Source organism: Camponotus vicinus, unplaced genomic scaffold, assembly GCF_025532165.1.
Source record: "Camponotus vicinus isolate PSW18456_S1 unplaced genomic scaffold, iyCamVici1.0 SCAF_1, whole genome shotgun sequence".
NCBI classification, from domain to species: domain Eukaryota; kingdom Metazoa; phylum Arthropoda; class Insecta; order Hymenoptera; family Formicidae; genus Camponotus; species Camponotus vicinus.
In genome coordinates this window covers 19078325-20217512 of record NW_028141945.1, presented here as the reverse complement: position 1 = coordinate 20217512, position 1139188 = coordinate 19078325, and the positions used below count along the sequence as shown (strand labels likewise).

The 1139188-nt window shown below is 33.1% G+C and overlaps 57 protein-coding genes, 12 long non-coding RNA genes, 2 other non-coding genes and 4 pseudogenes across 204 annotated transcripts; 41 read left to right on the top strand and 34 right to left on the bottom strand.

Moving 5' to 3' along the window:
* Positions 1-58: 58 nt before the first annotated feature.
* On the bottom strand, positions 59-17409 carry LOC145959394 (kinesin-like protein KIF12). Of its 4 annotated transcripts, none has more exons than XM_083078211.1 (16): positions 17206-17409; positions 14865-15093; positions 8528-8620; positions 8367-8445; positions 8000-8212; positions 6830-6967; positions 6514-6655; positions 5887-5981; positions 5389-5530; positions 4663-4781; positions 4239-4343; positions 4023-4152; positions 3537-3762; positions 2996-3143; positions 2470-2681; positions 59-150 (listed from the first exon to the last, which is right to left on the bottom strand). In XM_083078211.1, exons 2-16 carry the CDS (start codon positions 15080-15082, stop codon positions 93-95), a joined length of 2118 nt encoding a protein of 705 aa, XP_082934337.1. In that variant the 5' UTR covers positions 15083-15093; positions 17206-17409; the 3' UTR covers positions 59-92. The 4 variants fall into 4 exon arrangements, with proteins under 4 accessions (XP_082934337.1, XP_082934336.1, XP_082934339.1 ...); XM_083078210.1 differs by lacking the exon at positions 59-150 and adding an exon at positions 158-1032; XM_083078213.1 differs by lacking the exon at positions 59-150 and adding an exon at positions 902-1048.
* On the top strand, positions 3000-41210 carry Myo61f (unconventional myosin 61F). 8 transcript variants are annotated; one of them, XM_083078204.1, is made up of 21 exons: positions 31130-31187; positions 32337-32379; positions 33437-33653; positions 34044-34159; positions 34333-34403; positions 34712-34920; positions 35207-35389; positions 35556-35762; positions 36087-36349; positions 36700-36869; positions 36947-37101; positions 37370-37498; positions 37713-37866; positions 38133-38364; positions 38598-38828; positions 39065-39224; positions 39403-39648; positions 39759-39974; positions 40296-40396; positions 40573-40675; positions 40754-41210. In XM_083078204.1, the coding sequence occupies exons 2-21, from the start codon at positions 32375-32377 to the stop codon at positions 40766-40768; spliced, it is 3183 nt and encodes a 1060-aa protein (XP_082934330.1). In that variant the 5' UTR covers positions 31130-31187; positions 32337-32374; the 3' UTR covers positions 40769-41210. The 8 variants fall into 8 exon arrangements, with proteins under 8 accessions (XP_082934333.1, XP_082934335.1, XP_082934331.1 ...); XM_083078203.1 differs by having other exon boundaries at positions 31165-31339; XM_083078202.1 differs by having other exon boundaries at positions 31165-31414.
* LOC145959397 (uncharacterized) lies at positions 39077-43469 on the bottom strand. Of its 2 annotated transcripts, XM_083078217.1 has the most exons (4): positions 43313-43469; positions 41592-41755; positions 41296-41481; positions 39077-39255 (listed from the first exon to the last, which is right to left on the bottom strand). In XM_083078217.1, exons 2-3 carry the CDS (start codon positions 41689-41691, stop codon positions 41315-41317), a joined length of 267 nt encoding a protein of 88 aa, XP_082934343.1. In that variant the 5' UTR covers positions 41692-41755; positions 43313-43469; the 3' UTR covers positions 39077-39255; positions 41296-41314. The 2 variants fall into 2 exon arrangements, with proteins under 2 accessions (XP_082934343.1, XP_082934342.1); XM_083078216.1 differs by lacking the exon at positions 39077-39255 and having other exon boundaries at positions 41246-41481.
* On the top strand, positions 43355-46051 carry LOC145959395 (peroxisomal membrane protein 2). 2 transcript variants are annotated; one of them, XM_083078214.1, is made up of 6 exons: positions 43355-43476; positions 44177-44313; positions 44615-44710; positions 44798-44945; positions 45236-45355; positions 45702-46051. In XM_083078214.1, exons 2-6 carry the CDS (start codon positions 44216-44218, stop codon positions 45786-45788), a joined length of 549 nt encoding a protein of 182 aa, XP_082934340.1. In that variant the 5' UTR covers positions 43355-43476; positions 44177-44215; the 3' UTR covers positions 45789-46051. The 2 variants fall into 2 exon arrangements, with proteins under 2 accessions (XP_082934340.1, XP_082934341.1); XM_083078215.1 differs by lacking the exon at positions 43355-43476 and having other exon boundaries at positions 44030-44313.
* A 1324-nt stretch (positions 46052-47375) lies between these two features.
* Srrm234 (Serine-arginine repetitive matrix 2/3/4) lies at positions 47376-69409 on the bottom strand. 6 transcript variants are annotated; one of them, XM_083078193.1, is made up of 10 exons: positions 69215-69409; positions 68102-68343; positions 67436-67540; positions 59732-60097; positions 57383-57502; positions 56304-56382; positions 54956-55011; positions 52790-54772; positions 52492-52665; positions 47376-50577 (listed from the first exon to the last, which is right to left on the bottom strand). In XM_083078193.1, exons 2-10 carry the CDS (start codon positions 68329-68331, stop codon positions 50436-50438), a joined length of 3255 nt encoding a protein of 1084 aa, XP_082934319.1. In that variant the 5' UTR covers positions 68332-68343; positions 69215-69409; the 3' UTR covers positions 47376-50435. The 6 variants fall into 6 exon arrangements, with proteins under 6 accessions (XP_082934319.1, XP_082934321.1, XP_082934320.1 ...); XM_083078195.1 differs by having other exon boundaries at positions 59750-60097; XM_083078194.1 differs by lacking the exon at positions 69215-69409 and adding an exon at positions 68857-69008.
* LOC145959390 (uncharacterized) lies at positions 68780-71356 on the top strand. Its single transcript, XR_014435019.1, has 2 exons — positions 68780-69519; positions 70247-71356. It is a non-coding gene; the product is annotated as an uncharacterized LOC145959390 (long non-coding RNA).
* A 1301-nt stretch (positions 71357-72657) lies between these two features.
* LOC145976005 (uncharacterized) lies at positions 72658-78221 on the bottom strand. Its single transcript, XM_083106827.1, has 4 exons — positions 78084-78221; positions 75956-76124; positions 75117-75312; positions 72658-73082 (listed from the first exon to the last, which is right to left on the bottom strand). The coding sequence occupies exons 1-4, from the start codon at positions 78182-78184 to the stop codon at positions 73018-73020; spliced, it is 531 nt and encodes a 176-aa protein (XP_082962953.1). The 5' UTR covers positions 78185-78221; the 3' UTR covers positions 72658-73017.
* A 4071-nt stretch (positions 78222-82292) lies between these two features.
* On the bottom strand, positions 82293-82891 carry LOC145959426 (uncharacterized). The gene is made up of 3 exons (XM_083078278.1): positions 82747-82891; positions 82356-82640; positions 82293-82309 (listed from the first exon to the last, which is right to left on the bottom strand). Exons 1-3 carry the CDS (start codon positions 82889-82891, stop codon positions 82293-82295), a joined length of 447 nt encoding a protein of 148 aa, XP_082934404.1.
* Positions 82892-106127: 23236 nt separating this feature from the next.
* On the bottom strand, positions 106128-113152 carry LOC145959386 (cytochrome P450 4C1-like). Its single transcript, XM_083078192.1, has 10 exons — positions 112425-113152; positions 111697-111787; positions 111003-111182; positions 110700-110793; positions 110034-110136; positions 109725-109839; positions 109382-109488; positions 108832-108982; positions 106656-108387; positions 106128-106545 (listed from the first exon to the last, which is right to left on the bottom strand). Exons 1-9 carry the CDS (start codon positions 112572-112574, stop codon positions 108377-108379), a joined length of 1002 nt encoding a protein of 333 aa, XP_082934318.1. The 5' UTR covers positions 112575-113152; the 3' UTR covers positions 106128-106545; positions 106656-108376.
* A 41125-nt stretch (positions 113153-154277) lies between these two features.
* On the top strand, positions 154278-164510 carry LOC145959400 (uncharacterized). Its single transcript, XM_083078223.1, has 5 exons — positions 154278-154610; positions 155552-156766; positions 156809-158435; positions 160302-160544; positions 164431-164510. The coding sequence occupies exons 1-5, from the start codon at positions 154278-154280 to the stop codon at positions 164508-164510; spliced, it is 3498 nt and encodes a 1165-aa protein (XP_082934349.1).
* Trnaa-ggc (transfer RNA alanine (anticodon GGC)) lies at positions 158845-158918 on the top strand. The gene has a single exon. It is a non-coding gene; the product is annotated as a tRNA-Ala (tRNA).
* Positions 164511-169493: 4983 nt separating the features above from the next.
* LOC145959391 (uncharacterized) lies at positions 169494-171971 on the top strand (annotated as a pseudogene). Its single transcript, XR_014435020.1, has 5 exons — positions 169494-169623; positions 169691-169980; positions 170206-170374; positions 170482-170609; positions 170705-171971. The product of XR_014435020.1 is annotated as an uncharacterized LOC145959391 (transcript).
* A 28659-nt stretch (positions 171972-200630) lies between these two features.
* Positions 200631-204245, top strand: LOC145959835 (uncharacterized). Its single transcript, XR_014435195.1, has 3 exons — positions 200631-200711; positions 202776-202879; positions 203968-204245. It is a non-coding gene; the product is annotated as an uncharacterized LOC145959835 (long non-coding RNA).
* Positions 204246-226872: 22627 nt separating this feature from the next.
* Positions 226873-228508, top strand: LOC145967399 (uncharacterized). Its single transcript, XR_014437397.1, has 3 exons — positions 226873-227072; positions 227183-227327; positions 228449-228508. It is a non-coding gene; the product is annotated as an uncharacterized LOC145967399 (long non-coding RNA).
* A 3542-nt stretch (positions 228509-232050) lies between these two features.
* On the bottom strand, positions 232051-234329 carry LOC145970840 (uncharacterized). Of its 4 annotated transcripts, XM_083097846.1 has the most exons (6): positions 234216-234329; positions 233837-234127; positions 233647-233727; positions 233435-233548; positions 232729-233343; positions 232051-232649 (listed from the first exon to the last, which is right to left on the bottom strand). In XM_083097846.1, the coding sequence occupies exon 5, from the start codon at positions 233231-233233 to the stop codon at positions 232733-232735; it is 501 nt and encodes a 166-aa protein (XP_082953972.1). In that variant the 5' UTR covers positions 233234-233343; positions 233435-233548; positions 233647-233727; positions 233837-234127; positions 234216-234329; the 3' UTR covers positions 232051-232649; positions 232729-232732. The 4 variants fall into 4 exon arrangements, with proteins under 4 accessions (XP_082953972.1, XP_082953978.1, XP_082953983.1 ...); XM_083097852.1 differs by lacking the exon at positions 233647-233727 and having other exon boundaries at positions 234025-234127; XM_083097857.1 differs by lacking the exon at positions 232051-232649 and having other exon boundaries at positions 233144-233343.
* A 3221-nt stretch (positions 234330-237550) lies between these two features.
* Positions 237551-243902, top strand: Atg1 (serine/threonine-protein kinase unc-51-like protein Atg1). The gene is made up of 14 exons (XM_083078169.1): positions 237551-238153; positions 238644-238736; positions 238953-239003; positions 239083-239152; positions 239357-239533; positions 239697-239931; positions 240266-240586; positions 240801-240866; positions 241108-241392; positions 241603-241856; positions 242127-242510; positions 242868-242995; positions 243169-243304; positions 243650-243902. The coding sequence occupies exons 1-14, from the start codon at positions 238064-238066 to the stop codon at positions 243721-243723; spliced, it is 2364 nt and encodes a 787-aa protein (XP_082934295.1). The 5' UTR covers positions 237551-238063; the 3' UTR covers positions 243724-243902.
* A 256-nt stretch (positions 243903-244158) lies between these two features.
* On the bottom strand, positions 244159-247674 carry Tspo (Translocator protein). The gene is made up of 3 exons (XM_083078189.1): positions 247481-247674; positions 246257-246469; positions 244159-245447 (listed from the first exon to the last, which is right to left on the bottom strand). Exons 1-3 carry the CDS (start codon positions 247583-247585, stop codon positions 245253-245255), a joined length of 513 nt encoding a protein of 170 aa, XP_082934315.1. The 5' UTR covers positions 247586-247674; the 3' UTR covers positions 244159-245252.
* A 12-nt stretch (positions 247675-247686) lies between these two features.
* LOC145959379 (transmembrane protein 120 homolog) lies at positions 247687-253021 on the bottom strand. Of its 3 annotated transcripts, XR_014435014.1 has the most exons (8): positions 252459-253020; positions 251826-251944; positions 251517-251675; positions 251350-251442; positions 250070-250287; positions 249398-249982; positions 247916-248028; positions 247687-247837 (listed from the first exon to the last, which is right to left on the bottom strand). XR_014435014.1 is itself a non-coding variant. In XM_083078188.1 (7 exons), exons 2-7 carry the CDS (start codon positions 252537-252539, stop codon positions 249582-249584), a joined length of 1071 nt encoding a protein of 356 aa, XP_082934314.1. In that variant the 5' UTR covers positions 252540-252670; positions 252761-253021; the 3' UTR covers positions 249078-249581. The 3 variants fall into 3 exon arrangements, 1 of the variants encoding a protein (XP_082934314.1); XR_014435015.1 differs by lacking the exon at positions 247687-247837 and having other exon boundaries at positions 247913-248028; XM_083078188.1 differs by lacking the exons at positions 247687-247837; positions 247916-248028 and having other exon boundaries at positions 249078-249982; positions 252459-252670; positions 252761-253021.
* Positions 252188-260654, top strand: Sad (Cytochrome P450 family protein sad). Of its 2 annotated transcripts, none has more exons than XM_083078174.1 (9): positions 252188-253872; positions 254124-254239; positions 254471-255534; positions 255917-256478; positions 256601-256791; positions 256902-257236; positions 259225-259449; positions 259562-259774; positions 259853-260654. In XM_083078174.1, coding segments are annotated over exons 3-9 (1644 nt in total). In that variant the 5' UTR covers positions 252188-253872; positions 254124-254239; positions 254471-255533; the 3' UTR covers positions 259970-260654. The 2 variants fall into 2 exon arrangements, with proteins under 2 accessions (XP_082934300.1, XP_082934301.1); XM_083078175.1 differs by having other exon boundaries at positions 254471-255000; positions 259853-260653.
* Positions 254245-256895, bottom strand: LOC145959382 (uncharacterized). Its single transcript, XR_014435016.1, has 3 exons — positions 256587-256895; positions 255516-256502; positions 254245-254849 (listed from the first exon to the last, which is right to left on the bottom strand). It is a non-coding gene; the product is annotated as an uncharacterized LOC145959382 (long non-coding RNA).
* Positions 260655-261020: 366 nt separating the features above from the next.
* LOC145959375 (peroxidase) lies at positions 261021-275693 on the bottom strand. 3 transcript variants are annotated; one of them, XM_083078171.1, is made up of 14 exons: positions 274880-275693; positions 269559-269689; positions 266945-267101; positions 266654-266841; positions 264989-265165; positions 264678-264871; positions 264145-264340; positions 263792-263989; positions 263314-263461; positions 262703-262865; positions 262374-262544; positions 262074-262272; positions 261764-261869; positions 261021-261585 (listed from the first exon to the last, which is right to left on the bottom strand). In XM_083078171.1, exons 2-14 carry the CDS (start codon positions 269683-269685, stop codon positions 261471-261473), a joined length of 2139 nt encoding a protein of 712 aa, XP_082934297.1. In that variant the 5' UTR covers positions 269686-269689; positions 274880-275693; the 3' UTR covers positions 261021-261470. The 3 variants fall into 3 exon arrangements, with proteins under 3 accessions (XP_082934297.1, XP_082934299.1, XP_082934298.1); XM_083078173.1 differs by lacking the exon at positions 274880-275693 and adding an exon at positions 269973-269999; XM_083078172.1 differs by lacking the exon at positions 274880-275693 and adding an exon at positions 269859-269970.
* A 725-nt stretch (positions 275694-276418) lies between these two features.
* Rnb (BTB/POZ domain-containing protein Rnb) lies at positions 276419-281226 on the bottom strand. Its single transcript, XM_083078168.1, has 6 exons — positions 280601-281226; positions 279413-279633; positions 278332-279072; positions 277983-278176; positions 277590-277866; positions 276419-277469 (listed from the first exon to the last, which is right to left on the bottom strand). The coding sequence occupies exons 1-6, from the start codon at positions 280871-280873 to the stop codon at positions 276515-276517; spliced, it is 2661 nt and encodes an 886-aa protein (XP_082934294.1). The 5' UTR covers positions 280874-281226; the 3' UTR covers positions 276419-276514.
* A 2174-nt stretch (positions 281227-283400) lies between these two features.
* On the top strand, positions 283401-287521 carry LOC145959378 (ribosome biogenesis protein WDR12 homolog). The gene is made up of 9 exons (XM_083078187.1): positions 283401-283556; positions 283643-283728; positions 284020-284230; positions 284343-284483; positions 284697-284872; positions 285070-285143; positions 285236-285482; positions 285718-285850; positions 286103-287521. The coding sequence occupies exons 1-9, from the start codon at positions 283486-283488 to the stop codon at positions 286239-286241; spliced, it is 1278 nt and encodes a 425-aa protein (XP_082934313.1). The 5' UTR covers positions 283401-283485; the 3' UTR covers positions 286242-287521.
* Positions 286771-324004, bottom strand: Shep (RNA binding motif single stranded interacting protein alan shepard). Of its 9 annotated transcripts, none has more exons than XM_083078176.1 (12): positions 322937-324004; positions 321862-322209; positions 303480-303902; positions 302602-302816; positions 302227-302285; positions 301249-301400; positions 296160-296317; positions 295774-295927; positions 294655-294849; positions 294173-294265; positions 293721-293887; positions 286771-293599 (listed from the first exon to the last, which is right to left on the bottom strand). In XM_083078176.1, exons 2-11 carry the CDS (start codon positions 321913-321915, stop codon positions 293738-293740), a joined length of 1653 nt encoding a protein of 550 aa, XP_082934302.1. In that variant the 5' UTR covers positions 321916-322209; positions 322937-324004; the 3' UTR covers positions 286771-293599; positions 293721-293737. The 9 variants fall into 9 exon arrangements, with proteins under 9 accessions (XP_082934302.1, XP_082934303.1, XP_082934304.1 ...); XM_083078177.1 differs by having other exon boundaries at positions 321862-322193; XM_083078178.1 differs by having other exon boundaries at positions 323203-324004.
* A 2269-nt stretch (positions 324005-326273) lies between these two features.
* Positions 326274-335818, bottom strand: LOC145959371 (uncharacterized). Of its 2 annotated transcripts, XR_014435012.1 has the most exons (9): positions 335525-335818; positions 335315-335410; positions 333875-334069; positions 332672-333482; positions 331752-332356; positions 330840-331144; positions 330246-330430; positions 329197-329530; positions 326274-329132 (listed from the first exon to the last, which is right to left on the bottom strand). It is a non-coding gene; the product is annotated as an uncharacterized LOC145959371 (long non-coding RNA). The 2 variants fall into 2 exon arrangements; XR_014435011.1 differs by lacking the exons at positions 335315-335410; positions 335525-335818 and adding an exon at positions 334706-334787 and having other exon boundaries at positions 331752-333482.
* On the top strand, positions 335504-339706 carry Mettl2 (methyltransferase-like protein). Its single transcript, XM_083078165.1, has 6 exons — positions 335504-335958; positions 336505-336657; positions 336798-337112; positions 337215-337328; positions 337671-337843; positions 338076-339706. The coding sequence occupies exons 1-6, from the start codon at positions 335852-335854 to the stop codon at positions 338216-338218; spliced, it is 1005 nt and encodes a 334-aa protein (XP_082934291.1). The 5' UTR covers positions 335504-335851; the 3' UTR covers positions 338219-339706.
* On the bottom strand, positions 338993-714247 carry Tpst (tyrosylprotein sulfotransferase). 15 transcript variants are annotated; one of them, XM_083078154.1, is made up of 14 exons: positions 713485-714247; positions 630905-630996; positions 616269-616414; positions 526308-526438; positions 451814-451899; positions 436108-436245; positions 365367-365458; positions 349706-349916; positions 346874-347007; positions 346570-346678; positions 345767-345961; positions 345192-345445; positions 344405-344602; positions 338993-341394 (listed from the first exon to the last, which is right to left on the bottom strand). In XM_083078154.1, the coding sequence occupies exons 8-14, from the start codon at positions 349847-349849 to the stop codon at positions 341280-341282; spliced, it is 1149 nt and encodes a 382-aa protein (XP_082934280.1). In that variant the 5' UTR covers positions 349850-349916; positions 365367-365458; positions 436108-436245; positions 451814-451899; positions 526308-526438; positions 616269-616414; positions 630905-630996; positions 713485-714247; the 3' UTR covers positions 338993-341279. The 15 variants fall into 15 exon arrangements, with proteins under 15 accessions (XP_082934280.1, XP_082934282.1, XP_082934275.1 ...); XM_083078156.1 differs by lacking the exon at positions 713485-714247 and adding an exon at positions 639237-639254; XM_083078149.1 differs by lacking the exons at positions 616269-616414; positions 713485-714247 and adding an exon at positions 546705-546796.
* LOC145959363 (gephyrin-like) lies at positions 427963-432149 on the top strand. Of its 3 annotated transcripts, XM_083078138.1 has the most exons (16): positions 427971-428157; positions 428233-428443; positions 428508-428549; positions 428632-428694; positions 428795-428857; positions 429095-429157; positions 429291-429356; positions 429464-429496; positions 429571-429624; positions 429699-429959; positions 430031-430097; positions 430191-430299; positions 430443-430721; positions 430856-430989; positions 431387-431571; positions 431641-432149. In XM_083078138.1, exons 1-16 carry the CDS (start codon positions 428021-428023, stop codon positions 431860-431862), a joined length of 1989 nt encoding a protein of 662 aa, XP_082934264.1. In that variant the 5' UTR covers positions 427971-428020; the 3' UTR covers positions 431863-432149. The 3 variants fall into 3 exon arrangements, with proteins under 3 accessions (XP_082934266.1, XP_082934264.1, XP_082934265.1); XM_083078140.1 differs by lacking the exon at positions 431387-431571 and having other exon boundaries at positions 427963-428157; positions 431641-431749; XM_083078139.1 differs by lacking the exon at positions 429464-429496.
* LOC145959385 (5-taurinomethyluridine-[tRNA] synthase subunit MTO1, mitochondrial-like) lies at positions 434185-436376 on the top strand (annotated as a pseudogene). Its single transcript, XR_014435017.1, has 5 exons — positions 434185-434581; positions 434674-435285; positions 435572-435739; positions 435952-436320; positions 436372-436376. The product of XR_014435017.1 is annotated as a 5-taurinomethyluridine-[tRNA] synthase subunit MTO1, mitochondrial-like (transcript).
* On the top strand, positions 516896-523562 carry LOC145959364 (gephyrin-like). Of its 5 annotated transcripts, XM_083078144.1 has the most exons (17): positions 516898-517073; positions 517149-517338; positions 517404-517451; positions 517542-517604; positions 517723-517758; positions 518872-518934; positions 519065-519130; positions 519236-519268; positions 519343-519396; positions 519473-519733; positions 519802-519868; positions 519962-520067; positions 521104-521382; positions 521517-521650; positions 522035-522219; positions 522294-522473; positions 523379-523562. In XM_083078144.1, exons 1-17 carry the CDS (start codon positions 516934-516936, stop codon positions 523403-523405), a joined length of 1932 nt encoding a protein of 643 aa, XP_082934270.1. In that variant the 5' UTR covers positions 516898-516933; the 3' UTR covers positions 523406-523562. The 5 variants fall into 5 exon arrangements, with proteins under 5 accessions (XP_082934272.1, XP_082934271.1, XP_082934270.1 ...); XM_083078145.1 differs by lacking the exon at positions 523379-523562 and having other exon boundaries at positions 516897-517073; positions 519473-519712; positions 522294-522910; XM_083078142.1 differs by lacking the exon at positions 523379-523562 and having other exon boundaries at positions 517726-517758; positions 522294-522910.
* LOC145959383 (5-taurinomethyluridine-[tRNA] synthase subunit MTO1, mitochondrial-like) lies at positions 525434-527378 on the top strand (annotated as a pseudogene).
* LOC145970552 (gephyrin-like) lies at positions 607566-613744 on the top strand. Of its 2 annotated transcripts, none has more exons than XM_083097417.1 (15): positions 607566-607714; positions 608613-608713; positions 608779-608826; positions 608917-608979; positions 609080-609142; positions 610492-610557; positions 610676-610711; positions 610786-610839; positions 610916-611176; positions 611248-611314; positions 611408-611513; positions 611664-611942; positions 612077-612210; positions 612617-612801; positions 612876-613744. In XM_083097417.1, the coding sequence occupies exons 1-15, from the start codon at positions 607675-607677 to the stop codon at positions 613095-613097; spliced, it is 1725 nt and encodes a 574-aa protein (XP_082953543.1). In that variant the 5' UTR covers positions 607566-607674; the 3' UTR covers positions 613098-613744. The 2 variants fall into 2 exon arrangements, with proteins under 2 accessions (XP_082953543.1, XP_082953535.1); XM_083097409.1 differs by having other exon boundaries at positions 610480-610557; positions 612876-613743.
* A 1785-nt stretch (positions 714248-716032) lies between the features above and the next one.
* Positions 716033-721153, top strand: LOC145959361 (gephyrin-like). Of its 2 annotated transcripts, XM_083078134.1 has the most exons (19): positions 716033-716155; positions 716617-716774; positions 716862-717061; positions 717137-717332; positions 717400-717459; positions 717542-717604; positions 717692-717754; positions 717838-717894; positions 717993-718055; positions 718161-718220; positions 718337-718369; positions 718446-718511; positions 718588-718827; positions 718894-718960; positions 719054-719159; positions 719315-719593; positions 719714-719847; positions 720215-720402; positions 720490-721153. In XM_083078134.1, exons 1-19 carry the CDS (start codon positions 716110-716112, stop codon positions 720709-720711), a joined length of 2301 nt encoding a protein of 766 aa, XP_082934260.1. In that variant the 5' UTR covers positions 716033-716109; the 3' UTR covers positions 720712-721153. The 2 variants fall into 2 exon arrangements, with proteins under 2 accessions (XP_082934260.1, XP_082934261.1); XM_083078135.1 differs by lacking the exon at positions 717838-717894.
* Positions 721154-722192: 1039 nt separating this feature from the next.
* Positions 722193-727120, top strand: LOC145959370 (MKRN2 opposite strand protein-like). 10 transcript variants are annotated; one of them, XR_014435006.1, is made up of 9 exons: positions 722228-722429; positions 722543-723277; positions 724178-724418; positions 724852-725047; positions 725406-725576; positions 725759-726304; positions 726449-726629; positions 726718-726766; positions 726964-727120. XR_014435006.1 is itself a non-coding variant. In XM_083078166.1 (2 exons), the coding sequence occupies exon 2, from the start codon at positions 722802-722804 to the stop codon at positions 723423-723425; it is 624 nt and encodes a 207-aa protein (XP_082934292.1). In that variant the 5' UTR covers positions 722228-722429; positions 722543-722801; the 3' UTR covers positions 723426-723502. The 10 variants fall into 10 exon arrangements, 1 of the variants encoding a protein (XP_082934292.1); XR_014435005.1 differs by adding an exon at positions 725138-725217 and having other exon boundaries at positions 726718-727120; XR_014435008.1 differs by having other exon boundaries at positions 724178-724379; positions 726718-727120.
* An 874-nt stretch (positions 727121-727994) lies between these two features.
* LOC145970530 (gephyrin-like) lies at positions 727995-731693 on the top strand. 2 transcript variants are annotated; one of them, XM_083097378.1, is made up of 10 exons: positions 727995-728156; positions 728616-728826; positions 728910-728971; positions 729048-729302; positions 729369-729435; positions 729529-729622; positions 729770-730048; positions 730183-730316; positions 730678-730868; positions 730940-731693. In XM_083097378.1, the coding sequence occupies exons 4-10, from the start codon at positions 729060-729062 to the stop codon at positions 731162-731164; spliced, it is 1233 nt and encodes a 410-aa protein (XP_082953504.1). In that variant the 5' UTR covers positions 727995-728156; positions 728616-728826; positions 728910-728971; positions 729048-729059; the 3' UTR covers positions 731165-731693. The 2 variants fall into 2 exon arrangements, with proteins under 2 accessions (XP_082953504.1, XP_082953512.1); XM_083097386.1 differs by lacking the exons at positions 727995-728156; positions 728616-728826 and having other exon boundaries at positions 728835-728971.
* A 972-nt stretch (positions 731694-732665) lies between these two features.
* Positions 732666-738862, top strand: LOC145959366 (gephyrin-like). 2 transcript variants are annotated; one of them, XM_083078148.1, is made up of 12 exons: positions 732666-732745; positions 733282-733441; positions 733908-733973; positions 734067-734128; positions 734205-734264; positions 734341-734601; positions 734667-734733; positions 734827-734929; positions 736884-737162; positions 737298-737431; positions 737812-737906; positions 738069-738862. In XM_083078148.1, the coding sequence occupies exons 4-12, from the start codon at positions 734120-734122 to the stop codon at positions 738285-738287; spliced, it is 1227 nt and encodes a 408-aa protein (XP_082934274.1). In that variant the 5' UTR covers positions 732666-732745; positions 733282-733441; positions 733908-733973; positions 734067-734119; the 3' UTR covers positions 738288-738862. The 2 variants fall into 2 exon arrangements, with proteins under 2 accessions (XP_082934274.1, XP_082934273.1); XM_083078147.1 differs by having other exon boundaries at positions 732673-732745; positions 737812-737999.
* Positions 738863-739122: 260 nt separating this feature from the next.
* Positions 739123-740000, bottom strand: LOC145959372 (uncharacterized). The gene is made up of 3 exons (XR_014435013.1): positions 739850-740000; positions 739497-739593; positions 739123-739401 (listed from the first exon to the last, which is right to left on the bottom strand). It is a non-coding gene; the product is annotated as an uncharacterized LOC145959372 (long non-coding RNA).
* On the top strand, positions 739892-746405 carry LOC145959362 (gephyrin-like). Of its 2 annotated transcripts, XM_083078136.1 has the most exons (17): positions 739892-739906; positions 740488-740618; positions 741094-741257; positions 741339-741535; positions 741616-741793; positions 741861-741920; positions 742192-742254; positions 742547-742612; positions 742708-742767; positions 742849-742911; positions 742992-743261; positions 743327-743393; positions 743511-743616; positions 743805-744083; positions 744215-744348; positions 744753-744940; positions 745018-746405. In XM_083078136.1, the coding sequence occupies exons 2-17, from the start codon at positions 740573-740575 to the stop codon at positions 745231-745233; spliced, it is 2157 nt and encodes a 718-aa protein (XP_082934262.1). In that variant the 5' UTR covers positions 739892-739906; positions 740488-740572; the 3' UTR covers positions 745234-746405. The 2 variants fall into 2 exon arrangements, with proteins under 2 accessions (XP_082934262.1, XP_082934263.1); XM_083078137.1 differs by lacking the exon at positions 739892-739906 and having other exon boundaries at positions 740476-740618; positions 742735-742767.
* A 904-nt stretch (positions 746406-747309) lies between these two features.
* On the top strand, positions 747310-754854 carry LOC145959358 (5-taurinomethyluridine-[tRNA] synthase subunit MTO1, mitochondrial). Of its 2 annotated transcripts, XM_083078132.1 has the most exons (11): positions 747310-747475; positions 747589-747612; positions 749239-749489; positions 749942-750241; positions 750506-750682; positions 750876-751283; positions 751512-751684; positions 751939-752391; positions 752542-752645; positions 752794-752854; positions 754716-754854. In XM_083078132.1, the coding sequence occupies exons 3-11, from the start codon at positions 749279-749281 to the stop codon at positions 754818-754820; spliced, it is 1992 nt and encodes a 663-aa protein (XP_082934258.1). In that variant the 5' UTR covers positions 747310-747475; positions 747589-747612; positions 749239-749278; the 3' UTR covers positions 754821-754854. The 2 variants fall into 2 exon arrangements, with proteins under 2 accessions (XP_082934258.1, XP_082934256.1); XM_083078130.1 differs by lacking the exon at positions 747589-747612.
* On the top strand, positions 747619-748695 carry LOC145959359 (MKRN2 opposite strand protein-like). The gene has a single exon (XM_083078133.1). The coding sequence runs from the start codon at positions 747848-747850 to the stop codon at positions 748463-748465; it is 618 nt and encodes a 205-aa protein (XP_082934259.1). The 5' UTR covers positions 747619-747847; the 3' UTR covers positions 748466-748695.
* A 425-nt stretch (positions 754855-755279) lies between the features above and the next one.
* Positions 755280-757096, top strand: LOC145959360 (uncharacterized). The gene is made up of 4 exons (XR_014435000.1): positions 755280-755423; positions 756011-756242; positions 756475-756579; positions 756798-757096. It is a non-coding gene; the product is annotated as an uncharacterized LOC145959360 (long non-coding RNA).
* A 373-nt stretch (positions 757097-757469) lies between these two features.
* Wds (WD repeat-containing protein wds) lies at positions 757470-760946 on the top strand. 2 transcript variants are annotated; one of them, XM_083078121.1, is made up of 9 exons: positions 757471-757618; positions 757691-757930; positions 758572-758668; positions 758738-758901; positions 759239-759328; positions 759800-759939; positions 760066-760297; positions 760369-760456; positions 760581-760946. In XM_083078121.1, the coding sequence occupies exons 2-9, from the start codon at positions 757838-757840 to the stop codon at positions 760679-760681; spliced, it is 1005 nt and encodes a 334-aa protein (XP_082934247.1). In that variant the 5' UTR covers positions 757471-757618; positions 757691-757837; the 3' UTR covers positions 760682-760946. The 2 variants fall into 2 exon arrangements, with proteins under 2 accessions (XP_082934246.1, XP_082934247.1); XM_083078120.1 differs by having other exon boundaries at positions 757470-757930.
* Positions 760704-785757, bottom strand: LOC145959345 (DNA-dependent protein kinase catalytic subunit). 3 transcript variants are annotated; one of them, XM_083078117.1, is made up of 16 exons: positions 781816-785757; positions 777134-777420; positions 776501-776688; positions 775768-775942; positions 775565-775698; positions 775115-775495; positions 774815-774993; positions 774431-774684; positions 772676-774191; positions 771670-772507; positions 767263-771452; positions 766644-767178; positions 764109-766478; positions 763248-763953; positions 762016-762221; positions 760704-761808 (listed from the first exon to the last, which is right to left on the bottom strand). In XM_083078117.1, exons 2-16 carry the CDS (start codon positions 777258-777260, stop codon positions 761731-761733), a joined length of 11877 nt encoding a protein of 3958 aa, XP_082934243.1. In that variant the 5' UTR covers positions 777261-777420; positions 781816-785757; the 3' UTR covers positions 760704-761730. The 3 variants fall into 3 exon arrangements, with proteins under 3 accessions (XP_082934243.1, XP_082934244.1, XP_082934245.1); XM_083078118.1 differs by having other exon boundaries at positions 777134-777290; XM_083078119.1 differs by lacking the exon at positions 781816-785757 and having other exon boundaries at positions 775565-775680; positions 777134-777519.
* Positions 785758-793722: 7965 nt separating this feature from the next.
* LOC145959344 (uncharacterized) lies at positions 793723-803515 on the bottom strand. Of its 3 annotated transcripts, XR_014434997.1 has the most exons (6): positions 798333-801464; positions 796939-797086; positions 796349-796673; positions 794490-794664; positions 793984-794367; positions 793723-793932 (listed from the first exon to the last, which is right to left on the bottom strand). XR_014434997.1 is itself a non-coding variant. In XM_083078116.1 (5 exons), exons 2-5 carry the CDS (start codon positions 796988-796990, stop codon positions 794296-794298), a joined length of 624 nt encoding a protein of 207 aa, XP_082934242.1. In that variant the 5' UTR covers positions 796991-797086; positions 802941-803515; the 3' UTR covers positions 793928-794295. The 3 variants fall into 3 exon arrangements, 2 of the variants coding, with proteins under 2 accessions (XP_082934242.1, XP_082934241.1); XM_083078116.1 differs by lacking the exon at positions 798333-801464 and adding an exon at positions 802941-803515 and having other exon boundaries at positions 793928-794367; XM_083078115.1 differs by having other exon boundaries at positions 793928-794367.
* On the top strand, positions 799666-804922 carry LOC145959343 (juvenile hormone epoxide hydrolase 2-like). Its single transcript, XM_083078113.1, has 6 exons — positions 799666-799917; positions 800011-800203; positions 802824-803172; positions 803284-803480; positions 803744-803984; positions 804080-804922. Exons 1-6 carry the CDS (start codon positions 799738-799740, stop codon positions 804303-804305), a joined length of 1386 nt encoding a protein of 461 aa, XP_082934239.1. The 5' UTR covers positions 799666-799737; the 3' UTR covers positions 804306-804922.
* A 732-nt stretch (positions 804923-805654) lies between these two features.
* On the top strand, positions 805655-813831 carry LOC145959339 (protein HID1). The gene is made up of 12 exons (XM_083078104.1): positions 805655-806099; positions 806772-807131; positions 807484-807537; positions 807611-807834; positions 808016-808257; positions 808626-808856; positions 809246-809371; positions 809723-809979; positions 810309-810552; positions 810687-810835; positions 811084-811253; positions 811683-813831. The coding sequence occupies exons 1-12, from the start codon at positions 806034-806036 to the stop codon at positions 811903-811905; spliced, it is 2346 nt and encodes a 781-aa protein (XP_082934230.1). The 5' UTR covers positions 805655-806033; the 3' UTR covers positions 811906-813831.
* Positions 813333-819908, bottom strand: LOC145959341 (uncharacterized). Of its 7 annotated transcripts, XM_083078107.1 has the most exons (8): positions 819613-819906; positions 817983-818129; positions 817090-817319; positions 816498-816626; positions 815896-816133; positions 815480-815678; positions 814811-815140; positions 813333-814657 (listed from the first exon to the last, which is right to left on the bottom strand). In XM_083078107.1, exons 4-8 carry the CDS (start codon positions 816583-816585, stop codon positions 814553-814555), a joined length of 960 nt encoding a protein of 319 aa, XP_082934233.1. In that variant the 5' UTR covers positions 816586-816626; positions 817090-817319; positions 817983-818129; positions 819613-819906; the 3' UTR covers positions 813333-814552. The 7 variants fall into 7 exon arrangements, with proteins under 7 accessions (XP_082934233.1, XP_082934235.1, XP_082934234.1 ...); XM_083078109.1 differs by having other exon boundaries at positions 816498-816622; positions 817983-819908; XM_083078108.1 differs by having other exon boundaries at positions 817941-819906.
* LOC145959340 (GTPase Era, mitochondrial) lies at positions 819842-822063 on the top strand. Its single transcript, XM_083078105.1, has 3 exons — positions 819842-820620; positions 820927-821364; positions 821491-822063. Exons 1-3 carry the CDS (start codon positions 820393-820395, stop codon positions 821857-821859), a joined length of 1035 nt encoding a protein of 344 aa, XP_082934231.1. The 5' UTR covers positions 819842-820392; the 3' UTR covers positions 821860-822063.
* Positions 822064-822778: 715 nt separating this feature from the next.
* Dnalig1 (DNA ligase 1) lies at positions 822779-828376 on the top strand. 3 transcript variants are annotated; one of them, XM_083078100.1, is made up of 16 exons: positions 822779-822902; positions 823094-823153; positions 823323-823403; positions 823539-823627; positions 823690-823985; positions 824117-824324; positions 824479-824599; positions 824671-824843; positions 824979-825202; positions 825581-825709; positions 825769-825908; positions 826201-826402; positions 826543-826749; positions 826872-827324; positions 827614-827811; positions 828091-828376. In XM_083078100.1, the coding sequence occupies exons 1-16, from the start codon at positions 822883-822885 to the stop codon at positions 828262-828264; spliced, it is 2775 nt and encodes a 924-aa protein (XP_082934226.1). In that variant the 5' UTR covers positions 822779-822882; the 3' UTR covers positions 828265-828376. The 3 variants fall into 3 exon arrangements, with proteins under 3 accessions (XP_082934226.1, XP_082934227.1, XP_082934225.1); XM_083078101.1 differs by lacking the exon at positions 822779-822902 and adding an exon at positions 822936-822975; XM_083078099.1 differs by lacking the exons at positions 822779-822902; positions 823094-823153 and having other exon boundaries at positions 823161-823403.
* A 289-nt stretch (positions 828377-828665) lies between these two features.
* Positions 828666-832364, top strand: Tsp2a (tetraspanin 2A). Its single transcript, XM_083078102.1, has 5 exons — positions 828666-829039; positions 829903-830100; positions 830606-830782; positions 830865-831050; positions 831193-832364. Exons 1-5 carry the CDS (start codon positions 828953-828955, stop codon positions 831268-831270), a joined length of 726 nt encoding a protein of 241 aa, XP_082934228.1. The 5' UTR covers positions 828666-828952; the 3' UTR covers positions 831271-832364.
* Positions 832363-852680, bottom strand: LOC145959335 (uncharacterized). Of its 4 annotated transcripts, none has more exons than XM_083078094.1 (10): positions 852544-852680; positions 840832-840912; positions 840311-840484; positions 838918-839159; positions 838246-838404; positions 836078-836450; positions 835477-835633; positions 834681-835272; positions 833627-834438; positions 832363-833523 (listed from the first exon to the last, which is right to left on the bottom strand). In XM_083078094.1, the coding sequence occupies exons 2-10, from the start codon at positions 840872-840874 to the stop codon at positions 833178-833180; spliced, it is 2898 nt and encodes a 965-aa protein (XP_082934220.1). In that variant the 5' UTR covers positions 840875-840912; positions 852544-852680; the 3' UTR covers positions 832363-833177. The 4 variants fall into 4 exon arrangements, with proteins under 4 accessions (XP_082934220.1, XP_082934222.1, XP_082934221.1 ...); XM_083078096.1 differs by having other exon boundaries at positions 838918-839156; XM_083078095.1 differs by lacking the exon at positions 852544-852680 and adding an exon at positions 840998-841016.
* LOC145959338 (uncharacterized) lies at positions 839609-843480 on the top strand. 8 transcript variants are annotated; one of them, XR_014434992.1, is made up of 6 exons: positions 839609-839869; positions 839951-840171; positions 840250-840363; positions 840715-840924; positions 842020-842556; positions 842928-843326. It is a non-coding gene; the product is annotated as an uncharacterized LOC145959338 (long non-coding RNA). The 8 variants fall into 8 exon arrangements; XR_014434991.1 differs by lacking the exons at positions 842020-842556; positions 842928-843326 and adding an exon at positions 843338-843480 and having other exon boundaries at positions 839609-839849; XR_014434994.1 differs by lacking the exons at positions 842020-842556; positions 842928-843326 and adding an exon at positions 843338-843480 and having other exon boundaries at positions 840294-840363.
* Positions 852681-853540: 860 nt separating the features above from the next.
* Positions 853541-854581, top strand: LOC145959334 (SNAPIN protein homolog). Its single transcript, XM_083078093.1, has 3 exons — positions 853541-853702; positions 853778-853995; positions 854366-854581. The coding sequence occupies exons 2-3, from the start codon at positions 853838-853840 to the stop codon at positions 854562-854564; spliced, it is 357 nt and encodes a 118-aa protein (XP_082934219.1). The 5' UTR covers positions 853541-853702; positions 853778-853837; the 3' UTR covers positions 854565-854581.
* On the bottom strand, positions 853736-864983 carry Dare (NADPH:adrenodoxin oxidoreductase, mitochondrial). Of its 9 annotated transcripts, none has more exons than XM_083078086.1 (6): positions 864709-864972; positions 856885-857058; positions 856660-856816; positions 855837-856508; positions 855357-855514; positions 853736-855265 (listed from the first exon to the last, which is right to left on the bottom strand). In XM_083078086.1, exons 1-6 carry the CDS (start codon positions 864817-864819, stop codon positions 855098-855100), a joined length of 1440 nt encoding a protein of 479 aa, XP_082934212.1. In that variant the 5' UTR covers positions 864820-864972; the 3' UTR covers positions 853736-855097. The 9 variants fall into 9 exon arrangements, 7 of the variants coding, with proteins under 7 accessions (XP_082934212.1, XP_082934217.1, XP_082934216.1 ...); XM_083078091.1 differs by lacking the exon at positions 864709-864972 and adding an exon at positions 858329-858467; XM_083078090.1 differs by lacking the exon at positions 864709-864972 and adding an exon at positions 857563-857710.
* A 2634-nt stretch (positions 864984-867617) lies between these two features.
* On the bottom strand, positions 867618-878566 carry Gasp (Chitin binding Peritrophin-A domain-containing protein Gasp). 2 transcript variants are annotated; one of them, XM_083078085.1, is made up of 4 exons: positions 878400-878566; positions 874477-874878; positions 873298-873511; positions 867618-868092 (listed from the first exon to the last, which is right to left on the bottom strand). In XM_083078085.1, exons 1-4 carry the CDS (start codon positions 878437-878439, stop codon positions 868032-868034), a joined length of 717 nt encoding a protein of 238 aa, XP_082934211.1. In that variant the 5' UTR covers positions 878440-878566; the 3' UTR covers positions 867618-868031. The 2 variants fall into 2 exon arrangements, with proteins under 2 accessions (XP_082934211.1, XP_082934209.1); XM_083078083.1 differs by lacking the exon at positions 867618-868092 and adding an exon at positions 869142-871440 and having other exon boundaries at positions 878400-878565.
* Positions 878567-890670: 12104 nt separating this feature from the next.
* Positions 890671-892171, top strand: LOC145973063 (uncharacterized). 2 transcript variants are annotated; one of them, XR_014439351.1, is made up of 3 exons: positions 890671-890989; positions 891379-891568; positions 891663-892171. It is a non-coding gene; the product is annotated as an uncharacterized LOC145973063 (long non-coding RNA). The 2 variants fall into 2 exon arrangements; XR_014439352.1 differs by lacking the exon at positions 890671-890989 and adding an exon at positions 891002-891214.
* A 6339-nt stretch (positions 892172-898510) lies between these two features.
* On the bottom strand, positions 898511-901991 carry LOC145959327 (uncharacterized). Its single transcript, XM_083078079.1, has 5 exons — positions 901516-901991; positions 900786-901172; positions 900249-900391; positions 898882-899561; positions 898511-898739 (listed from the first exon to the last, which is right to left on the bottom strand). The coding sequence occupies exons 1-5, from the start codon at positions 901667-901669 to the stop codon at positions 898736-898738; spliced, it is 1368 nt and encodes a 455-aa protein (XP_082934205.1). The 5' UTR covers positions 901670-901991; the 3' UTR covers positions 898511-898735.
* Positions 901992-913892: 11901 nt separating this feature from the next.
* Positions 913893-925013, top strand: LOC145959329 (protein obstructor-E). Its single transcript, XM_083078081.1, has 3 exons — positions 913893-914101; positions 921791-922201; positions 923484-925013. The coding sequence occupies exons 1-3, from the start codon at positions 914053-914055 to the stop codon at positions 923798-923800; spliced, it is 777 nt and encodes a 258-aa protein (XP_082934207.1). The 5' UTR covers positions 913893-914052; the 3' UTR covers positions 923801-925013.
* Positions 924917-930226, bottom strand: Cpap3-d (cuticular protein analogous to peritrophins 3-D). Its single transcript, XM_083078082.1, has 5 exons — positions 929732-930226; positions 928305-928523; positions 926933-927200; positions 925856-925990; positions 924917-925637 (listed from the first exon to the last, which is right to left on the bottom strand). Exons 1-5 carry the CDS (start codon positions 929784-929786, stop codon positions 925622-925624), a joined length of 693 nt encoding a protein of 230 aa, XP_082934208.1. The 5' UTR covers positions 929787-930226; the 3' UTR covers positions 924917-925621.
* Positions 930227-933653: 3427 nt separating this feature from the next.
* Positions 933654-936617, bottom strand: LOC145959326 (protein obstructor-E). Its single transcript, XM_083078078.1, has 3 exons — positions 935557-936617; positions 934469-934886; positions 933654-933768 (listed from the first exon to the last, which is right to left on the bottom strand). The coding sequence occupies exons 1-3, from the start codon at positions 935810-935812 to the stop codon at positions 933741-933743; spliced, it is 702 nt and encodes a 233-aa protein (XP_082934204.1). The 5' UTR covers positions 935813-936617; the 3' UTR covers positions 933654-933740.
* A 1233-nt stretch (positions 936618-937850) lies between these two features.
* Positions 937851-941461, bottom strand: LOC145959325 (protein obstructor-E). Its single transcript, XM_083078077.1, has 5 exons — positions 941232-941461; positions 939944-940138; positions 939364-939548; positions 938414-938646; positions 937851-938033 (listed from the first exon to the last, which is right to left on the bottom strand). Exons 1-5 carry the CDS (start codon positions 941278-941280, stop codon positions 937997-937999), a joined length of 699 nt encoding a protein of 232 aa, XP_082934203.1. The 5' UTR covers positions 941281-941461; the 3' UTR covers positions 937851-937996.
* Positions 941462-943484: 2023 nt separating this feature from the next.
* Cpap3-b (cuticular protein analogous to peritrophins 3-B) lies at positions 943485-946449 on the bottom strand. Its single transcript, XM_083078075.1, has 4 exons — positions 946199-946449; positions 944721-945038; positions 944148-944544; positions 943485-943839 (listed from the first exon to the last, which is right to left on the bottom strand). Exons 1-4 carry the CDS (start codon positions 946233-946235, stop codon positions 943716-943718), a joined length of 876 nt encoding a protein of 291 aa, XP_082934201.1. The 5' UTR covers positions 946236-946449; the 3' UTR covers positions 943485-943715.
* Positions 946450-954361: 7912 nt separating this feature from the next.
* On the top strand, positions 954362-963161 carry LOC145959323 (uncharacterized). The gene is made up of 2 exons (XM_083078074.1): positions 954362-954685; positions 956840-963161. Exons 1-2 carry the CDS (start codon positions 954533-954535, stop codon positions 960233-960235), a joined length of 3549 nt encoding a protein of 1182 aa, XP_082934200.1. The 5' UTR covers positions 954362-954532; the 3' UTR covers positions 960236-963161.
* Positions 963162-964238: 1077 nt separating this feature from the next.
* LOC145959321 (aquaporin AQPAn.G) lies at positions 964239-973256 on the bottom strand. 5 transcript variants are annotated; one of them, XM_083078070.1, is made up of 6 exons: positions 972934-973256; positions 968411-968668; positions 967439-967723; positions 966881-967090; positions 965969-966033; positions 964239-965849 (listed from the first exon to the last, which is right to left on the bottom strand). In XM_083078070.1, exons 2-5 carry the CDS (start codon positions 968666-968668, stop codon positions 965992-965994), a joined length of 795 nt encoding a protein of 264 aa, XP_082934196.1. In that variant the 5' UTR covers positions 972934-973256; the 3' UTR covers positions 964239-965849; positions 965969-965991. The 5 variants fall into 5 exon arrangements, with proteins under 5 accessions (XP_082934196.1, XP_082934195.1, XP_082934197.1 ...); XM_083078069.1 differs by having other exon boundaries at positions 965969-966026; XM_083078071.1 differs by having other exon boundaries at positions 965969-966008; positions 972934-973255.
* A 6644-nt stretch (positions 973257-979900) lies between these two features.
* Positions 979901-1013828, top strand: LOC145959320 (aquaporin AQPAn.G). Of its 3 annotated transcripts, none has more exons than XM_083078066.1 (5): positions 979901-980130; positions 982101-982227; positions 994012-994205; positions 1010925-1011068; positions 1012417-1013828. In XM_083078066.1, the coding sequence occupies exons 1-5, from the start codon at positions 980029-980031 to the stop codon at positions 1012813-1012815; spliced, it is 966 nt and encodes a 321-aa protein (XP_082934192.1). In that variant the 5' UTR covers positions 979901-980028; the 3' UTR covers positions 1012816-1013828. The 3 variants fall into 3 exon arrangements, with proteins under 3 accessions (XP_082934192.1, XP_082934193.1, XP_082934194.1); XM_083078067.1 differs by lacking the exon at positions 979901-980130 and adding an exon at positions 981774-981872; XM_083078068.1 differs by lacking the exons at positions 979901-980130; positions 982101-982227 and adding an exon at positions 991040-991377.
* Positions 1013829-1014094: 266 nt separating this feature from the next.
* Positions 1014095-1020280, top strand: LOC145959317 (protein-lysine N-methyltransferase SMYD4). 2 transcript variants are annotated; one of them, XM_083078057.1, is made up of 7 exons: positions 1014095-1014932; positions 1015170-1015725; positions 1016010-1016326; positions 1016614-1016822; positions 1017029-1017153; positions 1017456-1017665; positions 1017870-1020279. In XM_083078057.1, exons 1-7 carry the CDS (start codon positions 1014623-1014625, stop codon positions 1018189-1018191), a joined length of 2049 nt encoding a protein of 682 aa, XP_082934183.1. In that variant the 5' UTR covers positions 1014095-1014622; the 3' UTR covers positions 1018192-1020279. The 2 variants fall into 2 exon arrangements, with proteins under 2 accessions (XP_082934183.1, XP_082934184.1); XM_083078058.1 differs by having other exon boundaries at positions 1014796-1014932; positions 1015156-1015725; positions 1017870-1020280.
* Positions 1018869-1027620, bottom strand: LOC145959318 (RNA-binding protein 1-like). Of its 6 annotated transcripts, XM_083078059.1 has the most exons (7): positions 1027466-1027620; positions 1026282-1026497; positions 1025879-1025971; positions 1024605-1024652; positions 1024354-1024398; positions 1020016-1020102; positions 1018869-1019617 (listed from the first exon to the last, which is right to left on the bottom strand). In XM_083078059.1, exons 2-7 carry the CDS (start codon positions 1026488-1026490, stop codon positions 1019614-1019616), a joined length of 486 nt encoding a protein of 161 aa, XP_082934185.1. In that variant the 5' UTR covers positions 1026491-1026497; positions 1027466-1027620; the 3' UTR covers positions 1018869-1019613. The 6 variants fall into 6 exon arrangements, with proteins under 6 accessions (XP_082934185.1, XP_082934187.1, XP_082934189.1 ...); XM_083078061.1 differs by lacking the exon at positions 1024605-1024652; XM_083078060.1 differs by lacking the exons at positions 1018869-1019617; positions 1020016-1020102 and adding an exon at positions 1022261-1022454.
* A 3632-nt stretch (positions 1027621-1031252) lies between these two features.
* LOC145959314 (uncharacterized) lies at positions 1031253-1034612 on the bottom strand. 5 transcript variants are annotated; one of them, XR_014434981.1, is made up of 4 exons: positions 1034323-1034612; positions 1032313-1033642; positions 1032007-1032228; positions 1031253-1031927 (listed from the first exon to the last, which is right to left on the bottom strand). It is a non-coding gene; the product is annotated as an uncharacterized LOC145959314 (long non-coding RNA). The 5 variants fall into 5 exon arrangements; XR_014434980.1 differs by having other exon boundaries at positions 1032007-1032966; positions 1033097-1033642; XR_014434979.1 differs by having other exon boundaries at positions 1032007-1033273; positions 1033353-1033642.
* Positions 1034613-1035978: 1366 nt separating this feature from the next.
* On the bottom strand, positions 1035979-1050585 carry LOC145959315 (RNA-binding protein 1-like). 12 transcript variants are annotated; one of them, XR_014434983.1, is made up of 8 exons: positions 1050567-1050585; positions 1044697-1044820; positions 1042389-1042604; positions 1041956-1042045; positions 1041787-1041898; positions 1040675-1040722; positions 1036904-1036990; positions 1035979-1036542 (listed from the first exon to the last, which is right to left on the bottom strand). XR_014434983.1 is itself a non-coding variant. In XM_083078047.1 (8 exons), exons 3-8 carry the CDS (start codon positions 1042595-1042597, stop codon positions 1036539-1036541), a joined length of 486 nt encoding a protein of 161 aa, XP_082934173.1. In that variant the 5' UTR covers positions 1042598-1042604; positions 1044697-1044820; positions 1050567-1050585; the 3' UTR covers positions 1035979-1036538. The 12 variants fall into 12 exon arrangements, 9 of the variants coding, with proteins under 9 accessions (XP_082934173.1, XP_082934175.1, XP_082934179.1 ...); XM_083078047.1 differs by lacking the exon at positions 1041787-1041898 and adding an exon at positions 1040450-1040497; XR_014434984.1 differs by lacking the exon at positions 1035979-1036542 and adding an exon at positions 1040450-1040497 and having other exon boundaries at positions 1036905-1036990.
* Positions 1046946-1047019, top strand: Trnaa-ggc (transfer RNA alanine (anticodon GGC)). The gene has a single exon. It is a non-coding gene; the product is annotated as a tRNA-Ala (tRNA).
* Positions 1047306-1047921, top strand: LOC145971059 (uncharacterized). Its single transcript, XR_014438733.1, has 3 exons — positions 1047306-1047335; positions 1047485-1047672; positions 1047794-1047921. It is a non-coding gene; the product is annotated as an uncharacterized LOC145971059 (long non-coding RNA).
* LOC145972349 (uncharacterized) lies at positions 1048678-1049960 on the bottom strand. 2 transcript variants are annotated; one of them, XR_014439143.1, is made up of 3 exons: positions 1049892-1049960; positions 1048927-1049114; positions 1048678-1048805 (listed from the first exon to the last, which is right to left on the bottom strand). It is a non-coding gene; the product is annotated as an uncharacterized LOC145972349 (long non-coding RNA). The 2 variants fall into 2 exon arrangements; XR_014439142.1 differs by lacking the exon at positions 1049892-1049960 and adding an exon at positions 1049264-1049293.
* A 13636-nt stretch (positions 1050586-1064221) lies between the features above and the next one.
* LOC145959313 (uncharacterized) lies at positions 1064222-1067796 on the bottom strand (annotated as a pseudogene). Its single transcript, XR_014434977.1, has 4 exons — positions 1067698-1067796; positions 1066580-1066905; positions 1064658-1065901; positions 1064222-1064581 (listed from the first exon to the last, which is right to left on the bottom strand). The product of XR_014434977.1 is annotated as an uncharacterized LOC145959313 (transcript).
* A 28896-nt stretch (positions 1067797-1096692) lies between these two features.
* LOC145959354 (uncharacterized) lies at positions 1096693-1097964 on the top strand. Its single transcript, XM_083078128.1, has 4 exons — positions 1096693-1096790; positions 1096898-1097028; positions 1097126-1097364; positions 1097503-1097964. The coding sequence occupies exons 1-4, from the start codon at positions 1096750-1096752 to the stop codon at positions 1097962-1097964; spliced, it is 873 nt and encodes a 290-aa protein (XP_082934254.1). The 5' UTR covers positions 1096693-1096749.
* An 18478-nt stretch (positions 1097965-1116442) lies between these two features.
* Positions 1116443-1117740, bottom strand: LOC145959352 (uncharacterized). The gene is made up of 4 exons (XM_083078126.1): positions 1117617-1117740; positions 1117379-1117509; positions 1117043-1117281; positions 1116443-1116904 (listed from the first exon to the last, which is right to left on the bottom strand). The coding sequence occupies exons 1-4, from the start codon at positions 1117655-1117657 to the stop codon at positions 1116443-1116445; spliced, it is 873 nt and encodes a 290-aa protein (XP_082934252.1). The 5' UTR covers positions 1117658-1117740.
* Positions 1117741-1139188: the final 21448 nt, after the last annotated feature.

The window sequence follows — 1139188 nt, the reverse complement described above, 5'->3', positions numbered from 1 at the left end:
AAATTATGTGCATAAAATTATCTTTCAATCCACTTTAATTCATTCACTTCTTACAGTTTTAACTTATCTAATTAATTAAAATTTAATTTATCTTATTCTGTACACAATATTTGTCTCTCTTTCAAAGTTTGGAGACAAAGATGGTAGAAACTGAAAAGAAAAGAGATTCGTCTACTTATACGTGTGTAGAAGTGTATTTTACAATAATTGATTAATTAATAAAGATTTTAAGTCTCGCAGACATTAGAATAAAACATTAGAATACGAGAGGACGAAGGAGAAGGAACCCATACAGCACTGAACATTGCAGCAATATTGCGGTAATATTGCAATGTTGCTGCAATGTTACAACAATATTAATAATATTGCTGCAATATTGCAATGTTGCTGTAATGTTACAACAATATTAATAATATTTGCTGCAATATTGCAATGTTGCTGCAATGGTACAACAATATTAATAATATTGCTGCAATATTGCAATGTTGCTGCAATGTTACAACAATATTAATAATATTGCTGCAATATTTTGTGCTGCATGGAAAAGTTCCTTCCGTTCGATAACGTTTTCTCGATAGCATCGAAAAATAAAAGATCACTCGAATATTTTTTTTCTCGACTTTCAGATTCGCGGATTCCTAAAGTCGCGCGTCGTCGTCGTCATCGACGGAGACCGGACTCCCGAACGCCCGCTGCTCATCCTTGCTCTTGTTCTCGGCGTCCCTCCTGCCGCTGCTGGCCCGCGACTGCGACTTCCGGTTCTGCGCTTCCGCCTCCGACGTCGCGGGGGACGAAGGTGAGCGCGATATCGGCGGGAAGGGGACGGTGGGGGCGACCGATTCCGCGGTGTCGGGGGCGGAGGTGCTACCCACGTCGAGAGGACCGCTCAGGATCGAATCGGGCGAGCTGTTTGATTGCTCGGCGGGCATCGCGACGACGCCATCCGCGATGGGCTGCTCGCCCGTTTTCGCCGGAGGCTTGCCCTCCTCAGGAACCGTCGAGGTGCGCCGCAAGGTCGTCCTTCGACTTTGACTGTCACCGCGCGTGTCTTTGGTTAGTTTAGTCGGTTTTGCTCGGGGTCGGGGATTTCGAGTGGCAGGCGTCAAACGTGGTGTCTTAGACAACGATAAATGTGTCTCTCTCTCTTAAAATCAGAGATGGGGGATTCTTGTCTCCCAATCTCTGAGAGATTGAGAAACGAGAAATTGATTAGAAATAGAAATAAAATTTATAATTCAGTTATATTTCTTTGAAATTAAAATTGATTTAACATCTCCACATTATTTATAGAAATATAAATTCTAGGACACACATAAATTTTAATTCTTATATAATCAAATTTTATATAAAAATTACATGTACAAATATACTATTGAATATTTTTATTATTATGTATATTTTTATATTAAGAATAAAATATATAATAATATTGTATATTTTATTTAATATAAAGATATAAATATAATAAATAAAATATATTATAATATTATATATTTTATTTAATATATAAAAATTATATAAATTTTATATAAAGATTTTTATGTAAAAATAAATTATATAAAAATATATTAGATGGAGAATGATATAAAAGTTTTAAATTTTGAAGTGAAATTTAATTGGAGAATTTTTCTCTCTTGCGTCTTTGGTATTAAGATTGCTCAGATATCATAATTAATACATCAATCAATTTATCGCGAACCATCCGCAATTTAAATTAACAATTGGACATAAAATTTTTCCTTCATATTCTAAAATTTTTAGTCGCTAATATGGAGACACATGATCGCTTAGGTACTACGTTTGATGCATTCTGATACATTCAAATTCCTTACATACATTTACATTACAGGCAATCGTTTTCACAGAAACTATTTTTTTGGAAAATACTTTTTAAACTTTCTCAAGAATAATTCCACAAAAAATAAATTAAAATAATATATAAAATATAAAAACGCAATATATAAGTGAATAACAATAAAAATAAGTACAAATAAAAACAGTTACACAAACTTTTTGGAAACGCTATTATGTTTATGATTTTTGCAATCTATAATTTTTTTTTCATAAAAATGAAAAAAAACTAAAAATGACTAATAATATTTATTATTTATTGTTCTTAATCCATGCCTTACGGCTTTGGATGAACTTCCAGTCTTACAGAGCTTTACAAGTTTTGTATTCATTAACGTGACTAATAATATATAACAATAATTAAATTCTCTAATAAAATAATATAATAATATTAACAAAAAGTAATAATTAAATAATATAATAACTAATAAATAATATATAATAAAATGATAAAATAAATAATAAAATAATAATATTAATAAAGAAATATTAATTAAATTATGAAAATATAATGCTGATAAAAAATACAAATAAATTATTTAATCACGGTTATCTACAAACTCTTTTGAAATTTAATGTGATTAAATTATATATATTAAAAGATTTAAAGTTACTTACTGATTTATATCTACTGGAGAGATTCTCTGTTCCGGACTGATCATAGGTCGATTACTATTATCCCATGAATTGTGCCGGCGGTGACTGCTCTTGTCCCTGTAAGCTTCGGCAATGTTATTGTAACTGCCGACAATTCTTCGTTTATCGAGTTCCTTTAACACCTTCTCCGGCATACTACCGGCCGATCTATATAATCCGCTGTTGATCGTATGCTACGATAAAAATATATTTGAATAATCAGATATAAATTATAAGATATACACATATATATCTTAATTTATTGAGAAATAAAAAAAAGTGAATGCGTGTGCGTTTCCTTTAAATGATAATAATTTGATCATTTGTTAATGATCTTACTGATTTCATTATTATTTTAATCTTAATGAAATATAATAATCCAGTACGTACTTATAATTATAAATACAATGTATTATATTAATTAATTATATTCAAATTACTATAATACATTTTTCTCTTCTCTATTGATAAATATTGTCATTATATTTTAGGTGCGTACGGATCATACCTTCGAAAAGGAATATACCGGACTGGGAGCAGTGTTCGGATTGGTCCAAACATTGGTTGCACCAGGTACGTCTTCGTTATTGTTGCCGCGCAATAATTCCGCCGAATACGACGGCCTCGCCGGTATTATGGGCGATCGACAGCACACTCTATAGAAACATAAGAGAGATGTATATAAACAATCTTTGAAAGCGATTTGTTGCGAAACAAAGTGTTAAAAGGAAAGAAAAACCTACAAAATGTGGATTATTGGCAATATACGAAGTGAGTACAAAAGATTTAAATTAAACGTTATATTGTTAATTTTACAAAATATTTAAAATATGAAATAGGAAATGTCGTTATAAAAGAGCTCATGATTATTCTCAAATATAACTATATAAAGACTATATAAACAATTAAATAACTTTTTTAGAAGCTTGATCTGAACATAAAATTGGTGGAAACGAGAAGCAAAATGTACTTCAATAATTTGTTTCTAATTTGCCTGGGTTCATCGAGATACGAATTGAATATGTGCGGACAAATATGAATAGACTTACGAGTTTACGTCCTCCAGTTTTCTGAGTAGCCTCTCGTTTTCTCGGCAAACGAGTTCCTGGTCCCGTATCACCTGTTCTCGCGTGGCATAGAGTTCTGCATTTTCGCGACGTAGCGCCTCATTTTCGGTGATATATGCGTGGATTAATTGGCTCAGTTCCGAACTCTCCATCTCGGCTAATTTGTCGAAGTCTACCGGTGGCGGTGTCATGGATATCCGTCGTTCGGCTGTAAACAAAATTTTGTCAGTCAATGATAATAGTAAATAAAAAAAAGAAGCTTTAAGAAATATATCTATTTCGTGAAACTGAATAAATGCCAAATCGATTTCAAAGTTTCTTTACTTATACTTTTATGAAATTTTCATTATTATATTAAAATTGAAAATTTTGTATAGAATTATGTTAGTTTTTAATTATTTCTCGCGTTTGACGTTTGTGAAAATAATAGTTGACGCGACGAAAAGATATTAAGAACTCGATTAGTACTTTTGGATTCGCAACGGATCATATTTTGAGCCTCGTTATTGAGATGAAGCGTCATTTTTAGGTGTTCATTCTCGGTCTGAAGTGCTCCAACTTCTCGTTTCAAGCTAAGAATCAGAGCTTCGCGTGGATCCTGAAAGTTACAGTCATATCATTTACATTTCATTGAAATACATTTCATATTTCTTTGAAGATTTGTTTGCCTAAGCGTGATCTTACCATCACTATAATGGGTTTCGTGGCTATCTTTTTGGCTCTCGCGGCGTACCTCAAGGTGTTTAATGTTTCGTTGGCGTTTGAACGAGCTGGTGAAACGCAGGCGATCTAAACATAAAATATTTTTGACATTCTTAAAGTAGAGTATAATTAAGTTAATTTATTAAGTTAATTTTTAATTATTACAAAAATGTATTTAATTTTTTATTGGATTTATTTTTAATCCAATTTCATCTACCGCGATTTTTTTTCATTTTTTTGGGGGAGATTTACAATACTTTTGTAATAATGATAATTTATAATAACGACATATATTTATTACATAAATAATAATAAAGAACATTTATTAGAAATATATTATCGATTAAGATGGATCGAGATCAATTTGAAAATTGTTAAAGAGAATTTATTTATTTTATCTATTTACCATTAATGTGATGCCATTTCCGGCGAGGCTGTCGGCTAAAAGCTTTGTCAGTTTGCTATCTCGATAAGGAATATGACCCCCTTTTCGTTTTCCATCACTTAAGGAAGCGATGCAATATCCTGCGCAAATATAAAAGGATACATGTTCTCATAAATTGATAAAATTAGATATTTTTGTACAAATTACGCAAAAAAATATTGCTCTTTTCAGGAGCGATACTGCGAAAATTGTGTATCTACTATTAAGAAATAGTTTGTGTGAAAAATTCCTATTGCCTCATTTCGCGGCTGTAATCGCGAAAGTTTATCGATTATTTTCCTTAGACAGAAAGCGGCACGGAACACGTCTTTTCACATGTCAGTAACTTAATAGCGCACCTATCGATTACTTGAGCTATTCTAAATAATAGACGCAATCTCACTGCAATTTCAAAGTCAAGATCTAATTCGATTTTATGTCGATAAATTAATTATTATCGTTATTCATAGTATGTAAAGTGATCGCTACAAATGTGACACGAGTTCCTTAAGCTCGTTTATTATACATGAAAATGTCGTCATCGCATGCGAAATGTCGGATTTCGCAAATTTCAATTTAATTAAATTCAATTTAATTAATTATTAATTATGAATTATGAATTAGTTTTGTCGCACATAGAAAAGAATCCTTTTATTCTTTCCGTGATATCGAAAAACATAATAATATATTGATGATATATTGACTTACCTAATACCATGAGACTTTTATTGATGTTGTTTGCCTCTTCTAAGGTCTTGCCTTCGCTCTGAGTTTTCTTCGTCATCTCGCTTCCGGCAAGGTCGACGAAATTAATTTTACCTTGTTTCGAAATAAACACGCCGTTTTCCATCTATTAATATAAGAGATGTTCGTTTTAGCATTCGTTATAAATTAATGATTGCGTGATCAGAAATAGTGGAAATCTATTAATCAGTAATGGAAGCAGAAAAAGAGAATTAATTTCGCTTTATTTTGAGATGAACATATCACGTTCCCTCCATCTATCGCTTACTTCAATAAATTAAATTGATTGCGAGAAATGATATGAGGATTAATTAGTTTTGAATTAATTTTCGTATGTAAAGTTCGATTTTTTTTTATATTTTAATTTGATATTAAACTTTGATATATCTAGTACTAATATTAATATTTGTCTCATGGGAAATATATATAATGACCTCAAACATTTATATCACTTTTACTTACTGCTTGCTCAGAAATTATAGTTATAGTCAGAATTGAATGGCTCCTGCTGGAATATTCGTTCATATTGTGCGTACCGATAGATCTATTCTTCATTCCTGCAAAAGAAAATAGCAGCAATCTGACTATTTCGCTAAGAAATTTATAAAAATATTTCTATAAACATTTCATAAATATGTATGTATCAAAATATTCTATAAATAAAATTTTCTGATTGAGATAAATAAAGAAAAAGGATAATTGACAAATTACAATAAGAAAAGAAAATACAGAATGTTGAATAAAATTCATAATAATATATTATAGCTTTTCAATTCATGTATTTCGTTAAAGAAAATATTAATAGAGAGTTTATATAGAGGATATTAAATAGAAATATATATTAAATAGCATTTAAAAATTATATAAGTTGTAATTTTTTTGTTTCAATTTACGTAAATGACAAATTTTATAAAATCAAATCGTTGAAAAAATTAAGAATAAAGAATTTATATAAATAAAAAAAATATCAATAAAAACTGTTTAATATTGATTATAATACAACCAAGATTTTGGAAATTTATGAAATGGAATATATTATGGTCTTCTTCCTAAGTCAAATTGCCTAAATTTATTTGTTTAAAGTTGTACCTTCTTCGAGAACCGCTAAAAGATCGTCAAGTTCTTCACATTCCACCGTGAAGAGATTCTCAACAAAGAATCCGCGTGTTTTTTTGCTCCACCGAACCGCTAGAGGTTTTCTCGCAGTCCCAGGATTCAAAAGATCTATCACCTATTTATAATTTATTTATATATTTATTTTTTATAATCATCTTATGAAGAAATTTATAAGGAAATTTGCTTTCTTTAATTCATGTAAAAAAAGTAATGTGCTTATATTTTATTTTATTATATTTTTTATAAATCTTTTAATAATTTTATCATCATTTTAAAAAGATCGACAGACCTTCTCGTTATAAATTTCCAGGAAGGATGCCTTTAGCACAAAATTGCAATTCTCCTGTTCTTGAAGGACTTTAAACAGGTAGACGAAGGAACGGAAGACCAGACCATGATCCTCCGAGTATGGATCCATTTTGTCAAACTGTTATAAAAATAATTAAATTCACTTTATCGATATAAAAATATGCGTGAAATAAATAAATTAAATATTTATTTTTATCGTACGATTTAAAATTGTTAAATTCTGCAAACTATGATTTTACTTAAATTACATTGAATTAATTATATAGATTCTAGCTTACAATTATTATATTAGAGAAAAGCTAAATTATATATTATGTTTCAAAAATTATTACATCTCAAAAATTTATTCTTCTTGGTAATATATTTCATATATAATCATTAAACTTTTTATTAGAATTTACTCATTTTCTAGTAGCTAAACAAATCAAATGGATAATCAAATTAAATTTTTCTATTCCATATTTTTTATTTCAAGGTAAAAAAGTATTTTTACGCAATAAGATTGCGAAATAATGTCGACAAAATATTTTCATTATTTTTAATTGAATTATTTTAAAAAAGTTAATTATTTTAAAAAATTAATTTAAAAAATTAGTTTAAAAAGTTCTTTCGTTGATTCTTTCACTGTCTTTTATGACATATACTTGACCTATCGAAATTTCAATGCCGCGTTTAGTTGCGCGAAACAACACATTACGTGTGACTTAAACACGTCGCATTATCTTATCTACGAAAGACGATCAACTTTAACCTTCCGACTGACTACGTAGCTATCGATCTTTAACGTCACCATATGTTTTACATATCGTATTGTCTTCTATATGTATGGACGATTGTATTGCGATGCTATTAAAAAAGCCTATGCGTGGAAACCTCGACCATTTCTCTCGGAACATTCAAATAATGTTATTGTTTCCAAAGATTCGCCAATTTTTTATTTATTAAATATATAATTACACTCTAATTTGTATATAAATAATTAATACTAATTTTTATATAAATTATACTCTCTAAATCAATATTTTAAATTTATGTTTATACGAGAGTTATTTATGTTAAAGTCCAAATAAAGAATTTGTGATTATTTTAAAAAAAAAGTCAAGATAGATAAGAGGGAGAATTGGAAAGAAAATTGATTTGTTTTGCTTACAAGTCTCGGAGGTCCAGTCAGGGTATGCGTTTTGCCACTTCCGGTTTGTCCATAGCAAAACGCAGTGCAGTTGAAGCCTTCCACCGCCATTTCAATGAGATTTTTAATGCCGGAGTATTGCAGAATGTCCTCTTGCGTGGCATTCGGTTCGAAAACGACATTGTAGGAAAATACCTTTGGCTTTTTGTCACCGCTGCTCGTAACTACATCGCACTGTAAAATAAATAAAAAGATACGTGCAATATATTTTTGATAATTTTGAAATATTTTAAATATTTTATTGATAGAAAAACGTGTAAGAAGGGATATATATTGATTTGAAAAGTCGAAAGATGATTTTGAAAGGTAATTCAATTTTCATACTTACGTAAATTTGTCCATCACCGGGAAATTGCACGGCCATCTCATCACCGGATTTGATCTCTTTATTACTGAGCGGACGAACTCTAAGAAAAAAAAAATAGGTATTGTTGTAATAATTTTAAATTTATTTGAAAAAATTGAATAATATTAAAATAAATCACATACCTAATGACGACATTTATATTATTTTCCGGAAGTAGATGCTTGGTCGCGATTACCCGTTTATCGCCGTCTACCAATTTTTCGATGCTACCGATCCTGAAAGCAACATTATTTTCACGATATATGTATCACCGTACATTAATTTTATTTTGTTAGATAAATTGATTTACTTATATATTAATGAAATAATAAATTTATATAAATGCAAATTATATAAAAATAATAATGTGATTAATAAACGCGATATATTTAAACATTATTTAATTAATAAAACGGTAGAAAAATCTTATTTTTATCCGAGATAAGTAAAGAGGAGAATAATTATTATTTATTAGAGCTATAAAAAGGTGGGTAATATTTCATTAAGAGTAATTATCTTTGAATACATATGTCGTGCATCGCTGTTAACTCTACATAATTAAAGATCACCCTGTGGATCTCCCTGCCTGGACGTTAGGTCTTCTATAGTTAATAAATGTAGATAGAATGTTACAGGGGTTGTGCAATTGTTATCATTGTATCGTTCCCACTGGCATTCTATTATTAAACGTGATCGTCGATTTAATTCCGCAAATTAACGGTGTTCCATGAATGCGCGATGGCAAGCGTCCAATACAGAATCGTTCGATTGACCTCTAATCGCGCGGTCAACCCTTATAATTCACGAGATCCGATCGAAGAGTATCGAGTGGCTCGTACATATGTGTGCGTGTGTGTATTTGGATTTCTTTCTCATTTCGAAACATCGCGGTATCTCCGAGAGAAGCCTCTTTAGTGATTCGGGATCAATATTGGTAAATATCGAATCGTTAAATTGATTAGTTTAGTGAATCTCGCTGAGAACACTGCATATTCTGCAAATTTTATATCCGAGGGGACATGAATTTTGTATTGTTCGAGGGTAGAAATGACTTTTTCCATTTCGAAACACATATTGAATGTAACGTTGTAACATCGCTTTCGATTCTTTCAACGATTTTCAAAGTACTTTCAATGCAATTGAAAGAGGTATAATTGAGAGTGCATCCAATGTTTTTCTTTCTTCCCATCACATTTCTTAGAATAAAGAGTCGTTTTAGTCCCACTTGGATAGACAGTTTAAGATAATTACATTTAATATGATGTGTGATATGTGATTTTTTCCCTGAGAATAATTTATACCAAATAATACTATACAAATTTTCCAATTTTTTAAGAATTTAAGATTGTTTTATATTATACAATATAATAATACACATGACAAAATACTTTTACACATGATAAAAGATTTTTTTACAAACATTTATAAACATTTATCATTGCAAATTTAATATACATTTATATACTATAAAAAAAATTTTTTTCATGTCATATAATCTGCATTAATCTTAATTATTAAATTTTTTAATTTTCTTTTTGTCAATTTAATTAATTATATAAGATATTTGATACAGCATAAGAAGGGAATTTACTTTAATATTAAAATTTAATATTTATTATTTTAATATTTATATTAAAAAAGAATCTCTCTTATACCTATATTTAATGTAATATTATAAATAAAGCTAATATTAATTTTTTTTAATAAAATTTTATATTCTACTCTCTCTTTTTTTACATTGTACGTCTGTACAATGCAAGAGAAAAGGAAATGATTTAGTTTTCTTGGAACGAACTTGCAAAAGAAGATAACGACCATAAGTCATATTCAAAAGCGATTTCCAAGAAAAAGCGTTGCCTCTATTAAATAATACAGTAAAATAATAACGCATTAAAAAAATTACGTTTTAAAAAGACTTTTTTCATCCTTTCTCTTTTTTTTTGCAATTGCATCTTTAACGTGATACGCGATAATTTATTATTAGAAGCTATTTACACCGTAAAATTTAGAAACTTTCGAAATCTGTAACAGAATAGTGTATATTTTAATTCAAATTTAATTCAACTTAATTTATATATTTTTAAGGAGTTATCCAATTTTCAAAACAGTGTTATCCTCTCTATTATATATGCATATTATATACATATGCTTGAGTCACGTGCGAGTGCCTTGCGTTTATCGTTTTATAATAATTGTTGCACACTACTAGAGTTACTCTTACGAGAGTCGATAATAACTATAAAAATCGCACAATTCTCCCCGAAGGTTCTCATTCTTCGGCTTTCCCTCGTGGAATTAATTATATACACACATACACGTGGAGACAACATAATAAACAGACGCATGTTTACGGTATAGTTCGATGTCGCTTATCGATTGTGGGACCTTGCTGTGCGACCTCTCAGTCACATTCGATCGTAATGACCACCTTGTATATATGTACAATACAGGCGTAAATATTTCGATATATCGTTCGTGCATTTATCCCTTTTTTCTTTCTCCCATAGGATGAGTCATTAAAAGTAGAACGCTTTTAAATGTGTCTTTTAGGCTTTAAAATTCAAAGGGAAACGAGTATAACACACAACCTGGAATTTTTTATTATATGTAAGCTTTTTCATATAATAATTTTCATATAATATTATTTCATATAATAACTTAAAAATATATTTAATATAAAAATATTTTATATATAATATTTTAAATATTAAAAAAAAAATTTTCTATATAATATTATAATTCTTTAGATATATCTTCTATCTTTAATTTTAAAAATCTTTAATTCTAAAATTCTTTAATTTTAAAATTCTTTAATTCGATATTTTTTCGAAATTATATTACATGATATTACAACTGAAATAGTCTTGATTTTAATGTAATGCGCAAAACAATATCATGACAGATAATAAACAAGGAAATAATACCATGAGCTTATATAGTTGCGATGAAACCACCTAAGATTAAATTGACACGTAATTATTGTTCAAATACAGTCGCGTGTCTATTACAAATTTACGACTAAACAAGAAGCTATTGCGATAGAAAATCGTTTAGTTTATGTGACATTATTTCATGAAATATTTAGATTTATTGTTACATGATACTTTTTTTATAATCTATCGCAAAATCGGATATACGATTTTTTTTCTACAATATTTTCCCTACCTTTGCTTACATATTATTTTATTTATTATTTATTTATTATAGACTTTGCCTTTCGGCTTAGAACAAACTTCCGATTATATTATTTATTGCACATCTAGCATTTACACTTCACAGCCTTGTTTATAAACAGCAAATGCCTACTTAGAACTTGAAAACTAAAGTGAAAAGAATTAAAGTGTAGCCAAGTGAAATAAAATAGCGTAAACTATAAAATGAAATAAAGTGAAATAAATCGGAACGAAACTAGACATACTTAGTATCAAATAAATTAAAGACAAATACAAAATAAAAAAGCAACAAATCAATACACAATAAAATATCTAACATTCCTGTTTTTTTTTTGCTCTTTCATTTATTTTTTAATTTTCGTATTCCCTATCTTCTTATTTTCTACGCCTCTCTTTTCTCTTCTATTTTCTCTTACATAATGTAAACATATCTTTACTAAAACATATTTAAAAAAAATTAAAATTAAATTATATTAGTAATATATAATTTCATCTTAATAATAATTAAATTAAATAACTTAATATATTATTTGATTGCTCTATATATATTACAATATTTAGTATTTTATATTAATAAAAAGTATTAAATTGCATATATTAAAAATATAATTATATTTAAGTTTTTTATTAAGAGTACAATTAAATTAGAACAAAATTTTTTTTAATTTAAAATTTTTTCTCTAATTATAATTATAGTTAAAAAATGCATAGTTTTATACCTCAAATGTACGTACAATTATAATATTACTTTATAACATAATAATATAATATTTAGTAATAATATAATATTATATATTGATTGACCTCGAGGGAAACCGCATTATCTCGTAATCAATAAGCAATGTTGAAGCGTGAGATATCGTAAACGTGCAAATGTCTGCATGTGTCTGTGTGCGTGTAGATTGTTTTTTGTATCGATGCACAGCAGCAATGTTTACACAAGCATCTCTCCACATAAAATTGAATAAAGACTGCAAACGCGTTAGTTACTGTCCACCTTGATAGTCGCATCGTATGTCATCATCTCTGTCCCAGATCTTTCGAACAATTTCTAGCTAGGCCAATCTTCCTTGTAATATTTTTTAACCACGAATCGATCGAGCAATTTCGCTTGAATCGATGCAATATTGAAATCGAAATGCACATATTTTTAAGCAAACAGAATAAAATAATAATAATAAAGTAAATTATATACCATCATGTGTGTGATAACTAATTTATCAATATAATTAAAAAAATAATATTTATAAAAATCTGGTTTTTTTCATCAATGAAGAAATTTTATGCCACTATATAATATTGCATGTACAAAAAGCAATACTAAGCACACTAAATACATATATTTTTTATTAAATAATTTTTTCCAAAAATCTTACAAAGTGATATGTAAAAGTAATTTTAATTTTATATTTTAATATAGAAATTTTTTTTACAAACGAAATTCTATAAATATTTTAGAATATTAATATATCAAGAGAAAGAGAAAAAATTGGTTATATAATTTTAAATTTATTACTGTTTTATCTATTAACATCTCTCTTTCTTTTTCATGAATAATATACAATATTTTAATGTATAAGTCTTAGTATTACATCATTTTTTAAATCTATACATCTATTGTTTGATTATATTTCTAGTTATATGTTTATAATAATGTGATTATATTAATGATTAAAATATTAATTATATAATTATAATTTTTTATGATTGAAATCTTGCAATATTACGTTACAGTGAATCTATATTTTACATTATTATCTTTTAACTTTACATGTATAAAGAGAAATTTATAAGTATTTGCCATACGCTAAAAAAATACAATTGTGCTTTTTCAGCTTGAATGACGTATATAGAGTGGCGTATTTTTCTAATGTCATCAGTTGATTTATCTTACGTGAGTAAGCGATTTTAATACGTGTCACTCGTACATAAAATAGTGAGCATTGATTGCAAATTTTAGTTGATGGATATTTCTATATATGACAAAAATATATCAATCTTTGTGCTATCTATCAATTCCACCATAATCATCATTTCGATGTTATCGTCACAAATCAAAGCGATAAAGCACGATGCCGCGATAATTGAGTTGAATTTATTTTTCCATCACATATGTACGTGAAAATAACATATATACGTCACACTTCAACTTGTCATATCGATCGAAGTCAAAGTTTTTTTTTTCGTCGAGGTTTATCGTCTTGACGACAAATCATTGACGTTATTCCATTTCGTTGTCACTAAAATGCTCGAAAAGATACTCGAGCGTGTGTATACATATAATAATTTCTAAATTTTGTATAATAAAAACTTATAAGAGTACATGTGTGTATGTGAAAAATATTTAACGCGTATAAAATAATATTAAAATAAATATAATTTTATGTTTTACATAATTTACAAAGATTTATGATAGATTTACTTATAATTTATTTATAATTTTGTTACCTAATCATTAAAAGAGATATACTATATTGTCAATTTTCAAATTATTTGATTATTATCGTTAATCTTTCATTCTAACAATATATATATTGATATGTCAATCATTTTATGCCACTTGTTTCGATTAAGCAAATTTGTTTCGCGGTAATTTTCAGCGGAATTCTCAATGATATATTATTATATGATATATTATCTTTCGTGTCTGTTCCCACGAAACAGGAAAATATCAATGTTTTTTTGAAGATACAATTTGATAACAAATGAACGAATTTCTTATTAAGCTTTATGATAATAATAAGCTTTTTGTGATGATGTTACTCATAAATTTATCGTTCAAATTAAAATTTCAATTAATAAATTTTTTAGAAATCATTTTTGAAGAAACAAAAATTTATTTTTAGGCTAAATTGTATCAGATTATTTTAGAAAGAATTTAATATTTATAAGTAATTTTTATTATTTTAAACACATTTTTCAAATATTTCTTGTAGATAAAATTTATATTATTCTGAAAATTATTTAAACAGCTTATTTTCAACAAAGTATACATATATAATTATTATTTATAAAGTGAATAATAATTTATTAAAAAATATAGTGTCTTAAAATCTATTTTAAATAATTTTATTAAATTATCTTTAAAAAAATAAATTTGTAATCTTTCTTATTAATTTATTATTAATACACACAAGAAAATTCAGACACTTGATGTCAGAAATTTTAATGAGATTAAAAATTTTTGCAGATAAAAAGTACAATAGAAATATCCTGTACAACTAGAAACGTAATGCGACCTAGATCGATTCGTAACATTTTTATTTTTATTTTTTTCGACGCGCGATTAAGAGGCAGATGTACTTACTCGTTGCCCTGCGAGTGCAATAACGCATTTTTCCCCTTCCTTTTGGAATCGGAACCGCCACTCTTTGCCGGACTACTTCCTCGCGAACCAGTTTGATTGCCGGGACTGTTCCCGCGCGAGCCCCGACCTCCTCCTCGTCCTTTTGACCTTCCGCATCTCGCATTTTCTCGTTGGGGGCTCGGGCCGCGAGTTGGAGATGGATTTTTCACCAGCACCATCCGTCCACCTGCTAAATTTATTTATTCGAATATTAATTCTCGGTCAATAATAAGAGAATAATATTATTCATTTATAATAAATAAATATTTATAATATTATTTTTATAGTAAATAATTTGTGTAGTAAATTAATAATATTATTCTTATAATAATTATTTATATTTAATAAAAATAAAATTTTAGAAGGTTATTTAATAAAATATTTAATAAAAATAAATTATTTATATTTAATAAAAAAAATGTTAGAAGGTTATTTATTGAATAATGTAATATTGCACGTGCAAGAGGAAGAATATTACATAATTTTAATTAATTATTAAAATATATTTTATAATATTTTTATAAAATATATTTTAATTTTTATAATATTAACGGCATAAAATTTTCTCGTCGATAAAAAGAGAACTATAAAAATATATAAATATTGCTAAAGATATATACATATGCAATTTTCTGTGATACGAGGAAAAAAAGGCACGTGTCCAGACGAGATAGAGATATCAATATAAACTGCTATTTATTGCGAGAATCAAGATCGCGTTTATCTCTTGAGAATCTTTCCAGTAAACGAGCAAATTCGAAATGCAAAAATTTATGCAATCACGTGCATTCAATAGTCAACTAATTACGGGCGTTTCGCGCATTGTTCTCGATTCGATTGCAAGTCCTCGCCAAGCTTCGTTTCGCCGGCGATGATAATTAGCTATTATCATAATTAAAGCGAAAGCTACTTCGAACCGCCTTAGAATTGATTTACGTGGAAATTTTAATTTTTATGAAATATAAATACAAATATTGATATAAACTGATTAAAGATTTAAAAAATTTTTTAAATATTATAAATTTGAATTAATTGATTTTTTCGTTATATTAAATCATATATATATTTATTACATTTTTATATTCTCTATTTATTTTATCCATTAAATTTATTATATAAGTAACTTCTTTTTGTCATTATTTATTATGTTTTATGTACAAAAATAACATAATACATAATGAATACAAAAAGAATTACTTGTATGTAATAAATGTAATGAAAGAAATATATAGAGAATATAAGAATGCAATAAATATGGTCTAATATAACGAAAAAATTAATTAATTAATTTTATCAAGTAAACTCCGTCAATTCAATCTTAGAATAATTTAAGAAACTTCTTTATGACAGAAGATATAATTAAAATCGTGCTGTGTGAAAGCAACAGTTTGCGTCAATTGTTGTATAAAAAATAAAAATCTTTTTCCTTTTAATATAAACGCGTGATGTTTAAAAAAACGCGCTTTGTTATTTTATTTTATATACTTTATACAAGTGAAAGTGAAAGTGAACAAGCGAGAGAAATAGTAATAAAATATTTTATACACAAGTTATTAAAAGATAGATTGCAACTTGGCAGTTGCAAGATGGCTTGCAACTTACAAGAGAATCACTCTTCTTAAAATTAATTTGATTAAAATGACAATTTAATCTTTCAACAGTTTTATATCGTATCGTTCTCTTCACTTTTTATTTATTTATTCCAAGTCTCACTTTTTATTTATTCTTAATTATTTCTGCGATAGAATTTAATTGCGAAAAATGTTAAAAATCAGCGATTATTAACAAAAACTCACGATAACTCATAGAAAAGTGATCTTTTTCATCTTTGTTTCAATTTTTTTTTGCAAACGCATGCAATGTAAAAAGCATATATATAACATATATTTTTAATAATCTCATATGTGAATAATAAAGTATTAATAACAAAGTATTAATTAATAATAATCAGTTAATAAGTTTTATTACATAAGTATTTTTATATAATCTTATAATTAATATAATGAACTTCAATATAAATATAAATATAGAAAACGAGTTGAGAAAATAATATCAGGTTCATTATCCCCTCATGCGATCTCATAATGATATAAAAATAAGAGTTATTATATTTTCCGCTCACTATTATTACCGGCTATTCGTAAAAATAAAACGCTCATTCGAGCGCAAGGAAAGGCTCATCTCCCCCTAATAGAGCACACACGTAGGATACTTTCATAATTAAAAAGATCACTTATCGAACTTGAGTTCCAACGTCTGACGTCTTCCAGTGTATAGTCTATACCGACGAAAATGCACTTACATTCGTAGTTTCATGTATCGTCCGGAAAATTCCCTGTCACCCTTTCGTAATCGCGCGATGCCTCCCTCTTTCCCGCGAGTCGCCCTCGACGCTTCTTGGAAATCCGTCGGAAGAAGATCAATCGTTGGGAGCGCGATCTATCGAATCGTACGACGCGGGAACAACATCCGCGAGGGTAAAAGAGCGCTTCGTGCAACAGCAACAACCACCGGCGCCGTACTGACACACGGGGGTGAGTCTTGATCCGCCGCTCCTCTCGGGGAGAGGGGGGGGGTTTCCTATAGTCGGTGTCGCGCGAGTCGCCGATCGAAAGCGACGGCTGTGTTCGTCACATGTTTTACCGTTGTTATTACCACCACCGTCACTATACTATCTACCATTCTGCTGCCACCCCCGCCCGCAGCACGGTCATCGTCCACGTGGACTCGGGATTGCATCACCGCGAACTTGACATCGACGACGACGGCGTCAATCGGTTATCACAGATCGGGGGGGGAGGAAGTACAATTTTATCAAAATAATCAGATAAGGGAATTTAGCACATCGCTCGATTTCTAAATTCTTCGTTCGTAAATTCGTAATTCTCTCATATATTATTTATTCTCTATTATTCTTACCTATTATTCTCTTCCAGAGAAGAATTCGATCGCGCATCTTTCCGATTGAGGATGCGGCTTAATGCTCGAATACTCGAAGCGACGCAATTTCGGAAATTTGCCGGAAATTCGATGTTTTGGAGAGCATGATGGATGGGGTGCCTTTGGGATTCTTAATGTTGAATTTCCGGAATAGCTACGGGGTGCATCGCAAACTTGAGTGCACTTAATTATACGCGAAGGACGAGAGGAAATGCGCACTCGCCTTTCCATTCAACCAGATATCGTTTCGCGATTAGGCTTTTTCGTGCATTTTTTGTACTAATGTTAGATGGCGATTTTACAAATAACATAATATATTACATTGACATTGATATATAGCCACGAATGATTCAAAATTCGCCAAAAGTCGACAATATCTACATTTGTGACGGAGAAAAGCTAAATATTAGAAGAGCGAAATATCGATTTTAGATTTGGGTTCTTCTCAAAGGAAGCATAATTATTATAAATAAAGGGATATAATATAATTATTAGAAATATACAATAATTATAATATAATTATTATATATTTATAATAATAATTAAATATAATTATTATAAATATATAATAATAATATATAATAATAAATATATAATAAAGGAATATAAAGAGTAGATATTATTTTTGTAAAGAAATATCGAAATATCAGAATTGGTCGAAAAGAGTCCATGGTTCAAAGGAAATTTATTTAGTATTGAAAGAGAGAAAGAAAGAAAGAGAAAATATATAATTAAAAAAGAACATGTATAATTTATTTATATATATTTTTTTTACATACAATATATATATATTTTTTAAAATAAAATATTATATACTATATTTTTTTACATAAAATATTTATTTTATTCATTCATATTTGTTTACATTCTTTAAATTCCATGCGCTATGCCTTATTTTTTGAAAAAGAGTATTATATTATTATTTATAAATATACTATAAACATATTAAATATAAAGAAAATTCATTATATGTATATTTATCATACTTCTCATTTAAAATTGTGAAAAAGCAAGTTTACTGACATAATACAAGACGTATCAAGATCCCCCAAAAATATCGAAGGAATTAAATCGAAAGAGTTTAATCGAAAATAAGAAAAAAGGAGACCCACAAACACTCTGCTCTCTCTTGTACTGAAGCCGTTCCAAGGCCCACGAGACCCACGGCCCCGTAGGACCCCGTAAGTTCACGCAGGGTAACCTCGCGTGCGTCACGATACACGCACTCACACACCGGGAAACGAGTTCCTCTCTCTCTCTCCTTCCCCGTTAAGTCGCTCCGCCGGCTCTGTGCCTGCTGCCTGCCATCCTTCCTCTCTCTACCGCCGCCACCTTATGCCACCAAAGAGGAGTGCTCTTTCAAACCGGCAGTTTCGTATGTTACACCGTGGCGTGTGCACGGTGGGACAACAACCGCGTCGCGATCAGTTATCCTCCGTTATCCTTCGACGAGGACGACGAGGACGCCTCTCCTGCGTGGAGCAAGGACGTTTACTCCGGATTCGCGATTTTCGGTGATGCTCCTTTACGAATCTAGTGATCCGATTTACGATGAAAGAACACGCCGCACTCCTGGACTCGTGAACGGCCGCTCGTGAACCCGAGAACGAGAGTTACTCGAAGCGCGGAACGAAAGTGAGTACGCGAAGTGCCCTTTTTTTCTTTCCAGCGCACTTTATTACGGTTTATTACGGCGATCGTGGCCGAAGAAAAGAAGGCAAATCAAATTTTCCCAGTTTATTTTTCCTTTTTGTTTCGTCGATTTTTATTAAATCAGCTGATTGATAGATATCGTTTATAATAACAGCATTTTATATTAAAAATAATAATATTTTAGTTGTATTGAGAATAAAATATATTAATGAGCTGATAATAATTTAATTTTTAGCTATTATATTTATATAATGAAAAAGTATCTTTCTTAATTTTTACGTATGAATATTATTGGATATATTAATGGAATTTAAAAAGAAAAAGGCCAAACAGAAATTCCATAAAAGACAATGGTAGCTCTATATTATTGCATTTTTTTGGTGAAACAAGAATTATTTTTGTAATATTTAAATCTTGTGTTCTCCCAATATTTAGAAATATCTAAGAGTGCATTGAACAAATTTCTTTTTTCAAATATTTCAATTATTATTTTAATTAGCAAAGTAAAGTAAAATCAATAGATAATTTTTTAATTTATAAAATAAATTAATATTAAATAATATTAAATAAAATTCCTTATTTTTAGTTTAATTAAAATGATAATGAACGCAATTTAATTTTTGTATTAATTTCGACTAAAAATTCAATATAAGGAAATACATTTAATAAAAAAAATCGCTGTATACACTCGCAAAATAATTGCAACAACGTAAATTATCTAAAAATAAAATTTAATACAATATTAATAATTTGATTGTTTAAATTTGTATTGATAAGGAAAAGAATTTAATTCATTATTTATCGTGTTACATAAAACTTTGTTTGAATATCGAAAGAGAAGAAATGTACGACTCGAGGATAAATGCATAAATTATAATTTACATCACTGCGTGAGTCACGAGGGAAGAAATCACGATCGCTCGGTCTCGGGTCTTTTATTAAGAAAGAACGCAGGGATCGTCGTAAATGTTGCGGCGAAAATGTTATGGACGAGCCTTGAATGCATCGCACGATCCGCGATTCGCGGATTCGTGTAAAGTCATTTCCAGCAAATTGGCCAAGCTGTTTACATTTTGTCGCCGATCTTGTCATCGTGATACACCATTTGTTATACAATACGCAATTTCAATCATTTACGTAGAGTGAGAGCACGATCCTATTTTTCACTACAATCGCGTTTCACGTCGATTACTTCGTAAGAATGTTACTTTCAACAAGCAAACACGCGAATTAATCAGATACTCGTTCTATATAATTTAGTGATAAACCGATTGCCTTTCTTTCGATATTAAAATAAGCGCAAGATTGTGCAACACGATAAATTAATCGGAAATTTAAATTTTCCTTCCTCAATAAATTAAAACAGATACATCGAAATTAAACGCAACCTTCATTTTTAATTTAATTAAAATAATAATCGAAGCAATTTAATTTTCGTATTTCGTTCAATAACAACTTTGTCATTAAAGTCCATTTTTTTTTAAATCGTTATATTTACTTGCAATAACGTACATAATTAATTAACGCAAAATTTAATAGAATATTAATAATTTAATATTATCTAATTGTGACATATAAAGTGGGTATTAATTTCAACTTATTAAAAAAATTTCCTCACGAATATCCTTTTTTTTTTGATTGTTTCTATAAAATATATATTTTGAAAGATGCGATAGAATATGTCGCGAAAAGATTAAGAAATCGTTTGGTAGAATCATTGTCCGTTTCAAGCGAAGGTTAACGGTTTTTAATCGCTTTGATGAAAATGTCATTGGTCTGCCAAGGTCTTTACATCGTCGCGCTACTGCATTTTAAGTACGATTCGATGCTCACTTGAATTTAAGGCTATTGTCGACCATGATGTCTATAACGTCTTTGTTCTTGCTCATTTCTACCGATGCATTATTTTACAGCGAATGACAAGTTGATCTCTCTGTCAAGCTACACAATCGATCATTCTTTTAATCGTAAATTTATAATATTTTATAGCTTAATACACATTTGTAAAAATTTATTAAATTTATCAAAATTATTTATAAAATTGTTACATTATTATATCTATCAAATTTAAATTTATCAAATTTATTAAATTGATATATATTTCTAAAATAATTTATCATATCGCGCACGATATTATGCAGTGATATCTCGATTATCGTGCATTTAATCATATCATTTTTTATTCATATCATTTTTTATTCGATTTTAATCATATCATTTTTTATTCGATTTTAATCCAAGTCCAGTCAGAGATGGGCTCATAAGATCTTTTGTTATGGGACTCCGCATAAATATTAGCTGATTCATATTCCTGGGAAGTGTCGGAAGATAGGAACAAACGAGAATTCATTCGATCCATTATTATCGGTTGGGGAGAATTCCCGTCGTGGGATCTTCGGATTTCTTTCGAAGCTTATTAGAAGTACTCGAAAAGGAAATGAGAGAAAGCGGGTCTTCCCTCATTTTAAAACAAAGGCAGAAATCCTGATCCCCGAAAGTCGTGAAAGTGACGGTTAGACGAATTTCAAATGACACGGTATAATGATAATGAATAATAATGAATGGGATATAAGACTGAGAATGTTCATGGAAATATAAAGTTCTGAATGAGAAAACTTGTGGTTCGATGCATTGTTAACATCTTTACTTTCTTTCTTATCTCACGTGTATTTTATTCATATCCGACATGAATAATGGATATGAATAGTGTATAAATAAAATATGTAATATAATTAACAAAGAATAAATATGTAATTAAACATATATATCTTATTTATCGATCCAACTCAATTTGATTTTTTTAAAATTCAGGGAGGAAAATCAATTTTATCTTTTATGGGAAATGGGGAAAATCGATGTCTTAGGTAGACAAGCGTAAAACAGAGCATGCATACAATCGTGAAAGAATGAAATTACCATAAATTATAATGAACAGTAAAAATAATTACGAATAATTATAGATAATAACTCTAAAAATAAAATGCAGCTAATCTCTCAATTTATCGAAATAAAAAAAATGACACGAGTGAATATGTTATAATGTCACGCTTACCTGTTTCTATAAATAAGATGACATGGAAAAGCACATCGTTTGGAAGAATCATTAATTTTTCGCGACCTTAACTGTTCCTAAGATCGACGTTAAAATGAATGGGAAGAAAATAATACAATAAGTTTCGCTTTCGATCCCGCGGAGGCTTGTTATCGCCGTGAATGCTGGAGATCGCGTATCGTGCATCGTCGCATATATATCATTGCGAAAACTGGCACGCAAGTAATTGTACCGAGACCGAGAAGAAACGTGGGCAGGGCATCGAGTGCGTTTGTTTCCCAGAAAGCGTGTATTTAGCAGCATGAGATCGTTCAAACAGACACAGCTCCGGATAGAGAACCGGAGCGGATGCATTAGTGAGGGAGGGAAGGAGAGAGGGAGGGAGGAAGGGGGTGAAAGAAACGAGAGTTACATTTCTCTCGGGAGCGCGGATCAAATTGATTCACCGCATGGTAGAGGGCAATTCTTTTTTTAAACTCGCGAGTTTGTTTGTTTCTCCGTTTTGATGAACGCTAATCACGAAATTGATGTTGATTAAATGATTGTAATGATTCGTTCGGCACACTTGAAGTATTTGTTACGATAAACAAGTCAAGAAAATCAGATATCAATCTAAATTAATTTTTTTCTTTTCTCTGAATACGTCCGAGCACACTTATAATGCTCGATCAATTAATGAGATAAAAGATAAAAAATTTGTAGCAATGAATATTATAATTCGAAGATTTTATAATTACATTGCAACGATATAAATAAATATAATTAAACGATTTTGTAATGATATTGCATAACTGTTATAATTATGTAATATAAGTATAATAAAATCTACAAAATTATTAATTACATTAAGAGAGAAAGAGAGAGAGAGAGAGAGAGAGAGTCATAATTACGTGGAGGAGAAACAAGAGATTTACAAATTTTTCCGATAAATATATGTCGGAACTTCTACAACGCTTGAATATAATTAATATAAAGAAATTAAAATTATAATAATAAATATTATAATTAAACAATTATAATATTATAATTATAATTAATGTTATAATTAAACAACATTATAATTAAACAATTTTGTAATTAAAAAAAAATCATACTATTACTTTGATAATAAATAAAACTTATTATAATTATTATAATATAAGTATAAGTATAATAAAATATTATTATAATAATTATCATAATTGTGCATAAGTATAATAAAAATTAAAAATTATTAATTATATTAAAAGGGAGAAAGAAAGAGACAAAAAGAGAGACAGAAAGAGAGAGAGTTAAAATTATAGAGGGAAACAAGATATTAAAAAAAATTCAAATTTTTTTACTTTCTTTAACGCGCACCACAAATTCGCAAAGTAAGGTGCACTTTCTAAGAAAATAAGTTTTTTTCATTTCTCGCAGGCACCACCTTCGCTCACCTCGTTTATTTGACCCGACATTTTTTAACGCTTTGTCACACTTTATGCACACGTAATAATCGGGTCTGTCCGCCCTGACATTTCACGATTCGCAAATCTACACGCTTAATTATCGGGTTGCGTAATGATAGAAGTGGCACGAAAAATCACCCTTATCTCTGTATATATCGTGTATAACTCGCAAGATAAAACTCGGCTAAATCGAAACGAGTCACCTGTTTTGCTGTTGGGACCGGGCGCTTTTTCCGTCCGGATAATTAAAAACGTCGTCCTACTGACGTAAGCGTCGCGGATTAAATTTCCATTCGGATATCGGATCGTATTACGACATACAATAACAACGACATACCGAGAGATCAGCGACTTGTCGAAAAATTATTTATGTATCAGCGATTCCGATGGCGACTTTTCAGCACTCGATACGCGAGAAACGGAACGAATTCTCGTCTCACTTTCGATGGTCGGCGATCGAATATCAAAGAATAAAAAATATCACAAAGCATGTTTGATGTAAAATTTTAAAATTTGTTATAATTTTGAAAGAAATGTGTTTTATAACATTTCTCTCAGATATTTTTTATATAATTTATTTATTATTATTTATATAAAATAATTACTATATTTATAATTATTTACATAAAATAATTATTTACATATTTATTATTTATATAAAATAATTTTTATAGAAAGGAGGGGGTGTACAGTCCTTTTTGAAAACCTAGTATTCTAAGAGATTTTTCTTTTATCTTGAAAAATTAGTTTTACCTTGAATTCTCAGGGAATTTTTTTAATTGGCAATTTTGATAATTTTGTGTTTATATTTTTATGTAAATATTTATGTTAATCCAAACAACTTCAATTTTCAAATTCTGAAAACTATGTTTTTAGTAACTTGAAAACTTAAGAAATCTATTCTTTTGCAATATTTTAATTAATATTAAATTTTTAAATCTTATATAACATTTTATTGATTTTATTTTTTTTAACCATCTTTTGTATTATTTTATATTAAATATATTTTTCTTCTTTATTTAATTAACAACATGTACACACATTCTTTTATATTTAAATAACATACAACATTTCTTGATAGTTTATAATATTTCTGGAATTTAGATAATATTGTCCTAATTTTATGATTATTTAGCTGATATCAGATGTTAGTACTTTAGAATCTATATTTTATTCAATATATAAATAGTTACTTTATAAAATATATTTATAAAAAATATGAAACCTTTTAGATTTAAAATATATTAAAATATTTTATTTATGTTAAAAAATCATGCACAATAAACTTATTTTAAAATTGCATCTTTAAAAATACTTTAATTCTACTTGGAACTTTGAACAAAAATACTTGTGGAAGATTATAAAATCCGCAGGAAATTTATTACAAAAATTGAGTATACATCCTATAAATGGACATTTAAATTAATACAATTAACATTTTTAATTAATAAATTTTTTGTATTTCATATTTTTGTATTTCACGATCAAGAGATCCATTGTTAAGTGAATGGCGACTAATGCGAATGAGGAACAATACGAATAATGAATGAATGATGAGGCAAACCATATGTTTGATGTGCGAGTAATGAATCGAATCTTATCGGAATAACGAATTTTTTTAGACAAAAATTGACTCGAGAGCGACGTCCTCTCTGCCAACTCCGTCCTTTCCGGATGACGCTACTTTTACATGCGCGCTCAACTCGCGCTGAGTTCAAAGGGGGAACCGAAAATAGAGTCGACGTTTACTTAAGGTTCGCCGTTAAATCGACTCGCGGGTCTTTCCACCCGTTTACTTGTTGCTCGTTTTCTTCTCATTGTCCTCGCACGATTCGCTCTCCCGGCCGGTTTATTATTATACACGATATGTATGTACATCTCTCTCTCTCTCTTTCTATCTCGAGAGAGAGAGACGTCTGAAAACCGCGAACGGAGCTTATTAAGGCTCGCCACTACCGCGAACAAACACCTTGAAAGCCCTGAACTTCAAGCCCGAGAGGATGACCGAGACTCAAGGTCGGTCTGAATCCGAACCGGTTTCCCGAGAAAGATTCGGTGAGGAATACGTAAGATCTCTACGCCTCCGCAATTTAATTTATTAACTATTAATAAGAATTATATCTCTCCGGAAGGCTGTTGTCAATAATAGTAATGGTATTTGCATTATTTTATCAATTTATAGTTTACTCGATCAATGTGCTTGAGTGACGTTTATTATCAATACTATAAAGAGCATGATTAATTAAAGAAATAAAAAAGGTTGAAAATATATAAAATCTTGAAAAATTAAATGATATATTAAAAGTGTAAATAAGATTGTAAATAAATAAAATATTTGAAAATGAAAAATATTTGACTTTCTCTAATGTATCGTAGATTGTCAATAAGAAGTGTACTTTCTAATGCAAGAATATATTTGTTAATCTCTCTAGCTCCTCGTTTATCTAACGTTTTCATCTTATGTGCACAATATTTGTTAATATTTATGATAAAATAATAATATTAGAATTAAATTTTTTTTCTAAAAATTAGAATATAATGTAGAGAGAAAACATTACTTATAATTTAATTATTTATAATTAAAGACGTCCAGGAACTATTTAAGAATTAATAAAACGCACGAGACAATATTTTCTAATAATATAAAAAAATATTATTTTATTAATACTTTCTAATATTTTTCAAATATTTTATTCTTATTAGATAGAAATATAAAATATATTGAATAAGAAGAATAACAATAATATTGAATAAAAAAATTGAAAAAGAAAATTTTTAAAAGAGAAGAAATATTATTTGTAATTAAAAAAACGATCTAAAAAAATTGATACAATATTAGAATAAAATAATATAGAATAAAACAATATTTTCTAATATCAAAATATTTTATTATTAATATTATTTGTTATTATTATTATTATTATTTTATTATTATTTCAAATATTTTTCTTATTATATAAGAATATAGTATATAAAAATGAAAAAGAAAATTGAGAAAGAAAATGGCTTATGCATGCTGTTTTCTATATTAATTATTTTATATTCTCCAAATAAAAAAAATTATTTGAAAATTATTTCATTATAAAATATAATAAAAAAAAATATAATATAATAAATTCTTATATTCTCTAAAGAGATAGTAATACAACCGATGAAGAGATGGTTCCTAGTGACAAAAATTCTCGACGCGAAGAGCTGAAAATAGTTTGTGTGCCGTGGACCCCATAAATATAAGCAACCTGCGAAACCGCCTCGGCGTGAAACCTCCAACGGTACCTCGGTGGAAAAGACAGGAAATGTCACCTCGGTATACATGCCTCCTTTCATTATCGTAAGATAAACCCGCGCTTTTACTATGCGGGCTTTGTGCGATAGCGGGACGTGTCCCGGAAATTGTCCATCGACGACGACGATCGAAAACGCGCCACGCGACGTGTCGCGTTACGTCTAGCACGTACAGGGTGACCGAAGTGAAAAGATCCAGGACTTGCAGAGCTGACGAGTTTATTCATTAAATTCGATTCGAAATTATTTAATCGGCAGATCGAAAATGCGATTAATATTGAATTATTCTAATTTTTTTTTCTAAATTTTGCTGTTGTTTTATGAATTTTGAGACGAAATATTAGGTCCTCATTCGTCATAATTTTACGGATGTGCGCTCATTCGTTATTCAGTTCGCGAGCGTAAAATTTGCCGGAAACAAGAATTTCGCAAGCGTTACGCGCAGTGAAAACTTGTCTTTCCTCTCGGCGAACGAGAGAGTCGACAAAAGGCTAACCGGTTTCCGGAAATAGATTGTTTCGTCCTCAACGCTAGACGAATGTGAAGACGTTGGACGGAAGAAGATAAGAAAGTTATCCAATTACAAGCACCTAAATAATAATACACGTGTCGAAAAATTTCCAAAATTCCTGAAAATTAAATTTGCAACTAATTGGCAGAAATTTGAGTTGTAACAAGAGGTAGAAAAAAGAAAACACAAATTTCATGCTCTTAAAACATCGTTAGGATAATAATAATATTAAAATTAAATTGTTGTGTTTTAAAAGTAGGAATATAATACAGAGAGAAAATAATATACACATTATTTTAATTAAACTTTATTTGCAATTAAAGAAGTGTGATTTAAGAATTAATAAAATTGCAATATTTTTTATATCAAAATATTATTTCACTATTACATTTTTTTGCAAGAATATTAATTGAATATTAAATAATTGAAAAAGAAAATGGCTCTCTTATAGATAAGCTATTTTTTTCTATATCTCTTAATATATTTTTTAAAAATATATTTCTTAATATATTAAAATATTAAATAATATATCTTAATATATTAAAAATAAATAATAAATTTTAATATATTAAAAATATATTTCTTAATATATTTCTTAAAAACTGCTCCCGAAATGTCGAATCAATCAGAAAGATTTCCTCGGCATTCTTTGGTAGCTCGATGCACATTTGACATTTACGACGTTAGGAATCCTTCACTGCATCCCTCGTGCGTATTCTTAGAGAACGACCTCATGTGACGTGTGTACGGCCTCTCGTTAAAACGTCTCGCAATTTTTTTATTCGCCAAGTATCTCTCTCCGCGAGACCTCCCTTTCCTCCCCTTGACTCATCGCACAATTACGTCAGCGTCCCCGATTCAGCTCACAAGCGTGTGCAGAAAAATGCAGCGGGACGACTTTCCGTTTCGCGCGAATTGTGTGCACACGCGCGGCGCACGATCGATTCTACCGGGTTATCCAAATAAAAAAACATCGCGTTAACTCAAATCGGGGCTAATCGGGGCTCTGCTACAGAGGAATTCGCCGAGAAAAAAGATCGACTTCGAAAATGGCGGCCGAACGATCTGTCATTAAAGAAACGTCCGGTTTTTTTACGGACACTCTGTATATATATTTATCCACAAGAGACCGAAAAATAGCACAGCACGAGTCACGTAATATTAATACAACATTCTTATCTGGACTGTTCTCCTTACGTATATTTTTCTAGTTTCTTTTTAAGTGCTCTGGGTGACTCATCGTGTAGGGAAAAATTGAACGAAAATCGAAGCGCGCGGACGCGAGAGACGTTTACACTCGCTGTTTACGAAGGCAACATTTTTGACAGCGACCAACAATGGGCCTCTTTGTACGCCACATGCATTGATAATTCCCTCCCGTCATAACGATGACACGACCAGAACGAAAGACGACTGTGGCTCGCCGCGATATACATGTATTGCGAATCCATGCACACATTCGCGATGCCTCTTCATCAAGGCACTCGCCAAGGTGAGGGAAATTACTCATCGAACTGGAGGTTCACGACCGAGTTTCAATGAATCAGGTCGATTTCTCGCCTCCGCCGAAAAAGAAGGACCGGTTCACGAGACAGACATAGTTTAATTATCGATCTCAGCCCTGGGAAGAGCATTAATAATGCACATCTTCTTTTGTATGTCTTCTTCTTTTTTTTTCTGTTTCTCCTCCCTCATGAACATCAGACGTCATATGCCTTTCAACATTCGCTAGATTCATATTCAATAAATATTTTCGTATCGGATATATTAAGCCTGATAGAGAGAGAGAGAGAGAGAGAGAGAGAGAGAGAGAGAGAGAATCCTATATGCATCTACACTGAGAAAAAAATGATAAACTTGACTAAATATTTTCAATTAATTATCAATTAATTATTATTTTTTAATTGAAATTTTTAAGTATTTAAATATTTTATATTTAAAAATTAAATAGATGCCATGTTAGATTCAACATGTCGTATTTAATTTAAATATTAAAATAATTTAATTACTAATAATTTAATAATAATTTAATTAATATAATAATTTAATTAATTTAAATACTTAAATATTTCAATTAAAAAAATAATAAGTTGGAAATATTTAATCAAGTTTGCAATTTTTTTCTCAGTATAAAGATGAATGGAAAAAAAATTACGATATACAATTATATGATAAAACTACGTATATAGAATTGTGTGAGTGAATTTATAGATATGCGAGATAAAATTAATCAATATTTTCCGATTTTATATGTCCTTTTGAGAATCGGTCGACTGTCGGTTGAAAGATTAATACAATGATTAATAACAGCAATGTGCGCCATAAATCCCCGATAACACATAATCGCATGCGAAGAATGTTATACGATCGGACAACCTTACAACGACGATTTTAATGCAATGCTGGAAAAGTTACGGATATTTTTATCAAGATTTTTTGCAACAATTTGTTACGTGCGCGTCTAGAAAGAAAAATGTGAATCTCGAGATTAGATTAGATCAAATATTGGAATTTTATCGTCGAATCTCTGTTATTGATTAGAATTGATCTTGCACCGGTTAATTTTTAAAATTGCATTTCAGCAATTTATTTACGATCGCTATTGAGGTTTTTAAATCGTATAAACACGTTGTCTGATATCGATCTGTTCTCTGCAAACTTTTAATACTTTCTTATAATTGAATTCTAAAATATTGAGTAAATCTCTCTTGAAAATTCGCGAGCAAATTATTGATTATAACAGAAATTTGATATTCTAGATTATAATATCTTTGTTGATTTTATATGAAAATATTGATAAATTTAATATAAAAACATATACTATATAAAAAGTTAATAATTTTGATAAACGGAATTACAGTTCAATTATAATGATGGAAATAAACTTATGTAATTATAAAATAATAAATTAATAAAATTAAAATTTTAAAAAATTTCAAATTTATTAAAATAAAATTTAAACTAAAATATAAATATATTTAAATAATTTAAAAAAATTGAGATTGAAAGTAAATTTCATAATAAATTTTAGAATTAAATATTCCATCATTTAAATACAATTTTTTTATAATTGAGAAAGCAATTGTATGATATATTGCGTAATTTGTGTGGAACTAGAAAATTATATTATTGATATTATGATTAAATTAATATGCATTTTCGTGAATGCGAACACATGCAAATTAAATGGAAGATAAAATCATGATGATACATAATTCATTCTTCTGGAAAATTTTAGTATGTGTTTCTCCTTTTAACATTTAAAAGGACGTTTAAAGAACGTTTAAAGAAAGAATCTTTGTTAGTGCCGTTTCGTTTCGCTATCAGTCATGTGGATAATTAGAGGAAGACGGGAGAGGGAATGGACGATGGAAGGCAGTGGTCACTATCGGGTCATTCTTGAATAGTTGTTGCAGGTGATTCTTTCGTTCTCCGGTTCTTTCACGATATTTGGCATCGTGTCAAAGCGAATCTCCGAGTGACGACACGTGATTTTTTTTCGTCACAGTGTATAACGCGCGCGAGAGTCGAAATCATCGATATAAATATTGGAGGAACATCTTTTTTCGTGCGTTTATATTAAATTAATTGTCGGATACGACGCTGGACATTACTTTCTACCTGGTGGCTTGTGATCTTCCAAGTGATCCATCCAGTTCTTATATTATGCGAAAAAATATTTATCCTAAAGTAAAAAATAAAAATATATAATCGCGTTTATTTGAAATCGGAAGGAACAAGTGTCGATGTATTAAAATTGCAAGATATAGGGTTTCTTCCATATTCGAAAATTTGTTGTCAAAAAGATATAATTGCATTCTAGACTTTGTTAATTTTCAAATATACGTGTCTCAAAAATTATCATTATTTTTAAAATAATGCTTGTGCAATTTTTTCAAACAAATCCAAGTCTATTTTTTTATTCATTCGTCCACGTGACATAATCCTATTCTTCGAAGAACACTTAAATTACATATGATTTTTTTCACGGAATGAGATATTAAATAAAATGATTGAGATGACATCTGTCATGTGATTCGCCGAGGAATTAAAAATTTCCTTGAAGGGATTTACTTGCTATGTCTTTCGAATTATCATCTATTATATTTCTCTCTCAGATGACTGCAGTTGTTGATATACATATGATTCTTCGAAGAATAATACTACACTCGAGGAATATGACACTCCAAGTACTTTAGCGGCTTTATCGGGAACTATAATATTTTTAATTCCTTTTAAGTTAGATTAAATATTTTAATTTTTAATTTTTAATTTCTATTTAATTTCTATTTAAGTTGTGTGTGTGTGTTTTTTTTTACTATTGATTGATCAATCAATAAATGCTGATTTTTTCGAACAAAATTTTTACAATTCCTCCCAATATCTGCCGCTTGGATTTGCAATATCAGATGTTGCGATGCGTGCGAATCGGCGAATTCGCTTTTATCTTATCTAGCGAATTCGCGTTTAACCTAACCAGGTAGACCAAAGTCGGATTCGCGCTCGCGATTGATAATGAAACGAGCACGATAATCGAATTCTCTCGTGTATCTTTTTTTATTTAGATATCCTTTAGGCGACTCTTTCGCAGGATTGCGGAAATATGGGGTAAGTACTTTTCCCCGCAATAATTTGCAAACGGATCGAATTAAAGTCGTTTGGTCAAGGGGGGTGAATTTTGTCGAACGAATCAAGTTTGAAATGTCAGATTTAATTATAACTCGCCGAAATATGTATGTATTCGAAATTTTATGACATTTCACTGGTGGCTAAACCGGAAATGAATTGTTTAATTTTAAATTATGCGATATTTTTATTTTCCGCTATTTTTACTTTCTCTTGCTCCTTATCCTTTATTCAATACATAGAAATATTTGCCGATCGATTTCTATCGTCATTCGCTTTTGTTGTCTGCCAACTTGAATGTTACTAACCGCTCCGATATCTAATCTATTGTAAGTCTTTATCATTCGCGAGGCCGCGAGGCCAAATAGGACGGTGCAAATACGTAGAATCAACTTTGTTTAAAAATACTACTTGTTAAATAAATTTTTAACGTTACTACAAAATAATCGAAACAAAAAACTAATTATATCGAATTCTAAAACATTCTTAAAAAATTAATGTATTAATTAAAACCTTTCTCTTTTAATTTCTCAATTTTAAATGTATAAAGAAATAATACATGGAAACCAACGTTTGCATTATTCGTCTTCTAATAAATAAATTAACCTAAATAAATTTTAAAAATAGAGGTTTGGACAGAAAATAGAGGTTTAGGTTGAAAAAACAAATTTACAACGCGAAATTTCGAAATGATTAAAACAATACAAAAAAAATTATATTTTCAACATCTCTCTCTTTTTTTTCCTTAGCACATTTAGAGAATCTTTTATTTATGAATATAAAATAAATATTAATATAAATATTAATATATAAATATTATTTATAAATATAACACAAAACAGAAAAAGAATAAATTACTTTTATTTTGTTTCTCTGCCATCTTTTTTCTCAAGCACTTGTAATTTGCTAAGTAACTATTATCGTTAAGAAGTGACGTTATTGCAAATTACGAAATTACAAAATATCGATTGATAAATAAATGGGCGTGTTACGAATACCGACAGCAACGAACAATTCTGATCCTGACTGATATTCGCAGCGTGAACACAATCGACACTGGGGGTGGCTTGAGTAAGCCGAATCCCCCGAGACCGGAAGTTTTCAAACCTGCCCGGAAATTGCCCGAAAATATGGAGCGTGGATTGCACGAACGCGACCGAGTTGGCGTTCAGGACTTTGTTCTCCTGGAAGATTTTCGCAGCGAATCCGCGTTCATCGATAATCTGCGCAAGCGATTCAAGGAGGATCTCATTTACGTGAGTCGAAAGTACAATTAATCCCTTGTAGAGAAATTTGTGCGAAAAAACTTTTTAATTATTTTATATAATTATTTTAATTATTTTAATTATTCTATATTTTATTTGTCATGTCTTTATATTTGATTTTTCCGAAATTTTTTAATTTATTTGTAATCTCATAATACATGGTTTTGCTTAATAAAGTCATTAATAGAGGATAAATTTCTAGAACATGTCTTTTGTATAAAAATCGTATCCTTTTTTTATTTTTATTTTTCCGCATATGATCAATACTTTCTGAATTATATCACTGATAGCGATTTGTTCTATACACAATTGAGTGTAGAAAAAAAATGATATGTAGTGAATAATAATTTTAAAAGATTCGTATTTTTTTTGGCACCGCAGACGTACATCGGTCAAGTACTGGTATCGGTGAATCCTTACAAGAAACTGCCCATTTACACTCCGGAAACCATTCAGTATTATCACAGAAGAAACTTTTTTGAGGCGCCTCCTCATATGTAAGCATCTTCTTTATATATGGTGTCCTAAAATAAATGAATTCTTTAAAAACTCTTGCCAAAAAAAAAAAATTTATGAACGAGAGGAAGATTCGGGACACTTCGTATAAGCTAAATCATATAATGCTGGCGTTTTTCCAAATCATATTTATTATAAGAATCCTTTTCCACAGTTTTGCTCTCGCGGATACCGCCTATCAGTCCTTGGCAAAAGAAAACCGTGACCAATGTATCTTGATTTCAGGTAGACATACTTTTCAATTTATTTCACGTTAATTATTATTAAATAATTAGAAAACCATATATAATTAGTTTTAATTATAGTTAGTTTTAAGTTAATTATATCTTCTCTTTTGATTTTTTTTATTAATTTTATATTAATAGTTCGAATTTATTTATTTTTTTCAGTCTTGATTTCTTGAATATAATTTCTTTTTATCTTGATATCTTTTTTGAATATGATGATTTCTTTTTTTATCATCGAGTCTTTTTTTATACTTTTTTATATCTTTTTTTACTAACAATAAGGTATCTTTTTTTTCTAACAATAAGGCGAATCGGGATCTGGAAAGACGGAGGCGTCCAAGAAAGTCTTACAGTTTATCGCAGCTGCTACGGGACATAAAAAGCAGGTGGAAGAAGTAAACGATAAACTGATCGGCAGCAATCCCGTGCTAGAGGCTTTCGGTAATGCGAAGACCAATCGCAATGACAATTCATCCCGTTTCGGCAAATATATGGATGTTCAGTTCAATTTTCAGGTAAAATTCTCATCTAATAACGCACAAGTTTCTGTCTAAAATAACAGAGTGAAATCCAAAGGCATTGAAGACAATTTCATTCACAAAAACGAAAATTAAATTCATTATTCTTTATCTAAAAAAATAAATCATAATGATTTGAAGAATAAGAAAAAATTACACTAAAATATTATTTTAATATAATTTATATTAATATAATTGTCAATATTTTTATTCACCTGTTTTTGCAGAAGTACTTTGATTTGCTAAATACATTTAGCGATTGAATATGTTTATGTACTTTTAGGGAGACCCGGTTGGTGGAAATATTCTAAACTATTTATTGGAGAAGTCTCGCGTGATCCATCAATCTGTGGGCGAGCGCAATTTTCACATCTTTTACCAACTTTTAGCAGGTGCAGATGACGACACGTTAAGAAAGCTGTTCTTGAAAAGAAACCTTGACACTTTCTTCTATCTGAGCAACGGTGTAAGTGTATTCAATTTTCATTCTTTATATAAAATATATATTTTTTTATATTTTCTATATATTTTACACATATGGCGTTTGGCATTTTATATATATTTTATATTTTACATTTTAAATTGATATATCTTTCGATATCTTTTACTATTTTTTTGTAAATTGATATCAGACGAAAGGCACGGTGGATACCATCGACGATGCTAATCAGTATAAAGAAGTCATTCGGGCGATGAAGACCATGGAAATGTTTCAGACAGAGCAGGATGATCTATTTGCCATAGTTGCGTCGGTGTTGCATATGGGTAACGTGGGTTTCACAGAGGAAGATGGTGTGGCGACAATTTTAAAACCTGCATCTGTCGATGCCATTGCTACGGTAATTATTTCTAAGATCTATTTTAATTTCCGTTACAATAATTTACATTAATCTACTCTATGAGAGATCAAAATATATATATAATAGAATATTTAAAAATTGTATAATAAATTATATAGTATAAATTGTATAACACATATTTTTATATTAGTATATAATTATATATACATAGTATAATTATTTTTAATTATTTATTTTAACATTATTTCTGTTCAAGAAACGACATGAAATCACTATTTGCAAAGTTAATTTCACGGTATCATTTCTCGATTTAACCTTCAAATGTAAACGATCATGCAAATGACTAATGATTCGATTGAATAGTTGTTAGGATGCAACGTAAACGTGCTGGCGAAGGCGTTCACTCATCGGACCATAAACGCACACGGTGACGTAGTGGTTTCACCCTTGAATAGGGAATTAGCCATTTATGCGAGAGACGCGCTGGCGAAGGCTGTGTACGACAGATTATTCACCTGGCTCGTGACTAGGCTCAACAAGTCGCTGCAACCTCAGACCAACCCACAACGTAAAATGATTATGGGTATTTTGGATATTTATGGTTTCGAAATTTTCCAGAAGAACAGGTAACTACAAACAGCGTGTGATTAGAGATTTCACGCCTTAAAATTGAAGGCAAATAATAGTCTTAAAGAAAAATAATTTTTAAATTTTATTTTATATATATTTTTTTCATGTTTTTTTTAAATATTTTTATATATTTTATATTTATATAGGCGCTATATTTTATTATTTTTTATATTATATTTTTATGTAATTTTTTCATATCCTTTTTTTTATCCTTTATCATAAATTGTGTAATATTTATTTGAGAGAAATAAATTTTTTTAATGAAAATTATCTTAAATATGATATTTACAAATATGCTACGTCTTAGGTTTTTAATGAAGGATAACTTATAATTTTATCATTTCAGTTTCGAACAGTTCTGTATAAATTTCTGTAACGAAAAATTACAACAATTATTCATTCAGCTGACGCTAAAGTCAGAACAGGAGGAGTATTTGCGCGAAGGGATAGCTTGGGAAAATATAGAATATTTTAACAATAAGATCATCTGTGACTTAATTGAGGAGAAATATAAAGGTTGAATCTTTATAAAAATTTACTATAAAATTTAACCAACCACATACGCTATTGTTAATTAATCGTTTACACTGCAGGAATAATATCTTTAATGGACGAGGAGTGTCTGCGACCTGGAGAACCGACGGATATAAGTTTCTTGGAGAAGATGAATGTAAATTTAAACAACCATCCTCACTATATCAGTCATCAAAAGGCGGACATTCAAACGCAGAAAATTATGGGTCGAGATGTAAGAAATTTCTATTAATTACTTATAAATTTTATAATTATTAGAGATTGATTAATTTCAAAATGACAAGTGAAGAGAGAAGTACATTATCTATATTCAAATTTTAATTATTTTATTTCAGTTTAATTATTTTTTATTCAATTATTTCTATTCCTCTCTCTGTTATTTGTTTTAATTATTTTATATTATTTATTTTATCAGATATTAATTAGATAACTAGATAATTTTATGGGACTTGCACAAAATTGAAAATGATTTGACATTTCAGGAATTTAGATTGGTACATTACGCCGGTGATGTAACGTATAATGTACGTGGATTTCTTGAGAAAAATAATGATCTATTATTCCGAGACTTACGCGAAGTTATGTCGCACACAACGAATTCTATCACAAAGGTAGGAATTTGACATCCATGGCAGAAAAATTTCTAAATTAAAATCTATAAAAGAGAGCTAAAGATCTATAAAGAAAATTTTTCTAAATCAGTTATCAATTTTAAAAATTAAAAAATTACTTGCAAAAATAATTTTTATCTTCTTTGAGATCTTTTTCTTTAGCCTCGAGTGTTTTTGCATCTTTGGCTAGTGTGCAATTTTTCGTTTCTTACAGACTGTATTTGACGTGAAAGATTTAACCAGTAAGAAACGTCCAGAGACTGCCATAACTCAATTTAAAAATAGCTTGAATAATCTGGTTGAAATCCTTATGGGCAAAGAGCCGTCTTATATTCGCTGCATCAAACCCAACGATTTTAAACTGCCCAGTAAGTAAAACTAATATAAGGCAAGATTAAAATAAAGCAATAATTTTCTATATAGACATGAAATATGTAACATTTTTTAAATTCATAATACATATATAATTTAAGAGATATACAATAAATATATAAAAATAAATTATCTTTAATTTTCGTACTTGACATAAATGTAAGAAAAAAGAAAATAGGGAGGAATAGCACAAATGAAACCATAACAAAGATCAAAAATTGATCATTATCATCCAAAATTCATTGAACTTGCTCTTCTTTAGATCAATTCAACGAAAAGATTGTGCTACATCAAGTGAAGTACTTGGGACTGATGGAAAACTTGCGAGTAAGACGTGCCGGTTTCGCATATCGAAGACCGTACGAGCAATTCTTGCAGCGTTACAAGTGCCTCTGTTCGGAAACTTGGCCGAATTATCACGGCTCGGCCAAAGAAGGCGTGCAAGTCCTTGTATCTGCTCTCGGTTATGAGAACGATGAATACAGGATGGGCAAGTAAGACTGCGACATTGTATTTAAAAAATATATTCTAGATTAGATGTTAGAATTAGAAATTAGGATATTTATTATAAGGATATTTAGGATAAGGATTATTAGGATATTTATTACATTTAATTTAAATGCACACACAAATATTCTGGAAAAATAATCGAAATTATGAAAATAATTTTGATACATAAGAAATAATAAATGTATTCAGCCCGTGACTTTGTAATTATGTGTTTCAGCACAAAATTATTCATTCGATTTCCTAAAACGTTATTCGAGACGGAAGATGCGTTCCAAATAAAAAAGCACGAAATAGCTGCCATTATTCAAAGCAAATGGAAGGGCATATTAGCAAGAAGAAGATACTTGAAGATGCGAGAAGCGGCGATTATTTTCCAGAAATATATTCGCAAATGGCTTGCGAAACGCGAAGCGAAAAAGCGACGACGAGCGGTTATTACTATTCGCAGGTATTTCTCACTCGTTCTTGATTTTCTACCAAATTTTAGAAAATACGATTTATCATTATTTGTTCATTTAGTATTTTTCTTTTATATCTTATATATTATCTTTTATATACTTATATAATTTTTATTTTACATTTAATATATATTTTATACATATTTTTTATATACTTTACATCTTGTATTCTCATGTTTTAAAATTTATATATATTTAATATGTCAAAAAATGCAAATTGCTACAGATTTATCGAAGGATTTATCACTCGGGATGGACCGCCTACCAAGATTAATATAGCATTTATCGAATTGGCAAAATCCCAGTGGCTCATCAGACTCTCGAAAACGCTACCATCAGGCATTTTAAATAATTATTGGCCGCCAAGTCCGTATTCATGCCGAGAGGTACGATTCTAAATAAAATTAAAAAAATTCTCTGCAAAATAAAACACATATTACTTCTACAATTATGCAATTAAATTCATACAATATGAATACAATATATATGCCTATAGATTGTTTATATTTTGTATCTTTTATATTTTTTATATAATATCTATAAAATATATGCATAATATTGCAGGCATCAGAACATTTGCGGGTGATATATAAGCGATGGCAAGCGCGTTGTTACCGTTTGGCGTTGAGCAAAGAGGATAAGGAACTTTTCGAATTGAAGATTCTCGCGGAGTCTTTGTTCAAAGGTAAAAAGAAATCCTACGCGAAGAGTCTAGGTCCAAAATTCCTAACCGATCGTCTTGGCGCGGAGCACAAAGCGCTACGACAGAGTTTTATCAATAATATTTTACCTTCCGGAGAAAACATAAAGGTAAATGTAATTCTATAAACAAATTTTTTATAATATCTACTATTTTTTTCAAACGCTTGCAACTGAAAGCCCAAGAAAGGAAGCTTAAATTGAAATCATCAACTTTTCAGTACGCAACTCCTGTCATTAAGTACGATCGGCACGGTTATAAGCCGCGTGAAAGAGTGCTCATTTTAACGGAGAACGCAGTATACATCCTTGATACACTTAAAACCTTCAAGCTTAAGCACCGTCTGCCTTATAAGGCGATTGAAGAACTAGTCGTCACCGGGGAATCCGATAATTTGCTCATCGTTAGGATACCGCCCGAACTGAAAAAGGACAAGGTTTCTGTCCCTGGAATATATATTTTACTAAATCTTAATATTTTAAATTAACATACAGACATTCTAAATTAATAGTAAAATAAAAAGTTTATCGCATAAGTAAATATAAATTATAAAATCTATCTATAATTTAAATAAAAAATTACAAAAAAAAATTTTGTAAGAATAAAGGATTTATTTAGTAAATAGTAGTTTAATAATAGTTAGACTAAACTAAACTTCAAGAATGATAAAATTTCAGATTAAAGCAAATAATTTTTAAAAGCAATATAAGAAAATAAATTATATATATTCTTATGAATTTTTTTCTATTTTACATAGGGTGACTTAATCTTGGAAGTTCCACATATAATAGAAGCTTTAACAAAAGCGATCAAGATTACTAGTAATCCAAATATTCTCAAAATTGTCAATACCGAATCGTAAGTATTGTAGAAATGTTTACGCATATATTTATCGCTTTATACTGAAATTAATCAAAGTTCAATTTATTAAGGAGTTGGAACTAATATAGATACTCTTGGGTTATTGAAAATTTAATTTAGCTAATTGCTTTGGTTTACCCTATTTCTATTAAACTTACAATATTATATTACAGCGTGTCCCATAAACTAGTCAGTGGTAAAGAAGGAGTCATTGAAGTTAGAACTGGTGCCACTCCGGCAATCAGTAAGAATCGACAGAGTGGGCACTTATTGGTGGTAAATATTCAAATTTGAATAGTATCTTTAATCCTCTCATCTTATCATTTCTCTTTTTCCTTGAAATATAAATTTCAGGTCGCTTCTCCATAAAAATATCTCGAAGAAATTTTTCGAGGACCAGAAGAATCGAGTGCTATGATGCCTACAGTGGCCTTAATACATTGTGATTTAGAGTATGCGACAAAGTATTTTAGGAAGAATACTAATATATGATACTGTAACTTATATTCATTAAATTAACCATTGTGTATTTTATTTCATTTTAAGAAATGATAAAATAACAATACACAGTTATTTTTTCTCTGACATAGATCATATGTTGAAATTGTTTCAAAAGTACAAAGGGCACGGTGCTATAAGGCGTCCTGTATAATATTTCCTTGTAAATCAGATAATTATTATTAATTAATATTTATTCTGATAGGAAAATATATTCGGTTGAATCGTTGAGTTTATGTGTCAGTAATTTATAAGCATTATTTAAATATAAGCTAATGCAAAACGTAATAAATAAAAAAAAAAAGAATTTTTACTCTTTTCTTTCGTTTTTCATCAATTTGAATAATCTCAAATATATAACATTATTTTATTAATATATACAATATATTAATACATACACAAGCACATTAACAAAAATCATGTCTTTTGCGATTTGGAAGTATTTTTCTTCACTAGAGTTTTCTTTCCCTCCAAGGCTCTCTCTCGCAGTTCATCTTCTATAGTACTGTTCACTGCTTTCGAAATCATTTTTTTTAACTTTTGCACCTCCTGTAACTTTGTTTTCTTTGGCTGCACCGGAGCATCTTTTAAAAAGTCAGAAACATCATAGTATATTATTAATTTTAGTATTAGTAAAATATTTCAACATTCATAAATCGATCCTAAAAGTTTGTCTTCTCTTATTATTACTTACTTCCACGTTTTCGGATAGCAGGACCTTTCTTAACTTTATTGGCCTTTGTCTTTACCAATGCTGGCAATTTTGTTTTAACTTTGAGCTTTCCTTGTGCCATTTTATGTATAATTTATTATATACAAGTTCAAGTATATTTAACAAATATATTGTTCACTGTAAAGCTGTAAAGAGAGATACAACAAAATCATAAGTGGAGAAGTAATTTTTATAACATATACATATATATATATATATATATATATATATATATATATATATATATACAGGGTGACCCATTTTAACTTAGGCAGCCAAATAACTCGAAAAATAAGCAAGATAGAGAAAAATGTTTTAGACAAAAGTTATATGGTTTCGAGGGGGCCATAAGATGGTATCATTGGTTTGACCTTGAAGAGTTATTTGAAGGTCACATGAAGATCACCTTCAATTTCTTAAATGGAACCTACTATTTATCATTGCATATTCTTGTAGCTTATCTCGAGAGCTTTCCAAAACACTATAATTAAGTACATTTTCGTTAAGTACTTTTTGAGTTATGAGGCTTGAAATAATTTCTTAATTTTACATAAACCGTAAAATATCTTGTAAAATATTCATTTTTCGATTACCTTACCTTAATAGTTTTATGTACAAAATAATGAGAGGAATCAATTGGTGTAAAGAAAACACATAGTTGTTTCGAAGAAAAAATATGTAATTTGCAATTAACAATTCCATATTTTTTCTTAAAAACAACTATGTGTTTTCTTTACACCAATTGATTCCTCTCATTATTTTGTACATAAAAGTATTAAGGTAAGATAATCGAAAAATGAATATTTTACAAGATATTTTACGGTTTATGTAAAATTAAGAAATTATTTCAAGCATCATAACTCAAAAAGTACTTAACGGAAAGGTACTTAATTATAGTGTTTTGGAAAGCTCTCGAAATAAGCTACAAGAATGTACAAAAATATATAGGGTATTCCATTTAAAAAAATTGAAGTGACCTTCACGTGACCTTCAAATGACTCTTCAAGGTCAAACCAATGATACCATCTTATGGCCCCCTCGAAACCATACAACTTTTGTCTAAAACATTTTTCTCTATCTTGCTTATTTTTCGAGTTATTTGGCTGCCTAAGTTAAAATGGGTCACCCTGTATAATATTATTATGTATGAAAAAGAGGAGGAAAAAGATATAAATAAATATAAATCTCTATTACATCTACAATTGTCTACAATATCTGTATCACGTATATATATATATATATACACAAAATTATAAATAAATTATACATTTATTATAATTTATACGAATATTATATAATATTAGATAATTTTTAGAATATTATTAAATAATTTTTAGCAGTATATGATAACAATATAAAAAAATATTTAATTCTAATTACAAGTTAATATTGCAATTATAATATAATTTATTCAAGTTTGCCTACAGGTTATGTCACGTTGTATGAAATATATTTTTCATTGCTTCTAATTACTAAATAAATCACACAATTCTAATGTCACATACTTTAATATTACAATTGCAATAAAACATGCATAATTATATTATAGTTTTTATGTCACGAATTGATTTGCGTAATTTCGTTTTATTGCACGTGTCCGAAAATCTATCAAGATTTATTGAGCTTTATACACTCTTATATATGCACCGTTATATTTTTTTACATAAACATTTTTCTTTTATCCTATCTAAACAAATACTTGCTTTTTTTAAGTTTTTTTTACACCTAAATATTTATTTCACAGCACGCACAAACAATTCACGTAAACACGTGTGACCACGTGACACGTGATACTCGAGAAACGATTGACATTTCGGACAGGGCATAATACCTATATCGACTGATCGTCACCGACAACAAGACTCGGGTATTCTTTCTGTATCTTATTCTTAAAATACACGGTGATATCATATGAATTTATGAATAGCGTATTTTTTTGCACATTTATGAGTTTTGTCAAAATTATGACCTGATCTCGGACCAATAAATGAAATTTTCCATGAATTTACTCGAATTACACATGAAACTCTATGAATTATATATGAATTAATTATATATTTTCTAATCTTGTAAAATTGTACATATTTTATTCTTTTTTTTTTTTCAAAATACAGATTTTGTGATTCTCGATTCTCAAGCTTTACTCGAGAGGTTATACGTCGACAAATTTCCGAAATTTCTTACAATTCGTACAAATTATTCGATCGTTCATATATAACTTTTATTTTGTATATTTTTTTAGAGAACAAAATTATGTCTAAATTATAAAAAAATATCTCAATCATCGACATGCAAATTTTTTAATTTCTTCCAGTTGAATGTTTTACATTTGCTGTATATTTTTTACATAGAAATCAGAATCTAATTACTTAATACGTGTAAAACAAAAATCTCCAATTTGTCCGAGATACATGTGACATCCGGCCTTTTAGAACCAGCTTATCTTCGACCAATCACAAACAAAAAAAAAAGGAAGGCACAAAACTATGTGCACTTTGCTCCTTGGCATCTATTATAATCATATTCATATATGATTTTGCGAATCATCATACGAACATTTCTTTTAGATTCACGTCCACATCGAGAAAGAGACCTAACTCGAGAAAATGTCGCTTTCCAAGCCGGCTAATGTTATTTATAGTCTCCTTGGCTCGTACTTCTATCAGCTTTATCATAATCCCTTGAAAACAAAAGCTATAACTAGGTAAAACCAACAGAATTTCATATTGAGTATATATATATATATATATAAAAATATACATAATCTTCATATATGCATTATTATAATCAGCAACTACAATTAATGATGTTTAATTATAATTAAAAATAATAAAGTTTAATTATAATTAATAATAATAAAGTATATATACCTTTGTGTTTGAAATAATTTAAATATTTTTAAATACATTAAATATTTATCAATATGTATTTGTTGATAAACACATTTGTTTTAAATATTTATTAGTATATATTTGTTCCAATAAACGCATTTGTATTATTTTCAGTTGCATTATTGCGGCCCTTGGGAATGTAGTATCTCAGAAATTGTCTGGCGCTAAGCAACTTAATGATGACAGTATCCTGGCCTACGCTCTGTTTGGGTAGGCTATAAATTGTTGTTTATGCTGTGAATGAAGTTAATGAAGATTTCAAGAAAAAGTGTATTTTATGCGTAAATATTCTTGTAGCTTGTTCTTCGGAGGACCAGTGCCTCATTACTTTTATACATATATACCATTACTCGTGAGACATCCTCTGGGAATATTACTCGTAGAAAGACTTCTCTATATGCCATGTTTCCAGGCACTTGCACTATACATGCTTGCCATCTTTGAGGTACAAAGACTGACAGTTGTTTTTGCAAATTTTCATTCTGCCATGAATAATCTTAACATACGTATAACATAATTATCATATTTATAACATAATTATCATTTTTCTCAAATTTTCATTCTGTTATGAATAATCTTAACATAAATAATTTAGTAGTTGTAATTAAATAATATGATTCTATTAAATTAAACTTTATAGCAACGAATGAAGTAAATAAAATAGTGATAAGAAAGAGCAATAGTTGATTTAAAAAAACATTTGCACTTTAATGCTAAATTGTGATTTATTTTCAGGGTAAATCTCATCAAACAGCAACTAATCAGATGCGGAAATTATATTTGCCAACATTGTTGGCTAATTTAAAATACTTTACGTTGTTCCAATATATCAATATAAAATTTATTCCACCAATGGTAATGTTATTTTCATATGTTATTCTGTCAGAATACTTTCCTAACTTGTTTTATTTTTAGATTATATTTCTTTTTTTAATTAGATTTTAATTATTGATTATTTTTAGAAATTTCTTTTCTATTTGTGGAAATTTGTGTGAATTATTTTCTGATTTACATGAAATTATTTATACTTATATCACTAAAATCTTTTCTAAAAATTATTTTTCTACATACACTCTTTTTTATCTATTTCTTATTATTTATATTAATTTTTTTTTAATATTCTTTTAATATTGAAATTATGTTTATATAAAAATTGGCAAAGGATATAGGAAATTATTAATTATTTTATTTGATTTTCTAGTTGAGGGTCTTAATGGTGAATCTCGTCGGTTTTGCATGGGTTATTTATCTTGCAAATAAGAGAGCGAAAGCTTTAAAAGAGAAGTAGAAGAATACAATACTATCTACAATTGTTGTTATAAATATTTTACTACTTTTAACATTTTAAATATTTTTGTATAGTAACTATGTGCAAAAAATATATGGTGATGTGCTTCTTTTATATGTGCTAGGTCGACATGGTGACTATTTGATCACTCGATGAAGCAAAGTATTTCGCAGAAATAATGTGTAATGAATTTATCAAATGCTAATAATACTTTCATTATTTGTACAAAGCAAACAATACATTCCTTCGTTATAATTTGTTAATGTTTGTCTAAAAAATGAATATACAGGGTGACCCATTTTAACTTAGGCAGCCAAATAACTCGAAAAATAAGCAAGATAGAGAAAAATGTTTTAGACAAAAGTTGTATGGTTTCGAGGGGGCCATAAGATGGTATCATTGGTTTGACCTTGAAGAGTCATTTGAAGGTCACGTGAAGGTCACTTCAATTTTTTTAAATGGAATACCCTATATATTTTTGTACATTCTTGTAGCTTATTTCGAGAGCTTTCCAAAACACTATAATTAAGTACCTTTCCGTTAAGTACTTTTTGAGTTATGATGCTTGAAATAATTTTTTAATTTTACATAAACCGTAAAATATCTTGTAAAATATTCATTTTTCGATTATCTTACCTTAATACTTTTATGTACAAAATAATGAGAGGAATCAATTGGTGTAAAGAAAACACATAGTTGTTTTTAAGAAAAAATATGGAATTGTTAATTGCAAATTACATATTTTTTCTTAAAAACAACTATGTGTTTTCTTTACACCAATTGATTCCTCTCATTATTTTGTACATAAAACTATTAAGGTAAGGTAATCGAAAAATGAATATTATACAAGATATTTTACGGTTTATGTAAAATTAAGAAATTATTTCAAGCCTCATAACTCAAAAAGTACTTAACGAAAATGTACTTAATTATAGTGTTTTGGAAAGCTCTCGAGATGAGCTACAAGAATGTACAAAAATATATAGGATGTTCCATTTAAAAAAATTGAAGTGACCTTCACGTGACCTTCAAATGACTCTTCAAGGTCAAACCAATGATACCATCTTATGGCCCCCTCGAAACCATACAACTTTTGTCTAAAACATTTTTCTCTATCTTGCTTATTTTTCGAGTTATTTGGCTGCCTAAGTTAAAATGGGTCATCCTGTATATAGAATATATGATTTATATTATTATCTACATTCAGATATATAAGTTTAATTAATATTTTATTGCAATTATATAGGCGTTTTGATATCACAGAATATATACACAAATAAAAATATAGATTTACATGCCAACTGTTTTATTTATAGGAAATTACTTATATTACACATAATTTCTCTTTTTTAAAATTATTCTTTTTATCAATTACATTATTCTTTCTTTTTCTAATACTGGAATACCACATTTCACTGATATATTTCCGATAAACTTAATGAATATCGACATTTATCATTTTTTTATGTTATATTTTTAATTTTATCTATATTGTCAGCCATAATATATCAATTGTATAATCGCATTTTACGATTATCTATATACTTTTACGAGATATGGAAGTTTTCAAAAGCAAAATATGTCATGGCATGTTTAAGATTTTCGATTTAATCACACAACAACAATACAGAGTATATTACAGATATAATATCCGAATTTCTTTCATTTTAACGAGACAGTAACATTCGATGGCTGTAAATCATAAGCGGATACAGACATCGGGTTCACAAAAGCCACGTCGAGTTTCTCTCAACAAGATTATGAACTTGAGGATATCAGAGTTCTTTGCTCTGAAGGTGTGATTCAAATTTTTGACATTAATTTCCTCGCACACCATTTTTCGATACATCCGCAAATCGCATAAAATTTATCATTTCGCTAATATTTATAAATAATCGCAGAATATATAGACAAACGTTATTTCCGAATTTAACTTTTAAGTCGCACAACTTTGTTGCATATTTGGAAATGAATATGGAAGGAGCGATTATACAATCATCGTACTGGAGAAACTATATTCGAATGCGAAGGACACTATGCTAATATGGAGTTCAACAGCTGATCGAATAATTATTAGGTCATTATGTACATGAAATGTTCATTTTACATATATGGACAATTTTAATTTCACTTTACATACATGGACAATCGATAATTTGAAAAAACAAGAAGAGTAAAATGTATGTACGTATATATATATGAGATATCGAAGAGATTCTCTTAAAATATCTCTTGCATTCCTCAGAATTTGAAACTATTTTTATCAAATGCGTAAGAAAAGATTTAAGAATGTAAAAAAGGATAAAACATTGAAGATACTAATAATAGAGTCACGCAAATTTTCAACATTTCATATGTATAATACGACCCAATATCAATGATCGAAGGGATTCTTCGTTAAAAAGGAATCAGTCGTTTACACGAGTGTGAGAACTAACGCTACATAAGTTTTTCTATCTAATTGTAAACGCGACGTAGACTTTCCAAGAGATCTTTCTGGAGATGTGTGGAGATTTTTCTATGGAGATCTTTCTTTATAATCCTATACATATATCTTCGAGACTTAACTTTGCATAATCGTACGTTGAGACTAGTAGTTCTAATTATGTCTTTTTTTTGGTACGCTGCTGCCTGACCCAAATTATGGGCTCCGGAACCATCTTCCTATGACTAGAGTATTTTTTCAAATATCGCGTGTAAAAGGAGCTAAAACTAAGAGACTTGTTCTATAAAATAATTAAATAAATAAATAAATTTTATATATATTGTACATATTATTGAGCTAGGATATATCAATCCTTTGCGTGCTTGGAATTGTTTTTTGCATGTAGTGTGTTTCTTCAAATCTTTCCGTTATGTCCAGGAGGTCATTAAATTCAAATATTTATCAATAAGTTATTTTTAGAGAGCATTTTTTATAATTCTTATATATATAAAATAAAACTATAAATCTCTGTAGAAATAAAAGTAGATATAAAAATAGTAAAAGTGAAAATAAAATATGAAATAAAATATGTATAGAAACTGTGAACGAAAGAGTGTAATAGGTCAAGTATGATCCTTAAACGTTCGATATAGTCTATAAATATCACGCAAAGGATTTGAACTATTTGAGGAAAATTCTCCGAAAGAATTTATCTATGTACAAAAGAACGAATTATAACATTGCACAGAAAAATTATGAGTACATAAAAATTTAAAGGCCCCTTTAGACAGTCTATAATTCGCGATAAAATTCCAGAGAATTTTATATGAGTCACATGTGTCTTAATATATTATATATTTTTATTTTATGTGTTAAATATTTTCTGCGTTATATACGACACATAAAATTTATATAAATACAATTCTATCTTGCATTTGTCGCGAATTACAGATTGTCTAAAGAGGTCTTGATTCATGAGATTCGTTGATAAGTTTAAGTGTTGTAGCGTCATAAGAAAAACAATTGCACAAATAAATACTTGAATGGTTATTAAACTATATATCAAAATATTACACACAGTGACTAGTGAACAAAAGACGCTCAACCGGATCTTTCTCTATTATTATTCACATTTACATAAGAGTGAGCGAATCGTGTAATTTGGAAGCGATTCACCGAAAAGAATCCGAATAGAATTTCACATTTTTAAATATTGAAAGGCGAATATTATACAAAAACGTCATTTTATATAGAGAGACAAAGCTGCACCACTTTAACACGAGTTTGTTTGAATAGAGGGAAAGAGAGAGAAAGAGAGAGTATTATACATTAAAATCTACATTGATATTCAATTTCCTCCGCGATAATTTGCTAGTACTAAACTAAATGATTGCAAAATTACGCGCTCGGGAATGAAAATTCCGAAATAAATAGCAAACTGATCGAGAAAGTCAATATTTTTCCTGATAGAGGGATTGTTTAAATGGATAAAATCGATATGAAAAACATATCGAAATTTGCAATTATTTTTTTTTATGAATAGAAAATCGATTAAAATACCTTGTGTTGTAAGAAAAAATGCATACTACTTATGCATTATGCTCGAAATGGCGTTTCTACTCAAAAATTAATTTCTCTCTATTAAACGTGTGGGATTGCATCTATTAAATAATACGCCATTCGAATAATATCTGAGAGAAAGAAAACGTATGATCAACATACACAGCTGCCTTTACACATTTTTAGAGATAATTCTGATTACAAATCGTTATCCTAGATTAACATAAACTCTTTTTTGCAAACATAAAAATATCTGAAAGTCGACTTGACTCTTCAGACAAAGTTCTCCAATCGTCTTTTAAATCTTTTGTTGTTTAGATGAATAGAAACGCTTGAAAATTTTATCGATGATGATTTCAAATTTTCGTCGACATAAAAATCGACTTTCAGAGTTTCGCAAGAAATAATCCCGATGCAATCTGTCGTTTCAGAAAAACAATTCAATAGATCCTTAATTCTGAAACATTCTTCGATCTCTTCCATGCGAAACCCAGCATTTTCATTTTTAAATTAACACCTCTCGGGAGCCAATTAGCGAAGAAACTCGATGTGTGGTCCCGGGTCAGGTCGTAACCAGGATCGGAACCACGCCGCTCCGAGTCTAGTGTACGAGGAGGAATATCGGCTTCGGAGATGGGGAATTTACACAATTTACGCGTGTCTTAGCGCGTGTAAGACGAGCTGCGGCTCGCGGAACAACTAGATCGATGACGGGTGCTGGAGCAATTGCTATGCCTGCTGCTACTCGGCGACGAGGGTGGCGTCGGGGTGGGTCGATGATACGGAATTGGACGCTTCCTCGCGCTAAAACGGAAACATGTGTTAGTACATCATGATCTCTCTCTCTCTGTAGAGAAAAAAAGTTATGTAAAAATACAGATGTTAATCTCAAGAAAGAGCGAGAGATGGAAAAAGATTATTTTATCCTGTTAGAGAGAAGTTATTATTAATGGCAATGATATTAGTTATGAATAATGATAGTAAAATAAATAATTATGATTATATATATTAACATGAGAGATTGTTAACTTTACTTAATGCAAATTTATAATTTAATAATGTAAGTTCAAGTACTTTTAATAATAATTAGTAACACATAATGATGGATAGTTATTAGATATAATATCTGAGAATAATAGAATAATACTCATCAATTATGTAGATAATGAAAATTCGATTGTCATTGTAAAAAATGAAACAGATAATAGAATGCATACATGCAGCGTGATAAGAATAAATTAAGCAAGCTGTAAAAAAAACAGGAGACTCAAAATAACAGGGGTTCAAAATAAAAATGTAACAACTCACCTGTGTCTACGAAATGTTTCTCTGAAGAATTTCAGCAGGGCGAGAAACACTCATAAAGATGTAAGGAAAAAAAAACTGAGAAACTTATAATCGAGAAATTAATATAACGGAGAAAAAAAAAATCTATATTTGTTGATCGATCTTTTATTTTGCGATTGATAATAAAATAAAAGGAGTCCTATTTATCTTTCCTACTGTGTGTGTGTGTGTGTGTGTGTGTGTGTGAAAACAAATTAATTTACAATATTTAAAACATACACGCATGCTATAATCTACACACGAGATATCCGTAGATCGAGCTACGGGTAAATTGATTGGAAAAAAACGAAGGGAGGAGGGGAAGAGAGAGAGAGAGAGAGAGGGGAAAAAATCTTACAAATAAAAAGTTCGAAAATACGCGAAATGAAAGATCAACTATAAGCTAAGTTTATATTCTACGAGCGAGATTGTGAATAATTACGGTTGCTAATTATACGGCTGCGATAATATTTAGCCGTGGTTTACATAAAAGTTTTCTTCACGCCTTTACACTATTACATTTGTCAAATTTGATTGTTACATATCTCTCTTTGTCGCGTCGTATTATAATTATATCCATTAATTATTATATCATCACGACACTTAACACTTTGACCAATGGGATCTCTTTGATCGTATGAACATTTCCATTCACATCAAATGTTGATACATCAAGGATACGCGATGCGCCTCTGGATTGATGGATGCTCCAAAGAGCATTAATTAACAAGCTCTATGTTAAAAAAGATCTACATTTAAAATCTAATTAAAAAAAATCTACAACTGTGGTGAGGGAAATGTTACTAGATATATGTCACTTTAAAATAATACAAATTAGGATATTATTAATACGATCCCTGGTCAAAGTATTAATCATTTATGTATAAAGTCTATATATTAGACTTTTTCTATTGCTGTATATATGTATATATATATGCTGTGCGAAGCCATAACTCTATCTTCTATGCCTGTCCCTCGATCTGTCCCTGTAGGACACAATAAACAATATTAGAATATCGAATACCGAAATCTAATCGAGGCAAATGTGATCGCCTTTCTTTTTAAGAAAGAATTTTGTCCGATCATCTCTTTTTTTCTCACTAATCTCTTATTTAATTTTCCTTATAAAGCTCTCTTTTTAGCTGCAATTCTTCTCTTTATGATTATTTTCATTGATAATATTAGGATAATGTATGTTGACTATAACAGAACTTTAATAAAAGAAAATTAAAAAACGTAAATAAAAAAGAGTGTACAACTGATACAACGACAAATTAAAATCTACGATTACTGTGGTAGACTCACGAGCTCAGTGCACGCGTAGAGTGCGTGGCAAATGTATGTATAAACCTACCACGACAAAATAGCGACATACACGCCTGCGATACCTACCTTGTGATGCGCCGTCTATCGAGGAAGCTGGGCGAACCGTGACGTCGAGGTATAGACGGCGAGCGTGATCTGGTGGAGGCGGAACTGCTGGAGCTGGAACGGGAGGACCGACTGGAGACGCTGCTCGACGATCTTGACGAACTGGAGAAGCTTCTGCTTCGACTGTGTCTCGACCTGAAGGAAGAAAGGATCTTAGATTATTTGGTCCAGTTTGTTTTTCATTAATTTAAATAATTTTATTAACGAGTAATAAATACTCAGTCACGTATTGCCCAAGCATCAGGCATCAAAGTCTTACCGAACGGAAGAACGCGAACTGCTCCTCGTACGGCTGCGTTTCTCCTTGTCCCTGGATGTCCTCGACGCTGATCGCGAGCGACTCTTGGATTTCTTGGACAACGAACGGCTGCGCGACCTCTTCTGCGACAGCGATCTGCTTCTGGAGTTCTTCGAGAGAGAGGAGCGGCTGCACGATCTTCTCTTCGATAACGATCGATTTCTGCTTCTGGATCGCGAAGCGGATTTCTTGCCCCTCGAGGGCGATCTCGACGCACTCGTGCGCTTCGATTCCGTCGAGGAAGACCTCGAGCGGGATGAGCGTTTCGTTCTTGCTTTCGGCGACGACTTCTTCGTCCTAGAGACCGATCTAGAGGTCGATCGAGCGAGTCGCCGATCGGGCGAGGCTGATTTCTTGCCCCGCGAACGGGATCGCGATTTCTTGTCTCCGAACGGAGATCTGGAAGACCTCGCTTTGTTCACGGATGGTGATCTCGTGCACGATCTCGACGCCGATCTGGAGTACGATTTGCTCTTCTTCGGCGATCTCGAGCGCTGATTTGATCTAGCTAGCGAAGCGCTCGGCAATGGTGGCGGCGATTCGCTCGGCGAACGTAATTTCATCGTCGCGTTATCCTCTCTGGACGTAATCGTCGGCGCGGGAGAACGAGAAGACGATTTGCTCTTGGATACTGGCTCTTTCCTCGACGACGCGATCGGCGTCAAGTCTTTTTTGCCGGAGAAACTTGGTGATCTAGATGATCGACGATTCATCTTGATCTTCACGCTGCCAGAAGATGCGGAATCGACCTTGTCCCCACCGGACTGCTGAGGTAACGGTAGTGGCGGTGGTGACTCACTCGGCGATCTGATCTTGATCGCTGCCTCCTCGCGGGTGAGAGGTAGAGCCGGCGAGGGCGATCTGCTGGACACAGGCGATTGAATGATCGGAAGAGCCTGCTGTACCGGTTCCTCGGATCTATCTCGGATGGGCGCGCTGGTTTTTGGCGGTTCATTCGGCAGAGCAATATCTAACACACTGTCGTCTCGCCTCTCGATCTTGATCTTCACGGGAGTGATTACCTTTTTCTCCAGCGTCTCCCGCGCCTTCGCTGCTAAACCGCTCTGCAATCGTTTCAAAGTATTCAGCTCCATAATTCTCGTCCTCTCTTCGTCTTCTTCTTGCTGCTGTTGTTGCTGCTGCTGTTTGCCGGGCTGCTCTTCGTCCGCCAATTCGGCTTCATCCTCGCTCGACGATCTCAGGCTCACTCTAGGCGCGATCGCTATCTGTTGTGTTCTTCTGCTTCGCGATGTCGAGCGTGATTTCTTATTGCTCTTTGTTTTTCTCTTCTGATCCGATCGCTTTCGGTCCTCCAGGATGTCTTTGTAACGCTCTGGATTCTTTCTGACCGGCGAATAGCTCAAGGTGGATCGTGATCGGGATCGTCGACGTTGCTGTCGCCTCGGTGAGCGCGATCTACGTCGAGAATCAGCCTCTCTGCGCTTCGGAGGCGACGCGGGCCTCCTGCGGGAAAATCCGTAACGATCATACCTGGAGCGGCTCCTGCTCCTGGACACGGAGTATCTACTGTGCTTCCTGGGTGACCTCGAGTATCCCCTTCTTCGTTTGGGAGACGGACTCGCGCGACGCGACCTCGAATATCTTCTAGGAGACCTTCCTCTATCGCCTCTGTCAGCCCTGCTTCTAGAGGATGATCTGTGCCGTTTGTGCAATGGGGAACTTCTATTGTGACTGACTGGCGACTTATCTCGCTTTTCCGTCGTGCTTTTCTTTGTCGGGGAATCTTTCTTTGATTTAACCGATGGCGGCAAAGGTGGAGTCTCGTTTCGAGATATTGTTCGGTCCGCACGTTTCGGCGATCGGGTCAATCGAGGAGGTTCCCGCGAGGAAGTCGCGACATTTTCGGAAACCTCGTTTCTAGATGTCTTGTCCCCCGCAGCATTTTTCTCATGTTTCGTAGACTTTTTCGGTCTTTCCATAGAGCTGTAATCGGTTCATATCGGATCAGAAATTAAAAAAGAAACAATGATTCAAGCAAATAAGCATTATGAAAATATTTACCAATCTTTTGCCAAGTATTTGTAAAATGACAATCAATAATATATACAAGTGCAAAATTTAAAAAAAAGAGAAAAGAAGTAATTCAGCAAGAAAGTACAAACTTACCTATCTGTGGAGCTTTCGGATGATTGGCGTTTCCGTTTAGTTGAACCCTTCTTTTTCTATAAGAAAATTCAATCAAATGGATCAATATTGTTTATTTTTCCAATCGGTGAACATCGATCATGCATTCGTCAAGAAAACAATGAAAAAAAAAATACAAAAAGAAATGATGAATTTAAAGAACTTTTCCGAAGACTGCTTCTTTCGGGATTTCTATAGTTAATTATTATCGATGATATAAAATAAGAAGCAAAATAGCTTATTTGTTATACATGTACTTTGTATACATCTGGAAAAAGACAACTCAAAAACTAAGATGTTTTAAATATTTGGAGAAATTAGAATAATATAAGAGAGAGAAACAGAAAGAGAGAAGATAATAATTATATTAATTTAATGTAATAGTAAATATTGCTATAATTCATGTGTATAACTTTTGCAAGTTAAATCTATACAAAATGATATAATTATATTTTAATCATCATATTAATTATTTTAAAATTTAGTTTAGTAGAAAATAAAATGACATATATATAAAAAATAAATTAAATTGATGTAATTCGAGAGAAGCGAAAATCTTGAGTTGCAACGTTTTTCCAGGGCATGTATTAAATTAAAAAAAAATATTTAAGGATGCAAAATTCTATTTTTCCTATTTCTCTATTTTTTTATAATTACAATAATTTTTTTTTCATATATTCCAATCCCTCGTTTAAGAATAAGCAGTCTCCGAGATTGATCTTCTGTAATTAGTGTGTAATATAGTGCTCGACATACAACGAGTGAGAGAAATATAGAGAGGCTCTTATACACGACAATAAAATTCGGTAAAACTCGAAAAAGAGTACACGAGTATACATATGAACCCACAAAATTAGAAATTACATTGAATAGCGGCATATCTGGTACTCACTCAGGGAATGTCTCCTGTCAAATGGCGCTGAATAATTACAAACAATACTGAGATTTATACTTTGAAATAATGAACTGTCGAAAAAAAACTGGGTGAAAATTAGGTGAAAAATCGTATTTACGTAAAACAACAAGCGAACCGGAAGGAGAAAATGATCATGCTACTGTTTCCAGGACGGTGGCAAAAACTCAAGAGAGATCGAATAATAATAATAATAATAATAAAATAATAATAATAATAATGATTACCCAAAATCGATCGACTAACAAATTCCGGAGAAACAAACATAAATTAGAGAGACGTTGTCATGCACCTACTCTTTCACGTGCCGAATAAATATATATATCTAGAGAGAAGAGAGAGAGAGAGAGAGAGAAAGATAGAAGAGACGGAAAGATAATAATTTACGTTTGGCTTTCTCCGAAGCCTTGTGCGTACCTCATGCTTGTCCTTTCCCTCGACTTTGACCTTTTTCTTTCTCTTCTTCTTCCTCTTCTTCGACTCAGCCTCGGACGAGCTGTAAACACACATATTTATTAGTCGCTTTCGTTACAGTTCTCATATATTTTCATAATTAATTTTTATCAACTATGTCTTAAATTAATTAACTATAAAAAAATTAAAAAGAAAATGGTATAAGAGTCAACGCGCGGTAGTTCAAAAGATGATCCGAAACGTTCGCTTTTTGTTATTATAATGTGTTTTTTAATAAACTAATATTGAAAAGAAAAAGAAGTGTTGTTGCTTCTCTGCGCTCCAACTACCGCGCGTTGGCTCTTATGCCATTTTCTTTTTAATTTTTTGATTACTTGAGCCAAATCTCTAATTATTAAATTTAATTAACTATGTCTTAAATTAATTTTTAAGGTAACTATGTCTTAAATTAATTTTTAAATTAATTTAAATTTAAATTTATTTATATATTTGCGAAGAATAATTTCACGTATGCGAATTTATTACGCCTTTTGCCGATGGAGAGGTGTGTTAGCCTTTTTTCAGAAAATTTGGCTAGTAGCAAGACATTATTAACCTTTTAATTTATTAATTGTCTATGCGCTTTCATTCGTCACATCAATTGTTAGCGTTTAAAAATTGGCGACCGTTATTACTGTACACAAGGTCTATTTGTTGTCCTATCGCGCCTGTCTTTGTTTAATCGCGCTCCGTTATTATTATTTTTAAATTTTTAATGTTTGTTTATTTTCTAACGACTTCTTGAACATTGAAAAGGATCTTGAAAAGATCGAAACGTACGTATGTATTTTTATTTCTAACTGATTATTAATATATTATGTCTCTTACTTAGAGTCTTTATTATTTTTTACACTCTAACATCTTGTGCCACGGTCTTTTAGCCTTTCTTTCTTATTACTTGATTTGTTATCATCCGGACCGTATATTGCTTTTATCATTGTATTTAAATTTATTTATTAATTAATTTTTATCAAGTAACTGTATTCCAATTAATATAGAAAAATTATTAAATTGTCGCGATTCAATCAAGTTGATTGTCTTACTTGCTATCGTCGGAATTCTCGCTGGAATCCGATGACGTGACTTCCGGCTTCTTATGCCTCTTCTCCTTCTTTTTTTTCTTCTCTTTCTTCTTGCCAGACTTGGGGGCCGGACTTTCGGATCTATGAAAGCGGAGATTAAACAATCGTTACAAGAATCTCGTGGCGGCTAGGATCTTTTTTTTTATCAAACAATATTTAGTCTTATATAGATCTTGCAGTGGGCGTCTTCCTGTCGACAAGTGTGCATACCTTTGTGCTGACAATATATAAAGAAAGCTCTGTAGTACACAATGTATCTGTGTATGTGAAAAACGATGCTCCGTTCTATCGATATATCAACGTATACGTTATAATATATGCAAGCTTTATCCACAAAAAATTATAATTTCTTAAATAGATAATTATAAAAGTACATTGTCATTTGCCGAGAGAGCAAAATTCAATTTTCATTTAATTTTCTTGACTCGATTTCGAAATAAAATTTTAATTATTTATAGCAAATGCGGGATACACTATATTTGTGGAGAATATTTTCAAAATATATAAGCGAATTTAATATTTCGCGATAAGAAAGAAATTTACATCAATAGATATGTAGCACATATAAACTCTTTTTTCGAGTTTTTTGGAAATATTCCCTAAATAAAATCATGTAATAAGTGTACCTCGCATCGCAGCATTAATTTTGAAAAGATATGATATATAACATTGCGTGAAATGTTCACAATATTGCATGATATTGTACAATATATACGCGGCTATAGCTAACAAACCGACTACGCTCGTTTTGAAAGATCTGGTTTTATCACTCGTTAAAGAATTTTTTCGAAATCTCAGATTGGAATTGCGAAAAACCACATCTTTCAACGAAGATTTCAACGGAAGACAAGAGTACGAAATATATATATATATAATACATAATATGAGGATTATTGATATAAATATGGGATTAGCATTACCTTGATAACCATCGATAGGGACGGACTTGTCAGAAAAAAATAGAGAGATGACATTAACAACAAGCTTCATCGATAAACAACAACAGAGAGATAGAAATGTATGATTTTCATTTAATCTTTTTTTTTTTCGTGAGCAATTTTCCTCTACTTTGTAATTTTTTCAACTTTCTCTTGCGTTTACTTTGAGAGTATCCACGTTTTTCATTATTTTATTTTACCCTGGCAAATGTTTGCCTCTGTGATACTTGTCAAATTTAAAAAATATATAATGTATTCTTTTAATTTAAAATCACTAAGATCATTATAAAATTTATTGAAACTGTATGTAACCAGGGTCGTAATCAAGCATAAAATTAAATTCTTCGTCGTACAATATTTTCGCGTATATAAACAAATACATATTTTTTTTTTAATTTGGATTTACACAATTTACACTGATCATGATGTTGATGTAATATTGAACATTTTGTCAATTATATCATATTATCAGTGTTTGTAGTTTCTTCCTCTAAATTTAATATTTTAATTCTTTTGTGTCTAAAAATTATTTACAGATTTTTAAAAAATAGACAAATTTACATTGATAGAAATTTACTAGGAATAATTTAGATATAATTCTTAATTATACGATTCTGGTACAACAGAACGAAACGTAGCAAACATTTGCCGAGGGGCATCTAATCGCGAAAAGAGAATCCCCAGAGAAAATCCTATCGATATCGCCGCAATCGCGTCTTTTTTTGCACAAACGACGTTAAAGTTTCTTGAAGAAAGTGTGTTTCTTTTTTTGTTTTTGCAAATTAATTCGCGACGACCACACTTACCTACTGCGCCTACTGGGTAGGCACTCAGTCCTCCTCAGTTCTGTTTGAAACAGAGAAAGGTGTATGGGATATGAGACAGTAGGTGGTGAGTCATGAGTTTACAGTTTCTGTATTTTTTTTCTGTACTTTCAGAGTAATCCAGCTAACGCGCGTAAAAGAAGTAAAAAAAAGAAAAAAAAAGAGAAAGAGAGACAGAAGGAGCGTTTGTAAAATCTCGAATTAAAATCTCAATTAACCGATTAAAGGAAGAGAGAGAGAGAGAGAAAGAGAAAGAGAGGAGACTTTCTACTCGGATTCTGGTCGTTTTCTTTTTTCTCTTTTCTGGAGTTATCCGGAATCTGGGTGCGATGGGGGAGGTCGACTGTGCGGTCTTGGAGCCTCGATTCGCATCTTGAAACTTACTTAAAACGGAAACGAGGAAGAGAAAGAAAGAGAGATAGAGAGAGAGATAGAGATAGAGAAAGAGAGACAGAGAGAAGGGGCAAAAAAAAAAAAAGGAAAAGACAGTACTAAGGAGTCACGAGTCATAAGAATCGAATCCAGCCTCCATGAAGCCGTACGCGCACCGTTTACGTTTGCTGTACCTTTCCCGCGCCTTGTGCTTCTTGTTCTTCTTCTTCTTCGCGCTGGTGCTACCGGAGCGCTTCCGCTTCTTCTTCTCGGCGGCTCCGGAGGAGGCCGCGACGGCGGAGGCCGCGTCCGGCGGCAGCGGGGGCGGCGGCGGAGGCGGCGGCGGCGGCGCCGGGCTCGGCGTCCGCACCAGCTCGTAGACTTTGCTTGCGGCGGCGGCGGCTCGCGCCTCCGCCTCGCGCGCGTGCCGCTCCGGGTCTAGGCTACTGCCCTCCACGAAGAACTCGGAGATGCCGAACGCCTCGCGCAGCTTCGCGTTCTTCTCCTGCTGCGCCTCGGCGATCTGGTGTGTCTCCCGTACGCTGAAAAAATTACAACTCTCGTTAATCATGTCGTTTACATGTAATAAATATATTTACTAATGTAATAAAATAAAGAATTAATATATATAAAATAATTTAGTAATATATATTATTAAATTTATTTATTTATTTATTTATTTATTGACTATTAATTAATTAATTAATTAATTAATTTATTTATTTACTTATGAGAATTATTTATTAATGACACAAGAAGTCCTTTTTACACAAAGGGAGAATTAAAATATATTATAAATAGAAAATTTATATAAAATATAGCATAAATATAAAATTTAAAACAAAAATAATATATACAGAATTTTAATATAAAGGTTATTATGAGACGGCTATTTGTATAATAATAAATTATAAAATTATATAATAATAAATGAATCATATTTCTAGTATCAATTTGATAAATTTAGAAGAAGTCATCTTTGTTGTTGAGATAATCATAATCGCTGATAATATCAATGGTATGTTATTATTTGATTATAATATTTTTTTAAAGATTTGAAAATATCTCGCTTTCTCTATCTCTCTCTCTCTCTCTCTTTAGGAGATGAATTTTTTAATGATTATTAATATTTATTTGTATAATATATAATAATTATTTTTAATGATGATAAAATGATTTTGACTTAACACTATCATTTCCACAAGCAAAAGAGAGAATGTTGGAAGATTATTTCACCAATAATCGATATTATTTTTATAAAGGAAATAAATTATCATTGATATAATTATTTTTACAATAAAAAAATGCAATGGAAGAAAAACAAATTCTCACAATAATTATTATAAATGAAAGACCGAGAGAATATTTGATAAATATTTCTCAAAATCTTGATCAAATTTTTACAAATACATGTAAAAAAGCACGAAAAGATTAATTATTTCGATGATTAATTTTATGTTTTTCGATTTTATGTTTTACGAGAATAAAATTCTCATGGGAATTATTTGTCTTGCACATTTTCGCGGCTCTCGTCGACCGCACGTGAACCTCATTTAACTTGTTATCGATGTTTCATGGCTGATTATATCACAGATGATGTGACCTAATGGATAATTATCGAACAGATGCGAAAATTTGATACGAGAATAAATAATAAAATTTCATGTATTTTCACGTCATTATTTTGCATTTTAAGAATACTACAAACCGTGTCGTGTTTTACAGACACTTTTACAGACAACACACTCATCATTTTAATTAATTAACTTTAAGGGTGGCCTTTTTTAGGCGCGATCTATAGAATCATACTCGCTAAATGTCGAATAATCAATTATGCACAGAAACAAACGCAGATTTAAAAAAAATTGAATACACTTTATAAATTATCGATTTCCCTTTTTACGAAATATTAAAGCTATTGTACTATTTTTTTTACAAGTAATCGAGACTCAGGACGACTCGGGCGACGCACTCGCGCTGATGATTCACGAGAACGAAGTCGCGATCCTAGAAGGGTAGATATGATCAAGATCGCGTACCGCATCGAGATCTTCACCGTCATCGTCGTCGGGCGAGGGTCGCTCCGAAGGATGGCGACGAGAAAGATGCTGCAGCCTCGCGGGGGACACCCGGTATATGCGAAGAACGATGCAGCGTCGTCTTTAAAGCGGGCGTCGCGACGCTGATGACATAACGCGCTACAGGACGGTATTAGAATGGCAAGCCAGGCAAGCAAGTAGCCCTCTCTCTTTCTCTCTCCACTTTTCCTGCGGAGGTGAAAAGCGGCGAACCGGGGTTCAATCGGGAGGGAGGGGGCGAGAGCCACCCCTGCGCGCCTGCACGCATGGAACACGGTGGATCAATACAATCCAGCTGTTCTCTTTTCTGGCATCCCCTTTGCGCCGTACAACGGAATCACTGTCGATCTAACCCGGCGCCGAAGTCAACCGGCCAACGTACAAAGAGTACATCAAAAAGAATCATATGATGTATAGAACAGAATATAATAGTATATAAATTATATTCAAATTATGATGTAATTATAATTATAATTTATTTTATTTATTATTATAATTATTTATTTATTATTATAATATTTATAATTGTAATTATAATTTATATTTTATTTTTTAACATAATGTATAAAATTATTTATATATTTATTTTATATAAAATTATATACATAATTATATACATATATATAATATATTATATATATATATTATTTATTTATTTTTTTATATATTTATTTTTTTACATAATATAAAATTATTTTATTATATTATTTTTTTATATTATTAATTATATTATTATTATTTTGAGAAACATCTACATTTTTATGACACTGAAATTTTTAAATTCCATTAAAGCAAATTTCAAGACACTCTAGTAGTCCATTATAAGCTCGTTATATACTTCTTTCCCCCCAGATATAATATTATTCATCCTTTCAAAGCGATTTTTGAAAGAATTTTCGTCGAAATATCTTTAACAAGAGATATCTCATTAAATTTATATACAAATAAAAAGCGATAATTTAACGATGTTGGACATAATGTTTAGCGATTGCTCAATCCTATGACTGCAGATCAAGTTTTCTGTCCCATACCATGAACTATTAAAGTGATTCTTATATATATATATATATATATATATATATATATATATATATATATATATATATATATATATATATATGAAGAAAAATATGTATCTCTTTTATCTACATTTTCAATACAATTAAAAAACGAGCAGAAATCTTATTCCTTATTTTACTATCTTTCATGTATAAATTGCTATAAATAACTGATAGAAGATAAAAGTTTTAAACATCTTCTTATCGCCTTATTATATACGTCATTAATCGCGATGAAGAATCAACGAGATAAGAAAGAATATAAATGATGCTGTCATAGGACTAGGCCGGAAACCGACAAAGAGGATTCACCTGACGACGGAGCGCACGTTGCTTCGCCGTCCGGCGAGCAGGTGCAGCTGAATGCGTTGGCAGCAACAGCAGTGCTGACGCTGCAGCTGCAGCAATTGCTGCTGCTGGTGCTTCCTTCTCCCGTTATTGGCCGCCGCGTGATGCAACTTGCGTTTGCGCGAGCGCCTCAACACCTTTTGCCGGTCCAACAGGAAGTTGCCGCCGCGCCAGAGCGTCTCGAAGAAGGCCCGGCCGTCAGCCGGGCCGCGTCCACGCGCGGGTTTCGCCGGTGACACCGTCGCCGACATCGTCATTCCTCGATGACTCAGAGGGAATCGAGAATTCACTCCTCTCCGGGACCCATCTCGTCCTCGAGAAACTCTTCCTGGAGAAGTTTAGAATTGCTTCTTCTTTGATGATCACTTCAAGCTTCCAAAGATCCTCTATTTATCATCCTCTCCGAGATCCATCTCGTCCTCGAGGAATTCTTCCTGGAAAAATTTAGTGTTGCTTCTTCTTTGGTGACCGTCTCGAGCTTCTAAAGATCCTCTACTTATCATCCTCTCCGAGACCCATCTCGTCCTCGAGGAATTCTTTCTGGAGAAACTTAGCGTTGCTTCTTCTTTGGTGACCACTTCAAGTTTCTAAAGATCCTCTACTTATCACCCTCTCCGAGACCCATCTCGTCCTCGAGGAATCCTTCCTGGAGAAACTTAGCGTTGCTTCTTCTTTGGTGACCGTTTCAAGCCTCCAAAGATCCTCTACTTATCATCCTGATCTTATGGAGAACCGTAGATGCCAATTTCAGCTCTTCCATGATTCTTTCTAAGATTCCTTCAATGATGTAGTGTGTATCATCAGATAGTTTATATAGACTTATTACGGATAATTCTGCAATTTCTCTTCAGGTTTCTATATGAATCCTATTCAAGGATCAATTCTAATAATTGAGATAGTTATCCTGATCTCAGGTATCTTAATGATTTGATGAATGTATCTCATATATTTCTAAAATAAGAGAAATTTGATAGTGAATTATCTTAAGATAATTAGGCTGCTAATTGAAGAGAAGTTTAAGAAGCTCCGTCGGTTGGCCCACGTTGCGCAAATAGCTCAATCCCTTTACGAGAGAACTGGAGGGGGTGGAAGGGAGAAGATTACGGACGAAGGTAATAACCTTCTCCCACTCCAGCCGCGCCTTTTGTATCCGCTCTTGTATCCCAGCTTTTCTAGCTAGAACAATCATCCGGCGACGATGAATGGCAAGTTCCTCTCTTTTCTTACGTTGTTATATTCCAAAATGTCAATATTCCAGTGATCCTCATTGTTTCGCGTTGATGATTTCTACTGATGTTATGTTTAACGTTCCTTTTCTTTTGTCAGAAATAATAATATTAGTTACAGGATTATTTATATATTATATTATATATGATGCATTATTTTATTATTATTCACGTTATTTGCAAAACCTTCTTATTATTCTATATGATATTGTGGAAGAATATACTTTTCCAATATGTATATTTGTATCGGTAAAGTTGCTCTATGCATTTTAAGATTTCAGGAAGACTTCAAATCACAGGCACATCATCGTCGTGCTTATCCTCTGTCAGAATAAAGCAGGACGTATTCCTTAGCGATGTACCGTCGACACGTCAGTCGTCGACGACTTGGAGACACATGGATTTCGTAGAAAAAGTTTTTCGAATCTCTTCCAAATGAAGAAGATACTGGGAGACAAGGAGGATTTAATAATCTCTGTCTGCACCTTTCTTTTTCATGTTCTTGAAGAAATAAAAATTTATCAGTAATTACGAATGGAAGACGTGATATTCTTCATACAATTCTTATACAAGAATCAAGAATTCCTTCTCAAGTGAAATGTTGGTAAATTTAAACTTTTATCTTCTTTTTTCTTGATAAATTTTCCTTATGTTTTTAATCTTCTTTTCTTTTCAAGAATCTTTCTCTTCTTTTCTTATCAAGTAAAATGATTAGATTACTTCTATTTCATATATATATCGTTGTACATAGTAAAAATTTATATTCCAGAATTATTATACTTATATATATGTAAATGTTTATCTTTTTTCTCAATTTAACTCCTTTACTTAATAATTTTCTTTACAGAAATTTTCTTTGCGAAAAATACTTAATATTTAAAAATGACACATTTACACACACACACACACACACAATAGTCCATATTTTCCACTTATATTTGCATTACAATTTACTGCGATGGTCAACATAATTTTTCTGCGGCTTTCTTCTCACTCAAGACTAATACTTAATATATCCGATATTTTCCACACATGTATCTGTATTCCAGTTCGTTTTTCGACGAAATAAATGATTTCTTCTCATTCACTGATCATTTGATAGCTGATCTTTTCCTCACAAATTGCCTCGTTCAATTATAACTTCCACTGTACGATATCCTCTTCATGTATGGAATGAAACGGCTATTTGTTCCCGTTGACATTAAGAAGCTAGACTTAAACTCTATCACCTATCGCGAAATATACATATATATTCTAATTCGAGACTTAGCTTGCGCTAGATATGACCTGAAAGAGCGGAATAGCTATTAATTAAAAGCTAATGGAAGACTTTTGTGATTTGTTCGCGAATCACGTCGCGCGTCACATGTTCCTTCCTTGATGGGATGTCACCCGGTGTCACCCCCCGAATTAACTCTGGCTCTCGATGCACCACCCGTCGACGACACACCAGGACGACGCGTCCGCTGGGTGCGTCAGTCCATCCTCGTACTGAGGAGAAGTCGGCGGCCAAGGGAGAGATGCTGCGAGAATCCCCTCCCGGCTCCCTCTTCTCGTCCTTCTCCACCTTCATGGATACACTCGCTCTCGATGCATCTCTCCCTCCTGGCGCCGGCGCTATGGGGTACGTCGATATCGCGAATACACCCACCCCCGATCAACCCTGGCCAGGAATGCAACGCGTCCCCGCCCTTTCGTGATATTTCATTTATGTATCATTTAAGATAAAATTCTAAAAATCCTCTCACACTCGCATTTCCCGATTTCTCAGTCCGCGTGAAAGAGCTTTAAAATTAAAGCAGCATTTAAATTAACATACTAATCGATATGACTCGTATCAAGCGTAAAAAAGTTGCTACGAATCTTTCCTGTAAACAAATTCGATCCTATCCTCTCACAAAAAACATGCAAAATATATACACAATATAATATATGTACACATATATAAAAATAATTTAATTATAATTTCAAAAAGTATTAGTATCCTAATTAACAATTAATTAATATCATGAATTTAATAATTGTAAATCAATAATATTATTTCTCTTTTTTTCTACTTTTAATTAATATTTTCGATAAGGACAATGAGATACTTTGAGAAAATATGGACGTACAAAAGAAATGAAAAATTTATTTAATTTTAAATTTATTTGCTTCTTAATTATTTTACTTCCTTATAAATATTTTATTTTTTTGAAAACTAATATTTTTTCCTGAATATTACAAATGAATTTTTAAATGGGTCTTTGTATTCATATACACATCAAATTTTTTTCTACAGTCCTAAATATGTGGCCCCTTATCTATTCTTTGTGTTGAATATATTATTAATTTTATTTTTAATTTGCAAATTATACATAATGTAAACAAAATTATAATTGATAATAATATAATATAATATGCAAAATCACTCGGCAAATTCAAATTGCATTTACGAAAACAACAGGAATGTCTCAGACGTACATTTTACGGATTTCTCCAAGAATGATTTTTACAAAGAGTAGATGTATAGATTTATCGTAAAACATTTTTTCCCGATCCGATATTGCGTTTGCGAAAGCTTTGCCTTAGCGCAAGATCAAATAAAGCCGCAAAGAAAATATGTTCCTAAGATCTCGGGAAGCTCAGACACTCTTAATATCATATATAACGTTTCATATAGCATCCGCGCTGTCGAGATTATCCTGGATTTGGCTGACAGCCAAGATAAATCAATAAAAAAAGAGAAAAATTCTCTTTCTGTAGAAAATTTCGTGCATTTTCATAAATAACGTATTTTATTAGCCAATTTTTTTCTCAATTATAAATCAAACTATTACATCTATTATTAAACTTTATGTATTATTTAATTCATTTAAAAAAATTTATCTTAAATTTAAAATTACATCTTTATATATTTAAAATAATTGTACATTATATTGTTCCTATTTAACTTATATGGAGAATTTTCTGTTTTTAATTTAATTAATTTATTTCATTTTTATTGAATTATTAACTTTTGATTATATTAATTTTATTAATTTATCCAATCTTTAATTAATTAATTTATTCTAAGTGTTATTATATTGTATTTCGCATAATTTTAATTTATTCTACAAGTTTGTTAAATTCTCGAGAGTTTAACAAAGAAAATAGAAAGAAAAGATATTAAATAATAAATAATAACTTACTTAACACGGCCGAATTCATCCTGTGGTGTGGATGATTTGATATCACTCCCCATTAATAGCGATCTATAGGATTCTACCTTGTTGTTTATCTCCTCGCTCGTAAATCTGCAAATTACATCAAAGAAGATTAGATAAGATTATATTCCTAACTACATCTATTCTACATTCAAATGCATTAACTCTTGACTATGATCTGACAACAAAATTTAAATTTTATGTGGCCCACATCACATATGTACATATTATGTGTATATTTATTTTTTACATAAACATACATATTTTACATCCATTCTCTATTTTGTAAAAATATTGTACTGAATAATTAAAATCTCAATAAAGGATTACTACTGTCAAGCAGCTTCTCTTCTTTCAGATTTAAATTAGATTTTATAAAGTATAATAGGATTTGCTTTGCTCTACCTTTGGCTTCAATGCATAGTTTGAAAATAACATATTTATTTACAACTGCCTCTTTCTCTTTCTCTCTGGTAAAAAGTTTTATTAATGATATTACTGACTGTTACAAAAATTTTCACCATTAATATAATTATAAAAAAAGTTGTTAAAATAACACAAAATGTTAATGTAACTTATAGATTTAAGATTTTAATATTAAAAATGTTGAGATTATATATAAAATAAAGGATATAATTTACATATATTTACCCTTGATCTTCCAAAATGTCAGCCAGCTCGGCGCATTTGACTTCAACTTTCCTCTTTCTGACATGGTCTAAGATTTCTTTATTCGGCTGCTTATTCAACTGATCGATTTTTGCATCTTCCGTCTTGTAAGTAACCTTGTCTTTGTTTTTACGCACAATTGCCCAATTTCTCTGAACATGTCCGTTAGTTCCAGAGCCGCGTGGAGTCTGAAGTCCAATGCCATTGTACATCTTGTTTTAGTCCTGCAAATTAAACGAAACAAAATTAAGACATTAATAAATCACAAACATCTAATAAAAAGTTACATATTAAATTAGGCATATATGTAAATTATATTATTATTTAATTTATTTAATTATTTAATTATATTATTATTTAATTATATTATATATTATTATTACTCTAAAAGCATTTTGTTTCATAGGAACTCGCTCTGCATGATTCCTTACATTAATCGTAACTGTCCTGGATGGATTACAACATTAACAATAACGATATGCAAACTTTAAATATCACAAATCTCGAAATCTCACAAATGCATAATGTCAAGCGACAAGGCTATAGAATCAGAGCCAATTTAAATGAAGTGACAGAAATGTCACCAGAAAACTGACATTATACATTCATGAATAACAAGTCGCGTGATCATTAATTATACATTGACCACTTTATTTCGAGTCACCCTACGTCTACAAATTCTTGGAGAAAATCGAGATCGGTCCCACAGTGCGCCAAAAATTCTCACACGAACATACCATTGTGCTCCGAGTGTGAAAGAAAAGCGACAGCCTGTCCAATCGTACCTTCCCGTCCTAGTGTCCCGTTGATTAAATTACGTCCGCGAATTGGCACTTCGCGTTGAACGACGTCGTTATCGCGGAATCGAGTCACTCAATAATACATACATATATATACATATATACATACATATATATACGTATATATATGCATATATATGTGTGAAGAAATATTTAATAATCCAACGTATTCAGGGGACCTAGGTTAGAGTAGATGCACGGTAATCAATTATCGATCCGGTCGCGCTGCGCAAATCTCGCTGATCGTTCGAACGGGGTCTCAGGCGCCTGGTGTCAGACAGTTTATTTAACGTACCTGCGTCCTCTTCGTCGTCGGAGACGCCGGAGAGTTCGTTTCCGCAGGAAACGAAGACCTCTGCCCCTCGCGCCGCCCGCCAACGAAACGCCGCGAGAAGGAAACGCGGAAAAATAACTCGCGAGAAGTGTGCGGGAAGTTTCCGGACCGTTGGCGATTCACGTTCGGTCTCACCTCAGCCAGAGAGAAGACTGAGAGATGTCATGGCCTGCTTTTAGGTGATCCCTGAAAGTGATACTCCCTCTATGGACATTGAAAACGTGGACATGAACTACAAAGCCAACGTCCATGAATGTTCTCAGAAGGTAATATATGGGTATTAGGGTAATGTGCACAATTTCTGGTTTTGTTTCCTGCTATGTGCACGAAATGCCGGTAGCACCAATGCTGTATAACAAGATACAAAATACTTATGTGTTACGTCCCGGTTACAAAATAATAGAAAACTACAATACCGAGATGGGTAACTTAATTATTTTATTCTAATGCCTCCCGTATTTTTCAGTCACCCTGCATTCACCGGGTTTACTGGGGATGAGGGAGATTATGATCTATTATCAAATTTAAAATTATATTCTAAATGAGGATAAACAGAATAAAAAAGATAAAATAAAATAATATAAACTAAATGATTAGATTAAATAAGAAAACGCAATTGATCATAAAGTAATGCCGAAAAAATGAATAAAATTAAAATAATCAATATTAATATAAATATTATTAACTCAATCATTTCATTTATTAATAAACGATAATAATCAAATAATGATAATGAACTCAAATAATAGGATAATTAATAATTATAAATCGAAGTATAATTATAAATTATAGTAATAATTATGAATCGTACAATATAATTATATCAAGTAAAGTAATAATGACAAAATTATGTTAAATAATCCAATGGAAATTAAATGACATTAATTATAATAATTATATGATAGAAAAAGGATTAAAATAATTTTAACTCACCTAGTTTCTAATTATCCCTTACTTACTAGGAGAATAATTAATATTCTACCTTCCTTCTAGATCTGTCAGAAGTATCGCTCGAAATTCAAAGATCCCGCAGTGTGAATTTTCCAGTGGATAATGGATTTCAAAATTCGGCGGTAAAGAGTGGTTCTCAGTAAAATCTCTCGTAGAACTTTCCAATTAACTATACATTTATATTGTATAGAATAAAAGTGTATAAGTAGTTACAATCAAGTCAGTGAATAATGCAGTGAACAATCAGCGAAAATCAGAGTACGTCTTGACTGTAAGCCGGAGAAAAAACTTCTGGTCCTCCGTGACAATGCCGGTAGACGCTGGTTCTCCTTAGTACGATTTGGTGGGGGATTAGATAATGCAAATTTCGTCATCTTCTTTGTCCGTTGGAATATCGATCGACCAGAACTTGGTATGCGGATGTTATGTTTAGCTGATTAGCGAGAGCAAGTCGCCGTGTGAAATATATGAACGAATCCTCTTAATAATATTACAATTCTATTACAGGCTTAGTTCCTTTTTCCAAATTTGGCTATGTACAATTTTGAATTTTGCTCTTATTACCTAATTTCGATATTACTTAAGTGGAATATTTAATTAACCGAAAATTTACAAATTATGTCATAACGAGGGAATGACGACCAATAACGGTCGTTATCTATAATTATGATTTACATTCCATAATAGATAAAAGCGCTCGAATCTTAAAGACGTTTCAATATCGCTCCCTTGTACAATGCATTATTCGTTGATGAACTTATAATTTTTTTTATATAAGTATCCCTATAAAATTAATACTATAACTCTAATAAATTTGGTTAAAATAATTATTTAAAATAATTGATTAAAATATAATAAAAAATAATTAAAATATAATTAAAATTAATTAAAATATAATTAAGGATAAATGTAATTATGATGATAATGTTAACAAAAGATGATATTTCCTTCAATCTTGCTCTTTTGTAATTAGATGGAATTGCGCAAATTTTCAATAAGGTAAAGAAGGAATTCACTTATATAGTAAAAAGAAGAAAATTATTGGTCGGGACGTCACATATGTATGTAAATTGATAGTAAATAAATTATTCAATCGCGAAAGATACTGTAATATTCAAAGATGAAATAAATATTTTTCTATATTCATTGTCACATTTATATCTTTTTATTTACAAAACACAAAATGCCTGGGATAAAAACATTTTTAACCGTATTTCTATAAATCTTCTTAATTAGCAGTAAACTGAGCTTTGATATTTATCAATCATTTTTTTCATTATTTAAAAATTTAATTATTAATACATGTATAGAATTTGTCAAATTAATCACTGATTCTTCTGAAGTTTTATAATTAAGATTCGAAAAATATAGATGTTGCAAAATATTTTAAGTCTCTTCCTTTATATAAAATATAAAGGATTCATATGTTCCATTTTAATATAGCTAACATTATTTTTATATATTTTTATTATAACCCACACAGCATCAAGTCGTCTAAAAGTACTACTAAAACTGGACATTTTTTTGTCATAGACATCTTTTACTGACATCGTTAAGTTGACGGAAAGATGGCTAAAAGTCGTCTCATGACCCGAATTCAGTGACTTTTTAGTCTTGTCCATATGATGACTGAAAGATGACTTGATTCATTCTATATAGATTATCGACACTCGGTAGTAGGAATACTTCAATACACGCAATAAATGGACTATTTCTCCCATTTATCCGCCTAATTTCTAATAATCCGTTTAATATTCTGAATCCCAACAAGGGATCCAGATTATTAAATAAATTATTTTTAATTCCATTTGTCAGAAATTAAACTGATAAACAGTAATGTCAAGAAAAGGATGTGGCTCACACGCATACAATCTGCGTAGCACACGTATGTGGCTCTCTCTGATTGATGCGTGCGAGCAGTATCCTCTTTCTGGCATTACTGCTCGTAAAAGGCAAAAATATGCTTCAGATCTTATATTAATTGCTAATTCTTTATATACATTTCGTGATAAATATTAAATACGAGATAAGTTAAGAGTGGGTCGCCGCGTAGCGGCAAGCGAAGAAACACGTGCCACATACTATTATGTCTCTTTTATGTCATCTTTTTCGACAAAGCGAAAAGATGTCTTTATAAACATCTTTTCGTTTTGTCGAAAAGATAACTTAAAAAAGACATCTTTTCGTTATCTTTTAGTATAATGTGCTGTGTGGGAATTTTCATACCAGCATAATATTTTTATGCTTAATACTTTATATAATACAATGATAAATTATAAAATTTAATATAATTACAAAATAGTATTACTATTAATAAATAGGTTGTATGCATACTATCTTTTAGTTTCTAACATGACGTATAATATATAGACCGCGCGTTCCCACTCTCGCCTTTGTTTCAAAAATGTCAAATTTTAGAAAGAGAGAGCTTATTTTCATGGTAGTTTCTTCTTTGTCTAATGACGCGTGGTGGGGAAAAGAAATCGATCAAGACATACGTCAAATGCAGTGGCCATATTAAATTTTTGCCCCACTCTTGTTATTGATAGACAAAGAAACTAACACCACGAAAGCATGTTGTCTCCTTCTAAAATTTGTTCAACTTTTTAGCCAAACGCGAAGTCTATGTATTCTACGTCTATGGTTTCTAATCATTTCCAATCACTATACATTTCTATCCAATATATTCTCTTCTCCGAGTTCTTGGATTATTATGGTTTATTGTATTCCTTTGTGTTAATATTATAAAGATTACCATCCACTTGTCATACTTATTCCTTCCTATGGAGTCCATTGGAATACTTTCTTTGTTCTTAGGTATAGATATTCAAATCACTGTAGTTGCCTTTTTCTATTTTCTCGATTATTGTCTCTTTTTCTTTCATTTTATTTAAAAATACATATAAACATATATAAATATATAAATATAAAAATATATAAATATATAAACATATAAATATATAAACATATATACAGGGTGAGTCTGATAGAAAATTCATCACGTTTTTCTCGAAAAGAAAAGGTTAAAGATAGAGGAAGATATAAAGAAGAATATCTATTATCAAAATTGTAGGTTTAAAAATATCTATTTACAAATCTTATCAGATTTGACCTTGGATAGTGTTGCCAAGGTCAAGACAAAAATTTGAATTTTTTAAATAGAATCACCATATTTTTTTGATACAACTCGATTTCTATAATATTCTGTATAAAAAGTTATAAGAGTAGGATGGTCAAAAAGTGAATAGTTTATGAGATATTTCATATTTTAATTTGACACAATCTTATATAAATTATAAAAAAAATATCTTGTAAAATATTCATTTTTCAATAATCTTATCTTAATACTTTTATGTACAAAATGGCTGCTAGTTGAAAATTACATATTTTTTCTTGAAAACAATTATGTATTTTCTCTAGACCAATCGATTTTTCTCATTATTTTGTTCATAAAAATATTAAGATAAGATAATCGAAAAATGAATATTTTAAGAGAAATTTCATAGTTCATGTAAGATTATGTAAAATTAAAATATAAAATATTTTATAATCTATCTATTCACTTTTTAATCATTCTACTCTTATACTCTTATAACTTCTTATACAGAATATTACAAGGAATCAATTTATAAAAAAATAAAAATATATGATGATCCTATTTAAAAAATTCAAGATGTTTTTACTTTGATCTTGGCAACGTCATCCAAGATCAAAGTGATAAGATCTGTAAATCGATATTTTAAACCCTACAATTTTGAACATAGATATTCTCTATATCTTCCCCTATTTCTAATCGTTTTTGAAAAAAACATGAACTTTTTATCAGACTCATCCTGTATATGTATATATTCAGAATGTTCGATTTAATCTGTCTACGCCAATATTTCGAAAAATATGGAAAATACGAAAAAACGTTTCATACAAAAGTTTTATGACTTTGAGGGGGACAGACAGGGTATTATTGATTTGATCTTGCATAATCGTTTGAATCTTACGTGAAGGTCACTTTCAATTTTTTAAATGGAAACCCTTATTTTTCAATGCATATTCTTGTAGTTGCTTATTTCGAGAGCTTTCCAAAACACTATAATAAAATAATTTCCTCTTAAGTACTTTTTGAGTTATAAAGCTTGAAGTTTACAATTTTTTAACATAAAACATAAAATATCTTGTAAAATATTCAGTTTTCCGTAATCTTACTTTAATACTTTTATGCACGGAATAATGAGACCAATTAATTGATATAAAGAAAACAAATAATTATTTAAAAAAAAAGTAAGTAATTTGCCACTGCAGCTGCATACATTTTTTTAAAGCAACTATGTATTTTTTTACACCAATTGATTGGTTTCATTATTCTATGCATAAAAGTATTAAGGTAAAATTGCCGAAAATTGAATGTTTCACAAGATATTTTGTATTTTATGTAAAAAATTGTAAACTTCAAGTCTTATAACTCAAGAAGTATTTAAGAGAAAAATATTTTATTATAGTGTTTTAGAAAGCTCTCGAGGTAAGCTACAAGAATAAGTATTGAAAAATAGGAATTTTTATTTAAGAAATAGAAGGTGACCTTCATGTGACCTTCAAACAATTATCCAAAGTCAAACTAATGATACCATTTTTCATTTCCCTTGAAGTTATAAAATTGTTGTATAAAACATTTTTTTTGTATTTTCAATATTTTTCGAAATATTAAATAGTATTATGAAACATGAATAAAAATAATAATAATAATAAACAATATTTATTTGATTGTATTATAAATAAATGTGTTATAACATCGACACTCGACTCGTATTGCCATTATAACTGTTTTGTTTAATTTTATATTTCGAGTCTTATATTTATTAATTTTTAATAATAAACAATTCATGAGTATGAGAGGACATAAGATTTAATTGTAATTTACCGACTCTTGATGATGTATTCATTACATCACAAAACTCCACAAACTCCGGTTCAATTAAATTGGTTCGTTCCATATTATATTTCCCCAAATTGGAGATTGTTGTATTGGTCTGGACCTGTAGCTCGTAGGGCACATTGCCGTTATTAAATCGATAAATTTTAGGTGTACGAGCCTGCACTCCGTCTAAATGAATAATCTATAATATAAATTTCATATTAATTAAAAATATACAAATAATTAATTTATCGAATTAAAATCAAATTTGAAAAATTTCTTAAATAACGTATATGTATGTATGTAATTATTTATTTTTTTATGTTCCTTTTGTATGTTTCTTTCGTAAAATTCGAAAATTTATATTATTTAAAAAATTCAAAATTTTATGAAAAATGAACCTCTTCACCGATCTTCGTCAAATTCAATATCAACCATTCTTTATTCTTTAATGATACTCTATTCATGTAAAAGAATTTACCTCGATATGTCAAAATTTATAGAAGTTAGAACAACCACAGACATTTATCGAAAAATTAAAATTGCATTAAAATTTAAAATACTATATGAATTTTTATAAAAATGGTAATAAATAAAAGTATTGTACTATTTTACTTGTATGCCAAATTGGAGTGCTGTAGCTCAAACAATTCTTGAAACGTTTAAATTTTCGGAAAAGTGAGTGGGCAGATATACATACATACATACACACACATGGATATTTTTTTTAATGTGATTTTTTGATGGTTTGGAAAATTCTGAACACATTGACAAAATCTGAAAGACTTTTTCACGAAAACTAAACTTCCTCTATGAGAAAGCAAAAAGAGAAAACAAATACTCACGTGGTTTAATTTCATATGCGATTCTACGAGTGCAATATCGTCATTCCACACGATTACTTGTACTCGCCTCCCTTGGCCATTGTTAATATAAAATTTAAAAACTTTATATTGTTGCTTGTCGCCAACATAACGTGAGGCTTCAATACCATCTACAAAGCCTACTACTTCACTGCAAAAGTAAAGAAATTAAAAAGTATAAAGAAAGTAAAGAAATTAAAGTAGTAAAAAAATTAAAAAAATTAAAAAATAAAAATAAAAAATTTTACATATTATATAATATATAAATAATTATTTAACTCTTCCAGTATTTTTACATATTTTTTAAATAAAAAAATATATTAAAAAAATAAGTTATATTTATATATTATATATGTGTAACGTATACTTTTTAGAAAGTATGAAAAATGAAGAATTTCCTGAGATTCAATTCAAAAAACACCAAACTGTCTTTTAATAAAACCATAAAAATTACGTTTCAATTTAATTTTAAATTAAATTTAATTATTCTAAAATATTCTTTTAAATTTAATTATTTGAAATTAAACTATTTGATTTTATATAAGATTTTATAAAAATTAATATTTTTCTATCATAATAATACATGCAATAATTAAATAAATATAAGATATTAAAATCAATGATAAGTTAATATAAATACGAAGAATAAGAATGAAAAACATAAAATTATATAAGAAATATAATTGTAAAATTATAAAATTATAAAATATAACAATTATGATATATAAGAATATATAAGAGTCACATATGTATATAATGTATATATCTATTTTAACAGAAAAACATTTATATTACGTTTTATATCATATTAAATTTTATTTATTTATATTTATATTATTATACATTAATCATATTTATATTATTCCATCATTGATTTTAATATCTTACATTTATTATAATTATTGCATGGATTATCATGATATAAGAATATTAATTTTTATAAAATCAAATAATTAAATTTCAGAATAATTAAATTTAAAAGTATATATATAAGAATATTTTAGAATATATAATTTGTAAAAAAGTGATGAAATAAATGTATGAAAATGTAGCACACACACAAATAACAATGAAATATAAAAAATATAAAATTTACAATAAAAATTTACAATAGGAAAGAGTTTTTTACATAACATTATAAAATGCAATTTACAATGCAAAATATATTAAATTAATAATAAAAACAATAATAAAAATATTAACAAAATATAAAATCAAGTAAAAGATATAAAAGAATTTGAAACAATTTGTATTTTGAAATTTTATTTTTTGTCTTTTTATTATTCTATAGCAGAGCTTGACATTTGCATATTTCGACCGATTTTTGAAAATCACCGCTTACCCCTTACATTTTGACATCTTAGCAATGAATCGTCTAACAGCCGTAACTAAGCACGCGGCGTTCTGTCTCAGCTACAACGCATTTGTAATACGACATGATTTCGTATCCCCCGTATCCCCGAGATATTTTTAATCTATCGCATATAATTTAATATTTTAGGATTATTATATCGTAAATGTAATTACTAATCAAGAATTGAAATTTTGTTACTGATTTAATTATTTAAAAAAAAAGATTTTAAAGATCGCATTTAAAAACATTGATATTTGGCAGTCACGGGAGATACGGAATCACGTCGCGTTACAGATGCGTACCTGAGACAGAGCGCCGCGTGCTTAGTTACGGCTGTTAAACGGTTCGTTGCTAATTGTAAGACGTTAAAACGTAAGGGGAAAGCGGTGACGGTGACTCTCAAAAATCGATCAATATATGCAAATTGTGCCAAGCTCTGTTTTATATAAAAATGTTAAAATGCATAAAAATATTAAAATAATTATCTGTTGAAATATTTATATGTTAAATAATCCTTAACAGTACAATTTTAAAAATGAAGCGATATAAATAATTAACAATTTGAACATAAATTAAACAGTTAATTATCATAAACTATTTCTGTCTCTGTATATTAATTGTAAAATTAATTATAAAATATTTCATATAATAATGATTTCCTTTATAATTTCATCTTTTTTATATGTAAAAAGATGATAAGAATTACATAAAAAATTTTTTTAATTAGAAATAATTAAATCAAAATTTAATACTCACACAGTTGAATCGAAAACTTGAATATTATCTAAAACTTCATTTGAAGTTAAAATTTCCATCCCGTCTAATTCTTCTATTTCATTTCTAAATTCTTCCTGCATTTTTTCTAATAATTCTTTCTTCTTCGATATCGTGATGTTATTTATGAGAACGTCTGATTGCTACTAATGAAAATCAATAACTCGTCACTCACCTTTTTTTATTTATTAATTGCATAACAACATTCAATATAATGAAATTGCAATCAAACCTAGTCACATAAATCAATTATAAGAAATCGCAACAACTAAATATCATAAAGTTTCGATTTCATTAAGAGGAAAATATACAGAGTGGGACAATTAATTTTTTGATCTAAATATCTCTCTATTATACATGCAACTATCGAAAAATGTTTTCAATGAAAATTTCAGATAAGAGATATAATGTATGTGACACATTTCTTATATACGATAAAAGAAATAATATTATAATGAAATGTTTCATAAAATATTTTAATATTTATATACAGAGACAGAAACAGTTTATGATTTATTAATTATTTAATTGATATTAAATTGCTGATTATTTATATCACTGCAATTTTAGAATTATGTTGTTAATGATTGATTAACATACAATAACAATTTTAGCAGATAATTATTTTAATATTTTTATACATAGAATAATAAAAATCAATTTATATAAAAAAAAATTATGTGATTCTACAAAAACATTTTTATTTCTTAAAGATTCCTTAAAGATTTCTTAAAGAAATGTAATTAATATTAAAATGAAATAGAAATAAAATAAAATTAAATTAATATTAAAATGTTACATGCATTATATACTTCTCTTTCCTATAAAATTTAATCATAGAAAAACTTATAATCTATATTTAACAAATAAAATTATACAGAATTACTTACGCTGTTAAACTTTTGAATATTTTTGAACTTCACTTTGCACAGTTTTCATAATGACAACTATTTTTGAAGTATTTACAATTTAGTACGCGCGTATATTTCGAATTTGCTTTCTCCACGTATTTTAAAAAATTTATTTGTATTAAAAAACGTTATATAAAGTATTCAGCGTAACGGTTTTTGAAACATTTTTAAACAATTTAAAAAAATTATATTATAAAAATTAATCCATTTTACGTATGCTATATCACATGTAATAAAAAAATTTGATAAAAAATTTTTTATTCATAAAAGAAATCAATGTCACCTTGAATTTTTTAAATAAAAAACTACCATATTTTTTTTAAATAAATCAATTTCTCACAATGTTCTCTATAAAAAGTTATAATGGTCAAAAAATGAATATAGTTTAGATATTTTATACTTAAATTTATCATAATTTTATACAAACTATGAAGTATCTCATAAAATATTTATTTTTCGACAATCTTACTTCAATATTTTTATGCATAAAATAATAAAAGGAATCAATTAATGTAAAGAAAATAAATAGTTATTGTTTAAAAAAGAAGTATGTAGCTACTATATAGTTGCAAAATACCTTTTCTTAAAAATAACTTTGTATTTTCTTTACACATATTGATCCTCTATTAATGCAATAAAATATTTAGAAAGAAGATCATCAGAAAAGAAATATTTTATGAGATTTTTTATTGTTTATGTAAGATTATGTGTCACCTTAAAGTATAAAATATTTCGTAAATTATTCACTTTTGGACATTCCTACTCTTTTAACTTTTTATGCAAAAAATTATGAGGAATTAATTTATATTTAAAAAAATAGAACAGTTCCATTTAAAAATTCAAGATGACATTGTTTTTATAAATTTTTTTTCAAATTTTGTTACTGCTGCGATAGCTGGTATAAAACGCATTAATTTTCATTATATAATTTTTTTTAATCGTCAGAACGTCTTAAAAATTGTACAAACGCTGAATATATACCCTGTACATATATAGAACATTTTAAAAATCTAGAAACAGTCGCATATATCATAGATAATGCATTTTAGAAAAAAATATTTCAGACAAAAATTATAGGGTTTAAATATTTATTTACTACTTTGACCTTGGATGAGATTGCCGAATTCAGAACAAGATTATTTTAAATTTTTTAAATAAAACCTCCATATTTTTTTATATAAATCGATTCCTCGCTATATTCTGTATAAAAAATTATAAGGATAATATAATAAAAAAATAAATAGTTTAAATATTTTATATTTTTATTAGATATATAATCTTACATAAATTATAAAATATATAAATCTCGTAAAATATTCATTTTTCGAATATCTTCTTATAATTTTTTATACAGAATATTGTAAAGAATCGATTTATATTAAAAAAATATAATAATTTATTTAAAAAATTCAAGATGTTCTTGCTCTTGGCAATATTACCCAAAGTCAAAATTATAAGATCTATATAAATATTTTTAAATGCTACAATTTTTATCTAAAATATTTTTTTAAATGCATTGTTTATGAAATATTCAACTATTTTCAGACTTTTCAAACATTTTATATATACAGAGTGATTTATTTTAATTTTTGCAAGTAAATATCTTTAAAATTAAGCGAAGTACAAAAAAAAGTTTAGACAAAAGTTGTAAGATTTTATAGAGGAAATAAGTTGGCGTTACTGACTTTTTCCTAAACGGCAATTTTCAAAGTTATTTGAAGATCAATTTTTTTTTAAATTGAACTATACCTCAATTTTTTTATTTAATTAATTTACAATATTTGCTATAAAAAGTTATAACGCTGTTAAGATATGCAAAAAGTGAATAGTGTACGAGATATTTTATATATTTATATGACATAATTTTACATAAACTATGAAATATTTCATAAAATATTCATTTTTCATCGATTTTACTTCAATATATTTATACACAAAATAACGAAATGAATCAATTCATGCAAAGAAAACACATATTAGTTGTTTTTAAGAAAAAGTACGTAATTGCTACTTGAACAGTCCTTTTCTTTCTTAAAAAAACTGTGTTTTCTTTACATTGATTCTTTTTATTATTTTGTATATAAAAATATTAAAATAAGATCCTCAGAAAATATTTTATGAGATATTCCATAGTTTATGTAAGATTATGTTAAACTAAAGTATAAAATATTTCGTAAACTACATTACCTCATATACTATTTTGGCCATTTTACCTTTATAACTTTTATTTATAGTGAATATTGCGAGGAATCAATTCATATAAAAAAAATTAATGTAGTTCCATTTAAAAAAACATAAATAACCTTCAAATGACTTTGAAAATCGCTTTTCAGGAAAAAGTCAGTAGCACCAATTTCTTTCTTTCCTCGAAATTCTATAATGTCTATCGAAATCTTCTTTGTATATGTATATGTATACAGGGCGTTAACAAAACATTCAGAAATTCATATGGTAGATAGTACATATAATATTGAGTTGAAAAAAGTAACATTTAATAAGAATAGATTGAAAACTTAATTGTTTCAAAGATAAAATGATTTTATATATTACTATCATGACTAATTGTTTTTTACGTGTCGCAAATGAAGGTTTATCTCGGTGTTTACAAACCTATTTACAACATTCCATATGTCCTCCTTTTATTACAATGCACGCTTGACATCTTCTTCTTACAGAGTTACATGCTTATCAAATAATTTAACATAGACTTCAAATTTTCGAGAATTCGCAACTTTCTAAAAAGAAGATGCATTGTAATGGATAAAGAATATATAGAACGTCTCTTGTAAACAGATTTGTCAGACATCACAAAATTAAAAGTAATATATAAAACAGTACTATATAAGACAGTACTAATAATATCTTATCGTTTATTTATATTATTTACACAATTGCACAATTATCTTTTTTTTTGCATAAGTATTTTAATTATATGATTTTTCTGTTTTTTTTATTTGTTATTATGTTCTTAAGAGAGAAAATTTTATTTTCAGAATAAATTAAATTATTACTTTGATTATTACTATTATTTCAACATAAATTGTTATTAATCAGATTTAAAAAATAGAAAGTTAAATATATATTTCCTTATATACATAATTTTTTACGTATCTATTATTACGTTGATTACCAAGGTAAACTTTTAACGCTTGCCAAGAACGAACTCGCGAAAAAGCAACATAAAGTTGCCCATGATTAAAAACATCTTTACGAAGATCTAAACCAATTCTATCAAACGTTTGTCCTTGTGATTTGTTAATTGTCATAGCAAAAGCTAATTTTATCGGAAATTGTCTTCTAGAAAAAGTAAAGGGATATACATTTTCACAATATAATGTTATACGATTCAAAAACACAATATCTCCTGCTTTGTCACCTGTTAAAATCTTACACTTTAATAAATGATCTGCAAGCTCTACAACCATTAATCTAGTACCATTACAAAGACCTTCATTGATACTAAGATTTCTAATCAGCATAATGGTACAATTTGGCCGCAATTCATGAGGAGGAAAAGATGATGGGGATAAACAATTCAAATATTCTGGTAACAAAGCTTCACCAATGTCACCATTGTCATCATTTACAGCACTATCTATACTTGTATAAATTCGTTCACCAGTTACATCTAATAATTCAACAACTTTTTGATTTATTTCGTCTACATCAACATTTCTTGCAGAAAGTATCACATTTAGCTCCTTTAACAAACTCTTTTTTTCGAATTAATTCACCATATATATCTTCCACAGTATCAGCATCAATAGGTGCTACACAACATTCAGGAATCTGTATGTTATCATTGAAATCATTTAATACGCCATCTCCCATATCTAATAAAAACTTTGCAAATTCAATTTCTTCTGGGAGATCTCGCATATTTTGTGTTAAAGAAAATTTTACGAAATGTCTCCAAGTAGAACTAAATTTAATAGAGAGATTCACAATTTCACTTAGAGTAGCATGTACTTTAATAGGCAAAAGTTGTCTAAAATCACCACCTAATAAAACAATTTTTCCGTCAAAAGGAAAATCATTATTCATAATATCACGCAATGTTCTATCTATAATCTCTAAAGCATATCGTGATGTCATTGGTGCTTCATCCCAATATAAATATCAGTTTCTTTCAAATATTGAGCTTCTTTAGTTTGTATTTTAATGGTAGATGATGAATCAGCAAATAATGGCACCGGTAATCTAAATGTCTTATGAACTGTTTTTTCAGTAGGTAATAATGTCGCTGCAATACCCGTAAAAGCCATTGTGCACACGCATTTCTTTCTAATTCTAGCTAAATGATAAATAGTTGTGTATATAAATGTTTTACCTGATCCACCCGGACCATCAATATAAAAACAATTATTATGATTATTATTATTATTATCCAATCTATTTAATAAAAGATCGATTATCTCTTTTTGCTTTTCATTTAATTGTTGGTATTGCTTGGTGCCTATTTCCATAGCTTCTTCAAGTGTCATGTAATCCTCCTCTCCGCTATTTTCTATTAACTGTTCCATTTGTGGGAAATCAGCAAAACTTTTACCTTCAGCACGAAGCATACTATTAATTTGCGCGTAAGCTTTATTTTGTCCTTGTAACCAAATGTTGTACCAAAATGTCGAACGTAATCCTCAGACATTGCTTCTTTAAAATTTTCCCACAACTCTTCAGGATGTAATGGTTGACAATGTAATAATATACGTACAAATAATCTACGAAGTTGTCGAGGCATCATCCATCAACAGCTTCATTCATAGCTCGTTTCCATTCATCATTATCTTCGATTAAACCTAACGCCAAACAAGCCGCTGAAAATGATTGACAAAATTTTCCATTTACAGTTCTCAAATCATTAAAACTTGTAACACCCTTTACTGTGAGCAATAATAATCGTAAATGATATAATTCTGTTTATGTTGGACTAACGGAATATATTTGTCCTATACAATTATAATGACTTTTACGTTTAACCCAATGCGATACATTTCTACCATTAATTGTCTCTTTTTTAAATGTATAATAGCATGGAATTTCTATATATAAATACTCTCTTGCTTCTTCATCTCGAAAGTTTAATGAGAAATAATCTATTAACATAGTCACTTGATTTAAAGCAGAAGTCATTATGTCGTCAATCTTTTCATTTTCAATTATAATATTTTGTTCATTAGGAAGATGGACTGGCAAACGCATTATAGAATGACTTTTATCTTGTAATTTCTTACCAAGAATACGCCAACTGGCTTCTACAGGTCCAACATAACGAGCTTCGATATAATTATGTATCTCATCATGATCAATAATTACATTTTCTGTTATTGGTTCAATGGTTATAGCAGCAACATCGTGTCCTTTATAAATATATTTATACAAATATTTAACTGATTTTATACTTGAAACTACCTCAACGTTAATATGACAATTAAATATAATCGATAAAATAGGGCAATATGGAACAACATAACGATTATCAACTATATATCCGCCAGGGCGTTCAAAATTTCTACCATTATTTCGTCGACGATAATAAGGATAAGCACCTTCATCCATTTTAGTTTCTTCAAGAAAATATTTCGGATAGTGTTTCGAACAACGTCCATCTACCAAACACCAATCACCACAAGGTCCATGAATCATATGTTTCATAATTATATTATGTAAAATACGATTTCACATGGATCAGGAATTTCAGCAGAAATGTATTTATCAACAATTTGTGGAGTTGTTATTTTAAAATTGTATTTTAAAGTAATTAACATGAATATCTGGCAAAGCACGTTTTTGAAATTCAATAACATACACAAACGCTGCTACTTCACCAAAAAATTTTTGCTTAACGATTAAATCAATTAAATAATCTTTTTTAATATTAAAAACACGAGTACAAATGTCAGGTCTATCAGAAGCTTATTGACCAGGCAATAGATTTTCCTCGATTTCACGCCATTTTGGATTGCAAGTCATTGTGATAAAAAGATCTGGCTTACCAAATTTACTAACAATTGCCATTGCATCTTGATAATTTTGCAACATATTACGCGGCGACCCAATAAATGTGAAAGGAAGTATAACCATTTTTCCAATACATCCATTTAAGTTATTCGCCGTAGTTTGTAAATAATCTCTTAAACCTTGATATGTTTCGGTACGTAATTCTTTTTGATGATTTTTACAGTAATCAATTCTATCTTTTTCCATTTTTACATAACTATCTACAAGCATTGCTGAAATAAGCGACGTCCTAATAAAAAAAACATTAAATTCATCACGGATAGCCATACGATATTTAATATACTATCCTCTAGTTATTCGTCTATAACTATTTAATTTTGTTAAATCACGATGCCATCCTGAAGTACCATATGGATAAAACAATGGATATATCCATGGTTCAACATTTGGATCCATAATACTAACTTTTTGTAAAATTTTAGTATTTCTATTACGTATTGTAACGTATGATTCTGGAATTTCTCCATCAGCAGTTGTGCAAAAAACGGCAGCAACTTCATTAGTTCTTTGAGCATTATATCGACGTCGATCCATAGCTGGTTTTAAAGTAAATAATAATTGTAATTCCGGTAATAATTCCAGATTCCATTTCTAAATATCGTTGATTTTCTAATTCTTCACCCATCATTTGATAAGATTGAGCAAATACATTAAATTCCCGCATTATATGTTCAAGGTTTTGTACAATTTCGAAATCTAAACACGAATTTTGACTAAGACGATGATTGATCGCTTCATTTGAATCCACAATGAAAAGTTAGCCATAAGTGGGACTTTCATTTTGCGCCGCGTACAATGCTGTATTAATTTCATAATAAATTTGTCCCTGTATTTTAAAACAATATGGACCAGGACGCCTTCCTTGCAAATTAACAAAATTTGCATTAAACGAAGCAAATGAAAATGAACTATTATAACTACGAATTATGTTGAAAAAAACTATTAGATTTTACATGACTTCCGTCAAATAAAGAATGAAGAAATTGAGGAAGTTCTGGCAATGGTTGCAAATATACTGCACCGTGATTACAACAATCATGAAATGAATTTCCTCTATTAAATATTTTTTCAGATACAAAATGCTTTGCATTGCAATGAACGCAAGACACATTCATAGAACCAATATAATTGTTACGTCCGGTGGACTCCACACTCACAGAAAAAATTTCTAAATTTAATGCTATTACACTTCAATCTATCATAAAATAGGATCGATATAGCGCCAATTATATTTTTTATTAAAAAAAGAATATTTTAATCTTAAATAGAAAATTCTTAAATCTAGAATAAAATGATCCTGATACTATCTACAAAAGACGACAGACGCATATCGATTTCACGCAACTACTGCGAAAAAATTGTATTCTTAACTTAAGAATATGCTACTTATCTTTAGAATATATACCACTAAAATAGGTGCTAAGAGGATACTCTTAAGTTAAGAAGATTTTCTAAAGAGATATTCTTAATACACAGAGAAAAATATTTTTTTGGATTTAATAAATTTTGCTGAAGTCAAATAAATTTAATTATTGGTCTAAAAGTTTTTTCCGCCTAATTTGAAATAATCTGTTTAATATTCTGAATCCCAACAAGGAAAGATTATTAAATAAATTATTTTAAATTCAACTTGAAATTAAACTGATAAACAGTGATGTCAGAAAGAGGATGCGGTTCAAATGCACACAGAGAACCTGTGTGTGAGCAGCGTCCTCTCTTCCGCATCACTGCTAAGGGAGAAATATATACTTTAGATCTTATGTTAATACAAGTCCTTTATATACATTTCATGGTAAATATTGAGTACGAGAAAAATTAAGAGTGGTGTCACCGCATAGCGGCAAATGAAGAAACATGTCGCGCACACGAAAATCGAGTTGCGGCGTAGAAGTCGCAAATTAAGAATATATTCTTATTTATTAAATGGCGCTAATATCAAATTATTCTAAGTGCAAGAATATATAGCTTAGATTTCTTTATATTATTCTTGTTTCCAGATTATAAAGACAATCTTATTTAATTCGAGAGAGAAGAATAAGAATTATTGTTTTAGTTTTAAAATTGTTTCATTTTTATACTACATAAGATTGTGACCGGATTAAATGTGTCAAGAATATTTTTTGTCTTGTTATCAGAAATCCTTTCTAAGGGTGCACGATTCTTTTCTTTCTTCGAAACGATATCGTGTAAGAAAAAATCAAGAATCGGCTTGCATTTGAAACACAAAGCGATCCTTCTTCAGAATAATAATAGCGCATAGAAAAACGCAATCTAACCCGCGTATATAACCATTTAAACCTAACAAATCTATAATAATACTGAGAATGGCCAGTCGAGATAGCGTTAACGAAACTCTAAATAAATTCGTGAATTATAAGATGAAAAGTTGTTATAAGAAATTCCAACTGTCCCGTATCTATTGGTACGGCTTTATGTTCGAAGCCTCTCTATTTAAAGAATTTTTAAAATAAAGATCTGGTTCTCGGGAAGATTGTCAAAATCTAAACATACAGCAATATTCTTGAAATTGATAGTGCACGTGCGCTCGTTCGACAGGCCACCCTCAAGCGTTCTCCGAATCGTCAAATCATTAAGCGATAAGATAATCAGCTCACTCCCACTCTCTACTGGATGGAGCTAAGTCTCAAGCCAAAGGGCTTAACCAATTAAAATCTTAAGAAACGCCTCTCCTCCCAAAAATCAGTCTCCTTATTTTTAAGAAGGGAGTATTGAAATTAGTACAAAAGATTCCCACCATCCAGTAAGGAGGAGGAGTAATAACTTTAAAATGCAAGCGCAAGGCGCGACGCTGCGCTATTAACACTCCAATTGACAGTTCAGTACGCTAATTCTTCCGACGAGCAGCAGTGCAGTTGACAGTTCAGTTCACAGTTCCAGTCAAGATTCAGTCATTCAATTTTAAAATTATATAGCCTCGAGGATCCTTTTTTCTTGCATTATGCAATTGAGTTATTAATCTGTTTTATCACAGTGAAAATGATTTTGTTAACATTTAATTGTGCATCGTGTGAATTTTCTGATGAACATCTCCATTACCCAGCTCTTCATGTTATAAACCTCCGACCTCAGCCATTGCAATTTTATCAACGCACTTATTTTTGTGATGCCAACGAGTTGTGAGTAAAATTGAGTAATTTTTATTTTCTCCCTTCCCAATATCTTACTATCTCACAATTTAAAATCTACGTCTGACAAATAACTTTAAACGGTTTAATAACCATTAAATTTTTACTAATTACTATCAATCAATCAATCCTTGTCTCACCTCTCCTCCAGTCTCATTCCTTGTTCTTTCTAATTCGCCTAGAATCTCCGAAAGGCGGTTCGCGAATAATTTCCCAGTTCGCCTAGAATCTTCGAAAGGCGGTTCGCGCATGATTCCCCGTTCGCCTGGAATCTCCGCAAGGTGGTTCGGGAACAATTCCTTATTTCTCTTTATTAGCTCTTTCTGATTTATGTAGCGAGAATTTATATTGTTTTCTATCTTTATAACTCGTTTCAAATATGTAGCAATTAACAATTCCATATTTTTTCTTAAAAACAACTATGTGTTTTCTTTACACCAATTGATTCCTCTCATTATTTTGTACGTAAAAGTATTAAGGTAAGATAATCGAAAAATGAATATTTTACAAGATATTTTACGGTTTATGTAAAATTAAGAAATTATTTCAAGCCTCATAACTCAAAAAGTACTTAATGAAAAGGTACTTAATTATAGTGTTTTGGAAAGCTCTCGAGATAAGCTACAAGAGTGTGCAAAAATATATAGGGTGTTCTATTTAAAAAAATTGAAGTGACCTTCACGTGACCTTCAAATGACTCTTCAGTGTCAAACCAATGATACCATCTTATGGCCCCCTCGAAACCATAAAACTTTCGTCTGAAACATTTTTCTCTAAAATGCTTTGTTTCCGAAATAATTGCGTGCGTTAATTAAAATGGCTCACCCTGTATATATATATATATTGTAATAACCAGTCAGAACCTAATTCTTAACGTAAATTTCTCCCTGTATATTCTGACTGATGACCTCCGAACAATTGTAACACCCGCGAGAATACATACGCACACAGATACCCACTCACGCATAGCTACAACTGCTAAGATGTATTTTTCTTTCTTTATTTTTTTTATAATATATGTATTTTTAATTTAATGTATAATTTAATTATTTAACCCGTTCTCTTTCCTAAATCCTGAGATCGCACTAGGTCCCATCCCGCGTAACAAGGATTAAATTCCTTTACCGAAAAGGGATCACCGAACGAATAGGCTTAAAAACGCAGCGTTAAAGAGATCTTCGGTCGCTGACCTGTGTCAGGCCCTTCACATTCGTTCGACCCGATCCATGCACAAGCTCGAATAATGTATGTCACGAGGTAAGTAAGTTGCGTCCTTCCAAACGGCCCATCCATTCCAGGGTCTGGACGTAACATAATATTCAACAACATTATTTACTGACATAGTACAGCGTGTTTCTAAATGATTCATCCGATTTCACAAGGCTGTAACTTATACATGAATGAAGGTAGAACCTCACGGCAAATGTGAAACTACATATCGAAACGTCAAGTTTTTCGTGGCGCATGTTGGATGTTGCCAGTTCACTTGGTTGCCGGTAGTCGCTCTGGTGCCGCTACAGCTGGTACTTTGGTACTGCTGGCGCGCACGTTCAGTATGCGTCGAGATGGTGACAACACAGCAACAAAAAGCGTTTTGTATTCTCTGTTTCAACAAGTATGAGTCAGTTACAACTGCAGCGTGATTTCCGTCGACATTACGGGTTTACGAGTTTGACTACCGTTTAGACGTATACCATGCGTCCGGTGGAGGGCACATTGAACATTTGTGAAAACTTGGTATTCTTAAACTTAGTATTCTTATACGTATATTAAAATTTACCCGAAGGTTCTATCTTCATTTATTTCAAAGTTATAGCCTTGTGAAATCGGATGAATCATTTAGAAACACGCTGTATTATTTAAACAAGGTTGATTTTTTTGTCGTGATCGATAACGAGATTGCCATTCTGCAAAACGTTCCTGGCATACTGATACAGTATTTCCAGAATTTTGTTCAATAATTTCATTATCCAATTCTATTACATGATTATCACGTATTGTACCAGAAGTACAAATAATTTGTTCGTGTAATAATATATTATTTGATGATTGTTCTTCATCATTATCATTTAATTCTATTAGACGATTATCACGTATTGTACCAGAAGTACAAACAACTTGTTCTTCAACATTATCATTTAATTCTATTATCATCTATTGTGCCAGCAATACAAATAGTATGATTTTTATCATCAACTGATTTTGGCATATTATTTATTACTTTTGCAATCTGACGGCGACGATGTTGATTTTCTGCTTTTCTTTCACAACGTCGTCGTTGAAATTCCTCTTCTTCTTCTATAGTACGCTGTATTTTGCGTCTCGGCATTTTATAAAAGTATTAATAATATATTAATAAATATACTAATTAACAGATACGCTAATTAAAAAATATACATACACACGTACTATAATTTCCAAACATATGTTGTATACATGACAAATATATGTATATATTATACTATTAAAATTCACACAATTTGTGGCACACAACTAAAATTTAATCTTTTACACTTTAAAAATATAAATATATACAAAAAATATGTAAGTGTAATTCTTTGTTAATTGAAATACATAAATATATATTAACTATTAAACTTTAAACACATAAACATTTAAATATACAATTCAAAATTTAATTTTTGAAATTTTAAACGCACGAATATACGACAAAAATAATATTAATATACTACACTAATAAAAACAAAATTGCATTAATTATTAAAATTTAAACAAACTACTAAACTACTAAAATTTTTTCGATTTTTAATAAAAATATGTACGAAGAAAAAAATAGAAATACTATGATGAAATGCAATTTATAAAATAAATATTGTCTATTAGAACTTAAACAAATAAATTAAATTATGCAAATTTATATTATTGAAATTACAAATTAAAATTATTGAAATTGAATTTTTAGAAGTTTAAACGCAAATCTATAAAAAATCATTATCATCATTGTCATCATCATCATCATTGTCATCATCATCATTATTTTATTAAAGTATTAACTTATTTACAATTTATGTACAAAATCTATATTAATAATTCAGTACAAATACGGAAAAATATAACAGGAAGAAATATAAAACAAATACAAGTAATATAAACACGACATGTAACATATATATATATATATATATATATATATATATATATATATATACACAATTACAACTATAATACTTAATTTCTTATATAATACTTAATATAATATTATAATTTAATATTATTGGAAATAATTATTAAACTATTGTTATTTTATCCGTGTTTTTACTCCATACCTGAAAATAAAATAATAAATATTAATGTTAAATAAATAATAAACAGTTATATTTTATAAATTTATAAAAAATAATATAATATTTTGTTATACTAATAAAATATTGTACGAAAATTATGAGACTGTATATATAGGATGATTCAAAACGAGTGTAAAAAGCTTTAAGAATAAAATTTGATTAAAAAGGATTTCTTACTGTCGCCAGTAACAAATAACAATTGAGAATTATTTGTCGACCAACTGGCAGTTTATTGAATAAATTTTATTACGACGTTTCGACCCTTCCTTTGGATCCTTTTCAAGTAATGTAATTCTTTGTTATTGTAATAGAATAAACATCCGCATAAAATGAAGCCAGAGAAAGATAGGGATGTATGTGGGAGGAGGTCGGACGTATCTTTACGCCCATTTGATCAACGAGCGACAGAATCCATCCGTGGCAACGACATCGACGCATATCCTATGGAGAGAGCATTCACACATTTTTCAGCCTAACGAATAATTGCTAGAAAACAATATTCGCAGACTAGAAAAATATGTGAGGCGCAAGTGGCTGGATCGGGAATCGAACCCGAGTCTTTCGCTTTCCGGGCAACTGCTCTAGACCACTGAGCTATCCAGACCTCACACCTAATGCTGCTTTTTAACACAGTGATATGCGACTCCAGAGCGATGTTGGTATCTTGCTCGATGGATGCAATGCCGATTGCCATGGAGGATCCTTGAAAAGGTCGCTCGCTGACCAAATAAGTGCCGGTGGAGGTATTCGCGTACATGCTGGCTTCCGACTGACCTTCCGTATAAAACGGCACCGACGAGCACAACGCCGTAGAGTGACCACATCCCCCAAGATCCCTCTAGTATATACTAAAATCCCCACTGTACCAAATAGCAGTGGCGGATGGACCCTAAGATAGGGCCGGGGCAGGCCTCCAGAGAAAGATAGGGATGTATGTGGGAGGAGGTCGGACGTGTCTTTACGCCCATTTGATCAATGAGCGACAGAATTCATCCGTGGCAACGGCATCGACGCATATCCTGTGGAGAGAGCATTCACACATTTTTCAGCCTAACGAATAATTGCTAGAAAGCACAACGCCGTAGAGTGACCACATCCCCCAAGATCCCTCTAGTATATACTAAAATTCCAATTGTACCAAATAGCAGTGGCGGATGGACCCTAAGATAGGGCCGGGGCAGGCCTTCAGAGAAAGATAGGGATGTATGTGGGAGGAAGCAATATGAGCAAATGAGACCGTGACAGCAGTTTCATTTCTATATACTATAAAAAAAATTTATTTCCAAATTTTTTTACTGTACACGATATTGTATAGCTTGTATAAAACAGATTAATTTTCACAATTATAAACTTTTTTAAACTATCGGAAACATCATAAAAATTGTGTGAACAGTTACATTGAATACTCTGTATATGCATATATATGTATGTATATAGTACACAGGATACTTAGGTTTGGCCACCTGACTGATTTCTACAATTTTTAAAAAATGCTTAAAATAAAAATTATCAAAAAAGATATCTTGCGGAATTAAATATTTTTTCCAAGGAGGTGTTTAGAAAATTTGAGTCATCTTTATTTTTTAAATGAGACCATGCATCTTCGAACATTTACGATTGAAGTCTTTCCCACAACAATTTCAATAATCATGGATATTAAAAATAACAAAAGAAATTAAAAAAGGAAAATTTATGAACGCTTTTTCAAAACAAAATATTTGCGGTTTTATTAATTGAATCAAACCGAAATGTTATTATTTATTTGATGTGACCGCGTGATCTATGTTACTTTATTTAAGCTGCAAAAGTTAGTCAAAAATTAAAACTACAGATGTTAAAAATGGTAACAGTCCATAGATCCGTCTAAGTAGATCATCATTTTGAACATCTGTAATTTAAATTATTGACTAACCTTTGTAGCTTAAATGAATAAGTAACAGATTATAGTATATCAAACATAAATAATAACATTTCAGTTTGATTAAATTAATAAAATCGTAAATATTCTGTTTTGAAAACATTCATAAATTTTCATTTTTTTGCACGGTTCTATTGAAAAAACTAAGGATGATCTTTAATTTTTCTAAGCATTTCCATCTGGGAAAAAATGTTCATCTTCACAAAATACACTCAGTCCAAAAAAAAGCGGTACACTTGAAATTTGGGAAAAAATCACCAAATTTCAAATGACAATAACTTCGTAAATAATAAAGATAGAAAAGTCTGTAAAAAATGAAAATGAAGCTTGGAATCTCTACTTTAAGAATCGATTTATTTCAATGTTGCGAGATAAATTTATTTAAAATGGCGGATAACAAAGCAAGAACATGCGAAATTGAAAAATAATGGTCCGAGTTTGCCACGGCACATGGCGTGAGCCAAATGTCGCAACTCAATGGGATAGAAAGCATGTGATAGTACAGAGTTTCTTCCTTAAAATGCTTTTTTATTCATCTCGATACGATGATTTTTCGCTGAGACATTCGCATTTTAATAAGAAGGCAGCTTTTTACTTTAAATGCGAATAACTGTCCAAAAAATCATTGTATCGAGACGAACAAAAAAGCATTTTAAAAAGAAGATGCTGTACTATCATATGCGTTTTATCTCATTGAGCTGCGACATCAAACTCTCGCCATGTACCGTGGCGAACTCGGGCCATTTTTTTTCAATTTTACATGCTCTCGTTTTGTCATCCGCCATTTTCAGAAAAATTGTCGTACAAAATTGCGATATAAAATTTCGAAAACTAGAAATACGAACCTTTAAAATGCTTTTTATAAAATCCTTCTAGCTGTATTAGGTGCTGAGATATTCAATTTTGAATTTTTAGCAACGCCGAATTGCAAGAATAAAAATTCCATGGTTCGCTAGTACCGCGGTATCTTAAGACTCCAAACCGTATTCGTGGTTGTGTGTGTATGTGTGTTAGTGAGTGTGCCTGCGTGCGTGTATGTGTGTGTGTGTGTGTGTGTGTGTTAGTGAGTGCGTGCGTACGTGCGTGTGTGTGTGTGTGTGTAATTCGTGCAAAAAGTAGTCACACACACACACTAATAATACAGTGCCCTCTCTCTCTCCCCCTCTCCCTCCCTCTCTCTCTTTCTCTTACACACACTCGCGCACAAATGCACGCACAAGAAGGGTTTGGAGACTCAAAATACGGTGGAGCTAATGAGCCATGGGGTCCTTATCCTTGAGGTGACACACACATACACACACACACGCGCGCGCGCGCATGCACGCAGGCACACTCACTAACACACATACGTACACAACCACGAATACGGTTTGGAGTCTTAAGATACCGCGGTACTAGCGAACCATGGAATTTTTATTCTTGCAATTCGGCGTTGCTAAAAATTCAAAATTGAATATCTCAGCACCTAATACAGCTAGAAGGATTTTATAAAAAGCATTTTAAAGGTTCGTATTTCTAGTTTTCGAAATTTTATATCGCAATTTTGTACGACAATTTTTCTGAAAATGGCGGATGACAAAACGAGAGCATGTAAAATTGAAAAAAAATGGCCCGAGTTCGCCACGGTACATGGTGAGAGTTTGATGTCGCAGCTCAATGAGATAAAACGCATATGATAGTACAGCGTCTCTTTTTTAAAATGCTTTTTTGTTCGTCTCGATACAATGGTTTTTTGGACAGTTATTCGCATTTAAAGTAAAAAGCTGCCTTCTTATTAAAATGCGAATGTCTCGGCGAAAAATCATTGTATCGAGATGAATAAAAAAGCATTTTAAGGAAGAAACTCTGTACTATCACATGCTTTTTATCCCATTGAGTTGCGACATTTGGCTCACGCCATGTGCCGTGGCAAACTCGGACTATTATTTTTCAATTTTGCATGTTCTTGCTTTGTTATCCGCCATTTTAAATAAATTTATCTCGCAACATTGAAATAAATCGATTCTTAAAGTAGAGATTCCAAGCTTCATTTTCATTTTTTACAGACCTTTCTATCTTTATTATTTACGAAGTTATCGTCATTTGAAATTTGGTGATTTTTTCCCAAATTTCAAGTGTACCGCTCTTTTTTGGACTGAGTGTATTTCTCTCGATACACAATTCTTTTATTTCAAGCGTTTCTTCCTGTCTTCTAAACCTAAACTGAAGTTACGGCTGAATCTTAAGTGGCTCATCCTATTATATATGTATATACATTCTTTTCTAATTTAAAAAGGAAGAGATTATTATGAATGCAAAAGCAAAATCAAATTTTATTCTTATAAAATATATTAAATTAAATTATATATATATTTTTTAAAATTTTTCATTTACCTGATTTCGAAGATAGAAGCTCTTGTTAATTTTCTCGTGATCCAAGATGTTGCAAAATAAATTCAAAGAATGTTAACCTGTAATTAAAATAATTAAATTAATCTGTAAGATTATGTACAGGATAATAAAAATGATAATAAAATTTATAATTTATTTATTTTTATTTATATATTTAGTAGAAATAAATTGCTAAATATATATTATATTAAAATTATTATTTTTCTTAAAATTTAAAATATTTTTAATTCCCAAAAGAAAATTTTTTTACTACATATGAGAGCTTGCATGAAACAGATAAATTTTTACTATATAAATTTTTTTAACTATTGAGAACGTCACAAAAATTATGCGAACAGTTATACTAAACATTTTGTGTGTATGTGTGTGTGTATACAGGATATTTAAAATCGGCCAGCCGAATGACTCCTACAATTTTGATGAAATACTTAAAATTAAAATTGATATTGAAGAAAATATCTTACGGAGATAAACGTTTTTTCCCAAGTGGAGATGCTTAGGAGATTTTTTTAAATGAAAATTTATGAATATTTTTCCAAAACAAAATTCGCGGTTTTATTAATTGAATCAAATCGAAATATTATTATTTATGTTTGATGTGTGACCATAATTTATGTTACTTCATTTAAGCTACAAAGGTTAGTCTACAATAATTCAAACTACAGGTTCAAAATAATAACCATCCAAAGCAAAATACTGTATAAATTGATCATCATAATAGTGATCGTTTTACTACTTTAAATAAAGTAACAGATCACAATAAAATAGCATACTATTTTGAACCTGTAGTTTGAATTATTGTAGACTAACCTTTGTAGCTTAAATGAAGTAACATAAATTACGGCCACATATCGTAAAAAACTTAAAACGTTTCTATCTCTTATAAGTAAGAGTTATTGGTATGATCGGGTCTTAAGCGGCTCATCCTATATTGTATACATATATTTTTTTTCTTTTAATTTAAAAAAGAAGAGATTATTATGATTATTATTAAGAGATTATTAATATTATTATTATTATTATTATTATTATTATTATTATTATATACATAATATTTTTTACTTTCTTTACCTGATTTTTAAGATGGAAACACTTATTAACTTTCTCACAGATCAATTCAGAAACAATCTTTATTTACAGTATCAAAGATGATAGGTTGAAAGGTCTGAAAGATTCATGAATGTTGACCTGTAATTAAGATAATTAAATTAACCTGTATATGATTATATAACAGGACAATAAAGCTGATGATAAAATTTTTAATTTATTTATTTTTATTTATAAAATTAGTATATTTTATAATATATTTTATATAATATATATATATATAAATAATTATAACAATATATATAAATAAATTGTAATATACAGGGTGTCCCATTTTAATGTCTCACCCCAAATAACTTTCTTATTTTTAATTTTAGAAAAAGATGTTTCAGACAAAAGTTGTATGGTTTCAAGGGGGACATAAGGTGGTGTCATTAGTTTGACCTTGAATAGTTGCTTCAAGGTCATGTAAAGGTCACCATCAATTTTTTAAATGAAACCCCTTACTTTCTATTGCATATTCTTGTAGCTTATCTCGAGAGCTTTCCAAAACACTATAATTAAGTACCTTTTCGTTAAGTACTTTTTGAGTTATGAGGCTTGAAATAATTTCTTAATTTTACATAAACCGTAAAATATCTTGTAAAATATTCATTTTTCGATTATCTTACCTTAATACTTTTATGTACAAAATAATGAGAGGAATCAATTGGTGTAAAGAAAACACATAGTTGTTTTTAAGAAAAAATATGGAATTGTTAATTGCAAATTATATAATTTTCTTCAAAACAACTATGAGTTTTCTTTACACCAGTTGATTCCTCTCATTATTTTGTACGTAAAAGTATTAAGGTAAGATAATCGAAAAATGAATATTTTACAAGATATTTTACGGTTTATGTAAAATTAAGAAATGATTTTAAGCCTCATAACTCGGAAAGTACTTAATGAAAACTAACTTAATTATAGTGTTTTGGAAAGCACTCAAGATGAGCTACAAGAATATGCAAAAGCATATAGGGTGTCCCATTTAAAAAGTTGGAGGTGACCTTCACGTGACCCTCAGGTGACTCTTCAAGGTCAAACTAATGGCACCATCTTATGTCCTCCTTGAAACCATACAACGTTTGTCTGAAATATTTTTGTCTGCCGCGCTCAGTTTTTGAGATATTCGGCTGATACGGGTGGTCTGCGACACCCTGTATACACACACACACACACACACACACACACACACACACATGTATATGTATATATATATGTATATATACAGGGTGGCCCACATAACTCTTAACAGCTCAATATCTCGAAAACTATGCCATCGATTTTAAAGTTCTTGGTCTTAAATTGCATGGATCTGAAGGGCCTTTCTAACTACATAAACGTGAAGTGGCCCCTCCTTCCCTTTTAAGGGGGGGCGGGGGTAACTTTATAATTTTAAATGGAACCCCCTATAAAACGTTACATATTTAGATTCTACAGGAAAAAACAAGTAAATTTTGTCTGAAACATTTTTTTGTCAGATATTTCCATGATGAGATATAACAGTTTGAAGTTTCGACTTGTAGGTACTTACTAAGCGCTCGGAAATAGCGTTGTTGAATTATACGCGCTTGAGTTCTTTGCTTATTCGTGAAGAAATAAAATGTTCTTTAAATTAAATGTTCAAAATGTCCACCACGGACTTGTAAACATTTATGTACTCGAAACATCAAAGTTGTTCTAACATTTGTTAATATTTCGGGAGTCACTGAAGCGCAAGCGTCACGTATTCTTTGTTTCATATTCTCTTTTGTCGTCGGCGGTTCAAACATAACTTTGTCCTTTACATATCCCCATAAGAAGAAATCTAATGGTGTTAGATCGGGGGATCGAGGAGGCCATTGACGAGGTCCCCCACGACCTATCCATTTGTTCCCAAATTTTTCATTCAAAAATTGTCTGGTGATGATTGCAAAATGTGGAGGAGCGCCGTCTTGTTGAAACCACATTTCTCTTCTAATGTGTAGTGGCACATCTTCCAAAAGCGCAGGCAAATGATTTTTTAATAAATCACAATAACTTTCAGATGTTACAGTTTCTTCAAAAAAATAAGGTCCAATCACAAAATCTCCTATTATGCCACACCAAACATTTAAAGACCATCGATGTTGAAAGGGAACAGATCGCATCCAATGTGGGTTTTCAACGGCCCAATAATGCATATTATGTTTATTTACATGTCCTGAATTCATAAAAGTAGCCTCATCGGAAAAAAGTATTTTGCATAAAAAGTCATTTTCCATAACACCCTGCAGCCACTCATAAAATGTTACGCGGTGATCGTAGTCTGCCATCGAAAGCTCTTGTGATAAAATCAAGTGATATGGATGATATTTTTGCCGTTTCAAAATTCGTTGAATTGAAGAACGACTGATATGTGATGTTTGTGCAAGTTTACGTTGACTAATATGAGGATTTAATGTAATTGCAGCAAGAATATTGACACTATTATTTTCATTAGTGACAGGTTTAGGTTTATTGCGAATTTTTTTACACAATTCACCGTGCTCACGAAGCCGCTTTTCTAAATTATAAAATGTTACATGAGATTTTTCGATCCCATAACGTTCAAAAAACATCACTGCTGCACGCCGATAATTTTTTTGGCATTCACCTAACACTAATAACATATTCACTTCTGTATCAAAAATAGCCATAATCACAATGTTACTGCTTGAATAACAGTTCTAAACTGAAAACGTTTTCATGGATAATTGAGTCAAACTCAAGAATTGTAAATATTATTATTTTTGTTTTTTCACGAATAAGCAAAGAACTCAAGCGCGTATAATTCAACAACGCTATTTCCGAGCGCTTCAAGTAAGTACCTACAAGTCGAAACTTCAAACTGTTATATCTCATCATGGAAATATCTGACAAAAAAATGTTTCAGACAAAATTTACTTGTTTTTTCCTGTAGAATCTAAATGTATAACATTTTATAGGGGGTTCCATTTAAAATTATAAAGTTACCCCCGCCCCCCCTTAAAGGGGAAGGGGGGGCCACTTCACGTTTATGTAGTTAGAAAGGCCCTTCAGATCCATGCAATTTAAGACCAAGAACATTAAAATCGATGGCATAGTTTTCGAGATATTGAGCTGTTAAGAGTTATGTGGGCCACCCTGTATATACATATATGTGTAACACATTTTTTATATATAAAGTATTATTATACTTACCGCGTATCTTTCGAAGTTTGCACTCTTAAAAATTCCTCTTCGTAATTATTTTCTCTTATTAATTTACCAATTCTTTGTATTGCACTATCAATATAACCTTCGCGATGTCAAATGACAAATAACACTCAAATAACACGAAACATGCAACACCATAAAAACCAATCAGAGCGACGGAAAAGAGACAACAAGATTTTCGAGATGAACCGATACATTTGAGAATCGACTTAACACGCCATTTTTAGAATAGGATCGTTTAGCACCAAATTCAAGTCGGATTTCAAGGGTGGCGAAACAGGCGATTTTTGGCCTGTTTTTGGCGTCACTCATTCTTTAACGTAAATTTACTTATAACTTCATACTTATATATCTCAGCGAAAAAAAATCGTGCGGCGGTAATCGAAAGTGGATTTGAAAGGTGAAAGTGAGTACTATACGATGCCATTGGCAGAAATATTTCAAAAAATTTGGTTTCTTCACAATAAATTCATGAAATTGGCCAAAATAGCGATTTTTGAGACATTCAACTAAATTACTCAAAAACCTGACGTGTTGGGGAAATTCTACGGCCAGATTCATTTTCAGGGTCACAAAATCTATCAGATTCACCTACTCTGCTTTTTGTAACTAAACCTCGCAGGCCTGTAAAATTAGAACTCTATACTATATAGAAGCAGACAGTTGAATAACCCATTTCAATTAGAGATGAATTACATTTTTATTTACCTTTATTTGGGAATATAAAAAAATTGATTATGAAACCATCTAAGAATAGACCTATCAAGGAAAGTGCTCCCTCCGATTTTGATGAGCTTAAAAGCTATTAAAATATGTTGTTTTCTAGACAAAAATAAGGGACACGTACCTTTTTATACGTACCCTTTTTACGTGCGTGTCTAGGGGATAAATCACCCCTTTGAAAAAAATCGGTTTTTTTCTTTCGAGATGAATATTTCAGAAACTATAAGAGATATAAAAAATTTTCAAATTAAAAGTTAAATAGCTTCAAGAGTACTTTACAACAATAACAAAAAAATTGTTATTTTTTTAATTTTTTAAAATACCCTTACCACTAAATATATTTCTTTTAATTTTGAAATTTCTTTGTTACCAAGTGAAATGTAATTTTTTTACGAATCCAACCATATATGATGTTATGTTTCGAAAAATCATTTTCCAGAATTAATTATAAACTCTGTAATATGCTATTCGTCTCCGTCCATGCGCTCGATTTTTCGCGTAATACATCCTGTTTTTCTATAATGAAAGATAACTAACACGGATACATTTATCTATGTAACGTTTATCTATTATATGTCATTTATCTCTGTCACGTTTTTTTCGCGTGCAAAGCTAAAATAACATTGATATAACAAATCAAATTTATATTTATGTGATAAGATATTAAAACGTTAAATATAAATAAACTCAAAATGTATGCATAAAATGCCGCACGAGATTTTAAACTTGTTTAATTTAAGACAGCACAAGATGAAATAATAATAATAATAATAATAATAATAATAATGGTAATGATAATGATAATGATAATGATAATGATAATGATAATGATAATGATAATGATAATGATAATGATAATGATAATGATAATGATAATGATAATGATAATGATAATGATAATGATAATGATAATGATAATGATAATGATAATGATAATGATAATGATAATGATAATGATAATGATAATGATAATGATAATGATAATGATAATGATAATGATAATAATAATAATAATAATAATAATAATAATAATAATAATAATAATAATATAATTATATAATTATGTAATTGCATAGCTTGTAAGATTGCTAGAATTGATTTAAAATAGCGATTGTTTTTGTTTAAAATGTGTCTTTCTTAAAGTCAAGATATTAATAGTGATAATAACAAAATAAGGAAAAAAGTTTTATTTCTTTTTGCAAATTTTCACATCAAACTTTTTAACGCTTTCAACTCAGTAGATGAATTTTTAAATAGGCTTGAATTAGACGATAAATCATTTAGAAATATATCACCTCGAATTATCTTTAGCTAACGAACGACGCTAGTTGCTATTTTTGAATTTTATTTCAATTTCAATAATTGCTCTTATCGTTTTTTTAATCGCATATTATATTTCGAGAGAGATTTTATTTATAAAAAAACATGACAAAAGTATGATTGCCATCGATTTTCATGAGACCTAATATTCTAAAAGTCAATTTTTTTAATGAAGTAAGTATTCAATGTAAGAGAACAAATAAAAAAATACACACATCTCTCTTAGTCTACATATATATCTAAAGTTAATGAAAATCGCATTTTATAACTTTTGCACTTACATTTACATATCATTAATCTAAAGAGTCGATTGATTCGTTAAAAAATTAATATTGAAAACAAAGAGTCAAATCCATGCCACGAAAATTATTCTGCAAAAGAATGTTGCTGTTATGTATTTTATTGCTTAAATCTGTTTTTTGCAACAATAATGTTATAACTTTTGAAAATACGGTTCAAATGTTGTTATACAGGAAAGATACATAATATTGCACATGTATTGCAAATATAAATCTATACGACAGATCTTCCGCTGTGTTTATGCGTAAAGCATTAAATTTATAACCATGTTTTGCAAACACCGATGCATATATCATTTAAAATATGTATTTACTTTAAAATAAAGAATAGGGAAAAAGAAATATAATATAAATAATACTTTATATTACGTGAAGGAATTAAATTCAGTTATATAATGTGATAATAAATCCTCTACATCATTGAAATATATAATTAAAATATTTCTCATTAAAAATTGCAGATTGGCGAAGGAAAAATATAAAGATATTTTTGTGCATGACAGAAAAAAAAATAAATTTAATTTAATTAAATCTCTTGAAAAATTTAAACGGCTACAGATATAAAGATATAATTGCAATATATTAAACTTGCGATCCATGTATGCGTATTAATATATCTCGATGCGTATTAATATATCTCGATTAAAAATGATTTCGAAGGAAAAAATTATAAATACAAGAAAATGGAAATAATGTACAAAGAAGAATGCAAAGAAAAAAAACTTGTTGCAGCAAATGAAGTAAATAAAATTTAAACGGTTTCAGATATAAAAATATAATTGCAGCGTTGTAATTCGCGATTCATGTATACGATCGATATTTTCGTCGTAGTCGAGAATGTTATGGGGCTTTTAAGTTCAGCGAAATTTTCTTTTAATTCTATGAATTACTGACTATAAAAATCGGAAGAAGAATGCAAAAGAGCGAGACAATATTTTTATTTGAATAGAGCGCGTTAGAAAAAAAAGAAATCTTTTTATATATTAAATATTTAATATAAGAAAAATTAATATAAATTATATAAAAACATGATTAATTCATGTTACATTATTATATAGAATATTTATCATAAGTTTCATATATAAGGTCTCCTATTTTAAAGTTTCCACTATTCTCTTCAGGAAAGCATTTTAGGAAAAAATATGTAATTTGCAATTAACAATAACATATTTTTTCTTAAAAATAACTATGTGTTTTCTTTACACCAATTGATTCCTCTCATTATTTTATACATAAAAGTATTAAGGTAAGATAAACGAAAAATGAATATTTTACTAGATATTTTATGGTTTATGTAAAATTAAGAAATTATTTTAAGCCTCGTAACTCGCAAAGTACTCAATAAAGAAATACTTTAAAATAGTGTTTTGGAAAGCTCTCGAGATAAGCTATAAGAATAAGTAATAAAAAATGGGGGGTTCCATTTAAAAAATTGAAGGTGAACTTCACGTGACCTTCAAACGACTTTTCAAGGTCAAACCAATGACACCATCTTATGGCCGCCTTCAAGCCATACAAATTTTGTCTGAAACAGTTTTTCGTATCTTTTAGACTTTACGAGATATTTCGATGGGAAAGTTAAAATGGAACACCCTGTATATATAGATTTCAAATTAGAAGAAAAAGAGACAGAGAGGAGAAGAGTGCAAAAATTTTGATATAATATATAGAAATAGTACACTTACAGAGAGAGAAAGATTTAGAGAAATATCACATAGTATGTAATTTCAACTCAAGTTACATGTTAATATAAATTAAATTTTTTTCAGTGTAAAACAAAGAATTTTGTTGCTAATTCTAACAACAAACATAATACAAATAGTAAAGAATCTGTATTGGATTATGAAAATTCTGGAAAAGTTTTGTTTGAGGAGAGTAAACCAAAACAAAAGGATCACTTTAAATCGAGTGATTCCATTAAAAAAATTCTTAATAATGACGATGAAAATATAAAACGAAAAAAGAAGAAACTCCCTCGGAATGAAATTAAGAATCGTATGTCGGAGCATCCTGATGATTATCATAAATCTAAGCAGCCGCGTAACAAAGCAAAATAACCAGGATTATATAAATATGGATTGGCAGAACGATAATAAAATGTATTAATTTGAAAAATAAAATTTAAGAAACAAATAATACAGATATAAGTTTCTTATATTGAAAAAGTATGTTTGCTATACTTAAGGCACTATAGCTTCTAATCCTTATAATATCTTTAACAAATAATACTCTTCATTCTCGCAGATTTAATACGCGCAGGAAGCAACGGCAGCGTAGCGCTTCCGATTGGTATTTTCGAAGAGTATTTTCTCGTAGGAAAGCGCGAAGATACGCGGAGAAATTATATCAACGGAATATCAAGAGGACTTGGGGATTTGGAAACAATTGGATACATCGAAAATAAAATGTATATTATCGAGATTTAGACATAGATAATAGATTTGAAAATGTATGCAGTGTGTTAAATGTGGGATATTTTTGTGCATTTTGTGTAAGCTTTTATACAATGTTCCATTCGATATGTTAAATATTTTTTAAATTTTGCTGGAATATTCAAATAATTTCTAAAATATTTAGATATCTGTATATTCGTAAATTTTACATATTATTTGGTGTTTCATAGACATACTTATGATTAATGTAAAGAGAAATTCTAGATAAAAGAAATTGGTATTCTAAATAAAAATTATAATATGTCATGCTTCACCAAAAAGAAATTTTATAAAAAAATACTTAAAATATAATAAGAGGCACTTGAAACATATGTAAAATGGTTATATAATATTAGCATATCAATAGCATTATATAAACGCTTCACACTGTAATGTGATATGACATTTTTTTATCTAAATAGTTATAATTTTGTATCTTGTTAGTATTTGAATCTCACTTAATATACGTAAGATATTAGGAAATAACAGATAACATTTTTATTGATCTAATTTCGTGATGTGACATAAAGTGCTCATCAAGAAATTTTAATCATAACAATGATGCTGTGATTTGTACCAAGTGGTCACCGACAAAGAAATGGTGCTTCCTCAAAGAGATATTTCTTTGCGACAAAGTTATTTTAATCAAAACGTCTGCAGATAGTCGATTGCTCGTGTGTAGACAAACAAATTTTGCAGCTTTAAAGTACAAGATATGTATAGATAGATAAAAAAAAAATAAAAAAGTAGATTATATCTTTCGTAAGAATATATATATTATATGAATGTAAGATAAATAAAATGTAAAACGTAACACGATATAAGTGAATATGAATTGTAATATGCTAAAACTAACAATAAGAATCAACATGATTAAAATAAATATTTAATATATGATAATGTTGCATTTTTATTAATATAAAATATTAATTTTTATTAAAATTTAATATTTTTATATTCACGTTGTGCAAATGGCGCTGATACGTTTCACTTATACCCCACATTTTTCACAAACGATTGGAGATCTTTGTGGTCTCTTATTAGTCGATAAATTGTTAATATATATATATATAAACAAATAAAAATGCAAACTATTATTTTAAAATTCAAATGTGTGGTTCATTGGTTCGTTATTTTATTTGTACCCTTTATTTTGTCCTTATAATCTCATGACATCGTTATATATGTCATATACATAATTTTTATACAATAATTTTTCAGTGATATTTCTCAATTCTAAAATCTTATTTTTTCGTTTAATTTATTATTCTAAAAAATAAAAATTTATATTATAATAAAAAGTATTTTCAACAAACTTAAAATATTTATATATATTTTGTATTATAGTTTTATCCTGGAGATTATCAATTAATCTAATTTTCAATATAGTTTTACATGTTTTTTTCAATTCTTTACTTAGCATTTCGTGATCTTGAAATATTAACTAAATTTTTTAAATCCCGTACTTTCTAATTTTTTGTTTTCGCTTTTGTTTTGCTCTGTTTTTAATTTTCTTTTTATTTTGGTAATTTTAGTTTGTTTCGACAAGAATGAATGTTGTACGACGTTGATGAACATTGTATAACTGGAGTGTTAATTGTTTCTCTCTTTTCATATTTATATAATTATAAATAGCCATTTGCAGCTGGCTATATTAATATTCATATCATTGTTTCCTGATATATTGAATTCTTATTCTGGAAAATATAATAAAAATATAAATATAAATAAATAAAACAAATAGAATATAAATAAATATAAATGAAACTTAATAGTTATATTAGTAGATAGTACAAAGGTAGCTTACCCTCCTATTCCTAAAATATCCAAAATTTTATAAATTTCAGCTATCTTTAGCCACATCTTTATTTTTTTTAATTTGGCTTTTTGTAAAGAAGATAACAATTAAAGCTCTCAATATATAAAATCCTAACACATTTTTAAATATCTGTGTGTTCAAAGTATCATTTACATGAAAGATAAATTAAGATGTACTAAAAATTGAAATTGTGTGTTTGTGTGCGCGTGTAAGTGTAAATCTACGCGACAGATCTCCTTCCCACGAGATTTATGTGAAGAAGGAATTCATTAACATATAGAAAAGAACAAATATAATATAAATAATATTTTATGTATGAAGGAATTAAATTTAAAGTATGATAATGTGACGATAAATATACTGCATCTTTTAAATGTATAATTAAAACGTTTCTCACTTAAAATTGAAAATAGACAAGGAAAAAATATAAAAATATTATTTCACATGACAGAAAAAAGAATTAAATTTAATTAAATCTAAGAAGATAGTAAGGCTCTAATATGTAAATATACAAATATTAAGGAATCACAGGCTATAAGAGCCAAACGCTGGTGACGTGCGACGGTTTCACAGAAAATTAATTTTTCTGTGAAACTAATATTTGTGCACAGGGCACGGATTTATCTTGGTTAGACCAAGTAAAATTTATAATCTCAAATCCGAGATTCTTATAATACCCCTCTTACCCCCCCAAGAAGTTATAGGCGAGAAAAATAACAGAGATAAATCCGTGCCCTGTGCACAAATATTAGTTTCACAGAAAAATTAATTTTCTGTGTAACCGTCGCACGATCACCCGCGTTTGGCTCTTATAGACTGTGATTCCTTAAATATTTGTATATTTACATATTAGAGCCTTACTATCTTCTTAATTATGTAACGTGTTGTTCACACCGGCGTTAAGAGGTGTAATTAGCAATGGATATTGATATTCGGGCGAGAGAGATGTCAGGTCGTGGGGTCTGAATAGCTCAGTGGTAAGAGCAGTCGCCCGGCAAGCGAAAGACTCGGGTTCGATTCCCGATTCAGCGACTTTCGGCCTGTCATTTTTCTCGCCTATAACTTCTTTGGGGGGTAAGAGGGGTATTATAAGAATCTCGGATTTGAGATTATAAATTTTACTTGGTCTAGCCAAGATAAATCCGTGCCCTGTGCACAAATATTAGTTTCACAGAAAAATTAATTTTCTGTGAAACCGTCGCACGATCACTCGCGTTTGGCTCTTATAGCCTGTGATTCCTTAATATTTGTTTAATTAAATCTCTTGACAAATTTAAACTGCTGCAGATATAAAAATATAATTGCAGTATTGTAAATCGATTCAAGTATACGATGAATATATTTCGTCGATTAAAAATTATTTCCAAGAAAAAGATTCTAGCTACCAAAAAAAAGGAGAAAACAATCCACTAGTACAAAAAAAGGGACTTGTTACAGGAAATGAAGAAGAAAATTAAAACAGCAACCATGATCCACTATGGCGTTCTCTAATCGTCAGAAACAGACTTCTATCAACCTTGACACCTTGATATATGATGCGTGTATTATTCCGTGTACCATTCAGCGCAGGACCGAGAAATTGCATAGGTGAATTTATCGCGATTTTCGTTTATCTTCATATCGATAATTTATCATAAACTTCGAATTGTAGGTCAACGTCTCGGCTTACTGATGATGAAAGCTATGATAGCTCCTATGATACATAATTTTTACTTGGAACCTGTTGAGTATTTAAAAAATATCCGATTAATGTTTGATATAATAATACGTCCTGCTCATCCGGTTCATATAAGATTCATATCCATCAAATGAAAACAGTTTGAAACTAAAGCAGATACTGTAAGAGTATAACAAGTTGATGCAGTGAGAAAAATCGAAGAAAATTAATTTTCTTCGATTTTTCTCACTGCATCAACTCGTAGATATTAAGAATTATGGTCGTTCCAGCGGGTACGATATATGATTCTGAAAATTATTATAAAATTGAAAAACTAAAGTTTACAAAAATACGAACTTTTTTGAGAAAAATAAAATATAACAATATTGTATTCTTAAAATACTAATTAATCTTATTTTACATTGAATCATATATACTTCATATTATGTAACATATTCAAAAATATATGCAGCAAAAAGTGACTAATTACGTAATTTTACATCATACCAGGCTTGCGTGATATCATAACTGCGCTGGGATACAAACGTAGCGCTTCCTTTAAACATCTGTCTAAATATGATAAATTTTGTAATGATCTCATGTTAAGTTTTCCTCCATTCTCTTGCATCACAGTATCGACTTCAGCCCTCACACGCTCCTGTGTCATCAATAATATAATGAAAGTGTATTTCTCAGTTCTGATTTTTAGTGCACAGATAAAAATAAATTCTTAATAAATCAAAATATTTACATTTATTTTAAATACGGTTAAATCTCTTCCGAATATTCTAATATATCTAGGAAAAATATATCGGAACAAGAATTTGATATCTTTATTACTTTGAATAAAAATCTTAATTTAAATTATATATCGCAATATATTGCGAGAAATAGGTATCTGGATATCTTTGTGTTCAGCTAAGAGTAGTAAAGTAAACATTATACCCGCCGTTGTAGTATCATGATCCTATAACCATCCTCATATGCATATCGTCTTATTGTTAATGCATACTTAGATATTATGTGCAAAAAAATAAAAAAGTTTACAGGTACTTACTCCAAATATAAAAGTGTCGACTTCTTCTCTGATATCCAAATCAGTTAGAGAATTTTCTCGAGATGCCGCTATTAAAAGGTCCAACATGGCTAGCCTATTTTTTTTAACTAAAAAAAAAGCATATTAATAACGATTTCACTTTTACATGCCACACTTTAATTATATAACAGTTCTTGTTTAAAATTCAAATTTTATTACAAATAATAATGATTTAATTTTACAGCAAACATATGTTGTATTATTACATGTGATTATGTGTTTAATATAAATAATGCAAGCATATAATGTATAATATTAAATTGCGCAGCCAAACTTAAATTAAAAGCTCTGATCTCTTACGTACTTCCAAACACGTCGAAATTTTCTGTCTCTTTGTTAGGCTCTTTGTTAGCTCTTTCAAGGTTTTTTAAATATCGGTCATTGGTGCGTTCATGATAAAGCTTTCTTTCCGCGATGACCTATACAAGTACAATTTTTAAATTTTGAATTAATTTTTTTGTATTAAACAGCAATGGTATTGTATTTTATCATAGATATTTATAACATAATATTAATATTTAAAATAAATAATGTAATCCTACAAAGATTACGAGATTTATTGTTATTTTACACATAAAAGTGTTGTAAGATTTAAAATAGTGTGATAACGTACTTTTTCCGTAAATCCATGCAATATTTTCAAGACTTTCTTTTGCTTTCTTCCTTGTGGTGACAATGAGAATAATAAATCATTATACAACCAAGGCCTTAATACTCTAAAATTCAATAAAACTACATAATTTCAAATGATAATATAATCCCAATAATGTTATTTTATAAAAGCCTTAATTAAAGCCATCATGAAATTAGTTTAATCTTTAATAATCTTTAATAATAGATTGTAAAAAATATATAAGAAATTTAAATCTATGTATATTACAAAAAAGTATAATTTTCTAAAAACTTTTTATTTTATGTTAGCTATAGATTTTTTGATCAAAGATAATTTCTTTACAAATTTTGGATACAATTTATTTTTCTCTTAATTGTTCTGATATTTTCAACATTTTAAAGATTACAAACAATTATGTAATAGAACATTTAGTGATACACATACAATAGATTTTGAATGAAAATTGTCGACTAAACGAAGTGACATTTTCACTTCCATCTTTACATAATTATACATTAATTAATCTATTTTTCAAAATGTATAATGTAATGTATCACTGTTAAAAAATTATAGATAGATTGAAAGTTAAAAGATAAGATTATAAATTAAAAGATGTGGATTATAACTTAAAAAGTCATACGATTATATTTTAAATTCATGAATTACCTATAAATCATTAATTCGGTTATATCGTGAATCGCATTTCGATACTGTTGTTGGAACTCGCTAAGTTTTTGCAAAGAGACGCCCATGACAGTTTCTGCAAATAAATAAAACAGTCGAAGATTATTTACAAGTAAATATTTTGCGGACAGCTTTTTTTTATAAAATATTAGATATTATCTACCTTTACAGTCTTTACTTGTTACATTGATACTTCGTATAGAAACATTGTTCTATTTTTATTTTAAGCTATAATCATTTAGAATAAATAATTCCTGTACATAATGTAAAATAAGAACCCCTTACCGCATATCGCGTTTAGTGTACGTTCACTAATAAATGGTAATAAATCAACTGTCCTTCCGACATCTTTCAAAGATTTTACCATGCAATCGCCCTTCTTGATCAAGATATTAACAAACTTATTTAATATATTAAAATGGAATGTACGTGTTAACATTTTTCGCCGCGCCTGCCACTTAATCGCTGAAACAAAAACAAAATAATGCAAAATTGTGCGATAAAAGAGAAATTGCAAGTATCAACGTAGATGTAATTATTATTTTGTAATAAACTTTTTATAAATTAGTAAATAGAAATAAATTAATATAAATATATAATATATAATATTAATAAAAATATGTAATATATAATATATGAATTAAATAAATAATATTAATTAAATCTATTACTGATAGTACAATCTATTAGCGATGTGTTAGTTTAATTAGTGATGGTGTTTGATTTAACTAAAATATTTCTCTTATTTCTATTTATGACAATATATACATCTCGGCGAAATTATCTCTCAATATCTTATCTGCAAATTTCTTTCAAATTTATTAGTCTTTATAACAAAGAGGTTGTATAAATTCACCATTTAAGATAATATTCAAGTCTAATTGTAACATTTTATTTGATTTTCTGTGATGCAGATAGATCGACAACAAATTGTAATAGAAAAGTATGCACTTATATATTGACGTTATTATATTATTACCTGTGCTAGTGCCGAGACTTGTATTTAACCAAGAATGAAACATGTTATACACAAGACTTTTCTCGATGTGCTTAGTGCTGCTTAGTATCGTCTGAAATTATCGGAAACAGAAAGAAATATATATTATTCACTTATTATATCACCAAAATCTTAGATACACAAATAATTTATTAATTGTATCTCTGTATTTTATTCTAATTTCGATGGAGTATCAATTTGTCTTTTCATTGTTTTTAAGATACATTTTTTATTAGTAAAAATCTTTCTGTGAATCGTAAGATTCTTCAATCTAATTCAATCGTAATGTGTATAGAGAATGAAATTTCTTTTATTACCTCTAAATCGTCTGGATGACGGGTAATTATTGCATATATAAACCCCCCCCCCCTAGTTTAAAAATGGGACAAATTCATCAAATAATTTACACAAGAACTTCCATAATTCCTTTGAAAATTATATTATATATATCAATACACACAAATGTTGGGATTAATTTTAGTTTCAATATTAATGTGCACATGTATCCAAATACGTTGAAAACAGATAAATAGTAATAAAGAAAATGGATTACAAATTGTTATTGCAAAGAGAAGTAATCTGCATGTAATAATCTTAATAAATCTTAATAAATATGTTTTAGAATAAATGATTTATAAATTTTTGCTTGTATACATGACACAGATTTCCTTTGTCAATTAATGTAAATAGATTAGAAATTTTGTACATACCTGCTGACACATACAATTGGAGCGCATTGCCAATATTGGGAAAACCCAATGGTCCCGGTATAAGATTAAGAAGTTGCCCGTATTTTTTATGATACACATAATAATTATATACCAATAAAATAAACATAATACCAATATAGTAATGAACATTGTTTCTTGACTTTTTGATTAAGAAATAAATTAAGAAGATAATAAGGCTCTAAAATTTTCTGTGAAACTGTCGCACGATCACCCGCGTTTGGCTCTTATACGCCTTTGATTTCTTAATATTTTTTTATTAAGCTTCTTCCTGCATGTGCAACTGGCGCGATCGTTCAACTTTTCCCCCTACTCACATTCAGCTTTCAAATCCACTTACCGTCGCACGATTTTTTTTCGCTCAGATATGTAAATTATAACCGGTCATGCAACAGTGTTCCAAAGCAGAGATCTCTGCGCTGCAACTACCGCGCGTTGGCTCTTATGCTATTTTCTTTTTAATTTTTTGTTCATTGATTGTTTTTTTGTTGTTTTTTTATAACATTTGCAATCTTCGGCCTGTACGGAGCATTATTAACATGTGATTTCCTCTTGAATGAGATGGCGCCATTATTTCCTACCGAAAATCATTTTTGCAATAAATCGTTTGAACAATTCTGTTATGGACAAATTATTTTGACAATATTTTCTCGGTTACATCGTACATCCCGTAGTCACTTTCATGCAATCCATTCTGGGCTACTTATGAGAATAACTGATTAAGAGAGTATGACCCACACGCGCGCGCGCGCGCGCACGCACACACACACACACACACACGTATGTAGGTATATGTGTAAGATCTTATTCTTCATGACATATATCATGACTTTATTTTTTGCATGTAGATCTTATTGAAGCAGTGGATAAGGCACTTGATGTACAATGCGAACTTTGACCCATCATATCTTGGAGATAAAGAGTGGGCTCAATCTGAAACTTTCAGAGGATTAATGTCTTATATATAACTATCGTTTAGCACCAAATTCAAGTCGGATTTCAAGGGTGGCGAAACAGGCGATTTTTGGCCTGTTTTTGGCGTCACTCATTCTTTAACGTAAATTTTCTTATAACTTCATACTTATATATCTTAGCGAAAAAAAATCGTGCGGCGGTAATCGAAAGTGGATTTGAAAGGTGAAAGTGAGTACTATACGATGCCATTGGTAGAAATATTTCAAAAAATTTAATTTCTTCACAATAAATTCATGAAATTGGCCAAAATAGCGATTTTTGAGACATTCAACTAAATTACTCAAAAACCTGACGTGTTGGGGAAATTCTACGGCCAGATTCATTTTCAGCGTCACAAAATCTATCAGATTCACCTACTCTGCTTTTTGTAACTAAACCTCGCAGGCCTGTGTAATTAGAACTCTATACTGGCAGCGTTCCGATATTCACTGCCAGTACTGAAAATCTATAGTATGCGTGACATAAACTATAGATTCTCAGTACTGGCAGTGAATATCGAAACGCAGCCACTATATAGAAGCAGACAGTTGAAAAAACCCATTTCAATTTGTAACGATGCACTCCCTGCACGTTACTTTTTCCTGGCATGCGATCCGCCGGATGCTGCCGCCCGGCAGAACACCCGCCGGGCATAGGCAGGGGCGCGATGCGCCCACATTTTTAAACAATTACACGTACTGCATATACGGCTTTAAGCCGTTGGGCTAAATTAGCCGAACACCGCCGAGCGTTACCGATGCGGCCCGAACCGCCGACCGGCGAAAACCCGCGTTCGGTGCACCTCCCGAACCCTTCCGAGCGGGCCCGACCGCACCGTTTCCCGAAACCCGTTCGGAAGGGGTAATACCGCCGCGCGCCGACGCGGGCAATTAGCCGGTATAAAAAGGCCGCATTCGGCGAACTAATCACTTATTTTTCCAAATCCGCTCACGTAAGTGAAACGATCCGAAACCTAGACTGCTCCTAAAGGAATAGCCAATGTACAAGATCCGGAGGTAGAGAGAACTCTTCCTCCATCGAGCACTCTCGATTCTTGCTACAAGCTCCTTCCATCCGAGCATCTTCCGACCGAAAGAAACCGCATCAGAGTGCACTCCGGTTCGATCGAGTGATCTCGATATCGGTCCAACATCCGACCGCCTAACGCCGGTGCATAAACCTCGAGGTAGAGAGGAGAGCTACCTTGGACGTTCTCGTCGGCACGGCGTTCCCGGAAACCTCATATCTCAAACTAGGAAATCCTCGCGCATTTCCGAGAACAACACGCTTATTATCCGCGTAAAAACGGGACTAGATCGAAAGCCCAGACGAACGACAAAAACGCGAGCCACGCTACGTCAAACGGTCATTGACCGCGCCCGTTTGTAAACACGCGCGGTATACGCGCATTCCAACGTACGAACCCGCGAAATATATCGAAGTGCGGGTTACTTGTGCATTTCGAACGTGTATGCACTGTTGCATCGTACCGTCACACCGTACGCACGCACGCCGAACATTTTATACACGCTGCATCGTACCGTCACCCCGTACACGCACACGCTCGAACATTTATACATTTCATTTCTGTACACACTCAACGTGAATAAAACTTTGCTTTTATTTTCTGACGTAAAACCCGAGAGTAATTTTTGAGCTTGCCTAACCGAAAACCGAATCCTGATCCCGGCTGCGATTATCCGCCGGCGAGCGCGGATTTCGTCCGTGACAAATTAGAGATGAATTACATTTCTATTTACTTTTATTTGGGAATATAAAAAAATTGATTGATGAAACCATCTAAGAATAGACCTAACAAGGAAAGGCACGGAAGTGCTCCCTCCAATTTTGATGAGCTTAAAAGCTATTAAAATATGTTGTTTTCTAGACAAAAATAAGGGACACGTATCATTTTATACGTACTCTTTTTACGTGCGTGTCTAGGGGATAAATCACCCCTTTGAAAAAAATCGGTTTTTTTCTTTCGAGATAAATATTTCAGAAACTATAAGAGATATAAAAAATTTTCAAATTAAAAGTTAAATAGCTTCAAGAGTACTTTACAACAATAACAAAAAAAATTGTTATTTTTTTAATTTTTTAAAATACCCTTACCATTAAATATATTTTTTTTAATTTTGAAATTTCTTTGTTACCAAGTGAAATGTTATTTTTTTACGAATCCAATCATATATGATGTTATGTTTCGAAAAATCATTTTCCAGAATTAATTATAAACTTCTCTGTAATATGCTATTCGTCTCCGTCCATGCGCTCGATTTTTCGCGTAACACATCCTGTTTTTCTATAATGAAAGATAACTAACACGGATACATTTATCTATGTAACGTTTATCTATTATATGTCATTTATCTCTGTCACGTTTTTTTCGCGTGCAAAGCTAAAATAACATTGATATAACAAATCAAATTTATATTTAATATGCGATAAGATATTAAAACGTTAAATATAAATAAACTCAAAATGTATGCATAAAATGCCGCACGAGATTCTAAACTTGTTTAATTTAAGACAGCACAAGATGAAATAATAATAATAATAATAATAATAATAATAATAATAATAATAATAACCCCCGTGGGGGCCCCGGGGTAAGAATAGGCCTCCGGCATGTCCTGCCTGTCGTAAAAGGCGACTAAAAGGACAACCACTAATAGGGCTAACCCCCCTGCAGTGTGTATAATGGGTTCCAAATGAAACAAAAGAAGCTTCGGACAAGCGGCGCCACGGTCGGGAGCAACACTTGAACACTACACCCGACCACAATATCGATGACACGGCTGATACAACGGACAAAGATACAAACCCAAATAGAAATGTTTTGCGGGACATGCTCCCAGGAACCACTCTAGGAGGAAAACAAAGACAGAGAATGAGATGGTCAGACGAAGTAAACCGACACCTCATGTCCTGTTACTATCAGGTTACAAACCTTGAAACAAACACAACCGGATATAGATCACAATTACACACGACATTCATCAATAGATACCCAGAACTTAATTTCCTGACTGAACAACGATTAGCAGATACGAGTAATAACCAGAAACAATAGGATTCCTCAGCCAGAACTAGAACACATCAAGCAACAAGTAAAATAACAACTAGAACAAAATACACAATCAAAAAGAAAAGAAGAAGGACAAATAAACATACAAGTTACACAACAAACAGACAGAGAAAAGGAAACTGAACCAACCAACTAATCACAAGAAGACGAAACGATAAGACAACAACAAGGAAAAATGCAACCACAACATGAACCAATAGACACAACAGACATAGAAGAAAAATTCGCACTAACATATATAGAATATAAGGACACAATTACAGACAATAGACCTTACATATATAAGATACCAAATAACCCACACATCAACACAACAATAGCACACATCAACGCAATCATACAAAACAAAATAAATAGTAACACAACTATGGAAGAACTTCAATCACTCATCTACACAGGAGCACTTACCACAGTAAGAATACATACTATACAGAAAGACCAACAATTAAGCAACACACAAAAGAAACTCGCAAAACCGGCATGGCAACATAGAATACAGGAAAAGATAAAAAAACTTAAAAAAGATATCGGACAACTAACACAATTTATACAAGACAAAATATCAAATAAGAAACGAAGAACAATAGGAAATATGTCAAAGCAAGAAGCAACAGAACTGCTAGATGAAAAGAAACAGAAACTACAAGCACTAGCCAAACGACTCAAACGATATAAAAAAAGTGAAAACAGAAGAAAGCAAAACCAATTATTTAACACAAATCAGAAAAAATTTTACCAGACACTAGATAACTTAGAGACCACAGTAAACACCCCACCAAATATCAAAAATGTCGAACACTTTTGGAGCAGCATATGGTCAAACCCAATACAACACAATAGACAAGCACAGTGGATACAAACGGAAACAAACAAATACAGCACAATACAACAAATGCCCGAGATAATAATCAAACACGAAGAAGTCACTCAAACAATCAATTCCACACACAACTGGAAAGCACCCGGAAAAGACAAAATAGCCAACTTCTGGTTAAAAAGCAACACACGCACACTTAGCCAAACTATTCAACAGTTATATCACACATCTACACAAAATACCACACACACTTACACAAGGAATAACCTACCTGAAACCTAAAGACACAATGGACACAACTAACCCAGCGAAATATCGCCCTATAACATGCTTACCAACGATATAAAAAATACTTACAGCAATCATAACACAGAAATTAACCGAGCACACAATACACAACAAGATAATCAATGAAGAACAGAAAGGATGTTGTAAGAGAGCCCGGGGATGCAAAGAACAATTGGTAATAGACGCAGAAATAACACATCGGGCTAAAATCAAACAAAAATCGTTGCACTTCGCATATATTGACTATCAAAAAGCCTTCGATAGTGTACCACACTTCTGGTTAATACAAATATTACAAATATACAAAGCAGACCCCAAACTAATACAGTTCTTAGTAACAGTAATGAAAAACTGGAGCACCACACTCAACATCCGAACAAATACAGGTAATATCTCATCACAACCCATACAGATAAGACAAGGAATATATCAAGGAGATTCTTTAAGTGCGTTCTGGTTCTGTCTAGCCCTGAACCCACTATCCAGCATGCTAAATAACACAAAATATGGATACAATATCACAGGAACATATCCACATAAGATCACACACCTACTATACATGGACGATTTAAAACTGCTAGCAGCAACGAACCATCAACTAAACCACCTACTTAAAACAACAGAAATATTTAGCACAGACATAAATATGACTTTCGGAATTGATAAATGTAAAAAGAACAGTATAATCAAGGGTAAGCAAAATAAACAAGAAAACTACATACTAGACAATAACAACAATCACATAGAGGCAATGGAAAATACAGACGACTACAAATACTTAGGATACAAACAGAAAATAGGAATAGAACACGCAAAAATTAAAGAAGAATTGAAGCAGAAATATAAGCAGAGACTAACTAAGATATTGAAGACAGAATTAACAGCAAGGAACAAAACGACGGCAATTAACACATTTGCAATACCAATACTAACATACTCGTTCGGAGTGGTAAGGTGGAGCGACACGGAGCTGGAAGCACTCAACACACTCACACGATCACACTGTCACAAGTACAGAATACACCATATACACTCAGAACTGGAAAGATTCACACTAGACAGAGAGGAGGGGGAAGAGGTTTCATAGACATCAAAAACCTAAACTACAAACAGATCGATAACTTAAGAAAATACTTCACAAAACGTGCAGAAACTAGCGACCTACACAAAGCAATCACACACGCAAACACATCAGCCACACCACTACAATTTCATGTTATAATTGTGAAAATTTATGTTATAATTGTGATTTTACACAGCCACAAAAGTAAGAAAATCGTAAGAAAAATATAAATTAATAGATCTTTAAAATATCAATAAATACTTACAAGAGCACACGCACCGATTTAGTACACCATTAAACGATGTCACGTTAACACTCGCAAAACAACAACCTTTTATACTATTTCGCTCCAACAGATTCAGATACACTCTTTATTGATTGATTTTTTCTTAACGATTGTCCGTCGCACGCTCGCGGTGAGCAGTTTTTATTCACTAGTTTTTAGCAAAATTTGGGAGGGGATCGCCTAGCAACATGACCATATAAAGTCATGGTGAACTTTGTGGCGAAGGCGTTTGAAAGTCGAAACGTATGCATTTTCGCATTTCTGGCGAACTCGCGCGTGATTCGCTGAGGTGGCGGTTTTACGCGGTTCGCGAACATTCCATCGCATTTTAATGATAAAATTTATGTAAAATAAAGTTATAGTCTTTTAGACTATAACAATTTATATAATATATTATTTTTGTGTCTTGATATTTATTATGTATCCAACTGCTTAGGGTTAAATGTCTAACATGATAAAAACTTCCGATAATTATATAAAATGTCTTTCAAATGTATCTGTTAATTATCTTCTATCACGGAAAAACAGAATGTGTTGCGCGAAAAATCGAGCGCATGGACGGACACGAATAGCGTATTACAGAGAGGTTTATAATTAATTCTGGAAAATGACTTTTCGAAACATAACTTAATTATATATGGATGGATTCGTAAAAAATAACCTTTCACATGGTAATAAAGAAATTTCAAAATTAAAAAAATATATATTTAGTGGTGGGGGTATTTTGAAAATTTAGAAAAACAAAAATTTTTTTTGTAATTATTGTAAAGTACTCTTGAAGCCACTTAACTTTTAATTTGAAAATTTTTTTCTATCTCTTATAGTTTCTGAAATATTCATCTTGAAAGGAAAAAACCGATTTTTTTCAAAGGGGTGTTTTACCCCCTAAACACGCGTATGAGCACGTATAAAAAAATACGTGTCCCTTATTTTTGTCTAGAAAACAACATATTAAAAGCTCATCAAAATCGGAGGGGGACACTTCCGTGCCTTTCCTTGTGAGTAATTTATTCTTTCTTTTTGTTCATGACCTCGTGCAACCAATCTTGCTTTGTATTTGTCCACAGAGCCATCCTGGTTTCTTTTCAGTTTAAACACCCATTTGTTAGATAACACCTTTTTGTTCTTTGGCCTTTCGATTAGTTCCCAGGTATTGTTTTCCATTAATGACTTGTACTCTGAACTCATTGCTTCTAGTCACAAGGATTTGTCATGACGACTAAACATATCATCTATGTCCACTGGATCATCATAGCTTTCGTTTGTGTAGTTCGCTGCTTCGTGAAATAAACGTTTAGGCCTTCCTGGTTTGCCTGTTTTTAACTTCCTCGGTCGTCCTGGACCTCTTTTTATAGTTTCCTCATGTGCATGAATATTTCTTTCTGGAGTTTGATAAATATTATTTCTCTCATTCGAATTTTCTTCTGTTTCATCAGATTCTTCCCTTTCTGTCGCGTCTTCTTCATACCGTTCTTCTTTCGTCTCATCTTCTGTTTCAACATCACATTCTACATTTTCATCTTCAAAATTTGAACCAAAATTTGAATTGGAGGCTCAAACACTTCCACTGGTTGTTTGTTTGCCACTTTCTCGTCTTCCAAGAATCGTACATCCAGGGTTGCCAGATTTGGCGATTTTACGCCAAATTGGCGACTTTTGAAAGCTATTTGGCGTCGAAAAATCGCAATTGGCGACATGGCGGATTTTGGGCGACTTCACAATTCGCTTTGGCGATTATTTGGCGATTTTTGAATTAGGGAATTTTTCATTTTTTTTCTTTCTTTGTTACCATGGTGTCCCGGTAAGTGGTGATTGACTTCGTCCATTCAACTTCTACATTTTTCCTCTCTCGTTTTCATAGTTTATGCTTATTACTCATTGGTGGATACTGTGGATAGGCCATAACTGCTATTAAAGAAACCTAACCTGGATATTTTGTAGTTGTTAACGTACCAGTACTGGTTTGTGGTTTACTGTTTTGTCGTTTCTTGTATCATTCAAACCGTTTGCCGCGATTTAGAAATATAAAATCAGTGTTTGTTAAAATTATATATTGTAAGACTGTTGTCTTGAAACTATGGGCAAACACGAAAAACATACACGAAAATATCGTAAGGAGTGGGAATCGACCGAAGGGGGCAAAGGTTATCTATTTTTTCTTTTTATTCCATACCTTTAATTTAGATAATTTTACTATAATTTTGCCGACGTCACGTTTTGAAGACTTCTATACATTTTTTACTTTGATCGAAACTTTTCCAAAGTGCCAAAAAGATAAAAAGACAAAAATATATTGCTGAAAATATTAGTCAATATTAAGAAAATTTGATTAAAGTTTGATTTACTAATTAACGATTTCAAAATAATATTATCAAAGTGATGATGTGGTATGAATACGAACTTTGTACATGTATAGAATGGCTGCAACACATTGCTCTAGCAAAACACCAGAATCCGAACGATTCAAACGAAGCTCATTGTAAAATTTGTGATCAATCATTGAGAAGTCATCTTGCGGATCTTCAAAAGCATGCACGCTCGAAAAAATACCAAGAGAATTCTGCAGTGCTCAACAGGACAAAATATAAAACTTTGATGGATCATGGTAATATCAATTGATACTTCCTTTTTTCTAACTAATAAATCATTCAAAATTAAAAAAAAATTCTCTATATCGTTTATAACCAAATAAAAGGCAATAGGAACTGGAAATAAAAAGTATCCACCACTAAGAGTAGAGAATAGATATTATTTCCTGCTCTTATTGGTGGATATTTTTTATTTCCATTTCCTATTGCCTGTTGCTTGGCATTTTGCAAGAGGCTTAAAGGCTCATTCAGACAGGACGCGTCAAGCAGCAGTAAGCTTGACGCGTCTTGTCTGAATGAGCCTTTACTCGTAAATATATAATTTTTTAATCAGAGATTTAAAACATGTTTTTTTATTAATTAAAGGATATCGGACTCCAATAAGTGTCGAGAAGAAAATCGCCGATATAAAGCTGGCATTGTACATAACGATGCATGCGTCTATTCGCTCGGTAAATCATCTAGGCGAGGTTCTGTCAACCTTAGGAAAGAGTAGCAATTTCGAGACGCTACGATTACATAGGACGAAATGTTCAAATTTGGTAAAGTACGTGATTGCACCCGTCCTTTTAAACGATTTGGTCAAAGCCATTGGAGAAAAAGGTTATTCGATTATTATCGATGAAAGCACTGATGTCTCGGTTACCTGTGTATATGCGTCAAATACTTTGATACTACCGAAAATCGCATGCTCACTGATTTTTTGGCTTTACTGGAAGTAGAGCGAGCAACGGCCAATGATTTATACAAGAGTATTGTTGAGTATTTGCAACAAATCGGAATTCCGTTGAAAAATCTGATAGCCATAGGTACGGATGGAGCAAATAACCTTTGTGGACGCAATCATTCAGTTTATACATTACTAAAAAATGATGTACCAAACTTGCAACTCATGAGATGTACATGTCATTCGCTGCATCTCTGTGCGTCAAAAGCGAGTGAAGAACTTCCGAGTTCCTTAGATTTTCTAGCGAGAGAAATATTTAATTGGTTTAGCGTCAGTTCGTTGCGTACACTAAATTATAAGAAAACGTTCGATTTAATCAACACGGGTAACGATGCTCAGAAATATAGACAAATGATTCAACTTTCGCGAACGCGATGGCTCGCATTTTACGACGTTGTGAAACGATTACTGGAACAATGGGTAGAGTTAAAAACCCATTTCCGTATAGCTTGCGATGCCGAAAAGTGCTATACTGCACGAATAATTCGTGATATGCTCAATGATGATTGCAACAGATTGTATCTGGTGTTTCTGAAGCCCGTTTTGTCAGAAATACAACATCTAAATATATCATTCCAAAGCGAAAAAATTGATCCTGGAAGCTTATATATGGAGATGTCTTTAGTATTCTTGTCATTCGCTGGACAGATTTTGAAACCAAATTTCTTAATAGCCGTACACAATAAGTCTCTCGTACAACAAGTAATTGATGCCGTTGGAAACGATCTAGCCTTCTTGCCAGTTACAGAAATGGATTTTGGATCTGAATTCAGAAAGGAAATTGAAAAATCTCAAATCTCCATGGAAAACAAGCTCCAGATACAGAAGAGATGTTTCAATTTTCTAAAAAGATTACTGACGGAATTAGCACATAGGCTTCCAGACAATTTTGAAATCTTTAAGAAAATGCAATTGTTGAGTCCAAGTCATTGCACTTCACAAGTTCGAGTCAAATTTGAAGAGCTTCTCTTACAGAATTTTTTCGATCCTCACTGTGATGTCTTTGTGTACAAGAGCCAGTGGGAAAAACTCCGTTTCGTTGACTGGCATGCCTCTTTATAAAGGAGATATTCCAACGAATATTTTAATATTTTGGATTAATGTGTACAAATACACTGATGCTTGCGGTCGTTTTATTTTTTAAGAACTAGCAGAAGTGATATTAAAAATGCTCACAATTCCCACGAGTAACGCTGTCGTTGAACGAACATTTTCATCACTCACTTTAATAAAAACGCGAATTCGAAATAAACTGAAAACTCCAATGTTGGAATCTCTTCTAAGAATCCGTACGCATTTTCAAGCACACGAAAAGTGTTGCAAAACATTTCAACCTTCAACGGAAATGTTGACTCGTTTTAAATCAAACATCATGTACGAGCAAGTGACCAACAGCGTGAATTCCAATAACGATGAAAACGAAGCTGAAAGTCTTAATGAAATACTCGATATTATTTCAGATATTAATTAAATGTCAAAAATTTTAAGATAGAGAAGTTAAAGTTTCTGAAACATAGAAGTTGTGTCGAGTTTATAATTATTATAGATATTCAATAGTTTATTATATGTTTATATGTAGAGGGTTTATATTTAGAGGTTTTATATAGTGTTGTGTTTACATGATTTTAAATTAAAATTATTACATATAACTTTCAGATAATATTATTTTTAAGACTGCTTATGTAAACACATTTATAAACAAATGAAAATTATAAAAGGAATATTAAAAATATACTCATAGTTTTATTTACAAGTTATCGCTTCAGTATTATTGCTTCAGTTTTACTACTTGAGTTGTTTATGTGCTATGATTCTAATTGTAAGCCAAATTATAAAGTTGGCGATTTTTGGCGACTTGAGTGGCATCTAGTGGCGATTTGATGTTCGAAATATCTGGCAACCCTGCGTACATCGCGACTCTTAACAATTATTTTTGTACCAGGTTTCCACAAACGATACGCCTTCGATTCGTTTGAATATCCTACCATTATTAGGCTTTCTCCTTTAGCTTCAAATTTCTTTCTCGCGTTCTTGATTAGACTTACCGCCTTGCTTCCAAAGGTTCGCATAAAACCTACATATGGTTTACGATCACACCACATTTCCAACGGTGTTGGTTTCCAATGCTTTTATTGGGCACCTATTTCTTATAAAATTAGCCGTATTTATGGCTTCCGCCCATAGACTCATCGGTAATCGTGACTGTAACAGCATGCAGCGAGCCATCTCTACCAAAGTGCGATTAGCTCGTTCCGCCACTCCATTTTGTTGGGGAGTATAAGCAACAGTTAACTGATGTTTAATGCCATTAGATTCTAGTAAAGCTTTAAATTCCTTGGAGGTATATCCCTTTGCGTTGTCAGTCCGCAGTATCTTGATGCCGTAACCACATTGTGTTTTAACACGCAGCATATCATTTTTAAATGCAGGTAAAACATCGAAGCGATTCTTTAGCATTACTACTTCAGTGTACCTTGTGTAATCGTCTATAAAAGTAACAAAATATCTTGCTCCACCAATGGATGCGACACTCATTGGGCCACAAATGTCTGAGTGCACTATCCCTAATTTATCTTTTGCTCTAGTTGATGCATCTTTAAAAGGTAATTGATGTATCTTACCCATGTGACAAATTTCACAGTCGAACTGGACTTCGTTTGCATTAAAGTTGACTCCAGTCACTATTTCATTTAATTTCAGCTTTCTTAGATCGTTGAGATTTAAGTGTCCATACCTTTCGTGCCATCGTTTCAAGTTTTTAAATGTACGTTCCTCCACATTAAATGCACTTTCTCCGTCAGATCCATCCACTAGATAAAGATCGCCTTGTCGCCTCGCCGTTAAGGCTGTAGTACCATCTTTACGTTTAACTACAGCATTGCGTTTGTGGAAGATTACCGTATAATCATTGTCTGTTATTTTAGCTACTAATAATAAATTACTTCTAAATTCTGGCATTAACATTGTTTCTTGTAATCTTATATTATTGAACTTGTTACCTGGCATTTTAATTCTCATTTTGATGTCACCAGCGCCTTCTGATTTTACGTAATGATCTGCTGCTGTATATACCTTACATGCTTTATCCTTCGAGAGAATACCAAATTTTTCGCGATCATTGCACATGTGCTTTGTTGCGCCGCTGTCCAGACACCATTTCGTAGTTTTCTTCGGTTCAGCATTCAACACCGTCGCAATCATTGCATCCTCTTCTCGACTTCCATTAGAGTATTTCTTCTTTGTTCTGCAGTCTACCGCTCTGTGTCCACTTTTTCCACACTTGAAACAGTTTCCGTTGAATTTATTCGGTTTAAACCTTGAGCTGTTTTCCTTGACGATTGTTTTATGTTTCTTGGTAGAATTTCCTTTTCCTTTGATTAATAAAGCATTATTTTCATTAGCGTCATATTTTAAATTTTGTTCATCGAGACGTGCTACTTGTTCTATCAGCTTTAATTTCAATGATTCAACGTCTGGTACGTCATCACGCGATTCGATTGCTACGCAAAAACTATCATATTCTGTTGGTAAAGAACTTAATAACATTATAGATAATGAATTATTCTATAATTAGGAATTTTTATGCCCGCTTCCTCGAGTTGCTCTGCCTTGCGGACAAAAGAATGCACGTATTGCGTCATTGACTGGCTAGATTCTTTGCGCATGCGATATAATTGCTTATACAAAACTGCTTTGCGTACAGGACCTTTAGACTCATGAATTTTCTCTAATCCTGACCAAGCTTCCGCGGCTGTAACTGCTTTTTTATATGATTTACCTGATTTTTCGATGTGCTTAGCAAAATTAACGCTAGGGCTTTTCCATCCCTGATCTTTCATTCGGCTTCTGTTTCTGGCGTTGACACCACGTCTCCATTCGCATAGCTCCATAGATCATTGACAATAAGAACACTACGCATTTGGATTTTCCAAGACTCGTAATTTGAGTCGCTTAACTTCTCAATATTATACGTATTGCTTGACGTAGCCATCTTGATCGATCTATCTCCGCGTATCACGAGACACAACTTTTCTCTTTTCAAAATACCTTACACTTGCACAGCAGAGAGTTTGCCTGGGCCCATAACCTGTCAGAGGTCTCTTTGTATTGAAGAGCAGAGCGCGGTTTATTGTCGAAAAACTTTATTATGTACTTTATAATAACACAACTACATGTGGTAGAAACGCGTGCCGCTCACTTCGGCCATCTTAGCGCGCGCTCGTGTGTGAACAACGAAAGAAGGGCAATCCATGAGCACGCTTGCAATTAAGGCACAAATCATCGATAAATCCTTTGTATCAATGTGCATTGATTTCTGCTCCATTTCTCACAATAACAAAATAAGGAAAAAAGTTTTATTTCTTTTTACAAATTTTCACATCAAACTTCTTAACGCTTTCAATTCAGTAGATGAATTTTTAAATAGGCATGAATTAGATGATAAATCATTTAGAAATTTATCACTTCGAATTATCTTTAGCTAACGAACGACGCTAGTTGCTATTTTTGAATTTTATTTCAATTTCAATAATTGCTCTTATCGTTTTTTTAATCGCATATTATATTTCGAGAGAGATTTTATTTATAAAAAACATGACAAAAGTATGATTGCCATCGATTTTCATGAGACCTAATATTCTAAAAGTCAATTTTTTTAATGAAGTAAGTATTTCAATGTAAGAGAACAAATAAAAAAATACACACATCTCTCTTAGTCTACATATATATCTAAAGTTAATGAAAATCGCATTTTATAACTTTTGCACTTACATTTACATATCATTAATCTAAAGAGTCGATTGATTCGTTAAAAAATTAATATTGAAAACAAAGAGTCAAATCCATGCCACGAAAATTATTCTGCAAAAGAATGTTGCTGTTATGTATTTTATTGCTTAAATCTGTTTTTTGCAACAATAATGTTATAACTTTTGAAAATACGGTTCAAATGTTGTTATACAGGAAAGATACATAATATTGCACATGTATTGCAAATATAAATCTATACGACAGATCTTCCGCTGTGTTTATGCGTAAAGCATTAAATTTATAACCATGTTTTGCAAACACCGATGCATATATCATTTAAAATATGTATTTACTTTAAAATAAAGAATAGGGAAAAAGAAATATAATATAAATAATACTTTATATTACGTGAAGGAATTAAATTCAGTTATATAATGTGATAATAAATCCTCTACATCATTGAAATATATAATTAAAATATTTCTCATTAAAAATTGCAGATTGGCGAAGGAAAAATATAAAGATATTTTTGTGCATGACAGAAAAAAAAAATAAATTTAATTTAATTAAATCTCTTGAAAAATTTAAACGGCTACAGATATAAAGATATAATTGCAATATATTAAACTTGCGATCCATGTATGCGTATTAATATATCTCGATGCGTATTAATATATCTCGATTAAAAATGATTTCGAAGGAAAAAATTATAAATACAAGAAAATGGAAATAATGTACAAAGAAGAATGCAAAGAAAAAAAACTTGTTGCAGCAAATGAAGTAAATAAAATTTAAACGGTTTCAGATATAAAAATATAATTGCAGCGTTGTAATTCGCGATTCATGTATACGATCGATATTTTCGTCGTAGTCGAGAATGTTATGGGGCTTTTAAGTTCAGCGAAATTTTCTTTTAATTCTATGAATTACTGACTATAAAAATCGGAAGAAGAATGCAAAAGAGCGAGACAATATTTTTAATTGAATAGAGCGCGTTAGAAAAAAAGAAATCTTTTTATATGTTAAATATTTAATATAAGAAAAATTAATATAAATTATATAAAAACATGATTAATTCATGTTACATTATTATATAGAATATTTATCATAAGTTTCATATATAAGGTCTCCTATTTTAAAGTTTCCACTATTCTCTTCAGGAAAGCATTTTAGGAAAAAATATGTAATTTGCAATTAACCATTACATATTTTTTCTTAAAAATAACTATGTGTTTTCTTTACACCAATTGATTCCTCTCATTATTTTATACATAAAAGTATTAAGGTAAGATAAACGAAAAATGAATATTTTACTAGATATTTTATGGTTTATGTAAAATTAAGAAATTATTTTAAGCCTCGTAACTCGAAAAGTACTCAATAAAGAAATACTTTAAAATAGTGTTTTGGAAAGCTCTCGAGATAAGCTATAAGAATAAGTAATAAAAAATGGGGGGTTCCATTTAAAAAATTGAAGGTGACCTTCACGTGACCTTCAAACGACTTTTCAAGGTCAAACCAATGACACCATCTTATGGCCCCCTTCAAGCCATACAAATTTTGTCTGAAACAGTTTTTCGTATCTTTTAGACTTTACGAGATATTTCGATGGGAAAGTTAAAATGGAACACCCTGTATATATAGATTTCAAATTAGAAGAAAAAGAGACAGAGAGGAGAAGAGTGCAAAAATTTTGATATAATATATAGAAATAGTACACTTACAGAGAGAGAAAGATTTAGAGAAATATCACATAGTATGTAATTTCAACTCAAGTTACATGTTAATATAAATTAAATTTTTTTCAGTGTAAAACAAAGAATTTTATTGCTAATTCTAACAACAAACATAATACAAATAGTAAAGAATCTGTATTGGATTATGAAAATTCTGGAAAAGTTTTGTTTGAGGAGAGTAAACCAAAACAAAAGGATCACTTTAAATCGAGTGATTCCATTAAAAAAATTCTTAATAATGACGATGAAAATATAAAACGAAAAAAGAAGAAACTCCCTCGGAATGAAATTAAGAATCGTATGTCGGAGCATCCTGATGATTATCATAAATCTAAGCAGCCGCGTAACAAAGCAAAATAACCAGGATTATATAAATATGGATTGGCAGAGCGATAATAAACTGCGGCATACAGTCGCCGACCTGGACAAGGTCGACGTCGTGTGACTACCCCACGGGACGATCGACGAATTATTCGGCACGTTCGGAGAGAACCGTTTGCTCATGCAAATTCTATTGCTCGGCACTTTCCCAGCCGACGTTATCAACAACGACAGCGTAACATTTCAGACCAAACGGTTAGAAATCGTCATCGTGAATCGGGACTTCGAGCAAGATATCCAAACCGTGTTCCCATGTTGAATGTAAGACATCGCCAAGCTCGTTTAGCTTACGCACATCAACATTTGCTATGGGGTACACGGCGATGGAGTAATGTCTTGTTCACAGACGAGTGTAGGTTTTGCCTCTTCAGTAACGATAGACGTCCTCAAGTTTGGCGTCGTCGTGGGGAACGTTTTCAGCAGAACTTCGTTCAACCTATTGCCGCCTTCAATGGAGGATCGGTAATGGTTTGGGGTGGGGTTTCACGATGGAGGCGTACCCCGTTAGTGATAGTCCGAGAGAATTTGAATGCTAGGCGATACATCGATCAAATTCTCGAATCCATCGTCTTGCCTCTCCGAGAACGTTCAAGAGGATTTATACTCATGCAGGATAATGCTCGCCCTCACACGGCTAACTTCACAAGACAGTTTTTAGCAGATAATCAAATCACTGTTTTGGGGCATCCAGCAATGAGTCCTGATTTAAATCCGATTGAACATGTCTGGGATATGATGGGGCGCCGATTGAGACGGGAGTATCCGGGTTTGCAGACTCTAGCTGCATTGGAACGAGCACTTCAGCGCATCTGGCGGACTATTCCAATGGCAGCGATAAGACGATGCATTAATATGGCAGAGCGATTGAGGGCAGTGATTCGTGCAAGAGGTGGCAACACCTGATACTAACATCACACGCACGAACACACATCTTAGGGATTGAGTTTGGAGTCATTAAATACCGCGGAACTGACGAGCTGTGGGGTCTCATATCCTTAAGAATCGCAAACACACACACACACACAAGAAGCGTAAATCCGACCATCCAACCTCCACGTGGTACGCTTTGGGTAATGCTAATGGTGGCGGTCAAATTTGATAAAAAAATGAAAAAAAAATTTAGAATTTTTTTTTTTCGAAATTTCACAAGTGATGAATGTGAAATCGTAGAGAAAAAACAGGAAAAAAAAGTTTTTCCATGTTGATAATCATTAATTGATGTTTTAGGGTGATAAACGTGTTCCTTTAATTTTTTTCAAAAGTTTGATCATTCGGGAAAGAAAAACGAGTCAACCGATCGCTTTGAAATTTTACAGGGCTATTGGGGATACATTAAGCTTAAAAAAAACCTGAAAACATTAGCCTTTTTGTGATTATTTGCAAAAGTGCAGTAACTTCACTGAAAAAGCAAAAAAAGTCTCTTTTTTGTACTTTTTTCAAACCAATGTGAGAGGTAAAAAAAAATTTTTTCTTCAAACGCAATGAACAGTTCTTTTAGAGAATTTATTCAAGTTTTCAGAACCGTCCTTAGATTTCCTGTAGCGTTATTGGTTCATGAAATATCAAAGATTAAAGACAAAATGGTCACTTTTCACTCAATCGTCGATATCTCCGGAACAAATGGTCGTACAGAGTTCGTTCAAAAAGCAAATTAAAGCTAAATGATCCGGCTTTCTGACCCTGGTATTGAAAAAGTCCAAAAAAATATTTTCAAGTCCGTGGATGCCTTAAAATTGAAACAAAATTTCGAAAATTTTTGTTTCGGCATATTTCTTTTGTTTGCTCTCCGACGGAAGCTCCAAAAAAATTTTCAATGTAAGGGTTGTAAACTAGAGATTTCAAGCTTCAAAATGCTTTTTTTCCTCGTTTCTGTACGATCATTTGTCTAGAAGTTACAGCGCTTCAAAAATGACCTAAAAAATTTTTAAAATTTTTTGTTCCTTTAAATTTTTTGAGTAGTGTATAAATAATAGATATTCACCATCAGGTTGCTCCGCCGATGTAAGATGCCTCTCCCAGGCCTCCTCCTCCTCTCATGTTGTTGGCGCGCGATACTTTTAACGACACTCCCGCACTCGCGAGCGATATTTTTATATCGCTATTTCCACTATTTTACGCGCGATACTTAACGGTGTCCGCACTATTTCGGTATGGTAAAAAATTTTCTATTTGATCGCGCGATGTATATAATTAATATGTATATACTGTTGCGCCCGCGGAGCGAGGGCTTCGATATATATCGAAGACGCGCACTAAAGAACGGCTGTCGCGGATCGCGTTAAATGACAAGACTTTTGAGGATAACAAGGAACTTTAATCAGGAACACAGAACACACACGAACAACAGATTAACACAACGGATAAATAACACAATAACGGCTCGTAAACGAAAACGCGTCGTTTGTATATCTTGACGGCTATTCTCCGACTCAGCTGACTCTCGTTTAAAACAATCTTCTTGTCAACGGGATCCAGACAACGGCAGGGCCGTAACGACTCGGGTACGCGCGTAACACTGCCCCTCCTCTTCAAAATTGTCGTCCCGACAATCAGCAAGGGGCTCGATGACTAATCCTCGCAGACTTCCAGGGACCCCGAACGATATCCTGCTCTCCCTGAGCTGTTGCTCCAGGTTACCGAGCATCGCTCCGACCAGGCCCCAATCCACTGGGCAGACTCCCAATCGATTCCTTCCAGAGAGTTGGCCAGACCCTCAAGAATCGACTCCAGGGCAGCCTCCCATTCCAGTCATCTTCCTCGTGCTCGGCGCTAGTCTTTCTTCCTGTCCTTATCTTCCCGTGCCTTTCTTCGGACAAGAGGGGGGTATCCACCGTGGACCCATTGTCCTAAAGGACTCCCCAAGTCCCCAACTCCCTGCCTCGGCATTCGCCCTCCGGCCCACGGGAAAACCACGGTTCAAAAACCGTGGGCGAGGCAGTCTTCTATTAAGATCTCCTCTTCAAATGTTTGTCACAGTAGACTACTCCGACGCGTCTCCAAAATTTCTTTCCTTTATAACAAAAACAAAACGAGTAACAAGCACTAAACTTTTCCATCCATAACTCTCTCCTCGGGCCTCGGATGTAGAACCAATCCCTAAAAAATAAAATTTGGGAGTCCCTCCCACAATACTTCGAGGATTTCTCTACCAATAACAATTCGCTCAAAGAAACAATTGGAACCAATACAACCATCATTTAAACAAACACCGGAAGTCACGAATATTGCTATCTAGGCATTCTAATGAAAGAATTATCCCCTATTCAAGATACGTCCGAGCCCGCTTTAATTCCAAACACGTTAGCTCATTCTTTTTTAAAGAAATTTTTTTAAAGGAAACATTTTTAACATAACGTTTTTTAAAACAAATTACGCGTGCGGACCTGACTGCGTGCGATTTAGCCACATGTTTTTAATATTGAAGCGACTTAGCTGTGTGAAGGCTGACCGGCTCCCCCACAGAAGCTGCAGCTCCTCATCATGCCGGCGTAACATTGCGGCGATTTCCTCCTCCCGTCGCGCTTGCTCCTCGCGTATTCGCCGCATCTCGCAGAACGGTTTGTAGAGACGTCGATTCCGTCGCTGCCGATTCCGTCGCCCTCGATTCCGATGGCGATTCCGATTGTTCACGTCTTCTCCTTTTCGCAGCTATCGTCGCCTTCGCTTACGCTCTCTCTATCCCGGACGAGCCCCCAAAATGTTGCGCCCGCGGAGCGAGGGCTTCGATATATATCGAAGATGCGCACTAAAGAACGGCTGTCGCGGATCGCGTTAAATGACAAGACACTTTTGAGGATAACAAGGAACTTTAATCAGGAACACACACGAACAACAGATTAACACAACGGATAAATAACACAATAACGGCTCATAAACGCGTCCGTATAGCTTGACGGCTATTCTCCGACTCAGCTGACTCTCGTTGTTTATAAACAATCTTCTTGTCAACGGGATCCGGACAACGGCAGGGCCGTAACTCGGGCGCGCGCGTAACAATACTTTGAACGGCACTCCCGGTTTCGGTACGAGCGAAAATTCCATTTCACTTACGAGAATCAGCTTCGAGTCAACAGGTCGAGAATGCAACGATACAACGAGCAAGGACTAAGCCCAAACCGAAAAGAAGACGAAACGATTGACGGAAATAGAGGAAAATGAAGTTCACCAACTCTTTTTCGCGCATAATTATCCTATCTCGTATCGAACCTGGACCCGCTAAGCATGATTTCAGGTGCTCCGCCCGGACATATTATGCCTCTCGCGGTTGCTATATCCTACACCAGGCTGGTAGACGGCAAAAGAAGAGGATACCCACATAAATGCTAACATTCAGCAATTTAGAAAATGGGGAGACACCCTGGCGAAAATAAATATCGGAGTGTAAGTCGAATGTAAAGAAAGAGTAACAGAAGTGTAAACGAAGCTTCTAGGAGGCGTAAATTGAAACAACGAAACGTAAACAAAGCGTTAATACTTCGTTTACGTTTCGTTGTTTCAATTTACGCCTCTTAGAAGCTTCGTTTACACTTCGGTTACTCTTTCTTTACATTCGACTTACGCTCCGATATTTATTTTCGCCAGGGCAACTCCTTTTACCGAGCGAAAATCGTGCCTAGGGGAATCTACTCGACTCCTCGACAGGGTTAACACAATATGTACAAGTTAAAAGTTGAATCAAATTATGTAGTATGGATTTATTATTATTATTATTATTAAAGCTACGTATTATTATTATTATTATTATTATTAGTTGATTGTTTGCGTGCTGGATGTTCGTTTCGTCTCTGTCGGTCTTCTCGTTGTCCGATGCATCGCTCCTCGCGCTTTTTACCGTTGAGAGTGCTGCTTGCATCGGTCTTTTTCGGGTGGATCGACTTGGATGGGATAGCGTTCACTCCTATAGACTATTAATCACTGAAGATGGCTCGAAATGAGGCCGAAACGTATGAAATAAAGAAGAAAGATCGTTTCAATTGACTGTCTGGAGGAAAAATTTTTTTTTCACGCCCTACAACCGCGTTGGCTCCTTATTGCCTCTTATTATTCATTTTAATTTGTTAATTTTGGGGAGCGTTTAACTTTGTGTAATTTTATATTATTATTGTTATTATTATTATTATTATATATATATATATATATATATATATATATATATATATATTATTATTATTATATTTATTATTATTATTATTAAAGCTACGTATACATTCGATATATTAAAACAGTAGAAATACATATTTAAAAATTCAGTTTTCAAATTTAACACTTTAATTTTTTATGTAAAACTTTATTTCAAAATCCGCATTTATTTTTATGATTCATAAATTCTTATTATTGATTTATACGTTAAAAGTATGCAGCAAAAAATTTTCTTCCTTCTTAAAATAAAATTACGCAATTGTTCCATAAGAATGTATTTCTAATGTGGCCTAATGATGTGGTCTCCAAGAATACCAGCCCAAACGTTCACCGACTACTTGACTATGCGCTTGCTGCATCCAGTGAGGATTCTCAGTAGCCCAATAATGCAAGTTATGGCGGTTGACATTGTCATTATTGTGAAAAATACATTCGTCTGAGAATAGAATGTATTTAATAAAATAAAAATTTTCTTCACTTACATTAAGGAGCCACTGACAATATCTCAATCTGCGAGCTTCATCATTAATATGCAGCTCTTGAGTCAAGGTAACTTTGTAGGGATGAAAGTGAGCTGATTTTAAAGCCTTACATACCGTTGTCTGGCTAACTTCGTGATCTCGCGCGACGACCCGCGTACTTGTATTTGGATCGTTATTAAAAAATTCTATTATTTGTGCATTGTTTATGCGCGATGTTCGTCCTGTACAAAGAAAAGCAATGGAAGTAATGATAAAAGGATACAATATTTAAAATTGCATTATCTTAAAATCTTATAAATAAATATGTACCTGGACGCTTAACAGGTCTAAATTGCCCATGTCTTCGCAGTCTTCATTCCAGCCTTATAAAAAATTGATAGTAAGGCTGTTTTCGTCTAGGATACTTCTCTGCGTACATTTTTGCAGCTTTTCGCGGTCGTCGGTCGCACTTCTCATAAACAGATATCATATCGTACATTTCATTGTTTGTAAAATTAAGTGCCATGCTGAAATGTTTCTTGCTGTATCTCGTATCACACGAAATATGTTAAAAACAAATGATAAAGAACTAGCTAAGATTGTTAGGATGCAGAAACAATTAAAGATCGACTTATTTGTGCAATCAATGATCGCGCGAAGCTGCAAAAGTGACTGCGATAGACAGTTTAGACCCATTAAGCCTGCAGTTACATATTTATTTATGAAATTTTTTGATAATATTAGGTGCGCAACTAAGTTCTCGCTGTTTTTTTTATGAAAATGCAACTTTATTGTGAAAAAATGGTTACAAATGAATCATTCAAAGTATTGCCCATCGCTAGCTACAACTTTTTCCCATCTTTCTGGCAGAGCTCGAATACCGTTACGGTAAAAGTGTTCATCTTTTGAGGCTATCCACGAATCAAGCCATTTTTTGATGTCTTCATATGAGCGGAACTGCTGATCAGCCAGACCATGTGCCATCGAACGGAACAAGTAATAATCGGACGGCGCAATATCTGGGGAATATGGCGGGTGGGGTAGGACTTCCCATTTGAGCGTTTCCAGGTAGGTTTTAACGGGTTTGGCAACGTGAGGCCGAGCGTTGTCATGCTGTAGAATCACTTTTTCGTGCCTCTGCTCGTATTGTGGCCGTTTTTCGCGCAGTGCTCGGCTCAATCGCATCAATTGAAGTCGATACCGTTCCCCAGTGATGGTTTCGTTCGGTTTCAACAGCTCATAATAAATAACACCGATCTGGTCCCACCAAATACACAGCATCGAAATCACCGTCTTTGAAGCGACGGAATCAATCACGGCACGTTGTTTCACTTAGAGCAGCATCTCCGTAAACTTTGTGGAGCTCTCGATGCGCTTCAGCCGCCGTTTTCTTCGAATGAAAGAAGAAAATCAACACTTCCCGCAAATGACGATTATTTAGCACAAAATCAGACATTTTCACACAACCAAAAGTATATGACGCCAAAACAAAATCACTACTGTGTCAAAACGGTTTGTTTACCATATGTCTAAGCTTGGTTCATGACGTTTTGGATATGTCGAAATCGACCAACACTTATTGGTGGCGCAATCTATTGACAAACAGCGGGAACTTAGTTGCGCACCTAATATAATTTTAAATATTGCTTCTTTTTATTATTTCTTTTATCGCTTTGTTTGTACAAGGCGAGCACCATGCATAAAATCATGCAAATAATAGAAATAATTCCTGACTGCACAATTATAAAAACACAAGTCGTCGTGCAATATCAAAGAGTTTGCCAGACAACGGTATAATATAACTGTTTGAGCCTTATATACCGAAAAATGTATTATAATACTAATGTATTATAATCGCTAAAATGTGGTATAATATGGCTCCAGGCGAAGATCCGCTTTAAAAGAACCTAACGCGCCATTAATGGGACCACAATGGTGGTGTAAAAATCCACTATTAACTTTATTTCATTCGCAGTTATTTTTGATAATTCTTTATTAAAATAAAAATACGCAATTATTCCATAAGAATGTATTTCAGTTATTTGGATCGACCGTATCGAAGGCTCAAATATAATGTGTACAAATTTAGCAAGTTAAAAGCTGTGAATCAAATTATGTGGTATGGATTTATTATCATTATTATTAAAGTTACGTATTTATTATTATTATTATTAAAGCTACGTATACATATTAGATATATTAAAGCAGTAGAAATATATATTTAAAACTTCAGTTTTCAAATTTAACACTTTAACTTTCTATGTAAAACTTTATTTCAAAATCCGCATTTATTATTATGATAAATTTTTATTACTGACTTATACGTTAAAAGTATGCATCAAAATTTTCTTCCTTCTTAAAATAAAATTACGCAATTGTTCCATAAGAATGTATTTCTTATGGAACAATTGTGTAATTTTATTTTAAGAAGGAAGAAAATTTTTTGCTGCATACTTTTAACGTATAAATCAATAATAAGAATTTATGAATCATAAAAATAAATGCGGATTTTGAAATAAAGTTTACATAAAAAATTAAAGTGTTAAATTTGAAAACTGAATTTTTAAATATATATTTCTACTGTTTTAATATATCGAATGTATACGTAACTTTAATAATAATAATAATAAATATAATAATATATATATATTTAATAATAATAATAATAATAATACGTAGCTTTAATAATAATAATAATAATAAATCCATACTACATAATTTGACTCAACTTTTAACTTGTACATATTGTATATGGATCGATACGGTCGATCCAAATAACTGACATCTGTGTACCGATCAATTTATTATAATTGCAGTCGGTAATCTCTCGTATGATAAAAAGTTTGACACAGGAAATGAAACTCACCCTGTATAATATAATACATAATTTGAAATTTATTTTGTAATATAGTACATAAATTTAAATTCGCAAATATAAAAACGATAAATAAAAATATAAAAGATAAAAGAAAATCTATTATATAAAGCAATGTTCAAAATAATTGATTTTAAAACTAATTATTGCGCGCAATTAATTTTTAATTTTAAATAAATATATTTTAATGTTATAAATCGCGTAATTACAAAATAATTTATATTTCTTATAGATATAAACTTTTAAAAATATGATAAAAAAATTTCTATATTTTTATATATGAAATATTTAAATAAATATATTAATATGAAATGTTTTATAAAATATAAGAAGTATCTGAAAATATTAATTAATAAAAAATTGTATAAATGTTTTAATTATTTTAAAATGAAATGGAATATTTTTTATAAGTATATGTATTATATATGTTACAATTTAAAATCACTATTGAATCACTACCAAAGAAATAAAACGAAACGTGAAATATGTATATTTTGAATATATACTAATGATAAATAATTTATATATTATTGCGTCCGCGGAACGATATATATCGAATGCGCGCAATACAATGGGCATACGCTGACGTTCGAGCACTCGTAAATAATAACGCGATTTAAGGTGCACAAGAAGTTTAATAAACCGCGAGTAACATACAAGAATTCAGAATCGTAAAATGGATCACAAATAGACGCGCATTCACACAACTTGACAGCTGGGCTCAGACTCTTTGACAGTCCTTGTTTATAACAATGTCTTGACAACGCGCGCGGAAACGATCTTCTTCGAAAGAATTCAACGGGTAACGAATACAGCAGGACGGGACGCGGGGACGCAACAATATAATAAATAATGAATGTGATAAATAATTTATATTAATGACTTACATCATATCTCTCATTGGTCCATCCATTTCCAAAAACCTCCTTTTTTCTTTTACTTTCTTCGCTTTTTCCTCGTGGCACTTCAATCCTCGTTGCACTTACACTCATTCACGAAAAGTTCCTCGTTGCACTTGCAATTGTGTTCAGAGAAAGAATTTGATAATATATGATACGTCTCACATCACTACTTCACTGCTCAAGAGCCACTGAGCGAATAATCGTAAGTAAAAAACATTACCGCGGTACTGTTTATATCGCCAAGGTTGACTATGTAAAGAAAGAATTTGATAATATGTGAAACGTCTCTCACGTCACTACTCAAGGTCACTGTGCGAATAATAATAAAACCATGTAACATATTAACAATAGCGCGATACTGTTTATCAAGGTCGAACACGGTGTTATTGATAATTCTCTCGTTGCCGAAATATTTTCTGTAATATAAAATATTTGCGCCAGGAATATTAAATTATAGAAGTATTTTAATCTATTGATTAAGATTAATTGATTATTTATTAAACTACTCGTCATGAAGTCTTTCGTTATGCTAATTATTTGCATTTCTAATTCGATTGTTTTATTTCGTGTTCCCTCATAATCTAAATTACATTTAGATTGTCAAGTAGAACGATAAAGTAACACGGATGAAATATATTTGACTATCGCAATGATCGAAATGATTACTTAATACTTTGGATTCGTATCACTTAATAGATTCTCGATTAAATTGTATATTGTTTAATTAACAAGGATTGAGAATATTTAATTCATCGATCGAAATATATTTAATTCTAATATTATTAAAGAAATATTATAATAAGCATCAATGATCGATATCATAACATAATTAATTCACTTATCCTCTTTTACGTATCCCCTGTTTCAATTTTTATTCACAGTAATAAATGATTGCGATTCGATAAAGATTTATCGTTGCGATACAGTTTCATATCGTTAATTAATTTTTATTAATATTTATAGCAAATTATGTTTTGATACTAATCGTAATCGTGTTTAGTAAAAAAATTACAATATATAAAACGTTTCTCATCGCTACTTTATTACTCGAGAATCACCGTGCGAATGATGACAAAGCCGTAACATAGCGCGCTACTGTTTACATTTTATATTGCCAAAGTCGAACACCGTGTTATCGATAATTCGCTGCCAAAATATTTGATATATTATAAAATATAAATATAAATATAAATATAAATATAAATATTTGATATATTATAAAATATACGCTAAAATATACGCAGAATATTAAATTATAGTAGTATTTTCATTTATTGATTAAAATTGATTATTTATTAATTTATCACGGAGCCTTTCGTTATACTAATTATTTGACAAATTAAAAAACGAATAAATAGTTTAAGGTTCAGTGTATAACAAATAATAAAAAAATGATTAAAATTCCGGGTCAATGAACCGAGATCGCGTATCTTGTGGCGACAAACAAAAGAAACAGCACCTATATATTATTTTGGCAAAGATGGAAAAAACTGTGAGAATAACATATGAATCAAGTGCAAGATTTATTGACAATAGACAAACGTTTCTACCCCATTCGGGTTCTCTTCAGTGAAAAAGATAATTAGTTAATTGACAAACGCAAACAAAAGAGTCGAGTGGTACAAAACATTGTTAGCATGTAAAAGTCGCAAAAAATAAAATAAAAGTGTCATTGCGCATCAAAGATTAATTTATGTCTGTGAACGTGTGCAGACATGACGCTCGAATTATTTATAATAACTTACATAAACAATTATGGAGTTGCCGGTATATAAAGGTATCGGAACGCATAAAAGACGGCGACGAATCTGTTTACGCATGAGAGACAATAACCGATTAGTGTACATGTGCAAACATGACACTCATCTTAGGCGTTGAAAAGTCTCTAAAAAGGATCGTTCCTCCATATAAAAGCATGGCAAAATCCAAGAATTTAGTAATCAGAAGTAGCAAGTCATTAATGTGTTTATGGTCCTGAAAATTACCGTGGTAATTCTGTAAAAATTATAAGCAGAAGGAGTCAAGAAGACCCAACATACATGTCAACAGATGTCGCAAAAATAATATGTTATGTACCGAAGCAATAAAATAACAAAGACGAACCGTTACACTTTTGAAATCAAACGCAAAGATAAATAACATGAAGTAAGAAATAAAAATAAAAAAAGAATTCGCAGAATAATAACCGTTGAAACAAAAGGTAAGAAGCAATTGAAAAAATTCGATAGAGAGCTCACCAAGACGCCCGGAAGAAAGCAGAAAGGAGTTAGGCCCATCCAAGAGCCCGAGAAGCGTCGAAACTCATGTATCGATGGATCGCAAGTTCGAACAGTAATAAGACACGCAAGCCGAAATATCGAAGCTAGCTGTTAGAGAGGGAGGGGATAAAGGAAATAAAAAAAGGGGGGGAAGGAAAGGAAAAAAGGAGGTAGAAGGAGAGGGAAAGGATAGGAATAAAAGAGAGATAAAAGATATGCTAGACTAAATTTCTAAAGGAGTTAAACTAATTTTTTTTAAATGGGAAAGTAAGAGCTATCCAGCAGATCCGTGTCCTCTTTGATATTAATACTGTTAGATTGATTTTTGATATGCAGCATTTCAGATACCAGTCTTTTAATGTAATGTGGTTCGTTGTCTAATATGAAAACGTTATTCCAGTCAAATTCATGACCTGCTAATCTGTGCTCCGACACAACACTTAAATTAGCAGATGGATTATCTATGTTAGAACGATGTTCTTTAATCCGAGTAGTGAGTTGTCTCTTAGTTTGTCCTACGTAAGAGGCATTACAGTCAAGACAGTTAATTCTGTAAACTACATTGGTTTCTTGTTCGTTGGGTAGGGGATCCTTGTGTACTTTGATGAAACAGTTTAGCTTATTAAGAATGAGGAATGCTAATTTTTTATTAAGGTGATACGACAGAGGTATAAATTTAGGAGCTATGTTTTTAATGAAGGGGATCGCAAAGTAGGAGGGGGGGAGGGGGAGGATCAGATGTAGAAAGACAAGGAGAAGTAGACGAAGGAAGAGAGTTGACTGAATTAGGAATAGAAAAAATTAGTTTGTGAATTCTATTGCCGATAACTTTAAAAATTAAACTAAGAGGATAACTATTTTCAATTAAAATTTTAATGATGAAATGGAGATTTTTTTCATGGAACTGCGGGTGCGAGACGTGGAACACTTTGTCAGTCAAGCTCACAATAATGCCTTTCTTATGGGCCATAGGATGGTGTGAATTAAAATTTAGGAAACGTCCTGAAAAAGTAGGTTTTCTGTACCAGTCCGTTACGATTTTATTGTCCTGAATAATAAGTGAAACGTCGAGAAAACTCAATGATCTATTTTGTTCAATTTCTACTGTAAATTGAATTCTATGATGGAGAGAATTAAAGATTTTTTTAATATCTGAAATGAGTGTGAGGGGTGCAGCCGATATAATATCATCGAGGTATCTAAAGTAGAAAGGAACACTACAAGGCAATTGTTTGAGTGCTTTCTCCTCCAAATCACACATCACTATATCCGCTAAAATCGGAGACAGTGGAGATCCCATTGGTGTGCCAAATGTTTGTTTATAGATAACATTATCAAAAGTAAAAAAAGTGGAATTCATTACTAATTTTACACCTCTTATAAACTCATGGAACGGAAGAGAGCAACCTTTTTTTATATGATGCCATCTCTTGGCCAACCCACCCACTGCTAAGTCTAGAGGTATGTTAGTGAACAGAGAAATCACATCTAGCGAAAAAAGGTTTAAATTTACATCAAAAGGCCGATCCTGCATAAGTTTAGCGAGGTTAAAACTATTGGCAACATGACTAGAAGGATTGGGGATATTTTTATAAATGTGATTTCTCTGTTCACTAACATACCTCTAGACTTAGCAGTGGGTGGGTTGGTCAAGAGATGGCATCATATAAAAAAAGGTTGCTCTCTTCCGTTCCATGAGTTTATAAGAGGTGTAAAATTAGTAATGAATTCCACTTTTTTTACTTTTGATAATGTTATCTATAAACAAACATTTGGCACACCAATGGGATCTCCACTGTCTCCGATTTTAGCGGATATAGTGATGTGTGATTTGGAGGAGAAAGCACTCAAACAATTGCCTTGTAGTGTTCCTTTCTACTTTAGATACCTCGATGATATTATATCGGCTGCACCCCTCACACTCATTTCAGATATTAAAAAAATCTTTAATTCTCTCCATCATAGAATTCAATTTACAGTAGAAATTGAACAAAATAGATCATTGAGTTTTCTCGACGTTTCACTTATTATTCAGGACAATAAAATCGTAACGGACTGGTACAGAAAACCTACTTTTTCAGGACGTTTCCTAAATTTTAATTCACACCATCCTATGGCCCATAAGAAAGGCATTATTGTGAGCTTGACTGACAAAGTGTTCCACGTCTCGCACCCGCAGTTCCATGAAAAAAATCTCCATTTCATCATTAAAATTTTAATTGAAAATAGTTATCCTCTTAGTTTAATTTTTAAAGTTATCGGCAATAGAATTCACAAACTAATTTTTTCTATTCCTAATTCAGTCAACTCTCTTCCTTCGTCTACTTCTCCTTGTCTTTCTACATCTGATCCTCCCCCTCCCCCCCTCCTACTTTGCGATCCCCTTCATTAAAAACATAGCTCCTAAATTTATACCTCTGTCGTATCACCTTAATAAAAAATTAGCATTCCTCATTCTTAATAAGCTAAACTGTTTCATCAAAGTACACAAGGATCCCCTACCCAACGAACAAGAAACCAATGTAGTTTACAGAATTAACTGTCTTGACTGTAATGCCTCTTACGTAGGACAAACTAAGAGACAACTCACTACTCGGATTAAAGAACATCGTTCTAACATAGATAATCCATCTGCTAATTTAAGTGTTGTGTCGGAGCACAGATTAGCAGGTCATGAATTTGACTGGAATAACGTTTTCATATTAGACAACGAACCACATTACATTAAAAGACTGGTATCTGAAATGCTGCATATCAAAAATCAATCTAACAGTATTAATATCAAAGAGGACACGGATCTGCTGGATAGCTCTTACTTTCCCATTTAAAAAAAATTAGTTTAACTCCTTTAGAAATTTAGTCTAGCATATCTTTTATCTCTCTTTTATTCCTATCCTTTCCCTCTCCTTCTACCTCCTTTTTTCCTTTCCTTCCCCCCCTTTTTTTATTTCCTTTATCCCCTCCCTCTCTAACAGCTAGCTTCGATATTTCGGCTTGCGTGTCTTATTACTGTTCGAACTTGCGATCCATCGATACATGAGTTTCGACGCTTCTCGGGCTCTTGGATGGGCCTAACTCCTTTCTGCTTTCTTCCGGGCGTCTTGGTGAGCTCTCTATCGAATTTTTTCAATTGCTTCTTACCTTTTGTTTCAACGGTTATTATTCTGCGAATTCTTTTTTTATTTTTATTTCTTACTTCATGTTATTTATCTTTGCGTTTGATTTCAAAAGTGTAACGGTTCGTCTTTGTTATTTTATTGCTTCGGTACATAACATATTATTTTTGCGACATCTGTTGACATGTATGTTGGGTCTTCTTGACTCCTTCTGCTTATAATTTTTACAGAATTACCACGGTAATTTTCAGGACCATAAACACATTAATGACTTGCTACTTCTGATTACTAAATTCTTGGATTTTGCCATGCTTTTATATGGAGGAACGATCCTTTTTAGAGACTTTTCAACGCCTAAGATGAGTGTCATGTTTGCACATGTACACTAATCGGTTATTGTCTCTCATGCGTAAACAGATTCGTCGCCGTCTTTTATGCGTTCCGATACCTTTATATACCGGCAACTCCATAATTGTTTATGTAAGTTATTATAAATAATTCGAGCGTCATGTCTGCACACGTTCACAGACATAAATTAATCTTTGATGCGCAATGACACTTTTATTTTATTTTTTGCGACTTTTACATGCTAACAATGTTTTGTACCACTCGACTCTTTTGTTTGCGTTTGTCAATTAACTAATTATCTTTTTCACTGAAGAGAACCCGAATGGGGTAGAAACGTTTGTCTATTGTCAATAAATCTTGCACTTGATTCATATGTTATTCTCACAGTTTTTTCCATCTTTGCCAAAATAATATATAGGTGCTGTTTCTTTTGTTTGTCGCCACAAGATACGCGATCTCGGTTCATTGACCCGGAATTTTAATCATTTTTTTATTACTAATTATTTGCATATATAATTCGATTGTCTTACTTCGTGTTCTCTCATAATCCAAATTATATTTAAATTGTCAAGTAGAACGATAAAGTAACACGGATGAAATATATCTGTGACTCTAAGTAAAATAATAATTATTGTCCCTAAAGATCGCAACGATCAAAGCGATTATTTAATAATTTGAATTCCTATCATTTAATCGATTCTCGATTAAATTGTATTGCTTAATTAACAAAATTAATTGGAAAAATTTAAAGCATTGATCGAAATATATTTAATTCTAATATTGTTAAAGAAATATTATAATAAGCATCAATCGAAATATCATAACGTAATTAATTCTCTTATCCCCTTTTACATATCCCCTGTTTCAATTTTTATTTGCAGTAATGAATGATTGCGATTCGATAAAGATTTATCGTTGCGATACAGTTTCATGTCGTTAATTAATTTTCAATTAATTAATTTTTATTAATATTTAAAGCAAATTATGTTTCGATACTAATCGTAATCATGTTTAGTAAAAAAATTACAATATACGAAGCGTTTCTCACCGTTATTTTATTACTCGAGAGTCACCGTGCGAATGATGACAAAGCCGTAACATAATTACTACTGTTTACATTTTATATTGCCAAAGTCGAACACCGTGTTATCGATAATTCGTTGCCGAAATGTTTTATATATTGATAATGAATGATTGCGATAAAAATTTATCGTTATGATACAGTTTCATGTTAACTAATTTTTAATCAATTAATTTTTATTTAATATTTACAGCAAATTATATTTTCGATGTGAAATTGATTTTTACAAGCAGAAATTATTACTTTAATGATATTTATAGAATCAAATATAATTTGACCGCGACGCTTTCTCTCGTTCTATTATTTAAATGTAATTTAAATTCAAAACGCACAGCAAAATAATCGAATCATAAATCGAGTAATTAACATAATGAAAAGCTTCGTGATACGTCAATCCTTTTAACAAATATTATTTAATTAATCTATATAATCTAAAACACTCCTATGCACTTTAATATTCCGTATATGTTAAAGTCAGGGATGGGAAAGTTACTTTTTAAAAGTAACTCGTTACCGTTACTCGTTACCGAGTAAAAAAAGTAACTCGTTACCGTTATTAGTTACTTATTTTTAAAAGTAACTACATAGTTACGGTTACCGTTACTTCAAAAGTAACGATTCGTTACTTTTCCCGTTACTTTTAATGTTAAAACAAGATAGAATTAAATAAAAAATTTACATTGGTAATATTTTTTATTAAAATATTAATATAAAAGCAACAAATTCTTTATTTTAAATTTACAAAACCGTAAAAAATTTAAAGAGATATAGATTTTAAAGCACTTAACATGTAACTTCACATGTAAATAAAAAAATTTTAATTTCCATTAAATTTATAAATACAGCTAAATTTGCATTCTTTTTGTGCTCTCGTCCGATATTACGTCAAACTTAAAAGCTGGCCAATCACATCCATTCCTCAGAAGAATGAAATAACTGTGATTGATCAATGATGTCATTAATCGCTCCAGAGGTGTCTGTGAAGCTGGCACGACAATCTACGAATTTAAAAAAGATACTAAGAGTTCTGATAGCACTTTTCATAGTTCTACAGTTCCTGATAAAAATTAAAAAGATTTCTGCATTCCTTATATTAAAAAATCGAAATCGAAAAAATGTCCTGCTAACTTCGCGAATTTAACACGACACTCTTCCTTCTAAAGTACTAAGACGCGTTGAATATTATTATTTTTAGCAAGAGTTCCCGTTAGTTCTGCTATAGTTAAGCCTATATATGCAATTTTAGATCGATATTCCAAAAATTAATAATTTTTTATGAATTTTTAATGTTCTTGACCAGTACGACAATTAGTGAAAATGTGTCGTGCTGATAATTTTCCCTAGTTTTAACGGCAATTCTGGACAATTCTATAAAAGTTCTATCCTTTAGAAACATTTTTACGCAGAGTTCCGACTGTTTACTATTTTATAAATAATTATTTAAAAAATCTCTCTGCTTGAAAAATGTTTCTAAAGAATAGAACTTTTATAGAACTGTCCAGAACTGCCGTTAAAACTACGGAAAATCATCAGCACGACACATTTTTACTAACAAGTGTCGTGCTGGTCGAGGACATTAAAAATTCATAAAAAATTATTAATTATTGAAATATCGGTCTGAAATTGCATATATAGGCTGAACTATAGCAGAATTATTGGGAACTCTTGCTAAAAATAATAATATTCAACGCGTTTTGGTTCTTTAGAAGGAAGAGTGTCGTGCTGGATTCGCGAAGTTAGCACATTTTTTCGATTTCGATTTTTTAATATAAGGAATGCGGAACTCTAATTTTTATCAGGAACTGTAGAACTATGAAAAGTGCTATCAGAACTCTTAGTATTTTTCTGAAATTCGTAGATTGTCGTGTCAGCTTCATAGACACCTCTCAGAGCAATAAATTTCATTCGAAATATTATCGAATTTTATATGAATGTCGGTCGATGACTAAAAATTGAATATGACAGAAATACGATGTCATAAGTATTTTCAAAATATGAAAAGTAACGGTAAAAGTAACTGTTAAGTTCGTTATCGTTACTAAAAAAAATGTAACTACGTTATCGTTACAGTTACAGAAAAAAAAAATGTAACGCCGTTACCAGTCCGTTATCAAAAAAAAGTAACTATAACGGTAACGGTGTTACAAGTAACGCGTTACTTCCCAACCCTGTTTAAAGTACGTAAAATATTTCGGCAATGAATGGACAATAACACGGTCGGCATTGGCGGCGTGTTTACATGTCACGGTCTTGATATCATTCACATGGTAACATTCGAGGAGTAAAGTGTGAAATATTGTTTGTAGAGAGAAAATTTGATAATATACGAAGTATGTATAATTTTAAAAAATTAAGGTAGATTGGCTCAAAGTTAGAAGAAAAGTCTTGTACAGTTATGCAATATTCGCAATAATTAACGAGAAATAAATTAAAGAAAATCGGCCAATGCGCGTGGCTAGAAGTGCGTGGCGGTAAAGACGGTCTCATTCTAACATAATGGCGGCGCGCGGCGAAGCAGTGATTGGAGAGGGGAAGAGCCTTCGCCGCGCGCCTACACACTCATCGCTCCTTATTAGGTTTTTTCCGCCCCCCCCTGCTCCACATCGAGGAATATCGGGGGGGGGAAGGATCTGTGGAACATTGGTCCACGGACCCCGCCCCTCCGACGAGAGGGAGCCTTAATTGGCTCAAGCCGCCCGGCCCACGGGATATTGCGATGAGCGGGTGCCCGGGGCTGGGCCAGACAGTGCGGGCGGTGACAAAGCAGGGTTTTTAGCCGGTACACCTGGCATTGCACACCTGGGGGAGGGACTAGCCTTCCCCTAAGGGCCAAGGAGTCCGGCACTACCCCCGACGCGCCGAATGCGTCGGGGGTGTGCGTAATGCATTTTCCCCTGCTTACAAAAAAAAGGATTAGGATACGATACGATAGGATACAATAGGATTAGGATAGAGGATACCCGATTGACCATGTCGCCAATTGGCCAATTCAAAATAGGATTTTCTGATTGGTTAATCGATGCTGGTTACCCTAGGCACAGGTCGATATAATTGGCTGTGATCAATCGCAACGTGGTCAAACGGGATACTCCCGAATATTCGTTATTCGAATAGTGTTCGATTATTCGCTATTCGAATAATGTTCAAATATTCACTATTCGAATAATGTTCGAATATTCGTTATTCGAATAATGCTCGAATATTCGTTATTCGAATAGTGTTCGAATATTTGTTATTCGAATAATGCTCGAACAGTATTCGAATATTCGTTATTCGAATAATGCTAGAATATTCGTTATTCGAAGAGTGTTCGAATATCCGTTACTCGAATAATGTTCGAATATCCGTTATTATTCGACTAACATCCTCTATTTAGGGGTAGTTCATGTTTATTTATATTGCGATATTTTGAGATATTTGGAGACGCAGAGTAATATTAATTATCTAGGGATAGTTTATGATTAATTACATTGCGATATTTTACGATATCTTGCGATATTTGTAGCGCAGAGTATTATTCTGTATCAAAGGGTAGTTTAAGTTTAATTTATTGCAATATTTTGCGATATTTTGGGGCGCAGGGTAATATTAATTATCTACTCTCTAAAAGTGAATCAGTGTATTATCACTGAAAAACAGTAAATAGTCACTAATTACAGCAGTTATAAGTACAGCACTGTAAATCAGTGATATTTTATTGAAAAAATTAGTTAATAATTTTGACTGTTTCAATCAGTAATATTTCTTTCGTTATTGTCAGTAATATTAAACTACAATTCATCTCTCTATCTATTTCATATAAAATTAAAAATTTTATTTATATATATTTACTAAATATTTATTATATCAAAAATTTTATTTTATTTATATTACATGCATATTGAACTTGCTTTTTTAAATAGATAACGAACGAATAATTTTCATTAAGTCGCCAGACATTTATTTGTCCGACTCATAAGATCGATTTAACATCTGAAATTAAATCGAAGTAATATTTTTAATTTTATCTGTCGCTCTTTGCAAACTTTATATAATTCTTATGACTAAAACTAAATACGAGAGAGATAGCGATCGTAGCGGTAAACGAACGAACTAGCGATTACTGGTTTTACAGTGAAATTTACTGGTTTTACAGTGAATTTTATTTTAACTGACCATAATCAGTGAGATATAAGATAAAATAACAAAAAAATAAGCGTTTCCACTGAAAATCAGTAAAATACTCACTGATTCTCAGTGAAATCTTATTTTACTGTTTAAATTAGTGATATTTTCACTGATTCACTTTTAGAGAGTAAGTATAGTTTAGGATTAATTATATTGCGATATTTTACGATATCTTGCGATACTTATAGCATAGAGTATTAAATCGATGATGATGAGTGGAAATAAAAATTGATGATGATGAGTAGTAGAAAGAAAAGTCGATGATGATGAGTATAAATAAAAATCGATGATGATGAGTATACATAAAAATCGATGATGATGAGTACATATATAAATCGATGATGATGAGCATAAATAAAAATCGATGATGATGAGTATAAATAAAAAACAATGATGATGAGTAAATATATAAATCGATGATGATGAGTATAAATAAAAATCGATGATGATGAGTATAAACAAAAATCGATGATGATAAGTAGATATATAAATTCTGTATCAAGGGATAGTTTAGGTTTAATTTATTGCGATACTTTGCGATATTTTGGGGCGCAGGGTAATATTAATTATCTAGGGATAGTTTACGATTACTAACATTGCGATATTTTACGATATTTTGCGATATTTACGAGCGTAGAGTAATATTCTGTATCCATTGGTAGTTTAGATTTATTTATATTGCGATATTTTGGGGCGCAGTGTAATATTAATTATCTATAGATAGTATAGGATTAATTACAATGCGATATTTTGCGATATTTTGCGATATCTTGGGGCGCAGAGTATTATTCTGTATCTAGGGGTAGTTTAGGCTTATTTATATTGTGATATTTTTCGATATTTCGGGGCGCAGTGTAATATTAATTATCTATAGATAGTATAGGATTAATTACAATGCGATATTTTGCGATATTTTGCGATATCTTGGGGCGCAGAGTATTATTCTGTATCTAGGGGTAGTTTAGGCTTATTTATATTGTGATATTTTTCGATATTTCGGGGCGCAGTGTAATATTAATTATCTAGGGATAGTATAGGTTTAATTACAATGCGATATTTTGCGATATTTTGTGATATCTTGGAGCTCAGATTATTATTCTATATTTAAGGATAGTTTAGGTTTATTTATATTGCGATATTTTGTGATATTTGTGGGCGCAGTGTAATATTAATTATCTACAGATAGCATAGGTTTAATTACAATAGTAACACGAAATAAAACAATCGAATTATAAATGTAAATAATTAGCATAACGAAAGACTTCATGATGAATAGTTTTGTGGGTGATCTCAGGATATAAGAAATTAACGTTTCGCAGTTAGATAGCTCCGAGTTTATTTCAATCTATAAATTTGAGCGTCTTGTATACTATGTGAAGTCTTGTGTGTACTGTGTGAAGGCGCGATGTGAGCTGTCTGTAGATGCGCTGTAGACTCGTCGAAAGCGGGATACTGAATGAATCCTGGAAAACCAGGATTCGGCATGCGCGATTCGGGAGAAAGTTTTATAATCGGAAAGATTCTCGGAGGGACGAGTGACCGTTGTGTAGGAAAAAACCGTGTGCTTGCCATATGTTAATCGGCGATGTAAGGGATCGATGGAAGGCTGCGTAACATGCAAGGGTTGTAAAATTTACGAAAGTGAAAACGGAGTAGGAGACAATCGTCCCTACGCGGTCAACGATGAGGGTGACGTAGCGCATGTGTGTCGCTACAGTTTAATAAATAATCAATTAATCTTAATCAATAAATTAAAATACTTCTATAATTTAATATTTCTGGCGCAAATATTTTATATTACAGAAAATATTTCGGCAACGAGAGAATTATCAATAACACCGTATTCGACCTTGATAAACAGAATCACGCTATTGTTAATATGTTACATGGCTTTATTATCATTCGCACAGTGACCTTGAGTAGTGACGTAGAGACGTTTCACATGTTATCAAATTCTTTCTTTACATATTCAACCTTGGCGATATAAACAATACCGCGGTAATGTTTCTGACTTACGATCATTCGCTCAGTGGCTCTTGAGCAGTGAAGTAGTGATGTGAGACGTTTCATATATCAAATTCTTTCTCTGAACACATTTGCAAGTGCAACGAGGAACTTTTCGTGAATGAGTGTAAGTGCAACGAGGAATTCAAATGAGTGCAACGAGGATTGAAGTGCCACGAGGAAAAAGCGAAGAAAGCAAAAGGAAAAAGAAGGTTTTGGAAATGGATGGATCAATAAGATATGATGTAAGTCATTAATATAAATTATTTATCACATTCATTATTTATTATATTGTTGCGTCCCCGCGTCCCGTTCCGCTGAATGTATTCGTCACCTGTTGAATTCTTTCGAAGAAGATCGTTTCCGCGCACGTTGTCAAGATGTTGTTAAACAACGACTGTCAGAGAGTCTGAGCCCAGCTGTCAAGCTGTGCGGACGCGCGTCTATTTGTGATCTATTTTACGATTATTCTGAATTCTTGTATGTTACTCGCGGTTTATTAAAATTCTTGTGCACTTTAAATCGCGTTATTAGCTACGTATGGCACGCCATTTTGCTATTTAATATCATCATAAAAATTTTACCACATTAAAATAATACTCAAGAAAAAGAAATTATTATTATATCTAGACATATTTATAATTCATCAAATTATTATTTAGCTATAACATAATTGAAAATGCAGAATTAAAATTATGTCTAGACAAAATATTAATTCTGAATTTATTTTATGTTATAACATAAATATTTTTTCGGGAATTAAAATTATGTACATAATTTTCATTCCCGAATTTTTATTATGTACATAATTTTAATTCCCAAATTTCCATTATGTACATAATTTTAATTTCCGAATTAAAATTCACGAATTAAAATTACGTACATAATTTTAATTCCGAATTTCCATTATGTACATAATTTTAATTCCCGAATTTCCATTATGTACATAATTTTAATTTCCGAATTTCCATTATGTACATAATTTTAATTCCCGAATTTCCAGTATGTATATAATTTTAATTCCTGAATTAAAATTCACGAATTAAAATTATGTACATAATGGAAATTCGTGAACTTTAGGAAATTAAAACGGTTATGGTGGCAACCCTGCGCGTCCACGCGCGGCGCTAATGTGCAGAGCATAGACTTATATAATAGACCAAGCCAACCGTGAGAGCAACCCACGCTGGCACAAAAGTGAGAGAGCAATAGCTGGAGTTGTGCTCTCTCTGTCTAAATGTGATAAGGTGGGGATAAAGGAGAGAATAAGATAGAATAAGATATAGTGCCTTCTCCGCCTTCTCCGTCTTCTCCGTCTTCTCCCACTCTCTCTCAAATATGAGAGAGAGCGGACGACTCCATCACTATCTCTGTCCTTCTATGTCGGCGTGCGTGCGCCCATAAGATGGCGCGGTCTATTATATAAGTCTATGGTGCAGAGTGGCGTGAGTTCCATGCTCATTGGTTTAGGCCCAATTCCGCAACTTCCAAATGCGCAGGGTTGCCAAGTAATTTTAATTCCCGCATTTCCATTATGTACATAATTTTAATTCGTGAATTTTAATTCCCGAATTAAATTTTTATTATGTACATAATTTTAATTCCCGAATTAAAATTATGTACATAATAAAAATTCGGGAATGAAAATTAGGTATATAATTTTAATTCGGGAATTAAAATTATGTACATAATACAAATTCTGAATAAATATTGTCTTGACATAATGTTCGAGAAAGTAAAAGTTTTATAGAGAGTTTATAAATTATATTATTATTTTGCTTCTCGAACGTCCTAAAGCGAGACGACACGTTCGAGGCCTTATTTTCGTTCTGTTTTTGTGATTTCTTCACATCGTCCGGTTCTGACAAACACCTCAGTGTCGATCACCGATTGGCTCTCGGAATCGAACGATCGAGATTCTGATTGTTATGGTTCACGCATCGACCGTGACTATTGTCCGTGGATCAAAAGGAAGGACTTTTCGTCAAGCACTGTGCTGCGAGCCTTCATCGGGAACACCAAAAGTCTATTGTTAATACAATTATAATCAAAACGATAATTCGCGTGTCCGATTATATCTTGCTGTCGCGTGCTATTATCTCAGACGGTCGTGGAGTTGATGTCGAATTAGAATAAACTCTTATAAACCCATTAACCCGGCTCCAATTCTACGTCCTGTCTCTCCAATCGGCGAAACAAATAAAAATTTGTTAATGTGGACGTGTAAATCGAAGGCGCGGCTACATTCAATGGTCCTTCGAGCCGGATCCTCGAGACAGATAGTAATTCGGTAATCAGTTCGCGGAGTGCGAGTGAGAACGCTGACACGCGAGTGTAGCAGCACTTATAAAACTGTCGCGTGAGACTGAGACGGTGCGCGATATCCAAACAGCTATCCGCATTCCGCTGCCGCAAATAATAACGCGAGTCCGTTGAAAGGATTCCCGCGTAAATAAAGTTCGCGCAGTCAACTTTGCGTCAGTTCGCACTATTAAAGTTGTGCTCTTAAGCACAACGTATCATTATTACTTGCGCCCTGCGTAATTCGTAGTGCCGCACAAATCTCGCGCTTCTTAGCGCTTTGCACAGCTTAAGTGCAATCTTTGTGCTCTTTGGCACTCCGCACCTCAGAGTGCGTCTTGCGTAATCCGCATTTACATATATTTGCCGCGCGCTTTCGCGCGCTGCACAGTTAAGTGCAAATTATAGTGCGTCTACGCACATCCGCGTGCGACGAACTGTCGTCTCGCATCAGCATCTTAACGACCAACAAGTGGTAAATTGTTGCTGAAAGGCCTACCGTCATGACGAACTTGCTGCAGGGCCTCCTCATCGAGCAATCTATTACAATAAGCTCGATGAAGCGAGTATTCCCCAACTTTAAGAAAATGGGCAAGGCCAACGTCACACAATACAAGGCGAAGCGTCGACTGGACACCTTGGAGACATTGTGGGAAAGGTGTCAACGTCTCAACGTCCAGCTTCAGCAGATAGCAACGGCCGACGAACAGCGTACCGTCAAATACTTCACCGAGGAGGAATTCTTCGCGGCCGAGGACGTCTACCACGAAGCGGCGGACTACCTCGTAGACGTGATAGGTAAACTCTCCCGGTGCGACCCGAATGCTGCATCATCGGTAAGCGACGTTTCTTCTCGCGAATTGTCTGGTGCGGTTACATTGCAATTACCACGAATCTCGTTGCCGAAATTTTCCGGTAATTTCGCGGAATGGGAAAACTTTCGTGGAATATTCGAATCGCTCGTCGCCTCGAAAGAATCGCTATCGAATACGCAGAAATTACATTATTTAAAAGCCAGTATCACAGGCGAAGCCGTGGTATTAATTAATCACCTTAAGATTGCAGACACAAATTACGATGCTGCGTGGAAATTATGAAAACGGAATCCGCTGTTGAACTCAAAGGTTTACGCGATACCGTTGCCGCGTCATTAGTCGCGTTAACAAAGAGTGACCGCAAAATCAGTGGTTTTTTCGCCTATTTTTGGTCCCGCGATATTGGAGCTGAATTGTGTGTCAAATGATACCTTATGACAAGACATCAATCACAAAAAATTTTTAAGTTGAGGTGAGAATTGATTCCAGAGATATGGGAGGTCAAAGTAGTCAAAATTCATTAACTCGTCAGCCCGTACGCTTTAAAGCACGAATTTTTCTTTCAGTCCGATAATTTAAAACTTCGTACCCGGGGGTTTTGCTAGCTGCTGACAATGAATTTGAAGTCAGATTTTTAAAATTCATAATGGCCGATTTAATATGGCGGACCATGTATTTAAAAAATGTTTTAATTTCTTTTTCTTGTTAAGTAAATCGATCCACAAGTATGTGTGAAAACACATACTAAGATTTAGTTTTCTTGATTTTGTTCCTTGGAAATGCTTATGGATATATTACAAATATCAGGATTAGGTACATGTATCCCACGATATTGGCCATATCCAAGGAACCACACAATTGTCATAACATTAATGAATTTTAATAACTTTGACTTCCCATATCTTTGGAACCAATTCTCACCTCAACTTAAAAATTTTTTGTGATTGATATCTTGTCATAAGGTATCATTTGACACACAATTCAGTTCCAATATCGCGGGACCAAAAATAGGCGATTTTTGCGGTCACTCTTTAGGCAGACCTGTTGAAAAATGGGATGACTTATTAGTCTATATTATTTCGCAAAAATTTAGTCCACGCACACGTAATGAGTGGAATCTGCAACGCGGTAAATCAAGCGCATATCCGACGTTTGAAGAGATTCGCGATTTTATGACGCTGCGAATTCGAGGTCTTACCGATCATTCGAAGTTAAATACCGATACTTCGTCTCATAAAAGTAAAGGCTCTAATCGGGCCTCGGTGAATAACGTAACCACCGAAAAATGTTTGAATTGTTCCTGCAATCATAATTTGATGTTATGCGACGAGTTTAAGCGTAAATCCGTCGAACAGAGAACTCAGTTTCTCAAATCGCATAAATGTTGCTTTAACTGTTTAAAAGTCGGCCATTTCCCGACCTCTTGCAAGAGTAAAAAACGTTGTAATTTGTGCCGACGAGCTCATCATACGCTCTTGCATCGTGCCTCTAATATACCGGTACAGAATATTAATGAAAATTCTGTTTCGGAAAACAAAGCGCTTAACGCTCAACCGAGCGGCTCAGCCGCCCCTGAGATAAAGAACGAGACTGCCGTCGCTTCCGTTCAAACGATTCATACGCCGCTCAAAAATCCGCCGAACGTTTTATTAGCTACCACATGGGTAATACTTCGTACCATCGAAGGACGTAATTTTAAAGTGCGTGCGTTGTTAGATCAAGGCTCGGCTGTTAGTTTTATCTCGGAATCGTTGTGTCAAACTATGCGCACGAAACGTTACCGCGCGTGCCTCCACGTACAGTGTTTCGGCGAACGATACAGTGGCGTAGCGAAATCTCAGGTGCCTCTTGAGTCTTGTAACGGTCGAGGTTCCTCAACCTTTTCTTTGATGGCTTTCGTATATCAAAAAATTACATCATACGCGGGCTCAAGAACTAAGGCCGTAGATTCTTGGCTGCATTTACGGAAGTTATCTCTCGCGGATCCCGATCCGTTTAGCAATCACCCGATCCATCTGCTCATCGGATCAGATTTATATGGATCTTTGTTAAAGCAAAAGGTAAAACATGGGCCGACCGGAACTCCGACGGCCCAGCTTACTGCTTTAGGATGGATATTATCCGGTCCTACCGGAACTTCTAATTCAATCGCCGGTTCCGCGATTTCATTGAATTGTGTAACGATTCCTTCGCTCGATTTTCTCCTTCAAAAATTTTAGGAGATCGAGGAAATTTCTTCCAAACCTCAGCTGTCGGATGAAGATAAAAAATGCGAACAACATTTTATCGAAACACATCAGCGCGCCGCCGACGGCCGCTGTGTAATACGGTTACCATTTAAAACCAACCCTCCGCTCGACATCGGATCTTCGCACGAAACAGCCGCGCTTCTTTATTCGAAATTAGAACAACGCCTACGAAAAAATCCGGAGCTCGCGAAACCCTATCATTCTTTCTTAAATGAATATCAATCTATGGGTCATATGGAACCTATCTCCGACGAAAATCCGACGCTTTGCCAAGCGGTATATATATCGCATCATCCGGTACTACGCGAGTCTAGCAGCACAAAACTTCGCGTAGTATTTAACGCGTCGTGCAAAACGAGTAACGGTTCTACATTAAATGATCACTTAATGACCGGGCCTAAATTACAACGCGATTTGTCCTCGATTATCCTTCGTTGGCGTCAGTTTCGTTATGTGTACACCGCCGATATCGAAAAAATGTTTCGACAGATCCGCGTTCATCGAGACGATGTCGATTTTTTACGGATTTTTTGGCGATCTAATATTAATTCTCCGATACAATCTTATCGATTGCTTACGGTTACATATGGTACAGCTCCAGCTCCGTATTTAGCAATGCGCGTTATTAATCAATTAGCGCTCGACGACGGTCATTCTTTTCCAAAAGCACAAGCAATAGTACAAGATTTTATTTACGTCGATGACGTTCTATTTGGCGCCGATGAAGTTCCGTCGCTCAAAGAAAGTCGCGATCAGCTTATGAAATTGATGGCGCGAGGCGGTTTTCATTTACGCAAATGGGCTGCCAATTCTATAGAATTGTTAACCGATATTCCTCCGGGAAAGCATGAACTCGCTGTCGCTCGTACATTCGATAAGGATGATACGCTTAAAGTGCTCGGACTTGAGTGGATACCACGAGAAGATTCTTTTCGTTTTCGAATCGAGTCACCTCCGGTCAGTATGAATACGAAACGTTTGATACTATCATTTGTCGCGAAGTTCTTCGATCCACTGGGATGGGCTTCTCCGGTAATAATCACCGCGAAAATTATGATTCAAGAACTGTGGCTAAGAAAACTTGATTGGGATTTTCCTATCCCGGCAGAATTGTTAGAGTCCTGGAGAAAATACTGCGCGGAATTCATAAAATTAAAAGAAATTCGTATTCCGCGATGGACGGGAATGCATCCGGAAAATTCGGCTATCGAGTTGCACGGGTTCGCCGACGCGTCTAATCGCGCATACGCCGTTTATTTAAGAATTCTCCGATCGCTCAGCAAATTTTCAGTAGTCTTAATAACCGCAAAATCAAAGGTAGCGACGATTAAAACGATTAGCGTGCCACGTCTAGAATCGAATGCCATAGTCCTATTAACTCGATTGCTAGAATTCGTGCAAAAATCGTTAAATTTGCAGCATATTCCGATGTACGGATGGACAGATTCTTCTGTCGCGCTCGCATGGTTACGAGGCCATCCATCAAAATGGACTACTTATGTGGCGCATCGTGTATCGGAAGTACAAACTCGGCTGCCGTCGGTTAAATGGAATCACGTTCCATCTAAAGAAAATCCAGCGGATTGCGCGTCGCGAGGTTTGTCGCCTGCTGAATTCCGCGACTTCGAACTTCGGTGGGCCGGCCCTGCCTGGTTACGTTCCCCTTCTACCGCGTGGCCGATACATAATAAATTAAAAATTCAACTCGATGCCGATCGTCAGATTATCAAAACCGAATCGCGAAATACGATTGTTTGTCATGCTCAACATATTCTGGAGTGGAAATTACCGAACGAAGTCTCTACATGGAAGAAGTTAATTAAAGTTTTGATCATTACGCAATTACATCCGCGATAGGCTCTTATTACCCGAATATTAATATCACATATTTTATATTCGAGAGCCGACATCAAAGAAATTTAATGTTTATTTACGCTGTAGGGTGAAAAAGAAGCATCTTTACACTTAGTGTTTTTAGGCAATGAGAGAAGTATCGGATCGAAAGGGTCTGAATAGCTCAGTGGTAAGAGCAGTCGCCCGGCAAGCGAAAGACTCGGGTTCGATTCCCGATTCAGCGACTTTCGGACCGATATTTTTCTCGCCTACTTCCATCTAGGGGGGTTAGAGGGGAATTTGTTGGAATTAAATCTCAAACCAAGAGATTATTCCAAGTAAAGTTTTGATCATTACGCAATTACATCCGCGATAGGCTCTTATTACCCGAATATTAATATCACATATTTTATATTCGAGAGCCGACATCAAAGAAATTTAATGAAGTTAATTAGAGTCACGGCACGCGTGCAACGTTTTATTAATAATCTAAAATGTCGCGCGACCGATACGACAGCGAATACGACGTGCTTGTCCGCTGCCGAACTCAACGAAGCTTCTTTGTTTTAGCTCCGTTACGTGCAACAACGTTATTTTCCATCCGGAATTCAAGCGTTAAACGATAATTGTTTACTGCCAAGATCCAGTTCTTTGTTATCACTTCACCCCTTTCTCGGGAAAGATAAATTAATTCGCCTTGGCGGGCGGATTGAGGATTCGTCACTTAGTTATGATGAACGGCATCCTATAATTTTACCGAAACATCGAATTTCGGATTTATTAATCGCTCAAGCTCATAAAGCCTCTCTTCATGGGGGCACTCAATTAATGTTAAGAATTTTACGCCAAAATTATTGGATAATTTCAGCGCGCACCAGTGTAAAATCTTTTATGCGTAGTTGTGTAAAGTGCGTACGCGAACGCGCGCGTACCTCGCAACAGCTGATGGGGAATCTTCCCCGGCCCCGCGTTACGCCTTCGACTCCGTTCTCACACATAGGCGTCGATTACGCCGGGCCGATGAATATTATTCCGTCAGTCGGCCGCGGCCAACGATCCAAAAAATATTATGTTGCCGTTTTTATTTGTCTCTCGACAAAGGCCGTCCATTTAGAATACGTAGATGATTACGCTACTATCGGTTTTCTCTCCGCCTTTCGGAGATTTGCAAGCCGTCGCGGTCTTCCATCCGACATGTACAGTGATAACGGCACTAATTTTTAAGGCGCAGACCGCGAATTATACACTACCTTTCAGCGACTTGTTGCCGACCCTCAAATGCAAGACGCTATTGCTAATGATAACGTAAAATGGCATTTTATACCTCCCTCCGCTCCGCATTTCGGCGGACTTTGGGAAGCCGGTATCAAAGGGTTAAAATTTTATTTGAAACGAGCGATTGGTTCCCGTACATTATCGCAGATCGAGTTTGCTACGCTGCTGTGTCAAATCGAGGCTTGTCTAAATTCGCGACCGATTTCAGCGTTACATGACGATCCGAATGACTTTTCCGCGTTAACTCCGGGTCATTTTTTAGTCGGTCGTCCGTTAGTAAGCCCGCCTGAATAATCTGTTTTAGATATCGATTCGAATCGGCTGTCTCGATGGCAGCAAGTGCGTGCGATTTTAGAGCAGATCTGGCGTTCTTGGTCTTCTGATTATTTGCATACATTGCAACAAAGGCGTAAATGGCAAGAAAACAAACCGGAGCTCAAAATTAACGAGCTGGTATTACTGAAAAATAATTTGGTACCTCCCTCGAAACGGGAGCTTGCCAGAATATTAGAAGTACATCCGGGATCAGATGGTCATGTCCGAGTAGTTACCTTGCGTACTGCCAAAACCACTCTAAAGCGACCAATAACGCAGATCTGTCAGCTACCGATATCGAGTGACACTGGCTCTTAAATTAATTTGCGTCTTCTTTCTGCGTTAAGGTTCGACTTGATTATCGTCACGTTCTGTGTATGTACATATATGTACTATGGCCCGTATTCTGAATCCTCTTTTATCGATAAAAGTGCTCCTAAAAGCGGCCTGTAGCCAATCAGAAGGCTTATATGCCACTTTTAGAGGTACTTTTATCGATAAAAGAGGATTCAGAATATGGGCCTATAAGAACGCCTATGTCAACAACTCTATGCTAAGATTTTCTGATTATGCTAACAAATTTCTTTCGAATGAATCACATTCGATCTTTATCTGTACTCTTCTATTATTATTATATGTTTATAATTTTACTGTAGAGCTCTTCGGACCGTCTGATCGAGAATTATCATAAGTTTATCATAAGAATTATCATAAGTTGCCGTGTACCGATTATGTTTGTAGGATTTAACCGGTTATTTCGTAACCTACCCGGTATACGATGCGAGCGGGATGTTCGAGAAAGTAAGAGTTTTAGAGAGTTTATAAATTATATTATTATTTTGCTTCTCGAACGTCCTAAAGCGAGACGACACGTTCGAGGCCTTATTTTTGTTCTGTTTTTGTGATTTCTTCACATCGTCCGGTTCTGACAAACACCTCAGTGTCGATCACCGATTGACTCTCGGAATCGAACAATCGAGATTCTGATTGTTATGGTTCACGCATCGACCGTGACTATTGTCCGTGGATCAAAAGGAAGGGCTTTTCGTCAAGCACTGTGCTGCGAGCCTTCACCGAGAACACACCAAAAGTCTACTGTTAATACAATTATAATCAAAACGATAATTCGCGTGTCCGATTATATCTTGCTGTCGCGTGCTATTATCTCAGACGGTCGTGGAGTTGATGTCGAATTAGAATAAACTCTTATATATCCATTAACCCGGCTCCAATTCTTTACGTCCTGTCTCTCCGATCGGCGAAACAAATAAAAATTTGTTAATGTGGACGTGTAAATCGAAGGCGCGGCTACACATAATAAAAATTTCTTTCGATTTAAAATTTAATATGAAATCTAGGATTAAAATGACAGTAACACGTAATTCTAATTTTCAATTTTTATGTTATAACATAATTTTTATTCACCGAATTTCTATTAGGACATGATATAATTTAATTCATGATTTTCTATCATGTCATAGCTTAATTTTAATTTACTGAATTATTATGATAGCTTACATAATTTATATTCCTACAATTATTTTGTTACGATATAAACAAAAATACATTAATATTATCTCATGACATAATAAAAATGAATTAATATTATATGTCTTGACATAAAAATAATTCCACGTAGGCTGTATCTTTTTCTATAGTCCATATTCTGAATCCTTTTTCATCGATGAAAGTGCCTCTAAAAGTGGCTTATAGCCAATCAGAAGGCTTATAAAGTCACTTTTAGAGGCACTTTTATCGATAAAAAAGGATTTAGAATATGGACCTATGTGTTTTGAATTAATTGTATGTCAAGACATAATTTTAATTTATTTTTATTATGTGATGACATAATTTATCATGTGATGACATAATTTATCATGTGATGACAATAAAAATGATGCCGAAAAATTATCTACTTCAGTTTAAATCAATTATTGAATTTTTATTTTAGGTTAAGAGAATCTTATTAATAAATAGCAAAACAGCGTGCCATAGTCTATGTGCCATAGTTACGAGTGTACGAGCGTCAGCGTATGCCGATTGTGTCGCGCACGTTCGATATATCGTTCCGCGGACGCAATAATTTATAAATTATTCATCATTAGTATATATTCAAAATATACATATTTCACATTTCGTTTTATTTCTTTGATAGTGATTCAATAGTGATTTTAAATTGTAACATATATGATACATATACTTATAAAAAATATTCCATTTTATTTTAAAGTGATTAAAACATTTATAAAATTTTTAATTAATATTTTCAGATATTTCTTATGTTTTATAAAATATTTCATATTAATATATTTATTTAAATATTTCACATATAAAAAAATAGAAATTTTTTTATTTATCGTATTTCTAAAATATCTAAGAAATATAAATTATTTTGTAATTACGCAATTTATAATATTAAAATATATCTATTTAAAAATAAAAATGTAAAAATTAATTGCGCGCAATAATTAGTTTTAAAATCAATTATTTTAAACATTGCTTTATGTAATATATTTTCTCTTATCATTTATATTTTTATTTATCGTTTATATTTGCGAATTTAAATTTATATAGTATATTACAAAATAAATTCCACAAAATATATTATATATAAAATTATATATAATATAACCCTTCCATTTTGGGTACACCTGGTCGGGGTGGGAGGGCTTAGTATTTGGATGGTGCCTTGAGGTTTATTTTAAATTTTTCTATTTAGGATAAATCTTAAGGGGAGCCTGAAGGGGAAACTAAGTACCCAGCGCAGCATTGCCACGAGTCGCACAATGGCTCTTATGTGGCACGCGCATTTAATGCGTTGGACGCACTTTGCGACTTTCCATCGTCAGTGTCGTCAACGTGTCGCGGACGGCGGCGTTTCCTTATCGCGTTTTCGCGTTGTAGTATTCTCGCGTCGTCGCGTTTTCGCGCTTCCGCATTGGACTTTTTCATATAAAATCCCAATTTCATTTATTGTCACGAGTCTTTACTTCCGATGCCAACTAACTGGGATGTTTCGAGTTTGCACACGTTGCTATGCAACGTACACTCGCGCTTCGTGCTTCGTGCTTCGTCAAGTGATTCGGCCCGAATTAGTTAAAACTCGATCGATTGCTCGGAATGGTCGATAGGTCCCTTCTCTTTGCTCGTCTACAGCCACACGCACTGCGTGTGTTAATCCTGTCAAGGAGTCAAATAGATTCCCCTAGGCACGATTTTCGCTCGGTAAAAGGGGTTGTCTCCCCATTTTCTAAATTGCTGAATGTTAGCATTTAAAAAATGTGGGTATCCTCTTCTTTTGCCGTCTACCAGCCTGGTGTAGCATATAGCAACCGCGAGAGGCATAATATGTCCGGGCGGAGCACCTGAAATCATGCTTAGCGGGTCCAGGTTTGATACGAGATAGGATAATTATGCGCGAAAAAGAGTTGGTGAACTTCATTTTCCTCTATTTCCGTCAATCGTTTCGTCTTCTTTCCGGTTTGGGCTTAGTCCTTGCTCGTTGTATCGTTGCAATCTCGACCTGTTGACTTGAAGCTGATCCTCGTAAGTGAAATGGAATTTTCGCTCGTACCGAAACCGAGAGTGCCGTTCAAAGTATATACATATTAAGTATGTACATCGCGCGATCAAATAGAAAATTTTTTATCGTACCGAAATAGTGCGGGAACCGCTCAGTATCGCGCGTAAAAGTGCGAAAATAGCGATAAAAATATCACTCGTGAGTGCGGGAGTGCCGTTAAGTATCGCGCATCTAAGACTGAGAGGAGGAGGAGGCCTAGGAGAGGCATCAGACTCCGGCAGAACAACCTTCTGGTAAGCAATTTATTTATTTGTAATTATATATTAAATATATTTATTGTAATTTAAAAATTAAACAATTAATTGCAACAATTAATTTGATCTTTTTATTTATATGATTTAAATAAGAGAGGATTGAAGAAAAAGATTTTTAAATAAAAGCTATAATCTTGAAAAGGTATAAGGTTTTATAAAGTTATTAAAGAATTATTAGTAATGTTTTTATTTTAATTTATAGAATTATTTTATTAATCTACTTATTATTATATGGATCGAATATAAAATTGAATATATACAATAATAATTTTTTGAAATATTAGTTATTTTGGACGCTATTACAATTGAGATTTTCTATTTGTATGTTATAGATCGACGTAGCAATCCTGACAATCTGAGAGGAGGAGCAGGCCTAGAAGAGGCATCGGGCGCCGGCAGAGCAACCTTCTAGTAAATAGTTTATTTATTTGTAATTATATATATTAAATATTGAATATATTTATTATAATTTAAATTAAGCAATTAATCATAATTTGATTCTTTATTCATATGATTTAAATACGAGGGAAATTTAAAGAAAAAGATTTTTATATAAATCTATAATCTTGTAAAGGTATAAGCTTTTATAAAGTTATTAAAGAAAATTATTAGTAATACTTTTTTTTAATTTATAGAATTATTTTATTAATCTGCTATTATTATATGCGTCGAATATAAAATTCAATGCGTACAATAATTTTTGAAATATTATTAATTATAAATATTATTAAGTTTATTAATAATATTATTATAATTATTTTGAGCATTATTACAATTTAGATCTTCTATTTGTATGTTATAGATCGACGTAACAACCCAGATGATCTGAGAGGAGGAGCAGGCCTAGGAAAGGCATCCTGCACCGGCGGAACAACCTGATGGTGAGTATTATTTATATTAATTGTATATAAATAAATAAATAAATTTATTAATTTGATTTATATGAATAATTTAAACAAGAAAAATTGGGAAAATTTTTATAATAATTCTTTTTATAAAAGTTTCTACTTAAAAAAATAATTACATATAAAATTATTTTATATTTATATATCTACATATTTATAATTGTGTGCATCGGATATAAAATTCAATGAGTCTAATAATAATTTCTTAAAATATTAATTACTTTAAACATGATTTTTTAAACATTGATATAACTTGGATTTTATATTTTTATGTTACAGACATCGTAGCTTCAATATCAACTCGGCTGTTGCGCATCAGTGTCGGTGAGTGACAACCTTTTATTTTGAAGCAAAGGATTTGTAAATGCATGAAAAAATCCGTTGCTTCTAACTCTCGGTTGGCGGGACAATACGCGTGTAAAAATTAAAGTAAAAGGAAAAATATTTTTAAAATAAAGATAGATGATATTCTTATTGCAATTTTATGATAGATATTCATGAAATATTTACTTCCATTATATATATCGGCCTTTATAAAACAATTTTAAAAATATGGAATTTTAATCTGTAAATACTTAATCTATAAGATAAAGATATTTATAAGTAGCCCGCCGGATGAGAGTTAGTACTAATTATATTTTATATATCCATGATATGATTTATACTTTGCGATTTTTGACGACTGAATGACGTACGTTAAAATATGATCGTAATATCGCACGATCGTAAATAAATTATTAGTCGTCAAAATGAAATGGCCAGAAGTAGAGATAACTGGCTTGAAAAATACATGGTCAATACTGGCTAAAAGATATGTTGCGCGGCTAAGGCTTCCTAAATTTTATCGCGAATTTCCGGTTAGGGCTGCTCAAATTCCTCATTATCGCTGATTCCTAATTAGAGTTCTCCAAATTTCACTTTATTGATGATGAGTAAAATAAAAATCGATGATGATGAGTAAAATAAAAATCGATGATGATCGATGATGAGTATAAATAAAAATGATGATGAGCTGTAATAAAAATCTATAGCGAAACTGAATAACAAATATTCAAACAATAATAATATACCAATATTCGAATAGCGAATATTCGAATACTATTCGATTAGTAAATATTCGAATACTATTCAAATAGCGAATATTGGAATATTATTCGAATAACGAATATTCGGAATAAAAATCGATGATTAGTATAAGTAAAAATCGATGATGATGAGTATAAATAAAAATGATGATGATGAGTATAAGTGAAAATCGATGATGATGAGTAAAATAAAAATCGATGATGATGAGTAAAATAAAAATCGATGATGATGAGTAAAATAAAATTCGATGATGATGAGTATAAATAAAAATCGATGATGATAAGTAAAATAAAAATCGATGATGAGTAAAATAAAAATCGATGATGATCGATGATGAGTATAAATAAAAATGATGATGAGCTGTAATAAAAATCTATAGCGAAACTGAATAACAAATATTCAAACAATAATAATATAAGCGTTGAGAAGAGCTCTCTTTAAAATTAACAATTAGAAAGAAACAATAGGCAATAGAGAGCATGGAAATTAAATTTAACTTAAAGTAAAGTAAATAATCAGAAAATATAATTCGTTAAAGTGATACAAAAAACTCGAATAAATTCTTAACGAGATTTTTCAAGGTGATGAAAACAACGGTAATAGAAATATGTATATAAATAGGCGAACGTTTCTGGCTCTCGCTTTGAGCCTTCTTCAGCGCATTAACAAACGATATAAATTTAAAAATTACGTAATGTCGTAAAATCGGACAGACTTGTTAAAATACATGTTAAACTACCAACTGTCGGTGGATCACGCCTAAACAATTCAGACCTGAGACGCATCGTTGGTGGGCTCATGCTATCCATGTAAAGGCTCCATGGTGGTTGAGCCACAAGGTCTTCTGTAGAATATTTTATTATCACATTCCGACCTGATAACGGTACCAATCGTATCCTAAAAAGTGGCACGATATAAGTGTATGAAAAGATTATCTAATTGCACTCAACTAAACAACTTTAACGTTGATTTTGCCAAACTCACAGAGAAAGAATGTTCCATAACAATATTATAACGGATGAAAGTAACAGTATCGTTCTCAGTCGAACAGTTAATGTGTGGAAAGCTCACGAAACAAATTGTTTATATACGATTACATGACTTTCAAATTCTCGGAAGCTTGTTTATTATGTCCTGATATAAGGCCGGTAGGTTATCTGTGTCCATCTGTAAATTCAAGCCATTCTTTTGTCTTTTAATATGAAGCATTTCTGAGATCAGTCTTTTATTGTAGTATGGGATCTTATCTAAAATTTCAACATCGTTCCAGCAAAATTCATGATCAAAAAGAAGTCTATGATTAGTGATCACCGAGTAATTAGTAACATTCCTATTAATTTGTGATCTATGTTCAGAAACTCTGGTCTTCAGCATCCTAGAAGTTTGACCCACATACGAAGCATCACATTCAGAGCAATTGATCTTATAAACAACATTATTTTTACATTCATTAGGGATGTTATCTTTGTGTGCTCTGATGAATTTTTTTAATTTGTTTAAACTAAAGTAAGATAATCTAATATTCATATTTTTTATGATGCTTCTAAATTGTTCTGTGACATTAGGCAAATACGGAATCGTAAAGAAAGAGGAAGCGTTTTCCAGTGTCTTGTCATTAGTGTCGTCGTGTTTATTAAACATTCTTTCTCTGTGAGTTTGGCAAAATCAACGTTAAAGTTGTTTAGTTGAGTGCAATTAGATAATCTTTTTCATACACTTATATCGTGCCACTTTTTAGGATACGATTGGTACCGTTATCATGTCGGAATGTGATAATAAAATATTCTACAGAAGACCTTGTGGCTCAACCACCATGGAGTCTTTACATGGATAGCATGAGCCCACCAACGATGCGTCTCAGGTCTGAATTGTTTAGGCGTGATCCACCGACAGTTGGTAGTTTAACATGTATTTTAACAAGTCTGTCCGATTTTACGACATTACGTAATTTTTAAATTTATATCGTTTGTTAATGCGCTGAAGAAGGCTCAAAGCGAGAGCCAGAAACGTTCGCCTATTTATGTACATATTTCTATTACCGTTGTTTTCATCACCTTGAAAATCTCGTTAAGAATTTATTCGAGTTTTTTGTATCACTTTAACGAATTATATTTTCTGATTATTTACTTTACTTTAAGTTAAATTTAATTTCCATGCTCTCTATTGCCTATTGTTTCTTTCTAATTGTTAATAATAATATACCAATATTCGAATAGCGAATATTCGAATACTATTCGATTAGTAAATATTCGAATACTATTCAAATAGCGAATATTGGAATATTATTCGAATAACGAATATTCGGAATAAAAATCAATGATTAGTATAAGTAAAAATCGATGATGATGAGTATAAATAAAAATGATGATGATGAGAGTATAAATAAAAATCGATGATGAGTATAAATAAAAATGATGATGATGAGTATAAATAAAAATCGATGATGATGAGCAAAATAAGAATCGATGATGATGAGCAAATAAAAGTCGATGATGATTAGTAAAATAAAAATCGATGATGATGAGTATAAATAAAAATGATGATGATGAGTATAAGTGAAAATCGATGATGATGAGTAAAATAAAAATCGATGATGATGAGTAAAATAAAAATCGATGATGATGAGTAAAATAAATTCGATGATGATGAGTATAAATAAAAATCGATGATGATGAATATGAATAAAAATTGGTGATGATGATGGGTATAAATAAAAATCGATGATGATGAGTATAAATAAAAATGATGATGATGAGTATAAGTGAAAATCGATGATGAGTATAAATAAATATCGATGATGATGCGCTGAAATAAAATCTATAACAAAAATAAGTAAAATGAGTTAATTGAATATTCGATATAGTTATATGTTGTAATAATGAGAAAAATCTTTATTTTGCATTAAATATCATATTTCTTTCGTCAAAAGCGTTTCCTTAAAGAAAATTTTGACAAGAAGGCTAAATGTCAATGCTTATTGGCGCAACTCTACTCAATAATTACCGGTTTATTGAGCATTAAGGTGCAATTTCATGAAGCGAAGAAAAGCTAGCGTTTCATCCCCTCTCCTCAATTTTCGACAAAAGGACTATATTCAGCGAAGACACGCTCAAAGTTGGACACAAACCAACTTCTAGCGAAGCAACGTTCAACGTCGAATTTGAAATCAACTGATTGTGAATAGAATAAAGAGAAAATTTGCCAGTATTGTTGACTTGTTGAGAATTAAATTAAAATGGCTGAAAGGATTGATACAGCGTCAGAAGATACAAACGAAGTTAGTATATATTATATGTATAGTAATATCATACTTAGGTTAGGTTTTATTATTTCTTATTTATTAATGTTATATTAATTTATTTGTTATATTATGTTAATTTGTATTTCTCATATTGTAGGAAACTCTGTTAGTCTCGTACACTTGTGGTGTGTGCGAGACTATATTAGTTAAAAATGAATTGCGTCATCATCCTTGCTTTGATCCATATAATAACGTTTATATCGATGACAATTTATATATTTATCCTCAATGCGGTGAGTATTAATGACATTTTTTATTACATATTTTATAAGTAGCATTAATGGATGCTGTAACATGCAGATGACGGACAAATTATCCGCAAGAGTTTGGTGGGTGATGCGGAGACTATTGTAATGGAAACAACACCAAGCCAAACCCAGAGCCCAAGCCAAGAGACAAGCGATTGGCGAAACAAAAAAATTAGTGAAGAAGAACAGCTTATTGAAGAAGTTCATAAGCGTCCTGCGTTGTGGAATTTTAAGCTTCCACTTGTAGAACGAAGCCTGCAAATAAAAAAAAATTGTGGGAAGAAATCTATGCGTCAATGAATGGTAAAGGCCTCCCACATTGCACCTACAAAAGTTTTAATTGTAACCATAAACCATAAGAAAATTGACCAATCAGTTGATTGACGTTTCAGTTGATGATTCTCCTTGCGGTCAACAAATAATTGACTGCGATTGATCAATTTTCTTACGGCCTTACGATTACAATTAAAATTTTTGTATGTGCAATAATCTTAACACTCTAAATTTATACTTTTACTGGAATAAAATTTACTAGTGTGCTATTAAACATATTTTTTATTTTTCTAGGTACAATGGACATTCCAACAATGAAAAAAAAATGGAAATCGTTAAGTGATTCTTTCAGAGTCCACAAAAATAAGCAGCATCAACCGAGTGGCTCAGCGGCCACACGAAAAAATACCTGGGTGCACTATGAGCGGATGCGATTTCTTTACGATGTGCAGCTGGAAAACGAGTATGTATATAATTTATTTTTACGAGCGTAGAAACGTCACAATGCAGCAATACATTACATTTTTACTTACAATAAGCGCAAATGTAATGTAAAACTATATGTTGTAGAAGTACAACCAACATCCCAGTGAACATTCCATCTGAAAATAACGAAAATATGGAAGAATCCAATGATGCTGAGAGTATCATTTATGATGACAACAGCAGCAGCAGTGGTCGTGGATCACATATGTTAAGTTATTAGTTATTTTTTTATGAAAGGTATTAGGAAATAAAAAACTAAAATTAACCAATTTTTCTGAAATTTTATAATTTAAATGGGCAAATACATAATCTGAATATGGTTATATAGGTAATAGCAAACGTCGTCTCAGTCTCAGCATAGATGATTCTGTGGACGGAATTCTCGATCGATTTTCAGATGTCCTCAGTCAACCAATTACTGTCAACATTCCGCCGTTTATGCCTCCTGCGCCATCATCGGTTGACAAAGCAACATTATTTGGAAATCTTGTTACTACCCATCTTAAAGAAATCGATCCTCAATTGGTAGACAACGTAATGTTGCAAGTATTACAAATTATGAATGCTGCAAAGTCAGAAACTAATAGAAAGTAATAATGTTCGAAAACCGAAATATCGCTTCGAATGGGAATTATGTACAGATAAAAATCCGCATTTTTCTGTAAATTCAAGAATTCGAAATTAACGGGCGTTGAGAAACGTCTCGAACTCTCTATGTATCATAAAAACTCGACCGTTCGAGTTATCTCATTTTGTCAACACATAAGAAACGCGTGTCATAAACGTTCACAATAACATTAACAACCGTCGACAAAATCAGGGAGGCGTACGGGCATGCGCGCCCATACGTCACGCTCAGCTGATTGCCAATCGGCTAATAGAAAAAGGTTGCGCGCATGACAATTAAAGAACTGTCAACGTCAGACCTCATCGGCGGCCAATTGTACGCGGCGCCATGAGGTCACCGCTAAAGTACACAATTTATTGGGCCACGTCGCAACGGGCCCAAAATTTATTATTACAAATTACGCACGCTTTATAACGGGCACCGCACGCGAGCACCGCCAAGTCTCGTACTTTTCGTCAAACCACTCTTGTTAAACCGCTTCGCTTGTGAAAACCGCTATTTCAATATCGACCGCTTACTCTCTTGGACTTCCGCAATCTCTTAGATAAAAACCGCTGTGTTAAAACCGCTCGATCATCTGAAAGCAAATTAGCTCTTCAGCTTTGCACATTTATCTTTATTTATTTTTCTTAAATTATAATTGTGGTGTCGTACAATAAAAGCAAAAATACAAAAAAATTACGTGGTGTAGAGTCCTTTAGCTTATAATTAACTGTCTGTCGTCGTCTGGTTGACGCGCTCTCAAAACTCGTCGTTATCGCGGCAATCCACGTTCACCCGCGAACAAATAATGTAAATGCAATGATACAAACTATTGTGTCAACTACTGTGAATATTTATGGGCAGTTGTACTATATTTTATTATTTATATTATTATTTAGATTGTTTATTTTTTAGAATATTATTAAATAATAAGCAAATTTTTATCTTTTTTTAGATAGGACAGTCTAGAGAGACATGTGTAAGAATATGTTAAAATCTTTATTTTTTATGTATTTTACATTGTATTTATAAATATCAAAACATTTATTCCATAATACATAGAAAAGTACATGTAAAACTAAAATAAAATGTTCCTTGAGAGTATAATATAATTACGTTCTTATACATATAACATTCCACAAATAAATATGTGTGTTATTATTCTCATATAAAACCTGGAAATAAAATATTAGTTTGTTATGTGACACAAAATCGTAATGTAAAATTAATCATGTACATTTTATTTACTGTAATTTTATTTTGATTTTATTTAGTTCTATTATTTTGCCACGGCACTGCTCCCTCGTTATTAAAATAACGGCAAAATTCATCTCTAATTTCTATGCATTGTTTAGCACTCATGTTTGATCCACAATTCGAAATATCTTTGAATGCACATCCATCTTCCATAATGGTTCGCCAAGATCCTGGTTTGAAGCTATTTGGACAATGTGGATCATCGACATCGATCAAACACGGAGGCACATATACATTCACGTCAATGTCTTGTCGACGAAGCCAATTATGAAGACAAACAGTTGCCTGAACCATTAATTTAGCGTTTTCAGGATTGGCGATAAATGGTTTTCTGTATATTCTCCATTGACTGGCCAATATACCAAATGTGTTCTCTATCACTCGTCTCGCACGACTCAGACGATAATTGTACACATCTTGTTCCGGTGTAAGTCCACCTCTACCTGGATATGGACGAAGCAAATATGGCTTTAAAGGAAAAGCTTCGTCTTCCACAAGACAATATGGCAAAATAGACCCTCCTTCTGCAATTGCTGCTAGCTGTGGAATATTCATTCGGCCTTCATCAAACGCTTTCCCCATAGCGCTGTCTTTAAAAATGCCACCATTACTTCGTCGTCCATATGCCCCAATATCCACAAAACGGATCACATAATTTGCATCGCAAATAACCATTAATACTATACTGTGAGCATGTTTATAATTATAAAACGATGATCCAGCATTATTGAGACACTAAAAGTATAATAAGAGTTATATTATTTCAAATTGTACTTCTTGTAAAGTCATATCGTATACTGACAATGATTTTACGTACTTGAATGATGACATGCTTGCCATCAATGGATCCAATGCAATGGACAAAATTCCATTTTTCTTCGTAATCTGTGGCGATATCCAGCCAGTCTTTTTCTTCAAGTCGGCCTGACAGAACCAAAGGGCACAAAGAATCCCAAATTGCTTCGCATGTTTCACGAATAATGATACTTGCTGTTGTCACTCCCACAAGGTATTGGTAGGACATCGATGTCATGGAATCCCCGGAAGCAAGATACCTTCAATATTTCATATATAATAATATAACAATGCATTAAGCAAAAATGTATGATTATCACGTATGTACACTAAAAAAACGCTAAGTTAAAAAAATTAAATTTGGATGAAGCCAAACAAACCTGAATGTTAATGCCAATCGTTCAGATGGTGTGATAGATTGTCGAATGACGTCCTGTTTTTGCAATTTTGCTCCGATCATGCCCAACAATTCTTCCAACTGTGTTGCAGTCATCCGAAAGTAATTATGGAATCGTATGTCCTCCAATATTAACTTCGGGACCGACGCAAAGAAAAAACTGTGTTCGTTTCTATTTTCGAAAATGGGTGCTACCCAATGCTTTTTCTTTTTATATGTCTTCTTTTTTTTTCAAAAGAAGCATTATAGCAACTGCAACCGCTATGCGTCGTCTCCGAACTTCTGCTGCAACTATAATTGACACTGTACGTCTATATTGTTCTATGTACTTGTATTGATTATTATAATCCATTTTTATACGCGGTTAATTGTTGAAGAGAACTTCGCAGAACGGAGCAATCGAAAGGCAAAGGACCCCGCACAAACCTTATGGAAAACCGGTCTCGGTGGATTTGGCTGAAACTTTGGAAATTTGTAGTTTACGTGATCCTGATGAAAAGTTCTCATTGCACCAACTTGATTCATTGAGCCGTTTGAGCTCTAGGGACCGTCGAAAGTATGAAATAGGCGTTTTACCGTCGGCATTAGCGTTACCCAATGTGCACCATGGGGAGGTTGCGCGATCGGAATTGCACATCATGTGACTCTGAAAAGAGCCGTTTGTATGAATGTGTGTGTGTGTGTCAGAAAAAATAAGGACCCTACGATTCGTCACTCCCGTAGTATTTAACGACTTCAAACCCTCTTTTCTGTGCGTGTGCGTATGCGTGTGCGTATGTGTAGAACAATGAAGTAATGTTCAAACGTCAATAATATCTGGTACATTATCAGGATTTTCTTGCGGTGGCCTATTTGCTGCATCGCAGATAGTATGAAGAAGCCTCGAATCGTAACTTTGGGATAACTCGGCCGTAACAATACAAAACACAAAGTGTCTGATGTATGGTATCTTTCATAGATTCCCAAATATTGGATGTGAGAATTTTAGATGCGTTTTCAGTATTGCCTATAAAGTAGAATGATTTTCCGGCATCAACGATAGAATGATACGTCGCTATTTATCATGTCACTCTATACATGTATACAAAACTCTTATCATGTTTCGTACTCTCCGACAGTCATTTTGTCTTCATAAGGGACGACATTTACTCAAACCTGTGCTGATAGTCGCACCTGATGGCTACATACTCGATATTCAAGGTCCGTATTTCTCAGACAGTCGAAACAATGACGCTGCGATCCTCCGAAATTTTATAGGGATGTTGAGAGAAAGCGAGAATGATTCTAAGAAGGAGTGTAAAATAACGTAAAATAAAGCAAACCAACGTAAAATAACAAAAAATAATAGAAGAAGAGGAGAGAGGGGAAAGGGAGGGGAGGGGAGATAGAGAGGGGATGGGAGAGGGGAAGATAGAAAGAGGAGTGGAAACAGGGGGGAGGGGAGGGGAGGGATAGGGGAGGGAGGAATTAACTGGTGGTTGTCTACATGGTGGGGGCGACAGTCGCCTATTTCATATTTTCGACGGTCCCTAGAGCTCAAACGGCTTAATGAACCAAGTTGGTGCAATGAGAACTTTTCATCAGGATCACGTAAACTACAAATTTCCAAATTTTCAGCCAAATCCACCGAGACCGGTTTTCCATAAGATTTGTGCGGGGTCCTTTTTATTTTTGTTTCTGATAAAACGGCTGGCGTGTCTTTGCCGACACTTATTTGGTCAGCGAGCGACCTTTCAGAGATCCTCCGTGGCAATCGGCATTGCATCCATCGAGTGAGATACCAACATCGCTCTGGAGTCGCATATCACTGTGTTAAAAAGCAGCATTAGGTGTGAGGTCTGGATAGCTCAGTGGTCTAGAGCAGTTGCCCGGAAAGCGAAGGGATAGAAAGATAGGGCACCGACGAGCACAACGCCGTAGAGTGACCACATCCCCCAAGATCCCTCTAGTATATACTAAAATCCCCACTGTACCAAATAGCAGTGGCGGATGGACCCTAAGATAGGGCCGGGGCAGACCTCCAGAGAAAGATAGGGATGTATGTGGGGGGAGGTCGGACGTGTGCTGCCAGCAAAGACACGCTCCATGAAAAGATAGGAGGCGATAGCGAACGGCTTTTCAATGCTGCTTTGTATTGCGGTGGAGTGGGGATAATACGCCAGCTTTCCTTCGCTCCATGAAAAGGTAGGAGGCGATAGCGAATAGCTTTTCAACGCTGCTTTGCATTGCGATGGAGTGGGAATGAAAAGCTAGCTTTTCTTCGCTCCATGAAATTGCACCTTTATAGGAAACAATGGCTGCGTTCAGCAGAAAAAGCTGCTTTGCAACTGTGTAAAATTCGTAAACCTGATTGGTGTAGGCTCTTAATTTTGGAATCTAAGAGCATACACCAATCAGATTCACGAATTTTACACAGTTGCAAAGCAGCTTATCCTGTTGAACGCAGCCAATGATTCAGGACTTTTCGACTCAATTTTTAATCAGGAATAATGCTATTTGCTCCGTGGGCGCTTTTTTAGTTAAACCCTGTATATATGTATACATGTAACTTCTCTTGCATTCCTAATACCGGCACTTTGTACAGATAGCACGGAACAGAACCACTAATCGTAGACATAGCATGTTACCTTTTGAGAAGTTTGATGGATTGGTTATGTAGTTCAATATCCACGTTTTGTGGACATAGAGGCGCTTCAATTACGGGTTTCACCTAAATCGGACCGGAAATAAGTTAGCGCTGGAAGTGCATATTTTTTAATAAACTATAGCTCAAACGATTGCTCCTTAATTGCTCCGTCGGAACCTACAATTGCTCCCCTTCTAAAATTAAGAGAAAAACCTCTCTCTGTTAATAGTTTCTTTAATATTTGCAAAAAACGTAAAATTGACCATTTTTACTGAAAAACATATTTCTAATGGTTTTCGACAATTATATCCGGTATAAAACGATTGCTCCCTAATTGCTTCCTATTGCTCCATCATTAGTTTAACGATTATTGCATTATTTTATCGAAAATTAACAAATTAATCATTTCACTAGTGACGACGTCGTCACCTATCGGCCACTTATCGAAATTAAATATTTTAATAGTTTTCAGCAATTATATCCAATATAAAACGATTGCTCCTTAAGTGCTTTGCATTGCTACATCGTGATTAATAATTATTGCATTTTTTAATTGAAAATTAACAAATTAATCATTTCACTAGTGACGATGTCGCCACCTATCGGCCACCTTTTTTTTTTTTTTTTGTTTAAAGACAGGGGAAAATGCATTACGCACACCCCCGATGCATTCGGCGCATCGGGGGTAGTGTTGGACTCCCCGGCCTTTGGAAGAGAGCTAGTCCCTCTTCCAAGGAGTGCAGTGCCGGGTATACCAACTAAAAACCCCTGTCCCGCAGCCTCCCTTGCTGCCTCAGCCGCTCTCTTGTCCCCGGGTACCGCGGTATCGCATTACCTCGGGGACGAGCCTGGTTCGGGTCATTCAAGGCCCCCTCCTCGGGATGCCGGAACCCCGCTCTTCACTCGAAGGGAAGCGGAAGAGGCAATCCAGCTAACGCGTGCTGAATCGCCCCTTCTGGTCCCTCTTCTTCTTCGCCGGGGCGAGAGGCTGGAGCATTTGCCCCGCTGCACTCCCGCCAGACTCCTTCCCACGCTGGGTGAAGGGGGACCGCTCGGAGACCGTCCTCTTCAAGGAAAGCCTGCCCGAGCAGCCCCCCCCGCCGTCGGTGGAGCCCTTCTCCAGGGTCGAGGAGGAGGGACCTTCTCCCTCTCTCTTCCCCCGCGGGCCCTGCTGGGGCAGGGGTTTCGGAGGGTTTCGCCCTGCGCGGGCCCCCCTTACTCCCCCTGCCAGAATCCATCGGGGTCTCGTCCCCTTCCTGAGGCTTTGTTCCCCGACGAGATCGAGCGACGAAGCGGGATCCTTCGAGGGACTCCCGGTGGCAGGGGTCTCCTCCACAGGAGGATCCTCCCGGAGGGGTGGTCTCTCGGGAGGCGACCTCTCCACCTCCATACGTTCTTTCCCCGCGTCCGCTAGAAACAGCGAAGTACTGTGGGGGAGGGATGAGATCCTCTCCGCCCTGGAGGCCCTAAGGGTCTCTTTAGCCTTGAGGATCTTCACCTCCCCGGCCAGTTCGCGAGGTGGCGCGGGTAAAGAGAAGTTTGGAGGCCGCGACCGCACGCCGCGAAGCCACCCGGAGCCTATTCTTGAGGGTCCAAACCCTCAAGGAGCCCGAGCGCTCCGCGACATGCTCCACGGCCTCCATCTCTCCCAAAATAATATTGAGGAGGGAGTCCACCGTCTCGCCAGTGAACTCCCCCATCATGTCATCGGCGGAGGGGACGCCCCTCGCGGTAGCTCCGAAGGTTGCTTCGAAGCGTCCCGCGAGGACGTCCCTCTCCGCCACGACCCTCTCATACTCCTTTTTGAGGAGTGCCAGCTCCTGACGCACCGCCTTCACTCCGACCCACTCGCCGGTAGTGGAGGGTCGTCCGCGTCTCCTCTTCACGGGCCCTCCCTGGGCCAACACCCGATTCGTATCCGACGACATATCGGAGAACGGCGTCATATCGGCGTCGCCCCCCGACACGTCGTCAGAGGAACTCTCCCCTGTGAGGTCTATGGTAACAATGGACCTCACCTTCTTCTTGGAGGACAGCGGTCCGGGACGCTTGAACACAGCATCCCCGGCCGCTGCCTCCGCTCTCAACGGGCTCTGGTGAGAAGGCCCTGGACCAGCTGCTTCTCCAGCTTCCGTCCCCAGACTTTGCAGTCTGGCACTTTCCTCGCGGCTAGAATCCTTCCGTTTTGACGCGGAAGGGGCTCTCGCCAACCTTACGGCCATCACGGAGATAGCCGCTTCGCCCCCGTGGCTCTCCGGAGACTCCAAGGGTAGCCCGACGCCGGATGACGACGGGGAGGGGGCCGGGACGATACCCCCCACACCCGCCGGGCCCTGGAAGTCCGAAACCCCTGGGCCGGTACGTTTCTTTCCTTTATTGTCCATCATCATGAATGTAAAAGGATTTGGTTTTCTGTCGGGGTTTTCCTTCCCTTAGGACACGCCGTCCAAAGGCTGACGGGCTGTCCAGACCGGGTTTTTATCGAGGTTTTCCTTCCTCTAGGTACGCTCTTAGACCCCTCCCAAATTGAGAGGGGAGCTCCCCCACCACGACAAGATGGCGTACCGACGGGGGAGACCTATCGGCCACCTAACGGAATTAAATATTTTAATAATTTTCGGCAATTATATCCAATATAAAACGATTGCTCCTTAAGTGCTTCGCATTGCTCCATCGTTATGATTAATAATTATTGCATTTTTTAATCGAAAATTAACAAATTATTTATTTCACTGGTGACGACGTCGCCACTTATCGACCATTTATCGGAACTACATGTTTCACATATGGGGAAATTTTTGTGGTAACATACTGGCGGCTTGACAAGAAAAGACTATCATTCTGTCTTTCTCTCTCTTACACTTCGTATGTATAAGTATCGATATGAGAAAGCAACAAGTTACCAAGTCTAATAGGCACCCGTATCTTATATATATGTATATTTGTTCACCCTATTATCTATGATCCTACTGTTATTATTTATCAACATATAATATTTAATCGCATATATAATTTTAATTATAATTTAAACATATATATATACACATATGTATACATGCAAATATGAAATTCACAAAAAGTGGACGCCCGTTAATCTTGTTGCATTACTGCTTTCTGTCACGAGAGGCCAGAAAGCATTTTCAGGCCGTATCTCGGTCGTAAAACAATATGTTAGAGAGAACAAGGATAGCATGATTGCCGGTCCTTTTTCGTCTTTCTTCTCTGCGGTGCGTTCGCGTGAGCAATGCAATGGTGTTTGTACGCATATGGACATACACCTCTACATAGAGACCGAGAATTTATTTCTCAGGTTGGTAACCCTGAAATCGGAGTTTTGCATTGTCACCGCGTGAGGTCTCCAATATCAATTCGAAGTTTGCCCGTCACTTTAGCCGACCTTTAAATTCCGATAAAAAATGCAATAATTATTAATTATAATGATGGAGCAATGTAAAGCAATTAAGGAGCAATCGTTTTATGTTGGATATAATTGTTGAAAACTATTAAAATATTTAATTTCGATAAGTGGCCGATAGGTGACGACGTCGTTACTAGTGAAATGATTAATTTATTAATTTTCGATAAAATAATGCAATAATCGTTAAACTAATGATGAAGCAATAGGGAGCAATTAGGGAGCTATCGTTTTATACCGGATATAATTGCCGAAAACCATTAGAAATATGTTTTTCAGGAAAAATGGTCAATTTTACGTTTTTTGCAAATATTAAAAAAACTATTAATTTTAGAAGAGGAGCAATTGTAGATTCGGACGGAGCAATTAAGGAGCAATCGTTTGAGCTATAGTTTATTAAAAAATATGCACTTCCAGCGCTAACTTATTTCCGGTCTAAATCGGAGGCATGACCGCTCTGGGTGCAGTCCCACGTAGAAGAAAAAGCGGAACGGAAAAGAAGTATAGTGGGGGTAACCAATCAGAACGTTTCTTCAAAAGACATCATACCTAGCGTTCTCGTATGTATGTACATACCTTTTTTTTTTTTTTTAAAGACGGGAAAATGCATTACGTACACCCCAGAAAAAACATAGTTGTTTTTAAAAAAAAATATGTAATTTACAATTAACAATTACATATTTTTTTCTTAAAAACAACTATGTTTTTTTTTACACCAATTAATTCCTCTCATTATTTTGCATATAAAAGTATTAAGATAAGATAATCGAAAAATGAATATTTTACTAGATATTTTATGGTTTATGTAAAATTAAGAAATTATTTCAAGCCTCATAACTCGAAAAGTACTCAATGAAGAAATACTTTATTATAGTGTTTTGGAAAGCTCTCGATAAGCTACGTTAATTAATACGTAACGTAAGAATTTCTTGTGCGTTGCCGTAGGATTGGTTTACGTGTCACGTAAGATAAGATTTTCACGTAAGGTGACGTAAGGCGCTACGGCAATGTTTGTGCGCTGGCCCTAAGACAAAGATCTAAGGCCGGCGTCCCATGGAGCGGAAATATTCAGCGGAACGGAAAGTGCGGAGCCAGGGCGACCAATCACAGCCATTCCGTTTTTTTTTGCGGTGCTTTTTCTATGGCTGTGATTGGCCGCGTTGGCTCCGCGCATTCCGTTCCGCTAAATATTTCCGCTCCATGGGACTTCAGCCTAAAGCATAAAACATAGTCTTAAAATCTTAAGGCAGCCATTCTGCTTAGGCCCTAACAGTATATGGTTCGTGTCCGTGCTATGGTTCATGTCCGAACCATGGTAAGTAAACAAGGGGTGTTTACGACAATTAATCGGATCTCTGATCGGACTGAGCAGTGGTACTCAGCGATAGACTTCCTAAATTTCCCTAGACTAATCCGGATCAATGATGTGTCTCTGGAGTAATCGAATTAGATTAACAGTCATCGAAAGAAATTGCGGTCGAGTTGATCGAAAAAATTGTGAAAAACATCATAAGAAAATATAGAAGGTACTTTATTATTCTTTTAATTAATATACCTTTATTTATCAAATATGTATTAATAAACAAATGTATTTTACTGGAATAAGATGTTTTCTATAAAATAAGAATAAAAGACAACGTAGAACAACGCAGTAGACAACGTGAGTTATTAACATAAATGATCTAGAAAATGAAAGTAGAAACCGCAATAAAAATTCTGTATATTAAAGTTAAAACTGACACTGATAATATAATAAATTTCAATCAAAACTTAAATACAGAAAGTAAACACAAATCATATTAAATACAATGTTAAGAATTAAGCCGAAGCAAGAAGTTCCTCTACTCCCAATTATATTTTGGCGCGTCAGTGACGTATAGAAGGCAAGCACCGCCGGCAAATCGCGAGATCTATACTTGCCGTCACCTCGCGCCTATCGCATCACACCGATACGCCACTGGCGCCCAATCATGGGCAGCCACCACGAATTGCCTAAAAGAGCCCGCGATAACAATTTTGTCCTCTGAAGATCTCCTCTGAGAATGATCAGAACGGCAAATCATGACAAGAAAAAATATAATCGGAAATCCGTTATTTTCATGAAGAATCCAGATCGTTCTCGAAGGACAAAGCCTATATAAACGTAGCCTCAAAGCGCTCACTTCCAAAAGTACCACGGCTAGAAAACACGTACTCTCGTTGCTCGCGATTTTTCGAATATTCAGTTCCGTTGCTCGCGGATTTTTATATCAGGTGCTCACTGATTTATATTGCGGTATCGTGATACGCAAATCGCATGAACAAAAGACGTTATTATTTAATCTCTTTTTTGTAAATAGTTATTATTCCATTAAAGTGTGACGTTCTATAAAATTAAACGCGACTCAGCTGACTATTCTTTGTCTCCTCTTCGATTCCTCTCGACTCATTCGCTCCCGCGTTCTCTAAGCTCCCTCACAACGAGCTATCTCGCGCATACAACATATTTTTATCCAAATTGCGTTAGGTACAATCTCATTTCATTTTTGAAACTTTCAAACAACGCGCTGCCTAAAAGCTCAAGTTCTGATTGGTCAAGATCTCAGACCTCCGCCATTATGCGCAATGGTTCACCTTGTCTACTTACACCATGGTCGGAACTAGATAAGGCGGACTGACAATGGCCGGTATTCATAGTCTTATATTTGAGATCTTATATTTGAGATCGTCTTAAGTTCGAGTTTGAAATGCTACGTAGCCATTTGATTGGTTGAATGAGGTCTTAAGTCAACCTCGGACCAGACTTAAGACAATCTTAAATATAAGATTGGACTATGAATACCGGCCAATGAGTCAGACAAGAATTGATAATGAATCGCCCTGGCTTTGTCTCATCAACCGTGCGGCGGTAGGCACGAGGCGAACTAACAGCGATTTATATCGCAAAACTCATGTTCTTTCACCCCCTGTCGGTTTTTTCAATTATTGGAAAATATATATTTTTCAAATAATTAATTAGAAAATATACATGTGAATAGAAATAATATCTTACTTTAATGCATTTGTCCGTAATGTTAAAATGTATCGTATTTATACAGGGTGTCAGTGAAATTTTAGCCCATACGAAGTAAGGAGGTAGATTGGCTCAAATTAAGAAGGAAGGACTTGTACTGTTTTGTGATATTCGTAATAATTAACGAAAAATTAAATAAAGAATATCGGCCAATCTGCGTGAGTAGAAGCGCGCGGCGACGAGAGTCGTCCCACTGTAATCTTATACTAGGCGCGCGGCGAAACGATCGCTCTCCGAGACATGATGGTGGCGTGCGATATATCGCAATACCGCGCCGAAAAATGACCCGTCCTTTTAGTGGCGAGAAAATGATGCGCTATCATTTCCACACCACCTTGCGGTAGATAGCATGGTGCGCTTTTTTTATAGTGGTTTCCCCCATAGGCCTATTCCACTCTCAATTTAAATATTTGTGAAAATTTGTTCAAAATGCCGTTACTGTACGCTGAATGTATCGTAAATGTAAAAAATTGATTATGACAGTACCTTCACAAAAATTGATCCGTGGTTGAAAATCCCTCGATAAAATGTATTGCACACGTTGGTAATGATACGGGCGTAATGCGTTACACGTAAAGCGTGATGTACCGCGTATCGCGAAAAACCAAATTCATGTGCCACAGGACGCACGCTAGTTCCAGGATTTTCATAAAATGCTTCGAGAATCCTTTCTTCATCTCGTACACGAACACACACTGCTGGACCGGTTATCCCGATATTATGCACGATACCCAGTTTCACATAATTATTGCACAACACGTAAAACTGTACGTCCACTTGGTTTTCGTGCACGCCCGGAAAATCATTCCACGTAAATTACGGCCGCGCGATAAGTATTTTCTCCCGCTAGCCCGTATGCCATAATCATATCCGTATATTCCTGCAGAGTACACTTCATTTTCACTGTTAATTTACTGCGCGAACACAAGTTTTTTACTAAAACCGTCTGAGCTCTCGCAGGCTGTTGCTAGAGTGCATACGCCAGCAGCACGCAACTACAGCTGAGCGGATATGCGAGTGTAATCGTACGTGTGAGCTCGGCGCCTGCGCATTATGATTACACTCACATGTCCGCTCAGCTGTAGTTGCGTGCTGCTAGCGAATGCACTCTGACAACAGCCTGCGAGAGCTAAGACGCTCTTAATAAAAATCTTGTGTTCGCGCAGTAAATTAACAGTGAAAATGAAGTGTACTCTGCAGGAATATACGGATATGATTGTGGCATACGGGCTAGCGGGAGAAAATACTTATCGCGCGGCCGTAATTTACGTGGAATGATTTTCCGGGCGTGCACGAAAACCAAGTGGACGTACAGTTTTACGTGTTGTGCAATAATTATGTGAAACTGGGTATCGTGCATAATATCGGGATAACCGGTCCAGCAGTGTGTGTTCGTGTACGAGATGAAGAAAGGATTCTCGAAGCATTTTATGAAGATCCTGGAACTAGCGTGCGTCCTGTGGCACATGAATTTGGTTTTTCGCGATACGCGGTACATCACGCTTTACGTGTAACGCATTACGCCCGTATCATTACCAACGTGTGCAATACATTTTATCGAGGGATTTTCAACCACGGATCAATTTTTGTGAAGGTACTGTCATAATCAATTTTTTACATTTACGATACATTCAGCGTACAGTAACGGCATTTTGAACAAATTTTCACAAATATTTAAATTGAGAGTGGAATAGGCCTATGGGGGAAACCACTATAAAAAAGCGCACCATGCTATCTACCACAAGGTGGTGTGGAAATGATAGCGCATCATTTTCTCGCCACTAAAAGGACGGGTCATTTTTCGGCGCGGTGTTGCGATATATCGCACGCCACCATCATGTCTCGGAGAGCGATCCGCCCATCGCTTCGCCGCGCGCCTAGTATAAGATTACAGTGGGACGACTCTCGTCGCCGCGCGCTTCTACTCACGCAGATTGGCCGATATTCTTTATTTAATTTTTCGTTAATTATTACGAATATCACAAAACAGTACAAGTCCTTCCTTCTTAATTTGAGCCAATCTACCTCCTTACTTCGTATGGGCTAAAATTTCACTGACACCCTATATTTATAAGAAATATATTTATAAGAAAAAATATATTTATAAGAAAAAATATAAATACAAAAGTGGTTGTAAGACATACATCAAATGTTAAAAATTAATAGGCAGAAAAAACCACAGCGCAAAGGTAACAAAACGCAAAAAGCAAAAAGAAAAAATATAATAATGACAAATAATAATGTTACAATCAAAATTATATTGAAGGAAGGACAAACGTTTCGATCCGATTCTGGATCATTTTCAATGTCTCGCAAATTATAATACAATACATGTCAAAACAAAAAATCGCACAAAAAATGATGTCAAAATCAAGAAAGAACAGATGGTCATAACAATGTGTTGCAAAAAAGCAGGAAACGCAGAAATCGCAAGAAGAGTGGTAACATTGTACACCGCACGCAATATTATAAATTTGCAAATGAAATTCGAAAATAGACCTCGCAATAACGACGGAATGACATGCCGCTCACCTATCCCAGTAAGCAAAATGTTAGCAGGTTGGCAGCAGATTGGCAGCAGATTGGCAGCAAATTCGATCAGAATCCCACACCAGAACCGTAGCCATCTGTGACAGAGTCTGTAAAACATAACCTGTCAACAAACTGTCGGCAGAAACCGAGCAGGATCTGCGCGATGCAATTTGATGTTAGATTGCCAGCAGAAACCGAGCAGAATCTGCGCATGCAACCTGATGGCAAATTGACAGCAGAAACTGCACAAGATTTGCGCTTACTTTTATTAATATTATATAAATGAAACAAAATTGATTATTACAAGTGCTAAATAAGAATGTTATCGGCAAGTTAATTACAATTTTCTTCTAAAATGACATATATGTCATATGTTATATCGTAATATATGTTAATGTAATATATGTTATATCGTAATTATATCTTATATAGCGAAGGACTAATTAAATTAAATTAAATTAATAATAAAGTAAGTGATAAAAGTAAATGTAACTTGTAAAACTGAAGATGTAATTTATTTAGAATTAAATTCTTGCTTTATGCCTCAAATAGGCAGTACATGAATAATTTTCCATTTATCATATTGATTCCAATCAGTTTAATATTCTGAATCTCATCTGCTTGTATCAGATATCAGAAATTAAAGTGATAGAAATTAAAATGATAATTACTATATTTTTAGTCTTTTATTCATATTCGCGACTTTATATATATTTCTGATAGAAATTAGATTACGAGAAAGTACAGCTCACGTAGCGGTAAGTGAAGGAACTATCGAATCTCACTCTGTTCCGTTTCTGCCGTCAATCTGCTATCAGAGATTGTGTGCGCAGATTCTGCTCGATTTTTGTTATCAATTTGCTATCAAATTGCGCCTCACAGATCCTGTTAAATTTCTGCCATCAATCTGCCGTCAGTTATATCAGCAGGCTCTACTCGATATCTGCCGAGAATTTGATATCAAATTTTATTGCGCAGATCCTGCCAAAGCTGCCAGATTTCCGCCGCAAGCAACATGCAACACGGCGTGGAGGGGGTAATGAGGATGTGAGCGTAAGCGTACGTGTGAGCTCGGCGCTTCGGCTAGCTTCGGATAGTAGAAGAGGACAGAATACAGTCTTCTGTCTTCCTCTTACTAACGAAAGCGACGGCCGACGCGCGACGCTACACGCTGCTTGCTCCTCGATATCTCGATATGCGCTCAATGTTTCTCTTACAGCTTTTTTATCGTATAATATGTTTATAATATGTATGTGTATGTGTATATATATATATATATATATATACATATATATATGTATATATATATATATATATTATAAATATATTATACAAATATATATACAAATATAAATATATACTAATTATATTACAAAAATATATTATAAAACTATTTAATATAATAATTGAACTTGTTTTCTCCATATATATACATTTAAAATAATAAAATAAAAAAATTTAACGAGTGTGGCGATTTTCCACACCACCCACAGGGTATCACCAATGGCGCGTTAGGTTTTTTTATGTGGACCTTCGCCTAGAGCCCTATTATACCACATTGCATTATTTTGTCATTTACAAGTATGATGTCTGTTATACAGACAAGATAATTTTTATTCTCTTGCTTTTTACAAATATGTTGTCTGTTACACAGACAAGATGTTTTTAATACTTTTGCTTTCCACAAATATGATGTCTGTTACACAGACAAGATGTTTTTAATACTTTTGCTTTCCACAAATATGATGTCTGTTACACAGACAAGATGTTTTTAATACGTTTGCTTTCCACAAATATGCACAGAAAAAAAAATAAGTGTCAAATCAAAACTTATATACTTAAACTAACGCGTTCATTGTTTCGTATATACGCAACAATTTATAATCTTCTTAGAAGAATTTAATAATTTTAAATTTCAACAATATTATGTCTTATTTTAATATTGTAATTGTCACCACAAGAATATATAATTATTTAATTCTACTTTAAAAAAATTATAATCTTTGATTCAAAAATGTTTTTTTTTATCTAACATTGTTTCTTTTCTATTCAAGAAAATTAAATCTTAAATCACAAGAATATATTTTTCTTGATTGAACTATATAAAATGGCTTCATTCAAGTAAGCAATTATATTTTTCTTTAATTAACGCAATATAATTTCATTTCAAGATTTTCACGTTGAAATTAAATATATTTTCAAAACAAGAATGTCCTTTTTTTCTGTGTGATGTCTGTTACACAGACAAGATGTTTTTAATACTTTTGCTTTCCACAAATATGATGTCTGTTACACAGACAAGATGTTTTTCACGTACTTATTTTTACAAGCGTAATGTTTTTAATAAATTTATTATTTATGAGATGAGGGGCCAGCTATGTCAATAGTATCTGCAGCATGTAACCTTAAAATACTTTTATTTTTTTTAGCAACGGTAACATATAATTTATCCGCTGACATAAGAGACAAATGCTTTTCATCAATTTTCATTTTGATAGCTGTCTCGCCTCTCGTTTTTAATGCAGATTTAAATACACAAATAGCATTAACAGTAGCTGACGAAAAACTGTTACGTTTTTTTGTTTTTAAATTATTTAAAAGAGAAAACATTCTTTCCGGATCGGCATTTGAATTTGGAAGAGATCTAATAGTACTTATAACATTTGTTAAATTGGGATATTTAGCAAGATTATTGTGTCGATTTTGTAAAATTTTTTTCCACATGCTGTCGAAATTTAATTTAGAAAAGTTTTGTTTTTCTTCCATTGTAAAATCTGATGGTAAGGCCATCCATTCCTTCTTTAAATCATCTTCATCAAAACCGCCGATAGTTTTAGCTATAAAAGAAACATCATTGAATGATGTTTCTCTATTGTTATCAAATAAACTTATATATGGTCGAAAAACTTGTAACTTTGATAAAAATATATTATTTAGAGGTAATCTTTTACGAATTTCTTCTGCAGCAGTCACATAAAATATTAAACAATTCTCTCGAACAATTGTAACAATGTTTATGTGACCTTTCAGCGTTAATTCGTTCAGATATTCCTCACATTCTGATCCCAAAATAATTTCATTAGTAGGTTTTTGATTTTCTTTTAAGGAGAATATAATATTTGGAGAAAATGGTTTTAAATATTCTTCTTTTATAAAATTTCGACAGATTTGGAAAAGAAAGTTTAAAGATTTTGGATGCAATAAATGAATCCTTGTTTCTAATGCTTGAAAAAATGCATTAAATGCATTAAAGAAATTCAAAACGTATTTTAAAAATAGAAAATAAGCTTTTATCTCTACGTTGTTCATCATAGACAATAGATATTCTCCAGAATTTGTTTTTTCGCTCACAACCATTTCAGTAAAAAAGTATTTTATTGTATCCCAAGATTCAAGAAGTCTTTCGATACATAAATAATGCGAAAGCCAGCGCGTATCACATAATTTCAATATTTTGCGATTTGTTTCTTGGAAACACTCACAAAATTCACGAAAAATAGCCGTACGTTTTGGACTGCTATTGAGATAAGTAGCAATTTTTTTTAGAAATTCCTCGCAATATGCAGGCATTTTAGAACATGCAGCATGCGCTGCTAATGCGGAGGAATGATATGGGCATGAAAATGTTAATAAATGTGGACATATTTCTTCTAATTTTTTTTTAAACGATAAATGTTTTCCTGTCATAACAGATGCATTGTCACATGATAAAGCTACGATATTTAAAAATGGTATCTGTAATTTCCACATTTCACATTTAAATGCCTCAAACAACTTTTCTGCGCTTGAATCTTTGGCATCAATATCAATTAATTTAACTAATTGTGAGCGAATATCTAATGTCTCTGGATCAACGTATCGAACAAGAAAAGTCATCCATTTATCATTAGTTATATCAGATGTTTTGTCAATAAAAATTGAAAATTTTGTATTCTGAATTTTATTGACGACACGATCTGTTTCAACTGGGCACAAAACATTTGTAATAATGTTTTTACATTTTGTTCGGCCCATGCTCATGCTTTTTAACACATTAGGATCTTTTCCAATATGTTGAAAAAAGTTGAGGATTTCTTTTGCAGTTTGATGCGAAATATTTTTATCAGCAATTAATGCAGCATATCGAATTTCTGCTATTTTTTTCGCTCTTCAAACGACAAAAGTGAATCATCTGTTATGTTTATATTTTCGTTTGTATTCTTTGTTTCTGTTTTAATTTTACATATTTCTATATGTGCTTTCGATTCTGCGTGACGATAAATTTTCGATAAATCACCTCTCATGGATTTATCGCAAAATGAACAAAAAAATGAATTTATATCATGTGATACTTTGCGTAACCATGGCTTAAATAATTCAATCTCTAGCCATTGGTCTTGAAATTTATATTTTTCGGATATTTTTTTATCTGAATTTTTATTATTATTTTTATTATCAGTACTTAAAGATGAATTATTTTCTTTAATATTATTTTTATGACACGCAGAATCCGCATGTCTTAAAACATGTGTGTTGCACGAAATATTTTTATTGCATATAATACAATGATACAAGCTCTCATCAAAAGCTACTTTGCGTATCCAACATTTAATTCGATCATCGTTGAGCCAAGCATCTGAAAAGCTTCGCTTAGATTTTTTTCTTAATTCATCACACATTTTTGTGAAACAAAAAATAGGCAGAAACAAAGAATTAAAGAAGAATAAATAAAAGAAGATGAAAAATGATAGATATATAGAAATTTGAAATAATCAGAACTCACAAATCGGGATTGTGACAGTTTCTTGAACACCAAGATTTCAGAGCACGTATAAAAAAATACGTTTACTTGACAGTACAAGGCGACAAGATTATCTGATGAAAAAAAAGGCCGCGAAACAAATGAACGGTATAAAACAAATGAAACGGCATGAAACAAATGCCGAGTGTGCCTCAGTGTGTGTTCACCACGGCTCAGCACGGCGACAGATTGAACATAATGTCTCGTAAGTAAATCATTATTTATACAAAATTATTAAGAAATTTTAATGTTTCTGTTATAATTTTTTTTCTTAATAATTTTATAGAAGAGATAAATGAGGAGATGAATGCGCTGGTGCTGCAGGATGCACCTAATATGCAGCAGCTGCTGCAACAATTGTTGCAACAGCAACAATTATTTCAGCATCAGCAGCATCATCAGCAGCAGCAGCAGCAGCAGCAGCCACAGCAGCAGCAGCCACAGCAGCAGCAGCCGCAGCAGCCGCAGCCGCCGCCGCCGCCGCCGCCGCCGCCGCCGCCGCCGCCGCCGCCGCCGCCGTCGCAGGAAGAGCAACAGCAGGAGCAAAATGGTACATTATTTTTTATATTAAATTATATTTTATAAAATTATATACATATATATATATATATATATATAATAATTTATTTGTTTTATTTTTCAGAAAATAAACAAAAAAAAAGAGGAGGCGGGCGGGCCCGTGCCCGCTGGTATGCGCAGCGCAGCAGGGGCAGCAGGGGCGGCTGGGGCGTCGCGGGCGGTCGAGGAGGCGACCGAGGCCGAGGAGGCGGCCGGGGCCGAAGAGGCGACCGAGGCCGAGGAGGCGGCTGGGGTCGAGGAGCAACAATAATTAAAAATTATTATTATTATTAATGTAATAATAATTAAATAATAAAAAAATAATAAATAATTCATAGAATATTTATTTATCCAATATTTTCTTCCTTTTATCCTTTATTCCTAGATATTTTTTCCTCCTATACATATATCAATACAATGTGGTATAATAGGGCTCTAGGCGAAGGTCCACATAAAAAAACCTAACGCGCCATTGGTGATACCCCGTGGGTGGTGTGGAAAATCGCCACACTCGTTAAATTTTTTTATTTTATTATTTTAAATGTATATATATGGAGAAAACAAGTTCAATTATTATATTAAATAGTTTTATAATATATTTTTGTAATATAATTAGTATATATTTATATTTGTATATATATTTGTATAATATATTTATAATATATATATATATATATTAGGTGCGCAACTAAGTTCTCGCTGTTTTTTTTATGAAAATGCAACTTTATTGTGAAAAAATGGTTACAAATGAATCATTCAAAGTATTGCCCATCGCTAGCTACAACTTTTTCCCATCTTTCTGGCAGAGCTCGAATACCGTTACGGTAAAAGTGTTCATCTTTTGAGGCTATCCACGAATCAAGCCATTTTTTGATGTCTTCATATGAGCGGAACTGCTGATCAGCCAGACCATGTGCCATCGAACGGAACAAGTAATAATCGGACGGCGCAATATCTGGGGAATATGGCGGGTGGGGTAGGACTTCCCATTTGAGCGTTTCCAGGTAGGTTTTAACGGGTTTGGCAACGTTAGGCCGAGCGTTGTCATGCTGTAGAATCACTTTTTCGTGCCTCTGCTCGTATTGTGGCCGTTTCTCGCGCAGTGCTCGGCTCAATCGCATCAATTGAAGTCGATACCGTTCCCCAGTGATGGTTTCGTTCGGTTTCAACAGCTCATAATAAATAACATCGACCTGGTCCCACCAAATACACAGTATAACCTTCGCAGCGTGAATATTCGGCCGAGCCGACGACGTAGAAGCATGACCGGGCAGTCCCCATGACTTTCTTTTCTTTGGGTTGCTGTAATGAATCCATTTTTCATCACTCGTCACGATGCGATGAAGAAAACCCTTCCTTTTTTGCCGCTGGAGCAGTTGTTCACAGGCGAAAAAACGACGCTCAACGTCCCTTGGCTTCAAATCATAAGGAACCCAAGTTCCTTGCTTTTGAATCATTCCCAACGCATGCAATCGCTTGGAAATGGCTTGGCGGGTAACTCCTAATGCTGATGAAAGCTCTTGTTGCGTTTGGCATGGATCCTCATCGAGCAATGCCTCCAATTCAGCGTCTTCGAAGGTTTTTGGCCTTCCTTCACGCGGACGGTCGTCAACATCGAAATCACCGTCTTTGAAGCGACGGAACCAATCACGGCACGTTGTTTCACTTAGAGCAGCATCTCCGTAAACTTTGTGGAGCTCTCGATGCGCTTCAGCCGCCGTTTTCCTCGAATGAAAGAAGAAAATCAACACTTCCCGCAAATGACGATTATTTAGCACAAAATCAGACATTTTCACACAACCAAAAGTATATGACGCCAAAACAAAATCACTACTGTGTCAAAACGGTTTGTTTACCATATGTCTAAGCTTGGTTCATGACGTTTTGGATATGTCGAAATCGACCAACACTTATTGGTGGCGCAATCTATTGACAAACAGCGGGAACTTAGTTGCGCACCTAATATATATATATATATATATATATGTATATATATATACACATACATATTATAAACATATTATACGATAAAAAAGCTGTAAGAGAAACATTGAGCGCATATCGAAATATCGAGGAGCAAGCAGCGTGTAGCGTCGCGCGTCGGCCGTCGCTTTCGTTAGTAAGAGGAAGACAGAAGACTGTATTCTGTCCTCTTCTACTATCCAGTGTTCCGATTAGGGATTCCATGCGCGCGCATGTGCGGTTCTGCGCATGAGCAATCGTGACGTCACAGTTGACTACAGTAACGTAATAAGCAATATAAGCATATGTGATGTCCTATTTATGCTTTTCCTCTTTCCTTTTATCCTTTATAATAATTAATATGTATAAAATAATTAAATTATATATATATGTAACGTATCTTTATACACACATACATATTTTTATCTATAATTTTTTCATACGTTTTTATATAGCTGGGTAACGGTGCCTTTTTTTATTAGTATAAGCTACTTCACTAACAGCGTATTGCCGCACATGCGCGTAGAGGGAATCCCTAATCGGAACACTGCTACTATCCGAAGCTAGCCGAAGCGCCGAGCTCACACGTACGCTTACGCTCACATCCTCATTACCCCCTCCACGCCGTGTTGCATGTTGCTTGCGGCGGAGATCTGGTAGCTTTGGATCCTGCTCGATTTCTGCAACCAATCTGATATCAAACTGTGTTGCGCAGATCTTGCTCGATTTCTGCCGCCACAATCTGCTATGATAATTTTAAACAAATCCTGTTCAGTTTCTGCTATCAAATTATGTCAGCAGGTTTTGTAACATTTCTGCTGATATTCTGTTATCATTATTTGATATAACAAATTTTTTATACAATCTGTGTTAATGAATACACCTTTTATTAACCCAGCAATTTATAAATCACAGTATTTATTTATAACTGTTTAATACAAGACTTTATTAACGTAAAATAAAAAAGCATGAGCGATCAGACAAAGACAAAAAAGAACACTAGACTAGAGCGCGCACAGACAGACAGTTCACGCAACATAAAAAAATACATATATAATCCTAGTAACCAGTATTACAAACAAAACAAAATAAATTTACTTTTCAATACTTCCTCTTAAATTAATTTTCAGAAACAATACTTTCTGCTTTAATCATTCTCATCATATCTAGCATACTCTTAAATTTTACTCTGCTTAACGATTTTGTCATTACATCTGCAATTTGCTTTTCTGAGTTTACATGTTCAATTTTCAGAGTTCCATCGCAATACTTCTCACGTATAAAGTGATATTTAACTTCAATATGTTTTGACCTTTTATGAAACTCTGGATTTTTGGCTAATTTAATTGCACTTGCATTGTCTACGTACAAAGTAGGAATATATTTTATATCTGAGATTTCTTTAAGTAAACGATTCAGCCAGATCAATTCCTTTGCACCCTCACAGGCAGCAACATACTCTGCTTCCGTTGTCGAAATTGTAACACTTTGCTGTTTGCGACTTGTCCATGAAATTGCTGCTCCAGAAAGCATGCTGATGACTCCAGTTCTAGATCTTCTTGTCGTTACATCACCAGCGAAATCTGAATCGCTGTAAACTCGTAATTCCTCATCATGAGTATTAGCTTTGTAGAACAGTCCATAGTCAGTTGTACCTCGTAAATATTTATAGATTCTTCTTACTGCATTCCAGCTGTTTAACGTTGGTGAATCCAATTTTTCTGAAACTGCACTGACTGCGTACATTAAATCTGGACGAGTTGCTGATGTCAAATACATCAGGCTACCCACAGCCTGACGATATGGAATCTTCTTGTCAAAGACTTCTTCTGTATCATTTTTCTGAATGATTCCTTCAGACGGTGTTGAAACAGGTTTTGCCTCAGACATCCCAAACTTATCTAAAATTTTTTCTGAGTAGATTCGTTGAGTCAAAAATATTGATCTATCCTTTTGTCGTAGAATATGAATTCCTAGGAAACTCTCCGGTGGTCCGACAGTAATTTTGAACTCTTGTTTCAACTCTCGTATAAACACCTGGATTTCTTCCTGATTAGATCCAGCAATGAATCCGTCGTCCACGTAAATTATAACTAATAGCTTATTATTGTTTCCTGTACGTGTAAATAAACAAGGATCAGCCATACTTTGCTTTAGACTATATTGTTTTATGAAGTTTACAAATCGTTGATTCCAACAACGTGGCGCTTGTTTAAGTCCATACAAGCTTCGATTCAACTTACAGACTCGATCTGATCCGTCACTGTATCCTTCCGGTTGCTTCATGTAGACTTCCTCTGTAAGATTTCCATATAAGAATGCTGTCTTCACGTCGAATTGTAGGAGGTGAAGATTCTCAGTAGCTGTGACACTCAGGATTGCTCGTACTGTTTCATATCGAACAGGGCTAAACGTCTCTTCGTAATCTACACCTTGTCTTTGCGAATATCCTTTCGCGACAAGTCTAGCCTTGAATCGATCCAGAGAACCATTTGCTTTGGTTTTTATTCGAAAAACCCAACGATTGTGTACTAACTTCTTGTTCTCAGACATATCCACCAGTTCCCATGTGTTGTTTTCATTAAGAGACTTTATTTCCTCATCCATTGCCTTTTGCCACTGATCAGCATACTTAGACGTCATTATTTGCTTGAAGGATAGTAAAGATTCGGTTTCCGCTATAAAACACATCTTCTCGACGAAGTGACAATCATAGTCATCCAAGTAACCTGATTTTTTAGACTCTCGATTGCTCTTACGCACTGGCAGCTGCTTCTTGTTGACTTTTTCATTTCTTCCATTAGTCATATCTTTTATTGATTCCTCGCTTGACTTTTCGTCAGATAAAGTTACATACAAATCATCAGACGCATCTTCCTCTTCATCAGATACATCTTGCTCAGATTCTTCCACTGTAACCGTTAATTTATCATCTTCTTTGTGGTTGAGTCGTTGTACTAATAATTCTGCCTTTCTCTTCAAAAGATTTTCATCTTTGAAGATAATATTACGACTCAGTTCAATGCGATTCTTTTCCGGCAGCCAAACTCGATAGCCGTCCTTGTCTCCGCAGTATCCAACAAAGTAGCCTTTGATGCCTTTTTTATCCCATTTTTTTCGTTTTTCTTTTGGCACATGTATGAAGCATTCAGTTCCAAAAATTTTTAAATAGTTGATACAGACATCTTCCGTTGTAGACCAGAGTTGAATTGGCACCTTTTCTTTTTCTGAAGTAGGTCCAGTCCTATTTAAAACATATGCCGTCGTATTTATTGCTTCTGCCCATAGTTTAATTGGCAAACCTTTAGTATGTATCATCGAACGTGCAGCTTCGACCAGTGTGCGATTTTCTCGCTCTGCTGCACCGTTTTGTTCTGGTGTGTAAGGCATTGTTTTCCGGAAATTTATTCCTTCAGCTGCAAGAATGTTTTGCACCTCTTGATTGTCGAATTCTTTTCCTCCATCACAGAGAAATTCCTTTATTTTTACGCCGATGGCCTTTGCTTCATTTATAAACTTTGACAAGCAATTTGCAACCTCAGATTTTGCCTGTAAAAAGAAAATCCGTCTAAACTTTGAAAAGTCATCTTTAAAGCAAACAAAATATCGAGACCCTCCAATCGACTCTTCTTGCATTGGTCCGCAAACATCAGCGTTGATTATTCCTCCTGGATTGGTTGGTCTATTCTTCCTGTGATTGAAGCTTTCTCTGTGTTGTTTGCCATAAACACATCCGTCGCAAAATTCTTCATCAACCTTTACTTTAATTCCTTGCTGCTTGAGGATTTCTCGAACGTGAGTTTTATTTTGATGACAGAGACGTTCATGCCAGAGTTGTAATGTATCATAAGTTGACGCAACGTGTATTTCAGCAGCCACATCTGGAATTTTTACACGCATGTTTAGTACATACAACCCTCTCTCCGTATTTCGTCCTGTCATTTTTAACTCTCCATTTTTTTCAAACCGACAGCCTTTCTCATCTGCCTTTAATTTGAAACCTTTCTTAAGGTTTTGACTGATTGAAAAAAGATTTCGACTTATCTTAGGCACATACCATACGTCTGTCAGATTATTTTGCTGCCACTTTCCTCTGATTTTCATTTCTACATTGATTGTACCTTTTCCATAAGCTGGAATAGTTTGCTTATTGCCAACGCGAACAACTTCAGGTGTCTGAAATGGTTTATACACTGCAAAATACCTTTTATTGCTTGTCATGTGCGCTGAGGCACCAGAATCTGCTAACCATTCATCTTCATCGGAGTATTCATTTGTAGAAACAAATGCATCACCATGTATCTTGACATCCTTCTTTGAGTCTTTAGGGGATTTTGAAAAATCGCTCTTCTTTTCCGGACAATTATTCTTGAAGTGTCCTGTTTTATTGCATATATAACACTTTTTACTTTTCTTCTTATCCTGATTTGACTCAGATTTAGCCTCAATTTTCTTCTTGAATCTGGATTTTGCCAACAACGCTTCAGTGTTGTTACGCTTATTTGGAAGTCTTAACTCAATTAATCTTAGACGTTCAATTAAGTTATTTATTGTACGACCTTCCGTTGGAATTGATTCCCACACACTTTTGAATTCGAAATAATCAGGAGGTAATGTGGACATTATGCGACTCGTTAACAACAGCTCAGGCAGTTCGTTGTGATTGAGCTTCCTTATTTCTTCATTTAATTGACGGAAGATTAATTCTAAACGACCAATATAAGATGCAATGTCCTCATCATGCGTAATTTCTGCCTTAAAGAATTGTTCCATTAAACGATCGGCTCGTTGTCCTGAAGTTTGCTCATGTACCGACAAAAGTTTGTCCCAAATCTTCTTAGCTGTATCGCATGCGCCGACAATCTCCACTTGTGTGTCGCTTAGAGTTCCAAGAATTATCAATTGAGCAAAAGAGTCGTCTTTTTCATATTCAGTCAGCTTTCTCTCGTATTCTGTTTTCTGTGCTTCACTCGCATCACTCGTCAATGCTGGTGGAGCTGTTTTTAAGCCGTTCACCACACCCATAACATTGTGGTGACGAAGAAACAGTGTTACTTGTCTCTTCCATTTGACCCAATTTTCTCCGCCTTCCAGTTTTGAAACTGCCGTCTTTAGATCCATTGACGTCATTTTTGATTAATGCAATCGCATACAAGAAAACTAACCTAAAACAGTCTTTCTGTGAATTATGTTAACTTGCTCTCCTTACAGCGAGAATCTGGGCCCATAACTTGTTAATGAATACACCTTTTATTAACCCAGCAATTTATAAATCACAGTATTTATTTATAACTGTTGAATACAAGACTTTATTAACGTAAAATAAAAAAGCATGAGCGATCAGACAAAGACAAAAAAGAACACTAGACTAGAGCGCGCACAGACAAACAGTTCACGCAACATAAAAAAAATACATATATAATCCTAGTAACCAGTATTACAAACAAAACAAAATAAATTTACTTTTCAATAATCTGCAATCTTACTGTCGACAAAAATTTGTAACAGAAATTGACAAAATCTGTTTGAACAGACTTTGCTGACTGGGTATATTATAGAAGCGCAGAAGAACATGGTTGCAAAAAAAGAAAACAAGCAATCATGTGAAGGAAGCGTGTGCAATGAACCTCCTGCGTGATGTAGAGGAAAGACCCAAGAATGTGGCTCCAAATGTTAAATGGTAAAAAATCAAAAATCCAGAAAAGAATAGTAGTAATAAATCTCCTGTAAAAAATAAAACAAAAGGCAGAGCAACACGCACTCACATCGCAAAAAAACGAGATCACACACAGCACCAAGCAAATGGACAGATAAAATTAATCGAAAAATAAAAGAAGATAAAAAATAGCGCAAATCAAAGAATAAAAAATAGTTACCTAAACGGTGGAAAGAAATAAATGGGAAAGTCAGAAAAATGCAAAAAGTACAGGAACTCGGAAAGAGCGAACTGACTCCGATGACATGTCTATGGTAATTGAGACTGACGTGGCAATACGAAGGGATACAAAAACTAAAAGCGAACAAACTCAAGGCAATAACAGGAAGATGGCAACACTGGGAAGAAAATTTGAATACGATAGATCTTTAAGGATGAGAAAATTTATTAATGATTGGAAGATAAGATTTATCAAGGAGATCCGTATCTGTCTGAACATTAATGCCATTTTTTTGACACGCAATATGCATCATTTCCGAAAATAATCTTCTTCTATAGGAAGGCTCTTCATCCAAAATCAAGACATTATCCCAATCAAACTCATGACCCGAAAGTCTGTGAGAAGAAATCACGGATAATGAATCTGAGTGTGCATTAATATTGGCCTTATGTTCTTTGATCCTCGTAATTAATTGTCTGCCACTTTGACCTACATAAGACGCTGAACAGTCATTGCATTCAATTTTGACGTTCGAATGACTTAATTTGGGTAAAGGATCTTTATGCAATTTAATAAAATTATTTAATTTGTTGCGTACAGCAAAAGCCGCTGATTTATCCAGACTATTGATAACAGGAAGGAATTTATCCGAAATACCTGAGATATAAGGGATGATGAAAAAGGAATGGGAAGGGGGAGGGGGGAATTGGAAGGGCTGCTGCCAGGAAAAGAATTTTGAGAAATGAGTGTTCGTAATCTCCGAGTGATAGAATTAAAAATAAATTTGAGAGGATAGCCGTTAGACAAAAGGATGTTAATGACTGACAAAAAATTTTATTTCATGATATTGAGGATGGGATAGATAGAAAACTCTGTCAGTTAAGCCAATGATAACACCCCTCTTGTGTGAGATCGGATGTTGAGAGAAAAAATTGAGAAATCTACCTGAAAACGTAGGTTTACGATACCAGTCAAATTCAATAAAATTACGGTTGATGGTAATTGAAACATCCAAAAAATTAAGGGTGTTCTCGTCAGCGATTTCAATAGTAAACTGTAGACGTTTATGGAATGAATTGAACACATGGAGAATATTTTTACAGGAGGCGGAGGAAGCTGCTAATGCTATGTCATTAACATATCTAAAATAAAAAGGGAGATGTAACGAAAGACTAGAGATCGCTCTCTCCTCAAGATCCTGCATTACAATATCGGCTAATATTGGAGACAGGGGGGAGCCCATGGAGGTGCCAAAAACTTGTTTGTAAATAATGCCATTAAATTTAAAATATGTAGAATTTAGAACAAGATTAATCGCGAAAAGAAATTCTCTGTACGGAATGTCAATTTTTTTGTTGAGGACATGCCAACGTTTTGCAATGCCTCTCACAACTAAATCTGTCGGGACATTGGTAAACAATGAGACGACGTCCAAAGATAACAATATATAGTCATTCTCAATATAAAGATCTCTCAAATTTTTGACTAATTCAAAGCTATTTTTTACATGGCTTTTCGGTCTCGGAAGATGTAAATATAATATGTTGTGGAGGTAGGCAGCAAAGGCATGTAGCGGACTATTAACCGATGAGACGATAATTCTAAGAGGGCAATTTTGTTTGTAAATTTTTTGTCAGTCATTAACATCCTTTTGTCTAACGGCTATCCTCTCAAATTTATTTTTAATTCTATCACTCGGAGATTACGAACCCTCATTTCTCAAAACTCTTTTCCTGGCAGCTACCCTTCCAATTCCCCCCTCCCCCTTCCCATTCCTTTTTCATCATCCCTTATATCTCAGGTATTTCGGATAAATTCCTTCCTGTTATCAATAGTCTGGATAAATCAGCGGCTTTTGCTGTACGCAACAAATTAAATAATTTTATTAAATTGCATAAAGATCCTTTACCCAAATTAAGTCATTCGAACGTCAAAATTGAATGCAATGACTGTTCAGCGTCTTATGTAGGTCAAACCGGCAGACAATTAATTACGAGGATCAAAGAACATAAGGCCAATATTAATGCACACTCAGATTCATTATCCGTGATTTCTTCTCACAAACTTTCGGGTCATAAGTTTGATTGGGATAATGTCTTGATTTTGGATGAAGAGCCTTCCTATAGAAGATTATTTTCGGAAATGATGCATATTGCGTGTTAGAAAAATGGCATTAATGTTCAGACAGATACGGATCTCCTTGATAAATCTTATCTTCCAATCATTAATAAATTTTCTCATCCTCAGAGATCTATCGTATTCAAATTTTCGTCCCAGTGTTGCCATCTTCCTGTTATTGCCTTGAGTTTGTTCGCTTTTAGTTTTTGTATCTCTTCGTATTGCCACGTCAGTCTCAGTTACCATAGACATGTCATCGGAGTCAGTTCGCTCTTTCCGAGTTCCTGTACTTTTGCATTTTTCTGACTTTCCCATTTATTTCTTTCCACCGTTTAGGTAACTATTTTTTATTCTTTGATTTGCGCTATTTTTTATCTCCTTTTATTTTTCGATTAATTTTATCTGTCCATTTGCTTGGTGCTGTGTGTGATCTCGTTTTTTTGCGATGTGTGTGCGTGTTGCTCTGCCTTTTGTTTTACTTTTTACAGGGGATTTTTATTACTACTATTATACAGGGGATTTTTATTACTACTATTCTTTTCTGGACTTTTGATTTTTTACCATTTAACATTTGGAGCCACATTCTTGGGTCTTTCCTCTACATCACGCAGGAGGTTCATTGCACACGCTTCCTTCATGTGATTGCTTGTTTTCTTTTTTTGCAACCACGTTCTTCTGCGCTTCTATAACATAGGTGAGCGGTATGTCATTCCGTCGTTATTGCGAGATCTATTTTCGAATTTCATTTGCAAATTTATAATATTGCGTGCGGTGTACAATGTTACCACTCTTCTTGCGATTTCTGCGTTTCCTGCTTTTTTGCAACACATTGTTATGACCATCTGTTCTTTCTTGATTTTGACATCATTTTTTGTGCGATTTTTTGTTTTGACATTTATTGTATTATAATTTGCGAGACATTGAAAATGATCCATAATCGGATCGAAACGTTTGTCCTTCCTTCAATATAATTTTGATTGTAACATTATTATTTGTCATTATTATATTTTTTTCTTTTTTCTTTTTGCGTTTTGTTACCTTTGCGCTGTGGTTTTTTCTGCCTATTAATTTTTAACATTTGTTATATATTTATGCATTATAATTTAAAATAAAATTTAGCAGGTCAGGAATTGAAAGTATTTTAATTATATATAATTTAATATAAGTAATGTATGATTAACCATATTTATTTGCAATATGTAATTTAAATATTTCGATATTTCGATAATTTAGATATTTCAATTTATTATAATATCTATATGTTTCTATTAATGAATAAATAAATGTACATACATACATACATATATTGTAATGTCAGACACATATGTGTCTTTATTAATAAACACACATATGTACATATTATAATAAACAGAGTGAAATAATCTATATAAAATTAAATATTGCAAAAATAAATAAATTAATTATATATCATTCATATTTAATTATAATATAATGCAAAATACTTTTAATTCTCAAAATGCTATAATTCTCAAAATGCGTAAATATCTAAATACGATATATTTGAACATTGCACACAAATCAAAGTAAGATATCATTCCTATCGACATGAACATTTTCTAATTAATTATTTGAGAATATATAAAATAAAATATTAATATAATATATAAAAAATTAAATATATAAAATATCAATAGTAAAAGAATTCATTAAACTAATTTAAACTGATTTATAAAACTGAATTTAATACATTTAACATAATAATGCGAAAACTTATGACTGTAGATTTATCACGAATGGAATATATTAATTAGAAATATAAATTGTGATAATAGCAATTTTTTATCCACGAAACATTTGGAGATAGTTAATAAAATTACGTTCTGTTTAACATTTTTTTATTTTTACAAATTAGAGTACACTTATTTCTCCACTAATCTGGATGCGAATTGATGAAATATTATTATTCAATGCAAGCTTTATAATTATTCCTGAATTTCCAAATGTCATAATTTCGCGGCTTTTTAGTACTATGAAACAAATAAAGCGCGACAATACGCCGAGAATAATCAGTCAGCATAGCGAGCTTTACGAGTGACGTTCGGTTCTGCGGTGCTTACAGTATATTACAGTATATACACGGATCTCTTTTTCAAAGTTATATTCTTTTTAGCGATCTGTAAAATCTGTGTGTTTTGCAATACGTGTTGGCGTTTCGTTTATCTGACATTTAATTCGGCATCCGATTACCCGTCAATATTTTCGCGTATACGCGTATATGTATACTTCTATCGTGTCGGTTCTGTGTTTGTTTTTTTCACGTGTTGTATTTCTTCTTTTTAAGTATTTTTCATTTTTTTACTTCATTTCTAAATTTTTTTTTCGCATCGCATTTTAATAAACAATGTCGAGTCAGTGCCTTGTAAATAGTTATTATGATAGGTGTGTGTACAAAGAGTGCAAGAATGGAAAATCGCATGGAAAACGACTATTCAGATTTCCAAAGCAGGAAGATGTGAGATGCAATATGTGGATACGCAATACAGGTAGGTCTCTGTGCAATAATTATGTCATTATTTTATATATTGACATGCTAGCAATGGAAAATCCGAGTATGTTACACAGGGTGTCTCATGTAAAGTGTCCCACCGAAAGTATATCTCGTACAAGTACAAACTGGACTAAGAAGTCTTATATGATTTTGCAAGCAATTACAGCAACGAAAAGATAAGAATCGGGCGGCGTACAGCCAAACTTTATTATCGTGCTTTATTATTCGCCGCTGGCACGCCTAGCGCGTACATCCCACGATTTAGCCACACGAATGAGGCGTGCTCATCAGCTCTTCTTTAATTAATCTCTTTTTTTAATAAATCTTGAAATTTTACGATGTTGTTTGCAAAATAGTATAGAACTTTTTAGTTTAATTTAACGAGATCTACTTTTCGGTAGGACACCTCAGATATGCTGTAGAAATATGTGAAATATATAATATAAATTTATAAATTTTATATATAAATTTAATATTTAATAATTATATATAATTATATTTACAGATTTATACTTCCTCTCTTTCTTTTGTTTAAGTTTTTATTAATTTATTTGAATATTAATGATAAATTTTATTAAATTAATTAATAAGAATCCATTAATATATAAATATTTAAATTAATTTAAATTATTAATTTAATAGATAATAATTTACGATTAATAAATTTATTAATATATATTAAATAATTATATTTGTAATATTAATGTAAAAAATGTAAATTTTCAAATTTTATATTATAACCGATATTCATATTATAATTAACATTTTGACGGCCGCATATATCGCATGTTATCCGTGTGCGACTGACAAAGTGTTAATAAAAGAAATCGCGGAATGTTTTGCTTTATCTTGCCTGATTTTTTGTCTCACTTTCATATATATTTAAGAAAGCATGTTGTTTTTATCTGTCATGTATATGTCATATTTAACGTCTTGCACGCGGATATTTCAGAATTCGCCTTAGAGTTAATATAATATTTATCATATTAATATTATATTACGGTAATATAATATTGATTATACACATATTTATTTTTTTAAATATAATATTTATTACATAATATATTTATTTTTTTGTTGCAGACAGAACAGTTGCAAACTGTAATTAGCAATATTTTTGTCCAAAGAGGAAGATGGAGGGGTAGAGGAGGATGGAGAGGTAGAGGAAGAGGAAGAGGTAGAGGTAGAGGTAGAGGTAGAGGTAGAGGTAGAGATAGAGGAAGAGGTAGAGGTTGAGGCCGGGGTAGAGGTGCAGGCGGAGGCAAAAGTGATGGCATAAAGATATTTTATTATGAGAAATAAAAAACATGTACACAATAAAACACGTCTCCTATATAAATACAATTAATTTTTGAGTAAAATATATAAAATTTTAAATATATATGTGAAATTTTTTTTTCCGATATTTCCTATCCTTTTTCCAATTTCTTATCCTTTTTGAAATATCAATAAGTTAAAAACGAAACGGGGAAGACAAATCGCTATTAGTTCGCCGCGTGGTTTGCTCATGCGTTGGTGAGACAAAGCCAGAGCGATTGTTTGTCCGTCTTTGTCTGACTCTGACCATCTTATCTAGTTCGGATATGAACCATAGTATGGACACGAATCATGTATTTATACCGAGCGTAACGTACATAGTTCACGTTCACTTTCTCAGACGGCGCGTCAAGAAATTTGCTTCTGGAGGCCAGTGGCCGTTCTCTATCTGGCTTTAGTAGCGCTGAGAATTCTCTAGATTCTAGATTGTACTAACCGTACTAAATTCTTAGCACTCCTTCCAGCGCATTGACTGCCTCTACTCTCGACTTGAGCCAATTGATGCGTTGATGCGTTTATGCGATCTATGCGTTTCATACGTAATTCGGAACGCAATAACGGATAACAGATTCTTTGTGACGATGAAAAAACAACAATTATATGAATTTCCAATTTTAATTGAAGAGTAATAAGAGCTAAACGCGGATGGTAGTGCGTAAGTTCAACGAGAAATAAGTTTTCGTTGAAACTTATTTGTGTGCACAGGGCACAAATTTTCTTGGTACGACACCAAGCAAATTTAAATAATTCTCAATTCGAGAATTTATTTAATTATTATCCCTCTTTCCCCCCTGTAATGTTGTAGGCGAGAAAAATATCGGGCCGAAAGTCGCTGAATCGGGAATCGAACCCGAGTCTTTCGCTTGCCGAGCGACTGCTCTTACCACTGAGCTATTCAGACCCTTCAACTCGATACTTCTCGGTCGCCTACAATTATATATTAAATTGAAGAATAACGCCATCTTCCGCCGGCGTGAAATTTAAATAACTATAAGAAATTAGGCTCTGTGTATTAAAACATAAACTTAAATTTAAACGGGCAATAAGAGCTAAACGCGGATGGTAGTGCGTAAGTTCAACGAGAAATAAGTTTTCGTTGAAACTTATTTGTTACAGGGGGGAAAGAGGGATAATAATTAAAAAAATTCTCGAATTGAGAATTATTTAAATTTGCTTGGTGTCGTACCAAGAAAATTTGTGCCCTGTGCACACAAATAAGTTTCAACGAAAACTTATTTCTCGTTGAACTTACGCACTACCATCCGCGTTTAGCTCTTATTGCCCGTTTAAATTTAAGTTTATGTTTTAATACACAGAGCCTAATTTCTTATAGTTATTTAATTGAAGAGACTAATGAAATAATAACTTTGTTTTTAAATAAAAAAGATATGAAAAAAGCAAGCCAAGCTAATATTAATATATTATTTTACCTCGATTTATTATTTTATTATTTTATTTTATTTATATTTATTATTTATTTATATTTATATTTAGTATTATTAATATTTATTTGTTTATATTTATTATTATTTATTTATATTTATATTTATTATTTATTTTTTTATTTTATTTGTATTTATTATTTTATTCTATTTTTATTTATTTTTTTTTACTATTTTACCATTTTCAAATCGTATTAGCGCATAGAATGCGCAGACACGTTCCGAATAATTAAGAGGATGCCGGACCTTCCTGTTTTACCCATAAAATGTAGTAGACCGAAAACTTTTTATTAGTTGCACGGAATAATAAATACTTCTCCACGATTAAAGTACATATAAAAACAAACCGGGAACCTCCGGGTTTTATATCAAAAAACCAAGAAAATTGAAAAATTACAGTTTTTTTATCGGCTTCTAGCGTCAAGTCGTAACAATATTTGCTTAATATAAAAGTTTTGCAGTTTGTATGTGCAAAATAAGATAGCTTCCCGGAAGAGATTGCATGAAGGAATATAAGTGAACTTTCAGAACTGAGTTTAGAAGCCTAATAAAAAAGGTTTCGGTTAATTAGACTTTCGTGCATATGTGTGTGTGCGACATCGAGGCACGAGAGTAAAACAGGCCCGTAGATTAGTTGCTCGATATCGAGACAGACGGCGCTAGAATCGGTTTGTGTGACAAGGAGAGACAATCTCGCACCATCCTTCTCTTCCATTTCGCGTGTAATAGTATACGTCAGTATACATGTATGCGCACACTAAGGCATTATACTCTTGCGTTTTCTTTCTCGTATTGCGCGTCATAGATACTCGCTGTCGCGCGGCGCCGTAACAATCGTACGCGTGACAAGCTGCGTGAAAACAGCGTTACAACGTGTTACGTGGAAAATATTCTATGTAAGTTATACACAATATATATACACTATACAGGGTGTCAGTGAAATTTTAGCCCATACGAAGTAAGGAGGTAGATTGGCTCAAATTAAGAAGGAAGGACTTGTACTGTTTTGTGATATTCGTAATAATTAACGAAAAATTAAATAAAGAATATCGGCCAATCTGCGTGAGTAGAAGCGCGCGGCGACGAGAGTCGTCCCACAGTAATCTTATACTAGGCGCGCGGCGAAGCGATGGGCGGATCGCTCTCCGAGACATGATGGTGGCGTGCGATATATCGCAATACCGCGCCGAAAAATGACCCGTCCTTTTAGTGGCGAGAAAATGATGCGCTATCATTTCCACACCACCTTGTGGTAGATAGCATGGTGCGCTTTTTTTATAGTGGTTTCCCCCATAGGCCTATTCCACTCTCAATTTAAATATTTGTGAAAATTTGTTCAAAATGCCGTTACTGTACGCTGAATGTATCGTAAATGTAAAAAATTGATTATGACAGTACCTTCACAAAAATTGATCCGTGGTTGAAAATCCCTCGATAAAATGTATTGCACACGTTGGTAATGATACGGGCGTAATGCGTTACACGTAAAGCGTGATGTACCGCGTATCGCGAAAAACCAAATTCATGTGCCACAGGACGCACGCTAGTTCCAGGATTTTCATAAAATGCTTCGAGAATCCTTTCTTCATCTCGTACACGAACACACACTGCTGGACCGGTTATCCCGATATTATGCACGATACCCAGTTTCACATAATTATTGCACAACACGTAAAACTGTACGTCCACTTGGTTTTCGTGCATGCCCGGAAAATCATTCCACGTAAATTACGGCCGCGCGATAAGTATTTTCTCCCGCTAGCCCGTATGCCACAATCATATCCGTATATTCCTGCAGAGTACACTTCATTTTCACTGTTAATTTACTGCGCGAACACAAGTTTTTTACTAAAACCGTCTGAGCTCTCGCAGGCTGTTGCTAGAGTGCATACGCCAGCAGCACGCAACTACAGCTGAGCGGATATGCGAGTGTAATCGTACGTGTGAGCTCGGCGCCTGCGCATTATGATTACACTCACATGTCCGCTCAGCTGTAGTTGCGTGCTGCTAGCGAATGCACTCTGACAACAGCCTGCGAGAGCTAAGACGCTTTTAATAAAAATCTTGTGTTCGCGCAGTAAATTAACAGTGAAAATGAAGTGTACTCTGCAGGAATATACGGATATGATTGTGGCATACGGGCTAGCGGGAGAAAATACTTATCGCGCGGCCGTAATTTACGTGGAATGATTTTCCGGGCGTGCACGAAAACCAAGTGGACGTACAGTTTTACGTGTTGTGCAATAATTATGTGAAACTGGGTATCGTGCATAATATCGGGATAACCGGTCCAGCAGTGTGTGTTCGTGTACGAGATGAAGAAAGGATTCTCGAAGCATTTTATGAAAATCCTGGAACTAGCGTGCGTCCTGTGGCACATGAATTTGGTTTTTCGCGATACGCGGTACATCACGCTTTACGTGTAACGCATTACGCCCGTATGATTACCAACGTGTGCAATACATTTTATCGAGGGATTTTCAACCACGGATCAATTTTTGTGAAGGTACTGTCATAATCAATTTTTTACATTTACGATACATTCAGCGTACAGTAACGGCATTTTGAACAAATTTTCACAAATATTTAAATTGAGAGTGGAATAGGCCTATGGGGGAAACCACTATAAAAAAAGCGCACCATGCTATCTACCACAAGGTGGTGTGGAAATGATAGCGCATCATTTTCTCGCCACTAAAAGGACGGGTCATTTTTCGGCGCGGTATTGCGATATATCGCACGCCACCATCATGTCTCGGAGAGCGATCGTTTCGCCGCGCGCCTAGTATAAGATTACAGTGGGACGACTCTCGTCGCCGCGCGCTTCTACTCACGCAGATTGGCCGATATTCTTTATTTAATTTTTCGTTAATTATAACGAATATCACAAAACAGTACAAGTCCTTCCTTCTTAATTTGAGCCAATCTACCTCCTTACTTCGTATGGGCTAATATTTCACTGACACCCTGTATATATATATATATATATATATATATATATATATATATATATACACGTACAAATTATATATTTTACTAGATGCAGTTTGCATATGCGCTCTAGTTATTAATTAAAAAAATTCTTATTAAAAAATATTTATCCCAGAGGCGATTTATTCGTGGGCTGGTTGTTTTTAGAAATATTTCATACCAGATGCGGTTTGCATGTGCGATCTGGTTATTAAAATATTTATGTCAGAGGCGATCTATTCGTGAGCTGATTATTTTTTTAAAAAATCCAGAGGCGATCTAATTCGTGTGCTAGTGTAAAAAAACCTAGAGGCGATTTAATTCGTGTGCTGGTTATTCAAAAAAATCCAGAGGCGATTTATTCGTAGGCTGGTTGTTTTTAAAAATATTTTATACCAGATGCGGTTTGCATGTGCGCTCTGATTATTAAAATATTTATGTCAGAGGCGATCTATTCGTGAGCTGATTATTTTTTAAAAAAATCCATAGGCGATCTAATTCGTGTGCTGGTGTAAAAAAACCTAGAGGCGATTTAATTCGTATGCTGGTTATTCAAAAAAATCCAGAGGCGATTTATTCGTAGGCTGGTTGTTTTTAAAAATATTTTATACCAGATGCGGTTTGCATGTGCGCTCTGATTATTAAAATATTTATGTCAGAGGCGATCTATTCGTGAGCTGATTATTTTTTAAAAAAATCCATAGGCGATCTAATTCGTGTGCTGGTGTAAAAAAACCTAGAGGCGATTTAATTCGTATGCTGGTTATTCAAAAAAATCCAGAGGCGATTTATTCGTGAGCTGGTTGTTTTTAAAAATATTTTATTACCAGATGCGGTTTGGCATGTGCGTTCTAGTTATTAAAATATTTATTTCAGAGGCGATATATTCGTGAGCTGATTATTCAAAAGAAAAAAACATCCAGAGGCGATTTAATTCGTGTGCTGATTTGAAAAAAAACCCAGAGGCGATTTAATTCGTGTGCTGGTTATTTGAAAAGTATTTCAAAGGCGATTTAATTCGTGTGCTGATTATTCGAAAAGTCTTCCAGAGGCGATTTAATTCGTGTGCTGGTTATTCGAAAAGTCTTTCAGAGACGATTTAATTCGTGTTCTGGTTATTCAAAAAAAATCCAGAGGCGATCTAATTTAATTTGTATGCTGGTTATTAAAAAAAAATTCGAGAAGCGATCTTAAAATTACTAAAAATGTTTTACATCAGATACGATTTGCATGTACATTCTGGTCGCGAAATTTAAACGAAATTTAATTCAGAGATCATAAAGACACTGCCTCAACTAAAAGGCATATTTGATAAGAATAAAAATCCAGATGAGATGAATCATTGGACCGATTTTTACGCGTCATAAGAGATGATTCTTATTTTGAAAGCGTGCTATATTTCGATAATTCTTATATAATTGCAGCATGTCACATAGCGACAAAAGCTAACAAATTATTGGAGCAAATTATAGTGATTGCTGGCGATTTTTTTTGATGACACCAAGCTTCGAATGTACGATAGTCTACCCGGCTGTACATATGATAAATTGGTGCCTAAAAAAAAATTACTTTCATCGCCGTTGCCTACAAATAATATAATATTTAAAAAGCTTTAACAACCTGATAGCATATGCTGTGAAATTTATGCTGCAGCTTTCGCTATACTACTATAAACTATAGCCTTAGAAGGAAATCCTTGTAAGGAAAAATATTTCAATAATGTATAAAATGAATGAAGCAACATTTTTTTTAAAATTATAGCAGAAAATTAATTACCTTTTCCAAAATGGTAAATTATTCATATATCATATTTTACATTTATCATATCTGATCACGGTATTCTAATGAATATCGTTAGAAAAAGACGCCTCAATCTCGTTTGCATATATCGGAGAGACGAAAAAAATACACATATTATGGTTGCGTCTCACGGGAATGGGCGATGAAGGGGCCCATTATATTATCGATATAAATCTATTATTTCGATGCTTTTGAGGCAAAGAATGTAGTATGAAAATATTTATAAATATTATTTATAAATTTCACGAATATACATTACATCAAACAATTTGCATAATACATTTTATATTGTTAGTTTTTGATTATATCGATTTAACAAACGTCGTACATAAATTGTAACTTGTAGAAAGTTATATGCAAATATCCTTTTTATTATATGTATACAGAATGTCGCAGAGTACTATACATATATAAGCGCTTGTGAGGAGCGCAGTAAATTGAACAAAAAGTCCCATAGCATTTTACGATTTTCGTAATAATAATAGAAATATTAAATAAAATCGGAAATATGTATCTGCGTGTGTGTGTGAGAGAAAAAGAGAAAGAGAGAAAGAGAGAAGCATTCGGCCGTTCGCACGATCCAGCGTGTTGGACATTGGCTGCGTTCAGCAGAAAAAGCTGCTTTGCAACTGTTGTAAAATTCGTGAGCCTGATTGGTGTATGCTCTTAATTTTGACTGGATCTAAGAGCATACACCAATCAGATTCACGAATTTTACAACAGTTGCAAAACAGCTTTTCCTGCTGAACGCAGCCATTTTGTCGGCGCGCGACAAGGGAAGGGACAGCGGGGCACGCCGTTGCCACTCGTTACACCGTCATCGCCGCGCCGCGCTGTCCCTCTCCTTGCCGCGCGCCGACAAAAAGCCTTGACACGCTGGATCATGCGATAACTCGAACGGCCGAATGCTTCTCTCTCTCTCTTTTTCTCTCTCACACACACAGATACATATTTATGATTTTATTTAAATTTCTATTATTATTACGAAAATTGTAAAATGCTATGAGACTTTTTTGTTCAATTTACTGCGCTCCTCACAAGCGCTTATATATAGTACTCTGCGACATTCTGTATACATACAATAAAAAGGATATTTGCATATAACTTTCTACAAATTACAATTTATGTACGACGTTTGTTAAATCGACATAATCAAAAACTAACAATATAAAATGTATTATGCAAATTGTTTGATGTAATGTCGTATATTCATAAAATTTATAAGTAATATTTATAAATATTTTCACAATATATTTTTATTATATATATAAAGAGACATAGCTAATGAGAGCAATGATAGAATTGTATTTAAATATGTATGCAATAAAGACAGATCTATACTCTAAAATCGTTGCTTGTGCGAGACGATAGAGCAGTAGAAATGCAACATATTTTTTGTTTCAATATAAATACAATTAAACACAATACAAAAAAAGCTTGTATTTCACATTGCTCTTTTTAAAATATGTATGTCTTTCTACTCTAGATAATACTGTCGGCAACAGGCAATAAAAATAAGGAATAGAAACTATTCACCAATAAATACGCAGAACAGAAAATATTCGCCAATAGGAGCAGAGAATAGATACTATTTCTGTTCTTATTGCCTGTTGCTTAGCATTGTGCAAGGGGCTTAATGCACCCAGCAAACACCAAATAACAGTTATATAACTGTTAGTTATAATTTCCCACTCAACAATATAACTGTTACATGTTATGTAACTATTACATAACATGTAACAGTTATATTGTTGAGTGGGAAATTACAACTAACAGTTATATAAATGTTACTTGGTGTTTGCTGGGCAGTCTGCGTTACATGCGTAAATCGGAACGCACCCTATATTGTGTAATTTACTATATGAGAAACATATATATGATTTATGAAAAAACCATAAAATATAAAAATATCAAGTTTATACTATGCATCCAAAATATATATGTATATTTTTTACATATATATACAGAAAAAAGAGTAAAGGAGGGACCATAAAATTTATTTATAATAGAAATATATTTAATACATATAAACATCTTGCTTTAAAAATTTCGTCACATTCGTGTTACGGATATTTCGTGCATATAGCACGGAATATATGTATAATATACAATATATATATATATATATATATATATATATATATATATATATACAGGGTGAATTTTAATGGTTGTGTCAATCTATTTATCATACGGGAGATTACCGATCGCAATTTTAATAAATTGATTGATACATAGATGTCAGTTAATTGAATCGACTGTATCGAAGGCCGAAATATAATGTGTACAATTAAAGCAAGTTAAAAGCTGAAATTATGTAGTGTGGATTTATTATTATTATTAAAGCTACGCATTTATTATTATTATTATTATTATTATTATTATTAAATATATATGTTATTATATTTATTATTATTATTATTATTATTATTTTACTGTGATCAAATTAGGGATTTATTATTATACGTATTCGATATATTAAAGCGGAAGAAATACATATTTAAAAATTCAATTCAAATTTAACACTTTAACGTTTTATGTAAAACTTTATTTCAAATTCCGCATTTATTTTTATGATAAATTTTTATTGTTTTATATGCTAAAAATATGGAGCAAAAAATTTTCTTCCTTCTTAAAATAAAATTACGCAATTGTTTCATAAGAATGTATTTCTTGTGGAACAATTGCGTGATTTTATTTCAAGAAGGCAGAAATACTACATACCTTTAGCGTATAACAATATTAAAAATTTTTATCATAAAAATAAATGCGGAATTTGAAATAAAGTTTTACATAAAACGTTAAAGTGTTAAATTTGAACTGAATTTTTAAATATGTATTCTTACTGCTTTAATATATTATATATGTATACGTAGCTTTAATAATAATAATAATAATAATAATATAATAATAATAATAATAAATATAATAATATATATATTTAATAATAATAATAATAATAATAATAATAAGTGCGTAGCTTTAACAATAATAATAAATCCATACTATATAATTTCAGCTTTTAACTTGCTTTAATTGTACACATTATATTTCGGCCTTCGATACGGTCGATCCAATTAACTGACATCTATGTATCGATCAATTTGTTAAAATTGCGATCGGTAATCTCCCGCATGATAAAAAGATTGACACAACCATTAAAACTCACCCTGTATATATATATATATATATATATATATATATATATATATATATATATTCCGTGCTATATGCACGAAATAATAATAGGAGCGAGCGAGATAATAATAGGAGCGAGCGAGATAATAATAGGAGCGAGCGAGATAGTAATAGGAACGAGCGAGAGAGAAATAGTATGCCAGGCTGCAAGAAAGGCTGCGTTCAGCAGGATAAGCTGTTTTACAACTGTTGTAAAATTCGTGAATCTGATTGGTGTATGCTCTTAGATTCAGCCAAAATTAAGAGCCTATACCAATCAGGTTTACGAATTTTACAACAATTGCAAAGCAGCTTTTTCTGCTAAACACAGCCAATGACTCGATTTCCGAGTCTTCGTTGCTCGTACTATTGCTATCTCGCTCGCTCTTATTGCCATTTCGCTCTCTCTTATTACCTTCTCGCTTGCTCACAACTTCCGTATACGCTACACACACACACACACACACACACACACACACACACACACACACACACACAACTTTGCTCACTTGAAATATCTACGCTATTTTTACAGATATGAAAAAATTGTAATTACGAAAATTGTACGATTCAAAGGACCATGATATGCTAGTAATATTGTTTTCGTAAGTGAAAGCGTTTCAGAGATTTCAAGATTATTTTCATATTTTTTAATGGAACCATCCTAATTTTTTAATATAAATCGATTCCTCGCAATATTCCGTGTAAAAAGTTATAAAGATAGGATAGTCAAAAATTGAATAGTTAACGAGATATTTGATTCTTTAAGTTGACATAATTTTATATAAATTATAAAATATCTGATAAAATGTTCATTTTTCGATTATTTTACTTTAATAATTTTATGCATAGAATAATAAGAAAAATCAGTTAATGTAAAGAAAACATATGATTGTTCTTAAGAAAAAATATGTCGCTGCTCATTGCAAATTCATATATAAGAAAAATATATATATAAGAGCATACACCAATCAGATTCACGAATTTTGCAACAGTTGCAAAGCAGCTTTTTCTGCTGAACGCAGTCATTGTCGCGCAGTGTACAATCAATGCGTATTGACATATATGGAAACATACCTAACTTTTCATGCTAGTTTGAAGAAAAATAACGGAATGAGAATACCTACTTTTCTAGTGCTCTAATATCGCTTTCAGAGATCACCTAAAAGCGGACTATAAGGGTGCGGTCCCATGGAGCGTATTACGATACGCGTATCGGGCGTATTGAAAATCTGAGCAATCGCAGACGTTCCGCTGTTTGTGATACGGGAAAGTTACGTCTGCGATTGGTCAGATTTTCAATACGCCCGATACGTGCGTATCGTAATACGCTCCATGGGACCCCACTCTTACACCTCTCAGTCTTCTCTCTGATTGCACAGACAAAAATACATAATGGTACCCGACATTCCTCGTTCATACCTTGCGAAACAATGTCGAACACTTGCAAGAAGAGAGGGTAGGATAACATAGAGAGGACAAATGATGGACTGCGACGAAAAGCTGGCCGATGCGACGAGAAAGGATTTACAGCGCTCAACACAGTGCAGTCTGGCAGAAGAAGAGAAAGAAGAAGAAGAAGGAAGAGCAGAAGAGAAAAAAAAGGAGAGGACGACGGGGGGAGAGATAGAGAGAGAGAGAGAGAGAGAGAGAAAGGCGGGAAGCTGGATGGGAATGAAAGAGAAAGAGAGAGAGAGAGGATGACACTCGGATTTTTCCGCGGGCAGGATTTTAAAACCTGTTTGAAAGCTTTGAAATCTAGAGAAATTAAATGAATAAAAAAATAGCGAATGAAAAGTGCCGAAGGCGTCCACGCCAGTTGCAGTCGAGAAATGAATATTTAATGGATATTAAATTACGAAGAAACTTGTTTGAAAAAAGAAAATACTCTCGACTGCTACCAACAAAAGTACAACGTTTAAATCATTATAAAAAAAGCTTAATAAATAAAAAAAGTAAAAATAAAAAAAAAGTAATGATAAATAATAAATTAAAAAGTAGATATAAAATAGTAAAAAAGAACATAATAAGTAATAAAATAAAAAATAAAAAGAAAAAAGTTTAATAAAAAACAAATAAAAATCTAAAATAAAAAATAATTAAATGAATAAAGAAAATAAAAAAACGAAAAGCAAATAAAATAAAACAAAAATATTAAGTAATAAAAAAATATTTCACAAATATTTAATATTTAATAATAAAAATATAAGATCAGAAAAGTTTGATAATATCTATTTATGAATATTAATACAATTAACTTCAAACTATTATTAAATACTACATTTAAAAAATTATACATATATATGAGAAGTAATTATTATTATTTCAATTTATTCTTATTTGAATTGACTTGACTCTTTTCACATATTTAGCGTAATATGATTTACAAAGGCTTAAGATTTTAGAATTAAATAATACTAACAAATTACTTTGTCACATTGTAATTATTATTAATTCTATATTTTATAAGAGCAGTCGGGAGACGTCGCGATAAATTAAAAACATACGCACATACATACACACATTCATGTATACACGCCGAACACACCTAGCGCGGCGTCTCCCGACTGCTCTTGTAAAATATAGAATTAATAATAATTACAATGTAACAAAGTAATTTGTTAGTATTATTTAATTCTAAAATCTTAAGCCTTTGTAAATCATATTACGCTAAATATATGAAAAGAGTCAATTCAAATAAGAATAAATTGAAATAATAATAATTACTTCTCATATATATGTATAATTTTTAAATGTAGTATTTAATAATAGTTTGAAGTTAATTGTATTAATATTCACAAATAGATATTATTTCAAACTTTTCTAAGCTTATATTTTTATTATTAAATATTAAATATTTGTGAAATATTGTTTTTATTACTTAATATTTTTGTTTTATTTTATTTGCTTTTTGTTTTTTATTTTTTTATTCATTTAATTATTTTTTATTTTAGATTTTTATTTGTTTTTTATTAAACTTTTTTCTTTTTTCTTTTTATTTTATTACTTATTATGTTCTTTTTTACTATTTTATATCTACTTTTTAATTTATTATTTATCATTAGACTTTTTTTAATTTTTACTTTTTTTATTTATTAAGCTTTTTTTATAATATATTTCAATATTTTAATTGATTGCTGTAAATAAATAACTACTTTTTAATTTATGACTTTACTCTTTATTTATGTATACAGAATTATTTATGTATTAAGATCTGCTTCCCACTTAAACGTGTAATGATTGAAAACATTTGTCTTTTAAAATGTAAGTTCGTAGATTGCTTGATTTGCTTGATTGATATATGTGTTAAGAAAGAAAGAGAGAGAGAGAGAGAGGGAATGCAAATATCTGTATAGTATATATACTGTATATACTATATAGTATATACTATATCAATCAATATCAAATATATACTATGTCAATAATCAAAAAAGCTAATAAAATTTATCAAATATTGTACTCAAGTGGCCCAGTATCATTAAATCAAATCGATGTTTAAATTCTCAACTTTATACTATATTCATCATTGAGGATAAAAATGTCTCGTACAATGTAATAAATCTATATCTCTCCAGTTTTTTCTCAAAAATAAATTAAATATTGATTTTAATTTTCTAGAATTTCAAAATATCCAACGTCTTAAAATTTTTTAAACATTTCTCTCTCTCTCTCTCTTTCTCTCTCTATTGTTTACAGATACGTAAAATAAAATAAAATATTTCTTTAATCGCAAAAAAATATTAATCTCATCGTATTATATTTTTATCATTATGCCACAGTTCAAATAGATATTATGAATGATATAAATAAACAATACACCATTAAATGCAAAAGTGGACATTGCATTTCTGAGAAGTGTCTTAAGAGCTCGCAGTTTTGCAACTCGTCACGTGGTTATAAACAAAATCTTAATGTTGAAAACAATTAGTCACATTCCGCATACGTCTGAGAAGCGATAAGATAGTATAATTACCCGCCACGAGATCGCCAAAACCGATGGTCGTGAGTGTAACGAAGGCGTAATAAACCGACTGATCGTAGGTCCAGCCCTCGTAATATGTGAATAAGAGCGCTGGTAAGAAAATGAATAGGACGAAGCCGAGTGTCAGGTACATGAGAATCTGCGCGGCCAGGCCCACCTTGTGCGTCTCAAACGGCGTTGGTTTCTTAGAGGAGTGATCAGACGACGATTGGCCGTTCTTGTAGGATTTGTACTTTTGATGAGCCTTGATAAACACTTGGCCGTAAAATTTACTCAACTGCTTTAGCAGGATTCCATACATCGGGATGCCTATTAGACGGTAGAAGATCATCAGGATGCGGCTAAGTATGTTTGTGGGTACTAGATTACCGTATCCTGTGTAATAAATTATAAACTTATAATTTCGAAAGAATAAAAAAGAATAAACAAGAACAGATATCAAAAGATATCAAGAATCACACTAATTCAAAAAATCTAATAATTAAAAAAAGTATCTAAAAATTGCGCTTTTATAGAAAAGGAAAATGTTTGCGTGAAAAATTTTTTAGACATTTGAATTAAAGAATAAGCATTATTTCCAAATTATTATGTTGCCTAAATTTTTTTAATTGGGATATGTATAATTTTATTTAAAAAGAAGAGAAACAAGGTGTTTATTCTTTAATTAAAATGTCTAAAAAATTTTTTACGCAAACATTTTGCTTTTCTAAAAATGTCTTTTAAGAACGCCTTTGTGGTTCCACAGATAAATATTAATTAATTAATGTAAATAATAGATTTTGTAATTGCAAATAATTAATTCCAGAAAAAGAATGTCGCAAAAATCCATAGTACAATCTCTTCAGATAAAAACCGATTCTTGATACGATTACATTTAAAAATAGAGAAATTAAGAAATTAAGAAATTAAGAATTTTAGATGTATTAAAAAGAAAATGGCATAAGAGCCAACGCGCGGTAGTTGGAGCGCAGAGAAGCAACACTTCTTCCTTTTTTCAATATTAGTTTATTAAAAAACACATTATAATAACGAAAAGCGAACGTTTCGGATCATCTTTTGATCCTTCTTCAGCGCGATGTTAACAATATATATTACAGATAGTGACGCGTTACATTAAACGAATTTGTTCTCGACGCGTGATGTGAACTGTGATGTGCATTGATTAACAGTTCGTCATCAAATCTCGAATCGACATGAGGCGCACAGCGGCATACTATATTATTAATTGTAAAATTTTACAAAAGTGAAAGCGGATGTCGGATGCATGCATGCCGGAATTAGAATTTATATAGTATACGTGAGTAAATATGTACGTGTGTGTGTAACAGAGGCGGAGTAGGAGACAATCGTCCCTACACAATCACAGTGTTAATTTAATTTTTTAAATCAGTGCTCAGAATAAGTTTCACTTTTCAGGCTGATATTTGAGGCGACGCGACGCCTATGATCCCTCCGCTACCGCCCCAGGCTCGGCCGTCGAGCCTCGGGAGGTAGTGGGCGTCGCTTCAGATATCACCTGGGGGCCTATTACGGTTTTTGAAACGAAGTGAAAATAACAAAAGTGAGGAAATTTACTAGAGCATCTACAATTTCATTTGTCGAAATCTAGTAAATCTGTTCACTTTTGTAATTTTCACCTCGCTTCAAGAACCGTAATAGGCACTCTGAAAAGGTCAACTAATTTCGAACACTGTTTTAAATCAATAGTGTGTTGGGATAAATGTTGTACGAAGTAATTAATTCATGAAAAATCTCAAAAATAAATATCATATTAAATAAATTAGACACATTTTCATCCTCTAAAACAGTGCTGTCACCTACTTTCAACTTTCGGCCGGATTTCTTAGCTCACGCCTACCGCTCTCCTCTTACCGCGCGCGTCTTAGCAACCACGCTGCCGAACGCTCGTAACTAAGGAGCGCGGCGTTAACCTCAGGCACGTGCGCGTCACAAATGTAATGTGGCAATCTAATAACAAAAAATTATATAAAAAATTATATATAAAAAATTATATAAATAAATTGTATAAATAATAATAATAAAATTATATAAAAAATAATATATAAAAAATTACATAAATAAATTATATAAATAATAATAATAAAATTATATAAAAAATAATATATAAAAAATTACATAAATAAATTATATAAATAATAATAATAAAATTATATAAAATATAATATATAAAAAATTATATGTATAAATAACATAATAAGGTTTATTAATTTATTTATATAATTTTTTTATATATTATTTTTTATATAATTTTATTATTATTATTTATATAATTTATTTATATATTTTTTTATACATTGTTTTTTATATAATTTTTTGTTTTTAGATTGCCACATTACATTTGTGATGCGCACGTGCCTGAGGTTACCGCCGCGCTCCTTAGTTACGAGCGTTCGGCGGCGCGGTTGCTAAGGCGCGCGCGGTAAGAAGAGAGCGGTAGGCGTGAGCTAAGAAATCCGGCCAAAAGTTGCAAGTAACAGCACTGCTCTAAAATATAATGATATATAAAATGAGTCTACAAAAATTCGCTATGCATCCCATATTTACCAGAAACGATACTCTATCCGGCGCACCTTCGACGGCGAACTACGAAAACCCTTGCTTCGACAATGTCTGGTTGCGCAATGCGCTCGGTCTCTACAAGTGAACACCATATATCCCACCGGCCTGCCTGCCAATCGTAGATCGTAATAGCGATCCACTTGAATCGTAATAGCGATCGATTTTTGCATTCGCAAGGATAATTTACGGCGTAAAACAATACAGACGTGTCTCTTTCTCAAGTTCACATTTCCTGTCTGGTCTCATGACTCGTACCGGTTTAAGCGCATCATATGCGAATTTGCATAAACGCATTGCATAGCTCGAAATAGTATAAAGTATTCCAGGATTGGCGGAAAGTCATATGAGATCATATGAAAGTTGCTTATTGTGAGATCGAGAGTTAATTTTTCGTTTAGCGATGTAAAACAAAAGATTAACATTTAATCTCTTAGTTAAGAATCGAATAAAGAAGCTTGCTAAATTAAATTAATTAAAATTATCGTAACAAGATAAGCGTATATCCACTTCAAGTTAGAGACGAAATAATATTTTATATCAATTTAGAACGTGGCGCAGAAAATTGACGTATAATATAATGACGTACAATATAATGAAAGAAAAAATGTGACAATAGTCGAGCAATCATTTGTCTTGATCCTCTTATGTATATATAAAATATAAGATATCCATAAATATAGTTTATGACGTACGAGGACTACAATGTCTTAACATGTCGATCATTATTTGCTAATAATGTCAATGTAGACGTCGCTTGTTTGTACTCACATGAGAAAATTCACATTCGCTTCGAGCAGAGATCAGGGGCTCCTCGCAACGAAGAAACTTTACAATTAGGGCCCCCTTCCGCGCAGAAATATCATTCGGTCTTCTTGAACAAAATTGGGAGATATTAATAAAAATTGGAGAATATTAATGAAAAAAATAAATAGATATTTTTCGCGAGAATGTATTCTATTTTAACTGAAGAATTCATCGCGCTTCGCTTTGTCCGAAAATTACCAAGTTACTGGGCCCCTTTTATTTCACCCGCAATAAAAGAATAATACGTCAAATGTCGCGAATCTTCGGCGACGTTAACAACTATACATCACGCTAGTGTCGATTATCGCTTCTAATTGTCGAGATAAATTTACGGGCGCGTTTCACGCACGTCAATTTCCTTTATTCGCGAAATAGCACAAATAACAACCAAGTCACACCATTCTTTTCTCGAATATAGTTTATTGATAATACTTATAATATGTTTAGTTAAGATGAGAAATATGATTCACCTCAAAAATAGATAGTACTAAAGATAAAATGTTATTACTCCCTAATTAGTTAAAGCAAAATTGTAACAATTTGTCTCATACTAATTTTTATTTAATAAAATAATTTCGAATATTTAATAAAATAATTTTATAATTTAAGAAATGCAAAAAAGAATACAAGATTAAATTCAAAAAGCGGAGGGTAGAAAGTTGCAAGTACGCACCTTTAAAATAAATTAAACAAAGAAATACGCAAAAAAATATTTAATATAATAATACTTATTCAAAAATTGAAAAACTTTACCTCAATGAAATTTTTATTTTAGGAAATATGTATTATATACACATCACAAAATACAACGAATTTTTTATGACAACGTGAATTTATTGCTACATTACTTTAGAGTAATTGTATTTAAAAGCTTTGATTGGAGTTTATTTTATGTCATTATACTCTAATTTATAAAGCTATTACGAAAGAGCTACTGCGTCAAAACGTTTTAAACTCATTCGCCTTTATTTCTCAGATGCAGAGATCTTACTTGGTAACAAAACTACAATACTATCGCATCTCATCGCAATTCGGCAATAATTATGCATCTTACGCGGAGTCTGTAACTTTGAAACATAAATGACACACTTTGATGTGAGCAGGTTGAAATGATTAGTTGAACAGACAATGTTTTACGACGGCGTTTTAACTCGAATAATTTTATGACTGTTAACGGTCACTTAACAACTGTTATTATCTTCCATTTACTGCTCACGTCGTGTCGGTCACGGTTGCGGTTAAAATATACCGATATTAATGCACGTGCGGTAATTAGTCAACAATTAATGTATAAAATAGTTTGTCGAGAAGAAATATGAAATATTAATCATGTGTCTCTTACCTATCGCACAATCAATTAAACTGTAATAATTTTACATCTTAGAAAAAGATTGAATGTTAGTATTTATCGGAAATTAAAAAATTGTACATATAAACGTGATACATATTAAACGTGAATTTTTAAAATGATAACGTTTAAGTATATAAAAAAGAAAATGTTCAATATCAACACAGTAGTTAGTTCCTAAAAAATACTATTTCCTTTTAATCCTTATCAGCTTATTTAATAATTTGATACTCACTTGTCTTCTTGATTACATACTGGTTAAATTCGTAGCACATATTTGCATTAAGTCGAGTAGCTACATTTTATAACAAGATTTGCAACTGAGAAATTTTGAATCATTTTTACGCGACAAAATAAAATTCTAGAAATAGTACACAATAAAAAATTTTGTGTTAAATTTAACATGTCCCAATTTATCCACTCTAATTTTAATGTTAATTTAACAGAAGGCAAGTATGTAAATAAATAACACAAGTAATATGTGAAAAATTAACACAAAAGTGTAACACTCTTAAACGTTATCTGGAAATAAAGTTTATGTTAAATTAACATATTTATAATGTTAAATTTAATTAAAAGAAAATGTCATTCTTACATTTTTATGATAAATAACAGAAGAGATATGTCCATTTAACATATGGAAACTGTTATAGAGAGAAAAATAACACAACTTATCTGTTCATTTTAACATATAACATATTTCATCAAAAATTCGTGCATTTACATATTAATTGTGTTGTTTTAACTCTTAGAAACGGTGAATATTAACTCAACGCAGAAATGTCGCAAAATAACGCAACGACAATATGTTACATTAACATAAGAGTATGTTAAAAATTTAACACAAAAATTTTAACACGAGAAAATTTTAACAGAAATACAAAATGTTTTTTACCGTGTAGCAGAGAAATTAGTTATTGACCTTGTCAATAAAAAATTAAATATTATTTGTAGGATTAACGGATCAACACGGTCGAGTACTTGGTCAAATGAAGACTATCCGTAATCGAGAGCAGTAAAGTCATTAGAACAGGACCATTAAAGCCCTATGCACAATGACAAACACAGGCAAAGATTTCAACCTATCGGAAACTGTGTATCTGCAATAGGAATAAAATTTTCAACGCGGATTTTTATTCTCTATTGCCTGACCAATCACAGTGATTTGATTTTATGTACTTCCTTTAGCGCTTTTTCGAACAAGCTCTTTCGAACGTTGGTGGACAGCAGTCACGTTTGTGATTGGTTGATGTTATGTACAATGTACATAAGTGTAATTTGTGTATAAACTTACAGTTGAATATAAGTTATTTTTAAATAATATATAATGTTCTTCATTTTTAATTAAAATTTATTACAGCCTTTAAAGATAAAATATATCAAAATATATTTAAAAGGTATATGATATAATTAAAATCAAGATTAAAAATATATATAGAAGATTAAAAATATATAAAGATTAAAAATATATGCATATAACATTTATATATATATATTTATATTTATTTTATTACAAAATTAAAAGTTTATCCACTATTAAAAAAGGCATGTTAAATCGATTCTTGCATGTATTGTTGCCGCTTTTCCGCGATGCTGATTGGTTGTCTCGATTCTCTCTCATTATGTGTTATATTCACAATATCGAGCGACTCTGTCATCGCGAAGGTTAATAGTTTAATATAACCTATTATTAAGTATATATATATGTGATTAATATATGTATATATATATAATGTGTTTCTTATTACAAAGTTTAAAAGAATCTTACGAAAATAGAGGAACAAATGTTATGATGTATGTTTATAGAGTTAATATCCAAAATATGTTATTATTGATTTTTAGTTCAATAATTTTTTTATGTTACAATATTATACGTAAGTATAACAAAAAATATTTTTAATAAACATTTTATAATTCAAGTGAGAGAATATAGTATGTAAATTTAATGATTAAATTAAATATACGAGTGAGTTACATATACAGGGTATCCTAGACCACCCGTACACCCCTTTTCTTTCAAAAACTAAGCATTTTATAGAAAAACGTTTTCGACAAAAATTGTATGGTTTTGAGGGGAACATAAGATGGTGTCATTGGTTTGACCTTGGATGGCATCGTTAAGGTGAGGTCAAGGACACCTTTAATTTCTTAAATGGAACCACCTATTTTTTATTGCATATTCTTATAGCTTATGTCGAGAGCTTTCCAAAACACTATAATAAAGTATTTTTTCATCAAGTACTTTTCGAGTTATAAGGCTTGAAATTTCTTAATTTTACATAAACCATAAAATATCTAGTAAAATATTCATTTTTCGATTATCTTACCTTAATACTTTTATGTACAAAATAATGAGAGGAATCAATTGGTGTAAAGAAAACACAAAATTGTTTCGAAAAAAAAAATGTAATTTGCAATTAACAATTACATTTTTTTTCTTAAAAATAACTATGTGTTTTCTTTACACCAATCGATTCCTCTCATTATTTTGTACATAAAAGTATTAAGGTAAGATAATCGAAAAATGAATATTTTACTAGATATTTTATGGTTTATGTAAAATTAAGAAATTATTTCGAGCCTTATAACTCGAAAAGTACTTGATGAAAAAATACTTTATTATAGTGTTTTGGAAAGCTCTCGACATAAGCTATAAGAATATGCAATAAAAAATAGGTGGTTCCATTTAAGAAATTAAAGGTGTCCTTGACCTCACCTTAACGATGCCATCCAAGGTCAAACCAATGACACCATCTTATGTTCCTCTCAAAACCATACAATTTTTGTCGAAAACGTTTTTCTATAAAATGCTTAGTTTTTGAAAGAAAAGGGGTGTACGGGTGGTCTAGGACACCCTGTATATGTGAATTTTGGCAATATTCTTATAAATTTTCTTATCTTTGTTAAATTATACATTATTCTACTCTTCATTACATTATACACTATATATATATTTTTTAATACTATTTAATTATAATTTACTTTTTTCAGTTACTTATTTCCATGTTTCCTTTTCTCAATTTTCTTAATTAACTCTAAATGTTATGGACTTTCCGGAAAATATTGGAAAAATATTAGATAAAATCATGAACATTTCTAAAGATAAGTTTTATTACAAATTTTTATATACTTTAAGTATAAATATGTATATAGTATACATATACAGGGTGACCCATTTTAACTTAGGCAGCCAAATAACTCGAAAAATAAGCAAGATAGAGAAAAATGTTTTAGACAAAAGTTGTATGGTTTCGAGGGGGCCATAAGATGGTATCATTGGTTTGACCTTGAAGAGTCATTTGAAGGTCACGTGAAGGTCACTTCAATTTTTTTAAATGGAATACCCTATATATTTTTGTACATTCTTGTAGCTTATTTCGAGAGCTTTCCAAAACACTATAATTAAGTACCTTTCCGTTAAGTACTTTTTGAGTTATGATGCTTGAAATAATTTCTTAATTTTACATAAACCGTAAAATATCTTGTAAAATATTCATTTTTCGATTATCTTACCTTAATACTTTTATGTACAAAATAATGAGAGGAATCAATTGGTGTAAAGAAAACACATAGTTGTTTTTAAGAAAAAATATGGAATTGTTAATTGCAAATTACATATTTTTTCTTCGAAACAACTATGTGTTTTCTTTACACCAATTGATTCCTCTCATTATTTTGTACATAAAACTATTAAGGTAAGGTAATCGAAAAATGAATATTTTACAAGATATTTTACGGTTTATGTAAAATTAAGAAATTATTTCAAGCCTCATAACTCAAAAAGTACTTAACGAAAATGTACTTAATTATAGTGTTTTGGAAAGCTCTCGAGATGAGCTACAAGAATGTACAAAAATATATAGGATGTTCCATTTAAAAAAATTGAAGTGACCTTCACGTGACCTTCAAATGACTCTTCAAGGTCAAACCAATGATACCATCTTATGGCCCCCTCGAAACCATACAACTTTTGTCTAAAATATTTTTCTCTATCTTGCTTATTTTTCGAGTTATTTGGCTGCCTAAGTTAAAATGGGTCACCCTGTATATATACATATTATACTACAACTATTTAGTAATAGTACCGGTGATATTTGTTCCTCTAATTTCATAAGAATCTTTTAAACTTTGTAATAAGATATATATATATATATATATATATATATATATATATATACATAAAGTTTCAAAGAATCCTATGAAATTAAAGGAACAAATGTCATTACTAAATATTAGTTGTATGCATAAGAAGAAAATGGAAAAAAGTTTGTAAGAGGTATAAATTTAGAAAATATATAAAAATTATTACAAAATAATTAATTGTTAATTAATTATTAATAATAAATAATTATTATTTATTATTAATTATTATTATTACTATTAAAAATTATTATTATTATCAGAATAGGTGCATTTTCGTAGTATTTATCAAGTAAGTTCTTTTAATAAGGATATGTAACTGTAGGAATATTTAACTAATACCACAGAAAATCAATTAATATTTAACACTATTTTGATATCGAATACAGGAAATATGTATAAGATATGATTTCCAAATATGTTATAGTTCCTGATAGATATCTCGCTAATGTTCGATGGAAATAACTTCTGTTGGAAATAACTTACTGTTCTTGAAAGAAAATTGTTACTGGATCCAAATGGGATAGTGTGCCGCAATAAATATGGTTGAAATTCATACCAAATTAACAAACTGAAGCTACTTAAAAATAAAAGTAAAATGATGCTATAGAAAAGTCTTTATATTCAGGTAAAAAATACAAAATGAGGAATGACAGTAATTAAAATATTGTTAAAATATTTAAGAAGAGAATTCAATATGATATATTAATTAATTTATATATTGATGTTTGTTTATAGAGTTAATATCCAAAACATTAGGTTTATTTTTGATTGGATCAATAATGAATGAATTTGATTCGGATAATATCGACGTGGACATATATTTTTTAATGAGACATTTAATTTCATTCTATTCTTTTCTTCTTATGTTACTATATTATACGTAAGTATAACAAAAAATATTTTTAATAAACATTTTATAATTCAAGTGAGAGAATATAGTATGTAAATTTAATGATCAAACTTTATCAGTATCTTTTATGTATGTATTAAAAATAAGAAAAAAATATAAGCATAGGTCTAAAAACATTTTATTAATTAAAATGTCAAAAATTATGGGGGCATATTTTATAAATGATATTTATTTTTATTTATTGTATAAGGTTAATGTACGAGAGAGTTACATATATATGTAAATTTTTGTAATATTCTTATAAGTTTTCTTATCTTTGTTAAATCACACATTATTCTACTCTTCATTAAATTATACACTATATATATTTTTTTAATACTATTTACTTATAATTTACTTTTTTCAGTTACTTATTTCTATGTTTCTTTTTCTTAATTTTCTTAATTAACTCTAAATGTTATAGACTTTCCAGAAAATATTGGAAAAATATTAGATAAAATCATGAACATTTCTAAAGGTGTTTTATTAAAAATTTTTATATACTTTATTTAAGTATAAATATGTATATAGTATATATATACATATTATACTATAACTAATTTATTTTTTATTTTTTAATTTATATGTCTTACAAGTAAGAAAATGGTATTATTGTTTAACTTATTTTTATTAATTATTTTTTAAGAGTAGATTGAAGATATTCAATTAGTTCATCATTTGTAATGCATTTTTTAGAATTGCATCTATTAAGTAGTTAATGAATAATAAACATTTTTTTCTGTAATAAATAAAAAAATTTTATTCAAAATAACATAAATGAAATATTTCATATAATATTGTTTATTTGATAATTTTAATTTGTTAGATTTCTTTACATTAATAAAGAAAACTTTCGTTAAGAATATTTTTTTATAATTTTACATATAGCAGAAAAACAACTTAGATCATAATAATAAGTCATCTTGTATATGTTTATAAAATAAAAATAAAAAATAATTTCATAGTGTATGTTAATCGATTTATCGCAGTCGATTTACGTGACATATTTTATTGCAAATTTCACTATATTATAATGTTGCTATGCGATTAATAAGTTGCTATGTAAATAAACATAAATAATTGATAGACGATTTGTTATTGATTTTTATTAGAAGTTTGCGAGACACGTAAAAGAGAAGTTGTGAAAGATTTCAAGCTGAGAAAGATTCAACTTTATATAAAAGGTAATAAATTCTTTTTTTAAAATAATTATTTCATAATGATTGTTTACGTTTCATTTATAACACATTTTACATATATTTATATTCTTTTAACATATTTACGTTACTTGTATAATTACACAGATAATATTTTTAAATTATATTTATTTTTATTTATTGTATAACTTTAAGATTAATGTATAATTACATGTGAACTATATTATATATGTAAAATTTTGTGACATTCTTATAAATTTTCTTATCTTTATTAAACCAAACTTTATTTATTCTTCATTAAATTACATACTATATATTAATTTTATTCTTGACCAGTTGAAATTTGGAATACATCATTTCTCAAATCATCTTATTTTTGCTTACTTTTCGAATCATTTATCTCTTCAACTTATATTATATGCTTTTATAATTTATTTTTACGTATATTACAAAGAAAGAAACGATATATATATATATATATACATACAGGGTGTCACAGGTATCATTCGTCAAAAAAAAACCATAAATAGAGCTCGCTAAACTAAACTAAAAAGTCCTATACCATTTTGCAAACAACCACGTAAAATTTCGAGATATTAATTAAGGAAGATCGGCTAATAAGTGCACAATTGGCGTGATTAGACAATCGGCCATTCCAGCGAGGACAACGCGGAGTGATCGGATTGTATTTTTGCAATATTCCCACGCGGTTTTGTAAGAAATTTTAATCACTTTCTAGTCAAATAATTATTTTTCAAATAAAAACCATTTTCAACATTTAAAAATCAATATGGTCCTTATTTGAAAAATAATTATTTGACTAGAAAATGATTAAAATTTCTGACAAAACCGCGTGGAAATATCATAAAAATACGATCCAATCACTTCGCACCGTCCTCGCTAAAATGGCCGACTGCCTAATCACACCGATCGCGCGCTTATTAACCAATCTTTTTTAATTAATATCTCGAAATTTTACGTGGTTGTTTGCAAAATGGTATAGAACTTTTTAGTTCAGTTTAGCGAGCTGTACTTATGGTTGTTTTTTTGACGGATGATACCTGTGACACCCTGTATACAGGGTGATTCTGAATAACTTTATGTTTTTGCAAAAACATAATCTTGACCGAATTCTAAAACGATTTTTCCTTTGGCAAAATTTCGTGCAAAGCATAGTTTTTGAATTATTAAAGGAAGTAGTTAACGTATGACGGGTCGAATACAAGAGGCAGGCAAGGGTGACGTGATTCACCGTCAGACGCGGGCGCTCACGCGGGGCGCCTTCGGCGATCAGCTGGTCGCTATACTATGCACGGACATACATGCAAATACATACATTCTCTCTCACTCTCTCTCTTTCTCTCTCATTCGCTCACTTACCCGTGATTTTTTTTTTTTTTTTTTTTACGAGGGGAAAATGCATTTTATGCATACTCACCGGTCGGTCCGGTGAGTTATGTGGGACTCGAGTACCAAGTCGAATTACCAACTCGGTACTCCCTACCCACTAAAAACCCCTCTCTTTTCACGAATTTCCTTTGACACACTGTCCCTCTGACTTCCCGAGATCTGTTTTCACATAACGTCAAAAAGTAGTTATTATTACCTTGTTCGATGACTTTTGATGTATTGCTGTAATTGCTTGAAGGAGAAATGAATTTTCCGATAGATCGTACGTTCTCAAATTTAACGTAGATATCACGTTGCAAAAGACAAGAAATCCACACTAAATTATTAACTGAAAATTTTTCTCCTTTCATGAACTGTATTCTTGTATAAACTTTAACGTAATCACATTTATTTACTCACTCGATGAGACGAGAAATTTACTAATGACTCTCACTAATCACTATTAATCACTGTCGAATAATAACTGTTGGCGATTAAAAATCACTCGATGAAAGAAACACGCGCGGACACGTTACTACACGATGCGACGACGCGACAATGCGACGATAATTACTCGGCGACTGCAAGCAGTTTTTTGTCATGGTAGGTTGCGGTAGGTTAAGGTACTACTGGCGCAATCGAACGCAATCATGTGTTCGATTGAAGAATGCGGTAAACATAATAAACATTTAACATATTAATATTATTATTATCATGAATGTGTGTGATATCCATACATCGTATATCTATTTAAAAATTAATTAGATTAAATAAGTGTTTTTAAAATATTTATTACTTTTACTATTATCATATAAAATATTAATATTAAATATTTATTTAAGATAATAGTAAAAGTAATAAATATTTTAAAAACACTTATTTAATCTAATTAATTTTTAAATAGATATACGATGTATGGATATCACACACATTCATGATAATAATAATATTAATATGTTAAATGTTTATTATGTTTACCGCATTCTTCAATCGAACACATGATTGCGTTCGATTGCGCCAGTAGTACCTTAACCTACCGCAACCTACCATGACAAAAAACTGCTTGCAGTCGCCGAGTAATTATCGTCGCATTGTCGCGTCGTCGCGTCGTGTAGTAACGTGTCCGCGCGTGTTTCTTTCATCGAGTGATTTTTAATCGCCAACAGTTATTATTCGACAGTGATTAATAGTGATTAGTGAGAGTCATTAGTAAATTTCTCGTCTCATCGAGTGAGTAAATAAATGTGATTACGTTAAAGTTTATACAAGAATACAGTTCATGAAAGGAGAAAAATTTTCAGTTAATAATTTAGTGTGGATTTCTTGTCTTTTGCAACGTGATATCTACGTTAAATTTGAGAACGTACGATCTATCGGAAAATTCATTTCTCCTTCAAGCAATTACAGCAATACATCAAAAGTCATCGAACAAGGTAATAATAACTACTTTTTGACGTTATGTGAAAACAGATCTCGGGAAGTCAGAGGGACAGTGTGTCAAAGGAAATTCGTGAAAAGAGAGGGGTTTTTAGTGGGTAGGGAGTACCGAGTTGGTAATTCGACTTGGTACTCGAGTCCCACATAACTCACTGGATCGACCGGTGGGTATGCATAAAATGCATTTTCCCCTCTCGTAAAAAAAAAAAAAAAATTACAGGTGAGTGAGCGAATGAGAGAGAGAGAGAGAGAGAGACAGACAGACAGACAGACAGAGAGAGAATGTATGTGTTCGCATGTGTGTATGTATGTGTATAGCGACCAGCTGATCGCAGCAGGCGCCCCGCGTAAGCACCCGCGTCTGACAGTGAATCGCGTCACCCTTGCCTGCTTCTTGTATTCGACCCGTCATACGTTAACTACTTCCTTTAATAATTCAAAAACTAAGCTTCGGACGAAATTTTGCCAAAGGAAAAATCGTCTTAGAATTCGGTCAAGATTATGTTTTTGCAAAAGCATAAAGTTATTTAGAATCACCCTGTATATACATATTTATATATTTATATATACATACATACATACATATATATATATATATATATATATATATATATATATATATATACAGGGTGTAACTGAAAAAGCGCCCACAGAGCAAATAGCGTTATTCCTGATTAAAAATCGAATCGAAAAGGCCTGAACTATTTTTTTCTATAATGCTTAATAAAGCGGTAATTATTGAGTAAAGTTGCGCCATAAGCACCAACCACAGTATATACAGTAGCGCAACTCTGGCAATTTCAGCGTGGGTAAAAATAAACTGCACATGCGCGGATTTGGTGGTAACCAATCACGGCAGTGACCTTCTGTCTCGCTTGCTCTCTCTTTCTAACCTATTATACACACACTATACAGGGCGAGACATCTGACATCGGAACATACACTATACTGGGTGACTCATTTGAAATATACAATTTCAGATTTTACGGACGAAATATGATTTTTAATGCAAAATAAAGTTCTTCGCATTATTACAACGCATAAGAATATTGCACGATAGCGGCATGACATAGCGCTGTAGTGGCGGAGCGCTCACGCACACTACCAAGCGCGCGGCTCACTGACATGCGCCCGTCTAAAGATCGGTGCTTATTGAAGCAACTTTACTCAATAATTACCGCTTTATTAAGCATTATAGAAAAAAATGGTTCAGGACTTTTCGACTCGATTTTTAATCAGGGATAACGCTATCTGCTCCGTGGGCGCTTTTTCAGTTACACCCTGTATACAGGATGTTTCATTTTAAGTGATGCAGCTACATTATGGAACTCTACAACAAAAAAACAAGGAAAAATTTAAAGTAATATACATTGTCAAAGCAGAGAAAAACCACACTGTACACCACTTACAATTCTATAACTTCTCCAGGAGTCGGTTCATTGCACTTTGATAAACTTCAATAGTACGATCCTGTCGCTCCATACACTCAATATGTCTCTTCTGCTGAGCCTCTTCTTTCTTTTTAGATTCCTCTGCTCTTATCATAAACAAATTTTCGATATTTTTTTCAATAACACTTTTCTTTCTCTTTTTCGAAGTAGAATTACAGCCATCGTGTTCATTATCATCTTCACTACTGCTGCCTACAGAAATTGCATTTGAAAAGTCTTGAATACCAAATGAACGTTTTTTTAGTGTTGAAGTTATAGACAGAGGTTTTACAGATGGCTTGTCACCAAGCACTTCATCCATTTCGTCATAAAACTTGCATGTAGCAACTGCAAGGCCGCTGCTCTTCTCATTCTGGTCCTTAGCTTTCACATAGTGTTTCCTAAGATCTTTAAATTTGTCTTCACATTGTTGACCATTATAATTCCAGAGTGGATTCTCTTCTTTCAATTTACTGGCTATCATTTCCCAGACTTTCTTATTAGTAATGGTAGTACTTTTAAAATAGCTTTCATGTGCTTTTCATTCCTCGATGAGAGTTTTAACAGCAAACTTATCTTTCCATGATACTGTACCTGTGGTAAGAAATAAGAATTAGTAATAAATGAAACAGTCGAAATATAAGTATAAGAAGACAAAATTACGATTTTAAAAAGATATGCGTACCTTTTTTATTAGAGATGGTGGTAAGTTGTTGACTTTGTAAGTTTATATTTTCAGAATTTACATCAGCGGGCTGTTCATCCGGCAACAATTCTGTCTCTGACATTGGCGTCTCATCTGTTCAACAATAAAAATATTACTTATTTTTAAAAATTCGAATAAAATAGTCTCACATATAATATTTAATAAAAACAGAGGTAAAGCAAAAAAGTTGCCTGAGGAAACGGAATTTATGTCGCGCAGATTGAATAACGCTAAATTTTCAGGTGTCATATCAAGATTCACTGGACAATTATCTGTTGAAATAAAAGAAAAATTAATTATTTGAAGATTTAAGGAAGAATTTTATGAAAAAACCATTTCATCATAATCTAACTTAACTTTATTAGAGTTAATAAAACTCACATCAATGACAAATAAATAATTTACTATCAACGTCCCATACAATTAGCTTATTGTTGGTAATAATTGAAAATCCATTTTTTGCGATCACGAGTTTAGCATTCATTATTAAATATCGAGTATCTTTCCTCACTTTAACTACATTCAACACTTAAGAGCACTTTTGGCGGCAAAGTCTCTCCGTCAGTCACCTTGTGTCAAGAGCAGGGTGCTTTCTCCCCTCACCCGGGTGTGTTCATATGGAATCTGAACGCACCCCTGCGTGTGCGGTGCCCGGGTGTCATTCAGGAAAGGCTGATGGCAGAGAACGAGATGTTAGCGCTTACGTCTGTCGTAGTCATAGACGTAAAATAAGGCAGAGAAAAATATATATGCTACTTACGTATACGTTTTTCTCTGTCTTACTTTACGTCCATGACCACGACAGACGTAAGCGCTAACATCTCGTTCTCTGCCATCAGCCAAAGGGCCTCCGCACAAAGTGTTCCGTATCGCATTACGTTACGTTAAGTATAGATCGTAAATTTAACTCCGTACGTAAAATTAAACTTCATTTAACGCACAGAAGAAATCGTAACGTAAAGACATGTCTTTACGTTACGATTTCTTCTGTGCGTTGACTGAAGTTTAATTTTACGTACGGAGTTAAATTTACGATCTATACTTAACGTAACGTAATGCGATACGGAACACCTTGTGCGGAGGCCCAAACTCGTCGAATTTGGAAAAGAATCATGGCCGAAATGCACAAGATCAATAGCGCCACGTAGTGGACATTGTAGCAACTTTGGGAACGGCGATGCTAAGAGGGGTAGCAAATGAATAAGAGTTGCAGGGGGCTGGTATGAGTTAATCATCGTGTAGCGATAAGCGAAGAAACGTGTAAATGACTCGATCTCAAAATGATAAGAGTATGCTATCTGGAATAAAGTCATTAATTTTTATAAAACTACAGAGATTTTTTATTTTAATCGTATTTTTTATTTTAATCGATTTTTTATTTTTATCGTAAGATAAAATTTTAAGATGAATTTAGAATGTTTATTTCAAAATCGAATCTATTAAAATAATAATTTAAAATATAAGAATTAATGAAAAATAATATAAATATATGAATATAACGATAAAACGACGAGTTCGAGAAATGTGATTAATTGAGGATTAAGATAATGACGTCATATAATGCCTTTTTGGTCACATGACGTCAAGAAACTAAAAATGACTAATTTTCGACGTCAAAATGATGAGAGTATGTTAGCTTGGTTGCTCTCGAGCTTGTTATTAATAAAACGTCCAAAATGAAGCTACAATGTTTTTATCGGGCAGGAAATACATTGTAAAATTATTAAAATGTATATGCTTTATTCTTTAATAATGAAAAATCAGAAGAAAAACTATTACAATAAAGGGAAACGGAAATATTGGATCACACCAATATTTACCATTGAACGATTTTAAAGAATGAGCAATAATCTCATTAATGAACTGTAACAACAAAATTATGAAAATTTCGTTAATTATTTCTGAATGGAACTGGTACTTTTTGAGTAATTCAATTATGGCACCCGATGACTTTACATTCGGCGTATTACTCTAAAATAATGGACTCGGCAAGACGGCACCCTGGCGAAAATGAAATGTAAACCGAGCGTTAACAAAGCATGAATTGGAGAGTAAATCTAATGTAACGGAAAAGTGACGGAAGCGTAAACGAAGCTATTAAAAAGCGTAAATTAAAACATCGGAACGTAAAGAAAGCGGCTATTAAGTGTTAGAAAAGCGTTAACGAAGCGTCATCAAACTCTCCGACAAGCGTGAACGAAATATCTTTCAAATGTAAACGGAGCGTCATCAAACTCCTTAAGGAACGTAAATAAAACGTTATCGAACTCTCCGACAAACATGAATGACCCTGGCGAAAATAAATATCGGAGCGTAAGTCGAATGTAAGGAAAGAGTAACAGAAGTGTAAACGAAGCTTCTAGGAGGCGTAAATTGAAACAACGAAACGTAAATGAAGCGTTAACACTTCGTTCAGATATCATGTGCTGTTAGGGAAAGCGTAAGGGAAGCGTAACGGAATGCTTCGTATACACTTTATGGAGCGTTCGAGAAATATCGCGAAGAGTTAATGGGAAGTCAATGAAGCTTCTAAGAAGTGTTTATTCTGTTCGTTTACGCTTCTTTGACACTTCGAGAAGCGTTTAATTTTCACCAGGGTATTCAAATAGAGATTTTCATTTTACAAAAATAAATATTTTAATTACATATATATATAATTATATGTAATTTATAATCATATTTATATATTCTACATGTGTATATATATATATATATATATATATATATATATATATATATATACATGTAGAATATATAAATATGATTATAAATTTACATACCTTTATATATTTATATTACAAAATTATAATTTTTATGTACAAAATATTTTATATGTACGTGAAATTAATTTTTTCTCTTATACTCTCTTATGCTCGATGTACATAATTGTGCGCATCAACTTTTGCGCATAAAATGCTTTCCATTTATTGTATTTAAGGTTACTAACTCCAGTTAACATAAGTTGACACAAGCTAACACAAACGTATATAGATGGAAAGCACCCATGATGGCTAACCAATCAGAATGATTCCGTTCCGCCTTTACGTGATCGGGTTCTCCATGGCAAACATTTTACGGAACGGAATGAAAACGAAAATTATGTACTACATAATGTCATCATGTATTAATATAATATAATGAATATTTACCATGTCGCGTTAATAATAAAATTAATTAAAAAATCATTAATGATAATATTAATGTTAATTATATAATATAATGTTAATTATTGATAACATAATGTTAATTATTTTATTACACATGATTTCAGTAAATTGCTTCACCAGATTATAGGTTATCACAGACATGATATATCTATGTAATACATGATGATATTATGTAGTACATAATTTCCGTTTTCATTCCGTTCCGTAAAATGTTTGCCATGGGGAACCCGGTCACGTAAAGGCGGAACGGAATCATTCTGATTGGTTAGCCATCATATAGTTACTTTTCCGTTACTATTCCGTTCCGCTATTTCTTTCTCCATCGGGACGCACCCTAAAAATGGAAGCACATAAAATTGCATAGGTGCATAACCATAAGCATAAGAAAATTGATTGGTCCACAAATATATGCATAAGAAAATGAATCGATCAATTTTCTTATGCTTATGGTTATGCGTTCCTGCAATTTTATGTGCTTCCACCTTAAGGCTGAAGTCCCATGGAGCGGAAATATTCAGCGGAACGGAATGCGCGGAGCCAATGCGGCCAATCACAGCCATAGAAAAAGCACCGCAAAAAAAACGGAATGGCTGTGATTGGTCGCCCTGGCTCCGCACTTTCCGTTCCGCTGAATATTTCCGCTCCATGGGACGCCGGCCTAAGGGCTCGTTCCCACTGAGCGCGTCACGCGTCGCGTCAACCAGCGTGAGCCAATCAAAACATCCCATTGTAATAACACGGAAAACATGTTATTACAATGGGATGTTTTGATTGGCTCACGCTGGTGACGCGACGCGTGACGCGCTCAGTGGGAACGAGCCCTAAGGCTTCTCTCTGATTTTGGCTTCGTAGTTTATGTTCACGTTTTTATGTTTATAGAGGACGCATCGCCTTCAGGAATCATCTGAAGGCGGATCATGAGCCATGAGATCTCTCGTTTCATTCTCTCTGTTCCGACTAACGACGTCACACGCGATGGTCGCGACGTTGTCTGACATTTCGTTGCCTCCTTACGGCCATTGACGATCATTGACGACTACGTCGATGCCGAGGAGCGTGTGACGGGTAGCGGGGGTGCGTAGTGCGTCTTCTCCGTCGTGTTTTGTGTTTTCTCGGACGTGTCGTGTCGCGCCCCTCCTCCTCCCCCTCTTTCTTCTCCGTCGAATTTGCTCCTCCTCCTCCCCGCCTTCGCGGTAGCCAGTAGCTCTGCTCCTGGAATCAGCAGCGAGCGATTCGACGCCACAATCGAGGACGTCGACGAGGACATGGACGAGGCGTAGATCCCGAGGCTGTGCGTCGATCGAATCCCGACGACGTCGAGTCGTTTTGCACCAGGACGACGAGGCAGGCAACGCTGTGTATCGATCTCCGATCGTGGGCGATGCATCCCCGCGTTGTTGATAAACCGTCGACCCCAGCACGTCGGTAGAGATCGCAAGAGATGGAGATCATCGGCGACTACGAGTACAATCCCAAGGATCTGATCGGCACCGGCGCCTTCGCCGTGGTTTTCCGGGGCCGACATCGCAAAGTTGGTGTCCCCGACTGTCACTTTTGCCAGCTTTAGTCAATTAACAATCTCATGATAATCCGGAGTTGTTTTTGTTTAACATTAGATGTGGAACCTTTGTCCATTGTTCAAACATGACATTTGTTAGTCTCCGATTCTTTTCTGTAAAACTTTGGACAGATACATTGTTTCAAAACGCATGATAGATGAAGTTTCTGTGTAAAATTTTGTTTTAAGAATATCTGTTACAATTTTCTACTTCTAAAATCACTTCTAAAACTACTTGAAGAACTTTGTTGTTCATATATAAGATCTGAGTCACTTGTGTTACTTTTGACAATTCTTTGTGAATTTTTATTGTCTTATTTTTTTATGATATTTAACAATAATATGAAATTAAATTATAATTTATCAAATTCCTTTATATTCTGACCTTGTATTTAATCTAATTTAATATTTAATACATGTTTCTGATGACAATAATTTAATCTAATTGCTTCATATTTTTCAGAAACCAAATTTGGTGGTGGCTATCAAGAGTATCACAAAGAAAACCTTAGCCAAGTCACAGGACTTATTGAAGAAGGAGATTAAGATCTTAAAAGTATGTCATGTTCTTTATACTTATATTAGCAGATTTTAAAAAACTTTATAGACAGAAGGAAATATATATATGTTAATAAATTTTCAAATTATTTATTGTAAATATCTCACAATATTCTTGTATCTGTATCTGTTTTAAAAATAAAATTAGAATAAAAAATTAGAATATAAAAAAATAAGAGACATATATAATGCTAAATAATGCTTTATCTTACAGGCGTTAACTAAACTACACCACGAGAATGTTGTTGCGTTGTACGATTGTAAGGTAAAGATATGAAATTTATAAAGAGATATTTATTATTATTTATGATATAAAAGTATTAAAATTAATCTTCTCAATGCAGGAGTCTAATCATAATGTCTTCCTGGTTATGGAGTATTGTAATGGTGGGGATTTGGGGGATTACTTAAACGGTGAGCTTACTAAAGTAATGTAAAAGAATTCCAGGAGAAAATATCTTAATCAGGAAATTAACACTATGCATTTTTTCAATAATAAAATTAATGAAATTTTAATGCCAGTTTGTCACGATATGAATTATTTTTTCATATATATACCTACATATAATAATAATAATAATTATATACATAATAATAATTTGTATCTTTCCCTAATAGCGAAAGGTACTCTCTCCGAGGACACCATTAGATTATTTCTCAAGCAATTGGCTCGTGCAGTGAAGGTATTACATACGAAAGGAATAGTTCATAGGGATCTCAAGCCACAAAATATTCTATTGAATCATAACTGTGGCAAAGCTTGTCCACAACCACAGGAAATAACACTGAAGATAGGTAAGAATGTTTTTATTCTAATCCTTAATTTTATCATATTTGAATTTACTTCATTTATTGTATATTGAATGTTCATTTATTTTATTTATTTCCTTTATTAGATTTGTGAATTCTTTTAGATTAAATATATGTCGATTAATGCCAATAATTGTTTCTTTTTCAGCGGATTTCGGTTTCGCTAGGTTCTTGCAGGAAGGAGTAATGGCTGCAACTTTGTGCGGATCACCAATGTACATGGCGCCTGAAGTCATCATGTCTCTCCAGTATGACGCTAAGGCGGATCTGTGGTCCATTGGAACCATATTATATCAATGTCTCACTGGGAAAGCACCGCACCCTGCAAACAACCCTCATGCGCTCAAGTCAATCTATGAAAACACTGTCAATCTTGTCCCTAGGTACAAGCGATATTTAATAAGAGTATTTCATTTTTTTCATACTGTTGATAACTATATTTAATTTCTAATACAGAGATTGAAAGAAATTTGAATTATAGATTGAAATCTTGTATGAAACAATGTTTTAAATATTTTTACATAGGTTTTTTCATTTCACTATCATTAATATATTCATATATGTTTGACTTTTTCTTCTTATTTAATTTTTTATTAAAAACGAGTAGATTTTTTAAATCTATGCAAGTTTCTAATAAGCTTTTTTATTGTAGTAAAAGAAAATTATAACATACAAAATATCATAAGAAGAATACATATTATGATGTTCCTCTTTTAGCATACCGCCTGGAACATCGCCCGAGCTGACGAATCTTTTGATGGGCTTGTTGAGACGTGAGGCGAACGATCGCATGGATTTCGATCAATTTTTTGGTCATGCGTTCCTGACGGGTGCTCGAGAGAGTCCTAGCCCGAGTCCAGTGCCCGCCGAACTACCTGCGTCTCCGGGTGCAATGGTGATTCCGATCGAGGAAGGGACGCCGATTGTCAATAAATCAGAACCCGAGGCGACGGAGACTCCATGTTCTAGTCCTGAAGACGATTTTGTTCTTGTACCGAGCGATATTAGCAGTGATACCGATAATAATCCACCAGTAAAGTAAGTTCAAATTAGATAATTGACTAAAAGAGCCAGGTATAAAACAGAGTTGATTTTATGTATAAGTTTTAATAATTAATAATCAAAAGAAATTTTTTTCCACATAATCTGTAGAATTGAGTGTCCGATTTCCAAATTGCATATATTTTGACGTTTTTTGATGCATAAAGTATTTTGTTAAAATGCCTGTTATATTCTTCTTATTATTTTCCAGGTATACCAAACAAGTGAGTAGGGAAGCCATCAGCCCACCCCGACCTTGCTTATCGAAATTGGGCGAGTAAGTGATATTATTTTATTGTTTTTTTTTTTTTTAATATACCAGAGTTTATATAAAAGTATGTATAACTGCATTTATTTTATGCAAAATTTTATGCAAGATTAATTCTATTAATATTTAATTATATATTTTTCATTTTGATTGTATAAGAAGTTGCAGGCTTATATAATAGATATCAAATTAATTACAACTCTCAATTTTCTTATTATTACTATATTTCTATGATTTTTATATCCACCAGATATGCTAGACAAACGAGCAGGGAAGCTATCAGTCCACCTCGACCCTGCTATCTACCAATCTCTGAGCCGATTCCCGTTCCGTGTCAACGAAATACAGCGGCTCAGCAGCCGCCGCAGTCTCCCTCAACGAATGCCGCTCGTTCCGGTGGCAGCAGCGTTGTTCCTCGCTCCCAGCCCATCAGCATGAAACGTAGCGTGGACTCCCACAGGAATCATCCGCCAGACATCGGTTCCCTCAGCCCACCTAGCGTGCAGTTTGTCATCGGTACCCCACCCGGCAGAAGGTACAGACATTTCTTTCTAGATGATTAATATAAATAAGTCATGAAATTTTGAGTCATTGTATTTCACAAAAATATAATTTCTCTTTTGAGAGAAAAGAAGAGGAAAGAAAATAATTTTTATTCTTTTATCAACAGGATTATATCTTCCTAGTCCCTTTGAATCGTTGATATTCCTCGAATAAAGCTAATTTGTAATTTCTCAACTGTTAGGTTGAGTGAGACTCCGCCGCCACCCAACACTTGGCAAGTGAGTCCTGTAGCAAGGCATTCGCACACGCCGAGTGGGACCTCGCCTTTGCGACGTTCCACGGGCAACAACAGCGCGTCTTCGCCACTACTCACGGGTCCGCTGGCAGTTCTCGGTTCGCCTACCTCGCGAGCTTTTCAGGATAACAACAACACCCTCAGGCACTCGCCTGTTATACCCTTCGGCACTAGAGCTGTCACTCTTCCGGAAATATCCGGTAACATTAGATCTTTAACCAAGATCTTACGTTTGAATTGTTATTCACATCAGCTGGAGCTATCATCCTTCAATAATAGTCATCAATTAATAATTAATCTCGACATTACTCCGACTGACGTTTTATCACTGACAATTTTTCAATAGATAGGATTATGTAAGTAAGTTATATAAGTTATACGAGATAAAAAAAACTATCAATTGCCTTGATTTATTAATAACTCCTATCTCAATCTTATAAATTTCATTATTCCTTCTTTCTCGTTTGTAGAAGCCGGTAGTTTCCAAAGTCTCTTTCCGGACATACCACCAACGACGATCGATGATCGTCCATTGACGTTCATCGCGCCGGAATTGCCGGAAGAAACGCTGATGGAACGCGAGCATAACGAAATCTTGGCGAAACTGAACTTCGTCGTCGCGTTGTGCGAGTGCGTGTGCGAAGTCGCCCGATCCAGAGCTGGACCGCTTGGTAACATCGAGCAGCCAACGCCACTCAGTGGTATCGAGCAAATCGGCAATGCAGCCACCAGGAAACGCGCCGAGCAAGTGATTCTGCTAGTTCGGGCTCTTCAATGGCTTAGTTCGGGTCTGAATCTGGCTACTCAGGAGCTCAAGGCTGGAAGGTTACAACCGACAACCACTGTCAAGGAAGGTGAATAGATTCTGGAAATTTAAAAATTCTGTTTTTTTTTTTTAAATAATCTCACTTTTAATATATTTAATTCTATATAAGATTTTTCTCTCTGTTTAAGAACTTTACAATTTCATTTTGAAGTAAAATTTGCGTGCAAAGTATAAAATAAAGCTTTGTTAAGTATTTCTATTTTTCTTTTAATTTAATTCACAAAGTATATTTACGAATTTATATTTGCAATACAGATATATTGTAAAAGGAAAAAAAATTGCAAGTTTTAATATACATGTATATAAATTTAAATTTATTTGTATTGATATTCTCTCTAAAATATTCTCTCCCTTAAATTTTATTTATATTCTCTCTCTATTATAGTTGTCAGCACCATGAACGAAAAATTCAAGTCGTGTTTGTCAGAATGTAAGCAACTCAACAGCGCGGGACTTCTTCGTCAAACAGGAGCCACAGCAGACAAGATATTATACAATCATGCGATTCACATGGTAACAAAACTTCATTCCTTTTTAATTAAATTTCTCATCATTGTCTCCTGATATTTCTTCTCTTTCTTCAAAGTCTTCTAAACATATATCTTTAACAGTCGAGAAACAATTAAAAAATTGTATTTAATGTTGTCATCTGGTATATAGAGTATTTAATGAGATTACTTTTGCAGTGTCAATCGGCAGCATTGGACGAGCTATTCGGCAAAGGCGGCGAATGTTTCCAGCGCTACCATACGGCACAGATATTATTGCACTCGTTAGCACAGCATGTCAGTCACAGTCAAGACCGAGCTCTGCTCATCAAATGTATGTATTGTATATAAATGTATTTTTTCCTATTTTTTTCAATGAAGATATTAATGTAAAATTGTTTCCTTAATTTTTACGACTTCAATTTTAAAACTATTTAAAATTTTACTCAAATATGATAAATTCCTTTCTTTTGCATTAGTTTCATATTTACTTGTCAATATGTAACTCATAAACATTAGTATTTATTTAAAATTTATTTACACATTATATAAAAAAATCATATATAAATATTCTTGTTAAATTTTTCCTTTCTCATCTCATTTGAAGAAAGAAAAAAAATGAAGATTAAATTGTAGATTCTATGATTGTCTTGATCACGGTTTACTGATAATCTTTCAGACAAAGAGGCCGTGGAGAAGCGGTTGTACGTACTACAGCAGCAAGGATACATCTACGCGACCGAGCTTACGTAGCGCTTGTGAAACACGACAGCCGAACATGGCGGCAACAGCCGCCCGGAAGAGGTCCCGCCCGTGCAGCAGCCGCCCGTACCATCGTACTCGATATCTCTCTTATGTAATATATTCTGCCCTATTCTGTATAAAAGGCGAGATTGAAGCCGAGAACTATAAACTCTACAGTTCGAAACGGAGACGGGACTAAATTCTTTAGCGGCTGATTTTATTTTCCCGAGGCTAATTAACCCCAAAAAAATAAGAAAGCTCCACCTAGTTCCATGTGCGGAATAGGGTAGACAATGAAGAAAATGAAAGTCTCCTGAGTCACCATATCCCCTATTCGTCATCCGCCCCCGCTCCCTTAAGATTTCTTGATTTGTATGATTTATTAAAACTCTTAGTACAATTAAGATATGATAATTGTACACTATATAATGTACGTACACGTCGATCGATTAACTAATCTTTATTTCGTATATCGATCAATAAACATGTGTATACTAACGGCGTTGTGCGTTCAATGCAAAGGCACGTCTCGTCGACGATTGTGGTAGTCAACAAACAATAATGACAATTGTACAAAAGTAAAGTAGCGAATGATGGGCATATTCGATTATCTCTCTTTCGTTTCTTCGAAGCTAGGTCCAAGAAAGAACGACAGGCTTTTTTGATTGTCGCTGCACATTATTTGCTTTGATTTTAGATAGCAATTTATACATGTCATCTTTAAATGATTATAAAAAAAAGAAACTGGTGCAAATTACACAAAGAAAAACGATGAAAACAATTCTTGCAATACTCGCAAATCTCAAAGATGTTTTTTCTAGTGGCAGCCGTTAAGACGTTCCTAGATTTGATTCTTATAGTTCATTATAAGAAAGTTCCCTCAATGATAAAGTTATCTAAAAAAAAAGAAACGATGTAATTTTAATAGAAATATTTTGCAGAGGAGAAATATTTTTCTCTTTACTTTCTTCATATATATATATAATATTCCACTTTAATTTTCACACCGTAATAACTTAAAAACACAGCGTTTTGGTAAACAATGTTTCAAATAAAAATTGTAGAATTTCGATTTCAGAACCCACTTTAGATCCAATATAAGTCTGTGGGAGAAGGTTTAGCGAAAAATAACCAGAAAAAAATTTATTTTTTTTGTGTCACAAATCCGTAATAAAAAATAAGGATTTCATTTAAAACAATCAAATCAGGCCTTGTTGAGTCTAAGTAGGATCGAAAATCTAAGTGACTCGTGTAATGGCCCTCTTACAACTCTATAACTTTTATGAAACATTTTTTGCCGAAACGCTATGTTTTTGAGTTAGGTGTAAAAATTAAAATAGAACATCCTGGATTTATGTAAATATTCGATTTTTATTCGTTATGTATTCAGATTGTTAATTCAAAATTACTGAAGTTATCCGTTGAGCCCATCAATAAAATCGATCTCGTGAGATACATTTTCCTGACATAAAAAGCTAGCTTTTTTCTAAGCAAAGATTTATCACTTTCTTTCTCTTCTCTTTGTTATATTAATGTTCTTATTTTTTCTTCTCTTCAGTCTTCTCAGCCGAGAGCTGTTTATTATCCCGGTAGATGACATAGTTGAACATTGTGGCGAGACAAGTCCACACAAAGTAGGGAATGATGAGAGAGCCGGCGACAGGATTGACGTTGTAGAATACGATCCCAAGTGTCGCCGTACTGACCGACAACGCTACAATTTCATAGAGAGCCTGCGCACAAGTATGAAAGTAGTTTTAACAAAATTTATGATGATTGTCCGAAGCGGTTTTATGGATCATTCTGCGAGTGCTTAATTTTCCCTAAAGTTCAAAATGCGATAGTTAATTATCAAAATCTATATAAGTGCACAGTAGATTCTTTCTCTAGGATTTCCTTAAAGGAATATTGAGATATAGTTGTATTTGAAACGTGCTATTAATAAATAAGTTGATAAAATAAAGAGAAAACATCTCTTTAGTTGAACATGAAGTAAAAATTGAATTGGAAAAATCTCTCTCAAAGTGATCCAAACCCGTTTCGGTTTAAAGAGGTAGATAAGATTATGTTCGAGTTAGGAGACTGTTCGAGCGATAATTAAAGAGAGAGCGAGAGAGAGAGAGAGAGAGCTTCTTTTTTTATATCATTTTATTTAAAAAATATGAATGTTATCTTTATGTTAAATTATGGAAATTATATATTCTATCAAATAATTTATATAATTTCCATTCTATTTCTACATGTCAGGTTTAAACTTATAAAGAAAAGATTGTTTCATTGATTCTTTCATTATTATAGAAAAATACAAGTTTTTTCGTTTTATAAATTATATTATTTAAACGTCTTTCTAATTTAAATGGCATTTATTTGTAAATAATTAAGATTATTCTCAAGTAATGTTACTTTACATCTATTTCTAATATATTTTTTCCAGTAAATGTAACAATAACTGCAACAATACACTCGAATGGTCTCGTATTGTCAGATTTTTTAAAATTAAATAAACGCGTATGTGTGTGTGCGTGCGTATCGAATGTAATACCCATTTAATGTTGTGAGTCCCGAAGAAGAGAGGCGACCACGACCAGTTGAGAGCAAGATTAATACCGTACACGCTGAGAGGTACGGCCGCCTCCTGGAAGCCACCCGCATCCCGCCACACCAGGTACGACGAGTAGCCCATTGTACAGTAAAGGGTGGTCCATACAGGTGCGAATAGCCAGTTGGGCGGAATAATTTTCGATCTATTCAGCGTCTAAAGAACAAGAGCAACGGATTATTAAAGCGCGACGAATGTCTAATATAAAGCGATATTATATTATATATTAGTGATTAAAAAACCGTGTAATTTATTGTAAAGGTTTTAATTTACGTTCTCTTAGATTCTATACTGATTTTGTGTCAGCAAAGTATCCTGAAAGATAACGTATCAGCGCTTTATACTTGACACTCCTTGTGATATAAATGTATTCGAGAGAAATAACAAAGGCGTTCGCGAAAGAATCTGCTATAAATTTCTGCTATAAATACACTAACAAGCAATTAGAGACTCTTGAAGCTGTAATTGCTTGTTACATAATAATTAACTATAAATACGTTAGATTCTTACGTTTGTTTGTTTTATGGAATTTACGTTTAGGTACAATCGCATTATAAATAATTGTAATTATATAATTATAAATAACACGCAACCCTCAAAGCTATTACAATCGCGATATATTACACGGATGTAATACATAATTATGTACGAAAAATATATATTTCTAGTTATATATAAAGAATACGCGCACACACATATAGCTGTACGATCACATTTATATATACATATATAAATAATACGTAATTATTACATATGAGTATAATTATATAAGCATCAGATTACAAAATATAATTATAAATAATTATATAGACAACGATATTTTTATTGCAATAATAATTGTCGCTATGAAAATGTATATGTTTTATAGACAGACCTTGGTACAGACATACTAAAGCAAGCTGGATTGAACGATCTAAATAGCAACAATTCTCGCGAATCGCTCATGCATATCGATTTATGTTTGTCGAGTGACCTTCGTCTATAAACACTTGCACGAGTTTAGAATTATAAATCGGCAAGGAGCGCGTATCGAGTATTTTAATCGATCAATTAGAGCTCTTTTGATTCTTATTATGTGCGATGACGTAATCGCTGATATCCCCGGCGCCGGTTTGTCGCAGCAGCTTGACACAGTCACACGTGATCCTCAGATCCTCAGATCCTCACCTCGTACCAGCTCATGTTCTGCTGGGTGATAAATCCGCTGACCAAGCCGCCGATGTTGGGGCAGACTGTCGCTGTCAATAGAGGCCAATTAATCCGCACCGGCATCTTTCTGGTCCTTGAGCTACGATGAAATGGAATGTACAGAGTTCTCGCGATCGTACGTTCGCGGAGAACGTCGATAGACTGAACGTAAAGCTTACCTAACGACGTAAATCGCTGTGACTATTGCTTTTTCACGGCAGTAACGTAGCTATTGTCATGCGTTAGCTGGTCCTGATCAACTCGAGTCTTCAACTTGTTGCGATCCAGAAGATGATGTATTTGTTTATCGACAATCTTTGATCTCTTTTTTATTATCTAGTAAAAAAGAAGAAGCCGCATAAAACTGCATCTTTGCATCATCAATTTTTTTCGACTAAAGTCAGGATTACGTACATCATTTGAGAAAGAAAGTATGAAGGATAGATGTGTTTCATTCAGTGGATTCAATCCATTAATGTATGAGAGTCCCTCGGTCTCTATTGAACTCGTTGAAAAATGTATATCAACTACAATAAAATATCAATAATTTGAAAGCATCTAAAACAATCATAATAAATAATTATTAACACATGTATAAATAAATGATAAATAATTATAAATTTATTATTATGTTTTTTAAATTCAAAGAAGGCAGTACAAAGCAACGCTTATTACAATCCTTGCGCGAGACTAGATGATGATTAAACATATAAAAGAGAAAAAAATAGAGAATAAGAAGTATATTATACATATATATGTATATATTAAAGTTTTTCTACCATTGTGTTATACAAATTGCGCATAAAATAAATCATACACATTCGTAAGGGTCAACGAGGTACGCTTTTGCGCTTACATGCAATGCGGATGGGAGAGAAGTGCGAAAAAAAAGATGAGTGCTTCAGAGAGAAGAAGAATTAGCGACTCGGTGCGTAACATCTTTCAACTGACACTTCTTATTTGCAGGATTAAGCGATCACGCTTTTTATTTACACATGAATAAATACATTTCAATAAATATACACATGTCGAAATAAAGAGTAATAATTATATGATACACCTCCGATGTACTCTCTTCGCATTATAATTTGTAAGAAATAAACGCGATATCGAATATATATTCGATATATATACAAGTATACATATATGTATGTATGTATGTATACATGTCAAATAGCTGCGTAATTTATATGTGCACATGTATAGTTTGTTTCATAAAATATAGACCCAACTTTTAATACTAGCCATATACGTATAAATTGTGTACATATATACATGCATGTAGATTTTTCGATGTCTTATCAACGTGGCTTTCTACCACGTTCGCAATCGAACAATATTGAATAAATGTCAATTCGACCGATAATAAATGCGTGTATTCAAGAACCGTATGCAGAGTATCTCGGAACAAGCGAATCAAATTGTAACGATTCAGTCTGGAGTCAATTTTTCTCCGATTATCGAGAATGATTTTTAATGATAATTAGAGACTTAAAATAAGGCATTTTTTTCGAAACAGGAAAAAGGATAAAAGATAAAGAAATATAAAGCTATATAATACATAATTCACTCGAAACAGGTTTTAACAAATTTCTTTATTCGAGACCTATTTACAGAAATTTCGGTAAATAGCATTAGAGAGATAATAATCCTGTGCGATGATTTTTTTCCTGGGAAAAAATAGATTCGACAAATGTGCGTAGAAATGTCTGTTATTGAAATTGGACCAATTCGTATGCTCCGGGATTTAATCGGAGTGCAAAAAACATTCACGAAAATACTCTACAACGGATTTTATTCAAAAACAAAGTCAGTAAAAAGAGTACACGAGATCGCGATTCCTTTCGTTACGTCGTTATATATTTGTGTGTATATGTGTGTGTAATTATAGTTTACCTTTACATGACGCAATGAGCAAAGCACTCAGTACTCAAGTGTTCATTAACGTTTTAACGTCAGCACCAACACCACTTTATAATGCAAACTCTTGTTCCTGTTATTCGTAATTTTTCTTGATTTTTCGCGTTATTTGTGTTAGTCGAATTCTTTGCCAGCCAGAAATGCTCAAGTCTTCTTCTTCTCACTCACTCTTTTCGCTTTTGTTATCGTGTACAGTTCTTTCCTTCCTACAATCAGACTTGGACGCGAACAGATGGTCCTTGACGCGTTCTTTGACGAGCTTCTGGGGAATCACCATGATAGTGGTAGTGGTATTGCCTAGGAATAGTACAAGAAACATGGCACTAAGCACTGATACATGCCATGTCGCCTCTGGATGATATGCCAATTGGTATAATATGTATGCGTTGTAAAGCTGAAATAAATAACCGATGAAGAGGAACGGCAGCAAAAAGGAAAGACCACGCCACATCCACGAGTGAAATCCTTCGATGGTAATGTCCATATTGTCTCTCTCACCTAGCGCCTTCAAGCGATACAAAACGCCACGTTGGTACCGGAACTGCAAGTACTGAACTATACCTGAAAAATGATATCAGTTATTAAATGAAAATTTAATCGTTATAAGCAGTTGAACGATTGTCTTGCTAAAAATGGTACAACACTTACTAATGTATACATTGAACCACATGAATTGGCTACGAAAGATGTACCATGGTCCTGTGTTTGGCCACACTAGTAGAACAGCGGATACTACAGTTGAGAGAAAGTGATGAAATCTCCACCATCCTTTGATCCTCGATCCGTTTACTTTAAGTATACTTTCTCTTATTGTCAATGTGCAATAGTACCAAACAAGGAGAAACATAAAACTAAGTTCTAAAGTCCTAAAACATAGTGAAAATTATAATCAAAGTATTATCTATGAATAAATTTTATATGTAAAGATGAAAAATTATACAGGGTGGGCCATTTTAATTTATGCACCCAAATTTCTTTGTACCTAAGACAGATACGGAAAAATGATTCAGACAAAAGTTTTATGGTTTCGAGGGGGCCATAAGATGGTATCATTGGTTTGACCTTGAAGAGTTATTTGAAGGTCACCTGAAGGTCACCTTTAATTTCTTAAATGGAACCTACTATTTGTCATTGCACATTCTTGTAGCTTATCTCGAGAGCTTTCCAAAACACTATAATTAAGTACTTTTTTGTTAAGTACTTTTTGAGTTATGAGGCTTGAAATAATTTCTTAATTTTACATAAACCGTAAAATATCTTGTAAAATATTCATTTTTCGATTATCTTACCTTAATACTTTTATGTACAAAATAATGAGAGGAATCAATTGGTGTAAAGAAAACACATAGTTGTTTTTAAGAAAAAATATGGAATTGTTAATTGCAAATTACATATTTTTTGTTAAAAACAACTATGTGTTTTCTTTACACCAATTGATTCCTCTCATTATTTTGTACATAAAAGTATTAAGGTAAGATAATCGAAAAATGAATATTTTACAAGATATTTTACGGTTTATGTAAAATTAAGAAATTATTTCAAGCCTCATAACTCAAAAAGTACTTAACAAAAAAGTACTTAATTATAGTGTTTTGGAAAGCTCTCGAGATAAGCTACAAGAATGTGCAATGACAAATAGTAGGTTCCATTTAAGAAATTAAAGGTGACCTTCAGGTGACCTTCAAATAACTCTTCAAGGTCAAACCAATGATACCATCTTATGGCCCCCTCGAAACCATAAAACTTTTGTCTGAATCATTTTTCCGTATCTGTCTTAGGTACAAAGAAATTTGGGTGCATAGATTAAAATGACCCACCCTGTATATTGCTTAAATTATAACATATTTATATATTTTCTAGGTAGAAAATAATGTGAAATATTGATCATACAAATATGGATTGTATATTAACAGATATTTTATACATACCTTATATTAGTAAACAGATTTATTACAGATAGTACAAATCCAATTACTGACAAAACTAGTTTAAATTTTTCATATTCATCTTTGTATTTGAATCTGAAAACAAACAAGTATTATGAAATCACTCTGAATGCAACATACAACAGGCTTGATTTTAATAGCATACATACTTGTCACTTTTATTTAATATGGAGACATTAACACTGCCTAGAATAATTTGGAGATATGTGCCGTTTGGCTTAGGTAATGTTTGTTCTATCTCATACAGCTGTTGTTCTCGCCTCGCCATAGATTTTTTTAACTCTTCTCGCCTTTCTCTTGTGTTCAATCTGAAAATAGATAAAGGAAGAAGATTATTGCATGTAGCGTTTCATTAATTTCAACAATCGAATATCATAGATATTTATATCTTCATCAATATATTTCAAATAAAAATATTAATTTTCCTCTTATATTCTGTAGTATTTGTATAAATTTACTGTTTCAACATCTTGGATATTATGGCCATCCGGTATTTCTGATGTGAGATTCCTTTTACGCATTTTGCTTGCAGCTCACCAATCTCTTCTAATTTCGCAAGATATTCTCTATTTAGTGCCTGTAACAGATATAAAAGCCTTTTAAGGATACAATTATAGATTTATGATACACGACTATCAAATAATCATTTGCATGCTTATTCTCTTATTTTTTTAATTATATTATATACATTATTTTTTAAATTATATTTATTCATACATTTTTAGATTGTCACACATATTTTATCTTACACACTTTGTATTTTTCGTACATATTTATCTCACACATTTTGTTACTTCTCTATTATTTAATTATACTGAAACAATTGGAAGCATAACCGCTGCTGTCAGAATAATCTTTTTACGACGCAGTTTTTAAAATTAAAATTTTACAGCGCTATTCTTGCGAATCGGAATAGCAATTAATGCGAGAAAATAATACAGGGGAGGGTAAAAGAATGTCGAAAAAAAATTGTACGCCGAGTACGCGCATCGACGATGACTTGTCAATCGTCAAGGCGAGATCGCTGGAAACACCGGGAACCTTCCTCAGCATCGAGCGACGAGAACCTAACCCGGGACGAATCCTCTCACCTCGAGTTCCTTGTAGTCCTGGGCCAGGTCGTCCCATTCCTTGGTCAGCCCCGGTTCGCAGGTCTCGGCGTCCAGGTCCATCGCGTTGTCGGAAACTCGGAGACGACGTCGGGAGCAGGCCCAGGTCAGGTCGGGTCACGTCAGGTTAGGTTAGACTGACAGGCGATCGTCTGGTTTCTCTCGTCGATGCTTCCTCGCGCTTTCCCCACTTCCTGCACCCGCCAAGGGGAAAGAGGGGGAGGGGGAGAGAGAGAGAGAGTCAGTCGAAAAATGCGGGAAAAGGATGCGGAGGAAGGACTAACTGTAAGATTCTGCGGTTCCAGGCGTACACGTCATCCTCGTTCACCTTCGAACGGCGGAATTGGGCGGAATGTCGAGACGGGAAGCGGGAGAAGGAGCGAACGCGGGGCAACAACTGATTAGAATTCGCCGGACAAAGTTGGCGATAGTGCTGTCGCTGATAACGACGTGGAGTCAATGACAAGGGTCAAGGAAGAATGAAGATTGAAGATGCTGCTTGATGCGAGATGCGAACGCGAAGATTATTTTGATTATTAAAGTTTAATCGATCGAACCCTGGTCGATAGTCCAGGCTATCGATGTTTCATGCTTGATATCCTGTGGGAGCGAGAAAGGGGGGGAGAGAAGGAGAGAGACACTTTGCGAACAAGACTTTAACTTCTACTAAAAAAATTATTATTAAAAAAAAACAGTTGACGAGGATGAATAATATTAAAATTAATTTTAGTAATTATATACAATTAATTATTATTGATATAAAATGAATTGATGTAATATAAATAAGTAAGTTGAGAACGAGATATTTGATAGTAATTCCATTTTCACTTATATTTTCTATATTTTTCTTTTTTTATTCTTTGCTCGGTATCTTTTATTTTCACTAAACATTATTAAATATTGAAAGTGTGTAAAAGTGTAATTACAGAAAAAAATAAATAATGTTTAAGGTCCTCCGATGCACTAGAAAAAAACGAATCAAAAGATAAAACCTTTAATTTAAATTTCTACTGATCAGAAAAAATCATATAATAATTTAATAACGATTTAATAATTACGTTATTTTGATAATATATTATATATTATTAAAATAATATTTTTTAATAATTAAATAATATTAAACATTAAATTAGTATTAAATTAATATTAAATTATTTTAATAATATATTATATTATTAAAATTCGAAAAAATGTAAATTTTCATTTTTTTTATTTTGTAGAAATGAAGTAAATCGAAGAGAAATGGAAGAGGGTGACATCTTATTATTTAAGGATCTGAACTTTTGTATCTTTCTTGCATTGCCGATGTCCAGTGATAAAATATAATGCACATGTGCGAACAGCACATTCAAGATCTTGAAAATTTTTTACTTAGTTAAAAAGACACTGAATAGAGGTACATAAAATATAAAACTCCTGAAATTTACATAGTCGATTTATTTTGAATAAACTTAGCATATCTCGAGATAGAACTGACGTGTTTCTCTCTCTTTCTCTGTTTTTCTCTTTCTGTTCTCGACAGATCGTTTCAACTATTTTACCATTCAAATGTTCTTTTGCATTACTTATACAGATGCTTACAAGTTGGTTCAAAATTTATTGAGGAAACTTATTGAACAAAAAAATTCTCTTTTTTTCTTTTCAAAGGTGAATCCGAATATAAGTGGATCCTGAAGCTTTAAACGTCCATGAATTTCTTTCATCTTCTAAGATAGAAGGAGATTCAAGCAATTCAAGAATTTTATTTATTAAGGAAAATTGTGGTAAATATATTTCTCTTTCATAAAAAAATTGAACAAATACAAATACAAGATTAATTTGAACATCTAGTGTTTTAATCTAATCATCAGGAAATTGCGAATTAATCTTACGGATTGTTTTATGAAAAAAATTAAATAGATTTTAGATAATTTTCAAGACAGTTTGAAATAAATTTTTTTTACATATTTATTCATCTATTAAATATGTAATTTTGAAAACGCAACATTTTCCAGAAATTCGATCGCGTGTCTCCGATCGAGATGAGAGGGATGAACGACGATGCTGTTCTATATATAACTGAGAACTTACAATGGGGCATACGATCTCCTGTTGCGAGTCTAAATGACTCTGTTCGTATCGAGGAAGTTCAGAGGAGATCATCGCGATCGGCTTGGCTTCAGCTTTGTCCCGTTTCCGCCCTGTCGGCCCTGTACTTCCGGTTTACCGCGGCCGACAATCAGGAAGCCGAGCGGCAGTGGGCATCGGGATGCTCGCCAGACGAGTCCGATTCCGTAGGACGGTTTGTTAGATCGAGGGAGACGCGTGAAGAGAATTCAAGCTTCGACTCACCGGATACAACCAAAGGACAGTCATCAAAGAAACATATAACATCTGAAAAAATATAAACAAGTGTCAGTTTTCAAGAGCGACGATGAGCATCGTTTTATGATAAAGAGAGGTGTTGTTATTAATTCGAATAGAGAGTGTCTGTAGAGGAACATAGTGATATATGAGCAGGGCTGATCAGAGCATAATTGTGTTGGTGCGTATGTATAAGCATTTATTTTATTAAATAGCTGTTTAAAAAAGGTCAAGCAAGAACTGTCAATTGCTTCAATGTGGCAATAATTAAATTTAATTAAATAAATTAGTAGTCTTTACATTTAGCTTTTTTTAGTGTTAAAATGTGAGGATTTATTTAATTAAAAATAAAGCGACCTTTTTATTAAAATTTTGACGAAAAGTTGATTACAAATTGAACCGCTTGACTGGAGTACAAATTAAAGTTACCAAGTTAAACTACTGAATTAAAAATTGTATAAATTAAATTCACGTGTTTGAGAAACACTGGATCAAAGGATAGCGTCTTATCGTGTTTTCGAGATTCGGTCGACGACCAACCACACTCGCTCATTAGGACGTTTCAGTTTCATCGATTTTCCAGCTTTTCTTGAAAAATATAATGTACCTTCCTATAAACCAGTTAAACGAGAAATGATAATGCGAGCTTATGTGCCTACCTGTTTAATAAGAATGAGATGATCCATAATATATTACCTGAGATATATTTCATAGAGTACGTTGCATACATTGAGTATCAGGGGGAGATCGTATCTGAGCAGCATCGAGGCATTCTGGGACGAGTGCCTCGTGCTCGCCGATGAAAAACGCGTCGATGAGAGATAAAACTTGTCAATTTGTTACGCCGAACGCGTGTATACGCACTTTGCCTGTGCGTATCATCCTGTTTTCTTAATTGCGTCTTTTATCTCCGGACGATGCAGCACTTTCTCGATGCCTGAAGGAACGCATAACGCATCGAGTTGTGTTAAAATAATATTCTCCTTTTGCCTCTTGAAATAAAATTTATGCGCGTTATTCTCGCGTCGTCCTGGCGATTTCGTTGACTCGAAGAAAAAGGTGCTGAATCGATAATACGATCTGATTTCTCTCGACAGTGAAGCCGCAATCGTTCGCTCAGTCCTCGCGAATTCATGCACCTGGTATGGTGGTGAAGATGCAATGGATGGTGCGAAGAATCCCGCGTATAATCTCGAGATTGGCGAACTATTGCGGTGAGTTCAACGTCTTGGTCTCCAAAGAACGCGGATGCGATCAGCGATTCCTCATCTTGAACGAGAAGAAAGATGCCACTCGTTCTTCGAGAAACGTCGTCGACCGAAACTTTGCGTTATCGCGAACGTTCGCGAGAGACTTTAGCACTTCCGCGAGGAAGAGACCGCCTGAACCTCGAAGAGTCCCATTTCTCGGCACGATGTTGTCTCTGATAATGGCTGGTGGCCCGCAGAAGCTGCACGAGTACGTGGACAAGAGGCACCAGGAACTGGGCCCGGTCTTCAGGGAACAAATCGGGCCACTGTGGGCCGTCTTCGTCAATTCGCCCGATGAATTTCGCAGGATCTTCGTGCGACTCGAGGGTCCTACGCCGCAGCACTTTCTGCCGGAGGCCTGGAGACTCTACAACGAGATCCGAACGCAGCGTCGAGGATTGCTCTTCATGTGTGTAATGTTCTTCTATTGACGCTATTAAAAAGTTCAGTGGAATTAGACGTTGATGATTAGATTGTCACCAAGGAAAAGTTTCAATTTTATAAAATGTTTCCTTACGCCTTTCGAAACAGGGATGGAGATGAGTGGTTGCACTTTCGCCGGATCCTCAACAAGATGATGCTGCTGCCTAATTCGACAGAACTGATGTGCGCGCCCTGCCAGGAAGCCGCCGAGAATCTAACGAGGAAGTGGAAGACTTACAGTTTAACCGGATCTACAATACCGAATCTGGAGCATCAACTTTATCTGTGGTCTATCGAGGGTGAGCCTTTACACGAACGATTCATCATTCGTACCCAGTATTTGTATCATTAATGATTAACGATTAATATCATTAATTGATGGCATAAAAGTCGCGTGTTTTTCTTGCAGTGATGTTGGCGACTCTGGTAGGGTCGCGATGGCGAGATTGGAAGCCGCAAGTAGGTCCCGAGACGGAGTATCTGGCACTGATGCTGCACCGGATCTTCGTGTTTTCCGCTACTCTGTCGATGATGCCGGCCAAATTGGCGATGAGACTCAAGTTGCCGGCGTGGACCAAGTTTGTTCACACCGCTGACACGATTATGGCCAAGGTGCGCAGTCTAGTCCCGGATATGATCTCTCTAAGTAGCGATGGGCTCCTATGGATGATGATGAACGAAGGTATCCGTAACGATGACGTCGTGAGAATCATCGTCGATTTTATCATAGCCGCTGGTGACACGGTACGCTTCTCAATTCATTAATATACAAAGTGTTTGGGCGTAATTTATTTAAATTTGACAAAATACAGGGTGTCCCAGACTTAACGAATCAGCCGTTAATAGCAGATTCCTGAGATCATTTGGTGACGAAAATTCTAATACCAAAATGTTGAGGAAGACTTCATAAAAATGTTCAAACTACCGACTACCCAGGTAGCACACGGTCGTTTTATATACGTTTCTTAAACGTATCCAATATTTTTTAACCGTAAAGCATTAATAAGAAACGTTCCTATAGAAACGCTTTTAAAACCATAGTTAAGGAAATGTATTTTTCACGTTTTTATAGACAAAATAAAAACTAATTTTTATTAATTTCAAATTAATTTTAAACTATATATGTACATATACATATGTACATACATATACATATATACATACATATATATATATATATATATATATATAATTATTATGAAAACTATATTAATTTCTATTTACAAATATATGAATAAGATTACTAAGAATCAGTATTTCATTGATCTCTAGTAGGAACGCTTATTTTTTGTTACTTTATCTTATATCTCATTAATTATATTCAGTGGAAGTAAAATTTCACCTCAAAATCAGTAATCGCTAGTTCGTTTGTTTACCGCTACGGTGCGTTATTTTTCTCATACTTAAGTTTTAGTCATGAGGATTATATAAAGCTTGCAAAAGACGACAGATAAAAGTAAAAGTATCACTTCGATTTAATTTCTGATACAATCTCAATAGAGGAATTTCAGATATTAAATCGATTTTATAAGTCGGACATGTCCGGCGAATAAACGAAAATGATCTGTCCATTATATGTATATTAAAGATGTAAAATAAATCATCATCTATTTAACATTCATGTTCTAATATGCATGTAAATATAAATAAAATTTTTAATTTTATACGAAGTAGATAAATTAATATTACTAATTAAAACAGTCCAATATTACTAATTCTTTTACTGAAATATTATTGATTTACAGTGCTATAATAACTTATAACTGCATATCAACTGTATATCAGTAACTCTGTTTACTGTTTTCAGTGATAATATACTGATTCAGTTTTAGAGAGTGTATATGAATGCATTATTTTATTAATTCCATAAAAAACAAACGTTTAACGAATAAAAGAAGAAAATGTATTTTAAACGTATTTTAAACATTTTTTAAACGTTTTTTTTATTAGAAAAGAAACGTATTTCTTAACGTTCTTCAAGTGGACATTTTAACCAATCAGAAACGTTTTCAAGAGTCGGTTATAAAACGTTTCAAAGAAACATTTGTGAAACGTTTTTGAAACGAATATGTGCTACCTGGGTACTGTCGCATCGAAGACATAATCGCGCTCACTGCAGAATCCTATTTTTTATTTTATATTGATCCCTCTATCGATATCGATATTATCGCACTGTACGCGGGCCCCTGGATGCACTATGTCCCTAAGCACAGGAGAACATAACGTGCCGATTGGTAATCTTTAATCTTTTGTAGCGCGGAAACTACATCCCTCAACATTTTGATATTAAGATTTTCGTTTCCAAATGATCTCAGGAATCTACCATTAACGGCTGATTCGTTAAGTCTGGGACACCCTGTATGTCCATTAATTTTTTCAATTTTTTTAGAAATAAAACCTTTAATTCCGCATTTTTCATGTACTTGAAATTGAATTTTTTTTTTGTCGTATCATTAATTATAAGATAATCCGTATTTGAAATATGATATTTGTCAAGATGTTTAAATTATTTTCACAGTAAAACATAATTATTTGAAATCTCCTGACATTGAATACCAACATTTTAGCTGAGGAAATGTAGATGGTTATAATTAATTATAATTAAAATCACATCGAAAAGACATTCTTTGAGATAAAGAATGTTTTCAGGATATCTTCTGAATGTCTTTTCGAAATGCAAATTAAATTCATATATAGAACAAGACATATCATTTTTTTACCCGTTGTTTTAGACGGCGGTCACCATGCAATGGGTGTTGTTGTTGCTCAGCAGTCGTCCCGAGCTGCAGGATCAATTATTTTCCGATATCAAGGACCTGCCGCCGAAGGAGATCCTGCGGCATCCCCTGTTGAAAGGCGTGTGGAGAGAGGCACTAAGGTTGCACCCTATCGCGCCCTTCCTGTCGAGATACTTGCTGGAAGACACTACAATCGGCGGCTATTTTGTGTCGAAGAAGGTAATCTGCGGAATAGTAAATGTCTTCGTTATGTCGTTTTAAGCCTCGATGAGGCTTATTATGCGTAGATAAAAATGTTTGTAAGAAATATACAGCTTCCTTTTTCCGCCAGGACTTGATCATTCTGTCAATTTACTCGAGCGGCCGTAACGGAGAGGATTTTCCAGAGCCGAACGAGTTCCTGCCAGAAAGATGGGTCAGGACGAAGAACAATTTTTACCAGGGCGTGAAGAACTCTTATGCAACTCTGCCGTTCGCGATGGGCGTGAGAAGCTGCATCGGTCGCAAGCTCGCGGAAACGCAGATGTCTCTCACGTTGGCGCAGGTGAGATGATCGTGCAACAAATCCAATTTATCAATCCAATGCAATCTTGTATATCTTGTTTTTTTTCTTTATTTGCAGCTCATCAAAAACTTCAAGATCGAGTGCGAGAATCGCGATGATATAAAGATGATTTTGCATCTGATTTCTATACCATCAAAGCCTATTCAACTAAAGCTGACGAAAAGGAAAGTATAGTGAAGGTGAAACTACAGAGGAAAAGATTGATAGGATAAAGAAATAATTGATATATAATATAATGAATATACATAAAATATAAAAAAAATTCAATTCAAAATGCTAGAGAATATATGATACAGAAATCAATAGTATTAAATTTCCGCATATACGTGTATGCCACATCATAATCTATGAAGGTAAACAAAAAGCAAATATAAAAAATTTGTTACATAAATTGGAACTTTCAAAGGAATATCCTTTATAAAAGAAAAAACATTTAAAATGTTTTGCAAAATCTGTATTTAGATTAAAAAATTAATCTTTATTTAGATTAGATCCATATTTTTATTTGTATGGATAGAGAAAACAAAAAAGCCGATTATAAGAGACTTTCGAACTCCGATTAGATTAAATGTTTTGCGAAAATATATAAATAATAAATATATAATAAAGGAATAGTAAAGAAAGAGTAAAGGAGGAAGAAAAAAAAGCCTGGAGAAGGATTGGATAATAGCGGAGCAATCATGGGGTAAACAATTTACAACTTATTACATTTATTTATTATTTGTAAAAATATAATTTTTCATGTTATCTCCACAAAATAATTCATGTTACATCATTGTGTAATATAATATATATAGAAAGGATTCCAGAGAGATTATTTTACAATTTTTAAAACTTTTATAACAAAATTCTTTTAATAATTTATTTTTATATAATATTTCAGTATTGTATATATATAATTTATAATTACTTAATTTACTTATAATATAAAAATTTGTTATATACAAAAAAAAATCTGATTTTTATTTATTCTATAAAAGTATTAAATTTTTTTCGAATTATGTATTTTAATTATTAAATATTTATTGTTTACAAATAAAAAATCAATTGCGCGCGATTATTTTTTAAAATATTAATTATTTCGTGCATACTTATTTTATATACTATGTGTAATTTAAATATATTTGTGTATGTTACAGATCAATGTTATATAGTATTGTTTCGTTTTTGCATATTAGAGTGCATCGTATCAGTGAATATAATTAAAATCGATATCTATACAAGATTTAAATTTTCTGGCAGTTTCTGTATTTTATTTTAAATATATAAGTGGCACACTTTAAGAATTTTCATTATAAAAAATAAGAAGAAAATAATTTTTTAGGTGTTAGGCTTCGAAAAAAAGGATTATCTCACGAAAACATGCTTAAAAGTATGTTAAAAATTTAAAAATAAAACGAATTGAGAGAAAAATATTTTGTATGATGGAGTTATATACTTCCCAAAAATACTCTCCGAATTTCAATAAATTTTGAGAAAGCAATTTTTGTATTTCAAGACTAATCATTTCAGGAGATTTTCAATTTTAAAGATTAGTTTTAAACATTTTAAACATTGCATTTCAAATCAAATTTGATTTCTATTTCTATTTGAGCGAGAGCAAACATAAATCATTTGGTATCTTTGTAATGTAATTTGTTGGAACCAGAAGTTCAGCTCTTTACCTCAAATTTACTCATTTCTTTTTATATGACGGTGCAATGCTTTGATATGCGTGAGTCTCTGAACTATAATCCTTCCAATAAGAAAGATCTACTTGTGGGAGGTCATCGCATCTCCTAAGTGGATTCCTGAAATTGATCTTTATTGAAGCAACTTATCTTGGGAGTGATTGTTGCATAAAAATTGATTCAAATTAAAATGGCAAAAATTAAATAAAGTAAATCAATAAATACAATCAAATAAAATAAATTAAATTAAATTAAATTAAATTAAATTAAATAAATAAAATAAATCAATTAAACTTACTCCTTGGAGACTTGGGCGAATCCGAATCTTTGCATATTCTGGATATTGTCTCCATTATCGCAGAGCAATCGCGATATACTTGACTTACGCAACTCGTTCAATTGTTCTGTGATATAAAGAAGAATAATCTTTATATTACAAATAATTAATATAAAATTATTAATTTTAAAATTAAAATAAAATTATTAATTTTATATTAAATATTTAATTTATATTTTTTTATTTAATTAGTCTTTATGCAAAAATTAATATCTTATATTGTGCGATAAAACTTATATATTTATTATTGTGATTCACTTTATTAACGTACCTAAAGTAAATGCTATCTTTGGATCTCCGGTCTCGAACCAGTAACGATCACCGATTCGGGTTTGTTGAAACTGTCTTAACATGATGCACAGAAACGTTGGACCCGCCAGCGTCCCGCTTACGTGTCTTTCCAAAGCCCCGCCGACAGTCAATTCGATGTCATCCGGACTAGCGTACAATAAGGAAAGTTTTTGTATGTTCTAAAAATTAGAAATTTACTTTCAGTTTAGAAAACATTTGATTGACATTTTAGAAAGCATTTGAATATCTTGATTATCGAAAAGATGTATGCTTCATTTACCGAAGCAGATATGAGATCGTCAAAATCCTCAAAAATTTTCGCTCGTGATAATCCGCAGTATTCGCGATAATCGTTGTAGGAAGCGAGTCCGTGATCGCGATCCCTTTGTATGTCTGTCGCTCGTAAATCAGACCCGAAGGGTCTTCCTCTTCGGAACAAGAATTGTGTGATCTGCAAACAAGATTACTATTATTAAGAAAAAAAATTTTATTAAACGGAATATTTTCTCCTCGATGACACATGCATTTTTATTTTGAATAATATTTATGACTTATTTGCACTTTTAAATTCTTTTCTTGTCATCGATTTTAATTCTATTTTATGAATACCTCTTTGTCGAAAAACTCATCGGTATTACTTTGCGGTTGATAAGCCAAACCTCTGGTTAAATCGTCCAGATTGTTGCCCCTTTCTATGATAGCAGGTCTGTTGAAGTGATCGCTCAGTCTCAAACTAGAGAAGGGGGAATATTGTCGACTTTCCGTCACTAATCTATCAAACAAAATTTTATTTCAAAAATTAAATTTTATTTTATTAAATATCAAATTAAATAATAAATCGAAATAAAATAAAATTTAATTGAATTAATTTTTATTTTATTTCGATTTGTATGTTTGCAATAAGTTTATTTTACAAATTTATCATTTTCATATTTATTCGATCAATTTCGGAGCAAATTGAAAATACTCGATCGCACAAATAATTCATAAAAGAAAATTGATTCAGATTAAATTAAAAATTGATTCAGACTAAATTAAAAAATAAAGTATATTTTTAATTCATGATTCGATTTAACAATGCATATAAAATTAAATAAATTTTATTACACTATCATAATATGCATATAATCGATATAATTGATGTGATATAGTATTTAATATCAAATAAACTTTTAGTATTTTGAAACAACGAGAGTTAATAAAAGTTATTAAATACTTACTTAAGATTGCCAACAATATTCGTATGGAAATATCTAAAAGCTGCATTTGCGTGTTCGTTTAAAGTGTTAGTAATGACCGTTTCGTCGTAATCATTTACGTAATCCTTAGTATCATACACGATTTTGTTTTGATAGACTTGTGCACTACCTGCAATATTAATTATTACTAATATTGCAATCTAAATATATAACAATAACAATATATAATATATAAAAAATAAATAATAAATTACAAAATAATAAATAATAAATAAATAAATAAATAAATAAATAAAACAATAAATAAATAATATATAAATATAAACAATAAATAAATAATAAATAAAATAGCTAACAGTGTATGAAAAAAAAATAAAATGTATATTTTCAAGTCAGATTTTTGTATCATATTTTCGAGATAAACAAGACTTATTTCAATTTTTGATAAAAATTAATTCAACAAATTTAATACGAAAAAAGGCTCAAGGCTAAATCGTACCTAAGAAAATCGGCAGCCATTCGTAATATGCAATATTTTGATGTTCAGCGATTATGATTCGACGTGTTTCTTGAAATATTGTTTCATCGGACCAAGAAGGATTCAATTGCGCCAAATAATCGGCAACGCGATTGTGTTCCCTGAGCAATATAATTTGTAGAATCGTCAGTTGAGGATTCTGATTCACTCGCGAATCACCTGAAAAGAAAAAAAATTATTGCCTCACTTTTACTCGAGTCTTTCCCAAAAGCAATGCGAGTGTCCGTTACATTCGCAGTGTAAAAAATTGAATGTGTCGTGAAGAAATAGGTATCTGTCGATCAAGATGCACGCGAACGTGCGTTTATTCTCACCAGCAACGTAGCATGTCTCGAATTCGTATATCGTGTCGCAAGTGGCGGATTTATTAGATGCCGATGGTGGAAATTCCCTGTTATTTTTCAACTCCACATTTAATCGTCCACCGAAACCAGCTCGCAAACTAGCCGCGATCTCATCGTTGGACCCGTAGACAAGCGAAAGGTCCAAATACTGACTGACGGTGTTCAGCTGGAAAACGTTGCATGAGCAAGTAAATTAAGCGAATAAATTAACTTTCTTTTGTTGAAAAAACCCTTGAGTTATATTCGAGTATATATGTAATATTCAAATATATCGATTACTTATTATTCATATAAACACGATAAAGGTAGAGACAGAATTCGAGAAGGAAGAATGGTTTAGAAAAATTCTAATCGCGGACAAAGACAGGAAAGCCTAGAAAGAATGTCAAGTTCGCGTAACATAAGGACACTTAATTATTGATCGTATTCTAGTTTTCTTCAGTTTTCTCTACCGCACGTAAATGAACATGATATAATGAATGGACGAGATGCAAGTGGGAAACCTGTTCTGCCGGCTTGTACGAAGACGAACAGCCACGATCAAGGTCGGTCGTACTACGGACAAAGTTCATGCACTGCATGGGCGTCTTGCTGTACACTGGGTCATCATCAGGTATAATTATCGGGTAACACTTGGACTTCGTCGTCCAGCCCGGTGCCAGCTGACCGTTGGTGCAACATCGCGTACCATGTGGTTCTGCGATTAAAGAAGGGAAGTGAATTAACAAAGACTAATTAAGTTGCTGACGCATCCTTTGTGCGTCAGCAACTTAATTAGTCTTTGTTAATTCCCCTGGAAAAAAGCGACACGTACTTGATTGAGTCGTGCCGTCGATCAGGCCCATGTCGTGCGTCATAATCTGCCCGTATTGCATGGCCACCAAGGTCCATATCATGTCTTCGACTTTGACATTAGGGAACAACGTGAAACTGACGGTTCGAGCCAGTGGCAGATCTCCACCGGTGATGGAGCTCGTTGGCGCTCGAATTCCTGTGTTCAATAAATTTTGGGAAATTTTTCTCGGTGAAATTATTGCATCATTCTCATTCACGCGAGAGGTACCGTTATAAATGGTCGTTTTAATCAGCGCGTTGACCAAACTTTAGAAAGTATTCGCATAATTTTTGCAGAAAGTTTTTACGAAGGCACTAGAAAGTGTAGATATAGGCATACACAAAAAAGTTTAATTCAAACCAGTTTTAGAATCATGTATTACGTTACGGTTTAATGCGCAAATTTTATTCAGTATATATTCATGCTTATATCAGAATTTATCTCGATGAAATTTATTTATTGGCTGCTACTTTAATTCCGAAATAAATTTATTGCCAAAAATGATCGCTGATCGAGTCAATCTGATTACCAGGCTCATTAATATAAGAAATGTAACAGCGATAACATAATAATAAAAGATTTCTCAAAAGTAATACTATATAAAATTAAAACTTTCTAAAATAATTAAGTATCAAAAGAATGAATTTCAAGATTTAAAAAAAAATTTCCTATTTTTGTTCTTAATTTATATTCCCATTTTTATAAAGCAGCTGTTTTTAATTTATTTTACAGGAAGACGTTTTGATTATTATTTTCGATTTTTTGATTATATTTATAATTTTTATAATTATAATTTTGATTTATTATTTTATTATAATTTTGATTTATTATTTTAATTTTTATTATTTTATCGAAACTGTAATTTGGAAAACAGCAATGAGGGAGATAACAGAAAGACATTTTTTAAAAGACTTTATTGGATATATGTAAAACATTAATGCAAAGTTTGATCTTTCCCATTGAATTAAATTGCTATATATCACAATCACTTTTATATCATGCTCCGGTTACGGCACTTCGTTCAAATGCGAGCAAAAATTGCAAATGAGTGAGTGTCTATCTTTTTGTTCACACTTAGGAATTATTTGTATACCGTTCGCAAAGTCAAATCGACCGTGACAAATAATGTGAGTATTGTGTCAGCGCAACGAATGAGAATTGATTTTATTTAATGTTACAAGAGCCTAGTGCAAACCTTTATTCCCACTATCGGTTGGAAATCTTAGCAAATTATCATTTAAAGTATTTCTAGTAACGTATTTCTTTTCATTATCGCCATTATCTTACTTTATTATTTATTATTTATTTTATTATTCTATTTTTTATTTTATTATTTTCTATTATTTATTCTATTATTTTTTTCTATTATTTATTAATTTAATTCTATTATTTATTTTATTATTTTATTATTCTTACTTGTGATTGGATTATATGATCACTCTCGAAAAAATAATTAACACAAATCTTTTCTCGTTGCAAACTTTTTATAAAATAATTAATTATTAATTTTTTAATTTAAATTTTAAATTTTTTAAATTTAAAGATACACAAGGCATGTCTTATTACGTTCTTCTGCAATCGATGTTAATAATTAATAATTGAAAAAAAAACATATTTACATATGAAATATGTGATTATTCTCACCATCGGCATAACGTGGACGTACGAGTCTTCCGTATCTTGTGTTGGCCAGACCCCACGTGGGATTTCTAAGATTATTGCAGGAACCATCGTAGCTTCGATATCGCGAGTGCTGACAGACTTGGGGAAATGTATCGCCGCATTTGATTTGTTGATGAATAATATCGGTCGCGTTTTGGATAAAAGGAAAGCTTGAACAAATATTAAAAGATAATAAAAATAGACATCGCGCTCGCACAAATTGCTTTGTCTATTTGCAAGATTGTGAGTTGACTACTCTTTTCTTTAACTTACGTGGATGTTGGGAAATTTGACGAAGGCGGAAAATATGACAACGGGTTTGTCGAATAGTAAACAGTAGGATGATAACTGCTGAAGATATTTTTGTGAAACGGGCCAAAATACGAAGTTTCTGAACCTTCTAAATCCGAGAGCTTGTCCTCCTCCTCTTCTGAAAATTTTATAAATCGATATGAATTATAAATGACAAATATTACAAATTAATATGAATTAATAAAATTAATATGAATTAATATAATATTTTATAACATTATTAATTTATTAATTTATATTAATAATTATTTTATTATTATAAATTAATAAATGTTGTAAAACATATTTTATGAAAATGCATCTATTTATAACGATTGCCATTATATTAAAATTGTGAAAGAACTGCAATGTCATCGTTACTTTCAATAGTCTAAAATGGTCGTCCTTCATTTTTTGCCGTTAGCGATCAATTCGCTATAAAAGTAAGAGCCCAGTTATATAATTTTCTCACAAAGGACGATAGAATATTTTATTCGCAACAAAGAGAATATTTATCTCGCGCAGACTTTATATCGATAGATCGCCCTCATTTCTCGGCGTAGCATTTTCTTTAATTACTTATCGTACTTATCAGATTTAGCAGCGATCGCTGTCAAGACAATTAACGCATAGATCCATCTAATGATACATAAATCCCAGGAGACTCGTGATTTAAATCGATCCCCGAGCGAGGGAGAACCTTTCACTATTTGACGTCTGAACGTTAAATGTTACACAGACGACAAGATATAATCGGTTCGCCTCTGTATCATGCAGAATGAACTCCTTGTGAATCCTTAACTTATATAAAGATACGATATGGTTTTTTCTCCTTTTAAATTACTCAACCGGATTTTTTTCACGCATCCTCTCAAGAGAATGTCTTCGAATTATCTGGCTAGATCGACGATACAAATGAATCGCGTGAATTATACGGGATTGCGAGATGATAAATAAAAAGGAGAATTTTCGCAACATTTTGTTAATTCGATGTTTAATTAATTTTATGCCGGCGGCGAACTATATTCGTCATGATTCGATTATTTCCTAATAAGTACTCAATTGTGTTCACACAGCAATATAGTCTTTTTCTCAAGTAAAAATCATATTACTTCTATAATAAAAAATATAGAGCAATTTTGATTTATTTAAGAGATTATTTTAATTTAATTATTTAATAATTCATAATAATTATATTATTTTATATTAATAATTTAGTTTATTATTTTTAATAATAATATTTTCAATAATAATAAAATTTATTATTTTTATTAATAATTTAATTATTTTAATTTGACTAATATTTAATATAAATAATTGATATTAATATTAAATATATTTATAATAAGAGTATTTAATATTTAAAATTTAATATCTATTTAACATATTTTTTATTTTAATCTAGTTATTTAATAATTATCTTATTATTTAATAATTTATATAACTAATATTCTAAGATTATAACTTATTATCGTATAATTATAAGAGTATAACTTATCACTCGCACGATTTATTTTAATATTTCATAATATCTGTCATATATATACAAGTATTACGTATGTTTTAATATTAAAAACGCGAATTGAGTTTCATCAAATGTATTTGTTTGTACATTTGCATATATGTGTTAATAAAACAGGACGCACATTATAAGAGCGGTCGGACTATGCCCATGTTTTGCACGCGCATTCCAATTCAATGTGCATACATTTCATGGTTAAATAGCAGAGAGAGATGGAAAACCCTTCTGATTGCTGCTGAGCATATCTCCCGTTTCTATCGCGATTTCTGCGATCGCCGGGCGGACACCTTCTCTCGAAAATGTAACATGCATTGCGGCGGCACACGAGCGCTTTTTTTCTATCTCGCGAGCCATTTCTTGCCATTAAAACTCCCACTTATTGCACAAGGAACGTGCCGCGGTGCACGGTCGCACAGTTTCTCCTTTACCCTGCCCTGTCCCGATTATTATTCCTGTTATTGCTATTAGAGAAAGCAGAGATATTTGAACCAGATTGCCTATATTTCCCGCGTACTTATGTAAAGAATCATGAATGCGGAATTTAAATGCTAAATATCTTCGAACCGGGCCAAATAAGCGAAAAATGTTTATCAAGATTCTTTTAATTGTTTATCAAGATTGTGAAGAAGTGTGCAATCGGCGTTCAATGTTAATAGGAAAAACATTACGTTTGTTACACAAGTCTACTTAAAATTTCATTTCAATAAATTATTAATTTCAGATTTTATAAACCGACTTTTCAAATTATTTGAAAATAATTGAAAATTGCAAAATCGAGCTTAAATAATAAATTTCATGAATTTAAATTTAATCTTCAATTTATATAAGAAGATATATTGTCATTAAAGTACATAATAATCCATCAGATATTTCGTACATTTATCTTTCTTCTCTCGAACCAGAGATCACAATTTTTTGAAAAAAAATATTTGCGAATTCTGTCGCGAATAAATATTTTGCAATAATATAGAAAATTACAAAAATATACCTCGATAAAATTAAAACTTGGAATCACTAAACCGTCGTTAAATTAGCCTAAAAATTTGACGTCGAAGGAAGAAAGAGTGAAATTACCTGCTTGCAATGGAATGTTTTTCTTCGTTGTTGCTGCATCCTTGGTGCTTACGACTGCCAGCAAGCAAGCCTGCATAAGAATTGCGATAAAAAAGCTCGCAAACCAGAAGTCATTTTGGCGCTGCATATCCCTGAAATCAAAATATCAAGGCACATTTAGCTAGATATAATTCTTTATGTAATATTATTCGAAAATTATGCATTGTTTCGTATGTGATCGTCCAGCTAGCATTAGTCTAATTTTTTCTGAAGATAAGTCAGTATCGAAAATATCCGTAATACAATTTCAAGATGAATCACCTTGAATATAAATTAATAATATGTCATGATAATAATGTGTACGAATATTTTAAGTTTCTGTTCTTAAAATCACGCGAAAATGTTACGAAATTATCAAATATTTTTTCAATTTACTATAATTTTGCACGATCTCAAATTAAAATTGTCTCACGAGTCTTTCTAAACAGCTGCTTTTATAGAATGCCCATTGAATAGGCTTGCTTAGGCCCTCATGCATTATTAATGCACTATTAATTTCCGCATATATCGAAAGAGGAAATTGAATTTACGATACAATAAAGCAGATGGCATGAGCACTTTATTGCATTACCTTGAATTTTTATTCTTATGCCGGTAATAGTTTCTGAGACCAAACAGAAGCTATTCTTCCGAGTAAAATCAGGTAAAGAAGAAAAATATTAATATATAAATAAATTTAAATTTTTCTTTTTGGATTATTATTAAAAGTTTTAATGTCTGCAATAAATTTGACAAAAATAACATCGCGAAGAAATCTTCTGGCTTGTAATTTGTTTCTTTCCCTTGCATTGATATTCATCTTGCTGACATTGCGATGTCAAGAACTCAATTTCCCGCTGATGCGTGGAAATCCAACCGCAATATTGCATTCGCTCTCGAATGCAATTTGCGGTATTTTTTCATCTGATTACTGAGACGAGCGTGAATGTTAACAGACGTGCATAGATTAACGTGGCCGGTGCACGCGAGCGGCAAAACAGCGCACGTGGAACGATAGTGCATGAAATCATAGCACGTGTTATTTATTATTTTATTATTGTTCAATGTCAACAAAATTGATGAAATTAATTTCGCAAGTATATCCCTTTGTTGAATTTATCCGAAGAATTTACTCATATCAAGAATTTATTCAATTATAAATCAATTGTATCTTGAGATAATTTATTTGTTGCAATATCTCTCAAGTCACCTAATTACTTCGTATTACAATTAATTATGTTTGAATGATACACTATTCATTAAAATAGCTATCGATTTATCATGTACTAAATTAATTGCGATTTATTGTTGCGCAAGATCGCATGTGCAGCAAGGAATACCGCTCATTATTTGATTTATATCGCGCAAATAGAAACTCTCGATTGCGGCCGTTTTACGTTTCTACAGCGATTACATTGCGATGAATTTTTATCGCGCGGTATATTACAATGTACGTACAATAACATGTTCCTATGCGCATGGAAATGTACGATATACGTTTCGACACGTATAATTAAAAAATGCGGTTCCGCAAGAATAAAAAGAAAACTCCGACATAATTTGACGTCAGGAAATTATCGAGCGTCGAGGTAGAATTAATTAAATGCATTGACGCTTCAACGTGTAATTTGTTATGCGATAATTTGTATCAGTCTTGTCTCTCTTTAGGGGAGAGTTTACGCTACGTTAAAAATTGCGATAGCGTAAAAGTTCCGACACTTTACCAATTTACACTTGATATCAATCATGTATCAAAAATGCATAAAAAATTAGTGACATAAATTATATAAGAGTGACAAATGATGAGACAAAAGTCGGAGATCATGTGTCGCTTTTTTCTCGACACTTTTGTAGCGTGAAATTAATCTATCTTGCAGTGTTTTCGATATAAAAGACATCAACGATCTTAAAATTTAATCAGAACTAATAATTAATTGTGACAATAAGTCCAATAAATTATTTAATGCTACGCATTTTAATTCTTTGACAATAGAATAAATTTCTTTGAAGCTAATTAAAGATCTAAAATTATATTTTTTATCTTGTATATTAAATCTTGTATATTAAGAGAGAGAGAGAGAGAGAGAGAGAGAGAGAAATTTGAATTCATACACAATGTAAGATAAATTATTTATATAATTTTTGTAAAAAGCAAAATATAAAGAGCAGAAATATTATAATTTATTATATTTATAAATTAAAATAAAAATAAAATTGTCTCGAATAATACAAATTAAGATAAATTTATCTTATTATAATTTATAATTCATATATTAATATATATTTTATTATAATATATTAAAATATATAATATTATTTATTATAAGATAATATTATGTATTATAATTTATAATTTAGATTTTTTAAAGATCTTTATATTTAATAATACTTATTTCTCTTATAAAAAAAAAGGATGTTTGCAAGTGTGAAAGTCCATATTAAAATGATACCTGCATTTAAGATTCATTTCACAAATAAATTCAGATTTGATATCGGTGTTTCATGCATTAAACATCCCGGGGATGGAGACATACATCACGTTTCGTTCTCACGTTCGCACATTAGTATACGTTACTTCGCACAAAAATCCATTTAAATTACAGCAGCCCCGGGCGTAAATTGCAATTATATCCCGATTGTACTACGATAACCTTCGCCGAAACGGCGCAAAAAGATTTGCCACTCATTTGCTTTCCCCTTTATTGGCAACAGCCAATTTATTGCACAATTCGCGATAGTCTGTACCCCATCGTTGAAGGTCGTCCGATTTTACCTGCGTCGGTTGCCGAATAGCAACGGTGCCTATTTCCAACCGGATTTTCCTCGTGACTCAACGACTATGAAACGCGAAATATATTTTCTCGACGAATCCCGATAAAGGGAAACACTCATATCCGTTTATGTCACGCGAATTAGACGTGGAAATTTTAATTAGGAATAGTACAAAATGATTCGAATTTTTATATACGCATAATTATTAATATTTAATTATTTTAATATTTAATGTTTAATATTTAATATTTCATATTTCATATTTCATATTTCATATTTAATATTAATATATTTAATATTTAATATTTAATAATTAATATATGTGTTTCTTTTAATAATTAATATATGTGTTGCTTTCTTTATTCATCTATACGTAAAATGAAATGATTATTTTTAATGATTTTAAAATTATTTTTTGAAATAAAATTAGATGTAAGTGGAATCTATAGATACACGAATGATTTCAAGGTGCATACATTTCTGATTAGGAATTATTTTTAAATCCATATAGATGCACTATTGTATTATATTTATTCATAAAGCATTTGTCTAAATAACCGAAATAATATTTAAATAACCGAAGTTGCATAGATATAGATCATGTCACTCGGGCAAGTTTTAAACCTGCAGTAATTATCTGATTAATAGCGCGAGTATGAATTTCGAGTAAGTCATTCGGTCATCGCACGCATGAGGGAACTTGCGTATATTTATATTTAACGAGCAAGAAATTATAAGAGTTTAAAGTTTGAACTGAAGTTAATGTTAACGAGGTGCTTGCGCTACTATTATTCAAGATATATGAAAGTATTGTATAAAGAGTTTGCATAATAGGAAGTCTTATAAAATCGCAATTAAAAAATAAATAGACATATTTAGTATGAAAACGTGATATTAATCAATTTAGTGCTAATTAATTTTTTCGTCTACTTCAAACTTATATGATTACAGTATATTTCTTGTAAGATTCATTCAATAATTAAGAGAAATTCATTATGTATCATAGATATTTTCATTATGTAATATATTACTATGATACGCATATGATCATAATATAATGTAATTTTTTAAATTTTTATTAAATTTTTTATTAAATTTTTTATTAAAATACACAAGACTCATAAAATTATTATTATTAATGTTAACATTTTTTAGATGCAAAGAATCTGTTTTTTTTTTCAATTTTATAAGTAATTATTAATTATAAATAATTAATTTTATAAATAATTATTATTCTTTTTTTCGTACAAGTATCTGAAATCCTTTGTCTATGTAAATGGAAGAGGTAGTTTTAGATATGAATTCGGAAGGTTTTGTTCTACGCATCATGGCACTGTAATGCGGAATTAAAGCACACTGAATACACAATTAGAGTTAATATTTTTAGGTGACAATACTTCCGTAATTATCAACCAGAAGTTGACAATTAAATTGACTAACGCAACCATATTGCGTGAGTATCATATATGGATAATTACAAGCTGCAGGTGACAATTAATTAGATATTCTTCGACGGTACACAATGTTTATAAAAGGAGGTGACAATTACTACACTGTACATGTAATTAACGAAGAACCGTCAGAGATATCCTTTTCTAGTTTTAATCTTTGGCTTCGTAAAACAGTTCAAATAAATATTTTTTCATAAGTGCTTAAAATATATAACATTTTGGAAAAAATTAAATTTAATTAGCATTAAAAGCCATATTTGTCTGAGACATTTTTTTTTAAATGATATTTTAATCCTTTCGCTGCTGTAGGCGCCTTTAGGCGTTTTGAAATTTTGGTTTGTATACCGTTGGCCTTAAGACGTTCAAGTGTTATCACCTACATAATGCTGCTGTCATTTTTAGGCGCCTAGTATTTATATTATCATTATTCAAATATCTTCATACTAGTAGTACGTGACTAGTGATACGCAATGCTCGATAACAAAAAGTTTTGCCGTCACTAAATATGTCTAGATATGGCTCACGCGCATTTTATATTAGACTTTGCTGCAGCGAAAGAATTAAATAACATTATATTTTCAAGGAATATTTTAAAATTCTAAATAAATTTATTAATATGAAAAATACTAATTTAAAAATACATTTCTTATTTTACATTGTTGTAGTATATTCGAAATTTATTAAAATCAGAATACAACACCTCTACATATTTTATTGTAAGAGGTGACTTCAGATGACATGTATTTTTTAAACATGATTATAAAAGAAAAAATTAGGCTATTCTTGTTGAACTTCACCAAAAATTTTTTCTATAATAGAATCATAAAAGTATCAATTTAAAAAGTGCGACAGCTTTCCAAGAATTTTACAAAGAATTTATGTAAATAATAAATTTTTAAAAACTATTACAGTTATATGCGACAAAAATCGAACGCTCACCTGAAATCCCGACAAAATGGCTACCAAGTTAAAAATAATTTGAAATTAATGCAATTTCAGGTTTCAGACGTTAAAAATGAGTGAATTTTATGTTTATTTGTAACAAAATATTAACGTCGATTTATTAAAAATATAACTCACCAAAACTACGCTGATTTCAACCCCCGATTAATACAAAGGATATCGGATGTCCTTACGTTTTGTTCGATTTGGTGTCAGCAGGTAGCAAGTATAATTCGCTTCTTTAGAAACTATTCAAAGAAACGAGTAACTTCTGATTGTTTGCGATACTTGCTGGATAATGTTTCGGCTTTCGGCACGTATTGAGGGGAACAACTGAATGAGTGGCAAATACGAGCCAAACTTTATAAATGACGGGAGAAAGTACAGAGACACTACCCGACAACCCCACGCTACCAAAGGCTCGATTTGATGTGTACCAATCACAAATATAAATGCGTGACTGTGATTCATAATGAGACGATTTTCCTATATATGCAATTATGTCTCACAGATTGCTTTTTGCCTTGAAAGAATTTTAGGAAATTTTTTTTATCTTTAAGCCATTAGAAATGCTTCCATAATTCCTGGATTTATAGTTTTAAAAAATTTCTTAATATTGTGCAATATCTTATATTGTAATTTACATAAAGAATGTATATGAATATAAATTGTTTACTTTTATTGACACTCTGTCTCCATCAAGTCCTAATAAAATCTCGGAAAGAGTAGATTCAATTTATGTACTTTAATCTTTTTCACTGGTTGTCATCTTTTATTTAAGGCAATAATTTACATACAACTTTATAATAAAATCAAATTTGGCTGTATGTAATTGTTCAATCATTTTTTGGCCTTTTACAATATACAAAAAAACGAATCGTTAAATAATTTTCTGTTACAACAAAATATCTGAATAAAAGCAATATAACAATATATAATATAATTAAAGGTTTGATGATGAGTCATTTATAAAAATAAGTAATGTAAAGCAGAAACTGAACAGAAAATGATGTAGTTAAAATAATAGATATCATGAGCAATCTATTATTTTAACTACATCTTTTATCGTAATCTCGTTAAACTAACATTAATATTCAGTTTATACTTTAATATATTCTCATATACTAGCGCATTAATTCTCTAATTATCTTCGAATGTAAAGGAGAATTGTTACACATAATTGCATATACATAAAATTAAGCAACTATGGAAATATCTCAATATCTGCATCTATTACAAAACACGCAGGCATGTCTCTTTGTGATATTTCGCTTCATCTATTCTTACAAAAGCGTGCGTTCTGAAAAGAAGAAAGAGACAAAGAAATTTACTACAGCACAACAAATTTACAGCGCTGTAGTAAAGTAATATGAATAATAAATTTAATGATATAAATACTATGGAAAGATTTTAAATAAGTATTTTTTCTGTATTATATACAATTGTGCTTTAAATGTATGCAAGGCGTATACATATCGTCTTTATATATATCTTAAAACATAATTATAATGATACATGTTATATACATAATTTATCGAACGAATTTAATTTCACAATTAAAAATACGACTCATGCTCATACAAAAAAGATTCTGCTCGGAAGAGTAGCTTTCATAGAATGAACAGAATAACAATATGTCCATAAAATTTATTTCATTTTCAATCTAGAATTCTAGAATTCGTTCTTCAAAAAAATTTATTCTAGAAATCCTCAGAGAATTCTCTACATTTGTCGTAATTGCACTGCTCCGAATTCGAAAGTCATTTAACGTCTTTAATATTGGCACAACGCATACTCGATTATGTCCCTGATTTCATGCAAGAAGTCGTCGAAAGTATCAGTAGCGTAAAAATTGCGAAACGCCTGCATTGTTTCACTCCATGACAGCTTTGTGAGAAAGATTTTGATGCAGTAGGTCCTCCATTCTTCGTACGAGTAGCTTTTGGCCCAACGCCAAGCTCGACAACAGTTCTCGTGATCCAGCTTGGCTAGAGAGGTTTCAGTTAACGCGTCCAACAGATCCGGCATGAGGAATTTATCAGCTAACACTGTCGCGTCCAACAATGATTCGATGTTTTCGCGCTGCAACGCGCCACCACTTGCCGCTAGTATCAACGTGTTCAGACCGTCGTGCGATGTGTTCTTCAATCGCACTCGTCTCTTGCCCGACTCGCTAAAGTTGCCTTCCAACATGGCGGAAAAGAAGTCCGAGCGCCGACACAACATTCGCCTGCACGCATCTATGGTCGTGCCGTCATCCAATTCAAATGTCACCGTCGACGACACCGTCGGCTTCGTGTTGTCTGACGTTTCGTCGAGAAGCAGTCTCGAAGATTCGCTGGCCTTCATCAGTGATTTCGCGATCGTACTCGACTGATCGGCCGGATAGAGCTGCAACGTCCTTGCCAACTGGCAGATGGACCAAGTCGCCGACTCGTGCAGTTTGTGTGATGATTCCCTGAGCAAGCGGAATATTAATTGCAATCCGCCATATTTGTCCAGTAAGCACTTGAGATTACGATGTGTCTTGATGAGAAGCGGTATCGATACCGCAGTTAGTAGCTTTTGCTCGTCCTCGCCGCGCAGCAAAATAAACGACAGCTGGCCGATGGCGCCGCCGGTTTCCGCTACCATGCGTAAACGCCGTATGCAATCCTCCGCTTCCGGAAGAGTTTGGAGGTCAAATACCAGGCCTTGCTTCAATAGCGGTAGGAAATACGCCGTGTTACTAGACAAGGAAAATTGAGAGATGTTAGAAATATAAAAGCAATAAATAAGATCTTTCTAAAATAATCAATACGAATTAAAAAGTGACGGAATTTTGTTTTTTTTTTGATAGATCTCTTACTTCATGATTCTCATTAATATCTTGATTGCGGTGTTTCGGTATTTTTGAAGATTTTGTTTCTTCGTATATTTTATGTAATTCGTCAGCGGTTTGATGATTTTAGGATCGGCCAACTCATCGATTGGCTTGAGGTAAAGACTCAATCTATTGAACAACACTAACGTATAGAATTGACAAGCATTCATCTTGCTGGGGTTTTCAGAGCTGACTGAGGACGAGTCGAAATCAGCTTCGGTAGTCGTGAGCGATTTGTAGCTCTTCAGGGAAGTTGTTTCCTCTATAACAATGAAACAATAATTTAGATAAATCAATCTTTCAGACAAATTTTATACACGAAACCATCTCACTGTAATTAAATGAAAATTATATCAATAAAGAACTAATAATTTGTACCGTCTTCGTCGTTGTCGCCGCATTCGGTGTCACTACAGATTGGACTGTAAATGTCATCCTCGGTGTCGTCAGTCTCCGCATTGGAATCGGAACAAAGCGGTAAGGGCGGTGTGCTGGGTGGCGATGAGGAGGAGGCGCTCGTGAAACTTCTCGGGCTCCAGTCATCGCGGTAAAAGTCCATACTAAACCTACCTCTAAAACAAATTAATTGAATTAATTTAGATTAGAAACATGACAAATAAAAGCCTGTTGCCTGGTATATTCATATATATTTTACAGAATCTATCATCTATAGATTTTGATATTAATATGAATGAAATTTCGACAAATATTCCGCTATCTCTTTCACCTTTCCACGTAAGTCCGAGTATATTTTAAAGGCGTTTTCTGGTATTCGGGTGGACAATCGCTAAAACGTTTCCTAGACACGTTATTCTTGTCGTCGTCTACGGCTATAGCAATCACGTCTTTCAATTTTGCTACCAGAATATCCAATATGCCATGTTTGGCTAAAATATCGAGAGCATTATCGTCATAGATAAACTGTGCAAGGGCTTGTAACAGTGCAGAATGATAACACTTGTGTTTGGAATTGTTCAGTAGTGTTATAATCAGCTGTAATCCGTCACTGTCCTTGATCCTATTCCGATTTACCGATTCTCGACAGAACAGACACAAACTAATCAGTATCTCTTTGTACAGTTGCTCCGTAGAACTATTCTCTACCGAGTTGATCAAGGCTATGATCTCCTCGATCGTCCCGGAAATGCCCAAGTCCAATCGACACTCGGCTATTTGGCAGAGAATGTAGAGGCATTTGATGGCCATTTTATTGTTTCCTTTGTTGCAGCACCGCATGAGACACTTGTAACCTTGTTTGTCCTTATCTACCTGCATCTGCCCGCCACAGCGCGGATCCAGGGTGACAAGAAACGCACACATAGCCTTCAAACACGCATCCACCAATTCAGCGTGTTTAGTGTCCTCATAAGACTTTTCTTCAGCCATAACGAATAATTGAGTGATCAGTTTGATAATCTGCAATTCTATCATTGTTTCCCTGATATGTACATAAGAACTCCAAATATTCCTGCAAATATAATTAAAATAAATTAATTGATGATTGTATTATTAGACACATGGATATACATATAAGTGCATTAAATATTAATCAATTAATTATTTTCTTAAAGTAATTTAAAAAAGATATTTAATAATAATTAATAGTGAATCATAAAATATTAATAATATTAATAATTATAAAAATTTATAAGCTTTTTAATTTAGCATTTAATCTTACATCCTTTTTCTTCCATGTAAATGTTATAAATGGATATATATCCATATTATATATGGAATTTACATGAATTGAAAATGATATATAGATAAAAAGTTATATAAATGAAGAAATTAGTAGAATAATTTTATACCTCATAGCTCTGACAGCCATGCAGTAAGTTTGCGTATTGGTTTTTAATTCTAGGAGCGGTACAAGTGCTTTCACTACTCCAGCTTCGCACAACTTTTTGACGTGCCAGCTACATTCAGACAAGTTACTAACAAGTCTGCAAGCACGGCAGTGCAGCTTAGTGTCCAATTTGAGATTTTTTATTATGAGCACTACATTGATTCCAATTTTGCTGTCTTTTACCTGAAATATTACAAATTTTATCAGATAATATAGAACAAGATATCTTATTAATATCTAACATAAATTTGCAAAATAGTACGTGTATGAATATAAATGTTATTAGATTTTGTTTAAAGTCAAGTTACACCAATACCAACCAATTTTATTGTTGCTTTAAAGTATTTATCATTTCACAATTTATCATTTCATCTTCTCCTTTATCTTAATTTGAAACTTTGTTCTTTATATAATAGACATATTTTCATTAATATTATCAGCATCATTAAATATATTTATCAAAATATGTTTACCATATTAATATTAATACAATATTAACACGTGTATAAAAAATATACAACCCATAAAGCACAGACCATTGTTGTTACATTACAGCAATATTGCAATGTTGCAGCAATATTGCTGCAATGTAACAACAATGGTCTGTGCTGTATGGGAAAAGATATACATGACAAATATTATTACTATATTTTCTTTATATCATAATATTAAAGAAATTGAAGAAAAACATTATTCTTTTAAATGTTAAATAAAATTTAACAAAATCAAATTTAAACATTTTAATATTTTAATATATATAAAATAATTTTAATATTTTAACACGAAATTTTTTTAAAAATATTTTAATATATTAATATAATTTTAATATTTTAATACAAATTTTTTTTTTTAATATTTTAATATATTAATATAATTTTAATATTAAATATTTTATTGCATTTTATTATTTAATATTAAATTTATTATTTATTATTTATTATATAATTTTATTATTTAATATTAAATATTTTACTGAATTTTATTATTAGAGCAGTTTTACAGTGCAACTATACAAAAAATACTAATTTTAATTAAAAAAATTTTTTTGATTTGCTAAATTCAAGTTCTATTTACGCCCCTGATCTACGCAGCACTTTACAGAAATGCTCGATCAAGATGCATCACAAGACGGAAATAAAAAAGGACATACCTTTTCCCTGACGTCGAAGGCCATGCAAACGTCCGCGAGGATGCTCAGGCTCATGTTCACCATCGTGTCATTCTTGCAGCGCAGAAGCTGGACGAGGATATCGAGGCCGCTGCTCCGTTTGGCGAATTCCTTGCAGCGCTTGGGATCGCTCTTGAGCTGGGCGAGGCACTTGACGATGCCGCTCTTGTTGCTCGCCCGGAAGTGCCTCGCCAGCTCCGACGCGATCGGGCACTCGTCCGCCGCGTCCTTCCGCGGCATCTTGGAGGTCGACATCGCGATATCCCGACGCGATCACGAGGAAAATCGCGGAAATCCGTCGACCGACATAACCTCAAAATCGCCGAGCGCGCACCGAGCCCGAGCCCACGCTCTCGTCCGTCAGGCCGCGTGGCACCGCGCGCGCTACGCTCGACATTGGTCGGCGATTCCGCCGATTAACGCGGTCGATAAGATGCGGTTTCCCGGGGATCCCGATCTCGATCTCGATCGCGCCGACAGGAACACGTACACGCGCGTAAATCGGCCGAATAAACGAGATCCCGGGTGGATCTTCGACGATAACTGTCAGTTTCGCTTGAGTAAACTTTGAATTTCCCGCCGTTCGGGGCAATGATCTGAAGTTGGCGGCGAAAGCTGCATCTGTCATCGATTACGTAATACGATGATGTGAAAGAAAGAGAGATTTATCGCGCATGCGCGCAGTTTCCAATGGGGCGCATGCGCATTCGTATTAAGTTAGCCGGAAATTTTTCAGCCAACCAAAAATCTCCTTATGGAATCGTTTGTATTTCGTATGAAGATGTTTGAAGTGTGATTAAAAACGTTTGTGAGTAATTAGAATAATTATAAAAAATTAATCATTTTTACAGTATGTAGTTAGCCAACATAACTAAATATTAAAAATTCTCCTTATGAATCGTTTGTATTTCGTATGAAGAGTTTTGAAGTATAATTAAAAAGGTTTGTGAGTCATTCGTTTAATTTTAATTAAATTTTTTTATATTGTGAAGTTAGCCGGAAGCTATATAAAATGGACGCCGTCCTGTGATTGGTCGATTTGCTTATGGTAAATACTAAAATTTTCTCATGTGTACTGACTTTAAGTGTAAGCAAAACGAGCAAATTTATCTCTTTTGTAACTTTTAATCCATGACTAATTTATTATTAATTCCGCATAATCGCATAATATATCATGGATCGTGGATAAGCGTAGATAATTGAAATATGTTTTTCTACCAATAAATAAGTAAATCTTTTATAATTGTTTTATAATGTAGTCATCATTCAGAAAATGATCACAATTTGTGATTATGTATTTAATTGTTATTTTATATTCGCTTTCAAATAATAAACTATATAATAATAAAATTTATATAAAAAGATGGTAATATATGTAATCCAATTAATTATAATTGACAAAATAATTTCTTGTGAAAAAATAAAAGTAAAAAATATAGAAGAATTTTTTTTATAGCTTGTATAAAAAATCAGTTTTATGCTAAGTATATTATAATTTTCTGGACTGTAGTAATATATTAATATATAATTTTTGCTATATAAATATATATTTCTGATATAAAATCTATTTCTACAGATAGTAAGATCGGCTGAGTTATGTCACAGAATATCGGAAGGCTTACATCAAAATGCGAGAGAGAGGAGATGGCATATATCAATATAAATCCATTGCTGATGTTGTAAGAGCAAAAATAGATATCTCTGTAGATTTTATTATTTTTGCATCCGAAAACTTGAAAGTTGCCCATGCCTTATCGGAAATAAGTCTTCTTTTGTATTTTCAAATATATATAAGCGCACATTTTTAGCATATTCTTTTATGTTATCATTTTTTTTGTTAATTATTATTGATTACTTTGTTAATTATTGTCAATTAAGAAGAAATATATATTTATATAGCAAAAATTATATATTAAATATTACTACAGTCCAGAAAATTATAATATACTTAGCATAAAACTGATTTTTTATACAAGCTATAAAAAAAATTCTTCTATATTTTTTACTTTTATTTTTTCACAAGAAATTATTTTGTCAATTATAATTAATTGGATTACATATATTACCATCTTTTTATATAAATTTTATTATTATATAGTTTATTATTTGAAAGCGAATATAAAATAACAATTAAATACATAATCACAAATTGTGATCATTTTCTGAATGATGACTACATTATAAAACAATTATAAAAGATTTACTTATTTATTGGTAGAAAAACATATTTCAATTATCTACGCTTATCCACGATCCATGATATATTATGCGATTATGCGGAATTAATAATAAATTAGTCATGGATTAAAAGTTACAAAAGAGATAAATTTGCTCGTTTTGTTTACACTTAAAGTCAGTACACATGAGAAAATTTTAGTATTTACCATAAGCAAATCGACCAATCACGGGACGGCGTCCATTTTATATAGCTTCCGGCTAACTTCACAATATAAAAAAATTTAATTAAAATTAAACGAATGACTCACAAACCTTTTTAATTATACTTCAAAACTCTTCATACGAAATACAAACGATTCATAAGGAGAATTTTTAATATTTAGTTATGTTGGCTAACTACATACTGTAAAAATGATTAATTTTTTATAATTATTCTAATTACTCACAAACGTTTTTAATCACACTTCAAACCTCTTCATACGAAATACAAACGATTCCATAAGGGGATTTTTGGTTGGCTGAAAAATTTCCGGCTAACTTAATACGAATCGCATGCGCGCAGTTTTCAGTAGGACGCATGCGCGCAGTTTCCAATAGGGCGCCTGTTCCCTCCGCTCCTTGTCACACGCGACCACGTGACTTTAGCGGAGCAAGCGGCACCGATAGTCCTCGTTTTTTCACGATTGCTCATGATGGATCTCGTGCATTCCGATAGAAACGAGACCCAGATACAAATTCGTTTTGTAACCAAGCAGGAGAGGTAAGAGCTGGAATTTCCTCTCCTTTACTTTCGTCGCCCTTTATTCGCCGAATTTATATCTTGATTTGTAAATGTCTTTTCTTCAGATATGCAGTACCGAATTATCCTCTATCAGTACACAGTTCGATAGTCGCCAGCGAATTAAACAGTATAATAAACGAACTTTTGAAAGGTGAGGAGGAGAGTTTCCGTGTGAAAACTACTCGCTTTAATGTATTTCCAATTGTCCTTATTTCTTTTCAAGCGATCCTTAATTATTCATTATTTAATGTGTTTATTATCTAGTACTAAAAGATATATATTGTGTTTTTCCAAATACGTGAGCTTAATTATAAAAGTAATTTCATATATAATTAATTTTTATACGTCATTTAATTGTTTGAGTTACTTGTAAGAAAATTAATAATTTTAGTAAGCCTTATAATTAGTATCGCCTAAGAACCAAATGCCCGATTGTTTACAGAATCGAATGATATCCAAGATGAAGTGGAATTCGATTTCTTGGTTTATTCGCAATTTTTACGTACCCCTCTGGCGGAGCATATCGCAGACAGGGGAATTTTTACAGAAGAGGTGATAGATGTGGAACACATAGAGAAGCATCCCTTACCAGAACCAAAGGATTGTTTGATACACGATGATTGGGTATCAGCTGTCGCTGTTTGTGGAAAATGGTTAGGCTTCTCACGATTATAAAATTTTAAAAATTAGAGGATAAAATATGCATGTATCTGCACCTTTATATTTATAATTAAGGTTTCTAACATTATCGATTATTCTATTTAGGATCCTAACTGGTACTTACGATAATAAACTGCATATTTGGACATCAAAAGGTAAACATCGTCTTGTGATTCCTGGACATGCGTCTCCTGTCAAAGCAGTGGCCTGGATATCTCTCGAAAATGATAGAGCTTCCTTTGTCAGGTAGTTTTTCCAAAAATAGTAGTATCAGTTGTGCATTCTTTTTATGAATTTCATATTTATATTTTTTTATACACAAATTGTTAATTATATGTATAACATGCATTAATACAATTTTTTGTGCAAATATATCTAAGATGTCTAAACAAAAGTTTAAGCATATTGCAGAAAATAAGAAGCATTAATAATGATTTTTACAAATACACGTGTACACAGTGCATCGATGGACCAGACATGCATGATATGGAGTTGGGATATAATTAAGAATTCTGTAGAGTGCGTACATGTTTGCAAAGGACATAAAAGAAGCGTTGAAGCAGTCAGTGTAAACTATGATAAGACGTTAATGGCAACTGGTGCTTGGGATAATATGCTTTTTGTATGGTCAACATGTAAGTATCCAATATGAAAGATTAAAAATGGAAACGTGATGCAAAGAATTTTCTTGTTTTAAAGAGCATTGATTTTAAAGAGATTTGAAAAAAACATTTATTAAAAAACAGTATAAATAGAGACATAATTTGGCAAACAACCATTTATACAAAATTGATAATTAATAAGATAATTAATCTCTCTTTTGCTAATTAAGCTACACAAGAGGAAGATGATAGTGGGGAATCGGCGCCAAAGAAGGCAAGATTAGAATACGCTAGTAAAACGAAGGTATGCAAATTAATATATTAAATTAAGATAAAAAAATTTGTTTTAAAATATCATCTTGATCCGGTTATCATGCGTCCTTTTGCATCGTCCAGGCTCCAAAATGCGCGATGAAGGGACACAAACAGGCAATCAGCGGGATCGTGTGGTCCGACAAAACAGAAATCATCACTAGTTCGTGGGATCACACGATAAAGATCTGGGATTCGGAATTGGGCGGCATCAAGCACGAGATCCATGGCGATAAGTGTTTCTTCGACATTGACTACTCGCCCTTATCGCGTGCTGCGATAACGGGATCGGCCGATCAACATGTGAGGCTGTACGACCCGAGATCTGCAGGTGCTTGAAGCTACGACTTGGAACATTGTCAATGTCTTTACAAACATTCAAGGACATATTGAAAAATTAAAATACTTTCAATATATCAAGTTTTTTAGCTTTTATATTTATAAAATTTTTAATCAATACTGAATCTCTTTGATTAACGTAGAAAATTTATTTTTGAATTTTTCATTTTCCTAACTTTTCATTAATTTTAGTGAATGGGTATTTTAAACTATATTTACGATTTTAGAGGGTACGATTTTGAAAGCCAAGTTCACCTCTCACACGCAGTGGGTAGCGTCGGTACGATGGTCGACCGTGAACGAAAATCACTTCATCTCAGGAGGGTATGATAACGTCGTCAAATTCTGGGATACCAGAAGGTCAGTTACAGATAATAATGAATGCAATGTAAAATTTATAAAGAAATAATTAATATAAATTAATAATAATTATATAATTAAATATTGCAAAACTATTGCTTGGAAAAGTTATTTTTAATTTAACGCGTTAAAATTCAGATATTAGATTCAATATGAGAAACATGAAAAAATATAGAATTTCTGAATGTAAAAAAGTAGTAGTCTTGTCTATATATCTAGACTTATACATTAATGTTTATGATCATCTTCCAGCCCTAAGGCACCGCTGTTTGATCTCATGGGGCACGAAGACAAGGTCCTCAGCTGCGACTGGTCGAATCCTGAATTGATAACCTCCGGTGGTGCGGATAATACTCTAAGGATATTCAAGTCCAAGCACGAGGCATCGTAATCGTAACCGCGGTACAATACAAGTATTATACAAGCAGAGGCAATGTGTACAATCGATGCAAAAACAATCGAGAAATTGCTCGCAAATAATTTAAGTTTGAGAATTATTAATAATATTAGTGAATAATTTTGAAACGTAGAAAATTAATATGATTAATAAATTGAGTCGTAAAAAAACGATCTCTTAGCACTCGATTATGTATACAATTTGTGCGTTTCGTTCAAGAATCTTTGTACTTGTTATGGATTTTTATCGATCTTTTTTCGTTCGAAGCGAAAGAACAATCGCGAATCAAAATCAAAATATTGATTGTACTCAATCACATCGTTATGTCGTATGTAAAAAATGCGGAAACCGAATCGATACACCAATGCAACGGTAAAAAACGTTACAATTGACTGTAATAAAGGGCGTCCATTGATTAAGAACATGTTTCGTGCCTAAATCAGCGCATTTCCCCAGTTGCCTCTCTCCTCCTCTCTCTTCAAGGAGACTCGTACCGGATAGGTGAAGTAAGAGAGTCGTGTCGCTCGGCATAAATCCCCAAAACAGATCGTTTATTGATCAAAAATAAGGGACGATAATCGTGACGAATTTGGGAAATTCGCTTCCCCGCATCGCGAAGTATTTAATTATTTACCAAACCGTTTCTTCATTACTCGTGTAATTCTAAAAAGACCACCGACTCAAGTGTGCACGCCCCTATAGCAGAGACACACATTTAGGGTGTATGCGTTAATAATACAGGAGCAGCGGAGAGCGTGCACCCTCGCAATAGCGCGCGCATTCTTTTTCTCTCTTTTTCTTTCTGTACAAGTTCTGTGTCAAGTTATGTGTGTGTGTGTATGTATGCATTCTGCACACAAGTGTGTGGGTGTGGGTGTGTGTGTGCGCTGTAGTCTCTGTATGTAAAATAGGCAGATGATGGTTCTCTTCGAGTACGCGTTATCTTTCTGCTTTTTCTTTCTTTCTCTCTCTCTCTCTCTCCCCCTTTTGAAGTTTATGGCATACACCTACGTACACACACGCTCCTTCTCTCTCTCTCTCTCACTTTCGCTCGCACATTCTCTCCCGGTCGGTTTTCTTCTGCTCGTCAGCTCTCGCAATATCTCGGTCGCGCGCGATTTTTTCCTTGGCTCCTCTATTTTTTTTTGTCCATTTTTCCCTTTTTTTCTTCTTTTTTTCATTTTGTGTTTGCTTGTTTATTCTCTCCGGAGATTCTATCTAAAAATTCCCACGTTATCTCTTCTCACACAAAGACTAGCGTTTTTTTTTTTAAACGATCCAAAATAAACTAAGGGCACTTTTTAGTGGCTTATGCTCCATGTGTCGTCGTCGCGTGTGTCACGTTCCCTCCACTCCCCCCACCCCTCCCTCCCTCTTACGTTCTTCTTCGAGCTTTTTTTTCAATATTTTTTTCATTTTTTTTCTCTTTATTCATGAAAAATCTAATTCTGACTTGTTTCTTGTGTTAAACTTTGTTTTATTACAGCACCTATTCGACTTCCTAAGAGTCTCCCTAGATCTCTTAACTAGCTATGACACAACTTGCCTTAACGTCTAAAAAGATTTTTTTTTTCTTCACATTACATGCTAAAAACGCCTCTCCTCTTCGTCTCTGTCTTAAAAGTACTCTCGAAATTCTACAAATTGATCCTCGCGCGCGCGGATTTAAAAAGGGACCTCGGCGTCCGACGACATCGGTTTTCCTTTCTCTTTCGCCCCCGGTTTTTCTGCGCTTTCCTCACCCTGTCTGGCCAAGACTCTTGGAAAGACGACGCAAAGTAAGCGGTACACGGGGTACGTGTCTCATCTCTCTCGTTTCGTCCTAGTGTATTACATTACGCACACACAAGTCCTCCCGCATCCTTCGTTCCAGGAAGGACGAGCGGAATACAAATGCAAAAAAGAAACAAGGGACAAGGGGGTAGAGGGGCGCGGAAATACATCGGCGGGGGGAGAGAGATAGTGGAGGGGGAGGAGGAGGGAGAGGGGGAGGAAGGGTGGAAGAAGAAACAAAGATCGTCGACTAATTACAACTACGTCGCTTAACAAACACGTGTAAAACAATGACTTAAAAACTTGGAAAACTAAGGACTGTACAAATCGAAGTACAAGACGATGATCTAGTCACCTCGGACCTCGCTTTATATCGCTAATTCACTCGCACTCTAATTCTCTCGCACGCAACAAACGCACGCATTCCTCTCGCTCTCTTAAGCCGATCTCGACTAAACATTATTTTTACTTAAAAACATCCTACGCCTCTTCGTCTTCTCTCGCTCTCGATTTCCACCCTCGTCATCCTCTCTACAACCAGAGCCTATCGACTACGGTATGTCTAATCTAAAAAAAAGTGTCTATGCTAAGATTCTAGAGAAAGCTTTACGCTGGAAAGCAGCATCGTCCGCAGCGGCAAGAACCGTCTTCCTGCCCGAGAAAACCCCTGGTCATAGACCGCGGGGGAGCTCGCGAGCTCCTTCGCAAGCAATAGAGCGCGTTAGAAGCAAAGAATCGTACAAGAGGAGGAAAAAAAGAACATTCATATGATTTTTCGCTTCTGACGCCACTTGGTGACACCACGAGGGGGACCACGTCGAGGATCGTCTTCGTCGCGCGCCGAATCTCGATCCTCTGGAGTAACATCGAGTCTAGATCGCGAAGGGGGAGGAGGAGTGGCGACCTGTGACCTTGCGAAATCCCAAGCGAGCTCCCACGCTCCTATCGTTCAAATTTCAAAAAGCCCACATCCGGCCAGCCCACGCACCCGACCCGCGGTGCGCAGCAAGCAAATAGTTCCTTACTATTTATACAATTATACAAGTATAGCTCATATATATATATATATATATATATATATATATATATATATATATATATATATATATATATACTGTATAGAATAATATATATATATTTATCAATTAAAATATGAATAGCCAGTCAGTCTTGACGGGTGCGAGGTGCATAGGCTGAACGGTGCCCCATGCCCGTGTCCCCCCTCCCCTCCACCCTCGCGTCCACGGTATAAAGCGTGGACAGAGGGTTGGCAGGGGGACACGGGGAATGAGAGGCATATATTATTTATTATACATGTGTATTCGTATCCTAACTACCGCTATGTAGCTAAACTATTGTTCTACCTAACTACCGTTGTAAACTTAGCCGATAAAAGATCGCCCCGTTTCCTTTTATCTCCTAATTCGAGCGAGTCCTCGCCGCTCACTCGCACGTCTCGCTTATAATCCTAAGGATTTTTATTCTCTCTCGCCTCAAGTTCAACGTCTAACTATCTACGCGAGACACGTTGCCGCGCGCGCTCGAAAAAAAATAGAAAAAAAAAGAAAAGACGCGTCTCTCCGCGCGTTCTTGCTCTGTACACAATAATTATGCGCTCTCTCTCTCGCTCACGATCGCTTTTTCTCTCTCTCTCGCTTCGCCAGCCACTCTTTTCTTCATCTTCTTTTACGGAATTTCTTCGGCTGCATTCGGAGATGTTGGACGCGCGATAGCGTCCTCGCATCCCCCTTCTAAGGGTCGGCGCTTTAACGCTATTAATGCTGCTCTGTTTACTCACTTTTCTCCCTCCTCTCTTTTTTCGTTTGGTCGGTCACGATAATTACTTTAGTTTTTTTTTTAGTTGTATACAAGTCTATTTAGTAAAATTCTCAAAATTTACTATTAAAATCACATGTGGATTTTTTTGTCAGTCAATTGGTGACAATCTCGCCTTGTGCAACAAATACACTATACGCACTTGCTAATAGATGCTCCTGTCACTCTCGCTTCCATCTCGGTTTTATCCCCCTGCTCGCTCTCTCTCTCTCTCTCTCTCATACACTCTCTCTTTATCTCGCACTCACTCTCTCTCTCTCTCTCTTGCATCCTCCGATTTTTTACTTCTTACTTTAATGCGTGGAGTCAAATCGAGTAATAAGTCTGTCTCTTAAAAAATAGCTCGTACTTCGCCCTTCTACTTCTTCACCTTCTTTTTTTTCAATTTATCTCTCTCACTCTCTCGTCATCAAATCGTGATGTACCAAAATAAACTAAATATATTATTTACTTCAAGTCTCAACAGTGTAAAAATCTTTCATACGTTTAGATGACATCAATAATAGTAAATCGTTAATTATAATAATACATCGTCGTTATTGTAATATTATAATAATAACTACACGACTCGGTTTTCTTTCTTTCGTTCATTCGTTCTGTCTCTCTAAAACTCTATCTAACTACCTGTGCTTGCTGCCTTCGCCATCGCCACTTCAACATCATCATTCATTTTCTTGTGTGTCACGCGAATAGCCCGAATAGCTCTCGCATATTTTTGGTAAAAAGCTTTTCCACATTTTCTCCCTCTCTTTCGCTCTTCCACTCGATCCTCGACTGTCAATTCCAAGTCGGACAATGCAAAAATTCTGCCGGCTGCATAAATGACGACGGTATGATGAGCATAGGAGAGGAGGCATTCGCAGGAGAGGGGAAAGAGATGGAGATCTCGTTGGACGTGGGTGTAATGTGAGACTAATCAAGACCCGAACGGGCAACGTGATGATCTCTAGTGGATTCAAATAATATAATCATTTTACTTTTGCGAGTTTCCAAAATTTTTTTTTTGGCAAAATATACTTATTTTAGTAAATACAGAGTTATCGCGCAGAGTCGCGCGTAACAACGCTCTCTAAAGTTTTTTTTTCAACCCTCTTAAATCGAAACTTCCTATTTGATTGATCATCCGACGAATATTCTCGCGCGATGTTACTTTACGATTTATTTACAACTATTAATTTTAACATCCGGAAAGATGACAAAATATCGTCTCGATTACTCTCTCTTTCTCTCTCCTCGATCTGTGTTGTGTGTGTTGCGTATACATGTGTGTACGATTGTAAGATCGATGTATCTTTATCTTTGCTTCCCGTCTACCCCTTTTTTTGTCGACAGTAACGCGCGTTTTCTCGATAAAATAAATTAATTTACATTCTAGTTTACTCGTCTCGTGTAACAAACCCACTTGTATCGATTTCCTTATCTTCCTCTCTCTCTCTCTATCTCAGACATACTCTCATCCTCTCGTTATCTCGCGCTCGCTTTCTCGATTCGTCGCAGTTTGATTTTTTAGAGACTTTCTTAGAGATTTTTTTATTCCTTTTTATTATGCCCGTGATATACGCCTGTCTGTTTTTTTTCTTTTTTTTTCTTACAGTCCGACAATCCCGTTCGACAATTCATGCAATTACACGTACAAAATTTATCAAATTGATAACGAAAACAAATGTATATAGAGATATTTATAACGCGAAAACAATTACAGATATATTAACTAGAAAATCAAATTTGGCGTCGCATCTGAATTTATCGATACGTAAAAATATAACAATCTTTTTCCTTATATACTTTACTCTCTTTCGCACTTTCTCTTTCTTTCTCTTATTTAACGGATGTGTGTAAAGGCACGATTCTAAAAAAAAATTTGCATTTAAACTGTACAATTAAAAATCGATCTTAATCCGTAACGTAATCATCATAAATATAATGTTACAAAGAGGTTTTTTCTTTCGTTCTTCGTATAATAATTATATTCAAGTGTACCTTGAACTTTTTCCCCTTTCGTATTTTACAAACGAAATTTGATTGTCGTATTTTCTTTTTTTCCAATTTGTCTCCAAAAATTATTATTATAAATTAACAAAGAAAGAAGCAAGAAAGAGAGTAACTATTTCTCGCTTTTTATGCTGAATTCTATGAATTACCTAATTGCTTCATTATATCACATTCTAAGAAATTATTAATTTCAAGAAATTTGTAATTAAAATTGCAAAAATGGGCTATTTTCATGTATTTTATCATTTATTGCTACAGTGTGCAATTTATTGAAGAAATTTTGATAGAACGTTAGATATAACGATCATTAGATATAACATAGTAAAATACATTAAAATAGCTCTTTCTGCAATCTAATAATTGCAAATTTTTTTAAATTAATAAGGTGGAACAGCGAAAACGAAAATTATATTTATCAAATAATTACGGGATGTTTACCCTCTTTCGTGTTTGAAAAACAAATTTTTTTTGTGTTATTATATAATATATCGTTACAAAAAAAAACCAAAATATAATTTAAAAAAATACCTCTACGCGATGATGTGCTCATATATGTCCGGTTTGGAATGTCTCTGAACATCTTAACAAAGCGGAAAAAAAGAAAAACCCGAAAAGAGAACACGTGAACTCGTGAACGATAAAAATGTATGATGTTTCTGTCGGTGTATCTTGTATAGTCTGTAATTTGTATGTGAAGAAAGATCTGTGGGTGAAGTGTATGTACGCTCTCGTGGAAGACGCGTTTCCAAGCATGTTCTCAACGAAGAATTTTCGCAAATGAGCGCCATTTTCGAGATTTGTAGTCATGATTCTGAATCTTTGAATTTCTCCTCTCGATGTTAATACCTGTCAATCGTATCATCTGGAAGTAGTGCATTCCGTCTTTCTCTCCCTCTCTTTCACCATCTTTCTCCCTCTCTCTCTCTCCGTATATTATTATTATTTACTATTATTTTCTTAGGAAGAATTCTCCTTTATATATTTCTGAGCAGCATTATTTTTTCTTCTCCTTTATTCGTTTTTTTTTTCCTTACAATTTGCACACACACATTCTCTCTCTCTCTCTCTCGCTCTCTCTTACTCGTTAAAATACTTATTCATACTCTCGAATTCTCGAGATCAGTTTCGATCAATTTCTGTCTCATCTGTTCTTAGTAATACCTAAAGTTACATCATGGAAGCCTATCAGCTTGACACTAAACTGTCCTTCGTAAATAACTCGATTTTTTTGTCACTGTGTGTATATGTGTATGTATCGCTCTCTCTCTTTGTGTATCTATCTGTGTACATGGGAGTGTACGTGTTACCGTTACATAGATAGTTTTAACGGAGCCATAACGGTGCGGACGCACGTGCTGGCCCCGCGGATGACACGTGAACGCTCTCATGTTTTTTTTTTCTCTATTTCTTCAATTCTATTTTCTCTGTCTCTTTCTCTCTTTGCTCGCTCTCTTTCGCTCTTACACATTCTTTCAAACATTCATTCTACCTACTCGTTGCAAAATATCAACTACTTTCCCCTATTTACTGATGGATAAAACGTATAAAACATCGCTGGCAAGTCAATTTATCGTGAGGAAGAATCTTATCCGTTACGTAATGTAGTTTTTGTTTCAAATCTATATTCTTCTTAGTATAATTATCCCGCTCGGTGTCGGTTGCTGTCGCTCGTTCTACGCGTGTCTCTTGATGCGTCAATCAGTATGCCTTTTCTTTCTAACTCTTATGTAACTCTTAGCGCGATCGTACATCTGCAAAATCCGAAAGATCGCTTTAGTATGTTGTGTCGTCCTATTGCGAGCGAAGGAATCTGTAATTTAGCACGATATTATCGCATCGTGCGCCATTACGAGAGGGAGAAAGAATTCTGACCTATTATAAACCGTGGCCTACTTAGGCTGCTGAGCCTGGTATTGTTGATAGGAATCGTCGGGGGACGCCGCGTTACTCGTCTGCTCCGACTCGCCCAGTGGCATGGTGTGAATGATGCTCGGGGCGGGGTAAGTGGTGTAAGGATAGGGATGCGGGCTCGCTATGTACTGAAAAGTAGAAACAAGACGATTAACTTTCATTTTATGTCGACGTTAACTCGAATCAATCTATCGAGCAAGCTCGAAAGACGTTATAATATTTAATTTGATTTCATTTTTTCTTAAAGATTTAATTAAATTTTGTCCTAAGAAAAATTCTAGGAAAACATTCTTTCGATAAAAATGTACAAGTGTTTTAAACCATGAAGATGTTAAAATAACTTTTAAGTTTCAACTTTAGAGACGTCTTTCGAATTCTGTGCTTCAACAGCTGATAAAAGATCGATGACTTACGGAACCAGTGCCGAGATGCAAAGTAGACATCTGCGTGGTAAGCTGAGGAATCATACTGTACTGCGGATTGCTAGGATCGGCCGACGGAATCATCTGTAATAAAGAGATTGATGAATCTCGATGATGATGAAGAAGTAAGCGACGAGGTCATTTTGGAAAAGAAAAGAAAAATATTCCAAGAATATAGGATCCTTATAATAAAGTTAAACAGCAATAATTGAACACGATTTTCTAGAAAACAAACACGTGATCCAACCATATGGCTTAATAATTATGTATCTATCTTGAAAAAGACAGCTAATTTAGGTTGAATGAGATTTACAAGTTCAAATTAAAATGTTTCATCTATTCAACTTTATTGGTGGAAAAAAGAATTGTTATTTATGCGAAACAATTAATCTCTTCGATCGAAAAATCCGATACAAAGATATTCTTCTTTAAATGACGAAAACAAAATGAACGAAAAGTGTATAAAAACTCACGTCAACCTGTTGCATATGTGGTGGGGAAGGGTGCACGAGATAAGGTGCCACCCAAGGAGTGCCTGGCACACTGTAACCAGGCAGTGCCTGACCGTAGTGACGGCTATACTGCGTCAGAGTCGCCGCGGGAAGCATGTGAGTCGCAGCAACGCCATTCTGGCCGACACCACTTGTGTCGTAATTCAAAGTCATGTTCTGAAAGAAGCAGACGTAATGATAAACTAGTACATCCTTTGAAATATCAACAATTGCGAAGGCATTACTATACAAAATCTTTTATAATTTGCTTTCAGAAAAATGTGATGATAGTTAATTCTTACAATTTTAATGAACAGTGATGTGTAATAGATGAATGTAATATAAATCTTGTGGCATAGTCACATACTGTGAATGATACACGCTTTCCAGATCAATGTCACAAAAAAACAAGAGTCAAAAGGAGAGAAGGACTTGATGACAATTAGTAACATAATATAATATATATATTTACATAAACCATTCTTCATAAACAAATAAAAATATAGTTGTACATTGAGGTGTTTAAGAGAGTATTTCAACAAATAAAATAACAAGACCTGTCATGAAAATACATATATATTTATATATATAAATGTTACTACTGTGTATTCACACATATAAATGTAACAATTGTAATATATCATTGTACATATTATTTTTCCACATATTCCTCATACATATCCAGGCTTTTATTTCAGCAGTGTATCAAGATATTAATTTTAAAAGCAAAGAAATCGGTAGTCTTGAAGTCTAGATATTATAACGACGTGCTAAACTAAAGAACATTTGGTTGGAAAGTGATATGCAACCGAGCATATTCGTAATTCAGCATATTGTAATGTTTTGATAGGACCTCGACACTGACTTCTTCGCTTTTAAAATTGATGCCTTAATGCACCGATGGAATAAATGCCTGGACACATGTGGAAAAGTAAATGTGCAATGATATGTTACAAATAGTAGTTATATATAAATATACGTATTCTTCTCTCATGTGATGGGTCTTGTTATTTATTGAAATGCCCTCGTAGATATATCATTCTACACAATATCATTATGACTTAATTTTGTGTGTAGGAATTGATAAAAAAGAATGCGTACTTCTCCAGTTTCCCTCCATATTGTACTCTTGAACAACGATTTCTTCTTGTTTCCACCATCAGCGAACTTAACTAATAAAGGATCCTTTGCGCCTGGCAGCGCTTTTCCATTGAACATCTGGATAATTTGCTCGCATTTTTCTTTAGATTCCATTCTGTAACAGTTAGAAATTTCAAATTATTCAAAGTTCTGAATCAATTAATGATACATAATACTATATCATATTACAATATTAACATTTTCAAATCGTATCGTGACATAAAATAACACAATATGATATACTAATTTCTTTTATTTCTCGACAAGAGAAGAATCTTGCAAACGCAGCTCTCGGTAAATCAATAGTAGCGATGTTACTGTCGCGTATCATGGATTTTCATGCGAACCTTGCGAATCCGACACCTTTGCTTTGACCCGAGGTGTCGCGGAGGATGCGAGTTGAAATGACCTGTCCATATTGAGCCAGTAATGCTTCGACGTCGTTCTCCTTGAAGGTCAACGGTAGATTGGCAATGTACAGATTGGTGGGGTCCTGCTCCTGTTGCTGGGAAGAGAGTAAAGACACTATGCAATTACTTGTGTAACAGAGCGATACGATGAATATATCGATTTGCAAACAAATCTGAGCGGACTATCATTTTAACTTCCACGACTGTTAATGTATATCGTGTCGTACATATTTATTTCATCACGATTACAAATGGATGCACAGGCGAAACGATTCACAGAATGATTTGAAGCTCGACTTGACGCAAACTTTCTGCAAAATTTCTCCAACTATTTTAGAAATATCCTATACAAGATAGGAAGAAAATATGCTATTATTGTTAGATTATATATCATAAATTGATGTGGAATTATGAATAAATAATGGGGAGAATGAGAGTGATCGCGATTTTCTTTTTCTTAGTCTGGAACGTTAAAATGATATTTGCGAGTTTGATCGAATAATAAAATTGAAATAATAATAATAATAATAATATACGGAAAGACATTTATTCTCGAAAATAAAAAAATAACGAGATGTAATCTCGAGAAAGTGAATGTAAAATATGATAAAAAAGAGCGGTAGCCTCGTCGAAAAATACAACGTTTCTCTAGCAATACATTGATACACTACGAAAAGAGATCATGAAACTATATATTAGGAATCAATCTAAATTTCGAAACAAGCGCAAAATATAGAATGAACGGGAGGGTGTATATCGAAGACCGATACGTGAAACCGTATTAAGATAATTATTATTCTCAATGTCGGAAGGTTATCATGCTTCATGGCAATTTCATTACCACATTCTTGGTGGCTCTCTAAATTTGCTTGCTTTTAGGATGCATTCGATTTATCTCTCGACTAGCAAATAAATATCTATAAGTATATATATGTATAAATATATATATGAGCTATCTCTAAAAATATTCGAAATTATCTCGAATTTGTATCCTTCTTGTCCAGCATGCTTGCACGAGAATGAGATATAGTCTACACATACACATCGTTGTACAATCATGAACAATCCTCGCGTAAAGACTCAGTTCTATCGCAAGAAAAACTGTGTCGTTTCTACGGATAAGCCCTAAAAGAGATAGGCATAATAGAGATAGTGAGCACAGCTAAAAATTCGCAGATAAATAATAAATAAGAAATATAAATAAGAAATCAAATGTAAAAGAAAATTAAGAGGTCAGATACATATTTGTATAATAGTACAATAAAAAAACATATGTATATGTATAAGAAAAAAAAAACAAGATTATCGACTCTCTCTACTTTAACGCAGTTGTTAAATTTTTATTGGTGGACGAAACTTCTCGCAACACACGAGATAACGATAAGTACGTCGCCTGTGCATACATTTCGTCGCGTATCACGGCAATGGAATGGGACAAATTTGCTCGAGTATCGTGCACGTGGGAGTGGAATTTTATTTGATGCAAAACGCCTGTTTGCGCAATCATCGTCTCGAGTTGCGTTCGATGCTATTGAAAAATTTCGTGGCGCGTGTAAACGATATTCACAGGTGGCAGAGAGGTATATACGATCGAAATTTCTGCACCGGGGCAAGGATTATACATAGCACGTAAACCTGGGTATTTATTCCGTATCCTCATTGAAAAATTTCTAATTATGTATGTACACGTGTCAAGAACCGTCTCCGTCGTCTTTACAGATAACCATTCAAAGCGGTAACAAAGAAGAGGTTCAAATAACAAATGGCATTTCATTGGAAAGAGAAAAAGAGACAGAGAGAGAAAGAGAAAGAGAGAGGAGAAAAAGAGAGAGATAGAAAGAAAAAGAGGGGGAGAGAGAGAGAAGCGTGATAAAAAAAGCACAGATATCTTTACGTATACATATATACGTACATATATGTATATATATAGTTGTGTAAGTAAATGAACGGACGTGAAGAAGGAAAGCGACTCTGGACGAACACATGTCTCTCGCACAAAACACATAATATATGTGAACGTGGACAAGGACGTACATATACGTATGTGTTCATGCTCCGTTTATGTCGTTTAACAATTTTTTAGAGAGAGTAAATGGGGAGGATGAAACAAAATTTAAATAAGAGATGAGAGAAGGAAATATTAGAGAGAAAAAGAAAGAGAGAGAGAGAAAAAGATATATGTGTACGTATTTTGGATGATATACTGATGCACCCTCAAGCATATTTCGAGATGCCACCACTTCTCCGTCAACATATAATAAATCAATCAAAATATCTACGATTACTTGAGTATACTTATACTTTACGACAATTTACTTCAATCTTGCGAATGCATTAAAACAAAAGAACGAATAATGAAAATATCATGATATATAAGCCAGGCTGATGGCATTTAATATATGCGGGCTGTCGCAGAATGAAGCGATTATCGTTTTAATGAAGCGAACGACTTGTGTGTTTGGGATCAACACACGGTCCATCGACTCTGTTTCCGCCACAACGCGAATTAATTGCGTTGTTTATCGCATTACCATCCATTCTACGACATTCTGCATATATGTATAATATATATATATATATATGGATGATCAAATACAGATTTAGAAGCTCCATTCTTCGAATGTTATTTAATGATTAATTATCTGAATGATACGTAAAAAACGGTACAATTATTCTTCAACGATGTCTTCTCGCAAGAGCAACCATTGTTCGAATAATCAAGCGTTTCCATCATTGTTCGAATCATCGAATAGCGTTCGAATAATCAAGCTTCCGCTGTATCAAAATGTACTCTTTCTTAATGTACTCTTATTCCGATAGAACAGTTCGTATAGATTCGTCGAACTCGTGCATTCGGAACTTTGCGTAAGATTCGACAACAGCTTGACTTTTAATGTCTTGATATTTTTTTCTTCCTTCTGATATCGTTTTTATTCATTTTACTTCTGCGACTTTCTCTGTCATAAACTGCAAACTCTGCATAAAATAAACGTCCTAAAAATAATTGACACTTTTATATTATTACTTATATATACCACTAATATTAACAATTTACGCATAATTGATTCTTTTTTGCAAGTAGTGAGCAGTTCAGTGACTCTTGAACCTTTGAATCTTACGACGAGCTCCCGAATGCACCCTGTAGACGCGTTGAGAGATTAAACTTTTATCGTAAGATAAGTGTACGTGTCAATCAACGAGTCAACCAACACCCCTCGAGGAAAGATAACGCCTGATTCGAATATAACATCGCGTATCCCTGGGAGGAAGAGGGAGAAAAGGCGAGAAGGAGGGGAGGGGAGCGATTTTAATCGAGCAAAGATACGATGATATCGCGCTTTTAGTTGTAATATCATATCGCATGCCATCGACATCGTCATTATCATCACACAGCTGCTGGTCATCACACCCCGTGCTTTCTTTACCGCGGATAGCTCAGATAGGAACCATTCCAACTGGAGTTAGTATCTTAATAAAATAAATAGCAGAGACACAGGCGGGAAAGGCCGATACTCTCCTCGTTCAGCAGCAGTTTTTGCTTTTTTTTTTCTTTCCTTTCAATTTCGATTGAACAAAATCAATGTAATGTAGGATATAGAAGCATCATCCTTTTCATAGTAAAGAGATCTTGATCATAAATAGATACATCATAGCCGAAGAGTGCTCTCGAATCTAATTTAGTATAACACGAATCGAGTTTTAAGCTAATGCTCCCTTTGGATCGCTAATGTTACGGAGAACATAATAAACATAACGTTACACAATAATATATCGATATTACCACTAGAGTTACTACTGATACGCTTATGCTGCCATACTTCAATGCAATACCGTTCTCTTCTTTAGCTTGTTATCAAGTCTTTCAACAAAATTTTACGTCAAGCTCTAAAAAGGGCGGTATTAATAGACAAAATAGATTACTGTCGATCTCTTGCAAGCAAATGAATTAATTATATAAATTTAGATTGACACAAATTGAACGTCGACGGGTTATTATTGCGGACTCTATAGCGGGGCTCGAAATTAGTGTAGAAATTCGCAGAATGCAATTTTCAGACATGATGATCGTAAACATAGTGTTGGCATAGCATAGTATGTCTGCTGTATTTGTGGCCGAGATATAGCAGCAAACACCGATAGAGGTCTGGTAGGAGTAAGACAGAATTACAGACAAAGTATCGGAGAGAATTTCTAGATAAATGAGAGATAGAGTGAGAGAAACACAGAGAGAAAGAGAAAGAGAGAAAGATAGAGAGGCTCTTGATGGAAAAAATATATTACAGTCCCCGGTGTACATATATAAGAAATATTATGGAATTATTTCTTTAAATTTTATACACATAATTGCTCATCGCACATACAAGCTATAGTTATGATTGAATTAATTATATCATATCAAGAAGAAATACCACATGTGTATGTGAGAATGTTTCTTTTTTCCGGACGATTTTTTTCTCCAGCTCTCATTCTGCTTAATGTTAAGAGAATATTTGATAGGCAATTTTATATAGAGATTTCATTAGATTTAAATTAGATGGAGATTCAGCAAAGAGATAAATTTATGAAAAAAAAAATCGAAATATTTACGATATAAATCTTTCTATACAAAATGAAAATTTAATAAATATAAATCGATAAATCTTTCGTGCACAAGTGTTTAATTTGGAATTCTAATAGTAATTCTAATTAAATATAAAAATATACGAAATAATAATTCTAATTGATCGAAACATTGATTGCTGTATAACATTTCCGATATTGCATACAATGGAAGATGCGTCCGAAATATATCGCGTTTCGCACTTGTGACAAAAATCAAAGAAAATGCGATCCATCTCGATCGATTCTTCAAAATTTCCGTGCGAATAAACGAGGGACGACGAGAGAAGGGGACGTATGTGAAGAACACAACTAAACGCAATGGATAGAATGGGGTAAAAATATAGAAACGACAACAAAAAGAAAGAGAGAAAGAAGAGAAAGAGAGAGAGAAAGAGAGAGAGGTTTACTGTTACTCTGGTATTACTCTGTACTTGCATGCACAACCACGTACACTGTCCAGTCTACGGAGCAACCAGATACCCACTTTCGCCATCTGCGCTTGTATCCCCTTGGCGACCAGTGCTTTGACAGCACCCTCTGCCGCCATCGGTGACTCGAAGTCTACAAATCCGTAACCTGCAACATTATAATCAGTATAAATCTTATCGAGTTCTCTTTAAAAAAAAACTCTAAAATATGAAATATATAAAATATTTAGTAATTTTTATAATAATTGGTAGACATTGGTTGACTGTATTACGTGCATAGTATTGATACACATTCAATGGATGCATACTTTGCCCGGAAAAATTGAGTTTCTAAGAAATATCATTTTTTAATTTACATAATTAACAACTTGCACGTGTGATACATCAATAAAATTTTTTGATAATAAGAAAAAATAAATAATACATAATAATAAATTATTACAAATATAATTTATAGATTTGCGAAAATGAATTTGTTATTTAAAATGTTAATCTGTCAATATATTAAAGTTATACAAAGATTGTCATCCGTTGAATATTGAAGATTGAAAACTGAAGAATTGAGAAAAAAATAGGCTAATCACTCTTGCCTCCATTTCAAGATAATTCAAAATTTAAGCAATTTTCAGAAATTCATACATTAAATTTAAAAAATTACTTGATAATTTTGTAAATTTTGTAAATTATGTAAAATTTTCTAAAAGAAGTTTTTTTTTATTTTTCCAATAAAAACAGCAAGTATATTCTATAAACGAGTGACAATCTTGTTGTAAAAAAGCTTGTTATAATGAGAATCTTTTGTTCATCAATCATTATTGTGATCTCTAATAGAAATAGCACTATAAGAATTTTCACTCGACACTAATAGGCCAATTTGTAATAAAATAAATGTATTGCAATGACTAATTAATTTAGTTAAAATACACTCGAGAAATATAAATATAAATATAATCGAGAAATGTGTGATTAATTACCTTTACATTTGTTTGTATTTTTGTCTAAAATTGCCTTGGTGGAAGTTATAGTTCCGTATCTGCAAAAACATCAGATTTCGTGATGTAACATATTTAAATTAACCTAATCATGATTAGTATTTCTCATAGTATACTTATATTTTAATTCTATTGATAATTATTCATAATTTATACGCTTTAATAGTTGTATGTACAATTTCACAGTTATGTAGATGGAATTATGATTAATAATGCTACATTAATTTATATCGATAGGCTACATGTTTTCCTTCTGATAAGACGTCATTCTTTTCGACAGAATCACGACTTAAATCTACGATCACGCGTTAAAAATATCGTTACATACAACAAGATATATAATACAACATCACTTACTGAGAACACATATTAACGAGGTCTTTGTCAGTCGTATTCTGATTGAGGCCACGGATGTATAGATTTGTTTTGGACAGCTGCTCCGCCTGTTGACCCTGCATAGCGTTGTTGCTGAGACTCGTGCTCATTGTCCCACTTTGGCTGCCAGTGGCACTACTAGAGCTGCTGTTAGTGTTCGCGGGAGATGAAGCTGTAGGCACCCGTTGTCCACCATACTGCAAACACATCATTAATAGTCAAGTAACTTGAGATGCTCGAAACGAGACAAAAGCGATTAATTTTATTCCGCTTTTCTACCAGATCGACTATCGACTATCGATACAGAATATATATTATCTCAAATTTTTAGTCTGGCACACGTCAAGTCTACTATCTCCATGAAGTTAACGTTCAATTTGAAAGAAATTTCGATACAATTGATTATTTTGTGCGTGAAGTTGGCCTTACAGTAATACTAATCAGTAATATAATACTATATCTATACCCAGCAAACACCAGGTAACAGTTATATAATTGTTAGTTACAATTTCCCACTCAACAATATAATTGTTATTCAACACATAACAGTTATATAACATGTAACAGTTATATTGTTGAGTAGGAAATTATAACTAACAGTTATATAACTGTTACTTGGTGTTTGCTGGATGCATGGACAACAATTTATATCTCAATCAATTATATCCTGTACCCAGACAATCTGACCCCCTTTTCTATTTCTTCTCGTTTAATATTGCACTACGCTCATCCAGGTGATCCATCTCTTGGTGACTCCCGTGCCAACAATCTCGTATGTTTACCAAAATCTCGTAGGCTACTGACCGACATATCGCCACTGAACGACATTCCCATATCGAGAATGAGAAGGTGCGACTTACCGTCGCGTGTTGCGCGTACGTGGCGGTGACGAAGGGGTTCGCGGACGCCGGCAGCTGTTGAGGGCCGCCGCCGACCGCGGCGGCCGCCGCTGCCGCTGCGCTCGGGTATCTTGTGTAAGGCGGGTAAGCGGCCGCCGCCGCCGCCGCGGCCGCGGCCGCGGCCGCGTGAGACGGCGCCGTGCTCGCGCGGTACTGCACCGGGTTGCCGCCGCGTGGCCCGCCGCCGGTGTTGCCCTTCAGTCCGTGGCCGCCGCCGCCGCCGCCGCCGCCGCCACCACCGCCACCGCCGCCGCCGCCGCCGCCTCCAGCGCCCGCGCCGCCCGCGGGTCCCACGCCGCTGCCGCCGCCTCCGCCGCCGCCGCCGGCGCCACCCGCGTTGCCGTTGTTGGCGCCTACGTACGCCGGCCTCGGTCCGTTCGTGTTCTGAAAATCGGAAAGATCTTAATCAGTGGAAGAATCTATTTTCATGAATTACATACGTATTTATGTTACTGTTACATACTGTTATATCATAATTTATTATATATTGTTATATATATGTTATGTGTATGTTATATTGTTATATATATTATTTATTATATTTATTAAGTATTCATTATATAATAAATAAATATATATATATAATCAATTTTTAAAAAATAATAAACAATAATTTATTAAAAATTATATGTATGTATATATTAAATTATTAAAAATACATATGAAATTAAAAAATTATATACATATATATAATATAAAGTATCTTTCATGACATAAATAAATTATGAAAAAATAGTAATAATGGAAAAAATCATGAAAAAAATTGTTATAATAATGATAAATTAAAGAACGATATAAAAATTGTTATAATGAAAAATTGTAAAATAATGAGTGAGACTTAAAGATTTTAATTGAATATATTAATTAATGAAGAGAACTGATCACAAATAATTTATATTATTATTCTAATATATCTTGTCACGTCACATGTATGTGTGCGTCGTGATAAAAATAAAATACTAAGAAATAAATCAAATAAATTTATCAGTAAATCCTATGTGATTTTTAAGCTGGAATCGATGGCTGACGATGCGCTTTTATCATGCGATAAGTCGATCGGTTGTCGTTACCATATAACCTTGTATAGATTAAGAAAGACATTTTTATATTTTCCGAAAATATAATTGTAACAAATTATTAATTTTAATAATTCACCAAGCACAGATATTAATCGCGTATTAGTGTATTATTCCCTCCCAATGGATAGTAAAATATTTTACACAAGAGAAAAAAATAGAAACAAAAACTGCCAAAAACTGCTGTCCAAAATTAGTTTTCTGACAAGAGTTGTGTGTATTCTTGTACATATAATTTTTCTGAAGTAAAAGAAAAATAAATGTATTCGATAGAATATTTCTCCGAAAGAAAAAACGAATTAAATAATTTATAAATATCATAAAAATTAAAAAAATTACGAATGTCATTAATATCGTGAATACTATCTGTGACACTAATATTATTGCACGTTACTTGTGAGATTCAATAATATTTATATTTATATAAAGCGAAATAAATTTGATCTTTCATATCGCATTCGATAGACATATAAAATGCATAGATATAACACGAGCAAAACCGCGGTGTAATTAATAGTGTAAGAAAAAAATCCGTGTCTCGCTCTTGTTTGTCAGAGTCCAACGAGTGACTGCAGCGAGGGGGCCTTCAATATCGATGCAATCGTCGCATCGGTCCCTATCGATTTCCTCGAGCGAAACGGTATACCACTATTTTAGAAAGCGATCGCGTTTCTCGCCGGCCTCGTCGTAGTTTCGCGCGCGCACAACGTCGATAAGAAGAAAAGAGAGGGAGGGAGGGAGAGAAAGAAAGAGAGACCCCACCCGTTATCGTTTATCAGTGACCTCGCGCGGTCACGCCTCTCCGATAACGAGAAAGAACGGCCAGCTCTAGTCGGTCGATCTCCCCCTCCCTTTCGTTTGATGCGTCTTTCTCGGTGCATCGAAACGTATCTTTCCAACAGCATCCGAGACTCTTGAATCGGGACCTTCTGCGTATCGATCGTCCAACTATCGGCGCGTCACAATCTTCATCATTGACGCGCAACTCTTCAGTTTTCAACATTTATATATATCTTTATAAACAAGCCTTAAGGATCGGCGCGTCGCAGTCCTCATCAATTTTTCGATCTTCATTTATATATCTTTGTAAACGAGCCTTAAGGATCGGCATGTCGCAGTCTTCATAAATTTTTCATTTTTCAACATTTATATATTTTTGTAAACAAGCCTTAAGGATCGGCATGTCGCAGTCTTCATAAATTTTTCAGTTTTCAACATTTATATATATCTTTATAAACAAGCCTTAAGGATCGGTGCGTCGCAATCCTCATCAATTTTTCGATCTTCATTTATATATCTTTGTAAACGAGCCTTAAGGATCGGCATGTCGCAGTCTTCATAAATTTTTCAATTTTCAACATTTATATATTTTTGTAAACAAGCCTTAAGGATCGGCATGTCGCAGTCTTCATAAATTTTTCAATTTTCAACATTTATATATTTTTGTAAACAAGCCTTAAGGATCGGCGCGTCTTCATAATTACGCACAATTTTTCAATTTTCAACATTTATATATTTTTGTAAACAAGCCTTAAGGATAGAAATCCAAAGTCTACTTAAGATAATTTTATCACTCATTCACACTGTTCTAGAATTTATAAGAGGCTCTTCATTTTTAATATTCTTTTGCAGAAACGAGAAAAATTGATGGACGAATTCTCGAGGCGGAAATGGCACGATTCGATTAGGACACCCTGTATGCGACTCTCGCTCCGCTGACGCATCAAGGCGACGATGATAGAACCAGATGGTTCCGTTCGGATGATTCGGCCATGGTCAGCCATTGACGAGAGAACGACCTAACGTGCGAAATGCACGGCCGTGTCACGCCGTGATCCGGTCGGAGAGAAGAGCGACCGACCGGATGTCACTTCCTGCTCACCACGTATGTACGTCTGCGCGTCGCTGTAACGCGAACTCTGTCCGTCCGTCCGTCCGCCCTTTCGTCCTCGTCTCCTTTTTCGAACTCGAGTCCGGTATTTAACGGTATTCGTCGCACTACGTTAGCAATGTGTTATCAAGCTACATCGAACAATTTCGCCAGAAATGAGAACTTGTTGAGAGTATCTACTACTCAGATCTTGTAAAAAAATTCCCTGAAGATTCTTCCTGATTTTCCTGGTATTTTTATTTAAGATTTCGGATAAAAGAAATATTTTTAAAATTTTTTACAATTTTTTTCTAAAATAAAATCTTTTATTGGATGCGTTTTTATTCATACGATGAAAAAACACAAAGCCACTTGCAAATCTCTACTGGAAAAAACTGAATAGTTTTCGTTAGATATATTCGTTAGATTAAATGTTTCATTTGCATAACGCTTATTTTTTTATCATTAATAATTACAATAGAAAATATGTACTGCATATTCAATATTTTGTTAAGGTATTCAATGTATAAACAGAGATAGATATATATTTATAATGCATTTTAAATATATAATTCACACAAAATAGTTTATCTGTCGACTGTCTATAATATAAGAAGAAAATTATTAAAGAATTTTTTTTTAAATTCTCCGAATCCCAAAATGAAATATGTACTGCGTATTCAATATTTTGTTAAGGTATTTAATGTATAAACAGTGACAGATATATATTTATAATGCATTTTAAATATATAATTCAAATTTATAGCTTATCTGTGGACTGTCTATAAGAGAAAAATTATCAAAGAATTTTTTTAAAAATTCCCCAAGTTCCAAAATGAAATTCCACTTTTCCAGATACAAAAGAAATCCCTAAAAATTCCAAATTTTCCATGGATTTTATTTCCAAGGAATAAACACTATAGTTCTTTCTTTAAATATACGAATTTTTTAAAATAATATAGAATTTTTTTTATATTATATTGATATATTATATGCAATCTATTGAATATATAAGATATTAATATAGGTATAATATAAATATATTAATAGATTAGATTAGATTATATAATATATTAATATTATATTGTATGCAATATTGATTATATATAATTATACGATTATATAATTACATATTGTACAATATAACTTCCCAAGTTGTGCATGAAATTCGAGTCAATCTCGCCTTATTATCGCTGGTCGAGTAGATCGGAGAGGATATCAGAGAGGATGTCTCAGATAACGTATAGGTCCGCTTCTGACCAAATGGGCGCTCTAACGGCGCACTATTTATGCGCTGTCGTTTCCGTTTTACAATCTTCCGCGTTGCAATCGAGTCTGCAAGAGAACGACGAGAGATCCAAGCGAGCGCGTTTATCATATCACCCGGTATATTATCATATATTATCATAACGCAGGCCGCTAATTGGCCGCGCGCTACGTGTTATATCTTCGCGCTTTCTTCTAAGGACGACGGGGAGAGAGATGAATCCAGGATGTGCGCCACATACCGGAGCGATGTATCTATTGCGCAGGCGCGATCTCTCTTTTATCTCGGATAGCGTTATGCTCTATTAGCGAGCGGACACGCGATATCCCTTCTGGAATGCGCTTCTTCTCTGTTATTAATTTAAAGAAATTACCCCGTTATTTTATCGTGAAAATCCTGTGTCATCGATCCGAGTCAATTTCAATCCTTAAGGGGATCCCTCATTGAACGGCGAACTCTTACACGATTACAGCGCCCTCATCTAATCCTCATCCCGTATCTCTCTCTATCAGTTATTTATAAAGAAGATGCACTGCTTTTTCTACTCTACTTTACCAACATTTCAGGTACATACGGATCGAAATTTTTGGGCATATGCCATTTATTAATTAGACTACTAAACTCAATTTTCACAGTTCCTCAAGTTTTTATTGTGCAGTCCGCTATTGGATATGCTATTGTTTTATGCATAAAAGCTACAAAACATTTATACAAGGATAATGTCATTATGAGGTGATAGCTTTAGACGCCATGTTGATCTAAGAAGTCGATAAATAAATATATAATTTTATACTTTTTTCTCTTTCTCAGTATATAATCGGCTTCCCCGTGTCCGTTTGCATCTATACTTCAACCGTAGAGAAGGATTTTTAATTCTATGTAGGCAATAAAAAATGGCACATGCCCAAAAATTACAGTGTTTTGTCGATAAAATAGATAGATTGAGGGATCGCCTTAACGATTCTCATCGCGAATCGCGATATATAAATATAATAATATTATAAATATATAATTTAGATAACAAAAAAAATAAACAATAAATTTATGTAATAACTAATAACAAATATATTATGTAATATAAATATAATATTACAATAATATAATAATGTAATATAAATATATTACAATAATATAAATGTAATATAAATATAATATTAAAATTATATAAATATAATATTAATGAGATATTTTTTAAAACAAAATTAAATTTAAAAAAACATTTGTAGATAAAAAATTTAATAAAAATTCCAAATATTCTACCCAGGCATAAATATTTACATACATTTTAATAATCTTCTAAATATTTTGTCAATTTTATGATAATGACACTATGTAATCCTGATAATATTTTTCATAATTGTTTATAACTTTCGGTAACTTTAAGTAATACATGTTATACTATCGACGTCAATTGTAATACAAAATTTTTGGAACCTGAAAATGGTGTAATTATCGTGTTTAAAATCCGCCAGATGCTATCTCGGTGAAATCACTGATGGATGATAATCGCGGACACCCGGTGTGTCGCGGTCGCGGCTATTCTTTCAAGATGAAGAAACGGTATGCACGGTATGCGAGCGAGGAAGGAGGGACTCTTTCGTGCACGAGCAAGCAGATGAGCATGAGCGGGATGCGGCCGCAGGACTGTAATTTTTTTCAAGTGTCTGAAGCTTAATGTCCTCTTGGGAAGTAATTTTCCGAAGTAAAGAGAGCGGAAAAAATAAAAGCAAGAGTCAACTTCTCCTTCGCACACGCGTACATATTTAATAATTCAAAGTTAATTACAATAGCTGCCTCATTCTCTGTTTAAATAATCTGAAAAAATTAAAACACACGCGATGTGAAAAAATAAAAATAAAAAATTAAATTAAAATTAAAAATTAAATTAAATTTTTTAATTACTTCAAGAATTAATTCACTTTTCAATTTTCATAAATGTAAATTGTTCACAGGTTTGAAGCTTATTTTCTCTTAAGCAAAGACGAGGAGATGTCGCACACTTCTCGCATTGGGTACTTGGGTAAACGGCTTATAATTTATAGGTATTTACGTAGCCTATAAACGTCCATCCTTCCGAAGGAGCGGCGAGTCCGTAATCGAGTCAAGCGAGAGCGCATCGCGCCGAGTGCATCCATCGCCGAGTGCATATATCGCTTACTACGTGCTTGCCACGTAAAGGAAAGCTGCGTGTGTACATATGTATGTACGTCGCACGCATTTCGCGAACGGCACATGTGGTTTACGCGAGTGCTTAGGGAATAAACGTGGCTTGTGCAGGAGATGCACGCGAAGGACGAGGCGAGAAAACACGATGTATAACACAACAAGGAGATAACGCAACGTTATCGACAAAAATATTAATCTTTCCCCCCAATAACTCTTTAATTATTTATAATAATAATAATAATAATAATAATAATAAATGTATAATAAAATTCCAAAAAATTCATAATTCAAATAATAACTAGATATAAAATAATTCATTATCAATGGATATTTCAAACAATTGATACAAAGATCAATTGGAATAATTTAAAATTTTAATGTACGATTTTTTTTAAATTAATTAATAGTGATAAGTGGTAATTTGAATTTATTTTAATTGACTAAGAATTTTAATGTTATTTTTTTTTATCAATTTTATATTCATCTAAGAGAGAAATGTAAGAGAATTTTTACCTAAAAAAGAAGGAAAGAAAGAAAGAGAAGAACGCGACTGGCTGACCGCCTGGGTGTCTCGGATTTGACACCCTTTATCCGAGTTTAGGCTGGTGGCGAGTATTATTAGCCTATGTCGCGTGCTTCCGTCTTCTTATAGCGCACGGGGAAAACAATGTGCTAGATATATTGGGAAATATAATAAGGTGGAATTTCGAACGAGAATGTTTCGCGCGAGAACCGAAACAGAAGGATCATCTAAAATTAATTACGACGAATTCGCATTTTGAATGATCTATCAGCAGGGAGTCAGAAAATCTTTATAAATAATAGCAATAAATATTAAAATTCTTATATATTCCTGGACAAAATTAACGCATTTCTTTTTCACTTTTTCTTTAGTTTTTCGTTAAAATTTAAATATCAGCTTTTAAAGAAAAAGTGAAAAAAAATTATGCGTTAATTTTGTCCAGGAGTATATATACATTTTCACACTTTTTTTATTTATTTCGGAATATTACATTAAAAAAGTAATTTACAATTAAATAAAGCGAATAAATTGAATGACAACTAGAAGATACAAGAATTGTAATAAGGGTAATTATAATTCTCAAAATTAAATTCGTAAATTACAATGATGAGAACAAAAATAATTTACAATTTAAAAAAAGTGAATAAATTAAGTGATTCAACTAAAAGATACAAGAATTATAATAAGTATAATTAAAATAAATAATTTTTAAAATAAAGTTGTAAATTTCAACGATGAGAAAATAGCGATAATTATTAAAATGGCAATAATTACAATTACTATTAAAATATATATACATATATTTGTAAATTTAATATGATAAAAAATATCTAAAAATAAACGACATGTTTGGATTCTCGATTTGCATTCTCGGTTTTTATCTGGAAAAAGCGCCTATTGCAAAAGCACCATTTAAACTCCGGAAATGATTCCGAGATCACGAAGGTTAACGAGCTTTTGTCCAAGCTATATGTGAACGTCGTCACGCTTGCAAATTGCAAACGATATAAATTCTCGAGGTGCGACTTTATTCGTAAGCAATGATCATTGTGCAAGCCGCATTACTAATAGCACGACCACTTCCGTTGTCTTGTCATTACAATTGATTTTCTCACTGCGATCTGAGATAGTCGAATTCAAAACTTACAGACGCGACAGGTGCAAGAACGCAAAGATTCGTCCATATTGTATGATTAATTGTGTAGCAGTAATTGTAATTATTGCCATTTTAAGAATTATCGCTTTTTTCTTATCATTGTAATGTTACAATGTTACGAATTTTGTTTTAAATTATTTAATTTTTATTATTACATTAATTTTTATTTATAATTTTATTTAATTTAATTTTAAATTATTTATTTTAATTACCCTTACTATTATAATTCTTGTATCTTCTAGTTGTCATTTAATTTATTCGCTTTTTTAATTGTAAATTTTTTTTTAATGTCAAATATTCCGAAATAAGTGCATGAAGAAATACATATTTTTCTTGAAAATTAGCACGTCACGACTAGACGAATGTGTTAGTTTGCACGATCTAATTTTATTAGTACAATGAGGAGAGCGCGATAATTCAATTGATACGTCGCCATATTTTTAGGCTTGGACGTTCATTTTCTATGCAAAGCGACAATATAAAGAGAATTTTATTATTATTATATTTATTAATAACATAGTAAATTAATCCTCCACTTATTAATTAATAATACAGAACTATCTCCTTTTAGGAAATGTAATGTATTTTTCAAACATTAATTTACGCGATAATTTTGGGTCATTCTTAATATAAAAAAAATACATGATTAATATATAATTATTTATGTATGAGAGAACATGTAGTATAAAATTTATATATAGAATGTAATCTCCATATACTGTATATTATGAATAAATAGAATTATAAATAAGACACTTGTTTGTTAGGATATTATTATTTTTCATACTTTGGAAAAAATTTCCATCGAAATGAGTATTTTTTCATATTGATTTGCATTCCTGCGAATCATTATACTGATAAGTTGAGCCGGAAATTACTCACTTACTAACGATAAGCTACACTCTTGAAGAGCTATGATCTAAAATATCTCGAATAATATTTTCGTTAGCCAACTTCCAAAGTTGGAAAATACGCGTCTTTCCTCGATCACGCATCATGAATCATGCAGTCACGAGCATCATGAATCATGTCATCACGAACCTTCGTACAACAAAGCGCTCATGACATTTGATGATTGTGCATCATTATGGGACACTGTGTTTATCGTATAAAAAATTTGTTCATTCCAGAAGCATGAAAGTATATAGAAAATATAATCCTTTTAAAATAATTAATATAATTCACTTTATATTTAATGATGGTACCTTAATTATATTAATCAAAACACTTCGAAAATTTCAAAAAATTTATTATTTTAGAACTATAATATTTATCCATCTTTTTAATCTTTTTAATAGACAAGCTAGAAATATAAAAATGTATTATAATATATAAGTTCTGCTTATTATACTAAAAAGGCTTGTGAGGTTTTTTTAATATATTATTTTGATAAATTTGTTAAACTTTTTTAATATATATTATTTATTGATATATTATATATATTTATTTAATTATATTATTTTATTTTATATTATATTATATTATTTTATATAATTTTATATATTATATTATATATTATATATTTTATATATTATTTTATATAATTATATTATATTATTTTATATATTATCATATATTTTTTAATTTTAAGTTTCATATATAATATTATGCAATTAAAATAAATATAATTAAATTTAAACCTTTAATTACCTTAAATTTAAACCAAAATAAATAAATATGTCTCGATATTTCTGTATATATAATATTAACAAAGAAAAATTCCCGAGTTGAAGGACACACAATCTGTCTCAAAATATTTTTTTAATATATTTAAAAATAAATTCTTTCAAATAATATGCTCTGTGAAAATAGCAGATATCAGTATCTGTTAAAATCTGGAAAAAAGATTCGACCTGCTATTATCCAGAATCAGATAATAATAGGCAAATTTTATTTTATATGGCGTGGTAAAAAACGTAGCTTCCTACGTTAGACGATGATGTAACGAAGGTGCATGCCATGCAAACAGGCGACAGACCTTGACTGCGTGTGTATCTAGGCCGATGGCTTCTCTCTCTCTTTTTAACCTCGAGCTTAGGTCGTCTCGGTTTTTATCACAACATCGAGAGACTGAAGAGATAATCGCTCAGGCAGAAATCTTCGTAATCTCCACGAAGGAAATTTTTCCAAGAGCTGATAAATATAGCAGAATTTCTCTCTTATCGGAAGGTTCTACTGTCCCAACGAAATATCTCTTCGTAAAATGTCTCTCTTCTTTTCTTACTTTTACATAGGATGTTTTTACCTCGTCTAGAATATTTTTATCGCTATTGCCGATAACACGAGAAAATCCAGGTAAACAAGACCAATCATTTGATTAATTGTTTCCTCTAGTTAGAACATGATCATAAAACTATCCAGAAATAAAAGCAGTCAAGTTGATGGAAACACTTCTTCAAGCACTAGGTCATCTTTGTGAGCAACTAATGCCCATTTCTTCGAATGCAAAAATTTCAGGGCAAAGCTAATACACTCAATTGACGTATCATCACAAGCAGATGCCTTCATTCTCGCAAAAGTGGGGCAACAAAATTTCGCCCCGTGACGCATCGTGTGACGCCGGAGGTTCCGATCCTCCTCCTCTTCTTCTGGCGACGACGACGCGTTAGATGGAAAGGCCGCATCGGACGGACGGCCTTGACACCGGCGACCGGCGTCGTCATCAGGTACCGTTGTGCCGCCGGCCGGTAAATCTCGTGAATGGCGGCTACCGAGGAGCCGAGGCGAGGCGAGGCAACTTACGTAGGCAGAGACCTCCGATAAAGCGTTCCCAAGATTGCACGCAATGTTTCTCGCCTTGTTTCCTGCGTGCGCGAGGGATCAATAATCTCGTGCAGAATAATCAGTGCGAATTATCGAATCAAAATTTTTTCTTAAATTTCTAGACAATCTTTCTTGAAAGAAGCCCTTCAAAAAATTCATCAAGTGTCTTATTAATTAATTAACTAATTTTGTTATTTTCCAAATGGATTTTCTGGGACAAATTTATTTATAAAATTTACAAATTGCTCTAAAGTACTTGCTAATAGTAATTACTGATTTTATATTTAGTTTTGATATTTTATTTTTTAGTGTTTTTTAGGAAAATTAATTTTTAAGGTTTTATTTTTAGAGAAATAATTTTTTTTAAGAGAAAATTATTGTAAATTATTTTTAAACTTTTTTTATTAAACATTTTGTTACGTACAAGGTAGAATACTTTTATGTACTTGGCGTATTTTTTTTACCTTTGTAAGGTTTTTTTTAGAGGGATACACTTTGCGCGGAAAAATGTTGAGCTCTGTTGGAAGCCTTCGGCGATCTAGAAATTCGAAAGTAGGGGGTGTCAAGGATTCGGGGACGCTCCCGATAAGACGGGACATTGTCGACATTCGCATGAGATATCAGCCACGATGCGGAAAAGGGCGGCGGACAGACAGGGGTTGCGTCAGAGCTGGAAAGAGGAGGATAGGCGCAGCAAGGATGATATCGATTATCCGCGGTGGTCGACGCGACGCCGAAAGGACGAGCCCTCTTCTCTTGCTCCCTCTTTCTCCTCTTCCTCTCGGAAATCTCCCTTCGATATCGTTAATCTCGTTTTCGCGCGTCTTCCGGTTCTCGAAATACATAATCCTCGGACCGCAATAGGGTGTGCGAGGTGAAAATGGGTGGGATGATAATGACGTCAATACAATACCCTGTGGCGTAGGATTTTCTCTTTCTGGAAAACGCGGAAACGTATGTCGGAAAAGCTACCCCCTGATCTCTTCCATTTTTCGTCCATTTATTATTCTCACGTGCTGATGTTTACGTTCATATATTATTCCTTCTCTCTCTCATATATTTTTTATACATTTTTTTATAATATATCTATTTAAAGAGCTATTTAAATTCACTTTTATATATTTATTAATTATATGTAATTAATTGTAATTAACTGATGAATGTTGAAGCAATGCTTGAAACTGTTGGTGGTACGATCAATGAATTAATTTAATGATCGTCCTCGGACATAGGTAAATAATGCCGAGACATTCGATAACCAGAATACGGCTTCGGTTTTGTTTTCACCCCGATGGCCGTGGCAAAAAACTTGGCCGCAAAAACGAAGGAAGCGAAAAAAGTTTTGCGGTGCGTGGCGAGTCGTTCCTTTCGCAAAAGGACTAGAATGCATCATAACTGTCGATAACTTGAAGTCTGCATTAATCTTATTTAGCTTATACGAACATTAGTACAATTAAAAATAAAGTAAAAGAAATTGGAGATATTTAATTATTACTGGAAGAAAAGTGTAAGAGATCGTGTAAAATTAAAATAAAAAATGATTTTGATATTGAAAGAGAAAGAGAGAAAAAATATATTAAATGTCTTTTGATATTAAAAGTATTATTAATATTTGAATATTAAATAAGAAATATTAATATAAATTTTAATATTATATTAATATTATATTTTAATGTTTTATTAATATCAATATATTGATAAAAAAATTTTTCAAAAAGAGAATAAAGATAAGATACGAAAAGCACAGGTATATTTCTCGAATTTTTTCCTTTCAAAAATAATAATTCAAAATAATTCAAGATCAATTTTCACATTTGTTTTTTAAAGACAAATATAAACATGATCCTTTTTCAATAATCTGTTATATTTTACGCAATGTAAGAGACGATCATATATTAATTACTTTCTATTACTTTTGATTCATGCAATTCGAATTATATAAAATGCAATCGAATATCGTGATGCACACAATGATCATTAAATCGGCCAATCGCTGACTTGAGGATCTTGTAATTAAATATTTGACGAACAGATTACGGAGTTTAAAGTACGAGAAAATGGCTACTTTTCTTCTCGCTCGATTAATCTCGAGAATTTCATCATTTATTATAATGCGATTAAGCAGAGTCCAACAGAAAAAAATCTAGAATAAGATAACACTTTGTATTTATACAGGGTGACCCATTTTAACTTAGGCAGCCAAATAACTCGAAAAATAAGCAAGATAGAGAAAAATATTTTAGACAAAAGTTGTATGGTTTCGAGGGGGCCATAAGATGGTATCATTGGTTTGACCTTGAAGAGTCATTTGAAGGTCACGTGAAGGTCACTTCAATTTTTTTAAATGGAACATCCTATATATTTTTGTACATTCTTGTAGCTCATCTCGAGAGCTTTCCAAAACACTATAATTAAGTACATTTTCGTTAAGTACTTTTTGAGTTATGAGGCTTGAAATAATTTCTTAATTTTACATAAACCGTAAAATATCTTGTAAAATATTCATTTTTCGATTACCTTACCTTAATAGTTTTATGTACAAAATAATGAGAGGAATCAATTGGTGTAAAGAAAACACATAGTTGTTTCGAAGAAAAAATATGTAATTTGCAATTAACAATTCCATATTTTTTCTTAAAAACAACTATGTGTTTTCTTTACACCAATTGATTCCTCTCATTATTTTGTACATAAAAGTATTAAGGTAAGATAATCGAAAAATGAATATTTTACAAGATATTTTACGGTTTATGTAAAATTAAGAAATTATTTCAAGCATCATAACTCAAAAAGTACTTAACGGAAAGGTACTTAATTATAGTGTTTTGGAAAGCTCTCGAAATAAGCTACAAGAATGTACAAAAATATATAGGGTATTCCATTTAAAAAAATTGAAGTGACCTTCACGTGACCTTCAAATGACTCTTCAAGGTCAAACCAATGATACCATCTTATGGCCCCCTCGAAACCATACAACTTTTGTCTAAAACATTTTTCTCTATCTTGCTTATTTTTCGAGTTATTTGGCTGCCTAAGTTAAAATGGGTCACCCTGTATACATGTTCAGAGATTAATCGTATTAAATTCATTCTTTTAGTAGTAGCGATACTACATTTAATTTATTACATAGATATTTTAGAATTCGTCAAACACGACAAAATTAAAAGCACAAATTTTCTCAAATTATGCATAATAAAAGAAGCTAAAAAGAGAGAGAGAAAAAGAAGCAAAATTCATATACAAAGAATTCAAATACAAAGAATTTTAGACATGCATGTGTAAAAGTTCTCTCATTTAAAAAATTAAATTGGAATAAGAATGATTTTAGATTGAGAGGAGTTAATTTTAGAAAAATGCTTTCAAAAGTCGAAAACAATTTTTAACGACGAGAATCTCGACCTTATTAACGTGCGATCGTTACTTATCATCATCGAGTATTGACAACGCGATAAAATATGTGACGGTGTCGAGGCGCGATAAACCGAACGAAAAATACATCGGAAAATTGGAAAGATAATGTCCCGTCGTGTCGACAAATGAAAGGCATTAACTTTGTCATCCGGCGACTTTCGAGACCGAAGAAAATCCGCGCGCGAATTCGCTTTCTCTTCTTCTTTAGAAGAAGAAGGCGCGTTTATTTCTCTCGAAACGCGATTCTATTATCAGGACCCCTCTTCGATAAGAACACAAACAAAATAACAATTATCTGTCCCCGAAAAAAGTGATAAAAAGATAGGAAAATACAGAAATTTCAGGCTGATACAAGCAATCTTATCGGAGTCTCCTCCGACGTCGTCGACAGATTTCGATGATAATAATTGTCTGCCGTGAATTTAAAAAGCGGAGAGAACTCGTAATGTTTTGCCTCTCTTTTCTCGACAACAAATACAATAAATCCGATAATTAAGTTCGTCGACTTTAAATGCGAATACGTTTTAAATTAATAGAACATTAATTATCGCTTTCAAAAATGAAAAAAAAATTCCACTATCTACGATTATTCTAGCGAATAATTTTCTTTATCCGAGAAGCGTTCTTGAAACTCGTCGAGTAAAGCAGGCAGGATAGATCTCTTATATACGTGCTTATTGCGGGGCCTTTTAAATTCTCCCATTCACATATACGAAGTGCAAGATGCATGTCCGACATGTACGATGCTCATTAAGCATCGGGTATTACCTCGTTGCAATTAACACGCGATCCGAAACCAATTATGAGCGACCGAGGCGCGAAAGGATTTAATTAACCGCCAACGAAGCATTCGCGTTTTTCGCGTTTCTCACAAGGGATCATTATTCGAGATACAAGTTCGTGATATTAAAAGTAAGCTTCACTAATTTATTTATTGAATTATTATTGCACGTCATTTATCTTCAATATGTTTGAATTGATAATATTATTATTATTAATATTATTATTATTATTATTAATTATTATTATTCGCGTTGCACATGTTACAGTCTTAATTTTTTTATATATATGCATAATATGTGAGTATTATAATTTTCTTCTGAATTTTATAATTTTTGAATATTATAATTTCTGAATATTATAATTTTTTTTTCTATTTTTGTTATATTTATTTCTTAGCGTACGTATTCGCTTTAATTTGGAGATATTAAAGTATATTATTTAATAATATTAAAATAATATATCGTATATATTTAATAATATTAAGATATATAATTATATCTTAATTTATTTATATTATTTATTACTTATTAAAAATATTATTTTACATTACTTATTTTACAGTAGGATTCATATTTATCTAAATTATCTGCACTTAAAGATTAGAATGTTTAATACGCGTGATATGCTTGTAAGAAATATGACGATAACATCAAGTTATCTGTGTATATAAGAATCGCCCAATTATCACGTGGCGGGAGAGACGACGCATTTTTATGCGCTCATAAAAGAAATCTAAATCGGGACAGCTCGTCGCGAAAAACGAACAGCTGTTTTGTACGATGACTACTCTCGGCAGATCACGATGGAGTTGCTTGAACTCTGTTCATCGCGCGCGATAACCTTTCCTCAAACGACCACGACTGTATTTAAGTGAGGGGTGACACAGTGTATTTAGCCTAAAGGATAAAGCATGACGATCAAGAATTCGCATTTTAATCTTGCATTATTCGGTTGACAGAATGTGTATAAATTTTTTATAAATGTAATAAGGTATTGATATCGTTGTTAAAATTTATCAGTCATTATTTAAAAAAATATCTCTCTAGAGACTTCAATGAATAATTAACAAAAAATAATTATAATTATAATTGACAATGAATAAATAATTAAAAATTCAATGAATAAATAATTAATAAAAAATAATTATAATTGTTTAATAGATTTTATCGGCAAAAATTTAATGATATTTCGATTAAAATTCCTAGAAACTTTTCTCCTTAAGATCGACATGCATTAGTCACACGGATCTTAGGATTCCCCTTTGGGTCAGCAGGAATGGCGAACTCGTGCCCATCGAATTTCTAGCATTCGGCTCTTCTCAGGTTCCGAGCTAAAATTAGCACACACGGAGAGAACACTGTTGCAACTTGCAACACGTTACTATCTGCCACCGAATTTCTACTCTCATCTAACATAGGCCGCGTGCCTTTCTAAAGACAACCTTTCCAATTCGTCTTGTTCGCACTTCATTATGACTTAATGTTCACTTTGAAATTACCTTGTTACACAAATATTGCGTCTAACATTTTCGAAATGTCACAACGTACCGCATACCTAGCATTGCTAAGATCTTGTTAATCTTGTCTCTAAGAGATCTATAGATGTATTGATAAAACATGGAAAAGGAAAATAGATGTATTTGATCGATTGATTATTCCTTAAATCACAACAGAAATAGGAAAATATGTCCAGTTAAAAAACCTCTTTCCCGCCTAAGACAATTTTCAATTTATTGGTTTTTTTATTTCTTGCAATGAACGAAAATAGGTTTTTTTTTAGCTAATTTACATCTTGCAAAGATACATTTATTTTTATTAAATGATTGACAAGTTTATAACTGCCATTAAATTTCAACAAATTGTACATTAATTGTACAATAATTAATTATTATATATTTATTAGTACAAGTATATATCGTTAAATTTATATGAAATATGTTTCGATTTAAGGATTAATCCTTTAAGATGCGTAATATTCCAATTTATGCGATAGATTGTTGAAAATTTTGGGACAAATTTTGCATCTCACTATTTTAGCAATGGACGTAATAATCAGAGAACAATATATTTTGACCCAAGAGTATTCCACTTTTATGGGCCTACCAGTCACGAGTCATAAATTTATTACTCTTGCGCTAATCTGGTGAGATTTGGCAGAGAGCTAGCATAAACCTTTTAATCAACGAGAACAATATACGCCTTGGAAATACCAAGCTCATTGTTTCGAGATATATTTACGGTAGCGCATTAAATTAAGGTACCGTTAAAAAGAGAGCCTCGAAGCGGTTTGTACAATTTTTCAGCATTTTTACGTCCAATATTTACCGCGGTCGCAAAAGGACCGTATGTCGGCATCTCGCAAATCCCACCAAACTAACGCGGGAGAGAAGAAGAGGGAAAATATGCGGCCGAAAGGCGACTCGAGACGAGTGTTTGTGGCGTGCAACGAGAGAGAGGCAAAGAGAAAGAGAGAGAGGAGAGAACAGACAGAAAGGGCGAGAGGAGGGAGGGGGTTACGACAGGCACGGTGAGACGGTCGAAAGAGGCGCGGAGCGGGTGGGGGAGAGGGGGAGATGAAGAGAAAGAGAGAGAGAGAGAGACGACTCTGGGTGGGGCAGCAGCCAGACGCCCCGCGGCAAACTGTCAAACTACACCGGCGGTTCCGCGAGCCGTTGTCGGCCGCCCCCATGATTAAAACTCACCATGGCTTTTCCGCGACGTGCGTATACGCGCGCGCATGCGTTCCCCGATGCTCTCCTCTCTTCCGCGAACATGGTGCTGCCTCGCACCATGGATGAAAAACGGGGAGAGGAGAAACGGGAATCGGAGGTTAGGTTAGGTTCGTCTTTCTCGAGGTATCGCGATCAAACGAGTATATTCGGAAAAAAAGACGAAAGAGAGGGTCTGTTGAAACGAAAATATTCTAGATTTTGCGTCTTTTTTTCACGGGAAAAAATGCACGAGAGATATCGGGAAAAGATAAAGAATAAGAGGAGAAAGAGGGTGAAGTTTGTTGAAACGAAGATTCTAAATTTTGCGTCTTTTTTTCACGGGGAAAAAATGCACGAGAAATATCGCGAAAGAATGAAGAATGAGAGGAGAGAGAAAGAGAGAGAGAGATAGAGCGCGAACGCGGCGTCCAAACTCGTCGCACGCCACGTTAACCCGCGCTCGCGCGCACGACGGGGCTGCGCGAAGTAAGCGGCGAGTCGTGCGCGACTGCGCAGCCGCCGTCTAGAGGCTAGAGAGGGACGGAGCGAGAATACACGTATGTGTGCGCGCGCGAGCGCGCACACATACGCCAATGCTATGCACACGAGCTTACTCACCATCATTTTATAATTGATCTTCCGCGTGGCCACGTTTTCCATCCTCACAGACATGATAGCGGCCGGGTGGTTGCGTCGTCCCGGTGTCCGACGTTCGTCGCCCGTCGAGTGAACGATGATGCACAGCTGCAGTCGCGACGACGATAACAATAATAACAATAACGCACGCCGGCGCGCAGCCTAAAAACCACCGTCAGCCGGTCGCTTTAGCGCCGCCACTTCGGTTCCTTCACCTCCTCCTCCCCCTCCTCTTCTTCCCGTTTGTCGGCGCCTGCTCGCCGTTCCTCTCGTCCGCACCAAGAGTCTTCTCCTCTCTCTCTTCACCGGCGACACTGATCCAAGAACCAACTGAGCAGAGAAAGCAAGACACCCCGTAAGCGCGCTCGCTCGCACGTATCGGATACGTACGCGAGCGAGCAAGCAAGCACGCACGCACGCACGCACGCACCGATGGGATCACTAGACGCGGGTTCACGCTCTCTCGAACGGTCGCGGGGGACGGGAAGCGCGAGGAAGCGGAAGGCGACGGAAGGAGAGACGAACGCGGGGAAAGAGAGAGAGAGAGTAGCACGCGCGCGTGTCCGGCGACCAAGTAGCGTAAGAACACCGGGGCGAGAACGACTCGGCGTGCAACGACGACGACGACGACGACGACGACGACGACGACGACGACGAGGGATGGCCCAATGGCGGCGAAGGAGGGGGTGGACAGGGCACGACTGACGTACTCTGTACCACCGGTACTGCACGCAACCGCGGGCCACCCGTCGTCGACGTCATCAACGTCAAAGATCCAACGACCGGGGATCAATCGAGATATCGAGAATGGAAAAAGACGCGAGTAGAAAGGACTCGAGGGGGAGGGGGGAGGGGAGGCAGACGGAGAGCGCGCGTACGTTGGCGATTCTGTAAGTGCACGGAGGAAGAAGCGAGGAGGGAGGGGGGAGTAAGAGAGAGAGAGAGAAGGGGCCAAGAGAGACAGAGAGAAAGAAAGAGAGAGAGAGAGAGAGGCCAACGACGGATGTCGGGAGGGTGTGTCGTACTGCTCGGCGATCGCACTTTTTTCACCACTTACTGCACCGCTAGCGCTGTTGTCAACTACCGCGCGGCAGCGCGATAATATGTACAGCACCGGCTCCACGTCTCTCGCAACGGCCTCGTCGTCGTCGTTGTTAAATCTCCCTCCTGCACCACACGTATGAAAAACGCACCACGCACGCACCGCACACACCCGACGAGTGTCTCGAGCGACGAGCGAGAAAGAGAGAGAGAGGGGAAAAAAGGAAGCGAGAAAGAGAGAGAGAGAGACAGCGCACGCTGCGCCGCGAAACAGAGACTAACGGCGCCGTTGACGACACTGCACCGCGCCAAGGAAAGCTCGCCGCTGCAAACGTTGACGACGACGACGATGATGCTCGATCGCCCCAGTCGTCGAGCGATGGAGGAGGCGGGCCGCGTCGATCCTCGCTCGTTCCCTCGCCGCAGGGAGCCAACCCGGGTGTCCGGTAACACCTGGACGATAACGAACGCACGTCTAGCTGGCTAAACCACGGGCGCTCTGGTTGCCTTTCGCACACGTACGCACATATGTGTATATATATGTATATATATACACACGTATGTGCAACGGCCGCTCCTCTTCTCTCTTCTCCTGTCTCTCTCTCGTCGCCTGTTCTCCTCTACTCGGCTCCCGTACCTTTTCTTCCTCTTCGCTTCGCGCGACGATGATGTCCTCCTTCTTCGGCGTATTTCCAGCACTCGTTGCTCTCCTCGGAACACTTACACGGAAGCAGCGAGTCGCGTATGCAAGGTACACGGGCGATCTCTCTTCTCTCTCTCGTCTCTCAACGGTCGTAGAAATTACAACGGCGAGAGCACACTACACTCGAATTTCACTCTGCGCGGATAATTACAAAAATAGAGCTCGCGTGTATCTCGATACGGCGTCCTACGTGTGTCTGTCTGTGTGTGTATGTGTGTACGCGCGTGTCTCTCTTCCCCCTCGCGTGTGTTTCCCTTAAATAAGATTAATATACAATTGGTTAATTGTTACTATAAGGGAACATTTAGTGTGTGTGTTGTCTTGTAGGTAGAGACTAAGCTACTGCCCGGCGAGGTGCGCCCATCTTGCCCGAAACTGAGGGGAGTCGCCGCCGGGCGGCGCTGCCGGCGCCCGCGCCACCGACCCGCCGCTGGGGCTCCGGCGGCCGCGCCTGTCTGCGTTGCCGCCACTCAACACACGCGCGCGCGCGCGCGCGGGCGCGAAAGAGGGAGGGAGATGGCGGCCGCGCGAGCGAGAGAGAGGAGGCGACGACGCACAACGTTGGCGGCGGCCGCCGCTGCAATGCGATGACTGGCGGCTGGAGTGGGGAGGGCGGCGCGGCGGGAGGGGGGAGGAGTCGGTGACGCGGCGGATGGACGAGTTTCGCGCGCTGCGGTTGGCAGCCGTGTAAGCGCGCGGAGCGCCGCGGTGGCGGCGAGTGGAAGGAGGGGGAAAGAGGAAAAGCGAGAGAGAGAGAGAGAGAGAGGAGGACATTCATTACGATCGCTCTCCGAACGAGCCTCGTACTATTCGGCCCGAAACGCAGCGCGGATTATTTACACTTGGGAATGAGAAGCGTCGTGTCCAATGTCCGCTTTCGTTTGTATTTCAAGCGTAAGAGGAGCGGCTCTGTCCTCAAGATCGAGGAATTTGGGATTTTCGAACACCTCGTATCGCGAAGGATGTGATAATCGAGGCGTCACGAGGACGCTAAACGATGACACGTCGATGCTAATAAAGGAGCTGGAATTGCTAGAATAAATTGACGAGATACGTAAAGATGAAGAGAAAATCCGGATGGCTCATCCTCTCGCTCGTTCATTTGCTACAAGACATGAAGCATTTTTTTTTTATTTATATTCGATGCTTATGTAGAGATACTTAGGCGAATTAATTAAATATATACGATGAAAATGAAAAAATTTGTATAAGAATTTTTATAAGAGCGTAAAAAAAAATGTGGCGATGAAGCGCTCTTATTCCAACTTCGTTGAGATGATAAAGATGCACTTTTCCGACTTTAATCTCTCTATAATTGCTTGTTCGTTCATTTTCACGATTACAACTTCTTCTAGAGAGTCTCCGGATCTTCGCGATCGGTTACCTGAAGAACGGGACGTCGGGGAGAAGAGACGAGACAGCGGAAAGAGACGTGGAAAGAGAGACGAAGAGAACGAGAGGAAGAAGCAGCTCCCGCGCTCTCTTTTCGCAAGCCGAAGGATCGATTGTTCCGGTCCTTTCGCCTTTCTCTGCAGGGGTGTTCACCGAAAAATTACGTGACTTCACAGTACCTGGCAGAATTTCACGCGACTGTTCAAAGAGGAAATTTACAAGCGTAGATATTAGAAAAGGACCTATAAATATTTATCACGATAACGAGACTTCATCTCTTCTAATAAAAAAAAATTCAGCTGACCATCAAGAAAAGATGAAGGATATCACGCTCCAACTTAGAGAACAGGAATTTATATAAAAAATCGAATGAGGCAGATAATTTCTCTCTTTCTCTTTCTATATACAGGGTGACCCATTTTAACTTAGGCAGCCAAATAACTCGAAAAATAAGCAAGATAGAGAAAAATGTTTTAGACAAAAGTTGTATGGTTTCGAGGGGGCCATAAGATGGTATCATTGGTTTGACCTTGAAGAGTCATTTGAAGGTCACGTGAAGGTCACTTCAATTTTTTTAAATGGAACATCCTATATATTTTTGTACATTCTTGTAGCTCATCTCGAGAGCTTTCCAAAACACTATAATTAAGTACATTTTCGTTAAGTACTTTTTGAGTTATGAGGCTTGAAATAATTTCTTAATTTTACATAAACCGTAAAATATCTTGTAAAATATTCATTTTTCGATTATCTTACCTTAATAGTTTTATGTACAAAATAATGAGAGGAATCAATTGGTGTAAAGAAAACACATAGTTGTTTCGAAGAAAAAATATGTAATTTGCAATTAACAATTCCATATTTTTTCTTAAAAACAACTATGTGTTTTCTTTACACCAATTGATTCCTCTCATTATTTTGTACATAAAAGTATTAAGGTAAGATAATCGAAAAATGAATATTTTACAAGATATTTTACGGTTTATGTAAAATTAAGAAATTATTTCAAGCATCATAACTCAAAAAGTACTTAACGGAAAGGTACTTAATTATAGTGTTTTGGAAAGCTCTCGAAATAAGCTACAAGAATGTACAAAAATATATAGGGTATTCCATTTAAAAAAATTGAAGTGACCTTCACGTGACCTTCAAATGACTCTTCAAGGTCAAACCAATGATACCATCTTATGGCCCCCTCGAAACCATACAACTTTTGTCTAAAACATTTTTCTCTATCTTGCTTATTTTTCGAGTTATTTGGCTGCCTAAGTTAAAATGGGTCACCCTGTATATTATATATATTTTTTTAATTCATCAAAAGTTACTAAATTAATAACAAATAGAGAAAGAGAACAATTATTTAAATAATAAGGGCGGTTTCTGGCGCCCCCCTCCCTGCCACTTTCTTCTTTTCTACTTGCCGTTTCCTTGCTCTCTCTCTCTTTCTCTCAGTACGCCAAGTTCCTTCGCACCTCGGTCGCAGGAGGCAAAAGCGCATTTATCGATCGATTGCGGAACGACCTCGCTCACGTCTCCTACTCCTCTTGGAGGTCAGGAGTCGGCGGGCTGGATTTCCCCTCGCCCTCTCACGCACATCGCGATTTTCTCTCTTTTTCCCAGCGACGCGGTGCGGACAGCATCCCTCGTCGCGACGTCCCGCTCCTCTCGCTCTCGCGGTCGTCGACTCGCACGAGCGTCTCATTGACGAGCTCTCTGCCTCTGCGCGTCGTCGCGAGGAACGTCGTCGGGGTCGACGTGGATATTTCTCCTGCGATACATCGATTCCGATTAATAAGATTTCTCCAGGAAGAGAAACAAACGAGAAGCATTTTTCAATCTTTATTTAATTTTACGAGAGAGAAAGAGAGAGAGAGAGAGTAATTGTTGTCTATTCAAACAAGATCTTTGGAATGTAATATTTTATATTAAACGATATAATATGTAAATAAAGAGAAATCTATAGCTATGTACATAAATTATAAATGATACACGCCCATATGAACGCAATCTCTCGCCATTAATTATTATTCTCTCAGGTTCATTACGTTTAGATGGTTACGATCGAGCTTATCGCATCGCGAAAACATCAATATTGACACTGCAATTGCACGAACGCGTGTTTGCCTCGCTTGAAAGAACGGAAAACACCGAGTCTCGCAAAAACAGCGAGATATATTTGAGGAATTTGTTCCTCGTAGATTGCAGCGAAATTAAATTTTGCGACTGAGGAAACCCGGAGAAAGAATGATGAAACAATAAAGGCGAGCTCTTGAGAGATGTACAAGCAAGAACGGTGAAACTTCTCTTCCAATTCCTCTACAATTTTTATTCCCGCAAGGTATAATATTTCTGGATATTTTGGTGATTTGATAACATGTGATATATCTCGTTATACATATCAGATTATATCAATTCTATGTCATAAAATTTTAGTGCATATCGAGGAGGATAATTCCTCTAGAAAAGTTTTGTGTGTCGGCTGTACTTGTGAAACACCCTGTACATGTGTTGTGCCATAGACACGGTCCTTCTCCTTCTCTCTCTACCTCTTCTAGAATCCTGTTAAGCGATGCACCATGCGTCGCGATATGTCGCAACGCGGTCGTTTGCCATTCGCGGGGATCCCATCGCCGTCGAGGACGCCCGATGTCGCTGCCGTCTTATTGTTAGTCATCATCGGGGCCCCGGGCCTCCGTCTCGTCGCTTACCTGGATTCATTCGTTCTCATCGCGTCGAGACGCGCAAGAAAGCAGGCCAGTCGGTTTTGACCGATGTCTTTTCTCGTGTCTCTACTTTCGTATTCTCTCTCTTCTCCCCCTCCCCCCTTTCTCTCTCTCTCTTTCTCTCTGCATCACACAGCCCCACACGCCACAGACAAGGTCAAGGTCGTTAGCCTTCATTCCTCGATATCCTCCTCTGCGAATCTTCTACAAGTTCTCTCTTTCTCTCTCTCACCTCTTCACCTATTTTAATTAATATCGGCAAGAACATCAAATACATTTTTGTGTGAGTTTAATTGCGAAACTGAAAGCTGCTTTACGTGGCTGGGATTGTTCGCAAAAAACCTGAGTCAGCTAAATCTATTAGTCAACCTTAAGAGGATTTCTAACAAGGATATTTCCCAGCTCTCTCTCTCTCTCCCTCTTTTTCTCTCTTCTTTCTTATCCGGATATATAATTAGCATCTTACTCCACTAAAATTGAAATACTATCAATATATGTGAATAATTTGCATGATAGATACAATTTTCCATCAGTTTCATTTATATATTATTATTATTATTATTATTATTATCCTATTAATATACTCTCCAATTGCTTTTATTTAATAGTAACTTTTAGGGGAAAAAAAAGAGCTAAACCTCTCACGTTTGAGGAACAGTGGATGGAAACGTGTGAAAATCTAAGCGAAACCGTCGCATAGAACGAACGATCTCACCGGTTCGATTGGCCCGAGATGAGAGCGAACAGCACTCGGACATTCCGTTGCTGCTACTCGTGCGAACAGGTTTCCGAGCGATTGAGAAAAAAAAGAAGAAAAAAAAGGAGGAAAGAGACGGGGCGAGGAAAAAGGAGGCAGCGTGCGCGAGGCAGCGGAACGACGAGCTAAACAGAGTCATATTAGCGGCGGATCGTTTGATGTAAATAACAAAATCGCGAGGTTTAGATTGGGTCGTCGTCCTTTCCATTATCCGTTAAACGCAGATCGAGTATCGTTTCTTAAATACGGAAAAAATATGTACATAAATTCTTACGATCGCGAAAAAAACGCAGAGATTTTCACGTGTCTATAGAGCATCGAATTTTATGAAATTACTTAATATTATACTGCAAGATCTAATTATTAGAAAATTAATGATTAACTCATCTAAGTTTAATGGCTTCGATGTGTTGAAAATTCCTGTTAAATACATTCCCTTAATTTGTCCAGATTTTTTCATTCTTTCTTTTATATTCCATCAGTTATACTCGTAAAATATGTTTGTTTTATAGCTTTTAGATAGTTTCTCTTTGTGTTTTTTTCAATTTTCCTTGTATCTCCTTTTCCATACGATGATATACTTGCAAGTTGATTATATTTATCTGATTAGGAGTGCATAAAATGAAATAAGTTGCAGCTGAAAAAAATATAAATCTTAAAACTGTAGAAATTACTTGATGTCATTCGCAAGAGATTATTACCTGATAAATGCAGAGTATTAATATTTTCACTCGTCTATGAGATTATTTATTATTGCTATATGATTTAATTTTTATAAAATTAATGATAAACTCATCTCCAAGTTTAATGGCTTTAATATATCGAGAATTCCTTCTAAATACGTTCCTTTAATTTGTCATTTCTTATCTGTCCTTTTGTGTTCCATCAAGTTATGCATATAGAATTGGTTTGTTTTATAGCTTCTGATATTTCCTTTCGCACTTCCTTCCAATTTTTCTCTCATTTCCTTTTGATAAACTGACTTGCAAGTTGGATATATCATCTGATTAGTGCGTAAAGTGAAATAAGTTGCAGCTGAAAAAAAAAAATAAATCTTAAATCAAAACTGCTTCACAGAAATTATTCCGCGTCGTTCGCGAGAGATTGTTATCCGGTAATTACCGATTGCCCTACCATCCTCTCCCCTTCTAATCGAAGGGCGAGATTAGTAGGTGCCCAAATGCCTTCGGGAAATCTCGCGAGTCACACTAAAATTCCCAGGAGGAAGGAAGGGAGAGAGAGGGAGGACAGTCGGATCAACCGGAAGTCAAGGTCACGCGGTCAATCGCCCCGCGATTCATCGCCGTTATAAATAGATGCGGGCGTCTCAGTACATGTATCTATATGTAATTGTACGTCACGTGCCGCGAGTAATAATCGAAATAAACGTTTCCACGACACGCGTCAATTTTTGTCGGAGTAATTTCAAAATATAGAACCCTTCTACATCTTTCAAATATATATACACGTATCTTTCATGAATAAATTAATTACAATTAATTACAAATATGATGCATTCTTTATCGAAACGTATGCGTAATAATCCTGTATTTTGGTATGCGTTATTTTCCGCAGAAAATGTTTCCATTAGCGTAATTAATCGGGGGGAAGCCTCATTTCGTATTTGTTTTTCAAGAATCACCAACCCTTTCAATTTCGTGCATCCCCGTCTCTTTTATTCCGTTTGCCCTCCCCTCCCCCTCCCTCTCTGCTTCGACAAAGCTCGCGCGCAGAATTTACCAGAACATACCATTAAAGCGACCACATCAGCCAGCGTCACATAATGGTGGCGTTCGGTTTGACGTTATATCGGATGATGCAAAGGGCACCCCGGCAATTCAATCATCTTGATTATCCGCATTATTTTCCGTCCTATTTACGCCGTTTATCCTGAATGCGGCGTAAATAATCACGACGGGAGAAAAGTGAGACGTGCTATAATTATACAAGGCGTTCAGATTTAACAACTTTTTTTCATCAATCTAGAAGCAATCAAATATCAAGTTCACACGTATCAATATACATTTTTTTTGTTTAATAATTAGAGATTTGGCTCAAATAATCTAATTTCTTTTTAATTTTTTTTTGGTATCTTATGATATACGTATCTCTCTATTCCTAACTTTTATATATTACATATTGTTACTTTAAAATTTAGATTTTATAGCTAGAGTAACTTTACATGAATATTTTAATTTTTTACAAATATTTGTGAAAATTCACAAACTAAAATATATACGTTTATAAAAGAAGCATAACGTGGATATTGAGAAATATTGTACAAAAGTGAAATTTCCAACGTATACGGGCAACGACCCGGTATACACAGTCGAATCGTTATTACCGTTTCGCTCTTGTTTTGATATTTATTGATTATATTATTATCGGAGAACAGAGATGTAGACGCGAGCGCTATTTCGGATCCGTTTTGTCTTTTGGGGAAAGTGGTGGTCGATATCTGCGTCCGGTATTTCGAGGCGTCTCTCACCCTCGTTGCAGACACCACGGTGGAACCCCCAAAGATCGTTCGGGCAATGACCCCGAGATTATATATTCCGCCGGTGTGCCGGGTGGTGCTGCAGAAAGGGCTTATGCCCTCCGAATTCGCTCAGCCCCGACATAACGTTGCGCGAGAAATTTTCTTCCTTTCTATCATACATTCAATTTATTAATTATCAATGCATTATAATTATTATTTGTAAAATAAAAAATGTTAGCATATATAAGACTGGATGACTTATACATTTTTGTTCTCTACTTTAATATTCTTAATTTTATAGAGAATTTGTATAAACCTGGCATATTTTTTCAATCTTATAAAATATTTTTGTTTAATAAAAATACATATATATTGATATATGATTGATTTTTCCAGAGATATTTTAGGATCTATTCTAAAAATCATCTGTATTTTGCAGGAAAATTTATTCTAGAATATTATTCTGTTTTCTTGGGGTGCTGTATATATATAATTCTAGAATTCAACCAATCAATGAATCCAAATAACACTATATAAATTAGACAATATATTAGAAAATATACAGAATAATGTAATATATGTATATTGTATACAATTTCTCAGAATATATATCGAGAAAATTATCGTTGTCTTATTTGAATTGTTCTGCCCTTCTTTTTATTCTATGCTTTCTTACTAATAGTAATTTCAAAATAGTCTTAAAGATAAAAAGACTAAGACGAGGATAAAAGTAAAGATAAGATACATTTGAAATCTTTTCCTCAAATTCTTACAAACCTTTGTCATCCACGTTTTGTCTCTCTCTATGCGTCATGTCTCTAGAACTTAAGAAAGCCACCGTTTTTTCAAAGATGCATCGATGCAGGTGGTGCATTATCCGTTTCTCGGAAAGATTTTCTCGTCTGTAGTAGACCGAAGGGAGAGCGGCGCTCCAAAGGGACGAAAGGACGAGGGCGGAGGGTAGAGAGGTCGGAGTGAAAAGAGGGCGGAGGGGCAGAGGAAGAGAGAGAGAGACAGAGAGAGAAGAGAGGACTCCGCGCGCTTCGTCGGGGTGGTTGCCCTCGTCTGCGCTTTGTGGGAAATGGCCGCTCAATAACGCGTAGGTCCTCCTCGTCCTCCGCCCCTGCTCACCCTACCTCGACGAGGCAAGGGCCGATGCCCCAAAAGACAGCCGTCGAACTACCCTTGTCCTACCCATCCCGTCATCCCCTCGAAAAGGTCAAACCTTGCCCTTCCTCCTCTCATCCCTCTCCTCTGGTAGACGAAAACCTACGAGTTGCAGAAACGAAAGAGGATGCAAGATGACGATTGGTCGAGGTTGGCAATAAAGGACTTTGTGGCTTGTCTTTGGGATTCCAGAGGTCGGAATCTAACAATTGAGCCTGAAAAATCCAGAAAAGTGTAAGTTAGAATTTATGAATAGATTTTAAAAGATCTGTAAAAGTGTTTCTCCAATGACTGAATATTTGTCATATTAAATATTATTAAACGTTAGCCCTTGATCAAGCTTCTTCAATCTTCGATCAAGTTTCTTTACAAATTCAATTACATTTAATAAATATCCATTCATTCATCCCTTTTTAATTTTAAAATGAAGTATCATCATTTTTGCATTGTATACATAAAAAAAAAATAAATAAAATATAATACGAGAGATAGACTTTGCAAAGAGAAAGATGGATCTTTTAAATTCGCACATTCTTAGTGATCTTCAGTAGTACAAGAGTTTGCCAGTTTTACGAGATACAGTTTGCTGCAAACTTTTCAAAAACTTTTGGCGCAACGAGATGACCAATTTGAGTATGACTTAGAAAAGAATCGTTCAGAATAAAACTACACAAGTCTCTCTCTTGTAAAATTAGACTAGAAAAAATATACGAGCTAACATATCAATTAAATCAATGAAAGACGTCCTTCTCGAGTTCTTCTGGTTTATCGCTAATGACCGCTTTGATTAAAACATTTCCTAGATCCGATAGCGCACACATGTTGCAATTTTTCACGAACCAAGGGGGACGTTATCGCGCGCCAATTTTCAGCGGAGGACGGGTTTTCCCATGTTTTTTCTCCCCTTTTTTTGTCTCCGACAAGTTCGCCGACTCGAGATCGATTAGTGCCTAACCCATCGCGCGCGAAAACACGGGGGCAGGGAGGAGGAATGGAAAAAGAGAGAGAGAGAGAGAGAGGAAGGGAAAGGGAAACGGATCACGGTGTGTATCGATCTCGCCCCTAGGGACTCGCGGCAGGATTAGGACGTCACGGTAGCCACCCACGACGAGGCGGCGAGTGCAGGAGCGGCGCGAGGACCTCGCATGGCCCCTGGCAACCGGTTGCCAGGAATCGCGCGAGCACCTCCTCTCCTCGCCGCCGCCTCCGCGTCTCGTCTCTCGCTTCGTCCAGCTTCGTCTCGCTCGCCGCCGAAGAGCCGCATCGCGTCGATAAAGCGTCCTCGCGAACAAATCGACGAGCCTCCGAGCGCGAAAAGAGCGCACCAGGATCGTGGAAAATCTATGGAAAAAGAATGCATTATTAAACGTGTATTGAACGAGTGCGATTGAATGAGTGGCTCGAACTTGTATCTGTACGAGCCGCAATTTATAAGTATATAAAGTATATTAATATTAGATATGATCTCGCGTGTATGAATGAAAAATTCCACAGGAAGTAGATATTTTTTTTTAATTGCTTGGAGAAAAATAAAATTTTGAAAACGCAAGTTGAAGAAAATTAAGAAGGTATTGATATTTTCTTTTTGATATTTGAAAAGCAAGGATCGAAAAATTGTATCAAACGCGTGTTTTTATTATTAATTTTTGCATCTATTGATTGTTTTTTAATTATGTAGATAAAAATGATTAAAAATATATACAAAATTAAAGCAGTAAACTTGGACGAAGTACCTGACATTTCCCGTTTGATCGAAAAATGGGTTCAAAGTTCCTTTAATTCATCTATATTTTACAAGCCAGCTTCTCCGCTTATCTAATTAATACCCTCGGAATTGATTTTTCCGAAAATAGTCAGCCAAAGTGACAGATCAGATTTAGAAATCCGGACTAGATGCTGTATATATATCGAGTTATCCATCCATGTTTCTGTGGAAAGAAATAATAATTAAATAAATATATAATAATTAATGTATAATGTGCAATTAATTAAAATTAATGTATAATTAATTCAAGATTGCCATTTTAACATCCTTAACATCCTTCGTATTTGTCCCCATATCAAGATACATATACATATTTTTTTTATACATCCTCGAGATGCATCTCGTGCTCAGGTTCCACGATTTTTTGGACGAATAGGATCGCCGAATTTTTCCAGCACGTGCGAAAAATTCGCAGCGCATCTCGACGACGTGTCAAAGCAAACGACCCCCAAAGTAAATGCAAAAATCCTCGCGAGGGGGTCGCGCCAGGTTCGCCCCTGCGACATCAAGCATCCAATGACGCAACTCGCGCGCCACCCCCGCGCGACCTGCACCCCCTCGCCGCGTCACACCCATCCCGCGCTTCCGCATACCACGCGCGCATACCCTCAACCTAACCTATATCACTTTCTTAGGTCGTTGATCCTGCGGGCCCGCGCGCGCGATCGAACGTGCGTATTTTCGCCGCGCGCGCTTCATATGCATATAAAAAAAAAAATATATAATATATATATTTCATATAAAATAAAATATATATGTATATTTTCTTTTCGAAAAAATTTTTTGAAAAAATAAATACCATTCAATCTCTCGCTGCGAGGGAGGAGGAAGCGGGGGAGAGGGAGGGTCGTTCGAGGCATTTTGCGACGTGAAGTGCGCTCTTTATCTCGCTTATCGTATATATAAAAATGTATTTGGAGAACAAAACGACGCTCCTTATCTGTTATCTCCCGCGTTCAAAGCAAATAATCCTATTCTCTTGAGATATCCGACGTATTATTATGTTCTTGGGACAAAAAGAAACCTAACCAAGATGCTTAAGTAGATCCTTTTCGTTTATCTGTGTCGTTCTTTCAACTTCCCTAAAGCTTCTTTTTTTCCTCATTCACATTCTTTAACTCCTCTCCACTTTTATATCGATTTTATGCAGGTATTTTTTTTTTAAATAGGATTTTATTGCGTTTGGCTAGTTTTAGGTAAAGTTGATTGTAATAAAAATAATGTAAATTCAATTGCAATTATTTACAGAATTTATATACAAAAGCGATCGATATAAGATATTATACGTAGAGAATAGTTTAACGTTCATTCAAAATCCGAAATAATAACTGAAAAAAATTTTAAATATTTAATAATCCATATAATTAGTAAAGATTCCTTTCTCAGAGTCTCCAAATTAACAATTTACCGAATTGAAAATTAAACTCTAAAAATTGTATGAAAATGTAGCTGGACCAAAAATCTGTGCTTTACAAGATGGCTGGAAAACTCGTGGCTCGGTAACCTGCGAGAACAAATCGAGATATCGATGCAGGTCTAGTATAATCGATATATCTATTTCGATTAAATCCAGTAAGTTCACATCATGGCTCTAAAATAAATATAATTTTCTTCTTACTTTGGTAATACTTCATAAATCATCTCTTCTTTCATTATTCTATTATTTTTGTTATATTTCGCTGAATTAAACAGCTGTTTCTCGGTGGACAGAAAAGATGAAGACGACAATAAAATAAATAACATAAATAAATACATAATAAATACACTCGTGTTGTATATAATTTCGATGTGCTCGAATTTTAAGGAGGCAAATAATTCTTTCACGTGAAGAGAGAAAGAAAGTTAAGAAAAAAAGTAATTCTCTCGACTTGTCAAAATCGCGACGCGACGATCCCAGTGGCACGTGTCACGTGTGAAACGTCATTTCGCCGGCGCGGTTTTAAACATGGCCGAGGGGACGTTATTCAACAGTGACAATCGTGAGACAGAGAGACCGCGATTCGGAACGCGAAACTTACTCCTCGACGAGGATGTTTTCCAGCACAATGCATGGTACGTTGCAGCTCCACGTGTATAAACGGCTGCACGTGACGTTTCGATCTAACCTTGATTAAATTAGGCGTGTTTCCGGCCTAACCTCTGCGAAATTATAAAATGAAAACATCAATCGAACATTATCGTGTTTATATTAATTATTCTTGCATAGACTTTTGTTTATTTTATTATATGCGAATATTTTCTCTTGTGCGATATTCTTTTCAGATTGATGTTAGATTTTAAATACATACCTGTTACGTGACAAGTATGCTCTAATTTATAAGTTAAAATGTTTTTAGAATTCAACACTTAATATTATATTTTATACATAATAAACTATTTTCAAAGTGAAAACTGTTTTACTGTGAATATAAAAAGTACAGTTACAATGAGCTTTAATATTGGTACATTTTGTTAATATATTTTTCATTTTTATCTTATTTCCTTTTTATTTATTATTAAACAAGAACAATGTAAAAAGCTTTGAATCATTTTGTTTGTTTAATGTATCTATTATTAAACGTTTTGATATTATTAAATATTTGATACTTTCTTTAAAAGGGATAATGTTACATGGGATGAGGAACAGGAGAAATTGGCGCAACAAAAAGTGGATGAAAATTCCATTGTTACAATATCACATGAAGATTTCTTGAAATATGAAACTGAAGCGGACAAATATTGGGACAAATTTTATGGGATACACAACAATAGGTATGTTTTTATTTATAGATAAAATCTAGGAAGATTTCTCTTTATTAGATTAATTCGATTATTAGATAATACAATCATTGAATTGAAATGTTGTGTATGTTATTTTAGGGATAAATTTCAAATTAATACATTTATTTCAGGTTTTTTAAAGACAGACATTGGTTACTGATTGAGTTTCCTGAATTAGCTCCCAATACCGTGAAACAGGACACAGAAAGGCCTATGAGAGCTGCGCTTACCAATGAAGATAGAAATCGCGGAGATAAACATATCAAAATCCTTAATTTACCATGTAAAGATAGCTGTAGAATATTCGAAATAGGCTGTGGTGTAGGAAACACTGTATTTCCTATACTCATGTATAATATAGATCCAAAGCTATTTGTGTATTGCTGTGATTTTTCTGCAAAAGCAATTGATATACTACAGCAAAATTCTGCTTATGATGTAAATAGGTAAAATATGCTCAAAATTTGTCTACATTTATTTCCAATATATCACAAATACATATACGTAATTGTATACATTGTCTGCACAATTTACATCTGTGATTTTAGGTGTAAAGCATTTATCCTTGATGTAACTCAAGAAACATGGACAACTCCTTTTGAGCCTGAAAGTCTAGACATTGTCATTCTTATATTTGTATTGTCTGCCATCCATCCTGATAAGTATGTTATTTTGTCATGTATTGTTAATTCATTTCCTTTATTATATTATTATATTATTTGTTGTCACATTAATATTAATTTTTTTATTGTGTGCTTTATACATGTATATCTATTACATTTTGTTATATCTTCTTTCATTATAACTTTTCCTTTCATATATTTTTATTTTTTTATATAATAATATTTTATGTGTATTTAAATTTTTATATATTTTATATATTTAATGTTTTTTGTTATTTTCTGTATAATGTTTTGTTCTCTTTATGCAATTACATTACTTGGATGTTTTGTATTTTTATTCCAAAAGGGGTTGTTAATATATTGCTTTATATTGTTTTGTAGAATGCAACATGTTGTGCGACAAATATATAGGTATCTAAAGCCAGGTGGAATAGTTTTGTTTCGCGATTATGGCAGATATGATTTAGCGCAATTGAGATTTAAGAAAGGCAATTGTCTCGGCAAGAATTTCTATGTGCGCGGAGATGGCACCAAAGTGTACTTTTTCTTAAATGGTAACATTTCTCTTAGAAATTTTGATATATTTTAATGTTGTAGATTTAACATCATAATTTAATTATATATATATTATTCTTGTATGTCAAAACTTTTTTTAGACATTAGTAATTTCAAACCATAATATGTGATTTTTGTCTATTAAACTATTAGTATCTATAATTTGATACTTGTAATATTTTTCGCAATTTATTCATTAAAATTTTTACTATATAAAAATATCAATTCCAGAGGAAATTAGAAAATTATTTACCAATGATGGCTTCATCGAAGAACAAAACTTTGTAGACAGAAGACTGCAAGTTAATAGGGGTAAACAATTGAGAATGTACAGAGTGTGGGTGCAGGCGAAATATCGAAAGGCACCGTCGTAAAAGATGTGATGCAATTTATCAAAATTCCCACGAAAAATAAAAATTTTACGATAAAAACCACAATGTAATTGAGTAAAAATGTATTTTTATATTGTGCCCGCGCGTTTTTCATTACTGAATGTATATTAAAAATTGATTCTTATTTATTTAAATGCAACTCCTCACAAGTCTGAATGTGTAAATTTTTTGAAACGTTATCATTTATATGTGACATTATTTAAGACTGCGTAAATAAACGAAAAAAAAATGCGTTAATATGTATAATTATATGTATATACATATTTCGAGGCTTGCAAATATTTTAACGACGTGTGCGAAATTCTTTGAAGTCACAAAAACAACATTGTTGTATCATTATATATTGATACATGAATATATATATATCGTTTTAAATTAAATTAGATTTAATTTCACGCATATTGTTAAAATATTTGCAAGCACCAACAAATGCCTATTTCAGAAAATTGTTGACTGGCTTTAATTAAAATATTAATTAAAATATTATAAATTAATTAAAATAAAGTTTTCACTTTTCATGTATAAGGAAAAGCAACATTTTTGAAATTAAATTGAATTAAAATCCAGTAATATATAATTAATTAAACTTAATGAAGAAACTAAAATATTTTGTCCATAAATTTAAAATATTTTACTAGTTTTATGATTTGTGTAAATTATACAAATATACGCAATATCAAGATGAGGCTGCAATCTGTTTTTATCTGTCGATTGGAAGTGAGATGAGGGACGTGGATTGGATGTAACAGATTTATGTAATATTAAAATAATTTAATTGCACAATTCGACAAATAATCAAGATTTTGACATGCCTTTGCTTTGTCTGCCGCAGATTTCCATTCTAACAGTGCATTATCCTTTTCCAAAATTATAACAACTGTCATGAAAATCCATGAACAAGGGAAATATGTCGCAGTCGAATACAGTCGAGAAAAATTTCACATGTATTATTTACATTTATATAAATATCAGGTTGGTTCATAAAAACTGTGTCACATCTTTTTCCAGCAAGTTTTAATTTTAAGTAAAAGTTAAATAAAATTTTCAAAAGGAAAAAGTTTAAAGAAGAAATCTTTTAATTAAAATGCTTTTCAATCAATAAAAATTATTTTAAACCTTGAAAGTTTTTGTTATTTTTTTATGTGACAAATGTAATAGAGTTTTGTGTCACCGACCAAATATTAATTTCTGATAATATCAGAAATATATTCGTAATATTTTAATACATTGGCTAAGAAAATAAACTATATTACTTAAAAAATATATGAAAAATTCGATTCAAATTGGTTACAATAAAGTGGAGTTGAAATGATATAGTGAAGATGTGGAGAATAAGAACCCTAGTGTGCAAACTTTTCGACTTTATATGTGATTAATTGTATGATATATATTCACATATAATATTTAATTATGAACGAATATTACGCAAAAATTATAATTTATCCGAAAAATAAGGAAAGAAAAAAACAAGCTATACATCCATATTGCTGAGTTAGCAAAACATCTTGCATTGTACAAACCTTAAAATTACTGCTTGTGATAAATGAGTAAACTTTGAACATTTTTGCGTAACTTCGTTCCATGTATCGGATGATCGTGCTTAACGTTGAATAGAAAACTTTGCGCTGGGTTATTATCCTCCTAAATCAACCGACGCCAAGACTTTTGTTCGCGAGGGACAAAAGAGGAAAGTTTCTACCTTCGATCTTTTTGCGCATTTAAAGTTGATCTATCGTCGTTAAATATTTTATCAACGTTTCTGGTTAAAATCACTGGCCATTGTTGGTCGATGTCATTTAATAAAAAAAGATTAAAACCATTCACGCGATATTTGGTTTTCCACACATGCGAAAATGATCGCTATATTCATCTTTATAACGCGACAATTGACATGAGATGATTTTTCGTATTTTTTATAGCATCGAAGATTCAACTCGCCAAAATAATGGATCTTTTACAATATGTGATCAAAGTTTGATCGCTAAGCGTGACAAAGAAAACTTGTTATTCTCATGGCTCGCAATAATCAGTGACTATGATGATAGATCAGAGCAAGTATTCCGTCAATTCGAGATTTGTCTTATAATTCTTACAGCTACAACTCTTGTAATGCTAGACAATGTCTAGCGACAAGAAGAAACTTGTCAATTTGTTCAATTTGATTAATAAAAAGTTTTTATCAGATCTCTTTTAATCTTTATAATTTGTTACTAATAAATTTACTTATAGTTATATATACTTATAGTATGCATTATTAAGTAGAAATAAAAAAAATTGTATAAAAATGCGGTACGATAATAATTTGCGAGGTCCAGTCTAGATATCTAAATACAACATATATCTAACATAAATCATATCTAAAATGAACCTTACAAACTATGCTTCATCTTGCATCGAGTGCGTCAAATTAATATAATAATAGCTCTGCTATTCAACATATATTATTATTATATCTCATATTTTTAAACATTATATTGGCATTGATGCATATATTGGAATTATATGCATGTTCCAGAAATAAACTATGAGAGCTGTTAATATACTCATTTTAAGATGAAAGAAAGTCATATTTGATTTAAAAACATGAAGATTTAAAAAAAAAAACTGTTAAAAATTATCTTATTACGCAGCGATACAATAGCTCTGTATTGACACTTAATAAACTATCCCCGAAACATTTCCGGCAGTACTTCAAGTACTCATTTCTGAAAAGACACTTTGTGTTTTCTAATCATGACCTAATATTACAAATCTCCTGATTTCACGAAACACGCGAGCCTGATGCGAATAAATAAACATCGCGATGAGCGAACGCCGATGAATTCGTTGTCCATGCATGTCGTCGATGCGACAACGAAGGAGATTAAGAAAACACGACGATTAATCCACGACGGGACGACAAGAGTCGCGTCGTACGCGACTGTCGAGTTTACTTTGAAAATACAAGGGGAGAAGTCCGCACACGCGGAAGTCCCAAGTCGGATTAGACTTAGGATAGAAGTTGATTATACGTGTTGCCCGCATCTAAAAGTATCACGCGGGGTCACGCGACCGGAGCCGTGCTGGAAGCAGCTTCCTCGTTACTCGTCTCAGTCGGTCTGTGGGATAGATGATATGCCCGCGCCTTCTCCTCCCAGAGTTTTTCGCCAGCCAACACCCTGAAAGAGAAGAAATTAAATAAATAAATCACGAATAAAATAATATATATAATAGTAATGGAATATATTTGGTAGCTAAAATTTTCTAAAATTTATAACTTAGATTCTGTTTCTCTAAGTCTTTTTATTTGACCAGAAATTATATATTCAACTTTATAATATAAAGATTCCTGTTGCCTTTACAAGAAGTATTTTTAGTACTTGAACAATTATTTATATAAATTTTATATAAAAAATTGTTATATAATAATTGGTGAAAACTGTTTTCCTTGTTTGTCGTTAACGCTACAATGTGAGATTTTCTTAAATTACTTAAATAATTATAATCTTTCGTTTGAAATGTTACGTCCGGTGGACTCCACGATTCTTTTCTTTCCTCGAAACGATTTCGTGGAAGAAGGAAATCAAGGATCGACTTGCATTCGGAATGCAAAGCGATTCTTCTTAGAAATAAAGATAGCACTTAGAAGAACGCAACCTCACCCGCGGGTATCGTCATTAAACTTTAACAAATCTAATACTGAGAATGGCCAGTCGAGATAGCGTCAACGAAACTCTAAATAAATTTACGAGTTATATGATGAAAAGTTGTTATGAGAAATTCTAACTGTCCCGTATCTATTGGTACGGCTTTATGTTCCAAGCCTCTCTATCCGAAGAATTTTCAAAATAAAGATCTGGTCCTCGGAAGAGTGACAAATAATAAACGTAAGACAAAACCTTTCGAAATTGATAGTGCACGTGCGCTCGTTCGACAGGCCACCCTCAAGCGTTCTCCGAATCGCCAAATCATCAAGCGATAAGATAATCAGCTCACTCCCACTCTCTACTGGATGGAGCTAAGTCTCGAGCCAAAGGGCTTAACCAATTAAAATCTTAAGAGACCCCTCTCCTTTTAAAAAATCAAGCTCCTTGACCTTAGGAAGGGAGTAATAGAAATCATTTCATTCGCCTAAAAAAATTCCCCACCATCCAGAAGGGAAGAGGAGTAAAATCCTTAAAACTCGCGAGCCGAAGACGCGGACTCTTCAGTTCACAGTTCATAGAACACAGTTCATTTTAAAGAAATTACGACACCTCTTTCGTGCGGCACAGAGTATCTGTTTAAATTCAATCATTGTCAATAAGTAAGTGAAGTGAGTGAGGTGAACTTTGGATCAACTGAGCATTCCACTCATCTTCAACCAACAGCCACCCACCTGCGCTTTCAGCTCCGGTCGGATTAAATTTCTTTTTCAACACCTTGCAACGTTCACAATAAGTAGTAAGTTTAAATCTCTCTCTCAGTTCCTATTTCTCTTTCCCATTCGACTGGCGATATCAAAAACGATCTTTAAGTAATTAAAGAGTTTGAATTATAGATCCTTAAAATAATAAAAATTTAATCAATAATACTCTCGATCAGTTAGAATTTCATAATAACCATCAATAGTAATTTATCGTTAACAATTCAATTCCCTTTCCATATAACTCTTATCTATTCGTTGCGGATTTCAGAATTGGAATTCACGAATATTCCTCCTATCTATTCGTTGCGGATTTCAGAATTGGAATTCACGAATATTCCTCCTATCTATTCGTTGCGTATTTCAGAATTGGAATTCACGAATATTCCTCCTATCTATTCGTTGCGGATTTCAGAATTGGGATTCACGAATATTACTCCTATCTATTCGTTGCGGATTTCAGAATTAGAATTCATGAATATTACTCCTATCTATTCGTTGCGGATTTCAGAATTGGAATTCACGAATATTCCTCCTATCTATTCGTTGCGGATTTCAGAATTGGAATTCACGAATATTCCTCCTATCTATTCGTTGCGGATTTCAGAATTGGAATTCACGAATATTCCTCCTATCTATTCGTTGCGGATTTCAGAATTGGAATTCACGAATACTTCTCCACTCTCCAAAGATTCTTTACAGCAATCTATCCCATTAGTTCCCTTTAATTTTCTTCTCGATATAAATATATATATATATATATATATATATATATATATATATATATATAATTGCTTCTTCAAATTGTGATCGGATATATGTCAAATGAAAGGATTGAACGATAAATAAACCTTGAAGATCGTTTCTTGATAGAGACCTAATATACCTGATCGATCATCTATCTTCATCAATAATTACCGTATTTAAATCGCGTATCTTAAATTTTACTAGTGTCGCCTCATAATTCGCGGTCAAACAATAGGCGTTGGCGGAATCGCCGGAACAAACGGTTAAGAGAAGGACTGGCTCAGGCTATCGGCGGTCCAGTAAATCGTTCGACCACTAGTATAGATAGCAAATTTTAAATTAAAAGTAACAAAATTGTAATAATCTCCAGCCAGGGTTAATACTTAAGATTAGATTTACCACTTTTATTCCTGGCTGACGTCCTCCGAACCAATGTAACACCCGCGGAAATTCCCTCACACATACAAACAACACACATATAAAATTTTCAACTATATTTTGTATTTTTAGAAAAGATCTTTATGTAAACATTTCATATCGCTCAAACGACTAATTATTGAATAAATGATAATTTATAATAAAGTCTTCATTTAATTTTGCTACCCGTTCTCATTCCTTGAAGTCCGAAATCGCACAGGGTCCCGTCCCGAGTAAAAGAGATTCGATTCTCTTACCGAAAAGGGACCGACGAGCGTAATGGCCTAGGACACTCACAGAGTTAAAGGGACCATTCTGGTCACTGACCTGTGCCAGGCCCCTGACAGTGCGCTCGACCCAATCTATACACACGCCCGAAAAGTGTGTCACCGGGTAAGTAGGTTGCGTCCTTCCAGACGGCCCGATCTTTTAAGGGTCTGGACGTAACAGAAATATCAATTAATTTAGACTCATAACTGTACAACGGCATACATTAGTACGTCAAATTAATTGTGTCCTACTTCGGTTTTGGTTCACTGCACACGATTTGAATACTGCTCGTGATAGCAATCCTGTATACGATAACTGTAACAAGTATAGTACATCGAATGGGCACGTACCGTCTGGTGTTGTCGCTAACTAAACTATCCGGGGCACCGTAGACGGGCGGATTCGCGTAAGGATCGTAGCCGAGCACGGAGAGCATCGGCGCGATGTCAGCCATCTCTCTCACTACGTCCTCGGGAATGTTGCCGACCCATTTGGTCAGCGCTGCCAGATTCACGGGCTTTATAATTTGATCCGACGACCTCTCGACCCTGTTGAACGTGTGACGTTAATATTATCTAACGCTCATTTTATCGCTTTTATTAACTTTACTGCATTATTTTAATGTTAATGATGCATCATTTTATCGTATTATCGATATTACTTCAACATTAATAATGTGAATGACTAATTCGTTTTAGCATTAATTGCAATGCGAAGCATTATATCATTACATATTTTAACATTAATTAATGTGTAACTTCATCATCGTGTGACATTATTTTAACATGCACATGTATGTATCTATTAATTCTATATTATAAATAGTATTGAAGTAAATTTAAATGCATCTCTCTTTCTTTTTCCTCTTATTTTAATGATGCCTCATCTTACGATATTACTTCAACATTAATAATGTAAATGATTAATTTGTTTGAATTTTAGCATTAATTATAATGCAAAGCATTATATTATTACATATTTTAACATTAATTAATATACAACTTCACCATCATGTAACGTTATTTTAACGTGCACATGTATGAATCTACTAATTGTATATTAAATGTTATTAAATTAAAGTTTAAATGCATCTCTCTTTCTCTTTTTTCTTCTCTTTTTCCCTATTTTTCTTCTTACTTGCTCAGAGGCACTCCACCAGGTTTGTTGATAAATTCCTCGTGGTGCATGACGGACTCGTTCCACGGTACGTCCAAATAATTTAATATCTTCTTCATCCATTGACGTGGATGCAGTACCAGCTGCTCGTATGGAACCATCAAGCATCTTTCCGGTCCTAGCTCCTTGCATTGGCCGTACATTACGGAAATTGCGTGATTCCATCTGATGAGAGACTGCCGGTAGGACGATAAATCGAACCCCGTTATAGTGACCTGCAAGAGGAAAGAAGATGCTACTTGTAGAATCGTCGTATTGAATCGCATCGCTCTATACATCATCGATCGCGCGTCTATATCTGTATCTAAAAATGCGTTAAAAAGCTGAAAAACGCTGAATGAGGAGAAACTGTTAATGTTTAGAAATTGAAAAAAATTACCAGAGTTGACAAAAAGAGGTTGCTTAAAAAATATTTCTTGACAACTAGGTTTCTGAAGTAAAATTTGAAATACAGAAAGAATGATGCAACTTTCGTGGTATCTTAATATGTACATCTTGAAAAATGTAACGTATAAAATATGTAGAGTTTTTCTCACCTTCCTGGATATGATGGAATGCACCGTGGCACGTCCGTCGCGTACCATGAATATAAATTTGGCGTTCGGGAAGAGTTCGAGGATGTACGAACCCATCTTTAGGGTGAGTGGGTCCTTGTTGCACAATCTTGGCGCCGGCTCGGCGTGTCGTGCTATTATCTCCAGACAGAAGGCTGCTATCGCGCTGTCTATCACCTGGAGAAGAGCAACAGTCTTGATATCCCGAAATACTTCTACAAGAATTTTGGTATGTCTACCATTTCTTCTCTCTTTTATGTGCATAAAAGTACAGGAAAGTTTCAAATGTAATATATCCAGGTATTTTTTAATATTTTTTGGAAGGTGAACGAGCTTACCATGTTAGCTCTTGGACCAACACGACCAGTTTAAGATTCGGAGAGTAAAGTTTACAATTTTGCGCCATAGTGAAATACAATTATTCAAACTGCGTACATAAATCTTGTACTTTTACTGAGTTTTGGAGGGTAAGAGGGAGAGGAGACCGTTTAAATATCGGGGCGAATTTAAATAAAACCAAGTATCCTACTTAGGGTGGAAAAGTTTCCGGGGTTCCCCGTTTTTCCGCGTTTTTCAAGAGTACTAGAGAAGTAGTATCGCACTCTCGATAAATAGAGAAAACGTTGGAAACTTTTTTCCCCGAGAGTTCTATTTTCCTTTTTCGTCAGAGGATACATTATTCAAATCTGTCCCATTTCATTGAGATATATTTCTTCTGTCTCTCTCCTTTTTTCATCATAACTTGCCGTCATTATTTCTCACGTTTTCAAGACATACACACTTACTTCTTTCGAGATTCCCGCTTCGGTAAGTCGCACATTCTCCTTCTCGGATTTCGACCAATGCATCTTCATCTGGAGAATCCGCGGGATGACTCTGGTCTCTTGTCCGCACCTTGAATAAAGTTTGCCAAATTTTTTTAAATAAATCAATTTTTTATATAATATGAATATAATATATAATATAATATTATATAATAAGTCATTATATTATATTTTCAATATAATATAAATTATTTCTATTTTTTTAGGTCTATCTTTTTCGATATTGAAATCTAAAATATCCAAGTCCAGGTAACGTAGCACTCACCTCACGTCAGGATGTGCATCCAACATGGCACGCATCAAGGTCGTACCTGATCGTGGTACACCGCCGATGAAAATGAGCGGCATGTAACGATCGTACGTGTACGTCTTGCGATCAAACGGCCCGATCACATATTTCTGTTCGATAAAAACATAATAATCAAATATATAATATATGAAAATTAGTATGTAAAATATAGCATGTAAAAATTTATACATAATATACATCTATATTATTACTTGTTTGGTAAAAATTTAACAAGAAAAATACAATAGTTTATCGAAAATTCATATCATCATTCGAATAAAAAATTACGTTAAATTATTGTTAATTTATAAAACATTACTTTTGCAATTTTATAGACATCGTTAAAATTCAGTTTACGAAGTTTGCTTAAAAAATTGAATAAAGGATTAGAAAAGAAGATATTTTGCTTTGTTACATTTATATTCATGTAAAGTTAATTCGCAGAAAATCTTTCATTTTTAATCGTTTTTAATTAGAAACAAGATAAAATAAAAAAAAACATTCGTATTTTATACAAAAATTTTGTTTATTTATTTCGACTTTTATCCTACTATTTTATTAAATAAATAAGTCAGTAAATATGTATATATATATTTTTTTAACTATATTTATACACATCTTTATATTATTATAATATATATAATATAATATTATATTATGTGTATATATTTTTATTTATTTATTTATCTATCTACTTATTTATTTATTTAACAAAAAAGAGGAATATGAACAAAATAAATAAATATAAAATTTTATAAAATTAGAAAAAATTAATTATATATATTCTTTTTTATTTTATTACATATTTTACTGAGTTAGGCCCATAAGTAAGTGGGATATAAACTCTTGTTCATCGTTCGTTCCGATATTTTACCATAACTACCTTAACGCAATTAAAGTAAGTCTGCAAGAAAATTAATAAAACGTCTCTCTCAAGTCGATGGTGGAAGTAGATCGAGAAGACACGGAGTAGTTGGCTCAAAAGTTAGACTCGACAGTGTATCGACTTTGTCGGTGGGATAACTTGGTCGAACTATTCTTCAGGAACGCCGGATATCGCTTCGTCTACGTCCGGCAGTTTGGCGTTGATTAAGGCCAAAATGAAGCTCCAGTCTGTTCGTTAATACCTCATCCAACAGTTATGTAAATTCGTAGTCATCTTTCTTCTCCTTCGCAATTACACACCGAAAACGTGGCGAAAGATACGCGAGATTAATCTTTCATTTCTATGCCACGTTCCACATATGTTCCATTTTACGTATATTAAGTAACTAGACTATATATCTAGTAATCTTTCACTTAATAACATGTCAAAGTATCGTGACGAGAATTTTTGAATGACTGGGAGAATCATTATTACATTTCTTGCTCAAAAGTTTTTGCAAAAATTACAAAAATGTTATTTTTTTTTAAATTTAAAATTAATTTAAAAATTTAAAAAATTAAAGAATTTTTGGGAAAATCACGAAAACGTTTATTGAATTGAAAAAAAAGTTTTAATCTCTCGCGACTAATTTTTCAATTACCAAAATATGCAGGCGCTACAAAAGGATGCTACTTGTTTAAGACAATGTTTATTTTCACAAAGCTCATTTGGATTCAAATAAATTTTGTCTACTAAATTTTAATTTGTAGAGCGACGTATTCATAATCAGCAAATTCGCTCGACGGATTAAAATTCGATATTTGCATGAAACAGAGCTCTTAACAAGCTCGACGCAATTAATACTTTGACAGCCATTAATTGCCGATTAATAATGTATAGGCTCCATGAGACTCGAGCCGTGATAATGTATCGCGCCCATATTATCGTTATTATTATTCCAATTAATTATTATTGTTATTATCGCATTGGGAAGGAACGAGAATGGAGTTTTCTCTCTTTCGTAATATGAATAATTAAAATTTCAACAGAAAAAGAGAAAGAGAATTAATAATTGCTTCGAAAAAATATACTGCACATTTTTAATTATACAGGGTTTGCCAAAAGTGTAGAAACTCCTTAATATTTCGAAAAATACGCATTTTTAAAAAAAATGTTTCATACAAAAGTTATAGGGTTTTATGTGGCGCATTACACAGCAACATTATTATGACCTCGAATAGCGTTGTCAAGGTTATGTGAAGGTCACCTCCAACTTTTTAAATGGGACACCCTATATGCTTTTGCATATTCTTGTAGCTTATCTCGAGAGCTTTCCAAAACACTATAATTAAGTTAGTTTTCATAAGTACTTTCCGAGTTATGAGGCTTGAAATCATTTCTTAATTTTACATAAACCATAAAATATCTAGTAAAATATTCATTTTTCGATTATCTTACCTTAATACTTTTATGTACAAAATAATGAGAGGAATCAATTGGTGTAAAGAAAAAACATAGTTGTTTCTAAGAAAAAATATGTAATTTGCAATTAACAATTACATATTTTTTTTAAAAAGTTGGAGGTGACCTTCACATAACCTTGACAACGCTATTCGAGGTCATAATAATGTTGCTGTGTAATGCGCCACATAAAACTCTATAACTTTTGTATGAAACATTTTTTTTTAAAATGCGTATTTTTCGAAATATTAAGGGGGGGGTTTCCACACTTTTGGCAAACCCTGTATATTTATATAATTATATATTATATAGATATTAATTACATATATATTTAACATTTTTTATGAATCTTTATCTACATATATTTAATAAAATTGTACCTTAATTAATTAATAAAAAACCTATTTTATTTCTAGTTATCAAGAAAAAGATATGTGATTTTTATATCGCATAGTAAATTACAGTTTGGCTGAAACACTCACCTCCTTACTAACCATGACGGCCGTGGGCATGTACCTAGTGGAGCCGCAAATAATGCCCAGCTGATAGAGGGCGAAAACGAGGAGAAGGCCCACTAGACAAGCGATGGGCCCTTTCCGGCTGCTGCGGCTCGACAGGAACAACATGTCGCCCGCCGTGTTAAAAATCGCCTCTCATCAGGTGCTCCGTGGATAATTTACTACCTCATTGTATCTGTAAAACACAATCAAATCCCCTTTCATAAAATGAATGTTTCCGAAATGTATATAAAATTTTTGAATAACTGCGATTTATTAAAATTAAAATTGAAATTAATTAAATTGAAATTAAATTAAAATTAAAATTTGTTCTCTCGCAAATTTTATAATCATCATAAAAGATTTTAAGAAAATCACGAATCTAGTTCATTCATAGATCTGGATTAATCTTTGATTTTTCACATTTGTTTCATATTTTTATCACAATATAAAGTTAAATTTCATTTTTGCATCATTAATTTTAAAATAACTTGATATTTAATTAGGAAGTAAATTTTTAAAATAAATTTTTTCGACAAATTCGCCCATCCTCGACAATTCTCGCTGATCCACTCTGTGGATAGACTGTAAAAGATTAAGTTCCGATCCTTTTTCGGAGATTTGAAGCGTCCGAATCGAAGAGTAGTGAAACGAGGTTTGCCAGTCCAACAGTTTCGGAAATTCACTGTTCACATCTTCAAGAAGATATCTCTATCTAGATATAAAATACACGCGCGTTTTATCACGAGCTTTTCTCTCCGCCCTTCTTTTCTTCGATCGCTTTTCCGGTTCCCATGAATCTTGTCCGGTTCTTCCGGATGTGTGCTGTCGATATTGTTTTCACGCACGGCACCTTAAGCTCGATATTTGTCTAACATGTCGAGTCGTCGTCGTAAAATTGATATCCTTGCAGCGCCATGAGAGAGAGAGATAAATAAAAATAGGAAGAAAGAGATCTTGAACGGGATCGATGTTTATGACGCGTCTAACACTTGAAAAATATTGTTACTCTTCCGTATTTGAATGACATATTTCGAAAAACGCATATCTTACCATTCAATCATATACTAATGGATCGATACAAGCAACCTATGCATCGAGAATTACTCTGCATCCATCTGAATAGCGCGAAATAAATTATAATTTTGGAAAAAAGCGACCCTGAAACGCGTCAAATGTCAAAGTGAACCACCCTAGAAAAATTGACAGTTCGATTAGATAATCATTAGAAACGCGATATATCTTTTTTAAATTATCCAAAAAATTATGGCTCGGATAAAACGCTAAAATGTTAAGCATGAAATTTTTATCTGTTTAAATATTACTTTTCAAGAATGAGAAAATCATGGAAATCTCTTTAATTTACGGGAAAGACTGTAATATTTCTCGTAAATCTATTCTCGGTATTATTTGAATAACAATATCTAAACGAAGTCAAAATTACAGCACACACTGGATTAATACCTTTTTTTTTAAAACGAATTGTAATTTACTGCCTCATGGAAAAGCAGGAAATAATAGTAAGTCGAGAAGGAGAGAGAGGGAGAGAGGAAGAAAGAGAATACCAGGTTACATCACATTTTCCGTTTTCCAACGACGACTTTACGTAATTGTACGCCGCGTTTCGCCGTCGATGCGTAAGTTTAATGAAAGTTCAATGTGCTTTAGTGACGTCCGGTATCTTTAAACCGATATCCCATTATAATCGACGTCGTTGCTTGACTGACGCGCTAACGAGAACGAATCGATCCCGGTGGGGGTGGAGGGTGGTTCTCAGTTAAGTTTCTAGAAAAGCTATCGATTCATCCCGAATCGTTCGAATTATCCCTCCTTAGTATTGCGCAACGCACACTGTTGTTCAACGAAATTGGAATTGCGGAAGAAAATATTGAATCCTGGGATATATCGATTTAAAAAAGGAAAAATAGATTTATAAGAATGTAATATTATTTTTTCTTAATAAAAAAGAAGTTTGAGGGAAGACTATAAAATATATCGACAAATAAGTAGTTATAAATGATTTAAAAGAATTAATTAACAAAATACGCCAAATGTTTCGCGCTGAAGATATTTAATTATTTTTTTTAATATAATAACATTTAATGTAACATTTTATTTTTTTATATTAAACTTGATGCAAATGACAAAGGTACGAATCCGAAATTCTCTAGAAATATCGCGTCGAGTTATTATTCCAGCTCCACAGTACATTTCCATTGGTGGAGTTCCAATTTTGTTGAACAGTAATTTGCAACATGCAACAACGGAGGGAAAGGGAAAGGGGAGGGGGAGGGGTGAGTGTAACATGGAGCGATCTTCGTTTTGCAACCGCGCGGCGAATTCGGCCAAAAGTTACGATGCCCATCAAATATTTGACTTGAATCTTCCGCGTGTATAATCACAAATGTTCCATTTCCATCAAGCTCATCCATCGCCGCCCAGTTCGCGAGCAATTTAAACTTTAATCGCGAAAATTGCGGAACAATAGCGGACAGGCCGCGTGCGGGACAGACGCGGACAAAAGATGCTCATTATACATAGACTTGATATAGGAAACGCGTAACATCCCTTTCATCCGAAACTACGCAATCAACGGTAACAATAATGGCTCGAAAACACAACACCCTAGGTGATCAGAAAAGCGGAGAAACGAAACGCATGGGAAGAAATTGGGCCGAAATTTTCTGACAACGGTATATATTCGCGATCATAATATTCGTTCGCGCAAAATTGATTTCAGAATTCATGATTCAACATCAATTGCGATGACGCAATTGATATTCATCGCGCAGCAATATAGAATTAGGTGGCATTTAACGATACGATGATAGATATTATTGTAGTTGCAATAATAATAACAATAATAATAATAATGGCATCGTCGAATGCTGCGGACTGGAAAATCACCGAGTAAACCCGAGGGACAAACTGGAAAATAATAAACAATTATTATTATTTTGATAGTAATAACGCAATGTAACGAGTGCGAAATTAGTTTCCATGCTCGTGCGTTTCTAGAATCGTTATTGTTATTTGCAATGTTTATCTGAAATTTCATCGAGAATTTTTATCTCGCAACACCGAGTATGCTATTTTGCATTTTTGACGTGCCTTTTTCAATATTTTACGTGTCTAGTATTCGATTTTCGTTGAAAAAAAAAAATTAATATCGCACAATATACACACAAAATGTTAACGGGTGGGTTTCTTGGTTCATTTCATCCTTGATTAAGTACACAGATTCGCTTCATTTTGTTTCTAACGTTCATTATCACATAGATGAGATGCTATCGTTAAGTGAGCCGGATCACCATAATCGATCGAGATTTCGCTTTGTTATCCCCCATCGCTATCGAAAGTCGATCGGGGTGGCTGAAGTTCAGTTGGAGAAAACTTTAAAGCCACACGTTGAGAGCAGAGCGGTCAAACTTACTTAGCACGACGATGGCCGTTATTTTTTGCTTTTTATCTTACAACAAAATTCCCTTACGGTTGCTACGGTCGCTTTTGAAAAGCGTCGACTAGATGCTGAGAAGCGGTATTACGTTAATGTTGCGCCAGCGGAAAAAATGAAAACTGACGGCTTTTTGCACCGAGCGACTCTTTGCTCTTCCAGCATATTTCTCATACGGTAATATTAATAAGGATATTTAACACCGTGAAAATTAAAAAAGCGCGAAAGAGAAGGTTTTCGATCGAATTTTAATAAAAAAAAATGTTCTGTGAGTTTATCAAAAGATTTTGCGCCTGCGAAATTAGTTTAATTTTACGCTGTATATGAATTATATTTATGTTGCGATAATATATATGATATTTGTATCATGTCACATACATACATTTATATAAAAATACATACAATTTGTTTTCATATTTATTATGAAAATAAACGTTGTTTATTAATTTACTTTATATTTATATTTAAATTTTATTTTCTATTAATTTGTATTTTTATAATTTATATTTTATATTTTTATTTCATATTATTTTATATTGTTCTTTTATATTTACCTTTTTACTTTACCAGAGAAAGAGAGTGTAAAGATTATAAATTTGCAAACGTAACAAGCGACAATATCTCGCTGGCGACATTTAGATTACGCGCTGAAATTGTGTATTCTCTGCCTCGGCAATCTTTTAATGGCGGCAATTATAGGTCGGGAAACGAGGAAGCATGCCTCCCGGAAACCCGGAATCGCGAAACGCAAATGCAACATCGGTGCGTACATCACGTCGCCCGTGAATTACCTGCTAATAGAGAAGCGCCCAAGCTCGCAACCTAAACCGCGAATCGAGTCGAAAGTTAAACAAATGTCGAATCTAATTTCGCCACGCGTCAAAGCGCCAAATCAGGTATTTATCGTACGTACAGGGTGTTTCAAAATTTGGAATCAAAATCTGTTGCTTCTCTGCAACGAAGTTTCAGAATTGTCAAAATAATAATACGTAATTATTATTTAGGGTAACTGTATTAAAAATTTTGCTGTGTCTTCACTTTTCTTAGTAGAACACTTTTATAGATTTTTTTAATAATTTGTCAAGTACTCTCTGGAATTTTTGAAACTTATAATATGTCGTCCGGAAAAAAAGAGATGGGATATCTATTCTCCCGACTATATTTCATGATTTTCGCCATTTTCCAAACTTGCGGCGATTCCGGTTGTCTCCTCCGAAAATAGATTCCTCGCAAATTCCCTCCACACTCTTACGGAAGCACAACCGCAAGTTTTCTTCTTCGGAGGATTCGGTTACGTCGCTCTGGATGTTATCGATTGACGCAAAATAATGTTCTTTCGGGGGACAATTCTTCGGTTTTACGAGGAGGAGAAGAGTTTGCCTTTCGGCGACAGAAGCTCAGCAATCTGTAGAGTACAGTTAAGTTGCGGAAGCACTCGAGTGTTTTTCCAAGGGGAGAAGTCGAAAACTGTCGCGCAGGATGCATTGTCCTAATGCAAAACGTCGTAGGACTTTGCTTCTTTGCCTTCAATTCTCCTTCCAAAGATCAATCGCTCGAGAGAACATTTGGCATTCACAATAGAGCGATGACAATAGACATTGTCGCCTCGAAAATTATCTCGCGGATGAAATAGCCTTTCCAAGAGTTCTAAGAATGATGTAATAATAATAATATCGCGTTTTACCTCCATCTTAATTTCTAATCTACATTTCGTCTTTTTACAAGTCAAGAATACATATATGAATACTGTTTGATTTTATCATCTCTCTTGTTATCGATTTTCTGCGATAATTCTCACATGAACCGATAAATAAGTTTTAATTACACCGTCTACGAGGGAAATCACGAAATTTCGCGATTCAACCCGCCTTCCGTTCGTAAAGCATTTTGTAAAACCCCTTCAATTTCCGCCCCGGCGCGTTTTGGTCGGGATAGGCCGGGTCAGCGTGAGATTTAATCGTTCGATTTATCGTCTCGCAGCGAGAAATAATTCGGATTTGCCGGGTCGGACCGTCAAGAGAGACCATCGATGATTCGCGGCGCGAATTTAACCGGACGAATATCGCAAAAATCAAATACCGCTTTTCGCTTTTATCGCTCCATGTCACTTTAATTGCATTGATTTCACTTGAGGGCGATTGGTTTATTATTGGCGGTGGAACAAATTTTCGCCGAAAGTAAACCAGTTCACCCGACATTGTCCATGTCCCTGCGCGAGTGTCGTCGTGAGGGTGAAGCAGGGATGGAGCGAGGGGGCGAGGGATAAAACTGGATTAGATGAGTCAAACCGTCTCGCCCACTTAATAGCCACTTAATTGCGCGCAAAGTATTAACAGTGTACTACTAACCTTTGACCTTTTAGCCGGGTGCAAGAGAAAGCTTCTTTGTGATTTTGTCGGAGAAAAAAAAATGTCGAAAAAAAAGAAAGAAAGAAAAGAAACATTCGCTTTGGAATAATCAGATCGGTTAGAGTATTGATTACGCTAAAGCCCTCGCTTTATTACACGATCCATAATTCGCGACAGGATTCAGAACTGAATTTCATTTATGATTTCATGCACCGGGTGTATTTTGATTTATTATGATATACGTATCCTATATATATGTATGTGTGCAAATATTTTTCTATCACACACGGCGCGTAGATTTATAAATAAAATTCGCTCTGTCGTGAATTATGTAGCCGGTCTAAAGTGAATTTAATAATTTTTAGGATGACAGGTGTACGTGAATATAATTTTGAATATTTTTCATATTTATCATGAACGTTGCAATGACTTGATGTGATTGTTTTGTGGATTTTTATGCCGTCATTATCGATGGATCATACCTACCGATAAACTCGACGATAATCGTGCTCGTAATCGTTAATCCTCGTGAACCTTTTGCGTTTTCGCGTGTACGATCTCTGACGATTTTCGTTCAGTCTACGTCATAATTTGAGGCATAATTCTCCACCGAAGAATTATTATCGGCTGAAACATCTCGTATCGAAAAACACAATGAAGTTTACCCACGCGATACCACAAACGATCGATTTTCCCTGCATCCAAACGGAAGGATCGCGCTTCGTAGAATTTCATCTTAGTCTAGAACTATTTCAGACGATCCATTATCCCCGACAGAATTCGCAATGGATTTCTACTTACAAGGTGTTCGGAAATAAACGGATACTGGATCTGCGTTAGCGATGTTATCGCGACATCAATGTTAAATCTTATTAAAGAAAAGGTTAATCTTAAGAAAAATATGAAAATGATTGAGAATTTTATTAAAGGATTCGTGATTCGCTTTCGAAGAAGAAATAACTCTCTCCTAAATACCTCTCTCAATTTCCATCAGTCGAGCAAACTAAACACGTTATACATAGAGAGGGAGATATGTGACCATCGTTTCAGATAAAAAACTGTCCAATTCAGCCAATTTGTCAGTAACGTACTAAAAATAGATATTTTTTATAACCGATCCGTTGTTTGCGACGATCGATCTGGATTTATATTGAATTGCCGCGAGCAATGGTCCACAACAAATTTTTAAACGGCTTTTTAAATAAATCATCTATATACAGTATTTTATCGCTCGTTTTCTCGTCCTATCCGGACCAAGCATAGTTTCTTGACAGATATTAAAATATCACAACAATGATATTTTTAAATTAAATTAAATTTAATTAATTTCAACTTCATAATTAATTACATAACAGGTCGTATTTCTCGAATAATAGATAATTTGCGGCATAAAATATTATTTTAAGAAATATATATAATTTGTATGTGTGTGCATACAAATGAAATTGTATATATTAAGAGATCAAATTAATTATTCTCATAGCACTTTGTTAAATTTCTGCAAACTGAACGCGAATGATGTTTCGTTAATTATTTTTGGCTGCGAGGCTCAATTTAAAAAATTCGCTTAATTTGCTTTGATTTTCAGTGATTTGTAGTTTGAAAGCCATCGATATTTCGTTTCTTTCACCGATTAAATATTTTGCCAAAAATAACACTATGTATCCATTGACAGGCGATTCCACGACACACTGTATATTCGAGCTTTATGTTAAAAAATTCTCTTCAATGGATTAAGAGCGAGCGTTAAATAACAAGAGTAAGAAACGAAGGAGGCAAGAAAGTTCTTCAATTTCGAATCAATTACGGGACTTTGCAGGACTCTTGCTAAAGATCGGGACAAGAAAAACAAAGGGCATCTAATGCAATTCTCTCTGCAGAATGTAATATTGGCGGGAAAATCAATAGGTGAGAAATATTTATAGAAACATGATCCCTTTTCAACGCTTCAGGATATTAGAAACGTGCGTGGATTGCGACGACGAGAGGAGAGGAAATGGCCAACGAGCTTTCGATACTTGGATCGAGAATGCTTTTCGAAGCCAGAGCAACCGAGAAAGGGAGAGTTAGATTTAATCCCTCTGTATCGACCTCGAGTTCTCGCATACAAATTATATAACTCTGAAACTACAATAACTTTTCCGTGTTTGCGAGACGTGCAGTTTAACGAATAAACATTTACAAAACGTCAGATATATTATCATACATATTTTGAGTCATGATACTGCGTTTATCCGGTATTTATAAATGTCAAAGATATTTATATCACAATTTTATCGAATAATTTTGTTTCAACAATTACAAATAATATGAAAAGTTATAAGTTAGCGGAACAAAAATGGGCGGAATTAATTATAATTGATATTTTTATTTGTTGCTCATTTGTTGCTAAAAAGTTGCCAAAGAAAAAAATTTGTTGCTCTGTAATTTTTTTAAAAAAATCATGTTCCGCTAAAGGAAGATTAAGTTAGCGGAACAATACATAACAACAAAATTATACATAATAATAATATAAAAATTTGTTGCTAATTTGTTGCTCTTAAAATATTCAATTTTTTGCTTGCAAAATAAATTTAAACAATAGCGGAAAACTTTTCACAGCGTGCAAAGCTACAAGAGTAAACTATCAGAAAAAAATTTGTTGCTCGCTTAAATTTGATATTGGAATATAGGTTGAATTTGTTGCTCTCGAAATATCCAAGTTCCGAATTTGTTACTCGTGCATTAAGTTTAAATAATGATGAGAAACCTTTCAGAGCGTGCAAAGCTACAAGAGTAAACTACTAGAAAAAAATTTGTTGCACGCTTAAATTTGATATTGAGATATTGTTTGAATTTGTTGCTTTCGAAATATCCAAGTTTCGAGTTTGTTGCAATAAGTTTAAATAATGATAATAAACCCTCTCACACACATAACAAATTAATTTACAAGAATATGTATATGACGATACAATAACAATTAATAAGATTTATATGGCCTTGAATACTTGTGCCAAATATATTAAGTAAAAATTCAGTCAATATGTTTTCGATGTAATTTAAACTTTGCACGCTGTGAAAGATTTTTCGTTATTATTTAAACTTATTGCGCGAGCAACAAATTCGGAACTTGGATATTTCGAAAGCAACAAATTCAATCTATATTCCAATATCAAATTTAAACGAGCAACAAATTTTTTTCTGATAGTTTACTCTTGTAACTTTGCTCGCTGTGAAAAGTTTTTCGCTATTGTTTAAATTTATTTTGCAAGCAACAAATTGAATATTTTAAGAGCAACAAATTAGCAACAAATTAGCAATAAATTTTTATATTATTATTATGTATAATTTTGTTGTTATATATATTGTTCCGCTAACTTAATCTTCCTTTAGCGGAACATGATTTTTTTTTTTAAATTACAGAGCAACAAATTTTTTTCTTTGGCAACTTTTTAGCAACAAATGAGCAACAAATAAAAATATCAATTATAATTGATTCCGCCCATTTTGTTCCGCTAACTTATAAGACGTTTAAATAGGGTCGTATGTCGAATAATATTTTCTCACGTAACATTTTTCTTCCATTACCCCAAATCTTTAAGATTTTCCTTCGCGCGAATTCAATCTTCGAGGTGTTTTCTCTAGTGGATATATCAAAATCACTTTGCGAAGATGTGCTTGTTTTTCACGAGTTGATTTGTATTTCGTCTAAAATGCCCGTGAGAAGCGATGATTTTGCATTTTACGACCGTAAATTCCTCTTACTATCGCGCATCGCGCACAGAAATACGATATTCTTTCAAATCGCTCTTTCTTGCTCAGTCTTTTTGCTTTCGCTTTTGTCTGGAATCGCAATGTAACCTACATTCGACGAGAAACGAGCGATAAAACACGTTACTGTATGTATCTTACATCTCTCGAATGCTGAGGCGAAGGAAACAGGAGTGTAGCATCTCAACACGATAAATTTTGCCATATTTAATATATTCCGGTCGAACCGAACGAGTACCTTGTCGCCGCAACATTAGTTTACATTTTCACTAGTTTTCCGATCGAAAGGAGGAAATTGAATTTAAATGGCATCATCACAACAGAAACGGGCGAAACAGGAGCCTCGTACAAAATGCAAATAGTGTGAAAACTATTACGCATTTTTTGATTCTCCCCCTCCCTTAAATTAGCATAAATTCTCTCTAAATTCTTCAAGTTATTCTAAAAATATATTAACATAATTATATTAACATAATCTTTTTTTTCAGTGTAAATTAATTACATGCAATGTAGATTTTACCGAAACTTGAACAAAAGGCAATAAAAAAATTTCGTACATCACTTTTATTCTAACGATATACTATCGCATATTTTATGCGAGATTGTATTTCCGGTCGAACACGGTCAATATTTTTCACGCGACTTTTCGATTAAGAGAACAGAGAGCTATCAAAAATATATGGAAAATGTATGGATCCCAAATCCTCGCCAGAGAGAGAGAGACTGGGGGAGGGGGGAATAAAAGAATGACCCACCTTCCCAAGCTTTACGCCGGAGCACTCAATTTTTCAATACCGCGAGCGAGAAATATCCGCTTCTGCCATTCGTGCATTTGTATATTTGCATCGTCCCTTTTTGTTGTCGCTCGCGGACGCTTTTATGTGCCAGACAGACCTTCTCCATCCTCTGGAATAAACAGAATATCGTCGGAAAGAGAACGAAGTAATTAGAGACCGAAGCCAGCTGTGTTCGAAGCGAGAGCACCTTTGTAAAATCGGCTTTAAAAAAAAGAAAAAGCGAGGAAAAACGAAAAAAAATCCGATAGAAATGAAAAATATGCGCGTAATATATCTCGTGTTTTTCTTCTCAAATGCACTTCCCATACATTTGCGTTTCTTTCGCAACGAAATATTGAAACCGAGGCTGATAAATATCGCGATAATGGAACATCTCGTCAGTCATAACGATATATTTATCAGTCTCGCGATATTCGCGTAATTATTTTATTTTAATAAAATTTCAATCCGCGTGAGCCATAATAGCTGCGTAAGGACACTATTAATTTGTTATTAATATTATTATTGCAACTCGTTATCAAATTGCATTGATTTAATTGTAATAATTATATTAATTGTAATAAATATATTAATTAAATAAGTTATTATAGTTTATTCAAACATTTAAAAAATATTAAAAATAAAATATTAAAATATTTATTGTAGAAAAATATTTCGGAAAAAGATCCAATCACACCTTTGTCCCGACAGAAAATTCAGAGGTCTAAGGAATTCGTGGATAAAAATATGCAAAGAATATGTGCGAAAAATTCGAAACATTCCATACACATGCTACAACGATAAATAGCGATCACGCTTATATTGATGCAAACGATATGATAATGATTATGTAATAACGATGTGACTCCTTTTCCGGAACCGAAGCGAAAGAAATGGAAAATCGATGCTATCGTAAAATAACCAGGAATCTGTGGTTGTTCGGGGGTGAGAAAGGGATTCCAGAGAGGAAATCAACTGCACGCAGCATAATATTCAGATACTTTGCGTCGTTATTTCTTGTCGACTTCTTGTCGCAATCAAAATGCATCGGTTTGCAAAATCTTCCCTTAAAGTCTCTTTTAATTCTTAAAATATTCTTCGCAAGAAACACATTAAAAATATCACATTGTAATATATATGCTATCTTTCAAACTTTTATGTGCTTTCCTATTTAATTTTTTGACACTTGCGATATTTAAACAAATTTGTTAAATAATTGACAGAACTTATAAGAGACAAACTTATATTTTTTTCGCATAATTCACAAGTTACTAAGCTACAGATAAACCTTAGAGAGGGAGACTAATGTCTCGCGGATTTCAGGATTAACATCCCGAGATATTCGCGCGAGTTACAATACCCACACAACACCAAGTTTGATCTTTGTAATCCCAATTTATAGACCTTCCAAGGGATATCGTATAACATTCTCAACCTTTTCGTTGAAAAAGAAATGAATTATTCCAAAGATTCTGCTAGTTGGAAGAATTCGATTTCTTGTAAAAACAACTTTATCAACCAACATTATAATTTTGTTTCAAATTAATCGAAAGCCAGACCGTTTTCTAAATCATGTTTTTATAATCTAGTTATGTAGCACTCAATTGGACTTTTACCGAGGAAAAATTGATTTTGAGGATTAATCTTTGATCATTAAGTAATCAATGCGACAGAATAGCTGTAACAATCTCAATGCTTTTTGCTCGTTTAATGCCTAGAAAAGGAGACTCGAGAAGATACGAAAATACATTGAAATCTTAATCACCCTATTTTTCATGCGCATTTGCGTGTAATCGAGCGTGAATTAAACGCAATGGTTGCCACGTTACATTTGCTCGTCTCTAGCGAGAATCGCTTTCGACTCGGTCAATTTTTTTTTCAAACAAGATCGGAAGAGAGAAAGCGATGAGAATATATATTGGATGCTGTAAAGGAAATCGGCTTTAGTTGCATTTTAATTATGCCGAGCTATCGAGCGTGTTCCAATTTAGCATTGCTTTTTATGTCGCGAAAGAATGCGAAAGAGTACAGGCAAAGGAAAATCGAAAATCGAAAAATACGACAATTGATTATTTAATTCACCAAATCGTCCGAGATTTTCTGGTTGACATCCAACTATATCCATGTAATTATGTATAAAATTGTCTTTTTAGAAAGTTGTCTTTTAATGAAAACACGCCTTTAATACATTTTCTTGAACATTTAGTACATTTACTTGAACGGAATGAAAATTAATAATTGCAGAAATAAATGCAAAATACTAATAATTTCGAACTCTTTAATTTTTAAATTTATAGCTTTGATTTTTTAATCTATTAATTCTGATTTTTAAATTTCCCTTCCTTTTAATGTACCACAAAATGACTCAATCCAGTTTTGCTTCTCATTGAGAGACGCTTCTGAACTAAATAAGGAGAAAAAAATTAAGATTTACGATGATCTCGTGAAAGAGTCGTCTGTTCTTGCCATACGATGCAATATGATAGACAGCTATCGATTTTGCATGTATCGTGTTTTATGACACGTCCGCGATACTCTTGCGAGGGATATCCGGCGGACGTGTGCAGAATGTTCGCTATAAATAGGGATTTCCGTCGTTGACTCAAACTCTAACGTTACCGCTTTGTTTTCTTTCGTAATTTCTCTAGTGTACAATGTGCTGAGTTGTTTATCTCTCGCAAAACACGACAGTTTGTTGCGAATTTATTGTTTAGTTCGACGCTCGAGTAAGAGCTCGAACATCGATTCGGATGTTTAATAAACCAGTAGTATTCGACTGAATTGTGTTTTAGCATTCTGGTATTTTTTTTTTCAAATTAGTATCATTTTATTTCGATCAGTTATTTCACCCAGTCACGTAGATTAATATCTCGATAAAAACTAGAAAATTAATCTATATCGAAAATATCGAATTTTTTTTTCTGCCTCGTGAATGTATAAAACGGGCATGTCACCATCGATGGGTATATCATATTCCGTGTATCATAAACTGATCGGTGGATAGGATTATCGACTTATCGATTTGCGACGCGATCGAACGGAAAGTAAAACAAGGGTAGGAATGACATTTTGAGGAGAGCAACGGCACCGCCGGCGATGAATAATTCAATCGTTGATTTGCACGAGTCAGTAGAAACGTCGGCTCGATTTCGACATCGGTTCTTTCCACCCGGGTTGCATCGATCGAGCGCCCTTAAAATAACTTTCATCCCGCGCTCATAATTTGACCCGCTCTCGACGCTCTCGATGAATAAATGACGCGCAGAGTCGAGGGCTCATCGAGACAGTATTTTAATACTGTGTATCAATTTTCGAAATCGATTTTTTCTCAGTAACTTTCTTCTCAATATCGCGCACAAGAATGCCACTAAAATATTTTGCTATAATTTTGCATGAAAAAAGTTTATTTAAAAATAATTCAAAAGTTTATTATTTAATAAATATATAACTGCTTCTCTCTTGCAGGCAATACACATCTCTCTAGTTTTCTCTCTGTTTCGAGAAATCCATAGTACAAGGGAAACACGATCGATGTGTGACACCGCGGATATATCGGCGATGCACGTCACGGAAATTAAAATTCTAATTTCTGGTTGATCAAAACGCGAATACTCGTCTCACGCGTCGATGCGCGTTGCATATTTCAACGTGTTCACGCGGTTCTCGCGCGGTGAACGCAATATTTTACTCAAAACGAGCGCTCCCATATGGAGTTTTCACGCGTCGCGTGTTAATTAGATCGCAAAAAGCTACATCGAGTCTGTAACGAGGTATTTTTCCGCTTTAACGGAATCACGCTTTTTTCTTCGAATTTCGTTAATTGCTATTTATTCGTTTATTCTGTCTCTAGATTACTTTTCAATTCTTCGCACCCCATTTTTAATCCCAAGTCAATCTTTCCCTCGACGAATATTGTCGAGAGGCGAAAGTTGTCGTTGCTCGTCGCAATTTCGAGGACTGTAATTTCCGTTTTTCGCCGTGGTATTCAAGCCCCGGTGAAGATTTACGGCGGAAAAATACGGTTGATGAGTAGATGGAAATTCGCTCTGTTAATGAGCTCAACAGGTGCATGGGGTATATTGGACATTTGAAGCTTTTACCTCACGACTGCTTGACACGCGTGCGCGAATCGTCGCAGCCTCGCGAAATTCGCGTCTTCGTACACCTTATGCGTTCCAATCGTGAAATGGAATCGATTTATATCGCGACGATAAAGGAAGCAAAACAGGAATAAAAGAGGAACGGGAAGGTGGAATCGAGCGCGAGCAACGACAAAAGGAGGTAGGTATTCGATGGAATGGAGAACGAGAACATACGGAGAGATAAGAGAAGAAGATGCTTTTGTATGCCAGATAAAACTCGCGCGGTGAAGAAAACGCGGGGATTTCATCGGAAACGAGCGCTTTGATGAAAATATGTTCGGCGCAGCGAGGATTTTCTTCCTTGACGGGTTCAAAAGATTCCTCGGTGACTAAATGCGATTAGCGCGAGTAGAAAACCCGGTGTATACATTCGTCTCCACAAAAAAGAAAATGTACATTTTTTTTAAATAATTGATGTTTGATTGTTCAAATAGGAATTTTATCTCCCACGCTTCAAATATTTTACTTTTATAGCTTCCTAAAAAGAAATGTTGAACCTTTGTAAAGTAACATGTGTGATATCATTATAAGATATATCTATACTTGGATCATAAAGTTATTTTTATTCTAATTATAAATTAGTAATCAAGAGAGAAAGAAAGAGAGAGAAAATTTTTATTTTAATTTTAAATTTTCTGAAAAATATATTTAATAAAAAATAAGCTAAAGAATAGAAAAAAGAAAAGAAATACATTCTTTTCTCGAGAAAAGTAAGATTATTGACAATAAAGAAAATTTGCATTTTTGAAATGTTTTAATTTAGAAAATAAGTGATTTTAATTTTTCACGTAGGAATCTTATTTCACGTATCAAATATTTTATCGTACTTTTCTCAGCTGTCTGGAAGAAAATACAAATGTTATCCTTCATACCATAATATAATTTTATCATTTCGTGATATATCTAATCGAATCATAAAGTTATCTTTTCTAATTATTGATTAAGAGGATGAATTTATATAATGATTTTAAAAAATAATCAAAACAGAGAATTTTTATTTTAATCTTAAATTCTCTGGAAAACAAGCAATAAAAAGCCAAAGAATAAAAAAAAATATATTCTTTATCTTGAGGAAAAAAGAACTATTGAGATGAAGAAGGTGAAGAATATATTCCTTATAATGATCTCACATGTTCGCTTATAATTAGTTTATAGTAACTTTTTAGTCACACTCACCCGACTTCGCCCAATTTGACCACTGGATAGGGTTGTGGAATAGTTGATAATCGCGAGACAATGGCAAACAACAGCGATCCCGTTGGCAGAACCTAGTGAGAGATTTAATTGGCTGTTAAACGATCGTTCAGACTCGATAACTGGGATAACCCCTCGCATTTCCCTCTCTCTCTCCGTTCAATTAACGCTAATTACTCTTAACCGTATAATCAATATATACTGAAAGGACGCGCACGAAATTGTCCTCGCGATAAATCGATAAACATAAGATACGATACGAATGTACAACGAGCATTGAACGAATATTTGAACAAGTAATTTTGTAAATTTGCATTTTAGATGTGTCATAAAGATGGTGAATGCAATCTTTAATCTTATCCAAGAAATATCAAATTACTTTATTTCATTTTATTTTATGAAAATATTTTATTACAATTTTTTTCGTTTTATTCGATACACTCTTCGTACATTTCTTACATATTCAAAATGAATAGGGTTGCAATAAACTAGATGTCACGTAGAATTTTTAGAATCGATAAAATATTGAGTCTCGACTCTTTCCAAAATTATTTTCAGATATATCTGGAAACATTTTCTATGTGACGGCAAGTATAAATTTCGAAACATCACTGAATAATGAATCACGAATGAACATCACGATGAATAATTTTATTTATGCCAACAATCCGTAAATGGATATCAGATCTTATGCAGAAGGAGTATCGCGTTTTGAAATATGGTTACGCGGGTGCGTTATTGCGTTTCGATCGCAAACAACCGGGTCTGTTTGGTCAAACCCGATCAAACCCTGCTACAATTAATTAACACACATTGCACAACATGGTATTCTCCGATTGCAAACAATGTCGAAATAATTAGTATAGCGAATAATGCGCTATGTGAGAATAAATGAGTTTGTTAGAAACAAGATAAATTAGAGAGCGCGAGAGAAAGAGAGAAAAGGAGAGAGACAAGAGTGTTTTTTCGTATTACTTTCATGTGTGTGAGATCTTTTTCTACATGTTACATCATTTTATAATTTTTGACTATTATTCTACGAAATTCAATGATATAAAATATTGCGAACGTAGTTTCATACAGTAACACAGCCACAAAGATACACGTTAAAGGAATATTTCTCTTGCACGGTAGTCATTTTTTAACAGGCAATTAATATACGCCGTGTGTTTCGGAGTATAAACGCGTTTGCTAGGAACGAGGCCCTTTCAACCCTTTGAAACGGGACCATTACGATGTAATGAATATGAATGCAAACATAAATTTTATGAAAGCTACGTAAAAGGACGCGTAAAATAGGCAGAATTTATGAGGTTGGGAAAAAAATGGTATTTTCGATTTCTTTTAATACAATCGATATTAAATTATAATTATTTTAAAAAATAATTGTGTTATACTATACGAATATATAAAATTTATTATGTGCTCGCGAAATATCAACATCTTGTAGTCGTTATAATATCTCTCCTTTACGAGCGTGGATAATATTGTAGATCGTTTATGCGCCACGGCTTATAACTTGCCAGAAAGTGCTGTTTCGAGGATCGACTGCATTCCGTCGCGGATGCAATGGAAGCAGGAAGCAGGCGGCTTATTAAATTCTCTACGATAGCAAAATGCGTAGCAAAGCGAATATAGCCACTCTCTATCTATTTATCTCTTTCTCTCTCTCTCTGTCTTTGCTCTTCTCTCTCTGAGAGTTAATAACTCTCCTTTATACACGGTTCCCTGGACCGTAGCGAGCCACTTTTCATCTCACGGATTCTTTGACCAATTTGAGGTCATTTCTTTCCACGGCAGAAAATGTCGAGATAAATTTATTTTTCATTGCGAGGTCTTCATTTTCGATACATCGACTCTCTCTAATAATTGGAAATTTGACACTAATTACAATCAAACAATTATTTTATTATATTTTGCTAAGGATGCTCTTTTCTCAATTGTCGACATTAAGTTTTAATCATTTTAATTTTTTAATTAGACTAGAGTATTTTTAATATGTGCATCATTTTTCATTAAAGGTACTTTCATTAACTTTGATGAAGATGAATGATGCATGTTATTAATAATATATTTTGTGTGCCATATATATTGAATATATTTTTAATATTAAAATATATATTAAAATATATATTAAATATATATTAAATATATATTAAATATATATTAAAATATATATTTATATTTACAGGTATATATCATCGATCACCATGTGCGGAATCAAATAAAAGGACTAAGAAGAAGAATTATCGATTTTAAAAAATCGACTTTTCTTAGTGAAAATTTCCTAACAAAGAATATATTTAATGAAAAAATTTCTATAAAAATTCTATATAAATAATTGAAAGAAAATGTATTCCGCTCGTCCTTTCATCCGTTTTGTATATCGTGAATACCGTACAAAGCGCGAGATTAACCCCATTTATAAAAGTTTCGCGCTGCGAAAGCGTGGGATATCGCGACGATACGAGCCGCGCGTGACACGTTACCTTCCTAAAAGCTGTTTACATGACGCGGGCATATGTAGGGTGAAAAGTATCCATGTAAAACGGATGGAGCTTAAAACTACGCTATAAAGTCGTGTATACAAGGTCTCGGAACCATTAGATAATCCCTTAAACGAACCGTTTGTTTGGCTAATGTACAGGCGACAACGTTTCAACTCGTAGCAAAGAGTAAACTTTTTTTAATCGTACTTTTTCGTATTTTGATACTCTCTTTTGCACATTTTTATATTTGTAATTTTTATTTGTAACTTATAATTTTACTAAAATTAACATTTTTAATTTTTATAATTTTTCCTACATTCTCAAAATTTTTAATAAAATGTCATTAAAAAATATGTAATTTCTGTCATGTGTTTTCTATTTTATATAATTCATGAATTTTTAATCGTAAAATTATCTAATAAAAACAAAAATTCTCTCGCACATCTTTTTAACAAATCTACGATTTCTTCTATTTTTTCAAAGCTAGATAAATTGCTTCGCACAAGAAGAGATGTGCGACTTTAATTATAAAACTAATTATGTTTATGCTTTTAAAACTATTGAATCATATATTAATTAATATTTATTTAAGCATATGTATCATGATAATTTTACGTATAATTTCTTTTCCTAAAGAGTTTCGATTTACCATAAAAAAATCATATCTTTCGTTATTGCCATCTTGTCCTATTTCAAGAAGCTGAAAAAGATAGAAGGGATGAATATCCCAAGGCGACGATAAGATACCATCTATCACAATCGAGGGACCCATGTCCACGTCGGTGACTTTTCAAGCATTTGAACGTTTCAATTCCACCTATCCGTATGTAACCGAGCGAAATCGTGGACGCTGTTAGACGCCTTGGAAGCTCTTAGTTTCGACGAAACGCTAACAGTAAGCATCCGTGGAAATGTAACCAGTCTACCGGACATCGGGCTGCTGTTCGTCGACGGTGCGTTTCAAGCAAATCTGATTAAACCGTCTCTGATGAATCTGAATACTCGAGTGCCGTCAGAAGCATGGAGGAGATACGTCGGTCATGGCTGCATTATAATCCCGCTGTTGAAACTGGACAACCGCGATCGCATAATATTACTGGCTAGCGATATTAACATTAAGTCCAAGATCGAATTGTTTCGATGATCCGGAGGACATCGAGATGATCGCCGGCATTAGGATGATGATAAGTCGAATAAAGGCGATGTAAACATTCAAGATTGTCGAGCGACACGTGTCCCGAATTTGAAAATTATGAATACGATTCCTCGCCTTTATTGGAAGAGCATAGTAAGAGTGAGAAAATCCTTTATCACATCTTCGATATTTCCGAGAAGAGACCGACGAGGGTAAATCCCCGACTTGTCAATTTAAAAAAATTGAAGATGTATTTGCTGAAAGACTAGAATATTTACGAAGGATACAAGCTTATGACGCTAACGTTTACATAATGTTTCGCAAGTTATTGAGAAATAATAAATAAAAAAGAAAATAGAAATAAAAAATCAATTTTGCAAAATAGTATATCTAAATTTTAAAAAGCCTGTTGCACAAAAGTCCAGAATTGTAAAATAATAAATAGAATATTGTCGCAATAACAAAAAAAAAAGATCTTTTTATATAATTTTATATAAATATATATATATATATATATATATATATATATATATATATATATGAAATTTGACGTAAATAAAAGATTTTTATGTGAAAAATTGTTTTTATAAAATAATGGAAAAAACGAATCCGAGTAATTTTTTTCAATTCTTCGAAAAACAAAATTGACAAAATTCAAATTGTTTTGCAAAATGTCCAGTACAAATGTAAAACTTTATATACATTCTGAAAGAAGTATTTGCATCGATGAATCGTTGTTACTTTGGAAAGAGCGTTTGTCTTGGAAACAATATATACTTTCGAAAAGAAATTGTTTTGGGATAAAATTCTTTGCATTATGCAAAAATAAAACTGGCTACATCCTATCTAATTTCTGCGTATAAACTGGTAAATGTACATATTACGGTTCATATTATCCAGAAAGCAAGCCTTCAACCCGCATTGTCCTTCAATTGTGTCACATCATATTTTAAACTGCTTATTCCGATTAAATTTAGATAACACAGGCCCACAAAAAAAAAAAGTTTGCAGTACTTTTGACCAGACATACTTTTTCTTTCGTATTTTTTGACGCTGAATCCGAATCTGCAATAAAAATGTAGCCTTCTCCTGCATATTTTTAACTTTCCTTAGAAAAACCCCATTTTTTACGTTTTTTTCGTGGTTTTTTAAAATTAAAAGAAAATGGAAGAAAGATACGATTAATTTGACTTCAGAATTGAATTCTACGGTAAAAAATACATCAAAAACCATGTCTTGAATATTTTTTTAATGAGATTTCAACCCCTCATACGGCGTTGAAAAGGCTAAAGAACCAGAAAAAGCCAACATTCATTCCAAATTTGATTAAAACGCGATTAAAATTTGATTCTACAACTTTGAAAGAGTTTATAGGCATTATAAATACTACTCTGGGGATTTTTGAGGTCGCTGATCATGAATTTGATGTCAGATTTTTTAAAAGACCACTCCCAGGAGACGTTAGTGGATAGCATACGAGATAAATTAATTGGTTTTTCTGAAAATCGATGTTTCAAATACTATTTTGGCGGTTTTCCATAACATGGTTCATGAAAACAAGGTTTATTTGGACTGTTAATTGTTAATTGGATTTGAAATTCATGATCAGCGACGCTAATAAACCCCGGTATAGTATTTTCAGCTAATTTCAAGAAAGTGTCTCATACTTTTAATGATACTGTAATTGAGATAATGCAATACTTGCTAACAAATCTGAATTTCAGTGGCGAAGTGACGGATACTAGGTGTCAACGCTTTCTCTCTCTCTTTCTCCCCCTCTCTCTCTCTCTCTCTCTCTCTTTCTGAAATATGTTTTACCGAATACAATTCTTTATTTGAAAAATAAGTTTTAAGTAAATCTAAATATTCTTCTGCTCGATTTTTATCAGCATAACCGATAGGAATAGATCTTTGCCATCTTAAACATAAAGTGTTAGTTTAATCTGAAGCTCAAGTTGGGGTGAAAGAAGCCCAATCACAATTGTCACTTGTATTCGAGACGTATTATGATATCTCAAACAAGTATTAGTACTCAATAGTGGTACTATCAAAAACCAATTAATTTATCCCGTATGCTATCCACTAACGTCTCCTGGGAGTGGTCTTTTAAAAAATCTGACATCAAATTCATGATCAGCGACCTCAAAAATCCCCAGAGTAGTATTTATAATGCCTATAAACTCTTTCAAAGTTGTAGAATCAAATTTTAATCGCGTTTTAATCAAATTTGGAATGAATGTTGGCTTTTTCTGGTTCTTTAGCCTTTTCAACGCCGTATGAGGGGTTGAAATCTCATTAAAAAAATATTCAAGACATGGTTTTTGATGTATTTTTTACCGTAGAATTCAATTCTGAAGTCAAATTAATCGTATCTTTCTTCCATTTTCTTTTAATTTTAAAAAACCACGAAAAAAACGTAAAAAATGGGGTTTTTCTAAGGAAAGTTAAAAATATACAGGAGAAGGCTACATTTTTATTGCAGATTCGGATTCAGCGTCAAAAAATACGAAAGAAAAAGTATGTCTGGTCAAAAGTACTGCAAACTTTTTTTTTTTGTGGGCCTGTGTAATTAGTACACTAATATAGAACTTGCAAAACGGATGTTATTGGTACAATGCGAAAAAACAGGCGTGGTATTCCTTCAGATGTAAGAATAAGAGAGACAGGGGAACATATTGCACGATATAAAAACAAAGTGATGTTATTGAAATGGAAAAATAAAAGATATGTATTGCTGTTTAGTACGATACATGACGATAATATGGTGGAAATAGAGAAACGAGATGTTAAAAAAATGAGACGTGGTCCTTGACTACGATAAGAACATGGACGGAATCGATAATAGTGATGGGATAATTGTACACATATTGTAAACATATTCAATAGCAAGAAAGAGGCTAAAAAATATTACAAGATATTTCTTCATCTTCTAGACATTATATTTGCCTGAATTTCTACTTGTTATGTAAAAAGGACAATGGAACATTAAATAGGAAATGAATGAATTTCTTACTCCAATGTATTGAAAAAACTATTGAGCGATATGCAATTCAAGATGAAAATTCGATAAATATTTCGAAAGTCGGTCGGCTAGCTACATTTCCCAAGCCTATACGTCTTATCAGAAAACATTTTCCAGATTTTATACACAGTACTTTATCAAAAACTAATTCTACGCAATATTCCAATTGTTTCAAAGATGGATTTCTAAAGGAAAATATTAGTGCCCTACACGTGAAATATCACTATGTGTTGCACCCTATTTTCAAAAATATCGTATTTTATAAGAAAAGAATAAATTTTTTATTTCTCTTTTTATTTTCCGTTCTTTCATGTATGAATTTTTCCTGCTTTATTTAAATTCTCAAAATTGTAATAACATTTGTTATATTAATGAATTTTGAATAAAATTATTGATTTTTTAAATAATCTAACTCGTAGTATTTGCCATTTTGTTATAATTAATTCAAATATACAGATGTACTCACTCTGTTGACGAACATACTCGTCATTGCTTGATTTTAATTAAGCAAGCAGGTATACATTTTTAAAATTCCATCGTTAAAGGATTGACAACGACTCGCTCGTCCGCGTCATTGCTGATGAATGAAAAATCGGGAAATCAAAGATGAAACGTCACTGGTGAACAGCGATTTTTAAAATTCTGACTATCAAATCGTCACGCTCTCGGAAAAATTGAAAATATTTTTCTGCGATTGGAAAAATGAAAAAAAATCGAGTGATTTTTTTGATATCAGATTTTGCGATTAATGCTTTATATTCGATTACGAGAATATCTTGTTTCTATATAACAATACTAAAATATTAATAATAAAGATAATTATTGAAAAACTTACTTCTGGCGAAGGTGTTTCAGATAATATGATGTACGGAGCGTCTCTTTAGACTTGCTGCTCGCTCGAGTCTTACGGCACGAATGATGAAAGGTCGCGGCGATACACCGTAAACAATAGTTCACCATATCTCGTGTGTAAAGACCGCATACATACACTACCGCTCAAAAGTATTTGGCCACCTAGGTAAATTGTGTTTAAATGACTATAAATAAATAAAAATCATTTATTTATATTAATCTATATATTATATATATATATATATATATATATATATTATCTATATATCTATCTATATATATATTATCTATATATCTATCTATATCTTCTCTATCTATATATTATTTTTGCAAAATATGCATCAAGAGATGTGTTTTCTGTTCAAATGGCAGCAGATAACTGACACAATCTATATCCGTTACATTCTAAAATATTTAATAAACAAAAAAATTCCATGAAACACGCGCCTTTGTAGTAAAAACTTAAAAGTATTCATTCTAGGAAAAGAGCCATAAATACCTTATTTGGCTTTGTAGCTATCTGTTAGTAAACATGAAGTGATATTTATAATATAGCTATTGAGAACGACTTTCCGTTAGCGCATAAATAATAAACATCGACGAAAGGCAATAGACACAATTTCGTTTTCGAGTTTTCTCTTAAATTAAGGGTGGCCAAATACTTTTGAGCGGTAGTGTATATAACTTATGTAGCAATTCATTCGTTGCCATTACATTATGTTTATTATATGTTATATAGCATATTATAAACTAAAATACACATCGAAATTTTGAATATTATATTTTCCCAATAGCCATCTTTTTTTAATTTTAATTTATTCTATTTATTCACTTGTATTTTAGTGATAAAAATGTCGTAAAACGCAACTCTGCGTTGATAACATAGATAACAATTTTGTAAATACGACTGGAAAATGAATCGCAGTTTCATCTGATAAATATGATTTGCGTTATTTCTCTCTATACGATTTCTGTACGTCGTATGTGAAAGTGTTATGTAAAATATCGTAATAATTATTGTATTATAATCATTAGTGCGCATGATCAAATTATCTATCGCGAATAAATCAATTTTACGAATAAATGATTCAAGTATTATAGAAAAATAGGAAAAATAAATGAAAGAAGAAAGTCTACGGAAATATCAAGGATGAGCAAAATCATCTAATATCCTTTTAATAATAGATTCTTTAATCAATTTGGAGTTGATTTTTCCTAGTGAAAATACCGAGGCATCGATAATTTGCGCGAGTTACAACCGAAAAAGTTGAAAGGAAGTTCTCAAAGCAAACTAAACTAAAATTAAAAGATTAACAAAACTACGCTTGTGTTTAATTTCAGGCAAAGTTTACTTTAATAGAATTTTAATTTGAAGCTTAGTTACTCTTCAAAGTTATTTAAAGATATATATAATGCAAAAAATAATGCGCTCTCTCGACAATTTCGCTGAGGGAGATTATCTCGACCATGAGAATTTGAAATTCAAAAGTTACTGCGAGAAATCGATCAAAAATGTACATGTTATATGTTTGAAAAATTTCCTACAACTTTGTAGGATTTATTAGGGAATCAATTTGAATATCATTACTTGGAAAGCTTATAAATTAATTATTGTTAAAGTTAAACAGGCGAAAATAATTCCAGCTTCGTAGAGGTGCACGTGAGATCCGGCTTTGGTTTCGGTTCGAAGATATTTCAGGTGTTTAGATGTATTCGCGTATAACCAAATTTACAACGCGGCTGTTTGCATCCTCGGGGGAAATTACCCTCGCAGCGGTGCGATAAACTTGGTGCCAGACGCTAATTATTATCCGGAAAGGCAATTTATACGCCCATGTAAAAATCCTATCGATTGCCGCGCCAGGTAGGCTCGATATCTCGAAACAAAATCGTCCGTGGAACTTATTGTTAGGCGAAAAAAAATACGATCCATAAGAGAGACGTATAATGATCAGCCAAATTCACCGGAGAAATGTCAAGTAGCGAGCCTGTTTCGGTCTCGTTGATATTTAACCGCATTCTCATTAATTAAATATTACCTGCTCAATAGGAATGTGCGTAATTTATGTGTATAAATAATTCCTGTATTTAATAAATTTCCAATTTACATTCGATATGATGTTTACCAGATGTTTAGTCAAGTGAAAAATCTGACACCGACAAGTTTTCCACTTGTGTGTCTAGAGTTCTTATAAAGTTTCGTGAATGATAAAGTCTGAAATTCTTGGGAAATCGGGAATTTTTCAAACTTTCCGAATAATCGTACCACCGTATAACGAAGTCTGTCAAACGTTTGCGCGCGCAACAACGAATATATGTCAGAGGTCATATAGGAAAGCATCGCAGAATGAACGAGAGGCGATAACGAAAATGATTTATTCAAAACATCCAAAGCTGTATTTCGATGGTCGGTGGAGATATATATCTATATATATATATACATATACACAATGCTAGTTTACAGCAACGTATTTCCCAAAAGACACGCGGCTATGCACAAATGGTCAGCGTCCATTCCCCGCGAGAGATATGGATTGAATTGTTGATGTTGAGTAATACCCGACGACGAGCCGTTATCGGAAAGCGATAACAACGATGCGCTATATAACGGTTAACCTTATAGACCTCAGATGTGGTCCGCGACGCGCAAAACTCGTTTTTTTACTTTTATTTCGCCAATTAATTTGGTTTCTCTCTCTCTCTCTCTGTGCGCGTTTTCGAACTTGCTGTTTGTATCTCGAAAATATAATTCCATTCCGAGCCTTTATGTGGAGCAATAATCAAATCAAATGGCGAAAAATCGAGCCGAGACAATCTCGTTTCAAAATTCCAATTCAGAATATGCAGGATGAAGCAAAGAAAATAAATTTGTTCATCTGAATTTTTTTTCAAAAATAATTGTTTTTTTAAATTAATTGATTTCTTTCATTATTTTGTACAGTATCGAGATAATTGACAAATGAATATTTTATGAAATATCTCATAGTTTTTGTAAAATTATGTCAAATTAAAATATAAAATATCTCGTACGCAATATTCAATTTTTAATCTTACTTTTATAACTTTTTACGTCGAATATTGCGAGGAATCGATTTATACAAAAAGCTTGGCTGCATTTAAAAAAATGAAGGTAATCTCAGAGGCGTTTCCACTTACGGAAAAAATATTACTATCATGTTATGGCTCTCTAGATATCGTATAACTCATTACAATTTTTCATCTTTAAAAATAGCACAAGTATTCCAAGTGGACAAAATTACACGTCACACCCTTATATGTGTGCTAAATAAAAAAAGAAAAATTTCAGAGAAAATTGATCCATGAGACGACTGTGTAAATTTATATAGTAATATATATGTAAATATGTATAACAATATGAAGGAACGACAACGAAAAGATGAAGATCATCCAAGACACATACGAGAATATCACATCCTAAGTGTTCATGCATGGATCAGTAATATCTCCTTCTGCTAGAATGCAACCCTGTCAGATCGATCGATTGGAAGAGAGAAATGGAATCGCACAAATTATTTCCCCGACCACGTAACGCCGGGATTGGATGCTAATGTATTTGGGCTTCTTATTAAGAGCTGCGAGATTCCATTAACGTGAGTTTGCCGTCGTATCCGTTCGAGCGATGCCAGAAAGGAAGGAGAGAGAGAGAGAGAAAATGGCCAGAAAAACGATATTACATATTTATTCGCGCGTATAAAGAACAATTTCGCACACCACTTAAATTATCATCGAGGCATTAATCTCGGTGTTGAATTTTTCCTCCCTTTTTTTCCTCTTTACCAGAAATATGTATTTTTATCGTATTTTTAATTTTCGATTCGAAAAAAATCCCAAATTCATATCGTAGCGATATGAATCGAAATGTGAAAAAGCGGGCGTTGTTGTGCGCGAAATCGTTCCGTACTTAACAATCGTCGCGTTCAAACGATTGTGCCTGATAAATGGAGTTTTTAACGCTCTTATCGCGGCGCCGCGCGCCATTTGTCGATTGTTAATTCCGAGCCGCCGGCGGCGATGTCGTAACTAAATTAATTACGCGAGTGCCTGTTTCGTGCGATTACAATGTTTCGCGTGTGCGCCTCCCCGTCCCGTTAAAACACGCTCCGAAATGAGAAACGAGAACCGACACGGCGCAAAGTTACGCGGGACTTGGCGCTTCCCTGGGTCGTGTTTGCATTATAATAGGGGGGTAAATATGCATCTGCGAACCGGGAATTGAAACTGTTATAATATCTCCGTAAATTGGCGTAATATGTTTTTTTTCTCCAAAAATGAAAACGCGCGATGATATTGGATTGTGTATCTCTCTCTGTGTGAGCCTCGATAAATTGAGTAACAACAGGTTTCGATCCCCTCTGTGAATATTGCAGGTTTATTGCGTATGAGATATAGCAATTTAGAAGCATCGCTTCATAAAAGTAAACGTTCTTTCCATAATCAAGTATCATATATGATTAACATGATTTTTTCATGAAAATATTTTGCAGATTTTTGCGAAATACTTGCGATTATTTTATTAAAGTTCAGCAGAACAATTGTGAGAAATTAAAGCAGGAAATATTTCCACTATATAGTTGAAAATACTCTAATTTTTATTTCAATTTTAATTTTAATTTTAATTTTAATTTATTTTCTTATTTTAATTTTAATTTTTCAATCTTCTACATTTTATCCAAGTGAAATTACTTCTTGTTGTTGGTTTTTTACTCCAAGAAACATGTAGAAAACGTCTCTTTCTCACATCTAATATAAATATACATTGTTTCCTCGAAAATTAACTATGTGAGAATATCGTGTTGCTACAGAAACTATATTTTTATATTCATTTTTTTTATATTCCATGCAATCAAACACCAAGATACATTTGATGAAACACACAAATCAATAAAATAAATAAAAAAATAAATACATAAATACATAAATAGGAGAGACTCTAATAGCTGACAAAATCGTGGACATAAAACTTCGTCTGACGCAGTACACGCAGTGTGTTTCACTGTAAGTTTCGCAACTTTAGTCTTTCAACTTGAATCGGTGCTACCCGTCACGTCTCGTGTCGCGAATTTTCCAACGAATTCATCCAGTAATTTCGTTACTACGTCTAGTTCGTCTAACGAAAAAGTTGCTCTTAAAGTTACAGCTTTACAACGTGAAATTGCGCTATCGTCGTTGTTTCCGCCACAAAGAGAGAGGGGGAGAAAGGAAACAATAAAGAGAGAAAGAGAGAGAAAATAGAGAAACTCGCATCTTGTTGCCCCTTTCCTTCCTTTGCCACACGTGTCAACGACCGAGCGCGGTTGTCAATAATCCTCCTCTAGGCCCTTCGAGACACGGTTCCGGACCGTTTTTATCAGGGCACGTCGCACGAAAGTCCGATAATCCAATTTGCGGTCGCCGCGATTTCCGCCCCGTGAACCCTACCACCTCTATCCTATTCTACGTCGTCGTGAGTTATGTACGAGGACGCATGCATCGTTAATAATGCTCCCGCGCGTCTGGTTTTATATCGTACATGTTAATGAACAATCTCGTTACGAATTCAGTTCCCCTCGATGCGGGGCCCCTCCTCCCTCTTCTCCTCCCTCGCATATAGCAGTCGATAATAATCCTACGTGAGGATTCTTGGAGATTTGCAGCGCATACATTTTAATGCAATTAGTACACACAATCAAAATCTATCTAATGGAATTAAAATTTATACGATTTATTTTACAGCCGCGCCGAAGAAAAACAAAGGCGGATGAAACGCACGCGCATTTCCGGGAAATTCGAGGGAAGATTCGGTTGACAAAGGCTGGATTAAAGCGAGAAAATGCGACGAGCACTCGCGGCGCATCGCGATTTGAGACGTCGAGACAATGCCAGGAGCATAAGACCGGGAAGAAGGAATCAGGTGAGAAAGAGAAGAGGACCCTCCGCTCCTCTCATCACCTCCCTCCACCCTCGCGATGTCTAAATAGCTTCCTTCCGCGTTAGCTTCGCTCGCGAATCTAACTTTTCGCTCTCGCGTAGTTAAGGAAGAGGAATACTCCGCTTCTCCGATGCTCGGAAGGCGCGCGAATATTCCCGGATCTCCCGCAATTTTCCAGAAGAATGCCCCGTTCCACCCTCGCCCGCCCCTCACTCGCCGATGCGAATCGGATTTCGTACCGTATATCGAGGGATTCCCCTTGGAAACTTATTCGCGCGCGTATCACCGGGAACAGATTGATAGCCGGGGCCTTTGCCGCACTTCTCGAATTTTGCGCGACAATTGGCGCAAGGATATACAATTCTTTTCTCATTTTCCGCAGCATCGCGTTCCCTCCTTTCTCTTCCCCTTCATTCTCTTATCGCTCCAAAATTGAGGCGACTTAACGTTTCAAGATCTACTTTGAAAGAAGCATACATCTATATATCTTTCTTTCTTTAAAAGTTAATCGCCTCAATTTTGAAATAATAAAAGAAATATAAAAAGAACATTGCAAAAAATTTTCTACAGGATATGCCATTCTGTCGAGAAATAATCAAGTGGGCGGATAAAATATGTTGATGTTACTTTATACTTTAATGTTGGCTAGATTATACAGAACATTTCATGGTAAGCATTGTGTAAGAGATAATGGAGCTTTCTTTTTTCATCTCTTTACATTAAATTTAGTAATAAAAGTCGTTTTCAATCACTCGGAAGCCATTATGTTGCTTCTTAAATAAAACTATATGCTAATTTCTTTACTTACATATTGTAAATCGATTTTTAATTTTCGTGTTTTATGGTTTATATATGTTGGATGCAACTCGGTGATGAATAATAGCGAAATCTCTCTTTCATTAGTAAATTAAATAAATATTTTTGGGGGGGAGTAACGTCGAGAAAATTAATAATAAAGTGGATTTTTTAGATAGGTAGTATATTGACAAAGATTGCTCTCAACGTGAAGTAAAATTAATGTTGTTTTAAATGTGTAGAAGAATCAAAGTCACAAGAAACAAAATTCACGAAATGTAATCAATGAGTACTTATTATAATAACCGAATAATGATATTAATAATTAATAATGATTATTGATTATCATAAGTAATCAAAAGTAGCTTTTTTCTAAAAAGCAAGTTAAAATAAAGACATTAATAAAAATACAAATAAAACACGTATCAAATTTGTTTTACGTCTTGCGAAAAGAGGATTTGCGTCATCATTGTCGTTTACAATTGCGTAAATATATAAATTGATAATTTCTTTCGTAGTGTATAAAGAATATAATACATATAATAAATAAATTAAAAATAAAAATTAAATTAAAAATGAATTAAGAAGATCAATAAGGCTCTGAATATGAGGTATGTAAATTCAATTCAAATATTACGAGTTAATAAGAGCTAGACGCCAAATGAACCGATGGTCATCTGTTACTTTCACAGAAAATTATTTTTTTTATGAAATTGATTAGTGTGTTGCGGGCGTGAATTTTTTCGGCCTTGTACCAAGTAAATGTATAAATTATACGAGATTCTTAATTTTAATATATATACATATAAAATATATGATGTTTTAATACTAAAAAATATAAATTCTCTAAAAAAAAAAAGAACGGTATAAATTGCGTATACAAAGCACGAAAAGTGTGCGGCGCGATCGGTGGAGCAATTTACAATAGCAGTTATCTGAGCGAATTTTTGCGCATATATATTTCTCTGTTATCGTAAAAACGCTGCAGTCGACGGGATAAAATATCGAAGTACAGTGCGTTATCTTTCGCGCTACCGTTAATGCACCGGCGAGGTCTCGTAAATATTCCGGATGAAACTTTGCGCTCCCACGCGTAAAATGGGAAATTATTATACGCGTACGGAAAATTTTCCTGAGAAGCGTTTTTCGTCCGAGAAAGGGAAGGTATCGGTATTCGACGCTGCTTCGACAGTAATTGTTGCGATATAAAACTTTACCCTCGAAACTCTATAACATCCTTATAGAATTAAAAAAAAATTTCGTCCTTGCGACATTTTTTACAAATATTTCGCATTCGCAATAAATTTAATTCGTGTTTCATCCAAGATAAGCGTCCTGGATGACGGAAAGATAAAATTCTGTGATTCGGAGGGAGAAATTTTGCCCTCGATATTTTACTGCAAAAACTTGCCATCTCTCAGAAGGAATTTTAGGAGCTGGATTAGCCGGCGTTTCAAGGACTGGATGCTTAAAAATAAAAGTAGATGAGCGCAAGGCAAAATTTCGAAAGAATCCGCGTATGCTGAGAGGAAAGTTAACTCTTTTTGCAACTCTGTATCGAGGGTGTACTCGACACAGTAATTTACGGGAAGCCTCTACGTATTTTTCCCAACGCTCGAAACGGTGAATGATTACATCCGGTAAACTACATTGCTCGGAATGCTTACAAAGTACTCCAAATGGCAGAGATCGATCATTGTGTCAGACTGTTCCCGTAACACTGATAACTTGGAAATAAAAAATATATACAGGGTGTTGAAAAAAAAGGGTCACATATTTTGATAGCAGGTAGTATTGATCAAAACAAGAAGAAAAGGTCTAATTAACATGGGTCCTAAGACTAATATCTTCAAAGATACAAGCTATTTTGTTATTTGAGCTCTTTGTCATTTTCTTATTAGTCGTGTCATCTTTAGAATGTAATGAACAAAGGAGTAGGGGAGAGTGGGGTACAATGGGGATATCTTTTTTCTAGGTGCCTTAAAAAATAAAAAATAAACAAAGAGAGATAAAGAAACAATTTTTATTTTAATATGAAATGTAATCATTTATCTTCCATAAAAAAACTGAAGTAAAGAAACTGAATGTATGATAACAAAATAAAAACTCTTTTTTTACAAAAAACAAAAAATTTTAATGCTGACTCAGCATTAGAGGAGGTGCTCTATGTGATTGCCATTCACTCTCACGCATCTTTCAGCCCTACGTCTTAGAGAATCACGCACTTGTTCATTACATTCTAAAGATGACACGACTAATAAGAAAATAACAAAGAGCTCAAATAACAAAATAGCTTGTATCTTTGAAGATATTAGTCTTAGGACCCATGTTAATTAGACCTTTTCTTCTTGTTTTGATCAATACTACCTGCTATCAAAATATGTGACCCTTTTTTTTCAACACCCTGTATATATATTTTATATCCATTCACATTGATTGAAATTCGAGGATAGCGTGTGAGAGATATTTCGGAGATTCCTTTAAAAGAATTTTACTAAATGATCTTATAAAACCAAAATTCTCTCCGACAAGCGAGAATATTAAATTATCACGGTGACATAATTTTACAAAAATATGTCCCAATTTCGGCGAAATGTTTGTTACTTTTCAAATATTTGGAACGTAGAGGAAACAATGAGGAAATTTTACTCTACTATTTTAAAGTTATCGTTAAATACGATGTTTGTGAGTAAAGTTGAATGGAAAAAACTTTGGATATAATATAGTTTTTTAAATATTCAAAAGCAGTCGTTACTAAAGTCCCGAAAAAATAGATATTAATATGGAAAATTTAATATCATATACAGGGGATATATGTAAAGTTGAAAACATGTTCTCTATTTTTAATCTTTCCCATTTTTTTTACAGCTAATCGAAATAAAATTATGAAAAGGAGATTATTAGATGTTTTGATATTATTTAAATTTTATTTCTCCTTAAAGTCATTTAGAGATCGTATCGAGATATAACATCGATTACATTTCATACACGACGACCCAATAATTCGGATCGATTTGGGGCCGCAATTTGGGGATAGCAGGCCGATAAAAATGACCGCTAGCACTTGTTAACGCGACTGTTTCCATTACAATGATCATAACGATAATAGGCAGTCGAATTTGACAGTTACGAGGCGCGAAGTACGATGATCATACTTGTCGACGGCAAACTTTCTAATTGCGGACGCCGCTCGTTAAACTTACTCGCATCTGCCACGAAGTGCATTCGCTAATTAACCCAGTATTTTTTTTTTTTCGAATTCCGACCAGACTATCTCCAATCTCAAATTGGCTTCCATTTTTTCACGAGAAAGTAAGTATGTTCGATCGAATCTCGTAATTGATGAGAGAGAGAGAGAGATAGGAGGAGAAAGAGAGAGAATCTCCTACACCCCGTCTAATGTAGTAAATGTTCCGCGGGACAGAACTGGAACCTCGTCGCATATTTGCAATGCAAATCGCGAAGAGACCAAAGATCTCGCTCTTCCCGGGGATAACAAGCCCGGATTGAATACCAAAATAATTCTACGCCGGGGATAACGTTACGCCAACATTTTCTCTGCCGCACAAAATCGCGATATGCCAGACGAAGGAGCCTTGAATCATCGCGAAATTGAACGCGAAATAAACGTCGCATTGTTTCTTTAACGCAAGTACATTTAACAGCGGCGCGCGAAAACCCTAGTTACAATGGCAACTCAAAAGTCGAAATACAAACGGGTCGGCCCATCTCACTCGGGAGGAGAAAATGCGGTCGCGTGTTTCGCGCAATCTCATCCCGCTCGCGATGTAATTAAAATGTCAACGAGCCGCGGCAGGAGCCAGCACGCCCCGTATGTATACTGCATGCATATATTGTATAGATACATGGTGTCTGATAAAGATTGGACCAACGCTCGTGAGCGGGTAGAGAGTAATAAACTGAACAGAAAACTCCTTTAACATTTTGCAATTTTTGCAATAATTATTGTAATATTAATTAAAAAGAATTGGCAATCATTTGACACTTATCAAACACCCTATATGTATGTATATATATATATATATATATATACATATATATATATATGTATGTATGTATGTATGTATGTATGAATATGAATGTCCCGTGCCGTGTATACGGGGCTTTTACAGTTTGTTCCCTCAAGTCGGCGCGGCGAAGAGCTCAACGACGATGGTCGGGATCCGTGCCAAAAAGCGTCGAAAAGAAAACAGACTACACGGAATTCCCGAGCAGCATTACTCGAGCATGTCGTCCCGATACATCAGAAGTCGCGACTGATATGCCCGGATGTCCCGACACCGGAGAAACCGCACCGGGGATCGTCCGATATTCCAGGTATGATTTTCGAGAAGATCGAGGAAAAATCGTTGTACCTGCTTCCAACATTTTAACGACATTCCGTCGTCGAAAATTTCACGCTGAGGAGATAGCTCTTACGATTTCTCCAAAGTAATGTCAACCGGGAGATACGCAGAAAGCACTTTTATATATCACGAAAGAAGTAAAATATTTCTTTAAAGTTATAAAAGACACATCATTAAAATTTATAGGATTGCTGGAGACAAAGCTTTTTATCGCAAGCAAGGCGCATATTTTTCAAAAATTGTCTCCTCCTGGAAGAAGCGCGATAAATATTTATTTATGCGCTTTATGAACACGCAAATGACGCAAATGAAAAGTTGGGACATGAAGGTACATACGAGTATCTTGGTTGCTCGGAGATCGTAGAATAATCGCCCAAAGCCAGGAAAAATAAAACGCGGAAAGGCACACATGGTCTGAAAGAAGTTTTGAAGAATGAAAAACATGGAAGAGAGAGAATGTCTTTTTGAACGTGAGGTGGAGCTTTATACAGCGTTCTTATCTCCGTTCTCTAGTGCTGTCCAAAGAAAGAATTTTCTAAAAAGAATCTTGGTAGAATTCACAAAGATAGTGTCTACTGATTTCCCAAGGGAAGTAATTCTTTTCTCTCGCCTTCTCCTTCCTTTCTTCGAGAAGTCATTTCTGTTTTTTCTCTTCATAGATTTCTCGAAATTAAAAGGCGACTAGAATTATAACAGTCATTAAGATCAAGATTTCTCGAATGACAGAAAACAAATCGATCGGTCTTTGAAGTCCATTAAAAAAAAAAGATTTAACTTATTCGTTAACGATTCCAAAACTTTTGCAATTCTTACAGAAAATTGCGAGAGATTCATTTTGTATAGAAAGCAAGTTCTGAAGAAAAATACTGACAAGATATATTGGCATGTATATATTATATATAAAATGTTAGACACTTTGGAAAGTCCTTTCAGGTCCATCAAATTTATAAAATTGTTAGAATCAGCAAATATCCCAGCATAATTTCCAATTTAAATCCTGTCTGTCCCCCTGGTTGTAGCAAGCAAATCGTTATTGCCAATTTTCCGCGTCGAACGATATCACTGTCGCTGAAAGGACGACTCGAATGAACGATTCGTTAGATCGAAATTGAAGAATTTAGTAACGCGCACACTTCGGCGGATGTCGAGAGCAATCTATAGCGACAGTTGCGATTATTTGTATGCAAAATACTGGTCGTTGGCACGACCAGCCCGCTGCTCCTCGTCGTCCTCGTCCTCGGGGATTGTTATCATCGATCTGAGGCTTGTCTCGGACAAGCGAGGCGAGCAACGTGTCCCCGCGAGTTCTTCTTTACGTGCGAAACCTCTGGGATAACTTCCGGACGACGCACGCCATTGTTTCGGCGCCGGAGAACTAGATCGAGTCGAGTGGCGGACTGTATAAGGGGGACCTTGTTGGAAGAGATGAGAGTCAGAGAGCAACACAGCGGTCATGATTAAGAGCGAACAAAAGTGCGCCTCCAAATGGCTATCTCTCTCTCCGGCTTTTAATAAATCTGAACCACCGAGAGTCGCCATTAAAAGGGCATTTCATTCCCTCCTTTTATACGCAGGTTATTATACGCTCTCGTGCACATTTGTGTGCGAATTTTGTAGGCAGACGTGAATGAAAATTTATAGCATAAATATCTTTTGCACGCGTGCTGTGTTCCTTTTATACTGTTTTGTATAATATGCATTTTTATATCATTGTATATATATAATTAGAATAAGAAAAATTTGTGACATGATACAATGTTATATTTAAAACAATCGATGAAACTGAAAATTAATGATTTACTTTATTTTAATGATGGTCATTTTTGATAATACTTTACAATTTAAAAGGTAATCTCAATTAATAAACTTGATGAAATATAAACATCCAGAGAATCAAATACGAGCGGAAATAATTTCATTTCCAATACAATGTTAATTTAAAATCAAGGGAGAAAAAATTACGAAATCTCAGTGTTTTATTATTTCTCGATTTTCTCCAATTTTCCCAAAAGAAAATAATTAATATAATTTTTCTCCATTTTCCAAAAGAATAACTCAGCGAAAGAAAATGTCCCTATTTCGCCGACGCTCTGTGTTTCGAGTGGAAACAATATCGTTCCGAAGCAAGGTAGAACTAAGTCAGGGGAGCAATCCGAGGAGCAACGGTAAAAATACTGTTTCCGAAGCAAGGCAGAAACTTTGCGCGTTTACCGATCTAACGAACGCATTGACCCGAGAGGGGTTTATCGCCCGTGGGAAATTCGCAGACCGATCTACCGAAAAAATACTTACGGTAAAACCATAACAGGGAGGCAAAAGGAGCAAGATTCGTTCCAAGAATGGAGGGCGAAATAAAAAGCCCGGTACAATTGCGAAAGACAATTACGATCCCCAGATTGCGGGAGGGGGAGGAGGTAAAGGACCGGGGTATTTCGTCTGCTTTCCACGGCGCGCGTATAAGGGACGATTGAATATTTCAGCGAGGCCATTAAGAGTCGACACGGGCATGGTTCAACGAGGCTCCGAAATAAAGGGATCGCCGAATTAACAAGCACGCGGACCCCTGTCCGGTGGAGTCTCCGTCTCGCGCGACGGAAGAGAAAAACTCGGCAAAGTCGAGTGCATCGAAGAAAACGAAATTAATTCAATTCGCCGAGTCGAGACAATGACAACTTGCCGAGTAACGTGGGATCGCTTTCTCCCAAGGACGCAGGAGCGAATTTCACTAGGAAGAAGAGAGACACTCGACTGACGATACGTCAGCTCGCAGAATGCAGAAAATATAGAAAATGTAGTGGAAAATGGTGGAAAAGAACAGACACATACACAAAGATGTAGAATATTAAAGCGTTCCATATGAAATGTCAGTTTTGTATCAACGATTTTCAGGTAATTTTCGGGAAAAACAAAATATTCGAAAAGATTTAGTAATTTTTTTTTCAATAATACATGTGCTTTTTCGAATGCGAAATTATTTATTCCATATGTTTATTTCGAACAGGAATGGAAAATGTAGTTAAAAAAAAATATATGTTTTCAGCTGCGTATTCGAAAAAGATTTTATGTATATTCATTTTTTTTGACGTTAATATGACTGTTTTTTTCTTCTTGTAAGAGGAAGAGTACGAAATTTTTATTGCAAATCATATCTCACTTATTATTATATTTTTGAGATCATAAAGTAATATTATAGAAATTGTCATATTCATTCAATATAATTCACACATACGTATATTCAGTCAATACACAATTATATAATAATTATGTCATTTTAATGAAATATTTTATTATCAAAAATTATTTACAAGTGTTCTGCAAAATTTAAATTTTCAGCAGACTTTTTAATGACTTTTAATCCAACCAGATATACAAAATATTAAAAAAAATTAGTTGAAAGAAATGAACATTAAATGCTTTTTAAATATATGTCGTTATTAGTATTTCTCACATTTTATTTTAACAATTGATTCGTTTTCATGAGATTTGGTAATTTGGCGCGAAGAAAGCGACAGAAATATATAAAATGAGAAAAGTGGGAGACGTGAAAAGTAGAATCAAGAAAAAAAACGATAAAGTTTTTGCAGTTGAGAGAATACTCTTTCAAGTATATAATCGATTTCAACTGATAATTGATTAAATTTAATTGAATAGATTACAGAGATCTTCATCACATATTAAGTCGAATACTCGAATCAAGCATTCCAGATTGTTACTGAATTAAGAGGCTTTCGAATGATGCGACACGCGCGAGAGAAATGAGGAAAAATAGTGGAAAAATTGTCGTTGGGGCGACCATTTATCGATTAACGATGCGCTTCTTATCATACCACGGTAGTTACATCGAGTCGTTTTTCACAAAGTAGTTTAATATTCGACTCTCTCGCAAAAGCATCTCGCGGAAATGCGAATATCTAAACGTGATGCAAGATGACAAATGGAACGGATTAAAGCGCAGATAGATATAGCGATTTGAAATTAAAAATCCTCCGGCCCTTGATTAACGCGCGCCAGCGCGCTTTTTTCCAGCAAGGAGGAGAGAAAAACGGGACAGGCCGTCGAGAAGAATGGAAAATGCGGCACGATGTTTTAGCGCGTCGCGTGAAGTAATAATCGAACGTTTCCCCGAGAGAAGATTAACTCGCAAATGCTAAAGTGTACGTACAACGTGTGTTATTAATTTTTTTCCAAAGGCAACACACATATTTACAAAATTCTCACTCTACAAGCTCCGTTATTTCGAAAGCTTCACACTTGGTGAAACAAGGCGTTAACAAATATTACAAATTTTAAAATTAAAATTTCGGCTTTTCTCCCTGTCTCTCTCTTTCTTTTCTTGCGTGTATAGAGATCTTTTTCCTTTTTGAAAGGTAAAAAGCGATAAACAAAAATAAAGAGGGAAATGAAAGAGACTCCTTTGTCTGACGAGAAAAATTAGAAAAGCGGCGCAAGCTCCAGCATATCGCGTGAATTAATAATCAAATGTCCTCAGCAGGGAATTAATCCAGAAAGTACATCGAATATATGTATTCGAATATAATCCATCTATATACTTTTTTCAAATTTCATATAAAGTAATTTCTCATTTATATATATATCCGTGAATTCATATAAATTATAATAAAAAAATTATAAAATTATAAACACAATTTTAATTAATTTTAAACTCCTTAATGTCTCGACTTCTTTGATAAAGAAAAGTAATTTTACCCTAACAGTTAAAGATTATGCAGTAAGAAATCGAAAGACCATTTTCTCTAGATGTCAATAATTATTTCAATACAACCTGACTTTGCGGCACTTTATGTCGGGGCACGTGATTACAGAATTAAAATTCAAAGCGCGAAGCAGCCGAGGAAGAAGTCGAAAGCTACATGTTTCGCGAACTAGTCGCCTCAGCCAAACATTTAGAGATATCTATTATCCCATTTAAAAATTAGCATCGGGAAAGAGTCGACCTTTCTGCTCGTCGTATCTCGCTGCACCGCAGATCCTCTAGCTCTACTTTAGTGAATGTCGAATGCGCTTCTCTCTATAGAGCTGAGAGAAGGGTCATAGAGAGAGAGGGAGAGGGCTTTGAAGGGCACGTACGCAAATCGGAGGGCGGTACCAGCCCACTCGCGAATTCCGTTTCATCTCGTTAATGCACTTTCCCGGAGTTCGGGGACCAAGTTACGGCAGCGTTACGTCCGATCGAGGTGCTCGTATTGAGAGGAGGAGGAGAGAGATGGCGAGATAGACAAGCTCGCCGCGTATCTTCGTTAATATTTGTTTGAATTGAGAAACGGGAATTTCACGCGCGCACTTGGACATGTCCATGCAACATGCATTTTCGACGGTTTATCTGACGGTTGTACCATCCGCTTACATACTAGACCTGCGATCTGGAATTTTGTTGGGTATCGATGAAAATAAAATAATGGCTAATGGGAAAATTTAATACCCAGGATATAAAGCTGAAAACACATTCCACTCTCCATTTTGATTTTTTTTCTGTAATATTTATATATTTAACCGAAATGGAATCGATGGAAAAAACCTTTTTTCATTCTGCGAGACAAAACATTGCTGAATTTTTTAAATAATGTACGTATAATTAATTTCCTCGGAAATTATCTGAATATTGATGTAAAAAATGATGTTTCTCGCAGGATTCAATATTATTACGTAAAAGCAAAAGATTAAATTTTGTTGAGAAGAGCGTTATCATAAAAGAAGAAAAAGAATTGCAGAGAATGTTTAATAATCAAATTCATTACTTGCTTATAAAGACATTAAATTTTTCAATTTTCGATTTCTACAAATGTCACATGTATCGTTAATGTATTTACCATAGAAATCATCTTTTTGACGCGAAAATGCATTCTTTTACAGGAAAAGGAGTGAAAGGAAAATTTAATTATCATCGAGTTGCGACTCTGTGTGTGTGTGTGTGTGTGTGTGTGTGTGTGTGTGTGTGTCATTCTGATTAAAAGTTCCGATCCTTCCATGGCGCGTTTATAAATGGAGATTTCAATTTGTCAAAAAATGTCCGCGAAGAAGCGAAAGGACAAGTAATAAACAGAGAAGTCAAGCCAGAAGACTGGCGCGTCAGACGGCGAGAAAAAAAGGAAGGAAAGGGAAAAGACGATATAACCGAGTTATATTTTCCGGTTCCGCGAACGCACGCGTGGGAACGAGGGAAACCTTTTTCGTTTCCGCTTGTGTTTCTTTTCTTTGCCCGGAGAAGAGAATATTCGGAGCACGGAGGAAACAATAACTCGCGCGTTTTCACCGACTGTATTCTACTGAACTTTTGGCTGGACGTGATTAGGGAGAAAAAATTTATAAGGTGTACTTCTTTCTCTTTTTCTCACACAATTGCCTCGGTAAAAATGCAGAAGCGAAATATTTGACAAAAGAACTTTTCTAAATAGTATCGGAAACTATTAGACCTTTTGTTTAATGATAATTATCATAAATTTTCTTTTCTTCAAACGCTAATGCATTTCTAAATTTCTAAAGATGACAGAAATATTTTTCCATCATATATTTCGTGGAATATAAAGTATCCTCATATACTTTTTTACAATTTTATATTTTTATAATTTTTTACAATTTTACAATTTTTTCAATTACGTGATGTCTGCTAAAATTTTGTAACAAATTCCCTGAGACTTTCCTGATCTTTCAGGTATTTTTGTCCAAAATTCCAGGTAAAAAAATATTTTAAAGAATTTTTGGTTCAATTTTTTAAAATATGTGTTTGTTACACGAGTTTTATAATGTTTTTTACTAGAAAGGAAAATCACCGAAAAATCAGAATAAAACATTATATATTGAATATTTTGTTAATACATTGAATATCTAAATGAAAATAGAATTTTTTTAGGGAAATAGATATATCTACAATATAAACATATACTACATTTAAACATATATAATTCACAACTTGGTTTATTGTCGATTTTACAAAATAAGAGTAAAATTATCACAGAGATAATTTTTTAAAAATTCCATAAGTTTCAATCCAATTTTCTCCAGGTACAAAAAAATTCCGTGAGAATTCCAGATTTTCCCATGTTTTTCCGAGTAGTAGACACTCTGAATTATTTATAATAACTAAATTTTTATTCGACTCGAGACGACGTTTTATGTGATGTTTTACATGACATCAAATTTAAATTTTTATCATCCGATCTTGCATCATCTCGTCCCAACTACTTCGGATTAAGCTATAAAATCTCTTATTGTCGATTATCCAAAGACGGATCTCTTTCCTACGAAGAGAGCAAAGTGTTCCCAAGAGTATCGGTCGATCGATAAAACGATAAATGATGGACGGGCAAAACCGGCCTGAAATATCACCCATGTTGATTCAAAGGGGTGGGGGGTGGCTGGGTTTACATTACGTCCACTTTCATCCAATTGATTATTCCGAATCGGTTTGCTCGATAGTCGATTTCTACCGCTTTACCAAGAGACCCTCTTATTGATCGCTCGCTCGCTTTCTCATTACCGAACCGTCGTGTTACATCTCGCGGTAGGTCCACAAAGGATCAAACTCATCACACAGTTTAGCTCTCCTCTCTCCTTCTATTCTACGCTGCAAAGCATAGTGAATAATAAAGAGCTTGATTCGAATAACAATATCGATATATAACAAGTACAAGAAAATATTTCATGCAGATTTGACATTATTCAATGATTTCATTAAAAAAAATCATCAATACATTTTTCAAAATAGTACATGTTAGATATATACTTTTAAAACTAGCATATTAAATCCCTTTGAAGAAGAAAAATGTACGCGGTTCGTATTTAATCGGCGAACAAACTTTTCTACCATTGAACCTTTCGACAGGTTAAGAGCTGTACTTTTATACGTCGTATACAGTTGTAGTCGGGTTCGGCTCGTTATGTTACACGGTCGTTATTTCTCGAGGAACGCTTACTCTCGTATTTCGTGCGGAAGAAAAACGCGCGTGTGTGTAAAGCAAGAAGAAAGGGACGACTGAGCTCCTTCGCGAAGAGCGCGGTCTATCAGAAGAAAAAAAGGGAAAAAAGATGAAAAATAATCTCATTTAGATGATCGTGAGGCCGTAACCGGGTGCAACTATGTCAAGTAAAGTGGAAGGAAAGCGAGGTATCCTCGTCGACCGACGTTTATTTCCCAGGGAAAAATATTTTTAGCCGTCGACAACAGGCGACAACGTCTGCCCTTCATCGTTACGCCGATTAATAATCCCATCTTCACTACCCTTTTCTTCTCCTCTTTTTCTTACTGTTACCCGTCGAGGTCCATTTGTCTACTTGGACTCTGTTGGAGCGGGCATATTTTTTCGCGCGTGACTAGAACAATTGGAGAGAAAAGAGATCAGAACACTACAATTCCCAAAGAAAACAAAATTGCAACACCTCCATCATTATTGTTCTCTTATTATACAGAGTATCTCTTTTTTATTAAAAGCACATTGTTTGATTTTCATTCTTGTTCGTTGAGCGTGTTTCATTGAGAAATTTTTCCATTGTATGATAAAAAATTTCTCTCGAAAACTATTTTCCATGATAGGATTATAAGGACATTACAGAAGCTGAAAATTTAATTCAACTGAAATTATGGAAATTATTGATCTTTTCGTCTACTATAAAATTCGGTTTTTCAGGTTGGAACCTTCAATAACTAAACTTTCTCAATTTCGCAATTTGCGCGTAAAAAATTCAAGGCTTTTATACATTAATACTTTTAAATTATCAAAGATATTAAATATATATAAATTCTTTTATATGCGAATTTTAATTCCAAACCCGTGAAAAACCCGAAATGATCAATTTGATTTTTAATTTGAAAAACTAACATCTCGAAATTTTACGCTAAAATTAACTGACATTAAATATTTCATGAAATACATACACGTTTTCAACCAATTTCGACTCATGCCCGGTGTATCTAGAGCTCACGGTTAAGAAATTTTCTACTACAGTGGATTAAGGCGAGCGTTAAATAACGAGAGGAACAAACGAAAGCGGAAAGAAAGTTCTCCTGTTCCTCTTTCCTCTCTGCCCCCTCGGTCTTTCTAATCGCGTTAATGCAAGTTCAATGCTGGACGACAAGAAGTGTTTAGCTCGCCGCGAAAGGAAGTCAATCGCTTTGATTTTTCACTCCAGGAAATTACTGTTCGCCGCCACCGGAGGCTTTTCCGCTCAAAAGAGTAAGAGAGACAGAGAGAATTAAAGAGGGAATGAGAGACTGAGAAAAATTCAATTAATCACGGTAATTCCACTCCGTTTTATTCGACGCCGAATTACCCTTGATCCGCTTTTAAAAAGATATCTTGATTCGAATTTATCTCGCGCTCATATGGGATAAAACGTTAGCATCTTGTGCTAAATTATACGTTCACAGGATGTCTCCGCAGTAACAAATTCTCCATTCAATTCGGAAAATCGAGAGGTTCTTTCCTCGATCAAAAATTAATTTCTGCGTTGTTCGTCGTCTTATAACTTGCAACGCGCTTTATTTGTTCTTTGCTTTTTATCGCCATGAAAAATGGTATTGTTAAAATCTCCGTATCTCCTCAATCTCTCTCATTTGTCTCTCATTATTTCCTCATGTTATTCTATATCCTCTTTGCGTTTCCTTCTTTATTTGCTCTTCTGTTTTCGCCTCTTAATAATTTTTCCTCTTTTGTATTCTTTTTTCTTTTTATTTGCTTTCGTTTCTTTCTCTTGCTGTTGTTTTCCCTTTCTTTTATTCCTCTTTTATTCCGGATTGCTTTCGACATCTTCGTTTTTTCAAAGATTTTATTTGAATATATTTTGCGCTCATATAAGTAATCTATCGTGCGCAAAGAGCCACCCTTTCACGATGCCATTTCCCCGGTCGGGGATTCATGCATAATGCATTCGCGCCAGCGGATGCTGGCTTACGCTACGGTAGATGGAGCGATATCATTGTTTGCGAATCATTGAATCGACCGAAAGCATTATCGTGTCGTGTAGCACGACACGATTCTGTATCGAGAGTTTACGAAAAATTTAGGCCTCGAGCCATAAGGCATTAAATCCCGGGAAACTCAATAATATAATGTCAATGATAAAAACTGAAGCGTGTATCTTTCGAAAAGTTTTCCAACTTTTAAATAAGAAATGTGTGTTTTTTTAAGAAATTTTGCTATAGAGTTATTTGTTCTTTTGCAGCAATTTAATCTTAAAAGAGTGAATTGGACCGTGTCGCGAAGAGACATGAGAAAATACCGGAAAATTCGGAATTATTAGCACATGTTTCTAGATAAATTTTAATGTACTTTAGATGTACTTTAGGGTACATTAGGGATGAGACCTCGTTGGAAGAAGTAATTTTCCAGTAACATCGCGTAAGAGAGACCAAGCAGGCTTACTGAACTTATTTGCAAGCTAAACTTTGTTTCTCTTTCGTGCAGAATGACGGAATTTCACGTCGCATCTTGTTGAATCGCTAATCAAGCGGCGTATAACTTCTGAATCTATTAAATTCGTCTGTAGTATAACTTTACGATACCTTATGAAAAAGATAACAAAAGCGCGTTACTTTACTTTTTTGAAAAGAGAAGAAGGAATCGGGAGAGAGAATTGTATGTCGTAATAATAAAAACGCGGTGGCGAAATTAATGATACGATTTTAAAAATATATCGATACAAAATATGACACCTGCATAAAAAAAAGAAATTGTCTTCTTAATAAAAGAGGCTTATAAAGCCGCGCCGATCGTATAAGGCCAACCGACAAGATCATGCTTGTTAATGCATTTGCGGACTTTGGGATGACCGCCACTATTATTTCGAAATGATCCAATACAGTGTCCGTGAATTATCTATGCGCGTGAAAATCCTTTAAGCAGCTTTAGACGACTGGTTTGCCGCAGGATTTATACGTGCCATCGGCATAGAGAATCAAACAAATTTCACACCCCATCATATTAACGTAGATCTATATCTTTTATATAAGAATTCAATGGATAATATCGAAATATTGTTCATCGTTAATGTAGATAAAAAATCTTGGAGAGTAAAATTGTTTGGTTCCTTTTGAAAAATAAATAAACTTCTTTATTCAAATTAGAAAAAAATTAAAAAGTGAATAAACGCGTTCTTTAACATTTTTTAAAAAGATGAGTTTCGATGAAACGCTTCGTCGCACAATATTTCTCTTCGACAATCAAAAAATAAATTGATTAAGGAATCCATGGATTAAAGAAGTACTTGATTTGGGACACCCTGTATGTCGGTGTATCCGATTTACCAGATAGAGAGGTAAAGAAATCTCTAGTTCCTTAAATCGTGGAATGCTCCTGTCCGACAGAGAACGATAAATCAGCTTGAATTTTTTCCCGCGACGGAAGTTCTCGCGGCGGATAGTCTCGATTAATCAAAAGCAGCTCTTATCCGCGAGCTGCGAATTGCCATTAATATCATTCGGTTTGGTGTGACGTCAAAATACACCGGTGACGCGTGATGCGCCAAGTTTGTTTGCTACGTGAAAAATGGCCGACAACTTGAGAAAAGTGGAAATTTGGCCAAAGTACTCCTAAGAGTTTTGAAATTGATCGATCAAAAAAAATGTCTCCTTACGCGAGTAAGCAATCTTTCAACTGATACTTTAATCAACTAAAAAGCCTACTTTTAAACTCCCATAAATCTATATTTTTTATATTAATATATAATATCTTATTGCTTACACTCTTTATAACATAATATATCAAATTCATTTCATTTATAATCATAAAATTATTTCGATTTCCAATTTTCTACTCTCCAAGAAATGAGAAATTTTTTTTCATATTGCCTTTTTTCTCAATCCTCGAAATTTCTCCATCATCTTGATCAGAAACCGTAGCGCATACATCGCGTTGCTCGATAAGGTCATTAAATTTTTTTACACCACATTAACCGGTTACTATGGGAATGCTTGGCGTATTTTCTACGCTCTGAAAACTTGCAACGTAAAAATTTCTTGCCTGACATTAAGGATGGTTCTCCTCTTAAGAAAAAATATCTCGGAGATTTTTAATTTATTCAACCCAACGAGTTTGAAAGAAAGGTCAAAAGAAGCTATCGTTGTAATTTTTCATTTTTAACTTTCTTTGGAAAACAAAATCGCATTGCGTGAAATCCTCATACAAGTGAAATTTATCACAGATTAACCAGAAAATATCTCACTTTTGATTTCTCGAAGCATTCATCATTTTTTTTCACCAGCATTTTATATGTCTAGAATATTTCTCGGCACTCTATTTGTAAAATACCCCACATTTTATCATTAAATGCAAAATCCCTCGATTATATACTTCGATTTCGCACCTTTCTAGGTGCGTAATCCCTGTCCCAATTGTAGATATCAGTTATGCCGATTCGGGGCAAACTGCAAATTTAAATGCGAACTCGGTCACCAGGAGAACGGAATGGTACGCGATGCTTGGGAAGAAACTTTCGTCGAGTTTTCACGGGAACGACAAGGAGGAAGAATCCGAAAACGCGTTTCGACTCAAGTTTATCGCGTGAAAAAGGAACGCGTATTCCACTTTCGCGTATCGCGACCTCCCGATCGAAATTTCGCAAACTTTAGCGCCACGATAAAGACTATCACAATTGTTACGCGCCAGCAGAATTGAAAAATCCTCCTCCAGTTGTTCCTTCGATAAATGCACTTCTTCTTCCGATTGCTAAAGTTCAAGCTACCGGATCGGTGGAAACGTTACGTTGCGCGAAAAAGTTTGTTTTATGATATTTTTTTCCATCGTAAAACTCTTTTTATATTTACACGAAAATCTATTAATATTATTACTAATTTTATATAATTTTATAAATATATAATATAATATTATTATTAATATTATTACTTATTGTTAATAATATTTTTAATATTAAAATTATTGCTAATAATATATATATATATATATATATATATATATATATATATATATAATACTATAATAAATAAAAATATGGAATATTATTAATATTATTAATATTGAAACGGTATTTTATATGTAATATTAAGAATAATTTTAGTATTAATATTGTTTTAATATTAATACTAACAATAAGAATTTTAATAATTTTTTTTCTTCCTTTTATTTTAATAAATTTCCTTTATATATAATTGATCTCTTTTTTTAAATAATCGGCTCAATTAATATATATTTTCGCAAACTTTCGATCGACGCGTAATACACTTAAAAGCACTGTTATCTAAATTAACGCAGCTAGACACGTATACGCGAGATTGTCATTTATCGAAAAAAAGAAATGAAAAAGAAACGGATATCGAGAGATCTACAATTACAATAGAAGCGGAAATCGCGCCTTGCTTCTCTCGGGGCATTGTTACATGTTCGTTAGTTCTCGTTCCATTCTCTCTTTCTTTCTACCCTCTTCATTCTTCTCATTCGCGCGCTTCGTCTTTTTCTTTTATTTCCGTTACCAACCGTCGTGATAAATTAGTCGATGGTTCTGTTAACGCATTCGTCTACCATTAATTTGTTATTTACAGGTCGGTATGAGCCCTCCTTTTTATTACGCCACGACGTACCTCGAACTCTTTTGCGGGTCTCATCGATCATACTACGTTACCTCATCGCGCATCCATCTTGTTCTCGCTTGTTCCCAACTTGTCTCCAAACTTGTGTGCTCTCACGGCATCATGTTCTCCTCAACACATGCAATCAACCTCCGATCCCTGTCTTACGAACCTTAGCGACGTTCGAACATCTCGAGTACCTAAACTCAGATCCGAAAAAAAGAACTTTTCTTAAGTCGACACAAATTGCTAGAAAAACCCAAATTAGTATCTTATCCCCGGTTATTACATGACCATATTCCTATTCACTTTTAATCTCTTCGTCCGTCCATTTCAGTTTATCTTCTTCCTATCTAATCTTCCATTCATGTCTTTTCGTAAAAACGTATTATCTTTGTACGATTTTTGACATTTCTTGGATAAATATGTACGGTTTCTATTTTTAAACAGCTATTGATAAAACGAACAATAACGATACAAGATAAAGAAAAAATATTTTTTCTTTTCAAATGTCATAGATATATAATTTCTGTGCGGCTTCTGATATTGTTATTTTAATTTCATAATTTCATCATTTTTCTCTCTGTATTTTTAAATAGAATTATTCAGGATTATTATAACAAGATATATAAATGTACACTTTATAGAGAATTATTTAAAATGGTAAAATATAAAATGGATATATGTATTAGACGCTTTAAAAATAAATATATTGGATCGGATTAAAAAAAATACATATAAATCTCATCTGAGATTTTATATGATATTCAAACATACATATATAATATATAATAGTACATATACAATACATAAACGTGCATACGTTCTTGAAAGATTACGGAATGGTACGAGAGTTTGTGAGAAGAAACGAAGACAGAGACAACAATACGAGGGAGTGAAAGGGTGAAAGGGATGATCGTGTATGCAACTGCTGCTCGTATCTAGAGCAAGACTGCGAGTGAAGATGTAAAGCGCGGGACACGACACGCCTCTCATCGATCAGAGACAGCTCGGCCTGTCCGGGAAACGAATGAAATGGAGTACACACGCGATAGTGCATAAAATATACGGATATCAAATAAGCGTGCGACGACCTCCCTCGAGCTTCGTCGGATATTCGGGGTCGCGCGCAAGGATATCAATCTATCAATATATTATCGGCGAGTGTACATCGACGTATACACTGGAACGCTGCTCCGAAATATCGACACGCTCGTCTCGCTTTGTTATCGTCCCGCCCCATTATTGGCTGCGTTAGCGTTACCCTCCTCCAAGAGCGACACATTGTATTTAAACATAATTCGCCTCACGTCAAACGGCAATGATGGATGAGAGGACGCGAAAATGAGTGTCGAGAGTTCGAGTAAGATATAATGCGGCGAGAGAGATACTTTAACCCTTTTTCGAAAGAAACATTTCGCTTTCGTTGATAAAATGAGAGAGGTGAAAATTGTAAAAAACAACTTAATTACGCGTTTATCTTTTCCAAATTTATAATTTTTCGCATCAATTATGCAAAGCGATGATGAGAAGGTGCATTCATCTGAATTACAAATGAATTTCGATATTCTCCGCATTAAATTGATTAAATTATCAGAATATTATCCATGTGTGTATTTCCAAATATCGATGAAAATTAATTCGTGACACGGAATACGGTATTATAAATAATAACTGTTAATGCGAATAGAGTGCAAATACGCGGAAATATTCAATTTAAAAATATCATGTGCTTATTTTTATTTAAAAAAAAATTGCAGATTTTTGCTGTCGAATTAATTCCTTGCGGTGCGTATCGCATCGGCGGATATAGAAATATGATCAACGGTGCTCGGAGAGAAAAAGGGGTCTGCATTCCCATTCGTTATTTTTTTAAAAAATAGAGATTAGAGACACTAAGTTTACTTTTCACAGAAAGTTTCTCGAACTTGCATGTCAAAATTTCACGCAAACGAGATCGAAAACATTGCCTATATACATACATATATGTAACAATTTCCCGGCGCACCATTTAACGTCACTCTCTCTTCTTCCTCCGTCACATTCCCGTGTTGCAGATATTTGGCCCGTGGTTCCGTTTGTCGACTTTTTGCGGGCGAATTGCATAGGGACGGGCGGGCGGAGGGTTGAGAGAAGAGAGGAAGGAGAGAGGAAGCACCGGGGAGGTGCGCCGTACCACGTCGAAACATTATTACGTCCGGCACTTTATTCGCTCTATCGTTGCAGATACAGACGAACACGATCGATGGCATCTCGCCGAATTCCGCGAGTGCTCGCGCTATGTAATTTACTGCAACTGTCAGAATAACGTTATCGTGTAAGTGTATGTGTTTGTGACACGAGCGTGTCGCGTCTTTCTACCATGATAAGAAGTGTTTCGTAGATTGCCATTTAGACGCGACGTGACTTGCAATTGGGACGTTCAAAATGCTATCATGTAAATTAGATCTAGATTCACCATTGATTAATTTCTTTATATCTCGTCGTTTAACGATTAAATTCTGAGCGTCGAAAATTAAAATTAATGTCAAATTTCTTTTAAACATTTCTTTTCGTCGTTGTATATTTTTATAATTTTTTAGGGAACAAGATATTTTTACATTATTAGCTCTCTATTGCCAAGAATGCTATGCAAGTCGCAATTCTCTATCATTTATAGTTAATTTAAACAAATGGTAGAAATAACTAATTGCGATATTCACATATATATGCCATTATTATTATTAAATTAATTTATTGCGCGCAAGGCATTTTAGAGGAAATTTCTTCAACTGTAACTAATAGGCAGATATATTTTAGATTTTAAATACATGTTTCAGCTTATAATTGTTTAATGTTCATCAAATACATTTTAACTTTAAAAAACAATAAATCCATTTTTTAATCGTACGAATTTTTTAAATTAAATTAAATTGTTTAAATTGCTAAAAAAGTGTTCTCGTATTTTAAAAAAATATTAAAATACTGTGAAATTAGCATACATTTTCCTGCGCAGCCTTTAATAAATCGCAGCCCTCGAGAGAGAAGCCGGCCTTGCGTTAAACTAACAAAATTTAAAGCCACCAGCAACGCGCTCGCATTTCCTTCGCGCGCTGTATTTTTGGCGAGCATCTACTCGTTCGTCATGCGTCTCATTTGGGGTGCACTTCCGATGAATCTCACGCCGGCACGAGAGAGTATCCTAACTGCTACGACATCCGGCGAGCTTCGCTCAAAGGATGGAGCATAACTGTACGTATCGTCCGTATTCCGTACACATGTAGCTGCAATCTCGTTACGCGGCTGAAACGTCTCCATCTCGTTGGCGACATTCGAAGAGGTGGCCAGACCAAAAGCAATTTCGCTTAAATCCACCCACTTCCTCTTTCTCCCTCGCTCTTTCTCGGATGCACGCGCGTGTGGAGTTGTTGAAGACGCTGTTCTTTTCCCCCCTTGCCTCCTTCGAATCTCAGACTTCCGCAAAACTATTCTCGCGGCCCAAAATAGCGCCCGTTATTCGCTAAAGGCCAATGCACCGCGAGCCGAGCGATAAGAAAATTCAATTGCATCGCTCAATGTCAAAAGAGTCCAATTCCGAAAGGATCTATGTGTCTCTCGTTCCTTCCTTCTTTCGCTGAAATTCCATCTACCGAGAATCGTTGTATATCGAAAGTCTCACAGTTTTGTAGAACGTTCTTAAAGTTAAACGTTTTCCGATAATCGAGTGTTCATCGCATCTCACATTAAAGTCATATGATTTTTTTTTCCTACAAGAGTGTACTTCTTAGCTTCGCTGTAGATTTTTTGCCATTGTTTTTAGTTACAGAAAAATTTCAGAACGTAGAAAAAGTGAAAAAAATGGCGCTAATTATCCTACGATTTTAAATTATTCTTTATATAACTAAGCGATTACAATTGAGAGAGATATACATTTTATATAAGATAACAATAAAACAAGATTTAACATATTAATAAATAAATAATCACTTAATTGTTATTTAACAAAGATTAATTGTTTCTTATAGACGCCTTCGTGCAATTTTCTCGCTATAATCGATGTGGCTTGAACCAGATTAAGAAAATTATGCGCGATAACGAGCAATTTAAAGTCAATGTACTTCAACGATCTTGCAATCTACAAAATGATCGAGCATTGATATAAATCGAATCGTGACACGTGCTCGCGCTTTAGATTCCTATCTAAAATCCTTCACATTGTTTATAGATTAACTCATAAGTGCATATGATTCATACTTGATTTCACAGATTGAATATAATATCGATAAAATTTATCAGGATGACGAAAAAATTCTTTATCATAATTAATATATGTTAAAAGTTAATTAAAAAAACTCAAATTTTTTATTTCCATCATTATAGAGAGATCAAAGTGTCGTTTATCGAGGAAGATTAGATTCATTATTTTACTCACGAATTTTAATCTTGTGCTGTCGTTTATTTTACCAGTGTGAAAATTGTATAATTTTACTACGAAAATACTCTCGGGTGTAAACTTGAATTTACGCATCAAAGAAAGTCTCATCGATCTACGCCGACAAGTGTGAATTCAGTTGAACGCGACAATTCGATATTGTCCCGCGTTATCCGACATTCACAGACTATTATCGTTTCCTTAAGCGCTTAACCCCTTCACTGTCAGGGACCCCTATAGGGGTCAAAAAAATTCGTGCCACTTTTGCTTCATGGCCCCTATAGGGGCATCTTGAAAAAAACATGTTATTACTGTTACGATTTGATTGTCCTTGAGTATTTTAAGGTTTCTGAGGTCGCTGAATTCGAATCTGAAATTAGAATTTCGAACTTCAAAATGGCGGATCAAAATTCAAAATAATTTTGGGTTTGAATAAAAATGGGTTTCTTATCGTTTTTGGGGTCGCCGAATTCGAATCTAATATCAGATTTTCCAAATTAAAAATTGCAAATTTAATATGGCGGACCAGAACAAATAGTTGCCATACATAAAAGATGTACAATTTTTCTTCAATTACTTATAAATCCCGCTATCTGCTGAATCCAGAGTCACGAATTATCAAATCAAACTGTTTGCACAGAAGTGGAAACGTATACCACTTTTCAAGAAATAAAAAAAAAATAAAAAAACGGAGTCAATAACCGCCACGTCCTCGATTCGTGACTCTGGGTTCGGCAGAGAGCGGGATTTAAAAATAATTGAAGAGAGAAGTATACAACCTTTATGTATGTCAACTATTTGTTCGAACTCTGGTCCGCCATATTGGATTTGCCATTTTCAATTTGGAAAATCTGATATTAGGTTTGGATTTTGCAACCTCAAAAATGATACACATTTTTATTGAAATCCAAAATTATTTTGAATTTTGATCCGCCATATTGGATTCACCATTTTGAATTTTGTAATTTTGGCTTCAGATTCGGATTCGGCGACCTCAATAATATTTATGCTGACGTATTCATGCAATTTTAAAAACTTTTTTCTTCAACACACTTTTGGCACGAAAAGTTTCTTTTCGCTGGTCTGTGAAGGGGTTAATAATAGTAACTGGTGTCTACGATATTTCACGCACGCTGATAGGATTATCACGAGCGTGCATTTATATTCGCGTGGGCAGGTAATTAGCGCGATAATAACCATAGGAAGGCATCCCGACAGTTACTGCGCGGTGCATTTAATTTAGATGTTAAACCGGATGAAACGGAGTCTTTAGCCATATTTTGCGGCTGATAAAAATATATTACACCAGCGTTGAGAAAAAAAATATTATATCAAAGGGGAAAAGGCGCATATTCAAATAAAAATCGATGTTACGTATCGATGCGACAGTGAATTCTATTTTGATGCAATTGCATTTTGATGCACTAATAATTGTCACTATTGTAATCTAGCGCAAAAGGAATACGCGCGCGTACAATATATAAAAAATTTCTTTCAACTTGCAGTCTATCAGAATTAAATATCTATATATAATATTAAAAAAATATTGTGCTATAAATAAGTGATATAAAAATTTTATGAAAAAATATATATATTTTCTCCCTTTTCCGCAAATATCAAAATATATTTTAATCACAAAATACGAGTATATAAAACTTTTCAGGTCAACTAGTACAAGAGATATGTAAAATATCTCTCAATATTAAATTACATATTATGCAATTTACCCGATCAATTTCATATTTATTTTAATGCTCGTCGAAGCGCTGATATTTATTTTGCTCGAGCAATTTTCTCTCGAATATAGTTTCACGCGCTTTTTACGTAAACTATCGACGACAAACGCAATTTCATAGGATTTTAATAAGGCTCGCGAGGAAATCGATTTCTAATTTCCGATTTCCGCCTCGACTTGTCCCGCCGTCATGTAGGATAAGTTCGTAGACGGCTCGTGATGGGGAAAAAATGAGGAGGATATTTCCCGCGGCTACAACACACTGGCTGCATGCCACTTAAATGGAATGTTTCGAAATTTCTCGCCGACGCGAAACGACCAAGGAAGAACGCGTAGTTGGTGAAAAAGTGGAGGGAAAAAGAAAAATTATAACGAGCGTGGATTGGCACGCCCTGCATACACGTACATGTGTGTGTGTATGTGTATTCTTTTTTGTCGAGGCGGAAAAGGGTGCGGTAAAGCTCTGGCGATGTCACTTTTTCCGGCAAACCGACGCTCTCGAGCCGCGTTTTACATGAAATATTTTCGAATGAAAAGAGAGCAATTAAAAAGAGAAAGAGCTACGCGATACTATATTGCATACATGCGACATCGCGTACGTTGGCGGTACTTGACAACTCGAAATTATCGCGCAGAGTTGTGTCGAGATATAGTGTGTATGTGTGTGTGTGAGTGCTTGTGCGATAGTCGTAATTGTAAAACGTTCACCCTCGAATTTTCCCGCTAGATTTACAGCCTCCACCGGGTCGTTTAATCTTAAGGGCACAAGTACGCTTCATCACGGTTGATCAACGACGTTTTAGTTGATCACCTGTGACACAACAATTAACTTTAATTCGCGATTCGTAATATTTGTTTCATTTCTTATTCATTTTAATCGTGACACATGCAGTGGAAAAGAAATTTTTCATTTTGCATTTTAAATATCGATTCGTCTTGTGCGTGTATTAATATTTATTTTTAATTTTGCGTTTTGATATTCTTTGTATATCGTTTATATGAAGAAAAATCACAGAAGATAACTGCCCAAAAATCGACAATTATTCTCGGCGTAAAATAAATCAAGAATGCATAATTGTTTAACTGATATAAGAATCCGAAGTTCCGAAACACCCTGTACGTTTTGCCGAATGCACAGCGCGCCGTCTCGGATGTTTCGCCGGTGAATCGATCCGACATTTTGACAACAGAGTAAGCTACTCGGCGAACTAGCGATATGACTCTGCGAAGGACGCGGGGATAGGACAACCGGAGGATTCGAGTTATGCGACGGCCGTAGGACAGTAATGGCGCATGCAGCTGACGACGTTAATGGAAGGATTTCGGGATCGGAGCTTTCTCTCTACCTCCGTTCGTCGGACTAATTAACCTCGTTATATCGCCGGTCCAACCGACAGAACACTATTCCTGTTCCCGATGTAACGATCGTCGCACCTCCTCACAAACCGACGACCATCGCCGAGCGAGTTTAATTAGTCTAATGACAGTCTCCGTAGCATCCTTGAGTGACCGATGTAACCCAACGTGGTATAAATGCACCGAGAATGTACGGATTGTATAGCTTACCGTGTTATCCTTCAAGCGATACGTAATCGATTTTTCTTATCGAGGAAATATTGATCGTGTAAATTAAAAATTGGAAAAATCTGAAATTTCTCTTCTCGCGTTTAATATTTTCCCTGGAGTAAAAATCGGCTCCAGGGAAATTAATCGCTCGAAAATAACGCGGTGAAAATGGAGCACACAATATATCGTTACACATGAGCTTCGTAAAATTTACAGCTTTTTTTAAAAAATATACAGTTGGAATTAGATACCGTAAATATTTTTATCCAATCCTATAAATAAATATCGAGAAATGGAAACGGATTTTGCTAAAAATCTAGCCCACAAGAGACCAGAAGTCATAAGTCAATAATAGTTGATCTCCAGCTTTTTTATGATGCATCTATTATCGAACGAATGTTTCCGTTATTACGTTTCACGGTTGACGATCGATGAATCTGATCGAAATACGAAATGTCGTTATACATAAAAATTGAATTTATTCGATGCAACGTCCGATGAACGTTTCGAAAATTTATAAAGATTTTATTTCCGTCGAGCGAAACGAGATCCATACATTTCAATGTATTCGATTTATTCATTTTATCATTTTTGTCAAAATGATGAAGTATCAAAGGGTAAGATATTTCGATCACGAACAAACTACTAACATGTACAAAATAAGTATTGGAGTGAATACTACGCTGGTGTAAAGAGAGTTCATTTTACAGAATAATATTCCAAGATGTGAAGTTTTTATATTTCACTATTTTATTACAAAGTTGCATGTATACGATACCGACGAGGGGAGAGAAACCCGAACGTTTCAAAGGTAACGAAGCCTCACGAAATGTATCGCCCAGACGAGAGACATTAACCGGAAGTAACTCCGCCTCGATCAGGTGCGTCGTCATTACTTATCGATCCGGCCGGCGAAATTGAGTTTAGCGGATGAGGGTGAAAGAAAAAAGGCTCGATGGGATACCAGGGGGACGGAGAGAGGGGGAGAAAAAAATGAAAGGTGAGAGACGAGCGGACGAAAGAGGAAGTGTTTCAAACTGTGTGCCAAGGGAGCGAAAGGTGGAGGAGAATCGCGGCGCGGTCTGAGGGAAGAAGCTAGGGGAGAGGATGGGGGAAAACGACCCGGTTGAACGAGAACTCGGGTATCGCGGGAGTCGCCTATCGAGAAGCGGGACGAGAAGCGAGAAACGAATTGCACCCGCTCGCGGAATTTACCGCATTTAGCAGCGAGCGAGCTGAACCTCTAATACCATCGACATCGGGATTCCAATTAGCCACTTTAATTCCCGACTCGCGAGATCGAATTCCACCCAGACTTTCGTCTCGACTTTCTTCGCAAGACATCGCGTCGATCTTTCGAGGAGAGAACTTTATATCGAATGTACATCAAATGTTTACTGAAAAATTCGAGATTATGTTTCTCGTATATTTTCAAGTCACACGACAGAGAATTTATTTATTATTTTCGTTATTTAAATTTTTTTTCCATACAAGAATGTTTTTCTTTTCCTTTCGAAAAAGAAATATGTCGCGCTCATTTCCCAAAGATACCCTCAATTCCAGAAACATTAGGAGTTACAAACGACTTGAAGCGCAAAATTAATGTAACTTTACGCAGTTAAACACGCTAACAAACTTGTGTAATTTAACAAATATCAGATCCATGAACTCCATGAGCGAATCATCAATTTTCCAAGTCCTCCTCTTCTTTCTTTCTCATTTTTTCTAAAAGAAATAAAATTTAGCAAAGTCGGAAAAGCGATTCTGCTCATAAAACAACAAATCGAAGATCGAAATGACAAAACAATCCAGATAATTTTATCGAATCCGTTTTCTCTCGCTCAACTTTGTCGTTGTCCGTCTCTATTGACTCGTTCTCTCAACGAAGATGAAATTCCGACGGATGGAATTCCCTCCGTGATGCGATTTCTCACGTGCAGCAGAGCGCAATCGTTACACGTTCGCGTAAGATAATAACGACAGGATCGATCTCCAATTCGCGCGATTCCTTTCTTCCAATTCCCTTCGTCCGATACTCTTCTTTCTCCGATGATATTTCGCTTCCTCGCGCAATAACAAGGTGTTGCTGCATTTCTCTCGTCCCTTGTGTTTTTTTTTCTCTCTATTTTTTATATCTATTTTCTCGACGATACTTTTTCTCTGTGTCCGTCCTCGACTTCCTCAACTCCGTCTTACGAAGAATGCTCCTCGCTGTCTCACGTCTTGTGTGTCTCTCTGCAAAACGAGCTTCCGTTGTCGGTAAGAAAAAATCCAGCTTCACTGCGACGCTAAAGAAACCGGCGACACGAGGCGATCCTTCATCGTATAACGTCGAGGAAACTCTGGTAGGAACACACGCAGCGTGAACGAGAGAATCGTTAGTAAAATATGAATGGAAATGCGCACCCTTAGAAAGGATTTCTGATAACAAGACAAAAAATATTCTTGACACATTTAATCCGGTCACAATCTTATGTAGTATAAAAATGAAACAATTTTAAAACTAAAACAATAATTCTTATTCTTCTCTCTCGAATTAAATAAGATTGTCTTTATAATCTGGAAACAAGAATAATATAAAGAAATCTAAGCTATATATTCTTGCACTTAGAATAATTTGATATTAGCGCCATTTAATAAATAAGAATATATTCTTAATTTGCGACTTCTACGCCGCAACTCGATTTTCGTGTGCGCGACATGTTTCTTCATTTGCCGCTATGCGGTGACACCACTCTTAATTTTTCTCGTACTCAATATTTACCATGAAATGTATATAAAGGACTTGTATTAACATAAGATCTAAAGTATATATTTCTCCCTTAGCAGTGATGCGGAAGAGAGGACGCTGCTCACACACAGGTTCTCTGTGTGCATTTGAACCGCATCCTCTTTCTGACATCACTGTTTATCAGTTTAATTTCAAGTTGAATTTAAAATAATTTATTTAATAATCTTTCCTTGTTGGGATTCAGAATATTAAACAGATTATTTCAAATTAGGCGGAAAAAACTTTTAGACCAATAATTAAATTTATTTGACTTCAGCAAAATTTATTAAATCCAAAAAAATATTTTTCTCTGTGTATTAAGAATATCTCTTTAGAAAATCTTCTTAACTTAAGAGTATCCTCTTAGCACCTATTTTAGTGGTATATATTCTAAAGATAAGTAGCATATTCTTAAGTTAAGAATACAATTTTGTCGCAGTAGTTGCGTGAAATCGATATGCGTCTGTCGTCTTTTGTAGATAGTATCAGGATCATTTTATTCTAGATTTAAGAATTTTCTATTTAAGATTAAAATATTCTTTTTTTAATAAAAAATATAATTGGCGCTATATCGATCCTATTTTATGATAGATTGAAGTGTAATAGCATTAAATTTAGAAATTTTTTCTGTGAGTGCGGCGCGCGATTACGTAATTAACGTAACATAGCCGTAATTCGCACATCTTTAACATATACGTCTTCCCTCCAAGGCGTATAAGATGTATACTTTGTGAAATGTATTTCTTACATCTGTGTGTGTGAGTAAACTGTACTTTTCTCGCACAAAATATCTTATAATTTATCTAATATATAATACAGTTTTATTATTTTATTCTAGTTTATAAGCAAAATGTCTATTTAAACTTTGTAAAAAAAATTGAGAATTCTGGATCTTTTCAAACAGGAGATACCCTTATAAGTTATGTCTATTCACGTTTCAAATCCGATAAAAATTCAAATGAAAAAGTAATTTCTTTCACTACGAATAACTGGAATGAATGCAAATTTCCAAGGAAGAAATTATCGACAGACTTTTTATTTCTTTCTTCGCGAGAAATGACACGTTGCAAAACCATGCGAGTCGCTCGATTACGCGGATTATTTCCGGCAACATGAACACAACTTGCAGGACGCGTGACATCGAATGTAAACCATGCGTTACTGACAGGTGAATTTAATATAAAATTATAGAAGAAAAAAGGGGAAAGATGCCTTTCGCGCAATATTATTATTTTTTTCTAATTTATAAATAAAATATCTATTTAAATTTTTTTAAAAATTGAATTCTGGAAGACCTCTTCAAAAACAATAGATACTCATAAGCAATATCTACTCATTCCATATCGCATAAAAAAATTGAAATAAAAAAGTTATTTCTTCTATTTCAAACAGCTAAAACGGACACAAATTTCCGAGGAATAAATTACACGGGTCTACAAGGTTTTGTTGTTGGGCAGCTGGGGGTCATTTCCGAAGTAATTTTCTGCGTAGAATCCGAATCCGAGGTCAGAATTGGCCCATCACGTCAGGATTTTGAGATATTTGAGGTTATATACTCGAAAAATGGCTTTTTGGGCTACTTTTGAGGTTATGTACAGGACGCACAAAATTTTTTAACTCTTTTCTTCTAATTGCATCATTTAGTACTACTCTTTCCCTTCAAAATGAGCTGTCGAATGGTCATCTACGATTTTTCCTTGCAAAGTTACGGCCATTTTAAGATGACATGATGAATTCCAAACCTGAAAACTGTATATATGGGTTTGAGGTCGATCTGAAATCAGATTCCAGATCAGCGACCCCAAAAATCCATGTTTTCAGTTCTCAGTTCAAATTTGAGCGAAATTAAAATTTTTGTCCACCATATTGGATCCGCCATCTTGAATTTTCAAAATCTGATTTCAGATTCTCCATCAAACCCATATATACAGTTTTCAGTCCAGGTTTTCGGGTTTATAGTTCAAAGTTTACAGGTTTAATGTGAATGCTCATGAGGTTGTTGGGCTATAACGGCGCAGGGTTTGGAATTCATCATGTCATCTTAAAATGGCCGTAACTTTGCAAGGAAAAATCGTAGATGACCATTCGACAGCTCATTTTGAAGGGAAAGAGTAGTACTAAATGATGCAATTAGAAGAAAAGAGCTAAAAAATTTTGTGCGTCCTGTACATAACCTCAAAAGTAGCCCAAAAAGCCATTTTTCGAGTATATAACCTCAAATATCCCAAAATCCTGACATGATAGGCCAATTCTGACCTCGGATTCGGATTCTACGCAGAAAATTACTTCGGAAATGACCCCCAGCTGCCCAACAACAATCATGACCCCATTTTTTGTAGACCTGTGTTATCGATAGATCTTTTAATTCTCTCCTCGCGAAAAATGATGACGGAACGAGACGTTGGCGTGTCTCTCGCTAAATTACGCGGATTATTTCCGGCGATGCCGGATGAAATTTGCGGGACGTGCGACATCGTAAACCGTGCGCTGTTGACAGGTGAATTTAGCGAAGGGGGAGAGAAAGACGGGTGGGATGGGGAGGAGAAGGGGAGAGGAAGATGTCTCTCGGGCGCGTAGCGCAGGATAGGTCGTTCATTCGAGCTCGTTAACCATCGTTAGCAGGACCGATGTTCTCTTGTCGGGGCAAAGCCGGTATGCGGCGCGCCGCAAAAACCGCGAAACGTGCGCGACAAAACTGTCCCGGACCGAAAACCGCAGCCTTATCAGCGGCATGGGCATCCTCCTTCCTGCCCTCTCCTCTTCCTCTCCTCCGCCGCCCCAGCGAGGTCAGGTATTTCGTAGCGGCTCGTAATAGTAATTACGTTTAATGTTCGCAGGTTACTCGAGAAAGCCGCGCACTTGCCTTTTGTAGATAGAAAGCGGAAAGGCTCCTCCTCTTCCTCTCTCTTCCTCTCTCTTTCTCATTGAGGGTAATTTGAAAAAGAAGAAGACTTATTAACGCGCCATGGTAATAATTATACAACGTGTTACGAAGGTAAACGATCGAACTTTACACTAACATGATGCTCTGCGAGTACATCGATAAATCAGCGAGAAATTATTTTTTCTTAAATACCCTGAATCTTAAAGTTTCGTAAAAAATAAATCCCTGAGAATTGAAATTTTTTTTATTTTTCTGTACAACTGATTCGAGAGATTTAAGAATGAAAGGGAGGATTGATAGACACTCTCTCGTATCTGAAGAGACAGTTATTTTGAGTAACAATAAGTACCTTTTCCAGTCGACACGTTCAACTTGGGGCGGCACCCCGAGTGCGGGTGTCGTCTCGTTTGCAGTCACGGAGGCTCGCAATCATTGTACCGCAAATTGCCCCGCAAACGTCGCGAGACGTCTCTGTAATCTCGCCGAGTCGTGTACTCGGGTCTGTTATGGGAGAGAGAAGTGAGATCGTAAAATACCCGAGCACTAATGCACAGACGCGCAGACATCTAGGTGAGATATATATATATATATATATATATATATATATATATATATATATATATATATATAGAGAGAGAGAGAGAGAGAGAGAGAGAGAGAGAGAGAGAGAGAGAATCTCTTGCCGAATCCTGCCTGCTGCGGTTTACTCGTCGATAGCCTTTGGTGTAGCGGTCTACTTTGCTGATGACGACAGAGAGGATCTTGATAATTTTAGCATCCTTAGCGGAAGTTTCCCCCGCTGCGACTCTATAAAGAGTCTAATATTAAATATCTCCATACTGAAACGTCGAGTTTTAATATGTCTCTCGTAAACTCTACTTCAAGTTGAATCGCCGAGTAGCATCGCTGATGTACAACTCGAAAAAACTTGTATATATTTTGGAGTATATTTAAAAAAAAAGTATAAGCTCACATTGCAATATAATAAATATTTTTTACGCCAAATGAGAAAGTTCGTATATATAACGCATATTTTTAAGTTTTATAATAATTATAATATTATAATAATATGTTTCATATATTATTATAAATATTATAATGTAATCTTATATAAATTCATAAATAATATATCATATAAATTTAATATTAAAAATATTTAATTTAAAAATATTTACATCATATTATATAATATTATATTTATAATATTTTTGCAATATTTCTTTTTTGATGTTATAAATGATTAAGTGGACCAATTATTCAATTGCTGTTTAACTACCTTGTTTCAACCTTTATCAAGGTGTTTTCATTATAACAATTCATTCATATTGCTCGAGAAGTTGCGTTAAAATTCCCGGCAAATTTAGTTCGCCAACTATAATCAGATACCGCTTCTCGAGTATTTAGAGAACAGTCCCAAAGCGCTGTGTAGAGTTCGTCACGACATAGCACCCTGGAGGGTTAATATCACGAGGGTGGTTCATTACATCCCTATATATTCGACGAAAATCAGATTGGCAAGAGGGTCAGCTGGTACGAGAAGGATGACGTCCTTTGTCTAATATTTGCCAGGCATCGCGCGGAATATCCGCGGTTGGCGAGACCAGGAAACGATCTGGCGATGATCCAACCGGATCCGACGACCTTCCTCGGGATGTGGTTCGACCGATATCATTATCGTTTCGAACCACGACGACGACTTATCTGAAAATTCACATGATCCACACTAGACGCGACAGAGTGGGGGAAAAATCGGCGAGAGCTTCTTTCGATCCGTGAAATTTGCCCGAGATATTCTACCTTCGAATCAGACTATCTGAAGGAATCGTCGATTGGATTCCAGAAACTGCTTGGAACGGATGCTTCCCGACTCTCGGGTCGTTACATACAAAATGACGGATCTCGAAAATCTCAGTTTTGGATGGATGGCTCTCACAAAAAAACAGAAAAAATCATTTTCCAATAATCAAATATTATATGTCACGTCAAAAACGACGTGACTCTTTTATACAAGTACGCTTTTGACGAAACGTTTGCCGCTTTTTGACACACGGTAAATTTGTGAAGAGAGAGAGAGAGAGAGAGAGAAAGAGAGATGTAACTTTTATAAATTCTTTATAAAAAGATTGGAAATTCTAATAACATTAACCTGGATCGAACAGCAACTTTTTACGTAAAAAATTTCACTCTTGAAAGAAATTATATTCGCGCATAGAAAAAATAAATACTGAAGACTCATGTATTTAAATTACTTATGAAGAGATAAAAATTCCAATAACATTAATCGAATAGAAGCAATTTTTTTCGTAAAAAAAATTTCAAAAATTTGAAAAAAATTAAATTAGAGATTATACGCGAGAAAAATGAATATTGAAAAATAATAAAAAGCATTGAAGCTACTTACGAGATCATTCATTAATATTCGTTAAAATTTTATTTAAAAAATTACAGAATCTAAATATAAATATTTCTATATAGATATCATCAGTGTACATTATTTAGAAATAACAGAGTTTCGCGAAATCATGTGAAAATATTTAGAAAAATATATTATTGATAGAATAAAATATGGAAGAAGATTTTATAGAGCATGCAAATTGCAGAGAATCACGCGGTTCATTTTATTCGAGACAGAAATAGAACGAGGTAGGATCCAAGACACGGAATGTGGCTCTCGTCGATCGAGTCACAATAAAAACAAACTCGCTCCAACAGTCTCTCTGGTTTCGCGTGATCGAACGCGAGAAACAAATAAGCGAGTGTGGTGGGTGGATATTGGAACCGTGCAAGAGCAGGTTAACGATCGAGCATTACATCACGCATTCGGGTTCGAGTTTAAGGTTAAAGACTTTATTTGCCTCTCTCTCTCTCTCCTTCTCGGTCGACATAATGAGTGCTGTAGAACGTGCCAAGTGCTGCCACACCTAACAGCATTATCACGAGGGCATTATCTGAGAAACGAGATTTGCCGTAATCTCGATATCTATCTCGACGCGGTGTAATTCGAAATTTTCTCCTCCCTCCCGCGAAACGCGACGCGATGAATGATCCACCGAATAGAATCCATTTATCTCACTTTTTGTCCACGATCGAGCCTGTAGCCCGACATGGCAAATGGTGCCAATTTTCGTGCCGCAAAAACGGAAACTTGGCGTCAGTCGCGAGAAATTCGATCGGAACTCACAAACTAGTGCGATACGCTAACTAAACTGTTAATTGAATGCAATTAGAAAGTCCCGCGTCGTCCCTTTTCGCGTGTCTCACCCCTTTACTCGAGTCTCTCGCGAAGTCCTGTGTGCGACTTTTTTCCGAGAAATCGCGCTCTCTAAACGTGACAATCCCTTGTTTCACCCGGAGAATTGAATTACCAGTCGTAAAATGTTCTCTCGTAATTTTCTCGTAATTAACCAGTCGTAAAATGTGTTCTCGTAATTTTCTCGTAAATAACGAGCTCTATTTCAAATTATAAAGATGTGCTTTTGTGGGAAGAAATTTTCTAAATTTTTTTTCGGATCCAGATTCTGGATTTTAACGTTTATATAATTTTACAAGCTTTTTCCGTCGTTTCATTTGTTTCTCGTGTTTCTAGTTTTATGTTTCTCGTTCGTGAAATATCACGAAATTTCCATCTTTCGTGACCGAGATTGAAAGCTTTACGTTTCGAACGAGCCGCTTTACGAATTATCTCGTGTGCATGCTAATCTGCAAAGGACACAATATATGGAGGCATTAATTTAAGCCCCGATGTAAGGCTGTGCCACACGAGTAAATATATATCTTTAAAACAAAGGAGCGCAAACACGCAAACAACATATACACGAAGAGTGGATTACAGCTTGACGTGCGCAATCGCGAAAATCTGTGCACGAATCACCGAAAATTCACGGTGAAATTTTAATCAGGTCAAACGAATTTGTACGCAAAATATTTTGCTGTCGCGGATATATAATACTTGCACGTCTGTTCAAATCTTGATACACATTTGTCTCGGATTACTCTCTTAATAATATGCGAATATTCTCATCTGCATTCGTGGATGAAGCATCACTTAAATTAAAAATATTCTCTGAAGAGAATATTTTTCTGAAAATTAATGAAAAATGTGTACATTTATTTTTATTATAATTTTCATTATAAAATATTTTATATAAAAATACATAAATTATAATAATAAATTTTATCACAAATCTAATTTACATTAATTAACTAATTATTTAATTAATTAATTAATATTACAACAACAAACATATCGTCATTTAATGATTTATTATAGTTTGAAATCGCAATAATGTCTTTCTCACTCGTAAAAATAATTCATTCACAAGAGTTAATATTCATACATATGTATCTGACGTTAAAACTTGAAGAGGCATTAATTTATCATGCTCTACGTGCTTCTGTTTGCGTATCCTGCAACATGCGGCAGTAAAATATTTACTGAAATATTTAAGGACACTCGAAATATTTGTAACAATACGCATCTCTTTATTTTGCAAGTACACGTATGCAAGTAAGTATATCCTTCCTGTCCAAATGTACCGAAAGTGAAATACTTTCGTGTCGTGAAATTCAAAAATGCTCCGCAACACTGGTAAAATTCGCGAGACACAAGTTAATTCAGACATTTATTTATTCTCTTCACGTGTCTCCGGAGAGACAAGATAGATAAATCAGTTTTTCGCAGGATGACGTGAAGCGGTGCTGACTGGGCGAATATAAAATGTCGAAAAAATGCCTCGACGTTTTCAAAGGTGCAGAAACATCAAAGATTCTACCCTCCTTCTATCACTTAGCTCGCAATTTTAATTAATCAAAAAAATAAACTAGTAATTTTTTCTTATTCATACGTAATATATTACACACATCGTTCGATATGTGATATACGTATAGCTCCTCGTTTCCTCCAGGTAATTCAAGCACCTGTATTAAGAGCGACTCGCTTTTCTCCGGGAGTTCTCATTGATGTTTTCATTTCATTACCATCGTAACGGTAACGAACGAGTGCGATACTTCTTCCGTCTTATCTTTAATCCGACACGCTGCGATGCAAGACTGTGAAACGGAGCGAAACCCACCTCCCTGCCCCTCGTCGTATCTCGCGTTTGCATAACATTAACGTTTAAGAGACCCGCTTCGGCGAATATATACGATGCCGTCTATCTTACTCACGCGAGAAAGAAAATTCCGCATCTGCCTCTCATATTGCGCCTTGATATCTTTCACGTTAACCTTGTGCATGGCGTTTTCTACGACACCGGGTGAAAGTGCTGAAAGTGCTGAAAGTGCTCTAAAAATAAAAATAATTCTCCGATAACATCCTATCAGCGTATCGGGTGAAACGTAGAAGAGAATAGCACATTTTATACATGCATATTTTATACATGCACGGGTCATTTACGAGCTCATTATTCGCGAATCTAGTACAATAATTTGACGAAAAACGTAACCAAATAATTTTTCGTTGAAAAAGAAATGTCAGCTTTATAAATTTTTCTCGAATATAAATCGTTGAAATTCCGTTTTCCTTGCAACCAGCCGCCAAGAGAATGTATTTATCCTTTCGATTTGACGACGTAATTATGTAAACTATTACAAACAGGATTTGCGCGACTTTTCACACATCATTGTTCTCATCTTGATTGCTTTTTTTGATCAGGATTAAGGCCGGTTATTTTTATTTCTATGTCGAAAAAAAAAATTTCAATTTGATAGTAAATACAAGATGCTTCACCAATATATTCGTTTTGCCAAAAAATATTTTCTTTTATTAAATAGAAAAAAAACAAAAGCGCCACAAATTTAGTCGACAAGTTTATTGAAACAAAATATTTATGTACAAGTCTATAAATGAAAAAAATTGTTAAAAAGTTAAAAAACATTTGTCTTATGTGAGATTCTTATAGATTCAATTCGTTGTCACACAAGGAGGTATATTTGACGAATTAATTTTTTGAGTGGGAATTCCATTGCGTAAAATAACGCCACTGTCATAAGTAAGGGACAAACAACATTACATTCGTGTGACCATGAACACTTTCGAACGGAAATTAGTGAAGTGGAAACTACGTCAGTGCAAACTGGTTTCGATACGCAATTCGCGGCACGCGCATCTTGTACACGTAATTGAATTAAGTAACGCGAATGCAGTTACAGGTTATTGCATTTCGTGTCTGCTTCGCTGCTTCCATGTGCTATATCCCTAATGCTCCCTTTAAGAGTCGATGCGTATCTACTTGGCTAGATTAACAATCGTGATCGCGTCAGTCGAATATTAAGTTATGCCTTTAAAGGAAAAGGAAATAGATGCAAAATTATCGGTTTTGACATTTTTGCACCGCTGCAATCACACTACAAATACAAACTTTGCAGATTATATAAAGCAAGCTCTTTATGTATTTATTCCAAACGAGCCAAGCTCCGAGATTGTGTAAATATAACGTTTAAAAAAGAAGGAAACGTAATATTTAAAGAAATTAATAACGTTAAAACAGCGTTTAAAATATGATAAATCTGTGTTCCAAAAAAAATAGCAAAATTTTATTTATAAATAAATTATATTTTTTCACAAATAAGGAAAACTATTTAAAATAACGTCCATGGGATCTTTACGAAATATTAAAAAAAGAGAATCAAGAATTTAAGTGGAGTTAAAATAAAGTTTTTCTAAGCGAAACTTTAATAGAAGACCTTTTTTTCCTCATAACTTTTTAATATTCAACATAAAATATCTTAAGATAATTAAAACTTGAATTAAAATTCATTTAAAGTAAAGCTCACATATAAAAACTAAAGTTTACCCATAAATTTATATTTTAAATTTACATATATATCGTTATTATTATTATTATTATCATATATATGTCATTATTATTATTATTATTATCATATATGTCATTATTATTATTATTATTATTATTATTAATTCTTCTTATCTTAAAATTAATTTGTGAAAGCTTATTTCTCCTATTTTTCAATTATTAATAATTTAAAATTTATATCGATTAATTTAAAATACACGTTTTTCATTTTAATTTGTGAGTTACCGAGATATTTCTTTCAAAAGAGAAAAGCCTGCGAGAGATTGCGAATACTCTCTCTTTTGGGTAAAAATAAAAGAAAAATAACAAAATAAACACACGGAAAGTTTTAATTGTAAACATGTACGAAGTAATACACAGAATGCTGAAGAAAATATTGTACGGATTTCTCGATTACGTCTGCTTACGTCTGCTTTCACCTTTCAAGCGCGGAATTGTAGCGTGGGCAGGAGAGAGATTTTCCACGGTAACCCGGACGACTCGGAGTTCAAAAATAAATATGTCACGATTTTTCTCGCGCTGAATATTTCACGAGCCTCTCCGATCGGTAAATTTAACGCGTGCTATCTATTAAATAGAGACGCGACCAGCTGGTTGACGATTCATTTAACGAGCATAACGACCGCCACCACGTTCCCCAGAATTTTCAGCGTGGAAAATAGGTCGCGAAGCCGCCTCTTGTCAAATTATCGAGTCGTATTGTTCTGTCAAGTGTCTACAACGTTGGCTCTTTCATTGAAAAGCCGAGGGAAAAATTAATTTCGACTGTGAATTAATTAAACTTGGCGGAACGAATAAAAAGGTATATTTCGAATTTAATCATTTCATCGAAATTAATTTAGCTCGCCGCTTTTACATCGTTGATTCACCATTTATAACGATGTTTCCAGTTTATGCGGGACGCTATTCATTGTCGAAAACTAACGCGGTTTTTCCCCCGACAAAAGTGTCGAAACTCGATTAGCTCGAAAGATTAATCTATTTTCACATCTCATGTAGCTCTATTCTGGGGCGAGCGTGGATCCGGGAAACGTTTTTACGCGCCATTTACACTTTTCCCTAACTTTTTTTATTTAATAATACTGGGTGTTTCTAAAACGCGAATCTAATTTTGTCAGCATATTCTACATAATCCTATTGAAATGTGAAATGGAAAAAGTGCCGTATATAAATACTTAAATGTGGCGCGAACAAATTGTTACGAAACAGCCATAAATTACGAAGGATTACGAACTTATTCGCGAGAAGAGAAAAGAATCAAAAATCGCGAGAAGAAAAGATAATGTAGAAACATCTGTCATCGAGATAATGCAAGAAATCGTCCGTATTTCAAGCATTAGTTTCACATGACAAAACGTGGTTACTAAAGACGCGCGTTCTGTCTTACTTAGTTGATTGTTACGCTAAAGCTTTCAAGTTCGCGATCCTCTTTCCAAATCACCCCATATACCCTCCTACACCGACCCAGCGAGTGACGGGGTAGAGGTCATTTACCTCGTAAATTACGAGATACCGAGATTGCACCCCGTGATTTACGTCATGTGCGTAAGGCAGGCAGCGAGAGAGAGAGAGAGAGAGAGAGAGAGAGAGAGAGAGGGGAGAGAGAGAGAGAGAGAGAGAGAGAGAGAGAGAGAGAGAGAGAGAGGAAGTTTAACTATCGGAAACAGAACTAGCGTGAATGATCGTTGGCGAAATATACGCGAAACACACAGGATTCAGGGTTTACAAAGCCGGTGGAACTTGTGCGGTTCGATATTCTCTTCTCTGGATACGAATCCACGCATCGATGCGTTTTAACGAATCGTTCAATCGATCTTTAATCGAGAGAGATTAATTCACGCGGAAACCGCGAACGCATATTTACGCTGATAACATAATATCGTCGAAATACACCTCTCTTCGCTAAAGCGAAGCTCTCGAAGCAATGAATATATATTTGGACCAATTAAAACAAAATATTTTTTTTATCGAGATGTCTAAACTTTAATCCGGATGTCAAATCTTGTAAAAAAAATTCTCTGATCTTTCGGATATTTTTGTTAAAAAAAATTCCAGCTAATAGTTTAAAGATTTTTGGGTGCAATTTTCTAAAATAAATTTTTTTATTATATGTGTTTCCTGACGTTTCTCATTCGTACGAAGGAAAAACATGGTTATTTAACTTTCATGTGCTAAATTTGTTTAATTTATAATAAATAATAAATTTGTCTAATTAAATGTTGAATTTGATTAAATTTAAAAAAAGTTAAATAATTTTCGCAAGATAAGTATTTCTTACTTGCATACAATTTCCACTTTTTATCATTAAAAATTACAATAAAGAACAATAAATTATTACAATAGGAACACTTTAATATTTTGTTAAGATATTGAATTTGTAAATAAAAAGGATATATGTATATAATATATTTTAAATGTATAATTTACTTGGCTTGCCAATTGTTTACAATATAAGAGCAAAACTGTCAAAGAGAGATTTTTTTTTAAAGAAATTCCTAGAATCCCTAAAAATTTCAGCTTTTCCAGGGAACAGATACCCTATTTTATTAAATTTAATTTTTAAAATGACAGCTTACACTTATATCTTTCGTATCATATTATACCTCTCGTGTATGTGTAATTATGTGTATGTGTTGTGTGTATGTGTTGTGTGTATGTGTGTATTTTTGCAAAAATCCTGATAATCGATAACAGGTATATCATTATCATTTGTCAGCTTACGCTCGGAAAATATGCGTTTCATTGTGTCTGGATAACCGGAGACTCATCAGCTCTCCCCGTTATGTTCCTTTCACCGGTAAGATCTAGACAGGCGGGAATCATTAACGCGAATAACCGCTATTTCTCCGGAGCAGCATGACGTTCGATCCGTCAACGACCGGGTACAAGAAACGCGCAAACGTCGTCCGCAACAAGTTACTCGACAACCCCTGATCCTTGCCGCGCTGGGAGGCTGTGCGGGGAGGTTTCCCCGGCGCGTCGGGGGTGAATCCATGTATCGAGTGCAGGATCGTATCCCCGTATCGCCGGTTCACAGAGAGGCGACGTGGTCGCTTCCATCCAGCGCGACCATCCACGTCGACGCGACGCCTTGATTTATGGGCAGGTTTCGCCGTGTTCAAACAGCGGAAACAAGGACACTGTTGGATTTTCGCGTATATACGCGTTAACGATTCAAAATGGCGAAAGATTGCCTGGATTTAACCTCGTCCGGATATTACCTTAGAATATTTGCGACGATTATTCAAACGACCAAGGATAATGTTCCACTCGTCGCCGTCAAGGATCCGCCGAGATAATTACGCGATGTGCGTCATGCGAATATCCTTCGATAGTGACTAATGCGTTTTAAAAAAAGTATTCGAATATTTGTTTAAAAATTCGCTTTAGACAATTTACGATTCGCGATAAAATTTTATTGTTATATTTTCAATTTATTTGCCATAATTTTTAATGGATATGATATTCTGATGTGTATTTTATGACAGACACATATTTACTTTCTCTTCAAATGCTTTTTATATTTCATATATATAGCACACATAACAGAAAAGTTATAATTAATATAAATACAATACTTTTCTTGAATTTGATCGCAAAAATTATCAATCGCTGAAAACGAGCTTTATGCTTTGTCATCTTTCGATCATAATCCTAATGTGTTAGAAAAAAATTCAAAATATTCAAATATTCAAACATTTGTCTAAAAATTTGCTTTCGACGATTCGCGATAAAATTCTATTTTCCAATTATTTGCCAATTTTTATTTTTGGATATGAATATCCTGATATTTATTTTATGACAGACACACATATTTTTTTTCTTTTCAAATGCTTTTTATATTTTATATATAGCTACGGAAAGAAATCATAATTAATATAAATATAATTATTTTTCTGTCCTGAATTTGATCTCAAAGATTATCGATCGCCCAAAATGAGTTTCACGCGTTGTTTGAGACGCAAATTTGCCCTATACTCCAGTAACATACACAGTACATACATCTCACTTTGGATAATATAATTACTCCAGCGACAGGATAACACATCCCACATCGTTACAATTCAATTTTCAGATTACAAATTCTTCAAGTTCCGACAACGGCAAATTATTCGAGAGACGTAAATGGATTTCGCTTCAACATCACGTTTTATACATTTCCCGATTTCGCGATTAAATTATACACAGCCAATAATACATTCTCGTGATTTATTCTCGTTATTTATCATGCTCGTATATCAACAGTTTGACATTATCGAATGAAAGAGTTCTACTTTAAGGCGAATATTACACAGAATTGAATTACCTGTCCAAGTAAATTTGAACGAGTAACGAGACTTTTTTAACGATTATGCACACATGGTTGTAAACATGTACCGTATAGTTTTATCAAAGGCTTATAAGACTGTAACGTAATAAAGCGCTGCTGCGGAGAATAAGAAATAATTTCCACGACCGCGATAAGCTTACTCGGGATGCGATACGCGTAAAGTAGTTAATTATTCTTATCGCGAAACGCGAATGAAAGAGGGGCAGTCAACGAAAATTACAAACTTTGCGACACGTCGTGCAAGTCATTAGGAACAATCGTCATGTCCTACAAATCATTAGGAAAATCCCTTTCGGAATTCCCTTTAGGCGGTTCGTAATATTCGAAACAACTTTATTTACTGTAGAAACTTGTGGGAAAAGAATCAGAATTCATATCGAAATGCGTGGCACGTAAAAATGAATAGATCTCTATCTTGAATTCTGCGGCCAATTATCGTCTAAAAAAAACGCGAGGGGAACGTTAATGAATACTCTCTTTCAATTACGTGCATCTTGCGTTTTCCGGAAATTAAATAAAAATGTAATGTGGATGTAAAATCATATATGCGACTCAACACCATCGAGCGAGAAAAAAACGTGGCTCGTTTCGCATAAAACTGTGGATATTCCGATAAGGAGCAACTTCAGATTAGCTGTAATGACATGGGATATTTGTATAATAGTGCTTCTTTTTTAATAGCGGATGTAGCGAGCGCGATGAAAAAGTAAACGATAATTTCCGGTAAAGCTTGCGGAAAATGACTCGGCGATTTTCCGTTTGGATTATTTCGCTCTTCTCCTCTTTTCGCCTTCGGTTTTCGCGCTATTGTTTTTGCTCGCTAGCTCGTATAATGTTTATGATATTGACTTACCCTGGCGGCGCTGTGATATTTATTTTGCGCGTCGTTTCCAAGCTTCACCGCGTCTTTCATACGATACTGTGTTAGCTATGAGAAGCTTGGTTAATTTCGCGGCGCCCTGAGAATAATTTGCGGCACTCCGCGAAAGATATAAATGTACTTTGTTGCGTGAGAGAGATAAAGAGAGATGTATGCGTATCTTCAACTAAACCTTCCCTCAAGGCAGGATCTCTTTATTTCTTACAATAGTGTCTAATAAGATGAATTAATGAACACGTGTGATTAATAAGTATGATTGCGAAATTTTGCGATCTAGTCTTAACTCGAATTTTTCTAGCATCAATCTTGTATAAAAATTTGTAATAATTTATTTGAATTGAAAATAAAATATATATCCGTTTATTTATATACATATATTGTTATAGTGATAAATTAAAATAATAGGAATATATTTTTGTATTATGTATCTAAAAGAATAAAAATGTAAAATTTTTTTCTCGGAAACTACATGTCTCTTTAATCAAATAATTGTGTATATATTATTTCCATTTAAAGATTAATTCTGTGGTAAGCGATAAATATTGCAAATTATTGTCTGCTGAAATAAAATTTAAATCCTAACTTTTGAAATTAATTAATCACTAACTAGTTATCGACGATACATCAACAGGGAATTAACAAATAGAGCGTATGCAAATATTTTATTTGTAATGCAATCGATTAGCACGGCAGTGCATAATAGTACGTTAAAATATGTATGTCCTGCTCTACACAATACCTATATGCATCTGAAATATATGTAACAAATTAATTACAAAATGTTAATATAATTATAAAAATATTAATATAATTATAATGGAAATAGCTTTATTTCCTCACTGGAAATTAGTCATATCATGAAATACCTAGAATTTCTCTATTATACTAATTCAATTTCGTTTATACAGAGTATGCTAGAAAATTCCGTTTATATAATTTTAATATTGTATTATTTGAAATGAATTTACAATCTATTTTTTGGGAGGGAAAATTTCAGAGGAATATTTATATCATACTCAAACATACACACACACATACAATCCCATAAGATTAATATTAACATTAACAATTTAAATTAAATGTAGTTGTAATTAAATATTGAAGAGAAACTTTGTGAAAGTAAAGTCCATTTAGATAAATAATAAAGTTTCGTTTATACTTAATAATTCAGCTAAATATCAAGTTTAGTTCGCAACTACATTTATGATCATTTATATTTTAAAGTATATTTTACCAGGTTTCTAGCACGTCTTAATTAAAGTAAAATCTATTCTGATTGATAAGAAATTTTATAAATTAAATAAATAAGGCTATTAAACTCAGATAATTTTAGTTTCTATGATTTTTTACTAGTAATTTTTGCGGTGTGTTTGCCTCTCGCGTAGTAAAAATCAACATCGTAAACGACATTGCGAATATATTGTGACAAAATAGACAAACTCCCAATAAGACTAGCCATGAGCAAATATTATTCTATGTAAAATTTAAAGTCAACTTTTAATAAAATAGTTACGAGTAGAAAAATTTTTATAAAATAAAATTCAGAGATACGAAAATAAACAATGAAATGTTAGTCTCTTAATGTTTACTTGAAGCAAATTTAAGAAGATTAATATCAAGCTTAGATTTGAAGATATCGAGAATTAATGTTAAAAAAAAACAGTATATTTGTATTCTTGTTTTCATTAAAAAAATATTTTGCCGCGAAATTTATTAATTTATATGCGTTAAGAAATATATATTTATATATATTTTTATGTAGTGTTAAGAAATATATATTTTTTAATCAATTTGATAAATAATATTATTTAATCAATTTTATATAAATTAATATTTCAATAATCAATTCACATATATGAATATTATAATTAAATATAGAAGTATATTTGCTCGCTCTTTCTCTCATGTAATTTATTTTGAAACTTTATGCAAGATGGCCTTACGGTTACCGTTACTAATAAGTCGTGTTTTACGTGTTACATTCCCAAGATATACCTCATAATTTAAAATCTATTCGCATCGCGACTTCCAGCGCTATAACGAAAGAAAAACACTCGAGATTTAAAATACAAATATGCTATCGTACACATAAAATATATACACATTAATCCATTTGCGAAATTGTTGAAATTGTTATTAATTGTGAATGTGTATTGTTTTTACCCAACGCTACGTTTTCAAAAAATTGCGCGTTGCTCGAATCGACCTTCGCGCAAGGACACACGCCATTTGACGCTCGCTCTCAATTTCGAGTCCTTTTCCCGTTTGAAAAAAGGCGAATTCGTCGCGTGACATAACGCGACAATTTTCGCGAGTCTCATTATGTCAACGAGCGCCGATTTTTCTTTTTACGAAATGAAACAAACGACGCTCGGATCTTATGCGAAAAACTTCTCGAGAAATGTATGTCACCGATTCGATAGACGGGGATTCCGCGTTTCTATTCACGGCATGGTCATCGACGCATCAGGTGTCAGTCACCCCGAGTCGTGAGAACGTCGAGTTTCGCGTGCGCGACGCACGCATGTCGCACGCACACATGTAAAAAAACAACAATCGCACGTCGTGATAAATCTCGCGGACGCGTATAAATAGGACAATCCTATTCAGGAAACAAGCGCGAAACTTGTCACAAATATTTTCGTCGTCCAACATTTCTCAAGATACTCGCTAAAAATCTCTCTTTGATTCGGAGCAGAAACAACGACCGCTACTCACCCGGTGTTGCGTTGACCGTGGCAATTTCGTGGCACTCGTGACCCGTCGTCGACGACGTCTTGGTTCGTCCCGCGCAGCCTTTCACCGTTTCGCAATCAGTGAGGAAGCTGCGAGGATGCTCCAAATTTCTTCATCCTCCACAGCGTCGATTTATTCCTCGGATCACTCGCGACGCGACACGACAAGACACTGTGAGACGCACGAGCGTACGCGGTCACGCACGGACGCAAGCGCTGCGGAAGAAATCTCTCCGAACGCTCCTATCGGTCAGCTGCTACTGACTGACTGGACGTCACGCCGCCGGGAGGAGAGCGGGCGGCCGCGAGTTGCGCACCATCTCGCGGCGCCGCGCGGCACCTCGGACGGTTGCGCCTCCCGCCGACAGATGACGCTGTATCGTGCGCGCGCGCGCGCTCTTGCGTTATTTTCGATTTTAAAAGCGAATTTGAAAAGAGATATTTCGATTAAATGAAGATTCTTGATCGTACATGCATAATATGAGAAGCGCCCGAGTCTTTCCTCGGCACTTCCGATGCTACACTTTATCTCTAGCGATATTTATTAGTTATACTTATTACTTAAAATCGTAATGGAACACGATATGCTAAAAGTGATTCTTGTTACCGTAATGTCCTCACAAATAATGATGACTATCATGGTACATGATCACATCGATCGAGTTTTTTCGATATTTGCGATGGTCCATCGCGTAATCGTGTGAATAATTATCACAAGCGTTTCGACATTATAAATAACCGCGCACAACGCACTCAACAAATGCCAAGAGCACTGGATGTCTCGACTTTGGACGCAGGTACAACACTGTGGTCCGATTCCGAGATTCTTTGTATTTTAGGCGAATCAAACATGGCTGTCGTGACGTAATCAGCTATTTTATATTAAACGTTTATGCATACATCGAATGTGAATATATGATATATTAACGTACGAGTGAGAGTGATAAGCTTGGGCAAATTCTCGCGATAGCACTAATGGGAAAATATTTCAAACAAAATGTCATGAAAAGGTAGAAAGACGTGAAAGTGGCGAGAAGGAAAACTCGCTTTTCTTTTCTTTTCTTGCGTGCGAAATCCACACAATTTTAAAAATAATCCGTTGCTGAATGTCGAATCGTTAAAACCTTAACATTTCCCCATTTTTAAAATATGTTATGCAGTTTATAATATTTCCGAGAGAAACGAATTCATTATTTAATGAATATTTAATAAATATATTTATTGATGAATTAATGGTAATAATTATTTAATAGCGTTCACATCTCTCATTCTCTCTACTTATATTGTCGCATTTCATAAAAACTGACGCTTGAATAATTCACATTAGACAGATTTAATATTATATATATTCGCGTGATATATAAACTCGGAGTCGAAAGTCGAGGTGATCTCTGCCTTTATTTGTGTGACGTGTGTATTAAGAACGCATGGAAGAAAAAATGTCAACAGTTCCGCATCGAAACAGTTTCTATCGATATATTATTCTCATAGCTAAGCAAAGTCAAGTCAGTCGCAGAGTTTGGTGGTTGAAAACAAGCACATGTATGATCGGAACGATAAAAATCCTGATCATATTAGCAAGCATCATAAAAAGATATTAAGAAGATGAGTGAAACGGCAATAATAAAATGCAGAATTTTGGTCGGTATGTATATGACAGGTGTATTTTCCATGTAAAATATATATTATATGCATAAATATGTAGAAAAAAATATGTGCTAATACGTCATGAAACCTGTTTGAAAAGATACGTTACGTATAAAATATTTTCATCACTTGTACGCTAGAAGATTAAATGTAACCATGTATCTTATCCAATATCTATGAATGTTATTATAATTTTATATAGCATAACAATATTTTTTACTTTTCTAATGTATTAAAATTACTTTCTACAATTAATGCAAGTATTTGAATCAAATTATAATTTAAAAAAAAACATCTAATCTATAGGCTGTTTATCATATATTTTCTAAATTAATAAAATTATATAAAGTTTTATTAATTTTATTATAATTACGCAGTATATACCGAAAATGATGTACATGATGATGTAAATGATGTACGGGAAGATGTAACAGCTGCATATAGTACGATAGATGAAACAGATGCATATAATACGAAGATGAGAGATTTGATAGATTATATTAAAAATATAATAACGCAGAAATTTGACGCAGAAATAATTGAGACATTCCTACAATTTAATGAATCTGACATGATGGTAACTAGATATTTTAAATGTTCTTTTTATGTTGTTAATGTTTCAATTTACTATATTTTATTTTATTTATATGATATAGCAACAAATAAGTTCTTGGTGCGATGAATATGTTGATACTATTTTTATTATTGGTTATCCATATTTTTCTAATAAATATAAGAATATGATTGTGAATATATATAATAAATATACGAATAAGATTACAAAAAAAGTTGAAAAAATTATCCCTAAACAAATTAATAAAAGATACGCACATATATCAAAAGAAATACGGGCGAAATTAGAACCCAAGTTTCATCGGTAAAATTTTATTTTTATATATTTTATATATTTTTATTTTTTAAATTATATAACAATTTAAATGCATTTCCTCAGAAGTATATGTGGAATCCTAAAAGAAACGCTAATCATTAATTTATTTGGCTTCAATAAAGAAGAAGCAGTAACATGCCTTGATGTAATTGTAACAATAATGGAGCATAAATATAAAATACGATTAACACATAAGAAAAATAAAGAGAAAATAAATCAACCTACTACATCTTCAAATGGAGCTACTACATCTTCTTCAAATAATACAGATCAGGTAAGATTTTTTTGTTTTAGAAACAATGTAATAATTTTGTATATGCAATTAAATATTTTTACAGGTAGAGGAAGATAAAATCAAATCCCATGAAGAATCAGAGGAGGTAAGACTTATATATTAAAATGAAGTAATAAGAGATTGTATATGAGAAAAGCGATTAAACATGCAATTATATCTCTTTATAGGAAACTGTTAGATCGGATGACATGTATGAATTTGTTCCTCTTTTATCTCCACCTATAACGAAGGTAAAGTAGCTTTCATATCAAAAACAATAAAATAATGACAGAAGAAAAGAGAGAGAAAAAGATTTTATGAAATCATACATGCAATTAAATCTTCTTTTAGGGAACCGACATGAATAAAAAGAAACGCCAATCTTTTCTTTTTTCTGGCACATTGATGGAAATGGTAAGGTATTTTCTATATTAGATATAATGAAGGAATGAAAGAATTTAAAATTGTGTATATACACTTATGTTTACTACAATTTGATCATTTCATAGATGGAAGACGAGAGTAAAGCAAAACGTTATAGCAATCTCTCTCTCTTTCCATAAATTTACAGAAAAGTTATTTTTTAGAAATAACAGAAATAAGAGGGAATAAGAGATTTTATAAAATTTTAATTATTTTAAATTTGTTTAGGTAAAATTAGATCAAATCGCCAAACATTACGAGACATTTCCTACAGATTTGTCTGCAAAACAGGTAAAATATTTTTATATTAGAAACTTTAAACCAGAGAAAGAAAGAAATTTTATATAAGATTGTATGCAAATCTTATAATTATAATTAAATTCCATATAAACAATCTTATAATTATAATTACATCCCTTCACAGATGGATGTTGCAAGTGAAGTCACTACTAGCGCGAATTCATCTTCGTCTGAGACATTTAAAACTGAGGTAGGCAATTTTTAATATTTCCTATATTAGAAATGATAAGAAAATTTTTATGAGATTATGTACAATTAAACTTTTTTACAATTAATAATCGCGATTGCTTGGTCAAGACACTATCATCGCCTGATATATCAATGAAGAAGGTAAATTATTTTCTATATTAAACATAATAAGAAATTTTATGAAATTATAAATGAAATTTTAAATCTCTTCACAGTTGAGCATTGCAAGTCCAGACAAGGAATCTTCTTTGCTTGAAGTCGCGGACGAGGTGAGCTATTTGTTACATTAAAGACGATAAAAGAAATATTATGCGAGGTTATATACAATTAAATTTCTTCACAGAAACTGGAAGATATAATTTGTGAACAATATCCCATGACTGCTGTAAAAGATGCATTGTTGAAAATACAACGAAAAGTAAAGTACGGTAGACACGAACCATTATGTGATTTTATAAGGACTGATGATGCTTATGGCAGAATATTGACCAAACACGTATATTCCGATTGCGATGTGCCAGCATTTAGATGTGCCACTAAACATGGATACGCAGTATTGGCAAGTGATAGTGAAGGTAGAAGGATAGTACTGAGCGGAACTACAGTAAGTTGTGATGTTAAAAGCTATACAAAATATACAACAACGGGCTAGAGTTGAATAAAAATTTTTTGCAGGCAGATCCAGTGTCTCTCACACCTGGGACATGCATGTATGTGAAAAGCGGAGCGCGTGTTCCTGACGGTGAAATTTAATTACAAACTAACTTAATTACAAATTAACGCTTCTCTCTATTTGCAGTAAAGAATTAACTATTATTTCTGTATCTGATTCCAGAAGCAACAGCGGTTGTGCCAATTAAGGATGTAAAGCGAATAATAATAAATGATCACGCGGACAATTTAATTCTGATAAAGATTAAACCAGAATTCGGGCAGAATATTAAGTACGAAAAAAATTCAATATTTTTTTCTACATATATATTCTTTTGGAAATACTATCTTTTCAAATTTCTTATATTATTTTTTAATATTATCTCTTTAAATATTGTTTTCCTTTTCATCTGAACGCTTTTTATATATTTCAAAGAGATATCGGTAGCGATATACGGAAAGGGAAACTAATTATAGCCCCATTCACACGTATTGGTCCAGCAGAATTAGGACTTTTGGCGGCTACGGGTCGTAAAGAAGTTCGAGTCGTTAAACCAGTATCCATAGGTATATTGTCAATTGGAGATTTATTAGAGGAACCTAGAGAGCCTTTAAGACCGGGATATGTTTACGATAGCAACAGAATAAGCCTAATCGCGCTATTAAAAGACCAAGGTTTTAATTCGATAGTGGATTTCGGAATTGTGACTGATGAGTGAGTGCATCGATATTTATTACGTAATTCTCGCCATTCTTATTATATTTGATTTAATGTACAAATGATTAATATTTTTATTATTTTATGATTAATGTAACAAAATGAAAAATTAATAATTGACATTTTCGCAGTATACTACCTATAAAGATGAAAATCAAAGACGCTTTAAAGCAAGTGGTCGTACTCGTGACAACAGGCTGCTCGAACGATATTGATTTATTGAAGCCCATTTTAAAGAATGACTTTGACGCCACTATACATTTTGGTACTTTTATTTCTGAATACACACTGCAGTAACAAAAAATACAAAAAGACGTGACTCTTTGGGATATATACAATTATACATAAAAAGTGTCTCAAAAATTTCAAGAGTAATAAAATTAGAGTATGAAAGTTTAAAATAAATAAATATATGTAAATAAATAAATATAAATAAATAAATAAATTATTAAAATATTTATCAGTTCCACACAAGTAGCAATTTTTAAGATATAAAAATTTAAACTCCCAAATATAAATGACAATTTAGCATTAAATTTATCTTTATGATTCAAAAACTATTTCTTGGAATAAAAAATATCAAATTTAATTTTTCAAACTTTCATGCTGCAATTTTATTATCCTCGAATTTCGCCACACCCTGTATACATATATTTTTTCAGGAAACGTATTTCTGAAACCGGGAAAGTCGACAACGTTCGCAACATGCAAGTTTGACGATAAACTGAAGTATCTTGTATGTCTACCAAAAAATCCGGTGTCTGCTTCCGTTTCGGCGCATCTGTTTCTCTTACCTATTTTGAACAGGTTGCACCACATCGGGATGCCTTGCAAAATTCCAGCTCGCGTAAGATTCGAAATTTAAAATGAAAGATATATGTGTATTGTTATAATGTTGTTATAAATCATATTGCAGATACACGATCGGTATATCTTGCATTCGCGTCCTAGAGCGGCATGGGCGACTTTAAAATGGAATGAGGAGGACAATTTCGCGAGAGCTTTTAGCAGGGAAAATTTCGACAGTGATAAGCCATCTAGCAGTCAAGCCGCTAATGCGCTCTTACTGTTCCCGCAGCAAACAGAGGATCAGAAGGTGATGTATGAGTCATTTGTACCTGCGTGTCCAATCAAATAATTAAGCGTTAATAACAGATGCTTCTAATCGACTATCATCAATAGCATTTTATGACGAAACAATTGCGTACATAATTATATATATTCGATTACGTATATACTATATGTATATATGTATATATGTATAAGGTATCCCGTAATAACCAAAAAATCGCAAAATGGTACAGGAATTTTCTATTCAATTTAACACGTTCCACCTGTACACGTGAGGTGATACGATTATTATTGGACATCTTGTATATATTAATATTGAATAAAACAAATATTTTATAATTTGAATTATACCCTAATAGCACAAATGTTCAAACAATGTCCAGAGAACATTCAGAGAATATTCGAATATTCTCTGAATGTTCTCTGGACATTGTTTGAACATTTGTGCTATTAGGGTAATTTGAATAAAGCAATTTTTAAATAATGTTGTATAAGGAAGAAAGCTTGTCACTAAATCTCGTAATTGGAGGAAAGAATTGGATATGTTACGTTGCTTTATATAAAACTTGGAATCATTTTTTTTTTTAGCAAAGACAGATAACTGAAAGATTACAAACTTCTCAAACTACACGACTTATTGTTAAGTAATTCAACTTCCAATTAAAATTCTATTATATATATTCGAGATTATGTGTACACACACACACACACACACACACACACACACACACACACACACACACACACACACACACACACACACACACACACACACACACACACACACACACACACACACACACACACACACACACACACACACACACACACACACACACACACACACACACACACACACACACACACACACACACACACACACACACACACACACACACACACACACACACACACACACACACACACACACACACACACACACACACACACACACACACACACACACACACACACACACACACACACACACACACACACATATATATATATATATATATATAATATGTAATATACATATATGTATTGTACTATATAATACTATATAATACTATATAATATATGAATCATACTACATATATATATTATATAAATTATATATTATATATACCATCATATATTATATAATACATTTATTATATATATATATATTTATATATATATATATATATATATATATGCGGAGTGTCTGATAATAACTATCGAAAATAGCAAACAGGACTTTTCTATTCAATCTAACGCGCTCCACCTGTACACAAGAGGTGATACGGTTATTACCGGATATATCAATATTGAAAAAAATAATTTTTAAACAATGTATAAGAAAGAAAGCTTGTAGGTATATCTCGTAATTGGCGAAAAGAATTGGATTTATTACGTTGCTTTATGTAAAACTTGGAATCATTTTCTCTTTAGCGAGGACAAGTCACTGAAAGATTTTAAACTTCTCAAACTCCACGACTTATTGTTTCACGACTTATTGTCGGCTTGGTAATTCAACTTTCAACTAAAATTCTATTAAAGACTTCTATCAAGACATTTCAAATTGAGGAACAAATAATAATTCATTTGGTTCTCTAAAATTTCATTTGTAAGAAAAACGTGGTTTAACTGATTTGCATGATTTATATTTCAAAAATTATTAATGCTTTTAAATATTAATAATGTTAACATTTTAAACATTAACATTGATGATAATTAACTGATTTTTTAATGAGATTTCAGAAAAAAAATGTTTATATATATTTATATACTTTCTTTCAATTTTAGGTATAAGTGTCATTTTAAGTATCATGTAATTTTAATTCACATTGTATGTAATTGTGTGTAATGTGATGATAACTTTTGTATATCATTTTATCATTGAAATTATTTCTGTCATCAATAAAATATGATATTTTTATATATTTGTGTCTAAAATACATTAATAATTACATTTACCATATCATATATGTGTTATTAATAATGTATTAATTTATAACACATTAAAAATGTTTCAATTCTTTGCAATGTTATAATTCAACATATAAAATGTCACCTAAAATTTGTTGGAACGGAGGATAAAAAATTATAATAATATTGTTTTAAAAGAACAAGAAAAAAAAAAGAAAGATAAAATCACATTAATATCACAAGAGTCGAGTCGCACTTTTAATTTATTCTAATATTCGGGTTACATGTTTGCATTAATATTTTTTCTTTTTTGATAAAACTCTGTTTCTTTGCATTTTGCTTCCTTTCTGCCGTTCCTGATAGCAAATATAAATAAAAATTTGTTTTAAAGTCGTGAATGCAGAAAAAAAAAGACTGCAAACAGAGCGAAACAAACAGATGTCAAGTGTATTCCAAAGTTAAAAGGCGAAGGTGGTAATCAAAACACCTGACATATCGATCGTGACGTCAGGTCGTCCATCATATGTGCGCATAGACATATAAAATACATAGCTATCCAGTAATTTCGGCGCGACTTGGAACACCAATCACGAGTACATAATCGAACCGAATTTACCCGAAGGAAGGAGCCGAAAGAGATCGCATTCCAAACTTTCCCCCACCCTCTCTTACTCAAACAGCTGATGGTCTGTCAATGGAATATTGTATGTTTATGTGCGACTGGAATTCGATATCGGTGACAAATGAGAAGCCTCGTAACTGATATGATGTAACTTGTTACACGTGTAATATATGTTTAACATCGGTCTTGTAATCTGTTACAGCATACGACACAAGTCGCATGCGCCCGTCGTGTAAATATGCAACTTGGCAACGTAAGATGAAGTGAGGTTAAGTGACATGTGTCCTCATTTTATTCCGAGTCTTTCATGAAACGAAATTAGCGCAAATATATCTCCTATTGTAGTAAGAAACAAGTACGAGATACTGTGCGAGCATCATCGCGGGATGAGGCATCATTTCTCGTTATTTATTGAATAATAATTCACTTTGGTTAGGTTAGTTTAGAAGGTGTTTTTAATATAAACAGATACAAAAATTCTACAAGTCGCCTATAAAAGTTGCATGAATTTAGTGCGAATATCGTGTAAAAAATGGAGAGAAAAATGACACGTGATCAAATACGACGATCCACTTAAATACATTTTCCATCTTTCAGTATATTAAACATATTTGAATTTGAATATATTTATTGAAGAAATGTCGTGTAATCCGTCTTTCGATGGAATGGAAAAAGGCCATTTGATGAGAGGTAGATGCTTTAGGTGGGATATGTTGTTGAATATGTGATATTTCAGCGATACAAGGTTCTAGGATTACAAAATTCTGAATAAGTGCAAAGGAATGACGGTGTGGAGTCTCAGAACTCAAATCGATAGAACATTATACAAGAAACATCTTAAGGCAGAATTTTTCAATATGCTTGGCTTACACATTTATGAATCCTCTGTGGAAGATTTAATTTTAGCCAATATTTTCTGTCGCTAATCTTCTATCCTGCTATATGGAGTAATTCTCAGTACGTTTTACTTTATAATAAAATAAAATGGAAAGCTTCCTAGAAGAAAAGATACAACATAAAGAATAAAAGTATTTTAACTAATATAGTATTTCAACTACATTTAATTTTAAAATAATTTGATTTTATTGCATTTATTTAATATTGTGTTTAACATATTACATCTATCTATTTTTCCAAAAGTATAATATAAATTTAAAAATGTATATATTTTTATTATTAGTATTAATTAATATTATTAGTATTAATTTTATATATTATCCAGAAATATTATATTATTTTGTAGGAGATGGAACAAAAATATTTGATGATGCAGTAGTTATCACCCACAGGAACTTTCTAAAGAGACTAAATAAATATTGAATCGGAGAAGTGACCTGCAGGTAGATTAAATGATGAGCCTAGTATCGGTTTGGCATTTGACTTGGATTTCAGATAGGAAGATTAAAAACTGGTAAAAGAGAGTTATATTTTATGCACACAGTATATTTCTTTTTTATTAATTGATATAACATACAATCGAATAAATAAATAAACATATTTTTTTATTTTGTGCTCTAATTTATGTTAAATTTATATATTCATGTTCATTCATTAGTTAAAGTTATTATAACATTACAACTTTTAATTATAATGATATATTAATTAGGTTACACATATTATTAGGGACACCGCCAAGGTTGGAGAAAGATAGCATTGACTTTATCAAGTGTATAAAATATCTGCCGAATGATTCTCCGATGTTGTTTTCGTTTATGAATGATTGTGTGTGATTACTGCCTGAGAAACAAGTACCAAAATATCATATGCACTGTAACTTACACGTTACGAAGGAGATACCGAGTCCACGATATTGCCCGAGCATAGAGAGTAAGATTCCAAATGCCTAGGTATCAAATGTGGTTGAAGCCAGAAGATTTGGACTCGCCGTTAATTTATCCGAGTGGATTATCGTGCACCCTGCCAGAAGAAAAACAAGTGGAATTCGTTAATTGTATAAATATTAATTTCCAGAATTGAAAAACGCTCGTTTATGTATATTTAATCCTTTTAATTTTGAGTTTATATATCTTAAATGTTGAGTAGTTTAAAGATTTTGCAAAATTCATTTCGATTATTCGTGCGTAAATTTCATTTTGACGATTTGTCTTAGATTTTGGAAAAAATTCAAATTGGATATTTAGCGTTTATTTGTCATATACAACATTTTTAATTAAATAACTATAAGAAATTTTTAGGCTCTGTGTATTGAAACATAAACTTAAATTCTAAGGCCATAAGAGCTAAACGCGGATGATAGTGCGTAAATTCAACGAGAAAATAAGTTTTTCGTTGAAACTTATTTGTGTGCACAGGGCACAAATTTTCTATAATAATTATAATAATAATTAAATAAATTCTCGAATTGAGAATTATTTAAATTTGCTTGGTATCGTACCAAGAAAATTTGTGCCCTGTGCACACAAATAAGTTTCAACGAAAAACTTATTTTCTCGTTGAATTTACGCACTATCATCCGCGTTTAGCTCTTATGGCCTTAGAATTTAAGTTTATGTTTCAATACACAGAGCCTAAAAATTTCTTATAGTTATTTAAAATTCACGCCGGCGGAAGATGGCGTTATTCTTCAATTTAATATATAATTGTAGGCGACCGAGAAGTATCGAGTTGAGGGGTCTGAATAGCTCAGTGATAAGAGCAGTCGCCCGGCAAGCGAAAGACTCGGGTTCGATTCCCGATTCAGCGACTTTCGGCCCGATATTTTTCTCGCCTACAACATTACAAGGGGGAAAGAGGGATAATAATTAAATAAATTCTCGAATTGAGAATTATTTAAATTTGCTTGGTATCGTACCAAGAAAATTTGTGCCCTGTGCACACAAATAAGTTTCAACGAAAAACTTATTTTCTCGTTGAATTTACGCACTATCATCCGCGTTTAGCTCTTATGGCCTTAGAATTTAAGTTTATGTTTCAATACACAGAGCCTAAAAATTTCTTATAGTTATTTAAAATTCACGCCGGCGGAAGATGGCGTTATTCTTCAATTTAATATATAATTGTAGGCGACCGAGAAGTATCGAGTTGAGGGGTCTGAATAGCTCAGTGATAAGAGCAGTCGCCCGGCAAGCGAAAGACTCGGGTTCGATTCCCGATTCAGCGACTTTCGGCCCGATATTTTTCTCGCCTACAACATTACAAGGGGGAAAGAGGGATAATAATTAAATAAATTCTCGAATTGAGAATTATTTAAATTTGCTTGGTATCGTACCAAGAAAATTTGTGCCCTGTGCACACAAATAAGTTTCAACGAAAAACTTATTTTCTCGTTGAATTTACGCACTATCATCCGCGTTTAGCTCTTATGGCCTTAGAATTTAAGTTTATTTTTAATTAATTTTTATATTATGTTAAATAATTATTATTATATATCTATGTGTGCAATCATGTTTAAGCTTTGCATTTGCATCTGCATTAGCGAAATCTGGTTATGGTATTGAGTATGATTATGTAGATCCTAGAGAAATGATCTCCCAGTTGGAGATTACAAAGATTTCGAGCCTATTTTTTTCTGCACAAATAAATCGTTGCTGGTGTTAATACCTAAGGTGATTGGCACATCAATTAGAAAAATTTCCCAGAGAGTAAAGAGAAAGTTTGGTATAGATTATCGTATTTTTCAAGTTAATTGTTGTGAATCCTTAAAAAAGTTTGAACTTATTCAAAGAGAGAGAAGTAATTTATAATCTTTTATCTCTATAAATGATTTTCGTGTTTTATTATTTCCCGATTGTTACCGATTGAGAAGATCTGATACATAGATATGGTTTTAAATATGTTTTAAACAAAATCTTGTTTATATATATATGTGTGTGTGTGTGTGTATATATATATATATATATATATATATATATATATATATATATATAGGTATTTAAGAAACCACCGCTTCAGATAAGCCGAACTGAGAGTTATATTGGCGTTCTCACTGATGATGTCTCATGACAATTTAACAACAGATAAAAACGAGCTGTACAGAATGTTTATTAGCAGATCAGAGTTTCGATTGAGTCTGAGATTGAGAAAGAGAAAGAGAGATAAACATAGAAAGAAAGAGAGATCTTGAACCGGATCGATTTTTACGACGTATGTAGCACTTGAAAAATATTGTTCGATATTTGAATGACATATTTCAAAAAACGCACATCTTGCCTGAATTCAATATACTAATGGATCAAAGCAACCTATGCATTGAGAGTCACTCTGCATCTGAATACTGCAAAGTTATAATTTTGGAAAAAGCGAAACGCGTCAAATGTCAAAAAGTAAAATACCCTATACAAATTGACAATTCGATTAGATAATCATTAAAAGCGCGATTATATATTTTTTTAAATTATCCAAAAAATTATAGCTCGGATAAAACGTCAGAATGTTAAGCATTTTTATCTGTTTAAATATTATATTTCAAGAGCGCGAATCTCTGTAATCCATGGAAAAGACTGTAATATTTCTTGTAAATCCATTCCCGGTATTACTTGAATAACAATGTCTAAACAAAGTCAAAATTATAGCATACGCTGAATAAATATCTAGAGCGACTTGTAATTTACTGCTTTATAGGGAAGCAGAAATATTGGAAGAAAGAGAGAGAGAGAGAGAGAGAGAGAGAGAGAGGGAAAAAGAGAGTACCGGATTACATCAAATTTTCCTTTTTCGACGACTTTACGTAATTGTACGCCGCGTTTCCCCGTCGACGCGTAAGTTTAATGAAAGTTCAATGTGCTTTAGTGACGTCCGGTATCTTTAAACCGATACCCCATTATAATCGACGTCGTTGGTTGACTGACGCGCTAACGAGAACGAATCGATCCCGGTGGGGGTGGAGGGTGGTTCTCGGTTAAGTTTCTAGGAAAGCTATCACGATTCATCCCGAATCGTTCGAATTATCCCTCCTTGGTATTGCGCAACGCGCACTGTTGTTCAACGAAATTGGAATTGCGGAAGAAAATATTGAATCCTGGGATATATCGATTTAAAAAAGGAAAAATAGATTTATAAGAATGTAATATTTTTTCTTAATAAAAAAGAAGTTTGAGGGAAGACTCTATAAAATATATCGACAAATAAGTAGTTATAAATGATTTAAAAGAATTAATTAACAAAAATACGCCAAATGTTTCGCGCTGAAGATATTTAATTATTTTTTTTAATATAATAACATGTAATGTAGCATTTTATTTTTTTATATTAAACTCTTGATGCAAATAACAAAGGTACGAATCCGAAATTCTCCAGAAATATCGCGTAAAGTTATTATTCCAGCTCCACAGTACATTTCCATGTTAGAGTTTCAATTTTACTGAACAGTAATTTGCAACATGCAACGGAGGGAAAGGGGAGAGGGAAGGGCGAGTGTAACATGGAGCGATTTTCGTTTTGCAACCGCTCGGCGAATTCGGCCAAAAGTTACGATGTCCATCAAATATTTGATTTGAACCTTCTGCGTGTATAATCACAAACGTTCCATTTCCATCAAGCCCATCCATCGCCGTCCAGTTCGCGAACAATTTAAACTTTAATCGCGAAAACTGCGGAACAATAGCGGACAGGCCGCGTGTGGAACTAGACGCGGACAAAAGATACTCATTATACATAGACGTAGTATAGGAAACGCACAGCATCCCTTTCATTCGAAACTACGCAATCAACGGTAACAATAATGACTGGAAAACACAACACCCTAGGTGATAAGAAAAGCGGAGAAACGAAAAGCGTGGGAAGAAATCGAACCGAAATTTTCCGACACCAGTACATATTTGCGATCATAATATTCGTTCGCGCAAAATTTGATTTCAGAATTCATAATTCAACATCAATTGCGATAACGCAATTGATATTCATCACATAGCAATATAGAATTAGGTGGCATTTAACGATACGCTCATAGATATTATTGTAGTTGTAATAATAATAACAATAATAATAATAATAATAATGGCATCGTCCAATGCTGAAGATTGGAAAATCACCGAGTAAACCCGAGAGACAAATTGGAAAATAATAAACAATTATTATTATTTTGATAGTAATAACGCAATGTAACGAGCGAATTTATAGTTTCCATGCTCGTGCGTTTCTAGAATCGTTATTGTTATTTGCAACGTTTATCTGAAATTCCATCGAGAATTTTTATCTCGCAACACCGAGATGCTATTTTGCATTTTTGACGTGCCCTTTTAAATATTTTACGTGTCGAGTATTCGATTTTCATTGAAAAAAAAAATTTTATATCGCATGATACACACAAAATGTTAATGGGTGGGTTCTTGGTTCATTTCATTCTTGATTAAGTACAGATTCGCTTCATTTTGTTTCTAACGTTCATTATCACATAGATGAAACTCTCGTTAAGTGACCCCGATCACCATAATCGATCGAGATTTCGCTTTGTTATCCCCCATCGAAAGTCGATTGGGGTGGCTGGAGTTCAGCTGGAGAAAACTTTAAAGCCACACGTTGGGGCAGAGCGGTCAAGCTTACTTAGCGCGACGGTGGCCGTTATTTTTCGCTTTTTATCTCACAACAAAATTCCCTTACGGTTGCTACGGTCGCCTTTGAAAAGCGTCGACCAGACGCTGAGAAGCGGTATTACATTAATGTTGCGCCAGCGGAAAAAATGAAAACTGACTTTTGGCACCAAGCGACTCTTTGCCCTTCCGGCATATTTCGCATACGGTAATATTAATAAGGATATTTAACACCGAGAAAATTAAAGAAGCGCAAAAGAAAAGGTTTTTGATTTTTAATAAAAAAAATTTTTTTGCGAGTTTATCAAAGGATTTTGCGCGAAATTAGTCTAATTTTACGCTGTATATGAATTATATTTATGCTGCGATAATATATATGATATTTGTATCATGTCACATACATACATTTATATAAAAATACATACAATTTGTTTTCATATTTATTATGAAAAGAAACGTTGTTTATTAATTTACTTTATATACTTTTACTATATTTAATATATTTATTATATTTATTTATATTTAAATTTTATTTTTTATTAATTTGTATTTTTAATTTATATTTTATATTTTTATTTCATATTATTTTATATTATTTTATATTTATCTTTTTACTTTACCAGAGAAAGAGAGTGCAAAAATTACAAATTTGTAAACATAACCAGCGACAATATCTCGCTGGCGACATTCGGATTACGCGTTGAAATTGTGTATTCTCTGCCTCGGCAATCTTTTAATGGCGGCAATTATAGGTCGGGAAACGAGGAAGCATGCCTCTCGGAAATCCGGAATCGGGAAACGCAAATGCAATATCGGTGCGTACATCACGTCGTGCGTGAGTTTCCTGCTAATTGAGAACCATCCAAGCTCGCGACCTAAACCGCGAATCGAATCGAAAGTTAAACAAATGTCGAATCTAATTCCGTCACGTGTCAAAGCGCGAGACTAGGTATTTATCGTATGTACCGAGTATTTCAAAATTTGGAATCAAAATCTGTTGCTTCCCTGCTTTCTTGTCAAGATTGTCAAAATAATAATTATTATTATTATCGAGAGTATTTCTATCAAAAATTTTGCCGTGTCTTCACTTTTCTCAGTAGAGCACTTCTATAAAATTTTTTTTATTATTTGTCAAGTACTCTCTATATATCTCGATTTTCGCCATTTTCCAAACATGCGGCGATTCCGGTTGTCTCCTCCGAAAATGGATTCCTCGCAAAATCCCTCCACACTCTTGCGGAAGCACAACCGCAAGTTTTCTACTTCGGGGGATTCGGTTACGTCGCTCTGGATGTTATCGATCGCCGCAAAATAATGTCCTTTCGGGGGACGATTCTTCGGTTCTACACTGAAAAAAAGGCTTGATTATAATAATCCAAACTTGATAAATATTACCCACCGCTGTGGTGAAATAGTTTCAACTAAACGTATAGGTGCTTAAGACGAAATTATTTAATTATTTTTAATATTTAGTGAACTCAATTAAACGTAAAATATTTATAACTATTTTTGGAAAATGTTTATAACTATTACTAAATATTTTGTTATTATTATCATACTTGATGATAAAAACTAAATATTTCAAAAAATGCATTACTAAATGCATCTCATAGATTTACCCAGAATTTTTTTTTCAATGTACGAGGAGGAAAGAGCTTGCCTTTCGGCGACAAAAGGTCAGCAGTCTATGGAGTACAGTTAAGTTGCGGAAGCACTCAAGTGTTTTTCCAAGGAGAAGTCGAAAACTGTCGCGCAGGATGCATTGTCCTAATGCAAAACGTCGTGGGACTTTGCTTCTTTGCCTGCAATTCTTCTTCCAAAGATCAATCGCTCGAGAGAACATTTGGAGGCATTCACAATAGAGCGATGACAATAGACATTATCGCCTCGAAAATTATCTCGCGGATGAAATAGCCTTTCCAAGAGTTCTAAAAACGATGTGATAATAATAATATCGCGTTTTACCTCCATCTTAATTTCTAATCTACATTTCGTCTTTTTACGAGTCAAGAATACATATATGAATACTGTTCGATTTTATCATTTCTCTTGTTATCGATTTTCCGCGATAACTTTCACACGAACCGATAAATAAGTTTTAATTACACCGTCTACGAGGGCAATCACGAAATTTCGCGATTCAACCCGCCTTCCGTTCGTAAAGCATTTTGTAAAACCCTTTCAATTTCCGCCCCGGCGCGTTTTGGTCGGGATAGGCCGGGTCAGTGAGATTTAATCGTTCGATTTATCGTCTCGTAGCGAGAAATAATTCGGATTTGCCGGGTCAAACCGTCAAAAGAGATCATCGATGATTCGTGGCGCGAATTTAACCGGACGAATATCGCGAAAATCAAATACCGCTTTTTGCTTTTATCGCTCCATGTCACTTTAATTGCATTGATTTCATTGAGGGCGGTTGGTTTATTATCGGCGGTGGAACAAATTTTCGCGGAAAGTAAACCAGTTCACCCGACATTGTTCATGTCGGGTCCCTGCGCGAGTCGTCGTGAGGGTGAAGCAGGGATGAAGCGAAGGGGTGAGGAATAAAACTGGATTAAGTGGGTCAAATCGTCCCGCCCAATTAATAGCCACTTAATTGCGCGCAAAGTATTAACAGTGCACTACTAACCTTTGACCTTTTAGCCGGGTGCAAGAGAGAGCTTCTTTGTGATTTTGTCGGGGAAAAAATGTCGAAAAAAAAAGAAAGAAAGAAAAGAAAGATTCGCTTCGGAATAATCGGATCGGTTAGAGTATTAATTACGCTAAAGCCCTCGCTTTATTACACGATCCATAATTCGCGATAGGATTCACAACTGAATTCCATTTATGATTTCATGCACCGGGTGTATTTTGATTTATTATGATATACGCATCCTATATATATGTATGTGTGCAAATGTTTTTTATCATACACGGTGCGTAGATTTATAAATAAAATTCGCTCTGTCGTGAATTATATAGCCGGTCTAAAGTGAATTTAATAATTTTTAGGATGACAGATGTACGTGAAAATAATTTTAAATATTCTTCGTATTTATCATGAACGCTGCAATGACTTGATGTGATTGTTTTGTGGATTTTTACGCCGTCATAATCGATCTTTCTCAATTTCCATCAGTCGATCAAATTAAACACGGTATACATAGAGAGGGAAGTATGTGACCATCGTTTCAGGTAAAAAACTGTCCAATTCAGCCAATTTGTCAGTTACGTACTAAAAATAGATTTTTTTAATAACCGATCCGTTGTTTGCATGACGATCGTTCTGGATTTATATTGAATTGCCACGAGCAATGGTCCATAACGAATTTTTAAACGGCTTTTTAAATAAATCATTTATATATAGCATTTTATTGCTCGTTTTCTCGTCCTATTCGGACCAAGCATAGTTTCTTGACAGATATTAAAATATCACAACAATAATATTTTTAAATTAAATTAAATTTAATTAATTTCAACTTTATAATTAATTACATAACAGATCGTATTTCTCAAATTATAGATAATCTGCGACATAAGATATTATGTGTGTGTGCATACAAATGAAATTGTATATATTAAGATCAAATTAATTATTTTCATAGCACTTTGTTAAATTTCTGCAAACTGAACGCGAATGATGTTTCGTTAATTGTTTTTGGCTGCGAGCTCAATTTAAAAAATTCGCTTAATTTGCTTTGATTTTTAGTGATTTGTTGTTTGAATATCTCGTTATTCTTTCACCGATTAAATATTTTGCCAAAAATAATACCATGTGTCCATTGACAGGCAATTCCCACGATACACTGTATATTCGAGCTTTATGCTAAAAAATTCTCTTCAATGGATTAAGAGCGAGTGTTAAGTAACAAGAGTAAGAAACGAAGGAGGCAAGAAAGTTCTTCAATTTCGAGTCAATTACAGGACTTTGCGGGAATCTTGCTAAAGATCGGGACAAGAAGAACAAAGGGCATCTAATGCAATTCTCTCTGTAAAATGTAATATTGGCGGAAAAATCAATAGGTGAGAAATGTTTATAGAAACATGATCCCTTATCGCTTTTTGACGCTGCAGGATATTAGAAACGTGCGTGGATTGCGACGACGAGAGGAGAGAGAATGGCCAACGGGCTCTCGGATACTAGGATCGAGAATGCTTCTCGAAGCCAGAGTAGCCGAGAAAGGGAGAGTTAGATTTAATCCCTCTGTATCGACCTCGAGTTCTCGCACACAAACTATAACTCTGAAACTACAATAACTTTTCCGTGTTTGCGAGACGTGCAGTTTAGCGAATAAACATTTACAAAACGTCAGATACGTTATCATACATATTTCGAGTCATGATACTGTGTTCATCCGGTTAATGTAATTTATTAATGTCAATGATATTCATACCACAATTTCATCAGATAATTTTTTTCCAACAATTATAGATAATATAAAAAGAAGGAGAAGAATAATGCACACTGAGAAAAAAAATTGTAAATTTAACTAAATATTTTCAACAAATTATTATTTTTTCAAAGAAAGTATTAAAGTATTTAAAATAATAATTATTAGTTGAAAATATTTAGTGTCAAATTAACAATTTTTTTTCTCAGTGTAGAAATAAAATTGGATGATATTTTAAATAGGGTCGTATGTCGAATAACATTTTCTCACGTAACATTTTTCTTCCATTACCCCAAATCTTTAAGATTTTCCTTCGCGCGAATTCAACCTTCGAGGTGTTTTCTCTAGCGGATATATCAAAATCACTTTGCGAAGATGTGCTTGTTTTCGACGAGTTGATTTGTATTTCATCTAAAATGCCCGTGGGAAGCGATGATTTTGCATTTTACGGTCGTAAATTCCTCTTGCTATCGCGCATCACGCACAGAAATACGGTATTCTTTCGAATCGCTCTTTCTTGCTCAGTCTTTTTGCTTTCGCTTTTGTCTGGAATCGCAATGTAACCTACATTCGACGACAAACGAGTGATAAAACACGTAACTATATGTATCTTGCATCTCGAATGCTGAGGCGAAGGAAACAGCAGTGTAGTATCGCAACACGATAAATTTTGCCATATTTAATATATTCCGGTCGAACCGAACGAGTACCTTGTCGCCGCAATATTAGTTTACATTTTCACTAGTTTTCCGATCGAAAGGAGGAAATTGAATTTAAATGACATCAAAACATAAACGGGCGGAACAGGAGCCTCGCAACAACAGTACAAAATGCAAATAGTATGAAAACTATTACGCACTCTTTGATTCTCTCCCTCCCCTAAATGAGCATAAATTCTCTCTAAATTCTTCAAGTCATTCTAAAAATATGCTAACATAATCTTATTTTTCAGTGTAAATTAATTACATGCAACGTAGATTTTATTACCGAAACTTGAAAGGCGACAAAAAAATTTCGTACATCACTTTTATTCTAACGATAAATATACTATCGTATATTTTATGCGGGATTGTATTTCCGGTCGAGCACGGTCAATATTTTTCACACGACTTTTCGACCAAGAGAACAGAGAGCTAAAATCAAAAATATATGGAAAATGTATGGACCCCAAATCCTCGTCGGAGAGAGAGAGAGAGAGAGGGGAGAGGGAGGGGGGCAACAAAAGAATGACCCACCTTCCCAAGCTTTGCGCCGGAGCACTCAATTTTTCAATACCGCGAGCGAGAAATATCCGCTTCTCCCATTCGTGCATTTGTATATTTGCATCGTCCCTTTTTGTTGTCGCTCGCAAACGTTTTTATGTGCCAGACGGACCTTCTCCATCCTCTGGAATAAACAGAATATCGTCGGAAAGAGAACGAAGTAATTAGAGATCGAAGCTGGTTGTGATCGAAGCGAGAACACCTTTGTAAAATCGGCTTTAAAAAAAAGAAAAAGCGAGGAAAAACGGAAAAAATCCGATAGAAATGAAAAATATGCGCGTAATATACCTCGTGTTTTTCTTCTCAAATGCACTTTCCATACATTTGCTTTTCTTTCGCAACGAAATATTGAAACTGGGACCGATAAATATCGCGGTAATGGAACATCTCGTCAATCATAACGATATATTTATCAGTCTCGCGATATTCGCATAATTATTTCATTTTAATAAAATTTCAATCCGCGTGAGCCATAATAGCTGCATAAGGACATTATTAATTTGATTATTAATATTATTATTGCAACTCGTTATCAAATTGCGTTGATTTAATTGTTAAATATATTAATTAAATATGTAATTATAATTTATTCGAACATTTAAAAAATATTAAAAATAAAATATTAAAATATTTATTGTAGAAAAATATTTCGGAAAAAGATCTAACCAAATCTTTGTTCCGAGAGAAAATTCAGAGATCTAAGGAATCCGTGGAAATAAAAATATGCAAAGAATATGTGCGAAAAATTCGAAACATCCTCTACACATGCTACAACGATAAATATCGATCACGCTTATATTGATAAACGATATTATTATGTAATAACGACGTGACTCCTTTTCCGGAAGCGAAGCGAAAGAAATGGAAAATCGATGCTATCGCGAAATAACCAGGAATTTGTGGTTGTTCGGGGGTGCGAAAGGGATTCGAGAGAGGAAATCAACTGCACGCAGTTGATAATATTCAGATACTTTGCGTCGTTATTTCTTGTCGACTTCTTGTCGCAATCAAAATGCATCAGTTTGCAAAATCTTCCCTTAAAGTCTTTTTTAATTCTTAAAATACTCTTTACAAAGAAACACGTTAAAAAAAATATCTAATTGTAAATATATATATATATATATATATATATATATATATATATATATATGTAATCTTTCAAACTTTTATATGCTTTCGTATTCAGTTTTTTAAAACTTGCGATATGTAAACAAATTTGTTAAATAATTGAGACCTTATAAAAGACAAACGTATATTTATCGCATAATTCACAAGTTGCTAAGCTACAGTTAAACCTTAGAGAGAGAGACTAATGTCTCGCGGATTTCAGGATTAACATCCCGAGATATTCGCGCGAGTTACAATACCCACACGACACCAAGCTTGATCTTTGTAATCCCAATTTATAGACCATCTAGGGGATATCGTATAACATCCTCGACCTTTCCGTTGATGAAGAAATGAATTATTTCAAAGTTCTGCTCAGTTTCTGCTCGTTGGAAGAATCCGATTTCTTGTAAAAACAATTTTACCAATCAACATTATAATTTTGTTTCAAATTAATCGAAAGCCAGACCGTTTTTTAAATCATGTTTTTATCATCTAGTTATGTAGCACCCAATTGAACTTTCATCGAGGAAAAATTGATGTTGAAGATTAATCTCTGATCATTAAGCAACAGAATAGCCGCAACAATCTCAATGTTTTTTTCCCGTTTAATGCCTAGAAAAGGAGACTCGAGAAGATATGAAAATATATTGAGATATCTTAATCGTCCTTCTTTCATGCGCATTTGCGTGTAATCGAGCGTGAATTAAACGCAATGATTGCCACGTTACACTTGCTCGTCTCTAGCGAGAATCGCTTTCGACTCGGTCAATTTTCTTTTTAAACAAGATCGGAAGAGAGAAAGCGATGAGAATATAGATTGGATGCTGTAACGAAAATCGGCTTTAGTTGCATTTTAATTATGTCAAGCTATCGAGCGTGTTCCAATTTAGCATTGCTTTCTATGTCGCGAAAGAGGACAGGCAAAGGAAAATCGAAAATCGAAAAATACGACAATTGATTATTTAATTCACCAAATCGTCCGAGATTTTCCGTTTGGCATCCAACTATATCCATGTAAGTATGTATAATTGTCTTTTTAGAAAATTGTCTTTTAATGAAAACACACCTTTCATATATTTTCTTGAACATTTAGTATATTTTCTTGAACGGAATGAAAATTAATAACTGGACAAATAAATGTAAAATACTAATAATTTCAAATTTTTTAATTTTTAAACTTGTAGCTTTGATTTTTTAATCTATTAATTCTGATTTTTTAATTTCCCTTTTTTTAATGTATCACAAAATGATTCAACCCAGTTTTGCTTCTCATTGAGAGACGCTTCTGAACTAAATAAGGAGAAAAAAATTAAGATTCGCGATGATATCGTGAAAGAGCTGTCTGTTCTTGCAATACGATGCAATAGGATAGACAACTATCGATTTTGCATCTATCGGGGGGATCAACCGCATGTTTTATGACACGTCCTGTCACGAGACTCTTGCGAGGGATATCCGGCGGACGTGTGTGCAGAATGTTCGCTATAAATAGGGATTTCCATCGTTGACTCAAGCTCTAACGTTACCGCTTTGTTTTCTTTCGTGATTTCTCTAGTGTACAATGTGCTGAGTTATTTATCTGTCGCAAAACATGACAGTTTGTTGTGAATTTATTGTTTAGTTCAACGCTCGGGCAAGAGCTTGAACATCGATTCGAATGTTTAATAACCAGCAGTACTCGAGTGAATTGTGTTTTAGCGTTCCTGTATTTTTTTTTTCAAATTAATGTCATTTTATTACGATCGGTTATTTCACCCAGTCACGTGGATTAATATCTCGATAAAAACTAAAAAATTAATCTATATCAACGATATCGAGTTTTTTTTCTGCATATGTGCCTCGTGAATCCTGTATAAAACGGGCATCGATGGGTATATCATATTCTGTGTATCATAAACTGATCGGTGGATAGGATTATCGACTTATCGATCTGCGATGCGATCGAACGGAAAGTAAAACAAGGGTTGATGAAACAACGAATGACGTTTTGAGCAGGGCAACGGCGATGAATAATTCAATCGTTGATTTGCACGAGTCAGTAGAAACGTCGGCTCGATTACGACATTTCGGTTCTTTCCACCCGGATCGCATCGATCGAGCGCCCTTAAAATAAACTTCCATCCCGCGCTCATAATTTGACCCACTTTCGACGCTCTCGATGAATAAATGACGCGCAGGGTCTAGAGCTCATCGAGACAGTATTTTAATACTGTGTATCAATTTTCGAAATCGATTTTTTCTCAGTAACTTTCTTCTCAATATCGTACACAAGAATGCTACTAAAATATTTTGCTATAAATTTGAATGAAAAAAGTTATTTAAAAAATAATTCAAAAGTTTATTATTTAATAAATATGTACCTGCTTCTCTCTTGCAGGCCGTACACATCTCTCTACAGTTTCCTCTCCCTTTCGAGAAATCCATAGTACAAGAGAAGCACGATCGATGTGTGACACCGCGGATATATCGGCGATGCGCGTCACGGAAATTAAAATTCTAATTTCTGGTTGATCAAAACACGAATACTCGTCTCACGCGTCGATGCGCGTTGCATATTTCAACGGATTCACGCGGTGCAACGCGATACTTTGCTCGAAACGAGGGCTCTCATATGGAGTTTTCACGCGTCGCGTGTTAATTAAATCGAAAGAGCTACATCGGGTCTGTAACGAGATATTTTTTCACTTTAACGGAATCTCGCTTTTTTCATCGAATTTCGTTAATTGCTATTTATTCGTCTATTCTGTCTCTAGATTACTTTTCAATTCTTCGCACCCCATTTTTAACTCCGAGTCAATCTTTCTCTCGACGAATATTGTCGAGAGGCGGAAGTTGTCGTTTCTCGTCGCAATTTCGAGGACTGTAATTTCCGTTTCTCGCCGTGGTATTCGATCCCCGGTGAATTTACGGCGGAAAAATACGGTTGACGAGTAGACGTAAATTCGCTCTGTTAATGAGCTCAACAGGTGCATGGGGTATATTCGAGATTGAAGCTTTTACCTCACGACTGCTTGACACGCGTGCGCGAATCGTCGCAGCCTCGCTAAATTCACATCTTCGTACACGTTCTTATGCGTTCCAATCGTGAAATCGAATCGAGATTTATATCGCGACGATAAAGGAAGCAAAAGAGGAACAAAAGAGGATTTGGAAGGTGGAACCGAGCGCAAGCAACGACAAAAGGAGGTAGGTATTCGACGGAATGGAGAACGAGAAAAGACGGAGAGATAAGAGAAGAAGATGCTTTTGTATGCCAGATGAACTCGCGCGGTGAAGAAAACGCGGAGATTTCATCGGAAACGAGCGCTTTGATGAAAATACGTTCGGCGCAGCGAGGATTTTCTTCATTGACGGGTTCAAAAGACTCCTCGGTGACTAAACGCGATTAGCGCGAATAGAACCCGGTGTATACATTCGTCTCGAATAAAGGAAATGTACATTTTTTAAATAATTGATGTTTGATTATTCAAATAGGAATTTCATCTCCCATGCTTCAAATATTTTACTTTTATAGCATCCTAAAAAGAAATGTTGAACCTTTGTAAAGTAACATGTGTGATATCACTTAAGATATATCTATAGTTGGATAATAAAGTTATTCTTTTTTTCGAATTATAAATTAGTAATCAAGAGAGAAAGAGAGAGAAAATTTTTATTTTAATTTTAAATTTTCAGAAAAAAAAATTAATAAAAATAAGTCAAAGAATATAAAAAGAAAAGAAATATATTCTTTTGAGAAAAATAAGATTATCGATAATAAAGAAAATTTGCATTTTTAAAATGTTTTAATTAAAAAAATATTCAAAAAGTTTGATTTTTCAAGTAGGATCTTTATTCCACACGTCAAATATTTTATCGTACTTTTCTCAGCTGTCTGGAAGGAAATACAAACGTTATTCTTCTTAACATAATATAATTTTATCATTTCGTGATATATCTAGTCGAATCATAAAGTTATCTTTTTTAATTATTGATTAAGAGAACGGATTTATATAATGATTTTAAAAAATAATCAAAACAGAGAATTTATAAATTTTAATTTTAATCTTAAATTTTCTGAGTTTTTCTTTTAATTTTAATTCTCTGAAAAATATAATCAGTAAAAATAAGTCAAAGAATAAAAAAAAGAAAGAAATATATTCTTTACCTTGAGAAAGGATTATTGAGATGAAGAAGGTAAAGAATATATTGCTTACAATGATCTCACACATGTTCGCTTATAATTTATTTATAATAACTTTTTAGTCACACTCACCCGACTTCGCCCAATTTGACTACTGGATAGGGTTGTGGAATAGTTGATAATCGCGAGACAATGGCAAACAACAGCGTTGGCAGAACCTAGTGAGAAATTTAATTGGCTGTTAAACGATCGTTCGTTCAGACTCGGTAACTGGGATGATCCCCCGCATCTCCCTCTCTCTCTCCGTTCAATTAACGCTAATTACTCTTAACCATATAATCAATATATACTGAAAGGACGCGCACGAAATTGTCCTCGTAATAAATCGATAAACATAAGACGATACGAATGTACAACGAGCATTGACGAATATTTGAACAAATAATTTTGTAAATTTGCATTTTAGATGCGTCATGAAGATGATGAATGAAATCTTTAATCTTATCCAAGAAATATCAAATTATTTTATTTCATTTTATTTTATTTGACACTTGCAATTTCAAACTACTTTACTTCATTTTATTTTATGAAAATATTTTATTACAATTTTTTTCGTTTTATTCGGTACACTCTTCGTACATTTCTTACATATTCAAAATTAATGGGGTCGCAATAAACTAGATGTCACGTAGAGTTTTTAGATTCGATAAAATATTGAGACTCGACTCTTTCCAAAATTATTTTCAGATATATCTGGAAATATTTTCTATGACGTATAATTCGGCAAATATAAATTTCGAAACATCACCGCGATGAATAATTTTATTTATGCCAACAATTCGTAAATGGATATCGGATCTTACGCGGAAAGAGTATCGCGTTGTGGCATACGGTTTCGCGGGTGCGTTATTGCGTTTCGATCGCAACCACCGGGTCTGTTTGGTCAAACCCGATCAAACCCTGCTACAATTAATTAACACACATTGCACAACATGGTGTTCTCCGGTTGCAAACAATGTCGAAATAATTAGTATAGTGAATAATGCGTTATGTGAGAATAAATGTGTTTGTTAGAAACAAGATAAATTAGAGAACGTGAGAGAGAGAGAGAGAGAGAGAGAGAGAGAGAGAGAAAAGGAGAGGGACAAGAGTGTTTTTTCGTATTATTTTTGTGTATGTGAGATCTTTTTTTACATGTTACATCATTTTACATTTTTTGACTATTATTCTACGAAAATCAATAATATAAAATATTGCGAACGTAGTTTCATAAAGTAACACAGCCACAGAGATACACGTTAAAGGAACATTTCTCTTGCACGGTAGTCATTTTTTATCAGGTAATTAATATACGCCGTATGTTTCGGAGTATAAAAGCGTTTGCTAGAAACGAGACCCTTTCAACCCTTTTAAACGAGACCATTATGATATAATGAATATTAATGCAAACATAAATTTTATGAAAGCTGCGTAAAAGGATGCGTAAAATAGGCAGAATTTATGAGGTTGGAAAGAAAATGGTATTTTTTTACTAATCCGTTTGTTGAATATATGAGCAAATCGATCTCTTTTAATACAATCGATATTAAATTATAATTATTTAAAAAAATAATTGTGTGTTATACTATACTAATATATAAAATTTATTATGTGCTCGCGAAATATCAACATCTTGTAGTCGTTATAATGTCTCTCCTTTATGAGCGTGGATAATATTGTAGATCGTTTATGCGTCACGGCTTATAACTTGCCAGAAAGTGCTGTTTCGAGGATCGAATGCATTCCGTCGCGGATGCAATGGAAGCAGGAAGCAGGCGGCTTATTACATTCTCTACGATAGCGAAATACGTAGCAAAGCGAATATAGCCACTCGCTATCTATCTCTTTCTCTCTCCCTCTCTCTCTGTCTTTGCTCTTCTCTCCTTGAGAGTTAATAACTCTCCTTTATACACGGTACCCTGGACCGTAGAGAGCCACTTTTCATCTCACGGATTCTTTGACCAATTTGAGATCATTTCTTTCTACGGCGGAAAATGTCGAGATATATTTATTTTTCGTTACGAGCTCTTCATTTTCGATACATCGACTCTCTTTTAATAATTGGAATTTTGATATTAATTGCAATCAAACAATTATTTATTAATTATTTTTTTGCTAAGGATGCTCTTTTCTGAATTGTCGACATTAAGTTTTAATAATTTCAATTTTTTAATTAGACTGTATTCCGCTCGTATGTTGTTGTTTCATCCGTTTTGTATATTATGGATGTCGTACAAAGCGCGAGATTTACATCCCATTTAAAAAGGTTTGGCGCTGCGAAAGCGGATATCGCGGCGATACGAGCCGCGCGTGACGCGTTACTTTCCTAAAAGGTATTTACATGACGCGGGCTACATGTAGAGTTAAAAGTATCCATGTAAAACGGGTGGAGCTTAAAACTACGCTATAAAGTCGTGTATACAAGTGTCTCGGAACCACTAGATAATCCCTTAAACGAACCGTTTGTTTGGCTAATGTACAGGCGACAACGTTTCGACTCGTAGTAAAGAGTAAACTTTTTTTAATCGTATTTTTTTGAATTTTGATATTCACTTTTGCACATTTTTATATTTGTAATTTTTATTTTGTAACTTATAATTTTACTAAAGTTAACATTTTTAATTTTTATAATTTTTCCTACATTCAAAATTTTTTATAAAATTTCATTAAAAAATATGTAATTTCTGTCATGTGTTTTCTATTTCACATTATGCAGAAACGAACGATGAAACTTATATAACGCAGGCCCACAAAAAAAAAAAAGTACCCTATGCTGGCGATCTGACTAGGCTAGTCTTATGTATTTTGGCCCGCTGAATTCGAATCTGACGTCAGAATTGCTCCATCACGTCACAGTTTTTTTTAAATCTCAAAAGAGAAAGACGAAAATTTCGTAAAAATCGACATTCTAGGGTAGTAAGACTGCGCTTCTTGAGGGAAAAGTTACCGTAATCATATTTCCATGTATTTTCTGGCATTATAAATCCAAATCCGATTTGTCACACCAATCATACCATCGATTCCATTAACATTTGTCATGAAAAAGTAGCAATCTTCCGTATTCCATATTTGATTTTAGTTCATTCATAAATCTTATATTGGAAAGAATTAATCTTATATTCTCCAAGTCCAAATTTTGAGAAAAACTTTTTCGAAACTTACAGCTTCTAGCTGTTGAGTTTGTATAAGATGCAGAAATTTCTTTATATAGGTCACAAACCTCTTTTCATGTCTTTAAAGCGCTAGAGGTACATGAAAAAAAAGATTGTGCTATCTGGAGGTAAAAACCTATCTTAATATCTTCGCATCTTGATAAATAGAATCTGTTTGCAGTAAATTTTAGGTGTTACAACCTGAAAAAATAAAAAAAATAAAAAATAAGCACAAAAAAAAATTGAGCACAACGTTTATATTCTAGGTCGGATTTGGATTTATAATGGCTGAAAATACATTAAAATATGATTTTGGTAATTTTTTCTTTAAGAAGCGCAGTCTTATTACCCTAGAATGTCGATTTTTACGAAATTTTCGTCTATTTTTGAGATTTAAAAAAACTGTGACGTGATGGAGCAATTCTGACGTCAGATTCGAATTCAGCGGGCCAAAATACATAAGACTAGCCTAGTCAGATCGCCAGCACAGGGTACTTTTTTTTTTGTGGGCCTGTGTAATTAATGAATTTTTAATCATAAAATTATCTAATAAAAACAAAAATTCTCTCGCTCATCTTTTTAACACACCTACGATTTCTTTTATTTTTTCAAAGCTAGATAAATTGCTTCGTACAAGAAGAGATGTGCGACTTTAATTATAAAACTAATTATGTTTATGCTTTTAAAACTGTTGATTCATTTATTAATTAATATTTATTTCAGCACATGTATCATGATAATTTTACATATAATATTTTTTCCTAAAAAGTTTCGATTTACCATAAAAAAATCATACCTTTCGTTATTGCCGTCTTGTCTTATTTCAAGAAGCTGGAAAAGATAGAAGGAATGGATATCCCAAAGCGACGATAAAATAGATCTGTCACAATCGAGGGACCCATGTCCACGTCGGTGACTTTTCAAGCATTTGAACGTTTCAATTTCATCTATCCATATGTAACCAAGCGAGATTGTTGACGCTGCTAGCCGCCTTGGAAGCTCTCAGTTTCGACGAAACACTAACAATAAGCATTCGGGAAAATGTAACCGGTCTACCGGACATTCGTCGACGATGCGTTTCAGGGAAATCTGATTAAACCGTCTCTGAATCTGAATACTCGAGTGCCGTCAGAAGCACGGAGGAAATAGGTCGGCCATGGCTGCAATATAATCCCACTGTTGGAAACTGGACAACCGCAATCGCATAATATTACTGGCTAGCGATATTAACGTTAAGTCCAAGATCGTGCCGAATTGCTTCGACGATCCGGAGGACGTCGAGATGATAATCGCCGGTATTAGGACGATGATAAGCGTCGCTCGGACAAAGGCGATGTGAACATTCGCTTCGAGATTGTCGAGCGATACTCGTCCCAAATCTGAAAATCACGAATACAGTTCCTCGCCTTTATTGGAAGAGCATAGTAAGGGATGAGAAGATCCTTTATCACATCTCCGATACTTGCGAGAAGAGACTGACGAGGGTAAATCCACGACTTGTCAATTTAAAAGAAATTGAAGATATATTTGCTGAAAGACTAGAACTATTTACGAAGGATACAAGCTTATGACGCTAACGTTTACATAACGTTTCGCAAGTTATTGAGAAATAATAAATAAAAAAGAAAATGGAAAATAAAAATAAAAAATAAATTTTGCAAAATAGTATATCTAAAATTTAAAAAGCCTGTTGCACAAAAATACTGTCGCAATTACAAAAAAAAAAAGAAAACAGATCTTTTTATATAATTTTATATAAATATATATATGAAATTTGACGTAAATAAAAGGTTTTTATGTGAAAAATTGTTTTTATAAAATAATGGAAAAAACGAATCCGAATAATTTTTTTCAACTCTTCGAAAAACAAAACTGACAAAATTCAAATTGTTTTGCAAAATGTCCAGTACAAGTGTAAAACTTTATATATTCTGAAAGAAATATTTGCATCGATGAATCGTTGCTACTTTAGAAGGGGCGTTTGTCTTAGAAGGTACAATATGTGTACCTTCAAAAAGAAGTCGTTTCGGGATAAAATTCTTTGTATTATGCGAAATTAAAACTGACTACATATCTCATTTCTGCGTATAAACTGGAAAAAGTAGTAAAGATTACGGTTCACAATATCCAGAATGCAAGGCTTCAACCCGCATTGCTTCAACTTCGTATTGCCCTTCAATTGTGTCATCATATTTTAAACTGCTTATTCCGATTAAATTTAGATAATTGGTACACTAATATACAACTTTGCAAAACAGATGTTATTGGTACAATGCGGAAAAACAAGCGTGGTATTTCTTCAGATATAAGAATAAGAGCTTCTCTAAAGAAAGGGGAACATATTGCATGATATAAAAACAAAATGATGTTATTGAAGTGGCAAGATAAAAGAGATGCATTGCTGTTTAGTACGATACATGACGATAATATGATGGAAATAGAGAAACGAGATGTTAAGAAAATGAGACCTGGTCCTTGACTACGATAAGAACATGGATGGAATCGATAATAGTGATGGGATAATTGTAACATATTCAATAGCAAGAAAGAGGCTAAAAAAATATTATGAAGATATTTCTTCATCTTCTAGACATTACATTTGCCTGAATTCCTATTTGTTATGTAAAAAAGACAATGGAACATTAAACAGGATGAATTTCTTGCTCCAATTTGTTGAAAAAACTACAGAGCGATATGCAATTTAAGATAAAAATTCGATAAATATTTCGACAGTTGGTCGGTCAGCAACATTATCCAAGCCTACACGTCTTATCGGAAAACATTTTCCAGATTTTATACTCATTATTTTATCAAAAACTACTTCTACGCAAAGATGTTTCAATTGTTTCAAAGACGAATTTTGAAACAAGATATTGATGCCATGTGAAAAATTACTATGTGTTATATCCTGTTTTAAAAAATATCATATTTTAGAAAAGAATAAATTTCTTATTTCTCTTTTTATTTTTTTGTTCTTACATGTATAAATTTTTCCTGTTTTATTTAAATTTTTAAAACTGTAATAACATTTGTTATATTAATGAATTATGAGTAAAAGTATTGCTTTTTTAAATAATCTAACTCGTAATATTTGCCATTTTGTTATAATTGATTCAAATTTGCAGGTGCATTCACTCTGTGTTGGATGAACATACTCGTCATCGCTTGATTTTAATTAAGCAAGCAGGTATACATTTTTAAAATTTCACTGTTAAAGGATTGACAACGATTTGCGTGTGTGTGAAGTTAGCGTATCATTTTGTGGAAAATCATAAATAATTAAGAGTTCTGGCTTTATTTACAATAGTTCTAGAGTTCTTGATAGTTTAAACAAATAGTTCTAGTGATTAAAGCAAAGAAAATGCCTTAGGACAAACTGATATGCCAACTTCACGCAGCATATCACTTTGTCCTATGATATTTTCCTTCTCAATAATTGTTCAAATTTAAAAGATTTATAGTTCTACATGAGTTCTAAGAAGAGTTCTGCCTTTTAAATAAAAAAATATTAAATAAAACAAAATTAAGAAACCTCTTATCTATAGATGTATACAGATGATATGCTGGTCGTAATTCGACAGTTCTGTTTATTCTAAAACAGTTCTCGTATAGTTCTGGGCATGTTCATTGCCTTTCCAAAGAATTCCAGTTATGAAAATAATTAGAAAATTTTTTAAACAATTTTTGTACTTGAAAAACGAGCATCTTTGAGTATAGAAATGATATGCTGTACGTAATTCGACGGTTCTGTTTATTCTAAAACAGTTCTCGCATAGTTCTGAGCATATTAATGACTTTCCCAAAGAGTTCTAGTTATGAAAATAATAAGAAAATTTTTGAAACAATTTTTTTACCCAAAAAACAAGCATCTTCGAAGATAAATGTGATATGCTAACCGTATTTCGGTAGTTCTGTTTATTTTAAAACAGTTCTGGCATAATTCTGAGCATGTACAGTGCCTTTCCGAATAGTTATGATGATAAAAATAGTTACAATTTTTTGAATAAATTTTTTTCTTTTTTTAAGCTGTTTCCATTTTCAAAACTAGAACTCTTTGGAAAAGTCATTAATATGCTCAGAACTATGCGAGAACTGTTTTAGAATAAACAGAACTGTCGAATTACGACCAGCATATCATTTGTATACTGGAAGATGCTCGTTTTTGGGGTAAAAAATTTGTTTAAAAAAATTTCTAATTAGTTTCATAACTAGAACTCTTTGGAAAATTCATTAATATGCTCAGAATTATGCGAGAACTGTTTTAGGATAAACAGAACTGTCGAATTACGACCAGCGTATCATCTCTATACTCAGAAATGCTCGTTTTTTGGGTAAAAAAATTGTTTAATTATTTTTATTACTAGAACTCTTTGGAAAGGCAATGAACATGCCCAGAACTATACGAGAACTGTTTTAGAATAAACAGAACTGTCGAATTACGACCAGCATATCATCTTTATACTGAAAGATGCTCGTTTTTTGGGTAAAAAAATTGTTTAAAGAAATTTCTAATTATTTTCATAACTAGAACTCTTTGGAAAATTCATTAATACGCTCAGAACTATGCGAGAACTGTTTTAGAATAAACAGAACTGTCGAATTACGGCCAGCGTATCATCTGTATACATCTATAGATAAAAGGTTTCTTCATTTTGTTTTATTTAATATTTTTTTTATTTAAAAGGCAGAACTCTTCTTAGAACTCATGTAGAACTATAAATCTTTTAAGTTTGAACAATTATTGAGAAGGAAAATATCATAGGACAAAGTGATATGCTGCGTGAAGTTGGCATATCAGTTTGTCCTAAGGCATTTTCTTTGCTTTAATCACTAGAACTATTTGTTTAAACTATCAAGAACTCTAGAACTATTGTAAATAAAGCCAGAACTCTTAATTATTTATGATTTTCCACAAAATGATACGCTAACTTCACACACACAAGATTTGCTCGTCCGCATCATTGCTGATAAATGAAAAATTGGGAAATCAAAGATGAAATGTCACTAGTGAACAGTGATTTTTAAAATTCTGACTATCAAATCGTCACGATCTTGGAAAAATTGAAAATATTTTTCTACGATTGGAAAAATAAAAAAAAATCGAGTGATTTTTTTTATATCAGATTTTGCAATTAATGCTTAATATTTGATTATGAAAATATCTTGTCTCTATAACAATACTAAAATATTAATAATAAAGATAATTATTGAAAAACTTACTTCTCGCGAAGGTGTTTCAGATAATATGATGATGCACGGAGCGTCTTGTTAGACTTGCTGCTCGCTCGAGTCTTACGGCACGAATGATGAAAGGTCGCGGCGATACATCGTAAACAATAGTTCACTATATCTCGTGTGTAGACTGCATACATATATAACTATTATGTAACAATTCATTCGTTGCCATTACATTATATTTATTATATGTTATATAGCGTACTATATAAACTAAAATATACATAGAAATTTTGAATATTATATTTTCCAAATAGTTATCTTTTTTTAATTTTAATTTATTCTATCTATTCACTTGTATTTTAGTGATAAAAATGTCGTAAAATGCTACTCTGCGTTGATAACATAGATAACAATTTTGTATACGACTGGAAAATGAATCGCAGTTTCATCTGATAAATCTGATTTGCGTTATTTCTCTGTGTACGATTTCTGTACATCGTATGTAAAAGTGTTATGTAAAATATCGTAATAATTATTGTATTATAATAATTAGTGCGCATGATCAAATTATCTATCGCGAATGAATCAATTTCACGAATAAATGATTCAAGTATTATAGAAAAATAGGAAAAAATAAATGAAAGAAGAAAGTCTACGGAAATATCAAGGATGAGCAAAATCATCTAATGGCCTTTTAATAATAGATTCTTTAATCAATTTGGAGTTGATTTTTCCTAGTGAAAATACCGAGGCATCGATAATTTGCGCGAGTTACGAGCGAAAAAGTTGAAAGGAAGTTCTCAAAGCAAACTAAACTAAAATTAAAAGATTAATAAAACTACGCTTGTGTTTAATTTCAGGCAAAGTTTACTTTAATAGAATTTTAATTTGATGCTTAGTTACTTTTCAAGTTATTTGAAGATATATATAATGCAAAAAATAATGCGCTCTCTCGACATTTTCGCTGAGGGAGATCATTTCGAAATCGAACATGAAAATTTGAAATTCAAGAGCACAAGAGTTATTGCGAGAAATCGATTAAAAATGTACATGTTATATGTTTGAAAAATTTCGTACAATTTTGCAAGATTTATTAGTGGATCAATTTCGAATATCATTACCTGGAAAGCTTATACATTAATTATTGTTAAAGTGAAACAGGCGAAAGTAATTCCAGCTTCGTAGAGGCGTACGTGAGATCCGGCTTTGGTTTCGGTTCGAAGATATTTCACGTGTTTGGATGTATTCGTGTATAACCAAATTTACAACGCGGCTGTTTGCATCCTCGGGGGAAATTACTCTCGCAGCGGTGCGATAAACTTGGGGTGCCAGACGCTAATTATTATCCGGAAAGGCAATTTATCCGCCCATGTAAAAATCCTATCGATTGCCGCGCCAGATAGGCTCGATATCTCGAAACAAAATCATCCGTGCAACTTATTGTTAAATGAAAAATATGATCCATGAGAGAGACGTATAATGATCAGCCAAATTCACCGGAGAAATGTCAAGTAGCGAACCTGTTTCGGTCTCGTTGATATTTAACCGCATTTTCATTAATTAAATATTACCTGCCCAATAGGAATGTGCGTAATTTATGTGTATAAATAATTCCTGTATTTAATAAATTCCCAATTTACATTCGATACGATGTTTGCCAGATGTTTACGCGAGTGAAAAATCTGACACCGACAAGTTTTCCATTTTTGTGCCTAGAGTTCTTATAAAGTTTCGTGATAAAGTCTGAAATTCTTGGGAAATCGAGAATTTTCAAACTTTCCGAATAATCGTACTACCGTATAATGAAGTCTGTCAAACGTTTGCGCGCGCAACAACGAATATATGTCAGGGGTCATATAGGAAAGCATCGCAGGACGAACGAGAGGCGATAACGAAAATAATTTATTCAAAATATCCAAAGCTGTATTTCGATGGTCGGTGGAGATATATATCTATATATATACATATACACAATGCTAGTTTACAGCAACGTATTTCCCAAAAGACACGCGGCTATGCACAAATGGTCAGCGTCCATTCCCCGCGAGAGATATGGATTGAATTGTTGATGTTGAGTAATACCCGACGACGAGCCGTTATCGGAAAGCGATAACAACGATGCGCTATATAACGGTTAACCTTATAGACCTCAGATGTGGTCCGCGACGCGCAAAACCCGTTTTTTTACTTTTATTTCGCCAATTAATTTGGTTTCTCTCTCTCTCTCTGTGCGCGTTTTCGAACTTGCTGTTTGTATCTCGAAAATATAATTCCATTCCGAGCCTTTATGTGGAGCAACAATCAAATCAAATGGCGAAAAATCGAGCCGAAACAATTTCGTTTCAAAATTCCAATTCAGAATATGCAGGATGAACCAAAGAAAATAAATTTGTTCATCTGAATTTCTTTTCAAAAATAATTGTTTTTTTAAATTAATTGATTTCTTTCATTATTTTGTACATTAAAGTATCGAGATAATTGACAAATGAATATTTTATGAAATATCTCATAGTTTTTGTAAAATTATGTCAAATTAAAATATAAAATATCTCGTACGCAATATTCAATTTTTAATAATCTTACTTTTATAACTTTTTACGTCGAATATTGCGAGGGATCGATTTATATAAAAAAATTAGCTTGGCTGCATTTAAAAAAATGAAGGTAATCTCAGAGGCGTTTCCACTTACGGAAAAAATATTACTATCATGTTATGGCTCTTCAGATATCGTATAACTCATAATTACAATTTTTTATCTTTAAAAATAACACAAGTCACTCCAGGTGGACAAAGTTACCGCCACACCCTGTATATGTGTGCTAAATAAAAAAAGAAAAATTTCAGAGAAAATTGATCCATGAGACGACTGTGTAAATTTATATAGTAATATATATGTAAATATGTATAACAATGTGAAGAAATGACAACGAAAAGATGAAGACCATCCAAGAGATATACGAGAATATCACGTCCCAAGTGTTCACGCATGGATCACTAATATCTCCTTCTGCTAGAATGCAACCCTGTCAGATCGATCGGTTGGAAGAGAGAAATGGAATCGCACAAATTATTTCCCCGACCACGTAACGCCGGGATTGGATGCTAATGTATTTGGGCTTCTTATTAGGAGCTGCGAGATTCAATTAACGTGAGTTTGCCGTCGTATCCGTTCGAGCGATGCCAGAAAGGAAGAAGAGAGAGAGAGAGAGAGAGAGAGAGAGAGAGAAAATGGCCAGAAAAACGATATTACATATTTATTAGCGCGTATAAAGAACAATTTCGCACGCCACTTAAATTATCATCGAGGCATTAATCTCGGTGTTGAATTTTTCCTCCCTTTTTTCCTCTTTACCAGAAATATGTATTTTTATCGTATTTTTAATTTTCGATTCGAAAAAAATCGCAAATTCATATCGTAGTGATATGAATCGAAATGTGAAAAAGCGGACGTTGTTTTGCGCGAAATCGTTCCGCGCTTAACAATCGTCGTGTTGCGCGTTCAAACGATTGTGTCTGATAAATGGAGTTTTTAACGCTCTTATCGCGGCGTCGCGCGCCATTTGTCGATTGTTAATTCCGAGCCGCTGATGCCGAGCCGGCGATGTCGTAACTAAATTAATTACGCGAGTGCCTGTTTCGTGCGATTACAATGTTTCGCGCGTGCGCCTCCCGTCCCGTTAAAACACGCTCCGAAATGAGAAACGAGAACCGACACGGCGCAAAGTTACGCGGGACTTGGCGCTTCCTCGGGTTGTGTTTGCATTATAATAGGTGGGGTAAATATGCATCTGCGAACCGGGAATTGAAACTGTTATAATATCTCCGTAAATTGGCGTAATATGTTTTTTCCCCAAAAATAGAAACACGCGATAATATCGGATTGTGTATCTCTCCCTGTGCGAGCCTCGATAATTAAATTGAGTAACAACAGGTTTCGATCCCCTCTGCGAATATTGCAGGTTTATTGCGTATGAGATATAGCAATTTAGAAGCATCGCTTCATAAAAGTAAACATTCTTTCCATAATCAAGCATCATATATGATTAACATGATCTTTCCATGAAAATATATTGCAGATTTTTGCGAAATACTTGCGATTATTTTATTAAAGTTCAGCAGAACAATTGTGAGAAATTAAAGCAGGAAATATTTCAATTATATATTCTGTATAGCTGAAAATATTTTAATTTTTTATTTCAATTTTAGTTTTAATTTTCATTTTAATTTATTTTCTTATTTTAATTTTAATTTTTCAATCTTTTACATTTTATCCAAGTGAAATTATTTCTTGTTGGTTTTTTACTCCACGAAACACGCAGAAAATGTTCTCCTTCTCACATCTAATATAATTATATTTTGTTGCCTCGAAAATTAGCTATGTGAATATCGTGTTGCTATAGAAACGATATTTTTATATTCATTATTTTATTTTTTTCCATATAATCAAACACCATACTTTTGATGAAACAAATCAATAAAATAAATAAAAAATAAATACACTATGAATACGAAAGCGTCTAGTAACTGGCAAAATCGTGGACATAAAAATTCGCCTCATGCAGTACACGCAGTGTGTTTCACTGTAAGTTTCGCAACTTTAGTCTTTCAATTTGAATCGGTGTTACCCACGTCTCGCGTCGCGAATTTTCCAACGAGTTCATCCAGTAATTTCGTTACTACGTCTAGTTCGTCTAACGAAAAATTTGCTCTTACAGTTACAGCTTTACAGCGTGAAATTGCGCCATCGTCGTTGTTTCCGCCACAAAAGCGGAAGAGGGAGAGGGGGAGAAGGGAAAAAAATAAAGAGAAAGAGAGAGAACAAAGAGAAACTCGCATTTTGTTGCCCCTTTGCTTCCTTTGCCACACGTGTCAACGACCGAGCGCGGTTGTCGATAATCCTCCTCTAGGCCCTTCGAGACACGGTTCCGGACCGTTTTTATCAGAGCACGTCGCACGAAAGTCCGATAATCCAATTTGCGGTCGCCGCGATTTCCGTCCTCGTGAACCCTACCACCTCTACCCTACCCTAGTTGTCGTGGGTTATGTACGAGGACGCATGCGTCGTTAATAATGCTTCCGCGCGTCTGATTTTATATCGTACATGTTAATGAATAATCTCGTTACGAATTCCGTTCCCCTCGGTGCGGGCCCCTCCCCCTCTTCTCCTCCCTCGCATATAGCAGTCGATAATAATCCTAGGTGAGGATTCCTGGAGATTTGCAGAGCATACATTTTAATGCAATTAGTACCCACAATCAAAATCTATCTAATGGAATTAAAATTTATACGATTTATTTTACAGCCGCGCCGAAGAGAAACAAAGGCGGATGAAACGCACGCGCATTTCCGGGAAATTCGAAGCAAGATACGGTTAACAAAGGCTGGATTAAAGCGAGAAAATGCGACGAGCACTCGCGGCGCACTCGTGATTCGAGACGTCGAGACAATGCCAGGAGCATAAGACCGGGAAGGAGTCAGGTGAGAAAGAGAAGAGGACCCTCCAGCTCCTCTCATCATCTCCCTCCACCCTCGCGATGTCTCTAAATAGCTTCCTTCCGCGTTAGCTTCGCTCGCGAATCTAACTTTTCGCTCTCGCGTAGTTACGGGAGAGGAATACTCCGCTTCTCCGATGCTCGGAAGGTGCGCGAATATTCCCGGATCTCCCGCAATTTTCCAGAAGAATACCCCGTTCCATCCCCGCCCGCCCCTCACTCGCCGATGCAAATCGGATTTCGTGTCGTATATCGAAGGATTCCCCTCGGAAACTTATTCGCGCGCGTACCGGGAACAGATTGATAGCCGGGGCCTTTGCCGCATTTCTCGAATCTTGCGCGACAATTGGCACAAGGATATACAATTCTTTTCTCATTTTCCGCAGCATTGCGTTTCCTCCTTTCTCTTCTCCTTCATTCTCTTATCGCTCGTAAATTGAGGCGATTAACGTTTCAAGATCTGCTTTAAGAAAAGCATATATCTATATATCTTTCTTTCTTTAAAAGTTAATCGCTTCAATTTTGAAATAATAAAAGAAATATGAAAAGAACATTGCAAAAAACTTTCTACAAGATATGCCATTCTGTCGAGAAATGATCAAGTGGGCGGATAAAATACGTTGATGTTACTTTATATTTTAATGTTGGCTAGATTATACAGAACATTTCATGGTAAGTATTGTATAGGAGATAATGGAGTTTTCTTTTTTCATCTTTTTATGTTAAATTTAGTAATAAAAGTCGTTTTCAATCACTCGAAAGCCATTATGTTGCTTTTTAAATAAAACTATATGCTGATTATTTTACTTACATATTGTAAAACGATTTTTAATTTTCGTGTTTTATGTTTCATATATGTTGGATGCAATTCAGTGAATAACAATGAAATCTCTCTTTCATTAGTAAATTAAGCCAAATATTTTTTGGAGGCGTAACATCGAAAAAATTAATAACGAAGTGGGTATTTCTTTGATAAAATAGATAGTAAATATTGACAAAAAATGATCTTAACAAAATAAAATTAATGTTGCTTTAAATATGTAAAAGAATCGAACTTACAAGAAATAAAATTCGCGAAATGTAATCAATGAGTACTGAATATCATCACCGAATAATGATATTAATAATTAATAATGAATATTGATTATCACAAATAATCGAAAGTAGCCTTTTTCTATATAGCAAATAAAAATAAAAATAAAGACATTAAAAATAAAAATAAAGCACGTTTCAAATATGTTTTACGTTCTGCGAAAGGAGAATTCGCGTAATCATTATCGATTACAATTATGTAAATATATAAATTGATCATTTCTTTCAGAGTGTATAAAAAATATAATACATATAATAAATAAATTAAAAATAAAAATTAAATTAAAAATGAATTAAAAAGATCAATAAGGTTCTGAATATGAAGTACATAAATTCTATTCAAATATTGTGAGTTAATAAAAGCCAGACGTCAGATAAACCGATGATCATCTGCCATTTTCCCAGAAAATTAATTTCTTTATAAAACTGATTGTACTGCGAGCGCGAATGTTTTCGATCTTGTACCAAGTAAATGTATAAATTTCAATACGAGATTCTTAATTTTAACATGTATATGTATAAAATATGATGTTTGAATTCTTAAGTATATAAATTCTCTAAAAGAAAAAAAAAACGGTATAAATTGCGTATACAAAGCACGAAAAGTGTGCGACGCGATCGGTGACGCAATTTACAATAGCGGTTATCTGAGCGAATTTTTGCGCATACATATTTCTCTGTTATCGTAAAAACGCTGCGGTCGACGGGATAAAATATCGAAGTACAGCGCGTTATCTTTCGCACTATTAATGCACCGGCGAAGTCTCATAAATATTCCGGACGAAACTTTGCGCTCCCACGCGTAAAATGGGAAATTATTATACGCATACGGAAAATTTTTCGAAGAAGCGTTTTTCGTCCGAGAAAAGGAAGGTGTCGATATTCGACGCTGCTTCGACGCTGATCGTCGCGATATAAACTTTATTTCCAAAACTCTATAACATCCTTATCGAATTAAAAAAGTTTCGTCCTTGCGACTTTTTTTACAAATATTTCGCCTCCGCAATAAATTTAATTCGTGTTTCATCCGAGATACGCATCCTGGATAGCGGAAAGATAAAATTCTGCGATTCAGAGGGAGAATATTTCCTCTCGATATTTTGTTGAAAAAAACTTGCCATCTCTCAGGAGGAATTTTAGGAGCTGGATTAGCCGGCGTTTCGAGGACTGGATGCTTAAAAATGAAGGCAGATGAGCACAAGGCAAAATTTCGAAAGAATCCGCGTATGTTGAGAGGAAAGTTAATTCTTCTTGCTCTGTATCGAGGGTGCACTCGATACAGTGATTTACGGGGAGCCTCTACGTATTTTTCCCAACGTTCGAAACGGTGAATGATTACATCCGGTAAACTACATTGCTCGAATGCTTACAGAGTACTCCAAATGGCAGAGATCGATCATTGTGTCAGACTGTTCCCGTAACACTGATAACTTGGAAAAAATATATGTATTTTATATCCATTCACATTGATTGAAATTCGAGGCTAGTGTGTGAGAGATATTTCGGAGATTTCCATTAAAAGAATTTTACTTGATCTTATAAAACCAAATACTCTCCGAGCGAAAATATTAAATTATCACGTTGACATAATTTTGATCAAAATATGTTCCAATTTCCGCGAAATGTTTGCAACTTTTCAAATATTTGGAAATGTACAGAAAAAAGTTAGGAAAAATTATACAACTTTTTGTTCTACTATTTTAAAGTTAAACACAATGATTGTGAATAAAGTTGAATGGAAAAAAACTTTGGATATAATATAGTTTTAAATATTTAAAAGCAGTCGTTATTAAAGTCCCGAAAAAATAGATATTAATATGGAAAATTATCATATACAGGGGATATATGTAAAGCTGAAAACATGTTCTCTATTTTTAATCTTTCCCATTTTTCTACAGCTAATAATAAATAAATTTACGAAAAGGAGATTACTAGATGTTTTGATATTATTTAAATTTTATTTCTCCTTCAAGTCACTTAGAGATCGTATCGAGATATAACACCGATTACGTTACATACACGACGACCGAATAATTCGGATCGATTTGGGGTCGCAATTTGAAGATAGCAGACAAAAACGACCGCTAGCACTTGTCAACGCGACTGTTTCCATTATAATGATCATAATGATAATAGGCAGTCGAATTTGACAGTAACGAGGCGCGAAGTACGATGATCATATTTGTCGACGGCAAACTTTCTAATTAAGGACGCCGCTCGTTAAACTTACTCGCATCTGCCGCGAGGTGCATTCGCTAATTAACCCAGTATTTTCCAATCTCAAATTGGCTTCCATTTTTTCACGAGGAACTAAGTATATTCGATTGAATCTCGTAAATGATGAGAGAGACAGAGAGAAAGAGAAAGAGAGAGGGTCTCCTACATCCCGTCTAACGTAGTAAATGTTCCGCGGGACAGAGCTGGAACCTCGTCGCATTTTGCAATGCAAATCGCGAAGAGACCAAAGATCTCGCTCTTCCCGGGGATAACAAGCCCGGATCGAATACCAAAATAATTCTACTACGCCGGGGATAACGTTACGCCAACATTTTCTCTGCCGCGCAAAATCGCGATATGCCAGACGAAGGAGCCTTTAATCATCGCGAAATTGAACGCGAAATAAACATTGTCGCATTGTTTCTTTAACGCAAGTACATTTAACACCGCGGTGCACGAAAAGTCCAACTACAATGGCAACTTGAAAGTCGAAATACAAACGGAATCCATCTCGCTCGGGAGGAGAAAATGTGGTAGCGCGTTTCGCGCAATCTTATCCCGCCCGCGATGTAATTAAAATGTCAACGCGGCAGGAGCCAGCACGCCTCGTGTGTACGCTGCATACATATATTGTATATATACATAGTGTCCGATAAAGATTGGATCAACGCTCGTGAGCGGGTAGAGAGCAACAAACTGAACAGAAAATCCTTTAAAATTTTGCAATTTTTGCAATAATTATTGTAGTATTAATTAAAAAGAATTGGCAATCATTTGGCATTTATCAAACATCTTGTATGTATATGTATGTATGAATCCCGTGCCGTGTATACAGGGCTTTTACAGTTTGTTCCCTCAAATCGGTGCGGCGAAGGGCCTGACGACGATGATCCGTGCTAAAAAGCGTCGAAAAGAAAACAGACTACACAGAATTCCCGAGCAGCATTACTCGAGCATGTCGTCCCGATGCATCAGAAGTCGCGACTGATATGCCCGGATGTCCCGACACCGAAGAAATTGCACCGAGGATCGTTCGATATTCCAGGTACGATTTTCGAGAGGATCGAGGAAAGACTCGCGGCACCTGCTTCCAACATTTTAACGATATTCCGTCGTCAAAAATTCCACGCCAAGGAGATAACTCTTACGGTTTCTTGAAAGTAATGTCAACCGGAAGATACGCAGAAAGCGCTTTTATATTTCACGAAAGAAGTGAAATATTTCTCTGAAGTTATAAAAGACATATAATTAAGAATTAGAGGATTGCTGGAGATAAAGCTTTTTATCGCACACAAGGCGCATATTTTTCAAAAATTGTCTCCTGGAAGAAGCGCGATAAATATTTATTTATGCGCTTTATGAGCACCCAAATGACGCAAATGAAAAGTTGGAATATGAAGGTACGAGTACCTTGGCTGCTTGGAGATCATAGAATAATCGCTCAAACCCAGGAAAAATAAAATGCGGAAAAACACACATGGTCTGAAGGAGATTTGGAAGAATGAAAAACATGGAAAAGAGAGAATGTCTTTTTGAACGTGAGGTGGAGCTTTATACAGCGTTCTTATCTCCGTTCTCTAGTGCTGTCCGAAGAAAGAATTTTCTAAAAAGAATCTTGGTAGAATTCACAAAGATAGTGTCTACTGATTTCCCAAGGGAAGTAATTTTTCTCTCGCCTTCTCCTTCCTTTCTTCGAGAAGTCATTTCTGTTTCTTCTCTTCATGGATCTCTCGAAATTGAAAGACGATTAAAATTATAACAGTCATTAAGACCAAGATTTCTCAAACGACAGAGAACAAATCGATCGGTCTTTGAAGTCCATTAAAAAAAAAAAGATTAACTTATTCGTTTAATGATTTCAAAACTTACGCAATTCTTACAGAAAATTGCGAGAGATCCATTTTGTAGAAAGCAAATCTGAAGAAAAATACTGACAAGATATATTGGCATGAATATGTAATATATAAATTGTTAGACATTTTGTAAAGTCCTTTCAGGTCCATCAAATTTAAAAAATTGTTAGAATCAGCAAATATCCCGGCATAATTTCCAATTTAAATCCTGTCTGTCCCCCTGGCTGTAACAAGCAAATCGTTATTGCCAATTTTCCGCGTCGAACGATATCACTGTCGCTGAAAGGACGACTCGAATGAACGATTCGTTAGATCGAAATTGAAGAATTCGGTAACGCGCTCGCTTCGGTGGATGTCGAGAGCAATCTATAGCGACAGCCGTGGTTATTTGTATGCAAAATACTAGTCGTTGGCACGACCAGCCCGCTGCTCCTCGTCGTCCTCGACCCCGGGGATTGTCATCACCGGTCTGAGGCTTGTCTCGGACAAGCGAGGCGAGCAACGTGTCCCCGCGAGTTCTTCTTTACGTGCGAAACCTCTGGGATAACTTCCGGACGATGCACACCATTGTTTTGGCGCCGGAGAACTTGGCCGAGTCGAGTGGCGGACTGTATAAGGGGGACCTTGTTGAAAGAGATGAGAGTCAGAGAGCAACACAGCGGTCATGATTAAGAGCAAACAAAGGTGCGCCTCTAAATGGCTATCTCTCTCTCCGGCTTTTAATAAATCTGAACCACCGAGAGTCACCATTAAAAGAGCATTTCACTTCCTCCTTTTACGCAAGTTATTATACGCTCTCGTGCACATTTGTGTGCGAATTTTTTAGGCAAACGTGAATGAAAATTTATAGCATAAATATCTTTTGCACGCATACAGTGTTCCTTTTATAGTATTGTATAATATTTATTTTTGTATATATATCAGAATAACACAAATTTGTGACATGATACGATGTTATACACGATATTTAAAACAATCGATGAAACTGAAAATTAATAATTTACTTTGTTTTAATGACGGCCATTATTTTTGATAATACTTTGCAATATAAAAGGTAATCTCAATTAATAAACTTGATGAAATATAAACATCCAAAGAATACGAGCGGAAATAATTTCATTTCTAATACAATGTTAATTTAAAATCAAAGGAGAAAAAATTACGTCAGTGTTTTATTAGAATTTCTTGATTTTCTCCAATTTTCCCAGAGGAAAATAATTAATTTAATTTTTCTCCATTTTCCAAAAGAGTAACGAACTCAACGAGAGAAAACGTCCCTATTTCGCCAACGATCTGTGTTTCGAGTGGAAACAATATCGTTCCGAAGCAAGGCAGACCTAAGTCAGGGGCGCAATCCGAGGAGCAACGGTAAAAATACTGTTTCCAAAAGCATGAAGCGAGGCAGAAACTTTGCGCGTTTACCGATCTAACGAACGCATCGACCCGAGAGGGGTTTATCGCCCGTGGGAAATTCGCAGACCGATCTACCGAAAAAATACCTACGGTAAAACCGTAACCGTAATAGGGAGGCAAAAGGGGTAAGACTGGAGAGCGAAGTAAAAAGCCCGGTGCAGTTGCGAAAGACAATTACGATCCCCGAACTGCGGGAGGGAGAGGAGGTGGAGGGCCGGGGTATTTCGCCTGCTTTCCACGGTGCTCGTACAAGGGACGAGTGAATATTTCAGCGAGGCCATTAAGAGTCGACACGGGCACGGTTCAACGGGGCTCCGGAATAAAGGGATCGCCGCATTAACAAGCGCGCGGATCCCTGTCCGGTGGAGTCTCCGTCTCGCGGGACGAAAGAGAAAAACTCGGCAAAGTCGAGTGCATCGAAGAAAGCGAAGTTAATTCAATTCGCCGAGTCGAGACAATGACAACTTGCCGGGTAACGTGGGATCGTTTTCTCCCAAGGATGAAGAAGCGAATTTCACTGGGAAGAAGAGAGACACTCGACTGACGATACGTCAGCTCGCAGAATGCCGGAAATATGGAAAATGTAGCGGAAAATGGTGGAAAAGAACAGACACATACATAAAGATGCAGAATATTAAAGCGTTGCATATGAAATGTCACTTTTGTACCAACGATTTGCAGGTAATTTTCGGGAAAACAAAATATTCGAAAAGATTTAGTAATGTTTCTTTTTCAACAATACGTGTGCTTTTTCGAATAAGAAATTATTTATTCCATATTTTTATTTCGAACAGGAGTAGAAAATGTAGTTTAAAAAATATGTGTTTTCAGCTTCAAAAAAGATTTTATGTATTCATATATATTTTTTCTACGTTAATATGACTGTTGTTTTTTTCTTCTTGCAAGAGAAAGAGTACGAAATTTTTGCAGTTGCAAATTACTTCTCATTTATTGTTATATTTTTGAAATCATGAAGTAATATTATAGAAATTGTCATATTCATTCAATATAATTCACATACGTATTTAGTCAATACACAATTATATAATAATTATGTCATTTTAATGAAATATTTTAATATCAACAATTATTTACAAGAGTGTTCTGCAAAATTTAAATTTTCAGCAGACTTTTTAATCCAACCAGATAAATATATGAAATATAAAAAAAATTTAATTCAAAGAAATGAACATTAAATGCTTTTTAAATATATGTCGTTATTACTATTTCTTATATTTTATTTTAATAATTGATTCGTTTTCATAAGATTTGATAATTTGGCGCGAAGAAAGACAGAATATATAAAATATGAGGAAAGTGGGAGACGAAAAAAATAAAATCACTTGAATGAAAACAATAAAATTTTTGCTGTTGAGAAAATAGCTCTTTCAAGTATATAATCGATTTCAACTGATAATTGATTAAATTTAATTGAATAGATTACAGAGATCTTTATCACATACTGAGCCGAATAGCATTTCGGATTGTTACTGAATTAAGAGGCTTTCGACTGATGAGACACGCGCCAGAGAAATGCGGAAAAATAGTGGAAATATTGTTGTCGGGGTGAGCATTTATCGATTAACGATGCGGTTCTTATCATACCACGGTAGTTACATCGAGTCGACGAGTCGTTTTTCACAAAGTAGTTTAATATTCAACTCTCTCGCAAAAGCTCTCGCGGAAATGCGAACATTTAAACGCGATGCAAGATGACAAATGGGACGGATTAAAGTGCAGACAGATATAGCGATTTGAAATTAAAAATCCTCCGGCTCCTGATTAACGCGCGCCAGCGCGCTTTTTTCCAGCAAGGAGGAGAGAAAAACGGGACAGGCCGTCGAGAAGAATGGAAAAAGCGACACGATGTTTTAATGCGTCGCGTGAAGTAATAATCGAATGTTCCCCCGAGAGAAGATTAACTCGCAAATGCTAAAGTGTACGTACAACGTGTGTTATTAATTTTTTTCCAAAGGCAACACACATATCCACAAAATTCTCACTCTATGAGCTCCGTTATTTTAAAAGCTTCACACTAGTTGAAATAAGGCGCTAACAAATATTACAAATTTTTAAATTAAAATTTCTTCAGCTTTTCTCCCTCTCCCTCTCTCTCTCTCTCTCTCTCTTTCTGTTCTTGACGTGTATTGAGCTTTTTTCCTTTTTTGAAAGGTAAAAGGGGAAAAATAAAAATAAAGAGGGAAATGAAAGAGACTCTTTTGTCTGACTTTTTGAAAAATTACAAACGCGCCGCAAGCATATCGTGTGAATTAATAATCAAATGTCCTCAGCACGGAATTAATCTAAAAAGTACATCAAATAGATGTATTCGAATATAATATATACTTTTTTCAAATTCATACAAAGTAATTTCTCATTTATATATTCGTGAATCATATAAATTATAATAAAAAGATTATAAAATTATAAACACAATTTTAATTAATTTTAAACTCCTTAATGTCTCAATTTCTTTTAGATGAAAAAAAGTGATTTTAGCCTAACAGTTGAAGATTATCCAGTCAATGCTTCTGCGTCAGAAATTGAAAGGCCGTATTTCTCTAGACGTCAATAATTATTTCAGTACAATCTGACTTTTGCGGCACTTTATGTCGGGGCACGCGATTACAGAATTAAAATTCAAAGCGCGAAGTAGCCGAGCAAGATGTCGAAAGCTACATGTTTCGCGAACTCGTCGCCTCAACGAGACGCATAGAGATATCTATTATTCCATTTAAAAATTAGCATCGGGAAAGAGTCGATCTTTCTGCTCATCGTATCTCGCTGCACCGTACATCCTCTAGTACTTTCGTGAATGTCGAATGCACTTCTCTCTATAGAGCCGAGAGAAGGGTCATAGAGAGAGAGGGAGAGGGCTTTGAAGGGCACGTACGCAAATCGGAGGGCGGTACCAGCCCACTCGCGAATTCCGTTTCATTTCGTTAATGCACTTTGCTGGAGTTCGGGGACCAAATTACGGCAGCGTTACATCCGATCGAGGTGCTCGTATCGAGAGGAGGAGGAGAGAGATGGCGAGATAGACAAGCTCGCCACATATCTTCATTAATATTAGTTTGAATTGCGAAACGAGAATTTCACGCGAGCACTTGAACATGTCCACATACAACATGCATTTTCGGCGGTTTACATGACGGTTGTACCATCCACTTACATACCAGACTTGCGATCTGGAATTTTGTTGAGTATGGATGAAAATAAAATGGATGACAAAATTTAATACCCAGGATATAAAACTGAAAACACATTCCGCTCTCTATTTCGATTTTTTTCCTGTAATATTATATATTTAATCGAAATGGAATCGATGGAAATCCTTTTTTTATTCTACAAGATAAAACATTGCTGAAATTTTTTAAATAATGTGCGTATAATTCATTTCCTCGGAAATTATCTGAAAAATATTGATGTAAAAATGATGTTTCTCATACGCAGGATTCAATATTATTACGTAAAAGCAAAAGATTGAATTTTGTTGAGAAGAGCGTTATCATAAAAGAATAAGAATTGCAAAGAATGTTTAATAATCAAATTCATTACTTGCTTAAAGATATTAAATTTTTCAATTTTCGACTTTTATAAATGTCACATGTATCGTTAATGTATTTGCCATAGAAATCATCTTTTTCACCCGAAAATGCATTCTTTTACAGGAAAAGGAGTGAAAGGAAAATTTAATTATCTCAGTCGAGTTGCGATTGTGTGTGTGTGTGTCATTCTGATTAAAAGTTCCTTCCATGGCGCGTTTATAAATGGAGATTTCAATTTGTCAAAAAATGTCTGCGAAGACGCGAAAGGACAAGTAATAAACAGAGAAATCAAGCCAGAAGACTGGCGCGTCAGACGGCGAGAAAAAAAGGAAGGAAAGGGAAAAGACGATATAACCGAGTTATATTTTTCGGTTCCGCGAACGCACGCGTGGGAACGAGGGAAACCTTTTTCGTTTCCGCTTGTGTTCTTCTCTTTACCCGGAGATGAGAATATTCAGAGCACGGAGGAAACAATAACTCACGCGTTTTCACCGACTGTATTCTACTGAACTTTGGCTAGGCGCGATTAGGGGAAAAAAATTTATAAGATGTACTTCTTTCTCTTTTTTTCACACAACTGCATCCGCAAAAATGCAGAAGCGGAATATTTTACAAAAGAACTTTTCTAAATAGTATCGGAAGCCATTAGACCTTTTTCATGATAATTATCCTAAATTTTCTTTTCTTCAAACGCTAATGCATTTCTAAATTTCTGGAGGTAATAGAGGTATTTATCCATCATATATTTCGTGGAATATAAAGTATCCTTATATGCTTTTCTCTTTCACAATTTTATATTTTTATAATTGTTTACAATTTTTCAATTTTTTCAATTACATGACGTCTGCTAAAATTTTGTAAAAAATTCCCTACGAGTTCGCTGATTTCAGGTATTTTTGTCCAAAATTTCAGATAAAAATATATTTTAAAGAATTTTTGGTTCAATTTTCTAAAATATATTTGTTTATTACACGAGTTTTATAATGCTATTTATTACAAAGGAAAAACACCGAAAATCAGAATAAGAAACATTGTATATTCAATATTTTGTTAAGACATTGAATATCTAAATAGAAATAAATATATATCTACAATATATTTTAAACATATTTAATTCACAACTTGACTTATTGTCGATTTTACAATATAAGAGTAAAATTATCAGAGATAATTTTTTAAAAATTCCATAACTCCAATCAAATCCTCTGTTTTTTCCAGGTATAAAAAAAATTTCGTTTGAACTCCAGATTTTTCCATGTTTTTCCAAGTAGGAGGACTCTGAATTATCTAATATATTAACTAAATTTTTATTCAACTCGAGACGACGTTTTATACATGACGTCAAATTTAAATTTATCATCCGATCTTGCATCATCTCGTCCCAACTACTTCGGATTAAGCTATAAAATCTCTTATTGTCGATTATCCAAAGACGAATCTCCTTCCTACGAAGAGAGCAAAATGTTCCCAAGAGTATCGGTCGATCGATAAAACGACAAATGACGGACGGGCAAGACCGGCCTGAAATATCACCCGTGTTGATTCAAAGGGGTGGTGGTTGGGTTTACATTACGTCCACTTTCATCCGATTGATTATTCCGAATCGGTTCGCTCGATAGTCGATTTCTACCGCTTTACCAAGAGACCCTCTTATTGATCGCTCGCTCGCTTTCTCATTACCAAACCGTCGTGTTACATCTCGCGGTAGTCCACAAAGGGTCAAAGTAACTCATCAGGCAGTTTAGCTTTCCTCCCTCCTTCTATTCTACGCTGCAAAGCATATTGTGAATAATAAAGAGCTTGATACAAAATCGATATATAAGTACGTAACAAGTATATAAAAAAGTATTTCATGCAAACTTGATATTTAATGATTTCATAAAAAAAAATCATCAATACATTTTTCAAAATAGTACATGTTAGATATATACTCGTATAACTAGCATATTAAACCCCTTTGAAGGAAAAAAATGTACGCGGTTCGTATTTAATCGGCGAACAAACTTTTCTACCATTTCGGCAGGTTAAGAGCCGTACTTTTATACATTGTATACAGCTGTAGTCGCGTTCGGCTCGTTATGTTACACCCTCGTTACTTCTCGAGAAACGCTTACTGTCGTATTTCGTGCGGAAGAAAAACGTGTGCGTAAAGCGAGAAGAAAGGGACGACTTGCGCTCCTTCGCGAAGAGCGCGGTCTATCAGAATAAAAAAAAGGGAAAAAGGATGAAAAATAATCTCATTTAGGTGATCGTGAGGCCGTAACCGGGTGAAACTATGTCAAGTGAAGTGGGAGGAAAGCGAGGTATCCTCGTCAACCGACGTTTATTTCACAGGGAAAAATATTTTTAGCCGTTAACAACAGGCGACAACGTCTGCTCTTCATCGTTACGCCGATTAATAATCCCATCTTTCGCTACCCTTTTCTTTTCCTCTCTTTCTTACCGTTGCCCGTCGAGGTCTATTTGTCTACCTGGACTCTGTTGGAGCAGCCATATTTTTTCGCGCGTGACTAGGAAAAAATTGGAGAGAAAAGAAACCAGAACCCTACAATTCCCAAAGAAAACAAAATTGCAACACCTACATTATTGTTCTCTTATTATATAGAATATCTCTTTTTATTGAAAGCACATTTTGATTTTCATTCTTGTTTGCTAAGCATGTTTCATTGAGAAATTTTTCCATTGTATGATAAAAAGTTTCTCTTGAAAATTATTTTCCATGATAGGATTATAAGAACATTAAAGAAGCTGAAAATTTAATCAACTGAAATGGAAATTATTGATTTTTTCTTCTACTGTAAAATTCAGCTTTTCAGGTTGGAAACTTTCAATAGCCAAACTTTCTCAATTTCGCAATTTGCGCGTAAAAAATTCAAGGCTTTTATACATTAATATCCTTTAAAAATTACCAAAGATATTAAATATATATAAATTCTTTTATACGAATTTTAATTCCAAACCCGTGAAAAAACCTGAGATATTCAATTTGATTTTTAATTTGAAAAACTAACGTCTCGAAATTTTACGCTAAAATTAACTGACATTAAATATTTCATGAAATACATACACGTTTACAACCAATTTCGACTCATGCCCCGTGTGTCTAGAGCTCACGGTTAAAAAATTTTCTACTACAGTGGATTAAGGCGAGCGTTAAATAACGAGAGGAACAAACGAAAGCGGAAAGAAAGTTCTCCTGTTCCTCTTTCCTCTCTGCCCCCTCGGTCTTTCTAATCGCGTTAATGCAAGTTCAATGCTGGACGACAAGAAGTGTTTAGCTCGCCGCGAAAGGAACTCAATCGCTTTGATTTTTCACTCCAGGAAATTACTGTTCGCCGCCACCGGAGGCTTTTCCGCTCAAAAGAGTAAGAGAGACAGAGAGAATTAAAGAGAGAAAGAGAATGAGAAAAATTCGATTAATTACGGTAATTCCACTTTGTTTTATTTGATGCCAAATTGCCTTTGATTCGCTTTTAAAAAGATATCTTGATTCGAATTTATCTCGCGCTCATATCGGATAAAACGTTACCATCTTGCGCCAAATTATACGTTTATAGGATGTCTCCGCAGTAACAAATTCTCCATTCAATTCGGAAAATCGAGAGGTTGTTTCCTCGAGCTAAAATTAATGTCTGCGTTGTTCGTCGTCTTATAACTTGCAACGCGCTTTACTTGTTCTTTGCTTTTATCGCCATGAAAAATGGTATTGTTAAAATCTCCTTATCTCCACAATCTCTCTCATTTGTCTCTCATTATTTCCTCATGTTATTCTGTATCCTCTTTGCGTTTCCTCCTCTACTTGCTCTTTTGTTTCCGCCTCTTAATAATCTTTCCTCTTTTTGTATTCATTTTTCTTTTTATTCGCCCTCGTTTCTTTCTCTTGCTGTTGTTTTCCCTTTCCTTTATTCCTCTTTTATTCCGGATTGCTTTCGACGTTTTCGTTTTTTCAAAGATTTTTATTTGAATATATTTTGCGCTCATATAAGTAATCCATCGTGCGCAAAGAGCAACTCTTTCACGATGCCATTCCCCGGTCGGGGATTCATGTATAACGCATTCGCGCCAGCGGATGCTAACTTACGCTACGGATGGAGCGATATCATTGTTTGCGAATCATTGAATCGACCGAAAGCATTATCGTGTCGTGTAGCACTACACGATTCTGTATTGGGAATTTACGAAAAATTTGGGCCTCGAGTCATAAGGCATTAAATCCCGGGAAACTCAATAATATAATGTCAATGATAAACAAGAAATATTTGTTTCTTGAAGAAATTTTGTTATTTGTTTCTTTTTGTAATTTTTTTGTAATTTAATATTAAAAGAGTGAGTTGAAACGTGTCGCGAAGAGACATGAGAAAGTACCGGAAAATTCAGAATTATTAGCACATGTTTTTGGATAAATTTTAATGATGTACTTTAGAGTACGTTAGGGATGAAACCTCATTGGAAGAAGTAATTTTCCAGTAACATCGCGTAAGAGAGATCAAGCAGGCTTGCTGCACTTATTTGCAAGCTAAACTTTGTTTCTCTTTCGTGCAGAATGACGGAATTTCACGTCGCATCTTGTTGAATCGCTAATCAAGCGGCGTATAACTTCTGAATCTATTAAATTCGTCTGTAGTACAACTTTACGATACCTTATGAAAAAGATACAAAAGCGCGTTTCTTTATTTTGAAAGGAGAAGAAAGAATAATGAGAGAGAATTGTATGTCGTAATAATAAAAACGCGATGGCAAAATTAATGATACGATTTTAAAAATATATTGATACAAAATATGACACCTGTATAAAAAAAGAGGAAATTGTTTTCTTAGTAAAAGCAGTTTATAAAGCCGCGTCGACCGTATAAGACCAACCGACAAGATCACTACTTGTTAATGCATTTGCGGACTTTGCGATGACCGCCACTATTATTTCGAACTGATCCAGAGTGTCAGTGAATTATCTATGCGCGTGAAAATCCTTTAAGCAGCTTTAGGCGGCTGGTTTGCCGCAGGATTTATATGTGCCATCGACATAGAGAATCGAACAAATTTCACACCCCATATTAACGTAGATCTATATCTTTTATTTCGAGAATTCAATAATATCGAAATATTGTTTATCGTTAATGTAGATAAAATCTTGGAGAGTAAAATTGTTTGGTTCCTTTTGGAAAATAAATAAACTTCTTTATTTAAATTAGAAAAAAATTAAAAAGTAAATAAACGCGTCTTTTACATTTTTTAAAAAGATGAGTTCCGATGAAACGCTTCATTGCACAATATTTCTCATCGACAATCAAAAGATAAATTGGTTAAGGAATCCGTGGATTAAAGAAGGTACTTGATTTGGGACACCCGGTATGTCGGTGTATCCGATTTACCAGATAGAGAGGCAAAGAAAGCACTAGTTCTTAAATCGCGGAATGCTCGTGTCCGACAGAGAACGATAAATTAGCTCGAAACTTTTTCCCACGACTGAATTTCTCGCGGCGGATAGTCTCGATTAATCAAAAGCAGCTCTTATCCGCGAGCTGCGAATTGCCATTAATATCATTCGGTTTGGCGTGACGTCAAAATACACCGGTGACGCGCGATGCGCCAAGTTTGTTTGCTACGTGGCTAACAACTTGAGGAAAGTGGAAATTTGGCTAAAGTACTCTTAAGAATTTTGAGATCGATCGATCAAAAAAAATGTCTCCTTACGCGAGTAAGCAATCTTTCATCTGATACTTTAATCAACTGAAAAGCTTACTTTTAAACTCCCACAATCTATATTTTTTATATTAATATATAATGATTATATATAATATGTATTAATTGTACTCTTTAATTATACTCTTATATTTATATTGCAAAATATATATTGTTTTTTTAATATCATTAATCTCGTTTCGTTCCCGATGAAATTATGGACTTGAAACAATTTATTAAATCCTTTTTATTTTAAACAAATTTTTCTCTTTAATCTTGAAGATATTATTCATTGCTCACTTTCAATCTATAAAATTAAATATTATTAATTTCAAATTACAAAATCCAGTCAAACAAAGCTCATTCGAATCTGAATAAATAATATCGTATTGCTTGCACTCTTTATAACATAAGATTTAAAATTCATTTCATTTATAATCATAAAATTATCTCGATTTCCAATTTTCTACTCTCCAAGAAATGAGAAATTTTTTTTCATACTGAATTTTTTCTCAATCCTCGAAATTTCTCCATCATCTTGATCAGAAACCGTAACGCATACCATCGCGTTGCTCGATAAGGTCATTAAATTTTTTTACATCACATTAACCAGTTACTATGGGAATGCTTGGCGTATTTTCTACGCTCTGAAAACTTGCAACGTAAAAATTTCTTGCCTGACATTAAGGATGGTTCTCCTCTTAAGAAAAAATATCTCGGAGATTTTTAATTTATTCAACCCGAGTTTGAGAGAAAGGTCAAAAAAAGCTATCGTTGTAATTCGTTGTAATCGTTGTAATTTTTAACTTTCTTTGGAAAACAAAATCGCATTGCGTGAAATCCTCATACAAGTGAAATTTATCACAGATTAACCAGAAAATATCTTTCGCTTTTGATTTCTCGAAGCATTCATCATTTTTTTTCCCCAGCATTTTATATGTCTAGAATATTTCTCGGCACTCTATTTGTAAAATACCCCACATTTTATCATTAAATGCAAAATCCCTCGATTATATACTTCGATTTCGCACCTTTCTAGGTGCGTAATCCCAGTCCCAATTGTAGATATCAGTTACGTCGATTCGGGGCAAACTGTAAATTTAAATGCGAACTCGGTCACCGGGAGAACGGAATGGTACGCGATGCTTGGGAAGAAACTTTCGTCGAGTTTTTCACGGGAACGACAAGGTGGAAGAATCCGAAAACGCGTTTCGATTCAAATTTATCGCGTGAAAAAGGAACGCGTATTCCACTTTCGTGTATCGCGATCTCCCGATCGAAATTTCGCAAACTTTAGCGCCGCGATAAAGACTATCACAATTGTTACGCGAGAGCAGAATTGAAAAATTTCCTCCCCCAGTTGTTCCTCCGATCAATGCACTTCTTCTTTCGATTGCTGAAGTTCAAGCAACCGGGTCGGTTGAAACGTTACGTTGCGCGAAAAAGTTTGTTTTATGATATTTTTTTCCCTCGTAAAATTTCTTTTATACTTGCACGAAAATCTCTCTATTAATATTATTAATAATATTATTATTAATTTTATATAATTTTATAAATATATTTAATATTATTATTAATATTATTATTTATTGTTAATAATATTTTTAATATTAAAATTATTGCTAATAATATATATATATAATACTATAATAAATAAAAATATGGAATATTATTAATATTATTAATATTATTAATATTAAAACGGTATTTTATATGTAATATTAAAAATAATTTTAGTATTAATATTGTTTTAATATTAACACTAACAATAAGAATTTTAATAATTTTTTTTCTCAATACCTTTTATTTTAATAAATTTCCTTTATATATGATTGATCTCTTTTTTCAAATGATCAGCTCAATTAATATATATTTTCGCAAACTTCCGATCGACGCGTAATACACTTGAAAGCACTGTTATCTAAATTAACGCAGCTAGACACGTCGACGCGAGATTGTCATTTATCGAAAAAAAAAAAAATGAAAGAAAAGCGGATATCGAGAGATCTACATTTACAATAGAGCGGAAATCGCGCCTTGTTTCTCTCGGGGCATAGTTACACGTTCGTTAGTTCTCGTTTCGTTCTCTCTTTTTTTCTACCCTCTTCATTCTTCTCATTCGCACGCTTCGTCTTTTTTTTTTATCTCCGTTGCCAACCGTCGTGATAAATTAGTCGTCGGTTCTGTTAACGCACTCGTCTACCATTAATTTTTTATTTACAGGTCGGTATGAGCCCTCCTTTTTATTACGTCACGATGTATCTTGAGCTATTTTGCGGTTCTCATCGATCACTCTACGTTACCTCATCGCGCATCCATCTTGTTCTCGCTCGTTCCCAACTTGTCTCCAAACTTGTGTGCTCTCACGGCATCATGTTCTCTTCAACACATGCAATCAACCCCTGATCCCTGTCTTATGAACTTTAGCAACGTTCGAACATATCGAGTACCTAAACTCAAATTAAAAAAAAAGGACTTTATTCTTAAGTCGACACAAATTGCTAGAAAAACCAAATTAGTATCCTATCCCCAGTCATGACCATATTCCTATTCACTTTTAATCTCTTTGTCCATCCATTCTTCAGAGTTTATCTTCTTCTTATCTAATCTTTCATTCATGTCTTTTCGTAAAAGCGTATTATCTTTGTACGATTTTTGACATTTCCTGGATAAATATGTATATGTACGGTTTCTATTTTTAAACAGCTATTGATAAAACGAACAATAACGATACATGATAAAGAAAAAACATTTTTTCTTTTCAAATGTCATAGATATATAGTTTCCGTGCAGCTTCTGATATTGTTTTAATTTCATAATTTCATAATTTCATCATTTTTCTCTGTATTTCTAAATAGAATTATTCAGGATTATTATAATAAGATATATAAATGTACACATTATAGAGAATTATTTAAAGTGGTAAAATGTAAAATGGGTATGTGTATTAGATGCTTTAAAAATAAATATATCGGATCGGATTTAAAAAAATACATATGATACTCATCTGAGATTTTATATGATATTCAAACATATATATATATATATATATATATATATATATATATATATAATATATAATAGTATACATGTATAATACATAAACGTGCATACGTTCTTGAAAGATTACGGAATGGTTCGAGAGTTTGTGAGAAGAAACGAAAGACAGAGACAACAATGCGAGGGGGTGAAAGGGATCGTGTATGCAACTGCTGCTCGTATTTGGAGCAAGACTGCGAGTGAAGATGCAAAGCGCGGGACACGACACGCCTCTCATCGATCAGAGACAGCTCGGCCTGTCCGGGAAACGAATGAAATGGAGTACACACGATAGTGCATAAAATATACGGATATCAAACCCGCGTGCGACGACCTCCCTCAAGCTTCGTCGGATATTCGGGGTCGCGCGCAAGGATATCAATCTATCAATATATTATCGGCGAGTGTACACTGACGTATACACTGAAATGCTGCTCCGAAATATCGACATGCTCGTCTCGCTTTGTTATCGTCCCGCCCCGTTATTGGCTGCGTTAGCGTTACCCTCCTCCAAGAGCGACACATTGTATTTAAACATAATTCGCTTCACGTCGAACGGCAATGATGGATGAGAGGACGCGAAAATGAATGTCGAGGGTTCGGGTAAGATATAATGCGGCGAGAGAGATACTTTAACCCTTTTTCGGAAGAAGCATTTCGCTTTCGTTGAAGAAAAAAAGAAAAGGTAAAAATTATGAAAAACAACTTAATTACGCGTTTAGCTTTTCAAAATTTATAATTTTTCGCATTAATTACGCGAAACGATGATGACAAGGAGCTTTCATCTGAATTACAAATGAATATCGATATATTCTCCGCATTAAATTGATTAAATTATCAAAATATTATCCATGTGTGTGGTATTTCCAAGTATCGATGAAAATTAATTCGTTACACGGAATACGGTATTATTAATAATAAATGTTAATGCGAGTAGAGTGCAAATACGTGGAAATATTCAAGTGAAAAATATCATGCGCTTGTTTTTATTTTAAAAAATTCCAGATTTTTACTGTCGAATTGATTTCTTGCGGTGCGTATCGCATCGGCGGATACAGAAATATGATCCACGGTGTTCGGAGAGAAAAACGGGTCCGTGTTCCCATTCGTTAATTTTTTAAAAAATACAGATTAGAGACACTAAGTTTATTTTTCACAGAAAGTTTCTCGAACTTGCATGTCGAAATTTTCCGCAAACGATATCGAAAACATTGCCTATACAGGGTGACCCATTTTAACTTAGGCAGCCAAATAACTCGAAAAATAAGCAAGATAGAGAAAAATGTTTTAGACAAAAGTTGTATGGTTTCGAGGGGGCCATAAGATGGTATCATTGGTTTGACCTTGAAGAGTCATTTGAAGGTCACGTGAAGGTCACTTCAATTTTTTTAAATGGAATACCCTATATATTTTTGTACATTCTTGTAGCTTATTTCGAGAGCTTTCCAAAACACTATAATTAAGTACCTTTCCGTTAAGTACTTTTTGAGTTATGATGCTTGAAATAATTTCTTAATTTTACATAAACCGTAAAATATCTTGTAAAATATTCATTTTTCGATTATCTTACCTTAATACTTTTACGTACAAAATAATGAGAGGAATCAACTGGTGTAAAGAAAACACATAGTTGTTTTGAAGAAAAAATATGTAATTTGCAATTAACAATTCCATATTTTTTCTTCAAAACAACTATGTGTTTTCTTTACACCAATTGATTCCTCTCATTATTTTGTACATAAAAGTATTAAGGTAAGATAATCGAAAAATGAATATTTTACAAGATATTTTACGGTTTATGTAAAATTAAGAAATTATTTCAAGCCTCATAACTCAAAAAGTACTTAACGAAAAGGTACTTAATTATAGTGTTTTGGAAAGCTCTCGAGATAAGCTACAAGAATATGCAATGACAAATAGTAGGTTCCATTTAAGAAATTGAAGGTGACCTTCATGTGACCTTCAAATAACTCTTCAAGGTCAAACCAATGATACCATCTTATAGCCCCCTCGAAACCAAACAACTTTTGTCTGAAACATTTTTCTCTCCCGGGCTTGGTTTTCGAGTTATTCTCCATTAAAGGTTAAAATGGTCCACCCTGTATATGTAAAAGTTTTCCGGCGCACCGTTTAACGTCACTCTCTTCTCTCGTCCTCCGTCACATTTCCGTATTGCAGATATTTGACGGTCCGTGATTCCGTTTGTCGACTTTTTGCGGGCAAATTGCACAGGTGCGGACGGAGGGGGGGGGGAGAAGAGAGAAGGAGAGAGAAGGCAACGGGGAGATATGCCGTACCACGTCGAAACGTTATTACGTTCGGCACTTTATTCGCTCTGTCGTTGCAGACACAGACGAACACGAACGATGGCATCCCGCCGAATTCCGCGAGTGCTGGAGCTACGTAATTTACTGCAACTGTAAGAATAACGTTATCGTGTATGTGTGTGTGTTTGTGACACGAGCATGTCGCGTCTTTCTACCATGATAAGAAGTGTTTCGTAGATTGCCATTTAAACGCGACGTGACTTGCAATTGGGGCGTCCAAAATGCTATCATGCAAATTGGACCTAGATTCACCACTGAATAATTTTTCTATATCTCGTCGTTTAACGATTAAATGCTGAGCGTCGAAAATTAAAATTAATGTCAAATTTCTTTTAAACATGTTTTTACCTCGTTTTATGATATTTTTATAATTTTTTTACAGAAGATATTTTTATATTATTAGCTTGCTATTACCAAGGCTGCAAGTCGCAATTTATCACTTATAGATAATTTATAGATAATTTAAACAAATTGTAGAAATAACTGCGATATTCACATATATGCCATTATTATTATTAAATTAATTCATTGCGCGCAAAGCATTTTAGAGGAAATTTCTTCAACTGTAACTAATAGGCAGATATATTTTAGATTTTAAATACATGTTTCAGCTTATAATTGTTTAATGTTCAACAAATACATTTTAACTCTTTCAAACAATGAATCCATTTTTTAATCGTTTGAATTTTTTAAATTATATATAATTGTTTAAATTCCTAAAAACAGTATTCTCGTATTTTTAAAAAAATATTAAAATACCGCGAAATTAGCGTGTATTTTCCATCGCAGCCTTTAATAAATCGCATTCTCCGAGACAAAAGCCGACCTTGTGTTAAACTAGCAAAATTTAAAGCCATCAGCAGCGCGCTCGCATTCCCTTCGCGCGCTGTATTTTCGGCGAGCATCCACTCGTTCGTCATGCATCTCATTTGGGGCGCATGTGCGCACTTCCGGTGAATCTCGCGCCGGCACGAGAGAGTATCCTAACTGCTACGACATCCGGCGAGCTTCGTTCAAAGAATGGACCATAACTGTACGTATCGTCCGTATTCCGTACACACGTAGCTGCAATCTCGTTACGTCTCTATCTCGTTGGCGACATTCGAAGGGATGGCCAGACCAAAAGCAATTTCGCTTAAATCCACCCACTTCCTCTCTCTCCCTCGCTTTTTCTTCGGTGCACGCGCGCGTGGAGTTGTTGAAGATGCTGTTCTTTTCTTTCCCTGTTGCCTCCTCCAAGCCACCTTACACTTTCGCAAAATTACTCTCGTGGCTCAAAATAGCGCCCGTTATTCGCTAAAGGCCAATGCACCGCGAGCCGAGTGATAAGAAAATTCAATTGCATCGCTCAATGTCAAAAGAGTCCAATTCCGAAAGGATCTGTGTCCCTCGTTCCTTCCTTCTTTCGCTGAAATTCCATCTATCGAGAATCGTTGTATATCGAAAGTCTCACAGTTTTGTAGAACGCTCTTAAAGTTAAACGTTTTCCGATAATCGAGTGTTCATCGCATCTCACATTAAAGTCATATGATTTTTTTTCTACAAGAGTGTACTCCTTAGCTTCGTTGTAGAATTTCTGTGACTTTTTTCAGTTACAGCAAAATTTCAGGACGTAGTAAAGGGGAAGAAATGGCGCTAATTATCCTACGATTTTAAATTATTCTTTGTATAACTGCGATTACAATTGATATACATTTTATGTAAGATAACAATAACACAAGATTTAACGTGTTAATAAATAAATAATCCCGTAATTGTTATTTAACAAAGATAAATTGTTATAAGAATTCGTATAGATGCCTTCGTGCAATTTCCTTGCTTTAATCGATGAGGATTGAACAAGATTAAGAAACGATTATGCGCGATAACGAGCAATTTAAAGTTAATATATTTCAACGATCTTGCAATCTACAAAATGATCGAGCATTGATATAAATCTAATGTGACACGTGCTCGCGCTTTAGATCACTATCTAAAATCTTTCACATTGTTTATAGATTAACTCATAAGTGCATATGATTCATACTTGATTTCACAGATTGAATATAATATCAATAAAATTCATCAAGACGAAAAAATTCTTTATAATTAATATATTCTTTATAATTAATATCATAATTAATATGTTAAAAGATAATTAAAAAACTCAAATTTTTTATTCCATCATTATAGAGAGATCAATGTGTCGTTTATCGAGGAAGATTAAATCCATTGTTTTATTCCCGAATTTTAATCTTGTGCTGTCGTATAATTTTCCAACGTGAAAATTATATAATTTTAACGAAAATATTTTCGTGTGTAAACTTCAATTTACTTATCAAAGAAAGTCTCATCGATCTACGCCAAAAAGTGTGAATTAAGTTGAACAATTCGATATTGTCCCGTTATCCGACATTCACAGATTATTGATGTTTCCTTAAGCGCTTAATAATAGTAACCGGTGTCTACGATGTTTCACGCACGCTAATAGGATTATCACGAGCGTGCATTTATATTCGCGTGGGCAGGTAATTAGCGCGATAATAACCATAGGAAGGCATCCTGACAGTTACTGCGCGGTGCATTTAATTTGCATGTTGAAACGGAGTCTTCAGCCATTTTGCGGCTGATAAAAATATATTACACCAGCGTGAGAAAAAAAATATTACATAAAAATGGAAAAGGCGCAGTCATATTCAAATAAAAATCAATGTTACGTATCGATGCGACAGTGAATTCTATTTTGATGCAATTGCATTTTAATGCACTAATAATTGTCACTATTGCAATCTAGCGCAAAGGGAATACGCGTACAATATATAAAAAATTTCTTTCAACTTACAGTCTATCGGAATTAAATCTCTATATATAATATTAAAAAAATATTGTGCTATAAATAAGTGATATAAAAATTTTATGAAAAAATATATATATATTCTCTCTTTTCCGCAAATATTAAAATATGTTTTAATCACAAAATACGAGTATATAAATCTTTTCAGGTCAACTATTACGAGAGATATGTAAAATATCTCTCAATATTAAATTACATATTATGCAATTTACCCGATCAATTTCATATTTATTTTAATGCGCTCGTCGAAGCGCTGATATTTATTTTGCTCGAACAATTTTCTCTCGAATATAGTTTCACGCGCTTTTTACGTAAACTATCGACGACAAACGCAATTTCATAGGATTTTAATAAGGCTCGCGAGGAAATCGATTTCTAATTTCCGCCTCGACTTGTCCCGCCGTCATGCAGGATAATTTCGTAGACGTGATGGGAAAAAAATAAGAAGGATATTTTCCGCGGTTACAACACACTGGCTGGATGCCACTTTTAAGTGAAATGTTTCGAAATTTCTCGCCGACGCGAAACGACCAAGGAAGAACGCGTAGTTGGTGAAAAAGTGGAGGGAAAAAGAAAAATTATAACGAGCGCGGATTGGCACGCCCTGCATACACGTATGTGTGTGTGTGTGTGTGTGTGTATTCTTTTTTGTCGCGGCGGAAAAGGGTGCGGTAACGCTCTGGCGATGTCATTTTTTCCGGCAAACCGACACTCTCGAGCCGCGTTCTACATAAAATATTTTCGAACGAAAAGAAAGCAATTAAAAGGAGAAAGAGCTACGCGATACTATATTGCATACACGCGACGTCGCGTACGTTGGCGGTACTTGACAACTTGAAATTATCGCGCAGAGTTGTGTCGAGATATAGTGTATATGTGTGTGTGTGAGTGCTTGTGTGTAGAATTTCGCGATAGTCGTAATTGTAAAACATTCACCCTCGAGTTTTCCCGCTAGATTTACAGTCTCCACAGGGTCGTTTAATCTTAAGGGCACAAGTACGCTTCATCACGGTTGATCAACGACCTTTTAGTTGGTCACCTGTGACACAACAATTGACTTTAATCCCCGATTCATAATATTTGTTTCATTTCTTATTTATTTTAATCGTGAAACATGCAATGAAAAAGCAATTTTTCATTTTGTATTTTTAATATCGATTCGTCTTGTGTGTTATTAATATTTATTTTTAATTTTGTGTTTTGATATACTTTGTATTTCGTTTATATGAAGAAAAATTACAGAAGATAACTGCCAAAAAATTGACAATTATTCTCGATGCAAAATAAATCAAGAAATCGTGGAATAAAAATGTATACATAAGAAGATATGCATAATTGTTCAACTGACATAAGAATCCAAAGTTCCGAAACACCCTGTACGTTTCGCCGAATGCACGCCGTCTCGGATGTTTCGCCGGTGAATCGATCGGACATTTTGACAACAGAGTAAGCTAATCGGCGAATTAGCGATATGACTCTACGAGGGACGCGGGGATAGGACAACCGGAGGATTCGAGTTATACGACGACCGTAGGACAGTAATGGCGCATGCAGCTGACGATGTTAATGGAAGGATTTCGGAATCGGAGATTTCGCTCTACCTCCGTTCGTCGGACTAATTAACCTCGTTATATCGCCGGTCCGACCGACAGAACACTATTCCTGTTTCCGATGTAACGATCGTCGCACCTCCTCACAAACCGACGACCATCGCCGAGCGAGTTTAATTAATCTAATGACAGTCTCCGTAGCATCTTTGAGTGACCGATGTAACCCAACGTGGTATAAATGCACCGAGAATGTACGGAGTGTATAGCTTACCGTGTTATCCTTCGAGTGATACGTAGTTTCTCTTATCGAGGAAAATATTGGTCGTGTAAATTAAAAATTGGAAAAATGTAAAATTTCTCTTCTCGCGTTTATAATATTTTCCCTGGAGTAAAAATCGGCTCCAGGGAAATCGATCGCTCGAAAATAACGCGGTGAAAATGGAGCACACGGTATATCGTTGCAAATGAGCTTCGTGAAATTTACAGCTTTTTTCAAAAAATATACAGTTGAATTAGATACCGTAAATATTTTTATCCAATCCTATAAATAAATATCGAGAAATGGAAATGGATTTCGCTAAAAATCTAGCCCGCAAGAGACCAGAGGTCATAAGTCAATGATAGTTGATCTCCAGCTTTTTTATGATGCATCTGTTATCGAACGAATGTTTCCGTTAGTACGTGTCACGGTTGACGATTGATGAATCTGATCGAAATACGAAATATCGTTATACATAAAGATTGAATTTATTCAATGCAACGTCCGATGAACGTTTCGAAAATTCATAAAGATTTTATTTCCGTCGAGCGAAACGAGATCCATGCATTTCAATGTATTCGATTTATTCATATTATCATTTTTGTCAAAATGATGAAGTATCAAAGGGTAAGGTATTTCGATCACGAACAGATTGCCAACATGTATAAAATAAGTATTGAAGTGAATACTACGCTTGTGTAAAGAGTCCATTTTACAGAATAATATTCCAAGATGTAAAGTTTTTATATTTTACTATTTTATTACAAAATTGCGTATATACGATATCGACGAGGAGAGAGAAGCCCGAACGTTTCAAAGGTAACAAAGCCTTACGAAATGTCGCCCAGACGAGAGACATTAACCGGAAGTAACTCCGCTTCGATCAGGTGCCTCGTCATTACTTATCGATCCGGCCGACGAAATTGAGTTTAGCCGATGAGGGTGAGAGAAAAAAGGCTCGATGAGATACCAGGGGGACGGGGGGAGGGGGAAAAAAAATTAAAGGTGAGTGGGAGAGAGACGAGCGGACGAAAGAGGAAGTGTTTCAAACTGTGTGCCAAGAGAGCGAGAGGTGGAGGAGAATCTGAGGGGAGAAGACGGGAGAGAGAAGGTGGGAAACGACCTGGTGGTTGAACGAGAACTCGAATATCGCGGGAGTCGTCTATCGAGAAGCGGGAAACGAATCACACCCGCTCGCGGAATTTACCGCATTTAGCAGCGAACGAGCTGAACCTCTAATACCTCTAATCGACACCAGGATTCCAATTAGCCACTTTAGCCATTTCCCGACTCGCGGAATCGAATTTCATCCAGACTTTCGTCTCGACTTTCTTCGCAAGACGTCGCGTCGATCTCTCAAGGAGAGAACTTTATATCGAATGTACATCAAATGTTTACTGAAAAATTCGAGATGATGTTTCTCGTATATTTTCAACTCACACGACAGAGAATTTATTTATTATTTTCGTTATTTAAATTTTTTTTCCCATACAAGGATGCTTTCCTTTTCCTTTCGAAAAAGAAATATGTCGCGCTCATTTCCGAAAGATATCCTCAATTCCACAAACATTAGAGTTGCAAACGACTTGAAACGCAAAATTAATGTAACTTTACGCAGTTAAACGCGCTAACAAACTTGTGTAATTTAGCAGATATCAGATTCATGAAATCGTGAGCGAACTATCAATTTTCCAAGTCCTCCTCTTCTTTCTCTCTCATTTTTCCTAAAAGAAATAAAATTTAGCAAAGTCGGAAAGCGATTCTGGCTCATGAAACAACAAATCGAAGATCGAAATGACAAAACAATTCAGATAATTTTATCGAATCCGTTTTCTCCCGCTCAACTTTGTCGTTGTCCGACCCTATTGACTCGTTCTCCCAACGAAGATGAAATTCCGACGGACATGGAATTCCCTCCGTGATGCGATTTCTCACGTGCAGCAGAGCGCAATCGTTACACATTCGCGTAAGATAATAACGACAGGATCGATCTCTAATTCGTGCGATTCCTTTCTTCCAATTCCCTTCGTCCAATACCACTCTTCTGTCTCCGACGATATTTCACTTCTTCGCGCAATAACAAGGTGCTGCATTTATCTCGTCTCTTGTGTTTTTCTATCTCTCTCTATTTTTTATTTCTATTTTCTCGACGATACTTTTTCTCTGGGTCCGTCCTCGACTTCCTCAACTCCGTCTTACGAAGAATGCTCTTCGCTGTCTCACGTCTTGTGCGTCTCTCTGCAAAACGAGCTTCCGTTGTCGGTGAGAAAAAATCCAGCTTCACTGTGACGCTAAAGAAACCAGCGACACGAGGCGATCCTTCATCGTATAATGTCGAGGAAACTCTGGTAGGAACACACGCAGCGTGAACGAGAGAATCGTAAGTAAAATATGAAGGGAAATACGGCGCGCGATTACGTAATTAATGTAATATAGTCATAATTCGTATCTTTAACGTATACATCTTTCCTCCAGAGCGCATAAGATGTACACTTTGTGAAATGTATATCTTATATTTGTGTGTGTGTGAGTAAACTGTATTCTTCTCGCGTAAAATATAATTTATATCTGTAAAACATATAATACAGTTTTACTAATTTATTCTAATTTATAAGCAAAATGTTTATTTAAAATGTAAAAAAATTGAGACATTTTTATCTTTTCAAACAATATAGATACCCTTATAAGTATGTAGGGTATATTCACATTTCAAATCCGATAAAAATTAAAATAAAGAAGCAATTTCTTTCTACGAATAGCTGGATGCAAATTTTCAAGGAATAAATTATCGACCGACTTTTTATTTCTTTCTTCGCGAGAAATGACACTTTGCAAAACCTTGCGTGTCGCTCGATTACGCGGATTATTTCCGGCAATATGAATACAACTTGCAGGACGCGTGACATCGAACGTAAACCATGCGTTACTGACAGGTGCATTTAATATAAAATTACAGGAGAAAAAAGAGCGAGATGCCTTTCGCGTAATATTATTACTTTTTTCTAATTTATAAATAAAATATTTATTTAAATTTTGTAAAAAATTGAATTCTGGAAGACTTCTTCAAAAACAATAAATACTCATAAGCAATATCTATTCATTCCATACTGCATAAAAAAATTGAAATAAAAAAGATATTTCTTCTATTTCAAATAGCTAGAACGGACACAAATTTCCTAGGGATAAATTATCGATGGATCTTTTAATTCTCTCGTCGCGAAAAATGATAATACGGAGCGGGACGTTGGTGTGTCTCTCGCTGGATTATGCAGATTATTTCCGGCGGTGCCGGATAAAATTTACGGAACGCGCGACATCGTAACGCGAACGTAAACCGTGCACTGTTGACAGGTGAATTTAGCGAACGGGGAGAGAAAGAGGGGTGAAATGGGGAGGAGAAGGGGGAGGAAGATGTCTCTCGCGCGCATAGTGCAGGATAGCTCGTTCATTCGAGCTCGTTAACCATCGTTAGCAGGACCAACGTTCTCTTGTCGGGGCAAAGCCGACACGCGGCGTGCCGCAAAAACCGCGAAACGCACACGACAAAACTGTCCCGGAAACCGCAGCCTTACCGGCTGCACCGGCATCCCCCTCCCCCCCTCTCCTCTTTCACCCCTCCGCCGCCTCAGCGAGGTCGGGTATTTCGTAGCGGCTCGTAATAGTAATTACGTTTAATGCTCGCAGGTTACTCGAGAAAGCCGCGCACTTGCCTTTTGTAGATAGAAAGCGAAAAGGTTTCTCCTCTTCCTTTCTCTTTCTCTCTCCTTCTCATTGAGGTAATTTAAAGGAGAAGAAGACTTATTAACGCGCCGTGGTAATAATTATGCAACGTGTTACGAAGGTAAACGATCAAACTTTACACCAACATGATGCTCTGCGAGTACATCGATGAATCACCGAGAAATGATTTTTTCTTGAATTCTCCCTGAATCCTAAAGTTTCGTAAAAAATAAATCCCTGAGAATTGAAATTTTTTTTTAATTTTTCTGTACAACTGTTTCGAGAGATTCAAGAATGAAAGGGAGGGTTGATGCGACACTCTCTCGTATCTGAAGAGACAGTTATTTTGAGTAACAATAAGTACCTCTTCCAGTCGACACGCTCAACTAGGGGCGGCACCCCGAGTGCGGGTGTCGTCTCGTTTGCAGCCACGGAGGCTCGCAATCATTGTACCGCAAATTGCCCCGTAAACGTCGCGAGACGTCTCTGTAATCTCGCCGAGTCGTGTACTCGTGTCTGTTATGGGAGAGAGAAGTGAGATCGTAAAGTAGACGAGCACTAATACACAGACGCGCAGATATCTAGGTGAGAGAGATAGAAATAGAGAGAGAGAGAAAGAGAGGAGAGAGAGAAAGATAATCTCTTGTCGAATCCTGCCTACTGCGGTTTACTCGTCGATAGCCTTTGGTCTACTTCGCTGTTAAACGATGACGACAGGGAGAATCTTGATAATTTTAGCATCCTTGGGGGAAGTTTCTCCCGCTGCGACTCTATAATGTGTCTAATATTAAATATCTTCATGTTGAAACGTCGAGTTTTAATATCTCGCACGTAAACTCTACTTCAAGTTGAACCGCCGAGCAACATCAATGATGTACAACTCGAACAACCTTTATGTATATTTCGGAGCAATTTTAAAAAAAATTTATAAGCGCACACATTGCAATAAATATTTTTTACACTAAATGAGAAAGTTCGTGTATATATCTCATAATTTTAAGAATTATAATATTTATAATATTATAATGTTTCTCTTATATTATTATAAATATTACAACGTAATCTTATATAAATTCATAAATAATATATCATAAATTTAATATTAAAAATGAAATATAATATTAAAATATATGATAAATATAATATTTTAAATTTAATACTAAAAATATTTAATTTAAAAATATTTACATCATATTATATGTGTATTTATAATATTTTTGCAATATTTCTTTATTGATGATCATAATTGATTAAGTGGTCCAATTACTCAATTCCTGTTTAGATTTTTCGCAAATAAATAAAAATTAACTACCTTGTTTCAATCTTTATCAAAGTGTCTTCATTATAACAATTCATTCATATTGCTCGAGAAGTTGCGTTAAAATTCCCCGCAAACTAGTTCGCCAACTATAATCAGATACTGCTTCTCGAGTATTTGGAGAATAGTCCCAAAGCACTATGTAGAGTACGCCACGACATAGCACCCTAGAGGGTTAATATCACAAGGGTGGTTCATTACATCCCTATATATTTGACGAAAATCAGATTGGCAGCAGGGTCAGCTGGTGCGGGAAGGATGACGTCTCCTCGTCCTTTGTTTAATATTTACCAGGCATTGCGCGGAATATCCGCGGTCGGCGAGACCAGGAAACGATCTGGCGATGATCCAACCGGACCCGACGACCTTCCTCGGGAAGTGGTTCGACCGATATCATTATCGTTTCGAACCATGACGACGACTTATCCGAAAATTCACATGATCCACACTAGACGCGACAAGGTGGGGGAAGAATCGGCGAAAATTTCTTTCGATCCGTGAAATTTGCCCGAGATATTCTACCTTGGAATCCAATGGACGATTCCTTCAGACTTTCTGAAGGAATCGTCCATTGGATTCCAGAAACTGCTTGGAACGGATGCTTCCGGACTCTCGTTACATACAAAATGACGGATTCTGAAAGTCTCAGTTTTATGGATGGCTCTCATAAAAAAACAGAAAAAAAATATTTTCCAATTTTCCCGTTTTCCAATAATCAAATATTATATGTCACGTCAAAAACGACGTGACTCTTTTATACAAGTATGCTTCAGTTTTGACGAAACGTTTGCCGCTTTTTGAAAACACGGTAAATTCGTGAAGAGAAAGAGAAATGTAACTTTTATAAATAATTTATAAAAAGATTCTAATAGCATTAACCTGGATCGAACAGCAATCTTTTACATAAAAAATTTCACTCTTGAAAAAAATTATATTCGCGCATGGAAAAAATGAATACTGAAGACTCATGTATTTAAATTATTTATGAAAAGATAAAAAATTCCAATAACATTAATCGAAGAGAAGCAATTCTTTTTGTAAAAAAAATTTCAAAAATTTGAAAAAATTAAATTAGAGATTATATGCGAGAAAAATGAATACTGAAAAATAATAAAAAGCATTGAAGCTACTTACGAGATCCTTCATTAATATTTGTTAAAATTTTATTTAAAAAATTACAGAATGTAAATATAAATATTTCTATATAGATATAATCAGTGTACATTTAGAAATAACAGAGTTTCGCGAAATCATGTGAAAATATTTAGAAAAATATATTATTGATAGAATAAAATATGTGGAGAAAGACTTTATAGAGAATGCAAATTGCAGAGAATCACGCGGTTCCTTTTATTCGAGACAGAAATAGAACGAGGTAGGATCCAAGACACGGAATGTGGCTCGTCGATCGAGTCACAATAAAAACAGACTAGCTCCAACAATCTCTCTGGTTTCGCGTGATCGAACGCGAGAAACAAATAAGCGAGTGCGGTGGGTGGGTGGATATTGGAACCGTGCAAGAGCAGGTTAACGACCGAGCATTACATCACGCATTCGGGTTCGAGTTTAAGGTCAAAGACTTTATTTGCCTCTCTATCTCTCTCCTTCTTGGTCGACATAATGAGTGCTGTAGAACGTGCCAAGAGTGCTGCCACATCTAACAGCATTATCACGAGGGCGTTATCTGACAAACGAGATTTGCCGTAATCTCGATCTCTATCTCGGTGTAATTCGAAATTTTCTCCTTCCTCTCGCGAAATGCGGCGCGATGAATGATCCACCGAATAGAATCCAATTATCTCACTTTTTGTCCACGATCGAGCCTGTAGCCTGACGTGGCAAATGGTGCCAATTTTCGTGCCGCAAAAACGGAAACTTGGCGTCAGTCGCGAGAAATTTGATCGGATCTCTCAAACTACCGTGATACGCTAACTAAACTGTTAACTGTATGCAATTACAAAGTCGCGCGTCCTCCCTTTTCGCGTGTCTCACCCCTTTACTTGAGTCTCTCGCGAAGTCCTGTGTGCGACTTTTTTCCGAGAAATCGCACTTTCTAAACATGATAATCCCTTGTTTCACCCACAGAATTGAATTACTAGTCGTAAAATGTTCTCTCGTATTTTTCTCGTAATTAACCAGTCGTAAAATGTGCTCTCGTAATTTTCTCGTAAATAACGAGCTCTATTTCAAATTATGAAGATGCGTTTTTGTTCGAAAGAATTTTCTAAATTTTTTTCCGGATCCAGATTCTGGATTTTAACGTTTATATAATTTTACAAGCTTTTTCTGTCGTTTTATTTGTTTCTCGTGTTTCCAGTTTTATATTTCTCGTTCGTATATTGATTATTTTTTTTTGGTTCACCGCTCGTGAAATATCACGAAATCTCCATCTCGCGTGACTGAGATTGAAGACGTCACGTTTCGAACGAGCCGCTTTACGAATTACCTCGCGCGCATGCTAATCTGCAAAGGATACAATATATGGAGGCATTCATTTAAGCTCTGATGTAAGATTGTGCCACACGAGTAAATATATATCTTAAAACAAAGGAACGTAAACACGCAAATAACGTATACACGAAGAGCAGATTACAGCTTGACGTGCGCAATCGCGAAAATCAGTGCACGAATCACCGAAAATTACGGTGAAATTTTAATCAGGTCAATCGAAGTGTACGCAAAATATTTCGCTATCGCGGGTATAAAATACTTGCACGTCTCTCCCAATCTTGATACACATTTGTTTGGAATTAATATTTCTCTTAATAATATGCGAATATTCTCATCCACACCTGGGGATGAAGCATCACTTAAATTAAAAATATTTTCTAAAGAGAATATTTCTCCAAAAATTAATTAAAAATGTGTACATTTATTTTTATTATAATTTTCATTATAAAATATTTTATATCAAAATACATAAATTATATTAATAAATTTTGCGACAAACCTAATTTACATTAATTAATTAATATTACAACAACCAACACATCATCATTTAATGATCTAGTATAGTTTGAAATCGCAATAATGTCTTTCTCACTCATAAAAATAATTCATTCACAAGAGTTAATATTCATACATTTGTATCTGACGTTAAAACTTGGAGGCATTAATTTATCATGCTCTACGTGCTTCTGTTTGCGCATCCTGCAACATGCGGCAATAAAATATTTACTGAAATATTTAAGGACACTCGAAATATTTGTAACAATATGCATCTCTTTATTTTGCAGCTATGCAAGTACACGTATGCAAGTAAGTATATCCTTCCTGTCCAAATGTACCGAAAGTGAAATACTTTCGTGTCGTGAAATTCAAAAATGCTCCGCAACACTGGCAAAATTCGCGAGACACAAGTTAATTCAGACATTTATTTATTCTCTCCACGTGTCTCCGGAGAGACAAGATAGATAAATCAGTTTTTCGCAGGTCGACGTGAAGCGGTGCTGACTGGGCGAATATAAAATGTCGAAAAAATGCCTCGACATTTTTAAAGGTGCAGAAACGTCAAAGATTCTACCCACCTTCTGTCACTTGGCTAGCAATTTTAATTAACCAGAAAAATAAAAGTAATTTTTTCTTATTCATACATAACATATTACACACGTTGTTCGATATGTGATATACGTATAGCTCCTCGTTTCCTCCAGGTAATTCAAGGATCTGTATCAAGAGCGATTCGCTTTTCTCCGGGAGCTCTCATTGATGTTTTCATTTCATTACCATCGTAACGATAACGAATGAGTGCGATACTTCTTCCGTCTTATCTTTAATCCGACACTCTGCGATGCTAGACTGAGAAACGGAGCGAAATCCACCTCCCTGCCCCTTCCCTCGTCGTATCTCGCGTTTATATAACATTAACGTTTAAGATACTCGCTTCAGCGAATATATACGATGCCGTCTATCTTACTCACGCAATAAAGAAAATTCCGCATCTGCCTCTCATATTGCGCCTTGATATCTTTCACGTTAACCTTGTGCATCGCGTTTTCTACGACACCGGGCAAAGATGCTGAAAGTGCTCTAAATATGAAAATAATTTTCCGATAACATCACCTATCAGCGTATCGGGTGAAACGTAGAAGAGAATAGCGTGCATATTTTACACGTGCACGGGTCATGTACGAGCTCATTATTCGCGAATCTAATACAATAATTTGACGAAAAAACGTAACCAAATTAATTTTTCGTTGAAAAAGAAATGTCAGCTTTATAAATTTTTCTCGATTATAAATCGTTGAAATTCCGTTTTTCTTGCAACCAGCCGCCAAGAGAATGTATTTATCCATTCGATTTGACGATGTAATTATGTAAACTATTACAAACAGGATTTGCGCGACTTTTCACACATCATTGCTTTCATCTTGATTGCTTTTTTTCATCCGGATTAAGGTCGGTTATTTTTATTTCTATGTCGAAAAAGAAAATTTCAATTTGATAGTAAATACAAGATGCTTCACCAATATATTCGTTTTGCCAAAAAATATTTTCTTTTATTGAATAGAAAAAGAAATAAATGCACCACAAATTTAGCCAACAAGTTTATTGAAACAAAATATTTATGTACAAGTCTATAAATGAAAAAAATTGTTAAAAAGTTGAAAAACATTTGTCTTATGTGTAGATTCAATCCGTTATCACACAAGGAGGTGTATTTGACGAATTAATTTTTTGAGTGGGAATTCCATTGCGTAAAATAACGCCACTGTCATAAATAAGGGACAAACAACATTACACTCGTGTGACCATGAACATTTTCGAACGGAAATTAGTGAAGTGGAAACTACGTCAATGGAAACTGGTTTCGATGCGCAATTCGCGGCACGCGCGTCTTGTACACGTAATTGAATTACGTAACGCGAACGCAGTTACAGATTATTGCCTGTCTGCTTCACTGCTTTGATGTGCTATATCCCTAATGCTCCCTTTAAGAGTCGATGAGTATCTACCTAACTAGATTAACAATCGCGATCGCGTCAGTCGAATATTAAATTATGCGTTTAAAGGAAAAGGAAATAGATGCAAAATTATCGATTTTGACATTTTTGACATTTTTGCACCGTTGCAATCACACTACAAATATAAACTTTGCAGATTATATAAAGCAAGCTCTTCATGTATTTATTCCAAACGAGCCAAGCTCCGAGAGTGCGCAAACATAACGTTTAAAAAAGAAGAAAACGTAATATTTAAAGAAATTAATAACGTTAAAACAGCGTTTAAAATATGATAAATCTGTGTTCCAAAAAAAATAGCAAAACAATTTTATTTATAAATAATTTTATTTATAAATAAATTATATTTTTTCACAAATAAGGAAAACCATTTAAAATAACGTCCATATAATCTTTACGAAATATTAAAAAAAGAGAATCAAGAATTTAAGTGGAGTTAAAATAAAGTTTTTCTAAGAGAAATTCTTTAATAAAAGACCTTTTTTCTCATAACTTTTTAATATTTAACATAAAATATCTTGAGGTACTTAAAACTTGAATTAAAATTCATTTAAAGTAAAGTATCACATATAAAAATTAAAGTTTACCCATGTATATTTTAAAATTATATATATATATATATATATATATATATATATATATATTATTATTATTATTATTATTAATATTATTATTAATAATTCTTCTTCTTTTAAAATTAATTTATAAAAGTTTATTTCCATTTTCAATACTAATGATTTAAAATTGATATCGACAATTTAAAATACACATTTTTCATTTTAATTTGTGGATTATAGAGATATTTCTTTCAAAAGAGAAAAGCCTGCGAGATTGCGAATACTCTCTCTTTTGGATCAAAAATAAAAGAAAAATAACAAAATAAATTCGCACGGAAAGTTTTAATTGTAAACATGTATACGAAATAATATACAGAATGCTGAAAAAAAATTTGATATTTTACGGATTTCTCGACTTACGTCTGCTTCCACCTTTTAAGCGCGGAATTATAGCGTGGACAAGAGAGAGATTTTCCACGGTAACCCGGATGACTCGTAGTTTAAAAATAAATATGTCACGATTTTGGTCGCGCTGAATATTTCACGAACCTCTCCGACCGGTACATTTAACGCGTCTATCTATTAAATAGAGACGCGACCAGCTGGTTGACGATTTATTTAACGAGCATAACGACCGCCAGCACATTCCCAAGAATTTTCAGTGAGGAAAATGGGTCGCGAAGCCGCTTCTTGTCAAATTATGCGCGTCGCATCGTCCTGCCGCGTGTCCACAACGTTGGCTCTTTCGTTGAAAATCCGACGGAAAAATTAATTTCGACTGTGAATTAATTAAACTTGGCGGAACGAATAAAAAGGTATATTTCGAATTTAATCATTTCATCGAAATTAATTTAGCTCGCCGCTTTTACATCGTTCATTCACCATTTATAGCGATGTTTCCAGTTTATGCGGGACGTTAGTCGAAAACTAACGCGGTTTTTCCCTCGACAAATGTGTCGAAACTTGATTAGCTCGAAAGATTAATCTATTTTCACATCTCGTGTAGCTCTATTCTAGGGCGAGCGTGGAACCGGGACGTTTTTATGCGCCATTTACACTTTCCCGTAACTTTTTTTATTTAATAATACTGGGTATTTCTGAAACGCGAATCCAATCTTGCCAGCATATTCTACGTAATCGCATTGAAATTTGAAATTGAAAAATGCCGCATATAAGGTAAATGGCTATAACTTCGTCAGCGGATATAATTTCGTCAGGCCTTCTTAAATTAAATAAATTAAGCAATCTCGCGTATATTGACTATATTTCTCGATTTGAAACGATTTGAACACTTTTCATCGTTTCAATACAAAAATTTTGAACCGAAAGACGCATAAAAAATAAGAATATATACGTTTATCCTAACGCGGAGTCGTCACAAGCGCCACTGAGTAGTGGCCGTCACGCAGACCTAGTGATTGGTAAGTAAATTCAGTTTTGTGTTCATGATTTTACATAAATTAACTTTGAATAAAGTAATATAGAAAAAATTTTCATTCGTTTTCACATTATTTAAATAAAGTGGGTGACGAAATTATGTGTCCTTAAATTGCCTTGTGTCTCTTATTTCGTCACACTGATGAAATTAAGTGAGAATGCTTACGGAGTGATTGTAAGTTTTTACATGTGTAAAATAAAAATATTTTGATGAAATTAAGTGAGAATGCTTACGGAGTGATTGTAAGTTTTTACATGTGTAAAATAAAAATATTTTGATTTTTAAAATAATTTTTTCAAAGACGCTAATAAAGTTTACAATACTAAGATTAAATTTCGTCATAGAATTATCTTGCGTTTATCAAAGTAATCTTCAATTTTTGAGATGTCAATTCTCAGTATGACGAAATTAGATACATTGTGGTTTTTACTCGGGTGGATATAACTTCGTCAAATACATTTTATTAATGAAAGTCTAAGAAAGAAAACAAACAAACGTCATTTCACTCCAGCGTTCACTTATTCTATCCTTGAATACTACCAACAATTATTGTTTGTCCTCCTTATTTATGTGGAAAAGAAATAACATTGAATGACGATATTATATCCAACCTAAATGATACTTGCCCCTTATTTCGTCACTCGGCAAAAATAGATACTGACAGTGTTAAATAGACTGGACTATTTCGCCATGCACTTTTCATTTTATTTAATATAACAAATAATTAAATTGTTTTTATTATAATAAATTTAATCAACTCAATTGCTACGTTTATTTTTCTATTTATGCCTGTATCTCATTTTTATAGGAAGGACCAAAGTTTAAATAAAAACAATGGCAATGGGTGGTATGGGTATACAGAACAGATGGAAATGGCCTGATAAGGATGATATTCTAGTCTACGAAAGAGAAGAAATTGTTAAAAAAATCTTGCCACCCATGCTCTTGAATAGTAGAGGGATCTATTCCGTAAACGTTGATTAATTTTTAATATCAAAATAATATAACAAATTAATATAAAAACTCTTACATATAATAATTTATGTTTTATATATTTTATATTTAAACGTTGATTAATGATAATTAAATAATGGTGATAATAGATGTAAGAAAATAAATTCTGTTATTTGTGAGTATTTAAACAAGACTGATTAATAAAGAGTCATTATTTGTGATAAAATTAATTTTATATTTATTATTTCCTTTTATACACCCCATATTTAAACGCCCTAGTCCAATTGATGGAATTACGTACAGGTAGTGACGTTGAAAACTACACAATATTCTATGACGAAATTACGTACACAGAGTGATGAAGTTAAAAACGATACCGTTTTTCTGACGAAATTAGGTACAAAATAGAGGTTCGAAAAACTACTTTTTTGTTATAACTATCAATAGTTTATACATTTGATACACTTTCTAAAGTTGATAGGTTCGTTTTACCCGATAAATAATTCCCTCCATAGAAAAAACAACCTAAACATAATACTTATTTTGAGGTCATAATGCATGTACACCGTTAGCATGACGAAGTTATAGCCATTACCTTAAATATGTAAATGTGGCGCGAACAAATTGTTACGAAATAGCTATAAATTACAAAGGATTACAGACTTCGCGAGGAGAGAAGAGAATTAAAAATCGCGAGAAAGAACGATAATATAGGAACATCTGTCATCGAGATAATGCAAGAAATGATTCGCATTTCAAGCATTAGTTTCACATGACAAAACGTAGTTACTAAAGACGTGCGTTCCGTCTTACTTAGTCGATTGTTACGCTAAAGCTTTCAAGTTCGCGATCCTCTTTCCAAATCATCCTCTTTCCATATACCCTCCTACACCGACCCAACGAATGACGGGACAGAGGCCATTTACCTCGTAAATTACGAGATACCGAGATTGCACCCCGTGATTTACGTCATGTGTGTAAGGCAGGCAGCGAGAGAGGGGGGGGAGAGAGAGAGAGAGAAAGAGAGGGAGAGGGAGGGAGAGAGAGAGTTTAACTATCGGAAATAGAACTAGCGTGAATGATCGTTGGCGAAATATACGCGAAACACACAGGATACGGGGTTTACAAAGCCGGTGGAGCTTGTGCGGATCGACATTCTCGTCTCTGACTAATCCACGCATCGCTGCGTTTTAACAAATCGGTTAATCGATCTTTAATCGAGAGAGATTAATTCACGCGGAAACCGCGGACGCATATTTACGCTGATGACATAATATCGTCGAAATACACCTCTCGTCGCTAAAGCGAAGCTCTTGAAGCGATGAATATATTTAGACCAATTAAAACAAAATATTTTTTTAATCGGGATATATAAACTTTAATCCGGATGTCAAATCTTGTAAAAAAATTTTCTGTTTTTTCCGATATTTTTGTTAAAAAAAATTTGAGAATATTTTAAAGATTTTTGGGTGCAATTTTCTAAAATAAGTCTTTTTATTATATGTGTTTTCTGACGTTTCTCATTCGTACGAAGGAAAAACATAGAATCATTTAACTTTCAGTGCTAAATTTATTTAATTTATAATAAATAATAAATTTGTTTAATTAAATGTTTAATTTTATTAAATTTAAAAAAGTTAAATAACTTTCGCAGGATAAGTATTTCTTACTTGCATAAAATTTCCACTTTTTATTACTAAAAATTTATTTTTATTACTAAAATTTTATTACTAAAAATAATAAAGAACAATACAATATTACAATAGGTACACTTCAATATTCTGTTAAGATATTCAATTTGTAAAGAAAACACAATGTATATATATTTTAAACGTATAATTTACTTGGCTTGCCAACTGTTTACAATATAAGAGCAAAATTGTCAAAGAGAGATTTTTTTTTTAAAGAAATCCCCAGAATCCCTAAAAATTCCAGCTTTTCCAGGGAATAGATACTCTATTTAATTTAATTTAATTTTTAAAACGACAGCTCCTTACACCTTATATATTTCGTATCATATTATATCTCTCATGTATATGTGACTATGTGTATGTGTTGTGTGTATGTGTATGTATTTTTGCAAATCCTGATAATCAATAACAGGTATATCATTACTCCATCAGCTTACAATCGGATAATATGCGTTTCATTGTGTGTGGATAACCGGAGGCTCGTCAGCTCTCCCCGTTATGTTCCTTTCACAGGTAAGATCTAGACAGGCGGGAATCATTAACGCGAATAACCGCTATTTCTCCGGCGCAGCATGACGTTCGATCCGTCAACGACCGGGTACAAGAGATGCGCAAACGTTGTCCGCAACAAGTTACTCGACAACCCCTGATCCTTGCCGCGCAGGGAAGATGCGCGGGGAGGTTTCCCCGGCGCGTCGGGGATGAATCCATGTATCGAGTGCAGGATCGTATCCTCGTATCGCTGGTTCACAGAGAGGCGACGTGGTTGCTTCCATCCAGCGCGACCATTCACGTCGACGCGACGCCTTGATTTATGGGCACGTTTCGCCGTGTTCAAACACCAAAAACAAGGACACTGTTGGATTTTCGCGTATATATGCGTTAACGATTCAAAATGGCGAGAGATTGCCCGGACTTAACCTCATCCGGATATTATCTTAGAATATTCGCGACGATTATTCAAACGACCAAGGATAACGTTCCACTCGTCGCCGTCAAGGATCCGCCGAGATAATTACGCGATATGCGTAATGCGAATATCCTTCGATAGTGACTAATGAATGCGTTTTAAGAAATATATTCGAATATTTGTTTAAAAATTCGCTTTAGACAATTTACGATAAAATTTTATTGTTATATTTTCAATTTATTTGTCACAATTTTTAATGGATATGATATCCTGATATGTATTTTACGACAGACACATATTTACTTTCTCCTCAAATGCTTTTTATATTTCATATATAGCGCACACAACAAAAAAGTTATAATCAATATAAATACAATATTTTTCTATTTCGAATTTGACCGCAAAAATTATCAATCGCTGAAAACGAGCTTTATGCGTTGTTATAGGTACCTTTCGATAATAATTCTAATGTGTATGTTAAAAAAAAATTCAAAATATTCAAACATTTATCTAAAAATTTGCTTTATAGATGATTCGCGATAAATTTCTATTTATTTTCTATCTATTTTCCATTTATTTCCCAATTTTTAATAGATATGAATATCCTGATATATATTTTATGACAGACGCAAATTTTTTTTTTCAAATGTTTTTAAATTTTATATATAGCTACGAAAAAAATCATAATTAGTATAAATATAATTCTTTTTCTGTCCTGAATTTGATCTCAAAAATCCCAAAATGAATTTCACGCGTTGTTTGAGACGCAAATTTGCCTTATACTTCAGCAACATACACAGTACATACATCTCACTTTGGATAATATATAATTACTCCAGCGATAGGATAACACATCCCACACCGTTACAACTCACTTTACAGATAACAAATTCTTCAAGTTCCGACAATGGCAAATTATTCGAGAAATGTAAATGGATTTCGCTTCAACATCACGTTTTATACATTTCCCGATTTCGCGATTAAATTATACAGCCAATAATACATTCTCGTGATTTATTCTCGTTATTTACCATCGTGCTTGTATATCAACAGTTTGACATTATCGAATGAAAGAGTTCTACTTTAAAGCGGATATTGCATAGAATTGAATTACCCGTCCAAGTAAATTTGAACGAGTAACGAGACTTTTTAAACGATTATGCACACATGGTTATAAATATGTACCGTACAGCTTTATCAAAGGCTTATAAAACCGTAAAGTAATAAAGCGCTGCTGCGGAGAATAAGAAATAATTTTCAACACCGCGATAAGCTTACTCGGGATGCGATACGTATAAAGTAGTTAATTATTCTTATCGCGAAACGCGAATGAAAGAGGGGCGACCGACGAAAATTACAAACTTTGCGACACGTTATGCAAGTCATTAGGAACAATCGCCGCGTCGTACAAATCATTAGGAAAATCCCTTTCAGAGTCCCCTTTAAGCGGTCCGTAATATTCGAAACAAGTTTATTTACAGTAGAGACTTGTGGGAAAAGAATCAGAATTCATATCGAAATGCGTGGCACGTAAAATTGAATAGATTTCTATCTTGAATTCTGCGGCCAATTATCGTCAAAAAAAACGCGAGGGGAACGTTAATGAATTCTCTCTTTCAATTACGCGCATCTTGCGTTTTCCGGAAATTAAATGAAAATGTAATGTCGATGTAAAATCATATATGCTACTCTACACCATCGAGCGAAAAAAAACGTGACTCGTTTTGCATAAAACTGCGGATATTCCGATAAGCAACTCTAGATTAGCCGTAATAACATGGGATATTTGCCTGGATATTTGTATAATAATGCTTCTTTTTTAATAGCGGATGTAGCGAGGGCGATGAAGAAGTAAACGATAATTTCCGGTAAAGCTTGCGAAAAATGACTCGGCGGTTTTCCGTTTGGATTATTTCGCTCCTCTCCTCTTTTCTTCGTCTTCGGTTTTCGCGCTATTGTTTTTGCTCACTAGCTCGTATAACGTTTATGATATTGAACTTACCCTGGCGGCGCCGTGATATTTATTTTGCGCGTCGTTTCCAGGCTTCACCGCGTCTTTCATACGGTACTGTGTTAGCTACGAGAAGCTTGGTTAATTTCGCGAGTTAAAACGTCTTATAAGTTAGCGGAACAAAATGGGCGGAATCAATTATAATTGATATTTTTATTTGTTGCTCATTTGTTGCTAAAAAGTTGCCAAAGAAAAAAATTTGTTGCTCTGTAATTTAAAAAAAAAAATCATGTTCCGCTAAAGGAAGATTAAGTTAGCGGAACAATATATGTAACAACAAAATTATACGTAATAATAATATAAAAATTTGTTGCTAATTTGTTGCTCTTAAAATATTCAATTTGTTGCTTGCAAAATAAATTTAAATAATGATGAAAAACCTTTCACAGCGTGCAGAGTTACAAGAGTAAACTATCAAAAAAAAATTTGTTGCTCACTTAAATTTGATATTGGAATATAGATTGAATTTGTTGCTTTCGAAATATCCAAGTTTCGAATTTGTTGCTTGCAAAATAAATTTAAACAATAGCTGAAAACCTTTCACAGCGTGCAAAGTTACAAGAGTAAACTATCAGAAAAAATTTGTTGCTCGCTTAAATTTGGTATTGAGACATAGTTTGAATTTGTTGCTTTCAAAATATCCAAGTTCCGAATTTGTTGCTTGCAAAATAAATTTAAATAATGATGAAAAACCTTTCACAGCGTGCAAAGTTACAAGAGTAAACTAACAGAAAAAATTTGTTGCTCGCTTAAATTTGGTATTGAGATATTATTTGAATTTGTTGCTCTCGAAATATCCAAGTTTCGAATTTGTTGCTCGCGCAATAAGTTTAAATAATGATGAGAAACCTTTCACAGCGCGCAAAGCTACAAGAGTAAACTACTAGAAAAAAATTTGTTGCTCGCTTAAATTTGGTATTGAGATATTATTTAAATTTGTTGCTCTCGAAATATCCAAGTTTCAAATTTGTTACTCGCGCCATAAGTTTAAATAATGATGAGAAACCTTTCACAGCGTGCAAAGCTACAAGAGTAAACTACTAGAAAAAAATATGTTGCTCGCTTAAATTTGGTATTGAGATATAGTTTGAATTTGTTTCTTTCGAAATATCCAAGTTCCGAATTTGTTGCTTGCAAAATAAATTTAAATAATGATGAAAAACCTTTCACAGCGTGCAGAGCTACAAGAGTAAACTACTAGAAAAAAATTTGTTGCTCGCTTAAATTTGGTATTGAGACATAGTTTGAATTTGTTGCTTTCAAAATATCCAAGTTCCGAATTTGTTGCTTGCAAAATAAATTTAAATAATGATGAAAAACCTTACACAGCGTGCAGAGCTACAAGAGTAAACTATCAAAAATAAATTTGTTGCTCCCTTAAATTTGGTATTGGAATATAGGTTGAATTTGTTGCTCTCGAAATATCCAAGTTTCGAATTTGTTGCAATAAGTTTAAATAATAAACAAATTAAATTACAAGAATATGTATATGACGATACAATAACAATTAATAAGATTTATATGGCCTTGAATACTTGTGCCAAATATATTAAGTAAAAATTTAGTCAATATGTTTTCGATGTAATTTAAACTTTGCACGCTGTGAAAGGTTTTTCGTTATTGTTTAAATTTATTTTGCAACCAACAAATTCGGAACTTGGATATTTCGAAAGCAACAAATTCAACCTATATTCCAATATCAAATTTAAGTGAGCAATACATTTTTTTCTGATAGTTTACTCTTGTAGCTTTGCACGCTGTGAAAGGTTTTTTATCATTATTTAAATTTATTTTGCAAGTAACAAATTCGGAACTTGGATATTTCGAAAGCAACAAATTCAACCTATATTCCAATATCAAATTTAAGTGAGCAACAAATTTTTTTTTGATAGTTTACTCTTGTAGCTCTGCACGCTGTGAAAGGTTTTTCATCATTATTTAAATTTATTTTGCAAGCAACAAATTCGGAACTTACATATTTCGAAAGCAACAAATTCAACCTATATTCCAATATAAAATTTAAGTGAGCAACAAATTTATTTTTGACAGTTTACTCTTGTAGCTCTGCACGCTGTGAAAGGTTTTTCATCATTATTTAAATTTATTTTGCAAGCAACAAATTCGGAACTTGGATATTTTGAAAGCAACAAATTCAAACTATGTCTCAATACCAAATTTAAGCGAGCAACAAATTTTTTTCTAGTAGTTTACTCTTGTAGCTCTGCACGCTGTGAAAGGTTTTTCATCATTATTTAAATTTATTTTGCAAGCAACAAATTCGGAACTTGGATATTTCGAAAGCAACAAATTCAAACTATATCTCAATACCAAATTTAAGCGAGCAACAAATTTTTTTCTGATAGTTTACTCTTGTAACTTTGCTCGCTGTGAAAAGTTTTCCGCTATTGTTTAAATTTATTTTGCAAGCAACAAATTGAATATTTTAAGAGCAACAAATTAGCAACAAATTTTTATATTATTATTACGTATAATTTTGTTGTTATATATATTGTTCCGCTAACTTAATCTTCCTTTAGCGGAACATGATTTTTTTAAAAAAATGACAGAGCAACAAATTTTTTTCTTTGGCAACATTTTAGCAACAAATGAGCAACAAATAAAAATATCAATTATAATTGATTCCGCCCATTTTGTTCCGCTAACTTATAAGACGTAATTTCGCGACGCCCTGAGAATAATTTGTGGCACTTTTCCGCGAAAGATACAAATGTACTTTGTTCCGTGAGAGAGATAAAGAGATACGTATGCGTATCTTTAACTGAACCTTCTCTCAAGACAGGATCTCTTTATTTCTGACAATAGTGTCTAATAAGATGAATTAATGAACACGTGTGATTAATAATCATGGTTGCGAAATTTTGCGATCTAGTCTTAACTCGAATTTTTCTAGCATCAACCTTGTATAAAAATTCGTAATAATTTATTTAAATTGAAAATAAAATATATATCGGTTTATTTATATAAATATATTGTTTTAGTTAATTTGATAAATTAAAATAATAGGAATATATTTTTGTATCATGTATCTAAAAGAACAAAAATGTAAAATTTTTTTCTCGGAAACTACATGTCTCTTTAGTCAAATAATTGTGTATATATTATTTCCACTTAAGGATTAATTGTGTGGTAGGCGATAAATATTGCAAATTATTGTCCGCTGAAATAAAATTTAAATCCTAGCTTTTGAAACTAATTAATCACTAACTAAACTAGTTATCGGCGATACATCAACAGGGAATTAACAAACAGAGCGTACGCAAATATTTCATTTGTAATGCAATCGATTAGCACGGCATTGCATAATAGTACGTTAAAATATGTATGTCCTGCTCTACACAATACCTATATCTGCAATATATGTAACAAATTAATTACAAGATGTTAATATAATTATAAAAATACTAATATAATTATAATGGAAATAGCTTTATTTCCTCACCGGGAATTAGTCATATCGTGAGATACCAAAAATTTCTTTATTATACTAATTCAAATTCGTTTACACAGAGTATACTAGAAAATTCCGTCCATTTATTTAATTTTAATATTATAAAATTTTCAATGAATTTACAATCTATTTTTTTGGGGGGGAGAAAATTTCAGAAGAACATTTATACTATCCACACACACATACACACACACGCACACACACACACGCGCGCACACGCACACACAATCGCATAACATTAACAATTTAAATTAAATGTAGTCGTAATTAAATATTGAAGACAAACTTTGAGAAAGTCCATTTAGATGAATAATAAAGTTTCGTTTATATTTAATAATTCAGCTAAATATCAAGTTTAGTTTGCAACTACATTTTCGATCATTTAAATTTTAAAGTATATTTTATCAGGTTGCTAGCACGTCTTAATTAAAGTAAAATCTATTCTGATTGATAAGAAATTTTACGAATTAAATAAACAAAGCTATTAAAACTCAAATAATTTTAGTTTCTATGATTCTTTACTAGTAGCTGTAATTTTTGTGGTGCGTTTGCCTCTCGTGTAATAAAAATCAATATCACAAACGCTAATGCGAATATATTGTGACAAAATAGACAAACTCCCATGAGACTAGCCATGAGCAAATATTATTCTATGTAAAATTTAAAATCAACTTAATAAAATAGTTATGACAAAAAAATTTTTTATAAAATAAAATTCAGGGATACGAAAATAAACAATGGAATGTTAGAAATTGTCTCTCAGTGTTTAACTTGAAGCAAATTTAAATGGAACGTTAATATCACGCTTAGATTTTGAAGATATCAAGATGTTTAAAAAAATATATAATGATAATGTTTAAAAAGAAATAATATGTTTATTTGTATTCTTGTTTTCATGAAAAAAATATTTTGTCGCGAAATTTATTAATTTATATATGTTAAGAAATATATATTTATATATATTTTTATGAATTGTTAAGAAATATATATTTTTTAATCAATTTTATAAATAATATTATTTATAATCAATTTTATATAAATTAATATTTCCATAATCAGTTCACACACATGTGAATATTATAATTAAATATAGAAGTATTTTTGCTCGCTCTTTCTTTCATGTAATGTATTTTGAAACTATAGATGCAAGATGGTCTTATGGTTACCGTTATTAATAAGTCGTGTTTTACGTGTTACATTCCCAAGATATACCTCATAATTTAAAATCTATTCGCGTCGGGACTTCCAGCGCTATATCGAAAGAAAAACATTCGAGATTTAAAATACAAATATGCTATCGTACACATAAAATATATACACATTAATCCATTAGCGAAATGATTGAAATTGTTATTAATCGCGAATGTGTATTGTTTTTACCCAACGCTACATTTTCAGAAAATTGTGCGTTGCGCGAATCGACCTTTGCGCAAGGACACCATGCCATCTGACGCTCGCTCTCAATTTCGAGTCCTTTTCTCGTTTGAAAAAGACGAATTCGTCGCGACGTTTCGCGACGATTTTCGCGAGTCTCGTTATGTCCAGCGCCGATTTTTCTTTTTACGAAACGAAACAAACGACGCTCGAATCTTACGCGAAAAACTTCTTCAGAAATGTATGTCGCCGATTTAATAGACGGCGATTCCGCGTTTCTATTGACGGCATGGTCATCGACGCATCAGGTGTCAGTCACCCCGAGTCGTGAGAACGTCGAGTTTCGCGTGCGCGACGCATGTCATACGCACACACTATATACATCATCTTCGTCGCAAGAACAATGTCAATGCGACGCGAAAAAAAAACAACAATCACACGTCGCGATAAATCCCGCGAACGCGTATAAATAGGACAATCCTATTCGGGGAATAAGCGCGAAACTTGTCACAAAAATTTTTTATCGTCAACCATTTCTCACGATACTCGCTAAAAATCTCTCTTTGAATCGGAGCAGAAACAACGACCGCTACTCACCCGGTGTTGCGTTGATCGTGGCAATTTCGTGGCACTTGTGACCCGTGGTCGACGACGTCTTGGTTCGTCCCGCGCAGCCTTTCACCGTTTCGCAATCAGTCAAGAAGCTGCGAGGATGCTTCAAATTTCTTCATCCTCCGCAGCGTTGATTTATTCCTCGGATCACTCGCGATGCGACACGACAAGGTACTGTAAGACGCACGAGCGTACGCGGACATGCACGGACGCGAGCGCTACGGAAGGAATCCCTCCAAACGCTCCCATCGGTCAGCTGCTACTGACTGACTGGACTGGACATCACGCCGCCGGGAAAACGAGCGACCGCGAGTCGCGCGCCACCTCACGGCGCCGCGCGGCAGCTCTGGCGGTTGCGCCTCCCGCCGACAGATGACGCTGTCTCGTGCGCGCGCGCTCTTGCGATATTCTCGATTTTAAAAACGACTCCGAAAAAAGATATTTCGATTAAATGGTGATTAACTTGATCGTACATGCATAATTTGAGAAGCGTCCGATCCTTTCTTCGGCACTCCCGATGCTATACTTTATCTAGCGATATTTATTAGTTATACTTATTAAAACTACTTAAAATCGTAATCGAACACGATGAGCTAAAAGTGATTCTTGTTACCGAAATGTCTCATAAATAACGATGACTATCATGGCACATGATCACATCGATCGAGTTCCTTCGATCTGCGATGCTCCATCGCGTAATCGCGTGAATAATTATCACAAACGTTTCGATATTATAAATAACCGCGCAAAACGCCAAGAGCACTGGATGTCTCGACTTTGGACGTAGGTACACTGTGATCCAATTCCGAGATTCCTTGCATTTTAGGCGAATCAAACATGGCTGTCGTGACGTAATCAGCTATTTTATATTAAACGTGTATGCATACATCGAATGTAAATATATATTAACGTACGAGTGAGAGTGATAAGTTTGGATAAACTCTCGCGATAGCACTACTGAGAAAATATTTCAAATAAAATGTCATGAAAAGGTAGAAAGACGTGAGAGTGACGAGAAGAAAGACTCGCTTTTCTTTTCTTTTTTTGCGCGCGAAATCCACACAATTTTAAAAATAATCCATTGCTCAATGTCATCGTTAAAACCTTAACATTTCTCCATTTTTAAAATATGTTACGTAGTTTATAATTTTTCCAAGAGAAACGAATTCATATTTAATGAATACTTAATGAAGATTTAATGAATATATTTGCTGATAATTAGTGATAAGAATTATTTAATGGCATTTGCGTTCTTTCTTCTTATATTGTCACATTTAATAAAAACTGACGCTCGAATAATTCACATTAGGACAGACAGATTTAATATTATATATATTCGCGTGATATAAACTCGGAATCGAAATTATTTAATGGCATTCGCGTTCTCTCTTCTTATATTGTCACATTTAATAAAAATTGACGCTCGAATAATTCACATTAGGACAGACGGATTTAATATTATATATATTCGCGTGATATATAAACTCGGAATCGAAAGTCGAGGTGATCTCTGCCTTTATTTGTGTGACGTGTGTATTAAGAACGCTTGAAAAAAAATATAAACAGTTCTTCACGGAAACAGTTTCTATCGATATATTATTCTCATAGCTGAGCAAAGTCAAGTCAGTCCTAGAGTTTGATGGTTGAGAACAAGCCCATGTACGATCGGAACGATAAAAATCCTCATCATATTAGCAAGCATCATAAAGAGATATTAAGAAGATGACTGAAACGGCAATAGTAAAATGCGGAATTTTGACCGGTATGTACGTGACAGGTGTATTTTCTATGTAAAATATATTATATGCATGTAGAAAAAAATATGTGCTAACATGTTATGAAATCTATTTGAAAAGATACGTTACGTATAAAATATTTTCATTACTTGTACGCTAAGTTTATTAGATGCGAAGATTAAATATAGCCATGTATCTTATCCAATATCTTTGATTGTTATTATAATTTTATATAGCATAACAATATTTTTTACTTTTCTAATGTATTAAAATTACTTCCTACAATTAATGCAAGTATTTGAATCAAATTATAATTTAAAAAAAAACATCTAATCTATAGACTGTTTATCATATATTTTCTAAATTAATAAAATTATATAAAGTTATATAAAATTATATAAAGTTTTATTAATTTTATTATAATTACGCAGTATATGCCGAAAGTGATGCAGGGGAAGATGTAATAACTGAATATAGTACGGTAGATGAAAAAGATGTATATAGTATAGAGATGGGCGATTTGAAAGATTATATTATAAATACAATAACGCAGAAATTTGACGCAGAAGTAACTGATACAATACTATCATTTGATGGCATGATGGTAACTAGATATTTTAAATGTTATTTTTATGTTGTTAACTGTTTTATGTTATGTTAACTGTTTTATGTTATGTCGATATGTTCAATTTACTTATATTTAATTTACTTATACTTAATATTTTATTTTATTTATATGATATAGACACAAATAAATTCTTGGTGCGATGAATATGTTGATACTATTTTTATTATTGGTTATCCATATTTTTCTAATAAATATAAGAATATGATTGTAAATATATATAATAAATATATTAACAAAATTATAAAGGAAATTGGAAAAATTATCACTAAACAAAATAGTAATGAAAAATACGCATATATATCAGAAGAAATAAAGGCGCAATTAGAACCCAAGTTTCATCGGTAAAGTTTTACTTTTACATATTTTATATTTTTTTATTTTTTAAATTATGTAACAATTTAAATGCATTTCCTCAGAAGTATATGTGGAATAAAAAAAAACACGCTAATCATTAATTTATTTGGCGTCAATAAAGAAGAAGCAGTAACATGCATTGATGTAATTGTAACAATAATGGAACATAAATATATAACACGATTAACACATGAGGAAGATGAAGAGAAAATTAATCAAGATACTCCATCTTCTTCAAATAATACAGATCAGGTAAGATTTCTTTTGTTTTAGAAACAATGTAATAATTTTCTATATGCAATTAAATATTTTTACAGGTAGAGGAAGATGAGATCAAATCCCATGAAGAATCATATACAGACGAGGTAAGAGTTATATATTAAAATAAAGTAATAAGAGAGGGAAAGATTGTATGTGAGAAAAGCGATTAAACAGGCAATTATATCTCTTTATAGGTAACTAACATGTGGGATAACATGTATGAATTTGTTTCTCCTTTATCTCCACCTATAACGAAGGTAAAGTATCTTTCATATCAAAAACAATAAAGTAATGACAGAAGGAAAGAGAGAGAAAAAGATTTTATGAAATCATATATGCAATTAAATTTTTTTTTACGAAAACGACATGAATAAGAAGAGACGCCAATCTCCTGGCAAATTGATGGAAATGGTAAGGTATTTTCTATATTAGATATAATGAAGTAACGAAAGATTTTAGAATTGATATACAGGGTGATTCATATAAAGTGACCGATGTGAATATTAGCTGAAGTTGAAGAGCTATGAAAAAATTTTTATACTAAAAGATGTTTGACACAGAGGGGGACATCGTATGGTACAAACGATATTTTTATAGATGAAGGCATTAAGAAGATTTCAAGATCAACTTAATTTTTTTAAATGGAACCCCCTATTTTTTATTACATATTCTTGTAGCTCATCTCGAAAGCTTTCTAAAACACTATAATTAAGTTAGTTTTCATTAAGTACTTTCCGAGTTATGAGGTTTGAAATCATTTCTTAATTTTACATAAACCGTAAAATATCTTGTAAAATATTCATTTTTCGATTATCTTACCTTAATACTTTTACGTACAAAATAATGAGAGGAATCAATTGGTGTAAAGAAAACATAGTTATTTTTAAGAAAAAATATGTAATTGTTAATTGCAAATTACATATTTTTTCTTCGAAACAACTATATGTTTTCTTTACACCAATTGATTCCTCTCATTATTTTGTACGTAAAAGTATTAAGGTAAGATAATCGAAAAATGAATATTTTACAAAATATTTTACGGTTTATGTAAAATTAAGAAATGATTTCAAGCCTCATAACTCGGAAAGTACTTAATGAAAACTAACTTAATTATAGTGTTTTAAAAAGCTCTCGAGATGAGCTACGAGAATATGTAATAAAAAATAGGGGGTTCCATTTAAAAAAATTAAGTTAATCTTGAAATCTCCTTAATGCCTTCATCTATAAAAATATCGTTTGTACCATACGATGTCCCCCTCTGTGTCAAACATCTTTTGGTATAAAAATTTTTTCATAGCTCTTCAACTTTAGCTAATATTCACATCGGTCACTTTATATGAATCACCCTGTATATACACTTGTGTTTACATACAATTTGATCATTTTATAGATGGAAGAAAAGTAAAGCAAAACGTTACAGCAATCTTATTTTGATAAATTTACAGAAAAGTTATTTTCTAGAATAACAGAAATAAGAGGAAATAAGAGATTTTATGAAATTTTAATTATTTAAAATTTTTTTAGATAAAACTGGATCGAATCGCCAAACATTACGAGACATCTCGTATAGATTTGTTTGCAGAACAGGTAAAATATTCTTATACTAGAAACTTTAAACGAGAGAAAGAAAGAAATTTTATATAAGATTGTATGTATACAATCTTATAATTAAATTTCATATAAACAATCTTATAATTATAATTAAATCCCTTCACAGTTGGATGTTGCGGGTGAAGTCACTACTAGCGCGAATTCATCTTTGTCTGAGACATTAAAAATTGATGTAAGCAATTTTATATTTTCTATATTAGAAATGATAAGAAAATTTTTATGAGATTATATACAATTAAATTTTTTTACAATTAATGATCGCGATTGCTTTGTCAAGATACCATCGTCGTCTGATATATCAATGGAGAAGGTAAATTATTTTCTATATTAAACATAATAAGAGATTTTATAAAATTATAAATGAAATTTTAAATCTCTTCACAGTTGAGCATCGCAAGTCCAGACAAGGAATCTTCTTTGCTTAAAGTCGTGGACGAGGTAAGCTATTTGTTACATTAAAGACGATAAAAGAAATATTATGCGAGGTTATATATACAATTAAATTTTTTCACAGAAACTGGAAGACATAATTTGTGAACAATATCCCATGACTACTGTAAAAGATGCATTGTTGAAAATACAACGAACAATAAAGTACGATAGACACGAACCATTATGTGATTTTATAAGGACAGATGATGCTTATGGCAGAATATTGGCCGACTACGTATATTCCGATTGCGATGTGCCAGCATTTAGATGTGCCACTAAACATGGATACGCAGTATTGGCAAGTGATGGTGAAGGTAGAAGGGTAGTACTGAGCGGAACTACAGTAAGTGATGTTAAAAGCTATACAAAATATACAGCAACGGGCTAAAGTTGAACAAAAATTTTTTGCAGTCCGGTTCAGTATCTCTCACACCTGGGACATGCATGTATGTGAAGAGTGGAGCGCGTGTTCCTGACGGTGAAATTTAATTACAAACTAACTTAATTACAAATTAACGCTTCTCTCTATTTGCAGTAAAGAATTAACTATTATTTCTGTATCTGATTCCAGAAGCAACAGCGGTTGTGCCAATTAAGGATGTAAAGCGAATAATAAATGATCACGCGGACAATTTAATTCTGATAAAGATTAAACCGGAATTCGGGCAGAATATTAAGTATGAAAAAAATTCAATATTTTTCTATATACAGGGTGGACCATTTTAACCTTTAATGGAGAATAACTCGAAAACCAAGCCCGGGAGAGAAAAATGTTTCAGACAAAAGTTGTTTGGTTTCGAGGGGGCCATAAGATGGTATCATTGGTTTGACCTTGAAGAGTTATTTGAAGGTCACATGAAGGTCACCTTCAATTTCTTAAATGGAACCTACTATTTGTCATTGCATATTCTTATAGCTTATCTCGAGAGCTTTCCAAAACACTATAATTAAGTACCTTTTCGTTAAGTACTTTTTGAGTTATGAGGCTTGAAATAATTTCTTAATTTTACATAAACCGTAAAATATCTTGTAAAATATTCATTTTTCGATTATCTTACCTTAATACTTTTATATACAAAACAATGAGAGGAATCAATTGGTGTAAAGAAAACACATAATTGTTTCGAAAAAAAAAATGTAATTTGCAATTAACAATTACATTTTTTCTTTCGAAACAATTATGTATTTTCTTTATACCAATTGATTCCTCTCAATATTTTGTACATAAAAGTATTAAGGTAAGATAATCGAAAAATGAATATTTTACAAGATATTTTACGGTTTATGTACAATTAAGAAATTATTTCAAGTCTCATAACTCAAAAAGTACTTAACGAAAAGGTACTTAATTATAGTGTTTTGGAAAGCTCTCGAGATAAGCTACAAGAATATGCAATGACAAATAGTAGGTTCCATTTAAGAAATTGAAGGTGACCTTCATGTGACCTTCAAATAACTCTTCAAGGTCAAACCAATGATACCATCTTATGGTCCCCTAGAAACCAAACAACTTTTGTCTGAAACATTTTTCTCTCCCGGGCTTGGTTTTCGAGTTATTCTCCATTAAATATTAAAATGGTCCACCCTGTATATGTATATATATATTCTTTTTGAAATACTATGTTTTTGAATTTCTTTTTATATAATTTTTTAATATTATCTCTTTAAATATTATTTTCCTTTTCATCTGAACGCTTTTTATATATTTTAAAGAAATATCGGTAGCGATATACGGAAAGGGAAACTAATTATATCCCCATTCACACGTATTGGTCCAGCGGAATTAGGACTTTTGGCGGCTACGGGTCATAAAGAAGTTCCAGTCGTTAAACCAGTATCCATAGGTATATTGTCAATTGGAGATTTATTAGAGGAACCTAGAGAACCTTTAAGACCGGGATATGTTTACGATAGCAACAGAATAAGCCTAATCGCGCTATTAAAAGATAAAGGTTTTAATTCGATAGTGGATTTCGGAATTGTGACTGATGAGTGAGTGCATCGATATTTATTACGTAATTCTTGCTATTCTTATTATATTTGATTTAATGTACAAATGATTAATATTTTGATTATTTTATGATTAATGTAACAAAATGAAAAATTAATAATTGACATTTTCGCAGTATACTACCTATAAAGATGAAAATCAAAGACGCTTTAAAGCAAGTGGTCGTACTCGTGACAATAGGCTGCTCGAACGATAATGATTTATTGAAGCCCATTTTAAAGAATGACTTTGACGCCACTATACATTTTGGTACTTTTATTTCTGAATACACATTGCAGTAACAAAAAATACAAAAAGACGTGGCTCTTTGGGATATGTACAATTATACATAAAAAGTGTCTCAAAAATTTCAAGAGTAATAAAATTAGAGTATGAAAGTTTAAAATAAATAAATGTAAATAAATAAATTATTAAAATATTTTTTACCAGTTTTCGTTCCACACAAGTAGCAATTTTTAAGATATAAAAATTTAAACTCACGAATATAAATGACAATTTAGCATTAAATTTATCTTTATGATTCAAAAACTATTTCTTGGAATAAAAAATATCAAACTTAATTTTTCAAACTTTCATGCTGCAATTTTATTATCCTGAAATTTCGGTACATCCTGTATACACATATTTTTTCAGGAAACGTATTTCTGAAACCGGGAAAATCGACAACGTTCGCAACATGCAAATTTGATGACAAACTGAAGTATCTTGTATGTCTACCAAAAAATCCGGTGTCTGCTTCCGTTTCGGCGCATCTGTTTCTTTTACCTATTTTGAACAGGTTGCACCGCATCGGGATGCCCTGCAAAATTCCAGCTCGCGTAAGATTCAAAATTTGAAATGAAAGGAGATATATGCGCGTATTGTTATGATGTTGTTATAAATCATATTGTAGATACACGATCGGTATATCTTGCATTCGCGTCCTAGAGCGGCATGGGCGACTTTAGAATGGAATGAGGAGGATAATTTCGCGAGGGCTTTTAACAGGGAAAATCTCGACAGTGATAAGTTATCTAGCAGTCAAGCCGCTAATGCGCTCTTACTGTTCCCGCCGCAAACAGCAGATCAGAAGGTGATGTATGAGTCATTTGTATCTGCGTGTCCAATCAAATAATTAGGCGTTAATAACAGATGCTTCTAATCGATTATCATCAATAGCATTTTATGACGAAATAATTGTGTACATAATTATGTATATTCGATTACGTATATACTATATGTATATATATTTATATATGAAGTGTTTGGTAATAACCATCGAAAATCTGCTAAAGCTAAATGGTACAGGACTTTCCTATTCAATTTAACACGTTCCACCTGTACACGAGAGGTGATACGGATATTATTGGACACACCTTGTATATATTAATATTGAAGAAAACAATTATTTTATAATTTGAATAAAGCAATTTTTAAATAATGTTGCATAAGAGAAAAAGCTTGTCAATATATCTCGTTTTAATTGGAGGAAAGAATTGGATATGTTACGTTGCTTTTTGATAATTCAACTTCCAACTAAAATTCTATTATATATATATATGTATATATATATATATATATATATATATATATATTTACACACACACACATAAAATATGTAATATATATATATTGTACTATATAATACTATATAATATGTGTATCGTACTCTACATATATATATATATATATAATATGAATTATATATTATATATACCATCATATATATATATATATACAAAATACATTTATTATAACATATATATACGGAGTGTCTGATAATAATCATCGAAAATGGCAAACAGGACTTTTCTATTCAATTTAACACGCTCCGCTTATACACAAGAAATGATACAGTTATTACCGGACATATCAATATTGAATAAAATAATTTTTAAACAATGTATAAGAAAGCTTGTAGGTATATCTCGTAATTGGCGAAAAGAATTGGATTTATTACGTTGCTTTATGTAAAACTTAGATTCATTTTCTCTTTAGCGAGGACAAGTCACTGAAAGATTTTAAACTTCTCAAACACCACGACTTATTGTTTCACGACTTATTGTTAGCTTGGTAATTCAACTTTCAACTAAAATTCTATTAAAGACTTCTATCAAGACATTTCAAATTGAGGAACAAATAATAATTCATTTGGTTCTCTAAAATTTCATTTGTAAGAAAAACGTGGTTTAACTGATTTGCATGATTTATATTTCAAAAATTATTAATGCTTTTAAATATTAATAATGTTAACATTTTAAACATTAACATTGATGATAATTAACTGATTTTTTAATGAGATTTCAGAAAAAAAATGTTTATATATATTTATATACTTTCTTTCAATTTTGGGTATAAGTGTCATTTTAAGTATCATGTAATTTTAATTCACATTGTATGTAATTGTGCGTAATGTGATGATAACTTTTGTATATCATTTTATCAGTGAAATTATTTCTGTCATCAATAAAATATGATATTTTTATATATTTGTGTCTAAAATAAATTAATAATTACATTTACCATATCATATATGTGTTATTAATAATGTTTATAACACATTAAAAATGTTTCAATTCTTTGCAATGTTATAATTCAACATATAAAATGTCATCTAAAATTTGTAGAACGGAGGATAAGAAATTATAATAATATTGTTTCAACAGAACAAGAAAGAAAAAAAAAGAAAGATAAAATCACATTAATATCACAAGAGTCGAATCGCACTTTTAATTTATTCTAATATTCGGGTTACGTGTTTGCATTAATATTTTTTCTTTTTTCATAAAACTCCGTTTTATTTAGATTCTTTGCATTTTGCTTGCTTTCTGCCGTTCTTGACGGCAAATATAAATAAAAATTTGTTTCAAAGTAGGGAATGTAGAAAAAAAGACTGCAAACAGAGCGAAACAAACAGATGTCAAGTGCATTCCAAAGTTAAAAGGCGGAGGTGGAATCAAAACACTTGACATTAGGATCGTGACGTCACGTCGTCCGTCATATGTGCGCATAGACATATAAAATACATAGCCATCCAATAATTTCGGCACGACTTGGAACACCAATCACGAGTACATAATCGAACCGAATCTACCCGGAAGGAGCCGAAGGAGATCGCATTCCAAACCTTCCCCAAACCTCTCTTACTCAACAGCTGATGGTCTGTCAACGGAATATTGCATGTTTATGTGCGACTGGAATTCGATATCAGTGACAAATGAGAAGCCTCGTAACTGATATGATGTAACTTGTTACACATGTAATATATGTTTGACATCGGCCTTGTAACCTGTTACAGCATACGACACAAGTTGCATGCGCCCATCGTGTAAGAATGCAGCTTGGCAATGTAAGACGAAGTGAGATTAAGTGACATGTCCTCATTTTATTCCGAGTCTTTCGTAAAACAAAGTTAACGCAAATATATTTCCAATTGTAGTAAGAAACAAGTACGAGATACCGTGCGAGCACCATTGCGGGATGAGGCATCATTTTTTCATTATTTATTGAATTATAATTTACTTAGTTTAGGTTATAGTTTAGAGGGTGTTTTTAATATAAAAACAGAAAAATTCTGCAAGTCGCCTATAAAAGTTGCATGAATTTAATACGAATATCGTGTAAAAAGTGGAGGGAAAAATAACACGTGGTCAAATACGACAATCTACTTAAATACATTTTCCATCTTTGAGTATGTTAAACATATTTGAATTTGAATATATTTATAAGAAAAATGTACAATACGTACAATACGTCTTTTGGTGGAATTGAAAAAGGCCATTTGATGAGAGAGGTAGATGCTTTAAATAGGATATGTAGGATATGTTGTTGAATATGTGATATTTTAGCGATAAGGTTCTAGGACTACAAAATTCTGAATAAGTGCAAAGAAATGGCGGTGTGGAGTCTCAGAGCTCAAATAGATAGAACATTATACAAAAAACATCATCAGGCGAAATTTTTCATTATGCTTGGCGTACACATTTATTAATCCTCCATGGAAGATTTAATTTTAGCCAATAATATTTTCTGTCGCTAATCTTCTATCCTGCTATGGAGTAATTCTCAGTACGTTTCACTTTATAATAAAATAAAATGGAAAGGTTCCTAGAAGAAAAGACACAACATAAAGAATAAAAGTATTTTAACTAATATAGTATTTCAACTACATTTAATTTTAAAATAATTTCATTTTATTACATTTATTTAATATTGAGTTTAATATATTACATCTATCTATTTTTCCAAAAGTATAATATAAATTTAAAAACGTATATATTTTTATTATTAGTATTAATTTTATATATTATCTAGAAATATTATATTATTTTGTAAGAGATGGAACAAAAATATTTGATAACGCAGTAGTTATCACCCACAGGAACTTTCTAAAGAGGCTAAATAAATATTGAATTGGAGAAGTGACCTGCAGGTAGATTAAATGATGAGCCTAGTATCGGTTTGGCACATACTTGACTTGGATTTCAGATAGGAAGATTAAAAACTGGTAAAAGAAAATTATATTTTATGCACACAGTATATTTCTTTTTTATTAATTGATATAACATACAATCCAATCAATAGACATATTTCTTATTTTGTGCTCTAATTTATATTAAATTTATATATTCATATTCATTCATTAATCGAAGTTATTAAAGTTATTATAACATTACAACTTTTAATTATAATATAATGATATATTAATTAGGTTACACATATTATTAGGGACACCACCAAGGTTGGAGAAAGATAGCATTGACTTTATTAAGTGTATAAAATATCTGTCGAATGATTCTCCGATGTCGTTTTCGTTTATGAATGATTATATGTGAGTACCGCCTGAGAAACAAGTACCAACATATCTAAACATATACGAATGAGGATGTCGCAAAAATTATAAAGGACAATTTGCACTGTAACTTACGGAGAAGATATCGGGTCCACGATATTGCCCGAGCATAGAGAGTAAGATTCCAAATGCCTAGGTATCAAATGTGGTTGAAGCCAGAAGGTTTGGACTCGTCGTTAATTTATCCGAGTGGATTATCGTGCATCCTGCCAGAAGAAAAACAAGTGGAACTCGTTAATTGTATTCCAGGATTGGAAAACGCTCATTTATGTATATTTAATCCTCTAATTTTAAGTTTATTTATCTTAAATGTTAAGTAGTTTAAAGATTATGCAAAATTCATTTCGATTATTCATGCGTAAATTTCATTTTAACGATTTGTCTCAGATTTTGGAAAAAATTCAAACGGGATATTTAGCGTTTATTTGTCATATGCAACGTTTTTAATTAATTTTAATATTATGTTAAATAATAATTATTATTATATATCTATGTGTGCAATCATGTTTAAGCTTTGCATTTGCATCTGCATTAGCGAAATCTGGTTATGGTGTTGAGTATGATTATGTAGATCTCCTAGAGAATGGACCCCCCAGTTGGAGACTAGAAAGATTTCGAGCCTATTTTTTGCTAGACAAATAAACGGCACCATCGGTTATGAAGAGGCTGCCGCGCAAAATAAGTCGTTAATACTTAAGGTGATTGGCGCATCAGTTAGAAAAATTTTCCATGTAAAGAGAAAGTTTGGTATAGATTATCGTATTTTTTAAGTTAATTGTTGTGAATCCTTAAAAAAGTTTGAACTTATTGCGCGAGAGATAAGTAATTTATAATTTTTTATCTCTATAAATGATTTTCGTGTTTTATTATATCCCGATTGTTGTCGACTAAGAAGATCTGATAAATAGATATGCTTTTTTCTTTAAATATGTTTTAAACAAAATCTTGTTTTTATCTATATATATATATATATATATATATATATATATATATATATATATATATATATATATATATAGGTATTTAAGAAACCACTGCTTCAGATGAGCCGAACTGAGAGTTATATTGGCATTCTCATTGACAATTTAACAACAGATACCAATGAAATGTGCGGAATGTTCATCAGCAGATCAGAGTTTCGATTGAGTCTAAAATTGAGAAAGAGAAAGAGAGATAAATAAAAATAGAAAGAAAGAGAGATCTTGAACTGGATCGATGTTTATGACGTATCTCTAGCACTTGAAAAATATTGTTCGATATTTGAATGACATATTTCGAAAAACGCATATCTTGCCTGAATTCAATTATATACTAATGGATCGATGCAAGTAACCGAGAGTCACTTTGCATCTGAATACTGCGAAATTATAATTTTGGAAAAAGGCAAAACGCATCAAATGTTAAAGTAAAACACCCTATAGAAATTGACAATTCGATTAGATAATCATTAAAAGCGCGATTATATACTTTTTTTTAAATTATCCAAAAAATTATAGATCGGATAAAACGCCATAATGTTAAGCATTTTTATTTGTTTAAATATTATTTTTCAAGAGCGAGTAAATCGTGAATTTTTTTAATCCATGGAAAAGACTAATATTTCTTGTAAATCCATTCCAGGTATTACTTGAATAACAACGTCTAAACAAAGTCAAAATTACAGCATACATTGGATTAATACTTAAAACGACTTGTAATTTACTGCCTCATAGAAAAGCAGGAAATACTGTAAGTCGAGAAAGAGAGAAAGAGAGAGAGAGAAAGAGAGTACCAGGTTACATTACATTTTCCTTTTTCCAACAACAACTTTACGTAATTGTACACCGCGTTTCCTCGTCGACGCGTAAGTTTAATGAAAGTTCGATGTGCCTTAGTGACGTCCGGTATCTTTAAACCGATACCCCATTATAATCGACGTCGTTGCTTGACTGACACGCTAACGAGAACGAATTGATCCCGGTCGGGGTGGAGGATGAGTCTCACGTAAGTTTCTAGGAAAGCTATCGATTCACCCCGAATCGTTCGAATTAGCCTTCTTTGATATTGTACAACGCGCACTGTTGTTCAACGAAATTGGAAATGCGGAAGAAAATATTGAATCCTGGGATACATCGATTTAAAAAAGAAAAAATAGATTTGTAAGTAATATAATATGTGAAGTAATGTAAAATATTATTTTTTTCTTAATAAAAAAGAAATTTGAAAGATGCTTCTATAAAATATATCGACAAATAGGTAGTCATAAATGATTTGAAAGAATTAATTAACAAAAATACGCTAAATGTTTCGCCTTGAAGATATTTAATTATTTTTTTACTATAATAATATGCAATGTAACATTTTATTTTTTTTATATTAAACTCTTGATGCAAATGACAAAGGTACGAATCCGAAATTCTCCAGAAATATCGCGTCGAGTTATTATTCCAGCTCCACAATACATTTCCATGGTGGAGTTCCAATTTTGTTGAACAGTAATTTGCAACATGTAACAACGAAGGGAAAGAGGAGGAGGAGGGGGGAGTGTAACATGGAGCGATCTTCGTTTTGCAACCGCGCGGCGAATTCGGCCAAAAGTTACGATACCCATGAAATATTTGACTTGAACCTTCCGCGTGTATAATCACAAACGTTCCATTTCCATCAAGCCCATCCATCGCCGCCCAATTCGCGAGCAATTTAAACTTTAATCGCGAAAACTGCGGAACAATAGCGGACAGGCCGCGTGCGGAACTAGACGCGGACAAAAGATACTCATTATACACAGACGTGGTATAGGAAACGCGTAGCATCCCTTTCATCCGAAACTACGCAATCAACGATAACAATAATGGCTCGAAAATACAACAGATGATCAGAAAAGCGGAGAAACGAAAATCGTGAGAAGAAATCGGGCCGAAATTTTCTGACAACGGTATATATTCGCGATCATAATATTTGTTCGCGCAAAATTTGATTCCAGAATCCATCATTCAACATCAATTGCGATGACGCAATTGATATTCATCGCGTAGCGATATAGAATTAGGTAACAATTCACGATACGCTGATAGATATTATTGTAGTAGTAATAATAACAATAATAATAATAATAATGGCATCATCCAATGCTGCGGAATGGAAAATCACCGAGTAAACTCGAGAGACAAACTGGGAAATAATAAACAATTATTATTTTGATAGTAATAACGCAATGTAATGAGCGAATTTATAGTTTCCATGCTCGTGCGTTTCTAGAATCGTTAATGTTATTTGCAATGTTTATCTGAAATTCCATCGAGAATTTTTATCTCGCAACACCGAGTATGCTATTTTGCATTTTTGACGTGCCCTTTTCAATATTTTACGTGTCGAGTATTCGATTTTCGTTGAAAAAAAAATTTTATATCGCACGATACACACACAAAATGTTAACGGGTGGGTTTCTTGGTCCATTTCATTCTTGATTAAGTACAGATTCGCTTCATTTTGTTTCTAACGTTCATTATAACATAGACGAAACTCTCGTTAAGTGAACCCGATCATCATAATCGATCGAGATTTCGCTTTGTTATCCCCCATCGCTATCGAAAGTCGATCGGGGTGGCTGGAGTTCAGCTGGACAAAACTTTAAAAGCCACACGTTGGGAGCAGAGCGGTCAAGCTTACTTAGCGCGACGGTGGTCGTTATTTTTCGCTTTTTATCTCGCAACAAAATTCCCTTACGGTTGCTACGGTCGCCTTTGAAAAGCGTCGAACAGACGCTGAGAAGAGGTATTACATTAATGTTGCGCCTGCAGAAAAAATGAAAACTGACGGCTTTTTGCACCAAGCGATTCTTTGCCCTTGCAGCATATTTCGCATACGGTAAATATTAATAAGAATATAACACTGAGAAAATTAAAGAAGCGCGAAAGAGAAGGTTTTCGATCGAATATTTAATAAAAAAAATTTCCTGCGAGTTTATCAAAAGATTTTTTGCCTGTGAAATTAGTCTAATTTCATGCTGTATATGAATTATATTTATGCTGCGATAATATTTATAATATTTGTATCATGTCATACATACATTTATATAAAAATACATACAATTTGTTTTCATATTTATTATGAAAATAAACGTTGTTTATAAATTTACTTGATATTTATATTTAAATTTTATTTTTTATTAATTTGTATTTTTTAAATTTATTTTATATTTCTATCTCATATTATTTTATATTGTTATTTTATATTTATCTTTTTACTTTATCAGAGAGAAAGAGAGTGCAAAGATTACAAATTTGTAAATGTAACGACCGACAATATCTCGCTGGCGACATTCGGATTACGCGTTAAAATTGTGTATTCTCTGCCTCGGCAATCTTTTAATGGCGGCAATTATGTGTCTGTGAAGCTGGCACGACAATCTACGAATTATAAAAAAATACTAAGAGTTCTGATAGCACTTTTCATAGTTCTATAGTTCCTGATAAAAATTAAAAAGAGTTCCGCATTCCTTATATTAAAAAATCGAAATCGAAAAAATGTCGTGCTAACTTCGCGAATCTAGCACGACACTCTTTCCTCTAAAGTACCAAAACGCGTTGAATATTATTATTTTTAGCAAGAGTTCCCGATAGTTCTGTTCAAGTTCAGCCTATATATGCAATTTCAGATCGATATTTCAAAAATTAATAATTTTTAAACAATTTTTAAGATTCTCGCCCAGCATGACATTCTCCCTCTAAAGTACTAAACCGCGTTGAAAATTATTATTTCTAATAACTGTTCTCGATAGTTCTGCTATAGTTCAGCCTATATAGGCAAATTTCAGATCGATATTTCAATAATTAATAATTTTTTACGAATTTTTAATGTCCTCGACCAGCACGACACTTAGTAAAAATGTGTCGTGCTGATGATTTTCCGTAGTTTTAACGGCAGTTCTGGACAGTTCTATATAAGTTCTATCTTTTAGAAACATTTTTACGCAGAGTTCCGACCGATTACTATTTTTTAAATAATTTTTTACAATAACCCAGCACGACACTCCCTCTAAAGTACTGAGACACGTTGAATATTATTATTTTTAGCAAGAGTTCCCGATAGTTCTGCTATAGTTCAACCTATATATGCAGTTTTAGGCCGATATTTCAATAATTAATAATTTTTAACGAATTTTTAATGTCCTCGACCAGCACGACACTTAGTAAAAATGTGTCGTGCTGATGATTTTTCGTAGTTTTAACGGCAGTTCTGGACAGTTCTATATAAGTTCTATCTTTTAGAAACGTTTTTACGCAGAGTTCCGACCGTTTAATATTTTTTAAACAATTTTTTATTATTATCCAGCACGACACTCTCCCTCTAAAGTACTGAGACGCGTTGAATATTATTATTTTTAGCAAGAGTTCCCGATAGTTCTGCTATAGTTCAGCCTATATATGCAATTTCTGACCGATATTTCAATAATTAATAATTTTTTACAAATTTTTAATGTCCTCGACCAGCACGACATTTAGTAAAAATGTGTCGTGCTGATGATTTTCCGTAGTTCTAACGGCAGTTCTGGACAGTTCTATATAAATTCTATCTTTTAGAAACGTTTTTACGCAGAGTTCCGACCGTTTAATATTTTTTAAACAATTTTTTATTATTATCCAGCACGACACTCTCCCTCTAAAGTACTGAGACGCGTTGAATATTATTATTTTTAGCAAGAGTTCCCGATAGTTCTGCTATAGTTCAGCCTATATATGCAATTTCTGACCGATATTTCAATAATTAATAATGTTTCAACAATTTTTAAGATTCTCGCCCAGCACGACATTCTCCCTCTAAAGTATTAAACCGCGTTGAAAATTATTATTTCTAATAACAGTTCTCGATAGTTCTGCTATAGTTCAACCTATATATGCAGTTTTAGGTCGATATTCCAAAACTTAATAATTTTTTATGAATTTTTAATGTTCTTAACCAGCACGACACTTAGTGAAAATGTGTCGTGCTGATGATTTTCCGTAGTTTTAACGGCAGTTATCGACAGTTCTATATAAGTTCTATCTTTTAGAAACATTTTTACGCAGAGTTCCGGCCGATTACTATTTCTTAAATAATTTTTTACAATAACCCAGCACGACACTCTCCCTCTAAAGTACTGAGACACGTTGAATATTATTATTTTTAGCAAGAGTTCCCGATAGTTCTGCTATAGTTCAGCCTATATATGCAGTTTTAGGTTGATATTCCAAAAATTAATAATTTTTTATGAATTTTTAATGTTCTTGACCAGCACGAAACTTAGTAAAAATGTGTCGTGCTGATGATTTTCTGTAATTTTAACGGCAGTTCTCGACAGTTCTATAAAAGTTCTATCCTTTAGAAACATTTATACGTAGAGATCCGACCGTTTATTATTTCATAAATAATTTTTTACAATTATATTATTAATTGTTGGAATATCGACCTAAAATTGCATATATAGGCTGAATTATAGCAGAATTATCGAGAACTCTTGCTAAAAATAATCATGTTCAACGCATTTTAATACTTTAGAGGCAGAGTGTCGTGCTGGGTTATTGTAAAAAATTATTTAAAAAATAGTAATCGGTCGGACTCCGTGTAAAAATGTTTCTAAAAGGTAGAACTTATATAGAACTATCCAGAACTGCCGTTAAAACTACGGAAAATCATCAGCACGACACATTTTTACTAAGTGTCGTGCTGGTCAAGAACATTAAAAATTCATAAAAAATTATTAATTTTTGGAATATCGACCTAAAACTGCATATATAGGTTGAACTATAGTAGAACTATCGAGAACTGTTATTAGGAATAATAATTTTCAACGCGGTTTAGTACTTTAGAGGGAGAATGCCGTGCTGGGCGAGAATCTTAAAAATTGCTTAAAAATTATTACTTTTTGAAATATCGACCTAAAATTGCATATATAGGCTGAACTATAGCAGAACTATCGAGAACTGTTGTCAAAAATAATTATTTTCAACGCGTTTCAGTACTTTAGAGGGAGAGTGTCGTGCTGGGTTATTGTAAAAAATTATTTTAAAAAATAGTAATCTGTCGGAACTCTGCGTAAAAATGTTTCTAAAAGAGAACTTATGTAGAACTGTCCAGAACTGCCGTTAAAACTACGGAAAATCATCAGCACGACACATTTTCACTAAGTGTCGTGCTGGTTAAGAACATTAAAAGTTCATAAAAAATTATTAATTTTTGGAATATTGACCTAAAACTGCATATATAGGCTGAACTTCAACAAAACTGTCGGGAACTCTTGATAAAAATAATAATATTCAACGTGTCTTAGTACTTTAGAGGGAGAGTGTCGTGCTGGGTTATTGTAAAAAATTATTTAAAAAATAGTAATCGGCCGGAACTCTGCGTAAAAATGTTTCTAAAAGATAGAACTTATATAGAACTGTCGATAACTGCCGTTAAAACTACGGAAAATCATCAGCACGACACATTTTTACTAAGTGTCGTGCTGGTCAAGAACATTAAAAATTCATAAAAATTATTAATTTTTGAAATATCGACCTAAAACTGCATATATAGGCTGAACTATAGCAGAACTATCGGGAACTCTTGCTAAAAATAATAATATTCAACGCGTTTCAGTACTTTAGAGGGAGAGTGTCGTGCTAGGTTATTGTAAAAAATTATTTAAAAAATAGTAATCGGTCGGAACTCTGCGTAAAAATGTTTCTAAAAGATAGAACTTATATAGAACTGTCCAGAACTGCCGTTAAAACTACGGAAAATCATCAGCACGACACATTTTTACTAAGTGTCGTGCTGGTCAAGAACATTAAAAATTCATAAAAAATTATTAATTTTTGGAATATCGACCTAAAACTGCATATATAGGCTGAACTATAGCAGAACTATCGGGAACTCTTGCTAAAAATAATAATATTCAACGTGTCTCAGTACTTTAGAGGGAGTGTCGTGCTGGGTTATTGTAAAAAATTATTTAAAAAATAGTAATCGGTCGGAACTCTGCGTAAAAATGTTTCTAAAAGATAGAACTTATATAGAACTGTCCAGAACTGCCGTTAAAACTACGGAAAATCATCAGCACGACACATTTTTACTAAGTGTCGTGCTGGTCGAGGACATTAAAAATTCGTAAAAAATTATTAATTATTGAAATATCTATCAGAAATTGCATATATAGGCTGAACTATAGCAGAACTATCGGGAACTCTTGCTAAAAATAATAATATTCAACGCGTCTTAGTACTTTAGAGGGAGAGTGTCGTGCTGGATAATAATAAAAAATTGTTTAAAAAATATTAAACGGTCGGAACTCTGTGTAAAAACGTTTTCAAAGAATAGAACTTTTATAGAACTGTCGAGAACTATCGTTAAAACTACGAAAAATCATCAGCACGACACATTTTTACTAAGTGTCGTGCTGGTCGAGGACATTAAAAATTCGTAAAAAATTATTAATTATTGAAATATCGGTCTGAAATTTGCCTATATAGGCTGAACTATAGCAGAACTATCGAGAACTGTTATTAGAAATAATAATTTTCAACGCGGTTTAGTACTTTAGAGGGAGAATGTCATGCTGGGCGAGAATCTTAAAAATTGTTTAAAAATTATTAATTTTTGAAATATCGATCTGAAATTGCATATATAGGCTGAACTTGAACAGAACTATCGGGAACTCTTGCTAAAAATAATAATATTCAACGCGTTTTGGTACTTTAGAGGAAAGAGTGTCGTGCTAGATTCGCGAAGTTAGCACGACATTTTTTCGATTTCGATTTTTTAATATAAGGAATGCGGAACTCTTTTTAATTTTTATCAGGAACTATAGAACTATGAAAAGTGCTATCAGAACTCTTAGTATTTTTTTATAATTCGTAGATTGTCGTGCCAGCTTCACAGACACGGCAATTATAGGTCGGGAAACGAGGAAGCATGCCTCCCGGAAACCCGGAATCGCGAAACGCAAATGCAACATCGGTGCGTACATCACGTCGCCCGTGAATTACCTGCTAATAGAGAAGCGCCCAAGCTCGCAACCTAAACCGCGAATCGAGTCGAAAGTTAAACAAATGTCGAATCTAATTTCGCCACGCGTCAAAGCGCCAAATCAGGTATTTATCGTACGTACAGGGTGTTTCAAAATTTGGAATCAAAATCTGTTGCTTCTCTGCAACGAAGTTTCAGAATTGTCAAAATAATAATACGTAATTATTATTTAGGGTAACTGTATTAAAAATTTTGCTGTGTCTTCACTTTTCTTAGTAGAACACTTTTATAGATTTTTTTAATAATTTGTCAAGTACTCTCTGGAATTTTTGAAACTTATAATATGTCGTCCGGAAAAAAAGAGATGGGATATCTATTCTCCCGACTATATTTCATGATTTTCGCCATTTTCCAAACTTGCGGCGATTCCGGTTGTCTCCTCCGAAAATAGATTCCTCGCAAAGTCCCTCCACACTCTTGCGGAAGCACAACCGCAAGTTTTCTTCTTCGGGGGATTCGGTTACGTCGCTCTGGATGTTATCGATTGCCGCAAAATAATGTCCTTTCGGGGGACGATTCTTCGGTTCTACGAAGAGGAAAGAGTTTGCCTTTCGGCGACAGAAGGTCAGCAATCTGTAGAGTACAGTTAAGTTGCGGAAGCACTCGAGTGTTTTTCCAAGGGGAGAAGTCGAAAACTGTCGCGCAGGATGCATTGTCCTAATGCAAAACGTCGTAGGACTTTGCTTCTTTGCCTTCAATTCTCCTTCCAAAGATCAATCGGTCGAGAGAACATTTGGCATTCACAATAGAGCGATGACAATAGACATTGTCGCCTCGAAAATTATCTCGCGGATGAAATAGCCTTTTCAAGAATTCTAAGAAGGATGTGATAATAATAATATCGCGTCTTACCTCCATCTTAGTTTCTGATCTATATTTCATCTTTTTACGAGTCAAGAATATATATATAGGTACTGTTTGATTTTATCATCTCCCTTGTTATCGATTTTCCGCGATAACTCTCACACGAGCCGATAAATAAGTTTTAATTACACCGTCTACGAGAGCAATCACGAAATTTCGCGATTCAACCCGCCTTCCGTTCGTAAAGCATTTTGTAAAACCCCTTCAATTTTCGCCCCGACACGTTTTGGTCGGAATAGGCCGGGTCAACGTGAGATTTAATCGTTCGATTTATCGTCTCGCAGCGAAAAATAATTTAGATTTGCCGGGTCGGACCGTCAAGAGAAACCATCGATGATTCGCGACGCGAATTTAACCGGACGAATATCGCGAAAATCAAATTCCGCTTTTCGTTTTTATCACTCCATGTCACTTTAATTGCATTGATTTCACTTGAGGGCGGTTGGTTTATTATCGGCGGTGGAACAAATTTTCGCGGAAAGTAAACCAGTTCACCCGACATTGTTCATGTCCCTGCGCGAGTGTCGTCGTGAGGGTGAAGCAGGGATGAAGCGAAGGGGCGAGGGATAAAACTGGATTAAGTGGATCAAACCGTCTCGCCCACTTAATAGCCACTTAATTGCGCGCAAAGTATTAACAGTGCACTACTAACCTTTGACCTTTTAGCCGAGTGCAAGAGAGAGCTTCTTTGTGATTTTGTCAGGGAAAAAATGTCGAAAAAAAAAGAAAGAAAGAAAAAGAAAATTCGCTTCGGAATTGGATCGGTTAGAGTATTGATTACGCTAAAGCCCTCGTTTTACACGATCCATAATTCGCGACAGGATTCACAACTGAATTCCATTTATGATTTCATGCACCGGGTGTATTTTGATTTATTATGATATACGCATCCTATATACAGGGTGTCCGATTCGTGAGGGACCAAACGAAAAGTGATGATAGATTGGGTCAAACTAAGAAGAAAAGTCCTCTACCATTTTGCAAAATTCGCAATAATTATTAAGTAATAAGCAAAAATGTTACATGAAGGTTATCTTTAATTTTTTAAATGGAACCCCCTATTTTTTATTATGTATTCTTATAGCTTATCTCGAGAGCTTTCCAAAACACTATAATAAAGTATTTCTTCATTGAGTACTTTTCGAGTTAAGAGGCTTGAAATAATTTCTTAATTTTACATAAACCATAAAATATCTAGTAAAATATTCATTTTTCGATTATCTTACCTTAATACTTTTATATACAAAACAATGAGAGGAATCAATTGGTGTAAAGAAAAAACATAGTTGTTTAAAAAAAAAATATGTAATTTGCAATTAACAATTACATATTTTTTCTTAAAAACAACTATGTTTTTTTTTATACCAATTGATTCCTCTCATTAATTTGCATATAAAAGTATTAAGGTAAGATAATCGAAAAATGAATATTTTACTAGATATTATATGGTTTATGTAAAATTAAGAAATTATTTCAAGCCTCATAACTCGAAAAGTATTCAATGAAGAAATACATTATTATAGTGTTTTGGAAAGCTCTCGAGATAAGCTATAAGAATACATAATAAAAAATAGGGGGTTCCACTTAAAAAATTAAACCATGTGACATTTTTGCTTATTACTTAATAATTATTGCGAATTTTGCAAAATGGTAGAGGACTTTTCTTCTTAGTTTGATCCAATCTATCATCACTTTTCGTTTGGTCCCTCACGAATCGGACACCCTGTATATGTATGTGTGCAAATGTTTTTTATCATACACGGCGCATAGATTTATAAATAAAATTCGCTCTGTCGTGAATTATATAGCCGGTCTAAAGTGGATTTAATAATTTTTAGGATGACAGATGTACGTGAAAATTATTTTGAATATTTTTCGTATTTATCATAAACGCCGCAATAACTTAATGTGATTGTTTTGTGGATTTTTCCGTCATAATCGATAAATCGTACCGATAAACTCGACGATAATCGTGCTCGTAATCGTTAATCCTCGTCCTTTTGCATTTTCGCGTGTACGATCTCTGACAATTTTTTTTCAGTCTACGTCATAATTTGTGGCATAATTCTCCATCGAAGAATTATTATCGGCTGAAATATCTCGTATCGAAAAATACCCTAATGAAGTTTACCCACGCGATACCACCACGAACGATCGATTTTCCCTGCATCTAAACGGAAGGATCGCGCTTCGTATTTCATCTCAGTCTAGAACTATTTCAGACGATCCATTATCCCCGACAGAATTTGCGATGGATTTCTACTTACAAGGTGTACAAAAATAATCAGGTACTGAGTCTGCGTTAACGATATTATCGCGACATCAATGTTACATCATATTAAAGGAAAGGTTAATCTTAAGAAAAATATGAAAATGATTGAGAATTTTATTAGAGGAATCGTGATTTGCTTTCGAAGAAGAAATAACCCGGTCCTAAATACCTCTCTCAATTTCCATCAGTCGAGCAAACTAAACATGTTATACATAGAGAGGGAGGTATGTGACCATCGTTTCAGATAAAAAACTGTCCAATTCAGCCAATTTGTCAGTCACGTACTAAAAATAGATTTTTTTAATAACCAATCCGTTGTTTGCATGACGATCGTTCTGGATTTATACTGAATTGCCGCGAGCAATGGTCCACAACGTTTTTAAACAGCTTTTTAAATAAATCATATATATACAGTATTTTATCGCCCGTTTTCTCGTCCTATATATCGGAGCAAGCATAGTTTCTTGACAGATATTAAAATATCAAAACGATGATATTTTTAAATTAAATTAAATTAAATTAATTCCAACTTTATAATTAATTACATAACAGGTCGTATTTCTCGAATAATAGATAATTGCATAAAATATTATTTTAAGAAATATGTATATTTGTATGCATGTGTGTGCATACAAATGAAATTGTATATATTAAGATCAAATTAATTATTCTCATAGCACTTTGTTAAATTTCTGCAAACTGAACGCGAATGATGTTTCGTTAATTATTTTTGGCTGCGAGGTTCAATTTAAAAAATTCGCTTAATTTGGTTTGATTTTTAGTGATTTGTAGTTGAAAGCTATCGATATCTCGTTATTCTTTCACCGATTATAGTCAATATTTTGATAAAAATAACACGATGTGTCCATTGACAGGCGATTCCACGACACACTGTATATTCGAGCTTTATGTTAAAAAAGTTCTCTTCAATGAATTAAGGGCGAGCGTTAAGTAACAAGAGTAAGAAACGAAGGAGGCAAGAAAGTTCTTCAATTTCGAGTCAAATACGAGACTTTGCGGTACTCTTGCTAAAAATCGGGACAAGAAAATCAAAGGGCATCTAATGCAATTCTCTTTGCAGAATGTAATATTGGCGGGAAAATCAATAGTTGAGAAATATTTATAGAAACATGATCCCTTATCGCTTTTCGACGCTTCAGGATATTAGAAACGTGCGTGGACTGCGACGACGAGAGGAGAGGAAATGGCCAACGGGCTTTCGATACTTGGATCGAGAATGCTTCTCGAAGCCAGAACAGCCGAGAAAGGGGGAGTTAGATTTAATACCTCGACCTCGAGTTCTCGCACACAAACTATATAACTCTGAAACTACAATAACTTTTCCGTGTTTGCGAGACGTGCAGTTTAGCGAATAAACATTTACAAAACGTCAGATACATTATCATACATATTTCGAGTCATGATACTGCGTTCATCCGGTATTTATTAATGTCGATGATATTTATATCACAATTTTATCGGATAATTTTTTTCCGACAATTATAAATAATATAAAAAGAAGGAAAAGAATAATGCACATTGAGAAAAAAATTGTAAACTTGACTAAACATTTTCAACAAATTATTATTTTTTTAAATGAAGTTAATAGAATAAATTAAAGTATTTAAGAAAATAATTATTAGCTGAAAATATTTAGTGTCAAATTTACAATTTAGATATAAAATTGGATGATATTTTAAATAGGGTCGTATGTCGAATAACATTTTCTCACGTAACATTTTTCTTCCATTACCCCAAATCTTTAAGATTTTCCTTCGCGCGAATTCAATCTTCGAGGTGTTTTCTCTAGAGGATATATCAAAATCACTTTGCGAAGATGTGCTTGTTTTCGACGAGTTGATTTTTGTTTCGTCTAAAATATCCGTGGAAAGCGATGATTTTGCATTTTACGACCGTAAATTCCTCTTCGCGCATCACGCACAGAAATACGGTATTCTTTCGAATCGCTCTTTCTTGGTCTTTTTGCTTTCGCTTTTGTCTGAGATCGCGATGTAACCTACATTCGACGAGAAACGAGCGATAAAACACGTAACTATATGTATCTTATATCTCCCGAATGCTGGGACGAAGAAAACAGGAGTGTAGCATCGCAATACGATAAATTTTGCCATATTAAATATATTCCGGTTAAACCGAACGAGTACCTTATCGCCGCGACATTAGTTTACATTTTCACTAGTTTTCCGATCGAAAGGAGGAAACTGAATTTAAATGGCATCATCACAACGGGCGGAACAGGAACCTCGTACAAAATGTAAATAGTATGAAAACTATTACGCACTTTTTGATTCTCCCCCTCCCCTAAATTAGCATAAATTCTCTTTAAATTGTTCAAGTCATTCTAAAAATATACTAATATTATCTTTTTTATCAGTATAAATTAATTGCATGCAATATAGATTTTATTACCGGAACTTGAACAAAAGGCGATAAAAAAATTTCGTACATCACTTTTATTCTAATGATATACGATAGTATATCACGATAGTATATCGTATATTTCATGCGGATTTGTATTTCCTGCCGAGCACGGTCAATATTTTTCACGCGACTTTTCGACCAACAGAACAGAGAGCTATCAAAAACATATGGAAAATGTATGGATCCCAAATTCTCGCTGGAGAGAGAGAGAGAGAGAGAGAGAGAGAGAGAGAGAGAGAGAGTATGAGCGGGAGGGAGGGGGGGGGGAACAAAAGAATAACCCACCTTCCCAAGCTTTGCGCCGGAGCACTCAATTTTTCAATACCGCGAGCGAGAAATATCCGCTTCTCCCATTCGTGCATTTGTATATTTGCATCGTCCCTTTTTTGTTATCGCTTTATGTGCCAGACAGACCTTTTCCATCCTCTGGAATAAACAGAATATCGTCGGAAAGAAAACGAAGTAATTAGAGACCGAAACCAGCTGTGTTCGAAGCGAGAGCATCTTTGTAAAATCGGCTTTAAAAAAAGATAAAGCGAGGAAAAACGGGAAAAAATTCGATAGAAATGAAAAATATGCGCGTAATATACCTCGCGTTTTTCTTTTCAAATGCACTTTAAACACATTTGCTTTTCGTTCGCAATGAAATATTGAAACCGAGGCTGATAAATAACGCGATAATGGAACATCTCGTCAGTCATAACGATATATTTATTAGTCTCGCGATATTCGCATAATTATTTCATTTTAATAAAATTTCAATCCGCGTGAGTCATAATAGCTGCGTAAGGACACTAATTAATTTGATTATTAATATTATTATTGCAACGCGTTATCAAATTGCGTTGATTTAATTGTTAAATGTATTAATTAAATAAGTTATTATAGTTTATTCAAACATTTAAAAAATATTAAAAATAAAACATTAAAATATTTGTTCTAGAAAAATATTTCGGAAAAAGGTCTAACCAAATCTTTGTCCCGAGAGAAAATTCAGAGATCTAAGGAATTCGTGATAAAAATATGCAAAGAATATGTGTGAAAAATTCGAAACATCCCCTACACATGCTACAACGATAAATATCGATCACACTTGATGCAAACGATATTATAATGATTATGTAATAACGACGTGACTCCTTTTCCGGAAGCGAAGCGAAAGAAATGGAAAATCGATGCTATCGCGAAATAACCAGGAATCTGTGGTTGTTCGGGGATGGGAAAAGGATTCGAGAGAGGAAATCAACTGCATGCAGCTGATAATATTCAAATACTTTGCGTCGTTATTTCTTGTCGACTTCTTGTCGCAATCAAAATGCATCGGTTTGTAAAATCTTCCCTTAAAGTCTTTTTTAATTCTTAAAATACTCTGAAAAGAAACACGTTAAAGATATCTCATTGTAAATATATATATGCGATCTTCCAAACCTTTACGTGCTTTCGTATTTAATTTTCCAAAACTTGCGATATCTAAACAAATTTGTTAAATAATTGGCAGAATTTATAAGATACAAACGTGATATATTTATCGCATAATTCACGAGTTGCTAAGCTACAGTTAAACCTTAGAGAGAGATACTAATGTCTCGCGGATTTCAGGATTAACATCCCGAAATATTTGCGCGAGTTACAATACCCACACAACACCAAGTTTGATCTTTGTAATCCCAATTTATAGACCATCCAGGGGATATCGTATAACATCCTCGACCTTTCCATTGATGAAGAAACGAATTATTCCAAAGTTTCTGCTCGTTGAAAGAAACCGATTTCTTGTAAAAACAACTTTACCAACCAACATTATAATTTTGTTACAAATTAATTGAAAGCCAGACCGTTTCTTAAATCATGTTGTTATAATCTAGTAGTTATCTAGCATCTAATTGGACTTTAACCGAGGAAAAATTGATTTTGAAGATTAATCTCTGATCATTAAACGATCAATACGACAGAATAGCTGTAAAAAACTCAATGTTTTTTGCTCGTATAATGCCTAGAAAAGGAGACTCGAGAAGATACGAAAATACATTGAGATATCTTAATCGCCCTATCTTTCATGCGCATTTGCATGTAATCGAGCGTGAATTAAACGCAATGACTGCCACGTTACTCGTCTCTAGCGAGAATCGCTTTCGTCAATTTTCTTTTCAAACAAGATCGGAAGAGAGAAAGCGATGACAATACATATTGAATGCTGTAACGGAAATCGGCTTTAGTTGCATTTTAATTATGCCGAGCTATCGAACGTGTTCCAATTTAGCATTGCTTTTTATGTCGCGAAAGAGAACAGGTAAAATAAAATAGAAAAATACGACAATTGATTATTTAATTCAAATCGTCCGAGATTTTGCGTTTGGCATCCAACTATATCCATGTAAGTATGTATAATTGTCTTTTTAGAAAATTGTCTTTTAACGAAAACACACCTTTCATATATTTTCTTGAACATTTAGTACATTTTCTTGAACGGAATGAAAATTAATAACTGGACAAATAAATGTAAAATACTAATAATTTCAAACTTTTTAATTTTTAAATTTGTAGCTTTAAGTTTTAATTTATTAATTCTGATTTTTAAATTTCCCTTCTTTTTAATGTACCACAAAATGATTCAACCCAGTTCTGCTTCTCATTGAGAGACGCCTCTGAACTAAATAAGGAGAAAAAAAATTAAGATTCGCGATGATCTCGTGAAAGAGCCGTCTGTTCTTGCCATACGATGCAATAGGATAGACAGCCATCGATTTTGCATCCATCCCGAGAATCAACCGCGTGTTTTATGACACGTCCCGTTGCGAGCCTTTTGCGAGGGATATCCGGCGGACGTGTGTGCAGAATGCTCGCTACGAGGGGTAAACCGCTGATCAAAATTATGTACACTAATGCCTACTAATGCCCAATTCCTGGGCATTACTGCTAAATGTTTAAAAAATAATTTAAATTTTAATAAATTTAAAATTATTATTTGGAAAAAAAGACTTAATAATACTTTAATAACGTCCATAATACGCATTAATACTTCAATAAAACCTAATAATGCCCAAGTAATGCCCAAGCAATGCCCAGTAATGCCTCAAATCTGTACACCGCAATGCCCTCAGCGATTTACCCCTCGGCTCGCTATAAATAGGGATTTCCGTCGTTGATTCAAGCTCTAACGTTACCGCTTTGTTTTCTTTCGTGATTTCTCTAGTGTACAATGTGCTGACTTGTTTATCTCTCGCAAAACGTAACGACAGTTTGTTGCGAATTTATTGTTTAGTTCGACGCTAGGGCAAGAGCTCAAACATCGATTCGGATGTTTAATAAACCAGCAGTACTCGACTGAATTGTGTTCTACCGTTCCCGTATTTTTTTTTTGTTTCAAATTAGTGTCATTTTATTACGATCGGTTATTTCATCAAGTTACGTGGATTAATATCTCGATAAAAACCAGAAAATTAATCTATATCGACGATATCGAATTTTTTTCTGAACATGTGCCTCGTAAATTCTGTATAAAACGCATGTCACATTGATGGTTATATCATATTCCGTGTATCATAAACTGATCGGTGGATAGAATTATCGACTTATCGATCTGCGATGCGATCGAACGGAAAGTAAAACAAGGGTACGAATGACGTTCTGAGCAGGGCAACGGCACCGCCAACGGCGAATAATTCAATCGTTGATTTGCACGAGTCAGTGGAAACGTCGGCTCGATTTCGACATCGGTTCTTTCCATCCTGATCGCATCGATCGAGCGCCCTTAAAATAAACGTCCATCCCGCGCTCATAATTTGACCCGCTCTCGACGCTCTCGATGAATAAATGACGCGCAGAGTCGAGGGATCATCGAGGCAGTATTTTAATATTGTGTATCAGTTTTCGAAATCAACTTTTTCTTAGTATCGCATACAAGATATTTCGCTATAATTTTGCATGAAAAAAGTTTAGTTAAAGATAATTCAAAAGTTTATTATTTAATAAATATATACCTGCTTCTCTCTTGCAGGTCATACACATCTCTCTACAGTTTCCTCTCTCTTTCGAGAAATCCATAGTACAAGAGAAGCACGATCGATGTGTGACACCGCGGATATATCGGCGATGCGCGTCACGGAAATTAAAATTCTAATTTCTGGTTGATCAAAACGCGAATACTCGTCTCACGCGTCGATGCGCATATTTCAACTGATTCACGCGGTGCAACGCGATATTTTGCTCGAAACGAGGGCTCTCATATGGAGTTTTCACGCGTCGCGTGTTAATTAGATCGAAAGAGCTACATCGGGTCTGTAATGAGGTATTTTTCCGCTTTAACGAGATCATGCTTTTTTCATCGAATTTCGTTAACTGCTATTTATTCGTCTATTCTGTCTCTAGATTACTTTTCAATTCTTCGCACCCCATTTTTAATCCCAAGTCAATCTTTTCCTCGACGAATATTGTCGAGAGGCGCAAGTTGTCGTTGCTCGTTGCAATTTCGAGGACTGTAATTTCCGTTTCTCACCGTGATATTCGATCCCCGGTGAAGATTTACGGCGGAAAAATACGGTTGACGAGTAGACGTAAATTCGCTCTGTTAATGAGCTCAACAGGTACATGTATATTCCAGATTGAAGCTTTTACCTCACGACTGCTTGACACGCGTGCGCGAATCGTCGCAGCCTCGCGAAATTCACATCTTCGTACACGTTCTTATGCGTTCCAATCGTGAAATCGAATCGATTTATATCGCGACGATAAAAGAAGCAAAAAAGGAACAAAAGAGGAGCCGGAAGGTGGAATCGAGCGCGAGCAACGACAAAAGGAGGTAGGTATTCGACGGAATGGAGAAAATACGGAGAGATAAGAGAAGAAGATGCTTTTGTGTGCTAGATAAAACTCGCGCGGTGAAGAAAGCGCGGGGATTTCATCGGAAACAAGCGCTTTGATGAAAATACGTTCAGCGCAGCGAGAATTTTCTTCCTTGACGGATTCAAAAGACTCCGCGATGACTCGCGATTAGCATGAGTAGAAAGTTCGGTGTATACATTCGTCTCAACAAAAAAGAAAATGTACATTTTTTTAAATAATTGATGTTTGATTGTTCAAATAAGAATTTCATCTCCCACGCGTCAAATATTTTACTTTTATAACTTCCTAAATAAAAATTTTAACCTTCATAAAATAACATTACTTTAAGACTAAGATATATCTATAGTTGGACAATAAAGTTATTTTTTTTTCTAATTATAAATTAGTAATCAAGAGAGAGAGAGAGAGAGAGAGAGAGAGAGAGAGACAGAAAGAAAATTCTTAGTTTAATTTTAAATTTTCTGAAAAAAAATTTAATAAAAAGCAGCCAAAGAATAAAAAAAAAAGAAATACTATATTCTTTTGAGAAAAATAAGATTATCGATAATAAAGAAAATTTGCATTTTTAAAATGTTTTAATTCAAAAAGTAAGAGTTTGATTTTTCAAGTAGGAACTTGATTCCACGCGTCAAATATTTTATCGCACTTTTCTCAGCTGTATGGAAGGAAATACAAACGTTATCCTTTTTTCATAATATAATAATATAATTTTATCATTTCGAGATATATCTAGTCGAATCGTAAAGTTATCTTTTTTAATTATTGATTATAAGGACGAATTTATGTATAATGATTTTAAAAAATAATCACAGAACACAGAGAATTTTTAAATTTTTCTTTTAATCTTAATTCTCTGAAAAATATAATCAATAAAAATAAACCAAAGAATAAAAAAGGAAAGAAATATATTTTTCACATTGAGAAAAAAGAATTATTGAGATCAATAAGATAAAGAATATATTCCTTACAATGATCTCACATGTTTGCTTATAATTTGTTTATAATAACTTTTTAGTCACACTCACCCGACTTCGCCCAATTTGATCACTGGATATGGTTGTGGAATAATTGATAATCGCGAGACAATGGCAAACAACAGCGATCCCGTTGGCAGAACCTAGTGAGAGATTTAATTGGCTGTTAAACGATCGTTCGTTCAGACTGGATAACTGGGATGATCCCCCCGCATCTCCCTCTCTCTCTCCGTTCAATTAACATTAATTACTCTTAACGGTATAATCAATATATACTAAAAGGACGCGCACGAAATTGTCCTCGCGATAAATCGATAAACATAAGACGATACGAATGTACAACGAGCATTGAACGAATATTTGAACAAGTAATTTTGTAAATTTGCATTTTAGATGCGTCATAAATATGGTGAATGAAATCTTTAATCTTATCCAAGAAATATCAAATTATTTTATTTCATTTTATTTTATTTGACACTTACAATTTCAAATTACTTTATTTCATTTTATTTTATGAAATTATTTTATTACAATTTTTTTCATTTTATTCGATATAATCTTCGTACATTTCATATACATATTCAAAATGAATGGGGTCGCAATGAACTAGATGTCACGTAGAGTTTTTAGAATCGATAAAATATTGAGTCTCGACTCTTTCCAAAATTATTTTCAAATATATCTGGGAACATTTTCTATGACGTATAATTCGGCAAATATAAATTTCGAAATATCACGATGAATAATTTTATTTATGCCAACAATCCGTAAATGGATATCAGATCTTACGCAGAAAGAGTATCGCCTTTTGAAATATGGTTTCGCGGGTGCGTTATTGCGTTTCGATCGCAAACAACCGGGTCTGTTTGGTCAAACCCGATCAAACCCTGCTACAATTAATTAACACACATTGCACAACATGGTATTCTCCGATTGCAAACAATGTCGAAATAATTAGTATAGCGAATAATGCGCTATGTGAGAATAAATGTGTTTGTTAGAAACAAGATAAATTAGAGAGCGTGAGAGAGAGAAAGAGAGAAAAGGAGAGGAACAAGAGTGTTTTTTCGTATTACTTTCATGTGTGTGAGATCTTTTTTTACATGTTACATCATTTTACATTTTTTGATTATTATTCTACGAAATTCAATGATATAAAATATTGCGAACGTAGTTTCATAGAGTAACACAGCCACAGAGATACACGTTAAAGGAACATTTCTCTTGCACGGTAGTCATTTTTTAACAGGTAATTAATATACGCTGTGTGTTTCGGAGTATAAACGCGTTTGCTAGAAACGAGGCCCTTTCAACCCTTTGAAACGGGACCATTACGATGTAATGAATATGAATGCAAACATAAATTTTATGAACGCTACGTAAAAGGACGCGTAAAATATTTTAGAGAATTTATGAGGTTGACAAGAAAATGGTATTTTTTTACTAATCTGTTTGTTGAATATATGCGCAAATCGATCTCTTTTAATACAATCGATATTAAATTATAATTATTTAAAAAAATAATTGTGTTATACTATACTAATATATAAAATTTACGTGCTCGCGAAATATCAACATCTTGTAGTCGTTATAATTTTATTAATTATCTTTTGTTAAGGATGCTCTTTTCTCAATTGTCGACATTAAGTTTTAATCATTTCAATTTTTTAATTAGACTAGAATATTTTTAATATGTGCATCATTTTTCGTTAAAGGTACTTTCATTAACTTTGATCTTGTAGTCGTTATAATATCTCTCCTTTATGAGCGTGGATAATATTGTAGATCGTTTATACGCCACGGCTTATAATTTGCCAAAAAGTGCTGTTTCGAGGATCGAATACATTCTGTCGCGGATGCAATGGAAGCAGGCGGCTTATTAAATTCTCTACGATAGCGAAATGCGTAGCAAAGCGAATATAGTCACTCTCTATCTATCTCTTTCTTTCTCCCTCTCTCTCTGTCTTTGCTCTTCTCTCCCTGAGAGTTAATAACTCTTCTCTATACACGGTACCCTGGACCGTAGCGAGCCACTTTTCATCTCACAGATTCTTTGACCAATTTGAGGTCATTTCTTTCCACGGCGGAAAGTGTCGAAATATATTTATTTTTCGTTTCGAGTTCTTCATTTTCGATACATCGACTTTCTTTTAATAATTGTAATTTTGATATTAATTACAATCAAACAATTATTTTATTAATTATCTTTTGTTGAGGATGCTCTTTTCTCAATTGTCGACATTAAGTTTTAATAATTTCAATTTTTTAATTAGATTAGAATATTTTTAATATGTGCATCATTTTTCGTTAAAGATACTTTCATTAACTTTGATGAAGACGAATGATACATGCTATTAATAATATATTTTGTGTGCGATATATATTAAATATATTTTTAATATTAAAATATATATTAAAATATATATTTATATTTACAGTTATATATCATCGAATTTTTTTATCGAAAATTTCCTAACAAAGGACATATTTGACGAAAAATTTCTATAAAAATATATTGAAAGAAATAATTGAAAGAAAATGTATTCCGCTCGTGTGTTGTCGTTTCATTCGTTTTTGTATATTATGGATGTCGTACAAAGCGCGAGATTTACACCCCATTTAAAAAAGTTTCGCGCTGCGAAAGCATGGGATATTGCGGCGATACGAGTGACGCGTTACCTTCCTAAAAGCTGTTTACACGACGCGGGCTACACATAGGGTTAAACGTATCCATGTAAAACGGGTGGAGCTTAAAACTACGCTATAAAGTCGTGTATACAAGGTGTCTCGGAACCACTAAATAATCCCTTAAACGAACCGTTTGTTTGGCTAATGTACAGACGACAACGTTTCGACTCGTAGTAAAGAGTAAACTTTTTTTAATCGTACTTTTTCGCATTTTGATATTCACTTTTGCACATTTTTATATTTGTAATTTTTATTCGTAACTTATAATTTTACTTTTAAATTAACATTTTTAATTTTTATAATTTTCCTGCATTCAAAATTTTTAATAAAATTTCATTAAAAAATATGTAATTTCTGTCATGTGTTTTCTATTTTACATTATACAGAAACGAACAATGAAACTTATATAATTAATGAATTTTTAATCGTAAAATTATCTAACAAAAACAAAAATTCTCTCGCACATCTTTTTAACCTACGATTTCTTCTATTTTTTCAAAGCTAGATAAATTGCTTCGCACAAGAAGAGATGTGCGACTTCAATTATAAAACTAATTATGTTTATGCTTTTAAAACTGTTGATTCATTTATTAATTAATATTTATTTAAGCACATGTATCATAATAATTTTTTTTTCTAAAGAGTTTCGATTTAACATAAAAAAACCATACCTTTCGTTATTGCCATCTTGTCTTATTTCAAGAAGCTGGAAAAGATAGAAGGGATGGATATCCCAAGGCGACGATAAGATATCATCTGTAACAACCGAGGGACCCATGTCCACGTCAGTGACTTTTCAAGCATTTGAACGTTTCAACTCCACCTATCCGTATGTGACCGAGCGAGATCGTTGACGCTGCTAGACGCCTTGGAAGCTTTCAGTTTCGACCAAACACTAACAGTAAGCATTCGGGAAAATATAACCAGTCTACCGGACATTGGGTTGCTGTCCGTCGACGGTGCGTTTCAAGGAAATCTGATTAAACCGTCTCTGGTGAATCTGAATACTCGAGTGCCGTCAAAAGCACGGAGGAAATACGTCGGCCATGGCTGCATTATAATCCCGCTATTGAAACTGGACAACCGCGATCGCATAATATTACTGGCTAGCGATATTAACGTTAAGTCCAAGATCGTGCCGAATTGCTTCGACGATCCGGAGGACATCGAGATGATGATTGCCGATATTAGGACGACGATAAGCGTCGCTCAGACAATGACGATGTGAACATTCGCTTCGAGATTGTCGAGTGATACTCGTCCCGAATCTGAAAATCACGAATACGATTTGTCGCCTTTATTGGAAGAGCATAGTAAGGGTGAGAAGATCCTTTATTACATCTCCGATATTTATAAGAAGAGACCAACGAGGGTAAATCCATGACTTGTCAATTTAAAAAAAATTGAAGATATATTTGCTGAAAGAATAGAATATTTACGAAGGATACAAGCTTATGACGCTAACGTTTACATAATGTTTCACAAGTTATTGAGAATATCGTAATAATTATTGTATTATAATGATTAGTGCCCATGATCAAATTATCTATTGCGAATGAATCACGAATAAATGTTTCAAGTATTATAGAAAAATAGGAAAGAATAAATGAAAGAAGAAAGTCTACAGAAATATCATAGGGATGAGCAAAATTATCTGATGTCCTTTTAATAATACATATTTTAATCAATTTTGAGTTGATTTTTCCTAGTGAAAATACCGAGACTTCGATAATTTCCGCGAGTTACAAACGAAAAAGTTGAAAGGAAGTTCACAAAGCAAACTAAACTAAAATTAAAAGATTAACAAAACTACGCTTGTGTTTAATTTCAGGCAAAGTTTTAACTTTAATAGAATTTTAATTTGAAGCTTAGTTAGTCTTCAAGTTATTTGAAGATATATACAGGGTGTATCTGAAATGATGCACTAAACTTTAGGAGCGTATTCTAGAGGTCAAAATAAGACTTTTTTTTCCTATGAACATGGGTCCGCAAATGAACCCCCCTCCGAGCTAGAGGCCCCTAAAGTTTGGGGGAAAAAATTAAAAAAAAATTTATTTATGGATTGCCTTATTATTTGACCTTGGTTTTAACGTTACCTATCACCCTCTCTTGAGAGATAAATAAATTTGCGTTGCGGGTGTTTAGTCAATTTCACACATTTTCGAATTTTAGCTCGGAGGGGGGTTCATTTGCGGACGCATGTTCATAAGAAAAAAAAGTCTTATTTTGACCTCTAGAATACGCTCCTAAAGTTTAGTGCATCATTTCAAATACACCCTGTATATATAATGCAAAAAATAATGCGCTCTCTCGACATTTTCGCTGAGGGAGATCATCCCGAAATCGACCATGAAAATTTGAAATTCAAGAACACAAGAGTTATTGCGAGAAATCGATCAAAAATGTACATGTTATATGTTTGAAAAATTTCGTAAAATTTTGCAGGATTTATTAGTGGATCAATTTCGAACATCATTATCTGGAAAGCTTATAAATTAATTATTGTTAAAGTGAAACAGGCGAAAGTAATTCCAACTTCGTAGACGCGCACGTGAAATCCGGTTTTGGTTTCGGCTCGAAGATATTTCACGTGTTTGGGTGTATTCACGTATAACCAAATTTACAGCGCGGCTGTTTGCATCCTCGGGGGAAATTACCCTCGCAGCGGTGCGATAAACTTGGTGCCAGACGGTAATTATTATCCGAAAAGGCAATCTACCCGCTCGTATAAAAATCCTATCGATATCTCGAAACAAAATCGTCCGTGCAACTTATTGTTAGACGGAAAAAATATGATCCATGAAAGAGACGTATAATGATCGGTCAAATTCACCAGAGAAATGTCAAGTAGCGAGCCTGTTTCGGTCTCGTTGATATTTAACCGCATTCTTATTAATTAAATATTACCTGACCAACACGAATGTACGTAATTTATGTGGATAAATAATTTTTGTATTTAATAAATTTCCAATTTATATTCTATATAATGTTTGCCAGATGTTTACGCGAGTGAAAAATCTGACACTGACAAGTTTTCCACTTGTGTGTCTAGAGTTCCTATAAAATTTCGTGAATGATAAAGTCTGAAATTCTTGGGAAATCGGGAATTTTCAAACTTTCCGAATAATCGTACCACCGTATAACGAAGTCTGTCAAACGTTTGCGCGCGCAACAACGAATATATGTCAGAGGTCATATAGGAAAGCATCGCAGAACGAACGAGAGGCGATAACGAAAATGATTTATTCAAAACATCCAAAGCTGTATTTCGATGGTCGGTGGAGATATATATCTATATATATATATACATATACACAATGCTAGTTTACAGCAACGTATTTCCCAAAAGACACGCGGCTATGCACAAATGGTCAGCGTCCATTCCCCGCGAGAGATATGGATTGAATTGTTGATGTTGAGTAATACCCGACGACGAGCCGTTATCGGAAAGCGATAACAACGATGCGCTATATAACGGTTAACCTTATAGACCTCAGATGTGGTCCGCGACGCGCAAAACTCGTTTTTTTACTTTTATTTCGCCAATTAATTTGGTTTCTCTCTCTCTCTCTCTGTGCGCGTTTTCGAACTTGCTGTTTGTATCTCGAAAATATAATTCCATTCCGAGCCTTTATGTGGAGCAATAATCAAATCAAATGGCGAAAAATCGAGCCGAGACAATCTCGTTTCAAAATTTCAATTCGGAATATGCAGGATGAAGAGAAAAAAATAAATTTGTTCATCTGAATTTTTTCTCGAAAACAAATATGTTTTTTCTTATGTTAATTGATTTCTTTCATTATTTTGTACATTAAAGTATCGAGATAATTGACAAATGAATATTTTATGAAATATTTCATAGTTTTTGTAAAATTAAAATATAAAATATTTCGTAAATAATATTCAACTTTTGGCTATCCTATATATTTTATAATTTTTTGTACCGAATATTGTGAAGAATCGATTCACGTAAAAAAAATTAAGATAACTCCATTTAAAAAAATGAAGGTAATCTTGAAGTCTCAGAGGCGTTTCCACTTACGGAAAAAATATTATTATGTTATGGCTCTCTAGATGTCGTATAACTCATAATTACAATTTTTTCATCTTTAAAAATAACACAAGTATTCCAGGTGAACAAAGTTACCACCACACCCTGTATATGTGTGCTAAATAAAAAAAGAACAATTTCAAAGAAAATCGATTCGTGAGACGACTGTGTAAATTTATATAGTAATATATACATGTAAATATGTATAACAATATAAAGGAACGAAAAGATGAAGACCATCCAAGAGATATACGAGAATATCACGTCCCAAGTGTTCACGCATGGATCACTAATATCTCCTTCTGCTAGAATGCCCTGTCAGATCGATCGGTTGGAAGAGAGAAATGGAATCGCACAAATTATTTCCTCGACCACGTAACGCCGAGATTTGATGCTAATGTATTTGGGCTTCTTATTAGGAGCTGCGAAATTCAATTAACGTGAGTTTGCCGTCGTATCCGTTCGAGCGATGCCAGAAAGGAAGGAAAGAGAGAGAGAGAGAGAGAGAGGGAGAGAGAGAGAGAGAGAGAGAGAAAATGGTCAGAAAAACGATATTACATATTTATTCACGCGTATAAAGAACAATTTCGCACACCACTTAAATTCTCATCGAGGCATAAATCTCGGTGTTGAATTTTTCCTCTCTTTTTTTCCTCTTTACCAGAAATATGTATTTTTATTGTATTTTTAATTTTTTCGATTCGAAAAAATCGCAAATTCATATCGTAGCGATATGGATAGCGAAATGTGAAAAAACGGGCGTTGTTTTGCGCGAAATCGTTCAACGTTTAACAATCGTCGTGTCGCGCGTTCGAACGATTGTGCCTGATAAATGGAGTTTTTAACGCTCTTATCGCGGCGCCGTGCGCCATTTGTCGATTATTAATTCCGAGCCGCCGGCGGCGATGTCGTAACTAAATTAATTACGCGAGTGCCTGTTTCGTGCGATTACAATGTTTCCCGCGTGCCAATGTTGCGCCTCCCGTCCCGTTAAAACACGAAATGAAAAACGAGAACCGACACGGCGCAAAGTTACGCGGGACTTGGCGCTTCCTCGGGTTGTGTTTGCATTATAATAGGTGGGGTAAATATGCATCTGCGAACAGGGAATTGAAACTGTTATAATATCTTCGTAAATTGGAGTAATAATTTTTTTCCTCAAAAACGAAAACGCGCGATGATATCGGATTGTGTATCTCTCTCTGTGCAAGCCTCGATAATTAAATTGAGTAACAACAGGTTTCGATGCGAATATTGTAGGTTTATTGCATACGAAATATAGCGATTTAGAAGCATCGCTTCTGAACTTTCATAAAAGTTCTTTCAATAATCAAGCATTATATATCATTAACATGATCTTTTTACGAAAATATATTGCAGCTTTTGCGAAATACTAGCGATTATTTTAAAGTCAGCAGAACAATTGTGAGAAATTGAAGCAGGAAATATTTTAACTATATATTCTAGTATAGCTGAAAATATTTTAATTTTTTATTTCAATTTTAATTTTAATTTTTATCTTATTATTTTAGTTTATTTTCTTATTTTAATTTTAATTTTTCAATCTTCTACAATTTAAGTGAAATTACTTCTCGTTGGCTTTTTACTCCAAGAAACACGTAGAAAACGTTTCTTTCTCACATCTAATATAATTATACATTGTTGCCTCGAAAATTAGCTATATGAATATCGTTTTGTTTTAGAAACGATATTTTTACATTCAATTTTTTATATTCCATGCAATCAAACATCAAAATACTTTTGATGAAACAAATTAATAAAATAAATAAAAATAAATACATAAATAGGAGAGAATCTAGTAGCTGACGAAATCGTGGACATAAAAATTCGTCTCACGCAGTACACGCAGTGTGTTTCACTGTAAGTTTCGCAACTTTAGTCTTTCAACTTGAATTGGTGCGACCCGTCACGTCTCGCGTCGCAAATTTTTCAACGAGTTCATCCAGTAATTTCGTTACTACGTCTGGTTCGTCTAACGAAAAAGTTGCTCTTAAAGTTACAGCTTTACAGCGTGAAATTGCGCCATCGTCGTTGTTTCCGTCGCAAGGGCGGAAAAGGGAGAGGGGGAAAAGGAAAAAATAAAAAGAGAGAGAGAGAGAGAGAGAGAGAGAAAAGAAACTCGCATCTTGTTACCCCTTTGCTTCCTTTGCCACACGTGTCAACGACCGAGCGCGGTTGTCGATAATCCTCCTCTAGGCCCTTCGAGACACGGTTTCGGACCGTTTTTATCAGAGCACGTCGCACGAAAGTCCAATAATCCAATTTGCGGTCACCGCGATTTCCGTCCCCGTGAACCCTACCACCTCTACCCTACCCTACGTCGTCGTGGGTTATATACGAGGACGCATGCGTCGTTAATAGTGCTTCCGCGCGTCTAGTTTTATATCGTACATGTTAATGAACAATCTCGTTACGAATTCAGTTCCCCTCGGTGCGGGTCCCTCTCCCCCTTCTCCTCTCTCGCCATAGCAGTCGATAATAATCCTATGTGAGGATTCCTGGATTGCATACATTTTAATGCAATTAGCATACGCAATCAAAATCTACCTAATGGAATTAAAATTTATACGATTTATTTTACAGCCGCGCCGAAGAGAAACAAAAGCGAATGAAACGCACGCGCATTTTCGGGAAATTCGAGGGAAGGTACGGTTGACAAAGGCTGGATTAAAGCGAGAAAATGCGACAAGCACTCGCGGCGCATCGCGATTCGAGATGTCGAGACAATGCCAGGAGCATAAGACCGGGAAGGAGTCAGGTGAGAAAGAGAAGAGGACCCCCCGCCCCTCTCATCACCTCCCACCACCCACGCGATATCTCTAAATAGCTTCCTTCCGCGTTAGCTTCGCTCGCGAATCTAACTTTTCGCTCTCGCGTAGTTACGGAAGAGGAATACTCCGCTTCTCCGATGCTCGGAAGGCGCGCGAATATTCCCTGATCTTCCGCAATTTTCCAGAAGAATGCCCCGTTCCACCCTTGCCTGCCCCTCACTCGCCGATGCGAATCGGATTTCATACCGTATATCGAGGGATTTCCCTTGGAAACTTATTCGCGCGCGTATCACCGGGAACAGATTGATAGCCGGGGCCTTTGTCGCATTTCTCGAATCTTGCGCGACAATTGGCGCAAGGATATACAATTCTTTTCTCATTTTCCGCAGCATCGCGTTCCCTCCTTTCCCTTCCCCTTCATTCTCTTATCGCTCCAAAATTGAGGCGACTTAACGTTTCAAGATCTGCTTAGTTAATCGTCTCAATTTTGAAATAATAAAAGAAATATAAAAGAAACATTGCAACAAACTTTCTACAGGATATGCCATTCTGTCGAGAAATAATCAAGTGGGCGGATAAAATATTGATGTTACTTTATACTTTAATGTTGGCTAGATTATAAAGAACATTTCATGGTAAGCATTGTGTAGGAGATAATGGAGCTTTCTTTTTTCATTTCTTTACGTTAAATTTAGTAATAAAAGTCGTTTTCAATCACTCGGAAGCCATTATGTTGCTTTTTAAATAAAACTATATGCTAATTTTTTTACTTACATATTGTAAATCGATTTTTAATTTTCGTGTTTGATGTTTTATATACGTTGGATGTAACTCGGTGATGAATAATAGCGAAATCTCTCTTTCATTAGTAAATTAAATAAATATTTTTTGGGGAGGGAGGGGCGTAAGGAGAAAATTAATAACAAAGTGGATGCTTTTTTAGATAAATAGTAAATATTGACAAAGATTGCTCTCAACGTGAAGTAAAATTAATGTTGTTTTAAATGTGTAGAAGAATCAAAGTTAGAAGAAACAAAATTCGCGAAATGTAATCAATGATCAATTATTATAACCGAATAATGATATTAATAATTAATAATGATTACTGATTATCATAGGTGATTGAAAGTAGCTTCTTTCTAAAAAGCAAATTAAAATAAAGACATTAATAAAAATAAAAATAAAACATGTTTCAAATATGTTTTACGTCCTGCGAAAAGAGGATTCGCGTCATCATTATCGTTTATAATTGTGCAAATATATAAATTGATAATTTCTTTCATAGTATACAAAAAATATAATACATATAATAAATATATTAAAGATAAAAATAAGATTAAATTAAAAATGAATTAAAAAGATCAATAAGGCTCTGAATATGATACATAAATTCAATTCAAATATTACGAGTTAATAAGAGTTAGACGCCAGATGAATCGATCATTTGTCACTTTCACAGAAAATTAATATTTTTATGAAACTGATTAGTGTGCTGAGTTTTTTTTTGTACCAAGTAAATGTATAAATTTCAATTCGAGATTCTTAGTTTTAATATATATATATATATATATATACTCAAATATAAATTCTCTAAAAAAACGATATAAATTGCGTATACAAAACACAAAAAGTGTGCGGCGTGATCGGTGGAGCAATTTACAATAGCGGTTATCTGAACGAATTTTTGCGCATATATATTTCTCTGTTATCGTAAAAACGCTGCGGTCGACGGGATAAAATATAGAAGTACAGCGCGTTATCTTTCGCGCCACCGTTAATGCACCGGCGAGATCTCGTAAATATTCCGGACGAAACTTTGCGCTCCCACGCGTAAAATGGGAAATTATTACACGCGTACGGAAAATTTTTCTAAGAAGCGTTTTCCGTCCGAGAAAAGAAAGGTATTCGATGCTGCTTTGACGCTGATCGCGATATAAACTTTATTCCCGAAACTCTATAACATCCTTATCGAATTAAAAAAGTTTCGTTCTTGCGACATTTTTTACAAATATCTTGTATTCGCAATAAATTTAATTCGTGTTTCATCCGAGATAAGCGTCTTGGATAGAGGAAAGATAAAATTCTACGATTCGGAGGGAGAATATTTCCCCTCGATATTTTGTTGCAAAAAACTTGCCAGAAGGAATTTTAGCAGCTGAATTAGCCGGCGTTTTGAGGACTGGATGCTTGAAAGTAGATGAGCACAAGGCAAAATTTCGAAAGAATCCGCGTATGTTGAGAGGAAAGTTAACTCTTCTTACAACTCTGTATCGAGGGTATACTCGACACAGTGATTTACGGGGAACCTCTACTTATTTTTCCCAACGCTCGAAACGGTGAATGATTACATCCGGTAAACTACATTGCTTGAATGCTTACAGAGTACTCCAAATGGCAGAGATCGATCATCAAAGAATCGCGGCACCTGCTTCCAACATTTTAACGACATTCCGTCGTCGAAAATTCCACACCGAGGAGATAGCTCTTACGATTTCTCGAAAGTAATGTCAACCGGGAGATACGCAGAAAGCGCTTTTATATGTCACGAAAGAAGTGAAATATTTCTCTAAAGTTATAAAAGACATATAATTAAGAATTATACGATTGCAGGAGACAAAACTTTTTATCGCACGCAAGGCGCATATTTTTCAAAAATTGTCTCCTCCTGGAAGAAGCGCGATAAATATTTATTTATGCGCTTTATGAACACGCAAATGACGCAAATGAAAAGTTGGAATATGAAGGTACGAGTATCTTGGCTGCTTGGAGATCGTAAAATAATCGCCCAAAACCAGGAAAAATAAAACGCGGAAAGACACACATGGTCTGAAGGAGGTTTGGAAGAACGAAAAACATGGAAGAGAGAGAATGTCTTTTTGAACGTGAGGTGAAGCTTTATACAGCGTTCTTATCTCCGTTCTCTAGCGCTGTCCGAAGAAAGAATTTTCTAAAAAGAATCTTGGTAGAATTCACAAAGATAGTGTCTATTGATTTCCCAAGGGAAGTAATTCTTTTCTTTCGTCTTCTCCTTCTTTTCTTCGAGAAGTCATTTCTGTTTCTTCTCTTCATGGATCTCTCGAAATTGAAAGGCGAATGGAATTATAACAGTCATTAAGACCAAGATTTCTCGAACGACAAAGAACAAATCGATCAGTCTCTGAAGTCTATTAAAAAAAAAAGGATTTAACTTATTCGTTTAACGATTCCAAAACTTTTATAATTCTTACAGAAAATTGCGAGAGATCCATTTTGTATAGAAAGCAAATTCTGAAGAAAAATACTGACAAGATATATTGGCATGTATATGTAATATATAAATTGTTAGACATTTTGTAAAGTCCTTTCAGGTCCATCAAATTTATAAATAAAATATAAAATTGTAAGAATCAGCAAATATCTCGGCATAATTTCCAATTTAAATCCTGTCTGTCCTCCTGGCTGTAGCAAGCAAATCGTTATTGCCAATTTTCCGCGTCGAACGATATCACTGTCGCTGAAAGGACGACTCGAATGAACGATTCGTTAGATCGAAATTGAAGAATTCGGTAACGCGCACGCTTCGGCGGATGTCGAGAGCAATCTATAGCGACAGCTGCGGTTATTTGTATGCAAAATACTGGTCGTTGACACGACGAGCCCGTTGCTCCTCGTCGTCCTCGTCCTCGGGGATTGTCATCACCGGTCCGAGGCATGTCTGGGACAAGCGAGGCGAGCAACATGTCCCCGCGAGTTCTTCTTTACGTGCGAAACCTCTGGGATAACTTCCGGACGACGCATGCCATTGTTTCGGCGCCAGAGAACTTGGCCGAGTCGAGTGGCGGACTGTATAAGGGGGACCTTGTTGGAAGAGATGAGAGTCAGAGAGCAACACAGCGGTCATGATTAAGAGCGAACAAAGATGCGCCTCCAAATGGCTATCTCTCTCCCCGGCTTTTAATAAATCTGAACCGAGAGTCGCCATTAAAAGGGCATTTCACTTCCTCCTTTTATACGCACTTATTATACGCTCTCGTGCACATTTGTGTGTGAATTTTTTAGGCAGACGTGAATGAAAATTTATAGCATGAATACCTTTTGCACGCGTGTGTGCTTCATTTTATACTGTTTTGTGTAGTATGTATTTTTATATCATTTGTTATTACATTTTATATCATTTACATACATTTTATATCATATTGTATATATATGTTAGAATAATAAAAATTTGTGACATGGTACAATGTTATATACGATATTTAAAACAATCGATGAAACTAAAAATTAATGATTTACTTTGTTTTAGTGACGGCCATTATTTATTTTATAATACTTTGCAATTTAAAAGATAATCTCAATTAAACTTGATGATATAAACATCCAGAGAATCAAATACGAGCGGAAATAATTTCATTTTCAACACAATGTTAATTTAAAATCAAGGGAGAAAAAATTACGTAATCTCAGTGTTTTATTAAAATTTTTCGATTTTCCCTAATTTTCCCAGAGGAAAATAATTAATTAAATTTTTCTCCATTTTCCAAAAGAGTAACAAACTCAGCGGGAGAATATGTTCCTATTTCGCCGACGCTCTGTGTTTCCAGTGGAAACAATATCGTTCCGCAGCAAGGCAGAACTAAGTCAGGGGAGCAATCCGAGAAGCAACGGTAAAAATACTGTTTCCAAAAGCATGAAGCGAGGCAGAAACTTTGCGCATTTATCGATCTAGCGAACGCATCGACCCGAGAGGGGTTTATCGCCTGTGGGAAATTCGCAGACCGATCTACCGAAAAAATACCTACAGTAAAACAGTAACAGGGAGGCAAAAGGTGCGAGACTCGTTGCCGAGTGGAGGGCGAAGTAAAAAGCCCGGTGCAGTTGCGAAAGATAATTACGATCCTCGGACTGCGAAAGGGGGAGGAGGTAGAGGGCCGGGGTATTTCGCCTGTACGGTGCTCGTAATAGGGACGATTGAATATTTCAGCGAGGCCATTAAGAGTCGACACGGGTACGGTTCAACGGGGCTCCGGAATAAAGGGATCGCCGAATTAATAAGCGCGCGAATCCCTGTCCGGTGGAGTTTCCGTCTCGCGGGACGGAAGAGAAAAACTCGACAAAGTCGAGTGCATCGAAAAAAGCGAAGTCAATTCGCCGAGTCGAGACAATAACAACTTGTCGGGTAACGTGGGACCGCTTTCTCCCAAGGACGAAGGAACGAATTTTACTGTGAAGAAGAGAGATACTCAACTGACGATACGTCAGCTCGCAGAATGCAAGACATATGGAAAATGTAGCGGAAAATGGTGGAAAAGAGGACACACATATACATAAAGATGCAGAATATTAGAACGTTGAAATGTCAGTTTTGTATCAACGATTTTCAGGTAATTTTCGGGAAAACAAAATATTCGAAAAGATTTAGTAATGTTTTTTTTTTTCAATAATACGTATGCTTTTTCGAATGAGAAATTATTTATTCTATATTTTTATTTCGAATAGGAGTGGAAGATGTAGTTTAAAAAAATATGTGTTTTCAACTTCGTATTCCAAAAAGATTTTATGTATATTCATATACACTTTTTTCTACGTTAATATGACTGTTTTTTTTCTTCTTGTAAGAGAAAGTACGAAATTTTTATTGCAAATTATTTTTTACTTATTATATTTTATTTATTATATTTTTGAAATCATAAAATAATATTATAGAAATTGTCATATTCATTAAATATAATTCACATACGTATTCAGTCAATGCACAATTATATAATAATTATGTCATTTTAATAATATTTTATTATCAAAAATTATTTACAAGAGTGTTCCGTAAAATTAAATTTTCAGCAGACTTTTTAATGATCCAACCAGATATTAATGTATGAAATATTAAAAAAAATTAATTCAAAGAAATGAACATTAAATGCTTTTTAAATATATGTCGTTATTACTATTTCTCATATTTTATTTTAACAATTGATTCATTTCCATGAGATTTGATAATTTGGCGCGAAGAAAGCGACAGAAATATATAAAATGAGAAAAGTGGGAGATGTGAAAAGTAAAATCACTTGAATAAAAACGATAAAGTTTTTGCTGTTGAGAGAAAACTCTTTCAAGCATATAATCGATTTCAACTGATAATTGATTAAATTTAATTGAATAGATTACAGAGATCTTCATCGCATATTGAGTTGAATACTCGAGTCAAGCATTCAGGATTGTTACTGAATTAAGAGGCTTTCGACTGATGCGACACGCGCGAGGGAAATATGGAAAAATAGCGGAAAAATTGCCGTCGGGGTGAGCATTTATCGATTAACGATGCGCTTCTTATCATACCACGGTAATTACACCGAGTCGACGAGCCTTTTTCACAGAGTAGTTTAATATTCGACTCTCTCGCAAAAGCTTCTCGCGAAAATGCGAATATCTAAATGCGATGCAAGATAACAAATGGGACGGATTAAAGCGCAGACAGATATAGCGATTTGAAATTAAAAATCCTCCGGTCCCTGATTAACGCGCGCCAGCGCGATTTTTTCCAACACGGAAGAAAAAAAACGGGACAAGCCGTCGAGGAGAGTGGAAAATGCGGCACGATGTTTTAGTGCGTCGCGTAAAGTAATAATCGAACGTTTCCCCGAGAGAAGATTAACTCGCAAATGCTAAATTGTATGTACAACGTGTGTTATTAATTTCTTTCCAAAGGCAACACAGGTATTTATAAAATTCTTACTCTACGAGCTCCATTATTTCAAAAGCTTCACAATTGGTGAAACAAGGAGCTAACAAATATCACAAATTTTAAAATTAAAATTTCTTCAGCTTTTCTCCCTCTTTCTCTTCTTGATGTGTATAGAGCTTTTTCCTTTTTTGAAAGATAAAAAGGGAAAAGTAAGGAGGGAAAGGAAAGAAACTCTTTTGTCTGACGAGAAAAATTAAAAATGCGGCGCAAGCTCCAGCATATCGCTGAATTAATAATCAAATGTCCTCAACAGGGAATTAATCCAGAAAGTATCGAATAGATGTATTCGAATATAATCCATCTATATACTTTTTTCAAATTTCATACAAATTAATTTCTCATTTATATACAATATATTCGTGAATTCATATAAATTATAATAAAAAAGTTATAAAATTATAAACACAATTTTAATTAATTTTAAACTCCTTAGTATTTCCATCTCTTTTAGATGAAAAAGCAATTTTAGTCAAACAGTTGGAGGTTATCTAATGCTTTAGCGTCAGAAATTGAAAGGCTGTATTTCTCTAAACGTCAATAATTATTTCAGTACAACCTAACTTTTGCAGCACTATGTCGGGACACGCGATTACAGAATTAGAATTCAAAGCGCGAAGCAGCCGAGGAAGATGTCGAAAGCTACATGTTTCGCGAACTCGTCGCCTCAACCAGACATTTAGAGATATCTATTATCTCACTTAAAAATTAGCATCGAGGAAAGAGTCGACCTTTCTGCTCGTCATATCTCGCTGCATCGTACATCCTTTAGCTGTACTTTCGTGAATGTCGAATGCGCTTCTCTCTATAGAGCCGAGAGAAGGGTCATAGAGAGAGAGGGAGAGAGAGAGAGAGAGAGAGAGAGAGAGAGGGAGAGGGCTTTGAAGGGCACGTACGCAAATCGGAGGACGGCCCCGGCTCCACTCGCGAATTCCGTTTCATCTCGTTAATGCACTTTGCCGGAGTTCGAGGACCAAGTTACGGCAGCGTTACGTCCGATCAAGGTACTCGTATCGAGACGAGGAGGAGAGAGATGGCGAGATAGCAAGCTCGCCGCGTATCTTTATTAATATTCGTTTGAATTGCGAAACGGAGATTTCACGCGCGCACTTGGACATGTCCATACAACATGCATTTTCGGCGGTTTACCTGACGGTTGTACCATCCGCTTACATACTAGACCTATAATCTGGAATTTTGTTAGGTATCGATGAAAATAAAATGATGGCTAATGGCAAAATTTAATACCCAGGATGTAAAGCTGAAAGCATATTCCGCTTTTCATTTCGATTTTTCTTTCTGTAATTATTATATCATATATTTGACCGAAATGGAATTGATGGAAAAAACCTTTTTTCATTCTGCGAGATGAAATATTGCTGAATTTTTTAAATAATGTACGTATAATTCATTTCCTCGGAAATTATCTGAAAAATATTGAAGTAAAAAATGATGTTTCTCTTATGCAGGATTCAATATTATTACGTAAAAGCAAAAGATTGAATTTTATTGAGAAGAGCGTTATCATAAAAGAAGACGAAGAATTACAGAAAATGTTCAATAATCAAATTCATTACTTGCTTAAAGACATTAAATTTTTCAATTTTCGACATCTATAAATGTCACATGTATCATTAACGTATTTACCATTGAAATAATCTTTTTCATGCGTAAATGCATTCTTTTACAGGAAAAGGAGTGAAAAATTATCTTAGTCGAGTTACGATTGTGTGTGTGTGTGTGTGTATATCATTCTGATTAAAAGTTCCGATCCTTCCATGGCGCGTTTATAAATGGAGATTCAATTCGTCAAAAAATGTCCGCGAAAACGCGAAAGGACAAATAATAAACAGAGCAGTCAAGGCAGGAGATGGCGCGTCAGACGGCGAGAAAGAAAGGGAAGGAAAGGGAAAAGACGATATAATCGAGTTATATTTTCCGGTTCCGCGAACGCACGCGTGGGAACGAGGGAAATCTTTTTCGTTTCCGCTTGTGTTTCTTCTCTTTGCCCGGAGAAGAAAATATTCAGAGCACGGAGGAAACAGTGACTCGCGCGTTTTCACCGACTATTTTACTGAACTTTAGCTGGGCACGATTAGGGAAAAAAATTTATAAGGTGTACTTCTTTCTCTTTTTATCGCATAATTACCTCGGCAAAAATGCAGAAGCGGAATATTTGACAAAAGAACTTTTCTAATAGTATCGGAAGCCATTAGACCTTTTGTTCAATGATAATTATCATAAATTTTATTTCATGCATTTCTAAATTTCTGAAGATGACAAAAATATTTTTCCACCATATATTTCGTGGAATATAAAGTATCCTTGTATACTTTTTTACAATTTTATATTTTTATAATTTTTTACAATTTTACAATTTTTTCAATTACGTGATGTCTGCTAAAATTTTGTAACAAATTCCCTGAGAGTTTCCTGATCTTTCAGATGTTTTTGTCCAAAACTCCAGGTAAAAAAATATTTTAAAGAATTTTTGTTCAATTTTGTAAAATATATTTATTTATTACACGAGTTTTATAATGCTACTTATTACAAAGGAAAAACACCGAAAATCAGAATAAAAAAACATTGTATATTCAATATTTTGTTAAGGCATTGAATATCTAAATAGAAATAGATATGTATCTACAATATATTTTAAACATATTCAATTCACAACTTGGCTTATTGTCGATTTTACAATATAAGAGTAAAATTATCACAAAGAGATAATTTTTTAAAAATTCCATAAGTTCCAATCAAATTTTCTGTTTTTTCCAGGTATAAAAAAATTGCGTTAGAATTCCAGATTTTTCCATGTTTTTCCGAGTAGTAGACACTCTGAATTATTTATAATAATTAAATTTTTATTTGACTCGAAACGACATTTTATACATGACGTCAAATTTAAATTTTTATCATTCGATCTTGCATCATCTCGTCCCAACTACTTCGGATTAAGCTATAAAATCTCTTATTGTCGATTATCCAAAGACGGATCTCCTTTCTACGAAGAGAGCAAAGTGTCCCCAAGAGTATCGGTTGATCGATAAAATGATAAATGACGGATGGGCATGACCGGCCTGAAATATCACCCGTGTTGATTCAAAAGGGTGGGATGGCTGGGTTTACATTACGTCCACTTTCATCCGATTGATTATTCCGAATCGGTTTGCTTGATAGTCGATTTCTACCGCTTTACCAAGAGACCCTCTTATTGATCGCTCGCTCGCTTTCTCATTACCGAACCGTCGTGTTACATCTCGCGGTAGTCCACAAAGGGTCAAAGTAACTCATCAGGCAGTTCAGCTTTCCTCCCTCCTTCTATTCTACGCTGCAAAGCATATTGTGAATAATAAAGAGCTTGATACAAAATCGATATATAAGTACATAACAAGTATATAAGAAAGTATTTCATGCAGACTTGATATTATTTAATGATTTCATAAAAAAAAAATCATCAATACATTTTTCAAAATGGTACACGTTAGATATATATTTTTATAACTAGCATATTAAACTCCTTTGAAAAAAAAACGCGTATTTAATCGGCGAACAAACTTTTCTACCATTGAACCTCTTTGCAGGTTAAGAGCTGTACTTTTATACGTCGTATACAGCTGTAGTCAGGTTCGGCATGTTATGTTACACGCTCGTTACTTCTCGAGGAACGATTACTCTCGTATTTCGTGTGAAAGAAAAACGCGCGTGTGAGTAAAGGGAGAAGAAAGGGACTGACAATGAGCTCTTTCGCGAAGAGCGCGGTCTATTAGAAAAAGAGAGAAAAAGGATGAAAAATAATCTCATTTAGGTGATCGTGAAGCCGTAACCGGGTGCAATTATGTCAAGTGAAGTGGGAGGAAAGCAAGGTATCCGTCGGCTGACGTTTATTTCCCAGGGAAAAATATTTTTAGCCATCAACAACAGGTGACAACGTCTGCCCTTCATCGTTACGCCGATTAATAACTCCATCTTTCGCTACCCTTTTCTTCTCCTCTCTTTCTTACCGTTGCCCATCGAAGTCCATTTGTCTACCTGGACTTTGTTGGAGCGGTTATATTTTTTCGCGCGTGACTAGGACAATTGGAGAGAAAAGAGATCAGAACCCTACAATTCCCAAAGAAAACAAAATTGCAACACCTACATCATTATTATTCTCTTATTATACAGAGTATCTCTTTTTATTGATAGCACATTGTATGATTTTCATTCTTGTTCGTTGAGTGTGTTTCATTGAGAAATTTTTCCATTGTATGATAAAAAATTTCTCTCGAAAACTATTTTCCATGATAGGATTATAAGAATATTAAAGAAGCTGAAAATTTAATCAACTGAAATGGAAATTATTGATCTTTTCGTCTACTGTAAAATTCAGTCTTTCAGATTCGAACCTTCAATAGCCAAACTTTCTCAATTTCGCAATTTGCGCGTAAAAAATTAAAGGCTTTTATACATTAATACCTTTAAATTACCAAAGATATTAAATATATATAAATTCCTTTATACGAATTTTAATTCCAAAAAAGCCGTGAAAAAACCCGACAAATTCAATTTGATTTTTAATTTGAAAAACTAGCGTCTTGAAATTTTACGCTAAAATTAATTGACATTAAATATTTCATGAAATACACATACGCTTTCCACCAATTTGGACTCATGCCCCGTGTGTCTAGAGCTCACGGTTAGAAAACCCTCTACTATAGTGGATTAAGGCGAGCGTTAAATAACGAGAGGAACAAACGAAAGCGGAAAGAAAGTTCTCCTGTTCCTCTTTCCCCTCTGCCCCCTCCGTCTTTCTAATCGCGTTAATGCAAGTTCAATGCTGGACGACAAGAAATGTTTAGCTCGCCGCGAAAGGAACTCAATCGCTTTGATTTTTCACTCCAGGAAATTACCGTTCGCCGCGGGGGCTTTTCCGCTCAAAAGAGTAAAAGAGACAGAGAGAATTAAAGAGAGAAAGAGAGAAGGAGAAAAATTCGATTAGCTACTGTAATTCCACTTTGTTTTATTCGATGCCGAATTACCTTTGATTCGCTTTTAAAAAGATATCTTGATTCGAATTTATCTCGCGCTCATATCGGATAAAATGTTACCATCTTGCGCGGGCGCCAAATTATACGTTCAGATGTCTCCGCAGTAACAAATTCTTCATTCAATTCGGAAAATCGAAAGATTCTTTCCTCGAGTAAAAATTAATTTCTGCGTTATTCGTCGTCTTATAACTTGCAACGCGCTTTACTTGTTCTTTGCGTTTTATCGCCATGAAAAATGGTATTGTTAAAATCTCCGTATCTCCTCAATCTCTCTCATTTGTCTCTCATTTGTCTCTATTTCCTCATGTTATTCTGTATCCTCTTTGCCTTTCCTTCTTTACTTGCTCTTTTGTTTCCACCTTTTAATAATCTTTTCTCTTTTTACATTCATTTTTCTTTTTATTCGCCCTCGTTTCTTTCTCTTGCTGTTGTTTTCCCTTTCTTTTATTTCTCTTTTATTCCGGATTGCTTTCAACGTCTTCGTTTTTTAAAAGATTTTTATTTGAATATATTTTGCGCTTATATAAGTAATCCATCGTGCGCAAAGAACAACCCTTTCACGATGCCATTCCCCGGTCGGGGATTCATGTATAATGGATTCGCGTCAGCGGATGCTGGCTTACGTTACGGTAAATGGAGCGATATCATTGTTTGCGAATCATTGAATCGACCGAAAGCATTATCGTGTCGTGTAGCACGACACGATTCTGTATCGGGAGTTTACGAAAAATTTGGGCCTCGAGCCATAAGGCATTAAATCCCGGAAAAACTCAATAATATAATGTCAATGGTAAAAACTCACGTGTGTATCTTTCGAAAAATGTTTCAATTTTTGAACAAGAAATGTTTGTTTCCTTATTTTTTTGTAGTAATTTAATTTTAAAAGAGTGATTTGAAACGTCTCGCGAGAGACATGAGAAATTATCGGAAAATTCAGAATTATTAGCACATGTTTCTAGATAAATTTTAATGATGTACTGTAGAGTACGTTAGGGATGAAACCTCGTTGAAAGAAGTAATTTTCCAGTAACATCGCGTAAGAGAGACCAAGCAGGCTTACTGAACTTATTTGCAAGCTAAACTTTGTTTCTCTTTCGTGCAGAATGACGGAATTTCATGTCGCATCTTGTTGAATCGCTAATCAAGCGGCGTATAACTTCTGAATCTATTAAATTCATCTGTAGTACAACTTTACGATACCTTATGAAAAAGATAACAAAAGCGCGTTACTTTAATTGGAAAGAGAACGAAAGAATCGTGAGAGAGAATTGTATGTCGTAATAATAAAAACGCGATGGCGAAATTAATGATACAATGTTAAAAATATATCGATACAAAATATGACACCTGTATAAAAAAAAAGTAATTGTCTTCTTAGTAAAAGCGGCTTATAAAGCTGCGCCGACCATATAAGACCAACCGACAAGATCTCTACTTAATGCATTTGCGGACTTTGCGATGACCGCCGCTATTATTTCGAACTAATCCAATAGAGTGTCCGTGACTTATTTATGCGCGTGAAAATCCTTTAAGCAGCTTTAGGCGACTGGTTTGCCGCAGGATTTATATGTATCGACATAGAGAATCAAACAAATTTCACACCCCATCGTATTAACGTAGATCTATATCTTTTATTTCGAGAATTCAATAGTTAATATCGAAATATTGCTTATCGTTAAAATCTTGAAGAGTAAAATTGTTTGGTTCCTTTTGGAAAATAAATAAACTTCTTTAATTCTTTAAATTAGAAAAAAATTTAAAAATGAATAAAGGCGTTCTTTAACGTTTTTGAAAAAGATGAGTTTCGATGAAACGCTTTATTGCACAATATTTCTCCTCGATAATCAAAAGATAAATTGGTTAAGCAATCCGTGGATTAAAGGTACTTGATATGGGACACCCTGTATGTCGGTGTATCCGATTTACCAGATAGAGAGATAAAGAAATCTTTAGTTCCTTAAATCGCGGAATGCTCCTGTCCAACAGAGAACGATAAATCAGCTTGAAACTTTTTCGCACGACGGTACTTCTCGCGGCGGATATTCTCGATTAATCAAAAGCAACTCTTATCCGCGAGCTGCGAATTTGCCATTAATATCATTCGGTTTGGCGTGACATCAAAATACACCGGTGACGCGCGATGCGCCAAGTTTGTTTGCTACGTGAAAAATGGCCGACAACTTGAGAAAAGTGGAAATTTGGCCAAAGTACTCCTAAGAGTTATGAGATTGATCGATCAAAAAAAATGTCTCCTTACGCGAGTAAGCAATCTTTCATCTGATACTTTAATCAACTAAAAAGCTTTTAAACTCCCATAAATCTATATTTTTTATATTAATATATAATGATTATATGTATTAATTGTACTCTTTAATAATATGATAATATGTATTAATTGTACTCTTATATGTACAGAGTACGCCACTTAAATCCGAACATAAAAATGTTTTCTCGAAAAAATTGTTTATTACAGAAAATATATAACGATACAAATAAATGCTTTTATATTTAAGTTGGAGGATCTTTTCTGAACTTTTTCACTCAATGTAGCCGCCCTGCACCTCGATCACCACCTCGATCCTAGTTCGAAAGCGCGAGCACGCCGTCTGTAATTGTGCCCGGTCCATATTCGCGAATGCTGCTTCAATAGCGGCTCGGAGGGAAGCGATATTGGGGTGTCTGGCTTTGTTAGTAACCCTTTCGATTACGCCCCACACATAGTAGTCGAGAGGGTTCAGGTCGGGACTATTAGGAGGCCAGAAATCCTTAGACCAAAACATGTTGACATTGTCGGAGAGCTAATTCTGCACCAAATGACTAGTGTGAGCAGGTGCGCCGTCTTGTTGGAAAATATACGGCCTTCCTGCAGCCACGTCGTCCATCCAAGGCTTTACTACAATCCTCAAGATCTCCACATAAACTTCCTTCGTGATCAATTCCCCCTTCTTGAATAAATGCGGCGGCATGACGTCGCCCTCACTCGAGACGACGCTTAAAACGTGAACACTGGCCGGAAACTTAGTCCTAGCCACCACGGAGACGTCCTCGGGGTCGCATATCTCTCGACAATGTCATACACCGTCGACTTGGGGTATCCGAAGAACTTGATTATTTCACTTGGCGTCCGTCCGGCGCGAACACCTTCAATAACCGCCGTTCTCCGATTATATTCCGACGTCGATGTGAATGACTCGGCCATTTTGAGATTATTAACGTCTTACCCACGTCTAGTCTTCTTTTATTTTATCTGGCATCTACTGCTGCCCTCTAATATAGCTACAAAATCAAATTTAAATTTGTCCGGATTTAAGTGGTGGACCCTGTATATTGCAAAATATATATTGTCTTTTTAATATTAATCTCGTTTCGTTCTCGATGAAATTATGAACTTGAAACAATTTTATTTAAATCTTTATAATTTTAAGCAAATTTTTCTCTTTAGTCTTGAAGATATTCATAGCTTATTTTCAATCTATAAAATCAAATATTATTAATTTCAAATTACAAAATCCAGTTAAACAAAGCTCATTCGAATCTGAATAAATAATATCTTATTGCTTGCACTCTTTATAACATAATATTTAAAATTTATTTCATTTATAATCATAAAATTATTTCGATTTCCAATTTTCTACTCTCCAAGAAATGAGAAATATTTTTTCATATTGATTTTTTTCTCAATCCTCGAAATTTCTCTATCATCTTGATCAGAAACCGTAACGCATACATCGCGTTGCTCGATAAGGTCATTAAATTTTTTTACACCACATTAACCGGTTACTATGGGAAATGTGTGTGAAGTTGGCATCTCAAGTCTCAGCATATCACAAATAAACGTCAGATTTTGTTGCATCCAGCATAGTTCTACAGTTCCTGATAGGTTTTAACAATAGTTCCGTCGAATTAATTATAAATATTTAACTTTTAAAAAATGAGATGCCAACTTCCGAAAACATCCAACAGCATCTCATCATATTTCAAATATCTGATCACAAAGCAGTAATATTCCGCAGAGTTCTATCGCCTACGCACATTCTGTCAATAGTTTTGACGATTAAACTTCGTAGAAAATAATTTGTCATCACAAAACATATTTACGCGTACAGGGGTGAGATGCTGGTCGTAAATCACAAGTTCTGACGATTTTAATTGTTTTTTATAGTAAATTGATACTTCCTCTTTACGGTAGAAAAGAGTTCTCGATGATACAGTTAATAATTAATTTTTTAAACAATTTAGAATTAACGAGATGCCCGGCCTATACGTGTAGATATGAGATGCTATCCCTAAATCGGCAGTTCTAGCGATCTTAAATAATTTTTCTAGTAAATTAATATTCCCCCTTCACGCTTGAAAAGAGTTCTGGGTGATACAATTAGGATTTAATTTTTTTAAACAATTTAAAACCAACGAGATGCTCAGCCTATATGTATAGGTATGAAATGCTGGTCGTAAATAGACAGTTCCGGCGATTTTAATTGTTTTTTTCTAGTAAATTGATACTTTCTCTTCACGGTAGAAAAGAGTTCTCGATGATACAGTTAATAATTAATTTTTTAAACAATTTAGAATCAACGAGATGCCCGGCCTATACGTGTAGATATGAGATGCTATCCCTAAATCGGCAGTTCTAGCGATCTTAAATAATTTTTCTAGTAAATTAATATTCCCCCTTCACGCTTGAAAAGAGTTCTGGGCGATACAATTAGGATTTAATTCTTTTAAACAATTTAGAACCAACGAGATGCTCAGTCTATACGTATAGGTATGAGATGCTTGTCGTAAATCAACAGTTCCGGCGATTTTAATTGTTTTTTCTAGTAAATTGATACTTCCTCTTTACGGTAGAAAAGAGTTCTCGATGATACAGTTAATAATTAATTTTTTAAACAATTTAGAATTAACGAGATGCCCGGCCTATACGTGTAGATATGAGATGCTATCCCTAAATCGGCAGTTCTAGCGATCTTAAATAATTTTTCTAGTAAATTAATATTCCCCCTTCACGCTTGAAAAGAGTTCTGGGCGATACAATTAGGATTTAATTTTTTTAAACAATTTAGAACCAACGAGATGCTCAGTCTATACGTATAGGTATGAGATGCTGGTCGTAAATCGACAGTTCCGGCGATTTTAATTGTTTTTTCTAGTAAATTGATACTTCCTCTTCACGGTAGAAAAGAGTTCTCGATGATACAGTTAATAATTAATTTTTTAAACAATTTAGAATCAACGAGATGCCCGGCCTATACGTGTAGATATGAGATGCCATCCCTAAATCGGCAGTTCTAGCGATCTTAAATAATTTTTCTAGTAAATTAATATTCCCCCTTCACGCTTGAAAAGAGTTCTGGGCGATACAATTAGGATTTAATTCTTTTAAACAATTTAGAACCAACGAGATGCTCAGTCTATACGTATAGGTATGAGATGCTTGTCGTAAATCAACAGTTCCGGCGATTTTAATTGTTTTTTCTAGTAAATTGATACTTCCTCTTTACGGTAGAAAAGAGTTCTCGATGATACAGTTAATAATTAATTTTTTAAACAATTTAGAATTAACGAGATGCCCGGCCTATACGTGTAGATATGAGATGCTATCCCTAAATCGGCAGTTCTAGCGATCTTAAATAATTTTTCTAGTAAATTAATATTCCCCCTTCACGCTTGAAAAGAGTTCTGGGCGATACAATTAGGATTTAATTTTTTTAAACAATTTAGAACCAACGAGATGCTCAGTCTATACGTATAGGTATGAGATGCTGGTCGTAAATCGACAGTTCCGGCGATTTTAATTGTTTTTTCTAGTAAATTGATACTTCCTCTTCACGGTAGAAAAGAGTTCTCGATGATACAGTTAATAATTAATTTTTTAAACAATTTAGAATCAACGAGATGCCCGGCCTATACGTGTAGATATGAGATGCTATCCCTAAATCGGCAGTTCTAGCGATCTTAAATAATTTTTCTAGTAAATTAATATTCCCCCTTCACGCTTGAAAAGAGTTCTGGGCGATACAATTAGGATTTAATTCTTTTAAACAATTTAGAACCAACGAGATGCTCAGTCTATACGTATAGGTATGAGATGCTTGTCGTAAATCAACAGTTCCGGCGATTTTAATTGTTTTTTCTAGTAAATTGATACTTCCTCTTTACGGTAGAAAAGAGTTCTCATTCAAGAGAAGAGGTATAAAAATTAAATTTTTATTTAATTTTTTTATTAATTGATTTACGACCAGCATCTCATACCTATACGTATAGACTGAGCATCTCGTTGGTTCTAAATTGTTTAAAAGAATTAAATCCTAATTGTATCGCCCAGAACTCTTTTCAAGCGTGAAGGGGGAATATTAATTTACTAGAAAAATTATTTAAGATCGCTAGAACTGCCGATTTAGGCATAGCATCTCATATCTACACATATAGACCGGGCATATCGTTGATTCTAAATTGTTTAAAAAATTAATTATTAACTGTATCATCGAGAACTCTTTTCTACCGTGAAGAGGAAGTATCAATTTACTAGAAAAAACAATTAAAATCGCCGGAACTGTCGATTTACGACCAGCATCTCATACCTATACGTATAGACTGAGCATCTCGTTGGTTCTAAATTGTTTAAAAAAATTAAATCCTAATTGTATCGCCCAGAACTCTTTTCAAGCGTGAAGGGGGAATATTAATTTACTAGAAAAATTATTTAAGATCGCTAGAACTGCCGATTTAGGGATAGCATCTCATATCTACACGTATAGACTGGGCATATCGTTGATTCTAAATTGTTTAAAAAATTAATTATTAACTGTATCATCGAGAACTCTTTTCTACCGTGAAGAGGAAGTATCAATTTACTATAAAAAACAATTAAAATCGTCAGAACTTGTGATTTACGACTAGCATCTCACCCCTGTACGCGTAAATATGTTCTGTGATGACAAATTATTTTCTACGAAGTTTAATCGTCAGAACTATTGACAGAATGTGCGTAGGCGATAGAACTCTGCGGAATATTACTGCTTTGTGATCAGATATTTGAAATATGATGAGATGCTGTTGGATGTTTTCGGAAGTTGGCATCTCATTTTTTAAAAGTTAAATATTTATAATTAATTCGACGGAACTATTGTTAAAACCTATCAGGAACTGTAGAACTATGCTGGATGCAACAAAATCTGACGTTTATTTGTGAGATGCTGAGACTTGAGATGCTAACTTCACACACATCTATGGGAATGCTTGGCGTATTTTCTACGCTCTGAAAACTTGCAACGTGAAAATCTTCTGTCTGACATTAACGATGGTTCTCCTCTTGAGAAAAAATGTCTCGGAGATTTTTAATTCATTCAATCCAACGAGTTTGAGAGAAAAGTCAAAAGAAGCTATTGTTGTAATTTTTCATTTTTAACTTTCTTTGGAAAACAAAATCGCATTGCGTGAAATCCTCATACAAGTGAAATTTATCACAGATTAACCGGAAAATATCTTTCACTTTTGATTTCTCGATGCATCAATTTTTTTTCCCAGCATTTTATATGTCCAGAATATTTCTCGGCACTCTATTTGTAAAAGACCCCATATTTTATCATTAATTGCAAAATCCCTCGATTATATACTTCGATTTTGCACCTTTCTAGGTGCGTAATCTCTGCCCCAATTGTAGATATCAGTTACGCCGATTCGGGGCAAACTGCAAATTTAAATGTAAACTCGATCACCGAGACAACGGAATGGTACTCGATGCTTGGGAAGAAACTTTCGTCGAGTTTTCACGGGAACAAGTTCGACAAGGGGGAAGAATCCGAAAACGCGTTTCGATTCAAGTTTATCGCGTGAAAAAGGAACGCGTATTCTACTTTCGCGTATCGCGATTTGCCGATCGAAATGTCGCAAACTTTAGCACCGCGATAAAGACTATCACAATTGTTACGCGCGAGCAGAATTGAAAAAATTCCTCCCCCAGTTGTTCCTCCGATCAATACACTTCCTCTTCCGATTGCTAAAGTTCAAGTTAACGAATCGGTTGAAACGTTACGTTGCGCGAAAAAGTTTGTTTTATGATATTTTTTTCTCTCGTAAAATTCTTTTTACACTTGCGCAAAAATCTCTCTATTAATATTATTAATAATATTATCATTAATTTTATATATTTTTATAAATATATTTAATATTATTATTAATATTATTATTTATTGTTAATAATATTTTTAATATTAAAATTATTGCTAATAATATATACTAACTTATAATATATACTAATATATACTAACTAATTTAATTATAGTGTTTTGGAAAGCTCTCGAGATGAGCTGCAAGAATATGCAATAAAAAGTAGGCGGTTCCATTTAAGAAATTAAAGGTGACCTTCAAATAACTCTTCAAGGTCAAACCAATGATACCCTCTTATGGCCCCCTCGAAACCATACAACTTTTGTCTGAAACATTTTTGTCTTAAACTTATGGATTTTGAGATATTTCAGTGCGTAGATTAAAATGGCATACCCTGTATAAAATACTGTTTTAATATTAATAATATATATAATATTATATATTATTATAATATTATTATTAATATTAAAACGGTATTTTATATGTAATATTAAGAATAATTTTAGTATTAATGTTGTTTTAATATTAACACTAACAATAAAAATTTTAATAATTTTTTCTCTTAATACTTTTTATTTTAATAAATTTTCTGTATATATGATTGATCTCTTTTTTCAAATGATCGGTTCAATTAATATATATTTTCGCAAACTTTTAATCGACGCGTAATACACTTGAAAGCACTGTTATTTAAATTAACGCAGCTAGACACGTCTACGCGAGATTGTCGTTTATCGAATAAAAAAAAATGAAAGAGAAACGGATATCGAGAGACCCACAATTACAATAGAAGCGGAAATCGCGCCTTGTTTCTCTCGGGGCATAGTTACACGTTCGTTAGTTCTCGTTCCATTCTCTCTTTCTTTCTACCCTCTTCATTCTTCTCATTCGCGCGCTTCGTCTTTTTCTTTTATTTCCGTTACCAACCGTCGTGATAAATTAGTCGATGGTTTTGTTAACGCACTCGTCTACCATTAATTTGTTATTTACAGGTCGGTATGAGCCCTCCTTTTTATTACGCCACGACGTACCTCGAACTCTTTTGCGGATCTCATCGATCACACTACGTTACCTCATCGCGCATCCATCTTGTTCTCGCTTGTTGGAGTCCCAACTTGTCTCCAAACTTGTGTGCTCTCACGGCATCATGTTCTCCTCAACACATGCAATCAACCTCCGATCCCTGTCTTACGAACTTTAGCGACGTTCGAACATCTCGAGTACCTAAACTCAAATCCGAAAAAAAGGACTTTTCTTAAGTCGACACAAATTGCTAGAAAAACCCAAATTAGTATCCTATCCCCGGTTATTACATGACCATATTCCTATTCACTTCTAATCTCTTCGTCCGTCCATTCCAATTCATCTTCTTCCTATCTAATCTTCCATTCATGTCTTTTCGTAAAAGCGTATTATCTTTGTACGATTTTTGTGGCATTTCATTGATAAATATGTACATGTATGATTTCTATTTTTAAACAGCTATCGATAAAATGAACAACAACAATACAAAAGATAAAGAAAAAATATTTTTTCTTTTCAAACGTTATATATAGATATATAGTTTCTGTGCATTGCAGCTTTTAATATTGTTCTTTTAATTTCATCATTTCATCATTTTTCTCTCTATATTTTAAATAGAATTATTTAGAATTATTATAATAAAATATTATTATAATATATAAATGTACACATTATAGGGAATTATTTAAAATGGTAAAATGTAAAATGGGTATTAAACGCTTTAAAAATAAATATATTGGATCGGATTAAAAAAAAATTCATATGAAATTCATCTGAAATTTTATATGATATTCAAACATATATAATATATAACAGTATATATACGATACATAAATGTGCATACATTCTTGAAAGATTACGAAATGGTACGAGAGTTTGTGAGAAGAAACGAAGACAGAGACAACAATACGAGGGAGTGAAAGGGATGATCGTGTATGCAACTGCTGCTCGTATCTGGAGCAAGACTGCGAATGAAGATGCAAAGCGCGGGACACGACACGCCTCTCATCGATCAGAGACAGCACGGCCTGTCCGGGAAACAAATGAAATGGAGTACACACGCGATAGTGCATAAAATATACGGATATCAAACCCGCGTGTGACGACCTCCCTTGAACTTCGTCGGATATTCGGGGTCGCGCGCAAGGATATTAATCTATCAATATATTATCGGCGAGTGTACACTGACGTATACACTGACACGCTGCTCCGAAATATCGACACGCTCGTCTCGCTTTGTTATCGTCCCGCCCCGTTATTGGCTGCGTTAGCATCGCCCTCCTCCAAAAGCGACACATTGTATTTAGACATAATTCGCCTTACGTCGAACGGCAATGATGGATGAGAGGACGCGAAAATGAGTGTCGAGAGTCCGGATAAGATATAATGCGGCGAGAGAGATATTTTAACCCTCTTTCGAAAGAAACATTTCGTTGAAAAAAAGAACGAGGTAAAAATTGTGAAAAACAACGTTTATCTTTTCCAAATTTATAATTTTTCATATCAATTACGTGAAGCGATGGTGAGAAGATGCATTCATCTGAATTACAAATGAATTTCGATATTCTCCGCATTAAATTGATTAAATTATCAGGATATTATCCATGTGTGTGCGGTATTTCGAAGTATCGATGAAAATTAATTCGTGACACGAAATACGGTATTATTAATAATAACTGTTAATGCGAGTAGAGTGCAAATACGCGGAAATATTCAATTTAAAAATATCATGCGCCCGTTTCTATTTAAAAAAAAATTGCAGATTTTTGCTGTCGAATTAATTCCTTGCAGTGCGTATCGCATCGGCGGATATAGATAGAAATATGATCAACGGTGCTCGGAGAGAAAAAGGGGTCTGCGTTCCCATTCGTTATTTTTAAAAAAAATACAGATTAGAGACACTAAGTTTATCTTTCACAGAAAATTTCTCGAACTTGCATGTCGAAATTTCACGCAAACGAGATCGAAAACATTGCCTATATACATATACATATATGTAAAAATTTTCCGGTGCATCGTTTAACGTCACTCTCTCCTCTCGTCCTCCGTCACATTCTCGTGTTGCAGATATTTGATCCGTGGTTCCGTTTGTCGACTTTTTGCGGGCGAATTGTATAGGAGCGGGCGGAGGGGAGGGGGTGAGAGAATAGAGGAAGGAGAGAGGAGGCAATGGGGAGGTATGTCGTACTACGTCGAAACGTTATTACGTCCGGCACTTTATTCGCTCTATCGTTGCAGACACAGACGAACACGAACGATGGCATCCCACCGAATTCCACGAGTGCTTGTAATTTACTGCAACTGTAAAAATAACGTTATCGTGTATGTGTGTGTGTTTGTGACACAAGCGTCTTTCTACCATGATAAGAAGTGTTTCGTAGATTGCCATTTAGACGCGACGTGACTTGCAATTGGGGCGTCCAAAATGCCACCATGCAAATTAGATCTAGATTCCAGTGATTAATTTCTCTATATCTCGTCGTTTAACGATTAAATGTTGAACAACAAAAATGAAAATTAATGTCGAATTTCTTTTAAACATTTTTTTGCCTAGTTTTATATTTTTATAATTTTTTAAGGAACAAGATATTTTTATATCATTAGCTCTCTATTGCCAAGAATGTTAGGCAAGTCGCAATTATTTAATTATCATTTATAGTTAATTTAAACAAATGGTAGAAGTAACTAATGGAGACATTCACATATACAGGGTGTCCGATTCGTGAGGAACCAAACGAAAAGTGATGATAGATTGGGTCAAACTAAGAAGAAAAGTCCTCCATTTTGCAAAATTCGCAATAATTATTAAGTAATAAGCAAAAATGAAGGTTACCTTTAATTTTTTAAATGGAATCCTCTATTTTTTATTATGTATTCTTATAGCTTATCTCGAGAGCTTTCCAAAACACTATAATAAAGTATTTCTTCATTGAGTACTTTTCGAGTTATGAGGCTTGAAATAATTTCTTAATTTGCAATTAACAATTACATATTTTTTCTTAAAAACAACTGTTTTTTTTTACACCAATTGATTCCTCTCATTAATTTGCATATAAAAGTATTAAGGTAAGATAATCGAAAAATGAATATTTTACTAGATATTTTATGGTTTATGTAAAATTAAGAAATTATTTCAAGCCTCATAACTCGAAAAGTACTCAATGAAGAAATACTTTATTATAGTGTTTTGGAAAGCTCTCGAGATAAGCTATAAGAATACATAATAAAAAATAGGGGGTTCCATTTAAAAAATTAAAGGTAACCTTCATTTTTGCTTATTACTTAATAATTATTGCGAATTTTGCAAAATGGTAGAGGACTTTTCTTCTTAGTTTGACCCAATCTATCATCATTTTTCGTTTGGTCCCTCACGAATCGGACACCCTGTATATGCCATTATTATTATTAAATTAATTTATTGCGCGCAAAGCATTTTAGAGGAAATTTCTTCAACCGTAACTAATAGGCAGATATATTTTAGATTTTAAATACATGTTTCAGCTTATAATTGTTTAATGTTCAACAAATACATTTTACCTCTTTCAAACAATAAATCCATTTTTTAATCGTACGAATTTTTTAAATTAAATTAAATTGTTTAAATTGCTAAAAAAATATTCTCGTATTTTTTTAAAAAATATTAAAATACCGTGAAATTAGCGTACATTTTCCTGCGCAGCCTTTCATAAATCGCATCCCCCGAGAGAAAAGCCGGCCTTGCGTTAAACTAGCAAAGCCACCAGCAGCGTGTTCGCATTTCCTTAGCGCGTTGAATTTTCGGCGAGCGTCTACTCATTCGTCATGCGTCTCATTTAGGGCGCATGTGCGCACTTCCGGTGAATCTCCCGCCGGCACAAAAGAGTATCCATGCTACGACATCAGGCAAGCTTTGCTCAAAGGATGGAGCATAACTGTACGTATCGTACGTATTCCGTACACACGTAGCTGCAATCTCGTTACGTCTCTATCTCGTTGGCGACATTCGAAGAGGTGGCCAGACCAAAAGCAATTTCGTTTAAATCCACCCACTTCCTCTCTCTCCCTCGCACTTTCTCGGGTGCACACGCGCGTGCAGTTGTTGAAGATGCTGTTTTTTCTCCCCTGTTGCCTCCACCTTACACTTTCGCAAAACTATTCTCGTGACCCAAAATAGCGCCCGTTATTCGCTAAAGGTCAATGCACCGCGAGCCGAGCGATAAGAAAATTTAATTGCATCGCTCAATGTCAGAAGAGTCCAATTCCGAAAGGATCTGTGTCCCTCGTTCCTTCCTTCTTTCGCTGAAATTCCATCTACCGAGAATCGTTGTATATCGAAAGTCTCACAGTTTTGTAGAACGCTCTTAAAGTTAAACGTTTTCCGATAATCGAGTGTTCATCACATTTCACATTAAAGTCATATGATTTTTCTTCTACAAGAGTGTACTTCTTAGCTTCGCTGTAGAATTTTTGCAATTTTTTTCAGTTACAGCAAAATTTCAGGACGTAGGAAAAGTGAAAAAAATAGTGCTAATTATCTTATGATTTTAAATTATTCTTTATATAACTGCGATTATGCGTAAGATAATAATAAGACAAGATTTAACGTATTAATAAATAAATCCCGTAATTGTTATTTAACAAAGATTAATTGTTTCTTATAGACGCCTTCGTACAATTTTCTCGCTCTAATCGATGTGAATTGAACAAGATTAAGAAACGATTATGCACGAGCAATTTAACGAGATAACGAGCAATTTAAAGTCAATGTACTTCAATGATCTTGCACTCTCTAAAATGATCGAGCATTAATATAAATCGAATGTGATATGTGCTCGCGCTTTAGATTCCTATCTAAAATCCTTCACATTGTTTATAGATTAACTCATAAGTGCATATGATTCATACTTGATTTCACAGATTGATATAATCGAGGGGTTGGTCACTAGTGGTTATAGTGTACAAAAATTACCCTTGATACGGATTACCTATAAATTACCTCAGATTACTTAAAATTACCTAATATACCTCAAATTACTCCAGATTATCAAATACTACCTTATATTACCCAAGATTAGATAAAAATAAGATGGTGTGCAGTACTAAAATTACAGCTTCAAAAAAATCATCCTCTAGTGAAAAATACAGTCGACAAAGATTAAAAAGAAAATTACAAATAATATCTCCAAATCAAATGTTCATTACTCAATATTTTTCCTATGTTAATAAAATTTCGAAAATAGTATAAGAAAATGACACTTTGAAGAAAGCATTTTTTGAGTATGCCGAGGAACTTCGATGTCTTAAAAAAAGTATTGCTTCGATCCCAAATAATATTGACGGTTTTTTTAAACGACTTATTGAAACGGCAATTCTCAACAATGCTAAAACGAATCCGAAGAATAATCAATATGAAGAATCTTTTAAGAGATTTTGCACATATCTTTTCATTGATAAGGATGCATTTCGCAATTTTTATATATTTGTATTTTTAGTTATTTTTAGCTTTTTCGAATTTTGTCTTGAATAATAAGTAGACGCCTGACTTACGAAACGACTTTACATGCCAATTTGAATGGCATTATTCCATCTGTATCCTCTATCAGCAGGGTAATAAATTCAAACAATTGTTTACTTCGGGAAGGTGAATTTCGTTTTAAGGAACTAAGCGACTTCTTAACGCAAAGAAATTTGCCTAAAATAGTTTGGCTTAGTGAAAATGCGACTGGAATTACCGGCAGAATATTTAATACATGAAAATTGTAATATAGGTTTTGTTTTACCGTTAAATGACGATGGCTTACCAAAAGTTGTGGATAAGAATGCATTTCGCAACTTTTAAACGCTCGTGTGTTCGTGGCCTGAGAGAGAAAGCATTACAAGACGTGATATCGCGAAAACCTAACCACGACAATTCGTAGACTGCAAAAAAGTACGTTTTTACGAAGCGTCGATTCCAAAAATCGACTGTAAATGTATATTATTGTAAAAAAATACAAGTTCGTCAATGACGTTCACTAACTTCAAAAATTAAAAATTACCTTAGATTACCTCGGATTATCTGAAACTACCTTAAGAATACCTAGAATTATCTACAGATTATTTGATATTACCCTTAGATTACTTAGATATCCTATTAGATTACCCAAGATTACCTGAGAATGCTAAAGATTATTTAGAATTATCAAAAATTACCTTAGATTACCCAAAATTTCCTTTGGATTGCCGCTGAATTACCTAGCCCTTGTACAGAAATTACCTCAGTGATCAACCCCTCGTATAATATCGACAAAATTTGTCAAAACGATGAAAAAATTCTTTATCATAATTAATATGTTAAAAGTTAATTAAAAAACTCAAATTTTTTATTTCCATCATTATAGAGAGATCAATATGCCGTTTATTGAGGAAGATTAGATCCATTGTTTTACTTACGAATTTTAATCTTGTGCTGTCGTTTACTTTACCAGCGTGAAAATTATATAATTTTACTATGAAAATGTTCTCGGTTCTCTATAAACTTCAATTTACTCATCAAAGAAAGTCTCATCGATCTACGCCAAGTATGAATTAAGTTTAACGCGACAATTCGAAATTGTCCCGCGTTATCCGACATTTACAGACTATTACCGACGTTTCCTTAAGAGCTTAATAATAGTGACCGGTACATCTACGATGTTTCACGCACGCTAATAGGATTATCACGAGCGTGCATTTATATTCGCGTAATTGTAATTAGCGCGATAATAACCATAGGAAGGCATCCCGACAGTTACTGCGCGGTGCATTTAATTTATATGTTAAACCGGATGAAACGGAGCCTTTAGTCATTTTGCGGCTAATAAAAATATATTACACCAGCGCTGAGAAGCGTTAAGAAAAAAAATATTACATCAAAATGGAGAAAAAGCGCAGTTATCTTCAAATAAAAATCAATGTTACACATCGATGAGACAGTGAATTTTATTTTGACGCAGTTGCATTTTGATGTACTAATAATTGTCACTATTGTAATCTAGCGCAAAGAGAATACGTACAATATATAAAAAATTTTTTTCAACTTACAGTCTATCAGAATTAAATATCTATATATAATTTTAAAAAAATATTGTGCTATAAATAAGTGATATAAAAATTTTATGAAAAAAAAAATATATATATATATATATATATATATATATACATACACAGGGTATCGCAGACCACCCGTATCAGCCGAATATCTCAAAAACTGAGCGCGGCAGACAAAAATATTTCAGACAAAAGTTGTAAGGTTTCAAGTAATGCATTACATGGCGATATCAGTATGACCTTGAAGAGTATTGTCAAGGTCACGTAAAGGTCATCTTGAATTCTGTAAATGGAAACCCCCATTTTTTATTGCATATTCTTGTAGCTTGTTAATTGCAAATTACATTTTTTTTTCGAAACAATTTTGTGTTTTCTTTACACCAATTGATTCCTCTCATTATTTTGTACATAAAAGTATTAAGGTAAGATAATCGAAAAATGAATATTTTAGTAGATATTTTATGGTTTATGTAAAATTAAGAAATTATTTCAAGTCTTATAACTCGAAAAGTACTTGATGAAAAAATACTTTATTATAGTGTTTTGGAAAGCTCTCGACATAAGCTATAAGAATATGCAATAAAAATAGGTGATTCCATTTAAGAAATTAAAGGTGTCCTTGACCTCACCTTAACGATGCTATCCAAGGTCAAACCAATGACACCATCTTATGTTCCCCTCAAAACCATACAATTTTTGTCGAAAACGTTTTTCTCTAAAATGCTTAGTTTTTGAAAGAAAAGGGGTGTACGGGTGGTCTAGGACACCCTGTATATATATTTTCTTCCTTTTCCGCAAATATCAAAATATATTTTAATCACAAAATACGAGTATATAAAACTTTTCAGGTCAACTAGTACAAGAGATATGTAAAATATCTCTCAATATTAAATTACATATTATGCAATTTACCAATCAATTTCGTATCTATTTTAATGCGCTCGTATTTATTTATAGCGCTGATATTATAGCGCTGATATTTATTTCGCTCGAGCAATTTTCTCTCGAATGTAGTTTTACGCGATTTTACGTAAACTATCGACGACAAACGCAATTTCACGGGATTTTAATAAGGCTCGCGAGGAAATCGATTTCTAATTTCCGCCTCGACTTGTCCCGCCGTCATACAGGATAAGTTCGTAGACGGCTTGTGATGGGGAAAAAATGAGAAGGATATTTCCCGCGGCTACAACACACTGGCTGGATGCCACTTTTAAGTGGAATGTTTCGAAATTTCTCGCCGACGCGAAACGACCAAGGAAGAATGCGTAGTTGGTGAAAAAGTGGAGAGAAAAAGAAAAATTATAACGAGCGTGGATTGGCACGCCCTGCATACACGTACATGTGTGTGTGTATGTGTATTCTTTTTTGTCGAGGCGGAAAAGGGTGCGGTAAAGCTCTGGCGATGTCATTTTTTCCGGCAAACCGACATTCTGGAGCCACACTCTACATGAAATAATGAATCTTTTCGAACAAAAAGAGAGCAATTAAAAGGAGAAAGAGCTACGTGATACTATATTGCATACACGCGACGTCACGTACGTTGGCGGTACTTGACAACTCGAAATTATCGCGCAGAGTTGTGTCGAGATATAGTGTGTATGTGTGTGTGTGAGTGCTTGTGCGATAGTCGTAATTGTAAAACATTCACCCTCGAGTTTTCCCGCTAGATTTACAGCCTCCACAGGGTCGTTTAATCTTAAGGGCACAAGTACGCTTCATCACGGTTGATCAACGACGTTTTAGTTGATCACCTGTGACATAACAATTGACTTTAATTCTCGATTCATAATACTTGTTTCATTTCTTATTCATTTTAATCGTGAAACATGCATTGGAAAAGAAATTTTTCATTTTGCATTTTAATATCGATTCGTCTTGTGTGTTATTAATATTTATTTTTAATTTTGCGCTTTGATATACTTTGTATTCCGTTTATATGGAGAAAAATTACAGAAGATAACTGCCAAAAAATCTACAATTAATCTCGGCGTAAAATAAATCAAGAATGTATTTAGTTGCTATAACTGATATAAGGATCCGAAGTTCCGAAACACCCTGTACGTTTTGCCGAATGCACGGCACGCCGCCTCGGATGTTTCGCCAGTGAATCGATCCCACATTTTGACAACAGAGTAAGCTAATCGGCGAATTAGCGATATGACTCTGCGAAGGACGCGGGGATAGGACAATCGGAGGATTCGAGTTATGCGACGACCGTAGGACAGTAATGGCGCATGCAGCTGACGACGTTAATGGAAGGATTTCGGGATCGGAGCTTTCTCTCTATTTCCGTTCGTCGGACTAATTAACCTCGTTATATCGCCGGTCCGACCGACAGACCACTATTCCTGTTCCCGATATAATATCGTCGCACCTCCTCACAAACCGACGACCATCGCCAAGCGAGTTTAATTAATCTAATGACAGTCTCCGTAGCATCCTTGAATGACCGGTGTAACCCAACGTGGTATAAATGCACCGAGAATGTACGGAGTGTATAGCTTACCATGTTATCCTTCGAGCGATACGTAATCGTTTCCTCTTGTCGAGGAAAATATTGGTCGTGTAAATTAAAAATTCTGAACGATAAAAATCTGAAACGATATTTCTCTTCTCGCGTTTAATATTTTCCCTGGAGTAAAAATCGACTCCAGAGAAATCAATCGCTTGAAAATAACGTGAAAATGGAGCGCACGGTATATCGTTGGAAATGCTTTGTGTTTACAGCTTTCTTTTAAAAAAACACAGTTAGAATAAGATACCGTAAATATTTTTACCCAATCCTATAAATAAATATCGAGAAATGGAAATGGATTTCGCCTAAAATTTAGCCCATAAGAGACCAGAGGTCATAGATCAATGATAGTTGATCTTCAGCTTCTTTATGATACATCTGTTATCGAACGAATGTTTCCGTTATTACGTGTCACGGTTGACGATTGATGAATCTGATCGAAATACGAAATGTCGTTATACATAAAGATTGAATTTATTCAATGCAACGTCCGATGAACGTTTCGAAGATTCATAAAGATTTTATTTCCGTCGAGCGAAACGAAATCCATACATTTTAATATATTCGATTTATCCATTTTATCATTTTTGTCAAAATGATGAAGTATCAAAGGGTAAGGTATTTCCATCACGAACAGCCTACCAACATGTACAAACTAAGTATTGGGGTGAATACTACGCTGGTGTAAAGAGTTCATTTTACAGAATAATATTCTAAGATGTGAAGTTTTTATATTTTACTATTTTATTACAAAGTTGCGTCTATACGATATCAACGAGGGGAGAGAAACCCGAACGTTTTAAAGGTAACGAAGCCTCACGAAATGTATCGCCCAGACGAGAGACATTAACCGGAAGTAACTTCGCCTCAATCAGGTGCCTCGTCATACTGTTCATTACTTATCGATCCGGCCGGCGAAATTGAGTTTAGCGGATGAGGGTGAAAAAAAAAGGCTCGATGAGATACCAAGGGGACAGGGAAGGGGGAGAAAAAAATAAAAGGTAGCGGGAGAGAGGCGAGCGGACGAAAGAGGAAGTGTTTCAAACTGTGTGCCAAGAGAGCGAGAGGTGGAGGAGAATCTGAGGGGAGAAGCCGAGAGAGAAAGGGGTGGGAAATGACCCGGTGGTTGAACGAGAACACGGATATTGCGGGAGTCGTCTATCGAGAAGCGAGATGAGAAGCAAGAAACGAATCGCACCCGCTCGCGGAATTTACCGCATTTAGCAGCGAACGAGACTGAACCTCTAATACCATCGACACCGGGATTCCAATTAGCCACTTTAGTCATTTCCTGACTCGCGGAATCGAATTCCATCCAGACTTTCGTCTCGACTTTCTTCGCAAGACGTCGCGTCGATCTTTCGAGGAGGGAACTTTATATCCTCGATTACATCGAATGTACATCAAATGTTTACTGAAAAATTCGAGATGATGTTTCTCGTATATTTTCAACTCACACGACAGAGAATTGATTTATTATTTTCGTTATTTAAATTTTTTCCATACAAAAAATGCATTCCTTTTCCTTTCGAAAATGAAATATATCGCGCTCATTTCCCAAAGATATCCTCAATTCCACAAACATTAGAGTTGCAATCGACTTGAAGCGCAAAATTAATGTAACTTCACGCAGTTAAACACGCTAACAAACTTGTGTAATTTAACAGATATCAGATCCATGAACTCGTAAGCGAACCATCAATTTTCCAAGTTCTCTTTCTCTTTCTCCCTCATTTTTCCTAGAAGAAATAAAATTTAGCAAAGTTGGAAAAGCGATTCCGCTCATAAAACAACAAATCAAAGAATCGAAATGACAAAACAATCCAGATAATTTTATCAAATCCGTTTTCTCCCACTCAACTTTGTCGTTGTTCGACCCTATTGATTCGTTCTCTCAACAAAGATGAAATTCCGATGGATGGAATTCCCTCCGTGATGCGATTTCTCACGTGCAGCAGAGTGCAATCGTTACACATTCGCGTAAGATAATAACGACAGGATCGATCTCCAATTCACGCGATTCCTTTCTTCCAATTCCCTTCGTCCAATACCACTGTTCTTTCTCCGATGATATTTTGCTTTCTCGCGCAATAACAAAATGTTGCTGCATTTATCTCGTCTCTTGTATTTTTCTCTCTATCTCTCTCTATTTTTTATTTCTATTTTCTCGACGATATTTCTTCTCTGGGTCCGTCCTCGACTTCCTCAACTCCGTCTTATGAAGAATGCTCTTCGCTGTCTCACGTCTTGTGCGTCTCTCTGCAAAACGAGCTTTCGTTGTCGGTGAGAAAAAATCCATCTTCCCTGTGAAAGAAACCGGCGACACGAAACGATCCTTCATCGTATAATGTCAAGGAAACTCTAGCAGGAACACATGTAGCGTGAACGAGAATCGCAAGTAAAATATGAATGGAAATGCGGCGCGCGATTACGTAATTAACGTAACATAGTCGTAATTCGTATCTTTAACATATACATCTTCCCTCCAGGGCGCATAACATGTGCACTTTGTGAAATGTATATCGTACATCTGTGTGTATGAGTAGACTGTACTTTTTTCGCGCAAAATATAATTTATATCTGTAAAACATATAATACAGTTTTACTATTTTATTCTGCTTCTAGTTTATAAGCAAAATGTCTATTTAAACTTTGTAAAAAAAATTGAGAGAATTCTGGATCTTTTCAAACAACAGATACCCTTATAAGTAGTGTCTATTTATATTTCATAATGCGATAAAAATTAAAATGAAGAAGTAATTTCTTTCACTGCGAATAACTGGATGCAAAATTCCAAGAAATAAATTAACGACAGACTTTTTATTTCCTTTTTCGCGAAAAATGACACGTTGCAAAACCTTGCGTGTCGCTCGATTACGCGGATTATTTCCGGCAACATGAACACAACTTGCAAGACGCGTGACATCCAACATAAATTATACGTTACTGACAGATGAATTTAATATAAAATTATAGGAGGATATATTTAATATAAAATTATAGGAGGAAAAAGGGGGAGATGCCTTTCTCGCAATTTTATTATTTTTTTCTAATTTATAAACAAAATATCTATTTAAATTTTGTAAAAAAATTGAATTTTCCATTCTTCAAAAACAATAGATACTCATAAGCAATATCTGTTGCTTGAACGGATACAAATTTCCGAGTGATAAATTATCGATGGATCTTTTAATTCTCTCCTCGCGAGAAATGATAATACGGAGCGCGACGTTGGCGTGTCTCTCGCTCGATTACGCGGATTATTTCCGGCGGTGCCGGATAAAATTTGCAGGACGCACGACATCGTAACGCGAAAGTAAACCGTGCACTGTTGACAGGTGAATTTAGCGAAGGGGGAGAGAAAGAGGGATTGGATGGGGAGGGGAGGAGGAGAACATGTCTCTCGCGCGCATAGCTCGTTCATTCGAGCTCGTTAACCAACGTTAGCAGGACCGACGTTCTCTTGTCGGGGCAAAGCCGGCACGCGGCGCACCGCAAAAACCGCGAAACGCGCGCGACAAAACTGTCCCGGACCGAAAACCGCAGCCTTACCGGCGGCATCGGCATCCTCCTCCCCGCCCTCTCCTCTTCCTCCCCTCCGCCGCCTCAGCGAGGTCGGGTATTTCGTAGCGGCTCATAATAGTAATTACGTTTAATGCTCGCAGGTTACTCGAGAAAGCCGCGCACTTGCCTTTTGCAGATAGAAAGCGGAAAGGCTCCTCCTCCTCCCTCTTTCTCTCTCTTTCTCATTAAGGTAATTTGAAGGAAAAGAAGACTTATTAACGCGCCGCGGTAATAATTATACAACGTGTTACGAAGGTAAACGATCAAACTTTACACCAACATGATGCTCTGCGAGTACATCGACGAATCACCGAGAAATGATTTTTTCTTGAATTCCCTGAATCTTAAAGTTTCGTAAAAAATAAATCCCTGAGAATTTAAATTTTTTTAATTTTTCTGTACAACTCTGATTCGAGAGACTCAAGAATGAAAGAGAGGGTTGATGCGACACTCTCTCGTATCTGAAGAGACAATTATTTTGAGTAACAATAAGTATCTCTTCCAGTCGACACACTCAATTTGGGGCGGCACCCCGAGTGCGGGTATCGCCTCGTTTACAGCCACGGAGGCTCGCAATCATTGTACCGCAAATTGCCCCGCAAACGTCGCGAGACGTCTCTGTAATCTCGCTGAGTCGTCTACTCGTGTCTGTTATAGGAGAGGAAGTGGGATCGTAAAGTACACGAGTACTAATACATAGACGCGCAGATATTTAGGTGAGAGAGATAGAGATAAATAGATAGATAGATAGAGAGAGAGAGAGAGAGAGAAGAGAGAGACAGAGATGATCTCTTGCCGAATCCTGCTTACTGCGGTTTACTCGTCGATATCCTTTGGTGTAGCGGTCTACTTTGCTGTTAAACGATGACGACAGAGAGGATCTTGATAATTTTAGCATCCTTGGCGGAAGTTTCCCGCGCTGCGACTCTATAATGTGTCTAATATTAAATATCTTCATGTTGAAACGTCGAATTTTAATATGTCGCTCGTACTCTACTTCAAGTTGAATTACCGAGCAACATCAATGATGTACAACTCGAACAACCTTTATGTATATTTCGGAGCATATTTAAAAAAAATTTATAAGCGCACACATTGCAATAAATATTTTTTTACACTAAATGAGAAAGTTCGTGTATATAACTCATAATTTTAAGAATTATAATATTTATAATATATTATAATGTTTCTCTTATATTATTATAAATATTACAACGTAATCTTATATAAATTCATAAATAATATATCATATAAATTTAATATTAAAAATGAAATATAATATTAAAATATATGATAAATATAATATTTTAAATTTAATATTAAAAATATTTAATTTAAAAATATTTACATCATATTATATGTGTATTTATAATATTTTTGCAATATTTCTTTATTGATGATCATAAATGATTAAGTGGACCAATTACTCAATTCCTGTTTAGATTTTTCGCAAATTAATAAAAATTAACTACCTTGTTTCAATCTTTCTCAAAGTGTCTTCATTATAACAATTCATTCATATTGCTCGAGAAGTTGCGTTCCCGCAAATTTAGTTCGCCAATTATAATCAGATACTGTTTCTCGAGTATTTGGAGAATAGTCTCAAAGCACTATGTAGAATCCGCCACGACATAGCACCCTGGAGGGTTAATATCACGAGGGTGGTTCATTACATCCCTATATATTTGACGAAAATCAGATTGGCAGCAGAGTCAGCTGGTGCGGGAAGGATGACGTCTCCTTGTCCGTTGTCTAATATTTGCCAGGCATCGCACGGAATATCCGCGGTCGACGAGACCAGGAAACGATCTGGCGATGATCCAACCGGACCCGACGACCTTCCTCGGGATGTGGTTCGACCGATATCATTATCGTTTCGAACCACGACGACGACTTATCCGAAAATTCACATGATCCACTAGACGCGACAGGGGGGGAAAATCGGCGAGAGCTTCTTTCGATCCGTGAAATTTGCCCGAGATATTCTACTTTCGAATCAGACTTTCTGAAGGAATCGTCGATTGGATTCCAGAAACTGCTTAGAACGGATGCTTCCCGACTCTCGGGTCGTTACATACAAAATGACGGATCCCGAAAGTCTCAGTTTTATGGATGGTTCTCATAAAAAAACAGAAAAAAACCGTTTTCCAATAATCAAATATTATATGTCACGTCAAAAACGACGTGACTCTTTTATACAAGTACGCTCCAGTTCTGACGAAACGTTTGCCGCTTTTTGACACACGGTAAATTCGTGAAGAGAGAGAGAGAGTAACTTTTATAAATTATTTATAAAAGGATTGGAAATTCTAATAACATTAACCTAAAATCGAACAGTAATTTTTTACGTAAAAAATTTCACTCTTGAAAGAAATTATATTCGTGCATGAAAAGAATGAATACTACAGACTCATGTATTTAAATTACTTATGAAAAGATAAAAAAATTCCAATAACATTAATCGAATAGAAGCAACTTTTTCGTAAAGAATTTTCACTTTTGAGAAAAATTATATTACAGATTATACCGTGAAAAAAATGAATACTGAAAACTATCAAAAAATGTTGAAACTATTTACAAAATTATATTGTTTAATATTCGTTAAAATTTCATTTAAAAAATTACACAATCTAAATATAAATATTTCTATAAAAATATAATCAGTGTACATTATTTACAAACAACAGTTTCGCGAAGTCATGTGAAAATATTTAGAAAAATATATTATTGATAAAATAAAATATGGAGGAAGACTTTATAGAGCATGCAAATTGCAGAGAATCACGCGGTTCATTTTATTCGAGACAGAAATAGAACGAGGTAGGATCCAAGACACGGAATGTGAGTCGATCGAGTCACAATAAAAACAGACTCGCTCCAACAATCTCTCTGGTTTCGTCTGATCGAACGCGAGAAACAAATAAGCGAATGCGGTGGGTGGATATTGGAACCGTGCAAGAGCAGATTAACGATCGAGCATTACATCACGCATTCGGGTTCGAGTTTAAGGTCAAAGACTTTATTTGCCTCTCTCTCTCTCTCTCTCTCTCTCTTCTTGGTCGACATAATGAGTGCTGTAGAATGTGTCAAGAGTGCTGCCACACCTAACAGCATTATCACGAAGGCATTGTCTGAGAAACGATATTTGCCGTAATCTCGATATCTATCTCGGAGCGGTGTAATTCGAAATTTTCTCCTCCCTCCCGCGAAATGCGGCGCGATAAATGATCCTCCGAATAGAATCCAATTATCTCACTTTTTGTCCACGATCGAGCCTGTAGCCCGACGTGGCAAATGGTGCCAATTTTCGTGCCGCAAAAACGGAAAATTGACGTCAGTCGCGAGAAATTCGATCGAATCTCTCAAACTAGCGTGAGACGCTAACTAAACTATTAATTGAATGCAATTAGAAAGTCGCGCGTTGTCCCTTTTCGCGTGCCTCACCCCTTTACACGAGTCGCTCGCGAAATCCTGTATGCGATTTTTTTCCGAGAAATCGCGCTCTCTGAACGTGACAATCCCCTGTTTCACCCGGAGAACTGAATTAACCAGTCGTAAAATGTGCTCTCGTAATTTTCTCGTAAATAACGAGCTCTATTTCAAATTATGAAGATGCGTTTTTGTGGGGAAGAATTTTTTAAATTTTTCCAGATTCAGATTATGGATTTTAGCGTTTATATAATTTTACAAGCTTTTTCTGTCGTTTCATTTGTTTCTCGTGTTTCCAGTTTTATATTTCTCGTTTGCACGATGATTATTTTTCGTTCGCCGCTCGTGAAATATCACGAAATCTCCATCTCTCGTGACCGAGATTGAAGACGTCACGTTTCGAACCAGCTGCTTCACGAATTACCTCGCGCGCATGCTAATCTGCAAAGGATACAATATATAGACGCATTAATTTAAGCCCCGATGTAAGGTTGTGCCACACGAGTAAATATATATCTTAAATAAAAGAGCGCAAACACGCAAACAACATATACACGAAGAACGGATTACAGCTTGACGTGCGCAATCGCGAAAATCTGTGCACGAATCACCGAAAATTACGGTGAAATTTTAATCAGGTCAAATTTGTACGCAAAATATTTCGCTCTCGCGGATATAAAATACTTGCACGTCTGCTTAAATCTTGATACACATTTGTCTCGGATTACTCTGTTAATAATATGCGAATATTCTCATCCGCACCTGGGGATGAAGCACTTAAATTAGAAATATTTTCTAAAGAGAATATTTCTCCAAAAATTAATTAAAAATGTGTACATTTAATTTTATTGTAATTTTCATTATAAAATATTTTATATCAAAATACATAAATTATAATAATAAATTTTGCGACAAACCTAATTTACATTAATTAATTAATATTACAACAACTAACACATCATCATTTAATGATCTAGTATAGTTTGAAATCGCAATAATGTCTTTCTCACTCATAAAAATAATTCATTCACAAGAGTTAATATTCATACATTTGTATCTGACGTTAAAACTTGAAGAGGCATTAATTTATCATGCTCTACGTGCTTCTGTTTGCGCATCCTGCAACATGCAGCAGTAAAATATTTACTGAAATGTTTAAGGACACTCGAAATATTTGTAACAATATGCATCTCTTTATTTTGCAGCTATGCAAATAAGTACGCGTATGCAAGTAAGTATATTCTTCCCGTCCGAAATGTACCGAAAGTGAAATACTTTCGTGAAATTCAAAAATGCTTCGCAACACTGGTAAAATTCACGAGACACAAGTTAATTCAGACATTTTTTTATTCTCTCTACGTGTAAGATAGATAAATCAGTTTTTCACAGAACGACGTGAAGCGGTGCTGACTGGGCGAATATAAAATGTCGAAAAAATGCCTCGACATTTTCAAAGGTACAAAAACGTCAAAAATTCTACCCACCTTTTGTCACTTGGCTAGCAATTTTAATTAATCAGAAAAATAAAACTAATAATTTTTTCTTATTCATACGTAACATATTACATAGTCGTTCTTGTGATATACGTATAGCTCCTCGTTTCCTCCAGGTAATTCAAGCACCTGTATTAAGAGCGACTCGCTTTTCTTTCATTGATGTTTTCATTTCATTACCAGCGTAACGGTAACAAACAAGTGCGATACTTCTGCCGTCTTATCTTTACTCCGACACTCTGCGATGCAAGACTGTGAAACGGAGCGAAACCCACCTCCCTGCACCTTCCCCTCGTCGTGTCACGCGTTTGTATAACATTAACGTTTAAGAGACTCGCTTCGGCGAATATAATACGATGCCGTCTATCTTACTCGCGCGAGAAAGAAAATTCCGCATCTGCCTCTCATATTGCGCCTTGATATTTTTCACGTTAACCTTGTGCATGGCGTTTTCTACGACACCTACGGGCAAAAATGCTGAAAGTGCTCTAAAAATAAAAATAATTCTCCGATAACATCATCTATCAGCGTATCGAGTGAAACGTAGAAGAGAATAGCGTGCATATTTTACACGTGCACGGGTCATTTACGAGCTCATTATTCGCGAATCTAATACAATAATTCGACTAAAAATATAACCAATTAATTTTTCGTTCAAAAAGAAATATCAGCTTTATAAATTTTTCTCGATTATAAATCGTTGAAATTCCGTTTTCCTTGCAACCAGCCGCCAAGAGAATGTATTTATCCTTTCGATTTGACGACGTAATTATGTAAACTATTACAAACAGGATTTGCGCGACTTTTCACACATCATTGCTTTCATCTCGATTGGTTTTTTTCATCCAGATTAAGGCCAGTTATTTTTATTTCTATATCGAAAAAGAAAACTTTCAATTTGATAGTAAATACAAGATGTTTCACCAATATGTTCGTTTTGCTAAAAAATATTTTCTTTTATTGAATAGAAAAAAAATAAATGCGCCGCAAGTTTAGCCAACAAGTTTATTGAAACAAAATATTTATGTACAAGTCTATAAATGAAAAAAATTTGTTAAAAAGTAAAAAAACATTTCTTATGTGAGATTCTTATAGATTCAATTCGTTGTCACAAAAGGAGGTATATTTGACGAATTAATTTTTTGAGTGGGAATTCCATTGCATAAAATAATTCCACTGTCATAAGTGAGGGACAAACAACATTACACTCGTCTGACCATGAACACTTTCGAACGGAAATTAGTGAAGTGGAAACTACGTCAGTGCAAACTGGTTTCGATACGCAATTCGCGGCACGCGCATCTTGTACACGTAATTGAATTAAGTAACGCGAACGCAGTTACAGGTAATTGCGTTTCGTATCTGCTTCGCTGCTTCGAGGTGCTATATCCCTAATGCTCCCTTTAAGAGAGATGCATATGTACCTAGCTAGATTAACAATCGTGATCGCGTCAGTCAAATATTAAGTTATGCATTCAAAGGAAAAGGAAATAGATGCAAAATTATCGGTTGTGACATTTTTGACATTTCTGCACCGTTGCAATCACATTACAAATACAAAATTTGCAGATTATATAAAGCAAGCTCTTCTTTGTATTTATTCCAAACGAGCCAAGCTCCGAGATTGTGCAAACGTTTAAACGTTTAAAACATTTTAACGTTTAAAAGAGCAGAAAATGTAATATTTAAAGAAATTAATAACGTTAAAACAACGTTCAAAATATGATAAATCTATGTTGCGAAAGAAAATAGCAAAACAATTTTATTTATAAATAAATTATATTTTTTCACAAATAAGGAAAACTATTTAAAATAACGTCCATGGGATCTTTACGAAATATTAAAAAAAGAGAATCAAGAATTTAAGTGGAGTTAAAATAAAGTTTTTCTAAGCGAAACTCTTTAATAGGAGACCTTTTTTTCCTCATAACTTTTTAATATTCAACATAAAATGTCTTGAGGTAATTAAATGAATTAAAATTCATTTAAAGTAAAGCTCACATATAAAAATTAAAATTACCCATAAATTTGTATTTTAAATTTATATATATGTCATTATTATTATTATTATTATTATTATTAATTCTTCTTCTCTTAAATTTAATTTGTAAAATCTTATTTCTCCATTTTCTATTACTAATGATTTAAAATTTATATCGACTAATTTAAAATACACGATTTTCATTTTAATTTGTGGGTTACCGAGAAATTTCTTTCAAAAGAGAAAAGCTCGCGAGATTGCGAATACTCTCTCTTTTGGATCAAAAATAAAAGAAAAATAACAAAATAAATTCGCACGGAAAGTTTTAATTGTAAACATGTATACAAAGTAATACACAGAATGTTGAAAAAAATTTGATATTGTACAGATTTCTCGACTTACGTCTGCTTCCACCTTTCAAGCGCGGAATTATAGCGTGGGCAGGAGAGAGATTTTCCACGGTAACCCGGACGACGCGGAGTTCAAAAATAAATATGTTACGATTTTTCTCGCGCTGAATATTTCATGAGCCTCTCCGACCGGTACATTTAACGCGTGCTATCTATTAAATAGAGACGCGACTAGCTGGTTGATAATTCATTTAACGAGCATAACGACCGCCAGCACGTTTACAAGAATTTTCAGCGTGGAAAATGGGTCGCGAAGCCACCTCTTGTCAAATTATCGCGTCGTATCGTTCTGTCGCGTGTCGACAACGTTGGCTCTTTCGTTGAAAATCCGAGGAAAAAATTTGAACTGTAAATTAATTAAACTTGACGGAACGAATAAAAAGGTATAATCGGTTTATTTCATCGAAATTAATATAGCTCGCCGCTTTTACATCGTTAATTCACCATTTATAACGATGTTCCCAGTTTATGCGGGACGCTATTCATTGTCGAAAACTAACGCGGTTTTTCCCCCGACAAAAGTGTCGAAACTCGATTAGCTCGAAAGATTAATCTATTTTCACATCTCGTGTAGCTCTATTTTAGGGCGAGCGTGGATCCGGGAAACGTTTTTATGCGCCATTTACAGTTTCCCGTAACTTTTTTTATTTAATAATACTGGGTGTTTCTAAAACGCGAATCCAATTTTGTCAGCATATTCTACGTAATCCTATTGAAATTTGAAATTGTAAAATGCCGCATATAAATACATAAATGTAGCGCGAACAAATTCTTACGAAATAGTCATAAATTACAAAGGATTACAGACTTATTCGCGAGAAGAGAAAAGAATCAAAAATCACGAGAAGAAAAGATAATATAGGAACATCTGTTATCGAGATAATGCAAGAAATCGTCCGTATTTCAAGCATTAGTTTCACATGACAAAACGCAGTTACTAAAGACGCGCGTTCTGTCTTACTTAGACGATTGTTACGCTAAAGCTTTCAAGTTCGCGATCCTCTTTCCAAATCACCCCATATACCCTCCTACACCGACCCAGCGAGTGACGGGGCAGAATTTACCTCGTAAATTACGAGATACCGAGATTGAGCCCCGTGATTTACGTCATGTGCGTAAGGCAGGCAGCGAGAAAGGGAGAAGGAGGGCGGGGGGGGGGAGAGAGGGAGAAAGAGAGAGGAAGTTTAACTATCGGAAACAGAAGCGTGAATGATCGTTGGTGAAATATACGCGAAACACACAGGATTCGGGGTTTACAAAGCCGGTGGAGCTTGTGCGGTTCGACATTCTCTTGCCTGGATACGAATCCACGCATCGCTGCGTTTTAACGAATCGTTCAATCGATCTTTAATCGAGAGAGATTAATTCACGCGGAAACCGCGCACGCATATTTACGCTGATAACATAATATCATCGAAATACACCTCTCTTCGCTAAAACGAAACTCTCGAAGCAATGAATATATTTGGACCGATTAAAACAAAATATTTTTTTAATCGGGATGTCTAAACTTTAATCCGGATGTTAAATCTTGTAAAAAAATTCTCTGATCTTTCAGATATTTTTGTTAAAAAAAAATCCAGATAATACTTTAAAGATTTTTGGGTGCAATTTTCTACAATAAGTTTTTTTATTATATGTATTTTCTGACGTTTCTCATTTGTACAAAGGAAAAACATAGAGTCATTTAACTTTCAAGTGCTAAATTTATTTAATTTCTAATAAATAATAAATTTGTTTAATTAAATGTTTAATTTAATTAAATTAAAAAAAAATTAAATAACTTTCACAAGATAAGTATTTCTTACTTGCATAAAATTTTCACTTTTTATCACTAAAAATTACAATAAAGAATAATACAATATTACGAAAGGAACATAATATTTTGTTAAGATATTGAATTTGTAAACAAAAGATAATATACATATAATTTACTTGGCTTGCCGACCGTTTACAATATAAGAGCAAAATTGTCAAAGAGAGATTTTGGGTGTACTTCCGAAAAGCCCATACCTCCGATTGGGTTGAAATTTTGCAGAGACCTTCTTCTCAACGATATAAGAAAATCGTCCAAGGAATTTTTGGCGCATCGGCACCGTTGCGTCCCCACCTCCCCTCAAAGGTAAAAAATATTTTACTCTGTATCTTCGAAAATATCGATTTTAGAGAAAAAAGTTTCGAATAGAAGTTGAAGCTCTTGAAAGGATCTACAAGAAAGGCTATATACATTTTTTTCGTAAACTCGATATTTTGGGTACTAAATTAGAAAATAGTGTGCTCGCGCGTGCGTACACATACGCACGTGTGTGTGTGTGTGTGTGTGTGTGTGTGTGTGTGTATTCCATATCGCAGACATGGGTTGGGGGAGGGCGGCGAAACCCACTGCGTCTGCGCATGTACTATAGAAAATGTTAAATAGATCAGTAGGATGTAAACAAACCTCATATACATATATAATGTTGTTAATAATAATCTATAATGCCTAAAAGAAGCGTTAAAATTGTCAAACTTTAACTTGTTATAGCTTCTAAATTAATGCCGTCCCCCACTTATTTTTTGCGGGGAATTACTCAGGACAACCTCCTCTATAACATTGAAGTGGCGATAAAATCGGCGAGGTCTGACCTTTTATGCATATTTACCACACTGGTTTTGATTTGTTAAAAAAAAAAAGACTAGCCTACTATAGGTTAAAATTACTATTTTTAAACATAATAACCAAAATAATGAGCTTACGAAAAAAATGTATATAACCTTTTTTGTAGATCTTTTCAAGAGCTTGAACTTTTCTTTGAAACTTTTTTCTCTGAAATCGATATTTTCGGAGATACAGGGTAAAACATTTTTTAACTTTGGAAGGGAGTGAGGGCGGAATGGTGCCGATGCGCCAAAAATCCCTTGGTACATTTTCTTATATCGTTAAGGAGAAGGTCTGTGCAAAATTTCAACCCAATCGGAAGTATGATCTTTTCGGAAGTTTATCCGAGATTTCTTTTTAAAGAAATCCCCGGAATCCCTAAAAATTCCAGCTTTTCCAAGGAATAGATACCCTATTTTATTTTATTTTATTTTTAAAACGACAGCTCCTTATACTTATATCTTTCGTATCATATCATATCTCTCGTATATGTGTGACTATTTGTATGTGTTGTATGTGTGTATTTTTGCAAATCCTGATAATCGATAACAGGTATATTATTACTATCCGTCAGCTTACGCTCCCATAATATGCGTTTCATTGTGTCCGGATAACCGGAGGCTCATCAGCTTTCACCGTTATGTTCCTTTCACAGGTAAGATCTAGACAGGCGGGTATCGTAAACGCGAATACCGCTCTGTTTCTCCGGCGCAGCATGACGTTCCATCCGTCAACGACCGGGTACAAGAGATGCACAAACGTTGTCCGCAACACAAGTTACTCGACAACCCCTGATCCTTGACGAGCGGGGAAGCTGCGCGGGGAGGTTTCCCCGGCGCGTCGGGGGTTAATCCATGTATCGAGTGCAGGATTGTCACCGTATCGCCGGTTCACAGAGAGGCGACGTGGTCGCTTCCATCCAGCACGATCATCCACGTCGACGCGACGCCTTGATTTATGGGCAGGTTTCGCTGTGTTCGAACACCGGAAACAAGGAGGACACTGTTGGATTTTCGCGTATATACGCGTTAATGATTCAAAATGGCGAGAGATTGCCCGGATTTAACCTCCGGATATTACCTTAGAATATTCGCGACGATTATTCAAACGACCAAGGATAACGTTTCGCTCGTCGCCGTCAAGGATCCGCCGAGATAATTACGCGATATGCGTAATGCAAATATCCTTCGATAGTGACTAATGTATGCGTTTTAAAAAAAGTATTTGAATATTTGTTTAAAAATTCGCTTTAGACAATTTACGATTCGCGATAAAATTTTATTGTTATGTTTTCAATTTATTTACCATAATTTTTAATAGATATGATATCTTGATGTGTATTTTATGACAGACACATATTTACTTTCTCCTCAAATGCATTTTATATTTCATATATAGCGCACACAACATAAAAGTTATAATTAATATAAATACAATACTTTTCTATCTCGAATTTGATCGCAAAAATTATCAATCGCCGAAACGAGCTTTATACATTATTATAGATATCTTTTGATAATAATTCTAATGTATACGTTAGAAAAAAATTCAAAATATTCAAACATTTGTGTAAAAATTTGCTTTCGACGATTCGCGATAAAATTCAATTTTCCAATTATTTGCCAATTTTTAATAGATATAAATATCCTGACATATATTTTATGACACACATATTTCTTTTTTTTCTAAATGCTTTTTATATTTTATATATAGCTACGAAAAAAATCATAATTAATATAAATATAATTCTTTTTCTGTCCTGAATTTGATCTCAAAGATTATCGATAGCCAAAAACGAGTTTCACGCGTTGTTTGAGACGCAAATTTGCCCTATACTCCAGTAACATACACAGTACATAGATCTCACTTTGGATAATATATAATTACTCCAGCGATAGGATAACACATTCCACACCGTTACAACTCAATTTTCAGATAAATTCTTCAAGTTCCGACAATGGCAAATTATTCGAGAGACATAAATGGATTTCGCTTCAACATCATGTATTATACATTTCCCGATATCGCGACTAAATTATACAGCAAATAATACATTCTCGTGATTTATTCTCGTTATTTACCATCGTGCTCGTATATCAACAGTTTTACATTATCGAATAAAAGAGTTCTACTTTAAGGCGGATATTGCATAGAACTGAATTACACGTCCATGTAAATTTGAACGAGTAACGAAACTTTTTAAACGATTATGCACACATGGTTGTAAACATGTACCGTATAGTTTTATCAAAGGCTTACAAGACCGTAACGTAATAAGGCGTTGCTGCAGAGAATAAGAAATAATTTCCACGACCCCCGCGATAAGCTTACTCGGGATGCGATACGCGTAAAGTAGTTAATTATTCTTATCGCGAAACGCGAATGAAAGAGGGGCGGTCAACGAAAATTACAAACTTTGCGACACGTCGTGCAAGTCATTAGGAACAATCGTCGCATCGTACAAATCATTAGGAAAATCCCTTTGAGAGGCCCCTTTAGGCGGTAATATTCGAAACAACTTTATTTACAGTAGAAACTTGTGGGAAAAGAATCAGAATTCATATCGAAATGCGTGGCACGTAAAGATGAATAGATTTCTATCTTGAATTCTGCGGCCAATTATCGTCTAAAAAAAACGCGAGGGGAACATTAATGCATTCTTTCTTTCAATTACGTGCATCTTGCGTTTTCCGGAAATTAAATGAAAATGTAATGTCGATGTATAATCATATGTGCGACTCAACACCATCGAGCGAGAAAAAAACGTGGCTCGTTTCGCATAAAACTGCGGATATTCCCATAAGGAGCAACTAGATTAGCCGTAATGACATGGGATATTTGTATAATAGTGCTTCTTTTTTAATAATAGCGGATGTAGAAAGGGCGATGAAGAAGTAAACGATAATTTCCGGTAAAGCTTGCGGAAAATGACTCGGCGGTTTTCCGTTTGAATTATTTCGCTCCTCTCCTCTTTTCTTCGCCGTCGGTTTTCGCGCTATTGTTTTTGCTCGCTAGCTCGTATAACGTTTATGATATTGACTTACCCTGACGGCGCCGTGATATTTATTTTGCGCGTCGTTTCCAAGCTTCACCGCGTCTATCATTATACGGTACTGTGTTAGCTACGAGAAGCATGAATAATTTCGTGGCGCCCTGAGAATAATTTGTGGCACTTTACCGCGAAAGATACAAATGTACTTTGTTCCGTGAGAGAGATAAAGAGAGACGTATGCGTATCTTCAACTGAACCTTTTCTCAAGACAGGCTCTCTTTATTTCTAACAATAGTGTCTAATAAGATGAATTAATGAACACGTGTGATTAATAAGCATGGTTGCGAAATTTTGCGATCTAGTCTTAACTCGAATTTTTCTAGCATCAATCTTGTATAAAAATTCGTAATAATTTATTTAAATTGAAAATAAAATATATATCCGTTTATTTATACACATATATTGTTTTAGTTGATTTGATAAATTAAAATAATAGGAATATATTTTTGTATTATGTATCTAAAAGAATAAAAATGTAAAATTTTTTTCTCGGAAACTACATGTCTCTTTAAACAAATAATTGTGTATATATTATTTCCATTTAAAGATTAATTCTGTGGTAAGCGATAAATATTGTAAATTATTGTCCGCTGAAATAAAATTTAAATCCTAGCTTTTGAAACTAATTAATCACTAACTAAACTAATTATCGGCGATACATCAACAGGGAATTAACAAACAGAGTGTACGCAAATATTTTATTTGTAATGCAATCGATTAGCACGGCACTGCATAATAGTACGTTAAAATATGTATGGCCTGCTCTACACAATACCTATATCTGCAATATATGTAACAAATTAATTACAAAATATTAATATAATTAGAAAAATACTAATATAATTATAATGGAAATAGCTTTATTTCCTTACCGGAAATTAGTCATATCGTGAAATACCTAAAATTTCTTTATTATACTAATTCAATTTCGTTTATACAGAGTATGCTAGAAAATTCCGTCCATTTATTTAATTTTAATATTATAAAATTTTAAATGAATTTACAACCTATTTTTTGGGGGAGAAAATTTCAGAAGAACATTTATACTACACACACACACACACACACACACACACACACACACACACACACACACACACACACACACACAATCGCATAACATTAACAATTTAAATTAAATGTAGTCGTAATTAAGTATTGAAGACAAAATTTGAGAAAGTCCATTTAGGTGAATAATAAAGTTCCGTTTATATTTAATAATTCAGCTAAATATCAAGTTTAGTTTGCAACTACATTTTCGATCATTTATATTTTAAAGTATATTTTATCAGGTTGCTAGCACGTCTTAATTAAAGTAAAATCTATTCTGATTGATAAGAAATTTTACGAATTAAATAAACAAAGCTATTAAAACTCAGATAATTTTAGTTTCTATGATTCTTTACTAGTAGCTGTAATTTTTGCGGTGCGTTTGCCTCTCGTGTAATAAAAATCAATATCGCAAACGCCATTCCGAATATATTGTGACAAAATAGACAAACTCCCATGAGACTAGCCATGAGCAAATATTATTCTATGTAAAATTTAAAATCAACTTTTAATAAAATAGTTATGACAAAAAAAATTTTTATAAAATAAAATTCAAGGATACGAAAATAAACAATGGAATGTTAGAAATTGTCTCTCAGTGTTTAACTTGAAGCAAATTTAAATGGAGCGTTAATAATATCACGCTTAAATTTTGAAGATATCGAGATGTTTAAAAATAATATATAATGATAATGTTTAAAAAGAAATAATATGTTTATTTGTATTCTTGTTTTCATGAAAAAAATATTTTGTCGCGAAATTTATTAATTTATATATGTTAAGAAATATATATTTATATATATTTTTATGAATTGTTAAGAAATATATATTTTTTAATCAATTTTATACATAATATTATTTAATCAATTTTATATAAATTAATATTTCAATAATCAATTCACACATGTGAATATTATAATTAAATATAGAAGTATTTTTGCTCGCTCTTTCTTTCATGTAATATATTTTGAAACTATAGATGCAAGATGGTCTTACGGTTACCGTTATTAATAAGTCGTGTTTTACGTGTTAGATTCCCAAGATATACCTCATAATTTAAAATCTATTCGCGTCGGGACTTCCAGCGCTATATCGAAAGAAAAACATTCGAGATTTAAAATACAAATATGCTATCGTACACATAAAATATATACACATTAATCCATTAGCGAAATGATTGAAATTGTTATTAATCGCGAATGTGTATTGTTTTTACCCAACGCTACATTTTCAGAAAATTGTGCGTTGCGCGAATCGACCTTTGCGCAAGGACACCACGCCACCTGATGCTCGCTCTCAATTTCGATTCCTTTTCTCGTTTGAAAAAGACGAATTCGTCGCGTGACGTTTCGCGACGATTTTCGCGAGTCTCGGTATGTCCGGCGTCGATTCTTTTTACGAAACGAAACAAACGACGCTCGAATCTTACGCGAAAAACTTCTTCAGAAATGTATGTCGCCGATTTAATAGACGGCGATTCCGCGTTTCTATTGACGGCATGGTCATCGACGCATCAGGTGTCAGTCACCCCGAGTCGTGAGAACGTCGAGTTTCGCGTGCGCGACGCATGTCATACGCACACACTATATACATCATCTTCGTCGCAAGAACAATGTCAATGCGACGCGAAAAAAAAACAACAATCACACGTCGCGATAAATCCCGCGAACGCGTATAAATAGGACAATCCTATTCGGGGAATAAGCGCGAAACTTGTCACAAAAATTTTTTATCGTCAACCATTTCTCACGATACTCGCTAAAAATCTCTCTTTGAATCGGAGCAGAAACAACGACCGCTACTCACCCGGTGTTGCGTTGATCGTGGCAATTTCGTGGCACTTGTGACCCGTGGTCGACGACGTCTTGGTTCGTCCCGCGCAGCCTTTCACCGTTTCGCAATCAGTCAAGAAGCTGCGAGGATGCTTCAAATTTCTTCATCCTCCGCAGCGTTGATTTATTCCTCGGATCACTCGCGATGCGACACGACAAGGTACTGTAAGACGCACGAGCGTACGCGGACATGCACGGACGCGAGCGCTACGGAAGGAATCCCTCCAAACGCTCCCATCGGTCAGCTGCTACTGACTGACTGACTGGACTGGACATCACGCCGCCGGGAAAACGAGCGACCGCGAGTCGCGCGCCACCTCACGGCGCCGCGCGGCAGCTCTGGCGGTTGCGCCTCCCGCCGACAGATGACGCTGTCTCGTGCGCGCGCGCTCTTGCGATATTCTCGATTTTAAAAACGACTCCGAAAAAAGATATTTCGATTAAATGGTGATTAACTTGATCGTATATGCATAATATGAGAAGCGCCCGATATTTTCTTCGGCACTCCCGATGCTATACTTTATCTAGCGATATTTATTAGTTATATTTATTAAAACTACTTAAAATCGTAATCGAACACGATGAGCTAAAAGTGATTCTTGTTACCGTAATGTCGTCTCGCAAATAACGATGACTATCATGGCACATGATCACATCGATCGAGTTCCTTCGATCTGCGATGCTCCATCGCGTAATCGCGTGAATAATTATCACAAGCGTTTCAATATTATAAATAACGCGCATAACGCCAAGAGCACTGGATGTCTCGACTTTGGACGCAGGTACACTGTGGTCCAATTCCGAGATTCCTTGCATTTTAGGCGAATCAAACATGGCTGTTGTGACGTAAAATAGCTGTAATCAGCTATTTTATATTAAACGTGTATGCATAGATCGAATATAAATATATATTAACGTACGAGTGAGAGTGAGTAAGTTTGGACAAACTCTCGCGATAGCACTATTCAGAAAATATTTCAAACAAAATGTCATGAAAAGGTAGAAAGACGTGAGAGTGGCGAGAAGAAAGACTCGCTTTTCTTTTCTTTTCTTTGCGCGCGAAATCCACACAATTTTAAAAATAATCCATTGCTCAATGTCATCGTTAAAATCTTAACATTTCTCCATTTTTAAAATATGTTACGCAGTTTATAATATTTCCAAGAGAAACGAATTCATTATTTAATGAATATTTAATGAAGATTTAATGAATATATTTGCTGATAATTAGTGGTAAGAATTATTTAATGGCATTCGCGTTCTCTCTTCTTATATTGTCGCATTTAATAAAAACTGACGCTCGAATAATTCACATTAGGACAGACAGATTTAATATTATATATATTCGCGTGATATAAACTCGGAATCGAAAGTCGAGGTGATCTCTGCCTTTATTTGTGTGACGTGTGTATTAAGAACGCTTAGAAGAAAAAATGTAAACAGTTCCTCATCGAAACAATTTCTATCGATATATTATTCTCATAGCTAAGCAAAGTTAAGTCAGTCGTCGAGTTTGGTGGTTGAGAACAAGCACATGTACGATTGAAACGATAAAAATCCTGATCATATTAGCCAGCATCATAAAGAGATATTAAGAAGATGAGTGAAACGGCAATAGTAAAATGCGGAACTTTGACCGGTATGTACGTGACAAGTGTATTTTCCATGTAACATATATTATATGCATGTAAAAAAAAAATATGTGCTAATATGTTATAAAACCTATTTGAAAAGATACGTTACGTATAAAATATTTTCATTACTTGTACGCTGCGAAGATTAAATATAACCATGTATCTTATCAAATATCTTTGATTGTTATTATAATTTTATATAGCATAATAATATTGTTTACTTTTCTAATGTATTAAAATTACTTTCTACATTTAATGCAAGTGTTTGAATGAAATTATAATTTAAGAAATACATCTAATCTATAGACTGTATTTATCATATATTTTCTAAATTAATAAAATTTAATTATTATAATTATTTATTGTATAACAAAAACACATACCACAAGCATACAAATATATATGTGTATATACAGGGTGTTTCATTTTAATCCGACCAGTCGAATATCTCGAAAACCAAGCCCGGGAGAGAAAAATATTTCAGACAAAAGTTGTTTGGTTTCGAGGGGGCCATAAGATGGTGACAATGATTTGACCTTGAACAGTCATTTGAAGGTCACATAAAGGTCACCTTAAATTTCTTAAATGGAATACCCTATATATTTTTGCACATTCTTGTAGCTGACATCGAGAGCTTTCCAAAACACTATAATTAAGTACCTTTTCGTTAAGTACTTTTTGAGTTATGAGACTTGAAATAATTTCTTAATTCTACATAAACCGTAAAATATCTAGTAAAATATTCATTTTTCGATTATCTTACCTTAATACTTTTACGTACAAAATAATGAGAGGAATCAATTGGTGTAAAGAAAACACATAGTTGTTTTGAAGAAAAAATATGTAATTTGCAATTAACAATTCCATATTTTTTCTTCAAAATGTATATATATATAAATGAAGCTACTACATCTTCTTCAAATGGAGCTACTACATCTTCTTCAAATGAAGCTACTACACCTTCAAATGAAGCTACTACATCTTCTTCAAATAATACAGATCAGGTAAGATTTTTTTTGCTTTAGAAACAATGCAATAATTTTCTATATACAATTAAATATTTTTACAGGTAGAGGAAGATGAGATCAAATCCCATAAAGAATCATATACAGACGAGGTAAGACTTATATATTAAAATAAAATAATAAGAGAGGGAAAGATTGTATGTGAGAAAAGCGATTAAACATGCAATTATATCTCTTTATAGGAAACTGACATGTCGGATGACATGTATGAATTTGTTTCTCCTTTATCTCCACCTATAACGAAGGTAAAGTATCTTTCATATCAAAAACAATAAAGTAATGACAGAAGGAAAGAGAGAGAAAAAGATTTTATGAAATCATATATGCAATTAAATCTTTTTTTAGGAAAACGACATGAATAAGAAGAAACGCCAATCTTCTCTTTCTCCTGGCAAATTGATGAAAATGGTAAGGTATTTTCTATATTAGATATAATGAAATCTAGATATAATGATATAACGAAAAATTTTAGAATTGATATATATATATATATATATATATATATACAGGGTGACCCATTTTAACTTAGGCAGCCAAATAACTCGAAAAATAAGCAAGATAGAGAAAAATGTTTTAGACAAAAGTTGTATGGTTTCGAGGGGGCCATAAGATGGTATCATTGGTTTGACCTTGAAGAGTCATTTGAAGGTCACGTGAAGGTCACTTCAATTTTTTTAAATGGAATACCCTATATATTTTTGTACATTCTTGTAGCTTATTTCGAGAGCTTTCCAAAACACTATAATTAAGTACCTTTCCGTTAAGTACTTTTTGAGTTATGATGCTTGAAATAATTTCTTAATTTTACATAAACCGTAAAATATCTTGTAAAATATTCATTTTTCGATTATCTTACCTTAATACTTTTATGTACAAAATAATGAGAGGAATCAATTGGTGTAAAGAAAACACATAGTTGTTTTTAAGAAAAAATATGTAATTTGCAATTAACAATTCCATATTTTTTCTTAAAAACAACTATGTGTTTTCTTTACACCAATTGATTCCTCTCATTATTTTGTACATAAAACTATTAAGGTAAGGTAATCGAAAAATGAATATTTTACAAGATATTTTACGGTTTATGTAAAATTAAGAAATTATTTCAACCCTCATAACTCAAAAAGTACTTAACGAAAAGGTACTTAATTATAGTGTTTTGGAAAGCTCTCGAGATGAGCTACAAGAATGTACAAAAATATATAGGATGTTCCCTTTAAAAAAATTGAAGTGACCTTCACGTGACCTTCAAATGACTCTTCAAGGTCAAACCAATGATACCATCTTATGGCCCCCTCGAAACCATACAACTTTTGTCTAAAACATTTTTCTCTATCTTGCTTATTTTTCGAGTTATTTGGCTGCCTAAGTTAAAATGGGTCACCCTGTATATACACTTGTGTATACATACAATTTGATCATTTTATAGATGGAAGACGAGAGTAAAGCAAAACGTTATAGCAATCTTATTTTGATAAATTTACAGAAAAGTTATTTTCTAGAATAACAGAAATAAGAGGAAATAAGAAATTTTAATTATTTTAAATTTTTTTAGATAAAATTGGATCAAATCGCCAAACATTACGAGACATTTCCTATAGATTTATCTGTAAAACAGCTAAAATATTTTTATATTAGAAACTTTAAACGAGAGAAAAAAAGAAATTTTATATAAGATTGTATGTATGCAATCTTATAATTATAATTATTAAATTGCATGTATACAATCTTAATATTATAATTAGATCCCTTCCCAGTTGGATGTTGCGAGTGAAGTCACTACTGGCGCGAAATCATCTTCGTCTGAGACATTTAAAACTGAGGTAGGCAATTTTTAATATTTCCTATATTAGAAATGATAAGAAAATTTTGATGAGATTATGTACAATTAAATTTTTTACAATTTCTTTTACAATTAATGATCGCGATTGCTTTGTCAAGACACTATCATCGGCTGATATATCAATGATGGAGAAGGTAAATTATTTTCTATATTAAACATAATAAGAGATTTTATAAAATTATAAATGAAATTTTAAATCTCTTCACAGTTGAGCATCGCAAGTCCAGACGAGGAATCTTCTTTGCTTGAAGTCGCGGACGAGGTGAGCTATTTGTTACATTAAAAACGATAAAAGAAATATTATGCGAGATTGCATATACAATTAAATTTCTTCACAGAAACTAGAAGACATGATTTGTGAACGATATCCCATGATTACTGTAAAAGATGCACTGTTGAAAATACAACGAAAAGTAAAGTACGGTAGACACGAATCATTATGTGATTTTATAAGGACAGATGATGCTTATGGCAGAATATTGGCCGACCACGTATATTCCGATTGCGATGTGCCAGCATTTAGATGTGCCACTAAACATGGATACGCAGTATTGACAAGTGATGGTGAAGGCAGAAGGGTAGTACTGAGCGGAACTACAGTAAGTTGTGATGTTAAAAACTATACAAATTTTACAGCAATGGGCTAGAGTTGAAGAAAAATTTTTTGCAGTCCGATCCAGTATCTCTCACACCTGGGACATGCATGTATGTGAAGAGCGGAGCGCGTGTTCCTGACGGTGAAATTTAATTACAAACTAACTTAATTACAAATTAACGCTTCTCTCTATTTGCAGTAAAGAATTAACTATTATTTCTGTATCTGATTCCAGAAGCAACAGCGGTTGTGCCACTTAAGGATGTAAAGCGAATAATAAATGATCACGCGGACAATTTCATTCTGATAAAGATTAAACCGGAATTCGGGCAGAATATTAAGTACGAAAAAAATTCAATATTTTTCTATATATATGTATATATATTCTTTTCGAAATACTATTTTTTTAAATTTCTTATATAATTTTTTAATTTTTATCTCTTTAAATATTGTTTTCCTTTTCATCTGAACGCTTTTTATATATTTTAAAGAGATATCGGTAGCGATATACGGAAAGGGAAACTAATTATATGCCCATTCACACGTATTGGTCCAGCGGAATTAGGACTTTTGGCGGCTACGGGTCGTAAAGAAGTTCGAGTCGTTAAACCTGTATCCATAGGTATATTGTCAATCGGAGATTTATTAGAAGAACCTAGAGAGCCTTTAAGACCGGGATATGTTTACGATAGCAACAGAATAAGCCTAATCGCACTATTAAAAGATCAAGGTTTTAATTCGATAGTGGATTTCGGAATTGTGACTGATGAGTGAGTACATCGATATTTATTACGTAATTCTCGCCATTCTTATTATATTTGATTTAATGTACAAAAGATTAATATTTTTATTATTTTATGATTAATGTAACAAAATGAAAAATTAATAATTGACATTTTCGCAGTATACTACCTATAAAGATGAAAATCAAAGACGCTTTAAAGCAAGTTGTCGTACTCGTGACAATAGGCTGCTCGAACGATAATGATTTATTGAAGCCCATTTTAAAGAATGACTTTGACGCCACTATACATTTTGGTACTTTTATTTCTGAATACACATTGCAGTAACAAAAAATACAAAAAGACGTGGCTCTTTGAGATATATAGAATTATACATAAAAAATGTCTCAAAAATTTGAAGAGTGATAAAATTAGAGTATAAAAGTTTAAATTAAATAAATAAATAAATAAATAAATATAAATAAATAAATAAATTATTAAATATAAAATATTTATCAGTTTCACACAAGTAGCAATTTTTAAGATATAAAAATTTAAACTCACAAATATAAATGACAATTTAGCATAAAATTAATCTGTATGATTTAAAAACTATTTCTTGGAATAAAAAATATCAAATTTAATGTTTCAAACTTTCATGCTGCAATTTTATTATCCTCGAATTTCGTCACACCCTGTACATTATATACATATTTTTTCAGGAAACGTATTTCTGAAACCTGGAAAGTCGACAACGTTCGCAACATGCAAGTTTGACGACAAACTGAAGTATCTTGTATGTCTACCTAAAAATCCGGTGTCTGCTTCCGTTTCCGCGCATCTGTTCCTCTTACCTATTTTGAACAAGTTGCACCGCATCGGGATGCCTTGCAAAATTCCAGCTCGCGTAAGATTCGAAATTTGAAATGAAAGGAGATATGTGCGCGTATAGTTATAATGTTATTATAAATCATATTGCAGATACACGATCGGTATATCTTACATTCGCGTCCTAGAGCGGCATGGGTGACTTTAAAATGGAATGAGAAGGATATATTTGCGAGAGCTTTTAGCAGGGAAAATCTCGACAGTGATAAGTCATCTAGCAGTCAAGCCGCTAATGCGCTCTTACTGTTCCCGCCGCAAACAGAGAATCAGAAGGTGATGTTTGAGTCATTTGTATCTGCGTGTCCAATCAAATAATTAGGCGTTAATAACAGATGCTTCTAATCGATCATCAATAGCATTTTATGACGAAATAATTGTGTACACAATTATGTATATTCGATTACGTATATACTATATGTATAAGGCGTATTTATATATAAAGTGTTCGGTAATAACTATCGCAAATCGCTAAATGGTACAGGACTTTTCCATTCAATTTAACACGTTCCACCTGTACACGAGAGGTGATACGGTTATTATTGGACACACCTTGTATATATTAATATTGAAGAAAACAATTATTTTATAATTTGAATAAAGCAACTTTTAAATAATGTTGTATAAGAGAAAAAGCTTGTCAATATATCTCGTTTTAATTGGAGGAAAGAACTGGATATGTTACGTTGCTTTATGTAAAACTTGGAATCATTTTCTCTTTAGCAAAGACAGATAACTGAAAGATTACAAGCTTCTCAAACTTTACGACTTATTGCTTGGTAATTCAACTTCCAACTAAAATTTTATTATATATATTCGAGATTATGTGTATATATATGTATACACACACACACATACATGTATTGTACTATATAATACTACATAATATGTGTATCATACTCTACATATATATATTATATAAATTATATATTATATATACCATCATATATATATATATATATATATATATATATATATATAAAATACATTTATTATTACATATATATATATAAGGAGTGTCTGATAATAATCATCGAAAATGGCAAACAGGACTTTTCTATTCAATTTAACACGCTCCACCTATGCACAAGAGATGATACAGTTATTACCGGACATATCAATATTGAATAAAATAATTTTTAAACAATGTATAAGAAAGAAAGCTTGTAGATATATCTCGTAATTGGTGAAAAGAATTGGATTTATTACGTTGCTTTATGTAAAACTTGGAATCATTTTCTCTTTAGCGAGGACAAGTCACTGAAAGATTTTAAACTTCTCAAACTCCACGACTTATTGTTTCACGACTTATTGTTAGCTTGGTAATTCAATTTTCAACTAAAATTCTATTAAAGACTTCTATCAAGACATTTCAAATTGAGGAACAAATAATAAGTCGTTTGGTTTTCTAAAATTTCATTTGTACGAAAAACATGGTTTAACTGATTTGTATGATTTATACTTCAAACATTAATGCTTTTAAATATTAATATTGTTAATATTTTAAACATTAACATTGATGATAACTAATGGTTTTTTACTGAGATTTCAGAAAAAAATGTTTATATATATTTATATACTTTCTTTCAATTTTGGATATAAGTGTCATAATGTAATTTTAATTCACATTGTATGTATTGTGTAATGTGATGATAACTCTTGTTTATCATTTTATCATTGAAATTATTTCTGTCATCAATAAAATATGATATTTTTATATATTTGTGTCTAAAATAAATTAATAATTACATTTACCATATCATATATGTGTTATTAATAATGTTTATAACACATTAAAAATGTTTCAATTCTTTGCAATGTTATAATTCAACATATAAAATGTCATCTAAAATTTGTAGAACGGAGGATAAAAAATTATAATAATATTGTTTCAACAGAACAAGAAAGAAGAAAAGAAAGATAAAATCACATTAATATCACAAGAGTCGAGTCGCACTTTTAATTTATTCTAATATTCGGGTTATATGTTTGCATTAATATTTTTTCTTTTTTAGATAAAACTGTTTTATTTAGATTCTTTGTATTTTGCTTCCTTTCTGCCGTTCCTGATAGCAAATATAAATTTGTTTTAAAGTGGAGAATGCAGAAAAAAAGATTGCAAACAGAGCGAAACAAACAGATGTCAAGTGTATTCCAAAGTTAAAAGGCGAAGGTGGTAATCAAAACACCTGATATATCGATCGTGACGTCACGTCGTCCATCATATGTGCGCATAGACATATAAGATACATAGCCAGCCAATAATTTCGGCGCGACTCGGAACACCAATCACGAGTACATAATCGAACCAAATCTACCCGGAAGGAACCGAAGGAGATCGCATTCCAAACCTTCTCCCACTCTCTCTTACTCAACAGCTGATGGTCTGTCAATGGAATATTGCACGTTTATGTGCGACTGGAATTCAATATCGGTGACAAATGAGAAGCCTTATAACTGATATGATATAACTTGAACGAAAGAACTTAAAGCGGAATTTTTCAATATGTTTGGCTTAAACATTTATGAATCCTCTGTGGAAGATTTAATTTTAGCCAGCAATATTTTCTGTCGCTAATCTTCTATCCTGCAGTGGAATAATTCTCAGTACGTTTCACTTTATAATAAAATAAAATGGAAATCCTCCTAAAAGAAAAGACACAATATAAAGAATAAAAGTATTTTAACTAATTTCAACTACATTTAATTTTAAAATAATTTGATTTTATTGCATTTATTTAATATTGAGTTTAACATATTACATCTATCTATTTTTCCAAAAGTATAATATAAATTTAAAAATGTATATATTTTTATTATTAGTATTAATTAATATTATTAGTATTAATTTTATATATTATCCAGAAATATTATATTATATTATTTTGTAGAAGAAATAGAACAAAAATATTTGATGATGTAGTAGTTATCACCCACAGGAACTTTCTAAAGAGACTAAATAAATATTGAATGGAAGAAGTGACCTGCAGGTAGATTAAATGATGAGCCTAGTATCGGTTTGGCACGTACTTGACTTGGATTTCAGATAGGAAGATTAAAAACTGGTAAAAGAGAGTTACATTTTATGCATACAGTATATTTCTTTTTTATTAATTGATATAACATACAATCCAATCAATAGACATATTTCTTATTTTGTGCTCTAATTTATATTAAATTTATATATTCATATTCATTCATTAATCAAAGTTATTAAAGTTATTAAAGTTATTATAACATTACAACTTTTAATTGTAATGATATATTAATTAGGTTACACATATTATTAGAGACACTACCAAGGTTGGAGAAAGATAGCATTGACTTTATTAAGTGTATAAAATATCTATCGAATGATTCTCCGATGTCGTTTTCGTTTATGAATGATTATATGTGATTACCGCCTGAGAAACAAGTACCAACATATCTAAACATATACGAATGAGGATGTGGCAAAAATTATAACGGACAATATGCACTGTAACTTACACGTTACGGAGGAGATAACCGGTCCACGATATTGCCCGAGCATAGAGAGTAAGATTCTGCGATTCCAAATGCCTAGGTATCAAATGTGGTTGAAGCCAGAAGGTTTGAACTCGCCGTTAATTTATCCGAGTGGATTATCGTGCACCCTGCCAGAAGAAAAACAAGTGGAATTCGTTAACTGTATAAATATTAATTTCCAGGATTGAAAAACGTTCGTCTATGTATATTTAATCCTCTTAATTTTGAGTTTATATATCTTAAATGTTCAGTAATTTAAAGACTATGCAAAATTCATTTCGATTATTCGTGCGTAAATTTCATATTGACGATTTTTCTCAGATTTTGGGAAAGATCCAAACTGGATATTTAGCGTTTATTTGTCATATACAACATTTTAAATTAATTTTTATATTATGTTAAATAATTATTATTATATATCTATGTGTGCAATCATGTTAAAGCTTTGCATTTGCATTTGCATTAGCGAAATCTGGTTGTGATGTTGAGTACGATTATGTAGATCCTAGAGAATTAACCCCCTCAGTTGGAGACTAGAAAGATTTCGAGCCTATTTTTTGCTGGACAAATAAACGGCACCACCGGTTATGAAGAGGCTGCCGCGCAAAATAAGTCGTTGCGGGTGTTAATACCTAAGGCGATTGACGCATCAATTAGAAAAATTCCCCATGTAAAGAGAAAGTTTAGTATAGATTATCGTATTTTTTAAGTTAATTGTGAATCCTTAAAAAAGTTTGAACTTATTCAGAGAGAGAAGTAATTTATAATCTTTTATATCTATAAATGATTTTCGTGTTTTATTATTTCCCGATTATTGCCGATTGAGAAGATCTGATACATAGAAATGCTTTTAAATATGTTTTAAATAAAATCGCGTTTATATGTATATTTAGGTATTTAAGAAACCACCGCTTCAGATAAGCCGAACTGAGGGTTATATTGGCGTTCTCATTGACAATTTAACAACAGAGGATACCAATGAGCTGTATAGAATGTTCATTAGCAGATCGGAGTTTCGATTGAATCTGAGATTGAGAAAGAGAAAGAGAGATAAATAAAAATAGAAAGAAAGAGAGATCTTGAACCGGATCGATGTTTATGACGTATCTCTAGCACTTGAAAAATATTGTTCGACATATTTCGAAAAACGCACATCTTGCCTGAATTCAATTATATACTAATGGATCGATGCAAGCAACCTATGCATCGAGAGTTACTCTGCATCTGAATACCGCGAAATTATAATTTTGGAAAAAGGCAAAACGCATCAAATGTTAAAGTAAAACACCCTATAGAAATTGACAATTCGATTAGATAATCATTAAAAGCGCGATTATATATATTTTTTTAAATTATCCAAAAAATTATAGCTCGGATAAAACGCCAGAATGTTAAGCATTTTTATCTGTTTAAATATTATTTTTCAAGAGGGAGAAAATCGTGAAATCTCTTAATCCATGGAAAAGACTGTAATATTTCTTATAAATCCATTTCCGGTATTATTTGAATAACAATGTCTAAACAAAGTCAAAATTATAGCATACGCTGAATAAATATCTAGAACGACTTGTAATTTACTGCTTTATAGGGAAGCAGAAATATTGGAAGAAAGAGAGAGAGAGGGAGGGAAAAAGAGAGTACCGGATTACATCACATTTTCCTTTTTCCAACTTTACGTAATTGTACGCCGCGTTTCCCCGTCGACGCGTAAGTTTAATGAAAGTTCGATGTGCCTTAGTGACGTCCGGTATCTTTAAACCGATATCATTATAATCGACGTCGTTGCTTGACTGACGCGCTAACGAGAACGAATCGATCTCGGTGGGGATGGAGGGTGAGTCTCGGTTAAGTTTCTAGGAAAGCTATCGATTCATCTCGAATCGTTCGAATTATCCTTGCAACGCGCACTGTTGTTCAACGAAATTGGAATTGCGGAAGAAGATATTGAATCCCGAGATATATCGATTTAAAAAGAAAAAGCAGATTTATAAGAATGTAATATATTATTTTTTCTTAATAAAAAAGAAATTTGATAGATGGTTCTATAAAATATATCGACAAATAGGTAGTTATAAATAATTTAAAAGAATTAATTAAGAAAAATACGCCAAATGTTTCGCCCTGAAGATATTTAATTATTTTTTTTACTATAATAATATGCAATGTAACATTTTATTTTTTTATATTAAATTCTTGATGCAAACAACAAAGGTACGAATCCGAAATTCTCCAGAAATATCGCGTAGAGTTATTATTCCAGCTCCACAGTACATTTCCATGATGGACTTCCAATTCTGTTGAACAGTAATTTGCAACATGCAACAACGGAGAGAAAGGTAAAGGGAAGGAGCGAGAGTAACATGGAGCGATCTTCGTTTTGCAACCGCGCGACGAATTCGGCCAAAAGTTACGATGCCCATCAAATATTTGACCTGAACCTTCCGCGTGTATAATCACAAACGTTCCGTTTCCATCAAGCCCATCCATCGCCGCCCAGCTCGCGAACAATTTAAACTTTAATCGTGAAAACTGCGGAACAATAGCGGACACATCGCGTGCGGAACAGACGCGGACAAAAGATACTCATTATACATAGACGTGGTATAGGAAACGCGTAGCATCCCTTTCATCCAAAATTACGTAATCAACGGTAACAATAATGGCTCGAAAATACAACAGATGATCAGAAAAGCGGAGAAACGAAAAGCGTGGGAAGAAATCGGGCCGAAATTTTCTGACAAAGGTATATATTCGCGATCATAATATTTGTTCGCGCAAAATTTGATTCCAGAATCCATCATTCAACATCAATTGCGATGACGCAATTGATATTCATCGCGTAGCGATATAGAATTAGGTAACACATTTCACATACGCTGATAGATATTATTGTAGTAGTAATAATAACAATAATAATAATAATAATGGCATCGTCCCATGCTGCGGATTGGAAAATCACCGAGTAAACTCAAGAGACAAACTGGAAAATAATAAACAATTATTATTATTTTGATAGTAATAACGCAATGTAAGGAGCGAATTTATAGTTTTCATGCTCGTGCATTTCCAGAATCCGTTATTCTTTGCAATGTTTATCTGAAATTTCATCGAGAATTTTTATCTCGCAACACCGAGTATGCTATTTTCTGACGTGCTCTTTTCAATATTTTACGTGTCGAATATTCGATTTTCGTTGAAAAAAAAATTTTATATCGCATGACATACACACACACAAAATGTTAACGGATGGGTTTCTTGGTTCATTTCATTCTTGACTAAGTGCTGCTTCGTTTTGTTTCTAACGTTCATTATCACATAGATGAGACTCTCGTTAAGTGAGCCCGATCACCATAATCGATCGAGATTTCACTTTGTTATCCCCCATCGCTATCGAAAGTCGATCGGGGTGGCTGGAGTTCAGTTGGAGAAAACTTTAAAGCCATACGTTGGGAGTAGAGCGGTCAAGCTTACTTAGCGCGACGGTGGCCGTTATTTTTCGCTTTTTATCTCGCAACAAAATCCCTTACGGTTGCTACGGTCGCCTTTGAAAAGCGTCGACCAGACGCTGAGAAGAGGTATTACATTAATGTTGCGCCGGCGGAAAAAATGAAAACTGACGGCTTTTTGCACTGAGCGACTCTTTGCCCTTGCAGCATATTTCGCATACGGTAATATTAATAAGGATATTTAACACCGAGAAAATTAAAGAAGCGCAAAAGAGAAGGTTTTTGATTTTTTAATAAAATTTATTTTTAATAAAAAATTTGTTGTGAGTTTATCAAAGGATTTTGGGCGAAATTAGTATAATTTCACGTTGTATATGAATTATATTTATGCTGCGATAATATATATGCTATTTGTATCATGTCACATACATACATACATTTATATAAAAATACATACAGTTTGTTTTCATATTTATTATAAAAATAAACGTTATTTATTAATTTACTTTATATTTATATTTAAATTTTATTTTTTAGTAATTTGTATTTTTAATTTATATTTTATATTTTTATTTTATAATATTTTATATTGTTCTTTTATACATATTTATCTTTTTGCTTTACCAAAGAAAGAGAGTGCAAAGATTACAAATTTGTAAACGTGAGCGACAATGTCTCGCTGGCGACATTCGGATTACGCGTTGAAATTGTGTATTCTCTGCCTCGGCAATCTTTTAATGGCGGCAACTATAGGTCGGGAAACGAGGAAGCATATCTACCGGAAACCCGGAATCGGGAAACGCAAATGCAACATCGGTGCGTACATCACGTCGCGCCTGAGCTTCCTGCTAATTGAGGACCGCCCAAGCTCGCAACCTAAACCACGAATCGAATCGAAAGTTAAACAAATGTCGAATCTAATTCCGTCACGCGTTAAAGCGTGAGACCAGGTATTTATCGTATGTACCGGGTGTTTCAAAATTTGGGATCAAAATTTGTTGCTTCTCTGCAACCAAGTGTGAAGATTGTTAAAATAAAAATTATTATTGTCCAGGGGGTATCTATAGATCTTCTTTTATAATTTGTCAAGTACTCTCTAGGATTTATGAAACTTACGTCGTCCGGAAAAAAAGAGATGGGATATCTATTTTCCCGACTATATTTCTCGATTTTCGCCATTTTCCAAACTTACGGCGATTACGGTTGTCTCTTCCGAAAATAGATTCCTTCTAAACTCCCTCCACACTCTTGCGGAAGCACAACCGCAAGTTTTCTTCTTCGGTGGATTCAGTTACGTCACTCTGGATGTTATCGATCGCCACAAAATAATGTCCTTTCGGGGGACGATTCTTCGGTTTTACGAGGAGGAAAGAGCTTGCCTTTCGGCGATAGAAGGTCAGCAGTCTGTAGAGTACAGCTAAGTTGCGGAAGCACTCGAGTGTTTTTCCAAGGGGAGAAGTCGAAAACTGCGCAGGATGCATTGTCCTAATGCAAAACGTCGTAGGACTTTGCTTCTTTGCCTTCAATTCTCCTTCCAAAGATCAATCGCTCCAGAGAACATTTGACATTCACAATAGAGCGATGACAATAGACATTGTCGCCTCGAGAATTATCTCGCGGATGAAATAGCCTTTCCAAAAGTTCTAAGAATGATGTAATAATAATAATAATATCGCGTTTTACCTCCATCTTAATTTCTAATCTACATTTCGTCTTTTTACGAGTCAAGAATACATATATGGATACTGTTTGATTTTATCATCTCCCTTGTTATCGATTTTCCGCGATAACTCTCACAAGAGTCGACAAACAAGTTTTAATTACACCGTCTACGAGGGCAATCACGAAATTTCGCGATTCAACCCGCCTTCCGTTCGTAAAGCATTTTGTAAAACCCCTTCAATTTCCGTTCCGGCGCGTTTTGGTCGGAATAGGCCGGGTCAGCGTGAGATTTAATCGTTCGATTTATCGTCTCGCAGCGAGAAATAATTCGCATTTGGCGGGTCGGACCGTCAAGAGAGACGATCAATGATTTGCGGCGCGAATTTAACCGGACGAATGTCGCGAAAATCAAGTACCGCTTTTCGCTTTTATCGCTCCATGTCACTTTAATTGCATTGATTTCACTTGAGGGCGGTTAGTTTATTATCGGCGGTGGAATAAATTTTCGCGGAAAGTTAACCAGTTCAACCGACGTTGTCCATGTCCATGCGCGAATGTCATCGTGAAGGTGAAGCAGGGATGAAGCGAGGGGGCGAGCGATAAAACTGGATTAGGTGAGTCAAACCGTACCACCCACTTAATAGCCACTTAATTACGCGCAAAGTATTAACAGTGCACTACTAACCTTTGACCTTTTAGCCGGGTGCAAGACAGAGCTTCTTTGTGATTTTGTCGGGGAAAAGTGTCGAAAAAAAAGAAAGAAAGAAAAGAAAAATTCGGAATAATCGGATCGGTTAAAATATTGATTACGCTAAAGCCCTCGTTTTATTACATGATCCATAATTCGCGACAGGATTCAGAACTGAATTCCATTTCTGATTTCATGCACCGGGTGTATTTTGATTTATTATGATATACGCATCCTATATATATGTATGTGTGCAAATGTTTTTTATCATACACGGTGCGTAGATTTATAAATAAAATTCGCTCTGTCGTGAATTATATAGCCGGTCTAAAGTGAATTTAATAATTTTTAGGATGACAGATGTACGTGAAAATAATTTTGAATATTTTTCGTATTTATCATGAACGCTGCAATGTGATTGTTTTGTGGATTCTTACGCCGTCATAATCGATAAATCATACCGATAAACTCAACGATAATCGTTAATCCTCGTAGACCTTTTGTGTTTTCGCGTGTACGATCTCTGACGATTTTTTTTAAGTCTACGTCATAACTTGAGGCATCATTCTCCACCGAAGAATTATTATCGGCTGAAATATCTCGTATCGAGAAACACCCTAATGAAGTTTACCCACGCGATACCACCACAAACAATCGATTTTCCTTACATCTAAACGGAAGGATCGCGCTTCGTAGAATTTCATCTCAGTGTAGAACTATTTCAGACGATCCATTATCCCCACAGAATTCGCGATGGATTTCTACTTACAAGGTGTCCGGAAATAAACGGATACTGAATCTGCATTATACGGTATTATCGCGACATCAGTATTAAATAAAAAAAATATCTTATTAAAGAAGAGGTTAATCTTAAAAAGAATATGAAAATTATAGAAAATTTTATTAGAGGAATCGTGATTCGCAGAAGAAATAACCCGTAAATACCTCTCTCAATTTCCATCAGTCGAGCAAACTAAACACGTTATACATAGAGAGGGAGATATGTGACCATCGTTTCAGATAAAAAACTGTCCAATTCAGCAAATTTGTCAGTCACGTACTAAAAATAGATTTTTTTAATAACCGATCCGTTGTTAGCATGACGAACGTTCTGGATTTATATTGAATTGCCGCGAGCAATAGTCCATAACGAATTTTTAAACGGCTTTTTAAATAAATCATCTATATATAGCATTTTATCGCCCGTTTTCTCGTCCTATTCGGAGCAAGCATAGTTTCTTGACAGATATTAAAATATCACAACAATGATATTTTTAAATTAAATTAAATTTAATTAATTCCAACTTTATAATTACATAACAGGTCGTATTTCTCGAATAATAGATAATTGCATAAAATATTATTTTAAGAAATATGTATATTTGTCTGCATGTGTGTGCATACAAATGAAATTGTATATATTAAGATCAAATTAATTATTCTCATAGCACATTGTTACATTTCTGAAAACTGAACGCGAATGATGTTTCGTTAATTATTTTTGGCTGCGAGACTCAATTCGATAAAAATTCGCTTAATTTGCTTTGATTTTCAGTGATTGGTAGTTTGAAATCTATCGATATCTCGTTATTCTTTCACCGATTATAGTCAATATTTTGATAAAAATAACACGATGTGTCCATTGACAGGCGATTCCACGACACACTGTATATTCGAGCTTTATGTTAAAAAATTCTCTTCAATGGATTAAGAGCGAACGTTAAGTAACAAGAGTAAGAAACGAAGGAGGCAAGAAAGTTCTTCAATTTCGAGTCAATTACGGGACTTTGCGGGACTCTTGCTAAAGACCGGGACAAGAAAACCAAAGGGCATCTAATGCAACTCTCTACAGAATATAATATTGGCGGGAAAATCAATAGTTGAGAAATATTTATAGAAACATGATCCCTTATCGCTTTTCGACGCTTCAGGATATTAGAAACGTGCGTGGATTGCGACGACGAGAGGAGAGGAAATGGCCAACGGGCTCTCGATACTTGGATCGAGAATGCTTCTCGAAGCCAGAGCAGCCGAGAAAGGGAGAGTTAAATTTAATCCCTCTCTATCGACCACGAGTTCTCGCACACAAACTATAACTTTGAAATTACAGTAACTTTTCCATGTTTGCGAAACGCGCAGTTTAGCGAATAAACATTTACAAAACGTCAGATATATTATCATACATATTTTGAGTTATGATACTGCATTCATCCGATATTTATTAACGTCAATGATATTCATACCACAATTTTATCGAATAATTTTTTTTCAACAATTACAAATAATATAAAAAGAAGGAAAAGAATAATGCACTTTGAGAAAAAAATTGTAAACTTGACTAAATATTTTCAACAAATTATTATTTTTTTAAAATAAAGTATTGAAATATTTAAAAAAATAATTATTAGTTGAAAATATTTAGCGTCAAATTTACAATTTAGATATAAAATTGGATGATATTTTAAATAGGATTCTATGTCGAATAACGTTTTCTCACGTAACATTTTTCCTCCATTGCCCCAAATCTTTAAAATTTTCTTTTGCGCGAATTCAATCTTCGAGTTGTTTTCTCTAGCGGATATATTAAAATCATTTTGCGAAGATGTGCTTTTCGATGAGTTGATTTGTATTTCATATAAATTGTGGGAAGCGATGATTTTGCATTTACGATCGTAAATTCCTCTTGCTATCGCGCATCACGCACAGAAATACTGTATCCTTTTGAATCGCTCTTTCTTGCTCAGTCTTTTTGCTTTCGCTTTTGTCTGGGATCGCGATGTAACCTACATTCGACGAGAAACGAGCGATAAAACACGTAACTATATGTATCTTACATCTCTCGAATACTGAGACGAAGGAAACAGGAGTGCAGCATCGCAATACGATAAATTTTGCCATATTTAATATATTCCGGTCGAATCGAACAAGTACCTTGTCGCCGCAACATTAGTTTACATTTTCACTAGTTTTCCGATCAAAAGAAGGAAATTGAAAATTTAAATGGCATCATCACAACGGGCGGAACAGGAGCCTCGTACAAAATGCAAATAGTATGAAAACTATTACGCACTTTTTGATTCTCCCCCTCCCCTAAATTAGCATAAATTCTCTCTAAATTCTTCAAGTCATTCTAAAAATATAACTAATATAATCTTTTTTTTCAGTGTAAATTAATTACATGCAACATAGATTTTATTACTGAAACTTGAACAAAAGGCGATAAAAAAATTTCGTACATCACTTTTATTCTAACGATATACTATCGTATATTTTATTCGGGATTGTATTTCCGGTCGAGCACGGTCAATATTTTTCACGCGACTTTTCGACCAAGAGAACAGAGAGCTATCAAAAATATATGGAAAATGTATGGACCCCAAATCCTCGCCAGAGGGAGAAAGAGAGAGAGAGAGAGAGAGAGATAATGGGGGAGGGAGAGGGGGGAACAAAGGAATGATCACCTTCCCAAGCTTTGCGCCGGAACACTCAATTTTTCAATACCGCGAGCGAGAAATATCCGCTTCTCCCATTCGTGCATTTGTATATTTGCATCGTCCCTTCTTGTTGTTGCTCGCGGACGCTTTTATATGCCAGACAGACCTTCTCCACCCTCTGGAATAAACAGAATATCGTCGGAAAGAGAACGAAGTAATTAGAGACCGAAGCCAGCTGTGTTCGAAGCGAGAGCACCTTTGTAAAATCGACTTTAAAAAAAACAAAAAGCGAGGAAAAACGGAAAAAATCCGATAGAAATGAAAAATATGCGCGTAATATACCTCGTGTTTTTCTTCTCAAATGCACTTTCCATACATTTGCTTTCCTTTCGCAACGAAATATTGAAACTGAGACCGATAAATATCGCGGTAATGGAACATCTCGTCAGTCATAATGATATATTTTTCAGTCTCGTGATATTCGCGTAATTATTTTAATAAAATTTCAATCCACGTGAGCCATAATAGCTGCGTAAAGACACTATTAATTCGATTATTAATATCATTATTGCAATTCGTTATCAAATTGTGTTGATTTAATTGTTATAATAAATATATTAATTAAATAAGTTATTATATAGTTTATTCAAACATTTAAAAAATATTAAAAATAAAATATTAAAATATTTGTTGTAGAAAAATATTTCGGAAAAAGATCTAACCAAATCTTTGTTCCGAGAGAAAATTCAGAGATCTAAGGAATTCGTGGATAAAAATATGCAAAGAATATATGCGAAAAATTCGAAACATTCCCTACACATGCTACAACGATAAATATCGATCACGCTTATATTGATGTAAACGATATGATAATGATTATGTAATAACGACGTGACTCCTTTTCCGGAAGCGAAAGAAATGGAAAATCGATGCTATCGCGAAATAACCAGGAATCTGTGGTTGTTCGGGGGTGGGAAAGGGATTCGAGAGAGGAAATCAACTGCAAATCAGCTAATATTCAGATACTTTGCGTCGTTATTTCTTGTCGACTTCTTGTCGCAATCAAAATGTATCGGTTTGCAAAATCTTCCCCTAAAGTCTTTTTTAATTCTTAAAATACTCTTCTAAAAAACACGTTAAAAAAATATCTAATTGTAAATATATATATGCGATTTTTCAAACTTTTATGTGCTTTCGTATTCAATTTTTTAAAACTTACGATATGTAAACAAATTTGTTAAATAATTGGTAGAACTTGTAAGAGATAAACGTATATTTATCGCATAATTCACGAGTTGCTAAGCTACAGTTAAACCTTAGAGAGAGAGAAACTAATGTGTCGCGGATTTCAGGATTAACATCCCGAGATATTCGCGCGAGTTACCCACACAACACCAACCAAGCTTGATCTTTGTAATCCCAATTTATAGACCATTCGGGGGATATCGTATAACATCCTTGACCTTTTCGTTGATAAAGAAATGAATTATTCCAAAAATTCTGCTTGTTGGAAGAATTCGATTTCTTGTAAAAACAACTTTACTAACCAACATTATAATTTTGTTTCAAATTAATTGAAAGCCAGACCGTTTTTTAAATCATGCTTTTATAATCTAGCAGTTATGTGGCATCCAACTGGACTTTCACCGAGGAAAAATTGATTTTGAAGATTAATTTCTGATCATTAAGCGACAGAATAGCTGTAACAACCTCAATGCTTTTTTCTCGTTTAATGGGACTCGTTTTAAGGAGACTCGAGAAGATACGAAAATACATTGAGATATCTTAATCGCTCTATCTTTCATGCGCATTTGCATGTAATCGAAAATGAATTAAACGCAATGACTGCCACGTTACACTTGCTCGTCTCTAGCGAGAATCACTTTCGACTCGGTCAATTTTCTTTTCAAACAAGTTCGGAAGAGAGAAAGCGATGAGAGTATACATATATTGAATGCTGTAACGGAAATCGGCTTTAGTTGTATTTTAATTATGCCGAGCTATCGAGCGTGTTCCAATTTAGCATTGCTTTTTATGTCGCGAAAGAGGACAGGCAAAGAAAAATCGAAAATCGAAAAATACGACAATTGATTATTTAATTCACCAAATCGTCCGAGATTTTCTGTTTGGCATCCAACTATATCCATGTAATTATATGTAATTGTCTTTTTAGAAAATTGTCTTTTAATGAAAACACGCCTTTAATACATATTCTTGAACATTTAGTACATTTTCTTGAAAGGAATGAAAATTAATAATTGGACAAATAAATGCAAAATACTAATCATTTCAAACTTTTTAATTTTTAAATTTGTAGCTTTGATTTTTTAATCTATTAATTCTAATTTTTAAATTTTCCTTCCTTTTAATGTACCACAAAATGATTCAACCGAGTTTTGCTTCTCACTGAGAGACGCTTCTGAACTAAATAAGGAGAAAAAAATTAAGATTCGCGATGATCTCGTGAAAGAGCCGTTTGTTGTTGCCATACGTTGCAATAGGATAGACAACTATCGATTTGGCATCTATATCGCGGGGATCAACCGCGTGTTTTATGACACGTCCCGTCGCGAGACTCTTGCGAGGGATATCCGGCGGACGTGTGTGCAGAATGTTCGCTATAAATAGGGATTTCCGTCGTTGACTCAAGCTCTAACGTTACCGCTTTATTTTCTTTCGTGATTTCTCTGGTGTACAATATGCTGACTTGTTTATCTCTCGCAAAACGTAACGACAGTTTGTTGTGAATTTATTGTTTAGTTCGACGCTCGGGCAAGAGCACGAACATCGATTCGGATGTTTAATAAACCAGCAGTACTCGATTGAATTGTGTTTTAGCGTTCTGATATTTTCTTTTTTTAAATTAGTGTCATTTTATTTCAATCGATTATTTCACCAAGTCACGTGGATTAATATCTCGATAAAAACTAGAAAACTAAACTATATCGAAGATATCGAATTTTTTTCTGCACATATGCCTCGTGAATCCTGTATAAAACGAGCATGTCACATCGATGGGTATATCATATTCTATGTATCATAAACTGATCGGTGGATGGGATTATCGACTTATAGATCTGCGATGTGTTCGAACGGAAACTAAAACAAGGGTACGAATGACATTTTGAGGAGGGCAAAGCACCGCCGGCGATGAATAATTCAATCGTTGATTTGCACGAGTCAGTAGAAACGTTGGCTCGATTTCAACATCGGTTTTTTCCACCCGGGTCGCATCGATCTAGCGCCTTCAAAATAATTCCATCCCACGCTCATAATTTGACCCGCTCTCGATGCTCTCGATAAATATATGACGCGCAGTGTCGAGGGATCATCGAGGCAGTATTTTAATCTTGTGTGTCAATTTTCGAAATAGACTTTGTCTCAGTAACTTTTTTCTCAATATCGCACACAAGAATGCTACTAATATTTTGCGAAAATTTTGTATGAAAAGTTTATTTAAAAATAATTCAAAAGTTTATTATTTAATAAATATATAACTGCTTCTCTCTTGCAGACAATACTCATCTCTCTAGTTTCCTCTCTCTTTCGAGAAATCCATAGTACAAGGGAAGCACGATCGATGTGTGACACCGCGGATATATCGGCGATGCGCGTCACGGAAATTAAAATTCTAATTTCTGGTTGATCAAAACGCGAATACTCGTCTCACGCGTCGATGCGCGTTGCATATTTCAACGTGTTCACGCGGTTCTCGCGCGGTGCAACGCAATATTTTACTCGAAACGAGCGCTCTCATATGGAGTTTTCACGCGTCGCGTGTTAATTAGATCGCAAAAAGCTACATCGAGTTTGTAACGAGGTATTTTTCCGCTTTAACGGAATCACGCTTTTTTCTTCGAATTTCGTTAATTGCTATTTATTTGTTTATTGTCTCTAGATTACTTTTCAATTCTTCGCACCCCATTTTTAATCCCAAGTCAATCTTTCCCTCGACGAATATTGTCGAGAGGCGAAAGTTGTCGTTGCTCGTCGCAATTTCGAGGACTGTAATTTCCGTTTTTCGCCGTGGTATTCGAGCCCCGGTGAAGATTTACGGCGGAAAAACACGGTTGACGAGTAGATGGAAATTCGCTCTGTTAATGAGCTCAACAGGTGCATGGGGTATATTGGACATTTGAAGCTTTTACCTCATGATTGCTTGACACGCGTGCGCGAATCGTTACAGCCTCGCGAAATTCGCGTCTTCGTACACCTTATGCGTTCCAATCGTGAAATGGAATCGATTTATATCGTGACGATAAAGGAAGCAAAAGAGGAATAAAAGAGGAACGGGAAGGTGGAATCGAGCGCGAGCAACGACAAAAGGAGATAGGTATTCGATGGAATGGAGAACATACGGAGAGATAAGAGAAGAAGATGCTTTTGTATGCCAGATAAAACTCGCGCGGTGAAGAAAACGCGGGGATTTCATCGGAAACGAGCGCTTTGATGAAAATATGTTCGGCGCAGCGAGGATTTTCTTCCTTGACGGGTTCAAAAGATTCCTCGGTGACTAAATGCGATTAGCGCGAGTAGAAAACCCGGTGTATACATTCGTCTCCACAAAAAAGAAAATGTACATTTTTTAAATAATTGATGTTTGATTGTTCAAATAAGAATTTCATCTCCCACGCGTCAAATATTTTACTTTTATAATTTCCTAAAAAGAAATGTTAACCTTTATAAAGTAACATTACTTTAAGATATATCTATAGTTGGATAATAAAGTTATTTCTTTTTCTAATTATGAATTAGTAATCAAGAGAGAGAGAGAAAGAAAATTCTTATTTTAATTTTAAATATTCTGCAAAAAAAATTTAATAAAAATAAGTCAAAGAACAAAAAAAGAAAAAATATATTCTTTTGAGAAAAATAAGTATCGATAACAAAGAAAATTTGCATTTTTAAAATGTTTTAATTCAAAAAGTAAGAGTTTGATTTTTCAAGTAGGAACTTTATTCCACGCGTCAAATATTTTATCGCACTTTTCTCAGCTGTCTGGAAGGAAATACAAACATTATCCTTCATAACATAATAATATAATTTTATCATTTCGGGATATATCTAGTCGAATCGTAAAGTTATCTTTTTTAATTATTGATTATAAGGACGAATTTATATATAATGATTTTAAAAAATAATCACAAAACACAGAGAATTTTTAAATTTTAATTTTAATCTTAAATTCTCTGAATTTTTCTTTTAATTTTAATTCTCCAAAAAATATAATCAATAAAAATAAGCCAAAGAATAAAAAAAGAAAGAAATATATTTTTTACCTCGAGAAAAAAGAATTATTGAGATCAAGAAGGTAAAGAATATATTGCTTATACTGATATCACATGTTCGCTTATAATTTGTTTATAATAACTTTTTAGTCACACTCACCCGACTTCGCCCAATTTGGCTACTGGCTAGGGTTGTGGAATAGTTGATAATCGCGAGACAATGGCAAACAACAGCGATCCCGTTGGCAGAACCTAGTGAAAGATTTAATTGGCTGTTAAACGATCGTTCGTTCAGAATCGATAACTGGGATAATCCCTCGCATCTCCCTCCTCTCTCCGTTCAATTAACGCTAATTACTCTTAACCGCATAATCAATATATACTGAAAGGACGCGCACGAAATTCCTCGCGATAAATCGATGAACATAAGACGATACAAAGGTACAACGAGTATTTGACATTGAACGAATATTTGAACAAGTAATTTTGTAAATTTGCATTTTAGATGCGTCATAAAGATGGTGAATACAATCTTTAATCTTATCCAAGATATATCAAATTTTATTTCATTTTATTTTATTTGACATTTGCAATTTTAAATTACTTTATTGCATTTTATCGAGGGGGAAACCGCTGATCAAAATTATGTACACTAATGCCTACTAATGCCCAATTCCTGGGCATTACTGCTAAATTTTTTACTAATGCCTAGTAATGCCCACCAATGCCCAAGCAAGACTAATAGGCTGCGTTCAGCAGAAAAAGTAGCTTTGCAACTGTTATAAAATTTTTTATATGACTGATTTATTACATTTAGATCGATAAGAACTAAGGGCAAGAACGGCCAAGAATTTCGACAAGAATTAATCGTATTGAAGAATCTTACAACAGTTGCAAATAAGTTGCTTTTTCTACTGAACACAGTCATAGTAAAACTGTATAAGTTAATATTTACCTTAATAGATTTACATAAATACACTTTATTTAAATCATCTAATATACAGGGTATCCCATTTTAAATAATACGCTCAAATATCTTCGAAACAGTGCGTTAAATAAAAAAATATTTCAAACCAAAGTTGTATGGCTTGAAGGGGGATACCATCAGATGGTGTCATTAATTTGACCTTAAATAGTTACTTGAAGGTCACGTGAAAGTCACCCTCAATTTTTTAAATAGAACTGCCTATTTTTTATTGCATATTCTTGTAGCTTATCTCGAGGATTTTCCAAAACACTATAATAAAATATTTTTCCCTCAAGTACTTTTTGAGTTATAAGGCTTGATTGAAATCATTTCTCAATTTTACATAAACCGTAAAATATCTTGTAAAATATTCATTTTTCGATTATCTTACCTTAATATTTTTACGTACAAAATAATGAGAGGAATCAATTGGTGTAAAGAAAACACATAGCTATTTTTAAGAAAAAATATGTAATTGTTAATTGCAAATTACATATTTTTTCTTCGAAACGACTATGTGTTTTCTTTACACCAATTGATTTCTCTCATTATTTTGTACATAAAAGTATTAAGGTAAGATAATCGAAAAATGAATATTTTACAAGATATTTTACGGTTTATGTAAAATTAAGAAATGATTTCAATCAAGCCTTATAACTCAAAAAGTACTTGAGGGAAAAATATTTTATTATAGTGTTTTGGAAAGCCCTCGAGATAAGCTACAAGAATATGCAATAAAAAATAGGCGGTTCCATTTAAAAAATTGAGGGTGACCTTCACGTGACCTTCAAGTAACTATTTAAGGTCAAATTAATGACACCATTTGATGGCCCCCTTCAAGCCATACAACTTTTGTTTGAAACATTTTTTTATTTAACGCACCGTTTCGGAGATATTTGAGCGTATTATTTAAAATGGGACACCCTTATATCCAAATTTCGATGATGACGTAACAAAACGAGAACAATAGTAGTGATAGCAGCGCTGAACCGGCGTTTACTGACCGGAATACTCAACGGATAACATCATAAGATATTAATACAATTTACCTAAAATTTAAAACACGTTTTATTGAGTGTTGTAATTGTGACATAAAATTATTATTTGGAAAAAAAGACTTAATATTACTTTAATAACGTCCATAATACGCATTAATACTTCAATAAAACCTAATAATGCCCAGGTAATGCCCAGTAATGCCCAAGCAATGCCCAGTAATGTCCAAGCAATGCTCAGTAATGCCCAAGCAATGCCCATTAATGCCCAAGAAACGCTAGTAATTCCCAAACAATGCCCAATAAGTCTACCAATGCCTCAAATCTGTACACCGCAATGCCCTCAGCGGTTTGTCCCTCGCATTTTATTTTATGAAATTATTTTATTACAATTTTTTTCATTTTATTCAATACACTCTTCGTACATTTCTTACATATTCAAGATGAATGGGGTCGCAATAAACTAGATGTCACGTAGAGTTTTTAGAATCGATAAAATATTGAGTCTCGACTCTTTCCGAAATTATTTTCAAATATATTAGGTGAGCAAAAAAGTTCTGAGCTCTTTTTTGCAAAATTCAATCTTTATTAAAAAACAAACAACAAAATATTAATCAGCGAAATATTCCCCGTTTGCATCGATGACCTTTTGCCATCTTTCGGGTAGCTTGCGAATTCCTTGGTGATAAAAGCTCACCGGCTTCGAAGCGATAAAGTCATCAATGCATTTTCGTATCTCTTCATGTCTCACGAAATGTGTATCAGCCAAGTGATGCTGCAGCGACCGAAATAGATAGTAATCGGAAGGCGCCATGTCTGGGCTATACGCCGCGTGCGGGAGAAGTTCCCAGCCTGACGCAAAGATATAGTCCTGAGTCGCTTTCGCAACATGTGGTCGGGCATTGTCATGAAGTAGGATTACTTGATGACTTCCATGGCCAGTAAATGGCCTCTTTTTCTCTAATGCATCGCTCAAACTGGTCAATTGTTGTTGATAGCGGTCTGCCGTGATTGTTTCAGTGGCTTCAGCAGCATTTTCTTTCAGATGAAACGCGAAGTGGATGGAAAATCGAATATGCTCTTTTGTTATTGCCATCGTAAACATTACTGATTTTTGAGGTTATGTGTATCAAACGCCAAACTGCACGACATTTTAAAAAGCCAAATATCAACGCTTTAAAACCGCAAAAGGGCGGGAAGATAAATAAAATTTAAATTGTTGTTTTGGTTGTATGAAATCTAAAGCTCAGAACTTTTTTGCTCACCTAATATCTGCAAATATTTTCCATGACATATAATTCAGCAAATATAAATTTCGAAACATCACCGTGATGAATAATTTTATTTATGCCAACAATCCGTAAATGGATATCGGATCTTACGCGGAAAGATTATCGCGTTTTGAAATACGATTTCGTGGGTGCGTTATTGCGTTTCGATCGCAAACAACCGGATCTGTTTGATCAAACCCGATCAAACCCTGCTACAATTAATTGAAACACATTGCACAACATGGTATTCTCCGATTGCAAACAATGTCGAAATAATTAGTATAGCGAATAATGCGCTATGAAAATAAATATGTTTGTGATAAACAAGATAAATTAGAGAGCGTGAGAGAGAGAGAGAAAGAGAGAAAAGGAGAGGGACAAGAGTGTTTTTTCGTATTACTTTCATGTGTGTGAGGTCCTTTTTTACATGTTACATCATTTTACATTTTTTGATTATTATTCTATGAAATTCAATGATATAAAATATTGCGAACGTAGTTTCATAGAGTAACACAGCCACAGAGATACACGTTAAAGGAACATTTGTCTTGCATGATAGTCATTTTTTAACAGGCAATTAATATACGCCGTGTGTTTCGGAGTATAAACGCGTTTGCTAGAAACGATACCCTTTCAACCCTTTGAAACGGGACCATTACGATGTAATGAATATGAAAGCAAACATAAATTTTATAAAAGCTACGTAAAAGGATGCCTAAAATAGGCAGAATTTATGAGGTTGGAAAGAAAATGGTATTTTTTTACTAATCCGTTTGTTGAATATATGCGCAAATCGATCTCTTTTAATACAATCGATATTAAATTATAATTATTTTAAAAAATAATTGTGTTATACTATACTAATATATAAAATTTATTATGTGCTCGCGAAATATCAACATCTTGTAGTCGTTATAATATCTTTCCTTTATGAGCGTAGATAATATTGTAGATCGTTTATGCGCCACGGCTTATAACTTGCCAGAAAGTGCTGTTTTGAGGATCGAATGCATTCCGTCGCGGATGCAATGGAAACAGGAAGCAGGCGGCTTATTAAATTCTCTACGAGAGCGAAATGCATAGCAAAGCGAATATAGCCACTCGCTATCTATCTCTTTCTCTCTCCCTCTCTCTCTGTCTTTGCTCTTCTCTCCCTGAGAGTTAATAACTCTCCTTTATACACGGTACCCTGGACCGTAGCGAGCCACTTTTCATCTCACGGATTCTTTGACCAATTTGAGGTCATTTCTTTCCACGGCGGAAAATGTCGAGATATATTCATTTTTCGTTGCGAGTTCTTCATTTTCGATACATCGACTTTCTTTTAATAATTGTAATTTTGATATTAATTACAATCAAACAATTATTTTATTAATTATCTTTTGCTGAGAATGCTCTTTTCTCAATTGTCGACATTAAGTTTTAATCATTTCAATTTTTTAATTAGACTAGAATATTTTTAATATGTCCATCATTTTTCATTAAAGGTACTTTCATTAACTTTGATGAAGATGAATGATACATGCTAATAATAATATATTTTGTGTGCCATATATATTGAATATATTTTTAATATTAAAATATATATTAAATATATATTAAAATATATATTTATGCTTATAGGTATATATATCATCGATTTAAAAAAATCGATTTTTCTTAGCGAAAATTTCCCAACAAAGAATATATTTGACGGACAAATTTCTATAAAAATATCAAATAATTGAAAGAAAATGTACCGCTCGTGTGTTGTCGTTTCATCCGTTTTGTATATTATGGATACCGTACAAAGCGTGAGATTTACACCTTATTTAAAAAAGTTTCGCGTTACAAAAGCGTAGGATATCGCGGCGATACGATGAGCTACGCGTGATGCGTTACCTTCCTAAAAGCTGTTTGCATGACGCGGGCTACGAGTAGAACTAAAAGTATCCACATAAAACGGTTGGAGCTTAAAACTACGCTATAAAATCGTGTATACAAGATGTCCCGGAACCACTAGATAATTCCTTAAACGAACCATCTTTGGCTAATGACGACGTTTCGACTCGTAGCAAAGAGTAAACTTTTTTTAATCGTACTTTTTCGAATTTTGATATTCACTTTTGCCCATTTTTATATTTGTAATTTTTATTTGTAACTTATAATTTTACTAAAATTAACATTTTTAATTTTTATAATTTTTCCTACATTCAAAATTTTTTATAAAATTTCATTAAAAAATATGTAATTTCTGTCATGTGTTTTCTATTTTACATTATGCAGAAACGAATGATGAAACTTACATAATTAATGAATTTTTAATCGTAAAATCATCTAATAAAAACAAAAATTCTCTCACACATCTTTTTAACAAACCTACAATTTTTTCCATTTTCTCAAAGCTAGATAAATTGCTTCGCACAAGAAGTGTGCGACTTTAATTATAAAACTAATTATGTTTATGCTTTTGAAATTGTTAATTCATTTATTAATTAATATTTATTTAAGTACATGTATCATGATAATTTTTTTTCCTAAAGAATTTCGATTTACCATAAAAAAATCATACCTTTCGTTATTGCCATCTTGTCTTATTTCAAGAAGCTGGAAAAAGTAGAAGGGATGGATATCCCGAGGCGATGATAAGATACCATCTGTCACAACCGAGGGACCCATGTCCACGTCGATGACTTTTCAAGCATTTGAACGTTTCAATTCCACCTATCCGTATGTAACGGAGCGAGATCGTGGATGCTGCTAGACGCCTTGGAAGCTCTCAATTTCGACGAAACTCTAACAGTAAGCATCCGGGAAAACGTAACCGGTCTACCGGACATCGGACTGCTGTTCGTCAACGGTTTCAAGGAAATCTGATTAAACCGTCTCTGATGAATCTGAATACTCGAGTGCCGTCAGAAGCATGGAGGAAATACGACAACCGCGATCGCATAATATTACTGGCTAGCGATATTAACGTTAAGTCCAAGATCGTGCCGAATTGCTTCGATAATCTGGAGGACGTCGAGATAGTAATCACCAGTATTAGGACGATGATAAGCGTCGGACAGAGACGATGTGAACATTCGCTTCGAGATTGTCGAGCGATATTCACCCCGAATCTGGAAATCATGAATACAATCCCATGCATTTATTGGAAGAGCGTAGTAAGAATGAGAAGATCCTTTATCACATCTCCGATATTTGCGAAAAGAAACCGACGAAGGTAACGAGTCCGACGACTTGTCAATTTAAAAAAAATTGAAGCTGTATGTTGCTGAAAGACTAGAATATTTACGAAGGAAGCTTATGACGCTAACGTTTACATAACGTTAGGCAAGTTATTGAAAAATAATAAATAAAAAAGAAAATAGAAATAAAAAATAAATTTTGTAAAATAGTACATCTAAAATTTAAAAAGCCTGTTGCATAAAAGTCCAGAATTGTAAAATAATAAATAGAATATTGTTGCAATTACAAAAAACAGATCTTTTTATATTTTATAGAAATATACATATGAATTTGACGTAAATAAAAGATTTTTATGTGAAAAATTGTTTTTATAAAATAATGGAAAAAAACGAAACCGAGTAATTTTTTTCAACTCTTCGAAAAACAAAATTGACAAAATTCACACTGTTTTGCAAAATGTCCAGTACATATGTAAAACTTTATATATTCTGAAAGAAGTATTTGCATCGATGAATCGTTGCTACTTTAGAAAGGGCGTTTGTCTTGGAAACAATATATACCTTCAAAAAGAAGTCGTTTCGGGATGAAATTCTTTGTATTATGCGAAAATAAAACTGGCTACATATCCAATTGCGTATAAACTGGAAAAAGTATAGATTACGGTTCACATTATCCAGAATGCAAGTCTTCAACCCGCAATTTGTCCTTCAATTGTGTCGTCATATTTTAAACCGCTTATTCCGATTAAATTTAGATAATTGGTACACTAATATAGAACTTGTAAAACAGATGTTATTGGTACAATGCGGAAAAATAGGCGTGGTATTCCTTCAGATGTAAGAATAAAAGCCTCTCTAAAGAAAGGGGAACATATTGCACGATATAAAAACAATGTGATGTTATTGAAGTGACAAGATAAAAAAGATGTATTGGTGTTTAGTACAATATATGACGATAATATGGTGGAAATAGAGAAACGAGGTGTTGAAAAAACAAAACGTGAAGTGGTCCTTGACTATGATAAGAACATGGATGGAGTCGATAATAGTGATGGGATAATTGTAACATATTCAATAGCAAGAAAGAGGCTAAAAAAATATTATTAAGAAGATATTTCTTCATCTTCTAGACATTACATGATTTGCCTGAATTCCTATTTGTTACGTAAAAAAACAATGGAACATTAAATAGGAGGAATTTCTTGCTCCAATGTATTCAAAAAACTATAGAGCGATATGCAATTCAATATGAAAATTCGATAAATATTTCGACAGTTGGTCGGCCAGTTACATTTCCCAAGCCTACACGTCTTATCGGAAAACATTTTCCAGATTTTATACTCAGTACTTTATCAAAAACTACTCCTACGCAAAGATGACTCAATTGTTTCAAAGACGAATTTCGAAACAAGATATTGGTGCCATGTGAAATACCACTATGTGTTGCACCCTGTTTTCAAAAATATCATATTTTAAGAACAGAATAAATTTATTTCTCTTTCTGTTTTTTGTCCTTACATGTATGAATTTTTTCTGTTTTATTTAAATTTTTAAAACTGTAAAATAGCATTTCTTATATTAATGAATATATTAAATATAATTATATTAAATAAAATTATATTAAATAAAATTATTGATTTTTTAAATAATCTAACTCGTAGTATTTGCCATTTTGTTATAATTAATTCAAATTTACAGCTGTATTCATACACTGTGTTTGACGAACATACTCGTCATCGCTTGATTTTAATTACGCAAGCAAGTATACATTTTTAAAATTCCATCGTTAAAGGATTGACAACGATTCGCTTGTCCACGTCATTGCTGATGAATGAAAAATCGGAAAATCAAAGATGAAACGTCACTGATGAACAGTGATTTTTAAAACTTTTCTGACTATCAAATCGTTACGTACTCGGAAAAACGGAAAAATTGAAAATATTTTTCTACGATTGGAAAAATAAAAAAAATCAAGTAATTTTTTTATGTCAAATTTTGCGATTAATGCTTAATATTTGATTACGAAAATATCTTGTCTCTATAATTATGCTAAAATATTAATAATAAAAATAATTATTGAAAAACTTACTTCTCGCGAAGGTGTTTCAGATAATACGATGATGTACGGAGCGTCTCATTAGATTTGCTGCTCGCTCGAGTCTTACGGCACGAATGATGAAAGGTCGCGATGATTCATTGTAAGCAATAGTTCACTATACCTCGTGTAAAGATCGCATACATATATAACTATTATGTAACAATTCATTCGTTGCCATTACATTATGTTTATTATATGTTATATAGCGTATTATAAACTAAAATACACAGAAATTTTGAATATTATATTTTCCAAATAGCTATCTTTTTTTAATTTTAATTTATTCTATCTATTCACTTGTATTTTATTGATAAAAATGTCGTAAAATGCCGCTCTACGTTGATAACATAGATAATAATTTTGTAAATACGAGTGGAAAATGAATCGCAGTTTCATCTGATAAATCTGATTTTCTTATTTCTCTCTGAACGATTTCTGGAATATGTCGTATGTGTCGAAAATGTTATGTAAAATATCGTAATAATTATTGTATTATAATGATTAGTGCGCATGATCAAATTATCTATCGCGAATTAATCAATTTCACGAATAAATGATTCAAGTATTATAGAAAAATAGGAAAAAATAAATCAAAGAAGAAAGTCTATGGAAATATCAAGGATGAACAAAATCATCTAATGTCCTTTTAATAATAGATTCTTTAATCAATTTGGAGTTGATTTTTCCTAGTGAAAATACCGAGGAATCGATAATTTGCGCGAGTTACAAGCGAAAAAGTTGAAAGGAAGTTCTCAAAGCAAACTAAACTAAAATTAAAAGATTAATAAAACTACGCTTGTGTTTAATTTCAGGCAAAGTTTACCTTAATAGAATTTTAATTCGAAGCTTAGTTACTCTTCAAGTTATTTGAAGATATATATAATGCAAAAAATAATGCGCTCTCTCGACAATTTTGCTGAGGGAGATCATTTTGACCATGAGAATTTGAAAATCAAGAGCACAAAAGTTACTGCGAGAAATCGATCAAAAATGTACATCTTATATGTTTGAAAAATTTCGTACAATTTTGCAGGATTTATTAGTGGATCAATTTCGAACATCATTACCTGGAAAGCTTATAAATTAATTATTGTTAAAGTGAAACAGGCGAAAGTAATTCCAGCTTCGTAGAGGCGCACGTGCACTCACAGAAAAAATTTCTAAATTTAATGCTATTACACTTCAATCTATCATAAAATAGGATCGATATAGCGCCAATTATATTTTTTATTAAAAAAAGAATATTTTAATCTTAAATAGAAAATTCTTAAATCTAGAATAAAATGATCCTGATACTATCTACAAAAGACGACAGACGCATATCGATTTCACGCAACTACTGCGAAAAAATTGTATTCTTAACTTAAGAATATGCTACTTATCTTTAGAATATATACCACTAAAATAGGTGCTAAGAGGATACTCTTAAGTTAAGAAGATTTTCTAAAGAGATATTCTTAATACACACAGAAAAAAATTTTTTTGGATTTAATAAATTTTGCTGAAGTCAAATAAATTTAATTATTGGTCTAAAAGTTTTTTCCGCCTAATTTGAAATAATCTGTTTAATATTCTGAATCCCAACAAGGAATCCAGATTATTAAATAAATTATTTTAAATTCAACTTGAAATTAAACTGATAAACAGTGATGTCAGAAAGAGGATGCGGTTCAAATGCACACAGAGAACCTGTGTGTGAGCAGCGTCCTCTCTTCCGCATCACTGCTAAGGGAGAAATATATACAGATCTTATGTTATAAATATATTTAGATCTTATGTTAATACAAGTCCTTTATATACATTTCATGGTAAATATTGAGTACGAGAAAAATTAAGAGTGGTGTCACCGCATAGCGGCAAATGAAGAAACATGTCGCGCACACGAAAATCGAGTTGCGGCGTAGAAGTCGCAAATTAAGAATATATTCTTATTTATTAAATGGCGCTAATATCAAATTATTCTAAGTGCAAGAATATATAGCTTAGATTTCTTTATATTATTCTTGTTTCCAGATTATAAAGACAATCTTATTTAATTCGAGAGAGAAGAATAAGAATTATTGTTTTAGTTTTAAAATTGTTTCATTTTTATACTACATAAGATTGTGACCGGATTAAATGTGTCAAGAATATTTTTTGTCTTGTTATCAGAAATCCTTTCTAAGGGTGTGAGATGCGGCTTTGGTTTCGGTTCGAAGATATTTCACGTGTTTGGTGTATTCGCGTATAACCAAATTAACGTGGCTGTTTGCATCCTCGGGGGAAATTACCCTCGCAGCGGTGCGATAAACTTCGTGCCAGACGCTAATTATTACCCGGAAAGGCAATCTATCCGCTCGTGTAAAAATCCTATCGATATCTCGAAACAAAATCGTCCGCAACTTATTGTTGGCGAAAAAAAATATGATCCATAAGAGAGACGTATAATGATAGGCCAAATTCACCGGAGAAATGTCAAGTAGCGAGCTTGTTTCGGTTTCGTTGATATTTAACCGCATTCTTATTAATTAAATATTACCTGTTCAATAGGAATGTACGTAATTTATGTGAATAAATAATTTCTGTATTTAATAAATTCTCAATTTACATTCGATATGATGTTTGCCAGATGTTTACGCGAGTGAAAAATCTGACACCGACAAGTTTTCCACTTGTGTACCTAGAGTTTTTATCTTGGTTTTTATAAAGTTTCGTGAATGATAAAGTCTGAAATTCTTGGGAAATCGGGAATTTTCAAACTTTCCGAATAATCGTATCATCGTATAACGAAGTCTGTCAAACGTTTGCGCGCGCAACAACGAATATATGTCAGGGGTCATATAGGAAAGCATCGCAAAATGAACGAGAGGCGATAACGAAAATAATTTATTCAAAATATCCAAAGCTGTATTTCGATGGTCAGTGGAGATATATATGTATATATATACATATACACAATGCTAGTTTACAGCAACGTATTTCTTAAAAGACACGCGGCTATGCACCAATGGTCAGCGTCCATTCCCCGCGAGAAATACAGACTAAATTGTTGAATAATACCCGACGACGAGCCGTTATCGGAAAGCGATAACAACGATGCGCTATATAACGGATAATCTTATAAACCTCAGATGTGGTTCGCGACGCGCAAAACCCGTAGTTTTTTTTTTTACTTTTATTTCGCCAATTAATTTGGTTTCTCTCTCCCTGTGCGCGTTTTCGAACTTGCTATTTGTATCTCGAAAATATAATTCCATTCCGAGTCTTTATGTGGAGCAACAATCAAATCAAATGGCGAAAAATCGAGCCGAGACAATCACGTTTCAAAATTCCAATTCGGAATATGTAGGATGAAGCAAAGAAAATAAATTTGTTCATCTGAAGTTTTTCTCAAAAATAATTATATGTTTTTTTATATTAATTGATTTCTTTCATTATTTTGTACATTAAAGTATCGAGATAATTGACAAATGAATATTTTATGAAATATTTCATAGTTTTTGTAAAATTATGTCAAATTAAAATATAAGATATCTCGTAAGCAATATTTAATTTTTAATAATCTTACTTTTATAACTTTTTACGTCGAATATTGCGAGGGATCGATTTATATAGAAAAATCGAGGGGTAAACCGCTGAGGGCATACAGATTGCGGTATACAGATTTGAGGCATTGCTAGACTTATTGGGCATTGTTTGGGAATTACTGGCGTTTATTGGGCATTAGTGGGCATTACTTGGGCATTACTTGGGCATTAGTGGGCATTGCTTGGGCATTACTGAGCATTGCTTGGACATTACTGGGCATTGCTTGGGCATTACTGGGCATTGCTTGGGCATTATTAGGTTTTATTGAAGTATTAATGCGTATTATGGACGTTATTAAAGTATTATTAAGTCTTTTTTTCCAAATAATAATTTTATGTCCCAATTACAACACTCAATAAAACGTGTTTTAAATTTTAGGTAAATTGTATTAATATCTTATGATGTTATCCGTTGAGTATTCCGGTCGGTAAACGCCGGTAAACGCTGTTCAGCGCTGCTATCACTACTATTGTTCTCGTTTTGTTACGTCATCATCGAAATTTGGATATACAGGGTGTTCAAAAAGTCCCGGACCGGTTGAATATTTTATAAACTATGCACTTTAGAAAGAAATGTTTCAGACAAAAGTTGTATGGCTTGAAGGGGGCCATAAGATGGAGTCATTGGTTTGACCTTGAAAAGTCGTTTGAAGGTCACGTGAAGGTCACCTTCAATTTCTTAAATGGAACCCCCTATTTTTTGTTACTTATTCTTGTAGCTTATCTCGAGAGCTTTCCAAAACACTATAATAAAGTATTTCTTCATTGAGTACTTTTCGAGTTATGAGGCTTGAAATAATTTCTTAATTTTACATAAACCATAAAATATCTAGTAAAATATTCATTTTTCGATTACCTTAATACTTTTACGTACAAAATAATGAGAGGAATCAATTGGTGTAAAGAAAACATAGTTATTTTTAAGAAAAAATATGTAATTGTTAATTGCAAATTACATATTTTTTCTTCGAAACAACTATATGTTTTCTTTACACCAATTGATTCCTCTCATTATTTTGTACGTAAAAGTATTAAGGTAAGATAATCGAAAAATGAATATTTTACTAGATATTTTATGGTTTATGTAAAATTAAGAAATTATTTCAAGCCTCATAACTCGAAAAGTACTCAATGAAGAAATACTTTATTATAGTGTTTTGGAACGCTCTCGAGATAAGCTACAAGAATAAGTAACAAAAAATAGGAGATTCCATTTAAGAAATTGAAGGTGACCTTCATGTGACCTTCAAACGACTTTTCAAGGTCAAACCAATGATGCCATCTTATGGCCCCCTTCAAGCCATACAACTTTTGTCTGAAACATTTCTTTCTAAAGTGCATAGTTTATGAAATATTCAACCGGTCCGGGACTTTTTGAACACCCTGTATATTAGATGATTTAAATAAAGTGTATTTATGTAAATCTATTAAGGTAAATATTAACTTATACAGTTTTACTATGACTGTGTTCAGCAGAAAAAGCAACTTATTTGCAACTGTTGTAAGATTCTTCAATACGATTAATTCTTGTCGAAATTCTTGGCCGTTCTTGCCCTTAGTTCTTATCGATCTAAATGAATAAATCAATAATATAAAAAATTTTATAACAGTTGCAAAGCTACTTTTTCTGCTGAACGCAGCGTATTAGTCTTACAAATGTGATATACGTAAGAAAAATCTACATAACCTCTATAATCTTTATTTATAACATTTAATCATCTTCATTATGTAAAAAAATATATATTTTATAGATGGCAGGCATAAATTCAGGGTCTGAGGTAGATAACATTCAGCAAAAATTACTCAATTCAGAAATTGATGTGTTTACTGAAGCTGAAAGCTCTTTAAATATAAAAATTCCTATATCTTTAAAAAACTTATTAATAGCTAATGGATTTAAGAATGAGATCATTATATCCAATATAAATGATTCGGATATTAAAGACATGGTGTCGTTTGCAAGAAATGATTTACATAAAATTATAGATAAAGAAGATCTACCAAAGTATTATGGCCTGTACTGGAAAAATCCTTCGCTATTTGAAATAGTGCCTGGATTTAAACGCATAATAACTCTTCTTTCTGAATATTATAAAAAAAAATTATCACATAAAGATACTGTAAGAAAGATGACAACTAATTGTAAGAATAAGAGAAGCCAAATATTACATCAGTTAAATTTAAATCAAGCAAATACTTCATCTTCTATAAATGAAGAGATAATAAATAATAATTCATCAACATCTGAAGAATCATCTAAATCCATAATTTTGGAAGAAAATATACGAATACAAAAAACAATTACTTCCTGGGCACAAGGCAAAGTAACCAAAGATGAATGGGAAACTTTAAGAGAACCATTTAATAATATAATTATAAGAACAAGTTTAGATGCAGATAAATTGACTTGTGTCATAACATGCTTTTGTGGTGCAAATTATAATGTATCTCAATTTTCTAAACGAGGTTCAAAATCAAAACGTTGGATTTATTCTAACTTTCAAATGCATTTACTTAAAAAACATATTCAAAACACAAATTCATCTGCAACTAAATTTGTTAATGAAAAGAGTCGTATTACTCATGATGTATCAAAAGCATCGGAGTTTTCAAACACGAAAATAGGTCACAATATTGAGTTTGCAAATACAGGAAATATAGAAAAGGCTAGTCAAAATGTAAATAATGAGGAAGATACAGTAGAAGTTATGAATGTAGTGGAAGTCATAGGTCAAGCAGAAATTACTTTTGATACAGTAAATGTAATAGATATAGTAGAAGATATAGTAGAAGAAAATTGATATATAGACTCGCAAAAAATTAATGAAGAGTATGATAATGACTGCTCCATTTCCAATTCTAGTTATGTTGTTGATCCCAATATTGATTCTAGTACTCATACTTACCCTACTTTTAAGGTAAATGTTAGTCAATGTGATAAATGGAAAAGTATGAAATATCAAAGATCTGAAAGATTAAAGAGAGCTCGAGAAAAATTAAGTCCTAATCAAAATTTAATAACAGATTATTTTATTTTGGCTGAAAAAATTTCCAAAAATTATATGTCATAACTCTGAAGTAACGAAAAATCTTTTCGTCGAAGATGTGGACATTTGTGCTTCTAGCTCAATTTTACTTGATGATTCTGATTTCAAATTAGAGAGTTTAGAATTAAAAGATTTTTCAAAACGAATATCACGGAAATCGATAACGGAAAACTCGCCTTTCGTAGAAATTAAAGTAAATGACAAAATAATGATTGTTAAAAAATCTTCTTATTATTGGCTTCTTGATGAATGTAAAGGTAAAATAAGTACGGATAGATTACGAAGATTTATCACACTTAATAACACAAATAAAAGGAAAAACTGTACAAAGGTGCAACTTAAAAAGAAGCAAAAATATCTTCAAATTTCCAATTCTTTTAAAGAAGATCAAATGTGTAATGAGGAATGTTTCCTTGAAAATGATCCTAATACGAAAGTACCTGAAATATTATTAGAAAAATATTATGCTGTTTTTTACGATGACAACTATTATATTGGCCGAGTTGTTGAGCAGTGTAAAAATCAACTTAAAATGAAATTTTTAAAATCTGAACTTGATTGTTTCATTTGGCCACGCGATGAAGATGTGACGTTTGTTGAAACGAAGTATATTTTCCACGGCCCAATTGAATTAATCGGAACCGGACCTTTTATATTAAAACATTTTGATTTATAAGTTATAAATAAAAAGTATAAACTAAGAAGACGTAATAAACTTTAGATATTTATTATGGCTCTTAGGCTTTCATTTTAATCCAAAGAAAGAAAACATTGCGGATTTTCTTGCTTTTGATGTTATCATTCGGGAGTTCCATAGCGAGAAGCCTTAAGATAAGAAAATAAATATTTATATGTGTTTTATTTGCGTTATATTTGCAAACTCTATGTATATTTTATTTTATTTATATATTAAAGAAGTTATTTTTTTTTAAATTATTATAATGAAATAAAGGTCCGTTAGATAAAATCAATAAAAAATTAGTTAAAAGGCTACAAGGACCAACGCAATGGTGGAAATATGCAAAAAATAATAAAACGGTTATAAAATAACCATATGAAAATGTTTATTTAATTTGAACATGACAAACGCCGCGTTTCAATCCAATTCGGATCCTTTTCAATGTCGACTAACAAAGTGAATAATAAACATTAAGATAAAATTAAAATTAACGGTCATAGGAGAAATGTAAATAAGTTTCGGAACAACGCAAAGTCAAAAAATCGGAAGCAAATATATGTACAATAACGGAAAATTTAAACCGTCAATCACAATTCAACTTCTTTATACAAAAACTTTTTGCGTGGTTCTATTAGGCGGTTGTTACAGATTGAAATTTATGACGCGTTCAGATTGTTACGATTTCTACAACATAATGTACTGCGATGCTCTAAGATTCTGTTTAGACGGGTCCCGGTTCGTATTCTTAATGAATTTATCAGGAGACAACGTTCCTCTCTTAATCATTTTAATATCGTGGAAAATAAGAGAATCAATAACAAACTAAAATGGATCGCTAAAAAACAGCCGGATTTCCTTCGTCCTAACGTACCTCTTATCAAATATTTTTGTTCCGTCCCCCCCCATCCTCCCATGAATCCTTACAAGCGAAAGTTGAGATCTTTTACAGGTTCTTGCCCTCATGAACAGCACCCCCTTCCCACATTTTCCTTTTCACCCACTCCTCAACCTCCCTCTCATACTCCTTTTAATGTACATATTAATCCCAAGAATTTTCACATGAAAGATAATTTATCCCTTATTAATTCGGTTAATAACAATTGGTTTGTAAATTTGTCTAAGACCGATATTCCTCAGGAAGTTCAATCCCTCTTACAATTGGGAGAGAAATTTTGTTTGCGTTCCCTTCCTAATTCGCAACATTTTGTATTCGATTTCATTAAAAATATTGAACATAATATCTCCAGTTTGGATCAGGAAACGGCTAACAATATTAGATGTTTGTCAGTCCAGACTCTTAATAAATGTCTATTATCTCCTCCTCATTTTTCAGATTTGGACTCTCGTTTGCTATCCTTAACTAAAATTACAAAAAAATTCCTTTCTGACCATCCTGACATCATTGTCACAAAAGCTGATAAGGGGAATGTAACTGTTTCTCTTGATAAGACCGAATATTTTGACAAGATGCATGACCTTCTATCAGACCGGAACACGTACATGGTAGTAAACCGCGACCCGACGAATAGAGTCATCTCCCAGTTGAGCGAGTTGTTACAGCGTTGGCGTAAAAATGAGTACATCTCTAACGGTACTTATAGAGCGCTATTAAGTACTGATGGGATCTTACCACGTGCCTACGGACTGCCAAAGATCCATAAGAAAAATTGCCCGTTACGTATCATCATCTCTTGTATTAATAGCCCTCTTTATTCGCTAGCGTCTTTCCTCCACAACATGTTAGACAAAGATTTACCTAATCCGAATAGCCATATTGCGAATAGCTTTGAATTGATTAAAAGACTTAACAATGTGTTCTTAGATGATTGGTACGATTTGGTCTCATTGGATGTGGAGAGTCTTTTTACTAATGTTCCATTAGATTTGGTTATTGGAGGAATTGCTAAAAGATGGCATCTAATTAAAAACAACATCAACATTCCTTATAAGGAATTTTTGATTTCTTTAAATCTTATTATGGACTCCACCTACTTCCAATTTGACAATGTCATATATAAACAGATTTTTGGCACTCCCATGGGATCTCCTCTCTCCCCGATCTTAGCGAATATTATTATGTCTGATTTGGAAGACAGAGCAATTTCGTCTCTTCCTGTTTCCCTTCCCTTTTATGTTCGCTACGTTGATGATATTGTTCTTGCTGCTCCTAAACAATACATCCAACATATTTTCCAGGTTTTTAATTCGCTTCACAATAGACTACGGTTTACCATTGAATATTCAAACAACAACAGTATAAATTTCCTGGACACAACTATCATAATCAACAATAACTATATTGAATTTAATTGGTATAGGAAACCGACTTTTTCAGGAAGATTTCTATCATTTTTCTCACACCATCCTCTGTCACATAAAAAAGGAGTTATCATTGGATTGACTGATAGAATTTTTAAACTGTCACATCCACGGTTTCATAATGAGAATTTTTCTTTTATTATTTCGACTTTATTAGGCAATGGTTATCCTATTAAATTTATTTTTCACACTATTTCTCAAAGATTAAAGTTTTTAATCTCTGACGTGAACAATAACGAAACTGCTCTCACTCAATCCTCCTCCTCTCTTATTCCTTTCTTCACCATTCCTTTTTCCTCAAGTTTTCCAAGAGGTTTTGTTTCCAACATCAAGAGTTATGCGAACAGAAGATTGGCATATACAGTCAATAACAAATTAAAATCCCTTAGACTGTACAAGGATCCGGTATCTAAATTCCACCACGTGAATGCCATTTATAAAATTAGTTGTTTAGACTGTGATGCTTCATATGTGGGGCAAACTAAAAGGAAGTTACTGACCAGAATTAAAGAACATCGTTCTGATATCAATAAATCTTCTGGTTCTCTCTCAGTTGTGTCTCTTCATAGATTGAACGGACATGAGTTTGATTGGGAGAATGTTTCCATTTTGGAGGAGGAACCTAGATATAAAAAGAGGCTAATTGCTGAGATGTTACATATCTCTGATCAGAACCATGGCCTTAACATTCAGAGCGATACCGAATTCTTGGATAAGATGTATTTGCCCATTATAAAAAAATGTTCGCATTGATTATTTGAAATTTTTCCTTCGTTCTGTCTTCTTTCCTTCTGTGACGTTTTGTTCCTCTCCTTCCTTTCCCTTCTCTCTCTCTCTCCCCCCCCCCTCTTTTTGATGTTTCGCGTTCTGTGCTATATGTGATCCCCATGTGCCTCAGTTCGGCTCTGTTGATTGGAACGTTAAGTTGTGCTTAACTTGCTCTCCCTTTGTGTTCGATTTTTTGATTTGAGATCACTTTCAAATTTAGAGACCGGTATGTGATTTTATTATATTAACTTTACTCTTGCTTTATATGAAGGATTCTCTTAAGTAGTTTCCGGATTGTTTGTTAAATTATTGCTCTGTCTTGTTTTTCTTTTTTAGAGTGTCAGATTTTTAAGCTTTTACTCGCACATATTTGGACCATCAAGTTTCCAACTGGTCATCGATTTATGCATCTTTGACTGTTTTTTTCTTTTGGAAATGGTCATGGACCTGTATGTGGGTTTTCCTTCCGGTTTTTTTGGAGAGGATCATCTCGTTTTTAACGGTATACTGATGGTATGCGGTACGAGCTTTCGGGTTTTTTGTGGCGATACGTTAATGCGATGCGTTCTTTCCTTTTTTGTGATTGACGGTTTAAATTTTCCGTTATTGTACATATATTTGCTTCCGATTTTTTGACTTTGCGTTGTTCCGAAACTTATTTACATTTCTCCTATGACCGTTAATTTTAATTTTATCTTAATGTTTATTATTCACTTTGTTAGTCGACATTGAAAAGGATCCGAATTGGATTGAAACGCGGCGTTTGTCATGTTCAAATTAAATAAACATTTTCATATGGTTATTTTATTGTAATAACCGTTTTATTATTTTTTGCATATTTCCACCACTGCGTTGGTCCTTGTAGCCTTTTAACTAATTTTTTATTTATTTTTTTTAGTTATACATAAGATATCATATAATAATATGTCACACAAATGTCATAAGAGTTTATGACATTTGTATAGCAATATAAAAAAAAATATATATATATATATAAGTTTTTGTGTTCTTGGCTTATTCGCAATATTTAATTACATTATAATAACATAAAACTACAATATAAAGCAAACAATGCATAAACTACGTCTTTTATATTATATTTAATAATTTCCTATTTTATTATCAAACAAACAGTTTAGGCATTACTTGGGCATTACTAGGTATTGCTAGGCATTACTAGGCATTAATGAGCATTACTAGGCATTGCTTGGGCATTGGTGGGCATTACTAGGCATTAGTAAAAAATTTAGCAGTAATGCCCAGGAATTGGGCATTAGTAGGCATTAGTGTACATAATTTTGATCAGCGGTTTACCCCTCGAGAAAAATTAGCTTGGCTGCATTAAAAAAAATGAAGGTAATCTCAGAGGCGTTTCCACTTACGGAAAAAATATTACTATCATGTTATGGTTCTCTAGATATCGTGTAACTTTCATAATTACAATTTTTCATCTTTAAAAATAGCACAAGTATTCCAGGTGGATAAAGTTATCGCCACATTCTGTATATGTGTGATAAATAAAAAAAGAACAATGGCAAAAAAAATTGATCCGTAAGACGACTGTGTAAATTTATATAGTAATATATATGTAAATATGTATAACAATATGAAGGAATGATAACGAAAAGATGAAGACCAAGAGGCATACGAGAATTTCACGTCCCAAGTGTGCATGCATGGATCAATAATATCTCCTTCTGCTAGAATGCAACCCTGTCAGATCGATCGGTTGGAAGAGAGAAATGGAATCGCACAAATTATTTCCCCGACCACGTAACGCCGGGATTGGATGCTAATGTATTTGGGCTTCTTATTAGGAGCTGCGAGATTCAATTAACGTGAGTTTACCGTCGTATCCGTTCGAGCGATGCCAGGAAGGAAGGAGAGAGAGAGAGAGAAAATGGCCAGAAAAACGATATTACATATTTATTCGCGCGTATAAAGAACAATTTCGCACATCACTTGAATTCTCATCGAGGCATAAATCTCGGTGTTGAATTTTTCTTTCCTTTTTTCCTCTTTACCAGAAATATGTATTTTTATCATATTTTTAATTTTCGATTCGAAAAAATCGCAAATTCATACCGTAGCGATATGGATCGAAATGTGAAAAAGCGGGCGTTGTTTTGCGCGAAATCGTTCCGCGTTTAACAATCGTCGTGTCGCGCGTTCGAACGATTGTGCCTGATAAATGGAATTTTTAACGCTCTTATCGCGCGCCATTTGTCGATTATTAATTTCGAGCCGCCGCTGGCGATGTAACTAAATTAATTACGCGAGTACCTGTTTCGTGCGATTACAATGTTTCGCGCGTGCGCGCTTCGTCCCGTTAAAACACGCTCCGAAATGAGAAACGAGAACCGACACGGCGCAAAGTTACGCGGGACTTGGCGCTTCCCCGGGTCGTGTTTGCATTATAATAGGGGGGTAAATATGCATCTGCGAACCGGGAATTGAAACTGTTATAATATCTCCATAAATTGGCGTAATATGTTTTTTTTCTCCAAAAATGGAAACGCGCGATGATATCGGATTGTGTATCTCTCTCTGTGTGAGCCTCGATAAATTGAGTAACAACAGGTTCAGAGGATCTCCTCTGCGAATATTGCAGGTTTACTGCGTATGAAATATAGCGATTTACAAGCATCGCTCCTGAACTTTCATAAAAATAAACGTTCTTTCCATAATCAAGCACCATATATAATTAACATGATCTTTTTATGAAAATATTTTGCAGTTTTCTGCGAAATACTTGCGATTATTTTATTAAAGCAGGAAATATTTCAACTATACAGAGTGTCATTAAAGTGAGCATGACTTTAAAAAATTAAGGTAGATTGGCTCAAAATTAGAAGAAAAGTCTTGTACAGTTATGCAATATTCGCAATATTCGCAATAATTAACGAGAAATAAATTAAAGAAAATCGGCCAATGTGCGTGGCTAGAAGTGCGTGGCGGTGAAGGGGGTCTCATTGTAACATAATGGCGGCGCGCAGCGAAGCAGTGATTGGAGAAGGGAAGAGCCTTCGCCGCGCGCCTACACACTCATCGCTCCTCCCCGATTTTTTAAATTTATTTCTCGTTAATTATTGCGAATATTGCATAACTGTACAAGACTTTTCTTCTAATTTTGAGCCAATCTACCTTAATTTTTTAAAGTCATGCTCACTTTCATGATACCCTGTATAGATGAAATTTTTTAATTTTTTATTTCAATTTTAATTTTCATTTTCATTTTAATTTATTTTCTTATTTTAATTTTAATTTTCATTTTAATTTATTTTCTTATTTTAATTTTAATTTTTCAATCTTCTACATTTTATCCAAGTGAAATTACTTCTTGTTGGTTTTTTACTCCCAGAAATACGTAGAAAACGCCTCTTTCTCACATCTAATATAATTATACATTATTGCCTCGAAAATTAGCTAGTGAGAATATCGTGTTGTTTTAAAAACGATATTTTTACATTCAATTTTTCATATTCCATGCAATCAAACATCAAAATACTTTTAATGAAACAAATTAATAAATAAAATAAATAAAAATAAATACATAAATAGGAGAGAACCTAGTAGCTGACGAAATCGTGAATATAAAAATTCGTCTCACGCAGTACACGCAGTGTGTTTCAATGTAAGTTTCGTAACTTTAGTCTTTCAATTTGAATTGGTGCGACCCGTCACGTCTCGCGTCACGAATTTTCCAACGAGTTCATCCTGTAATTTCGTTACTACGTCTACTTCGTCTAACGAAAAAGTTGCTCTTAAAGTTACAGCTTTACAGCGTGAAATTGCGCCATCGTCGTTGTTTCCGCTGCAAGGGCGGAAAGGGGAGAGGGGGAAAAAAAGAATAAAGACAGAGAGAGAAAAAAGAGAAAAACTCGCATCTTGTTGCCCCTTTGCTTCCTTTGCCACACGTGTCAACGACTGAGCGCGGTTGTCGATAATCCTTCTCTAGGCCCTTTGAGACACGATTCCGGACCGTTTTTATCAGAGCACGTCGCACGAAAGTCCGACAATTCAATTTGCGGTCGCCGCGATTTCCGTCCTCCGTGAACCCTACCACCTCTACCCTACCCTACGTCGTTGTGGGTTATGTACGAGGACGTATGCGTCGTTAATAATGCTCCCGCGCGTCTGATTTTATATCGTACATGTTAATCAACAATCTCGTTACGAATTCAGTTCCCCTCGGTGCGGGCTCCTTCCTCGCACATAGCAGTCGATAATAATCCTACGTGAGAATTCATAAAGATTTGCAGTGCATACATTTTAATGCAATTAGTACACACAATCAAAATCTATCTAATGGAATTAAAATTTATACGATTTATTTTACAGCTACGCCGAAGAGAAACAAAGGCGGATGAAACGCACGCGCATTTCCAGGAAATTCGAGGGAAGATACGGTTGACAAAGGCTGGATTAAAGCGAGAAAATGCGACGAGCACTCGCGGCGCATCGCGATTCGAAACGTCGAGACAATGCCAGGAGCATAAGACCGGGAGGAAGGAGTCAGGTGAGAAGGAGAAGAGGATCCCCCGCTCCTTTCCTCACCTCCCACCATCCACGCGATATCTCTAAATAGCTTCCTTCCGCGTTAGCTTTGCTCGCGAATTTAACTTTTCGCTCTCGCGTAGTTACGGGAGAGGAATACTCCGCTTCTCCGATGCTCGGAAGGCGCGCGAATATTCCCGGATCTCCCGCAATTTTCCAGAAGAATGCCCCATTCCACCCCCGTCCACCCCTCACTAGCCGATGCGAATCGGATTTCGTACCGTATATCGAGGGATTCCCCTCGGAAACTTATTCGCGAGCGTATTGCCGGGAACGGATTGATAGCCGGGATCTTTGCCGTATTTCTCGAGTCTTGCGCGACAATTGGCGCAAGGATATACAATTCTTTTCTCATTTTCTGCGGCATCGCGTTCCCTCCTCTCTTCTCCTTCATTCTTTTATCGCTCCAAAATTGAGGCGGCTTAACGTTTCAAGATTTGCTTTAAAAAAAGCATATCTATATATCTTTCTTTTTTTAAAAGTTAATCGTCTTAATTTTGAAATAACAAAAGAAAAATATAAAAAGAACATTGCAGAAAACTTTGTACAGGATATGCATTCTGTCGAGAAATGATCCAGTGGGCGGATAAAATATGTTGATGTTATACTTTAATGTTGGCTAGATTATACAGAACATTTCATGGTAAGCATTGTGTCGGAGATAATAGAGCTTTCTTTTTTCATCTCTTTACGTTCATCTCGTTAAATTTAGTAATAAAAGTCGTTTTTAATCACTCGAAAGCCATTATGTTGCTTTTTAAATAAAACTATATGCTAACTTTTTTTACTTACATATTGTAAATTTTTAATGTTCGTGTTTTATGTTTCATATATGTTGGATGCAACTCGGTGATGAATAATAGCGAAATCTCTCTTTCATTAGTAAATTAAATAAATATTTTTTGGGGGGCGTAACGTTGAGAAAATTAATAACAAAGTGGGTGCTTTTTTAGATAGATAGTAAATATTGACAAAGATTGCTCTCAACGTGAAGTAAAATTAATGTTGTTTTAAATGTGTAGAAGAATCAAAGTTAGAAGAAACAAAATTCGCGAGATGTAACTAATGAGTACTTATTATTATTACCGAATGATATTAATAATTAATAATGATTATTGATTATCATACGTAATCGAAAGTAGCTTCTTTCTAAAAAGCAAATTAAAAAAAGACATTAATAACAATAAAAATAAAATATGTTCCAAATATGTTTTACGTTCTGAAAAGAGGATTCGCGTCATCATTATCGTTTACAATTGTGTAAATATATAAATTGATAATTTCTTTCATAGTATATAAAAAATATAATACATATAGTAAATATATTAAAGGTAAAAATTAAATTAAATTAAAAATGAATAAAAAAAATCAATAAGCCTCTGAATATGATACATAAATTCAATTCAAATATTACGAGTTAATAAGAGCTACATGCCAGATGAACCGATGGTCATCTGTCACTTTCACAGAAAATTAATTTTTTTATGAAACTGATTAGTGTGCCGAGTTTTTTTTTGGTACCAAATAAATGTATGAATTTCAATTCGAGATTCTTAGTTTTAATATATATATATATATATATATATATATATATATATATATATATATATATATATACAGGGTGACCCATTTTAACTTAGGCAGCCAAATAACTCGAAAAATAAGCAAGATAGAGAAAAATGTTTTAGACAAAAGTTGTATGGTTTCGAGGGGGCCATAAGATGGTATCATTGGTTTGACCTTGAAGAGTCATTTGAAGGTCACGTGAAGGTCACTTCAATTTTTTTAAATGGAACATCCTATATATTTTTGTACATTCTTGTAGCTCATCTCGAGAGCTTTCCAAAACACTATAATTAAGTACATTTTCGTTAAGTACTTTTTGAGTTATGAGGCTTGAAATAATTTCTTAATTTTACATAAACCGTAAAATATCTTGTAAAATATTCATTTTTCGATTACCTTACCTTAATAGTTTTATGTACAAAATAATGAGAGGAATCAATTGGTGTAAAGAAAACACATAGTTGTTTCGAAGAAAAAATATGGAATTGTTAATTGCAAATTACATATTTTTTCTTCGAAACAACTATGTGTTTTCTTTACACCAATTGATTCCTCTCATTATTTTGTACATAAAACTATTAAGGTAAGGTAATCGAAAAATGAATATTTTACAAGATATTTTACGGTTTATGTAAAATTAAGAAATTACTTCAAGCCTCATAACTCAAAAAGTACTTAACGAAAATGTACTTAATTATAGTGTTTTGGAAAGCTCTCGAGATGAGCTACAAGAATGTACAAAAATATATAGGATGTTCCATTTAAAAAAATTGAAGTGACCTTCACGTGACCTTCAAATGACTCTTCAAGGTCAAACCAATGATACCATCTTATGGCCCCCTCGAAACCATACAACTTTTGTCTAAAACATTTTTCTCTATCTTGCTTATTTTTCGAGTTATTTGGCTGCCTAAGTTAAAATGGGTCACCCTGTATATATAAAATATGATATTTTAATACCCAAATATAAATTCTCTAAAAAAACGGTATAAATTGCGTATACAAAACACGAAAAGTGTGTGGTACGATCGGTGGAGCAATTTACAATAGCGGTTATCCGAATGAATTTTTGCGCATACATATTTCACTGTTATCGTAAAAGCGCTGCGATCGACAAGATAAAATATCGAAGTACAGCGCGTTATCTTTCACGCCACCGTTAATGCACCGGCGACGTCTCGTAAATATTCCGGACGAAACTTTGCATCCCCACGCGTAAAATGGGAAATTATTATACGCGTACGGAAAATTTTTCTAAAAAGCGTTTTGCTTCCGAGAAAAGGAAGGTATTGGTATTTGATGCTGATCGTCGCGATATAAACTTCACCCCCGAGATAACATCCTTATCGAATTAAAAAATTTTCGTCCTTGCGACATTTTTTACAAATATTTCGCATTCGCAATAAATTTAATTCGTGTTTCATGCGAGATAAGCGTCTTGGATAGCGGAAAGATAAAATTCTGCGATTCGGAGAGAGAATATTTCATATGTGTGTGAAGTTGGCATCTCAAGTCTCAGCATCTCACAAATAAACGTCAGATTTTGTTGCATCCAGCATAGTTCTACAGTTCCTGATAGGTTTTAACAATAGTTCCGTCGAATTAATTATAAATATTTAACTTTTAAAAAATGAGATGATAACTTCCGAAAACATCCAACAGCATCTCATCATATTTCAAATATCTGATCACAAAGCAGTAATATTCCGCAGAGTTCTATCGCCTACGCACATTCTGTCAATAGTTCTGACGATTAAACTTCGTAGAAAATAATTTGTCATCACAAAACATATTTACGCGTACAGGGGTGAGATGCTGGTCGTAAATCGACAGTTCCGGCGATTTTAATTGTTTTTTCTAGTAAATTGATACTTCCTCTTCACGGTAGAAAAGTGTTCTCGATGATACAGTTAATAATTAATTTTTTAAACAATTTAGAATCAACGATATGCCCGGCCTATACGTGTAGATATGAGATGCTATCCCTAAATCGGCAGTTCTAGCGATCTTAAATAATTTTTCTAGTAAATTAATATTCCCCCTTCACGCTTGAAAAGAGTTCTGGGCGATACAATTAGGATTTAATTCTTTTAAACAATTTAGAACCAACGAGATGCTCAGTCTATACGTATAGGTATGAGATGCTGGTCGTAAATCAATTAATAAAAAAATTAAATAAAAATTTACGACCAGCATCTCATACCTATACGTATAGGCTGAGCATCTCGTTGGTTTTAAATTGTTTAAAAAAATTAAATCTTAATTGTATCGCCCAGAACTCTTTTCAAGCGTGAAGGGGGAATATTAATTTACTAGAAAAATTATTTAAGATCGCTAAAACTGCCGATTTAGAGATAGCATCTCATATCTACACGTATAGACCGGGCATCTCGTTGATTCTAAATTGTTTAAAAAATTAATTATTAACTGTATCATCGAGAACTCTTTTCTACCGTGAAGAGGAAGTATCAATTTACTAGAAAAAACAATTAAAATCGCCGGAACTGTCGATTTACGACCAGCATCTCATACCTATACGTATAGACTGAGCATCTCGTTGGTTTTAAATTGTTTAAAATAATTAAATCCTAATTGTATCGCCCAGAACTCTTTTCAAGCGTGAAGGGGGAATATTAATTTACTAGAAAAATTATTTAAGATCGCTAGAACTGCCGATTTAGGGATAGCATCTCATATCTACACGTATAGGCCGGGCATCTCGTTGATTCTAAATTGTTTAAAAAATTAATTATTAACTGTATCATCGAGAACTCTTTTCTACCGTAAAAAGGAAGTATCAATTTACTATAAAAAACAATTAAAATCGTCAGAACTTGTGATTTACGACCAGCATCTCACCCCTGTACGCGTAAATATGTTTTGTGATGACAAATTATTTTCTACGAAGTTTAATCGTCAGAACTATTGACAGAATGTGCGTAGGCGATAGAACTCTGCGGAATATTACTGCTTTGTGATCAGATATTTGAAATATGATGAGATGCTGTTGGATGTTTTCGGAAGTTGGCATCTCATTTTTTAAAAGTTAAATATTTATAATTAATTCGACGGAACTATTGTTAAAACCTATCAGGAACTGTAGAACTATGCTGGATGCAACAAAATCTGACGTTTATTTGTGAGATGCTGAGACTTGAGATGCCAACTTCACACACATATATTTCATCTCGATATTTTGCTGCAAAAAAATTTGCCATCTCTCAGGAAGAATTTTAGGAGCTGGATTAGACGGCATTTCAAGGACTGGACGTTTAAAAATGAAGTAGATGAGCACGAAGTAAAATTTCGAAAGAATCCGCGGATGTTGAAAGGAAAGTTAACTCTTCTTGCTCTGTATCGAGGGTGCACTCGACACAGTGATTTACAGGGAGCCTCTATTTTTCCCAACGCTCGAAACGGTGAGTGAATGATTACATTCGGTAAAGTACATTGCTCGAATGCTTATAGAGTACTCCAAATGGCAGAGATCGATCATTGTGTCAGACTGTTCCCGTAACACTGATAACTTGGAAATAAAAAAAATACGTATTTTATATCCATTTATTACCCATTCACATTGATTGAAATTCGAGGATAGCGTGTGAGAGATATTTCGAAGATTCCTTTAAAAGAATTTTACTAAATGATCTTATAAAACCAACATTCTCTCCGATAAACGAAAATATTATATTATCACGTTGACATAATTTTACAAAAATATGTCCCAATTTCCGCGAAATGTTATAACTTTTCAAATATTTGGAAACATAGAGGAAAAAATGAGGAAATTTTACTCCACTGTTTTAAAGTTATCATTAAACATGTTGAGTGTGAGTAAAGTTGAATGGAAAAAAACTTTGGATATAATATAGTTTTAAATATTTAAAACCAGTCGTTACTAAAATCCCGAAAAAATAAATATTAATATCGAAAATTTAATATCATACACAGGGGATATATGTAAAGTGGAAAACATGTTCTCTATTTTTAATCTTCCCCATTTTTCTACAACTAATCAAAATAAAATTACGAAAAGGAGATTATTAGATGTTTTGATATTATTTAAACTTTATTTCTCCTTAAAGTCATTTCGAGATCGTATCCAGATATAATACCTATTACGTTTCATACACAATGATCGAATAATTCGGATCCATTTGGAGTCGCAATTTGGGAATAGCAGACCGACAAAAACAATCGCCAGCACTTGTTAACGCGACTGTTTCCATTACAATGATCATAAAGATAGGCAGTCGAATTTGACAGTTACGAGGCGCAAAGTACGATGATCATACTTGTCGACGGCAAACTTTCTAATTAAGGACGCTGCTCGTTAAACTTACTCGCATCTGCCGCGAGGTGCATTCGCTAATTAACTCAGTATTTTTTTTTTCGAGTTTCGACCAGACTCTCTCCAACCTTAAATTGGCTCCCCTCTTTTCGCGAGGAATTAAGTATATTCGATCGAATCTCGTAATTAATGAGAGAGAGAGAGAGAGAGAGGGGGGAGGATCTCCTACACCCCGTCTAACGTAGTAAATGTTCCGCGGGACAGAGCTGGAACCTCGTCGCATTTTGCAATGCAAATCGCGAAGAGACCAAAGATCTCGCTCTTCCCGGGGATAACAAGCCCGAATCGAATACCAAAATAATTCTACTACGCCGGGAATAACGTTACGCCAATATTTTCTCTGTCGCACAAAATCGCGATATGCCAGACGAAGGAGTCCTTAATCATCGCGAAATTGAACGCGAAATAAACGTTACATTGTACATTTAACACAAGTACATTTAACATAGCGCGCGAAAACCCCAGTTACAATGGCAACTCAAAAGTCGAAATATAAACGGGATCCATTTCGCTCGGGAGGAGAAAATGCGATAGCGCGTTTCGCGCAATCTTATCCCGTCCGCGATGTAATTAAAATGTCAACGAGCCGCGGCAGGAGCCAGCACGCCCCGTGTGTACGCTGCATACATATATTGTATATATAAATGGTGTCTGATAAAGATTGGACCAACGCTCGTGAGCGGGTAGAGAACAATAGACTGAACAGAAAAGTCCTTTAACATTTTGCAATTTTTGCAATAATTATTGTAATATTAATTAAAAAGAATTGACAATCATTTGGCATTTATCAAACACCATATATGTATGTATGTATGTATGTATGAATGTCCCGTGCCGTATATACGGGGCTTTTAGAGTTTGTTCTCTCAAGTCGGCGCGGCGAAGAGCTCGACGAAGATGGTCGAGATCCATGCCAAAAAGCGTCGAAAAGAAAACAGACTACACGGAATTCCCGAGCAGCATTACTCGAGCATGTCGTCCCGATGCATCAGGAGTCGCGACTGATATGCGCGGATGTCCTGACACCGGAGAAACCGCACCGGGGATCATCTGATATTCCAGGTATGATTTTCGAAAGGATCGAGGAAAGAATCACGGCACCTGCTTTTAACATTTTAACGATATTCTGTCGTCAAAAATTCCACGTCGATAACTGTTACGGTTTCTCGAAAGTAATGTCAACCGGGAGATACGCAGAATGCACGTTAATACGTCATGAAAGAAGTGAAATATTTCTCTAAAGTTATAAAAGATACGTAATTAAAAATTATAGGATTGCTGGAGACAAAGCTTTTTATCGTACACAAGGCATATATTTTTCAAAAATTTTCCCTTCCTGGAAGAAGCGCGATAAATATTTATTTATTCGCTTTATGAACATGCAAATGACGTAAATGAAAAGGTCGAATATGAAGGTACGAGTATCTTGGCTGTTTGGAGATCGTAGAATAATCGCCCAAAGCCAGGGAAATTAAAACGCGGAAAAGCACACATGGTGCTGAAAAAGATTTAGAGGAATGAAAAACATGAAAGAGAGAGAATGTCTTTTTGAACGTGAGGTGGAGCTTTATACAGCGTTCTTATCTCCGTTTTCTAGTGCTGTCCAAAGAAAGAATTTTCTAAAAAGGATCTTGGTAGAATTCACAAAGATAGTGTCTACTGATTTCCCAAGGCAAGTAATTCTTTTCTCTCGCCTTCTCCTTCCTTTCTTCGAGAAGTCATTTCTGTTTCTTCTCTTCATGGATCTCTCCAAATTGAAAGGCAACTAGAATTATAACAGTCATTAAGACCAAGATTTCTCGAACGACAGAGAACAAATCGATCGGTCTTTAAAGTCTATTAAAAAAAAAGATTTAACTTATTTGTTTAACGATTCCAAAATTTCTGCAATTCTTACAGAAAATTGCGCCAGATCCATTTTATATAGAAAGCAAATTCTTAAGAAAGATATTGACGACATATATTGTCATGTATATGTTATATATAAATTGTTAAACATTTTGTAAAGTCCTTTCAGGTCCATCAAATTTATAAAATTGTTAAAATCAGCAAATATTCCGGCATAATTTCCAATTTAAATTCTGTCTTTCCCCCTGGTTGTAGCAAGCAGATTGTTATTGCCAATTTTCCGCGTCAAACGATACCACTGTCGCTGAAAGGACAATTCGAATGAACGATCGAAATTGAAGAATTCGGTAACGCGCACGCTTCGACGGATGTCGAGAGCAATCTATAGCGACAGCTGCGGTTATTTGTATGCAAAATACTAGCCGTTGGCAGGACCGGCCCGTTGCTCCTCGTCGTCCTCGTCCTCGGGGATTGTCTCCGTCTGAGGCTTGTCTCAGACAAGCGAGACGAGCAACGTGTCCCCGCGAGTTCTTCTTTGTGTGCGAAGCCTCTGGAATAACTTCCGGACGACGCACGCCATTGTTTCGGCGTCGGGGAACTTGGCCGAGTTGAATAGCGGAATGTATAAGGGGGACCTTGTTGGAAGAGATGAGAGTCAGAGAGCAACGCAGCGGTCATGATTAAGAGCGAACAAAAGTGCGCCTCTGAATGGCTATCTCTCTCTCCAGCTTTTAATAAATCTGAACCACCGAGAGTCGCCATTAAAAGATTTCACTTCCTCCTTTTATACGCAAGTTATTATACGCTCTCACATTTATGTGTGAATTTTTTAGGCAGACGTGAATGAAAATTTATAGCATAAATATCTTTTGCACGCGTGCTATGTACCTTTTATACTGTTTTGTGTAGTATGTATTTTTATATTATTGTATATATATGTTAGAATAACAAAAATTTGTGACATGGTACAATGTTATATACGATATTTAAAACAATCGATGAAACTGAAAATTAATGATTTACTTTGTTTTAGTGACGACTATTATATTTGATAATACATACTTTGCAATTTAAAAGGTAATCTCAATTAATAAACTTGATAAAATATAAACATCCAGAGAATCAAGTACGAGCGGAAATAATTTCATTTCCAATACAATGTTAATTTAAAATAAAGGGAGAAAAAATTACGTGATCTCAGTGTTTTATTAAAATTTCTCGATTTTCTCCAATTTTCCCAGAGGAAAATAAATAATTTAATTTTTCTTCATTTTCCAAAAGAATAACAAACTCAGCGGGAGAATGTCCCTATTTCGCCGACGCTCTGTGTTTCGAGTGGAAACAATATCGTTCCAAAGCAAGGCAGAACTAAGTCAGGGGAGCAATCCGAGGAGCAACGGTAAAAATACTGTTTCCAAAAGCATGAAGCGAGGCAGAAACTTTGCGCGTTTACCGATCTAGCGAACGCATCGACTCGAAAGGGGTTTATCGCCCGTGGGAAATTCACAGACCGATCTACCGAAAAAATACCTACGGAAAAACCGTAACCGTAACAGGGAGGCAAAAGGAGCAAGACTCGTTCCAAGAGTGGAGGGCGAAGTAAAGCCCGGTGCAGTTGCGAAAGACAATTACGATCCCCGGACTATGGGAGGGGGAGGAGATGGAGGGCCGGGGTATTTCGCCTGCTTTTCACGGTGCTCGTACAAGGGACGACTGAATATTTCAGCGAGGCCATTAAGAGTCGACACGGTTTAACGGGGCTCCGGAATAAAGGAATCGCCGAATTAACAAGCGTGCGGATCCCTGTCCAGTGGAGTTTCCGTCTCGCGAGACGGAAGAGAAAAACTCGGCAAAGTCGAGTGCATCGAAGAAAGCGAAGTTAATTCAATTCGCCGAGTCGAGACAATGACAATTTGCCGGGTAACGTGGGACCGTTTGCTCCCAAGGACGAAGGAGCGAATTTCACTGGGAAGAAGAGAGACACTCGACTGACGATACGTCAGCTCGCAGAATGCAAAAAATATGGAAAATGTAGCGAAAATGGTGGAAAAGAACAGACACATACATAAAGATGCACAATATTAGAGCGTTGCATATGAAATGTCAGTTTTGTATCAATGATTTGCAGGTAATTTTTGAGAAAACAAAATATTCGAAAAAATTTAGCAGTTTTTTTTTTCAATAATACGTGTGCTTTTCCGAATGAGAAATTATTTATTCCATATTTTTATTTCGAACAGAAATGGAAAATGTAGTTTGAAAAAAATATGAGTTTGAAAAAAATGTAGTTTGAAAAAAATATGAGTTTTCAGCTTCGTGTTCGAAAAAGATTTTATGTATATTCATTTTTTGACGTTAATATGACTGTTTTTTTCTTCTTGTAAGAGGAAGTGTACGAAATTTTTATTGCAAATTATATCTCACTTATTATTATATTTTTAAAATCATAAAGTATTATAATATTATATTATAAAAATTGTCATATTCATTCAATGTAATTCACACATATGTATATTCAGTCAATACACAATTATATAATAATTATGTCATTTTAATGAAATATTTTATTATCAAAAATTATTTACAAGAGTGTTCTGTAAAATTTAAATTTTCAGCAGACTTTTTAATGATCCAACCAGATATGAATATATAAAATATTAAAAAAAATTAATTGAAAGAAATGAACATTAAATGCTTTTTAAATATATGTCGTTATTACTATTTCTCATATTTTATTTTAACAATTGATTGAAAAAAGCGACGGAAATATATAAAATGAGAAAAGTGGGAGACGTGAAAAGTAAAATCACTTGAATAAAAACGATAAAGTTTTTGCTATTGAGAGAAAACTCTTTCAAGTATACGGGGCGATCCTGAAAAACGATCCGTCTATAAAATGACGTATTCCTGACACCATTCTAAGACAATTTTTCCTTTACCAAAATTTGATTTGAAGCGTAGTTTTTGAATTATGAGCAAAAATAGTTAGTAAATCACGCGTCGGGTACAGAAGGCAGGCAGGAGCGGCGCGGCGTGCCGCGAGCGCGGGCGCAGCTGACCGCCCGACGGGTGATTATCACCGCATGAGTCGCTAACTATTTTATCTTATAACAAAATTATGCTTTAAATAAAATTTTGGTAAAGAAGAAAATGTCTTAGAATTACGTCAGAAATACGTGTTCCTTAAAATAACATTAATAATGTTATTTTAATAATGAAAAGTTGTTCCGGATCGCCGGCCGTCCGACGTTGCAATCAGCTGATTGCTACACGCGATGTGTGTATGGCGGAGTGTGTGCGTAAGAGAGAGAGAGAGAGAGAGAAAGAGAGAGAGAGGGAGGGTAGGAGGGACAGACATTCATACACACGCACGCACTTTTTTTCTCGCTCTCTTTCTCTCTTTTACGCAACACTCATACACTCTCTCATTCAGTCTCTCACTCACACTCTCTCGGTCACTCACTCACTCACTCACCTGCTTACTCACTTGCTCACTCACCTTGTAGCAGCGTAGCGAATCTTCATGCTATGTATTGTTGTATCTGCTGCACGGTTATGATTGTTAGAGATGCGCGACACATCGAAATTTTTTCGATTATTAGTCTCACACTCGATTGACACAATACAGATTACGCGATAACGAGTTTACTGTTTATTCACTCACTATTGATTTATCGATACCAAAAATTACTTTCAAAGAAACGCGAATGCAAACAGAACATGACTCGACGCGAAGCGACGGACCGCGGAGACTGCGCGACCACAAGAGTTATGTTGCCAGAAACGCGACACGCGACATCTAACAAACGACTTGCGCGTGGCGCGTGATTGACGCGAGATAAGACGAACGATCGGCTAAAACCTTCGCATTGCGAATGCGGTAGAAAACATGAAACGTATAATGACATACTTAAAAAATTAATTATTTATTATAAATAATAACTATTAATAATTTCTAATTATAATAAATAAATACTATTTTAAAAAGCATGTGTTATACGTTATTACGTTTTCGAAATTATTGCATTCACGATGCGAAGATTTAAGTCAATCGCAAGAAAAATCGCAATTAAAATTACATTTGGAAAAATTTATTTTTATTCTGCTCACAATGAAATGTTCCAACGTGAAAATGTATTGGTCGCTCTGAAAAGAGCGGATTGACTAAAAAAAATTTTAAAGCAGATGCTCAAAATGCCCGCCATCCATCCTAATGCAAGCTCTCATGCGTTTTAATAAGTTTCTTTCGACGTTTTCCATTATTTCTTCGTCAATATTCCAAATAGCGAATCGTAATCTTGTCTCCAGATCTTCAATATCTTCGGGAAGCGTTTTATAAATTACTTCCTTGCAGTATCCCCATAAGAAAAAATCTAGAGGATTGAGATCCGGAGATCTTGCGGGCCAGATATTTTAACTGGAAGAACCTACGTCGATTTATTAACAGAAAATCTACCACATTTCTTAGAAGATGTGCCATTATTTGAAAGAAACGATATTATCTTCCAACAAGACGGTGCTGGGCCACACAACGCCAGGATCGTTACGAATTACTTAAACGAGAATTTTCCCGGACGCTGGATGGGTCGGTACGGCCCGATACGTTGGCCCGCAAGATCTCCGGATCTCAATCCTCTAGATTTTTTCTTATGGGGATACTGCAAGGAAGTAATTTATAAAACGCATCCCGAAGATATTGAAGATCTGGAGACAAGATTACGATTCGCTATTTGGAATATTGACGAAGAAATAATGGAAAACGTCGAAAGAAACTTATTAAAACGCATGAGAGCTTGCATTAGGATGGATGGCGGGCATTTTGAGCATCTGCTTTAAAATTTTTTTTAGTCAATCCGCTCTTTTCAGAGCGACCAATACATTTTCACGTTGGAACATTTCATTGTGAGCAGAATAAAAATAAATTTTTCCAAATGTAATTTTAATTGCGATTTTTCTTGCGATTGACTTAAATCTTCGCATCGTGAATGCAATAATTTCGAAAACGTAATAACGTATAACACATGCTTTTTAAAATAATATTTATTTATTATAATTAGAAATTATTAATAGTTATTATTTATAATAAATAATTAATTTTTTAAGTATGTCATTATACGTTTCATGTTTTCTACCGCATTCGCAATGCGAAGGTTTTAGCCGATCGTTCGTCTTATCTCGCGTCAATCACGCGCCACGCGCAAGTCGTTTGTTAGATGTCGCGTGTCGCGTTTCTGGCAACATAACTCTTGTGGTCGCGCAGTCTCCGCGGTCCGTCGCTTCGCGTCGAGTCATGTGCTGTTTGCATTCGCGTTTCTTTGAAAGTAATTTTTGGTATCGATAAATCAATAGTGAGTGAATAAACAGTAAACTCGTTATCGCGTAATCTGTATTGTGTCAATCGAGTGTGAGACTAATAATCGAAAAAATTTCGATGTGTCGCGCATCTCTAGCAATCATAACCGTGCAGCAGATACAACAATACATAGCATGAAGATTCGCTACGCTGCTACAAGGTGAGTGAGCAAGTGAGTAAGCAGGTGAGTGAGTGAGTGAGTGACCGAGAGAGTGTGAGTGAGAGACTGAATGAGAGAGTGTATGAGTGTTGCGTAAAAGAGAGAAAGAGAGCGAGAAAAAAAGTGCGTGCGTGTGTATGAATGTCTGTCCCTCCTACCCTCCCTCTCTCTCTCTTTCTCTCTCTCTCTCTCTCTCTTACGCACACACTCCGCCATACACACATCGCGTGTAGCAATCAGCTGATTGCAACGTCGGACGGCCGGCGATCCGGAACAACTTTTCATTATTAAAATAACGTTATTTTAAGGAACACGTACTTCTGACGTAATTCTAAGACATTTTCTTCTTTACCAAAATTTTATTTAAAGCATAATTTTGTTATAAGATAAAATAGTTAGCGACTCATGCGGTGGTAATCACCCGTCGGGCGGTCAGCTGCGCCCGCGCTCGCGGCACGCCGCGCCGCTCCTGCCTGCCTTCTGTACCCGACGCGTGATTTACTAACTATTTTTGCTCATAATTCAAAAACTACGCTTCAAATCAAATTTTGGTAAAGGAAAAATTGTCTTAGAATGGTGTCAGGAATATGTCATTTTATAGACGGATCGTTTTTCAGGATCGCCCTGTATAATCGATTTCAACTGATAATTGATTGAATTTAATTGAATAGATTACAGAGATCTTCATCACATATTGAGTCGAATACTCGACTCAAGCATTCCGGATTGTTACTGAATTAAGAGGTTTTCGACTGATGCGACATGCGCCAGGGAAATATGGAAAAATAGCGGAAAAATTGTCGTCGGAGTGAGCATTTATCGATTAACGATGCGTTTCTTATCATACCACGGTAATTACACCGAATCGACGAGCCTTTTTCGCAGAGTAGTTTAATATTCGACTCTTTCGCAAAAGCTTCTCGTGGAAATGCGAATATCTAAACGCGATGCAAGATGACAAATGGGACGGATTAAAGCGCAGACAGATATAGCGATTTGAAATTAAAAATCCTCCGGTCCCTGATTAACGTGCGCCAGCGCGATTTTTTCCAACAAGGAGGAAAGAAAAACGAGACAAGTCGTCGAGAAGAATGGAAAATGCGGCACGATATTTTAGTGCGTCGCGTAAAGTAATAATCGAACGTTTCCCCGAGAGAAGATTAACTCGCAAATGCTAAAGTGTATATACAATGTGTGTTATTAATTTTTTCCAAAGGCAACACATGTATTTATAAAATTCTCACTCTACGAGCTCTGTTATTTCAAAAGCTTCACACTTGGTGAAACAAGGCGCTAACAAATATTACAAATTTCTTCAGCTTTTCTCTCTCTCTCTCTCTCTCTTTCTCTTCTTGATGTGTATAGAGCTTTTTCCTTTTTTGAAAGGTAAAAAGAGAAAAATAAAAATAAAGAAGGAAATGAAAGAGACTCTTTTTTCTGATCAGAAAAATTAAAAATGCGGCGCAAGGGTCAGCATATCGCGTGAATTAATAATCAAATGTCCTCAGCAGGAAATTAATCCAGAAAGTACATCGAATAGGTGTATTCGAATATAATCCATTTATATACTTTTTTCAAATTTCATACAAAGTAATTTTATTTATATCCGTGAATTTATATAAAGTATAATAAAAAAATTATAAAATTATAAACACAAATTTTAATTAATTTTAAACTCCTAAATATCTCCATCTCTTTTAGGTGAAAAAGCAATTTTAGTCAAACAGTTAGAGATTATCTAAATGCTTTAGCGTCAAAAATCGAAATGGCGTATTTCTCTAGACGTCAATAATTATTTCAGTACAACTTGACTTTTGCGGCACTTTATGTCGGGGCACGCGATTACAGAATTAAAATTCAAAGCGCGAAGCAGCCGAGGAAGATGTCGAAAGCTACATGTTTCGCGAACTCATCGCCTCAACCAGACATCTAGAGATATCTACATATTATCCCACTTAAAAATTAGCATCGGGAAAGAGTCGACCTTTTTGCTCGTAGTATCTCGCTGCACCGTACATCCTCTAGCTCTACTTTCGTGAATGTCGAATACGTTTCTCTCTATAGAGCCAAGAGAAGGGTCATAGAGAGAGAAGGAGAGAGAGAGAGAGAGAGAAAGAGAGGGAGAGGGCTTTGAAGGGCACGTACGCAAATCGGAGGACGGCCCCGCCCCACTCGCGAATTCCGTTTCATCTCGTTAATCCACTTTGCCGGAGTTCGGGGACCAAGTTACGGCAGCGTTACGTCCGATCGAGGTGCTCGTATCGAGAGGAGGAGGAGAGAGATGGCGAGATAGACAAGCTCGCCACGTATCTTCATTAATATTCGTTTGAATTGCGAAACGGGAATTTCACGCGCGCACTTGGACATGTCCATACATGCATTTTCGGCGGTTTACATGACGGTTGTACCATCCGCTTACATACTAGATCTGCGATCTGGAATTTTATTGGGTATCGATGAAAATAAAATGAATAATGGCAAAATTTAATACCCAGGATGTAAAGCTGAAAACACATTCCGCTCTCCATTTTGATTTTTTTCCTGTAATATTATATATTTAACCGAAATGGAATCAATGGAAAAACCTTTTTTATTTTGTGAGATAAAACATTGCTGAGTTTTTTAAATAATGTACGTATAATTCATTTCCTCAGAAATTATCTGAAAAATATTGATGTAAAAAATGATGTTTCTCATACGCAGGATTCAATATTATTACGTAAAAGCAAAAGATTGAATTTTGTTGAGAAGAGCGTTATCATAAAAGAATACGGAGATTGCAGATAATATTCAATAATCAAATTCATTACTTGCTTAAAGACATTAAATTTTTCAATTTTCGACTTCTATAAAGGTCAAATGTATCGTTAATATATTTACCATAGAAATCATCTTTTTCATGCGTAAATGCATTTCATGCGTAAATGCATTCTTTTACATATTATGTATATATTTTATATATTCTTTTACATATTATTTATACATTATCTCAGTCGAGTTGCGACTGTGTGTGTGTGTGTATCATTCTGATTAAAAGTTCCGATCCTTCCATGGCGCGTTTATAAATGGAGATTTCAATTTGTCGAAAAATGTCTGCGAAGACGCGAAAGGACAAGTAATAAACAGAAAAGTCAAGCCAGAAGACGAGCGCGTCAGACGGCGAGAAAAAAAGGAAGGAAAGGGAAAAGACGATATAACCGAGTTATATTTTCCGGTTCCACGAACGCACGTGTGGGAACGAGGGAAACCTTTTTCGTTTTCGCTTGTGTTTCTTCTCTTTACCCGGAGAAGAGAATATTCGGAGCACGGAGGAAACAATAACTCGCGCGTTTTCATCAACTATATTCTACTGAACTTTGGCTGGACGCGATTAGGGGGAAAAAATTTATAAGGTGTACTTCTTTCTCTTTTTTCACACAACTCCCTCGGTAAAAATGCAGAAGCAGAATATTTGACAAAAGAACTTTTCTAATAGTATCGAAAGCCATTAGACCTTTTGTTCAATGATAATTATCATAAATTTTCTTTTCTTCAAACCCTAATGCATTTCTAAATTTCTGGAGATGACAGAAGTATTTTTCCATCATATATTTCGTGGAATATAAGTATCCTCATACTTTTTTACAGTTTTATATTTTTATAATTTTTTACAATTTTATAATTTTTTCAATTACATGACGTCTGCTAAAATTTTGAAAAATTCCCTGAGAGTTCCCTGATCTTTCAGGTATTTTTGTTCAAAATTCCAGGTAAAAAAATATTTTAAAGAATTTTTCGTTGAATTTTTTAAAATATATGTGTTTATTACACGAGTTTTATCACGTTTTTTACTACAAAGGAAAACCACCGAAAAATCAGAATAAAAAACATTATATATTCGATATTTTGTTAATACATTGAATATCTAAATGAAAAAAAAAAATATATATATATATATATATACAGGGTGGGCCATTTTAATCTATGCACCCAAATTTCTTTGTACCTAAGACAGATACGGAAAAATGATTCAGACAAAAGTTGTTTGGTTTCGAGGGGGCCATAAGATGGTATCATTGGTTTGACCTTGAAGAGTTATTTGAAGGTCACATGAAGGTCACCTTCAATTTCTTAAATGGAACCTACTATTTGTCATTGCATATTCTTGTAGCTTATCTCGAGAGCTTTCCAAAACACTATAATTAAGTACTTTTTTGTTAAGTACTTTATGAGGCTTGAAATAATTTCTTAATTTTACATAAACCGTAAAATATCTTGTAAAATATTCATTTTTCGATTATCTTACCTTAATACTTTTACGTACAAAATAATGAGAGGAATCAACTGGTGTAAAAAAAACACATAGTTGTTTTGAAGAAAAAATATGTAATTTGCAATTAACAATTCCATATTTTTTCTTAAAAACAACTATGTGTTTTCTTTACACCAATTGATTCCTCTCATTATTTTGTACATAAAAGTATTAAGGTAAGATAATCGAAAAATGAATATTTTACAAGATATTTTACGGTTTATGTAAAATTAAGAAATTATTTCAAGCCTCATAACTCAAAAAGTACTTAACAAAAAAGTACTTAATTATAGTGTTTTGGAAAGCTCTCGAGATAAGCTACAAGAATATGCAATGACAAATAGTAGGTTCCATTTAAGAAATTGAAGGTGACCTTCATGTGACCTTCAAATAACTCTTCAAGGTCAAACCAATGATACCATCTTATGGCCCCCTCGAAACCAAACAACTTTTGTCTGAATCATTTTTCCGTATCTGTCTTAGGTACAAAGAAATTTGGGTGCATAGATTAAAATGGCCCACCCTGTATATATATATATATATATATATATCTACAATATATTTTAAACATATAATTCACAACTTGGCTTATTGTCAATTTTACACACACACAAACACACACAATATAAGAGTAAAATTATCACAAAGAGAGAATTATTTTAAAATTCCATAAGTTCCAATCAAATTCCCTGTTTTCTCCAGGTACAAAAAAATTCCGTGAGAATTCCAGATTTTCCTATGTTTTTCCAAGTAGTAGACACTGAATTATTTATAGTACTAAATTTCTATTCGACTGGAGACGACATTTTATACATGACGTCAAATTTAAATTTTTATCATCCGATCTTGCATCATTTCGTCTCAACTATTTCGGATTAAGCTATAAAATCTCTTATTGTCGATTATCCAAGGACGGATCTCCTTCCTACGAAGAGAGCAAATTGTTCCCAAGAGTATCGGTCGATCGATAAAACGACAAATGACGGACGAACAAGACCGGCCTGAAATACCACCCGTGTTGATTCAAAGGGTTGGGGTGGCTGGGTTTACATTACGTCCACTTTCATCCGATGGATTATTCCGAATCGATTTGCTCGATAGTCAATTTCTATCGCTTTACTAAGAGACCCCCTTATTGATCGCTCGCTCGCTTTCTCATTACCGAACCGTTGTATTACATCTCGCGGTAGTTCACAAAGGGTCAAAGTAACTCATCACACAGTTTAGCTCTCCTCCCTCCTTCAATTCTACGCTGCAAAGCATATTTTGAATAATAAAGAGCTTGATACAAAATGGATATACAAGTACCTAACAAGTATATAAGAAATTATTCCATGCAGACTTGACATTATTCAGTGATTTCATAAAAACAAATCATCAATACACTTTTCAAAATAATACATGTTAGATATATACTTTTATAACTAGCATATTAAACCCTTTTGAAGGAAAAAAAATGTACACGGTTCGTATTTAATCGGCGAACAAAGTTTTCTACCATTGAACCTTTCGGCAGGTTAAGAGCTATACTTTTATACGTCGTATACAGCTGTAGTCGGGTTCGGCTCGTTATGTTACACGCTCGTTACTTCTCGAGGAACGCTTACTCTCGTATTTCATGCGGAAGAAAAACGCGCGTGTGCGCAAAGCGAGAAGAAAAAGCTCTTTGGCGAAGAGCGCGGTGTATCAGAACAAAAAAAAAGGAAAAAGGTTGAAAAATAATCTCATTTAGGTGATCGTGAGGCCGCAACCGGGTGCAACTATATCAAGTGAAGGAAGTGGGAGGAAAGCGAGTTATCCTCGTCGACCGACGTTTATTTCCCAGGGAAAAATATTTTTAGCCGTCGACAACAGGCGACAACGTCTGCCCTTCATCGTTACGCCGATTAATAACTCCATCTTTCGCTACCCTTTTCTTCTCCTCTATTTCTTACCGTTGCCCGTCGAGGTCCATTTGTCTACCTGGACTCTGTTGGAGCGGTCATATTTTTTTGCGCGCGACTAGGACAAAAAAATTGGAGAAAAAAAGACCAGAACCTTACAATTCCCAAAGAAAACAAAATTACAAACCTACATCATTATTGTTCTCTTATTATACAGAGTACCTCTTTTTATTGAAAGCACATTGTTTGATTTTCATTCTTGTTCGCTGAGCATGTTTCATTGAGAAATTTTTCCATTGTATCATAAAAAATTTCTCTCGAAAACTATTTTCCATTTATTATAGGATTATAGGATTATAAGAACATTAAAGAAGCTGAAAATTTAATCAACTAAAATGAAAATTATTGATCTTTTCGTCTACTATAAAATTCGGCTTTCAAGTTGGAACCTTCAATAGCCAAACTTTCTCAATTTCGCAATTTGCGCGTAAAAAATTCAAGGCTTTTATACATTAATACCTTTAAATTAACAAAGGTATTAAATATATATAAATTCTTTTATACGAATTTTAATTCCAAACCCGCGAAAAACCCGAGATATTCAATTTGATTTTTAATTTGAAAAACTAGAGTCTCGAAATTTTACGCTAAAATTAATTGATATTAAATATTTCATGAAATACACACATGTTTTCTACCAATTTCGACTCATGCCCGGTGAGTCTAGAGTTCACGGTTAAAAAACCCTCTATAGTGGATTAAGGCGAGCGTTAAATAACGAGAGAAACAAACGAAAGCGGAAAGAAAGTTCTCCTGTTCCTCTTTCCTCTCTGCCCCCTCGGTCTTTCTAATCGCGTTAATGCAAGTTCAATGCTGGACGACAAGAAGTGTTTAGCTCGCCGCGGAAGAAACTCAATCGCTTTGATTTTTCACTCCAGGAAATTACCATTCGACGCTACCGGAGGCTTTTCCGCTCAAAAGAGTAAGAGAGACAGAGAGAATTAAAGAGAGAAAGAGAGAATGAGAAACATACGATTAATCACGGTAATTCCACTCCGTTTTATTCGACCGTTTTATCTCGCGCTCATATGGGATAAAACGTTACCATCTTGTGCTAAATTATACGTTCATAGGATGTCTCCGCAGTAACAAATTCTCCATTCAATTCGGAGAATCGAGAGGTTTTTTCGTCGAGCAAAAATTAATTTCTGCGTTGTTTGTCGTCTTATAATTTGCAACGCGCTTTACTTGTTCTTTGCTTTTTATAGCCATGAAAAATAGTATTGTTAAAATCTCCGTATCTCCTCAATCTCTCTCATTTGTCTCTCATTATTTCCTCATGTTATTCTGTATCCTCTTTGCGTTTCCTTCTTTACTTGCTCTTTTGTTTCTGCCTTTTAATAATCTTTCCTCTTTTTACATTCATTTTTCTTTTTATTCACCCTCGTTTCTTTCTCTTACTGTTGTTTTCCCCTTCTTTTATTCCTCTTTTATTCCGGATTGCTTTCGACGTCTTCGTTTTTTAAAAAATTTTTATTTGAATATATTTTGCGCTCATATAAGTAATCCATCGTGCGCAAAGAGCAACCCTTTCACGATGCCATTCCCCGGTCGGGGATTCATGCATAATGCATTCGCGCTAGTGGATGCTGGCTTACGCTACAGTAGATGGAGTGATATCATTGTTTGCGAATCATTGAATCGACCGAAAGCATTATCGTGTCGTGTAGCACGACACGATTCTGTATCGGGAGTTTACGAAAAATTTGGGCCTCGAGCCATAAGGCATTAAATCCCGGGAAACTCAATAATATAATGTCAATGGTAAAAACTGAAGTGTATATCTTTCGAAAAGTGTTTCAATTTTTAAACAAGAAATGTTTGTTTCCTTATTTTTTTGTAGTAATTTAATCTTAAAGGGTTATACCTAGTCAGCAAGTCGAAAAAAACGTATTTTTAGGGAATTTAAAAAAAAAACTGTTAGGTATTTTTATTTCATCAATTCTTTATCATAATATATATCTATCAAAGAAGTTTTCATAATTTTTTCAATTAAAAATATCGAGAAATGTAGGCACAGTAGCTAATTTCCAGAGACATCTTTTTTCGGAGGCGCTTGGCGGTGAGCAAGATTGCTCGGAGCTGGATCATCTGAAATAAAAAATTCAAAAGGATTTAGCTTTCGTATGAATTGATCTAGTCGGTGAACGAAGAATTTTACAAAAAACTGATTTTTGACAATGTGACAGACGTTTGACGCAAAAATACGAATTTTTCGTGTTAAAACTTTTCGTTTTTTTATTAATAAAAAAAAAGGTTTCATCAAAATTAAAATCCCTTCGTTCATCGATTAGATTAATTCATACGAAAGCTAAATCCTTTTGAATTTTTTATTTCAGATGATCCAGCTCCGAGCAATCTTGCTCACCGCCAAGCGCCTCCGAAAAAAGATGTCTCTGGAAAATAGCTACTGTGCCTACATTTCTCGATATTTTTAATTGAAAAAATTATGAAAACTTCTTTGATAGATATATATTATAATAAAGAATCGATGAAATAAAAATACCTAACAGTTTTTTTTTAATTCCCCAAAAATACGTTTTTTTCGACTTGCTGACTAGGTATAACCCCTTAAAAGAGTGATTTGAAACGTGTCACGAAGAGACATGAGAAATTACCGGAAAATTCAGAATTATTAGCACATGTTTCTAGATAAATTTTAATGATGTACCTTAGAGTACGTTAGGGATGAAACCTCGTTGGAAGAAGTAATTTTTCAGTAATATCGCGTAAGACAGACCAAGCAGGCTTAAGGCAAGCGAACTTAATTGCAAGCTAAACTTTGTATCTCTTTCGTGCAGAATGACGGAATTTCACGTCGCATCTTGTTGAATCACTAATCAAACGGCGTATAACTTCTGAATCTATTAAATTCGTCTGTAGTACAACTTTACGATACCTTATGAAAAAGATAATAAAAGCGCGTTACTTTGTTTTGAAAAGAGAAGAAAGAATCGTGAGAGAGAATTGTATGTCGTAATAATAAAAACGCGATGGCGAAATTAATTATACGATTTTAAAAATATATCGATACAAAATATGATACCTGTATAAAAAAAAAGGAAATTGTCTTCTTAGTAAAAGCGGCTTATAAAGTCGAGTCGACCGTATAAGACCAACCGACAAGATCATACTTGTTAATGCATTTGCGGACTTTGCGATGACCGCCGCTATTATTTCGAACTGATCCAATAGAGTGTCCGTGAATTATCTATGCGCGTGAAAATCCTTTAAGCAGCTTTAGGCGACTGGTTTGTCGCAGGATTTATATGTGCCATCGACATAGAGAATCAAACAAATTTCACACCCCATCGTATTAACGTAAATCTATATCTTTAATTTCCTGAATTCAATGGATAATATCGACATATTGTTTATCGTTAATACAGATAAAATCTTGCAGAGTAAAATTGTTTCCTTTTGGAAAATAAATAAACTTCTTTATTTAAATTAGAAAAAAATTAAAAAATGAATAAACTCAACATTTTTGAAAAAAAGTTTCGATGAAACGCTTCATTGCACAATATTTCTCTTCGACAATCAAAAGATAAATTGGTCAAGGAATCCGTGGATTAAAGAAGGTACTTGATTGGGGACACCCTGTATGTCGGTGTATCCGATTTACCAGATAGAGAGGTAAAGAAATCTAGTTCCTTAAATCGCGGAATGCTCCTCTGTCCGACAGAGAACGATAATCAGCTTGAAACTTTTTCCCACGACGGAAGTTCTCGCGGCGGATAGTTTCGATTAATCAAAAGCAGCTCTTATCCGCGAGCTGCGAATTGCCATTAATATATCATTCGGTTTGGCGTGACGTCAAAATACACCGGTGACGCGCGATGCGCCAAGTTTGTTTGCTACGTGAAAAATGGCCGACAACTTGAGAAAAGTGGAAATTTAGCCAAAGTACTCCTAAGAGTTTTGAGATTGATCAATCAAAAAAAAGTCTCCTTACGCGAGTAAGCAATCTTTCATCTGATATTTTAATCAACTAAAAAGCTTACTTTTAAACTCCCATAAATCTATATTTTTTATATTGATATATAATGACTATATGTATATAATATGTATACTAAATGTACTCTTTAATTATACTCTTATATTTATATTATAAAATATATGTTGTCTTTTTAATATCATTAATCTCGTCTCGTTCTCGATGAAATTATGGACTTGAAACAATTTATTAAATCTTTTTAATTTTAAACAAATTTTTCTCTTTAGTCTTCAAGATATTATTCATCGCTTATTTTCAGTCTATAAAATCAAATATTATTAATTTCAAATTACAAAATCCAGTGAAACAAAGCTTATTCGAATCTGAATAAATAATATCTTATTGCTTGTACTCTTTATAACATAATATTTAAAATTCATTTCATTTATAATCATAAAATTATCTCGATTTCCAATTTTCTACTTTCCAAGAAATGAGAAATATATTTTCATATTGATTTTTTTCTCAATCCTCGAAATTTCTCTATCATCTTGATCAGAAACCGTAACGCATACATTGCGTTGCTCGATAAGGTCATTAAATTTGTTTACACCACATTAACCGGTTACTATGGGAATGTTTGGCGTATTTTCTACGCTCTGAAAGCTTGCAACATGCAAATCTCCTGTCTGACATTAATGATGATTCTCCTCTTAAGAAAAAATATCTCGGAGATTTTTAATTTATTCAACCCAACGAGTTTGAGAGAAAAGTCAAAAGAAGCTATTGTTGTAATTTTTCATTTTTGACTTTCTTTGGAAAACAAAATCGCAGAAAATATCTTTCACTTTTGATTTCTCGATGCAGTCATCAATTTTTTTTCCCAGCATTTTATATGTCCAGAATATTTCTCGGCACTATATCTGTAAAATATTCCACATTTTATCATTAATGCAAAATCCCTTAATTACTTCGATATATTTTGATTTCGCACCTTTCTGGATGCGTAATTCCTGTCCCAATTGTAGATATCAGTTACACCGATTCGGGGCAAACTGCAAATTTAAATGCGAACTCGGTCACCTGGAGAACGGAATGGCACGCGATGCTTGGGAAGGAACTTTCGTCGAGTTTTCACGGGAACGAGTTCGATAAGGGGGAAGAATCCGAAAACGCGTTTCGACTCAAGTTTATCGCGTGAAAAAGGAACGCATATTCCATTTTCGCGTATCGCGATCTCCCGATCGAAATTTCGCAAACTTTAGCACTGCGATAAAGACTATCACAATTGTTACGCGCGAGCAGAATTGAAAAATATCCTCCCCCAGTTGTTCCTCCGATCAATGCACTTCTTCCGATTACCAAAGTTCAAGCAACCAGGTAGGTCGAAACGTTACGTTGCGCGAAAAAGTTTGTTTTATGATATTTTTTTCCCTCGTAAAACTCTTCTTATACTTACACGAAAATCTATTAGTATTATTATTAATATTATTATTATTAATAATATTTTTAATATTAAAATTATTGCTAATATTCTATATAAAATAATGTTTTAATTATATATTATTAATAATATATAATTATAATATACAGGGTGACCCATTTTAACTTAGGCAGCCAAATAACTCGAAAAATAAGCAAGATAGAGAAAAATGTTTTAGACAAAAGTTGTATGGTTTCGAGGGGGCCATAAGATGGTATCATTGGTTTGACCTTGAAGAGTCATTTGAAGGTCACGTGAAGGTCACTTCAATTTTTTTAAATGGAATACCCTATATATTTTTGTACATTCTTGTAGCTTATTTCGAGAGCTTTCCAAAACACTATAATTAAGTACCTTTCCGTTAAGTACTTTTTGAGTTATGATGCTTGAAATAATTTCTTAATTTTACATAAACCGTAAAATATCTTGTAAAATATTCATTTTTCGATTATCTTACCTTAATACTTTTATGTACAAAATAATGAGAGGAATCAATTGCAATTAACAATTACATATTTTTTCTTCGAAACAACTATATGTTTTCTTTACACCAATTGATTCCTCTCATTATTTTGTACGTAAAAGTATTAAGGTAAGATAATCGAAAAATGAATATTTTACAAGATATTTTACGGTTTATGTAAAATTAAGAAATGATTTCAAGCCTCAACACTCGGAAAGTACTTAATGAAAACTAACTTAATTATAGTGTTTTGGAAAGCTCTCGAGATGAGCAACAAGAATGTGCAAAAATATATAGGGTGTTCCATTTGAAAAATTCAAGGTGACCTTCATGTGACCTTCCAGCGACTATTCAAGGTCAAACCATTGCCACCATTTTATAGCTCTCTTTAAACCAAACAACTTTTATTTGAAATTTTTCTCTAAAATGCTTTATTTTTTAGATATTCGACCGTTTCCGGACTTTTCGAAAACCCTGTATAATATATAATAGTACATATACGATACATAAATGTGCATACATTCTTGAAAGATTACGAAATGGTACGAGAGAAGAAACGAAGACAGAGACAACAATATGAGGGAGTGAAAGGGATGATCGTGTATGCAACTGCTGCTCGTATCTGGAGCAAGACTGCGAATGAAGATGCAAAGCGCGGGGGCATGACACGCCTCTCATCGATCAGAGACAGCACGGCCTGTTCGGGAAACGAATGAAATGGAGCACACACGCGATAGTGCACAAAATATACGGATATCAAACCCGCGTGCGACGACCTTGCTCGAGCTTCGTCGGATATTTGGGGTCGCGCGCAAGGATATCAATCTATCAATATATCGTATAGGCAAGTGTACATTGACGTATACACTGGAACGCTGCTCCGAAATATCGACACGCTCGTCTCGCTTTGTTATCGTCCCGCCTCGTTATTGGCTGCGTTAGCATTACCCTCCTCCAAGAGCGACACATTGTATTTAAACATAATTCGCCTCACGTCGAACGGCAATAATGGATCAGAGGACGCGAAAATGAGTTTCGAGGGTTCGGGTAAGATATAATGGGGCGAGAGAGATACTTTAACCTTTTTTCGAAAGAAACATTTCGCTTTCGTTGAAAAAAAGAGGGTAAAAATTATGAAAAACAACTTAATTACGCGTTTAGCTTTATAAAATTAATAATTTTTCGCATTTACGCAAAGCGATGATGAGACGGTGTATTCATCTGAATTACAAATGAATTTCAATATTCTCCGCATTCAATTGATTAAATTATCAGAATATTATCCATGTGTGTGTGGTATTTCCAAGTATCGATGAAAATTAATTCGTGACACGGAATATGGTATTATTAATAATAACTGTTAATGCGAGTAGAGTGCAAATACGCGAAAATATTCAATTTAAAAATATCATGCGCTTGTTTTTATTTAAAAGAAAAATTCCAGATTTTTGCTGTCGAATTAATTTCTTGCGGTGCGTATCGCATCGGCGGATACAGAAATATGATCAACGGAGAGAAAAAAGGGTCCGCGTTCCCATTCGTTATTTTTAAAAAAAATACAGATTAGAGACACTAAGTTTATTTTTCACAGAAAATTTCTCGAACTTGCATGACGAAATTTCACGCAAACGAGATCGAAAACATTGCCTATATACATATACATATATGTATGTAAAAATTTTCCGGCGCACCGTTTAACGTCACTCTCTCCTCTCGTCCTCCGTCACATTTTTGTGTTGCAGATATTTGGTCCGTAGTTCCGTTTGTCGACTTTTTACGGGCGAATTGCATAGGGGCGGGCGGGGGGGGGGGTGAAGAAGAGAGGAAGCAACGGGGAAGTATGCCGTACTACGTTGAAACGTTATTACGTCCGGCACTTTATTCCCTTCATAGTTGCAGGCACAGACGAACACGAACGATGGCATCCCGCCGAATTCCGCGAATGCTCGCGCTATGTAATTTACTGCAACTGTAAGAATAACGTTAGCGTGTATGTGTGTGTGTGTGTGTGTCTATGACGCGAGCGTGTCGCGTCTTTCTACCATGATAAGAAGTGTTTCGTAGATTGCCATTTAGACGCGACGTGACTTGCAATTGGGGCGTCCAAAATGCTATCATGTAAATTAGATCTAGATTCACCATTGATTAATTTCTTTATATCTCGTCCTTTAACGATTAAATGCTGAGCGTCAAAAATTAATATTAATGTCAAATTTTTTTTAAACATTTCTTTTCTTCGTTATATAACATTTTTATAATTTTTTAGGAAACAAAATATTTTTATATTATTACCTTGCTATTACCAAACCTGTTATGCAAGTCAAAATTTATCATTTATAAATAATTTAAACAAATGGTAGAAATAATTGCGATATTCACATATATATGCCATTATTATTATTAAATTAATTTATTGCGCGCAAAGCATTTTAGAGGAAATTTCTTCAACCGTAACTAATAGGCAGATATATTTTAGATTTTAAAAACATGTTTCAACTTATAATTGTTTAATGTTTAACAAATACATGTTAACTCTTTCAAACAATAAATCCATTTTTTAATCGTACGAATTTTTTAAATTAAATCAAATTGTTTAAATTGGTAAAAAAGTATTCTCGTATTTTTAAAAAAATATTAAAATACCGTGAAATTAGCGTACATTTTCCTGCGCAGTCTTTAATAAATCGCATCCCCCGAGAGAAAACCTTGCGTTAAACTAGCAAAGCCACCAGCAGCGTGTTCGCATTTCCTTCGCGCGCTGTATTTTCGGCGAGCGTCTACTCGCGTTCGTCATGCGTCTCATTTGGGGCGCATGTGCGCACTTCCGGTGAATCTCGCGCCGGCACGAGAGAGTATCCTAACTGCTACGACATCCGGCAAGCTTCCTTCAAAGGATGGAGCATAACTGTACGTATCGTTCGTATTCTGTACACACGTAGCTGCAATCTCGTTACGCGGCTAAAACTTCTCTATCCGGTTGGCGACATTCGAAAAGGTGGCCAGACAAAAAGCAATTTGGCTTAAATCCCCACTTCCTCTCTCTTTCTCGCTCTTTCTCGGGTACGCGCGCGCGTGGAGTTGTTGAAGACGCTGTTCTTTTCCCCCCTTGCTTCCTTCGAACCTCAGACTTCCGCAAAACTATTCTCGTGGCCCAAAATAGCGCCCGTTATTCGCTAAAAGCCAATGCACCGCGAGCCAAGCGATAAGAAAATTCAATTGCATCGCTCGATGTCAAAAGAGTCCAATTCCGAAAGGATCTGTGTCCCTCGTTCCTTCCTTCTTTCGCTGAAATTCCATCTACCGAGAATCGTTGTATATCGAAAGTCTCACAGTTTTGTAGAACGCTCTTAAAGTTAAACGTTTTCCGATAATCGAGTGTTCATCGCATCTCACATTAAAGTTATATGATTTTTTTTCTACAAGAGTGTACTTCTTAGCTTCGTTGTAGAATTTTTGCAATTTTTTTTCAGTTACAGCAAAATTTTAGGACGTAAGAAAAGTGGAAAAAATGGCGCTAATTATCCTACAATTTTAAATTATTCTTTGTATAACTGCGATTACAATTGATATACATTTTATGTAAGATAATAATAACACAAGATTTAACGTATTAATAAATAAATAATCCCCTAATTGTTATTTAACAAAGATAAATTGTTATAAGAATTCTTATAGATGTCTTCGTGCAATATCCTCGCTCTAATCGATGAGGATTGAACAAGATTAAGAAACGATTATGTGCGATAACGAGCAATTTAAAGTCAATGTACTTCAACGATCTTGCAATCTACAAAATGATCGAGCATTGATATAAATCGAATGTGACACGTGCTCGCGTTTTAGATCTCAATCTAAAATTTTTCACATTGTTTATAGATTAACTCATAAATGCATATGATACTTGATTTCACAGATTGAATATAATATCGATAAAATTTATTAGGACGACGAAAAAATTCTTTATCATAATTAATATGTTAAAAGTTAATTAAAAAACTCAAATTTTTTATTTCCATCATTATAGAGAGATCAATGTGTCGTTTATCGAGGAAGATTAGATCCATTGTTTTCCTCACGAATTTTAATCTTGTGCTGTCGTTTACTTTACCAGCGTGAAAATTATATAATTTTACTATGAAAATATTATGGTGTATAAGCTTCAATTTACTCATCAAAGAAAGTCTCATCGATCTACGCCGACACGTGTAAATTAAGTTTAACGCGACAATTCGAAATTATCCCGCGTTATCCGACATTTACAGACTATTACCGACGTTTCCTTAAGCGCTTAATAATAGTAACCGGTGTCTACGATGTTTCACGCACGCTGATAGGATTATCACGAGCGTGCATTTATATTCGCGTAGGCCGGTAATTAACGCGATAATAAGGCTCCATAGGAAGGCATCCCGACAGTTACTGCGCGGTGAATTAAATTTATATGGTAAACCGGATGAAACGGAGTCTTTAGCCATTTTGCAGCTGATAAAAATATATTACACCAGCGTTGAGAAAAAAAAATATTACATCAAAATGGAGAAAAGACGCAGTCATGTTCAAATAAAAAAATCAATGTTACACATCGATGCGACAGTGAATTCTATTTTGACGCAGTTGCATTTTGATGTACTAATAATTGTTACTATTGTAATCTAGCGCAAAGAGAATACGTACAATATATAAAAAATTTTTTTCAACTTACAGTTTATCAGAATTAAATATCTACATATATATAATATTAAAAAAATATTGTGCTAAATATAAATAAGTGATATAAAAATTTTATGAAAAAATATATATATTTTCTACCTTCTCCGCAAATATTAAAATATATTTTAATCACTAAATATGAGTATATAAAACTTTTCAGGTCAACTATTACGAGAGGTATGTAAAATATCTCTCAATATTAAATTACATATTATGCAATTTACCCGATCAATTTCATATTTATTTTAATGCGCTCGTCGAAGCGCTGATATTTATTTTGCTCGAGCAATTTTCTCTCGAATATAGTTTTACGCGCTTTTTACGTAAACTATCGACGACAAACGCAATTTCATAGGATTTTAATAAGGCTCGCGAGGAAATCGATTTCTAATTTCCGCCTTGACTTGTCCCGCCGTCATGCAGGATAAGTTCGTAGACGGCTCGTGATGGGAAAAAAATGAAAAGGATATTTTCCGCGGCTACAACACACTGGCTGGATGCCACTTTTAAGTGAAATGTTTCGAAATTTCTCGCCGACACGAAACGACCAAGGAAGAACGCGTAGTTGGTGAAAAAGTGGAGGGAAAAAGAAAAATTATAACGAGCGCGAATTGGCACGCCCTGCATACACGTGTGTGTGTGTGTATTCTTTTTTTATCGCGGCGGAAAAGGGTGCGGTAACGCTCTGGCGATGTCATTTTTTCCGGCAAACCGACGCTCTCGAGCCACGTTCTACATGAAATATTTTCGAACGAAAAGAGAGCAATTAAAAGGAGAAAGAGCTACGCGATACTATATCGCATACAAGCGACGTCACGTACGTTGGGTGTGTGTGAAGTTAGCGTATCATTTTGTGGAAAATCATAAATAATTAAGAGTTCTGGCTTTATTTACAATAGTTCTAGAGTTCTTGGTGGTTTAAACAAATAGTTCTAGTGATTAAAGCAAAGAAAATGCCTTAGGACAAACTAATATGCCAACTTCACGCAGCATATCACTTTGTCCTATGATATTTTCCTTATCAATAATTGTTCAAATTTAAAAGATTTATAGTTCTACATGAGTTCTAAGAAGAGTTCTGCCCTTTAAGTTAAAAAAATATTAAATAAAACATAATCAAGAAACCTCTTATCTATAGATATATACAGATGATATGCTGGTGGTAATTCGACAGTTCTGTTTATTCTAAAACAGTTCTCGTATAGTTCTGGGCATGTTCATTGCCTTTCCAAAGAATTCCAGTTATGAAAATAATTAGAAAATTTTTTAAACAATTTTTGTACTTGAAAAACGAACATCTTTGAGTATAGAAATGATATGCTGTACGTAATTCGACAGTTCTGTTTATTCTAAAACAGTTCTTGCATAGTTCTGAGCATATTAATGATTTTTTCAAAGAGTTCTAGATATGAAAATAATTAGAAAATTTTTTTAACAATTTTTGTACTTGAAAAACGAGCATCTTTGTGTATAAAAATGATATGCTGGCCGTAATTCGACAGTTCTGTTTATTTTAAAACAGTTATCGTATAGTTCTGAGCATATTAATGACTTTTCCAAACAGTTGTAGTTTTGAAAATGGAAACTGCTTAAAAAAAGAAAAAAATTTATTTAAAAAATTGTAACCTTTTATCATCATAACTATTCGGGAATGGCACTCTACATGCTCAAAATTATGCCAGAACTGTTTTAAATAAACAGAACTACGGCTCGTTTTTTGGGTAAAAAAATTGTTTAAAAAATTGTTTAATTATTTTTATCACTAGAACTCTTTGGAAAGGCAATGAACATGCTCAGAACTATACGAGAACTGTTTTAGAATAAACAGAACTGTTGAATTACGGCCAGCATATCATCTCTATACTCGAAGATGCTCGTTTTTTGGATAAAAAAATTGTTTAAAAAATTTTCTAATTATTTTTATCACTAGAACTCTTTGGAAAGGCAATTAACATGCCCAGAACTATGCGAGAACTGTTTTAGAATAAACAGAACTGTCGAATTACGGCCAGCATATCATCCCTATACTCAAAGATGCTCGTTTTTCAAGTACAAAAATTGTTTAAAAAATTTTCTAATTATTTTCATAACTGGAACTCTTTGGAAAAGTCATTAATATGCTCAGAACTATACGAGAACTGTTTTAGAATAAACAGAACTGTCGAATTACGACCAGCATATCACCTCTATACTTAGAGATGATCGTTTTTTTGAGTAAAAATGTCGTTTAAAAAATTTTCTAATTATTTTCATAACTAGAACTCTTTGGAAAAATCATTAATATACCCAGAACTATACGATAACTGTTTTAGAATAAACAGAACTATCGAAATACGGCCAGCATATCATCTGTATATATCTATAGATACGAGGTTTCTTCATTATGTTTTATTTAATATTTTTTTAACTTAAAAGGCAGAACTCTTCTTAAAACTCATGTAGAACTATAAATCTTTTAAATTTGAACAATTATTGATAAGGAAAATATCATAGGACAAAGTGATATGCTGCGTAAAGTTGGCATATCAGTTTGTCCTAAGGCATTTTCTTTGCTTTAATCACTAGAACTATTTGTTTAAACTATCAAGAACTCTAGAACTCTCTATTGTAAATAAAGCCAGAACTCTTAATTATTTATGATTTTCCACAAAATGATACGCTAGCTTCACACACACGTACGTTGGCGGTATTTGACAACTCGAAATTATCGCGCAGAGTTGTGTCGAGATATAGTGTGTATGTGTGTGTGGGTGTTTGTGTGCAGAATTTCGCGATAGTCGTAATTGTAAAACATTCACCCTCCAGCTTTCCCGCTGGATTTACAGCCTCCACAGGGTCGTTTAATCTTAAGGGCACAAGTACGCTTAATCACGGTTGATCAACAACGTTTTAGTTGGTCACCTGTGATACAACAATTTACTTTAATTCGCGATTCTTAATGTTTGCTTCATTTTAATCATGAAAAATGTATTGGAAAAGAAATTTTTCGTTTTGTATTTTAATATCGATTCGTCTTGTGTGTATGTATTAATATTTATTTTTAATTTTGCGTTTTGATATACTTTGTGTTTCGCTTATATGAAGAAAAATTACAAAAGATAACTGCCAAAATATCGACAATTATTCTCGGCGGAAAATAAATCAAGAAATCATAGAATAAAAAATGTATACATAAAAAGATATGCATAAATGTTTGACTGATGTAAGGATCCGAAGGTACGAAACAGCCGAATGCACGGCGTGCCGTCTCGGATGTTTCGCCGGTGAATCGATCGGACATTTTGACAACAGAGTAAGCTAATCGGCGAATCAGCGATATGACTCTGCGAAGGACGCGGGAATAGGACAACCGGAGAATTCGAGTTATGCGACGACCGTAGGACAGTAATGGCGCACGCAGCTGACGACGTTAATGGAACGATTTCGGGATCGGAGTTTCCTCTCCACCTCCGTTCGTCCAACTAATTAACCTCATTATATCGCCGGTCCGACCGACAGAATACTATTCCTGTTCCCGATGTAACGATCGTCGCACCTCCTCACAAACCGACGACCATCGCCGAGCGAGTTTAATTAATCTAATGACAGTCTCCGTAGCATCCTTGAGTAACCGATGTAACCCGACGTGGTATAAATGCACCGAGATTGTACGGAGTGTACAGCTTATCGTGTTATCCTTCGAGCGATACGCGTAGTGGGTTTCTCTTATGGAGGAAAATATTGGTCGTGTAAATTAAAAATTGGAAAAATCTAAAATTTCTTTTCTCGCGTTTAATATTTTCCCCGGAGTAAAAATCGGCTCCAAGGAAATCGATCGCTCGAAAAATAACGCGGTGAAAATGGAGCACACGGTATATCGTTACAAATGAACTTCGTGAAATTTGGAGCCTCTTTTAAAAAATATACAGTTGGAATTAGATACCGTAAATATTTTTACCCAATCCTATAAATAAATATCGAGAAATGGAAATGGATTTCGTTAAAAATCTAGCCCACAAAAGACCAAAGGTCATAGATCAATGATAGTTGATATCCAGCTTCTTTATGATGCATCTGTTATTAGCCACTTTAGCCATTTCTCGACTCGCGAGATCGAATTCCACCCAGACTTTCGTCTCGACTTTCTTCACAAAACGTCGCGTCGATCTTTCGAGGAGGGAACTTTATATCGAATGTACATCAAATGTTTACTGAAAAATTCGAGATGATGTTTCTCTGTATATTTTCGACTCATACGACAGAGAATTTATTTATTATTTTCGTTATTTAAATTTTTTTTCATACAAGAATGCTTTCCTTTTCTTTTCGAAAAAGAAATATGTCGCGCTCCTATTTCTTAAAGATCCTCAATTCCACAAACATTAGAGTTACAAACGACTTGAAGCTCAAAATTAATGTAACTTTACGTAGTTAAACGCGTTAACACACTTGTGTAATTTAGCAGATATCAGATCCACGAACTCGCGAGCGAATCATCAATTTTCCAAGTCCTCCTTTACTTTCTCTCTCATTTTTCCTAAAAGAAATAAAATTTAGCGAAGTTGGAAAAGCGATTCTGCTCATAAAACAACAAATCGAAGTTCGAAATGACAAAACAATCCAGATAATTTTTTCGAATCCGTTTTCCCCCGCTCAACTTTGTCGTTGTCCGACCCTATTGACTTGTTCTCTCAACGAAGATGAAATTCCGGCGGATGGAATTTCCTCCATGATGCGATTTCTCACGTGCAGCAGAGCGCAATCGTTACACGTTCGCGTAAGATAATAACGACAGGATCGATCTCCAATTCGCGCAATTCCTTTCTTCCAATTCCCTTCGTCCAATACCACTCTTCCTTCTCTGATGATTTCGCTTCCTCGCGCAATAACAAGGTGTTGCTGCATTTCTCTAGTCTCTCCCTCTCCCTCTCCCTCTCTCTCTCTCTCTCTCTCTCTCTCTCTCTCTCTCTCTCTCTCTCTCTCTCTCTCCTCCCTCCCTCCCTCCCCCCCCTCCATTCCCCTCTCTTTCTCTCTCTCCCCCTCACTCTCTAACCTCTCCCCCTTTCCCTCCCCCTCAATCTACCTCCCACCCACCCTCTCCCTCCCTCCCTCCCACCCTCCCCCCGCCCCTCCCTCTCTCGCCTCTCCCCTTTCCCTCCCCCTCCATCTCCCTCCCTCCCTCCCTCCCTCTCTCTCTCTCTATTTTTTATTTCTATTTTCTCGACGATACTTTTTCTCTGTGTCCGTCCTCGACTTCCTCAACTCCGTCTTACGAAGAATACTCTTCGCTGTCTCACGTCTTGTGCGTCTCTCTGCAAAACGAGCTTCCGTTGTCGGTGAGAAAAAATCCAGCTTTACTGTGACGCTAAAGAAACTGGCGACACGAGGCGATCCTTCATCGTATAATATCGAGAAAACTCTGGTAGGAACACACGCAGCGTGAACGAGAATCGTAAAAAAATATGAATGGAAATGAGCGGCGTGCCATTACGTAATTAACGTAACAAAGTCGTAATTTGCACATATCTGTAACATATACATCTTCCCTCCAGGACGCATAAGATGTACACTTTGTGAAATGTATATCTTACATCTGTGTGTGAAAATAAACTATACTTTTCTCACGCAAAATCTTATAATTTATATCTGTAAAATATATGATACAGTTTTGTTGTTTTATTCTAGTTTATTAAGCAAAACTGTTGCCGCAATGGTAACTGGATAAAGAGTTATGATTGTTCAACCTTGTTTGTTGAGTAGATTATAAAAAAAAATATAATATGAGATTATAACTGTAACATCAACCAGAAAATAGTATAAAATTTATTCAGACAAATCAAATATGCAGTGAGATCAAAGTAATACATGAAACTAAACTTTCTAATTCTTGGATTTAGTAATTGTGAGATTTATAAAATAATATAAAGATAATGAACAAAGATAATACTAAGTATAAACTAGTAAAAATATTCATAATAAAGCTTAAATAAATAGACTGTAAAATGATGAATTTCACTTAATTAACAAATCTAAAACTAAACACTTAACAAATAAAATTATTATTAGAGATATTGCTGTAAATATTAATTTACGTCTTTGTCTTCTACGATACTAAGAAAAGAGAAAAGTGAATATAATTAAGGATCAGTATTCCAAATGTCTTGTCCACGGATGTTACCTTACGTTCTCGTTTTACAAACAAGTAAATGCTAAATATGTCATCCAACCTTGTTGTGTATCACCCCTGTGATCTATACAATCGTTTGATATTGTGCATCTAGCATAGTCCGTTCCTTTGTGTAAAGCCAAGATGGCCGGATCGCTGAACGTCTTGGTTACGATCTCGTATGATCGATCTTTGTTAGATTCTCCTGTGAGGGATCTTTGTGATAGTTCTTTCGAGAACCGTGATTACACACGGCCACAATGCAGAGATGAGATAAATACTTACGAGAACCGTAACTATTTACGGCGACAAAACACTAAAGAGAAGCGCCCAAGATAACCGTGATCATTCACGGCCGACACGTCGAGAAGAAGAGGGTGCGCCCAGCAAAGGTTAAAACAAAAGAGAAAGGAAGGGCGCCCTTCCTCCTGTAGGATATGATAGTGGCGCCACGCGGGTGGCGCCGCGTGGCGCTACCGGTTGGAAAAACCGGCCGTTCGTTCGATGCGCGCGCTCTGACGCTCTCTATGAACAGAAATGATGTTGTAACAAAAACGTCTATTCAATCTTGAAAAAAAATTGAGAATTCTAGATCTTTTCAAACAACAGATACTCTTATAAGTGGTGTCTATTCACATTTCAAATCCGATAAAAATTAAAATGAAAAAATAATTTCTTTCACTATGAACAGCTGGATGTAAAATTCCAAGGAATAAATTATCGACCGACTTTTTATTTCTTTCTTCGCGAGAAATCACACGTTGAAAAACCTTGCGTGTCGCTCGATTACGCGGATTATTTCCGGCGGTGCCGGATAAAATTTGCGGGACGCGCGTCATCGTAACGCGAACGTAAACCGTGCGTTGTTGACAGGTGAATTTAGCGAAAGGGGAGAGAAAGAAGGGTGGAATGGGGAGAAGAAGGGGGGAGGAAGATGTCTCTCGCGTGCATAGCGCAGGATAGCTCGTTCATTCGAGCTCGTTAACTATCGTTAGCAGGACCGTCTCTTGTCGGGACAAAGCTGGCACGCGGCGCGCCGCAAAAATCGCGAAACGCGCGCGCGACAAAACTGTCCCGGACAGAAAACCGCAGCCTTTCCGGTGGCACTAGCATCCCCCTCCCCTCCCTCTGCTCTTCCTCCCTTCTGCCGCCCCAGCATGGTCGGGTATTTTGTAGCGGCTCGTAATAGTAATTACGTTTAATGCTCGCAGGTTATTCGAGAAAGCCGCGCACTTGCCTTTTGCAGACAGAAAGCGGAAAGGCTCCTCCTCTTCCTCCCTCTTTCTCTCTCGTTCTCATTAAGGTAATTTGAAGGAGAAGAAGACTTATTAACCGTGGTAATAATTATACAACGTGTTACGAAGGTAAACGATCGAACTTTATACCAACATGATGCTCTGCGAGTACATCGATAAGAATCACCGAGAAATTATTTTTTCTTAAATTCCCTGAATCTTAAAGTTTCGTAAAAAATAAATCCCTGAGAATTGAAATTTTTTTTTAATTTTTCTGTACAACTGTTTCGAGAGATTCGAGAATGAAAGGGAGGGTTGATGCGACACTCTCGTATCTGAAGAGACAGTTATTTTGAGTAACAATAAGTACCTCTTTCAGTCGACACGCTCAACTTGGGGCGGCACCCCGAGTGCGGGTGTCGTCTCGTTTGCAGCTACGGAGGCTCGCAATCATTGTACCGCAAATTGCCCCGCAAACGTCTCTGTAATCTCGCCGTCGTGTACTCGTGTCTGTTATGGGAGAGGAAGTGAAATCGTAAAGTACACGAGCACTAATACACAGACGCGCAGATATCTAGGTGAGAGAGATAGAGATAGAGAGAGAAAGAGGAGACAGAGAGAGATAATCTCTTGCCGAATCCTGCCTACTGCGGTTTACTCGTCGATAGCCTTTGGTGTAGCGGTCTACTTTGCTGTTAAACGATGACGACAGAGAGGATCTTGATAATTTTAGTATTCTTAGCGGAAGTTTCCCCCACTGCGACTTTATAATGTATTTAATATTAAATATCATCATGTCGGAACGTCGAGTTTTAATATGTCGCTCGTAAACTCTACTTCAAGTTGAACCGCCGAGCAATATCAATGATGTATGATTCGAAAAACTTTTATATAAAACTTTTATATTTCAGAGTATATTTAAAAAAAATTTAGAGGCGCACACATTGCAATAAATATTTTTTATGCTAAATGAAAAAGTTCGTATATAACGCATATTTTTAAGTTTCATAATAATTATAATATTATAATGTTTCTTATATTATTATAAATATTATAATGTATTTTTATATAAATTCATAAATAATATATCATATAAATTTAATATTAAAAATGAAATATAATATTAAAATATATGATAAATATAGTATTTTAAATTCAATATTAAAACTATTTAATTTAAAAATATTTACATCATACTATATTTATATAATACTATATTTATAATATTTTTGCAATATTTCTTTTTTGATATTATAAATGATTAAGATGGACCAATTACTCAATTCCTGTTTAATTACCTTGTTTCAATCTTTATCAAGGCGTCCTCATTATAACAATTCATTCATATTACTCGAGAAGTTGCGTTAAAATTCCCTGCAAACTAGTTCGCCAACTATAATCAGATACTGCTTCTCGAGTATTTGGAGAATAGTCCCAAAGCACTTTGTAAAGCACGCCACGACATAGCACCCTGGAGGATTAATATCACGAGGGTGGTTCATTACATCCCTATATATTCGACGAAAATCAGATTGGCAGCAGGGTCAGCTGGTGCGGAAAGGATGACGTCTCCTCGTCCTTTGTTTAATATTTGCCGGGCATCGCGCGTAATTTCCGTGGTCGGCGAGACCAGGAAACGATCTGGCGATGATCCAACCGGACCTGACGACCTTCCTCGGGATGTGGTTCGACCGATATCATTATCGTTTCGAGCCACGACGACTTATCCGAAAATTCACATGATCCACACTAGATGCGACAGGGTGGGGGAAGAATCAGCGAGAGCTTCTTTCGATCCATGAAATTTGCTCGAGATATTCTACCTTCGAATCAGACTTTCTGTAGGAATCGTCAATTGGATTCCAGAAATTGCTTGCAATGCATGCTTCCCGACTCTCGGGTCGTTCCATACAAAATGACGGATCCCGAAAGCCTCAGTTTTATGGATAGCTCTCATACAAAAAGAAAAAAAAGTTTTCCAATAATCAAATATTATACGTTACGTCAAAAACGACGTGACTCTTTTATAGTACTCTTTTATAGACTCTTTTAAGTATGCTCCAGTTTTGACGAAACGTTTGTCGCTTTTCGACACACGATAAATTCGTGAAGAGAGAGAGAGAAAGAGAGATGTAACTTTTATAAATTATTTATAAAAAGATTGGAAATTCTAATAACATTAACCTGGATCGAACAGCAATTTTTTACGTAAAAAATTTCACTCTTGAAAGAAATTATATTGAAGATTATACGCGAGAAAAATGAATACTGAAAAATAATAAAAAGCATTGAAGCTACTTACGAAATCATTCATTAATATTCGTTAAAATTTTATTTTAAAAATTACAGAATCTAACTATAAATATTTCTATATAGATATCATCAGTGTATATTATTTAGAAATAACAGGGTTACGCGAAATCATGTGAAAATATTTAGAAAAATATATTATTGATAGAATAAAATATGGAGGAAGACTTTATAGAGAATTCAGATTGCAGAGAATCACGCGGTTCTTTTTATTCGAGAAATAGAACGAGGTAGGATCCAAGACACAGAATGTGAGTCGATCGAGTCACAATAAAAACAGACTAGCTCCAACAATCTCTCTGGTTTCGCGTGATCGATAATAAAATATTTTTCCCTTAAGTACTTTTTGAGTTATAAGGCTTGAAATCATTTCTTAATTTTACATAAACCGTAAAATATCTTGTAAAATATTCATTTTTCGATTATCTTACCTTAATATTTTTATGTACAAAATAATGAGAGGAATCAATTGGTGTAAAGAAAACACATAGTTATTTTTAAGAAAAAATATGTAATTGTTAATTGCAAATTACATATTTTTTCTTCGTGACCGAGATTGAAGACGTCACGTTTCGAACCAGTCGCTTTACGAATTACCTCGCGTGTATGTTAATCTGCAAAGGGTACAATATATGGAGCCATTAATTTAGCCCCGTAAGATCGTGCCACACGAGTAAATATATATCTTAAAACAAAGGAGCGCAAACACGCAAACAACATATACACGAAGAGCGGATTACAGCTTGACGTGCGCAATCGCGAAAATCTGTGCACGAATCACCGAACATTCACGGTGAAATTTTAATCAGGTCAATCGAATTTGTACGCAAAATATTTCGCTGTCGCGAGTATAAAATACTTGCACGTCTGTTCAAATCTTGATACACATTTGTCTCGGATTAATTCTCTTAATAATATGCGAATATTCCCATCTGCATCAGTGGATGAAGCATCATTTAAATTAAAAATATTCTCCAAAGAGAAAATTTCTCCAAAAATTAATTAAAAATGTGTACATTTATTTTTATTATAATTTTCATTATAAAATATTTTATATCAAAATACATAAATTATAATAATAAATTTTGCGACAAACATGATTTACATTAATTAATTTATTAATTAATATTACAACAGCCAACACATCATCATTTAATGATCTACTATAGTTTGAAATCGCAATAATATCTTTCTCACTCATAAAAATAATTCATTCACAAGAGTTAATATTCATACATTTGTATCTGACGTTAAAATTTGAAGAGGCACTAATTTATCATGCTCTACGTGCTTCTGTTTGCGCATCCTGCAACATGAGGCAGTGAAATATTTAAGGATACTCGAAATATTTGTAACAATATGCAGTGTCTGTGAAGCTGGCACGACAATCTACGAATTATAAAAAAATACTAAGAGTTCTGATAGCACTTTTCATAGTTCTATAGTTCCTGATAAAAATTAAAAAGAGTTCCGCATTCCTTATATTAAAAAATCGAAATCGAAAAAATGTCGTGCTAACTTCGCGAATCTAGCACGACACTCTTTCCTCTAAAGTACCAAAACACGTTGAATATTATTATTTTTAACAAGAGTTTCCGATAGTTCTGTTCAAGTTCAGCCTATATATGCAATTTCAGATCGATATTTCAAAAATTAATAATTTTTAAACAATTTTTAAGATTCTCGCCCAGTACGACATTCTCCCTCTAAAGTACTAAACCGCGTTGAAAATTATTATTTCTAATAACAGTTCTCGATAGTTCTGCTATAGTTCAGCCTATATAGGCAAATTTCAGACCGATATTTCAATAATTAATAATTTTTAACGAATTTTTAATGTCCTCGACCAGCACGACACTTAGTAAAAATGTGTCGTGCTGATGATGTTTCGTAGTTTTAACGATAGTTCTCGACAGTTCTATAAAAGTTCTATTCTTTGAAAACGTTTTTACGCAGAGTTCCGACCGTTTAATATTTTTTAAACAATTTTTTATTATTATCCAGCACGACACTCTCCCTCTAAAGTACTAAGACGCGTTGAATATTATTATTTTTAGCAAGAGTTCCCGATAGTTCTGCTATATTTCAGCCTATATATGCAATTTCTGATAGATATTTCAATAATTAATAATTTTTTACGAATTTTTAATGTCCTCGACCAGCACGACACTTAGTAAAAATGTGTCGTGCTGATGATTTTCCGTAGTTTTAACGGCAGTTCTGGACAGTTCTATATAAGTTCTATCTTTTAGAAACATTTTTACGCAGAGTTCCGACCGATTACTATTTTTTAAATAATTTTTTACAATAACCCAGCACGACACTCTCCCTCTAAAGTACTGAGACACGTTGAATATTATTATTTTTAGCAAGAGTTCCCGATAGTTCTGCTATAGTTCAGCCTATATATGCAGTTTTAGGTCGATATTCCAAAAATTAATAATTTTTTATGAATTCTTAATGTTCTTGACCAGCACGACACTTAGTAAAAATGTGTCGTGCTGATGGTTTTCCGTAGTTTTAACGGCAGTTCTGGACAGTTCTATATAAGTTCTATCTTTTAGAAACATTTTTACGCAGAGTTCCGACCGATTACTATTTTTTAAATAATTTTTTACAATAACCCAGCACGACACTCCCTCTAAAGTACTAAGACACGTTGAATATTATTATTTTTATCAAGAGTTCCCGACAGTTTTGTTGAAGTTCAGCCTATATATGCAGTTTTAGGTCAATATTCCAAAAATTAATAATTTTTTATGAACTTTTAATGTTCTTAACCAGCACGACACTTAGTGAAAATGTGTCGTGCTGATGATTTTCCGTAGTTTTAACGGCAGTTCTGGACAGTTCTACATAAGTTCTCTTTTAGAAACATTTTTACGCAGAGTTCCGACAGATTACTATTTTTTAAAATAATTTTTTACAATAACCCAGCACGACACTCTCCCTCTAAAGTACTGAAACGCGTTGAAAATAATTATTTTTGACAACAGTTCTCGATAATTCTGCTATAGTTCAGCCTATATATGCAATTTTAGGTTGATATTCCAAAAAATAATAATTTTTAAGCAATTTTTAAGATTCTCGCCCAGCACGGCATTCTCCCTCTAAAGTACTAAACCGCGTTGAAAATTATTATTCCTAATAACAGTTCTCGATAGTTCTACTATAGTTCAACCTATATATGCAGTTTTAGGTCGATATTCCAAAAATTAATAATTTTTTTTGAATTTTTAATGTTCTTGACCAGCACGACACTTAGTAAAAATGTGTCGTGCTGATGATTTTCCGTAGTTTTAACGACAGTTCTGGATAGTTCTATATAAGTTCTACCTTTTAGAAACATTTTTACACGGAGTCCGACCGATTACTATTTTTTAAATAATTTTTTACAATAACCCAGCACGACACTCTGCCTCTAAAGTATTAAAATGCGTTGAACATGATTATTTTTAGCAAGAGTTCTCGATAATTCTGCTATAATTCAGCCTATATATGCAATTTTAGGTCGATATTCCAACAATTAATAATATAATTGTAAAAAATTATTTATGAAATAATAAACGGTCGGATCTCTACGTATAAATGTTTCTAAAGGATAGAACTTTTATATAACTGTCGAGAACTGCCGTTAAAATTACAGAAAATCATCAGCACGACACATTTTTACTAAGTCTCGTGCTGGTCAAGAACATTAAAAATTCATAAAAAATTATTAATTTTTGGAATATCGACCTAAAACTGCATATATAGGCTGAACTATAGCAGAACTATCGGGAACTCTTGCTAAAAATAATAATATTCAACGCGTTTTGGTACTTTAGAGGAAAGAGTGTCGTGCTAGATTCGCGAAGTTAGCACGACATTTTTTCGATTTCGATTTTTTAATACAAGGAATGCGGAACTCTTTTTAATTTTTATCAGGAACTATAGAACTATGAAAAGTGCTATCAGAACTCTTAGTATTTTTTTATAATTCGTAGATTGTCGTGCCAGCTTCACAGACACAAGGCGTCTTCATTATTACAATTCATTCGTATTGCTCGAGAAGTTGCGTTAAAATTCCCCGCAAATTTAATTCGCCAACTATAATCAGATGCTTCTCGAGTATTTGGAGAATAGTCCCAAAGCACTATGTAGAGCTCGCCACGACATAGCAGCCTGGAGGATTAATATCACGAGGGTGGTTCATTACATCCCTATATATTCGACGAAAATCAGATTGGCAGCAGGGTCAGCTGGTGCGGGAAGGATGACATCTCCTTGTCCTTTGTCTAATATTTGCCGGGCATCGCGCGGAATATCCGCGGCGAGACCAGGAAACGATCTGGCGATGATCCAACCGGACCTGACAACCTTCCTCGGGATGTGGTTCGACCGATATCATTATCGTTTCGAACCACGACGACGACTTATCCGAAAATTCACATGATCCACAATAGACGCGACAGAATGGGAGAAGAATCGGCGAGAGCTTCTTTCGATCCGTGAAATTTGCCAGAGATATTTTACCTTCGAATCAGACTTTCTGAAGGAATCGTCGATTCCAGAAACTGCTTGGAACGGATGCTTCCCGACTCTCGGATCGTTACATACAAAATGGCGGATCCCGAAAGTCTTAGTTTTATGGATGGCTCTCATAAAAAAAAACGTTTTCCAATAATCAAATATTATATGTCACGTCAAAAACGACGTGACTCTGTTATACAAGTACGTTCCAGATTTGACGAAACGTTTGCCGCTTTTCGACACACGAAAAATTCGTGAAGAGAGAGAGAGAAAGAGAGATGTAACTTTTATAAATTATTTATAAAAAGATTGGAAATTCTAATAACATTAACCTGAATCGAACACCAATTTTTTACGTAAAAAAATTTCACTCTTGAAAGAAATTATATTGAAGATTATACGCGAGAAAAATGAATACTGAAAAATAATAAAAAGCATTGAAGCTACTTACGAAATCATTCATTAATATTCGTTAAAATTTTATTTTAAAAATTACAGAATCTAAATATAAATATTTCTATATAGATATCATCAGTGTATATTATTTAGAAATAACAGGGTTACGCGAAATCATGTGAAAATATTTAGAAAAATATATTATTGATAGAATAAAATATGGAGGAAGACTTTATAGAGAATGCAGATTGCAGAGAATCACGCGGTTCTTTTTATTCGAGAAATAGAACGAGGTAGGATCCAAGACACGGAATGTGAGTCGATCGAGTCACAATAAAAACAGACTAGCTCCAACAATCTCTCTGGTTTCGCGTGTTCGAACGCGAGAAACAAATAAGCGAGTGCGATGGGTGGATATTGGAATCGTGCAAGAGCAGGTTAACGATCAAGCATTACATCACGCATTTGAATTCGAGTTTAAGGTCAAAGACTTTATTTGCCTCTCTCTCTCTCTCCTTCTCGGTCGACATAATGAGTGCTGTAGAACGTGCCAAGAGTGCTGCCACACCTAACAGCATTATCACGAGAGCATTATCTGAGAAACGAGATTTGCCGTAATTTCGATATCTATCTCGGTGCGGTGTAATTCGGAATTTTCTCCTCCCTCCCGCGAAATGTGACGCGATGAATGATCCTCCGAATAGAATCTAATTATCTCACTTTTTGTCCACGATCGAGCCTGTAGCCCGACGTGGCAAATGGTGCCAATTTTCGTGCCGTAAAAACGAAAACTTGACGTCAATCGCGAGAAATTCGATCGGATCTCACAAACTAGTGCGATACGCTAACTAAATTGTTAATTGAATAGAATTAGAAAGTCCCGCGTCGTCCCTTTTCGCGTGTCTCACCCCTTTACTCGAGTCGCTCGCGAAATCCTGTATGCAACTTTTTTCCGAGAAATCGCGCTCTCTGAACGTGACAATCCCTTGTTTTACTCGGAGAATTGAATTACCAGTCGTAAAATGTTCTCTCGTAATTTTCTCGTAATTAACCAATCGTACTCTCTAAATTTCTTAGAGTGAAAATGCACTCGAAAAATTGAGTGACTGGTCAAGTCACTCTAGTTAGAGTGATTTTTCACTCATAGGAGTGAATTCTTCTCACTTTTTGTTGTAGAGTAAAAAATTCACTCTGCAAAATAGAGTAAATATGTATACTCTATTTTGTAGAGTGAATATTTTCACTCTATGTAGCATTTTCACTCTATATAGAGTGAAAATTTTCACTCATGAAGAGTGAATAAAGCGCATGTGAAACGCGCATGAGTCCGCCATTAGCAACACTGTCGTATCGTTGTCTCGCGACGTTACCAACTCGTCGCACGTGTACTTGGTATACAAGACATATTAAAGTAACTTCTTAGGGATATATCTTTTTATTTTAACATATTTCGAAATGTAAACATATTTTTGTGTGTGTAACGTTAAATATATTTATATAGCTGTGACAAGAAAAAAGGAGGTTAATCGGCTTTTACACCGACAATGAGATAACATGCTGTGTGCGATGTTCAGCTTCGATTAATTCAAGTAAAAAGCAATGATTGCTTCTCATTTCAACTAATCGAAGCTTCACGTCATATACGTAACGTGTTATCTTATTATTAGTAAAAGACGGCTTAGAATCTCACTTCCTAAGAGTGAATCTGTTCACTTGTAATTGAGTGAAAAATAACTTGACGAAAGTGATGACTCCACTCTGATTGAGTGAATTATTCACTTCAAACCGAGTGACACATTCACTTTACGTTCAGAGTTAAACAGTTCACTTTTGTGAAAAGTGAATGTTCACTAATTACGAGTGGCAGTATTTTCACTATCACTTGGAGTGAATATTCACTCGTTTGGAGTTAGATTTCACTCTAAGAAATTTAGAGAGTAAAATGTGCTCTCGTAATTTTGTCGTAAATAACGAGCTCTGTTTTAAATTATAAAGATGCCCTTTGTGGGAAGGAATTTTCTAAATTTTTCCGGATCCAGATTCTGGATTTTAGCGTTTATATAATTTTACAAACTTTTTCTGCCGTCTCATTTGTTTCTCGTGTTTCCAGTTTTATATTTCTCGTTTGCACGAGATAATTATTTTTCGTTCGCCGCTCGTGAAATATCACGAAATCTCCATCTCTCGTGATCGAGATTGAAGACGTCACGTTTCGAATGAGCCGCTTTACGAATTACCTCGCGCGCATACTAATCTGCGAAGGACACAATATATGGAGGCATTAATTTAGCCCCGTAAGATCGTGCCACACGAGTAAATATATATCTTAAAACAAAGGAGCACAACCACGCAAACAACATACACGAAGAGTGAATTACAGCTTGACGTGCGCAATCGCGAAAATCTGTGCACGAATCACCGAAAATTCACGGTGAAATTTTAATCAGGTCAATCGAATTTGTACGCAAAATATTTCGCTGTCGCGGGTATAAAATACTTGCACATCTGTTCAAATCTTGATATACATTTGTCTCGGATTACTCTCTTAATAATATGCGAATATTTCCATCTGCATCCGTGGATGAAGCATCATTTAAATTAAAAATATTCTCTAAAGAGAATATTTCTCCAAAAATTAATTAAAAATGTGTACATTTATTTTTATTATAATTTTCATTATAAAATATTTTATATCAAAATACATAAATTATAATAATAAATTTTGCGACAAACCTAATTTACAATAATTAATTAATTATTTAATTAACTAATTAATATTACAACAACCAACACATTATCATTTAATGATCTACTATAGTTTGAAATCGCAATAATGTCTTTCTCACTCATAAAAATAATTCATTCACAAGAGTTAATATTCATACATTTGTATCTGACGTTAAAATTTGAAGAGGCATATAATTTATCATGCTCTACGTGCTTCTGTTTGCACATCCTGCAACATGCGGCAGTAAAATATTTACTGAAATATTTAAGGACACTCGAAATATTTGTAACAATATGCATCTCTTTATTTTGCAGCTATGCAAGTACACGTATGCAATTAAGTACATATATCCTTCCCGTCCAAATGCACCGAAAGTGAAATACTTTTGTGTCGTGAAATTCAAAAATGCTCCGCAACACTGGCAAAATTCACGAGACACAAGTTAATTCAGACATTTATTTATTCTCTCCACGTGTCTCCGGAGAGACAAGGTAGATAAATCAGTTTTTTCGCAGGACGACATGAAGCGGTGCTGACTGGACGAATATAAAATGTCGAAAAAATGTCTCGACATTTTCAAAGATGCAGAAATGTCAAAGATTCTATCAACCTTCTGTCACTTGGCTAGCAATTTTAATTAACCAGAAAAATAAAAGTAGTAATTTTTTCTTATTCATACGTAACATATTACACACGTCGTTCGATATGTGATATACGTATAGCTCCTCGTTTCCTTCAGGTAATTCAAGCACCTGTATTAAGAGCGACTCGCTTTCCTCCGGGAGCTCTCATTGATGTTTTCATTTCATTATCATCGTAACGGTAACGAACGAGTGCGATACTTCTTCCGTCTTATCTTTAATCCGACACTCTGCGATGCAAGACTGAGAAACGAAGCAAAACCCCTCCCTGCTCCTCTCCCTCGCGTTTGCATAACATTAACGTTTAAGAGACTCGCTTCGGCGAATATATACGAAGTCGTCTATCTTACTCGTGCGAGAAAGAAAATTTCGCATCTGAAACTCATATTGCGCCTTGATATCTTCCACGTTAACCTTGTGCATGGCGTTTTCTACGACACCGGGCAAAAATGCTAAAAGTGCTTTAAAAATAAAAATAATTCTCCGATAATATCACCTATGAAAGTATCGGGTGAAACATAGAAGAGAATAGCGTGCATATTTTTCACATGTACGGGTCATTTACGAGCTTATTATTCGCGAATCTAATACAATAATTTGACGAAAAACATAAGCAAATTAATTTTTCATTGAAAAAATGTCAGCTTTATAAATTATTCTCGATTATAAATCGATAAAATTCCATTTTCCATTTGCAACCAGCCGCCAAGAGAATGTATTTATCTTTTCGATTTGACGATGTAATTATGTAAACTATTACAAACAGGATTTGCGCGACTTTTCACACATCATTGCTTTCATGTTGATTGCTTTTTTTCATCCAGATTAAGGCCGGTTATTTTTATTTCTATGTCAAAAAAGAAAATTTCAATTTGATAGTAAATACAAGAAGCTTCACCAATATATTCGTTTTACCAAAAAATATTTTCTTTTATTGAATAGAAAAAAAAATAAGTGCACCACAAATTTAGCCAACAAGTTTATTGAAACAAAATATTTATATACAAATCTATAAATGAAAAAAATTGTTAAAAAGTTGAAAAACATTTGTCTTATGTGTAGATTCAATTCGTTGTCACACAAGGAGGTATATTTGACGAATTAATTTTTTGAGTGGGAATTCCATTGCGTAAAATAACACCACTGTCATAAATAAAGGACAAACAACATTACATTCGTGTGAACACTTTCGGACGGAAATTAGTGAAGTGGAAACTACGTCAGTGCAAACTGGTTTCGATACGCAATTCGCGGCACGCGCATCTTGTACACGTAATTGAATTAATTAACGCGAATGCAGTTACAGGTTATTACATTTCGTGTCTGCTTCACTGCTTCCATGTGCTATATCCCTAATGCTCTCTTTAAGAGTCGATGCGTATCTATCTGGCTAGATTAACAATCGTGATCGCGTCAGTCGAATATTAAGTTATGCGTTCAAAGGAAAAGGAAATAAATGCAAAATTATCGGTTTTGACATTTTTGACATTTTTGCACCGCTGCAATCATACTACAAATACAAACTTTGCAGATTATATAAAGCAAGCTCTTCGTTTATTTGAAACGAGTCAAGCTCCGAAATTGTGCAAACATAACGTTTAAAAAAGAAGAAAACGTAATATTTAAAGAAATTAATAACGTTTAAAATATGATAAATCTATATTGCGAAAGAAAATAGCAAAACAATTTTATTTATAAATAAATTATATTTTTCTACAAATAAGAAAAACTATTTAAAATAACGTCCATAGAATCTTTACGAAATATTAAAAAAGAGAATCAAGTATTGAAGTGAAGTTAAAATAAAGTTTTTCTAAGCGAAACTTTAGTAGAAGATTTTCTCCTCTAACTTTTTAATATTCAACATAAAATATCTTGAGGTAATTAAAACTTGAATTAATTCATTTAAAGTAAAGCTCACATATAAAAACTAAAGTTTACCCATAAATTTGTATTTTAAATTTATATATATGTTGTTATTATTATTATTATTAATTCTTCTACTCTTAAAATTAGTTTGTAAAAGTTTATTTTCATTTTCAATACTAATGATTTAAAATTTATATCGACAATTTAAAATACACGTTTTTCATTTTAATTTGTGGATCACCGAGATATTTCTTTCAAAAGAGAAAAGCCTGCGAGATTGCGAGACTCTCTCCTTTGGATCAAAAATAAGAAAATAAGAAAATAAATTCGCACGAAAAGTTTTAATTGTAAACATATATACGAAATAATACACAGAATGTTGAAAAAAATTTGATATTGTACGGATTTCTCGACTTACGTCTGCTTCCACCTTTCAAGCGCGGAATTATAGCGTGGGCAGAAGAGAGATTTTCTATGGTAACCCGGACGCCTCGGAGTTTAAAAATAAATATGTCACAATTTTTCTCGCGCTGAATATTTCACTCTCTCTCTCCGACCGGTACATTTAACACGTGCTATCTATTAAATAGAGACAGCTGGTTGACGATTCATTTAACGAGCATAACAACCGCCAGCACGTTTCCAAGAATTTTCAGCGTGGAAAATGGGTCGCGATGCCGCCTCTTGTCAAATTATCGCGTCGTATCATCCTGCCGAGTGTCCACAACGTTGGCTCTTTCATTGAAAATCCGAGGAAAAAATTAATTTCGACTGTGAATTAATTAAACTTGGCGGATCAAATAAAAAGGTATATTTCGAATTTAATTACTTCATCGAAATTAATTTAGCTCGCCGCTTTTACATCGTTAATTCACCATTTATAACGATGTTCCCAGTTTATGCGGGACGCTATTCATTGTCGAAAACTAACGCGGTTTTTCCCCCGACAAAAATGTCGAAACTCGATTAGCTCGAAAGATTAATCTATTTTCACATCTCGTGTAGCTCTATTCGGTGAGCGTGGAACCGGGAAACGTTTTTATGCGCCATTTACACTTTGCCCTAACTTTTTTTATTTAATAATACTGGGTGTTTCTAAAACGCGAATCCAATCTTGCCAACATATTCTACATAATCCTATTGAAATGTGAAATGGAAAAAGTGCCGTATATAAATACTTAAATGTGGCGCAAACAAATTGTTACGAAATAGCCATAAATTACGAAGGATTACAGACTTATTCGCGAGAAGAGAAAACAATCAAAAATCGCGAGAAGAAAAGATAACATAGGAACATCTGTTATCGAGATAATGCAAGAAATCGTCCATATTTCAAACATTAGTTTCACATGACAAAACGCAGTTACTAAAGACGCGCGTTCTGTCTTACTTAGACGATTGTTACGCTAAAGCTTTCAAGTTCGCGATACTCTTTCCAAATCACCCCATATATCCTCCTACACCGACCAGCGAGTGACGGGGCAGAGGTCATTTACCTCGTAAATTATGAGATTGCGCCCCGTGATTTACGTCATGTGCGTAAAGCAGGCAGCGGGAGAGAGAGAGAGAGAGGGGGGGAGGGAGGGAGGGAGGCAGGGAGGAAGTTTAACTATCGGAAACAGAACTAGCGTGAATGATCGTTGGCGAAATATACGCGAAATACACAGGATTCGGTTTTTTCAAAGCCGGTGGAGCTTGTGCGGTTCGACATTCTCTTCCCTGGATACGAATCCACGCATCGCTGCGTTTTAACGAATCGTTCAATCACGTCTTATAAGTCAATCACGTCTTATAAGTTAGCGGAACAAAATGGGCGGAATCAATTATAATTGATATTTTTATTTGTTGCTCATTTGTTGCTAAAAAGTTGCCAAAGAAAAAAATTTGTTGCTCTGTAATTTTTTAAAAAAATTACAGAGCAACAAATTTTTAAAAAATCATGTTCCGCTAAAGGAAGATTAAGTTAGCGGAACAATACATAACAACAAAATTATACATAATAATAATATAAAAATTTGTTGCTAATTTGTTGCTCTTAAAATATTCAATTTGTTGCTTGCAAAATAAATTTAAACAATAGCGGAAAACTTTTCACAGCGTGCAAAGCTACAAGAGTAAACTACTAAAAAAAAATTTGTTGCTCGCTTAAATTTGGTATTGGAATATAGTTTGAATTTGTTGCTTTCGAAATATTCAAGTTCCGAATTAGTTGCTTGCAAAATAAATTTAAATAATGATAAAAAAAACCTTTCACAGCGTGCAAAGCTACAAGAGTAAACTATCAGAAAAAAATTTGTTGCTCGCTTAAATTTGATATTGGAATATAGGTTGAATTTGTTGCTTTCGAAATATCCAAGTTCCGAATTTGTTACTCGCGCATTAAGTTTAAATAATGATGAGAAACCTTTCAGAGCGTGCAAAGCTACAAGAGTAAACTACTAGAAAAAAATTTGTTGCACGCTTAAATTTGATATTGAGATATTGTTTGAATTTGTTGCTTTCGAAATATCCAAGTTTCGAGTTTGTTGCAATAAGTTTAAATAATGATAATAAACCCTCTCATAACAAATTAATTTACAAGAATATGTATATGACGATACAATAACAATTAATAAGATTTATATGGCCTTGAATACTTGTGCCAACTATATTAAGTAAAAATTCAGTCAATATGTTTTCGATGTAATTTAAACTTTGCACGCTGTAAAAGGTTTTTCGTTATTATTTAAACTTATTGCGCGAGCAACTAATTCGGAACTTGGATATTTCGAAAGCAACAAATTCAACCTATATTCCAATATCAAATTTAAACGAGCAACAAATTTTTTTCTGATAGTTTACTCTTGTAACTTTGCTCGCTGTGAAAAGTTTTCCGCTATTGTTTAAATTTATTTTGCAAGCAACAAATTGAATATTTTAAGAGCAACAAATTAGCAACAAATTAGCAACAAATTTTTATATTATTATTATGTATAATTTTGTTGTTATATATATTGTTCCGCGAACTTAATCTTCCTTTAGCGGAACATGATTTTTTTAAAAAAATTACAGAGCAACACATTTTTTTCTTTGGCAACTTTTTAGCAACAAATGAGCAACAAATAAAAATATCAATTATAATTGATTCCGCCCATTTTGTTCCGCTAACTTATAAGACGTCGTTCAATCGCTCTTTAATCGAGAGAGATTAATTCACGCGGAAACCACGCACGCATATTTACGCTGATAACATAATATCGTCGAAATACATCTCTCTTCGCTAAAGCGAAGCTTTCGAAGCAATGAATATATTTGGACAAATTAAAACAAAATACTTTTTAATCGGGATGTCTAAACTTTAATCCGAATGTCAAATCTTGTAAAAAATTCTCTGTTCTTTCAGATATTTTCATTGAAACAAGAATCCCACATAATATTTTAAAGATTTTTGGGTGCAACTTTCTAAAATAAGTTTGTTTATTATATGTTTTCTAATGTTTCTCATTCGTACGAAGGAAAAACAGAGTCATTTAACTTTCAAGTGCTAAATTTATTTAATTTCTAATAAATAATAAATTTGTTTAATTAAATGTTTAATTTAATTAAATTTAAAAAAAATTAAATAACTTTTCCAAGATAAGTATATCTTACTTGCATAAAATTTCCACTTTTTATCACTACAAATTACAATAAAGAACAATACAATATTACAATAGGAACACTTTAATATTTTGTTAAGATATTGAATTTGTAAACAAAAAACATATATGTATATGATATATTTTAAATATATAATTTACTTGATTTGCCAACTGTTTATAATATAAGAACAAAATTGTCAAAGAGAGTCTTTTTTTTTTTTAAAGAAATCCCCCAGAATCGCTAAAAATTCCAGCTTTTCCAGGGAATAGATACCCTATTTTACTTAATTTAATTTTTAAAACGACAGCTTCTTACACTTTTATCTTTCGTATCATATCATATCTCTCGTGTATGTGTGACTATGTGTATGTGTTGTATGTGTGTATTTTTGCAAATCCTGATAATCGATAACAGGTATATCATTGCTATCCGTCAGCTTACGCTCATAATATGCGTTTCATTGTGTCCGGATAACAGGAGGCTCATCAGCTCTCCCCATTATGTTCCTTTCACAGATAAGATGTAGACAGGCGGGAATCATTAACGCGAATAACCGCTATTCCTCCGGTGCAGCATGACGTTGGATCCATCAGCGACCGGGTACAAGAAACGCCCAAACGTCATCCGCAACAAGTTACTCGACAATCCCTGATCCTTGCCGCGCAGGGAAGATGCGCGGGGAGGTTTCCCCGGCGCGTCGGGGATGAATCCATGCATCGAGTGCAGGATCGTATCCTCGTATCGCCGGTTCACAGAGAGGCGACGTGGTCGCTTCCATCCAGCGCGACCATTCACGTCGACGCGACGCCTTGATTTATGGGCAGGTTACGCCGTGTTCAAACAGCGGAAACAAGGACACTGTTGGATTTTCGCGTATATACGCGTTAACGATTCAAAATGGCGAGAGATTGCCCGGATTTAACCTTGTCCGGATATTATCTTAGAATATTCGCGACGATTATTCAAACGACCAACGATAACGTTCCACTCGTCGCCGTCAAGGATCCGACGAGATAATTACGCGATATGCGTAATGCGAATATCCTTCGATAGTGACTAATGTATGCGTTTTAAAAAAAGTATTCGAATATTTGTTTAAAAATTCGCTTTAGACAATTTATGATTCACGATAAAATTTTATTGTTATATTTTCAATTTATTTGTCACAATTTTTAATGGATATGATATCCTGATGTGTATTTTACGACAGACACATATTTACTTTCTCTTCAAATGCTTTTTATATTTCATAGCGCACACAACAGAAAAGTTATAATTAATATAAATACAATACTTTTCTATCTCGAATTTGATCGCAAAAATTATCATTCGCTGAAAACGAGTTTTATGCATTGTTATAGATATTTTTCGATAGTAATTCTAATGTGTACATTAGAAAAAAATTCAAAATATTCAAACATTTGTCTAAAAATTTGCTTCAGATCCACGATTCGTGATAAAATTCTATTTTCCATTTATTTGCCACAATTTTTAATGGATATGAATATCCTGATATATATTTTATGACAGACACACAAATTTCTTTTTCAAATGCTTTTAAATTTTATATATAGCTACGAAAAAAATCATAATTAATATAAATATAATTCTTTTTCTGTTTTGAATTTGATCTCGAAGATTAATCGATCGCCCAAAACGAGCTTCACGCGTTATTTGAGATGCAAATTTGCCTTATACTCCAGTAACATACACAGTACATACATCTCACTTTGGATAATATATAATTACTCCAGCGACAGGATAACACATCCCACATCGTTACAACTCAATTTTCAGATAACAAATTCTTCAAGTTCCGACAACGGCAAATTATTCGAGAGACGTAAATGGATTTCGCTTCAACATCACGTTTTATACATTTCCCGATTTCGCGATTAAATTATACAGCCAATAATATTATATTCTCGTAATTTATTCTCGTTATTTACCATCGTGCTCATATATCAACAGTTTGACATTATCGAATGAAAGAGTTCTACTTTAAGGCGGATTGCATAGAATTGAATTACCCGTCCAAGTAAATTTAAACGAGTAACGAGACTTTTTAAACGATTATGCACACATGGTTGTAAATATGTACCCTACAGCTTTATCAAAGGCTTATAAAACCGTAACGTAATAAGGCGCTGCTGCGGAAAATAAGAAATAATTTCCACGACCGCGATAAGCTTACTCGGGATGCGATACGCGTAAAGTAGTTAATTATTCTTATCGCGAAACGCGAATAAAAGAGGGGTGGTCGACGAAAATTAGAAACTTTGCGACACGTTATGCAAGTCATTAGGAACAATCGCCGCGTCGTACAAATCATTAAGAAAATCCCTTTCAGAGCCCCCTTTAGGCGGTCCGTAATATTCGAAACAAGTTTATTTACAGTAGAAACTTGTGGGAAAAGAATCAGAATTCATATCGAAATGCGTGGCACGTAAAAATGAATAGATTTCTATCTTGAATTCTGCGGCCAATTATCGTCTAAAAAAAACGCGAGGGAAACATTAATGAATTCTCTCTTTCAATTACGTGCATTTTGCGTTTTCCGGAAATTAAATGAAAATGTAATGTCGATGTAAAATCATATATGCGACTCAACACCATCGAGCGAAAAAAAAAAACGTGGCTCGTTTCGCATAAAACTGCGGATATTCCGATAAGGAGCAACTAGATTAGCCGTAATGACATGGAATATTTGTATAATAGTGCTTCTTTTTTAATAGAGGATGTAGCGAGGGCGATGAAGAAGTAAACGATAATTCCCGGTAAAGCTTGCGGAAAATGACTCGACGGTTTTCCTTTTGGATTATTTCGCTCCTCTCCTCTTTTCTTCGCCTACGGTTTTCGCGCTATTATTTTTGCTCGCTAGCTCGTATAACGTTTATGATGTTGACTTACCCTGGCGGCGCCGTGATATTTATTTTGCGCGTCGTTTCCAAGCTTTACCGCGTCTTTCATATGGTACTGTGTTAGCTACGAGAAGCTTGGTTAATTTCGCGGCGCCCTGAGAATAATTTGTGGCACTTTTCCGCGAAAGATACAAATGTACTTTGTTCCGTGAGAGAGATAAAAAGAGACGTATCATATGCGTATCTTCAACTGAACCTTCTCTCAGGACAGGATTTCTTTATTTCTGACAATAGTGTCTAATAAGGTGAATTAATGAACACGTGTAATTGATGGATAAGCATGGTTGCGAAATTTTGCAATCTAGTCGGCTCAACTCAAATTTTTGTAGCATCAATCTTGTATAATAACTCGTAATAATTTATTTGAATTAAAAACAAAATATATATCCGTTTATTTATACATTGTTTTAGTGATAAATTAAAATAATAGAAATATATTTTTGTATCATGTATCTAAAAGAATAAAAAGGTAAAATTTTTTTCTCGGGAACTACATATCTCTTTAATCAAATAATTATGTATACATTATTTCCATTTAAGGATTAATCTGTGGTAAGCGATAAATATTGCAAATTATTGTTCGCTGAAATAAAATTTAAATCCTAGCTTTTGAAACTAATTAATCACTAACTAAACTAATTATCGAGGATACATCAACAGGAAATTAACAAACAGAGCGTACGCAAATATTTGATTTGTAATGCAATCGATTAGCACGGCACTGCATAATAATACGCTAAAATATGTATGTCCTGCTCTACACAATACCTATATGCATCTGAAATATATGTGTCTGACATATTTGTAACAAATTAATTATAAAATGTTAATATAATTATAAAAATATTAATATAATTATAATGGAAATAGCTTTATTTCCTCACCGGGAATTAGTCATATCGTGAGATACCTAAAATTTCTCTATTATACTAATTTAATTTCGTTTACACAGAATATGCTAGAAAATTCCGTCCATTTATTTAATTTTAATATTGTAGAATTTTAAATGAATTTACAACCTATTTTTGGGGGGTGAATTTCAGGGGAACATTTATATCATACAATCGCATAACATTAATATTAACATTAACAATTTAAATGTAAATTAAATGTAGTTGTAATTAAATATTGAAGACAAAGTTTGAGAAAGTAAAGTCCATTTAGATGAATAATAAAGTTTCATTTATATTTAATAGTTCAGCTAAATATCAAGTTTAGTTCGCAACTACATTTTCGAACATTTATATTTTAAAGTATATTTTATCAGGTTGCTAGCACGTCTTAATTAAAGTAAAATCTATTCTGATTGATAAGAAATTTTACGAATTAAATAAATAAGGCTATTAAAATTCAGATAATTTTAGTTTCTATGATTCTCTACTAGTAGTTGTAATTTTTGCGGTGCGTTTGCCTCTTTGCGTAGTAAAAATCAACATCGCAAACGACATTGCGAATATATTGTGACAAAATAGACAAACTCCCAATGAGACTAGCCTTGAGCAAATATTATTCTATGTAAAATTTAAAATCAACTTTTAATAAAATAGTTATAGCAAGAAAAATTTTTATAAAATAAAATTCAGAAATACGAAAATAATCAATGGAATGTTAGTCTCTCAGTGTTTAACTTGGAGCAAATTTAAATAGAACATTAATATCAAGTTTAGATTTGAAAATATCGAGAGTTAATGTTTAAAAAGAAATAATATGTATATTTGTATTCTTGTTTTCATGAAAGAAATATTTTGTCGCGAAATTTATTAATTTATATACGTTAAGAAATATATATTTATACATATTTTTATGAATTGTTAAAAAATATATTTTTTTTTAATCAATTTTATAAATAATATTATTTAATCAATTTTATATAAATTAATATTTCAATAATCAATTCACACACGTGAATATTATAATTAAATATACAAGTATATTTGCTCGCTCTTTCTCTCATGTAATTTATTTTGAAACTTTAGATGCAAAATGGTCTATGTTTACCGTTACTAATAAGTCGTTTTTTACGTGTTACATTCCCAAGGTGTACCTCGTAACTTAAAATCTATTCGCGTCGCGACTTCCAGCGCTGTATCGAAAGAAAAACATTCGAGATTTGAAATACAAATATGCTATCGTACACATAAAATATATACACATTAATCCATTTGCGAAATTGTTGAAATTGTTATTAATCGCGAATGTGTCTTGTTTTTATCCAACGCTGTTTTCAGAAAATTGCGCATTGCGCGTCATCGACCTTCGCGCAAGGACACCACGCCATCTGACGCTCGCTCTCAATTTCGAGTCCTTTTCCCGTTTGAAAAAAGGCAAATTCGTCGCATGACGTAACGCGACAATTTTTGCGAGTCTCGTTATGTCAACGAGCGCCGATTTTTCTTTTTACGAAACGAAACAAACGACGCTCGGATCTTACGCGAGAAACTTCTCAAGAAATGTATGTCGTCGATTCAATAGACGGGGATTCCGCGTTTCTATTCACGGCATGGTCATCGATGCATCAGGTGTCAGTCACCCCGAGTCGTGAGAACGTCGAGTTTCGCGTGCGCGACGCACGCATGTCGCACGCACACATGTACGCACCATCTTCGTCGCAAGCACAATGTCAACATTGTCAACGCGACGTGAAAAAAAAAACAACAATCGCACCTCGCGATAAATCCCGCGAACGTGTATAAATAAGACAATCCTATTCAGGAAATAAGCGCGAAACTTGTCACAAAAATTTTCGTCGTCAAACATTTCTCAAGATACTCGCTAAAAATCTCTCTTTGATTCGGAGCAGAAACAACGATCACTACTTACCCGGTGTTGCGTTGACCGTGGCAATTCCGTGGCACTCGTGACCCGTCGTCGATGACGTCTTGATTCGTCCCGCGCAACCTTTCACCGTTTCGGCCAGGAAGATGCGAGGATCCTTCGGATTCCTTCGTCTTCCACAATGTCAATTTTTTTCCTCGGATCACTCGCGACGCGTGAGACGCACGACACAACACGCGAACGACACAACACGGACACGCGGACGCGGTGGAAGCGACTCCGAACGCTCCCCTCGGTCAGCTGTCACTGACTGACTGTACGTCACGCCGCCGGGAGGAGGAGAGTGGGCAGCCGCGAGTCGCGCGCCACCTCGCGGGGCCGCGCAGCACCTCGGACGGTAGCGCCTCCCGACAGATGGCGCGCGCGCTCTTGCGATATTCTCGATTTTAAAAGCGACTCCGAAAAGAGATATTTCGATTAAATGGCGATTAACTTGATCGTACATGCATAATATGAGAAGCGCCCGATACTTTTCTCTCGGCACTCCCGATATTATTTACTCTTACTTTATTTAGCGATATTTATTAAAACTTAAAATAATCGGAACACGACAAGCTAAAAAGTTCTTGTTCTCGTCTCGTAAATAACGATGATTATCATGGCACGATCACGATCGATCGAGTTCCTTCGATCGATCTGCGATGCTCCATCGCGTAATCACGTGGATATAATTATCACAATTAGTTTTTCGATTATAAATAATCGCGCACAACACACTTAAACAAGCGCCAAGAGCACTGGATGTCTCGACTTTGGACGTAGGTAGAACACTGTGGTCCGATTCCGAGATTCCTTGCATTTTAGGCGAATCAAACATGGCTGTCATGACGTAATCAGCTATTTTATATTAAACGTATACATACAGGGTGAGCCATTTTAATTAACGCACGCAATTATTTCGGAAACAAAGCATTTTAGAGAAAAATGTTTCAGACAAAAGTTTTATGGTTTCGAGGGGGCCATAAGATGGTATCATTGGTTTGACCTTGAAGAGTTATTTGAAGGTCACATGAAGGTCACCTTCAATTTCTTAAATGGAACCTACTATTTGTCATTGCATATTCATGTAGCTTATCTCGAGAGCTTTCCAAAACACTATAATTAAGTACCTTTTCGTTAAGTACTTTTTGAGTTATGAGGCTTGAAATAATTTCTTAATTTTACATAAACCGTAAAATATCTTGTAAAATATTCATTTTTCGATTATCTTACCTTAATACTTTTACGTACAAAATAATGAGAGGAATCAACTGGTGTAAAGAAAACACATAGTTGTTTTGAAGAAAAAATATATAATTTGCAATTAACAATTCCATATTTTTTCTTAAAAACAACTATGTGTTTTCTTTACACCAATTGATTCCTCTCATTATTTTGTACATAAAAGTATTAAGATAAGATAATCGAAAAATGAATATTTTACAAGATATTTTACGGTTTATGTAAAATTAAGAAATTATTTCAAGCCTCATAACTCAAAAAGTACTTAACGAAAAGGTACTTAGTTATAGTGTTTTGGAAAGCTCTCGAGATAAGCTACATGAATATGTAATGACAAATAGTAGGTTCCATTTAAGAAATTGAAGGTGACCTTCATGTGACCTTCAAATAACTCTTCAAGGTCAAACCAATGATACCATCTTATGGCCCCCTCGAAACCATAAAACTTTTGTCTGAAACATTTTTCTCTAAAATGCTTTGTTTCCGAAATAATTGCGTGCGTTAATTAAAATGGCTCACCCTGTATATACATATATATATATATATATATATATATATATATATATATACATCGAATGTAAACATATGATATATTAATATACGAATGAGAGTGTTGGGAGATAGTTGGGAGAAATTCTCGCAATTAAATATTTCAAACAAAATGTCATGAAAAGGAAGAAAGACGTGGGAGAGGGAAGGAAGTTTGCTTTCCTTTTCTTTTTTTGCGCACGGAATCCATACAATTTTAAAAATAGTCTGTCGCTCAATGGCTGCGTTCAGCAGGAAAAGCTGCTTTGCAACTGTTGTAAAATTCGTGAATCTGATTGGTGTATGCTCTTAGATTCAGTCAAAATTAAGAGCATACGCCAATCAGGCTCACGAATTTTACAACAGTTGCAAAGCAGCTTTTCCTGCTGAACGCAGCCATTGTCATCGTTAAAATCTGCTTTTTCGCGATTTTTAAAATGTATGATATTACCAAGAGAAACGAATTAATTATTTGATGAATATTTACTGAAAAATTGATGGTAACAATTATTTAATGACATTCGCGTTATCTCTACTTATGTTGTCGCATTTCATGAAAACTGACGCTCAAATAATTCACATTATGACAGACAGATAATTAATTTAATATTCTCATGATATAAATCGAAAACGAAACGAAAGACAAGATGATCGCCGCGTTTTTGTATGACGTATTAAGAACACTTGGAGGAAAAAAATGTAAACAATTCCTCATCGAAACAGTTTCTGTCGATATATTATTCTCATGGGTAAGCAAAGTCAGTCGATGAGTTTGGTGGTTGAGAACAAACACATATATGATCGGAACGATAAAAATTCTGCGGCGATCATATTAGCAAGTATCATAAAGAGATATTGAAAATGGCTGAAAAGACATCAGAATCAATAAAATACGGAATTCTAGCCGGTATGTTTATAACGTTTATATTTTCGATATAAAATATTCTATATACATGTAGGAAAAAATATGTGTTAAAATGTTATAAAACCTATTTGAAAAGATACGTTACGTACAAAATATTTTCATTACTTGTACGCTACGTTTATTAAATGCGAAGATTAAATGTAGCCATGTATGCTGTCCAATATCTTTGATTGTTATTATTATAATTTTACATATCATAAAAATATTTTTTACTTTTCTAATGTATTCAAATTACTCTCTACTACTAATGCAAGTATTTGAATCAAATTATAATTTAAGAAATACATCTATACGCTGTGCTTATCATATATTTTTTAAATTAATAAAATTTAATTATTATAATTATTTATTGTATGACAAAAACACATACACAAGCATACAAATATATACATATATATGTATTATATATATAAAGTTTTAGTAATTTTATTATAATTACGCAGTATATGCCGAAAATAATGTATGGGAAGACGTAGATGCAACAATTGCATATAATTGCGAGATGGACGAATTAATAAAGTTTATTAGAAACACATTTATGGAAAAACTTAATGCAGAAGTAACTGATGTAAGGTCAGAATTTAATGAAAGTGACATAACGGTAACTAGATATTTTAAATATTTTTTTATATTATTAATTTATATTATGTTTCAATTTATTATATTTTTTTTTATGTATATGATATAGGAAAAAATACGCTTTTGGTGCGATGGAAATGAACCTGTTGATACTATTTTTGTTATTGGTTATACAATTGATTATTTATCTTATGAATATGAGAATAATTCTGATGCAATTCAAGCGATTGAAAAAATTATCACTAAACAAATTACTAAAAAATACAAAGATATACAATTACTGGAGACATTGGAATGCCCGTTTCAACGGTAAATTTTTGTTTTTATATATTTTACATCTTTTTATTTTTTAAATTATATAACAATTTAAATGCATTTCTTCAGAAGTTTGTGTGGAAAGCGATATGAAACGCGAATCTTTAATTTCTTTGGCTTCTCTAATGAAGAAGTAGTAACATTCATCGACTCAATAGTAGGAGTCAAATATCAAGTAAGATTAATATGCCAGAGAGAAATGCAGCAAACTGTCCGTTCAGCTAGCTGTGTATCTTCTTCAAATAATAATAATAATGCAGATCAGGTAAGATATTTTTTATGTCTTAGAAACAATGTAATAATTTTGTACATGCAATAAAATATTTTTACAGGTAGACGAAAGTCAAATCAAATCCCATGAAGAAGCTATGCTTAATCCACATACAGAGAAGGTAAGATTTATTAAAATGAAGTAATGAGGGAGGGAAAGATCGTATGTTACGAAGTTAAACATGCAATTATGTCTCGTTATAGAAAAATATTAGGCCGAATGTCACATATGAATCTGCTTGTTCTTTAACTTCACCTTTAACGAAGGTAAAGTATATTTCACATCAAAACAATGAAATAATGATAGAAGAAAAAGACTTTATGAGATCATATATATAATTAGATCTTTTTTAGGAAGACGACATAAAGCAAAAGAAACGCCAATCTTCTTTTCCACCTAACAAATTTACAAAAATGGTAAGTCATTTTCTATATTAGATATAATGAAGTAACGAGAGAGAGAGCAAGATTTTCAAAATGTATAATTTGATCACTTTAAGATGGAGGATGTATCAAGATGCTATAGAGAATCTCAGCTTGATTTGTTTTCAGAAATGGTATTTTCTAGAAATAACAGAAATAAGAGAGAATAAGAGATTTGAAATTTTAATTATATTAATTTAATTTAATTTTTAATTATATTAAATTTTTTTAGGTACACGTTGATCAAGTCGCCGAACATGGCGAGACATCTCCTGCAGATTTAATTACAAAGCAGGTAAAATATTTTTTATATTAAAAACTTTAAATGAGAAAAAGAAAAATTTCGTAAGATTGTCTGTGTACAATATATTATTATAATTATAATTATATCCCTTTACAGGCAAATATTGCAAGTGAAGCCGCTACTGGCGCGGAATCTTCTTTGTCAATGAGAACTGAGGTAGGCTTTTATATTTTCTATATTAGAAAGGATAAGAAAAATATTATGAGATTATATACAATTACATACAATTAAATTTTTTCACAATTAATGATCGCGATTGCGCTATTGTCAAGAAATCTTCGTTGCCTGACATAACAATGGAGGAGGTAAACTATATTTTCTATATTAAACATAATAAGAGATTTTATGAAATTGTATATGATATTTTAAATTTCCTCACAGCACCTTAGCACTGCAAATCAAGACGATAGTGACAGTGAATCTTCTTGGTCTGAATCCACGTACGAGGTAAGCTATTTGTTCTATTAAAGATGATAAAAGAAATATTATGTGAGATTGCACATACAATGAAATTTCTTCACAGGAAGAGGAAGACACAATTACTGTAAAAGATGCATTGGTGGAAATACAACGAATAGTAAAGTCCGATGAACACGAAAGATTATATGAATATATAGATACAGAAGATGCTCACGGCAGAATATTAGCCGAAACCGTGCATTCCAATTGCAATGTACCAGCATTTAGAGCTGCCACTAAACATGGATACGCAGTATTGGCAAGTGATGGTGAAGGCGAAAGGCTAGTACTGCACAGAACTACAGTAAGTTGTGATGTTAAAAGCTTATATAGAACAACGGGCTAGAATTAAAATAAAAATTTTTTGCAGTCCGCCCCAGTATCTCTCACACCTGGGACATGCATGTATGTGATGAGCGGAGAGCGCGTTCCTGACGGTGAAATTTAATTACAAACTAACTTAATTACAAATTAACGCTTCTCTCTATTTGCAGTAAAGAATTAACTATTATTTCTGTAACTGATTCCAGAAGCAACAGCGGTTGTGTCAATTAAGGATGTAAAGGAAATAATAAGTGATAACGCGAACAATTTAATTCTGATAAAGATTAAACCGGAATTCGGGCGGAATATTAAGTACGAAAAAAATTCAATATTTTTCTATATATATATATATATATATATATTCTTTTCGAAATACTATCTTTTTAAATTCCTTATATTATTTTTGAATATTATCTCTTGAAATATTGTTTTTCTTTTCATCTGAACGCTTTTTATATATTTTAAAGAGATATCGGTAGCGATATACGGAAAGACAAAATAATTATACCTGCATTCATACGTATTGGTCCAGCGGAATTAGGACTTTTGGCGACTACAGGTCGTAAAAAAGTTCTAGTCATGGAACCTGTACCGATAGGTATATTGTCAATTGGAGAGTTCTTAGTGGAACCTGGAGAGCCTTTAAGACCGGGATTTGTTTACGATAGCAACAGAATAAGCCTAATCGCGCTATTAAAAGATAAAGGTTTTAATTTGATAATGGATTTCGGAATTGTGACACATGAGTGAGTGCATCGATATTTGTTGCGTAATTCTTGCTACATTATTATATTTTATTTAATATACAAACGACTAATATTTTTATTAGTGTAACAATGGTAGAATAATAATTGATATTTTCACAGTACACAATCTATAAGTATGAAAATCGAAGACGCTTTAAATCAAGTGGACGTACTTGTGACAATAGGCTGCACGAACGATAATGATTTGTTGAAGCCCATTTTAGTGAATAACTTTGATGCCACTATACATTTCGGTATTTTTATCTCTGAACCAAGTACACATTGCAGTAACAAAAAATATAAAGAGACGCGCCTATAGAGAGAATTATAAAAAATGTCTCATAAATTTCGAGAATAATAAAATTGTAGTATGAGTTTATAAAAAAATAAATAACGAAATTATTTGTCCGAAATTATTTTTTTCCGAGCAGCAATTTATAAGATATAAAAAGTTAAACTCACGAATATAGATGACAATTTAGCTTTAAATTATTCTTTATGATTCAAAAAAACTATTTCTTGGAATAAAAGATAGCAAGTGCTTAATTTTTCACAAAATTTCATGCTGCAATTTTATTATCCTCGAATTTCGGCACATCTTGTATACGTATATTTTTTCAGGAAACGTATTCTTGAAGCCAGGGAAATCGACGACGTTTGCAACATGCACGATTAATGACGAAATGAAGTATTTTGTATGTTTACCGAAAAATCCGGTGTCTGCTTTCATTTCCGCGCATCTGTTTCTCTTACCTATTTTGAACGGGATACACCGCATGTTTGAGATGCCTTGCAAAATTCCAGCTCGCGTAAGATTTGAAATTTGAAATGAAGGGAGATATTATGTGCGTATATGTGCGTATTGTTATAATATTGTTATAAATTATATTGTGTAGATACAGCAGCGATATATCTTGCATCAGCGTCCTAGAGCGACATGGGCGAATTTACAATGGAAAAAGCGGGATAATTTCGCGAGGGCTTATAGCAAAAAAAATCTCCGCAATGATAAGCCATTTAGCTGTCAAGCCGCTAATGCGCTCTTATTGCTCCCGCAGAAAACAGTGGATCGGAAAGTGCTGAATAAGTCATTTGTACCTGCGTATCCAATCAAATAATTAGGCGTTAATAACAGATGCTTCTAATTGACTATCATAAATACCAATTTATGATGAAACAATTGTGTACATAATTATATATATTCGATTACGTATATACTATATGTATATGTATTTATATATAAAGTGTCCGGTAATAACTATCGAAAATCGCTAAATGATACAGAACTTTTCTATTCAATTTAACACGTTCCACCTGTACACGAGAGGTGATACGGTTATTATTGAACACCTTGTATATATTAATATTGAATAAAACAATTATTTTATAAATTGAATTATAATGTGAATAAAACAATTTGTAAATAATGTTGTATGAGAAAGAAGACTTGTCAATATATCTCATAATTGGAGGAAAGAATTGGGTATATATAACATTGGATATATTATTTGCTTTATGTAAAACTTGGAATCATTTTCTCTTTAGCGAAGACAGATAATTGAAAGATTACAAACTTCTCAAACTTCACGACTTATTGTTTCACGACTTATATTGTTAGATTGTTGTAATTCAACTTCCAATTAAAATTCTATTAAAGTCAAGGTATTTCAAATTGACGAACAAATAATAATTCGTTATGATCTGAAATTTCATTTGTAAGAAAAACGTAGTTTAAGTGCTTTATAAAAATTGTTAATGCTTGTAAACATTAACATTTATATAATTTATACTTCAAAAATTGTTAATGCCTTAAAACATTAATGTTGTTAATATTTTAAACATTAACATTGATGATAACTAATCATCTTTTTGGAGAAAAAATATATGTTGTTTATATATCTTCACTTTTTTCCAATTTTGGATATAAGTCTCATAATGTAATTTTCATTCCACATTGTATGTATTGCGTAATGTGATGATAACTTTTATTTATCATTTTATCATTGAAATTATTTAAACAATAAAATTGGTATTTTCATATATTTGTCTAAAATATATTAATAAGTACATATTTTACTGTATCATATATTAATAATTACATTTTGCTGTATATATGCATTAATTTATAATACATTAAAAGTATTTCAATTTTTTTGGCAATAATTCAACATAAAATGTTATCTAAAATTTATAGAAAGGAGGATAAAAAATTATAGTAATACTGTTTCAAGAGAACTACAAAGAGAAAAAGAGATGAAATCGCATTAATATCACAAGAGTCGCATTTTTAATTTATTCCAGTATTCGAGTTATGTGCATTAATATTTTTTCTTTCTTCATAAAACTCGTCCGTTTTATTTACATTCTTTGCATTTTGCCTCTTTTCTGCCGTTTCTGAGAGCAAATATAAGTAAAAATTTGCTTTAAAGTGGGGAATGTAGAAAAAAAGAATGCAAATAGAGCGAAACAAACAGATCTCAAGTGCATTCCAAAGTTAAAAGGCGGAGATGGTAATCAAAATACCTGACATATCGATCCAACAATTTCAGCGCGACTTGGAAAACCAATCACGAGTACATAATCGAACCGAGTTTATCCGGAAGGAGCCGAAGGAGATCGCATTCCAAACCTTCCCCCACTCTCTTACTCAACAGCTGATCAGCTGATGTCCTGTCAACGAAATATTGCATGTTTATGCGCGACTGGAATTTGATATCAGTGACAAACGAAAAGCCTCGTAACTGATATGCTGTAACTCGTGACACATGTAACGCATATTTGACATCGATCTTGTAATTCGTTACAAGATACGACACAAGTCGCATGCACCCATTGTGTAAGTATGCAGCTTGGCAATGTAAGGTTTAAGTGAGGTTAAGTGACATGTGTTTTCATTCATTCCGATTCTTTCGTAAAACGAGGTTAACGTAAATATATCCTCAATTGTAGCACGAAACAAGTACGAGAGCCTGTGCGAGCGTCATCGCGGGATGCGACGTCGGTTCTTGCGTTATTTAAATAATAATAATTCACTTAGGTTGGATTAGGTTAGAGAATGATTTTAATATAAACACACGTAAAAATTCTCCAAGTCGCGTATAAAAGTTGTATGAATTTGACGAATATCGTATCAAAAGTGGAGAAGAAAATCACACGTGGTCAAATACGACGATCTACTTAAATTCAACTTTGACATTTCTGCCTCGACATGAATGACAATCCGGGCATCGTGTGCTTCCGTCATTGCCCGAGGAAGAATGTGTTTTGCAGGCGCGTTCCGGCGACGTGCCCGGTTTGCTCGTCGCGAATACAAGATTTCATCGTAGACCCGTTTCGTGTCCCGTATCCTTTCGCGAACGCCGCTCATAATCCGACCAGCATCGCGATTCGACCCTCGCGCAGCAGCTTTCTGGACGATTACGATGTGACGAGCGACGACTTGCACGTGGGGATAGTCAATTCCGACGGAGGCGTCATCGAATTCGATAAGGACGGACTGATAGCGAACGACGTTGACAGATGGACCGGTTGCGTCGCCTTCCACGTCGTACCGGTTGCCTGGACCGCTCGATGGGACGAAACGCTGTCATCCATGTCGAGAGATGACAGATGGAAGTCCGTCAACTACGACGAGATCAATATGAATTGCTTCGACTTCGTTTTGGAATTTCTCAATAATCTGGGGTACGCGAATCTCAAGTTTGCGAGCAAGGAAGATCTGTGCGAACGATTGATACTGTCGAAAATTCAGAACGCAATCAAATATATTTCATTGTATAGAGCTTTGAAACATCAGGAGTACCTGTTGTCGGATCATCTCTCTTATTCTTGATACGCGATATATTTTCTTTTGTCATTTCTCAATAAAATGCTATTTGTTGTGACTTATGGAATAAATGTTTGCTTCCATTTTTGTTCTTTTTGTTAATCCTCTGTTGTATAGATTATTGAAAGAAATTGAAATAACAGTTCTGAAATTTCTCTTCCAAAATGGTCAAATCTTATCTGAAAAGAGCATAATTTTTATTGAAAATACATCTCTATATTATACATCATATAGTGTCAATTACCAAATTATTTAATTTGGAATAACTTGTAATTTTTATCATAAAATACAATAAAATATTAGATGAATATTATATGAATCTGAAAGAGAAACTAAGATATAATGTGCTATTTAAAATTAAAAATAAAGATTATTCCCATCTACATTAAAATTTATGTAAGATATTTGTACTAAATTATTTCAAATCACATATACACGGAAATTTAAGTGATTCATTATATATATTGATAATATATTTTTTCAATATGTTAAAGGACAATATTATTCAATATACATAGTGAATTATTTAATTCTTTAATATGTTACAAGTTTTATTTGAAAAGGATAGACTTTAGATTATATTATGTAAATATTCATATATCATGCAGCTTTTATAATAGTATTTTATCATTAAATACATATCTAAAATTGATTAGACTTTTATGCAATAGAGAGTTAAATAAATAATTAATATATTCAAATATTTGATTTTATTATCTTTCTTTTCTGAATTTATAGGTATTTAAATATTTTTGCAGAAATTAGAATACAGATAAGAGAAGCAACAAGCAAGGGGAAAAATGATTTTTACAAAAATTAGAACAACTTTGTTCAACCCATGTTCCAAACAGAAGCGATTACGATTGAGGAGATTAATCACAAATGAAAGCGAAAAGAAATTTGATGTAATCATAGTTGGCGGTGATCATACTGAAGCATCTGCTGCTGCTATCAAAATGGGTGCGAAAACGTTAATTACTAAGAAAAAAAATACTATTGGTATGTATGCTTAAATTCTCTTTGACAATGATTATTACATTTTCGAATAGATTGATATCATATATCGCATTAAAGTGATGTGATTCTTTTATAAAAGTATGTTTCACCATTTTCACAGAATGCTTTTCTAGAAACTATAGAAACTATATAAATATGTATGGAAACATGAAAAGTTGAAAAATTTAACAACTATTATATAATATTATAGTTTTAACAACAGATATAACATTACAAAGAAACAATTTGTGGTTTAAATTTTCTACACTTGAAATTATAAAACAGAAAGATATATATTAATAAATTTTATAGATTAATATTAAAATAACTAAGATATAAAAACGAACTGAGAATATATTTTTATTAACTTTTTTCTATATTTACATTTTCCATCTTTGAGTATATTAAACATATTTGAATTTGATTATATTTATAGAAGAAATATCATGCAGTCTTTCGGTGGAATTAGAAGAGGCTATTTGATGAGAGAGATAGATGCTTTAGATGGGGCATGTTGTCAAATATCTGATATTTCAGAGATAGACTACATAGTTTTGAATAAGTGCAAAGGACCGGCAAAGTGAGATCTCAGAAATCAAGTCCATAAAACATTATACAAGAAACATCTTTAGGTGAAATTTTTCAGTATGCCTGGTTTACACAGTTTACGAATCCTCCATGGAAGATTTAATTTTAGCTAATAATCCTCTGTCTTGTTATAGAGAAATTTTCAGTACGTTTCAAACTTTATAATAAAATAAAATAGAAGAAAAGATACATAAAGACATATTAAGGAATAAAAGTATTTTAACTAATTTCAACTACATTTAATTTTAAAATATTATGATTTTATTGCATTCAATTTAATATTGAGTTTAACATATTATCAATCTATTTTTCTAGAAGTATTATATAAATTTAAAAAAATATATATTTTTATTATTAGTATTAATATTATATATTAACCAGAAATATTATATTATTTCGTAGGAGATGGAACAAAAATATTTGGTGATACAGTAATTATAACAAGAACTTTCTTAAAAGACCAAATAAATATTGTATTGGAAAAGAGATCTGCAGGTAGATTAAATGATAAGCCTATTGGTTTGGCAATTACACTTGACAGGCTTGAATTTCAGATAGGAAGATTGAAAACTGGTAAAAGAGAGTTATGTTTTATGCACAGTATATATCATTTTTTATTAATTAATGTAACACATATAATCCCATAGACATATTTCTTATTTTGTACCCTAATATTTATATATTAAATTTATATAATCATATGTTAATTAAAGTTATAACATTACAATTTTTAATTATAATGATATATTGATTAGGTTACACATATTATTAGGGACACCGCCAAGGGAGAAAGATAGCATTGACTTAACAAATATATAGAATATCTACCAGGTGACTCTCTGATGCCGTTTTCATTTATAAGTGATAATGTGTGATTACCTGAGAAATAAATACCTGACATATACGAATGAGGATGTCGCAAAAATTATGAAGGACAATAGACACTAATTTAAACGTTATGGAGGAGATATTGGGTCCACGATATCCGAGTATAGAGAGTAAGATTCTGCGATTCCAAATGACAAGACATCAAATGTGGTTGGAGCCAGAAAGTTCGACAAGACGAAAGAAACTCTTAGCAAAATACAGAAAGCTATACGAATACTTAAGAACGAAGTGCGATTAAGCCTCAAGTGGCGACAATTATTAAAGATGAAGAGCACTAAAACTAATAAAAATAAATCGGCCTTTGAAATGTTTTCAATAATGAGGAGAAAATTATATTTGAATAATTAGCGAAGTTTTTATTGAATTTGCTTGATCACTTGGATAGAGATCCCGCTCTAGCGTAAAGAATAGAGGTTTGTGAATTACTATTGTGATAATAAATATACTTTTCGGAAAAAAAATGTTATTTTATTTTAATAAAAATTCTAGAAATTTTAATAAAGTAAAGCAAATATATCTTCATCTAAATACTATCTAAATAATAATGTTATTTTCAGATAGAAGCAAAATATGCTCATATAATTGTGGATCAACAGAATCAAGTAGAAGACATTAAGCACAACGAGCAAATGATTACCTGATGATATTAATTATAAGTAAAAAATTTGACGCGTCTCACTAATTTTATTTATTAAAAATATTTATTGAATCACTGTTTGATAAGATAAATAAAAATAGGTAAATAATTTAAAATTTAAAATTTCATATGCCTGGAAAAAGTAAATGTCAACGAAATTGTTAACTGTTTGCTTTATCTTTGTTACAGTCCCGAATTAAACTCATCCACTAGGAAAAAACTTACAAAGTATCTCCAAGTACGATGAGTTTTTTACTACTGCTATTCTCTTTCGTCTTTGGACTTTTTTTCTTAATCGCTATAATATTGTTATTAAAAAAATACAATTACTTTTCAACAATCACTTTACAACTACTACTTTACTTACTACTTTTATGTAGTCACTTATCATGTTTTTAATAGTCATCTGCATCAGTTTAATAATTTTACTTGCAGATTGCTGCAGCAAATAAAATTTCAGGTGTGTGACACCTTCAGTTATATTAAGACTATTTTAATACGTTAAATATCGCCCGAATAATGCTGTCGCAAAAATATAATAATGTATTATAATTAATAAGTAATAATTAATAAAAAATAATAGTGACAAATCCATCATATATTATATTATAATTATTAAATTAAGCATTAATATATAATAAGTGAATATTAATAATTTGAATAATTTAAGAAAAAAGATTAACAATACATACTTTATAAGAGAAAAATAAAGTATTAATATAAAATAGCTTTAATAATAGCGTAAATAATAAAAAAAACTTTGCTGCAATGTATGTCTCCAAGTTTCCCGTATTCCGTTTAAGTAAGATCTGTTACGTGCACGTGTTTACGCATGCGTACATATCAAAATCGGGTACATTTGAAAATTCTATCAGTAGGGTAAAGTTTAATTGACCAATCAGGACAAAAGGACCAAAGATTTTTTTGATAGAATTTTTGAACATATTTTGGAATGCTAAAAGGGACGCAAAATTGATTTGAAATCAATGATTTCCGTTCATGTTCTATTTTCTCGACGTAGTTCAACACGGAATCATGTCGATTGGTTTCTCCTAAAAATAATACTATCGCTCAATGTCATCGTTAAAATCTGAATATTTCCCCAATTTTTAAAATATGTTACGCAGTCTAGAATACCGTAAAATACCGTAAATATGTTATACAGTCTATTACCGAGAGAAACGAATTAATTCTTTAATATTTATTGATAATATTTATTGATAATTAGTGATAACAATTATTTAATGATATTCGCATTCTTTCTACTTATATTGTCGCATTTAATAGAAACTGACGCTCGAATAATTTACATTATAACAGACAGATTTAATATTCGCATAAACTCGGAATCGAGAGTCGAAATAATCACGTTTATTTGTATGACGTGTATTAAGAACGCTTGGAAGAAAAAATGTAAACAGTTCCTCATCGAGAAATAGTTTCTGTCGATATACTCTTCTTATAGCTAAACAAAGTCAAGTCAGTCGATGAGTTTGGTGATTGAGAAGAAATATATATACGATCAGAACGATAAAAATCCTGCGGCGATCATATTAGCAAGCATCATAAAGAGATATTAAAAAAGGCTGAAATAGCATCAGAATCAATAAGATATGGAATTCTAGCCGGTATGTATATAACGGGCAAATTTTTCCTAAAATATACTATACGCATGTAGGAAAAAATATGTGTTCAAATGTTATAAAACCCATTTGAAAAGATACGTTACGTATAAAATATTTTAATTATTTGTATGCTGCATTTATTAAATGCAATGATTAAATGTAACCATGTATCTTATCCAATATCTATGATTGTTATTATAATTTTATATTGCATAAAAATACTTTTTATATATTTTATACTTTTCTAATATATTAAAGTTACTTTCTCAATTAATACATTTGTATTTGAGTAAAATTATAATTTAAGAAATATATCTAATCTATAGGCTGTCTAAATTAATAAAATTTAATTATTATAATTATTTAATATGTGTATAACAAACACACACATACACACAAATATATATAAATAAATAAATAAATATACATATACAATATCATTATAATTAAATCACTTCACAGTTGGATGTTGCGAGTGAAGTCATTATTGGCGTGGAATTTTTTTCGTCTTACGCAATTAAAACTGAGATGTGTTGTTTTCTATTTTCTGTATTGGAAAGAATAAGAAAAATTTTATGAGATTATATACATTTAAATTTTTTTACGATTAATGATCGCGAATGCATACGTTTTTATAAAAGGACTCTCCTCGTCTGAGATAAGAAAGAAGAAGGTAGACTATATATTTTCTATATTAAAAATAATAAGAGGTTTTATGAAAATGTATATGATATTTCAAATCTCTTTACAATTAAGCGTCAAGACTTAAGTTAAAACGTAGTGACAAGGAATTTTCTTCGACTGAAGTCACGAACGAGGTAAACTATTTGTTACATTAAGTGCGATAAAAGAAATTTTATATGAGATTGCATAGACAAATAAATTTCTTCATAGGAAGTGGAAGACATGAAACCTTTTCAATATCGCATGTTTACTTTAGAAGATGCATTGTGGAAAATAAAAGAAGTAGTAAATTCTGTAGAAAAAAAATGTGAATTGATAAAGATAAATCATCTTCACGGTAGAAGAACGTTCAATGTGATAAATTCCCAATGCGATTTGCCAGCATTTAAAGTTTCCACTAAACATGGATACGCAGTATTGGCAAGTGATGGTGAAGGCGAAAGGATAGTACTGCACAGAACTACAGTAAGTTGTGATGTTAAAAGCTTATATACAGCAACGGGTTAGAATTAAAATAAAAATTTTTTGCAGTCCGCCCCAGTATCTCTCACACCTGGGACATGCATGTATGTGAAGAGCGGAGAGCGTGTTCCTGAAGGTGAAATTTAATTACAAACTAACGCTTATAAATTAACGCTTCTCACTATTTGCAGTAAAGAATTAACTATTATTTCTGTACCCTATTTTGCAGAAGCAACAGCGGTTGTGCCACTTAGGAATGTAATACGAAATAATCCTCATTCAGTTCAGATAAATATTAATCCGAAATTTGGACAGAATATTAAGTACGAAAAATTCGATATTTTTCTATATATATACTTTTCAAAATATTACCTTTTTGAGTTTTTTATATTATTTTTTAATATTATCTTTTTAAATTTTTTTAAATTGTCCTTTTTTCACCGGAATGCCTATATTTATATATTTTAAAGAAACATCGGTAGTGATATATCGAAAGAGAAACCAATTTTACCCCAATTCACACGTATTGGTCCAGCGGAATTAGGACTTTTGGCAGCTACGGGTTGTAAAGAAGTTCCAGTCGTCAAACATGTATCCGTAGGTATATTTTCAATTGGAGAGTTCTTAGTGGAACCTGGAGAGCCTTTAAGTCTGGGACAAGTTTACGACAGCGCCAGAATAAGCCTAATCGCGCTATTAAAACATAATGATTTTAATTCGATAATGGATTTCGGAATAGTGAAAGACGAGTGAGTGCATCGATATTTATTACATAATTTTTGCCACGTTATTATATTTTATTCAATGTACAAATGATTAATATTTTTATTACTTTATGATTAACAATGTAATAATGAAGAATTAATAATTGATATTTTCACAGTACACAATCTATAAAGATGAAAATCGAAGACGTTTTAAAGCAAGTGGATGTACTTGTGACAATTGGCTGTTCGAACGATAATGATTTGTTGAAGCCCATTTTAAGAAATAACTTTCGCGCCACTATACATTTTGGTACTTTTATCTCTGAACTAAATACATATTACAGTAACAAAAAATATAAATAGATATTTAATCAAGAATTATGCATAAAAAGTGTCTCAAAAATTTCAAGAATAATAAAATTAGAGTATGAAAGTTTATAAAAAAATAAATAATAAGAATATTTATCACTTTTTATTCCATACAAGCAGCAATTTTTAAGACATAAAAATTTAAACTCACGAATATATGTGACAATTTAGCTTTAAATTTATCTTTATGATTCAAAAATTATTTCTTGGAATAAAAAATATCAAATTTAATTTTTCACTCTCATGTCGTAATTTTATTATTCTCGAATTTCGGCGCATACTGTATACGTATATTTTTTCAGGAAACGTATTTCTGAAACCGGGGAAGTCGACAGTATTTGCAACATGGAACGTTAATAAGAAACTGAAGAAGTATATTGTATGTCTACCGAAAAATCCGATGTCCGCACTCGTTTCCGCGCATCTATTTCTCTTACCCATTTTGGAAAGGTTGCTTTGCATCTACCGGAATCCCTGCACATTTCAAGTTCGCGTAAGATTCGGTATTTGAAATTAAGGCAGATATTTGCGCGTATTGTTATAACGTTATAAGTCATATTGTAGATAGAGGAGAAGTATTTTTTGCACCCACGTCCTAGAGCGGCATGGGCGATTTTAAAATGGAATGACACGAACGTTTACGCGCAAGCTGTCAGCAGGGAAAATCTCATCGGTGATCAGATATTTAGCTGTCAAGGCGCTAATGCGCTCTTACTGTTCCCGCAGCAAACAAAGGATCAAAAAGAATCGAATACGTCATTTGCAACTGCATATCTAATCAATAATTAAACGTTAATAACGGATGGTTCTAATTGACTCTCATTAGCATTTTATGACGAAACAATTGTGTACATAACTATATATATTCGATTACATATACCATATATATATATATATATATATATATATATATATATATATATATATATATAGGATGTCCGATGATAACCACCGAAAATGATCAAATGATACAGGATTTTTTTATTGATTTTAATACGCTCCACCTGTACATGATACGGTTATTACCGGAAATCTTATCTGTATATATTAATATTGAACAAAACAATTATATTATAATTTGAATTGATCAATTTTTAAACAATGTTGCATAAGAAAGAAAGCTTGTAAATATATCTCGTAAGACGGAAAGAATTGGATATATTACGTTGCTTTGAAAAAAAAATAATATGCTGTTTATATATATTTACTTTCTTCCAATTTGGAATATAAGTTCTAAAACGTAATTTTAATTTCACATTGTACGTATGTATTGCGTAATGTGATGATAACGATGTTTATCATTTTATCATTAAAATTATTTCTGTTAGCAGTAAAATATGATGTTTTTATATATTTGTGTCTAAAATGCATTAATAATTACATTTTACCATACCATATATGTGTTATTAATAATGTTTATAACACATTAAAAATGTTTCAATTTTGTGCGATGTTATAATTTAACATATAAAATGTCATCTAAAATTTGTAAAAAGGAAGATAACAAATTATAAAAATACTGTTTCAATAGAACTAGAAAGAGAAGTAGAAAGATGAAATCATATTAATATCAAGATTTTAGATGCATTTTTAATTTATTCTAGTATTCGAGTTATGTTTGCATTAATATTTTTTTCTTTCTTCACAAAACTAGTTCGTTTATATACATATTCTTCGCATTTTTCCTCTTGAGGATGTCGCGAAGATTATAAAAGACAATACGCATGTAATTTACACGTTGTGGAGGAGATATCGGGTCCACGATATTGCCGAACATGGAGAGTAAGATTCTGCGATTCTAAACTAGGCATCAAATTCGGCTGAAGTCAGAAGGTCTGGATTTGCCGTTAATTTATCCAAATGGATTGTTTTGCATCTTACCAAGAGAGAAACAAATGGAACTCGTTAATTGTATTCCAAGATTAGAAAACGCTTATCCAAGTACATTTAGTTCTCTTAATTTTGAGTTTATATATCTTAAATTTTAAGTAGTTTGAAGACTATGCAAAATTCATTTCTATTATTCGTGCATAAATCTCATTTTAACGATTTTTCCGGGATTTTGGAAAAGATCTAAACTGGATATTTAGCGTTTATTTGTCACATTTGACGTTCTTATTAATTAATTTTTACATTATTTTAAATAACTATTATTATATATCTATATAAGCAATCATGTTTAAGGTTTACATTTACATTTATAGCGAAACCTGCTTATGGTGTCGAGTACGATTATGTAGATTCTAAAGAATTGACCTCCCAGTTGAAGATTAGAAAGATTTCAGGCTTAATTTTTGCTGGACAAATAAACGATACTACCGGTTATAAAGAAGCTGCCGTACAAGATATCGTCGCAGGTATTAACCTAAGGTAATTGGCATAATTTTGACCAGAAAATTTTCCCGTGTAGAGAAAAACTTTGGCATAGATTATCATATTTTGTAAGTTAATTGTTGTGAATTCTTAAAAAAATTTAAACTTATTGAGAGAGAGAAGTAATTTACAATTTTTTGTAAACGATTTTCATGTGTTTTCTTATTCTTCTTTTCTTTTTTTACGGAAGTCACACAATTTTAAAAATAGTTAGTCCAATGTCATCGTTAAAATCTGAACATTTCGCGATTTTTAAAATACGTTACGCAAACTATATTACCGAGAGAAACGAATTAATTATTTAATGACATTAGTTCTCTCTATTTATATTGTCACATTCAATAGAAACTGGCGCTCGAATAATTTACGTTATGACAGACAGATTTAATATTCGCATGATATATAAACTCGGAATCGAGAGACAAGATGATCTCCGCGTTTATATGTATGACGTGTGTATTAAGAACGCTTGGAAGAAAAAATGTAAACAGTTTCTCATTGAAACAGTTTCTGTTGATATACTATTCTCATAGCTAAGCAAAGTCAAATCAGTCGACGAGTTTGACGGTTGAGAAGTACATATACGATCGGAACGATGAAAATCCTGCGGCGATCATATTAGCAAGCATCATAAAGTGATATTAAAAAAGGCTGAAGTAGCATCAAAATCAATAAGATACGGAATTCTAGCCAGTATGTATATAACGGGCAAATTTTCCCTATAAAATATACTATATGCATGTAGGAGGAAATATGTGTTAAAATGTTATAAAATCTATTTGAAAAGATACGTTACGTATAAAATATTTTAATTATTTGTATGCTACATTTATTAAATGCAATGATTAAATGCAGCCATGCATCTTATCCAATATCTATGATTGTTATTAGGATTTTATATTGCATAAAAATACTTTTTATGTACTTTATTCTTTTCTAATATATTAAAATTACTTTCACAATTAATACATTTATATTTGAATAAAATTATAATTTAAGAAATATGTCTAATCTATGCGCTATTTTCTAAATTAATAAAATTTAATTATTATAATTATTTAATATGTGTATAACAAACACACACACATACACACAAATATATATAAATAAATAAATAAATATACATATATAATATCATTATAATTAAATCACTTCACAGTTGGATGTTGCGAGTGAAGTCACTATTGGCGCGGAATTTTTTTCGTCTGACACAATTTAAACTCAGGTAGGTTGTTTTCTATTTTCTATGTTAGAAAGGATAAGAAAAACTTTATGAGATTATATATAACTATATACAATTAAATTTTTTTACAATTAGTGATCTCGAATGCATACGCTATTGTCAAGAAACCCTCATCGCCTGACATAACAATGGAGGAGGTAAACTATATTTTCTATATTAAACATAATAAGAGATTTTATGAAATTGTATATGATATTTTAAATCTCTTCACAGTTAAGACAAGACATTAGAGACAATGACTCTCCTTCGTCTGAATCCACAGCCACGGCTGAGGTAAGCTATTTGTTACATTAAAGATGATAAAAGGAATATTATGTGAGGTTGCATATACAATTAAATTTCTTCATAGGAACTGGAAGAATGGCTTTGTGAACAATATGGCCTGGTTACTGTAGCACATGCAATGTCCATATTAGAAGAAATAATAAATAACAGACCAGATAAGACAACATCTGAAGTTATAAAGATAGATGATGCTTATGGTAGAATATTGGCCGAAGCACAAACTTCTAATTGCGATTTGCCAGCAGTTAGAGTTGCTACTAAACATGGATACGCAGTATTGGCAAGTGATGGTGAAGGCAGAAGGATAACAAGAAACAGAAGTTCTGTAAGTTGTGATATGGTAAGCTTATGTATAGCAACGGGCTATAGTTAAACAAAAGCTTTTTGTAGTCTGATCCGGTATCTCTCCTACCTGGGACATGCATGTATGTGAAGAGTGGACAACGTGTTCCTGATGGTGAAATTTAATTACAAACTAACTTAATTATAAATTAACGCTTCTCTCTATTTGCAGTAAAGGATTAACTATTGTTTCTGTATCCGATTGCAGAAGCAACAGCTGTTGTGCAAATGAAGGATGTAGAGCGACTAACATTTTCCTATAGAAATATAATTTTAATAAAGATTAATCCGGAAATCGGGCAGAATATTAAGTATGAAAAATTCGATATATTTATATTTATATATCTAAACATATATACAGGGTGTCCGATTCGTGAGGGACCAAACGAAAAGTGATGATAGATTGGGTCAAACTAAGAAGAAAAGTCCTCTACCATTTTGCAAAATTCGCAATAATTATTAAGTAATGAGCAAAAATGTCACATGAAGGTTTAATTTTTTAAATGGAACCCCCTATTTTTTATTATGTATTCTTATAGCTTATCTCGAGAGCTTTCCAAAACACTATAATAAAGTATTTCTTCATTGAGTACTTTTCGAGTTATGAGGCTTGAAATAATTTCTTAATTTTACATAAACCATAAAATATCTAGTAAAATATTCATTTTTCGATTATCTTACCTTAATACTTTTATATGCAAAATAATGAGAGGAATCAATTGGTGTAAAAAAAAACAACTATGTTTTTTCTAAAGAAAAAACAGTTGTTTCTAAAGAAAAAACATAGTTGTTTTTTTTACACCAATTGATTCCTCTCATTATTTTGCATATAAAAGTATTAAGGTAAGATAATCGAAAAATGAATATTTTACTAGATATTTTATGGTTTATGTAAAATTAAGAAATTATTTCAAGCCTCATAACTCGAAAAGTACTCAATGAAGAAATACTTTATTATAGTGTTTTGGAAAGCTCTCGAGATAAGCTATAAGAATACATAATAAAAAATCGGGGGTTCCATTTAAAAAATTAAACCTTCATGTGACATTTTTGCTCATTACTTAATAATTATTGCGAATTTTGCAAAATGGTAGAGGACTTTTCTTCTTAGTTTGACCCAATCTATCATCACTTTTCATTTGGTCCCTCACGAATCGGACACCCTGTATATACAGGGTGACCCATTTTAACTTAGGCAGCCAAATAACTCGAAAAATAAGCAAGATAGAGAAAAATGTTTTAGACAAAAGTTGTATGGTTTCGAGGGGGCCATAAGATGGTATCATTGGTTTGACCTTGAAGAGTCATTTGAAGGTCACGTGAAGGTCACTTCAATTTTTTTAAGTGGAATACCCTATATATTTTTGTACATTCTTGTAGCTTATTTCGAGAGCTTTCCAAAACACTATAATTAAGTACCTTTCCGTTAAGTACTTTTTGAGTTATGATGCTTGAAATAATTTCTTAATTTTACATAAACCGTAAAATATCTTGTAAAATATTCATTTTTCGATTATCTTACCTTAATACTTTTATGTACAAAATAATGAGAGGAATCAATTGGTGTAAAGAAAACACATAGTTGTTTTTAAGAAAAAATATGGAATTGTTAATTGCAAATTACATATTTTTTCTTCGAAACAACTATGTGTTTTCTTTACACCAATTGATTCCTCTCATTATTTTGTACATAAAACTATTAAGGTAAGGTAATCGAAAATTGAATATTTTACAAGATATTTTACGGTTTATGTAAAATTAAGAAATTATTTCAAGCCTCATAACTCAAAAAGTACTTAACGAAAATGTACTTAATTATAGTGTTTTGGAAAGCTCTCGAGATGAGCTACAAGAATGTACAAAAATATATAGGATGTTCCATTTAAAAAAATTGAAGTGACCTTCACGTGACCTTCAAATGACTCTTCAAGGTCAAACCAATGATACCATCTTATGGCCCCCTCGAAACCATACAACTTTTGTCTAAAACATTTTTCTCTATCTTGCTTATTTTTCGAGTTATTTGGCTGCCTAAGTTAAAATGGGTCACCCTGTATATATATATATATATATATATATATATATATATATATATATGTATATATTGTTTTCAAAATACTATCTTTTTAAGTTTCTTATATTATTTTTTAATATTATCTTTTGAAATGTTAACTTTTAAATGCTATCTTTTTAAATTTTTATCTTTTTTAATCTTTTTAAATTGTTCTTTTTTTATCGGAATATTTATATTTATATATTTTAAAGAAACATCGGTGGTGATTTATCGAAAGAGAAACAAATTTTACCCCAATTCACACGTATTGGGGCAGCGGAAATGGTACTTTTGGCAGCTACGGGTCATAAAGAAGTTTCAGTCGTCAAACCTGTGTCCGTAGGTATATTTTCAATTGGAGAGTTCTTAGTGGAACCTGGAGATCCTTTAAGACCGGGATTTGTTTACGACAGCAATAGAATAAGTCTAATTGCGCTATTAAAAGATAAAGGTTTTAATTCGATAGTGGACTTCGGAATTGTGACAGAAGAGTGAGTGCATGGATATTTATTACGTAATTCACGCCATTTTTATTATATTTTATTCAATGTACAAATGATTAATACTTTTATTATTTTATAATTAACAATTTAACAATGAAGAATTAATAGTTGACATTTTCACAGTATACAACTTATAAAGATGAAAATCGAAGACGCTTTAAAGCAAGTGGACGTACTTGTGACAATAGGCTGCTCGAACGATAATGATTTGTTGAAGCCCATTTTAGTGAATAACTTTGAGGCCACTATACATTTCGGTATTTTTATCTCTGAACCAAATATACATTGCAGTAACAAAAAATATAAAGAGACGCTCCTATAAGGAGAATTATAAAAATGTCTCATAAATTTCAAGAATAATAAAATTAAAGTATGAAAGTTTGTAAAAAAATAAGTAATAAAAGTGTTTATCACTTTTTATTCGACAGCAATTTTTAAGATATAAAAATTTAAACTCACGAATATAGATGACAATTTAGCTTTAAATTCATTTTTGTGATTTAAAAACTATTTCTTGGAATAAAAAATATCAAATATAATTTTCAAACTTTCATGCTGCAATTTTATTATCTTTGAATTTCGGCACACCCTGTGTATATATATATATTTATATATATATATTTTTTTCTTTTTTCAGAAAACATCTTTATTAAGCCAGGGAAGTCGACAACGTTTGCAACATGCGAGTTAGAGGGAAAACAGAAGTATCTTTTATGTCTACCGGGAAATCCGGTAACCGTTCTCGTTCCCGCGCATATATTTCTTTTATCTCTTTTGAACGGGTTATGTAACATGTTCCAAAAACCCAGCAAAATTCCAGCTTACGTAAGATTCGAAATTTGAAATGAACAGAAATATGTGCGCATTGTTATAACGTTATAAATCATATTGTAGATACAGGAGGAGTATCTTTTGCATCCACGTCCTAGAGCAGCATGGGCGACTTTAGAATGGAATGAGTGGGAAAATTTCGCGAGAGCTGTTAGCAGGGAAAATCTCGACAGTGATAAGCTATCTAGTTGTCAAGGTGCTAATGCGCTCTTATTGTTTCCGTCGCGAGCAAAGAATGACAAGATGTCGAATATGTATCTATATGCGAGTCCAATCAAATAATTAGGCATTAATAGCAGATGGTTCTAATTGTCTCTCATTAGCATTTTATGACGAAACAATTGTGTACATAACTATATATATTCGATTACATATATTATACATATACGTATATATGTATATATATATATATATATATATATATATATATATGTGTACAGGATATCCGATGATAACCATCGAAAACGATACAGGACTTTTCCATTCAATTTAATACGCCCTACCTGTATATGCGGGGTGATATGGTTATTACCGGACATTTTGTATATATTAATATTGAATATAAAACAATTATATTATAATTTGAATCAATTCATTTTTAAACAATGTTGCAAAGAAAGCTTGTAAATATATCTCCTAAAACGGAAAAAATTGGATATATTACGTTGCTTTGAAAAAAAATAATATGTGTTGCTGTTTATATATATTTACTTTCTTCCAATTTGGAATATAAGTCCTATAATGTAATTTTAATTTCACATTGTATGTATATATTGCGTAATGTGATGATAACGTTTGTTTATCATTTTATCATTGAAATTATTTCTGTTAGCAGTAAAATATGATGTTTTTATATATTTGTGTCTAAAATGCATTAATAATTACATTTTACCATACCATATATGTGTTATTAATAATGTTTATAACACATTAAAAATGTTTCAATTTTGTGCGATGTTATAATTCAACACATAAAATGTCATCTAAAATTTGTAAAAAGGAAGATAACTAATTATAAAAATACTATTTCAATAGAACTAGAAAGAGAAGTAGAAAGATGAAATCATATTATTAAGATTTAATATCAAGTTTTTAGACGCATTTTTAATTTATTCTAGTATTCGAGTTATGTGTTTGCATTAATATTTTTTTCTTTCTTCACAAAACTAGTTCGTTTATATACATATTCTTTGCATTTTTCCTCCTGAGGATGTGGCGAAAATTATAAAAGACAATACACATGTAATTTACACGTTGTGGAGGAGATATCGGGTCCACGATATTGCCGAATATGGAGAGTAAGATTCTGCGATTCTAAACTAGACATCAAATTCGGCTGAAGTCGGAAGGTCTGGATTTGCTGTTAATTTATCCAAATGGATTGTTTTGCATCTTACTAAAAGAGAAACAAATGGAACTCATTAATTGTATTCCAAGATTAGAAAACGCTTATCCAAGTACATTTAATTCTCTTAATTTTATATATCTTACATGTTGAGTAGTTTGAAGACTATGCAAAATTTATTTCTATTATTCGTGCATAAATCTCATTTTGACGATTTTTCCGTGATTTTGGAAAAGATCTAAACTGGATATTTAGCGTTTATTTGTCACATTTGACGTTCTTATTAATTAATTTTTACATTATTTTAAATATTATTTTAAATAATTATTATTACTTATATACATCTATGTAATGATGCTTAGACTATTTGCATTTACATTTATAGAAATTTGGTTATGGTGTCGGGTACGATTATGTAGATTTTAGAGAATTGACCTCCCAGTTGAAGACTAGAAAGATTTCGGGCCTATTTTTTGCTGGACAAATAAACGGTACTTACGGTTATGAAGAGGTTGCCGCACAAGGTATCGTTGCGGGTGTTAACGCAGCCGCTCAGGTGATTGGCACATTAACCAGAAAATTTTCCCATGTAGAGAAATGTTTGGTATAGATTATCATATTTTTTAAATTAATTGTTGTAAATTCTTAAAAAAATTTAAACTTATTGCGAGAGAGAAATAATTTACAATTTTTTATAAAAGATTTTCGTGTATTTTCTTATTCTTCTTTTCTTTTTTTACTCGGAAAGACTTTACATGGAAGCCACACAATTTTAAAAATAGTTTATCGCTCAATGTCATCGTTAAAATCTGAACATTTTGCCATTTTTAAAATACGTTACGCAATCTATATTACCGAGAGAAACGAATTAATTATTTAATGACATTCGTTCTCTACTTGTATTATCGCATTCAATAGAAACTGGCGCTCAAATAATTTACGTTTTATAACAGACAGATTTAATATTCACATGATATAAACTAGGAATCGAGAGTCGAGATGATCGCATTTATTTGTATGACGTGTGTTTTAAGAACGCATGGAAGAAAAAATGTAAACAGTTTTCTTCATCGAAACAGTTTCTATTGATATACTATTCTCATGGCTAAGCAAAGTCAAGTTAGTCGATGAATTTAGTGGTTGAGAATAAATACATATACGATCGGAACAATAAAAATTCTGCGACTATCATATTAGCAAGTATCATAAAGAGATATTGAAAATGGCTGAGAAGGCATCAGAATCAATAAAATACGGAATTCTAGCCGGTATGTTTATAACGGGTATATTTTCGATATAAAATATTCTATATACATCTAGGAAAAAATATGTGTTAAAATGTTATGAAACCCATTTAAAAAGATACGTTACGTATACAATATTTTAATTATTTGTATGCTGCATTTATTATATGCAATGATTAAATGTAGCCATGCATCTTATCCAATATCTATTATTGTTATTATAATTTTATATTGCATAAAAATATTTCCTAATATATTAAAATTACTTTCTCAATTAATACATTTGTATTTGAATAACATTATAATTTAAGAAATATATCTAATATATCTAATCTATAGGCTATGTTTTCTAAATTAATAAAATTTAATTATTATAATTACTTAATATATAATTATTATAATTACTTAATGTATAACAAACACACACACACACACACACACACACACACATACACAAATATATATATAAAGTTTTAGTAATTTTATTATAATTATACAGTATATATCGAAAATCAAAATGACTTATGGGAAAGTGTAGACGAACAAAATGCATATATTACGGAGCTAAACGATTTAATAGATTATTTTAAAGTCACATTAATGCAAAAATTAAATGCAGAAGTAACTGATAAAATAATACCATTTCATGAACTAACCATAATGGTAACTATAGATATTTTTTTATATTATTAATTTTTTATATTGTTTCAATTTATTATATTTTATTTTATATATGCGATATAGGAAGAAATACGTTCTTGGTGCGACGGAGATGAATATGTTAATACTATTTTTATTATTGGTTATCCATATTTTTCTGATAAATATCAGAATAATATTAATGTAACTAAAGTGATTGAAAAAATTACCACTAGACGAATGATTAAAAAATACGCAAATATAGTAGAAGTAATGACGAGATTAGAATCCAAGTTTCATCAGTAAAGTTTTATTTTTATAAATTTTATATCTTTTTATATCTTTTTTTAAATTATGTAACAATTTAACTGCATTTTCTCAGAATTATACGTAGAATGCGAAATGAAACCTTAATTATTAATTTATTTGACCGCTCCTACAAAGAAGCAGTGACATGCATCGATGAAATTGTAACAGCAATAGAGCATAAAATAAAATTAATACATGAGGAAAAAATAAAGCAAGATATTACATCTTCTTCAAATAATAATACAGATCAGGTAACATATTTTTTATGTTTTAAAAATAATGTAATAATTTTGTACGTGCAATTAAATATTTTTACAGGTAGACGAAAATAAAATCAAATTCTATAAAAAATCTATGTTTAGTCTATATACAGAGAAGGTAAGATTTATATATTAAAATAAAGTAATGAGGGAGGAAAAATTGTATGTGAGAAATTTAAACATGCAATTATGTCTCTTTAATTCAGGAAAATATTATGTCGAATGTCACATATGAATTTGCTTCTTTTTCTCCTTTTGCTTCTTTTACTTTCATCTTTAGCAAAAGTAAAGTATCTTTTATATCAAAAATAATGAAGTAATGACAGAAGAAAAGAGAGAAAAAAAGAAAAATTTTATGAGATCATATATACAAGTCAATCTTTTTATAGGGAAACGACGTGAATAAAGGTGAACGCCAATCATCTCTTTCTTCTGACAAATCTATGGAAAAGGTAATGTATCTTCTATATTAGATATAATGAAGTAACAAGAGAGAGAAAGAGATTTTAAAATTGTATATATACAATTGTGTAATTTACAGAAGAGCTATTTTCTCAATTAATACATTTATATTTTATGAATAAAATTATAATTTAAGAAATATATCTAATCTATACGATGTTTTCTAAATTAATAAAATTTAATTATTATAATTATTTAATATATAATAAACACACATATACACAAATAAATAAATAAATAAATATACATATACAATCTCATTATAATTAAATCACTTCACAGTTAGATGTTGCGAGTGGAATCACTATTAGCGCAGAATCTTCTTCGCTTGAGACAATTAAAACTCAGGTAAGCTATTTCCTATTTTCTATATTAGAAAAGATAAAAAAAATTTTATGAGATTATATACAATTATATACAATTAAATTTTTTTACAATTAATGATCGCGAATGCATACGATATTGTCAAGAAACCCTCGTCGCCTGACATAACAATGGAGGAGGTAAACTATATTTTCTATATTAAAAATAATAAGAGATTTTATGAAATTGTAAATCTTATGAAATTATAAATCTCTTTACAGTTAAGCATCGCGAATCAAGACGTTAGTGACAGTGAAACTTCTTCATCCGAAATTACGAACAGGGTAAACTATTTGTTACATTAAAGGCGATAAAAGAAATTTTATGTGAGATTGCATGTATACACAATTAAATTTCTTCACAGGAACTTTCTTCACTGTATGGCACGATTGGTGAACACCATCTCATGATTACTGTAAAAGATGCATTGTTGAAAATAAAACAAATAGTAAATGACGGTGCACAAAAAAGAACATACGAAGTGATAAATATAAATAATGCTCACGGCAGAATATTGGCCGAAGCCGTGTATTCCAGTTGCGATTTGCCAGCATTTAGAGTTGCCACTAAACATGGATACGCGGTATTGGCAAGTGATGGTGAAGGCATGAGGATAGTACTGCATAGAACTACAGTAAGTTGTGATGTTAAAAGCTTATATACAGCAACGGGCTAGACTTAAACAAAAATTTTTTGTAGTCCGACCCAGTATCTCTCAAACCTGGGACATGCTTGTATGTGAAGAACGGAGAGCGTGTTCCTGACGGTGAGATTTAATTACAAACTTAATTACAAATCATTAACGCTAGTTAACTCGATTAATGCTTCTCTCTATTTTTAATAATAAAGAATAATTAACTATTATTTCTGTATCTGATTCCAGAAGCAACAGCGGTTGTGCGAATTAAGGATGTAAAGCGAATAGTAAATGATACCGCAAGGAATTTAATTCTGATAAAGATTAAACCGGAATTCGGGCGGAATATTAAGTATGAAAAATTCGATATTTTTCTATATGTAATCTTTTCGAAATATTATCTTTTCAAATTTCTTATATTTTCATATTTCTTATTTTTTAATATTATCTTTTTATATGTTAACTTTTAAATGTTATCTTTTTAAATCTGTTTAAATTGTCTATTTTTCATCGGAACGCATATATTTATATATTTTAAAGAAACATCGGTAGTGATATATCGAAAGAGAAACTGATTATACCCCCATTCACACGTATTGGTCCAGCGGAATTAGGACTTTTGACAATTACGGGTAGTAAAGACGTTCGAGTCGTTAAACCTGTATCCATAGGTATATTGTCAATTGGAGATTTTTTAGAGGAACCTGGAAAGTCTTTAAGACCAGGTTACGTTTACGACAGCAACAGAATAAGCTTAATTGCGCTTTTAAAAGATAATGATTTTAATTCGATAATGGATTTCGGAATTGTGAAAGAGGAGTGAGTGCATCGATATTTATTACGTAATTCTTGACACATTATTATATTTTATTCAATATGCAAATGATTAATATTTTTATTACTTTATGGTCAATTTAACAATGAGGAATTAATAGTTGACATTTTTGCAGTGTAGCAATTATAACGAGGAAAATCAAACAAGTTTTAAAGCAAGTGGACGTACTTGTGACAATAGGCTGCACGAGCGATGATGACTTGTTAAAATTCATTTTAAAGAATAATTTTGACGCCACTATACATTTTGGTACTTTTGTCTTTCAACTAAATATATATTGCAGTAACAAAATATATAAATAATATAAATAAAATAAACAAAAATTTAACCAAAAATTATAAACAAAAAAATATAAATAGACATTTATTCAAGAATTATGCATAAAAAGTGTCCCAAAAATTTCAAGAATAATAAAATTAGAGTATGAGAGTTTATAAAAACATAAATAATAAAAATATTTATCACTTTTGTTCCACACAAACAACAATTTTTAAGATATAATAAATTAATCTAATTAATTTAATTTTAAATTTATCTTTATGATTCAAAAACTATTTCGTGGAACAAAAAATATTAAATTTAATTTTTCAAACTTTGCTGCAATTTTATTATCCTCGAATTTCGGCACATCCTGTATGCATATATTTTTTCAGGAAACGTATTCTTGAAGCCAGGGAAATCAACGACGTTTGCAACATGCACGATTGACGATAAAATGAAGTATTTTTTATGTCTACCGAAAAATCCGGTGTCTGCTTTCATTTCCGCGCATCTGTTTCTCTTACCTATTTTGAACGGATTGCACTGTATGTTCGAGATGCCTCGCAAAATTCCAGTTCGCGTAAGATTCGAAATTTGAAATAAAGGGAGATATGTGCGCGTATTGTTATTATAATGTTATTATAAATCGCATTGTAGATACACCAGCGGTATACCTTATATCCGCGTCCTAGAGCGGCATGTGCGGCTTTAGAATGGAATGAGCAGGACAATTTCGTGAGTGCTTTCAGCAGGAAAAATCTCACCAGTGATAAGCTACCTAGTTGTCAAGCTGCTAATGCGCTCTTATTGTTCCCGTCGCAAACAGAAGTCAACTGTAATATGTCATTTGTACCTGCGTGTCTAATCAAATAAGTAGGTATCAATAACAGATGTTTCTAATTGACTATCATCGGCATTTTATGACAAAACAATTGTGTACATAATTATATATATTCGATTACATATATGCTAAATATATATATATATATATAATAATCATCGAAAATCGCAAAATGATATAAGACTTTTTTATTCAATTTAACACGCTCCACTTGTACACGAGAGCTGATACGATTGTTACCGGACATCTTGTATGTATTAGTATTGAATAAAACAATGATATTATAATTTGAATAAATTTAATTGAATAAAATAATTTTTAAACAATGTTGTATAAGAAAGAAAGCTTGTAAATATATCTCGTAACTGGCGGAGAGAATTGGATATATTATGTGCTTTATGTAAAACTTGGAATCATTTTTTCTTTAGCGAAGACAGGTTATTGAAAGATTTGAAACTTCTCAACTTCACGACTTATAGTTAGCTTGGTAATTCAACTTCCAATTAAAATTTTATTAAAGTCAAGATATTTCAAATTGAGGAACAAATAATAATTCGTTATGATTCTCTGAAATTTCATTTGCAAGAAAAATAGAAAAACTGTACCCAGTGAGAAATGACAAGTCGGATAGACGTTTGTTAGACGTCTAAGATGTTTAATAAACGTCTATTGGACATCTATTAAACGTCTTAGACGTCTATTCGACTTATCATTTCTCACTGGCATGGGCGCCGGCAGAATTACTTTTAGGGGGGTGCACTCAAAAGAGGATGCACTGGAAAAACGGTTTTTTCCCAGTTCATAATTATATTTTTGTTAACGTCGTTTATGTTATTTATTGAATTTTAATAAAGATTCATTACTGTGTCAGCGTTCATAGAAAAAGAGTGCAAGAGGAGACTGAATTTATTGATAATGTGACAAATGAATTTGGAAAGCAACCAAGACGGCTCAAGTTTTTGTTCAAACATTGATTTTTCTAAAATTGATTTCCCAAAGGCTTATTACAAATGTTAATTAATATTTAACCATTGCATTTTTGTTCAATTGAAAAAATTATCGATATTATTCTATATTACATGATTTTTTTATTGAATTTTTTCTCTGTCTCTTCCCCACTTATTTCATAGGCCAGGGCCAGGGGGGTGCAAGTGCACCGCTTTGCACCCCCCTCCCGGCGCCCATGCTCACTGGGTAGTTTAAATAATTTGTACGATTTATACTTCAAAAATTGTTAATGCTTGTAAATATTAACATTTAAATGATTTATACTTCAAAAATTGTTAATGCTTTAAAATATTAATGTTATTGTTAATACTTTAAACATTAACATTGATGATAACTAATCATCTTTTTGGAGATATTTCAGGAAAAAAATGTTGGTTATGTATATATTTACTTTTTTTCCAATTTTGAATATACATAAGTCTTATAATGTAATTTTATTTTCACATTGTATATATGTATTGCGTAATATGATGATAACTTTTGTTTATCATTTTATCATTGAAATTATTTCTGTCACCAATAGAATATGATATTTTTATATATTTGTACCTAAAATACGTTAATAATTACATTTTTCCATATCATATATGTGTTAATAATAATGTTTATAATACATTAAAAATTTCTTGCAATTCAATATATAAAATTAAATAAATAAAGTTATAATTCAGCATATAAAATGTCACCTAAAATTTGTAAAAAGGAGGATAAGAAATTATAGTAATACAACAAAACAAGTTTCAACAAAACAAGAAAGAAAAAAGAGAAAGATGAAATCATATTAATATCACAAGAGTCTAGTCGCATTTTTCATTTATTCTAGTATTCGAGTTAAGTTTGCAGTTATATTTGCATTAATATTTTCTGTTTCTTTGTAAAACTCGTTCGATTTATTTACATTCTTTACATTTGCCTCTTTTTTGAGAGCAAATATAAATAAAAATTTGTTTTAAAGCCGGGAATGCAGAAAAAAAAGAATGCAAATAGAGTGAAACAAACAGATGTCAAGTTCTTTTCAAAGTTAAATGGCAGAGACGGTAATCAAAATACCTGACATATCGATCGTGACCTTCCCCCACCCTCTCTTACTCAACAGCTGATGTTCCGTCACGTGTTGTATGTTTATGTGCGACTAGAATTCGATATCAGTGATAAATGAGAAGCCTTGCTTCTGATGTGCTGTAACTCGTGACACGTGTAACGCATATTCGATATCGATCTTGTAATTCGTTACAAGATACGACACAAATCGCATGCATTCGTCGTGTAAGTATGCAATTTGGCAATGTAAGGTTTAAGTGAGGTTAAGTGACATGTGTTTTCATTCACTTCGATTCTTTCATAAAACGAGGTTAACGCAGATATATCTCTAATTGTAGCAAGAAACAAGTACGAGAACCTGTGTAAGCATTATCGCGAGATGAAGCGTCATTTTCTCGTTATTTATTGAATAATAATTAATTTAGGTTAAGTTAAGTTGGAGGGTAATTTTAATATAAACACACATAAAAATTCTACAAGTCGCGTATAAAAGTTGTATGAATTTGGCGAATGTCGTATCAAAAGTGGAGGCTAAAATAACACGTGGTCAAATACGACAAATATACTTAAATTCAACTTTGACATTTCTGCCTCGACATGAATGACAATCTGGACATCGTGTGCTTCCGTCATTGCCCGAGGAAGAATGTGTTTTGCAGGCGCATTCCGGCGACGTGCCCGGTTTGCTCATCGCGAATACAAGATTTCATCGTAGACCCATTTCGTGTCCCGTATCCTTTCGCGAACGCCGCTCATAATCCGACCAGCATCACAATTCGACCTTCGTGCGGCAGCTTCCTGGACGACTACGTGACGAGCGACGACTTGCACGTAGGGATAGTCGATTTCGACGGAGGCGTCGTCGAATTCGATAAGGATGGACTGATAGCGAACGACGTTGACAGGTGGACTGGTTGCGTCATCTTCCAAGTCGTACCGGTTGCCTGGATCGCTCGATGGGACGAAACGCTGTCATCCATGTCGAGAGATGACAGATGGAAGTCCGTCAACTACGACGAGATCAATATGAATTGCTTCGATTTCGTTTTAGAATTTCTCAATAATCTGGAGTACGCGAATCTTAAGTTTGCGAGCAAGGAAGATCTATGCGAGCGATTGATACTGTCGAAAATTCAAAACGCAATTAAATATATTTCATTGTACAGAGTTTTGAAGCATCAGAAGTACTTGTCGAATCATCTCTTTCATTCTTGATACGCGATATATTTTCTTTTGTCATTTCTCAATAAAATGCTATTTGTTGTGATTTATGCAATAAATATTTGCTCACATGTTTGTGTTCTTGTTAACCCACAGTTGCATATATTTTATTGAAAGAAATTGAAATAACAGTTCTGAAATTTCTCTTCTAAAAGAGAAAGTCTGGTCAAATCTTATCTGAAGAGAGTATAATTTTAATTGAAAATATAATCTTTTTATTATATATCATAGTGCCAGTTACCAAACTATTTGATTTGGAATCTATCTGTAATTTCTATCATAAACAATAAAATATTAGAAGAATATTATATGAATTTGAAAGAGAACTTAAGATATATAAATAATGTGCTATTTAAAATTTAAAATGGAGTTAATTCCTATCTACAGTAAAATTTATGTGAGATGATTGTACTAAATTTCATGTCATATACACATACGTATTTAATTCACTATGTATATTGATAATATTTTTTTCAATATATATCTTAAAAGAAAATATTATCAATGGTGAATCATTTAATTCTTTAATATGTGACAAGTTTTATTTGAAAAGGATACATTTTAGATTATATTATATAAATATTTTCATACAGCATGCAATTTTTTTATAATAGGATTCATATCATGAAAAACATATCTAAAATTGATCAGACCTTTATGCAATGCAACTATTATGCAGCGAGTTAAACAAATAATTTAATATATTCAAATATTTGATTTTATTATCTTTCTTGTCTGAATTTATAGGTATTTAAATATTTTTGCAGAAATTAGAATACAGATAAAAGAAGCAACCAGCAAGGAAAAATGATTTCTACAAAAATTAAAACACCTTTATTTAACGCATGTTCCAAACAGAAGCGATTACGATTATTGAGAAGACTAATCACAAACGATAGTGAAAAGAAATTTGATGTGATCGTAGTTGGTGGTGGTCATGCTGGAACTGAAGCATCTGCCGCTGCTGTCAGAATGGGTGCAAAGACATTATTAGTCACTCAGAAAAAAAGTACTATAGGTATGTATACCTAAAATTATTTGGCAGTGATTATTAAATTTTCGAGTAGATTGAGATTCGTACATTGTATTAAAGTGATGTGATTATTTTGTAAAAGTATGTTTTACAGATTTCAGAGAATGTTTTTTTAAAGAAAGAAATAATTTTTCTGTAGAAACGTAAATTATATGGAAACATAACAAGTCAAAAAGTTTATGTAACATAATGAACGCTATAGTTAGTATAGTTTTAACAACAGATATGACGTTATGTAGAAACAATTTATAGTTAAAATTTTCTATACTTAGAATTATAAGACAAAAAAAGAACAGATATTAATAAATGTTGTATATTAATATCAAAATAACTAGGATAAAAACAAACTGGGAACATGTTTTTATTAACCTTTTTTGTCTTTAGATTTTCTGTCTTTGAGTATTACTCAATATATTTGAATTTAATTATATTTACAGGAGAAATGTCGTGCAATCCGTCTTTCGGTGGAATCGGAAAAGGCCATTTGATGAGAGAGGTGGATGCTTTAGATGGAGTATGTTGTCGAATATGTGATATTTCAGGAATACACTACAAAGTTCTAAACAAATGTAAAGGACCGGCGGTGTGGGGTCTCAGAGCTCAAATCGATAGAACATTATATAAGAAACATCTTCAGGCGGAACTTTTCAATATGCATGGTTTACACATCTATGAATCTTCTGTGGAAGATTTAATTTTAGCCAATAATCCTCTGTCCTGCTGTGGAGTAATTCTCAGTACGTTTCAAACTTTATAATAGAATAAAATAGCAGGAAAGACAATATAAAGAATAATAGCATTTTAATTAATTTTAATTAAATTCAATTTTAAAGTAATTTGATTTTATTCCATTTATTTAATACTGAGTTTAACATATTATATCAATCTATTTTTCTAAAAGTATTATGTAAATTTAAAAATGTATATATTTTTATTATTAATTTTAATTAATATTATTAGTATTAATATTATATATTATCCTGAAATATATTATTTCATAGGAGATGGAACAAAAATATTTGGTGATGCAGTAGTTATAACTACAGGAACTTTCTTAAAAGGCCAAATAAATATTGGATTGGAGAAGAGACCTGCGGGTAGATTAAATGATGAGCCCAGTATTGGTTTAGCAAATACACTTGACAGGCTTGGATTTCAAATAGGAAGATTGAAAACTGGTAAGAGAGAATGTTATGTTCTGTGTATACATCTTCTTTTATTAATTGATACAATGTACAATTCTATAGACATATTTCTTATTTTGTGTTCTAATTTATATTAAAATATATATTCATATATTAAAGTTATTATAACATTATAATGTAATATTTAATTATAATAATATATTAATTAGGTTACACATATTATTAGGGACACCGCCAAGGTTGGAGAAAGATAGCATTGATTTTACCAAGTGTATAAAATATCTGCCGGATGATTCTCCGATGCCGTTCTCGTTTATGAGTGATAATGTGTGGTTACCGCTCGAGAAACAAATACCAACATACCTGACATACACAAATGAGGGTGTCGCGAAAATTATAAAGGACAATATGCACTGTAATTTACACGTTACGGAGGAGATAACCGGTCCACGATATTGCCCGAGCATAGAGAGTAAGATTCTGCGATTCCAAACGCCTAGGCATCAAATTTGGCTGGAGCCAGAAGGTCTGGACTCGCCGTTAATTTATCCAAGTGGATTGTCATGCACCTTGCCAGAAGAGAAACAAGTGGAACTCATTAATTGTATTCCAGGATTAGAAAATGCTCGTCTAGGTATATTTAATCTTCTTAATTTTAAATTTATATATCTTAAATTTTCAGTAGTTTGAAGACTATGCAAAATTCGATTATTCATGTATAAATCTCATTTTAATGATTATTCTGAAAAGAATCCAAAAAAATGGATATTTAGTGTTTATTTGTCATATTCAACATTTTTGTTAATTAATGTTTACATTATCTATGCAATCATGCTTATATTATTTGCATTTACATTTATAGCGAAACCCGGTTATGGTGTCGAGTACGATTATGTAGATCCTAGAGAATTGACTTCCCAGTTGGAGACTAGAAAGATTTCGGGCCTATTTTTTGCTGGACAAATAAACGGCACCACCGGTTATGAAGAGGCTGCCGCACAAGGTATCGTCGCGGGTGTTAACGCAGCCGCTAAGGTGATTGGCACATTAACCAGAAAATTTTCCCATGTAGAGAAAAAGTTTGGCATAGATTATCGTATTTTTTAAGTTAATTGTTGTAAATTCTTAAAAAAATTTGAACTGCGAGAGAAAAGTAATTTACAATTTCTTATCTCTATAAAAGATTTTCGTCTTTTATTATTTCCCGATGTTGTCGATTGAGAATATCTGATATGTAGATATGCTTTTAAATATGCTTCAAGCAAAATCTGGTTTATATATATATCTAGGTATTTAAGAAATCACCGCTTCTGATAAGCCGAACCGAGGGTTATATTGGCGTTCTCATCGATGATCTAACAACAGAGGGTACCACGGAGCCGTACAGAATGTTCACCAGCAGATCGGAATTTCGATTGAGTCTGCGTCCTGATAACGCCGATCAGAGATTAACAGAAAAAGGCTATGCAATGGGCTGCGTTTCTCGCAAGAGGCTCGACAAGACGAGAGAAACTCTTAGCAAAATACAGGAAGCTATAGAAATACTTAAGAACGAAATTCGATTAAGCCTCAAGTGGCGGGAATTATTAAAGCTTAAGAGCGCTAAAACTAATAAAAGTAAGTCGGCCTTTGAGATGCTTTCAATAACGGAGGAGAAAGTTACATTTGAACAATTAGCGAACTGCTTACCGAATTTGCTAGGCCACTTGGTTAGAGATCCCACTCTGGCAGAAAGAATAGAGGTTTGTGAATTTGTGTAATAAATTATACTTTTTGAAAAAAAGAACGTTACTTTTTTTTATTAAAATTTCTAAAATTTTAATTAAAAACGTAATAAAATAAAACAAGAATATCTTCATCAATAAGTACTAATAATGTAATTTGGCTTTCAGATAGAAGCAAAATATGCTCATGTAGTTGCAGATCAGCAGGATCAAGTAGAAGATATCAGGAGGAACGAGCAAATGATTATACCTGATGATATTAATTATAATAGGTAAAAAAATATGACGCACCTCAAACACTTATTTTATTTGAGTCACTATTGAATAAAATAGATAAAAATAATAATCCTTTAAATCTTTACGTCTGAAAATAATATATGTCGACGAAATTATTAACTGTTTGTTTCATCTTTGTTACAGCTCTGAATTAAATTTATCCACTGAAGATAGAGAGAAACTCAAAAAGTATCTCCCAAGCACGGTAAATTTCTTACTACTGCTATTTTTTTCGTAAATTTGACTACTTTTTTTCTAAATCACTACATTATTATCAGGGATGGGAAAGTTACTTTTTAAAAATAACTCGTTACCGTTACTCGTTACCGAGTAAAAAAAGTAACTCGTTACCGTTATTAGTTACTTATTTTTAAAGGTAACTAGTTACCGTTACCGTTACTTCAAAAGTAACAGTTCGTTACTTTTCCCGTTACTTTTAATGTTAAAACAAGATAGAATTAAATAAAAAATTTACTTTGGTAATATTTTTTATTAAAATATTAATATAAAAGCAACAAATTCTTTATTTTAAATTTACAAAACCGTAAAAAATTTAAGGAGATATAGATTTTAAAGCACTTAACATGTAACTTCACATGTAAAAAAATTTTAATTTAAATTTAAATTTATAAATACAGTTAAATTTACATTCTTTTTGTGCTTTCGTCCGATATTACGTCAAACTTAAAAGCTGGCCAATCACATCCATTCCTCAGAAGAATGAAATAACTGTGATTGACCAATGATGTCATTAATCGCTCCAGAGATGTCTGTGAAGCTGGCAGGACAATCTATGAATTTCAAAAAAATACTAAGAGTTCTGATAGCACTTTTCATAGTTCTACAGTTCCTGATAAAAATTAAAAAGAGTTCGGCATTCCTTATATTAAAAAATCGAAATCGAAAGAATGTGCTAACTTCGCGAATCTAGCACGACACTCTTCCCTCCAAAGTACCAAAACGCGTTGAATATTATTTTTAGCAAGAGTTCCCGACAGTTCTGCTATAGTTCAGCCTATATATGCAATTTCAGATCGATATTCCAAAAATTAATAATTTTTTATGAATTTTTAATGTTCTTGACCAGCACGACAATTAGTGAAAATGTGTCGTGCTAATAATTTTCCGTATTTTTAACGGCAGTTCTGGACGGTTTTATAAAAGTTCTATTCTTTAGAAACATTTTTACGCAGAGTTCCGACAGTTTACTATTTTATAAATAATTATTTAAAAAATCTCTCTGCTTAAAAAATGTTTCTAAAGAATAGAACTTTTGTAAAACTGTCCAGAACTGCCGTTAAAACTACGGAAAATCATCAACACGATATATTTTTACTAAGTGTCGTGCTGGTCGAGGACATTAAAAATTCATAAAAAATTATTAATTATTGAAATATCGGTCTGAAATTGCATATATAGGCTGAACTATAGCAGAATTATTGGAAACTCTTGCTAAAAATAATAATATTCAACGCGTTTTGGTTCTTTAGAGGGAAGAGTGTCGTGCTAGATTCGCGAAGTTAGGACGACATTTTTTCGATTTCGATTTTTTAATATAAGGAATGCGGAACTCTTTAATTTTTATCAAGAACTGTAGAACTATGAAAAGTGCTATCAGAACTTTTAGTATTTTTTTTAAATTCGTAGATTGTCGTATCAGCTTCACAGACACCTCTCAGAGCAATAAATTTCATCCGAAATATTATCGAATTTTATATAAATGTCGGTCGATGACTAAAAATTGAATATGACAGAAATACGATGTCATAAGTATTTTCAAAATATGAAAAGTAACGGTAAAAGTAACTGTTAAATTCGTTATCGTTACTAAAAAAATGTAACTACGTTATCGTTACAGTTACAGAACAAAAAATGTAACGCCGTTACCAGTCCGTTACCAAAAAAAAGTAACTATAACGATAACGGCGTTACAAGTAACGCGTTACTTCCCAACCCTGATTATTATTAAAGAAATACATGTATATTCATTTATCATGTTTTTAATAGTCATCTCTGTATCTGTTAATAATTCTATGTGATCTATATTAACAAGATTTATTTTGCAGATTGCTGCAGCGAATAAAATCTCAGGTGTGACACCTTCAGCTATATTAAGGTTACTTTATTACATTAAATATCACTCCAATAAGGCTGTTGCAAAAGTACAGTAATGTATGATAATTAATAAATAATAATTTATAAAAAGTAATAGTGACAAGTCCATCAAATACCAGATTATAATTATTAAATTAAGTATTATATTAATATAAGTAATATCAAATAACTTAAATAAAGAAAAAAGAACATATGATAAGGTAAAAATAACAATATTATAGTAAAATAAATTAACATTACATATTTTATAAGAGAAAAATTATATAAAAACAGTTTTATTTTACAAATATTAATATAAAAAAAATTGTTTTAATAATAGCATGAATAATAAAGAACAAACTTTGTTGTAGCCCTTAAAAGTTTCCCGCGCATTCTAAACAAGAATCTGTCACACGCACGTGTTTGCGCATGCGTACATATCAAAATCACGGGTGCGTTCGAAAATTCTACCAGTAGGGTACAGTTTAATTGACCAATCAGGACAAAAGGATCACAGATTTTTTAGATGGGATTTTTGAACGCATTTTGAGATGATTGAATAGAAGGAAGCTTGTTTCCGCTTTCCGTTTGCGTTGATGTCCTATTTTCTCGGCATCGTTCAATGTGGAAACATGTCGATTGGTTTCTCCTGCACAAAAAGAAAGGAAGAACGAAAGATGGTACGGAATTTTTGGCTCCTCTACGTCTATATCTTACTCGAAATATCCGTGATTTTCTCTTCCATTGATTTCACCGAGCTTATTTGTGATTATTTATTTGTCGCAGAAATTAATTTGCCGGCCGCGTTCCCGACCACGTGTTTCTCATTTTAACTATACCGTACGACGTATTTCAAATTAATATAAATATAATCCCTTCTTGATATATTAGGCGCTTTCCATTTACATCAAAACTCAGATAAATCTCACTTCTGTCTTTCTTCAACATTCATGTTAAAGAAAGACAGAAGTGAGATTTATCTGAGTTTTGATGTAAATGGAAAGCACCTTATATCTCATTTTATTATTTTTATGATGAGAGATTAATTTTGAAGTGGGATCTTAATAAATTCTTCTGGACTCTTAACAAATGGTTATTTTTCCATCCCATATGTCTGCAAAAGTTTTATTTAAATATTGAAAATTTATTGATCTGTTTTGCTGATTTAATGATTATAATCATTTTTTGACATATAAATTATAACTACAGATTCGTAAAATGTACGGAACAACTGTAGTGTTATTAAAATATATCCCTTGTTTTTTAGGTTATTATTTGTAGAGCAATAACACTTTGGAGCATTGCTGTTAGTAAAATGAACACTGAGATTGGCTATCAGTTGCCTGGACTTACAATTGGACTTACAATTACATGAGACTTGTCATGACTTGAACAAGATTGATTTTTGAATAGACATTCTCTATGAAATTTGGCATAAAATTCTATTTCATGAAGAAATAAAGTTCGTAGCCCAAAATGCTCAACATAAATCTGAACAGGTTTGTAAATACTTGTGTGAACAATTATACTATTAATTAAACTTACTTTTTAAATAATGATTATATAAGTTTTTATTCCCTATGATTAAACTTTTTTAATTATGATGTTATTAATGGTCCGTGTTTCTGATTGACAGTGATTATTTTAACCATTACTGATTAATTACAAATCCCGATTTTATTTCAATTTTAAAAATATATGGTTTATTGAAAAAAAATATTGTGATTGCAGGAAAAGGATGGTAACATAAGATGAAGGAATTAGATCTGTTCATCAGCAATCAATTTAATCTTTAATGCTATGAAAAAGAACAATTTCATCAACATAAATGCATAGGTTTGTAAATACTTTTGTAAAACTAAACTAGTTCATAAATAATATTTATAAATTTTTATTTTCTACAACTAAACTTTTTAATCATGATGTTATTAATGGTCCGTGTTTCTGAATGATAGTGATTATTTTAACCATTACTGATTAATTATAAATTTTGATTTTATTTAAACTTTTGAGGTATATGATTTTATTAAAGAAGAAATATAATGTAATTGCAGGAAAAGGATGGCAACATATGCAATGAAGAAATTAGACTTATTTATCAGCAATCAATTTAATCTTTAAAGTTATGAAAAAGAACAATTTATTATATATTTTACATTAAACATAAAATAAATAATTTCTTGACAACTCATTTTTTGCTAATTTCTTAATGAATAATAGAATAAGGGAGAAAAATTTTTTTTATCAGATAGAATAAAAAAAATATCAATAGTATAATGATTATAAACTATTATAAACTTGTAATTTGTAATTATACAACTTGCAAATATATACTTTATTATGTTTTATAAAATTTTAGCAGTTTTTTTCTTTATTCATTTTTTCCAGCGTTTTGTTTAAAAATATATTACAACTATTTTTCTGTATAATTTTTACCTTAAATAGTAATATATGGAATAGGGTATTTATTATTAAAATATCTATTACTTTGATGTAAATATAAAGCAATTCTTCTGATTCCTTTGTCTTCATAGACAAACAAAAATATAAACAAGAAGAAATAGAATTAAAACAAGAAAAATGAACTAACATAAATATATATATATATTATTGCATTTTTCTTTTTTTTTAATTCTACTTATTTTATATATATAATAAATAGAAATCGAGAGAAAGGGAGGGAGGCAGAGAGAGAGAGAGACAGGAAGACAGAGAGAGAATCTTTTAAATGTAATTTTCTTAACCCCTGGTCCACAATACGTGGATTTTATTTTTAATCACGTAATATCTTTTGATGACGCTAAAAATGATCGTGAGCGTCAACATGGGCCGTGTTGCGAAATTGCTGCCAGTTTACTGCCAGCACTGAAAATATGTAATATACGTAACGTGCACTATAGAATTTGCAGTACTGACAGTAATTCCTATACCTTTACGATTTGCGCAGCAGCGAATTGCGCAGACTCGATCCACACATACATCTGGTCTTCGCACATACACACAGAGAATTTGTTTCGGATTTCATGTCGGAGTCTGGTGCAAATGTTTCGTTCGCGCGGTGCAAGTTTTCATCGATAAACGATAAGGAAAAAAAATGGTATCTCTCGGCCCATCACCTGGGCATCAAACCTCCGTCAACAATTCTTCCACTGCGGCCGCTAGCGGGACAAAAAGCAATGCGATATTGGTAATTTGAATTTTATTCGACGAGAGAACAGGAGAGACACGTGTAGGTTAAACTATGCTAGCAAGTAGCAAGCCGGTTTGATCAGATAAATCTGTAAAATATCAGGATAATGTGAGAAGGAATGGTCAATTATGTCTTTACGAAAGACGCGAAATCTCAAGATGTTGATTGAATTTGCATTCAAATGAAGAAATTCGTTTTTAAATTCGTCATGTGTTTCTTAGCAGCTTACACATGATTCTTTTGTAAAGACATAATTTACATAAATTGACCTTCCCATATTATCCCGATATTTAGATTTACTTGATCAAACCGACTTGCCACTTGCAGTTTAACTTACAGGTGTGCCTCCCATTCTCTCGATTAAAATTCGAATTATCAATATTACGTTGCTTTTTTACTTTTAGACGTCTTTAGATAATTGCAAATTATAATAATTTCTTTAGATAATCTCTCTCTCTCTCTCTCTCTATATATATATATATATATATATTCGAATACAACAATAGAGACTTATAGTCAAACTTTAAAATCTTTATGCGTATTATATTTGTATTAGACTAATAATTATTTCACAATGCAATCAGATAATGCCAATGCAAGAATAGTATTGTAGTATCTTTGCTTTTCTTTCTTTACAGAAACCCAATTATACATTAAAATATACTTTGGCTGGTCATACTAAGGCAGTTTCATCTGTTAAATTTAGTCCCAATGGAGAATGGTTGGCGAGCTCTGGTAAATAAGGATTCCTAGAAATCTAGTTACAAATCTTACTATGAAATACAATGAGTATCTAATTTTCAGCTGCTGATAAGCTTATTAAAATCTGGGGATCTTATGATGGAAAGTTTGAAAAGACTATATCAGGTCATAAACTTGGTATTTCGGATGTAGCGTGGTCCAGTGATAGTAGGTTACTAGTATCAGCTTCTGATGATAAGACTTTAAAAATATGGGAATTAAGTTCGGTAAGTAATCCATTTTATAAGATGTTTATATATATATATATAAATCGGTTTTATAAAAATGGATACAGATAGTATATTGATTAAAATTTAAAATCAATTTTATTTTTAAAAAAAGTGTAAACATCTTAATAATCTTTAAGCTATATGTTGTGAATGAATTGCCAAAAATATTTTAATTTTAATATTAAATATTAGTTTAAATTAGCATTAAGTATCCAATATAAAACTTGAAATTGAAGTTTTGCCAGTTTTATTGTTACATAGCCCAGCAGATGAAGTTTCTTTCATAAGTTTGTATTATTTCTTGATATATTAATCTCGGAATCTTCTCTTTTAGGGTAAATGTTTAAAAACATTAAAGGGCCACAGTAATTATGTTTTCTGTTGTAATTTTAATCCACAATCCAATCTCATAGTTTCTGGTTCTGTAAGTATCTATTTTATTATTCTGTAAAGCATTAGTCTTTATTTTTTTTTAATTGAGTTACATGAGTTTCTATTTGCAATTTTGAAATATTCTATTTTCTATCTCTTAGGCCCAGTTCCACAACTTACTTTAACCGAAGTTTAACTCGTTAAAGGAGAATTTACATTGCGTTCAATGTCCGATGTATGATGTCCGATTGGATACAATGGGTTTGGGACGCAACGTAAATCCTCCTTTAACAAGCTAAACTTTGATTTGAATAAGTTGTGGAACTGGACCTTACATGCAGAGATTCCCAAGGTTAAATATAATTTATTCTTTAAGTATAAATAAATTCTGCATGAGATATTTAAATTTAAATATAGACTATTGTGTATTATTAAATTAAACGTATATTAAAATATAAGTTATATATTTGTAACTTGCAGCACATATTGCAATTATATTAAAATATAAGTTATATATTTGTAGTTTGATGAAAGTGTACGTATTTGGGACGTTAGAACTGGAAAATGCCTCAAAACTTTACCAGCACATTCAGATCCTGTAAGTGCAGTGCATTTTAATAGGGATGGCTCTCTAATCGTCTCAAGTAGCTACGATGGATTATGGTAAATTAAATTTCGCGATTGAGATACTTTATAAAAAGAAAAATATATGTACTATGTTTTCTAAAAATTGATTTAGTGTATTTAAAATTGTAATATTGATAACTTATATTACATGATATGTTACAGTCGAATTTGGGACACTGCCTCGGGGCAATGTTTGAAGACATTGATAGATGATGACAATCCTCCCGTGTCATTTGTCAAATTCTCACCGAATGGAAAATATATTTTGGCAGCTACGCTGGACAATACATTGAAATTATGGGATTATAGTAAAGGGAAATGCTTGAAAACATATACAGGCCATAAAAACGAGAAGTATTGCATCTTCGCAAATTTTTCTGTAACAGGTGGAAAGGTTTGTATTATACATCTTAGATATATCAATACAGAGGCATTGTGTTTTAATAATTTGTTATTCTTATATAGTGGATCGTATCAGGATCTGAAGATCACATGGTATATATTTGGAATCTACAGACAAAGGAAATTGTACAAAAGTTACAGGGACATACAGGTAAATATATGTGAATTTAAGAATAGTAAGAAAATACTACTATGTGAAAAAATGAATTAAATGTCCTAGAATCTTTTATATGACACATATATTCTCGAAAACATGAACTTTTTTATACTTTCAGACGTGGTACTTTGCACAACGTGTCATCCAACGGATAATATCATAGCTTCGGCCGCTCTTGAAAACGACAAAACCATTAAACTGTGGAAAAGTGATACATAAGGAAATTCACTGTTACTTATCTCCTGTACAGATCTTTGTTTTTTTATTTGCAGAGAAATTATTACATTGTAAAACAGCTCATAATCATTTCATAACTGTATAAAATAACTAGAAAATAGTAAATATTTTATACTAGAATATATATATATATTTTTATTATTAAATGGCGTTATAGATTTTTATTTTAGACTAAATTAATTTCGCGACGTTTTAGCATAAAAAATTATAAAAAAGATATTACTAGAAAAGTAGTTTAGTATTTAATCTAATGGAATAATATTAATAGTTAATTCACATTTTTCGTCTGTTACACTTGTACATAATTATATATTTATATATAAAAGTAGGCAGTAGTCAATATTATCGGTCGTATATATATAATTAATATACTGCTTAGGGGGGGGGGGGGGAATTTAAACATCGGAAATAGATAATAAGATTTTGGTATTTCCAGTAATACATGTGATAGATACAATTTGAAAATCACTCGTAGATTCAAGTTCAAATGCAATAAATATATATCCGGTAGATGTTAGGCAAAGAAGATATTAAAAAATAGGAAGTATATGAATGAAAAATCAAATAATTTCAATATATTTTAATTTCTAAAATTTACAATAACTTGCAAAACAATTATAAAAAATCTGAGGTTAGTTTCCATTTCTAAAAAAATCTTTCTTACGTATACATACATGTAAACTTGGTATAATTACGAATTTCCTTTCTTAAATGATATATGTCTAATTATAGATCGATTTTAAAAACGTATAAAATATAACTAATATTTATAAACTCTAATAAACTTTGTCTATCAGATCAGTTGTATTCTATAGTACAAGAAGAGATATGTAATAAAATTGTAATAAAATATATTACATATCTTTATTGTATATAATTTTACCCATGATTTTGCTCTCTCAATTCATGTTAAAATAAAGTTCCTTATTTGATACAAATATATAAAATTTCTATATTTCATGATTCTTGTGCTTTTTTAAAATCGCTTGTATATTACTTTTATAACGATTTATAATACTCAAATAGAAGAATTATAGCCATGATTGCCAATTCGCATACATGCGGCCCAAAATATTAAAGTCTTTTGCTTGATCTAACAAACAATCCACCTGAAATATTATTATTCATTAATAGGTATAGAAAAAATTCAAAAGTTCTGCTTTGGAGAGATTTAAATATCTCGAATGTCAGAAGTAAAGAAAAATTTATCTAAAAATATTTATTTATTTAAATATCTATATTCAAGGAAAAAAAAACAATATGTATCGCTTTTAACTTTATAATTAAATGCTTGTAAAGTACTGAATCAAAATTACCTGTTCAGCAGGTGTCAAACAATCATTCCTTATATTTGCTCGTGCTTGTTTGATCCCGTCATCACCGATGACAATGGCATGATATCTTGTAAAGTATTCATCATCGTGCGCTTTTTTTAATTGCTCCAATGTAATGAGTGCTGGATGGATTCCATTTAATTTCTTTGCAACCATCTCAATATTTCTCTTGGACGACCACGTTAAGTCTGCAAATTATATGATTTTATGTATCATCAATATACATGTAATAATATTCTATGAATTTATATTTCATAAGTATCAATATAATATAAATTATAATATATGAGAATATAAATATATATTTAGAATATAATATATTCTCTTTAAATAATTATAAATTTATATTAAAAAATTCATAGAATATATATTATATAAATCTATATTATTTATTTTATGGAATAAAAATTCATAGAATATATATATTATATAAAATTGATGCATATATATATTATATTGAATTGATGCATATATAAATTCATATAACAAATAATTAATACATATGCTTTTTACAATATTTTCATTAGAATAATATTAAAAGATTAGAAAAGAAAATTAGAATAATATTAAAATACTTAACAAATTTATACTTATCTCTACAGATACAAATAAGGATGTACATGGGCGCCGGGAGGGGGGTGCAAAGCGGTGCACTTGCACCCCCCTGGCCCTGGCCTATGAAATAAGTGGGGAAGAGACAGAGAAAAAATTCAATAAAAAAATCATGTAATATAGAATAATATCGATAATTTTTTCAATTGAACAAAAATGCAATGGTTAAATATTAATTAACATTTGTAATAAGCCTTTGGGAAATCAATTTTAGAAAAATCAATGTTTGAACAAAAACTTGAGCCGTCTTGGTTGCTTTCCAAATTCATTTGTCACATTATCAATAAATTCAGTCTCCTCTTGCACTCTTTTTCTATGAACGCTGACACAGTAATGAATCTTTATTAAAATTCAATAAATAACATAAACGACGTTAACAAAAATATAATTATGAACTGGGAAAAAACCGTTTTTCCAGTGCATCCTCTTTTGAGTGCACCCCCCTAAAAGTAATTCTGCCGGCGCCCATGAGGATGTATAAATTGTACAACATACTTATATTAGTAAGCATGTAATGAAAACTTGCCATCGGGATTCGATGACGATATTCCATAGTGAACAAAACCCCTTGTAAAATTCAACATCTTCATTTTGTACATTACCTGCATCATCTTTTTGATCATCACTCCTCATCATTTCATCGTCCAACGATGACCGATTGACGGGCTTGTGAACGAAGATGTCCATGCAAGCGAGGATCGGGCCGCGGTCATCACGTAAAGCACGCATCGCGTGGGTCATGATCGTCGCCAGGAGGTCGCGCTCGGTAAAGGGTCGCAGTAACTCCAGTATCTGCGGCGTCAGACGAAACGGCACGAGTTCCGGTACAGCTGCTCGCAAGCCGCCCCCGAAAGCGTGGCCGAAATCGATGCCCAAGCATCGTCCGGTGGTGACGCGCACCAGAGTGTTCTGCAGATGACGATCGCCGATACCCGCGAGCCAATGTGCCACGCACATGATCGCGTAACTCGCGACGAAGTTGCGTCGCAAGGTCATGAAGCACTCCGGCGACGGACTAACGGCGACGAAAGCGTCGCGAAGAGCCGTCCGCCTGGTCTCGCCGACGAAGCGCTCCATCTGCTCCGTGACAGTTTGACAGCTGAACCTGGCCGCGGCCTCCTTGTACTGATTGGGGCTGACGATCCGAGGCTGCTTCGAGGCGCTAGCTATCCACTTCGAGTATCTCTCCAAAATGCTCTCGCATCGATCGCTCTCTTTCTTGGACAGGGTGAAGCGTATCAGATCATCCAGGGATTTCGTATTATCGATCCACTGTATGAGACCGAATGACCTCGACAACGGAATCACCTACAAGTTGGGAAGATTATTTTATAAGGTAGAATGAAGACATATATGTGTGCATAGTATTTAAATTAAAAACTTACTAAATGTTAATAAACAAATAATAATAAATAATAATACTATACACATACATATTTTATTTATGTATGAAAAATGTATACCTCGTATGTGTCTATGGACAAGCGTCTTTGTCTGCAGCTGGCATCATTGCGTAATGTCCTGTTCATGGTGGTGTACAGTTGCTGCAGGCCGCGATCGATCGTCAGATCCTCACCGAATTTCACCAGGAACTTGTACTCCTTGCCGTTGTCACCTACTATGCCGATGCGAATCGGTTTGCGCAGCGATTTCATGACCGCCACGCGTGGCTCGAAACGCGCGATCCTCGCGTGATAACGCAGTATAGGCTCCCTATCACCGGTGTATTGGCCAGGTACCTCGATCCCGCCGCCCATGTACTCGTGCAAGAACGGGCTGTAATAGTTGAGTTTGTTTTTGTTGGCGGGTTTTGGTTTCAAGAGAGACTTATCCAAGATAGATTCCTTGAGTATTCTTTGTATTCCATCTCGCGTGGCGTCGAGATTGTCAGGATTCAAAGCTCTTATTTCGCTTTCATATTTTGCTATCGTCTGGTAGATATTGCCCGGACGAGGATTATTCACTCCTGCCGTCTGTGTGCTTGGATAAACCTTTCGCAGCAGCGACTCGATGGCTGACGCTCCTCTTCCTCGCGACAGATCCCTCATCGCTTCGTTGAGATAGTGCTTGAGATACAGTTCCGGTTGCACCACGTACTCTATCGCCCGCAGGAACTGCTCGTACTTCTCTGCTTTGTCGCGCAAGAGTGAATGTATCCTCTGAATCTTTCCATCTTGAAGAATACTGGGGTTTCTCTCGATCACCAGGTGATACGTGTAGGCTACCGCATCGGGATACGCCTCGGCGAGTCTCTCAACGATCGGTACAACCGCGTTTGCAATCGATGGCGTGCCCAGATGAGAGAACAACAGATCCCGCCAGCGCAGGAACAACCACGGCTGCAACTCGGCGCACTCCCGAACGAATGTGATACGCGTCTCCTCGTCCTGCAACCGTTCGGGTCTCAATAAGCAGGGGAAATAGTGTGCCGCCTCGAGATAATCGTAACGCATAGATCTCAGGGTGGATAACAGGAATTCGTGGAAAAGTTCGTCGCTGTCCATGTCAGTGGACATCAGTCTATTGTAACAGTGCCTGGCCAGGGCGCAATAGTGCTCGCCGACGTTAGTGGCGGCGGTGCTCATCGCGTCCTCGCAGCAGACTCGCAGATTGTTCAAGCTGTACTGCAGCAAATGCTCTTGGATGTTGTTCAAGTCGACGATCGTCGATTCCGTGATTCCTATCTTCTGCAGGATCGTGGCGTTACTCGCCAACGCATCTGCGAATTCTGCGTTCTCCCTGCTTGAAGATTCGATCTTCGAAGCGAGGACACCGACGTGCTGCCTGATGGCGGTATTTGTGTCGGTGTCGAGCTCGTTGCACTCGTTCAACAGTCGATGCGAATATTCCCAGGAAGCGGTATAATCGGACATCTTTGTGCGCGCGTCTGTTTCGATGTCGGCACGCAAACATTTGATCCTAGCCTCGAGCCATGGAAGCTCTAACGGAAGCTCTAGGTGCGGATAGCTATTCCTTAAACGTTCGTTCATGTAACTCAAATGCTTCTCGGCGATGTATTGATGTTTCTGATGCAACGCAGCGTTGGCGATGGCCAGTCGAAGCTGAAGACCGCTTCGATGCATCCGCTCTATGATAGCGCGTTTCCTATCCTCGTCGTCATCTTCTGTCATATTGTTGAAGATGTTTATAAAAAACATTGAGGAATACATTCGATAAGCGGCTAATTTATTCCACTGCACGAGGTTGTCTTGAATGGCGGGTACTTTCGACGACCAGAAATTCAACAACGCGACCAGCCGATCTAGAAAGATCGCTTCGTTCGTGTATCGAAGGACATTGAGTGAAGCGTTGAGATCGTTCATGGCTTGCAACTTTAGTGATTCGCGTATTCCCCGTTCGATGCAGAGGGGATTCAAACCAACCCATTGTTCTCCCGTTTTGTCCAGAAGTTCATTCAATAGATCAGCGGCCTGTCGCTCTACGTTCAATAGAAATATCATCAGATCTTTGCCTATCAAATGCTTAAGATGCTTCGATTTATCTCGATCGTCTATCCACGATTGAATGACTTCCAAATCATCATCCATTGATCTCCAGTTTTTCTCGTCCAACATGTGTACGTAAGCATCAAAAGCATACGGAAGCATCCAGTCCTTCCATGTGTCATCCCAGATACTATTCAGCTTTCCATCGTTCGTGCGGCTCTTCACAAGTTGATCGATAGCCGACCAATCGCACAAATTCTGGACAGCCTCGAATAATCCTTGAAAACAGTGCTCCTTTATTGACCGATTCTCGATTTGTTCGTAAGCGCTTGTGTAGGCGTCTCTTGCTTGAATCCAATCGCCATTTACTTCCGCGAAAGCCGCTTTCTAAAAAAAAAATAATAAGAATTTTTTTAAAAGAGAATTAAAGAATCTTTCTTCTAGATAAAAAGAGGTATAAAAGCTTGAAAATAGAAACTATTTTGATTCCATTTCATTTATAAAAGGAATCTATACTTTTATGTTAATCAAATACCATCATAATTAAATTACCTGCATGTCATCGCCAAAGAATCGCTGTCTTCGGAAGATACTCAAAACAACATCGACATCATTTAGCGATTTATAGAGAGATACCAATTGCACCCACTTGTCGGTCTCTTCATTATCGCATCTTCGCATTCTTTTGCTCGACGTGGGTGAGTCATCATTCCTCGGGTCAGGCAACAGACTACGTTCCAGCAGAAGAGCACCGAGAACATCCAAGCGACTTGTCTTGGAAATCTTTGCTATATCTCGCGGGTCGCCATCGGTGACATTTAATTGTAGCAATGTCTCGAGAATAACGGCGTTAAAGGAACTATCTTTCTCGCTTGAATTATGCAAAATTCTCTTTAAATTGTCCACGATGGCCTGACGGAAGTCATCAGATTTCTCTCTCTCGGTCATTTCTTCGATCAACGAACAAAATAATGATACAATCATGTCTTTACAGATCACCCGATCTAGTTTTATCAATTGTTGAAGCGGTACAATCAAACTTGAATGAGGTATTTCAATATCGGGGAACTTTCCGCTCCTGTAATCCCTGTGAATAAAAGCGGAAGAAGAAACATTAACATTTATTCGGGATATATAATTAAAATATTAGAGGCCCAAAATTTGATTTTACCTGTACAATTTCACGCTGCTTCTTTGTCTGATACTTTCCTGCTTCATCTTTTCTCTCCATTGCACGTTCTTCTGGATTTGCCTATGACGAATGACATTTGCGACATCCGATGAGCTCTCTAGAATCCTAAAAGGTCTTCTGCGCATCGTTGTGTCTTGCAACGACTGTCTCGACGAAGATGCTATTGTAGCTTGATCGAATTCGACATCAAAGGTCGCATCCGCAGCTTCAGAGTTGTCAAGAGTCGGCTCGAATTGCAAATCCTGCGTCGCACGAAGTCTCGGAGGGATACCTGAGTATCGCGGAAGATGCGAATAGGAATCTACCCGAGTGCCATGTAAATCGGCATCGGCGCTTATTTGAGAAAAGGTGCCGTAGCTCATCTGCGAGGCGAGCGAATCGACGAACATTGGGGTCATGCAGCTTAGGTTGCGTCTGCGCCAAGAAACAGCTACTTTATAGTTCTCGAAGATGCAGCCATGCTGTAACGGCGCGTCGAATATGTTCTTGTTGTAATCCATCGATTTGGTGACCAATTGCAGCATCAACAGCGCCATGAAAGGCGCGAACGCATCTTCCTCAGATGTTGACGTTGTTATCTGAAGCATCGAATGCATAGTGAGAAGTCCTAGCAATCGATTTTTCGATCTCTCCGTGCTGAGCCTCGTCTCTTCCGTCCAGAATCGCAGTATTCTGTCCTGCAGCTCATGTGACGGATCCAACAAACCAGTCAGCAGATTCTCCACGCTGATGGATAACAACAGATGAATCGCCTCGTCGTTCACCGTAGTATCTACTGAATATTTCCCGTAAACCTTCATGAGTATATCATAGGCTAATTCTCGATGTTCCGTACTTGCATCTTTAATGTACGGGATCGTCGATTTTACATAAGGCAATAGATCCGATGGTGAGATGATTGTTACTAAGTTGCCGACGATTCCCAGTGCCGGCTTCACACAAAACGATACCTGTTGATTCTTCAGTACTTTCTCGAGGTCTATGTGACGCAGATTATTCAGAATCGCAAGTTTGTCATCCGAGGCGCTAAGTTTCGACATCGACGATGCAAAGATCTCCAGACAGGAGGCTCTTCCTACATTCTTAGCTATTGCATTGAGCATCACAGGGGTATAATCGACGGCAACCTCGGGGTAAGTTTGACAGAGAGCAGCGACGCGCTTTACCTGTTTGATTATATTCGCGTACGGCTGCATGGAACCTAAAATAGCAATGATTTTCTCTCTTACTTCATCATACTTGATTTTTCTCTCGATCTCGACGCGCTTATTCAGAGATTGCAGATATAGTCCAAGGCATCTGCTACATTGCAAAGGCGTTTTGTCCGTTTCGGGTATATTCCAGTTGCGCAACGGTTCCAGCAAAAAGTCGACAATGTCGTCCCTCGCAATGATCTCTTCTGTCATGTGTTCATTTTCGAGGAGCACTAAGATAAGATGTACCGCGGCCTTCGGCGCGGATGTCATTATCATGGTCAGCAAAACGTATTTCGGTACTCGTAGATAGCTACGCCACTTCTCCACCATGATCCTTATTAGGCCGAAATTATAATCGTACACACGTCGTTCATTAGATGTTCGTTGTTCGTTAGATGTTTCCACCAATGCTCTCTTGAGGAACTCCTCGAAGAGTTCCTGAGCTTTCTTTCTGTCGTTCTCGTCACTCGGCACGGCCACATCGTGCCAATCCATAAGCATTTCCAAAATATCCGTAATGATATAATTCAAATCATATAGTCCCAGGTACCTGGCGACAGCTTCGACGATCGGTGTCAGCATAAACTTGGCGTAAGGCTTAAACACATCGACCATGTTCCAGATGATCCTCAGCACAAACAACGTGATATTTGGCTGATTATACCTGAAAGCATTGAGGAAAAGTCGCAGCCACTCGGGAAGCTCCTTGGTCGGCACGCAGATTTCCCTGATACGTCGTAATAAGACACATATATACGGCATGCATTCGTGTTTGTTAAAATCGTCGCTTTCCAGGACGACGCTTGTTGCGCCATGCGACTCACCGAGAGTTCTCGCCGAAGCGGACCGATCACGATTGAATGGCAGCAGGACCGATCTATTAAAATCATAAGCGTTGATGTCCTCGCATAACGTGGAGGCTGACAAATCGTAACTATGAACATACATGTATCTGTGTTGTAGTCCGTCTATATTGAAAGCCGTGGATTTCATATTAACGGCGATCTCGCGGGTCTTCGGGTATTTCTTGAAGGTCTGACTGAGGTTGTAACACTTGCAGTGATCTATGATATTTTCCCAGATGAGGAGAGGATTGGGAAAGTGACTCTCGCCGAAAGCGAATTTGTAGTAACATTCGTCTTCCTTCAAGCTGACGATGGCCAGTTCGCAGTTGTACGCGGAGCAGTGTAATAAACGCATGAGCTCTTTGCATTCCGCATTGCATAGTGCAATCTTCAAAGCCCGCGTATTATTGGCGCGTTTGTGCAATTTTTGAATGAATTCCTTGCCAGTGTTGAGTTGATGCAGAACGTTCAGCGCGATTGTCGCATCTACACCGATTATTTTGTTCATATCTACTGTGGCAATCATGGTCGTTATTATTTCAAAGCATCCGATTTTGGACACGATGGTCTGTTTGATATTCCTGTTGTTAGTATTGGCGTTAATGAGAGGATGAGCAAGATCGTACAACTCGCAAATGTTTTGCTCGAAGAAACGCTCGATCGCGATCGTTTCGCAAACTTGGAATGTCGGCAAGAGAAATCCGCGCAGCACGTCGAGTCTCTCAGTTTCTGAGAGATCATTGCCGCGATTCATAAACACTTCATACGTCATCTTTAATAATCGTAGGGCATGTTCGCTGGACGCTTCGCGATAACATTCGCGCAGATGCTCTTCTACCTTCTCATTCCGAAATAGATGATCGCCGGTACCGACTGCGAAGTATATCACGCACTTCAGCATGATTTTTGATCTCGTTGTTGAAACCAGCATCAGCAGTGTTTCAAAACAGTTGATTACCTTCATGGCGTTCACGCTTGTTTCGGACAAATTCGGACACAAGTCTTTCTTTTCTTTGTTGAGAGATTTCAGGATCCTTTGCAATTCAGAATCTTCGTTATCACCGTAATCAGTCGTCGCGTCCGTCAAGCAAATGAAAAACTTTTGCAGAATCTGCGTTTTATACTCGAGGCCATGATCACTCAACTGGTTCATAATCCACGTATAGAGCTCGCGAAACGCGGAATCTCGTGTGATCTTTACGGGCTCCGAACTGAGACGCACCACGATACCGTAAATATTCATCAGTCTCTCTCTACCACTGTCGTCGTTACAGGCGGCGCTCTTCAGACACATGAAGTGCCGCAGCATCGCGTCCATTATCGCATCTACGTGAGCTTGCAATTCGCGTTTGTGCTGTTTCAGGTACAGCACCAGATCCTCCAGCCACTTGAGCAAAAAGGATGGATTGTCGCGCGACATCTCGTCAAAAACGAGCGTAATTGCGCCAACGTGCGTCAACATGAATCTGAAAATCGCGTTCTTAAACATATTCAGAAAATACTCGCCGTGAGTGATCTGCGCGGAATCTGCGCCAATGATCAGAGTATCGTTGGATATGAATTTCACCAGCGTCTCAGTTATCGAGCGAACATCGTTGGGTATCACCATTATCGGTGCCTCAATTGTCAATGAAAACAGCGAGAGTTGAAATTCCATCAGAGTTCTCAAATACTCAACCATCCGTGCGTTCAAGTTGCTGCAAATCCATTCTCCGATGCGTTCGTTCACCAGAAACTTGAAGATACACTCGACTGTTCTTTCGCCATTTGCAAAGGCGCTTCTTTCTAGGATCATTGGGTTGAGCATGTTGCATCGTTGGAGGAGAATCAGACCTTTAACATGTTGAATCAGATCGTCGCTGAGATTGTTTTGCGCGATGTCGTTCAAATTAAAAAGTCTCGCGACGTATTTTTGGCCGAAATTTAAGAGACAATTCTTAAAGGTGTTCGGTAAACCATAGGTAAACCGCGATTTCATAGTATTCAATAGAATTTCCAGGACATCTGGCATCTTGTCTGTCATTTCGATGTTTCTGACGTCAAAGCCGACCGCTCGCGGAAACATTATGCAATTGATCGTTAACGCAGACAAGGACTCGTCCCACAAAGATTCCGGTAATACATTAACCTGAAAAATGATAATCACAGAGTTTTAACACAGTTGCTCAGCAAAGTTACATGTGTTAATTTACCGAAACAATCCGATTAATAATTGATTTATTCGTGGTCAATAACTATAGCTTGCTCTAATTAATTTCATTATTCGCTAATCGCTAATTCGATTCGATAAATTAGCTTGATTATCCAACTAGGCGATAAGCTGGCAAAAGGCAGGCATGACTCACGTTAATGTTCAGCAGCATTTGTATAAAATTCAACGTAGCCATCAAAGTTTTGCACTGTAATGTCTGCAGCTGTTCGAGCTCCCTGGAGTTTATTGCAATCGCCTCTGCCGCAAAATCCTCGGTGGTTATTCGCCAGAACTGACGAGTAAAACTGCGAATGCAGGAGAAGATTGTGTGTTCTCGTGCATCATCAGTAGCGGGAAAGAGAGTTTCTATCGACAGCAGTTGGTTTTCCATCAACCAAATGTAGCAATCTAGAGCCTTCAAGAGCGGCGTCACATTATCGATGATAGAAATGTCTTTTAGACCCGACTCCAAGCCTCTCAGAACGATATCGTTCAATCGATCCATCCCGTGAGTCTCGACAAACTTCTGTATCGTTTCCTGCGGATAACTATCAACATATTGCGATATGTTAACATACAATTCCATGCATTTCGCTCGGCAATGTTCGTCCAATGATCCACACCGCGACAGCAACCAGTAAAGAGCATGAGTCAAGGTCGCGCCCTCAAATTCGTGCGGTTTCCTCCTGTTGGATGGATCAGCTGTGTTTAGAAGCTTCGCCCTCAATCTCATCACTTTTTCGACGTGAGCTAGCGCATTTGCGATCGATGGGTCATCGCATTCGTCATTTAAACTGCAAACAAAACAGTAGAATATTTCTAGCCAATAGATCGAAATGGTATCGTTGTCCTTGCGCAGAATCGCGTAGAGATGATTGAAGGCCACGGCCGCGGCTACGCGTTTACGCTTCGATGGGTGCAGTGCAAACTCGTTGATCCTTCGGATGATCCGATGCATGTACAACTGGAACTCTCGTGCTTCCTCTGCTTGCCTAATAGATAAATCAATGTGTTATGTTCCCTGCGATAAGCTTTTTTTGAATACACAAATATATAGTTGCAATAAAAATATAACAAAACAAGAATAATAATAAAGATGTTACAAAAGAAATAAGTTGTCCATTTTGTGGGCAACAAAAAGTGCTGAAAGTCCAACATACTCGATCGACCAATGTGTGAATTCCGCCAGACACATGCCGGAGAACTCTCGCAATGCAGGATTCGAATCGTCGGTTAAGCTGTCGAATAGCGAATCGAGAACGGGCCAGATCACGGACGAGAGCACGGGCGACAATAGCACGAACCTGGAGCTGAACCAGTGCATCAGTTGCAATGTCAATGGCTGAAAAAGACCGCGAACGACCTCGTCGGAATCGCAGCCAAGCACAAGCATGACCGGACATAGAGTGCCATAGAGAGCAGTGAGACGATCCTCCGGATCAGACAGATATCGCGCAGTGGAACCGATGATGAGTGTCACTATCGAATGCAGAACTTCACAGGCCGCGATCTTGGTGCGCCGGTCGCTGGATTCGCGCGCCAACGCGATTATCCGTGGCAACATTCGATCGAAATGGATGTCCGGTCGCGCATCCGGCAGCGGTAAGGTGTATTTGATCAGATCCTTGCGATCCCAGGACGCCCCGGTGTTCCGGGAAGCGCGATCGTGTACGAAACTTGATAGCAAGTCGTGGTCGAGCGATCCGAGGAACAGCAGAACTCGTCGTTGAAAATTTCGTAGCATACATTCAGTATCAATAACCTCGACGCGTTTTACGCGACTTCTCGTCCTCGTTGCCATCAAATCCTGAGAGACTTCGACGGAACTCTCCGTGCTGCGCAAATATGGTTCCAAGTAAGCTACAATTTCGCGCAGTAATTCGTTTATTCGCTCCTGCTTTCGTTCTTGCTCAGTCCACGTTTCCAGGGTAGTAAGCGCGTTGTATGCGAGCTCCAGATTGCTCAGACCGACAGTAAACGCGATTCTAAATACCGGCAGTGTGCATGGTAGTGCATCCTTGAAATACGTGTGAGGCGCATCCAAGATCAGGTAAAGACACGTGATTAGCAGTTCATTAGAAAACGTGGGAATTAAATCAAGAGTACGTGTTAGATAATTGGATAAAAGTTCTTTCATCCGTTGCGATTCTCCAGTATCCTCTTCTTCTTCTTCTGACGCGTAAGTGACAAAGATCTTCATACCAGTTCGAACAAGCTTGTAAAACCCAGATATCAATGGATACCTATACGATAGTCTGATAATTTCATAGAGAAATTTGCACACGGTATTGATGTTGAATAGCGATGGTTCCGATACATCGATCACATCGACGTAAAGATCCACGAGATTCGTAAATACACGAAAGTCTGCCTGGTTCAAAGCACTCTGAGTAAGGGCCACGTCTGAGTACACGGTGTCCTCGTTTATTCGTTTTATGCGTATGTCCAATCGGTCAATTAGGGTGATACATACGTTCATCAGGGTATTTGCCACATGTTGCACCATTTGCTCGCATCCACGAATGAGATGGTCTCTCTTGACATTCAGCAACTCTGTCCATAATGGCAGATAATTCTTGTAGCATATTGGTGACTGCTCTAAGTTGTTCAGTTCCTGTTGTAATACTGCGTCGAGCGCCAACGTGTGCGAACAGCTCCAAGCGATGCCGTCGTAAACTAATCATAATTTTTTTTAGATAGGAAATTTAGATTTTTTAAAAATATTTTATGCATATACACACATATATAATATAATATATAAAATATAATATAAAAAATATAAAACTTTTAGAAAAAATCTATTAAATACGTTCAATTAAAACATAAACTGATTTTTAGGAACCTCGATCTTCTAGTTTCAATTGAAATATCAAATATAAATTATGAGGATTAATCTATATAATTAATCTACTTACTTATATTATCAAGATATTGCTGTAACAAGCTTTTATTGATGGTTTCAAGTTTTTTCATAGTTTCAATCAATACTGAAACGGCGACCGCATTTTTAGATATTACCAAGTCGGGAAATCTCTTGATTATATAGGTACTGAGTTTTATAAGAACATTAATCTTTTCAAACGTAACATCAGTCATGTGACACAGTATTTCCGAAAGCGCTTCTTGATAACAGCAAATGCTTTCTATGTGTGTTGAATTACTCTGTTCACTTGAAGAAGGAATACAGAAAATTATTATTTCATTAATGTTGAAAAAAATTCCAACATAATATTAATATTAATATAATTATTATATATTATTATATTATTGGAATATATCTCAAATATCTCTATTTTTACCTAGAGCAAAGAGGAAGTGCATAACTGGTTATAATCGAATACATATGTCTGATATTGAATTGATCCAAATGCAATTTGCATGGCGCAGCCATTTTACTGAATCCATAAATAACTAATTGCAAGGTGGTCAGCTCTAAGTCAGTATTTTTGAATTCTTTTTCAAAGTCTTCAAGGAAATACTAAAACCACAAGTACATTACAGATTACAAGAGTGAAAATTGCAGAATTTTATTCTATAAGTTGGAAAAGAAGAAAATATATTTAAAATTTCTTGCTTCTCTTGCACAATATCTTATTTACCACTAGTAACTTTCGCGTATCTGCGTTATTTCTTTCTGAAAGAATGTGTCCAATAACTTGATAAAATGTTTTCAATGCGCTCTGTCCACAGGTACCAGAAGCGGTTGTCTTGCGCGATAAGTGCCGAAGAAAATTATACCAATATTGGCAATCGGGATACAAATAATCTTGAAACAATTTCATATGACGGCTCAAGAGATTGATCGCCGATCTCAATATAATGGGTTGTTCTCTATCCAACTGAGTGATATTCTTAATCCATTCATAAAATTTGCAGAAGTGTTTATTTTTTATTTCCTCCGGCGGTTCAATACTCTCTAATATGTCCGCGAAAACATCAAAGTATGTATGGAAATCATTGGGCAAATCATTTAATTTATGCTGTGTACAAAGAATTATAATACAATATTAATAAATAAATAAATACTATTTATTTACTATGAGCTTTACCTCTTCAACATCAGAAAGCAGTTGTTGAAAAATAGACTTCAAATATATCCGTGATGGACATACATTTCCTTTGTACTTAATTATTTTACCAAAGATACGGAATATCAATCTTCTTTCTATAACAAAATTTTGTTCTATAATAGAATGGCATGAAATCATTATTTTTTTATATGTAAATTTAAATGAAATTATTACATATTTACCTTTACTTTCGTATGCTTTAAAATTTAATGTAAATATGTCAACAAAGTCTGTTAATGTTTTAGTAAGTTCCAACTCATGATCTCTAAATAATTTTATCAATTTTGTAAAAGCATTACAAGCAGATTTCTGGGTATAATAGGAACATTTTTTAATTATCGCTGACTGGCACACTTTCTACAACATATTATATATGTATATAAAGAGAATCATTATTATAATTAAATCACATAAAATATGTATAAAAATATAATATTAAATTGTTTCAAAGTACTATTTGTCTAAATAAAAATGACAATGTTAAATTCTTGCATAAAAGTTATATTAACAATAGAGAGGAGGTGTGTGTATGTGTGGTTTATACAAGTAGAAATATTTCAGTATCTATATCTAAGAACAAGATAATCTATACATGTTTCATAGAGCAATCTAAGCAAGTTTCACATGAGCATTTGGTAATACGAAACTTGACAGTTAAGATAAGAAATCCGCGTCTTCATTACATCATCACGTTTTTGTGAAGGTGGCACGAATACGGAAGAAATGTACCTTTGGAAAATCATGACAGAGAGAAGCATGGAAATGCGTATTCTTGCATTATCATCAAAAACTAAACGATAAGTCCATGCACACACCTCAGAAATTCTAAGAAAGATTCTATATGTCAGATTTATTTTCAACTTCTATTAATGTTTTTTATATAATTTATAATAATTTGTCAATATTTTGTAATACCTTAATTTCAAGGATGTATTTTGCAAAACACTCAGTCGTATAAAAATTTTCGATAAAAAATTCAAGGAAATTAAATGCTTCTGTGAATGCATTATCAATAGTTCTATTTCTTTTAAGGTTTCCAAATTCATTATTGAGGAAACACAACAAGCTACTTCCTCCATCAAATACTGCGTATACAACTGGTTCTAAAAAACAAATGCATATTTATATAAATTATTACAATATTACAATATTATAGCTCTAAAATTTTAAAATAATAAGCATACACATGATATAGGCCAATCATATTTATAATTTTTTATATGCAAGATGCACTTTGAATCACAGTATTGAAAGGGAGTGTTGATGATATAACCCATACTTTAATAGAATTGTAATTTAAAGTTTAATGCTTCAAAGATTTGCAGAATCTTAAAAATACTTGAAAATATAAAATATTTACATATATTAAGATCTTTTTTGATTGAGATAAAATCGAGTGCAAAATTATTGAATAGAATCTCTTATTAGGATATAATCCGGCCAAAGAAAGAGAAATATTTTATACATTTTAATGTGTGTACATAAAAATAAAATAATGAAATATTATAAAATACATGTATATCGTTTATATATAATTATTACGCTCACCACGACGTTCAACCGAAATAATCGCAAGGAATCCCTGACCACTTTTCAAAATGCTCGTCAAAGCAATGGGATCTCTGTCAGAGATAGCCTGTTGAAGTGTTTGTATGAAATTTTCGCAAGAATCCATTCTTCGCACTCTTGGCTGTACCTGATTGAGCTGGAAACGTCAAATGCAGCCGGTACGCGTAACGCGCAATTGCTTCATCGTTATCTGTCCATTGTCGGACCATTGTATGGAGCGAACTTTCGTGCGCATGCGTGACATATGTCATCGAACACGTGACTAGCTTCACAGGTTCGTATTTTAAACAGATCGTGACAGATTCGATTTAATCAAATATTTTTTTTAAATATTAGCATGCTTTTAATATTTTTAATCACAAGAATAAAATAAATTAAATAATTATGCATGTTGCCATTTGTTTTATTTCAATATTTATACTAATATTATTTTATTGTTTATATTATATTGCATTATTTTAACATTTATATTATATAATATTATATGTTTTTCAAGTTTCAATGGCTTTACCATACAATATATCTATCAATAATTAAATTAAATATTGTATTTATAATGTATATTTAAGATTGTATTAGAGCTTTTTACATTGCTTTTTATATTAGTTGTTTTTACATATTTAGCTTATGCTGGTATTAAAGGTGTGTTAGACTTTATTAGATTTAATTTTGATTATGATATTGTCATCTGTAAAAAAAAATTTGCAGAAAACCATCAAGAAATTATATATTAAATTCTCTAAGAGCATACAGCACAGAAGCTTGCATCAACATTGCTGCAATGTTACAACATTGCACATAGCAGTGTAATGCTGCAGAAATATTGCAGAGACATTATTTTGTAATATTACTTTGGCAATGTTGCAGCAACATTTTAACATAGCGAAAATGTATAACATGTGTTTCTTTACTTGCCGCTATGTGGCGACACCAAACTTAACTAACTCATATTCGAATTTTCATCTAAAGTGGATATAAGGCCTACAAAGGACTAATGTAGTAATTATATTTCTTGTCTTGTGTCAGTTAACTTTCTGATAAACTGACTTGATTTATTTAATATTCTGAATCCTAATGAGGGATCTAGATTATTAAACTAATCATTTGTTTAATAATCTAGATCCCTCGTTGGGATTCAGAATATTAAACAGATTTTTCTTCATTGAATGGGTAAATGGGAAATAATTCATTTATTGCACGTATTAAAATATTCTGGTATCAAGTGTATGTAAAATAATTGTATAATTTTTTGTGCCTAATATTTTTTGCGTGAATTTATGTATATTATTTTTCCCTTAGCAAACTCGCCGTTATTGTCGGTCTTAAAATGTAATCTCAAGCTAAAGCTAAAATAGTACAATTATATAATTAAATTTTATGTGATTGCTATTCTAACTTCAACTTGGATGCGTTTTAAAACCGATAGTAACAGACGGATAGTTTGTTAAAGGAAAAATGTACATAAATTCACGCGAAAAATATTAGGCAGAAAAAATTCAATCCGATCGGATACTGGTACATTTCTAAAGTAATATTACATATATATTTTACTGCAATATTGCTACAACGTTGCGTATTAATATTTCTGAAAGCGGACATTTTACAGTTGCTGCAACCTTGTTATACTCTTGCAGCAACGTTTTATAACGTTTATGCAACATTGCAATATTGCGATAAAACGTTGCCACAATGTTTCTGCAATCTTGTTGTGCTGTATGGGCTGCGTTAAATTTCCAATACAGCACCGAAAGATTGCAAAAACGTTGCATAGACCTAACATTGAAACATTGTAATATTGCATAGAAGTTGCGAAATGTTTCTGCAACATTACTGCAAGCTTGCAGCAACGTTGAAATGTCCGCCCTCAGAAATATTACAATGTAAGATTGTAGTAATGTTACGGTACAACGTATTTGCAATATTAAAACGCGTTCTGCTATTGCAAATGCAGACCGTTTTAAATTTAATAAATAAACTTTAAAAATATAAAGAAATGTTTAAGAAAGATAGGAAAAAAAACATTTACCGCCTTTGAAAAAAAATATCTATTAGTGTTTTTTATCAAATGTGTCTTATTAAATATTTATCTCAATAATATACATACAATTATTTTACATACACTCGGTACCAGAATATTTTAATACGTGCAATAAATGAATTATTTCCCATTTACCGATTCAATGAAGAAAAATCTGTTTAATATTCTGAATCCCAACGAGGGATCTAGATTGTTAAACAAATTATTTGTTTAATAATCTAGATCCCTTATTAGGATTCAGAATATTAAATAAATCAAGTCAGTTTATCAGAAATTTAACTGACACAAGACAAAAAATATAATTACTACATTAGTCCTTTGTAGGCCTTATATCCACTTTAGATGAAAATTCGAATACGAGTTAGTTAAGTTTGGTGTCGCCACGTAGCGGCAAGTAAAGAAACACATGTTATACATTTTCGCTATGTTAAAATGTTGCTGCAACATTGCCAAAGTAATATTACAAAATAATGTCTCTGTAATATTTCTGCAGCATTACACTGCTATGTGCAATGTTGTAACATTGCAGCAATGTTGATGCAAGCTTCTGTGCTGTATGGGTTAATGATTTTTATTAAACAGACAACAAAATGCGCTAAATTTGCAAAGTGACACTGAACTGAATTTTACATTCTGCATATTTTTCAGTGATTGAGTCTTAAGAAAATTTAAATTGGTGTGCGCATGTTTATTGTATGTATTTGTCTGTTGATGTCCCATACAGCACAGACCATTGTTGTTACCTTGCAGCAATATTGCGGCAATATTGCAATGTTGCTGCAATATTGCTGCAATGTAACAACAATGGTCTGTGCTGTATGGGGTTATTATACATAACTTGTAGCATCCTTTTGACTCTTTAACGAAATTCCTATGTTTCGATTATTAATGTTCGCATTTTGAAGTGTGCACGCTCTTTGATTTTTTGATAACTTTCATTGATTTGCATTCGTTAATTTTCATTCATTAATTTCTTTGTTTGATTTTCATTTTCGCCCTTTCCTAATTTCGTCATTTCACAACATTAATTGTTGCATCTAGGGTGATGGAATTTTGCATCATCGATTTCTTGTGACTGAAGTATATTGACTTCCATATGGCTAGCACCTTTAAAGGCTTATCACGACGAACATCTGTGAAAGATTTGGACGTGCCTCCGAATTCTGGAAGATGACTACAAAAACTGGTATTTTTACATATTTTGCTAAAGATGACCTAACCCAGGCCTAGGTAGAACATGAAACTCATAATGACATCATTATGACGTCACATCTAAAAGTCATTTTTAAGTCATAGAAAAATCATAATGATTTCATTTAATATACTTTTGGCAATGTTTTGGTGACTTATTTATATATATATAAATAAGTATATTACGCAATTACTTGTTTATTTAATTATTTATGTATATTTTAATTATATTTAAGCAACACCCGGTAAAAAATTTTTCATGTATATTCATGCAGAATTGAATATAATTGTACAAAACTATATATAATTGTGCAAAAATATGTATAATTATAAATGATAGAGTACAGGACATTATATATATTCATATATAAGTGCAATAACTTTGTTACATATAATTATATATAAGTGCGCATTTTGCATACTTATATATAATGTTCACAATGTTTTATGTATAATTATATATGGATTTCTGTTAGTTTAATATATAATTATATATAAGTCTTGCGTCATATATAAATATATATAAGTAACAAATATAGTTCAGATACAATCATGCATAATTGTATACGATTCTATATAAACGAGAAATTTTGATCGAAATGTATATGTATCTTTTCCTCAATGCACTCATGAACAACGGATAGGTTAAGCACAAAACATTTTGTTTTGTGCTTAATAACTGTGATTGGGATATACTTATATGTATACACATTGCAAAAGATCTAGATACGATGTCAATAAATAAATAATCATAAAATTATCTCACTGTTGATATAAATAAATGTAAAATAAATTTTCTTCTAATATTATGCTTTCTACAACCGTTTCGCTGTTGCTTTCAGGTATATATATATATATATACATATATATATATATATATATATATATATACAGGGTGTCCCATTTTAAGTGTCCACCCCAATCTCTCTCATTTTTGATTTTAGAGAAAAATGGTTCAGACATGTTTTGTATGGTTTCGAGGGGGCCATAAGATGGTACCATTGATTTGACCTTGAAGAGTCATTTGAAGGTCACGTGAAGGTCACTTCAATTTTTTTAAATGGAACACCCTATATATTTTTGCACATTCTTGTAGCTTATCTCAAGAGCTTTCCAAAACACTATAATTAAGTACCTTTTCGTTAAGTACTTTTTAAGTTATGAGGCTTGAAATAATTTCTTAATTTTACATAAACCGTAAAATATCTTGTAAAATATTCATTTTTCGATTATCTTACCTTAATACTTTTATGTACAAAATAATGAGAGGAATCAATTGGTGTAAAGAAAACACATAGTTGTTTTTAAGAAAAAATATGAAATTGTTAATTGCAAATTCGAACCAGGGACGTAACACTTGCAACAGCAGTTCAGGGAGAACATGGAGACACGTCGGGAGCTGAAATACGACGAGATTCCTTTGAAGACTTACCACAACGTGATTGTCGGGACGACAATCTTTCGAGAGGGGAGCAAATGTTACGTCCCTGGTTCGGGTCGCGGTCGAGTCCGTCGTGGAAAGAGAAGAAGTCCGTTGTCAAGAGGTTGTTGACAGCGGCGGCTGACATTTGAGTCTGGAGCCAGCTGTCAGGCTGTGTGGACGCGTTTCTCTTACGAGTCGATCCGTGTTATTAATATTGTGTATTTACGTTCTGAGTTACCGTTTGTGTTGTAATTGTGCAGTGCATTAAAGTTCATTAGTTTCCTTAAGTGCTTGTTTATTTAGCGCGTTCCGCGAGCGGCCGATCTCTTTACCGCGCGACTTCGATATCTATCGAAGTCCCCGCCCCGGGCGTAACATTTTGAATAAAGAAAGGTTTTCAAATTATAAAGACAAAAAGAGTAAATTCCATCTTCAGAAGAAAGAATGTTGGCAATGTGGCGCGGAGGGGCACTTCCGGTCAGAATGCCCGTCTTTGACGGGAAACAAGGTTTAGTCGAACTTTATGGGACAGGTTCGACTAAAATGGCCAATGCCCCAGAAATTGAATAATGTTTTAGGATAAGTAGACCTAAGAAAAGCTCTTTTGTTTACAAAGGTTTTCTTGATTGGAAGAATTGCTTATTTAAAATAGACACGGGCTCCGACGTTTCTGTTGCAAGTGAGAGAATGATTAAGGGGCCGAAGCGTCGTTTTGAGATCAAAAATTGTTTCCTTAAATATCCGACTGGAGAGACCATTCCAGTCAAATATAAGGTTATCGTTGAGATCGAATTAGGGAAGTATCGTTTGGAAATTCCGATGTTAGTGGCAAACATTTCTGACGAATGTATATTAGGGTCGGATTTTCTTGAGAAGTTGGGACTAGATAGGGTCTTCGAGTCATAATTCGGGAAACCCCAAGAAAGGGATGAAATGGAATTTCCTTGTTTCCGAATTTCCGAAGGAAAAGTACCCCTTTCTCTGCAAATGTTTTTCGAACAAAACTCTAAAAATCTGTCTTGTTTTCAGAAAGATATTTTCGCCGATTTCCTAGTGGAGTTTCAGGATGTGTTCTCAGAAAATTTAATCGCAGGGAATTGTGAGATTTTGGAGCATTCGATTAACGTGGGAGATTCGGAACCTATAAAGCAGGCTCCTCGAAGAATCCCGTTACACCTTAGGGAGGAGGTCGAGCGTATCATCCAAGAGATGAGGCAACGGGGAGTCATTGAAGAATCTCGGAGCCCATGGGTGTCCCCTGTAGTCTTGGTGAGAAAGAAGGATGGCTCGCTTAGATTCTGTGTAGATTACAGGAAGTTGAATGCGGTTACGGTAAAAGACTCATATCCTTTGCCTCGTATTGAAGATATTCTAGATCAATTATCAGGGAATTCTTGGTTCTCCACTCTTGATTTAAAGAATGGGTATTGGCAAACGAAGGTAAGCCCGGAGGACAAGGAAAAGACGGCTTTTTCTATAGGTAATGGGTTGTGGCAGTTTAGGGTCATGCCTTTCGGCCTTTGCAATGCTCCAGCAACTTTTGAGCGGCTGATGGAGAAAGTTTTACGAGATCTCCTATCGAAAGTTTGTTTGGTTTATCTAGATGATGTTATTGTTTTTGGCAGGACATTTGAAGAGGAGATGTCTAATCTTAGAAAGGTTTTTCTTCGCTTGCGTTCGGCAAATTTAAAAATTAATCCCCAAAAATGTTCTCTGTTTGGAAGGGAAGTGAAATATTTTGGACATATCGTCTCTGAGCAAGGAATTTCCACGGATCCTGAGAAAATCTCCGCTGTAAAGGATTGGCCGATTCCTCAGAATAGGAAGCAGCTTCGTAGTTTTCTTGGGTTTTGTTCCTATTACAGGAAGTTTATTAAAGGTTTCTCGTTAATGGCTAAACCTTTGTTTTCCCTTACGGAGCATCAGGTAAAATTCGAATGGTCTTCTTCTTGCCAAAAAGCATTTCAAGAATTGAAGCAGAAATTGATTTCTTCACCGATCTTATCCTTTCCCAAGGAGCAAGGACAATTTATCTTAGATACGGATGCTTCCAATCACGGTGTAGGGGCGGTCCTGTCACAAGTCCAAGACGGCGCAGAAAAGGTTATTGCTTACTATAGTCGAGTGTTAAATAAAGCTGAAAGGAGTTATTGTATTACACGACGAGAATTGTTGGCTATTGTGGCCTCTTTAAAATCTTTCCACCATTATTTGTATGGGAGAAAATTCAAGATTCGGACGGATCATATTTCTCTTAAATGGTTGATGTCTTTCAGAGATTTGGAAGGGCAACTAGCTCGGTGGTTAGAAAGATTACAGCAATACGAGTTTGAGATAGTCCATCGTAAGAGTCATCTTCACCAGAATGCTGATGGATTGTCAAGGCGCCCTTGTTCTGTATTCGGTTGTTCGTATTGCGCGAAGGTGGAATTGAAGGAAAGTTCTTTTGCTCGAATAATTTTGGGAGGCGAGGATCTTGAGGAGTGGCGGAGAAGACAAGAAGGGGATCCTACCATTGTTTTGTTTTTGCGAGGAAAAGAACTTAGGGTACGCCCCAGTTGGCAGGAGGTAAAACATGACGTTTCTGCGAAAATTTATTGGACTTATTGGGATGCGTTAATTTTAAGGGAGGGAGTCTTATTCAAGAAATGGGAGTCTCCGAATTTCAAATCTGAGATTTTTCAGATAGTCGTTCCCAGGAATTTCATCAAACAGATTCTGGAGGAGGCTCATGATTCCGTTTCTGGAGGCCATTTTGGAGTGAACAAAACATTGGGGAAAATCCGTAGACGGTTTTATTGGGCTACTTGTAAGAATGATGTGGAAGATTGGTGTCGTTCCTGCAGAGTCTGCGTGGCGAAGAAAGGCCCATCGGGTAAGGGGAGATCTCCTTTGCAAGTTTACGATTCGGGCTCTCCTTTCGAGAGAGTTCAGATGGATATACTGGGCCCTCTTCCGATGACTATAGCAGGAAATCGCTATTTACTACTAGTCATCGATTGTTTCACTAAATGGGTTGAAGCCTTCCCTTTGAAGAATATTAGAGCTACTACAATAGCGGATGTTTTTGTGAAGCAGTTTATTTCCCGCCACGGAGTCCCCTTAGAAGTCCACACAGATCAAGGGAAAAATTTCGAATCGAATATTTTTTAGGGAATAATGCACCTTTTGGGAATTAAGAAAACTAGGACGACTGCTTTGCATCCACAGTCAGATGGTCAGATCGAGCGTCATCATCAAACAATTTTGAATTATTTGGCTAAATTTGTTGCGGAGGATCAGAAGGACTGGGATAATTGGGTTCCCATGTATTTGTTAGCTTATCGTTCTTCCAAACATGAGGCGACGGGGGCCTCTCCTGCGGAACTTTGTTTCGCACGCGATTTACGGTTGCCTTTGGATTTATTACGGGGAAGCCCTCCAGAGAGAGGGGAGGAAGATTCTTCTGAAGGCTACGTTCAAAGACTGAAGAAGAGATTAAATGACGTACATAGTGAAGCTAGGCGGCATTTGAATCTTCAATCTCTTCGTTCCAAAATTCGTTATGATCAAAGGGCTAGGAAAGTTAATTTTAATATTGGTCAAAAGGTTTGGTTCTATAATCCTCGTAGGGTAAGGGGAAAATCTCCTAAATTGCAAAGTAATTGGGAGGGACCTTATGAAATAGTTAGAAAGCTTAGTGATGTTGTCTTCGGAATAAGGAAGTCGAATAGACACAGATGTAAGGTGATTCATTCCGATAGGTTGGCCCCTTTTCACGAACGAAGTTTTGGGAGGAGTTTTCGGGAGCCCGCTATTTAATAAGAATTAATTTTAGAAAAGCTAAGTTTTCTGCTCCTTTTTTTTTAAATTCTTTCAGAAGCTCGACAAAGAAGGTGAAATAAAAGTGAAAGTTGAAGAAACTGAAGTTTGAGCGGAACCGAAAGGGATCTAAGCTGCCTCACCCACGGTTTTTGACCCGTGGTTTTCCCGTGGGTCTTCGGGCGAATGCCGAGGCAGGGGCCTGAGGAGTTCTCTTGGGAGAACGGAGGGTCCACGGGAAGGTCACCCCCCTCTTGCCTGAAGATTTTTCTCTAAGGAGAAAATCAGTGAAGTCGTTGGAATCTGCGAAGTCGTTTGATCCCAAGAAGACGTGTGGTTCGGTAACCTGCAACAGCAGTTCAGGGAGAACATGGAGACACGTCGGGAGCTGAAATACGACGAGATTCCTTTGAAGACTTACCACAACGTGATTGTCGGGACGACAATCTTTCGAGAGGGGAGCAAGTGTTACGTCCCTGGTTCGGGTCGCGGTCGAGTCCGTCGTGGAAAGAGAAGAAGTCCGTTGTCAAGAGGTTGTTGACAGCGGCGGCTGACATTTGAGTCTGGAGCCAGCTGTCAGGCTGTGTGGACGCGTTTCTCTTACGAGTCGATCCGTGTTATTAATATTGTGTATTTACGTTCTGAGTTACCGTTTGTGTTGTAATTGTGCAGTGCATTAAAGTTCATTAGTTTCTTAAGGTGCTTGTTTATTTAGCGCGTCCCGCGAGCGGCCGATCTCTTTACCGCGCGACTTCGATATTTATCGAAGTCCCCGCCCCGGGCGTAACATTTTACGCGCGACATTGCCAACACTCTTTCTTCTGAAGATGGAATTTACTCTTTTTGTCTTTATAATTTGAAAACCTTTCTTTATTTCCTTCCCCTTCCTTCTTTTTATTCTCCTCACTCTGCCCGTTAAATCTATTATTCTTGCTAAATTTGTTAATTTTGTTAAGTTTATTGTTAAATTTATTGTTTTCGTTACTTTGATTAAATTGATTGAATTTATTCCTCGTAAAACTATTCTCCTGAATGACCTTTACAGCCATCGCTCTTTCCATCGCGATTTTTAAAGAAGTGATATTCTCTAACTGAAGAGTTCTTCTCAGGAAACCGTCCGATAGCGCAGCTATAAACTGGGCACAAGCGATCTTATCCCTCACTTCGTGAGAACACTCAGGGTAAGCAAGACGCGAAAGCCTCTCCAGATCTGCACCCAAAGTAGCCAAATCTTCCGAACTCTTTTGTTTTCTATTAGTAAACTGGGTATAGTAAGTCTGGGCCAAATGCCCCTCCCCGAAACGCAACTCTAACTTCGATTTCAGCTCGTCGAATTTTAGATTCTCTATTTCAAAAATCCCATCCAAAATCGAACGTGCCTTTCCCCTCAAACAAGCAGCCAAGGCCACGGTTTTCTGAGAATCGCTCCAGTTATTTGCCCGCGCTATCAAAACGAATTGAGTGAGAAACTCACGCAAGGGGACACTCCCGTCATAATTATCGGTTTTTAATTTTAGGCCCAAGCCGAGATTCGAATTTTCTAATCGCGGACTATTATAAGAAGGACTTAGCTGTTGATCCTGTCGTAATCTCCCCTCCAGACGTCGGAGCTCGCTGTCTCGCTCCCGGAGCTGCGCCTCAAATTCGGCTCGCATCTGCAAGCGTTCCTCTCGCAGCTCCCGGATCTCTCGCATCGCCGCCTGAAGCGTGATCGTCTCTGCCGACGGGCTGGGAGTCGCGGCTCGTATCCTCTTTCGTGTAGAGACGCCCGTGGCTGGATCCTGTTGCCCGATGTTTGTCGTCGACATTCTAAATTCAGCGTCCTCACAAAGTTGGCAAAATCACGTCCCGGTTGATCCTTCGGTATCCCGTCGATCCCGGACGAGCCCCCAAAATGTTACGCCCGGGGCGGGGATTTCGATAGATATCGAAGTCGCGCGGTAAAGAGATCGGCCGCTCGCGGGACGCGCTAAATAAACAAGCACTTAAGGAAACTAATGAACTTTAATGCACTGCAAAATTACAACACAAACGGTAACTCAGAACGTAAATACACAATATTAATAACACGGATCGACTCGTAAGAGAAACGCGTCCACACAGCCTGACAGCTGGCTCCAGACTCAAATGTCAGCCGCCGCTGTCAACAACCTCTTGACAACGGACTTCTTCTCTTTCCACGACGGACTCGACCGCGACCCGAACCAGGGACGTAACACTTGCTCCCCTCTCGAAAGATTGTCGTCCCGACAATCACGTTGTGGTAAGTCTTCAAAGGAATCTCGTCGTATTTCAGCTCCCGACGTGTCTCCATGTTCTCCCTGAACTGCTGTTGCAAGTGTTACGTCCCTGGTTCGAATTTGCAATTAACAATTCCATATTTTTTCTTAAAAACAACTATGTGTTTTCTTTACACCAATTGATTCCTCTCATTATTTTGTACATAAAAGTATTAAGGTAAGATAATCGAAAAATGAATATTTTACAAGATATTTTACGGTTTATGTAAAATTAAGAAATTATTTCAAGCCTCATAACTCAAAAAGTACTTAATGAAAAAATACTTAATTATAGTGTTTTGGAAAGCTCTCGAGATAAGCTACAAGAATATGTAATGAGAAAATGTAGGTTCCATTTAAGAAATTGAAGGTGACCTTCACGTGACCTTCAAATGACTCTTCAAGGTCAAACCAATGGTGCCATCTTATGGCCCCCAAAGAAACAAACAACTTTTGTGGGAAAATTTTTTCTCTGTCATGCTTTGCCAACGAGATAATTGGGATTATAGATTAAAATGACTCACCGTGTATATATATATATATATATATATATACCTGAAAGCAACAGCGAAACGGTTGTAGAAAGCATAATATTAGAAGAAAATTTATTTTACATTTATTTATATCAACAGTGAGATAATTTTATGATTATTTATTTATTGACATCGTATCTAGATCTTTTGCAATGTGTATACATATAAGTATATCCCAATCACAGTTCCCATTATACAAAGAAATATATCAGATAGTTTTCGGAAACATTACTTTGTAACATGAAATGTTTCGGAGATGCATGCAGAAACGTTTTAGAAACATTGCATAAACAGTTAATGTCCGCATTCAGACACCTTGATATAAAATGTTTACGACATTATCCTAAAAAATGTTACAAAAACATTTTTCAAGATAGTGTCGTAAACATACTTGAGAAATGATATTTAAATGTTGCTATGTTATATTTCTGTAATAATTTATATATAGCGGTATCATGCCCGGGAAAGAAAAGTCCATATAAAATTGGCCATATATGGATTTTGTCAATATCTAATTATGTTTTGCCAAATATAGTCATATATGAATAAATATTATCAGATCTGAAAATTAAGTACCACTAAGAGTACACCGAAAAAATTGAATTCTTAACTTAAGAATATGCCATTTATCTTTAGAATATATACCACTAAAATAGGCGCCAAGAGGATCCTCTTAAGTTAAGAGGAAAATCTTCTAAAGAGATATTCTTAATATACAGAAAAAAATATTTCTTTGGATTTAATAAATTTTGTTGAAGTCAAATAAATTTAATTATTGGTCTAAAAGTTTTTTTCCGCCTAATTTCAAATAATCTGTTTAATATTCTGAATCCCAACAAGGAATCCAGATTATTAAATAAATTATTTTAAATTCAGTTTGAAATTAAACTGATAAACAGTGATGTCAGAAAGAGGATGCGGCTCACGTGCACACAGAAAACCTGTGTATGAGCCGCGTCCTCTCTTTCGCATCACTACTAAGGGAAAAAAATATACTTTAGATCTTACGTTAATACAAGTCCTTTATATACATTTCATGATAAATATTGAATACGAGAAAAATTAAGAGTGGTGTCGCCGCGTAGCGGCAAATGAAGAAACATGTCGCGCACACGAAAATCGAGTTGCGGCGTAGAAGTCGCAAATTAAGAATATATTCTTATTCATTAAGAATATATTCATATTTATTAAGAATATTTATTAAGAGGACTTATAAAGAGGACTTTTAATTAATTAAATATATAATGCAAGATATAATTTTTAGGAAAAATTATATTTGTCTATATAAAAAAAGGTAAAATCATATATAATATTAAATGATTATATATAATATCATATATGATTTATATCAAAGCATACATGAAACTAGAGGACTTTTAATTAATTAAATATATAATGCAAGATAACCTTTGCTTTGGTTTTATACATGCTTAGATATGATATCAATATCTGACTATGTCTAATTGTACAAAATGACGTGAGTTATCTAATATCATTTTTTATGATCAGAAATGGTCAGAGATGGACATCATATCTAAGCATATACAAAAACGTATGCTCTGATAAAATCATATGTGATATTATATATAATTATATAAGACTGTATATAATTTTACTTTTTTTATATAAATAGACATGGACTTTTTTTCCCGGGATAAGCAATAATAAAATGTTTCAATTGTAGCACTCATGAGTTATATCATTTGTAAAGATAAATGAAACATAATTTTGGAATATTTCTGAAACGTATCAATCGAAATATCTTATTTGAAATATTTCTGAAATTAGCAAAAATAAAATGTTTCAATTGTAACACTTATGAATTACATCATTTGTAAATATACATGAAACATAATTTTGGAATATTTCTGAAATGTATCAATTGAAATATCTTATTTGAAATATTTCTGAAATTAGCAAAAATAAAATGTTTCAATTGTAACACTTATGAATTACATCATTTGTAAATATACATGAAATATAATTTTGGAATATTTCAGATACATATCAACTACGATATTTCATTTGAAATATTTCTGACTATGAAACATTTTAGTTGTGACACTTATGAATTATATTATAAACATAGACATGAAACGTCTCATTTGAAATCTATATGAAGCATTTTGAAACATTGCATATATATTTCATGTTTAGTGGGTTATTAAGCACAAAACAAAATGTTTCACCTATCCGTTGTTCATGAGTGCATTGAGGAAAAGATATACAGGGTGACCCATTTTAACTTAGGCAGCCAAATAACTCGAAAAATAAGCAAGATAGAGAAAAATGTTTTAGACAAAAGTTGTATGGTTTCGAGGGGGCCATAAGATGGTATCATTGGTTTGACCTTGAAGGGTCATTTGAAGGTCACGTGAAGGTCACTTCAATTTTTTTAAATGGAACATCCTATATATTTTTGTACATTCTTGTAGCTCATCTCGAGAGCTTTCCAAAACACTATAATTAAGTACATTTTCGTTAAGTACTTTTTGAGTTATGAGGCTTGAAATAATTTCTTAATTTTACATAAACCGTAAAATATCTTGTAAAATATTCATTTTTCGATTACCTTACCTTAATAGTTTTATGTACAAAATAATGAGAGGAATCAATTGGTGTAAAGAAAACACATAGTTGTTTCGAAGAAAAAATATGTAATTTGCAATTAACAATTCCATATTTTTTCTTAAAAACAACTATGTGTTTTCTTTACACCAATTGATTCCTCTCATTATTTTGTACATAAAAGTATTAAGGTAAGATAATCGAAAAATGAATATTTTACAAGATATTTTACGGTTTATGTAAAATTAAGAAATTATTTCAAGCATCATAACTCAAAAAGTACTTAACGGAAAGGTACTTAATTATAGTGTTTTGGAAAGCTCTCGAAATAAGCTACAAGAATGTACAAAAATATATAGGGTATTCCATTTAAAAAAATTGAAGTGACCTTCACGTGACCTTCAAATGACTCTTCAAGGTCAAACCAATGATACCATCTTATGGCCCCCTCGAAACCATACAACTTTTGTCTAAAACATTTTTCTCTATCTTGCTTATTTTTCGAGTTATTTGGCTGCCTAAGTTAAAATGGGTCACCCTGTATATACATTTCGATCAAAATTTCTCGTTTATATAGAATCGTATACAATTATGCATGATTGTATCTGAACTATATTTGTTACTTATATATATTTATATATGACGCAAGACTTATATATAATTATATATAATTATATATAATTATATATTAAACTAACAGAAATCCATATATAATTATACATAAAACATTGTGAACATTATATATAAATATGCAAAATGCGCACTTATATATAATTATATGTAACAGTTATTGCACTTATATGTAAATATATATAATGTCCTGTACTCTATCATTTATAATTATACATATTTTTGCATAATTATATATAGTTTTGTACAATTATATTCAATTCTGCATGAATATACGTGAAAAATTTTTTACCGGGAAGTAGGGATTAGATCCCAACAGATAATCGCGAGCATTGCAATTATCACTGCAACCTGAAGATCTTTAGAAAAAACTCGAGGAGAGCATAAACATATTTATGTAATGTATAATCCTCCTGGAAGGATTATAAACTACATAAATTTTGCACAAATTCGTAATTCGCTTTAATATAGTTTCTGTTGTCAGAAGATTTACATTGCATTTCCAATACTCCATATAATTTGTAACAAGAAATTTGAATTTCTATATTAAATATTAATTATGTCTCTTTAGCTCGCGTTTATTGCGAGTACGAAAGTAAAAAAAAGCTCCGAAACAAATTTATATCTAAAATCAAATTATTACTCTTTTCGTATTCCATGCTTTTTATTGAAAAAATTCGAAGTATTTAATTAAAAATTTTATTAATAACTTTTTACATCAAAACACAATAATAATATTGTTTATAAATGTGATGTCACTAAAAGAAAAATTATCTTATAATGATAAATAGAAAATAAAAGATTTTCTTTGATTCATTTTAGAAAAGATATTAATAGCTATTAAAAGAAAAGAAATAAGTTACAATATTCTAATAAGACAAAATGTACATAAAACAAAATATCATAAAATAATAAAATAATTTATTATTAATGATTTATTATTAATAATTTATTATTGATTGAAACATTTTATTAACATGACATTCTATAACATTGAATTTACATTTCACAACTATTAAATATATTTATAATTAATGTAATATTTAAAATTATTAATCAACTTTACGAAAAAGCATTTTGGTATTAAAATTAAATTACGAATTTATATGACACTTATAAAATTATGATTCATATAGTTTTGTTATAGTTAAAATTGTTACCATATAGTTAAAATTATTATTCATATAATATTGTTATTCACATTTATTATTTTATTATTACATACACATTATACAATTTGTCATAAAGGAAATAACTGGAATTAACTGTTGAAATTAAAGTTACAACAAATAATGATAAAAATGTAGCACATAAATAATCATTAATATTAATGTACAATTTGTTTATTAAAAATATGGCGATCAAATTTTAACAATCTAACCGACACAGTAAATACACAAATATATTATTTTATTTATATATGTGTTAAAATGAACACTTATATAAATATAAAATTATATATTTAATATATTTAAATATCATATTTGTGTAGAAAGAGAGGCGAATGACAGATTTGAAAATCGTTAATATTTTTCATTATTCTGACATTGTTATAATAATACATACAATGATGCGCGTAAATTAAAAGAATCTAAGATTTATTTTTAAAATCTTAGATTTTCTTTTAAATAAATTATTTAATATCGTGAATAATAAATAATTTGATACTTTTAATAAAATCTTAGATTTTGTCATTTTAAAATTATTTTTCAATCAATATGTGACAGATGATATCAATTCATTATTATATATATTTATTATTTATATGTTATGTACTCTACCATTAAAATCTAAGACTTGATTAAATTTTCTTTACATTTGACAACGTTAAAAATTTTATTTTTTAAATATAAAATTTTTTGAAAGAATAATGAAAAAGTAAGAGAAGAATATAGAAGAATATAAAGAGAAGAATATAGAAGGATAGAAATTTATTAATGTAATTCCTTTTGTTAGACTTATATTTTGTAACATAAAAGTCATATATTTACATTTTTTTAAATGTTACTTAAAACTAATTAATTGTAAATTTGAAATTCCAATTAATTTGAATCAATCAAATAATTAGTTATATTATTTTATGCTGATTAAAATTAATTACTTTTCATTAATTAATTAGTTTTAAATTTACTTTAAATGAATAATTTTAAATGCCGACTTTTCTTATCGTTGTTACACAGTAGAAATTTGTTAGAAAAGTACTTTATCTTATAAACAGATTGCGTTGTTAATATATGTGTAGTTTAAAATTGCGAATTAAATTTACTCTAGTGCGTATAAAATGTGCTTTAGCTGTAGACAACTATTAACTGTAGCTATAGATCTTCACGTTTATGACTTCAGCAATATCACAGATTAACAGAGACAGTTATATCAATTTGCCATAATAACAATGTCGTTCATGATTTTAATATAAACTTCAATGGATGATAAATACAGTAACTATAAAATACTAGATCATTAATAATAATAACCCTTACAGTTTAAAGCTAAATAAAAAAATAAAAAAAAGTATTTAATTAAGAATATATTTAACAAATTCTCTACGAAATTATTTAATTATTAAAAATGATACAAATTTAATAATATAAATCTAATATAATAAATACGAATATTATATAAAAAGTAATTGATATACAATTTGTCAAACAATAAAGAGGATAAATATTATCATATGGTCATATTGTTTGACGTTGAGGTTCGATTCGAACAAACTCCATATTATCATCATGAGGTTCTTGTTGTGCACTCTATTGAACAAATAATTTAATTAAAAGTAGTGAATTTAATAAATTTATATATATATATATATATATATTTATTTATTTATTTATTTGCAAATATTTTTTACTCGTGTAATCATTTTACTCACGTAATAAAATATCGATCTTAATGCCTCCCGTACTCTGCGCTTTGCAAGCATGTTATTGTACGTCTGCCGAGTGTCCCAAATACTACCTGCTTCAATATTGTTTACAGTAATTATATATGAACGAGAACGCATCTTCTGAAAGTATTCTCGTGCGACACGATGGAATGAATTGAGTCTAAATTTGACAGAAAATTTTAACGAAATTTTAATATAAATGTAAAGTAATTTTGCGTGGATGTAAGTGCAATACTGAAAGAATAAAAAAAAATATTACAAAATATATATATATAATAATGATAAAAAGATTGTAACACAGCTATTAAAATGTTTTTAGGATTAATTAGAATAGATAAAAAAATAGAAAAAATAAAATTTTCTTTACTTTAAAAAGCATCTAGTAAAAGATGGTTAAGAACATTCGCCTTCATTTGAGGTGAAATTGGTGAGAAATTTCTGATGTAATAAGAATAAATATATCAAGTTTGGAGTTTTTTTTCTCTCCAACAAAATATCTCTGTAAATTTATCTGCATGAAGATTACTTAATTTCACTGTCGAAGTTATCGAAAAATGGACAAGGTTTTCGCTTTGATTGCATTTCTTAATCCTTACCTTGTTCCAATTCCAAAGAGAGATGTCCGGTTGTGTACATACCGGTTCTGTGAATCGTTTAAGGTTTACTCATCGATGATTGTGATGAGTAGAATGTACAAGTATTTTATATATATCTGCAATTATCGATATGTTTTTCCAAATTTACTTGAATATATTCAACTGAATAAACAGTTAGCTAAACAATTAGAACTATCGAAATTATCGATAAATCGAAATACAGTAGCAGCAAACTTTTGAAAAGTCAATGCATGTTACTTTTGAAAAGTTAATGCATGTTATTTAATGAGAGATGTGCGCAGCATTTATATAAGCCAAATTTAAAGATTACTGTGTGAAAGAAGATACTATATCAGAAGATAAACATATCATTATCATGAAGCACCAAAAATTACATAAAGCACCAGAAGTTAAGCAAATAAATCGTGAGTAAATTCTTATTTTGAAATTAGTGCTTGCTAAATTAATAATATAAGAAAAAATAGAGATCAGATGCAAAGAAATTTGAATAAATTTATTACAATAGAATTTATATGATAGCTTGCGAAACTTTGATCGGTACAAAAATGTACAAAAATACGTTGATAGCGAAGCGATAACTTTGATAGAACAAACTATTCAGATTGAAAAACTGTGCGTAATTTTAATAATCAATATAATTACAATCTATTAAGCATTCCAGAGGAAAATCAGATACATCATGATAAGAACCTCAAAGCACTTATGATCTATAAAAAAGATGATTCAGTTGCGTATTCAGTTTGATCTGAGATGAATCTGAATTGGATATAAGATAGATAGACAAAATATTTAAATTTTCATGTCGTAGTGCAAATAGATCGAAATAATCGATTGATTGCGTGATAAATCACAAGAACAAACTTTTTGATGGATTCCAAAACAGCCGAATGTGATATCATGAGGCACGTTGATACTAAATTAAGCAACTCAGAAGAAGCAGAAGAGATAAGATAAGGAAGTTTCGACAAAAAAGGACAAAAATGATAAGTCAGTCTGTTCGAATAAAACGAATGTGTTTGCATAGTGTATCTTGCGAAACATACGAAATAAGTTCCCATAACCATCCTTTTGCATATTTCATTTTTGTCTTAATTTTTTAATAACTTTAATGATTTACTAATTAATCTTACGTAATTATATGATTAGAAAATGTATAAGTATACATATTATATATATATATATATATATATATATATATATATATATATGCACAAAAAGTTTACTTACTTGATATATTTACTCTTGATAATCACAATGATCACAATCACTAGTATAATTGCTATTACTACAGTTTGTATTGTAATTTGCGCTATAAATAAACCTTGTCTGTATCTCTTATGTAATTCTTTCATGACTACATATTCTTTCTGTTCATCATAGTCAGTGAAATTATATCCTATATTTGTATTATTTAATATCACATTTTGTACGGTATTTAATTCTGTAATATTTTTCGCATTGTCTACCGCATTTAATTCCATTTTGTCTACCATACTTAACGTTGTATTGTTTTCTATATCTTCATTACTCGTTGCTTTCATCTTTACAGTGTCTACAAAAAATAATTACAAAATTTATAAAAAGATAATTGATAATTCAATATACATCCATCATTAATTTTTTAGTAATAAAAATTTATTATAAATAAATATATATTATTGATATAAATTAAGATTACCAATAAATACACAAAATAAATTTGTTAATAAATAAAAAATTATTATCTGTAGAGCAATTTTTCATACACAAAGATTTGTTGTAAATTAATTTTGTTAATTAGCAAATTAAATTTTAAATAATATGAAATATCATCTTACCAAACATGAAAATCGTGAAAATTCGATATACAATAATCCATAATTTTTTCATTATAATGGCTTGGGTCTTTCTTTAAGAAAATTTAATTGGAAACCAATTTTGCACTCTTTTGAATAATTATCAGAATTGCAATTTCGTATCAATTGTCTGAAATTAAAGACATAATCATTTTAAATGTTGAAATTGTGGAACAGCAGTTTTACAGCTCACACATTTTTTCGCGAAAAATAAATTGAGAGACTATGTATATATTTATAATAAAATAAAATATAATGAAATTTAGATTTAAATTAATATTTGATAAAGTAAATGTCTGATTAGAAAAAACATACACGTTGAATGGCAAAATAATTTATAAAAATGTTCATATAATAATTCATATATATAAATCGATCGGATATAAATAATAATGCACACAAATTTTTAGTCACTCTTTTAAATTTTATTAACGGAAAATTTTAATTTCTATTTTATGTTTTATGCCGTTTTGTAAATCTTTTAAATGTTTTTATTGTATTTATTTCAAACTGTAAATAATGATAGTTAACTGTTGTAAATTATGATATGTATTTATAATATTTAATGAATCAGCCTTTTAAAAAATATGAATCAGCTTTTTGATAAATATGTTAATTAGTGATCCATATTTCTCTTTTTTAGTTAAAAAAGTGATGAAACAAGAATCAAATTTCGAGAAATTAGAATCATCGGAATGTTCAATGAAAATCAAAACCTTTGTACAATGGCATAGTCTATGTGCACGTCATAAGTCAATAATCAAATATAAATACAATAATAATAATAATTACTATGTATGAAATTAAGTTTTATCAATATTCACTGGTTAAAAATGTAATTTTCAATTAATATTGCAATAATTCCGATAATTATACTTTTTAAAAATATTCGATATTTTCCACTATCAATTTTATCAAATTACATAAAATCATAATGAAATATTTCTTTTTTTTTAACAAACCCATTAAGTATCAAATATAAAATATAAAATAATAACACTTATATAATTAGTGATAACTATCGATTTCGGTCAAGTCCTGACAGAAAAGAACACCTGTTCCATTGCATCCTGATCGAATTATGACCACGTGTCAGCTGTTCTTATCACATGGAAAATTGGAGCAAGTAACGCGAAAGTAACGGCACTAAAAGCGGAGCACTAAAGCAAATACGTGGCATAATTAATATATAATAAAATATTATCCATCGAGGCGTGATTGTACATTTTATCAAGTCAAAGGCTTGTCTCTGAGCCCTTCGACATAATGAGAGAACACAATGAGAGAACAATAATGAATGTACGCTTGTAAAAACGTGAAAAATCCTTGATTTTAAATCGGCATAGACTCTACTAGCTCTGTTAAAGCGAAATTACCTGTCCTTGGACACGTGCTTGTGTTGAATTTGACCTACTTGTATTCTTCACCTCGCCATGAATCTTGAAATTGAACAGAGATTCGGTTTTCAACCTGCCGGATTTTTTTCAGTTTGGGTCCAAGAACAAGTTGCGTTTCCGCTTGTCGTATGACAATCCGATCTATTGGAGCCAACGAATTTGCTCCTGAATCTTTTTCAACCAATACTTCGAGCGATACCTGACCTAAACCCTGGGCCCTCTATGTTACCTATTGTTATTGTATACAAAGCTGATGTTTCACCGAATTACAGGTTGTCACTCGTAATCGTCATTTCCTAAACTTTTTTCGAAAACCTTGAATGATTACTTACTTTGTTATCTACATTGTTAACATTTTTAGGGATATATAATTATTTATAAAATGATCTTATAAGTAAGAATTAAAAGATCTATAATAATATGTATATATATTTCTCTCTCTCTTTCTCTTTCTTTCTTCCTCTCTCTCTTCAAATTATTCTTTTATTTTATTCAAACTATAATATTAAAGTTTTTTATTCAATATATAAATTCAACTTTGATATATCTTTATAAAAAAATTGATTCAATGTGTAAATTCAACTTTGATATATCTTTATAAATAAATTGATTATATAAAATTGTTATATAAGATATAAAATCTCTGTGTGAGAAGAAAAAGAAGATATTATCGCCAACATACAAAATCGAGATTACAATGTGCGTAAAAAGCACAGATGAAAAACAATTTCATTCGCTTAGTCATTTTATTTATACATGATCACAAGGTAAGCTGGAATACTTTCACAAATACTGAGCTCTATACGTATTTTACTACCAACATGTATCTGACTACTTTATTATACTTGTTCACATGTATGCAGTTGAGAGAGAAAGCTTCAGAGAGAAAGCTTCAGAGAAGGAATTTCGGTTATCGCAATTTATTAATCTCTCTCTCTCTCTCTCTCTCGCTTTTTTTTCCACGACTGCCTTATAAAGAAAGAAATATGCTTAGATGCTTCATAAATAAATGTTATAAATAACTGTTAATGACATACTCTTTTAGCGACAATTATTAGTATTTTTATTATGCACTTAAAAAAAACACAAAATTATTTTTTTAAATGCTCATCATTTTAAAACCTCCCCTGGTTTTTTCTATGTACAAAATTTACATTTCAAAAAGAGTTCAGTAAAAAAAATAATATGAAAGTTAAGAAAATTAAGAATATGGATTGTTAAGAATAAAGTTATGGAGAATACGGGGATTCGATTATCACCACGCACATAGTATATGCGAGGTAGACTGCAGTGAGTTTCAGTATACATTGAGATATCATACAAGTATCATCTCGCATAATTTTCCAGCGATCGAAATCGAAATTAAGTACGATTCGCGAACAAAATGGACTATCCTCTAGCAACTGTGATTTCTATCGGTTGTTGTTCAGTTATCTATGCTTTAATAAGATATTATTCTAAAAAGACTAAATTGCCAGAGTTATCGCAGACTTGGTGGACGCCCGGTACCGAAAATTCTGTTAACAACGATATCAGACCATACGAGGTCGTTTTCTCCGAAGAGGTAATCAACAAGATTTGACATATAATTAAAGGCTGATTTAATAGAAAAGCTCGAATTAATTAAGCGATTATAAGGAAAAATTATTATTTCTAGCTTGTGAGTGATTTGAAGCATCGATTAAAGCATACCAGATCTTTGACACCGCCGTTGAAAGATGTTGCCTGGAATTATGGCACTAACACGGTCGCCCTACGTAAACTTTTAAATTACTGGGCAGACAACTATAATTTCCAGGAACGTCAGAAATTCATAAATCAATATCCACATTTTAAGACTAATATCCAAGGTAAAGAATATATATTTACAATTGTTAATAGAGAAAAATAAAAGTCATTCTTTTTCGAGAATGAATTTTTACCATGAATTTTTATTATATAGCTTATTGTTTTCAAAATTAAATCTGCCATAATAAAAATTAATAATTATTTTTGTCTTATATCAAAATATTATTAAGCTATATTAATATACAATAAGTATATATATTTCTTTTCCTTTTTGAAAATTTGAAATGTTTCCGAAAATTTATGCCGAAAAATGAGAAAACAATAATATAATATTTAATCTAAATCTTGATTGATTATATTCCATTGAGTAATATGTAATATAAAATATATATTTTTGCAATAGAGCAATTTAATTTTTTTAAATTGCATTGTCGTAAACATAATCATACTATTTAAAAAGACATTCAATAAAGTAGACTTTAACGCCATTTAATTAAAATATTTTAATTGAGCATTCTTAAATGGAAATTAATTCTAGCGGAAAAATTCTAACACAAAAATATTCTCAAAATTAGGAATAATTAAAAGTAAATATCGTTCAATCATTAGCAAATCAAATTTATAAAGTAAAGTCCATGAATTTAAGACCATATAATCATTTGTACATGGCAAACATGTTATGAATTTATACAATTAATTTTGATGGCAATTTTGATGGCAAACATGTTATGAATTTATACAATTAATTTTGATTTATTCATTGGTTGGCTTTGCTTTTTAATTCATTATGCATAAAACGTACAGCAATTATTATGAATCAGCATGAAATTTAAATCTTTAATATATGTATCTACTGACAAAAATTTAATGATAAAGATGATGAATATGCATATTTCATAAATTGCTATGCTTGCATCTATCTATTTTCCTCATGTTATCATGTTATTTTTTAACATTTTACATTAAATGCTATACAGAATATTTCACAATTGCTTTACAATTTTAATAATGTATTACAAAGAACTAAAATTAAAAATTCTTATACGAAAGTGTCGATGCTTTTGAGTTATAAGTGAGATCAAAGTTTGTTAATGATATCGCAGTTTTTGAGTTATAATTGAGATCAAAGTTTGTTAATGATCGCATAAAATTTGCATGTTCAGGCTTTACACTCATTTGTTATTGTTATCTGTTTTTTCCATATCAGTTGATGTTAATTTTTATAGCCTATTTTATTTATTTAGTTGTTTCTTATATGTATATGTATTATGTACATCATACATTTTTTTATGACGATTAATTAATATTAATAAATTATAAATAATGTACGGAAACCATTTAATTCTTTTTAAAATAAAAATTTAAATGCTGATTATCATATTTAAATATAATTATAAAATCTGTTTTCACATATTTAAAAAACGAGATACATGTTTTGAATCAAAGAAATATTTGTGGAAATTAATCTATTATTATAATTTCTTGTAATAATTAATCAACTATTTTTATTTAAAAAAAAATTAAATGTTTTCCGTATATCACTTATAATTTTTTAATATTAATTAATGTACGATGTACGCACTTAAGAAACGATAAAATAAAATCAGCTGTGTAGTAAAGATCAATATCATTTATTATTGATTTGAAAAAAATCAATAATTCAAAAATTATTGTAGCCTCAACATTTTTGCATTAGAATTTTTTACTCCATTTTATTTCTAGAATACACTATTAAAGTATTGTACGGAGGTTAAGAGCACTCTATATAAATTACTATGTATATAGGGTGTTTTATTTTAATTTTCCCAGGCAAATATTTCGGAAAATAATGAAAATTCGAAAAAATGTTTCAGACAAAAGTTGTATGGTTTCGAAGGAGACATAAAATGGTGCCATTATTTTGACCTTGAAGAGTCACCTGAAGGTCACGTGAAGGTTACCTTCAGTTTTTTAAGTGGAACTGCCTACTTTTTATTGCATATTCTTGCAGCTCATCTCGAGAGCTTGCCAAAACACTATAATTAAGTTAGTTTTCATTAAGGACTTTCCGAGTTATGAGGCTTGAAATGATTTCTTAATTTTACATAAACCGTAAAATATCTTGTAAAATATTCATTTTTCGATTATCTCACCTTAATACTTTTATGTACAAAATAATGAAAGGAATCAATTGGTGTAAAGAAAACACATAGTTGTTTTCGAAGAAAAAATATGTAATTTGCAATTAAAAATTACATATTTTTTCTTAAAAATAACTATGTGTTTTCTTTACACCAATTGATTTCTCTCATTATTTTGTACATAAAAGTATTAAGGTAAGATAATCGAAAAATGAATATTTTACAAGATATTTTACGGTTTATGTAAAATTAAGAAATCATTTCAAGCCTCATAACTCGGAAAGTACTTAATGAAAAAATGTTTAATTATAGTGTTTTGGAAAGCTCTTGAGGCAAGCTATAAGAACATGCAAAAGTATATAGGGTATCCCGTTTAAAAAGTTGGAGGTGACCTTCATGTGACCTTCAGATGACTCTTCAAGGTCAAACTAATAGCACCATCTTATGTCCCTCTCGAAACCATACAACTTTTGTCTGAAACATTTTTTCGAATTTTCATTATTTTCCGAAATATTTGGGGAAATTAAAATGAAACACCTTGTATATTCTACATTTAATTCAGGATTGGATATACACTTTATTCGCGTAAAACCAAGTAATGCAGAGGAAAAACGGATCTTACCACTGTTAATCTTACATGGATGGCCCGGCTCCATAATGGAATTTTACAAAATCATACCTTTATTGACGACATCAAGACCAGAGCACGATTTCGTATTTGAAGTGATAGCTCCTTCCTTGCCCGGATTCGGTTTCTCCACTGCAGCTACGATACCTGGCCTCTCGTATATTCAGATGAGCGTGGTCCTAAAAAATCTCATGTTGAGGCTCGGTTACAATAAGTTTTACGTACAAGGCGGAGATTGGGGCGCAGGCATCGTCAACGCCATGTCGACTCTGTTTCCACAACAGTAATATTATTTCCCTCTAAATATATCACTAAATACATACTCTCTAAATGTATCACTTAAGCTTCCCAGCATCGATGTGTAAAAATTACAAACGTATTGTATAAATTATAGCGTGCTGGGTATGCATTCCAACATGTGTGCGATAATGAAGAGACAGACTCTAATCAAACAAGCACTGTGCGAGTATGTCTCTTCCTTTTTACCTTGGACAAAAAAGAATGACACGATACGACGAATGTTTTCAATAAAAATGATTCTATTAGAGACCGGATACTTTCATATCCAAGCTACAAAGCCGGATACGATTGGTACGTATTACCAATGTAATATAATTATATATGTATATAATTATATAATTCTATATAATGTATATAATTATATAATTCTATATAATATAATTATATAGAAAATAATTACATAAAAAAACATTACAATAATTACATAGAAAAAAAAGAATTAAGATACTACGTTAAGTCAAAATTGAAGAATTTAATAAATTCTTCTACTGAACTTCTACGACTGATATCAAGATTATCAATAATGTGTCATCATCATCATCATCATGTTTCAGGAGTGGGGCTAAATGACTCACCTGCTGGTTTAGCGGCATATATCATCGAGAAATTTTCGACTGCTACGAATCCTTCCTATAAATCTAGGGAAGATGGTGGATTTTTGGAAAAATATACATACGATGAGTTGATCGATAATTTAATGATGTATTGGGCATCCAATAGCATTACTACAGCCGTTAGAATATACGCCGAGATGTTTACCAAGGCGAATGTAGCGCTGGGAGATCTCATAAATGCGTACGTATACAATGGTCATCCCGAACCACAATAATCCTATTGTACGATGATCCTCGTAATAAGTTGTAAATATTAAAATGTGTATATTTTTACAGAACATTGCTAAAAGTTCCCACCGCTTGTGCGCAGTTTCCTTATGAAGTTATAGAGCAATCTCCGTGTTTGCTCAGGACACGATTCGTGAATCTTTTACGCGCTACTAAAATGCCTCGAGGTGGTCATTTTGCAGCATTCGAGGAGCCTGGATTACTTGCGAATGATATATGGGCCTCTATTGACGAGATGGAAACGTGGAACAAAAAATATAATAAAGATTTGTGATTTAATTTCTAACTCACACATGTGCGCGAACGAGAATAAGAAAAGCTCAAACATGAGTGTTCGGATCTTTAGAAAAGATTTTCAGAAAGAATTAATAAAAAAGAGATAATAAAAGAAAAGAAGAGAAAAAATATGAGAGAAAAATTTAAATTTGAAATATAATTTTAAATGTAAGTTTTTCTCTGATATTTTTTTTCTCTTTTTGTAGCGTTTGAGGAGCCTGAATTTCTTCCAAATGATATATAGACTTCTATTGACGAAATGGGAACAAAAAATATAATAAAGATATCTTTATTATATTTTTTATTTACAAGTATTTAGGCTCGAACGCTGTAAAAGGAGAAAAAATATATTATTTATATTACATTTTAATATTATATTTTACAGAAAAAAATCATTATATTTTAAATTCTCTCTTATTACGTTTTCTTTTCTGTATTATCTCTTTTATTAATTTTTTCTGAAATCATGTTCTTCCATATATATGTTGAAAAGTATAAACTTTATATATATTCCTTAATTCTTAAGTCTTCTTATATTTGAAAGGGGCAACATATTTTTTAACACATATCCTTATTAATATAATGTTAATACTTTTATATACAAAATATAGTGACTTCTCTGCAGAAGCTTGCAAAATGATGCATTTTTTAATTTTATGAATACTGTCGAAAAAAAAACCCGAACAAATATATTAATAATATTTAATTATTTTAATTAATTATTTATTTATAAATTAATTATTTTAATTATTCTGCATTTTTCATGATTTAATTTATAAATTAATAAATTTATAAATTTATATATTATTTATAATTTATAAATTTATAAATTAATTATTTTAATTATTCTGCATTTTATATGATTTTGTAAAATGTGGTTCTGTTTATAATCTTTTCGGATATTCTAATGTATATAAATATTCTTATATATATTTTACTTTTTTACCTTTTTTTACCTTTTTTACACGAAACGCATAAAGTTACAAGTATAAAATTACAATTCTATCCCGAATTTTGTCACGAATTATGAATCTGAAAAGAGAACTGTAGAGAGGCTGAAGGGAAAGTTAAAAATAGATTTGATTGATAACGATAAGGAGAACACAAAAATCTTATGGAGCGGGAACAGGCGAACATAAACTACAAAAATACTAGATCGTCTGCGTACACTATTTTTTCTAACAAAATACACGCTGCTCTCGCGTTTCATTGGTTCGGATCCAGCGAATCGGTCGCTCGGATATCACAAGATGGCGACTTTTATGCGAATATGCATCACGATTATTATCTTCTTTAATCTCCTCGATTCTTTCAATGATTATATAATACGTGCATTCGATCTTGCATGAGAATTTGTTTTCTCGATGAGAAGAAAAAGCGCGTTTTTCTCGCTCGAGCAAATATTTACATACTTCGATGTCATTTGAAAAAAAATGACATGATGCAGAGGTGAAGGAAACAGGCTTTTCCTTTGTATTCCCAGCTTTGTCGGCGAGATCGATGACGTTTCTTGACGCGCCGCCTCAATTTCTTTCCACCCTTTCAACCCCTTATTTTCGTGCGAGATAACGCGATGTTGGCAGCTCTGTCTACCCTATTTGTTATCAGTCATTACTGTCACAATACAAACATGGCGACAATGATGCCCGTTTAAAGAGCGACGCGTTTTTACTCCCCTTTTGCTACGACGAAATTGCATTATTATCAGTGATAACGGAGGTGCATCATGGGCAATGCCGACACGAAGTTGAATTTCCGGAAGGCCGTGGTGCAATTGACGTCAAAGACTCAGGTAAACAAAAAAATAGCCGCTTGTTTACCTGTCCGATCGGATAACATATGATCGGTTGACAGATCGATAAGAGAGCAAAATGTTCTTAACAAAATTGTCGATCGAAGAGACAATCTATTATGAAATTGGCTAAAAAGATCTATATCTTTAATCATTATGTATATTAAGTTTATGATTAAACACATTGATTAAATATTACAAACGAGAAAAATATATTATCTTCTGCTACAAGAAACAAAAAAATTTGAAGGCATTCAAGTCATTCAAGATAGAATATTTCTCAGGATATGTAGCATTATATATGTGAAGGAAAAGATTTATATATATCATGTATCAAAAGAGTAATACTGTTAATGCAAAGTTTATAGAAACATTATTGTCCTTTTCTGAAGCTCATTAAACAATGAGCGTAATACTAAAAGAAAATTATAAAAATTGTAATATATAATAATAAGAATTAGTATATGTAAAATATATTAACTATATTAATTTTCACTTTACCATTAATAGAGAGCTATATAACATTAGAATCAATAAATTTTTATAAAGAAGATTGTTAGAAAAGTGCTGTCTCTCTCTTAAAATATTTCAATTATTATATATTGTTATATAATTTTTTTATTTGAAAGTCATCAATATGTATCAATATTTATACATAATGTATAAAAATAGGTGATTGATGCATCGGACGATACTTTCTGGGATCAGTTTTGGTCTGAGAATGTGACCAATGTTCAAGATATCTTCACTCTGATCCCAGCTCCAGAGATTCGTATATTAAGAGAAGAGGCGCCTTCTAATTTGGCCACATTATGTTACAAAGCAGTTGAGAAATTAGTTAAGGCAGTGGACAGTAGCTGTAGAACTCAACGGGAGCATCAAACTGTCTTGAACTGTTGCCGCTTGCTAACACGTGTATTACCTTACATATTTGAGGATCCCGATTGGAAAGGCTTCTTCTGGTCCAGTTTACCTGGCAAAGATGACGAGGAGAGCTTGCCACTGGCGCATTCTCTGTTGAATGCAATTTCTGTAAGAAATTATTTATTTAAAGTAAATATAATAATCAAGATATAATAAAGTGTATCTAACGTATGATAATCATAAAATACAATAAATTTTCTATTTTAAATAATAATTATTATGGAATATTTAATTTTATCTACTTTAAATAATAATTAATTATTATTTAAAGTAGATAATTGTATTTCATAAAAATATATATATAAAAGAATTTTTAAAAAATTTTAAAATAAATTATAAATGATAAATCATGCATATATATTATTTTTAATTAATGACAAATTTAGTTAACACTTTTTTACACATATATTTTATACAATACATGAAAATCTATACTAAACAATGTCTGTTTCTGTTTTAGGATTTATTGTTCTGTCCTGATTTTACAGTAGCTGCAAATAGGAAATCAGGCCCTGTAGGTTTTATTAGCTAGAGTTTTTTCATAAGAAGGAAGAAGGATACATTGTTATATATGGTTATCTTTGTAGGACAAAGTCGATGAATTGCAATCGATAGATAGTTGCGAATATATCTGGGAAGCAGGAGTAGGCTTCGCGTACTCGCCACCGAGGTATCCTATTCTGGATTCGAATCGCACGGAATTACTAAAACTCTTGTTAACATGCTTCAGCGAAACCATGTACAATCCGCCGATGGATCCGTCGATTACGCCGAATAAATGGATTCAACATTTAACTAGCAGCGAAAATAGGTAATTTATCCCTCTTATTTTGATTATTATATTAGTCATATAAGATATATGTATTTATATAATTACCTTACTATATATTTATATTTTTATTTACAACATAGTTGATATTATTCTATTTTTGTTAATAATTAATAATCTAGCTGTTGTACATGACAATTAATAATCTACCTATTGTTCACAGACATGCATTGCCAATGTTTACCTCGCTATTAAATACAGTATGTGCGTATGATCCCGTTGGTTATGGAGTACCGTATAATCATTTATTGTTCACCGATTCTCTGGAACCGCTAGTCGATGTCGCCTTGCAAATCCTAATTGTAACATTAGACCATGATACTACTGGTGGGGCGCCATTGGAAGAAGGGGCAGTCGGAGACAATTTGTTCATCAATTATCTGAGTCGAATTCATCGTGATGAAGGTGAATCTATTGTATGGCATTTTATATATTTCAGTTATTCCAGATTTCCTTTTTTTTTTATTTACAACTTCCTTATTCGATTTATCAATTTTTATGCATAATTATTTTTGTGCAACACTTTTAACATTCAGTTTTTCAAATATATTTGTATAGATTGAATTAATATATTTTAAATTAAACAAGAAACAAGATTTTGATTTCTTATATCCTAAAGATTTATTAAAATTTTGATAATTAAAAAATACCATAAAATATCCATACAAAAATCAATTTTTAAATGGAGAACTAGTTAGTACAAGCTTAAAAAGATCTAAAGAGATTTGGTTGTATTATATAGAAAAAAAAGACATTACTTTTTTCTCTTGCAGATTTCCAATTTGTCCTAAAGGGTATTACCAGATTGTTGAATAATCCATTGATGCAAACGTATCTGCCAAACTCGACCAAGAAAGTGCATTTTCATCAGGAACTACTGGTTTTCTTTTGGAAGATGTGTGATTACAACAAGAAGTTCTTATATTACGTATTAAAGAGCTCAGATGTCCTCGAGGTCCTCGTGCCGATTCTTTATCATTTAAACGATTCTCGTGCCGATCAATGTAAAATTTTATTCCCTGTTTCTTTATTCAATTATTTACATCGGTGATTCAATTCAACATCAAGATGTTTTTAAAAAAATTTTATATCAAATATGTTGTAAGAAATATTTTTCTGTAGAGATAATATAATATAAACAATATCTTTTTTTTTCGAAAAAACACAATACAAAGACATAATATTAATTCGATTATTTTTAAAAATTATATATTTTAATTATAGAGTAATATAAAAAACATTAATTGATGTTTGTTCAGAAGAAATTTCGTTTCAGAAGATATTTTTATATTTTAGAGGATTGAATTGAAGCAGCGATATATTAATGTGAATTATATCAATTTAGTTTTTTAAAAATTAAGTTGACTAATTCTCAGCTTTCTTAATTTTTCAGCACGAGTTGGTTTAATGCACATTGGTGTATTTATCTTACTTCTTTTGAGCGGAGAACGCAATTTTGGAGTAAGGTTGAATAAACCATACACAGCTACAGTGCCTATGGACATTCCGGTTTTCACAGGTGTGATAATAGGTGTCATTTGTACATATTACATTCGATAATTTTAAGAAATAATCAGTTTTTTTAGTGTAAAAAGCACAATAGTGTTTGAATCACGTTTTCAATTGTAAAGTCAATCATTAGAAATTCGTTTTTTAGATTTAAATTTTTTATCACTAAATTGAATTTTCAGTTTTTTAAAATATTTTATGTATAGTTGTGCATACAATGTGTACAAGACTATATAAATTTAAAAATCTGTTATAAGAAAAGTTTTTTTCATACAATTTCTATCTACAATTTTGTAAACATATTTTAGCATATTTAAATAGTTAATGTATCAAAGAATGCTATTCATTCTGTTTGTTTCAGGAACGCACGCCGATCTCTTAGTTACTGTATTCCATAAAATTATTACGACTGGTCATCAGAGACTGCAACCGTTATTCGACTGTCTACTAACAATTCTAGTCAATGTCTCGCCGTATCTTAAAACCTTATCCATGGTGGCCAGTACGAAACTGTTGCATCTCTTGGAGGCATTTAGTACGCCGTGGTTCCTTTTCTCAGCAGTTACCAATCACCATTTGGTGTTTTTCCTGCTTGAGATCTTTAATAATATTATTCAGGTAGCATCTTCATGTACATAATGCTCTTCTAAACATGTACAATCTATTTTGTTCAATCACATATACAAATTTCAAAATAGTAAAATCTCAAAAAAATTGTAAAATATCGATAGCGTAAAATTTAAAACAAACTATCCTTTTATTAAGTTTGCAATTCATCTCTCCTTTCAACACGCTGCTTATAATTTTAATATTTGCAAAAACATTTTTTTTAAATTATATTTTGTTTTATTATATATTTTTATTATATGGAATATAAAATATTAAAAAAAGAGATAATATGTGTTGGAGTTCTAAACGGCATGTTAGACCTTCCTTTGGATTTCCAGTATCAATTCGATGGGAACAGTAATTTAGTCTACACTATAATACGCAAACGGCAAGTGTTTCATGCGCTCGCAAATCTACCCAGTGATTGCAACACGATCGTAAAGTCTCTCAGTAAGAGACAGCGTCGTCATATGCCTGCAAGCACGTCCAACGAGAACGTCAGCGAAACCACAATGGAAGGATCGCATCCTGCGCAACCCGCCGAGCCCGGAACTTTGAAAGCGTCTTTATTGGAGACTCCTGGTAAGTCTCTCTTTGTATGTGATTTTAGTAATTAAGTTTTTTTTAGACTGTTCGATGTATCATATATGTAAAACTTATATCTTTAACTTTTATATAAATTATATATATTATAAATTCAAGCGCATTAATCGCAGGTATTGAGAAAATGACAGAGAAAGAATCGGCGCATCCGTTGAGCCCGTCAGCCAGCATCGATATTGGTAAATCTATCGGTAATCGATCAGAGAGCAAGACGGACATTGCGGAGGAATCTATGAACGCGATCAAAAATTCTGTAGTCCCGGTAAGAAACAGAGAAAGAGGGGAATTTCGTTTCTCGTTAATTTTTTAAAATTTATTGACGCGAAACAGTCTATTAAAAAGACACAATAAATAAATAAATATCGATAAGTAAATAAATAAATAAATATCGATAAGTAAATAAATAAATAAATATCGAGAATAACAATAGAAATTTATAATAAAAATTTATAATTTATAATAAAAAATAAATAAATATCGAGAATAAATAGAAATTTGTTGGATGCGCAGAAGGGTGGTATTCGCGTGGCCGAACAAGCGAATGCCAATGTGGAGAACACGAACCAATGGGTGCCATCCAGTGAATGGGTCTGGCAATGGAAAAGCAAGCTTCCGCTGCAGACTATCATGCGATTGCTCCAAGTCCTTGTGCCGCAAGTTGAGAAGATCTGCATTGATAAGTAAGTCATTCGATCTTTGATTTCAAAAAATAAAGAACAGCTTAATGCGCTGAGAAACCAAAATTTTTACAATACCTTTTCACTTAATCATACATTTCAAAATTATCGGTATAATTACTTTTAGTTTATTCATTTTGCTTATTTCCCTTTCTTACTTTCTGATACAGTTTATTTGATTTAGTAGTAAAATATAATTTATCTAAATAATTATCATCTTAAATGAATCTTTTACATAGATATATTTTATACATTCTTTTATCGTGTTATATACGAATAATTAGTAATTTAAACATCCATAAATTAGATAGACATAAAATCGAAAATTGTTTCAGGCTTGAATGCTTTCTGTCAGTAATTAGAGAATTATGAGAGGCAACAACGCTAGTCATTATGTTCACATATATTCTTTTTTGTCCATCTTATTATTAGGGGACTGACAGACGAGAGTGAGATCTTGAAGTTTCTGCAGCACGGCACCCTAGTCGGCCTATTACCGGTGCCGCATCCTATCCTCATCAGGCGGTATCAAGCTAACGCCGGTACAACCGCATGGTTTCGCACGTACATGTGGGGTGTTATATATCTAAGAAATGTCGAACCTCCCATATGGTACGACACGGATGTCAAGCTATTCGAGATCCAGAGGGTTTAGGTAGCGAGAGACGCGTTATTATTCGCGCTCGTAATACTATTTTATTGGCAGTGCGCAAAAAGGTGAGTCTCGTCGAACTCATTATTGTGTACGATACAGAGCCGTTCCTATAAACATTAATTAAATTTTCAAGAATAAAATGTGACTCGCTTTTGTATAAGAACTCGAAGAGATATAAACTTAATTTTCTCATTGCTTTAAAATAAATAAGTTAAAATAAAGAAATGATTAGAAATCTGAAATAAATTCCTTCGAGGTCTTAATTAAGGTATTACATCATTAAAATCCTGAAATTTCAATTAATTGAAATTCAATTCGTTTCTTTTGAGATTATTTAAATAGTTTCATTTAAATAATCCCTAAAAAATTATAACAATTATCTCAAATACATTTTTAATAAGCAAAAAACAGAAAGAATCGAATGTCAACTTTGATTGGTATTTATCCAAAGAGATAAAGAGCGGCGAATATGCACGCTTCATCTCGTTTCTAATTATTTTTTACACGGCGAGAACGTCCAAAGTACTTTCATCTTGATATAACATACGTGAACCGCGTACAAGATTGTAAGCGTGGTTTACAGTCGACATCGTATAATTTATTATTATTATATCCCGAAGACTGTAATCTCTCATTTGTATCATAGTAATATATATGTATCGTTAGTTATAGTGTGAAAAAGCGTATATCGTCGGTCTTAAGGAAAAATGCATTAATTAAATTAAACTAGCAGAAATAATGAAAAGAGCGGATGCGCTGATTATAAAATTTATTTAAACAAATAATTTTAAATTTTGCTCTTACATTTGGCATTTTTTATATATATATTTACATATACATTTCATTATTATAAATTATTTATATTTTACATTTCTGCATGCTTTATATCATTAATATTTTAAATGTGTGATGAGAAATATTTAAGAATATTTTATATAATTATTTTCAAGAAAAGGATCTTCGAGATACGATTGTTTCGTTAAGACCAGCGATATCGTAGATTATCATTGTCGGATCTATTTAATCCATCTTTCGCCACATGTATATGAAGCTGCGTTTTACGAAGGAAAATCTTTATTCGCGTTTTTACATCATATCATCGTACGTTCTGCTATGTACAACTGTAAAGATAAACCGATAAGATAAATGCAAAGATAACACGCTTATTTATAATCGAATGAGTCCTTGAACTTCACATTTTCGCGAAAGATATACTGTATCTGTAACCACATAAGTTGAGAGAACACTTCCGGGTCTGCTCTTATTATACTCACTGCAACACCACGTGGCCTTTCTTCTTTCTGTCTCGCGAGCGCGAGTTCATTTTTAGAAGAGTGTAAGTAATAAGAGAAGGCCCGATGGAAGGAAAAAGAACCGGTTTTTTTCGAACTTTTTTGAAAACTTTGTGCGCGGCAAGTCGACTGCGATTTTCTTAAACTGTAACGCAAAGAACTGATCTTAGATCTACCTGCTCTTCCTAGCTGCACTCTCTTAGACTTTTTGCAATTCGAGATAAAACGAATATCTATTCAAAATAATAAATCCTCCAAGAAAAGACTATGAATATCGTCTAACAAAAAAAAAAAGGAAAATAACGAGAAGTAAAATTTATATGTAATTTTGATTCTTTCTTTCATTTTTCTTGCAAAATGCGAGATGATCATTTGTTATCAGAAATAAAAAAATCCAAATAAAAAAATAGTGACAGATTCGAATTTATTTTAAATATTTAGGATTTTTAGAATTTGCTTTGTTATTTTTAGATAAAAAGACGGTTTGTTCTCAAGTGCAGTTAGAAAGGACTATGACTTTTGTAATACAATTATGACTTGTAGTAACAAAAAACATTCACAAACACGAGATCTCACATCAGTATGTATTATATGTACTTGCCCTTAAATATATACAGAGTTATGACATAAAGAATCATTTGCATGCGTGCATACACACTTTCTCTCTCTCCCTCTCTCCCGCATTCATGGAAAAAGAAATATATAAAATCGTATATGTTTCACGCTCGCAAGATTTCTAACATCTCCGTCGTAAATTATCGCGAGACGCCGCATGCGTGTTTACATATGCGTGGTTACGTGAAGCCACGCGATTTAAATCGTACGTATATATTCGGTAACGTTTGTGCACGTTTGATGAACCTAGTAGTAATGCACCTGCTTGAAAACTGAAACTGTGTACATCAAACGTGCCTATTATTAGCTGCTTATCATAAGTGATCGAGTCATGTGTTTTGCAAACTCGACACCTCGACTCGAATCGCATGTTTTAAATTTGTGCGCTTCTTTTCTTTCATATCGTGAGTATTCGTGTGTGTGTATGTCTGTATGTGAGTAACAAGAATAATCCTCTCCACACGCATCTTGTATCGATAAGCTTATGAAAGTAAGAGATAATCGAACGTAACGATTCAGCGAAAATTCTCGGAATAATTATACGTATTTAAGGAAGTCCTAAGACCGGAAGAACAACGGATAAAATCGAATGACTCGACCAAGTTTACGACCTGTGTCGCGCTAAAGCTAAGTCAAATATATCACGCGTAGTATCTCGAAGTATAAAAGATTAGAATACAGTTTACCCGCACCATAAACGTAAATTCGGTGGCGAGGAGCACGGCTCCTCACCCCTCTCCCTACTCCCCCATATAATGCCCACTAGAAAATATAGCCGCGCGAATCTTTTTCCTGAACCTCTCCATTTCCTGTTGTGTTGTCGATGTGTCATCGTCATTGCATTCCTATCACAGATGTGAAAATTAATCCTAATCCTAGAGAATTGATTGGCGCTACGCCTCGAGTGTAGCGGAGACACGAGAATGTCGCGAAGGAAGAAAGATTTTGGACAAGTCCGTCCTTGAATTTCACGCTGGTCCGGCGATTTCATCGCATACCTTGTCGTAACTGGGTGGCGGTGCCTCATCCGAGAACGTAGGTGGCAGCGGCGGTATCAGGATGGCGATGTGATAAGGTGGCGGTGGATTCTGCCTCACCGCCGTCGTCGTCGTCGACATCGTCGTCATTCTGCCGACGACGGTGTCGCTGATACCAGACGCGTTCGTCAGGGCGGCCAGGTGGTCCTCCTGCATGCGAGCACTGTGCTCCGGACGACTGCCGTGGTGATAATGACTTTGATCATGACGCCGGCAGAAGATCGAGTACAGACATGCTGATAGCAATAGTATCAGCAGCCCGCAAAACATGAGTATCTCCAAGCCTGGCCCCTGTTACGCGGAGATAAGAAATCATTAATTAGAATCGAAAGGGGAAAAAGAATCATAATCGCAAGTTTCACAAGAAATTTGATATAATACAATTTTTTTAAGCTTATCTCTCCGCTTTTGTCTCGTTATTTTTTAATAACAGATTATGTGTAAGTCACAATTTACCGCGATTTTCTACATTTTTATATTTTATAAAGATTTTCTTAATTTTTAGCCATCCTTCTCTCACGAAATCTTTAATTTGTTGTCAATTTTTCTGTCAATTTTCTATGTTAAATATTTTTGTAATTTCTTATCTTTTCTCGAACTTATAAAATCTCTTCAAAGTAAGATATTTACCCTATAACCGAAGTAGAACTTCGCGGCCGCCACGAAACCCGTCGCTAGGACGAACGTGATCCAGACGGCGCAACGCAATCGGTAGCCAGCCAGTTCGGCGTCGCTGATTTCGAAGAAGCCCAGTAGATTTCTGTTGGTGCCGTTCGCACCAGTCGCGTTAGATAGAATCAGTTGATTGTTGCTGGCGTCGGTGACGTTGCTGTGAACAACGCGTTAAACCAGAGACGGTTTAATACAGTTACTTTTTTTATTAAACTCGCAAATTCGAGGGCGAATCTCTTATAAGTGATCTTTCCGCTGATAGATATGTATAAGTGAGTCACCCTGTGTATAAGAAGAGCATGTTCCTCTCAGAATGTCTCCTCTTTTTCTCTCTTTTTCTTAGATGTAGACCTTTTTGTGTTTTCATTAATTACTTGGGGATGTTGTTTAGCTGAGCGAGTTGGGCGGCGCTGAGCGACGATGACGATGAACGGTTCTCGTTGTGGGTTCGCGCGGATGTCGTCGTCGACCGGGCAATGCTTCGACAGGAATTATTGATATTACTAGGCCCGGCTGACGATGCGTTTCCGCCTGCGAAGTTACCTGCGAGGCCCTGAAATCGACGCACCGGAGTCACCATCTGCCTGAGCTCGCCACCTCGCCGACATTGGCCTGCAAAGATTAGATAAATGAAACGACGAATAGAGGAACAAATCGATGATTCGAGAGGCAAAAATGAAAGCAAATAAAATATATATTTATGCGAAATTTTCTCTCTTCATTTGTTTATTTATTCAACCTCATCTTTATTTAATTTGCTCTATAAAATTATCTCGGAATATGATTCCTAAATTATCTTAGCTAAGTTATCTTGCTGTATGATAAAAACTCCTAATGTGTAATGTAATTAAAGTGAGGTTTATAATACATCCAAATAAGAATTGTAATATACATGAGAGATAATATACTTTGATAATATCCTTTATTGATATTTTGATAACACAGATTGTTGATACTGTTTTTATGCTCCACTTACTGCGTGTTTTGGGCACAGGTGTGGCAGGGTATCGGCGGCCGGTGAAGCCGTAGTACCTGCCCGCCGGTTTGTTGATCCAGAAGTGCATCAGGATATCACTGTGCAGCGAGCTCAGAGATTCATCGCTGCCTGATAACAACGCATTCGATTATATAATCAATATATTTCACAACTTGTGCAGATGTAGCGGAAGAAAAGAGACAATTTAATAGAAATGATTTGACTTTTACTAACGCGCATTATTCAAAATTTCTGGCTAAGAAAAAGTAGTGAGATTCAAATTTGGCAGGACTCTCCATGACTCTCTATGCATTTATCAAAATTGGTATAATGAAATGATTCCTTTAAGACTAATTGCATTTTTTAATGCATATGTTTATTAATTTGTGAATCTCTTATCCTTCTCAGAAGATCCTTCATCAAATATAAAAACAATGTTTGAGAGATATCTTGCTAGTTTCTCCTTGCACAATATTATGAAACCTATGCAACTCCCTCAAGGCATATTTGCTTTATCCGCAATATCTGTACAGATGTCTGCAAACTATAATTTAGAAGAATTTTAGAATCAACTCTTCATATAATTACTTACCCAGCGATGCTTTCGCGCTGATGCACGATTTATGCAGGATCCTTCACGAACATCTTCAATGTACTTTCCTGCTCTTCGGGGTCGGCTCCAGGCCTCATTGCATATGTATCCCAGGTAGATGTGTCGTATTGGTCTTTGATATATACTGTTCATTGTCTTTCACTCATTATCATCATTAATGACTTTATTAGGTCCATCTTCTATCCTAAGATTGTCACACTCAATATTCCCTGAAAACAAAAGCATCAGTTAAATATAGAAGTTATAGAATGATTGGTGTTTTATTCCAAATTTGGGAGCAAAATCTTTGAATACTATGTAAAAAAATGGAAAATGAAATTAATGACTCGAAAAATATGCATGTTTATTTGATGTACAAAGAGATATTACATAAATTAATATTATATTATAGGTATTATTTTTTTATTTCTTGCGAAAAAAATACCTCGAGAGAAATAAAATTAAAAATAGATGTAGAAAATAAAAACAAATTTCTCCACAGTTATTTATATCATCTACATTTAAAATATAATTGCATATTTAAAAATGCTATCCAGAAAAACGAATGCAAACGTACATTATTCACTCTCTTCCGCGAGATAATAAAAGAAAAAAAAATGTAAGGAAAGTGTAGAAAGTGCAAAGAGAAAGTAAAAGGATAATAGACCTGATGAGTCCATTCTTTTCAGCGAAACTTCCGCATTTTAGGCAAAGGTACGAAATTCAGAGAGATTTTGGCCGAAGAGACAGAAAAGGATGGAAAATAAATTTCTAGAAATATAATAACCTAAATTCCTATTAATATAAAGTATATAAAAAAAAAAAAAAAAACGACACGAGGGAGGACATACTTTCTCGAAGAGATGGAAGAAAAAAGCATCCACGGTACTCACTTGCGTCTCATTCTTCATTCAACGTTCCCTCTCCAATGTGTCACGAGACGTGTCACGAGAGAAGTCAAACATGTTCGTAGATCCAATCTCTCGATCTCATTTCCATCGACATCGGAAATGCGAAGGATACGAGAGTCCGTGCTTTTTCTGCGTATTAAGTATACACATACGAGGGTGATTTGAAAAGTCCGTGCAAAGTCGGAGAGATGGCACCACTGGTGTGTATCGAGATTAAGGACCTTGCATAATGCTAGGCAGCAGGCAACAAGAACAGAGATAGTATCTATTCTCTGCTCCTATTGGCGAATATTTTCTATTCCGCGTTTTTATTGGTGAATAGTTTCTATTCCCTATTCCTATTTCCTGTTGCCTAGCATTGTGCAAGGACCTTTATTTTCAGTTAGTAGCCTCTCTTTGAAGAACACACCAAGTTTCAGCCAGATCGGTCTATTTCTCTGCGTTTGGCGTTCGTTTGAATCGAGGAAATCGAGTGATTTCCAAAAAAATGGATGAAAGAGAATTTCGTGTGTTGATCAAACATTACTTTATGAAAGGCAAATCGCCTCAAGAGACTAAAGAGAAGCTTGATAAATATTATGGTGACTCTGCACCTTCGATTAGAACAGTTTATAAGTGGTTTCAAAATTTTCGGAGTGATCATATGAGCACAAATGACGCTGAACGTTCTGGACGCCCTGTTAAGGCCACTACTCCAGAAATCATTGATAAAATCCATGATATGGTGATGGATGATAGAAGAGTGAAGGTGCGTGAGATTGCTAGTGCCGTGGGCATCTCGAGTGAACGGGTACATAATATTTTGCATCAACATTTAGGCATGAAAAAGCTATCCGCAAGATGGGTGCCGCGATTGCTCACAGTTGACCAAAAACGAAATCGTGTGAGGTGTTCCAAGGACGGTTTGCAGCTGTTTCAGCGGAATCCACAGGACTTTAGGCATCGTTTCGTCACTGTGGACGAAACATGGATACACCATTACACGCCTGAGACCAAGAAACAGTCCAAACAATGGGTTGCCAGCGGAGAGCCTGCACCAAAGAAAGCGAAAACCGTTCCTTCGGCTGGGAAGGTTATGGCGATTGTCTTTTGGGATTCGCAAGGAATAATCCTCATCGACTATATGGAAAAGAGTAAAACTATTACAGGTGCATATTATTCATCGTTATTGGACCGTTTGAAAACCGAGCTGCAAGAAAAACGCCCACGATTGGCCCACAAAAAAGTCCTTTTCCATCACGACAACACACCAGCTCACTCCTCTGGAGTTGTGGCCGCAAAATTGATGGAGTTAAGGTTCCAACTCGTTTCACATCCTCCCTATTCTCCAGATTTGGCTCCCTCGGACTACTACTTGTTTCCCAATATGAAGAAGTGGCTGGCGGGAAGGAGATTTTATTCAAACGAAGAGGTGATTGCGGAAACGAATGCCTATTTTGCAGAGTTGGACGAATCCTATTATTCGGAAGGGATCAACAAACTGGAGAAGCGTTGGATGAAGTGTATAAGCCTAAAAGGAGACTACGTTGAAAAATAAAAAAGGTTTATCCGAAAAAATTAAATAATTTTCATTTTTGCACGGACTTTTCAAACCACCCTCGTATATACATACATGTACGTATATCTTTTTGCGCTCTCACGCTTTTTCTCTCGTCCTGTCCAAGTCGCACATCTTCGGGTAGCTCCCTTTTCTCTTCATATCCGGATCATATTCTTATAACACTTTTTCTCGTACAAAGTTTTGAAATTGGAGGAGCACCGGGAGACCAACGCGAGTGACAGTCAGCTGACGACGCGTCAATAACAGATGTCTGTTTCTCGCGCGCGAGTTGACAGAAGACGCTCCGTTTGCCGGCGCGAGATGTCGATTTTGACGGTTGTATGTTGTATCGCTAGAGTATCGCGGGAATAAAAATAGGTCTGCGTTCGTGCCTGTTGTACTGCTTGCACTGTCTAAAAATTTTTGCATTTAGAACGAGATGAATATATATTTGACCGTTGAAGAGAAAGAGAGAGAGAAGGAGAAAGGTGTAGAAGTGCAAGCAACGCGAACGGATTTAATGACAACAGCAACATGGCGCAGCCAATGAAAGGCGTCCTTTTTCGATGCGTCCATTCATGTCGCGTGTGTCTTTTGCGGTTTCTCCACTTCTCGCCTCTAACGCTCGAATATATAAATTATCCATTCCGTTTCTCCGGAATTTTTTCGAAAAATTGCAGTAAAAAGCAGGACAAGTTTATACAAATATTTCGCGTTGTCCCTCGTTTTCTTCTTCGTATAACTGATGAGTGTACAGATGATGAAGTTAGGTTATGTTTACTCTCATACTCGTGAGCTGATATAATTTTATAAATGCAGAGAATTTGAAAAGGTTCATAAAATAGTTGCGAAATGTTATTTACGATCGAGAGATTTATGATTCGCGCGAGTTCTCGATATTTACGACGATGTTTTTCGAAAAATGTCGGTACTTTGGCAAACGATTCCCAAGAACTTATACCACAATCCGACAATAATTTTGCATCGGTGCCTTTAAGCCAGAAGTCTCTGAAGATCGCCATCCTGGGTGCACCGAATGCTGGAAAAAGCACGCTCGTCAATAAACTTATTAAGAGATCGGTAGATATATATCCAATTATTTTTATCTTTTTTTTTGCATAAAGAAGACTTGAAGATTATCTTGATCAAAATTTTTTATAGATATTGTATATTTTATTTTATATTATTTATATTATTTACTTGATATTTATAAAAAATATTTGAAGATTATCTAATCAGAATTTATTATAGATATTGTACAATCTGTTTCTATTTTTTACTTTATATTTATTCCTCTTTTCTATTTTGTGGATCATATTTATTATTATAATTAATAAGTTAATTTTTTCTCCCTGTATCATGTATCTTTCTCTTTATATTTTCCAGGTATGCCCTACATCTTCCAAAGTGCATACCACGCAAACCAAAGCAGATGCAATTTATTGCGAAAATGATACTCAGTTGATATTTATAGATACACCTGGTGTGGTTTCCATGTACACAAGTAAACGATACAACTTATCCGGTTCCTTTAGACACGATCCACAAGTTTCCTTGGCAGCGGCAGATATTGTGGGGATTGTGCAAGAAGCAAATAATATCTACACTAGACACAAAATCGATAAAAATATATTAGAACTATTGACTGAGAAAATAATAAATAAGATTCCCATGATTTTAATCTTTAATAAGGTGGATAAATTGAAAAGGAAAGAGGTGTTACTGGAACTTGTGGACATTTTTGTCAAAAGCAAGGAATCTTTGAATTTCTCTGATATATTTATGGTATCTGCTTTGACTGGAGATGGTATCGATGACTTGAGGGTAAATAACTTTGCAAGTGTGAATAATTAAATGTGTACAACATAACAAATAATTATTTTTTGGTAACCAACAATTTTTATATTATTTAAGATCTCCATAAAATATAAACTATGTTGTGTTTTGCAGACATATTTGCTGGATTCGGCTAAGCCTCGAGATTGGCAATATGAAAGACATATGTATAGCAATCACAAGTGCGAGTATATAATACAACAGACAGTACGGGCAAAGTTGATGGATATTTTACCACATGAGATTCCATATATTTTGGATATAAAAGTAGATCATTTTGAGACAGGATCTGATGACAGTATCAAGGCGGTAGTGTCTATCACATGTCCTAGAAAAAATATTGCTAGACTCTTAATTCGCAGTTTTAAGAATAAATTAATAAGCAATAGGGTAAAACAAGTTGCTCTTATGGTAGAGCAAGAATTACAAAATGCCTTTCGAACACCAGTAAGATTAAAACTAATTGTGAATTTTCCGAAATGATTCGGTTCACATTTGTTATTTGTAAAATAAAATTGATAATTATACAATTAAAAGTAAAGTATAATTTCCATTTAATAAGAAGATTTCTCCATTTTCTTTTTATTTATAAAAAGCTCAAAAGCTAGTGAATCTGATTAGTCTATTTGAAATGTAACAGAAAAATGATATTCTTTCTGATGCAATCCATCCATATTAATAATTATACATATATAATCACAAACTATATATATATATATATATATATATATATATATATATATATATATTTATTCATATATATAAATTTTATTATAATTTTTTATAATTTTAATATAACTGATATAATTATATAAATATAATTTATTTATTGTGTAAATGCAATTGTATATAATATTGTTTATTATTGTATATACATAGATATTGTATATGTTCCAATCAATATATAATTTTATTCTGTTCTATTATATTATAATTTTACTTTATTATATATAATCATTAATGAAATTTTTATACACAAAACCAGAAATTGCAAAATGATTATTATTGTGTCGGTATTTTTGGTGGATTGCATTTGATCTTTTAAATAAAACTTTTTAAAGTTACAATTATACATTTGTTGTAAGTCAAATTCATTTTTCCATATTGTCAGGAAAATCATTTTTATGTATGCATATCATATATAATAATAAGGAAAAATCTATGAACAAGAAAATAAAACAAAAAAAATCAAACACGTAGAGCTTATGAGGATGAATTGAAATTATCATAATTTAATTTAATTTAAGTATCATGTTTTTTTTTAATATTGTTCTTTTAATTTAATTTTATTGAAAAAATATATTTCGAAAAAATATATATCTTCTTTTTAATTCCGAATTCACATTTATTCGTGCGTTTTCCTTTCTACGTTCCTTCACAATTCTATGATGCAAGGTACCATTTTTTCAGAGACGGTTGGTCTTCTATATATTATTCAATCTGTGAGAAGTGACGTCACCCTGTTCCGTAATAAACGCGGGAAATGTTGTCAAATGCGCATTAATAATGGCGCAACGTCGTATAGAGTGAGTAGATTGGCAGGATAATTATTTGGAAAAAATCTAACAAAGTAGTTCAATCATTAACAAGTCCCATGATGTAACATAATTCGATAATATAAAAATTATAATTTTATCAATTGACGTATAATTTGACAATTTTTTCCTGTATATGTGACTTCTCTTTCGAGTGACATTGTGTTGCTTTATCGTTACAGCTCCTTCTTCACAAGGATATCGTCCAAGAAGGAGAACTCGAGCGAGGATTATTCGGAGAGGTATGTTTCATAAGCGCTAATAGTCTCTAACTAAATCGATCATGCTGAAAATTCTTGCGACTTGCTCGCGCTTGAGCTCCTTGACTTTACCGGTTCGACGTTTCGAATTCGCGAACGCTGCTCATAATCGATTTGTTGTCGTTTTTAATTGGATACATGCAACCAACAGCAACAACTTGTCCGACAAGGAAAAGAATCAGGATGCACCAGGAAGCGGCAAACGGAAGAGAGATAGCAATGGATTTGCTAGGTAATTAAATCTAACAGATTTTTTGTTTGTTGCTTCTAATATTTAGTACTTTTAAGAGGGAGGATTTTATTTTATATCATCTTTCCCTATTTGCTTTTCTATTTATATTGTTTCTCTAAATTGTTATTTTTACAGCCCTCCTTCCAAGAAGGCAGACAAACTTACGAAGCCAAAGGCAATTTCCAAGACTCCTTCTCCACGCGCAAAGCCTCATGCAAAGCTAGGTAATTATGCTTTTGTATTATTGTATATCAAATGTTATATATTTTTATAACTACTTTATCAGGAACTACTCCAAAAAATAAGTCGACTAAACTTTCACCTGGAGCATCAAATAAAAAGAGGAAATTAACCAATACTCCAAAAAAGGAAAAGAAAGACAAAGCTAAAAATATAAATGGAACTGAGATAGTGGAAAATATTCAAGAAAATGATACAGTTAAAAGTGAACATGAAAGAGAAAAATCTATTCCTCGAGATACAAAATTTAACTCAGATGAAGCAATGAAAATGAAAAATAAAGTGAAAAAGAAACGGGCCAGAATAATCGAACCAGATTCCAGCGATGATGATCATCTACCGGTAAATTTAGATCATTCTAAAATTGATATTTTTCTTGTTAAAAATTTATTATATATATATTTTAGATTAAATTTATATATTTGTCCTTGTCCTATAAATGCTTCTTTATATTTACAAACAATTATTTATAGTTACCTGAAAGTCCGAAAAAATTAGAGACTAACAGCAAAGAAGACAAGATTGAAAGTACAGATGAATGTAAAATAAAAAAGAATGCATCAGATGATGAAACAAATGAAGATATTTTGGATATCGAGGAAAAGATTGATACCTTGAAAAAGGAGCCAACACCAGAGAAAAAGTCAAAGACTACTTCTAAAAAAGTGCACAGCTTTTTTAGTAAGTATTCAAAGATTCAAGTATTTTTAGAAGATTATTAATTAAAATTTAAGTGTATATATATTGTATATAAATATGTATATAAATAATAATATGAAATATAGAAATATAATCTTATAAGCTTTAATGGGATTCAAATCTTATTATTAAACAGCATCTAAGCAAAAAGATGATGCAAAGGATACAAGTGATGTAAAAAACAATAATCAGTCTTACAATCCTAGCATATCTAGTTACCATCCAATAAACAATGCATGCTGGAAACGAGGAGATAAGTGAGTTGGAATAATAATTGAAACAGAAAAATTTGAGAATGTATAAAATTCTCTTTCAAATTTATTTACAGAACTCCATACAGTGCTTTCACGCGTACTTTGGAGCTTATCGAAGAGACAAGTGCAAGATTGAAAATAATAGAAATATTATCAAATTACTTCCGATCTGTCATAGTTCTGAGCCCTATGGATCTTTTGCCAAGTGTGTATTTGTGCCTTAATCAATTAGCACCAGCATATGAAGGTGAGCATTGAACTTATGTGTATTGTTATACTTTTAGAGAAAGCAGTACTTTAATTTGTGTAACGAAATATAGTTATATTTAAATTTTATTATTTGATTAGAAATTATTTGTGCAATGTTTTTATTTTGTCTTAGGAATTGAGCTTGGTGTCGCTGATACAAACCTGATGAAGGCGATTGCGCAATGCACTGGTAGGACGTTGGCACAAATTAAAGCCGATGTCCAGGAGGTTGGTGATTTGGGAATTGTAGCAGAAGGTAGCAGATCCAATCAGAGAACTATGTTTCAACCGGCACCGTTGACAGTTCTCGTTGTGTACTCCAAACTAAAGGAGATTGCCCAAATGACGGGCCACGCGGTAATCCGTACAACTGTTATAATTAGAAAATTTATATTATTAATAACATAAATATATAAATTAGAAAAACAATAATATCAAATTTAAAAAAATTTAATAATTTAAGAAATTAATTTTTGTAAGCTACATTTTAAATTAAAATTTTATATATATATATATATATCAAATAAATTTAAAAAATAATATAATTTATATTTAAAAATTTCGAAAATTAAATTTATTTGAATTTTAAACAAAATATGGAAAATAAAGATTGATGTAGATTAAAATAAAATAACATTGAAGAATACATATTAGAATATTTATCCAGAAATAAAACACACTGTGTGTTATTTATTCACAAAGTAAAAACTACTTTTTTCTTTTTTTTATATATAGTCTCTAACGAAAAAATTGGACAAAATTCAAACACTCTTTGTGGCATGTCGTAATACGGAAGCAAGGTATCTTATTAGATCGTTGGCTGGAAAGCTTCGCATCGGTTTGGCGGAACAATCTGTTTTGCAAGTAAGTCATTGGTGATGTTGCGTTCCTTCGATCGATATTATTAATCTATCTTTTCTTAGGCATTGGCTCTAGCTTGTGCTATGACACCGCCACAACAGAGTTATCCACCAGAAATCTTGAACGCGAATAAGAATCTATCGAACGATCGTTTTAAACAGAAATATGACGAAATAGCACTTATACTCAAGACAACATATTGGTGAGCTATTATTCCGAAAATATTACTATTCTAAATATTAAAGTAAATTAATTAGAAAATAATAAAATATGTAACATTTATTTTATTTAAAATAATTGTTAATTAAGAGATAAAAAACGATATTTTCAATAATTAAGTTATTAATTAATTCAATTTAAATTCATGATTGAAATAGTTAATTCAAAGTAAAATTTTATTCTTTTTCTTGCTTGAAAATAAAATATTAAATATTTAAATATTTGCTAACTTTTTTTATTTTTTGCTAATTAAGATGATTTACATTTATTTTCAGTGAATGTCCAAATTATAATCTCATTGTTCCCGTTTTACTGGAAGATGGAATCAATGGCTTGCCGAGTAAATGCAAGCTCACTCCTGGAATACCTTTGAAACCCATGTTGGCACACCCTACCAAGGGTATTCAAGAAGTCCTGACACGATTTGAGGGATTAAAATTCACATGCGAATGGAAATATGATGGAGAAAGAGCACAGGTTCTTATTTTTTAATTTTACAAATTACACACGATATATTATATCGCATGAAAAAAAATGTAATATATGCCACAATCAATTAGCGATGAAATTGCGATAATTTCAAGATTCAAATCAATTATAGTATTACAATACAATAGATACATGTCGCGGACAATGGCCACATCAATATCTACAGTCGAAATCAGGAAAACAATACTAGTAAATACCCGGATATCATTAAGCGATTCAAGAATACTCGCGGCGACCTGGTGAAGAATTGCATACTCGATTGCGAGGCAGTTGCCTGGGACAATGAGCAAAAACAGATTCTTCCGTTCCAAGTACTCAGCACGAGAAAGCGAAAGGTAATATAGTTGTTTTAATTGTAATCATCACGAATTGTTATAATTTAATAATCACTATGATTGTAATTAATGTAATTGTTATAATCGCTCTTTTTAAAATAATATTCTGTTTTTGTTCTTAGGATGCCAACGAGGAAGACATCAAAGTGCAAGTATGCGTATTCATGTTCGACCTGTTGTACCTAAACGACGAGCCATTGGTAAAGGAACCCTTTGCAAAACGTCGCGAGTTGCTGAAGCAGCATTTCAAAGAAATAGAAGGCGAGTGGAAATTTGCCAATAGTATGGACACTTCTACGATGGAGGAGGTGCAAGTTTTCTTGGACGAATCTGTGAAGGGAAATTGTGAGGGTTTAATGGTGAAGACGCTTGAGGAGGAAGCAACCTATGAGATCGCGAAGCGATCGAGAAATTGGTTGAAGCTGAAAAAAGATTATTTGGACGGCGTGGGCGATACGCTCGACGTGATTGTAATCGGTGGTTATATCGGCAAAGGAAAGAGAACAGGCACTTACGGTGGCTTTCTTTTGGCTTGCTACGATCAAGAAAACGAGGAGTACCAGAGCATCTGTAAGGTATGTTTCTATATTTCCTTGATGTTGCGGAAGTGAAGAAGCATAGCATGCAATTAATGGAAATTCTTAATAATTTTAATATTTATCGAGTATTTTTTGATAACTTAATATTTTTATTTTTTAATATCTAATTTTAAATATTTTTCTTAATTACGTGAAATACGATAAATTCAATAATTTTCATAATTCAAGTTGTTTTAAGTTAGTAATTTAAGTGAACATTACTTTTTTGCTCATTTAATGTTATTCTAGCTCGTATATTAATGTATATTGCTTTTTTTATAAATAGATCGGTACAGGCTTCAAGGAGGAAGATCTAGAGAATCACACAAAGTTCTTTAAGGATCATGTGATATCTCAAACGAAATCATACTACCGTTTCGACAGCAGTCATGAGCCCGATCATTGGTTTGAACCAGTACAAGTGTGGGAGATTAAATGTGCCGATCTTTCCCTGTCGCCAGTTCATAGGGCAGCTATCGGAATAGTGAGTTTCAAGAGTTTAAAATTTTCTAAATTGCATCAAAAAATCAAGTTAATATTGCATGATAGAAATCTTTTAATTTCGATATTTTCGATTCAAAAAATCTTCGATTTACATGAAAGAATTTGCATCATTACAGAATTTCGGAAACATATAATACGTGTCCTTTTTCTATCAAGTAAATAAATTGAAACGATAGCGCGAGATATAAGCGGTTCTGTAGTTAGATAGCCTTTAAATTAGGAAATTCGTTATATATTAAATTTTTTCTGCTTTGTCTAGGTTGATCCAGAAAAAGGTATTTCCTTAAGGTTTCCGCGATTTATCAGGATACGTGAGGATAAAAATTGTGAAGAGGCCACTTCCGCTCAGCAGGTGGCAGACATGTACAATAATCAAGAACAGATTAAAAATAAAACGTCGGCATCAAAAGCTACGGAGGAAGATTTCTACTAATTTTTATTCGTTTATTCATTTACCTACACACAAATATCAATCTGGTATATTTTCTATTTCTTATAATTGCGATTTTGTAAGGGTTACTGTAAATAAAACGTATTCATCATCATATGGCGTGTCATCAAAATTACTATGTGATGTGATGACATTTCATTCTTGTCACATCTGATGTTCATTTATTTCTAATGAAAATCTACTTAGGAAATATAATTTATTCATTATTAATGTTTAAAAAAAATCTCATTCATGTTAACACGACGATTTGTATACCAATAATTTTGAAATTAAATGATTGAATTACGAATTTTATAGTTTTATAAACAGTTAAAATATTCGCAAATAATTATGAGCTGAACAAATTAAGTATTATCATTCTTTATCATATTAGCATTCTTTGTGCTGATTAATAATTATACTTTTTAATAATATATACATTCATCGAGATACCACGAAAGAAGTGATTCATCTCGGTAATGCGAGGTATTTTTTTATCTAGGACGGCTCTTATCCAGTTATCTTATATTTGCCATTGATAAAGCAACAGTTAACAAGTGATGATACTCGGGGTACCTCGACGTCCACGATTGACTAATTACGTTTTTGTCTCATTCACGTTTCCGAAATAACGTCTCGGTCGTCGATAAGACTTTGTGACGGAGGATATCTTCCGTGAGGAGCCAAGGAGATGGTCGCCAAAAGCTCTGTACCGCTACTAGAAAAGCAGATCGGCTGCATCAAATTCACGATTTTCTGCTTAAACGCGATAATATGGGTGGGTACGCGGAGTTATCATGATTGCGTCGTCTTGTGAACAATGTGCTAGTGAAATGATATAATATGATCTATTTTTTGCGTAAAATATGAAAAGAACAGATGAATGTAAAAGATAGACGAATGAACAACATTGTATATAAATCAGTGATATAATAGATATAAATAGATGTAATTATTTTATTGATTTTTGAATTATTTTATTTTGAATTTTTTAAATAGATTTTTCCTTAAATTTAATTTTCTTTTTTTTCAGATTTTTTCTTCTTCTTAAGAAAAATGTTGCGATTGATTTGTTCAATAAAGTAGTCGATTATTAAAAAAAATGTTTAAATTTAATTTCTTAATAATAAAGTTTGTTGAAAGTTAAATACGTTTTATTATATTATTAGAAAGAATCAAATCAGATCAAATTAAAATTGAATTACAAGATTACAAAAATTAGCTACACGATTTCGCCGAATAAATTATTACTAATATTTAAAATATTATACATATATAAATATTTTCTTATACAAGTTCACGAAAAAAATACAAAAAATATATATTGAATAAATCTTATAAAATATGAAAATTAAAATAAGTATTTAAAAAACATGTATTTACAAATTAGAATTTATAAAATTTTGTATAGAATTGAAATAATTTCTTATATATTACATTATGATCTATTATAAACTATTTTACTCTTCATCTTTTGATTTAGATATAATTTTATAATCAATTTAATAAGTTTTAAAGGACACATTGTTTTCGTTTTATCTTGCTTTACATTATTACAGTTAAAAACAAAGGAAAAAAAGTCATCATCGCTTTATTAATTGATACGTTCTATTAATAAAATTGTTGTGCGTTTGTTGAAAGATCCTGGGCTGTGCAATGTTCGGGCTGTCGATATGGATGAGATTCGAGCCAATGTTCGAAGAATGGGTGGAATTTCTGGATATGTATGAGTTTTACATCGGAATTTACATCCTAATCGCAACTTCGGTGTTCGTCATGGCCGTTGCTTTTATCGGTTGTGGCGCTGCACTTATGGAAAACATACTGGCTTTATACATCGTAAGAATGTTTATCGTGGACTTTTCCGATAATTCTCGAAGGGAATCATCTCTGAATAAGCTAGTTGTCAAGATTATTTGATTTTTTTATAATTATTCGAAATTATTTCATTGTTAAAAATATTAGTTTTCAAGTTATTTTCATTATTTTAATTATTAAAATAATGCAACATCTGAAAACATAGAAAACATTTAAAATAATAATAGCAACATAGGAAATATTTAATAATAAACTATTAATAAACTATTTTGTTGCAAGCTAATAATCTTTATCGAATATTTAATTCAAATATTAATTGATAAAAAATATTGCAACGTGAATTGCTTCTTTTTTATTAAAATTCAATGTCAAAATTAATTTTTCAAGATATTTCTTTTTGAGGATTAATTCTTTTCTCACTAAATTTTCTCATTAAATTTTTGAAATTGAAACAGCTAGAGAATTATTTCTTTATAATTATAAGTTTTTATATGGCAATTCATCAAAGAAAATTTCGTGATTTTAGCATGTGGGCCTTCAATTCTTTAGTTTCGTCTGCGGTTTAGCTGGAGCGGCGGTAATTCTTGATTATTCAACGTATGACAGTAAGATTCAACCTATCATCCAACGATCCATGTATAATCTTATTAGCAACTCCCAACACGAAACGGCGAGTTTCATCCTAAGAGTAATTCAGGAAACTGTAAGATGTATATAATATCTTGGAAATTATACTTCTTTTATTTTAATCTTAAATTTTGATCTTTTGTTCCAATGTTTGATAGGTCGGATGCTGCGGAGCTGATGGACCCAGGGATTACACGCGGCTGCGTAAACCATTGCCCACCGAATGTCGGGACACTGTTACTGGAAACGCTTTCCATCACGGCTGTGTCGAGGAATTGTCCTGGTTCCTGGAAGCAAGATCAGGATGGCTCGCTGGTCTGGCAATGGCGTTGTGCATGCTTCACGTAAGAAATTTTTATTCTTTACTTTTTTCTTTACTTTTTTCAAGAAGAAAGAATACGCAATTTTATAATTTAACTATGAAAATAAAATGATAATCTATCATCTTTTTATAATTCTATCTCTCTCTTATCCTAATTATTGCAGATAATTATAGCTGTATTGACGTTGACGCTTATTCGAGCCATAAAAAAAGAAGAGGAATCGATTACATTCAAGCATTAGATGTTAATTCATTATCTATAATGTCACAGTAAATTTATTATAATTATATTTTTCATAAGAAAAAAGATATGAAAAATTTAATACATTTTCTTTTTCTTCTGCACTTTTCGAATTGCAACGCTTTCATTGCACTTATATCTATTTCGAAAATTATGTTCATTTAAAATATATAGAATACGCAGTTTTTAATATGTTTTTAATGTTTTTATTTCTACTTTCAATTTTCAATTTTTAAAAATGAGAATTTCCTTTTAGTTTTTTATTTAAAATAAATTCTCTCTTTTTTCAAAATCAATTTAAAATAAATATCACATATAATGTTTATGTCATCACAGATTTTTGTCATTAATTTGCAACAAAATTTCATCTATTTTGTATCGCGTTATGTACAATCATTTATTTAACCTTCTCGTTTTGTAATTTTATATACACATTTTTTATATTTACAAAATATAATTAGAGAGAGTAGTCATTTTTAGAAGACAATCATCATCATTTTAAAATAGTGGAAAATAATGTACATGTAATCGTTATTATTTCCAATACTTACGAAACGAATATAAATAATCGAATAATTCGTCAGGAACGAGATATTATCTCTGATATTTCATGTAAAAAATTGTCATACTAATGTATTAGGTATATTAATAAATTAAAAAAATAAATAAAAAAATATTGAACATAGAAAGCAAATAAAATGTAATTTTTATTAGTTATCACGAATGAACATGAAATATTTATATTTTATATAAAAAGTGACACACATAATAAAAATTAGTATTTTATTTTGCGCAGAAGAGAAAGTTTCAAGCTTTTCAATCCTAAATTATTTTAATTTACGTCTCGTTTTTATAGAGATTCGTATATTAAATTATTAAATTCGACTTTAAGTATAAATTATATTACATCTAATTAAAATATATATATATTATTCGTAAATATGTATTGAATTATTAAATTCGACTTTAAGTATAAATTATATTACATCTAATTAAAATATATATATATTATTCGTAAATATGTATGTGTAATATTGTATCACCAATGTTTGGTGTTCAGGATTTAGACTTGTAATACGATAAAAGTGGCAGAGATTTATGTTTTTGTTTTATTTATTTACAAAATACGCGATACATACAATATACGATATACAATATTATAATCAATAATTTATTTACAATAATTTTCAATGCGGTCCAATTAGGATCATCGTCGTTAAATCGTTTCGATTAGTAGAATGATTTGAAACTATGCAAAACTTTGTAATTTTTTTTTCATCCGATATGCGATCTCGATTGCGTTTTTTCATGTTCTACTTGTAGTGACCCAAATTGATATTGAACGCTATTATGCAGCAGTTGTATAATTACAAGAAATATTAGAACTATTGCTCTGTTGAAAAGTATTGTGAATTAGCAGCATTATTACCGATATTATTCTTTAATTTAACACAAATAAATATGTTAAAATTTCTTAAAAGAAATAATATTTTAATTAATAATATTTTAATTAAAATTAATTAAAATTTTAATTAAAATTTTTTTGTACAAATATATGATGTCAACTTGAAAGACAATTGTTTAATTTAAAATTATTCAATAATTGAAATTAATTTATATATACAATAATAAGTATCAATATGGCAATCAATGCACATATAAATTTGCAAAAAATAGCTAAAAATATTTAGCTACTTTATATCGAAAAATTTCTTAAACTTATTATAAAAAGTCATTAAATAAATAAAATTATACTGTTTTAGCTACAATAGCACCGTTCATAGCGTTTATCATAAGAACTATAATAATATTCATACAAGAGAATCAAAATTAAAATTTAGTCCGAAGAAAAATCTACTTGAAGAGTAATTAGACCGCAAGAGGCTTGATGGTCAGATTAAAATCGACCTAACCGAGAAAGGGGTAAGGCGGATAGGGCACTGGCGCTGGGTAATAACCGGGATACGCCGGTACCGTCGGCTGTACTGGCACCGTGTTGGTGACATAGGTGGTGAGCTCCGTGGGTACGACCCTCGTGGAGAAGAGGGTGGTATAAGCGGTTTTAGCGCCGAAGGTGAGCTTTAATACCCGCGAATCCGATATAGTGGCAAGAGTCTGAGTGACCAGAGGCGCGCTTGTCACCGTAAACTGTGGCTGCTGCGGGAATAACGGCACTTGCGGCACCTGTGGCACCTGTGGCACCTGCGGCTGCAGCACCGGACTCAGAGTGGATGTGCCGTATTCGTAGGAGGTCCTGAAGGAAGCAGAAACGCAAAATATAATATGTAAGATGGTACAATATATTGTATACATAATTAATTAACGCGTATAACTTATTAAATATATATTATACCAACCTAGGTACAGTGGCAACTGGCCTGGACAACGTCGAGTAAATGGTATTTCCCGCGCTCACTACGGGAATCACGTGCGATTCGTACATCGTTTCCAGGACGACCACCGGTCTGGACGTGGTGATGATTTGAGGTTGCGGTTGGGGCTGACCAAAATATTTCAGCAGAGCCAATTGTTGGGCCTGTTCCGGAGTAAGCTGGGGTTCGGCACTGCTGCTGGTCGCGATGTCGCTCTTGGCTTTGGACGCTAATGTGGACTTGAAGATATCCAGATCGGAATCTGAATCACTGCTAGGCGCCACTACCCTCTTGAGCACATCCTCGTCATCACGATCGTCTTCGCTGAAGTCAAGCTCGAGATGCAGCTCGCTACCAGCTTCGTCGAGCTTCGAATTAAACTCGTTCAGCGTCTTGCTCGGGATGAACTGGTAGATTTCCATCGGCGGTAGTGTTTTCGTCGCTATCACCATTCGGGCAATGTTGTACGTTTGTACTAGAGTCAAACGAGTAGTGCTGTTGCCGCCATAAATCACCGGTAACATGTGTGTCTTCAACAACGTCTGCGTCGTCGAGAACGTCTCTGTCAGCGTTTCTAACGGCGGTGTCGCCTGGCTGGCATCCAAGGAAATTGCCGGTAGTGTTGCAACGGACGAATCAAGCGGCAGAGTCGATTCGTAGGCGGCTGCTGTGTTCGCCAGGATATTTTCCGTGAGCGGTTCAGTGGGTGAAATGGAACTGGTTGGCTCGGCTGTCGCGAAAGTCTTCTTAATGGTAGAAGTCACCGTGATGTAGCGGGTATTCCGAAGCGTTCCCACCTGGAGAAAAAATATTTTGGTTACTGCGGCAATAAAAGCAAACACGAATTCTTTGCTGATGTATTTTACAGCTAATCTCAAACAAAAAGTGTAACAAATTAAAAATCAATGATTATATTGTTACAGGCAATAATAATTGTTCTTTAATGTTCGGTACAGTTTGGCACAATATTTTTTATATATAAAAAAAAGATTTTATTTAATTAAATAAATACTACAGTAGTGTCGAAATAAAAACGTACCTGGAAAGAGTACGGCGACTTGATAGTGGCGATCTCGAAATACACGTTGTCGAGATCCGCCGCGGTGGAGATCTCCACGTTGAGCGTCTCTATCGGAAGGATCTGCTCTCCAGCATTTTGATCCTGCTGCACACTGACACTGGCTACATCCTCGCTCTCACTGGGATCCAACTCGTCTTCCGTGAAGGACAATTCCTTCCTCTGGGCGACGTTGACGACGCCGCCGGACGAGGTTGGAGCCGCGTTACTCGTCGTCGCTGTCAACTTGCTCTGTTCGTCCGAGACTACCACGAAAGACTCCGCCATGCTCGTAGACTCGGTCGTTGATGATCGTAGATCCTCGTCGTCCACCTGTTTGCGGATCATGATCCTGGGCTTCGGCGTAGTCTTGTACGACCAGCGACCTTGCGTCCTCGGTAGCTTCACCTTGGGCACCGGAAGACTGGCCGTTGGTGATGGCTGCTGATCGCTATTCTTTGACTTGGTTGATTGCTTCGAGAGCGAATTGATGGACTGACTGCTCGGTCGAAAACCGCTGCGACGGCGACTGATTGGTGTCTCTGTGGTGCTGGTGGTAGTTATAGGACGATTCCTGAAGAGAAGTGTAAGTTTCTTGCTCAGAAAATTGAATGAGGAATCTCATCGCACAAGGATCTAGCATATATTTTAGCTTTATATTTTACAGTAATAAGACAATCATGATGAGATCTATGTTTGTTTCCTAAGATATAATAAATGATAAGTTACAAATTAATTATTTTCTTCAGATTGCTACTCTTTCATCAGAGACACTCACTTGTAATTTGAACGAGCTGTCGTCAAGCGATTTTTGCCGGTCCTCGCTTGTTGCTGCGGCTCGTTATTTTCGTAATCATCGGCAATCTTATTTCGGAATTTGGGCTTGGGCTGATTATTGGAGGTCGAGTGCCTTCGCGTTGTTCGTACTGGAGTGTCTAATTTGATAATCATCAAATTTCTCAAAAATCAACTGTTTCAGTATCATATAATTCTTCAAGAAATATCAGAAAGTTTTACAAATATTATTGAAAATAAAAAATTAGCACATACGAAAAAGCTTTTATGTATCGTAAATCAATGAATAATTAAAGTTTTTAATAAATATTTTTTTCTTATATTCTTCAATAATTATCATATATTACAAATTAGTACAGATTATTATCTTGACGCTGAAATAAATTAAGACCGACTAAGAACTGATAGAAAGAGAGAAATATTTAAAATCTTCCACATTACAAAATTTATTTATAAGAAACTTTTATCATATAAAACAATTTTATGACTTATATATTTTGTAAAATGTATTATATTCTGTGTTCTAGACAGATTTAGATTATAAAATATTGCTGCTACTATATTTTTATCACAGAAATACTCACCGGAGGGTGCGTTAAAGAGATTCTCTAAGGGTAATGAGGACTCTTCCTGCTGATAGGCCGGAGTGGGCTCCAGCTGGGGCTTGAACTTGCCATGATGCGGACCTATGGTCTTCAGGATTCGATTCGTGCTGGACGGATGAATCTTTTCTTCGATCACCGGCTCTCTCAGGATTCTCGATGAGCTCTGCAGCACCTGGGCGTACTTGCCATTGATGTAGGTGCCGATTACGCTGGTCTCGTGCACGGTGGTGAGACCATCCTTCACGACGGTGCCGCCGAGTTTGGTCACTAGACCTGTCGGGTTCTCCTTGTCTCTTCTTGCGGTAGCGCGCGGCTTGTGATGAGCCTTCGACGAGGGTCGCAGATTGATCAGCTATAGGAATCAGGATTTTAATAGAAGAAACATGGCGAGAAGATTATATTGGGATAATAATTATATATGAAGCTAGAAATATAATTCATGTGAAAAATATTAATTATTACTTTTTTGATAAAAAGATAAATTTTCGACATTTTACTAATATAAAATATTGAAAATGAGAAAGAAAAAATATACTATAAAAATTGAAGCAATAATTATATATGGGAAATAATTAGAAAACAATAATAATAATTCTGAATTTTTGATAGATCTGAGAAAATCAAAGAATATTAAAAATTTGCTTAATATTAGCGACTAAGGACAATTTCTAATATTTCTACAAAAAAAAGATCAAATCCAGATTGTCGATTTTAAACTTCCCATTCCCGATATTTTTTGACGCAGTAAATGTTGAAAAATTGTACATAATAGTTGGAAAAGCAACGCTCGTCGCGTTTTGCGAGTGAAACCGATTTATCAGCGCGATCAGATCGAACTTTCACGCCGATCGTTGAGGAACTTATGGGAGGGGAAGGCAGTTGGAAAGGATCGGCTAGGAAATCGATTACGGCACGCGGAAAATTACGCCGATGCAATTATTCCTAACAATTTCGTTCGCGGTTTCGCGCGGGAGTTATCGTGAAAGTTGCTTACAAGATAAGGCAATTGCGTAATTTTATGGAGAGATACTACGAATAATTCTATTTTATCGCGATGGTTTTTCCATCCGGCTGGCCGGATAACCCATTTTCCATCGGACGTTCGATTAAAACCATCAGCATTTCGTTGAACTCGTTTTTGCAAAGATGTTCATTAACAACGTATTCGGTTTGGCGACAATCAAAAACATCGAAACCAGATTCTCGATCTTCGTATTTGCGACTCCCGTTCATGGGCAAAGATCAATGTGGCAAAGATAAACCGGATATTTGCATTTCTTGCTTTTGCGAATTAATCGCGAATTTCGCGAACGCGAGATATTCCATGATTGAATTCCAATACAGCCGATATCACGTTTTTTAACGAATCGAGTTAAATATGTTTTCTATAAACTTGAACAGAATTATGTGAAATGTACCGTAAAATTTGTAAAAAGCACATTTATCTTTCCATGAATTTATTGTGTACATAATTATAAAATCTAAAATATGAGATTTATTAGATATAAAAGCGTAATTACAACATTTTTAAAAAGAATGAAATATATATATATATATATTATATATAATAAAATATAGATATACAAAAGAATATATTAAACATTTTATTGCATAATTTGTAAAAAGTTGACGTTAACTCTTTTAGAATTAAACACTATGAATTTATAGTAAAAGAAAAAGAGAAATCTCCGATGAGTCTGATCAATTTAGAGAAGAATGATTTTGCATACTAATGCATTTAAATATCACTGTCTTTAAAATATCAAAACATCATTGATGATTCAGAAAAAAGCATTTATATAAAAATATTATATGTAACTTATATATGTATATATATAATTACAAGACCTCATTTTCTTTGTTTCCTATTCATAGAAAAAGCAAATTCGAGATATTGATTGATTTAATTTCAAGATACCAGAAGAAGTCGAGAAAGCTATTAAAAAACAAAATATGAATAAGTAAAAAAAGATAAGTGAACACTATCTGTGAAAAAATAATACAAAATAAGGCAATGTAAAGAAGGAAATAATAAAATTACATGAAACATGTTTCTAGAGCGGAAAAATAATGATATGGCATTTACTTTTATTCCCTTTTGTGATATTAGAGAATTATTTCTCTCTTTGATATTATGTTTTACTTACTTTGTAAGTTTCATCGATCACTTCCGTCGGCTGTTTTGAGAGGAAATCGTATTCCGGTTCAGCGAGATTATTTTTCACACCTAGAGCTTCATCTTTGGCACGTACTTGAACCGTTGACGATAATATTGGTGTCTTCGTTGCTGCTTGTTTATTTGGCTCCTGAAAGAATCCAGCTAAATATTCACTTTCTATTCACGTTTCCATAATAATGCCTTAATTTATGTAACTTTATTACGCTACATATATAGTAGATATCTTATTTTTTGTTAATCCTTAATTTTTGTTTTCAAAATAAGACTTTAATTCATGTAATTTTATTACGCTATAAATAAATATAGATACATCTTTTGTTAATTATTAATTTTATTAACTATTATATTAATCCATTATTGGGAAAAATGAAATTATTATATTATTAATTAATAAAAATTGTAGTATAATCATTTAATTTTTAAGAATCGGATTTTTTTCTCCCTGGACACAGAATTATATGTGTATATGATTTATAGTTATATAATTTCAATATAATTATTATAATTTATTAAAATATAAATACGTTTCTAATTATATTATATATCGTATGTTAAAATTATGTGGAAGATATTTTTCACACACATAATTAGATTTAAAAAGATTAAAAATATTTAAAGAATCAACTTTATTTTAATTTACCTGATTCTTCGTCGTCTTCGGCGCAGCATTTTCGGACGGGTTCCCCAGGTTCTGCTCGATCACAGAATTTACGACAATTTTCGTTCCCTTTATCTGCTTCTTCGTCTCGCCATCCTGGATTTCGACCTTGTGAGTCTTGCTGGGCTGGATGTCGGGGACATTCTTCTTTTGCTGTTGCTGTTCCGTCGGCTTTGTATGAATCGGTGGCGTAGAAGATGCGGTCTTCTTACCAGAGTCCCCTTCTGAAAACAAACGACGTATTTGCATACTCGACGACTGTTGAAAATAAAAATCGCGATTCCGCGAGGAATCTCAAGAGACTCGAGGAAAAATAGGATTAAAAAAGCGCTTCTTGACGGCCAATATTTTTCATCAAATTTTTTTTTCTGTAGAGCGACAAGATAAAGAAAATATGTACAAATTCTCTTTTCTTAAAAAAGAATCTTTTCTAGGTTCAACTTTAATTATATTTAATTATATAATTATATAATTTAAATTTAATTATATGAATTTAATTATATTTTTTTAAATTATATTATATTCTCATATTATTTTATTGTATTTTAATTCTAATATCAATAGAATAAAATTCAATTTTTATTAATGTTTAATTAAGATTAATTTTTGGATGCTACAACAGGTTTTTGTTATAATTATTTTATTTATAGCCTCTTCAAAATATACCTTTGTATTTAGAAAAAAAGGAAGCAGCATAACACATTGAGTATTGTAGTTTAAAAAGTCAAGGAGAAGAGATGATAGAAGAATCATAACGAGTTAACAATGGGCATCATACGCCGACGACGATATGCAAAAGAGATTGGACCCCGATGCCTCGTCAAGGTTCGTCTTGTGAGTGTAAGACTCTTCAGCGTTTCAAGGTTCCGAATAATCGGACTTGCCGTAAATGAGCACAGCATAATAACAAAAAGGTGCCGATTGCGCTTAGAAAGTAATTTTTGGCATTATTCTCAAATTCACACATGACACTTCATGGTTAGAGTTACTTGCGAATCTTCTGTTTGCGCAACAGCTTTTCGTGCGATATCTCATTCTCATTGCTTAAAAATTACAATGACGCTCTCTACTGAACGATGATTGATAGCCAAACGTTTTACATCGAATGTGATTATTAATTTAATAATCAGGCAGATGCAAATGATGATTTATGTAATCGCACTTTGAAGGCAAACGAAACTTGATATGAAATTTTATTGACAGATATATTGAGAGCGATTAAAATTTTGAATTGAGGTATATAATTTACAATCTTATTATTTATTGTTAAAATAATGTTAATGTATTTTAGGAATCTGATATATAATTATTTAGATGTTACACGTGACACATATAAATAATAAATAAAATTCTGAAAGTCTTGAAAAATGTTTACCTGGTGGGGCGCTTTGAGGACTGAAGACCATCACCGTGTTACCGAGTGTCGTGGTAAAGTCCAGAAATCCGTAGACCGTCTGCGTGATAAAGTCATTATTCGTAGCTGCTGATTCGGTCGTTGGAGTCGAATCCAAGGGATAGCTCTTGTAAACTTGTGCAGCAGACACTGCAACTGCACAATCGCGATTTTATAAAATCATCTGCTTTACATTTTTGATTTCTTCACAAGAATCGCGAGTGTACAAAATGAATATAGAAAATTAATAGAGAAAAATATAAGTATAAAATAATTGGTCAATTTTTTCAAGAGCTCAAAATAATTTTATGCAATTCATAATATATATATTCATAATAATTTGATTAAAAATTGTTAAGAACAGTTATATCTTTTTTTTTTTACAGACCAAATTTGTTTGCGACGCGATTGATGGAAGATTCCTAGGCACAACGGATTTTAATACGAAGAAATTCTTTTTATCTAAAGTTTTGCATTTATTAGCAATGAATCACTTAACTCACCATACGCTAAAGCTGCGGCGAACACGAAGTATCTCGATATCATTGCGCTCAATCTGATCTCATCATACGGAATCTCGGAATCTGAAAGTATAAGTAAGATAAAAAACATACAAAAAAATTATCTCGTTATCCTGTATATGATAATTTAATATAGAATTTAATTTACATAGAATAGTTATCACTAAACTTTTTTTTACATATTAATGGTCTGTGCAATAATTCGGCTTATGAAATTGTTAAATTTGTCACACAGTGTGAAGTAATTTTTTTCTACGATCGTGGGAGAATCGAGCGACGATTCTCAGACGATTGCGCAATTATTGCAGTTGCACATGCAATCAACCACTTGTAGCTATTTGCTCGAATAGATAAAAACCGCGTGTTGCATCAACTACGCGAATATGACAGATTACTGTGTTATTTTACGAAATACCGTTATTCCCTAATAATTAACAATGATGTAAAAAATATTCTGCTTCATTAAAGCCCTCTTGTCTATCATCTCGTGCTTGTCTTCTAACGAGAATTGCTAATTATGCGACTCCTATAATTATCTATCTCCTACGTGAGAGATCGTCATCGGATTCAGAATTACTTTATGAAGCAAATATTCCAATGGAATGTCATAATTTTACACAAATCCGGATGTTTTATGACATTCAATAGTAATAATAATAGCTATATGATAACGTAATCATCTGGAAAAGTATTTCTATGCGTTTTCTATGAGTGAAATGTTAATTTTGTTCCAAATGTCCTTGAATATTCTTACATCAACTCAATAAACGTCATAAATCATGATTAAAAAATCATGATGCTAATGATTGTTTACAGACAGATGCTAAATGATTATTTATTTAAACGGCTTAAAGAAAAGAATTAAACTTTTAGAGAAATTAATTAAAGAATTAGAGAAAAAATATGAATTGATTACGAAATAGAATTATTTAACGATTTTTAATAAATCAATTTATTAAAAAAAATATATTTTTTAATATGTTCATTATTTTTTCTAATACACTTTTAGTTTTCTTCAAATTTAAATTCCAATTAAATTCCAATTTTTCTTTCTCGCTTTAATAAATAAAAAATTATATTTTAATAAAATTATTTATTATTATTTAATTGTTTTATTATTCTTTTGACGATGTCGATTCTTTGTATAACAAGGATTTTATTATCATAAAGCATTGACATTGTCAATCAACATTGATTCATGGGAATGCAATGCCGGCAAGTCAGAAGGAATAAAAAGAGCGATTCAGTTTCAAGATTTGCGTGAGGCAATCAAGTGTCGCAAGTAAAAATTTCCTTCTTGCTCGATCGCTATCTGCCTGAGCATGAACATTGTGAGGCATGAGCTCGCTCGGGAAACATCCCGTGTGAGGCAAACGAGACAACGTTAACACAATCACGGCGCGTAGAAGCTGAAATCGTTGCGTAATCGAGTGGGTGGGTGTCCGTAATCGCTTAGCCCGAAACAATAGAAAAAGCCGCCTTCAAAGAGAGAGAGAAAAGGAAAGAGGGACAGAGAGAGAAAAGGAGCAAAGATACGATTGGAATCTGTAATTGCAGATCGGTAGGCCAAACAGCGCGAGTTTCTCTAGTATTCCCGGGAGTGCGTCGCGTGCCGTTACAATGCGTGCCTTTACTACTGTCAATCTCTATACGGGGTGTCCCGGATGTCCCTTCAATCGCAGCTTCTTCAACAAACAACTTGAGAAAGTAAATTTTATTTCACGAAAATAAAGAGGGAAAGAATGCTACTTATCAAAATTCTTGCTTGTCTTTCACACTTTTCTGTAATTAAGTTTCAAATTAAAATTTTATTAAAGCAAAACTAATTAAAGAACATGATATTCATCGATCTTCTCTACTGATGCTCAGTTCGCTAGAAATTTCTTGAGTTCTAATTTTTAATAATTTATATTTTTATTCACACAATTCTTAATTATTGATTTATAATTTATATATTTTTTTATAAAAATCGCTTTGTATATGTGTATAAGACAAGAGATCTTTTATTCGACTTGATCCATTGAAATTTAAGAGCAAAGCTCCTTTTAATTCAGTTCAAATGATTATTTTTCCCCCAGAGATGCAGAATCGCAATCGAGAAATCAAATATCGAAATAAACAGCATCGCGGAATCCGCTCCTTTCACCCGTATTCTCTCACGACCGATCTACCGCGGCTGATCTCGCGTATAATGACTGTGCGAGCTGTAACTGAAAAGAGCACGAACACACGACTCTTTTATCATGAGGTACTTTTAATGATAGGATAGGCGATGTACTATACCGTGGAAAATGTGAATAAGAGTTCGCAGATTATTGCACAATCCATCGATCAGTGAACCGACTTCTCATTAATCGATATTAATTCATCGTGGCCGCCCCGCTATCAATATTTGTATAATATATTTGTGCAATATCGCGCATAAAATAAGTATAATAAATAATAATAAAAAACGTATAATAAATAGTAATAAAACAAAAATGTGTAGGAAGCTGTTGTTTGCTTGGAAAAGATGAGATAATATTGATAATAAAATGAAGCAATAAAAATTGTGTCCCTAAAGAAGAATTTAAAATTATGTTAATATTCAATTCTGTTTGATTAATAATTAATAATAATAATATAAATAAATTTGACAGCACAATAAAATGTTAATATTGATATTAGTGGATAAGAGATAGTTTATATTTTTATATTTACATTTTTTAAATATTTTTCTGTGTATCTGTCATTTATCAATAATAATATCAATAAAAAAATTTTGTGCGAATTCTTTTCAACTATAAGTGAAAATACAAGCCAACACAAAGCGGTCAAAAGTAATCAGCGCGGAAATTCAAGGTGTACAAGATAATACAATGATAAATTATTTCGCGAATCGTGCGTGAAGGTAAAAAGGAGTGGCCCTATTCTCTCGCTCTATCGTATACGCACATATATTTGTCACGCATATACGCACAAGTACGTGCGCGGAAAGTAATGATCTGAAAAAATGTTATGCTGCAATGCGTGTAAATCTTGCTTAAGCCTTCTAATAAATTCCTTCCCGCGCACATGTAATTTTTTTTGCAATTAAGATGTGTTTTCTTGCGCAAAATTATAATGAAATATTTAGAACACTTAAAAATAATATGTATCTAAAAAATCAAATTTTTATTCTTATTTTACATAGCATGCAATTATCTATTATTTTACATTTTAATATTTTATTAAATTCGTCAAGAAATTACAAATTAAAAATTACAAGTGATAAATTATCTAAAGAAGAAATTTTTAATTTATTTTAATTCATATTTTAATTTATATTAATTAATAATTTTAATAAATATTTTAATAAATTTATTGAATTATTTAAATTCATCAAGAAATTACAAATTAAAAATTATAAATGATAAATTGTTTAAAGCAGACTTGAAGCAAGTGAATTAAAAATGTTCGCGATCAGAAGGAGGCGTTTTACGTCGCCGAATTTTGGATGAAGCCTCGTAAAAATGATCGTCGTCTTCGTTTTGGCGAAAATCAATCGCCAAAACACGCGTTAGAGACCGATTAATTTATTACGTCCATGAAAGTAAGTTTCGTGGTCAAGAGTAATGATCGAGGCCGATAGTCCGTCTCGGGAGAGATATGTTAAAAACCGGTCATCAACGACGAGAACGGTATTCCCGCTCGATCTCTCAAGATCACGGTCAGTTCCGAGACCCCCGAGACCATCGACCATCAACCGTATCCCGAAGATCAACTGCCTACGCATCTCTATGGTTTCATTTTCGGTTTGACGTTCCTGCGTGAAATCTTAATCGATGCAGTTTCGTTTCTCTGAATCCTTCGATTCGCTCTGATTCCTCTTTAACTTACTTCAGATCGCAAAAGAAAAAAGTTTATGTGCTTCATCTTTTCTTTCATATATGATCAATACTTTTCAGAGAATTAATTGATAAATTTTTAATAAGTAATTGGCATTTTTTCCAATAAATGATCGATATTCGATATTCATATTTTCATATTTTTAATAAATAATTAAATAAAAAAACTAATATCTTAGTTAATACATAAATATAAATTTTAGAGAGAGTTTATATATACATAAAAAATAAAAAATGTGACATAGATTCTATTTATGTTGTTTTATTCATTATTGCAACCTGTTTGTGCAACGTCATGCATTTCAAAATTGAAAGAGAGTTCTTTCAAATGGAAACTTTTCGTCATCGATATATCACTTGTGTCAATTCGTCATAATATATACAAGGTGTTCGCTCCGCTTTCGAACAGCTCTCTTCGTTTCTCATTCAACCGACGACATATGCTAATCATTCAATCATTTCTCCCTTGTTTGGAACATCATCCTGCAGTGTCATTGAACGGTTTAAGAAGTTCTTAAATTTCAAAAATGTAAAAAAAATCATACGATGATACTGAGCATAAGCAACGTTGAAAAACATTAACATATTCGCGTCTTCAAACGCATTATGTATTCTTGAACACTAGACATCCGCATATTTGCTCGTTTGAATCGGCATAGTGGCCATGAACTTTACGAGTTCACGAATGATCGTGATAATAATTTTTCGCTAATAGTTGTAACTTCTTACATTGTTTTAAAAATAAATAAAATCAAATAAATAAAATAAATCGAATTATTGTTTGAAAACATCTGAAAATATCTACACTTTACGTGTTTGTTATAATTAAAACTCTGTAAATGAATTGAAAAAATTTATGATTTTGTTAAGTATCCCAATGTATGTCTCTGGTGGACATATGTCGGTGATTAAATTCTCAAAATGGACGGTAATTTCGACGTAAATTTATGTACGTCTGACGCAAGCGAGGCACAATCGACTTGTGCGTCTCCTGAGGCAATCCTAGGCAAGCCTAATCACAATCTAGCGGTTAAGTGAACTCTGAGAATTCTCGGGAAAGCACTTTCCCAGCAGTACATGACTTTATCATCCTCTTCTTCTTCCTCTTTTCCATCAAATGGCAAAAGTCAATGCATTTTATGCGAAGAACAAAAAATACTGCCATTGTTAATCCTATCTTTTAAACTAAACTTCACGTAATGTTTCTTCGCTATTTCCAACCGCGTTTGTTTTGCGAATTTTCCTGTTCTTTTAGGTACCATCCATCGCGATAAATCGTCGACAATTGAATCATAAAAGATTCTCATCTCTCTTGGAGTACAATTAAAGCTAAATAAAAGACAAGGTTTCACTCTCGGAGTCATAACAAATGGTGAACATTAACCTCACTTCCTTATTTTTCTGGTAGGGTATCACGGTCGTTCGTGAAGTTTTGTTGGTTTTGCTGGTGACTTTTCGCCTTTCTCCTGCGGAATATTTTTAATTGGACATCCCGCATCGCGCGACCTTCCAGCTGATCCCGGCTGCGAGATAAAGGAATCCTGGACCCTTCTCTCGAAGATCTATGGTCCATCTCTGCAACTGCTAATTCATCGCCTGTTAATTTATTCTTCACAATCCGCCTCCTATTATCTTCTCGATCGACTCTGTTTACCATATGCCTCGAAGCGTGATGAGCATGGGCGCCGGCAGAATTACTTTTAGGGGGGTGCACTCAAAAGAGGATGCACTGGAAAAACGGTTTTTTCCCAGTTCATAATTATATTTTTGTTAACGTCGTTTATGTTATTTATTGAATTTTAATAAAGATTCATTACTGTGTCAGCGTTCATAGAAAAAGAGTGCAAGAGGAGACTGAATTTATTGATAATGTGACAAATGAATTTGGAAAGCAACCAAGACGGCTCAAGTTTTTGTTCAAACATTGATTTTTCTAAAATTGATTTCCCAAAGGCTTATTACAAATGTTAATTAATATTTAACCATTGCATTTTTGTTCAATTGAAAAAATTATCGATATTATTCTATATTACATGATTTTTTTATTGAATTTTTTCTCTGTCTCTTCCCCACTTATTTCATAGGCCAGGGCCAGGGGGGTGCAAGTGCACCGCTTTGCACCCCCCTCCCGGCGCCCATGGTGATGAGTATTCTTTGAGTTGCAAGATATTGATCGTTTTATTTATAGCTGATAGAAGTAATAAATTATTAAAAAGTAATTGTTGAAGACGGCTTCAAAAAAATTTAAAACTGTCAATTATATTAAAGAATATTATATTAAACGCTAACAGATAATATGTGTTATTATACTAAATAAACATGATTAAATTCTGACATTATTATTCAGAAGAAGGAGACATTAAAATTCACTAATGAGCCGTATTGCAAGTTTTAAAACCTTTATGTCTCTAAAGTCTAATCGTTCGCTTCGGAAATTTGTCGAGCTCACCGCAAAACCGCGTCGAATTGAAATCTGTCATTAGATCGCCGCGCTTGCGAAATTTGTAAAAATCATTCGCGAAGAGAACACGAAACTTCGGCGGCTAAGCTGGTTTTATATCGATTCCCTGGTGTGCATATCGGACTTGCAAAATAAAAACGAGTTTATTTTTGCGGATGACAAAGTGCTTAAATGCATTATGCGGATCCTTGGAGCGTGATTTTATATCTTTGCTTTCGGTTATTAATCATTAATTAAACTTTCGATTAATTTAAAGAGTGTGTTTATAAAATAAAATATGTACATGCAGTATCATAATATATATTATTTTGTGTAAAATAAGTATTGAATAATAGCAAAAATAATCTTTCTCTAATAAAATAAGATAATCAAATATTAAATATTAAATAATATATAATCAAATATTAAAATATATAATGCTTTTACTTATCAGAACTGAATTTGTCAAATTTGTACTTTGCAAGATTCTCAAGTTTCACAGAAATACCATAAAAAATATTAATTTCATTTGTGTCTGTACAAAATATTTCTATAAAATAATTATAAAAATAACAAAAATAAATTAAAATTTAAAAAAAAATTAATTATAAAAATAAAAATAAAGTAATATAAAATAATTATAAAAATAACTTCATATATAAGCTTTTTTTTGCGTATATTACTGCTTAAAATTTTAAACTTTTCGGCAAAAATAATTTTTTCTAAGAAGGTGCTAAATTTATTAAAATTTTGATCATTAATATATTACAATTAAACTACAAAAATAAAGTGTATTTAAAATCAATTGAAAAATATATCTTGTTTTCTATATTTTATCCATGAAACTCAGTTCATTAGAACAGGATATTACATGACAATATGATCGATAAAAAAGGAGGGAAAAACGATTGAAATATGTATGTACATATTAGGTAATACGACAAAGTTGCGGTTTAACCACTTGGACAGGGTGTGTAAATTTTCCTGCAATTTATGGCATATACATTATTTCTTTATTGCTTCCTGATCGCTTAATGTGCGCGACCGACCAACCCAGATTCCTTTTTTTCTCACCCCGCATATTTAAAGCGGATCCACGACGAGAGATACCGCAAGACAAAAGTCGGCAGGTCGGAAGCGGAAGCTCGTGATTTCACACGGAAGCGCATGTGTTCTGCGCGAATTTATTTTACTTTCCATCCAGTGTAAGTGGGTACGTAACACATCGTACGCGCATATAAATGTATTTTCACGCTCCGGTTCCTGCGACATCATCGCGCTGGGGAAATGCACTTGCCGCAATCTATTAATCACACTTATCGTCTAAGTTCATTTTTTGAAGTAAAAGAACGTTATGAAAAAATTCAGAAATGTTAACTGTAAAATTATAGTTAACTATAGTTAATTAAAGTTTCTCAGAGCACGAAATAAGGTTTAGAATCATTTAAATTATACGATTATTAAATCTTTTTTAAGCCCAAAACTATTAATATTATAAATTTACAATTATAAATTAATATAAATTATAAATTTTTCTCTCTCATAAAATTTGATATGTAATATATTAAAATTATAGAATGTTCTGCATTCATATGGATTATAAATATTCACAATTTACAAATATTTACTAATAAAATTTATTAATAAAATTTATTAATAATTCATTAATTTATTAATAAAATAAAATTATAAATTATATGATAACACATAAAAAAAGAAAATAATTAGAAAGGGAAAGAAGAGAAAGAGGAAGTGTGTAGGCAGCATGAAGTGGTATTATCTTTAAAAAAAGGGGGAATGTTGCAATGCATTTCTGATCAATGGCAAGCTATGAAATATAACGAGTATCGGTTATAATTAATTAGTAAAAATTCAATCAAGTGTAAATAAAAATGTAAAATTCCATCCTACGTTCAGGGTTAATGAAAAATTGCGAAATTCTCTCTCGTTCTATAATTACGCCCTTCGCGCCAATCACACGGTACATTATCACGGTTACGTGAAAACGAGATTGCGGCAAAAGTGTATCGAAGTGCGAGGAAAACGAGAGCAGTGAACGTGCTTTTCGCACGTATGTATGCGCCGGTCACGTGTGAACCATATAAAACATATAAAATCACGAGTGGACAGGCGGCTGCACGTGTCAGATCAGAATTATCCGCGCGAGCCGGGATCTTGTCGCACGTGACCGGGGACCTCGCTTAGAAAGCAAGCCTAGGGTTTCTCAGAGGAATGCCCATTTAGCAATCGCTCTACTCGCTGGCCCCGAAACGCCGTTGCGATCGAGTAAGCGCGAGCTGAAAGAACGAAGTTAGAAATAACTAACATGCCGTGTGTTTTAAACTTGTTCTAGGCTACCAAGTTAAAATGTTATCAACAAGTTAGAAATTGCAATTTATCATATTTAGGAATAATTTATCGATAATATTAATTAACAGAGACAGAGAGAAATAGAGAGAAAGCTTTCTATATATATCTTATATATTATCTTTATACATGTATATTTTATATATTTTCTATATAATTTATTAAAGTTTATGTTATTATGTATATATGTATAATTTTTTATAAGCTTTTATTTATATAGATTTAATTAGCAAATTAAAAATATATGAAAATAATTTAAATTATAGCTAGAAAAATTTAGGAATGTGTTGCTTAAAAGATCTATAAATTTTTCACAATACATTTCATCATAGATGGAATTTTTCATAATATAATTATACTACAATTATAATATAATATAATAATTGTTATACTGATATAATAAATAATATGTTTATCGTCGTTTATCATGTGAATTATTATCAGTAATCATTATATTGAGACGTACAGATCACATTTAGAAATATTGAATGATATAATTAAATAATTTAAATAAATCGATTTTTAAATATTTCTTATGGACGAGGAAGAGAAAGCTCTTTCACTTAAATTTTTTTAACAGAGAATTAGTTTGAGACTTAATGATAAAAATGTAGAGAAATTTGCGAAAGAGAGAGATTGTGGTCTCGAATTAAATTTTCTTATATATCAAATATGAAGGAAATTTATTCTCAAATATGTTAATCGAGATATACTTCCGTTGTAATAACTCTTGTTTTTTTTAATTTTTAACATATTCCATGTACCGAGTACGTAATGTAACGCAATAATATAAGCAATATCCCAATTATACAAGCAGAAGCCGGTACAAGGATGCCGTAGGGAACGTATAGACGACGCAAACAGTTATACACTTTCACTTGAATCTCGTTCAGCTTCACAATTAAGATATACAGGGTGTCCATCTTTTGTCGAGGTCACATTTCGATATTCGCGAAAAATTATCCACGAAAAGAATGACATCAAATCTTTTCATTCTAATTAAAATAAATAAAATAATAATTAATATGTACAAAAATTAATTAATTTTTGGGGTGATTCCTGGCACCATCCTTTCATTATTTAACATTTATTGGAATCTTATTTTTATATTTTAAAGAAAATATTAGAAAATAGTAAACATTTAATAATTGTGTGTGTAAATAGATTAGTTTCTCTTTATGATGCGTAAGATTTAATTTTTCAGTCAAGTTAGTCAATTAATTAATAAATTAGTCAATTTGTCTCCAGACAAATTTTCCTTTCTTCCTTAATGGCAATATATATTATGAAGGTTGAAAATGACTCGCTCGAAATTTCGCTTCGGGTGATTTTATTGTTGCCGGCAATAAGATTATTCATCGCTGTGCATCGCGTTAGATGCAACTCAATTCCCAGGCATATCGTGAGACGAGGATGACATTCACTCGTCTATTTACGATGTGTAAAGCATTTATATAAATAATAATTCGAAGATATGTATATGTGCGTCTCTCGTACAACTTACTCAGGCCGTTTATTTTATAATTAATAAGCTAAAATTAAATTTTAGGAATGTTGTTATATTGTATAAAGTAGAGAATACTTTTTTGACAAAAGATTTTCTCATCTTTCATGTGTATTCGATCTTTTTTATTTTAAACAAAATAAATTAAATATACGAGATTGGAAATTTTTTTCATGAAACAGTTAATAGAGTTCAATATGGTAAAGTTAATAAATATTGAATTATATGTGTTATAATTGAAATTTTATAAAAAAATCTATTTTTATTCTTTTGAATATTTATAATAAAAAAATTAAGCAAAAATGCACAAAATATTCCTTTCTTAATAATCTGAAGAGAATTAATCTTACGATTGAGAAAAATAGAGCAGAAATTTGAATTAATTTTGTTAGATTTTTAATTTCATTAATTTTATTAGATTGGTTAGATTTAAATAAAATAGGTTGAACCACACATACACACATATTATTGCATGGATGCCCTCAATTTTATCTCATATCGAAAGTCTTTATGAAACAGTAGAAATTCGTTTCAATCTTTCTCGTAGTTGGATCCAAATAAAAGATTTCGTCGCATCATCTCGCTTCCTATAAATTAAGTGCAGATACGAATGAACATTCTCTCTCGCGAAGTCGCGCTTTCTCTCGTGTTCAACTTATATGAAAGTGACACGATTCCTTATTCATTGATTGCTCTGATGTTTGTTTTCGAATATCTCTTATGAGTTAGAATTAGAAGATGCACACACACACACACACACACACACACATACATACATACACACATACATATATATGTAAAATTATATTTATTTTTAACCTTATCATATAATATTTTAAAAGTCTAAAAATTTTTTGTTATGAATTAGAAATTTGAAAGTAAATTTTATATTTCCTTTTATATAAAGTGAAATAAAAACTTTACTTTCAAATTTCTAATTCATAATAAAAAATTTTTAGATTTTTAAAATATATGATAGATTAAAAATAAATATAATTATGTTATGATTATGTCTAAAATTATAGTAAATAATACATAAAAAAATATGCATCCTTTTAATTCTACATAAAGTCACATCTCTAATATATTTCCGTTGATCATTCTGATTTATTCAGTTTCTGATTTCTTGATTTTTTTATAGACATAACTAGATAAACGGACTAATTATTATTTCAGCGTCAATGTCATTAACTATAATTGATATCGATAACATTAACCGATAAAAGGTATTTATCATTTTATTAGATTTAAAAAATATTGCACAAAATATATTTCCTTAAATATATAAATCAAATTAAAACATGAATTAAATTTTTATAAATAAAAAAAGAGACTAAAATATATTATTCCATCATAAAAGAGTATTTTTATAAAAATAAAAATATATACTATTATCTCGAGCTAAACACGTAGATTCCAAAATGACACAGGCACAGAAACTTTTGACACTTGTCCTGTCACGTGCAGCAGAGATCGACAGAAGTAACATGAGGAATATCCGTCAGTTCTGTACGTACCGGATCGCGAACGTTATCCCAGGCTTGAGTGATTTTCGAGGGATGCTCAACTCGCTGATAACTCGCGATGCACGATACTCGACATGCCAGCTCCCAGCTCACCTCGGACTGACTGCACGCGGTCCGAGGACCTGGGACCATCGTTGCGGGCCCTCGCGATCGCAGCTTGCTTTCACTCGGCGAGTACCTCAAGCGGTACCACCGCGTGAATCGTCGATCGCTGATAAAAGACACGGATTCGATACGACTTAATGCGCGCTGCTGCTCACGCGATGCTTCGTATAAAATTCATATATGTCATGTATCCAAGTTTATATATACATATGTGTTCAGTTATGTCATAGATATGATTGAATATTATACATATACATTCAATTATATGTAACATTCAAATACCTCATACACTTGACATTTTCTTACTACTTGAATTTCTCGTTTTCGATCAAGAGACACGGTAGCGTCTTTGCTAAGTCCCAGCGTAAGCAAAATGCACTCCGTATTATATTATTTATTATTATATATATTATATATTATTACGCGAGTCGGATTGAGAGTATAACTCGATATTTTTCTCATATAACCGCTCAACGGATCGAGTTCTTAATAGAATTAATCGATAGCTTGGGTTTAAATTAAATAATAAAAGTGTTTTTATTTTTGCGCTACGTGCTCTGTAAACGGAGATATCATGATGCAAAGTCTGAAATGTGAAAATTTCGATTAAGAAACGTCGTCATGGTCATCGTCAACTCCTCTTAACGTAACAAAGAATATACAGAAATACGTTTCCAACGTCTGCCACAAGAATGCGCTAGCAGTGATTCACGCGACGCAGCGTTAGTAGCGCTCTGTGGCGTTAAGGGCTTGAGCAGAATGGCTGCCTTATAATTTTAAGACTATGTTTTATGCCTTAGGTCTTTGTCTTAAGTAACGCACAATACTGTGTGTTATGTCCCGAGTCTTATGTATACGCGAACGTTTGTAAGAAATAAACGTTCGCGTATACATAAGACTCGAGACATAACACACAGTATTGTGCGTTACCTAAGACAAAGACCTAAGGCATAAAACATAGTCTTAAAATCTTAAGGCAGCCATTCTGCTCAGGCCCTAACGGTGCTTATAAATATGTTGTAAAAGGTTAAGTGTGTCACTTCAGGTAATTATATAAAATAATAATATACATATAACATTTATATATTTAGATTAGATTGTATCTATATTATTATTTCAGATTATATATATATATATATATCAAGAGACACGGTAGTGTCTACTTCACTACAGCTATAACATGGACTATAACGTGGACACAGCGAGTGACAATACATCTATCGACGACAAGATAGATGACTTTTGCGAAAATCCGACGCGGGATGCATTAACGGAAGGTCTTATGAGTCTCTTGAAACCTATGGTGGCTCAACTGGACGAGAGAATTCGCGCCACAAGGTGACGTCAAGTTTTCTGTTCAGCGTGCATGCAATAATAGTAACATTTATTTTTCGCGTTTCTTCTTGCAAATTTACATATATTTATTATTCTTATATTTCTTTCACAGTACGTACTATTTATTGCAAAATATATGTTTATTCATCGAATTGTAACGATAAAAAATTGCGATTTACTTACACAAGCAACATATATATCTTATTGTTACCTATTTTACAAGAATTCTTGAGCATTTTGAAAATCATTTTCAATTTTCATATATAATTATTGGAATGTTATAAAAAATTGTGCTTCTATCATGTACTACAAGTTGCGTACAAAAGTTGCGAAGAGTATTATTTTTTATGCATAACTATTCTCTTTGTTATAGGATATGTCAAATAGAGCTGAAGCAACGGATTGAATCCTTAACAGAGGAACTTCAGAGAATTAACGACACACTACAATATCCGCTAGAGACAGATTCTTATGTAAAGAAACTTATTAATGTTAAGCACAAAATTACTATTGTTAGCAACATCTTACAAACCACTCAAGTACTTATTGACACTTCATTGCTAAAAATATAGTTCTCGATATATTTTAATATTGATTATTTAATATTAACCAATAGTTGAGACCACCAAAATAATTTCCGTTATTTTAGAGCTTCTTAACTTATATAACAATTTTTTTTGTATCATCAAAATATTACATATCGCTCGTATCTTATACGCAATTCTTTTTTATAAAAATATTACTTATTATTATTACATTCTTATAGGGCACACACAATCGATAATTGTATGTGTGACATATTGTTGCAAGATGTGAAAATCTCCCATACGATTATATCGCGGGATTTAGGAGAATTGTGAATTTATTTTAAGAAGACATCTTTCTTACCATATTATGATAGGATACGACTGCACGCAATCCGCATTTTAATGCAATGTATATACAAATGTATATACACTTTCATTTTAAAAAATTATACATATATACAAGCGCATATTACTATGTAATGTGGTAAAAAAATTGATATATGAAATAAGATACATATAAGTACAGCGAAATTGTTACGTTAAAAAAGATTTCTAAAATATAAATATTTAAAAAACCTTCAGCATGAGTCCTCATCCTCGGTGGGGACATCTTCACGGTGTTGTTTCGGATTCCATCGACGCCAAAGTAATTCTCTCACTGTAAATTCAGAGAGTATTTCGGGGCTAGTTGCACTGATGTCCTGAGGCACTGATGATGGCCATAAAACTTGCGCGAAGAGTATCTCCTATAGTCCAAACAAGTCAATAATAGTTAATAATATATAAAAGATTGTATTTATATTTTAAATTATTACATAAATATGCAATTGTTTATACCTTGGCAGCAGTTTCAGAGAGCCTTTGCAATCCAAACAAACTGTCCCACGTGGATCGCGTGGACAAAGTAGACTCTATAACTAAGGAATCTGCATCTACTACTTCGACTATGACAATATAAGATGCATGAAAAAAAGGTGGTCCTTCTTTATAGAGCACTAAAAAATTTAAAAGTATGTTAAATAATATAATAATAATGTAAAATAAACAAAATTTTCTTTTTCTGAGATATATATACACATAAGTATGTGTGAATAAAAAATCTTTCAAAAAAAAAATAATTGTAAAAATATTTCTAACTAACTCAAATTATTCACTATTTTTCTGATAATATAAAAATGATTAAAAAAATTTTTTACAAGAAAAATATAAAAAATCAAGGTGTAACTTTATACATATATGATATTTTTAAGTATGGGAAGAATAAAATATTCAATAAGATATTTTCAAAAAATGAATACTCAAACAACGAATACTAACAAAAGTCGCCACCGTATTTCAGGCCGGGCTTCACCACCCATCCTTTACTTCTGTAATAATGATAAACTACATATTTTTGTAAGAAATCTGGCTTTTCCTTGCAAAAGTACAACCATGCATTATTGATGTCCAACAGACTGCCATCAAAGTGAACCACTTGGAGGCAACCTAAACCAAAAAGGAGAAAAAAAGTCTCTTCGAAAGTGAGATGCAGAGCCTCTCGAATGGGGAAACCTTCGTTTTCGATTCTCGGCTTAATATTTTTTAAATAGTTTTCAGTATCTGAATCACTGTCTGGTAAAACCAATAGCTTTCCATGCTGATTATCATCTTCACTCGCGCAGTCACTCTTGAAATCGTAATAATTTAATTCGCAAACTTCTTCCTCCTCTTTTTTTTCCTCTGAGAAATTCTCATCATCGTGAGTTTTTGGTGGACTTTTAATATTGTCAGATTCTTGATTATTAATGATACATACATCATCTTCTTCTGCAGAATCTAAAACAACTTCATCAATTTCTATGTCATTTGTGACTTCGTTTCTTTGTTTCGTGTTGTTTATTTTGTTATGTTTCTCATTGCAATTCAATGGAATCTCAATGACGTCTCCAATATTCTCTGTTTTGCTATCCAAGACATTTTCTTCTTCACATTCAGCACTTGTTTTAGCATCTGCAATATCACAGACTTTCATTGTAAGTTAATAATATATTATTTTTATTTTATTTTATATTTATTTAAGAATGATTTTTATTATATTAATAAATGATAAATAAAACAATTCATTAATATTTTATATATCATGATATACTGTCTATTGTACCTTCAAAATTGGAAGAGACAGAATTCAATTCCTTAACTTCTTTCAACCATTCTTGTCTACGAAGCCACTGTCTGTTCCGAACAACTGGTGGTGCTCCGTATCTTGCTTTACCAAATGATGGATAACTGCGTGACAATGATCCTTTACCAAAAAATCCCTGCAGATAAAAATATTTATTCCTTATTGCCACTTATGTCAAAAATTAATTTTAAAACTTGTCCTCACCATAGAATGCACTGCATTGATCTCCTCAGGTTCAATTATGCATGATCCTACATCTGTGAGATGTGCAGTATACACTGGCCATTCTTGCGTTTCATTCAAAGGAATGGGAAATGGACACTGTGGCTTCAATTTTATTTTTCTTTTCTTTCTTGGTTCTCTTAAATTCATGTTCAGCTAAATAATATCAATAAATAAGAATATAAAATTTTATATATATTTGTTATAACATCTAAATGTATCATGCAGTGTCTATTAGAATGAATCCTAAAATCTTGAGTATATACAATGTTTTATTGATTCTTATTAAAATTAAAATTCAATTCAATGAAAATTCAAATTAAATTTGTATTAAGAATCAAGATTGTAATTTTTTAAGGAGATTTTAGTTACAATTATAAATAACATTTGTTAGTATTATAATATGTATAATAGAGATAGATAAAGTAAAAAAATTAATTTACGTATGTGCTTACAAAAAAAATCGAAAATTATACAAATACACAATTTTAGTACTAAACACATCAATTATAGTTTCTCTTGTATGCAGAGACATATTATTTAACCTATAAAAATAGATATTCATTTCTTTGTATACAGAATTTTTTATATAAAAACTTAAAATAAATTTTAAGCACAATATAAAACGAAGAAAATGTGTTTCCCTATATAAAAACTTACATTTGTATTATTTGTTATATCAGTTATTAAAAGTCATATATCGTTTTAAATGACCGCTACTGATTTCATTCAGGATTGATTGTTGTTTAGGTCAAGTTAGGTCAGGTCAGGTTAGATAAGTTAGGTGACATGACATAAAACACATGTATACTAACATTTAATTGTATCATTAATAGAATTTGTTTTCAATCCATTTACACATCTATTTTCAACTTATAGTCATAACAATAATTTATAGTAATAACAATAATAGAAGCGCAATTTTAATGTAAATATAATTTGGAATTTTTTCCTTTCTTTGATCACACATGATTTATCCTTTTATATCCCATTAAAATATATATAAAAGAAAATATACATGTTTCATTATATTATATGAAATAATTCGTATTTTTCATAAAAATCGAAAGATTCAGCACAATTTTAGTAGAGATTTATTATGCAGAAGTAGTTTCAAATTAAGATTATTGAAATTGATTTTCTCAAATCTTAAATCGATTGTATCCTTTACAATATCAATTGTACAGTTAGGCCTATATAATTTTTATTATATCGGCTCTTCCAAAATATGAACACAAAAATTAGGCACATGAAAGAAATATTTTAACACGTTTCAGAAAATAAAAGCTTGACATATAAAAGAAATGTCTTAATCTTTTAGACAATCTAGGCATGAAAAACGTATTTTTTATATAAATATACATATATTTGTGTATAATTTTCGATTTTTTATAAGTGCATACAATAAAAAACAGGTTTTTCATACTTAATTTTTTAAAACATCCTTTATTTTTCTAGTTGTTCACTTTGCAGCAATGTTAAGCATTTCCGTCACATCCACAATCTTTTCCCGCGGTTTTCCCAATTGTTTACCACGGTCTTGTTCAACACGATCAATCTTTTGCCAGTCCTCATAAGATACGATCTGGATTCCTTTGGCATTCAAGATATCGCACACACCGTTTGAACCCGCTTTATTCTCAGTCGAGGACGCCAGTTCTTTGCACACCAAACTACCGACTTGAAAAGCGTTCGTCATAGTTGATAAAATAACGCCGACCGGTCCAGTGGCTGCCCATCCAGCGCTGTAGAGATTGGCGTCGACCTTACCGTCCTTATTCACCACACGTCCTTTCTTTCCATCAAATGGAATCGAACTATCTATTTGAACGGACTTGTAACCGATGCTACGCACAGCCAAACCACATGAGATCGTCTCGAATTCGTTGGTGGCTTCGGCCACCTGATCTTGAAATGCATCTCCTCGCAGACGATTCACTGCGAATCTGATGCTCCGTAAATCATCACCGCCATGGAATTCGACGGGACCTCGCAGAAAGATCGTATTTAGCTCTTTGGCGTGCGTCGAGTCGCTCACAGATTCTTCTAAAGATTTCAACATGAGCTCCGTGAGTCGTTTTCGCGGTCTAGCTAATGTTGGCACAATATCTCGTACACCTGTAAAGTCTTGCAGTCGCCAGAGATTTTTGCAGTTCTCCAACTTGAGGAGTTCGCGTAGTTCCGCGATCGTGAAAGCGGTCTGCAAAGGTCCTCTGCGTCCAACCATAGAGACTTTTCGCACTCTACTATGAGATAAACGTTCCAGGGCGAACGATGTGATGTCAGTGTTCTGAAATAATCGAAAGAGATCAGAGATGGTTTCACATATTTCAAATTAAAAATTAATTCCATTTTGTAATAGATAAAATTATTTGAAGATTTAGTTTTAAAATCTATAGTATATTCGATTTTAGAATCTTTTTTTGATTATAAATCCTAATTATTTATAAAAGTTTTAATTTAACAATAAATCATTAATTAGGAATCGAGAGTTACCTTAAGTTTATCGATAGGTGTTAAAAGAATTCTCGTGATATCTATAGCTACGTTGCCTTGACCTAGGACAACTACTTCCTCCATGTCTAAATTAATGTCCAGGTCCTTGTCAGCTGGAATTCCATTGTACCAACCAACGAAACGTCGACCTGATATCACATTGTTTAAGTGTTCACCTGGTATATTGAGCAGTCGGTCTTTTTGGGCGCCATAAGTCTAGGACAAGAATAAAAAAACAACTATTAATTAAACAAAAATATTATATGTTTACTTCTCATTACATAATTAACAAATATAGTTTAAGTATTACATACCAATAATATGGCATGATAAAAATTACGTAATTGATCAATAGTAACATCCGTGCCAACATTAACGTTGCCTAGAAATTGAACACGTGGATTGGTCGCGGTTTTATGGAACGTATTGATGACATTTTTCACTTCTGGATGATCCGGAGCAACCCCGAAGCGCACCAGACCGAAGGGAACAGGTAGCTTCTCCAATATATCGACTTTCACATCGCCAGAACTCTATCAATCACAATTTGATATAAATATTTCATGTTATTTTATTTTTCGTGAAATATTTAGAATTTAATAAATTTATTTTTTTAATAATTTATATCTATATTACTATTGATTGTAATTAGTCTCTATTGCTATTACCTTTAATAACTGTTGGGCTGCATAAAAACCTGCCGGACCTGAACCGACAATGCATACCTTCGGCATGTGCTGTCCGGTGGACAGGAAACGAGTACAGTTCCTGATAAGGTAGCATTTCATCTTAACGTGTGATGACGTCGATCTAAAACGTGGCACGTGGATTTTTTATAGTTACAATACGCCTTCGAAAAGATCTCGCCGACACCTCGCACAACGCCGTTTCGTTATTCCAACGAAGAAATCCTTTCCTAGAAAGCGAAATCTCGGTCTACGCATCGAACGTGATCCCAAAACATCGATTATCTGTTGTTACAAAACAAATCTGACCCACAAGTGTCGACCTTGAATCTGGAATTATTTATTAACCCGTGTTATTTATTATTAAGTTATTATCGTGCAAAAATATCAAGTATGAAAAATTACACGAGAATTAGATTCTTTCATTCATATATCGAGATTTGGACATTATTTTTTACCCTTATTTAAAAAATATTAAAGCTATTATAATTTTAATTAATATAAGATCTTTATAAACTGTACAAAAAAATTTAGGCATTGTTTTTTCGCTATGATTTGTTACAAGAAAATGGAAAATATTTATTAAGATTATTTAAAAATAAAGATAAAATACATAAGAAGAATTTTTCTATACTTTTCTAAAAAAAGGATAAAAGAAACGTTTCTCATTTTTAGTCTCTGATATAAGTATATAATTACCATTTGTCTTACTTGCCCATGCATGCAATCATTTTTTCATTAACGAAAAATTTCGTTTTACATTGCATATTTTACAAAGCTTTGCACATGTATGTTTTACCCATAATAAGGAAATATTTGCAATATAAACGATATTTATAGAAAGAGAGAAAGATTTACAATATTATTTACAATTATCTTCAAGTATATATAGTTTTAATTATAAATAAATTTATATTTATAATTATACAATCACATCATGTATATAGAATTTCTGACGTGATGAGCGTATTCTTTAATCATCAGGTGATTAAGTTGAATTATCATGGGAAACTGGTCACATTCTAGAAAAAAATTGAGTCGTAAATACCGGATGTGCGTTAATAATAAGTATAAATAAGTGTATTTGATGCGATTGACAATATTCTTTATTAAAGATCGAAATGATTTCTCGTTAACAAAAAAGTTAAATAACTGTTAAAATCTGAAAACTAAATATATTTAAAAAATGCAAAAGCTTTAATAAAGAATTGAAGATTAAAAATATTGACACCAAATTTATTATATACATATTTACATATTTTTTTTAAATTTGACAGGTAAAATTGTCATTAAATTTTGTTAGAGAAGATAATGATCATTTTCAGATTTTTAATCTAAAATATAGAGGAATATTGCCCTGTCTATCAATGTACTTATTATCATTTTATAAAACTTTTATAAAAATGTATTTATTATCATTTTATAAAACTTGATAAGAATTTATATTTATATACACTAACACAGAAAATTAATGAAATTGATTTGTTCTCTTTTCTGTTTGTTATTATATATAAATCTTACCATATAAAATTGTTATAGGTATTATCGACCAGATTATCATATTATCTTTGCGTGCATTTTGTGACGCGGTAAATATTTCGCGCAAATCATTAAATGCTTTGTCATTACGCTTATAAGTCTCCAATTTTATGCGATAGCCTTTGTTATCACAAATATCTACAGTGATCTTATCGAAGAAACCACTCAGGAGATGTAAAAGACCGACGTTCAACTGCGTCAGCAAAGAGTAGCCGACGAGAATGAGTGTTTGTCCGATTCGGAGCTTCTCTAATCGATCGTAAATTTCAGCAATCGTCCGATGACTATCGTAATCGCGGACGAATTGGAAGCTCAGTATCTCGTGAAGTGGATCAATGTGTTGTGTCTGCTCTCTTGTAATTTCTGCAGATGGGAAACATACGGTAGAACATGTGTCTCGTACTATATCGTCAATCTTGTTTAATATCTGATGAATTCTCGAGTCACAAAAGTGCGAGCTGCAGACTTTGTTAAAAGCTCTTCCTATTTGTATCTCTACAGTTTCCGGTGCCCGTAAATGCCACTACAAAAGGAAAATAATCACGTTGTAGATGGACCATTATTCTTTTCTTTTCAGAAAATAAAAATTTTTCATTTGTTTAAACAATAACTTACACACTCCTTAATTATTCCCTCACACACAATAAACATAATTGTGATATAATTAGAATAAAATTAAGATTATTGTAAAATTAAGATACATATTTTGTAGATCGTTGTTTCTTTCAATTGCTGGGTTTAATTTTCGAAAATATTATGGAAGACGAAATTTTTTTAGTTTGTCGCAAATTGTGAGATACATGGCTTTTTCCAATTTATACAGAAATACGCAGTTAAAAAGCTTGCTTACAGTGTAAGATTTTTCTGCTGGCGATTCGATCTCCATCACTTCGTTACATATCTGCGATAAGTGTTCTCGCGGTTCTAAATCTTGCTTCTTGCAACGCTCGTTGTAAGAATCGACACGCCATTTTTTATTCGTAAAGCTATTGCTGCTCTTCTCTAATACTTCCCGGCCGACTATCTCATTCCCGGGATCTATTCGACTCAATCTGCAATTCCTGAGATATTTATTAGCAACAATTCGCCTGACATGTTTCAATGTGAAAAGGATATCGTTGTATTTTTCTGTACGAAACATACTTATGTTATCTTCTATGACTTGGCACTGATGACGCTTAAAGAACTCGCTGCACTCCTCGAGTCTTCGCAGAAAGTCATCTGGAATATCCCGCGGATTAAACATTGCTTTTGCAGGCGACCCGTTGCCGCAGTGCCGTCTGAGAATATTCAAATACGGTGCTACGTAATCTCTACCCTTGAAATTTACGCAGACGACATACATTTCTGAATTTCCAGCTTTGCTGGACGCTGGCTTTGTGACAGTGACTCGATGGAAGATGCAGGATAGCAGATACATCAAGCATACGGACTGATGCTCGAACAGGGTGAAGAGTTTCAGGAGAAAATTGCCCCCTTTCTCCAAGAGATGCATACAAGCCACCGTTTCACACAAGTGCAACTGAGCTACAGCGCTTTCTTGCTCTCCTGGCACGTCTGTGCAATCTACACTTCCATCTGCGGTGACCAGCAGAATTCGTTCCTTCTCATTCAAGAGTTTGCATCTCTCTATGAGAATGTCTAGATTTCTAAGATCCATGATATCACCCGTATTATCGACGCCAAAGCACCAATGCTTTAGAGTGTGCCTGATGAACCTGTCATCGGCGACCATCCTGTCATACGAATTTCCCTCGCAGTAAGGATTCAATGTGGTTGCCAACCAATTCCATCGCACATTGGGCGCGTTCGTTTTCAACCAGTGATTCAGAGCAGCCACAAAGGCACCTGGTGCTTCGCACAGATGCACGGAAGTGAAGTTCTTACCGTTTTCTTCGCGATGAATCTCGTTTAACGGGACTAGAAAAAAGTTGGAAGCGATCTCGTAGAATTTACACCACGCTTGAGTCACAAGCTCTGCTTGTATGTTCTTTTTCACAGCGCTCACGATATCGCCTGCTTTGTTCATCTGGTTTGTATGTTGTTGCCATTCGCATAGATTAAAATTGTTGAGGCGACTCTTCATTTCGTTTAGACTATTCTTCAGCATTTGCAAGTTGTCCAGCTGCCATGGTGGCTCCTTAAACATGGACTCTGGCTCGGGTAACATATATGTTTGCGTTTGTCCTTGACTGTCCGAAATTGTGAAATACTTTTCGAACAATGTCTCGATGCTATACGTCAGCTTCGCATGGCTACTTTTATCAATTTTTTTATTTCGTAGTAGTTTTTGTTGTTTCACAACAAAACTGTTACTTTTTTCCTCCGTCATTATGTAAAATGTAAAATTAATTCAGGATTGTAGTAAAATGATTGAAAAGTACCTTTACTTTTCTCTTATAATTATATGATTTTTTACAATTCATATTCTATATCCATCTTGCGAGTTTTCATCCATTGTGTTTTTGCTTTCTTGATTCTGGAAGTTGCAGTTGTTTCATGTTTATATATCTGTTAGCATGATATCAAAGGCTGAGATATTTTCTTAAAATAACTCTGAATGTACAATATATGCGAAAGAAAACTGATTTGCATGCAAATAGTTCTATTCAAATAAAGTCACAACTTTCATAAAATTCAATATTATAATACATATGATACTAAATTTATTATATAATTGTCATAATTAATATAATTTATATATAATTACATAATTGTTATAATTAAATATATTTAATTATGCTTCTGTTACATTTTTATGTTTTCAGTGCCTAAAATAAATCTTTTATTTATTTGCGTTTCTTACACCTTATTTATTTCTTGTTATCCTTATTTAAAAACCAAATTTGTAGACTTATCTCGAGTTCAATAGCAAGAAGATACATCTCCAACAGGCAGATTTTGTGTTGAAAATAGGAAGAGAAAATAACGCACATGTAGAAAAAATGCAATTAAAAGAGATTAGTTAACAAAATCTCATTAAGATTCTTAGAAGAACCTGTTGCTTACATCGGAGGGTTATTTACGATTTTGAGGTTAGTTACGTACACCGGCGTTGCAGACAAGAAAAAAAAATACGACTCACCTCTTCGGGAAAGCACGTGTGGCTGTACAATTCGCAGAATGCTTCTCCTAAACTGAATCGAAATATTATCTCGCCTATTCTCTCGACAAACATGCAAATTTCTGCATACATATCATCTCGACACACTTGTTATTGTATACATTGGGTCTGTTCTTTTTAGCTGCACTGCTGCACTAGTGCAATAAGTTAGAAAGAGACAAACATACTTTCTTTCACTCTAAGGTCCATATTCTGAATCCTCTTTTATCGTTAAAAGTGCCTCTAAAAGTGGCTTATAAGCCTTCTGATTGGCTATAAGCCACTTTTAGAGGCACTTTTATCGATAAAAGAGGATTCAGAATATGGACCTAAGGGTACAGTCCCACGTAGAAGAAAAAGCGGAACGGAAAAGCGGAACGGAAAAGAAGTATAGTGAGGATAACCAATCAGAACGTTTCTCCAAAAGACATATCTGTTCCGATTTTAAATAACCGGGTTCCCCATGTACCGGAAAAAGCGGAAATAAGTAAGAGTAAAAAATTATTTTTTATGAATTATAGTTAACAAAAATAATCAATTTTGTAAAAAAATATCTTTTTATAATAAATGGAAAATTTCAGTGGAATATAATTTACGAAAAAACAAAGCTAATTCAGAATTATTGTAAATTTTAGGTTAGAATTTTTTCCGTTTTTGCGTAAAATATATTCCATGGGGAACCCAGTCATATAAAAGCGGAATGGAATAAAGAACTTTATAATAATATAAATTTAACAAGAGAAATATATTATTTTAGTGTAATTTTGTTTTTATATTTTGTGAAAATATAAAATTAAACTAAACTATTTATATGAAACAATGATAAAATTACATTTTATATTGTAACAAATATTTTATTCAGAATAATATATTTTCACCTAATTTAATGTTAAGTGTAATAAATTGTTACAAAATTTAATATATATATCTGAAAATAAAACACACACACACACATATTTTATATTATAATAAAAAAATTTACCGATGACATTATTATTTTATATAAAAATAAATTTATAAATTTTATTTATGAATAAGAAAGACTAGATATGCTAGGTATGTACATACATACGAGAACGCTAGGTATGATGTCTTTTGGAGAAACTCTGATTGGTTACCCCCACTATACTTCTTTTCCGTTCCGCTTTTCCGTTCCGCTTTTTCTTCTACGTGGGACTGCACCCTAACTAATTGCACTAGTGCAGTAGTGCAGCTAAAAAGAACAGGCCCATTATCGCGGCGATATTCATGAATGTCACAATCTGTGACGTCAGAGAGAGCTAGAAGACGATTGGTCAGGTTGCCGCATGCGCAGTCCTCTCGAGATGCGTTCGAAAATTTACTTGAGTGAAGTTAGACGCTCGGTCGACCAATCAGAGCAGAGGACTCTTTGCTTCATATTAGAACAGATTTTCGAGCGCATGCGCAGTCCTCCCGTGGAATCTGCAAGATGGCGTCGATAGTGCTGTTCGGGTACTTTACGTGAGTACGATATAATCGAAAATATTATCTGATTGTAATAATCGTGCGATAATCGTGTTTGATAATCCATTTCCGCAGGATATGTATGTGTCCTTTGTCCAATATTTCGCGTTTGCGCATAATTTTTTGGCGATCGACGTATTAAAATTCGAGCGACGAGATTGAGCGCGATTTTTTTCGATATAAATGTCAAATATTTGTATTATTTCTAATAATGGAATACGATAAAATTGTATTTTAATATGATTGTTATATATTTTTTCTATATTTAGCGTTTCGAATGCGAGATGCTTGTATTATTGTCGGATATCGTTTCAATTGTCGCGTTTCAAACAAAGCGTAGCGCGCTTTTGACGTGAAGGTAGAATCGATTCTTGGGAATCCGATGGCGGGAAATCGACGTTTCTCAAAATGGCGTCTCTAGTGCCGTTCGCGAATTTCAAAGTTACGTGGTAAAGTTCAAAATATCTTTCTATTTATATAATAATCGTGTTTGACATTTCACTCCTGTAGGATATATGTATCTTTCGTTTGACGTTTCACGTTTGTCATAATTGATGATGTATTGTCGTGATTGATGATGAAATTCGAGCGGCGAGCATGATTGACAAGCGCGATACTTTGAAAGATACGGAATATTTGTGACATCGAATTTCTAAAAAATATGATTCATATATTTATATTGTTAATCTATTTTTGAATGCGAAATATTGGATATCAGTTTCGATACGTTTCGATTGTAAGAAAAAAGAAATCAATTCCTCTCTCTCCTTCATGAGTTGATCCTTCGCGAAAAATTCGATAAAGTATGGCATTGATATTACGGATCGCGAGTGTTTGTAAATTGTGAAAAATTTGAAAGTATTCGAATCGTGCAAAACGATCATTATGAGAGTGCTTTTTTGGTGAAAAAATTGTGCTTCTTGGATCTCGAGAACTTCGTCGGAGAAAGAGAAGACTATCAGTGAAAGGTGTGTAAAGATTATTTCGCAATGATGTATGAATGAATCTTAATTTCAAATTCAACACGAATTTATTAAAACGAAAAAATATTAAAACAGCTAAATATTAAAATAGCATATTATTTTGTATTTAATTATATATTTTTTTACATTGTTTTATTTTATTACTAATATTCCATAATAACATCTTACTTAAAAAAATTACTTAAAAAATTTATATGTATATAATTCATATACAAAAATTATATTATTTAATTGTTCAATGAAATTTCTGTATAATAATATATAATATTTATTATTATGTATATATATATATATATATATATATATATATATACATATATATATATTTATTTATTTATATATTGAAATTATATTTATTATATAACATTATCTTAAATTATTTTATCATTGACTTCTTTTTCTTTTTTTTTCTATTATATATAAATTTATTATACAATATTATGTTTATAAAATTATATTTATGTATATGACTCTTATTATCATATAAGTACATTATTCTCGTTATTACTTAAGTTTCTTCTAAATTCGAAAAAAATTATTAAAAAATTAAGGATAACAAAAAATTGCAACATACAACACATACATTAATATATAATATTTATCTTTTTTCGATTTCTATTTGGGATTTGCCTTTGCGATTTGCAATCGATTTGATATATTTACATGGCGTTCGGATTACGAAAAATCTAATATATAATTTTATGGAACATGCATGTTTGCAGGAAACTCGTCGTGCTGCTCGATGCTGACGGAAGAACAGAGGATCTGATAGCTTCCTGTAGTGGCAGATGCGCTGATTTCATCATTGGTAAGTGCAACGTTTGCTTGTGAACGCTTCTATTTCCTGTAGCCCAGTTTGCGTAGGGCCTTCAGGTCCACGTTACCATAATAATCTTGACTGGGAAATGTATAAAAATATTGGGCGTGACTTGATCGTAACATATGATTCCTTCAATCAAAATCGCGACCTTCAGATAGGTTTAATATGATTTTAATGATATAATTAATTAAAGTTATAGGATAATAATGATTTGTATCAAATATGGATTTGCATATTGATTCTTTACAATTTCTGATAAATTCGACCTCATATATTGGAAATCCGATTGAAGGTTGTATCAGAAGAAGAAAAAAAAAATGAGTTTTGCGAAGAGAAAGCTAAGCAAATAAATTGATCTCGTCATGTTAGTCACATAAAATTTATCATGCAATTTTTCTTTGTACATCGGACAAGATTTTACAGATATTTCACTCGCGATTGTATTGTTTCTTGATAATTAAATTTAAATGAAATATGAATAAAAATATTTATACATATGCACATACATTCCTTTCATACATTTATTTATTGTTTTTTAATTGCAGTGATAAAGTTATAGAGATGTACAGGATATTTAATGTGTGTTAAAGTGCCTATTTCCAGTTTTTAACATATTGCATATGTTACGATTAAGTTATATACATTATTAGCTTTAACATGCAACAGATAAGTACATAGAATGTGTTAAGAAACTAGTAAAAACACATACTAGCACATTAGAAGAATTAAATGGAAATTAAATAAACATTAATGATTATCCATCGATAGAGATCAATTAGGGAACAGGACAAACAAATATACATTGCTTATATTTCCACCACATATTTGGTATCAAATAGCTATTTGATTTTTAATATTTACGTAAATGTAATATATATACGTAAACCGATAGTATTAAATAAGTAAGAAATTCTTATATCTTAATTTTATCATATATCATAATTTTAACATCAGATAATTAGATTTCAAAATCAAATATATATACGGTCTCTTTTAAAATATATTACATTGTATAAATATTATATATATATTAATATCTTTAAATAATTGGAATGTTATGAATGGAATTTTTTTTTAATATTAGCATTAAATATGCGATGAAAATACGAGCTAAAATCTTTGATAAATTTTCTCTTTTTTTATTGTTGTGAACTTTTCGCTTTACTTAAAAATACATGACAAACCAGCCGAATTTGCTTACATATTGACGCCAAGAGTCGGAAAAATTTCCGAATTGCAAATCGTCAATCACGCGAGTTCATAGACTCGATCTCGTACATAAAATTGAATACTTTTTGTTTTTTATTTTTTTTTAATCGTGCATTTTATAGAAATGAAAATTTTATTGAGTTTTATTTCGCATGCCATACATGTAGAAAAGTTAGTCTTTCTAATTAGTATGATTTTTACAAAACTGAATTATTTTTAAAGTTGAAAATTTTCAGGACACATATTTTATTCATTCTTTGATGTAAAAGTACATCATTTGGAAATAGATACAAATTGTACATTATTAAAAATAATCAATAAAAGAAATAATCAATATAAGATAATTTTATAAACGATGCATAATAGAATATATTTTTAAAAATTTTTGTTACGCAAAGATGTATTTCTTATTTTTAATTGTTTTATTCACGAAATTATAAATTTTTAATCTCAATTTTATGGCAAAAAGAATTGAAAAGAAGAAATAAAAAAGGAGAACATTTTTAAAGAAAGAAAAAGAAAGAAGGAAAAAGAGAATAGACTTTTACAAAAAATTGCCGATTACGATTAATATAGATTTTGAATATCAATCGTTTGAGCATTTCTCAGAAAATTTTTGCGAATAATTTACGCTGTATTTTATTATATTAATCAAAATATTATTAATATTGATTATAATAAATTATATGGCATTTGACCAAAGAAAAAATAAGTTACAATTATTTTTGTGCGCTTTATCAGTAACAATAGCAATTTGGGCGGGATTTTAATATATTTTCATGTATAAACTATATAATTATATATAATTATATATTGAAAAATTATAGGAAAAAAGAAATACAATAATACATTTTGATAGAATAAATATCTTGCCAATTTTTCTAAAAAATTGTTTTAAGAGTTGGAAAATTTTAAGAGTCGCATTATTAGGATTTTTTAATAGTAATACATGTGTTTATTACAAAATGCGATTTACAGGATGCATAAAGAGTTTTACATGATTTTATGAAATTCTCGATTACATTATTCGACGCGTTATAACCAAAAATACCTCCATTCTTTTCCTTCGATTCGAGTATAATTACAAAAGTAACGGTACGCTCTATGCATCAAGATTGCGCGATTAAGACGACGAGAAAGAATCATGCGAGAATTCTTAGACTCGACATTTATAACAGTTTAATTGTGCGCTCCTCATTCTCTCCGAATCTCGGGGATTTTGTTTCGAGATCGAGTCGTATTTTTCTGGAACGCAAAGTATAAAAACGACAAATAAATTCAGTCGCTCTTTTTAGGACGGATTTCGTTTTTTTCTCTCGGTTCTCGGCGTTGGTTACTTCCTGCCCGGAGAAATCCTTTTTACGCAATTAGAATTAGATTTTCCTTTAATTATGTATGTGTATGTATGATAGAAAAAACACAGAGATAAAGAAAGAAAGAGAGAGAAGGAAGAAGAAGAAAAAGAGAAAAAAAGAATAAGAAAAAAAGGGAAATGAAAAAAGAAATGAAAAGAGAAAAACGTACTTTGATATAATTTATTGGCGTAAAATCAGTAAATGTAAATTTAAACAATACAAAATAAATTAAAAAGGAGATAACATCAAAAGATACAAAATAAGATATAAGCTTTGCAAACGTTTTTATTATTGAATCATAGGATTAAAATGAAATTATAAACCTAAAAATTTATTTATAATTTATTATTTAAATATTGGAGTACAGTTTTGCTATTTTAGGGGAACATTTAATTATGATCTTCATTTTTAATTATGATGGGGAACATTTAATTATGATCTTCATTTAATTATGATTTAATTATGATCCTCATTATTGAAGAAATATATTTCGATTCAAGGGTATTATACCTTACAAAAAAAATCTCTACATTTTAATTCTGCACTCTAGATTTTGCACCAATAATTTGCATTAAACAATAGAATTCGTTATAATTAAACGAGGGCAACAAAGAGAAAGATAGAGAGAGAAAGAGAGAGAGAGAGAGAGAGAGAGAGAGAAAGAGAGAGATAGTGAATGAGTGAAGGAGTGAGGTAAATTAGGATTTATTCCTGGACGGGAGAGGAAGGCCTCGTAGGCCCTCCGGCCAAGGGCCTGGGTTTGAGGGGTGCCTGGTTCGGCTTTTTGTGCTCGTTCTGGATGCCGGCAAGTAACTCGCTTTTCCGGATGCTCTTCAGGTCCAGGTCGCCGTAGTAATCCTCACTGTGAAGCAGAACCGAGAAAAACCCGGAAGTCAAGACATGCTCGGTGCGCGCTACTTGACATGCTTTTGTCGTTATGCTTGCAGATGAGATACTCATGCATGCACATATAGAAAGGCTATATTTGCGTTTATTATATTGTTAGTCACAAATATTTGCAGAGTGCACGGATTTTTATTTCTTTCATTTCGAATAAGATATTGGCAGAGCAAAGTAAAGAATATTCTCGTTATCTTATTTATATGCTAAATTTCATGATTTAGTATTTCTCTGTGGATTGCCAAGCAATTAGTATAGAGTCCATGAAATCGACTTTGAATATTTACACATATCATATTTAAATCTTTATAAATATGTAAATTATAGAAAGATTCCAAATTTTTTTATGCTTTTGAAAAAACAGTAATCTGGATGTAAAGCAACTTGATATTGCAACAAAACATTAGAACGATGAGAAAGTTAACACATGTTAGAAGATCATTAACAAATGTAATACTAATGCGCTGATTAGCAGACATAATCATTTGCTAATTCATAATCATGAAAAAAAATCGACCGAGGAAAAAATCGATTCATGACGCGATTCTTTAATTTTTGTTGCACGACAGAAATTTCCCCGGTTAGATTACTTTTTATACAGCAGTTACGCAAAACGTTATTAAGTACCGCGAAATCTTGCTGCAACGCGAATATCTCTTTAATTACGGATCATCCGCGAAATGCAATTCCGCGATGTTGTGCCCGAGAGTTCTCGAACACAGTTCCATCCTCAGGGAAGCCTGAAATTTTCCCTGTCGACGACTACAATTACCGAGATAATCGAATTCGGATATTTTTATAATTATTTGTTGCATAATATATATTGCGCCCATAATTATTTGTTACACAACGCACTCCGTTATCGTTATTTTTGCACTCTTGCCGACTTTTCATAGCGCATATTTTTTCGCGACTATTCTGTTAATTCTAATAATAACTTAATCCAGCTTTCATTTTAATAGTAAAAAATAATACGAAAAATCTATTTTCCATGAGACAATTAAAAAATATGAAAATTTAATTGATTGAAGAGAAAATTACAATTTCTCTGAAAGTAAAATTTTCTGTTATTTTCTTACCAGAAAAAATTCAATTTTGAAAAAACTAAGCCAGAAAAATTTTTATTATAAGAAATTTTTCAATTTTACGAAAAATTTTTATTTTTTGTCTTATATTTTATTCTATAGTTTTTTATATTTTTATTTTATAGTTTTAAGACAGAGAAATATATAATATAATTATAATATATAATTATAATATATAATTATATATTTTTTAGGAATGTTTTTTAATTTCTTTTTGAGATTTTTTAAGTATCAATTTATGGTAATATTTTTGGATTTCATTTGTTCTTAAAACTACAATTTTTATAGTGATCGAAATTTATAAGTGAAATTTCGAATTCTTGGTCGTTAGTATTTACCTTCGTGTGAGATTAAAAATATGGAGTTTTGATAGATATGAATTATTCATTTACATTGCATTCAATCATATACTCTCGGATGACCTAGATTAGAATTAAAATGTTCAATTGAAAATGACGTAATAATTGTCTCATCGAAAATAGACTGTGCAGGAAGGAAGAAAATAGTTTTGAGGAAAGATTCTTTACAAATAGGTCAAGAATTTTTTCTAATATCTTTTAAAATAATTTTATCTTTCACAAATCTCTGAAAATTTACTTTTAATTTCTTACTATCGGGTTTATCTAAAAAATGTCTCATTTTTTGTATAGAATTCGAAATTTATCCCTTCCTGCATAATTAAATATGGTGGGCTCATGTGATAAGGTCATATATTTATATTAAAAATTGCTCACCATCCGGGAACGTCCTCGGGATCCTCGCAAGCGCCGCTACCGTCGGCGTCGCCGATCTTGAAGACGGTGCCGATCGGGCAGCCGTATTCCCTGGCGATGCCCTCGAGGCATATGTAGTACTTTCTGCAATCCTCCGGATGGGCGTGTCTGCTGAAGCTGCCGGATGCACCACTCACTTCGCCCGCGGCCGGACACGTGAAACCTCCGGCGACCTCTGCAATAAATAGGGTACAGAATGTTGAAAGAGACAGAAAAAGTAAGAGAGTGAGGAGGGGGACAAAGAGAGAAAGGCATCTCGTTTCTTTGCGTTAGTGATCGGTCTAGAGTTGGTAAGTGAAAAAAAGAATATAAGATATATAAGGTATAGGGAGAATAAAATATATATTTGAGATTTGCTATAAATAATAGTAACTCAATTGCTATAAATAATAGTAACTCAATTGTAGAAGAAAATGAACTCTCGTCTTTTACAAAATTAATATATAAATTTCAATATAATTACAATATAATTTTAATATAATTTTTAAAATAATTTTTGATATTTTTAAATTTTTAATATAAATTACAATATAACTTTTTTATGTCATAATATTTTTGAGAATATAACAAAATTATATTTTAATGAATGTATAAATAAAAAAATCAGAATAATTTGAGAAGAGAAAACGTTCGTATCTCTAAGATTGTCGATCTGTTCCATGGCGAATTATAAATTGCAAATAAAAGGAAATTAAAATCAGCAAGATCAGCGTAGGCAGGTAGAAAGGAGGTAGAAGGATTTCTAGCAGTTGTATTGTGGAAAGACTAGTTGAATGCTGTCACGTTCTACGTATGTTCTATTATCCGTATCAAATCGCGCGTAACGAGTTCCTGGGTGACTGGACCAGGAATCTGTGCAAGTTTGCATTACAATGTTCAATCCGGTATAGAATCTAACGTTAGTGGGAAAGTTAAAACTATTTAAAGGGAAAGATCGTGACACAATTTTAAGGTCTTTCTTGCAAATTTCAAACTGCAAAACTAGAAAAATCCTGAATAATACAACTATTATGCGCTAAAAAATATACTACTGTCACTTGAATGTAACAAGTTTTCGTTCAAATTTGTCTTCGGCTTGAACGATTGAAACTTTCGAACTTTAATGAATATTAATTGAGCAAGATTAGAACAATAGAATACCTTCATTTCTGCACTCGGGCACCTGGTCGGCCCACATGCACACCCTAGCCTCACGATCGTATGCCAATCCGGGGCTGCACTGATAGCGGGACGCTTCGCCGTTCCAGCAGTTCCAGAAGACGTCGCACTTCTTCTCATCGGGGAAGATGCCGTAGAGGCGGGAGCAATGAGGGGTACTGATGGGTGGCTCGAGCTGCGTGCGCTCGCCGCAGTCCACGTTGTGCAGGTAATCGCAGTTCTCGGTCAGGAACTTGTTGTCGCTGGCGTCAAACGCGAGGCCGTTTCCGCACGTCTTCAGCTCCGCCACGTTGTTGTCGCATTTCCAATATTTATCGCACGATATATGGTGAGGATAGAACCCGAAGTCGTCCGGGCATTTGAAAGATTCCTGACCGCTCGTTCCTGAAATCATCGAGTAAAGATTGTAGGTGGTGGGAAATTTACATAATAAATTTGAATTTAAAATTTTTTGGGCAATTCTGACTTTTTCCTAAATTAGGTTTTTATGAATAATTTGATTTTGAAAAAAGTCTTATCATAGAGGATTTTTTTTTAATTACAATATTTTTTTAAGTATTTAATTCAATTTAATTTTATACATGTGTGTCTTATATTTAGCTTTTATAATAATTATATAAAATAATTACATAACATAAATAACATATAATAATTATATAAAATAAAGAAAATACATAATAAATTAAAAAATAAAAAATAAATTATAAAATAAATAATAAATAAATTTTGCTATTAAAATAAAATTACGAATAACTAGTAACAATAAATTAAATTTTGATTAATTGGTATTTTGAACAAAAAATTCTAGTTTTTAAATGTTTCTCATATTAAAAAAAACTGTAAGAATAATTAATTTCTTGAAAAGTCGGCCATGTTTTTCAAAGAATAAACAAACAAAATATATAATAGTTACATTTTTCTTTCAAGTTCGAGGAAATGATAGAAAATATTGCAAAAGAGAACTATTCACTATGGAATTAGAAAGAATACTATTTTTGCTTTCAAATCCGCATTTTGCTACATCGAATTCCTCGAATTGCGGTTGAACAACCCCGGTTTTAGCTAGATACCACCGTTCTCCGTAGGAAATTACAGGCTAAAATTAACTGTCGACCGCGAGAGAACCTTCCATTCCGGGATTTCTTTTTCCCGTTCTCTCCTTTAAATAGCAATGAAAAATGACACGCGAGCAGCAAAAGATCGGTCGATGTTATTGCAAGAAATTAAGAAAAAATAAGGAGTAGATAAATAAAGTCTCCTCGTCATCCCTCTTTTTCGCGCGTCACCGATCCACATTAATTGTGCATCTTTTTCTGTCTTTCTCTCTCGCGGACGCACATGACATATGACGCTTGAATAAGTTAAAATGTCTTATGTAAGGGGCAATACGGGACGGTAACTTTCGCCGGGCGCTTTCACTTTGGGCCCGTGGCCAGACCCGGCTGCGGCCTCTCGTAACTGGGCCCTCCCAGCATCCCGTTCACCCGGTTCGCGTCCCAAGCCGCAGCAGCGAGTCTGTATTTGAGTGTATTCATGTCTGTGTGCATGGAACCAGCTGTATTCACTTTCGTTTTCCATGGGACCGGTCCCACCACCGAAAGCGACTTTGAAATATTCATCGACCAGAAGACTGCAAATCATGGTGCCTCCCTTCTCGCCCCGGGTTTTATTTGCGTTCGACTTCTTTTGGAAAATACGCGACATTAGATTCTTATGTAATTACTTGTTTGTAATAAAGATTATGTAAAGTCGAGAAATACGTATAGAAATAATTGGTATCAAAAAATATGAAAGTTTTACGATTAGACCGATTAGAATTATTTAATTATGCTTAATGATACTGATTAAGATAATATTGAATTTTATTTTTGTTTTATAATATATCGCAAATGTTTTTTATAAAAAAAAACGTGAGAATAATTAATAATTAATAGTCTCTTGAAACGGCAGCTATGTTTTTCAGAAAATAAACAAAAAATGCTTAGATAGCTACATTTTTTCTTTGAATCGGATATGATAGAAAATGTATGTTCATAAAATAAAATATATCACGTAAAGTTATATCACATATATAAGATGATATATCTTTATGCATTTTTATAAAAAATATTATATTTAAATTTCTTTGAAAAATTTCTGAAAGACATTTTAAAGATTTTTTAGTTTTTTGTTAATTCTTAATGATTATATGATATATTCTCTCTGTCGATGAAATTAATTGATGAAAAATTTTTTATAGATATATAAGAATCGAATACATTGTATATAATAATCAATTATGTGTTTGAATTGTGTATAGTAAATGTTTTACATATAACATATATTTATATATTATATGAAAGAAGATTTCTCTCTAAAAGATATGAAATTTTAATATATAAATTTCTTTACAATCTTCTATTTTCATTGAAAATAGCGTATTCTTCCTTTAACATAATTATTCAATTTAAACGGCATAAAAATTGTCTTTTTATCTTTTTATACCACAAGTTTGTGAATTTTTTACATTTCTTAATTAAACTGAATATTAATATTCTTTTAATTATCTTCATTAACAAAATTCTTGATTAAAACAATATTTTCATATTTTCATCATTATCATTATTTTCTCATTAAAAATTCGATTCTTCCTTCAAATTTTTCGCGCGATTAGTCATGCGTGTGTAAAATTCGATTATGCTATGAGTTTATGTTATGGGAAAATATTAGCATAATTTTCGACGAATTGCATCCTTGAACCTTCCTTTGATGAAGAGTGAATAAAAAGAAGGGTCAAGATCTGGGCCAAGGTTATACCGCGACGACGAGAAAGCATGACGAAAATTTTTAGGCCAGAGGCAGATTTTAATCATCTCGTTACTTAATTAACGCGGTTGCAAAGAAGTTGCTGTGTTGGAAAATTTTTTATCATTCTTAGAGATAATTAAAGAATGCACGATTTTATCTAGAAATATCAAATTTTAACATTTTTAAGATAAATGCAATATCATTTAATTTATAAAAAAGGAAGAAAATATTGAAACATAATTTTATAAAAAAATATTGGAATATTAAACTATTAGAAAATATTTTTTACGTGATTTTGAAAAGAATAATGATACTCAATTATGAAGATGCTATGTGCAACAACTATAGTTTTATATCAATAATAATTATCGTCTATGAAATCTATTAATTATTTTTCTGTACCCTTAAAACACACATAAATAAAGAATTAACGTATTATTGACGCAATATGTTATAAACGCAAGTATAGAAGATTTTTTTTAAGATTAGAATATTTCTCTTTTAATACGACACAATCGAAAAAATGGAAACATCGAAAAAAAATTGTATCTATATAAAAATATATTATTTTAACTTAAAAAGCACATTTTCATATAATCTTTATCTTTGAACTCTCTATTAAGAAAAATATATCTATTTTAAAGCTTTTCTTTTTAAGAAATATGCGATTACACTAACAATTTCATCAATGTTAAACGATATTTAAATGCGATTTAAAAAATTATATTACATTTAACTATAAAAAGTGATAGAAAGTGATTCATGATATTTTATTTATAAATTAAAAATTTGCACATGTGCAACTGCGCGAAGATGAATCGAATCGCGATCGAAATTTCGAAAGTCCAAGAATTATCTCCGCGGATCCTTCGGCGATCCCCGGCGAGATTCTGGCGCAGGGGGACTCGGTCTCCATTAAATCCTGCTCACGACGCACTGCTCTACTCTACACACGCGATATGATCACACACTGATGATGAGATCCCGTCCACTTTCCATTCATTTCGTTCCAAGTCGAACATCGCATCTCACTCGCGACCTTCTGCATTAAATCGGCCCAGTTTAACTTCACCACCCTTGTTGCGCCTTCAACGGTGAGTAGGTTTTTATTTACGTACCGGCGATCAGTATGGCGGCTATTACGAAGTACGTCCTCATGGTTCAACGAAAAGGTCGACTACGGAGGTGAACGAAAAATTAACGAGAAAAAAAAAGATCTACAGGCACACTTTTAAAGACACCGCCTCCGCTTCGTCGAGAGACAGAACTCTGTGTTTGGGCCCTGTCGTTCGCCACCTTTATATAAGTCATTGGTCACGTGTCTATATTCCTCTCCCCCCTTCTGTAGTTACCACTACCTTCTTCGGGCACTTCGAGAAAAGGTGCACCTCTCTACTTTTCTCGTATTTCTCTGTCTCCTTTCTCTCTCTCTCTCTCTCTGGAATTTTCTGTCTTTTTCCCCTTTATGATGTTATCCCCTCTTTCGCTCTCTTCTTCTTTCTCTATGTTACGAGGCAATGAAATTCCACACTGGGTATTCGATATGTTTCTATTCTTGTCAGTCTCGATTGTTCTATTCAAATTCTTGAATGAAGGAATTCATCGCATGAAAAAGAGCGTGATTATAATAACGATATTTCCAGAGAAAATAGGTTTCTAAGAGTCGGAGATAAATAGAAAAGTTAAAAAAATATGGAGCACATATACATATATGAAATGATAATCTTAAATTATATAATAGTTACCGCGAGAAAAAAGCTGAAAGATGGAAAATGATCAAATGATAATTAATCACAAAATATGCGCGTAAAACTAGATTTGTTTCGGTTGCCGAGTTTGTTATGGTATTGAATTAAACTTTCGTCTACGTAATTAGCTGAGTTTATTCTGCACCTCATTAAAAAACGTTTTAAAACTATCTAACATCAAGCAAGAATAGTCATACATCAAGTTATGGTTTTCTAGTCATATATAAAATAAATGAATTATTATTTAAGACATCTCGGTTACATTGATTTTTTCATCGCACTGCAAAGTTTTGTTTTTGTAAAAATTGAAGATTATTATTTAAGATTATTGTTTTTCATTGGAATTTAATAATCTGTTATGTAGAACAGGACTTTAAGTATGTTTAGAGAAAGGGAAAGTAAAGAAAGAAAGATGTGGTCAGATGAAACGAAGGATGTGGTCAACTTTTCTTTTCTTTTTTTGATTTATCGTTAAAAAGAAAATCCGAAAAGAGAAGTTGTACTTTCCATATCATTTTTATATCTGTGAAATATACATATAAATATTTATTTTTAATAAATATTATTATTTGTTATTAATATTATTACAAAAAATATATATATATATTCCATTTTTAAATCTTATTTAAAAATTTTGCTTTTAAATATAATTAATATATTTTGCATCATTAATTTTTATATTAATGTATTAAGATATAAATAGTAAATTTAAAACTCTAGTATTATTCAAATACATTTTAATTGTTACTTATATATTGTATAATACATATTATGATTATTTCATTTTGAGTCTAAAAAGTAAAGTTGGAAAACTGATATGAAATATATCTTTTATTTTACGAACTAAAATCACCTTTCCTTTCGTTTATAAATGATATTTCAATCCTGAGACGCCTTCCGCAAATCTTGAAAAATCTGAAATAACTTTTAGTATTTTAATGTCTCCGGGACTTGTTTTTTTCTTTATCCACGTTATCTGTTGCTAGTCGTACGACCAGTTTTGAAGTCGCTTTTTGCCAAAGAATAGTACTTCGCGAATCTTGAAATGCCTTGTTCCTTTCAAGAATCGCAAAATTTAGCGCCGAGAGAAAGAGAGCTGTTATCCTTTAATATACAATTATCTTAATTTTTTTCTTCGTTGTTTTTCGAGAGACAAGTCAGAATTTATTATTTCGATGAATTTCTGTTCGTTAACGCTCCCGAAATTCCTGGAAAATTTTTCCGAGGATAGATTCATTTCGGAGATTGCAGAGGCTACAATATAATTTTAAAGCTACATAATTTTATTTTTATGCGCAATGTGTGTATTAATTAATATTACGTCAAGAAGACGTCGGCGGACGCGCGTGTGCATATCGATAAATTCGTCAAACTGCTTTCGTACGCGTCCGGCGTCTGCCGCTGGCCATGGTCGCGCGATTTGCAGAATACCAGTCGGCTCGTGGCTATAATAATAATTATACAGGACCACGATACGTGGCTATAATGGCGATCGTAAGGTTGCGATCGATTGCGAGCGGTGCGATATAAAATAACGGGGAAGGCCGTGCTTGCGCGAGACGGGTGAGTCATCATGTCGCCGAGACACCACCTTCTTCGAGATTCTCGTTGAGACCACGTACGTTATAAGGTCAGATTATATGCTTTTAATGCGTTTCCGGATATTGTCGTATCAATATGTGGCCTTACTACATATGAGAAGAAAAATTGACGTAATATGACAAATTAATTTTTTTTTTCGAATTTTTACATATGTGTGTCTCTTATCAAAGAATATCCTTTAAATAGGATTTATCGGAAAGAATATTTAATTCTACTTTCTTCCTTTTTGAAACCAATAATTGCGTTACGTAGTGATATTAATATTATGAAAATTAATTTTACAAAATTACGAGTATTAATAATTTTTACAAAAAATATAGTAATTAATTACATATAAACGTATATATTATGTAGAGATTCGTAAAAATATAAATTAATGCCAAATTATATTAATCTTATCACATAGTTTTAAATGCAATATAAATATATAGGACAAGAAATATATGTGTGAAATTCGCTTGTCTGAAAGCAAGCTGTACATGTTTGGACGTTTTCGTCACAGTCGATAATCACTCTCGCCGACTCTCAAGAGTAAAAGTTTGAAATTTACATTAATATCGCGTGTATACACGAGTCGAGAGAAAAGGAGTTTACCTAGATTTAATTCAACTTTATACATTTGATTTTGTTTGCTCAAACTTATTTTTATTCTAAATACATAAAGGCTACTTTTTCCTCTAAACTTATCTCTTTTATTTTTGAAATCTTTTTGATTTTTAATTTTGTTGAGCTTAAAATATTAAGATAATATGTATCTTGTAACATGATCATCAACAATGATCTTTATCTTAAAAAATAGCGAAATATCATTCATTTTTAAACATCAATCGACAGAGAGTTGTTCTTTCAAGAATATTGAAAAGTCAGTTCAAAGAAGTTGAATGCCTAGCTTCGAAAATGGAATATGATTAACTGTAAAAACGAATTGCGAAGAATCATACTTCATACGAGGAAAAAACATCGGGTTTTCAAGTGCAAATTCAATTCACAATTCGCGAAACGTATTTTTCGAAAAAAAATATTAAATAAACATTGTAGCGACATGAAAAAATAACGCGCGAAAGAAAGCCATGAAAAAGGCGTACAATTAAAAAAATTCCTTGAATTTTTCTTCGCTCTGTCGTTTCTGTGCCAACAAGATTGATTTATTATATTCTTCATATGGACATAGAAGTCGCTTTACTTGTGTCTCGATCACAATGAAATAGCTAACTGAGATTGGAACTACAAGTCCTGCTGTCTTTTTCTTTGTTTCCAATACGATTTTTATTAATAGTTTTGAATAAATTAAGAAATATTGTATAAAAATGAAATATTTCCTAATTTATTCAAAACTATTTATTTTATTTAAAAAGTATCTTTTATATATAGTTATTGTTTATATATATATATATAAATTTTAAATTCTCATATTTCTAAATATTTATTTTTATATTATTTTATAAGTTTTCAATAAGACGGAGTTCTCTCATTTAAAGTTTTAATTTCTTGTTTGTAAAATGTAAAAATAGATTAATCGGATTAATCTTTTCAATTTATTAAGATTTTCTCAGTAATGTAATAAACTTCGATTCAAGCATGATTAATAGAAAATTTTATTTTATTTATACGAACGATATACTTTATCTACGATTTATAACCGTAGAACTTATGCAAAATTTTTAAGCTTTTTCTTACCGCGTCCTTTTAACTCGAATACTGTGAAATCATTGTAAGTTTTTGCAATATTACGAAAGGTCGCATATTGTATCGATAAGTCAGATCGTGCTGTATCAATTTACACTTATATCATCCATTTATATTTCCGATATCTATTATGATTCGTCACGTAAGAAAGTACGAGTTTTGCAACGCATTTCACCACTTCTCGCGACAATCTGTACAAGCTATTTCGTCATATATGAAAGTCTTTAGCTCGAAAGAAAAAAATTAAGAAAAACTAGAATGTAAGAAATAAAATAATAATTATAAAAATTTACATATAGATTATCATAGATTTATAGATTTACAGAAAATATTCGAAAAAAATATTTTTGAGAGAAAGTTTGTCACAATTTCACGGTATTTCAAAATAAAATATAAAATCCAATCGAATTTATATATATTTATATAATCAACTAAATTTTTATATATATTAAAAAATATATTTCTATGTTTTTGAAAAATTGTATATTTTTTTTCCTGTAAAATATTAATAATATATAAAAATAATATTCCTATTATCTCATTAAAATTCAGCTCGAGGATATTTATTTAATCAAATTATTTTGTTTTGTAGAATTTTAAATTTGACAAATTTTTTATGCTCTCTTTATTTCTTGAATACTATATCAATCAATGAAAACTCTCTTGAAGTACCTTCGAAACGAGAATCGATCCGCGTGTTTCTTCTCGAGACCAAGGACGATTTCGATCCAAGGCAGACATGCATGTTAATACAAGACGCTTTCGACAACGACGACGACAACGGAACTTTCTCGCTCCGTTTAATCCAGTTTCTCGAATAAATTGTACCGCCGTCGTCGCTTGGTCGAGTGAGAGAGATAATGAGATTTAAAGCGCATTCAATGAGTAGCTGCTGGCTATCGATTAATTCTATCTAAATAATAAGATAAACGCGATTTCTGCGTATTTCTCTTGAGTGTATTTTAAATGTAATTTGTTACAATCTTGTAATCGAAATAAAAATATCACAGTAATAACAAAGAAATTAATTTAATAGCTCTTTATAAAAAATATTGCACTACAATGCTTGGTATGTTAAGTATATTATTTTTTTCAACAATAAAATATATATAATTAAAATAATAATTCTTTTGATTTTAATTTATCGCGATATAATTTAATTATTATCGATGCTTAATTTTTTCCACATTATTAGCTCTCATCGTTATGTTTTTATTAATTGGAAAATTTAATTTGATTAAAAATATAACGCATAACAGCGCGCATTCTATACATTTTTCATGTATATTATCATGCTTCCGGTAAAAGCGATTTGATTTCCAGTTATCCAAGCGAGTTTTCGCGGCATCAAATAACTTTCACGTTTTATAAATTGTAAACAGTATTGTATTCCGAACATTTATTAGATCCGAGGAGAGAGAGAGAAAGATATTCTAAAGATACTTTCATATCAGAGTGCATTATAAAATTATTGTATTTTTTGCTCAATGATTGGAAGCGACCGCAAATTGTCATTTTATGTTGTCGCATTCTAAGTGAATTAATTAAGTAAAACCTGTAATTTTCCTTTAAATAAAATACAAAAAAATTCACGTAATTTCCCAGAGTGAAAAACACGCAGCGCGCGTGATTTAAATAAAATACGGATCACGTATTTTTATGATTAACATCGGTGGGCCGTGAAGAAAATGTTTCTTCACGACGAAAAAGGCGAACCCTTTCCGGATAACGGTAACGTTGCGTCGCGTACGGTGCATTATTGCGGTACACTGATCAGTATTACGTGTTCAACGTGCCAAGGATGTTTATGCCATATCCCGGTGCGATTAATATTCGGCTTGATGGCCTCTCTCCTTTTTTTTTAGAAGACTCGTCGTCCTTCCGCAGGATCGCCTCTTGCACCGCCCGTGGCCGTCTCGCATCTCTTTTATAAATTTTTTCTCGTCTTACGAATTATCATTCGCTCGTAAGAATCTCGTTGAAGATCGAGGAAATTTTTTCCACAGCAAAATATACGATCGAGTTCTGATAACAGAACGGTTATTATAACATAATTGAAATGAAAGTGCTATGATGAAATTTAAATTAGAAATTGATTAACCAATTAGCTGTCGTAGTAAGAGATAAATCGTTCGACGTGTTTACGAAACTGCTTTTTTCTGCGGCCATTTATCTTTATGAAATATATTAAACTTGTTTTTCTTCTGGATGCGCATATATAATTTTTTATATATTTCTTTATTTTTTTTACCTGTTTTTAATCTTTCTATTTTATAATTACAGATTTTTGTGTTATGCTAAAATATAATATAGTCAATATAACAAATATATAACAGTAATATAACAATATAGTAGTGTAATATAACAATCTCTTGATTGATATAGTTTTTTTTTTAATAAATTTTACCTAGAGCGTGAAATGATATATTAACAAAGACTAAAAAGATAACAAATCTTCGTCACTTTTATGAGGCTCACGAAATATCGGTTTGTTCTCATACAAATAAATTTCGCGGTTTTTTCCTTTTTAATGTGGCGTGAAATTTAATTTTCAAACCTCCTCGCTTATTGGCAATTTCGCGCTTAGTGCGTCGCCGGCTTTTGCCAACAGGGTGAAGTAACATCTCCCAAGCGGCTTGCGTAATAGCATCATTGCGGAGGAGAAGAGGATGGTCGATCGCGCTGCGCCAGTGGCTTTAGCGATTTTATCCGTTGGCATCTGCCGCGGCATGTCTATCATATACGCGGGAGTGAAAGTGAGGCGCTCCTCGCTTTCGATGGATCCTCCGCAGCATCCACGTCTGCACCCTGCGCGCTTCTGCGCTGTCTCCAAAAGATCGCGTGACTCGCGAACAATGACATCTAAAGGACATCGAATTATTTATTATGGGAATACTTTAAAATAAGCCTCTCGGAAAGTTATGAAGAATTTTTAATTATTAATTATTAATTATTAATTTTTAATTATGAAAAATATATATGTCACACAAATTATAATTATATTATAAATTTAAGATGTATATAATATTTGCAGCAGTCAAAAGCATACGTGCCTTTAAAGAAACCAAAGAAGGACGAAGGATTTTAATCCTTTTACTTTAGAGAGTAATATATATACAAGTTGAAAATTTTAAAAATGTTTAACAGAATGAGACAAAAATGTTTTAAATATAATTGTATATTTTATATATAAGAGTATATTAGAGAGCGAGTTAAATTAGATCATTGTTGATGATTAAGAAAGATTTTTAAATCGAAATAATATAAATATTTCATAGAATGTTGAGAGAATGATAAAAGATTGCTCAGACAATTATTACTTTGGTCGGAAAATTAGGTCGAAGGATACTGAAGAGATGAACGAGATCTTTACGTAATGCGAAAGGTGAGGAGGAAAGTGGCCGTCTCACGCAATCGTGATTTAAATTTATTTTTATTATAATAAAAAATTAGATCGAGTAATTGAAATAATAATATACATAGATTACACCTTTGGAAAATTGTGATAAATTGATTTTATATTTTATATAAGTTTAATTAAGATAAAAAATAAAGAACAATGAGATTAGAAACAATGTTTGTATAAATACAGTATTATTTTTCGTATTTTTTTAAATAAATAAAATGTTATTTAATTTTCTTTTCTCTCTTTCTCTCTGAGAGATTTCATAACTTGTCCTAGTTTATTCAGATATTTTAAGAATTTTTGAAGAAATATATATAATGTTGTTTGTTCAGTTGAACTTTATCATGGTGACACAGAAATGAATTTTAGCATACGATTATTAGCTTATGCATAATTTAATTGCCTGCTTTTTTTAAATACTCATAAATTTAGGCAAACTGTTTTATGCATGAGAAGACGGAATTATTACAAGAAATTATTTTTGCATTTTTTAATCACATAATTTCTTGCAAAAGTTACGTAAATTCAGTCGAAATAATTATATAAATTTATGAATTTATGCTTTTATAAAACACAGTTTATATAATACAATATATGTAAAAGATAATTCGAAGTAACGCGACAGTGACATTTATTATTAAAATTAAAATAGTATTACATCTTATATCACTAACTCGATATTTAAATATCGATGCAACATTTATGTATAAATTTCAACAAAATACTTGTAATATTGTTTTAAAAACAAAAAATATAATTGCAATATGACCTTATACGGAATATGAAAAATTTGGTTTACGTTCTTTCTACAATATAATAATCAATAATCATCCGCTTCTTAAGAAAAAGAAGCTTCTTTTATAACGGAGCTGTCTTCTGAAGAAAACTCGCCTCGCGCAATCATTTCTTAAGATCAATGAAATTGCATCAATCGAAAGATTCATACACTCTGTGACGAACAATTATGCATTGCATTATGCCGTTTTCTAAAAGGAGCTTGTCGCCAAGTGAATTGCGGCGCGTCGGCGACAGAGATGGTGTGGGAGGTGGGAAAAAAGGCGCAGGTGGAGGAGAGTGTCGCGAGAGGTTGTTGACACCTTCCTCCTCGCATACATATACATATATACGTTTCTTCGTGCGTTTTACCTCTCGGTACGTGCGCGATGTGCCGCGAATGACAATCAGCTGCTCCTCCTGATGCGCGCGCGAGCGCGAGCGAGACTTGCATTCCCTATTTCGTGTCGAACACCCATAGATGAGATTTCAATGAAGCATCCGTCGCCAATCCAAGGTCCTCGCTTCCGTTCCTTTTATTTTTCCCGCGGATGCACTTGCGTCAAGTACACTCGCGAAGATGTTGTCTCAAGTTTGCTGCAATCGCAAAATAAATTATTATAAAAATTATTATTATAAAAGTTATGAAAAAATATATTATTATATTATAGCTCTGATAATGTCTGTAATTTTTAATTTTAATTTTTAATTCCAGAAATATATCAATTTTATTTATAGATATATCTATCTTAACTTTCACATATTATGAAATGATGAGAATAGCTCACAATTTATCTTTGCCATTTTCGTGTAATAGGAAGCATAAATTTCTCTGAAATTAGTTTATTCATCTGATTTCGTCGTTTAAGTTTAGATAGAGCGTCATGCTCGGTCGAAATTGACATCGTCGATCCGAAGAAAGTGCGATTTCGAATTCAGCCAGATGTTCCTTCGTCAATTGGATCTTTTTCCTTTCGCATGGATTCTCGTCGATTCCTTTATTCAACGACGTAACTCTCGAGAGCAGTTTTCTCTCTTCCTTGACGACTGACAGCGACCCGACTCGTGACGCGCGCGTCACGACTTTTAAATGCCGCCTAGTTTTTTGGGGGTCTGAGCCCCGTTCAATTCCGTTTCGCATACGAGACACGACAGACAGATTGTCTCGAAGATTGGCACGTCTCCCATCGTACGTGTGTAACAAAGAATGAAGATACTCGAATTACGAAATTTGGTCAAACATCGACGTTTTTCAAGTCAATAACGCGATTTTATTTTCGAATATAATATATTTTTGAAAATGTATAAAGTATATTTACGCATTAAAATATGAGTGTAAATCTTTGAACATCGCTTCTTTCAACCGAATTTTTAGAGAAAATATTTAGAAAAATTTAGAAAGATTATATTTATGACTTGAAGAAAATATTTAGAAAAATATTGTATTTATGATTTCTTAATGTTCAACATTATTACTATTTTTTACACTCAAATCTTAAATTCAAATTCTATTAAAAAATACAATTTACCTGAAATTTCTATAATTAATTATTTAGTTTCTTCCTAAAGTTCTTCGTCTGTTCTTTAGTCTCTTCTTAAAGTTCACCGTTCAAGTCCGTTCATTAATTGCTAAAAAATTTGAAATATTTGATTCCTCAATACTTTTGTTGAGGAAAACTAGTTCCAAAGAATCTGTCATTAAAATAAGAACGGGTTGTCATATCATCACGTATCACGTAGCGCCGTGAAACCGTTAAATCTTGCGCGCGAGACAACATCTTCCAAATGGGAAAGGAGGATTTCTTGCGAGGTAGATGCACCAACCGGTCGGTCGATCGTGCCGCAATCTCCGTTGCATTTAGAACGGAACCGAGATATCGCCCGTTGTTTTCGGGATCACGTCTCCTCGCCTCCTTTCGCGGATTCTCACAAGGATAATAACCGGATCTCGTGTCAAGATGTAGTCTCTCCGCACCTTACAATCTCTAATCTAATCTCTCTCTGCAATAATTTGTAAAGCAATAATTTATATTTCTCATTAAGGAGCAATTATTACATGTATACCGGAAAATAAGAGCTACATCTTATTTTGAAATAAAATTAACATAGTAACTTTCTTAGAATTTAATTAAAATTAATCTTGTTACTCACGTATATTAATTCATTTTTATTCAGAAATTTGTATCTTGCTTCGCGTTAAAAGTGTGTAAAATTATTAAGAGAAATTCGAGTCTAGATTGATTGACAATAGAAGAGAATCGTAGCTTATTACGGACATTGTATAGCTAATGGAAAGTCTCATGCGAGATTCAAGTCTCTCATTTTTCTCGAGACAGGTATTCGTCGTTTATGACCATAAATGTAACTCAATGACGGACACGTCATCATCCGAGGAAGGGTATCAGGGGAAGAGGGGGTGAAAGGGGATGCGATGCAGCGCATTTAGCGGTAATAACGTGCTCACACAGATCCGTTTTTCCGTCGCCCACGTTGCAGTCGCGGCGCGGAAAAAAAGCCGCTGGGAGAGGAGATGCATGCTAACCGGAATGCGGCACCGAAGCCCAAGGAGAACCACTTCTCGCCGCTGCACCCTACATATTCGCCGGCTATCTCCTCGATTCACGAGCCTAAACGCAACCAGTCGACCGGTAATGTTGTCGGCTGTTCCCGCGAAAAATAGCGACGATTCCTCTTTTCTTCCTCCTTCCGTCAGCTTCTTTCCCTATTTATCGTCAGAAGAATTATTCTTAATTAATTTATCCTATTTATTATTTTAACTTATTCTATTTGTATCATTTTGTTAAATGGATTTAATAAATAAACGCACTTAAATAGATTAATTACATGTATCTGTATCAAAATAATTATTCTTAATTAATTTATTTTATTTATATGCTATTTTGTAGAATAAATTTAATTAATTTACGCGTTTAAATGGATTAATTGTAAGTATCTATAACATATCTGTAACGTTAGATAAAAATAATTATTCTTAATTAATTTATTTTATTTATGCTATTTTGTTGACTAAATTTAATTAATATACGCGTTTAAATGAATTAATTGTGAGTATCTATAACATATAAAAATAATTCTCTTCTTTCGTCATTCACCTTTCCGTGTTTCTGACAGGTTTTCCAACAGGTTCCCGTAATTCCTGATATTTGAATTAAATGTTTAATCTTTGCCTTCAGCATTTGCAATGCCGTCGTAAGGAATTGCAGACGTAAGGCACGGACACGCGCGAGTGAGTTTGCTCGTAACTTACCGACGAGACGAGCCGTTCCTTCCGCGATCGAACGCTACGCGAAACATGGGCAAAAAGATTTTCCAATTTTCTACCTTTCCTTTACATTTGCTAATTACACTCTGCAGTTTCTAATTTAATTCTGCCGTTATTTAATAGTTACGGTAGCATACAAGTAATTCGCAAAAGAGTCCCCGGAAAAGGATTTTACTACTTTTTCACTTTGTTTGCTTATTTACATAATATGATATCATTTTATATACTTATCGATTATTTCTTTGAATAACGCACACACATATATTATATATTATATGTATTTTAATTCATTATTATTAGCACTTTTTCTTCTGTTACTTCGAAGGTGGACGGAATGCACTTCCTTATACGGTGCATAATAATGTGCAGCTCGCTCGCATGTAAAAAAAATTAAAAAGAAAACTTCGAAGGAAATACAAGCGATGCATTTACCAGGAATACATTTACATAGATGGAGAAGATTATGCATCGCGGTTTTTATTTTTCAATGAGTTTCTCGCTTTCTCCCTTAACACTACTTGATCGCGATGCTTAGAAATATCACAAAAATGACGCAAAAATTATAACAAATAAAATAAATCTTGGATATTATAAAAATTAAAGTTACTGGCTTTTTATTCTAATTCAATTGGATTTATATTCAATCGACTAATTACGCCATTTAATTTCTTGATGTTGCACTGTTTTTGAGACATGACAAGTTATGCATTTCTGCTTAAAATTAATTAGATATAAAAATATATAGATTTTTATAAATACATATAGAAATATATCTATTTTCATATTATATTTCATATTATATATATTAAGCGAATAAAGTAGATATTTGAAGCTCTTACAATTTTTTTGATCTCTTATTTACTTTGTTCTCTCAGACTCCAATAATTACATTTATCCCGGATTTATTTGGATTATGGTTATGCAAAGTCGCAAGGGGTCGCGAATTGGATTCTACGCGTAAGTAGTAAGTACCATTTTGGATCGGACTTATGATTGTGCCGCACCCTGAACCGTTCGCGCCCGTCGTCGACAACAACAACGAAAAGACGAAGAAAGCAGCCGTCCCGTAGCCGGGCTCGCACGGTGAAAGTCGTCCAAAATGTCACCGGAGTTTAACCTTACTGCAAATATGTGCGCACACGCGTTCGTTGATAGAAGGAAAGGGAAAAAGGAAGACAGAGAAAGAGAGAAAGAGAGACGTTGGGCGCGGTAAGGGTATAATCTGTCATTGTGTAATTTGTCTCCTGGCAGTTAAAACACATTAGGACAATCGACGCCATTTGAGTGAGGCTGCAACCGCAGCCTTGATCGGTCGCTTGATCTTCAAATTTAGGACAACGGGGCGTTGACGCGTTAAAGGCCACGCGAATCTCACTTAAGTTTTGCTAAGATCCAACTAAAGATTTTATATCCAATGCAAATATGTTACAGCAAGTAAAAATATTTATTAAACACAAATATTTACCAAACAAAAATATAAAATAAATATAAAATAAATATAAATATAAAATATTTATCAAACAAAAATACTTATCAAACACAAATATTTATCAAAATATTTCGAAATCGCATCAAATATTTTCCTTCATATTTTTCAGCTTTCTTGTCATGATATGAGGCAATCAATATGAAGACGATATATTCTTAATTAATATACGTTATCTTAATTTAATCGGATTTAATTGATTCGCGCTCATAGCAATGCACGCAACGTGATATAATTGGCTGGATTTTATGCATACACTATCGCTTTCAGAAATAATTTTTCCAGATTTTCCAGACGAATATGTGAGTTTAGAAAAATTTTAAAAAAAGTCTTCTTTTTTAAAGTAGAATATGCAAAACTGGACGGAACAATTTACCGATTATTTCTTTTATATAGCGTTATCAATATCATTGAAATGCACTATCAGCAAAAGACCGTAGCTTTCTTTCTGGCCATTGGCCAGGTATCGCTGTATCGTCCTTTCACGAGTCTAAAATTATACCGTCGAGGACGGTTAAATGCGTTCCGAGAAGCCTGAAAAGATAGCTTATATCGCTGCACGAAGATCCAGCTCCCGAGGTCTTCAACATCGGGACCCACCCGAGATTCCCCTCTGTCACTGTTTTCCCCAAACCGGATTTTCAGACCGCATTTCGTTCTCTGTTTCGCTTTTTAAAACATTTATCTGCCTTGCAAAGTTGCAAAATCTCCGGCAAGATGACCCAGTTACACTTTCGATCCAATTAGATTGAAAATTCAGCAAAAGATAAGGGTTCATTTTGATTTTTCATTTCGTGATTAGTCGGAGAAAGAGAAAAAAAATATTTAAAAGAATTAAAGAATATAAATTTAAATAATTTTTGATATATTTAATTGCGTTATAATACATAATTGAATTGGCAACAATAGAAATCTTTCACTGTATTTTAATCTTGCTTTATTAATTTAGTTATTAATATTTTGCAGAAATTTCATACAATATTTTATTGAAAAAAATAAAAATAGATAATAAGAATGCATTTTGAAGCAACGGTTTAATGAGAATAATTGTATCAAATTGTATCACATTTTCTTCTTCAAGACAATTAATAAATGACATTTTTAAAATTTATTTTGTATCAATAATAATAAATTAATAATGGAAACTAATGTATTTTAAGGAATATTTGATTAATTACTTTAATTATTATATTTAATATTGACAAATAATTTTTTGATATTATTTTAAAAACAATAAAAATTTGCTGCATAATTTTTTATAAATGTACGTGAAAAATGATACATGACAATCCAAAAAAACATATTTTCTAATACGTTCGATAATTTTATCTTGAGCTATCTTGCTAGAATCTTTTACTAGATCACCTTTCGCACTCGCTCTTTCTCACAGCGAAACTCGCGGATCTGTGAAGATGTATAATCAAGTGTGCAATAGAAATAATATACCTTCTCCTTCTCTTGGGTGCAGTCGACCTGTAGGAAAAATATAACGAGAGAGACAAAGACAGAAAAGCGACAGGTCGAAGAATTCGAGTCACACCTAGAGGACCTTCCCTGTCGACGTGAAAAAATCGTGGAACGCGATGACGAAACATAAGCCGGGAATGTCTCCTTCGGATTTCTCCTCCGTATTTTCTTCATCTTCAAAGTGCAATCTCATGTTGTTATCTCTCTCAAGATAAATTTCTTTAATATAGTTAATACATAATAAAAATTTTATGTTTAAGAAACAGTTAATTGTGAACAAAAAAGTCTCACATTTACATGTTTGTTAATTCATGGATTTGTAAAAATTTTTAAATAGTTATCCGAATAATTCCCACTTTCAAGAAATCACTTATGTATGCGATATAAATTCTTATTACATTATATTTAAACATAACACTTTCTGAAAGATAGCAGTCTCGTTCGCACACGTAATAAAATTTTTCACCGACACGTCGTGCGACATTTCACGAATGTTTCGCGGATTTTACATAGCAGGTCTCATTACGTTATAATTTGCATAACGTAATGGAATTTTTCAGCATATGTATTACCTGCTTAACAGGAACTTGCATAATGTTCTATATTTATTGCACCGATATACATCACAATGTGTATAAATAAAATAATGTCTCCGACTATGAAATGCATTCGCTTCGCTATTATTAGAAAAGGCAGATGCGAGCGGAAAGGTCACCAAGACCTTTAGCTGAAATTATGCATTAATAAACTTCGGTTTACTTGATAAAATAAAGGAGGGCATCCGCGAAGAAATTAATCGTCTTTCTGGAGACAATTAATAACTTTTTTCATTATTATTTCCATTCATTTTTTATACATTATTTTTAATTTTAATTTATTAATGCAATGCAATAGCGTAATTGTTAATTTTAGATTCTAAAATGACGATTAGAGGGCTTGAAAAATGTAAGAATAAAAAAATATTTCTTTTACGTAAAATAGAGAATTAATAAAAATTTCGTAAAACTTTATTTTGCTGAAATATTGCATGACCCATGTTAACATTTAATCGTGCGCCACTTTGCAACTTAGCCGGCGTAAGGACGTTGTCCTTTGACAGTCATTAAGGTGAGAGAAAGGCGATTCCTCGTGACGGAAATTTCGTAACGACACACTCTGATTTTCTGACGGACACAATTGTAACTACCGCTTATCATACATCTCGTGACCTTATAATTTATTAAACTTTTATCAAAATTTCTCACATTTTTCTTACAATATATTTTCTAATTAATTATATTTTTTACTAATATAAATATTAAAACGCACTTATATAATTGTTCTTACAGTTTTGTATCATATATAATTTTCAAACTTTTATTTTTTATAAATTTTTATATCAGATATGTACATATTTTACTTTTTTACATTTTTTCTTAGTTCTTTGAATTTATGTTTTTATTTTGAATAAAAAATATATAAAGAAATTATATTTGTTTTTGCGCGCGATGAACAAATTATACTTGTTTTTATGACGTCAAAATTGGAGATTGAAACATTTTTTTTTGCTTTTGCATGGCACGTGGTAGCCTCGAGCAGTCGTCCATCGTTGATCTTTCACGCGTGCCTAATCGCAGGGCTTGTTGACGGCATGTTTTTCTGGAAAGGTCGAGGCCAGCTCGCGAATACCTTCCTTTCTCGACCCGCAAGCCTTCCGTAACATGGAAATTATGCGATTATCTCTCTCTCTTTCTCTCCCTTAATGTTCTTCTACCGCAAATCATTATCGCAATCATTTCGCGAATGTGAACGCTTGCAATTCAATTCCTATTTGTTTTATATCTTACCGCTTTATTGCTTTTTTCTTGATGGGATAGTAATCGAATAGACTTATGCGATGAAGATAGAAACGTGTAAGCATTTACTTTAAGTATATTTAAGTAGCTACATCTTGTATTCCTTGTTTTGCGTTCATAATGTTTGAAATCGAATGTTTCTTCGATCTCTCGCAGAATCGTAAATGTAAACGGGTGTGGCAGCAGAAAAGCAGCAAGAAAGCAGCGGGAAAGTGATGTTTTTTTCGCCGTCTTATTCAAGAACGAACCAATTTTCTCACTTTTAAATTTATTCTTAAAGTTGATCTTAAATTTGAAACAAATTATTATAATTGCATAAAATAATTTAATATTCGAAAATGGACTCGATTTATTTTGAATTTTTGAATGACAAGCCATTTTACTAGAGATATTCATTAAAGATATTTTTTTATTTGTATTTTGTAAAAAATAATTATTCTTTTCTCAAACAATTTTTAATCAAAATAGTACAAAAACGTATTTTTAATATAGCATACTATTATAATTCAATCAATAATCATATGAGAAATATTTTCATATACAGGGTGTCCTAGACCACCCGTACACCCCTTTTCTTTCAAAAACTAAGCATTTTAGAGAAAAACGTTTTCAACAAAAATTGTATGGTTTTGAGGGGAACATAAGATGGTGTCATTGGTTTGACCTTGGATGGCATCGTTAAGGTGAGGTCAAGGACACCTTTAATTTCTTAAATGGAACCACGTATTTTGTATTGCATATTCTTATAGCTTATGCCGAGAGCTTTCCAAAACACTATAATAAAGTATTTTTGCATCAAGTACTTTTCGAGTTATAAGGCTTGAAATAATTTCTTAATTTTACATAAACCGTAAAATATCTTGTAAAATATTCATTTTTCGACTATCTTACCTTAATACTTTTACGTACAAAATAATGAGAGGAATCAATTGGTGTAAAGAAAACACATAATTGTTTCGAAAGAAAAAATGTAATTTGCAATTAACAATTACATTTTTTTTTCGAAACAATTATGTGTTTTCTTTACACCAATTGATTCCTCTCATTATTTTGTACGTAAAAGTATTAAGGTAAGATAGTCGAAAAATGAATATTTTACAAGATATTTTACGGTTTATGTAAAATTAAGAAATTATTTCAAGCCTCATAACTCAAAAAGTACTTAACGAAAAGGTACTTAATTATAATGTTTTGGAAAGCTCTCGAGATAAGCTACAAGAATATGCAATGACAAATTAGTAGGTTAAATAGTAGGTTCCATTTAAGAAATTAAAGGTGTCCTTGACCTCACCTTAACGATGCCATCCAAGGTCAAACCAATGACACCATCTTATGTTGCCCTCAAAACCATACAATTTTTGTCGAAAACGTTTTTCTCTAAAATGCTTAGTTTTTGAAAGAAAAGGGGTGTACGGGTGGTCTAGGACACCCTGTATACTTTACTCTATCTTTATTTGTTTGAAATCCTTGATGATCTGATAGTTAATTTTTTCTAGAGATAGTGATTCTTTTATCATATAAGAATTTTTTTTCTCACATCATAATGATTTGGTTGTATTCCCAGCTAAATGCAACCAAATATGTATTCGATATCTTCCCCACTTCGATTCACCTCACTTTTTACATTTCACCAGGACCTTTTGCCGCTTCACGTATTCCCCCAACGTAACACACACGTCGCGCATTATTACGTAATTATCAAGTTTTGCGCCTCGCGTTCGAGTGAAACGTGCGAGATTCTCTTCGCTACTTTCGATGCCCGATTGTCCGTTTCTAAACGATTTCTCGAATTTTGTTTGACCAAAAACATCCGGCTTGATCGAAATACTCTTTGTTTAAAAAATAAGATAATATCACAATTTCTATTTAACAACAAAATATCTCCAATTATATTCTGCCAAATCCTTTAAGCGTAGAAACATTGACGACAAAAATGTCGCAGATATTATTTACATATATTTACATAATTGGCGTGCAATCTTACAACAGTTATATGATCATTATATTACCGCTCTATGACGCTGCTATTATATAATATCATTGCGTGATTATATAGCCATTTGTTTATATAATTATTACATAGTAACACATGCTGCAATTTTATAATTCATTAATTACATATGACATATGTGTGGATAATTCGAAAGATACTGTAAATTATCTGAAAATTCTTTTTTTCTTTTTTTTTTCTTCCCTTAATAATTTTTTGTCATTATTTCTTCTGCGCAATCAAGCGCAAAATTCCGATTACGAAGGAAGATCTTAAAAAGATCGCTGCGGTTTATGATCTCCTCTTTAACGTGCCATCTTTTCTTCCAACAATGCACCATCGAAAACGAGAGGAATAAAATAGAGAGAAGAGAAATTGATCACGCAATAAATATCGCTTTGAATATCGCGAAATATACTGAGCATAACATTATCTTATCTTATTTATCTTATTTTATTTTTTTACTGTACATTATTAAATGAAATTATTAAATTAATTAAATATTTATTAAATATTTTTAAGTAAAACTATAATATATAGAGAGATATATACATTAAAATATATGTACAAGTGTGTACAAAAAACTAATATTATTAGTATACATTTTCGACTTCGATTAATTAGAATCATTTAATTAAATCACTTAATTGGATTTATAAAATATATATGTTTGTAAAGTTATAAAATTTATAAGTTATTTGTAGTTATATTATTTTAAGAACTTAATTATTAAAATTTACTATATTATTTTAAGAATTTCTATACTTTTTCAGTCATTGAAATCTTTGATATCGTTATCATCGATGAAAATTCGAAATATTTAAATTCTTAAAGCTTGACTTGAGAAGATCTTTTATTACATTAAAATATATTTCGGGTTTTAGAAATTTATACATCAAATACTTCTACATCATCAGTTTCAAACTCGGAGACTTCAATGCTAGAATAGACTCGAAGTAGTATATTAAATCTATCTATCTATTATTCAAAGATTATATATGCTATTTAATTTTTAATTTATTATCATCAATACTTTCATCAATAATGTACATTAATAATTATAAACATGAAATAATGTCGAGATTAGGACAATTTATCTTTCTGAATGCGTGAAAATTAGGGCAAGAAACACTCGCTCAACGCGTAGTATAGTCACGATCTAATAAATCTGTTAAACGGCGCATAAGATTGCTTAGCGGGTCGTTTGAAAAAAATTGGAGAAGATACGTGCGCCTTGGCGCACGTTCTCTAAAGGAATGGAAAAATGTGTGTGTTCCAGTTACGTGGCGATATATCGAGCAGTGGGAGCTCGTCGGCCATCTTGACGCCGCCGCCGGTTGTCAAACATGATGTATTTTGTACAACACATTTCTCTTCATGACTCAATCACGCTCTAATTCCTCACAACGATCTTGGATCGCTAGAAACGCACCTTTCAGATCTTCTTGTTTATAATTCGCTCTCTTTGTCCTTTGAAGAATCTGAAGAACCTGGAGAACGCGTGCTGCGATCTGGTGAATTCCACATAAACCGCCTGAATTGCATTATTTTCGCGAACAGTTTACCATCGATGGCAATTTCATAAAATTAATTTCTTAGCGCGAAACTCTCGAGTCTACTCAACTTTTTATATATATTTATTTTTAATGTATTTATTTTTTTCTCTTCTAGTAACATTTATTAAAATTTGATTTTCCATAATAAGTTTCTCATGTAGATGTATTTTTTATTTACTTATATTTATTTATAAATATTGAATTGGAATAATTAAAATTAAAGTATAAAAAATATATAATAGAGTGCCTACATTTTATTATTTTATTAAATTTATATTTATATTTATTAAATTTAAATATTTAGGTTTAATCTAAAATTACAAATTTATTTATAGGATTAGGAAGTGAATTGCATGATATAGAGAGAAAATAACTAAATATTATATGATTAATGATTTATTTCTTTACTCGTTTATTTATTTTATCTTAAACGTCTTATCTCTCAATAAAACTGCTTATTGACAAATTTTCAATTTAAATTCGAATTGAATATTGCACAGATATCGGAAACTGATAGAAGATAATTAACATGGTAATTTATTACAAATGTTATACTGTATTGAAGTTCGATCGATATGCATCCTTAGTACAAGGCGTGAATTCTAAAAAACTTCTCGTTAATTAGCTGAAACAAAAAAATGCATTTTTTTCAATTTAAATCATTGCTTTAAATGTTTATATTTATATAGCATATACTTCATTTTTGTTAATATACGAGAATTGGAATGTAAAATCCTTTAATATACATCAGAAAAGAGAGATCGTACCATTTGGCAATGTTGAAGGGCCTGCAAGAGTCCGATGGCTTATCATACGAAAAGCCTGTTGAACACCTCACCATCTGAGGCTTACTATTCCTGCAAACTACAACGTTGGTGCAGGCATCATTGAGTTTGTGCACGTCGCCATTATTACACGTAGTATTCGCCAACTCGCTTGGTATCACCTGGAACAGAGGCCACGAGTTCACCAGATCAGACGTTTCGGTCGCGATAGGCGTGGGCCGATTGTTTAATAGTTGATTATTGGTCGCTTCTTGTATGGGATTTTCTTTGTTAACCTCCAGCTGGAGCGCCTGTGATCGCTGATGCCAGGGATCAGACTCGACTTTGCTCAGCCAAGGATTCCTGGAATACGAAGGGGGCGGTGGTGGATAAGGCTGAGGTTGATAGATCGGCGGTTGAGGAGGATAAGCCAGTTGTGGGGGATAAACGGGTGGTTGTGGGGGGTTGGTGGGAGAGGGTTGCGAAGGTTCAGTCGGTGATTGCGAGGTTTGAGTCGGTGATTGCGAAGGTTGAGTCGGCGATTGCGAGGTTTGAGTCGGTGATTGCGAAGGTTGTGTCGGTGTTTGCGAAGATTGAGTCGGTGGTTGGGTAGGCTTTGGTGGTTTCGGCGTGGCCGCGCCTTTGCAGTCCACGTTGTATGGGTAATCGCAAACATTCAGTATCTGAAACATGAAATCTTAATTATAATGTATCATTTATTTTTTTTTTAAGTAAATTCATCGCATATCTATAATAATCTTATAATTTTCTTTAAATATATATATATTTTTCTATGAAATATATTTTACATCTACAAATCAAAAAAATTTTTTTTAAATATATTTCAGTAATTTTTAACTTATTAGTTTTAATATTTTTAAAAATATTTTTATAAACATAACATATGAAATTTCAATAAATAATAAATTAAATATATATGTATAAAATCTATTTCTTCGCATTTTGCATAATTAAGCTATTTTAGAAATTGATAAAAGTATGAAGAATGATGCAGAAATAAACTATCAAAATATTGGATTTTCTTTTCAAATTTTTATGCTACTCGTATTTTGAAAATACGCAAAACTACGCAAAAATTCATATAACTTCTTTTATATACATACATTATATATTATTAATGTGTACTAAAAGATATGATATGATATTTGAATGTTTAACATGGAAATAATTATAAAATCTAGAAATCAAATTTAATTTATCTTTTTTAGCAGGATTTTATATTAAATAATTTCTTAATTATAAGTTTTATTATAAGATTTTTCTCGCGGGGTCTATTTTAAGCAGCATGCCGTTTCGCGACTTAAAATTCCGCGAGCATTTACGGCGCATTTTTTAGACTGAATCCTTACGTCATTGTAGACCAGACTGCGAGAACAGCTGAATTTGGTCGGTTTGCCCGCGACGCATACGTAGAATTCCGAACAGTTGGTCGAGCTTCTGTAACGTTCGTTCGGATCCGGGCAATATTTCGATTCTGGCGGTAATGATGGTTCTGTCAAACAACAGAATTTATCTTTTTATTTTTTCCATTATTATTAATATCAATAAAGCATTAAATTTAAAAAAAATACTAAAAAATATAATTTATTCTTTTATTTTTCTTTGTTCAATTGGGGTATTTAAATGGAGAATTACAAAGAAGTATTACTGTAAGAGCCTTAGCAAGGATAATAAAAAATTAGATATGTATCTAAATTATGTCAAAATTATTATATCAAATTATTATGTCAAAGTGATATTGACGTTCTTTTGGCTTTTCGCAAGTAAGTCCACTCTGAGAACCACTGATCGAATAGACGAAATCGCGATTAAAGGATGATCAAATTGGCCGTTGGGCCTCATCATAAATGAACCATTCGCGCCGCAGGATTATCGATCGCACTCACTCGGCGTGGCGGGCGGTCGATCGCCGCAATTGACGTTGAAAGCGAAGTCGCAGTAACCGGCGACATCGTTGAACAGCAAGCCGTCTGGACAGGTCTGCTCGATCACCACGTCGTCCCAGCAATTCAGATAATTGGCGCAGCTTTTCGGGCTCGGGTACTGGCCCCTCGGGCTCTGGCAGCCCGGTGGAGGCTTCTGCGACGGTGGTACCGGTTGCAGCGGCGGCGAGATGGGACTCGGAAGCTCGTTTGTGTCGCCCGGATTGCTCGGAAGTCCCGGGTATTGCTTGCTCAGAATGGCTTCGTCATGATTCAGCGAAGCGTTCTTCCAGATCTCCGAGCGGTCGTCCAGTTTCTGGATGTCAAAGTTTTCCCACAGAGTCTCTACTTCTGAAATTTGATTGGGTGCGCAAGACGCTTGTAACGACGGCCTGATATTAATTTTATTAAGATATTAATTCTATTAATTGAACGAATTTTGTAATTAAGAATAGTAGAGAAACAGAAAATAAGATAATTTATAAATAATAAATAGCTATAAAAATGTTACTATAAATAATTCTGCAAGAGCAGCATAAATTTAGCAAAATTAAGGATCTTTAGATATTGTTATGTCCTTGACATGTTAACGTTAACGTAACACACGTCGTAATGTTACGTTATCGTTACCACAGTCATGCAGGAAGCTCTCGTGAAACTCGAGACTCTCGACCCTGAAAGCATCGGCACTGACCTTCAGGTTGCCCAACGAAGGCGAACTGTCTACTGACGAACGACGCCGGCGTCGTCGTCGTCGTCACCGTCGCCGTCGTGGACCTGACTCTTCTTCTGGCCGCATCAACGAGTCCTAGAGCAAGGATCACGATCAATGTCACGTTCACTTTCATCTTCTTTGTGGTGTATTCTTCGTATTTCTCTCTTGCATCGACGACAGTTGGTCGGTCTCCACCAGGACGAAGGGATACTCTTCCGAAGATTCCCTTCCAAAGCTATCTTCCTCGCGGATGATCCGAATCGAAGGATAATCACTGACAATCGGCGGCGCGAGTCCTGACACGCAGTGGAGTCCTGATGCTGGATGAACTGGACCTGGTCACTTCCAGGGCCTTACATAGGGCAGCCCCCACCGCCGCCAAGACTCCGTAGGGATCGTAGGACCTCAATTACACGGCGGTGCCGCAGCACAGGACCCTCTTCTTGTTGCGCAGGAAGTGCTCGCAACCGTTGCTTTCGCACTGATCCTCCTTCTTTTCGTATCTCCCTCCCCTACTTCTTACCCGAGAACTCCTCATTGGACGAGATTTAGGATGCACCCGAAGGATGCATGCACGCTCGCGATCATCATTCGTCCTGTCCTCGGAGCTGCTTTTTTTTTGTCGATTGTTGCGGATAGGATAGGCGCTGGATATTGTTGCCGGACGAATTTAGGACTTTAACCCTTCCAGATCGGTTGTTTAATGCATTAAACATGCATTCCAAAAGCTCGATCGAGGTTTTAAAAATCTTCATCTGTCATATTGTCGCGATGGAATCGACAATACTAAGAATACCTTGCTGGTGATTGTTTTTCAGCTTATTAATTTTATTTCTTGGAAAATGAAGAAGGAGCAGACATCAAAAAAATTGAAGATACAATTTTAGAACTTCTCACGATTGATTTTCATTACCGAAGCTGATTCGTTCATTTTAATGGAAAATGCAACTGCACAGACTTTTTTTGATTCTTAAAATTTTATTTGGAAATAAATGCATAAATTTTTCACAGGAAATATCATAAATATTTTATCAAAGTATTTTTTTTCTTCCAAATTTATTGTCACAATATTTTGCTAAATTTCTTTCTATTCACATTTTTCCTCATAAGATTTTTTTATTATATTATTATTACAAACATCCCTAAAAAGTTCGTCAAAAGTTAACGACATGGATCATTTCGATTGATTGATCGTGGCGATTTGGCTGTCTGCGTGGTTTCCTGTGTGACCAAAATGAGTATCCTGCGGCTCAGAAGAGAAGAGGAAAAAATTCCACACCTGCAAGATTTGGAGGGGGAGAAGGGGTGAAGCGCACCGGTATGCAAAGGTGGACGCACTTTCGAGAGGACTCGTTACGTACTCGTTACCCGAAAGAGTGGGTCCTGCGTATGGATGTTGCAGGCATCAGTATGTAGGAGGCCGCTATCGTCTTCCTCGGCAGGGCTCATCGTCCTTTTTATTATCCGTTTGGATAAGAGATTCGACGGAGCCGGCAATAAGGAAGAATCCGGTCGAAACGGCGAGAACGGTCGATGAGAAAAAGAAAAGATGACCATGTCCACGTAATCCTGGAATCCGCCGACTTCTCGAATCTCCTTTTGCCTTTGAATTTCACGTGGTGATCCTGAGTCACGCACGATGACCTCGCCGTTGCCTTCTTCAACGTGTCAGCGAAATCTGCGATATTTGAGGACTCACGTAATCGCGCGTATTTTTTTTGCATGCAAAACATCGAGACTCTTACAGGATTGGAAAAGAATGAAGTATATGTGTGTCTTGTGCGTTTTTAATCTGGCTTAATATTGATGGAATTTTAATCGTCTTATTCATATAGTTTGATTAGGATATTATTTTACTTTATAAGCATACATAATATTGATTTTATTTAAATAAAGTTTGAGAAATTTAACAATGATAAAATATATTATAATTATTTCTTCCGATGATCTACAAATTAAACATATATATTTTTTAAATAGGATTAATCTTTTTATTATGTGAATATTTAATGCTGAAATCTTAATTATGATATATAGTATATATGGATTAATAATATAATTAAAATATATATAACTTAATTTACTTAAAAATAAAAAATATATTAATTTGATTTAATTTCAAATTAAATTTAAAAATTTGTAGTTGTTACGAATCTTTTTTAATTTTTAAATAACTATTTTTTATTTATTTAATTTTTTATTTTTTACATTTAGCATATTTTTATTCTTATATTTATCATGCAATAATTTATAAATTAAATGCTTAAGCAATTTTATAACTTATTTAAAGAGATGCATTTAATTTAAAAGTGATAGAGCCTCAATAAGAATCTCAGATTTCTCACGATGGTCATTCGTAGAGACATATGACTTTGACATATGACATCAAAGTCACAAGAATGATACCCGAGATAATCCTCTGTCTAATTTAGTCAATGCTAATATTTACATCGCGCGTTCGACGAAGCGGTTACTTCTTGAGTTTTCGTCGTCTTCATCATTCGTGTCCGGTTGTGTTCTCATCGTTGTTTTAACTCGAGCGGTAGTTTAGTTAAACCGCACAGGTCGAGAAATTACAGAGGGATCTAGGATGGAATGTTGACAGGACAGAGAAACAAGGCGGGAATTCCCGTCTGCTAAATCGCGAGATTGATTCGATGGAAAAAGAAATGATTAATCCTTAACAAGACCCTTGTACAAAATGCAACGAACGAGAAACAAATCATGAATTATAAAACAAATTGAATTATAAATTGCAAAAGCACGCGCTTTTATTAAATTGTTATCTGTTCTAATTTATATATTAAATAATAATTCTTTTTAATAATTTATATATACATTAAATTTTTCTATGCTTTAATTATTATGTTAATTACTATGTGATCACGCCCTGAGAATTATTTTTATCCTCGTCGAATGTTGTTAATAGCGTAACAATGTTTTTCGTGTACGAATACTAAATCGCTCTCAATAAATTTAAAGTGGCTTACACAGTACACCACTTAGTTTTAAATACGAGAGTGATATCTTCGCTGAAAACTTGCGTGCATGCTTTCTTTTTTAAGTTTCTTTCTTATCGAAGAAGAGGTTAGAGATTTCTTATATTCGTTACGATTTTTATTTAATTAAACTACTTTTTGCATTTTTCACCTCTAAAAAAATTTGTCAGATTTTTATTATTTTTATTTATTTTTATTTATTTAAAATTTTTATAATATAATAATTTTATTTTTATTTTTGTATTTTATTTATTTAACATTTTTATTTTTAATATTTTTATTTAACTTAAGAAACTTTATTTTATTGAAATATTAAAAAGGGTAGTAACAAAAATTTATTACTTTAGTTAGCTTTAAAGTGAAATTAAAAGATATAAAATAATGATTTGATTGGATATATATTTAACGTTATAAATACAAAGTATTGCGAAAAATTTCTATCTTTAAGGCGTCTCGGCGAGACATGGATCTCACAGCGGGGAACAACTAAATTTAGATTCTCTGGGAGCAAATTTTATGGCTATATAGGAGCAAACCTGGTGAATGCCCTAGCATAGAAATTCACTGGAGAACATCGGGAATATTGCTTCCCATTGCTTAAAATTGATAGATTTCGACATTATTAAATTAGAATATGAAACTTTAATTGGTTATTATAATATAAATAGAAATAATATATATAAGAAAGATACATATTATAATAATTAATATAACATAATAATTAATATAATGATTATTAATATAATAATAATTAATATAATAATTAATATAATAATTATTAATATAATAATAATTAATATAATATTAAGTCCAATATATTTTAATATCTATTTTATGGTTCAAATCAGCTTTAACAACAACGTTTATGTACAAAACAATGCTTTTATCTACTAAATATACTTATTGTTAGCTCCAATAAATTTAAATATACATTTTAATAAATTTTATATTTATTTAAAGATAGCAAAAGAATGGATTTTATTTTAGAATTTTGCATAAAAGCACCAATTCGAACCAAAGTTTTGTTCCGCGTATGTGTTCCGCTTGCGCAATGAAACTCGAAAAACAGGTTGGGAAACACGTCGCGTATTAAAGCAGGAACCAATCCGAAATAACGTTAAAAATGCAGGCGCTGAGCGATGATACTGCACCGCTCATTCAAATTCACTTCGGCGCAGGTTAAAGTGTACGCACTGCGAGAGTGCGTCTGACATAGGTGGTCTTTTACTACTCTTACGACGTGTTCATAATTCAGGGCTCGATGATAAAGCGCAGCTCGGAGGATTACAAGCACTTAGCGCAATCGTCTGACGATAACTGTTTTAAACGGTATTATTGCTATCGAGGCGAAACGCACGCCGGGCAATTGCCCTCGCGATTACGCCAAATTATTCTCGCAATTCTTTACGCACTTTTTTGCGGTAATTTGGATAATGACGAATAAAAGTCTTACGCAATTATCGTTTGATTTCAAATTTCATTGAGTAGAATATTTTTAAAGAATTTAGGATGAATACACGCAATCAAAAGATATCGTTAATTTAAAATATTTATAATCAACGTTTAATTTTTTTTCTACAAAAATTATTTAAGTCATTTTTTTATATATTTGATGCAGAAAAGTATATTAAGCTAAAATTGTGATATATTTTTATTTTGATTTGATCGAAGTAAATTTTGAAAAAGAAAGAGAGAAACAGTTTGAAATGCAAAAGGTAGCAGATGAAGGATTGAAGGGAATGATTTTTTTCAGGGGATCGAAATGAGAGAAAAACACAGAGGCGATCTGGGAAGGTCGTTTATTCTTTCCCTCGCAACCAGTTTTTTCTGACTAATGTCGGGGCACAATGACGTCAAAATCTGTTCGCAGCCCAAGGCGGAGGGTCAAATTTGCATAAATAACACAAGTGGTCAAAACGAGCAGCGCGTTGCAGGATCGACGATAAATATTGCCCGTAGGTGGGATTTAAGTAATAAATTCATGTAGCTCTCGTTATTTTTGTGTGAGACGCATAGAATAATTCAAAAATCACTCAATTTCAAAATGATTTTTTGTTTTTTTACCTAATTTATCAAATTTCCATGTAAACTTTTTTTAATTATGTAAAATTATTTCTATGCACAAATTTATATAATTATGTACAAATTTCTATAATTTCTTTAATTACGATAACTTTTAAATTACATAATAATTTCTTATCCTTCTACAAGCGTGCGATTCATTTTTTAGTCTTCTACAGTTTATGAATTTTGTTTTTGACACATCCTGTATCGAGAAACGGCCCTTTATTTCGTATTTAAATATTTATATTTCGCGAGGATAGCCGACCGGTTCGTTGGAAGTATTCCTTTTAATTACAATTCTTGTGTACGTGTTCCGGAGATATACGATAAAATAGTGATATGTAGGCTACTGCCGGTGATGTAAGATGCACATTTCAAGATACGCATTACATCGCCGCAGCATAGGTGTCTCACCAATAACGAACGTTGTACCTTTCACAAGTTCTGTCAACGATCTTTTATATCTACGAATGAGAAATCATTATGAGAAATCATAATGAGAATTCATTATTGGTATAATTAATTAGATATTTTCGAGATTTTTATTTTGAAAGTTTTAGAATTTTTGGAAAATTTTAATTGATAAAAAAAATAAGAAAAACACAAGAATAAAATTCATAATTAAATGTAGATAAATACAATATTGCATGTGGAAATATCCTACAAAAAATAGGAGTGTATATATAACATATATTTTTTAAATTTTATCTCAAAATTAAAATTTCAAATTTAATTTTTCGATAAAAATAATTTTTCTCTCTCAATGAAATTTATATATTATTATATATTATGTATAATAAATTTATAATATTATATATAATATTTATATAATATTATTTATATATTTATATATTATTTACATATATTATTTATATATTTATTTAATATTGTTAGAATCGATCAATTATATGTAGCCATATGATAAAGAAATTAACTTCTTGTTATCGAAATTAAGTATCTTGTGTACTTTATACATTTCTTAATTTACAATTTTTAATTAACTTTTTAAAAATCTTAATCTCTTTTCAGTATAAATAATAATAATTTTTTTCTATTTTCGGGCATGATATAAGATATTTTTAAAGCAGAACATACAAACTCACAGATAGGAAACATGTTTCGCAATAATTGAAAATGTGCGTATATCTGTATAAATTATTCACGAGTAATCATGTCCCACGTAATTCCCGATACGGGATATCTGCGGGCGTTTATTGGCTAAGCGCCCTAATGAATTGAGTACATTTCGAGGAAAAGATCACTGGAAGAAAAAGCGAGAAAGCTAGAGGGAGGGGACGAGAGAACGATGATAAAACAATTAAAAAGGATTCAGAGGATGGTGCAGAATGGGACGCGGCCGCAAGAGGGTCCGACAAAAAAGGACGATGCAACACGAGAAAATAAAGGGGGAGAAGAACGCGGTGGACTCGAACGCGGGTCCAAGGACCAGAGGTCCTTGCTCTCCTGGTCATAGCAGCCTACAGACTCCTTGCAACATCTTCCTCAGGCCTCTTTCAGAGGCTCTCAAGTCTATTCGGATCCCCGAATCCATCAATATCGATGCAGCTATATTGGATTTACAATAGATAGGACGATACTTGATCATAATTAATTTGCGGTGTAATAATATGAGACTGTTCTTAAATAAAAGTATCATCTTAATAAATATAAATATTTACCTGGCTAAGATTTATTAATTTCGCATTAAAATTGTTTATTATAAAAGTAGGAAATAATTCTATAGAGAAAAAGAGACAGAGAGGGAGAGAGAGAGAGAGAGAGAGAGAGAGAGAGAGAGAGAGAGAAGTTTACATTTTAATTTGAAAATATTCTAAATGATTTTTTTGAAATTTTTTGCGGTAATATATATGTTATTTATGATTTCTTTATTATTTTTTAAAATAGCGAAAAACAAATTCCTTCTTCTTATTTTAAGAATTTAAACGATTGATTTTAAGAATTTAAATAATTGATTTTATAAAAGAATGTACAATATACACACACAATAAAATACAAATATTTTTGTAAAATTTTGCAAAAATATAGGAAAATAGTTTATAAATTTTTGTTTTAAATTTATTATATTGTTTAAATTTATATTTATTAATATCATATTTCTCTTAATTGGACGAGATTATTAAATATACAAAAGCATAATTTAACATTTTGGAAAATAATTTTTAGTTCTGACATTTCATTTAGTTAATCATCTAGTTAGGCATTTCATCTACATAATCGCTTGATATATATATAAAGTGTTTTACTAACGAAAAAATTAACCGTGTCTCAATTAAAAATATTAGAAAGCACGAGACATTTCCTCGTTAATTACTTTCTCTCCGAGACACCTAGAACACTTTACGTGATTACATGTAACTTCTCTACATTATGCGCAGCACGTTTCGTAATTCTGCGTGTTCACAGCAAGTGTCCGCAGTTTTATATATATAAACAAGGTTTTAATCTTTATGATACTGAGATTTGACATATAGAATGCATATATCCTTAAACTTTCTTTGAAACTTAATGTCAAAAATATATATAACATAATATTCAAAAATATAAAAAAAAATATTTTTGTTAGATTTTTTGTTGTTATTTAATTATAAAACATTTTTAAATATTAGAAAATATTAGGAAATGTAGAAAATATTGAACATAATTTTATGTATATATTATGTATATATAAAATTTTATATAAATTTATTATATAAAGAAAATATTGTAAAATATAAATTATAAAATATAAATTACACATATGTTATTTTATAAATAAAAAGAGAAAATTGTAAATTTTTTTATGCTCAAATTTCTTATCAAAACTTATATTTTTTATTTTAGAATTATCTAATTAAACACAATAAGAAAAGATATTTTAGGTACATAGGTACTTATTTTAGGTATTATATATCTCGAAATAATTATAATATACAATATAATCATACACATTAGTATAATTCACAATATATTTGCAATTTATAATATCATGCACAAAATTATAATATTCTCGAAATGACTGTTGAGACTTTCATACTTCAATATACCGTTTATTACGTAAGTTCGGAAAAATAGAAATTTGTTGGCACGCGTCGTGCTGTTTCTGCATCAAGGCAATTACTGTAACGCGCAACGTGTTAATGCGATTGCATTACAGAAAGTTGCACTGTCGCGGAATTTTATATGAGGCCAAAGTGTGCGATTAATCTTTAAACTTGTATTTTTTTTATTAAAATTGTTAAATTTTAATTGACGTATCTTAGTCTGTTTTATTTCTATCACACGCAAACACACATGTGATTTATATGAATATAATATATCATATAAAATTAATTCTCACTTAAGATTAAATATTAACTTTCATTTTTTATCTAAAGTGAAAGATTAATTAATTGTAAAATTAAATGCAATCTTAAATCCGAAGAATGATTAGATTGTTTTAATAGAAATAAAAAATTAAATTAATCTTAAATTAATGCTTAATAGGCTAAAATAGCTTTGAAATAGCTTTAAAAGATTTATATAGTGAGTATTATTATATTATAGTGAATTATATAGACAAATAATGTATCTGTCTTTTTTAGTTAGATGAAACCTCTATCAAGATGTAACCGGTTTTACTTTGGTGCTCACGGCTTGCCATTGCTTAGGCGTTCTCTTGGTAATTTAAAAACAATCTTGATATTAATTTCTATAAGAATTAAGAAATTGAACATTATTACTATATACATTAAAATTTAAGATTTATAAGTTCCATTTTACACTCGTGTTATTATTAATCTGCATTTTATATAAATTTATTAATTCATGTCATGGAATTTCATGTTTGAATAATTTTTTTATACTTTTTAAATTTTTATCTAATTTAAATTTTTTTTAATTTTATAAGATAAAATATGAATATTAAATTTAAAAAAAAAGAGAGGAATATACGTAAGATAATTTTACTTATTCATTTATGTCCTTTTTTTAAATATAACTTTGTTTTATACTTCATACTTATTTTTAATTTAATTGTTGCTTTTATTTTTTACAAAGTTCTGTAAAGTTCAATTATAGGATGTAGAACACGAACGTCCGCGTGATCGTGACTAATTTGATACGATCGACCTCTTCCTTTGCGAATCGAGGGTGGGATTGCGAGAGACTTGCGAAACTGGGTGCCCCATTGTTTTATTCTTATGTGTCTCGTTTCCTCTTGTGACCATTCCCACCGAGCATCGTGATAATTTTATCCAATAAATGTCCGTTTTTGTCCTCTTTATCGTTGCCTTCGCTTGCATAATAACAGCCGGTGAAAATCCTTGAAAGATTATACCAGACGTTTCGAATGCTTTCGGTTCTTCCGGAAAATATCGGTTGTTTAATGCGACATTTTCATCTCGTATAATCCGAATGAGAAATCTAACAAACTATTGTCTCTGATATCAATCAGCATTAAAACTTTCATTCTAACATTCCAAGAGAGTCTGGAGCGTCTTTTTAGCGTTAATTAAGCGGCTTTCTAATTTCTAAAATTAAGAGATTCTCACTATTTGCAGCTCAAACAATTCAATCTGCACTCTGTGAATGCGCTTTAATTCAGCATTGGAAATATAATTATTCAGTCTTGTTTTGAAATGAGAGAAAAATGCTTGACATTTTTAGAAAGAATTTCTCTAGCTTACAGCGAAGTTTCTTCATCTCGACTTTGTAATAAAGCAGTATTTTGAAAAAATATACAAAAATTCATTTGTCCTCGAAACACGTCGAATTCTTTCGGGCATAGATTTCCATCGGAATTGGAATGTCGTTGCCACGAACGATCAGGATTTTTAATGACCAGGATCAGAGTACCTTTGTAGAAACTCATAAAGAATCGCGAGAAGTCGAATGAAAAGTAGCAAGCAAGAAACTATTTTTACTTTGTTATATATTTCTTTCTACTTATATTATAATTATTAATTAATATTATAATTAATTATAATATTAATTAATTATAATATTAAATACTTAATATTATAATTATTAATATTAATATATATTTTTTAAAACATTCTATAAATTATTCGCCTCTAAAAAGACAGAACAAAATTGTGTCATCTGTATTGAAACATTTTGAAGTTAAAGATTACATCTTGTTCGTTGGTGGTATTCTACGAAAGAAAAGAATTATACATGTGTCATTATATTATTTGTTATATAAACGTACTTGTATTGTCATATCGATGTGAAACGTTTTGTATGAGAAGTAGGCATTTCAGGCGACTCATCGAGAATGTTTCTTCTTTATTTTCACCGTTTCATCGCGTGAAGCTGACCACTCGGAGAGGGAAAGAAACTGTGAAGGCCTCGTCGAGGTCGCTCATGCACGCGAAATAAACATCATGGTTAACGGTGGCGCTTTGAGATAACGGAAATGATAGGCGGTACATGCTTTCGAGCGCTTCGATTAACAATATGTTGATGATTATAACTGTAATAATAATAGGCGTCGGTTTCCCGATTAATGTTCGAAATTTAGAAAGTTTTTAAAAAGAACTATTAATTGATAAACAAGTTGACGATTTAAAGTTGTAATTTTAAAGAATTAAAAGTACAAATATATAAATACAAATATATAAAATTATATAACATGAAATAGTAATAATATAATTTAAAAAAAAATTTTTTAAATATCATAAATTATAATAAAATATTATATATCTTAAAAAATAAAATTTAAAATTGGATTAAATTATTATATTACAGTTTTTTCACTCTGTTTGTTTGTTCAAAATATATATACATAATAATATAATTTATATTACAAAATTTATATTATAAAATATATAAATATATAAATTTTTTAAAATATATAAATTTTTTTTTCTTCTCTTCTGAAGAATAAATTTTTTATGCATTTTTTTAATGCACTTTTCTTCCATGTTGATTTTTTTACGGAATAGATTTTTTTCTAAACTGACGAATCAAATTTATACCGTGATGATTTCGTTTTCCTCGAATCGGAATTTCACTTCCCCTCTTCGAAAGCCTCTCTATAGCGGAATACCTCTTTTATCATATAAGAGTCCGTATTGAAGTTGAAATCTCGTCGATTTAATTAGTCTTGCTTCGTTGAACGTGGTGCTGTTGTTTTATTCGCAGGAAATTTACATGATGATGAATAATTAGACAGTTATAAAACATGCTAGTTATTGATACCGATTTGTAATGCGGTTGATTAATATGAAAGAGATTCGAGTTACAGTACGTTGAATTTTTTATATTTTCAAATAATGAGTTCATAGCTTATAAATTTACACTTTTTTATTTTAATAGTTAATCATTAGAAATACACGACATAACGATCTTAAGCATTTGTTTCTAAAATGATAAGTATTGCTATTTATATTGTTATGATAATTGTTGTTTTCACTAATTTTAATAAAATTACACGCATTATCATTCACAAACTAGAAAGCTAATGACTTAATTATTAAATTATAGTAATAACTTAACATACAATTATAAATTTGCAAACTTATAGAGATTAATGAATTAGATACATTTTTAATTAAATACAAAAAAATATTTCTTTTGTCTATGAATAGAGGAAAGTTGAGAAAGAATGTAAATTTCAAAGCTGAAAAACGACGATGTAGTAAATGTGTAAAAACACGATGTTATACATCATGTCATTAATGCCACTTAATTTAGCATTAATGCTCTCTTACCGAATCTAAAACGATTTACACAATAAAGATTATTTTTTTACGACATAGTTATATTGACTAGCATACAAATTAATAAAATATTTTATTGAATTTGAATTGACTCTCATATATTTATTAATATAGATATTGAAGCAATCATGTAGAAAATATATTTATATTTTCTTAAAAATAATAAATATTTCGATATGATTAAAGCTGTTGCCTCATTCAATCATGAATGATAAATATCAATGCAAATAAACGGCAATCGATCATTTATATGCAAGTGCCGTTATTTTCAAAGAACATCATCCCATTGATATGGCAAACAAAGCGTTAAGCACGATTCTGGTACATACTAATGACCTTCCTCGGTAGGTAATAAATCGCAGGGTATACAGATATTATTATAAGGATGTGTCGCCTTTTCTGTGAGTCACGCAAAGAAGATCCTTTCTAACGGGTGTGTTCCATGACGGTATCATCGATCGAGCATCGCGGGCTATCAGCTAAAACTGTCGATAGACGAAACCAGGTGTGTTCTCCAGGTAGAACCTTCCTATGCGGCCCCGGAGATCGGCAAGAGACGAAGAGTGGGGAGTTCATATAAGACACCGGGCAAACGCCTCTCCCAGTGAACAGTCTCGACACGAAAACTCATCAGCCGAGCTTCCTCGGCTCTCACACAACGAGAGAGATATTCTCTCCAGACATATATCGGGATATTTCGTCTACAAGGGATTGACACATTGCGAGTTAAATCGGTCGCACGTTTCCTCAGAATGTCACATTACATCTTTTCGTTCGTCCTCTTGTTCCTGGCTGCACAGGGTGAGTCTTTCTTCTTTTTCTTCTTCTTCTGCTTCTTCGGATTCTCCTTCGTCTCGATTTTTCCTTATCTCACTCCTGAAGTTTCTAGAAATTGATTGATTGTACTGACTGTGCAGGATAATGTTTATATTAATTTGACACTGAATATGCAAGCATATATAGTTAATATATTTTTAGAGAAATTTTTATTTAGATATTTTTAGATATTTTTATTTCTATTTAGATATTATTTATTTGTGATATTTCTGTTATCCTTTATTAATACTTTTAATGAGTAATCTTATCACATCAAATTTATTAATATTTAATAAAAATGGAGACTTTAATAGTCTTTATATAACTAATATATAATATAAATTAACATAAATATGCAATATAATTTATTAATATTATTTTAATTTTAGATGTGAAATATCATAAGATAATTTTTATAAAAAATGAATTAGTAATTTTTTATACAAATTTTATTGAAACAACAATATGTTAATTAATAATAATAACAATATGTTAATTAATAATAATAATGCACTGATAAATATATTTAGTACCTGTGTGAAATACATATATTTAATTAAATATATGTATTTTTGTTTTTTTTAAAGATAGTGAAAATTTTTTTATTCTTTTATAACTAAATTGTTTTTTTTATTAGTGGATAGTGAGAGAAAGATAATGTTTTATTTTTTTTTATAATGTATTAATATTGTTAATGAAACTTGGATTTTAAAATAATTTAATTATTTGTGCAAAATACATCTGTATCCTTAATTAAACATTTATGTTTTTCCATAAGAGTAGTTTTGTAATAATTATCTTTCTCTAATTATAAAAGATTTATATTAATATATACATAATATAATAAATTTTTACAATATTATTTAACTTTTATATTAAATGCACAAATAATTATATAATGATTTGATAGCCAACAATAAATTGATTATATTTAATAATTTATCTTGTTAATGAGAGGCTTTCCAAAAATCACAAATTTTTATCAAAAAACATTTATAAAATTTATAATAAGTTATGAATTATAGATATAAATAAAATTATATTTTTTATTTCGATAATATTAATAAAGTATTCAATTATATTATTCAATTAATATATTATTCATCTTATTTCGATAATATTAATAAAGTATTTAATAATATTATTTAATTGAATGAAATTAAAGAGAAATAGAATTTATCATCTTTGATCTTGATTTGATCTAGCGATCATTCGACTTTCACTTTCGAGATCGGCATGCATGCGGCTATATTTATAAATAATAAGAGTCGTTCGATAAAAAATCGAATCGAGTTGAACGAGCGAGGTGCGAGAATGAAAACGGTGAAATTTCCTCGCAGCTGTCGTTATTCACAGTGAAACTGAAAAACCGTACAGTTCGTTCTACTTTCCTTCATAAATCTTCGCAATGATTGTGGACATTGTATCAATTAAAGCGATCCTCTCGTGTCCTTCGCGAGATTGACGATGATTCATAAGAACGATCTATTCGGTTTTGAAATGAATGAATTCATTTTAATGAGACTTCAATAATCAATAATAAACATGGTCGTTTATTTTTTATAATCATTATTTTGTTTTTAGTTATGTTATTATCATCACACAAGTATAAGATTCCACTTAATTATAGTATTAATGTTGTATAATTATTCATTAATTACTCATTAATTTTTATGGTAGCAAGAAAGTAGAAGAAATTTGAAAATGTACACTTATTCTATGGGAGATAAAATTATATAATTTATTATTAATTTTACAAATTTTTATTATTATTAATTTTATAATTTTTATTATTATAATTTTATAAAAATTATAATAATATATTTATTATTATAATTTTATAAAAATTATAATAATAAATAAATTACTTTAAAAATATAAAGATTATTATATTCAAGAAATTATATTTTATTATATAAATTAATGTTATTCGCGATAGTAAAGGAAACTTTAGCTCTCTTGAATTTTGATTAATTTCACACGTTGAAATTACGTAATTAGTGATCTGATAGAGAAGAATAGCATCGTTGAGAGTTGGATAATGAGCTCGATTACAATTTTCGTTGCACAATCCTCGCGACATTCGAGGCGCAGAATCTGTAGTAAACAGTAGATCTTCTGCTCCGTAATTATTACATGCATCTTCGTAAGAACAATAGTGGCCATTCACCGGGTTTCACACATCTCGAGAACTTTCTCTCGTATGTCAGGAGTGAAAATATGAAAGTAGCTCAACCTGCAGTTCACTCTCTCTCTCTCTCTCTCTCTCTCTCTGTTTCTCTGTTTCTCTCTGTCCTTCTTTTGATTTCTTACAATCAAATAATTATTCATGGACACTCTTTATAGCAAAATCACGCTACTTATAGGCCTCATTATTCTTTCAAATTTCTAAAGCCTGAATCTTCAAGCATGCAAAAACATGCCAAAGTATCTCATTTTCTACTGAAGAAAAGAAATGGTATCATTTCAATTGGTATACATGAATTAGATATTCTTATATCTTCAGTTCTCTCGATACTTTCTCTTCTCATTCAAGTGAAAAAGGAGAATTTTATTAATTTTTTTATAATATTTGGTTACGTACATTTAATCTACATTTCCTCATCACGTACAAAGTCATTCGATTTGTCACATTTCGACAAAACTTACAATATTAGCTGATATTATAAATATATTTTTTTTTATGTATTTTTTTTAATATCCTTGTCGGTTCGGATGGATTACGGATATCGATGACAGTACTTTTAAATATATAATCGCCGATAACTCAGTTGAGCTTACGCAAGAGATTCTACTTTCTACGGCGACATTTGAAGATATTAATACTTTGAAACCAATCGGTTGTCACCGCGCGTAATATCTTCGCGGAGAAAAGTTTATTCAGTCGTTTATTTGTCTATCTACTTCCCATATTTGCTTTCGCGACGCGTTTGCCAGCGCCGAATCGCGATGCTAATAAGTTAATCGGTTCCGGAAGTGGCGGTATAATAGCGAAAAGAACGCTCAGCGAATGTTCCGCTCAGCTTAATTTATCGATCAAATAATAAAAAGAATGTAAGGAAGAAAAGGAGAAGTAGATCTTAAACACAAACGCGCTCTTATTGCGCTCTTATCAAAGAACATTGCACTTAGCAAAGTCTGACTTAAGGTGGGGTCTCGCCTCAGGTTCTACCGGGAACTGCTCGGGAAGCGTCGAGAAGGCGGGCTTTGCTCATTTATTCGTTAAGGGAAAGGAATATGGAAAGGAAGTTGAGAAAGAAAGAGAGAGAGAGGAAATTCCTGGAAATAAACTGAATGCAATTTTCATTTAATTTAATGAATTTATACCTTCAGTCTGATGACAAGGAGTCTATCTAGAAACTTTTTCTATTTTAATTCTGATAATATGATGCTTATTGATGAAATATTTATCTAAAAAAATAAATATTAAATGACAATTAATTTCCAAATGATAATTTCCAAATATTTAATGACAATTTTCATAAATAATCCATCGGAAAGAAGATTATTAAGCAAAATCAATGTAATTTAGAAATATCGATTTAAATTCTTCCAAATCACAATTATAATCTTTTATTCTTCGATATAATTTCTTATCCTGAAAAGAAAATCATCCCTTTTAAATTCAAGCGAAGAAATTATAGAGGGATTTTTTCCAAACTGGAATATTTGCACGTAATTTTTAAAAGTCAATGAACTCTTAGTCGCATTGCTCTTCTTCTAAGTCACCGATAAACGGCTATTATTGTGGAGAGAATTCCTTCCGCCGAAAAGTCGAATCCTCGTGAATCTCCTAATTTCCTGAATAATTCGTTCGTGTTTTAGTTCGCGGGACTCCTCACGAAGGAGTAAATCGCAACACCTGCTTTCCTGACGAGGAATAACGGCCTCCAAGCCATTACTGCTCAGACTACTTACTCTTTACGAGGAGTCGTAAAGGAAGGGAAAGTAACGCGGCGTGTTAACTAAGCGTCTCGCTTGCATAATCCGCTACGACAACGTTCCAGGGATGTCTCCACCTTATTTGCGGCACCGTGACGATGACCGCCCGCGCAAAATCGATTAATCGCGCCGGTCTCGGTCGCGAGACTAATCGGATTTATTCTTCTTCGCTCCTCGTGCGCGAGATGAGTCCTTACGGGTGGTCACCGATTCTTATTACTGGCCCTTGACGGCATTTGCATAATTCCTGATAATCGTATCAATGAGTACATCGCAGTCATCATCACTGATTTAATGAGAATTTTATATGTGCATGATATTTATAAAATGATAATGAATACATCACGGTCATCAATATCACTGCTTTTAGAGTTTTAAATATTTTATTTTTTTAATAAATAATGAATGCATTACAGTTATCGATATAATTGATTTATAATGAGAATTTTATATATTGTGTGTAATATATTTAAAATAATAGTATTGAGAAATAAAATTTATATATGATATCTCGATAATTTATACAATATTGTGACAATAATATTGTCATAAAATATTAATGTATAAAGATATAGAAAAAAAAGATTTTATGAGAGACATTTTTTATTCATCAATATTTCCAAAACTTAAAATTTTTTTAATTTAAAATTATAAAAAAGCCACATATATTTTCCTAAATTAAAAAAAATATTTATTTCTAAAAAAACATATTTAAATTTCTTAAACTCCACTTGAGAAGAGAGACTTAAATTTTTAGAATTTTAAAAGTCTCAAAAATTTATGAAAAGTTACCATTTAAAATTTTAAATAGAGAAAATATAATAGGAAAATATCTGTTTAAACACGATTACGTCATCGAATGCTATATTTATCTGTCCTAAAAATTATTACAATATTCCCATTGATAATTAAGGCCATGGTTTTACGCAATTCCTGCCGGTGGAAAATCGCAATCTCTAGACGTTCTTTCTCAAGACGGGCGAAGCTCGCTTCCCCACGAGATTATCCGTATCGTGAGATCGATCATGCTTCGCTTTCCTTCCCTTATCCGCTCGGACCAGTTGGCTAACAGCGTGCAATCTTTTCGCAAATAAAGGCCCGTAATATAAAAGCATGTTTATAGTATATAATATATAAGTCATTGACACATTATCATAAAGATTGTCATTTGTTTGATAGAAATCTATCCTGGCTATTTTATTTCTACATTTATGCAAATTCAAAAAAATTTTTGTTGATTCAAAAAAGAGAAGTCTATTCCATAGTATTTCTACACATTTATCATTAACTTTAATATTATTATAATCAAAGACCACAAGATATCAACGTAACATACAATGATGCATTTTAAGTATCACATGATTTACTTTACATGAGTTACTTTAAGAATGTAATCAAGATTGAAACGAAAATGAAGAATTTGAGACGTGATATCATTAGAAGTCTCTTGCGAAATGACTTTAGAGATACAATCGTGACTTCTCATCTCGCTTCGAGCACCGAGAGATAATGCTTGTCGAAGATTTCGGTCGGTCGCTCTTTGAAGACATTTTATTTTCATCTCAATCTCGATCCACAGATCGAAAAGGGGCGGTTGAGCAAGAGAGTGAGGGCTTTATTCCGTTCTCGGATTAAATCTTTCGAGAATAAACAGGCGGTACAAGCAAGTACTGCTCGAAAAGAGAACAAGAAGGGAAAAATGAGATAGGATTAAAATTCTTGACACATGATCGATCATATTAAGACAATAGGAATTCATACATTGTGTTAAAAGCAAAATGAATAGCAGTCTTTTTTTTATGTGTTCGGAATAAATTATTGTAAGCATTTTTATGATAAAAATTTTTACACAAAGATAAATTTGAAAAATTTGAAATTTAGATATTATATTTAAATTATATATGTATATAAAATTAAATTAAATTAAATTAAATATAATTTAAAAAAATTAAAATAGAAGTTGAACTCGAATTTTTCTAATCGAGACGTAAAATAAAAATGACTTTAGATGAATCGGCTGATCGATCGAATCTTTCGTGCATTCACGAAGGGTCCAGAAAGGTCCAGAAAGAGCAAAGGGGTGTGGAATAGGACTGCCCCCGAAGGTTGCAAGTCAAGGCTAGGCACTTTCACTCGAGAGCCGTCTTGGGAGCGCGCCTCATGCCGGCTTCCCACCTTATTTTACTATTTGCTTTTCCGACGAACGTGCGCGGGCCGTCGAATCATTAGCGAAACGATCGGACATTATGGTAAACCGGTACCAGTAGTGTATGTATATCTTCGAATTCTCAAACGAAAGTCGAACGATGATTTTATTTGGAATTTTTCTTTTATAAGAATGAAAAATAAAAGAGGATTAATTATTACTCTCTGAAGCCTTTGGAATATTTTTCTTTGAAAAAAAAACTAGGTTGATTAAATAATTTACATCACTCACGAAAAATAGTGAATCGTTTAAAATGCTTATTTAAGTCATAAAATATTCTTTTTAATCTTCTAAAACAATTTTGCACACATTCCGGTATAAAATGAGATAGTTCAACAATGTTGATAAATATCTTTAGAATAAGGATAGCTCGAACGAAAGTCAAACGATGATTATTTGAAACTTTTATTTTATAAGAATGAAAAATAAAAGGGAATTAATTATTACTCTCTGAAGCCTTTGGAATATTTTTCTTTGGAAAAAAAACTACAGGTTGATTAAATAATTTGCACCACTCACGAAAAATAGTGAATCGTTTAATATGCTTATTTAAGTCATAAAATATTCCTTTTAATCTTCTAAAACAATTTTGCACACATTCCGGTATAAAATGAGATAGTTAAACAATGTTGATAAATATCTTTAGAATAAGGATATCTCGAACGAGAAAGGGCGACGTCATCGGCGTCTGGTCTCAACTTTCCACTTTCGATGTTTACAACCTTGTGCAAGGAAGTCGCGCATAATTACTAGCTAATCGGTGAAAGAATTTCATGACGTCACATCTTGTTAAGAACATTAAACATTTTTCCATATGACGCGGAAGAGAGATATGCGTTCTAAGTATTTCGCATTGATTATCCTTGAACAGCGATTTAAATCCACGCGTACAAAAATAGGATCATTTCACGTCATCGTGACTTTCAAATTGATTCGACAGATTTCGAATTTACCACAATGTCAAGATTCCGAAATTGCACGCGTGACTAGAATCAACGATACACAAGCATATCCTTGATATTTGCATCGCCATTCAGTGTCCTTCGACGAGAACATGCGCAGGTAAAAATTACGATTTCGATACGTCGACACCTCTGATACTCTGATATTTCGTAATCGCAGCTCATTCAGACGCGAACGAGAAGGAAAGATAGTTAACGCGGATTAGGAGAAGTTAATGACGCGATAAATTGCCAGCAAAGTTCGTAATAAACTTCCAGATAATTAGTATTCTAGTTCGATTAACGTCAAGAAAGCAGAAAAGCAATAGAAGAAACCTTCTTAATAGTCGCCTAATCATCGTTCTTAATTAGGTGCTACTTAAGAATTTTTAAGAAAAAGAATAATCTCCTGCGCACAAAAAAATTCAGCGATTAGGAAGAATTGTCCTAATTTCCCTGAACAATCCGGCTCCCTTATCTGTCGTTCCCTTATCTGTCAATCACTCTGGAGGATCCTATCCCAAGAGAAATGAAGGATAATTAGGATAAATGGAAGAATGAGCGTTCACGTTTCCGCGCTTTCAGGCTCTCTGGGCCAGAAGCAGCAGCAGGAGGATCCATGTCAGACCAAATCGCGGGTGGTGGGCGACATCGAGTATTGCGATCGCTATTGGGAATGTGTGAGCGGTCGGCCAGAGTTGTTCGATTGTCCGAACGGTCTCGTGTTCGCTGGCAAGCATCGCGGTGTCACCGAAGGATGCGATTATCCCTGGAGGGCGAACTACTGTGACGGTAAACGCCAAGCTAATCCGCCGATCCCGACCGAGCACTGCGACTGGCTGTACGGTATCTTCGGCCACGAGACCTCCTGTACCAGGTACTGGACCTGCTGGAACGGCACCGCTACCGAGCAGCTCTGCATAGGCGGTCTGCTTTACAACGAGAGAGCCAGGTCTTGCGACTGGCCCGAAAACGTCGAGGGATGTCAGAAGCATCGTGAGTACGATCGTCAGATGGGAGTGGATTTTATTAGGGAATTAATCGAGGTTTATTAGAGCTGATCAGTGATCAGCTGACTCAGAGATTACTTGGAAATTATAAAATTTTGAGAAGTTTCGCGAACAGTAATTAATTTTCATTGTCATCATCGTCACCTTGAGCTCTTGATTGTATTTCTTGTAATCTCTTCTATCTATTCTTGCAACCGGAATTGACTGCTGGATTCGGCTTGAATTTAACTGAAGCATCTCTGAAGAGACGCGAGAGGTTCATAGTATCTTCTACCTCTCTAAGGTAGATTTAATCCAAGAGACGCGGCTTCGATTATTTTCACTTTCGAAAGTGGACGAACAAGACTTGCGTTTCCTCGTGTCTGCTCTTCGATCTCTTCCAAGCGCCAGTACTCGGAAGAAAAAGGGGCGAGGCATTTAATTAGCATTTCAAGTGAATTCTCGTCACGCCTTTCTTCTCACCTTCAGAATCCCAGATGAAATGTTTATTATTAATTCGCGTCGCGCTAACTCTTTGATCTTTAATGTTAAATGTTGCCCGATGCATCGATCATATGCGAGATTGTATTTCTTTTTCAAAATTGAAACGTGAGGAAAAACATTCTATAATTATATAATTTTTTTCATTAGATACTGAATATTTTTTACAATATTTTAAAATGAATTTTAAGAGAAAGAAGATAAAAAGAAAGAATTATTTAAAGCATTTGCCTTGAATTAATTTTAATTTAATTTAAATTAATTTAATTAAATTAATTTTAATTAATATCAATTTTAATTATATTTTTCACAAATACAATGTTAAAAATTCTCTGTATTAAAATGTTTTTAATATTTAATAATTAATTTAAAAATCCGGATATTTTGGAAGTTTCAGAAGTAACGTAATAATAATTTCCTGCTTCTTCAAGGAAAAGAAATCCACGAATATAGATGCGTGTTTATCCTGCATAATTAAATTTCAAGTCAATCCATCATTAGCGAATCGAATTCGCACGAAAGTTCTTCAACTTTCACTCATTGACTACCTTCTTCAAGAGTTTCTTCAAGAAATCGCTTGATGAGAGTTCGCAATCTCAAAATGCATATGTTTAAAATACTTTATCTCAAATTTAATTTTAAGCACAAAATAACATCGTTGGAGCTGGAAACTTTAATATATCTATAAACAACGCAATATATTATATATCGGAATGATTTACTATGAACCTCTCGAAGGCTAGGGATGTGTCCAGTTGAGCTCGTCATAAGAAGTAGCCTGCTTACAGCTCTCTGCAACGACGACGCCAACGGCAACGTGCCCCTCGGCAAGTCGTGCAACCGCTACTGGCAGTGCCAGGGTGGCTACCCTCGGCTACAGCGCTGCCCAGCCATGTTGGTCTTCGACAAGCGGTCGCTGAGGTGCGTGGTGCCGCCAACAGAGGATTGCGACGTTCCTACGACGCCGCCGCCCACCGAGGGCGAATTGTCCGAGGGTCGCAACGAGCAGCAGGAACCTGAGGAAGAGAATCTGCCACCTGGCGTGCCGCCTCTGCCGGCAGGCGCGTTGCCGATTCAAGCGCTGCGCGCTCGCGCCCGAAATTAAGACCATCTTGATCTGAATTATTCGGATCACGTCCAACCACCAGGAAGGACGAAGGAAACCAGAAGATCCCTTGCGACGAGCGAGATCGTAGATCGAGCTCGTCGATCGTCGATCGGTTGAGGGAACTCGAGAAGTTCTCTTCAGATCTTTCCCTCCCTCCTGTAATTCTATTATTTTAGAATCTATTGGTTGGATCGAATTCGAGATTTTTTAGAGGTCTGCAGATTTTCTTGATGTTGGAGAAGTTAATGTTCCGCGATTCTTTGAGAATATCGAGAAAGTTTTATCCTCTTTTGTAGCAAATAAAAGTTTTAATTTTTCTTTTTGATTTTTCTTTGACATAAAGAATTAATTTTCGATTATTTCGAAGGGTAAATTCGAGCAAAAGTTTGAGTGAAGTAACTATTATAATTATGTTTTAATTCTTTTCACAATTCTCTCTTTTTATGAAGAAGAAAACAATTAATTAATTTGCAATCAAAATATGTGTACTTGATGAATGAATGAATTAAATCATTATTAATTTGAAATAAATGATTAATGATTAATTTGAGGTAAATGAAATAACTTAAAAAAAATTCTCGAGAAATCGAATAAAATTTAGCTGTTTAATTGTGAAAGTTTTCAAAAAATATGTAAGTTAATTGAAATATAAGTTAATTAAATGAAAATTGATCTTAAAAATTCCAAAGGACATATATAATTGTCTTATTTGAGGATCATATATACATATTTTATTAGAGATAACAAAATATGCATAAATATGCAGGAAACAATATTAGACTTGATAAATAACTATCATGGAACATCTAAAGACCGAGATTCGTCGATATCGATCGATCCATGTTTTGACCGATCAATAACTCTCCCGAGAACAGAGAGATTCGTATTATTATTAATAACCATATTAATAGTAACGTTTAATATTCGTATTAATAATAACGTTAATTAAGAATATCTCGTTTTTTCGTCCCAGAATCGTTCACTATTTGCATTCTGTCACATTGGTCGAAATGTAAATATCTTTTCCTCACTCTTCCCCCTCTCGCTTTCACTCTCGCGTAATCGTAAGACTTGTATCATTTACATATAGATTGATTGGAATAAAGTATACGTTGTATATTTTTTATACGCATGTTCAGATTTTATTCAACAAGTTGCCTGGCTGTACATTGTTTTATTTATCATAAATACACATATCATATATGTCTCACATATTGTATTATTTACTAATATGTACTACATATCGTATGTGTCCTCTTTTGCGCTATACATGCAATTAATCTTCTTTATATATAAATGTTTATTATTAATAATAATACATTTTACTAATTATTATCAATAATAATACATTTCTTATCATCTATCGCTCAAAGATAAAATTTAGCAGAAATTTTTATTTTTTATCTCATCTTGTTAGTTTTTTAAATATTTTTTTCTGATTTTTTTGCGTATAAAAATAGATCTAATTAATAAATAATGTCTCATGATTTATGTTTTTATAATCTTTTTATAATTAAATTTCTTTTTTCTCATTTTTAATCAATTCCGAAAAATCAATCTTGTTCTATAATAACTCAATTTTTTGCAATTAATAATAATTAAATAATTAGTTAATTAATTAGTTTTGCAATAGAATTTCTATTTTGTACACATTTCAATTTTGAATATAAAAGTCTCGAGTTAATATTATGTTATACGATTTTACCAAGATAATTTTTAATTTTTAATTTACCATCAAATGTATGGTTTTTCATCGTTTGTCGCTTTTCGTTGTTTGCTGATTTAAGATGCCAAGTGATTATCAGGAACGTTTTATTCTCAAACACTGTTAGCACTGAAAAGAGAAAAAATATATTTAAAAAATTAAGATATTTTTCTTGATTTTTTTACATTCTTTTTAATAATTAAATTATGTTTAGCAATATTTCGATTTTAATAAATATTTAAATTTTTATCAAAAATGTTCTTAAGAAAATCGACCGGTAATACCCAAATTAATTAAAAATCGAGACAATTCAAGATCTTGTTTTTTAAAATGTAAAATGTACAAACCAGTGAGGAACATCATCTGGATCCAGGCAGGTCAGGCTCACCGAGTCGAATAGTTTTCCATCTCCGCAAGTGAGAAGTCGCGGATGACCATCTACGCAGGTGATCAACCTGCCGCAATCACCTGGTACAGGGAATCTTAAAATTGCAAATAAAGATTTTTATATTTCGCAAAAATAAATAAATATAAAAAGTCTTAATTTCTAATCATTCGTATGTATACATTCAATTAATAAAAAAGATGCTCATTCTTGCATTAAAAAGATATAATTAAATATATTTGCAATTCTAGAGTTAGAAAGTAATAGTAGGAAATTAAAGGAAAAGAATATTCTTGCTTTTTCTATTTTAAACAAAACACTCGCGTGTAAAACATTCCATTAAATTGATTATAAATAAAAATATAAATATACAAAATAAAAATAAAAAATAAGGGAAATTAATAAAATAAAAATATAAAATAGTTGACAATGTATGGCACTTTATCAGATTGAAACGATTATCACTCAATTCCCGTTTAATCGCGAGAAAAATCTAATATCCTTCAGGATACATTTAATTACTATTGTTAATTATCGTATAAAACTTGTCATATTTGACAAAAAACTTTAATATTTGAATCAAACATGCATCGGCATTTTTCAAGTACGTCCTTCTTTCTCTCTCTTCTTTTAGTCTCTTTCCTTTTCTCTCAGTCCTTTTGGAAGGCGACCGGTTCTTAAATTGAGGTACGCACAAACGCGAACGGTCTGACATTTAACGGCTTTGACTCCTTTTACTCTTACAATCTTTCGGTGACGCGCAGTATTTCTTTCCTACGAATCTTCCTCATATTAAAGTAAAGAAAAAGGCAAAGATCGAGATAAAGAATTTTACAACATCCTGTAGCCTCGTAGTAAAATATTGCACATATAAAACATGTAAGTGGAAATTTATAGGATTCATTCGTTGGAATCTGATATATCTATTCTATTTACAAACGTTTAGAAGGAAAAAATATTTGCTCGGAGTGCATCGATCTCCGAATTCTCATTATGTGCGATTTCTCATAAGTGTATCCCGTATAATTAAATACATTACCTCGGATAGGGCCAGAACTTGGCAGCGGGGCTGTTGGGGGGCAGCTTGTGCGGGCACTTGAAGCCTACTACAGCCTCGGGGTTGCAGAAGGGGATAAGCTCGTCGGGCCAGACGCACGTGTGAGTCTTGGCGTTGTAGACCAGACCGGGGTCGCAGTGAGCCTGATGCGGCTCGCCGTAAATGCACTTGATGTAACTGGTGCTGCAGCTATCGCTACCTGGGTACATTCCGAACTGGTATTCGCAACCAGGACTGCCAATAGGCGTGTCTGCAAAAAAGATCATTTTTATCGGACTGGATCGAAAGTTGCAAGTTGAATTTGAAAATAAATGTATTTTGTCCTAGAAAAAGAAAGTTTCTCTTTATTAGACTAATAAAAGTAAAAGAAAATTTAAAATCTCTTTAAATTGCTTATCTCTCAATTAGTTCAACATTTTAATGTAATTGCGCAACTTTCCAATTTTCAATCTTATATATTTTAAACTCTCGTATTTTATTTTGCTAAAAAAACCACCAGTAAATTGTATATAAATATTTTGCTGTATGTTATGTATATAAAAAAAAGGTAAGAATTAATTTATTATCTATAATATAAATAAAACCAGAATAATGAAGTTATTTAACACGTTAGAAATGATTCTAAAATAAAGAAAATTTAAAATCTTTGAGATCTCTTCCAAGAGATAAGCAATTTAAAGAGATTTTAAATTTTCTTTATTTTAGAATCATTTCTAACGTGTTAAATAACTTCATTATTCTGGTTTTATTTATATTATAGATAATAAATTAATTCTTACCTTTTTTTTTATATACATAACATACAGCAAAATATTTACATACAATTTACTGGTGGTTTTTTTAGCAAAATAAAATACGAGAGTTTAAAATATATAAGATTGAAAATTGGAAAGTTGCGCAATATTACATTAAAATGTTGAACTAATTGAGAGATAAGTAATTTAAAGAGATTTGCTCAAGAGCGAAATTATGATGATTGGCGTTAACGTGACCCACTAAACCGCCACCAAAATCGTTCATTTCGCGTGATTTTTACTTTCACAACAATGATTTTCTCGTACGAGTAATGCGTGATTTTTACTTTAATATGTGATAAATTATATGATTTGACGAAAAATTAATGATATAAAAAAATAATAATTATAACACAGAAATTATATGTATTATCAATTTTTTCAAAATATTTTTTATTTATTATTATTTATTATTTATTATTTTATTTATTTATATCATATTGCATATTATTTTTTCAAACAACATTTCTCATTATTATTTTTATCTCAAATAAAAGAGATGAGAATTTAAGAATTATCAATAAATAACGAATGACGAATCGAGAATGCGTGATACTTACAGTCGACCTTGCGATCACCGCAATCGACAGCCCAATTATAATTGCAGTGATTGTGAATATTGCCATGTCCATCAAACAGAAGTCCGTTTTCGCAATATTCGTAGCTTAAGGTACCATTTGTACACAGGAAAAAGGCTCCGCAGTCCTCAGGATGAGCATAAGCATGAATCCCGTAAGGATCAGGACATGACGGGGCATTGAATAAAGTGACGCCTTGAGCTGCAAAATAAAAAAATGTTTTTGCGCGATAAAAAAAGACAAATAATTTTCAATTAATAATAAACTTTCACTTTTTTAAATAATAATTTGGATAATATTAATATTGGATTCATATCAATCTTTTTATATTATATATCGTGTTATATTATTATATAACAAATTATTCATTTCATAATAAATTATATCATATATATTTCATTATTATATAATATAAAATATGAAATAAATAATTTGTTATAGCACATATTATTTTCAATATTAATTATTAAACTGTGAATGTTTATGCAAATACATTCATACATATTTTGATAGCAAACAAATCGATATATTTTATTATAACATGCAAATACAATATAATCAATAAATGTAGCAAAGTATAAAATTATAATAAGATTAAAAAAAATAACATTGCTTTGTTCCATGAGTGATGACAACGAAAATTTGTGTCGACGAAAAACGAGATCTCGTCGGTCAAGTTTGATTGATTCGAACTGTTTGGTTTTCGACTTGGAAAAACTCGATTCGCATGACAGCCTCTAAAGCCTTTTTTTATAAACACGCGTTGAAGTGAGACGAAGTATAACAAGTACCATGCTAGTCTTTCTGCATACTTAGAAATGCAAAAGAGATATTGCGACAAAAAGAGTAAACTTTAGCCACGTAGAAACGATTCACGAGAAATTCAGAGTTTTCCAAGTGCGGGCAATATATAAAAATTGCCAGAATAATGATAATTTATATTAAAAAGTGAATTGCCAAAAATATCTGATAAACTGAAGATCTGATAAACTAATATCTGAAGATCAAGATATCAAAATATTTCTAAAAAATTCTCTAGTACCTTTTTTCCAAGCAAAAAGAATTAATAAAAAATTATCCTACTCCACGAATAAAGCGATAAATTTAAATTACAGTCTCATATTTCTCATCGATCACATTGCCCTTAATATCCGCCATTATGTCACACGCGAGAATCTTAACATATGGTGTCTCGGCGGTGAAAGCTTCGCGAGTCATGAGTGATGTCGCAATCCCTGAGAGTCAATGAGAAAGAAATCGTTCACGCCTGTAGAGAGGCAGTCTTCGATGCACAGGGGAAGAAGAGGAGCGCATCTCGAGGCGGAGATGTGCGTGGCACATCGGGACGTAAGGTGCGTGAGGCGAGGTGAAGGTGAACCTTCGCCTTCGGATGCTGGTGGTGGACTTACCACGTGCCAGGATCACTAGGAGCAACGGCACCGTCACGCTCCTCGGATAGCTCATCTTCTTCCGGCAAACTCGTCGGCTTGACTGTCTCTGACTACTGATGTTGGCGATTGGTGCGCACTTTAGGCGTCGGTCTCGGTATGTCTCGGAGACGGTGTATCGTCTCCCTTCACTCCCTTCACCGCGACTTCGCCGAACCCCACCAGGATGTCCCCCCTGTCATGTCCCTGGCTTGCCTACGTGTCGGTCTGTCGACGGTATCGTGCTTGACGAATTGTCTGGGAATTACAGGGAGTTGCATTCTTCGGTAGCAACGTCTTTTGAAATCGATAAATTATGAAAATTATTATTCGGGGGAAAGAAATTTTTTAGAATATATAGGATTTATTTACGAATTTTATTCGCGAGCAAATTTTGCAAGAATATTAGGAGTGTGAGAGGAAAATTTATCGCATTGTTTATTTTAAAAATGTGTCATAAAATTAATTTTATTCTCTTTTTAAGATCAGTTTAATAGAATCTAAATTTAAAGAAAATGTGCAACTCGAATAAAAATCGAGAAAATATAATTTAATTTTAATATATATACAATAATCTAATTAATTCTACTATAATTATAATAGACATACTATAATTTTCCAAAATTAATATTTTACAAAATAATTTTACAAAAAAATTAATATTTTACAAAATAATTTTACAAAAAAACCTATATTTAAAAAGCTAAACATTCTCTGTATCTTGCGTAAGGACGATTGTACAAAGAAACGAAGACTATCTCTTTAGCTTCAGAAAGATGTTTCGAGAGAGGCTCGTTTCAGAATCTATCAGTCTTCTAATCTCTCGCGATTATCGCGATTCATCGTACATGAATAAATGATGTTGATGTCGAAGCGCAATTCTTTTGCAATTTGCACCTCTCGAAATGCTTAAGGATGCAAATCTCGAACGCGTATGATCTGCAACAATTATATTGCACAAGTACGCTTATTATTTTTCCGCATACTTAATATCGCGTAACACTTCAGCATTCCCAGTGAAGAGAATGGCTGTGCAAGTAGAATGATTATCTTTCGACGCGCTTCGCATCAACTGCGCAATTCAAGGAATCACACGTTTATAATGCAATTATAACAGATGTACTTGAAAGATATTGCTCGATTAATGATTAAGGATCCTGCTAATTAATAAACTATAATCACAATGAAGCTTTTATCTCGACCTAATCAATAATTGTCATTAATAATATTATATACTTATAATTATCATTAATAATATTATATTTAATAACATTTAAATAAAAATAATTGTCTTTATAAATAAAAATTATATAATTATAAATAATTATAATATTATAAATTATATAATTTGTAAATAAAAATATTTTAGCAAATATTATTAGATATTATATTATTAAATAAATATATTTTTATTTAATAAATATATTTTTATTATAGTTTACAGAAATTATCATAATTAAAAAAATAGGAAAAAAAATCTTTAAATTTTTTCAAATTTCTTTGGAGCACACGACACTTTAAAAACACAAACTCTGTATAAAAAAAAAGTTTCTCGCATAATATGATAATTTAGCAAGGATATGTTGCACTTAACGTTTAATGTCGCGTTTAAAGGTACAATTTCCTTGTGACCCATGATATCATTGGTTATAGAATATAATATACACTCTCTTCTAAGTGCACTGTAACACGTGTCATCGTCTAAGCAAAACGTGTACGCAGAGCAGGCAGAGGCGTTCCTTATATATCATTATCGTGGTGCGAACACGTGATTTCCTGTGAACACCGAGGTATGTTAATGGGGCCCTCGGGGTCTTAACTGGCCTTACGCAAGACCCATCACACTGGTCCCAGAGAGGAGGGACCAGATAGTGAAAGCAGTCGAGGCGAACCAGACAGGTCGGTAGATCGAGATCAGACATTCAGAGCGGACACGTTATATTGATAGTTAATAATTTCAGTGATAATTAGAGACTTTCTATTAACAAATTGTTCAAAATATAGTAGCAGTAAAAATGCTGGAATAGTAACAGCATATACCTCATCTTATTTTAAGTATAATATATGATATGTTGCTTTATTTCATTAATTTAAAGTATCTTAAAGAAAAAAATATTTTGTTTTAATTAAATTCTATTATTTTTATTTTAGTTTCTTATATTTTATGAAAATACTGTAGAAAGTATGAGTAGTTTGAGATTTATTTCAAACGGGTTTATTGCTCCACGAACTAGAAGAACAAATTATTAGTTGAGGAGTATCTCGTCGAGCGCATCGCGGATTACGTAAAGAGAAAGGTTGCTATCAGGCGGATAAGAAGAGAGGAGAAATTGTCTGCTAGCTAGGAAAACCGTGGCATGTTGTCTTATTATGTACCGCCGAATCGCGAAATATTGCAATTTGTCCTGTATTTTGGCATTTAAAGATATATTCGTTAATAAAATATAAGGAGAATTAAAGAAATATATTATCAAAGCAGCTAAAAGAGTATAATAATATCAGATGTCATAACTTGAGATGTAATGCAACTTTACAACAAATGGGTTAACTAATTCTTACACTGACATTTGATTCACCGAAGTGAAATCCGGTCGAAATGTATTCAAAGAGATGCGATTTCGCGAACGCATTTCGCGATGCATTCTGGAACATTGTGGGGTGAGGAGATTTTTGACGTCCAATCTCTCATGTCAGAGAGAAAGTCACGTTCATTGTAACACGCGATAAATATTAACGATTTAAGCTATACGATACAAACGTAGAACAGTATGCATTTGAATTTTTGGATTGATTATTTAAATAAAATTTCTTATTAAAATTTAATATTTCTTCTCGCTTCTCTTTTAATTTTAACAATTCTAAAAATATTATATAATATTTTTTAAACATTAATTTGTAATATCTTTGATATATTAATCTTGTTTATTTTATACATATCTTTTTCATATATTTTATATTATTTAAATAATTTAATATACTTATTAAATAAATAAATTGAATAATTAATATATATTCACTAAAAAATATATTAAAATATTTTAAACTTTTAAATATTTTATTACAAAATTGGAATAATTTTTTTAAAATATTTTTTTTAGGATTTTTTTTAGGATTTAAAATAAATAATATAATCATCACGTTGGGATTCATTGTCATGATCGATTGTTTTACCTTCCTATTTTATATATTTTTTATATATGTGAAACTTCAGATATAGATTTCATATTTTTAAATATATTTTTAATTATTTTTTTTTACATAATTTTGGTAAAATTAAATAAGAAAAAATAATCAATAAAAAGTTAATTAAAATTATTGTCAAATTCTTGTTAGCACAATATAATTTCCAAATTTATTAAGAAATATATAAGTCAATTTCGGGAGCATCTTGTGTACAAAACACATATAAATATAATTGAAATGTAACAATGTAATTCATATAATATTATATAAATAAAACTGATGTTATCTAGAGCATCGCAACCAGGATAGAAGTAGTGAGAAAAAAAGGACTTAAAATATATTTTCGATTAAAACATAATAAATAATCTGGTTTCTTGAGTTATTTAATTGCAGAATTGCAAGTTTGTATGTACGCGTCTTTTTACAATAAAATTCTACTTGGCGCGCATGTACTTGTTAATTACATAAAATTGGACCGGTTCAAAAGCGAAGAGTTTATCTAATACAAGTTTGCGATATTTTCTTTTCGTCGACGTTTTCTTTTCGCGGGTTAGCGACCGACGATTACAAAGTTGTAATGTATATAAGTATATACGTTGCGGATTTTCCAAAGGCAAATTCGTTTACGTAAAAGGAGAAAGGGGGTAGTATATGTCGCGGGCAGAGGACGAAAGCACGTTCGCTCTCGCGGAGACCACGTGGCGACTTTTACGTAATCGTGTATATCACATGCATTTATTGTCCGTTTAAAAAGATGATCGTTACACATGTAGCTGCAGTTAATTATGACGTCTTCGCCGTCTCTCGTTCAGTTCTTCCGCTTGTAATAATCCTCGCTGAAATATTAAATTCCACTTCGTTATGAAAGATAATTCAGTATTCTTTTCGAAATCAAAAGAGATGGAAATTAAAATTATAAAATTAATTCTTTTTCAAAAATAAATAATGATTGAGAAGAATTAGTGAGTTCATAGTTAATAAAAAATATAATAAATTCTTATAAGAATATAATTTAATTAAATAATTGAATAAAAAAGGAGACGGCAATTAAAAAAAAATGATCGATTTTTTATAAATTTTTTATAAAATTTAATATAAGAATTTATTATATTTTTTGTAATATATAATATTATAATATTATATTTTTATAATTTATTATAATTTTTAAAAATTTTTTATAAATTTTTCAGAGCATTTATTATTCCTGGAACACTAATGGAAGAGAAACATATTTAAAAAAATTTAACATCGTCATTCTTTGTATTTTAGATTTCTTTAATTTTGCATTAAAAATTTCTAATATTTTTTTAATTATTTTCCTAAAATTAAAGTTTTTAAATTTTACATTTGTTTAATTTTTTTTCAAATTGTTTATTTTTTAATGAATTGTAGATCTACATAATTTTTTTGTTTAACACATAAGGTAAACTCATATAAGCAATGCTTGCCAAAACCTTGCAAGTGTTCCAAGATTAAAATCGAGAATTAAGAAAGAGGAGAGGGCAATTAAAAAAAAAATGAAAGAGATACACTTACCATCCTTGCACGTTCTCCGGCTCGGTGCACCTGAAGATCTCCTCGTTATACACGGTGCCGGGTTCGCACTGGCCCTTCTGCGGCACCACACCATTCTTGCAGATGTAGAACTTGGCGCAATCCTCGGGATGCGGATACGTGGGATGCGGCAAGATCCTGCCAGACGGTCCAGCGACGTCGCCGTCCGGACAGACGAAACCGTCGTCCAGGACGTCGCGTTTCACGTTCTCGCACAAGCGAGTGGCGTCCACCGGCCAGACGCAGCTTGACATTTTGGGTTCGTAGATCAGACCGGGTGGGCAGGGTACTGTCTGCGTTACTCCATCGATGCAGTTGACAAAGCGATCGCACGAGGCCGGATCCTCGTGGCTGAAGATGCCGTTTGCGCGTGGACAGCCCTTGCTAGGATGCGGTTCCTCTGTAATAATTATTATGTAATATATATTAATTATATAATATATATATTAATATATTAATTATCCCATATAATAATGATATAATTTATTTATATCAATTATAATTATAACATGGACTTTGATTCATCATAAAAATAGAGTCCATAATATATGCATTAATTATATTAATATTAATTTTTGCATCGAATATAACATGATTAAAGTTTCACCGCATTCAAGAAAGAATGTGATTGTTCATTCGTCGAAAAACCGGTTCACACCGAGTTCTATTTTCGTGACACTATCGAATCGACCATTCTTTTGTTCTTGGTTTGTCGAGTTGCAAAAGTGCATAGATAAAAGAAAGTAAAATTAAATATAATTTTACATATTTTTTGCATCATATATTATTCGGAAAAAATTTTTCTGTCGAATATAAATTGGCTTAAAAAGGTCTCAATAATATTAATAAAAATATATATCTGTTTCTCTTCAAGTGTGGACATTTTTTACGCACGAAATTATTCGACTTGATAATCTAGAAAAATTTTATTTTGTTATTAATTTCTTCACCTGAAAAGAGATTCTTAATAAGATCAAATTTCCACGCAATAAAAAGAGTTATAATAATTTTAATTAATTTAATTACAATAATAAAGATCTAATAAATTCAGAGAATGATTTGAAACTTACGTAAAAGTGTGCGATCGCCGCAAGGCACGTTCGCCGGTATATCGCAGAGTTCTTTCTTAGGATTATCATCCCTGAAGACGAGTCCGTCCTTGCAAAGTTTTTCCTCGGGTTGATTGTCCACGCAGGAATAATAAAGATCGCACTGTTCCGGGTCGGCAAAGAAGCCCTTGGGTTCCGGACACCGGAATTGTGCCCAGCTCAAGGTCACCAGGGTCAGAAACGGCAGAAGATGGCGAAAAAGCACGCGCTTTTCCATCTTTGATATCCTGAAGGGAGGAGAAATCCCAAAGTTTTTCGAGTCGGTGTCTTAAAGTTCTTGAGGAGATCCTTTCTTCTCCTTTTCCTCTTCTTCTCCGGTCCTTTTGTTCTCTTCTTCAACCACGTCGACAGCAGCGTGTCGCGACGTTGGCAAAACGTGACTGCCAGGCCCGAAACCGGGTCCTATTTCGCTCGCTCGCAGCCTCGCCACCACCTTAGGGTCCTTGTTGCTGCACATTTTCCGATCCTCCCTTCTCCCGACTTTGCCCCCCTTTTTGTCGAAAGTCCTCTCATTCTCTTCTCTTTCTCTCTCTCTCTCTCTCGATCGAATCGCAGTCTCGCTGCCCTCTTTCTCCCGATGCGAATGCATTCTAATGGATGCACGGACGCGAGTTTTACTGCATTGCACTATTCTCCATGCAAAAGAGATATATAGATTTCAGGTACACTTCCGCGTGCTACGATAACTCGTTGTTGCTGCTGCTCCTACCTAGCTTGAAACTCGTATTGCAAATGCGACTGCAGTCATATTTATGACTTGGGTGTCTAATCAATTCTAGATCGAATCGATATATATTTCTGAAAGCGGAACGAGAGAAATTTTTTTCATGAATTCATTGAAACAATTATTTGTTTATTTAAGTCAGTGAAGCACGATTAGGCGCTAATTAATTATCTGAAATCATCCTTTTGCATTTTGCAGGAAGCAAAACGAAAGAAATGATAATTTCATGTATTACAGAAGCAGATATCTGATTATTTCTTCAAGTTAACGCACCTCAATTATGCCCCAATTAATCACTTTCATTAGCAAAACGCGAGAAATGGTCTTATAAATTACAAAAATAATTAAAATACATATGTGATACGAAATTATGTTATTTAATTTTGCAAATCAAGTATCAAAGTGCGCTCTCTCTTTATTGTAACGTTATTTTATATTATTTTATATTATTTATTATATATTTTATTTACTTTAGTGTTATGTTACTTAAAATTCTGCTTATTGGAAAGGAAAGAGACACATCGCGATTCACATAATCATGACAAAATTGAATATCGTTACGTTGAAAGCTGCGGAATTTAATTCTATGTTTAAAACATAGATTAAATCTTCAGCAAGTGACATTTGCGATGAATGTTCGTAAATTGGAAAGTTGGATGAATAAATATCGTGTGTAATAATTCAACATACCTGGCATGCGAGAGAAATAAATTAATTTTTCATTGAAAAAGAGCAAATATAAATTTTTTTAAGCTATGTGTTATGTAAATGAATAAATTTTTCTTTAAAAAGAACATATTTTTATATTAATGCAATTTTTATATTAATGCGTATCGATGCAATACGAGAGAGAATAAAAAACAAGAAGGAGAAGAAGAAGAAGAAGAGAGAGAGAGAGAGAGAGAGAGAGAGAGAGAGAATAAATTGCAAAATGAGAAACAAGCGAGTAGTTCAAGAGAAAGTGATAGTCGACCGATCTCGTAACAAAAACGATTCAAGGCCTTTATATACGTTCCTCGAATATCGTTTCGAGAACTTATTGAAAACAAAGTCTCATTAATTAATTCCTTTAAAAAGATATAGATTATTTAACCAGTAGCACATCTAGTGTATCGGTTAATTAATTTTAATAATCTTATAAATAAAATATTTTTCTCTCTTTCTATTCTTTTTTATTGACTGTATAACATAAATGGGATTGTTTAAAATTGAAAATTTATAGTTATTTGAAACATATAAGTAATTAATTATTAATTACATGAATATTATCAATATTTTCGTATTTTTCTACAAAAAAATTATTTATATTAGTAATTTATGAGTCACAATTGCAACTTATAATTATTGCCTTTTTATTAACGATATATTAATTAAATCAAATATTTGCAAAGAATTACTGGTTTTTTTAATTAATTATATCAATTGAACAATTTTTTATCGCAAGAAGAAATGGTTTTAATTCGCCATAATGCGTTTTAACAGATTGGGAAAGGAAGAAATCGGGACTTAATTTAAAAAAATGACAGACACATAAACTAAAAATAAAATGTATTCCAAGTCATTCAAATGGCTAAACACACACAATGGGATTATTCGTTGAGTGAAGGAAAGGGGTGACACGATTACAACGAAACATGAAATGTCCCGATGCGGGACAGATGAACACCGACAACTTCCTTACGGCTTCTTGTCGTCGTCTTTATACCAATCCTCGCTGCAAAGAAAACAATTATTAAATTCTTCCAGCCTTTAAATAAAGCATGACAATAGAAATATTAATAATAATCAATTAATTAAAAAAATGTATACGTATATAATTAAAATGTCAAAAATTAAGCAAGATATAATAATAATAGAATCATTTAAAACCAATAAGCTTTTCAATTTTTAATTTTTAATGAATTATTGAAAATTAAAAATTAGAAACTTATTGTTTATATTTAAGAGATATTTATTAAACCACGTATCTTTGTCGATTATTTCGAACGATTTCACAATCAAAATGTGCAATTATTAGCGATTAATAATAATTATTTATGATATGTCAATATATGAATATGATAACATAATAATAATATAATAAATGATTCGTACCATCCGGGGACATTTTCGGGCGCGTCGCACCTCTGTTGCTCCTCGTTGTAAACAGTACCATCGCTGCAGCCCTGCTCGCGTGGTGTCACCCCATTTAAGCACACGTAGAACTTCTGGCAATCATCGGGATGTGGGAACTTGGGATGATCGATCAACATACCCCTGCTGTCGACTTGACCCTCGCTCGGGCACTCGAAACCGTCCTGCAGCTTCTTACCCAAGACTCCGCAGCCCTACAATTTATTTTTGTTTGCTTTTATCATTGTATTTATTTATTTTTGTGTTATTGTCATTAATTAAAGTGTGCGCTTTTTCCTAATTATTAGAATTATTAAATTTTATTTACAGATCCTGTGACATTTCTTGTCGATATATTTTTGGGCTATCGACGTTTTAATCTCCTTTTTTTTCATTTTAGCTTTTAATTATTTATCTTATACAAGAATAGAAATGTAAACATATTAAATACTAAATTATAAAATTCTATTAATCGCATCTTATAAGGAGGGAAACTTAAATATAATTTTCGAATTCAAAATTTAAAATGTTAACTTTAGAATTATATTATTTAATTTTGATAATTGGGTAAAGAAATATTTCGGATTAGTCGAAGAAATGTAAATGTAACTGTGAGAGAAAGTACATACTAACTACAAGTGTATTAGAAATGCGACGTACTTTCTCCCAATTAAGGATTTAACGAATAAATTCGCAGTTTGTTCGAGTTTTGAATATGTTCCTTTATATTTTCGAAACAGAACTTTAACTTTTCATATCCTGTACTCTCTCTTATAAAATATTAATATTTCTAAAATATGAATATTAAAAATAATTTTTCTCTCTTTTTTTCTTTGGAATTTTTAATATCAATTAACTTTGTAGATATATTGTTTTTCTTTTTATAATGATTAATCCAAATAAAAAAAAATAAATATCAAAAGTGTTTTTACCTCGCGACCCGCGCTGTCAGGCCACACGCAGGTTCCACTGTACTCATCAAAGTGCAATCCGGTGGTGCAGGTGATCTCGATTGCCTCTCCATCGATGCAATTGTAAAAGACATTGCACACTGACGGATCGGGATGCGCAAAGAAGCCGTTTCGTCGTGGACACTTTTTCGTTGGTTGTGGAGGTTCTATTAACAAGAATCATTAATTAATTGTTTCATTGATATAGAGCCAATTTAACTTATTAATGTAAATAATATTATATTATATTTAATTTTTAAGCCATAATGTATTAAATATCTGTCCATTTCATATAAATATATAGATACAAATAAGTATAAATGATTTTCAAAACGAAGTAAAAAGAGTACAAATTTAAACTATAAGATTCCAAGAGAAAAAAATTCAGCTAACAATTAATTCAAAAATAATATTATTTTATAAATTATATAAATATATTATTACATATATTTCAAATTTTATTTGAAATGCTAGCAATTTTTGTGCAGGTCCTTCCTTCCATTTATCCTCCTTCAAGCATTTCACATTCCGAAATATTATAATTTTATCGATATTGTCTTACGTAATTCGAGTCGATCGCCGCAGTCGACGTTAAATACGTGGTCGCACTTGTTGACCTTGCGATTCAGAGGATCGAACACGAGACCGTCTGGGCATAATTTTTCCGACGCGATGCCATCGATGCAGTCGTAGTACTTATCGCATTGCTTGCTGTCCTCGTATTGACCGTCCTTGCTAGGACAATTAAATGCGGCGTCTGTAACATTATATTGATATTAATATTTTTGTGGCTCTTTGAAAAAGTCGATTTTTGATGGCGGAATTTCCGATAGTTGAAGTCTTAAAAGGTTGAACTTGTTCGATTTCTGTCCAAATTCTTGTCGGGGATCAGCATTATTATATTTATATATATGTTTCATCGTTATTATATTTCATCGTTATGTAATTTTATCTCGACCGCATTTGACTGCACTTATGCAATCCGCTGATCGGGAGAACTGACATTTACGCTTTAGAAAGTTCGCTCTCTCGCACTGTCTCCGCGTTGAGTTCTAATTCTAATAGACATTTCTACCGAGTTTTTTGCTCTCTTTTGGATTCTTTTCTTTATCGTGATTCTATCAACGAATAAATAATTCATTAACACGCATTTGACGTTTGAAATAATCGACAAACAGAATTCTATATATATTTGCTTTTAAAAAAGTGAGAAAATTATAGAATTATAAAAATGTAAAAACTATAGAATATATGCATTTTTCTATTAATATTTTAATAAGTTTTGAATATAATCTTTAAAGCATTCAGTCTTTCCGAAATTGTGTTATATTGCAGCAATTATTATACTTTAAAAATAAACAGGAATTAAAATTCAGGAAATGTATAAGCAGCAATATCGTAAAGTATTAATATATCTTTTTACAAAATAATCAACAAATTTATATCTTTTTCATATAAAATTTTACTTTTACAAATCTAAAATCTAAAAAATCAAATTATAAGAAATATAATAGTTATAAATAATATTTTATGGTAATATTAATATAATATAATAATAATATAATAATAATATAATGATAATATAATTATGTATAATAATATAATGATAATAAATAATATTTTATTATATATTTGATCATAAATAATATTTTAGGATAATATTGATATATATTTTACGAATAATTTTAAGAAAACAGTAATAATTAAAATTTTTAAACATCTGAAGAATATAAATTTATTATATAATTTATTATAATTTATTATATAAATTTATGATTTTTTTATAACAACGCAATGCAAATATTACTATCATTTTTATAGAGAATGATAATCCAACGGTCGATACTCACATGTCAGCGCGATGGCGCCCAGCAACGTGACGATCCCGGCCGCGAACATTCTTCCGGTTTTGTGCTTTTCGGTCGCGGGATGATCCTAGATCGCACTGAGATTCACTACAACGGACGAACGATTATATTAGGCTATCTAATTTTTGGTCCCTCTTTGGAATGTCGTCGTTCTCGCGAAACTGCAGCTCTTCGGCTACCCGCCAGCTGGCTATACCCGTTGGATCCCCACTATATCACAGACAAATCCCACTTTCGCCGTCGCATTTCATCGACGGACACCGGTGACCGGTCGAGAATGAAAATCGAGGAGATAAGAGAGGGAAAGGAAGCGAGAGTGAGAGATAAGGAAGATATATTTTTAACTCTCTCTTTCTCTCTTTCTCTTCTCGGCGCTCTCACCTCGATGTCCTTCGTCGTGTTTTTCCTCGACGAGAAAAATGCAAATCGTAATGCATTCGATGACGGGTAAGCCGGAAGTAACGTTAAGATAAATTCCGATGAATGAAAAAGCAATTTTGCCAATTCAATTACATTTTCTTTTACGATATATTATTTTTTTACAAATTCAATGGACAAGTGAAGAGAGAACTTTATTATATTCTAAAAAAAAGCATCTTGGGTAAAATAAAGCTAGATGCGGAAAATATATTTAAAACATAATTAATAAAAGATATAATAAGAGCAAAAATATGGGGGGAAAAATTAATATTTGAAATGATAGAAATAATTAAAAAAAGCTTTAAATGTCGCTTCAAAAATATAATTTTCCCATAATATTTCTGGAAAAATCAAAAGCACTATTGAGATGAAGAGAATAAACATTTCTAAAATCTGAAAAAGCTTTAATATTCAGAAACATTGTTTCCTCCTATTTCTAAATAAATGACTTTAAAAGAAGCATATTAAACTACGCATCGTTGACTGTGGTTGACCAGCAAATAGCCTTCTGTTAGGCTTTCTACTCTTGTAATCACCGTTTAACATTCACCTTCGCTCTCGCTTCAATTGTTCTGAAAAAAAAACCTGAGACATTGTTACCATTGTAAGATATTTATCGAGAATTATTTGCTATAGTAAAATATTAACAATAGTTAGAGCTATATGTAGCTATGAAAAGTCACATTAAGGAATATAAAATTTAAGAAACTTTTCATGTGTTTCAACAAAACAAAAAATTTTATGCAAAATTTTTAAAATATGTTTTATAAAGTATTTTATATGAAAATATTATGAAATATTAAATGTGCGATTTTAATTAATTACTTACTTACTTTTTTTTCATTACTTTTAATTAATGTCTACCTTTTTATTGATTTAAAACTATATAACGAAAAATAAAATTGAACACTTTTGTTTTTTCTCTCTTTTTTCTCTCAGTATTAATATATAAACTTTGTGTTCCTTATTTATTGATATCAATCAATTAAAAATATTATATATACTTATTTTAACTATTTTATATAGATAATATTTTTAAATAAATATATATTGAAGCTACAAAATATTTTGTTGTGTTTTATTATTGATTACAATAATCATACATTTTTCTTTAAGATACAGCGATGTTTTTTCTCTTTTGCTCTTGCTTCCACAACCAATGTTCCAATGTTTTTCCATGGGAAAATGAAAAATTCGCACAATACAGCTATATTAAACTATTAAAGTTTTTAACGAGATTTTACTCCAATCATTTGTCGACAAAACGAATATATAAAACTAAATTTTATTTCACAAATATTAAGGGAATAATATATCATTTAATATTTATTATTTGCTAAACTTTGTTTAATATAGTTTATATATTTATAATTTTAATATAGCTGTATATTTCCTCGTTTATGACATTTTACTTATAATAAGTGTCAACGTTCTAACATGCTCTTTGATTTACGTAAAATGATTTTCTTTTCACTATCTTTCGTGTTTACGAAAGCATTACGTTAGAGCTGGTTTTCGGAAACATTTCCAGTACGAGAAATGTAAGGAACGTCGGTCAATATCGCACTTTCACTAGTCACGTCAATTTAACATGCGATCGGAATTTATTTGCGGAAAAATTCCGAATCCCTTGATTTATGTCATTGTGATCTATGCAAATTAGATTATTAGTAGAATATCGATTTTACAAGAGACAGAAATAAAAAATATACTTCGAAAGTGAAAAAAACAAATTTCTAGAGCAAGCATTTCTAAAGCAAAATTTCTAAATATTATAAATATAATAATTATAAACATAAAAATATAGTTGCCATTGATTTCCAATAAGGATTTTAAATAATTTTCTTCGTCATTATAACTGGTATATCTTCAAATATCTGCAGTACAAAAGTTTTTCTTTTTAAACGAATTACTTCAAAGATTTAGGATTTAGGATTAAATGTACATTTGAAAAAAGACGAATTTATAATAAAGATAAGTTTATTATACAAACGGTTTCAAAGAGTAAAGGGATTTAAGACCTATAAATAATCTAAAGACAACATTCTACTCGTGGGTCGGCCTGCTACCTTTTCTTCTGCTTGGTCCACCAGTGGGTTTAGGCTTCGGCGGTGGATTCTCCAAGGCGTCCAGTTCTTCATCAGTCAGCTGATCTTTGTACCAGTCTTTGCTGTAATTGAATTTTACGTTTGTCTTTAAAAAAATGAGAAATTAATTAATAACAAGCAAATTAAAGAATATATGAAATATGTATGTTTATTATATAATTGAATTAATTGACTTTTTTGAAGAATCTAATAGAGGAAGGAATTTTTGTTCTTTTTTATGGAGAAAGGGCAGACTCTTTTATATTTTAATGATATAATTTTAAATAATTATATAATTTTAAATTATATCACATCTAGAATTTAAAAGTTTAGTTCCTTTACTTTTATTACTCTTACAGTAAAGTTAAATTCGACAGAATATATTGTATACCATTCGGGTATCTTCCTGGCCCAGTCGCACTTCCCGGTGCGCTCGTCGAACGCCTGGCCGAGCCTGCATCCGCTTCGCCTCGGGATTTCACCATTGACGCATACGTAGAAATATTGGCAGTCCTCGGTGTCGGGATAGCGTGGGTGCGTCGCGGCCACGTTATCGTCCACCTTCGGGCAGGTGAAATTGAAGAGCTCGCGAGAACCGCAACCCTTCTTCTGCGCTTCGTCTGGCCAGTTACAAATTCCAGTCTTCTCGGAAAAGACGAGACCTTCCGGACAAGTGATCATGTTGTACTTGCCCTCCACGCAGTAGTAGAAGGTGTTACAATTCCTAAGGTCCTCGTGGGCGAAGTAACCGTGCATGCGAGGACAATGTGGCGACGGTTGCGGCTTTTCTGTAAAATAAATGTATAAAAACAAAATATTATATAATCCTTCAGTAGGGATAATATTTTTTTTTAATATAATTAATACAAGTGTATGAATCAAATTTTTATAGCTTGGTACATCATCAATAGAGAATACACGTTGATCGATTTCACTGCGTATTATGTAGAATAAAATGGCTTACGTAGCTTAGGTCTCTTCGTGCAATCGATACCGAATGGCAGATCGCATTTCTCGTGTTGCGGGCTGAAGTCATTGAAGACGAGACCATCGGGGCAGAGTTTTTCCGTTATTTTGTTGTCCCGACAGTCATAATACTTGTCGCATTGTTCCGCATCAAGAAAATAACCATTGGGCTCAGGACACTGATCCAGGAGCTCTTCATCGTCCTCGTATTCCTCCTCTGCGGTCGACTGCTGTTTCTTCACCGTCGTCGCCAAAGCGGCCCTTCGGCGACTCTGCTCGGCGGCTTCTTGCTTCCTCGTCAAAGCGGTAACAACTCCTGGTAGGAAAAAAAAGAGTAAATAAAAATTATACAATGTAAAGGATGTATAACAATGAAAAAGTATGGTTTGTTGAGATGTATAAAATTATTCAAAATTATTTTTTAATATTATTTTACATTAGCATATGTGCCTAAAAATTAAAATATATTTATTAAATATACTTTTTATTGCAACTGAGATAAATATAAAAAAGAAATTTGGAAAAAGAAAAATATTATACATATATGTATCTTATTTACATCTTATATTTATATATATATTATTTTAAATTCTTGATACACATGTCCTTCGAACTCTTCGAATCTTATGACTACTTCGTGTCACGAGTCGGCAAAGGAAAAATAAAAGGGAATTAAGAAAGAAGAAAGAATGTGAATGTTAAGGCAGAGGGTCGACTGGTCTCTTGGCGCGTTTTCAAGGCGGCCTATCGTCTGCGTCCCTGAAGAAACGCCGGTCGACCTCGCGAGTGCGAACGAAGAAAGCGAGAAAGTGGCCGGGCTTCCATATGTATAAGTATACACTCGATCGGTCGCTCGCCCAGAACTTAAATGTTGCTCAATCGATTCAGCCTGATAGCTTTCGAACACCAGCACCAGATTCCGATAAACATCCAGGCAATAGTAGTCAACTAGAACGATTCTGAATAAACGCGTCTACTTTCGAAAATCTCTTCCCCTTTATACTCTTTTATTTTTAATTGAAAATTTGATAATAAAATAAAATTTTAGCTCTTAAAGTATTTTAATATAATAACTAATATAAACTAAAAATAACAACTATATACAAATATAAAATATGTACTTGAATATAAAATAAAATAAAACAAATAAGAATAATATGAAATGTAAATAGAAAGTTTTGTTTTTTATCTTATTATAATATATAACATAATATTTTATATATCACACACATATAAATATTAATATTTTTTCTGTGTATTATTTCTAGCTTGATTTAAAATTTATATTTATCAGGTATATAAATAAATATACAAATGGAACGATTTACTAACTTTTAATTAAAATTATTAAGTGTATACTATTGCAATTGAAAAGAATTCAAACCAATCCAAAATCTAAATTTCGGATTTTGTAAAAACAATATTAGTTTGATTTTATTTGAAAAGGATAACATAAATTGTAATAAGAGAACTCACCAAGGCAAACTAAAAGAAAAAGGACCTCCGTCTTCATTCTGACGAAGGATGACGTTGGTTGAGAATGAGAAAGAAAGAGAGAGAAAGAGTGTCACTTGTATGATGATTCAGTCGTGGTAACGCGATTGAATTGATGACTAGAGACTACTGGGCCTCGTTGAACGGTCGTCGGGGCCTTATATGCGGCCCCCACTTTATTCTCCACGAGGTTACAACACTTGGTGACTACATAGAATTCTATGGAGAACTGCCAATCTTTTATACGTATATATATATGTGCGGATAGTACGTTAAACTGGCAAGTGTTTTTCTACGAAAGCATTGGCAGGTATTTCATCGACTATGTTTTTATTAACATCAAGTTTAATCGAAGATACTACTCATTTCAAAATAAACATTCATATATACACTGACTTTTGTACACACAACAATACGTCTTTATCAAATATTTCGAAATTTTAATGAAAATAATGATAATTAATGATAAAAATCAATATTTGTATCGGTAATTTCAGTGTAACTAATAATATTACATGTATTTTTATATTATAGTTTAATTATAACATTATATGTAGCAAAAGATTGAGTTAAAAATTCTATTAAATCTGAATTAAAAATCCAAACATTTTAAAAATTTAAATACAATGGGAATCCAAAATAAAATGTAGATAATAAAATAAATTTTACACGAAGAATACGCGATGAAAATAACAATATCGTAAAATCAAGATAACCTTAGTATTCATTTGAGATATTTTTAGAATGTCTTTCGAAAAAAGGACGTGAAATTCCAGTTCCTTCTGTTATTGCTTTCAGTTTTCGTATTCGTATCGTTACTTGTGTAGCAATTTTAGCAGTGAACGAATGAAAATACAATACTATTCAATCAATGATAATAGAATTTTTAATCATTTCTTTGTGAACTAATCTTTATCCAAGAAGTTTTTATTTTTTTTCAATTTATTTAAGCAAGAATTTTTATTAACAATTTAGTTTTAATGCGCTTATCAATTTACACTTTTGTTCTTAATTTTATTGCGTTTAATATCAATAGATAAACATGAGATAAATATAATGCATAAAATATTAATAAGTATTTAATATTTTTTTATTTCTGAATTATTTCCAAATGATGGGGAGAGAACTATTCAAATATATATGTTCTGATTGTATATATATTTTGTATCTTGAAATTTAATGTTGCAATTCACTTAATTGTATTTAATTCGACATTATGTTTGCGGCAATTTATTTAGAAAGGTGAAGAGTTGCTTTCATCGTAATCTCAAGCGATCACGATTATGGAAAACATAAAGTCGCGAAAGGTTACCATTTACAAAACTACTTTTTTTGTTTGGTGCCAGAGAATGTAATATTGCGATATCTCTCTCATATCTCATTCAACAAATAAATCTTATTTCACACATACTATTTATTGAAAAACAACCTGTGAAAGCACATATTATATTCAAAATATCATATCATATTGTCATTGTACTAATCCTTCAAGATTAAAAAATATTATCAAATTTATACATCGAAGATTTTCTAAATTAAAAATTTTTTAAATTAAAAAACAAGAAAACAGCTGTATTAATTTCTTTAATTTTTTTATATTTCTTCAATATTTCAGATTAATATTCTCGAATTTTAAAAAAAATTAGATTAAAATTGTTGTTCTTTCTTTTCAATCCCTTTGTTTTTTATAAAGCATTTCTCCTCATCATCTCATCTACGAGATTTCTTTATCCCACTGTCATTCAGGTTTCTTCTGATCCATCACTTCCTCAACTCTTCAAAATAAATCAAAATGATAGCGTATGATATTCCGGATAATTATCATTCCTATTTCAAAGGATACGTCCTCAGGATACGGTCCATGTAGAGTGCACAAGACACTAGGCAGGTCATTGCGATCTCGAGGAGCAGACCTAGATTCAGAGTTCAGTTGTTCATGCTTTGACGGAGCAGTGAATTGTGACGGATCTTGCAGACTATTGCGTCTGCTCATTAGGCAATCACGATGTTGACGAAGAAGTGTGGCAGGTGCACTCGAGGATTTTGTGCTGTAAATCCTGTTCAAAACTGTCCTCAGGTCGTTCAACGCCGAACTGTCCTACTGCGGTCTCAAATCGAATAATCATGTAGATAAAACTGTCATTACAACAAAGTAAAAAAATGTGAAAAAAATCTGTACACGTCTCGATCACGACAATCTGGCCGTACGCCATGAAGATCAGACGTCAGCTGACTAGATAATCATTCTGAAGTATCTGAAGTCTTCCTGAGAAATTAATGGAAGATAGAAAGAAGATAAAATTAAATAATTAAATATTTAAATATAAATATTTAAATATCTTGTTTGATATTTAATTTCAGAGATATATTTATAATTATATAGATCTCGAGTTAAATTGATTTAAATCTCTTATCATAAAAGTATTAATATTCAAATATACTCGAGTAGAAATTCAATCATTTTTTAGCTAGTAACTGGCCAGGAATCCTAGTCACTAGCTAGTTTTTGGTCAATTTAACTAGCCAGAAACTAACAGGTTTGGGCGACGCACGCTTCGTCAATAACTGGACAGTAAAATTAGTCAGTTCCTGACCAGTTTCTGAGTACAAGATTTTGACCAGTATCTAACTAGTTTCTGATAATTTTTTAATCAGTTTTTTAATCAGTCTCTATCCAGTTTCTCTCAATCTTTGACCATAATAAGCGATTTTTGGTAGTTTGTGGTAGAGGCGTGGCTAGTCGTTTTGGTATCTAGCTGGTTGATACCACGCTATACCAAAAATGAAGCAGGGTACAAGATGTTATGTATCAGAATAAGCTCCGCCTCTACCAAAAACAACCTTGGTACATGTACCAAATTATCGCCAAAAATCGCCTTTTGTAAGTAGTTTTTAAGCAGTTTATGATCAGTTTCTAAGCAGTTTTCTGAGCAGGTTTTGAACAATTTTTAATCAATTTATAACCAATTTTTTTACCGCTTTCTAACCAGTTTTTGCTTAGTTCTAATTAATTTTCTAAGTTCTAATTAATTTTCAATAATTTATATATTACAATGTTTAACCTTTTTATTTTATTTTATTTTTATTTTTCTTTTGCTTTTTAGTACATAATATTTAAACACATTATTCTACATAATAGTTATATAATAGTTATAATAGTTATATTTAATATTTTTATATTTTATTATATTTGAACTGTCTTCTTATTCCGCGTACTGCATATCCTTATTAGCACAACGTACTCTTGAATAACGACCTCATCCTTGTCCCTTGCGATCTATATAATATAAAAAATATAAATATGTAATAAATATGTAATAAAATTAATATTTTGCTGCCTACCGACATTATATGATCGCGTTTTTTGACGTGTAACAAAAATATTAAATAAAAAATTAATTAATATTTCTTATCCCTTTGAATTAAATATTTAATATTAAATATTAAATATGAAATTCAAAGAGTTAAGAAAATATTAGATACATAGACATTTTGGTTATTGTTGTGATATCTTTTACATAGCCAATATTTTCAAAATTTACGCTGAACAAAAACTGCCCAGTATTGACTTACCATTTTTTTTGACTAGTTTTTATCCAAGAATGAATTAAGAAACCATAGCCAGTATTTTCAGAGTTTTCGATGAACAAAAACTGCCCAATATTTACTTTTCATTTTTTCTGACTAGTTTCTGACCAAGAATGAGTCAAGAAACCATGGCCAGTATTTTCAAAGTTTTCGCTGAACAAAAACTGTTCAGCATTTACTTGCGATTTTTTCTTGCCCATTTTCTGACCAAGAATGAGTCAAGAAACCGTAGCCAGTATTTTCAGAGTTTTCGATGAACAGAAACTGCCCAATATTTACTTATCATTTTTTCTGACTAGTTTCTGACCAAGAATGAATCAAGAAACCATGGCCAGTATTTTCAAAGTTTTCGCTGAACAAACTGTTCAGCATTTACTTGCGATTTTTTCTTGCCCAGTTACTGACCAAGAATGAGTCAAAAAATTATAGCCAGTATTTTCAAAGTTTTCGCTGAACAGAAACTATCCAGTATTTACTTACCATTGTTTCTTGCCTAGTTTTAGGACAGTAACTGGCTATGAAACAATAGTCAGATATTTCTGGCTAGTTTTTGAACAGATACTATCTAATTAATCTTAGCCTTAGAAGTTTTTCCCAGAAATTTTTCTACTCGGGTATACAATAATTTTTTAATGAAATATATACAAAAATTTTTTATCTTAATTGTGTAGGATTTATTAGAATTAATTATATTTTAAACTTCTAATTAAAAATAAAATATATTAAAGCAAATAAAAAAATATGATTTAAGAATTTATTGAATTAAATTGAAAATTAAAATTAAAATTGAATTTATTAAATTATATTAAAAACTTAAAGAGCTGATACATTTGTTATATTACAAATATTTATACGCAATTATGATATTTTAAGTCCCAATTTCTTGTACAATCGATCGAGCTTGTTCACCTTGACATAATCCTTCCTGAAGGAATTAGCTCTCCCCTTCGCAAAGATCTTCATACATTTTAGCAAGATCGTGTCCATCTTCCAGGATCTTTTTTTTATTCAGCGGCAACGAGAGCTTGTCTTCAAGTATCAGTGTCTACTGTACGCGATTGCAAAGACTCGCCATTTTGGCTAAATTCGAATCGAGGGCTGTTGGTATATTTCCGCCACGTGTCCGCGACGCCATCAAAGCTGGCCATATCATACGTGTCACACCTGAAATCGCGTAATCGCACGATGAAAAAACTCGACCGTATCTTTGAAGTGAGAGAAACGTCGATTACATAAAGAATAGACCTTTGCAATCTTTCCATGTTTTAAAGAGAACATTAAAAAATAAAATATAAATAAAAAATATAAGTAAAAAATAAAATACAGATAAAAAAACACAAGATTAGTAAGAAATTGTGTCTGTAAGAGTGGAAAATAAATACGATATGATTGTGTATAATTATTAAAATAAAATACTAATTAATTACAATTATAATAGAATAATTATATAATATATGTAAATAAAATGTATGTTACATATAAATAATAAAAAATAAAATTTTAAGAGAGGCCCAAAAGTGTGAAAAAACAAACGAATTCATCTACATGGACACATTTTTGCAAAAGATTTTTCCAATGTGAGGAGGGGAAATCGATCATATGGTCATTTTATTTTACGTGAGGATGTCCGTCTTGTAGCTGCAAATAACAGTGCATCAGAGGGTCTCGATAGCCTCGATATTCTTTACCAGGTAGTTCTTATTGGCCATCCTCTTGGCGGTCAAGGTCAGGCTGACCGTTACTATGATGATAATGTCCTCCGGCACATTCGCCACGATGATGCCAATCAAAACCACGATCGAGTCGATTCAATTGTAGCTTATTGCTACGGAAATGAAGAAAAACTAAACGTCCAGAAAGACAGCCCAGCACGAGATCATTTTCATAAAACGATGAATTTCTCTGGAAAGAAGTGTAGGTTGAACTGATAGTCTTGAACTTAATTTGGCTACTTTTCTCATTATCGTATGATCGCCACTACGACACCTTTTGATACTAGGAGGCCAGCCATGATGTATGTTAAATATTGGCAATGGAGATTGTTAAATTTGGATTTAATAAAAATTTTCAGCGAAATAAAAATTTTCCACCGAGTGGATTAATTATTTATTAATAAAATAAAATAAAATAAAATAATAGAAATAAAATAAATAAAATGAAATTATAAATAAAATAATAAATAAAGTAAAAGAATATACATTTATTAAAATAAAATAAAAGAATAAAAATATTTAATAAAATATTTAATTGAACTAAGAATTTAGTAAGGTTTAGTAAAGTTAGTTCTATATATGTTTGTAAATAGATTCTCTTTCTTTCTCTTTAAATTGCATTTTATTTTAGTAAAAAACTTTTTTCTTTATACAATATCTTCGATGTTTGTGAAAAAAATACCATGTTTTTCACGTGAATAATATTTTCGATTTGAGAAATATTAGTTATTAATGATGTCGATTCCTCTGTAATCGATTGTCGACTTTCAAATCTTCTTTAAAATGAGAAAAATTAAATAACGAAATCTAGAATTTTGCGTTTTATATATAAAAAGAAAAATTCTAGGAAGATATTAATTTTTTTGCGATATTAGCGACAATTGGAAGAGGATATTAATTCTTTAAAAATTGAAACATTTCTCCAATAATATATAATTTCATGTTTATATGTTTTCCCGAATAATTGCCTTTTCTTTCGATAAAATATTGAATAAAACGAGAAATCGACGCGAGTGTCGATCGAGCAAGGAGAAAGGCTCTTGTTCCGCGAGAAAACGAGAATATTCCATGCACTGTTTGGAGATAGAAATCTCGCATCTCACTTTACCTTGACATTCCAGGATTCTAATGTCAGCGGGCACCCGGTCACCGGTCTCCAGCAGGATGATGTCCCCAACTATCAGCTCCGTCACCGGCAGCTCCTTTCTCTCGCCGTCCTGCAGGACCTTGGTCCATTGTGATACCATTTGCAGAAACGAGTCCATGGTGCGCGAGCTCTTGATATCTTGATAATAATTGAACATGCCGGTCGTCGCAGGATCAGGTCAGCAGGATCAGGATTAGACCGAGCCAGAAATGATACTCAGATACCATATCGTGAGTTGAAACTCCATAAAATAGTTATTGAAGGATAAAATTGCATCCACTTTGAAATTTGTCACATTTTGATGAATCTTTCGGAGATTTTATTAAAACAGATTTTATTTTTATATAGAAAAGATTATATAGATAAAATTTTTACAAAATGAATAAATATATAATAACAATAAAAAATACAAATTGAGATATAAAGAATTATTTTAAAAAATAAAAATTAATATAATAACTTGTAATTTATATTTTCAAACCTTTCAAATATTTTCGTAAAACAAATTTAATTTTTATAGGAATATAAGATTTTTATAAAATATAGAAATACATAATAACAAAAAAAAATACAAGTTGAGACTTGTACTTTTACTTTTTTCTATTTTTTCATAAATCACTCAAATAATCTGTAATACAATGAAATAAACACTATTTTTCTTATTCTTAAAAATAGAAAATGATATAAAATTTGCAGGAATTTATAGAAAAATTTAATCTATTTAATCTATTCAAAATCGCTTAAAATAGTGTTTACGAGTTAATTAATTCAGTTACGATTATTTTTCATTATTAACCTTCGAAAATGTAAATTGTTCATGCAAATTTATGTTAGTCGCATAATTCTATAAAAAATGCTTTCTTTCCTTCAAAAATATATTCCTTAAATCTAAAATATACATCCCCTAAATTTTGAATAGAAATTTATAAAACAATGATTTTACATACGCGAACAATATATTAAAATATATTTAGCTTTCATAATTCTTAGTCCGTTCAAATCATTTAGAGAATAATGTTTACACAATAGGAGTCAATTAATTAGGTCTTATTCTTATTCATTCTCGATGATATGAATTATTAATGCAAATTGTTTATATTAAATTGCATAATAAATCTACAAAAAATTGCGTCTTTTTTTTCTTAAAAATACACATTCCCTAAATCTCTCTAAATAAATCTTATTTTAATAAAAAGAATGCACCCACACATACAAGCCGCAAGTATCTTCTCTCGGCGCCGCGAACGAGTGCGAGCGCGTCATCTGTCGGTCGCGAGCCGCACTCGATCGTCCCGCGCGAGCGGCCGGCGGCAAGCGCGCTTCCTGCTTTACCGACCGCGCGACTCCCGGCTCCTCGTATCCTCCAGCGTTCGCGCGGCGCCACCGTGCAAAGACCCGCAGAGTCCGCATGAGAGCCGGCTCGTCTTCGACATACCATTCTTTGCGCAAGCAGCGGGAGACACGCGCGACTTTGGCCAGCCTGTTCCACGTTCGTCCGCCATTATATAGCGCCGTGGCAACGGGTTACGTACCGTACCGTACCGTGGCCGCTATTCTCCGGCGAGTGAGAAGAGTGCGCGACGCGACGCTTACCGACGCTCGGCGTCGCCGAGTCGAGCGAACGAGTTCGAGCGAGCGAGCCAGCCAAAGTCGGGGGAGTAACCAGCCGAAAAGCCCGAGCTAAGCCCAGCGCTGCTGTTATCGCTACTGTTGGAGCAGCGCGGTCCCGTGCGGAGGAGTGCGAGTGATCGCGCGAGGGAGCGTCCGAGAGTGTCGGGAGAGTCGCTCGACGCGGCCACGCCGTCGCCGACGAGTCGCGGGGAAGCCGGCGCGTCCCCCGATTCCGAGTCGAGAGGAAAAAAGAGAGACATGGAGAACAGACCGTCGCCGCTGCGCTCGCGGCGCGTCTGCCGATTCTGCCTGACGGAAGCGGAGCCGTTGAGCTTCATTTACGAGCGCGACCACAACAAGCCGTTCCAGGTGCCGCTCACGCTGCAAATCATGTCCTGCGTCGCCATCGAGGTGAGTGGCCCCCCTCCTCCTCCCCCTCTTCCTCCTCCCGCGCAACCTTCTCCGCGCGATGGACTCGCTTCTCGCGAGACTCCCCCTCCCCCTCTCCCCATTATCGGGAGTTTTGTTGGAAGCGGGAGATTAGAGGGGGATGAGGATGTTTAGCCGCGAGGGGGGTGTTTGTTGTGCGATACTCGGATGCGAGTTGAGGATGTGGAGGTTGTTGCGCGGTGACATCGGTAACGTGGACAGTAGGATTGCCGGCTGATCCGGTGCGCGGCCTCGTGACGTCAGCGCTCGCGAAGAGAGGACGCGACGCGTGGTCGAGTGTTCCCGCTTAAATTTTTTTCTTTTTTTTTTTTTAATCTTCTTTACTCTCTTGGACGCCGCTATTGGGCGATCTGAGAATTCTTCGTATATGAGAGGTCGCTGGAGTGAGTAAACAACTTTTTAAGAGCGGAAGTAGGGAGGAAGTTATTTATTTTTCTTCAATGAAATTTTTGTAACTTTAAACTGATCTCGTGTCTCATTGATCTGTTTTTATTTAATAAGGTGCGTCTATTTACGTCTACATATTTTGATTCATTTTATTTAATCAATTTTTATAACTGATTTTATATATCTTGTCAACTTATTAATAAAATTATTTATTCATCTCGTTTTAATATTTGTGATGTTTATTTTTTATATTTAAATGAATACTGAAAATTTATGCGATATGTTGGAAAATCAAATTTACTTCATCTAATAATTTACTAATGAGAGATTTTATTTATTCTCTTATCTCTATTTTGAACTTTATATTTCTTTGTATATATTATACTGTATATTTATTTCTATGTTTCTCTCTTACAACTTGTCAATGTATTTTTTGCTATTGTATACATATCTGTTAATTGAAAAATGTGCAGTCTCATTTATTTCTATATTTTTTCACTGCTGTATATGTATATTTATTGTGTTTGATTATTAAATTTAATATAAAATTTAATATATTAAATTTAGATATAATTCAATATATAGAATCAATATACAATTGATCAGAATCAATATAATTGATTCTTTGACCCTTATATTATATACATTAATTTTTTATATTTTATATGATACACATGATGTAACTTTTACATCTAATGTGATCTAATTTCTTGAAGATCTATTTTTGTATACTTCATACACAATTTATTACTATAAAAAATTGTTTATTTCAATAAAAGCTTTAGGAAACAGGAAATTGTAGATGCAAAAATATATATTATGATATTCCATTCTCTTTATAATAACCATATAATTAAATGATCTATTCCTTTATTACTACATAATTTAATTTTACATTTTATTTGGATAAAATTCTACTCTTCTAATAATTTTCATGTGTCAGTTAAAATGCCATGGCTTTGTCAGAAAATCTAATCGTATTATCTTTGTTTGATTGAAATTTATGTTTATTGACTCTGCATTATCTCTCCTTAAGTAACAGCTTCCGGCATTAAAATTACTAAGCCGGTTGTTCATACTGACATTCATATACAAAATACTCTGTATATGTATGCATTTGTACATACATATATTCATATTATTCATACTTATATTATTCATTCTTTGAGCACTCATATTTAAAACTTGTATAATTTCTTTTGTTGAAGTCAATCATATCTATATCATTGAACGAAATAAAGCTCGAAAAGCACCCATCATTTCGTTTCTCTGTTTATCTTGTTCAATCATCACGCTAATCTCGAATAATTTCGTCTTCACTTGCAGTTCAATGCAAAGTGACGACGATTAATCAAACATATTCATAGAGAAAGTATGTATTGTTATTTCTTACAACTTTCTAAATAAAATCTAATTTTATTTAGAAAGTTGTAAGAAATAACAATAACATTTCTTCAAATCAATAGAGAAATCAAATTAATTTTGTATATATTATACCCATTTTAATATAATTATATACATTATTTATCATGCATCAATTTTAATCGATAAGTCCAGCAACGAAACCTCTCTTACATCTCCAGAAATTCATAAGCTTCGAAATTGATAAGCTCCGCAAACCTGAGGTGAAACCTTTCCTGCATCTCCAAATCGCTGAAGAAACTCCTCTCTGGATTCCCGATAGATGAATATATCGCTAACGAATGGCCGCAAATTTCTTCTCGACAGGTGTACGCTGCGGATGGGATGCCACAAATGATTTGCAGCATGTGCCGCTGGAATCTGGACCGTTCGTATAAATTCAAACTGCAATGTAAGAAGGCTGACGAGGCGCTACGAGACTATCCTCTGTCTGGGGTCCTGCCCAGACCTTTCCCGCCCATTCCCAACGATCCTCCAATAGAGACCGGCAACAAGAGACCCGCCGAATCCAGATTGCAGCATGATAGCGCCAAAAAGCCACGTTCCGATAACGATAATCAGAGAGATACCCGAGAGAGACGCGAGACGAGAGAAAGAGAAAGGGAAAGGGATAGAGACAGACAGAATGAAAAGAAGGATAAGTCTAGTGACCACCACGATCTTTACGAGGAGGAGCAGGACGGAGGTAGCGAGGGTGAGCAGGAGGAAGCAAACAGCATCAAGGAAGAGAGAAAACTGGAGCCCGGAGAGATCAGAGTGCACGCTTGTGATCAGTGCGAGCGCACATTCCCCCTGCGTCAAGCTCTGGCGTTGCACGTTCAGCGCGCACATCGCGATCGCAACTACAAGTGCACCGAGTGCGATCGGCATTTCTTCAGCAAGTATGACCTTAACAAGCATATGAGCACGCATTCGGAGGAAAAGCCTTTCTCGTGCACGATTTGCCAGAAGCAATTCTCGCGCTTGAACTTGTTGCAACGTCACGAGAAGGTGCATCGAGATGAAGCTCGTTACGCTTGCCAGCACTGTGATCGCGAATTCTTCACCACGGAGGAGCTCGAGAAGCACGAGGACGCGATGCACAAAAAGGACAAGCCGTTCCAGTGCAACATCTGCAACAAGCGCTTCCAGTACAAGCAGGGCTTGGAGCGGCACGAGATGCTGCACAGCGAGGACAAGACGTTCGTTTGCGACTACTGCAAGGAAGCCTTCCACACTAGCACCAAGCTGGCCCGGCATCTATCCACGCACGCCGGTCACCGGCCGTTCATGTGTAAATTGTGCCCGCGCACGTTTTTGCTCTCGCATCACTTGACGAGACACATGCGGACCCATTCCGTCGAGAAACGCCACGTGTGCGAGGATTGCGGTAAAGCGTTCAAGCGTAAGGAGAGCTTGGAGGTGCATCAGCTGACGCACACGAAGCGCACGGGAATGGGCCTCACCTGCGATGTCTGCCAAGAGTCCTGTCGCAATCGCGCCGATTACGTCACTCACATCAAACAACATATCGAGGCGGGCGAGAAGATGGGTCCGGATGGTTTGCAGCCCGACAACAAGAACAAGTCCCTCGAGCTAGATTCGGACGAAGATGAGGAGGAAGAGGATCAGTATTCAGACGGCGACGATGATTACACGCCGCCAGCATATATCGCGAAGAAAATACCGAAGGCAATACCCAGAGCTTCGGAAAGTGAAGAGGAAGAGGAAGATGAGGGAGAAGACAAGGAAGATAAATCCGAAAGGCAGGAGAAGGAAGAACGCAAAGAACACCAGGTGGTTTACCTGCGCAACAAGGACGGTAACATGGTCAAGAAGACCATTAAGACACTGATGCCAATCCAACGGCGCGATATTCAAGAACAGAAGACCGTGAAACAGAGCGCTCCCACCGGTTCTGTTGCTCAGAGCAGTTTGAAAACTTCTTCATCGTCGCAGATCAAGGATGATAACGCCAAGAGCAGCCGCGTTGACGAGACCGAGGCGCAGGTGCAAAAGATTGTCGCCTCGGTATTTAAGGAACACAAGATCCCGCTGAAACATCAGCAAAACGCCGATCAGGATCAGTCTAAAGATCCAGCAGTTCCAGTGACGAGATCCCAAACTGCTTCTCAGGAGTCTCACAAGGATAACGACAAGACGGAGACTTCTATTACGGCCACTCCGAAAGCCGTTAATACGGTTAAAGTGATTAAAAGAATCGTGTTGAGGAAGCCAGCGGGAAGCAGTAACGAGGGAACACCGGTCAGTACAGCCGGTGCCAAGGATGGAGACGCCAGCATAAGCAGCACCCCGGGCTCGCACAAAGTTAAGCGTGTGATTGTCCGCAGAATCATCCGGCAGGGCGATACTACTCGCGAAGTCATCATGAATCCAGACGGCACCGCGATAGACCCCGCGGAATTGGCGAAGTTGCCGACTGGTAACGTAGTGAAGCGAGTAGTGGTGAAGCGGCCGTTCGACAAGGGTCAGAGCCTGATGCAAGCGGTACTGCAATCCGCGGAGCAACGTCAAAAAGCAGCCGATACGGGCATCCTGAACGAGAAGTTCGAATTGAAGACCTCCACCTCACCCAGCAGCGGAGCTGCGAAGAGCTCGATCGCTTCACAGAAGGCACAGGTGATTTCCCAGAGTCAGGATCAGGAGACTAAGGAGAAGCTGGAACAACTGGAGAAGCGAGTCGAGCAGCAGAGGTTGAAGATCGAGGAACTCCAAGCCAGGAAGGCGCAGCAAGATTACGAGGCAATTGATGAGATGTTGCCGGAACGACACGACGAGTCCGAAGATGAACAGCAGCTACCGCTCAAGAGGGTGTTCGTGAAACGAAAGCAGAGTATATATGACGAGGAGCGAGAATACAATGACGACGTGGAAACGGAAGCGACGAAGATCACTCCGACCCAAGGAGTAAAGGACAACGTTGAGCAAGAATCAGTGAAGGAAGAGGAGAAAGCCATAGAAGAGACACTGGAAAATGTTCAGAAGGAAATTCAGAGCGCGTCGAAAACCACGACGACCACCACCGCCAGTAACAGCAGCACTATTACCACGAATAGCACACCCTCTAAGAAGAGTCCGACGATTTCAAGCAACAAGGTGTACTCGAACAAACGCTACATGATCGTCAAATCTGGCGAGGCGTCAGAAGTGGAGGAGATGAGTCGCGAGTTGTGCAGCATCCTAGAAACCTCCGACAACGTGGTGAAGATGCAGGAGACTATGCTGAGCGATCTCACGCAAATTTCCGGTATCACAGCGTCAGCAGCACCAGACATAAACACGTCGAGCGCGTCCGCGAAGCTGAAGACCGTCAACTCGTCGATGGAAGTCGACGAGCACATTGAGCAAGATTGCACGATAAATTGTGACGTGACCAGTATCAAAGAAGAGACCGCGATGGAGGTGGAGGTTGCGCAGGAGACGGAAATTAAGTTGGATCCCGAGGCGGACGAGTCTGTACAGGTGAGCGCTACGCAAGAAGAGACTCAGCCTGAGGGTGCAACTTTGACGCTGGACACTCAGGATCTTTCCGAGACTGCCTCGATCTTCGAGTCGTCGGATGACGTACTGGAAGTACGGAAATCGACAAGCGATAACCTAAACGATTCAGTTATCGAGCAAGGTAACGACACCATCAATCTGAACGATACCAACGACAGTCAAGACAGCCTGGAAGATAAACTTTCGCAAATGGAAGGTTAAAGGAGGTTTGATTCTATTTTATTTCATTTGTCTATTTTATTGAAGTGCTACGTCAAGTAAAAATCTCGAATTTGCTAGATCCGAGACCTCTCGCACTAATTAATTTTGATAATATTAGTAAATCGCGCTGTTTAGTTTAAGTAACGATATTAGCATCCAGGATTATGGAGCGTATTATTGCTGGATTAATGTTTATGTAATAATTATACCAATAAAATACAAAACAGATGATATAATATTGCAGTTATGAAGCAGTAAAATTAATTTTGCATGCAAAAGAAACTTTAGAATCACTTTAATTTAAAAAATAAAGGCTAAAAAATATTATTACCAAGTAATTTTTAGATAAATATAAAATTTGTTAGATATAATTATTTATGTTAATTATACGCGTTATTATTATTACAAACTATATCATTTTATTTTTATAATTCAACATAATTCTTTCTGCGCTCCTGCAAAATATTATATGCAAAATATTATGGAATATCAATCTAACTTTACAATAAATAATTCCGAAAGTTATATTTAAACTTTTATAATTTAGAGGATCTTTTTAATAATTTTGAAGTTTTTCGCGTTGAATCTTATATCCATGATCTCATCGAATTCCAAACCAACCAAATCATAAAAAGTGATATGTATTCGAAATAAAGAAGTGCGAGACGAGAATCTTGGTATGAAAACATCTTCACACGATTGATTCGGTTTTAAAACAATGTTTGTCAATGATGTTATAAATCTTACAATTAATTATGTGCTATCATACTCATTTTGCACGATAGGAAATAACAATAAAACAGATGAATTTTTAAAAGAAAACAGATAATTATTAAGAAATTGTAAATGATTCACTTGAGCTAACGAGAGTCACTTGACTTTCGCGAAATCTAGTTTTCAAGCCACTCTCTTAAAAAAATAATTTTATAATTACGACAAAATATAAGAGAAATTCAACGCAATCTTAATGAGATTGATGCGATATTATTTTCCACCCGCGATTATCGAATTCTGAAACGATCGAAGCAACAAATCGTAAAAAATGTAGCCATTCAAATTAAAGAAATGCGAAACGAGACTTATTAATAGACTCGTTATAAAAATTTACATATATCTTTCAGAAATATTTATTATAAAGTTATATCGATATTCTTTAATATTTTGCAGGAGTAGAGGGATAATTATATTAAATTATAAAAATGAAAATATATATATTTTGTAATAATAATTAAAGTATAATAATGGCATAGAATTAATAAAATAATAAATTAAATTAAATATAATAAATTAAATTAAATAAATTAAATAATAAAAAATTATTCGAAAAAGTTAATGTTTCTCTAATAATAGTATTTTTAAACATAATTTTAAGCTTTATTTTAAACCTTATTTTTTAAAAATAAGGTGAATCTCAAATTTCTTTTGTACGCAAAATTGATTTTATTTATTACTTGCTTTATAATATCGTATCATCTGTTTTATTTTTAATGCTAATTCCTTATCGTGCGAAATGGATTGATAGGAACAAAAATTTATAGGTAATATTACACAAAATCGCACCAATCGTGTGAAGACAGTTTTACAGAAAGATCTCATCTCGCATTTCTTTAATTTGAATGTAAAGTTTTTTACAACTTGGTCGCTTCGATCGTTTCAGAATTCGATGATCGCAAACGAAAGATAATATAGCGTCAATCTCATTAAGATCGCGTTAAAATTTCTTTGATGCATCCTATATTTTTTCGTAATTATTAAATTTTTTAAGAGAATGGCTTGAAAACTGCAGATTTCGCGAAAATGATGATTGTCGTAAATTCAAGTGAATTATTTATTTCGAGAGAATGAATATAAATATATATTAATGTTATTTTAGTAATTTGACACATTAAGAAATCTATTTTTAAGAATTTTATTCTATATTTTTTCGTAAAATTCTTTTTCTAAATAGTAGTTTGAAGAAAGCATATCCAATCCTTTGATATTTTCTTGATTCTGTCTCTTGATTATCTCGATTTTTCAAAACTTATGCTATTTTTGAAGTAAAGAGGTCTAGATTGAAGATAACTTTGACTAGATTTATTCGTGATGCCTTCATTTCGAATATTAACTTTCAATTCGGCACATTGCAATGAAAGAATGTATATAAATATATAGATAACCATCGGATCGTTTGGTACCGATTTTCGGAAACTAAAGCTGTGCAAGAAAAATGTGTACATACATATACAATATACTTGTCGATTTTTTTTGCAAGTTTGCTTTGGTTAATAAAGAAACATTACGTTTCTTACTTTCGTTAAATTCTACTTTTTTTAGCATTCAAATTTAACGTACAACCAGTTGCATAAACCGGTTGTCGTTTGCCGCTCCTTTCCTTCAAATTAATTAAATCACTTTTTCTATTTTTAAGAATGGTTATGATCAATATATAATTCATTTAATCCAATATATAAAATTAAGATATATATATATTAATATTCGAAAAAATGTGTTAGAATAATTTAAGCTATTTCAGATATATAATTTTATTATAATTTTTAAAAGTATGGCAAGAAAATTATGCTGATCAGATTTCAGTGCTGAAATTAATACGAGTTGAAGATAATTGGTCCATTGTATATTAGAATTATCATTAGCACGATTAAACTGATTTTTTCGAATCTTCTATTTTTTTTTTTAATATAACAATTTTTTTTAATATGTTATTGATGCAACTGATTCTGATATTGCAAATCAGCATATTTACAACGTGGGGAACATAAAAGATACTGAAGTACTAGATATACATATGACGATAGTGTAATCATATATCCAGAATTATTTCGTTCATTAGTTCTGAAGACGATAACATATGTAGGTTATCCGATACTCTGTGCAAGATATTTGGAATTATGTATGAAAAATATACAAAGTACATGGTGTGTAAGTGTAGAAGAATTCTCGACGATATTTCTTATGCCAGTCCTCCATCCTCTTTCTCTCTCTTTTACACATCTCTTCCCAATAAATGTCTAGGTAATAAATAAATAAAAAAATTATACACATTATACAGGGTGTCTCATTTTAATGTCCCACCTCAAATAACTTTCTTATTTTTAATTTTAGAAAAAGATGTTTCAGACAAAAGTTGTATGGTTTCAAGGGGGACATAAGGTGGTGTCATTAGTTTGACCTTGAATAGTTGCTTCAAGGTCACGTAAAGGTCACCTTCAATTTTTTAAATGAAACCCCTTACTTTCTATTGCATATTCTTGTAGCTTATCTCGAGAGCTTTCCAAAACACTATAATTAAGTACCTTTTCGTTAAGTACTTTTTGAGTTATGAGGCTTGAAATAATTTCTTAATTTTACATAAACCGTAAAATATCTTGTAAAATATTCATTTTTCGATTATCTTACCTTAATACTTTTACGTACAAAATAATGAGAGGAATCAATTGGTGTAAAGAAAACACATAGTTGTTTTTAAGAAAAAATATGGAATTGTTAATTGCAAATTACATATTTTTTCTTAAAAACAACTATGTGTTTTCTTTACACCAATTGATTCCTCTCATTATTTTGTACATAAAAGTATTAAGGTAAGATAATCGAAAAATGAATATTTTACAAGATATTTTACGGTTTATGTAAAATTAAGAAATTATTTCAAACCTCATAACTCAAAAAGTACTTAACGAAAAGGTACTTAATTATAGTGTTTTGGAAAGCTCCCGAGATGAGCTACAAGAATATGCAATAGAAAGTAGGGGGTTTCATTTAAAAAATTGAAGGTGACCTTTACGTGACCTTGAAGCAACTATTTAAGGTCAAACTAATGACACCACCTTATGTCTCCCTTGAAACCATACAACTTTTGTCTGAAACATCTTTTTCTAAAATTAAAAATAAGAAAGTTATTTGGGATGGTGGGACATTAAAATGGGACACCCTGTATATAATTATGTAGTATTATGATATTTTATTAGTTATGATGAAGAGGATGAATATATAATTGAAAGAATTTATGTATAAAAACTTAGACTTTATTCCGTACACATTACATATATATAATTCTTACATTTACATGATACATATATTTTGAATCATTATTATTACATAAATATATAATCTATTAATTACATAGATATAATAATATATAATGCTATACTTTCATTTATAGAAAAAAATGCATACGGTTGCGAGTGTATTAAATATATGTAGGTAGATTAAATGTCACATATACGTGATTATGCTTGACAATTAGTCTTATTTTTATGACGTTTTTACGAAATTAGTAGCTTTTAATCAAATATTAATTCTCGTGCATGTAGGTATGAAAGATTCAGAGAACATCCGCGATAATCGAGTAGAAAGTACTTTGAAAATCGATTATAAATTCGCGTGTAAACTTGCGCGAAATGACTACGAACATTCATCTGTATTAATCTAACATTAAGCGAAATGATCGAAAAGTCACGCAAGCGCATAAATTAATTATACCCAAATAAATACATACGATTTATAAAAATATAATGAATAATTCCATTGAGGCAAATCTTTTTTCCCCGCACGTTATTTATTATTATTTTATATGTATGATGAAATTAATTATTAAACTATTAGAGAATGATGAATTATTGCAACATCGCGTGCTCAGTCTCAATTAATAATTAAATGAGGGTAACAATTATTAGAAATTAAATTAAGTCTTGATAATTTTCACTGATGAGAGAGCGGTTAATACTTTAAAATAAATTAAAAGAATATCTGCAAAAAAATTTTTGTTTGACTTGCGTTTATATTGACGAAAAGAGATACATATTTATTATAAGAGATATATATTCTAGATGTTATAATTAAACATAAAATCAAATGTCGAAAATATCTATTCATTTTAGCAAATTGCGTGATTTTTCAATTATTATAAATTCAATTAATATAAAAGCGCGGTGGGAATCAGCCGAATGCTCATCGATCGATTATCGAAATACAATACGTGCAACTGCAATATCAACTGCACCTGTCGTCAAATGGCATGAGATGTCGGCATTATTTAAAATATTTTGTAGCGAAAGATCTCTTTGGCTTTCTTCAAATATTCGTTTGTGTTTTCGTTCTTATCTCAAATGATTTGTGAGACGATCTAGAAACATATGATACAATTAAACTTTCATTAAATATATTTATGTATAATTTATGTAATGAAAATTTTTGTATGAATTGGTAATATTTTATAAGAAAATTCCTCAAAATTATTATATATTTGGCCTTATAATATGTTTTCAAATGTTTTGATTTCAACAAAATTGTTAACAAAACCAACAAAAGTGTGAAAATCCTAAAAAGTTTTATTTTTTAATTTAAGATTAATTGTAATTGTGATAATTGCATTTCTAGATCATTCTTAGCGATCATTAAAAACCGACACTTTTCTAATAATATTCATTTAAAAAGTAATACAATTTTTAACTTCAGTTTTGCAATTTGCGCTTCGCACTTTTCACAATAAAAGCCGTTTAATAATTTTTATTATATTATCGATAACACACAATTGGCGAACTGACAAGATTATTATAAAATGTTGATTAGAGCATCAAGCGGGATTGACGTGTTTCCTGGTAAGATTCTGGAGCTGCAAAACAAGGATGTTTTGACTTTTGCTTTTCCCTTTTTTTTCACACATGCGAAAGTATTCTCTATTCTACAAATAAATTACTAAATTGTTTTGTGCATGTCTGGGCATCTTCGTACCTTAAAGTCCGTTATGTCCGCTGTCAATATACTCGAACCTCTGCGGGACAGAGACGATCTGTGTACTTAGAATGGAAATTTTATTCCGAGGAAAATCGTGCACCAGATTTGGTAGTCATGAGATTTTGTAAAGAATAAGAAAGAGAGCGGAAAAATAAGTAAGAAAATTTGAAGAGAGCTTATTTGATTCTTGCATTTCATCATTTCTCCAAAAAATTTCTGAATAATTATTTTTGCGATTTTGCGTTTTAATGAAAAAAAAATTATTTAAATATGATTTTCTCAAGATTTTTATTCTTTGGAAATAATCAAAAAATAAAATTTATCTATATTGCATTTTATCATCATGCATTACGAACATGCATGCGTTATATAGTGCATACATAACAGTATAGTCTGTCTCATAAAGGATTGGATAAATACTTGAACTTTTGAGATTCCAGAATTTCATTAACAAGGAGAAAAAATATCGAAAGTTATAAATTATAGTAAATATCTATAAATAAAGTTAATACATGCAATAATTTTTAAGCGATTTAAATCTTGTTAATGCAGAGGAAGATGCCAGACTTACATTGTTAATATTTATTTAGAAACTACTTTCCAACCATTTTTTCAGACATTAAGAATCAAAAGTTCATAACATGCCACTTAATTTTTAATAGTTATCAAGAATTTTTATATATACATATTTTATATAAAAAAAACTTATAAAATAGTTATAGTTTTATTAAGAAAAATTTAGGAAGTTAAATAAAATTAATAAACTAAAAGGTTTGTCGAAAATTAATAATTTCGAAATCTAATGAATTTTTTTTCTGAAAATTGAGAATTAATTACAAGATCTTGACAACTGAATGCTTTTTATTCATGTCTGAAAGTGGCTTTTCACATTCTTGTGGTATAATATACCTCCTTCTCTTCATTGGCAACGGAGGCATAGGTCCTAACGGGAACTTCTGGTTCCTTGGCGGGCCCAATTGCGTGCACGTAAATTAACGCACCAGCGATGCCGCCCATAATCGGGCCTACCCAGTACACCCAATGGTCATGGAAGGCACCCATCACCACGGCGCTGCCCAGCGAACGCGCTGGATTCATTCCGGCGCCCGTTCGCGGGATCTGATTATTACAAAAATATTGTTACAAAGATGTAAAATGATTATAAATATTATTATTAAAATAATTATTGTTATAAAGATGTAAAATAATTATAAACGGAAAAAAAGAGAATTAATTTCTTCTATTATTATACATGCTTATTTTTTAATATTATTTTCTTAATTAGAAATTTTATTATTTAGAAAAATTATTTTCTTAATTTTGCACTTTAGAATATAATTTTAGAGTATACGTTGTGTGTGAAGTGGAACACAATTTTAAATAATGCAGATTGAGTTTAAAAACTGAAATAAAAATTAAATTGAAAAATTAAAGAAAGAAAATGCGTTTAACAAAATTATCAATTACGCCGACAATATGGCCGACGGTGACCACCAGGCCGATTAGGAGAGGCGCGATGCCTTTGCTGTCCGGTTTAGCAGCATCGCATGCGCCGCAGATAACCAGGACCAGGATCAACGCGAGGAGGAACTCCACGCCGAGTCCTTGGACCGGAGTGATCCCGTGAGAGAGCTTCACTACACCCAAGGCGTGCTCCATCGACTCCGCTGAAAGGGCTCGCAGAATCGCCGAACCTGCGATGGCGCCCGCACATTGTGCAATGACATACAGAATGCCCCTGATGATCGGCACCTGCCGAGTAAAAATTAGAATCTTATTAGGATAATAGAATTATTTAGGCAAGAAAAAATACTTGAACAGACATCAAGATAATTGAACGATGGAATTAGTGTAATAAGTACTCGATCAAAATTCAAAGATTGACATTGAAAAGTGATATTGAAAAGTGATTGTTATATTAATGCGTCATTTGTTTAATTAATTCAAGATCAGAGAATGATCGTCGATTTTTTTTTATTTACAGTTCCACTTCTTTGTAGATGATCAATTTTCATTGCGTGATATCGAATTTCTCGGATGAGTATAAATTTCATTTGTGGAGTAAAATATAACGATTCTCGGTTTACATATGATTTATATACATTGGATTAGAGCGACATAAAATATTCCAAAGGTTCTAAATAGAATAATGCTCAAACGAACTTTTAAACAAATTAGAAATAAATAATAGCAATAAAGAACATTAGAAAGCTGAGGAAAAATTTCGATAGTTCTTTATTATATTAAATTATATAATTTATTTTTAACGAGTTATAAACATATTTTAATGAATTATAAGTCATGTATAAAAATCAGTTATTATATTGATAATGATAAGAATTTATTTACATAAAATGTAAATATAAATTAAAATTAAAAAAATTAAATTATAATACACACAACGTGTGTATATATCATCAGTTGTGTGTATCACTTTACCTTGCCGATGATGACAAGACCGCAAGTGACTGCCGGATTAACGTGACCACCGGAAACGTGACCCATCCCCTGAATTGCACTCGCTACTACCAAACCGAAAGCCAGACCGATAGCGACAACATTTTCAGTTACCACGGCACCGCAACCGAAGAAGTTGAGCAACAGGGTGCCAAGAAATTCTGCCAACAGACCACGTGGAAGTCCGGCTTTCTTGTCGGTAAGCTCGTCAGCGCCCAGAGCGCTTTTTATATTCACCATCTGCGAGAAAAATTCAAGATATTTAAGTAGAAAATAAATCAAAAATAAAATATAGAGAAAAGAAAATGGAATGAGAGAGAGAGAGAGAAAGAGATAATAAAAGAAATATTACAATATGTAAAAATATATATAAAATTGTCTCCAACAACAAAACAATCAAAGATTTTAATACAATAGAGAAAATATAGTAAATATTTCAAAATTAAAAAATTGATACAATATATTCTATTTTTATATCATAAAAAAATAATTTTTATTAAAATATATAATTGCCATTTGCAGACTTTTCCAAAAGATAAAAGTTGAGATAATTTTTTTTTCATAGATGAAAAAGATATTTAATTTACTATCTTCTTTACGCGAAGGAAAGATATTCTGTGTAGGATGTGTTTTTGTTCTTCTTTTATACGCTCGTATAAAATTTGATGGCCTTTTCTTCTTGTAACGTCTTGTGTAACACTTCCTTAGCGATATTTAGCGGTTTTGTCGATCAACGACTAGCGGATCTAGATCGAGGACACGTTTTACGAGCACAGCCGCGACGAAAGAGCTTCGACAACCTGCATTACGTATGCAGATCGTCACATCCTCGTCTCGAATTACTTAATCGCTCTAAAGCTCGTTGATGATCACCTACGCGCTTTAATTAAGACAGATTAAGCTTTTTTGCGATGGAAACACATAGAAAGAAATATTTCATTATCAACAAGCAATAAATTTATTTTTACTTTTGCGAAATAAAAATAAAATTGCATGCTGCTAATGAAATATCTTTTTTACCAATAAACATTCCATTGAGCAGCGAAAATGCGACGCGTTTTCTTTAATATTACATATAAAATAAAATCACAAACGTATATTTGAATCATATATTAATTAAATTTATTCTGAAGGGAAACCTTATTTTGTTTTACACATAATTTTCAGATGTTAATTTCTCCTATTCGTTCTCATGCTTTCTGTTTTTAATATCTATCTAATATATATTTCCTCTTTTAACATCTAAAAGCAGCAAAATTGCGTCGGGAACAATCAATTCCTTTTTCCAAAAAATATCATCTGGCAGGTGGATTACATAATTACGTGATCGTCGTTACTAAAGTCGTAAGACGAGATGATCGGATCCTACAGATGATGTCACAGACCAAGATTGTTCCTCCTTCGCATCCGTCCGTATATGTGTCATAAAACTATTTGACGCTTATGAGACCGATTTGCTAAATTGCACCGTTACGAAATCACGTAGATATTAAAGGAACCGGATTTATTTGTTGGTGCATTTATGCGATTCGCATGATCGATATTATGTTTTCTCAGCCCCTCAGTATGTTCGCGAATGTTTGGATTGTAAACAGCAATGAAGCTTAAATTAAATTAGGGACTTGGAATTTTAAGGTCGGACAACATTTTTGTGGGATTTATTACAACATTAATTTTATTTAAGAAATATTTTGTACAAAATTTGTGGATAGAAATAAAATTTATTAATTTAAATATTTTTTTCATTTTATAGGAATGTCATATGTCATAAAATATTAATGTTAATTCTATAATCACAAGAGTTTATTACTATTAATATAATTTATGCACAATGTTTCTAGCAAATTATATTTTTATAATAAAATTTTTTCATATATAGGATGTTTCAGAATTCGGCATTTTAAAAACAGATGCTCCGACATCAATTTTCAACTTAATTTTCTTCAACCAAAAGTTTTGTACTTGTTTTTGAAATTCTTTAAAGTTTTGTGGAACTTTCTGTGACTATTTATGCATTTCGCTCATGCGGCGTAATTCGCTAAATTAATGAATTCCGCTTGGTCGGCAATTTCGCGGGATCGTAAAAGAGGTAATGTTCGCACATTAATATAGCGGGCGACGTACGACACCGTCGGGAAATTCTGCGAAAGTACGGCCTCCAATCTTTATTTCCATCGTTTATTTACCTTTGCTTCCATTTATTTGATTGCTTTTAGCATGATTCCGGCATTAATTTTACAAATGCGAGTGTTAATAAGATTACAAATAAGATTTCACGATTGCTGTTAAAAAGAACGTGTCCGCTAATGTTTTAAACAATTATTTATTATTTGCTTTGGCAAATCTCTATGCGTTAGATACCTATTACGAAATGCTTTATGAGAACACGTGAATCGAGAAGAGGACCACTTGATAAATTTCTCTGAAAATCTCGTAATATATTCTAATTTCAAAAGCGCAAACGTGCTCTTATTTATTTAATTTACGTAATATCGTTTTGCGTTATATTATTATTCATATATTTTTCTTATTATATATTTTACTTATTATTTATTTATTTATTATGTATATGTATATATCATCATCAAATATTTATAAAATATTAAAATTATATGTTGATATATACATATAATTTTAATATTTTATAAATATCTAATGATGATTTTTTTAATTCGAGTAATATTTATGTTTAATCATAATATGATTATAATTATTTAATTAAAAATTTCAACTTTCTGTTGTGTCCATATGGAATTTTAATCGACAAAATATTCAAAATTCATGATAAAATATTCAAAATTTATTCCTGTATAAAGCGATAATTATTTTCTCAACAATTAAAAATGGTATAACACGAATGAACTGTAAATTGGCACGAAACTTTGAATTTTTATTAAAACGCGTTTTCGTTTCTTTTGTTCTTTTTCATTTTTTTTTTTCTATTGTCACTTGCATTTAGCAACGAAGAAAATAAGGTCGTCTTTCGCGACGCGATTATCGATATCGGTGTTCCACCTGGCGGCAATAAAACCCCCTCTCTTTGGATCTCACCTGAGAATCCCACTTCGCTTCTCTACGATTGTCGTCGATCATTCCGTGAAAGCGAAGATCGGTCGATTCGGAAGCATAAATCGCCGGTTAGATTCTCGGCGATTTATCGCCGACCGTTAGAGAGATCGTTATCCCTATATGGTCTCTTAGAATTTTTCCCTCCACTTATTTTATTTTTCTCAGATGGACACCGTACGACTTCTTCTCGATCCCTTTAAAGGATCGCTCGACTATGTCGGACTGGCAATCCATTCGTTCCACTTTATAAACCAATAGCTTTTTCAATGCATCGTTAATCATCAAAGATTTAATTTGACTTAGTTTGATTTTAATTTCAAATTTTTTGTCCCATAAATATATAATTTAATTTTTAAATTCAATTTTATTAAATTATAAAATATTTTCGAATCACATTTAAATTTTAAATCTCTCTTAAATATTAGTCTTACTCTTAAATATTAGTCTTAGTTAAATTTAAAAAAATCTAAATTAAATATTTCATTTAATTATTGTGTGTTATATAATTTTACTATACAAATTTTATTTTATTTTTATCTTTTTCTTTTTTATTATTATTTTTTTTATGATTGTATCTTTTAATCTAATTTATTATTTCAATTTAATTCCTAATTTAATCCAATTACCCATTTATTTCTAAGATACAATTTATATATTAATAATTGTTATATGACTGAGACTGAATATCTTATTTAATTATTTATTTAATAAAATAAGATAACATAAAATAAGATTTTACAAAGAATAAAATAATTTAATAATAACAATCTCTATATATTTTCCTTTAAAAAAAATTGAACCTTATTAATTATGTTTTAAATGTCATCGAACACTGTAACGCGTATTTATTCATATCGTACATATATCGATGGAAATAATAAACGGGAGCAATGATAAATCATTGCGTAGCTTCCGCAAAAACAGTGCGCGATAAAGACAAAAATAGTTAAAATGTTTGCACGAATGTCACGTATCTACTAAAAATGATCGCGATTTGTATACGCATCTCGTATGCACCTCACGTTAAATTGCTAGTCTGATTCGAATCATAAAAGCTCGGTTCTGCGTCTAATGCAGCGCGATTGCATTTCAACCTTTTAACAAAGATAACAGTCTACACATGTTTCTTTGATTGAAAACCCTCCCCACATGTCCATTAAGCTTTTCCGATAGATCTTGCTATTTTATACATTTTTGAAGCACTGAATAATTTTATTATAGTAAATATTGTGTTTTCAATTTTGGCAATCGGTTATTCTATTGTTTTTTTATTATGTATTACTAAATTTAAATCTAAATAAATAATAAATAAATAAATAATTAAATAAGTAAATAAATAAATAATAAGTAAATAAATAAATAATAGGTAAATAAATAAATATAATATATATTTTTTTTAAATAAATGAGAATAATAATGATGCAAATAGAACTCACCCCGAAATTTCGTAACTGATGTTTACACTAAATCCTTTCTTCTAATTTTCTGTCAACAGCTGCTGACGAGCTCCTAAAAGTTTCTTCAGAATCGTTTGATAGTCCCTTGACAGATGCTTGCCAGTTCGTTAAAAGTTATTAAATAAATTTTCTTCGAATGTTATTCGAGAATCGTTTGAGATTCTTTCGAATACTTTTGAAGGGTTTTTCTAAAAATCTTTCGAGTGGAGTCGGTTCACGATAAAGCCGAGATGATTCCTTGAGAGCGACCGAATGACAACTGTCGCAAATGAAGCTCTCGGGCCGGTCGGGCCTCACGTAGGTAGATATCTGTTCTGGTACTCTACCAGCTGGCTGGCTGACATCAAAGTAGAAGGGATATCGCGGTTAAAAGTAGCGAATGCAGGCGCGTAAACAACGTGGATGAATCCATGCGTGGAATATACGCGATATTTTAATAAACGTCAAACCTTATACGAGAATGGCTTAAATTTTAAAATATGCCATTGAGATTAATGATAAATACATCTTTGACATTAACGTTTTAATTTTGAATAAATACACGTGTGATTATGAGGTCTTATAGAAAGTTTAAATCTAAAAATTTGGCGTTCAAAGGGTAACAACTAAAACTTCTGTAGAATTATAAGAATTAAAAAAAAATTTATTACAGGAAAAAACATTCAAATTTTTTATAAATCGAATAAAAAAAAGTTAATTATTTTTTCTTCTTTTTCTCCTAAATAATCAAAAAGTTGAAAAACCTATTTAAATTTAAAATTTTTTTTTGTAATTAGATTGAGAAAATTGTAAGTAATTTTCAGAATATACAACATTAAAAAGATCGCAGGTAAGGATTTCAATTTTAATTTTAATCTAATAAATAAAATTATCGCAAGATTAAAATTTCAAAAAAATGTGTATGTTTTAAACTATCTAAAACGTATTTAGACTTTTCCAAATTATCATAAAAATACTTAAGTTTTTTAAAAACTGCTTAAAAAAAGGATATATTTTTGCTTAAATTTGCTTCCAACGTACTACTTTTGGTCTGTTGTAATCTTTCTCTCCAATTCTTTGTGAAATGCGATTGTTTTAGAAAGCTAGAAAGGAAATAAGAAACTCGTTTGCGACTCGTTTATCGCCTGAATAAGGATCGTCTGAGGATCATTTTATTTAAAATTTTACAATATTATTTCTACAAAAATATATTTTTACATAGATATATAAATCGACAAAATTTGTTTTAATAATCTATAAAAATAACTTCTAATAATCAGATACGAGAGAAACATGGCGATGCAGTTTTTCTAGCGAACAACTTTTCTCTTCGAATTTCTTTCGATTGCAGTTTTTCCGAAACATTTAATCGGAAATAGCTACTTCCTGGTAGGAAAAGGAAAGTACGGTTTCAACGGTACTTCTTTGCAGAGCACGCGATGCATAACGAAGGGGGAATCGTCTAACCGCAACAGCGACTACTCTAAAGACGATGAATTCATTTTAGCCTTCACCTTTACGATTAAACGCTTCACGATTTATAATTCTTCTTTCCATTTATTTAAATATCTTTTTTTATCTCGATTTAAATTAAATATTTTTAAATTTGTGTAAGATAATTTTAGTTTATGAAAGTAACAAAATAATTTGTTTATACATATTTTTATTTTTATTTTAATGATTCTTATTCATTTTTTTATTTTTATTTAAAATTGATCTGCTTTGTACTTATTTATTTATTTCTCTTGTTTTAATTTTATTTTCTTATTTAGCTTTTATTTTGTTTATCACACAAACATTCTTTTTATCTTTAACTCTCAATGTATTTGAGTTTAGAGTCTTTCCTAAATTTAATCTGCCATATAATTTGCGTAAAACATAAATATGGAGATTCGGTGGTAATTGCGCGTTAATATCTTTAAACGTGAAATATTGGCCCTGCCATCTTGCATAATCTTCTTTTCAACTTGTTAAACCAATCGTGCACGTAAGTCGAGTATCATCATGGCAATTGGCGTACAAACATGGTAATAGACGACATTCGAAAAATGCAAAGATGGAAGCGAATGACGCGAGAAAATGTTAAGTAGTCGTTCGATCAATTCGTGTAACTCGAAACGCGATTCATCACGCATAATCATCTCCGTATCCAACGATGATGAGCCTCGCATTCGTGCATATCTGAACGCATGCAGGTAAAATGTGAATACTATAAAATTATTGGATATTAAACGCACATAATAATTCTATATTATTGCACAGTAAATTTATAAAATATTTACGACACTTCTAATAAAAATTTGTAAAATTATTTTTGCAATTTTGAAATATCTATCTCACTAACTATGAATAATAAATATAACTGTGAATAATAAAAATTAAAAATCCTTAATAAAAAAAAACAAAAAATTATATACATTTTTTCTGCGCACACATAATAATATTATACAATATTATAGCAATGGAATATGTATTTTATCATATTTTATCTATTATCATTTTAATATATATTTTACACATAAGGTTACTAGTAATAAGCCAATTAACTATAAAACGAATGGAGTAATGATGGCTTCGGACAAAGTGTTCTTCTAGTCGCGTTTTGTTTAGAGTAGAACTATAATTATGCCACATGCTATCGTAATTGTGTAACAACGAGTAGCAATATGCTTAGAACTGCAAGTGCAAATATTACGGCGCAGAGGAGAGTCTTACTGTTGGATAATTATTTTCATTGGAAAAATAACTGAGCTTTTGGCCGCGTTGTTATCCGGATATTGAATCGCGATTTAGAGGTACAGGTGTGCATATTTATTGTGCAAAATTATATGCATTTCATCGACAGGAACGATTAATAAGATAAAATTAATAAATAAGAAGAACAGTAAGAAAATATTGGAAAATTTTATTAAAGACAAAAGAATATAATATAATAAACAATATATATTCATAAAGAAAATAATTATAAGAGAAACATAAAAATAGATAATTTAGAATAGATAACTTTTTAAGGAATTTTTTAAGGAAGAGAAAGAATTAAATATAAAAATATCATAAAAATTTATTAAAATTTAAAGAAAAATTTATATAATAATTTCCTTAAATTAATTAATCATAAAAAGGTTTCTAATCAACCATGAAAGATTCATTTATCATGAAGTTCACTAATTGTCTAAAAATAAACACACATTTGTTATAATATAATAATTAAAATAAAATAAATATAATATACTCAAATTCTTTTTAACAATTCTTTTTAAAAATTCTTTTTTAACAATTATATTAGGATAATACACGAGTTCAATGACATAGAGACAATTCTGATCTATCCTGCCGAAAGCCGATGAATCATTTCGCGTTCTCCGAGTCTGAGCATATTTATTTCACGTAGCGGCACAATAGGATTGTCATCACCAAGTTATTACTGCTCTTTTCACGTGACCGCAACTTGCTACTTCAACTACTTCACCGCTTTGTCCTTTTGTTTAAAAATATGCACGAGACGCGTATCAACGTTTTCATATATATTGGTATTTTTCATATAGTCTATTTAGCAGTTAAAATTATCTATTTAATATCCGTTATAATGAAACATTTAAAAAGAAAAAAAGTATTAAGTTTTAACACATGAAAAATAATATTAAAACTATATAAATATTTAAATAATAGAATAAATAATAATGTAACGAAATAAATAATATAACAAAAGAATTAATATGAATATAAACATAAATAAATAATTTTAATTTTTGTAAATATGATTTAAGAAAACAGATTTACAATATTGAATATTAATAAAATATAATTAATAAGAATAGAGGACAAGACGATTAAAAAATCGCGATTATGTTATCATAACGTGGATCGTTTTTACGCACTATTGACAATTATTAGTGCCCATAACATAAATGAACAGTTTTTTTTTCCTTTTTTATTTGACCTCGTCGCATTATTTCGGTCTCTAGATTCGGTCGGCTCGATAAAAGAAGTTGCCCTGATCGTAATAACGTAATATCGTAATATCGTAATATCGTAATATCGTAATATCGTAAATGTCCACGATTGACATTTTTTCGTTAATGGAGATCTGATCATATTGCAATTTGCCATCTATAAAGTGTTTAAAATTATGGAATATTTATATTATAATAATATTTTATTGTAATAATTAAATTTTACATTTAAATAGATTAATAGATTAATAGATTGAATAGATAAATTTTATATTTAAATAGAAAGACAAAGTGTTATACATGACCTAAAAAAGTTTCGATATTCTTATATTCATGGCTGTTTTTTTATTTATAAATAAATTTATGACATATATATTGTTTTTCCATTAAACATTTAGTGAACTTGAAATTTATAGATTATATATTTTGTATAACACTTATTTTTTCCGTATTTGTATTTAGAAACTTTTTTATTTTGAAATTCAATGATTTCATTAAATCGTGTTCCTAATTTAGATGCGTAAATTCATTTGATGCAGATGCAAATTAATACGAGAAACAGTTTCAGGCACTGCTTCATGTCAAATTTCGAGAGGAGACGGCCAGAAGAAAACCAGACATTCAAGCATATATCAATTTTCGTTTTATCTCAATTAATAGACTCGCATAATCGATAGATCGATATGCAATTATTCTTTCTAAATTGCAACATCATAAGAAGTCGTAATTAATTTTAAAAATAATTTTTCCAATTAGAGCGATACAGGGAAAGATTTGTTTTTCCAATAATTTTACATATTTTTTAAAATAATATTTGAAGCAATATAGATGGATTTAAATTTTATTAAAATGTTTGGAAAAACATCTAATAACTGTTAAAAGACTCTAAAATATACATAAATAATTCCACAAACATATGTAACTAAAACATTTTCACGTAGATACTTTATGATATCGAAAATTCTAAATAATATTATAGTTTCAGAATTTGCAAGAATTTAATTTGCATTATTAATTAAAAAAATCAATATTTTTGTTAAATTTTTTTGTTAATATTTTTATAATAATTTTTTAATATTATAATTTAATTTTAACAACTTTTATATTTATCTTCCTTATGATTCTTTTTGTTTTTTTTCTATATGTTTTAAATATATTTTCTTATATAATTACGCTTCGATTTAAATTCTTTTGCGAAAGATAGAAACTATCTCCAAAGTTGTTTCTGAAAATCGATATAATAAATCAATTTTGGCGAATACTTAAAATTCCTTCTGGAGATGAGACTGATACATTTCATTTTTAATAAATTGATACATATGCGATTATGCGAATAATATCGTTACACGTCGCAAGTCGATCGTTACGGGTGGGCGAGTGCAAGAAACTGCAGATATGACGTTTCCCCCTTGTTCATCGTGTCTATCAGCTGACCTCACGTATGCTAATTGTCGCGGTTTTATCTGCACGCGAGCTCACCATCGTCGTAATATCAGTTAACTACTGCGAAATAGAACGCTCGGAGGGATTGTGTCGAGATGGGGGAGGATCGAGGAATTTGAAATAACAAATAACTTAACAGCAAATCATCCGGTTGGCTTTTTAATCATGAATTCCACGGAATAATAAAATTTTAACGTAGCTTGATAAAAAATTATTTAGTTAATTAATTTCCATCATTTACAAAATACTACGAAGTGGATAAAATCGGTAATTTGGGAAGAAGATGTGCGTGAAATTAGATTAAATTGAATGAAATTAATTTAATGGCACTCAATTAAATTACATTACGATAATAAGTAATTAAATATTTTGACATCAGTACTTTGTAATATTGTAAATTGTAATTATTCAATTAATTATTTTTGCCACTTAAAAGATATTATGAAGCAGATTAAATTGATAGTTTCGGAAAAAGATGATGTAATCCTATATGTGAAATTAGATCAAATTAAATTGAGTTAAATTACAATTTTATGACGCGCTAAATTAAATTATGTTACAAAAATAATTAGTGATTAAAGCAGATCAATTAAGATATTTCTATAATAATTAAATTATCAAGATATAGTGATATATGATATCAAGAAAGTATTCTAGTATTTTGTGTATAAAATTCAAGGTAAATATCTTTAGCTTTGTTTGAGGAAGTTGCTTCCGTATTATTAACAACGCGAGAATCTCATAAAATTTCCGACCCAATTGCAAGTAATATCGCAGGCGAGATCTAATTGTAAGTAAGCTGCGAGAATAAAATTGGTCGTTGTAGACGTTGACCGGAAGTCCTCGGTCAGAGATTCCCGGCGTAAAATCTCACTAACGGAATCTTATCAACGGCCTTGGCAGTGCCCACTGTGTTTAATACGGTCGGAGATTTATGTCAAAGGCCAAAGGTCTTATGTGAAGTGGTGAATTATATGAAAGTTAAAGGAGATAAAAAGAGGAGCGAGGAACAAATATATTTAGGATTATCAAATCTGGATTTATAATATCGTAAAAAAGAAAAAAGGGCAAAATAAAGGGAAAAAAAAGAAAAAAAGAGAGAAAAAGGGAGCAAGAGAAGAGAGGATAGAAGAGAAGTAGAGAAAGAAACATAGAATTGAAAAGATTGTAAGAAGAAAAAAAAACGAAATTATATAATTTATTTAATTATAAAAGATTGTAATAATTTCGTAGAAAGCTTTATTCGAACTAGGAATCCATCACTCATCATTAACTTAAGAACATAGTCACTTCTTCGCTTCAAACACTCGAAGATGATTTCCTCGGTTCTCGATTTTATCAGCTATTTGCTCGGCTTGATTTCATTGGATTGATTGTGCGACAACAACAACAGTATCGAGGACGACGTAAGTAGACCGATACAACCGGAACATTGCGAGCAGAAGCATCACGTCACGCAACTCGACGAGGTTGCTGCCAAGGTCGTCATATGCATCGCTACCACCACCATCACCCTCGTTGGAACGATGGGGGTAAATCGTGGCGGACCTTCCCAGTGACCGTCCACTGGTCGTCGTTTCGCGAGGTCAGTCCTGTCGCTTGCAGGATGCGAGGGTGATCCAGGAAGTCTCGGTGGCGGGTTGATGGCCGAGAGTGGCAGGTCGTGGCTTGCAAACTGCAGAGCCTGGCCGCCACGAGGATGCCACGTCCTGGCGAGAGGAACTCCTACTTGAAACTGTGGCGCGAGTTTCTCGTCTTCAACACAGCCACCAAGAAGCTTGGTTTGAATCGTCGTCCGGGGGTGAGTTCCTTCTCTTTCTCATTAATTCTTCAGGAGTTGGTGATCATGATTTGTAAATGCGATTCTTGAAATTGACGATCGACTCTTTGATATTGTCGCGTGTGACAAATAAAAAAATCTATAAAGTAATTTTCAAGCGTATATTATGAGTATAAATATAAAAATTATTTATAGAAATTTATGCCTTTTTTTTAATAACAATTCTAAATTTTCTAAAAAAAAGCAGTTTTTCTTTTTAAATTTTAGCCTTTAATTTTACAAGTAACTTTAGAGTCTTACAAATAATTACGAATAAAATCTTAGGAATTTAATTTTTCAAATAAATAAAATTTATTCATAAAATAAATTTTTTTTTCATTTTAAAGAATATGATATTTAAATATTTTTTTACATAAACGTGTTTGGAAAACTAAATAAAACAGAATTCTCACCGCTCGGTATCGTCAATTATAATTTCGATAATAAAGAGAGATATAAAATATTTGCAATTACACATATAAATATAATTACACATGTTTACCGCTGCGTGTGTAATTATAAATATAACTTATCTCGTATCTCGACATATAAAATATTGTTTTTATCAGTTTTTATTGTTGCGCAGTCGGGCGCGATTTTCATTACTTTCGCAAACGAAAGATAAGTTACGCTCTTTTGTTCGAACACCGCTTTCGCAAGCTGTGACGTTACCGAGATAATTATGATGCAAAGATAAGAGCAATACAGAAGGCTCTTATCATTGTACTTGAATCATGAGCCAGAATTTGTCGCGAATATATACGCTCGATTATCTTTAACCGCATGAAGTCACTATAAAATAAGACGAAGAAAGTCTCCTGACAGCTGCTTATGCAGCAAATTTTTACTGCAATTTGTACAATTTTTAAGATTTACACATATATGCAAATATTTGGTCCTCTATTTTTCGTATATTTCATGATGGACATGAGAATTTTCGAACTAGAAGACACACGTTAATTAGATTTTCACCAAGTAACTAATGAACTCTAAAAACAGTCGAATATGGATAATAGTTATTTTGTAGGACAATAAAATGGAATAAGGATAAGATATTTTGCAAAGACTCCACAAAAAATTTCTCCAATTTTTATTATTAATTAAATACAATACTTTACATTAATTTGTAATTAACTTTTACATTAATTAATTCCGTAAATTGTTTTAATGATTTTATTAATTTATTAATTGCGGAAAAGAGAGAGGGTAAAATAAGTCAATATTTTATTTTATTGCAATACATCTCTTTAAAAATAAAAGATAACAGACATTAAATTAATATGAGAGATCAAAAAAAATTATTTTTCTCTTAATTATAATTTATTTTTCTCTCTCTTTATTATAAAAAATCCTTCGATCTTCTCATCGAACTTGGCATGATTCATGATTCAAGGTTGACAGAGGCGCTAATATGTCGAATTTGACGAGGAATTAGCAACTATCCTAATACGCGATCGAGACCTCGATAAAGAATGCAGTTGCATAGTGAAAGACTTAACGAAATAGTCCAGATCGTCATTTTTATCGCCTTGTTAAACCTATAAAAAACTGTTCAAAATTTCAATTATACGTGATAAGTCTAAAAACAAATCATCTTGTTAATTATCTATATCATTTTTATACTTTTGTTTGCATCAATAATGTATTGTTCATATCCGTGCAACGTTTCGCATCGCAATATGAACAGCAATTTGAATATCATGAATCGCAGGATTGGACAATTGGTATAATGCCATACAAGATATTAAAAGATAGTAATAACTAATATTTACAAGTTTTTACATTCCAGAATGTCTGTTTCAATTTTTGTTAAAATGAGGAATGCTTATCCTGAGAATCGAATAATGTTTGTTATTTGAAAAATTAGAAAAAGATGAGGAAACTACTCAAGAACTGCTGACTCAGGGGAATTACGTGTTATTAATGATCTGTATTAAATCCTTAAATTCCAGAAACCTGGCGGGATGAATGTCTCCACGGTGTTTCCTGAAGGGTACGTGGAAAATGACCGAATACAGCGTCGTGCACCATCGGTACCTAAGGAAGGAGAGCAAGGATTTAATTTGGAACGATATCAGCGTAAGTACAATTTTGCTTAATTTTATATGTATTTTAGATCTATCTATTTTTAAACATAAAAAGAGAAGAAGACATAATTATCAAAAGGGGGAAAATAAATAATATATATAATATTAAAAAATAAAATATATATTAAAAAATTTTTTATAATTTAAATTTAACAATTCTTTATATAAATTATTTTATTTTTTATTATCTTCAATTTTTATTTTATGTAAGTCACGTTCTGCAAAATAATGTATTATGAAAAACTGTTATTATTCATAAATCTAAATTCTGAAATTATCTTGTATTACGCTTTCACATATGACTAAGTTTTAATCTAATCTATGAACTTAAAAAATCTATTAAAACCTTTAAATATTACCTTTTTATATGTATTAAAATATAAAATAAAATAAAATATATAAAATAAAATATATTTGCATATTTAAATTAATACGAACTCACAGATATGAATTTTACTTATCTATAGCTAATAGCTGACAGAACTTTAATATATGTTTTATTCGATTTTCCTGCAGAAAAGTATTATTTATCACTCCCACGGAAATCGATTTTTTTATTATATACGTAACTATATCAAAACAAAAGGCGTATTTTTGTTACAGAAATATCTTGCAAAAGTTATTTAACGTCGTATCTACACAATCGCTTCGCTGCATATCGTTATGCAATTATGAAACTAAAAAAAAAAATAAATAACGTATTATATCGCGTGTCATCGTGTCCCGAGAAAGGGATCACGAGGCAATTCTCCGTTTAATTAATTTCTGCGGGGAAATCCTAACATACGATAATGTCACTGTAATGCAATTTACTATAATCTTACTAGAATTCTTAATTCTTGCAATTGTGTATCAAAGTAATTGTCATGACACATTAAATGAAATTTCTAGATATTTCTATTAATGTGTATATTGGACGCAAAATATAATATTCTCTCTCTCAAGTAATTTTAATTTTTTCAATTTATAATTTTTTTTATTATAATTTTAATATAAATTCTCTATATTTACATACATATTATTCATTATGAGAGGATATGGCAATATTATAAAATATTCCGTATTTTTATTTATATTATAAATAAATTACACTTTTTCTAAATCAATAGAATGAAATTTCAACATTCTTTTGCCATAATTTTGATTATTTATTACATTATATTGCAACGAATTCCCTATTTTATCGACAGAAAAGTATAGCTGTATCTGCTCTATACGCGTTTAATTTTACATCGCTTTAAATCGCCCTCGATAGATTGCGACTCACGAAAAGAAAGTGAAAATGTCCAGACTGTATATTCGAAAATTGTTTAATATAATTTATTGTTAGTATAATTTTGTTCTTTGTCTTTTATAAAATGAAATCTTGATAATAAATTGAATAATAAATAACAGATTTTCAATATATAAATTAGTCACATTACAATACGTAAATAATTATTATATTCTTAAAATTTTCATAGAGAAGTCAGATGTGTTTTCTAGTTTCCTTTATGTATCTTATATTTTAGAACTTTTTAAATAAGGTTATCACCGGTCATTTCTGAACAAAACTGGCGAGTTACAATACGAAAGATATGGTATTACGTTTTACGTTCTAATTATCGATAATTACAATACTTATTGCGCAAAAAAAAATACGGCTTGATTATTTTATTTCATATTTTGCAAATATTAAAATATATATTCTTTATTTTATTATATTTGGACTTTTAAAAATACGATAAATATAATGAAGAATTTTATTCTTCCTTTGAATATTACATTTTATATCAATATTGCTAATTGGTATTTTTAAAAAATTACAAATTTCTCATTTTATTTATATTTTTGTTCATTAAATTAAAATTTTATATTTCTTCTTTATTTTATTTTCACCTCCAAATTTCGAAATGTTTCTAAAAAGTGGAAAGATTATATTTAGTCAATGAAATAACCTCGGCTTGAGGTGTAAACGGAAATAAGCGAATTGAACGGAACGGAAATTTTTGCATTCCGTGGCTTTGTTGATGTGCCTCATTTTCTATGCGTCAACAATTATAGTGTTCTCGGCTGTAATTCGCAACGGCGGCTTCCGCGCGCGCGATTAGCATCTGCCGTTAATGTTATTCGTTCGAGAAATTGTGCCCTAACCACCTCGATGATCATCGCATTATTGCGACGATCGGCGATGCGTGTTTACGAGTTGTTAATTCATTATTACGCGCAGAAAGAATGAGCTCTTTAATCGCGTATCGCTAACCCGTCATTCTATCGCTATTCTTCTCGCCGACATACTATTAATTATCTCTCCGAACAGCCGCGACAGGAATATTCTTCGAACGTACGCCGGTAGAATTTTTTTTTAATGAATTCAGAATTTGTTGCATTCTCGCGTAAGTTCGTGTCTCGGTTTCTTAACATAAATAATATTTAAACTCTTAAAAGTAAATAAAAATCCAAAAGTTGAACTTAAGTTCATTTCTTCAATAGACTCTTTTCTCGCGCGATTTATTGCTATACTTGTTTTATTATTAATATTTCCCTCATTCGCATACACTTAAATTAGATGCGAAATTATGATTGTCATGTAAAATTTATTTTACGAGTCTTCCGGAGACGCGATGCAATTAAATTTTATGCATTTATGACGAGCCGAAGAGTCTCACAACAATTCTCACCTTGAATTAAAATTTAAAATTTGTTTGTAAAATTGCGAAAAATAACTTGTTATTTAACTACCGTCCATGAAGCGTAAAACTTTCAGGCATAAAAGTAAATTTAAATAAAATAAAATAAAGTAAAGTAAATAATTTTTATAACGTTTCAAAATCATGATAATAAGTATGACCTATGATTTAGAAAAAAAGATTTAATTGATACAAATAGTCGTAAAAATTATAAAACCATCAACGATACTCACATATCATGACATGTGATTATTCATTTTTTTATCGTTATATTATTATGTTTTATAACATATTTTTTTCTTGGAAAGTTGTATCGTAACATATTAATTCGACGCGTTTTAATGATAAATTTTTCGAACATTTGTCAATATTTCTCTAGTAAAAATTTGATTTAAAGTCTTTTTCATAAGTTTTGTATATTAAATATTGCAATAATAGCTTAAAATTAAAATATATGATAAGCAAGTTTGTTTAATTAAATGTATAATAAATTTACTTAAGTTGACTTATAATAAATCAATTTATTTTACCTTCAAATTTATATTAAATTATTCTTTTCAAAATTACGTTAAATAAATGTAATTTGCATAGTTTAGCATTTACAATTTCCATTATCACTATCTTATGACCTTATAATTAGAGAATCAAGGAAATATTATTTATTTAGAGTGATGGATTGTCGATCGAAATGAGGCTTAACAAAACATTAGAAAATACGGAGATATTTATTCAATTAGTTATCAACTTTTGCTTAAGAAGGATCTAGGCAAAAAGATTGAAATTAATTCTACAGAGAGCAACTTGTACTACGAATATTAATATAAACACTATGCAAGATGTATTTTGAGTATATTAGCATGTACGAATGTATTGTTTATATTCTTGACATTATTATTTACCGAACTTTTATCTTTTATTATTCTGATATTTTTTTACTACAAGAGTTTGTGATTAATTCATGATCGATCTGATAGAATTGAGATATCCTCTCCGAAATTTCAATGTTAAGATTATACGGATTTCGATATTAAATATTTATCATGTACAATAAAACGCGATATATATGTTATTCATGACAATGATAATTATTACAAATCTTAAATGATTTAATCGCTACCGGATTAATCAATATCTTTCCTAGTTTTTATTATATCAGCATTCACATCCGTATCTCAAAATTAATATGTCTTGATCGATAAATTTGAATGTAACTAAATATTATTATATAAAAATCGAATAAATATATCCAATATCATATGAAATGCAGAAAAAAAGTCGAAAAAGCAATTATTAGAAAAGATATTTTATCGATCGTTAAATGTAAATTAGAAAGATTTATTTAATCCGAATGATTATGAACGATTTTCCTTTAGATCAATTGCACGCCACACTTTTGCATCGCTAATAATAAGTCGCGAAAGTGATTGATCAGACTAGACAACTGATTATGAAGTACAATTTATAAATGTCATGCGCAAAATACATGCGATTCGATTCAATTAATAAAACTTTTCCATGTAGTATATCAATGATTAATAATAATACATATAAATTATCTGTTGCCTTAAGCGAAACAAATTATTTCCGCTCGCATATATCGCGTAAAATTTGCGTAAGCGCAAGCTGTGTTAGCTTATTTATAAATAGTTAATATATATTGCTTAACATTCTCATTCGAGAATCTTAAGTAAATTAAAATAAAATATGTTTTTCCAAATAATAAATAAATATCTCCTAGGAAATATACTGAAGGAACTTGAGCTGAACAAAACATCCTCTTATATAACATAATATATATAATATCTTCCGAATTTAACGGATCTCCTTCTTACGCGGTAAAATACAGACGCATTATTAGGAATCTTATTGTTAGAAGTCATTACGGAAATTGAAGGAGTTAAATGGAAAAAAATCAATGATCTCATCAGAATTACGCTAAATCATTCTTCGATCGCGATGCCTTGTTCACCGGACATGTCATTAAAACATCGCGGTATGTTTTGCATTGAAACACCGTGATTCCTTCTCCCTCCCCTTGCAAATTTCCGAACGCGAATTGCGCGTTTTCTCAGAACAGCGCATAATCGTCCTTCACTCGCGCTATCGCGACGAATCTACTTAATCGCATGCCTAATTTCGCATATATGATAGACGATTAAGCAAAATTGAACTATTAAGTATTAAACTACTTACTATTTTTCCACTTTGATCGTTAAAGAGAGCTCTTTGCTGCGAAGATGCAATCAATGTTGCTGCCTCGAACGGTTCGATACATGTGTAATAAATCTAATTGACTTACATTTATCTCATAATTACTAATTATACGACTAATCGTTAAAATAGCTAATGGTTATTAAATAATAATTCGCAAGTGATGTATCTTTTAATTATTCAAAAATTTGCAATAAATCTAGTTTACCATTAATAAATTTTTACGTTTCTTAAATTGATCAAATATTTTGCTTTTATTTGAATATATTTTTCTCATTAAATCTTATATTTGTCGTCATTATTTTTTTTCTATAAACAGTTTGTCTAATGAAATTTATTTATATTGAATTGTGCGTATTTAAAAATAATATTAATATTAAACCCATAATAAAAAATAAAATTTTTGAATGATATTAACGTTAAATAATAATATAGAACTTTCATCTAATTTTCTATTACATTTATATTTTATATTGTATTTTTTTTCGTTACATTTTTATTATACTATTTCGCACTTTCTTCCTCTCTCTCTTTTCTCGGATTATCTAATTTTATTTATTTCATTTCTGGATTAACAATACATGAATAAATATGTTTCCTATGTTTAGAATAATTATTTCGGGACAAATCGATTTGCTTTTAAATAATGAAATTTCTTGAATAATGCAATAAAGTGTTCGACGAGGATTCTTCAATAACGGATAATTGTTAATATTTTTACATAAATGCTTTTCGAATTTCGAGCCACATTTTATTGAGAGATTCTTTCACAGTAATTTTCACGGAATATCAAACAAAACAATAAATCCGCGTGTTACATCTTCAATCTTCAGACTAATGTGTGACTCAATATTTCATTGAGTTTTATTATCATTTTAATGTTACTGTGATTCTGACCAGTTAGAAGCTGTCACGATAACAAAGATAAATACACTCTATCTTACATTTACAATTACCATAAAATGAATAACGAATAAGAAGGCAAATTAAAGAGGAATTTTCATATTTCTCCGTTGTTTCTTTTTCGAAATTATATCTATAATAATTATATCTATAATATGCGATTTAATAGCGAGTATTAACTGTGATAATAAAATAAAATTTGCAGTAACACATTACAGAGTAGATACATCTCCATCGATATTTAGTGCAACAATATATTTTTTATTATTAATTTTTTTTATTTTTGATTATTAAATTTCTATCACAATCAATACAGTAAATAACGAGATGTAATATATGCACTAACATATGGCGTGTAAGACGCGCGCATGTAAGGAATTCTCTTTGCGGATTACGTATACAAGCAACACAGATGTAATTATTCTCGTGGCAAGTGTGGCGCGCAAGAATGTAATACGAGTGCAACAGCAACGACGAATGCACAACGCTAATTGCGGAAGTTATTTACAACCAAGTCGCTTCGCCGCCGCGTAACGACCCAATTAATAGCGTTTAATTACCGTGTCTATTGCCACTATGTTCTGCCGAGAGGATCGAGAAAAGAGAGAGAATCTTCTCGACGGCGCAATATTTGTCTTCCGCAGGTAGCGTTGATAAACATTGATAACGCATTATGATGTAAAAAATATGCGTATCATTCATTTTCAACAGAAAAATTAAATATCGTAAAAATTAAGAGAAAAAAAGATTTTATTTCGTGGAGTAAATTGGAAAATTGGAGAATATTTTTAGACAGCGTAAAAAAATCGAATTATTTTATTTTTATTATAAATTATGGAGAAATAAATTCGTATAGTGTAGTTTTTTTTTCAGAATTTTTATCATTTTAATTTTTACTCCATGGATACATTATATTCTTATTCGTATTATTTATATTATATAAATATAGTAATAACAAAGTGGGATGAAAAAATTCTCTCAACTTTCGACTTATTCAGTACGTTTATTTTTTCTGTATCTCGCCAAGGACGTGGTATCGATAGAGTTTGCAAGCATTTTTATATCGCTCCGCAACTCGACTTAATGTACATCACGTTGAATTGAATTTTTATAACGAAAGAGATCGCCTCTCGTCACACCCACGCGAGAGCGATTTTTCAGCTTGGGCGTTAAAAGCGTATCTTTTTATTCAGCGACGAAAATGAAAGTGAAGAAAGAGAGAGAGAGAAAGAGAGAGAGAGAGAGAGAGAGAGAGAGAGAGAAAGAGGCGGAAAAAGAGAGAAAGATCGAATTACATGAAATCAAATTGGATTGTTTCGATGTATCATATCATCCATAAATTTATCATCACAGATTAATCTACTTTTTAAGTTACAATATGCAAAATTAATTTAAAATATTTTATATATTAAATGTACATTTACAGTATATTAAAACTAGTTTAATATTTTTATATAAAACCTGTAGCTTAGTTTCCATAATTAGACTGTATTGAATTGTTTTGTCATTTCTTATTTGCCGTATATATTTTAAAGTCCTATTTTAAATTATTAATTATTTCTCTTAAAAATATTTGTATATATATTTGATATTTTTGTATGTCTTTTCTCTATTTTTTATTATTTTTTTCTTTTATTGTTATGTCTCTTCTCTTTTTATTATTTGCTTACACATTACCTTTTATTTTTCAAATAACGTGCATTAATGTTTTTTTTGCATACGTACTAAAAAACTAATAGCTAAAAAGAAATTTCTAAATTGTAAATTTAAAAAAAATGGGAAACAATCTCTAATGAATAAACAAATGAAAAATGGATGATGATAGAAAATCGACGATGAAAAATCTGCGGCGAATTGAAAGTTGCTGTTCTTAAACGTGTTTTTTTATAAATACCTACAATTAGAATTTCAATGAATTATACAAGAATGCAAATCAGAAAGTTAGTATTGATTGTTAAAGGTCATCTATCTGTTAAATAAGATTCGCAAATTCATGAATGACACTGTCCACGCGCGCGCGCAGGGCGAGGCACGTGCGTTATACATATCGAATGTTTCCGCATGGCACTCATGTGGATAGTTGTTTCACTACGACATGCATTATAAATTCCCAGTTTTCAAACTACTGTTCGATAATGTAGTTTTTTACAATTAACTAATTAATGACCAATTAGATAATTAATGATAATTATAATAAATGATTATAAGAGATATATATGCAAAATTTGTATCCAATAAATCGGAAAAGTGCATTTTTGCAAACGAAAAACTTGACTGATAACGTCGAAAAAATATGAAGAAATGTTGGAAATATATTCCAGATTTTGTAAATAATTCGTAGGCTTGGACGCGAAAATTTTCTAATTTTGAAATTTCATACATATGTTTGAAATTTTGCAATAATTTTCTTGGTATCTTAAAAAAAATTACAAAATTATATTATAATTAAATTACATTCTGTAATTGTGTGTCGGGTTATAATTTAAAAACAAATTTTTGTTTACTTTTATGAGATACTTTCAAATTATTTTAAATTTATTTGTATTTTTAATTTTTATTATTAAATTATTATTATTAATTATCTTAAATTTATTTGTATTTTTAATTTGTATTATTTATTTGCATTATTAAAATAATATTAACTTATTTGTATTTTTAATATCTTAATGATAATTTTTCATAAATTAATAATAGAATTTTTAGAATAGAATTAATGATAAAATTTCTTTGATATCATAACTTATATTGGAACGATAAGCTCCATCGCGGGTTTAAAAGGAACGCGTCGCTTATCATAAGTGCGCGATAGATCGGTTTTGCATTCTGACAGATCGAGAATGACAGAATCTCCCCAGGTGTGAGCGATCCTCGACTTCTTCCATCCTCAAGAAGCTTTCGCCGCACGTTCGGTGGGAGGCCGAAGAGGTGACAGGAGGGCGGCAGGGAGATCCGCGCGCGCGCGCGTTGTTTGGAAAGAGGGAGGACCCCGTGGTTGGCGAACGCAAGCGATATATGAAGGCGAAACTCGCGCGCACGTCGCCCAGAAACTCTCTCACGTGGTGTGCACTCGCGATAGCGCAGGAAGTGCCGGTCCTCCGCTCTCTTCGCGTTTTCCCACGCATAGACATATTCCGATTTTCCACATTTCCTAAGAGAAAATTTCCGACAGTGTTGAAAGTTAGTGACAAGTACGCCCGAAAACGTTGTCGAGGGCATTTCTGCCTTGGAGGTTGTCGAGTACGATCGAAATCGGCTCGTCTTCGCCAACGTGGGGAACTTCCTCGAGAAGACTTAAGGGAAATCCGAAGGGGTGATAGAGTGAACTGGTGTTGGAGCAATCATGAGCAAACAGTGGAAAGGTATTGAAGGAAGCTTGCGGGAACAGTATGTAATTGATGATTAAATATCCTTGTTAAATATGCTTTTTGTGAATCGAGAACTGGATCGAGAGTGAAAGAGAAAAAAATGTTTACCAGAGAGAAAATTAATCAACTCTATCTTTATATAATATGTCTGTTAAAATTTCTTGTAGACTTATTATATCACGTAAATTATCTTATTTTCTTAAGATAGTTATTTAATTTTCTAGATTTATTATATTATAAATTATCTTGTCTCTTTTAAATATATTATTTTTATTTTATTCATGCATTCTCCTCTTAGAACTTAATCAAAAAAAGATAAGATCTCTCTAAGAGACGTTAAATTTTTTCAGGTCAATGATTCGAAGACTTTAACAAAATCTGTATATTTCTATAAATAAAATATACATAAATGTAAAATTACATTAATAGATAAGTAATATTTACATTTCACTCAAAAATGTACTAACGATAAATGTCGAGAATGGAATCAGAGAGTCTCTTAAATGTCTTAAAGTGTTTCAAGCATGCGGAAAGATTTATTAACATAAAATTTTCATCCCGATCACACGTGTAGAAAAAAAAAAGAGGAAGTAATCGATAAAAATTATGAGTGGAAGAATGGGATTCAAGGTAGTATTTGTCGTGACGATGCATGCAAACGAAGATATGCGTCGTTTGTTGACTGTATAGCAAATTACATAGGCAAACTGCGCGCTGTGATCAAAAATATAACCTGTATATAAGGTGTCGTAAAAAGAAAGATACTCTTATTTGTTAAAATCTGCTAAAATAAATCGTATAAAATGACAATTGCTTTATGAACATTTTAATTATATGTTAAAATTAATACAACAAAATAAATGATATCATTGATCAAAATAATATAGTAGAATATTAAAAAATATTAAAAAATTAGAAAAATATATTAAATATACAAAAATAAACTATTTAAAAATATATTATCGAGATTAAAGGTGAAAATTTAAGAATTCTATAAATAAACAAGTATTTAAAAAATATTAACAATTAGAATTCATAAAAATCATATTTCGCATTATCCGTATTACTGTGCTTTGATAAGTTTTTACAAGTTCTATAACAAAATAATAACCCAGACAAGATTAAAACGTCTTAAAAAATAAAAATTATGTCTTGTAACATCTTTTAGATGCGCGTAAGTAATTCTCTAAGAGTTAGATTTATAATTATTTAATATTTCAGATAAATAAGTAATGATTACAAAAAGATAATTTTTTTAATTTAATACAATAAGTTGTGAAAATCAAAATTTATTCTTTTAAACCGCGTACATGCGTTTCGATAATAGCGCATGCATGTACGCGTTTTCGCTTGTGTGCTTGTGTCATTCCCTCCAGTAACTATAGTCATAGTTTATATTAGCAGGATTTTTAAAACAGTTATTAAATAATAAATAGTATTTTTTTCTAAAATTAAGCATTAGTAGACATATAAAGATAAATATAGACTATATAGACTCTAAAGATAGATTTAGATTTGTTGTATATGTTCGTATTTTGCAACATTGTATCATCGTATCGTAAATAAGTATTGTAAATAAGTACAGCAAAAGACTGTAACTTTCTTAATATATTTAATTAATTTTATTATTTTTGAGTTTAAAATATTCTTTCATTTTACAATATAAACTTTATAGTTAAAATTTTTTTTTTAAATTATACTACAAATAGAATTTTAGAAATAAGTGTTATTTACAAGTGTTAATTACAGAGCAAAAAATATACTTATTGATGATAATGGTGGGGTTTAATAGTATTATTAAATGGTTTAATAATATTATTATATTCTGTAATTTTGCTTTATATTAATGAATAAATAAGTTAAGTTTACAAAAATCAAAATAATCTATTTTTATTTGCTAAATTTAAAAGAAAAGTTAAATTAGAATTAAGTAGAATTACTTGGAATTTCCCGGTAATTTGCAATACATGTACAAATTTTTGATAAGTGAGACACTCCTCGTGTTTTGACGTTCAAAACTATTCGGGAAATTTTTCACAATAGTCGGACACTTAACTTTCATCTTTAATTTGTATCGAACATTTATTTTGGATATGTTATCACGTGGATGTCTTTTAATCATGTCTTTTAATCACAACTGCGTAATCCACTTCACTGCACTTCAATAGACGGTGGGACACATGTTTTTACATATCATTTGATATCGTGATAAAAATTTAATATCCTTCATTATTATTTCTCTTTTCAATCTTTTTTAAAGTCTCTAATTTAATTTACAAATTAATATAAACTGAAACTATAAATTAATTAATAAGTAAATTAAATGAAAAAATAATAATTACAAAAATTGATTGAATTAATAAAAAAGATTATAGATAAATTTTAAATTAAAAAATTCTTACACGTCACAAAAATTTCTTGATTTTTTTCTTTGATTATTTTTAAATATAAAAAATATATAAGAATCATTGTAAAATTGAATCCATAAGAATTTTTTAAATCAAGTAGATTAAATTATGGTTGCAAAAATTAAAATTATAAAAATTAGATGAATTTTTTCTTCAAGAAAAAAGCTTAAATTTTTAGAAAAATAAAATGAATTTAACTTTATGATTTTTTTTTTTTCAGGTATTAAGGAGTTTGTCGGCTTTGAGGAGGTCACCAAGCTCGACTTCCTGGTGATGCTGTTCGCCGAGATTCTGGGCACGTTCCTGTTGGTCGTCATAGGCTGTGCCTCCTGCGTTACGTGGATAGAAAATACGCCACCGACTGTTGTGCATATTGCATTCACCTTTGGCCTCGCCGTGGCAAGTTTGGCTCAGGTACGTGCTGCTATTGTTCTAATCGTAAAAATAAAATTATTAAAAAAAATAAAATTGAATAAATAAAATTCAAAGCATATTAAATTTTAAATTTAATATTCTCAAATTTATTAAAAATTTCTATATTAAGAAGAAATTTAAATTTAGAGATTTTATGAATATAGAATTTGTTTATCAATGATTTAATTAATTAGTTTCGGAAATTAAAATAAGATAGTAAATTTAAATGAAATAAATCAGATTTAATTTATTAAATATTTTAATCCTACTCACGATAACATGTGAACAAGAGAATAAATAATTTATAACAGACAACTTTTTGAAAGTATATTTTGCATTAAAAGAAAAGAATTGATAGGATAAAAATATTTTCGTGCAAATTTAGGAGGAAATGAAGGGCGCCAAATCTATCTCATCAAAATATGACGAATTTTTTTCTCTTCCTACCCTGTTCTTAGGTGTTTCGTCTATGCACAAATTCTCTTTGTTGCGTATATCATATATGTGAGCAATTTTCCCTTCTCTACTTTTTATATTTTCTACTTTTGATGTTTTATCTTATTATTTTGTATCAAAGATAGGTAAAATAATATTTAATTTGTATCGATTAATAATTAATTTATTTGTTATAATTATTTATTCACTTTGTATACTTTCAACGATATTTGGTGTATCACGTATGACAATTAATAGCAGAAAATTTAACTTTCTAATATATAACTTACACACTTAAATTAAAAAGAATTACTACTTAAAAGATAATTATGGACGATGCATAACAGCCATCAAGTCTCTTAAGCAACGCAAAATAAAACAATCTGACGTTTAATTAATCCACAATGCAAAGATTTATATGAAAAGATTTCCATTTATTGAGGATTAATATCAGATAAAACGACAATTTCGCAATTTCGCAAAAACGTTCACGAATTAAAAGACTTCGTAGCATATATAGCGGGAGATTCTAAAAAAAGGAAAGCATATATTAGCCTCTCGACGATATTTTAGTGATATTTGCATTTAACGAAGACACACATACGAGAAAGAAGTGCGTATTGTCGTCTTGCTTACGTTACGATTAATAATTAATTAACATATCTCATATTGATCGTTTTTTTTGTACAGCATCTCTCGCGCGTAAAACCTGCTCTTCGCGTCTGCTAAATGAGCCACATCGATCACGATTATGTTTCGGATACTCGTTGAATGGATCGGAGACACGCGCTTCTTAAAAGATCGTAAGGATATGTATGAATTTAATAAAAGTTGTTAAACGTCTCTTGCATTTTACGTTCCAATGGAAGTGAATAATAAATACAGTAACTTACATTTTTGTCGCCATTTGAGACTGTAAAATGATTGACAATTTAATTATTAATTCTTTGCACGAGAATTAAAGTTGCAGTTTTATAATTATGACTGGAAAGATTTTATTATTATTATTTAAAATATGTATACGCGAAAGAGTCGCACTTTTTTTTCGGACACCCTATATTTCAAATAAACAGAATACTGTCAAGAGAGTGGGGATCTCCATTCACTTCGAAGTTTTGCGACTCAGTCACCTAATCACTCTCACTCTCGTTTCGTGAATCGATCTTTTTTCCTTATGGAGAATAAGAGATTCGACTCGCCGCGTAACGTGACGACGTGTAACTCTTTCATTAATATATTTTAATTAAATATCTAAATAGTATTGAATAAAAAAGAGAGGCGATAAATCGTGATTTGTATGATCCAGCATTCGTGCTACAAAGTGAGGGATATTTTAACGCAGATAATTTCTCGAGCGAATCTATTTATGTAAAATGTCAGATACGCCATTTCAATCAATGCGAAATCACTGTTCAAAAGAAGATTAAAGGAAGAAGAAGATAAGATAATCGTCGATAGAACAAAGTAATCTTTAATCGTGATTTCATCGAGATAAAAGATTGGATATCGCAGGATAATCTTTCGCCAGATGGTATCGATACTACCCGATTTTCGCGCGTGATTAATCCTTATCAGCGGCGATGGCCTAAATTGCCTCATTACGAAATTACACTATCGTGTAGTCAATGTGAAAGCCTCTCTCCGCGATAATCTTGTGCTATTTCACGTTTTAGAGTTTTGTGCACCACGTCGATCGCTCTATCATTTTGATTTTTTTATTCTCACATCTTTCAATTATTACGAAAGACAGAGAAACAAAAAAAATATATTACATATATTATAAAAAATATATATACGAAAATATAAAAAACAATAGATTATGAAAAATATAGAATATATGTATAATAAAAATAGATTTATAATAATAAAAAATATTCACGTGTAAACTATTAATATAGACCTTATAGATATTTTTTTTATTTAGATGCTTTTCTAAAAAAATTGATAAATTTAAAATTAATATAATCTAAATAATAATGTTCACTAATATTAATTATGGAAATTATTTACTATTATATACTTAATTATTTATTATATATTTATTATATATATTACTTATATATTATTTATTATATTAATAATAATATAAATTTAACAGAATTTGTGAAATATTCGCTCTTTTCGATCTTTTTTTCGACTTGTGAATAGAAGAAGCACCTAAAATTAAACACTCAAAGTTTTCGAGTTTCGCAAATTCGTGCAATTTCTAATATGAATTTCTTGATAAGCGACTGCGAAGAGGAATTGTTAAGATGGTTAAATAGATGAGAGGGAACGGGGGATGGAAATCTCATCCTTAAATCACGCTCGTCCTTTCGAATTCGCGAACTGACCTCGTCCTCGAAACAATTTATAGCGCATTGTACTCTGTCGACACGCGAACTTTCGGCGAACGGCCGGTCGATTTGCGAAGAGCACTCGAGCGGCCTCCTTTGTATCAATCAGAATTCGCGCGACGCGATCACGAGGAGATGAATGGTCCGCCCGTTGACCAGTATGAATATTTTTTTCGATGACTACTGTAATTGTTACGTTGGAAGTTTGGGACAAATTATTGAATTTCGTAGGAAGAAAGGAAAAAGAAGGAAAATTAATTATAAATAATTTTTATAATTAATATTATATTAATGAACGTTATTATAAATAATATTAACTTTTAATTCGGTTCTGTTTTAAATAGAATTTAAAGAAATTTAAAAAAATAAAAAGTAAAATTTATAGAATAATAAAATTTAAGAATTTTAAAAAAGTTTTTAAAAATAAAAAAAATATGTAGAGTCTAATTATGTCAAATTTATATAAATTTTTTTTAGACTAACAAAAAATGAAATAAATTGAAAAATAATTAATATGTAAAATAAAATGGAACAAAATGAATAATTGAGTAACATGAAATAATTAATAATATTAATAAAATATGTATGCGTATTTTTGATGACTTCTATCTCATTTCATTATAAAATTCGCGGCGATTAAGTAGCAATCAAGTGTAAATTTCATCCTATATTTTCTGAGAGAAATTAATATATATTTTAAAATAAAATAAAATTAAGTATTTGTCTCAAACTGATCATTTTCGCATATCCATCTTTTTTCCTCGTGAAAGGATCGGATCTTCTTCTCGGATGAACTTCGCGTTTAGTCGCGGTAAACACGTTTTAATTGAAGCATACACGGGGCATACGCGTGATGTGTGGGCCGCCCGGGTCCAGCGTAGTGGAAGGGTAAATAAGGCCGCCGGTTCGCCCAAGGGGGTCTAACTCCGTCCGGAGATGGTGCAACTGTGCCCCGGAGGCTTCTGACAACCTACTCGAGAGCTACGGAGCTGGGGCTTGAGAGACTAGCGTTCACTCTTATTCCGCTCGTACATCGCCCTTTTGATACTTCACTTTCCGACACGGATGCCCGCGGCACGGATGTGAACGTCTACGCGATGCTTTAGAAGTCGCGTAATTTTTACTTTTCTTTTCTCGAGAGAGAGGGGGACGGATAGTGACAACCCCGAATCAAAGAGATTAATTGTCTTCGGTTCTCAAATTTTTTTGATCGAGAATAATAATTGAAAAAGATAACAATGTGATTTCTCTAGTTCCTCTTTACAATTAAGCAATTAATAATTTCAAAGTGTGGATAAAATTATATATATAAAATTATAAAATATTACATATATGTATAATTATGTTAATTTTCTTCAGATTTTTTATTCTAGCTTATTAAATTCAAATCATATCTTTATTCTATTCTTCTTTCTCAGATTTAAAAAAATATTATTGTAATAAATTTTTTAATTATATATTAATATATATTATTAATATTAAATTATTAAATTGCGTTTTTTATATAATTGTTTCCTTTCTCTGTTCAATATGTTTTCATTTATTTCAGATTCAAAATTTTTTAAATCTTGTCTCAAATATTTTCTTTTTAAGCTAATTTTACATTTTACTGCGTTTAAATAAATCTTTTCCGGAAAAAATATTAAACCCAGACAGCACAATGACATCTTAAAAACGTATTAAAAATAAACAAATTGGACGTTTCATACGTATTTAAAATATCCAGATTAGAGCCTAAAATATCTTTAGGATGTTTTATGGATATCCAGTGTTACTATTTTGGACATCCCAAAAATGTCCATTTTAAAGACCAAACGGACTAAAATTGAACTTGTTTTGAACATTAAAAAAATATTTTAAAAATAGGTATATATAATTTTTACAAAATATTTTAATGAAAAAATTTAAATTTATTATATTAAATTTTTCATTATTTTATATTAAATTTGTTTCATTATTTTATATTAAATTTGTTTCATTATTTTATATTAAATTATTCGCCGGACATTTACTTGTCCAACTTATAAAATCAATTTAATATCTGAAACTCGTAATTTAGATCAGAAATTAAATTGAACAGTATATTTTTAATCTTATTTGTTACCTTTTGCAAACTTTATATAATTCTCATAACTAAAACTTAAATACGAGAAAGATAGCGCATCGCACGTCGCGTAGCGGTAAACGAACGAACTAACACATCCTTGCGTGCTTGCGCGAAACTTTGATGTCCAAGATCGGACATCTTATGGACGTCCAAATATTGGCCATTAACGGATGTCTCAAATCGAATGTACGGTGGATGTTCATTTCATGTCCATGGACGTGTGGACGTAAAATGGATATAAAATGAATATCCATAGGATGTCCTGTGCTGTCTGGGAAATTAATTAAAATTATTTATTTTTTTACGAGTTAATAATTAATTGCATTTTTCAACAAGATGATTCACATTTTCTTAGATATTTGTACGTGCTTGATACATCTCTTTTATCGTGGCAACAATTTGTACATTCATAAGATTGCGACCAATTGGTGTTTTGATGTTAGAATTGAAATGACATCACGTGCGTGTTTCTTTCCAACTCTGATATGCAATTATATCTCAATCATGATATAATCGTCCGCAAGCGCGTCATCTCGTTAAAAGACGCGACTCAATCGAAAATTCTTCGCTCGAGATCTAAGACACGTCCTCGACTCGACGGTCCCATTCAGGCGAAAATTGAATGCTAAGTCTCTCTTTATCGTCTAACGGGCAACGATAGCGATATTGTCTCGGTGTTGACGATCGCGTTTTATTGTCCCAGCCGCTTTGCACAGCCGGCGCAAAAGGGACGAACATATTCCCGGATGACATCTGTAGCCGCATTATTTATAGATCCGACTCTGTCTTTCTGTCCCGGGATATAAAAGTCATAATTTATACAAGTGGGCTGTACACGACCGATCATCGCTCAATAAAGCCGCTATTGATAGGGAAATGTCAAGTGACTTTTCTCTCGGTGATAGAGAAAGAAAAAAGGAAGACTTGGACAAAGGAAGTATTATACGAGTAACACGATGGAAAAATATTCGAGAGACTCCGCGCGTGTTTATCTAGATGAAATAATTGTCCAAGATAATTATCGCGCGGATCTGGTGCGCGACAAGAGATGTTCTCAAAGCGGAACGGTTGCGCCAACGTTGCACGTCTTACTGTATATGTGCTTTTTTAGTGCGCTTATGATTATTAGATAAATTATCCATTATTAAGAATTAAGAAATTTTTAATTTTTATTTTAGCTTCTATGCAAATAAAATTTAATTAATCTAATATAAACAATAAATAAATCTAATATAATACATTTAATAGAATTTTTTAATTTAATTTAATTATATTAATTATATTAATTTAATTAATACATTATTTTATAAATTTATAAATTATTTTTAATTTATATAACATAATTTGCATGTGTGCGATTTTAATATCGATTATTTTAATATAAATATGAATTTAATGTTAGCATAAGTTGCAATTTGTGATTCATAGAAATTTCTAATTAAATACTGAATTGTAATATTAATATAAAGAGATGTTTTTAATTTAAAGATAAATATACCTTATGAGGATTGCAAATTTCTTACTTTTAATACGCCACTTTAATTCACATTTAATTAAATAAAATTAAACTAAAATATAAGTTCACACTTATTTAAAACGTTTTCTGTCGATGTAAAAATCTTACATTAAATTACTTTAAAATTAATTCTTACATTAAAATCTATCTTAGATCACGTTTGTTTGTGCGCATTGTGCTAATATTGTTTCAGCATTTGTTAATAAATACTTGAAAATATTTCTTTTTCGACGTGACACGAGTATGTTGAGATCTTGAGATAGGCCCAGCGAAAAGCACCGGGCGCGCATGTCGCACTTTTCATTAGCTTGCGAAACCCGCAATTCGCCACGATTAAAATCGTGCAACCTTGCATCGTCGGCGACAATCGTCTTTCTCGTCTCCCCTTTATCGTCTCTTTATTCAACAGACATTTTGCATCAATTCTTTTTTTATTCTCTTCCCAAATTTTTCAACTATTTTTATAAGTCGAATTAAATCGAATTAAATTAATTGATACCAATTATTTATATAATTGATATCAATTTAACTCTTTTCATTAATTGATATCAATTTAACTCTTTTCAAAACTTGAAAATTCTTTAATCTAATCTTGAGATAATTGAAATCCGATTTTAATTAGAACTTTTACTACAATTTCCTTTTCATAATTGGAGCATTTTTATTGTTTAATTTAATTGTTGGAGAGTATTTTCTCTTTCTTTCTTATTTTAATAAGGAAGTTTCCTAAGTTTTCTAAATTCTTTATAGTTTGAAAGAAATTATCGATATAGAGAAATTCATTTATTTATTAATATTTTGTACATATAATTTTAACAGAATATAGCATTTATTATTTTGTTGCAAAAATGTGATTAGATGAGATTTTAATAAATCCAAAAAATCTAAAATTAACAACGCATTAATTTGAGGAGGATATTTAAATTCAATTCGGATCCTTTGTAAAAAACAAAACAAGTTCAAAGATAAAGAAGAGCAACTTGCGAGTCGAGCTTGCGCAAGCGTTATTATAAAAAATCCTCCCGTGCACTTGCAACTTTGTGCAGTTCGGTCATTCCTCATCTCGCATTCTGCCATTTTTTTTTGCGGGCCGGCTAAGGATGACGGTATTAAAAAATAAAAAGAGGGGGAAAAGAGTTCATAAGGGAAGAGGATGAAGAATTGAAGCGAGATAGCGAGGAGAAAATGGGAAGGGTGCGAATAAGAGAGAAAAGAAAAGAGAGAGAGAAAGAGAGAGAGAAGGAGAGAGAAGAGAAGGGAGATGTAGATGTGCAAAGTCACAGTCGATCCTGTTCCGAATGCAAATCGCACGCATCTCGCCCTGCATTATACGCAAATGCGCGGCTCTTTAATATGCGAGAGCGAGGGGCGAGAGCACAACGCTTATGCAACGCGAGATGCAACAAGATCCAGAGATTGATCGTCGGAGAACATCGGTTGTTGCACCGTTAAACGAAATGACAGATGAATGATCCTAGAAACGTTTCAACAAATTGATATTCGTGATATTCGTAACGAGATCTCGGAGCATAATTTAAGCACTGCGTGCACATCTCCGAAAATACAGGATGTTTCGAAAATTCTCATTCGCGATCTCAATTTTTAATTTGACTTTATTAATTAATTTATTATTATTTATCTAATTTATCTATATTATTTATCTAATTATTTATCAAGTATATATTTCGATCGTTAAAATTTCAATTAAAATTCTATCCACTTGAAATATTAACTCCCACGTACATAATTGACATTATTAAATTAATACACATGTGTTTTGGCAAAAAATTTTAAAATATAAGGAATATTTATTTCTGAACCGCGTGTGTATGCAATTTTTGCACCGATATTTCAATGATTTGAATAACAACGAGTGGAAAAAATATTAATTGAAATTTTATGATTGATGAAGATGTTTTTCGTTATAACTTAGGGGTGAGTTTATTGTTCGAGGCGTTGGCAGTTAATGTTAAATTAATTACTCTCTACTTAGTTAAATTGATTATCACTTTCATTAAATTTATTTAATTAAATTTCATCTTAATTTAATTTAGCTAACGTAATTAAATTAATGAACGAATAAAATATGACATGGAAAACGATGATTAAGCGAGGTAAAGGGGCTCCTTTTTTAGAAATCACCCGCAAGGGAGTGCTTTATTAATTACATGCGCACGTGAGATAGGCATCTGGGTTTGCTCGCGTAATCACCACAAGTGTCTTTGTATTATCTCGCGTCTTAGATCGCGATTCGCAAGCGCGAGATAACTAAACGACGGGAGCGCATTCTTACTCGTTCTACGTTTATGACGTTGAATTAATAATCGTCTGTATAACTTATGACGAATGTTAATTGTTTTGCCGAGAGATATTTCTCTCGGCTAGCACTGCTTCGCCGTTCTTCATCTCTTCTCGCGGTTCTTACGTCCCACCAGTTTTGTGCAATATGTACTGCCTGACGTGCCGCATTGTTTTCTTTCGGCTGAATTTGCATAAAACTCGTGTGCCCGCCAATATTGATTTTAGAGCCGGGCCAAGGCTTTCGATACTTTTACGTTTCGATATTTTATTTTTCTCCCGAGCCTAAGAAACTTACGTCATTTTTATGCGACTTTTTTAGAAAATTCGTAATGTTGTATTTCCCAAAATTTTATGTGCGATCATTTAGATTAATGTTACGAGTCAAAATTCGAGAAACGGTAAATTTATGTAAAATATAGATTGACATATAGATTTACATTGATGTGGAAAATATAGAAAGAGAGACATTTTATTAAATAATTTTAATATTAAAAAGATGTAAAAAAATGAAATTAATATAATATAAAATAATATAAAATAAAATAATAAATATAAAATAAAATAATATAAAATAAAATATAGAAACCTAAGAATATAAGATATAAAATTAAACAAAATAAGAGGAAGCTTAAATCTCGATAAAAAAATATTAAAATTCGAAATTATATAAGTATATAATCCTACGAAAATATATACGAGTTTCGTTGCCTCTTCTTTCTTTATTATCTAAGATTTTATATAAAATAAGAAGCAAGAAGTTGATAAAGAAATTTTTAAAAAATTAAATCGAATTAAATTAAATCGAATACGTCTCTATTTCTAAATATCTGAGCGCACGTGGAATATTTAAAATGACATTTATCTAAGACAAAATCGCTTATGCGGTAAGAGCGACGCGTATTCCTTGGCAAACATTAGAGTCATCCTGCTGGGGGCCTTTTCGGGCCCCGAGAAGTACCGCTCCCTCGTGCACGCTGTTACGCAAGCAGGCCCACAGGCGAAAGATCATTGTCCTACGTCTTGCAGCTCGTGTGCGTCACGCAGCCCAATTATGTCTCTAGACACAGGCCCGCACTGGAAAGGATAAGGACAGATTGATGGACAATTGTGATGGGCTCGATATTCTCCAGCCGCGTACGACTTCTTAAATTATTTAATCGTGCATTTTATTTCAAGAGATTTGAAGATGAAACATATACATACATCTTATAATTAAATCTTCAACATAAACAATAAATAATTAATATTATTCTGTATAATAATTGTATAATTAAAAAATGTAAATTATTACGTATACATATTAATTATAAATTATAACGCAACAAGGTATATCAATATAATTAAAAGTAAATTTGATGCTGATAATAAAAAAATTAAATCTCTCTAGATTCTATTTTTAATTAGTAATCATTATTCGTACTTTTGATGTATTTTTTTTATTGCTGCGGTTATTTATTAAATAGCGAAATTATTATATTTTTCAATCGGTTATTAAAAAAAATATATTGGAGTAAAAATCTCTCGAGATTAGAATTTCTCTCCGAGGATTTTGCGAATCCGATCCTGCGTCTCCGCGCTGCAGGAGCGCCGCCGACAAGGTGTACGAATTTGTAACGGCACGACGAGCCCAGACACCTTACGGTAATTACTGACAATACGTCGGCGAAGCCCATTATTTAATGCTCGCTCGCAGTCGTATTTAACGCTCGAACGAGCCGACGTACGATGACGGCTCGTCTCGAAAAAGGAGGAGAGACGCGTAATTTGCGTCACAAACTGCCCGCGTCTCGTTAATGCTGGATATCTCGATATCCTTTTCGTTTTATTAGCGTGAAATACTTTCTCAACATCTCAATCCCATTTCTTCGCTATTATTCATTTACCATTATTGCTTTAGGTTCCACGAATCACTCGTCACGATTTTGATCCGAGTTATTAAATGATGACCGAATTAATTTCGACATTTGAATTACATCAATCGCATCGAATATAATTTTATAATTGCTGGCTCTTATTAATTTTTTTTTTTAATATTAATATTTTGCTAGAATATTAATTTGTTTTATACACGTACATAACACTGCTAATTAAAGTGACTTTACTTTGAAATAAATCTTATACCCGCACGTGAAGTTTTTCGAAGTATAATATTTTATTATTCCATCATTTATTCAGAATTATTACACACGTATATAAATACAATACTATGTAATTATTATAATTTATTGTTATTAGTTAATGTTAGTATTCATCACAATTTTACTGTGCTACCAAGTTTTTTTTTTAATAGCAAATAAAAGGAAAGGTCGGCAGCTTTTGTAGGATCGGACACTTTTCTCATTTCACACGCATGTAATTTCGAAAGTTCATGGTTTTACTGCGATTTTTTTACTGCCGAGAAACAAGAAAAGAAATCTTCGGCAGCCTTCGGCCCAGTAGTATGGATAACAACAAAGATGATCCGTCTACTAAAAAGATAGAAAAATGATTCAAGGCGATCAACTTTGCCTATCGGGCGCGAATTCTAGAACAGCTTGCCGCGCGTGCGATCCTTCTCTGCTCGCCGCTAATTCGCGATGAAGTTTCAGCAACGCGTATGACACATGCACGTTCGTTCGCACGAAGAAGGAGCATGGCACGTGTGCAACGAACGTGCATCTTCAGGTTCAGATTTATTCTCTTCATCATAAATTTTATTAGTGATAAAAGACGAATTCATCTTCTATAATATACAATAAATATATAATATAATATATAATAAATACAATATAATATATAATAAATAAATACATATATATACTTATTTATTTAGATATTAATATATTTACATATTGATATATTGATATATTTATATAATTATATATTTATACATTCATATGTATACATATATAAATATAAAAAAACCATATTTCAGTAATAAGTAAATTTTTAAAAATATATTTGAATTTATTAGTATGTTATAATTGTATTAAATGCATTATTTACATTTTGCATAATAATTACTTAATTTAAAAATATAAATCATTATATATGTTACGTACTATTTTAAATTAAATAATTCTTTAATTCAAAAATATAAATATATACACTCTATCTATTAAATTAAATAATTATTATGCAAAATATAATTAATGCAATTAAGACAATTACTTATAATATACATAATAAATTTGACTAGAATATATTTTTGTATCTAGGACTTTTTTCAAGTAATGCATCAGTGTTTAAACAAAAAGACACATTGTAATGTTTTTATTAAAGAATAATGTGTGAAGTTATCTTTGTTCTTTATTTAATTATTTTTTTCTTTTTTATTTTATATTGGTCATAATAATTTATTATATATTCATTGCGCATTCTTTGACAGCCGGTATATTGTTCCCTCCGATTCTGCGTGTTTTGCACGCGGGAACGCGACTTATGACTGGGGGCTGTGGGTCGTAAGGCCCCGAGGGCGCGAAACGGCGGGCTAATTCGAGATCGTACGATCTATACATAGTGAGCGAACCGGAACGGATGTTGGAAATTAATTTTATTTTCTGTTCGGACTTGTAATTTGAAAGCGCGAATAAAGTCATAAAATCCACGGGGGAACCGCATCGAGCGGTTCGCAAACAGCCACGCCAAAAAAATGAAACAAGCTCGTCACACTTTAAGTTTAATTTCAATGAAGTGAAGAGAGACTATAAGATTAAAAAAAAATCTTTTCGAGAAATTAACACGCAAAGTCCGCGCTGAAAAAATACGACATTTTGGCCCGAAAATATCGCGATCGCCCCGAGATAGGATCGAGGCCCCGAAAAGGAGGCTCCTGCCGAGATGCCCGCGGATTTCGCGCGTTTATTACTTTTCTCGGAACAATATTGCGGGGCGAAGGCCGATGAGTCGCGGAAAGTGACATAACTTTCCCCTTTGGAGCGCGCTTTATAATATATTTTATATCCCATGATCTCTTCTCCGAGACGGACATACGTCGCGCGAACACGTGTCAATTAAAGCCCGTGCAACAGCCCGGGGATTTTTCATTTCACCTGGCAAGCCGCAAGGCCACGTCGCTCGGTTCTCTCTCCTCCTTCCCCCAGGACCGACACAAAAGAATCTGTCTCTCTTGATTGTCGATCTCGCCCGCTTCGATCGCGAATCGTTTCTCTACCAAAATCGGGGGCCTCATTAAAGAGAGGCCCTCATTAAAATTATGATAGGTGCTTGAAGGACGTACTCTGCATCACCCAGTGATAAGATCGGTTTTCTAACACTAGAAGTCTTCGGCGAATTTTTGAGCGACTTTTTGACGTGCAATTGCTTGTTCGGGATTAACGATCGATATCGACGAAAATCAGCGAATCGATCAGCGCGAATTGACGGAGACGAGAGTCGAGAAGATAAAGGGACAAAAGGAAAGAGAGAGAGAATGATTACGCAATCCTGGTCGGCGCATATGTGTGCCGATCGCCCGCGGCGAGACGAGACCTTGTCGGCGTGCATGAGAACTGGGCCGCGTCGGGCCCCTCGTTGTATCCCGGGCCCGACTCTGGACCTAGATGAATCCGCCGACGCCGTGGAGTCTGCGCGGACCGTGCCGGATTAATTCGAGTGAGTCTGAGATCATAAGATACGTGTGTTTGCGCAAATGTGAACAAGGGGTACTCTCTCATGCATCATATCGATTGTTTCGAGATAATTATTGACACGTACACATCCGAAAATTCTTATTAAAAGGCCTCTATAATTATATGTAATATATATTATTTATAAATGAAGCTACTTTTATATGTTAATAATCTAATAATTATATAAAACAGAATGTTTACTCCCTGGAAAAATATGAAAAATTTTTGGAAAAATATGAAAATTCCGTGAAATTCTTCCATACTCCTCAGAAAATCAGGGAGGGAATTCTCATATTTTGTCGAATGAATAATTTTTTGAAAAATTCTCTCTTAATAATAATGTTGCTCTTATATGAACAGTCGGCGTCATTTAATTATGTGTTTAAAATATTTTGCAAGTATGTATCTATCTTTGTTTATATATTTCACTAATCAATATCTTCATTAGTCAATGTCTTCAATATCAAAAATAATAAAATTGAAATCAGAATTGAATAATAGATATTTTTATAATAGATATTTTTGTAATAGATATTTTTATTGTAATTTTTATTTATAAAAAATGAAAATGTTACGCAAATGAAAAATGTTTATTTTACAAAAGTTATTTAATTTTTTTTTAGTACAATTATAAATCTAGCACTTGAAACTTAGAAAAATTTTATGTTTTTCTTCATAAAAATGAAAAATATTAGCTTAATAAATGTATATAATAAATGATGTAATTTCGAACAAAAATGCTTGAAAAGACAGGGAATTTTCAGAGAATTTTACAAATTTGAGATACCATATAATATAAAATTTATTATTTACAAAATCATCTCGAATTAATTTTACTATACAGGGTGTCCCGAAACTAACGCTTGATATTTTAAAGGCAGATTCTCTGGCCAATTTAAAAACGATTTTTCCTCAGTAAAAATGTCGCGGCACTAATAGTTTTCGAGTTATAAACGATTGAAAATAAAGGGTTTTTTGCAAACTAAGGCTTATGGGAATAAAATATTAATGAAGTCACATTCTTTAGTTAATTTTAGGTAGAGTTTACTTTAATAGAATTTTAATTTAAGGCTTAGTTAGAAAGATACATGATGACAAAAATTGGGAATATGCAAAAAATAATGATCTCCCTCGACATTTTCGCTGAGGAAAAATCGTTTTTAAATTGGCCAGAGAATCTGCCTTTAAAATATCAAGCATTAGTTTCGGGACACCCTGTATATGTACAATAAAATATTATATTTTACACAACTATATGACGGATATGCAGAGTTGGGAAGTAACGCGTTACTTGTAACGTTGTTACCGTTATCGTTACTTTTTTTCGGTAACGATCGTTACTTTTTTCTGTCTGTAACGGTAACGGTAACGTCGTTACATTTTTACAGTAACGGTAACGAATTTAACAGTTACTTTTATCGTTACTTTAATTCTGTAATCCTGGATAGTATCCCCTTAGTAATTGAAAAATCTATTCCTATTACAAAACAGTTTGCAAATATTTTGGAAAATTATATACATGCATGATGTTTTTCTCTGTATTCATAAATCTAAAATTTCTAAATTACAATAAATGAAAAATTGAATATGAAGAACATCAATGATAGAATAATTTATAATTATCGAATATATAAAAGTAATAACTATATTTTAAAATCAATTATAGTAAATACTATAAAATAATAATTATATTTTAAAATAAATTAATTTAATTGTTGTATTATAAAAAGTAACGAAAAAGTAACGAATCGTTACTTTCTTAGTAACGGTAACGGTAACGAGTTACTTTTCAAAATTAGTAACGAGTAACGGTAACGAGTTACTTTTCACGAAAAGTAACGGTAACGGTAACGCGTTACTTTTTTGAAGTAACGTTCCCAACTCTGCGGATATGATTGTAATGTAAAATTTTTCCATAAATACTGGATATATATCTGGATATATATCTATCAACGATTTGCAAAATGAGTTTATAGCAATTTGCAAACTGTACAGTGGAATTAGATCAATTTATTTTCTATCGCGGTTAACATCTGCTATCGATTAGCAGCCACACGCAATGCTATGAATCAAACATTGACTGCTCTAGATACATTACATTTGTTTTAGTTTTAGTTTATACAGATGCTAACAAACGTCAAAATTAAATGTCATAAGTTCATTAACATATTTATAAGAACGCGACTCGCTAATTATCGTTGAAAATCCATTAATTAAAATCCATATTAATTAAAATTGTAAAAGATAAATTGTTAAACGAAATTGAAAAGCAATATATGAAAAAATGGTGTTTGAGTGAAGATAAACAGAATTAAAAATTGATTTTACATGCACATTTTCTAGGCCTCAAATACATATATTATAAATATGTGTGTTAGATTTATGTTATCTTTATAATTTATATTGTGTGTATCTGCATACCTGTATCTATCTATAAATCGTATAATTACATATTTTAATAAATAATCTAAAAATCATAAATAGTCTAAAAATAGTGTTTAATATTAATTTAAAATTTTATTTTCTTTAAAATAATTAAATATTTTTAATAAATTGCATTGCTTTAAAATACATAAGTTAATATAAATATTTCAATTCTTAGAATTACATAATCTTTGAAATTCAATAATCTCTAATTATTTTCACCTATTATTTATTTGATTGTCCGACTATTTTTTACCTCGTCAATTTAAAAATAAAATATATTGTATTATATATTTGCAAAATATATTTTCGTAAGATATTTTTAAAGATGTTCTTAAAAAATAAAAAGAGAAAGAGAGACTGTCATGCATTTTTATCTACGAGAAGGTCGGACATTTCGCGAGATCGTTTCAAATCGTTTGCGATCTCCACATAATTATATGCCGGATACATAAGAAGAATTTACAAGCAGGCATTACACGCAGTGACACACTGCGAGATTGTCAAAACGCTCGCCACGGTGACGTTGATTGTTGGGAAATCGTTTGAGATAAATACGAGAAACAAATTTTGTCTTTTTCTCTTTCTCTTTGCGGTGGGCGTGAGATCGCATGATGATTACGAAAGAAATCTTAGAAATTTTCTCACGGCCCAAAGTTTTATTAGTCACAAGTTCGCCGATCGAAAGCATATGAGGATACCACGCGTTCCTAATCAAGAACGATAACATGATATAATAGAAATATAGCAGAATTATAATAAAATTTTGAAAGTTAAAAAACTAATTTAAAATATCAATTCATTATAGTAATGTAAAAATTATAAATATTAAAAAAATCAATATTTTCCAATTTATATTTAAGTATGAACCATATATATATAATATAGTTATTGTTATTAATTGTTGTTATAATTATTGTACTAAATTAATTATAATAGCTATTCTAAAAATTTTTGAACAGTTTTATATTATAATTTTTTAATTTCCAGGTTTTAGGTCCAATTTCTGGTTGTCACGTGAACCCAGCTGTGTCACTTGGTCTGATGGTCAGCGGAAATTGCAGTTTTCTTAAAACTGTTAGTTATGTAGTCTGTCAATGTTGCGGCGCTATCGCGGGTTCTGCCGTTCTCAAGGTAAGATTAAATTAAAATTCACTTATTTTTAAGAATCTAATTAATTATAATTCATTCATTAATTTAATTAAAATTCACCATAACGCTTAATTCTCCTTTTTTTTAAAGATAAGAGAGAAAATAAATTTAAATTTATATTTATTAATTGTTAAATCAATTTTTATCGATTTTTAAAAAGAGAAAGAGAGAAAGTCGAATTTGATATGCGGCTTAAATTAGTCTAATTTTATTTAATCAAGTGCCGAACAAGATATCAAATTTTTTTATCGTTATTTTATTAAGATTTTCTTAATTTAAAATTAATCGAAATTATCTCTTTATTGCTGGACACTCAACCGCATTGCATAAGTAATAAAATGTACTCGAAGAGGTCATCGGGTCGCGTACACGACATTTTTATTCGGGCGCGTCTTACGTACGCACGTGCGTTCCTTACACACGCGCAATCGTAATGATCGTTCGACTGAAGCGTGAAATCGATCGTTGATAGGCTGTCATTTCGATTTGGCGCGGAGCTCCGTCTTGTCCGTATCAATTAAATCGTCGTTGCGCAAGGTCAAGGTCCGTTCCTCTCCTCCTCCATCAACGCATCCATTACATCAAAAACTAGTCGCATAAGTGTTCAGCGGCTGGGTCACGCGCGAGAGAGCAACAAGCTACGCACGTGCGTGCGTGTGTATGTGCGATACTCTATATATTTTGCGTGTGGTCCGAATTAATTTAACCAAACAAGTTTATTTATTAAATTTTTTATCATCATTTTAACGCAGTTAATGTAGGGAAATATAAAAAAAAATTATGAAATTATTATATCCGTTATATACGCTGCAGTAATTAAATTATGCGTTAGCATAATAATTTGGTAATAATTAAAAAAGTATTAAAAAATTGTTTGGAAAATATGACTAGTGAAGAAATATTATTGGCTTACAATAAATATAAAATTAAATAAAAATATAAATATAATTAATTATAAATTAATTATAAATTAAATATAAATTAATTATTTAAAAATATAAAAATTAATCATTTTTTATTAATTATTTAAAGGTAGCAGTAAAATGATTTAAAACCACACAGAAAATATTATCTTATCCATTATAATTTTATGTATGAGCCTCTCAGAAACCAAACAGATCAACTCTATTTTCTGTAAATTCCTTAATTTAAAAATCCCTAATTTAAAAATCAGAACATTAATTACTATATTTTATATAATATTGAATTTAAGGAATTTATAAAGGGTAAAGTTGATCAATTTATTTTTTAAGAAACATATCATATATCGAGGAATTAAAAGTTCTTCTTTCCCTCGCAAAATCTCATCGAATCGAATCATTCCATCCAGCTGATAATACCCAAGACACCAGCTGCTGGCGGTCTCGGCGCCACTATGCTGGGTCAAGGCGTGTCGGTAACCCAGGGTATCATAATGGAAATCATCATTACGTTCCTGCTGGTGCTGGTGGTGCACGCGGTGACGGATGCCAAGAGGTCCGACACGAGGGGTTGGGCCCCGGTGGCGATCGGCCTGGCGATCGTGGCATCTCATATGGCGGCGGTCCCCATCACCGGCAGCAGCATGAATCCTGCCAGGACTCTGGGCCCAGCCGTGGTGGAGGATATATATCAGGACGTATGGATCTACTGGGTGGGTCCGCTCATCGGAGGTTGCTTGGCCGGCGGCATCTACAGGATGGGCCTGAGGGCCAACAGGGAGGACGACGAGGGTTCGTACGACTTTTGAGAAGCCTCTTCGGGATTCTAAAACATGAGACGGATCCTAACAATAATTCCGCGAAGAACTAGATCGGAAGTTTCCCAGGTGTAAATAAGGAGATAAAAATGCAGATTTTTTTTTATTATCCTTGTTCGTGGCATATGACAAAATTGTTTGTAAAAGAAATAGGATTTTACAGGGAATATATATATTTGTAAAATATTGGACCCACTGTAGATCAGAGAGTTCAGAAAATTGAAGAAAGTATTGGACCCACTGTAGATCAGAGAGTTCAAAAGCTGGGAACTATTTGAAAATTGCTCCATAATATGTAAATGTATACTCAACATGCACACACCCATAACATATACACATATTATGTGTTTTTTATTTCTTTTTTAAAGATTTTATTTTCTTAAATTAAATTAATCTTTACATATTTACATAAAAATCTCATCATTTATTAAATTGTATTGTTTAGTTTTTTTATCTTTAGTATTTTTAGAATCTTTTTAGCTGACACAGTATTTAATCGGAAAGTATAATCGAAAATATATCGACATTATTGTATAATACTGTTGTGTACAATATGAACGAAAAATAAAGTTTTGTATTAATATTAATTTGTACATAATATTATATTATTAATGATTGATATTATATACATACATGTATTACGGACTAAAACAAGCAAATGATTATTATTAAAAAGTAAATGATTATTATACAATAGTAGATAATAGATGAAATGTACAATTATTATGCAATAATGCATGACATTGAATCGATGTCTTTCTTTAAAAAGTTATCTTTAAAAAGTTACCTTAAGAAACTAAATGTATTTTTCCCTAAAATATGCATAGAACAAAATGTAGCTTTTTCATCTATAATCATCAGCATAATCCTATCATAATTAAAGATCATTATCAATCACGTAAATTCTATTGGCCAGTTTGTACATCGCTTTCTACTCTGAATTTTGTATATATATTGTACTTAAGTTAGCTTATATCGAGAAATAAAAAATTAATTATCTTTTATCGATCTATAATAAGTTTAGGAATTAATTACCTCATAACGCACAGATACGAATAAAAATATTAACAAATATAATCTTTTATTATTATCCGCATATGAATTTTTATGTTTTCCCTCTCTCAGTCCCTTAATAATAATAATAATAATTGTTATTATTATTATTTCAATTTCCAAAACATGTACATCTTTGAAAATCTACAAAGATTGTGAATGTAAAAGCAAGTGACAGATGATCTAGTTACTCTAATCCGGACATACGTAAACTTACATACATTGTCGCTAACTAGGAAGGCATTACAGACACACTTCTACATTAAAACCGAGTATCTCAAAATAGCGCACGCCAAAATAGTCGTGTATAGTCTTCGTTGCAGTTAGACACGCCACGAGAAGCTAGTATCTTCGAGTTGTCGAGCAGCGACGTGCCACTCGAACGTGTTCTCCAATTAATTAATTAATTTCACGTTTTTCAAAAAGATAACGATAATCAATTCGACGTTTCTGTTGAACGATTTTGCTGAGAAATTAATGTGAAAATTAATTACACGGAATTAATTCTAAAAATATACATCAATATTATCGAGAGAATTTTACCGATAATTAATACCAAAGAATATATTTTAATTAATAATATAATTTAATTAATAATCAAAACTGTGTTACATAATTCTGTATATTTAAAATAAAACTACAAGACATATATTAATGCTATTATAAAAACATCCAAACACTAATACGTTAATTACAGTTATATGTTTTATTAATTTTTAATTATTACATAAAAATAATAAAAATTATGTCGGAAAGAGAGTTGGAACCAGAAGTTGGCGGATTTTTCCGCTCGAATTTGCTGGCTGTGCGAAAGGCGATTCGCCAACAGGACTTCAAGAAATTCGCCGCCCTCGAATCGAATGCCGAGAGGGTAGCTTTCGTCCTGAGCTATCCCGAGGCTCACCAATTGTCCCTGGATGTGGAGAAGCCCATGGTTAAGGATAGCAGTGGTGCTATTCAACTGAAAGAAAGTGGAAACAAGCTTTTTGGTCGCGGCGAATTTTCAAAGGCCTTGGAGGCTTATTCGAACGCAGTTCTTTTAGCACCGTCAACAGGTAAATATATCAAATATACGATGTTTATTATAATGTCTGTATTATTTAATTATATATGTAGTAAAATTAATATATATTTGTCATACTAATAGTATAATGTTTGTTAAATAGTTTTTCATTGTTTCTCCATAATTTAATTTATTTGAAAAATCTCCGATTAATTATTCGACGTCATTCAATCAATAATAATTACATCGCTTAATTATCTGAATCATGAACGCAGGTCTAAATGTTTAGAATTAAGTGTCATCCTGGCGAATCGCTCGGCCACGCTGTATCACTTGGAACGTTACGAGCACGCGTTGGAGGACATGGAGGAGGCCTCGCAACTCGGTTACCCAAAGGACCTCTTTTACAAGCTCGAGGAGCGACGGGCTAAATGCCTGTTGGCCTTAAAGAGACACGATGCGGCGATCGAGGCGTTCAGACGAGCTCTCCAGACCCTGGACGACGCCAGGGTACCGTTGGAGCGCAAACAGAAGTTCGAGACGGACATCAGGATGATGCTCGCGGTGATGGATAAGGGCAAACAGCTCAACAAAACCGCCCCGAACAATCTCTCGCGAGTTAATGACAAGCAAAGTCTGTCCAGTCAACGTTCCCAAGAGAATCGCGGCAAGTTTATCCTCGAAAAGCAAAGGAATCCTCGATATCCTGCTTGCAGTAGCGCAATGGAGATCAAGGACAACGGAGGTGACGTGGGTAGACATGCCGTGGCGACCAGGGAAATAGCGCCTGGGGAGATCGTAATCGTGGAACGACCGCATTGCGCGTTTCTGTTGGCGGAGAACAGGTAAATTCAAGTATTTCATATAATCTAGTTCTATATTTCTTTCATTTTATTTATTTAACTATTTGTAATTAATATTATTTGTAATTAATTAATTATTATATTTATTAATTATTATATACTTATTATATATTTATTATATAAAAAATTATATAATTAATTATTATATATTTATAATTATTTAAATAATTATATATTTATTATATATTTATTATATATTTATTATATATTATTATTATAGAATTTTATCATCAACAATTAAGGATGCTAGAACGTATGACTTTCAGGCTCACACATTGTCACTTATGCTTCGCGAGGATATTCGTGCCGGTTCCTTGTCGCACTTGCAGCTGCATCGTATATTGCAGTCGTCGTTGCAGAGACGCGGACGCCCAAGTGCATCTGCGGGAATGCAAGCTGCTGCCGATCCTGTGGCGTTCGAAGACTTCGGTGACGTGTTTTCTAGCTTTAAGGGCGATCACGCAGAAATCCTTGGAAGAAATTATGAAGCTGAAGGAACAGCTCGTGGATTCCGGAAACGCATTGAACATCTCCGCGAAGAATCCGTATCGAGGGAATGATTACATGACTTTCTACAATTTAGGTTGATTAATTGAGATAAAAAAATATATAAAATATAAAAATATATAGTAACTTAAACAAAGCTATAAAGTAGAAATAAGGCAACTTTTTAATTAAATCAGCACATCTCGATATGTATTTATGCAAAATTGTTTTGTTAAATTAATTAATTTAATTTACTAATTTAAAAATTATAAAAATATAATATATAAAATTAAATTATTTGTTAATGAAACAAGTACTCACTCTTTTCTTTGATATGGAGATTATCTTTTTTCTTGTACTGAGATTTTTTTATATTTTTGATAGTGACCCATGAAGACAAAAGATTGCCAGAGGATCTTTTTCACAGAGCTTATATGGCAGCCTGGCTGTTCAGATTGCTAAAAACGAGCGAATACTTGCCGGAAAGCATGAAAACTGCTGATACGGCGCACAACAAATTATCCGACGAGGAGTTGTTCATCGCGGAGTTACTGTTACACAATTTACAGTTGCTGCAATTCAATTCGCACGAGGTAACAAGCTGTAATATTACAATGTTATAATTTTCCACGCTTTCTCGTGCGACTGTAATTAATCATTGCCGTAAAATTATTTTTATTTATATTAAAACGATTTTTACATTAATTTTATATAATAAATAGATTATTATAAAATCACAATCAAATTTATATTATTGTTTTTCCTCTCGCAATTACTGACCGTATCGTTTCTTTTCTAGATTTCGGAACTGATAAAACCAAAAGGGGAGAAGACACTCTCTAAGGCCAAAAGTATATTCATAGGCGGTGGTGTTTATCCTACGGTAGCGATGTTAAATCATTCATGCAATCCTGGTGTAATACGGTAAATAATTAACATCATATTTTGTACATTATTAAAATATTATTATTATAAAAAACAAAAGCAATTTTATTATTATAAAATTTTCAAATATCAACAATTTATATAAATTAATAAATTATTTATTAAATTAATTTATATAAATAAAATTCTTTTAATTATATATCGTTCATTTTTTGAACCAATTTTTTAATTATTGAGAATCTATATTAATTCTTCATTAATTTAAAAATGACTTCATTACTAATTTTTAATAAAAAAAATAATTTGAATGTTATATATGTAAAATATATATTAATCATTAGGTATTTTATCGGCACGACTATGGTTGTTCGTGCCGCTCGGACAATCAGAGCGGGTGAAGAGATTTCTGAAAATTACGGTCCGATCTTCACAACCACGCCCGAAAATGAACGAAAGAGAAGATTGAGAGTCCAATATTGGTTCGATTGCAATTGCGAAGCGTGCTCGGGGCACTGGCCGCTTCTGGAAGAGTTGGATCCAACAGTACTCAGGTATTTATCAACATGATCAGATGTTAATTATATGCTAAAATAATTGTAATTAATCGGATAAATAATCATCCATTATAATTATTATTATTAATAAAATTATAATGAAGATACCGTTAACTTATTTAATTATAAAAATATAAATTATCAAGTTATCTTCCAGAATAATATTGACGCCATAATATTATATCGTACAATTTTTTTTAGATTTAAATGCGAAACTGGATTGTCCTGTGGTAACGTGCTGTTGGTCAGAAGCGACACAAACGAGTTTATGATCGGATGCGCGAAATGCGGCAGGAGCACGAATATATTGAAAGGCTTGAGAGCCCTCCAAGACACGGACGCACTTTTCAAAGTCGCGTCGATGAATCTCGAAGAGGGCAAAAATGAGCTGGCATTAAAAGCTTATCTGGAGATTTTGAAGCTGCTAGATGAGACCCTGGCATTACCTATCAGAGATTATCACATCTGCCAGCAAGGAGTCAGATTATGCGCCCTTGCTTTAGGCAATACAGCTTATATTTAATCATCACAGAGCCCTAAAGAATCTACGTAGAATATTCATAATGTGAATTTTCCTTTATTATGTGAGTTTTATGATTTTATATTAATTTTTTATTAATTACAAGACAAAAATATAATTGACATAATTTTGAATATATTTAAAAAATACACATTTATGTAATAAATTAGATTTGATTACACTCAAGTTCGCATATAAGTTATCGAAAATTAGATTGTATTAAAAGAGAGGTTGCTTTTATATATAAATAATTAAATAAAAAACAAATTAAAGAAGCAAAAATCATATATATATTCTTTCCAAAATATATTCAATTTATATAAATAGCAAATATTTTTAGAAAATATATTTTTCATCATAAATTAATCAAATTTAAATTCAAAAATTAGAGTAAAATATAAAAAATCGTGTCCGAGAAGTAAATTATTTACAGAAAAGAACTGATTTGTTTTTTTGGTTTAAGGATCATTTGTTTTCATTCTCAATTTGCATAATCTTCTAAAATTTTTTTATTGTTATATAATATCCTATTATTTATATGTATATGTATAAAATTTTTTTGGTCCTTAAAACAACTCTATCAAAGACTATAAAATAGCTGGTTTTTGCATTCAGACTGTTTCATTCTATTGATTTTTAAATTTTTAGATTGTTTAACAGGATAAGGTATATAAAATGTATTCAAAAAGTACCTGTATATTATTCATTATATTATATATACATATGTATATAGATAAATATATGTGTATATAGTGCTCATTATATTTAGTCTCGATGTAAAGAAAGGAGATAAATCGCATTCGCAGTATACAAAAGAAAGCTATGTTGCAATTTTTCACTTGTATTATTATCTACAAATTTATTCGTGTCGTATATTAAATTCCAAACCCAAAATACAAAATAATCAAAAGAAAACTAAAGTTTCACTCTCTTCTAGCATTTAGTCACAATAAACATTAATAATAATTAAGAACTTCAGAAAAGTATGATCGAATTTATTTTATAGGTAGTACAGATTGATATAATTAATCGATTAATTCGACATCACAAAATTACTCGTGATATAATGTACGTAAATGTATGTATGTATGTATGTAGTGTAAATGTGCAACAATTAATTCGTCTATGTGTATATGTGTCTGTATTTATGCTACATATAATAGTGAAACTTACGAGAAGAATACAGCTTATATACTAAACTCGTAAACGTATAGTTCACAAAATTCACTCCTCATTTTATTTCTTAGCGTAATCTTATCATAATTATTCATAGTTCCGAACGCGAGCGTCTGTGTATGTGTATGTATGTGTGGTTAACAATCAATCTTTATGACTTTGTCTCTCCCTCTATCTCTCATCTTTATTTCTGTCTTCCGTCCAGTCGATCCCATTTCTCTCTCTCTTTTTCTCTCGACCTTTTAGCATCTAACTGTAATTAGATAAAAAATACAAAGCTTAGAAAAAGGAATCTTAGAATGAACTGCTTTTTCGTGTCTTTCTTTTCTCTCTTTTCACTTTTATCGCGAGAAAGGACGTTGCTGTGTCTTTGCGGTGAATTTTGATCACACGAATGCGGAATTCTCGCCATGTCGCACAATGATAGGATTTTTTTCTATCCAATCACATCAATTTCACACAAAAGCCCTTGTCCCCTCAGAGGCGCATTCGAGCGTTGTAATTTTTCTTTACTGTTGCATTAATTTTTTCTGGTTCTCTTGTTTTGTTTCCTTTTTTTGCTTATTTGGGAAAATAATTTCTTTTTTTTTAACTTTAATTATTTTTTATTTTTTATTTTTTTTTTAATTAGCGGGACTAATATATTAATACCGTCTGTCGCGGGAATCCGAGCGTGAACGGCGATCGCGGCTACGGCTCCGAGTCAGTGATCTCCTGCGGGGACTGCGAGACCTCGACCTAAAAGATTAAAGACAATTTAGATATAGTTTTCATTTTGGAGTGACAGATGGGATTATTAGAAACCGCTTCTCCGCTCCATTACGAGCTTTCCAAATCGCCATTTTAATCATCGCAATATAAACAATAAGTAATATATTAATATTACAATAAGTAATATATTAATAATACTGTAGAATATTCATATGTAAACTATTCATAAATATTCGTAAATTTTATTAATTTTTAGTTTTATTGTGCATGTATATAACAGTATTATTTCAATAAAATATTTAATCAAAATTTACTAATATAAATAATTATTTATAATTGATTATTTATATTTGAAAATGACAAATAAGCAATTATTAGAAATATAATCGATTATCAAATTAATTTTTACATGTTAACTAATATTTACATAAATATTTAAAATAATTAAATTACTATTAGAGTAATTATTTATATATAATTATTTTTTTGTATTGTTCTTTCTTGAAAGAATTGTTTATTAATCATTTAGCTTTTAAATTGTTAAAAATAATTTAAAATATTAATTCAATTATATTTACTATATATTATTTGATAAGCAATTGAAATCTGAAAAATTATAATGTCGAATTCTTTTCTTTGTTCGAAACGGAGCGGAGCGACGTGATAGAACACAGATACGAAAAATCATCGCAAGGCAACTGCAAGAGAATTAGGATTATCTAATTTCTATTTTACCTAAAGGGTGATATATAAAAATTATATAGTTAGACAGGATTAATAATGCAAAATGATGACTCACCAATCGAATGTAAAATTAATTAAAGAAAATAGAGGATTAACTTTAGTAATCAAATTAAATCTTTTATCAGTAAATGCGACATCTCTCAATATATATGATAGATGTAACAGATACATCACTTTATATTTATGTTACATGTGTGTATCGGCTTGGAATTCTCCGCAATTCAATTAAACATTGATTATACTCATTTCTAAAAATTCGATTTCAAGAACAATTTGAAAGCTTCTTTTATTTGGCCCTTTAATAAAGATATTACGTCTTCACCGAAGCAGGCAGAATTCCTCGCCGAAACGACAGCAATAAATCCAAAATAATAACTGCATATAATTCTGAAAAAAAAAAATAAATAAAAACAAAAAAATAGAAATAGATAGAGATAGATAAAAAATCTTTGAAAATCGGTGAAATACCAGACAACTGTGAACATGTAGTGGTGGTTGGTGGTAGTTGGTTGGGTGGTGGTGGGATGGTGTGTAGTAGGTGGTGATCATTTCGCTTTTTTTGCGTTCGCTCTCGAGAAGATCTTTCGGCGGCAACTCTCGCGCGCTCAGTTGTCGTCGTGGCTAAACACACGTCCCTAAGTGATGGTCGACGAGTAGGAGCAGTAGCAGTAGTGGTAGTAGCAGTGGCGGTAATGCTAGTAGTAGCAGTGGTGAAATAGAAACGTCGGTATTGAAACGACGAACGGTCGAGAAGACAGTCGTTCGCAGTCGAATGGAGAGACGCGCCGATGAGTAAAATTATTGTGTGAAAAATCTTTTTTTTTTTTTGGCATCGCGCGATTGATTCGTTCAAGATGGTGGCGGCCGATGGGTGACGTTTTTTTCTCACGGTGGCGAATTTTTTTTGGCGATTAATTCGGTGTGTACCACTGCCCCCCCGGGCTAAAGCTGAGACGAAGAGTCGAAGAACGTGGATCACAACAACACCCGGTGATCGGTCGATCGGTCGGTTGGTGGTGGTGGTGATGGTGGTAGTGGTGGAAGAGTAGTAGTAGTAGTAGTAGTAGTAGTAGTAATAATAATAATAGTAGTAGTAGTAGTGGTGGTAGTTATCGAAGGGGAGAATCTCGTAGAACGACGGACGGTTTGTTTTTGCAGTGCAACGACGGCGAACGGGGGGACAGCAACAAAAGAGGCAACGTTTTTTTTCTTTTTTTCTCTTAAGATGGCATTCTCGGCACTGACAGTACTCCGGCAGCACGCGAACTGTTGTTTGTCGGTTATTGCACCATTATATGTGCTGTGTGCGCGTTGCAACACCACAACGCACAACTTCGACGGACGACGTGACGTGACGTGACGTGACAGACGTACGGACGGCTTCCTATATACTCGGTGACTTGGTGGTGACTGATGGTGACTTGGTTGATTGGGAAGTTAGTGGGCAGGCAGGCATATATATATTTTTTGTTCAGTTTTGTTCGATTGGCGACGATTGCGAGATTGACAATTTTGCATTTTTTTTCGCGTACGAGTACGCTTTTTCACGGTGGCTGTAGTAGTAGTAGTAGTAGTAGAAGTAGCAGTAGTAGTGGCGGGGAGACGAGCAGAGCTAGGAGCTGACGCTGGTAGAATCTGCAAACGTCAGTTTTAGCAATATAATCATCAACGTTATCATACTCCTGGCCACTATATCGAGTATTTTTTTTTTGGTTTTCGAACTTTTACCACTTTCGAAAAAAAAAGAAAAAAAAAAGATTTTGCGAACCGAAATTGAAATTGCATACACATGCTCGCCTTTCGCCTTATTACCGATTGATTTTTGCATTCTCCTTTATCCTAGACTGCCCACTCGAATGCATACGAAAAAAAGAAGAGAGGACCTCTCTGTGCTTCGTGCTCATCGACTCGGATCTATATGTGATGGATCTATATCGCTCCGGTTACACATCACGTTCTCGTCGCGACGCATCGAGTACACGTGGATTTTTTATCGAGTATAACAAAAAAAATTAATAAGCTTTTTAAATTCAGATTATACTCAAATTATAATTCTTTACTTTGTTCATACTGCGGTGCGTGTGCGATGAGAAGTGACAAAAAGCACGAGTGTTTATCTTATTCGACTAACATCTTTCGGTATCCGAAGTCTTAAGAAAGTGACAATCAAAAGTCGTAAAAATATAAATAAAAATTTAAAATATTTGTTGTTCAAGAAAATAGAAAGAAATTTTTACTATATGTTACTTTCTTATAATTACAAAGAGAAATATCATTATTAATTAATAAAAAAGTATTAGAAATATTAAGCAATCAAAAGTTGTAATTAATTTAAAAATTATAACTGAAAAATTCTGAGAGATCTGGAATATATTTTAAATTATTACTATTAAGACAATATTATTCATTATTTGTCATTGTTATTAAATAATTTATTGTTACTAGAATAATTTTGTTTTTTTTTGTAATTGCAACTTTATAAAGCTGTTATTCTCGACTTCAGATACCGAAGAGACTCCTCCTTTCGATCCACTTAAAGATCAAAATCAATAATGATACGGTAATTTTAAGAAACTCAAAACTCTATAAATGCAAGGTGCATTTTATTTCTCCCGAAATTATCGCGCTGACATCATGCATTCTTTCCGATTTTGACTCTCTTTCTTCTGCTTTATTCTATTACATAATTTTTAAATCTTCCTCGTTTTCATTTACCATCGTATCATTTGTTCACAGCACGGTCTTACATACAGGTCTGGAAACTCAGGCCTTTTTTAGTGGTGGGGGAGGTCTCACTTAGTGTGTCCGTTTTTCGACTAGAAGTCGCAATACGAGCGAGAGAGACAGAGATAGACGGCAGTAGTCGTTCTCTCTCTAACATACGTCTAAATGCAACTTCTAGATCGCAGCGAACCTAGCAGGTAAGCTGTGAACTCCCGAAAAACGGACACACTAAGTGAGACCTCCCCCACCACCGGAGTTTCCAGACCTGTATGTAAGACCGTGGTTCACAGTCATATGTTCTCTCCAAAATTCGATTGTTAATCAAGCATTATTCGCTTTTTTATCATCGTTCGAGTGTTCACGATTCGCCACGCGATTAATTACCCCCTTAAGATATCTTTTAATCTTCCAATTATAAATTTCAAACTTAAAGGGAGAACGATGATGAAATTAATTAATTAGCAGAAATGAATTTTCATAGAAAATTTGTCAAGTTACGTGAAAGGTAAACTCTATTTTTGTCATGATCATTGATTAATCTATTTACTATTAATTCATTTCCAGCATCGTCCTTCGAATGTCTCTAAATGTTTTGAGCGACTACTATTTTTAGTGATGTAGATAATGCGTGCAATATATATACGTATATATATACATTACAAGCATGCGTATGCTATGACAAAACAAAATCGCGAAATGTGTATACCTACTGATTATCATCTAGTTTCTTTCGCCAGATAGAGTCTGAAAAACTTTCACGAAGCGAGATACGAAAAATAATTAAATAGCATGAGAAGGAGAATGAATTACCTGGAATAGCGACTACACGATCTTCGTGGACTTCTCGACCAAGATCTACAAAAAAATTAAAAAGAACTAATGTATGTCTGCCAATATACATCGCCGGCGGTGGCCTCACATATTTTTTTTTTTTTAGTAATACCTGAAAACTGTACTTAACTTTGACAGCAAAGAAAACAATGACAGAGAAAGAGAGAGAAAGGGAGAGAGAAAATGGATCTTTTTGAGATGACGAGAAAAGAGGAGCGGAAAAATCTTACCTCGGATAACGATCCAGGGATTTTCTACAGGAACTGCGTGACCTGGACCTAAAAATGTATGAAAGAAAGGGAAAAAGTATTTCATATGTGAAACACACACCAATTGTTTGCTGAAGCGTGTACCTAAAGACATTAAAATAGAAGAGAGAGAAATAATGAAAGAGAGATAGGAACAAATGTTGACTGATAATCAAAAACAGAAATCGTTATCTCGACATTTGTCATGCTAAGATAAAAGATTGTAAAATATTTTTTTAAAAATTAACAGTGTAATGAAGTAACATAAAAAATACATGCTTTATATGTATTATTAATGTACATATTAACAAAAAAGTTTATTATAAATTAGCAGCGATAAAAAAAGTTATTAAAAAAATAAAATAATTCAATTCGACAATTATTTAATTAAATTCGTAAGAGAAGATGTGAAAATACATATTACCATTATATATGTATATTTCTCTATTATTATATTTCTTTATATTATTTAAAATTAGATTTAAAGCAAGAACTTCACTCCATGAATATATTGAGTTACATTATTTATGCAGTTAGAATTTATAAATATTAACATTTAAATTTTTACATTGCGTAAACAAAAAGTACTTATTGATATCTAACATTATCCTCTCAATTCATCTCGATTTATCCTCTTTCAATATCTTTTATCTTAGTACATCGAACTAAATCGTAATGTCTCAATATCTCTCTGTCCACACAAACATGCAGTGTAGATTTAATCATGCTCTGACTAATCCCTGGTATTGACCTTTCACCATACTCATGCAGACTTAACATCTAATCCTAGTGTAATTTGTACAAGAACATATCACGCGACATATTTGAATAATTGGTCATTTCGAACTGCGAATTCACGATCGTAAACGAGGAGGAAGATTAGCCAGACACATGACGTTCGAGACAGAAAGAGAGAAAGTTTTATATAAAAAAAAAAACGAATACGATGTATAAATATATAATACTAAACTATACGTTTATCGGCATTCCCCTACACACAGAGACATAAGAGAGAAAAAATATCGAATTACATGGTAGTGATGTGCATAAAAATGTTCATTGAAGAAAAAAAAACCCGTGCTTCGTTTGTTTCCCTGATAAGAGCGCGCTCCTATTTTTAAGATAAGAAAGAGATGCTCATCTCCATCATAAATACCTATGTTGGCAAGGGACTTTTAGTTAGTTTCTGTCACAGCTCTAACATTTTTCTCGCTGCAAAGTTCGCGATTTCTGCGAAACGGCGCAAGTTTCCTTACCTCGAATATCTAGGACCGGGTCTGCGTCCACCACCGCCTCGCCGACTTCTCCCAGATGACATTTCTACTCGCACTCTGGTACCACACAAGTGTCTGAAAGAAAAAATATTTTCAGTTGCAAAGAAAAACAATTTTACCATCCTGAATTATTTTTTTATTCCTTTGAAAAGACAGAAGCGATAATTATGAAGAGATTGTATAAACGATAATTGTGACAAATATCTAATAATTATCTAATTAATACTCAACAATTACATTCCATTCATTAAAGCTTTTTCAGTAATTTATACAATTTATCTTATTGTTTACAATTTTGTTTATCTTATATCATTACTTAATAATTTATATATAATCATATATAAGGTTCAGAATTATTACAAAAATTACAAATGATTAAACTTACATTCCATCTAATCCTCTCACTGCATCTTCGGCATCTCGTGGATCCTCAAATTCCACAAATGCGAAACCAGGTGGATTTCTGGCTACCCACACGTTTCTCAGTGGACCATACTTACTGAACTTACCCTCTATTTCATGTTTGCTAGCACTACTGCCCAGATTACCAACATAAACCTTGCAGGATAGATCCCATTCACGATAGCGCGACATTTTCTACCTGCAAATTTTATTATCAAGTTAGTACAAATATAATCTAAACACATTCATAATACTATTAACGTATGATATACAAATATATTTATATATAAAATTGCAATATTCAACATCAAATGATTTTCTTCAACAAAAAGTCACAATCAAACTTTTGATAAAATTGGATAAATATGTAATATGTATGGCAAATGTTTGAAAATTTTTAACTTCTTGCTTGAAAATATCTAACATTTTATATTTATCATACTACACATGTAAAACATATAAAGATAACATACACATATGTAAAAAATTTATGGATATCAAAACAATAATTCATTATTCAACAATGATACGAATATTTTCTATTTTCATCGACACTTCCATTAATATGTAATTAACATAACAAAGTCCATTCGCTGATATATGCACATAATTCTAAAGCTTATGCTCTCTAATATGCTCATTAAAATGTAATCAGAATAATCAAAATATTTCACTAACAAATAATGAATTCTTGGATCTATACTTCTTTCTACAAACGCGATAATAATGGAAAAATTCTAAAGAAAAGTATTCTACCATTCTTTCAATCAATCGAAAGCCGCGCAATCGCGTCCAAATTCATTAATTATTATTGAGATTGATAATTGTAACGACGCCATGTCGCGGTCGCTATCGAATCTTAATCGCTCCCTCCCCCCTTCTTTGACAGATTCTAAATTTTTCACAAATATACATGCGTTGCTCCAAGTTACAATTTTAATTAAAATAAATAAATAAATTTAATATTCCTTTCTGAATGATCCATTTTTGCTATTTTCGTTTGTCGAACGTGATAACGAAAAGGCGTTTTCTTCGTTGCCGAAATGACGCCATGGAAAAATGCGTCTTCCAACAATCGCAACTTTTCACTTGACGTCAATGGGCGAATATCCCATATATAACCTAAAAATAGATTCGAAAATGGCGATTTGATTAAATAACCCATACCTTTGAAAGAAGTCGCTATTAGGAGATCAGCAGAACCTGCTGGAACAACACGATCGGCCACCACACGTAGAATGCGACGAACTTCACAAAATGGCGTCTCTCAAAGGAGTCACCTAACCCACCTAGCTTTACCCCCACTTCGCCTAACCCAACCTTAACTGCTACAGCCAGTTCGGCGCGGCCATAGACATATAAAATATATATAGACGGGCATTGGCTGGCGATATATCGACGTAAGAGAGAGTAAGTTTAGAGATAAATATTGACGAGATTCATCTCAGAATATGATTTTTTTTATTCGATTATATATTTATAATTGGTTATAATTTTACTTTACTGCAATTCTGTCTTCCTTGCATGTATTTTGTATGTCTATGGATCGCCATTTTAAGCTGTGTTCAAAAATTTACTTGCGTTTGACGTTTACGCCGATAAATAAATTTTCGAACGCACTTCAAATGCGCGCACATGTGACGTAATTTGACATGAATGACATTTAAATTGAAATTAACTAACAGCCTGATGAATTATGTGAACAAATCTCTTTAATAAAAAATTATCTTTCAATGCATTAAATAGTTATGGAAAAATTAGACTTGAAAATTTATAGACTTTTTACACGACATGTAGATTAATCATATACTTATAAATAGCATAGATAAGAAATTAAGAAGTCGAGAAATTTGAATATTTTTAATAAAAAATAATTAACGTGAATTGATTTATGTCATGCGCGTGACTTTTTCTATTTCTGTGTTTATTAATTAATAATAATTATTATATATAAATAATAATTAAATAAAATAATAATTATTTTCTATGAATAATTATTATTCATATAATTATTTTCTATTTCTATGTGTATACATATAATATCAGTAAAGAGAAGAATGAAACGCCATAGAATGAATTTTCAATAATATGTTCGGCTTTGATAGAATAAACAAACGCTAGTACGTTTTTGTTTACGTATCACGGCTCACGGCCTTGTTATCATTCGCGCGGTGACACTCGAGCAATAAAGTAGTAGTATGAAATGATTCGCATATTATCGAATTCTTTTTCCAAACATTATCACAATTACTATCGAATAATTCGCTATAATAATGAATCAATTCGAGAACGACAAATGATAAAATCGTATAGTTAGTCTTGTCAGATATTTAGTTTTGTTATATTATTAGTCGTTTAGTAAATAATTAATCTATATATTTGAAAATACTTGTATATTTTAATATTCTACTCATATATATATATATATATAAGTCGTAGTACGTAAAATATTTCGGTAACGAGCTATAACATTAGGTTCGACCTTGACATAAAAAACAATACCGCGTTATTATTTACGCACGTATAATGTATTACGAATTTATTATTCGCACAGTGACATTCGAACAATAAAGTAATAGTGCGAAATACTTCGTCGGATTCTTTTTCTAAACATGACCGCAACCATTATCAAAATCTAAAATCTTCTTATGATTATTATTTACAATGATTATTAAACTTTTGATAAACGATATAAAATGTATTGTAACGTTTTTCCCTGGCAAAAATGAGACGTTTGTTTGGCGTTTACATGAACGTTTGTGGAAGTTCGTCGAGAGTTTAAAAACGATTAGTAAAGAATTTGTAGAACAAAAATTGCAACACTTTAGCGTTTAAAAGACGTTTGTACGTTATAGCGTAATCGTAAAAGTTTGAAAAGTCTGAGTAAACTCTGTACACAAAGATGTATCAACGTTTACTGAACGTACTCTGAAAAATGTTACCTCAGCATTGCAAAACTTTCATGTAACATTATATAAAGAGTTTGTAGAACAAAAATTGCAACACTGCAGCGTTTGATAAGCATTCAAAACCCAACAGCGTTATGTAAGTGCTCTTACAAAGTTTGAAAAGCATATAAACTCTCAGAAAACCCTCACTCAACGGTTGTTAACGCTTTATAAAGTTTCTTATTTTCGCCAGGGGTGTCACACAAACGTTTATAACATTGATGCAATTCAGGGAATTTTCGGTAAATATCCGAATAACCGAATAACCGAAATAACCGAATAGGGGATCCAACCCCAATAACCTTGACCTTGACATATGTTGTCAAGGTCACTGTCTTGAGTAACGTGCAGGAGGTTTTAGCCGTCGCTCGTTGTTTATTAAAAAGTTATTAACAAAAGAAGTTTTATAAATGGAACTTAATTTTCGGACACCATGTACAATAACAGACCTCTTGTCGCGTTGAAAGTTATAAACGTGAATAAACGTAAAGAAAAACGCAAAAAAAAGGCAAATTAAAAGTAAATAAAAAAAGATAAACAATTTAAATTTATATAGAATTTAATACAATTTAATACAATTAAAAAATATCACAAATGTATGTGTACACACACACACACACACGCGCGCGCGCGCGCGCGGGGGGTGCAAGGGGGGTCTTCGGCCCCCCCTCCCGCAACCACTCTGCCGGTAGGCAAGGTGGACCTCGCTTTACAACTTACAGCATATATCCATTGTGATTGAACTCTTCGCAATCCCTGGCGAAAATAAGAAACTTTATAAAGCGTTAACAACCGTTGAGTGAGGGTTTTCTGAGAGTTTATATGCTTTTCAAACTTTGTAAGAGCACTTACATAACGCTGTTGAGTTTTGAATGCTTATCAAACGCTGCAGTGTTGCAATTTTTGTTCTACAAACTCTTTATATAATGTTACATGAAAGTTTTGCAATGCTGAGGTAACATTTTTCAGAGTACGTTCAGTAAACGTTGATACATCTTCGTGTACAGAGTTTACTCAGACTTTTCAAACGTTTACGATTACGCTATAACGTACAAACGTCTTTTAAACGCTGCAGTGTTGCAATTTTTGTTCTACAAACTCTTTACTAATCGTTTTTAAACTCTCGACGAACTTCCACAAACGTTCATGTAAACGCCAAACAAACGTCTCATTTTTGCCAGGGATGCGTCCCCTACCGGCGGGGTGGTTGCGGGAGGGGAGCCGAAGGCCCTCCTTGCATCCCCCGCGTGTGTGGGTGTGTGTCAATGTAAATATTTCTATGTAGAATGTATATGTACAACATATGTCTTGATTTCCACTCAAAAAGTACAGATTTAACGTACATGGTGTTCGAAAATTAAGTTCCATTTATAAAACTTCTTTTGTTAATAACTTTTTAATAAACAACGAGCGACGGCTAAAACCTCCTGCACGTTACTTAGGACAGTGACCTTGACAACATATGTCAAGGTCAAGGTTATTGGGGCTGGGTCCCCTATTCGGTATATTTACCGAATTTTCTTTAAACTTGGTTTTTTAAAGATGCGCTTAACATTTTAAAGCAATCAACGTCATTTGCATAGATATAAATTGCAAGCTATAAATGTTTGTTATTATTGATATTCTTTTATTTTTTAGCTATAAAATAACGTTATAATTAATGTATATTAATATTAGCTCATAAAATACACAGGAGAGTCTTAGAAATAGAAATAAATCATTCTTAGAATTAGAAATACATCTATTATATTAATAATCAAGATTTTTAGAAAATGTATAGGGGTAAACAGTACAGTTATTAGCCACTCTACAATGATTGGCCACATTTAAAAAAATTAAAGATTAAAAGAAAATACTATTAAAATGTTTTTAATTACAAATAAAAAAATATTTAATACATTTTTCTGCTTCAAATACAATTAATATTTAATTATTTTCTATATATTACAATTTATATAAATAATGATTAAAATGACTTTGGTAACATACTTGAAAATTGTCTCCGTTCAATCAAAAAACCGTAAGAGTGGAACCAACAATTTGCAAATTTTTAAATGTTTTTATGACATATAATTTTTGTTTTCGTGATAGACATGCATTAATAGTTTAAATTTTGTAAAAAAAATTCATATCGGTGAAAATAATATATATATTTTAAAAATTATATTATGCCAACGACTAACACACGATTGACGTTTTACAACAGTAAGGCCACTCGGCCAATTATTGTTTTGTAGTTATGGAAAATATGTGACAGTTATTGGCCTCTTACATCGAGTGACAGATAAGACAGTAAGTTATATTTGTTATTACTAAAAAGATATATTTTTCAGCTGTAACCATATTCAGTATTATAACATAATAAATAGAAACAAATAATTTATTATAAATATATTAGTTTATGTAAAAATTATAATTAAAAACAAATGTAACCTAAAAATTTTTAATTTAAAAAGATAATTTTAACTTAAAAATTTTTAATTTAAAAAGATAATTTTAAAAAAAATATTGTGAAAAACAAATTGAAGATGCTATTCATGCAATAAAAAATGGAATGTCAAAACATGCAGCTTCAAAACAATATGGTGTCCCAAGATCGACTATCCAGTTTAGAATGAGTAATGCATTTGTGAAAACAACTCCAGGTCCAGCTCCTGTATTACCCTGGCGAAAATAAGAAACTTTATAAAGCGTTAACAACCGTTGAGTGAGGGTTTTCTGAGAGTTTATATGCTTTTCAAACTTTGTAAGAGCACTTACATAACGCTGTTGGGTTTTGAATGCTTATCAAACGCTGCAGTGTTGCAATTTTTGTTCTACAAACTCTTTACTAATCGTTTTTAAACTCTCGACGAACTTCCACAAACGTTCATGTAAACGCCAAACAAACGTTCATGAAACGTCTCATTTTTGCCAGGGTAGGTCGTAGTGGAGAAGATGATTTGGTAAATTGGATTATTGATTGCCAACGGAAAGGATTTCCTGTGAGAAAAATCAACGTACAAACTAGTGTCAAAGAATTTTTGAATCAAACAAAGATAAAAAATCCTTTTCGTAACAACGTACCAGGGAATGGATGGTATAAAGGTTTGTTAAGAAGAAACCCAATTCTTACTGAAAGACATCCAGAAGGAGTTACCAATGAGAGTTCTTGTGTTAGTAAAAATGATATTAAAAATTGGTTTAAAGAGGTATATAATTATTTAGCAGAACATAACTATTTACATATTTTGGAAGATCCAACACGTATATTTAATAGTGATGAAACGTACTTTATGGTATGTCCAAAGATGAAAAATGTGATAGCTCCTCGTGGAGCACGAAATGTTTATGAAATCGATAGAGGAAATTCTAAGTTAAATTTGACTGTATTATTTACATTTAGTGCAAGTGGAGTAACAACTCCACCGACTGTTGTGTTTACTTATAAAAGATTACCTGCCTCTGTTGGACGATCAGTACCTAATGATTGGGGAATCGGTGTTACACCAAGTGGCTGGATGAATGTAGAATTATTTTATGAATATTTAAAAAATATATTTTATCCTTATCTCAAAAAAGAAAAGATTGAATTTCCTGTTATTTTATTTGTCGATGGGCATAGCAGTCATGTCACTTTAGAAGTAAGCAAACTTTGTTCAGAATTAGAGATAATTCTTATTTGTTTATATCCAAATTCAACGAGAATGTTACAACCTGCTGACGTCTCAGTATTTAAACCTTTAAAGAGTATGTGGAAAAAAAGCGTTTTAGAGTGGAGGCAACAAAATCCAACACTATCGTTATCATTAGATAGAATGGCTCCAATTTTGAAAAATGCTGTTGATAAATTTTCACCTAATGGCAATACCGTGAGAAATGGCTTCAAAGCATGTGGCTTGTATCCTTGGAATCCAGATGCAGTAGATTACACAAAATGTCTCGGTGTTAAGGTCAAAAATACCCTGGCGAAAATAAGAAACTTTATAAAGCGTTAACAACCGTTGAGTGACGGTTTTCTGAGAGTTTCCCTGGCGAAAATAAGAAACTTTATAAAGCGTTAACAACCGTTGAGTGAGGGTTTTCTGAGAGTTTATATGCTTTTCAAACTTTGTAAGAGCGCTTACATAACGCTGTTGGGTTTTGAATGCTTATCAAACGCTGCAGTGTTGCAATTTTTGTTCTACAAACTCTTTATATAATGTTACATGAAAGTTTTGCAATGCTGAGGTAACATTTTTCAGAGTACGTTCAGTAAACGTTGATACATCTTCGTGTACAGAGTTTACTATCAGACTTCTCAAACGTTTAACAAACACTTTTTCCAATACCGTTTTTTCACTTTCAGCAAATACTTTTTCAATGTGGCGAATTGTACGGCGTTTACACAAACGGCTTGGAAACGCCTAAGAAACGCCTAAGAAATGTAATAGTACATATGTATATAGAATATGCTTCCTCGCTTTGCCGCTATGCGGCGCTGCATCAAATTAGCTAACTCGTATTCAACTTTCCGTCATAAAGTGTATATAAAGAACTGATACTAACACGATCCGAAGTTTATTTTTTCTTTTAAGGACCGTCTACGATGGAAGTAATATGGAGTGGACGGTGGAGTAAGGCGTAAGCGAATGATTCTTTTCCATTTCGCATTACTCTTAGTCTTACTCCACCGTCCACTGCACCGATATTATTTTCATTGTAGACGGTTCTTTAGTCAGTTTAATTTAATAAACTGATTTAATTTAAAATAATTTGTTTAATAATCTGGATCGCTTGTTGGGATTCAGAATATGGAACAGATTATTTGAAATTAAACGGATAAATGGGAGATAGCCTATTTATTGCGTATATTAAAAATAAAATATAAATAAAAATAAAATTATTCTTATGGCCGAGTGTATTTATATACTTTTATAAATGTCCAAGATATTCACTTATCAAAAATGAAAAAAGTAATATGTCTCGAAAGTTCATGAAATTTTCACATAGATTCCACGTAGATTCTAGTACCGTTTTTGAGCGGATTATCCACTTGAATATCCACGTAGATCCAACGATATTAATCTACGTGGTAATAACGTGGATTTCACGTACTGTTTTTGTCGGGTAATCGCTTAATAGAGGATGCACGCAGTTTCCAAAGATGAAATTAAACACTTAATAGAGGATCTATAAATGTTTAAAGAACTCTTTGCATACGCCATGTAAACGCTATGCAAACTCTCAAAAACGCTATGTACAAACGTCTTTCAAACGCTGCAGTGTTGCAATTTTTGTTCTACAAACTCTTTACTAATCGTTTTTAAACTCTCGACGAACTTCCACAAACGTTCATGTAAACGCCAAACAAACGTTCATGAAACGTCTCATTTTTGCCAGGGTTACCGAACGAACATCATATGCGATTTCGTCTTTTGAGTGGAAATTAAATGAAAAAAAAAAATTAGAACGAATAAAAATGGAACAGAAACAAAAGGATAATAAAAAACAACAAATGTTAGAAAAGAAAAAACTAGCTGAAAAAATAAAAGAACAAAAAAAATTAGCAAGATTACAAAAACAGGAAAAAAATGATGTCACAAAAAGTTAAAAAAGAAAAAATTTACAATAAAGAAAATACTGATGAAAAACTAAAAAGAACAAAGAAAAAGAAAGATCAGGCAATTTTAAAACCAAAAATTTTGAAAAATGAAATATTTCCAAAAAAAGTTCGTCTAGTTAAAAATAATGCTTGTTAAACAAAATTTGTTTCTCTTGTTTATATTATAATTAATATATAATAATTAATATACAATTAATAATAATGTTTATCTCTTATGTTAAATATATGTAATAAAATATATATTGATTTAATAATTTTAGTTTTTTTTTGCCAAATAATTTCTTTGTCACTATTTAATTATGTACTCATTCTTGCATGGATAGCGGCCAATCACTATCGAACTGTTAGACAATAACTGTATTAATATGGCCAATGATTATCTTTTTTGACAGGATAAGTGTTTCTTTACATAAAATTTATTAATTCCTAAATTTTTATGATGGATTTTATTTTATTATGAATCATTATTATTTTTTACAACTATTAGTAGTAATTTTTTTTTCGAAATTATTAAATTCAGGTTAATAATTCAATTTTTGTTTTGCGATCTTGCTTAAGTGGCCAATCACTATACTGTTTACCCCTATTTTACATTGTAAATTAAAAAAATCAGATTCAAAGAAGATTATAGTAAAAAATCCTGAGCTAAAATATTTTCATTAAAAAAAGTAGTGATTTCTTAATATATTTAATATTTAAAAAACATTACTTATTCTCACAAATCCAATTTACACAGCTTCATTTTATTATAAAGCAAAAATATTCTATTTTTTATATAAATTACAAAAAAAATTATATTTTTCTTCTAAAATATTCTAAAGGTATTGCAGAACATAATTCATTTTTTATTGCCTAGAATTTTGTTATAGAAGATTAAATTTACATCGACAATTTCTCAAATATTTAACATAAGAAAAGGTACATAAAATATATATTTAAATTTAACTATATTCATGTTATACTATTTGTACTATTCATTGAATACAACTTGTATTGCATTCATTGTCAATGGAAAAAAAGTCATGTTTGTAATATATAAAGAAAAACATGGTAATTTTGCATTTTATTATTTGCAAGTTTATTTATGTGTCGTATCTAAAATAAAATACAAAAACGATCCAAAAATAAAATACAAAAGGATTAAAGGATTATGTCAAAAATAAATCTTTATTCCCATCTCGTCTTCTCGTTATATAGCCGGTGAATATCAATAATAATGGTCACAAATCTCACAAAAGTAATGATTAGATTTATTTTGTAAATAGCATACTTTGATACAATTAATCAATCAATCAGATGTATGCAATTCATGATGTAATATATAAATGTATGTGTAGATATGTCACAGAAACAATAGTATAATTCATCCGTGTATTTATAAGCTTCATATATAATGGCATATATATGAAATTATATTATAGCATCATATATGGAACTTACGAGAAGAATACACTTTGTATAATAAACATAATTCGCATAATTCACAAAATTTGTTGAATGTTTTTGGTTTTGTTTTTGTTTATCGTAGTTATTTTTAGTAATTTCGAACATGAGCACGTGTGTGTATGGATGTATAGATAATGAATTAACAATTTTCATTATGTACATACAAAAATTGCCTCTTTCGCTCTATCTCTTATATTTCTATCTTCTTTTTTCCGGCATGTAAAATCGGCTCATTCCTTTTTCCCTCTCGCACTTTTAGCATCTAACTGTAATTGGATAAAAAGTACAAAGCTTAGAAAAAAAGAATCCTATTAAAATCGTATTTTGTTCTCTCTTTTCGCTCTAATCGCAAGAAAGAACATTACTTTTGCGATGAAAAATTGCTTTGATTAAATGCGGAATTTTCATTGTTGGGACAATGGTAAGATTTTTTCTATCTATTTATGACGTCATAATATTAATACATCAATCAGAGAAATTATGAGAAAATTAATGCATCAGTAAAAAGAAATTACAACGCTCGAATGCCTCGTACGTTCTCTTTATTGATGCATGCAATAGTTCTCTTGTTTTCTTTCCTTTCATTTTGGGAAAATAACATTTTTTTTTAAATTAATATATTAATACCGTCTGTCGCGGGAGTCCGAACGTGAACGGCGATCGCGACTGCGGCTTCGGGTCAATGATCTTCTGCGGGGACTGCGAGACCTCGATCTAAAAGATTAAAAACAGTTTAGATATCGCTTTCATTCTGAAGTAGGAGACAAATTGTTAGAACTGTTAAGCTTCCTCGTCCCATTACGAGCTTCGCGTATCGCTATAAACAATATATAGATAACATATTATTGTAAAATATTAATAATTACTTATCATTATAGTTGAGAAGCGATTGGAATTTGTAAAATTATAGTGTCATATTCTGTTCGAAATGGGGCGCAGAAATGTAAATCACAGATATGAAAAATCATCGCAAGACAACTGCAAGAAAATTAGAATTATCTAATTTCTATTTTGCCTAAAGAGAATGATATATAAAAATTATATAATTAGACACGATTAATAATGAATTAATACAAAATGGCAGCTCACTAAATTGAATGCGAAACCAATCAAAGAAAGTATAAAGGATTAATTTTAATAATCAAGTTATAAATCTTTTATCAGTAATGTGACATCTCTTAATATATATCTCTTAATATCGTCTTATATTACATATGTCGACTAAAAGTTCTCTGATTCAACTAAATATTGATTATATTTATTTATGAAAATTCTATTAAGAGCAATTGAAAGGCTTTATTTATCTAGCCTCAATAACGGCATTAATTCTTTGTCGAATCAAACAGAACTCTTCGCCGAAAAGACAACAATAAATCTAAAACACCATGTCTGAATAAATCTAATTGCATATAATTGTAAAAAAAAGAAAAAAACAAACAAAAATAAAAAGTAGAAATAGAAAGATAGACATAAAAAATCTTTGAAAATCGGTGAAATACCAGACAACTGTGAACATGTGGTTGGTTGGTGGGTGGTGTGTAGGTGATCATTTTGCTTTTAGTGAATTCGTTCTCAAAGAGTCGAAGGTCGAGAAGATCTCTCGGCAGGAATTTTCGCGCGCTCAGTTGTCATCGTCGCTAAACATATGTCCCTAAGTGATGGTCGACGAGTAGGAGTAGTAGCAGTAGCAGTAGTAGTAGTAGTAGCAGTAGTAGTAGCAGTAGCAGTAGCAGTAATACTAGTAGTAGCAATGATGAAATAGAAACGTCGGTAGTGAAACGACGAACAGTCGAGAAGACAGTCGTTTGTAGTCGAATGAAGAAACGCGCCAATAGAACTACTGTGGAAGATCATTCTTTTTTGGCATAGCGCGATGAATTCGTTTAAGATGGTGACGGCTGATGATGACGTTTTTCTCACGACGGTGGATTTTTTTGACGTTTAATTCGATGCATATTACCGCCCCCCGGGCTAAAGTTGAGACGAAGAGTCGAAGAAGGTGGATCACAACAACATCCGGTGACCGGTTGGTGGTAGTGGTGGAAGAGTAGTAATAGTAGTAGTGGTTATCGAATGGGAGTCTCGTAGTAGAGCGACGAACGGTTTTGTTTCGGTTCAAGACGGTTTGTTTTAGCGATGCAACGATGCAGTCGAACCGGAAGACAGCAACAAAAGATGGCATTCTCGGTATTGACGGCACTCCGGCAGCACGCAAACTGTTGTTTCGGTTGTTGCGCTGTTGTGTACTGTGTGCACGTCGCAACACCACAACGCAGAACCTCGATGGACGACATGTAGGTATGGACGGCTTCCTATTGGTGACTTGGTGGTGACTGATGGTGACTTGGTTGGGAAGTTAGTGGGCAGGCAGGCATATCTATGTATTTTTTGGTTCAATTTTGTTCGATTGACGATTGCGAGATTGATAATTTTGCTTTTTTTAGCGTACGAATACGCTTTTTCACGGCGGTTGTAGTAGTAGTAGTAGAAGTAGCAGTAGTAGTGGCGGGGAGACGAGCAGAGCTAGGAGCTGACGCTGGTAGAATCTGCAAACGTTTTAGCAATATAATCATCAACGTTATCATACTCCTGGCCACTATAACACTTTTTTTTATTTTCTCACTTTCATTATTTTCGAACAAAAAAAATTATAAATTGAAAACAAAATTGCATACATATTCTCGCTTTTCGCCGTTATGACTTAATTTTTGCATTTATCTTTATCCTAGACTGCCCACTCAAATGCATATGAAAAAAAAGAGGAACTCTCTATGTTTCGTGCTCGGATCTATATATGATGTATCTATATATCGCTTCCATATATACAATTTTCTTATCGCGATGCATTCAGCATAAGTCGATTTTTTTACAGAATAAAACTGCGATTTTAAGACAGATTAATAAATTAAAATTTTAATAGATTATGATTAATTATAATCCATACTGCAATGTATGATGAAAAGTGATAAAAGCATAGTGTTCGTCCTTTTCGATTAACATCTTTCTGTATCCAAAGTCCTAAGAATAATAATAACACAAAAGAATATTTTAGATATTTACTATTCAAAATATATACTTTAAGATACTTATTATTCAATAGAATCAAAATAATTAAAAAAAATTTCAATATAATTATATATTAGCTTTTTATATTAGTCAGAATAAAAAAATTATTAATTAGTAGAAAATATCAAACACGAAGTAACAAATTAGAAATCAATTCAAAAATTCATATAGAAGATTATTTTGTATTATCAATGAGAAAGTATTATTTATTATTATTGCTCGACAATTTGTTTTTTCGCAATTTTAATTTCCTCATCATATCATTGAACACGAAAAAATGCAACTTTATAAATATTTCTTATTATTTTAGACTTTAGATATCAAAAAAGATCTTTTCTCTTAAAGCACATAAAGAATAAAATCGATAATGATGATGTGACAAATTTACGTTTTAACTAATGCACATTTACAATTTAAAATTCTGCAAGTGCAATTCTGATACTTTCAAAGCTACCACACACGCTAATATCACGCGTTTCTGGGAATTTCTCTATTCTGTTTTATTACATTATTTTTAAATGCTCCTCGTTTTTATCTATCGCATGATTTATTCACGATCCTATCCTTTTCCTGCATTCAATTGCCAATCAAGTATCAATTATTTTTCGTCTCTCTAATGCACACGGTATCATGACGCAATCGATTATCACCTTAAGACATCTCTCAACCTTCCAATTACAAGTTTTGATCGATTAAAAAGAGAACGATGATGAAATAATTAATTAACGAAGATCAATTTTCATAGAAATGTTAATAAAGTAGATAAAGTGTAAACTTTATTGATTTTTCATGATTATTGATTAATTCGCCCATTAATTCGTTTCCAACATCGTTCTCCGGATATTTCTAACTAGTTTTTAACGACTATAGTGATACAGATAATGCTATAGACATATGTATAATATACAGAGCATGCTATAGATATATTTATAAATATCTATAAAATATGCATGTGCTATAATGAATACAAGCTTGTGAAATGTTTACATCTACTAGTTACCATCTGGTTTCTTTCGCTGAAACCCAGTCACATAGATCCTGAAAACTTTTACAAAGCATGGTACGAAAAATAATCAAGCAGTGCAAAAAAAAAAAAGAATCAATTACCTGGAATAGCGGCTAATTGGCACTCTTCGTGGGTTTCTCGACCAAGATCTACAAAAGAGTAAAAAAAAACTAATGTACGTCTACCAAATATTTTGCCAATAATAGCCTATTTTCATTTGGCTTCCTAAAAATTGCGGTCAATTTTGATAATAAGGACAAAGTAAGAAGAAAGAAAGCGAGGCAGATTTTTTGCAACAAAGTGGCGGGAGACTAAGAAAAGCTTACCTTGGATAACGACCCAGAGATCTCCTACGGGGACTGCGCGATCGGGACCTACAAATTTGTTAAAAAAAATAGAGAAATATATAATCCGATACATACATAAATTCGTTTGTTTGCTGAAGCATATACATGAGGATATTACAATGGGATAGAGAGAAATAATGAAAGGGAAAAATAAGCGCTAAGTGCTAATTTGAAACAGAATTGTTATTCTCATCTTCCGTCGCGCTAAGATAAAAAACTGTAAGAGGTCTTTCAAAAATAGATAATCATATTGAGATCATAACATTATATATAATTAAAATATATACATATTAAATTTTTGTTATAGTTTATTAACAGCATAAAAAGTTAGCAAAAAACTTGTTGAAAAATTAAAATGATTCAACTAGAAATTTAAATAATAATTATTTAATTAAATTTTAAAAGAATATAAACATATTTTTATCATACATTTCCCTGTATTTTTAAAAATAGATTTAAAACTTAAAAATTTATTTTACACAGCATCATGAATGGCTTTCAAGTTAAATAGAATTTATAACACATTTAATTTTCTTAAATTGTAAAAACAGCACATATTTACTGGTATCTAATATTACAATTTTAGACAAAATTAAGATTACTTATTTACATTTAATGAATCATTTAAAAGAATAGAATGATTAAGAATCTGATTTATTCTCTTAGCGTCTTTTATCTTGGTACGTCGGAATTAAGTATCTTAATATTATCTCCTTATTCGTGAACATGCAGTGTGGATTTGCCGTGTTCTGACTAATCTTTAGTTGACTTTTCACTATTCTTTCATGCAAATTTAACATCTAATTCAGACAAATCTCAATGAGACGCATCATGGCAATTGGAACTTTAATCGAAATTATCGGCTATTTTAATTTGCAAACTCATAATCATCAAAAAACAAAAGGATTAGCCAGATACACGACGATCAAGAAGGAAAAAGAGAAAGAAAAAGAAAAATACGATGTATAAATATATAACTTGAATAAATTTATCAGCATTTCTACACATAGAGACATGAAAAGGAGAAAATATCGAATCTATGGTAATGATGTGCAAGGGAATGTTCATTGAAAAAAAAAGCTAAAAAAAACCTGTTTGTTTCTTTGTGAACGCATTCCTATTTTTGAGGCAAGAGAGAGATGTTTCTTTCCATCACGAATACCTACGTTGGTGAGGGACGCTTCATCAGTTTCTGTCACAGTTCTAACATGTTTCTTGTTGTAAAATTTGTGATTGTTGCGAAATGCTGAGTTTCCTTACCTGGAATATCTGGAAGGGCCAGGTCTGCGACCACCTCGTCGACTTCTTCCAGAAGACATCTCTACTCTTACTCTTGTACCACACAAGTGTCTGAAAGGCAGAAAGTACAATGTTTAATATTTTCAGCTATGTGGAAAAATAATTACATCACTCTGAATTATATTTTTATTTCTTTGGAAAGATAGAAACTACAAGAGATAATTATATAGTAATTATATAAAGCAATAATTGGCATGGATAAATAAATGGTACTCAATAATTATTTCATTTATAAATAATAGATAATTTACTCCTTAAAATTTACATCTCATTATTAGTAGTTGGCTTGGGTATCATGAAAAAAGAATGGCTTTATTATTTTTAAAAACACTATTATTAACATAATACTATTATTAACATATTAGTAACAAAAATTATTAATTTTTGGACTTACACTCCATCTAGTCCTCTCACTGCATCTTCAGCATCTCGTGGATCTTCAAATTCCACAAATGCAAAACCAGGTGGATTTCTAGCCACCCATATATTTCTCAGTGGACCATATTTACTGAATTTGCCCTCCAACTCATGTTTACTCGCACTGCTACCCAAATTACCAACATAGACCTTACAAGACAGATCCCATTCACGATAGCGCGACATTTTTTATCTGCAAATTTATTCAGTACAACACAATCTTAAAATTCATAATATTATTAACATAGCATATATATATATATATATATATATATATATATATATATATATATATATATATATATATATATATATATACACAGTGACTCGCATTAATATTCGGACACAATGATGTACAAGATATTATTACCGTTATATTTGCTTACAGTAATGTTAACGAGATAATTGTCGTATCATGTATTTAAGTGAACATCATAGTTGGAAAAAGCATAAATTTTATTTATTTAATATACATATGTATATTTTTTCGAGCTACTCTGCCATTGTATCTATGGTTTTTATATATAATATTATCAAGACAATGATCCAAAACATATATCAAGAATAGTACAAGAGTATTTACTATATATAATTGTCCTAAAGTGCTGCATCCACTACCTCAATCGCCGGATTTAAATCCCATTGAAAATTTATGGGATCAATTAGATCGTAATATTCGAAAAATGCCCATAAGAACAATACCAGAATTAAAACAACGTTTAATAAAAGAGTGGAACTGTATCATGCAGGAATATTTAGAAAAAATTATTTCTAATCTGCCAAAGCGATTACACGAAGTTATTAAACAAAATGGTTTTCCAACAAAGTATTAATATTCACTATAATATTTTTTAAATAAGCATATTTCATACGAAATTAATGTAATTTGTTTAGTGTCCGAATATTTTTGCGACATGAAATTTCTATATTATTTCAATTATACTTTGTTATTTACAAACATATGTATATTAAATAAATAAAATTTATGCTTTTTCTTCAACTATGATGTTCACTTTAATACATGATACCACAATTATCTCGTTAACATTACTGTAAGCAAATATAACAGCAATAATATCTTGTACATCATAGTGTCCGAATATTAATGCGAGTCACTGTATATACATACACAATACATTTAATATAAGATAATAAATATAAGATTGCAATATTCAATATAAAGAAACTTTCTTCAACAGAAAATCATAGTTTATTTTTAAAATTAGATAAATGAGTAATATCATATATGTACAGAACGACAAATTCTTTAAATCTTGACTCCTTGCTTGAAATTATTTAGTAGTAATACATTTTATATTTATCATAATAACATAAAACATATAAAGACAAATATAATTGTTGAACTTTAAAAAGTTTGTGAATATCAAAACAATAATAAATAATTGATAAATATTTTTATCCTTTGTTAATATGAATATATAATAACTAAATCATGCACACATATACATTTGCTAATAAATATATATTATTCTAAAATTTATGTTCCATTTTAATGAGCATGCTTATTGAAATCTAACCGAAATAATGAAAAAACATTTATTAATAAATAATGAACTCTCCGTTCTATGCATATTATATTCAACAGGCATGATAATAGTTTTGGAAAAATTTTGAAGGAAAGAAATACCATTTAGTCAATCGAAAATAATCGAGAAATCAATCCTGAATAAATTAGGGAATAGAAATTGTTGTATCGGCGCCATATTGCACTTCGTGTAATCTTCGTTTTTTTTTCTATCCCTCCCTACCTCCTCGTAAGTTATTAAATTTCTCACAGAAATACGCGTATCACTCTAAATTTTATCATCTTTAATTAAGTGTCCTTCTCCATTTCTGGATAGCAATCTCGCTTTCCTGCCACTTTATCTCCTCGACCGCGACAACGAAAAGATAGTCCACTTCGTTTCTGAAACGACGCCGTCAGAATTTCGAGTCTCTTCGCACCTACAACTTACCCCTTGACACCGAACATAACCTAAAAATCGCCTCGAATAACAATGTGTCAATTATAGGCGATTTTTGGCGTGACTGTGGTATATATCAACCAAAGTATACTAGATTCTACCAGAACATTTTCGCGCGTTTGATAGTTTGTGGTAGAGGCGTGACTAGTCGTTTTGGTATCTAGCTGGTTGATATCACGCTATACCAAAAATCAAGCAGGATACAAGATTTTATGTACCAAAATAAGCTCCGCCTCTACTAAAAGCAACCTTGGTACATGTACCAAACTATCGCCAAGAATCGCCTTGAATGATGCATACCTTGAAAAGAATTATTATTTGACGTGACGGATAGCACAGCCAGCTGGTGCAACAATCACGTAGAAATGTGACAAAATGGCATCTGTCGGACAAGCTACCTAGCTCAACCCTGTCTTGACTGGCTCTTGGGCATTCGTATTAAGTTAGCCGGAAATTTTTCAGCCAACCAAAAATCTCCTTATGGAATCGTTTGTATTTCGTATGAAGATGTTTGAAGTGTGATTAAAAACGTTTGTGAGTAATTAGAATAATTATAAAAAATTAATCATTTTTACAGTATGTAGTTAGCCAACATAACTAAATATTAAAAATTCTCCTTATGAATCGTTTGTATTTCGTATGAAGAGTTTTGAAGTATAATTAAAAAGGTTTGTGAGTCATTCGTTTAATTTTAATTAAATTTTTTTATATTGTGAAGTTAGCCGGAAGCTATATAAAATGGACGCCGTCCTGTGATTGGTCGATTTGCTTATGGTAAATACTAAAATTTTCTCATGTGTACTGACTTTAAGTGTAAGCAAAACGAGCAAATTTATCTCTTTTGTAACTTTTAATCCATGACTAATTTATTATTAATTCCGCACACGGTCTTACATACAGGTCTGGAAACTCAGGCCTTTTTTAGTGGTGGGGGAGGTCTCACTTAGTGTGTCCGTTTTTCGACTAGAAGTCGCAATACGAGCGAGAGAGACAGAGATAGACGGCAGTAGTCGTTCTCTCTCTAACATACGTCTAAAATGACTTCTAGATCGCAGCGAACCTAGCAGGCAAGCCGTGAACTTCCGAAAAACGGACACACTAAAGGTGGAAGCACATAAAATTGCAGGAGCGCATTACCATAAGCATAAGAAAATTGATTGGTTCATTTTCTTATGCATATATTTGTGGACCAATCAATTTCCTTATGCTTATGGTTATGCGCTTATGCAATTTTATGTGCTTTCACCTTAAGTGAGACCTCCCCCACCACCGGAGTTTCCAGACCTGTATGTAAGACCGTGATTCCGCATAATCGCATAATATATCATGGATCGTGCGATGATATCGTGGATAAGCGTAGATAATTGAAATATGTTTTTCTACCAATAAATAAGTAAATCTTTTATAATTGTTTTATAATGTAGTCATCATTCAGAAAATGATCACAATTTGTGATTATGTATTTAATTGTTATTTTATATTCGCTTTCAAATAATAAACTATATAATAATAAATAACTATAAGAAATTAGGCTCTGTATATTAAAATATAAACTTAAATTTAAACAGGCCATCAGAGCTAAACGCGGATGGTAGTGCGTAAGTTCAACGAGAATTAAGTTTTCGTTGAAATTTATTTGTGTGCACAGGGCACAAAATTTTCTTGGTACGATACCAAGCAAATTTTAAATAATTCTCAATTCGAGAAATTATTTAATTATTATCCCTCTATTTCCCCCCTGTAGTGTTGTAGGCGAGAAAAATATCGGGCTGAAAGTCGCTGAATCGGGAATCGAACCCGAGTCTTTCGCTTGCCGGGCGACTGCTCTTACCACTGAGCTATTCAGACCCCTCAACTCGATACTTCTCGGTCGCCTACAAATATATATTAAATTAAAGTATAACGCCATCTTCCGCCGGCGTGAATTAAATAACTATAAGAAATTAGGCTCTGTATATTAAAATATAAACTTAAATTTAAACAGGCCATCAGAGCTAAACGCGGATGGTAGTGCGTAAGTTCAACGAGAATTAAGTTTTCGTTGAAATTTATTTGTGTGCACAGGGCACAAAATTTTCTTGGTACGATACCAAGCAAATTTTAAATAATTCTCAATTCGAGAAATTATTTAATTATTATCCCTCTATTTCCCCCCTGTAGTGTTGTAGGCGAGAAAAATATCGGGTTCGATTCCCGATTCAGCGACTTTCAGCCCGATATTTTTCTCGCCTACAACACTACAGGGGGGAAATAGAGGGATAATAATTAAATAATTTCTCGAATTGAGAATTATTTAAAATTTGCTTGGTATCGTACCAAGAAAATTTTGTGCCCTGTGCACACAAATAAATTTCAACGAAAACTTAATTCTCGTTGAACTTACGCACTACCATCCGCGTTTAGCTCTGATGGCCTGTTTAAATTTAAGTTTATATTTTAATATACAGAGCCTAATTTCTTATAGTTATTTAATTCACGCCGGCGGAAGATGGCGTTATACTTTAATTTAATATATATTTGTAGGCGACCGAGAAGTATCGAGTTGAGGGGTCTGAATAGCTCAGTGGTAAGAGCAGTCGCCCGGCAAGCGAAAGACTCGGGTTCGATTCCCGATTCAGCGACTTTCAGCCCGATATTTTTCTCGCCTACAACACTACAGGGGGGAAATAGAGGGATAATAATTAAATAATTTCTCGAATTGAGAATTATTTAAAATTTGCTTGGTATCGTACCAAGAAAATTTTGTGCACTGTGCACACAAATAAATTTCAACGAAAACTTAATTCTCGTTGAACTTACGCACTACCATCCGCGTTTAGCTCTGATGGCCTGTTTAAATTTAAGTTTATATTATAATAATAAAATTTATATAAAAAGATGGTAATATATGTAATCAATTAATTATAATTGACAAAATAATTTCTTGTGAAAAAATAAAAGTAAAAAATATAGAAGAATTTTTTTTATAGCTTGTATAAAAAATCAGTTTTATGCTAAGTATATTATAATTTTCTGGACTGTAGTAATATTTAATATATAATTTTTGCTATATAAATATATATTTCTGATATAAAATCTATTTCTACAGATAGTAAGATCGGCTGAGTTATGTCACAGAATATCGGAAGGCTTACATCAAAATGCGAGAGAGAGGAGATGGCATATATTAATATAAATCCATTGCTGATGTTGTAAGAGCAAAAATAGATATCTCTGTAGATTTTATTATTTTTGCATCCGAAAACTTGAAAGTTGCCCATGCCTTATCGGAAATAAGTCTTCTTTTGTATTTTCAAATATATATAAGCGCACATTTTTAGCATATTCTTTTATGTTATCATTTTTTTTGTTAATTATTATTGATTACTTTGTTAATTATTGTCAATTTTTCAGATAGAAGCTAATATAGCCATAATAGATGAATACTACATAATATCTGGTGCAACTTGTTGTAGTAAATTGTAATGGAATCCGTAATGTTATGGTATTGATTCATAAATCAAAAGCACTTTGTCACAAATACAATATTCGTTTTCTCTCTGCCAATGTTTTCGTCAGAATTTTTATGTATATTATCGATCAAAACTTTTCATCACAATCATTTCACTCAAGCATTACCTGGACATGAAAAACAGAAATGTAATATTTTATTGTAGTATTGTATTAATATTACATATGTGTATATATACAGGGTGAGTCAAAAGTATGTTTTAGAAATTTGTGAGCGTGTTCCTGGATAAAAAGGAAGAACAAATGTTCATATGAACATATGGTCGCAAATGCTTTGTTGTCGAGATAATGGACATAAATCAGCAGTATCAAATAATGCTTTATTTGAACGTTTACAATTTTGTTATTGTTACGAATGCGCCATCCACCACCTCCTACCCCCCCCACCCAACCAAACCAAACCACACTACCAACAAAAAAAAATAACAAAAAAACAACAATAACAAAATTGTAAACGTTCAAATAAAGCATTATTTGATACTGCTGATTTATGTCCATTATCTCGACAACAAAGCATTTGCGACCATATGTTCATATGAACATTTGTTCTTCCTTTTTATCCAGGAACACGCTCACAAATTTCTAAAACATACTTTTGACTCACCCTGTATATATACACATATGTAATATTAATACAATACTACAATAAAATATTACATTTCTGTTTTTCATGTCCAGGTAATGCTTGAGTGAAATGATTGTGATGAAAAGTTTTGATCGATAATATACATAAAAATTCTGACGAAAACATTGGCAGAGAGAAAACGAATATTGTATTTGTGACAAAGTGCTTTTGATTTATGAATCAATACCATAACATTACGGATTCCATTACAATTTACTACAACAAGTTGCACCAGATATTATGTAGTATTCATCTATTATGGCTATATTAGCTTCTATCTGAAAAATTGACAATAATTAACAAAGTAATCAATAATAATTAACAAAAAAAATGATAACATAAAAGAATATGCTAAAAATGTGCGCTTATATATATTTGAAAATACAAAAGAAGACTTATTTCCGATAAGGCATGGGCAACTTTCAAGTTTTCGGATGCAAAAATAATAAAATCTACAGAGATATCTATTTTTGCTCTTACAACATCAGCAATGGATTTATATTAATATATGCCATCTCCTCTCTCTCGCATTTTGATGTAAGCCTTCCGATATTCTGTGACATAACTCAGCCGATCTTACTATCTGTAGAAATAGATTTTATATCAGAAATATATATTTATATAGCAAAAATTATATATTAAATATTACTACAGTCCAGAAAATTATAATATACTTAGCATAAAACTGATTTTTTATACAAGCTATAAAAAAAATTCTTCTATATTTTTTACTTTTATTTTTTCACAAGAAATTATTTTGTCAATTATAATTAATTGATTACATATATTACCATCTTTTTATATAAATTTTATTATTATATAGTTTATTATTTGAAAGCGAATATAAAATAACAATTAAATACATAATCACAAATTGTGATCATTTTCTGAATCCCTGGCAAAAATGAGACGTTTGTTTGGCGTTTACATGAACGTTTGTGGAAGTTCGTCGAGAGTTTAAAAACGATTAGTAAAGAGTTTGTAGAACAAAAATTGCAACACTGCAGCGTTTAAAAGACGTTTGTACGTTATAGCGTAAACGTAAACGTTTGAAAGGTCTGAGTAAACTCTGTACACGAAGATGTATCAACGTTTACTGAACGTACTCTGAAAAATGTTACCTCAGCATTGCAAAACTTTCATGTAACATTATATAAAGAGTTTGTAGAACAAAAATTGCAACACTGCAGCGTTTGATAAGCATTCAAAACCCAACAGCGTTATGTAAGTGCTCTTACAAAGTTTGAAAAGCATATAAACTCTAAGAAAACCCTCACTCAACGGTTGTTAATGCTTTATAAAGTTTCTTATTTTCGCCAGGGATGATGACTACATTATAAAACAATTATAAAAGATTTACTTATTTATTGGTAGAAAAACATATTTCAATTATCTACGCTTATCCACGATCCATGATATATTATGCGATTATGCGTTATTAATAATAAATTAGTCATGGATTAAAAGTTACAAAAGAGATAAATTTGCTCGTTTTGCTTACACTTAAAGTCAGTACACATGAGAAAATTTTAGTATTTACCATAAGCAAATCGACCAATCACAGGACGGCGTCCATTTTATATAGCTTCCGGCTAACTTCACAATATAAAAAAATTTAATTAAAATTAAACAAATGACTCACAAACCTTTTTAATTATACTTCAAAACTCTTCATACGAAATACAAACGATTCATAAGGAGAATTTTTAATATTTAGTTATGTTGGCTAACTATGTACATACTGTAAAAATGATTAATTTTTTATAATTATTCTAATTACTCACAAACGTTTTTAATCACACTTCAAACATCTTCATACGAAATACAAACGATTCCATAAGGAGATTTTTGGTTGGCTGAAAAATTTCCGGCTAACTTAATACGAATCTCTTGGGCCGGTATTCATAGTCCGGTCTTATATTTAAGATCGTCTTTAGTTCATCTTCAGATAATCCATAGCCAATAAAATGATACATACAATATCTAAAGATGAACTTAAGACAATCTTAAATAAAAACGGACTATGAATACCGGCCTTGGAGGTCAATTGTGTATCACATTGGCTGCGGTCAAAGAGACGCTGAGGATGCTTTGAAGCGTTTGATTGACCAACCAGGTTAAAGAAATCTTTACTCCTTTTACCCTGATTGATCAATCAAACGCTTCAAAGCATCTTCAGCGTCCCCTTGACCGCAGCCATTAATCCGGGTCTACAATAGGCAATTTAAGCCTGAATTTAAGATTGACCAATCACAATCAAGTATGAAGAGAATACTCGACTGTGATTGGTCAATTTCTTTAGGCTTAGGGCTTAAATTACCTATTGTAGATCGGGACTTAAAGTTTCGCGAGCACCTTATAAGGCCGTGGAATAACACAGAAATATAAAGTTAAGTATAACTAGGGCCGGAATTCGTAGTCCGATCTTATATTCAAGATTGTCTTAAGTCTGGTCTTAGGTCGTCTTAAGATTCTGTTCAGCCAATGAAATAGCCGTATAACATTTTCAAACCTTACTTAAGATGATCTTGAATATAAGATCGGACTATGAATTCCGGCCTAGGTGAATAGAGCGATAGCGGTCAGAACGCAGGAACCATGGTTCGATTCCCGGCGTCTTTTTTTCCAATTTTTTTTTATTAACTTATTATTTCAAATATTTTAAAATGAATAGGAATAGGCAAACATTACATGTGACAAAATTGAATTTTAAATTATTTATTATATAAGTAATGAAATATAAAGGAGCCGTGCATTTTATGCCCAAGAAAGGGATACTTTATTATAAAAAGAAAAAAAAACAGAGAAAATAATAAATAATTTAAAATTCAATTTTATGTTACATGTAATTTTTGCCTGTTAATAAATATATATTTATTATAATAAATATTATATTGCTATTTATTAGATATATTTTTTCTATTAATATTGCAAATAAAAAAAGAAATTTTATAGTATAAATTTTTATTCAGTTAGTACAACTTTTTAATATTATTGGTCCATATTCTGAATCCTCTTTTATCGATAAAAGTGCTTCTAAAAGTGGCTTATAGCCAATCAAAAGGCTTATAAGCCACTTTTAGAGGCACTTTTATCGTTAAAAGAGGATTCAGAATATGGACCATTATCTTTATAAAAAATTAAAACAATTATTTTCTATCCCTGGTGAAAATTAAACGCTTCTCGAAGTGTCAAAGAAGCGTAAACGAACAGAATAAACGCTTCTTAGAAGGTTCATTGACTTCCCATTAACTCTTCGCGATTTTAAATCTTCGTGCATATTTCTCGAACGCTCCATAAAGTGTATACGAAGCATTCCGTTACGCTTCCCTTACGCTTTAACCCAACAGCACAGAAGCTTGCATCAACATTGCTGCAATGTTACAACATTGCACATAGCAGTGTAATGCTGCAGAAATATTGCAGAGACATTATTTTGTAATATTACTTTTTGGCAATGTTGCAGCAACATTTTAACATAGCGAAAATGTATAACATGTGTTTCTTTACTTGCCGCTATGTGGCGACACCAAACTTAACTAACTCGTATTCGAATTTTCATCTAAAGTGGATATAAGGCCTACAAAGGACTAATGTAGTAATTATATTTCTTGTCTTGTGTCAGTTAAATTTCTAATAAACTGACTTGATTTATTTAATATTCTGAATCCTAATAAGGGATCTAGATTATTAAACAAATAATTTGTTTAATAATCTAGATCCCTCGTTGGGATTCAGAATATTAAACAGATTTTTCTTCATTGAATCGGTAAATGGGAAATAATTCATTTATTGCACGTATTAAAATATTCTGGTACCGAGTGTATGTAAAATAATTGTATGTATATTATTGAGATAAATATTTAATAAGACACATTTGATAAAAAACACTAATAGATATTTTTTTTCAAAGGCGGTAAATGTTTTTTTTCCTATCTTTCTTAAACATTTCTTTATATTTTTAAAGTTTATTTATTAAATTTAAAACGGTCTGCATTTGCAATAGCAAAACGCGTTTTAATATTGCAAATACGTTGCACCGTAACATTACTACAATCTTACATTGTAATATTTCTGAGGGCGGACATTTCAACGTTGCTGCAAGCTTGCAGTAATGTTGCAGAAACATTTCGCAACTTCTATGCAATATTACAATGTTTCAATGTTAGGTCTACTGCACAAAATAGTGTTATTTTAAACCGTAAAAAATTGTTTTACAAATTATTTTAATTTTGTGTAAAATTGTATATCCTACAAAAATAATGATATCAAAAAAATTGCGCTAAGTGAAAATAAAAACTTATAAAAATATTTTAACCAAAAGAAGTTATATAAAATGTTGTTTTAATTTTCTACATTATATCCTAGAAAAATGATGATATCCAAAAATTACGCTAATTGAAAATAAAAACTTAAAATATTTTAACTAAAAAAAATTGTACAAAATAATTGTTTTAATTTCCTACAAATAATATTAAAAAGTTGCGCCAACTGAATAAAAATTTTCACTATAAAATATACATTTCTTTTTTATTTCCAATATTAAAAGAAAAATGATATTAAATGAATTGTAATATATCTATTATAAAAAATCGTTGAAAATATGAACAATCATATACATTGCAATAATCATATGCATATATCCTGAAAAGTTTAATTGAAAAAAAAAAAAGGAAATGATAATACAAAATACAAAATTAAAAATTATTAAAAAAATTAAAAATTAGAAATTAATAAAAAAAAAATAAAAATTTATATAAAAATTAAAAATTAATACATATAAAAAAATTTTAGTTAAAAAACTTAGCGCTGCTAATTTCATTAGCACATTATTCAACGTAGCAGCGCTAAGTTTTTTAACTAAAATTTTTTTATATGTATTAATTTTTAATTTTTATATAAATTTTTATTTTTTTTTTATTAATTTCTAATTTTTAATTTTTTTAATAATTTTTAATTTTGTATTTTGTATTATCATTTCCTTTTTTTTTTTTCAATTAAACTTTTCAGGATATATGCATATGATTATTGCAATGTATATGATTGTTCATATTTTCAACGATTTTTTATAATAGATATATTACAATTCATTTAATATCATTTTTCTTTTAATATTGGAAATAAAAAAGAAATGTATATTTTATAGTGAAAATTTTTATTCAGTTGGCACGTAAATTTGCAAGAAGAAACGCGAAAAATAAATGTTACTATTATTGCATGCGCGCTGAACAGAAAACTTGACGTCACCTTGTGGCGCGAATTCTCTCGTCCAGTTGATCCACCGTAGGTTTCAAGAGACTCATAAGACCTTCCGTTAATGCATCCCGCGTCGGATTTTCGCAAAAGTCATCTATCTTGTCGTCGATAGATGTATTGTCACTCGCTGTGTCCACGTCCATGTTATAGCTGTAGTGAAGTAGACACTACCGTGTCTCTTGATATATATATATATATATATATATATATATATATATATATATATATAATCTGAAATAATAATATAGATACAATCTAATCTAAATATATAAATGTTATATGTATATTATTATTTTATATAATTACCTGAAGTGACACACTTAACCTTTTACAACATATTTATAAGCACCGTTAACGCCACAGAGCGCTACTAATGCTGCGTCGCGTGAATCACTGCTAGCGCATTCTTGTGGCAGACGTTGGAAACGTATTTCTGTATTTTCTTTGTTACGTTAAGAGGAGTTGATGACGACCATGACGACGTTTCTTAATCGAAATTTTCACATTTCAGACTTTGCATCATGATATCTCCGTTTACAGAGCACGTAGCGCAAAAATAAAAACACTTTTATTATTTAATTTAAACCCAAGCTATCGATTAATTCTACTAAGAACTCGATCCGTTGAGCGGTTATATGAGAAATAAAAATATCGAGTTATTATATCTTGACTCTCAATCCGACTCGCGTAATAATACACGGAGTGCATTTTTGCTTACGCTGGGACTTAGCAAAGACACTACCGTGTCTTTTGATGCAACGTTTTTGCAATCTTTCGGTGCTGTATGGGAATATTTCATGTTTTCCTTTACGTTTCCCAAACGCTCCATAAAATGTGAACGAAGCACTCCGGTACATAAAATGTGAAAGAAGCACTCCAATACGCTTCCTATACACTTCAATGATTGATTGATTTAGAAACTCTTCATCCACATTTCTTCAACGTTTAACACTGCACAAAACATGTATGAAATACTTTCCATACACTTTAACAATTTAAAGAAATATTTTTAAGGACGTTAAAGTTTCGCGCGAGCACGCAAGGATCTGTTCGTTCGTTTACCGCTACGCGACGTGCGATGCGCTATCTTTCTCGTATTTAAGTTTAGTTATGAGAATTATATAAAGTTTACAAAGAGTAACAAATAAGATTAAAGATATACTTCAATTTAATTTCTGATCTCGATGCAGGAGCTTCAGATATTAAATTGATTTTATAAGTCGGACAAGTAAATGCTGGCGAATAAACGAAAATAATCCGTTTATTACCCATTTAAAATGTAAAGTGCAATATTAACGGTACAGTATAAATATAGTAGAGTATAAACATTTCATTCGTATTCGCCAATAAGTTTGATGACATTTTATTTACATTCTTTAAAAATTATATTAGATATTTCATTCATGTTTATCGGAGAGTTCGATAACGTTTCGTTTACGTTCCTTAAGGAGTTTGATGACGCTCCGTTTACATTTGAAGGATATTTCGTTCACGCTTGTCGGAGAGTTTGATGACGCTTCGTTAACGCTTTTCTAACACTTAATAGTCGCTTTCTTTACGTTCCAATGTTACGTTCCAATTTACGCCTTTTAATAGCTTCGTTTACGCTTCCGTCACTTTTCCGTTACATTAGATTTACTCTCCAATTCATGCTTTGTTAACGCTCGGTTTACATTTTATTTTCGCCAGGGTTTTGATTCTTTAGAGGGAAGAGTGTCGTGCTAGATTCGCGAAGTTAGTACATTTTTTCAATTTCGATTTTTTAATATAAGGAATGCGGAACTCTTTAATTTTTATCAGGAACTGTAGAACTATGAAAAGTGTTATCAGAACTCTTAGTATTTTTTTGAAATTCGTAGATTGTCGTGTCAGCTTCACAGACACCTCTCAGAACAATAAATTTCATCCGAAATATTATCGAATTTTATATGAACCCACATAGCACATATCATTCGAATATTCTATACTCATGCTGTAAATATACGTTACAGATGTAATATACTGAGAATAATCCCATAACATCTCTTGTAGTATATTATTTTTCATATACTCTCAGAATATACTTTACATATCTCGTATTAGTATATTCTTTCTCATATATTTTCAGGATATTCTATAATATTGCATGTGTTTCCTTATTTTGCCGCTACGCGCGCCACTAAACTCGTACTTAATTTTTGGTGAAATGGACATAAAGGACTGGTACTAAGATGAATTCCAAAGTTTCTTCTTTTTTCTTTTTAGTCAATTTAATTTATAATAAACTGACTTAATTTAAAATTTTTCATTTGTTTAGTAGTTTAGTTGTTCTGGATTCCTTGTTGGGATTCAGAATATTAAAAAGATTATTTGAAATTAAAATGAGAAATAGTGTGTGCGTTTACTGCATTTATTAAAAGTATTTCTATTACATACCCTGGCAAAAATGAGACGTTTGTTTGGCGTTTACATGAACGTTTGTGGAAGTTCGTCGAGAGTTTAAAAACGATTAGTAAAGAGTTTGTAGAACAAAAATTGCAACACTGCAGCGTTTAAAAGACGTTTGTACGTTATAGCGTAAACGTAAACGTTTGAAAGGTCTGAGTAAACTCTGTACACGAAGATGTATCAACGTTTACTGAACGTACTCTGAAAAATGTTACCTCAGCATTGCAAAACTTTCATGTAACATTATATAAAGAATTTGTAGAACAAAAATTGCAACACTGCAGCGTTTGATAAGCATTCAAAACCCAACAGCGTTATGTAAGTGCTCTTACAAAGTTTGAAAAGCATATAAACTCTCAGAAAACCCTCACTCAACGGTTGTTAACGCTTTATAAAGTTTCTTATTTTCGCCAGGGTATATGAATTATACTACAAGATATTCTCAGTATTTGCTATTAACCAAAATAGGCAGACATTAGAGCATTCTTAGTATACCCATACAGCACAGAAAGGTTGCAAATATATTGCAGAATAATTTCATTGAAACATTGCAATATTGCAAATCGGTTACGAAACTTTGCTGCAACATTGCTGTAAAGTTGCGGCAACGTTAAGATGTCCGCTTTTTGTAATATTACAACGAAATGTCGCAGCAATATTGCAATGTAATATATTTGAAAAAATGCAACATTGCTGCAATCATGTAGCAATATTGCATATAAAACATTTTTTCGAAATAATTCTTGACACATGAATCTTGGAAGTTTATAAAAAACATATAAAATAAAAAAATCTTTATATAAATAAAAATTTGTAATGATTGTATTCAAGATAATATATTGTAAAGTCATATTTAAATATGTATATTTAGATTTTATTATATCTAAATATACAGGGTGAGCCATTTTAATTAACGCACGCAATTATTTCGGAAACAAAGCATTTTAGAGAAAAATGTTTCAGACAAAAGTTTTATGGTTTCGAGGGGGCCATAAGATGGTATCATTGGTTTGACACTGAAGAGTCATTTGAAGGTCACGTGAAGGTCACTTCAATTTTTTTAAATATAACACCCTATATATTTTTGCACACTCTTGTAGCTTATCTCGAGAGCTTTCCAAAACACTATAATTAAGTACCTTTTCGTTAAGTACTTTTTGAGTTATGAGGCTTGAAATAATTTCTTAATTTTACATAAACCGTAAAATATCTTGTAAAATATTCATTTTTCGATTATCTTACCTTAATACTTTTACGTACAAAATAATGAGAGGAATCAATTGGTGTAAAGAAAACACATAGTTGTTTTTAAGAAAAAATATGTAATTTGCAATTAATAATTCCATATTTTTTCTTCAAAACAACTATGTGTTTTCTTTACACCAGTTGATTCCTCTCATTATTTTGTACGTAAAAGTATTAAGGTAAGATAATCGAAAAATGAATATTTTACAAGATATTTTACGGTTTATGTAAAATTAAGAAATTATTTCAAGCCTCATAACTCAAAAAGTACTTAACGAAAAGGTACTTAATTATAGTGTTTTGGAAAGCTCTCGAGATAAGCTACAAGAATATGTAATGATAAATAATAGGTTCCATTTAAGAAATTGAAGGTGACCTTCATGTGACCTTCAAATAACTCTTCAAGGTCAAACCAATGATACCATCTTATGGCCCCCTCGAAACCATAAAACTTTTGTCTGAAACATTTTTCTCTAAAATGCTTTGTTTCCGAAATAATTGCGTGCGTTAATTAAAATGGCTCACCCTGTATATATTTAGATATGACTTTACAATATCTTATCTTGAATACAATCATTACAAACTTTTATTTATATCAAGATTTTTTATTTTATGTTTTTATAAACTTTCAAGATTCATCTATCAAAAACTATTTCTTCCAATGATTTTATTTAAAATAATATATTGTAAAGTCATATCTAAATATATATATTTAGATATGACTATAATATGTTATCTTGAATAAAATCATTGCAAACTTTTATTTATATCAAGTTTCTTAATTTATGTTTTTATATACTCTTACAATGATATAAAAGAACAAACATTAATTAGAATTAATTACATATTTTTATTTAAAAATTGTTAAGATCCATTTACATATATGTGTATGTGAAAAATACATAGAAATAATGTACAGAAAAACAAAAATAAAATATGAAATAAAATGTTCCATAAGATAATAAAAAAAATATATATATATTTAATGAAGAAAAATCTGTTTAATATTCTGAATCCCAACGAGGGATCCAGATTATTAAACAAATTATTTGTTTAATAATCTAGATCCCTTATTAGGATTCAAAATATTAAATAAATCAAGTCAGTTTATCAGAAATTTAACTGACACAAGACAAGAAATATAATTACTACATTAGTCCTTTGTAGGCCTTATATCCACTTTAGATGAAAATTCGAATACGAGTTAGTTAAGTTTGGTGTCGCCACATAGCGGCAAGTAAAGAAACACATCATGTTATACATTTTCGCTATGTTAAAATGTTGTTGCAACATTGCCAAAGTAATATTACAAAATAATGTCTCTGCAATATTTCTGCAGCATTACACTGCATAAGTGCAATGTTGTAACATTGCAGCGATGTTGATACAAGCTTCTGTACTGTATGGGTATACTTAATATATCATAGTATGTATCTCGAGTGTTCTGAGAATATACCCAGCAAACACCAAGTAACAGTTATATAATTGTTAGTTATAATTTCCTACTCAACAATATAATTGTTATCTAACACATAACAGTTATACAGGGTGATTCAAAATAACCCCTGTGTCCCTGAAATGACATATTCTTGAATCAATTCTAAGACGATTTTTCCTTCGGCAAAATTTCGTCCGAAGCTTAGTTTTTGAATTATTAAAGGAAGTAGTTAACGTATGACGGGTCGAATACAAGAGGCAGGCAAGGGTGGCGCGATTCACCGTCAGACGCGGGAGCTTACGCGGGGCGCCTGCTGCGATCAGCTGATCGCTATACACATACAGAAACACATGCGAACACATACATTCTCTCTCTGTCTCTCTCTCTCTCTGTCTCTCTCTCTCTCTGTCTCTCTCTCTCTCTCTGTCTCTCTCTCTCTCTCTCTCTCTCTCTCTCTGTGTGTGTGTCTCTCTTTCTGTCTGTCTCTCTCTCTCTCTCTCTCTCTCTCTCTCTCTCTCTCATTCGCTCACTCACCTGTATTTTTTTTTTTTTTTACGAGAGGGGAAAATGCATTTTATGCATACCCACCGGTCGATCTAGTGAGTTATGTGGGACTCGAGTACCAAGTCGAATTACCAACTCGGTACTCCCTACCCACTAAAAACCCCTCTCTTTTCACGAATTTCCATTCACACACTGTCCCTCTGACTTCCCGAGATCTGTTTTCACATAACGTCAAAAAATAGTCATTATTGCCTTGTTCGATGACTTTTGATGTATTGCTGTAATTGCTTGAAGGAGAAATGAATTTTCCGATAGATCGTACGTTCTCAAATTTAACGTAGATATCACGTTGCAAAAGACAAGAAATCCACACTAAATTATTAACTGAAAGTTTTTCTTCTTTCATGAACTGTATTCTTTTATAAACTTTAACGTAATCACATTTATTTACTCACTCGATGAGACGAGAAATTTACTAATGACTCTATCACTAATCACTATTAATCACTGTCGAATAATAACTGTTGGCGATTAAAAATCACTCGATGAAAGAAACACGCGCGGACACGTTACTACACGACACGACGACGCGACAATGCGACGATAATTACTCGGCGACTGCAAGCAATTTTTTGTCATGGTAGGTTGCGGTAGGTTAAGGTACTACTGGCGCTATCGAACGCAATCATGTGTTCGATTGAAGAATGCGGTAAACATAATAAACATTTAACATATTAATATTATTATTATCATGAATGTATGTGATATCCATACATCGTATGATATCTATTTAAAAATTAATTAGATTAAATAAGTGTTTTTAAAATATTTATTACTTTTACTATTATCTTAAATAAATATTTAATATTAATATTAATATTTTATATGATAATAGTAAAAGTAATAAATATTTTAAAAACACTTATTTAATCTAATTAATTTTTAAATAGATATCATACGATGTATGGATATCACATACATTCATGATAATAATAATATTAATATGTTAAATGTTTATTATGTTTACCGCATTCTTCAATCGAACACATGATCGCGTTCGATAGCGCCAGTAGTACCTTAACCTACCGCAACCTACCATGACAAAAAACTGCTTGCAGTCGCCGAATAATTATCGTCGCATTGTCGCGTCGTCGCGTCGTGTAGTAACGTGTCCGCGCGTGTTTCTTTCATCGAGTGATTTTTAATCGCCAACAGTTATTATTCGACAGTGATTAATAGTGATCAGTGATAGAGTCATTAGTAAATTTCTCGTCTCATCGAGTGAGTAAATAAATGTGATTACGTTAAAGTTTATAAAAGAATACAGTTCATGAAAGAAGAAAAACTTTCAGTTAATAATTTAGTGTGGATTTCTTGTCTTTTGCAACGTGATATCTACGTTAAATTTGAGAACGTACGATCTATCGGAAAATTCATTTCTCCTTCAAGCAATTACAGCAATACATCAAAAGTCATCGAACAAGGTAATAATAACTATTTTTTGACGTTATGTGAAAACAGATCTCGGGAAGTCAGAGGGACAGTGTGTCAAAGGAAATTCGTGAAAAGAGAGGGGTTTTTAGTGGGTAGGGAGTACCGAGTTGGTAATTCGACTTGGTACTCGAGTCCCACATAACTCACTGGATCGACCGGTGGGTATGCATAAAATGCATTTTCCCCTCTCTCGTAAAAGAAAAAAAAAAAATTTACAGGTGAGTGAGCGAATGAGAGAGAGAGAGAGAGAGAGAGAGAGAGAGAGAGAGAGAGACAGACAGACAGACAGACAGACAGACAGACAGACAGACAGACAGAGAGAGAATGTATGTGTTCGCATGTGTGTCTGTATGTGTATAGCGATCAGGGTGCCTATTACGGTTCTTGAAGCGAGGTGAAAATTACAAAAGTGAACAAATTTACTAGATTTCGACAAATGAAATTGTAGATACTCTAGTAAATTTCCTCACTTTTGTTATTTTCACTTCGTTTCAAAAACCGTAATAGGCCCCCAGCTGATCGCAGCAGGCGCTCCGCGTAAGCTCCCGCGTCTGACGGTGAATCGCGCCACCCTTGCCTGCCTCTTGTATTCGACCCGTCATACGTTAACTACTTCCTTTAATAATTCAAAAACTAAGCTTCGGACGAAATTTTGCCGAAGGAAAAATCGTCTTAGAATTGATTCAAGAATATGTCATTTCAGGGACACAGGGGTTATTTTGAATCACCCTGTATAACATGTAACAGTTATATTGTTGAATAGAAAATTATAACTAACAGTTATATAACTGTTACTTGGTGTTTGCTGGGTATGCATTGTACTTTTGCGATATTCTTCGAACATTCTCAGTATCTACATGTGCTGTTAAGGAATGTCGGTCGATGACTAAAAATTGAATATGACAGAAATACGATGTCATAAGTATTTTCAAAATATGAAAAGTAACGGTAAAAGAAACTGTTAAATTCGTTATCGTTACTAAAAACATGTAACTACGTTATCATTACAGTTACAGAAAAATAAATGTAACGCCGTTACCAGTCCGTTACCAAAAAAAAGTAACTATAACGGTAAGGGTGCAGTCCCATGGAGCGTATCGCGGATTGCGCGTATTGAAAATCTGATCAATCGCAGACGTTCCGCTGTTTTTGATACGCGAAAGTTTCGTTCCTACGGTCCCATGGAGCGGAATTCGCGTAAGCGGAACAGTGGTTCGCCAATCACAAGACTGTTCAGTTGAAGGAAATAACGAAAATCGTTTCGTGATTGGCTATCCGCCTGATCCGCTTACGCTAATTCCGCTCCATGGGACCATAGAAACGAAACTTTCGCGTATCAAAAACAGCGGAACGTCTGCGATTGGTCAGATTTTCAATACGCGCAATCCGCGATACGCTCCATGGGACTGCACCCTAACGGCGTTACAAGTAAGGGCTTCCGCACAAGGTGTTCCGTATCGCATTACGTTACGTTAAGTATAGATCGTAAATTTAACTCCGTACGTAAAATTAAACTTCAGTCAACGCACAGAAGAAATCGTAACGTAAATGCCTGTTTCTACCAACGTCGTTTAACTTTAATCTTAGCTTAACTCATTCTTTGTCTCTTTCTAAAAGAACAGTTAGAAGGAGACAAAGAGTGAGTTAAGCTAAGATTAAAGTTAAACGATGTTGGTAGAAACAGGCAAAAGACATCCCAGACAGCACACATGTCCAAAAGACATCTAAAAGACAACTTAAAGACGTCTAAAAGACTTTAAGACGTCTTTAAGACATCTTTTGGCCTTTTTGTGCTGTCTGGGATGTCTTTACGTTACGATTTCTTCTGTGCGTTGACTGAAGTTTAATTTTACGTACGGAGTTAAATTTACGATCTATACTTAACGTAACGTAATGCGATACGGAACACCTTGTGCGGAGGCCCTAACGCGTTACTTCCCAACTCTGGTTATATCTATAATTACACAGGACCACAAAATAAAATCGATGGAAGGTTCCATGGACCAGACCTAGTGCATAATATGTTTTTGGGGTCGCTGAAACCGAATCTGCAACCTATTTTTCTCTATCACGTCAGCATTTTTCCTAACCTCAAAAAATAGCTAAAAATGGTAAAATCCAACCTTATCAACCATGAAACCTCATTTAACCTTATAACTTTATACCCTTGTAACCCTTTAACTGTAAAAACGATAACTAATAACCCTAAATCTCATAACCTAAAAGTCCATAACCTCAAAACCCTAATTCTCAAACCCCAATAACCCAATAAACGCATGAAACAGCAGACATGTGAGATTCCAACCTAAATCTTGGATAATATTAACCTTAAAACCCCACAACCCTATAACCCCATAACCCTACGAGCCTGAAACGCAACTTCGGAAAAATTTATACGTAAGATTTTGATTCTGAATGTTACAGAGTTCAAACTCCATAAACTAACATCTTTATAAGTCCATCAACTTTAAATCTATAACCTTAAAACCTCATAACTCTATAATCTCACAATGCAGCATCAAAAGAACCCGATAAGAATACCCGATAAGGTCACTTGTGTTACTTTTAACGAGAATTTCGTCCAGGGCATTGATTTGTAGTTGCATTTGAGAGTTTCAAGATTGTAAAGAAGATGTAGTTTTTTTTATCTTTTAGATCGAAGATTAAAGTTTTATCTGTAAGTCCTTTTGATGCTGCATTGTGAGGTTATAGGGTTATGAGGTTTTAAGGGGTTATAGGGTTGTGGGGTTTTAAGGTTAATATTATCCAAGATTTAGGTTGAAATCTCACATATCTGCTGTTTCATGCGTTTATTGGGTTATTGGGGTTTGAGAATTAGGGTTTTGAGGTTATGGACTTTTAGGTTATGAGATTTAGGGTTATTAGTTATCGTTTTTACAGTTAAAGGGTTACAAGGGTATAAAGTTATAAGGTTAAATGAGGTTTCATGGTTGATAAGGTTGGATTTTACCATTTTTAGCTATTTTTTGAGGTTAGGAAAAATGCTGACGTGATAGAGAAAAATAGGTTGCAGATTCGGTTTCAGCGACCCCACAAACATATTATGCACTAGGTCTGGTCCATGGAACCTTCCATCGATTTTATTTTGTGGTCCTGTGTAATTGTTTACACCATAACTTTTTTGAGAAATTAAATTTTTTATGAAACTATATCTTCCCTAATTTTTGAATTTGTGAAGCTATATCTTCTCTATTGTAAATAATAAAATATATATGCAAATGTAAAAGAATTATATAGATAAGAATATAAGCATATATATAGAATAGAGGAGTAGAAGGGTACAGATAACAATATGAGAAATTGAATATCAGCATCACATAAATAGGTCAAATCTAATTTGAAAGCTAGAAAAACGTGTTTGTTGATTTTTAGTTTATCTTTTATGTTTTGAACTTTTAGGTATTCCTAAATTTTAAAATATGCATTTTAGCGATGTGTCTTCTGTATTACTCAATCAATAAGTTATATTCATCGATTTCTTCGAACGTACTATTAATAGTTTTTATCCATTCATTTATTTGTTTCTCATTTTCTTTTTCGGATTTCGTAGATTTTTTCTTCTTTGTATAATGTTTTACATTTTTTTTCTCCTCTTCTTCTTCACCACTATCTTCTAAAAAGTCATATTTTATGGTTCGTTTTCTTTTGTATGAATGCTGAGGTGGCTGTAATATTTTAAATGACAATTAATAGTGATATCATATGAAAAATATATTGCTACACTATTAATAATATAAATACCTTCGTAAAATGCGAGGGCTCTAAATCCATGAATAAAGGAATCACAGTTCCAAAATTTGATAGTCTCTCTGTTTCAGACAAGACATCAAATGTGTCAGAAAAGTTGAGAAAATTTACATTTTTATCTTTCTGCTTCTCTGTAAGTGATTTGTCAACTTCAACATGCGCTTGATTTGATGCTTGTTTGTTGTCATTAATATCTGGTTTTGTTTGCAACAAGTTCTTTATTTCTCCCAACGAAATTCTAGCAGGTACTGCAGGTGCTTGTACAACATGTTTATTTGTATCTATTGCCTGAGCATTTTCTGAAGTTTGATTAGTTGGAAGTTTTTTTCGAATTATATTGTGTTTTTTGTGGAAAGTCGTTTTTTTTCCTTTCTTTTTCTCTTCCACATTTATTCTTTTTATTCATCTCTATATTTTCTTTATCTTCTTCCATATTTTCTTTACTTATTTCTATATTTTCTTTATTTATCTCCATATTTTCCTTATTATTTTCAAATCTTAACTTTGGCGTACTTTGAATAAAATGTTTAGACCAAGAAAACATTGATAATCCGATTGTCGGAGGTCGCCAAGGACTTCCCAGATCCAAGGTACTTGTCTTCAAGATAGGGGACAGAGATTCAGTCAATAATGAACAATTCAATGTGTTGTTTTGTTGTTTTACCGAGGTTTTATTATCAAATATATTTTTTGGCCGAAAGGGCTCAATATTGCGTGATGGTTTAATGACTGTAATATTGTCTGCATTTTCGATAGATATAATTTTTGGCATCTTCTTTTCTATATTTTCCTCCATTGATTCTCTTCCCACTTCAATATCTGTATTTATGTTTGATGATGCAATTTTACTCATAGTATCTTCCTTTACTGATTCTTCTACTATCTGAATATTTGTATCCGTTCTTGGTACATCAGTTTTTTTATCCTCCTTTGTCGATTTTGTAACTATCAATCCTATTGCAGAATCTGAAGGATTACTTTGGGTAGGCTTCGTAGGATTTTTACTAAGTTCAAAAGATTTATTTTCTTGATTGTTAATTATTTTCGATTGTATAGTAACCTTTTTACGTGTAGTCTTCTTAGTTGTCTTGTCTTTCTTTTTGTTAATTTTTTTCTTAGTAGTTTTCTCTATTGTATCATTAGTATCAAACATAAAATCATATACATTATTCTTGTTTTCTACAGATTTCTCAAAAGTCATGGCTTTGTATACAGGTACTTTTTTATTGTTTTTCAAAGAGTGACCGCAAAATCAGTGGTTTTTTCGCCTATTTTTGGTCCCGCGATATTGGAGCTGAATTGTGTGTCAAATGATACCTTATGACAAGACATCAATCACAAAAAATTTTTAAGTTGAGGTGAGAATTGATTCCAGAGATATGGGAGGTCAAAGTAGTCAAAATTCATTAACTCGTCAGCCCGTACGCTTTAAAGCACGAATTTTTCTTTCAGTCCGATAATTTAAAACTTCGTACCCGGGGGTTTTGCTAGCTGCTGACAATGAATTTGAAGTCAGATTTTTAAAATTCATAATGGCCGATTTAATATGGCGGACCATGTATTTAAAAAATGTTTTAATTTCTTTTTCTTGTTAAGTAAATCGATCCACAAGTATGTGTGAAAACACATACTAAGATTTAGTTTTCTTGATTTTGTTCCTTGGAAATGGTTATGGATATATTACAAATATCAGGATTAGGTACATGTATCCCACGATATTGGCCATATCCAAGGAACCACACAATTGTCATAACGTTAATGAATTTTAATAACTTTGACTTCCCATATCTTTGGAACCAATTCTCACCTCAACTTAAAAATTTTTTGTGATTGATATCTTGTCATAAGGTATCATTTGGCACACAATTCAGTTCCAATATCGCGGGACCCAAAATAGGCGATTTTTGCGGTCACTCTTTATTTTCTCTATTATTACTAAACTGTCTTGCTTCTTTAATGGAATATATTGCTGCAGCAATTTTGAATCTTCACAGTAATTTTTTTTATTCCGACGGGGACGTAAGCGTCTTGATAATGGTAGACTGTTATTTGCAGATATATTTGTTTTTGATACATGTAAACTTTTATCTTTTGCACTAATATTAATCTTTTGTGAACTTTTATTGGTAGTGATGATTTTTTTAGATCTGAGTCTTCCAGATGCAGCTTTTGAAGATGGTTCATGAGAATTCAGACGAGAAGAACGTGTAAATACTCCAGTTGTAGACATTATGGTTTATTTCTGGAAACATAATGATAAATATTTGTTTATTATATATTTTTGATATACAATCTTATAGCAAATTTAATTTATTGCACTTTAATGCGTATTAAGTGCTATTTAGATTAAATATGACTTGCGAAAGTCCTTAGTTATTTATATCAATTTCAATATTAATCAAATACAGAATTGAATAAATATCTTAGAACTTATATCTGGAGATAGTTTTTCCAATTTATATTAACAAAAAATTTATATTGATACTTAAATAACATGGAAATAGTAATTTGATACAATTATTTATTATTTTACATGCTTGATTAAACATTGCGTTCTTGCTTATACAACATATATAATCTCATTTCAACAAAAGTAAATATCTTTCTCCTACTTATTGTTAGATTGATACTGCAGCGCATCTCCAGACATATAAGCCCAGACAGCACAAAAAGGCCAAAAGATGTCTTAAAGACGTCTAGAGGACTTTAAGACATCTTTAAGTTGTCTTTTAGATGTCTTTTGGACATGTGTGCTGTCTGGGAGCCCTATAATGAGGTACATCAATGCATGCAACCAAATTCATTATTACTTTATGAGAAATTTAGATAAAAAATATGAGAAACTTTGAAAAAAATTATTGAAGGTATTAATATTATTATACATTCTTAGTAAAATTAAGGTTAGAATTTATTGCGGTAAAAAAAAAGTATATAAAGAATCTAATTTTTTCCATAAAGTGTATGTAATATTTTACATATACGTAGAGATTACGCGGCATAATAAAATTCTCGTTATAAATGATACTAAATTAACCTTTTTTCTTTTTAATACAAAAACATCTTATGATCAGTGTTGCCAGATACTGGAGGAAGAAGTGTAGTACCAACTTAGAGAAGTAGTAGTATCAGAGAGAAGACTGAGAGATGTCATGGCCTGCTTTTAGGTGATCCCTGAAAGCGATACTCCCTCTATGGACATTGAAAACGTGGACATGAACTACAAAGCCGAAGTCCATGAATGTTCTCAGGCCGGTATTCATAGTCCGGTCTTATATTTAAGATCGTCTTTAGTTCATCTTCAGATAATCCATAGCCAATAAAATGATACATACAATATCTAAAGATGAACTTAAGACGATCTTAAATATAAGAACGGATTATGAATACCGGCCTCAGAGGGTAATATATAATGTGCACAATTTCTGGTTTTGTTCCGTGCTATGTGCACAATTTCTGGTTTTGATCCGTGCTATGTGCACGAAATTCCGGTAGCACCAGTGCTGTATAACAAGATATCTATGTATGTAAATTGATAGTAAATAAATTATTCAATCGCGAAAAATACTGTAATATTCAAAGATGAAATAAATATTTTTCTATATTCATTGTCATATTTATATCTTTTATTTACAAAACACAAAATGATGCTGTGGGAAAAACATTTTTACCCGTATTTCTATAAATCTTCTTAATTAGCAGTAAACTGATCTTTGATATTTATCAATCATTTTTTTAATTATTTAAAAATTTAATTATTAATACATGTATAGAATTTGTCAAATTAATCACTGATTCTTCTGAAGTTTTTATAATTAAGACACGAAAAATATAGATGTTGCAAAACCTTCCTTTATATAAAATATTAAGAATTCATATGTTCTATTTTAATATAGCTAACATTATTTTTATATATTTTTATTATAATTTTCATACCAGCATAATATTTTTATGCTTAAGGGGATCCTAAAGTGACTTTTTTACCGATATAACATTATATTTCTTTTTGTATCGAAATCTTTTTATTAATTGCACAGAATAGTAAATGCTTCTCCACGATTAAAGTACACACAGAAACAAACAGGGAACCTCTGATTTTATGTTAAAAACCAAAAAAAATTGAAAAATCGTAAAAAAGTCGTAACAATATTTGCTTAATATAAAAGTTTTGCAGTTTGTATGTACAAAATAAGATAGGTTCCCGCTAGATATTGCACGAAGGAATATAAATAAACTTTTAGAAATGAGTTTAGAAGCATAATGAAAAAGATTTCGGTTTAGAAACCGAAATCTTTTTCATTATGCTTCTAAACTCATTTCTAAAAGTTTATTTATATTCCTTCGTGCAATATCTAGCAGGGACCTATCTTATTTTGTACATACAAAACAAATATTGTTACAGAAGCCGATAAAAAGATTGTAATTTTTCCCTTTTTTTTTGTTTTTTAACATAAAATCGGGAGGTTCCCGGTTTGTTTCTGTGTGTACTTTAATCGTGGAGAAGCATTTACTAGTCTGCGCAATTAATAAAAAGATTTCGGTACAAAAAGAAATATAAAGTTATATCGGTAAAAAAGTCACTTTAGGATCCCCTTAATACTTTATATAATACAATGTACTAAATTATAAAATTTAATATAATTACAAAATAGTATTACTATTAATAAATAGGTTGTATGCATACTGTCTTTTAGTTTCTAATCATTTCCAATCACTATACATTTCTATCCAATATATTCTCTTCTTCGAGTTCTTGGATTATTATGGTTTATTGTATTCCTTTGTGTTTAACATCATAAAGATTACCATCACTTGTCATGCTTATTCCTTCCTATGGAGTCCATTGGAATACTTTCTTTATTCTCAGGTATAGATATTCAAATCACTGTAGTTGTATTTTTCTATTTTCTCGATTATTGTCTCTTTTTCTTTCATTTTATTTAAAAATATTAAGATAATATAATATATATTTATAATTTTGATATTTCTATTAGTCTGACTCTTCCCCTTCGATTTGTCCGGTTGACCCTACCGGTAACTACGGCCGATATTCATAATTCACTCTTAGGCTAATATTACATTTGTCGTACGACAAATTTTTTAAGCACATTGAGTGGGTGCGGGATAATAATTTTTTTGAATCTTTAGAAACTATTTATCCCGCAGCCAATCAATGTACTTTAAAAATTTATTGTACGACAAATGTAATATCAGCCTTATATTTAAGATCGTCTTAAGTAAGTTGAAATATAACTATTTTACTAACTAAACGGAATCTTAAAAAGCAATCTAAGATCATACTTAAAATGATCTTAAATATATGAATATCGGCGTACATTACCGCCGGTATAGGTCTCAGGTTCACGAGAGTACTTAAACCTCCCCACCTAGCAAATGCCTTCGTTAAGGTAAAACATCGAGGAGGAAAGATTTTTTTAAATTTCTTTTTCATTTTATTTTTATTTTCTTTTAATATAGAGTTTCCAAACAGAAAATATAATACACATAAAATATATATTACATAATTATAATATATGCAACGTAAATTACAATTAATTTGCAATTACATAAAAAACACATTACAAAATAAATTACAAATTAAATTATTAACTAACATAAAAAATATTAACATAAACGTACTAACATAAACATATTCTTAACATATTCTTAACATATTAAATTATTAATTAACATAAAAGTAATTACATTACAAATATATATATTACAAAATATATGACAAAATATAATACAAATTTAATATAAAATATAATTCGAAATTTAATACAAAATAATTTATTACATGGAATAATTTATTACACGAAAATGTCCAAAATATACGTATGATATTAAATTTACTAAAAATTTTTACATAGTCTAGACGAGACTGATCAGCGAAGATTAATTACGCGACATTTATTATTAATAATAGATATGCAATAATAGAATTTAATAAGTTTTATATTACGTAAATAATCGTGATCAACAGAATCATTATTAAAATTATTGATCGTTTCTTCGGTTGTAAAAGAAATTATTTGCATTACTGGCAGATTTTGTATAAATTATCAAAGGAAATATTCAAAATGAAAAGATAGAAATAAACTTCGAAATCAACAATTAAATTACTAAATAAATCGCGATTTAAAATTCGCGAGAAAACGCGACGAATAAATAAATCGACAATAATCGGAATATTCGATTGCGAGATACGCATAATTTTTATAATATGATAATCGAAACCATCAATAGACACGCGTGCGATATAATTATTATCACACAAATGATGACAGATGAAGATATTTTGGCAAACATTTGTGATCCGTATTGTTTATGAACATAAAATTCACTGTCCAATTTATTTGCGATTAATACGCGACTTTATACGAATTTCACGATTGAGAATAAAATACATATCCCATTTCGCGCATGATTAGCTGAATAAGATGAAATGAGCTCTATAAGCTTTAAAATATAATTAAAAATCGCGTTGTGGCCACGTATAATAGAAAATAACGGAACGAATGATTTTCAAAGTCCCTCTAATAATCGATGTAATTGTAGAGTTTAATAAGATTTAAATAATGTAAAGAATCACGTTTAAAACAGTCATTAATAAAGTTATCGATCGTCTTTTAAATTATAGAAGAAAATATTTGCACTATCAGTATTTTGCACGAACTATTAAAAACAATATTCAAAGACGTGGAAAGATAAACAAAGCTTCAATGTATAAGTCAACGATTAAATTATAAGATAAAGCGCGATTTAAAATTCCCGAGAAAACGCGACGAATAAATAAATCGATAATATTCGGAATATCCGATTGTGGTATACCTTTTATAATATAATAATCGAAGCACCTCAATAGACATTATAATCGCGCGCGATATAATTATCACATAAATGCGAAGATATTTTGAACAATTAATTCTGGATTAATTCTCAGACAATTTGATGTCTGTAATATTTACGAATACAGTACTCACTGTCCGAGTCAATTGCGAATCTTTATAAGATAAATCGCGACTCGAATTCACGGGAAAACGCATAAATAAGTCCATAATATGCGGAATATTTGATCGTGATACGTATAATTTTTATAATATAATAATCGAAGCTCTCAATAGACACGTGCGCGATATAATTATTATCGTAAATATAGAAAATCGAAAATATTTCGACAAACATTTAAGGTCTGTAATGTTTGCGAATATACAATTCACCGACCGATATATTTGCGAATTTTTAGAAGATAAATCGCGATTTAAAATTCGCGATAAAACATGACGAATAAATAAATCGATAATATTCAAAATATTCAAATGCAGATACGCGAGTGACATACCGGTAATATCCGATAAAAAGAGGAGCGATCTTAAAAATGGAGAACGATTAACATCTTGTTTCTACATCAGATTTCGTAAGATCAATCTGCGAAGAAAAGTTAAGTGATCTATTGAACGTCGGGAACTTCACTGTAGGAGGGAACGAATCCCGGATCTTCCGGACTATTCCCAATAGCAATGATTTCAGTAATAAATCAACGACAATTATCCCTCGTCATTATGTTCAATTCACGAAATTGATATGCACGTCACAAAACATGTTCTTCCATTACTAAGAAATATATTTCTTCATTGAAAATTAAATGGATATAACGATTTTATTTATAGAAATGTGATTACGAACGATTATATTTATAAATAATAAAATACATGCATCATTGGAGTTTGTGTTAAATGTGCGAACACATAATTTGGGGTACCATCTGCGCGCGCGAGACGAATCGAGCCCGATAACAGCAAGATTTAAAAAATTTCAATTCGAATAGTGTGCAAAATAAAATAAATGAAATAATATTAAATATATAATTAATTCTAGATTAATTCTCTAGATTCTTATTCTTATAACGTTTAAATTAATTATTTCTTTTCTTTTAATGAATATCTTACTGATATAGAGGTACCCATTCGATTTGTCTCGAAATTTTTAAGTATTCGCACATTTTATGTAACATTCATGTATAATTTCGCGTATATATAATACATAACATTATTAAAAATTATAAAAATATTTTGGATACGTGAATTTGTGCATGTATTTTATTATACATATATATAAAATGGTATATACCTAAAAACTAATATTCTAAAATGGCGATGTCCAATACCTGCAAATAGTTTCTTAAAAGAAACTAAAAACTAATATTAATATCCCCAGTACCTAGAAATAATTTTTCAAATGAGATAATTAATTAATAATTAATGAAATATATTCGTTCGTAATCATTTTTACCCAAAAAGTTAATAAAATTACAATATGAAATTACTTAAAAAATAAAAATTTACACACAACGCTATATCCATATTTTATCTATTATTAAATCTCTCTGGCATTAAATAATAATAATACCAATCCTAATAATGACAGAACATTTTTAACGAAGAAAAGAATAGATACATTTCTTTCATCTAAATATATATTATTTAAATTAAGTCGACGTTAAAGAAGCGTATCGTCGTTGAATTACTACCGAAATCATTACTTTCGGAAATTGCCAGGAAAACCTGGGATTAGTTCCTTCAATCTTACAATAAAAATTCCCAATTTTTAACAGGGCACTGAACTAGACGTCGCGAATGGATCTCACAAGAACCGGTGAGAAATAATTCTCCATGATGAAAATCGTTTCGACTCCTCGGCGGTACGAGCCACGCAACTTTCATTAACGTTTATCTAACGGAAAGAATAACGATAACTCTTTTATTAAAACGACAATCTCGTCTAAAAACACGAAAAGAACGTGGGAAAAACATGGTGATTTCGCAACCATAATTTATTAATTTATTTATGAATATTTTCCGATACAAAATTCGTAAATACAAATATAACTGAAAAAACAAATTATTAAATTCATAATAATTAACTCGCGATTCTATAATATCGAAGGTGATCGTTAAATTTTGTAAAGTTAATATTTAATCGTTGATTTATCACATCGAATCTTCAATCTCTTATTCGACATTTCATTATATTTAATTAGCAATATTTAGGAATCTGACAAGAGGGACAGCGATAAAATTCTTTTGTTAAAATGATAATCTTGTATAAGGACGCGAAGCGAACGTGGAAAGAACACGGTATTTTCGCAATCATAATTTAATAATTTATTTTAAGAATATTCATTTCCGCGCGATATGGAAATCATAAATAAATAAAGCTAACGGAAAGCATATCATTAAATTTATAATAATTGACTCGCGATTCTGTAACAAAGGCGTCCGTCAAATTTTATAATGCTTATATTTAATCATTAATTTAGCATCGAATTTTTACATTTTATATAAAAATTTTCCGAATTTATTAATGACTCTTTGACATGAAAATACAAACAGTTACTCTTTTATGAATATTCCAAAAATATATACTTCAGAAACAAATACTTTAATTTAATGAATTACTATTATGTTAATTATTATTATGTAATCATTATACGTATACTTTCGATAATTTTTCGTGTAATTTACATAAGAATTTACAATCGTAAATACAATTTCATATAATATAATTATAGTCATAATTGTATTGTATTTTACAATTAAAATATCAATGTTAGATTATAATTAAAATACAATTATAACTATTTATAATTTACAATTTACAATTTACAAATTTATGATGCTATCAATATCAAATAATAATATTCCATTTATTCAAATATTTAATAACATCAATATAATAATTTGATATTGATAGCATTAAACATTTGGATTTAATATTATATTTGATTTAATACACATATATTTTTAAATTTTAAAATAAAATATAACATGTTAAGATTTCTTAAACGTTAATAATTATGCAATTTCTTTAATATTTCTGAAGATAATTTTGATAATTTAAATTTCACTTTTAAAATATTGTTATGTTTAAAACATGTTATATTTATTTTTACGTTTTTAAAAATAAATTCAACTTAATGAAAATAAATTTAATTTACCCCTAGGATTATTGGAATATTAAAAGAAAGAATGAATCTTACTTGATAGCCCTAACAATCCTACTATTACAGAATTCTAATGATCTTAACAGCCCTAAACAACCCTAATATTAATAGAAGAATTCTAATGATTGTACTTAATAGACTTAACAACCCTACTTCCTGATTAACTAAAATTATTCGAGATTTGAGGAACCTGTCTCTAATCATCACCTCACCTAATCATGTATATACTTTAGTCACGTGCCCTAACCGTATTCTTCAGGCCAGTTGAACCTACCTTTCGTTGATCCTGGCCACTTTCTTTCTCAATCTCTAATCAGAGATCGAAGAAGGAGATAATTACTCCTTCTTTTGCCGGATAATTACCGGCAAAAGAGCGTGAAATATTTACGCTCATTTAGTAACGATCGTTCGATTTCACGATCGTTTGTTAAATATTGAATATAACTTTATTTTAACTGAAATAAAGCCAAATTACTACAAATTTCTATAAATTATATTTTATAATCAAATATAAAATTAATGTGTGTATTTACCATATTACAAATTATTTAATTAATTAATCATTTGGCTTTATATTAAGTTAAAGTAAAGTTTAAAACCAATATCTACAAATAAATTCTACGATAGATGAGCTATGAGCAATTAGAAGATAAGTGCGTATTATAAGAATAAATTAGCATCAAAAATTGATAAAATTGATAATTGTTAATGCATGTCCTTTATTTAATAAATTAGACAAAATCTTTACAAAAATTTCTTTTCTTGATCCTCTTTTTTTAATTAATACTTCAATATATTTTCGCAATAGATGCAAAGCATTTCGAAAGAATTTATTAAAAGTTATTTAATTTAATCTATCCTAGCTCATCCATTTTAAGGCAACGAATTTACTACAATCTACAATGTACAATCTACAATATACATCTACATCTACATCTGCAATCTCTATGAATCCGTTACCTTAAAGTTAAATAAAAGTTTTTGTCACTCACCGGCACTGATGCGCAACAGCGGAGTTGTTGTTATCGAAGCTAGTTGTCTGTAACATACAAATATAAAATTCAATCATAATAATGCTCACAAAATGCAATTAATATTTAAAAAAATTTTTATCGCGCGGAATTTTATATCCGATGTGTAAAATAATAAGAAGATAAACACGCATGGAAAAATTTTATAAATTTTTGAAACTGTTTTTTAAATAGAAAATTTTATATGACTTTTATAAAAATCTTTCTTTTTAATTCATTTAAATAATAAGATCGAATTATTGTTTGTTTATAACAAGTTAGCGATTTATAACAATTAATATATAAATAATAATATTCACCATCAGGTTGTTCCGTCGGTGCAGGATGCCTCTTCCTAGGCCTGCTCCTCCTCTCAGATCATCAGAGTTGTTGCATCGATCTATAACATACAAAAGAAGATTTCAATGTTCAGCAGCGTTCAAAATAATTAATATTTCAAAAATTATTGTATACATTGAATTTTATATTCGATGCATATAATTATAGCAGATTAATAAAATAATTCTATAAATTTTAAAAAACATTACTAATAATTCTCTTATAACTTTATAAAAGCTTACACCTTTACAAGATTATAGCTTTAATTTAAAAATCTTTTTCTTTAATTCTCTCTTATTTAAATATAAATAAAAAAATATAAATAAAAACATCAAATTAATTGTTGCGATTAATTGTTTAATTTAAATTATAATAAATATATTTAATATTTAATATATAATTACAAATAAATAAATTCCTTACCAGAAGGTTGCTCTGTCGGAGCCTGATGCCTCTCCTAGGCCTCCTCCTCCTCTAAGTCTTAGACGCGCGATACTTAACGGCACTCCCGCACTCACGAGCGATATTTTTATATCGCTATTTCCGCTATTTTACGCGCGATACTTAACGATTTCCGCACTTTCGATGCGATTAAAAATTTTTTATTTGATCGCGCGATGTATATACTTAATATGTACATACTTTGAACGGCACTCCCAGTTTCGGTACGAGCGAAAATCCCATTTCACTTACGAGAATCAGCTTCGAGCCAACAGGTCGGGAATGCAACGATACAACGAGCAAGGATTAAGCCCAAACCGGAAAGAAGACGAAACGATTGACGGAAATAGAGGAAAATGAAGTTTACCAGCTCTTTTTCGCGCATAATTATCCTATCTCGTATCAAACCTAGACCCGCTAAGCACGATTTCATGTGCTCCGCCCGGACATATTATGCCTCTCGCGGTTGCTATATGCTACACCAGGCTAGTAGACGGCAAAAGAAGAGGATACCCACATTTTTTAAATGCTAACATTCAGCAATTTAGAAAATGGGGAGGCAACCCCTTTTACCGAGCGAAAATCGTGTCTAGGGGAATCCACTCGACTTCTCGACAGGGTTAACACACGCAGTGCGTGTGGCTGTAGACGAGGAAAGAGAAGGGACCCATTGATGACCATTCCGAGCAATCGATCGAGTTCTAACTAATTCGAGCCGAATCACTTGACGAAGCACGAAACGCGAGTGTACATTGCATAGCAACGTGTGCAAACTCGAAACATCCCAGTTAGTTGGCATCGGAAGTAGAGACTCGTGACAATAAATGAAATTGGGATTTTTATACGAAAAGTCCAACGCGGAAGCGCGAAAACGCGACGACGCGAGAATACTACAACGCGAAAACGCGGTAACGAAGCGCTTGCCGTCCGCGGCACGTTGACGGCACCGACAACGCGAAAGGGTACTTAGCTTCCAATTCAGGCACCTTAAGATTTATCATAAATAGAAAAATTTAAGATAAACTTCAAGGCACCATCCAAATACTAAGCCCTCCCACCGCGACAAGGTGTACCCCATGGGAGGGTTATATTATATATAATTTTATATATGATATAATACATAATTTGAAATTTATTTTGTAATATAGTACATAAATTTAAATTCGCAAATATAAACGATAAATAAAAATATAAAGGATAAGAGAACATCTATTATACAAAGCAATGTTCAAAATAATTGATTTTAAACCTAATTATTGCGCGCAATTAATTTTTACATTTTTACTTTTAAATAGATATATTTTAATATTATAAACTGCGTAATTACAAAATAATTTATATTTCTTAGATATAAACTTTTAAAAATATGATAAATAAAAAAATTCCTATTCTTTTATATATGAAATATTTAAATAAATATATTAATTTGAAATGTTTTATAAAACATAAAAGTATCTGAAAATATTAATTAATAAAAAATTTTATAAATGTTTTAATTATTTTAAAATAAAATGGAATATTTTTATAAGTATATGTATTATATATGTTACAATTTAAAATCACTATTAAATCACAATCAAAGAAATAAAACGAAACGAGAAATATGTATATTTTGAATATATATATTATTGATAAATAATTTATATATTGTTGCGTCTGCGGAACGCGGTATATATCGAACGCGATATATATCGAACGCGCGCGACACAATCGGCAAAATACATAACATACGCTGACGCTCGTAAATAATAACGCGATTTAAGGTGCACAAGAATTTTAATAAATCGCGAGTAACATACAAGAATTCAGAATAATCGTAAAACGGATCACAAATAGACGCGCGTCCGCACAACTTGACAGCTGGGCTTAGACTCTCTGACAGTCGTTGTTTATAACAATATCTTGACAACGCGTGCGAAAACGATCTTCTTCGAAAGAATTCAATGGGTGACGAATACATTCAGCGGGACGGGACGCGGGGACGCAACAATATAATAAATAATGAATGTGATAAATAATTTATATTAATGACTTACATCATATCTTATTGATCCATCTACTTCCAAAACCTCCTTTTTTCCTTTTCTTTCTTCGCTTTTTCCTCGTGGCACTCATTTGAATTCCTTGTTACACTTACACTCATTCACGAAAAGTTCCTCGTTACACTTGCAATTGTGTTTAGAGAAAGAATTTGATAATATATGAAACGTCTCACATCACTACTTCACTGCTCAAGAGCCACTGAGCGAATGATCGTAAGTCAAGAACATTACCGCGGTACTGTTTATATCGCCAGGGTCGACTATGTAAAGAAAGAATTTGATAATATATGAAAAGTCACTACTTTATTGCTCAAGGTTACTGTGCGAATGATAATAAAGCCGTGTAACGTATTAACAATAGCGCGATACTGTTTATCAAGGTCAAACACGGTGTTATTGATAATTCTCTCGTTGCCGAAATATTTTCTGTAATATAAAATATTCGCGCGCGGAATATTAAATTATAGAAGTATTTTAATTTATTGATTTAAATTGATTATTTTTTAACAATTTATCACGGAGCCTTTCGTTATGCTATTTATTTGCATCTATAATTCGATTGTTTTACTTTGTATTCTCTCATAATCCAAATTATTTTTAGATTTTCAAGTAGAACGATAAAGTAACATGGATGAAATATATTTGTGACTTTAGGTATTGAAATAATAATCATTGTCCGTAAAGATCGCAACGATCGAAGCAATTATTTAACATTTTGGATTCCTATCATTTAATCGATTCTCGATTAAATTGTACATTGTTTAATTGACAAGGATTGTTAAAATTTAAGGTATTGGTCGAAATATAATTAATTCTAATATTGTTAATGAAATATAATAAGCATCAATGATCGAAAGTTCATAATATAATTAAGTCTCTTATCCCCTTTTATGTATATTTTGTTTCAATTTTTAATCATGGTAATGAATGATTACGATTCGATAAATATTTATAGTTGCCATACAGTTTCATGTCGTGAATTAATTTTTAATTAATTAATTTATATTAATATTTAAAGCAAATTATGTTTCGATACTAATCGTAATCGTGTTTAGTAAAAAAATTACAATACAATACGAAACGTTTCTCACCACTACCTTATTACTCGAGAGTCAAAGACAAAGCCGAAACATAGCGCGCTACTGTTTATATTTTATATTGCCAAAGTCGAACACCGTGTCGTCGATAATTCGTTGCCGAAATATTTTATATATTATAAAATATACATTAACGCGGAATATTAAATTAATAAAGTATTTTAATTTATTGATTAAAATTGATTATTTATTAAACAATTTATCCTTTCATTATGCTAATTATTTGCATCTATAATTCGATTGATTTACTTCGTGTTTTCTCACAATTCAAATTACATTTAGATCGTCAAGTAGAACGATAAAGTAACACGGATGAAATATATTTGTGACTCTAAATATTAAAATAATAATTATTGTCCGTAAAGATCGCAACGATCGAAGCAATTATTTAACATTTTGGATTCCTATCATTTAATCGATTCTTGATTAAATTGTACATTGTTTAATTGACAAGGATTGTTAAAATTTAAGGTATTGGTCGAAATATAATTAATTCTAATATTGTTAATGAAATATAATAAGCATCAATGATCGAAAGTTCATAATATAATTAAGTCTCTTATCCCCTTTTATGTATATTTTGTTTCAATTTTTAATCATGGTAATGAATGATTACGATTCGATAAATATTTATAGTTGCCATACAGTTTCATGTCGTGAATTAATTTTTAATTAATTAATTTATATTAATATTTAAAGCAAATTATGTTTCGATACTAATCGTAATCGTGTTTAGTAAAAAAATTACAATACAATACGAAACGTTTCTCACCACTACCTTATTACTCGAGAGTCAAAGAAAAAGCCGAAACATAGCGCGCTACTGTTTATATTTTATATTGCCAAAGTCGAACACCGTGTTGTCGATAATTCGTTGCCGAAATATTTTATATATTATAAAATATACATTAACGCGGAATATTAAATTAATAAAGTATTTTAATTTATTGATTAAAATTGATTATTTATTAAACAATTTATCCTTTCATTATGCTAATTATTTGCATCTATAATTCGATTGATTTACTTCGTGTTTTCTCACAATTCAAATTACATTTAGATCGTCAAGTAGAACGATAAAGTAACACGGATGAAATATATTTATGACTCTAAATATTAAAATAATAATTATTGTCCGTAAAAATCGCAACGATCGAAGTGATTATTTAGTATTTTGGATTCCTATAATTTAATCGATTCTCGATTAAATTGTGCGTTGTTTAATTAAGAAGTATTGAGAAAATTTAAAGCATTGGTCGAAATATATTTAATTCTAATATTGTTAAAGAAATATTATAATTAGCATCAATGATCGAAAGATCATTACATAATTAATTCTCTTATCCCCTTTTATGTATACCCTGTTTCAATTTTTAATCGCGGTAATGAAGCATTACGATTCGATAAAGATTTATCGTTGCGATACAGTTTCATGTCGTTGATTAATTTTTAATTAATTAATTTTTATTAATATTTAAAGCAAATTATGTTTCGATACTAATCGTAATCGTGTTTAGTAAAAAAATTACAATACAATACGAAACGTTTCTCACCACTACCTTATTACTCGAGAGTCAAAGACAAAGCCGAAACATAGCGTGCTACTGTTTATATTTTATATTGCCAAAGTCGAACACTGTGTTATTGATAATTTGTTGCCGAAATATTTTATATATTATAAAATATACATTAACGCGGAATATTAAATTAATAAAGTATTTTAATTTATTGATTAAAATTGATTATTTATTAAACAATTTATCCTTTCATTATGCTAATTATTTGCATCTATAATTCGATTGATTTACTTCGTGTTTTCTCACAATTCAAATTACATTTAGATCGTCAAGTAGAACGATAAAGTAACACGGATGAAATATATTTATGACTCTAAATATTAAAATAATAATTATTGTCCGTAAAAATCGCAACGATCGAAGTGATTATTTAGTATTTTGGATTCCTATAATTTAATCGATTCTCGATTAAATTGTGCGTTGTTTAATTAAGAAGTATTGAGAAAATTTAAAGCATTGGTCGAAATATATTTAATTCTAATATTGTTAAAGAAATATTATAATTAGCATCAATGATCGAAAGATCATTACATAATTAATTCTCTTATCCCCTTTTATGTATACCCTGTTTCAATTTTTAATCGCGGTAATGAAGCATTACGATTCGATAAAGATTTATCGTTGCGATACAGTTTCATGTCGTTGATTAATTTTTAATTAATTAATTTTTATTAATATTTAAAGCAAATTATGTTTCGATACTAATCGTAATCGTGTTTAGTAAAAAAATTACAATACAATACGAAACGTTTCTCACCACTACCTTATTACTCGAGAGTCAAAGACAAAGCCGAAACATAGCGTGCTACTGTTTATATTTTATATTGCCAAAGTCGAACACTGTGTTATTGATAATTTGTTGCCGAAATATTTTATATATTATAAAATATACACTATCGCGTAATATTAAATTATAGAAGTATTTTAATTTATTAATTAAAATTGATTATTTATTAAACAATTTGCCCGAACTCACCACTCCTTCCCACTCTCCGTCGCGCGCCTAGTATAAGGTTACAATCGGACGACTCTCGTTGCCTCACCCAAATTGGCCGATTTTCTTTAATTAATTTTTCGTTAATTATTACTAATATTGCAAAACAGAGCACCTTCCTTCTTAATTTGAGCCAATCTACCTTCACACTTCGGGACTACAAAAAGTTATCAGAATGTCCTGTATACATATCTTATAGTACATATCTTATAGTACGTAAAATACATACTTCGGCAATGAATTTTCAATAACATATAGATAGTGATACGAATAAAATTACTACATGTTCTATACGACTAAAATTACTTCTTTAATAATACATATAGTCAAATATATTTCGTGATAAAGTATAATTTATTATTTTATATTCGTTGAAACCGTTCAAAACGTAACGATATATCCATCAGGTAATCATAATTTTACTAATCAGGTAATAATATTTTTAATAATATTTTACGATAGTAATTTTTTTAAAAATTTAATTAAAAAATAATATGAATATATAAAAAATTTATAAATCACTTACCACGCAATTTCATTACTCCGTATGTTGCCTGTCCTATATGCCTTTCCCAATATCCTTTTCCTCCCTTGTTCGTCTTTTGTTATTTTTTCGTGGCACTCACTCTTGAAAATACGACTAATTATAATTATGGAACGTTTGTGAGATACCTTGCACGGCATGCCTCATCGCGGAATAATTATACAAAAAATGCACTTTATTATATTGTAAGAGATAGAGAACACACGAGGGACGTATTCGCTCGATATTTATATCGGGCCAAATTCAATACTACTTGTTAAATGCTATTTTCATTGTTGATATATGTATAATATATGTATATTAACACGAATTATAAGATTGAAAGATTAATGTAATTGAAGTCATGATATGTAATAATTATTTAATTATTAATTCGATAATATACAAAGTATTTTGTATCACTATCTTTGCTCAAGTGTCACTGTACGAATAATACCAAAGTCGTGGCATGTAAATATTAGCGCGCTGTTGTTTACGCCACCAAGGCCAAGATGTTATTGTCCGTTCATCATCAAAATATTTTACATTTTTTAACAAACATATGCGCGAAATATTAAAGTATAGAGAAATATTTTAGATTATACAGATTAATTACATAATTATTTATTAAAAGATTAATGTATCTTTTATGAAGCTTTTCGTTATATGTTAATTATTTAGACGATTCTACCATTCGACGTTTTAAAGTGCGCGTTTTTAATCCGAATTATATTTAAATGATTGAAAAATAGATGAAACGTCGGAAACGAATTATATTTGACTCTATATAAATATCAATAAAAAATAATTTTCGCTCGTAAAAAATTGGTTTCATATTAATTAAATCAAAATTGTATATAAATGCTACAGCGCGGTAGTTGGAGCGCAGGAAAAAAACAATACTTCCTTTTTATTAATTGTTGTTTATTTCGAACTAAAAAACTACAAAAATAACGAATATTTCGGATCGTCTTTGATCCTTCCTCAGCACGATTAATAATATAAAATATGATAGATGTTTGATGCACCCTGCAATGATAGAATGATAAAAGATCGTTAAGATGTAGTCAATATAAAGTGTAGATGGCGACATTACTGTTATCGATATATCTACTATAGATGTTAGATCCGATACTTTTTTTGTACTTTTTACGTAAGACACAAGTTGGGATAAAGAAAAATTAACAAGAGGTCAAAGTTCATATAATTTACTTTTTCCATTCACGAATATTAATGCATAAAGAATATCGTACTTTGCTAACAAGGTTATGGGCCCAGGTCGGGTGAAAACGTAGATAGTTAATTTGATCGAGAAAAAGAGAGCGGATAACCTAACATTTTGGAAGGTTCTCGAAGCATTAAAATTTCGATCTGAGGTAAAAGTACACACATATACATATAAAAATGGCCTCGTCGTCCCTACAAATTGTTGACCGCATTGACAAATTAAACGGTGCGAATTATCGATCATGGAAATTTAACATGAAAATGACACTGGTTCAAAGAGAATTATGGCAGCACGTAACCGGCGAAGCTGTTTTGTCGGAAAATCACACACGAGAGGAAGAAGAACGTTTTAAGATCAAGGAGAATAAAGCTCTGGCAACAATTGCTCTCGGCGTCGAACCTGAACATCAAATACATATCCTGGATTGCGAAAAGGCATCTGATGCATGGGAGGCATTACAGAGGATTTTTGAACCAAAATCGCGAGCAAGAATTTTACAATTAAAGAAGCAGATGTTGTCCATAAAATTAGAATCTAACGAAACGATGAATTCATATTTGGCAAGACTGAAGACATGCAGTGACAGTCTTAAAGAGGTAGGATATGAATTTAGAGATGATGATTTAGCATACGCTATGTTATCAGGTCTTCCGGATGGATATGATGGAATAGTAATGGCGCTTGCAAATCTGGATGATGAATAGTTCAAATCAACCGAAATCAAAGAGATACTCATGAACGAATATGAACGTCGAACCCTGAAGGAAGGAGGACAGACAAAGGAACATATCGTAGAAGAACAACCAAAGGAGGCATATCAAATACACAGTAAGGAACACAATAAGGAAGAAAAAAGAAAATGCTTTAAATATAATAAGATAGGGCATTTAGCGAACAGTTGCAATTCAAAATCGTTTAATGCGAAGGGAAATAAGAAGCGTTGGACGTCTAATACACGTAAGAACAATAGTGTGCTGTTATTAGAATTAAATAATACTCAGTTAGATGATTCGTGGTTTATAGATAGCGGTGCGACTCATCACGTTTGTAAACATAGGGAGTGGTTCGAAAAATATAAACCAATAGCTAATGAAACAATTTATTCAGCAGATAGTAAATCAAGCGACACTTTAAAGGCTGTAGGTGTAGGTAATATAAGAATACGAACTTTTGTCGGTAATAAAAGATTCAACTTAACGTTACTTAATGTATATCACGTTCCCAATGTAAGACGTAATTTATTGTCAGTTTCGCAAATAGAGAAGAAACGCAAAAGACTCTTGATAGATAACGGAAAACTTAAAATTCAAGACAAAGAGAATAAGATGATAGTGGGGGAAGCTTTATGTAAAAATGGTTTATATATTGTTAAAAAGCGAAAGTTGTAAAGAATATAAATAGTATAGATCAAAGCGAGATACATTACATATACTAATAAGTTAACAGATTGCGAAAAATGGCACCAAAGATTCTGCCATGTAAACATGAAGACTATACAAGAATTATCAAAAGGAAACTTAGTCAGAGGCTTAGATAATATAAATATAAATGACATGCATTGTAATAGTTGTAGCGTTAGTAAATCTACCAAAGCACCTTGTAAAGAATTAGGCAGTAGACAAACGAAAAATGTCTTAGAGTTAATTCATTCTGATTTGTGTGGCCCTATGCCAATTAAATCAATTGGTGGAGCAAAATATTTTTTAACATTTACTGACGATTATTCCAGAAAAGTAACAGTATATTGTTTACACAGTAAAGATGAAGTAACTAAATATGTCCAAAAATATATAGCTAGGGTAGAAAGAGAGACAGATAGAAAAGTAAAAAGATTTAGAAGTGATAATGGATTAGAGTATTGTAATAAAGTTCTTAAACAAATGTTTGATGAAATGGGAATAAAGCATGAACGAACAAACGTAGATACACCACAAATGAACGAAATTGCAGAACGAATTAATAGGACATTGTTAGATCTAGTACGCGCAATGCTTAAAAATGCCGAGTTACCTGAAAGATTTTGGGCTGAAGCAATCGTAACAGCATGTTACATTAAAAATAGAGTCATACATTCGTTCGTCAATGACATTCCAGAAAGCATTTGGACGGGAAATAAACCGAGCGTAAAACATTTAAAGGTTTACGGTTGTCTAGTATATGCACATATTACTAAACAGGGTAGGCACAAACTTGATTCTAGAGGGAAAGAATGTATATTTGTTGGATATTCCAATCAGACAAAAGGGTATAGATTATGGGATCCGATTAAACGCGATATAATACAAACAAAACATGTAGAGTTTGTTGAAGATGTTTATGGATATGAGTATATTTATAGCAAAAAGATACTTGAAACTCCTTTTACTAATGCCGATAATATAGATGAAGTAGAAGATATAGATACTGTAGATGAAGATGAGGAATTAGAAAATAGTCAAACGCATGAAGAGCACGCGGATCATAATGTAAAATCGAAAAAATCACATAAAATTATATCAGAAGAAAAACGTAAAGTAGGTAGACCGAAGAAAATAATTAAAAATCCGTGGGGTCGTGCAGGTAAACCCAAAAATATAGAATTTAATTTAACGGAAATAGTTGAACCAACAACATATGAAGAAGCGGTAAATTCACCACAATCTGAGAAATGGAAAATAGCAATGAATGAAGAATTAACAAGTTTGAATAATAGAAATACGTGGGAAATATTAAATAAACCGGATAATGTTAATTGTATCGGAAGTAAATGGGTGTATAAAGTTAAAACAGATTCGACAGGGAAAATAGAAAGATATAAAGCTAGAGTAGTTGCACAAGGTTTTACTCAAAAGAAGGATATAGATTATTCAGAATCATACGCACCCGTTGCAAATATTTCGTTAATTAGATTGTTAATAGTTATATCAATATCTAATAATTGGAAGATACATCATTTAGATGTGAAATGTGCATACTTCTACGGAAACCTTAAGGAAGAAATTTACATGAGATTACCGCCAGGACATAAAGACTATGATATAAAAGTAGCAAAACTTTTAAAACCAATATACGGTTTAAAGCAATCAGGGCATAACTGGAATAATACGATTGATAAATTATTAATAAAACATGGATTTAGAAGATTGCAAGCAAGTAATTGTGTTTATATTTACGATAATAATCTTATTCTTACATTATATGTAGATGATATCATATTGTTTGCTCCATCAATTGACAAAATAAACGAAGCTAAGTCATTACTTGCGTCAGAATACGAAATAAGAGATTTGGGTAGAGTATCATATTTATTAGGTATAACTATTGAATATGAAGAAAATAAAGTAAAATTATCATAAACACTATATTTATAAATTATTAAACGAATACGGAATGAATGATTGTAAAACGTGTAAAACACCGATCGAACCAGGGATAAAGTTATCAAAATATGACGGTACACAGAGCGATGTTGAAAAGGACGAAATGAATAGTGTACCATACAAACAGTTAATTGGATCACTAATGTATGTAGCGTTGGCAACGCGGCCAAATATATTGTATGCTGTAACAAAATTGTCACAATTTAGTTCTAATCCCGGGAGAACACATTGGTTACAAGCTAAGAGAGTATTGAGATATTTAGCTGCAACGAAAGATGTTAGCTTAGTGTATAATTGCGATACGAATGAGTTAGAGGTTTTTAGTGACGCAGATTGGGCGTCAGATACAGATGATAGACATTCTTATAGTGGTATGGTAGTATTTCTAAACGGAAATCCAATAATATGGAAATCTAATAAACAAAGATCAATTTTAACATCAACTATGGAGGCTGAATATGTTGCGTTAGAAATAGCTGTAAAGGAAATCATATGGTTAAACATGATGTTTAATGAATTAACACAGGAAATAGGTATAGATATGCCTTGTAAGCCATATATTATTAGATGTGATAACAAATCAGCGATTGATTTTACGAGAAATAAAATAGAAAGATCGCGCACTAAGCATATCGATATTGCATATCATATTACTAGAGAGATGCATGAGAATGGTTTAATTGATATAAAATATATTTCATCTAATGAAAATGTAGCGGATGTATTTACAAAACAATTATCTCATATTATAATGAATAAGCATGTTGAAAAGTTAGGATTGCGACAAATTGCAGAGTGATCAAAGTGGGGGATTTGATAGATGTTTGATGCACCCTGCAATGATAGAATGATAAAAGATCGTGTTAAGATGTAGTCAATATAAAGTGTAGATGGCGACATTACTGTTATCGATATATCTACTATAGACGTTAGATCCGATACTTTTTTTTGTACTTTTTCACGTAAGACACAAGTTGAGATAAAGAAAAATTAACAAGAGGTCAAGGTTCATATAATTTACCTTTTTCCATTCACGAATATTAATGCATAAAGAATATCGTACTTTGCTAACAAAATATTATATATATATATATATATATATATATATATATATATATATGTATATATATAATATTATAATATTGTAATCACATAATATTTTATTATAATCTTCATTGCTGCAATATTTTTTATATTTAAAATGCTCTATATTATAGAATACAATGTACTTAATAATAAAGTATAACATAATTACAAAATATATTATTATTATATTATTAGTAAATTTTATAATTCTTTGCAAGCTGTCTTTTTATATGTCTAATCATTATGCGTCTCTGTCCAATGCATCTTTTTCATAGAATCTTCGGATTGTTATGAATTGTCGCACTGCCTCGTCCTAAAAAACTGTAGAAACGCTTCTTTTTCTTGTGATGTCCATCGGAATACTTTCTGTGGCCATTTGTTGTCTTCAGGCATTTTTAACAAATATTCAAATTGCTGAAGTCTATTTTTCTTTATTCTTTCGATTATTGTCTCTTTTGCTTCATTTTACTCAAAAATATTAATAATTCATTTTATTCAAAAATATTAATATAATAATATAATAAATATTTAAATAACTATAAGAAATTAGGCTCTGTGTATTAAAACATAAACTTAAATTTAAACGGGCAATAAGAGCTAAACGCGGATGGTAGTGCGTAAGTTCAACGAGAAAATAAGTTTTCGTTGAAACTTATTTGTGCCCTGTGCACACAAATAAGTTTCAACGAAAACTTATTTTCTCGTTGAACTTACGCACTACCATCCGCGTTTAGCTCTTATTGCCCGTTTAAATTTAAGTTTATATAGTAAATATTATTATATATTAATTAATATATTAATATAATAAATAATTAATATGAATAAATAATATAATAATTTTGGTATCTCTCTTAGTCTGACTCTTCCCCTTCGACCTGTCCGGCATGGGTGTCCCTGCCGGTAAAGACGGCCAGTATTCATAATTCACTCTTATATTTAAGATCGTCTTAAGTAAGTTGGAAAATATTATATAACTATTTATTATATAACTTATTATATAACTTATTTTACTAACTAAACGGAATCTTAAGAAGCAATCTAAGATACTTAAGATTATTTTAAATATAAGAATAGTCTATATGAATATCGGCGTGTGTTACCGCCGGCATAACTCTTAGGTTCATTAGAGTACTCAAACCTCCTCACCAGGCAAATGCCTTCGTTAAGGTAGAGATATATCGAGGAGGAAAAATTTTTTTAATTTTTAATTTTTTTTCAATACAGGGTTTAATAAAAAAGTTAATGTAAAATATAATTTGAAATTTAATACAAAATAATTTATTACATGGAACAATTTATTACACGAAATGAAATTTAATACAAAATAATTTATTACATGGAATAATTTATTACACGAAAATGTCCAAAATATACGTATAATATAAAATTTACTAAAAATGTTTACATAGTCCAGAACGAGAATGATTAGCCGAGAATGATTAGCGATAATTAATTACGCGACATTTATTATTAATAATAGATATGCAATAATAGAATTTAATGTAACGTAATTATATATAACGTAAATAATCGTGATCAAAGGAGTCATTAATAAAATTATTGATCATTTCTACGATTGTAGAAGAAAGTATTTGCATTACTGGCGCATTTTGCGCGGACTTATTAAAGACAATATTCAAAGACATGGAAAGAGAGACAAAGCTTCGATGTATAAGTCAACGATTAAATTATAAGATCGCGATTTAAAATTCCCGAGAAAACTCGACAATTAAATAAATCGATAATATTCGGAATATCCGATTGCGATATGTATAATTTTTATAATATAATAATCGAAGCTTCAATAGACATGTTCGAAAACCGAAATATCATTTCGCTTAAAAATTATTCGCAAGTAAAATCCGCATTTTTCAATATATTATAAATTCGCAAATTCGAATTTAACGGGCGTCGAGAAACTTCTCGAGATATCTATTTTTCAGAAAAACTCGATCGTTCGTATTATCTCCAATTTTTTTGGGGGCATAAGAAACGCGTGTCATAAACAGTGACAACAACAACGTCAACCGTCGACAAAATCAGCGTGACGCACGGGCATGCGCGCCCATACGTCACGAACAGCTGATCGCCAATCAGCTGTTCTAAAACGACTGCGCGCATGGCAACCGCGAAAAAGTCGACGTCAGACCAGATCGGCGGCCAATTGTGCGCGGCGCCATGAGGTCACCGCTAACTAATTAAAATTATTGGGCCACGTCGCAGCGGGCCCAAAAATCTGCGCCCTATATAACGGGCACCGCAAGCGAGCACCGCCGAAGTCTCGCACTTTACGTTCAACCGCATCTTTAGGTAAAACCGCTTTGTTAAAACCGCTATTTCAGTATCCGACCGCTTGCTCACTTGGACTTTCGCTATTCTTTTCGTTAATAGTTTTTCGGAAAACCGCTTCGATCAAACCGCTGTGTAAAAACCGCTCTAATCTGAAAGTAGATTAATTTCAGACTCTGTATACACATATATATATTTTTTCTTAATTTATAATTGTGGTGTCGTGCAATAAAAAACCAAAAACACAAAAATTACGTGTCGTGGCTCGTCTTTATTAGTTAATCGTGTGGTGTCCTCCAGTAAAACTTTGTCGCATCGCGCCTTTCATAACGACGCGTTCATCCGCGAACAGACATTATAATCGCGCGCGATATAATTATTATCGCATAAATGTAAAGATATATCGACAGACAATTTGATGTCTGTAATATTTACGAATATAGTACTCACTGTCATTTACGAATCTTTACAAGATAAATGGCGATTTGAATTCACGAGAAAACGCGACGAATAAATAAATCGATAATATGCGGAATATTTGATCGCGATACGTATAATTTTTATAATATAATAATCGAAGTTCTCAATAAACACGAGCGCGATATAACTATTGTCACGTAAATATAGAAAATCGAAGATGTTTCGACAAACATTTGAGGTCTGTAATGTTTGCGAATATACAATTCACCGACCGATATATTTGCGAATTTTTATAAGATAAATCGCGATTTAAAATTCGCGATAAAACACGACGAATAAATAAATCGATAATATTCAAAATATTCAAATGCAGATACGAGAGTGACATACCGGTAATATCCGATAAAAAGAGGAGCGATCTTAAAAATGGAGAACGATTAACATCTTGTTTCTACATCAGATTTCGTAAGATCAATCTGCGAAGAAAAGTTAAGTGATCTATTGAACGTCGGGAACGTCGGGAACGTCACTGTAGGAGGGAACGAATCCCGGATCTTCCGGACTATTCCCAATAGCAACGATTTCAGTAATAAATCAACGACAATTATCCCTTGTCATTATGTTCAATTCACGAAATTGATATGCACGTCAGAAAACATGTTCTTCCATTACTAAGAAATATATTTCTTCATTGAAAATTAAATGGATATAACGATTTTATTTATAGAAATGTGATTACGAACGATTATATTTATAAATAATAAAATACATGCATCATTGGAGTTTGTGTTAAATGTGCGAACACATAATTTGGGGTACCATCTGCGCGCGCGAGACGAATCGAGCCCGATAACAGCAAGATTTAAAAAATTTCAATTCGAATAGTGTGCAAAATAAAATAAATGAAATAATATTAAATATATAATTAATTCTAGATTAATTCTCTAGATTCTTATTCTTATAACGTTTAAATTAATTATTTCTTTTCTTTTAATGAATATCTTACTGATATAGAGGTACCCATTCGATTTGTCTCGAAATTTTTAAGTATTCGCACATTTTATGTAACATTCATGTATAATTTCGCGTATATATAATACATAACATTATTAAAAATTATAAAAATATTTTGGATACGTGAATTTGTGCATGTATTTTATTATACATATATATAAAATGGTATATACCTAAAAACTAATATTCTAAAATGGCGATGTCCAATACCTGCAAATAGTTTCTTAAAAGAAACTAAAAACTAATATTAATATCCCCAGTACCTAGAAATAATTTTTCAAATGAGATAATTAATTAATAATTAATGAAATATATTCGTTCGTAATCATTTTTACCCAAAAAGTTAATAAAATTACAATATGAAATTACTTAAAAAATAAAAATTTACACACAACGCTATATCCATATTTTATCTATTATTAAATCTCTCTGGCATTAAATAATAATAATACCAATCCTAATAATGACAGAACATTTTTAACGAAGAAAAGAATAGATACATTTCTTTCATCTAAATATATATTATTTAAATTAAGTCGACGTTAAAGAAGCGTATCGTCGTTGAATTACTACCGAAATCATTACTTTCGGAAATTGCCAGGAAAACCTGGCATTAGTTCCTTCAATCTTACAATAAAAATTCCCAATGTTCAACAGGGCACCGAACTAGACGTCGCGAATGGATCTCACAAGAACCGGTGAGAAATAATTCTCCATGATAAAAATCGTTTCGACTCCTCGGCGGTACGAGCCACGCAACTTTCATTAACGTTTATTTAACAAAAGGAACAACGATAACTCTTTTATTAAAATGATAATCTCGTATAAGAACGCGGGAAAAACACGGTTTTCGCAACCGTAATTTATTAATTTATTTATGAATATTTTCCGATACGAAATTCGTAAATACACAAATATAATCGAAGAAACAAATTATTAAATTGATAATAATTAACTCGCGATTCTATAATATCGAAAGTGATCGTTTAATTTTATAAAGCTAATATTTAATCGTTGACTTAACACATCGAATCTTCACACTCTTATTCCATATTTTTTTTATATTTAATTAGCGCAATATTCAGGAATATTATTTCACGAATAGCGATAAGCGGATAGCGATAAGATTCTTTATTAAAATGGCAATTTCGTTTAAGAATAGGGAAAGAATGCGGAAATAAATATAATATATTTCCGTAATTTATTAATTTTACGAATATTTATTTCGGATACGAAATTCGTAAATACATAAATCGAATTGAAAATAAATCATTAAATTCGTATAATAATTGACTCGCAATTTCATAACATCGAAGGCGATCGTTAAATTTTGTGAAGCTAATACTTAATCGCTAACTTAACATCGACTCTTTATACTCTTATTCGATATTTTTTTACTTTTAATTAGCAATATTTAAGAATATTATTTGAGAGGGACGACAATAAGATCCTTTATTAAAACGGCTATTTTCGTAATCATCATAATTTATTTCATGAATATTCAGTTCCGCGCGATATGGAATTTATAAATAGATTTCGAATTTATTAATGACTCTTTGATATGAAAATACAAACAATTACTCTTTTATGAATATTTCAAAAATATATACTATAGAATCAAATATGTTAATTTAATGAATTACTATTATATGATCATTATACGTAGACTTTGGATAATTTTTCGTGTAATTTGCATAAGAATGTATTCATTATATTTCTTAAACACTAATAATTATGTACAATTTTCTTAATATTCTTGAAAAAAATAATTTTAATAATTTAGATTTTATTTTTAAAGCATTTTTAAAAATAAATTCCATTTCGTTTTTTAAACTGAAATAAAGCCAAATTACAAATTTCTATATATTGTATTAGAGTGCTAACACGGCCATATTTCATATGGTAAAATATAAAACAAGAGCAACCGTTTATAATTGGGCAGAATTTATGCCGGGTATCACAGAATTTAACATAACACGGTCACTCTCGAAAGATGCAATTGTAATTTATATAATTAATGCTTGTATATTTATTTTAATACTATATTTTAATATTTTATAACTGCTTATATTTATTTTTATCTCGTTGCAGTTTATATTTATTTTAATAAATGCCGGCAAAATGAAATGACACATTATGTATATATTAATCTAATCTGTATATGTATCCTGCCTAATTGTAAATGGTCATCCTGACTTTAGCTGTTAGCAGCCTAGTATAATATATAAAATTTTTATAATATAAAAATTTTCTGTGCAGATTATCAATAAAAATTGATTGATATTATAATAATATATATATAATTAATAAATTTTTATAGTAATGCATAATTTATAATAAAATATAAAATTAATATGTGTATAACACTTAACATATTACAAGTTATTTCATTAATTAATCATTTGGCTTTACATTAAGTTTAAAAACAATATCTACAATAAATTCTATAATGGATGAGCTATAAGAAATTAGAATAAGATAAGTGAATAAGATAAATACGCGTTATAAGAATAAATTAGCATCAGATGTAATTGATAAAATTTTTAATATTCTTTTCAATAAATTAGATAAAATTTATATAAAAATGACCTTTTCTCGATCTTCTTTCTTTATAATTAAAAAACTGCAATATATTTTCGCGATAGATGCAATACATTTCGAACGAATTTATTAAAAGTTATTTAATCTATCCTAGCTCATCCATTTTAAGGCAACGGATTTATCTACAATCTCTACCGTTACCTTAAAATTAAATAAAAGTTTTAGTCACTCACCGTGGCATTGATGTGCAGCAGCGGAGTTGTTGATATCGAAACTACGTTGTCGTTAAAACTACGTCTGTAACATACAAAAATAAAATTCATTTATAACAAAGCTCAAAATACAATCAATATTTCAAAAAATTATTATTGTGCGGAATTTCATATCCGGTGTGTAAAATAATAAGCAGATATAAACACGTATGGGAAGATTTTATAAATTTTGAAATTATTTTTTAAATAGAAATTTTTATATTTATAAAAATCTTTCTCTGTAATTTTCTCTTTAATTCCTTTAAATTATAAGAACGAATTATTATGCATATGATTTATAACAATTGATATACAAATAATAAATTTACCATCATGTTGCTTCGCCGATGCAAGATGCCTCTCCCAGGCCTCCTCCTCCTCTCACAATAGTTTGTTGGTCTGTAACATACAAAGAAGATTCAAATTGTAATCACGGTCAAAAAATTATTATTATATGCATTTAATTTTATATCCGACGCACATAAATAATAAGCAGATAAACAATTTTATAAATTTTGAAAAATTCTACTAATAAGTAATAATTTAAAAATTCTATTAAAAGCTATTCGAACGTAGAAACTTTTAAATTACAGTTTTTATGTAAAAATTTCTCTCTTCTTCTCTTGTTTAAGTCATGTAAATAAAAAATCAAATTACGCGATTAATTACTTAATTTAAATCGCGCATACGCAATTAATAAATAATAATATATAAGCGATAATTTATTTACCATAGAGTTGCTTCACAGGTGCCTGATGTCTCTCCCAGGCCTCCTCCTCCTCTCATGTTCTTGACGCGCGTAATTTGAACGGCACTCCCGCACTCACGAGCGATATTTTTATATCGCTATTTTCACTATTTTACGCGCGATACTTAACGATTTCCGCACTATTTCGATGCGATTAAAAATTTTATATTTGATCGCGCGATGTATATACTTAATATGTATATACTTTGAACGGCACTCCCGGTTTCGGTACGAGCGAAAATCCCATTTCACTTACGAGAATCAGCTTCGAGTTAACAGGTCGGGAATGCAACAATACAACGAGCAAGGATTAAATCCAAACCGGAAAGAAGACGAAACGATTGACGGAAATAGAGGAAAATGAAGTTCACCAGCTCTTTTTCGCGCATCGAAAATCGGTCATTGATAATAAATAGTTAAAAATAAATAGGTGAAATAAATAAATAAATAAATAGATAAAATAGTTAAATAAAATATTAATATTAATATTTTACATAATAATAGTAAAAGTAATAAATATTTTAAAAACACTTATTTAATCTAATTAATTTTTAAATAGATATCATACGATGTATGGATATCACACACATTCATGATAATAATAATATTAATATGTTAAATGTTTATTATGTTTACCGCATTCTTCAATCGAACACATGATCGCGTTCGATAGCGCCAGTAGTACCTTAACCTACCGCAACCTACCATGACAAAAAACTGCTTGCAGTCGCCGAATAATTATGCCTCTGTATGTCTCGTCCGGATGGAGACTATGTAGTCGTGCTTCCGCACGCCCTCTCGACAACAGATTTTAAAGTACCGCCAAAAAGAAAAGCTCGCGCCTCTGCGAGCGCGAGTTGCCGCGCGCGCCGGCGCAGCGCGCGCCACGCCACCTCATTGTGTTTTGTTCGCTCGTGTCGACAACGTGTACCGTAGTTATTATTTTCATTTTTTAGTCTCTTTTCAGGCTCTACCCATTAGAATAATGCCTAAGCACAAAAGCGCAAATAAGGGATCCTTCTCGAAGCATTCTAGGGACAGAAGAGCGTCCTGTAAACATTCCTCAAGGGAAAAATCGCGCGAACGTGCTCGAGGAGAGAGACATAGGAGAGAAAGATCTAGGGATGCTCATTCATCGGACAGCATCTCATCGAGGGATTCTTCGGTACGGCGTTCCCGACCAAGGGAAAGTTATAGCAAAATTCTCAGAGATTTTCGAGATTTTCTTGTGCGCCGCAACAGCTCACATAACCTAGACTTATGTCAGGTTAGATCGCCTATAGAGGTTATCCCGCCACAGGATGAGGGCCCAGCATCGCCCTTAGCAGCAATTAGACCAGGCGCCGTGGAGCAGAATACAATAGAACACACGGTCGCACAAGCTGACCGAGGCGTTGTACCAGGTATGTCCTCCTGTTGACCCAGCCCCCCCTCTGCAACTGGCAAAGGGAGGACATAACCGATGTGATTTCTATTCTGTCTCCTTCTTTCCATACATAGATTCGCCGACGATTCCTAGCGTCAATGAGGTGAGTGCCACGCCAACTGGCAGCGTATCCTTTGCCTCCCCTCTTGCCACAGACATTCCGGAATCCCAGGTTCCGGAAGTTGTTCCCGTGGCGTATACCTTGGTTGAGGATTTGTTCGGGAGAACTCAGACACCCCCTACGTCATCCTCCTGGAATCCTACGGTTCTGAATGCAATCCAGACGGAGTCGCGAGGCGGTCTCAATAACGAGGTGCGTTCTAACCTGCTGTCTAAATATGAACCTAAGGGGGAGCTATCATCGCTGGCTCCACCAAAGCTGAATAAGGAGCTAATCGCAGCGCTGACCCCGTCGGTCATTAAACGGGACGAATATCAGTCATCTTCACAGGCACAGGTGGCTGCTTCCCTCAACGCCCTCGGCTCGGGCATGTCGCTCTTGCTGAAGCCGGAGGTCTTGCAAGATCTCAAGAATGAGGCAAGGTCGGCTCTGACAAATTTCTCAGAAGGCATTCATCTGCTAGCGGACCACCACTACCGTCTCTCACTGGCGAGAAGAGCTTTCACCAAGCCTTCTCTCAATATCGTTGGCAAAAATGCTGCAGAATCAGCTCCGATCGACGAGTTCTTATTCGGGCAAAATTTTGCCGAAACGCTCAAGGCGGCTCAGGTCTGTGAAAAAACTGCCCGTGATGTCTCCAAATCAGCTCCCCCGATAGGAAAAAAGACGTTACAACCGGTCCGCCAGTCAACACAATATCGATCTCACCAACAGGCGTCTAGGATTTCGGGAAACCGGAAGGCCCCTGCCCGTCCTTCGTCGGCTCGCCGAACAGGGGCTCATTATCACTAGAGCCAACGCCACCGCTCCCGGTCTCAGACCAGATCTCGTCGCCGTCACTAGACAACGTAAGTTCGGCCGGTCGCTTACATAAATTCTACGAATCTTGGTCGAGTATCACCTCTGACCCTGTTGTATTGAGTGCCATAAGAGGCTACCGCATTCCTTTCACTATTTCGCTTCCATCAAGGGCTCATCTTTCTGAGCCCAACTTGTCGTTATCTGCTGCGCTAGCCTGTGACTTGGAAATAGATCGTCTACAGCGAAAAGAAGCCATCGCACAGGTTGAACCTAGCAAAGACCAGTTCCTCTCATCTTTCTTTTTGATAGATAAGTCATCAGGAGGGAAACGCTTTATTTTGAATCTGCGAGACCTCAACGTATACATCGAGCCTCCACACTTTAAATTAGAGGATTGGCGTACTGTGGTTCGCCTCATGCTTCCTGGAACGCATATGGCAACCCTCGATCTGGAAGATGCTTACCTGTTAGTTCCAATTTTTGAGGGCCATAGAAAGTTCCTTCGTTTCCAATGGCGCAATAAGACCTTTGAATTCACGGCTCTGCCTTTTGGCTTGTCCACAGCTCCCTACATATTCACAAAGATTCTTAGACCTGTATTTACCTATCTCCGTAAAAAAGGCTATCAATCAATAACTTACCTGGACGATTTTCTCCTCTTAGGTTCGTCCAACGAAGAATGTCGGGCTAACGTCAACGCTTCAGTTAACCTTCTTCACTCTTTGGGGTTTGTGGTAAATTACGCTAAATCGCATTTGGAGCCATCAAATAAAAGCAAGTATTTAGGTTTCATCTTTGATTCAAATGAGCAATCAATTACGATCCCTCCTTCACGTAGAGCAAAGTTACTAAGTTTAACAACATCGTTGGCCCTCAGAACAAGATGTTCCATTCGAGAATTTGCCAGCCTTATCGGTTCTCTCGTCTCAGTCTGCCCTGCAGTTCAGTACGGACTTCTTCATACGAAGAGATTTGAAAGAGAAAAGTTCTTAGCTCTTGTCAATAACAATGAGGATTACTCAGCAGAAATGGACATTTCTTCACACTTCCAGGAAGACTTCAGATGGTGGATCGACATCTTTTCCAATCCCAAACAGACGAACAAAATCCGCTCAGACAGATTTGTGCAAGAAATATTTACGGATGCATCTTTGAACGGCTGGGGGGCTTCTTGCCGCGACAGGCGCACTCATGGCTGGTGGTCTGAGTGTGAGAGGACGCTTCACATAAACTCATTAGAGCTTAAAGCGGCCTTTAACGGCCTGCTTTGTTTTGCAGCAGATCTTCACGACTGCAACATCTTACTCCGCATTGACAATACTACTGCTATAGCCTACATCAATAAGTTTGGCTCTATTCAATTTCCTCATCTCTCTGAAATTTCTAGACAAATCTGGCATTGGTGCGAGGATCGCAACATATTCGTTTTTGCCTCTTATATTTCATCTATAGAAAACTCTATCGCGGATGCCGAATCTAGAACTTCGGATCCTGATACGGAATGGTCTTTATCGGTTACAGCATTTCGTCGAGTGGCAAGGGTCTTTGGTCCCTTTGATATAGATTTGTTCGCGTCTTCAATAAATAACAAATGTGATTTGTACGCTTCCTGGTATCCTGACCCGGGATCAATCTCTGTAGACGCGTTCACTTTTTCGTGGGAAAATCTAAACTTCTATGCTTTCCCACCTTTCATTTTACTACCACGTGTTCTCAGAAAGATAATTGACGACGAAGCAACGGGAACACTGGTAGTGCCTTGGTGGCCCTCACAGCCCTGGTTCCCGTTGTTTAGTCGTCTTGTGATTTCCGAACCATTAATCTTACCTCCTAATTATTCACTCTTATCGTCACCTTTCAGGACCTGTCACCCATCATGGAGGTCACTTTCCCTGGGGGTCGCGAAGTTATCAGGGAGGCATTCAAGGCTCGCCTAGTACCAGATACAGCAATACCAGCTTTACTAGCCTCCCTATCGGAATCGACTATCAAACAATATTCCTACCCACTTCGTGCCTGGTGGAAATTTTGCCAGCGTCATAGGTCACCGCTCTACTCACCGTCGGCTGCTCAGACCTTGCAATTTTTAGCCCAGAAGCTACCCAAAATCTCTTCCTATTCATGTCTGAATACGATGAGATCAGCGATCTCCTTAATTTCGCAGAACGAAATCGGCAATCATCCTATGGTTAAACGTTTCTGTAAAGGCGTTTCGGTAATCAAACCGCCCCGTCCGCGATACGATTTTGTTTGGGACCCCGCCCCCGTGATAGCTAAATTGTCCTCTATTTACCCATATGAAGGAGTTTCTTTGAAAGATATCACCAAAAAACTGATACTCCTCTTAGCTCTCGCTACTGGTCATAGAGCGCAAACGCTTAGTTTAATAAGAGTGTCGCAGATCTCTTTGGAAGAGAAATTGATGATTCGCGTTCCAGATCGGATAAAAACTTCAGCACCGGGTCGCTCTCAACCCTTTTTCCTTTTTTCACGCTTTGCAAACCATGAAAATCTTTGTGTTGTTCGCCTCATGGAACATTATATAGAGCTTACCAGGGAGTTACGCCCTTCTACATGCGATTTTTTGTTTATCTCTTTTTCTAAACCCCATAGGGCGGTTTCGTCGCAAACTATTGGTCGCTGGATTCGTCTGGCTTTGGAGGAATGTGGCATAAATACTTCCCTCTTCTCTGCACACAGTACGCGACACGCTTCAACGTCTCAAGCAGCCGCTAAGAGAGTCTCTATCGAGATTATTAAACGCGCGGCGGGTTGGACCGGCGAGTCCAGGGTCTTTGCAAATTTTTACAATAGGCCTCTTATTAACCCTGAGGATTTTAGCGATGCGATCTTAAAACCCTAATTACTTCTACCATGAGATCGCTACGTAAGACCATGTTGTCATTAGTCTTAGAAGTTTATTTTAATTTTAAGTTTATATGGCTCTTAGAACATGCAATTTTAATTTTTCTATAAGACCACAGCGTACTTTTTGTATACTTAGATCTATAAGACACTTTATACTTACACATCTATCTATTATTCTTAGATAATATATAGTACTCGCTCACAGTCTCTCATAATAATATTTATATTACTCCCACTGGCAAATCCCTAGTCTATAAACAGCTACATAGTCTCCATCCGGACGAGACATACAGAGGCATAATTGTTAGATTGAACGAACTTACCTGAAGTGAAGTTCGATCATAATTATGCCCTTTGTCTCGTCCGGATGGACACCCACCCATCAATTATTTCCCACTCCCAGGAAGGGTGATTTGCCGAAATGATTGGAACTTATGAGGTGGCGTGGCGCGCGCTGCGCCGGCGCGCGCGGCAACTCGCGCTCGCAGAGGCGCGAGCTTTTCTTTTTGGCGGTACTTTAAAATCTGTTGTCGAGAGGGCGTGCGGAAGCACGACTACATAGTCTCCATCCGGACGAGACAAAGGGCATAATTATGATCGAACTTCACTTCAGGTAAGTTCGTTCAATCTAACAATTATCGTCGCATTGTCGCGTCGTCGCGTAGTAACGTGTCCGCGCGTGTTTCTTTCATCGAATGATTTTTAATCGCCAACAGTTATTATTCGACAGTGATTAATAGTGATTAGTGATTAGTGATAGAGTCATTAGTAAATTTCTCGTCTCATCGAGTGAGTAAATAAATGTGATTACGTTTAAGTTTATAAAAGAATACAGTTCATGAAAGAAGAAAAACTTTCAGTTAATAATTTAATGTGGATTTCTTGTCTTTTGCAACGTGATATCTACGTTAAATTTGAGAACGTACGATCTATCGGAAAATTCATTTCTCCTTCAAGCAATTACAGCAATACATCAAAAGTCATCGAACAAGATAATGATAACTATTTTTTGACGTTATGTGAAAACAGATCTCGGGAAGTCAGAGGGACAGTGTGTCAAAGGAAATTCGTGAAAAGAGAGGGGTTTTTAGTGGGTAGGGAGTACAGAGTTGGTAATTAGACTTGGTACTCGAGTCCCACATAACTCACCGGGCCGACCGGTGAGTATGCACAAAATGCATTTTCCCCTCGTAAAAAAAAAAAAAGAAAAAAACACGGTTAAGTGAGCGAATGAGAGAGAGAGAGAGAGAGAGAGAGAGAGAAGAGAGAGAAGAGAGAGAAGAGAATGTATGTATTCGCATGTATGTCCGTGCATAGTTTAGCGACCAGCTGATCGCAGCAGGCGCCCCGCGTAAGCACCCGTGTCTGACGGTGAATCGCGCCACCCTTGCCTGCCTCTTGTATTCGACCCGTCATACGTTAACTACTTCCTTTAATAATTCAAAAACTATGCTTTGCACGAAATTTTGCCAAAGGAAAAATTGTCTTAGAATGGTGTCAGGAATACGTAATTTTACAGACGGAACGTTTTTCGGGATCGCCCTGTATATCGCGACAATCGAATGTATCGCGCGCGACACAATCGAATGGCACACGCTGACGTTCGCGCAGCAAATAATAACGCGGTTTAAGGTATAAGAACTTTAATAAACCACGAGTAACATACAAGAATTCAGAATAATCGTAAAACGGATCACAGATAGACGCGCACAGCTTGACAGCTGGGCTCACACTCTCTGACAGTCGTTGTTTATAACAACATCTTGACAACGCGCGGAAATGATCTTCTTCCGTCGACGTACTTCCCGCCGAAAGAATTCAACAGATGGCGAATACATTCAGGGGGATGAGACGCGGGGACGTAACAATATAATAAATAATGTATGTGATAAATAATTAAAATATTAATGACTTACATCATATCTTATTGATTCATCCATTTCCAAGACCTCCTTTTTTTCTCTTGTTTTCTTCACTTTTTCCTCGTGGCACTCCAATCCTCGTTGCACTCATTTGAATTCTTCATTGCACTTACACTCATTCACGAAAAGTTCCTCGTTGCACTTGCAATTGTGTTTAGAGAAAAATTTGATAATATATGGAACGTCTCACATCACTACTTCACTGCTCAAGAGCCACTGAGCGAATGATCGTAAGTCAGAAACATTACCGCGATACTGTTTATATCGCCAAGGTTGACTATGTAAAGAAAGAATTTGATAATATGTGAAACGTCTCTCACGTCACTACTTAAGGTCACTGAGCGAATGATAATAAAGCCGTGTAACATATTAACAATAGCGCGATACTGTTTATCAAGGTCGAACACGGTGTTATTGATAATTCTCTCGTTGTCGAAGTATTTTCTGTAATATAAATATTCGTGCGCGGAATATTAATTTATAGAAGCATTTTAATTTATTGATTAAGATTAATTGATTATTTATTTAACTATTCATCATGAAGTCTTTCGTTATACTAATTATTTGCATTTATAATTCGATTGTTTCACTTCGTGTTCTTTCACAACCCCCCTATTTTAAGTCGAGCTGCCGTGGTGGGTTTAAGACCTTTCGTGTTTTCAATCTGTAGTAGGGCCACGAGTGGCTTGTGGTCAGTTTGCAATGTGAATCTTCTACCCCAGACAAATCTATGGAATCGTTCGACGGCTGCGACGAGCGCGAGAGCCTCCTTCTCGAGCTGGGAGTAATTCCGCTGAGCATCGGTAAGGCTTTGTGCCATGTGATAGATGGCGCGCTCATGGCCGTGTGAATCTCATTGGAGGAGTACAGCGCCGATCCCAGTGATGCGTCAGCTGCCACTATAAGCGTTTTTGAAGGGTCGTAATGTTCCAGTAAGAGAGGACTGAGCATAACCTTTTTGATTTGCTTTATGGCTTGATCGTGCTCCTGATTCCATGACCATTGACGATTCTTACGAGTGAGGTCTTCTAGCGGCTGCTTCATCTGGTGCAAGTGAGGAATGAATTTTCCATAATGGTTTACCATGCCCAGAAAGCTTTGTACTTCCGAAACGGAAGTGGGATTCGGCATGTTAGCTATGGCACTGGTGGCCTCCGGGTCAGCTGATATGCCACGCGCGTTTACAATTAGCCCGAGGTATTTGATTTCCTCCATAGCGAGATGACATTTCTCGGCTCTTAGTTTCCATCCGCTGTCTTGTAGGCGTTGGAGGGTTTTTCGAAGGCGGTCATCATGTTCTAGACGAGTGGAGCCTGTGATTACGATGTCATCGAGATATGCGTATACCCCTTCGAGGCCAGACAGAGTAGCATCCATAGCTTGTTGGAAAATAGCCGGTGCAGTTTTGATGCCGAAAGGTAGGCGTTTGAATCTGAAGAGCCCCTTGGGTGTTGTAATGGTCGTGATTTCCCGATGATTCTCATCAATCTCTATCTGGAAAAATGCGTCGCTTAGATCTAACAAACTATAGAAACAACTTCCGTTTAATTTCAGAATGATACTCTCCACGCTAGGCAAAGGATGCCTGTTGTCGATTAATGCACTGTTGACGCCCGTGGAGTAATCCGCACATAGGCGAATTTTCCCGTTTCGTTTCCTCGCAACAACGATAGGCGATGTCCAGTTAGAAGTATTCACGCGCTCGATGATATCGTTTGATTCGAGACGTTTCAGTTCCTCTTCGAGTAGATTTTCCATGGCAAATGCGATTTGTCGGCATGAGATCTGGACTGGATGAGCATCGTTCGCGAGGTTGAATTTTGCTTTGAAATTAGAACATGTACCTAGTTCTTCGGCAAATAAACTAGGAAAGCGTTGAAGAACGTCTTTAAGGTAGACGTTGTGTAGCGCTGTAGCGTCACATTTGTTGTCACTCGCTGTAAGTTTTCCCACACAACATGCATGTCTTGAAGACGTCTTAAACATGTCTTTCTTATGACGCCTTTAAGACTTGTCCAATTGACGTCTTTCTGATGTTTTTAAGACATTCAATTTAAGACGTATTTTTTTAAACGTCTTAAAGATGCCTTTCTTATGACGCCTTTAAGACTTGACCAATTGACGTCTTTCTGATGTTTTTAAGACATTCAATTTAAGACGTATTTTTTTAAACGTCTTAAACATGCCTTTCTTATGACGCCTTTAAGACCTGACCAATAGACGTCTTTCTAACGTCTGTAAGACATTCAATTTAAGACGTATTTTTTTAAACGTCTTAAACATGCCTTTCTTATGACGTCTTTAAGACCTGACCAATAGACGTCTTTCTGATGTTTTAAAGAACATTTACTTTAAGACGCCATTTTTAAGATGGCCGCGGTGCCAGGCCAGCCAGGCATTAGACGGGATCGAGTTGGAAAATAAATTATTCCATTTACCAAAGTTGAGCAGTGCTTTGCACAGGTAAGAATTAATGATATTTAAAGCCGGGTCTGCAATGGCCATAGCATAAGGTTGTAAGATGTAAGCGAAATAACCAAATCCATTTCCTATGGATTTCGTGCGTTCTACGGTGGTCTCGCATACGCAGTCACGGAAGAATTCTGCGTTCTTAATTCTTATTGCGCGTCCGCCGTAGAACATACATAGAGCCCATTCTACAATGGCAGTAACAAGACTGTAGGAGTAGAGATTAAATCGTTTTTAGTGAAGTAAAGAAGAAGAAGTAATGAAATAGACAATTCTCATTTTGTACTACTATTACCTTAGAGTACTAATGAGAATTTCTATTTCGTTACTTCTTGTCTTTACTTCATTAGAAACAGTTTATTCTTTACTCCTACAGCCTTGTTATTGCCATTGTAGAATGGGCTTAGGGCGTGTTCCAAAATTCACTATCAGCGCTGAAAATCTTTAGTTCACGTTACGTATATTATATATTTTCATCGCTGGCAGTGAATTTTGGAACATGGCCATAGTAGGAAATGGATTTGGTTCATTTCGCTTACAACTTTATGCTACGTTATATATATATACAGGGTGACCCATTTTAACTTAGGCAGCCAAATAACTCGAAAAATAAGCACACTACGAAAAAATGTTTAGAATCAAAATTTTGTCATTTCGAGGGGGACGTACAATGACGTTAAAATGAGCCCCCCCACCCCTCCCCCTGGGCGGTGAGGGGGGGCAAGTTTGAAATCTTAAATGGGAACCCCTATTTTTTATTGCATATTCGGAATCTTTGGCTAAAAACACATACAATTTGTCTGAAACATTTTTCTCGATTCATGATAGATGGCGCTGTAATCGACGAAATTCAATTTCTTCGATTTCTCTTACTGAGAACCCATGCTTACGATTCTGCAATAAATTAACAATAAAAATACCACGTTTTCATTGTTAATACTCGAAATTAGTCTTAAAACAAACTTCTCATTATTTTTTATTACTCATTAATTACTTCTCAAGAAACTGCTTTTAGCGTAACCCAGGAACAACGTCGTGGACGTAGCAGTTTTCTGTTCCCTTCGGGGTGCTTGATTAACGTGAGTCCCCTCGCCTCTCACAATTCGGGGTGCTTGAACGTGTGGTAACCCAGCCAGTGAAGGCAAGGTCGTGTGGTGACCCAACCAGTTAAGGCAAGGTCAAGTAGTGACCCAGCCAGTGAAGGCAAGGTCGTGTGGTGACCCAACCAGTTAAGGCAAGGTCAAGTAGTGACCCAGCCAGTGAAGGCAAGGTCGTGTGGTGACCCAACCAGTTAAGGCAAGGTCAAGTAGTGACCCAGCCAGTGAAGGCAAGGTCGTGTGGTGACCCAACCAGTTAAGGCAAGGTCAAGTAGTGACCCAGCCAGTGAAGGCAAGGTCGTGTGGTGACCCAACCAGTTAAGGCAAGGTCAAGTAGTGACCCAGCCAGTGAAGGCAAGGTCGTGTGGTGACCCAACCAGTTAAGGCAAGGTCAAGTAGTGACCCAGCCAGTGAAGGCAAGATCGTGTGGTGACCCAACCAGTTAAGGCAAGGTCAAGTAGTGACCCAGCCAGTGAAGGCAAGGTCGTGTGGTGACCCAACCAGTTAAGGCAAGGTCAAGTAGTGACCCAGCCAGAGAAGGCAAGGTCGTGTGGTGACCCAACCAGTTAAGGCAAGATTGCATTGTTATCAGCTCTCTCCGCATGGAGGAGATGCTCAAAGTGTGCACCATTATTTTCTAAGGATAACAGTAATCGACAGCGAAAGTTACGTTGTACATTTTCTAGCATTAAAGGAGTTATAGCTTCACAAGCTCTTCTTATTCTTTCCATCATATTCAATCTTGTCGTTGGAGCTTTACTATACACTGCATCTTTAACGTATCCCCATAAAAAGAAATCAAGGGGGTTCAAATCCGGTGATCTCGGAGGCCACAGAACTGGTCCACCCCGCCCTATCCACCGATTTGGGAACCTTTGATTCAAAAACATCCGTACAATACGAGCATAATGAGCAGGAGCACCATCTTGTTGATACCATAAATTTAGTCTAACTGCAAGGGGAACATTCTCTAGGTATGCTGGCAAATCATTTTCGAGGGATTCTAAATACATTGGACTATTAATTGGACGTTCAAAAAAATGAGGTCCAATGACTTGGCCATTGCAAATGCCTACCCATACATATAAACTCCAACGATGTTGATTAAGCACCTCACGATACCAATGTGGATTTTCTGGTGACCATTAGTGGCAATTATGCCTATTGAGACTACCATTGCTGATGAATGTTGCTTCATCACTGAAACAAACATTACTAAAAAAATCTGGATTCTGATCTAACATCTCAAGAGCCCATCTACAAAATTGTACTCTGAGTACGTAGTCGGCCTCACTTAATTCCTGTACCAGAGTAATATGATACGAATGGTAATTGACTGATCGTAACAATCTATGTGCCGTAGTTTGAGGGATTACCAGTTCTCGTTCTATTTGACGGGTACTAATATGGGGATTTTGATGAACCATAGCCAAAACTGCGAGCAATCTAGGGTCATTATTATTATGAAGTCTATTCCTTCGCCTTTCGCGATGAAGTGGATTATTACGAGATCTCCTTTCAATGTTTATAATTTGTTGATCAGTAGGATGGCGGCGATTTGGGAATCGCTCCGCATAAGTACGGGCAGTAAGTCTGTAATTTCTACCACATTCGCCAAAGGTTATAAGAATATCGACTACTTCTGTAGGCGTATAATTTGCCATTTTACCAGAATTTTATCAGAGTACAAATGTTAAAAAAATACATAAACACTTGTGACTTTGGCACTAAATGGACAAAATTTTGGAGGGATACTTAGAGGAACTCCATCAGATGGAAAGTCCAAAATGTCTCGGTACTTTGGACCATTCAAGTTGCCTAAAGGGCAGGTTACGCTAAAAGCAGTTTCTTGAGAAGTAATTAATGAGTAATAAAAAATAATGAGAAGTTTGTTTTAAGACTAATTTCGAGTATTAACAATGAAAACGTGGTATTTTTATTGTTAATTTATTGCAGAATCGTAAGCATGGGTTCTCAGTAAGAGAAATCGAAGAAATTGAATTTCGTCGATTACAGCGCCATCTATCATGAATCGAGAAAAATGTTTCAGACAAATTGTATGTGTTTTTAGCCAAAGATTCCGAATATGCAATAAAAAATAGGGGTTCCCATTTAAGATTTCAAACTTGCCCCCCCTCACCGCCCAGGGGGAGGGGTGGGGGGGCTCATTTTAACGTCATTGTACGTCCCCCTCGAAATGACAAAATTTTGATTCTAAACATTTTTTCGTAGTGTGCTTATTTTTCGAGTTATTTGGCTGCCTAAGTTAAAATGGGTCACCCTGTATATATATATAACGTAGCATAAAGTTGTAAGCGAAATGAACCAAATCCATTTCCTACTATGGCCATGTTCCAAAATTCACTGCCAGCGATGAAAATATATAATATACGTAACGTGAACTAAAGATTTTCAGCGCTGATAGTGAATTTTGGAACACGCCCTAAGCCCATTCTACAATGGCAATAACAAGGCTGTAGGAGTAAAGAATAAACTGTTTCTAATGAAGTAAAGACAAGAAGTAACGAAATAGAAATTCTCATTAGTACTCTAAGGTAATAGTAGTACAAAATGAGAATTGTCTATTTCATTACTTCTTCTTCTTTACTTCACTAAAAACGATTTAATCTCTACTCCTACAGTCTTGTTACTGCCATTGTAGAATGGGCTCTATGTATGTTCTACGGCGGACGCGCAATAAGAATTAAGAACGCAGAATTCTTCCGTGACTGCGTATGCGAGACCACCGTAGAACGCACGAAATCCATAGGAAATGGATTTGGTTATTTCGCTTACATCTTACAACCTTATGCTATGGCCATTGCAGACCCGGCTTTAAATATCATTAATTCTTACCTGTGCAAAGCACTGCTCAACTTTGGTAAATGGAATAATTTATTTTCCAACTCGATCCCGTCTAATGCCTGGCTGGCCTGGCACCGCGGCCATCTTAAAAATGGCGTCTTAAAGTAAATGTTCTTTAAAACATCAGAAAGACGTCTATTGGTCAGGTCTTAAAGACGTCATAAGAAAGGCATGTTTAAGACGTTTAAAAAAATACGTCTTAAATTGAATGTCTTACAGACGTTAGAAAGACGTCTATTGGTCAGGTCTTAAAGGCGTCATAAGAAAGGCATGTTTAAGACGTTTAAAAAAATACGTCTTAAATTGAATGTCTTAAAAACATCAGAAAGACGTCAATTGGTCAAGTCTTAAAGGCGTCATAAGAAAGGCATCTTTAAGACGTTTAAAAAAATACGTCTTAAATTGAATGTCTTAAAAACATCAGAAAGACGTCAATTGGACAAGTCTTAAAGGCGTCATAAGAAAGACATGTTTAAGACGTCTTCAAGACATGCATGTTGTGTGGGAAAACTTACAGCGAGTGACAACAAATGTGACGCTACAGCGCTACACAACGTCTACCTTAAAGACGTTCTTCAACGCTTTCCTAGTTTATTTGCCGAAGAACTAGGTACATGTTCTAATTTCAAAGCAAAATTCAACCTCGCGAACGATGCTCATCCAGTCCAGATCTCATGCCGACAAATCGCATTTGCCATGGAAAATCTACTCGAAGAGGAACTGAAACGTCTCGAATCAAACGATATCATCGAGCGCGTGAATACTTCTAACTGGACATCGCCTATCGTTGTTGCGAGGAAACGAAACGGGAAAATTCGCCTATGTGCGGATTACTCCACGGGCGTCAACAGTGCATTAATCGACAACAGGCATCCTTTGCCTAGCGTGGAGAGTATCATTCTGAAATTAAACGGAAGTTGTTTCTATAGTTTGTTAGATCTAAGCGACGCATTTTTCCAGATAGAGATTGATGAGAATCATCGGGAAATCACGACCATTACAACACCCAAGGGGCTCTTCAGATTCAAACGCCTACCTTTCGGCATCAAAACTGCACCGGCTATTTTCCAACAAGCTATGGATGCTACTCTGTCTGGCCTCGAAGGGGTATACGCATATCTCGATGACATCGTAATCACAGGCTCCACTCGTCTAGAACATGATGACCGCCTTCGAAAAACCCTCCAACGCCTACAAGACAGCGGATGGAAACTAAGAGCCGAGAAATGTCATCTCGCTATGGAGGAAATCAAATACCTCGGGCTAATTGTAAACGCGCGTGGCATATCAGCTGACCCGGAGGCCACCAGTGCCATAGCTAACATGCCGAATCCCACTTCCGTTTCGGAAGTACAAAGCTTTCTGGGCATGGTAAACCATTATGGAAAATTCATTCCTCACTTGCACCAGATGAAGCAGCCGCTAGAAGACCTCACTCGTAAGAATCGTCAATGGTCATGGAATCAGGAGCACGATCAAGCCATAAAGCAAATCAAAAAGGTTATGCTCAGTCCTCTCTTACTGGAACATTACGACCCTTCAAAAACGCTTATAGTGGCAGCTGACGCATCACTGGGATCGGCGCTGTACTCCTCCAATGAGATTCACACGGCCATGAGCGCGCCATCTATCACATGGCACAAAGCCTTACCGATGCTCAGCGGAATTACTCCCAGCTCGAGAAGGAGGCTCTCGCGCTCGTCGCAGCCGTCGAACGATTCCATAGATTTGTCTGGGGTAGAAGATTCACATTGCAAACTGACCACAAGCCACTCGTGGCCCTACTACAGATTGAAAACACGAAAGGTCTTAAACCCACCACGGCAGCTCGACTTAAAATAGGGGGGTTGTGAAAGAACACGAAGTGAAACAATCGAATTATAAATGCAAATAATTAGTATAACGAAAGACTTCATGATGAATAGTTAAATAAATAATCAATTAATCTTAATCAATAAATTAAAATGCTTCTATAAATTAATATTCCGCGCACGAATATTTATATTACAGAAAATACTTCGACAACGAGAGAATTATCAATAACACCGTGTTCGACCTTGATAAACAGTATCGCGCTATTGTTAATATGTTACACGGCTTTATTATCATTCGCTCAGTGACCTTAAGTAGTGACGTGAGAGACGTTTCACATATTATCAAATTCTTTCTTTACATAGTCAACCTTGGCGATATAAACAGTATCGCGGTAATGTTTCTGACTTACGATCATTCGCTCAGTGGCTCTTGAGCAGTGAAGTAGTGATGTGAGACGTTCCATATATTATCAAATTTTTCTCTAAACACAATTGCAAGTGCAACGAGGAACTTTTCGTGAATGAGTGTAAGTGCAATGAAGAATTCAAATGAGTGCAACGAGGATTGGAGTGCCACGAGGAAAAAGTGAAGAAAACAAGAGAAAAAAAGGAGGTCTTGGAAATGGATGAATCAATAAGATATGATGTAAGTCATTAATATTTTAATTATTTATCACATACATTATTTATTATATTGTTACGTCCCCGCGTCTCATCCCCCTGAATGTATTCGCCATCTGTTGAATTCTTTCGGCGGGAAGTACGTCGACGGAAGAAGATCATTTCCGCGCGTTGTCAAGATGTTGTTATAAACAACGACTGTCAGAGAGTGTGAGCCCAGCTGTCAAGCTGTGCGCGTCTATCTGTGATCCGTTTTACGATTATTCTGAATTCTTGTATGTTACTCGTGGTTTATTAAAGTTCTTATACCTTAAACCGCGTTATTATTTGCTGCGCGAACGTCAGCGTGTGCCATTCGATTGTGTCGCGCGCGATACATTCGATTGTCGCGATATACAGGGCGATCCCGAAAAACGTTCCGTCTGTAAAATTACGTATTCCTGACACCATTCTAAGACAATTTTTCCTTTGGCAAAATTTCGTGCAAAGCATAGTTTTTGAATTATTAAAGGAAGTAGTTAACGTATGACGGGTCGAATACAAGAGGCAGGCAAGGGTGGCGCGATTCACCGTCAGACATGGGTGCTTACGCGGGGCGCCTGCTGCGATCAGCTGGTCGCTAAACTATGCACGGACATACATGCGAATACATACATTCTCTTTCTCTCTTCTCTCTCTTCTCTCTCTCTCTCTCTCTCTCTCTCATTCGCTCACTTAACCGTGTTTTTTTCTTTTTTTTTTTTTACGAGGGGAAAATGCATTTTGTGCATACTCACCGGTCGGCCCGGTGAGTTATGTGGGACTCGAGTACCAAGTCTAATTACCAACTCTGTACTCCCTACCCACTAAAAACCCCTCTCTTTTCACGAATTTCCTTTGACACACTGTCCCTCTGACTTCCCGAGATCTGTTTTCACATAACGTCAAAAAATAGTTATCATTATCTTGTTCGATGACTTTTGATGTATTGCTGTAATTGCTTGAAGGAGAAATAAATTTTCCGATAGATCGTACGTTCTCAAATTTAACGTAGATATCACGTTGCAAAAGACAAGAAATCCACATTAAATTATTAACTGAAAGTTTTTCTTCTTTCATGAACTGTATTCTTTTATAAACTTAAACGTAATCACATTTATTTACTCACTCGATGAGACGAGAAATTTACTAATGACTCTATCACTAATCACTAATCACTATTAATCACTGTCGAATAATAACTGTTGGCGATTAAAAATCATTCGATGAAAGAAACACGCGCGGACACGTTACTACGCGACGACGCGACAATGCGACGATAATTGTTAGATTGAACGAACTTACCTGAAGTGAAGTTCGATCATAATTATGCCCTTTGTCTCGTCCGGATGGAGACTATGTAGTCGTGCTTCCGCACGCCCTCTCGACAACAGATTTTAAAGTACCGCCAAAAAGAAAAGCTCGCGCCTCTGCGAGCGCGAGTTGCCGCGCGCGCCGGCGCAGCGCGCGCCACGCCACCTCATAAGTTCCAATCATTTCGGCAAATCACCCTTCCTGGGAGTGGGAAATAATTGATGGGTGGGTGTCCATCCGGACGAGACAAAGGGCATAATTATGATCGAACTTCACTTCAGGTAAGTTCGTTCAATCTAACAATTATGCCTCTGTATGTCTCGTCCGGATGGAGACTATGTAGCTGTTTATAGACTAGGGATTTGCCAGTGGGAGTAATATAAATATTATTATGAGAGACTGTGAGCGAGTACTATATATTATCTAAGAATAATAGATAGATGTGTAAGTATAAAGTGTCTTATAGATCTAAGTATACAAAAAGTACGCTGTGGTCTTATAGAAAAATTAAAATTGCATGTTCTAAGAGCCATATAAACTTAAAATTAAAATAAACTTCTAAGACTAATGACAACATGGTCTTACGTAGCGATCTCATGGTAGAAGTAATTAGGGTTTTAAGATCGCATCGCTAAAATCCTCAGGGTTAATAAGAGGCCTATTGTAAAAATTTGCAAAGACCCTGGACTCGCCGGTCCAACCCGCCGCGCGTTTAATAATCTCGATAGAGACTCTCTTAGCGGCTGCTTGAGACGTTGAAGCGTGTCGCGTACTGTGTGCAGAGAAGAGGGAAGTATTTATGCCACATTCCTCCAAAGCCAGACGAATCCAGCGACCAATAGTTTGCGACGAAACCGCCCTATGGGGTTTAGAAAAAGAGATAAACAAAAAATCGCATGTAGAAGGGCGTAACTCCCTGGTAAGCTCTATATAATGTTCCATGAGGCGAACAACACAAAGATTTTCATGGTTTGCAAAGCGTGAAAAAAGGAAAAAGGGTTGAGAGCGACCCGGTGCTGAAGTTTTTATCCGATCTGGAACGCGAATCATCAATTTCTCTTCCAAAGAGATCTGCGACACTCTTATTAAACTAAGCGTTTGCGCTCTATGACCAGTAGCGAGAGCTAAGAGGAGTATCAGTTTTTTGGTGATATCTTTCAAAGAAACTCCTTCATATGGGTAAATAGAGGACAATTTAGCTATCACGGGGGCGGGGTCCCAAACAAAATCGTATCGCGGACGGGGCGGTTTGATTACCGAAACGCCTTTACAGAAACGTTTAACCATAGGATGATTGCCGATTTCGTTCTGCGAAATTAAGGAGATCGCTGATCTCATCGTATTCAGACATGAATAGGAAGAGATTTTGGGTAGCTTCTGGGCTAAAAATTGCAAGGTCTGAGCAGCCGACGGTGAGTAGAGCGGTGACCTATGACGCTGGCAAAATTTCCACCAGGCACGAAGTGGGTAGGAATATTGTTTGATAGTCGATTCCGATAGGGAGGCTAGTAAAGCTGGTATTGCTGTATCTGGTACTAGGCGAGCCTTGAATGCCTCCCTGATAACTTCGCGACCCCCAGGGAAAGTGACCTCCATGATGGGTGACAGGTCCTGAAAGGTGACGATAAGAGTGAATAATTAGGAGGTAAGATTAATGGTTCGGAAATCACAAGACGACTAAACAACGGGAACCAGGGCTGTGAGGGCCACCAAGGCACTACCAGTGTTCCCGTTGCTTCGTCGTCAATTATCTTTCTGAGAACACGTGGTAGTAAAATGAAAGGTGGGAAAGCATAGAAGTTTAGATTTTCCCACGAAAAAGTGAACGCGTCTACAGAGATTGATCCCGGGTCAGGATACCAGGAAGCGTACAAATCACATTTGTTATTTATTGAAGACGCGAACAAATCTATATCAAAGGGACCAAAGACCCTTGCCACTCGACGAAATGCTGTAACCGATAAAGACCATTCCGTATCAGGATCCGAAGTTCTAGATTCGGCATCCGCGATAGAGTTTTCTATAGATGAAATATAAGAGGCAAAAACGAATATGTTGCGATCCTCGCACCAATGCCAGATTTGTCTAGAAATTTCAGAGAGATGAGGAAATTGAATAGAGCCAAACTTATTGATGTAGGCTATAGCAGTAGTATTGTCAATGCGGAGTAAGATGTTGCAGTCGTGAAGATCTGCTGCAAAACAAAGCAGGCCGTTAAAGGCCGCTTTAAGCTCTAATGAGTTTATGTGAAGCGTCCTCTCACACTCAGACCACCAGCCATGAGTGCGCCTGTCGCGGCAAGAAGCCCCCCAGCCGTTCAAAGATGCATCCGTAAATATTTCTTGCACAAATCTGTCTGAGCGGATTTTGTTCGTCTGTTTGGGATTGGAAAAGATGTCGATCCACCATCTGAAGTCTTCCTGGAAGTGTGAAGAAATGTCCATTTCTGCTGAGTAATCCTCATTGTTATTGACAAGAGCTAAGAACTTTTCTCTTTCAAATCTCTTCGTATGAAGAAGTCCGTACTGAACTGCAGGGCAGACTGAGACGAGAGAACCGATAAGGCTGGCAAATTCTCGAATGGAACATCTTGTTCTGAGGGCCAACGATGTTGTTAAACTTAGTAACTTTGCTCTACGTGAAGGAGGGATCGTAATTGATTGCTCATTTGAATCAAAGATGAAACCTAAATACTTGCTTTTATTTGATGGCTCCAAATGCGATTTAGCGTAATTTACCACAAACCCCAAAGAGTGAAGAAGGTTAACTGAAGCGTTGACGTTAGCCCGACATTCTTCGTTGGACGAACCTAAGAGGAGAAAATCGTCCAGGTAAGTTATTGATTGATAGCCTTTTTTACGGAGATAGGTAAATACAGGTCTAAGAATCTTTGTGAATATGTAGGGAGCTGTGGACAAGCCAAAAGGCAGAGCCGTGAATTCAAAGGTCTTATTGCGCCATTGGAAACGAAGGAACTTTCTATGGCCCTCAAAAATTGGAACTAACAGGTAAGCATCTTCCAGATCGAGGGTTGCCATATGCGTTCCAGGAAGCATGAGGCGAACCACAGTACGCCAATCCTCTAATTTAAAGTGTGGAGGCTCGATGTATACGTTGAGGTCTCGCAGATTCAAAATAAAGCGTTTCCCTCCTGATGACTTATCTATCAAAAAGAAAGATGAGAGGAACTGGTCTTTGCTAGGTTCAACCTGTGCGATGGCTTCTTTTCGCTGTAGACGATCTATTTCCAAGTCACAGGCTAGCGCAGCAGATAACGACAAGTTGGGCTCAGAAAGATGAGCCCTTGATGGAGGCGAAATAGTGAAAGGAATGCGGTAGCCTCTTATGGCACTCAATACAACAGGGTCAGAGGTGATACTCGACCAAGATTCGTAGAATTTATGTAAGCGACCGGCCGAACTTACGTTGTCTAGTGACGGCGACGAGATCTGGTCTGAGACCGGGAGCGGTGGCGTTGGCTCTAGTGATAATGAGCCCCTGTTCGGCGAGCCGACGAAGGACGGGCAGGGGCCTTCCGGTTTCCCGAAATCCTAGACGCCTGTTGGTGAGATCGATATTGTGTTGACTGGCGGACCGGTTGTAACGTCTTTTTTCCTATCGTGGGAGCTGATTTGGAGACATCACGGGCAGTTTTTTCACAGACCTGAGCCGCCTTGAGCGTTTCGGCAAAATTTTGCCCGAATAAGAACTCGTCGATCGGAGCTGATTCTGCAGCATTTTTGCCAACGATATTGAGAGAAGGCTTGGTGAAAGCTCTTCTCGCCAGTGAGAGACGGTAGTGGTGGTCCGCTAGCAGATGAATGCCTTCTGAGAAATTTGTCAGAGCCGACCTTGCCTCATTCTTGAGATCTTGCAAGACCTCCGGCTTCAGCAAGAGCGACATGCCCGAGCCGAGGGCGTTGAGGGAAGCAGCCACCTGTGCCTGTGAAGATGACTGATATTCGTCCCGTTTAATGACCGACGGGGTCAGCGCTGCGATTAGCTCCTTATTCAGCTTTGGTGGAGCCAGCGATGATAGCTCCCCCTTAGGTTCATATTTAGACAGCAGGTTAGAACGCACCTCGTTATTGAGACCGCCTCGCGACTCCGTCTGGATTGCATTCAGAACCGTAGGATTCCAGGAGGATGACGTAGGGGGTGTCTGAGTTCTCCCGAACAAATCCTCAACCAAGGTATACGCCACGGGAACAACTTCCGGAACCTGGGATTCCGGAATGTCTGTGGCAAGAGGGGAGGCAAAGGATACGCTGCCAGTTGGCGTGGCACTCACCTCATTGACGCTAGGAATCGTCGGCGAATCTATGTATGGAAAGAAGGAGACAGAATAGAAATCACATCGGTTATGTCCTCCCTTTGCCAGTTGCAGAGGGGGGGCTGGGTCAACAGGAGGACATACCTGGTACAACGCCTCGGTCAGCTTGTGCGACCGTGTGTTCTATTGTATTCTGCTCCACGGCGCCTGGTCTAATTGCTGCTAAGGGCGATGCTGGGCCCTCATCCTGTGGCGGGATAACCTCTATAGGCGATCTAACCTGACATAAGTCTAGGTTATGTGAGCTGTTGCGGCGCACAAGAAAATCTCGAAAATCTCTGAGAATTTTGCTATAACTTTCCCTGGATCGGGAACGCCGTACCGAAGAATCCCTCGATGAGATGCTGTCCGATGAATGAGCATCCCTAGATCTTTCTCTCCTATGTCTCTCTCCTCGAGCACGTTCGCGCGATTTTTCCCTTGAGGAATGTTTACGGGACGCTCTTCTGTCCCTAGAATGCTTCGAGAAGGATCCCTTATTTGCGCTTTTGTGCTTAGGCATTATTCTAATGGGTAGAGCCTGAAAAGAGACTAAAAAATGAAAATAATAACTACGGTACACGTTGTCGACACGAGCGAACAAAACACAATGAGGTGGCGTGGCGCGCGCTGCGCCGGCGCGCGCGGCAACTCGCGCTCGCAGAGGCGCGAGCTTTTCTTTTTGGCGGTACTTTAAAATCTGTTGTCGAGAGGGCGTGCGGAAGCACGACTACATAGTCTCCATCCGGACGAGACATACAGAGGCATAATTATTCGGCGACTGCAAGCAGTTTTTTGTCATGGTAGGTTGCGGTAGGTTAAGGTACTACTGGCGCTATCGAACGCGATCATGTGTTCGATTGAAGAATGCGGTAAACATAATAAACATTTAACATATTAATATTATTATTATCATGAATGTGTGTGATATCCATACATCGTATGATATCTATTTAAAAATTAATTAGATTAAATAAGTGTTTTTAAAATATTTATTACTTTTACTATTATTATGTAAAATATTAATATTAATATTTTATTTAACTATTTTATCTATTTATTTATTTATTTATTTCACCTATTTATTTTTAACTATTTATTATCAATGACCGATTTTCGATGCGCGAAAAAGAGCTGGTGAACTTCATTTTCCTCTATTTCCGTCAATCGTTTCGTCTTCTTTCCGGTTTGGATTTAATCCTTGCTCGTTGTATTGTTGCATTCCCGACCTGTTAACTCGAAGCTGATTCTCGTAAGTGAAATGGGATTTTCGCTCGTACCGAAACCGGGAGTGCCGTTCAAAGTATATACATATTAAGTATATACATCGCGCGATCAAATATAAAATTTTTAATCGCATCGAAATAGTGCGGAAATCGTTAAGTATCGCGCGTAAAATAGTGAAAATAGCGATATAAAAATATCGCTCGTGAGTGCGGGAGTGCCGTTCAAATTACGCGCGTCAAGAACATGAGAGGAGGAGGAGGCCTGGGAGAGACATCAGGCACCTGTGAAGCAACTCTATGGTAAATAAATTATCGCTTATATATTATTATTTATTAATTGCGTATGCGCGATTTAAATTAAGTAATTAATCGCGTAATTTGATTTTTTATTTACATGACTTAAACAAGAGAAGAAGAGAGAAATTTTTACATAAAAACTGTAATTTAAAAGTTTCTACGTTCGAATAGCTTTTAATAGAATTTTTAAATTATTACTTATTAGTAGAATTTTTCAAAATTTATAAAATTGTTTATCTGCTTATTATTTATGTGCGTCGGATATAAAATTAAATGCATATAATAATAATTTTTTGACCGTGATTACAATTTGAATCTTCTTTGTATGTTACAGACCAACAAACTATTGTGAGAGGAGGAGGAGGCCTGGGAGAGGCATCTTGCATCGGCGAAGCAACATGATGGTAAATTTATTATTTGTATATCAATTGTTATAAATCATATGCATAATAATTCGTTCTTATAATTTAAAGGAATTAAAGAGAAAATTACAGAGAAAGATTTTTATAAATATAAAAATTTCTATTTAAAAAATAATTTCAAAATTTATAAAATCTTCCCATACGTGTTTATATCTGCTTATTATTTTACACACCGGATATGAAATTCCGCACAATAATAATTTTTTGAAATATTGATTGTATTTTGAGCTTTGTTATAAATGAATTTTATTTTTGTATGTTACAGACGTAGTTTTAACGACAACGTAGTTTCGATATCAACAACTCCGCTGCTGCACATCAATGCCACGGTGAGTGACTAAAACTTTTATTTAATTTTAAGGTAACGGTAGAGATTGTAGATAAATCCGTTGCCTTAAAATGGATGAGCTAGGATAGATTAAATAACTTTTAATAAATTCGTTCGAAATGTATTGCATCTATCGCGAAAATATATTGCAGTTTTTTAATTATAAAGAAAGAAGATCGAGAAAAGGTCATTTTTATATAAATTTTATCTAATTTATTGAAAAGAATATTAAAAATTTTATCAATTACATCTGATGCTAATTTATTCTTATAACGCGTATTTATCTTATTCACTTATCTTATTCTAATTTCTTATAGCTCATCCATTATAGAATTTATTGTAGATATTGTTTTTAAACTTAATGTAAAGCCAAATGATTAATTAATGAAATAACTTGTAATATGTTAAGTGTTATACACATATTAATTTTATATTTTATTATAAATTATGCATTACTATAAAAATTTATTAATTATATATATATTATTATAATATCAATCAATTTTTATTGATAATCTGCACAGAAAATTTTTATATTATAAAAATTTTATATATTATACTAGGCTGCTAACAGCTAAAGTCAGGATGACCATTTACAATTAGGCAGGATACATATACAGATTAGATTAATATATACATAATGTGTCATTTCATTTTGCCGGCATTTATTAAAATAAATATAAACTGCAACGAGATAAAAATAAATATAAGCAGTTATAAAATATTAAAATATAGTATTAAAATAAATATACAAGCATTAATTATATAAATTACAATTGCATCTTTCGAGAGTGACCGTGTTATGTTAAATTCTGTGATACCCGGCATAAATTCTGCCCAATTATAAACGGTTGCTCTTGTTTTATATTTTACCATATGAAATATGGCCGTGTTAGCACTCTAATACAATATATAGAAATTTGTAATTTGGCTTTATTTCAGTTTAAAAAACGAAATGGAATTTATTTTTAAAAATGCTTTAAAAATAAAATCTAAATTATTAAAATTATTTTTTTCAAGAATATTAAGAAAATTGTACATAATTATTAGTGTTTAAGAAATATAATGAATACATTCTTATGCAAATTACACGAAAAATTATCCAAAGTCTACGTATAATGATCATATAATAGTAATTCATTAAATTAACATATTTGATTCTATAGTATATATTTTTGAAATATTCATAAAAGAGTAATTGTTTGTATTTTCATATCAAAGAGTCATTAATAAATTCGAAATCTATTTATAAATTCCATATCGCGCGGAACTGAATATTCATGAAATAAATTATGATGATTACGAAAATAGCCGTTTTAATAAAGGATCTTATTGTCGTCCCTCTCAAATAATATTCTTAAATATTGCTAATTAAAAGTAAAAAAATATCGAATAAGAGTATAAAGAGTCGATGTTAAGTTAGCGATTAAGTATTAGCTTCACAAAATTTAACGATCGCCTTCGATGTTATGAAATTGCGAGTCAATTATTATACGAATTTAATGATTTATTTTCAATTCGATTTATGTATTTACGAATTTCGTATCCGAAATAAATATTCGTAAAATTAATAAATTACGGAAATATATTATATTTATTTCCGCATTCTTTCCCTATTCTTAAACGAAATTGCCATTTTAATAAAGAATCTTATCGCTATCCGCTTATCGCTATTCGTGAAATAATATTCCTGAATATTGCGCTAATTAAATATAAAAAAAATATGGAATAAGAGTGTGAAGATTCGATGTGTTAAGTCAACGATTAAATATTAGCTTTATAAAATTAAACGATCACTTTCGATATTATAGAATCGCGAGTTAATTATTATCAATTTAATAATTTGTTTCTTCGATTATATTTGTGTATTTACGAATTTCGTATCGGAAAATATTCATAAATAAATTAATAAATTACGGTTGCGAAAACCGTGTTTTTCCCGCGTTCTTATACGAGATTATCATTTTAATAAAAGAGTTATCGTTGTTCCTTTTGTTAAATAAACGTTAATGAAAGTTGCGTGGCTCGTACCGCCGAGGAGTCGAAACGATTTTTATCATGGAGAATTATTTCTCACCGGTTCTTGTGAGATCCATTCGCGACGTCTAGTTCGGTGCCCTGTTGAACATTGGGAATTTTTATTGTAAGATTGAAGGAACTAATGCCAGGTTTTCCTGGCAATTTCCGAAAGTAATGATTTCGGTAGTAATTCAACGACGATACGCTTCTTTAACGTCGACTTAATTTAAATAATATATATTTAGATGAAAGAAATGTATCTATTCTTTTCTTCGTTAAAAATGTTCTGTCATTATTAGGATTGGTATTATTATTATTTAATGCCAGAGAGATTTAATAATAGATAAAATATGGATATAGCGTTGTGTGTAAATTTTTATTTTTTAAGTAATTTCATATTGTAATTTTATTAACTTTTTGGGTAAAAATGATTACGAACGAATATATTTCATTAATTATTAATTAATTATCTCATTTGAAAAATTATTTCTAGGTACTGGGGATATTAATATTAGTTTTTAGTTTCTTTTAAGAAACTATTTGCAGGTATTGGACATCGCCATTTTAGAATATTAGTTTTTAGGTATATACCATTTTATATATATGTATAATAAAATACATGCACAAATTCACGTATCCAAAATATTTTTATAATTTTTAATAATGTTATGTATTATATATACGCGAAATTATACATGAATGTTACATAAAATGTGCGAATACTTAAAAATTTCGAGACAAATCGAATGGGTACCTCTATATCAGTAAGATATTCATTAAAAGAAAAGAAATAATTAATTTAAACGTTATAAGAATAAGAATCTAGAGAATTAATCTAGAATTAATTATATATTTAATATTATTTCATTTATTTTATTTTGCACACTATTCGAATTGAAATTTTTTAAATCTTGCTGTTATCGGGCTCGATTCGTCTCGCGCGCGCAGATGGTACCCCAAATTATGTGTTCGCACATTTAACACAAACTCCAATGATGCATGTATTTTATTATTTATAAATATAATCGTTCGTAATCACATTTCTATAAATAAAATCGTTATATCCATTTAATTTTCAATGAAGAAATATATTTCTTAGTAATGGAAGAACATGTTTTCTGACGTGCATATCAATTTCGTGAATTGAACATAATGACAAGGGATAATTGTCGTTGATTTATTACTGAAATCGTTGCTATTGGGAATAGTCCGGAAGATCCGGGATTCGTTCCCTCCTACAGTGACGTTCCCGACGTTCCCGACGTTCAATAGATCACTTAACTTTTCTTCGCAGATTGATCTTACGAAATCTGATGTAGAAACAAGATGTTAATCGTTCTCCATTTTTAAGATCGCTCCTCTTTTTATCGGATATTACCGGTATGTCACTCTCGTATCTGCATTTGAATATTTTGAATATTATCGATTTATTTATTCGTCGTGTTTTATCGCGAATTTTAAATCGCGATTTATCTTATAAAAATTCGCAAATATATCGGTCGGTGAATTGTATATTCGCAAACATTACAGACCTCAAATGTTTGTCGAAACATCTTCGATTTTCTATATTTACGTGACAATAGTTATATCGCGCTCGTGTTTATTGAGAACTTCGATTATTATATTATAAAAATTATACGTATCGCGATCAAATATTCCGCATATTATCGATTTATTTATTCGTCGCGTTTTCTCGTGAATTCAAATCGCCATTTATCTTGTAAAGATTCGTAAATGACAGTGAGTACTATATTCGTAAATATTACAGACATCAAATTGTCTGTCGATATATCTTTACATTTATGCGATAATAATTATATCGCGCGCGATTATAATGTCTGTTCGCGGATGAACGCGTCGTTATGAAAGGCGCGATGCGACAAAGTTTTACTGGAGGACACCACACGATTAACTAATAAAGACGAGCCACGACACGTAATTTTTGTGTTTTTGGTTTTTTATTGCACGACACCACAATTATAAATTAAGAAAAAATATATATATGTGTATACAGAGTCTGAAATTAATCTACTTTCAGATTAGAGCGGTTTTTACACAGCGGTTTGATCGAAGCGGTTTTCCGAAAAACTATTAACGAAAAGAATAGCGAAAGTCCAAGTGAGCAAGCGGTCGGATACTGAAATAGCGGTTTTAACAAAGCGGTTTTACCTAAAGATGCGGTTGAACGTAAAGTGCGAGACTTCGGCGGTGCTCGCTTGCGGTGCCCGTTATATAGGGCGCAGATTTTTGGGCCCGCTGCGACGTGGCCCAATAATTTTAATTAGTTAGCGGTGACCTCATGGCGCCGCGCACAATTGGCCGCCGATCTGGTCTGACGTCGACTTTTTCGCGGTTGCCATGCGCGCAGTCGTTTTAGAACAGCTGATTGGCGATCAGCTGTTCGTGACGTATGGGCGCGCATGCCCGTGCGTCACGCTGATTTTGTCGACGGTTGACGTTGTTGTTGTCACTGTTTATGACACGCGTTTCTTATGCCCCCAAAAAAATTGGAGATAATACGAACGATCGAGTTTTTCTGAAAAATAGATATCTCGAGAAGTTTCTCGACGCCCGTTAAATTCGAATTTGCGAATTTATAATATATTGAAAAATGCGGATTTTACTTGCGAATAATTTTTAAGCGAAATGATATTTCGGTTTTCGAACATGTCTATTGAAGCTTCGATTATTATATTATAAAAATTATACATATCGCAATCGGATATTCCGAATATTATCGATTTATTTAATTGTCGAGTTTTCTCGGGAATTTTAAATCGCGATCTTATAATTTAATCGTTGACTTATACATCGAAGCTTTGTCTCTCTTTCCATGTCTTTGAATATTGTCTTTAATAAGTCCGCGCAAAATGCGCCAGTAATGCAAATACTTTCTTCTACAATCGTAGAAATGATCAATAATTTTATTAATGACTCCTTTGATCACGATTATTTACGTTATATATAATTACGTTACATTAAATTCTATTATTGCATATCTATTATTAATAATAAATGTCGCGTAATTAATTATCGCTAATCATTCTCGGCTAATCATTCTCGTTCTGGACTATGTAAACATTTTTAGTAAATTTTATATTATACGTATATTTTGGACATTTTCGTGTAATAAATTATTCCATGTAATAAATTATTTTGTATTAAATTTCATTTCGTGTAATAAATTGTTCCATGTAATAAATTATTTTGTATTAAATTTCAAATTATATTTTACATTAACTTTTTTATTAAACCCTGTATTGAAAAAAAATTAAAAATTAAAAAAATTTTTCCTCCTCGATATATCTCTACCTTAACGAAGGCATTTGCCTGGTGAGGAGGTTTGAGTACTCTAATGAACCTAAGAGTTATGCCGGCGGTAACACACGCCGATATTCATATAGACTATTCTTATATTTAAAATAATCTTAAGTATCTTAGATTGCTTCTTAAGATTCCGTTTAGTTAGTAAAATAAGTTATATAATAAGTTATATAATAAATAGTTATATAATATTTTCCAACTTACTTAAGACGATCTTAAATATAAGAGTGAATTATGAATACTGGCCGTCTTTACCGGCAGGGACACCCATGCCGGACAGGTCGAAGGGGAAGAGTCAGACTAAGAGAGATACCAAAATTATTATATTATTTATTCATATTAATTATTTATTATATTAATATATTAATTAATGTATAATAATATTTATTATATTATTATATTAATATTTTTGAATAAAATGAATTATTAATATTTTTGAGTAAAATGAAGCAAAAGAGACAACAATCGAAAGAATAAAGAAAAATAGACTTCAGCAATTTGAATATTTGTTAAAAATGCCTGAAGATAACAAATGGCCACAGAAAGTATTCCGATGGACATCACAAGAAGAAGAAGCGTTTCTACAGTTTTTTAGGGTAAGGCAGTGCGACAGTTCATAACAATCCGAAGACTCTAAGAAAAAGATGCATTGGACAGAGACGCATAACAATTAGACATATAAAAAGACAGCTTGCAAAGAATTATAAAATTTACTAATAATATAATAATAATATATTTTGTAATTATGTTATACTTTATTATTAAGTACATTGTATTATGTTAGGACCTTTTAATAAAATGAGATGTGAATAGATTCGTAAAAGCAGGTTTATTAGGAACGGTTAACAAAACGTGGTGTGTCTTATATGCAAGCTATTTGAGAAGCTTACGAGAACTAACTAACGATAATGAAAGTCGTGATAGTAGCGCCACCATGTCAGGAAGCGCGGATTGCAAAATGAACTAAATGACTAAATATAAAGATTAATACCAACACCTCCTCTCAATACGCGCTTTAGCAAACATATAGTAGTAAAAAGAAAGGAAATGGTTAGACATCAATGTTCTTTATACCTATAGTATCAATACAAAAATAATGCTTTGTTTTAACAAGAGGTTTAGTAAGTACAACAGCGGGCATTTGTGCGGAAGACATGTAGTTTAAAATAAAATTATATCGCTTTATAGCATCTCTAACAAAATGAAATCTTATATCAATATGTTTTGTTCGAGGATGTACTACATGATTCTTTGCTAAATGTTGAGCTCCTATATTATCATTATAAATTGATAGCTTTGTAAACTTATCTAATCCTAATTCTTTAAAAAATTCGCAAATATATATCCCCTCCTTGGTAGCCTCAGCAAGAGCCATATATTCGGCTTCTGTAGATGAAAGGGCAACCGTGCGCTGTTTTTGTGATTTCCAACTGATGGGACCTCCTGATAAAGTTATTACATAGCCTGAATATGACCTTCTATCCATTTGGCATTTTCCCCAGTCAGCGTCAACGTACAATTGAGCAGAATCTCCAGATTTCTGAAAAACTATTCCATAATTAACAGTACCTTTTAAATATCTAAGAACTCTCTTAGCCGCTGCATAATGAATTGTCGTGTTACAGTCATTAAATTGAGAGAGAACGCTAACAGCATGGGCAATATCGGGTCTCGTTGCGACTGCAAGATACATTAATGCGCCCACTAACTCCCTGTAAGGCCTCCTCTCGTCCCTCTCATTAGTATTCGCTTTATGAAGGATAGTGTCTTTGTCCATAGGTGTAACTATTGGATTACAATTTTCCATGCCATATCTCTTTAGTAAGTCCAAGATGTATCTTCTTTGAGATAGAGTGATTCTTCCTTGTTCTTGTTGTATCTCTATCCCTAAACAATAATTAGCCTTTCCTAAGTCCTTCATGTCAAACGTCTTAGATAATTCCATCTTGATGCTTTTAATCCAATTCGGATCGGTAGATGTAATTAACATATCATCCACATATATAATCATATATAAGGTGTGACTTCCCCTTCTGCCACGATACACACATGGATCAGAAATAGTAGGCTCGAGATTTAATTCCTTTAATTTCTTGCTTAGTCTCTCATGCCACTGTCTCCCAGCTTGTTTAAGTCCATAAATGGCCCTTTTTAAATAACATACAGCATTATTACTGTTATTCAAATCCTTAATTAGCTCCTTGGCGACAGCTCGTATTTGTTTCTTTTCATCTCGATCATTTATTAACTCTTTTAAACAATCTTCTAGTAGAATAGGTTTCTCCATATATATATCTTCCTGAAGATATCCATATAGATAGGCACCTGTTATATCTATTTGTTCAATTGACATATTTAACTCAACCGCTGTTGCCATTATCAGACGAATAGATTCTAGTCGTGCCACCGGTGAAAAGGTATCTATAAAATCCACACCAGGCCGTTGAGCGAAACCCTTCGCTACCACTCGTACTTTTCGCTTTTCAAGACTGCCGTCAGATTTAAATTTGTTAGTTAAAACAACTCGGCAACCAATCACCTTTCCACCTGTGGGACGCTCAACAATTTCAAATGTATTGTCTTTTATTAAATTCTTTATTTCAGATTTAATTGCTTGTCTCCATTCCTTATGATCGTCTCCATTCATTGCCTCGTCCATGGATATCTCTGTCATATTAGCTGCTTGCATAACTAAATTTGCTTCATGATCCATATTATCCTCGGATTCATTTTTATTCTTATTATTAAGATTTAATTGTGTCTCTTCTGCATCTTCTTCTTCGATGTCCTGCTCTTCAATACCCTTTTCTGGATTACAATTGTCAGTAGTAGGAGTTATTTGATGATGAAACAATTTTCTGGGACGACCTCTTTTTCCAGTTCGTAATATCTTTGGTCTTCCACGAGTTCGACATAGATCTTCACATACTTGCTCATTAATTTCTTCCAGTTCTTCTCTTTCGTTATTAGAAGCATCTAGGTGAACTTCATCCAATGATTTCGTATCCTCTTCGCTCGATATATAAATGGTTGATGTTTTATTAGGCGTTAATTCCTTATTAGTATCATCACATTGATGATCTTTATTGATATTTTTATAACAGGAATTTTCTAATATCTTAACATCTCGGGATACAACGACTCTTCTTTCACTTAGAATCCATACCCGATAGGCTTTGGACTTATCTGAATAGCCGATAAATATACCAGTTTTCGATCTTGAATCAAATTTCTTCTTACGTGGATCTTTGTTCAAAATATACGCTTTCATTCCAAAAGTCCGCAAATGCTTCAAACTCGGTACTCTGTTTGTCCATATTTCAAATGGAGTTTTTCCATTTAAGCTCTTTGTCGGACATCTATTTCTCAAATAATTAGCAGTTGACACAGCTTCTGCCCAAAATCCTGTAGACAAATTAGCTTGTAAAAGCATGCATCTGGCCATTTCTATAATAGTACGGTTCTTCCGCTCAGCTATACCATTTTGTTCTGGTGTATGAGGTACGGTAAGACGTCTTTGAATTCCTTCATCCTTTAAAAATGTGTCAAACTTTTCATTACAGTATTCGCGTCCGTTGTCGGTTTGCAAATATTTTATTTTTTGACGGGTACTTTTCTCTACATAATTTTTAAAATCTTTAAATGTTTGGAAAACTTCATCCTTCCGTTTTAAAAAGTAGATTTCAGTCCATCGCGAATAATCGTCAGTAAAAGATACCATATATTTAGATCCTCCAAACGATTCAATACTCATAGGAGCACATACGTCCGAATGGATAATTTCTAACAGATTTGAACATCTCTGTCTGACATTTCTTTCAAAAGGTGTAGACGTCAATTTACCTTGAATACAAGTTTCACATGTAGGCATTTTTAATTCTTCATTGATGAATATTCCGGTTGCTCTTTGATTCTTCACAAGATACATTAAATCTCTTGCATTTAAGTGGCCCAGCCTTTCATGCCATAATTTAAATTGATAAGTGTCATTGTTATTATAGCTGATATTTCTAGATATTTCTGGCAACGTTTCCTTTTTCTTGTATATAATAAAGATTACCAACACGTTGCGCCCTTAATTTAGCTTTTCCATTCTTTCCTATTATGACGGCTCCACGCTTTCCAAAGATTATTTTATTGCCTTTATCTGTAATCCTTGCAACAGATATTAAATTAGCTCTTAAATCCGGAACATATAGTACATCACTAAATTCAACTAGTTTAGCAATCGGTAGCTCGGTGTCCTATTTTACCACATTCGTAGCATTATTATTAAATAATGTAGTAATACCAACATTACCGCCAGCTTTAACCATAGCTAAAGCATTTGTAGCTAAGCTCAATTTCTCGCAATTAACTGGATTTATCCGAATAAACTTCGATTTATCATTGCATAGATGTGTTGTACAACCGCTGTCTAAACACCAAGATCCTTGTCCTGAATCCTCCACTATTGTATAAGCATTGTTATCTTCTTTTACATAAAATAATTCAGTAGCATTTTTGGCACTGTATTTATTTTCGCTCTTCTTAAAGTAACAATCGGTAGCTCGGTGTCCTATTTTACCACATTCGTAGCATTTAAATTTGTTGGATTTTCTTGAATTATAAGTTTCTTTATTAGTCTTCTCTCTTTTGGTTTGTTTCTGCGCTTTATGATGAGGTTTAACTGCCATGGCTCCATGATCCTCAATATCTTTCTGATGCCTCGTTTCAAATTCTTCCAGAATTTTTATCTTTAAAGTCTCAATATCAGGTAAATCGTCTCTGGCTTCAATCGCACACCTGAGCAGTATCCTCTTTCTGGCATTACTGCTCGTAAAAGGCAAAAATATGCTTCAGATCTTATACTAATTGCTAATTCTTTATATACATTTCATGATAAATATTAAATACGAGATAAAAGTTAAGAGTGGCTCGCCGCGTAGCGGCAAGCGAAGAAACACGTGCCACATACTATTATGTCTCTTTTATGTCATCTTTTTCGACAAAGCGAAAATATGTCTTTATAGACATCTTTTCGTTTTGTCGAAAAGATAACTTAAAAAAGATATCTTTTCGTTATCTTTTATTATAATGTGCTGGGATGATATTATTGATAATTCTCTGCCGAAATATTTTACGCACTACATATAGACGCGGAATTTTAAATTATAGAGGTATATTTTATTTTAAATTAATTATTAAACGATTGATCACGGAACCTTTTGTTATGCTAATGATTTGAATTTATTCGATTGTTTTACCGCGCTTTTCTAAAGTCAAATTTTATAATATTTAGTTTTGCATTTTAAAAGACTGACTTAGAGCGAACTAAATAAATAAATAAATAAATAAATAAATGATGTTGAGAAAAAGAAAAAGAAGACACATAAATAAATAAATAAATAATAGTGTGAAAAGAGAGAACATACTAATATTTTTATATAATAAATTATTATTAATTTATTTATTTATATTTTTATTTATATTATTTATATTATCAGAAGGACAAATATGTTACCCTCTGAGAACATTTGTGGACATTGGCTTTGTAGTTCATGTCCACGTTTTCAATGTCCATAGAGGGAGTATCGCTTTCAGGGATCACCTAAAAGCAGGCCAAGAGCGTGCCGATCTTTGGACAGGCGAGTACGTGCCTTTTGAAATTCCGAGCGGAAATTAGTGCTATATTGCAGCGTGAGGTGTTTCTACCACCTGAGAGTTACCTGCGTGGTTCTTTTCGGTGTTTTCTTTGAGGTTTCACCGCTCTCAGCTAGAGTGTGAGGAAATATTGAATATTGTAAGCATGGGAATAATAGATAACCTTAATTCCCCTTCTCAAGGCGGGAGAGATAACTCTCTCCCGCCTTCAAATTTTATACTAACTCAATGTATGAGTGAAAAAATGGAAAGGGATATATCTGATATGCAAAATATAACGCATGATCAAGTAATGGAAATAATTATGAATAAAGCTAGTCTTAAAAGGCAATATTCAAGTACGTCGGAGGACTCCACTGCGTATCCAATGTGGGACCAAACAAAGGAAAAATCAACGGCTTCAACTAAAAATGACTCTAAAAAATCTAAGTCAAAGAAAAAAGCAATAGGAGATTCATCACAAGAGGAATCCCTTCAAAAAGCATCCAAATCAGCAAGTTTAAATAATGATAATATGAAAGGAAATTCTTTAAATAAAGATCTCGACTCGGGAGACAACAATCTCTGGTATGACCGCTACAATAAAGGTCCGTATATTGTTTTTGTCAGAAAAATAAGTGATAACAAATCTAGAGCCACCTCTATAATTGAAGCTTCTAGGTTATTAACTAAGGCGAATATCAAATTTGAAGAAATAGAGCACCATGCTTGGAATACGTGGAAAATTTCTTTCAACTCTTTCCAAGACGCAAATTCAGCCATCCGTAATAAGCTTATCTCGGAAGTGGGATTAACTCTATATATCCCCAAATACAAAGTTCTAAGAAAGGGTGTGATCAAAGGCATTCCTAATGACATTCCATTAAATAAATTGCAGGCTACACTGGAAAAGGATAATCCATTGCTTCGTTTAAATCACATATTCAGAATGAAAAGAAGAGACTCTGTTACAAAAAAATGGATTGACTCTCAGTCGGTCTGTATAGAATTTAAAAGTCAGGATCTTCCGAGGAACATCAAACTCTGGAAAGTCAATTTATTTGTGCAGCCATATATTACTCCCGTAAGAAGATGCTATAAATGTGGTAAGTTGGGCCACACCAGCAAAGGATGCGAACAAGAACAAAACACCTGTTTCAATTGCGGTATAGTACACCCTATATCTGTAGATAACCCGTGTAAGGAATCTCCCAAGTGCATCAACTGCAAAGAACCTCATCATTCTTTAAGTAGAGAATGTCCAAAATTTATGTTTAACGCTGAAATTAATAAAAGAATGGCATTTGATAATGTCTCTTATATGGATGCAAGACGTACTCTCTTGAAACAAAAGAATCAAAGTGAAATCTTCCTTATTAAGGACGCAAGGAACTTTCCAAATCTTAATCCAAGGATAGAATCTCCAAAAACGCCGTCGTTTGCCGACATAATCAAGAGGACTTTTCCGACGACGCTCTCAGCTGATTTTTCTTCAAAAATTAAGGATCTTCTGCTACGGATTTCTACTTCTCCGGATGCGGAACTTATCCTTCAAAAAGTATCCCAACTGGTTAATCTGCATAATAATTCGCAACGAAAAAACGATCTACAAACAGATAGTAAGAAAGCAAATGTTTCAGTCTCTTAGATTAGTTCAATGGAATGCGAAAAGTTTAAGAAATAAAATTAATGATTTGGTTTATTATGCTGCAGACACTGATGTTTTTTTAATTTCAGAGACTTGGTTGGATCCTAAAGATCAAATTACTTTTAAAGGTTTTGATATTGTCCGAAAAGATCGAAGTGATAGAAGGGGGGGCGGCGTGCTAATTATGGTGCGTTCAAATCTAAAGTACAGCATTATTGAGAATATCCCGGACTGTCAAGGTAATCTGGAGGCTTGTGGGATAGAGCTCTTCTTAAAACAGGGTAAGATGTCTATTATCTCTGTCTATAGACCTCCCGATGGCTCACGAATAAATTCTCGTATGTGGCAGAACTTTTTTGCTTACTTCCATGGGGAGTTTTTTATTGGCGGCGATTTTAACTTGCCTTCCGATCAAATTATTCCCCTGGAAGAGGGAATCTTAGATCTCGATATCACAGTACTAAACGATGACTCCCCTACTTTTTGGGATTCAGAAAGAGACCATTGGTCTAAATTGGATTTATCTTTAGCTAGTTCCTCATTAGGAATAAAAACATCATGGCTAGTTAACCAGGACCCCTGGGGCAGTGACCACTTTCCTATTTTCATTTATATGAATATTTCAGTAACTCCTAAATATAAAGTCAGAAGACCTCCAAAACTATATTCCTCCAAGACCGATTGGGTCGCCTTCTCTGAAAACATAGAAAAAGATATCAATAATTATACACCAGATCTTTTAGCAATTTCTGACATACAATCATTATACACATCATTTACTTCTATTATAGTAGATAATATAACTAAAGCAACTCTTAAAGTTCTCCCATCACAAGGAAATACGAATAAAGACAGCACTCACCTTTCTCAAGGTAATTTCCATCCTAGGAGGAAAAATAACTACCCACCCTATATTAAACTCCCTGATCCAAATTCTCCTAAATTGCCTAAGAAAAGAAAAATACCTTGTCCCTGGTGGAATGAAGCATGCGACGTACTCATCCTCGAACGAAAGAAAGCTTTAGATAGATTCAAAGCACAAAAAACGAGAACTAATTTTCTGTTGTATAAAAAAGAAGTAGCAAAAACCAGGATAGGACTTAGGAACATTAAAAAAGAAAATTTTAAATATTTTTGCGATAACTTGAGAAAAGATTCCGATCCTGCTTATGTGTGGAGGAAAGTTAGAACTTTTAAAAATAAAGCTACTCAAGCCGAAACGAAAAATTGCTACAATAAACAGGCAATAGATAATATTTATAACCTAATCTCCTCGCTCTTTCCTCCAGGAACTCCTTCCCCTCCTATCTCACTCCCACATAATGACTTCGATCTCTCGCTGGACACTACATTCTCCCAGATGGAATTAAACTATGTCCTTCTTCATTTAAATAAAAAATCCAGTCCAGGATTAGACAGCATCGATTATAAGATAATTTCAGCACTACCTCCTAATGCAAAAGATCTATTACTAAACATTTATAATAGAATTTTTATTTCTCATTTTTTTCCATCAGAGTGGACGAGGTATTTGGTTTTTCTTATTCCAAAAAATGGAGAAGGCCTTAAATTTCGTCCTATTTCTCTGGCTTCCTGTCTTTGTAAGGTCCTTGAGAGAATGATTTCGAATAGACTTAATTGGTACCTAGAATTCTTTAACCTTCTGCCGAATTCGCAATTCGGTTTTAGAAGAAGTAAAAGTTGTATTGACAACTTAGCTTTTCTTCAATCTAACATTCTCCTTTCTTTTCAAAAAAATCAACCTGCTTTGACTTCCTTTTTAGACATTAAATCAGCCTATGATAATATAATACCACATATTCTTATTCAGAAACTTATTAATCTGGGCATCTCTCCGAATATCCTAGCTTTTATTAAGAATTCTATTTACCTTAGAGAAGTCCATTGTAGGTATGAAGACATTGATGAAACCCTTTACGCGTTTAAAGGTCTTCCCCAGGGTAGTGTCTTGAGTCCTTTATTATACAATATCTATGTTTCAGAATTAGAAAAGAGCTGCGATCCAAATTGTAAAATAATACAGTATGCTGACGATATTGCTATTTTTAGCTCTTCGACAAATCTGGAATATTCTAGATTAATACTTGAAAAATCGGTCAACGATATCGCTATCTCACTCTCTCATCTTGGTTTGGAACTCTCTCCTGAAAAAACGAAATTTTGTAAATTTGTTAAATGTCTTAATTCCAAGGACGACAACACTATACATATAGAAGTTTTGAATAACAAAATCTATGCATCCGCGAAAATTCGATTTCTCGGCATCTTGTTTTCACCCAATTTAAATTGGAGCTATCACATTTCACACATCTGGAAATCCTGTCAATATCCGCTAAAAATACTCCGAAGTTTATGTCATACTTGGTGGGGAGCGGATCCTCGCTTACTTAGAATCATATATATAGCTCTAATAAGATCTAAATTGGATTATGGAAATTTTGTTTTACACAATCTCACTAAATTTCAAAAGACTAAACTCGATCGTATTCAATCCAAAGCAATAAGAATTATACTCGGCCTTAGAATGTCCTCTCCAATTAATTTTCTCCTAGCTGAATTTAAAGAACCTCCTCTTCACATTAGAGCAAAATTTTTGTGTAAAAACTGGATTACTAGAGTTCTATCTCAATCGGATCATCCGATTTTACCTATTTTAAACGAATTAATAAAGATTAAAGATGACCCTACAATTATTAATAGATATACTTCTTCTATTATTTTAGAAACTTTTCATGAAGTATCTTTCATTTCCCACCTAATAGAATCCAATTATAGACCGCTTTGCTACACCAAAAAATATGACTCTATGATCCCAGATAGCAAAGTCTGTAGAAAGCATATCATGCCAAGTGTCTGCTATCAACTAATGTTAGCAAAACGGCTACAAATTTGGTACTAAAGCTGTTATTACCAATTAAGTTGACAAATTGATGTCAAAACTCGAACAGAGTCTGCTCACAGAATCTGACGCAGATTGGTGGCAGAAACCAAGCAGAATCTGCTAACATGACTTGATATCAGATTGTCGGCAAAAATCAAGCAGAATCTGCGTGCGCGCAATTTGACTGCAGATTGACAGCAGAAGTGGAACAGGGTTTGCATGCGTGATCTGATGGCAAATTGGCAACAATCTGCATTTAATTCGATAGTTCCTTCGCTTACCGCTATGTGATGTATTTTCTCGCAATCAAATTTCTGTCAGAAATATATATAAAGTCGCTATTATTAATAAAAGATCAAAAATATAGTAACTATTTCTATCACTTTAATTTCTGATATGTGATACAAGCAGATAAGATTCAGAATATTAAACTGATTGGAATCAATAGGATAAATGGATAATTATTCATTTACTGCCTATTTGAAGCATAAAGGAAGAATTTAATTCTAAATCAATTATATCTCAAGTTTTATAAGTTAAATTTAATTATTTTCACCATTTACTTTATTATTAATTTAATTAAATTGAGTCCTTTACTATGTGAGATATAATTACGATATAACATATTACATATTATATGTTGTATTAGAAGAAAAAATTGTAATTAACCGATAACTCGCCGATAATAGTCTTATTTAACATCTGTAGTAATTAATTTTATTGTATTTATATTACTTATTTATATGAATGACCAGAAGCTGCAGATTCTGCTCGGGATCTGCTGCCAATCTGCCGTCAGATTACGCGCGCGCAGATCCTGCTCGGTTTCTGCCGACAATTTGACATCAAGTGATGTTAGCAGATCCTGCTCGGTTTTTGCTAATAATCTGCTGTCAGATTCTGTGAGCAGGTTTTGCTAGCAAATCGTGAGCCTATTGCGGACATAACGGATGCCAATCTGCTAGCAACTTTTGTGGAAATCTGTCGCCAATCTGCTGGCAAATTGCGCGCATTTTGCTTACCGGGATACTCTAAAATCGTTGCTTGTGCGAGACGATAGAGCAGTAGAAATGCAACATACACTCACCCGCAAAAAAAGCGGTACACCTAAAATTTGAGAAAATTTCATCAAATTTTAAATGATCATAACTTGGTAAATAATGATGGTAAAAATATGTTTAAAAAAACAAAATGAAGGCTGTAATGTCCACTTTAAGAATATTTAAGTGGCAATTATGCTCAGCCATTGTTTTCAAAATGGCGGATAAGGAAGTGAAAGGATGTAAAATTGATTATTAAAGGATCGAGTTTGGGACGGTGCACGGCGTAAATCAGGTAACGCAGCACAATGAGACCAAATGCTCGTGAAAGTGTGGAGTGTTATCTTTAAAATGTTTTTTTACCGAGCTCGATACGATGATTTTTCGCTGAGTTATTCCGAATTTAATTAAAAACGCTCTTTTTTCTTCTTCAATTTGCAGCTCAGCGAATAATTATCGTATCGAGCTCGGTAAAAAAGCATTGTAAAGGTGATACTCCACACTTTCACATGCATTTCGTCCCATTGGGCTGCGATACCTGATTCACGCCACGCACTGGAGCAAAGCGGGAACCTTTATTTATCGGTTTTGTATGCTTTCATTTATCTGCTATTTTGAAAAAAAATGGTTGCACATAATTTCAATTTAATTTAGGTGTGTGTGTGTGTGTGCTCGTTTGTATACCACAAGGATAAGGACCCCGTGGTTCGTCAGCTCCACAGTATTTAAAGACTCCAAACCCTACTTGTGGCGTGTGTGTGTGTGTGTGTGTGCTCGTTTGTATACCACAAGGATAAGGACCCCGTGGTTCGTCAGCTCCACAGTATTTAAAGACTCCAAACACTCCTTGTGGCGTGTGTGTGTGTGTGTGTGTGTGTGCTCGTTTGTATACCACAAGGATAAGGACCCCGTGGTTCGTCAGCTCCACAGTATTTAAAGACTCCAAACCCTCCTTGTGGCGTGTGTGTGTGTGTGTGTGTGTGTGTGTGTGTGTGTGCTCGTTTGTATACCACAAGGATAAGGACCCCGTGGTTCGTCAGCTCCACAGTATTTAAAGACTCCAAACCCTCCTTGTGGCGTGTGTGTTTGTGTGTGTGTGTGTGTGTGTGTGTACGGGCGCACGCATGTGTGTATTAATAGTGGGTATGACCTCCTCGTGCGCGTATTACCTCATTCATACGATCAGGCATACTCTGTATTAGTCTTTTTATTTCATCCTGCGTAATTGCATCCCATGCATTTTGAAGAACTCTTTGAAGTTCTTGCAGTGACTGAGGTGCAGGTACGTGATTTCGTACTTTCTTGCCGAGATTGTCCCACAAATGCTCAATGGGATTTAAATCCGGACTACTTGCTGGCCAAACAAGTCGATTTATGCCAACTTCATCGAGGAAATCAAACACTCTTCTCGCAGTGTGTGATCGAGCATTGTCTTGCATAAACAAGAAGTTCTCTCCGATAAAGGGTGCATACGGAACAACATACGGAAGGAGTATGTCTTCCACGTATACATCTGCGTTCATGTTCCTGTCAAAAAAGTGCAAATCTGTATAAGCGTCCGCTGAAATACCTGCCCAAACCATCACAGAGCCTCCATTGTAGCTGTACCTTTCACTTACAGTACAATCTGCAAATCGTTCTCCACGACGACGATAAACTCGTTCTCGTCCATCTGGAGAATAGAGACAAAAACGAGATTCATCGCTAAAGAGTGCTTTGCCCCAGTCTGCGTAATTCCAGTCTCTATGCGCAACTGCAAAATTGAGTCGAGCTACGCGATGACGACCTGTAAGAAAAGGTACAGCCGCTGGCCTGCGCGAAAACAGATTTTGTTCCGCTAATCTTCTCCGAACGGTGTCAACGGATACATTGCAATTGTGGACATCCCTTAAATTGTTTCGAATTTGAACAGCTGTTCGATGTCTGTCTCTTAATGAATTTAAAACAATAAATCGGTCATCGTTTTCATTGGTACGTCGAGGGCGCCCAGAACCAGGCCTCCTCTTGAAAGAATTGGTGTCTAAGTACCTGGCATAAGCACGTTGCACAGTTGACACTGACAGATCAAGTGCCTCAGCAACGTATCTTCGACTTCTGCCATCTTCAATTAAAGCAACAACTTGAGCAGCTTTTTCTGGAGTTATCGTTGCCATAATCGAGAAGTAATTTCGAGAAGAAGTAATTAATTATGGTTTCAATAGATGAAGTCGCAAGGAGCAACGCGTCTAGAGAGCTAGCAAATCAATCGCATAACTTGTACTATAGTCTTTCAATGTTTTTTCCGTTTGAGACGTGCTTATGCCAGGTACATTGAAAGACTATAGTACAAGTTATGCGATTGATTTGCTAGCTCTCTAGACGCGTTGCTCCTTGCGACTTCATCTATTGAAACCATAATTAATTACTTCTTCTCGAAATTACTTCTCGATTATGGCAACGATAACTCCAGAAAAAGCTGCTCAAGTTGTTGCTTTAATTGAAGATGGCAGAAGTCGAAGATACGTTGCTGAGGCACTTGATCTGTCAGTGTCAACTGTGCAACGTGCTTATGCCAGGTACTTAGACACCAATTCTTTCAAGAGGAGGCCTGGTTCTGGGCGCCCTCGACGTACCAATGAAAACGATGACCGATTTATTGTTTTAAATTCATTAAGAGACAGACATCGAACAGCTGTTCAAATTCGAAACAATTTAAGGGATGTCCACAATTGCAATGTATCCGTTGACACCGTTCGGAGAAGATTAGCGGAACAAAATCTGTTTTCGCGCAGGCCAGCGGCTGTACCTTTTCTTACAGGTCGTCATCGCGTAGCTCGACTCAATTTTGCAGTTGCGCATAGAGACTGGAATTACGCAGACTGGGGCAAAGCACTCTTTAGCGATGAATCTCGTTTTTGTCTCTATTCTCCAGATGGACGAGAACGAGTTTATCGTCGTCGTGGAGAACGATTTGCAGATTGTACTGTAAGTGAAAGGTACAGCTACAATGGAGGCTCTGTGATGGTTTGGGCAGGTATTTCAGCGGACGCTTATACAGATTTGCACTTTTTTGACAGGAACATGAACGCAGATGTATACGTGGAAGAC

Excerpts from the sequence above, each read along its gene's own strand:
- LOC145959320 (XM_083078066.1), top strand. The coding sequence starts at position 980,029 with ATGCCACGTCCTGGCGAGAGGAACTCCTACTTGAAACTGTGGCGCGAG. Across the intron at positions 980,131-982,100 it reads GTTTGAATCGTCGTCCGGGG|AAACCTGGCGGGATGAATGT; the intron begins GTGAGTTCCTTC and ends CTTAAATTCCAG. Across the intron at positions 1,011,069-1,012,416 it reads CGGGTTCTGCCGTTCTCAAG|CTGATAATACCCAAGACACC; the intron begins GTAAGATTAAAT and ends CATTCCATCCAG.
- LOC145959327 (XM_083078079.1), bottom strand. The coding sequence starts at position 901,669 with ATGAAAGTGAACGTGACATTGATCGTGATCCTTGCTCTAGGACTCGTT. Across the intron at positions 900,392-900,785 it reads TCGACCGCCCGCCACGCCGA|AACCATCATTACCGCCAGAA; the intron begins GTGAGTGCGATC and ends GTTGTTTGACAG. Across the intron at positions 899,562-900,248 it reads GCAGTCTGGTCTACAATGAC|ATACTGAATGTTTGCGATTA; the intron begins GTAAGGATTCAG and ends TTCATGTTTCAG.
- Cpap3-d (XM_083078082.1), bottom strand. The coding sequence starts at position 929,786 with ATGAGCTATCCGAGGAGCGTGACGGTGCCGTTGCTCCTAGTGATCCTG. Across the intron at positions 927,201-928,304 it reads CGGTGATCGCAAGGTCGACT|ACACGCCTATTGGCAGTCCT; the intron begins GTAAGTATCACG and ends TCTTTTTTGCAG. Across the intron at positions 925,991-926,932 it reads AAGTTCTGGCCCTATCCGAG|ATTCCCTGTACCAGGTGATT; the intron begins GTAATGTATTTA and ends TGCAATTTTAAG.
- LOC145959358 (XM_083078130.1), top strand. The coding sequence starts at position 749,279 with ATGATTTCTACAAAAATTAAAACACCTTTATTTAACGCATGTTCCAAA. Across the intron at positions 751,284-751,511 it reads ATTAGAAAATGCTCGTCTAG|CGAAACCCGGTTATGGTGTC; the intron begins GTATATTTAATC and ends TTACATTTATAG. Across the intron at positions 752,855-754,715 it reads AAAAGTATCTCCCAAGCACG|ATTGCTGCAGCGAATAAAAT; the intron begins GTAAATTTCTTA and ends TTTATTTTGCAG.
- LOC145959386 (XM_083078192.1), bottom strand. The coding sequence starts at position 112,574 with ATGTTCATTACTATATTGGTATTATGTTTATTTTATTGGTATATAATT. Across the intron at positions 111,183-111,696 it reads AAGTCTCGGCACTAGCACAG|CGATTAAGTGGCAGGCGCGG; the intron begins GTAATAATATAA and ends TTTTTGTTTCAG. Across the intron at positions 108,983-109,381 it reads TCGACACTTTTATATTTGGA|GAGCGTGTGAGGGCTGAAGT; the intron begins GTAAGTACCTGT and ends TTGATGACACAG.
- Tpst (XM_083078154.1), bottom strand. The coding sequence starts at position 349,849 with ATGTTGTTCCTGTCGAGCCGCAGCAGCCGGAAAGGGCCCATCGCTTGT. Across the intron at positions 344,603-345,191 it reads GGTGGAGTGCCTCTGAGCAA|GGTCGAGAGGTCGTCGGATC; the intron begins GTAAGAAGAAAA and ends CACGTTCAACAG. Across the intron at positions 341,395-344,404 it reads GTTAGCGACAACACCAGACG|GGTGTTGGCTGGCGAAAAAC; the intron begins GTACGTGCCCAT and ends CTTCTCTTTCAG.
- LOC145959344 (XM_083078116.1), bottom strand. The coding sequence starts at position 796,990 with ATGAAAAAATTATGGATTATTGTATATCGAATTTTCACGATTTTCATG. Across the intron at positions 796,674-796,938 it reads TTTCACGATTTTCATGTTTG|ACACTGTAAAGATGAAAGCA; the intron begins GTAAGATGATAT and ends TATTTTTTGTAG. Across the intron at positions 794,368-794,489 it reads TAAGATCGATATTTTATTAC|AGTGCACAACAAGAACCTCA; the intron begins GTGAGTAAAATG and ends TTTGTTCAATAG.
- LOC145959379 (XM_083078188.1), bottom strand. The coding sequence starts at position 252,539 with ATGGACCTGGACGCCGAGACCTGCGAACCGGGGCTGACCAAGGAATGG. Across the intron at positions 251,676-251,825 it reads ATATCCAAGATGTTGAAACA|ATTGAACACAAGAGAAAGGC; the intron begins GTAAATTTATAC and ends ATCTATTTTCAG. Across the intron at positions 251,443-251,516 it reads ATATTAAATAAAAGTGACAA|ATTCAAATACAAAGATGAAT; the intron begins GTATGTATGCTA and ends GTTTGTTTTCAG.
- Dnalig1 (XM_083078099.1), top strand. The coding sequence starts at position 823,195 with ATGCTGAAAATTCTTGCGACTTGCTCGCGCTTGAGCTCCTTGACTTTA. Across the intron at positions 827,325-827,613 it reads AGTACCAGAGCATCTGTAAG|ATCGGTACAGGCTTCAAGGA; the intron begins GTATGTTTCTAT and ends TTTTATAAATAG. Across the intron at positions 827,812-828,090 it reads ATAGGGCAGCTATCGGAATA|GTTGATCCAGAAAAAGGTAT; the intron begins GTGAGTTTCAAG and ends TGCTTTGTCTAG.
- LOC145959343 (XM_083078113.1), top strand. The coding sequence starts at position 799,738 with ATGGACTATCCTCTAGCAACTGTGATTTCTATCGGTTGTTGTTCAGTT. Across the intron at positions 800,204-802,823 it reads TTTTAAGACTAATATCCAAG|GATTGGATATACACTTTATT; the intron begins GTAAAGAATATA and ends CATTTAATTCAG. Across the intron at positions 803,481-803,743 it reads TACAAAGCCGGATACGATTG|GAGTGGGGCTAAATGACTCA; the intron begins GTACGTATTACC and ends ATCATGTTTCAG.
- LOC145959341 (XM_083078109.1), bottom strand. The coding sequence starts at position 816,585 with ATGCACTTCTGGATCAACAAACCGGCGGGCAGGTACTACGGCTTCACC. Across the intron at positions 816,134-816,497 it reads ACCTGTGCCCAAAACACGCA|GCCAATGTCGGCGAGGTGGC; the intron begins GTAAGTGGAGCA and ends TAATCTTTGCAG. Across the intron at positions 815,141-815,479 it reads AGTTCTACTTCGGTTATAGG|GGGCCAGGCTTGGAGATACT; the intron begins GTAAATATCTTA and ends TCCGCGTAACAG.
- LOC145959335 (XM_083078094.1), bottom strand. The coding sequence starts at position 840,874 with ATGATATCGAGATACTTCGTGTTCGCCGCAGCTTTAGCGTATG. Across the intron at positions 838,405-838,917 it reads CGAAGACGACGAAGAATCAG|GAGCCAAATAAACAAGCAGC; the intron begins GTAAATTAAAAT and ends GGATTCTTTCAG. Across the intron at positions 836,451-838,245 it reads TGATCGATGAAACTTACAAA|CTGATCAATCTGCGACCCTC; the intron begins GTAAGTAAAACA and ends TGATTCCTATAG.
- Gasp (XM_083078083.1), bottom strand. The coding sequence starts at position 878,439 with ATGAGGACGTACTTCGTAATAGCCGCCATACTGATCGCCG. Across the intron at positions 874,879-878,399 it reads AGCCGCCATACTGATCGCCG|GAACGAGCGGTCAGGAATCT; the intron begins GTACGTAAATAA and ends CGATGATTTCAG. Across the intron at positions 871,441-873,297 it reads CCCGAGGACGTTCCCGGATG|TGAGGATTACTACGGCGACC; the intron begins GTGAGCAATTTT and ends TCTGCTTCACAG.
- LOC145959340 (XM_083078105.1), top strand. The coding sequence starts at position 820,393 with ATGTTATTTACGATCGAGAGATTTATGATTCGCGCGAGTTCTCGATAT. Across the intron at positions 820,621-820,926 it reads ATAAACTTATTAAGAGATCG|GTATGCCCTACATCTTCCAA; the intron begins GTAGATATATAT and ends TATATTTTCCAG. Across the intron at positions 821,365-821,490 it reads ATGGTATCGATGACTTGAGG|ACATATTTGCTGGATTCGGC; the intron begins GTAAATAACTTT and ends TGTGTTTTGCAG.
- LOC145959397 (XM_083078217.1), bottom strand. The coding sequence starts at position 41,691 with ATGGCACAAGGAAAGCTCAAAGTTAAAACAAAATTGCCAGCATTGGTA. Across the intron at positions 41,482-41,591 it reads TGCTATCCGAAAACGTGGAA|ATGCTCCGGTGCAGCCAAAG; the intron begins GTAAGTAATAAT and ends ACTTTTTAAAAG.
- LOC145959370 (XM_083078166.1), top strand. The coding sequence starts at position 722,802 with ATGAATGACAATCCGGGCATCGTGTGCTTCCGTCATTGCCCGAGGAAG.
- Cpap3-b (XM_083078075.1), bottom strand. The coding sequence starts at position 946,235 with ATGAAGACGGAGGTCCTTTTTCTTTTAGTTTGCCTTG. Across the intron at positions 945,039-946,198 it reads TTTTCTTTTAGTTTGCCTTG|GAGTTGTTACCGCTTTGACG; the intron begins GTGAGTTCTCTT and ends TTTTCCTACCAG. Across the intron at positions 944,545-944,720 it reads CACGAAGAGACCTAAGCTAC|AAAAGCCGCAACCGTCGCCA; the intron begins GTAAGCCATTTT and ends TTTATTTTACAG.
- LOC145959339 (XM_083078104.1), top strand. The coding sequence starts at position 806,034 with ATGGGCAATGCCGACACGAAGTTGAATTTCCGGAAGGCCGTGGTGCAA. Across the intron at positions 809,372-809,722 it reads GGACATTCCGGTTTTCACAG|GAACGCACGCCGATCTCTTA; the intron begins GTGTGATAATAG and ends TGTTTGTTTCAG. Across the intron at positions 810,553-810,686 it reads GTCTTTATTGGAGACTCCTG|GTATTGAGAAAATGACAGAG; the intron begins GTAAGTCTCTCT and ends CATTAATCGCAG.
- LOC145959315 (XM_083078047.1), bottom strand. The coding sequence starts at position 1,042,597 with ATGTCGCGCTATCGTGAATGGGATCTGTCTTGTAAGGTCTATGTTGGT. Across the intron at positions 1,042,046-1,042,388 it reads GTGAGAGGACTAGATGGAGT|ACACTTGTGTGGTACAAGAG; the intron begins GTAAGTCCAAAA and ends TCTGCCTTTCAG. Across the intron at positions 1,036,991-1,040,449 it reads CCAATTAGCCGCTATTCCAG|ATCGAGGTCTCGCAGTCCCC; the intron begins GTAATTGATTCT and ends TTAATCTTTTAG.
- Dare (XM_083078086.1), bottom strand. The coding sequence starts at position 864,819 with ATGTATGCAGAAATTTGCATGTTTGTCGAGAGAATAGGCGAGATAATA. Across the intron at positions 857,059-864,708 it reads ACACGTGCTTTCCCGAAGAG|CTGAACATGAATTTAAGAGA; the intron begins GTGAGTCGTATT and ends GATATTATTTAG. Across the intron at positions 856,509-856,659 it reads TGTCTCTTCCAATTTTGAAG|ATGCTAAAACAAGTGCTGAA; the intron begins GTACAATAGACA and ends GTGATATTGCAG.
- LOC145959317 (XM_083078057.1), top strand. The coding sequence starts at position 1,014,623 with ATGTCGGAAAGAGAGTTGGAACCAGAAGTTGGCGGATTTTTCCGCTCG. Across the intron at positions 1,016,823-1,017,028 it reads TGCAATTCAATTCGCACGAG|ATTTCGGAACTGATAAAACC; the intron begins GTAACAAGCTGT and ends TTTCTTTTCTAG. Across the intron at positions 1,017,154-1,017,455 it reads TGCAATCCTGGTGTAATACG|GTATTTTATCGGCACGACTA; the intron begins GTAAATAATTAA and ends ATTAATCATTAG.
- LOC145959395 (XM_083078214.1), top strand. The coding sequence starts at position 44,216 with ATGTCGCTTTCCAAGCCGGCTAATGTTATTTATAGTCTCCTTGGCTCG. Across the intron at positions 44,314-44,614 it reads AAAACAAAAGCTATAACTAG|TTGCATTATTGCGGCCCTTG; the intron begins GTAAAACCAACA and ends TATTATTTTCAG. Across the intron at positions 44,711-44,797 it reads CTGGCCTACGCTCTGTTTGG|CTTGTTCTTCGGAGGACCAG; the intron begins GTAGGCTATAAA and ends ATATTCTTGTAG.
- LOC145959362 (XM_083078136.1), top strand. The coding sequence starts at position 740,573 with ATGGCTGAGAAGGCATCAGAATCAATAAAATACGGAATTCTAGCCG. Across the intron at positions 741,536-741,615 it reads TTAGAATCCAAGTTTCATCA|AATTATACGTAGAATGCGAA; the intron begins GTAAAGTTTTAT and ends GCATTTTCTCAG. Across the intron at positions 742,255-742,546 it reads CTGACAAATCTATGGAAAAG|TTAGATGTTGCGAGTGGAAT; the intron begins GTAATGTATCTT and ends ATCACTTCACAG.
- LOC145959361 (XM_083078134.1), top strand. The coding sequence starts at position 716,110 with ATGGCTGAAAAGACATCAGAATCAATAAAATACGGAATTCTAGCCG. Across the intron at positions 717,755-717,837 it reads CTAACAAATTTACAAAAATG|ATGGAGGATGTATCAAGATG; the intron begins GTAAGTCATTTT and ends GATCACTTTAAG. Across the intron at positions 719,160-719,314 it reads GAATTCGGGCGGAATATTAA|AGATATCGGTAGCGATATAC; the intron begins GTACGAAAAAAA and ends TATATTTTAAAG.
- LOC145959329 (XM_083078081.1), top strand. The coding sequence starts at position 914,053 with ATGTCACATTACATCTTTTCGTTCGTCCTCTTGTTCCTGGCTGCACAG. Across the intron at positions 914,102-921,790 it reads CTTGTTCCTGGCTGCACAGG|GCTCTCTGGGCCAGAAGCAG; the intron begins GTGAGTCTTTCT and ends CCGCGCTTTCAG. Across the intron at positions 922,202-923,483 it reads CGAGGGATGTCAGAAGCATC|CTCTCTGCAACGACGACGCC; the intron begins GTGAGTACGATC and ends GCCTGCTTACAG.
- LOC145959354 (XM_083078128.1), top strand. The coding sequence starts at position 1,096,750 with ATGCTCATTCATCGGACAGCATCTCATCGAGGGATTCTTCG. Across the intron at positions 1,096,791-1,096,897 it reads TCTCATCGAGGGATTCTTCG|ATCGCCTATAGAGGTTATCC; the intron begins GTACGGCGTTCC and ends ATGTCAGGTTAG. Across the intron at positions 1,097,029-1,097,125 it reads TGACCGAGGCGTTGTACCAG|ATTCGCCGACGATTCCTAGC; the intron begins GTATGTCCTCCT and ends TTCCATACATAG.
- LOC145959326 (XM_083078078.1), bottom strand. The coding sequence starts at position 935,812 with ATGGAAAAGCGCGTGCTTTTTCGCCATCTTCTGCCGTTTCTGACCCTG. Across the intron at positions 934,887-935,556 it reads CGGCGATCGCACACTTTTAC|AGGAACCGCATCCTAGCAAG; the intron begins GTAAGTTTCAAA and ends TAATTATTACAG. Across the intron at positions 933,769-934,468 it reads CCGGAGAACGTGCAAGGATG|CGAGGATTATTACAAGCGGA; the intron begins GTAAGTGTATCT and ends TTAATATTTCAG.
- LOC145959375 (XM_083078171.1), bottom strand. The coding sequence starts at position 269,685 with ATGCAGCGCCAAAATGACTTCTGGTTTGCGAGCTTTTTTATCGCAATT. Across the intron at positions 266,842-266,944 it reads TCAAATTTCCCAACATCCAC|CTTTCCTTTTATCCAAAACG; the intron begins GTAAGTTAAAGA and ends TATTTGTTCAAG. Across the intron at positions 264,341-264,677 it reads CGTACAAGCCGGCAGAACAG|CTGAACACCGTCAGTCAGTA; the intron begins GTTTCCCACTTG and ends AACGTTTTCCAG.
- Shep (XM_083078176.1), bottom strand. The coding sequence starts at position 321,915 with ATGTCTGTGAGGATGGAAAACGTGGCCACGCGGAAGATCAATTATAAA. Across the intron at positions 301,401-302,226 it reads AAATACAAACAAATGTAAAG|GTTACGGATTTGTAGACTTC; the intron begins GTAATTAATCAC and ends ATAATGTTGCAG. Across the intron at positions 294,850-295,773 it reads TATGGAGGGAAACTGGAGAA|AACATGACTTTGAATTACGA; the intron begins GTACGCATTCTT and ends TGCTTCTTTCAG.
- LOC145959334 (XM_083078093.1), top strand. The coding sequence starts at position 853,838 with ATGGACTATAACGTGGACACAGCGAGTGACAATACATCTATCGACGAC. Across the intron at positions 853,996-854,365 it reads GAGAGAATTCGCGCCACAAG|GATATGTCAAATAGAGCTGA; the intron begins GTGACGTCAAGT and ends TCTTTGTTATAG.
- Tspo (XM_083078189.1), bottom strand. The coding sequence starts at position 247,585 with ATGCCGGTGCGGATTAATTGGCCTCTATTGACAGCGACAGTCTGCCCC. Across the intron at positions 246,470-247,480 it reads AGAACATGAGCTGGTACGAG|ACGCTGAATAGATCGAAAAT; the intron begins GTGAGGATCTGA and ends CTTGTTCTTTAG. Across the intron at positions 245,448-246,256 it reads GGACTCACAACATTAAATGG|GCTCTCTATGAAATTGTAGC; the intron begins GTATTACATTCG and ends ACTTGTGCGCAG.
- Wds (XM_083078120.1), top strand. The coding sequence starts at position 757,838 with ATGGTATCTCTCGGCCCATCACCTGGGCATCAAACCTCCGTCAACAAT. Across the intron at positions 757,931-758,571 it reads CAAAAAGCAATGCGATATTG|AAACCCAATTATACATTAAA; the intron begins GTAATTTGAATT and ends CTTTCTTTACAG. Across the intron at positions 759,940-760,065 it reads AGTAGCTACGATGGATTATG|TCGAATTTGGGACACTGCCT; the intron begins GTAAATTAAATT and ends GATATGTTACAG.
- LOC145959363 (XM_083078138.1), top strand. The coding sequence starts at position 428,021 with ATGATTGTGAATATATATAATAAATATACGAATAAGATTACAAAAAAA. Across the intron at positions 429,357-429,463 it reads CTGAGACATTTAAAACTGAG|ACACTATCATCGCCTGATAT; the intron begins GTAGGCAATTTT and ends TGCTTGGTCAAG. Across the intron at positions 429,625-429,698 it reads TGCTTGAAGTCGCGGACGAG|AAACTGGAAGATATAATTTG; the intron begins GTGAGCTATTTG and ends ATTTCTTCACAG.
- LOC145959321 (XM_083078069.1), bottom strand. The coding sequence starts at position 968,668 with ATGGTGAATATAAAAAGCGCTCTGGGCGCTGACGAGCTTACCGACAAG. Across the intron at positions 967,091-967,438 it reads CCGTCGGCCATATTGTCGGC|ATCCCGCGAACGGGCGCCGG; the intron begins GTAATTGATAAT and ends TGTAATAATCAG. Across the intron at positions 966,027-966,880 it reads TTGCCAATGAAGAGAAGGAG|ATCGTCTCTGTCCCGCAGAG; the intron begins GTATATTATACC and ends CTAAGTACACAG.
- LOC145959345 (XM_083078117.1), bottom strand. The coding sequence starts at position 777,260 with ATGGATTCTTGCGAAAATTTCATACAAACACTTCAACAGGCTATCTCT. Across the intron at positions 774,192-774,430 it reads GCAATATCTTGATAATATAA|TTTACGACGGCATCGCTTGG; the intron begins GTAAGTAGATTA and ends AATTATGATTAG. Across the intron at positions 771,453-771,669 it reads AAATGCTGCTGAACATTAAC|GTTAATGTATTACCGGAATC; the intron begins GTGAGTCATGCC and ends ATCATTTTTCAG.
- Atg1 (XM_083078169.1), top strand. The coding sequence starts at position 238,064 with ATGGAGATCATCGGCGACTACGAGTACAATCCCAAGGATCTGATCGGC. Across the intron at positions 241,857-242,126 it reads CACTCTTCCGGAAATATCCG|AAGCCGGTAGTTTCCAAAGT; the intron begins GTAACATTAGAT and ends TCTCGTTTGTAG. Across the intron at positions 243,305-243,649 it reads CCGAGCTCTGCTCATCAAAT|ACAAAGAGGCCGTGGAGAAG; the intron begins GTATGTATTGTA and ends ATAATCTTTCAG.
- LOC145959325 (XM_083078077.1), bottom strand. The coding sequence starts at position 941,280 with ATGTTCGCGGCCGGGATCGTCACGTTGCTGGGCGCCATCGCGCTGACA. Across the intron at positions 940,139-941,231 it reads GGGCGCCATCGCGCTGACAT|ACGCCGCATTTAATTGTCCT; the intron begins GTGAGTATCGAC and ends ATAATGTTACAG. Across the intron at positions 938,034-938,413 it reads CCCGAAAATGTCCCCGGATG|CGAGGATTGGTATAAAGACG; the intron begins GTACGAATCATT and ends TTTTCTTTGCAG.
- Myo61f (XM_083078204.1), top strand. Across the intron at positions 34,404-34,711 it reads CCAATGTATCTTGATTTCAG|GCGAATCGGGATCTGGAAAG; the intron begins GTAGACATACTT and ends TCTAACAATAAG. Across the intron at positions 39,649-39,758 it reads CTTCCGGAGAAAACATAAAG|TACGCAACTCCTGTCATTAA; the intron begins GTAAATGTAATT and ends TCAACTTTTCAG.
- LOC145976005 (XM_083106827.1), bottom strand. The coding sequence starts at position 78,184 with ATGCAGGAAGAATTTAGAAATGAAATAGAAGAATTAGACGGGATGGAA. Across the intron at positions 76,125-78,083 it reads CAAGTTTTCGATTCAACTGT|TGAAGTAGTAGGCTTTGTAG; the intron begins GTGAGTATTAAA and ends TTACTTTTGCAG. Across the intron at positions 73,083-75,116 it reads GAATACATCATCAAGAGTCG|AAAAAGAGACAATAATCGAG; the intron begins GTAAATTACAAT and ends ATAAAATGAAAG.
- LOC145959378 (XM_083078187.1), top strand. The coding sequence starts at position 283,486 with ATGATGGATCTCGTGCATTCCGATAGAAACGAGACCCAGATACAAATT. Across the intron at positions 285,483-285,717 it reads GTACGACCCGAGATCTGCAG|AGGGTACGATTTTGAAAGCC; the intron begins GTGCTTGAAGCT and ends TTACGATTTTAG. Across the intron at positions 285,851-286,102 it reads AAATTCTGGGATACCAGAAG|CCCTAAGGCACCGCTGTTTG; the intron begins GTCAGTTACAGA and ends ATCATCTTCCAG.
- LOC145959394 (XM_083078210.1), bottom strand. The coding sequence starts at position 15,082 with ATGGTGCTGGTGAAAAATCCATCTCCAACTCGCGGCCCGAGCCCCCAA. Across the intron at positions 8,621-14,864 it reads TTGCACTCGCAGGGCAACGA|GATCGGTAGCATCGAAAAAT; the intron begins GTAAGTACATCT and ends TGTTGCTTTCAG. Across the intron at positions 4,153-4,238 it reads CGAAACCCATTATAGTGATG|GATCCACGCGAAGCTCTGAT; the intron begins GTAAGATCACGC and ends TGTAACTTTCAG.
- LOC145959359 (XM_083078133.1), top strand. The coding sequence starts at position 747,848 with ATGAATGACAATCTGGACATCGTGTGCTTCCGTCATTGCCCGAGGAAG.
- Tsp2a (XM_083078102.1), top strand. The coding sequence starts at position 828,953 with ATGGTCGCCAAAAGCTCTGTACCGCTACTAGAAAAGCAGATCGGCTGC. Across the intron at positions 830,101-830,605 it reads ACATACTGGCTTTATACATC|CATGTGGGCCTTCAATTCTT; the intron begins GTAAGAATGTTT and ends TCGTGATTTTAG. Across the intron at positions 830,783-830,864 it reads TAAGAGTAATTCAGGAAACT|GTCGGATGCTGCGGAGCTGA; the intron begins GTAAGATGTATA and ends AATGTTTGATAG.
- Srrm234 (XM_083078193.1), bottom strand. The coding sequence starts at position 68,331 with ATGTACAATGGCATTGGACTTCAGACTCCACGCGGCTCTGGAACTAAC. Across the intron at positions 56,383-57,382 it reads GAGAATTCCGACGATAGCAA|CTCGTCCGAGGCTGAGTCGA; the intron begins GTAAGACAATCA and ends GTGTGTTTACAG. Across the intron at positions 50,578-52,491 it reads GATAGACGGCGCATCACAAG|CGCGAGGAAGCGTCCAATTC; the intron begins GTAGGTATCGCA and ends TTTCCGTTTTAG.
- LOC145970552 (XM_083097409.1), top strand. The coding sequence starts at position 607,675 with ATGAGTGAAACGGCAATAGTAAAATGCGGAACTTTGACCG. Across the intron at positions 610,712-610,785 it reads ATATATCAATGATGGAGAAG|TTGAGCATCGCAAGTCCAGA; the intron begins GTAAATTATTTT and ends ATCTCTTCACAG. Across the intron at positions 610,840-610,915 it reads TGCTTGAAGTCGCGGACGAG|AAACTAGAAGACATGATTTG; the intron begins GTGAGCTATTTG and ends ATTTCTTCACAG.
- LOC145959400 (XM_083078223.1), top strand. The coding sequence starts at position 154,278 with ATGACGAACTTGCTGCAGGGCCTCCTCATCGAGCAATCTATTACAATA. Across the intron at positions 154,611-155,551 it reads ACCCGAATGCTGCATCATCG|GTATCATTTGACACACAATT; the intron begins GTAAGCGACGTT and ends TCTTGTCATAAG. Across the intron at positions 158,436-160,301 it reads AGCGGATTGCGCGTCGCGAG|AGCAGATCTGGCGTTCTTGG; the intron begins GTTTGTCGCCTG and ends GTGCGATTTTAG.
- Rnb (XM_083078168.1), bottom strand. The coding sequence starts at position 280,873 with ATGTCGACCTCCAAGATGCCGCGGAAGGACGCGGCGGACGAGTGCCCG. Across the intron at positions 279,634-280,600 it reads CCTTCGACGTCAGGGAAAAG|GTAAAAGACAGCAAAATTGG; the intron begins GTATGTCCTTTT and ends GTAATATTTCAG. Across the intron at positions 279,073-279,412 it reads ATGGCTGTCAGAGCTATGAG|GAATATTTGGAGTTCTTATG; the intron begins GTATAAAATTAT and ends TTATATTTGCAG.
- LOC145970840 (XM_083097846.1), bottom strand. The coding sequence starts at position 233,233 with ATGATAGCCAGTAAATTGAAAGAAGAGAATCCACTCTGGAATTATAAT.
- LOC145959318 (XM_083078059.1), bottom strand. The coding sequence starts at position 1,026,490 with ATGTCGCGCTATCGTGAATGGGATCTATCCTGCAAGGTTTATGTTGGT. Across the intron at positions 1,025,972-1,026,281 it reads GTGAGAGGATTAGATGGAAT|ACACTTGTGTGGTACCAGAG; the intron begins GTAAGTTTAATC and ends TTTTTCTTTCAG. Across the intron at positions 1,024,399-1,024,604 it reads TCCCTGGATCGTTATCCGAG|ATCTTGGTCGAGAAGTCCAC; the intron begins GTAAGATTTTTC and ends ATTTTTTTGTAG.
- LOC145959366 (XM_083078147.1), top strand. Across the intron at positions 734,734-734,826 it reads TGGACAACGTGTTCCTGATG|AAGCAACAGCTGTTGTGCAA; the intron begins GTGAAATTTAAT and ends ATCCGATTGCAG. Across the intron at positions 738,000-738,068 it reads CCAGCAAAATTCCAGCTTAC|ATACAGGAGGAGTATCTTTT; the intron begins GTAAGATTCGAA and ends ATCATATTGTAG.
- Sad (XM_083078174.1), top strand. Across the intron at positions 259,450-259,561 it reads GCTATTTTGTGTCGAAGAAG|GACTTGATCATTCTGTCAAT; the intron begins GTAATCTGCGGA and ends TTTTTCCGCCAG. Across the intron at positions 259,775-259,852 it reads TGTCTCTCACGTTGGCGCAG|CTCATCAAAAACTTCAAGAT; the intron begins GTGAGATGATCG and ends CTTTATTTGCAG.
- LOC145959364 (XM_083078141.1), top strand. The coding sequence starts at position 516,934 with ATGATTGTAAATATATATAATAAATATATTAACAAAATTATAAAGGAA. Across the intron at positions 519,131-519,235 it reads CTGAGACATTAAAAATTGAT|ATACCATCGTCGTCTGATAT; the intron begins GTAAGCAATTTT and ends TGCTTTGTCAAG. Across the intron at positions 522,220-522,293 it reads CCTGCAAAATTCCAGCTCGC|ATACACGATCGGTATATCTT; the intron begins GTAAGATTCAAA and ends ATCATATTGTAG.
- LOC145970530 (XM_083097378.1), top strand. The coding sequence starts at position 729,060 with ATGAAACCTTTTCAATATCGCATGTTTACTTTAGAAGATGCATTGTGG. Across the intron at positions 729,436-729,528 it reads CGGAGAGCGTGTTCCTGAAG|AAGCAACAGCGGTTGTGCCA; the intron begins GTGAAATTTAAT and ends CCTATTTTGCAG. Across the intron at positions 730,317-730,677 it reads TCGCGCCACTATACATTTTG|GAAACGTATTTCTGAAACCG; the intron begins GTACTTTTATCT and ends ATATTTTTTCAG.
- Mettl2 (XM_083078165.1), top strand. The coding sequence starts at position 335,852 with ATGGCCGAGGGGACGTTATTCAACAGTGACAATCGTGAGACAGAGAGA. Across the intron at positions 335,959-336,504 it reads GTTTTCCAGCACAATGCATG|GGATAATGTTACATGGGATG; the intron begins GTACGTTGCAGC and ends TTTCTTTAAAAG. Across the intron at positions 336,658-336,797 it reads TATGGGATACACAACAATAG|GTTTTTTAAAGACAGACATT; the intron begins GTATGTTTTTAT and ends CATTTATTTCAG.
- LOC145959323 (XM_083078074.1), top strand. The coding sequence starts at position 954,533 with ATGGAGAACAGACCGTCGCCGCTGCGCTCGCGGCGCGTCTGCCGATTC. Across the intron at positions 954,686-956,839 it reads TGTCCTGCGTCGCCATCGAG|GTGTACGCTGCGGATGGGAT; the intron begins GTGAGTGGCCCC and ends TCTTCTCGACAG.
- LOC145959426 (XM_083078278.1), bottom strand. The coding sequence starts at position 82,891 with ATGCGAGATCTCCCAGAAGAAATTGAATTTGCAAAGTTTTTATTAGAT. Across the intron at positions 82,641-82,746 it reads TACTGTGGAAGATATATATG|ATGTAACTGGTGAACGAATT; the intron begins GTGAATTAATTC and ends TTGAATTATTAG.
- LOC145959352 (XM_083078126.1), bottom strand. The coding sequence starts at position 1,117,657 with ATGCTCATTCATCGGACAGCATCTCATCGAGGGATTCTTCG. Across the intron at positions 1,117,282-1,117,378 it reads TGACCGAGGCGTTGTACCAG|ATTCGCCGACGATTCCTAGC; the intron begins GTATGTCCTCCT and ends TTCCATACATAG. Across the intron at positions 1,116,905-1,117,042 it reads GAGGCGGTCTCAATAACGAG|GCACAGGTGGCTGCTTCCCT; the intron begins GTGCGTTCTAAC and ends TCATCTTCACAG.